The 1153433-nt window shown below is 39.3% G+C and overlaps 4 protein-coding genes, 1 long non-coding RNA gene and 10 pseudogenes across 7 annotated transcripts; 7 read left to right on the forward strand and 8 right to left on the reverse strand.

The window, feature by feature from the left end:
- Nucleotides 1–12674: 12674 nt before the first annotated feature.
- Nucleotides 12675–229797, reverse strand: LOC137237002 (uncharacterized). The gene is made up of 2 exons (XR_010948747.1): nt 229694–229797; nt 12675–12780 (listed from the first exon to the last, which is right to left on the reverse strand). It is a non-coding gene; the product is annotated as an uncharacterized lncRNA (long non-coding RNA).
- On the forward strand, nt 120583–125063 carry LOC137240805 (succinate--CoA ligase [ADP/GDP-forming] subunit alpha, mitochondrial-like). 3 transcript variants are annotated; one of them, XM_067767577.1, is made up of 5 exons: nt 120583–120607; nt 122062–122251; nt 122300–122517; nt 122590–122701; nt 124608–125063. In XM_067767577.1, the coding sequence occupies exons 2-5, from the start codon at nt 122188–122190 to the stop codon at nt 124634–124636; spliced, it is 423 nt and encodes a 140-aa protein (XP_067623678.1). In that variant the 5' UTR covers nt 120583–120607; nt 122062–122187; the 3' UTR covers nt 124637–125063. The 3 variants fall into 3 exon arrangements, 2 of the variants coding, with proteins under 2 accessions (XP_067623678.1, XP_067623688.1); XM_067767587.1 differs by having other exon boundaries at nt 120593–120607; nt 122018–122251; XR_010949834.1 differs by lacking the exons at nt 120583–120607; nt 122062–122251; nt 122590–122701 and having other exon boundaries at nt 122276–122517.
- On the reverse strand, nt 126194–156352 carry LOC137237001 (uncharacterized). The gene is made up of 8 exons (XM_067760124.1): nt 156344–156352; nt 152834–153228; nt 132038–132393; nt 131778–131972; nt 130928–131157; nt 129795–130870; nt 129606–129739; nt 126194–127973 (listed from the first exon to the last, which is right to left on the reverse strand). The coding sequence occupies exons 2-4, from the start codon at nt 153152–153154 to the stop codon at nt 131891–131893; spliced, it is 759 nt and encodes a 252-aa protein (XP_067616225.1). The 5' UTR covers nt 153155–153228; nt 156344–156352; the 3' UTR covers nt 126194–127973; nt 129606–129739; nt 129795–130870; nt 130928–131157; nt 131778–131890.
- Nucleotides 149811–152438, forward strand: LOC137238776 (spermatogenesis-associated protein 20-like; annotated as a pseudogene).
- LOC137238777 (uncharacterized) lies at nt 198947–200335 on the forward strand. The gene is made up of 6 exons (XM_067763813.1): nt 198947–199084; nt 199147–199363; nt 199430–199618; nt 199683–199991; nt 200071–200133; nt 200201–200335. Exons 2-6 carry the CDS (start codon nt 199148–199150, stop codon nt 200333–200335), a joined length of 912 nt encoding a protein of 303 aa, XP_067619914.1. The 5' UTR covers nt 198947–199084; nt 199147.
- LOC137238778 (uncharacterized) lies at nt 203303–205110 on the reverse strand (annotated as a pseudogene).
- Nucleotides 229798–333947: 104150 nt separating the features above from the next.
- On the forward strand, nt 333948–882155 carry LOC137239628 (uncharacterized). Its single transcript, XM_067765157.1, has 9 exons — nt 333948–335325; nt 338100–338289; nt 449225–449750; nt 449815–449994; nt 450045–450152; nt 571395–571530; nt 666761–666895; nt 773320–773692; nt 881886–882155. The coding sequence occupies exons 1-9, from the start codon at nt 334150–334152 to the stop codon at nt 882074–882076; spliced, it is 3015 nt and encodes a 1004-aa protein (XP_067621258.1). The 5' UTR covers nt 333948–334149; the 3' UTR covers nt 882077–882155.
- LOC137238779 (uncharacterized) lies at nt 459752–464169 on the reverse strand (annotated as a pseudogene).
- On the reverse strand, nt 541763–542834 carry LOC137238780 (uncharacterized; annotated as a pseudogene).
- LOC137238781 (uncharacterized) lies at nt 547086–548157 on the reverse strand (annotated as a pseudogene).
- LOC137238782 (uncharacterized) lies at nt 673510–674669 on the reverse strand (annotated as a pseudogene).
- A 56926-nt stretch (nt 882156–939081) lies between the features above and the next one.
- Nucleotides 939082–971089, reverse strand: LOC137239640 (tyrosine-protein phosphatase 69D-like; annotated as a pseudogene).
- Nucleotides 971090–978835: 7746 nt separating this feature from the next.
- LOC137239646 (uridine-cytidine kinase-like 1 pseudogene) lies at nt 978836–984299 on the forward strand (annotated as a pseudogene).
- Nucleotides 984300–1126285: 141986 nt separating this feature from the next.
- LOC137239670 (uncharacterized) lies at nt 1126286–1131340 on the forward strand (annotated as a pseudogene).
- A 242-nt stretch (nt 1131341–1131582) lies between these two features.
- On the forward strand, nt 1131583–1132636 carry LOC137239673 (uncharacterized; annotated as a pseudogene).
- The last annotated feature ends 20797 nt before the right edge of the window (nt 1132637–1153433 follow it).

A 1153433-nucleotide genomic window follows, 5' to 3' on the forward strand; every position in this document is an offset into this window, starting at 1 on the left:
GTGAACATAAGTGTTTTGCGCGGATATAGTTTTAGTCTCCCAACCGGTGTTGGACACACCCAGGTTAATTTATTATAAGCGCCGCCGAAGGCCGCCAATGCAGAAAGGTGTTATGCGCAAAAATACTATGAATCCCACCACGCTTTCAAAGCGATCCGGGTCATTTTTCGGTTTTTTGGGAATATCTTTTGAACGAGCTAAAATTTTTCTTTTCCGCCTTTGGATTATTGTTATTGGATTTGGTGCTGCATGTGACCTTGCACTCAAAGAAATGGAATATGATAAGAAATTTATAGATTTTCTTTCCAAACGTTTATATGATCGAATCACTTCAAGATTATAACATGGTATATGTAGTGGTGATCATTTATCATTACTGATGGCCTTAAAAGATGTGGCATTGTCTAGTCACTCAGCATGTACTTGAGCATCATTGGAACCTTTGTACGTACTACGTGCGATTGGAACTGATGAGGATTTGGCACATAGTTCAATAAGGTACACGAGCTTCGGTACCGTACCAAAATGTGTAGTTAATTTGAAAGTAATTTATTGTTAAATTTTTATAGGTTTGGTGTTGGTCGTTTTACCACCATTGTCTCCATTATGGGAGATGGTGCAAATACCAATTGAAAGAAAAAATTAATTAATTTAGTAACCTAATAAATATCGCAGATACATATATACATAATAACGTTTAACGTAGGAAACTCGTCGTGTCGGCATTTGAGGTGCAGATTTCTTTCTTTCTCCATGTCTTGAGATGTAATCTTTTATTTTTAATTAAAAAAGCACTGGTGTGTTGAAATTTTGAAATTGAGTCGCTATACCACAGAAAAAAACTTCATTTTCGGGTTCAGCGCCATTGCACGGTTGTTTTGATCCAATTTTGCTTTTGGCTCCTGTCCTCGGCACCGATTTTGCTTTCGGTTTAATTTTTGGATACCAGTTCGGTTGTATTACTGACTTCAATTGCGGTTCCGGGTTTTCCTTCTGGCTTTTGTAACAATTTCGGTTTTAGGCTGGATCTGAAATCGGTACCTGCTATGGCAAAGTACGGTTTGGAATATTTCCGTTTTGAGCTCCAGTATCGGTTATACTCAATTTTTTTTCTTGTCATCATATGGATGATATAAATAATCCAAAAGTAAATCTATAATATGTAAAACATAATTGTCTAGCAAAATTTTCTCTTCGTAAATTGTTTGTGGCCCTGATAAGGACTGTTTTTCGTAGGTATAATTGTTTACCAAATTTTTTCTCTTTTTTGACTAGTGGTGGACCTGATAAGGGCCGTTTTGCGTATATTTGTATAGCATATTTTCGCTCTTTGTAAACTAATGGTGGCCCTGAAACTGGGAGAACTTACTGCGTCTGATAACGTTTTCTTTTCTGGTATAGTGTTACGCTTTTTGTACGCCGCGAAAGGGTTGCTGTTCTATTCTAAAAAACAGGCAACGCCTTTACGGGGTATTTCGTTCTTTTGTGAAAATTTTTGCCTGCTCGCAACGCAAAAGCGTTACACTTTTACCCTGTATAAAATGGCGGTGTGGCAGTGCAACTCTGTGAAACTCTCAATTCGCTCTTGAGTTCCACATATACTCTGTTAACATGAGTGCACAAATCACATACCCAGATAGCGCATTCACGAGTTCAAAATTGCTTCGTTCTGCGCATCTACGTCACAGTTGACTGTTGGAGCGAATGAAAGACAGAGCGACAAAAACAAGAAATAAAGGAAAATGACGTAAGAATTGTACATAAAAAAATAGATGATCTAATGTTTACATGCGCAATGCTCAATCTTCTTGTGTGATTTGTGATATGAGTGAATATGGTGATATGAAATGTTCTTTGTATGCACTATAAATGTTGACAATTTTCTGGGGTAGGAGGAACACTATTAAGGCTTTGCCATTTACTTAGGCAACAATTTATTTCAGAAAAGAAAACGCTATGAGTTTCACAGCTTATTCGTGGTACATCATGGGGACTGTGAAAAGCTTCACACCCGCTTTCTCCCTTCTAACGTTGCACAAACAACACTTTTCAATTTTTAAATACACACAAAACATAAGTAAATTCTTTTTTTTTTTTTAAATTTGCAAAACATTTAAAAAACACTGTGTAGTAATAAATTTTCACATCAAAAGTAAATAAACAAAAAATGTTAACATAAACAAATTTTAACATTTTTTAACCAGCTTCGAATGAAAAAACATGTAAAATGCAACTCTGATGCTTTTACCTTGTTATTGTACCATTGGTGAGGCATTAAAATGGGAAGTGTTGAACATTCGGGCAAACACATTGTCATTAATTGTTGATGAAACAACGGACTAATCAGAAAAAAGACTTGTCTTAGTGGTTAGATATTTCGATGGGTATTCAGTTATTACACAGTAGAAACGCAGTAAGACGCTTCATTTTTAGTCTGAAAACTAACACTTACTGAATCTAGGTTCTGGTATGAAGTTTAAACTGTTAGGGAAAAAGTAAGCATCTATAAAAATAGCATTAGCACAATTCCTTAGTTTGATTTACGATTTACTGAGTTTGCCACAACGCAAATTTTTTAACCGTTCCTTATTAAAACCTAACTGCGCTATACATTTTATTTCATTGCGATGAAGCAAAACTAGGTTCCCAACGTTCGATTAGTAAAAACATAGGGTACGCTTACACAGCCACCGATTAACCGAAAAAATTCAATCAGCTGATGAAATCGGCCGGGGTGGTGCTTATTTTTCTTACATTTTACTTTTTCGCATAAATACGCTTGCTGCTCAACGTATACAGCAAACACTGGAATTTTTTTGAATTGGATCTTGATCTCAATGATCAATTGGATCTTGAACTAAAAGATATAAATGCATTTAATAAAAAAGTTTTCTACAATTACAAAATTTTCCAATATTTTAGACTTGTCCACCTGTGGCCGAAATAACACGTCCACTAATTGAAATCAATCAAATATATTATGCAGTGAAGAATAAAGCAATTGCCAGCTGGGTACCTTGTAAAGTAGTTGAACCGGTAGAACCTGGCTTCTTGGTACACTTGCAAAAGTGCCACATTATAAAATTAAATTCTTTAAGCTTCATTATCAAATGGTGAAAACTGTATCAACAAAGCATTTAGCATATTATGATCCACCAAAAGTACGATTGCCAATAGGTACATTTGCACCATACTGGTATGAAAACAATATCCATTAATTTATATGTTATAAATTGTTCTTTAAGGTTCACGTGTAATTGCTTACTTTGATGCCACTTCATTGTCGCGTGGCAAAGAGAAAATGTTAATTCAAAGCGCTTTTTATCCTGGAATTATTGCTGAACCATTGAAGCCTAACAATAAATACAGGTAATTATCTGTTCATCATTATCTTATATAAGGTACATATATAATTTTGTGTATACAATACGTACCTAATTTTCTACGATGATGGTTATACTCAATATGTTTCCCATAAAGACACTATGATTGGTGTGTAATGTTTCGGAACATGTTTGGAAAGACACACATCCTGCATCACGTGAATTTATTCAAAAATATCTGACACAATATTCTATAAATCGTCCAATGATACAAACACAGACAGGTCAAAGCATGAAACTAGATCTGCCACAGGAAAATGGAAGTCATATTCGGAATCAGGAGAAAATTTCACTTTAGGAAAGGCCTATTTTATCCTTGGAGACTGTAGTTGATCAAAATTTGTTGAGTAGTGTAATCCGAAGGCGGAGGTCAAATATTTTGTGTCTTTCAAGAGATATTTGCAAAAGAAATTGAAAAGTTTCAAATGAAATTTTTCATGTGGTTGTTGCAATTTGATGATTTTGGTGTACCCACAAAAAAATTTTGAACATAAGTGTTTTGCGCGGATATGGTTTTAGTCTCCCAACCGGTGTTGGACACACCCAGGTTAATTTGTTATAAGCGCGGCCGAAGGCCGCCAATGCAGAAAAGTGTTATGCGCAAAAATACTATAAATCCCACCAGGGCTTCAAAGCAATCCGGGTCATTTTTCGGTTTTTTTGGGAATATCTTTTGAACGAGCTAAAATTTTTCTTTTCCGCCTTCGGATTATTGTTATTGGATTTGGTGCTGCATGTGACCTTGCACTCAAAGAAATGGAATATGATAAGAAATTTATAGATTTTCTTTCCAAACGTTTATATGATCGCATCATTTCAAGATTATCACATGGTATATGTAGTGGTGATCATTTATCATTACTGATGGCCTTAAAAGATGTGGCGTTGTCTAGTCACTCAGCATGTACTTGAGCATTATTGGAACCTTTGTTCGTACTACGTGCGATTGAAACTGATGAGGATTTGGCACACAGTTCAATAAGGTACACGAGCTTACCGTACTGAATTGTGTAGTTAATTTGAAAGTAATTTATTGTTAAATTTTTATAGGTTTGGTGTTGGTCGTTTTACCACCATTGTCTCCATTATGGGATATGGTGCAAATACCAATTGATTTGAAAAATATCCAATGGACGCAACATTAATTTTGTTTATGATATATATATAAGGTCCGTTTTGTATTGTATGCATTTTTTAATGTATGTATTTATGTATTTATATTCCAAAGCAGGCTAATGTAAATACAACTTTTTAGGATGTATATAGTTCTTACTTTATCTGCCTAAGGTCGTCATTTGTAGTATTAAAATCATATTGGGAAATCCTATCGCTATTGCTAAATATTTTTTGTAGTGGACCTTATTTTCAGTACATGTATGTATGAGTGCTAACGTCACTGTATTCAAGAGATGTTGAAAATTTAGGATGAGATTGTATATAAAATGCTGAGTTGATAGTATGTTCATGAATAAGTACTGATTTATTTTAAAATTTCATGTATTTTATAAAGAAAAAATTAATTAATTTAGTAACCTAATAAATATCGATGATACATATATACATAATAATGTTTAACGTAGGAAACTCGTCGTGTCGGCATTTGAGGTGCAGATTTCTTTCTTTCTCCATGTCTTGAGATGTAATCTTTTTTAATTAAAAAAAGCACTGGTGTGTTGAAAATTTGAAATTGAGTCGCTATACCACAGAACAAAACTTCATTTTCGGGTTCAGCACCATTGCACGGTTGTTTTGATCCAATTTTGCTTTTGGCTCCTGTCCTCGGAACCGATTTTGCTTTCGGTTTAATTTTTGGATACCAGTTCGGTTGTATTACTGACTTCAATTGCGGTTCCGGGTTTTCCTTCTGGCTCTAGCAAGGAAGCTTTTGTAACAATTTCGGTTTTAGGCTGGATCTGAAATCGGTACCTGCTATGGCAAAAGTTCGGCTTGGAATATTTCCGTTTTCAGCTCCAGTATCGGTTATACTCAATTTTTTTTCTTGTCATCACGGGCGCAACCGCCGCCAATTGCGCCAACCACCAACGCCAGTGGCCCCAACAACTACTTCGACCGCGCAACCACAACCGCAACCCCATCGGCAGCGCCAACCAAGCGCGCAACATCCACCAGGCTTACCACCACCACCAGCTAACACAACAGCAAGGCCGCTTCATATAGGCCCACCGACGCAAGCCGGGCACAGTAACAAACGCCGGCCACAACAACCCCAGCAGGGCCGCCAAGCATAGGCCTGCTCCACTAGTACCGATAACGACAACTTACCAGCAAGTACAGTATATTGCCAACCTCAACAACCACCCAATTTACCAGCAACAAGCGGTGAGTTCGTTCCGTATTCGGAAACCAAAATTTTTTTATAACACACTTTATGAAATAACACACTTAAATATACACTTACAATTGTGCATATACATGAGTTGTAAAAGGTGCTTTTAAATTTAATCAGTTTAGGTTAGATTCGTGAAATAATACACTTTAAATATATACTTACAATCATGCATATACATAAGTTGTAAGGGGGTTTTTAAATTTAATAAATTTAGGTTAGATTCATGGAATAATCCAATTCAAAATACGCTTAAAAATATGCACATACATAAGTGTAAAAGGGGCTTTTAAATTTACTCAATTTATCTTAAATTCATGACCTAATACAATTTAAAAATGCGCCTATACATAAGCTGTAACCGGGGCTTTTAAATTTAATCAATTTATGCTAGATTCATGACATACTACCATGTAAAATATGCTTAAAAATATGTATATACATAAGCTGTAAAGAGGGCCTTTAAATTTAATCAGTTTAGGTTAGATTCATGAAATAATCTAATTTAACATATGCTTAAAATTATGCAGCTGTAAAGGGGCTTTTAAATTTAATTCATTTATGTTAGATTCATGAAATAGGAAATAATGTAATGCTACGAGGTCTTGACTCATAAACTCTGTAATGCAAAAATAGTTAATGGAGTTGTTAAGCACTACACACGCTCTTGGTCTTTCTTGAGAAAGATCCCAAATTACCTTATTATTTCTCTCTTTTAAGCCTCTCACCTAACCTTTGTACATCGAAGATACATATATACATAATAACGTTTAACGTAGGAAACTCGTCGTTTGGGCATTTGAGGTGCAGATTTCTTTCTTTCTCCATGTCTTGAGATGTAATCTTTTTTAATTAAAAAAAGCACTGGTGTGTTGAAAATTTGAAATTGAGTCGCTATACCACAGAACAAAACTTCATTTTCGGGTTCAGCGCCATTGCACGGTTGTTTTGATCCAATTTTGCTTTTGGCTCCTCTCCTCGGAACCTATTTTGCTTTCGGTTTAATTTTTGGATACCAGTTCGGTTGTATTACTGACTTCAATTGCGGTTCCGGGGTTTCCTTCTGGCTCTAGCCAGGAAGTTTTGTAACAATTTCGGTTTTAGGCTGGATCTGAAATCGGTACCTGCTATGGTAAAAGTTCGGTTTGGAATATTTCCGTTTTCATCTCCAGTATCGGTTATACTCAAGTTTTTTTCTTGTCATCATATGGATGATATAAATAATCCAAAAGTAAATCTATAATATGTAAAACATAGTTGTCTAGCAAAATTTTCTCTTCGTAAATTGTTTGTGGCCCTGATAAGGACCGTTTTTCGTAGGTATAATTGCTTACCAAACTTTTCTCTTTGTTGACTAGTGGTGGACATGATAAGGGCCGTTTTGCGTATATTTGTATAGCATATCTTCGCTCTTTGTGAACTAATGGTGGCCCTGAAACTAGGGGAACTTACTGCGTCTGATAGCGTTTTCTTTTCTGGTTATAGTGTTACGCTTTTCTATTCTAAAAAACAGGCAACGCCTTTACGGGGTATTTCGTTCTTTTGTGAAAATTGTTGCCTGCTCGCAACGCAAAAGCGTTACACTTTTATTCTGTATAAAATGGCGGTGTGGCAGTGCAACTCTGTGAAACTCTCAATTCGCTCTTGAGTTCCACATATACTCTGTTAATATGAGTGCACAAATCACCTACACAGATTGCGCATTCACGAGTTCAAAATTGCTTCGTTATGCGCATCTACGTTGTTGTTGTAGCGATAAGGTTGCTCCCCGAAGGCTTTGGCGAGTGTTATCGATGTGATGGTCCTTTGCCGGATACAAATCCGGTACGCTCCGGTACCATAGCACCATTAAGGTGCTAGCCCGACCATCTCGGGAACGATTTGCGAATTTTTTTTTTTTTTTATGTGCAATTCTTACGTCATTTTCCTTTATCTGTTGTTTTTGTCGCTCTTTCTTTCATTCGCTCCAACAGTCAACAGCGCATCTACGTCACAGTTGACTGTTGGAGCGAATGAAAGAAAGAGCGACAAAAACAAGAGATAAAGGAAAATGACGTAAGAATTGCACATAAAAAAGAGATGATCTAATGTTTACATGCGCAATGCGCAATCTTCTTGTTGATTTGTGATATGAGTGAATATGGTGAGATGAAATGTTCTTTGTATGCACTATAAATGTTTCCAATTTTCTGGGGTAGGAGTAACACTATTAAGGCTTTACCATTTACTTAGGCAACAATTTATTTCAGAAAAGAAAACGCTATGAGTTTCACAACTTATTCGTGGTACATCATGGGACTTTGAAAAGCTTTACACCCGCTTTCTCCCTTCTAACGTTGCACAAACAACACTTTCCAATTTTTAAATACACACAAAACATAAGTAAATTCTTCTTTATACAATAATTTGGAAAACATTTAAAAAACACTGCGTAGTAAAAATTTGCACATCAAAAGTAAATAAACAAAAAATGTAAACATAAACAAAGTTTAACATTTTATAACCAGCTTCGAATGAAAACACATGTAAAATGCAACTCTGATGCTTTTACCTTGTTATTGTACAATTGGCGAGGCATTAAAAAGGGAAGTGTTGAACATTCGGGCAAACACATTGTCATTAATTGTTGATGAAACAACGGACTTATCAGAAAAAATACTTGTCTTAGTGGTTAGATATTTCGATCGGTATTCAGTTATTACACAGTAGAAACTTTTAAGACGCTTAATTTTTAGTCTGAAAACTAACACTTACTGAATCTAGAATCTGGTATGAAGTTTAAACTGTTAGGGAAAAAGTAAGCATCTACAAAAATATCATTAGAACAATTCCTTAGTTTCAGTTTAGTTCAGTTTTACGATTTACTGAATTTGCCACAACGCAAATTTTTTAACCGTTCCTTACTAAAACCTAACTGCGCTATACATTTTATTTCATTGCAATGAAGCCAAACTAGGTTCACAACGTTCGATTAGTAAAGACATTAGGTACGCTTACACAGCCACCGATTAACCGAAAAATTTCAATCAGCTGATGAAATCGGCCGGGGTGGTGCTAAAATTGCACCCGATTATCGGCAGGCAGCTTATTTTTCTTATATTTTACTTTTTCGCATAAATACGCTTGCTGCTCAACGTATACAGTAAACACTGGAATTCTTTGAATTGGATCGTGATCTGAATCATGTGGTACGCAAATATTCTGAACCCCTGGAAGAGCATGCAAACTTTTTAATTTCTGTACCCGGTGGAAATGACGGTCCATATGGTGTATTGATGCGTTCAGAAAATTATTTAACATATAAAAATTTGGGTGATCAGCACAATATACGTTGTCCTATACCACGTCGGCGTAATGATTTAGATGATCCTGATCGTGGCATGACCTTTATATGCTCAGCAACACATCGCACTAAGAGCATGTATTTCTTTTTGGTATAAACTTAGCCGGGTGATATATTTTAGGTCACACTTGAAACTGATGATGATGTAGTGTCTGAGATCAAGCTAAAATATGTTGATACTGTGCCACCTGCCATAGCGATGTGGCATGCTTGATCACTTCCGCAATTTGACTTAGTATCTTTAAAAACTAAAAGTGGAATATAAATGCATTTAATAAAAAAGTTTTCTACAATTACAAAATTTTCCAATCTTTTAGACTTGTCCACCTGTGGCTGAAAAAACACGTCCACTAATTGAAATCATCCAAGTATATTATGTAGTGAAGAATAAAGCAATTGCCAGCTGGGTACCTTGTAAAATAGTTGAACCGGTAGAACCTGGCTTCTTTGTACACTTGCAAAAGTGCCACATTATAAAGTTAAATTCTTAAAGCATCAATATCAAATGGTGAAAACTGTATCAGCAAAGCATTTAGCATATTATGATCCACCAAAATACGGGTGCCAATAGGTACATTTACTCCATGTTGTTATGGAATCGCATTTACGATGGAAGCAGTAAGGAAGGCGGTCGGCATGATGTGTTGGTGCACAGTGGCTAGTCATTGTCGGCTGGGGCGGGTCCTTGCCAACCTTACTGTTCTTGCGCCATAAACAGAGAAATGTTCCTATCATGCCTTTCAAACTCAGCAGCTGTCAAATTAAAAAAAAAACCTAACAGAAGCGCAGAGACAACTCAAAACGCTTAAAAATTCAAAATAAAACAACATCCGGCCGAACCGGATGTCACGGACAGACCGTTGACATTCAAAATCTAAATTCAAAAAAAATTCAAAAATTTTAAATTCAAAAAAAAATAACCGCAAAAAAAAATTTTACCGAACCGGAGATGACCGGTTACTAACAGTTTAAATCAAACTCAACAGAAGCGCTGAAAAATTAAATAATAACAAAAAGGCTGAAAAAAATTAAAAATAAAAAAGAAAAGGGCCGAATATACATAGGGGGCGCCGCGGGTGGTGTTGCGACGCCCGGTGCTTATATCCCACCCTCAAATAACCATGGCCACCGACGCACCTAAAATTTCGGTGGCCCCTTACCTGTATGCCTACCTAGTGCCTTCTAAATAACGTAGACGCCAGCATTCCCATTTAGATTACAAAATTTATTCACAAGTCATTATTAAGACAGAGGTATACTAGAAATACAAAAATGTTGAAATATTTTCTATTATTTATAAGTTACCCTAACTACTGATTTTACATTTTGGTGCTTTACGCACTTTTATTAAAGGAAAAGAAAAAAATGTCAAAATAATTAAATAAAATTGAAAAATTTCCTCAAAATTGCTGGTATGTATAAATATGCAAAAGGCTCCAAAGAAATAAAATACCATATCAGAGGTTTAGGTTAACTACCGAACGCAAAACTATTAGAGCCAAAAAAAAATTTACTTTGAATTCCTTTCTTTTCTTTTCATAACCTGTTCTTAGTTATTTAGTTTAAGTTTAGCTAGTTGTATTACCCTTTCCAATTGCTATTCATTTATAATTGCCTTTTGGTTTTGTTAATAATTCATTGTATTTATGAGGTTTTATTTCATTTTATTTTATTGATTTATTGTATTTATTTACGTATTAAGGTATTTATTGTCTTATTTATTTACTCTATTTATTTATTTCGCTTTAATTGATTTTAATGTAGTTTTATTCTAATTTACTTTAACCTGATTTTATTTTTAAATTATATTCGTTATTTCGTTTATATACGCGCGCTGATTTTAGGTTTATAATTTATTTTCTTTTTCTTTTATATGTATGTATATATATATGCATTTCGTTTGCTCATATACTAGTAGACATACTTATATTCTTGCAAGTTGTATGAAAGCTTGCTGACATTTAACTTTCTTAAATTTATGTATAGGTAGGTATGTTTTATAATATACTATTTCCGTGTATTAATAAAGTCATTTTAGTATCTGTTGTAAAGTTAGCATATTTTTAACCATATCTTCTTTATTTAGTTATGTTCTTTTAATAATTTGTTACCGCTTTTGAATATATATATAATAATATAATTCGATTTACAACAAATTCAACTCCTACGCACCTTTTTTATTTTTGTATGTATGTTTGTATATTTTAATTACGTTACGCCTTCACTTATTGATTTCTGAACTTATCTGATCTAATGCAAATTGATGCAATTGATTTAACTCAAATTTCCGTAAATACTTATTTACTCTGGTTGTTGTATGTTACCTTTATATATGTATATTAGTTGCATTTGCTACTATATATGTATGTATGTATGTATAGATTTTTGTTTGCTTATATTTGCACACTTAAACGCTAGAATATTGTTTTCGAACTGTCGCTATACTTGTGCTTTTGCTTTGCCATTTCATTGTACAATTATGCATGTTTATGCTATATACTACACATTTTCTTACTGCTCCTCCTATTCCTGCTCCCTACAGTTGTATGTATTATATATTAATGTAATTACTATCATTATTTAATTAGATTGTGTTCAATTAAGTTAAGTATAATTTTCTTCTTTTTGTCAACTTCTAAGCTTTCTAATTCAAAAATTCCATTTTCTGTTTATTATTATTACTTATGTTTTGGAACGAACTCACCCAAGTCAGGTTGCAGGCCATTGGTGTTGGCTCTGCCGTTGTCGCTGTCGTTGCAGGTTGGTGTTGGTACTGTTCGTGGTTGTTGCGCTCTGGTCCGAGGTGATCAAATGAACCTGGTGGCACTATAACTTCGTGTTGACCTTTACGATCTTGATGACTTGGTGCTAATTTTGGGCGTTCGTGGTGTTACGCTGCCGCGTACTGCTGCCGTTTCTTAATTGTCCTTATGTTACTACGAAAAACAATTGCGTGGTTGCGGTTGACTAAGATTGGTCCTTTGGTGTGGATTAGTTGCTTTGCTTTATATACATACGTGTGTTTTTATGCTTGGTGACGATGATTTGATACTGTCACCGGAGACTGATCATTTCAAGTAATTTTAATAAAACTTTGCAGATGTAAACAAAGCCAGGTGTTGAGCATGCAATCGTCAGAATGTTTTATAGGTATAAGTATGTAACTTTTTCACAAAATTTGGATGGACATCCCCACAGTAATAATGTATGTTTGTTAAGGTTTATCACACAACGATTAAGCTTAGTTCCTTCCAAATAACCATAATACGTAATTCTTCCAACTGCAATTCCAGTCCGGTTATAGCATTTATTGTACACCGATGAGAATAAACTGTACGCGCTTCGCGTTCAACCGTCCCTTTTGTTGCTTTTTCTTCAAATACCTTTCAACGAATTTATCGAAATTGTAGTAATAGTATTTTTTTAAATAATACTTCCATTATTTTTATAATTTTGCGCCCGAATTTTAATAAAATCTGTAATTTTCTTTTTTATGAGTTTTTCTCGTTTTTTTCCTCGTGTGTCTCGGGCGGAAACTCTTGGTAGTCAGCAAAAATTTTTCTTAGTGATGGCCGGTCTGTCTGTTCCCTTCCTTTCGATATTTTTCTTTTTTTATCGCCACTTTCACCACATCGCTAGGTGTGTTCGCGTGAACACGCTCCCAAGGGGATCATGGCCGTAGACCGCAGCAGCAGACCGTAACAAACCTGCTTCGCTTTGAAGACCTGACGATGAAGCGAACAGGAAACCGGATCCTCTGTGGGAAGCTACTGCCAGGGATCTCCGACGACAAGCAACGTGGGGCACGACTCACCCCTGAGATAAGAGTCTCAAAGTCCTACTACGAAGCTAGCCGGGCAACATAGGTCTATCAAAAAAAAATTAAGTCAAGTTGGGAATAATTTCTGTTTCCTAGTTATAAGGGCTTTGCGGCAATTAGACATTTGTTATGGAGAACTCGTCAAAACTCCGAAAGATGATTCCTAGAGTTTATCGCTCCCACCGGAATGCAAAACAAAAAAAAAGGTGTAGACATTTTGATCTGGAGAACTCGTCCAAACTCCGAAAGGCTAGTCCGACCTAAGCGTGGACTGCCAGGGTGTTCACGGTCCTCGGTGAGTACGCGTGTGAACAACCTATGAGGTCATTGCTCGGGGAGAATACTGGGCGAGATGTCCCCGACCGCCAAAACGCCCAGACAAAAAAGGTCCAATTGGTGGGTATATAAAAAAAATCAAATTGTAAATTGGCAAAGGAAACGCCCTTGTTGGTTCATTGCGGACGAATATCCGAAGCATGGAAGCGACCTATCAATTTCCCGTTTAGGTCCTCGAGATCATACAATGCATTGCCTATCCTTCGAAGCACGCGACATTTCAGGTATTTGGGTAGGAATTTGGCGTTAATGCCCTGTTTGAAGTTAATTAAGGCAAAGTTTTTTCGGAAAACTTCCTGACCTTCCTTGTAGTTGACCTGTCTAGAGCGCTTGTTATAGGTGGTTACTCCCCTATCCTTGGCCTGATCTAAATTTCTACGGATCTGCTCACGAATATTAGTCAACTTGTCAGCTCGGCTTACTACCGTAACCTGGTCTTCTCGAAGGCTGCCGAGTTTCCCTAAAATGTTGTACGTTGAGGCATGCTGGACCATGTTTTGGCCATATAATGCAAAGTATGGAGAACACTGAATTGCCGTATGAAAATCACTTCTCAAAACTGATAAAATTTCGGGTATATGCTTATCCCAATTAGTGTGGTCAGGTTTATCCTTCAGGAAAATCCTAATCTTAGAAACAATTTCTCTATTGACGCGTTCGGATGCGTTCGCTTGGGGAGAATATAGCCCCGTCCTCACGTGCGTCACCCCGTAATTTACTAAAAATTGGTTCATTTCCTTCGAGATAAACTGTTTACCATTGTCACTGTGAATAAACTCAGGGACCCCTACAGCCGGAAAAATTTCTGAAGCGAAGTAATTTATAACGTTAACAGTGGTAGCTCTCTGCATGGGCTTTAGCCAAACGTATTTTGAAAAATGGTCTAGTACTATGAAAAGAAATTGATTTCGCCGTTTAGATCTCGGATACGGCCCTAGAAAGTCGCAATACAACCGCTGAAATGGCCTTTCGGATTCAAAGGTACTCCCTATAGGTGGTCTCGACTGCTGATTGGTGGGTTTTACCGTTTTGCAGGTGTCACAACGCTGGACGTAGTCCCTGACGTCCTTAGCCTGCTGCGGCCAGAAGTACTTCTGCCTAACACGTTCTAAGGTTTTCTGCCATCCGCCATGGTAACTCCGGTTAGCGTCATGTGCTAATCTCACTGCTTCCTCAGTCAACCCTTTTGGCAACCATAAACGCCACAGCGAGTCTTCTTCCCCTTCCATCCCCTTACGAAACTTAACTCTTTTGAAAATTACACCGTCCACCACTCGTAAATCCGGAAGTGATTCCTCGTTTTCGGTGACGGCCCGAATTAAGTCTAAATATTCGTTGCTGCCAAATTCGGGAGAGACTAAGTCTATTTCTCCGGGTGTGGTAGTGAAAGTTAACTCGTCCGCATCAAAGCGCGACAGCGCGTCTGGTACTACATTCAGGGTGCCCTTACGATGTTCCATTTTAAAGTCGTATCTTTGCAGTAAGAGTGACCATCTCGCCAACCTCCCGCTCAAGTCTTTTTGTGTCATCAACCACTTGAGACTGGAGTGGTCCGTAATAATCCGAAAAGGTAATCCTTCGACATAGGGTCGGAAACGCTTCACGCTGATTATGGCTGCAAGACATTCCAGCTCGGTTACTGTATAATTGCGTTGAGCATTATTCAGCTTTTTCGACACGAATGCGATTGGATGCTCAGCGCCCTCATCATCGACCTGGAACAATACTCCGCCAACACCTATTTTGGAAGCGTCGCATTGTATTACGAATTCTTTGGAAAAGTCTGGTTGGGCCAAGACAGGCGCCGAACTCAAGGCTACTTTTAGTTTTTCGAACGCCTCTATAGCTTCAGGAGTGAGTTTAAACGGGCCTGCTGACTTGCGGAGACAGTCGGTCAAGGGACCTGCCAAGTCAGCAAAATTGGTAATAAATGCTCGGTACCAATTCGCCATGCCCACAAACCTACGCACTTGCCGAGGGGATTTAGGGATCGGGAAGTTTTGTATTGCTTCTACTTTTCCCGGATCCACTTTCAGACACCCGCTGCCTATCAAGTACCCTAAGTAGCGTATTTCCTTCTGACAAAATTTACTTTTTTCCACATTTATTGTCAGACCTGCATTTCTCGAACAGTTAGCCACTTCCGCTAGCAATTTTAGATGATCCTCAAAATTAGTGCTACATACCATCAGATCGTCCAGGTAGACAAAGACGTTCTCTCGCAGACGCGAAGGGATCGCCTTGTCCATCAGCCTACTCATAGTCTGCGGTCCATTGCACAGACCAAATGGCATCACCTTGAAGTGGTACAGAGGCCTCCCCGGAACTGCGAATGCTGTTTTTTCCTTAGAGGACTCTGTCAATTTGATCTGGAAGAACGCGTCTTTCAGATCAATGCCACTAATAAAATGCGTGTCCTTGAGTCTGCTCAATAAGCCGTTGATATGAGGCAGGGGGTACGAATCCTTCTTAGTCACCGCGTTGACCTTTCTCGAATCTATGCACAGCCTGACTTTGCCTGGTTTCCGGACCAGTACTACAGGACTACACCACGGGGAGTTGGATTCTTCTATAACTCCTAACTGTAGTAACCTGTCTAGTTCTCTAAAAGCTTCGGCTTGCCTCGGCGGCGAAAGGGGGAAATGCTTGCTTTTTATAGGTACAGCATCACCGGTGTCGATGTGATGCTCCACTAATTTAGTTTGCCCTAGGCCTAACTTCTCGTACGAAGGAAACGTCTCGATGACTTTTCGCAATTCTGATTTCTGTTCTGGTGACAATTCATGGAGGTTAAGTTCCTCTTCCTTTTCAAGCCTAGTCTCTAAACACTCTACGCTCGGGAATATTTCGGGAGCTAACGCAAATGCTCTCCAAAAATCTACCCCGAAGTATGCTTCTTGGAGCAATGAGGGAACAAGGTAAAAACGAATAACCTTTGTGATATTTTTAAAAGTGACCGGTAGGGATACTGAGCCAAAAATTTTTTGCTTGTTGCCGCCCGCGGTATATACGAACGCATGTAAGGGCTGATATTCGAAGCCGTTATCCTTTAGGAATTCTAATCCATTTTTCCCTAAGATGGAGACGTTGGCTCCCGAGTCCAACAACCCTACAAGAAAACTATTTTTAATTCTAGCCTTTACTAAAGGCCTTTCGTCCTCTGTAAGCGTTAACGTGGTGGCTTGCAGCAGTCTACGCTCCTGTACTCTCCTGTGGTATCTCTTCCTACATTTCAAAATATTTTCCGATACCGCGTAGTGTTCAAAAATGGTATGTCTTATGTGTTCGTACCTATGTTCCCTTTCTTCTAGGTCTGGTGAAAGTTGCGTCTGGCAAGCGACATCCCTATGCTGGCGTCGCAGAATTCTAATCGGCTCGCTCATCGCGGATGAAGACGTTTGACTCTCGGCTTCAGAACTGTCTGTACTGTCAGGGTAAGTTATTATTACTTTTGAGGGCTCTTCTGCCAGGGTACTACTGCACCTCGGAAGCTCACCACCTCCATGCAGAGATTCGCCCTTTGGGTCAGCGCACGGGACGACGCCTCGAGCACTGGCTGATGTGGGAGCTATGAAGCCGAACGAGGTTCCCCCGCCTTCTCGCTCGGGTACTGGTTTCCCTGCCTGCGATGGTCCCTAGGGCATTTAGGGGTGAATACACCCTTATACCCACATTTAAAACAAAAGGGACTTTTTATGGGTTCCTCACAATATATATAGGAGTGCCCCATTCCTTGGCAATTCCAGCATTGGATTCCCGAGTAGTCCGGTCTTCTGCTGCGTCTATATTCCAGCGCCTCTATCTGCGGATCTATCTCGCCGTCCTCGCCTTCCATCTTCATGTCCGGGGTTGTCACGCGTGCTTCGCTTACATGCCGTCCTGGGTAAATGGCTCCCAGCAGCTTGCTCTCTTTCAGCACTTGTTCACCTCGGCGTGCTACATCGCGCAGATCATGGAGGTTCCTTACGTCCGCATTAAAAAGCATTAGCTTAAGGCTACTGTTGACGTTCCTTTTTATTATGTCAATCAGTAGAAGCTCTGACATCGGCTCCCTTAAGCGCGCGTTCAAGGAGATTATGTCCGCGTGAAACACGTCATAACACTCACTTGCCTTTTGCTTGCGCATGGAGATCTCCATCATGATCTCGTGGTCCGTTTTCAAGGTGCCAAACTCTCTTTTTAAGGAGTAGCACAAAAAGGCATATGTCGCATTTGGGTTTTGTTTTGTGAACAGCCAGTACCATTCTTCGGCTCGTCCCGAAAGGAATAAGTGGAAACTGGCCATTATTTGTTCGTCAGGGCATTGTGTGCGCTCACACAAGGTGTTTAATTTGAAGAGGAAATCGCTTACACTCCCAGTGCCGTCGAATGCGATTTTCCACTCCTGCGGTTTTACTGCTATGCTGCTTGGAGTCGGGTACATTGGCGGTACTACCGATGGCAATGGGTTACGGTCCATCCTGCTTGCGTTCCTGTGTTGCTGGTGTGCTTGCTGCGTGGATTCGAGAGCGGCGTTGAGCTGGGCCATGTTGGCTCTAATTGAGCCCATCTCTCTCCGCATTTCCTCCTGCGAAGCCTGGAACAGTTGGTGTAGCACGTCCACCCACGAGCCTCCACGAGTGGCTTCGTCCTGCATTCCTAGGGTGTTCGCCTGATCACTTGCAGCGTCTCCGAAATTTCCAATCCCATGATTTGGTGGTAAGGCACCCGCTCCATCTGGTGCATAGTTCGACACATTGGTCATTATCCCCGAGATGTTGTGTGTGTTTAGCAGCGATGCATTCAAATTGCTGGTGCCTACAGGTATGTTTAATTTGTCGCGGTCGTCGTTCCGGTTTGGGCCTATATGAGTCCCCGCGGGATTTCCGTAGGATCCTCCTACTGGGGTATGCACCACCAAAGGACGCCTTGCTTTCGAAAAAGCCCCCCTATTAGCACCGCCCCGGTGCTGGTTCCCTCGTAAACTGCCCGCACTCTCGAACGGAGTGTTCCGGCCCGTTTGCCCGTAGGACTGGTCACGCGACATAATCCGTTAGAAAAAAAAATTATTTGTCAAATAGTATTCGAAAAAAAAACCTTCTGTTCCCAGAAGATGGTTTGTTAAAAGAGAAAAAAAAAGTTTATATATCTATATATAAAAAAAATTGTGCGAGAATTAATGCAATCATTTATCAATAATCGCACCAAAATAGAAAAAAAATTCAAAAGCTGAAAAGAAAACTGTTAGTTATATACAAATTTTATGTGAACAATGTAGGTGGTGATGGGAACGCTGGCATCCCATCATTAGAAGGCAGTAGGCTAGGCAAAAAAAAAAAATTTGATACAAACACATTCATACTTGGCCCTAGTGCTCCCAACCGTAATCGAGGGGGGTCTTAAGGCCCCCCTCCGAGATTGGTTGGGGCCACCAGGGTCCGCTCCCGGCACACACGAGTAGGTCTCAACACGCCCAGCCGCAACGCAGGGGCAGTCTCCAGGGGCTTGCCCCTGGGACTGGTTGGGGGCGTTGAGGCCTCCCGTCCATTCTCGCTGGACACCCCTCCTGCCTCCGCCGCAATGGGTGGAGCGGTTTCGAAACCGCTCCCCCAGTCTGGTGGGACAGGAAGGGGTGCCACTCTGAATCCCAGCTCAACCCGTCACAATCCAGGTGGCACTATGTGTTGCCACCTGAGACGTGGGATGAGCTGGGGTCCTACAACACATACACTCACACACTCATACCAAGACGATACAAAATTCGGCAAGGAAACAAAAAAAAACTACTTTACAAAAAAAACCCAAGTTAGCGGACATATTGTTACCAGGGCCGACTAACGGACAAAACATCCGGCAAACCAAAATCCCAACTACAAAAAAAAATCAAGTGCGTGCAGCACTGCCTCATCGGGCGAAATGAAAAAAAATCCGGAGACTGACGTGAAGTCCCGTGACCCCTTTGGCCACTGCCCCCGATGACCAGCCCGGACAACCTGATCCGCCCAACCATCCCACCGCAACGTAGGTGGCAGCTTCTGTGGCTGCTCACTCGGACTGGTGGGATGGTCAACTTCACAGGTTGACCCGACTGACCCTCGCGGCCAGCGCCTCAGGCGCCACGTTGGGCGCCATCTGTTATGGAATCGCATTTACGATGGAAGCAGTAATGAAGGCGGTCGGCATGATGTGTTGGTGCACAGTGGCTAGTCATTGTCGGCTGGGGCGGGTCCTTGCCAACCTTACTGTTCCTGCGCCATAAACAGAGAAATGTTCCTATCATGCCTTTCAAACTCAGCAGCTGTCAAATTCAAAAAAAAACCTAACAGAAGCGCAGAGACAACTCAAAACGCTTAAAAATTCAAAATAAAACAACATCCGGCCGAACCGGATGTCACGGACAGACCGTTGACATTCAAAATCTAAATTCAAAAAAAATTCAAAAATTTAAAATTCAAAAAAAAATAACCGCAAAAAAAAATTTTACCGAACCGGAGATGACCGGTTACTAACAGTTTAAATCAAACTCAACAGAAGCGCTGAAAAATTAAATAATAACAAAAAGGCTGAAAAAAATTAAAAATAAAAAAGAAAAGGGCCGAATATACATAGGGGGCGCCGCGGGTGGTGTTGCGACGCCCGGTGCTTATATCCCACCCTCAAATAACCATGGCCACCGACGCACCTAAAATTTCGGTGGCCCCTTACCTGTATGCCTACCTAGTGCCTTCTAAATAACGTAGACGCCAGCATTCCCATTTAGATTACAAAATTTATTCACAAGTCATTATTAAGACAGAGGTATACTAGAAATACAAAAATGTTGAAATATTTTCTATTATTTATAAGTTACCCTAACTACTGATTTTACATTTTGGTGCTTTACGCACTTTTATTAAAGGAAAAGAAAAAAATGTCAAAATAATTAAATAAAATTGAAAAATTTCCTCAAAATTGCTGGTATGTATAAATATGCAAAAGGCTCCAAAGAAATAAAATACCATATCAGAGGTTTAGGTTAACTACCGAACGCAAAACTATTAGAGCCAAAAAAAAATTTACTTTGAATTCCTTTCTTTTCTTTTCATAACCTGTTCTTAGTTATTTAGTTTAAGTTTAGCTAGTTGTATTACCCTTTCCAATTGCTATTCATTTATAATTGCCTTTTGGTTTTGTTAATAATTCATTGTATTTATGAGGTTTTATTTCATTTTATTTTATTGATTTATTGTATTTATTTACGTATTAAGGTATTTATTGTCTTATTTATTTACTCTATTTATTTATTTCGCTTTAATTGATTTTAATGTAGTTTTATTCTAATTTACTTTAACCTGATTTTATTTTTAAATTATATTCGTTATTTCGTTTATATACGCGCGCTGATTTTAGGTTTATAATTTATTTTCTTTTTCTTTTATATGTATGTATATATATATGCATTTCGTTTGCTCATATACTAGTAGACATACTTATATTCTTGCAAGTTGTATGAAAGCTTGCTGACATTTAACTTTCTTAAATTTATGTATAGGTAGGTATGTTTTATAATATACTATTTCCGTGTATTAATAAAGTCATTTTAGTATCTGTTGTAAAGTTAGCATATTTTTAACCATATCTTCTTTATTTAGTTATGTTCTTTTAATAATTTGTTACCGCTTTTGAATATATATATAATAATATAATTCGATTTACAACAAATTCAACTCCTACGCACCTTTTTTATTTTTGTATGTATGTTTGTATATTTTAATTACGTTACGCCTTCACTTATTGATTTCTGAACTTATCTGATCTAATGCAAATTGATGCAATTGATTTAACTCAAATTTCCGTAAATACTTATTTACTCTGGTTGTTGTATGTTACCTTTATATATGTATATTAGTTGCATTTGCTACTATATATGTATGTATGTATGTATAGATTTTTGTTTGCTTATATTTGCACACTTAAACGCTAGAATATTGTTTTCGAACTGTCGCTATACTTGTGCTTTTGCTTTGCCATTTCATTGTACAATTATGCATGTTTATGCTATATACTACACATTTTCTTACTGCTCCTCCTATTCCTGCTCCCTACAGTTGTATGTATTATATATTAATGTAATTACTATCATTATTTAATTAGATTGTGTTCAATTAAGTTAAGTATAATTTTCTTCTTTTTGTCAACTTCTAAGCTTTCTAATTCAAAAATTCCATTTTCTGTTTATTATTATTACTTATGTTTTGGAACGAACTCACCCAAGTCAGGTTGCAGGCCATTGGTGTTGGCTCTGCCGTTGTCGCTGTCGTTGCAGGTTGGTGTTGGTACTGTTCGTGGTTGTTGCGCTCTGGTCCGAGGTGATCAAATGAACCTGGTGGCACTATAACTTCGTGTTGACCTTTACGATCTTGATGACTTGGTGCTAATTTTGGGCGTTCGTGGTGTTACGCTGCCGCGTACTGCTGCCGTTTCTTAATTGTCCTTATGTTACTACGAAAAACAATTGCGTGGTTGCGGTTGACTAAGATTGGTCCTTTGGTGTGGATTAGTTGCTTTGCTTTATATACATACGTGTGTTTTTATGCTTGGTGACGATGATTTGATACTGTCACCGGAGACTGATCATTTCAAGTAATTTTAATAAAACTTTGCAGATGTAAACAAAGCCAGGTGTTGAGCATGCAATCGTCAGAATGTTTTATAGGTATAAGTATGTAACTTTTTCACAAAATTTGGATGGACATCCCCACAGTAATAATGTATGTTTGTTAAGGTTTATCACACAACGATTAAGCTTAGTTCCTTCCAAATAACCATAATACGTAATTCTTCCAACTGCAATTCCAGTCCGGTTATAGCATTTATTGTACACCGATGAGAATAAACTGTACGCGCTTCGCGTTCAACCGTCCCTTTTGTTGCTTTTTCTTCAAATACCTTTCAACGAATTTATCGAAATTGTAGTAATAGTATTTTTTAAAATAATACTTCCATTATTTTTATAATTTTGCGCCCGAATTTTAATAAAATCTGTAATTTTCTTTTTTATGAGTTTTTCTCGTTTTTTTCCTCGTGTGTCTCGGGCGGAAACTCTTGGTAGTCAGCAAAAATTTTTCTTAGTGATGGCCGGTCTGTCTGTTCCCTTCCTTTCGATATTTTTCTTTTTTCATCGCCACTTTCACCACATCGCTAGGTGTGTTCGCGTGAACACGCTCCCAAGGGGATCATGGCCGTAGACCGCAGCAGCAGACTGTAACAATGTTTGTATGAAAACAATATCCATTAATTTATATGTTATAAATTGTTCTTTTGGGGTTCACGTGTAATTGCTTACTTTGATGCCACTTCATTGTCGCGTGGCTAAGAGAAAATGTTAATTCAAAGCGCTTTTTATCCTGGAATTATTGCTGAACCATTGAAGCCTAACAATAAATACAGGTAATTATCTGTTCATCATTATCTTATATGAGGTACATATTTAATTTTGTGCATACATAGGTACCTAATTTTCTACGATGATGGTTAGTCTCAATATGTTTCCCATAAAGACACTACGATTGGTGTGTAATGTTTCTGAAAATGTTTGGAAGGACGTACATCCTGCATCACGTGAATTTATTCAAGAATATTTGACACAATATTCTATAAATCCGCCAATGATACAAACACAGACAGGTCAAAGCATGACCACAGAATCAAATGGCAAATGGATTTATGCGCGTGCTATTGTAATCTTCGTTCAGATGCGGTTTATTTTACAAAATTAAGTTTGTACACGTGCAACAAATTACAAGTCAAAATCAATCATTTCATTTCGGAACCGGATATCAGCTGTCATCTTCCACCACCATTATTTGGAGGAGAACAGGGTTGCCACTCGTGTCGGGGTTACAAGTAGGCTTATTACATTCGGCCTCAACCTGACAAACAATCGCCCCCGATTGCCCGTCGTGGGGATCCTCGTGCTCCTCCAAATACTCATAGTCGGTGCAGTCATCATCATCATTACAGGGATAATTAGATACGTCTTCTGGGCTTTCAGAGTTGTTACCTTCCGGTCTCGGATCATCATCACCCGGGCTGGACTGCACCCAGCGTCGGATTCTGCTCGAGTCAAAGACACTACTATAAGGAATATGTGTATTCTGACAGTTTTCTATGCCGGTAACTACATAACGGGCGTGTCCCAACTGTTTTTTTTAATGACGTAAGGCCTTTTGTACTTGGGAATTAGTTTCTTATTCTTACCCACAGTGGTATCTACATTCTTGATTAGAACAAACTCGCCAACCTCAAACTTTTGGGCGGGTTTGTGAGTGCGGTCAAAACATCGTTTGTTTCTTTCCTATGACTTCTGGATAGCCTTGTTCGCATGTTCCCTGATTCCGGTCAGCTCCAGGGGCTCACTAGAATACTTTTCGTGAAGATGCTCTGTTAGTTCGTCGACCACCTGTCCTCTTTGCTCTACACCGAATAATAACACTGGTTTACAGCCAAAATTCAACAGAGCGCCATTACGAAATTCCTATGTAAAATCACCCCCTGATTTCGAAAATCAAGGTTATTTTTAATTCTATGGTAACGTTTCTGAGATATTTACGAATAACCGTTTTTTCAAAAAAAAAAAAAACAAAAAAAAACATTGGGTCCACTTAATCATATATATCTCTAGAACGAATTGAGCAATTCCAAAAGGGTTTAAAGCTTTTAAAAGGTAATACAATTTTCTAGAAACTGTGCATACAACACTTTTTGCTAGGCCCTCCAGATTCAAAGATAACGAACAATCTTTACGGATTTTTCCATTTTTTTTGTAAAAATATAAAAAAATGTGTATTTTGCGAGGAAGGATCTCGAAAACTTTTTATTTTTTTTGCAGATTTGTTCTTTTTTCTCTAAGCTCTGTTTTATTACAAAAAAAATAAGCTTTCATTCAAACAAAATCGATGGGCTGATACAAAAGTTATAAGCATTCATGTAATATTCCCTTTTAATACTTAAGTACCCTACTGTTACAGGTCTAGCAAAAAGTGTTGTATGCACAGTTTATAGCAAATTTTATTACCTTTAAAGCTTTAAACCGTTTTGGAATTGCTCAATTTGTTCTTGAGATATATATCATTAAGTGTACCCAATATTTTTTTTTTTTTTTTTGGAAAAAACTGTTATTCGTAAATATCTCAAAAACGTTATCATAGAATTAAAAATAACCTTGATTTTCAAAAGCAGGCGGTGACTTTACGTAGGAATTTCCTAATGGCGTCTCTGGTGCAGAAAAAAAATTGGAATTTGTGATCCAGTGTAATTTGCTTGGAGTCTCTTTTGTGCTACTATGAACTGTATTTTTCAGGGCAAACTCGACGTCGACTAGCCTCTTTTTCCAGTCCGTATGATCAATCAGTTTCAATCAGTTTCTTCAACCCTTCTGTAATTCCAGACTTGTGTTGCCACAACTAAGGGATGCGGCCAACTTTTCAACTGGGAGGTGTCACAACAACATACCCTTCAGGACCCTATTAACTCGCTCCATTTGTCCATTCGACTGTGGAGATGCTACCGCATTTAATACGTGCTTGATGTGATGGTCTGTACAGAACTTTTTAAACTCAACAGACGTGAAGCAAGAACCTCCGTCGCTAATAATCCTTCGGGGTCGACTGTAACTGGTAAAGTACTTAAGCAATGCACTTTGTACTAGTGTTCACGCCGTAAAATTTGACAAACTTGGCAAATGAGTCTACTACAACCAAGACATATCGGTGCTTGGACCTAACTGTTTCTAGTAGACCGAAATGATCAATGTGTACGGTGTCCCACCGCTCGGGTTTCTTTGGAATACTATACAAGCACCTTTCATTGATTCTAGACTGACCTGAATAATAGATACATTTCTTTAACCCCGGGAACCAGTAGTGCTTCCGTATCTGGTCGTAGCACTTATCCAAAGCTAAATGCCCGTAGGCCTAGTCGGATCACATTGGTTTCCATTTCTCTAGGCACCCATAGCTGTCGCCTCCCATTCTCCACATGAAACACCAGACCGTTTTCCATATCGAATCCCGGTACCTCAGTTTCCTCCAACTTCCTTTTCAACTCTTTGATTCCAGGATCTCTCATCTGAGCTATTTGAATGTTCTAATCTGTCTCGCTTTCTTCCACTGTACCTACACACGTGGCCCTGTTTAGTGGATCCACATGTACCATTTGCCCTCCTGGCCGATGTTTTATCTTAAAATAAAATTCAGCTAAGGCTAGTGACCACCGAGCGATTCAGGGATTGATCTGTTTCTTACAGAGCCAGCACTAATGTATTAGAGTACGTCACAATGGTAAAAGGAATTCCATGGACGAATGTTCTGAATCGCTCCAGGGCCCTGATTATTGCTAATGTTTCCAACTGGAAACTATGATAACGGTTTCAACCCTTGATTTACTAATCTTTGGAAAACAGCCGGGGTATTTGTTAATACGAATGGCATACAATTATACTCGTACTATCCCATCGAAGTCACAAATCAACGGTATCGAATCTACATGCATTGGGATCTGATGATACCCATTTCTTAAGTACAACGTGATAAAGTAATTTTTCCCCGCCAGGTATGTTAAACAATCTTCAATTAAGGGTAGAGGGAATCGAATCGATCCTTTATTGTTATTTTATTTAATTCTCTGTAGTCTACGCACATACGCAATTTCCCATTCGTTTTCCTCACTAAAAAAATAAGAGACGCATACGAAGACTCACCTTGTCTTATTATCCCCTGCGACAACAAACTATGGATTATCTCTCGCACTTTCCTTTTCTCCTTAAATGACAATCTCCTTGGGAGGCTAGATACGGGAGTGTAATTTTTCAACAAAATTTTCATAAAATAGTTATTCACCCTTTTGCCTACCGCTGTTTCTGTATATTCTTTATCAAATACCCTTTCTACTAACTCAACATGTGCTCTTCTCAATTGATCGCTTACGTCATACGATTTCACGGGAATATTCTTCTCGCTCTTATTATCTTCTCCCTCCTCTGTCCCACTGTCAGTTACAATTAAGGCCAACTCTTTTCTATTTCCGTCAAACACACTCTCATCTCTGGGTGCAGCCCCCACGGGAGTCGTATCCGCTTCTTGGGAACTTTCAAACAAGTTAAGTGCACTGAAGTTGTATTTTACATATTCATTCTTTGTTCTATTACGTAACATAGATAATTCATTTTTGTTACATCTAATAATGGATGTTTTAAATAACCTAATGCCCATTCGTCTTAAAATATCCCGTCCGAATAACCCAGGGACTATGGCTTGGTCATCGAGCAAGATCAAAAACGTATGGCTAACTCCACTTCCTTTAAACAAAATTTTAAAAGCTATTGATCTATATGTAAAAAATCGTTTATTTCCAACGCCTTTGTACATCGTTAACTCCTGTTTGTTTATAAAACCAGGAGGCACACAAGACTTCCGCACAAAGCTAAGCGGACTGCCGGTATCAAAAAAAATATAACAATAGGTTGGTTCAGTGCACTTATCTTTTATATAGAAGGCAACACTCACCCAATTTTTGCAGTCAGTTGCTCCATCACTCTACGCACTAAGCGATCCTCCAGGGTTTCTTCTACTGCTGACGCGGCTGGTGCTCCCCTGGTCCTCTTTTTCGGACATTCCAAACGAGTGTGTCCGACTTCGTTGCATACAAAACAAGCATTAGGGTTGCGCATCGGTGCGGTACAAGTGCTTTGGTAATGGCCGTAAGCGAAGCAATTGAAACAGCGACATCCTCTTTCTTATTTGCACCACCGTGGATATTGCTAGATGTTGACACTTCTTCTGGTTTGCCGCCATTGGCTGGATTAGCGACTTGAGCTTTAGCTCGTTTCTTTTTCTTGGAGCGTTCCATAAATACTTTTAATTCAGCGATAGTGGTGGCACTGTAAAGCATTGAAACAAGCGATGACTTATCCTGGAGACCATCGATTATTAAATCGATTAATTCCAGTTCTGGGATGTGGGAGTGACTGTCGATAAGTTGCATTTCGATGACATATTGTCTGGGCGTTTCGTTGGGCTTCATCGCAAACACATCCTGCACGGTAAATGCTCTCGTATTCCTGAATAAGTGATGCTTTAAGCTCCTCATACGTTCGCACTGCTATGATGAATGCGAAACGTTCCGCTTGGGCAGTCATTAAGTGGCGCGCCGCCACCAGCTTATCGTGTTCAGCGTAATTGTACGCCTCGAAAACATTTTCTAAGTCATCGATCCACTTGCGTATGGATTGTAGCTCTGAGCCATCAAATATGACCATCGTAGCATTCAGAATAGCCAATTCTAACCGTTTTCCGCTGACGCCTAGCTCCTGTTGAAATAGTTGTAGTTCTCGCTGTTGTCGGTTCAATAGGTCTTCCTCTTCAGCTTCTGATAGGCGCTGGTGGACGGTAACCGCCGACTGCTGCTGTAGTGCATCTGGCGGCTGTGGTGCATCTGGCTGCTATTGTGCATCTGGTTGCTGAGAAGCATTAGCAAGCGTCACGCTGTGTCCTTCGTAAAGCGCACGAAGTTGCACTAAGGTGGCTTCATTATCAAACTCTACCCCTGCGTCTGCAACTGCAGACATAATTTGATTGCGAGTCATACGATTTGCCATTTTCGGTTTTTATTTCCAATTATAATATTTTGTGACGATTCCGCCGGTTGCAATGAGTATCACCCTCCAACAGTTGCAATGAGTATCACCTCTAAATTGTAATCTTCGTTCAGATGCGGTTTATTTTACAAAACTAAGTTTGTACACGTGCAACAAATTACAAGTCAAAATCAATAATCTCATTTCGCAACCGGATATCAGCTGTCATCTTCCACCACCATTATTTGAAGGAGAACAGGGTTGCCACTCGGTTCGGGGTTGCCAGTAGGTTTATTACATTATAGATATTGATTGTAGCTTAATACAAATGCAATTTTAGGGACCAAAAAGTCATACAGAATGGCCCAGGCAAATGTTCAACGTCAGCGCGCCCCATTACATCAACAGCCTTAATACCACAGGAGGAGGTAGCAGTTATTATCAAAATAGACAACAAAGAGGACATGGGAGCCTTTAAAAACAACTAAATCGATTTTCAGGCAACTGGCAAAATAATCGCAACAGTACTGGAGGTTTTGCAGGAGGGTAGAGGCAGCAAAAGACACCACGTAGCAGCGGTGGGAATGAATGGCAGAGGCGTAGTGGTGGTGGCGGTTATAGGCAGCGAAATAATGTAAGTAATTCATTAACCTATTAACATACTTTATTAACTTCTTAGTTTTGCTTTTCTAGCGACAACCCTTCAATAGCAAAGTATGTGATATATCACCTTATATGCATCCATCTATGCTTGAAGATCCGTGGAAAGATTTGATCGAACGACGTGATGCAATAAAATGTAGCGAGATTAATTTAAATACATTCGCGAAAGAGAATAATGAAATTGATGAAGACGATGCGGTGTCCAGCAGTAACGAAGGCAGCAGCAGTGATGGCAATAATGATGAAGACACCCAGAAGTGTGCCGTCCCAGTAGAAAATAATGAAGCAACTAGTCGTTAATAAAAAAATGCTGCGAATCTTGATAAATGTATGCAATAGTTCATGTAGTTTGTAATGTTTACCGAACAAAATACGAGATTTTATCCCAACTCAGCAATGACGTACTAGTTACATAGATAAATTAGTAATTTAGTGTAATTAAACTGTACTTTTAATTAGAAAAAATAATCATTGAGCTCAGTTTTCATAAAATACTTTAACACAAATTAGCTCAAATGTTTCAAATTTCCAGGCGCTTGCTTCAAAATGATGAACATTTAAATATACTACTTTAAAAATATGAATTAGATTAATGAGTTAAAATTTGATTCGAGGCATAAATTGTTGCGTTTGGTACATTTGAAAATAAGAATTAAAAACATGCAAATATTGTGGTTAGTACTAAATTGGATTCTGATAAAGAAAAGCGCTGTAAAATATGTATGTCTCAAACTTAAATTTTTTACATGATATATCCGATACTGGAGCGCGAAAAGCGAATGGTAATATCGGAAGCAGCAACACACAATGCATCCGGCCCTAAGGAAAAGAAAATCAGTCGCCACCTGTATTTTCAGCCGATATTTACTGTTGCTGATCGGAATCACTTCGCAAGGGTTATTTTGAAACTTGGATTATTTAAGTATTATTTCAGGACCATTACCGTATCAGCATACCACGTTTACTTTTCTATAAATTTGAAGCCTTCTTTGTAATGCAATACGAAATAAAGTACTATTCGAAAACTGATTGTCCAAACTGTTCCTTTTCTTGGCAAGCTTTATACAGTTGGAAGCTCCCAGCTGTTAATACCATCCTCTTCCAAACAAAGTTAAAATTAATTCTTAAATGCTTAAATGTATTATAGTGGGAATATTTCTCCTTAGACGGATATATGTACGAAGCTTCCTCGGGTGTCTATAACAAAACACACGTTTGAAAACAAAACACTTTTTAATATGAATTATTGTATATTGAATAATTCTTAACTTATTTCATTGTTTCTTATCTTTAACAATCGATAGTAGTCGTCTTCTTTTACTTGCAATTATACATTTACAAATAATAATAATAATTAATATCATAAAACGTACTACAAAATGACTACTTGGCCTAATTCTGCTAGTTTTAAGATCAGCGTAAGACGTTTTGCTTTCGTAAAATGTGAAAATGTTTTGTTGCTATAAACTTGAGTGTGTGGAGGTTTGAGGTTTGTGTGCAAAAACGAAGATTGTACGAAAGGATTGAGTCCCAAAACAAATGATATTTATATTTATTCGTATTAAATTTTTTTTTAGCCAAGCGAGATTTTTTTAAATGTTTAATGTTAAATTTTTCATTTTTTATTACATTTTTTGGTTTAAATTTGTTCTTGTTTTATGTTAAGTAATTTTTTATTGTTGATTCCGTCAATGACGTGAGGTTAGATGGGAATTCGAGAGACTTAAGCCTAAATTCATTTAACCGGCACAATGTGTACAAGTAAGAAAAAAATAATATGTTGTATTAATAAATGAAACCAAACTCTTCTACTTTTTATAGTTTGGCTTGTTTATCCATTAGCAGCAACTATTTGTGGAGCCTTTCATGCTTTTGTAAATGTTTTTCTCTACCGCTACTTAAACGATTATAAATTTTCATGGCTGCGCGTACATCGTCTAGAATTATGTTCACCAACTTGTATTTCTGTACCCAAAATCGCTTGACTAAATAGTTTAAGGCTTGGTGTGCGTCCATTAGAGACTAGACGGTTTATAACGTGCAGTATCGCGTATATTTTTGTATGGATGTTTGACGTGTAACACGGCCAAATCGTTACGTACAGCATGCCCAACAAGAATTTTACCTGCAATGAAAGGGAGGAGAGTTATTCATTAATTTACTAAAATTTTTCTGCCACCGTGCACCACCTTCATGTATGGAATCAAGCTCATCAAAAAAATTTTGTCAGGGTCGCTGTGACTTGCATCCTCAGATCTATACTCAAACAGCTTCGATTGTTTTTTTCGATGTCCAGATATTCTTGATTCATGTCATTTCTTTTTTTCCTTAAAACGAATTGACGGTATTTGGAAACAGGTGTTGGTTGGGGGCTTTGATATGTGGACTGTGCATCAGGTGTTACTTGTGGCGTTTGTAGTGGATGTGGCAACTCCGGGGAATTTATCATTTCCTAAAAATTTAGATATATGCAAAGAATATGTGTCGTTGGCAACTGCAGGCAAATTGCCATGACACTTCTTTGGAGCAATATGGTTAGCAAGAAAAAGTAGAGAACAATAATATATCCACTTCGGAGTAAAAATTGCGTCGGCACCGTCACTTGGGCTTCCTGATTGTTTGACCCTACAGAATTCTTTCCTAAATTGGTCCCTCAAATTTCCCAATTTTTTTTTCACTTCTTCAGGATCTACACCCAGCTCTGCTGCCACTTCTGACCATAAACGTTTTATTAAATCACGGTTATTGTATGTTTTTGTGTGCTTGTTCCATAAAGGGGGTCTGTTTTGCACACAATTAATTAATTTTTCACAGTCCATCGCACAATAAATACATTTTTCCAGGAAATGTATGCAAGTTGATAAACAGATTCGGACAATAAAATTGAACGCGCGCGAATTTATGGGCAGTCAAAAACGAGAACGGCCGACAACAATTCAGTGATCGGTTGAAATGTACACACACTCATCGAAATACATGTGTTTATTTTTATAGGACGACTACGACCGGCGTCGTGCGATCAAAACCGGTCGCTGTGTAAGCGTACTCATAGTCTTAAGCCCCCATTACTGATACTTAGCATAGACTTGACTTGACTTGGCGTAAACTTGGCAACTTAGCAACGATTATAATCCACTTGGCGCATAAAATCTGGCATCATAATCAGCGTTGAAATTTATTTTTAAATAAATGTCAATTTGTATGACAAAATGTCAAAATGAAATGGAAACAAACAAATGGCATCTCAAAATGTAAACGTCACTTAGAACTTACATAGAACATCAAAATTCAACAGACTTCTAAGTCAAGTTAAGTTTTGAGTAATCAGTAACATGTAATGTTCATTTAACAGAACTGTAAGTGACAGTTCGCAAGCCAAGTCAAGTCTATGCTAAGTATCAGTAATGGAGCCTTTATCCTAGAAATTTGAAAATGTAATACCTAAAGGTATACCTTACTTTTGTTTGTGCAGTTTGTGAGAACACCAAAGCCGAGGGCTTTGTACCCTCACGACATATAAATATATAACTATATTTTCTTAACATGTGTCGATTAGAATGTGACTCAGCCGTTGGATTGCCAGACCATGCAATACTTTTCGTACATACGTAGACATATCAACCCTGTCAAATACAACTCTGAATGCGACTGAGCCATTTGAATGAAAACAGTCAGTTGAACTCAGAGAAAGCACCAATTCGGTAACGTGGTAATGCGCTAATGCATTTAAATGTCATAAATTTGTAAATCTATACAAATAACAGTCTCACTTTATTTCGACTATTATTATTAATAAATATTGTTAGCCACGAAGGCATTTTAAATACAGTGTTTTTTCTTAATAAGGACTAACTTGACGACATTTAAGTTTACCGAATTGCTTTCTGCGTTAGTGAGACAAAATTTAACACGCATTTGTAATAAATCGTCATTGGTGAATACATTTCGACCAACATTGCATCATATTTCGCTTTAAAAATATATATATCTGCTTCAGTAGCAGCTAACAGGAATCGTCGTGCTTTGATCGCAGTCAGAGTACTCACATATGTACATGTCACCATTAGTTGCTTCAGTAGCAGCATCAGTAAGTCTCGCTTAAGTTGCAACAACACCGAATTTCAGTGAATTCGTAAGCATACAAATATTGCCGTCAGCAGAGTCAACAGTGGATTCTGCCTCCGTCAGCTTCAGTAGCAGTCGATGTGCGTAACGTTCGCAGTTTAAAGAGTTTCAGTGAACTCGTCAGTTGAATTTAATATTCTTAGTCGCCGTCAATTTATTTTTAGTCGCCGTCAAATACACAAATTATTTGCGGCCATAAATAGTATAGTCGTCTCGTTCACACTTAGTATATAAGTATTGTAAATGCGTACAAGAAGCAAAACAAAGTAATACACAAAAAGAAGAAATGTCCAATCATTCAAGCTTAAATAATACAATAGTTGAAAATTCTCCTATGGAAACAGACGGTGATTGTGCAGCGAGTTCTGTAATTGGAACATATTGGCGCATTGTTAGCAAGCATAAACTTATTAAATGACAAAGTAAATGAACTTCGCCGTGACAACGAACAAATTCGTAGCGCAATCAGAATGGGTGATAGCAACAGCGCTGCAGCGTCAACGTCAGCAGAGCCAGTACAGGGAAATGGAATCGCTCGTGCAGCCACAGAAAAAACAGCAGAACAGTCAAATAAATTACTAATGGAGAACAAGTTGCACTTGCAATCAACGTATACAAATTCGGGTATAGTAAATATGAATATATCTCCGCCGGAGACAAATTCTGGTATAGTAAATATGAATATACCTTCGCCGGGCACACAACGTCCACAGTATTTGCCACAATCGTCAAACGTCTCACACAATGGTGTGATTTCATATGTAGATAATATAGTTGCTAAATTGTATCCGCTTCCTTACTTTGATGGTAACTCAGAGGATTGGCCTCTATTCAGTGCTTGTTACCATGATACAACTAGGGAGTTTGGGTACAACAATCGTCAAAATTTAATGAGGCTTCAAAGAGCATTACAAGGTAATGCAAAACGTCTTGTATCATCTTTATTAATTTACCCTAATAACGTGCCACAGGTCATTGAAGAATTGCAATTTAATTTTGGAAGACCTGAATTATTGATTCGAGTACAAATGAGGAAAATTCAACAATTTCCGAACATAACTGACAGTCATCTTGAACAAATCTTGGATTTCTCCAATCAAGTTCAGAACATTGTCGCCTTTTTAAAATCATCTCAGTGTGAACAACATTTGTATAACCCAATGCTTCTGGAGGAACTAGTCCTCAAGCTGCCAGCTTCCAAACAGTTTGAGTGGTCTCGGTGCGTAGCCGATGCATCATCACATCCAAGTCTACAGACATTCGCCGATTGGTTGAGGGATATCGCTAAAGTTGTAAGCCTCGTGCCATCGATGTTTACGTTTTCACTACGTGCAGCTCAGCCACAATCATCAACGAATAGCCGTCAAGGAATGCAATTATCGTCCAGCCGCCCAATGACAAATTCTTCACGTAGGGTGTTATACAGTAATGAGTCAGATCTTGATGTGCAACAACAGCGGTCACAATACTGCATAAAATGCAAACAATCGCACAAATTAAGTGAATGTCCAGAATTTAAGGCACTTATTTTGAATAACAAATGGAAGTTAGTAAAGGACAACCGTTTGTGCTTTGGTTGCCTTCAAAGAGGTCATGGCTTGAGTGAATGCCGATCCAGGCGTGAGTGTGGACTGGAGGAGTGCAAGCGTATGCACCATCCTCTCCTGCATCAACCGATTATTTCTGATACGCAGGTCGAGTCAATGACAACTTCAGTTAACCACAATGATAAACATCTCTTGAATTGCCGCTATAACCAACATGGTGAGTGTTTATTCAAAATATTGCCAGTAATTCTTACAGGTCCCAAAGAAAGTATAGCAGTATATGCCATGTTTGATGAGGGTTCATCGATAACGTTGCTCGAAGAAAATATCGCCAACAGTTTGGGTATAAAAGGTCGTAATCTGCCGCTCACTTTGCAGTGGTACAATAACAAACAAATAACAGAGCAGTCACGGGTAGTGAACTTGCAAATACAAGGACAGGGACGAGACGATTCATTTCAGTTAAAAAATGTGCACACTATTAAACAGTTAGATCTGCCAACACAGACATTTGATCGAAACTGTTACAGCCAGCTTCGTAATTTGCCCATGCCCAATTACACAACCGTCAAACCAACTTTGTTAATCGGTTTAGATAACAGTCACTTAAGCGTAGCTAAAGATATAATTAGTTCGGACCCTAATGGGCCAATAGCTGTGAACACTAAGTTGGGCTGGGTTGCTTATGGGCCAACACATCCCATGGAGCTTCCAAGTACTAAATTCCTTCATGTTCGTTTGGAACTACAAGCTGCAGTCCTGGGCAGCCGACTCAGGACGTTAGTGGAAAAATGTCTAGACCGAGGTATACATAGTGTCACGTTCTGGAGTGACTCCAAAACCGTGTTGCTTTGGATCCGATCAATAAAAAGAGATTTTAAACAATTCGTAGCCAGTCGAATCTCAGAAATTTTGTCAAGCACAGATGCTAATCAATGGCGATGGCTTCCGACAGTAATCAACATAGCAGATGAAGCCACAAAAATGAAAACGCAAATTTCGTCTAGTTCAAGGTGGATAACAGGCCCCGCTTTCCTGTATGAAAATGAGGAATTTTGGCCAGTCGAACCTACACACTTGCACTATGATCTACTCGAAGAGGAAGAGCGTAAGAAAATTTCATTTCATGTCATTAATGTTATTTCTCTCGTAGATGTTCGTAAATATTCCACACTTGGGAAATCCCTACGAGTAGTTGCATGGATATTACGTTTTATAACCAACATCAGGTCTAGGCTACGACTTTCAGGTGAGTTGTCGTCTGATGAGTTGAGGAACGCCGAAATTGCTTTATGTCGACAAGTTCAGTACGAATTCTATAAACCCGAGATGGACTTACTTCAAGCTAAGAAGTGTCTACCGAAGTCCAGTTCATTGTTTAAGTTGACACCACTGCTAGACACGAATGCGGTTTTACGTATCAATGGGCGCATCGATGCCGCATATTGCCTACCCGACTCAGCACGTCGTCCAATAATTATTCCACGTAATCATCACTTCGCCATACTGATAATGGATCACTTTCACCGGAAGAACCACCACCAGAATAGTAGACTTACGATAAATGAAATGCGGCAGCGATTCTGGATACCCAGGGCTCACTCCTTATTAGCTGCAGTAAAGAAGAGGTGTCCACTCTGTATCCGTGCCAATGCCAAGCCAGCCGTGCCATTGATGGGTCAGTTGCCACCTGACCGTCTAACGCCATATGTGCGACCCTTCTCTTACACGGGTGTGGATTATTGTGGTCCATTTCTAGTCGCTATTGGTCGCCGTCAGGAAAAGAGATGGGTAGCGTTGTTTACGTGCCTGACGACCAGAGCGGTGCATTTAGAGGTTGCTGTGGACTTATCTACAGATGCATTTATACTTTGTTTAAGAAATTTTGTTAATCGTCGTGGTGTACCAGTTCGCCTCAGAAGCGACAATGGCACTAACTTCATCGGAGCTGAACGTGAGCTGAAGAATGACCGCCAGCTTTTTGATTTTGACCAAATCCAAAAGGAGGTGTCCAAAGTAGGCATAGAATGGAACTTCAACTGTCCAGCTAATCCCTCAGCTGGTGGCTGTTGGGAACGCCTTGTTCAGTGTGTTAAAAGAATATTGCAGCGAGTACTTAAAGAAGAAGCTCCACGTCTAGAAACCTTCCGCAGCGTATTAATAGAAGCGGAGAATATAATCAACAGCCGTCCTTTGACCGACATTCCATTATCACCAAACAGCGAAGAGCCATTGACTCCCAATCATTTTTTGTTGGGATGTGTAAATTCAACCCAGACGCCGTGTGAATCCGAAACGAAGATCTGCTTAAGAAAGCAATGGAAAATCTCACAGAATTTGAAGGACCGCTTCTGGAAGCGGTGGATTAATGAATATTTGCCGCAGTTGTTAACGCATCAAAAATGGCAAGAGGAAACCTCACCGTTGAAGCCAGGACAACTTGTTATCATCTGCGATCCGAGCTTGCCTCGAAGTCAGTGGCGAACAGGTCGTGTACTAGACGTCATCACAGCTAAGGACGGGCAAGTCAGAAGCGCCAACGTACAAACTAGTCACGGTATCATAAAACGTCCGTCATCAAAGCTAGCCGCCTTAGAGTTTGTGAATCCCACAGAGAATTCACCAGGGGGTGGAATGTCGATTAGAATGTGACTCAGCCGTTGGATTGCCAGACCATGCAATACTTTTCGTACATACGTAGACATATCAACCCTGTCAAATACAACTCTGAATGCGACTGAGCCATTTGAATGAAAACAGTCAGTTGAACTCAGAGAAAGCACCAATTCGGTAACGTGGTAATGCGCTAATGCATTTAAATGTCATAAATTTATAAATCTATACAAATAACAGTCTCACTTTATTTCAACTATTATTATTAATAAATATTGTTAGCCAAGAAGGCATTTTAAATACAGTGTTTTTTCTTAATAAGGACTAACTTGACGACAACATGCATTTTTGTAATATACATAATATTTGAATTTATAACTTTGGATCTATTGTTTATACATTTATATGAAGCACCAGAAATATACATATGTATATCTTTATAAATTGTACCCTAAATACATATATTCTGTTGTACATTGAATTGATAATTACTAAATTGAAGGACAAATTAGACTTGCGCACTTTTGCACGTAAGCAAAATATTTACATTTTCGCAAACCTAAATTTTAAATATAGGATCACCCTAACATGCATTGAATATTTGGAAGGGAGATACGCACAAAACATAAAAATGCACCGGTCAATCAACCCTTTGCACACTCAAAATCCAATACACCCAGCTACAAATACAACATACATAATACCTGAAGCAGGCATGCTTAACGAACGAAACGATATCATTTCGTTACGTTAATCAACGCTAATAAACGAAACTTCGAAGTGACTTCGTTTCGTTTATTAACGTTGATTATCGTAACGAAATGATATCGTTTCGTTCGTTAAGCATGCCTGACCTGAAGTGAGACTATTAAATTGCCAATAAATGTAATATCAATTATCCAAGGCGTTCGGAAGCTGTAGGTCGTGTTTTCACGAAGTGTCTGCTGGCTTGAGTCTTAAGCTAGCAGACACTCTCGTTTCTCGGAACCGGACGCAGCTTAAATTTTTTTTTGCGGTATTAAATTGCCAATAAATGTAATATCAATTATCCAAGTCGTTCGGAAGTCGTAGGTCGTGTTTTCACGAAGTGTCTGCTAGCTTGAGTCTTAAGCTAGCAGACACTCCCGTTTCTCGGAACCGGACGCAGCTTTAAATTTTTTTTTGCGGTATTAAATTGCCAATAAATGTAATATCAATTATCCAAGTCGTTCGGAAGTCGTAGGTCGTGTTTTCCCGAAGTGTCTGCTGGCTTGAGTCTTAAGCTAGCAGACACTCCCGTTTCTCGGAACCGGACGCAGATTTAATTTTTTTTGCGGTATTAAATTGCCAATAAATGTAATATCAATTATCGAAGTCGTAGATCGTGTTTTCACGAAGTGTCTGTTGGCTTGAGTCTTAAGCAAGCAGACACTCCCATTTCTCGGAACCGGACGCAGCTTAAAATTTTTTTTGCGGTATTAAATTGCCAATAAATGTTATATCAATTATCCAAGTCGTTGGGAAGCTGTAGGTCGTGTTTTCACGAAGTGTCTGCTGGCTTGAGTCTTAAGCTAGCAGACACTCCGGTTTCTCGGAACCGGACGCAGATTTAATTTTTTTTGCGGTATTAAATTGCCAATAAATGTAATATCAATTATCCAAGTCGTTCGGAAGTCGTAGGTCATGTTTTCACGAAGTGTCTGCTGGCTTGAGTCTTAAGCTAGCAGACACTCCCGTTTTTCGGAACCGGACGCAGCTTTAAATTTTTTTGCGGTATTAAATTGCCAATAAATGTAATATCAATTATCCAAGTCGTTCGGAAGTCGTAGGTCGTGTTTTCACGAAGTGTCTGCTTGGTTGAGTCTTAAGCTAGCAGACACTCCCGTTTCTCGGAACCGGACGCAGCTTTAAATTTTTTTTTGCGGTATTAAATAGCCAATAAATGTAATATCAATTATCCAAGTCGTTCGGAAGCTGCAGGTCGTGTTTTCAGGAAATGTCTGCTGGCTTGATTCTTAAGCTAGCAGACACTCCCGTTTCTCGGAACCGGACGCAGCTTTAAATTTTTTTTTGGTATAAAATTGCCAATAAATGTAATATCAATTATCCAAGTCGTTCGGAAGTCGTAGGTCGTGTTTTCACGAAGTGTCTGCTGGCTTGAGTCTTAAGCTAGCAGACACTCCCGTTTCTCGGAACCGGACGCAGCTTAAAATTTTTTTTGCGGTATTAAATTGCCAATAAATGTAATATCAATTATCCAAGTCGTTCGGAAGTCGTACGTCGTGTTTTCACGAAGTGTCTGCTGGCTTGAGTCTTAAGCTAGCAGACACTCCCGTTTCTTGGAACCGGACGCAGCTTTAAATTTGTTTTGCGGTATTAAATTGCCAATAAATGTAATATCAATTAACCAAGCCGTTCGGAAGTCGTAGGTCGTGTTTTCACGAAGTGTCTGCTGGCTTGGGTCTTAAGCTAGCAGACACTCCCATTTCTCGGAACCGGATGCAGCTTTAAATTTTTTTTGCGGTATTAAATTGCCAATAAATGTAGTATCAATTATCGAAGTCGTTCGGAAGTCGTAGATCGTGTTTTCACGAAGTGTCTGTTCGCTTGAGTTTTAAGCTAGCAGACACTCCCATTTCTCGGAACAGGACGAAGAGTAAAATTTTTTTTGCGGTATTAAATTGCCAATAAATGTAATATCAATTATCGAAGTCGTTCGGAAGTCGTAGGTCGTGTTTTCATCAAGTGTCTGTTGGCTTGAGTCTTAAGCTAGCAGACACTCCCGTTTCTCGGAACCGGACGCAGCTTTAAATTTTTTTGCGGCATTAAATTACCAATAAATGTAATATCAATTATCGAAGTCATTCGGAAGCTGTAGGTCGTGTTTTCACGAAGTGTCTGCTGGCTTGAGTCTTAAGCTAGCAGATACTCCCGTTTCTCGGAACCGGACGTGCCTTCAATTTTTTTTTGCGGTATTAAATTGCCAATAAATGTAATATCAATTATCCAAGTCGTTCGGAAGTCGTAGGTCGTGTTTTCACGAAGTGTCTGCTGGCTTGAGTTTTAAGCTAGCAGACACTCCCGTTTCTCGGAACCGGACGCAGCTTTAAATTTTTTTTGCGGTATTAAATTGCCAATAAATGAGGTATAAATTATCTAATATATAATATTGTTGTTTGCTATAGTGTGTCTGCCACCTTAATAGGACCGGTGCCGCAAACTGGTTGAGAAACCAATACACCATTATTGTGATTTTCTTTTGTTGACGGAACACACCATTGGTTTGCTATCAGTCGTTGGTAGCGTGTGGTTATTTACCATAGTGGTTGTTGGATATGCTATAGAGAAATAAGTACAGGGGGGTTCAGGTTTAAGTGAATAAGGAAATACAGGGGGTGGTGTTATTGTAACGCTACGTTACAGTCCTCCTCCCACTGCGGTTGACGGAAAGCTGCGGTGGGTGTGCATGTGGGCGAAGCAGTTTATTATTTTTTTTTTTCTTTTCTCTCAAAATATACAGAGTCATTCCGCTTATATCTAACAGAGTTTATGTTTTTAATTCATTTCTATAACATATGAATAATTACATTTCTTTCTTCTTAAAACTAACAGAGTATATTTCATACAATTCATTATAATGCATAATAATCTTATTCTTCGTTTCCATCTTCCTCGGGTTGTGATTTCATCGTGGCCATCAGGTATTCGGTAAAATGTGACCCGAAAAAAATTAGTCTCCTTTGTGTTTTTGCTCGGTTGGTTGGCCACTGGTACTGCTCCCTCCGTGTGCACCCGCTCTGACGTTGTTTTATTTCGCCGAAGTTTATGCCTGCTGCAGATGGTTTTGTACCCTCTTTTCTGACCATGTTTATTGCAAGTGCCATTTGTGGAATCTCCTAAACCCATGTGCGGTGGTCGCTCAGGAACGGTGCTAACGCTTTTCCGCCGAACTGCTTCCCATTGTCGGTGAGGAAGGTTTTAGGACAACGAAGTAAGTATATGACCTTTTCTTGTAGCGCTTTGAGCACGCTTGCCGTTTTTGCTTGGCGCGCCGGGATTAACTCCACCCACTTGTAGAATTTGTAGATCATGGCGAGGAGGTAATTGCTTCTTTGCTTGGAACGTGGTAGTGGTGGCACGAAGTCGGTGGTTACTATTTCCCATGGCTGCGGATATTGCATGGTTGCCAATAATCTCACCGGGCTGTTCTCTGTCGCTTTTAATTGTGTAAAATATGTCTGGTTTTTGTGTCGGTGTGTCGGTGTTTTGTAACGAGCGGCGGGCGTTCGGCGCTCTTTTTCGGTACTCTTTATTGAGGTTGTATTTTTGTATAGCCGGGTAACGGGGGCAGAAGCGTTGCTTCAATGGTCGGTTATGTTTACGGATGGTCGAATGTTCGGCTGCGGTAATTGGGCTAACGCTTCTGGTGGTGCGCTGAAAAAGTTTCTTGCTCCGATTTTTGGCCATTGTCCACGTGTTCCCGGCTGCTCATTGCACATAGTGTGTCTATCTCGGCTGATCTTCTGGTCAAAGTGACTTCTAACGGCTGGCCATCTAGATGAGGGTGATTCCCCTTTTCCGTAAAAAGTCCATTCCTAAGATCATCCGTTCTGCCAGGTTCGGGATGACGGACATCATTGTGTTAGTCGTTCGTCCTTGGTACGTAATCCTTGCTGGGTAGGAATTCGAACTATAGACACACGTCTGGTCTGCCAATTGGACGCTTCGCCTGTTAAGAAGTGGTTTGATTTGTTACTCTCCAGGGGATTTCGTATTGACTCATCGACGTATGATAGGGTGGCGCCTGTGTTCACTAGCGCGCGCACGCTCATGCCCTCGATGATTATCGGTATGTAGAAACGGTCATCTACTTGCATTTCGGCAGCAGGCTTGCTACTTGGTGGTTCCATTGGCTTCTGTGGCCGGACAAATAATGCTTGGCGGCTTCCTCTCATATAGTTTGACGGCATCCTGGATGCATAGGCAGTCCCTGGAGAGGATGTTGTCTTGTCCACACCTGGAGCAGAACATTTTTGTAATATACATAATATTTGAATTTATAACTTTGGATCTATTGTTTATACATTTATATGAAGCACCAGAAATATACATATATATACCTTTATGAATTATACCCTAAATACATATATTGTAAATTGAATTGATAATTACTAATACTATGTTCAAACTGAAAAATAAATTGAGGAAATTTCGATTTGAATTTAGTGCTGTTCATTCAACTCGATTTAGCTTACACAATAGTAATTTGATAGCTGGTTGGCTCATCTCTACAGCAAGAACATACCTTTGTTCAGACTGTCAAAGTGAACACGCACATTATTAAGCGAATGAAATGGAATGAAAACATAAAACTTTGAAATTTTGAAATGTGTTCAATGTTTTGGTTTCATTTTAGTTTGCCATCTTCTTTTGACAATCCCTACTCCAGTGAAATGAAAGACATCAAATCAGCTGATGAGATAAGCCAACCATATAGTTCAGCCATGCGTAACTGACTGCATTTGCAATTTGAAACAATTTATTGCGCAATTTTTTTTAAATTGGCAATTTATTATTACAATTTATTATATGAAAAATTGCGTAATAAATTGCCCAAATAGTATAAATTGCCAAATTGGTGTGTGTTTGAACCTAGTATAAATTGAAGGACAATTAGACTTCTTATGTCCCCAGAACACCATCTACATAATGAGGCGAGAATACTCCCCATCAGGGAGAGAAATGAAATGCTAACCAAACAGTTCCTGTTGAATACCCAGAAACCTGGGCATCTCAACAGACATCTGTTTGATGAGCCATCACCGCCTAGGGACTTAAGGAGTCATCTCCGTAAGCATTTTGAGGAACCTTTGCGCGCAAGCAAAATATTTACATTTTCGCAAAAATTAATTTTAAATATAGGATCACCTTAACATGCATTGAATATTTGGAAGGGAGATACGCACAAAACATGAAAACGCACCAGTCAATCAACCCTTTGCACACTCAAAATCCAATACACCGAGCTACAAATACAACATACATAATACCTGAAGTGAACGGGGATCAGCAGCAAGTCGTCAAAGCTCCGCTACTAATTGGGATTTTACTATACATACCTATGCACTAGCATACAACACACCAACGCACGCCATACAACAGAAGGCAAAAGCATTGGGCAAAGCAAAACACAACGTTAGAATGAGGTGAAAACAAACAAATGTACAAACACACAATAGTTAAAGCGAAGGCTGGAAAGCACGGTATGCGGGCAAATTCAAAGGCATTGTATTCAATAAGGAGCATTATGGTGCGTGGATATTGATGGAACGAAATATTCACCGGAATAACTGTTGTTTTATATTTTTAATATTATTAGTTAGAAACTTTTATTATAAAGTAACCGTTTGCCTGCGTTGAAAAATTAGTATATAAGGGCGACGAATTCGCATTAAGAGAGAGAGAGATTAGGAGACAGGCATACGAGTCGGTAGGTTTTATGACTACCGACCAAGAATACACCTGAAGGTTTTGACTTCATTTGAACTAAAGTATATTCGTGTGGAGGCTTTATTACTCCATTCGACCGCAGAGGTTGGCCGAGGGTTTTATTACCTCAGTCACCTTTTACAAAGCAAGGGAATAAGCTAGGATTAGAAATAGAATTAAATAAATATTTATAACGTTTTTTTTTTTACATGAAATCGACAGGGTTATTCATTTAGAAGGACCGGTAGGGATTTTACTTTCAGGAACCCTGGACAGACTGAGGCCAACCCCGGCAAAACCAAAGGAAAAGTCCGTCACAAGTTTGAACTAAAGCCAGGTGTCTCCTTTAATAAAATTGTATATAGGAAACCACGGAAACATCCTACAATTTTTGCGTTTTACAACGAATACGACACTCTAGTAACTTGGCGAATTGTTTGTGTACCAATGAAACCAAAATTTGGTCCCTTTTGTGAGGTCTGGCCTTTTTCGATGAATTTTGGTCCCAAATAAAAACATGATGTGGCAACCGTGTTTGAGAATGCATGTCACAAGGCTGCATTTTTCAGAATAAAATTTTTTTTAATAATAAAATAGTAGGTAGGTAGGTGAAATGGCTGCGACCCTGGTCGCCCAAGTAGCTATTTAAAGCCGTTTTGATGCCATGCAACTCGTCTAAAACCTACGGAATATTACGGTCAATCTATTACAACCAGCCAGAGTTGTTGATAAAATTAAGAATATTCGGGATTGCTATCACAGATAAACCTTTGAGGTCTTCTAGAAACGGGGTTCCAAGGAACCTTAGTCGGGCTCAAGCTACAGCCGGGCATTTACACATAAAGTGTTCTAATGTCTCCCTGGCATTTGGATCTTTGCAGCTTCTGCAGTAGGCGTTATACGAAATGCACATCTTTTCCGCATGTGTACCCACTGCCCAATCACTGGTGCGGACTGCTATCAGTTTGCGAGTGTTGGCCCTGGATTTGTTCAGAAGACTTCTCGTCCTCTTTCCATCATAGTTTGGCCAAATGGATTTTGATATTGCACAGGTGGTGATGTTATTCCACTTTGTTTGTGCTTTCTTCAAGTAGAAGCTTTGGATATTCCCTTTGGCTACTGCTAAGGGTATGCCTACTTCGACACTGGTTCTTTCCTCGCTCATCTCCGATGAGCCCCTGCATGCCAGCTCGTCGGCCTTCTCGTTACCCTCTATCCCCTATGATCCGGGACCCAGATAACGCATAGTTCTAGACTGGTGGATAACTGGGATATGAGTCGCTTACAACCCACACTAATTTCGAGTTAATGTGTGGCAAGGAAAGCGCTTTTATCGCTGCTTGGCTATCCGGCAGGATGCAAACTTTACCAGCTACATTCAAGCCCTCCAGTGATTTGCAGGCTTACCAAATAGCGAGGACTTCTGCTTGAAATGCGCTGCAGTGCTATGGTAGTCTGAATGATGCAGACAAATCTAGGGACCCAGAGTAGACTCCGGTCCCCACTCCCGATTCCATCTTGGAGCCGTCGGTGTAGATTTTGATGTCGTCGACTCTTATGCCCGGGTTTCTCTTCCACTCGTTCCTGCTTGGAATGGCGGTATTACAACCGTACTCAAACTTCAGTTTGCGAGGGTAGTGATCTGTCTCGGTACTACATGTACCATCCGGAAGTTTCTTTAGGATACTACTATGCCCTTGCTGAGTATGCTTCTAACACCCAGGCTCCCTGAGTCTCAGTGCGGTTTGAGACGATGTGCAAAGTATATGCAAGTCGATCGGAAGCATGTGCAAAATGGGGTCTAAAGCAGCTGTGGCGCAAGTGCGCCCGAGTGCGAGATATTTGTCCCACCGCGGTGGGAAGGTCCTTTTACTCCTAGAAATTGGACAGGCGACCTTAAAGGCCACATGAAAACTTTTCTCCAGAGACCGGACTCGGTCGTCAAGACTGCCTGTAGATTGAATAGGCGTCCTACTTCTATGGAGCCTATCACTGACTATCTTGTCAAATAGGCTCCAGGACGTCCGTTTAGGGTTTCTGTTTTTTCGACACCTCCCAGTTTCTCCCGTTTCCCGGGAGTCAGATGTTAGTGTTATATCAAGGTCTTCCTCCCACCTCGGGTAGTTCGCCGTACTCGGAAAACTAAAGGTAAGAGAGCTGCCCTTGTGGCATACGTAAAGGTTGCTAGCTAGTATAAATTCCAACAGAGACTCACCCCGTTCGTTTATCTCGCTGCTCCCCAAACCGCGTGCTTTGCGTTGGCGTCCCAACCCATCACGACCGTCTCCTTCTTGGTTGTTTATGCTATCATTTGCGTGACCTCCTCTGGAGGAGCGGGCCGATCGTGGGCCATATAAGCCGAGGCGACCGTCATGTTTCGGCCGCTTCTTGACTCGACCTTGACCACAGCAACGTCGCAACTACTGAAATTAGGTAAAAAGAAAGCATTAATAGTATTCCTAACGAGAATGCAAGCCTCCTTCAGGCCAAACTTCATTCGGTTTCCCCTTCGCCCGAGTGCCCCCAGAGAATCGTTGCTGATGAGCAGCAGCACGGGCTGGCTATACTTTTGTTGTTGCTCTACTTTGATCAGAACCCAGTCGTCCATCGGGATGTCCGAGTTCTGGAGCTTTAGGCAATGTATTATCTTCTGTGCATCCAGTTTCAGCTTTGGTATTTTGAGTAGCCAGATGCGCGCCCGGGACCTCCTGGGAATCTCCGAAGCTGGGATGACCTTTAACGTAAGGCCATCAAATGCGTTGCTAATCTTAGCAACGCATCTCTCAAGAAACTCCCTTGAGAACCCATCCGCGTATTTGATTACCCTGCAGCCGCGGCATACCTCCTCGCAGTTGAAGGCGGGAACTGGGGTTTGTACCTCCATCAGGTGCCCGACGAACATCTCCGATATCCGTCCCTCGATGGAGCTCCAAGCCGCCAGAACTTCTCTCCTGCCATTGCTCTCAGCATCGACCATAGCCACTTGGAGGTGGTTCCTGACCACCTCTCTGTAAGTGGGTCTGTGCGATGCCGCGGCACTGGTAGAAGCACCGTCAGTCTGCCTGTAGTACTTCCCTTCCTTGACATTTCGCTCGTTCAGCTTTTGTGCCCGGTTGCGCTTCGCCGACTGTTTTTGAGCTGGTTGTTGTTTGCTGGTTTGGGGCTTCACTGCGGGCTTGTGCGGTCTCGTACTCCTTGACCACTGCCTCGCACCACACCATATCTTCGGCATTCCGCTCGTGAGAACTGCCATAGAAGTAGACGTGTACATAAATATTATGAACAAAGTTTAAAATTAAAAAAATTTTCTTTGAAATATAATCTAAGAGAATATGGACACGAGACGTAGCTTCATAGACACGTATTAGGCACAGCATAAGAAATCTTGAGGCGTAGAGAGATCTTAGCTGCATGCCATATTTTGTACACGTCTACGAAGCTGCGCCTCGTGTGTATCTTGCCTAAGTTTAACTTAAGTTTAACAATTACGATTAAGGTAACTTTTGCGTAATTTTGGAACTTGCGTTGCGTCTACATCTGATTTTGAACCCATGCGCTTTAATTGCTTCAATCCATAAGCTACGCAACGCCAACAAAGCAACACACAAATATTTAAAAACTTACGTTCTTTTTGAAGTTTCTTGCATTTTAGAAAAAAACCCGGGATTTTATCGCCGTTCAACTAAATAAAAGACATATTTTCATTTTCGTACTTAACTACACTCCCTTTAGTGATTCAGGATTTTAAACAAATTTTGAAAAAACTCCGAACATCATTCCTTCATTGTGCTTCATTCGAGTGCCTTCTTTCACTGCCTTCCACACTATTCTTTTTTTTTTTTGCTTTAAAGCAGTCAGAACAGCTGATTATGGCGGAGTAGAAATCATCACAAATCACAATGAAGATTGCGCATTCACGAGTTCAAAATTGCTTTGTTCTGCACAACTACGTCACACTTGACTGCTTCAGCGAATGAAAGAAAGAGAGAAAAAAACAAGAGCTAAAGGAAAATGACGTAAAAATTGCCCACAAAAAACAGCTGATCTTTTGTTTACATGCGCAATGCGCAATCTTGTATGTGTGATTTGTGAGAAATTGTACTCCAAACGCCAGACTTCCACCCTATTCGCAACATAACCACAATTTAAGCTGCCAAACTATATAGTAAACAATAATTAGTACACGTATTGTTTTCTAGGGCCCCGAATTTCGATACGATACTTTTGAAATACGATACTCGATACTCTTTGCATCGTTTATTTTGACCACATTAGCTCCCACAAATCAAACTGAATATTGCGCATTGCGCATGTAAACATTAGAACAGCTTCTTTTTTATGACGTATAAACTGACTCTTTTCCTTTAGCTTTTTTCTCGCTCTTTTTTTATTCGCTCAAGAGTCAACTATGACGTAGTTGCGCAGAACGAAGCAATTTTGAACTCGTGAATGCGCAATCTAGGGAGGTGATTTGTGAGTAGCTGCATTCCAATGAAGCCTGGGATGAAATTCTGCTACTATGAAAAAATTAACAATGTAGGTACACTGTCCAAATACTCGGTAATTCTAAATGACAGCATGTCAATGCTAATACGCATCCAAAAAGAGAGGTGTCAAAAGACGCGTATTGACCTCGACAACAATATTCCGCAGGCGGAAAATAAAAATTTTAGCTTGTTCAAAATATATAAACGAAAAACCGAAAAATAATTAATGTGATATAAAATAATATTTAATAAATCTATTTATTTTAGTTTTTAATTATAATTAACTTTAAATTTTATATGCAGCTGGCTGTTAAACTTAATAAGAAATAATAATTGTATAGAAATTAATTGAATTAGCCAAAGGCTACTTTTTAATAAATAACTAAATAAATAAAAATGACCCCGGAGGGTTTCGAAACCCAGGGTGGGATCCAAAGTAGTTTTGAGCAGAACACCGTTTTCCATTGGCGGCCTTCGGCACGCGCTTGAAAAAATTGGTAACTCTATACGACAACATGACACTCTTAATACAGCATGACACTCTTAATAAACATCTAGAGAGGTATCAAAAGACGCGTTTTGGATCCAGGATCGCGAATCCGGAATCGGAGGTCAAAGATATTTGCAAAATAAATTGAAAACTTTCATTGGTTGTAATTTTGATGATCGTGTGTACCCACAAAAAATTTGTGAACTGTTATGGTAAACGCATCTTTAATGGAGCAGCAAGGAAGGCAGTCGTGCACTGTGGCTAGTCATGTCGGCCGGGCGGAGTTCTTGCCAACCCTGCTGTCGTGCGCCATAAACAGAAAAAAGGTCGTATCATGCCTCTCAAAACTGACAGAAGCGCAGAGACGACTCAAAACGCTTTTAATTTCAAGATAAAAGGACATCCGGTCGAACCGGATGCCACGGACAGACCGTTAAAACTTTTAAATTGAAAATTCAAAAATTCCAAAAAAATAAATCTAAACGCATAAAGAGAAAATTTACCGGGAAATAGGACTCGAAATTGAATTTAAACTGCAACTGAAAACTACCAATATAACGGAGACTTCAAGGTATTGGCGATCATACATATGTATGAAATAAGAATCTCGGTATCGAATTGCAAATTTGAAAGGGGGAAATATCAATAAGGATATGTGGTATTGTAAAAACGAATTATGCACGTGAACGTGCAAAAGCTGCGGTAATGAATTATACATACACGTATATATGCATTTGACAACATGACAGCGAATTTGTTACGGTCTGCCGCTACGGTATATGGCTGCGATCTACTTGGGAGCGTGTTCACGGGAACACACCTAGCGATGTGGCAAAGGTTGCGATGAAAAATATCGGAAAAGAAGGGAACAGACAGACCGGCCATCACGAGGAAAATTTTTTTTTTGCTACCATGAGTTTCCGCCCGATAGACAGGAGAGAAAAAAAAACGAGAGAAACTGATAAAAAAAGAAAATTACCGATTTTATTAAAATTCGGGCGCAAAATTATAAAAATAATGGAAGTATTATTTTAAAAATACTATTACTACAATTTCGATAAATTCGTTGAAAGGTATTTGAAGAAAAAGCAACAAAAGGGACGGTTGAACGTGAAGCGCATACAGACAGTTTATTCTCATCGGTGTACAATAAATGCTATAACCGGACTGGAATTGCAGTTGGAAGAATTACGTATTATGGTTATTTGGAAGGAACTAATGTATAGAATTTCATTGATCATTGACTTCTGTTTGGACTGAAGGTGGAGCAATTTAATAAAATAGCTTAATCGTTGTGTGATAAACCTTAACAAACATACATTATTACTGTGGGGATGTCCATCCAAATTTTGTGAAAAAGTTACATACTTATACCTATAAAACATTCTGACGATTGCAGGCTTAACACCTGGCTTTGTTTACATCTGCAAAGTTTTATTAAAATTACTTGAAATGATCAGTCTCCGGTGACAGTATCAAATCATCGTCACCAAGCATAAAAACACACGTATATAAAGCAAAGCAACTAATCCACACCAAAGGACCAATCTTAGTCAACCGCAACCACGCAATTGTTTTTCGTAGTAACATAAGGACAGTTAAGAAACGGCAGCAGTACGCGGCAGCGTAACACCACGAACGCCCAAAATTAGCACCAAGTCATCAAGATCGTAAAAGTCAACACGAAGTTATATTGCCACCAGGTTCATTTGATCACCTCGGACCAGAGCGCAACAACCACGAACAGTACCAACACCAACCTGCAACGACAGCGACAACGGCAGAGCCAACACCAATGGCCTGCAGCCTGACTTGGGTGAGTTCGTTCCAAAACCTAAGTAATAATAATAAACAGCAAATGGAATTTTTGAATTAGAAAGCTTAGAAGTTGACAAAAGAAGAAACTTATACTTAACTTAATTGAACACAATCTAATTAAATAATGCTAGTAATTACATGAATATATAATACATACAACTGTAGGGAGCAGGAATAGGAGGAGCAGTAAGAAAATGTGTAGTATATAGCATCAACATGCATAATTGTACAATGAAAGGGCAAAGCAAAAGCACAAGTATAGCGAAAGTTCGAAAACAATATTCTAGCGTTTAAGTGTGCAAATATAAGCAAACAAAAATCTATACATACATACATATATAGTAGCAAATGCAACTAATATACATATATAAAGATAACATACAACAACCAGAGTAAATAAGTATTTACGGAAATTTGAGTTAAATCAATTGCATCAATTTGCATTAGATCAGATAAGTTCAGAAATCAATAAGTGAAGGCGTAACGTAATTAAAATATACAAACATACATACAAAAATAAAAAAAAAAGTGCGTAGGAGTTGAATTTGTTGTAAATCGAATTATATTATTATATATATATGCAAAAGCGGTAACAAATTATTAAAAGAACATAACTAAATAAAGAAGATAAAGTTAAAAATATGCTAACTATACAACAGATACTAAAATGACTTTATTAATACACGGAAATAGTATATTATAAAACATACCTACCTATACATAAATTTAAGAAAGTTAAATGTCAGCAAGCTTTCATACAACTTGCAAGAATATAAGTATGTCTACTAGTATATGAGCAAACGAAATGCATATATATATACATACATATAAAAGAAAAAGGAAATAAATTATAAACCTAAAATCAGCGCGCGTATATAAACGAAATAACGAATATAATTTAAAATAAAATCAGGTTAAAGTAAATTAGAATAAAACTACATTAAAATCAGTTAAAGCGAAATAAATAAATAGAGTAAATAAATAAGACAATAAATACCTTAATACGTAAATAAATACAATAAATCAATAAAATAAAATAAGATAAAACCTCATAAATAAAATGAATTATTAACAAAACCAAAAGGCAATTATAAATGAATAGCAATTGGAAAGGGTAAAACAACTAGCTAAACTTAAACTAAATAACTAAGAACAGGTTAGGAAAAGAAAAGAAAGGAATTCAAAGTAAATTTTTTTTTTGGCTCTAATAGTTTTGCCTTCGGTAGTTAACCTAAACTTCTGATATGGTATTTTATTTCTTTGGAGCCTTTTGCATATTTATACATACCAGCAATTTTGAGGAAATTTTTCAATTTTATTTAATTATTTTGAGATTTTTTTCTTTTCCTTTAATAAAAGCGCGTAAAGCACCAAAATGTAAAATCAGTAGTTAGGGTAACTTATAAATAATAGAAAATATTTCAACATTTGTGTATTTCTAGTATACCTCTGTCTTAATAATGACTTGTGAATAAATTTTGTAATCTAAATGGGAATGCTGGCGTCTACGTTATTTAGAAGGCACTAGGTAGGCATACAGGTAAGGGGCCACCGAAAAAATAGGTGCGTCGGTGGCCATGGTTATTTGAGGGTGGGACTAAGCACCGGGCGTCGCAACAACACCCGCAGCGCCCCTCTGTGTATTCGGCCTTTTTATTTTCCTTTCAGTTTTTGTTATTTTACTTTTCAGCTTTTTTGATATTTGATTTCAGAGTAGTAACCGGTCATGTCCGGTTCGGTAATTTTTTCTTGCGTCAGTTTTTTTTTAACTTTTTTTGAATTTGAATTTAAATTTTTGAATGCTAACGGTCTGTCCGTGACATCCGGTTCAGCCGGATGTTGTTTTATTTTGTATCGATAAGCGTTTTGAGTCGGTCTCTGCGCTTCTGCCAGGTTTTTTGAATTTGACAGCTGCTCGTTTTGATAGGCATGATAGGAACTTTTTTCTGCTTATGGCGCAGGAACAGTAAGGTTGGCAAGGACCCGCCCCAGCCGACAATGACTAGCCACTGTGCACCAACACATCATGCCGACCGCCTTCCTTACTGCTTCCAATGTAAATGCGTTTCCATAACAGATGGCGCCCAACGTGGGGCCTGAGGCGCTGGTCTCAGTGGTCAGTTCGGGCAACGTGTGAAGTTGACCATTCCACCAGTCCGAGGTGGGCAGCCACAGAAGCAGCCACCTGCGTTGCGGTGGAATGGTTGACGGATCAGGTTGTCCGGACTGGTCATTGGGGGCAGTAGTCGAAGGCGTCAAGAGACTTGACGTCGTGTCCTCCGGACTTTTACATTCACCCGATGAGGCAGTGCTGCACGCACTTGATTTTTTTTTGTAGTTGGGATTTTGGTTTGCCGGATGTTTTGTCCGTTAGTCGGCCCTGGTAATAATATGTCCGCTAACTTGGGTTTTTTTTTGTAAAGTAGTTTTTTTTAGGTTCCTTTAGCCGAATTTGTGTTGTCCAGGGTGAATGTGTGTGTGCGTGTAGTGAGGACCCCAGCTCATCCCACGTCCCAGGTGGTAGCTTGGAATACCACCTGGAGGGTGATGGGTTGAGCTGGGATTCCGAGTGGCACTCCTTCCTGTCCCCACCAGACTGGGGAGCGGTTTCGAAACCGCTCCACCCATTGCGGCGGAGGCAGGAGGGGTGTCCAGGGAGAATGGACGGGAGGCCTCAACACCCCCAACCAGTCCCAGGGGCAAGCCCCTGGAGACTGCCCCTGTGTTGCGGCTGGGCGTGTTGAGACCAACCCGTGGGTGCCTGGAACGGACCCTAGTGGGCCCATCCTATCTCGGAGGGGGCCTTAAGACCCCCCCCCCCCCTCGATTGCGGTTGGGAGCACTAGGGCCAAGTATGAATGTGTTTGTATCAAATTTTTTTTTTGCCTGACCTACTGCCTTCTGATAATGGGATGTCAGCGTTCCCATCACCACCTACATTGTTCATATAAAATTTATATATAACTAACCGTTTTATTTTCAGCTTTTGGAATTTTTTTTCTATTTTGGTGCGATCATTGATAAATGATTGCATTAATTCTCGCACAATTTTTTTTATATAGATATATAAATTTTTTTTTTCCTCTTTCAACAAACCATCTTCTGGGAACAGAAGTTTTTTTTTTTTCGAATACTAGGATTTGACAAAGAATTTTTTTTTCTAACGGATTATGTCGCGTGACCAGTCCTACGGGCAAACGGGCCGGAACACTCCGTTCGGGAGTGCGGGCAGTTTTCGAGGGAACCAGCACCGGGGCGGTGCTAATAGGGGGGCTTTTTCGAAAGCTAGGCGTCCTTTGGTGGTGCATACCCCAGTAGGGGGGTCCTACGGAAATCCCGCGGGGACTCATATAGGCTCAAACCGGAACGACGACCGCGACAAATTGGACATACCTGTAAGCACCAGCAATTTGAATGCATCGCTGCTAAACACACACAACATCTCGGGGATAATGACCAATGTGTCGAACTATGCACCAGATGGAGCTGGCGCCTTACCACCAAATCAAGAGGTTGGAAATTTTGGGGACGCTACCAGTGATCAGGCGAACACCCTAGGAATGCAGGACGAAGCCACTCGTGGAGGCTCGTGGGTGGACGTGCTACACCAACTGTTCCAGGCTTCGCAGGAGGAAATGCGGAGAGAGATGGGCTCAATTAGAGCCAACATGGCCCAGCTCAACGCCGCTCTCGAATCCACGCAGCAAGCAAACCAGCAACACAGGAACGCGAGTAGGATGGACCGTAACCCATTGCCATCAGTAGTACCACCAATATACCCGACTCCAAGCAGCATAGCCGTAAAACCGCAGGAGTGGAAAATCGCATTCGACGGCACTGGGAGTGTAGCCGATTTCCTCTTCAAATTAAACACCTTGTGTGAGCGCACACAATGCCCTGACGAACAAATAATGGCCAGTTTCCACTTGTTCCTTTCTGGACGAGCCGAAGAATGGTACTGGCTATTTACCAAACAAAACCCAAATGCGACATATGCCTTTTTGTGCTACTCCTTAAAAAGAGAGTTTGGCACTTTGAAAACGGACCACGAGATCATGATGGAGATCTCCATGCGCAAGCAAAAGGCAAGTGAGTGTTATGACGTGTTTCACGCGGACATAATCTCCTTGAACGCGTGCTTAAGGGAGCCGATGTCAGAGCTTCTACTGATTGACATAATAAAAAGGAACGTCAACAGTAGCCTTAAGCTAATGCTTTTTAATGCGGACGTAAGGAACCTCCATGATCTACGCGATGTAGCACGCAGAGGTGAACAAGTGCTGAAAGAGAGCAAGCTGCTGGGAGCCATTTACCCAGGACGGCATGTAAGCGAGGCACGCGTGACAACCCCGGACATGAAGATGGAAGGCGAGGACGGCGAGATAGATCCGCAGATAGAGGCGCTGGAATATAGACGCAGCAGAAGACCGGACTACTCGGGAATCCAATGCTGGAATTGCCAAGGAATGGGGCACTCCTATATATATTGTGAGGAACCCATAAAAAGTCCTTTTTGTTTTAAATGTGGGTATAAGGGTGTATTCACCCCTAAATGCCCTAGGGACCATCGCAGGCAGGGAAACCAGTACCCGAGCGAGAAGGCGGGGGAACCTCGTTCGGCTTCATAGCTCCCACATCAGCCAGTGCTCGAGGCGTCGTCCCGTGCGCTGACCCAGAGGGCGAATCTCTGCATGGAGGTGGTGAGCTTCCGAGGTGCAGTAGTACCCTGGCAGAAGAGCCCTCAAAAGTAATAATAATTTACCCTGACAGTACAGACAGTTCTGAAGCCGAGAGTCAAACGTCTTCATCCGCGATGAGCGAGCCGATTAGAATTCTGCGACGCCAGCATAGGGATGTCGCTTGCCAGACGCAACTTTCACCAGACCTAGAAGAAAGGGAACATAGGTACGAACACATAAGACATACCATTTTTGAACACTACCCGGTATCGGAAAATATTTTGAAATGTAGGAAGAGATACCACAGGAGAGTACAGGAGCGTAGACTCCTGCAAGCCACCACGTTAACGCTTACAGAGGACGAAAGGCCTTTAGTAAAGGCTAGGATTAAAAATAGTTTTCTTGTAGGGTTGTTAGACTCGGGAGCCAACGTCTCCATCTTAGGGAAAAATGGAGTAGAATTCCTAGAGGATAACGGCTTCGAATATCAGCCCTTACATGCGTTCGTATATACCGCGGGCGGTAACAAGCAAAAAATTTTAGGCTCAGTATCCCTACCGGTCACTTTTAAAAATATCACAAAGGCTATTCGTTTTTACCTTGTTCCCTCATTGCTCCAAGAAGCATACTTCGGGGTAGATTTTTGGAGAGCATTTGCGTTAGCTCCCGAAATATTCCCGAGCGTAGAGTGTTTAGAGACTAGGCTTGAAAAGGAAGAGGAACTTAACCTCCATGAATTGTCACCAGAACAGAAATCAGAATTGCGAAAAGTCATCGAGACGTTTCCTTCGTACGAGAAGTTAGGCCTAGGGCAAACTAAATTAGTGGAGCATCACATCGACACCGGTGATGCTGTACCTATAAAAAGCAAGCATTTCCCCCTTTCGCCGCCGAGGCAAGCCGAAGCTTTTAGAGAACTAGACAGGTTACTACAGTTAGGAGTTATAGAAGAATCCAACTCCCCGTGGTGTAGTCCTGTAGTACTGGTCCGGAAACCAGGCAAAGTCAGGCTGTGCATAGATTCGAGATAGGTCAACGCGGTGACTAAGAAGGATTCGTACCCCCTGCCTCATATCAACGGCTTATTGAGCAGACTCAAGGACGCACATTTTATTAGTGGCATTGATCTGAAAGACGCGTTCTTCCAGATCAAATTTATAGAGTCCTCTAAGGAAAAAACAGCATTCGCAGTTCCGGGGAGGCCTCTGTACCACTTCAAGGTGATGCCATTTGGTCTGTGCAGACTCAAGGACACACATTTTATTAGTGGCATTGATCTGAAAGACGCGTTCTTCCAGATCAAATTTATAGAGTCCTCTAAGGAAAAAACAGCATTCGCAGTTCCGGGGAGGCCTCTGTACCACTTCAAGGTGATGCCATTTGGTCTGTGCAATGGACCGCAGACTATGAGTAGGCTGATGGACAAGGCGATCCCTTCGCGTCTGCGAGAGCACGTCTTTGTCTACCTGGACGATCTGATGGTATGTAGCACTAATTTTGAGGATCATCTAAAATTGCTAGCGGAAGTGGCGAACTGTTTGAGAGATGCAGGTCTGACAATAAATGTGGAAAAAAGTAAATTTTGTCAGAAGGAAATACGCTACTTAGGGTACTTGATAGGCAGCGGGTGCCTGAAAGTGGATCCGGGAAAAGTAGAAGCAATACAAAACTTCCCGATCCCTAAATCCCCTCGGCAAGTGCGTAGGTTTGTGGGCATGGCGAATTGGTACCGAGCATTTATTACCAATTTTGCTGACTTGGCAGGTCCCTTGACCGACTGTCTCCGCAAGTCAGCAGGCCCGTTTAAACTCACTCCTGAAGCTATAGAGGCGTTCGAAAAACTAAAAGTAGCTTTGAGTTCCGCCCCTGTTTTGGCCCAACCAGACTTTTCAAGGGAATTCGTGATACAATGTGACGCTTCCAAAATAGGTGTTGGCGGAGTATTGTTTCAGGTCGATGATGATGGCGCTGAGCATCCAATCGCATTCGTGTCGAAAAAGCTGAATAATGCTCAACGCAATTATACAGTAACCGAGCTGAAATGTCTTGCAGCCATAATTAGCGTGAAGCGTTTCCGACCCTATGTCGAAGGATTACCTTTTCGGATTATTACGGACCACTCCAGTCTCAAGTGGTTGATGACACAAAAGGACTTGAGCGGGAGGTTGGCGAGATGGTCACTCTTACTGCAAAGATACGACTTTAAAATGGAATATCGTAAGGGCACCCTGAATGTAGTACCAGACGCGCTGTCGCGTTTTGATGTTGACGAGTTAACTTTCACTACCACACCCGGAGAAATAGATTTAGTCTCTCCCGAATTTTGCAGCAACGAATATTTAGACTTAATTCGGACCGTCACCGAAAACGAGGAATCACTTCCGGATTTACGAGTGGTGGACGGTGTAATTTTCAAAAGAGTTAAGTTTCGTAAGGGGATGGAAGGGGAAGAAGACTCGCTGTGGCGTTTATGGTTGCCAAAAGGGTTGACTGAGGAAGCAGTGAGATTAGTACATGACGCTAACCGGAGTTACCATGGCGGATGGCTGAAAACCTTAGAACGTGTTAGGCAGAAGTACTTCTGGCCGCAGCAGGCTAAGGACGTCAGGGACTACGTCCAGCGTTGTGACACCCGCAAAACGGTAAAACCCACCAATCAGCAGTCGAGACCACCTATAGGGAGTACCTTTGAATCCGAAAGGCCATTTCAGCGGTTGTATTGCGACTTTCTAGGGCCGTATCCGAGATCTAAGCGGCGAAATCAATTTCTTTTCATAGTACTAGACCATTTTTCAAAATACGTTTGGCTAAAGCCCATGCAGAGAGCCACCACTGTAAACGTTATAAATTACTTCGCTTTAGAAATTTTTCCGGCTGTAGGGGTCCCTGAGTTTATTCACAGTGACAATGGTAAACAGTTTATCTCGAAGGAAATGGACCAATTTTTAGTAAATTACGGGGTGACGCACGTGAGGACGGGGCTATATTCTCCCCAAGCGAACGCATCCGAACGCGTCAACAGAGAAATTGTTTCTAAGATTAGGATTTTCCTGAAAGATAAACCTGACCATACCGATTGGGATAAGCATATACCCGAGATTTTATCAGTTTTGAGAAGTGATTTTCATACGGCGATTCAGTGTTCTCCATACTTTGCATTATATGGCCAAAACATGGTCCAGCATGCCTCAACGTACAACATTTTAGGGAAACTCGGCAGCCTTCGAGAAGACCAGGTTACGGTAGTAAGCCGAGCTGACAAGTTGACTAATATTCGTGAGCAGATCCGTAGAAATTTAGATCATGCCAAGGATAGGGGAGTAACCACCTATAACAAGCGCTCTAGACAAGTCAACTATAAGGAAGGTCAGGAAGTTTTTCAGAGAAACTTTGCCTTAAGTAACTTCAAACAGTGCATTAACGCCAAATTCCTACCCAAATACCTGAAATGTCGCGTGCTTCGAAAGATAGGCAATGCATTGTATGATCTCGAGGACCTAAACGGGAAATTGATAGGTCGCTTCCATGCTTCGGATATTCGTCCGCAATGAACCAGCAAGGGCGTTTCCTTTGCCAATTTACAATTTGATTTTTTTTATATATCCACCTATTGGACTTTTTTTGTCTGGGCGTTTTGGCGGTCGGGGACATCTCGCCCAGTATTCTCCCCGAGCACTGACCTCATGTTCACGCGCGTACTCACCGAGGACCGTGAACACCCTGGCAGTCCACGCTTAGGTCGGACTAGCCTTTCGGAGTTTGGACGAGTTCTCCATATCAAAATGTCTATATTTTTTTTGTCTTGCCTTTTGTGGGGGCGATAACCACTAAAACCTTTCGGAGTTTTGACGAGTTCTCCATAACAAATGTCTAATTGCCGCAAAGCCCTTTTAAACTAGGAAACAGAATTAATTCCCAAATTTGACTTAACTTTTTTTTTGATGGACATATGTTGCCCGGCTAGCTTCGTAGTAGGACTTTGAGACTCTTATCTCAGGGGTGAGTCGTGCCCCACGTTGATTGGCATTGGAGGCCCCTGGCAGTGGCTTCCCACAGCGGATCCGGTTTCCTGTTCGCTCCATCGTCGGGCCTTCTAAGCGAAGCAGGTTTGTTACGGTCTGCCGCTACGGTATATGGCTGCGATCTACTTGGGAGCGTGTTCACGGGAACACACCTAGCGATGTGGCAAAGGTTGCGATGAAAAATATCGGAAAAGAAGGGAACAGACAGACCGGCCATCACGAGGAAAATTTTTTTTTTGCTACCATGAGTTTCCGCCCGATAGACAGGAGAGAAAAAAAAACGAGAGAAACTGATAAAAAAAGAAAATTACCGATTTTATTAAAATTCGGGCGCAAAATTATAAAAATAATGGAAGTATTATTTTAAAAATACTATTACTACAATTTCGATAAATTCGTTGAAAGGTATTTGAAGAAAAAGCAACAAAAGGGACGGTTGAACGTGAAGCGCATACAGACAGTTTATTCTCATCGGTGTACAATAAATACATTATTACTGTGGGGATGTCCATCCAAATTTTGTGAAAAAGTTACATACTTATACCTATAAAACATTCTGACGATTGCAGGCTTAACACCTGGCTTTGTTTACATCTGCAAAGTTTTATTAAAATTACTTGAAATGATCAGTCTCCGGTGACAGTATCAAATCATCGTCACCAAGCATAAAAACACACGTATATAAAGCAAAGCAACTAATCCACACCAAAGGACCAATCTTAGTCAACCGCAACCACGCAATTGTTTTTCGTAGTAACATAAGGACAGTTAAGAAACGGCAGCAGTACGCGGCAGCGTAACACCACGAACGCCCAAAATTAGCACCAAGTCATCAAGATCGTAAAAGTCAACACGAAGTTATATTGCCACCAGGTTCATTTGATCACCTCGGACCAGAGCGCAACAACCACGAACAGTACCAACACCAACCTGCAACGACAGCGACAACGGCAGAGCCAACACCAATGGCCTGCAGCCTGACTTGGGTGAGTTCGTTCCAAAACCTAAGTAATAATAATAAACAGCAAATGGAATTTTTGAATTAGAAAGCTTAGAAGTTGACAAAAGAAGAAACTTATACTTAACTTAATTGAACACAATCGAATTAAATAATGCTAGTAATTACATGAATATATAATACATACAACTGTAGGGAGCAGGAATAGGAGGAGCAGTAAGAAAATGTGTAGTATATAGCATCAACATGCATAATTGTACAATGAAAGGGCAAAGCAAAAGCACAAGTATAGCGAAAGTTCGAAAACAATATTCTAGCGTTTAAGTGTGCAAATATAAGCAAACAAAAATCTATACATACATACATATATAGTAGCAAATGCAACTAATATACATATATAAAGATAACATACAACAACCAGAGTAAATAAGTATTTACGGAAATTTGAGTTAAATCAATTGCATCAATTTGCATTAGATCAGATAAGTTCAGAAATCAATAAGTGAAGGCGTAACGTAATTAAAATATACAAACATACATACAAAAATAAAAAAAAAAGTGCGTAGGAGTTGAATTTGTTGTAAATCGAATTATATTATTATATATATATGCAAAAGCGGTAACAAATTATTAAAAGAACATAACTAAATAAAGAAGATAAAGTTAAAAATATGCTAACTTTACAACAGATACTAAAATGACTTTATTAATACACGGAAATAGTATATTATAAAACATACCTACCTATACATAAATTTAAGAAAGTTAAATGTCAGCAAGCTTTCATACAACTTGCAAGAATATAAGTATGTCTACTAGTATATGAGCAAACGAAATGCATATATATATACATACATATAAAAGAAAAAGGAAATAAATTATAAACCTAAAATCAGCGCGCGTATATAAACGAAATAACGAATATAATTTAAAATAAAATCAGGTTAAAGTAAATTAGAATAAAACTACATTAAAATCAGTTAAAGCGAAATAAATAAATAGAGTAAATAAATAAGACAATAAATACCTTAATACGTAAATAAATACAATAAATCAATAAAATAAAATAAGATAAAACCTCATAAATAAAATGAATTATTAACAAAACCAAAAGGCAATTATAAATGAATAGCAATTGGAAAGGGTAAAACAACTAGCTAAACTTAAACTAAATAACTAAGAACAGGTTAGGAAAAGAAAAGAAAGGAATTCAAAGTAAATTTTTTTTTTGGCTCTAATAGTTTTGCGTTCGGTAGTTAACCTAAACTTCTGATATGGTATTTTATTTCTTTGGAGCCTTTTGCATATTTATACATACCAGCAATTTTGAGGAAATTTTTCAATTTTATTTAATTATTTTGAGATTTTTTTTCTTTTCCTTTAATAAAAGTGCGTAAAGCACCAAAATGTAAAATCAGTAGTTAGGGTAACTTATAAATAATAGAAAATATTTCAACATTTGTGTATTTCTAGTATACCTCTGTCTTAATAATGACTTGTGAATAAATTTTGTAATCTAAATGGGAATGCTGGCGTCTACGTTATTTAGAAGGCACTAGGTAGGCATACAGGTAAGGGGCCACCGAAAAAATAGGTGCGTCGGTGGCCATGGTTATTTGAGGGTGGGACTAAGCACCGGGCGTCGCAACAACACCCGCGGCGCCCCTCTGTGTATTCGGCCTTTTTATTTTCCTTTCAGTTTTTGTTATTTTACTTTTCAGCTTTTTTGATATTTGATTTCAGAGTAGTAACCGGTCATGTCCGGTTCGGTAATTTTTTCTTGCGTCAGTTTTTTTTTAACTTTTTTTGAATTTGAATTTAAATTTTTGAATGCTAACGGTCTGTCCGTGACATCCGGTTCAGCCGGATGTTGTTTTATTTTGTATCGATAAGCGTTTTGAGTCGGTCTCTGCGCTTCTGCCAGGTTTTTTGAATTTGACAGCTGCTCGTTTTGATAGGCATGATAGGAACTTTTTTCTGCTTATGGCGCAGGAACAGTAAGGTTGGCAAGGACCCGCCCCAGCCGACAATGACTAGCCACTGTGCACCAACACATCATGCAGACCGCCTTCCTTACTGCTTCCAATGTAAATGCGTTTCCATAACAAATTAAATTGAAGTATATTCAAAAGTATAACTTAGTGAGCGCGATATATAAAAAATGAAGGATAAAAATGATAATCAAATAAATTTTGGATACCGTGGAGGCCATTAACTGGACTAGTTAATATCTTTAATTTCTATAATAAGCACACAAAAAAAGGTTTCTAGCGTTTAAAAGGCTTTTCTGCATACTAGCGACTATTTATTACTTAGATTTCTTTAATTATCACTTCATCCTCATTAAAAAAATGTTTTCCCCTTTTCCGAATGTACCTATGATGATACCCATACTAAAGCAGCGCATTCATAATGCTTATGAAATGAATTTAATGCATTTTTAAATGTTTGTGCTTATGGGCGTATGCAAATGTAAAATGTATGTGTACAATTCGTTTTACTGTAGTGTACTATCCTCTACATTTCTTTAAAATATAAAATTTTCGTATGCAAATGTAAAATGTATGTGTACAATTCGTTTTACTTTAGTGTACTATCCTCTACATTTCTTTAAAACATAAAATTTTCTTTTATGTTATTTTTAAATTTTCTTACGATCAATTTTGTTTTTGAATTTCTTAATCTAGCAAGTTATAGTTGTCCGTATTACGGAACGAACTCACCCCGTGTTGTTGTGAAATTTGGTGTTTGTTGTTGTTGCCGGTAAGTTGTTGTAGGCGTGCCTATGTATGCGGCCTGCCGTTGTTGTGCCGGCAATTGTTGGAGTTAGCCGGTGTCGTTGCAGGTGTTTTTCGGCTGGCCTATGTATGGCGGCCTGCCGATGTTGTGCCGGCAATTGTTGGCGTTGGCCGGCGTCGTTGCAGGTGTGGTTCGGCTTGCCTAGGTTTGGCGGCCTGCCGATATTGTGCCGGCAATTGTTGGCGTTGGCCGGCGTCGTAGCAGGTGTTGCCGTGGTTGATGGTTGTAGATGGGTGCTCCTGGGAAAAGAAATAAAAAGTAAAATAAGTTTATGATCACTGAACGTGGCACTTATGACGCCTGGCGAAGTGGTTTCGGCGTTATACTCCTATAATTTAATTCAGGGCGTGATGGGGTGTGTTTACTGGGATTAGGATTTTTGTTACCCGTATGGCGCACCGTTCTACTTACGTTTCCTTCTGATGTTGATTTTGCGGAGGTTAAGATTATGTACATCGTGGTGGTTGTGTCCGCCTGTGCTGTGGCCGGAATCGTGAATTGACCGCCGGCTTATGCTGATACTGGATTGTAAATATATACCGTGGTTGGGCTTGGTTATTTAGTTCAGGTGGAACATTATCAGCCGGACGCAGAAATGCCCTCGTTTTGCTAATGTGTTGTGTATAAGGCTCTGGCAACGTTAGTGGCGGTTCGATTGGATGTTATTTCGAATATCCGCACAACTCAAGTTACAAATTAGTAAAAAAAAAACGTTTCAGTAAGCACCAGTTTCACCTGGCGAAGAGGTACTAAGCAAACATTTTCGAGAAACAATGCAAAACTTGGGAGCACATTTACAAAAAATAGTTCAATAATTGCACAACACCAATAAATCACACACTCCAGATTCGATCAGAAGACTCACTTTCCTTCCTGAACTTTTTTAAGGCTTGCCCTGCTTCAATATTGGTTATTCAAGTTTTTAATAAGAGGTAAGCTGGTAAGAATTTCAATGACACCGCAAATTTTCTGGTGATTACGAATCACTTGATTTTGAAAATTGCACTTTAATCTATGTAGATATGTGAGTATATTTGTGGGTACATAACTATACACATTAGTTTTTACAAAAATGTTCACTATACATGATTATATTCTTAATTTTCATGCACTAAAGCGGCTTTATTTCGCGACCAACCGACCACGATGCTTGCCAATTACTTTTTGATTTTTGGCAAATGATGCACTACGCTCTCATGGCGTTAAAACAAAATTCCACCATTATTGCGACTGCGCAGTGGAACGGCGCCGTTAAATCGCGTGATTTAATTGTTGTTGCCATGGTGGAACCAACCAAGTTGATAGTCGCGGTGACATTCCTACAGACATCATTAAAAGTTCCATATACTTTGTTTTTGTGAACCAATGGACTAATGTCAAAATCGTACTGCGCCGAAAGTTGATGTGTCAGATCGTATAAAAACTACAAGTCTGCTGTCACCTTGTATAGTTATGCCATGGTGGTTGCCGTTATTGGGCATTTTCCACCACCATTGGATTCTTTGGCGATGCCACCCGCGCCAAATTAACGAAAGTTTGTTTCAACCACCCCAGGCAGACATGAGTGAGGGTGAATCCTAACCTTTTCCCTATTAACTAAGCTCCTACCACCAGTCAGTAGAACGTTCAGAATTGTGAATCCTAACAAATGGACCATAACAGAACATAAGGGTACGCTTACATAGCCACCGATTTTGATTGCCCGATGTCAGTCGTAATCGTCCGATAAAAATAAACACATGTATTTAGACGAGCGTGTGGACATTTCAACCGATCACCGAACAGGTCTCGGCCGTTGTCGTTTTTCACTGCCGATAAATTCGCGCGTGTTCAATTTCATTGTCCGATACATTGCGTGCATTTACTGTGAAAATTTTTTATTTGTGCTATGGAGTGAAAAATTAATTAATTGTGTGCAAGACAGGCGTCCTTTATGGGAGAAGCACATAAAAGCATAAATGCAAGCGTATTTTTGCGAAAAAGTAAAATGTAAGAAAAAAAGCTATCGGCCGATAATCGGTTGCAATTTTACCACCAGCCTGGCTGATTTCATCAGCTGATTGCAATTTTTCGGTTTATCGGTGGTTGTGTAAGCCTACCCTAAGTGTTTTGTGCGGATATAGTTTTGGCCTCCAAAACGGTGTTGGACCCACCCAGGGTAATTTTTTATAGGCGCGGCCGTAGGCCGCTAAAGCAGAAATGTGTTCTGAGCAAAAATACTATGGATTCCACCCCCGGTTTCGAAGCACTCCGGGGTCACTTTTCGGTTTTTGGGTAATATTTTTTGAACGAGCAAAAATTTTAATTTTCCCCCTCGGGTTATTGTTGTCGAGGTCAATGCGCGTCTTTTGACTCCTCTCTCCATATTTTTGGACGCGTATTAGCGTTGTCATGCTTTCGTATAGAATTACCGAGTATTTTATTTTCCGCCTTGGGATTATTGTTCTCTAGGTCAATTCGCGTGTTTTGCCACCTCTCTCGATATTTTTGGACGCGTTTTAGCAGTGTCATGCTGTCGTATAGAATTACCAAAAAATTACCCTGGGTGGGTCCAACACCGGTTTGGAGACCAAAACTATATCCGCGCAAAACACTTATGTTCACAATTTTTTTTTGTAGTTATAACAAAATCATCAAAATTACAACAACCACATGAAAATTTTCAATTTCTTTTGCAAATATCTCTTGACAGGCGCAAAATTTTTGGCCTCTGCTTTCGGTTTCGCGATCCTGGATCCAAAACTCGTCTTTTGATACCCTTATTTTTTGGACGTGAATTATGCTGTCGTATAGAAGTAGTTCTCATTTGCACAAAATGTACCCAGCAAAAATCGTTGGATCATGTGGTCCACTTGTGTCATACTGCAGTACTCCATGGATTACTCTGATGTAATGCTGGAGTATATGGTCCAGTCCTAGGTCGTCGCAATGTTAATCGTGTCATACTGGGTACTCCATGCATTACTCTGATGTAATGCTGAGCTGAAGAATATGGCCCAGTCCTAGGGCATCGCAATGTTAACTGGACCATATATTTTGTATGAGTTGTGGTTAATTTTGGAGCACTCGATTGGTCCATAGCGAGTACCCCATACATACATGCATGGAGTATTCGCGATTTTTGCAGGGCAATTGTGCATTTTATGGTACCCACCGAAATTTGGGCCTTTTTTGAGTGAGGTATCAAAATACGCGTAATTTCGTCTATATTAAGAATCCGAAAGCGGAAGTTAACCTTTTTCACCCGTTTAAAAGTTATACGAAAAGCTGTTTCATTGGGACGTTTGGTTTCGGCACAACTACGTTACTGTAGGGGTACGAATCAACTCAATTCCGAGATTTGGTATGCACAATTTAATGAAACAATAACATTGAATTTCACTTATTTATTCTTTTTAAGGAAAACCAAATATCAAAAAAACTCGCTTGTTTCTTTGTTGCAGTTGAAACCTGAACACACACCAACACAATGTAAATGGAGGTGAATAGTGATGCCAGCTCAGCAACAGTACAGTGCAAGCTGGTGGCGGCTCGATATAAAATCAGATAAGCATCCATGGTAAATGATTTTGCTTTTGTATTTCTCTGAAGTATTTGCATTAAGCTTAAACAAAACCTTTCAGGCCAAAATTATGTTTTATGTAACGAAATTAAAAGAATCACAGAGAGTTTTTTGTTTAACGAAAAAAGCGACGCAGGCGAAAATTTGGAATAAAAAATAGCGTGATTTGTTATTCCAAATTTTCATATTTTATGATACGATTAGACAACAACCACACACCGCAGGCGAAATGAATTAAATAGGAATTTGTAAGGGAAGAGGCGTAACGAGGCGAGAAAAGATGAGGAGAAGAGAAGAGAATAGAAGAGAAGAGAAGAGAAGAGAAGAGGAGAGGAGAGAAGAGAAAAGAAGAGAAGAGAAGAGAAGAGAAGAGAAGAGAAGAGAAGAGAAGAGAAGAGAAGAGAAGAGAAGAGAAGAGAAGAGAAAAGAAGGGAAGGTAAGTGTAGTTCGTTGCCTCTACTACCAAAGGTTCCTATGCTATACGCCAGAAAAGGCTCGAATAATAATTAATGTGTGCATTGTTTTGCCAAGTATTTGTCTGGGCCGAATGATTTTTGCTCTGGATGAGGGACCTAGACTCATATAGTAAACCTCAAAACGGTTTTGCATTCTATGGTCGTTTTGAATTTGGAACAATTTGCCTCTTTTAGTAAAGGCTGCTTTTTTAAGAGCACGAATATAATAAATGAAATTTTAGAGGTCGGCAAAAGGTTAACATGTTTCATGAAAATTGTTTGAGGAAAACTTCCATAACTTTGCTATGGCATAAAATTTTGTGCAAAGAAAATATTCGCTGAGAATGCCCTTAGTAAAACTTTCGGGAAAATAATTTTCTAAAACATCTCAACATAGTAATTACCCCTTAAATGGCTTTCTATGCAAAGCTTCCGTAGAAGACCCGAAAAGATCCTTTAATGAGAGAGATAACAGATTATATTATGTCACAAATTACTCACTTATTCTAAAAAAAATGCCAACAAAATTTGGCAAATTCAAAATGTTCACACCAAATTTGGCCAAAGAATACAAAAATATTTCGTAATTTTAGTAAATAACAGCAAATCCTTTTATAGCAGTGGACATATTTAATCAGATTTCGTTAGATAAAATATTCTTTTATTTGCTTTCGATAACTTATGCCAAACTTCTATAAACTTTGAAACTGGAACTATGCAAGCCAATCTCAAAAACGGTTTCGAAAACTCGAATGAAGATTTCGAACTTTTATTGAGATTTTTCTGAATTTTTTGAGAATGCGTTTTGTAGCGCAAACAATTCTAGTCTAACAAAGCCCAGGCTATAGGTCTGTTGAAATTCGTATTGATTTTTGACCATAGTTTTTTCCGAAGGGTGTTTCAGATTTTTTTCATATAAAAAATAAAGCTATGCGCCCTTAGTATGGAAGGAAATACAAAAGAAACTTATGAACAGAAATTGAAAAAATAATGGGAATTTGAGACTTATGTATAACTTGTACTTTGCGAGACAGTAATTTATTGGGCTACGAAATCGCATACGCAAAAAAATTCAGAGAACTATAAATAAGAGTTGGAAATTGACAAAAATTTTCTCCAAATTTTAAATTTTTTCGAAACAGTTTTTCCACAAATTATTGAAAATAGAATATGTAATTTAATTGAAGAAATTTCGAATTTTTCGAAACAGTTTTGCCACAATTATCGAAAATAAAATATGTAATTTAATTGAAGAAATTTCGAATTTTTCGAAACAGTTTTGCCTTAATTATCGAAAATAAAATGGGTAATTTAATTAACGAAATTTCGAATATTTTCGAAACATTTTTGCCATAAATTATCGAAATAAAACAGGTAATTTAAATGAAGAAATTTTATAACAAATTTCGACTGCTATTTTCGTGTTGGCTACTGTCAGTGGCTGAGTATTTCACCCTCAGGTTGAATTATTGAACCATACATGTATAAAAACATATATATATATATATAATACAACCCTACCTTAATACGTTATTTGAGTGTATACAAAGATATTGTATAAATTTATACCTTATCAGTTTTTTAAGCAGGGAAATTTCAGGCATTATATTAAAGAGCGCGTATCTCAGCGAAATAGCCAATAAAGTCTTGTTGCAGGTTGTAACTGAAAAAAAAAATTGTACAAAAGCGATTTAAAATTAATTTATTTTCTTTTCACAATTCGAAAAACCTTACATCGAAAAAGTAAAGAGATATGACTTTTTTAACGATTCCGTTAAGATACAAGCTTTTTAATAGAATGTCTAAGATGCGTCCTTGACTGTCCTCAAAAAGGAAAAATGCTTGTTCAGAGTTCATAAATTTTTTACGCTTTGTAAAATGATATTTAATAGTAATTATTAAAATTTAAAATTTTTATGAATTCATGGGGAAATATGTACTTGGTTTTTGTTGCCTGTTTAATTATAAGAATTCGTTTATATTTGCAAAAAGATATAATATTGGATTATTTATTTATTTATTCATATGTAACTACGTTAGAATTTAATGCAAACAAATTATTTTTGAGACCAAAACTGTAAACGATAAGTTATGGAAAGACTGAATTAAACAAGTACAGTATTAATTTCATAACACCGGCACACAAAAAAGAAGTGGTCGGTTCATCGAACTAGACCCATGTACCCATATGTCTTTCAGATTTCTGACTCCGTTTTTTAGTCAATTTTGCCAATACACTCCCAACATTTGTAGATGTATTCAGTTTATGAAAATAAACCAAAAAATTTTCCAATTAAAATAAGGATTCGAACTCAAATTTTATAAGAGCTAATTGCTATTTGCGTAGGCTGACAGTGGTTCAATATTAAAATTTAGGGTTTAAAACGCGCTACAGTCTTCATTTGTTAGCCGGTTTGAATAACTTTTTATTAATGAAAGCTTCTGAGGTTTTGTTATGGTCCACTTGTGAGATTCTCATTTTGAATGCTCTGCTTACTGGTATTAGTTGGTTAGTTAATAAGCGAAAGGGTGAAGATTTACCTCACTTATCGTCTGCCTGGGGTAGTTAAAACAATTTTGTTTTAATTTCGTGCGGGTTGCATTGCCAAGGATTCCAATGACATTGACGATTTTTCAATAACACATGGCTCAATTGTATAGGTTCACCTCATCAGCTTTTATTCTTTTCATTTCACTGGCCTGGGGATTGTCAAAGGGAGATGGCAAACGCAAAATGTAACCAACACATTGACAATTATTTACTGCCGTGGTGGTAAATGTTTTTGTTAAAGAAATTGTTTCACAGAACTTTGAGTGGTTCATTTTAGTAAATTCATCTAACTTAGCGCATAATTTTCCCACAACATCCAAGAGTTGCAACATGTATGCATTCTCTCCATTGCTCGCCTAACATCAACACGAAGATTTTGATATGATAATCTGAACAAAGTATATGTTGCGGTATAGATGAGACAACCATATTGTTGAACCATACCTTAACGGCAGCCTCAGTTAAATCAGGCCATATAAATGTTTTTTTCCATAGCGCCTGCGCTATGATGACATGGAATTTTCTTTCTTAACGCCACGACGTCTTGGTGCGCCATTTGCAAAGATCAGAAAAGATATTGCAAATATCACGTCGGTTGAGGTCGCGGGTAGATCAAACGGTTTTTGAAAAGGGTTTGAAACGAAATAAGTAATTAAAATATATTGTGCTAAAAATTATAAAAATCCCATAAAATTTGTTGACGAAAAATGAACAGCACATGCAAGATGCAACATAATTGATTAATTTTCGTGTAATACTTGTATTAAAGTCAATCAAGGTGTTAACGTAGTAAAAAGATTGCCGGGTAGAACCCATTGGGTTGCAGCCCCAGATTCTTCCAAAAGAGACTACAGTGTATGTGCTAAATTTCCACATTTATTGCAAGGGAAAAAAGAAAAAGCAAACATTTACTTCATGCACCTCAAAAAACTAATCTTTCTCTTTGCATTTAATCGCAAGCTACCGTTCAGATCTATATAAAAGAGTCTACGCAGCGCGGCGTGGACGGCGGCCCTGTATCGTGGCGCTAAACGTCGAGCGTCAGGATCTTACTGACGCGCTAAAACGTAGTTTTCCAACTTGGTTTCAAGCATCTTACTGACACGCTAAAACGTAGTATTACAACTTGGTTTCAAGTATCCGCTAGCAATAACACCACCACTATAAGTACAGGCACATTAACAACAACAAACAAAGCTGGTCTGAGTACAGCAGTTAAGGACGGCTCAGAAAATGAAGAGCCAGTTAAAATAAAGATTGAAAAACAATAAATTTAGGTAAAAACGACAATAACAACAACAATTACAACACCATTATAAGCCCAGCAAAAAGCGCCAATAATTGCACAACACCCATTACAGTTGATACCACAAACCATTTGAACCAACAACTGCCATATTTGCATCATCATCTTCATCATAAGCAGCAACATCACCACAGTAACATTTATCCTCGGCGGTATCAGCATCACCTGCCATCAATTGCTTCCAGTTGTTCAGTGGCCTCATCTAGGAAATCCATATCGAGCCATAAGAGCAGCAGCAGTAGTAGCAATATTAGTAATAGCAGTCACCAGCTTCATCCGTCCCTAGCTTATCCAGCATATCGACTACGGTTGTACAATGCACAACAACCGCAAAGGCCGATTCATATAGGCCCAACGAATTAAACCTGGCATAAAAGCCGGCACAACAGCAGAAAGGCCGCTTCATACGGGCCTAACGAATTTCACCTTGGCATAACAACCGGCACAACAACAACCACCAGCAACAACAACAACAGAAAGGCCGCCTCGTACAGGCCTGCTGCAACAGCCCGGCCATAACGACAAGAACAACATCTACGTCGGTGAGTCCGTTCCGTAATACGGATAAACTATAATTTATTAAATTAAGAATTTTAAAATTTTTTTGAAAAATTTTTCGAATGCTCTAAGTGATTACGTCATCAATATAAGTCTTGCTAATTATAATATAATTCATTTAGCTATAAACTACCCTCTACAAAATCGTATGCCATTAATGCTTTTTTATTTTAAATTCTTTTTTTGTCAATTTGGAAAGGTTTCGGTGTGCATAAAAGTTTGTATATGTATTGTGATTTGCACTTCAATTGAAAAATTAGACAGTGTAATGAATGTTATTCATGTAAAAAGGGATTTTTCAACATAATTTTTAGACCCTTTATAGTTATACTTTGTCTAAAGTTAGTGAACTACAAAACCAAATTTTCATTACTTTAAATTAAAATATGTCAACATTTGTTTTCTTTTAATTTTCTTTTTTTAAGAAAATTGCATATAATTCAGAGCATAGACTTAATCAGCTCTTAAATAAGAAAATTATTTAACGTAAACGATATGATAGATTTAACATGTTATATGAGTAGTGTTATAATTATGCGATACAGTTTTATAGACTTGAATATTTTTTTTCTTTTTTTTTTTTTGCACAACCTAATGCACATTTATATAGGAAGCATACCCTTTTTCTTATTATATTTGGTTAATTCCATGCCAAACCGATGGTTGGTATCGCCAATGCTTACTTTTCAAACTATTTTCACGAGTTTTTTCTTCAGTTCAATAGTAAGACTAATATTTTTTTTATTATTATATATCTATCTCTCTCTAACCTCGACGGTTTAGCGCGAAACGATTTCAAGGGAAGCTACCCGATGAGAATGTAGATTCGGTATTCAATTTTCATACTCCACATAAAACTTAAGGGCCAATTAATGGTGACTTATAACCATAAAACCACAACGAGATAAAACAGCTGATCGAACCTACCTTATGGAAGTCAATGTAATCGATTAATGGTACCATACCATAACGCTAACGCCATAACCATACCATAGCTAACCAATTGGTTTTTGGTTTCTCGCCATATCCATAACTTAAAATATTTGAGTTGGTGAATTTAATAACTTTTTGTAGATTTTATTCATTGTTTTGGATACGTTATGACTAAGAGACTTATTTTTTGTGGAATATGTTTGTAATTTTTTGAGTTTTCTTCATTTTTATGAAATTTTCACGATTTTTAGGTTAAGGCACCATTAATCGATCACATTGGAGATGGTTATGGATATGGGTATGGTTACGACTATGGCATTAGGGTTAAGGAAGTTTAATTGGCCCTTTAAGTGTGCTAAGCAGTGAATAGAATGCGTTAGATATATCAGTCCTTGGTCAAATTGACATGGCATTACCCAGCTTACATGCTTTTTTGTAGCAACCACACGATACATGCATCGATTATAATTAACTGAAAATTATCAATGTTTAATACATGCATATAAATACGATTTATGAATAATGTCGGGAGAGATTGCAAAAGGCGGGATTTAATCTCAAAATTAATGCTCCGAAGGTGAAAATTAAAAGCTTAATTTCTGTGAAGAGATATTTGCATGAAACTGTAACAATTTGTAACATGGTTGTTGTGATTTTCATGATTTCGTTTACACGTACACATTATAAATATTGTGGACCTATAAATATCCTCTTATGGATACATAATTTCCATTATCGCCTTCGGATTATGGATACCCAAGTGAAAACGTGTCCTTTGATACCTGATTACCCGACATTTATAAAAACGAAATGCATCCACGCACCCGGACATCTTAGCAATGGGCTTGCTCCAGCTCCGCCTCCCAAATGCGTAAGGAACATCTTGCACTTGTATCAGAAACATATTTAATACACTTACCTATCATTTGCAAATTCCACATTATTCTACATAGAGCAAATTAAGTACCCCTTTTGTATTTGAATTTCAACGTAAATAACAAAACGACCCAACCATAAAGCTATATTTTTTGACAATCAGTGTACAGCCATTTGACATTTAAAACTCATACACACTGCTACAGAATCGAAATATTAGAATTTGCATGATTTTGAGTGTATTGTAATGAACACGTCCTTCCGTTTTCTTCTTCAACGAACGTATACATGTTTGTGTTAAGGCCGCGGCACAATGATATTTTTTATCTAGATGCGTTTAACCCAAGCTTATTCATTCCAATAACATCGCCACAATCAACCAAGATGTTGCGTTTGTAAATATGAAGAACTTCAGACTTGGCAATTGAAGTTTATTTCTACTTGCCCATTCACATACAAAATTTCGCGAAGCACTGTTATAAATATTCTCCCTATACAAAAAAAAATACTTGCTAACATATTTAGTGTCGTTTTCAATTGTAATATTGCAGCTTTAATTGAGAAAAATATTAGAAAAGTTACCAACCAGTGGCAAAGTGTGCCAACACCCTTACCCAAAGCAAATTTCAAATTTTTTTCTTATGATTTGCTTGCAGCAAATATTGGTAGTTTGCTACTTTTACATATCAGATGACGCCAGTGTTGCTCAATCTACCGTTCTCCATAAAAATACGTGCAATCTACTAATAATGCCTAAGCTTGTGTTATACTATGTCTCCACGGCACCAAAATCAAGTTGATTTCGGAAGATTCTTAATTTCAGCCGAAATTAGCTAATTTCGCTATGTCTGTCAAACTGTCAAACGAAATTAGAAATTCTTCTTAATTTCATCGAAATTAGACCCAAATTATGTGCAATTTACTGAGCGACTCTGTTGGTCGATTACAATTTACACAAAATAATCAATGGTCTGCCCGCACTAGCTGTCAAATTTCAAAAACATGTGTTCATCTTGAACGTTTTAATTCGGCTGCGGGAAAATAATAATAAACTATAATGGAGGAACTACAAATAAAACAAAAATACAAAAAAAGGAATTTGTGGAATCAGCAGGCCGAACTATAATTAATTGAGATGAGGGAAACAAAAATTGAACAGCTGCTAGGAGCCAGAAAAAATTTGCACATTATGGAGGAGATGGCGCTGGAAATGCAAATGACCGGATTTTTAGTAAGCGCATCCGAAATTCAAATTAAAATGCATAACTTGACCTCGAAATATAGGGAAATATATATATAAAACCATTGTTTTAGCACAAACGATAACCTATTATTTTTGCAGAAGGAAAAAGGATAGGATTGGTCCTTCCGGAAGGTCGTCATCGAATTGGTACCTCTACGGTCAAATGAATTCACTGTTGGGATCATTTAAAAGCAACTACGTAGAGAAGATGATGGAAGATAGCATTATGTGTAAATAGTGTAACGAATTTACTGCAAATCCTCTTATTTGCAATCCTCTGCTAAGTTCGTATCACTAAACTGTTGAATAAATAACTCCAATATTGAATAATGGAAAAATGGCCTTTATTAAAGTACTTCACAATAACACTTATACTTTGCAATTAGCTGGCTTAATAACCAAACTGATAGCTTAAATGAAACTGACTTTCAAAATAATACTGCTATTGCTCGCTAGATATCGTCTTAATCGAAACTGCTTGACAACTCAAATCAAACTGAATTCCAGCGCCTCTACAATAGCCGCCTTTTATACTCTTTGATTTCAACCTTCGCATCTTCTAGGCGCTTCCAGAATCTACTAGTCCAGCAGCTCTCAAACTTCTCAGCTGTAACTACAATTGCACAATTTTATAGTTTTTCTCATTGCATACTTATAGGAGTATCTCAGATATATGCATGTGTTTGTGCATTGACTCTTCGCTGCTCGTATACGTACATGGTACATATGTGTAGACGCAATTATTGTTTCGTTTATGTAGATACATAATGATTGAATTATTGATGTGAATTCGGGTCACTGGTTAGCATCGGCTTAGAGATAGCAGCACCCCTTAGTTTTGCTAATATTCGTAACACTGCCCTCCACCTAAGTCTGATCGTCCCGATCCGACAAATATCTCGATCTAAACGCTGCTAGCATCGCCAAATGTACCACTCTTCTATTTCGTGATTTTCCAATTGCTTGTTTGCGGTAGACGACATCACTGATCGTCTTCACAACTCTGTACGGGCCTTCCCAACTGCACCGATATTTGGATGGAACACCTTTCCGCCGGTGAGGGTTGTATAGCAGTACCAAATCTCCCTACCGGAAACCTTCCAAATTATTTTCCTTGTCGTACTTGTGTTTCATCTTACTACTCATTATCCTGGATCGTTCCCTCGCACTCTGTTGCTTGGCCAATGAACTACTTCGTAGAGCTTGCGCTTGACGGATTGGCTTCGCATAATCAGTATCGTTCCCGCATTTCACAACAGTAGTGCGCTCCGGCTTGAAACTACCCTCGCATTCTTTCTCGGAAATTCGTTGTTTCATTTTCCTGCGTCTTTTAGGTTTTGTCAATGCCAGTATTTTTCTCGCAGGTACTTTTGATTTCGCTTTATTTGGCCCATTCGATCCATCAACCTTTGCTCGATCTACTTGATCCACTGCTTGATTTCCTTCCAATTTGCGACACAGATATCACACGACATTCAATAGCCGGTGCAAGTTTTCGTTCTTTACATCTGACACGCCCTTGCTCATTTCCTGCAGCTTTGCGTTTACGGCCACCCCCATTGTTGGAACTATTAGGACCAAGATCGCAATGACGTGCAATGTGACCGGACTTCCCGCATTTGAAGCATTTGATAACTTTTTCACACTGCTTTTGCGATCCTTTCAGCGCCTCCAATATTGCGTCTACCCACTCTGGTCTTTCTACTTCCATACGGCGTGCTTTGAAAACTGGCTTACACAGAAGCGACGCTGTTTCCTGAATCAGAGCTTGTGACACCGTTTCTGCGAATGTTGGCTTTGGGTTTGCTTATCTAGCTCGCTTTGTTTCGACGTCCCGTATGCCATTTATAAAGCTCTGAATCTTTACCCTTTCAGTGTACTCCACGGGTGCGTCCGCATTCGCTAAATGTGCTAGCCTTTCAATATCCGACGCAAACTCTTGCAATGTTTCACCAGGCCTCTAGAAGCGGTTCAGCAACTCCATTTGGTATATCTGTTTTCTATGCTCGCTTCCATAACGTCGTTCTACAGCAGCCATCAATGCTTCATAATTGTTCCGCTCTCCTTCGGGAATCGTCTGTAGGATTTCCGCTGCTGGCCCCTTCAATGCCACGAACAGTGCAGCAACTTTATCTTCCGCATTCCAGTTGTTCACTGCTGCGGTCTTCTCAAACTGTAGCTTGAAGACCTGGAAAGGAACAGAACCGTCAAGGATGGTGTTTTTACCTTTGAATTGCTTGCTGAAACAGCTGGGCGATTTAGTTGCAACTCCTGTATACGACCTCTCAAAGCATCCACCTCTGCCTCGAAGTTTTCTTCAAACTGCGTTATTTTCTCGTCCATACGCGCTTCGAGTTGTGCAGAGATCTGCGATAATACCTGTGCTGAAATTTGTGCCGACATTTCGGATATTCGTGCGCCTTGTGCTTCAATTTTAGATGTTATTTCTGACGATATCTCTGAGATACGTGTCTCTTGTGATTCCTGTTGGGATTGCATATATGGCTTTTGCTCTTCCAGTTGGGATGCCATATATGTCTTCTGCTCTTCCAATTGTGATGCCATATATGTTTTCTGTTTCCCAGTTGTGTAGAAATTTGTGTTTCCTGTGCTTCAATTTTCGATGTTATGCGTGTCTCCTGCGATTCCAATTGTGATGACATATACGTTTTCTGTTCTTCCAGCTGAGATGCCACTGTCGATGATTGAGCAGTTATTGCGGCCAATATCATGTTCAAGTCTGTGCTCGTAACTGTCTGCGATGTTCCGTTTTTCTCTTCAATTTTTGTTGTTGTTTCGTCCCCATCAGGATAAAGGACAAACTCGTCCATATCAATTCCTTGCGACTCCATTACCTCTCGTAGCCGTGCTTGATGTTCGATCTTATTGCCGGTTGTATTTAATCCACGGTTCTCCAACTCCTTTTTCAGTTGCTGGATCTTCAATTCACTGAACTTTGCCATGTCCAAGTTGTATTCCCAATCTTCGGAATTTATTCAACAATCCCACTTCTGACACCAATTGTAACGAATTTACTGCAAATCCTCTTATTTGCAATCCTCTGCTAAGTTCGTATCACTAAACTGTTGAATAAATAATTCCAATATTGAATAATGGAAAAATGGCCTTTATTAAAGTACTTCACAATAACACTTATACTTTGCAATTAGCTGGCTTAATAACCAAACCGATAGCTTAAATGAAACTGACTTTCAAAATAATACTGCTATTGCTCGCTAGATATCGTCTTAATCGAAACTGCTTGACAACTCAAATCAAACTGAATTCCAGCGCCTCTACAATAGCCGACTTTTATACTCTTTGATTTCAACCTTCGCATCTTCTAGGCGCTTCCAGAATCTACTAGTCCAGCAGCTCTCAAACTTCTCAGCTGTAACTACAATTGCACAATTTTATAGTTTTTCTCATTGCATACTTATAGGAGTATCTCAGATATATGCGTGTGTTTGTGCATTGACCCTCCGCTGCTCGTATACGTACATGTTACATATGTGTAGACGCAATTATTGTTTCGTTTATGTAGATACATAATGATTGAATTATTGATGTGAATTTACGTCACTGCTTAGCATCGGCTTAGAGATAGCAGCACCCCTTAGTTTTGCTAACATTCGTAAAAATAGTTAATTTCACTTGTTTTACCAATACATGCATGTATATGTGATCATAGTGAGCAAATGGGTGGTACTCTATGACAGGGGCTGACCGCTCATATACGTCCAAAAATATCGAGAGAGGCGTCAAAAGACGAGTTGTCACCTCAGTATTAATAATCCGGAGGCGGAAAGAAAATATTTTGCTTATATCAAAAAAAAAAAAAAAAAAAACTCCGGACTGATCCAAAGTCAAAGGTTTTTTGCAAATATCTCTTGACTGTATCAAAATATTTTTTTAGCCTTCGGGCTTTTGATATCGAGATCAAAACGCGTCTTTGGACACCTCTCTCGATATTTTTGGAAGCGTATTAGCAGGTAATCCATGCCGTAGCATATTATCAACAACTGAACTGAGCAGATTGATAATATTTCGATATTTGTGCTCTATGCAGTGGCTCAAAAAAGTATTTTCCATAATATCTTGAGTGCACACATTTTGGATTTCTTATAAACTAACCCTCTTATTCATAAAAAATAAAACCTTAATAATATTATAGATGCGAAAATTTGGATGTTCGGATGTTTGGATGTTTAGATGTTTGGATGTTTGGATGTCGAGACGTTTCTTTTTGTGACTCAATCACGCAAGAACGGCTGGACGGATTTGGATGAAATTTGGCACACATATAGCCAATAGTTTTTTTGAAAAGGGGGAGGTCCCCGCCCCCTAGGAACAGTTATAATTTAATTATTATATTTTTTCGTCTTTGTGACTGAACCATGCCAGAACGGATACACGGATTTTGATGAAATTTGGGACACAGAAATTTTTTCGCACATGGAAAGAAGGGGTCCCACGACCCCTTCGAACAATTACTTTTTAATAATTTTTACACATTAAAACTTTACGTTTAGTGACCCTCACCAATATTACAAACTCAATAGGTCTAGTAAGTCGAGGGCTTGCAAAGTGAGCAGTGACACCCTCCGACCCCTCCCCCCTCCTCACCCCCTGTGGTGCAAACGCTATAAATTGTTGTAACTCAATTTAATTTTCTCCTAAATCAATAAATTTTTGTATCTGGCTCACACAGAAGGAGATTTAAACAATTTTGGAAAAACGATCGGCGGTGCTCTCCGTCAAACATCCAGAAATTATACCGGAAGGGTCCTCAAATGATCCCGAAATAATACAGAAAAGTCACGAAATGACCTCGACGGGATCCCCAAAACCATCAAGAAATGATGCCTGAAGGGTCCCCAAATGACCCCTAAATAATCCCGAAATTACCCTGACAGGATCATGGACGAATCCCGAAAACCCTCCGGAAATGATCTCGAAATAGTCCCGACGAAGTCTCGAAATAATCCTGACGGGATTCAGGACGGATCCGAAAACCATGCAGAAATGATTCTTGAAGGGTCCCCAAATGATCCCGAAAAAGTCCCGTAATTACGCTGACGGGATCCCGAAATTCATCCAGAAATGATTTCGGAAGGCTCCCCAAAGATCCCGTTTTTGTCCCGAAATTACCCTCACGGGATCCCTAAGACCATCCAGAAATGATCCGGGAAGGATTTCCTAATGATCCCGGAATAGTCCCGAAAAGGTCCCAAAATAACCCCGACGGGATCCAGGACGGATCCAGTAAACTATACAGAAATGATCCCGAAAGGGTCCCAAAACGATCCCGAAATAGTCCCGAAAACGCACCGAAATAACCCTGACTGGATTCCGGACGAATCCCGAAAATTATCTAGAATTAATCTATGAAGGGTCCGCAATTGACCCCGAAATAGTCCTGAAGGTCCCGAAATTACCTTGACGGGATCCCGAAGGTAATCCAGAAATTATCTTGGAAGGATCCCCAAATGATCCCGGAACATTCATGAAAAAGATGCCGGAAGGGACCCCAAATGATCCCGAAAAAGTCCCGAAATGACCCTGCCGGGATCCCAGACGGATAGCGAAAATCATCCGGAAATGATGCCGGAAGGGTCCAAAAATCATCCCGAAATAGTCCCGAAATTACACTAACGAGGGGGGGTCCCAAAATGATCCCGAAATGACTCTGACGGGATCCCGAAAATCATACAAAAATTATCTCGGAAGGGTCCCAAAATTATCCCGAAATAGTCCCGAAAAAGCACCGAAATGACCTTGATGGGATCCCGAACGAATCCCGAAAATAATCCAGAAATTATCCCGGAAGGATCCCCAAGTGATCCCGGAACAGTCCCGAAAAAGATGCCGGAAGGGACTCCAAATGATCCCGACATAGTCTCGAAAGAACCCTGACGGGATCCAGAAATTATCCCGGAAGGATATCAAACCGACGGGATCCCAGACGGATCCCGAAAACTATCCCGAAATGATCCCCAAAAAGTCCCAAAATTACCCTGGCGGAATCCCCGACGGATCGCGCAAATCATCCGGAAATGATGCCGGAAGGGTCCCAAAATCATGAAAAAGTCCCGAAATTACCCTAACGGGATCCCGAAAATCATTCAGAAATTATCCCGGAGGGATCCCGAAATAGTTCCGAAAGGACCCTGACGTGATCGCGGACGGATCCCGAAAACCATCCAGACTTGATCTCTGATGGGTCCACAAATGATCCCGAGATAGTCCGGAAAAAGTCCGGAAAAAACTCCGACGGGATCCCAAACAGATCCCGAAAATCATACAGAAATTATCCCGGAAGGATCCCCAGATAAACCCGGAATAGTCTCGAAATAACTCCGACGGGATCCCGGACGGATCCCGAAAACCATTCAGAAATGATCCTGTAAAAGTCCCGAAATTACCCTGACATTGTCCAGATAAAGTCCGGAAATTACCCCGACAGGATCCCAGACGGATCCCGAAAACTTCCCAGAAATGATCCCGGAAAGTTCCCAAAATGACACCGAAATAGTCCCGAAAAACTCCCAATATGACCAAACGAGATCCCCATAACCATCCAGAAATGATGCCGGAAGGGTTAACAAATGATCCCGAAATAGTCCCGAGATGATCCTGACGGGGTCCCGAATACCATCTAGAAATGATCCCGGAATAATCCCGAAAAAGTCCCAAAATAACACCGACGGGATCCCGGACGGATCCCGAAAACCATCCAGAAATTATCCCGGAAAAGTCCCAAAGTGATCCCGAAATAGGCCCGATAAAGTCCCAAAATAACCCCGACGGGATCCGGGACTGATCCCGAAAGTTTCAAATAATTTAAAAATATTTTTATTTTAAAGAATTCAATCACAGTTTTCAACCAAATTCGGATTTTTACAATATTTATCTCAGTTATATTTAGTTTTAATTTACATCGTTAATTTATACTAAATACTAGTAAGATTTTGACAAAAGAATACTTTGGTTATTGCTGTATATTGTTGTTAGACAGTAATTTTTTTTTAATTTTTGTAATTGTAATTTAAGGCCATTACTTTGCTCGCTAAAATTTATTTTTAATAATTACGTAAGTTTATATATAAAAAAACTACATAATTTATTATAAATTTGTATTGTAACGAATCTAGGGAAACTCCGCTTATTTTACACCTTCTGCAAACGTTCGAATCGCTAAATTGTCGAATAAATAACTCCAATATTCAGTAATGCGAAATGGTCTTTATTAGATTATTTTGGGAGTAGTACAATTATACTTCACTTCGCAACTGATAACGTGTTTAAATCAAACTGATAATTGACTACTCAGCTTGCTCTGCTTTTATGCTCTCTGTTGCCTTGTCCGCATATTTCTCCAAATGTCTAGACATTTCTCCTTCTAGAATCTTCTACTTGGTTACCAGCTATATGCGTGTGTATTTGTAGTTTATAGCTTCTCGCATAGCGACATGCCTGTGTATATGTGAGTACTACTTCAGCTGATGATTACATGTGTTTGCGAGTATCTCTTCGTTGCCTTGTATGTACATATGTGTGTAAATGATGATTGATTTACGTGCCAAGGATGGCAGCTTGCTTTATTGTTGTTGTGCCTTTATTTAGTAACCGCTTAGTGATGGGAGTATCTAATATTCGTCACACTGCTCTCCACCTAAGTCGGATCATCCCTATCAGACAAATTTCCTGATTTAAACGCTGCCAGCCTTTCAAAATGAACCACTTTAATTTGATTCGCTGTTTGCCAATGGTTTGTATGCGGTAAACTACATCATTGATCCGTTTTACAACATTGTATGGGCCTTCCCAATTACACTGCAATTTCGGGGACAAACCTTTTTTCCGCTGTGGGTTGTATAACAGCACCAAATCTCCTTCCCGAAAACCTTCCGAATTAATTGCTTTATCGTATCTGGCTTTCATCTTGTCACTCATAATCTTCGTTCGTTTCCTTACAAGATCGTGTATTTCTCTCATCTCTTCTTCCAAGACACCAGTGGATTTTTTGGTATTTGTCTCCGTATCGGCATCTACCTCAAACTTCAAATCAGCTGGCGGTCGAAGGTCGTTGCCAAAAATTACCTTTGCGGGAGTTTGGCCCGTTGTCTTATGCACCGCCGATCGGTAAGCCATAAAGAATAATGATATGTGTGTATCCCACTCTTTATGGAACTTGTCGACTACTTTCCTTTAGTGCTCCTCCAAGGTTATAGAGAACCGTTCCACCATACCATCGGACTGAGGATGCAATGCAGTGGTCCGTGTTTTTCGAATTCCCAATTTTTTACACATTTCTTGAAACACCGCTGATTCGAAATTCCTGCCTTGGTTAGAATGTAACTCCATTGGTACACCATACCTTGCAACCCAATCGTTTGTAACCCTTCTGCTACTGTTTCCGATTCTTGATTTGGGATTGAATATACTTCTGGCCATTTACTGAAATAAGCCATAACAACCAGTCCGTATTTGTTTCCGCGGTTGCTAGTAGGAAATGGACCTGCGACATCCATGGCGATCCTTTCAAATGGTGCACCTGAAATATACTGCTTCATCTGGCCATGACTTCGTGCTTTGGCCCTTTCGCTCTGCTGCAAACCTCGCAGTTGGCATTCCACTCGGTGACCGTTTGACGGCAACCAACTCAATATAATCTCTGTTTAATTTTCCCGAGCGTCTTCGTGAAGCAAGATGACCTCCGCTTGGATCATTATGCAGCTCTCTAAGTACGTCAGGAATCCTGTGGTGAGTAAAAAAATGATATTTTCTGTCAAAAAAAACAAAATTTATTAATAAAAGTAGTAAATATTTTAAACTTTTCAATAAGAAAAGAAGAAAATGCCCAATATTCGCCTTTTGATTTCTTTGAATTCTCATTCAGAATATCAAAGGTAAGAGCATTATTACAACTTATTAATTAAATGTACAATAGAGGGAGCAAAGAGGATAGAGAGAAGGATCAAAATAGGAAGAGGGAGAAAGGTAAGTAATGGGAAGGTAGGGACAGATTAGCGGTGAGGAAGAGTGTAGAGGGAGATGGCCGGCTTGTGGGAGATGAGTGGAAAAGAAGGAAAATGAGAAGAAAAGGAACAGGAGAGGGAAAAGGAGAGTGTATGTGACTACTTTCTAATTTTGGTTCTCCTAGGATCCTAAGTCTTCCTCTCGCGATTGCATCGCATTCCCGACAGAGGCTACTAGGCGATATACCTAGTTTATGCAGTGACCTGTGAGTATGCCTGTTAAAATTCTAAGGCTGCTTTTTAGGAGGTTAAGCATAGCTTTATAATGCTTTGAGTTGTACCCTCCTATCCTGGACTTTCGCGATATTGTTGTTCTCTGAGACACGCTTCTTTTTGCCTGAAATCTTCCCTTATTGTGTATGACCCTATCGGCATGATGGGCTCGGGTCTTATTAGCTTTTCAGCTGCCTCCAACCTGGCAAGCTCACTACCATCTACTCCTTGTGTCCAGGTACCCAGGCTAAACGGATGGTGTTATTGGTCCCTAGACTGTTTAACCTCTCTACGCACTCAAGGACTGTTGATGATTTAATCTCAACTGAAGATAGTGTCTTGAGCGCAGCCTGACTGTCGCTGAGTATAGCGATTCTCTCGTTTGTATATCCCCGCTGTAAATTTATCTTTGCACACCGGCGTATGGCGAAAACTTCGGCTTAGAAGAAGCGGGGATATTTTCCTAGTGGTAGGAACATTTTGGTTCGGGGGCCGAAGGTCCCCGCTCCTATGTCCTTCGGTGTCTTCGCGCCATCGGTGTACCATATTATAGTGTGTTCCTGGCGAAGCGCTTCAATTCTGGAGGTGTCCCACGTACACTCATTCCCCAGCTCTATCTTGAAGCGCTTCTCAAACTTAATTAGCTTCCTCGTGTCATCACTGGGAAGTTGGATGAGTGGAATCTGCTCCTTCAGCTTCTCCATGTTCCGTGAATGTACCACTTTGCCTCTTCCACATCCCTCTTTAGCTATGTTTACTAAAGTACTCCTTGCTGCCTGCTCAATTATTATGTGTAGAGTCGTTAACTTAAGCAGCACCTCTATTGCCGCCGTCGGGCATGTTCGCGATGCCCTTTGCATTATGTCGCAAGGGGTGCTCTCAAATCTGCATCTTACAATTATAACAATATCATCCGTTTACTCTTAAAATCGCATTCCGTTTTCTGAGAGCCTCTGTAGAAGTTCATCTACTACCAGGCTCCACAGCAGGGGTGACAGGACGCCCCTTGTTGACATCCCTTTGTTGTATTGATCTCTACTGTACCGTCCCACTCGAGGTTTCGTTAATTCTTGTACGCACTAGGGCGTTTATCCACATACGGATCGAACGTTGTATCTCTCTTCTCTCGAGTGCCCCATTCACACTTTTTTTCAAACTGAATGGCATATCAGCTAAAGTGGTGAAATATGCTTTCACTACACCACTTCACAGAACGAGAATTAACCCCCTGCTCCACTGTGCCCAATATGACTTCGTAATGGGTCTCTCTGCTGACATCTCCTCTCTATTTGGTCTTTCGTTTCGTTCGAGCCCTTGCATAACATGTGACAGATCTGTATCTTCTAGCTGACACTTGCTTAGTTTTTCCTGGTCCCATTCATCCGTACACGTTATAGTAATTAGCCGGACATCTATAATGTCTTCCTTAGCCTCAGCTTTTCAACAGAGTTTGCATTCCAAACTACATGGTCTTCGTGACATTGCATCAGCATTTCCATAGGTACTACGTTTTCGATGCTCAATGGAAAAATCATAGCTTTGGAGTCGCTCAATCCACTGTGCTAATTGACCTTCAGAATTACGGCACTGCAGGAGCTATTTCAAGTCTGCGTGATCTGTCCTGACGCGGAATCGCCGCCCGTAGAAATACTTGTGGAAATGTTTAATGCACTCTACCAATGCCAACAGCTCTCTCCGTGTAACGCAATAGTTCCTCTCTGGTTTTCCAATTGAATGGCTGTAATATGCAACTACCTTCTCCTGTCCATCAACCAGGTGTGAAAAAACGCCTCCTATAGCTTGCATCTGTATCTAGAATAAACGTTGCACCTGGAATCGGATATGCCAACTTTGGGGCAGTACACAAACGGTCTTTTAATGTTTGGAAAGTCACTTCTTGCTCCTTCTTCCATTCAAATGCTTTATTTTTTCTCGTTAGTTCGTGGAGGCTATGGGCTACGCTGGCAAAATTTGGTACAAATCGGCAGAATATGTGCACAGCCCAAGAAAACTTCTTAACTCATGAAGATTCTGTGGTCTTGGCCAATCCTTCACTGCTTCTATCTTTTCATTCGCGGTGCAGATGCCCTCCGTCGTTACTTTATGACCCAAGTAACTAACTTGCTTCTTGAACAGAGAACACTTTTTGGGACTAAGTTTCAGACTAGCACCAGCTATTCTTTGGAAAACCTCCTCCAATTTCTTCAGATGTTCTTCGAAGTTCTTTCCCAATACAAGGATGTCGTCTAGGTACACTAAGCATATTTTCCAATGTAGTCATTTCAGTACCTGATCCATGAGTCTCCCGAAAGTAGCTGGTAAATTGCCAAAGACCATCACCGACACTGAAGGCTGTTTTCTACTTGTCTTCCTCCTTGGATGTTATGCGTGTCTTCTGTGATTCCAGTTGAGATGCCACTGTCGTTGTTTGAGCAGATATTGCAGTCAATATCATGTTCAAGTCTGTGCTCGTAACTGTCTGCGCTGTTTCATTTCTCTCCTACAGTTTTGTTGTCTCATTGCCGTCAAGATGAAAGACATACTCTTCCACGTTAAATCCTTCTGATTCCATTGCCTCTCGTAGTCGTGCCTGAAGTTCGAATTTAGCGCCCGTTGTATTCAATCCACGGCTCTCCAACTCCTTCTTCAGTTCTTCAATTCACTTCACTTTGCCATGTCCTTATTGTACTCAGCAAATCTGGAATTCATTCAAGAATTGCTTTTATGACACGAATTGTAATGAATTTAGGGAAATAAAATGTAAAATAAGTTCATTCGATTTGAAATTTTAGTTTTTATTTAATATCTGATTAATATAATTAGTATATTATTTACCGGTTCTTAGATCTATCATTGGTATATTGATGTGATAACCATCATCACCTTTCCAATGTAGAATTGGATATTGTAATGCGTCATAACTGCGATGAAGCTCCGAAACACGCTGTAATTGTTCATTTCTACGATGAAGTACAATATCGTGGGATTGAAACTGATCACCAACAATTACAATTGCCAATTCATCAATCGTCGGTACATTAAATCTTCTGGTATGCTCACCAAAAGGCGTTTTATCCGCTCTGATTATGAATTTGTGATTATCAGATGGCATACGATCGAGATCGGTTATGAACAATTTCAGCAATTCTTTGTTCTGATGAAAAAATCTTTGGAGATCGCAAATAATCGCTCCTCTTGTATGTGAGCCAATTGTGCAACGTTCATCCAACTCACGATTTTCATCTCCGATAAAATATATTTGCAAAAATTGATGATTAGCGTCAGGAAATGGTAACAATGCACCCGCTCGATGATAAATCTGACCTTGAATCTGTAATATGTATGCAGTGTAATTTGACGTTGGATCAGAATCCTTAAAAACATTGTAGAAACTGTTACTTAGATCTACAAAACATTAGATATTCCACATGAAGTAATCACCTTAAATGTCGGCATAAAATTGTCTCTTATAATTTTTGTAGCATCAAAAGAAGTCATTTGAAATGATGAATTGTATTCTTGTGTATGATTCATAAAATTCTTCGACATTGGTGATCCTCCAAAAATCAATAAGTGCAATGGATCAGGTGGAGTTTCAAATGCCGGCAATTTCACTTTGCAATTAGCACAGCACATGCCAGCCGTTTCACCCAGAAACTTAGCTGCTTCACAATGTGGACATATCGCACTCATTAATCCAATATATCCATGCATACTGTAATAAATTTGTGGTTCGTAATTAAAAGCAGCACGATACATATTTTCTAGAACACGATGTCGTAATTGTCTTGGTCGTGCTGGATATCATTGCCGATGTGGTTCTGCAGATCTATTTCGTTCATATCGTTCACGTCGTATTTCATTTTGTTCTGACAGGTCATCAATACTTTGCGCTCTTCTTTGAAGTAACATTCTGTTAGCACTACGCGTACGTCGACCGATATTTTGACGTCTGGCTCGAGAAGAAAAGCACATGTGCAAACAAAAAATGCGCGGTCGAAATACACCCACACGTATATGTCCAAAAGATTAAACGAAAATACAAACCATGCAAAAAATTTGATGATAAACACAATAAAACACGTCCGCAGGATTAGATGCAGGTGAAACCACTAAATGTATTCTGTAAAATGAACGAAGAAAGAGCATTTGAAAAAATTAATTTGAACAGAAAAACATGATACATCATTGCCACAATTTTCTACTATGTTTTTGTTCAATGATACGACATACTTACAGAAGGAATTCCCTATGTATTATAAATATTGATACGAATTCAATTGAAAATGAAGAAATACTCAATTATGAATTGAAAACTACATAAATATTGAACACACGTGTTGATTCTCCATAGTTCATAACAAAAAGACCTAATGTCAATATACACCGAAAGTACGATGTGACAGATATGTTATGTTGTGGTGTATCTCTTTCCATTGTATCTGAAAAATCCCTATTGCCAAAATGGCAGCCATGTTCATTGTTCATACTCTTGTCTAAGAAAACTCGATCAGATGCAGATAAATCAGTACAACACATCATAAATACATTTCTTCATTACTTTTTTTTAAATTTTTTTATTCTTAAGCCATCAGAGTAAAAAAGTTAGTAAGTGTGTATGAACAACAATTTTCGGGACGCTGGTGAATATATTCGTTGAACTCGAGGGATCATGAGTAAGGTTACCAAATAGTTGTAGCGATATTGATTCGAAAACAGGTGGGCGAATGTTTGTAATGTTGACTTAATCCGTATTTCGAAGAAACATTGTATATGTAAATCTTATGGCTATCAGATTGGGAGTCGTAAATTTGCAAGTTAAATGGCAACAGTCAACGATTCTGTATATTCGTTTTCCCAATAAGTGATTTCTCGTCGTGAAAGATGATTGAACACGGTGCGCCGAACCGTTGTTTGTTGGGACAGTTGTGTAATGAAGAGATATTGTAAATTTTCAGTAAGGAAGCGACCATTTGAAAAGAACCAATTGAAATTTGCGGAATGTCGAGTTTTGATTTCGAGAAATCTAAAATATTGACCGAAATAATGCATCAGCGCTTCATCGTAAAAAATGCGATGAACTCGATACTCTTGAATTCTTGTTGCCAAAATCCCAGCAAAAAATGAATTTGCCGATGCGAAATGTATGACATCTTCTTCAGAATGCAGTCGGTCAGCAATTTCCAATATTACTTCACCTGTATTCGTGGTTGTTTCTGAAGAAAAGCAACGCAATTCTATTACAAGGTTGTTCCTTTGACACAACAAAATCACACTTAATAAATTTAGTGGGACATTACTCACCAAAAACCAAACTCACTTAAATCGAGTTCATTTACTTTTTTTTTTACAGTTTTTATGAAAAAAAAAACAAAACAAAACAAATGACTTATTTTTTTCGTTTGGTTTTCACTTGAGAAATGCCGAATGTCAAATTATAATTCTAGAAACGTCAATTCCATTGAATAATACAAAACGGAAATAAGCACCAGCTATTGCAATGAAACGTAGCCTTAGAAACTATCTACATGATAGCACAAATGTACCGTAGAAATTCGGTTGAATTTGGTGGATCCGGTCCAAGTTATAAAGTAACACCAAAAATGTGCACTTATTTTTATATAAGTATATAGATTTATATTTACATCCATTATAGTATAACAGTTCACACTTCGCCTCTCTGGCAACCCCATCCGTGAGTTGACAGATCGGGTTTGTGTTTACATACATATGTATGGTTTGATACTTGTTATTATCATTCGAATTATTTTCTCATACCGGTGTGATACAAAAATTTGTAAAACCCTCCAAAATTTAAACAGTTTTTTTAATAATTTGGGAAAAATTTAAACAACGTGACATCAGGACGGACAAGGCGACAGCTGTTTCTATTATACCTTGTAAATCTCTTCAAAGCCTCTTCGCCCGGAAGTGGGAGTTGAACCTGCACTCCTACGATAGTTGAAATGGTTATAAACGCATTCAGCTACGTCATGCCTTAGTTGTTGTAAAGTTTTTCCCAATTGCCTTCTTCGCATATATTATCCTCCACACATTACATAATTCGTATGTAGTTATGTGTTGAAGTAATGCCTGTTTGTAAGGCGGTTTTCAGAGAAACTTGGTATTTGTTGTTGTTTCTGTTCTATTTATAGAACTACAACGAATTAACCAAATGTTGTCTACTTATATGAGTTAACCGGGGATTGCCCGTATCGCTTTAAATGTATGAAAACATTTATTTCAAGCAATTTTAATTTTATAATTTATTTAATAATTAAAATAGTTTTGTTTCCAAATATACAGTGTTTGTCAAACTCGAAAGTTCATACAATTTATCATTGTGTTTAGTTTTCTCGTAGAAAACCGATGTGCTTTTTGTGAAGAAGCATACCCTTTGTTTTTCCTCGAAAATATTACGTGCGAAATATTAGTTATCCCGGTACAGTCACCACCACCAACATCCAAGACCCACCATTGTGAAACCACCAATATTTGCCACCAATCAGCGAATTGCAATAAACATTCAGCCACCAACCACTCCATTCGCCACCGCCGCCAGCCATCCCAGCCAGGTAAGCGACCTATGTCTTGACGAAAGAAACGTATGTAGAAGACATTCTCTCTGGCAGCTATGAAATTTCTCTTGCTGAAAAATCTCTCTCACAAGTCATCCAAGTTTATCGTCAGCAGGATTTCCATTACGGAAAATAACGGCCAATCACCCCAGTATTACAAACGACATCAAAGAAGAGGACTTGCTAGACACCAATCTTTTGGAACTCGAGAAAGCAAGCAACACCAAAACTCTCGGCATACAGTGGAACGCCGTGACCGACACGTTTTCGTATACAGTGGACTCAATACCCCTCTCGTCCACTACTACAAAGCGACAAATTCTCTCCTCGATCGCAAAACTTTTTGACCCCGCGGGTGGCTTACGCCGATTATGATTCAGGCCAAAATTTAACTCCAAGAGTTATGGATAGACGGAACTGGTTGGGACGAACCAGTGAAGCCCTCCGCTTCATTAAATGGACGCAGTTCGCAAAAAATTTACCCAACATCTCAGATATAAAGATCCCTCGATGGGTTAACTACATCCCGAACCATCAGGTTGAACTGCGTGGTTTCTGCGATGCGGCAGAAAAGGCATATTGCGCCACTATATATCTGCGAACAACCCACGGTGCCACCACGTCGTCCCACCTTCTGGTCGCTAAAGGCAAGATTGCTTCTCTTCGCACTGCCAGTCTTCCAAGACTGGAATTATGTGCAGCTGTACTCCTCTCCTTGCCCGACTAATCGCCGTCGTACAGTTCCATCTCGAACTCTCTATTAAAACCCTTTATATGTGGTCTGACTCGGAAATTGTTTTAGCATGGCTGGAGAAGCCTCCTCACGCTGGCAAAACTTTCGTATCCAATAGAACAGCGGAAATTATGGATCTCGTCGGAAGCGCCTCCTGGAAGCATGTAGGCAGTCGCGACAATGCACCAGATATGGGCACAAGAGGATGCAAACCCATGGACTTGGCAAATTCTTCGCTGTGGTGGAATGGCCCTGCGTGGCTAGCCCAGCCCCCTAAGCCTGGCCAGAACCATCTACCCGCAGCGTCAACCCGCCGGAAATTCGAAGCGCTACACTCAGCTGAAGATGACCCCGATGTATGGGTCGATTTCCTTCTTTCCCTCATAGGTTCATTAATAATCTCAAGGGCCGAATTCGGGGTATCAAACCCACTTACACCCCTCTCTCTCTCATGAGGATCTCAGAAAAGCAAAAAATAAACTTGCGACGCTAACGCAAACCCGATATTTTCCTCGCGAAAGGGCATGCTTGGAAAATGCAAAACCAATTGATAAAATAAGCTCTCTGCTAACCCTCAACCCATACCTCGATGAAAACAGGCTCCTCATGGTTCATGGGAGATAAGCTCATTCGACGTTGACGTACTTCGAGAAACATCCCGTTATTATCCCAGAAAAATCTAGAGTCGCTGTCCTCTATATACAGTACTCCGTGAACTTCTTCACGCCGAAATACCTCTCATGCAGCAATGCCTCAGACAGACTCAAACCCTCATAAAGGATGCATACATTAGTGCAAAACTTGTACCCTCCACAAGCAGCAAATGCGATCGCAAATCATGGCGGCCTTGCCCCCGGAACGATGCACATACGCTCCGCCTTTTATCACTACCCGTGTCGACTTTGCGGGGCCTTTACAAATAAAAGCCTCTTTGCTAAGGTCTCACACCTTACTGAAAGGCTACGTGGCCGTTTTTGTCTGTTTTGTGACAAAAGCTACCCACCTTGCTGTGCTCGGACATAACTATCAATGCCTTTCTTGCAGCATTTGCTCGCTTCGTCGGACGTCGTGGTTATCCGGCCACAATGATGAGTGACAACGGAAATACGTTTATTGGAGCTAAAAGAGCGACCGAAAAGGAGTTCGTTGACTTCATGAAAACTGCCTCCCAAGAAGTAATCTCCAAATACTCTCCTCAGGGCATCACTTGGAAATTCATTCCGCCCGGAGCTCCCCACATGGGCGGCTTGCGGGAGTCTGCAGTGAAGAGTTTCAAACTGCACTTCAAGAGGACTGCAGGAGCACACAAGTTCACATTTGAAGAATTTACCACCCTCTTGGTAAGAATAGAAGCCGTGTTGAACTCTCGTCCTATCTCACCTTTATCCCAAGATCCCACCGAGTTTACCGCGCGGACCCCCGGCCACTTTCTAAGAGGTAGCCCCTCCTCGCTATCCCTGAAGTGGATCACCCGGATTTATCCCTTATAAACCGATGGGACAGGGTAAAAAGTTTACATCATCAATTCAGCAAAAGGTGGAAGGAAGACTACCTAAAGGATCTCCAGAAAAGGCAGAAGTGGAAAAATCCACAACCCAAACCCAAGGTCGGTGAGTGCGTCTGCATTCACGACGACTCACTTACCCTGACTTAATGGCGCCTTGAACGCATTGAAAAATATATCCAGGGCCTGACGGCCATAGACTTGATGTCGACGTTCGTACGCAAACCGGCAACCTCACACGACCACTTGTCAGGCTCTGTTTCCTCCTTCATACGGACACTCCACCCTCTCGGCCAACCCCAGAGAATTCGTAGCTATTCTCAAACCACCTCTGTCCACTCCTGCCACATTACCGTCACTACAATATCGTATTCCGCAACATAATGCCACCTGAAACCCCCTGTATCAGTATTTCTCTCCACCAAAATACCTTTACAATTGTAATTGCAGGCCGCTATGGATCGTGCAACTCAATCGTCATCACAAAGGCCTGTGCGGTCGGAGATCGTTGCTCCCAACCGCGCCAAAGAATCGCGCAGCTCGACGCCATTAATTGATTACCGACGGTGCCGCATATGCACCCGTCAGCACGCCCTTCGGAACTGCGTTATATTCAAAAGAAATGAAGCCACCCCAGAGATGGATGCTTGCACGAGCCCATAAGTTCTGCCTAAATTGCTTGGAATTGTCCCATGTCACCAGCGAGTGCAGCTCTACGACAGATGCCGAATCTGTGGAGCGCGACATCACTCCCTCTTCCATCGGCGGAACGCAACCCCAAGCACCATCTCGGCACCCTCGGCTGGTCGATCAGCCGTGCCGGCACCCTCTGCCTCCATCGGCCGACCCCGTTCTCGCCGGGCAACAACATTCCCTCAGCAGCACTTAGCATCGCCCCACGCACAAATGAATTTATCTTGAATTGTATGTACCTTTACTTATAAATATTTTGTCAATACGCTACATAGATACAAATATGTATGTTGAACCTTTTATACATTATTATTTGATGTATGTCTATGATATTTAAGCTTAATGAATCATTATTATATCCATGAATTATATTTATATCCAATATAGTATAACAGTTCACACTTCGCCTCTCTGACAAACCCATCCGTGAGTTGACGGATCGGGTTTGTGTGTTCATTAAGCTGGGTCGATTTATTAACCTATATCGCGCCATCGATTTTTCGATAGGTTTCGGGCTCAGGAAAAAAATTTCCACTACGCTTACCCAAAAAAAATAATTTTCGAGCCTGCAAAATTTGAGTTTTTTAACTTTCTTTCTTTGATTTTTAAGGTTTTTTTCATGATCAATTAAAAAAATTTTCATTTGGTTTTAAAATTTTCATGTATACCCTGTCCGACTCACAATTGCCCGCTAAAACTTTGGCGGAAACTTTTTTGAAAAAAAAATATTTTTAGGGTTTTAAGGAGTGTTTTGGTGAAAAAATTTATTTTTTCGCCATGTTTTTTTAGGGTTTCTTCAGAAACGTGCAAAAGTGTTGCCGATGAAAACGAATTTGTCTCATAGTTCCTATCCCACTTAAAATTATGCGATAAATACGTTGGCATTTACACTTAAAATAAAATGTGTTTTTTGGTTTTTGGGACTTGCTTTGGTCGAATTCGATTTTTTCATTTTCAAGGCTCCAAATCATTTTTTATGTATATGTTTCCGTTATTATGGCGGCCACCGTGGTGTGATGGTAGCGTGCTCCGCCTACCACACCGGATGCCCTGGGTTCAAACACCGGGCAAAGCAACATCAAAAATTTTAGAAATAAGGTTTTTCAATTAGAAGAAAATTTTTCTAAGCGGGGTCGCCCCTCGGCAGTGTTTGGCAAGCGCTCCGGGTGTATTTCTGCCATGAAAAGCTCTTAGTGAAAACTCATCTGCCTTGCAGATGCCGTTCGGAGTCGGCATAAAATCATGTAGGTACCGTCCGGCCAATTTGTAGGGAAAATCAAGAGGAGCACGACGCAAATTGGAAGAGAAGCTCGGCCTTAGATCTCTTCGGAGGTTATCGCGCCTTATATTTATTTTTTATTTATTTTTCCGTTATTATACCAAAATGATCAAGGGATGAGCTAAGTTGATTTAGCCATGTCCGTCTGTCCGTTTGTTTGAACGCAAACTAGTCCCTCAATTTTTGAGATATCTTGATGAAATTTTAGTCAGCAGGCATATTTTGATGAGGAATTTGACATTTGTCGGAATCGACCGGATCGGACCACTATAGCATATACCTCCCATACAATAGATTGTTCAATAAGAGGGTTTTCGCTATTTCTGCCCCATTTCTGCCTCATTTTAACAGCTAGCAACATCAAATTGTACCATAAGCTTACTTATTGGGCATAGATTGTTGTCTGAAAAAATCATCAAGATCGGACATATTTATAATATATATCCCATACAACCGACTGTTCAGGTAAGAGGATTTGAATCATTTTGGTCGAAATCGATTTGTAGTCCGATCTTGATGATTTTTTCAGACAACTATCTATGCGCAATACGTAAGCTTTTGGTAAAATTTGATGTTGCTAGCTGTTAAAATGAGGCAGAAATGGCGAAAACTCTTTTATTGAACAACCGATTGTATGAGAGGTATATGCTATAGTGGTCCGATCCGGTCGATTCCGACAAATGTCAAATCCCCCATTAAAATATGCCTGCTTACCAAATTTCATCAAGATATCTCAAAAATTGAGGGACTAGTTTGCGTTCAAACAAAAGAACAGACGGACAGACGGGCATGGCTAAATCAACTTAGCCCATCCCCTGATAATTTTGGTATACTTATTGGTGGGTCTAACCGAAACATATACATAAAAAATGATTTGGAGCCTTGAAAATGAAAAAAACCGATTTCGACCAAAACAAGTCCCAAAAACCAAAAAAAAAATTTTCTTTTAAAAACTGCCAACGTTTTTATCGCATAATTTTAAGTGGGATAGGAAATATGAGACAAATTCCTTTTAATCGGCAACACTTTTGCACGTTTCTGAAGAAGCCCTTAAAAAAAAATGGCGAAAAAATAAATTTTTTCACCAAAACACTCCTCAAAACCCAAAAAATATTTTTTTTTTCAAAAAACTGTTATCGCCAAAGTTTTTAGCGGACAATTTTGAGTCGGACTGGGTATACATGAAAATTTTAAAATCAAATGAAATTTTTTTAAGTAGGTCATGAAAAAAACCTTAAAAATCAAAGAAAAAAGTCAAAAAACTCAAATTTACAGGCTCGAAAATTATTTTTTTGGGTATGCTTAGTGGAACTTTTTTTACTGAGCCCAAAACCTATCGAAAAATCGATGGCGCGATATGGGTTAACTTTCGTCCATGCAAATCAACCCAGCTTAGTGTACATATATATGTATCGTTTGACAGTTGTTATTATTATCATTCGAACTTTTTAACCATACCGTGTGTGAAGCCAAATTGTAAAATCTTTTTTTAAAGATATCTATATATATATATATATATATATATATATTCCTATAATATATTAAAGAAATAGTAAATTTAAAGTTAAAATAGTTTTCCTTGTAAATTGGCCATCTGCCCGTTTTGTTTGCGTGTGGAATACTCGTGTGAGAAACATTCTCCACCTCTAGTGTACTTGCAGCACCATAAAATTGGAACGAGCCACTATTGTAGCCGCACCACCACCATAATCAACCACACCGCCACCAGATCGCCATTACAGCCGTGCCATCACCGCAGCAGCCACATCCTCCTCAGAGATAAGATACACCAAAAACGGAAGGTACATTTTTACTGCCACCCTCTAAACACAACTAATGTGAGACGAATAGTAGAGATTCCACACAAGAAAGCAATAATCAAGATGGCTCCTTACTAAAGAGTTGTAAAGAGACTTTAGTGCATGGCTCCTTGAACTTCTTCGAATTTCATCTAATGAATAACAGCATGGAAAGTGCTTTAGAGAGTATCACATCAACATGCTTATTAAAAGTTAGCCTCATGTCGAAAACCAAAATCTTTAATTTCATGTTAACATTCTAAATAAACATTATCTATTGAGTAGTCGTACGTAATATGACTGAGACCTTTAGAGTACGAAACCACATTGCATTTTCTTGTGTTAAGAGAGAATTTATTAGCGCAACACCACTGCTGAAACATCACAAGGTCAGATTGAAGATTATGGCAATCATTTAAACTACGTATCGGCCTGACGTCGTCGGCAAACATTAGTAGGGTAGGTCGTTTATAAACAGTATAAAAAGCAGTGGACCACAGTGAGTGCCTTGGGTTATTCCCGAGCACGCATTGATGACAATTGCCGTCTTCCAGTGAGTTTTACAGCTCCGGCTCACTGTAAAGTGGCATTTCGATGACACTTAATTTTGGGCATACAGCCCCACGCACCCACACCAAAACACTATTTTAGCTTTTAGTTTCTTTTATCTAAAACATACTTTTTGGTTTAATCATACAGTTAAAAGTTGTTTTAAGTTCTTGTTTTAATAATCTAGTTTTTGTCTTTTTAGTTTGTTTCACTTTCATTTTACTTAGTTTTTTTTTGCGATTGGTTCTAACGCGGCGGCCGGCTCAATTCTAACTGATTCAAATGAAAAAATGCTGACGCTTCAAAAGCAGCCCTGCCGGTATGCATTTTCGCATAACGGGAAAATCGTATGATGCGATGGCATTATAGAGTCGAGTAACGGGAGGTTCAACCAATGGGGTTGAATCTCCGCGTCATTCCACTCTAACATTTTAAGTGATGCCAAGTGTTAATATGAGGGTTGCATCTTTTTATATATTTGATGGGGAGTTGCCAGATTTAAATGCAGTTTAATGCAGTGACCCAATTTGACACTACATCACGCTCAATTCTCACGGGAGTGCTCTGGATCATTGGGAGACTTGAGAAGCAGATGTCGTGAAATTTTCGCACACGTGAAATGTGATAGGCAGATGCCGCCGCTGTTTTTCATTTAACTCATACGGCGAAAGGCTAAGCAGCGACATCTATTTTTGAAAAAGTAGGTTTATTAAAGGCAGCGTTGCCAAACTAAAAAGAAGTAATTAACAAATTATCTGGCTCAAAAATTGAACCAGACTTCTATCTGGATTTATCTGACTCAAATCGTTGTTGTTGCATTTACATGCAAAATTATTTATCTGGCTCAGGATTTTGCCACCGGATGATGGCAAATATCAGATTTTGTTGGACTAATCTTAACTAAAAGCTTTCGGTCCACCAAAAAGCTTTCGAAAAACTTCAAAAGTGTACCTCTAACTCCATATAAGGAGAGCTTGTGTAATAGAATAGAATGATTTACATTCTCGGTCGCTTTAGAGAAGTCAGTGTATACGACATCCAGCTAAAATATTTGCTCTAGCGCTTTAACGATTTGAGTCGTGATAATTAAAAGATTGGTATATGTGGTTTCCAATGCTGAAACTGGCTAAGGATGTCATTAAACTGCTGGAAAAGTTTAATATTTAAAATCTTGTCGAATATTTTAGCAATTGCACATTGTTTGAAAATAGGCCAATATTGCGACAATAATAAGCGCTTTCGATGTCGGATTCTGGAGCAACAATCTTGATATGAGTACCATCCATAAATCCAAAAAATTCCGGGGAAACCACAGATGTCGTAGAATTGACTCTGAACTGCGCTTTCTTCAGAGCCACTATGGAAGTTCACGAATTCTTTTTGGACATGATTCATAATTTTCGATATAACGACATACAGAACTTTGAGACGAACATGTGGGGAAGTAGTTTTAATTGCGAAGGAATCGCTGTTTTTCGTTGTGATTGTCGAAAAAGAGGCTTCGGTTGAACAAACAAATCTTTCACAACTGTTTTTGGAAAGCGATACAGTTCCTGAAACTGCCGCCCACAAATATCTTGAATATCGCGTAACATTCTCCGATTAACCATCATGGTATTCCTGCGTATAATAGAGAAACAAGGAACTTTAAGTTGGCATGCAGCACATACATTGGGTATGCTTTTTTTGTTGTTGTAGTATTGCTTCACCAAATGCAAAGGAGGGTATAGAAACAACAAAAATGCATGCAGAACTGCATTTCCGTGTTCTCTGCAATCGTCGCCACTGTCCTATATTTGTTCCACAAATGAAATCTGCATTTTTTAACCATTAAACTACAGTATTATACCTTTCTTTTATATTTTTCGTTTTCAATGTTTATGTTTATTTTGTTTTCCATCTGTCAAACCGTATTCAGCACTCATTAAGATGCAACAAAAAATATTATGTACATCATAATCAAGGACAAACGAAGCTTTTAAATATGGTCATATGTAGCAAACATGACAAAACAGAAGGGAGACAAATAGACTGAAAACAGATCTCAATCACACTCTTAACCCACCATTCAACCAAATTCTACGAAGGTGAAAATATACTGGTGGACAACCTCACAAGAAACAACCACGACACTGATACACGATCACTTAACGAACAATACTATTTCCACATGGAACAAATTCACCCGCAAGACTCTGGAAGAGACAAAACCGTCCCTCAAACACAACAAATAATTACTTGTACTTAATGCCGACAAGGGTAACGTTGCGTGATAGACAAAAACGAATACGATGCAAAGATTCAGATACTCCAAGACAAAAACAATGAGATTGTACGACGAATGTTGATCCGCTCCATAGATACCCAAGAAGAGAACATTCTATTGTGTAAAAACACTATTACACCCAGAATCTATGGATTACCAAAAATTCATAAAGAAGGCATACAACCAGCGTTGCCATATATTTATTTTCCAAGTCGTGAAAAGCCGCCCAAAAATCATCTTATCAATGGCAACAACCAATAAAAACCAAAGTCGAGTTAGGACGAAATTGGGTTAATACCAGGAGCCGTACGATTTTATTCGCCACATACCAAAATGAGATCGCCGGATTTTATTCAACAATAGTATCTTTAGAAATTGAATATTGTCTTTGGTTGTTATTTCTTGTTGCCACATATGACATATAAAAGCCTTTTTAATTCATTTTGTTTTATTTTATAAATAACAAAAACGCCTTAAAAGATAAATTTTGTATTACATATAAAAACTTCTTGTTTTCAGTTAATATATTTTATTATTTATACATTTTCGCGTTAATTTTTTTAGCATATTTATTTGCTGGTTCAATATTAAGGAAAAGTTATTTAATTTTAAATAACACTGTGGAAGAAGTTCAGGATAGCAAAAGTTAGGTCGATTCTGAGAGTGAGGTGTAAAAATAGAGGCTAACACCCCTATTATGAATTTTCATACGATATACGAAAAACGCTTGCTAGCGTATTATCGTAAAAAATCAGCTTTCATATTGCGATTTCCACACGCCATTGTGAATGACAGTAGAGTTTTGTTTACAAATTTTTGTGAATCTATACGAAACAGATAGCAAAACAAAACAAAAATACTAATTTGAATTGTGTTTTACGTAAAATTGGCAAAAGTTTTTAAAAGCTTTAATAAACAATTTTTTCTGCAACCTCTGCTGCCTTTTATATAAAGAAGAAATTGACGAAACTCGGATAGAAGCCATATAAAGAACAAAATTGAGAGATGCTTCCAATCCTCTTGAAATGAACTTTACGTTGTAAGTACTTGACATACTTAAAGTAAAAAAAGTTTAATAAAAAAAATAGATTTCAGAGTAATTCCCGCCTTTAAAAGAAGCTTTCATATATGTCTTAATAGAAGTAGAAGGCAGTTTGCGCGCCCGTAAAAATAGGACATCGATCCCAAATATTTTAAAAATTTGTGCCACATTAAGATTTCTGGCCGAGGGATATCAACAGAGTGTTGGAAATGAGGCTTTAGTTGGATTAGCTCAACCAACAGTTTCAATAGTGTAGACGGAAACACTAAATGCATTACAAAGAGCACTCTGCAGTAAATGGATCTAGCTAAACGGATTTTTTTTAGTCCAAGCGGGATTCCAGGCGTAATCGGATGCATTGATGGTACGCACGTCTAGATTGTGGCACCGGAGAAAGCTTTTGCAACATCTTTATTACTGTCGGAAGGGATACTTCAGCATAAATGCAATGATAGTGAGTCTAAAAAAAAAATTGTATATAAAAATTTGTAAAACTAATTTTGCATACATTTCAGATGTGCGATGATTTAATGAATATTAAGTATGTCAATGCCAAGCACCCAGGGGCCACGCATGACTCCATGGTTTTTCAAATGTCTGGGCTAAAGCCACAGTTCGAAGCAATGTATGATCGTGGTGAAGCTAACACTTGGTTGCTAGGTATTTATATTGAGACGAATATTACCGTCACTAGTAATAAACTGCCAACACAAAAACATTGAAGGGAGCCACACTGTATACATAAACACATCAATCATCATTTACACCCATATATATGGCACGAAGAGATATTACGCGCACACACTTGTAGTCATTAGCCGAAGAGGTGCTACACATAAACACGCATATGAATATGAGAAACGCATAAATTACAAATATATATGTGTATAGCTTTTAACTTTAGTAGAAATATGCGAATGAAGCAGCAGAGAGCATAAAAGAGCGCAAGCTGAGTAGTCAGAAAATCAGTTTGATTTATGCACCCTATTGGTTGTGAAGTTAAGTGTTATAGTGAAGTACTTTCAAAGTAGTCTAATAAAGACCATTTTTGGAGTTATTTATTAAACAGTTTAGCGATTCGAACGTTAGCAGAAAATTTGGAATAAGCGGAATTTCACTAAATTCGTTACAATTGGTGTCAGAAGAGGAATTGTTGAATAAATTCCGAAGATTTTGAGCAACTCAAGAAGGAGTTGGAGAGCCGTGGATTGAATACAACCGGCAATAAACTCGAACTTCAGGCACGACTACGAGAGGCAATGGAATTAGAAGGAATTAACGTGGAAGAGTATGTCTTTTATCTTGATGGTGATGAGACACCAAATTGGAGGAGAAAAATGGAACACCGCAGACAATGGCGAACACAGACTTGAACACGATATTACCTGCAATATCTGCACAAACGTCGACAGTAACATCCAAAATGGAAACTCAACTGGAAGAACAGAAAACATATAAGGCATCCCAACTGGAATCGCAGGAGACACGCATAACATCGAAGATTGAAGCACAAGAAACGCATATTTCAGAAATGTCGGCACAAATAACATCCAGGATTGAAACACAGGAGGCACGTATATCCGAAATGTCGTCAAAAATAGCATCCAGGTGGATATCATCGCAGATCTCTGCACAACTGGAAGCCCGTATGGAAGAAATAATAATGCAGTTTGAGAACAAAATCGAGGCTGAGGTAGATGTTTTAAAGGGCGCCCAGTTGTTTCAGCAAGCAATACGAAGGTAAAAAATCCATCTTTTGACGGCTCCGTTCCATTCCAGGTGTTTAAGATTCAGTTTGATAAGACCGCAGCAGTGAACAACTGGAGTGCTGAAGATAAAGTTGCTGAACTATTCGTGGCATTGAAAGGATGTGCTGCTGAAATCCTACAGACTATTCCCGAGGGAGAGCGGAACAACTACGAAACATCAATGATCGCTCTAGAGAGGCGATACGGAAGGGAACACAGAAAGCAGATATACCAAATAGAGTTGCAAAATCGCTACCAAAAAGCTAATGAGACTTTGCAGGAGGTTGCCTCGGATGTTGAAAGATTGGCTCATCTCGCAAATGCGGACGCACCCGTGGAATACACCGAGAGGGTAAAAATCCAGAGTTTTATAAATGGCATACGGGACGTGGAAACGAGTTACATACGCAAATCCAAATCTGACATTTGCCGAAACGGTATCCCATGCACTGACTCAGGAAACATTGTCACTTTTGACTAAGCCCGCATACAAAGCTCATCGCGTGGAAGTGAAAAGGCCAGACTGGGTAGACACAATTCTGGAAGCATTAAAAGAAAAACGAGGGTGCCGTCAAATGCTTTAAATGTGAAAAGCCAGGGCACATTGCATGTTATTGCAGTACTAACTCTAACAGTTCCAATAATAAGGGTGGTCGTAAACGCAGAGCTGAAGGAGATGAGCAAAACTCCAAATCTACTCAATCGTTAAACTGAAGCAAGTCACCCACATGGGGCGACAGCTGGCTCCCGCAATTGAATGCCCCATAATCTCTATCTCGCAAATTGGAAGTAGGTAAAGCAATCTTACTGTCGGGGGACATGTGGATGGAAAGGAACGTTTACTGACTCTAGATACGGGTGCATCTCATTCCATCATTCGAGCGGATTTGGTCAACAGGATAGTAAAGCCATTACCTGGAGCAAGGTTGCGTACAGTCACTGGGGAGTATAACCAAGTCAAGTGAGAAGTGATATGCGAAGTCTTAATTGGGAAGGTCACGGTTCTACACAAATTCGTTGTGGCGGAGATCGTTGATGAAGTCATATTGGGAGTGGACTTCTTGGTTGACCATGGCATCAGAATCGATATGCAGAAAAGGATTAATAATTTTCCCTAATTGTCGATGCACAAAGGCATTATACTGTTGCCATGATTTGATCGTTAAGATCTGAGATTAAATTAGAAGGAGGTGAAACAAAGTTTGCACTATTTGAATCGTTAAGATTTACTGGAAAATTTAATTGAAACTGAAATATTGATATGAGAAATCTGTAAGAAGTAATTGAATTTAAAATAGGTTTAAAAGTATATAAGAATGTATCGGGAAAAATCTCAGACATGTGGTAATCATGGACGCTTTATTCAAAAAATCTCAATTGGTTTTTCACGGAACCACCGTTCTATATCAAAAAAATCTCAACTGTTTTTTCACGGAACCACCGTTTATAATGAAAAAAAAATCAAAAATTTACTGGTTACATGCAAACTGCTTGTCTAGTTCACCATATACGACTGATAATTAATATTTTGTTCGAAAATGGACGTATTAAAAAAATTGTACCTGAAGTAAAATGAAAATTTTAAAAATGGAAATTCAGGAATGTGAAATTTTAAAATGAAGATTTGTGAACTGAATTGAAAATTTGAAAAATGGAAGCTTGAAAATATGAGAATTTGTAAAACGAATTGGGAAATTTTTAAATTAGAAATTTTAAAATATGAAAGATTTGAAGAAATTGTAAATTTTTAAAATGAATTCAAACTTGAGAAAAAATGGAGATCTGAAGATGTTGAAGTTTGTGAAATGGTATGAAAATTTTAAAATTGTTGAAAACTGATGTAGTATTAGTGGTTAAATTTAGACGGACGCACCGTTGTTATCAAAAACTCCAAAATGTTTACGTAAACGGACGCACCGTTGTAATCAAAAATGTATAATATTTAATGCGAACACACCGCATTTAATTAAAATTGAAATTTTTAGCATATATATATGTATTAAAAAACCCGTAGGAAAAAAATTTATTAATACATATATATATATACATATATACTTATTTTGCTGCTGCTGCTGCTGCTAAGATGTTCGCTGTGCTGATGTTAATGCTGCTGATGGTATTTGCAGCTGCTGGTCTTCGCTGCTGCTGTCGGTGGTACAGTTTAAGGATCCGTTATCTGAGTGGCGTGGATTTTGTATGCTGTCATTATGTAAGTTAATGAAAATTTAGTAGAATGTTAAGTATTTTGTATTATCTATTAATTTAAAATTTTGTCGAAAGTTGAATTTAGTTATTTTTATTATTCCCGTAGTTTTTATTTTTGGGAAATTGTATTTAGTTTATTATGTATTGCTATATTAAGTTTTTAGAGGAATCTATTATCTCCGTTTTTTTAGAAACTTTTATTTGGTAAATTTTATTATTTCCGCTTTCGTTATGTTAATTGTGTAGAAAATTGTATTGTTGTATTAAAATTCTATTTAATTAGAGAAATTAATATAGTGTTATTTGTTTTGTAGAATTGTATATTGGTATAAAAAAAATTGTTTTTCGCATTAATTTTTTGCAGAATTGTTAATCATTTTTATTTTTTTTTGTAGAAATAATTCACTTTTTGTTGTCTTTTTTCTTTAAACCACACGCACTCACCTTCATTGGGACTTTGTCCTCCTGTACCACCACCGAAAACCGTCACGGTCGCCATGTTAGGTTACGTTAGGTGGCTTTGCTGGCCGTATATATATTATTTAACGCCACCTTCTGTAACGTGCCCAACTCCGTATAGGTATTTGTACCTGGGTGTTTTACAATTTGGTAACCGCACGCAATACCCTTTATATTCCACTTGGGGTTGCTACAGGTGGCCGCCAATATATGCCCAAATTAATTCGAATTAACAAAATTAAAAACTTGTATTTCTTTGGGCACGTCCGTCCTTAACCAGATCAACTCTATTCTGTATCCTATTTTCAATTGCTTGACGTGGGCCGCAGTTGTATTTGACATGCGCGTTGCCAACTGCCCGCGCTTGTCAAATACAACTAAAGCTCCACGCACATAAACTACATTATAACATATGATTATTTTTCCTTATAAGTTTGTAAACTCTATTTCAAAAAACTAACGAAATACAAGAAACATACAACCTAGCTTATTAAAAACAAAGCAGCCAGTTTGTATTTCGATAGGTTTTTTTTTTGACATTCGGCCATTTTTTCTGCCAAATGAAAATTTAGTTTTTAGTTTGAACATTTTGTGCATAAAAACACAACTTTCTTCTGAAAAAAGTGAACCATTCAGAGACCGAAATAATTTTCCCGTGTTATTTGCAGTGTTTTTATTGTTAAAAATGTGAATGTAAAAATAAAATTCAAAATATAAACAAATACATATCAAACTCACTAATTTTGGGGGAATAGTGGTCTCGCTTTCTCATAGAATAGAAGAAATTGTTTTTGTATTTTGAACTTCCGATAAAGTTTTGTCAGTTTTTTTTAACTTGGATTCCAAGGCAAAATAAAGTAGTGTCATATAGGTATTAGCTCGTAACACGGAAATTCGATGTGAAAAAGCTTTTTTTGCAAATGTCGAATGTATTTTCGGATTAAAATTTTAGCACATGTTATTAAATGTCCAAAAAATTAAGAGAGGGTACTAAAGGTGCTTTTCTCGAGAAACTTTGACCACAGCTCATGTATTTTATTTTACTTGGTATTGCTAATATTAAGCGCATTGAGAAGACGCAACGACAAAGGCGAGTGGAACGTAGCAAACCGCTTATATCCCTTCAAAACGGAGCCCAGCGGCGAAGTGAGTCTGCGATCCTTCCACGTTATGCATTACGAACCCCTTACAAGTAATGTATTACATTCACTTAGATTGTATGCTGACTTGTAATGAAGAAATTTCTATGCATTCTTCGTAATAGAGATTTTAAAACTTCGTGAAGGTTCGTGTAAAATACATATATACATATATATGTATGTTCATACTTTTGCATATATATGTACATTTATGTAAATCGTTTTGTGGCACGCGTCAGTCGATTATTCTTTTGAAGATTGTGCGCTGTAAATAGTAGTGAAAAAATTTTAAAGCAAAAAACCTCAGGCAATAAATAATAAAAACAAATTTAAACTATTTAAGTGAGTTTTTCTGTTAAATTACTTAGATTTGCATATTATAATAATAGGTTTCTTCTTATTTAGTGTGTGCATTGTGGAATTCCAGCAAACATTACGCTAAGTTCTGTGAACCATTGATATATTGTGATTTTATGTACATATATACCTATATTCGTAACACGTATTTGCGTGTAAAACTTGTGCGTTAAGTGTTTTTTATAAAAGTGCAGTATCAGCTTATAGTTAAAAGCATATTTGTAATTTGTTTACTTAGTAATGTTACTACTATTCCAATACAAAAATAAAATTAATATGAGTAGCATAAAGGGGTTAAGCAAGCGAAATCTGCGCAACATCTTTAAAATCTTGAGTTATGTTGAACAATATCACACATATGAAAAATTTCCTAACTATGTATCATAGGAAAGGAAGAAACTTTCTCGTAACTCAAGATTTCGGCCGTGTTTGCAAAATCTCCTACCCCAATTCATGTTCTACTCGACGAGACCTGCAAGAAAAGCATCATTTCCCAGACTTACCTATGTGGGGTATTCACGTGAGCCTAGTTATCAGCTTATATGCTTATGTGGTATATTTTTTACATTACTTCCAACAAAAAAATATACTAGAGGCAAATAATTTTTATTAAGATAAGTTGATAAGCTCCAGCAGTGAATACCCCAATACACAGACCTGTAGTGGTGGATAATGACACTATTTTTTGAGTGTTAACACAGTAGCACAGGCACACTTTGTAGAGTTAACACATTGTGTTGACACAATTGTGTTATAACTGATTATCGGAAGTCGATATGTGTTGGCACAATATCAGAGCACAGTACTGTGTTACTTACCTCTAACGCCACGTTTGACGCCATTTAGAAAAGTAAATCATGGCAAAATTTATCTTCTTTCGTAGTCCCATGTTTAGTGAATCTACGTTATATAACCACAACTTTTGTTTAAATAGAACATTTTCAACTTAGAGTATACATTTCCATATCTTTTAAACGTAATGCACAGGCAAGATTACTACTACAAACAACACACAAGCAAAACAAGCACAATGGACTATGTATGTATGAATGTGCACTTACGATCTGAGTGTCATTCTCTGTGCTATAGAAACAGCTTTGTGCCATCGAGTGTGCCACTGTATTATAAATTAATCGATAAGTGTGCGTGTGCGTGCCGCACATTACTGAGTGTTAACACAATAACACAGCACAGTGCTGTGTTACTCAGCCTTACAGACCTGTGTTATTTATTATATTTATATATATATACAAATCAAGTCCTATTTTTTTTTCATTTACAGATGCTTTAAAAATGTATGGTACCAATGAGCGCCTATATAAACAATTTATACGACAAGCGTTCAAAACGCAGAAGGGTCACTTAACGAAACGAAAATATGACAATAATATTAAACAAATTAAAAACAAGGAAAATATTGAAAGTTCTGGTAGTACATAAGAAGTCACTAAAGATATAATAATAAGAAAAATATGGACTTCGTATTTTAGTTTGTTTTTTATCCTTGTGACGTTTTTTTTTTCAAATAATATTTCAGTTTTTTATTAATTCTAAGTATATATAGGTTAGGTTTGTGGATGCCACTTAAGTTTTTGAAGCTTTTTTGTTGAAATATTTCATATAAATTTAATAATTTCTAAAATAATAATTTAATAAATAATAATAATAGTCCTTGATATATGCTAAATTACTATTGTTGTTTAGGCCACAGGCCTAAATATATCTCCCCCCCCCCCCCGCCCCCCCCCTGGTAACATAACTTTCTTTGGTTATTTTCCTTCGTTACTACCACACATATATTCTTGTGATCACTATACACACAGGCATGTGTGAGTGGTAGTACGTATGTATCTTAGCTTTTTACCGCTGTGAGCCCGCGGTACAGCAACTTTGTTACCAGGAAACCCAACGAAGGAGCTGTATCGTGGGTTCATGGGCTCATGTGGCAAAGAGTCTCGGCCTCTTTGAATCCAGCAGCCAGCGAAGGTACACGTTATCCCACGTTCACGTAAGTTGTAAATTTCCTAAAATATATTTAATATTTTCATTTTCACAACACTTGTTAAAATCTTTCTTAACACTTGTTGTATTTATATAAATAAAAACACACTGTGAATTCCTTTTGTTATTAACACGAAACCTTTCGGTGTTCTTATTTTCTTCGCTTTTTTTCGCCTTAACCAATCTGTAACAAATACGTGGGTGCTCGCCGTCGCCACCACGCATTTGTCCATGGTCCTTACCACGCCGGTAAAGAGAACCAGTCACATAATTACAGTCCACTCCACTCCCTAGGCAAGTAATCAGAAGCAGTCAAAAGTTCAAGGAAGATATTTACAATCGTGATAATATAATCGGCAGCGTTTGCACACAACAATCTTTTGACAACATCAACATCAACAACACCGACAAAAAAAATCAGATTCTATTACTCCGGATCGACGAATTAATTAAAAGGTACGTGGTTTATTCCGTGCGAGGTAGTGGTTTTTTTGTTGTTAATAAATATTTCAAAATAAATTATAAATTGGTTCTTTCCCATCAAAAAAGTGCAAGTGAGTGTTAAGTGAAAAATTTATATTTCGTGCAAAAATAGAGAAAAAAAGCGCTTAACGCAGTTAATTAAAGTTTGTGCATCACGCCTTGTGACTATCCGGAATAGTCCCCCACCCGCGGTAAGATTTTCCGGACACAGCTCAAGGTAGCACAACACTGCTCTAAAAAGTTTACATAATCTAAACACCGCTTAGCGCCACTTTTTTACTTTCACCTTTACAGGATTTATCTGAAAAAATTCATTTAATCCACAGCACAAAATTTTGATTTATTAAGGTTACTTAAACAAAAAATTTAATTTTGATTTGGGCGCACGTTCAATCAAACAAATTTTTCCACATAAAAATCACTTGCGCTTATTTACACGGGCTTTACGATCGCATTTTATCTTGGTGCTATAATACAAAGTGCACTTAGTTTACACACACATATAGCTGTTGTTGTTTTGGACAAGATCAAAGTTGAATACAGTCCTTTATTAGGCTATTTAAAGTCCATAACGTGTGATTCGTTTTTTCTTTCATTAACACCATTTCTCACTAGCCATTACTCATTGGCTTAGATAATTCAGTAGCAAATCTGCATTAGCACATTCCTTAACATTTACGTGGGTGCGCGCCGTTGCCACCACGAAATTGTACTTATCCCACTTAGCACATAAGCCTCTATACAGTCCTTTCTTTATGTTAGCCATAACTTATCGGCTTACACAATCAATTGGTAAATTTGTGCATACATACGCATACACCAAATCTTTTCACTAATCACATTATCACTTCCAAGTTCGGTCCTTTGGCAACATTTTCAATCACGTATTTTAGGGACATGTTCTCTGCCATATATATTAATAATAGTAAACTCCATGCAGTACAAAAACTATACTATCTAAGGCAAAAAACCCAAGGGGAGGCCAAAGAAATAGTGGAACGATGTTCCTTAACGACAGACGGTTTCGATACAGCATCGAAAAATTTATGTGACCGATAAAAAACAAACGTATCTTGGTCAATGCCCATTTAAAAATTCTTTTTAGTTTAAAAGCAGTTGAGAGTGAATACGGTAGCTCCATTAAAAAACTGCAACGTGAAATAAACAATTGTATCTCAGCGCTTCAATGTCACAAGATTGACATATCAAACTGGGATGCAATTCTAACGTATTTGTGCTCCACAAAACTGCCAGAAACCACACTGGCTCTATGGGAACAAACCATAGGAAATAAAACAGAAATTTCAAAATGGGCAGACATGGATAAATTCTTATCCAGCAGATTCCAAACGTTGGAAACTGTCGTAGATATAAGAGGGGATACGGTTTCAAAACCCTCTAAGCCACAAGCTTCTCGTTCCTCGGCAGATACATCGTCGAAACGATTAGGGTCCTATCAGGCAAGTGCAACCGTAGCAAAACCTACGTGTAAGATGTGCAAAAGTCCTGCACATCGAATTGCAAAGTGCGAAAAGTTCTTACGTTTAACGCCTACTAAACGGTTTGAACAAATTAAAACCAGCCGTAGGTGTATAAACTGCCTTTCTGCTGGCCATTCGGTAACAAAGTGCACCAGTCAAATGAACTGTGCCACATGTCATTTAAGACATCATACGCTGCTTCATATTTCGAACCAGCCAAAACCAACAAATACTTCAGACACTATCGGAGCATCTACGTCACGAAAAGCTCAAATACGACGCAATGCTGAAAGAGAAAATGCTCCGATTAATAATGTGAACTCATGTTTTGCTAATACAAATAAAGGGGTATTACTAGGGACAGCTAAGGTTAATATTCATTTTAATGGTGTTGACTATTCGGCGAGAGCCCTAATAGACTCGGGATCTGAATGTTCATTCATTACCGAGAAACTAAAGCGCAGAATTAATATGCCATCCAAACACCTGCATGCCCAAGTTTCGGGCATCAATAATACAATGTCTGCACAAGTAAAAGAAGCGTGCAACATACAACTGCGGTCACCAACCGACCCATCAATCGAGATCAATATTATCATGCTGGTTTTACCACAACTGACAGGGAATTTTCGAACTTGCCAAATAAACGCAATGACTAGGCAAGCATTCCCTGACTTAGTACTGGCTGACAAACGATTCTTTGTCAATGAGCCAGTCGACCTAATTCTGGGCGGAGACATATACCCCCAAATTATGTTAAGCGGCATTAGGAAGGATGTGCTAAACACATTAATAGCACAGTAAACGGTGTTCGGCTGGATTTTGACAGGCCGGACAGATGCGGTTGATACAAATAAGACCCTAGTTTCATATTTCAACGTGGTCACTTTAGACAAACAACTGGCGGCTTTCTGGGAGATAGAGGAAATTCCAAAGAAGAGGAGCATCAAAACGATGACACTTACTGCGAGGAGCTGTACAAATCGACAACAGTTCGGAACAACGATGGCAAATACGTAGTCTCCTTACCCGTTGGGAAAGAGTTTAACTTAGGCCCCTCATTAAGAAGTGCGTGTTCTCAATTCTATCGCAACGAGACACGACTTGCGAAAAACCCAGCCCTTCAAACGGAATACAATAGAGTTGCATCCGAATATGAAACCTTAGGGCACATGAAACAAATAGGCAATATTTCGCCAGACTCAAATGACAGTTACTTCCTACCTCACCATGCTGTTATAAAGGAGGGAAGTACAACGACAAAAGTCAGAGTCGTATTTAATGCATCCTGTCCTACCACTAATGGCAAAAGTCTAAATGATGTCTTATATCCAGGTCCGATTCTTCAATCGGACCTGACAATCCTTATACTACGTTGGCGGCTGTTCAATACGTATTTAACAGCGACAACACTTGTTAAAATCTTTCTTAACACTTGTTATATTTATATAAATATAAACACACTGTGAATTCCTTTTGCTATTAACACGAAACGTTTTGGTGTTCTTATTTTCTTCCCTTTTTTCGCCTTAACCAATCTGTAACAAATACGTGGGTGAGCGCCGTTGCCACCACGAATTTGTCCAATCATTTGCAATCAAGGCAAGGGACGAAATATCATCGGCATTGCAATCGGCAGGTTTCCCATTGCGAAAATGGACGTCCAACTGCAAGAAAATTCTACAGGGTATACCGAAGCAACACCTATGAAGCAAGGATTTTCTTGAGTTTGAAGACACCAGCATGGTAAAAGCACTCGGTATCAGGTGAAACGCCCATTTCGACTACTTCTACTTCACAGCGAAACCCTTTGACAATAACCATGCCGTAACAAAAAGGTCAATACTTTCTGCGATCGCAAAACTTTTCGACCCTCTTGGCTGGCTGGCACCAGTCGTAATTGTAGCCAAAATAATAATGCAAAATATTTGGTTGGAAGAGACAGGCTGGGATGAAGATGTGTCTGAAACTACTCTACATCGGTGGCAATCATTCATGACTGACTACGAAACGATCGACGATATCCGCGATGGGTTCACTACACATTGAAGGACAATATCGAAATACATGGGTTCAGCGATGCTTCGGAAAATGCATATGCCGCCAACGTTTTCCTGAGGGTACAAACAAAGGATCAAGTCTTCACCAACCTGTTGATATCCAAGACGTGAGTAGCCCCGGTCAAAACCATATCCTTGCCTCGACTCGAACTATGCGGTTCAGTTCTTACTTACTTACTTAATTGGCGCTTAACCGTCTAAACGGTTATGGCCGTCCAACAAGGCGCGCCAGTCGCTCCTTCGCTCCGCCAACCGGCGCCAATTGCTCACACGAAGGGAGTTTAAATCATTTTCCACCTGGTCCTTCCAACAGAGTGGGGGCCGCCCTCCACCTCTGCTTCCATAGGCGAGTTCCGGTAGAAACACTTTCTTGGCCGGAGCATCATCTTTCATTCGCATAACATGGTCTAGCCAGCGCAGCCGCTGTGTTTTAATTCGCTGGACTATGTTGATGTCTGCGTATAGCTCGTACAGCTCATCATTAAATCTTCTTCGGTACTCGCCATCGCCAACGCGTAGAGGTCCATAAATCTTTCGAAGAAATTTTCTCTCGAACACTCCCAAAGCCGCTTCATCTGCTGTTGTCATGGCCCATGCTTCCGCCCCATATAGCAGGACGGGTACGATAAGTGACTTATAGAGTATGATTTTCGTTCGCCGAGAGAGGACTTTACTTTTCAATTGCCTACCTAGTCCAAAGTAGCATTTATTGGCAAGATTGATTCTTCGCTGGATTTCAGTGCTGATGTTGTTGATAGTGTTGATGCTGGTTCCCAAATAAACGTCGGTGCAGTTCTACTGGCAGAAATAATCGAATCTGTGGTCGAAAATATGAAACTTTCGAACATTAAAGTAACCCTTTGGACGGACTCAAATCCTGAAGATTTGGCGAGCAGAGGCCTCTACGCTTCGGATCTAATCAACAATTCTTTGTAGTGGCAGGGACCTTCTTAGTTACAAGAAGGCAACGAAAATTGGCCAGCACAAGAAGAAGAGTACAATACGAATATGGAGGAAAAGAAGGTGAAAGTTCATACAACTTCGGTCAAAAATAACTTTAACATTCTGGATAGGTTTTCCGATCTACCGAGGGCTTTGCGGGTTATATCCTATATTCTTCGGTTTTTCCAGAATACGCACCCAATCACTCCTTTAAAAGGGATTCTCATTTCATAGCCTCTGACGAAATAGAAAAACAAAACGAAGATTGATAACAGTATGCCAAAGGCAACATTATCAAGAAGAGTACACAAATTTGAAGTCAGGAAAACTGATAAATGGCAAGAGTGAGATTTTACCCCTGAATCCATATATAGATGAAGAAGGCATCATTCGAACTGGTGGGACGGACTGGGGCATCCGAAGATATGTCTCATAACGAAAGTCATCTCATTATCCTTCCTTACACTTGCAGGTTATCCAGACTTATAGTTCAATCCTCTCATGAGACCACCCTGCATGGAGGGAACCAGCTGATGCTACGTCATATCTGCACTCAGTACTGGATCCCACGCGTTAAAGTCAAGATAAGGTCGGTTATCCACAACTGTAAGGTCTGTACTATTTACAGGAAGCGGACACAAACGCAACTTATGGGGATCCTTCCGAAAGAGCGCACTACCTTTACTAGGGCCTTCACCAACACTGGGGTAGATTTCGCGGGACCATTCGATATAAAATCCTACCGAGGGAGGGGATGTCGAATTTCAAAAGGATATATTTGCCCGTTTGTCTGCTTTTCGACGAAAGCCATCCATCTCGAAGCGACAAACGACCTTAGTACCGTGTCCTTCCTAGCTGCCTTCGCCAGATTTGTATCCAGACGAGGCTGTCCGAAAAACGTTTACTCCGACAATGGTACTAATTTTGTCGGAGCTTCTCGATCTTTACGATCCGAGTTTAAAGCATTTCTGCGTGAAGCAAGGGACGGAACATTGACTAAATATAGCCATCACATTATAGAATGGCATTTTATACCACCAAGCGCTCCTCACATGGGGGGTTTATGGGAAGCGGAAGTAAAAAGTTTTAAGACCCATTTTAACAAGATCGCGTCAGATCATAAATATACTTTTGAGGAGTTTACTACCCTGTTATGTCGAATTGAGGCCTGCCTCAACTCTAGACCCCTCAGTCCCTCATCCAACGACCCTTCCGACCTGGAGCCGCTTACTCCAGGCCACTTTCTCGTAGGTGGACATCTTCTAGCCTTACCTGAACTCGATTGCGGTGAAAACCCTGCCTCAATTGTAAACCGATGGCAGAAGATGAAAGCCCTCCATCAAACATTCTGCAAAATATGGAAATCGGAATATCTCACCGAGATCCAGAAACGGTACAAGTGGAAACATCCACAATCCAACCTAAAACCCGGGGACCTAGTCGTCATAAAGGAGAATAACCTCCAACCAAACGAGTGGAGAATGGGGAGAATCGTCAACACACACCCAGGTTCCGATAACCGTGTACATGTTGTTGACGTCCACACAATGAAAGGACAAATTACGAGACCAATCGCGAAATTGGTACTACTTCCGCACAACGACAAAGAAAATGAACTTTAATAGTATACATCCCTTTATCCCAAAAAACCCAGCTCTCGTTCATCCCGAACGAGGCCAACACACCGATAACCCTGCTCTCGTTCCCCCGAACGAGGCCAACATAACCTAAGGCAGATTCATTATCTGCCACAGAATCTGCAATTAAGTTTGCATTTACACCCCCAAAGAAATTTTTCATATCGTCACCAGAATATCCAGCGACTCCAAAAGCATTCAAATAGCAATAAAGTCGAAAAATGAGATACTGAAAATGTGCCACAACATCTTTTATTGGATTTCTAATAAATAATTTAAAATGGCTCTAAATTTAATTTGGAAATAGTTGGAAAATATGTACTGCAATGCATATACTCAAAATAGGCGTCCTCAACGTTGGTGATATTTCGTAAGCCGATTCAAAATTTGCTAAAAGTTGTATTTGTGACTACGTCACTTTAAGTATCATAGTGAAATCCATTAGAATCACAAGAAGTTTGCTCGGTTGACAAAGTTCTTAAGTCAAATGCATTGAACTTATGCTCACATAAGGAGTTTTTGGAAAAAAGAAAAAAAATAAATATTTTTTTTTTTTGTGAAATACATAGTATGCCTCTGAATAAAATTCTGACGTACGGCATTCTTCAAATATATTCTGAAAGGATAAAGAAATACAACATAACCCTTTATCAATTCACGAAATATTAAGTAAAAAAATTAGTTATATCCATCCTCACGTTCATGACACACAATTTCTTTATTATTCCACATTTAAATTTGTAACAATTGCGTATCCTTGAAATCAAAAATGAAGTAATACAAGAATCCCTATTTGCAATACGTGAAGCTGCCAGAAAAGGGGGTTGGCTTGCACCTTCTTGTAGGGATACCAGGTACCTTAACAGATAAATCAGTTCCAAGATTACCCCCTTGCGATCGGTAGGCGACATTTTATTACACATATCCTACTTGTAAACCTGTACTATGTGCGCGCCTATTAGTAATTATGCAAATTGCAAATTATGTAAACACCAATCTTATCTAAATTTGGTTTGTGCACAGAAAGAACTTCAACGAAGTTAGGAAAGAAAAACATATTACGTAGGCCTCCATCGCACAACACAGCATGGCAAGGCAGCGACGCAATGCTGGCGCAGCGACCAAACAACAAACAATGCCACGTTAGGTGAAACCATTGCCAGCAGTGAAGGAAGTTTTCTAACATTGAGGCGTTTGAAAAATTGGAGAAGGAATTCAACGGGAGAAGGTAGGCCGAATGGACTTGCCCTGTTAAGTATCAATAGAAATATTGATATCACAATGGAAGAAGTCATTGGCCGATTCGCTCAAAAACTGAGGAAAATCAATTTGTAAATTTGCTTTTTACTATTAATTATTACAACAACATATTCAATAAATGGATCATTGAGTAAATACAATACTATTTCCTCCAAATAACATTATTCCATTACATTCCATACAATAACTACTTATCATCACTTAACAAAATTTGAATTTTAAATTTTGTGACCCCAACACCCCTCGAATAATTATTTTACTACGCCACTAACACTCGTATACAATGTGTTGCTAACTTTATTTAAAAACATATTCCCGCAACAATGTAATCTTCTTCTTGGAGCCTCTCTACGGCATATTTTATGTAATAAGAATCTATAAATTTGATCTATTTATTAAGATCGGTCTAAATCTCTTCGGAGGTTAAAATGTTCATTAATTCCACATTGTATTAATAGTTAATATTTAAATAAGATCTAATATAATACAGGATAATTTTACCTTACATTAATTGGCTATCGGATTGCACACATTTATTTTAAAAAAATATCAAATGTTTGCTAATTTTATTGACATCAACATTTGAAGTTTTTACAATCCTGCACAAACAATTTAGCTTCTTCAACTCTCAAAGCTTTTATATTTCTCTCACGCGTTTCTGGATCTTCGTTTTTGTGCGCAGTAAGGTGTAAACGTTGCTCAGAGGCTAAACGAAATGCTAACGGGCATAATTCACAGCTATAAACCTTATCACCGAGATGAGTACGTAGATGTTTGATTAGATCGTTGCCTTGGGCATTTGCATTTGTAAGGTTTTTCACCGGTGTGTGTGCACATATGAACTCGCTGCTGATCTGAGCGAACAAAACGCTTGTCACAATAATCACATTTATACGGCCTTTCACCAGTATGATTCTTTTCGTGTTTCCTCAACTGATTAAGAAAATGAAATGCAGAACCGCAAATACCGCAGATATGTGTTTTGTTTTTGCTATGTGGCGCTTTGTGATTGGCTGTAACAACGGAATCTCAACGGGCAATGGGGACACTCAAAAGGCTTGTCATCACGGTGACGCAAACGATGCTGTTTCATGTTGCCTGCCGTGCTGAATGATTTGCCGCACTCGGGACACAAGTGAGGGCGTTCCCTCACGGAATGTGTTACACCATGCCTACATACCCCACTAGCGCTAGTATAACTCTTGTTGCATAATTTGCAGGTGTGTTTTATTGTTTTCTTTGCTTTATTCTCAGTATGGTTTTCCTTATAATGTCTCGTTAACGCTTTGCAATATAAATTTGTATTCACTTTCTCGTCATGGACTAAGCGATGTTCATATAAAGATTCTCTTTATGAAAATATCGATTGCAAATATCACATTTAAAACTGCAATATTGAAATTGTTCCTTTTGCTGGAAAGACGCATGGTGCAGCTTTACATGGTTTCGCAAAAGGCTAGGTTTGCTTAAAGATTTATTGCATATATGACATATAAATTTTGGCGCACGATAAATTGTTAGAGTTGAATTTTCCTGCTCTTCCAATGTTTTGACTGTTGAAGACAGGGTTCCATCATCGCTATATACCGTAGGTTCGTCATCACAAGCTTCATTTTTAACAAGCTCATTTACATCACTTTTTGCATTTTTAATATGTACAACATTTGCAAAGGGTCAGCTGCAAGTGTTTGTAGTCCATCCAATAAAGGTTTTACAGATTCAACCACCATTACCTCTTCACTGGTTTCTAACAGAGATGCAGGTGCTGACATTTTATCCCCCGTTATTGGCTCCGTTATGGTTAATGTTTTATGATTTCTCTCAGCATTCCATTCACGCAACTGTCGATCGGATTGGGTGCACATCTGTTGGAACAGGTAAAAACTACGTAATTTTTGACTGCATTCACAACAGATTTTTTTGGGCAGCTTGTCATTTAGATGAACTTATATTTGCGGTATTGTAATAGCGAGCAACTCAACTATTCGTAGAACGCCACATTCCTCAAATGCATCGAAGATAGATTGCCATTCTTGCTTTGGTTTGGAGTTGGTATCAAACGGTGATGTTTCGAGTAGTTGAAGCATGCAAGTTCGACACAAGCTATCGAATCTTTGCACATTTGTTATTTCCATTTCGGCAAATTTATTTTTCATTTTATATTCTGCCCAAGTCTTAATAATTTCTCTCCATTGGAGCGCTAAGTGTTATTCGGATATTCATCACTGATATTCATGCCATTTGGTAACAAGCCACATTACAATTTATTAGCTTCATACTCACCGCCGCGTGTTTTATATCAATGACATTTTTTTTCATTCAGGAAATGGAAAAGCGTAGCAGATGTCAAAATCTCTACATTTAATTTCTGACTGTCAATGATTATTGCAATACAAACATTAGGCCTCATGCGCAATCATCTCGCGCACTACACGTCACGCACTATATGCCGCACGACATATCGCGCACTGCATATCTCGATCAATTATTCATTTGGTCGAAATTTAAAAAAAAAAATATATATATATATATAATTAATTCCACGAATCTCAATATTATCGACAATACACGTCGAAAATAATGTTGAATGATGGAAATGCAACTCTGTTGTACCTTTTGAGTCAAATTTCGAACCGTTCCGTGCGGTGGCAGGCCACTTGCTGTGAAAATAAAGCTCACCACAAATCAAAATAAATTTTAGGACCACTTCGGCGATATCTACCGACATAAATCGAATTGTAAACGGTACTAAATGCGCTAAAGCACCAGCCACATTGCATGGATGAGTGCTATATCCGCTTTTCTTCATCTCTTCGTGCACATAAGTATTTACTTATGGCCTTTAATCTTTTATTTCAATTAAATTTTATTTCAATAAATTTTTTTTCTTGCGAAAATATATTTGATATGATTTTTTGTTTACGCCACCCAAACAACATTCCGCTAACCTCAATTTGGGCATGATCAATGATACCAATATTCTTTCAGATCATGACCCGTTACCAAACCTTATTGGCCAAGTCAGAGACGACCACAAACGGCAAAGACAACACGTCCGACGATGCGTTGTCGATCAACCTCTCGGGGCCGGCTAAATCCTGGGCTCAGCAGGTGGAGGAAGAGGAAATGGAGGAAGAGCGAGCAAAAACGGAGACAAGACCGTCAACGGTAAATCATGGGATGCGCAGCTTCCGGCCGCTGTTACAGCATGAAAGGAGCGCGGCGAAAGCAAATAAACGTCGAAACAAACGACATCGGACTCCAAGGAGGCCCGACCAAGCCATCCAAACACGGAAACCAGCAGCGGCGAAATAAGTCGACGCCATACCCTTCTGACGCCCAAAATACACGAGCACTATCGCGGGGTACACCAGAAGGCTTCCGAACCGGCCGACTATTCCAAGCTACTCCAGCACCTACCATGCGGCCTTTCGTGCCCATTGGGCCGACGGCCATAGTGCGCATCGAATCGCGGGGGCATCTACACCTGGCTCGTGCTATCATTGATCCCTGCGCCACCAGCACAATCGTCGATGCAGAGCTGGTACGTGATCTCCAATTGGAGTGCCAAGGACCAGGGCATTGCACCCTTATTCTGCGCGGCAAGTTCGGGTCAACGACGCACGTCACCACTCAAGCCGCAGTGGTCACAGGCCACTATCGCTTGAGTCCGCCCTCTAATGTGGACACGAAGATTGCCGCGCCTTTTGAATTCATGCGGCTTGCGGATCCCCAGTTTTTCCGCTCATCGCCAGTTCGGCTTACACTCGGCGCTGATCTATACGCCGAAGTGATGGTGCGCGGAACGCCAGCAACAACAGTTGGCGGTCTCCTGACCCAACCGACCTTATTCGGGCTGGTAGTCTCAGGAGCCTGCCAAAAATAGGAGCGTTTCATAAAAAACTAAGTAATTACTGCACGGAATCAGAAACCACGTACGCATATTTAATAACTTCTTTTCTTTTTCTTCACAGGACAACGAGACACGAAGTCCATCGTGCGACGTGCAGTGCTTGCAGTCCGCATCTGCACATCGGCATAACGCCTTACTGGACGTGCGATCACGTGGCATTCCCTTTTTTCCTTTTCATTTTTTTTTCTTTGTTGCTTACGGCAAGGGGGCCGGTATGTTTAGGCCACAGGCCTAAATATATCTCCCCCCCCCCCCCTCGTAGCACAACTTTCTTTGGTTATTTTCCTTCGCTACTACCACCCACATATTCTTGTGATCACTATACACACAGGCATGTGTGAGTGGTAGTACGTATGTATATTAGATTTTTACCGCTGTGAGCCCGCGGTACAGCAACTTTGTTGCCGGGAAACTGAACGAAGGAGCTGTATCGTGGGTTCATCGGATCATGTGGCAAAGAGTCTCGGCCTCTTTGAATCCAGCAGCCAGCGAAGGTACACGTTATCCCACGTTCACGTAAGTTGTAAATTTCCTAAAATATATTTAATATTTTCACAACACTTGTTAAAATCTTTCTTAACACTTGTTGTATTTATATAAATAAAAACACACTGTGAATTCCTCTTGTTATTAACACGAAACCTTTTGGTGTTCTTATTTTCTTCCCTTTTTTTCGCCTTAACCAATCTGTAACAAATACGTGGGTGCGCGCCGTTGCCACCACGCATTTGTCCAATTGTTGTACTAAAAAATAATTACTTTTCTTATTGTACTAATGCATTTATTAATAAATGAAATGAAATAAAAATAAATATTTTACAAATGGTATAAATGAAAATACATAATTTACTTTGCTGTTACCCTGCCTTTGAATTGTACACTAAGTTGTACAGTGATTCTGTTCCAAGAGCACTTACCACTTCAGATTTGTGTATCGTTATGTGGGTGACCTCTCTACAATGCCGATTACAATTGCATAAATTACCAGTAATGATGTAAGTTATCAGTTCAGTGTTGATTGTAATTGATTCTGTATTGCATACTGAATTCGAAGTTTTGGAGAAGTATTGGATTACGTAATGCATACTTTCGTCGCTGGGAGGTGACTAGTTCACCCACACATTCAAAGCTTTTTTCGCTCTCCACTAACACATCGACGTTTCATGCTGTCATCGATGGCAATGTCATCTTTAATGACAATTTATTAATTATTCCGGGAATAGAACTCTTACAAGCTCTCGCTTAACCTGGTGTGTAAAAAGAAGGAAATTCTTTACGACAACATGACACTGCTAATACGCGTCAAAAAATATCGAGAGAGGTGTCAGGAGACGCATATTAATCTCGAGAACAATAATCCGAAAGCGGAAAAGAAAAATTTTATCTCTGTCCGGAGATATTTGCAGTTGGAATTAGCGATTTTCATGTAGTTGTTGTAATGTTGGGTACCCACAAAAAAAAATTTTGAACATAAGTGTTTTGTGTGGATATAGTTTTGGTCTCCAAACCGGCGTTGGACCCACCCAGGGTAATTTTTTATGGTAATTGTTTACTTTAGCTCACAACTGCTAAATCCCTACCAAAAATATCGGGAGAGGTGTCAAAAGACGCGTTTTGATCCCAGGACCACGAATCCGAGAGCGGAAATTCAAAATTTTATTTCGTTTCGGAGATTCGATGGTGGACCCACCCAGGGTGATTTTTTATAAGCGCGGCAGAAGGCCACCAATGCAGAAAGGTGTTCTGGGCAAAAATACTATGGATCCCACCCCCGGTTTCGGAGCGCTCCGGGACCATTTTTCGGTTTTTTGGAAATAAATTTTGACAGAAATAAAATTTTGAATTTCCGCTCTCGGATTCGTGGTCCTAGGATCAAAACGCGCTTTTGCCACCTCTTGCGATATTTTTGGTCGGGTTTTAGCAATTGTGAGCTAAAGTAAACAATTACCTTTTTTATAAGCGCGGTCGAAGGCCGCCAACACAGAAAGTTGTTCTGTGCAAAAATACTATAGATACCACCCCCGGTTTCGGTGGTACCCGCGGGTCTTTTTTCGGTTTTTCATTAATATCTTTTGAATGACTTTTTATTTTCCGCCTTCGGTTTATTAATACTAATGTCAAGACGCGTCGTTTGATACCTCTCTCGATATTTTTGGACGCGTATTAGCAGTGTCATGCTGTCGTAAAGAATTACCAAAAAGAAAAAATTCTTGTGCTACGGGCTTTTATGTTGTGACATGTGTTAGCTGTTTAGGAACTTCTAAATTAACCTGGCGCTTTAACTAAAGACAACAAAGTCCTCTTGCCATCAATTGGAATTGGAAGATTCAATTTTCAAAACCAAAAAAAGGTTACGTTTTACAAGACAGTGCACAACCTAAACAAAGGTGGTATCAAAAGACGCGTGTCGAGATCCATTTTTAGAATTCGAAAGCGGAAATTTAAAAATTTTGTTGCACAGAACACCTTTTGCCTTGGCGGCCGTCGCCCAAAAAATATTAAGGGTAACGTTTTACAAGACGGTGCACCACCTAATTTAAAAATTATCAAAATTATGTTTTGACAGAAATAAAAATTTATATTTTCGTTTTCGGATTCTAAAAACGGAGCTCGAGGCGCGTCTTTTGATTGCACCTTTGATAATTTTTGATAAAACTTAGGTGGTGCACCGTCTTGTAAAACTTTACCATATTAAGTTGTATAGAATCGACGGGATGGCCTAGAAGGTTTCATGTCATACTAAATCGCTCCCGAGATGGTCGGGCTAGTACCTTAATAGTTCCCGGAACGTACCCGATCTGCATCCGGCAAAGGACCAACAAAGTCGATAATGGGGAGTGTCCTTATCGCTACAACAACAACAACATTATTTACTTTCTGCTTTTCATTCATACGTATGTGCATTTTTAAATAATAAAGAAAATGTTATATTATTCTAGTAGATAGCATCTCTGCCGGGGTCCATTTCAGCTCAGAATATGCCAAAACCAGACGAAACCTACAATTAAATGCAGATTCACGTGTCATTTTCCAAGGATTTACCGGTAAACAAGGTACTTTACACAACCAACATGCTTTGGAATACGGTACCAAACTGGTTGGATGTATTTCTCTAAAAAAGGGTGGAACTACGCATCTTGGTTTGCCATTATTTGCTTCGGTAATTTATATTGATTTGTATTGATTAAAAATTGCAATAGTAGATAATGTAATGTGAATTAAAATTGAATAGGTAGCCGGAGCAAAAAAGGCAACTGTTATTTATGTCACGCCACCGGGAGCTGCTGCTGCTATCCTAGAAGCATTAGAAGCAGAAATTTCTTTGATTGTTTGCATCACCAAAGGTGTGTCATAACATGATATGGTTCGCGTTAAGCACGCTCTCTTAAGGCAAAAAAATCGCGTCTAGTCAGGCCCGATTAAATATATAAAACAACAAGTATGAATTTGTTAGTGATAATTTGTCATGCTTTTGTTGATAATCAACTGAAGAATGCAAATACCAGTTCATGTAAATACCAATTGATTTTTTTAATTAGCGTTTGGATAGCAAAATACATATGTATGTATGCATAGAACTGCATAATTAATTATGATCAGTAGATTTACATGATTTTTGTCATTTTTCCTGCGTCGCAGTTGTCATAACATTGCGTTAAGAGAGGACATCAACACCTTATTACCCACAGCCAATTAAAATTTTAGTAAATTTTGCTCTGTTCATCACTGATTCAAAACATGGAAAGTTATATATCGAGCATTCCATGGAGAATGGTAAATTTTAGCAGACCTTCGCATTGCGTTCATTATTAATATTCAATCCCAAGAAGGTTTAATGTAGTCATATCAATGTCAGTGAAACACTGATAAGAGTATGACCGTCCTAAAAATATTCTTTTCCGATAAACGCAACAAGCCAATTTCTCAGAATCGGGGTCAGGAGAAGGACCCGGATTGAGGTCTATACCTTCCCAGAAGAGGAGAGTATGGCGCAGACCCGCTGCAAGGATCTGCTGGGAGGATGACAATTTGTGGGAGGGACGCAACAAATTAAACACTGAGTTCGCCTGCTCATTACCCTCTACTCCCCTGTGGCCTGGGACACAGAGCAACAGTACTACGTTGTGTGCTCCTAATTGATTCAGCTTTTCTACGCACTCAAGGACCAGTGCTGACTTTATTTCGTTTATTTATAGGTCCTGGTTGTTCATAGGGGTTTCAGCTTGGCGGTAAAAACAAATTTCTGGTAACACTACGGACTCATTCAGTCTATGTGAGGTCCTCATGAACCGGCCAGTTCAACCTAACCTATATTTTGTTTTGGTTTTTACTTTAGAATCAACCGGTTAAGTAAGCGATGTCAGCTAACTAAGCGCCTTCAAATGTAGATCCATAAGGAACAGGGGTCGGCAGATCCTAGGCTTTTAAAGAAACAGGATTCGCCACGGGTAGGTGAGATTGACAATTGGGTTGGAGAAGCTATATATTGCGCTGGCAACATATTGAAAGGGTTGCGCTACACAACCCCTTTAACCAATTTGGTATTTTATTCGCCTCTTACGACAGGCATACCTGGTATACTCTAAGCCCCCTAACCCGCTGGAGCCATGAGAAGCGTGAGTGCACTTTGGGTGTCCCAAGACAAGTTCCGTCGTGCCTGGTGTTGTTGGGTGAGCGGCCAGACAGCAGGGTGCAACAAATGCAGCCTTCAGTAGGATACCGTTGCTGAGCCCAGAAAATGGGGGAAAATTAGATGTAGCGTTTGCGAGTATATTCTGTATCATATGATTATGATCAACTTGGAGGCAACTAAACGTTTATTTTCCTGTCCAACACAGCACTGGTGCACGGCACTGCTGCTAAAGAAGGATAGGCGTAGTCATTTCAATTCGTTCCCGGGTTACTCGGGGAAAGCAATTTTATCAGTACTTTGGCCTTTTCAATTTGCACATCCATTCAAGAACTTCGCATAATGGATTAAACAGTCATCTGCATTTATTTGTTATTATTAACCCTTGTTATAATTTTATGCTTTCTATAAATGCAACAGCGAAGTATCTTCGGGTACCCCTGCCATCGGAAGATACCTTGGCATGGTGAAGGTTCACTTGAAGTTACTTTACAAGGGCCTGATTCTGGTTATCTCTCAGAAAAGAGCTTATCGTGGAGTCCTATTTATAGAGCACATTTCCGGTTATATTAAAAGTTTTTAATCTATCCTTACTGATATTACTTTCTTTTTCATTCTAGGTAATTTAATTTTGACGATGTGCGCATAGCAATATTCCAGATATTTCAGCTATGGCTGTAAGAAGAACACACATTTGCTCAAATAACAGGAAAACTGCGACAACTATCCCTCCGCCTTTTTATTACCACATATATGGCTCTACCAAGCATATTATGGGAAAGGGTCAAGGCCAAATGGTCAACATCACCTGTGAATCGACTTTTAAAGCACGAATTGGGCCTGCCTATATTCCGGTATTTTACCTACAAAACTCATATGGCTCTGCAAACTGATGTTGAACAATACCAGCACAGGAAAAATTGGGCAGCATCACTCTGAGCTTCGAAACAAGGTTGCAGAATGGGCACGACTATGAATGAACGTTAAAGTATTTATGTAGCTTGTACATATCAATATTTTATTCATTTATTTATATGTTAAGTTTATTAGGGTCATAGGGAAATAACTTAAATTGTAAAAACCATTATAAATATGAATTATTTGTTAATTAAATATTATTTAAACAAAAAGGACGCGTTTCATTCATGGAAAAAGCGAATTGACAGAAGGTAACCGGTACGGGTAACCGTGTTGTTGTTGTTGCATATGGTTTGGTTAGCGATAACGAAAACATACCTAATGAAGTAACTTCAAAATGTAAACAATATTCAGCGAGAAGGAATGTCGAAAGCACAATAGGTAAGAGCGAGAAAGCGAGTCACACGTACACTATTTTGAGAGAGCTCGTGCGTTACTTTTTTCACGACATCGATGTAAAAGTGATTATAACGATAATTGGTGACGAAGTTATCGGTGACGATTAAGTAATCGATTAGGTAAAGACCCAGCAAAAATATACCCGTAAATTGATTAGTAAAATTAATAAAAGCTGTGTCGATGGAACACGTAAATCGTTAAGTAGCATTTGTACAGGGCGTCGGGACTGTTTGTGACCAGGTTACTCTCCGAAGGCTTTGGGAGTGTTATCGATGTGATGGTCCTTTGTCGGATACAGATCCGATACGCTCCGGTAACACAGCACCATTAAGGTGCTGGCCCGACCATCTCGGGAACGATTTATATGGCCACATTGAACCTTCAGACCATCCCTCCCTCCCCACCCCCAAGTTCCATGAGGAGCTTGGGTCGCCAGAGCCTCGTCTGTTAGTGAAACGGGATTCGCCGCTCGAAGGTGAGGTTGACAATTGGGTTGGAGAAGCTATATATTGCGCTCCACAACCCCTTGAATCCCAGTCCATTCCGTCGTACCCATTTATGTGATTGTCCATACTACTCACACATATACGGTATTAGGTTATCGAAATGTAAACAAACTATAGTGCTGTACTGTTCTTACATTCACGTTATGGCAGTCATTTTTTAAGTTATATACCTGTAGCTTTACGAGTATTTTTACAGTATTTTTACGTTAATATGACTACCTTTTCACTAGTATTATGACCGTTTTTTACTTGGATTATACAGCTATATAAATAAAACATTTCTTTAATTCAATTCCATTATTATTTCTTTTATCCAACATTTTTATAATATACTACATTATTTATAATAGTTGTAAATTATTAACTATAAGTCTTAAGGAAGGAATAATTTTTCAGTCTTGTTGGTGAGCCATAAATACAAATTTTATTGTATGCGTTGTATGCATACAAAGTTAAGGGAAACTTAAATAAATTAATTAATGATATAGAAAACAAAAGAGAAGAACTAACAGAACTATTGGTTGCAGTAAACCATCAAATAGCGAGTAGGCAATTCACAATTTGAGTAAGTTGACTTATAATTCGCCAATTTTAATACTATACTTTTTTTATTTTAGTTCAGAAAGAAGCAATTAAGGTTTGAAAGTTACAATTGAAGTTCAAAAATTTTCATTCAAGTTCAGAAAATTTTAATTCAATCTCAGAATTTCTATTTGTAATTCAGAAAATTAAAATTGAAGTTCAGAATTTTTGTTTGTAGTTCAGAAAATTATAATTGAACTTAAATTGTAATTTTCCGAACTTCAGTTGTAATTTTCTGAATTGCAGTTGAAATTCCTGAACTTCAATTATAATTTACTGAACTTCAATTGAAAATTCTGAATTTCAATTGTAATTTTTTTAACTTCAATTGAAATTTCCGAGCTTTCAGAACTTCAATTGCAACTTTCAAATTTTTTTACATAAAATGAACAATTTAACATTTTTTTGACAGTTAAAGTGGTGAATTGCCTACCAGAGGTTTGAAACCACTTGCTTTCGTGTTGGCGCTTCTCTATATCATTAATATAACAATATCTTTTTAATAATTTCATTAATAGACAAATATAAATTTTTTTCCTTTACATTTTAGAACTGTGTACAAAAATATGTAATTTTACATATCGCAACCTAAACCAAAAAGTATTGCAACTCATAATCAGAGAAGCTTTGTGTTGAATGTTGATTTATACCACAAAAATAACAAACTTCTTAACAAAACCAGGCTACCCGATAACGTTGTTTACCCAAAAAACATAAGTTATTTTACGATGCTTTCATTGATCGATTTACACTTAAATACCGATTTAATTTTTTTTAAGTTTTCACATTTTTTAGTTTAAAATTCGATATGTACATTCAGTGGAATAATTTTAGATTGAGGATACTTCATGCAATTTTCTTTCTTCGTGATTTTGCAATAATAAATGTAGGTACACATAGCAATATTTTGTTTTAAATTATGTGATCGCAATATTTATAGGGGCCATTTAGTTGATGGTATTGGTACTGTCAGTTCAAAATATTTTTTTGTTATACATTTATTTTATAAATTTTGGTTAAAAATTATTGACAAATTCGTTGCAATTTAATTGCAAACTTTACGAGATTGTTGAATATTATTTTAATTACAGCATAAAAAGCTTAGATTAGTAACGTAGCAAAAAACTTAGAATTATTTCAGTTAAGTTCATCGCAAATATTTATATTCAAAATACTTTTTTGTTATACATCTAGTTTATAAATTTTTGTTAAAAATTATTGAAAAATTCGTTGCAATTAAATTGCTTTAAAAATTTTTGCAAACTTTGTGCGATTGTTGAATATTTTTCTTCAATTAGAGCATGAAAAGCTTAGAATACGAACGTAGGAAAAAGCTAAGAATTATTAGATTCCTAGATACTTTTAACCAAGATTATTTCAGTGTGTGTTGTTCGTTTGTTGTACAAATTCGTTGCATATTAATTTTCAGATCAAGAATACTCAAAGGTGTCGTGGCATGGTCTTGTTGGTCAATCCGCGCCGCAGTATCCATTGATGGGAATTGACATTCATTATAAAGTAGCGAAGGCATGGTCCTGCGCAAACATATCGCCAACCTGTGTTGGCAAAAGATATGCTAAACTGTAGAGGAAGAAACATTTTTAAAATTTAATAAAATCAAAATCATAGTTCTGCTAAAAAGGGGTAAAGTATTGTATGTTAAAGTATAGCAAAGTCTCAGCGGCCTTGTCCTGGTGAAAACTGAGTTTGAATAGGTCTCATTCTTCATTCTCGAAACATTTACAAAGGCACCTCGTAAGATATTAAAAATCCTCAACGCTTTTTGCAATAACTTCAAAAAACTCACATTCAAACTGGTGTCCTATCCCTACTTCTGTTTAACTTCTACATGTCAATAGCTATCTTCACCACCAGAAGGAGTCACTATTGTTTCCTACACCATATGGTTGCCAAGCCTAAAGATTAGCCACTGGAAGAAGCTACAGACCTGCCAAAATACTGCCCCCAGAACCGCCACGGGTTGTCTCCTTATGTCCCCAGAACACAATCTACATAATGAGGCGAGAGTACTCCCAATAAGTGAAAGAAATGAAATGCTAATCGAACAGTTTCTGTTGAATACCCAGAAACCTGGGCATCCCAACAGACATCTAAATGATGAGCCAACACCGCCCAGGGTCTTAAGGAGTCACCTCCGTAAGCACTACGAGGAAATACGGCACCTGAGAACTCAGCCGTATGAAGCAAGAAAATACCCCAGCGGGTTAGGGGGTCAGAATATTCCCCCGGTAGGTATGCCCGTCGTAAGAGGCGACTAAAATACCAGATTCAAGGGGCTGTGTAGCGCAAACCTTCAGGTTGCCAGCGCAATATATAGCTTCTCCAAACCCAATTGTCAACCTCACCTATCCGCGGCGAATCCTGTTTCACTAACAGACGAGGTTCTGGCGAATCCAAGCTCCTCATGGAACTTGGGGGTGGGGAGGGAGGGAATGGCCTGAAGGTTTAATGTGGCCCTATAAATCGTTCCCGAGATGGTCGGCAGCACCTTAATGGTGCTGTGGTACCGGAGCGTACCGGATATGTATCCGGCAAAGGACCATTACATCGATAAAACTCCCCAAAGCCTTCGGGGAGCAACCTTATCGATACAACAACAACAACAGGCAAGGAAATACAAGCAGCTCCTTGGTGAACTCCATAAACAGGCGTAGGGGCTCTATGTCAGGAATTGCCCGGTGAATTCAGTACTCAAAGAACAATACCCTAAACTTGCAGAACAGGAACGCACGCTCCCTAGGGAAAATAGAGTCACTCTAGCCAACTTCGATCTGGATACTGTAACAGGTTAAACTCTTACCTATCCAGAATCAACCCCTACATACAAAATGTCCCTGCTTGCAATGTGTCCCCACATGACACCAACCATCTCTTCAACTGTAATGTGGAACCAACTCCTCTAACACCCCTCTCTTTATGGTCCACCCCTGTTGAAACAGCAACTTTCCTCGGATTCCCGTTGGAGGACATTGATGACAATTTGTGATTGGTCAGACCTATTGGATGGGGCGAAGCACTGCTACAACAACATCAGAAGGGACTCGAAGACGATGCCTCACAACTAACAACCAAAAGCAATAATTATCATTTCACTGACTTATAGTTTTTTCTTCCGTAGTTGGACACAATCCTTTCATAATATTACTTAACAATTTAAGATTAGACATTTTTTTAAGTTGTATTTTGACTTACCAACAACAATAGAATCATGTTTAATTGTACGCTGCACAATCATTGTACCATCATGTAACGAAGCTCAGTTTCGTCCAAAAATTGTTCGGCACTGTCACGTAAAATCAGTGTACATGTTCTAGCATTAACGCAACCTTTAAATAATTATAAACTATAAAAATAAAATTAATGTCAAACCCACTATCAAACCTTGGAAAATGATGAAATGTTCACCACCAACTTGACGTTCTTCAAAGTAATCACATTGACCCAAAACACTTGAATTAATATCATTAGCTGTAGTCATAACAGCACCACCACAAGCTTTCATTGTACGTTTCAAATCTTCTTCTGGTACACTAACAGAACATTTCACGATCTGCAAAATACTGTGTACCAACCAATTGGTAGTTTGGATAACACAACATTGGCGTCGTACTTGGCTAGTTTATTGTGCAGAATACGCCATTCAGCATCAACAATTTTCTGATACTGTTGAACATTATCAATACGTACTTCAGCATTGTCACGCTCAGCCTTGAATTCCAATTCTATATTTAAAATTGCGATTTTATATTTTTTGTATGACGTTGTATCCACCAAAGAAAAGTACAGCGTCCACAACCATGTTAGAAAAGAAATCTTTTTGTTTATGAATAAGTTTGGAGGACATTGCTGTGGCAGCGCATTTTTCCAATGAAGCACGTTGTTGTTCCTTTGATTGGCGCTTCAACATGTTCAGCCATGTCATATTTTGGGCATGCATAATTGTAATGCTTTGCGTATAGCTTTAATCATGATACGTGCATGCACGCCTTCCTCAACATATGGCTTAACTTGTTTTAAGATTTCACATGCTTAAAGTACTACTGAAGTGGTGCCATCGCCGACCTGATAAGGGAAACATTTTTATTCTACACATTCTAATATAACAAAAAACTTAGCTCAGCATTTTGAGATATGGCGATGTCGACTAAAGTTTTACGGCTGGATGCACAATATCCAACAGTTTCATAATGGTTGCCCCATCATTTTAAATTGTGGCTCTACCACTGGAATCAACAATATGTCTGTCCATACTGTGTGAACCCAATGTAGTGCGTACAGCGTCCACAATTGAATGCGAGGCATTGATGTTGGATATGAGTTGAGGTTCTACCTTAAGAGCTATCGGTACACAAATATTTTTTACACAAAAACTCATGAACCCATTACAAGTTCAGGACGTTTATATTTATCGACACGCTGTCCGGTGTGGCCCAAATGTTGGAAATATTCAGTTGGCACTGTTGAGAAAAAATATGTATCAATGAACACAAGTAAAAGTGAAAGATTTTTTTTACCATCTGTTGTTACTTTACACATTTGACATTGGAAACGTCGACCAGCATCTACAAATTACATTTTAGCCATGCAAACGATTACATCTAATTGGGCCCATTTCACCAAAATTTACAATGGGTGGCTCATTTTCACCCTCAACCGTGCGTGCCATTGGTGAGATGGTAAGTGTAAAGGACAAAGCTGTTGTTTTCAATAAATCAGCTGTTGCAGGTATGTAATACAAAAAGGCCTGCAAACGAGAAAGATCAATGTAATTGGCAAACAAAAAAATTAATTTCGAATATCAATACCTAACGTAATACTATGTTCAAACAGAAAAATAAATTGAGGAAATTTCGATTTGAATTGAGTGCTGTTCATACAACTCGATTTAGCTTACACAATAGTAATTTGATAGCTGGTTGGCTCATCTCTACAGCAAGAACATACCTTTGTTCAGACTGTCAAAATGTGCGTGTTGGTATTAGGCGAATGAAATGGAATGAAAACATAAAACTTTGAAATTTTTGTGTGTTGTAAGAAAATGTGTTCAATGTTTTGGTTTCATTTTGAGTTTGCCATCTTCTTTTGACAATCTCTACTCCAGTGAAATGAAAGACATAAAATCAGCTGATGAGATGAGCCAACCATATAGTTCAGCCGTGCGTAGCTGACGTTTAAATATACTCAATAAACACACTTTACAATGTTGCATTTGCAGTTTGAAACAATTTATTACGCAATTTTTTTTAAATTGGCAATTTATTATTACAATTTATTATATGACAAATTGCGTAATAAATTGCCCAAATAGTATAAATTGCCAATTTGGTGTGTGTTTGAACCTAGTATAACGTGGCGAGGAGTTACCCTGATCTTGTACCACATATTTTGTGGTCACCAGTGGTGGTAATAAACCCTGTTCATTAGTAATAAAAGCACCACCAGCGCTATTTTGATTTTCAACGATAACGCTTATCGGATTAGGCATCTGATCGGGATCTAAACGGCGTTGGGATACTGTTGCGGCTGTTGATATATACCAGTACCAGGTGCAGGTGGTTGCTAAAGAAAATAATACAAAAATAATCATCAGTAATATTTGAAATATATTAGTTGTATTAGCATACATTATAACCATGATGTCCGGGTATTGGGGGTTGACCGGCATAGGTGGCTGACTGGGCATTAGCGCCTGTCCAGGTTGTGTTGGTGGCATCACATGTAACCACCTGGTGCACTTGGTTGTTGTAGAGGATAGCCTGGATGTTGAAGTTGTGGAGGGCAACCAGGTGGAGCAGCTTGTGGTGGATAGCCCGACTGTTGTGGCATTGGCAGATAGGTTGTTGCTGCTGCTGTCGTGGCATGGCATAAAAAATGGCTTTTCGTTTGAACTCCGGAAATAGCTTTCACAACAGTGGACCAAGGTAAGTCCAATCCTGCCTATATTGTTTGTTGCCGATAATGGGGACAAATTATCGATATCCTGTAAATAATAGTTTTTTATTAATTCAATTATATTAAAGCAAATCCTACAATATAACAGACTGAACGATGCAGATTTTGTAGCACCAGTAATGAAAATGAATGAATGGATGGATGTGTAGCGATATGGGAAAATGATGTTAGATTTCCCAAAAAATGGCTTTTCCCATGTCGCATTAAAACTTACTTGATTTTTGTTCCTTTGTGGAAAATATAAATGTATTATTAATATAAAATGCAAATACCGTAGCGCACACAACTTTTAATTTAAATTTAGTTTTTATTATATCCGAAATTATTTGTAAATAAATTTAGATTACTCTGCTGTTGCTGCGCTTGTGGTTACAAGCTGAAAAGAACAAATGGCGGATTCGCAGAAAATTTTAGTGACGTATTTGAGCGTACATAGCATGTAAGAAAGGAAAGCATGTATGGATCGGACATTTCAAATAGACCATCTCATTCTGCCATATTAACAATTGTGGAACAATGTGGGATATCTTGTTGTTGGTCGCCATTTTCAGTCACTAGATTTTTGCTGGGGAGTACCTGTCTTGTAGGGATGTAATTCAACACTCTGCCTCCTAGCTAGTTTTGCAAATAACATGCTTAGACCCGGTTTTTCAGTGCGAGTTTAAACTCCAGTTAAAGTTGACTAGAGTTAAACCGTACCATTACCACTTTGTTTAATAACATACAATTTTGCGGCTCATCTCTGCTTAAGCGGCCGAAGGGGCAGGGTTATACTCTTGTCAAGTTTAACTGGGGTTTACACTTGCACTGAAAAACCGAACATTAAATTCGTTGCCTTCGTGTTAGCAGACGACCCTCAAAAGATATTAATATATTAATACACAAATATCTATGAATGCGGAATCATCTTAATTCAAGATTTTACTGATTTTTTCTATGTGGAGTCAAGGAACCATCGACAATTTTAAAATTGTGTTTTTTCCGTCACATACATATTAATAAGTATTCTTAGAATAATATAAAAGTTCCTGACGTATATTTGCTTTTCGTGGTTGCCTTTTTCTTACATACATAAAAGCTTTTCCCGTTTAAATAGCAAGTTGTTAAATTTTTCGCAACTTTCGATAGCAGGCCGATATTTTAAAACTTAAAGAAGAATTAAAATTGCTCTCACATCATTTTAAATTTAAAAAAGGGCAGTTGTTAAAGTTTGAAAATTTTGCAAATTTCTATATAATTTTTACCTACATTTATATATATATTATTTATGACATTACAAACCTGTGATACCACATCTAAAAAAAACACCAAGTTGAATAAGCCCGAAGGCCGCCTACGCCGAAAGATGTTCTACTCAGAAATACTGTGGTTCGCGGAGCCGGTGTTGGACGGCTAAGGTTTATTTTTTATAAGCGAGGCCAAAGGCCGCCTATGCGAAAACGTGTTCTACTCAGAAATACTGCGGTTCGCGAAGCCGGTGTTGACCGGCTAATGGTTATTTTTAATAAGCACTGCCGAAGGCCGCCTACGCGGAATGGTATTCTACTCAGAAATACTGTGGTTCGCGAAGCCGATGTTCAACCGGCTAAGGGTTATTTTTTATAATCGCGGCCGAAGGTTGCCTATGCGGAAGGTGTTCTACTCATAAATGCTGTGGTTCGCGAAGCCGGTGTTGGACCGGCTAAGGGTTATAAGATAACAAAATATACATGTAAATATATAGTTTACAATAAATAATAAGTTCTTATAACAAACAAAATAAAAACAATTAAATAGCTGACTTTAAAATATTTATAAAAGGGTTCCTACACATAGAAAAATCAAGCTCAATAGAAGATGAAATCTAATTGAATTCGTTCAGGGCACGTGCAATTGGCGCATTCCTTCCATAATTGGTTCTAATATTGATACCATAAAACGGGCAAACATTACGAAGATCCCTCCTTGGAACATTAAAATTAATTTCCACAAGAAGGTCAGCGCAGTCTACATCTCCGTGGATAATGCCAAACAAGAAAGTCAAGGAGAGAATAGATCTGCTGGCTTCCAGGGATTTAAGATTCAAAATAAGTAAACGAGCAGTATTTGGAGGAAGAGGGTATGTAAACCTTAATGACCGTAAAGCATACTTAAGAAAAACTTTTTGAACTCGCTCAAGCCTGTTAATTGAGAATTGTTGGAAAGGCCTCCAAATGATGGTAGGATACTCAAGATGAGAACGCACGAATGAGGAGTAGAGTACTTTTAAAGTATACGGGTCAGAAAACTCCGAACTATTACGCCGAATGAAGCCTAGCATAGCATAGGCCTTGGCAATGATGAAATCAATATGGTTCACGAACATAAATTTTGTATCAAATACAACCCCAAGATCTTTGATTTTTTCAACAGTCTGCAACGTACTGTTAGCGATACTAAACGAACTGTTGAGATTTGAACGAGATTTTGAGTACGTTACGTGGAAGCATTTATTTATATTTAATGAAAGATGAGATCTAATGCACCAGGAGTAAAGTTTGTCAATATCAGCTTGAAGATTAATCATATCGTTTGCGGAATTTACAACAGAGTAAACTTTGAGATCATCGGCGTACAACAGAAATCTAGCGTAAGAGAAGCACGAGCTAATGTCATTGATGAATAAGACAAAAAGTAATGGTCCCAAAATACTACCCTGCGGGACGCCCGATGTCGCCAAAAAGGGATCTGATGATACCGCATCAATAGAGACGGCACACCATCTATTACTTAGATATGATTTTAGCCACTGCAAAAAGGCTGAATGAAAGCCAAGGCAGTGCAGTTTGTGAATTAGAACATCATGCGATACCTTATCAAAAGCTTTGGAAAAGTCGGTGTAAATACAGTCGACCTGAAGACCAGATGAATAGGTAGAGATACAATATTCACTGAACTCCACAAGATTGGAAACGGTAGAGCGACCAGAAACAAACCCATGACAGATCAAGTGCTTCACTGAAAAATAAACCTTTTCCTTGACAACGCACCCAAATAGCTTAGAAACGGTGGAAAGCTTTGAAATTGGCCTGTAATTGCAGACATCGGTCTTACTGCCAGATTTATAAATAGGAGTTATCGAGGCGAATTTCCAAGCATCAATAAAGTCACCAAAGCTAAGTGACAAATTGAACATGATCTCTAACGGGACAACTAGGGAAGTGCAAGGCAGCCGAGAGACCATCAATGTCAGCTTTAGAACAGTTGCTCAGTTTCGAGATACCACTGAAGATATCTTCAAATGAAATTGACATTGAACCAAAATTTAGGGACGAAGAAATTTCAGACGAGAAGTCAGACGAGGGACTAGCATCATGATTAGCAAAATTAGAACTAAAAAATTCAGCAAACGCGTTAGCCACATTGTGGGGAGTGTTAGCAGGTCTGTCATTGTAGAAGACGGTGGCAGGCACCGAGGAGCGAGATTTCTTCGACTTAACGTAATTCCAGAATGCTTTCGGGTTAGACTTTATATTCGTCTCAAAGCTTGTAATGTAGTTTCTGTAAAGAAACTTCTCTAGACAGTTGAAATCCTTCATATAATGTTTATATTTGGTAAAAAACAACGGGTTTTTGGTTCTTTTAAACTTTTTAAAGAACTTGTTTCTTGTTTGTTCTACTCAGAAATACTGTGGTTCGCGAAGCCGGTGTTGGAATGCCGCCTATGCGGAAAGATATTCTACTCAGAAATACTGTGGTTCGCGAAGACGGTGTTGGACCGGCTAAGGGTTATTTTAAAATTAGCAATAATCATGAAGATCCATTCGTGAAATTAATTGAGGCTATTAAATATTCCTACAATCCGTAAAAATATATATTGTGACGAATATTAGCATCACTAATTGATACTCACATCTCTAAGGTTATTAAATAAAGGCACAACAATATTAAAGCAAACTAAATAAACATATTAATCATCATTTACACATGTACATACACGGCAGCAGAGAGACACTCACCATCAGCCGAAGTAGTACTCACATATACACACGCATATGGCTATGCGAGAGACTATAAACTGCAAATATACATGTACATATATGGCCGATAACCAGGTATGAAATTCGCGAAGTTACTAGACCTTAGGAGAAATGGGCGAACGAGGCAACAGAGAGTATAAAAGCATCGAAAGCGGAGTAGTCAGTAAGCAGTTTGATTTAAACACGCAATTAGTTGTGAAGTAAGAGTTATTGTGAAGTATTCTCAAAGTAGTCTAATAAAGACCATTGTGCATTATTGAATATTGGAGTTATTTATTCAATAGTTTAGCGATTCGAACGTTAGCAGAAGGGTTGGTATAAGCGGAATTTCCCTAAATTCGTTACAATTGTTGTCAGAAGAGGAATTGTTGAATAAATTCCGAAGATTGCGAATGCAACTTGGACATGGCACATTTGAGTGAATTGAAGATCCAGCAACTGCAGGAGGAATTGGAAGCACGTGGATTGGCTACTACTGACAATAAATCCCAGCTACAAAGACGACTAAGGGTAGCTAGGGTATTTGAAGGAATCAATGCTGACGAGTCTTTCATTCTGATAGCGACAAGACAACAACAAAAATGGAAGAAGAAAGCGAAACACCGCAGACAGTGACGAGCACAGATTTTAACATGATATTGGCTGCAATATCGACATCACCAACATCGACAATGGCATCTCAGCACGCGTCACAGGAGGCATGCATTTCAGAAATGTCGTCGCAAATGTCATCTCAATAGGAAGAACAGAAGACATATATGTCATCACAACTGGAAGCGCAAGAGGCACGTATATCTGAAATGTCGACACAATTTTGGAACAGGTATCATCGCAGCTCTTTGCGAAGCTGTAAGAGCACAAATTTTACAACTCGAGGACAAAATTGATGCCGAGATAGAAGCGTTCAAAGGTCTTATGCAGCAGTTACAACTAAATCGCCCAGTGTTCCAGCGAGCAATCCGAAGGTAAAAACTTCATCTTTTGACGGCTCTGTTCCTTTCAGGTATTTAAGCTTAAATTTGAGAAGACTTAAGTAGTGAATAACTGGAATGCGGAAGATAAAGTTGCTGCACTGTTCGTGGCATTGAAAGGGCCTGCAGCAGAAATCTTACAGACTATTCCAGAGTACGAGCGGAACAGTTATGAAGCATTGATGACCGCTGTCTAGAGCCGTTACGGAAGCGAGCATAGGCAACAGATATACCAAATTGAGTTGCAAAACCCTTACCAAAAGGCAAATGAGACTTTGCAGGAATTTGCTTCGGATGTTGAAATATTGGCTCACCTCACAAATGCAGACGCACCCGTGGAATACACCGAGAGGTTAAAAATCCAGAGATTTATTAACGGAATACGGGACATTGAAACGAAGCGAGCGACATACGCAAATCCAAAGCCAACATTTGCTGAAACAATATCCCATGCGTTGACTCAGGAAACAGCATCGCTTCTGTGTAAGCCAGGTTTCAAAGCACGCCGTGTGGAAGCAGAAAGGCCAGATTGGGTGACCAAAATATTGGAGGCGCTGAAAGGGTCGCAAAAGCGGAGTAATAGAGTAATCAAATGCTTCAAATGCGCGAAGTCTGGTCACATTGCACGACGTTGCAGCACCGGTCCTGGTAGTTCCAACTTGTCTGGTCGTAAACGCAAAGCTGGAGGAGATAACCAAGAGCGATTTAGATGTATAGATCGAGAACTTGCCCCAGCTATTGAATGTCCTGTGATATCTATCTAGCAAATTGGAAGAAAATCGAGCAGTCTTACCGTCAAAGGAAATGTGGATGGAAAACAATGTGTACTTAATCCGATCTGATTTGGTCAACAGAAGAGTAAAGCCATTACCTGGAGCAAGGTTGCGTACGGTCACTGGCGAGTATAACCAAGTCCAGGGAGAAGTAATATGTGCAGTCTTAATTGAAAAGGTCATGGTTCTACACAAATTCGTTGTGGCGGAAATCGTTGTTGAAGTCATATTGGGAGTGTACTTATTAGTTGACCATGACATCAGGATCGGCATGCAAAGAAGGAATATGCGCTATAAGACCCAGGATGTACCACTTAACTTCAGTTTGCAGATAGGGTTCAGCAGTAAGCGAGTGCTGGTGGAGGCGATTCGACAAAGACCACCAAAGTCAAAGGCAGTAGATCCAGCAAAGATTGATGAATCGAAGATACCTGCGAGAGAAACATTGGTATTGACAAAACCAAATGGACGCACTCAAACGAAGGAAAGAGTTTCCCATAAAGAATGCAAAGTTGTTGCAAGCCAAGGCGCACTACTGTTGTGAACCGCCAGACGATACTGATGATGCAAAGTCAATCCGTCAAGTTCAAGCTCTGCGAAGTAGTTCATTGGCCAAACAACAGAGTGTGAGGGAACGGTTCAGGATAATGAGTAGTAGGATGAAACACGGCTTGGCAAGAACAATAATTCGGAAGGTTTCCTGGAGGGAGATTTGGTACTGCTATACAACCCTCACCGACGGAAAGGTGTTCCATCCAAATTTTAGTGCAGTTGGGAAGGCCCGTACAGAGTTGTGAAGAGGATCAGTGATGTCATCTACCGCGTACAAACAATTGGGAAACCACGAAATAAAACAGTGGTTCATTTGGAGAGGATAGCAGCGGTTAGATCGAGATATTTGTCTGATCGGGACGATCAGACTTAGGGGGAGGGCAGTGTGACGAATATTAGCATCACTAATAGATACTCACATCCCTAAGGCTATTAAATAAAGGCATAACAACATTAAAGCAGGGCTCTTCCTTTCATAGCACAATTGTGCCCTCTCAATTCACACGCATATGATTCGCTCTGTCGTCGTTAATTGAGTTAGTCGTCGCTTGGCACTTGGCGTAGCAACATCGGTGATGGGTAGCGGCTGATCGGTATCAAAATATGTATGAAAAATTATGCGCAATACATATGCTTGTTGTTAGCTCGTTGCTTGCTAGTAAGCGACTAAATGAAAAATCAATTCACCCGCACGATCGTCGCCACGATTGCGCTCTCACTAATACAGGTGCACTTTCAGTTTTGAAAAGCCCTGCATTAAAGCAAGCTATATAAACATATTAATCATCATTTACACATGTACATACAAGGCAGCAGAGAGATACTCACCATCAGCCGAAGTAGTACTCACATATATACACACGCATATGGCTATGCGAGAGACTACATACCATTGTTTACTACATAGTGCGGCAGTTTGAACGGAGGTTATGTTGCCAATAGAGTGGAAGGCAGTCGAATGAAGTATAATGAAGGAATGATGTTCGGAGTTTTTCGAAAATTTGCCAATCGCTACATAAGATAACAATTCCAGGGGTCGCCGTCTTCGGTGAACACTAACAACCATTTTATTTGAAAGAAATTGTTCAGTGATTTGTCAAATAAAGTGCCACATTGAAATAGCGGACGTTAAAAGTTTCTCTGTGACAATGAACGCAAAAGAAAAAGTCACATTTTATTTATTAGGGATTGCACTGCGACCATTTGTCTATTGTGCCCTCATCAGATTTCGTCACGTTCCAGGAGGAAATGTTCCGCCGATCGATCACGAAATCGACATGAATACAAAATTATGTTTCTTATTTAGTTAAACGGCGATAGAAACTCGGATATTTTTCAGAAAATGTAAGAAATTTCGAGAAGAACGTAAGTTTTTAATTATTTGTTTGCTGCTTTGACGTTGGCGTTGCTTATGGATTGAAGCAATTAAGGCGCGTGTATTCAAAGTCAGATGTAGATGCAACGCAAGTGCTAAAACGAGGCAAAAGTCACCTTAAGCGTAATTGCTTCACATGTTATTTATCATCATTAATTAAAAAGTTAAACCTAGCCAGGATACACACGAAGCGTAGTTCCGTAGACACGTACAAAATATGGCATGCAGATACGATCTCTCTACGCCTCTACGTGTACATCTTCCCCTACATTATATTTCAAAGAAACATTTTTTATTTTTAAACTTTGTTCATAATATCCATGTACATGGCTACTACTCTGCAAAAATCGTGTGACCAAAAACGCACACAGCCACACGAATTTTTGACAGGGGTGACGATTTGGAATGAAAAATTCTCCAAATGAAATATCATGTTGACAAATTTAGCTTTGCCACAATGTATCGTGCTCTCTCGCACCTACTATTTTCATAGGTATTGTGAAATATGTCACTTTTGTGTGGAAAAAAATTTTCAGCGAGTCCACCATTTTCCGCAAATTGAGCTGCAGGCCTGTGCTAATTTTGGAGCATTAAATTAAATTAAAACAACAAGCAACAACAACAACCGAACATTAATTTTATAGCTGGTCAATATGGTGAAACAGCTAAGCCGCCGCCTCAAGCCAATGCGCCAACTTCCATGGATTCGCCATCGCCTCCAGCAATGACACCGCCAGGGAAAGCCGTACCTGGTGGTCCCAATCAGATGACTATAAATAGGGAAAATATACCTGGCTTGCCTTATACTTTGTGTTTAATAAATTTTGTTATTTTTCTAGACTGGTCAACCACCAGTTTCAGCTACACCACCAACATCAAGTGCAGGCGGTGTTGCAGCTCCATACCAGCACACAGGTGAATAGCAAATGCCACCGCAATCGTGTCCAATGCCACGACAGTCTGGTCTAATGCAGTCACAATCCGGTCAAATGCCACCTCGACACCATATGCACCAGCCATTTGGTGGCCATGAGAAACATGGTCCTCCAGATATGCCGCCCGCATCAACTGGACCAGGTGGGGCAATGACACCACATCCAGTTATACCAAGGTATATACCACAACAGCAACTGGGTTATGCAATGCCACGATAGAAGCAGCAACAACCTCCCGAGGCTGGCTATCTGCCAATGCCACAAAATCCGGGCTATCCACCACAACCTCAACATCCAGGTTATCCTCTACAACAACCAGGTGCACCACGTGGTTACATGGGTCAAATGATGCCACCAACACAACCTGGACAGACGCTAATGCTCAGTCAACCACCCAAGCCGGGTCAACCCCCAATACCCGGACACGTCCGGATGTCCTGGTTATAATGTATGCTAATAAACTAATAATTTACAAATTTGCTGATAATTATTTTTGTGTTATTTTCTTTAGCAACCACCTGCACCTGTTACTGGTAAATATCAACAGCCGCAACAGTATGATCAATCCCAACGCCGTTTAAATACCGATCAGATGCCAAATCCGATAAGCGTTATCATTGAAAATCAAAATGGCGCTGGTGGTGCTTTTATTACTAATGAACAGGGTTTATTACCACCATTTGTGACCACAAAATGTGTGGTAGAAGATCAGGGTGACTCCTCGCCACGTTACGTTACGTATCGATAATCGAAATTAATGCTTTGTTTGGCAATTACATTGATCTTTCTTCTTTGCAGGTCGTCTTTGTATTGCATACCTGCAACAGCTGATTTATTAAAAACAACAGCTTTGTCCATTACACTTACCGTCTCACCAATGGCACGCACGGTTGAGGGTGAATATGAGCCACCCATTGTAAATTTTGGTGAATTGGGTGCAATTAGATGTAATCGTTGCAAGGCTCATTTGCAACTTGTAGATGCTGGTCGTCGTTTCCAATGTCTAATGTGTAAAGTAACAAGAGATTGTAAAAAAAATCTTTCACTTTTACTTGTGTTCATTGATCCATATTTTTTCTCAACAGTGCCAACTGCATATTTCCAACATTTGGGCCACACCGGACAGCGTGTCGATAAATATGAACGTCCTGAAATTGTATTGGGTACAAGAGTATTTGTGTAAAAAATGTTTGAGTACCGATAGCTCTCAAGGTAAACCTCAACTCATATCCAACATCAATGCCTCGCAATTGTGGACGCTGTACGCACTACATAGGGTTCACGTAGTATGGACAAGCATATTGTTGATTCCAGTGGTAAGGCCACAATTTCAAATGATGGGGCACCGATTATGAAACTACTGGATATTGTGAACCCAGCCGTAAAACTCTAGTAGACGTCGCCAAATCTCAAAATGCTGAGGTAAGTTTTTTGTTATATTAGAATGTGTAGAATAAAAATGATTCTCTTATCAGGTCGGCGATGGCACCACTTCAGTAGTATTATAAGCATGTGAAATCTTAAAACAAGTTAAGCCATATGTTGAGGAAGGCGTGAATGCACGTATCATCATTAAAGCTATACGTAAAGCATTACAATTATGCATGATAAAATATGACATGGCTGTACATGTCGAAGCGCCAATCAAAGGAACAACAAAGTGCTTTATTGGAAAAATGCTCTGCCACAATAATGTCCTCCAATGTCCAAGAGTATCAGAAAATTGTTGATGCTGAATGGCGTCTCCTGTACAATAAACTAGGTAAGTAAGGCGCCAATGTTGTGTTTTCTAAACTACCAATTGGTGATGTTGCTACACAGTATTTTGCAGATCGTGATATGTTCTGTGCTGTTCATGTCCCAGAAGAAGATTAGAAACGTAGAATGAAAGCTTGTGGTGGTGCTGTTATGACTACAGCTAATGATATTTATTCAAGTGTTTTGGGTCAATGTGATTACATTGAAGAATGTCAGGTTGGTGGTGAACGTTTCAACAATTTCCAATGTTTGATACTGAGTTTGACATTAATTTCATTTTTATAGTTTATAATTATTTAAAGGTTGCGTTAATGCTAGAACATATAAATTGATTTTACGTGGCGGTGCCGAACAATTTTTGGAAGAAACTGAGCTTCGTTACATGATGCTATAATGATTGTGCGGCGGACTCGTTCAGTGTAATGTGTAATGGCGACCCCAAGTTCCTCGTGGGAATAGGGGGTGGGGCGGGATGGCTTAGGAGGTTTAATGTGATGATATTAATCGTTCCCGAGATGGTTGTTGTTGTTGTAGCAGTGCTTCGCCCCACCTAATAGGTGCGACCGATCACAAATTGTCATCAATATCCTCTAACGGGAGTCCAAGGTAACTTGCTGTTCCAACAGGGGTGGACCATAATGAAAGGGGTGTTAGAGGCGTTGGTTCCACATTACAACTAAAGAGATGGTTGGTGTCATGTGGGGACACATTGCAAGCGGGGCATATATTTTGTATGTCGGGGTTGATTCTGGATAGCTAAGAGTTTAACCTGTTACAGTATCCAGAACGAAGTTGAGGTAGAGTGACTCGCTTTTCCCTGGGGAGTATGCGGTCCTCTTCCGCAAGTTTTGGGTACTGTTCTTTAAGTACTGGATTCACCGGGCAATTCCTAGCATAAAGGTCCGACGCCTGTTTGTGGAGTTCACTGAGGACCTGCTTGTGTTTTTGCTTCATACGGCTGAGTTCTCAGGTGCAGTATTTCCTCATAATGCTTACGGAGATGACTCTTTAAACCCCTAAGCGGTGTTGGATCAACAATCAGATGTCTGTTGGGATGCCCAGGTTTCTGGGTATTGTACAGAAACTGTTTGGTTAGCATTTCATTTCTTTCCCTTAATGGGAGTTTTCTCGCTTCATTGTGCAGGTGGTGTTCCGAGGACATAAGAACGCAGCCCGTAGCGGTTTTGGGGGCAGAATTTTGGCAGGCCTGTATTTTCTTCCAGGGAGTAACCTTTAGGCTTGGCGACCATATCGGAGACGCGTACCATGCAAACGTCTATTTATATTTACCCCAAGTACTGCCGATTTATTGAATTATATTAAATATTGGTACAGCTCTGGATTTTCGTTACAATTGCTAGTGCATGCTCTCCAAAATGCAGATCCTGATCGAAAGTCACACCAAAGATTTTAGGGTGTAAGACAGTCGGTAGGGTAATGTCATATGGTCGACATTTGGCGCGGCCATGTTTTAAATAACCGATGAAATGGTTGGTGACAATACCAGGTTTCGCGAGGTGACATAACTGGTGAGATTGGGGAGATAGCTGTTTATTTTATTACAAAGCTCATCGATGTAGGAAACAATAGCATAGGCGTAGAAAAAATAGTGGCTCCTGGTGGTAAAGGTAGCTATTGATATGTAGAAGTTTGAATATGAGTTTTTTTTAAGTTATTGCAAAAAAGTGTTGAGGATTTTTAATATCTTATGAGGTACCTTCGTACATGTTTCTAAGAATGAAGAATGAGACTTATTCAAACTCAATTTTCACCACGACAAATCCGCTGAGACTTTGCTATACTTTAACATACAATACTTTACCCCTTTTTAGCACTACTATCATTTTTGATTTTATTAAATTCTATAAAATGTTTCTTCCTCTACAGTTCAATTTACGTATTAGATGGTAAAGATGGCTTTCGCATTTTCTCCATGAATAACTGTGATAAGGTGGAAGAAATCTATGCGCGTAAATCGCAACATATTATCTTGGTCGAGCGTTTCATCAATAGCTCTCTAGTGGTGATGGTGACTGCAGAGAAACCCACTGTTTACAAATGTTACACTTCAAAAATAATCAAAATATCTGCCATTGCGTCGACGACTCAAATACCCGCCCATATGAATGAAACGAACGCACCCAATTGTCTGCCTAACGGATAGTATACATATTCATCAAATCGAAAATATTGCTGCAAACGAACTGGCTCTGAATACTGAAACAGTACACATATTCAAAATCGATGAGAAGGCTGTGATGATGGTATAGGGTGAGTTGTTGAATAACATACGGAAACTACTTTAACCCATCTATATATTTGCATTACAGCTAAAGCTGTACAAACAGCAAAAATTGCTGGCGCCAAGCAATTGGAAAAGGCAGTGAAGCATTCATGACACTGTACGGATGGTGCAAAGTTAGAAACTTTCAAATTCAATTACGACAGCAATCGGATTCCACGACACCTTTGAATATTCTTGATCTGAAAAAAAAGAGTAAATATAATCTGAATTTCTAATTAGCTTTAAGTTGTAGATTTAAGTTGATTCAAATAATTGGAGTTTTTTCTAAAGCTTAAAATTATTTTCTGTCCGCTTGGAAAAGATTTCAATTGGAAAACGAAAACCAATTAAGCGAGTTTATTTATTATTAAAGTACTTACTTTTCTTTATATGAACTGTATTAATTTAAGTTACAATTTCATGTACATATATAATAAAGTATGTCGTGGTACGATTGCTGTAGGAATTAGATTTGAAACCAATCAATACTTCTGCTAAGGGTTGCAGAATTATTGCTGGAATGGTTAGATTTACAACAATAATAAGTCTGACTCAATTACTAGTCCTCATTTTTAAATACATATTTTACTTTACTTTATTACTTTCAAATTCAATTACGACAGCAATCGGATTCCACGACACCTTTGAATATTCTTGATCTGAAAAAAAAAGAGTAAATCTAATCTGAATTTCTAATTAGCTTTAAGTTGTAGATTTAAATTGATTCAAATAATTGGAGTTTTTTCTAAAGCTTAAAATTATTTTCTGTCTGCTTGGAAAAGATTTCAATTGGAAAACGAAAACCAATTAAGCGAGTTTATTTATTATTAAAATACTTACTTTTCTTTATATGAACTGTATTAATTTAAGTTACAATTTCATGTACATATATCATAAAGTATGTCGTGGTACGATTGCTGTTGGAATTAGATTTGAAACCTATCAATACTTCTGCTAAGGGTTGCAGAATTATTGCTGGAATGGTTAGATTTAGAACAATAATAAGTCTGATTCAATTACTAGTACATTTTTAAGTTCACCAATTACGACAGCAATCTGATTCCACGACACCTTTGAATATTCTTGATTTGGAAAAAAAGTAAACCTAATCTGAATTTCTACTAAGCCTTAAGTTGTAGATTATTCAAATAATTGGAGTTTTTTCTAAATCTTAAAATTATTTTCTGCTCGCTTAGAAAAGATTGCAATTGGAAAAGAAAAACCAATTAAGCGAGTTTATTTATTATTAAAGTACTTACTTCTTTTTTATATGAACTGTATTAATATAAGTTCCAATTACATGTACATATATAATAATATTGAAAATAATAAATATTGGAAATTCAATTTTTTTGGTTCATATTTTATTCATATGGCTGCTCCAGGTAAAGTAAATCTGCAGGTAAAATTAATGTTATATAGCGGTTATATAAATGGTAAAACCGCAGTAAAATTGATTGTCAAATTACTCTGCTCACACACGTCACAATGCGCGTCAAAAGGCGGTCAAATTTTCGGTTTTTTCCTCTACATTTTCGAGTCATTTGACAATCAATTTTACTGCGGTTTTACCGTTTATATAACCGCCATATAACTTGAATTTTACCTACCGATTTACTTTACCTGTAGCAGACACGAGAATAAAATATGAACCAAAAAAATTTAATTTTCAATATTTATTTTTAATTATAATAACCAAACATAAAATATAATATAAACATTTATTTAAAACATATCATTCGATTTAGTCAATTTTTGCCAAATAAAGAATATTATATATTAGGCGCCTAGATGTAAAACCAGATATTTAAAAATTTTAAAATAATATTTTAATTGCGAAAATATCGCCTAGCAACATTCTAAAAACCCGTATTGAAAATTCATAACAATTTACAAAATTTCAGCTTTTTTGTGCTTTTCTAAGTTTTACATATCATGGATTCATCTGGTTTTGCATCTTGGAGCCTCATATATTCATGAAATTGCAACTTAAATTAATACATCTAATATGAAAAAGATGTAATACTTTAATAATAACATAAAAAATATATTAATTGCTTTTAGCTATATTGCTGCAGCAGCTAACTTTATATTTGGACAATTCAGAAGTGTATTACATTCATGTAAAATTTGAGTTGTTTCCATGGTTTCGAATAAAAAATTTTATTATTTCAATCAATTTAAGTGTACAACTTAAAGCTAAGTAGAAATTTAGATTAGATTTACTCTTTTTTCAGATCAAGAATATTCAAGGTGTCGTGGAATCCGATTGCTGTCATAATTGAATTTGAAAGTAATAAAGTAAAGTAAAATATGAATTTAAAAATGTAGAACTAGTAATTGAGTCAAACTTATTATTGTTCTAAATCGAATCATTCCAGCAATAATTCTGCAACCCTTAGCAGAAGTATTGATTGGTTTCAAATCTAATTCCGACAGCAATCATATCACATCCCTTATTATATACGTACATGAAATTGCAACTTAAATTAATACTTTTGATATAAAGAAAAGTAAGTACTTTAATAATAAATAAACTCTCTTAATTGGGTTCAATTGAAATCTTTTCCTGTGCAAGCACATTGCTAATCTGTGTTGGCAAAAGATATGATTATACTGTCTTCGATAGATAGTCGAACGAGCCGCTACTCGGCGAAGTAGAGATGACCGTTGTGTCGGTGGCAGCAGTTACAACAGCAGTTTCTAACTTTGCACCATCCGTACAGTGTCATGAATGCTTCACTGCCTTTTCCAATTGCTTGGCGCCACTAATTTTTGCTGTTTGTAAAGCTTTAGCTGTAATGCAAATATATAGATGGGTTAAAGTGGTTTTCGTATGGTATTCAACAACTCACCCTTTACCATCATCACAGCCTTCTCATCGATTTTGAATATGTGTACTGTTTTAGTATTCAGACCTAGTTCGTTTGGTACAATATTTTCGATTTAATTATGTATACTATCCGTTAGGCAGACAATTATGTGCGTTCGATTCATTCATATACTGTGTGTATTTGAGCCGTAGACCCATTGGCAGATATTTTGATTCTTTTTGAAGTGTAACATTTGTAAACAGTTGGGTTTCTCTGCTGTCACCATCGCCACTAGAGAGCTATTGAAGAGACGCTCCGAGTCACGCTGTGGCCACATTGTCACAGTTACTGATGGAGATAATGCGAAGCCATCTTTATCATCCTATAAGTAAATTGAACTGTAGAGGAAGAAACATTTTATAAAATTTAATAAAATCAAAAAATGATAGTTGTGTTAAAATGGGGAAATTATTGTATGTTAAAGTATAGCGAAGTTTGAATAGGTTTTATTCTTCATTCTTAGAAACATGTACGAAGATACCTGATAAGATATTCAAAATCCTTAACGCTTTTTTTGCAATAACTTAAAAAAACTCATATTCAAACTGCTGCTACATATCAATAGCTACCTTTACCACCAGGAGTCACTATTGCTTCTACGCCTATGCTATTGTTTCCTACATCGATGAGCTTTGTAATAAAATAAATAGCTATCTCCCCAATCACTCCAGTTTTGTCGCCTCGCGAAACCTGATATTGTAACCAACCAAATCATCGGTGATCTTATTTAAAACATGGCCGCACCAAATGTCGACCATATGACATTACCCTACCGACTGTCTTACACCTTAAAATTTTGGGTGTGACTTTCGATCAGGATCTACATCTTGGAGAGCATGCACTAGCACGAATACTAGTAACGAAAATCCAGAGCTGTAACAAATATTTAATATAATTCGATAAATCGGCAGTACTTGGGGTAAATATAAATAGACGTTTGCATGGTACGCGTCTCCGATATGGTCGCCAAGCCTAAAGGTTACTCACTGGAAGAAACTACAGGCCTGCCAAAATGCTGCCCCCAAAACCGCTACGGGATGCCTCCTTATGTCCTCGGAACACCACCTATGAAGCGAGAAAACTCCCAATAAGGGAAATAAATGAAATGCTAACCAAACAGTTTCTGAAAAATACACAGCATCCCAACTTGGGCATCCCAACAGACATCTGATTGTTGATCCAACACTGCTTAGGGGCTTAAAGAGTCATCTCCGTAAGCATAATGAGGAAATACGACACCTGAGAACTCAGTCGTATGAAGTAAAAAAACACAAGCAGGTCCCCAGTGAACTACACAAACAGGCGTCGGACCTTTATGCTAGGAATTGCCCGGTGAATCCAGTACTCAAAGAGCAGTACCCAAAACTTGCGGAAGATCGCGTACTCCCCAGAAAAAAGCGAGTCACTCTATCTCAACTTCGTTCTGGATACTGTAACAGGTTAAACTCTTACCTATCCAGAATCAACCCCGACATACAAAATGTATGCCCCGCTTGCAATGTATCCCCACATGACACCAACCATCTATTTAATTGTAATGTGGAACCAACGCCTCTAACACCCCTTTCCTTATGGTCCACCACTGTTGAAACAGCATGTTTCCTTGAACTCCCGTTAGAGGATATTGATAACAATTTGTGGTTAGTCAGACCTATTGGATGGGGCGAAGCACTGTTACAACAACAACCAGTGATAAAGCTGATTTTATTTTAATTACTTGCAGTTGGGGCATGCCCTCATTCTCTACTGTGCTCAAAACTATCGCCTCCAAATGGCAATCCAATCAAGATGAGCTAAAAGTAACAGGCAAATATGTTATAGCAGCAATACAAAAATCACTAAGCGAAAAATCGACGACAGCTGTATTTCAGCCAGGTAGTGCGGACGCCAAGCTGCAAGAGTCTTTACGCATCTTTAAGCGACGTTATGATCAACAACACGGCGGTTTTGGTACACAACAGTTGGGGCATGCCCTCATTCTCTACTGTGCTCAAAACTATCGCCTCCAAATGGCAATCCAATCAAGATGAGCTAAGAGTAACAGGCAAATATGTTATAGCAGCAATACAAAAATCACTAAGCGAAAAATCGACGACAGCTGTATTTCAGCCAGGTAGTGCGGACGCAAAGCTGCAAGAGTCTTTACGCATCTTTAAGCGACGTTATGATCAACAACACGGCGGTTTTGGTACACAACCGAAATTACCTGAAGTTTCACGTCTCAAATTCCTTTTACATGCCTATATTATCACCAAAGATGCAGATGTGCTCGATATGGTGCTGCAAACCTTACAACACATTGGTCACGGTGGTATACATGATCATGTTTTTGGTGGTTTTGCGCGTTACTCGGTGGATCGTGTTTGGCATGTGCCACATTTTGAAAAAATGCTCTATGATCAAGGTCAACTTATGACCGCCTACGCAAGTGCTTATAAGCTAATAAATGATAAGACATATATGCGCTACTCTGATGGTATATTTCGTTATTTAATGAAAGATTTACGTCACCTTGGGGATGGTTTCTTTGCTGGCGAAGATGTTGATTCTTTACCTACAGCAGATGCTAGCGCAAAAGTCGAAGGTGCGTTCTATGCTTGGACTTGGGCTGAAGTGAATTCGGCTGTGGATGCAAATGCAACGCTTTATGAAGAAATAAAATTGGACATGGAACGTATATTTGAAATTTATACTTTTCACTACGACTTGCGTGCAAAGGGCAATGTTGAACCAAAAAGTGATCCGCATGGTCATCTAACTGTGAAAAATATACACATTGTTCGTAGTTCCATTGCTGAGACATGTGATAAATTCGGCTTAACCGAAGAGCAATTACAACGGGTACTTAATATTACCAATGAAGTCTTGCACAAAATACGCGATCAACGTCCACGTCCACATTTGGATACAAAAATTATTTGTGCATGGAATGGATTAGTGTTGTCGGATTTAGCTCAATTGGCAAATTGTGGTGGTGAAAAGCGGCACGAATATGCAAAAGCAGCTGAAGATTTATATAAATTTATGCATAAGCATTTATATGATAACGAAAGAAAAGTGGTGCTCCGCTCTTGCTATGGACTAGGGACTGGTGATGCAACGCTGGAAAGTATAGCGTAAGTTATATTATGAATTTTACAGTACCACATCTATCGATGGCTCCCTTGACGACTACGCATTTCTCATCAGAGGTCTGTTGGATTATTATAAAACGTGGTTGGATGGTAGCGTGCTAAAATGGGCAAGTGAACTTCAGGAGATACAAGATGTACGATTTTGGGATAATACACATGGCGCCTATTTCTATTCAGAAGAAAATTCTCCAAATGTGATTGTACGCCTAAAAGAAGGTAGTTCATTGTTTTTTATAATCAGTATTGGTTTTTGATGGCAGAGGGGAATTGAGCTACTCTGTAGCCAAATGATTTTTGGGAAACCTAAAACTAAATTAGAGCTCAAAGGCAAGTCAGTGTTCAAAGTAACTAGAAGCAGGTGTTGTGATAACATTCAGCATGCTCACACCAGTGTAAGGGGTGATATGATATTGGGGTTAAGGAAATCGTTCTCGCTATAATTGTGAGTATTTTTACTCTTACAACATAAACCGAATAAAAGGGCTCTTGTGTGATTGAAAAGGTGGTTCGAACCTGCGTAATAAAGCTCCTGACTACAGCAGGGCCATCTCTGAGAATTCGAGAAATGCCAAGGCGTGGAAGGCATTAAGCTAAGATAGATACACTACCACGAAGCCTCAGTTTAGCTTTACGTAAGAGCAAGTTTGAGTAAGTGTTCTAGCACGGAACTGACATGAGGGGTTAAACTCTTACATTTTCGACAAATTTTTGAAATTAACTCTGAGCTAAAAAATAACTTAACGTTCTGCAAATGAGCCTAAGTCTTTTTTATTGTTACATAAAATGTGAATTTGTCTTACTTTTCAGATCATGATGGCGTTGAACCATGTGGCAACAGCATAGCTGCACGCAATCTTATCTTACTCTCACATTATTTGGACGAAAAAGCTTTAAGCAACGCGCTTCTAAACTGCTTGAATTCTTTGCTGATGTTAATCCTTTCTGTTATACGCTACCAGCTATGATGTCCGCATTATTGTTACATGAAAATGGTCTTGATTTGGTAGCAGTTGTCGGTCCAGATTCGAATGATACACGACGTTTTGTTGAAATATGTCAAAAATTCTATATACCAGGCACGATTGATCCACAATATCCGGATGATACTTATAATCAACGTGTACAACAAAAATTCAAAATGATAAATAGTAAAACAACGGTTTATATATGTCATGATCATGTTTGTCAGCTACCAGTTACCGATTCAGAGCAACTTGAACAAAATTTAAAAGAAAATTTCTTTAAGAATGAACATTAGGCATGTAATATGTATGTACAGTTTTTTTTATGATTTTCGTTATATGTAATCATGTAGTAAAGGCGCTTGGAAGGTAGTTATTAGAATGAGTTATGGTGTATAGCTGATACATTTATATGTCTAATTATTAATAAATGTATTTTCAAATGCTTCGATTTCAAACTTGAATTGATTCGATTTCAACCTCACCTAACCGCGGCGAATCCTGTTTCACTAACAGACGAGGTTCTGGCGACCTCAAGCTCCTCATGGAACTTGAGGTGGCGAGGGATGGATAGCCTGAAGGTTTAATGTGGCCATATAAATCGTTCCCGAAATGGTCGGGGTAGCACCTTAATATTGCTGTGTTACCGGAGCGTACCGGATCTGTATCCGGCAAAGGACCATCACATCGACAACACTCCCCAAAGCCTTCGGGGAGTAACCTTATCGCTACAACAACAACACCAACAACGAGAACAACAACAACATAATCTAAGTTAGATAATATAAACTCTACCACTATATGCCTAGGTTTCATTGCTCAGAGAATTTATGTAGTAATTGCATTTACTTACATGCTTGAATTCAGAAGAAATATATACCTTCTTTGTCAAGCTGGATGTTTTTGTTATGGTATTGCCTGTCAAACCGAATTTTGGCTGATAAGTTCGCGATTCTTGTTCTGGTTCACGAAAAACAGTTGCATTGCGGACATCTGGACTCTCTGAGCGTTGCTTAAGATTTGACATGAGCGGCGTAGTTGCTGTATTTTTCATGTATGCACCAACCGGACTTACGATATGCGAAAATTGTTTAGGTCCGGTATTTTCTTTGAGACGTGAAGGCATAGCAGTTTGAGGTTTCTTAAATAACTCCAATTTTGGCACTGGTTTCATAGAAATTACAAAACAATTCGTTTTCTGTGCACTTGTTAGTGGTGTACGCTTTCGTGATGAGAATGGAGTTTTAGCTACAAAAAAAATGAAGAAAATGAAATCAAATTTTATAAGTGTTATTACATTAAGTAAAAAACTTCTAAATCAACTAATAGTAATTAGTTACAACCCAGATCTAAGCGAGTTAACCAGCTTAAAAGCCATCAATAACAAGTGCCAATAATATATCCGCGGCATACCTGCCGACCAAAATGATTCAAGGGGTTGTGATTGCCAACCTCACCTACCCGTGGCGAATCCTGTACCTAACAATTTGGTGTGAACAATTGGTGCCAGTTAACCCTCTGAAATAATCGGCGCAATTCTACGCCATTGTGTTGGCATTAATTTGGCAAAATGCAAAAGCTTTTCATCTTCTATCATAATTCGCGGCATGGTGCTATATAATTGTGAATTCTTTCGATGAGCACAAAAATCAAATCAAAAATTTTTGTCGAAATAAACAGCAAAAATCATTGTATATTAAAGACTTTGGGAAAATTTTAGAATAGCACCCCCCGAGTTCGGAGTAAAAATTGGTATCAAATGAAAGAGGGAGTTCTCCCGATCACAAATATATATATTTTAAAGTGCGCAAACTTATAATTTAAAAGTTATTTGTTGTTAAAGTTTTCAAATTTAGCAAATTTCTATAGCACTTTAAATTACAATTTACACATCTTTCAAAACCTTAATCCACATACATATCTATATAAATTGGCGATAAACTTAAATTGCATTTTTGTATATTTCACATTTCATTTTTGCATTGTTTTTACTTATTATAAATGTTTTTATTAAATCAATCGCGCTTTTGTAGCAACATGCACATATATATATATATATATATATATATATATATATATATATATATATATATATATATATTTTTTATTGATGACATTACAAAGCTGTGTAGCCACATATATATACGTATACACATATAAAATTTGTATAGAAATTTGCAAACTTTAACACCAAATAACTTTTAAATTATAAGTTTGCGCACTTAAAAATATATATATTTGTGATCTGGAGAACTCCCTCTTAATTTTAAATCTTTCCGGAGATATTCCATTTAAAATTCTCAAAATTGAAAAAATTTTCCACCACCAAATGTTTTGCTGTCTCTGCTGAATTAGAAATGGTGGATTTTTTTGCCCGCAAAAATGGCGTATTTTGCTATCCCTATAAAAATAATAGGTGCGAGAGAGCACGATACATTGTGGGAAAGCAAAATTTGTCAGCATGCTATTTCATTTGCACAATTTTCCATTCCAAATCGTCACCCCTGTCAAAAATTCGTGTGGCTGTGTGCGTTTTTGGTCACACGATTTTTGCAGGGTGATGCAGTCGCTCGCATACTACTATTTCATTATTAAAAAAAATTTAGTTCTGAAAAATGCAACCTTGCCACATGCATTCTCAAACCCGGTTTCCACACCATGTTTTCCTTTAGGACCAAAATTCATCGAAAAAATAGACCAGGCATCATAAAAAAGGACCAAATTTTAGTTTTATTTTATTGGTTTACAAACAATTCGGCAAATTACTAGAGTGTCGTATTCGTTGTAAGAAGCAAACATTTTAGGATGTTTGCGTGATTTCCTATATAAAATTTGAATTTGGCTTTAATTCAAACTGCACAAACAAAAATAAAATGTACTTTTAGGTATCACATATTCACATTTCTAGGATAAATCTATTTCTTTCACCAACCAAACGTTGTGAACCTAGATTTGCTCGATTGCAATGAAGTAAAAGGTATAGCGCAGTTAGGTTTTAGTAAGGAACGGTTAAAAAATTTGCGTTATGGCAAACTCAGTATATCGTAAATGAAACTAAGCAATTGTGTTAATGCCATATTTATAGATGCTTATAAATTGTATTAGCAGTATTTTGAATTTTTGTTTCAGTGAAAAAGAAATAAAAGTACCAAACCCGTGCCGAAAAAGGACCAGCGGACCAAATGGGGTTGGAAGGAATCACTTTTGGTTCAAATGGACCAAGACGCCAACTGTGTTCTCAAATGCAAGCTTCCACATTAAATACATATACATATATGTAAGTCCTTCGGCATTACGAAATACATTGTCGCGTTGTGAGGTAAAATATTCTTGTATAAAACCTTTTTCGCCACCACAATACCACTGATTAAGTATAAAATTTCACGAAAATAATAAAATTTTTTGAAAAATCTCACCGAAAACCTGCAGTCATTGTCCACGAATTTAGAAACAATGAGAATGGCAAATACTAACGTGTATGAAATGTAACGTCAAAACGTATAAGCACATGGTTGTACTTCAAAGCACGAAAATGCTTTAAAAACACAAGAAATTGTTAAAACAAAGTTGAAAAAATTGATAAAAACTTTAATATAATAAAAAGCTTCGTTTAATAACAACAAATACGCCTTATATATTCTCTATATACATAAATTGGTAAGGATTATCCCATTTTAAAATTTAAGCTAAATAATCTTAAAGTTTTTTTTGAAACTGAGTCGAGTACTGTGCGTGTGAATGTGTGACTTTTCAGCGATCAGCTATTAGTTGCGCTACTTGGTAAGATTTACAATGCTATAAACTACAAATATACATGTACATATATGGCTTGTAACCAGGCATGCAGTTAGCGAAGTTACTAGACCTTAGGAGAAACGGGTGAACGAGGCATCAGAGAGTATAAAAGCAGCGAAAGACGAGTAGTCAGTAAGCAGTTTGATTTAAAAACGCAATTAGTTGTGAAGTAAGAGTTATTGTGAAGTACTCTCAAAGTAGTCTAATAGAGACCATTTTGCATAATTGAATATTGGAGTTATTTATTACACCTTAGCGATTCGAACGTGAACAGAAGGGTTGGAATAAGCGGAATTTCCCTAAATTCGTTACAATATTTTCCTTTTTCTTTATTAACTGAAAGGTTGGAAGTTAATATTTATTTTTGTTTTTTTTTGTTGATGTGGCAGAACAGGCTTGCAACGTCATAAATTAATCATATATATATACTAGGGGGCTTTGTCCCCTGCTCGCTACGCTCGCAAACCCCCACCCCATCTTCCGATAGCTTCGCTATCTCCAGTGGGGCCCCACATTATTTAAAATGTTTTTTATTTACAGTTTATTATTTGGGTTATATGGAACATACGGTAATTTTCTCATGCTGATTTACGCTTCTCGGCTTTCCTCTCCTTATTTTTCTGTTTTTCTTATAGAATTTCACATCGAAGTGTAATATTTTCACTTTGTTTTTCTCAGCAAACCTTTTCGTAGCATTGCGACGTTGAATACGTTTTCTCTCCGCCAACTCAACTTCGGTTAAATTTAATTTCTTTCTACCCTTTGTAAAATACCTTATTTTATATATATAGTAAAATTTTACCATGGTGACAACATGAATGTTTGGAACGCGACATTTAATTTTTGAACCAAATGTAATATTTCACATCGAAATGTAATATTTTTACTTTGCCTTTCTCAACAAACTTTTTCTTAGCATTCCGACGTTGAATACGTTTTCTCTCCGCCAACTGAGCTTTGGTTAAATTTAACTTCTTTCTATAAATAAAAAAAAAACAGTACAAACTACAGAAGGATCATACCACTAAAATAAAATATTCCCGGAAGAAAAAAACTTGTTATATACACAAGAAGGATAAATGTGTATGTTGCTACAAAAGCGCGCTTGAGTTAATAAAAACACTTATATTATGTAAAAACATTACAAAATTAAAATTTGAGATATACAAAAATGCAATTTAAGTGTATCGTTGTCAATTTGTTTGTTTAGTCAACCTTCGCGCTGTTCGGACGTGTTTTCTAAGTGCTCGCTTGTATTTTTGCATATATTAAATCATTATTGATTGTTTTTGTTTTACCTTTTGATCTGAAAAAAAAGAGTAAATCTAATTTGAATTTCTAATTAGCTTTAAGTTGTAGATTAAAATTGATTCAAATAATTGGAGTTTTTTCTAAAGCTTCAAATTATTTTCTGTCCGCTTGGAAAAGATTTCAATTGGAAAACGAAAACCAATTAAGCGAGTTTATTTATTATAAAATACTTACTTTTCTTTATATGAACTGTATTAATTTAAGTTACAATTTCATGTACATATATAATAAACTATGTCGTGGTACGATTGCTGTTGGAATTAGATTTGAAACCAATCAATACTTCTGCTATGGGTTGCAGAATTATTGCTGGAATGGTTAGATTTAGAGCAATAATAAGTCTGATTCAATTACTAGTACATTTTTAAGTTCACCAATTACGACAGCAATCTGATTCCACGACACCTTTGAATATTCTTGATTTGGAAAAAAAGTAAACTTAATCTGAATTTCTACTAAGCCTTAAGTTGTAGATTATTCAAATAATTGGAGTTTTTTCTAAATCTTAAAATTATTTTCTGCTCGCTTAGAAAAGATTTCAATTGGAAAACAAAAACCAATTAAGCGAGTTTATTTATTATTAAAGTTCTTACTTCTTTTTTATATGAACTGTATTAATATAAGTTCCAGTTTCATGTACATATATAATAATATTGAAAATAATAAATATTGAAAATTCAATTTTTTTGGCTCATATTTTATTCATATGGCTGCTCCAGGTAAAGTAAATCTGCAGGTAAAATTCATGTTATATGGCGGTTATATAAACGGTAAAACCGCAGTAAAATTGATTGTCAAATGACTCGAAAATGTAGAGCGAAATGACGGAGAATTTGACCGCCATTTGACCAGCATTGTTACGTGTGTGAGCGGCACAGTACTATGCTCACATCCTATAGGTGGGAGCGGAATGCACGATCAAATTAAAAGGAACGAAACGGAAAATTTGGTCACAAAACCTAATTACGCCCATGCAAATGTGACTATGAATATAACCGCTGGGAAAAGTCACAATGCCCGTAAAGTTTGCGTTATGGCAAACTCAGTACATCGTAAATGAAACTAATGGTGATTTCTTTTCTACACCAAAATGTCGCGACTTTCAGCGGCAAACATTTTGAAGATTCTCACTTCGCCCTGTGAAATTATAGCAACTGAAAATGTTCAGTGCCACCCTGCGTGACCTGAGAAGAACAAAAGTTGTAACCATTTTTACAAAAAAATGCAGTTCGTGTGTTTGTTCGCTGTCAACTGTGATCGCAAATTGCTTTTGAGTGAGGCATGATGCGACTCATATGTACATATATAGCATTCGCTTCAGCTTCGTTTGATCCATAGCATTCGATTCAGCTTCGTGTGATTCATCAGCCAATTGACAGGGCTGTTTTCTGCCCCATCAATGGCAGTGAGGGCAAGTAATATTGCATTTTTCGCCATTTTTAGGGGTAGGTTGTTGAGAAAAGATAATGATGCCCTCTATTGAGGCAAAGCTGATTTTACAACAGAACACAATTTTTTGAAGGGTTGGCGTGAAGGCGACATTTTCGTGTAGAAAAGAAAACACCATAATCAATTGTGTTAATGCCATATTTATAGATGCTTATAAATTGTATTAGCAGTATTTTGAATTTTTGTTTCAGTGAAAAAGAAATAAAAGTACCAAAACCGTGCCGAAAAAAGACCCAAATTGAGAAAAAAGGACCAGCGGACCAAATGGGGTTGGAAGGAATCACTTTTGGTTCAAATAGACCAAGATGCCAACTGTGTTCTCAAATGCAAGCTTCCACATTAAATACATATACATATATGTAAGTCCTTCGGCATTACGAAATACATTGTCGCGTTGTGAGGTAAAATATTCTTGTATAAAACCTTTTTCGCCACCACAATACCACTGATTAAGTATAAAATTTCACGAAAATAATAGATTTTTTGAAAAATCTCACCGAATAACTGCAGTCATTGTCCACGAATTTAGAAACAATGAGAATGGCAAATACTAACGTGTATGAAATGTAACGTCAAAACGTATAAGCACATGGTTGTACTTCAAAGCACGAAAATGCTTTAAAAAAACAAGAAATTGTTAAAACAAAGTTGAGAAAATTGATAAAAACTTTAATATAATAAAAAGCTTCGTTTAATAACAACAAATACGCCTAATATATTCTATATATACATAAATTGGTAAGGATTATCCCATTTTAAAATTTAAGCTAAATAATCTTAAAGTTTTTTTTGAAACTGAGTAGAGTACTGTGCGTGTGAATGTGTGACTTTTCAGTGATCAGCTGTTAGTTGCGCTACTTGGCAAGATTTACAATGCTATAAACTACAAATATACATGTACATACATATATGGCTTGTAACCAGGCATGCAGTTAGCGAAGTTACTAGACCTTAGGAGAAACGGGTGAACGAGGCAACAGAGAGTATAAAAGCAGCGAAAGCCGAGTAGTCAGTAAGCAGTTTGATTTAAACTCGCAATTAGTTGTGAAGTAAGAGTGTGAAGTACTCTCAAAGTAGGCTAATAGAGACCATTTTGCATAATTAAATATTGGAGTTATTTATTACAGCTTAGCGATTCGAACGTGAACAGAAGGCTTGGAATAAGCGGAATTTCCCTAAATTCGTTACAATATTTTCCTTTTTCTTTATTAACTGAAAGGTTGTAAGTTAATATTTATTTTTGTTTTTTTTTTTTGTTGATGTGGCAGAACAGGCTTGTAACGTAATAAATGAATCATATATATATACTAGGGGGCTTTGCCCCCTGCTCGCTACACTCGCCAACCCCCACCCCATCTTCCGATAGCTTCGCTATCTCCAGTGGGGCCCCACATTATTTAAAATGTTTTTTATTTACAGTTTATAATTTGGGTTATATGGAACATACGGTAATTTTCTCATGCTGGTTTACGCTTCTCCTTATTTTCCTGTTTTTCTTATAGAATTTCACATCGAAATGTAATATTTTCACTTTGTTTTTCTCAGGAAACCTTTTCGTAGCATTGCGACGTTGAATACGTTTTCTCTCCGCCAACTCAACTTCGGTTAAATTTAATTTCTTTCTACCCTTTGTAAAATACCTTATTTTATATATATAGTAAAATTTTACCATGGTGACAACATGAATGTTTGGAACGCGACATTTAATTTTTGAACCAAATGTAATATTTCACATCGAAATGTAATATTTTCACTTTGTCTTTCTCAACAAACTTTTTCTTAGCATTCCGACGTTGAATATGTTTTCTCTCCGCCAACTGAGCTTTGGTTAAATTTAACTTCTTTCTATAAATAAAAAAAAACAGTACATACTACAGAAGGATCATACCACTGAAATAAAATATTCCCGGAAGAAAAAAACGTGTTATATACACAAGAAGGATAAATGTGTATGTTGCTACAAAAGCGCGCTTGATTTAATGAAAACACTTATATTATGTAAAAACATTACAAAATTAAAATGTGAGATATACAAAATTGCAATTTAAGTGTATCGTTGTCAATTTGTTTGTTTAGTCAACCTTCGCGCTTTTCGGACGTGTTTTTTAAGCGCTCGCTTGTGTTTTTGCATATATTAAATCATTATTGATTGTTTTTGTTTTACCTTGACACCTAATCTAAAATGCCGTGTATTTGTGGAAATAGGGTCGATCGCGGTTGAATATGGTTGCACTACTTACAAGTTTACCAAACCACTTCTTGCGAAATAAAGCACCCTTTTTTCTGTATACTTTCATGTGTTTCGTTCTTTTATTTCACTGAGCTTGGCTCAAATATTAATTACACGGGAATTTCAAATTTCTTTATAAATTTTTGGATTTTTCGCAATAGGAATATTAATCACAAATTACAATTTATAAAGGCACAAATTTTCGATCGAGTACGAATTGAATACGTACATATATTTGATTAGCGCGCTCAACGACAACTGCCCAACTACGTTTTGCGGCTGACCGTTGAGCCTTTAGTTTTTTATTTATTTACGTATGTATATGTACATATGTATACTTAAGGTACGTACATGACAAAGAGGCGGTATTCTTCCAATTTGATTTAATAGATTTTACATTAGGGCGTTCGAATTTATGATATAAAAATTTTTAGGTGAGTATGAATTTACATATGAGTATTAGTTTAAGGTAAGTATATGTATATATGTATTTTACTTCATTAAATTAGTTCATTGGCTATATATACATACATATATGAAAAGTTAGTTTTTATAGAATTCAGGTAAGTATAAGAGTAGATTTACATATATAAAATTTGAAAATAATCATATTTTAGAATTCAATTAAATTTTCTTCCTCCTGCGAAGTGGACGAATGTAGGAGTTCTTGAAGCTGATCGAGCGTACACTTCGCTTGGTTGACTAACTTCCCCAGATTACGTTGGTTGGCGCTGCGGCTCTGTAAGCGCGCCGCTGGTCGTTCAATTGCACGCTGCCTGGTTCTTCCACGTCGATCATCACGCCTATGGCGTATGGGTGGTGGAGGTGTCGGACGTCGATTACGTGTTGCTGTTGCAAGATTAGGCCAATGCAACAGCGTGTGATGAGCTCTGCCACAGTGGCGGCAGCTGCCGGTGGAAGTGCACGCCCCTGTGGTGTGAGATGTGGCTAAGCAGTTTATGCAGTAGCGATGGACGCGTGCAGACTCATATCGCTCTGCTGGAGTCATGGCCAAAAACGCATGGCAATGGCGCAAAGAGTGGGGCGGCAGCACAGCCTGCATTTTCCGCGCTTCAATATGAGCTCTGTGGAGAAATTTGAGAGAAAAGAAAAAAAGAAAACTAAAACAGAGGAATTAGCTGTGATATTAAAAGAGAAGGGTGGCAAGGGGATTTGGAGGGATAGGGCACAGGACGTGGGTGAGAGGGGGGCTATGACATGGGTAATAAACATATCTTTGTAATGTTGCGCCTAATTGTGCCGTTCTGGGTGTGAATGTCGACGACGCGAACATTCTCGTCAGGTCCAACGTGTAGGTTTGAAATTCGACCTAGTCGCCATTCGTTGGGAGCAGAAGGTCGTCTTTGATGACGACTAGGTCCCCTACCTTGACATTGGGCTCTTGGGCCTTCCACATTTTGATGCTTATGCAATTCCTTTAAATATTTATTTTTCCAGCGATTGCTGAACTGATGGTGAAGGACTTTCAGTTTCTGACATCGGTGAAGAAGTCTAAGATTGTCGGGATTGGGTTCTGGGAGAGACAGCAGGGGGGCTCCCCGCAAAAAGTGGCCTGGGGTTAAGACGAGTAAATCATGGGGGTCTTCGGACATTGGAGAGAGCGGTCTAGAATTGAGGACCGCTTCAATTCGAACTAGAAGTGTCGAGAACTCTTCAAACGAGAATTTATGGTTTCCGGAAACCTTATGGAAGTGTATTTTGAAGCTCTTCACTGCTGCTTCCCAGAGACCGCCCATGTGAGGAGGGTACGGGGGGATGAACTGCCAAGAGAGGCCATGCAGAGCGTATTTGTCGGCTATGTCCGAGGCGGCTTCACTTAGAAAAGCCGATAGTTCTTTCTGAATTGCTCGTTGAGCTCCGAAGAACGTTTTTCCATTATCTGACATCATCTTATGAGGCAGGCCGCGGCGACCGGCAAAGCGAGCAAAAGCGGCTCTAAATGCTTCCGTTGTTAGGTCCGAACAGGCTTCTAGATGAATAGCCTTGGTACAGAAGCAGACAAACACACAGACGTAAGCCTTTGTGTGGGAGGCTCGACGTAGTGGGGATGTTTTGACGAGAAACGGGCCGGCAAAATCGACACCTGTTGTGTGAAAGGGTAAGGTATATGTCGTCCTTTCCGCTGGTAGAGCAGCCATTATCTGCGACTTCATCTTTTGTTTGTACACCGTACATGGTTTGCAATTGGAAATGCAGGATTTTATTTTGAACTTTAATTTAGGGATGTAGTATTCTTGTTGTACCATTCGGACCATGAGTTGTTTTTCTGCATGGAGAAGCGTTGAGTGTAGGAAATTGAGAAACAGTATGCAGAACCTGGAAGTTTCCGGAATTATTATAGGGTAACGCTCGTTGTCGCTCATAGGCGCCTTACTGAGCCGCCCATTTACGCGTAGGAGGCCCTTGGCGTCGAGCATGGGATTCAGGGATAAGAGAGAGCATTTTTTACTTATGGGTTTCGATGCTTTTAATAGTGAAATCGTGTCTCCATAATGCATTTGTTGCGCTTGGAGGATGAGGCGTTCCTTTGTGTGTGTTAATTCTGCGTGAGTAATCGAGATTGTCGGGGGGATTGGGAGTCCCTTTGCCTTATGAAGGCATCGGTAGACGAAGGACATTACCCAAGCGCACGAGCATAGGAGGAGAAACGTTCCAGCAGATCGATGTTTCTGTAGTGTGAAGAGTGACGATGGATTTTTGTTCTAGGGGGGTGTCGGTTTAGGCGTGGTGTTTGGCCAGATCTGAGAGGGTTTGGCTAAACAATCTGCTCCGTTCCACCAGAGTGGGCAGTCGACTAAGTCTTGTGACCGACATCCTCGAGTTCCTAGATCAGCTGGGTTGTCCTTTCTGGCTATATGTTTCCACGTCGCGTTGTTTACATTTTTGATGATCTGAGAGGTGCGGTTTGCAACGTAGGTTTTCCACATATTGGGTGGCTTTTCTAGCCATGCTAACACTATTGAAGAATCCGTCCTAAGCGTTAGTTCGTGAGGTGGTTTTTAGCTGAAGTCGAACTTGTTTATTAATTTAGAGAGAAGAACTGCTCCGCAAAGTTCCAATCGAGGGAGACTGACCCTTTGTAAGGGAGCGACTTTACTTTTCGCCACAAGCAGGTGACAAGCGTACACGTTTGGAGATTGCTGTGTTTTTGTGTATACACAGGCGCAGAAGGCTTTTTCCGAGGCGTCTGAGAAACCGTGTTATTGAGTGGGTATATCGGGGGAGAGTTGAACCCAACGGGGAATTTTGTATGTCGCTTATTGCCGTGAGACTTTCGTGAAAAGCCGTCCATTTTTTGAAGGGCGCCGGCTTTGACTTCTTCATCCCAGTCAGTTCCCTCCATCCGTAGTTGCTGCAGTAGGATTTTTGCTGTGATCATAATTGGCGATAGCCATCCTGCCGGGTCGAAAAGCTTCGCTACCGCTGACAGAATTTGCCTTTTCGTTCGCGAATTATTCGACGGACTGGGGTCGTAGGAGTACGTGAAGGAATCTGTAAGGGCATTCCATCTTATTCCAACCGTTTTGGTGGAGCTGCAGTCCTGGAATTTGAGGAAATCTATGTCCAAGAGATCTGAGTCGGCTATGCCTTCGAGTAGTTTTGGGTGGTTGGCCGTTATTTTTCTGACAGGGAAACCTCCCGATTTGAGTGCTTCGATGACTTGGGTCATGGAGTCGAGTGTGGACTGTATTTCCTCTATTGAGGATGTCATCTACATATGTTTCATGCAGAAGTACATTGTTGGCGAGCGGGTATTCTCCTTTGGTGTCTTCTGCTAATTGGCGGAGTGTTGTAATCGCGAGATAGGGTGAACAGTTGACACCAAAAGTGACTGTTTTTAACTTGAAATCTTCAAGCTTGGAGTTAGAAGATCTACGAAAGAGGATTCGTTGATAATCTTGATCTTCTGGGTAGACGATGATTTGGCGGTACATTTTTTCTATGTCACCGCTGAAAACAAATTTATAGAGGCGCCACTGTAGGATTATCAGCATTAAGTCATTTTGAAGTGTGGGACCGGTGTGTAATATGTCATTCAATGAGTTTCCGGAGTGAGTTGGTTTGGAGGCATTGAAGACTACTCGTACCTTTGTGGTTTTACTATCGGGTTTTAAAACCGCGGGATGAGGCAAATAGTAGGAGAAGTATTTGCCTTTCTTAATAACTTCGCGAGGTGAAGCTGGCTCCATGTGGTCCAGAGTTAAGTATTCTTCACTTCAGAGTACTTATCTCTTAACTCTGGTTTTTTCTCTAGGGTTCTTTCTACGCTGATATATTGCTGCTGGGCTGCGGGTCGAGAGTGGCCGAGAGCTATAGTTTCGGGAAAACCTTGCTTGAAGGGGAGTTTGACAATGTATCTACCGTCTCCTTTCCGAACGGTGGTTTTTTCGTACAGCTCCTCGCAAAATATATCATCGTCTGTTATGAATGATGAAGTTGGAACCTCTTCTTGTTCCCAGAATCTTTTGAGCAGTTCATTTAGAGAATTATCTGGATTTTCAATTACGTGGGTGGAGAATGCCGAAATTTGTTCGTTAACCGGACCACTTAGTATACATCCAAATATTGTTTGTTGTGCGATAAGACTTCCTGCCACCTTAGTTTCCAGGCCGTTTAGCAGAATTTGAGGGATTACATCACTACCAAGCACCATGTTAATTCTTGCTGGGGAGAAGCAATTGGGGTCTGCCATGAAGAGAACTTCTGTAAGTCCACGTTTTTGGCTTTGAATGATGGCAAGAAGTGAGTTAATTGCTGCAGGATTATTGCATGAGTTGGGATTTGAGTTCCTAAGTCGTCTGAGCAAATAGTCATCAGACAAGTCTTATTTGAATTCTGGACTACGCGTCTGCCCATCCCTGATATTTGGTAACTGCTTTTTTGTGTGGGTAGACCAAGTAGCTTTTGTATACGCGAGAACACAAAAGTTTTTTCGGAGCCTTGGTCTATTAGTGCGCGGAGCTTGAATATTTCTCCTCGGTGGAGAATGGGAACCATCGCGGTTGGCAGTAGGGTTTTTTCCTTGCTGCTAGCGAAGTGAGAGTGAACATTATTCTCATTTTGAGAGGTTGAGGCTTGATTTTGCGCTGCCTTATTTTGGAGCTTCGTGGCTTGTGAGGAGGTAGAGGGAGCCTCGTTGATGTTTAGCTCTTGAGGTTTAACCCTTGTTTGGTTATTACGTGACGAGGGACGATGATTGTTGGAGTTGACCGATGGAGTAGTCTGATAGTGGAGGAGAGAATGAGGTCTCTTTTGGCAATATACACATTTGAAGTTGCTCTTGCACTCGGACTCCAGATGAGAAAATGCTAAGCAGTTTTTGCAATAATGATTTTGTTTAACAAAATTGTTCCAGTCTGCGACACTGTGTTGTTTAAATTTTATGCAATTCATCATAGAATGATTCGAATTGCACAATTTACAGGATTCCTGTAGAATCGATTCGCTATGATATGAGTGCGACTTATTTTTGAAGTTATACGACTGATTTTGGGATGTTGAAGCTCGGTTGTGGAAGCTCACATTTGGGTGGCGAGGTTTGCTTGGCCGATACGTACCGAGCCCTTCAACTACTTCATAGCGCGTCGTTAGGAAATTGTCCATTTCAGACCAAAGTGGGAGTTCTTTCCTGGACTCTAGCGATTGTTCCCTTAAGGCGAGAATTTCATTGGTGAGCTTAGAGGCGCATAAATATATAAGGATGGGATCCCAGTTGTTGGTGGGGACGTTGTTTAAATTTAGAGTTGAGATGCAGTTATTTATCGTGGTTTGGATCTCTTGGATCCTTTCACCATTTTCATAAAACACGGGTTGCATATTAAATAGAGTCTTTAATTGGCTGTCTACGAGAATTGTACGATTCTCGTATCTGGACATGAGTGCCCCCCCAGGCTAGCTCGAAATTTTGATCGTTGAGGGGATATTTTTGGGTTATTAGGGCTGCTTTACCACGGATTTTTTGTCTCAAGTGGTAAAGTTTTTGTGCAGGGGATAATTTGGGGTGGTTTATGTAAACCGCTGTAAACATGTCCCTAAATGACGGCCATGTTTCGTAGTCCCCGTGGAACACTTCAGTATCGCATGCAGGGACTTTGAGATAGGGTTCAGACCTGGGCATTATCAATGGCACCATGAGTTGTCCTTGGTTCGGCTCCAGTGGCGCGAGCAGCTCGTTCATCCTGGTCCTTGTGTTCAGTGTGGTCTCCATCACTTTGTCATAATTTTCGTCCAGTGTTGACAGGGCGCTAGCATCTGTGACGTTCATATGTGCTGCTTCGTATGACCGTTCTACTGCGATTACGAGTCTGTTGAGTTCCTCCATATATGTCTGCAAACCGGGTTTGGTGTGATCTGCCTCAGAGATATTCCACCATTTGTCGCATATCCTTTCGAGTTTTCCTATTTCTAAAAGGGATTTCCTCAAGAATTCTTCTTCTTCTGTCTGGGACCTGCTCCGAGTCTTGGTACCTTTGGGTAGAGACAGTTTCTCTGTTTTGTCGTCGGTCTTTCCGATGCTGAGGGTTTTTGATCAAAATACAGAAACTAGTTGCGAAACTCTTTAATTTGGGAGGTCAAAGCTAATGTTCGCTTATGTATGCGACAGGAAGTGTATCAGAGGTACACGAGAGGGTATTTTCGAGATGTGTATTTGGAGTACACAAAAAATATTACTATGCGAAAGCTTCTTTATTATATAAAATATATTGAGGGATATATTTCTATAATAGTTTTAGGGGTTGGGGTTTATTTTGAAAAAATTAATACCAAATATTTCCTTCGCTTTTAAGTGTTTTTGTCCTACTGTATTTTTGATACAAATTTTATTTGCTGTGGCCCACTGTGGGAATTTTGTTAGCGGCACTTATTTCAGTGCCTATATATATGTATGTACAAGTGGATAGCTGCACTGAATTGCTACGGTAACGGGGTGGGTTCGTGCACTTGTCTCAGCGCTTCTGAGTACAAGTGCATGTACGTATATTTGTATGTTACAATTATGGAGTTGAGCGAAATTGCTATGCTAATGGTGGTGAGCTTATGCACTTGTCTCAGCGCTTCTGAGCACAAATGATTATATGTAATATATATGTGTATAAAAATTATGTTTAACGGAGGTAAAATTATGCACTTGTCTCAGCGCTTCTGAGACAAGTAAAATATGTAAGTAAATTATATATATATATATTTTTTTTTTTTTTTTTGGAAAGCTAATGAGGCAAGAGTGTTGTTAGGCGAATATTATTGAAACGAATTTAATTCTTTGGTAAATGCCTGCATACGTATGTAAGTATGCAAAAATGTTGGCTGTTGCTGGGCTAGGATGATGTGCAAAACTAACGGAGAATATGTGCTATGTACGGGTAAGTTAATAACTCCGTTGAGGTAAATAAAAGGTTTTTTAATAATTTCTTTTCAGGGGCATTCAAGGGAAGGCAAAGGGTTATATACGTCGTTTATATATCTAAGTATTTGAAACGGTGTGATTTATATATCTTAGCGGATTGGAGAGGCTTGTGTTGGGGGATTAAGAGACTTTTTTTTTGAGTTTGTATTTGATATAGCAAATATGAGAACATAAGAGGTTTCTCGAAAAATGCTTTAGAGGTCCACTAAGTTATATAAATTTATGTATGTGTTGTAGGAAAATTTTTTCTCTACTTACATTTTGCTTGGAAAGTCTTCTATTTACCGTAATGCGCTGCGGTTTCGGGATTTTGCTGGTGTTGGTAACGGGGGTATGTTGCTGGTGCTGTTAACGGGATCTGCTGCTGGTGCTGGCAATGGATCCGCTGCTTGTGTGGATAGCGGTTTCTGCTGCCTGTGCTGGTAACTTTTCCTGCTGCTTGTGGACTGTACCTTCTTGCTGTTTGAAGATTTTTTTTGTAATGTCTATATTTTTATTTTTCAGGTTCGGCACCCTACTTTTTGTTGTCACGGTCTAAATTAAAAATTTCTTATGTTTTCACCTCTTTTCTCTTGTATTTATTCACTTTCACGTTTGAGGGTCGCTTTTTGTACTAAATTATGATTTATTTTTTCCTCAGGTTTTCGAGCATTTTTGTTTAACAATTTCTTCCCTTTTTTCAGACCTCCAAGTTGTACTTATATTTTCTTTTCTTTTCAGTCTTTTGAGCGCATTTATTTAACAATTTCTTCCTTTCTTTTCAAGATTTTTCAGAAAACCAACTTATATTTCAATTTTTTTTTTCTTTTCAGGTTTTTTAGAACACAAAATTGTACTTATATTTTCTTTTCTTTTCAGGTTTTCATCTAGCACCTTATTTTTATTTTCAGGTTTTTCCAGCACCTTAAATATTTTGCTTTTTTTCAGGTTTTTACCGTGCACTTTATTTTTATTTGCAGGTTTTACCCGCACCTTAAAATCTTTTCTTTTTTTCAGGTTTTCATCTAGCACTTTATTTTTATTTTTAAGTTTACACGGCTTAAACACTTTTTTCTTAATTTTGGCAAGTTTCGTTTATTTAAATTTTTTTTTCCTAGCCTGATCGCTTAATCAGCTGTATTTTACACCTTTGCCGTAAATATGGAAATTTTTGTTGATTTTACACCACTTTTCAATACAATGTAGCTCTTATATAAATTTTTTAGTTGTGCTTTAACCCATTTTTCGCCACAGAAATTTTATTTTTGTTTGCTTTTTCACTGTTTATTTTGAGCCTTCCTTTTATAATCGCGGGCAAAAAGACATTTATAAATTTTTCTTTTTTGCAGCACCCCAATGTGCCGTTTACTTTTGTACAATTGTATGTATAATTTTTGGAGTTTTTTTTTCAAATTAATTGCAACTAGATTTAAATTCAATCTTCACTTAATGTTTTTTTTTTTTTTATTTATTTTTCCCTTTTTTATTTGATTTTAGTAACCCACTCGCGTTCGCGTTTATTTATGATTTCCTTTGACGGCGTCGAAAGGGGTCCTATTAAGGTGGCAGACACACTATAGCAAACAACAATATTATATATTAAATAATTTATACCTCATTTATTGGCAATTTAATACCGCAAAAAAAAATTTAAAGCTGCGTCCGGTTCCGAGAAACGGGAGTGTCTGCTAGCTTAAGACTCAAGCCAGCAGACACTTCGTGAAAACACGACCTACGACTTCCGAACGACTTGGATAATTGATATTACATTTATTGGCAATTTAATACCGCAAAAAAAAGTTTAAGCTGCGTCCGGTTCCGAGAAACGGGAGTGTCTGCTAGCTTAAGACTCAAGCCAGCAGACACTTCGTGAAAACACGACCTACGTCTTCCGAACGACTTGGATAATTGATATTACATTTATTGGCAATTTAATACCGCAAAAAAAAATTTAAAGCTGCGTCCGGTTCCGAGAAACGGGAGTGTCTGCTAGCTTAAGACTCAAGCCAGCAGACACTTCGTGAAAACACGACCTACGACTTCCGAACGACTTAGATAATTGATATTACATTTATTGGCAATTTAGTACCGCAAAAAAAAATTTAAAGCTGCGTCCGGTTCCGAGAAACGGGAGTGTCTGCTAGCTTAAGACTCAAGCCAGCAGACACTTCGTGAAAACACGACCTACGACTTCCGAACGACTTGGATAATTGATATTACATTTATTGGCAATTTAAGACCGCAAACAAAATTTAAAGCTGCGTCCGGTTCCGAGAAACGGGAGTGTCTGCTAGCTTAAGACTCAAGCCAGCAGACACTTCGTGAAAACACGACCTACGACTTCCGAACGACTTGGATAATTGATATTACATTTATTGGCAATTTAATACCGCAAAAAAAAATTTTAAGCTGCGTCCGGTTCCGAGAAACGGGAGTGTCTGCTAGCTTAAGACTCTAGTCAGCAGCCACTTCTTGACAACACGACGTACAGCTCCCTAACGACTACAATAATTTATACCTTATTGATTGCCTAAATGTTTCGTTGTCCTGAAAAATATTTTCACTATACCAAAAGGAAAAATTAAATTTTATATTTTGCCGACCCTAATAAATATAAATTATAACTTTCGAAAATCAGTGAGTTGCATGTTACTGATTACTCAAAACTTAGCAACACTTAACTTGACTTAGAAGTCTGTTGAATTTTGATTTTCTATGTAAGTTCTAAGTGATGTTTACATTTTGAGATGACATTTATTTGTTTCCATTTCATTTTGACATAGAGATTGACACTTATTGATTATGATGCCACAGTGTATGCGCTAAGTGGAGTATAATCGGTGCTAAATTGCCAAGTTTACGCCAAGTCAAGTCAAGTCTATGCTAAGTATCAGTAATGGGCCCTTAAGTCTGAAGCCAGCAGACGCTTCGCGAAAACACGTATGAACATACATGCATACATACATATGTACACATGTACAATGTACATGTTACCGCGCATACAATGATTTAAGTAATGCGTAAATTTAGTTGCATCAATATGTTGATTGTTTTTGTGTTGATGATGTTCGCAACTATAACGGTTTATGAAATACATGTCGGTCTTCTTTCTTTCGAAAATCAGAGAAAAGTTTGTGCATATATCGTATTTGTATTTTCCCGCTTGCGCGCAGGATTTCTGATAACGGGTACATATGTATGTACATATGTGCTTTAGGGTGTGCCGAGAAAAAAAACTTTTCAATTTCCATCCTCTCAAATGTTTCTATTTTATTAAAAACAAAAAACCCTCACCAAAGATGGGTCCTATAACTCCGCTCTACAGGGTACGATATTTTTATTTTATTTTCCCATTTCGTTAACATGGGAACAACTATTTTTTGTCCAAACTTGAATTTACTCAACTTTTTACGAAAATCTTTTATGTGCCGTTTTGCCTAGTTTTGAGGTCTTGTACAGGTTACAAAAAGTTTTTATCATTTTTTTCTAATCATATCATTTTAAAACTCTCTTAACCCATTAAGTCCTGAGCATAGAAGGGCTGGAGCAATTTCAATGAAATTTTCAGTTGCCGTATAAATTGGTCCAATTAAGAATAAAAAACCGAAAAAAATTTGCGGTCCTAACCCATTGGGGTGGTGGAGCACGTTGCGTACATGCAACGTTAGGCCTTAATGATATACAAATTTTTAATTTTAAGTTCATTTTATTTAAAAAAATTTATTTCGTTTGTGTGAAAATTCAAAAGCAGTAAATAAAATATATTTATGCTGAAAGTAAATAAAATGTGTTTTAATAATTTGGGAAAAATTTAAACAACGTGACATCAGAACGGACAAGGCGACAGCTGTTTCTATTACACCTTGTAAATCACTTCAAAGCTTTTTCTCGCGAGTTGAAGTGTTACAAACGCATTCAGGCAGTCATGTTTTAGTTGTTGTAAACTTTATCCCATGACGTAGCTGAATGCTTTTGTAACAATTCAACCATCGTAGGAGTGCGGATTCAAATCCCACTCCCGGGATTTGGGATTTTTCGAAATAGGAATATTAATCTCAAATTACAATTTATGAAGGCACAAATTTTCGATCGAGTACGAATTGAATACCTAGATTTGATTAGCGCGCTCAACGACAACTGCGCAACTCCGTTTTGCGGCTGACCGTTGAGCCTTTGGTTTTTTACTTATTTACGTATGTATATGTACATATGTATACTTAAGGTACGTACATGACAAATAGGCGGTATTCTTCCAATTTGATTTGATAGATTTTATATTAGGGCGTTCGAATTTATGATATAAAAATTTTTAGGTGAGTATGAATTTACAGATGAGTATGAGTTTAAGGTAAGTATATGTATATATGTATTTTACTTCATTAAATAAGTTCATTGGCTATATATACATACATATATGAATAGTTAATTTTTTATAGAATTCAGGTAAGTATAAGAGTAGATTTACATATATAAAATTTGAAAATAATCATATTTTAGAATTCAATTAAATTTTCTTCCTCCATGTCTTCAACAGCGGTCAACCCAAAGTTCAATGCGCCAAGTGCAGTGAATTTTTTCATTTGGAATGTACCGGTGTTTTGCCTGCTGATCTCGACTTTTTAAGTGAAACCAATAGTGCTTTCTGTTGTAAGGTTTGTCCGTATGAACGTCGTCGCTCTATTCGCTCGCCCCCCCCACTGTCAGTGCTACATCTTCAATCAATACTACTGCGAACACAATAACTGATTTGTCTGCGCTGTGCAATGAGTCAATTGTCGATACTCTAAACAATGACAATGACCGCAGTGTTGTTAATATTGAACAATCACTCGTATGTTTGCAGAATGCAGAGCTCATAATCGCGCTGAAGCCATCACTCGACGAAGGCCATCGTTTGCGTGCTCAAATTAGCGATTGGCAAGCAGTGCTTCGCTCTGTTTTTAAAAATGTTTGTAAAAACAACACTGCTGTAGTGAATGAAGTGAGAGTCTTGAGAGAAAATATTGCGATGTTTTATGTTAAGCAGCCATTGCCTTGACCAGCTTTCGCTTTCGTTCTTTGTCTGACACTCATGCCCATGGCGCTTCATCAACATCTTCAAATATACATTATTAAATAACAATGGGATAAAATCTGCTTCTTTGTCTAAAGCGTCGACCAACAGCGTTGATGGCGCTAAAGTCAGAACCAATGCGAACTACAAACAGTAATAGAACATCAAAAACAGACAACACAAATTATGTTGTTGGGTCACAGTATGTTGATGCGTGTAACAAAGGCAAACGTACAGGTAATACCAAATGTCGTAAGAAGTCAAGCACAATTGGTTCGTCAGCTGCATCTACGTCAACTTCTGCATCTACATCAACTTCAACATCAATTTCTGCTTCGGAACTTTCGGTGGTGCAACCTGTTGGTCCCAGGGAGGTGACTGCCGTTCCACCCCGCAGAGCAATTTTTGTTTCCCGGTTGCACGCTTCATTAACGGTTGATGATATTTCAAATTATTTATGCTCTAAACTTAACCTTAATAATTCTAGTGTAGAAGTTTCCAAATTTAACTTTAAATATGAAAGAGACATTTCATCTTTCAAAATAACTGTGCCAGACCTTTATGTTGATAGTGTTCTTGACTGTTCTTTTTGGCCGGAGCATTCTGTGGTGCATTTGAACCAGAAGAAAGCCAATATAGTGCCAAAAAACTCCTTGACCTCCACCGCGGGTACAGAAAAAAAGTAGTCAACGACTCATTCTCTCTAGTCGTTCATTACCAAAAGGTCCGTGGTTTACGATCTAAATTAAATACCTTTTTTTTTAACAGTTTCGATTTTACAGCGCAGTTTTTGCTTTCACCGAGACGTGGTTAAAACCTGACAATTTTAACGCTGAGCTTTTTTCAAGCAACTACGTCGTTTAAGCCTTTCCTCCGAGTTGTTGTCGGACAGCACATTTGATATTGAGTTTATAGCAGTAAAGATTTCATTGCGATGTTTTAGCTTATATATTTGCTGCTCATATATTCCGCCCCGGTCGGATATGTATGTTTACTATTGCCATAACTTAGCTATTCAAAACTTATACTCTCAGTTGCGAGACAAAGATCGCTTAGTAGTTCTTGGTGATTTCAATTTGCCCTCGGTAAATTGGATTAGCTTGAGCGACTTAAACACTTTGACTACCACCTGCCAGCCTGATTTCTTTAACAATGTTTTATATACATCACTCGTACAGATCAACAATGTTTTAAATTGTAAAAACAAGACTCTTGACCTGGTATTTGTGGATGAATTAGTGGGTATTGCTCTCAATCGTATTTCTCCTTTATCTTTTCCAGAAGACCTCTTACATCCTACTCTTGAAATAGCAATTGACATTGTTCAGCCTCCTAAGGAACTGTGCTTTACAAAATTAAAATCTCGATCCAGCTCAAAATGTTTTTATAAAGCAGACTTCATAAAACTCAACGAATTGATTGCTACTCATGACTGGTCAGATCTTTATTCGTGTAACGACGTCGACTCAGCGACTTCATTATTCTACGGTATTCTTGATGGCTTCTTTGAAAGCTGTGTTCTCATTCGATGTGTTAGTGTTGGAACAAGTAAACCACCTTGGTTCACAAGACAACTTATAAGACTCAATAACATAAAATCTAGGCTTTATAAACGTTTCAAGAGATCAGGATTTTCTGCCAATTTTTCTAAATATTCAGTTGCTCGTTGCAACTTTCATTGACTAAACCAACAATGTTATAAGTTGTACTTAAGCAGTTGTAAATTTAAATTTTTTAACAATCCGAAAAGTATTTACAGTTTCGTTAATTCTAAGAGGAAAACATATGGTTTCCCAGCCACCTTTTCTTTTGGTTGCAAGAATGCCAGTTCTGATAATGACATTGCGGAATTATTTGCAGAACTCAAGTCGACCTACTCATCCAAACGTTTTCAACCCGGTCAATACTCGTGCAACTTGGAAAGTTTCAATTGTATTCCTAATCCAGTAATTGATAAGAGTACTGTTCTTCAGAGCCTTCTAGGTGTGAAACCAATTTTTTCTCCGGGTACAGATGGTGTTCCTAGTTGTGTGCTCAAATACTATGCAGTTAATTTATCTGAGCCGATATATAAATTATTCCAATTATCTATGGCATCTGCCACTTTTCCTTTGATTTGGAAGAAATAATTTATTATACCATTGCACAAAAAAGGTAGTAGGTCTAGTATCGAGAACTATAGAGCTAAGCTTTCAGCTATTCCCAAAACATTTGAGCAAATAATTACATGTCAACTATAACACATGTGTAGCTCTGTATTATCGTCTTGCCAGCATGGTTTTGTGCCGCGTGTATCAACCACTACCAACTTCACTTCTTTTGTAATGGATGGATTTTTAAACAATAGGCAAACGGATGTGATCTATACCGACTTCAGTAAAGCGTTTGACTTTGTCAATCATGACCTTGGGTTTCCGAAGCATTTACTTGTATGAATCGAAAGCTATCTCGCGAATCGCACTCAACAAGTTTTGTTTAAAAACAGTCTTTGAAGGCTGTTTGATGTAACATCTGGAGTGCCTCAGGATAGTAATTTTGGTCCATTACTTTTGACTTTGTTTATAAATGACTTACCACAAACTTTTATATATTCCCGAACTCTTATGTATGCGGATGATGTTAAATTTTGCTCCTCATACTTGCCTTCGGAGTCTTCCCGCGTGGAGTTTCTTCAGGCAGACTTGGATTCATTTCAATGCTGGTTTACTGCAAATCTGCTAGTTTTGTACTGCTCGAAGTGCAAACTAATGACATTTCACCGAGTGAAGCCAAGTTTGACATCGTATACGCTAAACCGCACGCATTTGGAGCGTATATCTGTTATAAGTGTTCTGGGCGTTCTTTTTGATCCAAAACTGACTTTTAGTACGCATATTTCATCAATGGTAAGCAAAGCAACGGGTATACTCGGTTTCGTGAAGCGATGGGCTAAGGAGTTTAATGATCCGTATCTGACTAAAACGCTCTACACATCGGTGGTACGACCAATCTCAGAGTATTGTTCGTGTGTCTGGATCCCAGGGTATCAAAACTCTATAAAGCGTATTGAGTCGGTACGGAAGCAATTCATTATATTTGCACTACGTGGTCTTAACTGGGATTCAAGTGTGCATTTGCCACCAAATAAAAAAGGCTTCTTCTTATTAATCTTCCAACTTTAGAAAATCGAAGAACTGTACTAAGGGTAATGTTCATTCATAAGCTCATTATGGGCGAGATTGACTCCTCTGATCTTGTTAGTCGACTAAATTTTGCTGTGCCTGGTAGAACGTCAAGGCACTTTGTGCCTTTTAATTTACCACTTTGCCGGCAAAATTTTGCCAAAAATAATCCAATGCGTAACTGATGTTCGCACTACAACAACTTATATAACTTCATGAGCTTTGAATGTTTGAAGTTTCGTTTACCGCGTTGCATAATTCTATACCCGCACGTCTGGCCTGATATTTTGTACTTCCTTTCATATGTGAATTTAATCACCCTTATTGTCATTGTCATCGTCAACATCGTCGACGTCACATCGCATCGACGTCGTCGTCACTTCGACACCAAATCGGCATTGGCTAAGCTTGTTGAGACGACGCCGACAGTTTATCGATAAAACGAAAGGAAAATATACCATCTCTGCCATTTCTGGATCAGCTGTTCGATTTTTCTTACTATTTCTGAATCTTTTTTCGCAATTTGAGCTTTGTTTAAATATTTTATTTCAAGATTTTACAAAAATGTTTTTTTATGATAGTAGTGCGAGCTCTAGTGACGAAAATAATAAAGAGGAGCTTAGACTAAATAGAAAAAAAAATAAGGAATAAATCCGATGTATTTCGTTTGCCAGACAACAAGTATGTATAACAAATTTCGGGGGTTTTAGAATGTATTAATGTTTCAGCTGGAAATGTTTTACTTTATTTCAGATTTGAAGACTATTTTCGTCTCAATAAATCTGCCTTCAGATATGTTCTGGAAACGATTCAGCCGCATATGAAAAACGAAATCAGGACAACGGCGATTTCAAAAACCATAAAATTGGCAGCAACTTTGCGATTTTTGGGGCAAGGTTCCTATCAACTAAGTGAGGGAAATGATTTCCATCTTGGACTTTCCCAGCCGTCCGTTAGTGCTGTACTTTCTGAAACACTCAACGTTTTGGAATCTGTTATATGTCCTCTTTGGATACAATTTCACATGACAGAGGCTGAATACACAGAATGCAAGGAGTATTTTTTCGAAAAAACTGGCTTTCCTGGAGTTATTGGGTGCGTCGATGGAACTCATATAAAAATGTTGGCTCCTAGAAAACAAGACCAGCATCTATACTACAATAGAAAGGGATTTTTTAGTTTAAATGCCATGATTGCAAGAACAGATAAACTTTTAATCGGCTAAATAATAATTTTTTTAACAAACATCCGGGCCATCTCGGGAAGTAGTTATGGCCTTACCGCAGTAAGGGGCGCTGCTGTGGCGGACGGTTCTTTCCCCGTATATAATACTGGACCGCTGATCCCGCCTTGTCGGGCAGGTGGTCGTACGACCAAGATGAACAACTCATTACCTGAATGTAATAAGGAGGATGTAAAGAGGAGGACTGAGTCGCAATCCAAGGACGACAAATACGAATTAAGCGATGCGTCGGACTCGGGGAGCGAGAGTAGTGCTGATTCAATGAACTCCGTGTTGGAGAAGCACACAAATGAAAACGGAGTAGAAGAGTGGAGAAGGGTACGGAGCAGAGGAAGTAAAAGAGCTCTCTCGCAGTACCGTGCAGCACTAAGAATTGTACAACGCTTGGGAGCAGTGTTCGACCCAACAGAAGTGGAGATCGAGCGCTTGGAATGGGCCCATGAAGCGGTAGAAGTAGGTCGAAGGCAGTTCAAAAGGTTTGCTGCGAGAAACCCTCGGTTCTGCAACCGGTACGAGGAGGAAGAAGCGTCGAATGGCAGAATGAAGAGGCAACGTTCGGCAGAAGGCGACAAGCCTGCTTTCAAGAGGCAGAAAGGACCCAGTCCTAGAGCCGCGAGGCAGGGCAGTCGCATAGACAAGACAAGTAGGCCCAAAGCTGTAAGACAGATGGGTTCCAATAGCGAGGTAGCAACTACCTCGAAAGCTGCTAGTCAGAGGGAAGTTCCAACTACGGAAGTAGGAGATAAGCCAAAGGGAGATAACGCTAAGACTCCGGCTTTCTCGGAGGCGCTAAAGGGAGTTAACGCGAAGACTCCAGTGTTCTCGGAGGTTCCAAAGGGAGATAACACTAAGACTCCTGCTTTTCCCGAGAAGATGAGTGATGTGGCAAAGCAGTCACTGACTGTGGCGCTGGTTGATCGTAGCAGTCCGTTCGGACAAATGACTACTGAAAGGTGGAGATCTGTGGAAAGGGAGCTTATTAGCTTAATGCTTAAGATGATGCGGGAACAACCAAGTAAGCCCCTTCCAACCTTTGATTCGGGGGGGGATGGTAAAATGGTGTGAAGATGATAGCGTGCGACAACATCGCGAGCTTGCGGTGGCTGGAGGAAGTCGTTCCAAACCTCCAAAGGCAAGGCACGAATGCGCGGTTTGAGGTGGTGGATAAAGCGCAAATCCCCACGGTACCAAAAGTTAAGGTATGGATAACATGCGTGATGAAGTCGGAGGATACACTGCGACCTCTGCAGAATCAGAATCCGAACATACCGACACAGGATTGGAAGGTACTTACTGTATCTCGGCCTACCGAGGATGGTCAGTTCTACATCTTCCAAATAAACAAGTAGGCGGAGGATATTTTGTACACGCAGCTTGGCAAAATGTCCTTTGGCACTGGCAAAATTTACATGCGACTCAGGAAAAGAAGTCCCGAGGATAAAAATCCTAACACGCTGGAAGTGGGCGAAGTCGAAAAGGACCTCAGAAGCCTAAGGGAAAAAAGACAGGTGGAGGTCCCCGACGTCACCACGAACGTGCTAGAAGAGGACCAACCGCTAAATGGTGCTGTGACTCGCACAGAGGAACACACGGCACAACATTCACGAGGGGCTGAAGGGGGCCTCGAATACTCTAAACCAAAAGGGCAAGAGGAGGACGACGACGTCAAGACGAAGGTGCTGGAGGGGGACAAACAGCCCAATGGTGCTGCGAGTCCTACAGATAAACCTCCAACACAGTAAAGTGGTGTCGAGCGAACTCCTCCTAACCCTTGAGGAGGGTTCGTTTGACGTGGCGCTGATCCAGGAGCCGTGGCTCTCATCGGGAGGAAAGGCTTCTGGACTTAGCGCGCGCGGGTTTGGCGTTTACTACGCACAAACGGAAGGACGGGTGCGAGCTGTAGTAATGGTAAGGAAACAGCTGCATTCATATATGCTGCCTAATTACACCACCGAGGATCTCGTAGCGGTGGCCGTTGAGCAAAAGAATAAGCAGGCATTTATCCTGGCGTCCTGCTACATGGCCCATGCTGCGGAGGTTCCACCGATGGAGTGCAAAAGGCTAGTACAGGAGGAAGGGCGCAAAGGGCGGTTGGTCATAGGCGCAGATGCAAATGCGCACCACAATGCGTGGGGAGGAGCAGATACGAACGAGAGAGGCGAATCTCTATTTTGTTACATCCTGCAAACCAATTTGCAGATAGCCAACAGGGGAAATGTTCCTACATACATTGGTCCAACATCCAGCAATTTTCTGGATATTACATTGAGCTCCGAGCGTGATATATCAAGGTATGATTGGATGGTTCTCGATAGACCATCCTTCTCCGACCATGCGTATATAAGCTTCAGCATCCCACTAAAGAGGGTAGAGAAGGGAGGAACCTTTAGAAACCCTAGGGCGACGAATTGGACTAAATTCCAGAAACATGTAGAAACGAAACTGGGACAACCCAAAGAGGTTGCTAATGTAGAGGAACTGGAGGAGTCGAATGAATTCCTAACAAGGACGCTTATGACTGCGTATAACAAAGCTTGCCCTCTAAGAAGATTCAGAGGAAAAGCAAAGCCGCCATGGTGGAGCAATGAGCTGAGTCTTCTAAGAAGACAGGTAAAAGAAATGTTTAAACTCGCAAAGACCGCGGAAAGCGAAGCGTGTCGGGACGAGTACAGGGATCTACTGAGGATCTACAAGCGTGAAATTACCAGGGCGAAGAGAAACTCATGGAAAAGTTTCTGTACGGACATAGAGTGCTCCAGTGAAACAGCACGGTTGAAAAAAGTCCTAGCAAAGGGAAACATAGTCCAGGGACTAATAAAGAAAGAGAACGGGGAATGGTCACGTGATAGTGAGGAATCCCTTGAGGTGCTTCTCGATACACATTTCCCATCGGGAGACGGTTTAGAAGAACCAGCAGACATCACTCACACTTCGATCACGGAGCTAGTGGTGCCGGGCTTGGTGACCGATACCAAGATCGAGTGGGCAGTGAAGACGTTTTCTAAGTTTAAATCGCCGGGCCCAGATGGTATATTCCCGGCCATGCTACAAGTCTCAAGTAGGGCGGTCGTGGAATGGCTTAAAATAATATTCGATGGGTGCATAAGACTGAATCATGTACCGCTCTCTTGGAGAACTGCTCGTGTAGCTTTTCTACCAAAGGCGGGGAAGATCGGTCACGTGTATCCCAAAGACTATAGACCCATTAGCTTAACATCATTTCTGCTCAAAACCTTTGAGAGGCTGATAGATGTGTACATAAAGTCCAACGTGGATGAAAAGCTGCTCTCCACAACACAGCATGCGTACACCAAAGGCAATTCGGTAGACACCGCATTGCATAGGGTGGTAATAAGCATAGAGAAATCCCTGGAATATAAGGAGTATGCTCTAGGAGTCTTCTTGGACATTGCCGGGGCTTTCAATAATCTTGCAAAATGGGCGATTATGGATGGTCTTAATTACATTAAAGTACATCCTGCCTTAATCAGATGGATCGGCTGCATGTTAAATTGCAGAAAGATTACATCACAATGGGGATTGTACGAGGCCACGAAATCAGTGGACAGGGGCACGCCGCAGGGAGGGGTGCTATCACCTCTGCTGTGGACACTGGTCATCAACCAACTGCTCAGGCAATTCGATGAGGGACCCGTAAAACTTACGGCTTACGCAGATGACGTTGCAATTGTCATAAGCGGAAAATGCCTTCCAACGATTAGTTCTTTGATGGATCGGGCGCTTCGGGATATTCATACCTGGGCATCTAATGTCGTGCTGAAAGTCAATGCGGAGAAGACGGATATGGTCTTGTTTACAAAGAGGTACAAGGTCCCAAATTGGACCAGGCCTAAGTTAGGAGCGGTGACCTTACAGGAGAAACCTTGCACAAAATATCTAGGAATCATCCTAGACAGTAAGCTGTCATGGAAGCTCAACTTGGAGGAGAGGGTCAAGAAGGCCTCAACGGCACTCTATGCATGTAAAAGAATGCTGGGGTGTACGTGTGGCCTATCGCCCTCTCTTTCTCATTGGGTTTTTACAGCGATTGTAAGCCCTATTCTATACTATGGAGTTCTTGTTTGGTGGAAAGCCACACAAAAAACAACATACCTCAAAAAATTAGAGGGGGTATGCAGACTATCGATGCTTTGCATTACGGGAGCCCTGAAAACAACCCCGACGGCTGCACTGTATGCCATTCTGCACATTCCACCTGTAGACCTGGTAGCAAAGAACAAAGCGTTAACGACCGCAACCAGGCTCGATGCTTCGGGGCAGCTTGAGCGCCGACCATATGGCCATAGTAGTATAGCGTCCTCAGTCACAAGACGAACAGACTACATGATTCCCTACCTGCACTTTGAGGGAGATCTTAAGGCCACAATAGAGGTGGACGGTTGGCGCAAGGGTGCACAAATGGCGGACGAGGCGATACATGTGTACACCGATGGTTCCAAAATAGTGGAAGGAGTAGGGTCTGCGGTATACTGCGCTGATCCGGAATTAAGCAGATCCTACAGGCTGCCGGATTACTGTAGCGTTTTCCAAGCGGAAACATTAGCCGTAACCAAAGCAGTAGAAACCCTGGAAGAGAATAGCTTAAGCTGCAACCGTGTTAACTTTTATATTGACAGTCAAGCAGCAATTAAGGCAATAATCTCGCATAGCACAGCATCTAAATGCGTGTTAGAGTGTAAGCAGTCTCTGGAGAGAATCGGGACAGGGAGAAGCATACATCTATATTGGGTCCCAGGGCATATGGGAATAGATGGGAATGAAAAAGCGGACGAATTAGCTAAAAAGGGCGCATCCCTTGAAGCTTGCTCCGTAGACGTCCCAATTAGATTGGGCGAGATTAAGCGAATGCGAGAGGTGCACATGATCGACCAAGCAGAAAAGGCGTGGGTTCAAGCGCGGGGCTGTAAAGTGTCGAAGATTATGTGTAGGTCTTACAACCTTAGACTAACACAGTTGCTTCTATCATTAAAAAGAGAGGACTGTAGACTTATGACGGGTATTCTGACTGGACACTGCCTTCTGGCGTCACATGCCTTTAAATTAGGCTTGGTCAGTGATAGCAGGTGTAGGAAGTGCGGGTTGGAGGAGGAAACGATCGAGCACGTTCTGTGCTCGTGCCCTGCACTTGCCAGGCTAAGACTCCAGCTATTAGGAGTGATACAGCTGTCAGATCTTGAAGCAGCAAGTGGCTTAAGTCCTAGGAAGCTTCTAGTATTTGCTAAGAGGACGAAGTTATTTTATAACATAGGTCCTGGTTTTTGATAGGGTTTTTCAGTTTGGTCGTTAAAACAAACTTCTGGTAACACTACGGACTCAATCAGTCTATGTGAGGTCCTCATGGACCGGCCAGTTCAACCTACCTAACAGATTTGTGATCATAAGTTGCGAATAAGGTATATGGATACTAGGCATGCGGGTTCGGCCACGATTCCCTCATATGGAACATTAGCCCTGCTAGAAGAATTCTGCGAGAACGATTCGATGCTGGAGAGCGTAACTTCTGGCTCTTAGGTAAAAACCAACTACACACAATTTAAATCATGTAAAAGTTATATAACCTTTTTTTATATTTGTAGGCGATGCGGGCTATCCTCTAGAACAATTTATTATGACACCGTATCGAAGCAGAACAGAAGGAAGTCCCGAGGCTATTTACAGTACCAAGCACGCCAAAGCTAGAACATAATTTAACGTACTATTGGCGTACTAAAAAACCGTTTTCGCTGTTTGCTAGCTGCACGTCATCTTCACTATACGCCATCTAAAGCCACGCAAATTGCTAATGTATGTGCAGCACTTCAGAACGTATGCATTGATTTTAGCTCTCGCTCTGCCAACGAGGATGTAGAATAGTGAAAATATTGATGATGTAGAAAATATCGTGAATATGGAAGCATCACAAATTAGAGGGAAAATCAAAACCAGCTTTGTATAGTTTCAGACTGAAAATTTCAGTTCATTTTTTATTGTGTACATATATGCATTAAATTCAGTCGTCTTAATAGCTAATATCACAAAACAAAAATAATTCAGTTCTTTAGAAATAAAAGGTAATTCAGGTACTTAAAATAAAAGAACTATGTACATCAAACAAACGCAAAAAATTCATTCTCTTAAAAATAAAATATATACATAAAAATCAGTCTTCTTTTTTTCTGAGTTGTTGTTGTTGTTGTAGCAATGCTCGCCCCACCTAATAGCCGCGACCGATCACATTTTGTGATCAATATCCTCTAACGGGAGTCCAAGGAAACTTGCTGTTTCAACAGGGGAGGACCATAATGTGAGGGGTGTTAGGGGCGTTGGTTCCACAATACAATTAAAGAGATGGTTGGCGCCATGTGGGGACACGTTACAAGCGGCGCATACATTTTGTATGTCGGGGTTGATTTATTTATTTATTTAAGGAATCAAACACAACAACCATAAGTTTTATTTACAGTGTTTGACAATATACTTAAAACAAAGTAAATATACGTAGATACCAAGTGTGTTTAAAAAATTTTAAATAGTTTAAATTTTAATAGTAAGAAGGATTAATGAGGTTGTAAGGGCAATAGGTAGTAGAAAAAGATAAAGAAAAATAGGTGTAGGAAAGTGCGGAAAGTTTATAGAAATAAATTGTCACATTTTAAAATATTTAAATTTGTTGAATAAAATAACGCAATAGTTCTCTTTTAAAGGGCAATGTTCCCTTGATATTTCTAATCTCCATCGGTAATGTGTTCTAAAGACGAACCGCAGAAACAAAAAATTTACGCTCAGACGTTCGTGAGTTGAATGCCAAATGCAGTATTTGTGAGGAGCGCACTGATCTTGTGAATTTTAGCCGTTCACTAAGATTTAAGGGTTCCTTATTTACCAGAATCCTTTGTAGGAGTGCTACGGACCTGAACTTTAGTAGATCATCTAGTGGAACACAACATATTTTCACAACATATTCGGAAATGTGTTCGTAATGGCTAATGTCGTAGATATAGCGTGCAACATTATTGTACAAAACATTAAGTTTTCTACTACAGACACTGTCACAATTCGCATAAAGTTCGCAACCATAAAGTAACGTTGGAATCAAATATGACTTCGCTAAGAGCAACCTTATTTTAAATGGTGTGAAGTACTGAGTAGTCCACAGCACCCTTAGCCTTCCATAGACTTCGCCTATTACTGCAAAAATATGATTGTTCCACGTCAATGTTCTATTGAAAGTAACACCAAGGTTTTTTACGGTGACGGCAAATGGTATCTCAGTGTTGTTAAGCATTACTTTGGGATAGCGGTTAAGATCAAAGGGTTTCTTATAGATAGCGATGCACTGCGATTTACTGGGGTTTAAGAATAGTCCATTATCACTAGCCCATTCATTTAATAGGCATAGATCGACGTTCAGATTGCGTATGCAAGTTTCAATGGAGACGAATGGACTACTTAGATATATTTGAACCTCATCTGCATATATGTGAACATTGCTGTGCTTAAGAACATTTGATAGGTCGTTTATATATAACACGAAAAGTAAAGGCCCAAGTATAGATCCTTGCGGAACACCTTTAGTTACAGGCAATAGGTCAGACATAGAACTACCCACAATTACTGATTGGGATCTCTCATTGAGGTATGACTTGATTAGATCTACAGCTGGGTTAAAAAAGTTAAAAAGGTGCTTAAGCTTAACACAAAGTAATGCATGATCGACCGAGTCAAATGCCTTCGAGTGATCTAAAAGAGCAAGAAAGGTAACACGATCATGGTCCATATTCTTCCTTATATCATCCGAGACATTTAATAGCACAGTGATACAGCTTCTATTTTTCCTGAAACCGGACTGGTATGGACTAATTAGGGAGTTACTTTTTACGAACGAGTTTATCTGCCGATTCACTATACGTTCGAACCCTTTTGACAGAACTAAAGTTTACCCACACCGGTAGAGAGGTTACAACCTCTTAGTTGCTCCTCCCATTTCACCCGCTTGTGTTTATCCACAAGCAATCTGATGCGTTGGTTTATATCCCTTATTTGGGGGTCGCCTGGATCAAGCTGTCTTATAAGGTCACGTTCTCTCGCTAAGTTTGCGGCCTCCGCCGGGAAGTGGGGCCGGATTTCGGGAATTCTCCCGGCGGGAATGAAACGTGCCTAGGCGGATTCAATGACCTTACGGAAGGCACGCTCCCCTTGGCGGGAATCAGTCGGGATAGGGAGGGCAGCAAAGCGGTTGTCTTTGAAGGATTTATATTCTTCCCACTTTCCTTTTTTGAAGTTTATGGAAGTGCATTTTTCAGTGACGATAAAGTCGGCGGTACGCTCGAGCGAAATAAGTATGGGCAGGTGGTCGGATGCCAATGTTACCATCGGCTGCCAATTGACGCAGTTTACGAGTTCTGCGCTCACGATTGATATATCTGGCGAGCTTTGACAGCTTCCTACCATATATGTGGGGGCGTCTCCGTTTATTGTGCAGAACGTCGTTTCTTCTATTTGATCCGCCAACATCTCACCCCTACTGTCCGCCCGCAAGTTTGAATGCCATAGATCATGATGGGCATTGAAATCGCCTAAGATAATGCGATTGTTGCCAGTGAGTAAGGCCCCGATATTAGGGCGGTATCCACTGGGGCAACAGGTGGCAGGAGGTATGTAGATGTTGATGATTTCTAGGTTTGCATCGCCTGACCGGACAGATAGGCCTTAACGTTCTAAGGCATTGTCCCTGCGGTCGATACCAGGATCAAATATATAATATTGCACAGAGTGGTGTATGATAAACGCGAGGCCGTCCATTTCCGCTCTCGCGGTCTTTCCTGTGGACATTATACCCAGAGCAGGTCTGCGATGCAGATCTTGCTGTGAGTTTAGTCTCTTGAATCGCAGCAATGCGGATGTTGTGCCGCTTCATGAAATCGACTATCTCCGTAATCTTCCCAGTTAGTCCATTACAGTTTAACTGCATAATTCTGAAGTGCATAAGGGGAGACGCCGCCACTCTGGGGGTAAGTGACGGGTGACTACGCCAGGGTTGTGGAAGACCAGGACGCAATTGCTGTTGTGGCCCTGGGACTGGGCGTCCTTGGGCAAGCATTGGGGTACCCGGATGATTTGGGTTTGCGACCTGGCAACATTGCGCGATGAAACCCGTCGGGGGTTGCCGTCGCGGAGACGAGAACATCTAGGAAAGTGGCACCACCCAAGGCAGGAGCTGCATTGGGCGGATGTCGCAAACCTAAATATTCTGTGCTGGCAGACGGTGCAAACGGAGGTAGGGACTAAGAGTCTGTTTCCCTGACCTGCACAATTGCTGCCGGAAAATAGGGGGGAGAAGACGGAGGCAGGGGATGATGCTCAGCATTGCTACCAACTATATTACGAAGGTAGTAGTTATGAGTGGTATCAGCTGTTTGAGTTGTTGGCGCCGTGGGGCGAGAGCAGCAGCGGGTACTTGTTGTGGCTTGCTGAGCAGCGGGGCTGCTGGAAGGTAGTGGGGGGCGCTTAGGCGCAGACTACGGGACGCCTTTGGGCGTGAACAGCAATGAGCCACAAAAGATTTATAAAAGTTACGTGGACGTCGGGTTTTGGGATCAAGCCCAGAACAACCCGTCCGATGCAACCATCCCTTGCACGAGACACACTGTACAGAGTATGACCGTCCTAAAAAGATTCTTTTCCGGCAGATGCAGCAAAACCATTTCTCAGGACCGGGATCAGGAGACGGACCCGGATTGGATTCGATGCCTTCCCGGAGTAAGAGAGTATGGAACAGCCCTGCTGCAAGGAGCTGCTGGGAGAATGACAATTGGTGAGAGGGACGAAGCAAATTAAATGGGGTCACACTGAAATAGCAGTCCTTGGTCGGGAAAAATCCCGAGTCGCTCCGGTACATAGAACCGACTGCCTTGGGAGTTCTGAGTTCTTAAGTTTTATTTTTGCTATTTTAATTTTTATGGCTTTTAAAACCATATTCATTTTGTGAAGTTCTACTTCCCTACATTTTTTTTCTTTACCATTTTTAGCTTTTCCTCCTCAATCGCGAGCATTTTGTTTTTTTTTTTGGTACCGTGCCGTATCTCGTAAAGGGTACTTAATTGAATTTAGCCTGTTCGTGTAATCGGTAAGGACCCTCACTTGCATGCTACGGTGTTTCTCTAAAAGATCGTCTCTGCCCTTTTCTTCTGACCGCTGAAGTACTCAGGCCATCTTCGGAAGGAAAATCCGGTGGTGGCAGTTGAACATCTGAAATTATTTGCGGATCATCCTCGACAACACAATGTACGTAATTTTCTATAGTTTGCCCAACCGGCAGCTGCACACCTTGTACAATCCCTTCCGGGCTCAGCTGTTTGTCGAATTGCAGCAAGTTGGCCACTGCCTCTTCCAACAGACTTAGCGTAAATTGTTTATTCATACCACCACCTGTTGCATTGCTTTCTTCCCTATTTTTCACCAGTTTTTTCTTCACTTTAAATTTTAAATCTCGCCCTGTCCCTTAAAGGTGGTCCCATGGTACAATAACCAGGTAAAAGCATCAGAGTTGCATTTTACATGTTTTTTCATTCGAAGGTGGTCATAAAATGGCAAACTTTGTTTATGTTTACATTTTTTGTTTATTTACTTTTGATGTGAAATTTTATTAGGTAATTCTTTACTTTAGCTCACAACTACTAAAACTCGTCCAAAAATATCGGGAGAGGTGTCAGAAGACACGCTTTGGACCCAGGACCACGAATCCGAAAACGGAAATTGAAAATTTTATTTCTTTCCAGATATATTTACAAAGTTGAAAATTTTCATGTGGCTGTTGTAATTTTGATGGTGTTGAGTACCCACAAAAAAAACTGTGGGTAAAAGTGTTTTGCGCGGATATAGATTTGGTCTCCCATGGTAATTTTTTATAAGCGCAGAAAGGTGTTCTGCGCAAAATTACTATGGATCCCACCCCCGGTTTCGGAGGTACCCGCGGGTCTTTTTTCGGTTTTTCGTTAATATATTTTGAACGAATTAAAATTTCCGCCTTCGGATTATTAATACTGATGTCAAGACGCGTCGTTTGACACCTCTCTCGATATTTTTGGTAGCGTATTAGCAGTCGACCCGTCAACTAGACTATTACCTGCGCAAATATACTATGGATTCCACCCCCGGTTTCGGAGCGCCCCGGTGCCATTTTTCAATTTTTTGGGAATATTTTTTGACAAATAAAATTTTTAATTTTCGCTTTCGGATTCATCGTTCTGAGTCCAAAACGCATTTTTTTGACACCTCTCCCGATATTTTTGCGCGAGTTTTTGCAGTTGTGAGCTAAAGTAAAGAATTACCCCGCAAGATCAAGGAAGAGGAAAAATTGGGAAAAAGCTTGTGGCGTTAGCTTCCCTAAAATGGCTTAATTTTTTTGCTCCATTTTCAGGCCTGTGACCTTATTGTGGGAGCTCAGAGAGTAAATTTGATGCCCAACTCCACTCCATCGCTATATTTACCGTCTTTGATGTAAATATTGTTTCCCGAATGTTGTAAGATAAAAAATATAATATAATTTTATGTATGACGTAGCAGTGCTAATCAAGAGTTTGTGAAAAACGGAAGTTGTCTCATCGTCCCCAACGGTCATTCCTACAGTTATCTACCAAAATATCGGACAATACTTTCGCCGCTACAACGTGAAGGAAGGACGAAGGATAAATAATAAGTCCCTTCTACATGTTCGCTTTTTTTTAAGTGACACCGTTGGAGCGAAAGGTCAATACTTCGCACGGAACAGCTGCAGCACACAAACGGATATGCATGATGTACCACTAATAAGCCGTGAAACCCAGACGCAGTAACCTCCCCTAGTTTCAGGGCCACCATTACTTTAAAAGAGAGAAAATGTGCTATACAAGTATACGCAAAACGGCCCTTATCAGGGCCACCACTAGTCAACAAAGAGAAAAAAAATGCTAAACAATTATACCTACGAAAAGGGGCCACAAACAGTTTGCGAAGAGATAATATTGCTAGACAATTATGCTTTACATGCTATAGATTTACTTTTAGATTATTTATATCATCCATATGATGACAAGAAAAAAACTGGAGTATAACCGATACTGGAGTTGAAAACGGAAATATATCATGCCGAACTTTTACCATAGTAGGTACCGATACCAGATCCAACCTAAAGCCGAAATTGCTACATAAGCCTCCTGGCTAGAGCCAGAAGGAAAACCCGGAACCGTAATTGAAGTCAGTACTACAACCGAACTAGTATCCAAAAATTAAACCGAAAGCAAAATCGGTTCCGAACAGAGGAGCCAAAAGAAAAATTGGATCAAAATAACCATGCAATGGCGCTGAACCCGAAAGTTCTGTGGCATAGCGACTCATTTGAAATTTTCAACACACCCGTGCTTTTTTTAATTAAAAAAGATTACATCTAAAGACATGGAGTACATATCCTTCAAAGAAATCTGCACCTCAAATACCGACACGACGAGTTTCCAACGTTAAACGTTATTATCTATATATGTATGTATCTTCGATATTTATTAGGTTACTAAATTACTTAATTTTTACTTTACAAAATACATGAAATTTTAAAATAAATCAGTACTTATTCATGAACATACTATTAACTCAGCATTTTATATACAATCTCATCCCAAATTTTCAACATCTCTTGAAGACATTAACGTTAGCACTCATACATACATGTATTGAAAATAAGGTCCACATCAAAAAACATTTAGCAATAGCATTTCCCAATATAATTTTAATACTACAAAATAACGACCTTAGGCAGATAAAGTAGGAACAATATAATTCCTAAAAAGTTGTATCTCACTTTACATTAAACTGCTTTGGAATATAAATACATACACTAAAATATGCATACAATACAAAATGGTGCCTTATTTATATATCATAAACAAAATTAATGTTGCAACCATTGGATATTTTTCAAATCAGTTGGTTCTAGCACCATCTCCCATAATGGAGACATTTCACGTAAACGTTCGACATGTTTGATGCAGGTATCGGTAATATAATCAACTTCTTCAATGGTGGTAAAACAACCAATACCAAATCTATAAAAAATTAACAATAAATTACTTTCAAATTAACTAAACAATTCAGTACGGTAAACTCGTACACCTTATTGAACTATGTGCCAAATCCTCATCAGTTCCAATCGCACGTAGGTTCCAGTGATGCAGAAGTACATGCTGAGGCACAAGACAACGCCACATCTTTTAAGGCCATAAGTAATGATAAATTTAATAAACCACTATACCTTTGCTCTGGATCACCATTACATATACCATGTGATAATCTTGAAGTGATGCGATCATATAAACGTTTCGGCAGAAAATCTTCTTATCATATTCCATTTCTTTGAGTGCAATATAACATGCAGCACCAAATCCAATAACAATAATCCGAAGGCGGAAAAGAAAAATTTTAGCTCGTTCAAAAGATATTCCCAAAAAACCGAAAAATGATCTCGGAGTGCTTCGAGACCGGGGTGGGATCCATAGTATTTTTGCGTTGGCGGCCTTCGGCCGCGCTTATAAATATTAATCTGGATGGGTCCAACACCGGTTTGGAGACCAAAACTATATCTGCGCAAAACACTTATGTCCACAATTTTTTTTGTGGGTACATATCATCAAAATTACAACGCGCACATGAAAATTTTCATTTGAAAATTTTCAACTTCTTTTGCAAATATCTCTTGTCCAACACAAAATATTTTACCTCCGTCTTCCGGTTATTGTTGTCGAGATCAATGCGCGTCTTTTAACACCTCTCTCGATATTTATGGACGCATATTATCAGTGTCATGCTGTCGTATAGAATTACCAAGAGTTGATGCGCTGGAAACGTTGAAGAAGTGATTCAGCTGCTATATGTAAATAAAAAATAACAATAAATTAAATATACATCATTTAAAAACCAGCTAATTACCTTTATTTTCCATTAAAAATGCCTTTTTCCTCCAGCTTCATCAGCAAACCAACTTTTTTGTTTTTTTGTTTTGGCTTTGTTGACGAAAATTACATGTGACATTTTTCTTTTCCATCACTTTTGATAGAAGAAATTGAAAGAACGATTGACAGTTTATGTACAATCGGCAACAACAAAATACACGGGAGGGTTGCATTTTCGCTAATGCTTCTATCTGGTAATTGTACCATGGGTGGTCCCAAAGAATTTAATTTTATGCTGATCGCTTCCCACTGTTGTTTCAAATTTGCTGGTGCCATACCTCTTTGGAAGGCTTTTGCTAGGCAAGGTTTTTTTCTAGCTCAGCTACAAGAACTTCGAATTGTTGCGCACTCGTTATTTTCATTTATATTCTAATATATATCTAAAAAAACAATGCATATTACATGCTTGTATTTTTAATTAATTACAAAAGAAATGTTTTACTTACTAATTTTCCTTCTGTCGTCAGTAAAAACAGCGTCGACGAAAATGGCGTCGTGTGATGACGACGACAACAACAAATTTGCTTAGCCAATACCAAACATGAGTATATCACCCCTATTATGGCTTTTCATACGATAGACGATAAACGCTTGCTAGCGTATCGTAAAAAATTAGCTTTCATATTGCGATTTCCACACGCCCGATAGATGTACTATTGTGAATGACAGCAGAGTTTTGTTTACAAGTTTTTGTGAATCTGTACGAAACAGATAGCAAAACAAAACGTAAATACTAACAATTCATTTGTCTTGTACGTGAAAGTGGCAAAAGTTTTTAAAAGCTGTAATAATAAAATGTTTTATGCAACCTCTGTTACCTTTTATATAAACTCAAATGAACAAATTGACGAAACTTGCATAGATACCATGGAAAGAAGGCAATTGAGAGATGCTTCTTTTGGATTATGTAATAATTTTATATTTACTTTTATTTAAATTATTATATTAATTTGTTGTCTTCAAGACCAACTTAATAATTTTTGTAAAATGTATATTTTACAAGTTATATTAAATTCAATAATTATAAATAGAAAACGAGTAAATTAGAAAAAACAAAGTTCATAGACCGTATAGCCGACTATTTCAAAACCCATGATGGTTTATCATCAGCGATCCACACATTGAAGGCTTGACGCTTTAACGCATCAGGCCATTAATGCACTTTGAAAGTTTCTGAAAACAACAAATTAATATAATAATTAATTATTTACAGACCAATAAAACCAAAACATAACCTTTTATTTAAATAGTTCCCAACGTATCGTGGAAAAATTATCAACGATAGCTAGCGTAGAAAATTTAACAGCTTAGGCGATAGTTAGCGTATGGCAATACTACGATAAACGATAAACGCTAACGATCGGGTTTCACACGCTAGAATTTATTTCATAATACGGTAGAACAGATTGCAAGCGTTTATCCTGTATCGTATGAGTTCATAATAGGGGTGTATAATCGTCAATAGTTATCGAAAACGACAAAAGCAATCCCGAATTAAACACGTCGTCGTGAGTCGTCGTCGTTCGGTGACGACGTCGACAATGCCAATAAGGGTGAATATATACATCTGTATTTAATTGTTTTTAATTGTAACATTAATTTATGTTAATATTATCTTAGTAGTCGACTGTTTTGTGTCTGTGTCCACTTTAATCCAAATAAATAAATACATAAAATGTGTGTGGGTAAAGGTTTTGAAAGATGTGCAAATTGTAAGTGAAAGGGTATAGAAATTTGCTAAATTTGCAAATTTTATCAACAAATAACTTTTAAACTATAAGTTTGCGCGCTGTAACAATTGAATTCAGTAAGCGGTCTCTAATCACTATTAGAGACTATTTGGGGTGAAAATCACTTTTGAGGCAATTTGCCATTCTGTAAGCTATCTCGCGTCTCCAGCCTCACAAAAGAAATCACTAATTTGTGAGCTGGGTCGGGGCAGATCACAAACATGACAATTTCAGAAGAAGTGTAAAAATTATTTGCAAAAACGCTTTAAATGTGTTGTTTTAATCCTCAAAATAAAATAAGCATAGAAAAAATAAAACAAACAGAAAATAATTTAAAAAAAACATCGAGCTCTATGTGGCGACGCTGAGATTCGAATCTACACACTTTGGGATTTTGTATACAAAATTGTGAACGGCGTCTTGGCAAGCTCAGCCACAATATCACCCAACGTTATGTTGACAAAATGCGATGCTATATTATTTGTTCAATGTATGAGTAAATTGTATTTTTGGTGAATTTCGTTGATATGGTGAATTGTTTTTGTGACTTTCCTTTACTGAATACCGAAATCATCTCAAGTCACAAAAATTGTCTCTAAAAGAGAATCTGAAATTTAGAGATTTGAGATGAGACTGAATTACAGAATTCAGCCGTAATTTATATATATTTGTGATCAGTAGTGGAATTCACTAACTTTTTTAACCACATTTGCCATCGCTTTATTTTCGAATCAATAACTATAACGATTTCGTTATTCTGTCACCCTTATTCCCATTGGCGTCGTCGTCACTGAAGGACGACGACTCACGACGACGTTTTAAATTCGGTATTGCCGTTGTCGTTTTCGATAACTATTGACGACTATCGACACATGTTTGGTATTGGCTAAGCAAATTTGTTGTCGTCGTCGCCCTCACACGACGCCATTTGTGTCGACGCTGTTTTTACTGACGACAGAAGGAAAATTTGTAAGTAAAACATTTCTTTTTTAATTAATTAAATATACATATATGTAATATGCATTGTTTTTTTAGATATTCAAAATGAAAATAATGAGTGCGCAATAATTCGAGGTTCTTGTAGCTGGGCTAGAAAAAATCGAAGTTATTTTTAATTTTTTTTCTATTGAGTCTAAGCTCCTCTTTATTATTTTCGTCACTAGAGCTCTTAATAAAACATTTTTGTAAAATCTTGAAAAGAAATATTGAAACAAATCTCAAATCGCGAATAAAGATACAGAAATAGTAAAATAAAATCCAACAGCTGATCCAGAATTGACAGAGATGGTATAATTTCCTTTCGTTTTATCGATAAATTGTCGTCGTCGTCTCAACAAGCTTAGCTAATACCAATTTGGTGTCGAAGTAACGACGACGTCGATACGATGTGACGTCGACTGAAATACGACGACGATGTCGACGACGACAATGACAATAAGGGTGAGTAACTATTTTGTATCGATATTCGTTTATCGACGATCAGTTGCATTGCTAATTAAAACACAAGTAAGTTGGCTGCGTTAAAAATCATGAAAATTAATATTTCTGGCAATTTTAGTTAAAAAAGAAAATCGGAACTTTGGTAATAGTCTAGTTGGGGGATCGACTGCTAATACGCTACCAAAAATATCGAGAGAGGTGTCAAACCAAACGACGCGACTTGACATCAGTATTAATAATCCGTAGGCGGAAAATAAAAATTTTAACTCGTTCAAAAGATATTAACGAAAAACCGAAAAAGGGTACCTCCGAAACCGGGGGTGGGATCCATAATATTTTTGCGCAGAACACCTTTCTGCGTTGGCGGCCTTCGGCCGCGCTTATAAAAAATAACGCTGGGCTACGCCATGCCAAGTCCGAGTGTGTGGTATAACCGTGGCTACGGCCACGGTGATGCATAATTCTTTTGTGGGTACAAACACAACAACAACCACATGAAAATCACCAAATTCAACTCAGGCTCATGATATTATTTCTCAACTTGTTGGTAAATTAAGGGGTACAAGAATAACTGCGATAACAACAGAGAAAAAAAAAGAAATTAATTCCGCATTTATTTACCTTTTTGTTAAAATAGGTAAAAACTTCACAATAATGACTTTTAAAATCAGTTAGTATACGTAATTTATTTATTTTTGACATTCCTTTTGATCTTTTCGCATTTTTTTTGGTTTCGTTAAGTTGTGCTGCTATCTTTCTACTATTAAAAGGAAATTTGGTAATAGTCTAGTTAAGGGGTCGACTGCTAATACGCTACCAAAAATATCGAGAGAGGTGTCAGACGACGCGTCTTGACATCAGTATTAATAATCCGTAGGCGGAAAATAAAAATTTTAACGCGTTCAAAAGATATTAACGAAAAACCGAAAAAAGACCCGCGGGTACCTCCGAAACCGGGGTCGGATCCATAGTATTTTTGCGCAGAACACTTTTCTGCGTTGGCGGCCTTCGGCCGCGCTTATAAAAAATAACATTGGGCTACGCCATGCCAAGTCCGGGTGTGTGGTATAACCGTGGCTACCGCCACGCTGATGCACAATTTTTTTTGTGGGTACAACACAACAACAACCACATGGAAATCGCCAACTTCAACTGCAAATATCTCCGGAAAGAGATAAAATTTTTCTTTTCCGCCTTCAGATTATTGTTGGTCAATTAAGGGGTACAAGAATAACTGCGATAACAACAGAGAAAAAAAAGAAATTAATTCCGCATTTATTTACCTTTTTGTTAAAATAGGTAAAAACTTCACAATAATGACTTTTAAAAGCAGTGAGTATACGTAATTTATTTATTTTTGACATTCCTTTTGATCTTTTCGCATTTTTTTTGGTTTCGTTAAGTTGTGCTGCCATCATTCTACTATTAAAAGGAAATTTGGTAATGGCGGAAAATAAAAATTTTAACGCGTTCAAAAGATATTAACGAAAAACCGAAAAAAGACCCGCCGGTACCTCCGAAACCGGGGGTCGGATCCATAGTATTTTTGCGCAGAACACTTTTCTGCGTTGGCGGCCTTCGGCCGCGCTTATAAAAAATAACATTGGGCTACGCCATGCCAAGTCCGGGTGTGTGGTATAACCGTGGCTACCGCCACGCTGATGCACAATTTTTTTTGTGGGTACAACACAACAACAACCACATGGAAATCGCCAACTTCAACTGCAAATATCTCCGGACAGAGATAACATTTTTCTTTTCCGCCTTCGGATTATTGTTCTCCAGATTAATACGCGTCTTTTGACACCTCAGTCGATATTTTTAGTAGCGTATTAGGAGTCGACCCCCCAACTAGACTATTACCGGAAATTTAAATATCATTTATTTCGAGTCGTTATAACTAACACCCCTATTATGAATTTTCATACGATAGACGATAAACGCTTGCTAGCGTATCGTAAAAAATTAGCTTTCATATTGCGATTTCCACACGCCCGATAGATGTACTATAGTGAATGACAGCAGAGTTTTGTTTACAAATTTTTGTGAATCTGTACGAAACAGATAGCAAAACAAAACGTAAATACTAACAATTCATTTGTCTTGTACGTGAAAGTGGCAAAAGTTTTTAAAAGCTGTAATAATAAAATGTTTTATGCAACCTCTGTTACCTTTTATATAAACTCAAATGAACAAATTGACGAAACTTGCATAGATACCATGGAAAGAAGGCAATTGAGAGATGCTTCTTTTGGATTATGTAATAATTTTATATTTACTTTTATTTAAATTATTATATTAATTTGTTGTATTCAAGACCAACTTTATAATTTTTGTAAAATGTATATTTTACAAGTTATATTATATTCAATAATTATAAATAGAAAACGAGTAAATTAGAAAAAACAAAGTTCATAGACCGTATAGCCGACTATTTCAAAACCCATGGCGGTTTATCGTCAGCGATCCACACATTGAAGGCTTGACGCTTTAACGCATCAGGCTATCAATGTACTTTGCAAGTTTCTAAAGTCAACAAATTAATACAATAATTAATTATTTACAGACCATTAAAACCGAAACATAACCTTTTATTTAAATAGTTCCCAACGTATCATGGAAAAATTTATCAACGATAGCTAGCGTAGAAAATTGAACAGCTTAAAGCCAAATTAAACTTCCTTAACCCTAACGCCATAGTCGTAACCATACCCATATCCATAACCATCTCAATGTGAACGATTAATTGTGCCTTAACCTAAAAATCGTGCAAATTTCATAAAAATGATGAAAACGCAAAAAATTGCAAACATATTACACTAAAATAAGTATCTTAGTCATAACGTATCCAAAACAATGAATAAAATCTACAAAAAGTTATTAAATTCACCAACTCAAATATTTTTAGGTTATGGATATGGCGAGAAACCAAAAACCAATTGATTGGCTATGGCGTTAGCGTTATGGTATGGCACCATTAATCGATTACATTCCTTTCCATAAGGTAGGTTCGATCTGCTCATTTATCTGGTTATGGCTTTATGGTTATAAGTCACCATTAATTCGCCCTTTATGCGATAGTTAGTGTATGGCAATACTACGATAAACGATAAACGCTAACGATCGGGTTTCACACGCTAGAATTTATTTATAAAGCGCCAAATACACGACACGAACATTTCCGCGAACATTCCCTTTATGTCATGTTTCTGCGACCTTTTCTGTCGTGTGTGGTGGTGTTTGCCAGTTCGCGCAAATGTTCGCCAAAAATCAAAATATTTTAATTTTTGGCGAACATTTGCGCGAACTGTTCGTGCGTGTATGGCGAAATAGCTCATAATCGTAGTAATTTCTGAACGGAACAGACGTGCGCGGAAAAGTAAAATGGACAATACAAAATTTCTGAGTGAATTTAATGAAATGTATAAATCTTTGCCATCATTGTGGCAAGTAAAAAGCAAAGATTATTGTAATAGAATTAAAAAGAATAATGATTATGCGACTTTAATCGAAATTGATTGCCACATCGAGCAATATTGCTGCAGCACAATTGTTGTCCGTATTCATCGCTGTCTGAAAGAGAACTAATGTTGGGCCAAAAGTTCGTATGGTGTATGACCAAAGCTGCGAACAAGATTGCGGAATGTTCGCGGAAATGTTCGTGTCGTATATTTGGCGCTTAATACGGTAGAACAGATTGCAAGCGTTTATCGTGTATCGTATGATTCCTTAATAGGGGTGTAAGTTAGTGAATAGTACAATCGATAAGGCAAGATACAAAATCGTAAATAATAATCTCGACAAATCGCAGCGTTATAAGTTAGTAAATTCCACTGCAGGAAAGCCCCCTCTTTCCCTATGCTATTCTAAAATTTTCCCACAAGAAGTTTTAGGGATAAAACTTTTGTGACGCTCCAATGAAGCGTGATCCAAATATGGATAGAAATTTAACATACAAATGTAACAAAATGTGAACCATATGAATCAATTTGTCGTTGCATTTACATGTTAATTATTTATCGGTATCTGTAGTGGAATTCACTAACTTATAACGATGCGATTTGTCGAGATTTTAATTAACGATTTTGTCGCTTGCCTTATCGATTGTACTATTCACTAACTTAGTTTTGACGACTCGCAATAAATGACATTTAAAATAGTAGAAAGGTGGCAGCACAGCTTAACGAAACCTAAAAAATTCGAAAAGCACAAAAGGAATGCCAAAAATAAACAAATTCCATATACTAACTGCTTTTAAAAGTTATTATTGTGCAAGTTTTGAGATACAGTTTGCGTTATCAAAAAAAGGTAAGTAAATGCGGAATTAATTTCATATTTCTCGACATAACAAATTTCTCATATTAAAATAGAATGGCGTCATCAATTAATACCAATCAACGGAGAAGCCGTACCACAGCCGAGCAGTTAAGTCGAATGGTGGACTTTTTAATGGAAACTCCGGGATTAGCGGGTTCCAGATTTCTAAAGCGGCATGGAAAAGCAGAATGTGATAAAAAATGGACTGAAATGGCGACAATGCTGAATAGCCTCGGTGGTGCTGTAAAAACTGTTGAGCAGTGGCGTACGGTAAGCGACCATTATTATTTTCTTGTACTTTAAGGGTATATCTAAACTAATTTTGTTTTAAAAAAGGTATGGAGAGATCTAAAAAGCCGTACAAGTCTAAAAGTTCGTGACAGGAATAGGAAGCAGGCAATGACAGGTAACAATCCTATATATGAACAGCGGCCCACTGAACTGGAGAGGCGTGTAATTGCCCTTACTGGCAAGGATTACCAGCAAGGTGATGATGCCTGTGATGAAAACGTGCCACAGATGGAGGTAATGAACAAATCATTTATTATTTAATAATAGCTTGAAAGATAACAATTGTTTTTCTTGTTAGCAACTGCAACTGCGTAAGGAAAATGAGGAAAGCATCATTGTGGAAATAAACTCGATGTCACCTGACGAATTGCCATCGGTTTTGCATGATGAACTGCAATTCGTTTCGCATGATGAGCTGCCATTTGAAATTCATGAAGGAAGCGCAAATATGAGGTCATCTACGCCAGTTGCTCCGTCAAGAAGAACGCCGATTACTCCAGCAACGAGAACGACTCGAAGTGGTGCCACCCGGAGGCGCGTAGGAAGTGCCAGCGAGATACAAAAAACGTTTTTAGAAGTTGCTCAAACTCAGGCATCAGCCCTTAAAGTAATTTGTTTAATTTTGCATCTAAACATTATAAATATGTATTTTTTATATTATTGTAACAATTTTTTTTTTCAACCAGATGTTAGCTGAGTCAAGTGTTGCCGCCGTGGTATCGTCCAGCAAACAAGCCGATGCTTTAAAAGTATTATTATTATTATATACATATTTAGGCTTGATACCGTTTTCACACAGAATTCTCTTTTTAACAGCTGCTAGCAGACTGTAGTGTGGCTAGTGTACAGGCGACCAAGTTGATGGCGGAGAGTATGGCCACAATGGGTAATGGCTTAAAGGCATGTGCGGACGCTTTCAATAATTTAACCAATGCAATATATCGACTTTAAGAATTATAGCCTTTGAAGATAAAGTGCGTTTGAAGATATTTTATTTTTTTATTTTGAATACAGAGTTCCTATATTTTTATGTTAGATGTAGGTTTACTTCAAAAAATTATGTAACTTTTGATAGGTATATTTATGGCAACGGTAGGTTTATATGTATGTAAGTAACATGAAGTTCCTTTTTTTAATATCATTGTGTATGTTTTATGAAAGTTAAATGACATTTATGTAATACTCCTATATTGCTGCTACAGGCTAGGTAAACTCACAAACATCAGAGTGCTGATATATTGCTCTTTAAATGTTTTTGTATTCAATAATGGAATATACCTAAATTTAAATTTTTTCCTGCCGCACTTTTTCTGCTACAATCAAACAAATTTTGCAGGCTGTTTTGATTTCGAATTCAAAACTCATTGCGAGCATTTTCTATTAGCATTACATAACATATATGTATCCCAACATACAGTTTTGCAATTAATTATGTAGATTTTTGGTTTCATGCAAACCTGCGTTTATTTATACCACTCATAAAAACATACGTATTTAAAACGGGGTTTTTCATTCAAATTTTATTTATAATTTGATTTCGTCTTTGCACTTGAGTGACACTTAATTTTTTAAAATAATTTCTAAAAGAAATCGATCTATGTAAACGAATGAATGAATTTTTTACATTCAAATAAATGTATTATGTATAAAATTGAGCTGTGTTAAAACCTCATAAGTATTTATTTTAATTTTAAAGAACACGAAGTTCGTTTCGTTTCTATTGAAATGATTTGTTAAGTTTGACGATACCGAATCGAAGTTTTTACTACCAAAGTAGAGATTTTTTAAAATAATTTCCAAAAGAAATCGATCTATGTAAACGAATGAATGAATTTTTTACATTCAAATAAATGTATTATGTATAAAACTGAGCTGTGTTAAAACGTCATAAGTATTTATTTTAATTTTAAAGGACACGAAGTTCGTTTCTATTGAAATGATATTGTTAAGTTTGACTGTTCGGTGTGATGGAAGTTTTCGCTACCAAAGTAGACCAAATATAAAATAAAATGCCAAAATCTTTGCTTTACATTCCTGTAGATTTTTTTATTTATAAGTTTTTTAAGTCTGTACTTAAGTATAGTAATTAGCAATAAGTCGGTCTTGAACACGTTTCGTTATTGAAGAGGGTGCGCCTTGATTAACATTGCTATCACTTGGGCTTTGATCTAAGTATTCAGTGTCAGGCTCGTGTATGGGTTCACTTAATCGGATGTTATGCAACACTGCGCATGGGTTAACTATTCTACCAGTAAATCCTGGATGATACAAAAGAGTCCTTTGCTGTGATAGGCATCGCCATGTTCCTTTGAGAACACCAAAAAGTCTCTCGACTGGGTTTCGAGCTTTACACAATTCCTCATTGTACCGAAATTTTGGGCTCCCCTCTGGTTGGTTAGGTAAAGGAGTCATCAGCTAGGGCTCTAAAGGGTATCCAGAGTCACTTGCAAGTAGTTTTGTGTGCGATTTTATATTCTGGGAAATTTCAGTGCATTAAACACACTTACCTATCAAAAACATGTTGCGGCTACCATTTTCAAAATTTCTCTGCATCACTCTCCGTACTGCAGAGGAGCTCCAGATAAATGCATCGTGCCTTGCTCCTGGTAATTTAGCATTGACATTCAATATCTTTAGGTTGGGGTCACAAATCTGTATATAAAAATATATTATAATCAAAAAAGTACAATACATTTCTTTGAATTATTGCTTTTACCATTTGTACATTTATTGAATGGTATCCATGGTGATTTACATATGCCTCTTCATGATTTCTGGGGCTCATGATGGACACATGAGTGCAATCAATAGCCCCAATAGTACCTCCCACAAATGGTGCAGGTGACGCAGAAAAAACTTCTTTCGCAGCTTGCCGCTCTATTTGAGTCATTGGAAACTTTACTTTATCGAAAAACAAAGAATGGTTGATAGCATTTGTTACGCGATGTATACAGCGGCTTACAGACGACTGGCTCATTGATATGCCCCATTGTTCTCCAACGGGCCGTTGATAACAACCAGTTGCGAAGAAGCGTAAAGCAGTTAGAACCTGAAATTTTTATAATAGTGTTCAATTGAAAATTATATGAAATTCCATGATTTACCTGTTTCTCTGTTGATATCGCAGTTATTCTTGTACCTCTTAATTGACCATCAAGTTGAGAAATAATATCATGAGCCAAGTCTGGGGTTAGTCGGTACAGCTTTCGAAACTCCGTTGCATTCAGGTGGAATGGGTTATCTACTTCCCTAAGAAGGCGTCTGTCCACTGGCGATGGCCTCAGTAACTCTTTATCTTGTGATAAAACGTACGCCAAGTACTCAAATGTAATTTGATTTATAAATAAAGCAGCTTTTCGTGTTTCGGCGGCCACCGTGGTGTGATGGTAGCGTGCTCCGCCTACCACACCGTATGCCCTGGGTTCGCACCCCGGGCAAAGCAACATCAAAATTTTAGAAATAAGGTTTTTAAATTAGAAGAAAATTTTTCTAAGCGGGGTCGCCCCTCGGCAGTGTTTGGCAAGCGCTCCGGGTGTATTTCTGCCATGAAAAGCTCTCAGTGAAAACACATCTGCCTTGCAGATGCCGTTCGGAGTCGGCTTAAAACATGTAGGTCCCGTCCGGCCAATTTGTAGGGAAAATCAAGAGGAGCACGACGCAAATTGGAAGAGAAGCTCGGCCTTAGATCTCTTCGGAGGTTATCGCGCCTTACATTTATTTTTTTTTTTTATTTAGCTTTTCGTGTTTGAAGGTATTTAATTAAAGCTCCGATTTTCTTTTTTAACTAAAATTGTCAGAAATGTGAATTTCGTGATTTTTAACGCAGCCAATTCACTTGCAGTTTATTTAACAACACAGCTGATTGTCGATTAACGAATATCGATACAAAATAGTTACTGAATAACAAAATCGTTATAGTTATCGATTCGCAAATAAAGCGATGGCAAATATCGTGTCAGGGGTGGGTGTTCCCCGCGTGGGCTGACAGGTCGGTTTCTTCCCCGCAAAAATTAGATGGACCGCTCTTAGGTGTGCCCATGAAGTATCAGATATGCCGGGATGCTGCCGATCCAACCCACGTATACAGATTAGGAGCTTTCTCAAAGGGAATATTCCAATGGAATGCAAAAGATTCTCATTTAAAGTATCATACTCAATTTATAAGACCTGTAGTGATCTACACTTTTGCAATAGTGAAGTTTCGATGGTAAATATAGGGTAATACTAGGGTCAAATTTTATTGAAGCCAATGTCAGTTGCTGCAATGTTTCTGGTTTGTTTAAAGCTTTGAAAACATCTAAGCCATAATAGGTTAAAGCTTCGATTGCACCCAAATCTAAGATCAGGCATGGAAACTTTTTGCGATCTAAAAAAACATCTTCCATGGCTCCACGAAACATTGTTCAATATCGATAAGATTCTCTTCGCTTATATCGCCTGGTGGGACTAAGCTGACACTGTTAGTGTAAAAATGGAGCCCCTGCAAATTATCACAACGTGCAATCCTATAGAGATTACGTTTTATTTGTTTTGATATAAAAAAACATTAAGAAATCAAAATTTAGTGTAACTTCACTTGCCAGATTACAAAACGTTTGACAAAAAAAAAAGGTGCACTGTCGATCATTGTTTATATGCAATTTAAACTTGAAATTGTTGAAAAATCTCTTTTGGAAAAGCACCCCACGCCAATGACGACATGCCTGCGATGCATTTAATCGATCCCGTGGCTCGAGATATTCATGAATATTACCCAAGATGAGAGTGGGCAGCTGTTCCTTGCTTAAATCGTGGTATTATGTTTTTTTTTTACTTGGTTTGTTTTGCTTGCGTGTTCTTATGTCAAAATGATGGCGGAAAACAAAACAAACAGAACTTAACGAAAGATAGAGCTTTTGATAGGGTTGCCGGACGTAGCATAAAGAATGGTATAGAGACAGATTGCAGCAACAAAAAAATTGCTACACTGGAACGGCAAACGATTAGCGGATAAGGAATAGAGTGATTAACGTTAGGCGAGTAGGGCGAAGAAAGAAGATATAAAAGGGGGTGACACAGGTTAAAACTAAGACAGTTTGAAGTGTTAAAGTTCTGGCATACGACTGCCTCCGCGCCACTGTGCTATAAAGTTTTTTTTTAATTGTGAAACCTGTGTTGTGCGTTGTTTTTAAATAACTAATTTAAAATATAAATTTTTCGTGGTTCCGGAAAACAAGGAGGTTCCGGCAAGGAGACGAGGATCGGAGTTCCAGGGCAGCGGATTAAAGGTGAGCCGAGTTAGGTAGCTTAGAGAAGTAGGAGTATGTGCGTATATATGTGGATACATATATGAGTACATATAGGTGAATGTAGGGCTAATAGTAATTTTGTAATAATTTCTTTTGCTTAGATGGGGGTAATTGGTAAATTTTTTTGTGCATAAATTTTGTTTATAGTTTTGTCGCGGTTTTAAGCGAAATTTTTGCGTAAAAAGTTAAAATAATTTTTATCCAAGAAAAGTTTTACGCCTGTAGCCTGTAGATTCAAATCGTCATGCGTGTGATAGATTTTTTCTTATTTGAATCTTTAATCTCCTGAAAATTTATTGTAATTATTAGTAATTTATTTATTAGCTAAATTAAAAGCTCTGGTGGATTAGTTAAATTAAATAAACAGGGATACTGTAGATAGGACGTTGGGAATAATTGGGTTAAAATTTTGATATGCGCACATACCGGTACGTACATATATACGCACGTAGGAAGTTAGTTACTGTAATTTACGAAATCCTGAAATTTTAACTAAATCCTGTGTGTCATAGGAAAGAGGATTAGTGGCGATTTAGGAAAAGTGACTGGAGTGAGAATTGTGGTGGCGTAAAACGAACAGTGCGGCGACGTGTAAGTCCCAAAATAAATATTTTTTTGAAGTAATCGGTTTTGTGATAAAATCTTATTGTGTTATAGTGTGCCCGGAAATTTTGGCGTGGAGGGATTAGGCACAACTCGCCGTAAGTCTTTAGTTCCAAATTATCTTTTTTTATATATATACGTATGTCCAGTTATCTAATTTTGATGCACCCGATGAGAACAACAACAAAATAGGGAAACTGGGGAAGACGTCCCGTTTATATACATATGCGTGGTTACATACACATTTTTGTTTAATGCGCTAAGGTAGGAGAATACCGTTAATGGTGTGCTTCGTGATTATGCCAGAAAACCAAAGCGGTCTTTGGTTTTAACAATCTTTCGGAGCACCTATTTTGTTATGTGGTGTACACTCGACACAGAGATCAAAATTTGAGTTTTTCTACATATACCATTTTGCTGTAGTAGCCAATCACCAAAATCGAAAACTAATAATTTCGTGCATATCCAGTTTCCCGTAAGACTCCAATACAAGGCACAAAGGCCAGTAAGAAGCAGCACAAAATCACCCAAGAAGTGGTTTCGGATTTTACGTATATTTACTCCTTATATGCATATATAATTTTTGTAGTTTTAGTTTTTTTTTGTGTTTTTACGTTTTTTTTTTGTTGCGTACACGCATGCGCACACGCATATATCAAAAAAAAAAATTATTAAATTTTTCTAAATTTTCGTGATATACATATTTTTGGTACAATCAAGATTTTTTTTTGTACATTTTTGTGCACACCCTATTGAGGGTATGGTAACGAACCAAAAGCTTTTTATATTTGTTTTATAGTGTGCAGGTTGTTGGACTTGCCAATTATAATTTAGCTATCTGCGTGTCTGCAAGCGAGGAAAGCAGTCGCATTAGAGTGACCAAATTTCTTATTTTTTTTGCCAAGCTGAAATTAATTGTTAAGAAAATTATTGTGACTAGGTTAGGTGTATTGTATCGTTGTCCTATATATGGTAAGCGATTCTGCCCATAAGTACATTAATATCGAACACTTTTTTTTTGAGAAATTCTTAAAATCTCATACATATCTACATACATAGGTAGGGGTAAAACCAACTAAGAGAGCTCGATTAGGTAGGATCCATTACCCTTAACCGAGTAAAATTTTAAAATTAAATTTTTTTTGTTCTCGTTTTTTTATTGTATTGAATGATCGGCAGGACGTTTCATCATAGTGAAACATTTAGCCTAAATAATAAGATAAGTTTTTTATTATGATTCATTGTAATTCTTTTTATGATTTCAATATATTTTGAGTTTGTTGTTGAGAGTTAAAATGCGGAGTTAAGCACTTTTTGGGCGGGAGGTGAAGATGGCGTGATAGAGAGGTAAGTGGAGGGGACGGAGCATGGCTAGAGGGAGACCGCTAAAGTTAGGGTGCATGAAACGAGCGGTCCAAGGTAGGGCGGGCTTCCTGAGGTGAGATGTGTGTGAGGCTGATAGGATGGATGATGAAGGGAATAAATATGCGTCCGTACGACTCCTTGGTGTTAGGGTTGAGGACCACTGCCCCTCTTATACTGATCTAGTCCGGGTACCCCAAGGAGCCAAACAATACGTGTACGTGACAATCGTTAAAAAAGTTAGTGAATTCCACTACTGGTTCATTGGAACGTAAGGAGTGTCTAAGTTGACCATAGCAAGCCTGAAATTATGCTTAATGGCTCCATTACTGATACTAAGCATAGACTTGACTTGACTTGGCGTAAACTTGGCAACTTAGCCACGTTTATACTCCACTTAGCGCATAAAATCTGGCATCATAATCAATAAATGTCAATTTGTTTGCCAAAATGTCAAAATGAAATGGATACAAACAAATGGCATCTCAAAATATAAACGTCACTTAGAACTTACATAGAAAATCAAAATTCAACAGACTTCCAAGTCAAGTGTTGCTAAGTTTTGAGTAATCAGGAACATGCAATATGCATTTAACAGAACTGTAAGTGACAGTCATCAAGTCAAGTCAAGTCTATGCTAAGTATCAATAATGGCGCCTAAATTTAGAACCATGTTTCAAAGCCCCGACACATAAGCAGTTTTTCATATAGATGGATTTAACACAAGCTTATGCATTATGATTAGATGCATTTTTATTGAGAACGGTGGAATGAGCGACACTGGCGCCATTAGATATTGAAAAGTAGCCAACTCCCAAATTTTGTTGCAAGCAAATCATAAGAAAAAGAATTTGACATTTGCTTTGCCTATGGGTGTTGGCACACTTTGCAAGTGAAATAATTTTTCCCACTGGTTGGTAAATTTTCTAACATTTTTCGCAATTAAAAACTGCAATATAACAATCGATTACGCCACAAAATATGTTAGCAAGTATTTTTATTGTATAGGGAGAATGTTTATAACAGTGCCACTCGAAATTTTGTATGTGAATGGAGAAGGCGTAATAAACATCAATTGCCAAGTCTGAAGTTCCTTCATATTTATAAACGCAACATCTTGGTGGATTGTGGTGATGTTATTGGAATGCATAACCTTGTGTTTATTTATTTATTTATTAGTCTACAAATTTAACAAGTATAGTACGGATTACAGATAAATTACAGAAGCATACAAATAGAACAAAATTATATTATACACTATTAAATCAGTTGTCGGGATGGACTATGTTGGCGAGCAACGGGAATTGATTTTTAGTGCTTTCGGAATGGACGTGATTTCGAGCAGCTGATGTATATTTGACATATAACAAACAGGGCTGTGATGTGTGGGAGGTTGGAAGGGACGTGATTCCAAGCAACCCGCCCAAAATTACTGGAGCTGATGATAAGAACGGGAGGTTGGAAAGGACATGATTCCAAGCCACTCACCCAAATCATTGCGTATTTAAGGTAGTCAGCAGATATTTTTTTATTACGTAGACTGAGTCACAATCAGCCCAATTCTAAACGAAAATTCCGTGCGAGTTTTTTCCCTTCTCCCATTCCTCCTATTATGAACAATGTTCGAAAAAGAGGAAACCGGTTATGGGAGAAAAGTAGGTATTATGAATGTGAGGGAGAGGGAGATTTCTTTTGCGGCAGTTACTCACGAACGTACGTACCAAAAACGTGTCAGCTGACACGACCTATCTTATGAGTGTGCAATGTAAACGAAAACTCACCGACGTGCAACGCCCGTACGTACGTAGCCCGGAACGTGAAATCAAAACAATTTTAATCAAAACAATTTTGATTTTTTCCGTAAGAACGTGTCAGCTGATCGCTCTCTCACTAGACAGAGTTGCCTAGTAAACTTCTGTGCGCTAATTTTTGACCGTTTGCAGTTTTATGCAAGAATACCTAATTAAAGTTTGAAAAATTGTGAAATTAATTCGAAATAATTATGTAAAAGTGCCGATTATAAATATGTAATCTATTTATACTTATTTAATATGTATTCCGGCCTTTTATCAAAAATTAAATTGGAAAAAGTTGATGTTTCCATAAGCATACATGCAAAATGGTCAATGGCAACAAGCTTATCTGTAAAAAACACACACACAAATATGTTATGTACATGTACACAGACGCACACATTGATTTCTACGGACTTGAGAGTTCGGTCAAACGTGCTTCGTACGACAAACGTCTGTACGTACGGCACACGTCGGTGGGTAACTGCCGCATTTGCCATTTCATAGGAGTTTTTTCACTAGTTAAATTAAAGGGAATACATCAAAATAGTTAAAGGAAATTCGTTCTTTTAAGAAACCACACTTCTACAAATTTGTGTCAAAATATGTATTTACATTCTACCACAATATTCTCACTGTTAATACAACAACAACCACAATATTCTTTATTTTAAGTCGAAAAGTATATCATAAGCAACGGAAGAGCTATTTGTATATTTGATGCAGCCATCCAGAAATTGCGCAAGGATTTTTTAAGAAGGCTTTATTAGATTTTGGCATATGGCGAAAGACGAACTCAACTCGGCGTGGCCGCCAGAAAATTGCTTTGCAGAATGAAAGCAGGCAACTCCGGCGGATTTGTGTTATCCCGCCGTCTTCTTCTTATGCCCCTCTGTTGATGTTGCTGTGGCATCAATTCATTACTCATTTCAGTGAATACCACATGAAATGCAATAATGTGCATTGTTTATATCTTTTTTCTTAATTTGAAACAAATTCGCAACAATAATTAAACTTTTAAATTTTTTAAACAAAATAAGAAATGCGCAACGAAATTTCAATTGACAAAACAGCTGACTTCGAAAATTCGAAATTCCTATTCCCCAATTTTTCTTCTCCCTAGGAGAAAAGAATTGGAGGAATTTTTGATTTTTTTTTATGAAAAATATCACGTTGCCGCGGCCTCAAACCAATAAATCGCAATTTTAATTCGACTATGACAACGGCCTATAGTGCTGTTGCGGAATTGGTAATATTCGCTCATGGTTCAACTATATACAGGTTGGCTCATCTGTAAAGCAACAAAATATGTCTGTTCAAATTGTCAAAATCTGTGTATTGGTGTTGGTGCGAATGGTATGGAATGGAAACATAAAACTTAGCAGTTTTTGTATGTGTAAGTAAAATGTTGCCAATGTGTTGGTTTCATTTTGAGTTTGCCATCTCCTTTTGACAATCCCTTCGACCATGCAATGACATAAATAAAATCAGCTGATGAGATGAGCCAACCTGTACATAATTGAACCATGTATTCGCTACAGGTCCTAACTGCTATGGTATGGTAGCAAAAGTATCGATACTTTCTTGCATTCACAAGTAGCGTTTAATTTCAAATCGGGCTAAAACATTGTCATAATGCAACAAAATATGAAAATGTTTCGAAATGTAGTAGAAAGTTTGCATTCGGATATCTGTTTTGACATGTGGGAGGAGTTCGCTTCAATAGATCTTGAGGTAAGGAATATAACAGCAATTGTTGGTATGTTAATAGTGCTTCGCCCATATATGTTACACTCCTATATTGCTGCTGCAGGCTAGGTACGGGGAATATTTTGAATAAGGTGCCACGATATTCCAACTTTGTTTTTTTTTTTTTAGGGTGAGGGGTCCTGAAAAAAACAAAAATACCATCCGGAACTGTAGGAAACTCTTAGTTTATGAGAAAAAAGCTTTGGTAATAGTGCAGTTTACGGTACCCACCGAAATTTGGGCCAAAATTTTCGAGTGAGGTATCAAAAGACGTGTATTCGCGTCTAGATCAAGAATCCGAAAGCGGAAGTTAACTTTTTTTACCCGTTCAAAAGATATTAACGAAAAACCGAAAAGACCCGCGGGTCCCTCCGAAACCGGGGATGGGATCCATAGTATTTTTGCGCAGAACACCTTTCTGCGTTGGCGGCCTTCGGCCGCGCTTATAAAAAATGGTTATAGTATAGTTGAGGGGTCGACTGCTAATACGCTACCAAAAATATCGAGAGAGGTGTCAAACGACGCGTCTTGATATCAGTATTAATAATCCGAAGGCGGAAAATAAAAATTTTAACGCGTTCAAAAGATATTAACGAAAAACCGAAAAAAGACCCGCGGGTACCTCCGAAACGGGGGGTCGGATCCATAGTTGTTGTTGTTGTGGTTGTTGCTGTTTTTGTTGTTGTTGTTGTTGGTGTTGTTGTTGTTGTTGGTGTTGTTGTTGTTGTTGTTGTTGTTGTTGTTGTTGTTGTTGTTGTTGTTGTTGTTGTTGTTGTTGTTGTTGTTGTTGGTGTTGTTGTTGTTCTTGTTGTAGCAATGATTGCCCCACCTAATAGCCGCGACCGATCACAAATTGTCATCAATATCCTCTAACGGTAGTCCAAGGAAACTTGCCGTTTCAACAGGGGTGGACCATAAGGAAAGGGGTGTTAGAGGCGTTGGTTCCACCTTACAATTAAAGAGATGGTTGGTGTCATGTGTGGACACATTGCAAGCGGGGCATACATTTTGTATGTTGTTGTTGTTGTTGTAGCAGTGCTTCGCCCCACCTAACAGACGCGACCGATCACAAACTGTCATCAATATCCTCTAACGGGAGTCCAAGGAAACTTGCTGTTTCAACAGGGGTGGACCATAGGGAAAGGGGTGTTAGAGGCGTTGGTTCCACATTACAATTAAAGAGATGGTTGGTGTCATGTGGGGACACATTGCAAGCGGGGCATACATTTTGTATGTCGGGGTTGATTCTGGATAGGTAAGAGTTTAACCTGTTACAGTATCCAGAACGAAGTTGAGCCAGAGTGACACGCGTTTCCCTGGGGAGTATGCGTTCCTCTTCCGCAAGTTTTGGATACTTTACTTTGAGTACTGGGTTCACCGGGCAATTCCCGGCATAAAGGTCCGACGCCTGTTTGTGGAGTTCACCAAGGATCTGCTTATGTTTTTTCGCTTCATACGGCTGTGTTCTCAGATGCCGTATTTCCTCAAAATGCTTACGGAGATGACTCCTTAAGCCCCTAGGCGGTGCTGGCTCGTCAATCAGATGTCTGTTGGGATGCCCAGGTTTCTGGGTATTCAACAGGAACTGTTTGGTCAGCATCTCGTTTCTTTCCCTGATGGGGAGTATTCTCGCCTCATTATGTAGATGGTGTTCTGGGGACATAAGAAGACAGCCCGTGGCAATTCTGAGAGCAGTATTTTGGCAGGCCTGTAGCTTCTTCCAGTGGGTAATTTTTAGGCTTGGCGACCATATGGGTGACGCGTAGCACGTAATTGGCTGGCTAATTGCTTTGTATGTAGTCATGAGCGTTTCTTTATCTTTTCCCTAGGTACTGCCAGCAAGGGATTTGAGGATTTTGTTACGGCTCTGAATTCTCGGAACAATTGCGGCTGCGTGCTCACCAAAATGTAGATCCTGATCAAACGTCACACCCAAGATTTTGGGGTGTAGGACAGTCGGTAGCGTAGAGCCATCGACGTGGATGTTCAAAATGGTCGACATTTGGGACGTCCATGTTGTAAATAAGGTCGCGGAAGATTTAGTCGGTGATAATGCCAGGTTTCGCGAGGCGAAAAAACTGGAGAGATCAGGGAGGTAGCCGTTTATTTTATTGCATAGCTCATCGATCTGTGGGCCTGGGCCTGTGGCCATTACTGTGCAGTCATCGGCGTAGGAAACGATTGTGACTCCTTCCGGTGGTGAAGGTAGCTTAGATATGTAGAAATTAAACAAAAGTGGGGATAGGACACCACCCTGTGGCACCCCTTGTTTAATTCTCCTTGGCTTTGATGTTTCGTTTCTAAATAGCACCGATGCCTGCCGACCACCCAGATAATTTGCGGTCCACCTTTTAAGACATGGGGGAAGGGTAGACCCTTCCAGGTCTTGCAGTAACGAGCCATGGTTGACCGTATCAAAAGCTTTTGATAGGTCTAGCGCTACGAGTGCTGTTCTATGGTGGGGGTTTTGATTTAAACCGCAATTTATCTGGGTGCTGATGGCATTTAGCGCGGAGGTAGTGCTATGGAGTTTTCTGAAGCCATGCTGATGGGAGGCTAGTTGCAAATTTGCTTGGAAATAAGGGAGCAAAATGGCTTCGAGCGTCTTTGCTACTGGCGATAGGAGAGATATCGGACGATACGACTCTCCTATGTTAGCTGGTTTACCAGGCTTTAGTAGCGGGACCACCTTGGCCATTCTCCATTTCTCGGGTATGACAAAGGTGGAAAGAGACAGGTTGAAGACCTGCGCTAAATATTTGAAACCCTCTTTCCCTAGGCTTTTAAGCATCGGCATGGCTATGCCGTCTGGGCCCACTGCTTTGGATGGTTTAGCGCGACCAATGGCGTCCTCAACCTCTTTAGCGGTGATGGTGATTGGTGACGCGCTGAATTTGTGTTTATGTGCGTGTCTGTTGGCCCTCCGTCTAACTTTGTCGACCGTAGAATGCATTATATATTGTCGGCAGAAAGCGCTCGCGCATTTTTTCGCATCCGACAGCACTTTGTCGCCAAAGGCGATGGAAACTTTGTCTTTGTGCTTAGTCGGATTCGATAGGGACTTTACGGTGGACCAAAGTTTACCCACACCGGTAGAGAGGTTACAACCTCTTAGGTGCTCCTCCCATTTCGCCCGCTTGTGTTCATCCACAAGCAATCTGATGCGTTGGTTTATATCCCTTATTTGGGGGTCGCCTGGATCAAGCTGCCTTATAAGGTCACGTTCTCTCGCTAAGTTTGCGGCCTCCGCCGGGAAGTGGGGCCGGATTTCGGGAATTCTCCCGGCGGGAATGAAACGTGCCGAGGCGGATTCAATGACCTTGCGGAAGGCACGCTCCCCTTGGCGGGCATCAGTCGGGATAGGGAGGGCAGCAAAGAGATTGTCTGTAAAGGATACATTTTGTATGTCGGGGTTGATTCTGGATAGGTAAGAGTTTAACCTGTTACAGTATCCAGAACGAAGTTGAGCAAGAGTGACACGCGTTTCCCTGGGGAGTATGCGTTCCTCTTCCGCGAGTTCTGGATATTTTTCTTCAAGTACTGGATTCACCGGGCAATTTCCGACATAAAGGTCCGACGCCTGTCTATGGAGTTCACCAAGGACCTGCTTGTATTTTTTCGCTTCATACGGCTGGGTTCTCAGGTGCCGTATTTCCTCAAAATGCTTACGGAGATGACTTATTAGGCCCCTAGGCGGTGCTGGTTCGCCAATCAGGTGTCTGTTGGGATGCCCAGGTTTCTGGGTATTCAACAGAAACTGTGGTCAGCATCTCATTTCTCTCCCTGATGGGCAGTATTCTCGCCTCATTATGTAGATGGTGTTCTGGGGACATAAGAAGACAGCCCTTGGCGGTTCTGAGAGCAGTATTTTGGTAGGCCTGTAGCTTTTTCCAGTGAGTAGTTTTTAGGCTTGGCGACCATATAGGGGACGTGTAGCATGCAATCGGCTGGCCAATTGCTTTGTACGTGGTAATGAGCGTTTCTTTGTTGTTGTTGAAGCGATAAGGTTGCTCCCCGAAGCTTTTGGGGAGTGTCATCGATGTGATGGTCCTTTGCCGGATACAAATCCGGTACGCTCCGGTACCATAGCACCATTAAGGCGCTAGCCCGACCATCTCGGGAACGATTTATGTGGCCACATTAAACTTTCAGGCCATTCCCTCCCTCCCTACCCTCAAATTCCATGAGGAGCTTGGGGTCGCCAGAGCCTCGTCTGTTAGTGAAACAGGATTTGCCGCGGATAGGTGAGATTGACAATTGGGTTGGAGAAGCTATATATTGCGCTACACAACCCCTTGAATCCCATGGAAACTTTGTCTTTGTGCTTAGTCGGATTCGATAGGGACTTTACGGTGGACCAAAGTTTACCTACACCGGTAGAGAGGTTACAACCTCTTAGGTGCTCTTCCCATTTCGCCCGCTTGTGTTCGTCCACAAGCAATCTGATGCGTTGGTTTATATCCCTTATTTGGGGGTCGCCTGGATCAAGCTGTTTTATAAGGTCGCGTTCCCTCGCTAAGCTCGCGGCCTCCGCCGGGAAGTGGGGCCGGATTTCGGGAATTCTCCCGGCGGCAATGAAATGTGCTGAGGCGGATTCAATGACCTTACGGAAGGCACGCTCCCCTTGGCGGGCATCAGTCGGGATATGGAGGGCAGCAAAGCTGTTGTCTGTTGCAGATTTATATTCTTCCCACTTTCCTTTTTTGAAGTTTATGAAAGTGCGTTTTTCGGTGACGATGAAGTCGGCGGTACGCTCGAACGAAATAAGTATGGGCAGGTGGTCGGATGCCAATGTTACCATCGGCTGCCAGTTGACGCAGTTTACGAGTTCTGCGCTCACGATTGAGATATCTGGCGAGCTATGACAGCTTCCTACCATACGTCTGGGGGCGTCTCCGTTTATTGTGCAGAACGTCGTTTCTTCTATTTGATCCGCCAACATCTCACCCTACTGTCCCCCGCAAGTTTGAATGCCATAGGTCGTGATGGGCATTGAAATCGCCTAAGATAATGCGATTGTTGCCAGTGAGTAAGGCCTCGGTTTTAGGGCGGTATCCACTGGGGCAACAGGTGACAGGAGGGATGTAGATGTTGATGATTTCTAGATTTGCATCGCCTGACCGGACAGATAGGCCTTGATGTTCTAAGACATTGTCCCTGCGGTCGATGCCAGGATCAAATATATGATATTGCACAGAGTGGTGTATAATAAACGCGAGGCCGCCTCCATTTCCGCTCTCGCGGTCCTTCCTGTGGACATTATACCCAGAGCAGGTCTGCAATGCAGATCTTGCTGTGAGTTTAGTCTCTTGAATCGCAGCAATGCGGATGTTGTGCCGCTTCATGAAATCGACTATCTCCGTAATCTTCCCAGTTAGTCCATTACAGTTTAACTGCAGAATTCTGAAGTGCATAAGGGGAGACGTCGCCACTCTGGGGGTAAGTGACGGGTCACTACGCCTAGGTTGTGGAATGCCGGGACGCAATTGCTGTTGTGGTCCTGGGACTGGGCGTCCTTGGGCAAGCATTGGGGTACCCGGATGATTTGGGTTTGCGACCTGGCAACATGGCGCGATGAGACCCGTCGGGGGGTTGCCGTCGCGGAGGCCAGAACATCTAGGAAAGTGGCACCTCCCAAGGCAGAAGCTGCATTGGGCGGATGTCGCAAACCTATATATTCTGTGCTGGCAGACGGTGCAAACGGAGGTAGGGACTAAGAGTCTGTTTCCCTGACCTGCACGATTGCTGCCGGAAAAGAGGGGTGGAGAAGACGGGGGCAGGGGCTGATGCTCAGCATTGCTACCAACTCTACTACGAAGGTAGTAGTTATGAGTGGTATCAGCTGTTTGAGTTGTTGGCGCCGTGGGGCGCGAGCAGCAGCGGGTACTTGTTGTGGCTTGCTGAGCAGCGGGGCTGCTGGAAGGTAGTGTGGGGGGGGGGCGCTTAGGCGTAGACTACGGGACGCCCTTGGGCGTGAACAGCAAGGAGCCACAAAAGATTTATAAAAGTTACGTGGACGTCGGGTTTTGGGATCAAGCCCAGAAGAACCTGTCCGATGCAACCATCCCTTGCACGAGACACACTGAACAGAGTATGACCGTCCTAAAACGATTCTTTTCCGGCAGATGCAGCAAAACCATTTCTCAGGACCGGGGTCAGGAGATGGACCCGGATTGGATTCGATGCCTTCCCGGAGTAAGAGAATATGGAGCAGTCCTGCTGCAAGGAGCTGCTGGGAGGATGACAATTTGTGGGAGGGACGAAACAAATTAAATGGGGTCACACTGAATTGACAGTCCTTGGTCGTGAAAAATCCCGAGTCGCTCCGGTACATAGAACCGACTGCCTTGGGAAGCGGTGTTGGCTCATCAATCAGATGTCTGTTGGGATGCTCAGGTTTCTGGGTATTCAACAGGAACTGTTTGGTTAGCATATCATTTCTCTCCCTGATGGGGAGTATTCTCGCCTCATTATGTACAGGCATGCTTAACCAACGAACCGATATCATTTCGTTACGATAATTAACGTTAATAAACGAAACAAAGTCATATCGTTTCATTTATTAACGTTAGGAACGTCAAATTCGTTGGTTAAGCATGCCTGATTATGTAGATGGTGTTCTGGGGACATAAGAAGACAGCCCGTGGGGATTCTGAGAGCAGTATTTTGGCAGGCCTGTAGCTTCTTCCAGTGGGTAATTTTTATGCTTGGCGACCATACTTGGGACAATCAATTCCCGTGGTGATCGGAATGTCATGCATTCCGACACCCCATATTCTATAAATCCTATTATTATTAAAATGTATTTATAATTTGCAATAATCTAAGTTTTTGGCCTAGAACGCCGTAATAATAAATAAATAATAATAATATAGGGGACGCGTAGCACGCAATCGCCTGGCCAATTGCTTTGTATGTGGTAATGAGCGTTTCTTTGTCTTTTCCCCAAGTACTGCCAGCAAGGGATTTGAGGATTTTATTACGGCTCTGGATTTTCGGAACAATTGCGGCTGCATGCCAAGATTTTGGGGTGTATGACAGTCGGTAGCGTAGTGCCATCGACGTGGATGCTCAAAATGGTTGACATTTGGGACGTCCATGTTGACAATAAGGTCGCGGAGGATTTAGTCGGTGATAATGCCAGGTTTCGCGAGGCAAAAAACTGGAGAGATCAGGGAGGTAGCCCTCTATTCTGTTGCAAAGCTCATCGATTTGTGGGCCTGGGCCTGTGGCCATTATTGTGCAGTCATCGGCGTAGGAAACGATAACGATAGAAATTAAACAACAGTGGGGATAGGACACCACCCTGTGGCACCCTTTGTTTAATTCTTCTTGGTTTTGATGTTTCATTTCTAAATTGCACCGATGCCTGCCGACCACCCAGATAATTTGCGGTCCACCTTTTAAGACATGGGGGAAGGGTAGACCCTTCCAGGTCTTGCAGTAACGTGCCATGGTTGACCGTATCAAAAACTTTTCTCTCCTGTACTGTTCTATGGTGGGGATTTTGATTTAAACCGCAATTTATCTGGGTGCTGATGGCATTTAGCGCGGTGGTGGTGCTGTGGAGTTTTCTGGAGCCATGCTGATGACAGGCTAGCTGCAAATTTGCTTTGAAGTAGGAGAGCAAAATGGCTTCAAGCATCTTTGCTACTGGCGGTAGGAGAGATATCGGGCGATACGACTCTCCTATGTTAGCTGGTAAGGCTTTAGTAGCGGTACCACCTTGGCCATTTTCCATTTTTCAGGTATGATAAAGGTGGATAGAGACAGGTTGAAGACGGGATTCAAGGGGTTGTGTAGCGCAACATATAGCTTCTCCAACCTAATTGTCAACCTCATCTTCGAGCGGCGAATCCCGTTTCACTAACAGACGAGGCTCTGGCGATCCCAAGCTCCTCATGGAACTTGGCGGTGGGGAGGGAGGGATGGCCTGAAGGTTCAATGTGGCCATATAAATCGTTCCCGAGATGGTCGGGTCAGCACCTTAATGGTGCTGTGTTACCGGAGCGTATCGGATCTGTATTCGACAAAGGACCATCACATCGATAACACTCCCCAAAGCCTTCGGGGAGTAACCTAATCGCTACAACAACAACAACAACAACAGGTTGAAGACATGTGCTAAATATTTTAAACCTTCTTTCCCTAGCCTTTTAAGCATCGGCATGGCTATGCCGTCTGGGCCTACTGCTTTGGATGGTTTAGCATGACCGATGGCATCCTCAACCTCTTTGGCGGTGATGCTAATTGGTCACGCGCTGAATTTATGTTTATGTGCGTGTCTGTTGGCCCTCCGTCTATCTTTGTCGACCGTAGAATGCATTATATATTGTCGGCAGAAAGCGCTCGCGCATTTTTTCGCATCCGACAGGACGTTATCGCCAAAGGCGATGGAAACTTTGTCATTGTGCCTAGACGGATTCGATAAGGACTTTACGGTGGACCAAAGTTTACCTACACCGGCAGAGACGTTACAACCGCGTAGGTGCTCCTCCCATTTCGCCCGCTTGTGTTCATCCACAAGCAATCTGATGCGTTGGTTTATTTCCCTCATTTGGGGATCGCCGGGATCGAGTTGTCTTATAAGGTCACGTTCTCTCGCTAAATTTGCGGCCTCCGCCGGGAAGTGGGCCGAATTTCGGGAATTCTACCGGCGGGAATGAAACGTGCCGAGGGGGTCAGAATATAGGGGGTCACCCCAGCGGGTTAGGGGTCAGAATATTCCCGCGGTAGGTATGCCTGTCGTAAGAGGCGGCTAAAATACCAGATTCAAGGGGCTGTGTAGCGGGACCCTTCAGGTTGCTAGCGCAATATATATCTTCTCCAAATCCAATTGTCAACCTCACCTATCCGCGGCGAATCCTGTTTCACTAACAGACGAGGCCCTGGCGAACCCAAGCTCCTCATGGAACTTGGGGGTGGGGAGGGAGGTAATGGCATGAAGGTTTAATGTGGCCACATAAATAGTTCCCGAGATGGTCAACAACAAACGTGCCGAGGCGGACTCAATGACCTTGCGGAAAGCACGCTCCTCTTGGCGGGCATCAGTCGGTATAGGGAAGGCAGCAAAGCGGTTGTCTGTAAAGGATTTGTAGTCCCACTTTCCTTTTTTAAAGTTTATGAAAGTGCGTTTTTCTGTGACGATGAAGTCGGCGGTACGCTCGAGCGATATATGTAAGTATAGGCAGGTGGTCGGATGCCAATGTTACCATCGGCTGCCAGTTGACGCAGTTTACGAGTTCTGCGCTCACGATTGAGATATCTGGCGAACTGTGACAGCTTCCTACCATACGTGTGGGGGCGTCTCCGTTTATTGTGCAGAACGTCGTTTCTTCTATTTGATCCGCCAACATCTCACCCCTACTGTCCGCCCGCAAGTTTGAATACCATAGATCGTGATGGGCATTGAAATCGCCTAAGATATCGTTTACAACAATAAGATGTGACTCTCACAGCAGACACACAGGAGGCGTAGCGATGTACATTAGTAACTCAGTAAAATTTAGAACAGTATATAATAAAGCGATTGATGGTAATATATGGTGTATCATTGTCCAGTTAAAAAACGTGGAAGTAAAGTGGCAAGTAGGAGTACTATACCACTCGCCAAGTACTAGTGACTCAGATTTTGTTAACTATCTCGAAACAATAGTAGCGGAAATATGTGACAACGTATAACAATGTAATCATTGGTGACTTTAATATCAATATGAATAGAGAATCAACATATAGTCTGAGGCTAAATGAGCTGTTTAACACATTTTCCATGCATCAAAAAATTAATTTTAACACGCGTATAGCAGAAAGCTCTGAGACCAAAATCGATTTACTATACCCAAACGAGGAACCTACCATGTGTAAAAGGCTTGATACTTGTAAAATATCAGACCACGAGACAATTATGTTCAGTATTAATATCAAAACTGAGATCCCAAATAGAACGCTGGCTAGAATAACATCATGGGAAAAATATAGTAGTGAGAACATATTAGCACTACTAAGAAACGTTAACTTTTCAGAAATACTGAGTCAAAAGCTGAATGACATGGTCACATACTTAGACGTTTGCTTATTAAATTGTATGCAACAGTTAACCTGCGTTAAAGAAATAAATATTAAAATAAAAAACAAGTGGTACGATTATGAACTGATAAATTTAAATAAAAGGAAACTGTTGGCTTACAATGCTGCAATAAGTAACGGAGACTGGTCTGAATACACAAGCATCAAAAAATAATACAAAAAAATGATGAAAATAAAAAAAATTAAATATATGGAGCATAAAATTACAAAAACCAGTGCTGACAGCAAGTTAATGTGGAAGGGCTTGAAGCAAACTATATGCTACCAAGATATGAAAGATAATATAACGGTGATACAGCACGAAGGTTAGCGGATTGATGATAAAAACCGTATAGCTGAGGTGTTAAATATATTCTTTGTGGAAAGTATAGTGCAAATAAATGAAAGTATTGAGATAATTGAGAGCAACGACTGTAGTCACTTTAACACTAACACTTCTTTTAAATTTGCTGAAGTAAATACAGAAAATACAGAGGGAATTGTGAAAAGCTTTAGCCACAAGATTGGTGGCAAAAAACTGTTAACGGAGGGAGTTATTAAAAACACTATGCCTTACATAGGTTATTTTATTTATTTATTTATTTATTATTACGGCGTGTTAAGCCTAAAACTTAGATTATTACAAATTATAACTATATTTTAATAATAATAGGATTTCTAGCGTTTGGGATGTCGGAATGCATGCGATTCCGATCAGCACGGGAACTGGGGGTCCCAACGGGCGAGTCTTGTAGTCATCTCATTGGGAGGTTGGAAGGACGTGTTCTCAATCCTGCCCTACTCCAAGACGTATGATTACACAGTTTTATTATTTATGCTGTCGGAATGCATTTGATTCCGGTCAACCCAAAAGCTAGCAGCTCAGCAGAACGAGCCACTCTTATCGGACGGTTGGAAAGGACGTGTTTCCAATCCTCCCTGTACCAGCTTTTATGTACACACAACCAATTATAATATATCATTGTTGTAGGAATATACGTGATTCACATGAACACTCCAACTTTTTGGGACGATATTTTCCGGAATTCTTTCCCATTTGATTGCGAGCGATATATGGTTTTGACCTGATGCATAAGGTTCCTCTGTGTGTATTTGGATTGCCATGTACGCTCAAGGATCAGTAACATGAAATACAGATACAAAATATTTTATCTTATTGGAAGGGTTTTTCAATATTCTAATAAACTTTTTTTGAAGGTGTTTAAGTTTTCACAATTTTTAACATGATTAGGTAGTTCATTAAAACATTTCAGGCCTTTGTAAAATATATTTTGCTTGTCCATTTCAGTTTTGAGAACAGGTAATCTAAAATTGTTATTTTCCCTGATTATGTAAGAATGCGTTTCATTCACATAAACAAATTTTTCACTTAGGTTGGCTGGTAATTTACCATGCTTGATATAAAATACAAATTTCATACTATGGTAAAATATCAACTGTTTCACACTCAACCAGTTTAGTGCATCAAGCATACTCTTTATGGAAGTGTCGTACCTCACTTTCAATATAAATCTCATAGCTTTGTTTTGCATAATTTGTAACCTGTCTACTTGTGTTTCATTGGCAATAAAGAATATTGTATGGCAATATAAGAAGTGCGGTTCTATGATGGATCTATATACTTTCAACTTATATTTCTTACTAATAAGTTTACACGATCTCTTCCAAAATCCAATTTTTTTGCACATTTTGGCAACAATATAATCAATATGATCCGTAAACCTCAGTTTATTGTCAATCAGGATCCCTTAGTACTTAAATATTTTGACATCCTCAATGCTTGTATTCATTATTTTTAGATCTAAATTAAGTGATAAAAGATAAAACCATGAACTTAGTTTTGTTAGCGTTAAGCTTGAGTTTATTAATGCAAAGCCATCTATACAATGAGTCCAAATCTTCTTGCATTTTGCTCCTTGCTATTGAAATGTCCGTTTCATTTACTTCAAGTAGCGCATCATCTGCAAACAATCTGATTTTACTATATTTCAGTGCTGATGATATATCGTTTATGTAAATGTTGAACAGGATTGGTGCTAATACCGACCCTTGTGGTAAACCTATGTCCACTTGTACCTCAAATGAGACTACTGACTCGATGGTTGTTCTTTGTTTCCGGTCTGATAAGAAGCTTCTAAACCACCGCAATTCATTTTCCCTTTCTACTCACAAGTCGTCAACGAGAGTTTAAAAAGAGGAGAAGTACCGGAAGAATGAAAAATAGCAACAGCAGTACCTGGGAAAAAAGTAAAGAGCACCGTTAAACCTGAAGAACTTAGACCAATAAATACCTTGCCAAATACTGAAAAAATTTTAGAAAAAGTGGTAAAAAATCAACTAATTGAATATCTTGAAAGAAACAATATTTTTATTAAAGAGCAATCAGGTTTTCGTGACAAACACTCTTGTGAAACAGCTCTTACATGGGTTATTTCTCAGTGGAAAGAAGATATGCGAAGAAAAAAGACTATATTAGTGGTATTCATTGACTTTAAAAGAGCGTTTGAAACTATTGATAGGAACCTGATGGTAAAGAAATTGGCCCGTTTTTTTCGAACACCATGGATCAAGTCAATGGTAAACGTCGTGGTGACGACCTTAATAACGAGGTTGATAGCGCCAGAAAGGTGCAACGGATCAGCGGCTTCTCTCCTAGTTTAATGCAAAGCATGGATCAGCGATTTTCCAAGTTCAACGATCTGATTGCTAAGCAAATTTTGGACTCGGAAAAAAGGCTCATCGAATTCGTATGCAAAAAACTAGAAGACAAATTTGTGGTGCTGAAGAAAGAGGTCAGCTTAATGCAAGAGTTACTCAGCTGGAGAGTGTGTTCGAGCGCGTTGGTTATCTCGAAGAGGAAGTAAAAAAACTCAAAAACAATGCGTCAAAGCAAGAGAGCCATATTGCCGCAAGTGAAGTCCGTGTACACGGAATTCCCTTTAAGGAAGGAGAAAACTTAGCAAGTGTCTTTCATCACCTCTGTTCCACTCTTAGATTGCAACCAATACCTATAATGAGCATTTTTCGGCTACGGAAAATAAAAACAGCGTTACAGATCCGGCCGTAATAATCAAATTTCAGTCGCCGACAGACAGAAACAAATTGCTAAAAAGTATAGGCACCTTTAGGCGCCAAAACAATCCAAACATCAAGGGTCTGCAATTAGTTCATGTGGGCATAAATTCAAATGCTCCGATTTATGTAAATGCTTCGCTGTCTAGGCAAAACTATGCGATCTTCAAGGCAGCGATCCGTCTAAAGAAGAAAAGGAAGGTAGTGGCGGTTTTTTCTAAGAAGGGTCTGGTACATATCAGACGAACAGCCAACGCCAGCCCTGAAGCAATACATAGCTTGGATTTTCTAGAGCGTCTTGAGAATACCGGCGAAGAAAGCGCGAGTTCCTTTCGAGTTGATGATGCGCCAACGAATAATGATCAATAAATTAATTTCTATGTATGGTATATTACTTAAGTTCTTGAGTCTCTTCGTTTCTGTCTTTATCTCTCCCTATCATACTTGTAAACAATCACTTATGTTGTCTTTATTGTTACGCATCGCAGAGCATTCTTTATATCCCATATATGTATAGTGATGGTCCTAGACTATAGGTTGTCTAGTTCCAAAGACTGCTTACATACACTGTTGCGCGTATTCAACAAACGTACTAAAGGGCTCAAAGTCATCCATTTTAATGCACAAAGCCTATATAAAAAGCTGGATGAATTGAGATTCATATCTGAGGGTTCTGATATAGATGTTATATGTATTTCCGAAACCTGGTTTTCTTCATGTCACAAAAATGATTTGGTGCAACTAAATGGATATCAACTTTTCAGGGCTGATAGACGTGGTCATGGTGGTGGTGTTGCTATATATGTTAAAAGTAGTTTATCCTGTAAACTTTGCTGCAGTGCTAGTCCAAGTGATTTTGTCGAATATGTGTTCGTAGACGTGTTCTCTGTAAATAATGAAAGGCTTCTTATCGGCTGTGCATACAGACCTAATCGTGGAGTTGACTTCTCTGGCTTTATTGAATTTCTCGAGCCTCTACTTATAAGCTATGATAATATAATCATCGCTGGGGATTTCAACTCCAACCTTCTCGTCGACTCAACTCTAAAGCTAAGTATGGAGTCTCTTGGACTTTTTCCCACCAATTTAACTTCACCTACACACTTTACTGACTCAAATTCTTCTTTGCTGGATTTATTTTTTGTGAATGATCCCCTGAAATTGCTCCACTACGATCAATTGTCGGCATCTTGCTTTTCAAAACACGATCTGATATTTCTTAGTTACAACTTTCAAACGTCACACATACAATGTTCCTTTAGATATCGTGATTTTAGAAGCATAGATTACAGTTCTCTTAATGCAGCGGTGGAGTCGGTGGAGTGGAGCTTGATTCGTACACTGACATCGGTCGATGATCAGGCATCATTCCTACAGAACCATATTATTAGGCTTTTCGACAACTATGTGCCAGTGAAACTCAAAGCTGCTACACACAATAATACCCCTTGGTTTAGTGCCAATCTAAAACACTTAATTCACCAGCGTAACCTTGCTTACTCACGATGGAAACGATACAAAACCCTGGAGGCTCACAACTGCTTCAAAACAGCTAGGATCGCTGCAAACAAAGCCATTAGGTCAGCTAAGCAGAAATTTTATAATAACAAGTTTAGTGCTGCTTTGAGTTCGAAGGAAACCTGGAAGTCGATTAAACATATTGGTATCGGAAAATCCAAATGTGATATTTCTGTCCTCCCTGATGTAGACATTAATGAGATAAATATAAATTTTGTAAATCTGCCTATCTCAACTGACAATATATGTGCTGATAATTATTGTATTCGCGCTAATGTTGATTTTGGTCCGCTTGAGTTTGCTAGTGTCGATGATTGTGATGTCGTTCAAGCCATTCTTTCAGTAAAGTCTAATGCTATGGGGTTCGATGGTATATGTCCGAAATTTTTAAAAATAATTCTTCCTAAAATCCTTCCTCACTTAACCTACTTGGTTAACTCTGTGCTGACGTCCTGTGTATTTCCCAAATGTTGGAAAGTTGCTAAGGTAATCCCAATCCCCAAGCAAAACAAGGAGTATAGGCCTATAGCTATTCTGCCTTTCCTTTCCAAGGTCGTCGAACGAATTTTGCACTGCCAGATAAATACTTATGTGCAGAATAATAACCTTCTCACAGATTCCCAGTCTGGATTCAGGTCAAATCGTAGCTGTAAAACGGCGCTCCTATCGGTGATAGAGGATATTCGAGAACAAGTTGACAAAAATTTTACTGCTTTCCTGACTCTTCTCGACCATTCAAAAGCGTTTGACTCGGTCGACCACACCGTTCTCTGCAAGAAGCTGGACAACCTAATCAGATCGTATTTGGCCGACCGAACTCAGGCAGTAAGTGTTGGTAGTAGAAAGTCTGACTTCGTCAGTGTTTTAAGAGGAGTCCCACAAGGCTCAATCCTTGGTCCCCTGTGATTTGTTTTGTATATAAACGATTTGCCTGGTGTTCTCAAGTATTGTAATATTCACATTTATGCTGACGACGTACAATTGTATATGTGCTGTCCTAGTGATCGTACCAGTTCATGTATTAATAACTTAAATTACGATTTGTGTCAAATTGGTACGTGGGCTTCTATGAACGGCTTATGTCTTAACCCTAAGAAGTCGAAATGTATAGTCATTCATAGAAGGTCACTAGATAAAAGTGGAATGGAAAATTTAATTTTAGACAACACTATTATAGAATACGTTGGCACGGCAAAAAATCTAGGTATAGTTTTTAACAAAACCCTGACATGGAAAGATCACATCTTCCGCACAGTGGGAAAAGTGTATGGGATGCTTCGTACACTCTGGCTTACACAATATTTTACTCCGTAAATATTCGTCTACTAATAGCAAAAGCGTACTTAATACCTACGCTCCTTTATGGATGTGAGGTTTACTCCAATTGTGACTATGTATGTAATAGGAAACTTAATGTTGTGTATAACAACATTGCTAGATACGTCTATGGGTTGAAAAGACTTGACCACGTCTCTCAACATGCTTACAGGTTGCTAAACATTTCTTTCGATATCCTTATTAAACTTAAAACGCTCACCACGCTACATAAATTAATATATATGAAGGAACCTGACTATCTGTATCGGAGGCTAAATTTTCTCCAGTCGTCTAGATCTGTTCTCCTTACCCACTTCAGACATCGTATGCTAATATCTGATCGCCAGTTCTTCATTAATTCCATACGTCTTTGGAACTCGCTCCCTTCTAGACTTAGGCTTATAAGCAATGCTCTGCTCTTCAATAAAGAATTAACAAGTTTCTATAATAACCTAGACTATTAAAATACTGATTCCTTCTAAGCAAATGTACTCTATCATTCCTTTATTTATCTATTTACTATTTATTAAATATATTATTTGTTGTAACCTTTTCTTAGCCATAGTCATTAGCTTTAAGTTTCAAGATTAGATTGTTCCTATTTTATGCCTTTTACCGACTAGCACTGTAAAATAATTTTTGTCAAATTGTTGTGCTGGGATGAATTGCCTAATAAATACAAATACAAATACAAACGAATCGGAATTGAAGGTATGGAGTTGAAGTGGTTCGAAAGCTTCCTAACTAATAGAAAGCAATATACAGTGATTGATGAAGCAATATCAGATAGCGTGCCGATTAACATAGGACTTCCACAGGGCTCAGTCCTAGCGCCAATCCTAATATAAAATATAAAAAACGAAACTATTAGGGAGGTAAAGAAAAGCAAATATCTCGGCGTCATAATTGACAATAAATTAAAATTCTGTGATAATGTTGACTACGTAGTGAGTAAAATCTCAAAGAAAATTGGATTTACGAAAAGAACATGTAAATATTTAAAAAGGAAATATAAAATATTAGTATATAAATCCATCATAAAACCCAATTTTATATATTGTGCCAGTGTTTTGTTTATCACATCGGACTCACAAATAAACAAGTTGCAAAAAATGCAAAATAGAGCAATGAGACATATACTCAACGGGCGGTACGACACAAGTATTTCATCAATGCTGAACACTCTTAAATGGCTGAACGTAAAGCAACTAATCTCCTTTCACACAATGAAATATATATACAACATTAAGACAGGAGCACTTCCGGACTACCTGAGAGAGAACTTAAGCTACAGCAGTGATACACACACCTATCCTACTAGAGATAGACACAATTTCACATTACCACGTTGCCACACAGAAAATACAAAGCTAGATCTGTACTATAAAGGCTTGAAAATGTTTAATGAGTTACCTGTAGATATTAAAACGTGCAAAAATTTGAAGAAATTTAAAAACCTATTATATAATTATTGTAAAACATATATTTAATACGAATTATATAAAATCAAAAGGATTATAGGCCATAAGGCTGTCAATAAATAAATAAATAAAGCGATTGCTGCCAGTGAGTAAGTCGCTGATATTAGGGTGGTATCCACTGGGGCAACAGGTGGCAGGAGGGATGTAGATGTTGATGATTTCTAGGTTTGCATCGCCTGACCGGACAGCCTTGACGTTCTAAAACTCTGTCCCTGCGGTGGATGCCGGGATCAAATATATGATATTGAACAGAGTGGTCTATGATAAACGCGAGACCTCCTCCATTTCCGCTCTCGCGATCTTTTCTGTGGACATTATATCCAGAGCAGGTCTGCAATGCAGATCTTGCTGTGAGCTTAGTCTCTTGAATCGCAGCAATGCGGATGTTGTGCTGCTTCATGAAAAGGACTATCTCCGTGATCTTCCCAGTTAATCCATTACAGTTTAACTGCAGAATTCTGAAGAGCATAGGGGGAGACGTTGTCACTCTGAGAGTAAGTGATGGGTGACTACGCCTTGGTTGTGGAAGGCTAGGGCGCAACTGCTGTTTTGGCCCTGGGACTGGACGTCCTTGGGTAAGCATTGGGGTACCCGGTGTATTTGGGTATGCAGCCTGGCAACATGGCGCAATAAAACCCGTCGGGGGATTGCCGTCGCGGAGACCAGAACATCGAGGAAAGTGACACCGTCCATGGCAGGAGATGCATTGGGCGGATGTCGCAAACATATATATTCTGTGCTGGCAAACGGTGCAAAGGGAGGTAGGGACTAAGAGTCTGTTTCCCTGACCTACACAATTGCTGCCGGAAAAGAGGGCGTGAACAGCGCTTCCCAAGGCAGTCGGTTCTATGTACCGGAGCGACTCGGGATTTTTCCCGACCAAGGACTGTCATTTCAGTGTGACCCCATTTAATTTGTTTCGTCCCTCCCACAAATTGTCATCCTCCCAGCAGCTCCTTGCAGCAGGACTGCTACATATTCTCTTACTCCGGGAAGGTATCGAACCCAATCCGGGTCCGTCTCCTGACCCCGGTCCTGAGAAATGGTTTTGCTGCATTTGCCAGAAAAGAATCTTTTTAGGACGGTCATACTCTGTTCAGTGTGTCTCGTGCAAGGGATGGTTGCATCGGACAGGTTGTTCTGGGCTTGATCCCAAAACCCGACGTCCACGTAACTTTTATAAATCTTTTGTGGCTCCTTGCTGCTCACGCCCAAGGGCGTCCCGTTGTCTACGCCTAAGCGTATCTCCACTACCTTCCAGCAGCTTCGCTGCTCAGCAAGCCACAACAAGTACCCGCTGCTGCTCGCGCCCCACGGCGCCAACAACTCAAACAGCTGATACCACTCATAACTACTACCTTCGTAGTAGAGCTGGTAGCAATGCTGAGCATCAGCCCCTGCCCCCGTCTTCTTCTCCTCCCCCCTTTTCTGGCAGCAATCGTGCAGGTCAGGGAAACAGACTCTTAGTCCCTGCCTCCGTTTGCACCGTCTGCCAGCACAGAATATATAGGTTTGCGACATCCGCTCAATGCAGCTCCTGCCTTGGGTGGTGCCACTTTCCTAGATGTTCTGGTCTCCGCGACGGCAACCCCTCGACGGGTTTCATCGCGCCATGTTGCCAGGTCGCAAACCCAAATCATCCGGGTACCCCAATGCTTGCCCAAGGGCGCCCAGTCCCAAGGCCACAACAGCAATTGCGTCCTGGCCTTCCACAACCTAGGCGTAGTCTCCCGTCACTTACCCCTAGAGTGGCGGCGTCACCCCTCATGCACTTCAGAATTCTGCAGTTCAACTGTAATGGACTAACTGGGAAGATTACGGAGATAGTCGATTTCATGAAGCGGCACAACATCCGCATTGCTGCGATTCAAGAGACTAAACTCACAGCAAGATCTGCATTGCAGACCTGCTCTGGTTATAATGTCCACAGGAAAGACCGCGAGAGCGGAAATGGAGGCGGCCTCGCGTTTATTATACACCACTCTGTGCAATATCATATATTTGATCCTGGCATCGACCGCAGGGACAATGTCTTAGAACGTCAAGGCCTATCTGTCCGGTCAGGCGATGCAAATCTAGAAATCATCAACATCTACATCCCTCCTGTCACCTGTTGCCCCAGTGGATACCGCCCTAATATCGAGGCCTTACTGACTGGCAACAATCGCATTATCTTAGGCGATTTCAATGCCCATCACGACCTATGGCATTCAAACTTGCGGGCGGACAGTAGGGGTGAGATGTTGGCGGATCAAATAGACGAAACGACGTTCTGCACAATAAACGGAGACGCCCCCACACGTATGGTAGGAAGCTGTCATAGCTCGCCAGATATCTCAATCGTGAGCGCAGAACTCGTAAACTGCGGCAACTGGCAGTCGATGGTAACATTGGCATCCGACCACCTGCCCATACTTATTTCGTTCGAGCGTACCGCCGACTTCATCGTCACCGAAAAACGCACTTTCATAAACTTCAAAAAAGGAAGGTGGGAAGAATATAAATCTGCAACAGACAGCAGCTTTGCTGCCCTCCCTATCCCGACTGATGCCCGCCAAGGGGAGCGTGCCTTCCGTAAGGGCATTGAATCCGCCTCGGCACATTTCATTCCCGCCGGGAGAATTCCCGAAATCCGGCCCCACTTCCCGGCGGAGGCCGCGAGCTTAGCGAGGAAACGCGACCTTATAAGACAGCTTGATCCAGGCGACCCCCAAATAAGGGATATAAACCAACGCATCAGATTGCTTGTGGACGAACACAAGCGGGCGAAATGGGAAGAGCATCTAAGAGGTTGTAACCTCTCTACCGGTGTAGGTAAACTTTGGTCCACCGTAAAGTCCCTATCGAATCCGACTAAGCACAAAGACAAAGTTTCCATCGCCTTTGGCGATAAGGTGCTGTCGGATGCGAAAAAATGCGCGAGCGCTTTCTGCCGACAATATATAATGCATCCTACGGTCGACAAAGATAGACGGAGAGCCAATAGACACGCACATAAACACAAACTCAGCGCGTCACCAATTACCATCACCGCTAGAGAGGTTGAGGACGCCATTGGTCGCGCTAAACCATCCAAAGCAGTGGGCCCAGACGGCATAGCCATGCCGATGCTTAAAAACCTAGGGAAAGAGGGTTTCAAATATTTAGCGCATGTCTTCAACCTGTCTCTTTCCACCTTTGTCATACCCGAGAAATGGAAAATGGCCAAGGTGGTCCCGCTACTAAAGCCTGGGAAACCAGCTAACGTAGGTGAGTCATATCGTCCGATATCTCTCCTATCGCCAGTGGCAAAGACGCTTGAAGCCATTTTGCTCCCTTATTTCCAAGCACATTTGCAGCTAGCCCCTCATCAGCATGGCTTCAGAAAACTCCATAGCACTACCTCCGCGCTAAATGTCATTAGCACCCAGATAAATTGCGGTTTGAATCAATATCCCCACCATAGAACAGTACTCGTAGCGTTAGACCTATCAAAAGCTTTTGATACGGTCAACCATGGCTCGTTACTGCAAGACCTGGAAGGGTCTACCCTTCCCCCATGTCTTAAAAGGTGGACCGCAAATTATCTGGGTGGTCGGCAGGCATCGGTGCAATTCAGAAACGAACCATCAAAAAAAAAGGAGAATTAAACAAGGGGTTCCACAGGGTGGTATCCTATCCCCGCTTTTGTTTAATTTCTACATATCTAAGCTACCTTCACCACCGGAAGGAGCCACAATCGTTTCCTACGCCGATGACTGCACGATAATGGCCACAGGCCCAGGCCCAGAGATCGATGAGCTGTGCAATAAAATAAACGGCTATCTCCCTGATCTCTCCAGTTTTTTCGCCTCGCGAAACCTGGCATTGTCACCGACTAAATCTTCCGCGACCTTATTTACAACGTGGACGCCCCAAATGTCGACCATATTGAACATCCACGTCGATGGCACAACGCTACCGACTGTCCTACACCCCAAAATCTTGGGTGTGACGTTTGATCAGGATCTACATTTTGGTGCGCACGCAACCGCAATTGTTCCAAGAATTCAGAGCCGTAATAAAATCCTCAAATCCCTTGCTGGCAGTACCTGGGGAAAAGATAAAGAAACGCTCTTGACCACATACAAAGCAATTAGCCAGCCGATTACGTGCTACGCGTCACCCATATGGTCGCCAAGCCTAAAAACCACCCACTGGAAGAAACTACAGGCCTGCCAAATTACCGCTCTCAGAATCGCCACGGGCTGTCTTCTTATGTCCCCAGAACACCATCTGCATAATGAGGCGAGAATACTCCCCATCAGGGAGAGAAATGAGATGCTGACCAAACAGTTTCTGTTGAATACCCAGAAACCTGGGCATCCCAACAGACATCTGATTGACGAACCAGCACCGCCTAGGGGCCTAAGGAGTCATCTCCGTAAGCATTTTGAGGAAATACGGCACCTGAGAACCCAGCCGTATGAAGCGGAAAAACACAAGCAGGTCCTTGGTGAACTCCATAGACAGGCGGCGGACCTTTATGTCGGGAATTGCCCGGTGAATCCAGTACTTGAAGAAAAATATCCAGAACTCGCAGAAGAGGAACGCATACTCCCCAGGGAAACGCGTGTCACTCTTGCTCAACTTCGTTCTGGATACTGCAACAGGTTAAACTCTTACCTATCCAGAATCAACCCCTGCTTGCAATGTGTCCCCACATGACACCAACCATCTCTTTAATTGTAATGTGGAACCAACGCCTCTAACACCCCTTTCCTTATGGTCCACCCCTGTTGAAACGGCAAGTTTCCTTGGACTCCCGTTAGAGGATATTGATGACAATTTGTGATCGGTCGCGGCTATTAGGTGGGGCGAGCATTGCTACAACAACAACAACAAAAGGGCGTGAACAGCAAGGAGCCACAAAAAATTTATAGAAGTTACGTGGACGTCTGGTTTTGGGATCTAGCCCAGAACAACCTGCCCGGTGCAACCATCCCTTACACGAGACACACTGATAAGAGTATGACCATCCTAAAAAGATTCTTTTCCGGCAGATGCAGCAAAACCATTTCTCAGCACCCGGGGTCAGGAGACTGACCCGGATGGGGTTCGATACCTTCCCGGAGCAAGAGAATATGGAGCAGTCCCGCTGCAAGGAGCTGCTGGGAGGATGACAAGTTGTGGGAGGGACGCAACAAGTTAAATGGGGTTACACTGAAGTGACTGTCAGGAAAAATGCCGAGTCGGTCCAATACATAGAACCGACGGCCCTAGGAAGCGGCATTGCCAGCTATTTTTAAGTTTTGTTCACATATTTATAACATCTGACATTTGTATATGCATTTTTGAGTATTTTTCCTAGCACAGCAATTTTAATTTTAATTCAATAACAAAACTTCTAAAGCAAAATATAATGGAAGAGTCCCGTGTTTTTTACATTAATAGACTAGAAGAAGAGTTTGAAAGTGCGGAGATAAGTACATCTGCAAGGGTGTATCGAGTGAGACCGGATTATTTAAAAGAATTATCTGATGAAGACTTTATAAAAAGATTTCGAATTTCGAAAGCGTCTGTCCGACTTGTAGTTTATAAAATTCGCAATAAGTTGAAATCTCCCACGAAAAGGTAAGTTTCTACTAAAAAAGCTAACATGTTCAATTGTAACTTACATATGGGCTTTGTTAGGTATACATCGATATCCCCAGAAACCAAGCTGCTAATTGCACTTATATTTAATGCCAGCGGGAAATTTTTAATTACTGTTGCAGATTTTTGTGGGGTGAGCACTTCCACTGTAAGTCGTGTTGTGAAACAAGTATCTGGAGCACTGGCCAGATTGTATAAAGAGTTTATTAAACTGCCTACTGATACTACTACCATGGAACATACTATAATAGACTTTTATAAAATTGCAAAAATTTCCCAAAGTCGTTGTTGTTGTTGTTGTAGCAATGTTTCGCCCCACCTAATAGCTGCGACCGATTACAAATTGTCATCAGTATCCTCTAACGGGAGACCAAGGAAACTTGCTGTTTCGACAGGGGTGGACCAGAATGAAAGGGGTGTTAGAAGCGTTGGTTCCACATTACAATTAAAGAGATGGTTGGTGTCATGTGGGGATACATTGCAAGCGGGGCATACATTTTGTATGGGGGTTGATTCTGGGTATGTAAGAGTTAAACCTGTTACAGTATCCAGAACGAAGTTGAGCAAGAGTGACTCGCGTTTCCCTGGGGAGTATGCGTTCCTCTTCCGCAAGTTTTGGGTACTGTTCTCTGAGTACTGGATTCACCGGGCAATTCCTGGCATAAAGGTCCGTCGCCTGTTTGTGGAGTTCACCAAAGACCTGCTTGTGTTTTTTCGCTTCATACGGCTGAGTTCTCAGGTGCCGTATTTCCTCAAAATGCTTACGGAGATGACTCTTTAAGTCCCTAGGCGGTGCTGGCTCATCAATCAGATGTCTGTTGGGATGCCCAGGTTTCTGGGTATTCAACAGGAACTGTTTGGTTAGCATCTCATTTCTCTCCCTGATGGGGAGTATTTTCGCCTCATTTGGGACGTCCAAGTTGTAAATAGGGTCGCGAATGATTTAGTCGGTGATAATGCCAGGTTTCGCGAGGCGAAAAAACTGGAGAGATCAGGGAGGTAGCCCGGGCCTGTGGCCATTATAATGCAGTCATCGGAGTAAGAAACGATAGTAACTCCTTCTGGTTGCGAAGGTAGTTTTGATATGTAAAAATTAAACAAAAGTGGGGATAGGACACCAGCCTGAGGCACCCCTTGTTTAATTCTTATTGGCTTTAATATTTGTGGTTCACCTTTTAAGACATGGGGGAAGGGTAGACCCTTCCAAGTCTTGAAGTAACGTGCCATGGTTGACCGTATCAAAAGCTTTTGATAGGTCTAGCGCTACGAGTACTGTTCTATGGTGGGCTTCTGATTTAAACCACAATTTATCTGGGTGCTAATGGCATTTAGCGCGGTTGTGGTGCTATGGAGTTTTCTAAAGCCATGCTGATGACAGGCTAGCAGCAAATTTGCTTTGAAGTGGGGGAGAAAAATGGCTTCAAGCGTCTTGGCTACTGGCGATAGGAGAGATATCGGGCGATATGACTCTCCTATGTTAGCTGGTTTCCCAGGCTTTAGTAGCGGGACCACCTTGGCCATTTTCCATTTTTCGGGTATGACAAAGGTGGAAAGAGACAGGTTGAAGACATGTGCTAAATATTTGAAACCCTCTTTCCCTAGGCTTTTAAGCATCAGCATGGCTATGCCGTGTGGGCCCACTGCTTTGGATGGTTTAGCATGACCGATGGCATCCTCAACCTCTTTGGCGGTGATGGTAATTGGTGACTTGCTGAACTTATGTTTACGTGCGTGTCTGTTGGCCCTCCGTCTATTTTTGTCGACCGTAGAATGCATTAGGTATTGTCGGCAGAAAGCGCTCGCGCATTTTTTCGCATCCGACAGCACTTTGTCGCCAAAGGCGATGAAAACTTTGTCATTAGCTGTTTTGTTTTTTACTTCTTGTTATGTTCAGATGTCTGTTGGGATGCCCAGGTTTCTGGGTATTCAACAGGAACTGTTTGGTTAGCATCTCATTTCTCTCCCTGATGGGGAGTATTTTCGCCTCATTTGGGACGTCCAAGTTGTAAATAGGGTCGCGAATGATTTAGTCGGTGATAATGCCAGGTTTCGCGAGGCGAAAAAACTGGAGAGATCAGGGAGGTAGCCCGGGCCTGTGGCCATTATAATGCAGTCATCGGAGTAAGAAACGATAGTAACTCCTTCTGGTTGCGAAGGTAGTTTTGATATGTAAAAATTAAACAAAAGTGGGGATAGGACACCAGCCTGAGGCACCCCTTGTTTAATTCTTATTGGCTTTAATATTTGTGGTTCACCTTTTAAGACATGGGGGAAGGGTAGACCCTTCCAAGTCTTGCAGTAACGTGCCATGGTTGACCGTATCAAAAGCTTTTGATAGGTCTAGCGCTACGAGTACTGTTCTATGGTGGGCTTCTGATTTAAACCACAATTTATCTGGGTGCTAATGGCATTTAGCGCGGTTGTGGTGCTATGGAGTTTTCTAAAGCCATGCTGATGACAGGCTAGCAGCAAATTTGCTTTGAAGTGGGGGAGAAAAATGGCTTCAAGCGTCTTGGCTACTGGCGATAGGAGAGATATCGGGCGATATGACTCTCCTATGTTAGCTGGTTTCCCAGGCTTTAGTAGCGGGACCACCTTGGCCATTTTCCATTTTTCGGGTATGACAAAGGTGGAAAGAGACAGGTTGAAGACATGTGCTAAATATTTGAAACCCTCTTTCCCTAGGCTTTTAAGCATCAGCATGGCTATGCCGTGTGGGCCCACTGCTTTGGATGGTTTAGCATGACCGATGGCATCCTCAACCTCTTTGGCGGTGATGGTAATTGGTGACTTGCTGAACTTATGTTTACGTGCGTGTCTGTTGGCCCTCCGTCTATTTTTGTCGACCGTAGAATGCATTATGTATTGTCGGCAGAAAGCGCTCGCGCATTTTTTCGCATCCGACAGCACTTTGTCGCCAAAGGCGATGAAAACTTTGTCATTAGCTGTTTTGTTTTTTACTTCTTGTTATGTTCTAGAAGTCTTTATTGTAAGAATTATATAACGTGACTACTAGATATGATATAGATTTATCGATAATAAAGTTGGGTTACAGAATTACCGAGATGTTATAATTACTTAACCCTACATGAATACATAACATTCTTCCCCTTCTAAGTTGTTGGTGAAAATATATCCTTCGGCTTACGTACTCTCGTTGATCGCCGTGGTGTTTGTTCGGCTTCTACCTCTGGTGGAACTAATACTGTGTCATCAGGTTGTGAAGGTGCCCCTAACGGTAGTTGTTCTTGCCGATCGTTTTATTCATTTCTATTAGGTGAAGATCTACTTGCTTCGCGGATATCATTTTCTGTGTTCGTACTCTCTATGCTCGGAATGGCTATATGTGGTTTACTATCTTCGCTCCCGGAGTGTGGCTTGGCTCCGTTCTTTCACTCATTTCCTCTCTCGTGTAGCCGTTGTTGCCTTGTATGTAGTTTCCTTCGCTGTTGGTGCTTTGCATGTAGTTCCCTTCGCCCTCTCTGTAACTTGGTTGTTGGGTGCTTGGTGCGCCGGCAGCCCGTATTTGGTTTACATGCCTCTTGTAGTACTTGTTGTTGAATAAGATCTCGTAGTGTAGATCACCCATACGCCTTATTACCTTACCGCGCAGCCACTTGTTCTGTTGTGGATTTCCCGAAATGAAATACAACGAATCGCCAGTTGCGAATTCGCAACACCCGTCTTCTTGTTGGATGAACTGTTTCGCCGACACTCGCTCGTTTACGTTTTCGGGTCGAATCAAATCTAGGCGCGTCGTTGTGGTCCCCATCGCTTTTAAGGCATTTTTCACCGTTTGCACATTGCGTTCCGCTTGACCGTTTGTGGCTGGGTGATAAGGGGCCGTAGTTGTATGGTATTTGACGCCTACTTGGCTTAAGAATTCTTTGAACTCCGCAGACTTGAAATTCGTTCCGTTGTCAGAAACTAATACTTCCGGGACCCCATACGCAGCAAATACGTCATCCAGCAGGCCAATTGTAGCGGTTGAGGTCATTATTTTGGTAGTCTTAACTTCGAGCCACTTGGAGTAAGCGTCGGTGATAAAGAACAGTATCATACCTTCGACAGGTCCTGCGTAGTCGATGTGAATTCGTTCCCATGGGCCTTTTGGGTACTCCCAATGATGGTTTGTGATCTTCGGTGGTTTATTCGCATTTTTTGCGCAACATTCGCATTATTTAGCCGAATTCTCGATGTCTTTATCGATCAGATTTCCAACGATAGCTTCGAAATTGCTAACATGTTTGCGGATTTCTTCGAATCTACTTATTCAGACACCTATGATTACCCGCCATCAAATTATCCTTTCAGATTGTCTCCTCTGGATTCCCAGGCAGTCCCATATATATGTACTGATGATGTTTTAACTCATCTGGAAAATCTAAAAATTTCTTACTCTAGTGGTCCGGATCAAATTCCGTCGGTAGTGCTGAAATATTGTGCTCGATACTTATATCGACCTCTACGTAAATCAACGGTGTCCAACTTGCTCGAGTTTACAACCTTTGTATCCAACAGTTTTAAGAATAATTGTGAAGTTAATGTTATTTATACTGATTTTAGTAAGGCATTTGATAAAGTTTCTCATTCTTTACCTTGTCGACAAGGTGCATTCACAAGTCCCTGAAGATGATTTCTAATTGAAATCGAAATATCGACAAAATAAATAAATACAACATATATGGTATAATTAATTGCATTTTTATTATTAATATATATGTGTGGCCTAGAGCTCGGAAATTCTTCTTGATATAACTTTTTAAAAGGCCGAAAATAAAAATAAAAACAACATCAATTCTTTACTTTTATTCAAACTTGATCGGTTAGGATCTCCTCCTTTGCTTCTATCTTGGGTTTCTTCTTATGTGAAGGAAAGAAAACAAACAGTTATATTTAATAATTGTTGGTCTCGGTTCATAAACGTAACTTCTGGTGTTCCTCAAGGCAGCCATCTTGGTCCGGTTTGTTTCCTGTTGTTCATTAATGACCTTCCTAGTGTTTTGAAGAGCTGCAAGCCGTTGATGTACGCTGATGATGTCAAACTTGTAATGCCTATCCGCTCACCCGTGGATAGGGCATGTCTTCAGGCTGATCTGAATAGTCTTGGTGACTGGTGTAATGTAAACGCCATGCCACTAAACCTACCTAAATGTAAGTTCATGTGTTTTACAAGGAAGTCCTTCCAATCCTATGATTATGTTATTGGCGACTATGTAATCAAGCAAGTCACTAATTTTATTGATTTAGGCGTTATAATGGACCCAAAACCCGATTTTAAACTTCATATTGAATCTTGCGTGAATAGCGCTAAAGGTACTTTGGCTTTCGTTAAACGTTGGTCTAAAGAATTTAATGATCCATACGTTACAAAAACTCTTTTTACATCATTGGTCAGACCTACTTTGGAATATGCTTCAATAATTTGGTTTCCGCGTTATCAGGTTCATTCTGACAAGCTGGAATCAGTCCAGAAACAATTTTTGCTTTTCGCTTTAAAACACTTACCATGGGATCCTTCTAAAAATCTTCCCCCCTATTGCAGCCGGTTAAAACTAATACAGCTGCCCACATTGCAGAGCCACAGGGAGATACTTGGTGTCTTATTTATTGCTAAATTAATAAGAGGGTCAATAAATAGTCCATTTTTGCTTGGTGAAATTAAGTTTAACGTTCCTATTAGGCCATCTAGACATTTTCAATCAATTTTTGTAGCTACATGCAGGTCGAATTATGAAATGCACGAACCACTTCACTGTTTATATACAGCCCAATTCTAAACCAAAATTCCGTGCGAGTTTTTTCCCTTCTCCCATTCCTCGTATTCTAAATAAAAATTCCTTGTGAGTTTTTTCACTTCTCCCTTTCCTCCTATTCTGAACAATGTTCGAAAAAGCGGAAACCGGTTATGGGAGAAAAGTAGGTATTATGAATGTGAGGGAGAGGGAGATTTCTCTGCCATTTCATAGGAGTTTTTTCACTTGTTAAATTAAAGGGAATGCATCAAAATAGTTAAAGGAAATTGGTTCTTTTAAGAAAGAACACTTATTTGTACAAATTTGTGCTAAAATATGTATTTACATTCTACCACAATATTCTCACTGTTAATACGACAACAACTACAACCACAATATTCTTTATTTTAAGTCGAAAAGTATATCATAAGCAACGGTAGAGCTCTTGGTATACATATTTGATGCAGCCATCCAGAAATTGCGCAAGGATTTTTTAATAAGACTTAAATAGATTTTGGCATATGACGAAGGACGAATTCAACTCAACTTGGCCGCCAGAAAATTGCTTTGCTGAATGAAAGCAGGCAACTCCGGCAGATTTGTGTTATGTTCCGCTGTTGATGTTGCTGTGGCACCAATTCATTACTCATTTCAGTGAATACCACATGAAATGCAATAAATACTGTGCATTGTTTATATTTTATTTCTTAATTTCCAAAAAATTTGCAACAATAATTAAACTTTTCAATTTTTTAAACAAAATAAGAAATGTGCAACGAAATTTCAATTGACAAAACAGCTGACTTCGAAAATTCGAAATTCCTACTCCCCAATTATTGTTCTCCCTAGGAGAACAGAATTGGAGGAATTTTTCCGCGGGAATAAAAAAATCCGCGAGAACAAAATTCCGCGAGAATATTTAGAATTGGTCTGATAGTGATTTTAATAAATACTGTAAAAATTTAGACGTCTGCGACTCGTTTCTTGGTATTAAAAAATACCTTTAAACTACATTAAATTTGTAATTCGAAATGAAGCAATGAACGCTAAACCGTGATATAATGTTCAACCCTCTGTTGAAAATTTTAAGAACCAGTTACTTGAAACTTGTTTGCAAAATTGCGTTGTGATCATTATTTTTATATGTATGCAATCAAATTTACTCTGTATAAATTCTATTCTGTATATATTTTATCTACTATTAATTTGCTTTATTGTCAATTTCATAAATTATTATTTACTAGCTCCTTCATGAGTACATTTTAATACATTTACAACATTTTATCTTTTGCTTACTTCTAAGTTTTTAATTGAAATTGTCAAGCGTTTAATTCAATACTGTTTAAATATTACTTTAAAATTGATGACTGCTTATGTTGTTTATATCGTGTATTACATCTGAGATTTAAGTGTCGGTATATTTGCTCTGTATAATTGTTTAATTTGTAGACTGATAAATAAATAAATATCTGCCCAGTATATAAAAGAACGTGCGATGCTTTTCATTTTAACAACACCCAGGTGTGCCTTGTGTAATTCTTGAAGTAATAACTTTTGAAGTTTCATAGGAATAACGACTCGATGCTCGCATGTAAGACAGCCACATGATACTTGGTACTGGCATTCTGGGGCTTTGTATCCCGCTCTGGTGAGGCATTGACCTTTTTGTAGTATTTGAAGTATTTTCCCCAAACTTTGATCCCTACGGGTTTCTTGGGCGATAAGTGGAGCTGTTACTGGTAGTTGGCTAATGTGCCGTATCATAAAATTATCGAATTCATCACCACATACCGTGCTGTGTTGCTTTAGCTTATTTGTTGAACCCGGTAAGCGGGAGAGGTAATCTGCATTACCATTTTCCTAAAATTTTTTTATAGAGACACCGAAGTTAAAGTTGCTCAGGAAATCAGCGTAGTTTGCCATTCGGGATATACATAATACCGGCAGGGATTTCGTTGGGTATAATATCTGAGCCAGCGGTTTATTGTCTGTTATCAACGTAAAATGTCTCGCATATAAGTATTTGAAAAACTTTTGCACGGCCCATACAATTGCAAGTGCCTCTTTGTCAATTTGGGAGTAGCGTTGTTCTGTTTGACTCATGGTACGACTCGCGTATGCAATTGGTCGTTCCGTGTTGTTGTCTACGCGGTGCGACAACACAGCACCTAAGCCTGTTTTACTCGCATCCGTTGCTAATACTAGTTAGTGGGAGTGCTGGGTCATACGGCATTAGCACTTGTGGTGGAACCAAAATTTGTTTTATGCTCTTATACGCCGATTCGGCGGCCCGTGGCCAATAAAACTTCCCTTTTTTGATAATATCACGTAATGGTCTTTCTAGTGTTGCTAAATTCGGTATAAAATAGTATGTTGCCTTACCTAGGAATAGTTGTAGTTGCTCGATTGTTGTGGGTCTCGGTGCATGTAGTATAGCGTCGATATGCTTGGTTGATTTGTGTATGCCTTGGGCATCGATCCTGTGCCCTAAGAACTCGATTGTAGATGCAGCAAAAACACATTTGGATTTATTTAATTTGAACCCAAGTTTTGTGAGTTTCTCTAACGTCCGATCCAACGTTGTTAGTAGTTCATTGATATTTTTGGCGTATATGATGATATCGTCGAAAAAATTTCTAACGTTTGGTATATGTCGTTTCCATCGTGCGCTGCCAAATTGCAGGTATGTTAGCAGCACCATAAACTGCACGTGTTGGACGAATGAGCCCGTGCGTTGTAGTGTTCAGTGTTAGTACATGGGCAAACTCTTGATCGATTCGTAGGTGTGAGTATGCGTAGGTCACAACCAAATGAGCAAATACTGTGGCGCCCTTCATTTGGTTAAAAATGTCTTCTGCTTTGGGAATTGGATACTCATCAATTATCATCTGCGTATTGACAGTTGGCTTGTAATTCCCAGTTATACGTATTCCATCATTTTTCTTTGTAACTACTTGTGTAGTAGATGCCCACTCAGAATACTCGACCCGTTCGTAGAAACCTGCAGCGATTTTTGCGTCAATTTCCTTAGCATATGCATCTCGTAATGCGAATGGAACTTCTCTCGCTCGTGCAAATACGGGTTTAGCATCTGGTTTAAGGTACACCTTTGCTGCAGGGCCCTTAAACGTTCCTGCTACCGAACCAAAGGCGGCCTCCCAATGTCTCAAAATCTGTTGCAAGCGTAGTCTCTCGTTACCAGCGAGGTTAGCTGTTTGCACTGAAACTGTTTTTATTGAACTATTTTTTTTGAAATGATGTGTCTGTTGTGATATCTGATGCGAACATTTCAGTGAAATTGATTTCATGTACGAAATGTGAAATCCACTCTCGTCCACACAACGTCTCGAAATTACCCTCAACAACATATATATTTAGTTTGTGTGTGGTTTTCCCATATGTTACGTTGACAACTGCACGTCCAATGCAATTAGCTTTATGTCCCGTGTAACTTGAAAACTGGCGGTCCGTTGGCTTCAACCTTGCTGCCAGCTTCAACTTGCGGAATAATTTCGTGTTTATTATGCTGCAGGGAGCACCCGTATCTAACTCCAACTGTATTTGCTTTCCGTCAATTAGCAGTGTGATAATTTTTCTACCGAAAGTATTCATAGCATTGACGCTACCCTCTTGACGTAAAATTTGTACTGATTCACATTCATTTGTCTCTTCGAGTTCAGATATCTGTTTACCACTCGACCGGCATACTTTGCTTATATGGCCCGTTTTTCCGCATGTAAAACATTTGGCATTTTTGAATTTGCTTTCTTTGCGTAAGTGTTGATCTCCACATCCAAAGCAAGTCCCGGTTAGTGAAGAGTTTGTATTCTTGTTAGGCTTCTTTTTAATAGACGTATGAGGTGGGTTTTGTCGAAGGCTGAGGTAGCACTCAGTCAATCCAGGGTCAAGTAGAGGTCCCACAAACCCGCACTTAATAAGAACACAGTTGTTACGTGTTAATGACGAATACACGCACACACACACGGCTTGACGGGTAGTGAAGGCAGCAGCTTTCCATGCAAAGATGGCGGGGGAGGGAGGCGAGCGGCGGCCAACGGTCGTTGTAATAGCAGAGGGGTCGGTACGACGGGATCAGCACGGCGGCCGGACGGTGGACAGTATTAGCGGACAGATTGGTACAGCAGTAAGCAGTGGCGGGATTAGCACGGCGGCTGGACGGCGGACAGTATTAGCGGGCGGATGGATGTAGTGGTATGGACGCAGTGACGGTACCAACGAGCTGGTTGGACGGTGGTGAGGTAGCAGCGGCTAACGGTCGTCGTAGCAGCGGCGCAACGGCGGTAGGATAGCAGGCGGCCAACGGTCGTCGGAGCAGCGGCGCAACGGCGGTAGGATAGCGACGGCAACAACAGGGCGACGGAGCGCGTACCAGTGGCGTGGCCAAGGCGAGGTGGCGGTGCAAACGTTCTACTTGGTTACCTTTTCGGAGGGGTTACCAGTAGCGGTGGTTGCGGGTGGCGGCTTCCCGTGATGACGCTGTCCCAGTGGTGGCGGCGGGGGGACCTGCGAGGAATGAATAAAAGAGTTATGGTTAATACCGGTCCGCCAGCTGGACACCACCGTCACCATGCCCGCACGAATGCAGGGCTGGACGCGGAGTTGTACCAGCCGGAATTCCGATGGCCGATCCATGGGCTGAGGGGGAGTGCACCTTACGGCACAGCGGTAGCCCCTTTAGCTGCTGGACCGGTCGACGGCCCGAGCCGGGCGGAGGGGAAAAGGGCCGGGTGGTCATAAGGCGGTTAATGCTAACATTGCAGGTTTAATAATTTCTTTTTCCTTAAAACTAACGGCGTATTTAATTTTAAAATAATGCGGAATTCATGAATATTATAAATAAGTTGCCATCCTTCTTCTTCCATCCTTGACATATTGGCGTTGTTCTCATCTACCTCGTGTTGTGATTGCATTATGGCCATTCGGTATTCGGTATTCGGTAATATATGGGCCGGAAAAAAAATGTGGTCCCCTTTGTATTTTGACTCGGTTGACTGGCCACTGGTACTGCTCCCTCCGTGTGCACCCGCTCTAACGTCGCTTTATTTCGCTGAAGTTTATGTCTGGCGAAGATGCTTTTGTACCCTCTTTGCTGACTACATTTACTGCAAATGCCATTTGTGGAGTCTCCTACTCCCATGTGCGGTGGTTGCTCAGGAACGGTGCAAACGCTTTTCCGCCGAACTGCTTCCCATTGTCGGTGTGGAAGGTTTTCGGACAACCAAGTCGGTATACGACCTTTTCTTGTAGCGCTTTGAGCACGCTTGCCGTTGTTGCCTGGCGTGCCGGAATTAGCTCCACCCACTTGTAGAATTTGTAGATCATGGCGAGGAGGAAAGTGTTTCTTTGCTTGGAACGTGGTATTAGTGGCACGAAGTCCGCGGTTACAATTTGCCATTGCTTCGGATATTGCATGGTTGCCAATAATCTCACCGGGCTCTTCTCTGCCGCTTTTTATCGTGTAAATTATGTCTGGCTCGGTGTTTTGTAACGGGCGGCGGGAGAGCGCATTGCATATCGCGTTTGGCGCTCCTTTTCGGTAATCCTCATTGACGTTGTATGTTTGTATAGCCGGGTAACGGGGGTAGAAGCGTTGCTTCAGCGGTCGGTTATGTTTGCGGATGGTCGAATAGTCGGATGCGGTAATTGGGCTACCGGTTTTGCTCAATCGCTTCTGGTGGTGCTTCGGTTTTTGACCATTGTTCACGTGATCCCGGCTGGTCATTGCACATAGTGTGTCTAGCTCGGCTGATTTCCTGGTCGAGGTGACTTCTAACGGCTGGCCGTCTAGCGTGAGGGCGATTCCCCTTTCCCGTAGAAAGTCCATTCCTAAGATCACCCGTTCTGCCAGGTTCGGGGTGACGGACATCATTGTTTTAGTCGTTCGTCCTTGGTACGTAATCCTTGCTGGGTAGGAATTCGAACTATAGACACACGTCTGGTCTGCCATTTGGACGCTTCGCCTGTTAAGACGTGGTTGTATGTTGTTACTCTCCAGGTGATTTCGTATTGACTCATCGACGTATGATAGGGTGGCGCCGGTGTCTACTAGCGCGCGCACGCTCATGCCCTCGATGGTTATCGGTATGTAGAGACGGTCATCTACGTGCATTTCGGCAGCGGGAGCGCAGGCTGGTTCCATAGACTTTTGTGGCCGCACAAATAATGCTTGGCGGCTTCCTCTCACATAACTTGACGGCATCCTGGATGTGTTGTTATTGGTGGATTGGTTGGTTGAAGGGCATAGGCAGTCCCTGGAGAGGATGTTGTCTTGTCCACACCTGGAGCAGAACATTCTCCAGCGGCCCCTGCATTGGAAGCGGCGGTGTCCGCGTTCCTTGCAGCGCCAGCAGCACTCCTTACTATCGTACTCCATTTGAAGATGATACAGGCTGTGGATCGCCACTTTGCCCTGTTTCGCTTCCTCGATTTTTAGCAGCTCATATTATTCAGTTATTTCCAGGAGCTCATCGATCGTCTTAAACTCGCTGCGCTTGACGAAGAGGCGGTATTCAACGCGTAGGCCATCGTATATTCGTTCGATGTGGTTTTCCTTACACATTGTCGGGTGCTGGCGGATCAGTGTTTCTAATGCGAGGATGTAGTCTTTGGCTTTTTCACGGCCGTGTTGCTTGCGTTGTCGGATGGCCTCTTCCCAATGTCGAAGATGACGCTTGGGCAGGAAAAAATGTTGCACCTCCGTTCGAAAATCGCTCCATTGGTTGATTTGTTCTTTACGGAAGCGGTACCATTAGAGTGCTTTGCCACGTAGAAGTTCCGGCAGCGTTGGGAGGAGCCGGTCGACAGGGATGCGGTAACATTCGGCAAGCTCCTCTATCCTCTCCAGAAATTCGTGCAGTGACTTCACCTGAAAATTGCAAATCCCAGCGGCGAACGGTGTTCATCAGCTCACCGTCGCTCATTTCGTCTCGCTTCGGTGGTGCGCGTTCTCTCTCATGCGCATGCGGTTGGGGACTATGAATCTGGATCGAAGGGCTCGGCTTTGTTGTTGGCTGAGGTAGCATAACGGATTTCCCCTCTTCTTCATTCACTTCCCTTTCCAGCTCCTTTAGCAGGTCTTCACTTCATTACTTACACTTCACTACGTAAATGCTCAGTGCGCGGCGCAGCTCGGCCACGGTTCGGCCTTCCACGGGGATTCGGTGTTCCTCACACTCCTCTATCAGCCTCTCCCTTTTCAGCAAGTAGATCAAATTGAGCGAGTCGGTGGTCAGCGTTGTACCTTCGGGGGCCGGTGTGTTTGTTGTTTCTGCTGGTGTGTTCGTGGAACCCGCACGGCAGTGTTGATGGTTGTGGTGTTTGGTTTTCCACTGTCATCTGTGGAGGAGGGTACCTGCTCGGGCGCCATTTATGAGGTGGGTTTTGTCGAAGGCTGAGGTAGCACTCAGTCAATCCAGGGTCAAGTAGAGGTCCCACAAACCCCCACTTAATAAGAACACAGTTGTTATGTGTTAATGACGAATACACGCACACACACACGGCTTGACGGGTAGTGAGGGCAGCAGCTTTCCATGCAAAGATGGCGGGAGAGGGAGGCGAGCGGCGGCTAACGGTCGTTGTAATAGCAGAGGGGTCGGTACGACGGGATCAGCACGGCGGCCGGACGGCGGACAGTATTAGCGGACAGATTGGTACAGCAGTAGGCAGTGGCGGGATTAGCACGGCGGCTGGACGGCGGACTGTATTAGCGGGCGGATGGATGTAGTGGTATGGACGCAGTGACGGTACCAGCGAGCTGGTTGGACGGTGGTGAGGTAGCAGCGGCGCAACGGCAGTAAGATAGCAGGCGGCCAACGGTCGTCGGAGCATCGGCGCAATGGCGGTAGGATAGCAGGCGGCCAACGGTCGTCGGAGCAGCGGCGCAACGGCGGTAGGATAGCGGGCGGCCAACGATCGTCGGAGCAGCGGTGCAACGGCGGTAGGATAGCGACGGCAACAACAGGGCCACGGAGCGCGTACCAGTGGCGTGGCCAAGGCGAGGTGGCGGTGCAAACGTTCTACTTGGTTACCTGCCCGGGGGTTACCAGCAGCGGCGGTTGCCGGTGGCGGCTTCCCGTGATGACGCTGTCCCAGTGGTGGCGGCGGGGGGACCTGCGAGGAATGAATAAAAGAGTTATGGGTAATACCGGTCCGCCAGCTGGACACCACCGCTGAGGGGGAGTGCACCTTACGGCACAGCGGTAGCCCCTTTAGCTGCTGGACCGGTAGACGGCCGGAGCCGGGGCGGAGGGGAAAAGGGCGGGTGGTCACTTAGTTGGGACACGAGCGAGAAAACCATAAGGCGACAACCCGTTGTCCCCGCAAGAGAGGGTGACCCGTTCCCTGACAGCGCCCCTTTCCACCCCGTGGTGTGGTTGGCTCACTCGCCTCCTGTGTTGGCTCGCTAGCTGGACACCACCGCCTCCATGCTTGCACGATAGCAGGGATGGACGCGGAGTTGTACCAGCCGGGTCCTTGTAGGTCGATCCGTTGGCTGAGGCGAAGTGCGCCTTGACGGCACAGCGGTAGCCCCTTTAGCCGACGGGTCGCTCTACTGCCTGAGCCAGGACTGAGGGGAAGGGATCTGTTTGCCGAAAGGCGGCGAGCCCCCCCTTACTTAGCTGGGACACGGGCGAGAAAACCATAAAGGCGACAACCCGTTGACCCGCAAGCAAGGGGTGACCAGTGCCGTGGCGGCACCCCCTTTCCCTCTGGAGGTGGCATTGGCTCGTTCGCTAGACATCGCTCACCCCGTGGTTGCACACTAAGGTAAGGTGCCGGGGGCGGTGTACCAGCTCTGTCCTTGCCGGTTCGTAGGCTGCGAGGAGAAACTGGGGCCCGAAGGCACCACGCTACGCAGCTGCCGAACCGGGTCGGCTGGAGCCTTAGCTGAGAGGAAGGGGCGGGGTAGCCCTAAGGCGGCGGGTTACAGTGGGGGTCATACTATTGTAACGCTACGTTACAGACGTCAGTCCCACTTTGTGTGTCGGTTCTGTTTCCAGTCCTTCAGTCGCGTTTACCATACCCGTGGCTCGTTGGGTCAGTTCTTTTGAATATGCAATGTCATACGCCTCTGAGAAATTTTTCGGTTGTTTTGTGATAATTTCGTCACAGACATTGCGTGACTCCATACCGAAAAGCATTTGCTCTGTAAGCATCCTATCTAGGAACGCGCCATAATCGCAAAAAGTTGCTGCTTGCTTCAATCGTAGTGTGTACGTGGATATCGATTCTCCTGCTTCCTGCTTTAATTTGCGGAATTTGAAGCTTTCAGCGTATATATTTTTTTTGCCGTCGAAATGTTTAATTAGCACCTCTTTAATTTCGTTGTATTGTAATTCTTCAGGTTGCTTTGGACTTATTAAAATGCGAAGTGCTGTATTCAGTTCCGTGCCCATGTGTACTCGGGCATAGTTTGGGTACTCCGTCGTTGGAATTTTACTTAATTGCAGTGCCCACTCAAAACGAGTGAAATACTCCTGTACTGTTGCCCCTTCGCCGCTTTTGAAGCCAGTCATTGCAAATGGATGATTAATTTGTTGCAGCAGCTGCTCCAGCCTGTTGGGAAGCTTGTTCCACCGCTCCACGAATCGCTGCCGTCAGCGCATTCATAATTGTGGTTAGTTGCTGGCTGTCGACGCTCATAGATCCCACTTCTGACACCACTGTTATGTTCTATAAGTCTATTGTAAGAATTATATAATGTGACTACTAGATATGATATAGATTTATCGATAGTAAAGTTGGATAACAGAGTTACCGAGATGTTATAGTTACTTAACCCTACATGAATACATAACACTTCTATATACGTTTAGCTTAAACTTTATATGGACTGCTAAGCGACAAACTTTAAATGCACCTCTGAAATTGCTGCGTATAAAATTTGTCCTACTAAATTTCAATACGCATTATACTCGGATGTAACTGAAATATGTGTTTTTGTTTCACCCTCTACACTAATTCTATGTATTTTATAAGTGTCCACAATTCATCGCAACTGATTAAGCTATACCCTAGCTAGTTAGTTAGTTAGTTATTTATTTATTACGGCTTAAAGCCTAATTCAAGATACAAATAGTACTATTCTATCTTATAGGTAGAGTTTTACAAAATTCATACAATTTTGTCTTTAAAACTAAGATTTCATTGCAGTTTTTAATTTCCCCTTTAGGCCTTTGTAAAAACTGTTTTGCTTATCTATTTCTGTTCGAAAAAATGGCAATTTAAATTTATGTCTATTTCTAGTATTTATATTGTGTGTTTTCTCCACTAGAACTACGTTACTCCTTAAATATTCAGGTACATTTCCATGTTTTATATTAAATATCAATTTCATGGTATGAAAATAAATTTTTTGCTTGACACTCAACCAGTTCAACTTTCTAAACATATCAGCCGTTCTAGCATCTCTACGTTTTTTAAGAATAAACCTCATACATCTATTTTGAAGCTTTTGTAGCTTATCAATTTCTTTGTCCGCTATTATGAATAATATCGATGGGCAATACACAAAATGTGGTTCAATAATAGATTTATAAATAATTATTTTATATTTTTCTTGTATATACTTGGTAGATCTCTGCACAACACCAATCTTTTTCGCGACTTTCGCAACTGTGTAGTTTATATGTTCTTCAAATTTAAGTTTGTTATCAATTATTATTATTATTATTATTTATTTATTATTACGGCGTTTTAAGCCTAAAACTTAGATTATTACAAATTATAACTATATTTTAATAATAATAGGATTTCTAGCGTTTGGGGTGTCGGAATGCATGAGATTCCGATCAGCACGGGAACTGGTGGTCCCAACGGGCGAGTCTTGCAGTCATCTCATTGGGAGGTTGGAAGGACGTGTTCTCAATCCTGACCTACTCCAAGACGTATGATTACACAGTTTTATTATTTATGCTGTCGGAATGCATTTGATTCCGGTCAACCCAAAAGCTAGCAGCTCAGCAGAACGAGCCACTCTTATCGGACGGTTGGAAAGGACGCATTTTCAATCCTCCCTGTACTAGCTTTTATGTACACACAACCAATTATAATATATCATTGTTGTAGGAATATACGTGATTCACATGAACATTCCAACTGTTTGTCTGGGACGATATTTTCCGGAATTCTCTCCCATTTGATTGCGAGCGAAATATGTTTTTGACCTGATGCATAAGGTTCCTCTGTGTCTATTTGGATTGCCATGTACGCTCAAGGATCAGTAACATGAAATACAGATACAAAATATCTTATCTTATTGGAAGGGTTTTGCAATATTCTAATAAACTTTTTTTGAAGGTGTTTAAGTTTTCACAATTTTTAACATGATTAGGTAGTTCATTAAAACATTTCAGGCCTTTGTAAAATATATTTTGCTTGTCCATTTCTGTTTTGAGAACAGGTAATCTAAAATTGTTATTTTCCCTGATTATGTAAGAATGCGTTTCATTCACATAAACAAGTTTTTCACTTAGGTAGGCTGGTAATTTACCATGCTTGATATAAAATACAAATTTCATACTATGGTAAAATATCAACTGTTTCACACTCAACCAGTTTAGTGCATCAAGCATACTCTTTATGGAAGTGTCGTACCTCACTTTCAATATAAATCTCATACCTTTGTTTTGCATAATTTGTAACCTGTCTACTTGTGTTTCATTGGCAATAAAGAATATTGTAGGGCAATATAAGAAGTGCGGTTCTATGATGGATCTATATACTTTCAACTTATATATCTTACTAATAAATTTACACGATCTCTTCCAAAATCCAATTTTTTTGCCCATTTTGGCAACAATATAATCAATATGATCCGTAAACCTCAGTTTATTGCCAATCAGGATCCCTAAGTACTTAAATATTTTGACATCCTCAATGCTTGTATTCATTATTTTTAGATCTAAATTAAGTGATTCTTTATTGGTCGTCCTGGATAAAACCATGAACTTAGTTTTGTTAACCTTAAGCTCGAGTTTATTAATGCAAAGCCATCTATACAATGAGTCCAAATCTTCTTGCAGTTTGCTCCTTGCTATTGAAATGTCCGTTTCATTTACTTCAAGTAGCGCATCATCTGCAAACAACCTGATTTTACTATATTTCAGTGCTGATGATATATCGGTTATGTAAATGTTGAACAGGATTGGTGCTAATACCGACCCTTGTGGTAAACCTATGTCCACTTGTGCCTTGGATGAGACTACTGACTCGATGGTTGTTCTTTGTTTCCGGTCTGATAAGAAGCTTCTAAGCCACTGCAATTCATTTTCCCTAATACCAATTTTTTGTAGTTTATCGAGCATTATATTCCTATCAATTGTTTCGAACGCTCTTTTCAGGTCAATGAAAACTGCTACTATATGTTTTTTCAGGCTCAGCTCTTCCTTCCAGCTAGATATGACGTAATTTAAGGCCGTCTCGCAAGAGTGCCTTTCTCGGAAACCGGATTGTCCCTTTATAAGGATTTTATTATTTTCTAAGTAATTAAGCAGTTGATTTTTTATTACAATTTCTAGAATTTTTTCTATGTTCGGCAATGTATTTATCGGCCTTAGTTCTTCTGCCATTATTGAACCTTTTACTTTCCTAATTGGTACTATTGTCGAAATTTTCCACATGTCTGGCACTATTCCAGTAGTCATGGATTTGTTTATAGCGGTTGCATAGAAGAAACCCATGTACGATACTGAATCTTTAATTACGCCTTCTGAAAGTAAATTTTTTCCTCCAGTTTTATTTTTGAACCTTTTTGCTATACGTGTAACATCCTCAACCGTAATTTCTTCGAATTTTAAACATGATCTAGCTGTAAATTGGAAGTCGTTCTGACGTTGAACTACTTCAATTGCCCTGTTTATATCAACAATGCTATCTATAAAGAAGGAGTTCAATGCTTCAGCAATATCGCGAGGTGTATCATATGTCACACCTTTTACGATCACCGTCAAGATCTTTTCTTGTGGCCCCGTTAAGTTTACAGCATGCTTAAGATGCTTCCACATTAGCTTGCTATCTGAACTATTGATATCAATATTATTCTCCATGTATTTAATCTTTTTGAATTTGATTAGTTTTTTGTAGTCCTTCGCGACCATGTTATATTCGGTATAGTCAGCCGTTGCTCTAGCTTGTGAGTGCAACCGGTATTTTAGTTTATTCAATTCTGTCAATTCTTGGTCATACCATTTATTTCTTAACCTTACCGTACTGTTTTTTTCAAACGTTATTACTCCCATACAATCTAGTAAACAAGTATTTATATAGTTGACCATGTCGTTGACATTCATGCTTCTTATTAAACTGAGATCGCAATTCCTCAGTAGCGTGGTCAAGTTATCGGCAGAATAATTCTCCCAGAATGTTGATGAACGGGTTTGAATTACTTACTTTTATGGCAAATGAAATAGTTTCGTGATTGGATATTCTGTGGTCTTCAAGATTTACACAAGACAGTATATCAGCGTTTGCATATAATAAATCTATTTTTGTTTGAGAAGTTTCCGCGACTCTTGTATTGAAATTTATCATTGCGCTACGTGTACAAATTTCATTCAGTTTGTAGCTACTCGAAGAGTTAATATTTAAGTTTATATTGAAATCTCCAACTAGAAGGGAATTCGTACCTGATTCTAATACTTCTGATAAAATGCTCTATACGTGATTTAAAAATTCACTGTCACTAGAGCTTGGGGAATGGTACAACACACCTATTTGCCACTTTATGTCCACTTGCTTTAATTTTACTATAGCACACCTTACATTTCTATCAATTGATCGATTAAACCTGACTGTACTTGATTTCCTTTTTCAGTAATAAAACGACCCATCCCGTATGTCTACTATGAGAGTCGCAGCGAATTAATGTATACGGTGCAATATTAATTTCAGAAACAAGAATATCTGAAGTTATACGTGTTCCTGAGCATAAAACAATGTCCGGATCCACCTCTTCTATCATTTTTTCGAGCTCTGCTTTATTTGCTAACAAAGTACAAATATTCAAGTAGACACATTTCAAATCAAAAACATTTATTACTGGGCTTGTACGTCTTGGTTGCTAAAAACCACGTCGTTGTTTTCCAGTTTAAGCTTCCTTTGATAAACTGGGCAGTCATGGCTCATTATGTTATGGTCTATATTGAGCTTAAAACCTAACTGATTATTGGCATCTACGCAATTACCACATTTATTAATAGGCATGCTCTCCTGGCAGTTTTCTGCCCCATGTTCTCCCAGACATTTACTACATCTCTGTTTCAGAGTGCAATTGGCAGCTATGTGGTTAAACCCTAAACATTTGTAGCACCTTTTTACAGTTTGACCGCCATAAACTGGCCAGTGATCCCATCCAACATTAATTTTCTTATGTCTCAGGATGGCCTCATAATATTTATGCTCTATTTCTATAACTGCATTAATATGTTGTCCTCTATTTTCTTTTTTAGCGCGTTTAATTGTAATACATTTCATTTTAGCTTCCCTCAGTGTATCATTCTGCGCAAGGATCCGGCTAACTATTTCGCTCTCGGTATGCTCTGCACTAATATTAGCTACCACAACTCTAGGAAAATACACTTTTGGCTCAGCTATATTATACACATTTTTATCCAACTTTTCTGTTAGCGTGTCTCTAATTTTGTCCTTGTCGCCTGCTGTATTAGCGCTTATAATTATCGTGCCATTAGGGGGACTCATGATAGCATATAAACTTATAAGGTGTAAAATTATATCCATTTACACACGCGGTTATATGAACCCACGTAGTAATACTCTTGATAAACTTGATTGTTTTTCAGCTGTATTATTTCCAAAAAAATTTTTTTGATTGTTATACAAATTAAAAACTACCAAGATTAAGTGAAAAATCAAAACTAAAACGCCTTTACGTGCTGATGTTGGATATTTTTGATGAAAATGCCGTCTGTAATGTCTGCAAGGTTGCATTCCTTTGAGTTTACCGCGTTTACACAATGAAATGTGCGCGTAAATTTATACAAATTGTGTAAATGATTTTTCATACAAAATTTGACAGCTCGTGCGTAAACTAGATAAATTTATACGTTTACACACTTTATAAGGCATTTATACGGTTACATGAGTCCCGCTATTATTTTTGTTTTGTACCCTTCCTATATTTAAATGGGAGGGATCTATTTTGTTGAAATCCGTTTTTGTTTTCTCAATGGCTTGTTTCACTTTGGGCTTAATAACAATTGGAGGGATGCCTTTTGTAACAGTGGCATATGTAGAAACATTTCCACCATCAAAACCTTTATTCTGATTTGCAGCCTTCTTAACCTCTTTTATAATTTCCTCTTTCTGTTTATTAAATGCCTCATTAGGGATATTAGCAACCTTTTTAACTTCATTAATAATTTCATCCTTTTGCTTAGTGAACGCCTCATTCGGTATACTAACTTTACTTAGTTTATCCTTATTTTCTAAGCACAAGCATTCTATTTTTTTCATTAACTATAGTTTTTCTGAGTTCACCTTATAGATTTTTTCTACTATTATTTTCATCTCTCTTTCGTTGTGAGTTATGGAAGCGCTTATTTCCCTGTTATGCTCACTCAACATTTTTTCAATTTCGCTTTTTTGCTCTTTCAAATTTACTTTGTTTACCTCTGAAATAGCGAAGATTTCCCTTAAAGCCTCATCAACATTGGAAACATAAGTCATGCAATCATCACAAATAAATCTTAAAAGTTTACAACCTTGCAAACAATTAAGGCCATAATCGTCGATAGATGCACACGCAATGTTTTTATGGTAAACCTTACCACACACACCCTCACATCTTACACCTATTTCCCCTCTTATTTTTTTGCGACATTTCCCGCACTCTTCCATTTTCTGCTTAACAGTTACGCAAAACTGCACAAGCAAAATATATTTTCACCTTTTTATTTAAATTAAATATAATTGAATCTCACAAGAAAGGCACTTTATTAATGCTGGTACATCACCTGTCACTACTTTGCTAGTTTCACCAATTTATAGTGCTTATCAAAGCACACAGACTTTATAATGCTTATTCTATTTACGAGCTCCAAATAAATACACGTCCGTTCGCACGCAATTCGCCGCTCTATCCCTAATCCCTAAATATTTTATGCTATTAACTTTTTTGTATGGTTTCATTATTTATTTTTAGCCCACTTAAGTCCTCATCATTAATATTTTTTCTTGTTATGACCATATATTTGGTTTTGTTTATATTAAGCTTTAGCCTATTCGCACATAGCCATGTGTATAAATTGTTGAGATCATTTTGCATTTTTAATACCGCAGTAGTAATATTATTGTCACTGATCATAAGTAATGCATCATCCGCAAATAGATTGATATCACAGTCTTGTATCGCATTAACTATATCATTTATATGTAGTAGGAACAATATTGGTGCCAGGACCGAGCCTTGTGGTGAGCCTATGGGCACTTCCAATACATCAGATATCGCTGTTTTTATAACTGTTCGCTGGATTTCCCTATCTACCGTTTCGAAGGCTCTTCTAAGGTCAAGAAAGACAGCAACCACCACCTTATCATTTAGATCATCTTTCCACTCCGATATCACAAAGTTAAGAGCTGTTTCCCACGAATTTTTTTTTCCTAAAACCCGACTGTTGATTGACAAGTATTTTGTTTGAGTATAGATATTTTACCAATTGATTCTTAACATAAACTTCAAGGATTTTAGCGTCACTTGGTATGGTGTTTATGGGTCTAAGCTCTTCTGGCTGTTGTGTCTTTTTAATTTTTTCAACTGGAATCACCGTTGACATTTTCCCCTTTTCTGGTACAATACCATCTTCCAAACTGCTATTAATTATTTGGGCATAGAAAAATCCTGTATACACTATAGATTCCTTCATTACGCCATCCGACAGAATGTTCCTGCCACCTATTTTGTATTTAAACTCTTGCAGGATTTTTATAACTTCCTCAGTCGTTATTTTAGGAAACTTAAATTCAGAATTGGCTTGACTACCGCTGAGTGCTATATCGAAATATTCTATATTGTTATTTATTTCTATAATACTATTTATAAAAAATTTGTTAAGGCCATTTGCCAGGGCAAGTTCATCTTCTACCAATATACCATCGATTACCGCTTTATTAATACCATCGTTATCCCGCGCCAAGCAGACCGTCGATTTAAGGTACTTCCACATATATTTGGCGTTGTTTTCATTCATTATAACTTTATTTTCCATGTATTTAATTTTCTTTATTTTAACTAGGTTTTTATACATTTTATTAATATTTTTGTATTCTTCCCACAGTCCTGTCTTTATAGCGCATGTTTACAAATAAAATTAATGTTTATTTATTTGTGCAAGTTCTCTATCGTACCACTTATTCATTAGTTTTATATGTACTTTTTCTTCATAGGTTAAATTTTCCATCGCTTGCGTTAAAATGTGGTTCACTAGTTCAACTTTATCATCTATTAATAAATTTTCATTGAAAGTAAAATTAAAGGAGGTTTAATAAACTGTCATTACTATATTTATCCCAAGCAGTTATTTTCTTAATCACTCTCATCTTATATGATTTAGATATTTGAACATTAAACATTATTGTTTCATGATCAGAAATTCGGTATGCTTGCAAAGATTTACACTTTATTTCTTCGTAATTTGAATATATGAGATCAATTTTAGATTCAGTTGTATCCGTTATTCGTGTATTAAAATCCACTTTTTGAACCATACCCATCACGGAAAATATTTCATTCTGTTTTGTACTGTATGTCGATAATTTCATTTAAATAGTCTAGGAAGGCTGCATCACTTGTGCTGGGCGAGTAGTAGAGCACCCCTATTTGCCACTTTTTTCCAAGTTTTTTCAATTTTATTATAATGCACCACAAATTCATGTTTACACTACCATTATATATTATATTAAAATTTATTTCTCTATGTACATATATTAGTACTCCGCCAGTATGCCTACTGTGGGAATCACATCTTATCATGTTAAAAGATGCTATTTCTAATTCATTATCTTCAATATCTTTTGTTGTACACGTTTCAGAGCATAATATGATTGCCGGCTTGAGAACTTTTGCCGTCACTTCCAATTCGCTTTTATTCGAAACTATACTATTAATGTTTAGGTAAATACATTTTAATATATTGTTATCAGCTTTTGCAGACTTGCTTTTTCGATTAACTTTTGCGGGAATATAATCCTCAAGTTGATCTGTAACTTCTGAGTAGTGCGTTAGTTGCTAATAGCCAAGCCTATGCCTTTTTGCACTTAAGTGCTTTAAATAAACCGGACATTGTCGGCTATTACACAAGTGATTTACATCGAGCCCTAAGTTTAATTTTTCATTGGCCTTTATGCAATTTATACACTTGTTTATAGGCGTTTCATTACACTCCGTGGTTTTATGTTTACCCAAACATTTGCTGCACACCTCATCACTTTTACACTCGGTCGCTTTATGGTTGTATCCTTTACATTTGAAACATTTTGTCACATTAACATCATCGTAAAACCTGCATCTTTCCCATCCTACGTTTAGTTTATCTAACTTCATAACGCTGGGAAACATATCTTCATCCACCTCTACAATTGCATTATAGTAGTTTTTGTTGTTTGTTTTGACATTGTATTGTTTAATAATTTTTATTTCGCCCTGCTCTAGGCATTTGTTTTGGTTCTTTAAACACTCTATTAATTCATTATTATTTTTTTCAAAGTGCAAACCAGTTATAAATATTCTTGTTTTATAGTCCCGTGGGATCTTTATTTCATATTCATCACTTATTTGTTTGTCCATAATTTCTTTGATTTTATCTCTTTCACTTTCATTTATACTATCAATCACCATAACACCATTTTGGCCTGCTTTGATATCAGTTATTTTTAGCTCTTTAGGGTTAATTTTATTGTTTAAACCTTTTTTGTTTTTTCACTAGTTTTTTTTTGTTTTTGGCTTCACAATGATAGGAGTGGGTTTCTTAAATTCCGGCACGTCCCTGTTTGTATGCATATTAGTACTCATTTTCAATGCATTTGCTGTTGCGTCACACTGCCTTTATATTTCACTATTGTTTTTATTTCGCTACATAATTTTTCATTTTCATTTCCCACTACTTCCACTTGTTTTATCATTTGCTCTGCTACCTCCTGCACTTTCTTTATTTCTGCTGCATTTTTTAAGTACATTTCTTGGTGCATTTTTAGGGTCGCTAACCTTTCATTATACTTATCATCCATCGCTTTCATTAGATCTTTTAGCTCTCTCTTGCTGGCTTCTATTGCCCGTTCAGATTCATTTTTATATTCTTTTAAGTATATAATATTTTTCTCTTGCATGTCTCTTACAACTAAGTCAACATTATGTATATACGTAATGCACTCATCACAAATACACTTCACCATTGGATGCGATCCTATTACATTGGCTTTGAAGCTATCCAATCCAGAACATTTTGGTGCAGAGTGGTATACCTTTCCACATACACCCACACACCTGACACCTATCTCTCCACGTATTGCAACTTTGCATTTATCACACTTGGTGGTTTCGGACATTTCGTCTTTGAAACCGCGCCGTTTTCACTATTTTATATTATTTGTATATATGTATCTCGTTAGACGAACATGCATACATACATATGTATGTGTTTTATTAGTCACTTTCTCGCAATATTTTAGAGTAGACACAGTATATTGATATTTATAATCATTAGATTCTAAATATAACCTCCTCGTTAGCTTCCTGAGTCTCTATCTCACATTAATGACGGTATTTAGACGATTTTTATATTGGTTTTGACCATGTTTTCAAACAAACTCCAAGAGCAAAATTAAATGGCCTGAAGGTTTAATGTGGCCACATAAATCGTTCCCGAGATGGTCGGGCTAGCACCTTAATGGTGCTGTGGTACCGGAGCGTACCGGATCTGCATCCGGAAAAGGACCATCACATCGATAACACTCCCCAAAGCTTTCGGGGAGCAACCTTATCGCTACAACAACAACAACAACAACAGCAAAATTAAATACGTCGGACCCGCTCGAATGGCAACTGCCCTATGGCCATCAGTACACCCTGTGCTGTTATGTTAGTTATTTAACCACTGCCGCTAGATGGGTCTCCTAAGCATTATCTAAGCGAGGATAGGCGTTTTTTTTACGCACAAACGAAACGTATACGCGTGTAAAAAAAAAACACGGCTATTGTGCCTAGACGCATTCGATAGGGACTTTACAGTGGACCAAATTTTACTACACCGGTAGAGGTTACAACCGCTTAGGTGCTCCTCCCATTTCGCCCGCTTGTGTTCATCCACAAGCAATCTGATGCGTTGGTTTATATCCCTTATTTTGGGGTCGCCGGGATCGAGCTGTCTTATAAGGCCACGTTCTCTCGCTAAACTTGCGGCCTCTGCCGGGAAGTGGGGCCGAATTTCGGGAATTCTACCGGCGGGAATGAATGCTTGACCTTGCGAAAAGCACGCTCCTCTTGGCGGGCATCAGTTGGGATAGGGAGGGCAGCAAAGCGGTTGTCTGTAAAGGATTTGTATTCGTCCCACTTTCCTTTTTTAAAGTTGATGAAAGTGCGTTTTTCTGCGACGATGAAGTCGGCGGGACGCTCGAGCGAAATAAATATAGGCAGGTGGTCGGATGCCTATGTTACCATCGGCTGCCAGTTGACGCAGTTTACGAGTTCTGCGCTCACGATTGAAATATCCGGCGAACTGTGACAGCTTCCTACCATACGTGAAGGGGCGTCTCCGTATATAGTGCAGAACGTCGTTTCTTCTATTTGATCCGCTAACATCTCACCCCTACTGTCCACCCGCAAGTTTGAATGCCATAGATCGTGATGGGCATTGAAATCGCCTAAGATAATGCGATTGTTTCCAGTGAGTACGCCGCTGATATCAGGGCGGTATCCACTGGGGCAACAGGTGACAGGAGGGATGTAGATGTTGATGATTTCTAGATTTGCATCGCCCGACCGGACAGATAATCCTTGACGATCTAAGACACTGTCCCTGCGGTCGATGTCGGGATCAAATATATGATATTGCACAGTGTATGTATGAGAAACGCGAGGCCGCCTCCATTTCCGCTCTCGCGATCTTTTCTGTGGACATTATACCCAGAACAGGTCTGCAGTGCAGTCCTCTCTCTCTCTCTCTCTTGAATCGTAGCAATGCGGATGTTGTGGTGCTTCATGAAGTCGACTATCTCCGCGATCTTCCCAGTTAATCCATTACAGTTTAACTGCAGAATTCTTAAGTGCATAGGGGGAGACGTCGTCACGGTGGGAGTAAGTGACGGGTGACTACGCCTGGGTTGTGGAAGGCCAGAACGCGATTGCTATTGAGGCCCTGGGACTAGACGTTCTTGGGTAGGCATTGGGGTACCAGGTGTATTTGGGTATGCGGCCTGGTAACATGGCGCAATGAAACCCGTCGGGGGTCGCCGTCGCGGAAACCAGAACATCTAGGAAAGTGGCACCGCCCATGGCAGGAGCTACATTGGGCGGATGTCGCAAACGTATATATTCTGGGCTGACAAACGGTGCAAAGGAAGGTAGGGACTAAGAGTATGTTTCCCTGACCTACACAATTGTTGTCGGAAAAGAGGGGGAAGAAGACGGGCAGGGGCTGATGCTCGGCATTGCTCCCGACTCTACTACGGAGATTGTAGGTATGAGTGGGAGCAGCCGTGTGAGTTGGTGGCGCCGTGGGGCGCAAGCAACACTGGGTACTTGTTGTGGCTTGCTGAGCAGCGGGGCTGCTGGAAGGTAGCGGGAGGCGCTAAGGCGCAGACTACGGGACGTCCTAGGACGTGAACAGCAAGGAGCCACAAAACATTTATAGAAGTTACGTGGACGTCTGGTTTTGGGGTCTAGCCCAGAACAACCTGTCCGATGCAACCATCCCTTACAAGAGACACACTGACAAAAGTATGACCGTCCTAAAAAGATTCTTTTCCGGCAGATGCAGCAAAACCCCTTCTCAGGACCGGGGTCAGGAGACGGTCCCGGATTGGGTTCGATACCTTCCCGGAGCAAGAGAATATGGAGCGGTCTCGCTGGAAGGAGCTGCTGGGAGGATGACAATTTGTGGGAGGGACGCAACAAATTAAATGGGGTTACACTGAAATGGCAGTCCTTGGTCGGGAAAGATCCCGAGTCGCTCCGGTACATAGAACCTTCTTTCCCAAAGTAATTGGCGCCATTGATTGCACCCACATTAGGATTCAATCACCAGGCGGTAATAGCGCAGAAATTTTTCGAAATCGGAAAGGCTTTTTTACTCTACAGGTTCAGGCAGTGTGCAATGCGAAATGAATGTTCCAGGACTTGGTTGCAAGGTGACCCGGATCCGCATATGATAGCAACATCGAAACAGCCGTTTGAAATTCAACATGGAAGCAGGGCTCTTAAAAAGTCACTCTCGGCGATAGCGGTTACAAACAAACCAATTATATGATGACTCCTTTATTAAATCCATCAAGTCCAGCAGAAAGATTGTATAACGAATCACAAATTCGTACACAAAATACAATGTTGTTGTTGTTGTTTTAGCAGTGCTTCGCCCCACCTAACAGCCGCGACCGAACACAAGGATTATCTGTCCGGTCGGACGATGCAAATCTAGAAATCATCAACATCTACATCCCTCCTGTCACCTGTTGCCCCAGTGGATACCGCCCTGATATCAGCGGCGTACTCACTGGAAACAATCGCATTATCTTAGGCGTTTTCAATGCCCATCACGATCTATGGTATTCAAACTTGCGGGCGGACAGTAGGGGTGAGATTTTGGCGGATCAAATAGAAGAAACGACGTTCTGCACAATAAACGGAGACGCCCCCACACGTATGATAGGAAGCTGTCACAGTTCGCCAGATATCTCAATCGTGAGCGCAGAACTCGTAAACTGCGTCAACTGGCAGCCGATGGTAACATTGGCATCCGACCACCTGCCTATACTTATATCGCTCGAGCGTACCGCCGACTTCATCGTCACAGAAAAACGCACTTTCATAAACTTTAAAAAAGGAAAGTGGGACTACAAATCCTTTACAGACAACCGCTTTGCTGCCTTCCCTATACCGACTGATGCCCGCCAAGAGGAGCGTGCTTTCCGCAAGGTCATTGAGTCCGCCTCGGCACGTTTGTTGTTGACCATCTCGGGAACTATTTATTTATTTATTTATTTTGTATCTGTATTTCATGTTACTGATCCTTGAGCGTACATGGCAATCCAAATAGACACAGAGGAACCTTATGCATCAGGTCAAAACATATATCGCTCGCAATCAAATGGGAAATAATTCCGGAAAATATCGTCCCAAACAGTTGGAGTGTTCATGTGAATCACGTATATTCCTACAACAATGATATATTATAATTGGTTGTGTGTACATAAAAGCTGGTACAGGGAGGATTGGAAACGCGTCCTTTCCAACCGTCCGATAAGAGTGGGTTAGGGGGGGGGGGGGGGGTCAGAATATACCCGCGGTAGGTATGCCTGTCGTAAGAGGCGACTAAAATACCAGATTCAAGGGGCTGTGTAGCGCAACCCTGCAGGTTGCCAGCGCAACATATAGCTTCTCCAAACCCAATTGTCAAACTCACCTATCCGCGGCGAATCCTGTTTCACTAACAGACGAGGCTCTGGCGACCCTAAGCTCCTTATGGAACTTGGGATTGGGGAGGGAGGGGATGGCCTGAAGGTTTAATGTGGTCACATAAATCGTTCCCGAGATGGTCGGGCCAGCACCTTAATGGTGCTGTGGTACCGGAGCGTACCGGATCTGTATCCGGCAAAGGACCATCACATCGATAACACTCCCCAAAGCCTTCGGGGAGCAACCTTTTCGCTACAACAACAACAGTGGTTCGTTCTGCTGAGCTGCTAGCTTTTGGGTTGACCGGAATCAAATGCATTCCGACAGCATAAATAATAAAACTGTGTAATCATACGTCTTGGAGTAGGGCAGGATTGAGATCACGTCCTTCCAACCTCCCAATGAGATGACTCCAAGACTCGCCCGTTGGGACCACCAGTTCCCGTGCTGATCGGAATCTCATGCATTCCGACACCCCAAACGCTAGAAATCCTATTATTATTAAAATATAGTTATAATTTGTAATAATCTAAGTTTTAGGCTAAAAACGCCGTAATAATAAATAAATAAATAAATAAAATAACCTATGTAAGGCATAGTGTTTTTAATAACTCCCTCCGTTAACAGTTTTTTGCCACCAATCTTGTGGCTAAAGCTTTTCACAATTTCCTCTATATTTTCTGTATTTACTTCAGCAAATTTAAAAGAAGTGTTAGTGTTAAAGTGATTACAGTCGTTGTTCTCAATTATCTCAATGCTTTCATTTATTTGCACTATACTTTCCTCAAAGAATATATTTAACACCTCAGCTATACGGTTTTTATCATCAATCCGTTGACCTTCGTGCTGCATCACCGTTATATTATCTTTCATATCTTGGTAGCATATAGTTTGCTTCAAGTCCTTCCACATTAACTTGCTGTCAACACTGTTTGTTGTAATTTTATGCTCCATATATTTAATTTTTTTTATTTTTATCATTTTTTTGTATTCTTTTTTGATGCTTGTGTAGTCAGGCCAGTCTCCGTTACTTATTGCAGCATTGTAAGCCAACAGTTTCCTTTTATTTAAATTTATCAGTTCATAATCGTACCACTTGTTTTTTATTTTAATATTTATTTCTTTAACGCAGGTTAACTGTTGCATACAATTTAATAAGCAAAAGTCTAAGTATGTGACCATGTCATTCAGATTTTGACTCAGTATTTCTGAAAAGTTAACGTTTCTTAGTAGTGCTAATATGTTCTCACTACGATATTTTTCCCATGATGTTATTCTAGCCAGCGTTCTATTTGGGATCTCAGTTTTGATATTAATACTGAACATAATTGTCTCGTGGTCTGATATTTTACAAGTATCAAGCCTTTTACACATGGTAGGTTCCTCGTTTGAGTATAGTAAATCGATTTTGGTCTCAGAGCCTTCTGCTATACGCGTGTTAAAGTTAATTTTTAATGCATGGAAAATGTGTTAAACAGCTCATTTAGCCTCAGACTATATGTTGATTCTCTATTCATATTGATATGAAAGTCGCCACATTGTGTGATTCGCGGTTCGAATCTCGGTGAAACCTTTGATAACATTACGAAATTGCCTGATGATGAATTCGTGGCGGTTTTCGAAATGGTACCATCGGAATATGCCAGTAAATGTTTCCAAACAAAATTTCCATCGCCTTTGGCGATAAAGTGCTGTCGGGTGCTAAAAAATGCGTGAGCGCTTTCTCCCGACAATATATAATGCATTCTACGGTCGACAAAGATAGACGGAGGGCCAACAGACACGCACATAAGAATAAATTCAGCGCGTCTCCAATTACCATCACCGCTAAAAAGGTTGAGGATGCCATCGGCCATGCTAAACCATCCAAAGCATTGGGCCCAGACAGACCTGTCTCTTTCCATCTTCGTCATTCCCGAAAAATGCAAAATGGCAAAGGTGGTCCCGCTACTAAAGCCTGGGAAACCAGCTAACATAAGAGAGTCATATCGCGCAATATCTCTCCTATCGCCAGTAGCCAAGACGCTTGAAGCCATTTTGCTCCCCTACCCAAAGCAAATTTGCAGCTACCCTGTCATCAGCATGGCTTCAGAAAACTCCATAGCACCACCGCCGCGCTAAATGCCATTATCACCCAGATAAATTGCGGTTTAAACCAAAACCCCCACCATAGAACAGTACTCGTCGTGCTAGACCTATCAAAAGCTTTTAATACGGTCAACCATGGCACGTTACTGCAAGACCTGGAAGGGTCTACCCTTCCCTCGTCGGCAGGCATCGGTGCAATTTAGAAACGAAACATCAAAACCAAGAAGAATTAAACAAGGGGTGCCACAGGGTGGTGTCCTATCCCACTTTTGTTTAACTTCTACATATCAAAGCTACTGCACAATAATGGCCACAGGCCCAAGCCCACATATCGCTGAGCTTTGTAGCAGAATAAACGGCTGCCTTATTGATCTCTCCAGTTTTTTCGCCTCGCGCAACCTGGCATTATCACCGACTAAATCCTCCGCGACATCATTTACAACATGGACGTCCCAAATGTCGACCATTTTGAACATCCACGTCGATGGCACTACGCTGCCGACTGTCCCACACCCCAAAATCTTGGGTGTGACGTTTGATCAGGATCTACATTTTGGTGAGGATGCAGCCGCAATTGTACCGAAAATCCAGAGCCGTAACCAAATCCTCAAATCTCTTGCTGGCAGTACTTGGGGAAAAGACAAAGAAATGCTCATTACCACTTAAAAAGCAATAGGCCAGCCGATTGCATGCTACGCGTCCCCTGTATGGTCGCCAAGTCTAAAAATTACACACTGGAAGAAGCTTCAGGTCCGCCAAAATACTGCTCTCAGAACCGCCACGGGCTGTGTCTTCTTATGTCCTCATAACACCATCTACATAATGAGGCGAGAATACTCCGCATCAGGGAGAGAAATGAGATGCTAACCAAACAGTTCCTGTTGAATACCCAGAAACCTGGGCATCCCAACAGACATCTGATTGATGAGCCAACACCGCCCAGGGGCTTAAGGAGTCATCTCCGTAAGCATTATGAGGAAATACGGCATCTGAGAACTCAGCCGTATGAAGCAAAAAACACAAGCAGGTCCTCAGTGAGCTCCACAACCAGGCGTCGGACCTTTATGCCAGGAATTGCCCGGTGAATCCAGTACTCATAGAACAGTACCTAAAACTTGCGGAAGAGGAACGCACACTCCCCAGGGAAACGCGAGTCACTTTAGCTCAACTTCGATCTGGATACTGTAAAAGGTTAAACTCTTACCTATCCAGAATCAACCCCGACATACAAAATGTATGCCCTGCTTGCAATGTGTCCCCACATGACACCAACCATCTCTTTAATTGTATTGTGGAACCAACGCCTCTAACACCCCTCACATTATGGTCCACCCCTGTTGAAACAGCAAGTTTCCTTGGACTGCCGTTAGAGGATATTGATGACAATATGTGATCGGTCGCACCTATTGGGTGGGGCGAAGTACTGCTACAACAACAACAACAGTAAATGTTTCCTTCTTTCTTTTCAGTTTCTCTTAGAAAGACATAATAATTGAATATTCAATTATTATAAGCCGGTGTTTATTTATTTATTAGTCTACAATTTAAAATTTTATACAGACTAAAGTGTTCAATTTACTTAAAATATGTAGTATAAGTATAAGTATAAATTGAACCATTAAAACAAACACACATAAATATGTAAAACTGAGCCCGAGTTTACAAAGCTTCTCGTTCGCAACGAAAAAGAACCTTTACAATAAAATAATTAAAAAAAAAATTTTAAGTTAAATGGTTTTATTGAAAACAATACTTACATGAAGTAATAATAATACTAAAAGCTAGAAAATAATTAGTCTTCACACTCCTCATCAATATACGGCGTTGATCAGACAATTAAATAAAAGCGTGGGACGCGTCAAATTTCTATTGATAGTCATATATAAGACCAACTGAACCTTAATAAGGTTATGCTACGCCTCACACTTTTAGAAATTTCACGTGCCCAACGCTTTTATTTAATTGTCTGATCAACGCCCTATATTGGTGAGGAGTGTGATGACTAGTACCTAGGTCCTAGTTATTTTCTAGCATTTAGTATTATTAATTATTTTCTAGCATTTAGTATTATTATTACTTCATGTAAGTATTGTTTTCAATAAAACCGTTTAACTTAAATTATTTTATTGTAAAGTTGCTTTTTCGTTCTAATGAGAAGCTTTGTAGAAGAAGACACAACACAGCATTTGTGTGAATTTAAAAATAAATTATTGTCTGCGCACCATCCGGCAAAAGAGTCCAGAGCAGAACCGTTAGAAATAGTATTTTTTGTGAAATATATAGTTTTAGTGTTATATTTCAATCATTAAAGGGGAGGAGTGATGCGGAAATATATTGAGTAAAAAGTGCTAAGTAAGGAGAAAAAATTTGTTTTGAGTGCAGAAATTGTGCTAATTAAATAGTGGCTGTGTTACCAAACATGATTTTTATTAACTTTTTCAAAGATTCTACACTCAAAAGTATTGCAACTAAGGTATTCTCATTCACAGTTTTGAAAAAAAGGCTATTTCAAAAATTATTCATTTTTTTCGTCTCCTGTAAAATTCGTAAAAACTGACTTAGCACATTTTCACATTAAGCTAACGATAAGTATAACTTACAGCCTGATTCTAATGTGGTAACAACTTTCTTCACCACGGCAACTTTCTTCATGTGGTAACTTTTGTACCCTTTTGGTATTCTGCCCACGAAAGTAGCCGGATAATTGTTTACCCACTAAAATAGGTGGTAACATCGATGTAACCACACAAAAGCTGTTGTGTAGAAAAAGGCAATACTGAAAAATAAAGAATTGTGAGCGCAAATAAGTAAACATAATAGTAAAAAAGTGTTGCCTCTTGCTATACATATTTGTTTCCATGTACTTTCACAGTATATATTACAATATAGCTATGTAAAAACGTATGCATGTATGCACATATGTATATACACATCGTCCCGTTTATTCGTTAACATCGTATCTACGAGTGACACATTTTCGGTAAAGCCATGGCGGAACCATACACGGTGGCAGCATGGTGACATACCTACAAACATAAATAAAAATTCCATGTACTTCGTTTTTGTAAATTCGATGGACAAATGTCAAAATCGTACTGCGCCGGAAGTTAATGTATCAAATTAAATAAAAAAAGTTTATATTCAGCTGTCCCATGCTGCCACCTTGTATAGTTCCGCCATGGGTAAAGCGAAGAAAACCAACTTTTAAATTTCACCACAGACACTGGTCAGTTTTACCACTTTGGCCAGAATCGCGAATAAAACAACTGGTAACGATTTTCGGTTACATAATGTTCTGGGTAATATTTTACCGGTAACGCTAAGAATCGGGCCGTTAGTTTTACTTTGGCAATCTACCGGTTGCTCACCAAGCAGCAGAAATTTTTCTGCTTAGGGTATATTAAAAAAAATTTTTTTTACATGCAAGAAATAACGAAAGAAGAGAAAATGGCATAGTCAGCGTAGAATTAGAAAATAAAGTTAAAGACAAAAATTTCCCAAAAGCCACTGAAGAGGTTCCTCACACTTGTACAGCTTTAAAGCAAGGGCCGTTGCCGATAACTATTGAACAGTATCGCCAGCGGAACAGGCTAAATAAGCAAGAGGATATTAAAATCCCTGCACCAATAAAAAGGAAAAAAACGAAAACGGGGTGGGAGAAAATTACAAAAGAAAAAAGAAACCTTGCCGATAACTATTGAACAGTATCGCCAATGGAACAGGCTAAATAAGCAAGACGATATTAAAATCTCTGCACCAATAAAAAGAAAAAAATAAAAACGGAGTAGAAGAAAATTACAAAAGAAAAATGAAATGGCACAAATTTACCATGCATTAAATTTCGCAATAAGCCAAAAAGAAAAAAAACAAATTTAAAGGAACAAGTTAATGTCGTTAGAAGAAAGAAAGTATTAAATATATAGATGTCAAAGAAAAATTGTTAGTAAATTGGAAATGCCGAGATATTATAATAAAAGTCAACGAAAAAGAACCTTTACAAAAACAAATCTACATAACAGGCAAATTAATAATGTCTCAATTGTGTTGTTAGTGTAGAAATGAGAAAAACTGAATTATGCAAGGAAACAAATACAAGCAGGATAGCCTAGTTGTTCAAATAAAAATTGAACATGCATATACACATGTGAACAAATATTAGTAATATAATCAGTAGATATTTTTGAGAAGTAATATTGACAAGTAAACTGATATTTCCAACAAACACATGTACATACATATATTTAGCAAACGATCACTTCGTTCACAACACATAAAAATAACAAATGTTTACATACATATACAAATATACCTAAATCATTTTACTGTCTGACATTTATAGCCAAACACAAGATACGTTTCTTATCTTAGTTTTAAAATGTTTGCCTACTTGTAAATGTTATAAAAATCAAGAGGCTAGCATTAATCAAATAATAAATGAATCCCTATCATACATGTAAACAATCACACATACACATATAATTAGTTTTAGGAACATATTTTTAAGATTTTCTTTATAAGCTATTGTAAATAACTTTAGAATTCAGAATTAAAAAATATTCTCAAACGACAACGTTGTTTCTATTTATCCCTCAACATTTGGTCCATACGAGCCGCCAAATTGAGCTCCAACGAATGTGGAAATAAGCTATATAATATAAAATATTATACGAAATTAAAGTGATTTGTAATCAATCCAAGGAATACATCAGCTGTGAGTCGAGGCACAGCAAGGTCAACCGGGCGACCAAACCAATTTCCTCCAACGATTCCTTTGGAGAAAAACAAGTCAAAATAAAAAGGTGAAGTGTTTTAAATAGTGCTCAGTGTTTATTTTTGAATAGTGAAAAATAAATAAAAAAAAAGCAATATGGGAATAAACAGAGGAAAAGTCCTTGAATCCCAGATGGACATAAGTGAAAAAGTACTGCAGATATACAATAATGTTGCAGGAAAAAAAGTAACTAGGTCGAAGGCCGAGGAGGTGATAAAAGCAATAGAAAAGCTCCAAAAAGAATTGGACGCCAACAACGAGAAACTTTTGGTGGATGGCGTTGGCAATGAGGATTATTTCACGCAAGATAAATACAGTGCCATAAAAATGCAAATTGACGAAGTAGTTCAAGGGTTCAAACAATCCCTTAGTGATGAAGTGTCATTTCAACCAAGAAGATTGCATACTTCTTTAGCAGATAACCGCATGCCACAAACACCAACAACAGCAGCACAAACTACAAGCATAGGTAAAAATTACCCCAAAATTGAATTTTTCATGAAGAAAATTCAAACAATAACAAACAAAATGACTGATATGCGCTTCGAGAGCACGATCGGTAATAATCAAATAAAATATTTAGAAAGTTTATATATTGACATCAAAAATGCGTACACAAATGATTTTTCAAAATACTACAATGCTGAAATAGAAGATGCCTATGCCAAGGTAGTTGAAGAATATTTTGAAAATCTGGGGCATTTGGAAAGATGTCTAGTGAAAGAAGAGCCAAAAATAAATTATCGCCCTAATTTGGAATTAGAAAAATTAAAAATTCCAATATTTTATGGCGAGATAAAAGAATGGGCCAATTTCTACAATGTGTTCCAGGATATGGTCCATAAAAATGAGCAATTATCAAGCTCAGAAAAAATGCTACGCCTTCGCCTTTGTTTGAAGGATGAAGCTGCAAGGTTAATACAACACCTGCAAATATCAACTGAAAATTATGAAGCAGCGTGGAGTCTGCTTAAACAAAGATACGATAATAAACGTTTTTTATTTACAACACAGTGGGATAGGATAATGGATCAGCCCCCCATAAATAGTGACAATGCTGAAAGCGTAAGGCAATTGCTCGATACTACAAATGAGTGCCTTAACGCAATACAGTCACTATGAATACAAATTGAAAACGCAGATCCATTTATTGCTCGAGTCATAGTTCGCAAATTGGACAAAGATGGACTCAAATTATATGAACAAACGGTTAAAAAGACAAGAGAGGTGCAGACATTATCTGATATTAGAGATTTTCTGGATCAACACTTCCAGACATTGAAAGCTGTAGCCGAAAAGGAGCAAGGTTACAAAATCCGAAAGCAGCAAATATTTAAAGCAAATCACACGTCAACCAACGCGAGGAAACCATTTAGGCAGTGTACTTACTGCAAAATACCAAATCATATCATAACCGAATGCAGAAGTTTCAAGAGCATATCAACGGATGAAAGGCATAAATATGCCAAAGACAATAAAATCTGCTACAGATGTCTGCTTCACAAATTAGGAGAAACTTGTGCTAGTAATTTGAAGTGTAAAATATGCAAATTCAGCAGTCATCATGAGCTCCTTCATTTCGATAACGTTCAAAAGAAGGCAGCAATGTCCACAAAAGCAGGTCTAACAACGGTAATTCTGGCCACAGCCCAAGTGAGAGCAAAAGCTGCGAATGGTGAGCACATATTATTAAGGGCTCTTATTGATCAAGGGTCACAAATAACATCAATTTCCGAAGAGGCAGCACAGATATTAGGCGCACCAAAGAAAAAAGTGATGACAAAGCTTCATGGTCTAGGAGATGTTGTGGTTGGTGAATCGAAGTTTAAAATTAAAGTGCAAATTGCTCCACGTTTTCTGAGCCAGCACGTCGAAGAAGTGGATGCCATAGTTTTATCAACCCTTACAACTGCGCAACCTGATCAATCCTTCAGGTTCAACTTTAAAAAATGGGAAAACTACACTCTTGCTGACCCATTATTTAACAAAGCTGATAGAATTGACATGGTGATTGGTGGTGATATATTTGGCAGAATAATAGAGAAAGGCATAAAAAAACACAATGGAGTTCTTGCACAAGCTACGAAGTTTGGCTGGATTTTGTCTGGAATAATTAAGCAAAAGAAACCAAGCAAAGTCACATCGGCAGTAACCAACCTTGAGAGATTTTGGGAGCTAGAGGAAGAACAGGATGAAGAAGCTAAAGTGGAAGACGAAATGTGTTTGAAAAAGTTTGAGGAAACCACTACACAAGATGCAGATGGGCGATTCATTGTGGAAATTCCATTTAAAGATGACATGGAGCTGGGTGACTCTCGTAAACAGGCAGTTGCTCGGTTGCTATTCATGGAAGCTAAATTCAAAAAGAGTGAAAGCTTTGCAATGATTACAAGGAGTTCATTCACGAATACCAAAACCTTGGGCAAATGATAAAAGCAAACGAGAAGGTAAATGGGAAGTATTATTTGCCACACCATGCTGTTATACGCGAGGATAAATTAACTACAAAACTTCGTGTTGTTTTCGATGCGTCAGCCAAAACTTCAAATGGAAAATGCCTAAACGATATCATGTTAACAGGACCGAAACTTCAAAGGGATGTGTTTGATATCATCCTCAAGTGGAGACTATGGAAAGTGGTAATCACAGCAGATGTTGAAAAAATGTTCCGGCAAATAAAAATTTCGGAGAAAGATCAAGTGTATCATCGAATTTTGTGGCGGGAACATCCTTCAAATAATATAGAGCAATACGAGTTGACAACAGTGACATATGGTACCGCTTCAGCACCATATTTAGCAGTGCGTACATTAGTTGAAATTGCCAACAAATGCTCAAGTGAAAACAATTGGCTACAAAAAATCATAAGGGAAGATTTTTATATGGATGATCTAATGACTGGTGGAGATACGGTTAATCAATGTATTATGATGCAGAAAGAAATCAGCAAGCATCTTCAGTTATTTGGTTTTCATTTGAGGAAATGGCTATCGAATTGCGACAGTATTACCAAAAATATCACCACTATGGGAGAAAATGAAATAATTCAAATAAAAGAAAATGAAGCAGTGAAAACACTTGGGCTATACTGGGATTCAAAGAAAGATGAGTTCCAGTTTAAAATTAATTTGGGAATGCCGAAGAAAATAACAAAAAGAAGTATTTTATCACAAATCGCCCAAATATTTGATCCGTTGGGCTGGTTATCGCCAATCACTGTGGTTGCAAAACTATATATGCAAAAACTTTGGATTGAAAAGGCTGGATGGGACGAACAGCTTTCTGGTGACCTACAAAACGAATGGAAGCTTTTCATTGACACTGTTAGCATATTGGAAGAAGTGCGAATTCCACGCTGGATTGAAACTAGCATGGAATGTGAAGTAGAAATTCACGGATTCGGCGATGCTTCCGAAAAGGCGTACGCTGCAGTAATTTATGCAAAAGTTGGCGATTCCGTAAAGCTTTTTACTGCCAAAACGAAAGTTAATCCACTTAAAAATCGGAAAACTTTACCAAAACTGGAACTCTGTGCTGCTCATTTATTGGCAAAATTGTTGAATAAAGTGTGCGCGATCATTGCAAGGGATCATAAAGCTTATGCATGGAGTGATTCAACAATAACCCTGGGCTGGATTGCAAATCCGAAGAACAAAGATAAATTTATCAGAAATCGGGTAGAAGATATTCAAAAACTTATACCACAAGTAACCTGGGGACACGTGAACACGAAAGACAATCCAGCCGATGTGGCGTCAAGAGGTATTCCATCTCCAAAATTATTAAATATGGATATTTGGTGGAATGGACCCAAGTGGCTATCGTCAACAGAAGATCAAGAGTCAACAACGATAAATGCATGCAACAAAGTAACGGTTTTATTGACATCCAGAGACCAAGATTCTTTTATGGACAATTTAATAAACAAATATTCAAGTTGGCTAAAATTACAAAGAGTGGTAGCATACATTTTACGCTTTCGTAAAAAGAAAGAAACGCGCAAATTTTCACATTTATCGGCAGAGGAGCTTCAGACAGCTACATTAACAGTCATCCGACAAACACAGAAGAACTTCTATAAAGAAGAATTAAGTAAACTTCTTGATGGAAAAGCAGTCAAGAGTTCAAGCAAATTAGCAAGCCTCAACCCCTTCTTGGATAAAAATGGCATAATAAGGGTTGGAGGCAGGCTTACAAATTCAGAGCTACCTTATAATGAAAAGCACCCAATAGTCGTACCAAAATCAAACTTGGCCGGATTAATTATTAAAGATGCTCATCATGCGACTATACATGGTGGAAATCGGTTAACAGAAGCAGTCGTCAGGCGACAATACTGGATAATCGGATTAAAAAATGCAGTGAAATATTGCATACGTATCTGTTGTAAATGCATACGATTCAAGCAAGCTGCTGCAACGCAGATCATGGGTGATCTTCCATTAGCCAGAGTGTCAATATCCAGTCCCTTTACATATACTGGAGTAGATTATGCCGGACCTTTTCAAATGAGGTGTTCTAAAGGGCGAGGACAAAAATCGTTCAAAGGATATGTCGCAGTATTTGTCTGCCTTTCAACCAAAGCTATACATTTGGAAGCCGTCAGTGACTTGTCAACAGAAGCATTTTTGGCAGCACTAAGAAGATTTTTTGGCAGACGAGGAAAATCTCTACACATTTACTCCGACAATGGAACTAATTTCGTGGGTGCAAGCAGATGGCTCGACAAAGACTTTAAAAGAGCTGTAAAACAAAATTGTGAAGTTGCACCAATCTTAGCCAATGAGCAATTACTTGGCATCTTATTTCCCCGGCAGGACCAATTTTTGGTGGAATATGGGAGGCTGGTGTAAAAGGAATGAAATATCATTTGAAACGAGCAATCTGAGACACAAAACTAACATTTGAGGAGATGTCTACTGTTCTAGCACAGATCGAGGCATCATTAAACTCACGCCCACTATATGCCATTAATGATGAAAACGGAATGGATGCTTTGACCCCAGGCCATTTTCTAATCGGGAGACCATTGGTATCGACACCATCTTCAGAAGATGACAACAATATATCATCTTTGAATAAATGGAAGCTGATACAAAAAATTCAGCGAGATTTTTGGAAACGTTGGAAGGATGAATATCTACACACCCTTCAACAGAGAATTAAGTGGAAAACACCAGCAGAAGATATGAAAATAGGTGACATAGTCATAGTAAAGGATGAGAATACCCAACCAGCTAAATGGCCTCTTGGTAGAATAATAGAGTGCCATCCAGGACTTGATGGTAGAGTTCGAGTCGCCACATTGAAGCTACAGAATAGTACGCTGAAACGACCGATTCAGAAGTTATGTCCGCTAGTTATATCACCAGACACTAATCAAGGAGAGCGAGCGGATGAATCACTAGCACAGGTACTAACTACATTTAAATCAAGTAAACTGGCAAAGCACAGACCAAGTACAAACATATGTGCACTTCTACTTATGGTTCTGTTTTGTATTACACCAATAAATGGATTCAAAGCAGTCAGCAGTCAAACAGGAAGCAATGGAGTAGTTGCTCAACTTCCAGATAACACAGCTATCTATTTGGATTCACTGGGAAAGATGGACGTCATAACTTCAAATTGGAATTTGGTAATCTATTATGATCTCCGTTAATATTTTGAACAAATGAATATGATGCCAGGCTGTCTACACCGAATAAAAAATCACTGCAATCTGTTGTCAGATTTCGAGGAAGCATGCACGGTTATATCGCTGTCACTAGGAAGGCGGTATGAAGCGATAAAAAGTAGTCACGATTTAATCGTGTCCAATAAAAGACAACGAAGGGCTCCCTTTGAATGGATTGGCTCTATTTATAATATGCTATTTGGTCTAATGGATGCTGGCAGCGAAGAGCAAATAGAATCCAACTTCAGATTACTACTGAATAACCAGCATAACATCAAGAGAGACTAAAGGCTCAAATTTCAATAATAAATTCCACGGCAAACATAATAAATAAAAATGTAAATGAGGTCAATATGCAATTTACAAAAATAGCCAGTCAAATCAACAGGTTTCAGTCAGAATTAATAAAAAACATTAACAAAGATAAAATGGCCATCCAATTTCAAATGTTAGTAACCCAAGTCACCATTTTATTGAGCGAATGTGAGACTATTCAAAAGTCTATAATTGAATTATTGATAGACTTGAACCATGGACGAATTAATCCAACTCTTATCACTCCAACACAGTTGAACAAGGAATTGGTACTGATTAAAGAAAAACTTCCATCAAAACTTCAAATACCTGCACAGCAAGATAACAACCAACTACGCGATGTATACAATCTTATGAGAGCAAATGGACTCATAATCGACAACAAGCTGGTAATTAAAGCAGAAATACCACTTATGCACAGCGAATCGTCAGAAATATACAAACTGATAGTGATCCCATTTGAGTACAAAGGAAAAATCATAAAGATAAAACAAAAAAATTATTTCTTAGTATAGAACTTCGGGCTGCACTTGTATTTTTTGATTTCTCAAGCAGAACTGAATAAGTGTACTAGAGGTTTAAATAGCCATCTCATATGCAAAGGAAAAACACCGTGGAAATCTGCTTTGGATCAAACCTGTGAACTGTCACCACTTTTAAAAGGCAGCCAAGCAGATTGCCAGTATGAGGAAACAAAGAAAACTCCATTATGGGCAGAACTATACCAAGACAATAAGTGGATTTACAAAGTATTTAAAAATTCCACGTTACATTTAGACTGCGGTAACAGCAAAACCGAAATAATGGAAATTCCAGCCCAAGGAATTCTTTCCATCAAATCCGGTTGCACTGCCAGGCACGAAGGTATAACCATATCAGGTTTACAAATATTTAAAATGCAGAGCACAATCAATACAGAACAGGATCCAATAGCCACAGCCATGCACAACATTTCTGAGGACAACATAACTCCACTACAAATCAACAATATAAGCAGTAACAAGGAGTTAGACAAAATCAAAGGGGATATTGAAAAATTGGCCAAAAATGAACTAAAGATAAGCAACCTAAACTTAAAAAATCATAGCGGACATTTATCTCTAATACTAATAATTTTACTTATCATTTGCCTTTTAATATTTTATGTCATATACAAATGCAAGTCAAAAGATAAAATCACTATAAATCTTTCACGTCCACAAACATAAAAATATAAAAACATGTACACACACAGTAAAATAGCAAAATACATAAAGTCCACACACATCCATTTCAATAAAAACATATCTAGACCTAAACAATAATTTTCCCCTCGGCAATATGTTCAAATAAAAATTTAACATGCATATACACATGTGAACAAATATTAGTAATATAATCAGTAGATATTTTTGAGAAGTAATATTGACAAGTAAACTGATATTTCCAACAAACACATGTACATACATATATTTAGCAAACGATCACTTCGTTCACAAAACATAAAAATAACAAATGTTTACATACATATACAAATATACCTAAATCATTTTACTGTCTGACATTTATAGCCAAACACAAGATACGTTTCTTATCTTAGTTTTAAAATGTTTGCCTACTTGTAAATGTTATAAAAATCAAGAGGCTAGCATTAATCAAATAATAAATGAATCCCTATCATACATGTAAACAATCACACATACACATATAATTAGTTTTAGGAACATATTTTTAAGATTTTCTTTATAAGCTATTGTAAATAACTTTAGAATTCAGAATTAAAAAATATTCTCAAACGACAACGTTGTTTCTATTTATCCCTCAACACTAGTGGTTAAGGCAACTGCAGCTTCATCGTGTGATTCGCGGTTCGAATCTCGGTGAAACCTTTGATAACATTAGGAAATTGCCTGATGATGAATTCGTGGCAGTTTTCGAAATGGTACCATCGCAATATGCTTGTAAATGTTTCCAAACAAAATTTCCATCGCCTTTGGCGATAAAGTGCTGTCGGATGCGAAAAAATGCGTGAGCGCTTTCTGCCGACAATATATAATGCATTCTACGGTCGACAAAGATAGACGGAGGGCCAACAGACACGCACATAAGAATAAATTCAGCGCGTCTCCAATTACCATCACCGCTAAAAAGGTTGAGGATGCCATCGGTCATGCTAAACCATCCAAAGCATTGGGCCCAGCCGGCATAGCCATGCCGATGCTTAAAAGCCTAGGGAAAGAGGGTTTCAAAATTTAGCGCATGTCTTCAACCTGTCTTTTTCCACCTTCGTCATTCCCGAAAAATGCAAAATGGCCAAGGTGGTCCCGCTACTAAAGCCTGGGAAACCAGCTAACATAGGAGAGTCATATCGCGCGATATCTCTCCTATCGCCAGTAGCCAAGACGCTTGAAGCCATTTTGCTCCCCTACCTCAAAGCAAATTTGCAGCTAGCCTGTCATCAGCATGGCTTTAGAAAACTCCATAGCACCACCACCGCGCTAAATACTATTAACACCCAGATAAATTGTGGTCTAAATCAGAAGCCCCACCATAGAACATTACTCGTAGCGCTAGACCTATCCAAAGCTTTTGATACGGTCAACCATGTCTTAAAAGGTGGACCGCAAATTATCTGGGTGGTGCACGGATCGGTGCAATTCAGAAACGAAATATCAAAGCCAAGAAGAATTAAACAAGGGGTGCCTCAGGCTGGTGTCCTATCCCCAATTTTGTTAAATTTTTACATAGCAAAACTACCTTCGCCACCAGAAGGAGTTACTATCGTTTCTTACACCGATGACTGCACAATAATGGCCACAGACCCGGGCCCAAAGATCGATGAGCTTTGCAACAGAATAAACGGCTACCTCCCTGATCTCCAGTTTTTTCGTCTCGCGAAACTTGGCATTATCACCGACTAAATCATCCGCGAACCTATTTACAACTTGGACGTCCCAAATGTCGACCATTTTGAACATCCACGTCGATGGCACTACGCTACCGACTGTCCTACACCCCAAAATCTTGGGTGTGACGTTTGATCAGGATCTACATTTTGGTTAGCACGCAACCGCAACTGTTCCGAAAATCCAGAGCCGTAATAAAATCCTCAAATCCCTTGCTGACAGTACTTGGGGAAAAGACAAAGAAACGCTCATTACCACATACAAAGCAATTGGCCAGCCGTTTGCGTGCTACTCGTCCCCTATATGGTCGCCACGCCTAAAAACTACCCACTGGAAGAAGCTACAGGCCTACCAAAATACTGCTCTCAGAACCGCCACGGGCTGTCTTCTTATGTCCCCAGAACACCATCTACATAATGAGGCGAGAATACTCCCCATTTGTATTTTGTATTTATATTTATTAGGCAATTCATCCCAGCACAACAATTTGGCAAAAATTATTTTATAGTGCTAGTCGGCAAAAGGCATAAAATAGGAACAATTTAAACTTGAAACTTAAAGCTAATGACTATGGCTAAGAAAAGGTTACAATAAATAATCTATTTAATAAATAATAAATAAATAAATAAATAATTGATAGAGTACATTTGCTTAGAAGAAATCAGTATTTTAATTGTCTAGGTTATTATAGAAACTTGTTAATTCTTTATTGAAGAGCAGAGCATTGCTTATAAGCCTAAGTCTAGAAGGGAGCGAGTTCCAAAGACATATGAAAGTAATGAAGAACTGGCGATCAGATATTAGCATACGATGTCTGAAGTGGGTAAGGAGAACAGATTTAGACGACTGGAGAAAATTTAGCCTCCGATACAGATAGTCAGGTTCCTTCATATATATTAATTTATGTAGTGTAGTGAGCGTTTTAAGTTTAATAAGGTTATCCAAAGAAATGTTTAGCAACCTCTAAGCATGATGAGAGACGTGGTCAAGTCTTTTCCTCCCATAGACGTATCTAGCAATGTTGTTATAAACAACATTAAGTTTCCTATTACATACATCAGGGAGAGAAATGAGATGCTAACCAAACAGTTCCTGTTGAATACCCAGAAACCTGGGCATCCCAACAGACATCTGATTGATGAGCCAGCACCGCCTAGGGACTTAAGGAGTCATCTCATTATGAGGAAATACGGCACCTGAGAACCGTATCAAGCAAAAAAAAAAAACAAGCAGGTCCTTGGTGAACTCCACAAACAGGCCTCGGACCTTTATGCCGGGAATTGCCCGATGAATCCAGTACTCGGGGAATAGCCAAATCTTGCGGAAGAGGAACGCATACTCCCCAGGGAAACGTAAGTAATTTTGGCTCAACTTCGTTCTGAATACTGTAACAGGTTAAACTCTTACATATCCAGAATCAACCCCGACATACAAAATGTATGCCCCGCTTGCAATGTGTCCCCAACCATCTCTTTAGTTGTAATGTGGAACCAACGCCTCTAACACCCCTTTCATTATGGTCCACCCCTGTCAAACAGCAAGTTTCCTTGGACTCCCGCTAAAGGATATTGATGACAATTTGTGATCGGTCACAGCTGTTACAGCAACAACAACCATTATAAATAGTGTGTCAAGGCCCCATTGATCCCAGGTAGGCATAGAATTAATAATTTAAAGATGTACATCTTAGGTTTAAACTTTTTCCACAACCTTACAGTTTTCAAGATAAGTCCATACTTTTGACACATTATTTATAATGGTAAACCTAAGCTTCGGAATTCGGAATTTTTGTTATTTAAAAATTTAAAGCCTGAGAAACCAGCTAACATAGGAGAGTCATATCGCCCGATATCTCTCCTATCGCCAGTAGCCAAGACGCTTGAAGCCATTTTGCTCCCCTACTTCAAAGCAAATTTGCAGCTGGCCTGTTATCAGCATGGCTTTAGAAAACTCCATATCACCACCACCGCGCTAAATGCCATTAGCACCCAGATAAATTGCGGTTTAAATCAAATCCCCCATCATAGAACAGTACTCGTAGCGCTAGACCTATCAAAAGCTTTTGATACGGTCAACCATGGCTCGTTACTGCAAGACCTGGAAGGGTCTACCCTTCCCCCATGTCTTAAAAGGTGGACCGCAAAATGTCTGGGTGGTCGGCAGGCATCGGTTCAATTTAGAAACGAAACATCAAAACCAAGGAGAATTAAACAAGGGGTGCCACAGGGTGGTGTCCTATCCCCACCTTTGTTTAATTTCTACATATCTAAGGTACCTTCACCACCGGAAGGAGTCACAATCGTTTCCCACGCTGATGGTTGCACAATAATGGCCACAGGCCCAGGCCCAAAGATCGATGAGCTATGCAATAAAATAAACGGCTACCTCCCTGATCCCTCCAGTTTTTTCGCCTCGCGAAACCTGGCATTATCACCGACTAAATCTTCCGCGACCTTATTTACAACATGGACGTCCCAAATGTCGACCATTTTGAACATCCACGTCGATGGCACTACGCTACCGACTGTCCTACACCCCAAAATCTTGGGTGTGACGTTTGATCAGGATCTACATTTTGGTGAGCACGCAGCCGCAATTGTTGCGAGAATTCAGAGCCGTAACAAAATCCTCAAATCCCTCGCTGGCAGTACCTGGGGAAAAGATAAAGAAACGCTTATGACTACATACAAAGCAATTAGCCAGCCGATTACGTGCTACGCGTCACCCATATGGTCGCCAAGCCTAAAAACTACCCACTGGAAGAAGCTACAGGCCTGCCAAAATACTGTTCACAGAATTGCCACGGGCTGTCTTCTCATGTCCCCAGAACACCATCTGCATAATGAGGCGAGAATACTCCCCATCAGGGAGAGAAATGAGATGCCGACCAAACAGTTCCTGTTGAATACCCAGAAACCTGAGCATCCCAACAGACATCTGATTGATGAACCAGCACCGCCTAGGGGCTTAAGGAGTCATCTCCGTAAGCATTTTGAGGAAATACGGCACCTGAGAACCCAGCCGTATGAAGCGAAAAAACACAAGCAGGTCCTTGGTGAACTCCATAAACAGGCGTCGGACCTTTATCCCGGGAATTGCCCGGTGAATCCAGTACTTAAAGAAAAGTATCCAAAACTCGCGGAAGAGGAACGCATACTCCCCAGGGAACGCGTGTCACTCTTGCTCAACTTCGTTCTGGATACTGTAACAGGTTAAACTCTTATCTATCCAGAATCAACCCCGACATATAAAATGTATGCCCCGCTTGCAATGTGTCCCCACATGACACCAACCATCTCTTTAATTGTAATGTGGAACCAACGCCTCTAACACCCCTATCCTTATGGTCCACCCCTGTTGAAACGGCAAGTTTCCTTGGACTCCCGTTAGAGGATATTGATGACAATTTGTGATCGGTCGCGGCTGTTAGGTGGGGCGAAGCATTGCTACAACAACAACAACAAGGATTTCAAAAATTTACTCGAAGTAACAATAAAAAATTGTTCAAACTTAATGCTAAATTTTATTACTAATGAACATTAAAAATTCGTGAGAGTGCAAGAAGAAGTAGATACGTTTCAAATTCAATTCAATACAAAATACCTACGACTAATAGAGAGTGTCTGAACTCAAATAAAAAATTAAAATTTGTGGGGCCGCCCTAATGTAATATTATTAATAAGAGCTAATTCTAAATCCTAAAGATACAAATTCAAACAAAATAAAATAAGAGGGTGCACAAAAAAAAAATCAAGAACCCTAATCCCTGACCTACTGCAACCGCTAAAGTAAACATAAGATCAAATATGTACAAAGCAAAAGTAGGTCATCAAAGCAAAAGAATTTATATGTTTATGAAAACAAAAGGTATGTATGTAAGTGCAAATGTGCGTTTCTGACGTTTTTCATGCATGTACATATGTTCGTTGCAATCTGTTTTTATTTTTCTGATTTGCTAATTCCTGTTCTATTTTTGCAAGAGCAGGAATCTGTGCTAACACATGTACATACAACTAAACAGGTGTATTTTGATAAATTTTAATGTTTCACTCAAAACACTCACAAAGTTACTCTTCTTATACAACGGCGCCGCTGCAGTTGAGTAGTTGAAACAAAAAAACTCAAACATACATATGTACCTATGACCACACTCAAGGGAGCCACCCCAAACACTCAGCCAAGATCACTTGCTGGTGATCTTTGATAATGAGTGCTTTGGTATTATCAAAGCTGCCCGCGTGATGGTAAAACGCAAAAATTATAAATTAAAAATGTGTAATCAAAAAAAAAAAACAAAAATGTTCTTGGTGCTGAAAGCACACTGTGCATATACACCCTCGGGGTGTGAGGCTGATGGCTAAGAGGCAGGTTGGCAGGAATCAATTTTGCCAATAATCGCGTAAAAAAAGGGAATTTAAGTACAAAAAAAACAGATACAAAAAATTTTAAAATTCGCTAACTTCGAGTTAGACCCTGTTTTAACAGAGGATAAAACCACATGTGAGAAAAATAATAAACTGTGTACACTGCGAAATGGCAAAGAAAAATTGAAAGGGAAACGTGGTAACAAAGAATTACCAACGAATCAAAAAAAATAAATGTCATACCGAATGTAGAAATGAAAAAAGGAAGATGAACCCAAATAAGGGATATAAACCAACGCATCAGATTGCTTGCGGATAAACACAAGCGGGCGAAGTGGGAGGAGCACCTAAGCGATTGTAACCTCTCTGCTGGTGTAGGTAAACTTTGGTCCACCGTAAAGTCCCTACCGAATCCGTCTAAGCACAATGACAAAATTTCCATCGCCTTTGGCGATAAAGTGCTGTCGGATGCAAAAAAATGCGCGAGCGCTTTCTGCCGACAATATATAATGCATTCTACGGTCGACAAATATAGACGGAAGGCCAACAGACACGCACATAAGCATAAATTCAGCGCGTCTCCGATCACCATCACCGCCAAAGAGGTTGAGGATGCCATCGCTCATGCTAAACCAACCAAAGCAGTGGGCCCAGACGGCATAGCCATGCCGATGCTTAAAAGCTAGTGGAAATTTATCAGCAATGAGTTTTTTGTTTACTGCGTGAAAATCTACGCACATACGATAAGCTTTTTGACCATTGGTATCTTTCTTTCTTACTACAATCAAAGGACTATTGTAATTATAGTAACTAGGTTCAATCAAATCGTTGTCTAACAGTTTATTTACTTGGCGATTTATTTCTTCGCGTTGAGAGTATGGCAATCGATAATTTTTAACATATACCGGCTCGTTGTCTGTCAATCTTAATGTTTGCTCGTAGAAGTTCTTTAAAGTCATTTTGTCCGTGTCAAGAGCGAAAATGTCGGCATAATCTTAGCAAAGGTCAATCAGTTTACTATGAGCATGTTGAGGTATTTGATTTTTTTTAATTGAAATAAGTTTTTTCGTACTTTTGTCTTCTGTTTCTGTCTTGTTAATTGTATAAACATTGTAATTTGAAAGTTTTTCTGTCGGAATACTGTTTCTTTTCACATACTTGACATCATCCGTGGTGTTTATGACTTTAATTGTTGGTTTACTGGAATTAACAATGCACCTAGCTGTGAAAACACCTTTTTCAATTTCCTGCGAGTCCACGAAAAGTGGCTCGGGTGAATCTCCTAAATCAAAAAGTTTGCATGTTTCACATCTGGGAGGAATGATACAACTGTCGCTTTCTGTTCCGTGCAGGATTCGTATCGCGACTTTTTCATTACCTACCCAAAAGGAAATACTATTTCTTTAATAATTAATAATGCATTTGTTAATTTTCAGAAAATCTTTACCCAGTATGCCATCGGATGGAATATTAAAGTCTTCATTTACTACATGTAAAGTATGTTTAAGAGAAAAGTTTGAAAAATTTAAATTTACGGTAATTTTACCTAAAGTGGAAACTGAATTGGAAGTGACACCGGTAATGTTAATAATGTCGTTTGTATTTAATGAGATATTGCTGTCTATACATGATATTTTTATTAAAGAAATGTCTGCTTGAGTGACTACTAGGAAAGAACAAAATTTTTGTGACTCGTTAAGTTGTAATTCTATAAAATCTGAGTAATTTAAATTTAAACAATAGATGCCTATTGGAGAGGGAAGTTCGCTTACTCGCTTAGTTCGTCCTCCCCCAGTGTTCGCTCCTGAGGGGCACTCGCGTACCTCTACCGTTTGATGATCTTGAATTGTTACTGCTATTTGTATTTGAATTGTTATTTGGACGTGTATTACTATTGTTGCTATTCGGGTTTCTATTTCCGTTATAAATTCGATATCTCTGATTATTGTTACCGTTACGGTTGCTGTTGTATGCAAATGAACTATTGTTTCTATAACCAGTATAGCCGCGGTTTGGGTAAAAGCCACGGTAATTACCACGTGAATTTCTGAATGTATTGTTGCCACGCGATCGAAAAGCTAAAACCTGACGCCCTGTTACTTCGTTGTTTTGTTCTATAATTAATTTCGCTACTACGTCTTTCGGATCGGTAAATGCCGTTGAGCCTAAAATAGTTTTGACTAAATTGGATTTTGCATTTAAACGACACACGTTAACCGTTGGTTCGACTGCCATTTCATGAGCTTTCGCTTGAGTGATCCCTTCAATAATAAGAGACCGCTCAAGTGAGTCAGCTAAATCTTAAAATTTTTTGGCAAAATCTGTATAATTGTTATTAGCCGTGTTTTTTAGCACGCGTATATCCGTTTACGCTTAAACTTTATATTGACTGCTAAGGGACAAACTATAAATACACCTCTGAAATTGCTGCGCATAAATTTTGTCCTACTAAATTTCAATACGCATTATACTCAGATGTAACTGAAATATGTGTCTTTGTGTCACCCTCTACACTAATTCTGTGTATTCTATGTGTGTCCACAATTTTTCGCAACTGATTCAGCTATATGTTATACCCTATGGCCATCAGAGCGTTGCGTCTCCGCTTTTCGGTACACCCTGTTGCTGTAGCTAGTTGTTTAACCACAGCCGCTAGATGGGTCTCCTAAGCATTATCTAAGCGAAGATACGCGTTTTTTTACATGCGCAAACGAAACGTATACGCGCGTGTTAAAAAACACGGCTATTGTTAACGTGCAACGCTGCAATTTTCCTGCTACAACTTTCGAGGTGTCTGGTTTGATCCTACTACGTAGAGCTACTTTAATTTCATTAACTGAAGTTACTTGCCTTGGTATTGCTTCACGGGCTTTACCCTCGAGTTTGGATTTTAAAAATGCTATAAAGGTATTAGTAAAATCTTACTTACTTACTTACTTAATTGGCGCTTAACCGTCTAAACGGTTATGGCCGTCCAACAAGGCGCGCCAGTCGCTCCTTCGCTCCGCCAACCGGCGCCAATTCGTCACACCAAGGGAGTTTAAATCGTTTTCCACCTGGTCCTTCCAACGGAGTGGGGGCCGCCCTCTACCTCTGCTTCCATAGGCGGGTTCCGATAGAAACACTTTCTTGGCCGGAGCATCATCTTTCATTCGCATAACATGGCCTAGCCAGCGCGGCCGCTGCGTTTTAATTCGCTGGACTATGTTGATGTCTGCGTATAGCTCGTACAGCTCATCATTAAATCTTCTTCGGTACTCGCCAACGCGTAGAGGTCCATAAATCTTTCGAAGAACTTTTCTCTCGAACACTCCCAAAGCCGCTTCATCTGCTGTTGTCATGGTCCATGCTTCTGCTCCATATAGCAGGACGGTTACGATAAGTGACTTGTAGAGTATGATTTTCGTTCGGCGAGAGAGGACTTTATTTTCAATTGCCTACCTAGTCCAAAGTAGCATTTATTGGCAAGATTGATTCTTCGCTGGATTTCAGTGCTGATGTTGTTGCTAGTGTTGATGCTGGTTCCCAAATAAACGAAGTATTTTACTATTTCGAAATTATGGCTGCCAACAGTAGCGTGGTTGCCAAGGCGCATATGCGCTGACTCTTTGCTCGATGACAGCAGGTACTTCGTTTTGTCCTCATTCACCATCAAACCCATCTTTACCGCTTCTTTTTCCAGCTTGGAGTAAGCAGAAATAACAGCGCGGGTATTTAGGCCGATGATATCAATGTCATCAGCAAATGCCAGTAATTGCACGCTTTTATAGTATATTGTTCCAGTGCGGTTAAGTTCTGCAGCTAGTATAATTTTCTCCAGCATCAAATTAAAGAAATCGCACGATAGGGGGTCACCCTGTCTGAAACCTCGTTTAGTTTCGAACAGCTCGGAGAGGTGCTTCCCAATTCTGACTGAGCTGATGGTGTTGCTCAACGTCATTTTGCACAGCCGTATAAGTTTTGCGGGGAAACCAGATTCAGACTTAGCGGCATATAGGCAGCTCCTTTTCGTGCTGTCGAAGGCGGCTTTAAAGTCGACGAAGAGGTGATGTGTGTCGATTCTCTTTTCACGGGTTTTTTCCAAGATTAGGCGCATTGTGAAAATCTGGTCGATGGTAGATTTACCAGGTCTGAAGCCGCACTGATAAGGTCCAATCAGCCGGTTCACGGTGGGCTTCAATCTTTCGCACAATACACTTGAAAGGACCTTATATGCGATATTAAGAAGGCTGATTCCACGATAGTTGGTGCATGTTGCAGTATCCCCCTTCTTGTGGACTGGGCAAAGAACACTTAGATTCTAACCGTCGGGCATGTACTCTTCCGCCCATATTTTGCTAAGAAGCTGCTGCATGCGCCTTACCAACTCCTCGCCGCCGTACTTGAATAGCTCGGCAGGCAATCCATCAGCGCCCACGGCCTTATTGTTTTTCAATCTGGTTATTGCTGTTCTAACTACGTCAATCGGGCGGGAGGACATATATTCCATCATCATCGATTGCGGGTTCGGGTTCTTCATATCTGCGCGGTGAATTGCTGCCTCCATTTATGAGAGCAGAGGAGTGTTCCCTCCATAATCTAAGCACTCTCTGGACATCAGTTACAAGGTCGCAGTTTTCGTTCCTACAGGAGTTTACCCCGGTCTTAAAACCTTCCGTCTGTCGCCGTATTTTTTGGTAAAATTTTCGGGCGTTATTCCTGGTGGCTAGCAGCTCAAGCTCCTCGCACTCACGCCTTTCTGCTTCTGCTTTTTTCTTCCTGAAAAGGCGTCTCGCTTCCTTTTTCAACTCACGATAGCGTTCACACACTCCTCTTGTCGCGCTCGCTTTTAACGTAGCCCTGTAGGCAGCGTCCTTTCTTTCGGTTGCAACGCGGTATTCTTCATCGTACCAGTTGTTTTTTCGTGGCCGCCGGTAACCAATTTTTTCCCCGGCGGCAGTACGAAGTGCTTTGGAGATATGCTCCCACTGCTCCTGTATTCCTTCAGGATGAGTTGTGCTCTCAGAGAGCAGGTGTGAGAGTCGAGTTGCGAAATCATTGGCAGTCTGTTGTGATTGAAGCTTTTCGACGTCTACCTTTCCTTGAGTTTTTTGTTCCTTGGTTTTAGCCGCGTTGAGGCGGGTGCGTATTTTGGCTGCAACGAGATAATGGTCCGAGTCGATGTTAGGTCCTCGGATCGTGCGCACATCTAAAACACTGGAGGCATGCTGTCCGTCCATCACAACGTGATCGATCTGATTGCGAGTATTTCGATCAGGAGACAGCCATGTAGCTTGATGTATCTTTTTATGCATGAACCTCGTGCTGGATATGACCATGTTTCGAGCACCGGCAAAGTCAATCAGCCTCAGTCCGTTAGGAGAAGTTTCATTGTGTAGGCTGAACTTTCCGACTGTAGGGGCAAAAACACCGTCTTTGCCCATCCTGGCGTTAAAGTCGCCAAGCTCGACTTTTATATCATGACGGGGGCAGCGGTCGTATGTGCGTTCTAATTGTTCATAAAAAGTGTCTTTCACCTCATCGTCTTTCTCCTCTGTCGGCGCATGGGCGCAGATGAATGATATATTAAAAAATTTTGCTTTAGTTAAATCTGCAGTAGCGAATTCTTCAAGTAATTCAATTTTGTCTATAAAAGTCTGAAGTGCTAGAGGATCACCTCTGTAGTTTTCTCTAATAGAGTTAGCACACGTGTTAATGAAAGTTTTCTTTTCCTCAAGTGTTGCCATTATTTGATCGTTAAGATCTGAAGCTGAATTAGAAGAAGGTGAGGCAACGTATGTACTAATTGGATCGTTAAGATCTGGTTTTACATTAGAAGAAGGGGTAACTAAGTTTGCACTATTTGAGTCGTTAAGATCTGATTTTAAAGTAGAAGAAGTTGAAGTTAATTTTGTACTATTTGAATCATTAAGATTTGAAGCTAAATTAGAAGTTAAATTTTTACTAGAAGAATCTTCGAAGCCTGGGAAATCTGTTGACAAAGATAATCCCTTTTCCTGGTTTGTGACTTTTTCGGTCGAAGATGAAGTTAAACTTTCGTAGCTGGAGGCTGATTTATCGGAATCGGATTCTGAAGCTGAAGTCTTTTGCACTTGCTTACCACTTCTAAGGTTGTACATATGTAGTTACCAGAATAGCAAAAAGAATTCAGTTCAAACTATGAAATTAATGAAGTACTTATTTGAATGTCTGAATTTATATTTGAAGCTGAAATGTTGAGTAAAAAGAAAGAAAAAAAAATTTGTAAAAGGGAACTGATTTACAGGTGAATAGTCGCTAACAAAATATTTAACAATTTATTGGAAGAATTAATTGAAACTGCAGTATACTTGTATGAAAAATCTGTAAAAAGTAATTGAATTTAAAATGGCTCAAAAGTATTATGGCGCCCAATCGAAAGCATAGCTGGCCGCTATATTTATTATAGCGCCCAAACAAAAGACATTTTTTTTAATACCTTATATCTATGATGATCAAATAAAATGTAATCGTGAGGATTGTACAGCAGCGCCGCTGATTGAAATTGGCGCCCCCCAATGAGCAAAATGTGAAGTCAAATACAACATCTAATTCGACATTAATTGTTAATAGTCATTTATCAAATACAAATACATTTCAATCGTTAAAATATACATATACATTTAATTTTTAATTTTATTTATTTATTTAAAGTCAACGCAAACACAAAGCGGTCGACTAATTATTGTAATAGACAGATATATATGTAAATACAGAGCCATTCTTAATATTAAAAAATTTAAAAAAGGTACATAGAAAATTAGTATGTTATAAACATTTGACATCGCATGTATAAGAAAAAATAAAATTAAAATATCAGGCTAAACATAAGAGTATAGCAGTATGTAAAGCGGCAAACGAACATTCAAAGCCAATGCAGTTATACAAATCATTGTACCGCGAGCACCAATGACGCAGGGGACTGTTTCTAGCAAAAATTTGGCGGCATAGAGGTAAATGAAAGGGCACAAAATGTCTGGACGCCCTAGCAGGAACCGCAAAATTTAGTTGACTGATTAGGTCAGGGGAGTCAATCACGCCAATGTTGAGGTTGTGAATGAACATAACGCCAAGTAATACTCTACGATTCTCTAGAGATGGCAAATTAATTAGAAGAAGCCTATTCCTGTATGGTGGGAGATGAGTACTTGATTCCCAGTTGAGACCTCGTAATGCAAAAATTAAAAACCGTCTCTGGACCGACTCAATCCGATCAACATGGATTTGATAGATTGGAGACCAAACACATGAACAGTACTCGACAATAGGACGTACCAGCGAGGTATAAAGTATCTTTGTGAAATAAGGGTCATCATCTTTAGCCCAACGTTTGATAAAACCTAATACACCAGTTGCTTTGTTTATAGTGGTTGGAATGTGTGTGGTAAAACTTAATTTCGGATCAAAAATAACTCCTAGATCAGTTACAATAGATATCCGCTCCAAAGGGTTGCCGTTAAGTATATAAGATGAAAGGACCGGCTTCACACGGTGAAAAGTCATTTGCTTACATTTAGAGCAATTCAAAAAAAGTTAATTTGCAGTACACCAGCTTTGATGTGAGTCAAGATCGGCCTGAAGCTGATTAAAACAGAACAAGTTCGAAGGCAGATATGTGTAACAGAGTTTTACATCATCTGCATAAAAGAGTAAAGAGTAATGGACCCAAATGGCTACCCTGGGGCACGCCAGAAGTTACATCAAACGACTTTGAAAGATTGTTGTTGAAGAAGACTCGCTGAGTCCTATTTTCAAGATAACTTGAATTAATAAAGGCGCTGGAAAATCCAGAAGATCAAGTTTGGGAACTAAGAGCTCGTGATTAACAGAGTCAAATGCTTTACTAAAGTCGGTGTAAATTACATCTGTTTGTTTGCAATCTAAAAAACCATTCATAACAAAAGACGTAAATTCAAGCAAGTTGGTAGTAGTTGATCTCCGATGCACAAAACCATGTTGACAAGGTGATATTAAAAAGCTACACAGGTATTGAAGCTGGTATGTAATTATATGCTCAAAAGTTTTAGGGATAGCTGAGAGCTTAGCTATGCCTCTGTAGTTCTCAATATTAGACCTACTACCTTTTTTATGCCAAGGTATAATAAACGATTGTTTCCACATAGATGGGAATGATGCGGATTCCAGAAACAGTTTAAATAATTTAAAGATAGGCTCTGATAAGCTGACAGCACAGTACTTAAGTACACAACTAGGAACACCATCTGGACCCGGTGAAGATATCGGTTTCAATGCAAGAAGATTATTAAGAACAGTATCTTTATCAATAATTGGGTTTAAAATATTATTAGAACTTCCCAAGCAATATGGATATAGATTAGACTGGATACATTGGGATGAATAGGTTGATTTAAAGAATTCAGCAAATAAATATGCTATTTCGTGATCAGAATTTGCGTTTTTGCACCCATAAATAAAAGTAAATGGGAAACCAGAAGTTTTCCTTTTGGAATTAACAAATCTGTAGAAACTTTTCGGATTATTAGTAAATTGGAATTTGCAACATGATAAGTAACCTTTGTAACACTGCTGGTTAAGACGATGAAAATTGGAGCGCGCCACTAAATATTTAGAAAAATCAATAGCTGTACCAGATCTTTTGAAACGCTTATAGAGTCTAGATTTAATATTATCAAGTCTTAATAGTTGCTTTGAGAACCAAGGTGGTTTACCCGTGGTGGTACTGGAATAACGAAGAGGGACACAACTTTCAAAGAAAGCATCAAGAGAACTATAAAACAAGGAAGTCGCTGTTTCAACGTCTGTACACGCATAAAGACTCGACCAGTCATGGGTAGAAATCAATTTATCGAGCTCACTAAAATTCGTCTTTGAAAAACATCTTGACCGGGATCGGGAATTCGGCTTAAAAGCATAGAGCAAGGTTGAACAACATCCAGTACTATCTCAAGCGTAGGATGAAGAGGGTCTTCAGGAAGGGATAATGGGGGAGTTCGGGTTAGAGTAATACCCGCAGAGTCATCTGTAAACACTAAGTCTAAGATTTTCCTTTTAGAATTTAAAATATCATTTGTATTTTTTGAGTAGGCTAGTCTGATCTAATATTTCCTGGTACAAATAAAGACTTATTTTACCTTTCGCCCGACGTTTCGCTGAATATTTCAGCCTCTTCAGGGGCTACACTATTTTTATTTTCAAATAAATAAAGAAATAAAATGTCACAACACATAGAAGTTAACACGAAAACATTAAATTACACTTACAAGAATATAGAACAATATGAACATACATATAAAGGTAAAAAATCGGTACCACCCTGCGTGGTAGTCTTGTCATTATCAATTTATTTAATCAGGCATAGCATATATGCAGCGGCGATATTGTCGATGTCCTCCTTTCTGTTCATCGTCTTTTGTCTGTTGTTTAAAATATGTAAGCTTTCAAGTGTGTATCTCACCATCTCCCTTTTTTCCTTATCAATAATTTTAGTGTTCGTGAAATCTGCTGTATGGCCACAGTTGAGTATGTGCTGTGAGAGTGCCGTGCTGTGTTTTTGTTTTTTAATATCAGTTGCGTGTTCGGCAATGCGAACACCTAGCGCCCGCTTTGTCGTCCCAATATATGTTTTATCACAGTTCTCGTTCTCCTTTCCTTTACATTCTATTTTGTATATCACGTTGTTTTGTTGTTGCTTGTCTATTGGAGTCTTTGTTTTTGTGTATAATTTAGACAATGTATTGTTGAACTTGTAAGCTAGAGTGATGTTTTGTTGTTTAATTATGTTGTGATCGACTATAGGACTTAGCTTAGGAATGTATGTCACACTGTGATATTTCTTAGTGTCTGTTGTTGCTGCGTATGGTAATTTTTTGAGGTGGTTACTGGTTTTCATGATCGCCTGGTTGATCAATTCGCGTATTAGGTGGTTGGGGTAATTATAATTTCTTAAAATAAAATGTATCTACTCTTTGTTGGCGTCATGGAAATCTTGATGGCTTATGGTTAGTATTTTATTTATCAGATTCTTCGCTGTGTTGATTTTGTATTTGGTTGGTTGGTAGGAGAAAAAGTTAATTAGGCGGCCAGAGGACGTTAATTTTGAGTACCAATCTAATTTAATATTATTGTTTCCTCTGTGTATACGAACATTAAGGAAAGGAATGTTCGCGTTTTCCTCCATATCCATGGTGAACTGGATTTTGTGGTGGTATTTGTTTAGCGTCTCTAGAATTATATTCACGTCACTGCGTTTTGCTATTGCGAAAACATCGTCTACATATTTAATAATAAATGTCAAGTCAATATTGTTTTCTTATTTGAGCTTCGAAATGGTGTTGTCGAAATGGTCGTCCATAACAATATCAGCGATTGTCGGTGAAAGCGGGTTGCCCATTGGCATACCATGAGTCTGACTGTATAGTTTAGTATTGCACATGAAGAAATTATTTTCTCTCAGACAAAAATCTAAAATTTGTTGAAACTTTGCTTTTGTTATTTTTGTTGTGCTTTGTATTTGGTCAGATTTTCTCATTATAATTTTTGTAGCTAACATTGTCGGTATATTTGTAAATAAGGACACAACATCAAACGAAACTAACACATCTTCGTCACACAAATTAATATTGGCCAATCTTTCCGCTATGATACGTATTGGTGAGAAACTCTTACTTCTTGTTGGTATCGCGAACTTTTTTCCGAGCGAAAGTAACCACCTTACTTCCTCAGGAAAAACGATGCTGGTTTTGTTCACGAACCAAATGTTGTTTTTACTTATTCCCAGTTTCCTCATTTGCTCCTGTTTCAGTCTTTCTAGCTTTGAATTGTGTGTTGCTTCGGTTTCCTTTGCAGTCTTCTGGCTTTGGATGTGTTGCTTTATCATAAAATCGTCAAACTCTAAAGGGTTTAAATTTGCTTTGAGTTGTTGTTGTGCACGTATCATAGCGGAAATGGAACAAATAATCATGGGAATAAAAGACGAAAAAAAAAAAAGATATAGCGAGAAACAAGGTGAGCAACAGCATATTACTTTTTAAACGAAACATCAAACACAACTCCGCGGAAAAATTCATACTCGCAGCATTTAATAAAACAAAGGCGTTTCTCAAATCCCACACTAACATTGTTTTCACAGATGCCGACAAGGGAAACAAGACGGTAGCAATGTACGAATTCCAATACAAAGACAAAATGAACAAATTATTAGAAGACGAAAATACATACAAACACATAAGAGCAGATCCAACAGATATGCTACAAAGGAAAAACAACAAAATAGTAGACGAACTTTACAAAACAAAACAAATCAATAAAAGACAGAAGCAGCAATTAACTAGCACGGCCGCGGCGGCACCAAGGCTGTATCGACTGCCAAAAATTCACAAACCACAGATTCCCTTGCGGCCGATTGCCTCATCGTTCATGATTCCCTGTTACAATCTGTCGACATACATAGGACAAATACTTAAAACAATCATATCTGAAGAACATAATGTGAAAAATGCGTTTAATTTAAAAGACAGATTGGCCAAGATGTGTTAGTTTCGTTTGATGTTGTGTCCTTATTTACAAATATACCGACAATGTTAGCTACAAAAATTATAATGAGAAAATGGGACCAAATACAAAGCACAACAAAAATAACAACAGCAAAGTTTCAACAAATTTAGATTTTTGTCTGAGAGAAAATAATTACTTCATGTGCAATACTAAACTATACAGTCAGACTCATGGTATGCCAATGGGCAACCCGCTTTCACCGACAATCGCTGATATTGTTATGGACGATCTTTTTGACAACACCATTTCGAAGCTCAAACAACAACACAATATTGACTTGACATTTATTATTAAATATGTAGACGATGTTTTCGCAATAATAGACGAAAAAGTGGGTCCGACGCCTGTTTGTGGAGTTCACCAAGGACCTGCTTGTGTTTTTTGCTTCATACGGCTGGGTTTTCAGGTGCCGTATTTCCTCAAAAATGCATACGGAGATGACGTGAATATAATTCTAGAGACGCTAAACAAATACCACCACAAAATCCAGTTCACCATGGAAATGGAGGAAAACGCGAACATTCCTTTCCTTGATGTTCGTATACACAGAGGAAACAATAATATTAAATTAGATTGGTACTCAAAACCAACGTCCTCTGGCCGTCTAATTAACTTTTTCTGCTCCCAACAAACCAAATACATAATCAACACAGCGAAGAATCTGATAAATAAAATACTAACCATAAGCCATCAAGATTTCCATCACGCCAACAAAGAGAAGATACATTTTATTTTAAGAAATAATAATTACCCCAACCACCTAATACGCGAATTGATCAACCAGGCGATCATGAAAACCAGTAACCACCTCAAAAAATTACCAAACGCAGCAACAACAGACACAAAGAAATATCACAGTGTGACATACATTCCTAAGCTAAGTCCTATAGGCGATAACAACATAATTAAACAACAAAACATCACTCTAGCTTACAAGTCCAACAATACATTGTCCAAATTATACACAAAAACAAAGACTACAATAGACAAGCAACGACAAAACAACGTGATATACAAAATAGAATGTAAAGGAAAGGAGAACGAGAACTGTGATAAAACATATTGGGACGACAAAGCGGGCGCTAGGTGTTCGCATTGCCGAACACGCAACTGATATTAAAAAACAAAAACACAGCACGGCACTCTCACAGCACATACTCAACTGTGGCCATACAGCAGATTTCACGAACACTAAAATTATTGATAAGGAAAAAAGGGAGATGGTGAGATACACACTTGAAAGCTTACACATTTTAAACAACAGACAAAAGACGATGAACAGAAAGGAGGACATCAACAATATCGCCGCTGATATATGCTATGCCTGATTAAATAAATTAGTAATGACAAGACTACTACGCAGGGTGGTACCAATTTTTTACCTTCATATGTATGTTCATATTGTCCTATATTGTTGTAAGTGTGACAAGACTACCACGCAGGATGGTACCGATTTTTTACCTTTATATGTATGTTCATATTGTCCTATATTATAAGTGTAATTTTATGTTTTCGTGTTAACTTCTATGTGTTGTGACATTTTATTTCTTTATTTATTTGAAAATAAAAATAGTGTAGCCCCTGAAGAGGCTGAAATATTCAGCGAAACGTCGGGCGAAAGGTAAAATAAATCTTTATTTGTACCAGGAAATATTAGATCAGACTAGCCTACTCAAAAAATACAAGTACATAATCGAACTGATCGCAAAAATACAACTAAAATTAAAATATTATTAATTTGGAGAAGAGATGTATCTAGCAGGCTATTTAAAAACTCGTGCTGAGTAGTGGGTCCGACGCCTGTTTGTGGAGTTCACCAAGGACCTGCTTGTGTTTTTTTGCTTCATACGGCTGGGTTTTCAGGTGCCGTATTTCCTCAAAATGCTTACCGAGATGACTCCTTAAGCCCCTAGGCAGTGTTGGCTCATCAATCAGATGGCTGTTTGGAAGCCCAGATTTCTGGGTATTCAACAGGAACTGTTTGGTTAGCATCCCATTTCTCTCCCTGATGGGGAGTACTCTCACCTCATTATGTAGATGGTGTTCTGGGGACATAAGAAGACAGCCCGTGGCGATTCGGAGAGCAGTATTTTGCAGGCCTGTAGCTTCTTCCAGTGGGTAATTTTTATGCTTGGCGACCATATGGGTGACGCGTATCACGTAACCGGCTGGCCAATTGCTTTGTATGTAGTAATGAGCATTTCTTTATCTTCTCCCCAGGTACTGCCAGTAAGGGATTTGAGGATTTTATTACGGCTCTGGATTTTCGGAACAATTGCGGCTGCGTGCTCACCAAAATGTGGATCCTGATCAAACGTAACACCCAAGATTTTGGGGTGTAGGACCGCCGGTAGCGTAGTGCCATCGACGTGGATGTTCAAAATGGTCGACATTTGGGACGTCCATGTTGTAAATAAGGTCGCGGATGATTTAGTCGGTGATAGTGCCAGGTTTCGCGAGGCGAAAAAACTGGAGAGATCAAGGAGGTAGCCGTTTACTCTGTTGCAGAGCTCATCGATCTGTGGGCCTGGGCCTGTGGCCCTTATTGTACAGTCATCGCACAGTGTTTCGTGTAGAACAAGCTAGCTGGACAAAATTATTTTATGAGATTTTCCGTTTCATATGCAGTCATTTATTACAACTACGTAATTTTTTCAGCCATATTTTATTGTTTTTATTATTTTCCAAAATGTTACTTCATATGCATACATTTGCTTATTTCATATACAGTAACTCATGTGAATAAGTGACATAGGTCCAAAAAAATGTAAAGGACTTAAGAATATTACTTTATTGTACTTAAATTGAATGGACTACAAATCTCAATACTCTAAAAAATTTAAAAAATTCCGAAAAAAAAATTAAAATTTTTTATGAAAATTCGTCGAATTTTTCAAACATTTTTTAAATATAATTTAGTTTTTGTTATAGATCGTGACACATTTTCTTATGGGAAATTAGTTAAAACAAATTTGCGAAAGCTAAAATTGTAAGAATTGTCCATAAAGGGGTGTCTACTTATTTATGTGAGTGACTGTACATATGTACATACATACATATTTTTTTATTTATTTGAGTATTTATCCTGGCACTACAATTTTTACAAAATTATTTTATAGTACCAGTCAGGAATGTAAAAGTGTATTACAATAATAATAATAACAATGTAAATAATTAAATTAATTATGTGAAAATTACTTATTACAAAAAACGTAAGAGTAAAGTATCATACAAAGTAGAAAAGACAATAGATTTAAATTAAATAAAACCTGATCCAACAAAAAGTTACAGGGTAGGGTTTCTTTTGTAATTATGTTATTATTCGCTATCATCACTTTCATTCGAGGAGTCACTTGTGGAATAGTCATGAGCATCAGCAACACTACTGTGAAAGCTTGAAACAACTGGGGTATTTTTTGACTCCTCAACATTATCGGGGGACAGTAAATTTAAGACTTCTGGAGTCAGACATTTAAATTTTTTCTTAGGTATCTCCCAAAAAATGTTAACTAAAGGATCCGATATTATAAGCAACATATTCATAATATCTCTATTCGTGGCTTCACGCGACTGCTTTTGTGTGTTATCGTCCCTGAATCGTCTCAAATCTTTGTTACGGGCTTCCTCAGAAAGTTGACCAATAGGTAAAATTGCTGATTTTATAATATCAGTACTATGCACTAAGATTTTATGAACTGTAACAGGCATATTAAACCATGGATAGAGATCTATATATAGTTTTTTAGTCTCGACCGCAAATTTTTCAAATATTTGGATATTTATATTGTACGCAGATGCTAATGCGCGAAGGAGAGTGTCGAATCTTTTGATGAGCGTTACATCCAATCCCGTTTTCTCAGCACTAGCCTCAGAATTTTCGAACAACCTACGAGCAGTGTTGCCGTCATCGGTATTACCGAAACCTGGTTTTGGTTTATCTACTATCAATCCAAGTACACTTTTAAATTTATTCTAGATTTCGTTGGAACGTAGCTTTACACTCTCTTTATCTGCGTCATTCATAAGCTGCCATTTTTTTACTTCGAGGCGATAACTTATGTGAAGCAAGCATTCAAAACATCTTATCCATGCATGGAGAGTAGACAAACCAAAACCTTCGCTTCCCAAGGCAGTCGGTTCTATGTACCGGAGCGACTCGGGATTTTTCCCTACCAAGGACTGTCATTTCAGTGTGACCCCATCTAATTTGTTTCGTCCCTCCCACAAAATTGTCATCCTCCCAGCAGCTCCTTGCAGCAGGACTGCTCCATATTCTCTTACTCCGGGAAGGCATCGAATCCAATTCGGGTCCGTCTCCTGACCCTGGTCCTGAGAAATGGTTTTGCTGCATCTGCCGGAAAAGAAATCTTTTTAGGACGGTCGTACTCTGTTCAGTGTGTCTCGTGCAAGGGATGGTTGCATCGGACAGGTTCTTCTGGGCTTGATCCCAAAACCCAACGTCCACGTAACTTTTATAAATCTTTTGTGGCTCCTTGCAGTTCACGCCCAAGGGCGTCCCGTAGTCTACGCCTTAGCGCCCCCCCCCCCCCCCCCCCCCCCCCCACTACCTTCCAGCAGCCCCGCTGCTTAGCAACCCACAACAAGTACCCGCTGCTGCTCGCGCACCACGGCGCCAACAACTCAAACAGCTGATACCACTCATAACTACTACCTTCGTAGTAGAGTTGGTAGCAATGCTGAGCATCAGCCCCTGCCCCCGTCTTCTCCCCCCCTCTTTTCCGGCAGCAATCGTGCAGGTCAGGGAAACAGACTCTTAGTCCCTAACCCCCTTTGCCAGCATAGAATATATATATGTTTGCGACATCCGCCCAATGCAGCTCCTGCCTTGGGTGGTGCCACTTTTCCAGATGTTCTGGTCTCCGCGACGGCAACCCCCCGACGGGTTTCATCGCGCCATGTTGCCAGGTCGCAAACCCAAATCATCCGGGTACCCCAATGCTTGCCCAAGGACGCCCAGTCCCAGGACCACAACAGCAATTGCGTCCTGGCTTTCCACAACCCAGGCGTAGTCACCTGCTCTGGGTATAACGTCCACAGGAAAGACCGCGAGAGCGGAAATGGAGGCGGTCTCGCGTTTATCATACACCACTCTTTGCAATATTATATATTTGATCCTGGCATCGACCGCAGGGACAATGTCTTAGAACGTCAAGGCCTATCTGTCCGGTCAGGCGATGCAAACCTAGAAATCATCAACATCTACATCCCTCCTGCCACCTGTTGCCCCAGTGGATACCGCCCTAATATCAGGGCCTTACTCACTGGCAACAATCGCATTATCTTAGGTGATTTCAATGCCCATCATGATCTATGGCATTCAAACTTGCGGGCGGACAGTAGGGGTGAGATGTTGGCGGATCAAATAGAAGAAACGACGTTCTGCACAATAAACGGAGACGCCCCCACACGTATGGTAGGAAGCTGTCACAGCTCGCCAGATATCTCAATCGTTAGCGCAGAACTCGTAAACTGCGTCAACTGGCAGCCGATGGTAACATTGGAATCCGACCACCTGCCCATACTTATTTCGCTTGAGCGTACCGCCGACTTCATCGTCACTGAAAAACGCACATTCATAAACTTCAAAAAAGGAAAGTGGGAAGAATATAAATCCTTTACACACAGCCCCTTTGCTGCCCTCCCTATCCCGACTGAGGCCCGCCAAGGGGAGCGTGCCTTCCGTAAGGTCATTAAATCCGCCTCGGCACATTTCATTCCCGCCGGGAGAATTCCCGAAATCCGGCCCCACTTCCCGGCGGAGGCCGCAAACTTAGCGAGAGAACGTGACCTTATAAGACAGCTTGATCCAGGCGACCCCGAAATAAGGGATATAAACCAACGCATCAGATTGCTTGTGGATGAACACACCGGTGTGGGTAAACTTAGGTCCACCGTAAAGTCCCTATCGAATCCGACTAAGCACAAAGACAAAGTTTCCATCGCCTTTGGCGACGAAGTGCTGTCGGATGCGAAAAAATGCGCGAGCGCTTTTTGCCGACAATATATAATGCATCCTACGGTCGACAAAGATAGACGGAGAGCCAATAGACACGCACATAAACACAAATTCAGCGCGTCACCAATCACCATCACCGCTAAAGAGGTTGAGGACGCTATTGGTCGTGCTAAACCATCCAAAGCAGTGGGCCCAGACGGCATAGCCATGCCCATGCTTAAAAGCCTAGGGAAAGAGGGTTTCAAATATTTAGCGCATGTCTTCAATCTGTCTCTTTCCACCTTTGTCATACCTGAGAAAAATGAAAATGGCCAAGGTGGTCCCGCTACTAAAGCCTGGGAAACCAGCTAACATAGGTAAGTCGTATCGTCCGATATCTCTCCTATCGCCAGTGGCAAGGACGCTTGAAGCCATTTTGCTCCCTTATTTCCAAGCAAATTTGCAGCTAGCCCCTCATCAGCATGGCTTCAGAAAACTCCATAGCACTACCACCGCGCTAAATGCCATTAGCACCCAGATAAATTGCGGTTTAAATCAATACCCCCACCATAGAACAGTACTCGTAGCGCTAAACCTATCAAAAGCTTTCGATACGGTCAACCATGGCTCGTTACTGCAGGACCTGGAAGGGTCTACCCTCCCCCATGTCGGTGGACCGCAAATTTTCTGGGTGGTCGGCAGGCATCGGTGCAATTTAGAAACGAAGCATCAAAACCAAGGAGAATTGAACAAGGGGTGCCACAGGGTGGTGTCCTATCCCCACTTTTGTTTAATTTCTACATATCTAAGCTACATTCACTACCGGAAGGAGTCACAATCGTTTCCTACGCCGATGACTGCACAATAATGGCCACAGGCCCAGGCCCAAAGATCGATGCGCTATGCAATAAAATAAACGGCTACCTCCCTGATCTCTCCAGTTTTTTCGCCTCGCGAAACCTGGCATTATCACCGACTAAATCTTCCGCGACCTTATTTACAACATAGACGCCCCAAATGTCGACCATTTTGAACATCCACGTCTATGGCACTACGCTACCGACTGTTCTACACCCCAAAATCTTGGGTGTGACGTTTGATCAGAGTCTAAATGTTGGTGAGCACGGAGCCGCAATTGTTCCGAGAATTCAGAGCCGTAACAAAATCCTCAAATCCCTCGCTGGCAGTACTTGGGGAAAAGATAAAGAAACGCTCATGACTACATACAAAGCAATTAGCCAGCCGATTACGTGCTACGCGTCACCCATATGGTCGCCAAGCCTAAAAATCACCCACTGGAAGAAACTACAGACCTGCCAAAATACTGCTCTCAGAATCGCCACGGGCTGTCTTCTTATGTCCCCAGAACACCATCTGCATAATGAGGCGAGAATACTCCCCATCAGGGAGAGAAATGAGATGCTGACCAAACAGTTCCTGTTGAATACCCAGAAACCTGGGCATCCCAACAGACATCTGATTGATGAACCAGCACCGCCTAGGGGCTTAAGGAGTCATCCTCGTAAGCATTTTGAGGAAATACGGCACCTGATAACCCAGCCGTATGAAGTGAAAAAACACAAGCAGGTGCTTGGTGAACTCCATAAACAGGCGTCGGACCTTTATGCCGGGAATTGCCCGGTGAATCCAGTGCTTAACGAAAATTATCCAAAACTTGCGGAAGAGGAACGCATACTCCCCAGGGAAACGCGTGTCACTCTTGCTCAACTTCGTTCTGGATACTGTAACAGGTTAAACTCTTACCTATCCAGAATCAACCCCGACATACAAAATGTATGCCCCGCTTGCAACGTGTCCCCACATGACACCAACCATCTCTTCAATTGTAATGTGGAACCAACGCCTCTAACACCCCTTTCCTTATGGTCCACCCCTGTTGCAACGGCAAGTTTCCTTGGACTCCCGTTAGAGGATATTGATGACAATTTGTGATCGGTCGCGGCTATTAGGTGGGGCGAGCATTGCTACAACAACAACAACAAACCAAAACCAAGGTTATCTAGGTTAGGCGTAAAGTCCCGTAACTCATTATTCATATCTTTTGGAGTGGCACCGCAAATATAACACTTGTGCGGAAGAAGTTTCAGTCAAAGCATTGCAAACTTTTCTGTCAATCATTGCAAGAAGTATATTGTGATTTACGGAAACTTTGTATTCTTTGAGCATGTACTTTGTTGGCAACAACGCACTTATCTCCTCTAAAACTTTGTTCGTTTCAAAAAGAATAAAATCTTTTGTTTCTTTAGAAAAAATAAATTTAATTGGTAGAAGAAGGTCGAGGATTCTGCCAAACAACGTTACCTTTTTTATCCTGTAATTGAAGAGGAACGAAAGAAAATATAAACAAAAACTCATCAGTGTCAGAACTGCATGTAAACTTTTGCTTATATGTGCTATGGCCAGAGCTTCCATCGCAACCCCACTTGCTGATTAAAGTATACGTCAAGTTTGTAGGTAATAAACTAACAAAAACTTCTTGATTTGCTAAAACTAAACACAACAGTTTTATCTAATACGGACTGGACTTTAATCTCCGCACGTGTTTCACCCACATCAATTTCATTTGGATAGCATTCTGCCTTAGCTTTTCTTAGACTATAAAATGATGGATAAACCTTATGGCCTGCCTTGATGCTCCACTTCCAAGTCGTTTTGTACCCATGAGTCGTCGACTTGCTATCTACGTAGTATGCTAAAGCTTCTACATTGCTCAATTATCTTGCATCTGGCTCACATGTCATCTTTTTGCCGGATTAGAAGTGTTTGGTTGGTCTGATGGCAACTTTGAATTTCCGACAGGGTGAATAGCTGATGATTGTTGTGCTGCCATCTTAAGTGTCGTTGATCGTTCTGATTTGTTATCAGTTGTGCAGTATTTATATTACATTCAGGTATTGGCGTAGATGCTACCAAATGGGGTTGTTTTGTGTAGCGTTCCTGTGTGGTTATACCTGCATTAGGATTGTTTTGTATGTACCTGTTTTTATGCCTTGGTGACATGTGCGGTAGGTTGTGGCAGGTTGAAGTCAGTGATCTTCGCCTTTTTTGCTTTGCGCGTTTATTTTGTGAGTTTTATGGCTACGTGTTTGTTCCCTGTACCTAGGAATTGGTTTTGCCGTTTGTAGATCAGCTTTAAAGGTTCAAATATCTCGTCGGAGCTGGTACGTACATACATCCTATTTTATATGTGGAGATAACAAAATCTACAAAAAAAAATTAAAAATAGATGTGCAAAGAAAATTCGCAATAGTTTTTTCTTTCTACTATTAGAGAATACTTCCGACTATAACATATGTAAAATTTAGCCCGGATGTCCGCGGATGTATGTAACTTTTTTGTCCCTAAAGTTAAAAATATAGAGAAAAAATACATTTTCTTATTAATAACGGAATGTTAAATATATTGAAAATACTCTAATTGCGAAAGAATTACTATTAAAAAATTTTACTTACCTTCGGGCTTAGAATGCATCAAAAAAATTATATAAAAGTGTTCACTTAAAAGAAATATGAAGCTTAATATTCAACAAGAATTTTGCAAATTAATCAATGCATTTTACGGTCACTCCTGCCTTCTTACTTCAATTACTCAATATATATGAGCAAAAATATCAAAAAAAAAGCAGAAATCCCGTTATTTTGTTTGTTTTCTTTCATTTCTCATTAAATTTTTCTTGGAATAAGAACTTTGTTTTTGTCCAGCTAGCTTGTTCTACACGAAACACTGTGCATCGGCGTATGAAACGATAGTGACTCCTTCTGATGGTGAAGGTAGCTTAGATATGTAGAAATTAAACAAAATTGGGGATAGGACACCACTCTGTGGCATCCCTTGTTTAATTCTTCATGGTTTTGATGTTTCGGTTCTAAATTGCACCGATGCCTACCGACCACCCAGATAATTTGCGGTCCACCTTTTAAGACATGGGGTAGGCCCTTCCAGGTGTTGCAGTAACGTGCCATGGTTGACCGTATCAAAAGCTTTTGATAGGTCTAGCGCTACGAGTACTGTTCTATGGTGGGGGTTTTGATTTAAACCGCAATTTATCTGGGTGCTGATGGCATTTAGCGCGGTGGTGGTGCTATGGAGTTTTCTGAAGCCATGCTGATGACAGGCTAGCTGCAAATTTGCTTGGAAGTAGGGGAGCAAAATGGCTTCAAGCGTTTTTGCTACTCGCGATAGGAGAGATATCGGACGATACGACTCTCCTATGTTAGCTGGTTTCCCAGGCTTTAGTAGCGGGACCACCTTGGCCATTTTCCATTTTTCGGGTATGACAAAGGTGGAAAGAGACAGGTTGAAGACATGTGCTAAGTATTTGAAACCCTATTTCCCTAGGCTTTTAAGCATCGATATGGCTATGCCGTCTAGGCCCACTGCTTTGGATGGTTTAGCGTGACCAATGGCATCTTCAACTTCTCTGGCGGTGATGGTAATAGGTGACGCGCTGAATTTATGTTTATGTGCGTGTCTGTTGGCCCTCCGTCTATCTTGGTCGACCATAGAATGCATTACATATTGATGGCAGAAAGCGCTCGCGCATTATTTCGAATCCGATAGCACTTTATCGCCGAGGCGATAGAAACTTTGTCATTGTGCTTAGACGGATTCGATAGGGACTTTGCGACCAAAGTTTACCCACACCGGCAGAGAGGTTACAACCTCTTAGGTGCTCCTCCCATTTCGCCCGCTTGTGTTCATCCACAAGCAATCTGATGCGTTGGTTTATATCCCTTATTTGGGGGTCGCCTGGGTCGAGCTGTCTCATAAGGTCACGTACTCTCGCTAAATTTGCGGCCTCCGCCGGTAATTGGGCCGAATTTCGGGAATTCTCCCGGTGGGATTGAAACGTGCCGAGGCGGATTCAATGACCTTGCGGAAAGCACGCTCCCCTTGGCGGGCATCAGTCGCGATAGGGAGGGCAGCAAAGAGGTTGTCTGTAAAAGATTTGTATCCGTCCCACTTTCCTTTTTTAAAGTTTATGAAAGAGCGTTTTTCTGTAACGATGAAGTCGGTGGTTCGCTCGAACGAAATAAGTATAGGCAGGTGGTCGGATGCCAATGTTACCATCGGCTGCCAGTTGACGCAGTTTACGAGTTCTGGGCTCACGATTGAAATATCCGGCGAACTGTGACAGCTTCCTACCATACGTGTGGGGGCGTCTCCGTTTATTGTGCAGAACGTCGTTTCTTCTATTTGATCCGCCAACATCTCACCCCTACTGTCCGCCCGCAAGTTTGAATGCCATAGATAGTGATGGGCATTAAAGTCGCCTAAGATAATGCGATTGTTGCCAGTGAGTAAGGCGCTAATATTAGGGCGGTATCCACTGGGGCAACAGGTGGCAGGAGGGATGTAGATGTTGATGATTTCTAGGTTTGCATCGCCTGACCGGACAGATAGGCCTTGACGTTCTAAGACATTGTCCCTGCGGTCGATGCCAGTATCAAGTATATGATATTGCACAGAGTGGTGTGTGATAAACGCGAGGCCGCCTCCATTTCCGCTCATGCGATCTTTTCTGTGGACATTATACCCAGAACAGGTTTGCAGTGCAGATCTTGATGTGAGTTTAGCCTCTTGCATCGCAGCAATGCGGATGTTGTGCCGCTTCATGAAATCGACTATCTCCGTGATCTTCCCAGTTAGTCCATTACAGTTTAACTGCAGAATTCTGAAGTGCATAGGGAGAGACGTCGCCACTCTGGGATTAAGTGACGGGTGACTACGCCTGGGTCGAGGAAGGCCAGGACGCAACTGTTGTTGTGGCTCTGGGACTGGGCGTCCTTGGGCAAGCATTGGGGTATCCGGTAGATTGGGGTTTGCGACCTGGCAACATGGCGCAATGAAACCCGTCGGGGGGTTGCCCTTGTGGAGACCAGAACATCTAGGAAAGTGGCATCGCCCAAGGCAGGAGCTGCATATATATTTTGTGCTGGCAAACGAGGTTAGGGACTAAGAGTCTGTTTCCCTGACCTACACGATTGCTGCCGGAAAAGAGGGGGGGGGGGAAGACGGGGGCAGGGGCTGATGCTCAGCATTGCTACCGACTACTACGGAGATAGTAGTTATGAGTGGTAGCAGCTGTTTGAGTTGTTGGCGCCGCGGGGCGCGAGCAGCAGCGGGTACTAGTTGTGGCTTGCTGAGCAGCTGGGCTGCTCGAAAGTAGTGGGGGCGCTAAGGCGTAGACTTGAAGACGCCCTTGGACGTGAACAGCAAGGAGCCACAAAAGATTTATAAAAGTTACGTGGACGTCGGGTTTTGGGATCAAGCCCAGAACAACCTGTCTGATGCAACCATCCCTAACACGAGACACACTGAACAGAGTATAACTTGAATCGATACCTTCCCGGAGCAAGAGAATATGGAGCAGTCCCGCTGCAAGGAGTTGCTGGGAGGATGACAATTTGTGGGAGGGACGCAACAAATTAAATGGGGTTACACTGAAATGACAGTCCTTGGTCGGGAAAAATCCCGAGTCGCTCCGGTACATAGAACCGACTGCCTTGGGAAGCGCACGAAATACAATCGAGCGTTGCTTTGGAGTTTGGAAACGGCGTTTTCCTATACTCTCACTAGGACTTAGACTATCAATAAACACAATAATGGCTGTCATTGTTGCGTGCGCCGTCCTGTACAATATTGCTATAATTTGTAAAGACCCATTTCCCACGGAAGATGATTTATTGGTACCAGAAATCACAGAGGAAATCCTAAGCAACTCTGAAGCGACGAGTTTGAACTCATTAGCAAGGACTATATTAATAGAAAATTATTTTGCAAAGTAATTGAGAACATTATACATGTTACATATTATCATTATTCATATTCATATTGTGTTATTTTAGATTATAATACCACACCAATAAATTATATACAACAAACAGAGGGATGGTGCTTTTCTGAAGAATATGTCCTATTTGACATGTTGTCGAGGGGTTACCGCCATAGCAGATTGAACCAAAAAATCTCACTCGAATACTTCATTTCAGTTACAAATTTATGAAGCCTACTACTACTGAATCATGCCTACTCTCGCTGGAAAAGGTACAGAACTGCAGAAACGCATACCTTCTTCAAAACAACTCGCCTTACTGTCAACAAAGCTATAAGGTCGGCCAAGGCAAATTATTATAAGTTCAGTGTTGCCTTGAGTACCAGACATACGTGGAGCAATATCAAGAAAATCGGGATCGTTAAGTCCAAAGGAGATCTGTCTGATCTTGCTGATGTTAACATTAACGAATTAAATGCCAGCTTCGTAAGACTACCAACTTCAGTCGCTAATATCTGTACGGATAGCTACCCTGAGTGTGCTAATATAGATTCCAGTCCTTTTGCGTTTATGTGTGTCGATGACTGTGATGTACTGCAAGCTCTACTTTCTGTGAAGTCGAATGCCATGGGGTTTGATGGTATAAATGCTAAATTCGTAAAGATCATTCTTCCCATAATCCTTCCAGATTTAACTTATTTGGTCAACTCTATTCTGACTCGTCCATATTTATGCTGATGATGTGCAATTGTATACATGTTGTCCCCGTGATGGTGCCGCTTTGTGTGTAAATAATTTGAATAATGATTTGAAGCAAATAGGTGTGTGGGCTTCTAAGAACGGCCTATGTCTTAACCCCAAAAAGTCGAAATGCATCGTTATTAATAGAAAGTCGTTCCCTACTCATGATTTGGACAACATAGTTATCGACAATTCTGTCATCGAATACGTTGACGCTGCAAAAAACCTAGGAGTAGTTTTTGGCGGCCACCGTGGTGTGATGGTAGCGTGCTCCGCCTACCACACCGGATGCCCTGGGTTTCAACCCCGGGCAAAGCAACATCAAAAAAAATTTAGAAATAAGGTTTTTCAATTAGAAGAAAATTTTTCTAAGCGGGGTCGCCCCTCGGCAGTGTTTGGCAAGCGCTCCGGGTGTATTTCTGCCATGCAAAGCTCTCAGTGAAAACTCATCTGCCTTGCAGATGCCGTTCGGAGTCGGCATAAAATCATGTAGGTCCCGTCCGGCCAATTTGTAGGGAAAATCAAGAGGAGCACGACGCAAATTGCAAGAGAAGCTCGGCCTTAGATCTCTTCGGAGGTTATCGCGCCTTACATTTATTTATTATTTTATTTTTTTAGTTTTTAATAAGACCCTGACACGGAAAGACCACATTTTTATCGCGGTAGGAATGCTTCGTACACTGTGGATAACTCAATATTTCACTCCCTGTCAGGTCGTGGGTCGTCCCCGCGTTGGGCTTCACTCACACCTTGGCCCGCTCGGATGTATAGAGCCTCATATGTTAAGGTGGAGTACGCTGTTAAAACAGCAATATTGAAATAAATTTTTTTTTGCTCGTTCAAAATATATGAACAAAAAAACCGAAAAGTTACCAGCGGGTCCCTCCTAAACCAGGGGTGGTATCCACAGTATGGTTACGCAGAACACCTTTCTGCGTTGGCGGCCTTCTGCTGCGCTTATAACGAATCCACCCAGGGTGTCCAACACCGGTTGGAGACCAAAACTATATGCACGCAAAGCACTTATGTTCACAGTTTTTTTTGTTGGGTATTGCACAACAGAACAACAATCACCTGAAAATCACCAACTTCCACTGCAAATATCTCCGGACAGAGATACAATTTTTATTTTCCGCCTTCGGAGTATTGTTCTCGAGATTAATACGCGTCGTGGGACACCTCTTTCGACCTATTTGTAGGTAACAATCGACCTCGCACCTAACGCACTTGACACCATAATAAAAAGTTATAAAATTGTGTTTACCAAAAAGGTAAACACGAGAAACGTCAAATGAAAATGTCGCAAAAAAAAAACACCATGGTGAACTCACGTAAGTTCACAATGATGAAAAAAGCTTTAGGTTGAAGATTGCCAGATGGACGGGCATGATATGGTGAGAATAAGGACAGGGATAGATATAGGGTGGTCATGATTGCAATAGACAAAAGAAAGACCGTGGGAAACGGCATAAGGAAACGGTTCTTTTCAGCGGTTCGGATAGTATAAAAGGGGGTAACTGAAGGTGAACAAAAGCAAAGTAAAATATAGCAGCATATCGAGCTAAAGTGCGCGCGCCGCTTGTCTGAAAGGAAGATATCCGTGAAATTTTGTGTGTGTTTTTAAATTCCCTGTGCGCGAAGATCCAGAAGGGATCAGTGTAGTGCCGATTATAATAATTTTTAAATTTTGATATGAGGCAAATTGCCTTCAATTAAAAAAAAGCGGTCTCGTTCGATAATTTTAAAGAAAAAGGGCGACGCTGCATCCAACCCCCAGGACAGGATTTATTTGCGGCATAGAGATGTGGCATATTTAATAATCAGGTGAGTCCTTAAATGCTAAAGGATTTTTTTTTTTTAATCATGTAGACTTTCGCGCCGTTTGGGGTTCACGCGACCTCAATTTCGACTTCGGTCACCAGCCTCTTCAATAAATCCGCAGGCACGGATTATCCTGGGTGAAGATTTCCACTCAAGCAGTGTTTTTTTCCGTAATCCCAAATTCTAAAAATTTACTGTCTCTTTGATTTTTCTTTTTGATTAAAATAATAAATTTTTTTGCGGATACATTCGTGTCATATTGCGTGTAGGTATGAGGGCAATATAATAATGTATGTGTGACATAAGGCGCGTGAACGCCAAATCGGTTTTGGGAGCCTTAATGAAAGAATTTAATTGGCGCTAATTGAGATTTCATTCTCGTAGTGGGAACCGGAGGTGGCCAGTGAAGCCTTTTTAAAGCGCCAGGGAATCACACTTTTTGCGAATCACATTTATTACGAATCAAAATTTTTACAAATCACGAATTTTTACGAAAACTACGAATTTCTACGAATTCGGTATCAAAATTTTACAAATGCAACAATTCTTTTTGCAACTTCAACATCAAAATTGTTACGAGTATCAACCATTTTTATAAAATCAACACCGTTTTTGTACAAAGTCCAGATTATTCCTACATATTCGACGTCATTTTATACAAACTCAGCGTCATTGCCTACAAATCCGATACAATTCGATCTCCGATCTATCAAAACCCTACAACATTTTTTATCAAGCAAAAATCGTAATTGCATCTCATCACGATTTTGGTATTACCATTTCATCACCAACAAATCCTTTTATGTGCGTCTCGGAAAGCTGCGTCCAATTGTATTTGTTTATTCACCTAGCCATTTACCCTAACGTGGAGCGACCTACCTCATTATAGCATTCAGCAAAAAAGTTCACCATAATGTAATAATGTACAAAAGCTTTTTATGGTAGATAGAAAATTAACAAACGAGTCAGGGTAGTCTAAGAATTGTTTTTTTTTTTTATCCCAAATTTTAAACTGTATGAAATATGAATTTTACATTGATGTGCATGGACATATATCCGAGTCACTATAAATCTTTTCCGTTTTAGTCTTAAACGTAATATTCGATTAAACCAAAATTTATAAAATTGTAAGGCGTCTATGAGTCACAAAATATACCAGAACGATTAATTAAGCTGTTTTTTTTGTCTTACCTTTTTTTTTTGCAGAGGGTATGAACCCTACACCAATATGCCCCCCAATCCCCACATAAAAGAGCTCTTTTAGGCAGGCATTAGGGTGTGTTTAAAACTACTTTTTTTTTATATAACTCCACTTGAGTAGATAAGAGTTTGGTGATTTTGGCGACAGAAAGACCCAGAAATATATTTGAACATTTGTCATACAGTTTTTTTATACGGAATTCAAGTGCGCATTTTGACTCTTTTTAGGTTGATAATATTTATAGGCCTGTTTACGCGTGCATAAATACTGTTTGTAATACGTTTATTTTTTACTTTTATATGTTTGCATAAGGATACACATTTTTTTTGCGAAGAAGGAACCCATATGTGTTAAATTAAAATTTACATATATGTATATATATAAATTAAGGTGTTTGAAGAAAAATATTATTGAATATAAACGAAGCTTGATTTTTTGTATAACATTTTATTTCATATCGTGTATAGATTTTAAGATTATGTTTATTAAAAATGCGTTATTGAAGTGAAAAGAGAAGTAGTATGGCTGGCTAATTTCTTTTGGGGCGGGATGTAAGGATGGAATGATGAGGAGGTAAGTAGGAGTATGGAGCATGGCATTAGGGTGACCGCAGAGTAGGTTGCACGATGCGAGCGGTCCAAGGTTGGGTGGGATTCCTGTGGTGCGGTGGGTAAGTGAATCCGAAGAGGTTGAACGGAAGAAAATAAATATATGTGTGCGTCCGGTTCCAAGACGGCGGGTTGAGAACCACGGCCTGCCAAAAATACTGAGCTAGCTAGGGCCACCATCTGGAACCAAAGCAACGTGTACGTGACATTCCCTACATATTAGACTACTTCTAGCGAAAGCGTACCTAATACCTAAATTTCTTTATAGATGTGAGATTTACTCAAATTGTGACTATGTGTGTATGAATAAACCTAATGTTACTTACAATAATATTGCTAGATATGTATTTGGGTTAAAAAGACATGACCACGTTTCACATCACGCTGAAAGGTTGCTAAATATTTCTTTTCACAATCTTTTAAAAGTTAAAACACTGACTATCCTTCACAAAATTATATATGCAAAGGAACTTGATTACATATATTGGAGGCTTACGTTTCTTCAGTCATCGAGATCAGTGCTTCTTCTCACACACATAAGATACCGTTTGCTAACCTCTGGACGGCAGTTCTTCGTTTCTTCCATACGCCTTTGCAATGCTCTTCCCGCAAGACTTAGACAAATAGGAAATGCTCGGCACTTCAAAAATGAGCTAACCAATTTTTATAATGATTTGTAAGCCGAAACTATTTTTGTATTCTTGCTAATGAAATTTTATTATCTCATCTTGTTTCCTTTTTCCTTTCCCGCTATTGTCTAAATGCTGATTTCTACTTGCTTAATCTAATAATCATATTTGTATAAGTATCATTTCTATTTTTACAAATATTATTGTTGTATTGTTTTATTTACTTGATGTTAATTCTATTGCCATATTAATTCATCTTAAATTTAACTATTTACAATTCCTGACTAGCACTGTAAAATAATTTACCAAATTGTTGTGCTAGGAAAATATTTAAATAAATAAATAAATCTAGTGTCATTGGTCATCCGAATCAAACTAGTATATATGAAAATAGTATTGAAAATCGCTTTTAAAAATATCATATCGAAAGCACAGGTAAATTGTTCGGACAAAGCCACAGAGTTTCGGTACTTTTTTCAAAAACATATACATACTGGCTTTAAGACAACTTTATGAACTAAAAATCGATGAAATGAATCCAATAGAAGACAGGATAATAAAATTTTGATGGAAAATGCACATATGTACATATTTATTTTCAGTTTTTGCTATATACATTGAAATATATCAGTAAATATTTTTGATAAGTTTTATTATAAATAGTCCGGTCAAATTAGACATCAAAACAGTGGTCAAATAACAAAAATTCCGGAAAAACCAAATCTTGGTGAATAGCTTGGGTTCACCATTATAAATGGGTTCACCATTATAAATCGCTTCCCAAGGCCGTCGGTTCTATGTACCGGAGCGTGTCGGGATTTTTCCCGACCTAGGACTGCCATTTCAGTGTAACCCCATTTATTTTATTGCGTCCCTCCCACAAATTGTCATCCTCGCAGCAGCTCCTTGCAGCGGGACTGCTCCATATTCTCTTGCTCCGGGAAGGTATCGAACCCAATCCGGGTCCGTCTCCTGACCCCGGTCCTGAGAAATGGTTTTGCTGCATCTGCCGGAAATTAATCTTTTTAGGACGGTCATACTCTTGTCAGTGTGTCTCGTGTAAGGGATGGTTGCATCGGACAGGTTGTCCTGGGCTAGACCCCAAAAACAGACGTCCACGTAACTTCTATAAATCTTTTGTGGCTCCTTGCTGTTCACTTCCTAGGATGTCCCGTAGTCTCCGCCTTAGCGCCTGCCAAAATACTGCTCTCAGAATTGCCATGGGCTGTCTTCTTATGTCCCCTGAACACCATCTGCATAATGAGGCGAGAATACCCCCATCAGGGAGAGAAATGAGATGCTGACCAAACAGTTCCTGTTGAATACCCAGAAACCTGAGCATCCCAACAGACATCTGATTGATGAACCAGCACCGCCTAGGGACTTAAGGAGTCATCTCCGTAAGCATTTTGAGGAAATACGGCACCTGAGAACACAGCCGTATGAAGCGAAAAGCCACAAGCAGGTACTTGGTGAACTCCATAAACAGGCGTCGGACCTTTATGCCGGGAATTGCCCGGTGAATCCAGTACTTAAAGAAAAGTATCCAAAACTCGCGGAAGAGGAACGCATACTCCCCAGGGAAACGCGTGTCACTCTTGCTCTACTTCGTTCTGGATACTGTAACAGGTTAAACTCTTACCTATCCAGAATCAACCCCGACATACAAAATGTATGCCCCGCTTGCAATGTGTCCCCACATGACACCAACCATCTCTTTAATTGTAATGTGGAACCAACGCCTCCTTTCACCCCTTTCCTTATGGTCCAGCCCTGTTGAAACGGCAAGTTTCCTTGGACTCGCGTTAGAGGATATTGATGACAATTTGTAATCGGTCGCGGCTGTTAGGTGGGGCGAAGCATTGCTACAACAACAACGACAACAAAGTTTCCAACGCCTTTGGCGACAAAGTGCTGTCGGATGCGAAAAATGCGCGAGCGCTTTCTGCCGCCAATACATAATGCATTCTACGGTCGACAAAAATGGAGGGCTAACAGACACGCACGTAAACATAAGTTCAGCGCGTCACCAATTACCATCACCGCCAAAGAGGTTGAGGATGCCATCGGTCATGCTAAACCATCCAAAGCAGTGGGCCCACATGGCATAGCCATGCCGATGCTTAAAGCCTAGGGAAAGAGGGTTTTAAATATTTAGCACATGTCTTCAGCCTGTCTCTTTCCACCCTTGTCATACCCGAAAAATGGCCAAGGTGGGCCCGCTACTTAAGCCTGGGAAACCAGCTAACACAGGAGAGTCATATCGCCCGATATCTCTCCTATCGCCAGTAGCCAAGATGCTTGAAGCCATTTTGCTACCCCACTTCAAAGCAAATTTGCAGCTAGCCTGTCATTAGCATGGCTTTAGAAAACTCTATAGCACCACCACCGCGCTAAATGCCATTAACACCCAGATAAATTGTGGTCTAAATCAGAAGCCCCACCATAGAACAGTACTCGTAGCGCTAGACCTATCACAAGCTTTTGATACGGACAAACATGTCTTAAAAGGTGGACCGCAAATTATCTGGGTGGTGCAGGCATCGGTGCAATTCAGAAACGAAATATCAAAGCCAAGAAGAATTAAACAAGGGGGCCTCAGGCTGGTGTCCTATCCCCAATTTTGTTTAATTTTTACATATCAAAACTACCTTCGCCACCAGAAGGAGTTACTATCGTTTCTTACGCCGATGACTGCACAATAATGGCCACAGGCCCGGGCCCAAAGATCGATGAGCTTTGCAACAGAATAAACGGCTACCTCCCTGATCTCTCCAGTTTTTCGCCTCGCGAAATCTGGCATTATCACCGACTAAATCATCCGCGAACCTATTTACAACTTGGACGTCCCAAATATCGACCATTTTGAACATCCACGTCGATGGCACTACGCTACCGACTATCCTACACCCCAAAATCTTGGGTGTGACGTTTGATCAGGATCTACATTTTGGTGAGCATGCAGCCGCAATTGTACCGAAAATCCAGAGCCGTAACAAAATCCTCAAATCTCTTGCTGCCAATACTTGGGGAAAAGACAGAAATGCTCATTGTCACTTACAAAGCAATAGGCCAGCCGATTGCATGCTACGCGTGCCCTATATGGTCGCCAAGCCTTAAAATTACACTGGAAGAAGCTACACGTCCGCCAAAATACTGCTCTCAGAACCGCCACGGGATGCCTTCTTATGTCCCCAGAACTTACTTACTTACTTAATTGGCGCTTAACCGTCTATACGGTTATAGCCGTCCAACAAGGCGCGCCAGTCGCTCCTTCGCTCCGCCAACCGGCGCCATTTGGTCACACCAAGGGAGTTTAAATCGTTTTCCACCTGGCCCTTCCAACGGAGTGGGGGCCGCCCTCTACCTCTGCTTCCATAGGCGGGTTCTGATAGAAACACTTTCTTGGCCGGAGCATCATCTTTCATTCGCATAACATGGCCTAGCCAGCGCAGCCGCTGCGTTTTAATTCGCTGGACTATGTTGATGTCTGCGTATAGCTCGTACAGCTCATCATTAAATCTTCTTCGGTACTCGCCATCGCCAACGCGTAGAGGTCCATAAATCTTTCGAAGAACTTTTCTCTCGAACACTCCCAAAGCCGCTTCATCTGCTGTTGTCATGGTCCATGCTTCTGCCCCATATAGCAGGACGGGTACGATAAGTGACTTGTAGAGTATGATTTTCGTTCGCCGAGAGAGGACTATACTTTTCAATTGCCTACCTAGTCCAAAGTAGCACTTATTGGCAAGATAGATTCTTCGCTGGATTTCAGTGCTGATATTGTTGCTAGTGTTGATGCTGGTTCCCAAATAAACGAAGTCTTTTACTATTTCGAAATTATGGCTGCCAACAGTAGCGTGGTTGCCAAGGCGCATGTGCGCTGACTCTTTGCTCGATGACAGCAGGTACTTCGTTTTGTCCTCATTCACCATCAAACCCATCTTTACCGCTTCTTTTTCCAGCTTGGAGTAAGCAGAACTAACAGCGCGGGTGTTTTGGCCGATGATATCAATGTCGTCAGCATATGCCAGTAATTGCACGCTTTTATAGTATATTGTTCCAGTGCGGTTAAGTTCTGCAGCTAGTATAATTTTCTCCAGCATCAAATTAAAGAAATCGCACGATAGGGGGTCACCTTGTCTGAAACCTCGTTTAGTTTCGAACGGCTCGGAGAGGTCCTTCCCAATTCTGACTGAGCTGATGGTGTTGCTCAACGTCATTTTGCACAGCCGTATAAGTTTTGCGGGGAAACCAAATTCAGACATAGCGGCATATAGGCAGCTCCTTTTCGTGCTGTCGAAGGCGGCTTTAAAGTCGACGAAGAGGTGATGTGGTTCGATTCTCTTTTCACGGGTTTTTTCCAAGATTTGGCGCATTGTGAAAATCTGGTCGATGGTAGATTTACCAGGTCTGAAGCCGCACTGATAAGGTCCAATCAGCCGGTTCACGGTGGGCTTCAATCTTTCGCACAATACACTTGAAAGGACCTTATATGCGATATTAAGAAGGCTGATTCCACGATAGTTGGTGCATTTTGCAGTATCCCCCTTCTTGTGGACTGGGCAAAGAACACTTAGATTCCAACCGTCGGGCATGCTTTCGTCCGCCCATATTTTGCTAAGAAGCTGCTGCATGCGCCTTACCAACTCCTCGCCGCCGAACTTGAATAGCTCCGCAGGCAATCCATCCCCAGAACACCGTCTACATAATGAGGCGAGAATACTCCCCATCAAGGAGAGAAATGAGATGCTAACCAAACAGTTCCTGTTGAATACCCAGAAACCTGGGCATCCCAACAGACATCTGATTGATGAGCCAACACCGCCCAGGGGCTTAAGGAGTAATCTCCGTAAGCATTATGAGGAAATACGGCATCTGAGAACTCAGCCGTATGAAGCAAAAAACACAAGCAGGTCCTCAGTGAGCTCCACAAACAGGCGTCGGACCTTTATGCCAGGAATTTACCGGTGAATCCACTACTCAAAGAACAGTACCTAAAACTTGCGGAAGAGGAACGCACACTCCCCAGGGATACGCGAGTCACTCTAGCTCAACTTCGATCTGGATACTATAACAGGTTAAACTCTTACCTATCAGAATCAACCCCGACATACAAAATGTATGCCCTGCTTGCAATGTGTCCCCACATGACACCAACCATCTCTTTAATTGTATTGTGGAACCAACGCCTCTAACACCCCTCACATTATGGTCCACCCCTGTTGAAACAGCAAGTTTCCTTGGACTGCCGTTAGAGGATATTGATGGCAATATGTGATCGGTCGCACCTATTGGGTGGGGCGAAGCACTTCTACAACAACAACAACAACAGTAAATGTTTCCTTCTTTCTTTTCAGTTTCTCTTAGAAAGACATAATAATTGAATATTCAATTATTATAAGCCGGTGTTTATTTATTTAATTATTTATTAGTCTACAATTTAAAATTTATACAGACTAAAATGTTCAATTTACTTAAAATATGTAGTATAAGTATAAGTATAAATTGAACACACCATTAAAACAAACACACATAAATATGTAAAACTGAGCCAGAGTTTACAAAGCTTCTCGTTCGCAACGAAAAAGAACCTTTACAATAAAATAATTAAAAAAAATTTGTAGTTAAACGGTTTTATTGAAAACAATACTTCCATGAAGTAATAATAATACTAAAAGCTAGAAAATAATTAGGTAGTCCTAGGTACTAGTCTTCATACTCCTCATCAATATAGGGCGTTGATCAGACAAATAAAAACGTAGGACGCGTCAAATTTCTATTGATAGTCACATATAAGACCAACTGAACCTTAATAAGGTTATGCTACGCCTCACATTTTTAGAAATTTCACGTGTCCAACGCTTTTATTTAATTGTCTGATCAACACCCTATATTGATGAGGAGTGTGATGACTAGTACCTAGGACCTACCTAATTATATTCTAGCATTTAGTATTATTATTACTTCATGTATCGTTTTCAATAAAACCGTTTAACTTAAAATTTTTTTTTAAATTATTTTATTGTAAAGTTTCTTTTTCGTTGCGAATGAGAAGCTTTGTAGAAGAAGACACAACACAGCATTTGTGTGAATTTAAAAATAAATTATTCTCTGCGCACCATCCGGCAAAAGAGTCCAGATCAGAACCGCTAGAAATAGTATTTTTTGTGAAATATATAGTTTTAGTGTTATATTTCAATCATTAAAGGGGAGGAGTGATGGGGAAATATATTGAGTAAAAAGTGCTAAGTCAGGAGAAAAAATTTGTTTTGAGTGCAGAAATTGTGCTAAGTCATAAAATAGTGGCTGTGTTAGCAAACATGATTTTTATTTATCTTTTTCAAAGCTTCTACACTCAAAAGTATTGCAACTAAGGTATTCTCATTCACAGTTTTGAAAAAAAAGGCTATTTCAAAAATTATTCATTTTTTTCGTCTCCTGTAAAATTCGTAAAAAGTTACTTAGCACATTTTCACATTAAGCTAACGATAAGTATAACTTAGTTTTACTTTGGCAATCTACCGGTTGCTCACCAAGAAGCAGAAATTTCTCTGCATAGGGTATATTAAACAAAAATTTTTTTACATGCAAGAAATAATGAAAGAAGAGTTCGATGCCATCTTTGAAAAAGGGCATAGAGTCGGCGTAGAATTAGAAAATAAAGTTAAAGACAAAAATTTCCCAAAAGCCACTGAAGAGCTTCCTCACACCTGTACAGTTTTAAAGCAAGGACCGTTGCCGATAACTATTGAACAGTATCGCCAGCGGAACAGGCTAACTAAGCAAGAGGAGATTAAAATCCCTGCACCAATAAAAAGAACAAACAAAAACGGAGTAGCAGAAATTTACAAAAGAAAAATTAAATGGCACAAATTTACCATGCATTAAAGTTCGCAATAAGCCAAAAAGAAAAAAACAAATTTAAAGGAACAAGTCAATGTCGTTAGAAAAAAGAAAGTATTAAATATATAGATGTCAAAGGAAAATTGTTAGTAAATTGGAAATGCCGAGATATTATAATAAAAGCAACGAAAAAGAACCTTTACAAAAACATATCTACATAACAGGCAAATTAATAGAGTCAGAATGTCTCAATTGTGTTGTTAGTGTAGAAATGAGAAAAACTGAATTATGCAAGGAAACAAATGCAAGCAGGATAGCCTAGTGGTTAAGGCAACTGCAGTTTCATTGTGTGATTCGCGGCTCGAATCTCGGTAAAACCTTTGATAACATTACGAAATTGCCTGACGATGAATTCGTGGCGGTTTTCGAAATGGTACCATCGCAATATGCCAGTAAATGTTTCCAAACAAAATTTCCATCGCCTTTGGCGATAAAGTGCTGTCGGGTGCAAAAAAATGCGCGAGCGCTTTCTGTCGACAATATATAATGCATTCTGCGGTCGACAAAGATAGACGGAGGGCCAACAGACACGCACATAAGAATAAATTCAGCGCGTCTCCAATTACCATCACCGCTAAAAAGGTTGAGGATGCCATCGGTCATGCTAAACCATCCAAAGCATTGGGCCCAGACAGACCTGTCTCTTTCCACCTTCGTCATTCCCGAAAAATGCAAAATGGCCAAGGTGGTCCCGATACTAAAGCCTGGGAAACCAGCTGACATAGGAGAGCCATATCGCGCAATATCTCTCCTATCGCCAGTAGCCAAGATGCTTGAAGCCATTTTGATCCCCTACCTCAAAGCAAATTTGCAGCTACCCTGTCATCAGCATGGCTTCAGAAAACTCCATAGCACCACCGCGCTAAATGCCATTATCACCCAGATAAATTGCGTTTTAAATCAAAACCCCCACCATAGAACAGTACTCGTCGTGCTAGACCTATCAAAAGCCTTTGATACGGTCAACCATGGCACGTTACTGCAAGACCTGGAAGGGTCTATCCTTCCCTCGTCGGCAGGCATCGGTGCAATTTAGAAACGAAACATCAAAACCAAGAAGAATTAAACAAGGGGTGCCACAGGGTGGTGTCCTATCCCACTTTTGTTTAACTTCTACATATCAAAGCTACCTTCGCCACCAGAAGGAGTTACTTTCGTTTCATACGCCGATGACTGCACAATAATGGCCACAGGCCCAGGCCCAGGCCCACATATCGCTGAGCTTTGTAGCAGAATAAACGGCTGCCTCCCTGATCTCTCCCGTTTTTTCGCCTCGCGAAACCTGGCATTATCACCAACTAAATCCTCCGCGACCTCATTTACAACATGGACGTCCCAAATGTCGACCATTTTGAACATCCACGTCGATGGCACTACGCTGCCGACTGTCCCACACCCCAAAATCTTGGGTGTGACGTTTGATCAGGATCTACATTTTGGTGAGCATGCAGCCGCAATTGTACCGAAAATCCAGAGCCGTGACAAAATCCTCAAATCTCTTGCTGGCAGTACTTGGGGAAAAGACAAAGAAATGCTCATTACCTCTTACAAAGCAATAGGCCAGCCGATTGCATGCTACGCGTCCCCTATATGGTCGCCAAGCCTAAAAATTACACACTGGAAGAAGCTACAGGTCCGCCAAAATACTGCTCTCAGAACCGCCACGGGCTGTCTTCTTATGTCCCCAGAACACCATCTACATAATGAGGCGAGAATACTCCCCATCAGGGAGAGAAATGAGATGCTAACCAAATAGTTCCTGTTGAATACCCAGAAACATGGGCATCCCAACAGACATCTGATTAATGAGCCAATACCGCCCAGGGGCTTAAGGAGTAATCTCTGTAAGCATTATGAGGAAATACGGCACCTGAGAACTCAGCCGTATGAAGCAAAAAACACAAGCAGGTCCTCAGTGAGCTCCACAAACAGGCGTCGGACCTTTATGCCAGGAATTTCCCGGTGAATCCAGTACTCAAAGAACAGTACCTAAAACTTGCGGAAGAGGAACGCACACTCCCCAGGGAAACGCGAGTTACTCTAGCTCAACTTCGATCTGGATACTGTAACAGGTTAAACTCTTACCTATCCAGAATCAACCCCGACATACAAAAAGAATGCCCTGCTTGCAATGTGTCCCCACATGACACCAACCATCTCTTTAAGTGTATTGTGGAACCAACGCCTCTAACACCCCTCACATTATGGTCCACCCCTGTTGAAACAGCAAGTTTCCTTGGACTGCCGTTAGAGGATATTGATGGCAATATGTGATCGGTCGCACCTATTGGGTGGGGCGAAGCACTGCTTCAACAACAACAGTAAATGTTTCCTTCTTTCTTTTCAGTTTCTCTTAGAAAGATATAATAATTGAATATTCAATTATTATAAGTCGGTGTTTATTTATTTATTTATTTAGTAGTCTACAATTTAAAATTTATACAGACTAAAATGTTCAATTTACTTAAAATATGTAGTATAAGTATAAGTATAAATTGAACACACCATTAAAACAAACACACATAAATATGTAAAACTGACCCCGAGTTTACAAAGCTTCTCGTTCGCAACGAAAAAGAACCTTTACAATAAAAACATTTAAAAAAAGTTTTAAGTTAAACGGTTTTATTGAAAACAATACTTACATGAAGTAATAATAATACTAAAAGCTAGAAAATAATTAGGTAGGTCCTAGGTACTAGTCTTCACACTCTTCATCAATATAGGGCGTTTATCAGACAATTAAATAAAAACGTAGGACGCGTCAAATTTCTATTGATAGTCATATATAATACCAACTGAACCTTAATAAGGTTATGCTACGCCTCACACTTTTAGAAAATTCACGTGCCCAACGCTTTTATTTAATTGTCTGATCAACGCCCTATATTGATGAGGAGTTTGATGACTAGTACCTAGGACCTATATAATTATTTTCTAGCATTTAGTATTATTATTACTTCATGTAAGTATTGTTTTCAATAAAACCGTTTAACAAAATTTTTTTTTTTAATTATTTTATTGTAAAGTTTCTTTTTCGTTGCGAATGAGATCTTTGTAGAAGAAGACACAACACAGCATTTGTGTGAATTTAAAAATAAATTATTGTCGGTGCACCATCCGGCAAAAAGAGTCCAGATCAGAACCGTTACAAATAGTATTTTTGTGTAATATATAGTTTTAGTGTTATATTTCAATCATTAAAGGGGAGGAGTGATGGGGAAATATATTGAGTAAAAAGTGCTAAGTCAGGAGAAAAAATTTGTTTTGAGTGCAGAAATTGTGCTAAGTCATAAAATAGTGGCTGTGTTAGCAAACATGATTTTTATTTATCTTTTTCAAAGCTTCTACACTCAAAAGTATTGCAACTAAGGTATTCTCATTCACAGTTTTGAAAAAAAGGCTATTTCAAAAATTATTCATTTTTTTTCGTCTCCTGTAAAATTCGTAAAAAGTGACTTAGCACATCTTCACATTAAGCTAACGATAAGTATAACTTAGTTTTACTTTGTCAATCTACCGGTTGCTCACCAAGCAGCAGAAATTTTTCTGCTTAGGGTATATTAAAAAAATTTTTTTATATGCAAGAAATAATGAAAGAAGAGTTCGATGCCATCTTTGAAAAATGGCATAGAGTCGGCGTAGAATTAGAAAATAAAGTTAAAGACAAAAATTTCCCAAAAGCCACTGAAGAGGTTCCTCACACCTGTACAGTTTTAAAGCAAGGGCCGTTGCCGATAACTATTGAACAGTATCGCCAGCGGAACAGGCTAAATAAGCAAGAGGATATTAAAATCCCTGCACCAATAAAAAGAACAAACAAAAACGGAGTAGCAGAAAATTACAAAAGAAAAATTAAATGACACAAATTTACCATGCATTAAAGTTCCCAATAAGCCAAAAAGAAAAAAAACAAATTTAAAGGAACAAGTTAATGTCGTTAGAAGAAAGAAAGTATTAAATATATAGATGTCAAAGAAAAATTGTTAGTAAATTGGAAATGCCGAGATATTATAATAAAAGCCAACGAAAAAGAACCTTTACAAAAACATATCTACATAACAGGCAAATTAATAGAGTCAGAATGTCTCAATTGTGTTGTTAGTGTAGAAATGAGAAAAACTGAATTATGCAAGGAAACAAATACAAGCAGGATAGCCTAGTGGTTAAGGCAACTGCAGTTTCATTGTGTGATTCGCGGCTCGAATCTCGGTGAAACTTTGATGACATTACGAAATTGCCTGACGATGAATTCGTGGCAGTTTTCGAAATGGTACCATCGCAATATGCCAGTAAATGTTTCCAAACAAAATTTCCATCGCCTTTGGCGATAAAGTGCTGTCGGGTGCGAAAAAATGCGCGAGCGCTTTCTGCCGACAATATATAATGCATTCTACGGTCGACAAAGATAGACGGAGGGCCAACAGACACGCACATAAGAATAAATTCAGCGCGTCTCCAATTAGCATCACCGCTAAAAAGGTTGAGGATGCCATCGGTCATGCTAAACCATCCAAAGCATTGGGCCCAGACAGACCTGTCTCTTTCCACCTTCGTCTTTACCGAAAAATGCAAAATGGCCAAGGTGGTCCCGCTAGTACAGCCTGGGAAATCAGCTAACATAGGAGAGTCATATCGCGCAATATCTCTCCTATCGCCAGTAGCCAAGATGCTTGAATCCATTTTGCTCCCCTACCTCAAAGCAAATTTGCAACTACCCTGTCATCAGCATGGCTTCAGAAAACTCCATAGCACCACCACCGCGCTAAATGCCATTATCACCCAGTTAAATTGCGGTTTAAATCAAAACCCCCACCATAGAACAGTACTCGTCGTGCTAGACCTATTAAAAGCTTTTGATACGGTCAACCATGGCACGGTACTGCAAGACCTGGAAGGGTCTACTCTTCCCTCGTCGGCAGGCATCGGTGAAATTTAGAAACGAAACATCAAAACCAAGAAGAATTAAACAAGGGGTGCCACAGGGTGGTGACCTATCCCACTTTTGTTTAAATTCTACATATCAAAGCTACCTTCGCCACCAGAAGGAGTTACTATCGTTTCATACGCCGATGACTGCACAATAATGGCCACAGGCCCAGCCCAACATATCGCTGAGCTTTGTAGCAGAATAAACGGCTGCCTCCCTGATGTCTCCCGTTTTTTCGCCTCGCGAAACCTGGCATTATCACCGACTAAATCCTCCGCGACCTCATTTACAACATGGACGTCCCAAATGTCGACCATTTTGAACATCCACGTCCATGGCACTACGCTGCCGACTGTCCCACACCCCAAAATCTTGGGTGTGACGTTTGATCAGGATCTACATTTTGGTGAGCATGCAGCCGCAATTGTACCGAAAATCCAGAGCCGTAACAAAATCTTCAAATCTCTTGCTGGTAGTACTTGGGGAAAAGACAAAGAAATGCTCATTACCTCTTACAAAGCAATAGGCCAGCCGATTGCATGCTACGCGTCCCCTATATGGTCGCCAAGCCTAAAAATTACACACTGGAAGAAGCTACAGGTCCGCTAAAATACTGCTCTCAGAACCGCCACGGGCTGTCTTCTTATGTCCCCAGATCACCATCTACATAATGAGGCGAGAATACTCCCCATCAGGGAGAGAAATGAGATGCTAACCAAACAGTTCCTGTTGAATACCCAGAAACATGGGCATCCCAACAGACATCTGATTGATGAGCCAACACCGCCCAGGGGCTTAAGGAGTCATCCCCGTAAGCAATATGAGGAAATACGGCACCTGAGAACTCAGCCGTATGAAGCAAAAAACACAAGCAGGTCCTCAGTAAGCTCCACAAACAGGCGTCGGACCTTTATGCCAGGAATTTCCCGGTGAATCCAGTACTTAAAGAACAGTACCTAAAACTTGCGGGAGAGGAACGCGCACTCCACAGGGAAACGCGAGTCACTCTAGCTCAACTTCGATCTGGATACTGTAACAGGTTAAACTCTTACCTATCCAGAATCAACCCCGACATACAAAATGTATGCCCTGCTTGCAATGTGTCCCCACATGACACCAACCATCTCCATGACTCCAACCATAACACCCCTCACATTATGGTCCACCCCTGTTGAAACAGCAAGTATCCTTGGACTGCCGTTAGAGGATATTGATGGCAATATGTGATCGGTCGCACCTATTGGGTGGGGCGAAGCACTGCTACAACAACAACAGTAAATGTTTCCTTCTTTCTTTTCAGTTTCTCTTAGAAAGACATAATAATTGAATATTCAATTATTATAAGCCGGTGTTTATTTATTTATTAGTCTACAATTTAAAATTTATACAGACTAAAATGTTCAATTTACTTAAAATATGTAGTATAAATATAAGTATAAATTGAACACACCATTAAAACAAACACACATAAATATGTAAAACTGAGCCCGATTTTACAAAGCTTCTCGTTTGCAACGAGAAAGAACCTTTACAATAAAATAATTAAAAAAAAAATTTTAAATTAAACGGTTTTATTGAAAACAATACTTACATGAATTAATAATAATACTAAAAGCTAGAAAATAATTAGGTAGGTCCTAGGTACTAGTCATATATAAGACCAACTGAACCTTAATAAGGTTATGCAACGCCTCACACTTTTAGAAATTTCACATGCCCAACGCTTTTATTTAATTGTCTGATCAACGCCCTATGTAGATCCTGATCAAACGTCACAACCAAGATTTTGAGGTGTGGGACAGTCGGCAGCGTAGTGCCATCGACATGGATGTTTAAAATGGTCGACATTTGGGACGTCCATGTTGTAAATGAGCTCGCGGGGGATTTAGTCGGTGATAATGCCAGGTTTCGCGAGGCGCAAAAACTGGAGAGATCAGGGAGGCAGCCGTTTATTCTGCTACAAAGCTCAGCGATATGTGGGCCTGGGCCTGTGGCCATTATTGTGCAGTAGCTTTGATATGTAGAAATTAAACAAAAGTGGGATAGAACACCACCCTGTGGCACCCTTGTTTAATTCTTCTTGATTTTGATGTTTCGTTTCTAAATTGCACCGATGCCTGCCGACGAGGGAAGGGTAGACCCTTCCAGGTCTTGCAGTAACGTGCCATGGTTGACCGTGTCAAAAGCTTTTGATAGTTCTAGCACGACGAGTACTGCTCTATGGTGGTGGTTTTGATTTAAACCGCAATTTATCTGGGTGATAATGGCATTTAGCGCGGTGGTGGTGCTATGGAGTTTCCTAAAGCCATGCTGATGACAGGGTAGCTGCAAATTTGCTTTGAGGTAGGGGAGCAAAATGGTTTCAAGCGTCTTGGCTACTGGCGATAGGAGAGATATCGCGCGATATGACTCTCCTATGTTAGCTGGTTTCCCAGGCTTTAGTAGCGGGACCACCGTAGCCATTTTGCATTTTTCGGGAATGACGAAGGTGGAAAGAGACAGGTTGAAGACATGCTCTAAATATTTGAAACCCTCTTTCCCTAGGCTTTTAAGCATCGGCATGGCTATGCCGTCTGGGCCCAATACTTTGGATGGTTTAGGATGACCGATGGCATCCTCAACCTTTTTAGCGGTGATGGTAATTGGAGACGCGCTGAATTTATTCTTATGTGCGTATCTGTTGGCCCTCCGTCTATCTTTGTCGACCGTAGAATGCATTATATATTGTCGGCAGAAAGCGCTCGCGCATTTTTTCGCATCCGACAGCACTTTGTCGCCAAAGCCGATGGAAATTTTTTTTGGAAACATTTACTGGCATATTGCGATGGTACCATTTCGAAAACCGCCACGAATTCATCATCAGGCAATGTTATCAAAGGTTTTACCGAGATTCGAACCGCGAATCACACGATGAAACTGCACTTGCCTTAACCACTAGGCTATCCTGCTTGTATTTGTTTCCTTGCATAATTCAGTTTTTCTCATTTCTACACTAACAACACAATTGAGACATTCTGACTCTATTAGTCTGCCTGTTATGTAGATTTGTTTTTGTAAAGGTTCTTTTTCGTTTCTTATAATATATCGGCATTTCCAATTTACTAACAATTTTTCTTTGACATCTATATATTTAATACTTTCTTCTAACTAATTAACTTGTTCCTTTAAATTTGTTTTTTTTTCTTTTTGGCTTATTGCGAAATTTAATGCATGGTAAATTTGTGCCATTTCATTTTTCTTTTGTAATTTTCTTCTACTCCGTTTTTGTTTTTTCTTTTTATTGGTGCAGGGATTTTAATATCCTCTTGCTTATTTAGCGTGTTCCGCTGGCGATACTGTACAATAGTTATCGGCAACGGTCCTTGCTTTAAAACTGTACAGGTGTGAGGAACCTCTTCAGTGTCTTTTGGGAAATTTTTGTCTTTAACTTTATTTTCTAATTCTACGCCGACTCTATGCCCTTATTCAAAGATGGCATCGAATTCTTCTTTCGTTATTTCTTGCATGTAAAAATTTTTTTTTTTTAATATACCCTAAGCAGCAAAATTTCTGCTGCTTGGTGAGCAACCGGTAGATTGCCAAAGTAAAACTAAGTTATACTTATCGTTAGCTTAATGTGAAAATGTGCCAAGTCACTTTTTACGAATTTTACAGGAGAAAAAAATGAATAATTTTTGAAATAGCATTTTTTTTCAAAACTGTGAATGAGAATACCTTAGTCGCAATACTTTTGAGTGTAGAAGCTTTGAAAAAGATAAATAAAAATCATGTTTGCTAACACAGCCACTATTTTATGACTTAGCACAATTTCTGTACTCAAACAAATTTTTTCTCCTGACATAGCACTTTTTACTCAATATATTTCCCCATCACTCCTCCCCTTTAATGCTTGAAATATAACACTAAAACTATATATTTCACAAAAATACTATTTCTAACAGTTCTGATCTGGACTGTTTTGCCGGATGGTGCGCAGACAATAATTTATTTTTAAATTCAAACAATGCTGTGTTGTGTCTTTTTCCATAAAGACAACTGCCACATACTTTATCTACAAACTAAATGCTAAATATCTTAATCGTTGTCAAGAGAGTAAAGACTTGGGTGTAATTTTTGACTCCAAACTCTTTTTCTAGTCACATTGACTTCATTGTTTCAAAATCACACCAGGGACTTTAAGGACCCTATGACGTTGAAGGCACTTTATATATCCTTGGTCAGAAGTGGTCTTGAATATTGCTGCTTTCTATGAATCTAACTCCTATAAAATTGAGAAAGTTCAAAAAATTTCTACATAAATTGCTTTAAGTATGCTTCAGTGGACAGACGGCCCCCATCATATACCACCAGGCACAAATTGCTTGGTCTTCAGGCTTTGCATGACAGAAGAACTCATACTTGCCTATAGTGTAATAAACTTTAGCACGAATTGCTCTGATTTACCTAATTTGTGCATTCCATATATTCCACTGCGTGATCTTCGGCATAATAGATTATTTATCGAAATAAGTCATAAAACGAACTATGCTATGAATTAACCTATAACTAGGACTATACATCCAGCAAATCGATTCAGTAGTGTTATTAATTTTAATAACAGCTTATATAAGTTTAAGCTTGAATTGTTTTCTTTTTTTAACTAGTCTGTAAGAAAGCATGTAGTTGTCGACATGTAAGAATTGAATTAGATTATGGTCAGCGCAAAGCATTTATCATACACCAAAGGCATGTCTCAATTGGGTGAATCCAATTTCAAGGGGTTGTGTTCGCAACCCTCTCAAGGGGTTGCCAGCACAATATATGGCTTCTCCAACCCAATTTTCAACCTCACCTAACCGTGGCGAATCCTGTTTCATTGACAGCCAAGGCTCTGGCTCTGGGGGTGTGGAGGGCGGGATGGCCTAGAAGGTTTAATGTGGTCATATAAGTCGTTCCCGAGATGGTCGGGCTAGTACCTTAATAGTGCTTTGTTACCGGAACGTACCAGATCTATATATGACAAAGGACCATGAACATCGGTAATACTTCCCAAACCCTTGGGGGAGTGTCTTTATCGTTAATACAACAACAACAAAAACAAAGCGAAAACAGAAAAATGTAAGAATTGAAGTAGATTATGGTCATCGCAAAGCATTTATCGAGCACCAAAGTCATGTCTTAATTGGGTAAATCCTGCCGTCACCGCCACTCTATTTAACAACTCAGCTTATCGACAACTGTTGATTGACATCAGGATCATAGCTTGTGGTTGATTCTGGGTCCTTCTTAAATTGTTTGCCAGGACTTTTTTTTAATTAGTCCTTCTTAGGATTTTAGCAGTCTATTTCAGGAAGAGCAGTCTGCTTTTTATCCAAGCAAGCTAGAAGGATCGTCACGTAAAATAAAAGCTACTATAAAGTCAAATGAAAACTATTTGATTCTATTGATAGTCATATATAAGACCAAGTGAACCTTAATAAGGTTATGCTACGCCTCACACTTAGAAATTGTACGTGCCCAACGCTTTTATTTAATTGTCTGATAAACGCCCTATATTGATGAGGAGTGTGATGACTAGTACCTAGGACCTACCTAATTTTTTTCTAGCTTTTAGTATTATTATTACTTCATGTAAGTATTATTTTCAATAAAACCGTTTAACTTAAACATTTTTTTAAAATTATTTTATTCGAGCTTAACACAAAAAGTTTAGCTGCGCGACAACTGTGTTCACCACAGTTTCGCTAGTCGATAAGTAACTACTCTATGTACAAAAATATGTATTGTTTTGATTCATTTACCTACGTGCACCCAAAAAATGTGAACATTATATAAGACCGATTTCATTTAGTCAAGAGGCTTATGACGAGTCCTTTAATTTGAAAGGCCTTTACTTGTGTGTGTGTAATTAAAAAACAACAAGGCAATAATTTCCCAGAATGAATGCGAGGGTAGTTTCAAGCCAGGGCGCAATACTGTTGTGAAACGTGGGAACGATACTGATTATGCGACGCCAATCCGTCAAGCGCAAGCTCTACGAAGAAGATCATTGACCAAACAACAGAGTGTGAGGGAACGAACCAAGATAATGAGTAGTAAGAGGAAACACAGGTGCGACGAGAACAAAAATTCGGAAGGTTTCTTGGAGGGAGATTTGGTAATGTTATACAACCCTCACCGGCGGAAAGGTGCTCCATCCAAATTTCGGTGCAGTTGGGAAGGCCCGTACAAGTGAAGAAGATCAGTGATACCATCTACCGCATACAAACCATTGGGAGACCACGAAATAGAAGGGTGGTTCATTTGAGATGCTAGCAGCGTTTAGATCAGGAAATTTGTCTGATCGGGACGATCAGACTTAGGTGGAGGGCAGTGTGACGAATATTAGCAACACTAAAGGGATACTATCATCTCTAAGCCAATACTAAGCAGTGACTTGTATGCACTTCAACAAATCAATCATTATGTCTATACATATGTCCATACACGCAGCGGAAAGCAACGCACAAACCCATGCATATATATGAGATACTCCCAAAAGTAGGCAATCATCTGTGGAAGTATCACTCACATATACACGCGCATTGGCTATGCGAGAAGCTATGACAATCGTGTATCTGTAGTTATAGCTGAGAAATTTATAGCTGGTAAACGAGTAGTAAAGTCTAGAAATAGAAATGCCTAGAAGTATGCGAACGAGGCAATCACAGAGTATAAAAGGAGGTAAAGCTGAGATTCAGTAATCAGTTTGATTTAAGCACTCTATCAGTTGCCAATTATAAGTGTTATTGTAGTCTAATAAAGACCATTTTGCATTATTGAATATTGGAGTTATTTATTCAACAATTAGCGATACGAACGTTAGTAGAAGGGGTAAAATAAGCGGAGTTTCACTAAATTCGTTACAAAGCCAAAAGTCTTATAAATGTATTAACAAAAATATCAGCATAAAATCAGGGACAGTAGCGAAACATATCGCAATCATTTTAGAGTCATTGAACAATTTAGGAAAATTATTACGTAAGGTAAATACCATACTCACAAAAAATCTCCAAACTGAGGCATATCAAATTTTTTCGAGTGTTACAGTTGAAGAAAATCTACAAATTGACTTGAACACCCTCTTATCCAAGTCCTCTTCCAGTCAGACCCCACCAGTTGAAGAACATAAACCAATTGAAATAGTTAAATTACCAAACACAAACGTCAAAATGGCACAAACAGTTGTATAATTCATTAAGACAGCTTCATCTGTGCTACCCCAGTTTGATGGTAAGCCAGAAAATTTGGACAGTTTGAACAAATCAAAGATAGTCATGAAGCAATAGCAATAACAATGATCAAAACCAAGTTAAAAGGTACAGCACGAAACTTTATTAGCAATGAAAATACAATCGAATCACAAAACTCCTGAACATACAACAACGTAGCAAAACTGCCAATCAGTATACTGCAGAAAGAGAAAAAATAACAAAACATTAGAAAGAGTTTACATATCTGATGGACTAAACCCAGGCTTGGCAACCAGATATTCATATACAAGTAGCTGTCAAAGCTATGTGCAAGAATTGCTCTAACGACAAGCTAAAAATGATAATGCAAGCTGGAACGGTCATATCTATGAACGATGCAATTACTAAATTTACAAAAAGTTGTACAGAAATAACGGGCAGCTCAAATTCAATTTTGAGCATAAGTCAACAAAGCTGTTGAAATAATAACTTGGAGTTTTAAGTTCAATATTTCCTATTGAGAACATATTTCTAATAATTAGAATGAATAAGACATATTACATATATTCATGAGTTAACTATATGTACACATGAATTTTATCTTTTAGTCCTCATTAAATCGTTGAACTAAGAAGTGCTTTTCTTTTATTGTACCGGACATTCACGCAAGTATACAAATCCCCTTCCAAATTCCTACCAACAAAGGTTATGGTCCCAGATCGCGTGTGAAGTTATTTAAAATTTAATAATTAATCGGGTTTTACAAAATAAAATTTTAAAAATGAATTCGAGTTTGCAAATCGAAAAACTGAGCGATAATAACTATGATGTGTGGTGCATGCAAATGCGCAGCATATTGGTTAATATGGACCAATGGCGCATCGTTAATGAAGATTGTAAGCGCAGTGATAAAAATGCAGAAAAGTGGGATCAAGATGATCAAAAAGCGCTAGCTAATATTTTTTTATGCGTAAAACCGACGCAACTCAGCAATATTAAGGCTTGTAAAACTTCAGTGGAAGCATGGAAGAGGCTTCGAGATGTTCATGTGCCGAGGGGACCTTTACAAAAAGTTTCGCTTTATAAAAAGTTGCTTGGTTGCAGTATGTCTGCTGGTCAAAGCATGTCAACTTATCTAAATTCGTTTGTCGAAGTCGTAGATAAATTAGCCGAAGTGAACATCGAGTTAAACGAAGAGCTAAAAGTCATAATACTATTATCTAGTTTGCCGTCCGAGTACGAAAACTTCGTGGTAGCTATCGAGACTCGTGATGAATTGCCGAGTTTCAGTACTTTAAAAGTAAAGCTGTTAGAAGAGGGTGCTAGAAGGGAACAACAAGCAGATCAAAAAGCTCCTGCGCAAGCTGTTTATACAAGTGTAAGAGAATCAGCGCATAATGGTAATAAAATAAATACAAAAGCAAAAAGTCATGTAAAGTCAAATGAGTTCAAGGGTAAATGCTTTAGTTGTGGCATGCGTGGCCATACGGCTTCACAATGCAAAAGAAAGGGCAAACAACAATATGATCGTGAAGATAAACAAAGTTCTAAAATTAACGAGCTTTCTTACGCTGTATATGCTGCTGCTGTGGGGGATGAACGAAGTAAATACAATTGGTGTGTCGACAGTGGTGCAACGACACATATGTGTTGCGACAAGAATATGTTCGTGTCATTCATCGAAAAACGAGAAAAAGTTATGTTAGCAGCAGATAATTTCACTTACTCACAAGGTATAGGTACGGTCAAAATAAAAACAAATGAATGTGAAATAGAGCTACGTGATGTATTGTTTGTGCCTTCACTAAAAATGAACTTTTATTCTGTTAACAAAGCTCTGCAGCATAAACATACAGTGGTATTCAAAAACTATGTTGTGGAAGTAAAAAATTCTATAGGGTTAACATTGCTTAGAGCTAGATTACAAAATGATTTGTTTATATTCAATGCACAAGTACAAGGTTCAAAAATTTATTTAAATAATTTAAAGTGGCATAATCGATATGGTCATATAAACTTCGAAAGTTTAAAGAAAATTGCCGACAAAGGTTTAGTGCGAGGTATGGACACAAAAGATGTGAAAACAAAAACAAATTGTGACACATGCAACAAAGCAAAATTAAGTGCAATGCCTTTTCCAAAAAAATTTGAAATTGAGTCAAAAGAAATATTAGAGCTTGTGCATACAGATGTATGTGGACCCATAAACGTAAAATCAGTAGGTGGTGCACGATACTTTCTCAAATTTATTGACGATTTCTCGAGAATGATTTTTGTTTATTGTATTAAAGAAAAGAGCGAAGTATTTGAAAAGTTTCAATTATTCAAAAATATGGTCGAATGTCAAACTCAGAAGAAAATTAAAAAGCTCCGAAGTGACAATGGTACGGAGTACATAAACAATAAATTTACCGATTTTTTAAATGAGTGCGGAATTAAAAGGCAGTTAACTGTGCCATATACTCCCCAGCAAAATGGAGTGGCAGAGAGAGTTAACCGCACAATTGTAGAAATGGCTAGAAGTTTGCTGGTGCATGCAAATATAGAACAAGAATTGTGGGGTGAAGCTATACACACAGCTGTATATTTACGTAATCGCGCACCTACAAAATTACTTAGAGATTGCACTCCTTATGAGATTTGGTACAACAAAAAGCCGTCGGTAAAACATTTCAGGGTTTTTGGTTCGCGCGCATTCGCGTTAAATAAAACGCAGCGTGGTAAATTCAGTGCAAAGGGCAAAGAGTATTTGTTCGTCGGATATTCTGAGGTTGCAAAAGCTTATCGCTTGTATGATAAGGAAACGAGGCAAATTTGTGTAAGACGTGACGTAAAATTTTTAGAAGATGAAGTCAACTTAGCTGTGCCAGAAGGTGACACCAAAAACAGAGATGAAAATGACATTGCTACAATTTTTGTAAAAATCGACGATCGTAAACATGTTGAAGAAGAGCGGAAAGAAGATGAAGAGTTTGAAAGTTGCACCGAAGACGAAACAGAGGTAGAAGAGGCAAATGTAGGCAATGTTGCAGAGAATGGAATCGTTTCGGATGAAATGCAAATAATAGGTGAGTCTCATAGAAATGGAAACGAATCACGTCGCGGTCGAGGTAGGCCAAAAATTATTCACACTGGTCAAGTAGGGCGTCCCAAAAAAGAGTATCAGATGCTAAATTATCTACCATATGGTGAAGATGTAGACACGCCTCGATCGGTCAAAGAAGCATTGTCAAGCGAATACTCCTTTGAGTGGAAGAAATCAATGGAAGAAGAATATTCGGCGCTTCTTGCTAACAACACTTGGTCAGCAGTAGATCTGCCTGATGGTCAAAAAGCGATTGGATCGAAGTGGGTTTTTCGAATAAAACGTGATTCAGATGGCAATATTCAAAAGTTCAAGTCGAGACTAGTAGCAAAAGGCTGCAGTCAGCAGCTGGGTTTAAATTACTGGGAAACTTTTTCGCCTGTAATACGATATGAAACAATTCGTATGCTACTTGCTATTGCCGTTGAGAAAGAGCTTCACTTACATCAGATCGATATTTCCAATGCATATCTCAATAGTAAGCTTACGGAAGAAATTTACCTTAAACAATCAGAAGAATTTGTAGACAATAACAATCCTAATAAAGTTTTAAAGCTAAATAAAGCCATTTACGGCTTAAAGCAGTCTGGGCGACACTGGAATAGTACTCTTGATGTAGCATTGAAAGATATGGGTTTCAGCCCATGCAAAAGCGAACCGTGTTTGTATGTCAAACAATACAATGGCAGTTATAGTTACATTGCCGTTTATGTCGACGATCTTATCTTAGCATGTCCAAGCGAGAAAGAGATTGCGAGCATTAAAAAATCATTATCGTCTAAATTTCAACTACACGATAGCGGGGCAATGACATTTTTTCTTGGCTTCGAAATAGAACGTCAGGGTAAGACAGGTGCGATTTCTGTGTGTCAGAAGAACTATATAAACGAGTTATTGAGTATGTATGGTGTGACATCATGTCGTCCGGTAAGCACACCTCTAGATCCTGGTTTTCAAGTAAGCTGCAGAAATGACAAGTGCACTAAAATAGACGCAACAAGCTATCAATCGTTAATTGGATCTTTAATGTACTTGGCCATTTCAACGCGGCCAGACATTATGCACGCAGTAAGTTTATTAGCACAAAGAAACCAAGAACCCCACACCGAACATGAGGCTGGTGCAAAACATGTCCTACGATACTTATCAAAAACCCATCAATTTAAAGTTACACTACTGCAAAAATGGTAAACCGGTAGAAGGCTATGCGGATGCGGATTGGGCGAGTAACGATTTAGATAGGAAGTCATACACCGGTTATTCGTTCTTTTTGGCAGGTAGCGCTTTTTCCTGGCAAGCAAAGAAGCAAGATGTAGTCGCATTGAGCAGCACAGAGGCTGAGTACATCGCTTTAAGTACGGCAGCAAAAGAGGCTGTATATCTGCGGCGCTTACTTAAAGAAGTTGGTTTTATTCACCACATCGGTCCTGTTAAGTTAAAAGGCGACAACATGAGCGCAATTCAAATTTCAAAGAACCCTGTGTTCCACAAGCGAACCAAGCACATAGATTTGAAATATCATTATATCCGAGAAGTTGTCGAACAAAAAATAATAGAATTAGAGTACGTCTCCACAAATGAAAATGTTTCTGATATTTTTACAAAAAATCTGCAAAAACAGAAACATTTAAAATTTGTTCAAATGCTTGGTCTTAAAAATTAACTGAAGAAATATTTAACTTAAGAAAGAGTGTTGAAATAATAACTTGGAGTTTTAAGTTCAATATTTCCTATTGAGAACATATTTCTAATAATTAGAATGAATAAGACATATTACATATATTGATGAGTTAACTATATGTACACATGAATTTTATCTTTTAGTCCTCATTAAATCGTTGAACTAAGAAGTGCTTTTCTTTTATTGTACCGGACATTCACGCAAGTATACAAATCCCCTTCCAAATTCCTACCAACAAAAACCAATACCATGGAAGTTTCTGTGGGGGTTACCGAAGTAACAGCTACGGAGGTTATCAGGGTAGAAGATTTAGACTACAGCCCCGATATAACACAAAATAATAATTTTGGTAATAGACAAACTAGCAATCCTCAAAACAGAAACAGAAATTTCAATGAGACACGAAATATACTCGCAAATTCACCCATCAGGAACACCACAAACTCCAACTCAACAGTAAACAACAGAAAAGTGCGTGTACTTAATATACACTTAAATAGTTACATATCTACCAAAACAATTTTAAATAACTCAATCTGAACTCTCTTAATAGATACAGGAGCATATATATCTGTTATTAAAAGGAACCAAATTGATAGCAATATCACAATAAATACCTCACAAATAACCGATTTAAAAGGCATTGGTCAAGAAATAACAAACACACTAGGTTCAGTTACAACAGACTTGAAAGGAGACGATCTCTTAATTAAACACAAATTTTACATAGTAGAAGATAATTTCCCAATCCTATGCGATGGAATTTTAGGACTAGATTTCATAAAGAAATATAATTGCCTTTTAGCCTATGGTGAAACAGAAGACAGATTAATCCGAAGGCCTTATGATTTCCCAGAAAATATAATAATTCATATGACAAATAGACAAACTATCAATAGGATCACAATTTCCGCCAGATCTGAAGTAATTAGACAAATTAACGTAAATACTAAATATTAAAACTTTTTATTCCTCATCAAAAATTGGCTGAAGGTATCTTCATCGCAAATACAATTATAAATAAAGATCAAACTTTTGGTAGAATCATTAATACCACAGAGAAAGAGGCAACAATTCAAAACTACAATATTAAAACAAAAAATTTAAATAACTATATACTAATTCAAGAGACTACAGAAAATAAAAACAATAATATAGAAAAATTAGAAAGATTGGATAAGCATTTTCCGAAATTTGTTAGCCCTCAATTAACTTCATTGTGCTCAGAATATATAGACATATTTGCATTAGAAACATAACCGATATCATCTAATAATTTTTATAAACAAAAATTACATATGAAAGATGATACCCCATTCTATAAAAAATTACAGATTACCTCAAGCACGCAAAGGAAAAAAAAGCAAACAAGTAAATAAACTAATCGAAGAAGATATAATAATAGAGCCATCTACATCAGAATAAAATAGCCCAATTCTATTAGTACCCAAAAAGTCATTACCAGACAATACTGAAAAAATATGGAGATTGGTTATTGATTATAGACAGGTAAACAAAAAACTAGCTGCATATAAATTTCTACTTCCAAGAATTTATGACATTTTAGACCAATTAGGAAGCGCAAAATATTTTTCATGTTTGGGCTGGTTTTTTTATTTTATACTATTGATTGAAATTTTTAAATTGTTATATAAATAACATAATAAAGACTATTAATCTCCATTCGTTTCGTCGTTACTTGCTAAGATTAATATTATATTTTCTTATGTTAGCCGTGTTTTTTTTTACACGCGTATACGTTCCGTTTGCGCGTGAAAAAAAACGCCTATCCTCGCTTAGATAATGCTTAGGAGACCCATCTAGCGGCTGTGGTTAAACAACTAGCAACAGGGTGCACCGAAAAGCGGAGACACAACGCTCTGATGGCCATAGGGGATAACATATAGCTGAATCAGTTGCGATGAATTGTGGACACACATAGAATACATAGAATTAGTGTAGAGGGTGAAACAAAGACACATATTTCAGTTACATCTGAGTATAATGCGTATTGAAATTTAGTAGGACAAAATTTATGCGCAGCAATTTCAGAGGTGTATTTAAAGTTTGTCGCTTAGCAGTCCATATAAAGTTTAAGCGTAAACGGATATACGCGCGTTAAAAACACGCCTATTATTATCCAATCCCACCACATTTTAGTAAGTGTTTTAAGTATTTTGTTTTACCATTTGTTTCGATTAGCAAAACACAGATTCCTAAATTTTACTTTAATTTATAGATTACCTTGGAGAAAATAATGAACTCTACTGTACATAATACCGAAGCTTCTTCAATAGCCCTTAGATTGTTGAACACCAGTAAAGAAGAAGTGAATTGGATAAAATTGCACCACTGGACTTCGAATCTTTTAAAATTATACGAGACTTGCACCGAAAGCCACATAGCGCATCAAGTTATTGCAGCTGTTGGTAAATATACAATTTCCACGTTATTGTCATAAAATTTAAATTTCAATACAGAATAAACCTCTAAATAAATAAATGTAAGGCGCGATAACATCCGGCGAGATTTTAGGCCGGGCTTCTCTTCCAGTTTGCGTCGTGCTCCTTTTTAATTTTTCCTACGAATTGGCGGGACGACACCTACTTAGAAAAATTATCTTCTAATTGAAAAACCGTGTTTCTAAAATTTTGATGTTGCTTTTCCCGGGGCGTAAACCCGAGATCTTCGGTGTGGTAGGCGAAGCACGCTACCATCACACCACGGCGGCCGACATAAACCTCTGCATCAGTAAATTTAAATGTCTAACGAAATAGAATACGGTAGATTTGAAGTCTTTTGAATATTTCAAATCAAAAAATTTTAATTAATGAGTCAAAACTATTTAATAATTCATTTGGATTCGAAAGCTGTCGCTTCCCAAGGCAGTCGGTTCTATGTACCGGAGCGACTCGGGATTTTTCCCGACCAAGGACTGTCATTTGAGTGTAACCCTCCCGTCCCAGTGCGTCCCTCCCACGAGACTGCTCCATATTCTCTCCGAGACTGCTCCATATTCTCTTGCTCCGGGAAGGTATCGAACCCAATCCGGGTCCGTCTCCTGAACCCGGTCCTGAGAAGGGGTTTTGCTGCATCTGCCGGAAAAGAATCTTTTTAGGACGGTCATACTCTTGTCAGTGTGTCTCGTGTAAGGGATGGTTGCATCGGACAGGTTGTTCTGGGCTAGATCCCTAAACCAGACGTCCACGTAACTTCTATAAATCTTTTGTGGCTCCTTGCTGTTCACGCCCAAGGGCTTCCCGTAGTCTACGCCTTAGTGCGCCCCCACTACCTTCCAGCAGCCCCGCTGCTCAGCAAGCTACAACAAGTACCCGATGCTGCTCGTGCCCCACGGCGCCACCAACTCATACGGCTGCTCCCACTCACACCTACAATCTCCGTAGTATAGTCGGAAGCAATGCCGAGCAGCAGACCCTGCCCCGTCTTCTCTCCCCCTCTTTTCCGGCAGCAATCGTGTAGGTAGGGAAACAGATTCTTAGTCCCTACCTCCTTTTGCACCGTTTGCGACATCCGCCCAATGCAGCTCCTGCCATGGACGGTGCCAGTTTCCTATATGTTCTGGTCTCCGCGACGGCAACTCCCCAACGGGTTTCATAGCGCCATGTTGCCAGGCCGCATACCCAATACACCGGGTACCCCAATGCTTACCCAAGGACGTCCAGTCCCAGGGCCACAACAGCAGTTGCGTCCAAGCCTTACACAACCCAGGTGTAGTCACCCGTCACTTACTCCCAGAGTGACGACGTCTCCCCCGTTGCACTTCAGAATTCTGCAGTTAAACTGTAATGGATTAACTGGGAAGATCACGGTGATAGGCGGATTCATGAAGCGGCACAACATTGCAGTGCTGCGACTCAAGAGAATAAACTCACAGCAAGATATGTTCTGCAGATCAGAAAAATATCGCGAGAGTGGAAATGGAGGTGGACTCGCGTTTATCATACAACACTCTGTGCAATATCATATATTTGATCCCGACATCGGCCGCAGGAACAGGGTCTTAGAACCTCAAGGCTTATCTGTCCGGTCAGGCGATGCAAACCTAGAAATCATCAACATCGACATCCCTCCTGCCACCTGTTGCCGCAGTGGATACCGCCCTAATATCAGCGCCTTACTCACTGGCAATAATCGCATTATCTTAGGCGATTTCAATGCACATCGCGAGCTGGACATTCAAACTTGCAGGCAGACAGTAGGGGTGGGATGTTGGCGGATCAAATAGAAGAAACGACGTTCTGCACAATAAACGGAGACGCCCCCACACTTATGGTAGGAAGCTTTAACAGTTCGCCGGATATATCAATCGTGAACGCAGGACCCGTAAACTGCGTTAACTGGCAGCCGATGGTAACATTGGCATCCGACCACCTGCCTATACTTAGTTCGCTTGAGCGTACCGCGGACTTCATCGTCAAAGAAAAACGCATTTTCATAAACTTTAAAAGAGGAAAGTGGGATGAATACAAATCATTTACAGAAAGCCGCTTTGCTGCCCTCCCTATCCCCACTGATGCTCGCCAAGGGGAGCGTGCTCTCCGCAGGGTCATTGAATCCGCCTCGGCTCGCTTCATTCCCGCCGGTAGAATTCCCGAAATTCGGCCTCACTTTCCAACGGGGCCGCAAATTTAGCGAGAGAACGTGACCTTATAAGACAGCTCGATCCCGGCGACCCCCAAATAAGGGATATTAACCAACGCATCAGATTGCTTGTGGATGAACACAAGCGCGCGAAATGGGAGGAGCACCTAAGCGGTTGTAACCTCTCTGCCGGTGTAGGTAAGCTTTGGTCCACCGTAAACTCCCTATCGAATCCGTCTAAGCACAATGACAAAATCTCCATCGCCTTTGGCGATAAAGTGCTGTCGGATGCGAAAAAATGCGCGAGCGCTTTCTGCCGACAATATATAATGCATTCTACGGTCGACAAAATAGACGGAGAGCCAACTGACACGCACATAAACGTAAATTCAGCGCGTCCCCAATTACTAATACCGCCAAAGAGGTTGAGGATGCTATCGGACACGCTAAACCATCCAAAGCAGTGGGCCCAGACGGCATAGCCATGCCGATGCTTAAAAGCCTAGGGAAAGAGGGGTTCAAGTATTTAGGGCATGTCTTCAACCTGTCTCTTTCCACCTTTGTCATTCCCGAAAAATGGAAAATGGCCAAGGTAGTCCCGCTACTAAAGCCTGGGAAACCAGCTAACATAGGAGAGTTGTCATTGTTGTTTTTGTTGTAGCAATGTTTCGCCCCACCTAATAGCTGCGACCGATCACAAATTGTCATCAATATCCTCTAACGGGAGTCCAAGGAAACTTGCTGTTTCGACAGGGGTGGACCATAATGAAAGGGGTGTTAGAGGCGTTGGTTCCACATTACAATTAAGGAGATGGTTGGTGTCATGTGGGGACACATTGCAATCGGAGCATACATTTTGTATATTGGAGTTGATTCTGGATATGTAAGAGATTACTTAGTTACTTACTTAATTGGCGCTTAACCGTCTAAACGGTTATGGCCGTCCAACAAGGCGCGCCAGTCGCTCCTTCGCTCCGCCAACCGGCGCCAATTGGTCACACCAAGGGAGTTTAAATCGTTTTCCACCTGGTCCTTCCAACGGAGTGGGGGCCGCCCTCTATCTCTGCTTCCATAGGCGGGTTCCGATAGAAACACTTTCTTGGCCTTTTCATCTTTCTTTAGCATAACATGGCCTAGCCAGCGCAGCCGCTGCGTTTTAATTCGCTGGACTATGTTGATGTCTGCATATAGCTCGTACAGCTCATCATTAAATCTTCTTCGGTACTCGCCATCGCCAACGCGTAGAGGTCCATAAATCTTTCGAAGAACTTTTCTCTCGAACACTCCCAAAGCCGCTTCATCTGCTGTTGTCATGGTCCATGCTTCTGCCCCATATAGCAGGACGGGTACGATAAGTGACTTGTAGAGTATGATTTTGGTTCGCCGAGAGATGACTTTACTTTTCAATTTCCTACTTAGTCCAAAGTAGCATTTATTGGCAAGATTGATTCTTCGCTGGATTTCAGTGCTGATGTTGTTGCTAGTGTTGATGCTGGTTCCCAAATAAACGAAGTCTTTTACTATTTCGAAATTATGGCTGCCAACAGTAGCGTGGTTGCCAAGGCGCATATGCGCTGACTCTTTGCTCGATGACAGCAGGTACTTCGTTTTGTCTTCATTCACCATCAAACCCATCTTTACCGCTTCTTTTTCCAGTTTGGAGTAAGCAGAACTAACAGCGCGGGTGTTTAGGCCGATGATATCAATGTCGTCAGCATATGCCAGTAATTGCACGCTTTTATAGTATATTGTTCCAGTGCGGTTAAGTTCTGCAGCTAGTATAATTTTCTCCAGCATCAAATTAAAGAAATCGCACGATAGGGGGTCACCCTGTCTGAAACCTCGTTTAGTTTCGAACGGCTCGGAGAGGTCCTTCCCAATTCTGACTGAGCTGATGGTGTTGCTCAACGTCATTTTGCACAGCCGTATAAGTTTTGCGGGGAAACCAAATTCACACATAGCGGCATATAGGCAGCTCCTTTTCGTGCTGTCGAAGGCGGCTTTAAAGTCAACGAAGAGGTGATGTGTGTCGATTCTCTTTTCACGGGTTTTTCCAAGATTTGGCGCATTGTGAAAATCTGGTCGATGGTAGATTTACCAGGTCTGAAGCCGCACTGATAAGGTCCAATCAGCCGGTTCACGGTGGGCTTCAATCTTTCGCACAATACACTTGAAAGGACCTTATATGCGATATTAAGAAGGCTGATTCCACGACAGTCGGTGCATTTTGCAGTATCCCCTTCTTGTGGACTGGGCAAAGAACACTTAGATTCCAACCCTCGGGCATGCTTTCGTCCGCCCATATTTTGCTAAGAAGCTGCTGCATGCGCCTTACCAACTCCTCGCCGCCGAACTTGAATAGCTCCGCAGGCAATCCATCAGCGCCCACGGCCTTGTTGTTTTTCCAATCTCGTTATTGCTATTCTAACTTCGTCATAATCGGGCGAGGGGACATATATTCCATCATCATCGATTGCGGGATCGGGTTCTTCATCTCTGCGCGGTGAATTGCTGCCTCCATTTAGGAGAGCAGAGAAGTGTTCCCTCCATAAATCTCTCTGGACATCAGTTACAAGGTCGCCGTTTTCATTCCTACAGGAGTTTGCCCCGGTCTTAAAACCTTCCGTCTGTCGCCGTATTTTTTGGTAGAATTTTCGGGCGTTATTCCTGGTGGCTAGCAGCTCAAGCTCCTCGCACTCACGACTTTCTGCTTCTGCTTTTTTCTTCCTGAAAAGGCGTCTCGCTTCCCTTTTCAACTCACGATAGCGTTCACACACTCCTCTCGTCGCGCTCGCTTTTAACGTAGCCCTGTAGGCAGCGTCTTTTCTTTCGGTTGCAACGCGGCATTCTTCATCATACCCGTTGTTTTTTCGTGGCCGCCGGTAACCAATTTTTCCTCGGCGGCAGTACGAAGTGCTTTGGAGATATGCTCCCACTGCTCCTGTATTCCTTCAGGATGAGTTGTGCCCTCAGAGAGCAGGTGTGAGAGTCGAGTTGCGAAATCATTGGCAGTCTGTTGTGAGTGAAGCTTTTCGACGTCTAGCTTTCCTTGTGTTTTTGTTCCTTGTTTTTAGCCGCGTTGAGGCGGGTGCGTATTTTGGCTGCAATGAGATAATGGTCCGAATCGATGTTAGGTCCTCGGATCGTGAACACATCTAAAACACTGGAGGCATGCCGTCCGTCTATCACAACGTGATCGATCTGATTGCGAGTATTTCGATCAGGAGACAGCCATGTAGCTTGATGTATCTTTTTATGCATGAACCTCGTGCTGGATATGACCATGTTTCGAGCACCGGCAAAGTCAATCAGCCTCAGTCCGTTAGGAGAAGTTTCATTGTGTAGGCTGAACTTTCCGACTGTAGGGCCAAAAACACCTTCTTTGCCCACCCTGGCGTTAAAGTCGCCAAGCACGACTTTTATATCATGACGGGGGCAGCGCTCGTATGTGCGTTCTAATTGTTCATAAAAAGTGTCTTTCACCTCATCGAATCAAAACTACCTTCGCCACCAGAAGGAGTTACTATCGTTTCTTACGCCGATGACTGCACAATAATGGCCACTGGCCCGGGCCCAAAGATCGATGAGCTTTGCAACAGAATAAACGGCTACCTCCCTGATCTCTCCGGTTTTTTCGCCTCGCGAAATCTGGCATTATCACCTACTAAATCATCCGCGACCCTATTTACAACTTGGACGTCCCAAATATCGACCATTTTGAACATCCACGTCGATGGCACTACGCTTCCGACTGTCCTACACCCCAAAATCTTGGGTGTGACGTTTGATCAGGATCTACATTTTGGTGAGCACGCAGCCGCAATTGTTCCGAAAATCCAGAGCCGTAATAAAATCCTCAAATCCCTTGCTGACAGTAATTGGGGAAAAGACAAAGAAACGCTCATTACCACATACAAAGCAATTGGCCAGCCGTTTGCGTGCTACGCGTCCCCTATACGCTCGCCAAGCCTAAAAACTACCCACTGGAAGCAGCTACAGGCCTGCCAAAATACTGCGCTCAGAACCGCCACGGGCTGTCTTCTTATGTCCCCAGAACACCATCTACATAATGAGGCGAGAATACTCCCCATCAGGGAGAGAAATGAGATGCTAACCAAACAGTTCCTGTTGAATACCCAGAAACCTGAGCAACCCAACATACATCTGATTGATAAGCCAGCACCATCTAGGGACTTAAGCAGTCATCTCCGTAAGCATTTTGAGGAAATACGGCACCTGAGAACTCAGCCGTATGAAGCAAAAAAACACATGCAGGTCCTTGGTGAACTCCACAAACAGGCGTCGGACCTTTATGCCGGGAATTGCCCGGTGAAATTAGTACTCGGGGAACAGTACCCAATACTTGCTGAAGAAGAACGCATACTCCCCAGGGAAACGCGAGTCACTCTGGCTCAACTTCGTTCTGGATACTTTAACAGGTTAAACTCTTACATATCCAGAATCAACCCCGACATACAAAATGTATGCCCCGCTTGCAATGTGTCCCCACATGACACCAACCATCTCTTTAATTGTAATGTGGAACCATCGCCTCTAACACCCCTCTCATTATGGTCCACCCCTGCCGAAACAGCAAGTTTCCTTGGACTCCCGTTAGAGGATATTGATGACAATTTGTGATCGGTCGCAGCTATTAGGTTGGGCGAAACATTTCTACGACAACAACAACAACAACCAGAAGGAGTTACTATCGTTTCCTACGCCGATGACTGCACAATAATGACCACAGGCCCATGCCCACAGATCTATGAGCTGTGCAAGAGAATAAAAGGATACCTCCCTGATCTATACAGTTTTTTCTCCTCGCGAAACCTGGCATTATCACCGACTAAATCCTCCCCGACCTTATTTACAACATGGGCTTCCCAAATGTCGACCATTTTGAACATCCACGTCGATGGCACTACACTTCCGACTGCCCTACACCCCAAAATCTTGGGTGTGACGTTTGATCACGATCTACATTTTGGTGAGCATGCAGCCGCAATTGTACACCGCCCAGGGACTTAAGGAGTCATCTCCGTAAGCATTATGAGTAAATACGGCACCTGAGAACTCAGCCGTATGAAGCAAAAAAACACAAGCAGGTCCTCAGTGAACTCCACAAATAGGCGTCGGACCTTTATGCCAGGAATTGATCGGTGAATCCATTACTCAACGACCAGTATCCAAAACTTGCGGAAGAGGAACGTACACTGTCTAAGGAAACGCGAGTCATTCTAGCTCAACTTCGATCTGGATACTGTAACAGGTTAAACTCTATCCAGAATCAACTCGACATACAAAATGTATGCCCTGCTTGCAATGTGTCCCCACATGACACCAACCATCTCTTTAATTGTTATGTGGAACCAACGCCTCTAACACCCCTCACATTATGGTCCACCCCTGTTGAAACAGCAAGTTTTCTTGGACTCCCGTTATAGGATATTGATGACAATTTGTGATCGGTCGCACCTAATGGATGGGGCGAAGCATTGCTACAACAACAACAACAGCAACATTCGAAAACTGTCTGCATATCATATTTTTTTTTTGTATATCAAGACCACCCAAAGAAATGCAAAGTGCGGAAAAGGGTGGGTACTTTCAGCTTTTGAAATGCGGGTTTTTAATTAAAATAGAGCAGGGAGTGCCTGAGCTATGTTTTAATTCGAAGTCTTAACACCTAGATTGTTTTGTGAGCCTAACTAAGCTTTAGTGCATCACCATGTAGGTTAGGTCAGGTTAGAGTGGCTGCCTCCGCTGTCCGAGCGGAGACTCACGTAGGCCGTTGTGGCCCGTTGTGCTACCACGCGGGGGGCCCCTATTTCCTATTACCCTACTTTCGAAGAAGAGGAGAGTTTAGACCCCAGTGAGGCTAAACCAGCGCGTTTGTCTAATGAAACGCAAGATATCGTTTGGGTTTATAGATTCAAGCTACGCAAGGCACCCAAAAGAGTGTCTGTGGAGGCATTGGTACCTGGTTTTTGACAGTGCGGGACAGTGGCAAAGATAGTGCTCAACGCCTTCTATCTCCTCCTCGTCCCTACAGCTTCGGCAGAAATCATTTGTCTGCAGGCCCATATAGGCACCGTGAGTGCCGATGAGACAGTGACCTGTAAGAAGACCCACTAGTGGGCTTATAGAGATACGGTTTAACAATATCACCGATCGCGATCTCTTTTCATCCAGCTTAGGCCAGATTTGCTTGGATATACTACATGTAGGTTCCCTCGCCCAACTGGCGTTTGCCTGATCCGTGAAAAGAGATCGCAGGTGGTATTTGCAAGTGTTTAGGGGAGGGCTGGCCCAATTCAGCGGAGGTTGTTGTTTGCAAGTTGGTGCCTTTCCTAGCTAGCTCATCCGCAGCGCAGTTTCCTGAGATGTCACAGTGGCCAGGAACCCATATTATGCTTAGGTTGCAATTTTCAGCTAGTTTGTTGAGGGTTTCTCTGCACTTCAATGCCACTAGTGACGAGGTGTTACTGCATTGCAGGGATTTTATGGCAGTTTGGCTGTCAGAGAAAATTGAAATAGAATTGGTTACCTGCAGGTTAGCAAGATAGCGGACTGCTTCCCAGATAGCTATGAGTTCAGCCTGAAAAACACTGCAGTGATCAGGTAGGCGAAAGCTCTCCCTTAGATTGAGCTTCTCCGAGAATATCCCGCTGCCGACTCTGTTGTTTAGTTTAGAGCCATCTGTAAAAACGGAGATTTCGTGTGATCCCGGCTCTACGCCGTTTGCCCACTCGTTCCTCTCTGGGATTCTTGTGGAAAATTTGTTGTCCCAGCAAGGGGGCGATGTTGTATGGTCCAATTTCAAGAAGGTTTCAGGGACTTGCTTCAGGATCCGGGTGTGACCAACCCTGCAATCCTTCCATGTTTCGATAGCGTTGAGCCTCGCTGCGTTGCAGGAGGCACAGTATCTACCATATAGATCAGTTGGGAGAAGGAATAATATGGTTTCAAGAGCTTTGGAGGGAGTGGAGGGAAGGCCACCGCTGGTGAGCATTGCCGCCATCCTCTGCACTCTCGTTACTTTACTCCTGTTAGATTCGATATCGAGTACCGTCCACCATACGGTGACGGCGTAGAAGAGTATGGGTCTCACCACTGCCGTATAGATCCAATGGACTATGCGTGGCCGGAGACCCCACCTTTTTCCGATTGCCGACTTACAAGCGTAGAGAGCCATTGTGGCTTTCCTGGATCGTTCCTCCACATTTCGCTTCCAGTCAAGCTTCCTGTCTAGAATAACTCCGAGATATTTAACCTCGGTAGAGAGTTTGATTTGCTTCCCGGTTAGGGATGGGAGGGTAAATTCCGGTATACTGCGTTTGCGGGTAAAAAGCACCATCTCAGCTTTTTCACTGCTGATGCTGAGTCCGCATTCCATAGACCATGTGTTTGTTAGATTAAGAGCATTTTGCAGGAGTTCGCCAAGCACCGGAAGGTGTTTGCCGGTAACTGTCAAGGCTATGTCGTCGGAATATGCAATGCATCACCATGTAGCATCAATTGCTTTGTTTGACAGTGAAAATATGCTCTTGGCGGGATAAACCGTAATTTGTAGGTCTATTCGAGCACATAACCGTATGAACATAGAATTTCCAATATACTCTCAAACTCAAGTTAGGGGCCAAAACCCCCATTTTTATAGGCTAAACAAAATCCATCAACGTCTGTTTAGGACGATGATTTAAGTTTGATAATTGCATTGCTAACATCTCCAGATGAGAGACAGAGGGCTCGAAACATTCTTGGAGATTTGCTGTTGTTCGGCCTTCAATATTTAAATTATTCAATTTTTCAAGCTCAAGGGCACGCATAAATAAAAACCAAATATTTTATATGTTTCAATAGATATATTTGTTTGGAACTCTTGGATCTGAAGATGATCTCAGATTGAGGTCGAAATATCGATCAATTATTAGACAAATATATTTATCGAAACATATAAAATATTTGGTCTTTAAAAATTGTTTTTGTTTTTATCGGCCTATTGATAAATGATTCAAGGTTCGATTCGAGCTCAAGGCCAGAACAATACTTTTTTTTGTAATGATAATTATTGTTATTTTTTAATTTTTCTATAATTTAAAAATTGTATTTTGTTTTTGGAATAGTAAGTTGAAAATTTTTCAGACAACCTGCCATAGCTGCGCAGATAGATCCATTTCGAAGGGTGCTAAGCCTTCATCATCAGTACGCTTTAGGCACGCTGCGCTAACCATTTAGCTATACAGCGGTGGTTTGTTTGACTGATAAATTGCTACTTCTATTCCTTCTTACCCACTATATTTATTCAGCGTTGCGCAATCTGTTGCAAATCACTGTCAATGCTGGATTTGTTTATTGTCAATTACTTTGTTTGACATTCCCAAGTGCTCTTGGTATATTAACAATTGTTTTTGTTTTTATCGGCCTATTGATAAATGATTCAAGGTTCGATTCGAGCTCAAGGCCAGAACAATAATTTTTGTTTTTTTGTAATGATAATTATTATTAATTTTTAATTTTTCTATAATTGAAAAGTTGTATTTTGTTTTTGGAATAGTAAGTAGACAATTTTTCAGACAACCTGCCATAGCTGCGCAGATAGATCCATTTCGAAGGGTGCTAAGCCTTCATCATCAGTACGCTTTAGGCACGCTACGCCAACCATTTAGCTATACAGCGGTGGTTTGTTAGACTGAAAATTGCTACTTCTATTCCTTCTTACCAACTATATTTATTCAGCGTTGCGCCATCTGTTGCAAATCGCTGATAATGCTGGATTTGTTTATTGTCAATTACTTTGTTTGGCATTCCTAAGTGCTCTTGGTTTATTAACAATTGTTTTTGTTTTTATCGTCCAATTGATAAATGATTCAAGGTTCGATTCGAATTTTTCAATTATAGAAAAATTAAAAAATAACAATTATTATTACAAAAAAAAAAAATATTTAGAGGTTTTCCGGTCAATTTTATATTAATTTAAATTTTTGAGTTAGGCTCTTTTGACCATTAATTGTGAAGTGCAAATAAAAGAATTTATTCCACTTTTCCAACCCAGCGTTTCGCTAGACTTCCTAGCATCATCAGGGGTGATCTATTTATTTAAAAGACAACAAAAAATAAACAGCCGTGAATAACAATAATAAACCTTATATAAGACACTTATTAGCAAATTTACGTGTAACAACATTAAAAACAACAAGAAACAACACCTACACAATATGTTTAGTTAGGATCTAAAAATTAAAAAATAGTACCATCATCGTCCTACTAAAAGGTAAGCTGCTGCAATGTTTTGTGTGTCTTATTTTTTGTTTACCGTATTTTCTCTTTTTTTCTAATATTCGCAAACTCTCTAATGTGTATCGCGTTCTCCCATATTTGTTGCGGTCTATTATCTTTGTGTTTGCTAGATCAGCTGCGTGGCCATTTGCCGTGATTTGTTGTGATAAGGCCGTTGCAATTCTCCTTTTGTTTATATCGCTTTCGCGCTCTTTTAGTCTGACGCCGAGGGTTCGTTTCGTGGTTGTATACCCTGTTGCAGCTTTCATCTTCTTTACCTTGACATGTTACTTCATAAATTATATTATGTTGTTCGAGTTTGTCGATCGGGCTTTTTGTTCGCGTAAATATATTCGCTAGTGTGGAGTTGGATTTGTATGCTAGGGCTATGTTTTGGTTATTTTTTGTTACTGCTTTGCTGATGTTTTGAGATAGTTTGGGAATATAGGTTACACCGAAAAATTGCTTAATTTCATTTTCTTTATGTATTGTTGTTTGGTTTCGTGTCGTACTTGTTTCTCTTATTCCTTGTTCTGTTAGATTTTTAATAGTAAAACGTAAAGACGTAGAATTAATACAAGAAAACTTAAATAGTTATCACAAGGAAGGTGTTTGCCGGTAACTGTCAAGGCTATGTCGTCGGAATATGCAATGCATCACCATGTAGCATCAATTGCTTTGTTTGACAGTGAAAATATGCTCTTGGCGGGATAAACCGTAATTTGTAGGTCTATTCGAGCACATAACCGTATGAACATAGAATTTGCAATATACTCTCAAACTCAAGTTAGGGGCCAAAACCCCCATTTTTATAGCCTAAACAAAATCCATCAACGTCTGTTTAGGACGATGATTTAAGTTTGATAATTGCATTGCTAACATCTCCAGATGAGAGACAGAGGGCTCGAAACATTCTTGGAGATTTGCTGTTGTTCGGCCTTCAATATTTAAATTATTCAATTTTTCAAGCTCAAGGCCACGCATAAATAAAAACCAAATATTTTATATGTTTCAATAGATATATTTGTTTGGAACTCTTGGATCTGAAGATGATCTCAGATTGAGGTCGAAATATCGATCAATTATTAGACAAATATATTTATCGAAACATATAAAATATTTGGTCTTTAAAAATTGTTTTTGTTTTTATCGGCCTATTGATAAATGATTCAAGGTTCGATTCGAGCTCAAGGCCAGAACAATACTTTTTTTTGTAATGATAATTATTGTTATTTTTTAATTTTTCTATAATTTAAAAATTGTATTTTGTTTTTGGAATAGTAAGTTGAATATTTTTCAGACAACCTGCCATAGCTGCGCAGATAGATCCATTTCGAAGGGTGCTAAGCCTTCATCATCAGTACGCTTTAGGCACGCTGCGCTAACCATTTAGCTATACAGCGGTGGTTTGTTTGACTGATAAATTGCTACTTCTATTCCTTCTTACCCACTATATTTATTCAGCGTTGCGCAATCTGTTGCAAATCACTGTCAATGCTGGATTTGTTTATTGTCAATTACTTTGTTTGACATTTCCAAGTGCTCTTGGTATATTAACAATTGTTTTTGTTTTTATCGGCCTATTGATAAATGATTCAAGGTTCGATTCGAGCTCAAGGCCAGAACAATAATTTTTGTTTTTTTGTAATGATAATTATTGTTAATTTTTAATTTTTCTATAATTGAAAAGTTGTATTTTGTTTTTGGAATAGTAAGTAGACAATTTTTCAGACAACCTGCCATAGCTGCGCAGATAGATCCATTTCGAAGGGTGCTAAGCCTTCATCATCAGTACGCTTTAGGCACGCTACGCTAACCATTTAGCTATACAGCGGTGGTTTGTTAGACTGAAAATTGCTACTTCTATTCCTTCTTACCAACTATATTTATTCAGCGTTGCGCCATCTGTTGCAACTCGCTGATAATGCTGGATTTGTTTATTGTCAATTACTTTGTTTGGCATTCCTAAGTGCTCTTGGTTTATTAACAATTGTTTTTGTTTTTATCGTCCAATTGATAAATGATTCACGGTTCGATTCGAATTTTTCAATTATAGAAAAATTAAAAATAACAATTATCATTACAAAAAAAAAAATGTTTAGAGGTTTTCCGGTCAATTTTATATTAATTTAAATTTTTGAGTTACGCTCTTTTGACCATTAATTGTGAAGTGCAAATAAAAGAATTTATTCCACTTTTCCAACCCAGCGTTTCGCTAGACTTCCTAGCACCATCAGGGGTGATCTATTTATTTAAAAGACAACAAAAAATAAACAGCCGTGAATAACAATAATAAACCTTATATAAGACACTTATTAGCAAATTTACGTGTAACAACATTAAAAACAAGAAGAAACAACACCTACACAATATGTTTAGTTAGGATCTAAAAATTAAAAAATACTACCATCATCGTTTGGTATCATCGTCCTACTAAATTATAATTATAAACATAAAAGGTAAGCTGCTGCAATGTTTTGTGTGTCTTCTTTTTTGTTTACCGTATTTTCTCTTTTTTCTAATATTCGCAAACTCTCTAATGTGTATCGCGTTCTCCCATATTGCGGTCTATTATCTTTGTGTTTGCTAGATCAGCTGCGTGGCCATTTGCCGTGATTTGTTGTGATAAGGCCGTTGCACTTCTCCTTTTGTTTATATCGCTTTCGTGCTCTTTAAGTCTGACGCCGAGGGTTCGTTTCGTGGTTGTATACCCTGTTGCAGCTTTCATCTTCTTTACCCTGACATGTTACTTCATAAATTATATTATGTTGTTCGAGTTTGTCGATCGGGCTTTTTGTTCGCGTAAATATATTCGCTAGTGTGGAGTTGGAGTTGTATGCTAGGGCTATGTTTTGGTTATTTTTTGTTACTGCTTTGCTGATGTTTTGAGATAGTTTGGGAATATAGGTTACACCGAAATATTGCTTAATTTCATTTTCTTTATGTATTGTTGTTTGGTTTCGTGTCGTACTTGTTTCTCTTATTCCTTGTTCTGTTAGATTTTTAATAGTAAAACGTAAAGACGTAGATTTAATACAAGACAACTTAAATAGTTAACACAACAAAATAAAATTCACTACTGAGATGGAGAATGATTCAGAACAAGGAATAAGAGAAACAAGCACGACACGAAACCAAACAACAATACATAAAGAAAATGAAGTTAAGCAATATTTCGGTGTAACCTATATTCCCAAACTATCTCAAAACATCAGCAAAGCAGTAACAAAAAATAACCAAAACATAGCCCTAGCATACAAATCCAACTCCACACTAGCGAATATATTTACGCGAACAAAAAGCCCGATCGACAAACTCGAACAACATAATATAATTTATGAAGTAGCATGTCAAGGTAAAGAAGATGAAAGCTGCAGCAAGGTATACATTGGAACCACGAAACGAACCCTCGGCGTCAGACGAAAAGAGCACGAAAGCGATATAAACAAAAGGAGAAGTGCAACGGCCTTATCACAACAAATCACGGCAAATGGCCACGCAGCTGATCTAGCAAACACAAAGATAATAGACCGCAATATGGGAGAACGCGATACACATTAGAGAGTTTGCGAATATTAGAAAAAAGAGAAAATACGGTAAACAAAAAAGAAGACACACAAAACATTGCAGCAGCTTACCTTTTATGTTTATAATTATAATTTAGTAGGACGATGATACCAAACGATGATGGTACTATTTTTTAATTTTTAGATCCTAACTAAACATATTGTGTAGGTGTTGTTTCTTCTTGTTTTTAATGTTGTTACACGTAAATTTGTTAATAAGTGTCTTATATAAGGTTTATTATTGTTTTTCACGGCTGTTTATTTTTTGTTGTCTTTTAAATAAATAGATCACCCCTGATGATGCTAGGAAGTCTAGAGAAACGTTGGGTTGGAAAAGTGGAATAAATTCTTTTATTTGCACTTCACAATTAATGGTCAAAAGAGCGTAACTCAAAAATTTAAATTAATATAAAATTGACCGGAAAACCTCTAAACATTTTTTTTTTTGTAATGATAATTGTTATTTTTAATTTTTCTATAATTGAAAAATTCGAATCGAACCGTGAATCATTTATCAATTGGACGATAAAAACAAAAACAATTGTTAATAAACCAAGAGCACTTAGGAATGCCAAACAAAGTAATTGACAATAAACAAATCCAGCATTATCAGCGAGTTGCAACAGATGGCGCAACGCTGAATAAATATAGTTGGTAAGAAGGAATAGAAGTAGCAATTTTCAGTCTAACAAACCACCGCTGTATAGCTAAATGGTTAGCGTAGCGTGCCTAAAGCGTACTGATGATGAAGGCTTAGCACCCTTCGAAATGGATCTATCTGCGCAGCTATGGCAGGTTGTCTGAAAAATTGTCTACTTACTATTCCAAAAACAAAATACAACTTTTCAATTATAGAAAAATTAAAAATTAACAATAATTATCATTACAAAAAAACAAAAATTATTGTTCTGGCCTTGAGCTCGAATCGAACCTTGAATCATTTATCAATAGGCCGATAAAAACAAAAACAATTGTTAATATACCAAGAGCACTTGGAAATGTCAAACAAAGTAATTGACAATAAACAAATCCAGCATTGACAGTGATTTGCAACAGATTGCGCAACGCTGAATAAATATAGTGGGTAAGAAGGAATAGAAGTAGCAATTTATCAGTCAAACAAACCACCGCTGTATAGCTAAATGGTTAGCGCAGCGTGCCTAAAGCGTACTGATGATGAAGGCTTAGCACCCTTCGAAATGGATCTATCTGCGCAGCTATGGCAGGTTGTCTGAAAAATATTCAACTTACTATTCCAAAAACAAAATACAATTTTTAAATTATAGAAAAATTAAAAAATAACAATAATTATCATTACAAAAAAAAGTATTGTTCTGGCCTTGAGCTCGAATCGAACCTTGAATCATTTATCAATAGGCCGATAAAAACAAAAACAATTTTTAAAGACCAAATATTTTATATGTTTCGATAAATATATTTGTCTAATAATTGATCGATATTTCGACCTCAATCTGAGATCATCTTCAGATCCAAGAGTTCCAAACAAATATATCTATTGAAACATATAAAATATTTGGTTTTTATTTATGCGTGGCCTTGAGCTTGAAAAATTGAATAATTTAAATATTGAAGGCCGAACAACAGCAAATCTCCAAGAATGTTTCGAGCCCTCTGTCTCTCATCTGGAGATGTTAGCAATGCAATTATCAAACTTAAATCATCGTCCTAAACAGACGTTGATGGATTTTGTTTAGGCTATAAAAATGGGGGTTTTGGCCCCTAACTTGAGTTTGAGAGTATATTGCAAATTCTATGTTCATACGGTTATGTGCTCGAATAGACCTACAAATTACGGTTTATCCCGCCAAGAGCATATTTTCACTGTCAAACAAAGCAATTGATGCTACATGGTGATGCATTGCATATTCCGACGACATAGCCTTGACAGTTACCGGCAAACACCTTCCTTGTGATAACTATTTAAGTTTTCTTGTATTAATTCTACGTCTTTACGTTTTACTATTAAAAATCTAACAGAACAAGGAATAAGAGAAACAAGTACGACACGAAACCAAACAACAATACATAAAGAAAATGAAATTAAGCAATTTTTCGGTGTAACCTATATTCCCAAACTATCTCAAAACATCAGCAAAGCAGTAACAAAAAATAACCAAAACATAGCCCTAGCATACAAATCCAACTCCACACTAGCGAATATATTTACGCGAACAAAAAGCCCGATCGACAAACTCGAACAACATAATATAATTTATGAAGTAACATGTCAAGGTAAAGAAGATGAAAGCTGCAACAGGGTATACAACCACGAAACGAACCCTCGGCGTCAGACTAAAAGAGCGCGAAAGCGATATAAACAAAAGGAGAATTGCAACGGCCTTATCACAACAAATCACGGCAAATGGCCACGCAGCTGATCTAGCAAACACAAAGATAATAGACCGCAACAAATATGGGAGAACGCGATACACATTAGAGAGTTTGCGAATATTAGAAAAAAAGAGAAAATACGGTAAACAAAAAATAAGACACACAAAACATTGCAGCAGCTTACCTTTTAGTAGGACGATGATGGTACTATTTTTTAATTTTTAGATCCTAACTAAACATATTGTGTAGGTGTTGTTTCTTGTTGTTTTTAATGTTGTTACACGTAAATTTGCTAATAAGTGTCTTATATAAGGTTTATTATTGTTATTCACGGCTGTTTATTTTTTGTTGTCTTTTAAATAAATAGATCACCCCTGATGATGCTAGGAAGTCTAGCGAAACGCTGGGTTGGAAAAGTGGAATAAATTCTTTTATTTGCACTTCACAATTAATGGTCAAAAGAGCCTAACTCAAAAATTTAAATTAATATAAAATTGACCGGAAAACCTCTAAATATTTTTTTTTTTTGTAATAATAATTGTTATTTTTTAATTTTTCTATAATTGAAAAATTCGAATCGAACCTTGAATCATTTATCAATTGGACGATAAAAACAAAAACAATTGTTAATAAACCAAGAGCACTTAGGAATGCCAAACAAAGTAATTGACAATAAACAAATCCAGCATTATCAGCGATTTGCAACAGATGGCGCAACGCTGAATAAATATAGTTGGTAAGAAGGAATAGAAGTAGCAATTTTCAGTCTAACAAACCACCGCTGTATAGCTAAATGGTTGGCGTAGCGTGCCTAAAGCGTACTGATGATGAAGGCTTAGCACCCTTCGAAATGGATCTATCTGCGCAGCTATGGCAGGTTGTCTGAAAAATTGTCTACTTACTATTCCAAAAACAAAATACAACTTTTCAATTATAGAAAAATTAAAAATTAATAATAATTATCATTACAAAAAAACAAAAATTATTGTTCTGGCCTTGAGCTCGAATCGAACCTTGAATCATTTATCAATAGGCCGATAAAAACAAAAACAATTGTTAATATACCAAGAGCACTTGGGAATGTCAAACAAAGTAATTGACAATAAACAAATCCAGCATTGACAGTGATTTGCAACAGATTGCGCAACGCTGAATAAATATAGTGGGTAAGAAGGAATAGAAGTAGCAATTTATCAGTCAAACAAACCACCGCTGTATAGCTAAATGGTTAGCGCAGCGTGCCTAAAGCGTACTGATGATGAAGGCTTAGCACCCTTCGAAATGGATCTATCTGCGCAGCTATGGCAGGTTGTCTGAAAAATTTTCAACTTACTATTCCAAAAACAAAATACAATTTTTAAATTATAGAAAAATTAAAAAATAACAATAATTATCATTACAAAAAAAAGTATTGTTCTGGCCTTGAGCTCGAATCGAACCTTGAATCATTTATCAATAGGCCGATAAAAACAAAAACAATTTTTAAAGACCAAATATTTTATATGTTTCGATAAATATATTTGTCTAATAATTGATCGATATTTCGACCTCAATCTGAGATCATCTTCAGATCCAAGAGTTCCAAACAAATATATCTATTGAAACATATAAAATATTTGGTTTTTATTTATGCGTGCCCTTGAGCTTGAAAAATTGAATAATTTAAATATTGAAGGCCGAACAACAGCAAATCTCCAAGAATGTTTCGAGCCCTCTGTCTCTCATCTGGAGATGTTAGCAATGCAATTATCAAACTTAAATCATCGTCCTAAACAGACGTTGATGGATTTTGTTTAGCCTATAAAAATGGGGGTTTTGGCCCCTAACTTGAGTTTGAGAGTATATTGGAAATTCTATGTTCATACGGTTATGTGCTCGAATAGACCTACAAATTACGGTTTATCCCGCCAAGAGCATATTTTCACTGTCAAACAAAGCAATTGATGCTACATGGTGATGCATTGCATATTCCGACGACATAGCCTTGACAGTTACCGGCAAACACCTTCCGGTGCTTGGCGAACTCCTGCAAAATGCTCTTAATCTAACAAACACATGGTCTATGGAATGCGGACTCAGCATCAGCAGTGAAAAAGCTGAGATGGTGCTTTTTACCCGCAAACGCAGTATACCGGAATTTACCCTCCCATCCCTAACCGGGAAGCAAATCAAACTCTCTACCGAGGTTAAATATCTCGGAGTTATTCTAGACAGGAAGCTTGACTGGAAGCGAAATGTGGAGGAACGATCCAGGAAAGCCACAATGGCTCTCTACGCTTGTAAGTCGGCAATCGGAAAAAGGTGGGGTCTCCGGCCACGCATAGTCCATTGGATCTATACGGCAGTGGTGAGACCCATACTCTTCTACGCCGTCACCGTATGGTGGACGGTACTCGATATCGAATCTAACAGGAGTAAAGTAACGAGAGTGCAGAGGATGGCGGCAATGCTCACCAGCGGTGGCCTTCCCTCCACTCCCTCCAAAGCTCTTGAAACCATATTATTCCTTCTCCCAACTGATCTATATGGTAGATACTGTGCCTCCTGCAACGCAGCGAGGCTCAACGCTATCGAAACATGGAAGGATTGCAGGGTTGGTCACACCCGGATCCTGAAGCAAGTCCCTGAAACCTTCTTGAAATTGGACCATACAACATCGCCCCCTTGCTGGGACAACAAATTTTCCACAAGAATCCCAGAGAGGAACGAGTGGGCAAACGGCGTAGAGCCGGGATCACACGAAATCTCCGTTTTTACAGATGGCTCTAAACTAAACAACAGAGTCGGCAGCGGGATATTCTCGGAGAAGCTCAATCTAAGGGAGAGCTTTCGCCTACCTGATCACTGCAGTGTTTTTCAGGCTGAACTCATAGCTATCTGGGAAGCAGTCCGCTATCTTGCTAACCTGCAGGTAACCAATTCTATTTCAATTTTCTCTGACAGCCAAACTGCCATAAAATCCCTGCAATGCAGTAACACCTCGTCACTAGTGGCATTGAAGTGCAGAGAAACCCTCAACAAACTAGCTGAAAATTGCAACCTAAGCATAATATGGGTTCCTGGCCACTGTGACATCTCAGGAAACTGCGCTGCGGATGAGCTAGCTAGGAAAGGCACCAACTTGCAAACAACAACCTCCGCTGAATTGGGCCAGCCCTCCCCTAAACACTTGCAAATACCACCTGCGATCTCTTTTCACGGATCAGGCAAACGCCAGTTGGGCGAGGGAACCTACATGTAGTATATCCAAGCAAATCTGGCCTAAGCTGGATGAAAAGAGATCGCGATCGGTGATATTGTTAAACCGTATCTCTATAAGCCCACTAGTGGGTCTTCTTACAGGTCACTGTCTCATCGGCACTCACGGTGCCTATATGGGCCTGCAGACAAATGATTTCTGCCGAAGCTGTAGGGACGAGGAGGAGATAGAAGGCGTTGAGCACTATCTTTGCCACTGTCCCGCACTGCAAAGCAGTAACAAAAAATAACCAAAACATAGCCCTAGCATACAAATCCAACTCCACACTAGCGAATATATTTACGCGAACAAAAAGCCCGATCGACAAACTCGAACAACATAATATAATTTATGAAGTAGCATGTCAAGGTAAAGAAGATGAAAGCTGCAGCAAGGTATACATTGGAACCACGAAACGAACCCTCGGCGTCAGACGAAAAGAGCACGAAAGCGATATAAACAAAAAGAGAAGTGCAACGGCCTTATCACAACACATCACGGCAAGTGGCCACGCAGCTGATCTAGCAAACACAAAGATAATAGACCGCAACAAATATGGGACAACGCGATACACATTAGAGAGTTTGCGAATATTAGAAAAAAGAGAAAATACGGTAAACAAAAAAGAAGACACACAAAACATTGCAGCAGCTTACCTTTTATGTTTATAATTATAATTTAGTAGGACGATGATACCAAACGATGATGGTACTATTTTTTAATTTTTAGATCCTAACTAAACATATTGTGTAGGTGTTGTTTCTTCTTGTTTTTAATGTTGTTACACGTAAATTTGTTAATAAGTGTCTTATATAAGGTTTATTATTGTTTTTCACGGCTGTTTATTTTTTGTTGTCTTTTAAATAAATAGATCACCCCTGATGATGCTAGGAAGTCTAGAGAAACGTTGGGTTGGAAAAGTGGAATAAATTCTTTTATTTGCACTTCACAATTAATGGTCAAAAGAGCCTAACTCAAAAATTAAAAAAAAAAATTAATCGAATCGAACCTTGAATTATTAGGTTTTTATTTAGGCGTGGCCTTGAGCTCGAAAAATTGAATTATTCTTGGAGACATCTTGCAATTCTTTCGTCGGGAAAAAATTTGACCCAAAAAACTGCGCGAATAAGTTGGCTGTATAACAAAATGTTCACGCTGAATGGTCATCAAAAAAGGATCCAGGCGGTACAGTGGAACAACCATTTTTGGACTTTATATAGCTCCAAAATGCTTTTGGATTCGATTTGTTATACGACTTGAATATAGCTATACAGAAGCGTATCTATGTTATTCAAATTCTTTAAATACTGCCTCCATTTGGTGAAGAACAAATGGTTCTTCGTATGTTTAAACTTCCGTATGTATTTACATATTTCTAAGATTCTTCAGTTTTTTTCAATTATTTCTGGTATCGCGGAATTAATTACATTACGAAATTGCCTGATGATGATTACGTGGCGGTTTTCGAAATGGTACCATCGCAATATGCCAGTAAATGTTTCTTTCCTTCTTTTCAGTTTCTCTTAGAAAAACATAATAATTGAATATTTAATTATTATAAGCCGGTGTTAAGATCATGAATTCTTAAAATAATAAGTATAAAATTATTTTCTACTTCAATTTCATAGAAAATAATTTACAGATGCAATCTATGTTTTGTAAAAATTCTTTAAAGTGGAACATTTGGCACTCTACTACCACAGCATATATTTGATGTTGAATACACAATCTCGCAAAAAAAAAGGTTAAGTTTCAAATAGCTGTAATTTTTTTACATTTTGGTCAGCACGCAGCCGCAATTGTTCCGAAAATCCAGAGCCGTAATAAAATCCTCAAATCCCTTGCTGGCAGTAATTGGGGAAAAGACAAAGAAACGCTCATTACCACATACAAAGCAGTTGGCCAGCCGTTTGCGTGCTACGCGTCCCCTATATGGTCGCCAAGCCTAAAAACTACCCACTGCACATTGGTTCAAAATTGAATTTTTGAGGAATAAAATAGTTGGGGTTAAGCTATCGGTCTAAAATTTTGCATGTGGTATTTATAGATGAAAATAACGTCTTGCGGCCAAAATGGCCAGGCCACGCCCATTTTTCACTACTGCTGCCATACAAAGTGGAAACTATAAATTTAATTTCAAACAGGATAGTTTCTTATATATTTCGATATAAACAGTATTTATTGAACTCGAAAAAACACAAAATCAAAACCTAAAAGAAGTGCGCCTCTGCATCAGGAACATCTCCATCTGAAATTATACTACTTTAAAATTTGTTTATTTTAAATGTGTTTTTAAAATCTTTTCGTTACAATTATCAAAAGAATGATCAGTTTCAAATTCGAATGAATAAAGAGATTCATAAATGTCCTCCTCAGATTCGTAGTGAGTCTCGCTTAGTGCCGCTTTTGAGGTGGAAGGTAATTCACATTCATTAGAGGTGTCTGGCAATTTTAAAAGGGAGACTACTGCAGGTGGTAGAGACAATTTTTGTTTTGATTTATTGTTTTTCCGTAATGAAGATAATAGTGGATCAGAAAATTCCATACCTCTGCCGAAAATATCCTCCATATTGTGCACTCTTGAATCTTTCCTGGCATGTTCGATACGATCACTTTTATAAATTTTGTTACGCGCTTCCGACGCGTTTTTGTCTAAAACACCGAGTGGCAGTATCGCAAACTGCAATATTTGCGAAGAGTGCACTAACAGTTTATGAAGAGTTGGTGTCATCGGATACCAATCGTAAAGTTGAAAATACAATTTTGCTGTTTCCTCACAGTAGATCTGAAATAGCTGGGTATTTACTTCGTATTCACACGATATTGCTACGAGTATTATGTGTAAGCGTTTTAAAAAACTTAAATCTTGTTTAGTAATTGAAGCAAACAATTCTGCGTTTGAGAATGCTCTTCTCGCTGTGTTACCGTCGTTGATATTACCACTTCCGTTTGTCTTGGGTTTGTCGACATGTAGACCCATTTCGTCCCAGAAATGTTTTTGAATTTCCCGCTTCTTTTTTTCTATTTGCTCTTTATGTTCTTTGCTTCTTACTTCCCATAATTTTAGATCAAGTTTGTAAGAAAGATGAATGATAAACACTGTAGACGCTATTTTTCTTTTCTGCCTTTCGCAAACCATATCATGTTGGAGTTTTGGTCGGCCTCGAGGTTTTGCATTAACGGTTTCGAAAAGTTCTGCCTCGCACTCTAACCACTCGCGATCGGCTTTTTTTAAATTGCAAAACTTCGACTGTGTTTCTGCCACCTTCTATTGGCGTTTCTACAAAAAATTTTAACTTTGTTTATTTTTTTTTTTTATGGATCAATGTCTTCCTCCCCATAGCTGTTTTTCAATCTTCCAACAACCCAGTCGAACACCGCAACAAAATCTTTTTTATTATCAATCCAAACTTTGAAAATTTCGCAATTTTTGACTACACTTTGCTCTGAAAAAATTGAAAAAATGAAATTTTAGCCTCGCTTGCAAACTCTTGCAGATAAAATAACATTTGCATTAAAGAGGACACTACTAGCTGTAACTACATATATAATTTATATTGATCCTATTTGATCCAACTTAGTTATATTATATTTAACACAGAAAAAACTCACAAAAATGAAAACAGAACACGGCTTATTTAAACTCAAAAATATATTAACGATTATTAGTTTCAGAAAAAAGTTTTCCTGATTTTACATACCTTTATTAATATTTTCCATTTTATAAACACACTTTATTCAAATTCGTTAGCTTTTTATCACCACTTGAGATTTTTATATAATTTGAGTAAAATCTTTTTTACGAATACAAAAATCAAAACCAAGACTTTGAAAGCTTTCTGACAAACAAGTGGTAGCCAGCTGACATTATTTTTTAAATTTGTTATTTACTACAGTGATGTGTAATAAAAGTTAATTATTTTTTTTGGGAAAATCAAAAGTCGATAATTGGGTTTAATTCCTCAATATTTCGATTTTGAACCATAGTGCACTGGAAGAAGCTACAGGCCTGCCAAAATACTGCGCTCAGGACCGCCACGGGCTGTCTTCTTATGTCCCCAGAACACCATCTACATAATGAGGCGAGAATACTCCCCATCAGGGAGAGAAATGAGATGCTAACCAAACAGTTCCTGTTGAATACCCAGAAACCTGGGCAACCCAACAGACATCTGATTGATAAGCCAGCACCACCTAGGGACTTAAGGAGTCATCTCCGTAAGCATTTTGAGGAAATACGGCACATGAGAACTCAGCCGTATGAAGCAAAAAAAAACACAAGCAGGTCCTTGGTGAACTCCACAAACAGGCGTCGGACCTTTATGCCGGGAATTGTCCGGTGAATCTAGTACTCGGGGAACAGTACCCAATACTTGCTGAAGAAGAACGCATACTCCCCAGGGAAACGCGAGTCACTCTGGCTCAACTTCGTTCTGGATACTGTAACAGGTTAAACTCTTACATATCCAGAATCAACCCCGACATACAAAATGTATGCCCGCTTGCAATGTGTCCCCACATGACACCAACCATCTCTTTAATTGTAATGTGGAACCAACGCCTCTAACACCCCTTTCATTATGGTCCACCATCAGGGAGAGAAATGAGATGCTAACCAAGCAGTTCCTGTTGAATACCCAGAAACCTGGGCATCCCAACAGACATCTGATTGATGAGCCAACACCTCCCAGGCATTATGAGGAAATACGGCACCTAAGAACTCAGTCGTATGAAGCAAAAAAACACAAGCAGGTCCTCAGTGAACTCCACAAACAGGCGTCGGACCTTTATGCCAGGAATTGATCGGTGAATCCAGTACTCAACGACCAGTATCCAAAACTTACGGAAGAGGAACGCACACTGTCTAAGGAAACGCGAGTCATTCTAGCTCAACTTCGATCTGGATACTGTAACAGGTTAACTCTTACCTATCCAGAATCAACTCGACATACAAAATGTATGCCCTTCCTGCAATGTGTCCCCACATGACACAAACCATCTCTTTAATTGTTATGTGGAACCAACGCCTCTAACACCCCTCACATTATGGTCCACCCCTGTTGAAACAGCAAGCTTTTTTGAACTCCCGTTAGAGGATATTGATGACAATTTGTGATTGGTTGCACCTATTGGATGGGGTGAAGCATTGCTACAACAACAACAGCAACATTCGAAAGCTGTCTGCATATCATATTTTTTTTTTTGTATATCAAGACCGCCCACAGAAATGCAAAGTGCGGAAAAGGGTGGGTACTTTCAGTTTTGGAAATGCGGGTTTTTAATTAAAATAGAGCAGGGAGTGCCTGAACTATGTTTTAATTCGAAGTCTTAACACCTAGATTGTTTTGTGAGCTTAACTAAGCTTTAGTGCATCACCATGTAGCATCAATTGCTTTGTTCGACAGTGAAAACATGCTCTTGGCGGGATAAACCGTAATTTGTAGGTCTATTCGAGCACATAACCGTATGAACATAGAATTTCCAATATACTCTCAAACTCAAGTTAGGGGCCAAAACCCCCATTTTCATAGGCTGAACAAAATCCATCAACGTCTGTTTAGGACGATGATTTAAGTTTTATAATTGCATTGCTAACATCTTCAGATGAAAGACAAAGGGCTCGAAACATTCTTGGAGATTTGCTGATGTTCGGCCTTCAATATTTAAATTATTCAATTTTTCGAGCTCAAGGCCACGCATTAATAAAAACCAAATATTTTATATGTTTCAATAGATATATTTGTTTGGAACTCTTGGATCTGAAGATGATCTCAGATTGAGGTCGAAATATCGATCAATTATTAAACAAATATATTTATCGAAACATATAAAATATTTGGTCTTTAAAAATTGTTTTTGTTTTTATCGGCCTATTGATAAATGATTCAAGGTTCGATTCGAGCTCAAGGCCAGAACAAAACTTTTTTTTGTAATGATAATTATTGTTATTTTGTAATTTTTCTATAATTTAAAAATTGTATTTTGTTTTTGGAATAGTAAGTTGAACATTTTTCAGACAACCTGCCATAGCTGCGCAGATAGATCCATTTCGAAGGGTTCTAAGCCTTCATCATCAGTACGCTTTAGGCACGCTGTGCTAACCATTTAGCTATACAGCGGTGGTTTGTTTGACTGATAAATTGCTACTTCTATTCCTTCTTACCCACTATATTTACTCAGCGTTGCGCAATCTGTTGCAAATCACTGACAATGCTGGATTTGTTTATTGTCAATTACTTTGTTTGACATTCCCAAGTGCTCTTGGTTTATTAACAATTGTTTTTGTTTTTATCGGCCTATTGATAAATGATTCAAGGTTCGATTCGAGCTCAAGGCCAGAACAATAATTTTTGTTTTTTTGTAATGATAATTATTGTTAATTTTTAATTTTTCTATAACTGAAAAGTTGTATTTTGTTTTTGGAATAGTAAGTAGACAATTTTTCAGACAACCTGCCATAGCTGCGCAGATAGATCCATTTCGAAGGGTGCTAAGCCTTCATCATCAGTACGCTTTAGGCACGCTACGCTAACCATTTAGCTATACAGCGGTGGTTTGTTAGACTGAAAATTGCTACTTCTATTCCTTCTTACCAACTATATTTATTCAGCGTTGCGCCATCTGTTGCAAATCACTGATAATGCTGGATTTGTTTATTGTCAATTACTTTGTTTGACATTCCCAAGTGCTCTTGGTTTATTAACAATTGTTTTTGTTTTTATCGGCCTATTGATAAATGATTCAAGGTTCGATTCGAATTTTTTAATTATAGAAAAATTAAAAAATAACAATTATCATTACAAAAAAAAAATATTTAGAAGTTTTCCTTGTTCTGTTAGATTTTTAATAGTAAAACGTAAAGACGTGGAATTAATACAAGAAAACTTAAATAGTTATCACAACAAAATAAAATTCACAACAAAATAATATACTACTACTACATAAAGAAAATCAAATTAATCAATATTTCGGTGTAACCTATATTGCCAAACTATCTCAAAACATCAGCAAAGCAGTAACAAAAAATAATCAAAACATAACCCTAGCATACAAATTCAACTCCACACTAGCGAATATATTTACGCGAACAAAAAGCCCGATCGACAAACTCGAACAACATAATATAATTTATGAAGTAGCATGTCAAGGTAAAGAAGATGAAAGCTGCAGCAAGGTATACATTGGAACCACGAAACGAACCCTCGGCGTCAGACTAAAAGAGCACGAAAGCGATATAAACAAAAAGAGAAGTGCAACGGCCTTATCACAACACATCACGGCAAGTGGCCACGCAGCTGATCTAGCAAACACTAAGATAACACCCCAACAAATATGGGACAACGCGATACACATTAGAGAGTTTGCGAATATTAGAAAAAAGAGAAAATACGGTAAACAAAAAAGAAGACACACAAAACATTGCAGCAGCTTACCTTTTATGTTTATAATTATAATTTAGTAGGACGATGATACCAAACGATGATGGTACTATTTTTTAATTTTTAGATCCTAACTAAACATATTTTGTAGGTGTTGTTTCTTCTTGTTTTTAATGTTGTTACACGTAAATTTGTTAATAAGTGTCTTATATAAGGTTTATTATTGTTTTTCACGGCTGTTTATTTTTTGTTGTCTTTTAAATAAATAGATCACCCATGATGATGCTAGGAAGTCTAGAGAAACGTTGGGTTGGAAAAGTGGAATAAATTCTTTTATTTGCACTTCACAATTAATGGTCAAAAGAGCCTAACTCAAAAATTAAAAAAAAAAAATTAAAAAATATTGTTCTGGCTTTGAGCTCGAATCGAACCTTGAATTATTATGTTTTTATTTATGCGTGGCCTTGAGCTCGAAAAATTGAATCATTCTTGGAGACATCTTGCAATTCTTTCGTCGGGAAAAAATTTGACCCAAAAAACTGCGCGAATAAGTTGGCTTTATAACAAAATGTTCACGCTGAATGGTCATCAAAAAAGGATCCAGGCGGTACACTGGAACAACCATTTTTGGACTTTATATAGCTCCAAAATGCTTTTGGGTTCGATTTGTTATACGACTTGAATATAGCTATACAGAAGCGTATCTATGTTATTCAAATTCTTTAAATACTGCCTCCATTTGGTAAAGAACAAATGGTTCTTCGTATGTTTAAACTTCCGTATGTATTTACATATTTCTAAGATTCTTCAGTTTTTTTTCAATTATTTCTGGTATCACGGAATTAATTACATTACGAAATTGCTTGATGATGATTACGTGGCGGTTTTCGAAATGGTGCCATCGCAATATGCCAGTAAATGTTTCTTTCCTTCTTTTCAGTTTCTCTTAGAAAAACATAATAATTGAATATTTAATTATTATAAGCCTGTGTTAAGCTCATGAATTCTTAAAATAATAAGTATAAAATTATTTTCTACTCCAATTTCATAGAAAATAATTTACAGATGCAATCTATGTTTTGTAAAAGTTCTCTAAAGTGGAACATTTGGCACTCTACTACCACAGCATATATTTGATGTTGAATACACAATCTCGCAAAAAAAAAAAAACGGTTAAGTTTCAAATAGCTGTAATTTTACGCCCAATATACACATTTTTCCAAAAGTTGAAAATTTTAAAAAACTTTAAAATTAAAAAAAAAAGTGTTCTGAGTAGCTTTTCAATGGTTCTGAAGTTCTGAAAAGGAAAAAAAGGTCTGAAAAATTACGCCCAATCATTTTTTCAAAAGACCAATAATTAAAAAAAAAAAATGTTTATTAAAGAAAAAAAAAAATTGTCATCTGTATTTAATTAGCGAGACTTGCTCATATTGCTTTATACAATTGTTTTGTTATTGATATTAGATAACATTGCAAAGTTTACAAACGGCGATGGTTACTAGGACATGTTTCTGAATTTCACTTCTTCATCAGCTAGCTTTTCGGGAGCTGAGTATTGAACTCAAATGTCCAAAATTCATACATGTTTCTGAATTTCACTTCTTCATCAGCTAGCTTAGCGACCCACAGGGGGTCGATTCCGGTTGTGCGTTATCGTAAAGTGAAAAGTATTAACACCAATTCACCACGATTATTGATTCCCGTTTTGCGTTAAAACTTCAAATTGAAGTGAAGTGAAAACAAAGTTAACGCCGATACAAATTTTGTTTTAACGTTTGAATTTAAAAAATTGTCAAACAAACAACATCAAACAAAAAGAAAACAAAAACAAAAGAAATCTGTAATAATTTATCATTCACCAAAGAAAACTTCACACATCGTAAATTCAAATGTTATTCAGCTAACAGTTTTCACAGCTGTTATAAGAATCGCATTTTCGAACTCAGTGAAGTGAAAAAATGAAAACAGTAAGGGATAACCAAAGAGATAAAATTTTTTTCACTTCACTATAACGCTCAACCGGAATCGACCCCCTGAGCATTGAACTCAAATCTCCAACATTCATACTAGTGGAAAGGCAGATGCCTTTAACCACTCAGCCATATGAATGCACCGCTGCTGGCTTTGCAATTGGTCTCTAAGTGTTGCCTTTTTGTTGCTATTCCTTTTATTCACCATTTAGGTACATACTAATTCTGTATGCAATTTAATCTTAATGGTGTGGCATTTTTTTAGGCGCGCTTAAAAACTTAGTAACAATGGATTTCAGTATTGCGTTTATCAGCAGAACTTCCGCTGTTAACTGTTGTGTCAATATTATCATCTGTATTTAATTAGCGAGACTTGCTCTCGCATCTGCCTTTACATTGGTATGAATGTTGGAGATTCGAGTTCAATACTCAGCTCCCGAGAAGTTAGCTTATGAAGAAGTGAAAATCAGAAACATGCCCTAGTAACCATCGCCGTATGCAAACTTTGCAATTTTTTTCTAATATCAATAACAAAACAATTGTATAAAGCAATGTGAGCAAGTCTCGCAATCGTGTAGGTCAGGGAAACAGACTGTTTGCACTGTCTGCAAGCACAGAATATATATGTTTGCGACATCCGCCCAATGCAGCTCATGTCGGTGCCACTTTCCTAGGTGTTCTGGTTTTCGCCACGGAAACCCCCCGACGGGCTTCACTCCGCCGTGTTGCCAGGTCGCAAACCCAAATACACCGGGCACCCCAATGCTTAGCCAGGGACGACCAGCCCTAGGGCCACAACAGCAATTGCGTGCTAGCCTCTCTCAACCCAGGTGTAGTCACCCGTCACTTACTCCTAGAGTGACGACGTCTCCCCCGTTGCACTTCAGAATTCTGCAGTTAAACTGTAATGGATTAACTGGTAAGATCACGGAGATAGTCGCTTTCATGAAGCGGCACACCATCCGCACTGCTGCGATTCAAGAGACTAAACTCACAGCAAGATCTGCTCTTCAGACCTGTTCTGGGTGCAATGTCCACAGAAAAGATCGCGAGAGCGGGAATGGAGGCGGTCTCGCGTTTATCATACACCACTCAGTACAATATCATATATTTGATCCCGACATCGGCCGCAGGGACAGTTATAATATTTTAAATAAATAATGAGGAACGTCGAAGTGTAGAGTTAAAAAAAGATTGTTCTTTATTAAAGAAATCCATTTCTATTTATACAAAAGTTCTTAACTTACACATTCGAAGTGAGGCGAATTCCACGCAACACTACACAATGTCCTGGAACGTCATGGCTTATCTGTCCGGTCAGGCGATGTAAACCTAGAAATCATCAACATCTACATCCCTCCTGCCACCTGCTGCCCCAGTGGATACCGCCCTAATATTGGTGCGTTACTCACTGGCGACAATCGCATTATCTTAGGCGATTTCAATGCCCATCACGACATATGGCATTCAAACTTGCAGGCGGACAGCAGAGGTGAGATGTTGGCGGATCAAATAGAAGAAACGACGTTCTGCACAATAAACGGAGACGCCCCCACTCGTATGGTAGGAAGCTGTCATAGTTCGCCAGATATATAAATCGTGAGCGCAGGACTCGTAAACTGCGTCAACTGGCAGCAGATGGTAACATTGGCATCCGACCACCTGCCAATACTCGTCTCGCTCGAACGTACCGCCGACTTCATCGTCTCTGAAAAACGCGCTTTCATAAACTTTAAAAAAGGAAAGTGCGAAGAATATAAATTTATTAGAGACAGCCGCTTTGCTGCCCTTCCTATCCCGACTGATGCTCGCCAAGGGGAACGTGCTTTCCGCAAGGTCATCGAATCCGCCGCGGCGGAGGCCGCAAATTAAGCGAGAGAACTTGACCTTATAAGACAGCTCGATCCCGGCGACCCCTAAATAAGGGTCATAAACCAACACATCGGATTGCTTGTGGATGAACACAAGCGGGCGAAATTAGAGTGGCATCTAATAAGCTGTAACCTCTCTGCCGGTGTGGGTAACCTTTGGTCCACCGTAAAGTCCCTATCGAATCTGTCCAAGCACAACGACAAAATTTCCATCGCCTTTGGCGATAAAGTGCTGTCGGATGCGAAAAAATGCGCAAGCGCCTTTTGCCGATAATATATAATGCATTCTACGGTTGACAAAGCTATACGGAGAGCCAACGGACACACGCACAAACATAAATTCAGCGCGTCCCCAATTGCCATCACCGCCAAAGAGGTTGAGGATGCCATCGGTCAAGCTAAACCATCTAAAGCGGTGGGCCCTGACGGCACAGCCATGCCGATACTTAAAAGCCTAGGAAATGAGGTTTTTAAATATTTAGCACATGTCTTCAACCTGTCTTTTTCCACCTTTGTCATTCCCGGAAATTGGACAAGGTGATCCCGCTACTAAAGCCTGGGAAACCAGCTAACATAGGAAAGTCATATCGCCCGATATCTCTCCTATCGCCAGTAGCTAAGACGCTTGAAGCAATTTTACTGCCCCATTTCAAGGCAAATATGCCACTAGCCTCTCATCAGCATGGCTTTAGAAAACTGCACAGCACTACCACCGCGCTATATGCCATTAGCACCCAGATAAATTGCGGTTTAAATCAATTTTGGTGAGCATGCAGCCGCAATTTTACCGAAAATCCAGAGCCGTAATAAAATCCTCAAATCCCTTGCTGGCAGTACTTCGGGAAAATATAAAGAAACGCTCATTACCACTTACAAAGCAATTTGTTAGCCGATTGCCTGCTACGCGTCCCCGATATGGTCGCCAAACCTAAAGATCAAATGTCTGTTGGGATGCCCAGGTTTCTGGGTATTCAACAGGAACTGTTTGGTTAGCATCTCATGTCTGTCCCTGATGGGGAGTATTCTCGCCTCATTATGTAGATGGTGTTCTGGGGACATAAGCAGACAGCCCGTGGCGGTTCTGAGCGCAGTATTTTGGCAGGCCTGTAGCTTCTTCCATTGGGTAGTTTTTAGACTTGGCGACCATATAGGGGACGCGTAGCACGTAAACGGCTGGCCAATTGCTTTGTATGTGGCGTTTCTTTGTCTTTTCCCCAAGTACTGCCAGCAAGGGATTTGAGGATTTTATTACGGCTCTGGATTTTCGGAACAATTGCGGCTGCGTGCTCACCAAAATGTAGATCCCGATCAAACGTCACACCCAAGATTTTGGGGTGTGGGACAGTCGGCAGCGTAGTGCCATGTTGTTGTTGTTGTAGCAATGTTTCCCCCACCTAACAGCCGCGACCGATCACAAATTGTCATCAATATCCTCTAACGGGAGTCCTAGGAAACTTGCCGTTTCCACAGGGGTGGACCATAAGGAAAGGAGTGTTAGAGGCGTTGGTTCCACATTACAATTAAAGAGATGGTTGGTGTCATGTGGGGACACATTGCAAGCGGGGCATACATTTTGTATGTCGGGGTTGATTCTGGATAGGTAAGAGTTTAACCTGTTACAGTATCCAGAACGAAGTTGAGCAAGAGTGACACGCGTTTCCCTGGGGAGTATGCGTTCCTCTTCCGCGAGTTTTGGATACTTTTCATTAAGTACTGGATTCACCGGGCAATTCCCGGCATAAAGGTCCGACGCCTGTTTATGGAGTTCTCCAAGGACTTGCTTGTGTTTTTTCGCTTCATACGGCTGGGTTCTCAGGTGCCGTATTTCCTCAAAATGCTTACGGAGATGACTCCTTAAGCCCCTAGGCGGTGCTGGTTCATCAATCAGATGTCTGTTGGGATGCTCAGGTTTCTGGGTATTCAACAGGAACGGTTTGGTCAGCATCTCATTTCTCTCCCTGATGGGGAGTATTCTCGCCTCATTATGCAGATGGTGTTCTGGGGACATAAGAAGACAGCCCGTGGCGATTCTGAGAGCAGTACTTTGGCAGGCCTGTAGTTTCTTCCAGTGGGTAATTTTTAGGCTTGGCGACCATATGGGTGACGCGTAGCACGTAATCGGCTGGCTAATTGCTTTGTATGTAGTCATGAGCGTTTCTTTATCTTTTCCCCAGGTACTGCCAGCGAGGGATTTGAGGGTTTTGTTACGGCTCTGAATTCTCGCAACAATCGAGGCTGCGTGCTCACCAAAATGTAGATCCTGATCAAACGTCACACCCAAGATTTTCGGGTGTAGGACAGTCGGTAGCGTAGTGCCATGTTGTAAATAAGGTCGCGGAAGATTTAGTCGGTGATAATGTCAGGTTTCGCGAGGCGAAAAAACTGGAGAGATCAGAGAGGTAGCCGTTTATTTTATTGCATAGCGCATCGATCTTTGGGCCTGAGCCTGTGGCCATTATTGTGCAGTCATCGGCGTAGGAAACGATTGTGACTCTTTCCGGTGGTGAAGGTAGCTTAGATATGTAGAAATTAAACAAAAGTGGGGAAAGGACACCCCTTGTTTAATTCTCCTTGGTTTTGATGTTTCGTTTCTAAATTGCATCGATGCCTGCCGACCACCCAGATAATTTGCGGTCCACCTTTTAAGACATGGGGGAAGGGTAGACCCCTCCAGATCTTGCAGTAACGAGCCATGGTTGACCGTATCAAAAGCTTTTGAAAGCGCTACGAGTACTGTTCTATGGTGGGGGTATTGATTTAAACCGCAAATTATCTGGGTGCTAATGGCATTTAGCGCGGTGGTAGTGCTATGGAGTTTTCTGAAGCCATGCTGATGAGAAGCTAGCTGCAAATTTGCTTGGAAATTGCTCCCTTATTGCTTATAATGGCTTCAAGCGTCTTTGCTACTGGCGATAGGAGAGATATCGGACGATACGACTCACCTATGTTAGCAAGTTTCCCAGGCTTTAGTAGCGGGACCACCTTGGCCATTTTCCATTTCTCGGGTATGACAAAGGTGGAAAGAGACAGGTTGAAGACATGCGCTAAATATTTGAAACCCTCTTTCCCTAGCCTTTTAAGCATCGGCATGGCCATGCCGTCTGGGCCCACTGCTTTGGATGGTTTAGCGCGACCAATGGCGTCCTCAACCTCTTTAGCGGTGATGGTGATTGGTGACGCGATGAATTTGTGTTTATGTGCGTGTCTATTGGCTATCCGTCTATCTTTGTCGACCGTAGGATGCATTATATATTGTCGGCAGAAAGCGCTCGCGCATTTTTTCGCATCCGACAGCACTTCGTCGCCAAAGGCGATGGAAACTTTGTCTTTGTGCTTAGTCGGATTCGATAGGGACTTTACGGTGGACCAAAGTTTACCCACACCGGTAGAGAGGTTACAACCTCTTAGGTGCTCCTCCCATTTCGCCCGCTTGTGTTCGTCCACAAGCAATCTGATGCGTTGGTTTATATCCCTTATTTGGGGGTCGCCTGTATCAAGCTGTCTTATAAGGTCACGTTCTCTCGCTAAGTTTGCGGCCTCCGCCGGGAAGTGGGGCCGGATTTCGGGAGTTCTCCCGGCGGGAATGAAACGTGCCGAAGCGGATTCAATGACCTTACGGAAGGCACGATCCCCTTGGCGGGCATCAGTCGGGATAGGGAGGGCAGCAAAGCGGTTGTCTATAAAAGATTTATATTCTTCCCACTTTCCTTTTTTGAAGTTTATGAAAGTGCGTTTTTCGGTGACGATGAAGTCGGCGGTACGCTCGAGCGAAATAAGTATGGACAGGTGGTCGGATGCCAATGTTACCATCGGCTGCCAGTTGACACAGTTTACGAGTTCTGCGCTCACGATTGAGATATACCTGCGAACTGTGACAGCTTCCTACCATACGTGTGGGGGCGTCTCCGTTTATTGTGCAGAACGTCGTGTCACGATGACTGATTTTATAGAATATCAAACAAGAACTAACTTCAAATACAAAAGAGTACAATTCTGGTGTGTAATATCATATGAGAGAGTATGTGTGTGTATATGTATATAAATGAGAAATGAGAGAAACTAAATAGAGTAAGAATATGAAAAGTAAGTATATGATTTATTTAAGGGTGACAGCTCGGCCTCTCCTGCTGCTTAACTCGTCCCGAGTTTTGAATTAGTTTCGTATCATCTTCCATGCCATCCAAATCATCGTCAATTTCTGGGAATAAGGCACACCAAGGCTTAATGTTATCAGTTGTGGCAATTGTTGAATATTTACGCTGCGAACACTGGTGGCCTTCGATGTCCTCGACGACGTATCGATCAAATCGCAGGACCTTAGTGATGACGTATGGTCCTTTATACGGTGGTTGGAGCTTTCGAGACTCGCCAGTGGCAGGCGTGGGAGCAGTCAACAGAACCAAGTCGCCCACCTCGTACTGTTCGGGTTTAATATGCTTAGCATCGAATTTAGCTTTCCATTTAACTCGAGCGGCTTCGATGTTACGGATTGCATCATTGCGCCTACCATTCATCACAAATTGAACCTCGTCATCATGAACCGCTGCCAATACTTTATTTCCGCTTATGTCACGAAGAGGAAAGTCGTACACAAGATCTAAAGCAGCGAACTTTGTGGTGGCATTCTTCTTTGTGTTAAGTGTCCACTGCAATGAGCGTAAGTGGACATCCCAATCTTTCGGATATTAGTTGATGGCTTCAAATATGCCAAGATCGCCTGGTTAACTCGCTCGGCCAACCCATTTGATGGCGGTGTACGCACTGCTACCTTGATGTGTTGGATACTGTTTGTTTCACAGAACGTAGTAAAAGCTGTCGACGTAAAGGCTGTACCACGATCTGTTACCATTTTCTGAGGTAAGCCGAAAAATAACGTGAGTTGGTTCAGAGCGTCAACCACCGGCTTTGTTTTAATCGATCTCGTTGGGACAACCACCACATACCTGGTGAGAGCATCGACGATGACCAACACGTATTCGTATCCGTGCTTGCTCTTCACAAATGGTCCCAGGTGATCCAAGTGCAGGACTTGGAACGGTAATTTCGGAATATCCATTCCATACAGCTCGCATTGTTTTCGAGTCGGGTGACGGTGGTAGCAACACTCGATGCACGATTTAATGTATCCTTTCACAAAATTTCGCAAACGGGGAAACCAGAAGTTTTTTACAACTTATTTATTATTATAAGCTACCCCTGGATGACCACAATCGTCGTGGCATAGTTTCACCATGCGCCACCTCATACCTTTTGGCACTACCAGTTGAGTTTCATTAGTGCAATTTAACTTGTACAGCCGATGATTTGTTAACTTATACTCTGATTTCATTTTAACCTTATGTTCGGATTGCTCTGCTCCCCTCAAAATGTCTATAATCGTTTTAAGCTTTTCATCTTGTTGCTGCATGACTGACACCCAATCCTCAACTGACAACGTTTGTATATCACCCCCGGCTTCTCGTGCTGCCTCTGGTGGGGCACGACTCATAGCGTCGACATGCGCCATTGATGTCCCAGCACGATGCACAATGTCACAATCGTTTTCGAGGAGCTTGATTAACCAGCGCGCAACTCGCGGTAACATAGGTTTTGTTGATTTAGCGCTCGATATCGCCTGACAGTCGGTTACGATGGTAAAATGCTTACCTAACAAAAACATTCAAAATCGTTGGCAGGCCTCAACAACTGCCAAGACTTCCAGCTCGTATGCATGATAATTTCGTTCAGCCCCTACGCAGGCCCTGCTATAATAAGCTCCTGGTCTCATGCTTCCATTATCATCACGCTGCATTAGAATCGCAGCGAGTCCTACAATTGAAGCATCTGTATGCAATTCATGCTCTTTGCCAACATCATAAATAGTAAGTATCGGCGAACTAACAATAAGTCTATTCAATTTTCGAAATGCATCATCGCATAGGGGACTCCATTTAAAATCAATATTTTTCTTTGTTAATTCCGTAAGCGGCCTCGCAATGATTGCATACCCGCTGACAAATTTGCGGAAGAAACCTGTTAGTCCCAGGAATCTTCGGACCTCCAATTGGTTGCGAGGTATGGGAAAATTCATGATGGCCTCTGTTTTCTTTGGACCTGGTTTAACGCCATTTTCATCTATTTCATGGCCCAGAAACGACACAGCACTTCTCATGAATGAGCACTTTGATAATCGAAGGGTCAACCCTTCTCGTTCGACAATCTCTAGAAATTCTTTTAAATATAACAAATTCTCTTCTTCGGTTCGACTGGCGATAATCACTTCGTCGACGTAGCTGATAACCTTTTCGCCAAGAGGGGCTACTAAATTCGACATCATACGTTGGAATGAACAGGGTGCGTTGCGCAACCCAAATGGCATCCGTGTAAACTCATAATGACCGTTGTGAGTTACGAATGCTGTATAGTGTCTTGACGTTTCTTCCAGCTCTATCTGGTAATAACCCGACATTAGGTCAAGCGTGGTGAAAAACGTTTCTTAAAAAAACTTAACTTCAGCTAGTATCGCCAGTACCCCATCTATAGTTAGCATCAACCACGGCTGTTTTTCTCTAACAGCGTTCAATTCGCGGAAAGCGACGCACAGCCTATCTTCACCGTTTGACTTTCGCACCAAGACAATCGGGGATGCATACAGCGATTTCGACTCACGAATTATCCCTAGACTTAATAATTCCTGCACTATCTTTTCTACCACTTTCTGTTTGGGAATGGGAATACTATAGGGCTTCTTTGAAATTGGCTTAGAAGTTGTTAGCCTAATGCCCATATTAAAACTTCGGGACCTCCCTAACTCACAATCTTTCGCCAAAACAATAACCAAAATTATTAAGTAACTCCATTAATTGCTGCTCAATTCCAGCTTTCAACCCATTACCTACATCGACTGCACTCCTATCAATCGCCATTATGCTGCACATTCCATCCTCTATAATAACTTTCCCTTTTGATAAAACATCGATTCCTATGAGTGCACCGTACTTCATACTTGTGTCATCGATTATCAGCAATTCGACTTCATAAGCCACTTAATCGAATTTAATTTTCGTAAACATCTTCTCTTTGCAGATTAATACACCTCCGGCGAAACCGATTAATTTTTCTTCGCACGGTATAAAGCACTCGCTGCACTTCATTGCAATCGATCTCTTAACAAGTAATTTTGCACTCCCTGAATCGATTAACACATTGCAACAAACTTCTTCTTTACCCAAAATATTAACTCTCTTCCGCAACTCTTTTATCGGCTCTGCAATTTGAATTTTATTTACTGTCGCTTCTTCTTCTACACTTGCATCACTATCTTCGCTCTCTTCAACTTCTAGATTGTTCACACGCTTAGTTTCTGATTTTTCACCACTCTTCTGCTTTTTTACACAATTCTTTGCTATGTGTCCCTTTGATCTACACTTAAAGCAAGTGACGCCTACCTCACCATTACTACTAGCAGCTGACGATTCGTTTGTTCGTGTGAAGCGCTGTGGCACAACTTTTTGTTCTACACCACTTGTTCTCTTTTTATTATACATTAGATTTTCCATCACGCTCTTTAATGATTACAATAGGTCTGCGCATCGTGTAAAATTCATTGCGCTTAACGTTCGTTTCAAATTCACATCAAAGAGACTATTAACTATGTATTTATTAATTGACGCGTCGTCGATTTGTTCACGACGACCTATTGCAAGCATTCTATAATAGAATTCTACCATTGATTCGCTCTTACCAATTCTCGAATTCATCATACGAATGTGTGCATCAGCGGCATTTGCCACACATGGAAAATCACTTAAGAACATACTCGAAAACTCACCCATTTCCTAAAAACTGGCTGCGCATCTGCCCAACGCTTGGCAACACCTTTAAGCTTGCCCAAAACAGCAAAGATAAGCAGCCCGTCGTCCCAATTATATACTTCTCTCAACTGCTCAATTCGTTGTATAAATTGTATTGATGTGTATTCATGATCACACCAGTCAACCACATTTTCCGCTTCTTCTAGAATTTTCTCCACCACTGGTCGCACCGTATCCTCGTTGGCCTCCTGCAATCGCCGTATTAATTCAGTCTTGTTCCCGCCCAATTTTAGGTCTAGACGGCGCAGTGTTTCCCGTAGTTGTAGCACACTTAGTTTTGAAGGGTCCATATTTAATTATTTAACTTTCTTATTATATTTTTTTCTTTGTACGGTTCAGCTCACTTCTGATTCTGTCACGATGACTGATTTTATTGAATATCAAACAAGAACTAACTTCAAATACAAAAGAGTATAATTCTGGTGTGTAATACAATATGAGAGAGTATGTGTGTGTATATGTATATAAATGAGAAATGAGAGAAACTAAATAGAGTAAGAATATGAAAAGTAAGTATATGATTTATTTAAGGGTGATAGTTGTTTCTTCTATTTGATCCGCCAACATCTCACCCCTACTGTCCGCCCGCAAGTTTAAATACCATAGATCGTGATCGGCATTGAAATCTCCTAAGATAATGCGATTGTTGCCACTGAGTAAGGCTCTGATATTAGGGCGGTATCCACTGGAGCAGCAGGTGGCAGGAGGGATGTAGATGTTGATGATTTCTAGGTTTGCATCGCCTGACCGGACAGATAGGCCTTGACGTTCTAAGACATTGTCCCTGCGGTCGATGCCAGGATCAAATATATAATATTGCACAGAGTGGTGTATGATAAACGCGAGGCCGCCTCCATTTCCGCTCTCGCGGTCTTTCCTGTGGTCATTATACCCAGAGCAGGTCTGCAATGTGAGCTGTGAGTTTAGTCTCTTGAATCGCAGCAATGCGGATGTTGTGCCGCTTCATGAAATCGACTATCTCCGTAATCTTCCCAGTTAGTCCATTAGAGTTTAACTGCAGAATTCTGAAGTACATAAGGGGAGACGCCGCACTCTGGGGGTAAGTGACGGGTGACTACGCCTGGGTTGTGGAAGGCCAGGACGCAATTGCTGTTGTGGCCCTGGGACTGGGCATCCTTGGGCAAGCATTGGGGTACCCGGATGATTTGGGTTTGCGACCTGGCAATGAATGATGAAACCCGTCGTGGGGTTGCCGTCGCGAAGACCAGAACATCTAGGAAAGTGGCACCACCCAAGGCAGGAGCTGCATTGGGCGGATGTCGCAAACCTATATATTCTGTGTTGGCAAACGGTGCAAAAGGAGGTAGGGACTAAGAGTCTGTTTCCCTAACCTGCACGATTGCTGCCGGAAAATAGGGGGGAGAAGACGGGGACAGGGGCTGATGCTCAGCATTGCTACCGACTCTACTACGAAGGTAGTAGTTATGAGTGGTAGCAGCTGTTTGAGTTGTTGGCGCCGTGGGGCGCGAGCAGCAGCGGGTACTTGTTGTGGCTTTCTGAGCAGCGGGGCTGCTGGAAGGTAGTGGGGGCGCTTAGGCGTAGACTACGGGACGCCCTTGGGTGTGAACAGCAAGTAGCCACATAAGATTTATAAAAGTTACGTGGACGTCGGGTTTTGGGATCAAGCCCAGAACAACCTGTCCGATGCAACCATCCCTTGCACGAGACACACTGAACAGATTATAACCGTCCTAAAAAGATTCTTTTCCGGCAGATGCAGCAAAACCATTTCTCAGGACCGGGGTCAGGAGACGGACCCGGATTGGATTCGATGCCTTCCCGGAGTAAGAGAATATGGAGCAGTCCTGCTGCAAGGAGCTGCTTGGAGGATGACAATTTGTGGGAGATACGCAGCAAATTAAATGGGGTCACACTCAATTGACAGTCCTTGGTCGGGAAAAATCCTGAGTCGCTCCGGTACATAGAACCGACTGCCTTGGGAAGCGAGCGTAGTGCCATCGACGTGGATGCTCAAAATGGTCGACATTTGGGACGTCCAAGTTGTAGATAGGGTCGCGGATGATTTAGTCGGTGATAATGCCAGGTTTCGCGAGGCGAAAAAACTGGAGAGATCAGGGAGGTAACCGTTTATTCTGTTGCAAAGCTCATCGACCTTTGGGTCCGGGCCTGTCGCCATTATTGTGCAGTCATCGGCGTAAGAAACGATAGTAACTCCTTCTGGTGGCGAAGGTAGTTTTGATATGTAAAAATTGAACAAAAGTTAAACATAGGAGATTCATATCGCCCGATATCTCTCCTATGGCCAGTAGCCAAGACGCTTGAAGCTATTTTGCTCCCCTACTTCAAAGCAAATTTGCAGCTAGCCTGTCATCAGCATGGCTTTAGAAAACTCCATAGCACCACCACCGCGCTAAATGCAATTAGCACCCAGATAAATTGCGGTTTAAATCAAAACCCCCACCATAGAACAGTACTCGTCGTGCTAGACCTATCAAAAGCTTTTGATACGGTCAACGATGGCACGTTACTGCAAGACCTGGAAGGGTCTACTCTTCCCCCATGTCTTAAAAGGTGGACCGAAAATTATCTGGGGGGTCGGCAGGCATCGGTGCAATTTAGAAACAAAACATTAAAACCAAGAAGAATTAAACCAGGGATGCACCTTAACGTTAAGCTAATCGTTTATCAAAAAATTTCCACCGTTTCCGTTGAAACACTTCGAAATATTATCGATAAAGAAATTATCAAGATAAATTGTATCTCGTTTTTAACCGAAACGAAAAGCTTTCGTTAACGTTAAAAACGTTAACGAAACCGTGATACTTTATGTTTGAATTGTGCTGGCAATGCTATAGCCATGGTGAAGCCGTAAGGTGGCAACAACGAGCGCACACACACACGCAAACTCTATGTAATTTGTTTGTGTAATTCGTTGGTGGTAATGTCTAAAATACTCTGAGAAATGTTCGTACTGTCAAAATTCATGAGAAAAGTTGCAATCAGCTTGGATAATGCTTTCACCTTTAATGACTCCGCCATCAATCAGCTTTGCCAGCATAGTTTGAAATTAATAATCAACATAAACGATTTGATTTCGTTTTGATATGGCAGAAAACGAAACGAAATCATTTCGTTAATTTGACGATCTTAACGTTAATAAACGAAACGAAATGACTTCGTTTCGTTTATTAACGTTGATTATCGTAACGAAATGATATCGTTTCGTTGGTTAAGCATGCCTGAATTAAACAAAGGGCACAGGATAGTGTCCTATCCCCACTTTTGTTTAACTTCTACATATCAAAACTACCTTCGCCACCTATCAAAAGCTTTTGATACGGTCAACCATGGCACGTTACTGCAAGACTTGGAAGGGTCTATCCTTCCCCCATGTCTTAAAAGGTGGACCGCAAATTATCTGGGTGGTCGGCAGGCATCGGTGCAATTCCGAAACGAAATATCAAAGAAGAATTAAATAAGGGGTGCCTCATGGTGGTGTCCTATCTCCACTTTTGTTTAATTTCTACATATCAAAACTACCTTCGCCACCAGAAGGAGTTACTATCGTTTCTTACGCCGATGACTGCACAATAATGGCCACTGGCCCGGGCCCAAAGATCGATGAGCTTTGCAACAGAATAAACGGCTACCTCCCTGATCTCTCCGGTTTTTTCGCCTCGCGAAATCTGGCATTATCACCTACTAAATCATCCGCAACCCTATTTACAACTTGGACGTCCCAAATGTCGACCATTTGAACATCCACGTCGATGGCACTACGCTACCGACTGTCCTACACCCCAAAATCTTGAGTGTGACGTTTGATCAGGATCTACATTTTGGTGAGCACGCAGCCGCAGTTGTTCCGAAAATCCAGAGCCGTAATAAAATCCTCAAATCCCTTGATGGCAGTAATTGGGGAAAAGACAAAGAAACGCTCATTACCACATACAAAGCAATTGGCCAGCCGTTTGCGTGCTACGCGTCCCCTATATGGTCGCCAAGCCTAAAAACTACCCACTGGAAGAAGCTACAGGCCTGCCAAAATACTGCGCTCAGGACCGCCACGGGCTGTCTTCTTATGTCCCCAGAACACCATCTACATAATGAGGCGAGAATACTCCCCATCAGGGAGAGAAATGAGATGTTAACCAAACAGTTCCTGTTGAATACCCAGAAACCTGGGCAACCCAACAGACATCTGATTGATAAGCCAGCACCACCTAGGGACTTAAGGGGTCATCTCCGTAAGCATTTTGAATAAATACGGCACATGAGAACTCAGCCGTATGAAGCAAAAAAAACCAAGCAGGTCCTTGGTGAACTCCACAAACAGGCGTCGGACCTTTATGCCGGGAATTGCCCGGTGAATCTAGTACTCGGGGAACAGTACCCAATACTTGCTGAAGAAGAACGCATACTCCCCAGGGAAACGCGAGTCACTCTGGTTCAACTTCGTTCTGGATACTGTAACAGGTTAAACTCTTACATATCCAGAATCAACCCCGACATACAAAATGTATGCCCCGCTTGCAATGTGTCCACACATGACACCAACCATCTCTTTAATTGTAATGTGGAACCAACGCCTCTAACACCCCTCTCATTATGGTCCACCCCTGTCGAAACAGCAAGTTTCCTTGGACTCCCGTTAGAGGATATTGATGACAATTTGTGATCGGTCGCAGCTATTAGGTAGGGCGAAACATTTCTACGACAACAACAACAACCAGAAGGAGTTACTATCGTTTCCTACGCCGATGACTGCACAATAATGACCACAGGCCCATGCCCACAGATCGATGAGCTTTGCAAGGGAATAAACGGATACCTCCCTGATCTCTACAGTTTTTCCGCCTCCCGAAACCTGGCAAAATCACCGACTAAATCCTCCGCGACCTTATTTACAACATGGTCGTCCCAAATGTCGACCATTTTGAACATCCACGTCGATGGCACTACACTGCCGACTGTCCTACACCCCAAAATCTTGGGTGTGAAGTTTGATCACGATCTACATTTTGGTGAGCATGCAGCCGCAATTGTACCGAAAATTCAGAGCCGTAATACAATCCTCAAATCTCTTGCTGGGGAAAAGGCAAAGAAACGCTCATTACCACTTACAAAGCAATTGGCCAGCCGATTGCATGCTACGCGTCCCCTATATGGTCGCCAAGCCTAAAAACTACTTACTGGAAGAAGCTACAGGCCTGCCAAAATACTGCACTCAGAACCGCCGCCGGCTGTCTTCTTATGTCCCCAGAACACCATCTACATAATGAGGCGAGAATATTCCCCATCAGGGAGAAAAATGAGATGCTAACCAAGCAGTTCCTGTTGAATACCCAGAAACCTGGGCATCCCAACAGACATCTGATTGATGAGCCAACACCGCCCAGGGACTTAAGGAGTCATCTCCGTAAGCATTATGAGGAAATACGGCACCTGAGAACTCAGCCGTATGAAGCAAAAAAACAAGCAGGTCCTCAGTGAACTCCACAAACAGGCGTCGGACCTTTATACCAGGAATTGATCGGTGAATCCAGTACTCAACGACCAGTATACAAAACTTGCGGAAGAGGAACGCACACTGTCTAAGGAAACGCGATTCATTCTAGCTCAACTTCGATCTGGATACTGTAACAGGTTAAACTCTTACCTATCCAGAATCAACTCGACATACAAAATGTATGCCCTGCTTGCAATGTGTCCCCACATGACACCAACCATCTCTTTAATTGTTATGTGGAACCAACGCCTCTAACACCCTTGTTGAAACAGCAAACTTTTTTGGACTCCCGTTAGAGGATATTGATGACAATTTGTGATTGGTTGCACCTATTGGATGGGGCGAAGCATTGCTACAACAACAACAACAGCAATATTCGAAAACTGTCTGCATATCATATTTTTTTTTTGTATATCAAGACCGCCCAAAGAAATGCAAAGTGCGGAAAAGGGTGGGGTACTTTCAGCTTTAGAAATGCGGTTTTTTAATTAAAATAGAGCAGGGAGTGCCTGAACTATGTTTTAATTCGAAGTCTTAACACCTAGATTGTTTTGTGAGCCTAACTAAGCTTTAGTACATCACCATGTAGCATCAATTGCTTTGTTTGACAGTGAAAATATGCTCTTGGCGGGATAAACCGTAATTTGTAGGTCTATTCGAGCACATAACTGTATGAACATATAATTTCCAATATACTCTCAAACTCAAGTTAGGGGCCAAAACCCCCATTTTTATAGGCTAAACAAAATCCATCAACGTCTGTTTAGGACGATGATTTAAGTTTGATAATTGCATTGCTAACATCCTCAGATGAGAGACAAAGGGCTCGAAACATTCTTGGAGATTTGCTGATGTTCGGCCTTCAATATTTAAATTATTCAATTTTTCGAGCTCAAGGCCACGCATTAATAAAAACCAAATATTTTATATGTTTCAATAGATATATTTGTTTGGAACTCTTGGATCTGAAGATGGTCTCAGATTGAGGTCGAAATATCGATCAATTATTAAACAAATATATTTATCGAAACATATAAAATATTTGGTATTTAAAAATTGTTTTTGTTTTTATCGGCCTATTGATAAATGATTCAAGGTTCGATTCGAGCTCAAGGCCAGAACAAAACTTTTTTTGTAATGATAATTTTTGTTATTTTTTAATTTTTCTATAATTTAAAAATTGTATTTTGTTTTTGGAATAGTAAGTTGAAAATTTTTCAGACAACCTGCCATATCTGCGCAGATAGATCCATTTCGAAGGGTGCTAAGCCTTCATCATCAGTACGCTTTAGGCACGTTGCGCTAACCATTTAGCTATACAGCGGTGGTTTGTTTGACTGATAAATTGCTACTTCTATTCCTTCTTACCCACTATATTTATTCAGCGTTGCGCAATCTGTTGCAAATCACTGACAATGCTGGATTTGTTTATTGTCAATTACTTTGTTTGACATTCCCAAGTGGTCTTGGTTTATTAACAATTGTTTTTGTTTTTATCGGTCTATTGATAAATGATTCAAGGTTCTATTCGAGCTCAAGGCCAGAACAATAATTTTTGTTTTTTTGTAATGATAATTATTGTTAATTTTTAATTTTTCTATAATTGAAAAGTTGTATTTTGTTTTTGGAATAGTAAGTAGACAATTTTTCAGACAACCTGCCATAGCTGCGCAGATAGATCCATTTCGAAGGGTGCTAAGCCTTCATCATCAGTACGCTTTAGGCACGCTACGCTAACCATTTAGCTATACAGCGGTGGTTTGTTAGACTGAAAATTGCTACTTCTATTCCTTCTTACCAACTATATTTATTCAGCGTTGCGCCATCTGTTGCAAATCACTGATAATGCTGGATTTGTTTATTGTCAATTACTTTGTTTGACATTCCCAAGTGCTCTTGGTTTATTAACAATTGTTTTTGTTTTTATCGGCCTATTGATAAATGATTCAAGGTTCGATTCGAATTTTTCAATTATAGAAAAATTAAAAAATAACAATTATCATTACAAAAAAAAAAAAAATATTTAGAGGTTTTCCTTGTTCTGTTAGATTTTTAATAGTAAAACGTAAAGACGTGGAATTAATACAAGAAAACTTAAATAGTTATCACAACAAAATAAAATTCACTACTGAGGTGGAGAATGATTCAGAACAAGGAATAAGAGAAACAAGCACGACACGAAACCAAACAACAATACATAAAGAAAATCAAATTAATCAATATTTCGGTGTAACCTATATTGCCAAACTATCTCAAAACATCAGCAAAGCAGTAACAAAAAATAACCAAAACATAACCCTAGCATACAAATCCAACTCCACACTAGCGAATATATTTACGCGAACAAAAAGCCCGATCGACAAACTCGAACAACATAATATAATTTATGAAGTAACATGTCAAGGTGAAGAAGATGAAAGCTGCAACAAGGTATACCTTGGAACCACGAAACGAACCCTCGGCGTCAGACTAAAAGAGCACGAAAGCGATATAAACAAAAAGAGAAGTGCAACGGCCTTATCACAACACATCACGGCAAGTGGCGACGCAGCTGATCTATCAAACACAAAGATAATAGACCGCAACAAATATGGGAGAACGCGATACATATTAGAGAATTTGCGAATATTAGAAAAAAGAGAAAATACGGTAAACAAAAAAGAAGACACACAAAACATTGCAGCAGCTTACCTTTTATGTTTATAATTATAATTTAGTAGGACGATGATACCAAACGATGATGGTACTATTTTTTAATTTTAGATCCTAACTAAACATATTGTGTAGGTGTTGTTTCTTCTTGTTTTTAATGTTGTTACACGTAAATTTGTTAATAAGTGTCTTATATAAGGATTATTATTGTTTTTCACGGCTGTTTATTTTTTGTTGCCTTTTAAATAAATAGATCACCCCTGATGATGCTAGGAATTCTAGCGAAACGTTGGGTTGGAAAAGTGGAATAAATTCTTTTATTTGCACTTCACAATTAATGGTCAAAAGAGCCTAACTCAAAAATAAAAAAAAAAATAAAAATATTGTTCTGGCCTTGAGCTCGAATCGAACCTTGAATTATTAGGTTTTTATTTATGCGTGGCCTTGAGCTCGAAAAATTGAATCATTCTTCGAGACATCTTGCAATTCTTTCGTCGGTAAAAAATTTTACCCAAAAAACTGCGCGAATAAGTTGGCTGTATAACAAAATGTTCACGCTGAATGGCCATCAAAAAAGACTCCAGGCGGTACACTGGAACAACCATTTTTGGACTTTATATAGCTCAAAAATGCTTTTGGATTCGATTTGCTATACGACTTGAATATAGCTATACAGAAGCGTATCTGTGTTAATCAAATTCTTTAAATACTGCCTCCATTTGGTGAAGAACAAATGGTTCTTCGTATGTTTAAACTTCCGTCTGTATTTACATATTTCTAAGATTCTTCAGTTTTTTTTTTTTCAATTATTTCTGGTATCACAGAATTAATTACATTACGAAATTACCTGATGATTATTACGTGGCGGTTTTCGAAGTTGTACCATCGCAATATGCCAGTAAAAGTTTCTTTCCCTCTTTTCAGTTTCTTTTAGAAAAACATAATAATTGAATATTTAATTATTATAAGCCTGTGTTAAGCTCATGAATTCTTAAAATAATAAGTATAAAATTATTTTCTACTCCAATTTCATAGAAAATAATTTACAGATGCAATCTATGTTTTGTAAAAGTTCTCTAAAGTGGAACATTTGGCACTCTACTACCACAGCATATATTTGATGTTGAATACACAATCTCGCAAAAAAAAAAAAACGGTTAAGTTTCAAATAGCTGTAATTTTACGCCCAATATACACATTTTTCCAAAAGTTGAAAATTTTAAAAAACTTTAAAATTAAAAAAAAAAAAGTGTTCTGAGTAGCTTTTCAATGGTTCTGAAGTTCTGAAAAGGAAAAAAAGGTCTGAAAAATTACGCCCAATCATTTTTTCAAAAGACCAATAATTTAAAAAAAAAATTTTTATTAAAGAAAAAAAAAATTGTCATCTGTATTTAATTAGCGAGACTTGCTCATATTGCTTTATACAATTGTTTTGTTATTGATATTAGATAACATTGCAAAGTATACAAACGGCGATGGTTACTAGGACATGTTTCTGAATTTCACTTCTTCATCAGCTAGCTTTTCGGGAGCTGAGTATTGAACTCAAATGTCCAAAATTCATACATGTTTCTGAATTTCACTTCTTCATCAGCTAGCTTAGCGACCCACAGGGGGTCGATTCCGGTTGTGCGTTATCGTAAAGTGAAAAGTATTAACACCAATTCACCACGATTATTGATTCCCGTTTTGCGTTAAAACTTCAAATTGAAGTGAAGTGAAAACAAAGTTAACGCCGATACAAATTTTGTTTTAACGTTTGAATTTAAAAAATTGTCAAACAAACAACATCAAACAAAAAGAAAACAAAAACAAAAGAAATCTGTCATAATTTATCATTCACCAAAGAAAACTTCACACATCGTAAATTCAAATGTTATTCAGCTAACAGTTTTCACAGCTGTTATAAGAATCGCATTTTCGAACTCAGTGAAGTGAAAAAATGTAAACAGTAAGGGATAACCAAAGAGATAAATTTTTTTTCACTTCACTATAACGCTCAACCGGAATCGACCCCCTGAGCATTGAACTCAAATCTCCAACATTCATGCTAGTGGAAAGGCAGATGCCTTTAACCACTCAGCCATATGAATGCACCGCTGCTGGCTTTGCAATTGGTCTTTAAGTGTTGCCTTTTTGTTGCTATTCCTTTTATTCACCATTTAGGTACATACTAATTCTGTATGCAATTTAATCTTAATGGTGTGGCATTTTTTTAGGCGCGCTTAAAAACTCGGTAACAATGGATTTCAGTATTGCGTTTATCAGCAGAACTTCCGCTGTTAACTATTGTATCAATATTATCATCTGTATTTAATTGGCGAGACTTGCTCATCTTGCTTTATACTATTGTTTTGTTATTGATATTAGAGAAAAAACTGACTGAGTGGTTAAAGGCATCTGCCTTTACATTGGTATGAATGTTGGAGATTCGAGTTCAATACTCAGCTCCCGAGAAGTTAGCTTATGAAGAAGTGAAAATCAGAAACATGCCCTAGTAACTATCGCCGTATGCAAACTTTGCAATTTTTCTCTAATATCAATAACAAAACAATTGTATAAAGCAATATGAGCAAGTCTCGCAATCGAAATCAGGGAAACAGACTCTTAGTCCCTACCACCGTTTGCACTGTCTGCAAGCACAGATAATATATGTTTGCGACATCCGCCCAATGCAGCTCATGCCGCGGTCGGTGCCACTTTCCTAGGTGTTCTGGTTTTCGCGACGGAAACCCCCGACGGGCTTCATTTCGCCGTGTTGCCAGGTCGCAAACCCAAATACACCGGGCACACCAATGCTTAGTCAGGGACGACCAGTCCCAGGGCCACAACAGCAATTGCGTGCTAGCCTCTCACAACCCAGGCGTAGTCACCCATCACTTACTCCTAGAGTGACGACGTCTCCCCCGTTGCACTTCAGAATTCTGCAGTTAAACTGTAATGGATTAACTGGTATGATCACGGAGATAGTCGCTTTCATGAAGCGGCACACCATCCGCACTGCTGCGATTCAAGAAACTAAACTCACAGCAAGATCTGCTCTGCAGACCTGTTCTGGGTACAATGTCCACAGAAAAGATCGCGAGAGCGGGAATGGAGGCGATCTCGCGTTTATCATACACCACTCAGTGCAATATCATATATTTGATCCCGACATCGGCCGCAGGGACAATTATAATATTTTAAATAAATAATGAGGAACGCCGAAGTGTAGCGTTAAAAAAAGATTGTTCTTTATTAAAGAAATCCATTTCTATTTATACAAAAGTTCTTAACCTACACATTCGAAGTGAGGTGAATTCCACGCAACACTACACAATGTCCTGGAACGTCATGGCTTATCTGTCCGGCCAGGCGATGTAAACCTAATAATCATCAACATCTACATCCCTCCTGCCACCTGCTGCCCCAGTAGATACCGCCCTAATATTGGTGCGTTACTCACTGGCGACAATCGCATTATCTTAGGCGATTTCAATGCCCATCACGACCTATGGAATTCAAACTTGCAGGCGGACAGCAGGGGTGAGATGTTGCGGGTCAAATAGAAGAAACGACGTTCTGCACAATAAACGGAGACGCCCCCACTCGTATGGTAGGAAGCTGTCATAGTTCGCCAGATATATAAATCGTGAGCGCAGGACTCGTAAACTGCGTCAACTGGCAGCAGATGGTAACATTGGCATCCGACCACCTGCCAATACTCGTCTCGCTCGAACGTACCGCCGACTTCATCGTCTCTGAAAAACGCGCTTTCATAAACTTTAAAAAAGGAAAGTGGGAAGAATATAAATCATTTACAGACAGCCGCTTTGCTGCCCTTCCTATCCCGACTGATGCTCGCCAAGGGGAACGTGCTTTCCGCAAGGTCATCGAATCCGCCGCGACTCGCTTTATTCCCGCCGGAAGAATTCCCGGAATTCCGGCGGAGACCGCAAATTAAGCGAGAGAACGTGACCTTATAAGACAGCTCATCCCAGCGACCCCTAAATAAGGGACATAAACCAACACATCGGATTGCTTGTGGATGAACACAAGCGGGCGAAATTAGAGTGGCGTCTAATAAGCTGTAACCTCTCTGCCGGTGTGGGTAACCTTTGGTCCACCGTAAAGTCCCTATCGAATCTGTCCAAGCACAGCGACAAAATTTCCATCGCCTTTGGCGATAAAGTGCTGTCGGATGCGAAAAAATGCGCGAGCGCCTTTTGCCGACAATATATAATGCATTCTACGGTTGACAAAGCTATACGGAGAGCCAACAGACACGCACATAAACATAAATTCAGCGCGACTCCAATTACCATCACCGCCAAAGAGGTTGAGGGTGCCATCGGTCATGCTAAACCATCCAAAGGAGTGGGCCCAGACGGCATGGTTAAAAGCCTAGGGAAAGAGGGTTTCAAATATTTAGCGCATATCTTCAACCTGTCTCTTTCCACCTTCGTCATTCCCGAAAAATTGAAAATGGCCAAGGTGGTCCCGCTACTAAAGCCTGGGAAACCAGCTAACATAGGAGAGTCATATCGCCCTATATCTCTCCTATCGCCAGTAGCCAAGACGCTTGAAGCCATTCTGCTCCCCTACTTCAAAGCAAATTTGCAGCTAGCCTGTCATCAGCATGGCTTCAGAAAACTCCATAGCACCTTCACCGCGCTAAATGCCATTAGCACCCAGATAAATTGCGGTTTAAATCAAAACCCCACCATAGAACAGTACTCGTTGCGCTAGACCTATCAAAAGCTTTTGATACGGTCAACCATGGCACGTTACTGCAAGACCTTGAAGGGTATACCCTTCCTCCATGTTTTAAAAGGTTGACCGTAAATTATCTAGGTAGTCGGCAGGCATCGGTGCAATTTCGAAACGAAACATCTAAACCAAGGAGAGTTAAACAAGGGGTGCCACAGGGTGGTGTCCTATCCCCACTTTTGTTTAACTTCTACATATCAAAGCTACCTTCGCCACCAGAAGGAGTCACTATCGTTTCCTACGCCGATGACTGCACAATAATGGCCACAGGCCCAGGCCCACAGATCGATGAGCTATGTAACAAAATGAACGGCTACCTCCCTGAACTCTCCAGTTTCTTCACCTGCCATTATCACCGACTAAATCATCGGCGACCTTATTTACAACAGGGAAATGTCGACCATTTTGAACGTCCACGTCAATGGCACTACGATACCGACTGTCTTACACCCCAAAATCTTGGGTGTGACGATCGATCAGGATCTACATTTTGGTGAGCATGCAGCCGCAATTTTACCGAAAATCCAGAGCCGTAATAAAATCCTCAAATCTCTTGCTGGCAGTACTTGGGGAAAATATAAAGAAACGCTCATTACCACTTACAAAGCAATTTGCCAGCCGATTGCATGCTACGCGTCCCCGATATGGTCGCCAAACCTAAAGATTACCCACTGGAAGAAGCTACAGGCCTGCCAAAATACTGCCCTCTTAACCGCCACGGGTTGTCTCCTTATGTCCCCAGAACACCATCTACATAATGAGGCGAGAATACTCCCAGTAAGGGAAAGAAATGAAATGCTAACCAAACCGTTTCTGTTGAATACCCAGAAACCTGGGCATACCAACAGACATCTGATTGAGGAGCCAACACCGCCCAGGGGCTTAAGGAGTCAGCTCCGTAAGCACTATGAGGAAATACGGCACCTGACAACACAGCCGTATGAAGCCAAAAACATGAGCAGGTCCTTGGTGAACTCTATAAACAGGCGTCGGACCTCTATGTCCGGAATTGCCCGGTGAATGCAGTACTCAAAGAGCAATACCCTAAACTTGCGGAAGAGGAACGCACGCTCCCTAGGGAAACGCGAGGCACTCCAGCCCAACTTCGATCTGGATACTGTAAAAGGTTAAACTCTTACCTATCCAGAATCAACCCCGACATACAAAATGTATATTCTGCTTGCAATGTGTCCCCACATGACACCAACCTTCTCTTCAATTGTAATGTGGGTGGAACCATCGCCTCTAACACCTCTCTCATTATGGTCCACCCCTGTTGAAACAGCCAGTTTCGTCGGACTCCCGTTAGAGGACATTGATGACAATTTGTGATTGGTCAGACCTATTGGATGGGGCGAAGCACTGCTACAACAACAACAACAGCAAGACTCGCTAATTAAATACAGATGATAACATTGATACAATAGTTAACAGCGAAAGTTCTGCTAATAAGAGCAATACTGAAATCCATTGTTACAAAGCTTTTAAGCACGGCTAAAAAACTCCACATCATTATTATTAGGATTAAATTACATACAGAATTAGAATGCACCTAAATGGTGAATAAAAGGAATAGCACCAAAAAGGCAACACTTAGAGACCAATTGCAAAGCGAGCAGCGGGGCATTCATATGGCTGAGTGAGTGTGCTGTACACTAGTATGAATGTTGGAGATTCGAGTTTAACACTCAGCTCCCGAAAAGCTAGCCAATGAAGAAGTGAAATTCAAAAACATGTGCTAGTAACCATCGCCGTTTCTAAACTTTGCAATTTTTCTCTAATATCAATAGCAAAAAAATATCTTTTTATTTGTTCTGGTGTTTCTAAAAAGGAAAAAAAGTTTTGCAAAATTTCGGCCAACATTCACATTTTTCCAAAAGTCTAAATTTAAAAAGCAAAAAATTGGTGTTGTGAGTAGATTTTCAATAGTTCTGGAGTTCCTGAAAGCGATAAAAATGATCTGAAAAATGTGATAATTGGGCGTAATTTTGCAGAACTCTTTTTCTTATTTTCAGGAACTCCAGAAGTTTTGAAAAGCAACTCAAAACCTATTTTTTAAACTGTTTTATTTAGCTTGACTTGACAGTCCGGCCGGCCGGCCATACGGCCGTTGTGAATTTTGTAATTAAAATTTAAGTAACTTCCCGGTAAGCTACATGCTTGAAACTTGGAATATAGTTCAGAACCCAATGACAATACAATCATAAGAAAAAAAACTCCTATAGGTGGCGCATGGATCGAAATATTTCAAAATTTGTGGTCCGATTTGGTTCATATTTGGAACACATAATACATACATGAATAGAAAGCGGCCTATGAAAAAATTGCCGCTAGGTGGCGCAAGGATCGAGATATTCAAAAAAAATCGTATTTGTGCTCCGATTTGGCTCATATTTGGAACATTATAATACATACAAGAACAGAAAGCGACCTATGAAAAAAATCGTCGCTAGATGGCGCAAGGATCGAGATATTAAAAAAAATCATATTTGTGGTCCGATTTGGCTCATATTTGGAGCACATAATACATACATGAATAGAAAGCGGCCTGTGTAAAAAATCGCCGCTGGGTGGCGTAAGGATCGAGATATTCAAAAAAATCGTATTTGTGGTCCGATTTGGTCCATATTTGGAACACATACATGAATAGAAAGCGACCTATGATGTCCGATTTGGCTTATATTTGGAAGAAATATTACATACAGTCCGGTAGAAGTGAAATCAAAATATTTTGGAGTTCGAGGAGGGAAAGGCATGCGTGGCGCAAAGTCGAGTAAAAGGATTATGTATTGAGGACTTAGATTGTAATAAATTTTCAGGAAAGAGTCCTTGTAATAATGAGTCACTAAATGAACTAAATAGAATGAGAAATATTAGAAAATTAAATAAAGACTAAAAACTTGAAAATAAAATAATTAAAAAAAAATTGTTTAAGTTAAACGGTTTTATTGAAAACAATACTTACATGAAGTAATAATAATACTAAAAGCTAGAAAATAATTAGGTACAATCAGACAATTAAATAAAAGCGTTGGACGCGTCAAATTTCGTTACTCATGATGATTTTCCTTGACATTGCCAACATTAGAGTGCATATGTTGACTGGGGAGTTTTTTGCCGCGTATTTTGTTTTGTTGTGTTTGTTTTTTATGATGGCACAACGCCGAAACTGGTTTGTCTCGAAACCAATTTTGACAAGGGATGACGGAAAATCGTTCCAATATATGTACATATGAACTGCTACCAGTTTCATTAAGGCGTTTCAGATCATTTTGTTTTACTCAATTATAGTTTGTAGTGTCATCATCACACATTGTGCTGGGATATCGCGCAAGAAAGCCCAAATAAATACTTATTTGTATACAATAATTTATCGAGTAAATGACATTAAATGATTAGAACTAGTATCGCCCGTGTTCGAAATTCGACCAACTCGTATTTTTTTTAACTTACTCTATGCATCCAGTGCATTAATGCGTGAATGGTTAAGCGGTCAGTGGAAAAATAGCAGCCTCACTTAGTAGTAGTGGTAGTAAAGCTGAAAATAGTTTCACTATAATTTAAAAATTGGTGGTGAAAATACTTTTAGCTTCAGCTTACTGCACAAACATTTTATTTTGATTAAAACACAGAAACCGTTCAATATTTTGCACTATTTTTGGTTTTGCGCCAATATCTTGACTACCACCGAAGTTAGTGATAATTAAGAAAAAGGCTTAGTAAAATTGTTTAGTAGTTGTAGTGTGCCTGACCACGCTAATGCACGCGATACACATTGCTGAGTCAACAGTTTTGATATCTCAATCGCATTTGACACCATTTTACATATGGGACACCTGTGACACACATAGCTTAGCAAAGTGTGATCACATTGCAAGCGACATACTTATTAATAGCCTTCTAGAAACATTTAGCAATTCAGCATTTTATGTATTATTGAAGCTCTCGTATTGCATCTGGAAATCGATAATAAAAAATTCCCTTACATGGCGATACTGCAAAACGAAAACTAGGAATGAAAACTTTTAAGGACATTCAGGCATCCGGCAAATAAAAATTAGGTATAGAAGCTTCTTGAAAACTTTTAGTTAGGTTGTCATTGTGAATGAGTATTCAAAAGCTTAAGGAGGGAAGTTCGCTTGACGAAGAATACGTCCCGGACCTACCAGCGAAAGAGTACCCCAAATATATTCCGACACCAAAGGTAGCAGAGCATAAGAAAATTACCATAGAGGAATACCGCCTAAGACAGGAGCGGCAAACAAAAAATTTAAGAGAATTTAGGACTATAATAGCAGAATATAAACCAAAAAGCGTGGTGGCAGAAAGCGACAACACCAGAGAGAGTGCGCGGACCTGCAAAGAAAAATCAACATCAGCAGCGGCCAGGTTAAAAGACGGCTTATAACCAAGATTAAGCTTCTGCGCAAAATGGGTGGAACCCAGACAAAAGAAGAGATAGTGAACAACAACAACAATAACGCGGCAGCAGCAGCAGCACTAGTAAAGGATGACGATAATACAAAGAAGCTGCTATACCTTAACTGTGTCATATTATTAGTTTTGTTATTAGCAAAACTAAATTCTTACTATAAGAAATATTTAAAAAAATAAGCTTACCGCAATGCAAACACAGCCTAAAAAAAATTTTATTAAAATAAATGGAATTTACGGTATTGGAAGACTTACTCAAAACCTTCAAGAAAAGTCCCAATAGAATTTAGACCCAAAAATACGTGAATATAACCCAAGCGTTAATAGCAGATATTTGGGAGACTATCAAGCAAAACGTACGAGCTGAAGACTTACCGAGTCTAAGAAAAAAAATTTTACGACTTAAAAACGAAAATAGAAGCATATTTAGTTGTGAAAGGAGAGCCTGAGGTAACAGAATCAATAGGTAAAACACCAGTGAACACAGAAACAATGGCAAATTTTGATCTGGTAACAGCCACTAAAGTCATCCCAACATTCAATGGGGACTTTAAAGAACTTAAAAATTTCGTAGGGCTGATTGAATTCTACCACGATACCCTTGCGGATCAAGCTCAAAAGTACTAGTCACAAAATTGGCGGAACAGGTGAAAAATAAAATTTTGACGGAAGTAACACCTCACAACTTGCAAACGCTGAAATCAACTCTTAAAGATGCATTCCGATCAAACAAGACCGCCTCTGGGTTACATGCAGAAATCACCAGGACTCTACAGGGTTCCCAGGCAATCCCCACATTTGCCTCCCGCATACAGAATCTGATAGCTTCCTTGAATGAAATTCAAATATCTGAGCAGGAAGCGAACACAGAGAAATAATCGTTAAATTAAACGACCAAATTGGTCTAACGACCTACAAAACGGACTGGCAGAGCCGCACAAGACAATAGTGGCAGCGGCGAGACTAAAGAAGCTCATAGAAGCAATCCGCATAGCAAGTGAAATAACCACCAGCCCAAATAAAAAAAGCACCTTTAAACCCAAAATCAATACCTTCAATAACAGAAACTACAATGGCAATGGTCAAAACAGAAGGCCAAACAACAGCAATCAAAATAGGCGCTATGGGCAGGGAAAGTCATACATGCCGAGCCGTCAGAACTCGGGACCACAAAACCAAACACCAAAGGATTCCTGGGGGAACGAACCACCACAAACTTCATAAAAGCAAGGATAAATAAGAAAATAGTAGCACGACTGGTTGATTCGGGAGCTGATATCTCGGTGATAAAAGAGAAAGGTGTCCCATACTTAGAATGCATCCACAATAAACTCACGTAGCATAATAACAGGCATCTCAAATTGCACAATAACTGCGAGTAAAGCCGTTGAGATTGACATTAATTGACAAGACCATAAAATAAAAAACAAATTCCACATTCTGCATCACATAAGCAATTTAGAGGTAGATGGAGTTCTAGGTAGGGACTTCCTAATGAATTTCAAATGTAAAACTGATTACGAAACGAATGCATTAACACTTCAACTAAAGGACAGCCAAATCACATTACCAATGTACATGCGGTTAATTGATTTTAAAACAGAACGGAACCAACATAGCAGAATAAATTATTATTTCATTTTCATTTCATTTATTTAACAAATTTGTACAACTAAGAACTTAAGTCTTTTATATGTACATCAACTGACATTAAAAACTTATGCTAATACATTTTATGTAAATGGGAAGTTCACAATATAAAAATTTTAAGAAAACTAAAATTTACCTACTGACATAAAAGTATGCGTTTAATATATGCACTTACTTAAATTAATCTTATAACTATTACAAATTAATCGAAACACATGAATAGCAGAGGTACAGAAAACAATGAAAGGAGAAGCAAGGAAATTAGATGACATAAAGATTATTTTAGAAATAGTATTTTAGTCAAAGTATAGAAGAAATATCAACTTCTGCGAAGTATTTCAATATAATGCTTTTGAAGTTTCTATTATTCAGCCCTACTTTAATTGATTCGGGAATAGCGTTCCAAAGTCTAACAGCGCTAATAAAAAACAATCTGCTAGACGCTAAGTATTTGAACATCGGAACCACCAATTTACGGTTTCTTTGAGACCTGGTAAAATGCAGTTTGTCATAAAGATACTTGGGGAGCTTACATTCTAATAGTTTAAAAATTTACATGCAGTTTCTGGCAGCCAAGTAATTAAGGATGTTGCATCCCAGAATTTGCTTTTGAAGTTTCTATTATTCAGCCCTACATGAACATGCAGTTTCTGGCAGCCAAGTAATTAAGGATGTTGCATCCCAGAATTTTATCCCTCCAGGGTGATATGTGATCGTATCGACCTACCCCATACACGTACCTGGTAACATTATTGAAGGTTACATTGATCTTGTTGGCGGACTCCGAGTCAAGTTTAGTATACACAAGTTCAAAGTATGTGAATTGGGGTACAATTAGCTGCATTGCAAGCTTGCGACGAGTTACCTGTGGTGTGAACGGTGCCGATATGCGTAAGGTCCGCAGTATAACATAAACATTGTGGACTACTTTATTAACGTGGTCGAAAGAAGTTAATTTGTTATTTAATACAAAGCCTAAATTTTTAACTTTGTCAGTGGTACTAAGTGCCTGCGAGCCAATCTTTAAAGATGGAATACTTTCAGGGTCGATTTCATTTTTGGATATCGGCATAACGTACGATTTTGCAGCGTTAAGACATAAAGCATTGTTTTTAGCCCAACAGAAAACAGCAGACAGATCACAGTTTACTTTGAAGCATAAGTCTTCAACGAGGCCAACACGATTAGAAAGGTACAACTGAATATCATCAGCATATGCGTGGACGTTAACATACTTACACACGGGAAACACATCATTGACAAACATACTAAATAATAGAGGACCAAGAATTGATCCCTAAGGAACACCTGCTTTAATCGATTTGAATTATGACGAAGCTTTCTCTCCTCTGACCTTTTGTTCCCTACCTTGGAGGTAACTAGCCATGACTTTAATGGAACTATCAGAAAAGGCAAAGAAGTGACGGAGTTTCCAGCACAATAGCTCGTGGCCGACCGAATCGAATGCCTTAGAGAAATCCAACATGCACAGAATGGTTAGGTCTCCATTATCAAATGGCCCTCTGATGTCATCCATGATTTTTACCATAGCAGTGGCACAACTGTGTTTAGGCTTAAAGCCAGACTGTAGAGGTGAGAGCAAGTTGTTTTCTCTAACAAAATTAGATATTTGTTCAGCCATTAAAGTTTCACACACTTTTGAGAACGATGGTACGATACTAATCGGTCGGAAGTCCGAAGGATCCGCAGCAAGCGGTTTCTTAGGCACAGGCACAACTATTGCTTTCTTCCAAGCAGAAGGAAAACAACCACTTGTAAAACAGTGGTTAATAATGTGGGTCAGAGGATTTACAATAAAAGGAAGAACAATTTTTACGAATTTTAACGAAACCCCATCATTACCCACGGCACACGATTTTATAGACAAGATAGACTTTATTACGTCACACTCACTAACACACTTAAACTCAAACGTATTAATAAAAGTATTGACAAGTCCAGGCATCCTCTCAGGAGAGACAGAGCTGGAGTTGTTGCTAGAACCGATGAAAAAATTATTTAGTATGTCAGGGTCAATACTGCATTCCACCTTATTTCTCCCATGGACCTTTAGGGTTTTAAGGTTACGCCAAAGCGCTTTTGATGGCAGAGAAGGATCCAATTTGCTATGAAAGAAATTCTTTTTGGACTGCCTAATTACGGCAGTCGCTTCGTTGCGAGCAGCTTTGTACAAAGCCCATGAATCATCATTTCGGGATCTTCTCCATTTGGCGTGCAGCTTATTGCGCTTTTTTATTGCACAAATAACTCTTCTACTAAACCAAGGACAAGATTTATTTAAAACATGGACAGTACGTGTAGGGACATGACGATCAAATATGACATTTATGTTTTGGTTAAGATGTTCAAGTTTCTTATCTACCGTATCTAAATACCAACAATCGTACCAAGGAATACAGGAACAATCGCTGAGCAACACTTTGGTATCCACAGAACGGAAATCACGATATACATAAACATATGGCTCAGGACGATTAAACCCAACGGTAACAGTACAAAAAATTAGGTCATGGTGTGATACAAAACAAAGCTGGTCAAATTTAAGAATATATGTCAAGTCAGATATCATAAAATAGTCTAATAAGCTGGGATGGGGTTGTTAGCGTACCTCGTAGGCATTGTGTCATTTACTATGACTAAACCAGCTGTTGAAACTTGATCACACAGTTTTTTACTATACGCGTCATTTACAAGTAAATTAACATTGAAATCACCGCTAATGACGTAACATTCATAATCAATTATATACACGGACAGGGCAGTAAAAAAACAATCTAACGTGAAACATTTAGGCGGGTTATAAACACAAGAAACTAAAGCTTTTTTTACACCATCAGAGACCTCAGAAATGATAAACTCAATATCTGAGTCAACAGACATACTAAGAGGCTTAATGCTAAAATTTTTCTTACAATAGATCGCCACACCACCCCCTTTCCTACCTTTCCTGTCATTCCGAATGACGTTATAGCTACTAATACAAGAATGCAGATCAGAGGTATTTTCACTAAACCATGTTTCACTTACATAAACAACATCAACCAACGATTCCTCAAAAATGTATCTAACATAATCCATTTTATCAGATCTTAAGCTGCGTGCATTAAAGTGAACCATGTTAAGACCAACAGATTGTTTACACAAAATATTCAACAACAACTTATGATTACCATTAGCGCCGGTAGTTGAGTTATCAGTTATGTTAAATTAAATGTTGTGGGCTGACATAGAGACATCATTATATTACAAAACACATATCTTTGACAAGGAAGGGAGAAAGGTGGAAAAAACGCAATAGAGAGTATATAAGTAGAACACGGAAAGAGAAAGGAAAAAATATCATTGTGTCTTACATTTATAAATTCTGTTATACTCTTAAAATTATAAACCATAAATAACATTATATTAAAAATTATAGTTTTATAGTTTTACGCTCTGCCAACAATTTCATCAATGTCTATCTTATCATTTACCCTAATTGCTTCTTCGCCATCTCTTTTTCGAACCATCACCTGTCCTCGCACAGAAAAAGCTGCTGCTAAGAGTTTTTGACGCTTTAGCTGAGCTGCATATTGCATTATCTTGCGGTTCGCTCTCGAAAGGCTTTCACGTATGTAAATTCGAGCAGAGCCTTCGATTGAGATGTCGCTGGCAAACAGAGCTTTTTTGTTGGTTTTACAATAACTAGCAACAGCTTTGAGTAAACGACTTCGAGCATGTGAGGAGAATAGTTTGACGATAATTGGTGAAGAAGAAGCAGAGTTACTGCTCGTTTGTTTGGATTTGTTGGCGGGTATTCGGAAAACTTCTCTAGCAGCAGGCACCTCAGTGTGTACAGCTTTACAGATGTTAGCGAAGATCTCCACACACTTCTCATTAACAACATTAGGAATGCCGCTTAAAATTAGATCAGTGGAAACTGCCACATTTTCACATCTATCAACTTCTTTCTTTAGTGACATTACCTCTGCTTTTAGAATTTTGTTCTCCTCACACACAGATTCAACCGCTGTCAACCTAACATCCAAGTATTTTATGCTGTTCTTAATAGAGAGCAGCTCAGCTGAGATCGCTTAAATTTTTTGCATCAGCCTCTCTTCACTATTCTTTACGTCACCACTCAGCTTTTCAACCATGCTCTGATTCTGCTTCTCAATTTTCGCCTCAAACTGCTGTATCAGGTGTGCAGTTATCGCGCTCTCAGCATCTCTACCTTTACTTTGAAGAGGGGTATTGGTTCTTTGCGGGGACACCTTGGTGCTTCTTAACATTTTCCTCTCATTTAAAGACATTTTGCAATTTTTCTTTTTTGTAATTGTTCTTTGTGTGTATTTATTTATTTTAATATCAATTTATTGCAATGTTTAAACACGATACACAAAGTAAATGCAAATATAGGTAGCCAACAACGCTTAACACACGGGCACAGATGACAAACGAATTTTATTATTTAAAAACAAACGAAAAGATGACAAAACCGGCAGCGCTACAAAAACACGTCTAATCAGCCATAATATTTATAATATGGAAAACTAAACTGCCATACGAAAAATGACAAGAGGTTTCTGACGGTGAGGGATGAACTAGCATTAGACAACGAGTCGAATAGTGACAAGAATGCAATATTGCAAATATACAAAAGATATCAACATGTATTTCACTTAGAGGAAGAAAACTTAACTACCAACAACTTCTACAAGCAACACGTTGAGCTCGTTGATAGAACACCGGCATACATTTAAAACTACAAAATGCCTCACGTTCAGCTACAGGTGATCGAACAAGAAGATGGCAAATTACAAAAGGATGATGTTATCGAAAATTCTACTAGCCCTTATAACTCACCTCTGCTAGTCGTTCCAAAAAAGGGTAGCTCTGGAGAAAAAAAGTGGCGATTGGTGGTGGATTTTCGAGCATAAAACAAAAAGATTGTAGATGATAAATTTCCGATAACCCGCTTGGATGACGTTTTGGACAAGCTCAGAAGAGCACAATACTTCAGCACATTAGACATGAAAAGTTCATTTCACCGAATTCCGTTGGATAATGTTTCGAAAAAGCTCACAGAATTTTCAACAAGCAAAGGGCACTACCAATTCAAAAGACTGCAACTCGGATTAAAACTCGACAAATAGTTTCCAGAAAATGTTGTCGATTGCACTCAGTGGACTTAATGACTCGGCATTTCTCTATGTAGATGACGTATTAATATTTGGGAAGAACCTGCTTGAGCACAACAAAAACTTGGAAAAAGTGTTAGCCAGATTGAGTAAATATAATCTAAAACTCAATTCTGCAAAGTGCAAATTTTTGAAAACAAAAGTCACATACTTGGGCCATCTAATCACTAATAAAGACGTAACAACCGATCCCAGCAAACAAAGTGTAGTTGAAAACTATCCTAAGCCGAGAAACGCTCATGAAGTAAGAAGTTTTGTAGCATTCTGTATTACTACAGACGATTTATGAGGAATTTTTCCGAAATAGCACGACCACTGAGTCAACTGCTAAAGATAGACCAATAATTCTGCTCGAACAGCGAACAAGAGCAAGCCTTCCACACATTGAGAAACAAACTGCTCTCTCCACCGATTCTTTCTTATCCTGACTCCTCAAAACGGTTTATACTGACCACTGATGCTTCCAACATTGCCCTAGGAGCGGTACTATCACAAGGTGAAGTTGGGAAAGATAAGCGTATTGCATATGCAAGTAGATACCTAAACAAGCATGAATTGAACAAATCAGTAATAGAGAAGAAGTTATTGGCAATTCATTGGGGTATAAATCATTTCAGGCCTTATCTGTACGTCACAAAATTCGCCGTATACACAGATCACAGGCCATTGGTAAGCTCACACACAATAAGCCCTCATCCAAAATGACGAGGATACGAGTCGAAAGCTGAAAGAGATGATTCCAAAGCAGAGAATAAACTTTGTAACCAGGACAATGAAGAAGAATATGCAAACTTCAAAGAAAAAAGAAGAAAAAGATTCAAGGCAAACCCAAAAAAGGTCACAAAATATGGGAGTTTCGAACACAAATTTGCTGACTGATCACCTACATATTTGGGAATGCACATCAATTTCTGATATAAGTGGCGTAAAACGTCTTGAGTTCAGACATAGGAATGATGAAAGCACGAAGCCTAACGATATCACAATTGCAGTGAATGGTGACCTAATTAAAGAATATAGTGACAACTCAGTATCGAATATTGAAGCGGTTTTGAGGAAGCTATTAGACAAAGCCAGCAATAAAGGCTTAAAGAAGTTATCGCTTGCAAAGTCTATTCAAATATTTGACAAAATAAGCATAACTGAATTCAAAGACGTGTTCAATAAGCTACAGAAACATGGGGACATAAATAAATTCCTGGTTATAATACTATACGAACCGCCAAAGAGAATTGAGTCACAAAGTGTGCACAAAATAATAAGGGACTACCACAACTCAATTCACGGTGGCCACAGCGGCATAAGAAGAATGCTAGCAAAAATTAAACAAAAATACGTGTGGAAAAACATGAGGCAAATGATAGTAAAACACGTAAATAACTGCAAGCAATGCGCAAAAGCCAAAGTAACAAGATATACAAAAGAAATGCCATCATCCGGTGGCAAAATCCTGAGCCAGATAAATAATTTTGCATGTAAATGCAACAACAACGATTTGAGCCAGATAAATCCAGAAGTCTGGTTCAATTTGTGAGCCAGATAATTTGTTAATTACTTCTTTTTTGTTTGGCAACGCAGCCTTTAATAAACCTACTTTTTCAAAAATAGATGTCGCTGCTTAGCCTTTCGCCGTATGAGTTAAATGAAAAACAGCGGCGGCATCTGCCTATCACATTTCACGTATGCGAAAATTTCACATCTGCTACTCAAGTCTCTCAATGATCCAGAGCATTCCCGTGAGAATTGAGCGTGAGCGAGAGCTGTAAAACTCACTGGAAGACGGCAAAAAATACAATGTCACTGACACACCAACATCATCTTTTGAGGAAATTGTGATTGGCACGGTCGGACCGCTTCGACCATCCAAAAATGTCCGCTATATGCTGACATTGCTTACAAAGTTTGTTGTCATAATTCCCCTTGAAACAAAAGACGCAGTAACGGTTGCAAAGGCAATTGTCGAACAGTATATTTTGAAGTATGGGTGTATGCGAAAAATAAACACTGACAAAGGCACAGAATTCATAAATGAGTTGCTAAAGAATATATGCAAACAATGAAAAATAAATAAAGTGCATTCAATTCCATTTCATCTTGAGACACTAGGTTCAATTGAACGAAACCACAGAGTATTAAATGAGTATTTAATGACACTGAAAAGCATGGATAATTGGGACGAGCTTATTCCATACTATATGGACTCTTACAATTCGACACCACACACGTCAACGAAATATTCCCCCTTCGAGCTTGTATTTCGTAAACTATGTGCATTGCCGAATAAAATAGTAAACAAAAAAGAAAAAGTGTACAATATAGACAATTATTTGAATGAATTAAAGCTAAAGCTTAGATATGCACATGACAATGCTGCTAAAAATTTGAAAGAAAGCAAATTACGAGCTAAAGAAAAACAAACTATAGTAAACAAAGCAAACTTTACAGTGAATGATTATGTTTACTTGAAAGTAGGCAACAAAGGAAAATTAGAAGTACCATTTGAAGAACCTCATAAAATAATTAGACAAAATTGGCCAAATAGCACAATTGTAACAAACAAAAAGGAAATAACTGTACATAATAATAATCTAGTTAAAGATAGGAGTAAGTAAGCACTGACGGAACCCCAAACTTCTCAAAGCTTCATCTAGGTTGAAATTCCTAGCACTACCAGACTGCTTCAAGCCGTATATGACCTTGTTCAACCTTAATACTTTTGTTGGTTGACTTTCATCACCGTAACCTTGTGGCTGTTTGATGTATACGACATCTTCAAGTTCATTTTTAAATATGCTGTGCATACATCCATCTGGTGTGCATGTAGTTTCAGTCAGCTCTGCTGCTAATGCCACTAACCGTGCCTTATACCGCTCAATGCCACCATGTTCGTTGCGCTTTAAGGCATATACCCATTTGCACCCGACTATTGGCTAGCCCTTTGGCAAGTCAACCAAAGACCATGTATTATTTGCAACCAACGAATCGTGTTCTTTTTTCATGGCGACCTTCCATGAATCAGCTTCATCGTTACTAATTGCCTCCTCGTATGTTTGAGGAACAATCACCTCTTTAGTGCCCATAGCACATTAAATACTTTTCGTGGACGACCTAGTTTACCACTACGCACGAGCTTAGGTCAACCACGCCCAATGCGCTCAACTTATTCTTCAGCACTCGCACACACGTCGCTTGCATTATCATCGCTACAGATTTCTTAATCAGAATCTACACCACCAGCTGTACCAGTGTCAGCTTGAACTTGATTGTTATAAAAAAATCTAATGTTATTTGCTCGTCGTTACACATATAGCATTCATCAAATAATAAGCCGCGTTTTTCAACTACTTGTCTAACATCAGGATCGTACAGCCTATAGCTTTTGAAACCATTGAGTAATCAACCATTTTGTATTGTATACCTCTCAATACAAGTTTGTTGCGCTGCGTTTTATCCAACGCCACTACCGTAGAGCCAAATACTCGAAAATTCTTTATTGTAGGTTTCTTACCAAACCATGCTTCATATGGTGTCATATGATTTAATGCCTTAGTTGGCGATCAATTCCGCAAATACACGGCAGTTGCCACTGCCTCTGCTCATAGTGCCGCACACATACCCGAATGTGTCAATAAACACCTGACCATTTCAACCAACATGCGGTTCGCCCTCTCAGCCACCCCATTTTGCTGACGAGTGTGGGGATTTATTAATTACCGCACTATGACATGCTTATGAAAATATTCATTAAATGGTTTGTTGACGTACTCACGTCAATTGTCGCTACGAACTACTTTCACTTTCCTGCCAGTTTGTCGCTCTACCATTGAGCAAAACGATACAAATTAGATTTTTTTTTTTTTTAATGGACGTTGTGGCAGCGCGCTGCCCTCAAGTGACCCAATGAAACCAGTCTAATCCTGTTCACGCGATCGATTTACATATATAATAACTTTTTTTTTTGCCGAGTCTTTGATGGGCAACGATTTGTCAAGCGTCGAGATCTGAGACTGCTCAGCTACAGAAGAGATATCATCAGCCAAGCGTAATGCTTAAAGAGAACAGAAGAAAGCGTTTTGTATATTAATTAATGGCGATAACAGTCTTTTTTTTTTTGAAAAAAGGGAGTCCAAGCTATCAAATGTGTTGTGAGTGAGAGTTATAATTTGGGCATAAACACCGAAAAGGTTCATTTCGAAATTCGTTCTACATTGTTTCAGCAGCAGAGGTTTGAAGTGTCAGTCCGAGAGGGAACACAAAAGCTCACTTCGTTCAGAAGGAATGGACTTGAATTTGATCCATTTAAAAGTTTTGTCATAAATATTACACCAAGCATTTCCCTTCGACTAGCAAGAGTTGGAATATTGATAAGCTTTAATCGGTTAATATAAGGTGGAAGATTATATAAAGAGTCCGTTTGAAAATTTTTTAAGGCAAATAGTAAAAATTGTTTTTGTATTGATTCGAGCCTGTCTGCATGGACTTGATAACGCGGATTCCAGATTACTGAGCCATATTCTAATATTGGCCTAACTAATGTTGTGAAAAGTTGCTTTAGTCACGTAACGGTCGTTAAATTCTTTTGACCACCGTTTAAGAAATATAAAAACATCTTTGCCTTTATTCACTGTAGCATTAAGATGAATGTTGAATCTAAGTTTAGAATCCACCATGACTCCCAAGTCAACAAAATTATTTACAATTTCTAGACTATAGTTGTTAATTGTATATGAAGCTGGCGGCGAAATTCTCCGAGAAAAACACATCACTTTACATTTTTTAAGATTGAGCGGCATATAATTTACTTTGCACCAGGTAATCAAGTGATTTAAATCCGTTTGAAGTAAGGAATGTTCCTCAACAGACGCGTTTGATTTGAAAAGTTTTACATCGTCAGCGTACATCAAGAGTTTTGAGTATTTTATTGTATTGGAAATATCGTTTATGAACAACAAGACCAGAATCGGACCAAGATGGCTGCCCTGAGGAACACCAGAAAAAACATTGATGACCCCAGAAAGTGAATTTTTAAAAATTTCATTTTGCGTACGATTACCGAGATACGAAGAAATCCAACATATAAGACGGGGTTGAAAACCAAGTTAACCGAGTTTATAAATAAGTAATGGGTGTGATACTTTGTCAAAAGCTTTACTGAAATCAGTGTAAATTACATCGGTGTGAATGAAGGCTTTTTCTAAATCAATTAGAAACATGAGTGGTAAATTCCCGTAAATTGGTGATAGTTGATTTGCCCTTACAGGATCCATGTTGCCAGCTTGGAATTATGGGGGAAAAAGAGAACGTTAGGTGGTGGGTAACAAAAGCTTCAAATAACTTTGGGATACCGGATAACTTTGCTATGCCCCGGTAGTTTTCTATTGAATACCTGCTTCCATTTTTATGAAGCGGGATAAGAAAATATTCCTTCCACATTGTTGGGAAAAGACCATATATTATAAATGAATGAAATAAATCTGTTAGCGGCTGATAGCTGTATGCAGCAGATTTTTTAAGAAAGTGTGTCGTATGTATATGCTACTTTTAAAGTTTTTAAATAAGATAATACATCTCTGAAGATATAAATGGCTTCTGATTCAATTACATGTATCAAGATGGTATGGGTACTCATTAGGCGAAACGTTGGTCTCAATAGAGTAATTTGATCTGAAAAATTCCGCAAAGAAGCCGGCAATCGGATTGCAATGCTTTCGGATTGCAAATTACATTTCTTTTCATTTTGTAAAGACAAGCTTTGTGACACTTTTTGTTCATTTGAAAATACTTAAGGCGTATAATTGAGTACTGTAAGTAATGTTTATGTAAACCCGTATTTTTGAACAACTTGAAAGACAGAGACTTTTTTTTTAATTTTTCTTTCATAGCTAAAATTAAATTTCATAATTGATACTTGATCGGTTTTCGTTTTTGAGCAGATATTTGGAAAGTTCCTTACCGATTTCGGAGAATGCGTTTCGGGTATGTTTGAAAAGCTTAAAAAGATCCACTTCCGTGGATCTGCATTTCAAGCATGACCAACGCACGCCCTTGTTATCGTTGATCGCATCACACACCCTTGCTGTCAAACTAGCGCACTTCATATGAGCAAGCTCATCACAAAGCCAGCACAACACGAAATGCTCGGTATCACCTTTCACTTGGCAGTTAACAAATTGCAAGACATTATAAGCTAAAGTAAAAATTTATTACACAGACGGAGGCAGTGAAAATAGTTTGGAGATCACAGTAAGAAAATCGCTGTTTGAGCAGTTTTAAAATCACTGTATGAGCAGTTTAAGATCGCTATTAACTGACGCTTAACAACAGACAATGCAAACAGCTGTGACAGTGACAAGAAAATGAAATACATAAATGTGCACGAGCAAATAACAATTGAAAACTGAAACTAAATAAATGTCAATCAAATGCAACAACGAATATGCAAAGTGACTCGGCAAATATGTATGTATGTATATATACACTTTATCAATTATTTTTAAGATACAATTTATTTTAGTAAAGAAAAGCAGAACTTTAGATTGCTGAATGCAGTACACAACGTGTTTACACTTATTTTTAGCACAATAATTATTTAAACAAACAAATTTATTGATTTAAAATAAAATAAGGCACAGTAGACATCAAAACACAACTTCACAGCTTGACGTTTGCACATTTTCGTGGCTTTTTCTAGATAATTTCGGGATCATTTGGTCTTTTTTTACTCTATTATAAAAATAAAATACATTAGACAGGAAACAAATTTTTAAGACATAACTTGATAAGCAGGCTAACGTGAACATTTCATTTTCTCCTTGCGGACGGGGTCGCGGGTAAAGGCTAGTATATATATAAAGCGCTATATAAATTTACAACAATAAGACATATCGCGCTCGCTTTCATAGAAAAATAGTAGCGTAAAAGACATAAAAGCAACCTGATTGTTGAGGAAGTTATTGACTTAGGACAATATTCGACCAGGCTGAAATATGTCGGCAATATAGGACTAGAAATAAGAAAAAACACAGTTGTTCTGAGGGACAAATTGGTGAAGAATAGAATAGTACTCGAGTAGGCAAATTTAAAATCAAAAAAAATAGGTACCCAAGTTCTCAAAGATCAAATAAGTGCATTAACCCTAGATAAATAAAAATTAAAATAATTCTTCATAAAAATCATGACTATTCTGTCCTGGTGGCCGTCGCAGAATTCGCATGACACAAAAAAAAATTAATATATTGCTGGAAAATACGAAAGTATAAAAAGTACCTTTAAAAATAAAAATTCGCATCCACTGTACCTTAGGTTGTACCCATTAGTTGAACTACTTCCACTACTTTAAACTACCTTCCATCAACTACAGATTCTCCAGTTACCATATAACTAGTTAGATATTTCTCATTTTGTATGTTTAAGAACCCAAATGAAATGAAATAATAATGAAAAAATCTCTGTTTAATAGAAACAATACAGAAAACGAAAGAAAAGATAAATCATTTATTAGTTGTTAGAAACATCATATTAGAGAAATAAATATAAGTTTGGCCGGTCTGAGAAGGGCATCGACGCAGGAATAAGCTCAACAAAAAGGGATACCCAAAATACCTGCCCCGATAAAAAGACAAAAACAAAAATGGGGAGGTAAGCAATACGCATACTTGATCCAGCAAGGAGTCTTCATTATCCAGAGAAATCCAGGGATGACTGATAGCATTTTTTAACCGCTACTACTACTCCTCCCCCTCTTGATAGTCCAGTCTTGGAAACATCCCTGTCTTTGTGGTATACATTATAAAAATTTGAATCAAAAAATTCATTATCGTTGAAATCTGCATTAAGCCAAGTCTCAACAAAGACAAAGATGTCATAATCAGAATTTATACTTGAAATAAACTGTTAGGGTTGGTGTTGCAATAACGCGCAATGTGCCCTGGCTTTCCACACTTAAAGCATTTGACTGCATCATTATTCTTCTGCTGCGTACCTTTCAATGCTTCCAAAATTGTGTCTACCCACTGTGGTCTTTCTACTTCCACACGATGAGCCTTATATGCTGGTTTACTCAATAGGGAGGCAGTTTCCTGATTCAATGCATGTGATACCGTTTCTGCGGATGTGGGTTTTGTGTTTGCATATGTCGCTCGCTTCGTTTCCACGTCCTGTATGCTATTTATAAAACTCTGGATTTTTACCCTTTCAGTGTATTCCACGGGTGCGTCCGCATTTGCTAGATGAGCCAATCTTTAAACATCCGAGGCAAACTCCTGCAAAGTCTCATTAGCTTTTTCGTAGCGGTTTTGCAATTCTATTTGGTAGATCTGTTTCCTGTGTTCGCTTCCGTAACGTCGTTCTACAGCAGCCATCAATGCCTCATAACTGTTCCGTTCGTACTCTGGGATGGTCTGTAAGATTTCCGCAGCTGCAGCAAGGCAGCAACTTTATCTTCAGCATTCCAGTTGTTCACTGTTACGGTCTTCTCAAACTGTAGCTTAAAGACCTGGAAAGGAACAGAACCGTCAAAGGATGGTGTTTTACCTTTGGATTACTCGCTGAAACTGCTGGGCGATTTAGTTGCAACTGCTCCATACGACCTTTTAAATCATCGACTTCTGCCCGAAATTGAGCGACTTTTGCAACCTGCGCTTCCAGCTTGGATGTTACCCTTGCTTCCTGTGCTGCTAAATGCGAAGACATTTGTGCCACCTGCAATGACAAGCACTCCTCTTCCTCTTCCATTTTGGATGTTATGCGTGTCTCCTGCGATTCCAGTGGGGATGCCATCTTGGATGTAATCAGTGTCGACATGTTTGTGCTTCTTGTGCTTCAATCTTCGATGTTATTCGTGTCTCCTGGGATTCTAGTTGTTTTTCCATCTTGGATGTTACTGTCGACGTTTTTGCAGATATCGCAGCTAATATCGTGTTCAAGTCTGTGTTCGCCATTGTCTGCGGTGTTTCATTTTTCTCCTCCAATTTTGTTGTTTCATCGCCACGAAGATGAAAGACATACTCTTCCACGTTAATTCCTTCTGCTTCCATTGCCTCTCGTAGTCGTGCCTGAAGTTCGAGTTTATTGCCGGTTGTATTCAATCCACGGCTCTCCAACTCCTTCAGTTGCTGGCGAAGTCAGAGCGGGTGCACACGGAGAGAGTAGTACCAGCGGCCAGCCAACCGAGCAAAAATTCAAAGGGAACACATTTTTTTTCGGGCCATACTTTACCGAATACCTGATGGTCATGATGAAATCACAACCCGAAGAAGATGGGAACAAAGAAGAAGAAGAAGATTATGTATTATAATAAATTGTATGAAATATGCTCTGTTAGTTTTAAGAAAAATGAAATGTAATTATTTTTACGTTATACAAATGAAGTAAAAACCTGATATGTACACATTCACTCTGTTATATATAAGTTGAATGACTCTGTATATGGTTGAGAAAAAAGAGAAAAAAATATATTTAATAAAGTCCGTCGCCCACATGCACACCGGCATGATACCTAGGCCATGCCTGGAGTTCCATCTTTCCCCACAGCAGCTTTCCGTCAACCGAAGTGGGAGGGGGACTGTAACGCAGCGTTACAATAACATAAGCCCCCTGTACTTCTCCTTTCACTTACGCCTGAGCCCCCTGTACTTTTTTCTATAGCATAGCCAACAACCAACAACAGATGGCAAGCGGCAACAATACAACCATCATATGGTAAATGGCCATATGCAACCAATAGCTGATGGCAGGCCAATTGTGTATTTCTCCAGCAAATCATCACGATAGTGATGCAAGTAGGGAGGCGGGGGTGTCCAGCGGTGAAACCAGCATTAACCCAAGTCCGCGCAGTATCTTTCGCAGGTCCCCGATACCGCCGATTCCACCGACGACTACCGATCCCGCTGATCACCCCTACGGGCACGACCGGCCCTGTCCAGGTAAAACCCGCCTACTTCCCCTATCGCTTTCAACCTGGCACGCGCTCCGTAGCCCACCGCCGCTGCTGTCGCCCATCTGCCGCCGTTCAGCCGTCTTGCTGCTGCCGCTGATGCTACGACGCCCGTTGGTCGTCGGCTACTCTACCGCCATCCAGATGCCGTGCTGATACCGCTTTGCTAGTACCGGCGCTGCTACGACGCCCGTTAGCCGTCCGCCATCCCTCGCCGTTAAGTCGCCGCTGCTACGACGACCGTTGGCCGTCCGCCATCCTACCGCCGTTAATCCGCTGCTTCTATCCCGCCGCCGCTCCGCCCCCTCACCTTCTTGCAACGGAAAACTGCTGCCCGCCTAATACCTCCAACCGTGTGTGCGTGTGTTCGTAACACATAAATATTGTGTTTTTATTCAGTAGGGGTTTGCGGCACCTTTACTCGACTCTGGATTGACTTATTGCTATCCCAGCCTTAGACAAAACCCACCTCATAGTCGTTTAATTTACGCTTAATTAAAACTAATTAAATGTGTTATAAACTATAGTATTAAATACCAGCTAAACTTATTTTAATGGAGCAGTGATCTTAATTACAACAAAGTGTAAGTACTTGGTCCGGAACCCAACAAGTGGTGCCATAATTAGGATGAAACTCTAAAAAAAAAGCCCACAAAAATTTTCAAGTGAGCGTTTTTTAAAATAAACATTTAAAGTTTGTGCGAAAATACGTGTGGTCTGCGAAACAGCATTTTTTTCGTTTTTGGCCGAGTACAGTCATTAAACTGTGTAGCCTCAGTGAACCGTTAGCACCGGTAAATGTACATCACCCGATGATTGGAGTATCCCGCTAGTTTCAGCCCCAAGTTAAACGGTAAAGTCTCGGTCGCTAAGAGTCGTGAGCGCAGTAACGCGCGTTTGTAGCAGACGCGGTTGGCTTCTATGTGAAGCAGCAACGCCCGCAGTCGTTCCTGAAGTTATGCGCAGCGCCAATTGAGTTGAGCTTCTGTGTGAAGCAACAAGGCGCACAGTAGTCAAACAACGAATTTGTAAGCGCAAAGCAGCAGGCGCGGTTGGCTTCTGTGTGAACCAGCAACGCCCACAGTCGTTCCTGAAGTTGTGCGCAGCACCAATTGAGTTAAGTTTCTATGTGAAGCACCGACGCGCACAGTCGTCAAACATCGAATTTGTACGCGCATAGTAACGCGGTTGGCTTCTGTGTGGAGCAGTAACGCGTATAGTCGTTTTGAAGTCCTGCGCGCCACCAAGAGAGTTGAGCTTCTGTGTGAAGCAGCGACGCGCACAGTCGTTAAATTCCGAATTTGTGCACGCATAGCAGTGACGTTGTTGGCTTCTGTGTGAAGCGGAAACGCGCACAGATATAGAAAGTGGCGATACAATTGTTCGAACAAGAAGAGCTTCTGAGGGAAGTGTAAATCATCCACAGTTTAAATTAGTGCGCGGTATCAGGTGCGCTCGCCTCTAAGTTAAGCAGCAACGTACAGTCAAAATTTCGAGCGCAGCGTCACGCTCAGTCGCCGAAGTTACGGCCCGTTATCGATAAAACAGCGCAACTTGCAGCAGGTGCAAATTGCGTAGCAGCAAGTGCGTTCATCTTCTGTGTGAAGCAGTGAAAAGCCAAGTTTCAAACGCAGCGTCAGCAGCACAGCATTACCTAACATTCAATTGAACGAAGGGCGCTTAGTCATTGAAGTAACGGCCCGTTACTGTATAGACAAGTGTGTAACAGAAAACAGCAACAACAATTAAGCAAACTTAAATCCAAACGCAATCGTGTGCATTTCATAGCGACCAAAGGCAAAATCGGAAAACAACAACAACAACAGACATCAGTATCGTAAGAAGAGAACTTTTTTTTAGTTTGCAGTAATAAGGTATGAGTTTTTGATTTGCTTAATTCGTTATTTAATTTTTGTTCTCTCAGAGAGAAATTTGAAAGACAAAAAGAAAAAAAAACTTTAGAATGAAATAGAATTGATACACTGTATTATTAAAAGAGTTTGCAATTGGAATAGCATCGAAAAAAAATTGTCGTAAAGTAGAAAAATAATAACAGGGTAAATACAATTCCAATAAGAATTCAACGAAAGCATAGAAGAAGAGAACTAAAAACAAAGAAAACAAAATCCAATAAGAATTAAACGTAGGCAACTGGAAATAAACAAAGTTTGTTATTTTGCGAAGAAGACTGCTTATTAATTTGTTTGCAAAAGTTACGAAGCATCTCAAATTTTAAAAATTTCTAATATAAAAACTAAATCTGATTCAATTTATGTTTATGTATACTTTTAATTTGATTATTATTGTAAGTTTTAACGTTTGTATTGACCATGGGCCGTGAAAAATTTTTTAGATTAACAGTGAACGAACTTAAAGATAAATTAAGTGGATTGAATCTTTCAACTAATGGTAGAAAGGCAACGTTACACTTCGGCCTGACTGTAAGCGACGATAATTATTCATGTGATGAAAGCGTATCGGTTCACAGCGTTTTTGTACCGGCCGTCGGTGGTGGACGTGCGGAAGTGTTCGAAGAAAATGCAGCTGCCGTGAAATGGGATGAGTTGCAAAAGTGAATATGGGAAGCAGCTGCTCAAGGGGGCAGCTAAAATGTTCGTTCGCAGTCAGCGCGGTGTTTCAGATTGGAGCTCATTAAAGCGTTCGTTGAAGGAAGAGTTCGGCACGCGGTGTATTTCACTGAAGATCTTAGGGCCCTTAAAAATTGCCGAAAACGACCCAATGAGGACTTTCGTAAATATTTATACAGTTTCATTGAAATCGGCAAGCCTATAAATTTAGATGATAGGAGTTTAATTGAATATTTTGTCGAGGGCATACCAGATGATAGGACTAACAAAATTAACCTGTACCAATCAAAGACAATACAAGAGTTGAAGGAACAAATCCTTGTATACGAAAAGGTTCGCAACGGGCTCCAACCCAGTACAAGCTTTTGGAATCAATCTAGGGTTGAAGAGGAGAAAAATCCGGTTTCCTCCAAATCACATGGGAGTGGTAGTTCGAGGCGTAAAAAGAAAAAAATCAAAAGGTTGCGTGCTTTTAAGATTTAAGCTATAACAATTTTACATTTTCGGCGTTTTGATGATGATGGGGGAAGTTCAGTTAGCAAACAAGATACACCTGCTGGAGGGTGTAGGTAACAGCGTCATTAGTACTCTGGGTAGTATAGATTTGAAGTTGATTGTCGACGGCATCGAGTTACATACCACGTTCAACGTCGTACGCGAGTGTGTTATCGGTTATCAAGCCATTATTGGAAATTATGTTTTAAGGCAGGTGGACCTAATGATATCAGAGGACGAAGTCTTATTTAAGCCGAAGGGAAAATTGTAATTTTTTTGGAGATATTGTAGAGGGCGATGGTGAGCTGGATTTAGTAAGGGAATTTAGGAGTTTGTGTTTGTTCGCAGAATCAGTAGAGAAAGGCGATGTTGACGTAGACTTGTTAAGCAGGCACAAATCAACGAAATTCAAACCCTTATCAAAGATTATAACCCTCGAATGCGACATGCCTCCCCGATTGAAATGAAGATTACTCTAATAGAGTATGTCCCTGTTTAGCAGACGCCTATACGCTGTCCTACGCTAATAGGAACGATAGTAGAGATCCAAGTTTCAGAGTGGCTACGAGAAGGAATCATTTGCCCAAGTTCTTCGGAATATTAATCCCCCGTTGTTTTAGTAGGCAAAAAGGACGGTAGTTATTGGCTATGCTGTGATTACCGCCGCTTGAATGAAAAGATAATTTTCCGATGCCGTTGATGGACGATGTCCCTGAGAAGTTGCAGAATGCGCGTATGTTTTGCACCATCGACTTACGTAACGGATTTTTTCATGTGCCGAAAATACACGCCGTTCGTGACCCACCAAGGTCAATACGAGGTTCTTTTTGCACCATTTGGCATATGTAACTCTCCCGCGGTTTTCTCAAGGTACATTTTTGCGGTTTTTAAAGATCTAATAGATAACGAAACTCTAGTTGCTTATATGGACGACCTAATTATCCCATCAAGGGACAGAGAGGAAGGCGTCGTCAAACTAAGACCTGTGTTAAAAAAGGCAGCCGAGTACAAAATGCGAATAAAATGGGAGAAATGTCAATGGCGCGTGTATTTGATAGGCATTCCGTTTAAAATCGTGACGGACTGCAATGCATTCACGATGACTATGCGGAAAAGACACGTTCCTTTAAGAGTCTCGCGTTGGGCACTATTTTTGCAAGATTTTACATACACGTTGGAACATCGATCGGGATCTAAAATGCGACATGTCGACGCACTGAGTAGGGTTAGATGTTTACTTTTGGAAGATTCATTCAGCAAGCCCAAGGTCAAGATGAATGGGCAAAAGCGATTATGAAAATTCTGGAGAAGGACTCCTACCAGGACTTCTACATGAAACGTGGCATGTTATACAAAGATCCCATTAAGGAACTTGTAGTGGTACCGGCATTAATTGAGGATGAAATTATAAGGATAGCACACAATCAAGGTCATTTCTCAGCGAAGACTAGTCAAGATATCGTCGAAAAAACCTACCCTATACCCACAAATTTCAGCGAAGGTAAAGTAAATATTGAGAAGTTGCGTACAATGCATCATTTCGGACGCAAAGGCGGGTAAAAAGGAAGGTTACCTAGAGACAATGTGCATGGACGATCGTCCACTGGGCATGTACCATATTGACCACGCTGGCCCTATGGAGAAGACCAGCAAGCGTTACGTCTATTTATTGGTGATTGTCGATGCATTCTCAAAATTCGTTTGGTTATACCCAACTCGTAGCACAGGCGCTGAAGAAGTAGTCGGCCATCTGAAGAAGCAGTCGTCTGTGTTCGGTAACCCGAAACGAATTGTTTCAGATAGAGGGACGGCTTTTACATCCACGTCCTTTAAGCAGTACTGCGAAAGTGAAAACATCCAGCATCTATTGATAGCCACTGGCGTGCCAAGGAGAAACGGACAAGTGGAAAGAATACGTAGGACCATCATGCCCATGCTAACAAAGCTTTGCGGAGAAAATCCGAAAAATTTATAAAAATATGTCGAACAAGTCCAGAAAACGTTAAACAATACGCCACCTAGAAGAACTAAAATTTCGCCATTCAAAGTGCTTACCGGAGTGGAGATGCGCGACAATTTAATGCCGGATTTTCGAGCACTCCTCGAAAATGAAGCGATTGATGAACTTAGCAAAGAGAGAGAATACATACGTACGAAAGCACAGCAAAACATTGAAAAAATCCAACAAGAAAATAAACAATTTTGATGCAAAGAGAAAAGAAGCAACCTGTTACGAGCTAAACGATTTGGTAGCCATTAAGCGTACCCAATTCGGTAGTTCACTAAGATTGCGACCTAAATTCTTCGGGCTTTACTCGGTAGTAAAGATAATGTACCATGGACGATATGAAATGGTTGGGGAAGGCGAAGGCCCAAAACGAACCACCACTATCGCCGAATATATGAAAAAGTGGCAGCCCCCGTTTGAGGCCAAACGTTACATAAGGATGGCCGAATGGAATATAGAAATGGACAACTAGACGGACTTACAAGATAGTGTGATCGGACTACAGTACAAACAAATACACCTCTGTACATTGAGACTCGAACCTGAAACACCTGCAGCCCCAAAAAAGTGCCAAGCAGGTGCGCCAAACGTACTTCGAGGAACAACGAAAATGACACACAAAGACGGACGAGAGATACACGTGACTGAAGAGAGTTACAGTTTACGCACTACCGCAGGCCACAACGGACTTTTCATTTACGCTTCATTAAAAGTAATAAAATGTGTTATAAACTATAGTACTAAATACCAGCTAAACTTATTTTAATGGAACAGTGATCTTAATTACAAGTGTAAGTACTTGGCCCGAACCCTACATTTATCAACAATAAAAACACTAAAACAACAACAACATTAATTTGAAATTATCGGAAATACACATATTCACATTTTACATTGATTTATACATTTGAAAATTATCACTTACATTTAAATAACGGCATTAAAATAGGGAAATAAAACATTATTTACAAAAATAGAAAATATAAAAAATAAAACGATACCATCTACTATGGTACACTTGTCATACTAAAAGTAAAATCATATAAACACAATATGTAAGTGGCAGTGATACCATCTATGTTCTCTTTCCTATTCATAGTTTTTTCCCTATTTTGCAAAATTCGTAGGCTTTCCAATTTGTATCGTGTTTTCTCGCTAGCTACTTTCTCTATTATTTTTGTGTGTTGCGAAGTCAGCGACGTGGTTGTTTGTTATTGCGTGTTGTATTTTGTTTTTGTTTCTTGATATCAGCTTCATGTTCGGCTAATTTTATTTATTTATTTATTTTTCCTCCTTATTCGCTTTGCATTCTATTTTGTAAACCACATTGCTTTGTTGTTCTCTGTTTATAGGGGTTTTTGTTCTTGTAAAGCATCTTGATAATGTATGGTTTGATTTGTAAGCTAGTGTGATGTTCTGTTGTTTAATTACGTCTTGTGTTAAGTTTTCTGTTAGCCTGGGAATATGAGTGACACTGTGATATTGCTTGTTTCATTGTTTGTTGTTGTTGGTTTTGTTGAATTTGATTTAATTTTTGTCATAAGGTCAGATATAAGGTAGTCAGGGTAATTATTTCTTTTTAGCGTCTTTTATATTTTCTTTATATTGGCGTCATGAAATTGCTGATGGCTTATAGCCAAGATTTTGTGTATTAAGGTTTTTGGCGGTGTCAATTTTATATTTTCTTGGTTTTGTTGAAAATAAATTTATGAGGCGCCCAGACGCTGTTGTTGTTGTTGTTGTAGCAATGCTCGCCCCACCTAATAGCCGCGACCGATCACAAATTGTCATCAGTATCCTCTAACGGGAGTCCAAAGAAACTTGCCGTTTCAACAGGGGTGGACCATAAGGAAAGGGGTGTTAGAGGCGTTGGTTCCACATTACAATTAAAGAGATGGTTGGTGTCATGTGGGGACACATTGCAAGCAGGGCATACATTTTGTATGTCGGGGTTGATTCTGGATAGGTAAGAGTTTAACCTGTTACAGTATCCAGAACGAAGTTCAGCAAGAGTGACACGCGTTTCCCTGGGGAGTATGCGTTCCTCTTCTGCGAGTTCTGGATATTTTTCTTCAAGTACTGGATTCACCGGGCAATTCCCGACATAAGGGTCCGACGCCTGTCTATGGAGTTCACCAAGGACCTGCTTGCGTTTTTCCGCTTCATATGGCTGGGTTCTCAGGTGCAGTATTTCCTCAAAATGCTTACGGAGATGACTCCTTAGGCCCCTAGGCGGTGCTGGTTCGTCAATCAGATGTCTGTTGGGATGCCCAGGTTTCTGGGTATTCAACAGAAACTGTTTGGTCAGCATCTCATTTCTCTCCCTGATGGGGAGTATTCTCGCCTCATTATGCAGATGGTGTTCTGGGGACATAAGAAGACAGCCCGTGGCGATTCTGAGAGCAGTATTTTGGCAGGGTTGTAGTTTCTTCCAGTGGGTGGTTTTTAGGCTTGGCGACCATATGGGTGACGCGTAGCACGTAATCGGCTGGCTAATTGCTTTGTATGTGGTCAAGAGCGTTTCTTTATCTTTTCCCCAGGTACTGCCAGCAAGGGATTTGAGGATTTTATTACGGCTCTGAATTCTTGGAACAATTGCGGTTGCGTGCGCACCAAAATGTAGATCCTGATCAAACGTCACACCCAAGATTTTGGGGTGTAGGACAGTCGGTAGCGTAGTGCCATCGACGTGGATGTTCAATATGGTCGACATTTGGGGCGTCCATGTTGTAAATAAGGTCGCGGAAGATTTAGTCGGTGACAATGCCAGGTTTCGCGAGGCGAAAAAACTGGAGAGATCAGGGAGATAGCCGTTTATTTTATTGCACAGCTCATCGATCTCTGGGCCTGGGCCTGTGGCCATTATTGTGCAGTCATCGGCGTAGGAAACGATTGTGACTCCTTCCGGTGGTGAAGGTAGCTTAGATATGTAGAAATTAAACAAAAGCGGGGATAGGACACCACCCTGTGGCACCCCTTGTTTAATTCTCCTTTGTTTTGATGTTTCGTTTCTGAATTGCACCGATGCCTGCCGACCACCCAGATAATTTGCGGTCCACCTTTTAAGACATGGGGGAAGGGTAGACCCTTCCAGGTCTTGCAGTAACGAGCCATGGTTGACCGTATCAAAAGCTTTTGATAGGTCTAACGCTACGAGTACTGTTCTATGGTGGGGATATTGATTCAAACCGCAATTTATCTGGGTGCTAATGACGTTTAGCGCGGAGGTAGTGCTATGGAGTTTTCTGAAGCCATGCTGATGAGGGGCTAGCTGCAAATGTGCTTGGAAATAAGGGAGCAAAATGGCTTCAAGCGTCTTTGCCACTGGCGATAGGAGAGATATCGGACGATATGACTCACCTACGTTAGCTGGTTTCCCAGGCTTTAGTAGCGGGACCACCTTGGCCATTTTCCACTTCTCGGGTATGACAAAGGTGGAGACAGGTTGAAGACATGCGCTAAATATTTGAAACCCTCTTTCCCTAGGTTTTTAAGCATCGGCATGGCTATGCCGTCTGGGCCCACTGCTTTGGATGGTTTAGCGCGACCAATGGCGTCCTCAACCTCTCTAGCGGTGATGGTAAATGGTGACGCGCTGAATTTGTGTTTATGTGCGTGTCTATTGGCTCTCCGTCTATCTTTGTCGACCGTAGGATGCATTATATATTGTCGGCAGAAAGCGCTCGCGCATTTTTTCGCATCCGACAGCACCTTATCGCCAAAGGCGATGGAAACTTTGTCTTTGTGCTTAGTCGGATTCGATAGGGACTTTACGGTGGACCAAAGTTTACCTACACCGGTAGAGAGGTTACAACCTCTTAGGTGCTCTTCCCATTTCGCCCGCTTGTGTTCGTCCACAAGCAATCTGATGCGTTGGTTTATATCCCTTATTTGGGGGTCGCCTGGATCAAGCTGTCTTATAAGGTCGCGTTCCCTCGATAAGCTCGCGGCCTCCGCCGGGAAGTGGGGCCGGATTTCGGGAATTCTCCCGGCGGGAATGAAATGTGCCGAGGCGGGTTCCATGACCTTACGGAAGGCACGCTCCCCTTGGCGGGCATCAGTCGGGATAGGGAGGGCAGCAAAGCTGCTGTCTGTTGCAGATTTATATTCTTCCCACTTTCCTTTTTTGAAGTTTAGGAAAGTGCGTTTCTCGGTGACGATGAAGTCGGCGGTACGCTCGAACGAAATAAGTATGGGCAGGTGGTCGGATGCCAATGTTACCATCGGCTGCCAGTTGACGCAGTTTACGAGTTCTGCGCTCACGATTGAGATATCTGGCGAGCTATGACAGCTTCCTACCATACGTGTGGGGGCGTCTCCGTTTATTGTGCAGAACGTCGTTTCGTCTATTTGATCCGCCAACATCTCACCCCTACTGTCCGCCCGCAAGTTTGAATGCCATAGGTCGTGATGGGCATTGAAATCGCCTAAGATAATGCGATTGTTGCCAGTGAGTAAGGCCTCGATATTAGGGCGGTATCCACTGGGGCAACAAGTGACAGGAGGGATGTAGATGTTGATGATTTCTAGATTTGCATCGCCTGACCGGACAGATAGGCCTTGACGTTCTAAGACATTGTCCTTGCGGTCGATGCCAGGATCAAATATATGATATTGCACAGAGTGGTGTATAATAAACGCGAGGACGCCCCCATTTCCGCTCTCGCGGTCTTTCCTGTGGACATTATAACCAGAGCAGGTCTGCAATGCAGATCTTGCTGTGAGTTTAGTCTCTTGAATCGCAGCAATGCGGATGTTGTGCCGCTTCATGAAATCGACTATCTCCGTAATCTTCCCAGTTAGTACATTACAGTTGAACTGCAGAATTCTGAAGTGCATGAGGGGTGACGCCGCCACTCTAGGGGTAAGTGACGGGTGACTACGCCTAGGTTGTGGAAGGCCAGGACGCAATTGCTGTTGTGGCCTTGGGACTGGGCGCCCTTGGGCAAGCATTGGGGTACCCGGATGATTTGCGTTTGCGACCTGGCAACATGGCGAGATGAAACCCGTCGAGGGGTTGCCGTCGCGGAGACCAGAACATCTAGGAACGTGGCACCACCCAAGACAGGAGCTGCATTGAGCGGATGTCGCAAACCTATATATTCTGTGCTGGCTGTTTCCCTGACCTGCACGATTGCTGCCAGAAAAGAGGTGAGGAGAAGAAGACGGGGGCAGGGGCTGATGCTCAGCATTGCTACCAGCTCTACTACGAAGGTAGTAGTTATGAGTGGTATCAGCTGTTTGAGTTGTTGGCGCCGTGGGGCGCGAGCAGCAGCGGGTACTTGTTGTGGCTTGCTGAGCAGCGAAGCTGCTGGAAGGTAGTGGGGATACGCTTAGGCGTAGACTACGGGACGCCCTTGGGCGTGAGCAGCAAGGAGCCACAAAATATTTATAAAAGTTACGTGGACGTCGGGTTTTGGGATCAAGCCCAGAACAACCTGTCCGATGCAACCATCCCTTGCACGAGACACACTGAACAGAGTATGACCGTCCTAAAAAGATTCTTTTCTGGCAAATGCAGCAAAACCATTTCTCAGGACCGGGGTCAGGAGACGGACCCGGATTGGGTTCGATACCTTCCCGGAGTAAGAGAATATGTAGCAAGGAGCTGCTGGGAGGATGACAATTTGTGGGAGGGACGAAACAAATTAAATGGGGTCACACTGAAATGACAGTCCTTGGTCGGGAAAAATCCCGAGTCGCTCCGGTACATAGAACCGACTGCCTTGGGAAGCGAAAGCGCCCAGACGCTGTTGGCTTAGAGTACCAGTCTAATATTATTTTTTGTTTTATATGTATACGGGCATCTAGAAAAGGTATGCTATTATTTTCTTCCATTTCCATAGTGAATTATAGTCTGATATATATTGGTTCAGTGTATGATATTTGTAAGTACATATGTAAGTATGATATTTGCATCATCTCTTTGGACGATGGCAAATATGTCGTCCACATACTTTACTGGACTTTCGATACTTCCCGGAGCTTGAGAATATGGCGCAGTCCCGCTGCAAGGAACTGCTCCGAGGATGACTATTTGTGGGAGGGACGCAACAAATTCAATGGTGTTACACTGAAGTGACAGCTCTTGATCGGGCTAAAAAATCCCTAGTGGCTCCGGTACATACAACCGGCTGTGGTGGGAAGCGACAAGCGTAGTTTCGGCTTAGGATTCGTGTTGAGAGAGAGCCTTCGTCGCCAGGTACTATCGTTTATGCATGTGGACGAACGTCTTACAACTATGGCCATAAAATAAAATTTTGTAAATATTACATTCATCTACGCAGCTATGGAGAAGAAAGTTAATGAGCCGAGGGACGCTTCCCCTAGAGCTGCCCCCGTCATGATGTAAAAGTCGTGCTAAGTGACTTTAACGGGTAAGGAAGTTGTTTTTAGCCCCACGGTCAGAAAGTTCAGCCTCCACAATGCCCAAAATTTCATTCAAGTCTCAGGTCTCTGGGTTATCGGGAAACTCCTTAAAACACGATAGCAAAATTTCCAAGCTCGCGTTATTTTTTGAATCCCTGGATCACCTAGCGAAAATCCTTTTCTCTCATGTGCCATTGTCATGGGGTTCTGAAATATGTTCTTAGTTTCATGAATCTAGCTATACGGGAAGCGGTCGCAAGATTCCACATGTTGTAAACGGACTTCATAAATATCTCTAAATTACTGGGTCCCTGTCCCATATAGAAAACTCATTAATCCTAAATATTACAACGTAATAGAGCCCAAGGCTTCGTTTAAAGTTTTAGGTCTCAGGGTTATCGGGAAGATCTTGAAAGCTGGAAAAAAATGTCCAAGTTCGGGTGATTATTTGAATTTTCCTGATCCCTGGACCACCTAGCACACACTTTTTTGTGAAGCATGTTCTTATTTACTTACTCACTTACTTAATTGGCGCTTAACCGTTTAAACGGTTATGGCCATCCAACAAGGCGCACCAGTCGCTTTTTTTCTATGCCAACCGGCGCCAATTGGTCACACCAAGGGAGTTTAAATCGTTTTCCACGTGGTCCTTCCAGCGGCGTGGGGCTTCCATAGACGGGTTCCGATAGAAACAAATTCTTGGCCGGAGCGTAATATTTCATTCCCATAACATGGCCTAGCCAGCGCAGCCGCTGCGTTTTAATTCGCTGGACTATGTTGATGTCTGCGTAGAGCTCGTACAGCTCATCGTTTCTTCGGTTCTCGCCATAGCCAATGCGTAGAGGTCCATAAATCTTTCGAAGAACTTTTCTCTTGAATACTCCCAGAGCTGCTTCATCTGACGCTGTCATGGTCAATTCTTCTGCACCATATAGCAGGACGGGAACGATAAGTGACTGGAAGAGTATGATTTTCGTTTGCCGAGGAGGAGAGCATGTTCTTAGTTTGAAGTTATACGAGAAGTAAACCAAATAACGGTCTCAAGTTTCCACATATTGTAGCGATTTTTTTTCTCCTTGATTTAGCCCTGCCATAGGGTTCTGATGTAAGTTCTTAGTTTAAAGCAATTTCAAGCTCGGATTATTGTTTGAACTTTCACGATCCCTGGACCACCCAGCGAGTATTTTTCCCTAATGTTGCATTGTCGTGGTGTTCAGAAGTATGTTCCTAGTTTCAGGGATCTAGCTCTACGGAAAGTTACTCAAATAGCGGTCGCAAGATTCAGCATGTTGTAAATGGACTATCTTAATATCTCTGATAACTCGATCCATGTCCCATCTAGAAAGGTCTTTTATACTAAATATTTTTTAAAATTTCCAGTCACTGGGTTATTGGGAAGTTCCTTAAATCTCGAAAGCAAAATTTCGAAGTTCGGACGATTAGCGAACATTCATTTCCCTTATGTTGCACTGTCATGGTTCTGAAGAATCTAGTTCTATGAGAAGTTACTTAAATAGCTGTCCCAATATTCCACATTTGGAAATGGACGTTGTAAATACCACGATCCCTCAAAGTTTCAGGTCACTGGAAGTTCCTTAAAACTCGAGAACAAAATCTCTTAGTACGGAAGTCTTTTAGAATTTTCACCATGTTGCTGTTGTTGTAGCAGTGCTTCGCCCCATCTAATAGATGCGACCAATCACAAATTCTCATTAATGTCCTCTAACCGGAGTCCAAGGAAACTTGCTGTTAGTTCCACAATACTGTTGAAGAGATGGTTGGTGTCATGTGGGGACACATTACAAGCAGGACATACATTTTGTATGTCGGGGTTGATTCTGGATAGGGAAGAGTTTAACCTGTTACAGTATCCAGATCGAAGTTGAGGTAGAGTGACGGGCGTTTCCCTAGGGAGAGTGCGTTCCTCCTCTGCTAGTTTTGGGTATTGTTCTTTAAGTGCTGGATTCACCGGGTAATTCCCAGCATAGAGGTCCGACGCCTGTTTGTGGATTTCATTGAGGAGCTCCTTGTGCTTTTTAGCTTCATACAGTTGTGTTCTCAGGTGCCTTATTTGCTCATAATGCTTACGGAGATGATCCTTAAGTCCCTTGGCGGTGTATCCTCATCAATTAGATGTCTGTTGGGATGCCCAGGTTTCTGCGTATTCGAAATTTCATTTCTCTCCCTAATGGGGAGTATTCTTGCCTCATTATGTAGGTGGTGTTCTGGAGACATAAGAAGACAGCCCGTACCGGTTCTGCGGGCGGTGTTTTTGCAGGCTTGTAGCTTCTTCCAGTGAGTAGTCTTTAGGCTCGGCGAACATATCGGGGACGCGCAGCATGCAATCGCTGGCCATATGCTTTGTAAGTGGTAATGAGCGTTTCTTCATCTCTACCCCAAGTACTGCCTGCAAGAGATTTGAGGATTTTATTACGGCTCTAGATTTTCGGTACAATTGCGGCTGCATGCTCTCCAAAATGTAGATCCTGATCGAACGCCACACCCAAGATTTTGGGGTGTGAGACAGTCGGTAGCGTGGTGCCATCGACGTGGATGTTCAATATGGTCGACATTTGGAGCGTCCATGTTGTAAATAAGGCCTCCGATGATTTAGTCGGTAACAATGTCCGGTTTCGCGAGGCAAAGAAACTAGAGAGATCAGGGAGATATCCGTTTATTTAGCTACAAAGCTCATCGATTTGTGGGCGTGGGCCTGTGGCCATTATTGTGCAGTCATCGGCGTAGGAAACGGCAGTGACTCCTTCTGGTGGTGAAGGTAGCTTTGATATGTAGAAATTAAACAAAAGTGGGGATATGGCACCCCTTGTTTAATACTTCATGGTTCGGATGTTACATTCCTGAATTGCACCGATGTTTGCCGTCCAGACAGATAATTTGCGGTCCACCTTTTAATACCTGGGGGAAGGGGAGACCCTTCCAGGTCTTGCAGTAACGTGCCATGGTTGGCCGTATCATAAGCCTTTGACAGGTCTATCGCAACGAGTACTGTCTTATGGTGGGGTTTTTGATATAATCCGCAATTTATCTGAGTACTAATGGCATTTAGCATGGTGGTTGTGCTGTGTAATTTTCTGAAGCCATGCTGATGATTGGCTAGTTGCAAATTTGCATTAAAGTTGGGAAGCAGAATGGCTTCAAGCGTATTGGCTACCGGTTGTAGGAGTGATATCGGACGATATAAATATCCTATGTTAGCTGGTTTCCCAGGCATTAGGAGCGAGACCAACTTGGCCATTTTCCATTTTTCGGGATGACAAAGGTGGACAGAGACTGTTTGAAGATATGTGCTAAATATTTAAAGCCCTCTTTTCGTGGGTTTTTAAGCATCGGCATGGCTATGCCGTCAGGGCCCACTGTTTTAGATGGTTTAGCATGAACAATGGCACTCTCAACCTCTTTGGCGATGATGGTAATTGGGGACGCACTGTATTTATGTTTGTGTGGCGTCTGTTGGCCCGCCGTCTAACTTTGTCAACCGTATAACGCATCCGACATTGTCATTGTGCTTAGACGGATTCGATATGGTCTTCACGGTGGACCATAGCTTGACCACACCGCCAGAGAGGTTACAATTCTGTAAATGCTCCTCCCATTTCGCCCGCTTGTGTTCATCCACTAGCAATCTGATGCGTTGGTTCATATCCCTTATTTGGGGTCGTGGTGCCTTATAAGGTCACGCTCTCTCGCTAAATTTGCGGCCTCCGCCGAGAAATGAAGCCGGATTTCCGGAATTCTTCCGGCGGGAATAAAACGAGCCGAAACGGATTCAATGACCTTGTGGAAAGCACGTTCCCCTTGGTGAGCATCAGTTGGGATAGAGAGGGCAGCGAAGCGATTGTCCGATCGTCCCACTTTCCTGAAAGTGCGGTTGTCCGTAATTATGAAGTCGGCGGTTCGCTCGACCGAAAGTAGTATAGGCAGGTGGTCAGATGCGAATCTTAACATCGGCTGCCAGTTGACACAGTTTACCAAACCTGCGCTCACGATGGAAAGATCTGGCGAACTGTGACAACTTCCTACCATACGAGTGAGCGCGTATCCGTTTATTGTGCAGAATGTCGTTTCCTCTATTTGATCCGCCAACATCACACCCTCACTGTCCGCCGGAAGGTTAGCATGCCAAAGATCGTGGCGGGCGTTGAATTCGCCTAAGATAATGCGATTATCGCCAGTGAGTAGTGCTCTGATATCAAGGCGGTAACCACTGGGGTATCTGGTGGTAGGAGAGATGTAGATGTTGATGATTTCTAGGTTTACATCGCCTGAACGGACAGATATGCCGTGACTTTCAAGGACACTGTCGCTGCGGCCGATGGCAGGATCAAATAAATTGTTTTGTACTGAGTGGTGTATAATAAACGCAAGACCGCCACCATTTCCACTCTCGCGATGGTTTCTGTGGACCTTATACCCAGAGCAGACCTTGCTGTGAGTTTGTTATCTTGAATCGCAGCAATGCGGCTGTTATGCTGCTTCATTAAATCGACTATCTCCGTGATCTTCCCAGTCATTCCATTACAGTTTAACTGCAGAATTCTGAAGTGCATTGGGGGAGACGTCGTCTCTCTAGGGGTAAGTTACGGGTTACTACGCATTAGTTGGGGGAGGCCGGGACGCAAATGCTGTTGTGGCCCGGGGGCTGGACGTCCCTGGGTAAGAATTGGGGTACCCGTTATAGTTGGGTTTGCGAACTGGAAGCATGGCGCAATGAAATCCGTCGGGGGGTTGCCGTCGCGGAGACCAGAACATCTCGGAAAGTGCCAGCGTCCAAGACAGGAGCTGCATTGGGCAGATGACACAAACGTATATATTCTGTGCTGGCAAGAGGTGCAAAAGGTGGCAGTGACTGAGATTTCTGCTGAAAAGAAGGGAGAAGAAGACGGGGCGGTGGCTGATGCTCGGCATTGCTACCAACTCTAATATGGAGATTGTAGTTATGAGGGGCAGCGGCCGTATGAGCTGGTGGCGCCGTAGGGTGCACTCAGGAACGGGTACTTGTTGTGGCTTGCTGAGCAGCAGGGCTGCTGGAAGGTAGATGGCTCTATGGCGTAGACCACGGGACGCCCTTGGGCGTGAACAGCAAGGAGCCACAAAAGATTTATAAAGTTACGAGGATGGCTGATTTTGGGGTCTAGCCCAGAACAACCTGTCCGATGCAACCATCCCTTGCACGTGACACACTGACAAGAGTGTTACCGTCCTAAAAAGACTCGTTTCCGGCAAACGCAGTAAAACCATTTCTCAGGACTGGGGTCAGGTGAAGGACCCGGATTGGGTTCGATACCTTCCCGGAGCAGGAGAGTATGGCGCAGTCCCGCTGCAAGGATCTGCTGGGAGGATGACAATTTGTGGGAGGGACGCAACAAATTAAATGGGGTTACACTGAAATTACAGCCCGTGGTCGGACAAATCCCGAGTCGCTCCGGTACATAGGCCTTGGGAAGCGCCTTGGGAATTTTCGCCATCCCTGGGCCACCTAGCGAAGTTTTTTTTTCACTCATGGTAAATTGTCATCGGGTTCCGATTTGTCTTTCAAGTTTATAGCTCTACATAAAATGAAAAAAAAAAACTTAGTTTCAAGAATGTAGCTCTGCGGTAAGCTACTCACAAATGGATTGCAAGATTCTCCAATTATGTATGACGAATGGCGTAAAAACATTAAACGAAACTAATATAAAGGAAGTAAGAAGACAAGGAAAACTATATGTCGAAAGGCTGTAATCTAAAAGACTGCCAATGATTCCGCAACTCGAATCTCAAACCTGCTTTCTGAGAGCACAAGTCAATATCTCTAAAGCACTTAGTACTGCCTCTAGTAAAAAAATATGTTTCCGGAGACCACAGAAAAACAACTGGCATGATGAAGAACTACGCGCTGCAGCCGAAAAAAATGGCTATTACGTTAAAAGCGAACGCGACAAGAGGTGGGAACGCTACCCCGAGTTGAAAAAGGAAGCGAAATGCTTTTACAGGAGGAAAACAGCAGGCGCGGCAGAGCGCAAATTTGAGCTGCTAGCCACCAGGAATAATGCACGCAAAGTTTACCAAAAAATTCGGCGACAAAGGAGGGTTTTAAGCCCGTGGCAAACTCCCAAACCGGGGTATCCGATGCCCAGAGAGCTAGATTATGGGGGGGGGGGGGGGGGGGGGGGGGGAGCACTTCTCTGTGCACCTAAATTGAGAGAGCGATGAAACACCCATGAAAGATGATGGTACGTTGAACTAATACCCCCACAAACAACAACGTCAGCATTGAAATCCAGCCAATAAATGCTACTTTGGACGCAATTTTTGATACCTATTTCCGGCACTGCTGCAATTTATTGAAAAGGACACAAGGAAAGATATTCAGCAAACTCGCACTCATCCTAGCGAGTTAATTGAAAAGTAAAGTTCTCATTCGGCAAAAGAAAATCCTGCTCTACAAGTCATTTATTGTACCTGTCTTAACATATGGCGCAGAAGCATGAACACTGACAACATATTGTAACGAATTTACTTCAATTCACCTTATTTGCAATCTCCTGACAACGTTCGTATCGCTAAACTGTTGAATAAACAACTCCAATTTTGAATAATGGAAAAATGACCTTTATTAAGGTACTTCACAATAACACTTATACTTTGCAATTAGCTGGCTTATACTATGTTCAAACAGAAAAATAAATTGAGGCTATTTCGATTTAACTTGAGTGATGTTCATACAACTCTATTTAGCTTACACAATAGTAATTTGATAGCTGGTTGGCTCATCTCTACAGTAAGAACATATCTTTGTTGAGACTGTCAAAATGTGCGTGTTGGTATTAGGTGCATGGAATGAAATGAAAACATAAAACTTTGAAATGTATGTGTGTTGTAAGAAAATGTGTTCAATGTTTTGGCTTCATTTTGATTTTGCCATCTTCTTTTGACAGTCCCTACTCCAGTGAAATGAAAGACATAAAATCAACTGATGAGATGAGCCAACCATATAGTTCAGCCATGCGAAACTGACTTTTAATATACTCAATAAACGCACTTTACAATGTTGCATTTGCAGTTTGAAGCAATTTATTACGCAATTTTTTTTAAATTGACAATTTATTATTACAATTTATTATATGACAAATTGCGTAATAAATTGCCCAAATAGTATAAATTGCCAATTTGGTGTGTGTTTGAACCTACTATTAATAACCAAACTGATAGCTTAAATGAAACTCTACTATCAAAATAATACTGCTATTGCTCGCTAGATATCGTCTTAGTCGTAACTGCTTGACAACTCAAATAAAACTCAAGTCAGACTACTCCGCTTTTGCCGCTTTTATACTCTTTTCTGCTTCGTTGGGATATTCCAGATGTTTCTCCTTGTAGAATGTTCTACTTGTTTACCCTAGTAATTGAGCTACATATATGTATACCTATTTGTAGTTTATAGACTCTCACATAGGCATATGCGTGTACATATGTGAGTAATACTCTGACTGTTGACTAACTATGTACATCTGTGTGTGAGTTATCTCTTCGGTGCCTTGTATGCATGTGGGTAAACGACGGTTAATGTGTTTATGTGTATTTCCGCGCTGCGTGTATGTAAGTGTTGCTTGTCGGAATGTGTACATATGTGTAGACGTAATTATTGTTTCGTTTATGTAGATACATAATGGTTGAATTATTGATGTGAATTCACGTCACTGCTTAGCATCGGCTTAGCGATAGCAGCACCCTTTATACTATGTTCAAACAGAAAAATAAATTGAGGCTATTTCGATTTAACTTGAGTGGTGTTCATACAACTCTATTTAGCTTACACAATAGTAATTTGATAGCTGGTTGGCTCATCTCTACAGTAAGAACATATCTTTGTTGAGACTGTCAAAATGTGCGTGTTGGTATTAGGTGCATGGAATGAAATGAAAACATAAAACTTTGAAATTTTTGTGTGTTGTAAGAAAATGTGTTCAACGTTTTGGTTTCATTTTGATTTTGCCATCTTCTTTTGAAATGAAAGACATAAAATCAGCTGATGAGATGAGCCAACCATATAGTTCAGCCATGCGTAACTGTCTTTTAATATACTCAATAAACATACTTTACAATGTTGCATTTGCAGTTTGAAACAATTTATTACGCAATTTTTTTTAAATTGGCAATTTATTATTACAATTTATTATATGGAAAATTGCGTAATAAATTGCCCAAATAGTATAAATTGCCAATTTGGTGTGTGTTTGAACCTAGTATTAGTTTTGCTAATATTAGTAACACTGCCCTCCACCTAAGTCTAATCGTCCAGATCAGACAAATCTCTCGATTTAAATGCTGCTAGCATTGCCAAATGTACCACTCTTCTATTTCGTGATTTCCCAATTGCTTGTATGCGGTAGATGACATCACTGATCGTCTTCACAATTCTGTACGGGCCTTCCCAACTGCACCGATATTTGGATGGAACACCTTTCCGCCGGTAAGGGTTGTATAGCAGTACCAAATCTCCCTCCCGGAAACCTTCCAAATTATTTTCCTTGTCGTACCTGTGTTTCATCTTACTACTCATTATCCTTTATCGTTCCCTCGCACTCTGTTGTTTGGCCAATGAACTTCTTCGCAGAGCTTGCACTTCACAGATTGACTTTGCATCATCATTATCGTCTGGACGTTTCACAACAGTAGTGCGCGCTGGCTTGCAACCACCCTTGCATTCTTTCTGAAAAATTCTTTCAGTCGTTTTAGTGCGTCCATTAGGGTTTGTCGATGCCGGTCTTTTTCTCGCCGGTACTTTTAATTTCGCTTTATTTGGCCCATTCGATCCACCAACCTTTTCATTTGACTTTCGTGGCCTTTGTCGAGTCTTCTCCACCATTAATTGATTACCACTGAACCCTTTCTCAAACTTAAAGTTAAGTGGTATATCCTGGTTCTCATAACGCATCACCCTTCTCTGCATATCGATCTGGATGTCATGGTCAACCAAGAAGTCCACTCCCAATATGACTTCCTCAACGATCTTCGCCACAACGAATTTGTGTAGAACCGTGACCTTTCCAATCAAGACTTCACATATCACTTCTCCCTGGGCTTGGTTATACTCGCCAATGACCGTACGCAACCTTGCTTCAGGTAACGGTTTTACTCTCCTGTTGACCAAGTCAGATCGGATCAAGGAATGAGATGCGCCCGTATCTACAGTCAGTACACGCTCCTTGCCATCCACATTCCCTCTGACGGTAAGACTGCTTTAATTCCTTCCAATTTGCGAGACAGATATCACAGGATATTCAATAGCTGGAGCTAGCTCTCGATCTCTACATCTTATTTGCTCTTGCTCATCTCCTCCGCTTTGCGTTTACGGCCACCCAAGTTGGAACTACCAGGACCAAAATCGCAATGACGTGCAATGTGACCGGACTTCCCGCATTTGATAACTTTTTCACTCCGCTTTTGCGATCCTTTCAGCTCCTCCAATATTGCGTCTACCCACTCTGGCCTTTCTACCTCCACACGGCGTGCTTTGAAAACTGGCTTACACAGAAGCGACGCTGTTTGCTGAATCAGAGCTTGTGACACCGTTTCTGTGAATGTTGGCTTTGGGTTTGCGTATGTAGCTCGCTTTGTTTCGACGTCCCGTATGCCATTTATAAAGCTCTGAATCTTTACCCTTTCAGTGTATTCCACGGGTGCGTCCGCATTCGCTAAATGTGCCAGCCTTTCAACATCCGACGCAAACTCTTGCAATGTTTCACCAGGTCTCTGGAAGCGGTTCAGTAACTCCATTTGGTATATCTGTTTCCTGTGTTTGCTTCCGTATCGCCTCTCTACAGCAGTCATCAATGCGTCATAACTGTTCTGTTCGTACTCTGGAATAGTCTGTAAGATTTCGGCAGCTGGGCCTTTCAATGCTACGAATATTGCAGCAACTTTGTCTTCAGCACTCCAGTTGTTCACTGCTGCGGTCTTCTCAAACTGAAGCTTAAAGACCTGGAAAGGAACAGAACCGTCAAAGGATGGTGTTAACCTTTGGATTGCTTGCTGAAACAGCTGGGCGATGTAATTGCAACTCCTGTATACGACCTCTCAAAGCATCCACCTCGGCTTCGATTTTTTCTTCAAACTGCGTTATTTTCTCGTCCATACGCGCTTCGAGTTTTGATGATATACGCGCCTCCTGCGCTTCGAGTTGTACTGTTATGCGTGCTTCTTGTTCTTTCAGTTGTGTTTCCATTTTTGATGTTATTCGTGTCTCTTGGGATTCCATCTGTGATGACATACGTTTTCTGTTCTTCTAGTTGAGATGACATATAAGTTTTCTGTTCTTCTAGTTGAGATGCCAGTTGAGATGTTATATCTGTCTTTTGCTATTCCAGTTGAGAAGCCACTGTCGATGTTTGAGCAGATATTGCATCCAAAATCATGTTCAAGTCTGTGCTCGTAACTGTCTGCGTAACTGTCTCTTCCATTTTTGTTGTTTCCTCGCCTTCAAGATGAAAGTCATACTCGTCCACACCAGTTCCTGCGACTCCATTACCTCTCGTAGCCGTGCTTGAAGTTCGATCTTATTGCCGGTTGTATTTAATCCACGGTTCTCCAACTCCTTTTTCAGTTGCTGGATCTTCAATTCACTCAACTTTGCCATGTCCAAGTTGTATTCCCAATCTTCGGAATTTATTCAACAATTCCTCTTCTGACACCAATTGTAACGAATTTACTTCAATTTCCCTTATTTGCAATCTCCTGACAACGTTCGTATCGCTAAACTGTTGAATAAACAACTCCAATTTTGAATAATGGAAAAATGGCTTTTTTTAAGGTACTTCACAATAACACTTATACTTTGCAATTAGCTGGCTTGATAACCAAACTGATAGCTTAAATGAAACTCTACTATCAAAATAATAATGCTATTGCTCGCTAGATATCGTCTTAGTCGTAACTGCTTGACAACTCAAATAAAACTCAAGTCAGACTACTTCGCTTTTGCCGCTTTTATACTCGTTTCTGCTTCGTTGGGATATTCCAGATGTTTCTCCTTGTAGAATGTTCTACTTGTTTACCCTAGTAATTGAGCTACATATATGTATACCTATTTGTAGTTTATAGACTCTCACATAGGCATATGCGTGTACATATGTGAGTAATACTCTGACTGTTGACTAACTATGTACATCTGTGTGTGAGTTATCTCTACGTTGCCTTGTATGCATGTGGGTAAACGACGGTTAATGTGTTTATGTGTATTTCCCCGCTGCGTGTATGTAAATGTTGCTTGTCGTAATGTGTACATATGTGTAGACGTAATTATTGTCTCGTTTATGTAGATACATAATGATTGAATCATTGATGTGAATTCACGTCACTGCTTAGCATCGGCTTAGCGATAGCAGCACCCCTTAGTTTTGCTAATATTCGTAACAATATGATAAGGCGGCTCTGGAATTGGTCGAGAGAAGAGTTCTTCGAAAGATTTGCGAACCGGCGAGTACCGAAGAAGATTTAATGATAAGCTGTACAAGTTTTACGCAGACATTAACGTAGTCCAGCGAATTAAAAGGCAGGGACTACGCTGGCTAGGCCACATAGTGCTAATGAAATATGATACTCCGGGTAAGAAGGTATTCTTATCTTAATCCGCCTAGGGAAGCAGAGGGCCCCAAACCCCCACTCCTCTGGAAGTACCAGATGGAAAACGATTTAAATTCCATTGGTATTACCAATTTGTGCCAGTTAGCCTAACGAAGGAGCGACTGGCGCGCTTGTTTGCCGGCTTTAACCCTTTGAATGGTTAAGTTCCAATTAAATTGGTAAGGAATTATGAAAAAATTCGGAACCCTAATTTCTTTCATAAGTAGGATTATTTTTAATAAAAATGGGGAATGTTAAATCGACACACCCAGATTTGATAATACTTTTCGTCAAAAAGCTGGAACTAAATGAACTGCACATTAGAAGTATGTTATGTTCGGTTATACCCGAACTTAGACATCCTTACTTTTTTATGATTTCTTCCTAACCGTAATTATAACCTGTATTTTAATATTTTATGCGCAAAGATTTTTGCTGGTGTAAGGATTATAGTAAGGAATATTTCCATTATATAATAGAACAAGGGAAGACTTGTAATACACGCTGGCATCGACCGCAGGGACAATTTCTTAGAACGTCAAGGCCTATCTGTTCGGTCAGGCGATGCAAATCTAGAAATCATCAACATCTACATCCCTCCTATCACCTGTTGCCCCAGTGGATACCGCCCTAATATCGAGGCCTTACTCACTGGCAACAATCGCATTATCTTAGGCGATTTCAATGCCCATCACGACCTATGGCATTCAAACTTGCGGGCGGACAGTAGGGGTGAGATGTTGGCGGATCAAATAGAAGAAACGACGTTCTGCACAATAAACGGAGACGCCCCCACACGTATGGTAGGAAGCTGTCATAGCTCGCCAGATATCTCAATCGTGAGCGCAGAACTCGTAAACTGCGTCAACTGGCAGCCGATGGTAACATTGGCATCCGACCACCTGCCCATACTTATTTCGTTCGAGCGTACCGCCGACTTCATCGTCACCGAAAAACGCACTTTCATAAACTTCAAAAAAGGAAAGTGGGAAGAATATAAATCTGCAACAGACAGCAGCTTTGCTGCCCTCCCTATCCCGACTGATGCCCGCCAAGGGGAGCGTGCCTTCCGTAAGGTCATTGAGTCCGCCTCGGCACATTTCATTCCCGCCGGGAGAATTCCCGAAATCCGGCCCCACTTCCCGGCGGAGGCCGCGAGCTTAGCGAGGGAACGCGACCTTATAAGACAGCTTGATCCAGGCGACCCCCAAATAAGGGATATAAACCAACGCATCAGATTGCTTGTGGACGAACACAAGCGGGCGAAATGGGAAGAGCACCTAAGAGGTTGTAACCTCTCTACCGGTGTAGGTAAACTTTGGTCCACCGTAAAGTCCCTATCGAATCCGACTAAGCACAAAGACAAAGTTTCCATCGCCTTTGGCGATAAGGTGCTGTCGGATGCGAAAAAATGCGCGAGCACTTTCTGCCGACAATATATAATGCATCCTACGGTTGACAAAGATAGACGGAGAGCCAATAGACACGCACATAAACACAAATTCAGCGCGTCACCAATCAATATCACCGCTAGAGAGGTTGAGGACGCCATTGGTCACGCTAAACCATCCAAAGCAGTGGGTCCAGACGGCATAGCCATGCCGATGCTTAAAAACCTAGGGAAAGAGGGTTTCAAATATTTAGCCCATGTCTTCAACCTGTCTCTTTCCACCTTTGTCATACCCGAGAAATGGAAAATGACCAAGGTGGTCCCGCTACTAAAGCCTGGGAAACCAGCTAACATAGGTGAGTCATATCGTCCGATATCTCTCCTATCGCCAGTGGCAAAGACGCTTGAAGCCATTTTGCTCCCTTATTTCCAAGCACATTTGCAGCTAGCCCCTCATCAGCATGGCTTCAGAAAACTCCATAGCACTACCTCCGCGCTAAATGTCATTGGCACCCAGATAAATTGCGGTTTGAATCAATAGAACAGTACTCGTAGCGCTAGACCTATCAAAAGCCTTTGATACGGTCAACCATGGCTCGTTACTGCAAGACCTGGAAGGGTCTACCCTTCCCCCATGTCTTAAAAGGTGGACCGCAAATTATTTGGGTGGTCGGCAGGCATCGGTACAATTCAGAAACGAAACATCAAAACCAAGGAGAATTAAACAAGGGGTGTCACAGGGTGGTGTCCTATCCCCACTTTTGTTTAATTTCTACATATCCAAGCTACCTTCACCACCGGAAGGAGTCACAATCGTTTCCTACGCCGATGACTGCACAATAATGGCCACAGGCCCAGGCCCAGAGATCGATGAGCTATGCAATAAAATAAACGGCTATCTCCCTGATCTCTCCATTTTTTTCGCCTCGCGAAACCTGGCATTGTCACCGACTAAATCTTCCGCGACCTTATTTACAACATGGACGCCCCAAATGTCGACCATATTGAACATCCACGTCGATGGCACTACGCTACCGACTGTCCTACACCCCAAAATCTTGGGTGTGACGTTTGATCAGGATCTACATTTTGGTGCGCACGCAACCGCAATTGTTCCGAGAATTCATAGCCGTAATAAAATCCTCAAATCCCTTGCTGGCAGTACCTGGGGAAAAGATAAAGAAACTCTCATGACCACATACAAAGCAATTAGCCAGCCGATTACGTGCTACGCGTCACCCATATGGTCGCCAATCCTAAAAACTACCCACTGGAAGAAACTACAGGCCTGCCAAAATACTGCTCTCAGAATCGCCACGGGCTGTCTTCTTATGTCCCCAGAACACCATCTGCATAATGAGGCGAGAATACTCCCCATCAGGGAGAGAAATGAGATGCTGACCAAACAGTTTCTGTTGAATACCCAGAAACCTGGGCATCCCAACAGACATCTGATTGACGAACCAGCACCGCCTAGGGGCCTAAGGAGTCATCTCCGTAAGCAATTTGAGGAAATGCGGCACCTGAGAACCCAGCCGTATGAGGCGAAAAAACACAAGCAGGTCCTTTGTGAACTCCATAGACAGGCGTCGGAACTTTAAGTCGGGAATTGCCCGGTGAATCCAGTACTTGAAGAAAAATATCCAGAACTCGCGGAAGAGGAACGCATACTCCCCAGGGAAACGCGTGTCACTCTTGCTCAACTTCGTTCTGGATACTGTAACAGGTTAAACTCTAACCTATCCAGAATCAACCCCGACATACAAAATGTATGCCCCGCTTGCAATGTGTCCCCACATGACACCAACCATCTCTTTAATTGTAATGTGGAACCACCTTATGGTCCACCCCTGTTGAAACGGCAAGTTTCCTTGGACTCCCGTTAGAGGATATTGATGACAATTTGTGATCGGTCGCGGCTATTAGGTGGGGCGAGCATTGCTACAACAACAACAACACAACTTCTAATACACGCCCAAAAATTTCGAGAGATGTCAAAAGACGCATTTTGACCTCAGTATAAATAATTCGAATGAAATTGAAATAATACAAACAAAACCGCCGCTTCTAACCAGGGATGGTATCCATAGAATGTATGGCGACCTCAAGTTCCCATTTAACCCCACCTCAAGTTCCTTAGAAGGTTTAATTTGGTACATTAATCATTCCCGAGACGGTCGGGCTAGTACCTCACTGGTGGTTGTTTTCTGAACGTATCGGATCTATATCTGGCAAAAGACCATGAACATCGATAACACTTGTAATGTCTGGGAGAATGAAAATAAAGTAATTTAGGTTGCAGTGCCCATTTTACGGCACCAAATAGAATTAATTTCTTTATTCAAAAGTTGTTTTCTTTTATACAAAATTTCCATGAGCTAAAATACTTACTTACACTAATACTTACAAACTAAGTGTATAACACACATATACGTTCAGTTCACGAATTATATAATTTTCTCGACAGTCTCGACCCGGAAAACAATACTTCCTTTCGTGAAGACGACACGCCGTTGCGAACAACGCCCTGGAGGGCCACCAAGGGCTTAACTAACAGCCTCCTGCTAATAAATATTTTTCTTTGCTCTCTTCTAATATATTCCTTCTCTGTCTTTTTTTCCACCTACAACATCACAACATCTTTAATTATGTTGTTAGCCAAATTCAGTGTAAATCATTCACTTAATTATTTTTATAATGTTGGTCTCCGATAGTGAGTCCCCGAGTTACAAAGACTGGATATGTACTTTGTTGCGCATAGTCAGCAAAAAAGCCAACGGGCTGAAAGTTGTTCATATCAATGCGCAAAGCCTTTATAAAAAGCTTGACCAGTTGAGGTTTCTGTGAGAAGGCTCCGATCTTGATGTCATATGTGTTTCAGAAACATGGTTTTCTTCGTTTCATAAGAATGATATGGTGAAGATAAATGGACACCAACTTTTCAGAGTTGATAGAAGTGGTCATGGAGGAGGTGCTGCGATATATGTAAAAAGTAGTATGTCCTGTAAATTGTGTTGTTGTTCTAGTCCAAATGATCCTGTGGAATATGTGTTTGTTCATATGTTTTCTGAGAATAATAGTAGGCTTCTTATCGGCTGTGCATACAGACCGAATCGACTAGTAGATTTTTCCGCGTTTATTGAATTTCTTCAATCGTTACTAATAGACTATGACAATATTATCATCGCTGGAGATTTTAATAGTAACCTACTGGTGGATGCCACTTTAAAACAAATCATGGAATCTCTTGGACTTTTTCCCACAAACTGTGCTATACCAACGCATTTCACAAATACTAACTCTTCTCTATTAGGTTTATTTTTTGTCAATGATCTTCATAAAATTATGCACTACACGCAACTATCCGCCTCCTGCTTCTCAAAACACGACCTGATATTAATAAACTGCACCTTCCAAACATCACGTAGGCCAAGTTCGTTCGCGTATCGCGATTACAGAAGTATAGATTATTATTCTCTTGCTGAGTCCGTTGAGTCGGTTGAATGGAGCTTGATTCGTACGTTGACATCGGTTGATGACCAGACAAAGTTTCTGCAGGATAACATAAATAAGTTATTCGATGATCACGTTCCACTAAAAATAAAAACACCTAAATACAAGAATAGCCCTTGGTTCAATGCTACATTAAAACACCTTATCCACCTTCGTAACCAAGCCTACTCACGGTGGAAAAGGTACAAAACAGTCGAAGCGCATAGCTGCTTTTAAACAGCTCGGCTTACTGCAAACAAAGCCATAAGGCTGGCCAAGGCAAATTATTTTAAGTATAAGTTTAGTTCTGCTTTGAATACAAATGAAAAGTGGAACAAAAACAAATAGGAATTGGTAAGCCCAAAAGTGACCTGTCTCATCCCCCTGATGTCGACATCAACGAAATAAATAATACTTTTGTAAGACTACCAAACTCAGCCGACAATGTGTGTATTGATAACTACTCCGTGCGTGTTAATGTTGACACTAGCCCTTTCGAGTTTGTTTGTGTCGATAATTTTGATGTTGTCCAAGCCATACTTTCTGTGAAGTCTAACGCAATGGGGCTTGATGGTATATGTTCAAAGTTTTTAAAAGTCATTCTTCCCAAAATCCTTCCCCACATTACTTACTTGGTCAACTCAATTTTGACGACTGGTGTCTTCCCAATATACTGGAAACTGCAAAAGTTATTCCAATCCGTAAACAAAATAATGAGTATCGACCAATAGCCATACTCCCTTTCCTTTCTAAGGTCGTTGAACGTATTCTACATGGGCAAATCGTATCATATGTACATGAATACAAGCTCCTGTGAGACAGTCAGTCCGGTTTCAGGTCAAAGCGGAGCTGTACAACGGCACTATTATCTGTGACAGAAGGAATTCGTGAGCGAGTGGATGAAAGTTACATTGCCTTAACACTTCTTGACCACTCTAAAGCTTGTGATTCTGTAGACCACACTCTGCTCTGTAGGAAGCTGGAAAACTTATTTAACTTCTCTGGTCATGCAGTTGCCCTTATAAGATCATATCTTGGCGAAAGGACTCAAGCAGTATGTATAGATGGTGAAAAGTCTGACTTCCTACATGTCTTAAGAGGCGTCCCTCAAGGCTCTATTCTGGGTCCTCTGTTATTTGTACTGTATATCAATGACTTACCCGATGTCCTTAAGTATTTTAATGTTCATATCTACGCTGATGAGGTGTAGTTGTTTACGTGTTGTCCTCGTGATCAAACTAGCTTGTGCATAAGTAACTTAAACCACGATTTGAATCAAATATTTTCGTGGGCTATTATGAATGGCTTATGTATAAACCCGAATAAGTCAAAATGTATTGTTATTCATAGAAGGTATTTTCCCACTAATGATTTAGTGATTGTAGTGTTCGACAATTCCGTTATAGAATACGTAGATACGGCGAAAATATAATTTTTAACAAAACATTGACATGGAAAAACCATATTTTTAGAACGGTTGGGAAATTGTATGGAATGCTTCGTACACTATGGTTAACACAGTATTTCACGCCTTTGCACATAAGACTACTTCTGGCTAAAGCGTACTTAATACCTACGCTACTCCATGGTTGTGTGATTTACTCAAACTGTGACTATCTGTGCAAGAACAAACTAAATGTTGTTTACAATAACATTGCTAGATATGTTTATGGGTTGAAAAGACTTGACCACGTATCACAACATGCTGAAAGGTTGCTAAATATTTCTTTCGAAAATCTTTTAAAAGTCACAACACTGTCCTTCCTCCATAAATTGATACACACGAAGGAACCTGACTATCTATATCGTAAGCTTATTTTTCTGCAATCATCAAGATCGGTGCTTCTTCTTAAGCACATTAGATACCGCACGCTAACCTCTGAGCGCCAATTCTTTGTTACTTCAATACGTCTTTGGAACTCCCTAACTACAAGTCTTCGACTCTTAAGTAATGATCTGCACTTCAAAAAAGAGCTAACATAATTTTTTAACGACTCTTTAACTGGATCTCAAATTGTTGTTGGTAAAATGTTCATTTCTAAGTCCTTTTCCTTTCTCTGTGTCTTCTTTCTTTATTTGTTAAATACTTTCGATCTATAACCAGTCAAAGGTTATCATCACTACTGCTGTCTTTAATATTTATTAATTACTTTTCTTTAGTTTTAAGATTTACATTTACATACATAAATATTTCACTATTATCCGTTATATTTAATTTAATTTGATTAATCTAGTTTATTATTGTAAATGTTCAATTTTTATAGCTCATGCTATTCATGACTAGCACTGTTAAATAATTTGTCAAAATTGTTGTGCTAGGAACAAATTTTCAAATAAATACATACATACATATATACATACTAATTCGTATGGACAATAATTATGAACTACAGATGGGGTAGTTTTGTAACAATACGCAAAATATTTAAGATATTCATCCCAATCGTTTTTGTCAATGGATATGTAGGAACGTACATATTCATTGAATGTTCTATGACTACGTTGAACTGTGCCTAAAGTTTGATGGTGGTAAGGTGTTGATGTTTTATGGTTTATTTTTAGAAGCTTGCATATTTCCTCAAATAAGCTATTTTAATATTCGCTTCCCATATCTGTTATAATTGTCTTCATGCAACCATAAACTAGGATAAAATTTTCGAATATCGCTTTGGCTATTGTTTTTGCGTGTTTGCTGGGTATTGGTATTGCAACTAAATACTTAGTCAAGTCACATACTATAGTAACTGCATATTCATTTCCATTTTCCGACCTGGGAAGAGGGCCTATCGTATCTATTTGTACTGTGTCGAACGCTTTTGTTGGCGTTTCGGTTATAATCATAGGCTCTTTCAAGTTTTTTATTATTTTATTTTTATTACAGTGAATGCATTTTTTGATATATTTTCTGATATCGTTTTTTATTCCTTTCCAGTAATATTTTTCTTTTATTTTATTTTATTTTTCATGCGATTTATTCCTGGGTGGCCACCAAAAGCAGGATCGTCATGAAATTTGTGAAGTATTTCTTAAATTTTTCCATTATTTGTCAAATGCATAACTTCTGGGGTTAATGCTATAATTAGATTTTTGAGAACTTTGGTACCAATTTCTTTAAATGTGTCTACCCGGGTATAATTATTCTTAAACAATTTGTCTCCTAAGGACAACTGTATTTTTCTAATTCCTAAATTGCCGGCTTCTTTCATAAGCCTGGCAAAGAATTGACCTAAGTCAATCTTCGCCTAAAGAATTAGATTTTTTATATTGATTTCGCTACAAATTTTCTTTCCTTTTTTGAAACGTAATTTCGGAGGATCGAAAACGAGCTGGACTAGTCTCTTTACTTCTCATTTGTTTGGCGCTTCAAATATTATTGGGTTCTCTTTGTGACTTTTTATTTCTTCATTTTTACTACTGGAATCTTTATTGTTATAATTTTTGTTAGTTTCCGATATAGTCGTAACTTTTAATATTTTACACGCTTCTACTGATATTTGTTTTAGGTCATTAATATCTATGCGTGATAATGCGTTGGCTACATAGTTTTCTTTACCTGCGATATACTCCACCTCGAAATCATATTCTTCCAGATCTAATCTGATTCGATTTAACTTTGATGACGGATTTTTCATCGAAAATAAAAATGTTAAGGGTCTGTGGTCTGTTTTGACCAAAAATTTTCTACCGTAAATGTATGGTCTAAAGTATGTTATGGCCCAATGAATGGCTGCTAATTCTTTCTCAATTGTTGCTTTGTTAATTTCTCCTTTAGTAAATGATCTTGATGCATAGGCAATTGGCAATTGTTTTCCTTCATACTCTTGGCTTAGCACTGCTCCGCAAGCATATCCACTTGCGTCAGTTGTTATACAAAATTGTTTATTGAAATCGGGATATTGTAGGATATTAGGGCTTATTAACGCAGCTTTCAAATAGTCAAAGCATTTTTTGCAATCCTCTGTCCAGTCGAAATATAAATTTTTCTTGCAAAGTCTTGTTATTATTCTAGAATATTCTGCAAAATTTGGGATAAATCTTCTGTAATAATTGCAAAATACCACGAATCTTTTCGGCTCATCCGCATTCTTAGGTTTTGGGAAATTTTTAACAATTTCGAATTTATTGGGGTCTGGCAAGATTCCTTTGCTTGTGCATTTATGACCAAGGTAAGTTATTTCTTGGTTGTAAAATAAGCATTTATCCGGATGTAATTTCAAATTATATTTTCTACAAGTTGCGAAAACATCTCGTAAATTTTTAATCATATGATTTTCGGAGCATCCTAATACGACTAAATACATGGACGATTTAGGAATGCTTGTGAAGGTTTTAAGCCTGCAAATACTAATGTCATCATTATTTGGAATGAGTTCGGTGCAACTTTAAGGCCATATGGTAATCCTTTAAAACGATAAGTACCATTATCTGCTGTAAAGGATGTGATATCTCTTGACTCTTCGCTGAGTTCAATCTGGTGAAATCCAGACATTAAATTTAAGCATGAAAAATATTTAGCTCTTGCTAATTGATCTAGTATGTCATCAATTCTTGATAAAGGGAATTTATCTGCGTTAAATTTTTTATTTACCTGTCTGTAATCTACAACCATTCTCCATCTTTTTTCTTGGTTATTCGGGAGTGATTTTTTCGGTACTAATAAAATTGGACTATTAAATTCTGAGCTTATAGGTTCTATTATGTCATCTTTAATTAATTAATTTACTTGTTTATTAATTTCACTCTTATGAGCTTCTGGTATTCTATAATTTTTTACGTAGACTGGGCTATTGTCTTTATGAAGTTTTTGTTTGTAAAAATTATTAGTGATAGTTGGTTCTGTTTCCAATGAAAAAATGTCACTGAATTCTTCACATAATGCATTAAGTGATTTCTTTTCAGAATTTGGAAAATTTTTATTTAATCTTTCTAATTTTTCCTTATTGTTGGCCTCATTTTCGAGTTTATTATTTTTAACTATTGCATAATCATTCAAATTTTCTGTACGTATATTAAAATCTTGCAGTGTTGCATTTGCATTTTTATTTGTTGTATTTATAATTCTATCCAATGTTTGTTTTGAAATACCTTCAGACAATTCTTGTTGTGGGATTAGTAAATCTGAATTTTTATTTTCTACGTGAATTTGTCGAACTAATTCTGATCGTGCCGGAATGGAAATACTATTGATTGTTGGTTTGTTAGTTATCTGAATTATTATGTTTTCTGGGTAGTCATATGGTCTCAATATTAAAGTGCCTCCTTCTGTTTGATAATCCAATAATGCAGTTATATTTTTTAATGAAATCTAGTCCTAATATTCCATCGCGTGGGATTGGGAAATTGTCTTCTACTACGTGAAATTTGTGTCTAATTAATAGATAATCATCTTTTAAGTCTGCTTTAACCGTGCCAATAGTGCTTGTTATCCCTGGACCAATTCCTCTTACATCTGTTTTTTGAGAATTATTTATCGTGACATTACTGTCAATTTTACCCTTTTTTATTATTGAAATATCCGCTCCCGTATCGATTAGGAGGGTTGATATGGAATCATTCAGAGTTGTTCTGGAAGATATGTAGCTATTAAGGTGTAAATTGAAAATATATATTTTTTTGTTTATTGAGGTGGAGTTTGTTGGTTTTCCTGTTGTGTCGGACATTTCTGGTGTTATTGCGGGTATTTCCTCGCGATCCGAAATTTCGACCAGATCTTTGGTTATTTTGTCTGTTATTATTATTATTGTTGTTATTATTATAGGTATTGAAAGAACGTCTATAATTTCCTCTATAATTATTGTTTTGGTAACTCCTGCGGAAGTTACCTCGGAACAGATTTTGTTGACGAATATGTAATATTGAATTTGCAACTGTTAGTGAATTTTGATATGGCTTCGTTCATTGTTGTGAACGTTCCAGCTTGCATAGTTGTTTTTACCTTTTCGTTGGAGCTGGTTTTACACATAGCTTTCACAGCTGCTTGTGTAGCATACTTGGTTGCTAACTCTGGTGTTAGTCCGTCAGATATGTAAGCGCCTTCCAACGATTTTGTGAGCCTTTCAATTTCAGCAGTGTATTGGTTTGCTGTTTTACTACGTTGCTGGATGTTCAGGAGTTTTGCTGTCAAAACTTCAACTGATTCACCTTTAATTGATGTTTTTAATTTTTGTTTTATTGCTTCCATTGAGCTTTCGGTGCTTAATAGGTTTCTGGCTGTCCCTTTCAGCTTGGTTTTTATCATCGAAACTGTTATAGCTTCATGGGTATCCTTAATTTGTTCTAGGATATCCAAAGCATCTAAGAAGCTATTCAAGTTCTCAGCTTTACCATCGAATTCTGGCAGAACTGACGAAGCAGTCTTTAAAAATTCGACTATTTTTTGTGGCATTTTGTCGCTTTCTGTTTGTGAATTTTTATCAGTAATTTCAATTTTTAGTGCCTCCCCTAAATTGGGTTGAGTCTCTGGTAATAGGGCAGCAAAACCTATTTCTATTTCCTTTTCAAATGACGTTGGGACCAATGCCTCAACGTTATATTTACACAGTGAGGATACCAATTTATCCCTGACACTGGAAAATATTTGTTGTGCTTCTATCTGATGTTTAGCTGTTAAATTGCTATATACCCTTTGTAATATTTTTCCTATATTGTTTAACGACTGTAATATTGTCGTGAGGTGTTTCAACACAGTAAATATTAGTATGGTTGTATCTTTGTTGATACACTTATAACATGTTTCGGCCAAGATCTTCTCTTCCACAAGCTTATTCAGAATGGTTTCCCATTTCTCCATTGGGGTATATATTTGTCCCTTAGAATTAGACTTTGTCTAGGCCATCTGCTCAGCTCATGTATCTTTTCTTTAAGAATTTATTGTGAGCTGACCTCAATGGCCTGAATGGAATTAATTACGTTTGCATTGGGTTCTTCTACTTTGGATTCTTTCCTCGCATTTTAAAATAATAATTGCGAAAATTTTCTTATATTTGTTTATTTATTTATTCCTTAATATTAGTCGGTACGTCCCATATATTTAACTTCGAACCCCCACCTTTCTTCCGCTGTGGTTAGTCCGGGTATTAATACATTCTCTAAGGTGGGTTCCCTAGGCATGTCTATTAGTTTCCACCATTTTTTAAGTGAGACTAATGACTTTTCTGCTTCTTTTAATTTCTTTAATGATATTGTATTTTTCTCAAAATTCCTATTTTCCAATTCTAAATTGTCAACAATGCATTCTCCATTGAAAATGCTTACTTTATATGCCCTTGATTTTTCTTATTTCTGTCTTTAATCGAATTCTTTCCTCTATGTTTGTGGATAAGTTAATTTTTTGGTACAAAATTGCTATCGTTTTTCTGAGGTTGAATTTTTTATCTCCTCTCTTTTGATTTTGGGTGGTTTTGGAATCTTTGGTTCCTCTATTTTTTGTTGCTGATTTCTACGCCTGTATTCTTCTATTGTAATTGCCTTAGGGCCCTGTTTAATTGTTTCTAATATTTTTACTTCTACTGCTTTTTCTAATATTTTTCTAGTTTGTTTTCTTCTTCTAAATTAGTTTGCTTTAACGCAAGAATACTGCGTCAAACTCTTCGTGACTACTTATATTATTCATTTAAAAAAAATTAAAGGGGGAAAAAAATTCTTAAATTTATTGGCAAAAATCTACTTTTTGTCCGTAAATTGGCAGCCGTTAGGTTGCCAAATGCTTCTACTAAAAAGTATTAAAAATACTTAAATAAAAAGTAACTTAACTAATGCCAAATTTTTTCTTAGCTGGTCCTCGTTCTCCTTGTCTTATGCTACGATCTTGTTTTATTCCACTCCGTTTTTTGCGGTTTCTCAGTTGTCTGTGATGTCCTTAGCTCTACTCACAGTTTTCAATTCGTTTTGGCTTCCTTCTTGTTCTCATTGTTTGTAGTGATCCTGTTTTTATTCCACTTCGCTATGCGTCGGTGGTGGTCGTTTTGGTGGCGGTAGAGGTCTTGCAGTATCCGAGAAAAATATTTTTCCTTCTTTCCTTTGTGGTATTCAAGAATTTTTTAAGATTTGTCGTTTATTCTACTTCGCTATGCGTCGGTGGTCGTTTTAGTGGCGGTAGTGGTCTTGCAGTATCCAAAAAAAAATTTTTCCTTCTTTCCTTTGTGGTATTCAAGAATTTTTTAAGGTTTGTCCTGCACCCTTGTTGTCACTGTCGCTGGGATCCATCCCTTTGCATTGACTATACCATTTGCCGTTGCAAAGTTTATGGCTTGAACTCCTTTGCAGTAAGTACCCTGCTTAGTATACAAATGAAATCAGCCCTGCTAAATTAAGCAGGGCTGGCAGGATCGTTGGTAGAATGCCAATTTAGGCAGTAGGATGCCGATTTAGGCTGTAGGATGCCGAATTAGGCAGTATGGCAGGATCGCCATGTAATGTTTGGGAGAATGAAAATAAAGTAATTTAGGTTGCAGTGCCCATTTTGCGGCACCAGATAGAATTAATTTCTTTATTCAAAAGTTGTTTTCTTTTATACAACATTTCTATGAGCTAAAATACTTACTTACACTAATACTTACAAACTAAGTGCATAACACACATATACGTTCAGTTCAGATCCCTGGGAACTGCATTCTAAGCATAAATAAAATTAGCTGTGGAATCTGCATCGCAAGCACAAATGAATCATGTTAATAATTTGTCTACAGGTAAAGGCTTGTTGCGAGCAAGCTCCAAACAGTAGCATACCAAGATTCAGGTTACCAGATGTTGCACGGTGTACAAAATATATGTTTGTACAAATGAATGAATGTGTCAATTGAATCTCAGACCGTACCAAAGCGAGCCAAAATATATGCATGTACAAATGTATTAATATGTTTGTAAGAGTCAATGCATTTTAAGACATTCCTAAACGGGTTGAAATATATGTTTGTACAAATGAGTGAATAACTTAATGAGTGAATGCTACACACTCCCCAAAATGTTCGGCGAGTATCTTTATCGGCCGCGCTTGGAAAAATTGCCTTGTGTCGGGTTCATTATCGGTCTGCGGATCAAAATTAAATTCACTCAAAACAAGTTTCTGTGTACGGCATTTTTTTCTTCTTTGTGTAGACTAAATAAAATTCTTTTATATATAATATATATACATATAAAGCAAGAAGCAACTATCTAATAACATATATTCTCAGGTTTTCTTGCAAATTTGTCCAACTCATCACAGGAATCCCGGAGGCAGTTTGGTACACATCACATCACTAACATTCTTAATGTCATATCGAATGAGTACTCTGTTAATGTAGATAAGTTGGTAGTTCTACAATGCATTTTAATTCTCTTAGAGCTTTATCCGGAATATTGTATTCGTGCGGAAGGTGTTGTGTCAACTTTCTTGACCAATTTAGTAGATTCACAGAAACACGATATTGTAGAGCTCTCTGCTAAGTGCTATCATCTTTTATTAAATATATATATATTCCGAACAAGAAAGATGCAGTTGAAAAACCTTTGGAAAATTTATCAAGAAAAATTAACCGAAGATGTTCAAATACTTTTGCACAATCTCTTAGGACTGTTTCCTTCTGCGGTCATTGAAGCTGCTCAATGTGGACCTTTAAGTATTCCAATTTTACTTATCGGAGACGATCCAGTAAAAAGGTTAGCAAAAATTTTTATTCGCTTGAGAAACTTTGCTATATATCTGATAGTAACAATAAGGTAAAAGATATTGATGATTTCTCAAACATATAATAGCCAGTAATTGCGTTTGCTTCACTTATAGGGAACCACTGCCAGCTGAAAAACTTATCAACCCAAACAAAATTATGAGTTTTATTAAAAATTCTTTGGAGGCCTTAAGCAGAGCTTCGGAAAATAAGACAAGCAATCGTATTATATTGACTCTTTTGTTTCCTCAGCTTTATTATATTCTACTACAAGTTTTGGAGGCTTTAATCACAACGTAAGCATTAAAAGTTTGTGAAAGTTTTAACTAAATTGTATACTGTTTAGGATAGGAACAGATTTGAGGAGAAACTATAAAGAAGTATGGACTATTATGGCAAAAATGCTAAATTCAAGTTCGGGAGAAAGATCCATGGAGGAAAAACAATCATACATGTAAGTAATAATTAGTCGTGTTGTTTTTTGATGTTAAATTTTTTATACTTTGTGCTCATGCGCTCAAGACAAATTTGACCTGGTGTTGTCTGTGTAATTACTTTTTTTCCACAAGATCCCTTTTCTGTTTTTCACCTTGTACCTGATCATAACGTAACTCTGTCAGATGTTCTATATAGCGACAGCTTATTGTGAAAACTCCTTATACGAATGATAAGAGAAAAGGGAAGAACAGAGGATGCCGTTTTGTAGGGAATAGTATTAAATTATTAGTTGTTTTTTTTTTTACCATAAAAATCTTCTTTGCGAAAATTCATCTTCATTGCAGCTGCCGTTAGTACTAGGCATAAAACATGTAGGTCCCTTCCGTTTTTCCTTTTCAATACAAATTGAAAACCCAAGATTTTTAAATTTGTTTATCAAACGTCCTTAAATTCAAAATATGCACGAAATATGTTTTTAAGTAATTTACATATTCATATGTAAAAACTAGCCGATATAAAACTCAAACTCTGCATTTTAATAAGGTTCTTTGGATTTATTTAAAAAATACTTGTAACGATTGCAACAAGAATATTTCTTAGAACGAAAATTTCTGATGTATTGAATTGAAATATGAAACAAGTTTTTCTTTGAATACAAGAAATATCTTTTTCTAACAATTTCTGGTAGAAATCAACAATGGTTAAAAGTTAACATAATAATATAAATTCTCCCTCATTTAAACTAAGATACTCCTGTATCTTAATAACTTATATTTATCTATTTATGGACAAATACATATTTAATTTCAATTTAAAAATTCATAATTAATTACATAAACAAAAATTATATTTTTATTAAATTAATTCTCTATTTCTTTGTATGAGCAATGCCTTCAAATTTCAATTTTCTTTTAATATTTGAGGGGTGTGTATTTTTTAAATCATAAATTTATATTTTGGTTCTTGTCTTAAGTGATTTCCGTATAATTTTCTCTTTTCCTATTTTTGGTATTAATGTATTCTTCTTTTATAACTAACTTATTATTATATTTTTTAATTGTATTGCATGGTCCAGTTTCCACATTTATTGGTTTTTCTTTAATTACAGAATGAAAACTATTATTATAAAATTCAATCGCTTTACTAATTTAATCTTTAATACTAAGAGCTTTAGGTTAGGTTAGTTAGAGTGGCCGCCGGTGCGAGCACCAGTCACTTAGGCCCAAAAGGTCCCATTGTGATACCACGTGGATCTCTCCCCTACTCAAACCAACAGGTCGATTCAGCAAATGTCAGGAATTTCTTAAGTTCCAACTTAGCGGGATCACAAAGATCGTCAAAGAAGGGAGATCCCAGACGCCAAAGCGCAGGACAGTCGCACAGAAAATGCTTGATTGTTTCTATCTACTCTTCGTTTTTGCAGCTCCTGCAGTAATCATTATAAGGAGCACCCAGCCGTTGTGCATGCCTCCCGATTGCTATGTGGCCGGTTATAAGTCCAACCACCAGAGATATGTCCCCCCTTCTAAGAAGAAGGAGGCTTCTTGTACGTCTCGCGTCCCATTCAGGCCACACGAGCTTAGTGTGGTAGCAGGATACGAGATTGCTCCATCTCACACCCGCTTCCCTAAGGAAAATTCCTTTCAAAGTGAGCTTACAGGTAGCGATTGGCATGCTCAATCCCTTCAGGGACGACGAAGGCCGAACGGATGTGCCCCCTCTTGCAAGTTCGTCAGCCATCTCATTGCCCGGTATTTCCGAGTGTCCAGGCACCCATACCAGACTGAGGGAATTTTGCTCAGCGATCTCGTTAAGAGATTTGCGGCACTTCTCCACTCCCCTGGACTTACATGTGACCAATCTAAGCGCTTTTAGTGCATCCTGGCTGTCAGAGTAAATACAATTTTTATTATAGCCGTGAACAGCATTCCTCAGGTGGCCTCATCTATAGCAGCCACCTCCGCCTGGAAGACGCTGCAATGATCGGGTAGGCTAAAGGATATGTTACATCCTAGTTGAGGTGCAAAGACCCCGCTGCCCACCTTTTTATACAGTTTGGAGCCGTCAGTATAAATCTGCAGCCTATCGCGCAGGTCCGGCGGCTCCTTCGACCAATAATCCCTATCCGGGATAACAATCTCGTTCTTCATATCGAAAAATGCAGTCGGAGCGCAACAGTCCGACGAAGGCGAATCCAGATTCTTAAGGATGGCTGCATGGCCAACCACATTATCTCTCCAGCCGGATAACTTCCGCAGCCGTAGAGCAGAAAAGGCCGCACATTGCTTGGCCATTAAATCTATTGGCAACACATTAAAAATAGTTGTTGTTGTTGTTGATGTAGCAGTGCTTCGCCCACCTAATAGTTGCGACCGATCACAAATTGTCATCAATATCCTCTAACGGGAGTCCAAGGAATCTTGCTGTTTCAACAGGGGAGGACCATAGTGAAAGGGGTGTTAGAGGCGTTGGTTCCACATTACAATTAAAGAGATGGTTGGTGTCTGGTGTCATGTGGGGACACATTGCAAGCGGGCATACATTTTGTATGTCGTGGTTTATTCTGGATAGGTAAGAGTTTAACCTGTTACAGTATCCAGAACGAAGTTGAGCTAGAGTGGCTCGCGTTTCCCTGGGGAGTATGCATTCCTCTTCCGCAAGTTTTGCGTACTGTTCTTTGAGTACTGGATTCACCGGGCAATTCCTGGCATAAAGGTCCGACGCCTGTTTGTTGAGTTCACCAAGGACCTGCTTGTGTTCTTTTGCTTCATACGGCTGAGTTCTCAGGTGCCGTATTTCCTAAAAATGCTTACGGAGATGACTCCTTAAGCCCCTAGGCGGTGCTGGTTCATCAATCAGATGTCTGTTGGAATGCCCAGGTTTCTGGGTATTCAACAGGAACTGTTTGGTCAGCATCTCATTTCTCTCCCTGATGGGGAGTATTCTCGCCTCATTATGCAGATGGCGTTCTGGGGCATAAGAAGACAGTCCGTGGCGGTTCTGAGAGCAGTGTATTGGCAGGCCTGTAGATTCTTGGACCATATAGCGGACGCGTAGCATGCCATCGGCTGGCCAATTGCTTTGTTTGTATGAGCGTTTCTTTGTCTTTTCCCCAAGTACTGCCAGCAAGGGATTTGAGGATTTTATTACGGCTCTGGATTTTCGGTACAATTGCGGCTGCATGCTCACTAAAATGTAGATCCTGATCAAACGTCACACCCAAGATTTTGGGGTGTAGGACAGTCGGTAGCGTAGTGCCATCGACGTGGATGTTCAAAATGGTCGACATTTGGGATGTCCATGTTGTAAATAAGGTCGCGGAGGATTTAGTCGGTGATAATGCCAGGTTTCGCGAAGCGAAAAAACCCCCATTTAATTTTGTCATTAAAAAGAGTATCCAGCGCCTCCGCAGGGGTGGTGCGTAGAGCGCCCGCCACGCAGACTAGAGCACTTCTTTTTACCTTCTGGATTACTCGTAGGTTCGATTTTGTATCTAAGCTCGTCCACCAGGCCAAAGCGCCATATAGAAGGATTGGTCTAACCACAGCAGTGTAGAGCCACAGGGTAATATCCGGCGATAGTCCCCATCTTCGTGCAATAGCTTCGCTACAGCTGTACAGTGCCACCGTTGCTTTCCTCACACGCTCCTGAGCGTTTTCCCTCCAGGGTAGTTTCCTATCCAAAATTACTCTTAGGTATTTGGCAGAGTCCCTAAGTGTCAGGGTCGTACCCGCTAGCACCGGCAGCTGAAACACAGGAAACTTATATTTTCTATTGAACAGTCTCACCTTAGTTTGCATTAGATCGCATAGCGTCTGCGGAAACTTCCCACTAACTAACAGCGCGAGGTCATCTGCATATGCGATTACCTTGCTGCATCCGTCCTTGTGGGAACCCATAGAAGGGGGGAAAGTACTCCCCTGCGGCGTGCCTCTCCGTATGTGTTTGACCACCGTTGAACCAGCTAGGTCGGAATGAACCTTTCTTTGCAACATCAACTGCTGAACAAGTTTCACTAGCCCCGAATCGGCCCCAAGCCTGTTAGTGCATCAGGTAACGCAGAGGGCGTAACGTTGTTAAAAGCTCCCTCAATGTCGAGGAAAGCTATGAGTGTGAATTCTTTGAACGCTCGATCTGGGAGACAACTGCATGCAAGGCTGTCTCCGTGGACTTCCCTTTCATATACGCATGCTGGGATGTAGACAACTTTCCCTCCAAGGACTAGTGTCTTCAGCTGCAAGGATATCAGACATATCAGTCTGAAGTCCTTAGGGGTCGCGTGACCAGTCCTTCCAGCTTTTGGTATAAAGGTGACCTTGAATCGTTCCAACCCCGTGGAATATGGTTAAGAGCACAAACTCCTTTGAAGATGTTATACAACCACAAAGAGCTCAGCTCGATTGTTTGATGGAGTTGTACCGGGGCCAATCCATCCGGCCCTGGTGCTTTGAAGGGCTTGAACGACATTATAGCCCATTTAACTTTACCCATAGTAATGAACTTCCTCTCAAACGGTTCGCCAGTATGAGTTTTCCTCCAGTTCATTTCTTCATCACTAGCGCCCGGAAAGTGCGTAGGCTGCTCTCTGCCGAATCCGTCCATGTCCCACCAGATCCTTGCAGGCATCCAGGGACACTTTTTTGAGCTCCAGAGAGCACCTTTCTGAGCCTGGATCCCTCAGACACCGTCTCCATTTCGCTACAAAACTACCGCCAGGAGGTCCTCTTCGACGACCTTAGCAGTTTCTTATAATCCCCGAGCAACATTTTGTATGCATCCCATTTTTCAGCCTCCCTGGAGGTTTTAGCAAGATTGAGAGCTTTCCCAGAAGCCTTGCGTAGATTGTCTAGGTCGTTGTTCCACCATGGTGGTTTGGTTTTACCCCTAGATTTCTTCATAGGGCAGGCCTTATTAAGAGCCTCCCCGCAAGCCTTCGTATACAAGTGAACCATATTATCCAGCTCTGCAGAGTTCTGGGGAATATGAACACTAGATCCTGGGAGTCTCTTTTGAAGCTCCTCACAATAGATACGCCAATTGGCGTTTTTTAAGTTTATGTGCCAGCCAGTTCTGAGCGCCACCCCACCAAGGTCGAAGCGAACAAATCTATGATCCGAAAAGGAGTGGTCTTCAAGCACCATCCAGTTTTTTATGCAGGATTTCTCGCTGCTCGAGATCAGGGTGACGTCCAGAACCTCCTGTCTGCTCCTAGTAACAAACGTGTGTAGCGAACCCCTATTGCATATCTTAAAGTTATGAGACATAACAAAATCAATGACTGACTCACCCCTCTCGTTCGTGTCTCCGCTGCGCACGCTTCGTGGTCCGCATTAGCATCTCCCGCTAGTAAGAGTGGATCCTTTGCCTCCCGAGCTATCTTCCAGACTAGCTCCGTCGGAGCCGACTTCTCATGGGGGAAGTAGAAAGACGTCAGGGTAACATCCGTATCACCGGCTGTCAACATCAAAGTTGTAGCATCCTCGTCGCGAAAATTTATATTAGATCATACCAAGATGCAAGCTCTCGGTTTCCCGCGTGTGGCACCACTTACCAACGTCAATCCTGCTGCCTTCAGCCCGCATATCTTGTGCCCTACTACCCAAGGCTCCTGGATAAGGGCTATGTCAGCCACCCCACTGGAAAAGTGGAGCAGCAGATTAAGGGCTTAGACATCATTCTAATTTTCTCTGTAATTGAATTATGCAACCACTCTGTGTCTATCGTGACTTCCAAGTCCACAAAATAGTTTACTGATAGAAGACAAAAGTTATTAATTACGTAAGAGGCTACTGGCAAAGAACTTCGAGAGAGGCACATGAATTTGCATTTACTGAGGTTCAGCGGCATTGAATTTACGTTGCACCAAGTAACTAGGCAGCTTAAATCCGCTTGAAGCAAGGGGCGTTCTTCGCATAGGACCTAAAAAGTTTTACATCATCGGCATACATTAAGATTTTGGAATATTTTGTAGTGACTGCCCTGTGGGACGCCAGAGGGAACATCGATGACGTTTGAAAGAGTATTTTTAAAAATAACTTTTTGCGTTCGACCGCAGGGATACGACGAGATTCACTGGGTGAGACCAGGTTGGAAGCCAAGCCGATCCGGCTTGTAGATAAGTAAGGAGTGGGATACTTTGTCAAATGCTTTACTGAAATCAGTATAAATAACATCGGTGTGAAGATTTTCTCTAAATCCATTAGAAACATGAGTTGTGAGTTCAAAGAGATTAGTAATGGTAGATTTGCCTTTACAGAATCCATGTTGCGGTCAAAGTAGAAATGGAAAAAGTTAGCTGATTGGTGACTATAGCTTCAAACAACTTTGGAATGGCCGACAACTGTGCGATTCCTCGATAGTTTTCTACACAAGACCTACTGTCGCTTTGTTGAGGGGTATGAGAAAAGAGTCCTTCCAAGCAGAAGGAAAAACTCCACGTTTTGGGGACAGATTGAATAAATCAGTTAGGGGCTGATAAATGTTTTCAGCGCATTTTTTAAGAAAGCTGTGGTAATTAAATCAGGACCGTACTTTTAAGATTCAATCAAAGACTTTAAATATGAAAAAACTTCTGGATATATTGCTGGAATATTAATTGTGTTAAGTGTGAGTTAAGTTGATATTGATTTCAAAAATATTTAAGTTCAGCGGAATAGTTGGACTTGAAAAATTGTGCAAACAAATTAGCAAAATCTTGATCGTCGCTAGACAAATATTCCTGGTATTTTAAAGCCGACGGGAACCCTTTAATCCTACGTTTAGAGTTCACGAAATCATAGAAGGTTTTCGGATTGCAAGTTATTTTCCTTTTCATCTTGCAGATGTATGTATTATAGCACATATTTTTTGATTCAAAGTATTTATGACGCAAAATAGAGTACTGCAAGTAATCGGAGTAATTTGAAGATGTGCGATTTTCTGTTTTTTAAGGACCTCAGCTCTTTAGTGAACCATATTTGGACTGTTCGGTAGACATACGTTTTCGCTTAGGTACGTGTTTTTCCAAAATACCGTAAATGATAGTATAAAAGTCAGAAACATTTTTGTCAATATCTACACCGTATTTGGGCCAAGCCACTGTAGATAAAGTTTGATTAAGTTTGCTAAAATTAGCCTTCGCAAAGTCAAATCTGAAACTAGAGTCGTATTTAGAAACAGCGCTACTCAGAGAATTTGTTTCGAATTCTTATGCTATTTCCAGGTAAGGATGGTAACTGTCTTCAGGTACAGTTAGAGGTTCACCACGGCTAAGAGTACATTTTAATGTATCGTCAACAAATACCAAATCAAGGGTCCTCCCGAACATATTAGGAACTATATTTATCTGATTAAGGCAAAGTTCAGTAATTTCGGCTAAAAATTCGTTGTTGGACAGTTTTGAAGAAATAGGTACAACATCCTTGTCCAGATATGGTCCATAATATATGCGGGAGATTAAAGTCACCTATCATCATTGTTGTTGTTGTTGTCATCATCGATTCAACGGGCAACATTGAATTAACAATTGCCAGCAGGGAAATATGCTGCCCTATCACACAATCCATAGTAGCAAATCTTCGAATGTAAATGTCCCATGTGAATTCGAAAAAGCTGTTGCCATATGCAAATTTAAAATTTTGACGTTTCGAAATCAGATGTTTTGTAATAAATTTAAAATTTCAAAAAATAGAAGGGTAAATAAATTTAATTAAACTGAAATAAATATTGGAAAAACAAAGCTTTTAAGTGTTATGGATTCTTCGTTGATATTTTCTATAATGTTGGTGGGGGCGGAAGGTGAAAGAAGTAGATCGAATATGTAAATTCAACGAGAAATATTAAGGGACGCAAGCAATCTGCTCGATGTCGAGGACACAATGTAAGTATAGGAATAACTTCATCATTTCATAGGTTAACTTTATTTTATGAAACAGATTTACTAAAAATTACCGCTTGTATAAGGCGGCCTTTTTGTACGTCTTAAGTGTCCTAGATGCGAATGCACGCTCACAGAGGCCGTGCTCCATCTCTTCGCTCCATCGTTTGTCTTCCGTATTACGTTTTTTTGCGGAGGGTGGGTACTAGCATGTAGTGGGAAAGGACTTTGACATTCCCATGGCTCAATCCACATTTTGTGGCGTATTAAAAGACGTGTTATCCACTGTAAAGAACGTTAAAAATAATTGTGTGTCGAATGCTTGGATAGCAATTTCGGATTCTCTTTATTGACGAAATTGATTACTATTTATACAAAAGTTCTTAGCCTATACATATATAGCTACTTACATTAATATTTACATACTAGAGGTGCATGACTCAATAGTGAGGAATGCTTTGTCAGCAAATTATTATATTGAGCTACATATTGTCAATATGATTCCTGCTTGAGCAGTTTGGTATGACGCCTTAATACATTGGGCGACTTGGCGAATGCGAATGAACTCATGGTAGTTATCTGGGTCAATGAACGAATGTTTGTAATGTTAAGCGTGTTTGAAGTGAGGGGAATTCCACGCGATACTACACCACTCTTCAATGTGATCTATGGGTGAATCTTGATTTGAGCAACGAAGAAAAAAGACAAGCAAAGATGGACTTTTATCAAAAATATGGATTTCCTGGTGCGATTTTATGTGTAGACGGAACACACATTAAAATTGTTGCGCCAGCTAAAGACAAATTCCTGTATTTTAATCGTAAAAGGTACTATAGCATCAATGCTATGATTGTAAGTCTTGCAAAAACTGATATTTCAAATATCTTTCTAATTTTTTATTTATTGCAGATATGCGATAATAAAATGAGAATTAGTTACGTGAATGCGCAGTATCTTGGCAGCAACCACGATGCTCAAATTTGTAACGTAAGCAGCGCGCGAAATTTTTTTGAAAATAAATACCTAAACGGCGAACGAAACACTTGGCTTTTGGGTATGTGCATACACATATAGACCGTTTGAATCATTTTTTGTTAAAATTATTTTTATTTATTCCACAGGAGACGCTTGATACGCTCTAGAGCCATGGTTAATGACACCTTTTCGTTCACCTACAATAGGAAGCGCCGAAGGAAGCTACAATAAAATACATGCAAAAGCGAGAAATACTATAGAAAGGACCATAGATGTATTTAAGAACCGCTTTAGATGCCTTCTGGGTGCTCTTGAGCTTCATTATGAACCCATGAAGGTTTGCCAAATAGTGAACGTTACCGCAGCATTGCACAATATTTGTATCCATTATCGCGTGGTTGATGATTTTTCAGAAAATGTTGAAGAAAACCATTTTAATCAAACGTATGAAACTTCTCCTTCAACATATGCTGTTGCAGCTATTCGGATAAGGGAATATATATCTTCAACATTAACACCACTATAATATTCAATTAAAAAATAGCAAGACTTATATGTATTAATTCATTTACACTTTTTTTATTGAAACTCTTGGTATATAAATAAAGCTATGTACATATACATATATGTATTAATTCATTTACACTTTTTTATTGAAACTTTTGAAAGCACTTGTATATAAATAAAGGAATGTACATATACATACTTACATATGTATAAATTTCAGTGTTTTTTGGATATCGCATTTAAGGTTTTTTCTTCAACTAATAACATTTGTTTTTTTTTTAATTTTTAGCATTGATCAAATCTTCCATGGATTGGTTGTGTCTACGAGTTTCTTCCACTTCTGCATTCTTCAGCTCGCAGTGCTTTTCCATTGCTCGGTATAAGCGTCGTATACCGGAACAAAAATCTTCCAGCTTTTGTTCCTGTATTGAATAGTGTGCTATGGTCTTTTCCTGAAATTCATTTTGAAGCAAAAAATGGTCTTGAAGTACTTCTGCTGTATTTGTAGCAGTTGACTTGCGTGCAGAGGAAACACGTCTCGGAAGTGCTGGGCTGCGGGTCGATGACGCCATTGACACGTCAGCCTCGATCTCATTTTCAGAGTCGGCTGCAACAGGTAGCCCAACACTCACATTGTTTTCAATTCCATTCGTGCTAGTCTCTAGTGCTGTCAATCGGATGACAGCTTCCTCCATTTCATTAAAATGGTGCTGCCTTTTTCGACCGCCACCAGTAGCTGTCTATTCTTTTTGTTTTCTGCTAGCTTCCTTTTAATATACGCCTTCCAGTCTAGCCATACCTAGTAAACACGATACCTAAGAGTAAATTACATATTTTACCTTTTTCCAGCTAGTGATGTCTTTCTGAGGTGGGCCCATGCTGTTAAGCTCCTCCGCCACCTTTTTCCAAAACTCCGACGCTTCTTCCTTAGAGCACTTTGAAAATCCGTGTGCCATAGAGGGCTTTTCTTGCAGCAACTTCAACAAAGCCGCATACTGTTGCCTTGTTGTTATTTTGGACCTGTATTTTGACAAATTAGATATTGATTACGCGTTTATTCAATAAATACTTACATTTTTATAATTTTTTCAATTTCTTTTAATTTATTTAAATTTTTCGTGGATTGTCCGCTTACAAAAACTTGTCGTACAAAAATTTTGGGAAATTTGGCATTTAGAGTGTGTTCAGTGAATGCTATTCTACGAATTTCGAATTTACGTTCGGAGTTGCTCGAAATGCATGAATGCTTTTGTAGTAACTTCTTCGAAAAACAGATTACGATGGAGTGCGCGATAAGGCCGATGATCCATATATACCGAAGGATCAGAAGAAGGTGGGATATAACAGACGGCAATATAGACACAACCCATTCCGAGCTTGATTGTAATGCATTTGAATTCTGTAGAATCAATAACGGGTAAATTAACCTCAGCTGAAGGTACAGAAGAATGTACCGTTCAAGCGGTCATTTCTGTACATTTGGTAATCATGGCAAAGAATCTCTGAGTTATATACCTGAGCTTTTAGCCAAGTTTAAGTTAAAGCTATAATGTTGTAATTGCAAGTAGAGGATTTAAAATACAATTCTGTTAGTTTAGTGTATAAACCTGAAACATTTTGATAAAACAAATTAAGGGCCGATTTAGCATTCAGTTTTTTGATGCAATATTGTTAAGAGGAAGTGTAGCGTGATTTAGGTTATAAGTGTTACGCCTACGCTCGAATTCCCTCACAAAAGCACCAGGCGGCCAAAAAGAATTATTTAATATAGTTTCAAAATGTTGTGCGGATACATCAATCCTAAAAGGCGAAATATCTCTAGGATAGTTAAAATTGAATTTTTGAACTGTCGCGTTTTCAAATTTAAGCTTAGTCATGATGTACGACTTTAGGTCGTCTTCTGTAGTGTCTTTATCAAATCTTGACACAAAAATAGATTTTTTAGTAGGGACAGCAATAAGATTTCTAGTCGGCGGTTCGGATTCTGTAGAAAGGTTTTGGGGATCCTGAATACTTTTGGTAGAAAATTGTTTAGGTTTTGTTAAAGAAACCTTGGATGAAGATTGCTGAGCTGTTAAGGGATTTGGGGATGCCAGATTTCGGGGGCAGAAAACTTCAGCAACGGCGTCAAAGGGGGGGGGGGGGGGGGGGGTTGAGGAAACATTGGAAGGATTACAGTTGCTATGTGGAATGTTTACGTTTGTTGTGTCATTCGGGTATTTGAGAGACTTAAACAAGTTTTCATATTGTATGAATTTCTTGGACAGTGCGGTTGGTTTAGAGATCCAAGGTGGCTTGTTTAACCCTACACTAACGCATCGGAGGGGAACACAGCTTTCGAAGAAGCAATTAAGAGTAACGCAAAATAAGGAAATTGCTGATTCTAGGTCATAACACGCATACAAATCTGACCAATCATGGTTAGCAATTAAGAAGTTGGTTTTAAAGAAATATCTCGAACGAGATTTTAGTTTTGATACATCAAACACAGTAGGAGGTAGAACAATATCAAGAGCAATTTCAATAGTAGGGTGTAGGGCATCCTCAGAAAGAGATAATGGAGAAATACGGTTAAGAATGGTACCCACAGAGTCATCAACAAAAACCAAATCAAGAATCTTATTCTTACAATTTAACACATCGTTGATCTGAACGACAGATGTATCAAATAGAGAGTTAAAAAATTCATGTTGAATGCTGGGGGTCAAAAAGTTTGAGCCACTTATGTTTATCCAGTTCACCGAGGGCAAACTAAAATCATAAAGAACTATCTCGTAACTGAGAGTATACATTACGAATAGCTAAGTTATGGTTAGAATAAATAAGCAAATCTTATCTGTTAATATTACACTGGATCACAAATTCCACCTTTTTTTCTGCACCAGAGACGCCATTATGAAATTCCTATGTAAAATCACCCCCTGATTCCCAAAATCAAGGTTATTTTTAATTCTATGGTAACGTTTTCGAGATATTTACGAACTGCCGTTTTTCAAAAAAAAAAAAAAAAAAAAATTGGGTCCACTTAATCATATATACATATCTCAAGAACGAATTGAGCAAAACGGTTTAAAGCTTTTAAAAGGTAATAAAATTTGCTATAAACTGTGCATACAACACTTTTTGCTAGACCCTGCAGATTCAAAGATAACGAACAATCAACACGGATTTAAAAAATTTTTTTTTTTTAAATATAAAAAATATTGTACTTTGCGAGGAAGGATGTCGAAAACTTTTTATTTTTTTGCAGATTTTTTTTCTTCTCTCTAAGCTCAGTTTTATTACAAAAAAAATAATAAGCTTTCATTCAACAAAATCGATAGACTAATACAAAAGTTATAAGCATTCAAGTAAATATATCCATTTAATACTTAAGTACCCTAATGGTACATATGTGTTAGTATTCGTATATCAGTTAGTTAGTGAACCTTTTAAATGCTTCAAACCGTTTTGGAATTGCTCAATTCGTTCTTGAGATATATATGATTAAGTGGACCCAATTTTGTTTTTGTTTTTTTTTTTTTTTTTTTTGAAAAAAACGGTTATTCGTAAATATAGAAATAAATAGAATTAAAAATTAACTTGATTTTCGGAATTAGGGGGTGATTTTACATAGGAATTTCATAATGGCGTCTCTGGTGCATTTTGGCTGTAAACCAGTGTTATTTGTGTTTTAACCCTTTTTACTACTGTATCTAATATATTGTGACGGATATGAGTGACACTAGGTGATACTCACATCCCTTGTCTGATGCTAAGTAAATGAAGTCACAACAACAATAAAGCAGACAGTCACTTGTATCTACATAAACGAATAAAACATTATGTTTACACATATGTACGTACACGCAGCAGAGAAGAGATGCTCCCAAAAGTATGCAATTGTAATTGTTGAAGTGTCGCTCACAAATACACGCATATGAGAAGCTATATACGTGCATCTGTAGTTATAATTATATGGCGGCAACTAAGCAAATTCTGGAAGCGCCTAGAAGATGCCACGAGGAAATCAAAGAGTATAAAAGCGCCAGCGGTAGAGGCGCTATAATCAGTTTCGATTAAGACGATATCTAGCGAGCAATAGCAGTATTATTTTGAAAGTCAGTTTCATTTAAGCTATCAGTTTGGTTATTAAGCCAGTTAGTTGCAAAGTATAAGTGTTATTGTGAAGTACTTTAATAAAGGCCATTTTTCCATTATTCAATATTGGAGTTATTTATTCAACAGTTTAGTGATTCGAACGTTAGAAGAAAAGGCATATAAGAGGATTTGCAAGCAAATTCGTTACAATATTAATATAATTTTGTAAATTGTCTTCTTTAGAATGAATTTTTCCATATCATTATTATTTGCATTATTGAAAAGTGATTCAGTAGAAGTTGACAACATATTTATTTTATCAGTATCTATTCTACTAAGAAAGCCAGCTACTTGATTTTCCTTACCTTTAATATAATTAAGTGTTATATTAAATTCATTTAATTTTATCATCCATCTATACAGCCTTGAATTCATAGCTTTACCCTGGTATTTAACAAAAAGCCATCGTAATGGTTGATGATCTGATAAAATTTCAAACTTTGCACTTTACAAATATGGTCTAAAATAACTAGTCGCCCAAACTATTGCTAAAAGTTCTTTTTCAGTTACTAAATAATTTTTATCGTGATCATTTAAAGCCCTACTAACATAACATATTGGATGTTGATTCTGTTGTAAAACAGCACTTGCAGCACTTGCATAATACTTGCATCGGTAATTAACTGAAAAGATTTACTAAAATATGGGTACCTATGTACTGGTTCCTTTGTTAAAAATGTTTTCAATTTTTCAAAAACATTAGTATAATTTGAATTATTTAAGTTAAGCTTCATGTCTTTTTTTTAATTATTTTATCAATGGATATGCTATTTTGAATAATCTTTAATGAAGTTATGATAATATCCCTTTAAACTCAAGAATTTTTTAATTTGCTTAATTGTTCTTGGTAATTGAAGTTTTAAAATTTGGTAAATCTTTCCACGGTTTGGCTTAACACGTGCAGTTGTTAAAACATGTCCTAAATAAAGTGTTTCTTTTGTATTATTAATTTGAATACGAAGATTTCAATTTTAAGAAAACTGTTTTCAAATGATCTTCCTCCTTAACAAGAATTTGGTGGAATCCTTTTGCTAAATCAATGGTAGTAAAATTTTGTCAGTTTAACCTGTTACAGTATACAGAGCGAAGTTGGGCCAGGGTGACTCGTGTCTCCCTTGTTAGTGTGCTTTCTTCTTATGCAAGGGTGTGATATTGCATTTTAATAACGGGGTTCACCGGGCCCGTCCTGGCAAAGCCGTTTACCAGTTCCGTGTGGATTTGGCTTGGGGCCTGCTTATGCTTGTCTAGATCAAACAGCTGTGTTGGCAGGTGCCGGATCTCGTCATAGTGCTTATGGAGATGTTCCCTTAATCCCCGTGGAGGCGATGCTAGATCAAGCAGTTGTTTGCTAGCATGTCCTGGTTTGTGACAATTTAGCAAAAACTGCCTGTTCAGCATTTCGGTGTGCTCTTTAATATTGTAGATGGTGTTCGAGGCATTTTGACAGGCCTTGTGAGGTGCGACTGATATCCAGTCATAAGTATTCTATTTCCTGTAGCCATAGGAAATGCTTATCGTTTGTTAGTCGGGGTATAGGAAATATGTAGTTAGTTAACAGGGCATGTCCAAATAGAGAGCGTGGTTTAACAGCACATGAGCAGTTTCGAAGTTCAATTTAATGTTATAATAATGAGTTCGAACATAAATTCTAATAACAGAAGATTTTAACAGATATCATAACAGCAGGGCTTACACTGTGGGATTTTTATAGGAAATTGTTGCAGATATTACGAGAGAGATTGCTTACTAAAATTTCTGTGCGATGAGTGTAAAGCAGTGCGCCGTTGTTCTCTTCGATCCCCGCTTAAAAATAATACAACTAGTAATGTGGGCCAATGCAACCAAAACATTGACAATCAATCTCTTGCTTTGTTGATCGATGAGCTCGCTGAAGTTAAAGCTCTTAAATCTAATATTCTGTGTGTGGTTAATGCTGTGAGAGAAGATAACAAATGCCTTCGCAATAAAGCTGAGACTCTTCAAACGGAAATCTTTGAATTGGGCTTTATGTTTGCGGAAAATAATTCGATTGTGTCGCACTTGCTATCTGAATTCAGTGAAGTGCGTGGTATTGTTAGTGGCCCTTTGGCCAAAGAAATAATTGTGTCTTATGGTAATGGCGTGCTCAGTGCAGTCAATACTTCTTATTCTACAGCTGAGACAGCTTCTGTTCCAACAACAAATATGCCATACGCCTTCGTTGCTGCTTGTTCAACTAGTGTAGTTCCTACTACTTCCTCTCCTTATACCTCTTCTTCTGCTTCTGCGGGTCAAAAAACAATGCTGCCGTCCCCTCTTGTTGCTTCTCCCGCTACTGGTACACCGACTACGGCGCCAGTGTTTCCAACGCATACTATTGCAACCAATTTAGATGAACCATCTGCAGCTGCTGATAACCAAAGTGATTGGAACACTGTGCGTAAAAAAAGACGTATAATAAAAGCAAAAATAAGTCTTCTGGTTCTAGCACAGCAAAATCTATCCAAAGTGATTTAAATTCAAATCTGTTGCAAAACTCAGGTAACAATGCTGATTCCGGTGCAAATGTCAACGCTAGCACACCAAAAAATGCAAACGCTCGGAAATTAACTAAACCCTTAATTATTGGGTCGAGCTGCAGTAATGAGTTACGCGCTGTTGTCAGAAGAAAATGGCTCCATATATCTCCCTTTTCGACTTCAGCAACAGCTGACCAGGTAAAAAACTATATTGCTAGGCATACTGGTATGGAAGAAAACTCCATTATTTGCAGTAGTCTTAGCAAGAAAAATGTTGATCCGAGCTCTTTGAGACACCTTAATATCAAGCTAGGCGTTAATGCCAACTCATACTGTTGTGCGCCCGTTTAAATTCAAGCCAAAAAACGACGAAATCCAACCGATGTCCGACGGCAATCGGTTGGGTTAGATGGAGGAAATAATCACCTAAGATTACATATGCAGAATATGGCTGGTGTTAGAACAAAATCCCAGCTGGTGCGGCTATTTACCTCCCATGAGGAATATGATGTTTTCGTCTTCATTGAGACGTGGCTAAATGAAAACTTTTTCAGCGAGGAAATTTTGATCCTATTTTATACAATGTTTTTCGCAAAGATAGAAATTCAAACCTTGCTGGTTGTGCACGAGGTGGTGGAGTTCTCATTGCGGTACATTCCAAACATCATGCTTCTGAAATCATAATGGACCAGCTATGTGTATGCATTCGAGGCTCATCAGACCCTGTTTTTGTTTGTGCTTCATATATACCGCCCAATAGTAGCCACGACTTATACACTGCACATGTCGATAATATTACGTCACTGGCATTGAACAAAGTTGGTGGTGATCACCTCTGCGTGCTGGGTGATTTTAATCTGTGTAATGTTAAATGGTCACAGACTCTATCAAACTCGGCTTTAATAGCATATGAGGTCAATGGCTCCAGTGAAATATATTTAATATATAGTTTTTTAAGTATTCATATTAAACAAGTTAATCGTTTTTCAAATAGACTAGGCCGTACTTTGGATTTGATATTTTTATCTAATAATATATATTTTTAACTTTTTGAATGTATTTCTCCTATTTAAAAATCCGATTTGCATCATGTTCCATTAGTTCTTTATCTGGAATTTTATAAATTTGCCGAAGCTAGTACTATCAGCTCTAATTTTTCTTTTAATTTTAAGAGATGCGATTTTTCGAATTTGAACAATCTTTTTCTGGAAATAAATTGGGATAATGTGTTTTACAGTGTTGGTACCACTAAAAGGTTTGAGATATTTAAGTCTACTGTTCTGTAAATTTGTAGAAATGTTATACCCTTGGCTTCCAAAAAGAAATACAAGATGCCTTAATGAATCTTCGGAATTTGAAAAATAAATTTTTCCGTAAATTTAAAAGAACTCAAAATCCAACTTTTCCCGACTTTTATAAAGAGTATGATAAGAAGTTCGCGTGTCTGGATAAATTTTTACTAATAAATTATACTTTAAATTGTGAAGAAAACCTTAAATCAAACCCAAAATCATTTTGGAACTTTCTCAACTCAAAGAAATCAGTTTCGAATATTCCGTCCTCTCTTTTTCTTGCTGAAAAAGCTGTCCATACTCCGGAGGACTCTGCAAATCTTTTTGCTGAATACTTTATGAACAATTTCACTTCTGATTCTGAAAATCATGATAATATTACTGTTAATATTCAGGCTTCTATTGACTTCGGTAATCTAGTACTTTCTAAGGAAGATGTTCTTAATGGACTTATTCGGCTAAAGACGTCGACGAGTACCGATATCGATGGTTTGTCTGCAATGTTGTTTAAACAATGTGATTCCCTAGTCTATCCACTGTTGTTAATTTTTAATAATTCGTTATCTACAGGTACTTTTATTGATGCGTGGAAATTAGCGTTCATTACACCTATTTTCAAGAGCGGCAATAAAAATGATATTACTAATTATAGACCCATTTTAAAACTTTTCACCATGGCAAAGCTTTTTGTATCATCTAAGATAAATTACGTTTCTGTATTAAGAATTTTGTGTGTCCAGAGCAGCATGGATTTTTTCCAGGACGCTCAACTGTGTCTAATTTGACTATTTTCGCTGATGACTGCATCGCAGATTTTCAGGCAGGATATCAGGTTGACGCTGTGTTTGGGCTTTCACTCAATATTTTTGAGTTGGATTGAATCCTACTTATTTAATCGTCGTTGCATGGTTGTAGTCGATGGTGTTAGGTCTCATCCATTCGTTGCTTCCTCCGGTGTTCCACCAGGTAGTATCAATAATCGGTTATCACTTAACCTAAAAAAGTGCTTTCAAATAACTTTTTCGAAGCGTGTCAACATGATCGACACCGTGTATCAAATATCAAACTCTCCCCTGTTGCAGATTAGTGATATTAAGGACTTGGGAGTAATATTTGACTCGAAGTTTTCGTTTTCAAGCCATATTAATGTGTATATTTCTAAGTCGTATGCCATGCTGGCTTTTGTTAGGCGTCATAGCTCGGATTTCAGAGACCCGTATACGCTAAAGCTTTTATATTCCGCGTTTATGCGATCGAAACTTGAGTACGCTTGTTTCATCTGGTCTCCGTATTAATCCTGCCATGTTGCAAGAATTGAACGAATCCAAAAAGTTTTCGTACAATTTGCATTACGGAATCTGCGCTATCCCGGCTTATAAAGCTCGTTGCTAATTGATTAACTTAAGATCATTGCAGGACAGGAGGACAATTCTATCGCTGTCGTTCGTTTTCGATTTGTTACGTGGGGTTGTTGATTGCCCTGTGCTCCTTGAGATGATTTTCATTAATATTCCGGCTAGAGCTCTTCGTGCTTCTGAGTTTTTTTATATTGGTGTTCTTAGGGCTCTTTATGCGCGGAATGCTCCAATTACTAGAGTCTTAATTGAGTTCAATAGAATTTCTAAATTTTGTGAGATAGATTTTTCTTGTTCGAAATATTGCTTTCTGAGTATTTTAAATACTTTTTATAAGTAAGGTAATTTATAATAACATTGGTTACTACTTTACACTTTTATAATTAGCCTATAAGATTTTTTTTAATTGGCTTGAATAAATAAATAAAATAATAGCATGAAGTATGAGATTATAATATAATCCTATAGGTTTGAAGAGACTAAAAATATAAAAACTATATAAAAGAAAATAGTTCGAAAGTTGTCGACTAACGGTGGAAAAAATAGCTCGTAAACAAATTCAGAATAGAAAATAGTTCGAAAACTATTTTTTTTTTTGGAGAGCAAGTGGCTTAATTGCGGAGGATACCGAGCTTAGGAAAGGATCACGAAAAGTTGGACAAGGCAGTTGCTGAAGGAGTTGAAACATGATTGGTAAATTAAAATCGAGGGATCAATTTGAAATCCCGCCCGTGCACCGCGTAAAGCTAAGAAAAAAAATTTTTTTAATTTGTAAAAGTTAATAAAATTAAAGACTAAAGGATCTAGTCTAAGGACAAGGATTGGATTGAGTATTATCTTAGCTCTCCAGCCGCGTTTGTTCAAGCATTAGGATGCCCGACTTGATTCACGAAAAAAGACAAACACCTGGTTTAAGTCTAAAGTCAAGAATGGTTTATTTTGGCTCGTCGCCAGTTTTTATATGTTTAACGTCTAAATTCTTAATTCTATGAGCGACCAATCAAATCATTGGTTTCTCCATACTTGCTAATTGTATTTGGAATAATATTCATAAGTGTGCCGCTTGCAACATAATAGCTTCAATAATACATAAAATGCTCAATGTATTTAGAAAGATATTCATAAGAGTGTCGTTTGCAGTACGATCGCACATTGCTAAGCTATGGTGTCACAAGTGTCCCATATGTAAAGTTATGTCAAATGCGATTCAGACATCAACCCCGTAGACTCAGCAATGTGCATCGCGTGCATTAGAGTGGTCAGGCACACTACAAGACTTACAAAGTGAAACTTTTAAATTTATAAAATCGAAGAAAAAAAAAATATTGACACAAGTGAACCGAAAAGTTATAAAAAAAAAAGTAAACTTGTTGAAAAAAAAAACTAATTATTTGGAAGTTTAAATACAAAAAAAAAAAAAAAAAAAAATAGTAAAAAAATGAACAAAACAAGAAAATAATTAATTTCGAATCGAAGAAACATCTACAGAAGGCAACCGAAAAGTTATAAAAGGAAGTTAGTTGAATACAAAAAAAAAATATTTAATTTCGAATCGAAGAAACATCTACACAAGTGAACAACAAAAAAAAAATGAAATTATTTGAAGAAGGAAAACCAATAATGTGTAAATTTTAATAAAAAAAAAAAAAATTATATGAAAGACTTAATAAGGCATCTTTATAAGAAGAAAAAAATATGTATACATCAACAAGTGAACAAAACAGTTTACGAACATTACATATGCTACATACACATGTATATACAAACGCACTATACTCTCTCTTGTTTCATTAGCACTTCTTGTAATCATACCTATGAACTGTAATACTCTTACTAAATAAATCATTCGAAGTTTAGCTGTCAAGTTGGTCCGTTGTAATTATTAATACACAACATAATTGGCGACGAGCGGGTAAAAAAAAAAATTAAACAAAGAACTTTTTAATTGGTGTTAAAGAACCTTTAAGCGTTGCAAAATAACAATAAATAAAGTAAGACGAATTTCGTCAGTGAAAATTTAATTCACAAACAACGCAATATCTTTTTTACTTCGAATCGAAGTCAGTGGGTCTCTTAAAATGCAACGAAATACAACAACAACAAATACACCGACCACATTATTTCAGACAACAAATGTGCCGGAATTCCAGCCAAATGATGAAACATGGATGATGTGGAAGGACAAATTAGAAAATCATCTTGCTGAGATAAATTGTGTAGAAGAAAACGCAAAAAAACGCATTTTATTAAAATCAATTGGTGCTGCACAGTACAGTTTTTTATACGATTTATGCACACCGTTATCTCCAGCAACAAAAACATACAAAGAGCTGTGTGAAATATTGGAAGCGCATTATACACCACCAACAATTATTTTTCGAGAACGGAAGATTTTCCATCAAGCACGAAAAACGGATGATGAAACCGTTTCTCAGCGGTTTGCAAGAGTGAAGAGATTAGCAGCAAAATGTCAATTCGGTACACATTTTGAAACTTTTGTACTAGATCAATTCGTGATCAGCTTACCAGATAAAATTTTTGACCGCATCAGTGAAGAAAACTCATCCTTAACATTGGCTAACGCTCTAACCAAAGCAATGATTTTAGAATCAAAATTCTTGCGCAATACTGCTGATTCTACTACTGGATCGAGTGTGAATTTGGTAAAAAAATACCCGTCAAAAACCAACAATACACGTACAGCAGTAAGCAAGAATAAAAATGGTAGCAGCAGTAAAAGTAAGGACGAAAAGAAACCAAAGTGTTTTCGTTGCGGATGGAAGAATCACGAGGCAAAGGACTGCAAATTTAAAGACAGCGCATGTTACAAATGTTCCAAAGTAGGACACTTAGCTTCGGTATGCAGATCTAAATCGAAAAGGGCTGTAAATTATGTGTCTGATTCAGATAAAATTGATCAAAGCCACACTGACGAGTCATTTAATTTTTCTATTTTCAGCGTTAACACGAGCGACCCGAATGGTGTGTATTCCCTATCAGTGGAGGTCAGAGGGAGGAAAATGGATGTTGTGTGTGACACTGGAGCGCCATGTACACTTTTTCCAAAATCTCTGTATAAGGAGTTATGCAAAAACGAAAAACTTTTTCCATGTTCGATTCCATACCTGGACTATAATGGTAAGCAAATAAAATTATGTGGAAAATTTACTACACCCATTACATATCGCGGTATTAAAAAAGATTTCTGTGGTCGTATCAGACACTAAAAGCCCTCCACTGCTAGGTAGATCATTTCTGCGAGCTTTCAATTTTGAAATAACTCAAATCAACCTTGTGTCAACTGAAGAAAAACATACAATCATATTAGAGCAGCTTAAAAGTGAGTTTTGCGGGGTTTTTAAAGAAGAATTAGGAAAATTCAGCGTAATTCAAAGTAAGACTAGAACTAATGAAAGATGCAAAACCGATTTTTTGCAAGCCTCGACCTTTGCCAATAGCTTGGAAAGAACAGGTAGAGAAACAATTACGGGAGTTAATCAAGGGCGACGTTTTAGAACTCGTGGATAACTCTGATTGGGGAACGCCACTTGTTCCCGTCCCAAAGCCAGACGGCACACTTAGAATATGCGGAGACTACAAGGCTACCATAAATAAATATTTATGTGACTATAAATATCCACTTCCGCGCATAGATGAAATATTTGCATCACTAGAGGGTGGTGAACTTTTCACCAAATTAGATTTATCAAATGCGTACAACCAATTAGTTTAGGATGACGATTCACAACTTTTATGTGCGTTGAGCACACATATAGGTACGTTGAGAGTCAAGTGCATGCCATTTGGTATAAAGCCAGCAGCAGCCATTTTTCAAAAGACTATTGAAAATTTATTGCGAGGAATCCCAAATGTTGTCATATACCAAGACGATATTACTCTCACGGGGAAAACTTTTCATGAGCACATACAAAATTTAAGGGCAGTTTTAGAAAAATTCAAAGCTTCAAATTTAAAACTTAATTTAAAAAAATGCGCCTTTTTTCAATCTAAAATATCCTATCTAGGTTTCAATATAGATAAGCATGGCCTAAGCAAAACAAGTGAAAGGATATCGAGCGTCCTAAATGCTCCTGTTCCAGGGAACGTTTCAGAGGTCAAGGCATTTTTAGGAATGGTCAATCATTATTCAAAGTTTGTCGAAAATTTCGCAAAAAAGTAAGCCCTTTATATAATTTATTGAAAAAAAAATGTGCAATTTAAATGGACAAATGAATGTCAAGCAGCATACGAATTAATAAAAAAAGAAATTACTTCGGACCAGGTGCTGGTTCACTTTAATGTCGACTTGCCTTTAATTCTGTCAACTGATGCTAGTAATAGTGCAGTCGCGGGCGTACTTTCCCACAAATTTTCAGATGGTTCTGTAAAACCTATTGCATTTGTTTCGAGATCTCTTTCTAAAAGTGAACGAAATTATAGCACGCTTGAAAAAGAGGCTCTTGCCATGGTATATTGCGTGACAAAATTGCGACAATATTTACTAGGAAACCATTTCATTTTAAAAACCGACCATAAGCCGTTAGTGACAATCTTTGGCGAACATAAAGGTTTGCCAGCAATGGCAGCTGCCCGAATGCAGCGGTGGGCGTTCATACTTTCAGGGTTCAATTACACGATTACGTACGTCAAGGGCATTTCCAACGACGCTGATAGCTTGTCTCGCATACCGCAAGCGACAAATCAACAAGACTGTTTCGAAAATTCCTATGTCAATTTTATTGAAAATTTGAACTATTTGAACATCAATTTTAAAAGCGTTGGTAGGGAAACTAGAAAAGATCCAATACTTTCCAAGATATCCCATGCTATTCTTCATGGCGAAGTCAACAATTTGACTGGAGCAAAATTTATTCCTTTCAAGGATAAAATTAACGAACTAACTGTTGAATATGACTGTATTTTATGGGGATATTGAGTCGTTATACCTGAAAAATTTCGAGTTCATATATTAAACGAGCTTAATGCCTCACATATGGGCATCGTGAAAACGAAGGCTCTCGCCAGATCGTATGTCTGGTGGTCAAAATAAACTCTGATATCGAACATGTAATAAAGAATTGTGTCCCATGCCAAAAGTTGCAAGCGAGTCCAGAAAAAAGCTCCTTAATTTCGTGGAAGCCAACTAACTCTCCGTGGAGTCGAATACATGCTGATTTTGCTGGACCAATAAAAGACTTTCACTTTTTGATCATTATTGACTCCTTCACCAAATGGGATGAAGTTTTTCAAACAAAAGATTTAACGTCGAGCTTTGTCATTAGAAAAATGAGAGAGACTTTTGCTCGCTATGGTATTGTCGACACGCTAGTCACAGACAATGGTCGTCAATTTACTTCTGACGAATTTAAGTCATTTTTGAAAACAAATAACATTAACCACATCTTCACAGCTCCTGGCCATCCGGCAACCAACGGCCAAGCTGAAATATTTGTAAAGAATTTAAAAAAATCACTATATGCAAGTCTAGAAAAAAGAAAACACTCAGACACTGAATTCATTTTAAATAAGTTTTTATTCGATTATCGAAACACAATTCACACAACTACGGGAGAATCTCCTGCAAAATTATTTCTCTCGCGACCTTTAAAGTCTCGTTTCGATCTTTTGTAACCCCCGCTAGTTCAAAAACAGATTATCAAAAAACAAATTGAAAGCGAACAAAACTACAAAGGCAAACGGGAAGAGCACTTTCAAAAAGGGCAAAATGTTTTAATACGCGACTACAGAAATCCAAATAAAACGAGCTGGATGCCAGCAAAAATTAACAAACAAATGGGTCCAAGATCATATAGTTGTATCAATGTACACAATAATAGAGAAATAAAAAGACACTTGAACCAAATAAGAGATAATAATTCTTCACAAGAAAATACGGGAAATCATAACGTTTACAATGAAATGCGCGAAAGCGTAGGTGAACCACACACTTCATCCAGTCCTCCAGATAACCTTACTGAGGGTAGTGCACATGATCCGGACGAGCATGTTACGCGATCAAAAATAGAACTAAGACCTAGGATAGCAGGCAAGGTTGTGAAACCTCAAGAATAAGTTGTACATATCCAACTAACATTTAATCTAATTACTTACTGTTCTAAGTTTAAAAAGCATTTACATATTTAAGCAATACATGAATTACAATCAAACAAAATATAATGTACATATTTTATATTTCTATTTTAAATATTTTAAAATTCTATTTTATATAAGCAAAGCTAAGGGGGAGCGTATTGGGTATTATATATTATGTGTTAATGGCAACTCAGTTTACGAACATTACATATGCTACATACACATGTATATACAAACGCACTATACTCTCTCTTGTTTCATTACCACTTCTTGTAATCATACCTATGAACTATAATACTCTTACTAAATAAAACATTCGAAGTTTAGCTGTCAAGTTGGTCCGTTGTAATTATTAATACACAACACTTCTTTTTCTAGCTTACGAAAGACGTTTTTCAGAAGTTTTTCAAATTTTTTCATCCAACTCAATAAAAGTTATGAATTTAAAAAAAAAACACCGTTTTTGATTTCAAAATGCTATAACTTTTTCAAAAATTGACCGTTTGGAATCTTTTTTTTAAATAATATTTTTTTGTATGTACTTTTCGGAAAAAATTAAAAAAAAATTTTTAAAGTTTTTTTTGTAATTTTTCAGTTTTTCGAATTTTGCCCTTTTTTTCTCATAAAAAACCTCAATAAATTCTGCAATCATCCCCACTAATCCCGGAGTGGGCCGAGATTTTTTTTTTTATTTAAGTGAAAAAAAAACTTAAAGACAAAAAAACAAAAACAATTGTTAAAAATTTTTGTTTGTTTTTTCGGAAAAGTACATTTAAAAAAAAAAAAATGATCCCAAACGGTCAATTTTTGAAAAAGTTATGGCATTTTCAAAAAAACACCGTTTTCCAACTCAAAATAAGTTTTAAGTGTTTTTTTCAAAATGCTATAACTTTTTCAAAAATTTACCGTTTGGGATCATTTTTTTTTAAATATGTTTTTAAATGTACTTTTCGGAAAAAATACAAAAAAAATGTTAAGTTTTTTTTCAATTAAATAAAAAAAAAAAAATTTAAAGTTTTTTTTTCAATTAATTAAAAAAAAAATTTTCGACCCACTCCGGGATTAGTGATTGCAGAATTGATTGAATTTTTTTATGAGAAAAAAAGGGCGAAATTCGAAAAATCTCGAAAAACTGAAAAATTACAAAAAAAAACTTTAAACATTTTTTTAAAATTTTTTCCGAAAGGTACATTTAAAAACAAATTTTCTAAAAAAACAAAGATCCCAAACGGTCAATTTTTGAAAAAGTTATAGCATTTTGAAAACAAAAACGGTGTTTTTTTAAAAATTCATAACTTTTTTTGAGTTGGATGAAAAAATTTGAAAAACTTCTGAAAAACGTCTTTCGTAAGCTAGAAAAAGAAGAAAAACTTTCAGCCAATTCTAAAGGGGTCGGGTTCAAAATTAGTCGAAATGGGATGCAATACCCCATATATATGTATATAATATCGTACAGATCGAGACGAAGAAATCTTCAATGAAATTAGGCAGAATGCGAAGTCGGAGTCCAGCAGAAGTTTCCTCTAGGTTCAGGAGGCGCAGCGACCAAACATTTGTTTTGGAGTTTGGAGGCTTTTACAAACAGAAACTAAGATATATATAGGTATCTCTAACAAAATAAAAAAAAAAATATTGTGAAACGTATAATGTAACGTCGCAGTAGGCGAGTGAGCGAATCGAAAAGCCCCAGAAAAATATACCACTTGAGAAGAAAAGGGGTGTTAGAAAGAAGAGGTGCTAAATAAAAAGTGATTGTGTTTTCTAATGTCAACACTCCATCAACTAGTCAAAAAAATCGAAAGAGTTCAAGGTAATCTTCCTTCTTATATTGGTAGACGGCAAACTAATGGGCTTGCAGTCCCTGCATGAAAGAAGAATAAACTTCTCAATACTTTTTATTTATAATGTCAATAATAATAACATACACTGTGATGAGTTGTCTAATTTGGTCAATTTGTATGACCCGCCTCGAAACTTAATAAATAATCGCTTATTGGTAGACACATTGCACTGTACTAATTACGCCATGAAGGAGCCGATTGCTAGGAGTGTTATATTATGCAATACCTATACTAGCGCTATTGAGTTTAATGATAGTATAAGTATATTTAAATTAAAATTGTACACTATTTTCAATTGACTAGCTGCGTACTACATCCAGTATGTAAGAATTAAATTCTGTAGACTGAACTTAAATAAATAAACTTGCCAGCGGAAGGAGGATGAATCGCTATGTGCCTCAAACTAATCTATTTAGTTTGTCTAGAGTTTCTAGGAAAGTGACGTCGATGAAAGTATGAGGTCGAAGTCGCTTCTGTGCTGGCATATGGTGTGAGGGTCAGGGGGCGTGGTAGCGACTGGTCGTCGGGATTGCTACTGTTCGCACATTGGGAATTGTAGCTCTTAAAAACAGCCGAAAAAACTGGAGGCGCCCTGTGCCACGATAGTCATGAGTATTAATAGACCATTAAAAGCAAATTACAAGTGTGACCATTTTATGTATCTCTATTTCTTTTCAGCAGACGCAGCAGTACCAATTGCAAAGACCGGTTAGGTTCGAAACCTCTCTGGAGTAAGTGAACGAGGGACAATCCCTCCGCTACTCCTGAAAATTTTTGAACGATCTGCGAAATTTTGAGGCAAAAAGATCCGGGGTTCTTTCCGGAATGGGCGAAACGTTGACTTCCTTAAATACATACAAAGAAAACATTTCTTAAATATTATTTTTTCAAATAGAAAAATCAAGCTTTTAAATTAAGAACACCGGCGTACGTCGGCGCGCCGCCTACGCGGCCGATAAAGTGATCGGCGTAATCCTCTAATACCGATTCATGTTTTATTTGCACCACTTTGGGGGTTGTTTTGTCACAAATTCTCCAATAATTTACGTTCTTTTGTCTGTGTTCGCACTCTGTTAAGTTGGGGCATGTAACAACGCTAACTCTGATCATGCTGCAACAAGGCCATGTTACCACGCTCACATGATTTCGATTTTCGGCTAAAGAATTTTTTTTTGTTTTCCTTCTCTTAATGTGCAAGAGAATTCGAACTACGTAAATATGTTTCCTAACTTCTCATGCTCAGCTGCTCATTAACATAAGTTTTCTTTTCGTTGTTGGCTCATACTCCATGCACCAAAATCAATGAATTCTAAGTGCAGTGAGTATATGACAGCTTGCGAGAGCGAACTTACTGCTGAAAGGTGTCCATTTTGGACACTATGAAAAGTACCGCAGGCACACACGCCGCTACGTGCACACACTTACGTTTTAACTTAGTCTCTCGTATCTTCTTTTAAACTAATGAAATTCGTATAGTTTTAAATATAGTTTTCCTTTTTATTTAAACTTTTGGTTCTCTAACACTTTTATTTCTAATTAGTTCTTTAACACTTAGTACTAGTTAGTTCCTTAACACTTTTAGTTTCGTTAGCGTCACTTAGATTTAGTTTTGTGTTAATTTTACACTAGCTAAGCAGGTATATTTTAAGTTTTCTTTTTATGTGTAACGCGGCGGCCGGCTCAATTCAAACTGTGAAAATGTACCCAAACTGAGTTGCCAATTTTTACATTGCTGAATGCAATTGGCACTGCTGAGTGCAATTGCAACAGCTGACAGCGATGCCAGTTGCACTCAGAGGTGTGTTCAGTGCGTAAAGGCTGGGTAACGCAGTGCGGTTATACCACTCTTCCTTAGAAAAAAGAAGAATCTGACAAGTTGATCAGATTTTTCATATTCTTATTGTTCCTATGACTTAAATTGTTTTGATTGAAGGAATGTATGATATTAGGGTGCTCCTTCTCTTTTTTTCATTCCTTCAATCAGAACAATTTTTTTTCTTTTTACATATGAGATTTCGTTAATATTATAATATGAATTCAATTACTTACATGTAAATTGTTTTCTAATTTCTATTGATTATATTAATGTATTATATATTTATGACAATAAAGCATGCATATTAATATTTGGTTTTATTTGCATGCCAATTGTAATGTAACTTAAAATTGCTAGCTGTAAGAATTTTTGTTTTCGCATATTAATAAATATTTTCGTTTGAGATGAAATGAATGTAATGAAAATTTAAAATTAGTTTGTAAATTTGTATAAAAATTTTTAGTTTACTATATAGACTCGGTTTTTGTGAACGGTTTTTTCCTTTTTATTCATTTCATCTAAAACCGTGACATTAACTCCATCAATTTTTGTGACCATATATGGTCCTTGGTAAATATTTTCGTATTTATTTCTAGGTTCTTTTTGTACTACTACTTTATCGTTTATATTAGTAGTTATCATATAGATCCTTATTTTTAATTTTATGTTTGTTAATTAGCTCTTTTGCTATTTTATTTGTTTTTTGTAGTCCATAGTTTACTTCTTTTGCATATTTTTCAACATTGTAAATTGGATCGATTTGTTCCTTTTTAACTTCATTTTGTAAGGTAACATTTCTACCGAATACTAATTCGTATGGAGTAAATCCATTATCAAAAACCGTACTAGCAGATGTATTATGCAAAAATGTTAAATATTTCAAATAAACGTCCCATTCGGGGAAGTTATCATTTAGAAAAGCTCATAAATATTCATTAAACACCCGGTGATTTCTTTCAATTGTACCTAGGTTTCATGATGGTAAGCTGTAGAGAAATTATGTTCGATTTTTAGGAGTTTAGTTAATTCAGAGAAAATTTCATTTTTATATTCGGTTCCTAAATCGGTTTTAATTGATTTCATTATGCCACAAATGAGGATGAAGCTTTCAAAAATGGTAGTTGCAATTGTTTTTGCTGTCTTATCAGGGATTGATATTGTAACTAGGTATTTGCTTAAGTCGCACATAATGGTAACCGCGAACCTATTTCCATTATTCGACTCAGCCAATGGTCCTATTGTATCTATAACTACGACATCGAAAGGTTTACAGGGTGTTGGTGTAAGCACCAAATTTTCTTTGGTTTTTGGCTTTACTTTATTTAATAAACATTTTTTGCAATTTATCCGCAATTATCGCGAGTCATGTTCTTCCATTAATATTGTGTACGTATTTTTGCGTAAAGCTTTTTATTTCCGCAGTGTCCACCTGATATCGGGTTATTGTGGTAAATTTCCATTAGTTTGAGTTTTTTGTCGTTGTCGGTAACTGTTTCGACAGGCTCTATTATTAATATTTGTAAATTTTTTAAGATTGCATTCCCTCTACTTTTAAAATTTGAAATAGAAAAATATTTAAATAACTGATAGCCTTTTTGCCATTCTGCTTGCTTAATATTGTGTTTACTAGCTTCTTTTTCAAGCTTAAAAAGTAGTTCATCTAATTGCATTATTTTGTTAGCACCCACAATATTAAATGTCTCGAGTTTTTTTATGTTTTAAATGCGCATATACTTTTACATTGATTTTATAATTATCATTGTCATGACATATTTGGCTATTTATCCTAGGGATTTTCTTGGAAAAATTATATGAGAATTTGTCGAATACCTGTAATTTAAAATTTTGTTCGTTTATATCCTCAGTCGGTTGTTGTAGTTGTTCGTGACGTTTCGTCATAGACCTCATCTGTACTGCTAAAATTTGATTATTTGAATTTTTAAGTTCTTGAATTGAAATTCGCGATAATGCGTCTGCACCTACATTAGATTTTCCTTTAATATATTCTATGGTAAAATTATATTCTGATAGTTCAAGCCGTATACGTGAAAGTTTTGAAGAGGGGTCATGGTGAACAGATAAACTAATGGACGATGATCGGATTTTACGGTAAAGTGAGTCCCGTATATGTATGGTCGAAATTGTTTTATTGCAAAGTAAATTGCGAAAAGTTCTAGTTCAATGATTGCTTTTTTCTGTTCTGAATTATTGAATGTTTTTGATGCGAAGCAAACTGGTGAATCGTTGCCATTGTGGGTTTAACTCAAAATGGCACCGCAACCAATTCTCTTAGCATCAACCGTAATTATGAATTCTTTTGTGAAGTCTGGGTATTGGAGAATTTTAGGTGTAATTAAAGATTTACGGAGTTTTTCAAAAGCAATTTCGCAAAGGTTGTCCCATTTAAGTTTTACTTTCTTCCTGGTAAGCTTGTTCAAAGGTGCTGCTATTGATGCAAAATCTGGTATATGTAGTATTTAGCATATGCTACAATCTGCGAACTGCATCTTTGTCGCGTGGTTTAGGGTATTTTTTAATTGCAACAATTTTTGAATCGTCAGGTAGCAGGCCTTTGTTCGAGCATTTATGACCAAGGAATATAACTTCTGAACGCATGAAATTGCATTTTAAAGGATTTAAACGTAAATTGAACTTTTTTAATGTTTGAAAAACTTTTTCTAAATTTTTGAGATGGTGAGTCTCGCTACAACCAATAACTATTACATCGTCAACGTATCCAAAAGCTTGATTGGGGGAAATACCCGAAGAGGCAATAGACATCATCCTGGAAAAAGAGTTTGGAGCAACGTTTAGTCCGAATGGTAAAACTTTCCAACGAAAAGCACCACGATCGGTACTGAAGGAGGTGATGTCTCTCGAATTCTTGTGTAACGGAATTTGATGAAAGCCGGAATATAAATCTAATGTTGAGAAGTATTTTGCTCTTATCTAAAATTTCGTCTACACGCGCTAGTGGAAATTTATCCGTTTTTTATTTACAGCTCTAAAGTCAATGCACATCTTATCTGATTTTTGGCCAATTGGGTCCTTTTTAGGAACCAAAATCAATGAACTATTGTAATTTGAGTAACTTTCTTCGATTAAATCATTTTTTAGCAAATTATCAACCTGTTTATTTATTTCAGTACGTTGTGAGTATGGTAGTCTATAATTTTTATTGTATACCGGCATGCGCGGTTTCAGGGGGGCCGGGGGGACTTTTTTTGTATTGAGTGTAATGAAGTATATAATACTAATCTACATAGTAGTTTCTTATCACAAAACGGATTTTTACTAATTTTTAATTTTTCTTGCTGTTTTACGTTCTATATAATAATAACGCGCATGATACCGGTGTCTTATCTGTCAATCTAAGTTTTTGTTCGTAAAAATTATTTTACTTTTTTATTATTACGTCAGTCTTTAGGGAAAATATATCGGAGTATTTTAAGCATAAGTCCAGAAGTTTGTCTTTTGCGTACGTAGGCATTTGTTTTATTAAAATTGATTTAAGTTCTTCTGGATCATCTGAAGCTTTATTAATTTTGTATATATGAAAATTTCTAATATCTTCTGTTTTAATATTTAAATATTTTATGTATTTTAGTTCGTCTGTTGTATTAATCACTTAAAATCGGATTTTTCGTGTCTTCTATGCATTTGTCTGTGAAAACGCCGTCGGAAATCTCATGAGAATCAACAAAAACTGGATTTTTGAAATTACCTAAATTGAAAATACGAAAAACTTCTCATCTTGGTGGAATTGTTAAACTATTGCTAGATGTGCTATGTAAAATTTAAGCCTTAACTCTTTCTGTCCCGTGAAAAATTTGTATTGTGTTTGGAGTAGTTGATTATGCATTTATTTGTTTTTAGAAAGTCCTTTCCGAGTATGCCGTCTGATGGTATATTGAAACTATCATCAACCACATGAAGGGACGTACTCTCTATTAAAATGTTCGTTACTATTAAGTTCGTCTCTATCGTGCCTAATTTAGTAATTGTCTCGGATGTTACGCCTGTGATGTTAATAATATTACTGTTATCCATTGCTGAATTTGTCGACAAACTGGAAATTTTAAGTAGGGAAATATCCGCCTGCGAGTCTACTAGAAACGTACATGTTTTGTCGGAATCGGTAACTTTTACTTCAATGAAGTCGGAATAATTTAAATTTAAACAGTATATTGATTGGAAATTACTTAGTTGCTTAGCTCCGGCTCCCTCAGTGTTCGCGACTGAGGGGCTTCGGCGTTTAAAGCCCTCACGTTGGCAGAATTTCTAGTATTTGAGTTTTGGTTGTTGGTATTTCTTCTATTTGCGGACCGGACCGACTATTATTATTATTGTCGTAATTATTTGGCCGATTGGTGCCTCTATTGGAATTGCTATTTTGAAAAATTAAATTATGCTGCCTATTTGAGTTACCGTTAAATCTGAAATTATTGTTGCTTTGCCTGTAATTGTTGTTACTTCTAAAATTCCATCTAAAACTTGATCTAATAGGACGTGACCGAAAAGCTAACACTTGCCGTTCCTTTACCACCTGTTCGCTTCCTATTATCATCTTCGCTACAACGTCCTTTAAATCTTTGAATGTGGTTGACGCCAGGATTGATTTTACCATATCCGAACGGCTATTGAGTCTGCAAACGCTTATGGTTTGTTCAACCGCCATCTCATGAGCCTTTGCCTGTGTCATCATTAAGGAACGTTCCAGCGAATCCAAAAGCTCTTCTACTTGTTTTGAAAATTCTGAAAAATTGTTGTTATTTACTCTCAAAGCTGCGATTTTACCAACGACAACTTTCGAGTTGTCTGCTTTTATTTTACCGCGTAACGCTTCTATAATTTGGCTGACTGAATTTATTTCCGCTGGTAAGGCTTCACAAGTTTTGCCTTCGAGTTTAGATTTTATTTATAAATGAGCCAAGTGCTAACGGGTCTCCACTGTAGTTTTCTCGCATAATCGAGGCACACGTAGTAAAAAACGATTTTTTCTGCTCGATTGTGGCCATGGTTGTAACGTTAACAATCGGAGTTGGAATAGAAAAACTAGAATTTTGAATTACAGGTTGATCACCAAATCCTAAACAGTCTGCACTCAGGGCTAATTTATTATGTTCACTTCTTAAGTTATCAATTGAAGATGCAATTGAAGCTGAATCGGAATCTGAATTATTGGAATCTAAATCTTGCTCTGGGTTTTTGAAATCGAAATCTTGCTCTCATTTTTTGGAATTTGAATCTGGATGTTAAGTTTTAGAAACTACCTTCCTGTTTCTTAGGTCCATACGTATTGAAACGAACAGACGAAATATTAAAATTTTATTGGAGCAAGATATGTGGAATTTGTTTATGAAGATTGAATAGAAATTGAATTTAAAGGAAATTGAATTTGAATTAGAGAATTATTCGAAATTGGATTATGCTTGATTTGAAAAGTTATGCAGAATTGAAAGACAATTGGGATTTGAGAGAGTAAAACTGAAAGAATTATCCGGTAATTTAAGGAAAATCTGAATTTTGATTATAGAACCGATTTAAGTTGAGCTCAAAAGAAAATTATGAAAGTATTTTTAAAGGAAATTTTTGAAAATATTTTAAAAAGGAATTTTTGAAAGTATGTATTGTAAAATAAAGCCAAAGTATTATCAAATTCTGTTTTTTCACGGACGCACCGTTTAAAGTCAAAACTGTATGATTTTATTTTTATACATACGGGCGCACCGCATCTTTTCAAACTTGTAATATAAATGTCCTCGAACGCACCGGTATTAAAAAAAATTTGTTATATTTATACACGGACGCACCGTTCTTACATGTATATATGTATACATATTTGGATTCATTTAACGCTTTAGGTAAAGTAATTAAAAAAACAGTTTTTTATATATATAATGTAAAGTAAAAAAAAAAAAAATGTAAGGCGCGATAACCTCCGAAGAGATCTAAGGTCGAGCTTCTCTTCCAATTTGCGTCGTGCTCCTCTTGATTTTCCCTACAAATTGGCCGGACGGGACCTACATGCTTTATGCCGACTCCGAACGGCATCTGCAAGGCAGATGAGTTTTCACTGAGAGCTTTTCATGGCAGAAATACACCCGGAGCGCTTGCCAAACACTGCCGAGGGGCGACCCCGCTTAGAAAAATTTTCTTCTAATTGAAAAACCTTATTTCTAATATTTTGATGTTGCTTTGCCCGGGAGTTGAACCCAGGGCATACGGTGTGATAGGCGGAGCACGCTACCATCACACCACGGTGGCCGCCAAAAGTGAGAAAATATATATAATATGTAATATAACTACGTTTTAATTTTAATATTTATGAAACGTACGAAAAATGTAATTTTAGATAAATGTTTATGTATATGAATATAAAAAATGATTTTCGCACACTGTGCGTCATACCGGCTTCTGCTTTGGTTGGTTTACCGCTTGATGCTCTGCTGCTGCGCTTGGAGTTCTGCTACTGCACCTGATGTTCTGATGCTGCACTTGCTGTTGTCGATCCCAGCAAACACAGTTTCTAACGTTAGAGAAATATTGTAATTTTACATTAGAATTCTAATGTAGTTCTCTAATGCATTTGGAATCGAAAACTAGGTTAGAATTCGACTCTAAAACGATTCGAATAACACCAGAAATGCTGAGCTCAATATTTAAGTACGGTTTTAATTTATTATAATAGAAAAGGCCTTTGAAATATGTTCATTCTTAATACATAAGCTTATAACCAAATAAAAGTATTTGATGTAATGAAACAATGAAAATTTCGCTGATTTTAAATAATTGAACTTAATTGCGCATCACTTCAAAATTATCATTAGAAACCCATTAGAAATTGACGTTAGAATTCGACTAGAATTCTAACCATTTCCTCGATATCGAGAACGAAGTCCCCTTTTTGTCGAGAATGCTATAATTCGCGACAGTTTCGCAAATCGTCCTCTAACCTTCTACCTTAGAGAAATACATTAGAATTCGATTCGTCTTCTAATCGTTTTCTAACCTAAATGTTTGTTGGGATGGCGTCACTCGTCTTCTGCTATTCGGTTTTTTTCCTTTTGGTGTACGGTGGTTTGCCGTTATTGTGGTGGCGTGGCTGGTGCTGTTTTTCTTACTAGTTATTTTGGTACAGTTTCAGTTTTTTGATTTTTACCGTCCAAAATTTCAGTTTTTGCATTACTTCTGCTGCCGATTAGTTTGATATTTTATTACAGTTTACCCTTTTCTAATTATTTCTGTACTTTATTAAGCCTTTGTATTATATTTTTCTGTTAAATGCTTTTATTTCTACAGATTTTCCTGCACTTGAGATTTTTTTTGTAGAGATTTTTAAATTTTTGTAAATGTTTTTTTTTAATTTTATATTTTTTTGTAATTTTTAAATGTTTTAAATTTTTTTTGGAATTTTCCCCATATTTGTAGGGTTTTTATAAATTTTGTATTTTTTTTTTTTTTTGTAATTTTTATAGTTTTTTAAAGAACGTTATTTGTGTGTAATTTTTAGTTTTTAATTTTTTTTGGATTTTTATTTCATTTTATGGCTTTTTTGTAGATTTTAAATTTTTTATAATTTTCAACTTTAAACTTTTTTGTAGCTTTTGTTTTTTATAACAATTTGTTTGTATATGTGTATTTTTTGCAATTTTGTTAATATTTAATTTTTTTCCGATTTTATAAATTTTTTGTTGTTTTCGATTTTATAAAAATTTTTTTTTGTTTTTTTTTCACTTTAATTAGTGCACCCACGCCTGTTGGGTGGTTTGAATAATGGCCACTCGCCGCATTTGCAGGCCTTCGGCCCACGGTCGCCATGAAAGGTGTTCATTTTGGATACCATGAAATGTACTGCACGCACAGACGCCGCTACGTGCACACACTTACGTTTTAATTTAGTCTCTCGTATATTCTTTTAAATTAATGAAATTCGTTTAGTTTTAAATAAAGTTTTTCTTTTTATTTAAACTTTTGGTTCTCTAACACTTTTATTTCTAATTAGTTCTCTAACACTTAGTACTAGTTAGTTCCTTAACACTTTTAGTTTCGTTAGCGTCACTTAGATTTAGTTTGGTGTTAATTTTACACTAGCTTAGTAGGTATATTTTAAGTTTTCTTTTTATGTGTAACGCTGCGGCCGGCTCAATTCAAACTGTGAAAATGTACCCAAGCTGAGTTGCCATTTTTCACATTGCTGAATGCAATTGGCACTGCTGAGTGCAATTGTCTCTGCTGTTCAGCAACAGCTGACAGCGATGCCAGTTGCACTCAGAGGTGTGTTCAGTGCGTAAAGTCTGGGTAACGCAGTGCGGTTATACTGCTTATTAAGTGCAAGGGCTGATTCTCGCTCATTCGCAAACTGAGAGCGATGTATAAATATGTTTGAAACTATGTTAACTTACAAATGCCAACTTAGGGAGATCTCCGGTGAGATGAATTATGTTAAATGTGAGAGAAATAGAATTGAAAGATCACTTTTTTTTAAATTATTATTAGTGTAATAAGAGTACATTTAATGAGCGACGTTTTCAATTGTGCTTAGTAAGAAAATCTCAAATAAACATTTTCGACTAATCATAAAGAGAAGAATCTTGGACCCCAGCGGGTTAGGGGATCAGAATATACCCGCGGTAGGTATAACTGTCGTAAGAGGCGACTAAAATACCAGATTCAAAGGGCTGTGTAGCGCAACCTTTTAGGTTGCCAGCGCAATATATAGCTTCTCCAAACCCAATTGTCAACCTCACCTATCCGCGGCGAATCCTGTTTCACACAGACGAGGCTTTGGGGGTAGGGAGGGAGGAAATGGCCTGAAGGTTTAATGTGGCCACATAAATCGTTCCCGAGATGGTCGGGCTAGCACCTTAATGGTGCTATGGTACCGGAGCGTACCGGATTTGTATCCGGCAAAGGACCATCACATCGATAACACTCCCCAAAGCCTTCGGGGAGCAACCTTATCGCTACAACAACAACAACAACAACAGAAGAATCTTGGAGAATGTAATTGAGCAAGAGGCCATGACTGTCAGTCCTTCGTAATTTTATAAAAGTTGAAATTTCGTCAGTGCATACTTCCAACTGAAGCAGGATCGTTGGTCTATTATAAAACTTGAGTCATAGTGCAAAAGAAAGGTATATTTTTCTGCAAAATTTTTGCACGATATATGTTAAAGTCACTATGACTCAAGTTTTATAATAGACCAATGATCCTGCTTCAGTTAGAAGTGTGCACTGACGAAATTTCAACTTTTATAAAATGACGAAGGTCTGGCAGTCACGGGCTCTTGGACTATAAAGAAATCAAAGAAAATAAATGTCTGAATAACCGAAACTTTTGTAAATTGACTTTGTGAAGTTAATTTGAATTGAGATACTTCGAAATAAAATGAAATATTGAGAATTCAGTTTCGACAAACATTTTCGAATGTAGGCTAATATAATATATATGTAAGGAACAGTTTAGGTATGTTAACATATACACATACATAAATACATAGTGCACATGTACGTAGGTACAAAATAAAAATTCAAGTTTAGCAAAGCAATAGATATAGGAACAAAAGAAATGTATGATTGAACAAACATTGATTAAAGTTTAAGGATTTGTATAAGGAAAAAACTTCTTTTGGATATTTTTGGTAGGGGCAATGGTGAGTATGTGTGGGCTAAGAGAATAAATATTACCATTTTCTTAGCAGGCTGGGTGGGTGTAGATGGAACTGCAACGACAGTTTAGCCTTCCACCTCTGTATCTGCCAGAAGAACCCAAAGGATGCAACGCGTGGCAGGGAGTTTGGTTTTATGCAACCCTTTCCCTCTTTCTTTCCGCGGAGGTAGATTTTTCTTGTTATTGTTTATTTCGACGAGCTTAACCCTTCCTCGGCCTCAAAATTAAACTTTTTTTTTTGGAAACCTCTGTTTGCTTTTTTTTTATGAGAAACCGAGATAAAAGTTAGAGTAGGAGCAAGATCCCCCCATATACGTTGTAGACTTTCTCGCTGTAACAAACAGAGTTTCCGCTCCTTAAACCGTGCACCTACTCGGATAGCTGAAGAATGATGATTATTGTTTGATTTGAATGAGCTTAACCCTCAAAATTTTAATTTTTTTTTGTAGATCTCAGTTTGATTTTTTTAATGAGAGATCGAGATAAAAATCTACATAAAATGACGCCCAACCTGGGACCAGAGAAGGTTAAGAGTTCATCAAAATTTTTTGGGTAGTTTATTCAATTTTTTTTTAGATCACATAAAATATTTTGCCTTGGATTGTCATCATCTGGATTATGCCGGATGTGAACCGGTAAACTATATATTCCTTTTTTTTTGTTAATTTTAGTATGTTTTGCAGCTCATTTATTTTCTTTGTTGCTTTAACGCAGTTTAACCCTACGTTTGTTTTCCTAAAGATTTTTCCTTGAATTGTCATCATCTGGATTATTTCGGATGTGAACCGGTAATCTCTAGATCAGTTTAAGTTTTGAATGCTTTGCTCGTCGAAGTAGATAACATTGGCTAATGTCGAAGTCTTACCCGATGAAAGCTTTGTTAAAACTTTATATTGGTTTCCTTAAATTTATATCGGACATCGTTAGAGATTTTTCTACTGGGTTATCTTGGTAGATTACTCAGAAAGTGTACCGCTAGATATTTTTTGGATTAAGTGGCTTAAGTGGCTTTAGTTGATAACTAGGCTCTCGTCACTTTTCCGAACTTGCAATCGCAGCCATAAAATAATTAAATTTTCCCCCTGTCATTTTGTTGTAGGGTTGGGTTCAACCGCTAGTACTGAAGCCCATCTAAGACCCCGATGCCACAAATATGTTATCACGATAATACATTTTTTTTTTGCAAAAGGAAAAGAAAAATACATATATAATGAAATAAAATCAAATAAGTAAACGTATGATAAATCTAAGATACGTAAACCTAAAACGATCAACCCTAACTTATAGCGAAAACTTCTTAGTGCACGGATTTATCTAGAAAACCAAATAGCTACAAATACGTATAACTAAAAATATAAATAAATATAAACGCAAATAAATATAAATACTAGTAAATAAGTTTTTTTTTCCATAATGCGGTGCGACATAGCAATGAGGAATTGAGTTTGACTATCGCAGCCGAAGAAATGATCTGCACAGTTTGTAGTGAAGGTGTGACGCAGGATCGTGTTGAGACTCGTTGCAAGCACATCTTTCACAAGTCATGTTTAGGTAGGTGATAGATACGAATGCATCTTGACCTTCTTCCAGGGAACCAGTGATCATGTTAGATCTACAAAGCTCTACTGGCGTAGCGGAGATGACAGTCTCACCAGCAACTACTTCATTGCGAGCCAGAGGAGGAGCTATATCCCGAAATAGGCCAGCGACTCGATCAGCAACAAATTATCGTTCACCTAGACACGACCATAGATTTACTGCTACTGCTCCTATAACAAATAGTAACGTAGATTACTCTAGAGTTCGAAACATGATTCAGGAATCTTTGAGCGTCTTTCGCGAACAAATAACCACCCAAATCGGAAGTGATTTGAGCACCCTCTTGGAAAATTTAAATGTAGGAGAGAATCGCTATCGCCAATCCCCTCAGGATATTCCAAGTCGATATGTCCACATCCTTTTTGAAGATAATGCGTAAGCTAAGTTTTAAAGGCATCACCGGCAAACAGATCCACTGAATTGGGAGGAGATTTGTGAAGGATTAAGGCAAAAATATAAGGACCAGTTGAGCGACTACGACCCAAAGAAAAATATACGTAGACGAAAACAAAAAACCAGCGAACCATTTGACCAATTTTTAGACTATTTGCTACCCATGAATGAGAGGCTTCGAATTCCCATGACAAATCGGGAGCTTATAGAAGCAAAGATTAGGAATTTAAAACCCGACCTTAGATACGAGCTGTTGCATTTGGACATAACCGACTTATCTATGCGTCGAAGAGAATGTCACAGGCGCACTTCATGGCTAATTTCATTAAAAGTGCTCCTATCCGAAACTTCCCTACTAGAAGAAACATATCTGAAATTGCTGAAGAAATTCAGGACCACGGTGATCCGAATACAACCGACTCATCGGATGTTCCCGAAAATCAGCGGAAAATCTGAAGTGTTGGAATTGCGAGGTGATAGGCCATAGGTATCAAGGTTGCACCAACCCAGTGCGACGAGTATTTTGTTATGGCTGTGGGAAACCAGATACTTACAATCCTATTATCTATGCGTCGAAGAGAATGTCACAGGCGCACTTCATGGCTAATTTCATTAAAAGTGCTCCTATCCGAAACTTCCCTACTAGAAGAAACATATCTGAAATTGCTGAAGAAATTCGGGACCACGGTGATCCGAATACAACCGACTCATCGGATGTTCCCGAAAATCAGCGGAAAATCTGAAGTGTTGGAATTGCGAGGTGATAGGCCATAGGTATCAAGGTTGCACCAACCCAGTGCGACGAGTATTTTGTTATGGCTGTGGGAAACCAGATACTTACAATCCTACATGCCCAAAATGTAATAGGGGTGCGGAAAACCCGAATCAGGATGTCCGCAGAAGGGGATGTCTGAACCACTAGCCTCGGATGTAAATAATAGCATAAGTCTCGAGAACTCCAACGACATGTTTCATCTTGCCAGCCTAAATTAACTCCAATAAAACCTTTTCATGTTCGGTCAGCCGAATACAACCAGCGTCGCACTGAAATTTTTTCAGCACCACCAAAAATTGTTTCTCGTTCGGCACGATGAATGAAGGATTTCTGGGCTAAAAAGAAGCGATTACGAAAATTCACCATCTCAGCTATGGTGTATAAAATCTCAGACATTAGGCCTTATATACAAATTAATATTGAAGGTGGAAAAGTTTTAGCATTATTAGATAGCGGCGCGAATAAAAGCGAAATAGGAGACCAGTTGGCCAAAACAATTTTAGATTTATTTAGAAAATGCTATGCCAGGAAATAGATAGAATGTTGGAACTACACTCAGAGAAAAACATTGTAAAATCAATGAAAATGTTCTTAAATCAACCAAAAACGTATTTAAAAGTGATGTAAATATGCTAATTTTTATTTTAAAAATGTGCATTATAACATTGTAAAATCAATCATTTTGATTCAAAACTTTCATTTTTAATCTAGCAATTTTAATTTTTGATTCAAGTATACTTCTTTTTTAATTATATAACAAATGTGTTTGAACTAAAAATGTTCATATGCTTATTATTTTGTTACAAAATAATTATATAAATGATAAATACAAGGCCTAAATATATTTTGGTGTTGCTATTATTTATAGAATATAAATGTAACGGCTGAGATGTAAATTTAGAACATTCAACACGTCTTCCTTCGTTGATTGAAGTTAATCTCAAAACAAAGCTTTCTTACGAGTCTGCTATTGTAACTATTTCCTTAGCTTTCCGCAGGAACATAAAACCTTGTCGAAGGAGGAAGAACTCCACTTAGCAGCAATGTCAGAATGTAGTCTTGCGTATCTTTAAAAATTTAACGAAAATAGATTGATTTCGTAGTTTTCTGTTGTTGGTTTGTTACACTTCATTTTTATTTTCCTTTGTTCGTTAAAGCTTTGGCAATAGAAAATACCTGTTTGCAGGAATCGTTGTGGAGATTAGTATTATAAAATCGTTGAATTTCGTTGGTAAACATTTCCCATTTCGAATACAAACAATCGTTCTTATCAGGGTACATGATCTTAAAATCAGGTTTTATCTGTAACTAGTTTTAGCCGGCGTACGTTGTAACGCCCGAGATCGAATGAATGTTGCGTTATTTTTTCTGTTTTGTTTGCTGATAATTTAGTTTATTGTTCTGTAAATTGAATTAAATTTTGTACGCATATTTGGTCAAATTTTCTGTTAAAACATTTTATTCTTATTGTAACGCAAGTGGGTACACAATATTTTTGGTTTATTCGTTCGGTGCAAAGATAAACAAATTTTTTGGTGTTCCAAATATAGAGAAAGCAACATAAATGTAGCTGGTCATGGGAAAAGCACGGACTCTCTAAATTTAAGCCTGCAACAGTAAGCGATTCTCCTTGTGCTTTGTTGATTGTAATTGCAAAAGCAAGGCGTCCAGGAAACCGTAAGCGCTTAAAATTGAATGGCAAATCTGTAGGAATCATTGATATCCGTGGTATGAGCACATCTCCACCTTTGCTTTTACCGCTGATGATTGTTGCTTCGATTACATTCGGCATTAATTTCTAAACGCAAAGTCTGGTTCCATTGCACAATTTTGGTGGGTTTAAATTCCGAAGAAGCATAATTGGTGAGCTAATTTTTAAAGTTAATATATGCGCAGGAATTCGAGGTGGTTCTAAAGAGTTTAAAAATTTAATTGAGTAACTCACAATTTTATCTCCATCTGTAACTGTGTCGATCGATTTATATTTCGTCACTTCACCAGGAAATTGATTTTGAATGCGATCATTGATATTGTTAACATGATCATTTTTGGGAGATAAGATAGTTCGTTCGCATAGCCAAAAAAAAAAAAAACATTTAAATATAAAACTCTTAATTCTGAAATATGAAATATGAAAAACTTTCGTTTTGATCGAAGGAACCTACAGCCAAAATTTGGTGATGATTGAAGTATGGGAAACACGTTTTCATAGGGAACACACACACAGAATTTGATTTTTATAAAAGATGTAGCTAGACTAAGCTAACATACTTTTTAACGGCGGCAGACTACTAAACGTCCAAAAGGCATAACAGCCAAACCCAACAATGCAGTCAAACTTTAGGTGTTAAAATAACTTTTTAAGTTTGTACGGTAGCCACAGTTCTGAAAAATCCCATTTGTAGGGAAGTTGCCACGCCCCTTTTTCCCAATTCCACATTTCACTGGAGGTGTTAGGACTTAACGTCATATAGTTCCTTACCAATTTTTATTATCCTACCATTACTGCATCCAGAGATATGCAGTATGATATATTCCATTTGTATGGGAGGTGCCACGCCCCTTTTTTCCAATTCCACATTTTCTTGGTGGTGTTAGGGATTGACCTCATATAACTCCCTACTGAATTTCAATGTTCTGGCATGTATACCTTCAAAGTTATGCAGTACCAAAGATTCCTTTTGCATGGGAGGTACCACGCCCCTTTTATATATCGAAATTATTTTTAGCCTTAAACATTCCCGTTGACCGAAGGAACCTATAACCAAAGTTTGGTGATGATTGAACTGTGGGAAATACGTTTCCATAGCGAATATACACACAGAATTTGATTCTTATATATGGGGTATTCCATCCCATTTCGACCAATTTTGAACCCGACCCCTTTAGAATTGGCTGAAAGTTTTTCTTCTTTTTCTAGCTTACGAAAGACGTTTTCAGAAGTTTTTCAAATTTTTTCATCCAACTCAAAAAAAGTTATGAATTAAAAAAAAAACACCGTTTTTGTTTTCAAAATGCTATAACTTTTTCAAAAATTGACCGTTTGGGATCTTTTTTTTTTTTTAAATATGTTTTTAAATGTACTTTTCGGAAAAAATTCAAAAACATTTTTAGTTTTTTTTTGTAATTTTTCAGTTTTTCGAAATTTTTCGAATTTTGACCTTTTTTTCTCATAAAAAACTTCAATCAATTCTGCAATCATCCCCACTAATCCCGGAGTGGGCCGAGAATTTAATTGAAAAAAAAAACTTTAAATTTTTTTTTGTATTTTTTCCGAAAAGTACATTTAAAAAAATATTTAAAAAAAAATGATCCCAAACGGTAAATTTTCGAAAAAGTTATATCAAAGTTATATAAAGTTTACGGTGTTTTCTTCAAAATGCTATAACTTTTTCCAAAATTGATCGTTTGGGATCATTTTTTTTAATATGTTTTTAAATGTACTTTTCGGAAAAAATACAAAAAAAATTTTAGTTTTTTTTTCAATTGAATAAAAAAAAAAAAAATTCTCGGCCCACTCAGGGATTAGTGGGGATGATTTCAGAATTGATTGAAGTTTTTTATGAGAAAAAAGGGCGAAATTCGAAAAATTTCGAAAAACTGAAAAATTACAAAAAAAAAAGACAAACAATTTTTTTGATTTTTTTCCGAAAAGTACATTTAAAAACATATTTAAAAAAAAAAGATCCCAAACGGTCAATTTTTAAAAAAGTTATAGCATTTTGAAAACAAAAACGGTGTTTTTTAAAAATTCATAACTTTTTTTGAGTTGGATGAAAAAATTTGAAAAACTTCTGAAACGTCTTTCGTAAGCTAGAAAAAGAAGAAAAACTTTCAGCCAATTCTAAAGGAGTCGGGTTCAAAATTGGTCGAAATGGGATGGAATACCCCATATATAGATGTGTAAATGCATTTTTAGAATCTGCGCCAAATATGTAATGTCATTGTTACCAATTCAGGAGCACGCGAATCAGAATACTTGGGCAACGCTTGGAGAAGATCAATGTTGGTCGTTTCTTGTAGGTAATTCTGTCGCAAGTTGAATGCTTTTTGCCATTTATCTCTGACTTTATTTATCTTTGACAGAATTTACAGCAAACAACAATAATGAGCTCAACCAACTGATTTTTCTTGAACATGTATGAGCGTTGCCACAAATTTAACTATGAGCATGTTTAAAATATTGACGTTTCTATTTGAAGCAAAGCTTTTCATATTGATTTAAGTATGGGAAGTTGTAATTTAACTATGCGCATGCTTAAAATAAAAATGTTTGTATTTGAAGCAGTCTTAATTTTTTTGATTTAAGTATGGAAAGTTGTAGCTCAAGACATTTTTAAAATAACTGCGAGCATATTAAAATTGAAAATGCAGCATTTTGAAATAAAATATAAAACATTTTAAAATGCAAAATGTATTTTTATTTTAAAAATTACATATTCAATTTAAAGACATTTTGCTTTGTTTTAAAAATTTTAATTTTTAAAACGTGCATGAGAAGAATAAAAATTTTATTTTTAATTTTAAAATGCGATTTTTCTCTGAGTGTAGGAGTGATAGAAGAAGCTCCAAGTTCAGCGTGGTCTTCGCCAGGAGTGTTAATTGTGAAACCTGGAAAGGTTCGGTTCTGCTTAGATTCGCGCAAATTAAACGAGGTAACGTTAAAGGATGCATATCCCATTCCAATTATTGAGGGATTGCTAGCTAGGTTTCCTCCCGTTCATTATATTTCGAAGATCGACTAGAATAATTCATTCTGGCAAATTGGTCTTGAAAAGCAATCGTGGGAAAAGACTGCTTTTACCGTTCTTAACAGGCCAAAGGTACCAATTAAAAAGTATGCCTTTTGGATTGTGCAATGCGCCACAAACCGTGAGTAGACTTTTGAACCAAGTGATAACATATAACTTGAAAAATCACGTTTTCGTATATTTGGATGATTTAGTTCACTTGTCCGAAGCTTCCGCATTATTGCGAAAGGCTGGCTTGACCATTAATATTCGAAAGAGTAAATTTTGTCTAAGCCAAGTCAACTATTTAGGTTTTGTAGTGGGGAACGGATCTCTCCAGATAGACAAAGAAAAGATTTCTGCGTTTCAGACTTATCCTATTCCAAAGAATGTACGCCAACTTCAGAAATTCCGTGGCATGACCGGATGGTATAGGAGATTTATCGATGATTATGCTTCAACTACATTTCATATAACCGAGTTACTTTCCAAGAAAAGACAGTTTGTGTGGAATTCAGCGGCCCAGCAAGCATTTGAGGACCTCAAAGAAAAATTGACTTTAGCCCCTATATTAATACCCCCTAACTATAACGGACCTTTTATTTTACAATATGATGCTAGTCAGGTAGGAGTAAGAGCATGTTTGCTGCAAGAAGATGAGAACGGTGAAGAACGACCTATAGCATACATGTCACAGAAGCTGAACAAAGCGCAGCGAAATTACTCAGTGACAGAGCTTGAGTGTCTAGCCGTCGTTCTTGCAATAAAAAGGTTAGCAATGTATATTGAAGGGATGGAATTCAAGGTTGTTACCGATCATGCTAGTTTGCGTTGGCTCATGCAACAAAAGGATCCTAGCGGGAGACTAGCGAGGTGGGCCATACAACTGCAAGGTTCCAGCTTTTCAATTGAGTACAAAAAAGGAAGTGAAAACGTAATCGACATGAAATAGACCGAAATTAATGTAATAGAACTTCCAGTCCTACCGGAAATTGATTTAGGCTCATATGCCTTTAACTCGCCTGAATATGACGAGTGTAAACTTCGGTGTCAGACCTCCAATTTGCCTGACTTCCAAGTTATTGATGGGTACATTTATCATCGTACCGATTTCGCAACGGGTAACAGCGATACTGATGACAATGCTTGGAAATTATATGTGCCTACAGAATTACGTCACAATTTGATTTCTGCTACTCACGAGCAACCATCAGCAGCGCATGGCGGAATAGCAAAAACGGTTGAACGCTTTAGACGGCGGTTCTATTGGTCCGGCAAGGTCATACAGATACGCGACAATGTACTGCGAGAGCTGTCAAACGTCGAAAATACCATCAAAGCCATTACGACCTCCAATGGGACAACAAATTGTTTCAGATTGGCTGTTTCAAATTTTATATATGTGATAGGACCATTTCCGCGTTCCAAAAGGGGTAACATTGGCTTGCTAATTGTATTGATCATCTCACTAAGTTCGCATTTTTGAAGCCAGTAGAGAAATTTACATCGAATTTAATAATACAATATTTGAAAGAGAATGTTTTTGATTGTTTTGGTACTCCCTAAAGTGTAGTAACCCACAATGGTAGCCAGTTTAAAAGTAAAGAGTTTGAACATTTTTTGCAATAATATGATGTTTGCCTCATCACAACAGCTGTTTATTCCCCTCAGTCTAATGCATCTGAGCGAGTTAACAGATCCATCAACGAAGCCCTAAGAAGCTATATACGAAAAGATCAGCGAGATTGGCATGCATTTATCAGCAGTATTAATTGTGCCCACCGAAACAGCTTGCACCAATCTTTAGGTTATAGGCCATATTTCGCAGTGTTTGGACAGCACATGGTTACACACGACGCTGATTATAGACTTCTGCGGAATCTGAATCTGCTTAGCGACAGTAGAGTAAAACTAGAGCGTAGCGACAATTTTCAGGTAATAAAAAAAAAAATAAATGTTAGGCGCGATAACCTCCGAAGAGATCTAAGGCCGAGCTTCTCTTCCAATTTGCGTCGTGCTCCTCTTGATTTTCCCTACAAATTGGCCGGACGGGACCTACATGTTTTATGCCGACTCCGAACGGCATCTGCAAGGCAGATGAGTTTTCACTGAGAGCTTTTCATGGCAGAAATACACTCGGAGCGCTTGCCAGTCACTGCCGAGGGGCGACCCCGCTTAGAAAAATTTTCTTCTAATTGAAAAACCTTATTTCTAAAATTTTGATGTTGCTTTGCCCGGGAGTTGAACCCAGGGCATACGGTGTGATAGGCGGAGCACGCTACCATCACACCACGGTAATACGTGAAGTAATAAAGAAGAATCTGGAGAAAGCTCATCTCCGAAACGCCAGCTTATATAATCTACGCAGTCGAATTAGGAATTCTCCAGTGGGTCAAATAGTAACAGAGCAATTTAGTCAAAAACTTTAATGTAAAACTAACACCTACAGGAATAAGAGGGTTAAGGCCGCGAAGGGATATTGCTATTATTACCTTTTAGAAGACCTAAATGGCAGTCGTAGGAACATATCATGCAAAAGATTTGTGGTAAATAATAGCAGTTATAAAATCGTTTTTTCGTTTCCTTAGTATGGTAACTTTATACTCCAAGCTTATGAGTCTAGTGTCTTCAGAGCGTTTTCTCTATGCGTATTCAAATCAGTAAGAGCAAACGATCTGTGTTGTGTAACAGAAGTGGGAACAGATTTTAACAGGCATTATATCAGCAGGGCTTACACTATGGGATTTTTGTAGAAAATTGTTTCAGAAATTACGAGAGAGATTGCTTACTAAAATAACAGCATGAAGGGGTATAATATAATTCTATAGGTTTGAAGACACGAAAAATATAACAACTGTATAAAGGAAAATAGTTCGAAACAGTCGAATAACGGGGAAAAATATCTCGTAAACAAATTCAGAATAGAAAATAGTTCGAAAACAATTTCTTTGGCGAGCAAGTGGCTTAATTGCGGCGAATACCGAGCTTAGGAAAGGATCACGAAAACTTGCACAATGCAGTTGCTGAAGGAGTTGAAACTTGATCGGTTGCCCGGAAAAAAATAAAAAAATATATATAAATTAAATTCGAGGGATAAGTTTGAAATCCCGTCCGTGCACCGCGTAAAACTAAGAAAACAATTTTTATTTGTAAAAGTTAATCAAATTAAAGACGTGCAAAGTGAAACTATTATAAAAAAAATTAATCGATGAAAAAATAATAATAATAAAAGTGAACCGAAAAGTTATACAAAAAAAAGTAAATTTGTTGAAAAAAAAAAAAAAATAGTTAATTTCGAACCAAAGAACCATCTACAGAGGTGACCCGAAAAGTTATAAAAACAAACAGGAAGTTAGTTGAAGAAAAAACACGAATTGTTTGTAAGTTAGAATACAAAAAAAAAAAAAACATCAGAACGAAAAAAAAAATATTTAATTTCAAATCGAAGAAACATCTACACAAGTGAACCAAACAAAAACGGAAATTATTTGAAGAAGGAAAATCAATAATGTGTAAATTTTAATAGACAAAAAAATAAAAATATGAAAGACTGTAACGTAGCAAGATAACGTAGCATAACATATTTGAAGTATTTTATAAGACAACTATATGGCAACTCCTTTCACTTTAAAACTTTCGTTACCATGGTAATAGTAGTATAACTGAAGAACTATGTTTGTCTCTTTCTTTTGCATTTGCATTGTATAACATTTTTCTTAACAGGATTGCCTTAAAGTAATTTTGCTCTGGCGCAGACTTTAAAAAGGCTGCGCACTCTTAATTTTCAATAATTTCGTTTTGCGATCGGCGGTAAGAACACTTATCAGTAGAGGTGCGGATTACTTGGCAAGCGCTAAGCTCGCCGTACAAAGTGCAAATTCTGATAAGTGGAATTTTATATTCTGGATGGAGTACGGAGTACGTGGTAAGCGCTAAGCTCGCCGTACAAAGTACCAATTCCAAGAATTGGAATTAAAGACAATGTTAACTGCGTTGTAGTGTGGACAGCGATGGTTGGCCGCTGCAAAGCAGAAGACATTTTCCGAAGTTCGCTAAACGATTTTGTGCTTATAGTTTTACTTTAGCTGTGGAAAAATACATTTTTGTGAACATATAGACATTTTTGCGAACAATAATAAATAATTATAACGAAACGAACCAGCTGTTTTCGATTTTCATTTGAACGAGAGTAGAAATTAACAATTTAAACTCTACAATTGGCGCCCAACAAAGCGGCTGAATTTTTTTTTTCAAAATTTTACCACGAAGAAGTCCACGTTTTAACAAAATGGTGTCTCTCTCTAATGAACAATTTAAGGAGCTACTGATGTCAATTAACAACCCTAATACACGTGTGGGTACATTTAGCACCTGCACAGGTACAATGGCGAGAGGAGCCCTATCAAAGTCAAAGAGTTCATCGCAGCGATTTCTACTTTTAAAATGGTGGAAAAAATTAAGGACGCCGACGCAATAACGGGAATGCCTATGTTGCTCGAGGGTGATACTGCGGAATGGTGGCGCGGTGTGAAGGATCAAGTATCCACATTCACGGATGTAGTTCGCATGCTACGCGAAAGTGTCTGTCCCGCAAAACCGGCATGGAGAATATATTGTCACATATTCGAATGTAAGCAGCAGAAGAGCGAGCCGACGGACACCTTTATCCGGAAAAAGCGAGCATTATTCGCTCAATTACCTAACGCTCCAGCAGAAACTGATAAAATCGATATGGTTTTTGGTATACTTAGTGCTTTTATCCGGGAGAGAGTAAGCCGTCATAAGGTAAATACATATGAGCAACTTCTCAAAGAAGCGCGAGAAACAGAATTGTTTTTGAGCGAACGTGAAAGCTCGAGAAAGGTACAGGATCAAGTTTCCCGATGCACTTTTTGCCATAAAAAGGGACATACGCGTGAAACTTGCTTTAAAAAGCAAAAATCTGACACGTCTGACGCAAATGCCGCTGCAATCGCTGTCAAACCGAAGTTTGCATGCTATGGATGCAATGCAGCGTAATACGCGCAAACTGTACCGTGTGCAATAAAAGTAAATCGTCATCTGGTAAGGTGGTGAATTTCAACGCAATATCCCCCGTAAATGTTGGTAGAAACATACCAGTGGTAAATGTGGAGCTGTTCGGTGTACCGGGACAAGCGTATTTCGATACTGGAGCTCGTACAAGTGTGGCAAGCGCTAACCTCAAACGCGTCATGGATTTCAATGGGTGTAAGTATGAAAAAGTTACTTGTGACATCGCTTTAGCGGATGGAATCGTGTCAAGGAATACATGTTTGGCAACTATATGCAAAATCGTAATTGGCGGTCGGTGTTTAAACATCCAATTCATAATACTGCCAGAGGCAGACTGTAATCGCACGTTGATTGGAGCCGACTTTCTCGAAAAAGAAAATTTCGTAATAAACATGGGGTAGAAATATTGGTATTTCGAAGACAACCCTACGCAACAATTCGATTTTGGTGAAAACGTACCAGTAAACCTGATCGAAACCATTAAAGTAGCGCGTATTATTACCCCTAAGCGCAAGATTCCAGCTAACAACCCTCCTCCAAAGTCACATGCTTCAGATCCTGAGTATAATGGTCCAGACATATCAGGAAATGACTATTCGCCAGGTTCGGTCCAAGCCATATTTAAAGATTCACTGCCAGCCGATGCGCTAACCCCACAGAGGCAGAAAGGACCATCTTTATTTCCAAGTATGATATATAATAAAAGCGATGACGACGATGACTTCGTAAGACTGGGTTCATTCTATTTTAAATTGTTGAAATCCACAGATGGGATTAGTCTCAAAAGTGAACAGAAGCAGGAGCTCGATGCAGTTCTTCACACCAATGCAGAAGCATTTGGCGACATTTCTGAACCAACGCCGTACGCAGAGCTCAAAATTGACACAGGTGATCATGTACCAATTTTTAGTCCACCTTATCGTCTTTCTTTTGCGAAAACACGTGAGCTAAAAACAGAAGTTGAAAAAATGATAGATGCTGATATTATCATGGAAGGTGAATCACCATGGGCATCTCCCGTTGTAATGGTGCCAAAGAAAACCGGCGGAGTCCGAGTATGTATTGACTACAGGAAGCTAAATGCAGTAACTGTACCTGACAGGTATCCGTTACCACGTATGGATGACATATTACATGCAGCAAAAAGTACTAAATATATGTTAACTTTAGATTTGCAAAGTGGTTATTATCAAATAAAAGTAAATGATAAAGACTCTTACAAAACCTCTTTTATTACTCCTTTTGGAACATTTTTATTTAAAAGAATGCCATTCGGTTTGCCTAATGCACCGGCAACTTTCCAGCGTCTCATGGACCGTTTTAAGACTTCTATTCCCAAGGTTCAACTATTAGTTTATCTAGACGATTCGATCGTGTGCTCGTCTTCTTTTGAAGAGCACCTCAAGGATCTTAACATTGTCCTCTCTAAATTAAACGAATTTAGCCTACGGGTAAATAATGCTAAAAGTAAACTTTGTTGCGACGAGGTAAAGTATTTAGGTCATGTTATTACAGCTGATGGCATATGCGTTGATGTGGAGAAGACAGCCGCCATTAGCCAAAGAAAAGAATCGAGAAATGTTAAAGAATTAATTTCATTTATTCAGACGTGCTCATGGTACAGGAGATTCATAAGTGGCTATGCCGAAATCTCGAAACCATTAACTGAGCTTACGAAAAAGAATGCCAAATGGTCTTGGTCAGTAAGGCAAAAGGAAGCATTCGAATCACTTAAGCAAGCCTTAACATCAGCACCCATATTGAAACAGGCTCAAGACAATATGCCGTTTTATGCCAAAGCCGATGCTAGCGCTTATGCGTTAGGAGCTGCTTTACTCCAGGGGGAGGAAAATAATGAACATCCGATTGAATATGCGAGCCGATTAGTATCATCAGCTGAGAGAAATTATTCTACTACAGAACGGGGAGCACTAGCGATAGTGTGGGCATGTGCAAAGTTTCGCGGCTACATCGAAGGCTCTGAGATTATTTTGGTAACAGATCATCAACCTTTAAAATGGTTTCTTACAATAAAGTCACCTTCTGGTCTGCTAGCACGTTGGGCATTGCAAATTCAACAGTATGACTTCAAAGTGAAATACACCCCTGGGAAAACCGACTCCCTCGCTGATATGCTATCCCGTCCGACAAGTGATGAGAATCAAATCCAAATTGAACAAAACTATCTATGTGCTTTTCAAATAGACTTTCCCCGTAAGAGTTCCAAAGAAATACGGGATGATCAATTGAAAGACGAGGACTTAAAAAGGATTATATCGTCAATTGAATCTGAAGACGATAATTTAACATTTTGGTCAAGCAGAGGTTATTTGCTGTTTGGTGGGGTTTTGTTCTGCTATTCTAACGATGATAGAGAAGACGTTTAACTGGTAATACCACAGCACGAACGTGAGGAACTTTTAAAGAAATACCATAATGAGTGTACTGCCGGCCACTATGGGATAGAGAGAAGCATTCATCGTATTGCTAACCGATATTTTTGGCCGGGTATGCGAACTGATATTGCAAAGCATGTCAAAGCTTGCACAGAGTGTCAGAGGTATAAGGCAACTAATCTAAAACCTATGGGTCTTTTTCAAACTACCAGCAGCAATCAACGATTTGAAGTTGTCGCGGTTGACCTGTTTGGTCCTCTACCAAAAACCCACGATGGCTTCCAGTGGATACTGGTAGCCGAAGACGTAGCATCACGATGGACAGAACTTTTTCCTCTAAAAGAAGCAACCCCGGAATGTTGTGCAAAAACGTTAATTGACGAAATATTTCTCCGTTGTGGGATTCCTCGTCGACTGTTGTTGTTGTTGTTGTTGTAGCAATGCTCGCCCCACCTAATAGCCGCGACCGATCACAAATTGTCATCAATATCCTCTAACGGGAGACCAAGGAAACTTGCCGTTTCAACAGGGGTGGACCATAATGAAAGGGGTGTTAGAGGCGTTGGTTCCACATTGCAATTGAAGAGATGGTTGGTGTCATGTGGGGACACGTTGCAAGCGGGGCATACATTTTGTATGTCGGGGTTGATTCTGGATAGGTAAGAGTTTAACCTGTTACAGTATCCAGAACGAAGTTGAGCAAGAGTGACACGCGTTTCCCTGGGGAGTATGCGTTCCTCTTCCGCGAGTTTTGGATAATTTTCTTTAAGTACTGGATTCACCGGGCAATTCCCGGCTTTAAGGTCCGACGCCTGTTTATGGAGTTCACCAAGGACCTGCTTGTGTTTTTTCACTTAATACGGCTGGGTTCTCAGGTGCCGTATTTCCTCAAAATGCTTACGGAGATGACTCCTTAAGCCCTTAGGCGGGACTGGTTCATCAATCAGATGTCTGTTGGGATGCCCTGGTTTCTGGGTATTCAACAGGAACTGTTTGGTCAGCATCTCATTTATCTCCCTGATGGGGAGTATTCTCGCCTCATTATGCAGATGGTGTTCTGGGGACATAAGAAGACAGCCCGTGGCGATTCTGAGAGCAGTATTTTGGCAGGCCTGTAGTTTCTTCCAGTGGGTAATTTTTAGGCTTGGCGACCATATGGGTGACGCGTAGCACGTAATCGGCTGGCTAATTGCTTTGTATGTAGTCATGAGCGTTTCTCTTTATCTTTTCCCCAGGTACTGCCAGCGAGGGATTTGAGGATTTTGTTACGGCTCTGAATTCTCGGAACAATTGCGGCTGCGTGCCTGATCCTGATCAAACGTCACATCCAAGATTTTGGGGTGTAGGACAGTCGGTAGCGTAGTGCCATCGACGTGGATGTTCAAAATGGTCGACATTTGGGACGTCCATGTTGTAAATAAGGTCGCGGAAGATTTAGTCGGTGATAATGCCAGGTTTCGCGAGGCGAAAAAACTGGAGAGATCAGGGAGGTAGCCGTTTATTTTATTGCATACCGCATCGATCTTTGGGCCTGGGCCTGTGGCCATTATTGTGCAGTCATCGGCGTAGGAAACGATTGTGACTCCTTCCGGTGGTGAAGGTAGCTTAGATATGTAGAAATTAAACAAAGTGGGGATAGGACACCACCCTGTGGCACCCCTTGTTTAATTCTCCTTGGTTTTGATGTTTCGTTTCAAAATTGCACCGATGCCTGCCGACCACCCAGATAATTTGCGGTCCACCTTTTAAGACATGGGGGAAGGGTAGACCCTTCCAGGTCTTGCAGTAACGAGCCATGGTTGACCGTATCAAAAGCTTTTGATAGGTCTAGCGCTACGAGTACTGTTCTATGGTGGGGGTATTGATTTAAACCGCAATTTATCTGGGTGCTAGTGGCATTTAGCGCGGTGGTAGTGCTATGGAGTTTTCTGAAGCCATGCTGATGAGGGGCTAGCTGCAAATTTGCTTGGAAATAAGGGAGCAAAATGGCTTCAAGCGTCTTTGCCACTGGCGATAGGAGAGATATCGGACGATACGACTCACCTATGTTAGCTGGTTTCCCAGGCTTTAGTAGCGGGACCACCTTGGCCATTTTCCATTTCTCAGGTATGACAAAGGTGGAAAGAGACAGATTGAAGACATGAGCTAAATATTTGAAACCCTCTTTCCCTAGGCTTTTAAGCATCGGCATGGATATGCCGTCTGGGCCCACTGCTTTGGATGGTTTGGCACGACCAATGGCGTCCTCAACCTCTTTAGCGGTGATGGTGATTGGTGACGCGCTGAATTTGTGTTTATGTGCGTGTCTATTGGCTCTCCGTCTATCTTTGTCGACCTTAGGATGCATTATATATTGTCGGCAGAAAGCGCTCGCGCATTTTTTCGCGTCCGACAGCACTTTGTCGCCAAAGGCGATGGAAACTTTGTCTTTGTGCTTAGTCGGATTCGATAGGGACTTTACGGTGGACCAAAGTTTACCCACACCGGTAGAGAGTTTACAACCTCTTAGGTGCTCCTCCCATTTCGCCCGCTTGTGTTCATCCACAAGCAATCTCATGCGTTGGTTTATATCCCTTATTTGGGGGTCGCCTGGATCAAGCTGTCTTATAAGGTCACATTCTCTCGCTAAGTTTGCGGCCTCCGCCGGGAAGTGGGCCGGATTTCGGGAATTCTCCCGGCGGGAATGAAATGTGCCGAGGCGGATTTAATGGCCTTACGGAAGGCACGCTCCCCTTGGCAGGCATCAGTCGGGATAGAGAGGGCAGCAAAGCGGCTGTCTGTAAAGGATTTATATTCTTCCCACTTTTCTTTTTTGAAGTTTATGAAAGTGCGTTTTTCAGTGGCGATGAAGTCGGCGGTACGTTCAAGCGAAATAAGTATGGGCAGGTGGTCGGATGCCAATGTTACCATCGGCTGCCAGTTGACGCAGTTTCTGCGCTAACGATTGAGATATCTGGCGAGCTGTGACAGCTTCCTACCATACGTATGGGGGCGTCTCCGTTTATTGTGCAGAACGTCGTTTCTTCTATTTGATCCGCCAACATCTCACCCCTACTGTCCGCCCGCAAGTTTGAATGCCATAGATCATGATGGGCATTGAAATCACCTAAGATAATGCGATTGTTGCCAGTGAGTAAGGCCCTGATATTAGGGCGGTATCCACTGGGTCAACAGGTGGCAGGAGGGATGTAGATGTTGATGATTTCTAGGTTTGCATCGCCTGACCGGACAGATAGGCCTTGACGTTCTAAGACATTGTCCCTGCGGTCGATGCCAGGATCAAAAATATATATAATATTGGACAGAGTGGTGTATGATAAACGCGAGACCGCCTCCATTTCCGCTCTCGCGGTCTTTTTCTGTGGACGTTATACTCAGAGCAGGTCTGCAATGCAGATCTTGCTGTGAGTTTAGTGTCTTGAATCGCAGCAATGCGGATGTTGTGCCGCTTCATGAAATCGACTATCTCCGTAATCTTCCCAGTTAGTCCATTACAGTTTAACTGCAGGATTCTGAAGTGCATAAGGGGAGACGTCGCCACTCTGGGGGTAAGCGACGGGTGACTACGCCTGGGTTGTGGAAGGCCAGGACGCAATTGCTGTTGTGGCCCTGGGACTGGGCGTCCTTGGGCAAGCATTGGGGTACCCGGATGATTTGGGTTTGCGACCTGGCAACATGGCGCGATGAAACCCGTCGGGGGGTTGCCGTCGCGGAGACCAGAACATCTGGGAAAGTGGCACCACCCAAGGCAGGAGCTGCATTGGGCGGATGTCGCAAACCTATATATTCTGTGCTGGCAGACGGTGCAAACGGAGGTAGGGACTAAGAGTCTGTTTCCCTGACCTGCACGATTGCTGCCGGAAAAGAGCGGGGGAGAAGACGGCAGGGGCTGATGCTCAGCATTGCTACCAACTCTACTACGAAGGTAGTATTTATGAGTGGTATCAGCTGTTTGAGTTGTTGGCGCCGTGGGGCGCGAGCAGCAGCGGGTACTTGTTGTGGCTTGCTGAGCAGGGGGCAGCTGGAAGGTAGTGGGAGGAGGCGCTAAGACGTAGACTACGGGACGCCCTTGGGCGTGAACAGCAAGGAGCCACAAAAGATTTATAAAAGTTACGTGGACGTCGGGTTTTGGGATCAAGCCCAGAACAACCTGCCCGATGCAACCATCCCTTGCACGAGACAGAGTATGACCGTCCTAAAAAGATTCTTTTCCGGCAGATGCAGCAAAACCATTTCTCAGGACCGGGGTCAGGAGACGGAACCGGATTGGATTCGATGCCTTCCCGGAGTAAGAGAATATGGAGCAGTCCTGCTGCAAGGAGCTGCTGGGAGGATGACAATTTGTGGGAGGGACGAAACAAATTACATGGGGTCAGACTGAAATGACAGTCCTTGGTCGGGAAAAATCCCGAGTCGCTCCGGTACATAGAATCGACTGCCTTGGGAAGCGTTCCCCGTCGACTAAAATCTGATAATGGTGTCCAGTTTATATCAGCCATAATGAAAAAAGTTTCATATTGCATGGGAATTGAGCAACAGTTCACACCCATCTATCACCCGCAAGCTAATCCCGTCGAGCGTAAGAATATGGACATCAAAACACAATTAGCAATACTTGTTGGCAATGAACATAATACGTGGAATCTAAATCTACCATCAATCATATTCGCACTAAATACTGCCAGGTGCCAAAGTACTGGCTTTACTTCAGCATACTTAACTTTCGGAAGAGAGCTACGCACCCTCGATGACGTACAACATGACGTCAAAGCTATTGTGGAGTCCGAAAATTTTATTCCACAAATTACGCCATATCTCAATAGAATCAGCACTGAATTGAAACATGCAAAAGAAACACAACATCACATGCAAGACAAAAACAAAGACTACTTTGATCAGCGGAGACGCCCTCAACACGACTTTGTACTTGGTACAGAAGTACTAGTCACTACACATACTCTTAGTCAAGCATCGAAAAACTTCACAGCAAAATTTGTCCCGAAAAGGGACGGACCATATATTATCATCCGAAAAGTTGGCTCAACGTCGTATGAAATCGCTTCTAAACAAAACCCAAATTTATCGCTGGGAACACACCATGCTTCCTCACTTACAAAATTCAATCAAGGCAATCAAGATGAGTCTCCAACACCTGTACGGCCTTTGAAAAAAGGAGGACGACGCAAAAGGAATTAAACAAGTGTTGTCGTGCCCTCGAGACGAGTTAGTCACGCCAAAGGGGATAAGGAGATAAAGGAAACTTTATAAGGGAAACTTTATAAGAAGAAAATATATATGTATAATATACATACATTGTATATATAAGAAATTTATAAAATCTAAGGGAAAACTCAACAAAAGTGAACAAAAAATTTATTTGTAAATTGGAGCCTTGCGAGAGATGTAAGCAGCCATGAACAATGGTTCTTTCTGACTTGCGCAAGAAATATTTTTATATATATCCAAAAAAAAAAAACCCGAAATAATGTGCGTACTTAGTATAAAAATAACCCAAGCATTTAACTTGATTTTATAAACGTGAAATATTTATAGAATTATACAAAGATCGAGAGGAAGAAATCTTCAATGAAATGTGGCAGAATGTGAAGTTAGAGTCCATATAATCAGCAGAAGTTTCGTCCAGGTTCAGGAGGCGCAGCGACAAAAGATTTTTTCTAGGTATCTCTAACAAAACAAAACAAAAACAAAAAAAATATTGTGAAATGAATAATGTAAGGTAGGTCGCAGTGGGCGAGTGAGCGAATCAAAAAGCCCCAGAAGATTGAGAAGGGGTGTTCGAGGGAAAAGGTGCTAAATAAAAGTGATTGTGTTTTTTAAATTCCAGCTTCAACCGTCAACACTTCATCAACTGGCCAGCGGAAGGAGGATAAATCGGTAAGTGCCTCATCTTTTTGACTTATTTATACATACCTGTGTATACAGGCCTGTTAAATATTGATTCACCTAAAAAAAAATATTATTAATTCATTTGCTTTAAATTGGATCATTTTTTATTAATTGATTAATGCGGCCGCCGTGGTGTAGTGGTAGCGTGCTCCGCCTACCACACCGAAGATCCTGGGTTCACGCCCCGGGCAAAGCAACATGAAAATTTTAGAAACAAGGTTTTTCAATTAGAAGGAAATTTTTCTAAGCGGGATCACCCGTCGGCAGTGTTTGACAAGCACTCCGAGTGTATTTCTGCCATGAAAAGCTCTCAGTGAAAACTCATCTGCCTTGCAGATGCCGTTCGGAGTCGGCATAAAACAAGTGCTTGTCGTCCCGCCAATTTGTAGGAAAAATTAAAAGGAGCACGACGCAAATTGGAAGAGAAGGTCGGCCTAAGATCTCTTCGGAGGTTATCGCGCCTTACATTTATTTATTTAATGGCAGAGAAAGTAACTAATCCATTTAGTCGGTTTAATTGCTTTCTTTGTTAAATCGTTCTGATAATATTTAACTTTTTGCACTTTTTTTGGTGCGATGAATATAATAATTAAATCCATTTCATTTAACTCCATAATTGTCGAAGAATTCTGATTGCTAACAATTGAAGTTTTGATTAATGCTTGACACATAGTTTTTTTTTTTATTAAAACGGTTACCTAAATTGAAAAAATGAAGTTTACATTAATAAAAAGTTAACCGGTCTGAATGTCTGTATTCATATCTATACAACCAATTCATGCTTTATTTGAAACAATTTGAGGGTTGTTTTGTCACAAATTCTACTAATAATTTACGTAAAAAAAAAAAACAAAAAAAGAATAATAATAGCGAAAAAAAGAGCACAAAAAGTTTTTGTTGAACATTAATAAACTTTTGCGACATGAATTTCTTTTGTCTTTGTTCGCACTCTGTTAAATTGGGGCATGTAACAACGTTAACTCTGACATTGTTGCAAAAAGGCCATGTTACCACGCTCACATAATTTCCTTTTTCGGCTAAAGATTTTTTTTTTTGTTTTCCTTCTCTTAATGTGCAAGAGAATTCGAAGTACGTAAATATGTCTCCTAACTTCTCATGTTCAGCTGCTCATTAACTTAAGTTTTCTTTTCGTTGTTAGCTCATACTCGATGCACCAAAATCAATGAACTCTAAGTGCAGTGAGTATAGGAGAGCGCAACATTGAGGGTAAACTTACTGCTTATTAAGTGCAAGCGGTGATTCTCGCTCACTCGCAAACTGAGTGCGATGTATAAATATGTTTGAAACTATGTTAAAAGTGGAGTCATTGGTGCCGTTTGTCGTATCGCTGTAGTCATATCCCTAACGTAACCCTGTACGATACATTGTTATCGATTAATGGTGCCTTAACCTAAAAATCGTGAAAATTTCATAAAAATGAAGAAAACGCAAAAAATTACAAACATATTCCACAAAAAATAAGTCTCCTAGTCATAACGTATCCCAAACATTGAATCAAATTTACCAAAAAGTTATTAAGTTCACCAACTCAAATATTTTTAGGTTATGGATATGGCGAAAAACCAAAAACCAATTGGTTGGCTACGATACGGTTACGACCTTAGCGTTACGATATGGCACAAAAATCGATTACATTGATTCCCATAAGGTTGGTCGAATCAGCTGTTATAAGGTTAACGATAACGCACCAATGTCTGCAGCTTAACTTACAAATGTCAACTTAGGGCGATCTCCGGTGAGATGAATTATGTTAAATGTGAGAGAAATAGAATTGAAAGGTAACTTTTTTTTAAATTAGTATTAGTGTAATAAAAGAATACATTTAATGAGCGACTTTTTCAAATGTACTTAGTAAGAAAATCTCAAATAAACATTTTCGACTAATTATAAAGAGAAGAATTTTGGAGAATGTAAAGAAATCACAGAAAACAGAAATGTATTTTGTTTAAGAGTCTTACAACAAATGCCCCTTACCTCTGGTGGGGGGAAGCAGTTGTATTAAAATAAGGTTTGCTCGGTCATGCTCTTTTTCTTTGCAGATACTTATAGTAGGTACCTTCGCTGAGCTCTTTTTAGGCTCGTATGGACCAAATGTTACAACAAATGCCCCTTACCACTGGTGGGGGGAAGCAGATGTATTAAAATAAGGTTTGCTTGGTTTGAGAGTTTAAAGAATTTTGATTTATTCACAAAAATATCTTACTTTATATACACTTTTCGTATCCTAGTTTTCTTATAATTTGTTGTTGTATAAGTAAATATTTACAGAGGTTCATTTTGCTACATATGGATGTGTGTGTGTGAATGTCTTATTTTTAACTGTATTTATTTACATATATTTGTTTGTTTATATGAGCGACCTTGTATGCATTATCTTATCTTTGTTTGTGTAGGTCGCTCATATTTACAGAGGTTCATTTTGCTACATATCTATGTATTTGTGAATGTCTTATCTTTGTATAGATCGCTCAATTGCTAAAATATAGTTTCTAATAGTGGACTGTATTTAAGAATCTGTTAATTACTATTATATTGTAAATAAGAAAAAATGTTCAAGGTTGCTTGAACAAAGAGAATTAACTTGAATAACCGAATCTTTTGTAAATTGACTTTGTGAACTTAATTTGAATTGAGATAGTTCGAAATAAAACGAATTATTAAGAATTTAGTTTCGACAAACATGTTCGAATGTAGGCTAGTATATATGATGTAAGGAACAGTTTAGGTGTGTTAACATATACACATACATAAATACATAGTGTGTAGGTACAAACAACCCAAACGATGCAACGCGTGGCAGGTAGTTTTGTTTTTGTTAACCCTTTCCTTCTTTTTTTCCGCGGTAGTAGATTTGACACATTTTTCTTGTAATTGTTTGATTTGAGTGACCCTTCAACGGCCTCAAAATCAAAATTTTTTTAATGAGAAACCCGAAAAAAAGTCAGTGTAGGGGCAAGATCCACCCCCCCCACCCCACCCCATATACGCCGTAGACTACCTGGTTGTAACAAACAGAGTATCCGTTCCTTAAACCCTGTACCTACTCGGAGAGCTGTTGGAAAGCTTAATGATGTCCCGAAATTGAGTGCAAGATAAGTTAAAAGGAGTTCGTGGCTTGAATGGTAGACGTTAAGGAGGCCAGTTTCATTACCTAAATGATGCACTATGTGGGGCAGAAGGAGGCATGATGCGAATGGTTCATTACACAAAATTACGCCCAACGTGGGGCCAGAGAAGGTTAAGAGTTCATCAAATTTTTTTGGGTAGTTTATTAAAAGTTTTTTTTTGGATCACATAAAAGATTTTACCTTGGATTTTCATCATCTGGATTATGTCGGATGTGAACCGGTAAACTTAATAAGATTTTTTTTTTAATTTTAGTATGTTTTGCAGCTCATAAATTTTTTTTTGCTTTAACGCAGTTTATCCCTTCTTTTGGTTTCCTAAAGAGTTTGCCTTGAATTGTCATCATCTGGATTATTTCGAATGTGAACCGGTAAACTCTAGATCAGTAAGTTTTTCAGTGCTTTGCTCGGCGACCTAGATAACATTGGCTAATCTCGAAGTGGTACCCGATCAAAGCTTTGTCAAAACCTTATATTGTTTTCCGTAAATTTATATCGGACATCGTTAGAGATTTTTTCTACTGGGTTATCCTGGTAGATTACTCAGAAAGTTACCGCTAGATATTTTTTGGATTAAGTGGCTAGAGGTTACTTTAGTTGATAACTAGGCTCTCATCACTTTTCCGAACTTGAAATCGCAGCCATAAAATAACTAAATTTTCCCCCTGTCATTTTGTTGCAGGGTTGGGTTCAACCGGCAGTTGGTAAACACATGTACTGAAGCCCATGTAAGACCCCGATGCCACAAATATGTTATCACGATAATACATTTTTTTTTTGCAAAAGGAAAAGAAAATATATATATAAGGAAATAAATCAAAATAAGTAAACGTATAATAAATCTAAGATACGTAAACCTAAAACGATCAACCTTAAACAAATAACTCTACACTCGCCAATAATAATAATCGGTGTGCATATCGACTATTTTACACAGCGTTTCAAATAAGTGAATAGACGCGTTTTCATGCAAGGGCATAAATCGATTGGATTTTTTTTTTTTTTGAACTAACATACTTATACACTTAGTTCGTAAGTATTAGTGTAAGTAGGTATTTTAGCATGTAGAAATTTTGTATAAAAGAAATAACGTTTCAATAAAGAAATTAATTCTGTTAATTATGTTTTAACCACGCAACAGTTTTTATACTATAAGGCGATCCTGCCATACCTGCGTGATAAAAAGCAGACTGCTATGTAAAAAGCAGTTTGCTAAACAAGCAAGACTAGTTTAGCCTTAATTATTTTACACCAAACAGGATACGCCTTACTATATGGCGATCCTGCCAATTTAAGTATTGTCAGCAGACTGCTATTTTGAAGCAGACTGCTAAACTCTTGAAAGGATCCTGCCAGATCTGCTTAATAACAAGCAGACTGCTATTTATAGAGCAGTCTGCTAAAATAATAAGCAGGACTAATATTTTTTACTCGTTGCCAACCTAGTAAAAGGCAGCAATCTGCTGACCCTCTGAGGAACGTAGAAATTTCAACAAATTGGACAATTTACGCAATCCTTGCTAAAACTTCCTTCCACAAAATCAAGAAGTGTGCACAAACCAAGTTAAGTGTGCTTGGAGTAAAACTATTTCGGAAAATATACTACCGAGCATAATAATAATCGCAGAAAAACCATCTTCAAAAGCAAACATGTTGACACGGACAAAACAAAGGAGTTATTGACGTGTCCTCGAGTGAACAAATATCACAACTGCGGCAATACCTGCAAGCATAATCAAGTGGAATTTTTTGAGAAAAAAAATATAAAAATTTTGGTAGTTATACGTAAATCTAAGGAAAACATTTTTTTAAATTTTTGCCCCCACTACCTTCCAGCAGCCCCGCTGCTCAGCAAGCCACAACAAGTACCCGCTGCTGCTCGCGCCCCACGGCGCCAACAACTCAAACAGCTGATACCACTCATAACTACTACCTTCGTAGTAGAGTTGGTAGCAATGCTGAGCATCAGCTCCTGCCCCCGTCTTCTCCCCCCTCTTTTCGGGCAGCAATCGTGCAGGTCAGGGAAACAGACTCTTAGTCCCTACCTCCGTTTGCACCGTCTCCCAGCACAGAATATATAGGTTTGCGACATCCGCCCAATGCAGCTCCTGCCTTGGGTGGTTACACTTTCCTAGATGTTCTGGTAGTCCGCGACGGCAACCCCCCGACGGGTTTCATCGCGCTATGTTGCCAGGTCCAAACCCAAATCATCCGGGTATCCCAATGCTTGACCAAGGACCCCCAGTCCCAGGGCCACAACAGCAATTGCGTCCTGGCCTTCCACAACCCAGGCGTAGTCACCCGTCACTTACCCCCAGAGTGGCGGCGTCTCCCCTTATGCACTTCAGAATTCTGCAGTTAAACTGTAATGGACTAACTGGGAAGATTACGGAGATAGTCGATTTCATGAAGCGGCACAACAAGCATTGCAGACCTGCTCTGGGTATAATGTCCACAGGAAAGACCGCGAGAGCGGAAATGGAGGCGGCCTAGCGTTTATCATACACCACTCTGTGCAATATTATATATTTGATCCTGGCATCGACCGCAGGGACAATGTCTTAGAACGTCAAGGCCTATCTGTCCGGTCAGGCGATGCACACCTAGAAATCATCAACATCTACATCCCTCCTGCCACCTGTTTCCCCAGTGGATACCGCCCTAATATCAGGGTCTTAGTCACTGGCAACAATCGCAATATCATAGGCGATTTCAATGCCCATCATGATCTATGGCATTCAAACTTGCGGGCGTACAGTAGGGGTGAGATGTTGGCGGATCAAATAGAAGAAAAGACGTTCTGCACAATAAACGGAGACGCCCCCACACGTATGGTAGGAAGCTGTCACAGCTCGCCAGATATCTCAATCGTGAGCGCAGAACTCGTAAACTGCGTCAACTGGCAGCCGATGGTAACATTGGCATCCGACCACCTGCCCGTACTTAATTCGCTCGAGCGTACCGCCGACTTCATCGTCACTGAAAAACGCACTTTCATAAACTTCAAAAAAGGAAAGTGGGAAAAATATAAATCCTTTACAGACAACCGCTTTGCTGCCCTCCCTATCCCGACTGATGCCCGCCAAGGGGAGCGTGCCTTCCGGAAGGTCGTTGAATCCGCCTCGGCACGTTTCATTCCCGCCGGGAGAATTCCCGAAATCCGGCCCCACTTCCCGGCGGAGGCCGCAAACTTAGCGAGAGAACGTGACCTTATAAGACAGCTTGATCCGTATGCAATAAAATAAACGGCTACCTCCCTGATCTCTCCAGTTTTTTCGCCTCGCGAAACCTGGCATTATCACCGACTAAATCTTCCGCGACCTTATTTACAACATGGACGTCCCAAATGTCGACCATTTTGAACATCCACGTCGATGACACTACGCTACCGACTGTCCTACACCCCAAAATCTTGGATGTGACGTTTGATCAGGATCAGGCACGCAGCCGCAATTGTTCCGAGAATGCAGAGCCGTAACAAAATCCTCAAATCCCTCGCTTGCAGTACCTGGGGAAAATATAAAGAAACGCTCATGACTACATACAAAGCAATTAGCCAGCCGATTACGTGCTACGCGTCACCCATATGGTCGCCAAGCCTAAAAATTACCCACTGGAAGAAACTACAGGCCTGCCAAAATACTGCTCTCAGAATCGCCACGGGCTGTCTTCTTATGTCCTCAGAACACCATCTGCATAATGAGGCGAGAATACTCCCCATCAGGGAGAGAAATGAGATGCTGACCAAACAGTTCCTGGGCATCCCAACAGACATCTGATTGATGAACCAGCACCGCCTAAGGGCTTAAGGAGTCATCTCCGTAAGCATTTTGAGGAAATACGGCACCTGAGAACCCAGCCGTATTAAGTGAAAAAACACAAGCAGGTCCTTGGTGAACTCCATAAACAGGCGTCGGACCTTAAAGCCGGGAATTGCCCGGTGAATCCAGTACTTAAAGAAAATTATCCAAAACTCGCGGAAGAGGAACGCATACTCCCCAGGGAAACGCGTGTCACTCTTGCTCAACTTCATTCTGGATACTGTAACAGGTTAAACTCTTAACTATCCAGAATCAACCCCGACATACAAAATGTATGCCCCGCTTGCAATGTGTCCCCACATGACACCAACCATCTCTTTAATTGTAATGTGGAACCAACGCCTCTAACACCCCTTTCCTTATGGTCCACCCCTGTTGAAACGGGAAGTTTCCTTGGACTCCCGTTAGAGGATATTGATGACAATTTGTGATCGGTCGCGGCTATTAGGTGGGGCGAGCATTGCTACAACAACAACAACACGTCACAAAAAACAAAAAGGCGGTTGGTGTAGCATTCATTCGTTCGTTTGAACAAACACCTATTTTCGTTTTGGTATGTCTTGAGATGCATTGACTCTTACATACATATTCATTCATTTGTACATACATACAGTCTACGTCTCGTAACTTGAGGCTTCTCCTATCTCAAGTTGCTCACTACAAACCTTTGCCTACACACAATTTATTCCCACGACTCGTTTACGCGTAAACTGCATTTTCCATACTCTATTCTGTTTTTGCTTACTATGCATTTCCCACAGTTAATTTGTGTTACGCTTACATTGCAGTTCACAGGGAACTAAATATATATGTATGTAGTACACTTAGTTCGTAAGTATTAGTGTAAGTAGGTATTTTAGCATTTAGAAATTTTGTATAAAAGAAGTAACGTTTCAATAAAGAAATTAATTCTGTTAGTTCTGTTTTAACCACACAACAGTTTTTATACTATAGTATAACTAAAAATATAAATAAATATAAACACAAATAAATAAAAATACTAGTAAATAAGTTTTTTTTTTCATAATGGCGGTGCGACATAGCGACATGAAGAATTGAGTTTGGCTATCACAGCCGAAGAAATGATCTCTACAGTTTGTAGCGAAAGTGTGACACAGGATCGTGTTGAGACTCCTTGCAAGCACATCTTTCAAAAGTCATGTTAGGTAGGTGGATAGATATGAATGCCTCTTGTCCTTCTTGCAGGGAACCAGTAACCATGTCCGATCTACAAAGCTGTACTGACGTAGCGGAGATGACAGTCTTACCAGCAACTACTTCATTCCGAGCCAGAGCAGGAGCTATATCCCGAAATAGGTCAGCGACTCGATCAAAAACACATTCGCTTCGAACCACAGGCACTGATTTAAATAGACGAGCTTATATCGTTCACCTAGACACGACCACGGATAGACTGCTACTGCTCCTATAACAAATAGTAACGTAGATTACTCTAGAGTTCGAAACATGATTCAGGAATATTTGAGCGGCTTTCGCGAGCAAATAACCACCCAAATCGGAAGTGATTTGAGCTCCCTCTTTGAAAATTTAAATGTCGGAGAAACGCTATCACCAATCCACTCAGGAAATCCCAAGGTACCGAGGCCACAGGAGGTGCCACTTAATGAGGAGGAGTATCCCAACCGACCGTACCGGGAAAGAGAACCTCTGCCCCTGACGAGCAATTTACAGGCTAATAAGATCTCAAGCATGATTTCCAATTGGCGTATATCGAATTAATGCGTTAATACGTCAATCCTTGAACGGAGATTTCAATGTATTGTGTCGATATGTCCACATACCTTTTGCAGAAAATGCGTAAGCTTGGTTTTGAAGGCATCACCGGCAAACAGATCGACTGGATTGGGAGGAGATTTGTGAAGGATCAAGGCAAAAATATAAGGACCAGTTAGGCGACTACCACCGAAAAGAAAATATTCGTACACGAAAACAGAAAACGAACGAACCATTTGGCCAATTTTTAAATCAGTTGCTAACCATGGATGAAAGGCTTCGAATTTCTATGACAGTTCGGGAGCTTATAGAAACAATGATTAGGAATTTAAAACTCGACCTTAGATACGAGCTGTTGCATTTGTACATAACCGTCGAAGAGAATGTCACAGGCATGAGCACTTCATGGCTAATTTCATTAAAAGTGCTCCTATCCGAAAATTCCCCACTAGAAGAAACATATCTAAAATTGCTGAGGAAATTCAGGAGCACGTTGATCCGCATACAACCGACTCATCGGATGTTGCCGAAATATCCGTGGAAAATCTGAAGTGTTGGAATTGCGAGGTGATAGGCCATATTTATCAAGATTGCACCAACCCATCGGGACGAACATATTGTTATGGCTGTGGGAAACCAGATACAAACCTACATACCCAAAATGTAATCGGGGCGCGGAAAACCCGAATCAGGATGTCCGCAGAAGTTTATATCCGAACCACCTGCATCGGATATAAATAATAGCATAAGTCTCGCGAACTCCAACGACTTGATTCCCAAGCCATCTTGCCTGCCTAAATTACCTCCAATAAGCCCTTTTCATGTTCTGTTAGCCGAATACAACCAGCGTCGCCTGAAATTTTCTCAGCACCACCCGTTCGGCACTACGAATGAAGAATTTCTGGAAGAAGCGTTTACGAAAATTCACCATCTCAGCTATTGTGTACAAAATCTCAGACATTAGGCCTTATATACAAATTAATATTAAAGGTGAAAAAGTTTTAGCATTATTAGATATAGGCGCGAATAAAAGCATAAGAGGAGGCCAGTTGGCCAAAACAATTTTAGAGCAGAATTCTACTTCCCCAGCCTTTATTGACTATGTGAAAACAGCTGATGGTCAGTGACAACAAAGAAGTGGGGTAGCCGTTAACTATATTGGTCAAAATAAAAACATAGAAGTTTTGATAATTCCATCTATAGCTCAATCAGCCATTTGCGGTATGAATTTTGGGAATGAGTGCGATATAAAAGTAAGGATTGCGACAAAGGTTTCCACTTTGGTCCATTTGGACTAAAAATTTGGTCCGCTGCAGCGCTATTTGGTCCGCTGCTCCTTTTTTCAATTTTGGTCCTTTTTAGCCCGTAGCCACGATTTTGGTACTTATCTTTTGCACTGAGCTAAAAGTTCACAACACTGCCCACAACATTTGCCACGTATTATTTTCAATTTAATTCAATGAAATTCTTACCACAATAATTGATCAGTCGATATAATGTAGCAGAACAAGGAAATTTCACCTAGGAGATAATTTAGGCCGCCGCAGTGCTGTGGTGGTAGCGTGGGTAGGGTTCCTTTTAATATATTATACATTTTACCTGTTAACTTTATATACTTTGTGAATTCATTAGTTTATGTTCAATCATTTTATTTTCATTATTTAAAATTTTTTTTTAATGTGGGGTTCCTTTTAATATATTAAACATTTTACCTGTTAACTTTATATACTTTGTGAATTCATTAGTTTATGTTCAATAATTTTATTTTCTTTATTTTGATTTTTCAAATATCAAAAATTTTCATTCTGTTGAAAATATTTATAAAATAAAAACCTACATTTAGGCGATTAATATAATAAAGCAATTTGTATATTAAAATATAAAACAAGTAAGGAAGGCTAAGTTCGGGTGTAACCGAAAATTACATACTCAGCAAAATCACCATTTAGCAAAATGAACCTAGGGTAACCATGGAATGTGTTTGTGCGACATGGATTTCAAATGGAAGGTATTAAAGAGTATTTTAAAAGAGAGTGGGCCATAGTTCTATAGGTGGACGCCATTTCGGGATATCGCCATAAAGGTGGACCAAAGGTCACTCTAGAATGTGTTTGTATGATATGGGTATCAAATGAAAGGTGTTAATGGGTATTTTAAAAGGAAGTGGGCTTTATTTCTATAGGTGGACGCCTTTTCGAGATAACGCCATAAGGGTGTACCAGGGGTGACTCTAGAATGTGTTTGTACGATATGGGTATCAAACTAAAGGATTAATGAGGGTTTTAAAAGGGAGTGGCCCTTAGTTGTATATGTGAAGGCGTTTTCGAGATATGGATGAAAATGTGGACCAGGGTGACCCAGAACATCATTTGTCCGGTACCGCTAATTTATTTATATATGTAATACCACGAGCAGTATTCCGGCCAAGATTCCAATGGCTTTTGATTTCGCCCTGCAGAACTTTTTCATTTTCTACTTACTATGGTAGGTGTCACACCCATTTTACAAGTTTTTTCTAAAGTTATATTTTGCGTCAATAAACCAATCCAATTACCATGTTTCATCTCTTTTTTCATATTTGGTATATAATTATGGAATTTTTTTCGTAATTTTCAACCGATTTCGCACATTTTCAGAGAAAACAGTTATCGTCATAGAATCTATGCGCCTACCAAATTTCACAAGGATTGGTAAATTTTTGTTCGACTTATGACATTAAAAGTATTCTAGACGAATTAAATGAAAAAGGGCGGAGCCACGCCCATTTTGAAATTTTCTTTTATTTTTGTATTTTGTTGCACCATATCATTACTGGAGTTGAGTTTTGACATAATTTACTTATATACTGTAAAGATATTAAATTTTTTGTTAAAATTTTACTTAAAAAAAAAATGCTTTTAAAAGTGGGCGTCTTCATCCGATTTTGCTAATTTTTATTAAGCACACATATAATAATAGGAGTAATGTGCCCGCCAAATTTTATCATGATATCTTCAACGACTGTCAAATTACAGCTTGAAAAAATTTTAATTTACCTTATTTTAAAAGTGGGCGGTGCCACGCCCATTGTCAAAAATTTTACTAATTTTCTATTTTGCGTCATAAGGTCAACGCACCTACCAAGTTTCATCGCTTTATCCGTCTTTGGTAATGAATTATCGCACTTTTTCTGGTTTTCGAAATTTTCGATATCGAAAAAGTGGGCGTGGTTCTAGTCCGATTTCGTTCATTTTAAATAGATGAGATGAGCGCCCAGGAACCTGCATACCAAATTTCATCAAGATACCTCAAAATTTACTCAAGTTATCGTGTTTACGGACGGACGGACGGACATGGCTAAATGAATTTCTTTTTTCTCCCAGATCATTTTGATATATAGAAGTCTATATCTATTTCGATTAGTTTATGACGTTACGGATTACCGTTATGCGAACAAAGTTAATATGCTCTGTGAGCTCTGCTCAGCTGAGTATAATAAATGTATATTATTATTAATAAACCGTGATAACAATCTTCAACAACACATCCATTTAGGCGTATTTAAATAATAGTTTTTATAAAATATAAAAGTGGTTTCAACCACTATATTGGCGATCCTGCCAGTCACAACAGTTGTGAATCGTGGAAATAGCTTAATTTATTCGGAGAAAACGCGTGAAATTAATTGATTGCATAATCTACTAATTATTTAAATAGTTAAATAACATAAAGGGGATATTTAAACTAAAAAAGAAACCTTTTTGTGTGTGTGCTGAAAATTTTGGCACGCTGACTGAAGCGAAAAGAACAGTCAAAAGAAAACGAAGAAGTGAAAGTTGCAACAGATGCAACCACAGCATTGTTAGTGGTCGTCAACGTTATAAACGCAAGGATATTATAATCATCTATATTAAAATTACATGCAAAAACCAAGGAAACGAATTTGCCAAAAACAATAGCTTTTCTAAATTTACTCATGGATTATTCATGAATAAGAGTAAACGGAACAGTGTGAGCAAGAATAGACGGAAAAGAAGAAAGTGAAAGGCATGACCAAAGAAGATTGATATAATATTCCAGCGCACCACCGTGGTGTGATGGTAGCGTGCTCCGCCTACCACACCGTATGCCCTGGGTTCAAACCCCGGGCAAAGCAACATCAAAATTTTAGAAATAAGATTTTTCAATTAGAAGAAAATTTTTCTAAGCGGAGTCGCCCCTCGGCAGTGTTTGGCAAGCGCTCCGGGTGTATTTCTGCCATGAAAAGCTCTCAGTGAAAACTCATCTGCCTTTCAGATGCCGTTCGGAGTCGGCATAAAGCATGTAGGTCCCGTCCGGCCAATTTGTAGGGAAAATCAAGAGGAGCACGACGCAAATTGGAAGAGAAGCTCGGTCTTAGATCTCTTCGGAGGTTATCGCGCCTTACATTTATTTTTTTTATTATCTACATAACAACATAATAACGTTTGAATTGCTATACAAAAGGAGTCACAGAAAAGCAACTTGGTGCTAAACACAAATCTACGTCCTTAGCCATTGTATTTGTCAAACCGACTTCACCAATTATTTCCCAATTATCTACACCTTCAAAAGCCATTGCATAAGCATTAGTTACAGCAACGAACTGAATATTCGCAAGAATTTTAACAACGATATCATCTTTTATATATGTATATGTATACATTTTATATATGTATGTATACTAATATATAGATATATTATTTTTATTATTGTAAACTTTTTTTGCTGGAGGTTTAGAAGAATATTTTGAATTTAATAGCGTTGAGTTTTGAACGGTATTTTAACAATACATTTTTGACATTCCTTTTTAATTATGCTTCGCACGCCACAAAACGACAGAAACACGTCTACACCAACACATCGGGTTAACGATTCGCTTATTGATTTAGAAGGTGCTTCTTCGCAAATTGGCCTAATAAATCCATATGCGAACCAAAACAATAACGAAATTTTTTCCACTTCAGTGAAACTTCCACAGTTTTGGACAAGTTCTCCTGAAGCATTGTTCATAGCAGAGCTGTAAAATGATTCAATCAATCTTCTATAAATCTTATAAAATAAAGTCGCTAAATGCCATGTATGCACATAACTTCACACAGAATGCTCCAATTTTGAGACGGTTTTTTTGCATTTGAAAGCTTAGCTACGTGAGATGGTACAGTTAATATAATTTGAAGATATATATTATAGGGGCGTGGCAAATTGCCAAATTGTAGTAAAAAATCATAAAATTTTTGTTTACACAGCTATAGTTCATTAACGGATGGATGGATTTAAAAAATTGTACTTTTCAGTAAAACTTTGAAATATTTATCTTCGATCTGCATCAAAAAAAAAAAAAAATACTTGACTCCTTTCTTATATCAGCCAAATTTTTTAAACAAAAGTAACATTTTTACCAAAAAATTCGTGTGTGTGATTGTTCGGTGTTAACTGTGCGAGCAAATTGCTTTTGAGTGAGGCGTGATGCGACACATACGTACATACATATAATTCGTTGCGTTATTTAACTTCGGGAGTACATTTATATATATGGATGTATGTATGTATTTTCATATCATATCAGCTTGACATATTTATGCGTTGTTGCCATGTTAATGCAAAGTAAATGGTTAAGAATGCATACATCTCTTTAAAAATACTCTTTCGTTAAAAATATTAAACATTTCCTTAAAATTCTTAAACAAAAGTAATTTTTTGGTATTTTTTCATGTATCACTATCACTACATAGTATAAAACAAAGTCGCTTTTTCTGTCCCTATGTCGTTTTGAATGCTTAACCCTTTAAAACTACGCAACGGATTTTGATGCGGTTTCCTTTAATAGAGAGATTGATTGAAGAGGAAGGTTTATCTGTATAATAACATCAATTAAATATTGAATAAAAACTGTTATTTTTGAAGTTTCTAATGTGATGTATATATATTAAAGAAAGTGGTGTTAGTTACACTATTTATAACACAAGAACGGGTGAACAGATTTGGCTGAAAATTGGTGGAGGGGTAGCTTAGAACCAGGAGACAGACATAGGATACTTTTTATCCAGTTCTGGCTAGGGTCCTGAGATCTAAACGTGGACCTGCGTAATCCTGGGATATGTTTGAACAATATGGGTATCAAATGGAAGCTGTTTATGAGTACTTTTGGGTGACTAGGGTCTCGAGATATGAACGTGGACGCTGGTACCCCTAGAATGTGTTTATACAATATGGATAACAAATGAAAGCTGTTGATGAGTGCTTTAGTACAGGGTAATTTTCATACCTATTTGTGACTAGGGTCTCGAGATATAGGCCAAAACGTGGATCAGGGTATCACTAGGATGTGTTTTTACATTATGGGTATCAAATTGAAGCTGTTGATAAGTGCTTTAGTACAGGGTAGTTTTCATACCTATTGGTGACTAGGGTCTCGAGATATAGGCCAAAACGCGGACCCGGATACCCCTAGAATATGCGTGTAATATGGATATCAAATGAAAGCTGTTGCTGGGAGCTTTAAAGTAATTTTCATTGTGATATTCGACATGAATTAATAATACCCACATACCTATTTACATACGTCCTATTCGATTTGCCTTAAATTTGATATATAGATTTGCTTATATTAGTAGTTACGATCCTTTTTCCGGGAAGTAGACCAGATACGGGTTGGGAACGGGATCAGAACTAGGACTGGGACTGAGACTCGGTGTGGGACTTGGACTTGGGATGGGACTGGAACAAAATACATTCCACCCTCTGGAACTGGCAATAACGGATGAAGAAGATTGGGAAAAAGTTGGGAGAAGAGAAAGGAGGGAAGGAGAAGGAGACCGAGAAAGAGATAGAGTCAGACGAAGATAGAGATAGATGAAGCGAAAAAGACCGAGGGAGGAGTGAACAAAAGGATTAAGAAAGAGTGAAGAGGGGGAGGGGCCGAGTTAGACGGAAAACGCTAATTAAAATGCATGCAGATAGACCAAATTTAGGGCAGAACACCGTCTACGGGTCTGCTAGTACAGATATAAATCAAGATTGGATTGATTCATTTTACAAATATGATTGTTTGATTTCAAATATATAAGCCAAGTTTGAATGCGATTTCATTTTTATCATTCAAAAATTCCTTTATCGATTTCATGACTGTAAAAAGAGCATTCAGATTTGAGTGAATGCATCGAGAGCACTTCCACTCACGATGATTGCAAAATTTGTAGACTGCAATAACTTTTTCATTCAGTTCCAGGGTTGATACTTTCGTACTTTTGATGGATAACATACCTATGATTGTTTTGAAGGTGTCAAAATAGTTATAAGTAACCGGGCTGCCATATTTCTTTTAAAACATTATGTTTGATTCTATAAAGTTTTATTCGGGGAATTTTGCCCGAAATGAATGGAATTAAATTTTACATGCTTCAGTTCTGATTGAAATAAATAGGAAACACGAATAAATGAGTTAATACATTCATAAAACATAATTGGAATAAAGTATTATTTCCAATAATATAATTTCCAATCATAAATCCCTAATTTGGTTCTCGCATTAATAGCGATGGTAACTCTGACTCAATGTTTTGACATTTTATATTGTAAAACTGTATTTTGGTATTTTCTACAAAAATAAGCATAATTTTTTTACAAGCTGAAACGGTAGACGTAAAATAGTTGTGCACAGTGTTTCTCTTTATATCAAAAACAAATAAAATTTGATTGTATTATTCAAAGGCCCGGCATTTCTTGATCTTCCTCAAATATATATTCTCAGACTGCGAGACTATTTCACTTGCAGATATAAGCTTGCCTTTGCAATACATTTATTTCAGCATTTATTGATATGGATAACTATGCTAATCAGTGATTTAACATTTTATAATGTTATGCATGCACAAGTAACTTGAATTCTTTTATTACACCATGTTAATGATATCTTTATGAAGTAAAGGTCACATCTGGGACAGTCTTGAATACTGTTACTAGCAAATATGTATCGAAATTCAACAACATCTGTAAAGCATGTTTCAATGTATCTAAGTATAAGTCAAAAGTAAAAGTAATTATCAAGCTACTCTGAAAATTTAAAAAAGCCATTTTACCGATTTACAGTTTCTTCGGCATTGTGTGCATAACTTAAAATAATTAATTTCCACTAGATCTAGGGGTGTGATATCTCTGTGCATTGACTAAGCGAAATAGCGAAAAGGCATCAGGGGGATCAAAATCAAGGAGAAAGGGGGATTTTGTACAGATTAATATTTATAAAAACGATTTTTTTGTTTTTTTTTGGAGCCCCTGCAATAGTTTTGAAAATTTAGAAAGTTTTGGCAGCTAATGGTATCGAAATTTACCATTTTTTTAACGAAAAATATGACCTCTATCGTTTTGAAGACTTTTTGAAAATTTGTTCATATAAAATGATAAAATTCACATGACAACAACGTGATTTTTTAATAATAGTGTAACTATATTGTACTTTTAATCACGTTAGCTGGATATAAGCATTCTTCTTTATATTTCATGTTTGTTGAAAATGCTACACTGTGTCTGGAAGGCGATGTTTTTTCTATTGTTATAAAAAAAAAATATAAAAAAAATAAAAACAAATTCATTAAATGACATAAGCACAAAATTGGACTACATACCCAATTGAAAACTTTATTGCTCATACAATATATATCGCCGTGTCTTTTCCAAGAATATGTTAGCAAGAAAATTTTGGATTTCGTCCAAATAAATAAGTTAATAATAATAATTAGATTTTCTCTTGCAAAGGAAGATGTAAAATTTTCTGCAACTTCTTATTACTGCAACTGTTAATAAAGCTAGAGGTGTTCTGGCGTTTGTAAAGCCATGGTATAAAGAATTCAGCGACCCGTACGTTACTAAAGCTCTTTTTACAACATTATTCAGGCCGATATTTAAATATGGTGCAATAACTTGGAACCTGAGCTACCAGGTTCATATTGATCGGCTAGAATCAGTCTAAAAACAATTATTCCTTTTCTCCTTAAGAGATTTCCTTGTTAGTCGTAGGGAAATGCTTGGAATTGTATTTATGATTAAATAACTAAATGGTTCGGTCTCTAACTCATTCCTGTTGAGCGAAGTAAACAACTTTAATGTCCCTTCCCGGCCTTCAAGACATCTTAAACCTCTCTACCTAACATATTGTAGAAAAAATTTAAAATTAAATGAGCACTTCCGCTGCTTGTGTCAGAATTACAACTCCCACTCTAGCACATTTGATGTTTCGGACTCGCTTTTTTGTATTAAAAAATCTGTTCTTTCCTCTATTAATAGTAACTAACTGTATTCATTAACATATTGAATTCATTTTCTACAAATTGTGTCCATTATATGTATGTATATTAATTACTAATACGGCATTTATTTTACTTAGCTGATGAGGTTTCCTCTGTAGCTGAGCAGTTTAGATTTCGACGGTTAACATTGCCTTACAACGACTCGGCATGAACAGGATTAGCCTGGTTTCATTGGACGACTTGAGGGCAGTGCGCTGTCTCAACTTCCATAAAACAAAAAAAAAAAAAAAATATATAAAAAAACAAAAACTCTTTCCGTTCTGAACACTTTTTGTTCAAAAGAAAATTTTTCTAAAATGCTCCATTTTTTAATGGGATTATTTAAAATAATAGTAATAAAAAACTTGAACCCTTTAAGTCCTTTAATTGGTGGTGCTAAAACGTACACTAAGATCATAATTTTCTACTTTGGTTTATATCATGAAAACAACTTCTTAGTACTGAGAATAAGTACGTATATTTTTCTGAAAAAAATGTTGGGGAACCGGTTAAGCAGAATTAGTGTGTACGGTGGAGGTCGTCAGAATGTAAAAAAAAAATGTTAAAATAATACTGCGGGAGTGCTTAGACTTCAATTGTTCAATTTTAATGGTGAATTTTATGAAACAAACTTATAAAACCCTTTCCCCACTCTTGGCAGTGGACATGTTTGTGTTCTTTTCTGGAATAAATGTTGCACGATTTTCGCAGCTCTCCCGAAAGTTTTCGTCCTCATTTACTAAAATATTGTCGAAAAAGCATGATTTTGTACAAATTTAGTGATCGTTACATTATTAAATAGTAACAATAAGAAAGAAAGGAAATCCCCATTAGATAGGCTTGCAGAAACTTTGCCATACATGCGCTCATTTCCTACTGGTGCGCTTGGTGTGTAAAATTATTTGAATACTATTTTTATTTGGCAATTGCCTAAACATGCATGCCAACGATGTAAATTCAGAGAATTCACCTTTAATACAAATTCTAACATTTTCGGGACTCCAAATTTCTTATGAAACATGAAGTGTCGTCAGAAAACCGCTTTTTAAAGCTTTTCTAATTCAATATTATTTTATCATGCGCACATACATACAAAACATACAAACCTATAGTAGTAGTACTTTTTTTAATGTAGGAATACTTTTTGAAATTTTTGAATATTGCTTAGTATTAAAAGCAGAACATACACATAAGTAGGATGTTATGAAATTTCTTTGACTTATTAGATCACAATAGATTAAATGGTTCTCAAGAAATTATGGTCTTATTATACAATGTATATTATTTTTTTCAAAATATGTGATTGTTAGTTTGAATTGAAAATATTATGCAACGAAGTTTGAAGCCTATTTATTTCTGAATTATTTTTCCCCCCCTTATGATTTGATGCATAAAAGGTTATCCCAAATAAAATTGTGCACTTTCGTAGGTTAAGTTTTTGAAATCTGAAGAATATTTAATCCCGGTACTAATTACAATAGAGGATCCCGAAAATCCCGCGGTTCCGAAATTATAAAACATTGACATCCCTAATATAAGTTGAAGTTTTAAAATTTGTTGGCATATTCATTAACCCATTTGGCGGCACATGTTGCTATTATTCGGAAACTAGAAAAATTATCTAAAACACTAGGTTTCGATACCTCAGAAACCTGTACGGTGAGTACGTATATATATATTTTACTAATAACATAAAAAACATTAAAAGTGCAAGAAACTTTTTTTATGAAAAAAAAGAGCACAAGAAACAAACAGCGTAAATAAAGAGTACCAAGATAATTAAGATCATGGTTCTTAGCGAGTATGGATAGCTTAGAAATTTTGCAGTAAAGTAAATAGTTTACACGCAAAGCGCACTTAAATAGATTGCTCAATATCAGGCCGATTTTCACAGATTTTTATATAAATGTGCCATATGTTGTTGTATGGTGCACAAATGATGTAAAATTTTGGATATATGTATTTTTTTTACTTTATTCTACCCAAGATAATAAGGTTATTGGTTTCATCTGTCACTCTGCATCGTAATCGCATAAACTAATCGAGATAAATAAAGATTTACTTGTATCAAAATGATCACGGAAAAAAAATTGATTGAAACCGATGATGCAAACTTTACAGGTGGGTAGAAAACTTACTGTATACAACTTTTTCTTTTCCAATTTTTACCATGAGAAGGTAAGTAATCATTTTTCTAAATTTAAAAATGCTTCTGCTTACTGAAAAAGTCTATTGCATTTGTGAAAGCAACATATTATTCAACCGTTATTTTTATACTCAGCTGAGCAGAGCTCACAGAGTATATTAACTTTGTTCGCATAACGGTAATCCGTAACGGCATAAACTAATCGAGATAGATATAGACTTCTATATATCAAAATTATCTGGGTGAAAAAAGAAATTCATTTAGCCATGTCCGTCCGCCTGTCCGTCTGTAAACACGATAACTTAGTAAATTTTGAGGTAACTTGATGAAATTTGGTATGTAGGTTCCTGGAAGCTCATCTCAGATTGCTATTTAAAATGAACGAAATCGGACTACAACCACGCCCACTTTTTCGATATCGAAAATTTCGAAAGACCGAAAAAGTGCGATAATTCTTTACCAAAGACGGATAAAGAGATGAAACTTGGTAGGTGCGTTGACCTTATGACGCAAAATAGAAAATTAGAAAAATTTTGGACAATGGGCGTCGTACCGCCCACGTTTAAAATAAGGTAATTTAAAAGTTTTGCAAGCTGTAATTTGGCAGTCGTTGAAGATATCATGATGAAATTTGGTAGGCACGTTACTCCTATTATTATATGTGTGCTAAATAAAAATTTGCGAAATCGGATGACGAACACGCCCATATTTAAAAAATTTTTTTTTAAAGTCAAATTTTAACAAAAAATTTAATATCTTTACAGCATAAAAGTAAATTATGTCAACATTAGACTCCAGTAATGATATGGAGCAACAAAATACAAAGATAAAAGAAAATTTCGAAATGGGCATAACTCCGTCCTTTTTCATTTAATTCGTCTAGAATACTTTTAATGCCATAAGTCGAACAAAAATTTACCAATCCTTGTGAAATTTGGTGGGGACATAGATTATATGACGATAACTGTTTTCTGTGAAAATGGGCGAAATCGGTCGACCGTCTGTCCTTCCGCTCGGCCGTTAACACGATAACTTGCGCAAAAAACGATATATCTTAACTAAACTTAGTTCACGTACTTATCTGAAGTCACTTTATCTTGGTATAAAATATGGCCGAAATCCGACTACGACCACGCCCACTTTTCCGATATCGAAAATTACGAAAAATGAAAAAAATGCCATAATTCTGTACCAAATATGAAAAAAGAGATGAAACATGGTAATTAGATTGGTTTTTTACGCAAAATATAACTTTAGAAAAAACTTTGTAAAATGGGTGTGATACCTACCATATTAAGTAGAAGAAAATGAAAAAGTTCCGCAGGGCGAAATCAAAAGCCCTTGAAATCTTAGCAGGAATACTGTTCGTGGTATGACATATATAAATAAATTAGCGGTACCCGACAGATGATGTTCTGGATCACCCTGGTCCACATTTTGGTCGATATTTCGAAAACGCCTTCACATATACAACTCAGGGCCACTCCCTTTTAAAACCCTCATTAATACCTTTAATTTGATACCCATATCGTACAAACACATTCTAGAGTCACCCCAGGTCCACCTTTATGCCGATATCTCGAAAAGGCGTAGACCTATAGAAATAAGGCCCACTCCCTTTTAAAATACTCTATAATACCTTTCATTTGATACCCATGTCATACAAACACATTCCAGGGTTTCCTAGGTTTTTTTCTTCATGGTGATTTTCCCTTATTTGACAAAAGATGAAGAAAAATCGTTCCAAAAAACGCCACCCTTGGTCTACAATTTGGTCCGTATTTCCCAAACGTATGTGACATGGATATAAAAACCACTTATAAACCATCTACGAAACCCTACGAAACCACCGAAGCTATAATTATACTCAGATGAGCAGAGCTCACAGAGTATATTAATTTTCTTCGCATAACGGTATTCCGTAACGGTATAAACTAATCGAGATAAATTTAGACTTCCATATATCAAAATTATCAGGGTGAAAAAGAAATTCATTACCATCCGTCCGTCCGTCCGCCTGTCCGTAAACAGGATAAATAAATAAATTTTGAGGTATCTTAGTGAAATTCGGTATGTAGATTCCTTCGCACTGAGATGAGTATTTAAAATGAACAAAATTAATTAGGAATAAAGAAAATAATTAAGAGCCCTTCAAAAATATTTCAGGGGTGATTTAAAAAAAAAAGATAAAGAAATGCGTGCAAATTTAACCAAATTTTCATATTTAAAAAAATAATATTCAAATAAAACGAATTGATAGCTGAAGAAAGATAGCAAAGGCAAGTTGCTCCACTTTTTAGTATCACTATCTGTATGTATCCATGAATAAGACAATTTTGTCTCCAAAGCTCTCAGCTGAGTATGTAATGTTTGGTTACTCCCGAACTTAGCCTTCCTTACTTGTTCAGTATAGACATTTTTTCCCAGAAATCAGTTATAATAAATATACAAATTATCCAGGCAGTTCTGCTTTGCGGACCATTTGGCACCCCCCTTGTTCAGTATAGACATTTTTTCCCAGAAATCAGTTATAATAAATATACAAATTATCCAGGCAGTTCTGCTTTGCGGACCATTTGGCACACCCCTGTGAGCAGCGCCGGTGCAAGATGCCACCTCTCTCCCCCCTCACTTCGCCACTGGTATACGTACATGTGCATGCTCATATGTTGAGGCGATGAGCGTAAGATAAACAGGATTTTTTTTATTTTACTATTCGAATAGTTCGTTATTTGAATAAGGAAAGGAATTCTAATAAATGTAAGTGAATAAACGAATAAAAAGTTCGAATAAATATTATTCGAATAGAGTTTATTATTCGAATAATTTTTATTCGAATAGTCCCACCCCTAATATAAAGGAAATAAAATAAAAACGTGCAATTGTGATTACAACTTAGTGCTTGGTAAATGCAAGGAACTCGAGTGATCACGTAGATTTCTCCGAAAAGGCAGTAATCAATATTCGAAGAATATCAATTTCAGCTGTTAATTTTTCTGTCAAAGCGTCACATTTTTAGCTTGGCAACATAAATTCAACTGAAATTAGTTGAAATACGTAGTGCCAAAAGGGAATTGAGTTTTTTTAAAGTTGAGTTGTTTCAATCACAATCCAACTGCGTAGAGGTGTAAACCTTAATAGGGGCATTAGCTTCTACCGATAAAACTAATGCCCCTGCAGGAGGCCCAGCTTATATTACAGAGTTATGTTGTCTGTCAACAATTAATATTCTGCAGTCAAAATAATTATGCGAACTGTTCACTATACTCTTTTTGACAAAGGGGGCAGCGAATCAAGTCATGGTGCGATGTAATCGATACCTGGTAAATTTTTAAAACAATATGGTCAGAAAGAGTGAAGTAGTCAAGTAGACTTGAACAACGTGGAGCCCGCACAATACGTTGAAATTGAAGTCGTCGAGAACGACAATGTTGTCAAAATCAACAACATGGGAAGCGAGAACGCATGTATATATTGCAATGCTTATTTGTATTAATATCGCAAAACAGTAGCATTTTGGACACATAACTAGTACTTCAATTCACAAATATCTATATATTACCAACAAGCACTCGAATCCCTAATGCTAGAGGAAGAACACTGTAGAAAATAGCTTTACGAAACAAAATGGAACTTAATTATCAAATCGGGAAAAATTATAGTTCTCCACTTCTAATTCTAATGGTAAGTCTAATGGATCCTAACGTAATTTGCATTAGTTCTCTAATCTTTCTCGACTCCATTGCACTGGATCACAAATTCCAACTTTTTTTCTGCACCAGAGAGTCCATTATGAAATTCCTATGTAAAATCACCCCCTGATTCCGAAAATCAAGGTTATTTTTAATTCTATGGTAACGTTTCTGAGATATTTACGAATTACCGTTTTTTTCACAAAAAAAAAAACATAATAAAAATAAAAGATGGGTCCACTTAACCATACATATCTCAAGAACGAGCAATTCCAAAACGGTTTGAAGCCTTTAAAAGGTAATAAAATAAACTGTGCATACAACACTTTTTGCCTGGCCCTGCAGATTCAAAGATAAGAACAATCATTACTGTTTTTTTCAATTTTTTTGCGAGGAAGGATCTCGAAAACTTTTTATTTTTTTGCAAATTTTTTTTTTCTCTCCAAGCTCTGTTTTATTACAAAATAAATAAGCTTTCCTTCAACAAACTCGATGGACTAATACAAAAGTTATAAGCAACCAAGTAAATATATACATTTAATACTTAAGTACCCTACTGGTACATATGTGTTAGTATTCGTATATCAGTTAGTTCCTTGCCAACCAAAACTGCGTAAAAAACTGGATAAAAACTGAGTAAAAAAGTGGATAAAAAATGGATAATTTCGTATAGGCAGTGTGCGGCTTTTATCCACTTTCCCCTTAAGCGAGTCGTGTAAGCTATAAAGAAAAATGCATAGTTGCTCCTCTCTAACTGAAAATTTCCCATAACACGGGGTTATAATTTTGTAGAGATGCCATATCGGAAAAAACTCCAAAATACCCAAAAAATACATAAAAAAACTCCAAAATACCCAAAAAAATCTCCAAACTTTTTTTTTAATTTTTAATGAAAACATTTATTTAATAATATAAAAATTTATTTACAATTTTTCTAAAGGCCGTTTTATCATAAAATGTTAAGAATACATCTGCTAAAAGGACCTTTTACATTTTTACATTAAATTTGTCTTCATCGCACATAAATTTCAAGATAAAACGGTCTTAAAGTTATTAAATAGCATAAATAATAATTATTTATAATCACAATTTTTTTTTAAGTATTTACTAAACTATAATATTTTCTATATAAATTAAAAAAGAAATACAAATAGCATTGAAATAAAATAATTTTGAATAACAGCGTAATATTCGGATTTTTAACATTAAAATGACATTTGTTTATTTATCAAAGTAATTAATTCGATAATTGATAAAATATCAAAGCTGATTAGGTCGAGCTTGTAAAAGGGCAATTCCATTAAAAACCATTCAATCCATAAGCTAAATTTTTCAAATCAATTAAAACTAAGGATTGTTGTGATAAGTATCTTTTTAATTCTATTATTTAATAAAAAGCCACAATGAATGAAAAATACTTGTATAACTTTGCAAACAAATATCTTACTACAGAGGTGTTTTTCTAAAATATACAAAATTTTGGAAAAAACTTTTTGATTCGATTGACAGTACTATCAACAATAATTTAATTATATTTCTTTTGGTATATGCTTAAACTTGAAACTCATTTGCAAGGAGTAAAAAACATACACTTTACTTACAACTTTACAAAATTTTACCAAGTTTTCCCTAGCTATATACATGTATCTCTTATTTTCTAAAAAATTTTTAAAAATCGGATATAGATTTAAACGATAGTAGTACCGAAAGAAAAGTAATCAAATTACCTTTCTTTTGATATATACTAGCATTTATTACTCGTTTACAATGAGTGAGAAATATTCACTTTCGTTAAAACTTTATAAAATTTCTCAACATTTTTTCTAGTTACATATATGTGTATCTAAATTTGAAAAAATTTTCAGAAATCGTTTATCAATTTTAACGATAGTAGTACCGAAAGAAAAGTAATCAATTTACCTTTCTTTTTATATACTAGCATTTATTACTCGTTTATAATGAGTGAAAAATATTCACATTCGTTACAAACAAATATCTTACTACAGAGGTGTTTTTCTAAAATATACAAAATTTTGGAAAAAACTTTTTGATTCGATTGACAGTACTATCAACAATAATTTAATTATATTTCTTTTGGTATATACTTAAACTTGAAACTCATTTGCAAGGAGTAAAAAACATACACTTTACTTACAACTTTACAAAATTTTACCAAGTTTTCCCTAGCTATATACATGTATCTCTTATTTTCTAAAAATTTTTAAAAATCGGATATAGATTTAAACGATAGTAGTACCGAAAGAAAAGTAATCAAATTACCTTTCTTTTGATATATACTAGCATTTATTACTCGTTTACAATGAGTGAGAAATATTCACTTTCGTTAAAACTTTATAAAATTTCTCAACATTTTTTCTAGTTACATATATGTGTATCTAAATTTGAAAAAATTTTCAGAAATCGTTTATCAATTTTAACGATAGTAGTACCGAAAGAAAAGTAATCAAATTACCTTTCTTTTTATATATACTAGCATTTATTACTCGTTTACAATGCGTGAAAAATATTCACATTCGTTACAACTTTATAAAATTTCTCAACATTTTTACTAGTTACATATATGTGCATCTAAATTTGAAAAAAAATTTCAGAAATCGTTTACCCATTTTAACGATAGTAGTACCGCAAGAAAAGTAATCGAATTACCTTTCTTTTTATATATACTAGCATTTATTACTCGTTTACAATGAGTGAAAAATATTCACATTCGTTACAACTTTATAAAATGTCTCAACATGTTTACTAGTTACATATATGTGCATCTAAATTTGAAAAAAAATTTCAGAAATCGTTTACCAATTTTAACGATAGTAGTACCGCAAGAAAAGTAATCAAATTACCTTTCTTTGGATATATACTAGCATTTATTACTCGTTTACAATGAGTGAAAAATATTCACTTTCGTTACAACTTTATAAAATTTCTCAACATTCAATATAAGTTTAACTAATATGCAAAAAAAAAATATTTTCTCCATTCCCAGCAGATCCATATCAGCGTAAGTGGTTGTCATGCTGTTCCTTATGCTCCCAAAGATATAGGTGCTACTGGAAAAATAGAAAAAATAAAAGTCAAAATTAGTTACAGATTCAATATAACTTCAGAGACAGGCTTTATTTACCTTTTCTAAAACTCTGCTTACTAAACTTATGGTTGCATCCTGTGAAGAAAGGTTGAAGTATTTTATTGCTAACAAAAGAAAAATAAAATTAAAGTCAAAATTAGAAAGCAATTCAACAAAATGGTCTAACTCTGAATCTTCCCTTTTAGAGCTCTGGTTAGCGAAAGACACTAGTGCTAAGGTGAATATTTGCAATGCTAAAATAAAATTAAAAGCCAAAATTAGTTATTGATTCAACACAATTTTTAAAAACTTGATCTTCCCTTTTTTTAGAGCTCGGGTTAAATAATAGCTTTGTGAATTTTGCCAGTCCATTGCTGAGAAAAAAGAAAAAGAAAATTCAAAGTTTGTAAAAAAATTCAACATAATTTTGTAAGATTTCATCTTCCCTTTTTTAGAGTTTGAGTTCAATCAAAATAGCCAAGTGTTAGTTTGCTTATTCTAAACATTAGAAGCGTAAACCGAGGTTTAAAAGTTATAAAAATTAAATATTAAAATATATATGTCGTTTTTTTCCTAAAGCTTCAAAAGTTTTTCTGCTCGCTTAGAAAAAAATTTCGATTAAAAAGCAAAAACAAATTAAACAATTAGAAAATGTTAATTCCCCATTAGAATATTACAATTCGGTCAATTCTGTGCCACAGTTTGCGGCTGGTTGTGGGTGGCAGTACGCTGAGGGAAAGACTGCGTCATCTCGAAACGTCGCGGTCCTAAAATTGACAAAAGTAAAAAACCCCGATGTAATGTCTACGTAATCGCTGTAGCAGATGGTGACATATGACTATGAATATATAATACTTCTATATTCAGTCAATATGGAAGTACTACATGTACGCGTTATCGCCCAAAATAATATATATGTACTTCAAATAAGAAATTACCGTTAGTTAGGCTAGTTCCTGGCTCCTCATCCATTTGAAATGTAAATTCCATGTTTATTTAACCTATGAAAATTTATAAAACAAATTCACCCTTATCGCGAGTTTAATTTTCACCCGAAAATATTCACAGTTTTTGTCCACCCTATCGCAGAGGGTGGCGAAACAATTTTTCATGTTCGAAAAAGATTTCACCTTATCGGCAAATCTTTGTTCGGGCGAAATGAACAGCGGGGAAACCAAAATTTGTTCACTTATATTTTACAGGCGAACGAGAGGAAAACAAAATGTAATTAATTTTTTGTTTTGAAATTTGATACTCTGATAATTATATGTACTTCTATTATTAGAAATAAATCGATAAATAATGCACAATCGGAAGCTGAGTGCCCATTATGAAATTCCTATGTAAAATCACCCCCTGATTCCGAAAATTAAGGTTATTTTTAATTCTAACGTTTTTGAGATATTTACGAATTGCCGTTTTTTTCACAAAAAAAAAAAAACATAATAAAAATAAAAGATGGGTCCACTTAACCATACATATCTCAAGAACGAATTGAGCAATTCCAAAACGGTTTGAAGCCTTTAAAATGTAATAAAATAAACTGTGCATACAACACTTTTTGCCTGGCCCTGCAGATTCAAAGATAAGAACAATCATTACTGTTTTTTTGAATTTTTTTGCGAGGAAGGATCTCGAAAACTTTTTATTTTTTTGCAAATTTTTTTTTTCTCTCCAAGCTCTGTTTTATTACAAAATAAATAAGCTTTCCTTCAACAAACTCGATGGACTAATACAAAAGTTATAAGCAACCAAGTAAATATATACATTTAATACTTAAGTACCCTACTGGTACATATGTCTTAGTATTCGTATATCAGTTAGTTCCTTGCCAACCAAAACTGCGTTAAAAAACTGGATAAAAACTGAGTAAAAAAGTGGATAAAAAATTGATAATTTTGTATAGGCAGTGTGCGGCTTTTATCCACTTTCCCCTTAAGCGAGTCGTGTACGTGTGATCGCGCATCCTTCTCACACTTATACCAAAGTGCTATAAAGAAAAATGCATAGTTGCTCCTCTCTAACTGAAAATTTCCCATAACACAGGGTTGTAATTTTGTAGAGATGTCATATCGGAAAAATTTTATGTCTAAAAAATGCCCAAAATGTTTACCTAAATACCTAAAAAAACTCCAAAATACCCAAAAAATACATAAAAAACTCCAAAATACCCAACAAAATCTCCAAACTTTTTTTTTTAATTTTTAATGAAAACATTTATTTAATAATAAAAAAATTCATTTACAATTGTTCTAAGGCCGTTTTATCATAAAATGTTAAGAATACATCTGTTAAAAGGACTTTTTACATTTTTACATTAAATTTGTCTTCATCGCACATAAATTTCAAGATAAAACGGTCTTAAAGTTATTAAATAGCATAAATAATAATTATTTGTAATCAAAATTTTTTTTAAGTATTTACTAAACTATAATATTTTCTATATAAATTAAAAAAGAAATACATATAGCCAGGCATGCTTAACCAACGAAACGATATCATTTCGTTACGATAATCAACGTTAATAAACGAAACGAAGTCATTTCGTTTCGTTTATTAACGTTAAGATCGTCAAATTAACGAAATGATTTCGTTTCGTTTTCTGCCATATCAAAACGAAATCAAATCGTTTATGTTGATTATTAATTTCAAACTATGCTGGCAAAGCTGATTGATGGCGGAGTCATTAAAGGTGAAAGCATTATCCAAGCTGATTGCAACTTTTCTCATGAATTTTGACAGTACGAACATTTCTCAGAGTATTTTTGACATTACCACCAACGAATTACACAAACAAATTACATAGAGTTTGTGTGTGTATGTGCGCTCGTTGTTGCCACCTTACGGCTTCACCATGGCTATAGCATTGCCAGCACAATTCAAACATAAAGTATCACGTTTCTGTTAACGTTTTTAACGCTAACGAAAGCTTTTCGTTTCGGTTAAAAACGAGATACAATTTATCTTGATAATTTCTTTATCGATAATATTTCGAAGTGTTTCAACGGAAACGGTGGAAATTTTTTGATAAACGATTAGCTTAACGTTAAGGTGCATCCCTGCATATAGCATTGAAATAAAATAATTTTGAATAACAGCGTAATATTCGGATTTTTAACATTAAAATGACATTTGTTTATTTATTAAAGTAATTAATTCGATAATTGATAAAATATCAAAGCTGATTAGGTCGAGCTTGTAAAAGGGCAATTCCATTAAAAACCATTCAATCAATAAGCTAAATTTTTCAAATCAATTAAAACTAAGGATTGTTGTGATAAGTATCTTTTTAATTCTATTATTTAATAAAAAGCCACAATGAATGAAAAATACTTGTATAACTTTGCAAACAAATATCTTACTACAGAGGTGTTTTTCTAAAATATACAAAATTTTGGAAAAAACTTTTTGATTCGATTGACAGTACTATCAACAATAATTTAATTATATTTCTTTTGGTATATACTTAAACTTGAAACTCATTTGCAAGGAGTAAAAAACATACATTTTACTTACAACTTTACAAAATTTTAACAAGTTTTCCCTAGCTATATACATGTATCTCTTATTTTCTAAAAATTTTTAAAAATCGGATATAGATTTAAACGATAGTAGTACCGAAAGAAAAGTAATCAAATTACCTTTCTTTTGATATATACTAGCATTTATTACTCGTTTACAATCAGTGAGAAATATTCACTTTCGTTAAAACTTTATAAAATTTCTCAACATTTTTTCTAGTTACATATATGTGTATCTAAATTTGAAAAAATTTTCAGAAATCGTTTATCAATTTTAACGATAGTAGTACCGAAAGAAAAGTAATCAAATTACCTTTCTTTTTATATATACTAGCATTTATTACTCGTTTACAATGAGTGAAACATATTCACATTCGTTACAACTTTATAAAATTTCTCAACATTTTTACTAGTTACATATATGTGCATCTAAAAAAAAAATTTTCAGAAATCGTTTACCCATTTTAACGATAGTAGTACCGCAAGAAAAGTAATCGAATTACCTTTCTTTGGATATATACTAGCATTTATTACTCGTTTACAATGAGTGAAAAATATTCACTTTCGTTACAACTTTATAAAATTTCTCAACATTATATCTAGCAATATAAGTTTAACTAATATGCAAAAAAAAAAAAATATTTTCTCCGTTCCCAGCAGATCCATATCAGCGTAAGTGGTTGCTACTGGAAAAATAGAAAAAATAAAAGTCAAAATTAGTTACAGATTCAATATAACTTCAGAGACAGGCTTTATTTACTTTTTCTAAAATTCTGCTTACTATAACTATGGTTGCATCCTGTGAAGAAAGCTTGAAGTATTTAATTGCTAACAAAAGAAAAATAAAATAAAAGTCAAAATTAGTTATAGATTCAATATAACTTTCAGAGACAGGCCCTATTTACCTTTTCTAAAACTCTGCTTACTAAAGTTATGGTTGCATCCTGTGAAGAAAGGTTGAAGTATTTTATTGCTAACAAAAGAAAAATAAAATAAAAGTCAAAATTAGAAAGCAATTCAACAAAATGGTCTAACTCTGAATCTTCCCTTTTAGAGCTCTGGTTAGCGAAAGACACTAGTGCTAAGGTGAATATTTGCAATGCTAAAATAAAATTAAAAGCCAAAATTAGTTATTGATTCAACACAATTTTTAAAAACTTGATCTTCCCTTTTTTTAGAGCTCGGGTTAAATAATAGCTTTTTGAATTTTGCCAGTCCATTGCTGAGAAAAAAGAAAAAGAAAATTCAAAGTTTGTAAAAAAATTCAACATAATTTTGTAAGATTTCATCTTCCCTTTTTTAGAGTTTGAGTTCAATCAAAATAGCCAAGTGTTAGTTTGCTTATTCTAAACATTAGAAGCGTAAACCGAGGTTTAAAAGTTATAAAAATTAAATATGAAAATATATATGTCGTTTTTTTTCTAAAGCTTCAAAAGTTTTTCTGCTCGCTTAGAAAAAAATTTCGATTAAAATGCAAAAACAAATTAAACAATTAGAAAATGTTAATTCCACATTAGAATATACATATTAATAGTTTTACAAATAAATTATAACTTTTTTAAATAATTATTATATTTTTTTAATTCATATAATATTTTATTAAAAATATATTAAAACTAATTATATATTTACAATAAATAAATAAATTAGAAAAGCAAAGTTAATCGTTGAAAAATTAAAAAGGAAACGGAAAGACTTTAATAGTAATAGAAAATGGTGAAACTACAAACTACTATTTACAACGGCAATCTTAACTATATATACATATTAAATAAAATGTTATTATAACTAAAAGCCTTAAAGAGATATTTATTCATGTTGTTAGTAATGTTTAATTTAATAGGTACAAAATTTAAAATTATTTACTTTTAATTAGTGCTATTATTTGTGTTTAGTAAGTTGCATTTAAAGTATAGTGTAACGTATAAGCAAAATTTCAAAACTTGCAAAAAATTGACAACTGTTTATTCACATTTATGAAACCAGTTAAACAAAATTTAAGTTTTTAGCTAAAATTTTGTAACGAGTTTTCAAAAATGTGAGGAAACAGTTGCAAACTTTACGCAAGTTTAGAAATATCCATTCAAATATTTTTTGTTATATATTACACTATATTTTAAATGCATATTACTAAAAACAAATAACAAAACTTACTTAAAAAAAGACTTTTCATTTTTATACCTATTATATTAACCATAATTATATACAAAATGTACTATATACAGGGGCGTTATGGAATCCAATAATCGCCGGAGCCGAAATTAAGAAATCGATTCCGATGACCATTGGCTTCCATAACACCCTGATCGACTTAAACCCTACTCCTTCCTTTCTCTACGCCTAACATGCTTATATCTGTTATGACTTAAACTAACAAAATGCTTAACTGATAAAAGTTTGTCGGCATGCACACTTGCAAATGTAGCTTTGGTAAATTAATAAAATGTTAGTATATTAACATTAATGTTACATAGTTAAAAAAGATCCATATTTATCTATAACAAGCTCCACTACCTTAAGCAGCGCTAGGGCTTTTTTGGAATGCTTGCCCAAGTAGTTGTACTGCCACACCAACTCATCCGCAAATAGGTGTTGCAGAACCTTTTCTATTGGCCCTTTGGTTTCCTTCAATTTATAAATAATACTTGTCTAAAAATGATAACAAAATATAAACGATTATTAAGTGAAGAAAATTAAGTCCTCACCATAGCAACCGCGTACGCCTTATTTGTAAGGAGCTCCTCCACCTTACGCAGAGTTTCCTCCGACGACATGGGGAGCAAACTTTGCAGTACATTTTGTTCGTCATCGGGCACGTCGCCTGTGAACCTCCCCACGCTGCGTTGCGGCTTTGCGGAGAGCACCTTACAATCTCTCAGCAATACGCTTTGGGCCTGTACCTCGTTGCGTTCGGGCATCTGAAATTAAAGTCGAGTTTTATTAACTAAAGCTTAAACTTTACTTAGAATTTATACGGACCTTCTCAACAAGAGATTTCTCAATTGCGGTAATTCTACTAAGAATTTCGCCTTGCTGGGCCTATATCCGGCAAACTGCGGAACAAAGGTTCTGCAACAATTCGGTCAATTCTGTGCCACAGTTTGCGGCTGGTTGTTGGGCGGCAGTACGCTGAGGGAAAGACTGCGTCATCTCGAAACGTCGCGGTCCTAAAATTGACAAAAGTAAAAAACCCCGATGTAATGTCTACGTAATCGCTGTAGCAGATGGTGACATATGACTATGAATATATAATACTTCTATATTCAGTCAATATGGAAGTACTACATGTACGCGTTATCGCCCAAAATAATATATATGTACTTCAAATAAGAAATTACCGTTAGTTAGGCTAGTTCCTGGCTCCTCATCCATTTGAAATGTAAATTCCATGTTTATTTAACCTATGAAAATTTATAAAACAAATTCACCCTTATCGCGAGTTTAATTTTCACCCGAAAATATTCACAGTTTTTGTCCACCCTATCGCAGAGGGTGGCCAAACAATTTTTCATGTTCGAAAAAGATTTCACCTTATCGGCAAATCTTTGTTCGGGCGAAATGAACAGCGGGGAAACCAAAATTTGTTCACTTATATTTTACAGGCGAACGAGAGGAAAACAAAATGTAATTAATTTTTTGTTTTGAAATTTGATACTCTGATAATTATATGTACTTCTATTATTAGAAATAAATAGATAAATAATGCACAATCGGAAGCTGAGTGCCCATTATGAAATTCCTATGTAAAATCACCCCCTGATTCCGAAAATTAAGGTTATTTTTAATTCTAACGTTTTTGAGATATTTACGAATTGCCGTTTTTTTCACAAAAAAAAAAAAAACATAATAAAAATAAAAGATGGGTCCACTTAACCATACATATCTCAAGAACGAATTGAGCAATTCCAAAACGGTTTGAAGCCTTTAAAAGGTAATAAAATAAACTGTGCATACAACACTTTTTGCCTGGCCCTGCAGATTCAAAGATAAGAACAATCATTACTGTTTTTTTGAATTTTTTTGCGAGGAAGGATCTCGAAAACTTTATTTTTTTGCATTTTTTTTTTTCTCTCCAAGCTCTGTTTTATTACAAAATAAATAAGCTTTCCTTCAACAAACTCGATGGACTAATACAAAAGTTATAAGCAACCAAGTAAATATATACATTTAATACTTAAGTACCCTACTGGTACATATGTGTTAGTATTCGTATATCAGCTAGTTCCTTGCCAACCAAAACTGCGTTAAAAAACTGGATAAAAACTGAGTAAAAAAGTTGATAAAAAATTGATAATTTTGTATAGGCAGTGTGCGGCTTTTATCCATTTTCCCCTTAAGCGAGTCGTGTACGTGTGATCGCGCATCCTTCTCACACTTATACCAAAGTGCTATAAAGAAAAATGCATAGTTGCTCCTCTCTAACTGAAAATTTCCCATAACACAGGGTTGTAATTTTGTAGAGATGCCATATCGGAAAAATTTTATGTCTAAAAAATGCCCAAAATGTTTACCTAAATACCTAAAAAAAAACTCCAAAATACCCAAAAAATACATAAAAAACTCCAAAATACCCAACAAAATCTCCAATTTTTTTTTTTAATTTTTAATGAAAACATTTATTTAATAATAAAAAAATTCATTTACAATTGTTCTAAGGCCGTTTTATCATAAAATGTTAAGAATACATCTGTTAAAAGGACTTTTTACATTTTTACATTAAATTTGTCTTCATCGCACATAAATTTCAAGATAAAACGGTCTTAAAGTTATTAAATAGCATAAATAATAATTATTTGTAATCACAATTTTTTTTAAGTATTTACAAAACTATAATATTTTCTATATAAATTAAAAAAGAAATACATATAGCATTGAAATAAAATAATTTTGAATAACAGCGTAATATTCGGATTTTTAACATTAAAATGACATTTGTTTATTTATCAAAGTAATTAATTCGATAATTGATAAAATATCAAAGCTGATTAGGTCGAGCTTGTAAAAGGGCAATTCCATTAAAAACCATTCAATCGATAAGCTAAATTTTTCAAATCAATTAAAACTAAGGATTGTTGTGATAAGTATCTTTTTAATTCTATTATTTAATAAAAAGCCACAATGAATGAAAAATACTTGTATAACTTTGCAAACAAATATCTTACTACAGAGGTGTTTTTCTAAAATATACAAAATTTTGGAAAAAACTTTTTGATTCGATTGACAGTACTATCAACAATAATTTAATTATATTTCTTTTGGTATATACTTAAACTTGAAACTCATTTGCAAGGAGTAAAAAACATACACTTTACTTACAACTTTACAAAATTTTACCAAGTTTTCCCTAGCTATATACATGTATCTCTTATTTTCTAAAAATTTTTAAAAATCGGATATAGATTTAAACGATAGTAGTACCGAAAGAAAAGTAATCAAATTACCTTTCTTTTGATATATACTAGCATTTATTACTCGTTTACAATCAGTGAGAAATATTCACTTTCTTTAAAACTTTATAAAATGTCTCAACATTTTTTCTAGTTACATATATGTGTATCTAAATTTGAAAAAATTTTCAGAAATCGTTTATCAATTTTAACGATAGTAGTACCGAAAGAAAAGTAATCAAATTACCTTTCTTTTTATATATACTATCATTTATTACTTGTTTACAATGAGTGAAAAATATTCACATTCGTTACAACTTTATAAAATTTCTCAACATTTTTACTAGTTACATATATGTGCATCTAAATTTGAAAAAAATTTTCAGAAATCGTTTACCCATTTTAACGATAGTAGTACCGCAAGAAAAGTAATCGAATTACCTTTCTTTGGATATATACTAGCATTTATTACTCGTTTACAATGAGTGAAAAATATTCACTTTCGTTACAACTTTATAAAATTTCTCAACATTATATCTAGCAATATAAGTTTAACTAATATGCAAAAAAAAAAAATATTTTCTCCGTTCCCAGCAGATCCATATCAGCGTAAGTGGTTGCTACTGGAAAAATAGAAAAAATAAAAGTCAAAATTAGTTACAGATTCAATATAACTTCAGAGACAGGCTTTATTTACTTTTTCTAAAATTCTGCGTACTATAACTATGGTTGCATCCTGTGAAGAAAGTTTGAAGTATTTAATTGCTAACAAAAGAAAAATAAAATAAAAGTCAAAATTAGTTATAGATTCAATATAACTTTCAGAGACAGGCCCTATTTACCTTTTCTAAAACTCTGCTTACTAAAGTTATGGTTGCATCCTGTGAAGAAAGGTTGAACTATTTTATTGCTAACAAAAGAAAAATAAAATAAAAGTCAAAATTAGAAAGCAATTCAACAAAATGGTCTAACTCTGAATCTTCCCTTTTAGAGCTCTGGTTAGCGAAAGACAATAGTGCTAAGGTGAATATTTGCAATGCTAAAATAAAATTAAAAGCCAAAATTAGTTATTGATTCAACACAATTTTTAAAAACTTGATCTTCCCTTTTTTTAGAGCTCGGGTTAAATAATAGCTTTTTGAATTTTGCCAGTCCATTGCTGAGAAAAAAGAAAAAGAAAATTCAAAGTTTGTAAAAAAATTCAACATAATTTTGTAAGATTTCATCTTCCCTTTTTTAGAGTTTGAGTTCAATCAAAATAGCCAAGTGTTAGTTTGCTTATTCTAAACATTAGAAGCGTAAACCGAGGTTTAAAAGTTATAAAAATTAAATATGAAAATATATATGTCGTTTTTTTTCTAAAGCTTCAAAAGTTTTTCTGCTCGCTTAGAAAAAAATTTCGATTAAAATGCAAAAACAAATTAAACAATTAGAAAATGTTAATTCCACATTAGAATATACATATTAATAATTTTACAAATAAATTATAACTTTTTTAAATAATTATTATATTTTTTTAATTCATATAATATTTTATTAAAAATATATTAAAACTAATTATATATTTACAATAAATAAATAAATTAGAAAAGCAAAGTTAATCGTTGAAAAATTAAAAAGGAAACGGAAAGACTTTAATAGTAATAGAAAATGGTGAAACTACAAACTACTATTTACAACGGCAATCTTAACTATATATACATATTAAATAAAATGTTATTATAACTAAAAGCCTTAAGAGATATGTATTCATGTTGTTAGTAATGTTTAATTTAATAGGTACAAAATTTAAAATTATTTACTTTTAATTAGTGCTATTATTTGTTTTTAGTAAGTTGCATTTAAAGTATAGTGTAACGTATAAGCAAAATTTCAAAACTTGCAAAAAATTGACAACTGTTTATTCACATTTATGAAACCAGTTAAACAAAATTTAAGTTTTTAGCTAAAATTTTGTAACGAGTTTTCAAAAATGTGAGGAAACAGTTGCAAACTTTACGCAAGTTTAGAAATATCCATTCAAATATTTTTTGTTATATATTACACTATATTTTAAATGCATATTACTAAAAACAAATAACAAAACTTACTTAAAAAAAGACTTTTCATTTTTATACCTATTATATTAACCATTATTATATACAAAATGTACTATATACAGGGGCGTTATGGAATCCAATAATCGCCGGAGCCGAAATTAAGAAATCGATTCCGATGACCATTGGCTTCCATAACACCCTGATCGACTTAAACCCTACTCCTTCCTTTCTCTTCGCCTAACATGCTTATATCTATTATGACTTAAACTAACAAAATGCTTAACTGATAAAAGTTTGTCGGCATGCACACTTGCAAATGTAGCTTTGATAAATTAATAAAATGTTAGTATATTAACATTAATGTTACATAGTTAAAAAATATTCATATTTATCTATAACAAGCTCCACTACCTTAAGCAGCGCTAGGGCTTTTTTGGAATGCTTGCCCAAGTAGTTGTACTGCCACACCAACTCATCCGCAAATAGGTGTTGCAGAACCTTTTCTATTGGCCCTTTGGTTTCCTTCAATTTATAAATAATACTTGTCTAAAAATGATAACAAAATATAAACGTTTATTAAATGAAGAAAATTAAGTCCTCACCATAGCAACCGCGTACGCCTTATTTGTAAGGAGCTCCTCCACCTTACGCAGAGTTTCCTCCGACGACATGGGGAGCAAACTTTGCAGTACATTTTGTTCGTCATCGGGCACGTCGCCTGTGAACCTCCCCACGCTGCGTTGCATCTTTGCGGAGAGCACCTTACAATCTCTCAGCAATACGCTTTGGGCCTGTACCTCGTTGCGTTCGGGCATCTGAAATTAGAGTCGAGTTTTATTAACTAAAGCTTAAACTTTACTTAGAACTTATACGGACCTTCGCAACAAGAGATTTCTCAATTGCGGTAATTCTACTAAGAATTTCGCCTTGCTGAGCCTATATCCGGCAAACTGCGGAACAAAGGTTCTGCAACAATTCGGTCAATTCTGTGCCACAGTTTGCGGCTGGTTGTTGGGTGGCAGTACGCTGAGGGAAAGACTGCGTCACCTCGAAACGTCGCGGTCCTAAAATTGACAAAAGTAAAAAACCTCGATGTAATGTCTACGTAATCGCTGTAGCAGATGGTGACATATGACTATGAATATATAATACTTCTATATTCAGTCAATAAGGAAGTACTACATGTACGCGTTATCGCCCAAAATAATATATATGTACTTCAAATAAGAAATTACCGTTAGTTAGGCTAGTTCCTGGCTCCTCATCCATTTGAAATGTAAATTCCATGTTTATTTAACCTATGAAAATTTATAAAACAAATTCACCCTTATCGCGAGTTTAATTTTCACCCGAAAATATTCACAGTTTTTGTTCGCCCTATCGCAGAGGGTGGCGAAACAATTTTTCATGTTCGAAAAAGATTTCACCTTATCGGCTACTCTTTGTTCGGGCGAAATGAACAGCGGGGAAACCAAAATTTGTTCACTTATATTTTACAGGCGAACGAGAGGAAAACAAAATGTAATCAATTTTTTGTTTTGAAATTTGATACTCTTATAATTATATGTACTTCTATTATTAGAAATAAATCGATAAATAATGCTGTTTAGGCAGGATGCCTAACTTTTTCCGCATCTGTCTGCGATCCCCCCAATGCAACCCTGCGAATCGATACTCGAATTAATTTGTAACCACCCACACCATCACCGCCACATGCATGTGCATGCATGTACATGTACGTGTATGTGTGTATTTTGTCAGCACTCATGTCGGGGTTGATCTGGCCTGTCCCCCCACCAGCGGTAAGGCTCTCCGGACACAGCACAAGGAAGAGGTACACATAACCTCTCTTTCACATAAAATTTCACGCCATTCGATTTAAATTTTCTTTTTGCATCACATTATTTTCACTAATTTCTCTAATTAATCTTGTTACACAGTTTTGTTCCTTGTTGTATAAGATTTATTTCACGGTTTCACACTTTTCGTCGAGTTTATGTCAACGCGCGCACTTATTTCATAATAAAATTGAAGGTTGAAGTGGCGAGTGGCCCCTCCTTTACTTTACACAGTACACATCGGTGTTGCTACCCCCTGCTCTCTGTTTTAAGGCACACATAATCTGCAAAGTCAGACAAAAATAAACAAATTAAAAGTAGTAACTAAAATTTTGCGTAATTTTAATAGTTGTTGGTTGGGTGATTCGCTCAGGTTTTTCAAGTTTTATATCCCTTGGTTAATTCGCTCTCCACTTTTCAACCATGAACATGGACTCCTACATTAGATTGGCCGATCGAATAATCGAATTCGAGGCCGATTTTAATGATATCAATGCGGCTCTGCACACTGTACACACTCTTGCAATACAGCAAAAAGAGTTGCAAGCCAAGTGGGAAAAAGCAGAGAACGCCCTAGAGGAGTTGCTTGGCTCTGACACGCTCGACGCAAAGAAAATTCCAGCGGTCAAGATCAAGCATAAAGCGGCATATGCTGTATTCCTGAGATGCATGTCGAACATGGCTGAAATTCAAACTAAATTGAAGGAGGAAAAAGATAGGGCAGTCAAACCTGAGGGAGAACGCGCACGCGAACACAGTATCCGCCTGCCAGCTTGCGATACTGAGGTATTCAAGGGCGACTACCTATCTTGGCCAACGTTTCGTGACCTGTTCACGGCCATCTACAAAAACAACAGTCGCCTAAGCCCGGTAGAAAAGTTGTTCCACCCAAAAAACCCAAGGTGAGGCAAAGGACATTGTCAAGAAATGTCCTTTGACAAATGAAGGCTTCGAAACAGCCTGGAAAAACCTATGTGAGAGATACGAGAATAAGCGGATTCTCGTAAACTCACAACTACAAATTTGTTTAATCTAAAAAAGATAGATAGCGAGTGCGGCAGCTCTATCAAAACCTTACAGCGCGACATAAATAATTGCTTGGCATCTTTAAAAACACATCAGATCGATGTTTCAAATTGGGATGCGATTATTACCTATTTATATTCGACAAAATTACCTGAAAATACGTTGGCTCTATGGGAGCAGAGCATTAACCACAAGACGGACATATCCAAGTGGGAGGATATGGACAAATTCTTGTCAAATCGTTTCCAGACACTTGAAACCGTGTCTGGTTTTACAGGGAATGCCACTTCTAAAGTGCAAAAATCAAACACGTCGCGCCAGTCGACGGAAAACCCTACAAAAAGACTTGGTGCTTTTCAAACCAAAGTAACCAAGCAAACACCAAAATCAATATGTAAAATGTGCAAATCTACGGAGCACAGATTACGCAACTGTTCACGTTTTTGCGATTTAAACCCGGTAGAAAGGATTAAATTCGTCAAATCCACAAATAGCTGCCTGAATTGTTTATCCCCAGGACACACAGTGACGAGGTGCACCAGTTCGTACAACTGTTCCAAATGCCACTCTCGTCACCACACGCTCCTGCATGCGGACACACTTCAGCAACCGGCGGTGCGAAATCCCTTCAAAGATGCGGATAATGCCCCATCAACTTCGGCACAGACAAGGAAAAGACAGGAATCGGGACAACCACCTTCCTCTGCGAATCAGAATGTCAAATCCTGTCATGCCAATTCCAGCACAGGCGTGCTATTAGGAACTGCTCGCGTACACATTCACCATAATGGTACCGACTTCTCCGCGCGGGCATTAATTGATTCTGGGTCTGAATGTTCCTTTATAACTGAAAGACTGAAACGCAGAATCAATTTGCCAGCGAGGAAAATGCATGCCCATGTTTCAGGCATCACAAATGCGGTGTCAGCTCAGGTGAAAGAAGCATCCAACATCGAATTACGTTCACCAGTGGATCCCTGCTTCAGCCTGACTACACCCGTACTAGTTCTAGCGAAACTCACTGGGAATCTTTCATCCTGCCATATCAACGCAATGGCTATGCAGGCATTCCCAGACTTGATTTTTGCAGACAAGAGGTTCTACGTCACCGAAGACGTAGACCTCATACATATATCCCCACATTATAATGAGCGGTATAAAAAAGAATGTGCTAAACACACTCTTAGCCCAAGAGACAGTGTTCGGTTGGATACTAACCGGTCGTATCGAATCACCGAATCCAACGAAGAGCATTAGGTCTTTCTACAACGAGGTTGCGTTAGACAACCAACTCAAAGCTTTCTGGGAGGTAGAAAATGTACCCAAAAATAAAATATTAAATGAAGATGAAAGGTACTGCGAACAACTATTTAAAGAAACAACGCAGCGAAGTGAGAATGGAAGGTACACCGTGTCACTACCATTCCGGCAGGATTACCCTAACAATATTAACTTAGGACCATCCCTGAAGCGTGCATGCTCTCAATTCTTCCGGAATGAGGGGCGGCTAATAAAAAACCCAGATTTAGGTAAGGAATATGTTCGAGTGTTGTCAGAATATGAAACGCTCGGACATATGAGAAAATTGAAAAAGAATATCCCATCCGACGATTCGGATCATTACTTCCTGCCCCACCACGCCGTTGTAAAAGCAGAAAGTACAAACACCAAGGTACGCGTAGTATTTACCCCCTCGAGCCCTACGGCCAACGGTAATAGCTTAAACGATATTCTCCTCCCGGGCCCAGTTCTACAAGCCGATCTACCCATCCTTATATTACGATGGAGACTATACCGTTTTGTCTTCAATAGCGACATCGAAAAGATGTATCGTCAAATTTGGGTTAACGATAATCACACCAAATTTCAACGTATTGTGCATCGCACGTCCCCGAATGACCCTATTAGTCTTTATGAATTAAAGACGGTTACCTTCGGAGTGAATTGCGCTCCATATCTCGCGATAAGAACGCTCCTACAACTGGCAGACGACGTGTCAAACTCACACCCTACAGCGGCTAACATACTACGAGAATACATGTATGTAGATGACGTGTTAGCGGGTGGACATACGATCACATCGACTATTAAAGCCAGAGATGAAATTCGTCAAGTCCTACACTCAGCGGGCTTCGCAAATGGACATCCAATTCAGAGTACATTCTAAGGGACATCCCCAAAGCAGACCTTCTCAATGAAAACTTCCTGGCATTCGAAGATACCAGTTCAGTTAAAGCGTTAGGCATTCGATGGAATGCCCTCTCCGATTTATTTTATTTTAAAGCAGGGACGCTGGACAACCCGGAAAACATTACGAAGAGAGCGATACTATCAGCAATCGCCAAACTTTTCGATCCCTTGGGATGGCTGGCACCAATGGTCATTGTGGCAAAAATACTCATGCAGAGTATTTGGTTGGAAGGCACCGCTTGGGACGAACCAGTATCTACCAGTATGCTGGAACGATGGAAAACCTTCACCGACCAATACCATGAAATCGATAAAATCCGGATACCTAGATGGGTCAACTTTTCACCAAGAACCGACATCGAGATCCATGGATTTTGTGACGCATCCGAGAAGGCTTATGCAGCAGCCATTTACATGCGCGTCAATACGGATGATAATGTCTGCACGAACCTGCTTCTGGCCAAAACCCGAGTAGCCCCAGTGAAAACTCTTTCTCTTCCACGTTTGGAACTTTGCGGAGCCGTGCTGTTAGCGGAAATCACCGAATCGATTTTCAGAAACCTTAAGTTGGGACCAGTGAGAGTTCACCTTTGGACGGATTCAACTATCGTCCTCGCATGGATAAGGAAACCGCCGTGTTCCTGGTCCACTTTCGTCGCACATCGGATCACCAAGATCATCGACATGGTCGGAAATAAGGACTGGCTGCATGTAAACTCAGAATCTAACCCAGCAGATTTGGGTGCAGAGGATTACCTGCGTCTGAATTGGTCAACAATTCGTTGTGGTGGCAGGGACCTTCTTGGCTGCAAGAAGACACTTCCCAATGGCCAGCACAAGAAAGTGACTACATCACCTCCGTAGAGGAAAAGAGGGCGAAGACATGCGCAACAACAACAGTAAATATTACCGATGTTCTCCAACGCTTTTCAGACCTACATAGGGCTTTACGGGTGCTCTCATACGTTATGAGGTTTTACCGAAGAACTCACCCCGAAACAAAAAATTCATTCCATGTCATGTCGCACCTAATCTCCCCTGATGAAGTTAAGGCCAATACACGACTTTTAATTAAAATCTATCAGAAACAACATTATAGTTCCGAATATAAGGATCTAAAGGCCGGAAAACCAATTGCAGGGAAAAGTGCAATACTCTCACTTAATCCCTACCTAGACCAACATGGCATCATTCGGGTAGGAGGGCGACTCGGGGCGTCAAAGGACTTAGCTTTTACTGAACGCCACCCAATCCTCCTCCCATACAACTGCCGTTTATCCCGTCTTACAGTCCTAATGTTTCATCAACAAAGTCTGCATGGGGAAAACCAACTCATGTTACGTCTGATACGCACCCAATACTGGATACCTAACATCAAAACCATGATTAGGGCAACCATTCATAATTGCAAAACCTGCACTATTCACCGAAAACAGGCGCAGTCCCAACTTATGGGTACCCTTCCCTGCGAACGGACTACTTTTACCCGCGCGTTCACCAATACCGGGGTAGACTTTGCGGGGCCTTTCGACGTCAAAAGCTACCGCAGTAGGGGATGTCGACTGTCAAAAGGCTACGTATGCCTTTTTGTCTGTTTCTCCACTAAGGCCATCCACTTAGAAGCCACTAGTGACCTTAGTACTCCATGCTTTCTCGCAGCCTTTGCTCGTTTCATCGCGAGAAGAGGATGTCCGAAAAACATCTACTCCGACAATGGTACAAACTTTGTCGGAGCGTCAAGATCTTTACGATCCGAGTTTAAAGCCTTCCTGGCAGAAAGCCGAGACAAAACAGTCTCAAAGTACAATCATCAAGCATTAAGCTGGCATTTTATTCCCGCCGCTGCTCCACATATGGGCGGCTTGTGGGAGGCGGGAGTGAAGAGCTTCAAAAGCCACTTCAAAAAGATCGCGTCTCCCCATAAGTACACCATGGAGGAGTTCCAAACCCTTTTGTGCAGGATTGAGGCGTGCCTCAACTCGCGCCCACTCAGTCCAGGGTCGAATGACCCAACGGATCTGGAACCACTAACCCCAGGACATTTCCTAACGGGCAGCCACCTACTGGCTCCGCCAGAACCAGATGCTAGTGAAAGCTCTGCCTCGATGATAAATCGGTGGCAGAAACTCAAAGCCCTCCATCATACTTTCTGCAAGCGATGGAAGGTGGAATATCTATCCGAACTTCAAAAACGAGTGAAGTGGAAGCATCCCAAAGAAAACATACAAGTGGGAGATCTCGCCGTCCTCAAAGAGGACAACTTATTTCCCAACGAATGGAGGTTAGGTAGAGTCGTCAACGTACACCCCGGCGAAGATAACCGAGTTCGCGTAGTCGACCTCATAACAGAGAAGGGTCAAGTCAGACGACCTTTGGTCAAACTGATCCTCCTTCCAACGGAGGAGATGGACTGCGAGAAGGCCAATAGCTCCTCATAACAATCCCTCCGTTCCTCTCCCTCACCCCCTTCCGAACTCCACCTTCCTATCGAGACCCAAAACGAACCCAAATTCACTCGCTCACCCAGAGCGAGGACACCAGAAAACACCCAGATTCACTCACTCCCCAGAGCGAGGACACCAGAAAACACCCAAATTCACTCACTCCCCAGAGCGAGGACACCAGAAGATCCCCAAGTTCACTCGCTCGCCCCGAGCGAGGACACCAGAAACCACCCCATTCACTCGTTATCCCATAACGAGGACACCATAAAAGCCTACCGCAGAAGGGCGAACCGATCTGCCACAGAACCTAAAGGCTGTCAGCCCATTATCTTTCTTAATCCCCAGTAAATCAACCCAAGTTCACTCGCTCACCTAGAGCGAGGATCACAGAACACCTACGCACTCGGCCAAAAAACCCCATAACCCAGCTTTCGTTCATCGCAAATGAGGCCATGATAATCCTAACACAGATCCACTATCTGCCACAGAGTACAAATACACCCCCCCCCCCCCCCCCCCCAAAAATTTTAATGAGTATAAAATTCTTCTTCCGTCAACGAGTATAGAAAAGCGATTTAAAAACGATTATCCATTTGGATCACCAAAGGTAGACACATTTGATTCGTCTATGAATCCAACGGTGATTGAATAACCAGATTCAGTTTTTGATCATCATAGGGAAACTCAAATACCTAAATGCTGAGTGCAAACTCACTAAAACGAAGTCGCAGTGCCGTACGACACTATCTTACATGGTCATATGGCGTCGATCCCCCCCATAGGCGGTCGCTTTCGCGTGAAGAATGTCGTCAACCTCAAAGATTTTTTGAGCTAGCGAAACGCTTTGCGAATTCAGAACATTGATACACGCCTTCGTCCTTCAATGAGATTAGTCAATACACTAGGCTCCAAGTCGATAATAGCTACACCACTCTGTGATCAGGGTTGGGTCATGTACCTTTCATATTATTGGTTTATTGAGATAATTGTCACATACATTCGCATGCCTTGCGCCATGGCGACTCACACTATTAGTTATTTTGGTTGTGTACTATCAACTACCTACCAACCTACACATAATGTTTGCTCTTAGCATCGAAGCATCTACCAATGATGACATGATATGAAACTTCTCGCTCTCTGAGAGCGCGTGAAAATGTGCATTTTTTTATAACATTGACCATAGATGCCATCATCCTCAAAATCAAATTTGGGCATTTCGGAATAACTTTGGGGTATTTTACATGGCAAAGGTTTAATTTATGATTTTCACCGAAAACTTACTCAAGATTGTCAAATGGGATATCAAAAAACTCGAATTTTTTCAGGATCACAAATACAAAAAAAAGCTTATTTTACCCGTTAAAAATTTTTCCGTGACAACACGTGAAATTTAATTTTTTGATAGCTAAGATAAAATGTACTTATCTCTTTTCGTGCGTTAATATAACAGCTCATTTAATTCTGTTATTTCTTGTACCTTTTTTACAAATTTTTGATCCGCTTATGTAGTTGAATACACTTGAAATGAAAAATAACGAAAACGCACCGATTTTCTTGGAATTTTTTTTGCGCGGTTTACGCAACTCTGCTCTTCAAGACCCATTCTTGGAAACGAATGAAGTTTGTTTACAATCGAATGAACCAATGTTTACAATTGAATGAACTTTAAGACCCATTCCTGGAAACGAATTGAGAGAGAATGAATGTTTCGTATCATGTCATCATTGGCATCTACTTTCCTATCTGTACCTACCAGGGGACTCTCGCAAATCGAAATTCAGAACTTAACAACAAAAAGTTACTCTATCGCAACCGGCGTTTTCTTTTAGGAACGGCAAGCCATTATATTCACGAAAATATATATCGATACAAACATAACACGCTAAATCTACTAGAAACATAAGTGAGACATTTAAAGTGACTTACAGGCAATATATGGTATATATCCTAATTCCTTCCAGTTAACCTCTCATCAGGCTGAAAGCGTGTAACCCTGAAGCTCGTTTTATTATGCTCCCCCATCTCAGAAGCCGGCGAGGCGCCGGTCATTATGCTGCTGCACCGCCTCGTCAACCTACATGGAAACAAATACTCAATTTTCATTTAGCACTGTATAAAAATAGGAAACTACTTACGTGTCTTAACCTTTGCATTAACGCCCCTGTTTGCGTTAAAAGGTTGGCTAGTAAAATTTGATGATGAGCACCACCACCGATGGGGTTATGTGTTTGGGCTGGTGCAATAAAATCGCATGGTATTAATCTTGTACCCGGAGGAATTAGTTGGTAAAAAGCGTGTTGACCATTTGTGCCTGGTTCAGCCCAAATAATTGTGCGCAACAATACCGACCACGCCTCATTATGGAAGGCTATAATTCCCGTGTTGTGGACACTTCGGTGATGACATATTTCTTGTCACGACGTTCTCCTATTCTGTAATCTTTCAACGCGCGATTCAAGGGTATGCGGTCCCCGGCCAATGTACTACAGCCATTAGGCTAAAAAATCGTTGCAGCAGCTTTCGCGAGCTGATACCACCACTGGACGTCCCTCAGCACCTTCGCCGTCAATGGGCTGTAACAGATTTGTGCCGTAATCATCTGCAGTCATATTTCCAAATATATCGCCTTTAACAAAATAAGGCGCACCTATATTCCTCGGATGCAAGAGTGTGCGGCGGTGGGGTTGCGTTTTCGGATGGACTGCTTCCGCATCATATCCTTGTATATATATATAAACTTATGCTTAGAACAAACCTGAAAAAATGCAAAACCAATAGAAACAGGTAAAGTCGCCATATCTTCTTTGAGATCTCAAACCCACCACTATGTGTGTGCTTCTATTGAGCGCGCTTCTTGCTGATAGTGAAACTCTTCCGCACTCTAATCGGCTCGCTGTTGTTATTGAATACCAGGCGATGTCTGACCGACCGGCACAGTAGTGTTGATGACATTACCGACTCCGGCTTGTTGCATCTTTTCTAATAGATACTTTGATTGCTGCAGTAGCGGCGTCGTTCAAATCGTTTGTATTTTCTGCAGTGTCACAAAGTCGGTTTATTTCCAAGCGCTCGACAGTACGTAACAAACCCTGCAATTCAGAGTCAGTGACATCAATATTCGCCACGATAAACAAAATCAATTATGGTCTTAGATCTGTAAATATTATGTCGCCAGGTTGTATGATGGTTGGATGCTTGCAGGGATTTTCGAAAAAACGTTTTTGTAAATATGACGAGCACGCGGACAATACAACCTTATGGGCTTTTAGGCAGCCATGCTCACAGGAAAGGGTCATATCACATGTGGTGTGTGTTCTTGTTTAATTTTTCACAGTAAATTTAGGAATACAGTGTGTTTTAGATTCGGGATTTATAAGTAGTCACTTTTAACATCATGGAAGACCCCAACCGTATGATGGCACATGCGGGTGGTATGATGGCCCCGCAGGCGTACGGTATGCCAGATCAGGATGATGTCCAAAACGCTGGGAATGAAAATGAGGTGCGTAAGCAAAAGGATATTGGTGAAATTCTACAGCAGATTATGAGCATTTCGGAGCAGTCATTAGTTTGTCCCAACGAAGACTAAAATATTGTCGACACACTTGTATAGGTACACTATGATAGTGGCCGCTAATAACACAAAAGCGGTTTGTTCTTTTTCCTAGTCAGTCGTCGCTTGGTCCAACCACATTACATCCAATGTCACAATGCGCCATCACCGCACTGAATCATGACTGTAAATTTGCCCAGGCTTACTCAGAGGGTGTACACAAATCCCAATACTGGGCATATGTGTACGAGGTGGCGTCTGGATGCCATCTTGGTGCCAATGTTTCTCTGAGGTTCTACCTCAGCCTGTTTTAATCTGATATTTTTACTATCGCTGAATGAAAGCAATTGTGTGCGATAGCAAAGGTTCTTTCCCATACTCTCGGTATATTCTGCTTTACCGGCTACTACCGGTTCCAAAGATCAATCATATCCTTTAAATCTGTGGGCTGAAATGAAACAAAAGAATAAAAATAAGAAATTAGCCAATTTATAAAATTATCAAAAAGGAACGATACTGGCATACTTACCCAGCACACGTTTTTTTCTGGGATCTCCATCACCAGTCACTTGAAAATAAAAGAAAATGCATTAAAAATCTGAAATAACATAAAAAATAACAATAAAAATTACTGAAATAAAATAATTGCAAAATGTTTCACTACTTACCCTTTTGTTCAGCCACGCGTAAATTTCACATGAATTGAAGCGAAACGGTAAAACAAATCTTTCGATTCATTTTTTTTTCTGCTTCATTCTCTATACTGGAATGCTCAACCAACGTAGGTATGTATGTATGATACATACAAGAAAACGAGAAACGGCAGAGTTGCCACGTTACCTAACGCGACCACCAAATGGACCGTTTCACAACGCCTCTGTCAGGGTTCAGACACATCACTTTCCCTTTACCCAGGAAGACCACGATCCAAATAAGAACATCGACATTCATAAATACAAATAAAACCGAAATTCAAATGTTAAAATTCAAAAAAAAAAGGTATTTCATCTCGTGAAAACCCCAGACCCCTATCCCTAATGCATCCGTTTTCGGTGCAGGGATAACGCAGCCGAAGACGCATACCGCCTTAGACAATTCCCGCACCGGTACGGGAAAAAGCCCATATGCCCATTCAAATGGGCAATCAGACACGAGAACGAGCTTAGTGCCCGCTGGCACACACGGCAACTAAATTGCCAATGGGGCACTGGATCCTGGTGCGGCCGCCGCACCCATCACCCCTTCACACCCGCGGTAAAATGTGGAGTACCATGTCGTGGCCCTGCCGCGCACCCTCACGACGATGGGCGTCCGCCTAGCACGGAGCACCCCGGTGTCGGCGCGCCGCAGCTCCTCCCTCGCTGCATGTTGCAGGACCTCGACCGGCGCAAAACATGGCCATGAGCCCCTTCGCCGCTCCGCATAGCGGATGTCCGCGACCACCTCAATGGGTTCCGCATCCCCCTCCGCAGACTCCAGTATCAAACATATATATTGCCGCGGGTCCATTTGATACTGAAAAAAAAAAGAAAGAAAATAGAAAACCCATTAAAAAAAAAAAACAAAAAAAAATATTAAAAAATCCGTTAGGAATTTGTCATACTTACGTTTTACCAGCTTGAAAATCCTTTTCCAAATAACAATGTGGTGAGGGTAATTTATCCACCACAATCCTACAGTAATGTACCCTGGAAAATTCCTGTTACGGGAAAACAACTGGATGGCAACCCGCAACATAACAACGGCAGCCTCATTAGTGCTGTCGGACTAAGGGCGGATACCGAACACTAAATAGACAAAATCAGTACCGAAAACCGCAAAACATCACAATCGGGACTGACGCGTTTTTGTATTTTTACTCATGTGGGCGTCTCATGCAGTACCAACCAGTCATACACAACAACAAAGGAACTCAAAAAAAAGGCGGAAACAAAACAAAAAAAAAAAACCGCTCCTTGCACAAAAATTTCACTTTTTTTTAAACAAAGAAATTTGTTGTCGTCTTTTTTTACCTTGTCCGTTTTTTGGGTACTGTTTTCTGGCTGGGGGGCAGGACTTGTTGTTTTTCAACAACAAACATCAAAAAACAATCCGGGTCCCGAAATAAAAGAATCCCGACACGACAAAATCCCGAAATGGGAAAAAGTCAACTGTTTCTACCGGCCTAGTGTGCTACTGCCCCAGTGACCTAGTTTTTTTCAAGGGCAAGCATATACATATATGTATATATACTCGCACACCACAAATTCACCATACCAGCTGTCAGCTAACCAATAAATATACGACAGGGTTGCATGCAGTCTCAGAATGGTACGTGCAGATAGAAAGCGTCGTGGAGAACGCATCGCCAATCTGCATGCAAGCACCGGCAGTTGGTACACTTTCGAGTTTAATTACGATTGTCGCTATCGCACAAAATTAAATCCGTACCTTCGTCAGCCTCTACGCTTCGTTTTAAACTCGGTTTATTCCTCTATTTTAACGTACGTTTGTTAATAAAACAACACGCGTATCACGAAAACAAGTAATTTTGCGCGGGTGGCTTGGAATCACGCCCGTTCCAACCTCCCACACACCGCAATCTTGCTGGTTTTGTTGAAATGCATAAGCTGCTCGAAATCACAGCACTAACTACCTTGCAAAAACGCTCTCGTCATTCCACGTCATTTGACTAGTCATTTTACGGTGATAGGTTATATTCGTAGTCACATTTGCATGGGCGTGGGTAAGTTTTGTGACCAAGTGTTTTGTAGGGTAATAATATAATACACAACTGACGAAATACATGCGCTGCAGCGAAAACGCGCATCACCCAACCAACCTCACGGTCACTCGCCCTGGCACATCCATAAAATGCCACAGTCGACCTGAGAGCGACACGACACGTTATACGCTGGAACGGACACCTCGGCCTCTTCGTCCAACCAACAAAAAAACCGCAAATCTGGAATGGAGACCTCGGCCTCTTCATCCGGAACGACAAAAACCAAAGAATAACAAAAAATGGTGCCACTCTGGAACGGAGACCTCGGCCTCTTCGTCCAGCCTTACTGGCCATCGACTATACACATATTACATTCTGAATTTCTATATTTATGTATAATTCAATGGCAAGAAATATTCACTTATAACTGTTCATAACCGCTAATTTTTTCATCTTAGCTCAGGTGGCATGCGAAGCAAGTCGGAAAGGATTCCCGGCCATTTTGCGTCGTCAGACGAACTCCTCATTTAGATTAAGTTTAGTGTGTAAGTCTTATATTCATTTTTCTCGTTTCAGCGGAGGTCATTGGCGGAAAACGATGTTGCGTATCGCAAGGGGGGCCGGCATGTTTAGGCAGGATGCCTAACTTTTTCCGCATCTGTCTGCGATCCCCCCAATGCAACCCTGCGAATCGATACTCGATACTCGAATTAATTTGTAACCACCCACACCATCACCGCCACATGCATGTGCATGCATGTACATGTACGTGTATGTGTGTATTTTGTCAGCACTCATGCATATGCATGTCTGGGTTGATGTGTGGGTGCCTTTCCCTTCCAAAACGGAGGATTTTGCGGGTCAACGGTTGTAGCTTGCTATACAACCGGCCTCTTGGATTCTAACAGCCAACGCGTACACATCTGCCGCCAGCGATCTCTGCCGTTTTTTCTATAATACAGTCAGGTAATATTGTAACCAGTTTATTTTACTTCTACCCAATAAAACAGATTATTATAACGAGAAATTCTCGTCTTCATTTTTCTTCTTTATTCCAAAAACCCAACCCGTTCATTGAGATCGACCCGGTGCGCCCACCTACCTCGAGGATGAGACGCACCCCGGCCGAACAATGCACAATCGGAAGCTGAGTGGAAAAAAGTGAAATTCCTGTATTGCTAAATATGTAAATTCTATTTTTTCATAACGTATCAGTCGGCCAAATTATCCAAACAAGATTACCTAAGACCCACTTCATGGTCCTTTCCAACCCTTTTTCCCTATGCGAAATAAACGAAGACATTTACCCAACTTTACAATTGGTGGAACTCCAAATTTTTGCTTCAATGGTGGCAAGGAGTTGGTAAGAATAAATAGAAAATATTAGAATGCCAGCTTTTTTAGCCTGTAATATTGGCGAAAGCTAATTGAAAAAAATTAACTTGTTATTCAAAAGTGCTGAAAATAGTAATTTTTAGCTTACAGTGAATCATTTAGCTCCAAAGGGTTAGAACTGTCCCTTAATTGCCTCCGAATCGCTTTCACATATATATTTGCCTCGCGCTCAAGCAATACCAACCTAAGTGCAATACTAAACATTATTTTATTAATTTTTTATTTATATTTTTGTTGTATTTTAAGGAAATATATGCTTGGTTACAAAATTTACACAATTGTAAGTAAATTATTTGTTCACTGCCAATTCGCAATAGAGCATCAGCTGTTTCGAAGTAAACTTTTGTTCGCCCGAAATTGTCGATAGGCGGAAAAAGTTCACCCGAACAAAAGAAGTGAAGGCGAACACTTTTCCGCGTGAACTTCGCGATAAGGGTGATTATGTAGTAACGGAATAAAAATAAATCTAGGACCTACAGGTAAAGAATAATACTTAAGGACTAAATCTTCTTTGTTTATAATGTGCATGTCCTCATCTATAAGTTCAGCTACTAAAATACCTAATCCAGATGAGGACACAAGAGGCTCTATAAAAGCGTTTCCAACTTTTGTTAAAACTTGAACTACCAAACTAGTTTCGTTTTGTTGGTTGACAATTTTTATAGAACCCAATGTACTATTTAAGAAGAAACTGTCCCTATCATTCTTAAAATTTATAATAAATTTATCATTTTTAAAAATTTTACTACAATCCGTAAAATTTCGTCTTTCTTCTATTCTTAAAAACAATTGCTGCAGTATCTTAGACGGATTGTGAATAAGTTAATGTATTGCATATAATTCTCAAATTTATATGCTGAAAAAGAATCTAACGGGCCAAATTGTTTTACGCAATCGATTAAAGGCAAAAGGCCGTGGACATTGAAACTAATTAAATTCGCGCCAAAATAATTACAAAATAATTTAACAAACTCCTTTAAGATTTCATTCGCAACATTAGATTCTACTTTACAAGACTTCTCACAGGAGAGAAGTCGAATAGCGCAATGCAACAAAAGAAAGTGATAATAAAGGTTATCCGGTATACAGTCTTTCAAATCGAATATGCCAGAATGTAATAAAAACTGCCGGTATTCTGTCGATTTCCAGTTGCTTAATTGGTCTAGATCACGGCTTCGTCTAGAAAACTCAGAGGGAACGTAATTATTCAGAAACATCAATTTTTCGTTCATTCTTGTTACGTTCCCTCTTTTAGTAAGCAACTGGAGTAGTTTTTTAGTTACTCCTAAGTCCACTAAATGCATGGGTTCCAAGGGAAACTGAGAAACCATGCCAATATTTACGGATTCTAGCAAAATCTCCCTCTGCTTATGGAATGACAAATCTAGGTTATTTTTAAATGAATCATCTGTTCTTAGCTCGCCCACTTCTTGGGATAGGCACACCCGATCTAAGTGTTGTCCCATTCGCAAGCATTTCGGGCAGCTATTTTTTGCTGTACGACCCTTTACCCCAGTTATAAATGCCCGAGCTGGTGAATCGCAAGTAAATAGCCTAACACTAAATTCCTTTAGCAATTGTCTAGATCCCACTTTCACCCCATTCTGAGCTAAAGTGCCTATCTCTTCGCAGAATTGTTTTAAAAAAATCATTTACATCTGGGGGCTTATTCATCCCAGAATAACAAGCTATCATAAATGTTTCAGAATTGGGGAAATCTACGACGTGGCCCAAAATTGACCATAATACCCTGTTAGGACTTTTGAAATTTTTAAGCCCATCTATCCCCACATCTATTGAAATTCGTTCTAAACTTTCGAGAAAATCAAATTCTTTAAAGTAAAAATTATATTCAAACCCAAAATACAAAAACTCGCGCTCTGAAAAAGACCTAATACTTACTAGTTCCCTGCTTGTACCCAGAATTGTTCTAGCGTCTACTGGCAATCCCTTAAGTCCTGCTCCATCCAAAGATCAGAAAGACTACTCTGGGATGTTTTATTTCTAAATGCCCAACCTTTCAACGCTAAACTTACCCTTCCCGTCATGTCCGTGGGTCCTACCTCTTCTACACTCTCGTTTAGTTCACCATCTTGAAATAAATACCTCTCATAGTCACTATCGCTATCATATTCACTATCGCTGTCATGACAGGAAGGAAGTTCCTCACCAGCGCACGGTGCATCATTGGCAGATAAAATATGAGACTTGTTGATGGTAAATCATCACTATCTAAAGAAATCACTCCCCCCACTAGTTGATGGTACTTCATTTCTATCTAAAGAAATTGTCCCCTGCTAGTTGCTAGTAAATTATCGGTATCTTGCCCAGGTGACTCATTTAATTTCCTAAATTTTTCTTTTAATCCCTCAAAATATGCCTTTTCCCTGCTCATTAAATTTGAGAATGTTCTCTAGTAGTGATATTAATAATAATAATAAAAATTAAATGAATTTTTGTCGGTGTTATCCTGTTTTGTTGTTGTGCTGTTGTGGTGTTCTGCAGTGTGTTCCTCAAAAGCACTGGAAATAAAAAGTTAAATTGTTTTTGCAATTTTTTAGTAAATGGGGATTTCAGTGGTTAAATAAATATATATAAATTCGAAGGTGTTTTTATAAGCTACTTTAGAGTTGTAATCATGTTAAAATCCGTTAACAAGTTTTGAAAATATTTCAATTTTAAAAAACGATGGTTTGAAATTTTGACGTGAAATTACCCCTAAAGCTTTTATTTGCACCAAAAAAAAAAAAAAAACAATACCGTTGGAATCACTGGTAAAATCTCTTGAGAGCCCAATTTTGCTCTTTTCTTTATGACAAATGTATGTATTATGCAATTGTTGCAACAAAATTTAAGTTATCAGCTTTTCCTTTTTAAAAAAGGATAAAGTAATAAAACATTTTTAATTAGTATATTACGATCACTAAATGTCTTTTAATTACCTACATATATATCTCTTAATAATATCAGACCAATTCTAAATATTCTCGCGGAATTTTGTTCTCGCGGATTTTTTTATTCCCGCGGAAAAATTCCTCCAATTCTGTTTTCCTAGGGAGAACAATAATTAGGGAATAGGAATTTCGAATTTTCGAAGTCAGCTGTTTTGTCAATTGAAATTTCGTTGCACATTTCTTATTTTGTTTAAAAAATTGAAAAGTTTAATTATTGTTGCAAATTTGTTGGAAATTAAGAAATAAAATATAAACATTGCACAGTATTTATTGCATTTCATGTGGTATTCACTGAAATGAGTAATGAATTGGTGCCACAGCAACATCAACAGCGGAACATAAGCAGAAGACGGCCGCATAACACAAATCTGCCGGAGTTGCCTGCTTTCATTCAGCAAATCAATTTGCTGGCGGCCAAGTTGAGTTGAATTCGTCCTTCATCATATGCCAAAATCTATTTAAGCCTTACTAAAAAATCCTTGCGCAATTTCTGGATGGCTGCATCAAATTTGTATACCAAAAGCTCTACCGTTGCTTATGATATACTTTTCAACTTAAAATAAAGAATATTGTGGTTGTAGTTGTTGTTGTATTAGAAGTGAGAATATTGTGGTAGAATATAAATACATTTTTAGCACAAATTTGTACAAATAAGTGTTCTTTCTTAAAATAACCAATTTCCTTTAACTATTTTGATGCATTCCCTTTAATTTAACAAGTGAAAAAACTCCTATGAAATGGCAGAGAAATCCCCCTCTCCCTCACATTCATAATACCTACTTTTCTCCCATAACCGGTTTCCGCTTTTTCGAACATTGTTCAGAATAGGAGGAAAGGGAGAAGTGAAAAAACTCACAAGGAATTTTTATTTAGAATACGAGGAATGGGAGAAGGGAGAAAACTCGCACGGAATTTTCGTTTAAAATGGGGCTGTATATATTTTACTAGCCTTTGCCCGCGGCTCCGTCCGCAAAGAGAAAATTAAACATATGTCTATTCACGTTAGCCTGCTTATAAGGTTATTTGTTTAAACAAAATTTGTCTGTCTAACGTATTTTATTTTTGTAATAGAGTAAAATAATAACTAAATGAGCTGATAACCTGATAGGGTCACCAAATGATCGAAAGCCACTAAATGACCCCGACGGAATTACAAATAAGGTGAAACTAATTATAAAAGCATGTTAATAAGGCAGCAGGTGCGAATGCAGAGTTACAAAGAAACATACAGATAAAGCTAATAAAAGCGTGTTAATAAAAACAATTAAAAGAGGGCGGATGGCGGGAGGAGACGGAGGGTGCCACTACTCACTTTGTAAGCCCTCGACTTATTTCACCCATTGAGTTTGTAATATTGGTGAATTTCAGTATGTGTAAAGTTGTAATGTGTAAAAATAAACATAAACAGCTTCCATTTGATACCCATATTGTACAAAGACATCCCCCAAATACATGATCTCAAGACCCTAGCCAGAACGGCATAAAATGTATCCTATGTCCGTCTCCTGGTTCTAAGCTACCCCTCCACCAATTTTAAGCCAAATCAGTTCATCCGTTCTTGAGTTATAAATAGTGTAACTAACACCACTTTCTTTTATATATATAGATTAAGATGATACCATAAAATCTTCCTAGCTTTGTCAGGGGTCTTGCACTGAACCCGTTTTGACATACACTATTATGCATATATGTACAGGCGCATGCATATATATATTTTATGATAACACCATAAAATCTTCCTGAACTTTGTCAGGGGCCTTGCACTGAACCTGTTTTGACATACACTATTATGCATATATGTACAGGCGCATGCATATATATATTTTATGATAACACCATAAAATCTTCCTGAACTTTGTCAGGGGCCTTGCACTAAACCTGTTTTGACATACACTATTATGCATATATGTACAGGCGCATGCATATATATATTTTATGATAACAACGTAAAATCTTATAGAACTTTGTCAGGGGCATTGCACTGAACTGATTTTGGTGTACGCCATGATACATAAATGCACAAGCGCATGCTCATTTGTTTATTATGGTGACACCACATAATCCTCCTAATCTTTGTCAGAGACATAACAATTTACTTATTTTGGTATTCATCATAATATATAGATGCGTCCGCGCAGTTGCATCTCCATATTATGTTGGACACCATAATATATTAAGTTTAGACACATTTTTTTTAGTACATACAAAATGTATGGCGGCAATGAAAAAGATAAATACGACAGTTCTTATCGTAAATGGCCGTCAACAGTTTTCTTTTCACTTTTGCTTCTTTTCAAAATCACTCTTATCACTTTTTTGTTTGTATTTTTCACAAACTTCACAAATTAAAAAAAATTGTAGAAATCACGCTTGAATTTTTAAAGATTTTTAACGTCAATGGCGCGTCAAATATTTTTTTTTTTAATTCCCTTTTTTGGGATTTTTTAAGCAAGACACTCATGTTTTTTCATTCGCACTCATTATATTTATGGGAAAATTTTTCCACCCTGAAAAATATCCTAAAAACTTTAATTTTTTGAAACCGAAATTTTTGATGGTGTTGGAATCTCAGGGGAAAGTGGTTCAAAGTGGGTAGTCATGGTTGGCAGGGTTAGCAGGTAGATTTTCGAAGGGTTATTAGATACAAAAAACTGTTAATGTCGTTTTCTCAAACCCAGGGCCGTATTACGTGTTACGATCAGTGACTGAAAACCAATTTGACTGAAGCAATAACTATGCAACTGTCAAACTTTTTTTTTTTTAACTATAATAAAGTATGGATCTAACGAGTACTACTTGTCGCTGGTTCAAATCAGCCATTAATCCGATCCACCTTCCAAGAGCTATTGTGATTTAAAAAATGAGTTTCGATCACGGATCGTAACACGTAATACGGACCCAGGTACATTTCAAGCAAGAGCAAGGCAGGTAGTGTTTTCTTTGTAGAACTAGGGAACCTTTTTGTCTAGCTAGACTTGAATTTTTACTTGATCTAAGTATAAATAATAGTACATTCGCCTTTTTCCTTCATAATATCTGCAAGGCTCGCCGGATACTGTTCAGTTTATAATTGCAGTTTATAACCCGTCATTTATTTAAAAATATAATATGAATAAAAGGGCGCGAGAGTTTGAGTGTACAAATGATCCAGATACTTATGTTCTGTTTCGTCTGTGGTCAATTTATCGTTAAAAGGATGCGACGTGTGTTTTCAAATCCTTTGAAAGTTACATACTATAAGTATTTTGGAATTGAGCCTAAAAACAATGAAAACCCATGGACACCGAATACTGTGTGCGCCACATGTCGAGTCGAATTGATTTTTTCAGAAACCGGAACAAAAAGGTGCGTTGTAAAAATTTGGGAATTTGCTCCTTTTTAATGCATAGCTGACTAATTTCTGAAACTATCTATTTAGGCGACATATAAAATTAATTACACCAATTAAGTGGAGGGAACCAACTTGCCATTCAACGGACTGCTATATTTGTAGTACAAAAGTACTTGGGTTTGGAAAGTCAAGAAAAGTAACCTATGCGAGTGTATCTACAGTGTCATTACCAGAACTAAATTCAACGGAAGCTACAAGGCCAGAATCAAATTTAACTTTAGTTCCGGCTCCAGTTTCATTGTCAACAGCAGTATCTGATTAAGCGGCATCATGTTGTAGATTTCAAACGGAAAACGAAAGAAACTCTCTGCCACAAGCACTACTCAATGACTGGATAAAGGATTTGGAATTGTCAAAGGAAAAGGCCGAACTACACGCCTCTCGTATTTGTTTCATCCATTGTTAAGGTAACATATTATAGAACTCGTCACGAAAAATTTTCCAAGTACTATACGAAGGAAGACAGTGTTTGTTACTGCAAAGACATTGCTGGTATATTCAAACAGTTTGGTGGACCATATGATTCAAAAAAGTGGCGATTGTTCATAGATAGCAATAAATTAAGTTTAAAGGCCGTATTATTGCATATAAGCAACCAAAATCCATCTATCCCGATCGCGCATGCAGTAAATACGAAGGAAACGTATGAGATAATGAAAAAATTGCTGAAATTAATCAAACGCCAAGAACATGATTAGAAAATATGTGCCGATCTTAAAGTCGTTGGAATGCTATGTGGTCTACAAAGTGGATACACAAAATACTGTTGCTTTCTATGCAAATGGGACAACCGGGCTCGTCAAGACCACTGCATCATAAAGGATTGGCCAGAACGAATGGAGTTTCAAGTTGGGGTGGATAACATAAAATACTCCCCACTTATAAAGAAGGAAAAAATAATTCTACCTCCGCTCCACATCAAGCTCGGCCTTATCAAAAACTTTGTCAAGGCTTTGGACAAAGAAGGCGAAGCTTTTCATCATTTGAAGACAATCTCTCCAGAGATTAACTTTAAAACCTATCTGTCTGATAAACAAAAAATTTGTATGAACATTTTTAAATTTACATGAGAATATATAGCCCTAAATCTGCATTCATCGTCCAGTTCGGAACAAACAAGAACGAGAAAAATGTAAACAAAAAATTTGTTCTGAATTGAAAGATAAATCCAGCCTAAGATAATTATATACTAATGTGTCACTTATGTATTTATCTAATTTACTTTTTTATTTTCTTTCAGGAGTAAATATGTCTTTAAAAATTCATTTTCTACAATTCCATATAAATTTTTTCCCGCAAAATCTTGGCGACGAAAGTGACAAGCATGGCGAAATGTTTCACCAGCAAATGAAAATGATTGAAAGTCGGTATCAAGGATTCTGGGATGTCGCTATGATGGGTGACTACTGTTGGTTTCTCATAAGAGAAACCGATCCTAATCTAAATAAGCGTCAAAACAAGACACATAACTTTTTCAATTATAAAATAAGACCATAGAGTTAACACAGAATCATATGTACATATTGTAACGAATTTATGCAAATTCCGCTTATTTTACACCTTCTACTAACGTTCGCATCGCTAAACTGTTGAACAAATAACTCCAATATTCAATAATGCAACAAATGGCCTTTATTAGACTACTTTGATAGTACTTCACAATAACACTTGTACTTCGCAACCAATAGCGTGCTTCAAACTGATTACGGACTACTCAGCTTCTGCTGCTTTTGTACTCTCTGCCCAAATGTCTAGACGTTTCTTCTACTAGAATCCTCTACCTGGTCATCAGCCATACGCGCGTGTATTTGTAGTGTGTAACCATATGCGTGTATATGTGAGCGAAGTAGTAGCTGATGATGACATGCGTTTGTGGGTATCTCTCTGCTGCTTGTATGTATGTGTGTACATGATGATTAATGTATTTATATAGCTTGCTTAAATGTTGTTGTGCCTTTATTTAATAACCTTAGAGATGGTAATATTCGTCACAATATGCTATTATTTGTAGGGTACTTAAGTCTTACTATATGGATATATTTATTTGAATGCTTATAACTTTTGTATTAGTCCATCGATTTTGTTGAATGTAAGCTTATTTTTTTTGTAATAAAACGGAACTTAGAGAGAAAAAAATCTGCAAAGTACAAATTTTTTTTATATTTTTACAAAAAAAATTTTAAAAATCCGTAATGATTGTCCGTTATCTTTGAATCTGCAGGGCCTAGCAAAAAGTGTTGTATTCACAGTTTATGGCATTACCTTTTAAAAGCTTCAAACCGTATTGGAATTGCTCAATGCGTTCTTGAGATATATATGATTAAGTGGACCCAATTTTTTTTAATAAACGGTTATTTGTAAATATCTCAAAAACGTTACCATAGAATTAAAAATAACCTTGATTTTCGGAATCAGGGGGTGATTTTACATAGGAATTTCATAATGGCGTCTCTGGTGCAATTTGGCTGTAAAGCAGTGTTATTTGTGCAGTTCTATGTATTTTGCTTTTTTGAATATGTGAAATTCATTGACATTGTTTTCGTCCGATTTATGATGCGTCTAGTCTAGTTTTTAACTGGGCTGTGGTTGTCCCTACGTAAATGATGTTACTTCGCTCGTTGCTTTTACCATCGCACGCGATTTTATAAATTTTTCAGATTCGGGTAGAGGAGTTTTCTTATTTAGAACTTTACTTTACTTTATAGAACTTTACGCCACACAATTGAGAGCTCCAAAGCGAGCAGCACAAAACTATGTCACAATCAAGCGTCAATGCATTGTCTACTTTCTATTCCAAAGAAAAAAATAAAATAATTTTTCAATAATAGAAAAATTGAAAAAATATTATCATAAAAATTATTGTTCTGGCCTTTCGCTCGAATCTAACCTTGAATCCTGTTACAAGTTGTACTTAAACTTCTACCTGACGCTGACTTAAAAATATTAAACTAGCTGTTTTATTTCCTTTCTGCATAAATCGCGCTTTTCATGAAAATGATATTTCATTAAATAATTTTGTATTTCAGGCGCGTGAGAATTAAACTGTGCGATGTTATAGCCTTGTGGTGTAAAATTACAGGCCAAGGAAGTAGAAGTGATTTAATGCATAGCTTTGTAATAAATGCCTTAACCAACACATCTTCTATTTATACTTTCTCAAAGGTAAGTGAACAATGATTGTTTTTGTCGGAAAGAAATAATAATGATAATAATAGCAATATACTGAATTCAAAGCCGCGGGTGCAGTGTCAATTTTAATCTGGCAGCAAATCGTACTAGTGCTGAAGAAGCTCAAAAATATGACATTAAAGACTGAAATGGTTCTACTTCTATCCCTTGGCAGTGCTTTTAACTGACAATGTTAACACTGTAATGTTGTACAAAGTGGCAATTGCCCCTTCTTAATTGGTGGTTTAGAAATGGTCGCTGCTTTTGATTAGATAATTTAAATACACAGACTTAACTGTTGGCACAAGTGTGGCTAGCAACTGTCCCACTCTGCATCCGATTAACATCAGTTCGAAGTAGTTTTGCTGCATTTACCGGAACATAATTTATTTAAGACGGTCAGTATGTGACGTTCAAATTCAATATTCGTCTATCCCGATATTTTATCAAATTTGTTTTTCTCCCTGCTGCTTTCGTCCAAGGATGTCCCGACGTTCACGTTTACGAGTACCTCCACTTTCTGTCAGCAACGCTGCTCAGCCACATCAACTGCCCACTGCAACCCATCACTACAATCTTCGTAGCAAGGATAGAAGCAGAGCTGGGCTATAAGGATTACGATTACAAGACGATTACGATTATAGTAATCCTAATCGCAGTGTTAACGATTACGTAAATTTAAAAAATTTAAATTTACTGTCACTGTAATCGTTGCTTGGGACTACTTTCATTGAATTTTTATAAAATTTACTATTATTCCCTTTTAAAGTAAATTGAAGAGTAAATTGAAATAAATTCATTTGTACAGTAGTTAGAAAATACAAATGCTACTAATTTTGTTTTTATTCAAGTTAGCATTCTGCAAACACATGTAAGCAAATATTAAAGTTAACGTTTTTGCACAAATAAATATGACAAAAAGGCCTCCATTAGCAATGTTATATAAGATATCCGTATTCAGCATTGGCCTTTAGCAAAACTAATTTTTCAAGAGAAAAAATGGAATGAGCGTGTACCACCGAAACTGCTTACCTTTAAGTCCGCACAAATTTTCCAATTAAACTGCTTATATTGAATGACCTCAAGTAAATTGGATATGCTTAAATAAGTTTCTTTAGTATTCGCAGAATGTCCCACTGGTATTGCTGCTTTTAAATTATGCTTTGAACTGTCTATAAACAAGCGCCAATCATCCACTTTATTTTCTAATTTTAGTGCTTCAAATAAACCTTGAACAACAATGCAGTAGCAAATATTTTCACTTTTAGTAAAAAAGAAGAGAAAGTCTTGTGTCTATTTCAAAATTTGGAAGTACTTGTCGAAGGGCCCAGGCTGTCCTATTGCTGCAAACGAGATCCTAGGACTTCGCTATCAAATTTCGATAATTTCAAATCTCTGGACAAGTCATTAAGTTCGGCTTGTGAGACTCGATGTGGGACCTCTCCTTCTTGTTCACTGTCTGAATTATCTGCCTCGGAGTCACTTTCGCTAGAGGTTTCAAAACTTATAGGCGGCCTAGGTATGGGTAAAGTATGGTCATGTAGTTTTGGTTTTTTAGCTGATGCCACATTTGGATAACTTATTAATTTCCTCTTTTTTCTCGTTTTGTCTTTAAGGTCTATCACGCAAAAATAGCACTGGTCGTGGTTAAAGGGTTCAGTCCACATCATTGGAACACCAAACTTCATGTTATGACCTTTACCCGATACCCATCTCATTAAAGTTAATCTACAAGAGGCGCAAATAAAATGAGGTGTCCTAGATTTGTCGAGATTTTTTACACGGAAACCGAAATAATGAAAGTATGCATCTTTGACAGAACTAGTTATTTTCCGAGCTGAGTTTCCGAAAATATAATGTCCGCAACTAAGCAAAAATCATCCGAATTATTTTTACATTTAAAATCTCTTGCAACAAGCCATTTCGTAAACACATCTACCGATATAGTATGTATAAATTTGCACTACAATTTGCAAAACAAAATTTACAACAAACTGTAGTGACAATTAAATACTTGATGACTTTTTAAATTTATTAGGCCCTAAGGTAGTGTGACCAAATGAAATGTCTCGCCAATTTTATCAAAGTAATACTAAAATTTTAGGATAGGCGCTTGCAAGTTAACGGGGCTATAGTCTCAACGGCACGTCCGATTGGTGTACTGGTATGCTTAAAATTTTCATAGTTAAATTACCTACACCAACTAACTTTTTTTCGTCCATAGAATTTTTCCGATTTTAAAGTGGTTAAATCTGAAATTTTTTAAAAAAATTTCTTTTTTTTCTCAAAATTTTTCCAACGTTTTTTGGCATAGTGGCCAAACTACTGAAGATACTGAAAGTAGGTGAAGGCAAGAAATGTTTATGGGAATTAGTATAATGTACAATTCAACAGTTTAAAACGAAAAAATGAAAACTACAAATTTTTGCCCTACCTATATGAAGTAGTGTTCTGCAAAAATGGGAATTTTCATATTTTCGCCGATATCTTGGAAACTAGATCTGCCCCAGGAAAAAGGAAGTCATATTCGGAATCAGGAGAAAATATTACTTTAGGAAAGGCCTATTTTATTTTTGGAGATTTTTTTTTGTCGAGTAGCGTTATTAATTGTGATATTACTATCAATTTGGTTCTTTTTAATAATATATACATTAACCTGGGTCGATTTGTATGGACGAAAATTAACCGATATCGCGCCATCGATTTTTCGATAGGATTTGGGCTCAGGAAAAGAAGTTCCACTACGCATACCCAATAAAATAATTTTCGAGTCTGCAAAAAAAAAAATGACGAAAGGGTAAATTTTTCGACCAAAACATTCCCCAAAACCCAAGAAATATTTTTTTTCTTCAAAAAACTGTTGTAAAAACGTTAGCGATAACAGTTTTGTGAAAAAAATATTTTTTGTGTTTTGGTGAGTGTTTTGGTCGAAAAATTTACCCTTTCGTCATTTTTTTTTGCAGGCTCGAAAATTATTTTTTTGGGTATGCGTAGTTGAACTTTTTTTCCTGAGCCCAAATCCTATCGAAAAATCTATGGCGCGATATCGATTAATAAATCGACCCAGTCTAATATAAATATATCTGTTCCTGCATCTGTCAAGAGAGTTAAAATTGAGTTCTTTATGTTGTTATGATGTTATGGTAGATATGTAACTATTTAGATGTAGATTAAGTACACGCACTTTTTTTATTTCCTATTCAAAATTTCTTTCCCCCATCTTTGGTTCTGAGTTATCCCCAACAAAAAAATTAAATGCTTTTCGATTTACAAATAAAATAAAAATTTTTATTTACTACATTTTAATTGATTGACTCTGAAAGCCTTTAATGTCGTCTTTAAATTAATTTTCTCCTCTGTAGTAGTGGTTAAATTACTTACTTAATAGGCGCTAAACCGTTTAAACGGTTATAACCGTCCAACAAAGCGTGCCAGTCGCTTCTTTTCTTTGCCAACCGGCGCTAATTGGTCACACCAAGGGAGTTTAAATCGTTTTCCACCTGGTCCTTCCAGCGGAGTGAGGGCCGCCCTCTACCTCTGCTTCCATAGGCTGGTTCCGATAGAAACACTTTCTTGGCCGGAGCGTCATCTTTCATTCGCATAACATGGCCTAGCTAATGCAGCCGCTGCTTTTTAATTCGCTGGACTATGTTGATGTCTGCGAGCTCTGCGTACAGTTCATCGTTAAATCTTCTTCGGTACTCGCCATCGTCAACGCGTAGAGGTCCATACATTTTTGGAAGAACTTTTCTTTCGAACACTCCCAGAGCCGCTTCATCTGATGCTGTCATGGTCCATGCTTCTGCACCATATAGCAGGACGGATACGATAAGTGACTTGTAGAGTATGATTTTCGTTTGCCGAGAGAGGACTTTACTTTTCAATTGCCTACCTAGTCCAAAGTAGCATTTATTGGCAAGAGTCATTCTTCGCTAGATTTCAGAGGTTATGTTGTTGTTATTGTTGATGCTGGTTCCCAAATAAACGAAGTATTTACAAATTTTGGCTGCCAACAGTAGCGTGGTTGCCAAGGCGCATCTGCGCTGACTCTTTGCTCGATGACAGCAGGTACTTCGTTTTGTCGTCATTCACCATCAAACCAATCTTTATCACTTCTTTTTCCAGTTTGTAGTAAGCAGAACTAACGGCGCGGGTGTTTAGGCCGATGATATGAATATTATCAGTGTAAGGATAAAGTAAACCCTCACATCCGTAATATAAGATAAGGTATTTGCGTGGAGCTTTAGTTGCATTTGACAGGCGCTGGCAGTTGGCAACGCGCATGTCAAATGCAACTGCGGCCCACGTCACTAACAGAAAAAATATGATATAATAAATTTTACACTCAACTGTACGAACGTGTCCAAAGGGAATTCAATTTTGTAAAATGAACCTAAATTGTTAAATAAACACCAAGGTGTGGCGAAGCCAATCGCCAAACTTATCAGAAATTGGCTGCGTTTTATAATACCGCGACGGTTTGGAGGCGGCGCCCTCCAAGGTGGATATTTGGGGCAGGTGGCTCAACAAGAACAACCATTTTGGGTAAGCAGCAAGAAGATAACCTGTTGGGTTATCGTAAATGGCGACCGTGATGGTCTTTGGTGGTGGTACAGGTGAGTTGAGTGCGTGCGGTGTCAAAATAACTTTTTAAAGACAATTTTTAATAAGAACAACTAAATGCAACGGAGATAATAAAACTAAGTAAACGGGATTTTGCCACAAATTCAATTAATAAAATACAGAGATAATAGGAATTTTTTTAATTAGATACAATTTTAATACAATTTTCGGTAAAATTTTAAAACAAAATGCGGAGTTAAATACAATTACAATTTTCTACAAAATTAACATAATCAAATCTACCAAATAAAACTGTCTAATAAAAAGCGGAGATACTAGATTTTGCTAAAAGTTAATACAACAAATTTTCTAAAAACTAAAACTACGGAGTTTATAAAAATAACTGCATAAATGCTACTTTCTGCAAAATTTTTAATTAAAATATACAGTAATAATATTATTTAACTTACATATACATAATAACGGCATGCAAAAACCCACGCCACTCAGATAACGGATCCACAAACCGTACCATCACCAGCGGCAACGAACACCATCAACAGCAAAGCCCAGCAGCAGCAACCACCGTCGGCAGCGAAGGCCAGCAGCAGCATTAAGATCAGCGGCAGCGATCATTATAGCAGCAGTGAAGCAGAGAAATAATTATATGATATATAAGTATGTATTAATAAAATTTTTCCAACGGGTTTTTCTTTACATATATGTATACAAAAAAATTAAAAATTTTTTTTAAGTGCGGTGCGTCCACATTAAATATTACAAATTTTTTTTGATTTGTGATTACAACGGTGCGTCCGTTCGTATAAAATATTATATAAAACACTTGGATTTTTTTTACTAAAACGGTGCTTGCGTCTAATTTAACTACCTCAGTTTTCAACAATTTTAAAATTTTCGTACCATTTTATAAATTCCAACATTTTTAGATCTACATTTAAAATTTTTTTTCTCAAGTTTCAACTCTTTACAAATTTACATTTTCTTCAAATTTTTCATATTTTCAAATTTCTAATTTAAAACTTCTCAACTCATTTTACAAATTCTCATACTTTCAAGCTTCCATTTTTCAAATTTTCAAATTATTTCACAAATCTTTCGTTTAAAGTTTCACATGCCTGAATTTCCATTTTTCAAATTTTCATTCTACTTCAGTTTTTTTATTACGTACATTTTCCAACAAAATATCACCATATAAGACTGAGTGAACTAGATAAGCAGTCTGTGGGTACCCTATAAATTTGATAATTTTTTGATATAAAGCGGTGGTTCCGTGAAAAACCAAGCGATTTTTTTTGATATAAAACGGTGGTTGCGTGAAAAACCAATTGAAATTTTTTTAATAAAGCGGTGCGTCTGTGAAAATATATGAATTTTTTTTTTTGAACTGATTACCACATTTTTGAGATTTTTACCAATGCATACTTATATACTTTTGTGCCATTTTAAATTGAATTACTTCTTAAACATTTTGCATACAATTATATTTCAGTGCAATTAATTCTGCCAATAAATTTTTAAATATTTCGTTAGCGACATTTCACTGTAAATCAATTCCCTTTTCCCACAATTTTTTTCCTCTTTTTCCTCAACATTTCAGCTTCAATTATAAATTCCTACATCCAAATCAGTGCTTCATTAATTTCATAGTAGTTCCAACTGAGTTCTTTTGCTATTCTGATAACTACATATGTACAACTTTAGAGATAGGAAGAGAGTTCACAAAAATTCTAATTCAGAACCAGATTCCGATAAATTTGGTTAAACCTCCGAAAGTTTAACTTCATCTTCGACCGAAAAAGTCACAAAACAGGAAAATAAATTATCTTTATCAGCAGATTTCACAGGCTTCGAAGATTCTTCCAACGAAAAGTTAACTTCATTTTTTTATAACGTAAACCCAGATCTTAACGATGCAATTAGTGTAAACGTTGCCTCACCTTCTTCTAATTCAGCTTCAGATCTTAACGATCAAATCGTGGCAACACTTCATTAACATTAAACTACAGCGGTGATCATCTAGCACTTGAGACTTTCATAGACAAAATTGAATTACTTGAAGAGTTCGCTGGTGCAAATTTAACTGGTACTTGTATAGCATTTTTAAAATCAAAACTGGAGGGTAAAGCCCGTGAAGCAATACCAAGGCAAGTAACTTAAGTTAATGAAATCAAAGTAGCTCTCCGTAGTAGGATCAAACCAGACAACTCGAAAGTTGTAGCAGGAAAAATTGCAGCGTTGCACGTTAACAATAACAATTATACAGATTTTGCCAAACACGTTGAAGATTTAGCTGACTCACCTGAGCGGTGTCTTATTATTGAAGGGATCACTTAAGCGAAAGCTCATAAAATGGCAGTCGAACAAACGGTTAACGTGTGTCGCGCAAAATCCAATTTAGTCAAAACTATTTTAGCCTCAACGGCATTTACTGATCCGAAAGACGTAGTAGCAAAACTAATTGTAGAACAAAACAACGAAGTAACAGAGCGTCAAGTTCTAACTTTTCGATCGCGTGGTAACAATACATTCAGGAATTCACGTAGTAGTTATCGTGGTTTTTACCCAAATCACAGCTATACTGGTTATAGAAATAATAGTTCATTTTTATATAATAACAACCGTAACGGTAACAATAATCAGCGATATCGATATGATAACAGAAATAGATACCAAAATAATGACAATAGTAATACACGTTCAAATACAAATTCAAATTCAAATAATAGCAACAATAGAGGTAACAATTCAAGATCGTCAAACGGTAGAGGTAGAAATGCAAACGTCCGCGCTTTAAACGCGAGTGCCCCTCAGGAGCGAACACTGTAGCAGGACGAACTTCCCTCACCAATAGGCATCTATTGTTTAAATCTAAATTACTCAGATTTCATAGAATTACAACTTAACGAGTCACAAAAAATTTTGTTCTTTCTTAGTAGACACTCATGCAGACATTTCTTTAATAAAAATATCATGTATAGACAGTAATATTTCCTTAAATACAAACGACATTATTAACATTACCGGTGTCACTTCCAATTCAGTTCCGACTTTAGGTAAAATTACAGCAAATTTAGATTTTTCAAACTTTTCTCTTAAACATACTTTACATGTAGTAAATGAAGACTTTTATATTCCATCCGATGGCATATTGGTCAAAGATTTCCTGAAAATTAACAAATGCATTATTAATTATGAAAGAAATAGTATTTCCTTTTGGGTAGGTAATGAAAAAGCCGCCATACCAATCCTGCACGGAACAGAAAGCGATAGTTGTATCATTCCTCCCAGATGTGAAACATGCAAACTTTTTGATTTAGGAGATTCACCCGAGCCACTTTTCGTGGACTCGCAGAAAATTGAAAAAGGCGTTTTCACAGCTAGGTGCATTGTTAATTCCAGTAAACCAACAATTAAAGTCATAAACACCACGGATGATGTCAAGTATGTGAAAAGAAACAGTATTCGGACAGAAAAACTTTCCAATTATAATGTTTAGACAATTAATGAGGCAGAATCAGAAGACAAACGTACGAAAAAACCTATTTCAATTTTACAAAATCAAATGCCTCAACATGCTCCAAGTAAATTAATTGACCTTTGCATAGATTATGCCGACATTTTCGCTCTTGACACGGACAAAATGACTTTAAACAACTTCTACGAGCAAAAATTAAGATTGACAGACAACGAGCCGGTATATGTTAAAAACTATCGATTGCAATACTCTCTACGCGAAGAAATAAACCGCCAACACTCTTAGACAACGATTTGATTGAACCTATTTACTCCAATTACAATAGTCCTTTGATTGTAGTCCCAAAGAAAGATACTAATGGTCAAAATCTTATCGTATGTGCGTAGATTTTCGCGCAGTAAACAAGAAACTCATTGCTGATAAATTTCCACTAGCAAGAGTTCACGATATTCTAGATAATCTTGGCAGGGCAAAATATTTTTCCACATTAGATCTTTTTTCGGGATTTCATCAAATCCCTTTGCATACTGACGCACGTGACATTACCTCTCTCATCACTGACAGAGGTGCATTTAGATGGAAACTTCTTCCATTCGGCTTAAATATAGCACCAAATTCATTCTCACGAATGATGACAATGGCTTTTTCGGGTATACCACCCAATGTCGCATTTTTGTACGTCGACGATCGATCGATTATCGTCATAGGTTGTAGTGAAGCACTCCATATTAAAAATCTTTCAAAAGGTCTTTCAACCTCAAACTCAACCCAAATAAATGCAACTTTTTACGACCAGAAGTCACATTTTTAGGTCATAAATGTTCAGCCAATGGTTTGTTGCCAGACGACTCCAAATCGAACGCAATTAAAAAGTATACAAAACCGATTAATAAAGACGCGGTACGACGATTCGTCGCGTTTGCAAATTATTACAGAAGGTTTATACCAAATTTTGCGTTCCTGTCAGCGCCTCTAAATCGATTAAGTAGTAAAAGAGTAGAATTTGTTTGGGATGTTGAGTGCGAAAGAGCATTTTTATCGTTGAAAGCAGCATTACTTTCACCAAACTTACTTCAATACCCAGATTTTACAAAACAATTCACTATTACCGTTGATGCTTCAACAACTGGATGTGGCGCTATTCTGAGTCAAGAATAGCAAGGCAGTGATTTGCCAATTTGTTTCGTTTCTAAAGCATTTAATAATGCAGAGCAGAAACAACCCATTATAGAATTAGAGCTTTTAGCCATTTACTTTGCAATCAAGCAATTTCGACCATACGTTTATGGCACCCATTTCATTGTAAAGTCAGATCATAGACCTCTAGTATACCTTTTCAATATGAAAGACACATCTTCAAAACTTTCAAGAATAAGGATAGAATTAGCTGAATATAATTTCACTATTGTGTAAAGATTAAGGAATCGAACAAACGAATTTTAGGAGTACAGACAAGATCAGTGACAAAACGGCAAAACGATGAAAATCTTCATAGGAAAACAGACAAAAACGACGAAAAACAACTTGTCTACGACAAATTTTCATTTAATTTTTCGAAAAAAAATTCCACGGAAATTACTTACGATAAAAATAATAAAACAACAAATTAAACAAATTTTTGTGCATATTAAACATAAAAAGCTCGAGTTACTTAGTTTTGAGTTTGTTAACGAAATAATGACTTTAGAGAAATTACTTTCGAGGCTAGAATTAGAAGCCAACAAACGCAAAATTAAAACAAATTGAATGGCCTAAAAACGATACTTTATTCAAACATTATACTATTACAAATTTCAAAGATATTGGAAATAAAACTTTAAAATCATTAGAAATTATTCTAGCAGATCCAGTGGAGACAGTAACAGACGAAGACATAAAACTAAAACTAATGAAAATTTACCATAACGATCCAATATCAGGTGGACATTGCGGAATGAAAAAACTGTACGCAAAACTAAGAACAAATTTTTATTGGAAAAACATGACTCGTGATATAGCGAAATATATCAAAAGTTGTAATGATTATCTTGTAAACAAGGTTAAACCTAAAACGAAAGAAGAACTCGTTTTAACACCAACTCCTTGTAAACCATTTGATCTACTAGTTATAGATGCAATAGGACCTCCCCCTAAGTCCAAACACGGTAACAAGTTCGCAGTTACCATGATTTGCGACTTGACCAAATATCTGGTAACAGTTGCTATACTAGACAAATCAGCAAAAACAATTGCTTCAGCCATTTTCGAAACATTTATTTCAACCTACGGCGTAATGAAAATCAGATTTAGGTACAGAATTCGAAAATTAATTGTTTGAAGAATTAACTAAACTTTTAAATATTAAACACAATTTTTCAACTGCATACCATCACGAAACTGTTGGTACAATTCAATAGAGGTTTTAATGAATACTTACGTGCATATTTAAACAATACTTTTTATGATTGGGATATTTATCTAAAATACTTTACATTCCTACACAATACAACAACTAGCACAGTTTTCGACAATAAATTTTCTCCCTTCGAGTTAGTATTTGGTAAAAAGGCAACTTTGCCTCATGAATTACGAAACACAAAATTGATCCATTTTACAATGCCGAAAACTATGCTAAAGAAGTTAAATTTAGAATGCAAAAAACACATGAAATGGCAAAAAATTTAATAATTAAAAATAAAATACAAACCAAAACGTTTTATGATAGAACGGCACGACTATTAGCTATTAAAATAGGCGATAAAGTTCTCGTACAAAAAGAACCACGCCACAAAGATGAAAATATATACCAGGGTCCTTTTGCTATAATTAAAATTAACGACCCTAATGTTACACCACCGTGCCGTGGAGTGATGGTAGCGTGCTCCGCCTATCACACCTTATGCCCCAGGTTCACACCCCGGGCAAAGCAACATCAACATTTTAGAAATAAGGTTTTTCAATTAGAAGACAATTTTTCTAAGCGGGGTCGCTCCTTGGCAGTGTTTGGCAAGCGCTCCGGGTGCCATGAAAAGCTCTCAGTAAAAACTCATCTGCCTTGAAAATGCCGTTCGGAGTCGGCATAAAACATGTAGGTCATGTCCGGCCAATTTGTAGGGAAAATCAAGAGGAGCATGATGCAAATTGGAAAAGAAGCTCGGCCTTAGATCTCTTCGGATGTTATCGCGTCTTACATGTTTTTCTTAATGTTACAATTTTCGATGAGGTAACAAAAAAAGAAAAACCTGTACACAAAACCAGAATAAATAAAATTGATTAATAACTATTAGTAATATTATATTCATATATACATACAATTTTATAAATCTTAATATAAATTTAGGAAAATGATAATTTATAATTGAATTATATACAATTTAAATTTATTATACAAACAAAAAAAAACATAAAGAAAAAAATATTAATGTAATGCTACCCTTTTTAATTTATATTACAACAAAATGTAAAGTTGCTCCGGATGAAGGAATTGCAAAAAGGAAGAATGTGGCAATTGTGATCGGCCGAATTGCCAAATTCTTCTTTTCAAAGGAAGGATGATGTAAGGATAAAGTAAACCCCCACATCCGTAATATAAGATAAGCTATGTGCGTGGAGCTTTAGTTGCATTTGACAGGCGCGGGCAGTTGGCAACGCGCATGTCAAATGCAACTGCGGCCCACGTCACTGACAGAAAAAATATGCATGTCTCTTCTCCGCTGCGTGTACGTACATATGTGTAGACATAATGATTGATTTATTGATGTGCATACAAGTCACTGCTTAGCATCGACTTAGAGATGATAGTATCCCCTTGCTAATATTCGTCACACTGCCCTCCACCTAAGTCTGATCGTCCCGATCAGACAAATCTCTCGATCTAAACGCTGCCAGCCTTTCCAAATGAACCACTTTCACTTTTGTTGGTGGTTTGCCAATGGTTTGTATGCGGTACACTACATCGTTGATCCGTTTTACAACTTTGTATGGGCCTTCCCAATTACACTGCAATTTCGGGGACATACCTTTTTTTCGTTGTGGGTTGTATAACAGCACCAAATATCCTTCCTGAAACCCTTCCGAATTAATTGCTTTGTGGTATCTCGCTTTCATCTTGTCACTCGTAATCTTTGCTCGTTGCCTTACCAGATCGTGTATTTCTTCAGCTCTTCTTGCAAGACACCAGTGGATTTCTTGACATTCCTCTTCGCATCGGCATCTATCCCATACTTCAAATCAGCTGGCAGTCGAAGGTTATTACCAAAAATTACCTTTGCGGGAGTTTGGCCCGTTGTCTCATGTACTGCCGATCGGTAAGCCATCAAGAATAATGATATGTGTGTATCCCACTCCTTATGTTATTTATCTACTACTTTTCTTAAATGCTCCTCCGATGTTCTGTTGAAACTTTCCACCATACCATAGGACTGAGGATGCAATGCAGTTGTCCGTGTTTTTCGAATGCCCAACTTCTTACACAATTCTTGGAACACAGCTGATTCAAAATGCTTGCCTTGGTCAGAATGTAACTCCATTGGTACACCATACCTTGCAAACCAATCGTTTGTAACCACTTCTGCTACTGTTTCCGCTTCTTGGTTTGGGATTGGGTATACCTCTGGCCATTTACTGAAATAATCCATAACCACTACTACGTATTTGTTTCCGCGGTTGTTAGTAGGAAATGGACCTGCGACATCCATGGCGATCCTTTCAAATGGTGCACCTGAAATATGCTGCTTCATCTGGCCATGACTTCGTGTTTTGGGCCCTTTCGCTCTGTTGCAAACCTTGAAGTTGGCAATCCACTCGGTGACCGACTGACGGCAACCAACCCAATAGAATCTCTGCTTAATTTTCGCTAGCGTGTTCGTGATTCCAAGATGACCTCCACTTGGACCATTATGCAGCTCGCTGAGCGCGTCAGGAATCCTCTTTCTGGGAACAACTATCAGTTTCTTCTTGCATTGACCATCCTCACTGTCCCATACTCGATGCACGCAACCGGATATCAATTCTAAACTGTTCCACTGTGCCCAATATGACTTCGCAGTGGGACTCTCTGCTGACATCTCATCTTTGCTGGTCTTTCGTTTCGTTCGAGCCCTTGCATAACATGTGACAGATCTGTATCTTCTAGCTGAAACTTTCTTAGTTGTTCCTTGTCCCATTCATCCGTACACGTTATAGTCATTAGCCGGACATCTATAATGTTTTCTTTAGCCCCGGCCTGTGAACAGTGCTTGCATTCCAAACTACATGGTCTTCGTGACATTGCATCAGCATTTCCATGGGTACTACCTTTTCGATGCTCAATGGAACAGTCATAGCTTTGTAGTCGCTCGATCCACCGTGGCAATTGTCCTTCCGGATTACGGAACTGCAGAAGCCATTTCAACGCTGCGTGATCTGTCCTGACGCGGAATCGCTGGCCATAGAGGTATTTGTGAAAATGTTTAATGGACTTTACCAATTCCAGCAGCTCTCTCCGTGTAACGCAATAGTTCCTCTCTGGTTTTCCAATCGAACGGCTGTAATATGCAACTACCTTCTCCTGTCCATCGACCAGTTGTGATAAAACGCCTCCTATAGCATATCCACTCGCATCTGTATCTAGAATGAATGTTGCTCCTGGAATCGGATATGCCAACATTGGGGCAGTGCACAAACGCTCCTTCAATGTTTGAAAAGCCCCTTCTTGCTCCTTCTTTCATTCAAAAGCTTTATTTTTTCTTGTAAGCTCATGGAGGCTATGGGCTACGCTGGAAAAGTTTGGCACAAATCGGTGGTAATATGTGCACAGCCCAAGGAAACTTCTTAATTCATGCAGGTTCAGTGGTATTGGCCTATCCCTTACTGCCTCTATCTTTTCATTTGCAGTACAGATGCCTTCTGGCGTTACCTTGTGACCCAAATAATTTACTTCCTTTTTAAACAGCGAACACTTTTTGGGACTTAACTTCAGACCAGCGCCAGCTATTCTCTGGAAAACTTCATCTAAGTTTTTAAGATTTTCATCAATGTTCTTACGATGATGTCGTCCAGGTACACCAGGCATGTTTTCCAATGTAGTCCTTTCAATACCTGATCCATGAGTCTCTCGAAAGTAGCTGGTGCATTACATAGTCCAAAGCGCATTACTGTAAATTGCCAAAGACCATCTTCGACGCTGAAGGCTCTTTTCTCTTTGTCTTCCTCCTTCACCTCCACTTGCCAGTAGCCACTTTTCAAGTCCAATGTGGAAAGCCACTTCGGACCAAAGAGCGAGTCCAGAGTGTCGTCAATTCTTTGCAATGGGTAGCTATCCTTTTTCGTGACGTCGTTCAACTTGTGGTAGTCCACGCAAAACCTCATTTTCCCATCCTTCTTCTTCACAAGTACCACAGGTGACTCCATGGACTAGCTGATGGTTCGATGACGCCGCTGTCGCTCATTTCTTGTACGATTTGACTCACAACTTCCCGTTTCGCCAGTGGAACACTACGAGGAGCTTGGCGTATCGGCCTCGCGTCTCTAGTGTCAATTTTATGTTTCACAACATTGGTGCGGCCTGGTTTGGAACCATCCTGGTCAAATATGTTTGTGTACTTTAGGAGAAGTAGCTTTGCCTTACTCTGATAATCTTCCTCTAGCCCCTCCGTCCATGCCGTGATGTCAGTTGAAAGATCAGTATTACTAGATGAAACGTAAAAATAGCTCCTTTGGTCAGTTTGAGTGGTGAAGTTATTGAGTACTCTTACCGGAATACGTCCATCCTGTTTTGTCAAAGCCAGGGTTTTTCCTACAAGTATGTTCGGTGCTGATTTGTTTGCTGCTTCGACAACCCACAATTTGTTTGTCCCACAATCTCCAGCAACCTTTGCCCAGATGACAGCTTCTGATTTTGGTGGTTTTTGCTGACTCTTCCACCAGCACTCGTTTACTGCTGTAGCCTCTCGTAGCCAAAATTAAGTGGTACATCTATGTTCTTATATCGCATCGTCTTGCTTTGCATGTCGATCTTGATGCCCCGGTCGATTAAGAAGTCCACTCCAATTATGATTTCATCAACAATCTCTGCCACTATAAAATTTTGTACTACCGTGACGTTCCCAATTGCGACTTCACATGCTACTTCTCCTAGAACCGTGCTGTCTTTTCCAGTGGCTGTACGCAATCTTGCTCCATGCAATGGTCTTATCTTCTTGTTGACTAAATCCGCTCGAATGATGGAATGAGATGCACCCGTATCTACAGTCAGTAAACGTTCCTTTCCATCCACATGTCCTCCGACAGTAAGATTGTTTGACCTTCTTCCAATTTGCGAGATAGAGATTATGGGGCACTCAATTGAGGGAGCCAGCTGTCGCCCTTGCGGCTGACTCGCTTTAGTTTAACGATTGAGTAGATTTGTATATTTGCTCATCTCCTTAAGTTCTGCGTTTACGGCCACCCACATTGTTGGAACTATTGGCACCGGTGCTACAATGTCATGCAATGTGATCTGGGTTGCTGCACTTGAAACATTTCATAACTCCGGCATTTTTCAGTTGTGATCCCTTCAGTGCTTCCAAAATTGTGTCTACCCAATCTGGTGTTTCCACAGTGAGGCAGTTTCCTGAGTCAGTGCATGGGATACCGTTTCAGCAAATGTTGGCTTTGGGTTCGCATATGTATCTTGTTTCGTTTCTACGTCCCGTATGCCGTTTATAAAACTCGGGTGTGTCCGCATTTGCCAAATGATCCACCTTTCTACATCCGAAGCAAACTCTTGCAAAGTCTCATTAGCTTTTTGGTAACGATTTTGCAACCCAATTTGGTATATCTGTTTTCTATGCTCGCTTCCATAACGTCTCTCGACAGCGGCCATCAATGCTTCATAGTTGTTCCGTTCTCCTACGGGAATAGTCTGTAGGATTTCGGCTGCTGGCCCCTTCAATGCTACGAATAGAGCTGCAACTTTATCTTCAGCATTCCAGTTGTTCACTGCTGCGGTCTTCTCAAACTGTAGCTTAAAGACCTGGAGAGGAACAGAACCGTCAAAGGATGGTGTTTTTACCTTTGGATTACTCGCTGAAACTGCGAAGACATTTGTGGCACCTGGTATGGTAAACGCTCCTCTTGTTCTCTATCTTGGATGTTATACGTGTCTCTTGCGATTCCAGTTGGATGCTATACTTTTCTTCTGTTCTGCCAGTTGAGATGACATTTGTGACGACATTTCTGAAATACGCGCTTCTTGTGCTTCAATCTTCGATGTTATTTCTAACGACATTTCTGAAATACGTGTCTTCTGTTCTTCCATCTTGGATGTTATACGGTTCTCCTGCTATTCCATATATGTCTTCTGTTCTGCCAGTTGAGATGACACTGTCGATGTTTGCGCAGATATTCAATTCAATTCAATTTATTTAAAAAACAGTGTATTAGTGCAATAAGATCGAAAAAAATGATCTTTTATAGTACAATAGTTTGGTATATACAGAATTGTATAAGTTTCATTAAGAGCTTAAAACTAAGTATTAACATTTGTGAGGTAAATTATGCACCGATGCTTAGAACTATCAAACCAAATACATAATACATGTAAGATTGTTATATAAATTCAGTAAATTAACTGTTTTATAATATAATAACTTGATGTAGTACATATAAGATTAGAGAGCAAATCTTTCCGAAAAATTATAATAGTAATAATTGAAAAACAAAACATTAAATCAACGAAAATGCGAATATAATATTTTCTTAAAGTTCCTTTGTTTAGATTTGTCCGAATAGATGCCGGAATAGAATTCCAAATTCGAATAGCATTGACGAAAAATAGTCTTGCAGAGGAAAGAAGAGAGTAGGATCTAGGAAAAATTAATTTTTCATACAGGTAACTAGGCTGTTTCACAGTTATAAGACCGAAAAGAAATATACAATTTCTAACTTTTAAATACTCTAGTATTTCACATCCTAGGAGGCGAGACTTCCAGTCGGAAATGTGTTCATATCTTGACAAGCCATATACATATCTTGTGACATTATTGAATACCACTTCAATTTTATTGGCAGATTGGGAATCCAAATTGCTATATATGAGTTCCGGGGAGCAGATAATCGGCATGATAAGTTGTATGGCTAGCTTTCTTCTAATAGTAACCGGATTGTAGGAAGCAGAATATCGCAAGTTCCTCAAGACATAATAAACTTTACGTACAACAGAATTTACGTGATCAGTGCATGTTAGGCCGGAATTTATGATAAAGCCAAGATTAGTCACTTTCGATACAAAACGAACACTCTCATGACCTATAAACAGTGGTGGAATGGCTGAGCAGTCCAGTCGTCTATTACATATTGGAAGCACATATGATTTGGCGCAGTTCAGACGAAGACCATTATGCGAAGCCCATGCTTCGATAGATGACAGGTCTTCGTTGAAGTCAGCACGCAGCTCATCCGTCTTATCAAGAGGCCGCGACATGTATAATTGTATATCATATGCATAACCATGCATTTGAACATGGTAACACGTGGAGAACACATCGTACTACACATACTAAACAAAAGTGGACCCAGTATAAAGCCTTGTGGAACACCAACCGAAAGAGGACGCAGACCAGAGAGCCTAATTTTACACACTGAGATCTCCCTTCCAGATAACTCTTCATTAAACGTACCGCGGCTTCACTAAAACCAAAGAATCTCACAAGCTTAGCGCACAGCAGTGCATGGTTTACCGAATCGAATGCCTTAGAGAGGTCAAGTAAACAAAGCAGAGTAAGGTAGTTCCTGTCAAATGGTATGCGGATGTCGTCATATTACAGCTAAAATCATGTTCAAGTCTTTGCTCGTAACTGTCTGCGATGTTTCATTTTTCTCTTCAATTTTTGTTGTCTCCTCGCCATCAAGAGGAAAAACATAATCTTCCACGTTAATTCCCTCTAATTCCATTGCCTTTCGTAGTCGTGCCTGAAGTTCGAGTTTATTGCCGGTTGTATTCAATCCACGGCTCTCCAACTCCTTCTTCAGTTGCTGGATCTTCAATTCACTCCACCTTGCCATGTCCAAGTTGTATTCGAAGTCTTCGGAATTTATTCAACAATTCCTCTTCTGGCACCAATTGTAACGAATTTACTGCAATTTCTCTTATTTGCAACCTTCTACTAACGTTCGAATCACTAAATAAATAACTTCACTATTCAATAATGCAAAATGGCCTTTATTAAACTACTTTCAAAATAACACTTCTATTGCTCGCCAGATAGCATCTTGAATCGAACTGATTGTCGTGCCTCTACTGTTGCTGCCTTTTATACTCTGTGATTTCTCGTCCGCATACTTCTAGGCGCTTCCATTTCTAGAATTTACTAGTTGGTTATCAGCTATAAAATTACTACGTTTATAGCTTCTCATATGCGCGTGTATATGTGAGCACAATTATAATTGTCTACTTTTGGGAGCATCTTAGATAAGATATCCACATGTGTTTGTGCGTCTCTTCTCCGCTGCGTGTACGTACATATGTGTAGACATAATGATTTATTTATTGATGTGCATAGAAGTCACTGCTTAGCATCGGCTTAGAGATTATAGTATCCCTTAGTGTTGCTAATATTCGTCAAAATATAATAAATTTTACACTCAACTGGACGGACGTGTCCAAAGGAAATTCAATTTTGTAAAATAAATCTAAATTGTTAAATAAACCCAAGGTGTGGCGAAGCCAATCGCCAAACTTATCAGACATTTTTTTATAATACCGCGACGGTTTGGTGGCGGCGCCCTCCAAGGTGGATATTTTGGGCAGGTGGCTCAACAAGAACAACCATTTTGGGCAAGCAACAAGAAGATAACCTGTTGGGTTATCGTACATCAGCATATGCCAGTAATTGCATGCTTTTGTAGAATATTGTTCTAGAGCAGTTAAGTTCTGCAGCTAGTAAATTGTCTCCATCATCAAATTAAAGAAATCGCATGATAGGGGCCACCTGGTGTGAAACCTCGTTTAGTTTCGAACCGCTCGGAGGGTTCCTTCCCAATTCCGACTGAGCTGATGGTGTTGCTCAACGTCATTTTCCACAGACGTATAAGTTTTGCGGGGAACCAAATGCAGACATAGCGGCATATAGGTAGCTCCTTTTCGTGCTGTCGAAGATGGCTTCAAAATCGACGAAGAGGTGATGTATGTCGATTCTTTTTTCGCGGGTTTTTTTTGACGCATTGTCAAAATATGGTCGATGGTAGATTTACCAGGTCTAAAGCCGCACTGATAAGGTCCAATGAACCAATTCACGATGGGCGACAATCTTTCACACAATACACTTGACAGGACCTTATATGCGATATTAAGAAGACTGATCACGCGATAGATGACGCAGTTTGCAGTATCCCCTTTCTTGTGGACTGGGCAAAGAACACTTAGATTCCAATCGCCGGGCATGCACTCGTCCGACGATATGAATTTACAATTCAATTCAATTTATTTAACACATTTGTACAAGTGGGACTATTGCCTCTTAAAGTACATCGATATTTGGATATGTGTACAATACAATAATGTGAGTATAACAATATTTATAATAATATAAAAGAAATAACAGAAATAGACAATGTAGATTCGAGAAAATAGCTAGAATAGTGTTTTTCGTATATCAAGAAATTCAGGCAAAGCCAATTTAAAGCGCGATGCATTGGGCTCATTTTTAATTTTACTTTGCGCCTTAACAACTCTTCGCCGCCGTATTTGAATAGCTTCGGGTGATGGGAAATTTATTCCATCATCATCGATTGCGGGATCGGGTTCCTCATCCCTGTGCGCCAAATCGCTGTCTCCATTGGGGAAAGCAGAGAAGTGTTCCCTCCATAATCTAAGTACTCTCTGGACATCAGTTACAAGGTCGCCGTTTTCGTTCCTACAGGAGTTTCCCCCGGTCTTAAAACCTTCCGTCTGTCGCCGTATTTTTTGGTAAAATTTTCGGGCGTTATTCCTGGTGGCTAGCAGCTCAAGCTCCTCGCACTCACGCCTTTCTGCCTTTGCTGTTTTCTTCTTGAAAATGCGTCTCGCTTCCCTTTTCAAATCACGCGTTCACACACTCCTCTTGTTGCGCTCGCTTTTAGCATAGCCCTGTAGGCAGCGTCTTTTCTTTCGGTTGCAACGCGGCATTCTTCATCGTACCAGTTGTTTTTCCTTGGTCGCCGGTAACCAATTTTGCCCTCGGCGGCAGTACGAAGTGCTTTGGAGATATGCAAAAGTCACATATGAAAAAGTCACAAAACAGGAAAATAAATTATCTTTATCAGCAGATTTCACAGGCTTCGAAGATTCTTCCAACGAAAAGTTAACTTCATTTTTTTATAACGTAAACCCAGATCTTAACGATCCAATTAGTATAAACGTTGCCTCACCTTCTTCTAATTCAGCTTCAGATCTTAACGATCAAATCGTGGCAACACTTCATTAACATTAAACTACAGCGGTGATCCTCTAGCACTTGAGACTTTCATAGACAAAATTGAATTACTTGAAGAGTTCGCTGGTGCAAATTTAACTGGTACTTGTATAGCATTTTTAAAATCAAAACTGGAGGGTAAAGCCCGTGAAGCAATACCAAGGCAAGTAACTTAAGTTAATGAAATCAAAGTAGCTCTACGTAGTAGGATCAAACCAGACAACTCGAAAGTTGTAGCAGGAAAAATTGCAGCGTTGCACGTTAACAATAACAATTATACAGATTTTGCCAAACAAGTTGAAGATTTAGCTGACTCACCTGAGCGGTGTCTTATTATTGAAGGGATCACTTAAGCGAAAGCTCATAAAATGGCAGTCGAACAAACGGTTAACGTGTGTCGCGCAAAATCCAATTTAGTCTAAACTATTTTAACCTCAACGGCATTTACTGATCCGAAAGACGTAGTAGCAAAACTAATTGTAGAACAAAACAACGAAGTAACAGAGCGTCAAGTTCTAACTTTTCGATCGCGTGGTAACAATACATTCAGGAATTCACGAAGTAGTTATCGTGGTTTTTACCCAAATCACAGCTATACTGGTTATAGAAATAATAGTTCATTTTTATATAATAACAACCGTAACGGTAACAATAGTCAGCGATATCGATATGATAACAGAAATAGATACCAAAATAATGACAATAGTAATACACGTTCAAATACAAATTCAAATTCAAATAATAGCAACAATAGAGGTAACAATTCAAGATCGTCAAACGGTAGAGGTAGAAATGCAAACGTCCGCGCTTTAAACGCGAGTGCCCCTCAGGAGCGAACACTGTAGCAGGACGAACTTCCCTCACCAATAGGCATCTATTGTTTAAATCTAAATTACTCAGATTTCATAGAATTACAACTTAACGAGTCACAAAAAATTTTGTTCTTTCTTAGTAGACACTCATGCAGACATTTCTTTAATAAAAATATCATGTATAGACAGTAATATTTCCTTAAATACAAACGACATTATTAACATTACCGGTGTCACTTCCAATTCAGTTCCGACTTTAGGTAAAATTACAGCAAATTTAGATTTTTCAAACTTTTCTCTTAAACATACTTTACATGTAGTAAATGAAGACTTTTATATTCCATCCGATGGCATATTGGTCAAAGATTTCCTGAAAATTAACAAATGCATTATTAATTATGAAAGAAGTAGTATTTCCTTTTGGGTAGGTAATGAAAAAGCCGCCATTTGGTAATCCTGCACGGAACAGAAAGCGATAGTTGTATCATTCCTCCCAGATGTGAAACATGCAAACTTTTTGATTTAGGAGATTCACCCGAGCCACTTTTCGTGGACTCGCAGAAAATTGAAAAAGGCGTTTTCACAGCTAGGTGCATTGTTAATTCCAGTAAACCAACAATTAAAGTCATAAACACCACGGATGATGTCAATTATGTGAAAAGAAACAGTATTCGGACAGAAAAACTTTCCAATTATAATGTTTAGACAATTAATGAGGCAGAAACAGAAGACAAACGTACGAAAAAACCTATTTCAATTTTACAAAATCAAATGCCTCAACATGCTCCAAGTAAATTAATTGACCTTTGCATAGATTATGCCGACATTTTCGCTCTTGACACGGACAAAATGACTTTAAACAACTTCTACGAGCAAAAATTAAGATTGACAGACAACGAGCCGGTATATGTTAAAAACTATCGATTGCAATACTCTCTACGCGAAGAAATAAACCGCTAACACTCTTAGACAACGATTTGATTGAACCTATTTACTCCAATTACAATAGTCCTTTGATTGTAGTCCCAAAGAAAGATACTAATGGTCAAAATCTTATCGTATGTGCGTAGATTTTCGCGCAGTAAACAAGAAACTCATTGCTGCTAAATTTCCACTAGCAAGAGTTCACGATATTCTAGATAATCTTGGCAGGGCAAAATATTTTTCCACAATAGATCTTTTTTCGGGATTTCATCAAATCCCTTTGCATACTGACGCACGTGACATTACCTCTCTCATCACTGACAGAGGTGCATTTAGATGGAAACTTCTTCCATTCGGCTTAAATATAGCACACGAATGATGACAATGGCTTTTTCGGGTATACCACCCAATGTCGCATTTTTGTACGTCGACGATCGATCGATTATCGTCATAGGTTGTAGTGAAGCACTCCATATTAAAAATCTTTCAAAAGGTCTTTCAACCTCAAACTCAACCCAAATAAATGCAACTTTTTACGACCAGAAGTCACATTTTTAGGTCATAAATGTTCAGCCAATGGTTTGTTGCCAGACGACTCCAAATCGAACGCAATTAAAAAGTATACAAAACCGATTAATAAAGACGCTGTACGACGATTCGTCGCGTTCGCAAACTATTACAGAAGGTTTATACCAAATTTTGCGTTCCTGTCAGCGCCTCTAAATCGATTAAGTAGTAAAAGAGTAGAATTTGTTTGGGATGTTGAGTGCGAAAGAGCATTTTTATCGTTGAAAGCAGCATTACTTTCACCAAACTTACTTCAATACCCAGATTTTACAAAACAATTCACTATTACCGTTGATGCTTCAACAACTGGATGTGGCGCTATTCTGAGTCAAGAACAGCAAGGCAGTGATTTGCCAATTTGTTTCGTTTCTAAAGCATTTAATAATGCAGAGCAGAAACAACCCATTATAGAATTAGAGCTTTTAGCCATTTACTTTGCAATCAAGCAATTTCGACCATACGTTTATGGCACCCATTTCATTGTAAAGTCAGATCATAGACCTCTAGTATACCTTTTCAATATGAAAGACACATCTTCAAAACTTTCAAGAATAAGGATAGAACTAGCTGAATATAATTTCACTATTGTGTAAAGATTAAGGAATCGAACAAACGAATTTTAGGAGTACAGACAAGATCAGTGACAAAACGGCAAAACGATGAAAATCTTCCTAGGAAAACAGACAAAAACGACGAAAAACAACTTACTTTACATGTCTACGACAAATTTTCATTTAATTTTTCGAAAAAAAATTCCACGGAAATTACTTACGATAAAAATAATAAAACAACAAATTAAATAAAATTTTGTGCATATTAAACATAAAAAGCTCGAGTTACTTAGTTTTGAGTTTGTTAACGAAATAATGACTTTAGAGAAATTACTTTCGAGGCTAGAATTAGAAGCCAGCAAACGCAAAATTAAAACAAATTGAATGGCCTAAAAACGATACTTTATTCAAACATTATACTATTACAAATTTCAAAGATATTGGAAATAAAACTTTAAAATCATTAGAAATTATTCTAGCAGATCCAGTGGAGACAGTAACAGACGAAGACATAAAACTAAAACTAATGAAAATTTACCATAACGATCCAATATCAGGTGGACATTGCGGAATGAAAAAACTGTACGCAAAACTAAGAACAAATTTTTATTGGAAAAACATGACTCGTGATATAGCGAAATATATCAAAAGTTGTAATGATTATCTTGTAAACAAGGTTAAACCTGAAACGAAAGAAGAACTCGTTTTAACACCAACTCCTTGTAAACCATTTGATCTACTAGTTATAGATGCAATAGGACCTCTCCCTGAGTCCAAACACGGTAACAAGTTCGCAGTTACCATGATTTGCGACTTGACCAAATATCTGGTAACAGTTGCTATACTAGACAAATCAGCAAAAACAATTGCTTCAGCCATTTTCGAAACATTTATTTTAACCTACGGCGTAATGAACGCCATAAAATCAGATTTAGGTACAGAATTTGAAAATTAATTGTTTGAAGAATTAACTAAACTTTTAAATATTAAACACAATTTTTCAACTGCATACCATCACGAAACTGTTGGTACAATTGAATAGAGGTTTTAATGAATACTTACGTGCATATTTAAACAATACTTTTTATGATTGGGATATTTATCTAAAATACTTTACATTCCTACACAATACAACAACTAGCACAGTTTTCGACAATAAATTTTCTCCCTTCGAGTTAGTATTTGGTAAAAAGGCAACTTTGCCTCATGAATTACGAAAGCACAAAATTGATCCATTTTACAATGCCGAAAACTATGCTAAAGAAGTTAAATTTAGAATGCAAAAAACACATGAAATGGCAAAAAATTTAATAATTAAAAATAAAATACAAACCAAAACGTTTTATGATAGAACGGCACGACTATTAGCTATTAAAATAGGCGATAAAGTTCTCGTACAAAAAGAACCACGCCACAAAGATGAAAATATATACCAGGGTCCTTTTGCTATAATTAAAATTAACGACCCTAATGTTACACCACCGTGCCGTGGAGTGATGGTAGCGTGCTCCGCCTATCACACCTTATGCCCCAGGTTCACACCCCGGGCAAAGCAACATCAAAATTTTAGAAATAAGGTTTTTCAATTAGAAGACAATTTTTCTAAGCGGGGTCGCTCCTTGGCAGTGTTTGGCAAGCGCTCCGGGTGCCATGAAAAGCTCTCAGTGAAAACTCATCTGCCTTGAAAATGCCGTTCGGAGTCGGCATAAAACATGTAGGTCATGTCCGGCCAATTTGTAGGGAAAATCAAGAGGAGCATGATGCAAATTGGAAAAGAAGCTCGGCCTTAGATCTCTTCGGATGATATCGCGTCTTACATTGTTTTTTTTAATGTTACAATTTTCGATGAGGTAACAAAAAAAGAAAAAACTGTACACAAAACCAGAATAAATAAAATTGATTAATAACTATTAGTAATATTATATTCATATATACATACAATTTTATAAATCTTAATATAAATTTAGGAAAATGATAATTTATAATTGAATTATATACAATTTAAATTTATTATACAAACAAAAAAAAAACATAAAGAAAAAAATATTAATGTAATGCTACCCTTTTTAATTTATATTACAACAAAATGTAAAGTTGCTCCGGATGAACGAATTGCAAAAAGGAAGAATGTGGCAATTGTGATCGGCCGAATTGCCAAATTCTTCTTTTCAAAGGAAGGATGATGTAAGGATAAAGTAAACCCCTCACATCCGTAATATAAGATAAGCTATGTGCGTGGAGCTTTAGTTGCATTTGACAGGCGCGGGCAGTTGGCAACGCGCATGTCAAATGCAACTGCGGCCCACGTCACTGACAGAAAAAATATGCATGTCTCTTCTCCGCTGCGTGTACGTACATACATAATGATTGATTTATTGATGTGCATACAAGTCACTGCTTAGCATCGACTTAGAGATGATAGTATCCCCTTGCTAATATTCGTCACACTGCCCTCCACCTAAGTCTGATCGTCCCGATCAGACAAATCTCTCGATCTAAACGCTGCCAGCCTTTCCAAATGAACCACTTTCACTTTTGTTGGTGGTTTGCCAATGGTTTGTATGCGGTACACTACATCGTTGATCCGTTTTACAACTTTGTATGGGCCTTCCCAATTACACTGCAATTTCGGGGACATACCTTTTTTTCGTTGTGGGTTGTATAACAGCACCAAATATCCTTCCTGAAACCCTTCCGAATTAATTGCTTTGTGGTATCTCGCTTTCATCTTGTCACTCGTAATCTTTGCTCGTTGCCTTACCAGATCGTGTATCTCTCTCAGCTCTTCTTGCAAGACACCAGTGGATTTCTTGACATTCCTCTTCGCATCGGCATCTATCCCATACTTCAAATCAGCTGGCAGTCGAAGGTTATTGCCAAAAATTACCTTTGCGGGAGTTTGGCCCGTTGTCTCATGTACTGCCGATCGGTAAGCCATCAAGAATAATGATATGTGTGTATCCCACTCCTTATGTTATTTATCTACTACTTTTCTTAAATGCTCCTCCAATGTTCTGTTGAAACTTTCCACCATACCATAGGACTGAGGCTGCAATGCAGTTGTCCGTGTTTTTCGAATGCCCAACTTCTTACACAATTCTTGGAACACAGCTGATTCAAAATGCTTGCCTTGGTCAGAATGTAACTCCATTGGTACACCATACCTTGCAAACCAATCGTTTGTAACCACTTCTGCTACTGTTTCCGCTTCTTGGTTTGGGATTGGGTATACCTCTGGCCATTTACTGAAATAATCCATAACCACTAGTACGTATTTGTTTCCGCGGTTGCTAGTAGGAAATGGACCTGCGACATCCATGGCGATCCTTTCAAATGGTGCACCTGAAATATACTGCTTCATCTGGCCATGACTTCGTGTTTTGGGCCTTTTCGCTCTGTTGCAAACCTCGCAGTTGGCAATCCACTCGGTGACCGACTGACGGCAACCAACCCAATAGAATCTCTGCTTAATTTTCGCGAGCGTGTTCGTGATTCCAAGATGACCTCCACTTGGACCATTATGCAGCTCGCTGAGCGCGTCAGGAATCCTCTTTCTGGGAACAACTATCAGTTTCTTCTTGCATTGACCGTCCTCACTGTCTCATACTCGATGCAAGCAACCGGATATCAATTCTAAACTGTTCCACTGTGCCCAATATGACTTCGCAGTGGGACTCTCTGCTGACATCTCATCTTTGCTGGTCTTTCGTTTCGTTCGAGCCCTTGCATAACATGTGACAGATCTGTATCTTCTAGCTGACACTTTCTTAGTTGTTCCTTGTCCCATTCATCCGTACACGTTATAGTCATTAGCCGGACATCTATAATGTTTTCTTTAGCCCCGGCCTGTGAACAGTGCTTGCATTCCAAACTACAATGGAAAAGTCATAGCTTTGTAGTCGCTCGATCCACCGTGGCAATTGTCCTTCCGGATTACGGAACTGCAGAAGCCATTTCAACGCTGCGTGATCTGTCCTGACGCGGAATCGCTGGCCGTAGAGGTATTTGTGAAAATGTTTAATGCACTTTACCAATTCCAGCAGCTCTCTCCGTGTAACGCAATAGTTCCTCTCTGGTTTTCCAATCGAACGGCTGTAATATGCAACTACCTTCTCCTGTCCATCGACCAGTTGTGATAAAACGCCTCCTATAGCATATCCACTTGCATCTGTATCTAGAATGAATGTTGCTCCTGGAATCGGATATGCCAACATTGGGGCAGTGCACAAACCCTCCTTCAATGTTTGAAAAGCCCCTTCTTGCTCCTTGTTTCATTCAAAAGCTTTATTTTTTCTTGTAAGCTCATGGCGGCTATGGGCTACGCTGGAAAATTTTGGCACAAATCGGTGGTAATATGTGCACAGCCCAAGGAAACTTCTTAATTCATGCAGGTTCAGTGGTATTGGCCTATCCCTTACTGCCTCTATCTTTTCATTTGCAGTACAGATGCCTTCTGTCGTTACCTTGTGACCCAAATAATTTACTTCCTTTTTAAACAGCGAACACTTTTTGGGACTTAACTTCAGACCAGCTCCAGCTATTCTCTGGAAAACTTCATCTAAGTTTTTAAGATGTTCATCAATGTTCTTACGATGATGTCGTCCAGGTACACCAGGCATGTTTTCCAATGTAGTCCTTTCAATACCTGATCCATGAGTCTCTCGAAAGTAGCTGGTGCATTACATAGTCCAAAGCGCATTACTGTAAATTGCCAAAGACCATCTTCGACGCTGAAGGCTCTTTTCTCTTTGTCTTCCTCCTTCACCTCCACTTGCCAGTAGCCACTTTTCAAGTCCAATGTGGAAAGCCACTTCGGACCAAAGAGCGAGTCCAGAGTGTCGTCAATTCTTTGCAATGGGTAGCTATCCTTTTTCGTGACGTCGTTCAACTTGTGGTAGTCCACGCAAAACCTCATTTTCCCATCCTTCTTCTTCACAAGTACCACAGGTGACTCCATGGACTAGCTGATGGTTCGATGACGCCGCTGTCGCTCATTTCTTGTACGATTTGACTCACAACTTCCCGTTTCGCCAGTGGAACACTACGAGGAGCTTGACGTATCGGCCTCGCGTCTCTAGTGTCAATTTGATGTTTCACAACATTGGTGCGGCCTGGTTTGGAACCATCCTGGTCAAATATGTTTGCGTACTTTAGGAGAAGTAGCTTTGCCTTACTCTGATAATCTTTCTCTAGCCCCTCCGTCCATGCCGTGATGTCAGTTGAAAGATCAGTATTACTAGATGAAACGTAAAAATAGCTCCTTTGGACAGTTTGAGTGGTGAAGTTATTGAGTACTCTTACCGGAATACGTCCATCCTGTTTTGTCAAAGCCAGGGTTTTTCCTACAAGTATGTTCGGTGCTGATTTGTTTGCTGCTTCGACAACCCACAATTTGTTTGTCCCACAATCTCCAGCAACCTTTGCCCAGATGACAGCTTCTGATTTTGGTGGTTTTTGCTGACTCTTCCACCAGCACTCGTTTACTACTGTAGCCTCTCGTAGCCAAAATTAAGTGGTACATCTATGTTCTTATATCGCATTGTCTTGCTTTGCATGTCGATCTTGATGCCCCGGTCGATTAAGAAGTCCACTCCAATTATGATTTCATCAACAATCTCTGCCACTATAAAATTTTGTACTACCGTGACGTTCCCAATTGCGACTTCACATGCTACTTCTCCTAGAACCGTGCTGTCTTTTCCAGTGGCTGTACGCAATCTTGCTCCATGCAATGGTCTTATCTTCTTGTTGACTAAATCCGCTCGAATGATGGAATGAGATGCACCCGTATCTACAGTCAGTAAACGTTCCTTTCCATCCACATGTCCTCCGACAGTAAGATTGTTTGACCTTCTTCCAATTTGCGAGATAGAGATTATGGGGCACTCAATTGAGGGAGCCAGCTGTCGCCCTTGCGGCTGACTCGCTTTAGTTTAACGATTGAGTAGATTTGTATATTTGCTCATCTCCTTAAGTTCTGCGTTTACGGCCACCCACATTGTTGGAACTATTGGCACCGGTGCTACAATGTCATGCAATGTGATCTGGGTTGCTGCACTTGAAACATTTCATAACTCCGGCATTTTTCAGTTGTGATCCCTTCAGTGCTTCCAAAATTGTGTCTACCCAATCTGGTGTTTCCACAGTGAGGCAGTTTCCTGAGTCAGTGCATGGGATACCGTTTCAGCAAATGTTGGCTTTGGGTTCGCATATGTATCTTGTTTCGTTTCTACGTCCCGTATGCCATTTATAAAACTCGGGTGTGTCCGCATTTGCCAAATGATCCACCTTTCTACATCCGAAGCAAACTCTTGCAAAGTCTCATTAGCTTTTTGGTAACGATTTTGCAACCCAATTTGGTATATCTGTTTTCTATGCTCGCTTCCATAACGTCTCTCGACAGCGGCCATCAATGCTTCATAGTTGTTCCGTTCTCCTACGGGAATAGTCTGTAGGATTTCGGCTGCTGGCCCCTTCAATGCTACGAATAGAGCTGCAACTTTATCTTCAGCATTCCAGTTGTTCACTGCTGCGGTCTTCTCAAACTGTAGCTTAAAGACCTGGAGAGGAACAGAACCGTCAAAGGATGGTGTTTTTACCTTTGGATTACTCGCTGAAACTGCGAAGACATTTGTGGCACCTGGTATGGTAAACGCTCCTCTTGTTCTCTATCTTGGATGTTATACGTGTCTCTTGCGATTCCAGTTGGATGCTATACTTTTCTTCTGTTCTGCCAGTTGAGATGACATTTGTGACGACATTTCTGAAATACGCGCTTCTTGTGCTTCAATCTTCGATGTTATTTCTAACGACATTTCTGAAATACGTGTCTTCTGTTCTTCCATCTGGGATGTTATACGGTTCTCCTGCTATTCCATATATGTCTTCTGTTCTGCCAGTTGAGATGACACTGTCGATGTTTGAGCAGATATTCAATTCAATTCAATTTATTTAAAAAACAGTGTATTAGTGCAATAAGATCGAAAAAAATGATCTTTTATAGTACAATAGTTTGGTATATACAGAATTGTATAAGTTTCATTAAGAGCTTAAAACTAAGTATTAACATTTGTGAGGTAAATTATGCACAGATGCTTAGAACTATCAAACCAAATACATAATACATGTAAGATTGTTATATAAATTCAGTAAATTAACTGTTTTATAATATAATAACTTGATGTAGTACATATAAGATTAGAGAGCAAATCTTTCCGAAAAATTATAATAGTAATAATTGAAAAACAAAACATTAAATCAACGAAAATGCGAATATAATATTTTCTTAAAGTTCCTTTGTTTAGATTTGTCCGAATAGATGCCGGAATAGAATTCCAAATTCGAATAGCATTGACGAAAAATAGTCTTGTAGAGGAAAGAAGAGAGTAGGATCTAGGAAAAATTAATTTTTCATACAGGTAACTAGGCTGTTTCACAGTTATAAGACCGAAAAGAAATATACAATTTCTAACTTTTAAATACTCTAGTATTTCACATCCTAGGAGGCGAGACTTCCAGTCGGAAATGTGTTCATATCTTGACAAGCCATATACATATCTTGTGACATTATTGAATACCACTTCAATTTTATTGGCAGATTGGGAATCCAAATTGCTATATATGAGTTCCGGGGAGCAGATAATCGGCATGATAAGTTGTATGGCTAGCTTTCTTCTAATAGTAACCGGATTGTAGGAAGCAGCATATCGCAAGTTCCTCAAGACATAATAAACTTTACGTACAACAGAATTTACATGATCAGTGCATGTTAGGCCGGAATTTATGATAAAGCCAAGATTAGTCACTTTCGATACAAAACGAACACTCTCATGACCTATAAACAGTGGTGGAATGGCTGAGCAGTCCAGTCGTCTATTACATATTGGAAGCACATATGATTTGGCGCAGTTCAGACGAAGACCATTATGCGAAGCCCATGCTTCGATAGATGACAGGTCTTCGTTAAAGTCAGCACACAGCTCATCCGTCTTATCAAGAGGCCGCGACATGTATAATTGTATATCATATGCATAACCATGCATTTGAACATGGTAACACGTGGAGAACACATCGTACTACACATACTAAACAAAAGTGGACCCAGTATAAAGCCTTGTGGAACACCAACCGAAAGAGGACGCAGACCAGAGAGCCTACTTTTACACACTGAGATCTCCCTTCCAGATAACTCTTCATTAAACGTACCGCGGCTTCACTAAAACCAAAGAATCTCACAAGCTTAGCGCACAGCAGTGCATGGTTTACCGAATCGAATGCCTTAGAGAGGTCAAGTAAACAAAGCAGAGTAAGGTAGTTCCTGTCAAATGGTATGCGGATGTCGTCATATTGCAGCTAAAATCATGTTCAAGTCTTTGCTCGTAACTGTCTGCGATGTTTCATTTTTCTCTTCAATTTTTGTTGTCTCCTCGCCATCAAGAGGAAAGACATAATCTTCCACGTTAATTCCCTCTAATTCCATTGCCTTTCGTAGTCGTGCCTGAAGTTCGAGTTTATTGCCGGTTGTATTCAATCCACGGCTCTCCAACTCCTTCTTCAGTTGCTGGATCTTCAATTCACTCCACCTTGCCATGTCCAAGTTGTATTCGAAGTCTTCGGAATTTATTCAACAATTCCTCTTCTGGCACCAACAACAACAACAATCTCTGCCACTATAAAATTTTGTACTACCGTGACGTTCCCAATTGCGACTTCACATGCTACTTCTCCTAGAACCGTGCTGTCTTTTCCAGTGGCTGTACGCAATCTTGCTCCATGCAATGGTCTTATCTTCTTGTTGACTAAATCCGCTCGAATGATGGAATGAGATGCACCCGTATCTACAGTCAGTAAACGTTCCTTTCCATCCACATGTCCTCCGACAGTAAGATTGTTTGACCTTCTTCCAATTTGCGAGATAGAGATTATGGGGCACTCAATTGAGGGAGCCAGCTGTCGCCCTTGCGGCTGACTCGCTTTAGTTTAACGATTGAGTAGATTTGTATATTTGCTCATCTCCTTAAGTTCTGCGTTTACGGCCACCCACATTGTTGGAACTATTGGCACCGGTGCTACAATGTCATGCAATGTGATCTGGGTTGCTGCACTTGAAACATTTCATAACTCCGGCATTTTTCAGTTGTGATCCCTTCAGTGCTTCCAAAATTGTGTCTACCCAATCTGGTGTTTCCACAGTGAGGCAGTTTCCTGAGTCAGTGCATGGGATACCGTTTCAGCAAATGTTGGCTTTGGGTTCGCATATGTATCTTGTTTCGTTTCTACGTCCCGTATGCCATTTATAAAACTCGGGTGTGTCCGCATTTGCCAAATGATCCACCTTTCTACATCCGAAGCAAACTCTTGCAAAGTCTCATTAGCTTTTTGGTAACGATTTTGCAACCCAATTTGGTATATCTGTTTTCTATGCTCGCTTCCATAACGTCTCTCGACAGCGGCCATCAATGCTTCATAGTTGTTCCGTTCTCCTACGGGAATAGTCTGTAGGATTTCGGCTGCTGGCCCCTTCAATGCTACGAATAGAGCTGCAACTTTATCTTCAGCATTCCAGTTGTTCACTGCTGCGGTCTTCTCAAACTGTAGCTTAAAGACCTGGAGAGGAACAGAACCGTCAAAGGATGGTGTTTTTACCTTTGGATTACTCGCTGAAACTGCGAAGACATTTGTGGCACCTGGTATGGTAAACGCTCCTCTTGTTCTCTATCTTGGATGTTATACGTGTCTCTTGCGATTCCAGTTGGATGCTATACTTTTCTTCTGTTCTGCCAGTTGAGATGACATTTGTGACGACATTTCTGAAATACGCGCTTCTTGTGCTTCAATCTTCGATGTTATTTCTAACGACATTTCTGAAATACGTGTCTTCTGTTCTTCCATCTGGGATGTTATACGGTTCTCCTGCTATTCCATATATGTCTTCTGTTCTGCCAGTTGAGATGACACTGTCGATGTTTGAGCAGATATTCAATTCAATTCAATTTATTTAAAAAACAGTGTATTAGTGCAATAAGATCGAAAAAAATGATCTTTTATAGTACAATAGTTTGGTATATACAGAATTGTATAAGTTTCATTAAGAGCTTAAAACTAAGTATTAACATTTGTGAGGTAAATTATGCACAGATGCTTAGAACTATCAAACCAAATACATAATACATGTAAGATTGTTATATAAATTCAGTAAATTAACTGTTTTATAATATAATAACTTGATGTAGTACATATAAGATTAGAGAGCAAATCTTTCCGAAAAATTATAATAGTAATAATTGAAAAACAAAACATTAAATCAACGAAAATGCGAATATAATATTTTCTTAAAGTTCCTTTGTTTAGATTTGTCCGAATAGATGCCGGAATAGAATTCCAAATTCGAATAGCATTGACGAAAAATAGTCTTGTAGAGGAAAGAAGAGAGTAGGATCTAGGAAAAATTAATTTTTCATACAGGTAACTAGGCTGTTTCACAGTTATAAGACCGAAAAGAAATATACAATTTCTAACTTTTAAATACTCTAGTATTTCACATCCTAGGAGGCGAGACTTCCAGTCGGAAATGTGTTCATATCTTGACAAGCCATATACATATCTTGTGACATTATTGAATACCACTTCAATTTTATTGGCAGATTGGGAATCCAAATTGCTATATATGAGTTCCGGGGAGCAGATAATCGGCATGATAAGTTGTATGGCTAGCTTTCTTCTAATAGTAACCGGATTGTAGGAAGCAGCATATCGCAAGTTCCTCAAGACATAATAAACTTTACGTACAACAGAATTTACATGATCAGTGCATGTTAGGCCGGAATTTATGATAAAGCCAAGATTAGTCACTTTCGATACAAAACGAACACTCTCATGACCTATAAACAGTGGTGGAATGGCTGAGCAGTCCAGTCGTCTATTACATATTGGAAGCACATATGATTTGGCGCAGTTCAGACGAAGCCCATTATGCGAAGCCCATGCTTCGATAGATGACAGGTCTTCGTTAAAGTCAGCACACAGCTCATCCGTCTTATCAAGAGGCCGCGACATGTATAATTGTATATCATATGCATAACCATGCATTTGAACATGGTAACACGTGGAGAACACATCGTACTACACATACTAAACAAAAGTGGACCCAGTATAAAGCCTTGTGGAACACCAACCGAAAGAGGACGCAGACCAGAGAGCCTACTTTTACACACTGAGATCTCCCTTCCAGATAACTCTTCATTAAACGTACCGCGGCTTCACTAAAACCAAAGAATCTCACAAGCTTAGCGCACAGCAGTGCATGGTTTACCGAATCGAATGCCTTAGAGAGGTCAAGTAAACAAAGCAGAGTAAGGTAGTTCCTGTCAAATGGTATGCGGATGTCGTCATATTGCAGCTAAAATCATGTTCAAGTCTTTGCTCGTAACTGTCTGCGAAGTTTCATTTTTCTCTTCAATTTTTGTTGTCTCCTCGCCATCAAGAGGAAAGACATAATCTTCCACGTTAATTCCCTCTAATTCCATTGCCTTTCGTAGTCGTGCCTGAAGTTCGAGTTTATTGCCGGTTGTATTCAATCCACGGCTCTCCAACTCCTTCTTCAGTTGCTGGATCTTCAATTCACTCCACCTTGCCATGTCCAAGTTGTATTCGAAGTCTTCGGAATTTATTCAACAATTCCTCTTCTGGCACCAATTGTAACGAATTTACTGCAATTCCTCTTATTTGCAACCTTCTACTAACGTTCGAATCACTAAATAAATAACTTCACTATTCAATAATGCAAAATGGCCTTTATTAAACTACTTTCAAAATAACACTTCTATTGCTCGCCAGATAGCATCTTGAATCAAACTGATTGTCGTGCCTCTACTGTTGCTGCCTTTTATACTCTGTGATTTCTCGTCCGCATACTTCTAGGCGCTTCCATTTCTAGAATTTACTAGTTGGTTATCAGCTATAAAATTACTACGTTTATAGCTTCTCATATGCGCGTGTATATGTGAGCACAATTATAATTGTCTACTTTTGGGAGCATCTTAGATAAGATTCCACATGTGCGTCTCTTCTCCGCTGCGTGTACGTACATATGTGTAGACATAATGATTGATTTATTGATGTGCATAGAAGTCACTGCTTAGCATCGGCTTAGAGATTATAGTATCCCTTAGTGTTGCTAATATTCGTCAAAATATAATAAATTTTACACTCAACTGGACGGACGTGTCCAAATGAAATTCAATTTTGTAAAATAAATCTAAATTGTTAAATAAACCCAAGGTGTGGCGAAGCCAATCGGCAAACTTATCAGACATTTTTTTTATAATACCGCGACGGCTTGGAGGCGGCGCCCTCCAAGGTGGATATTTTGGGCAGGTGGCTCAACAAGAACAACCATTTTGGGCAAGCAACAAGAAGATAACCTGTTGGGTTATCGTACATCAGCATATGCCAGTAATTGCATGCTTTTGTAGAATATTGTTCTAGAGCAGTTAAGTTCTGCAGCTAGTAAATTGTCTCCATCATCAAATTAAAGAAATCGCATGATAGGGGTCACCTGGTGTGAAACCTCGTTTAGTTTCGAACCGCTCGGAGGGTTCCTTCCCAATTCTGACTGAGCTGATGGTGTTGCTCAACGTCATTTTCCACAGACGTATAAGTTTTGCGGGGAACCAAATGCAGACATAGCGGCATATAGGTAGCTCCTTTTCGTGCTGTCGAAGATGGCTTCAAAATCGACGAAGAGGTGATGTATGTCGATTCTTTTTTCGCGGGTTTTTTTTTGACGCATTGTCAAAATATGGTCGATGGTAGATTTACCAGGTCTAAAGCCGCACTGATAAGGTCCAATGAACCAATTCACGATGGGGGACAATCTTTCACACAATACACTTGACAGGACCTTATATGCGATATTAAGAAGACTGATTACGCGATAGATGACGCAGTTTGCAGTATCCCCTTTCTTGTGGACTGAGCAAAGAACACTTAGATTCCAATCGCCGGGCATGCACTCGTCCGACGATATGAATTTACAATTCAATTCAATTTATTTAACACATTTGTACAAGTGGAACTATTGCCTCTTAAAGTACATCGATATTTGGATATGTGTACAATACAATAATGTGAGTATAACAATATTTATAATAATATAAAAGAAATAACAGAAATAGACAATGTAGATTCGAGAAAATAGCTAGAATAGTGTTTTTCGTATATCAAGAAATTCAGGCAAAGCCAATTTAAAGCGCGATGCATTGGGCTCATTTTTAATTTTACTTTGCGCCTTAACAACTCTTCGCCGCCGTATTTGAATAGCTTCGGGTGATGGGAAATTTATTCCATCATCATCGATTGTGGGATCGGGTTCGTCATCCCTGTGCGTCAAATCGCTGTCTCCATTGGGGAAAGCAGAGAAGTGTTCCCTCCATTATCTAAGTACTCTCTGGACATCAGTTACAAGGTCGCCGTTTTCGTTCCTACAGGAGTTTCCCCCGGTCTTAAAACCTTCCGTCTGTCGCCGTATTTTTTGGTAAAATTTTCGGGCGTTATTCCTGGTGGCTAGCAGCTCAAGCTCCTCGCACTCACGCTTTTCTGCCTTTGCTGTTTTCTTCTTGAAAATGCGTCTCGCTTCCCTTTTCAAATCACGCGTTCACACACTCCTCTTGTTGCGCTCGCTTTTAGCATAGCCCCGTAGGCAGCGTCTTTTCTTTCGGTTGCAACGCGGCATTCTTCATCGTACCAGTTGTTTTCCCTTGGTCGCCGGTAACCAATTTTGCCCTCGGCGGCAGTACGAAGTGCTTTGGAGATATGCTCTCACTGCTCCTGCATTCCGTCGGGTTGAGTTGTGCTCTCAGAGAGCAGGTGTGAGAGTCGAGTTGCGAAATCATTGGCAGTCTGTTGCGATTACAGCCTTTCGACGTTTAGCTTTCCTTGTGATTTTTGTTCCTTGGTTTTAGCCGCGCAGAGGCGAGTGCGTATTTTGGCTGCGACGAGATAATGGTCCGAGTCGATGTTAGGTCCTCGGATCGTGCACACATCTAAAACACTGGAGGCATGCCGTCCGTCTATCACAACGTGGTCGAGTATTTTGATCGGGGGACAGCCATGTAGCTTGATGTATCTGTTTATGCATGAACCTCGTGCTGGATATGACCATGTTTCGAGCACCGGCAAAGTCGGTCAGCCTCAGTGCGTTATGAGAAGTTTCATTGTGTAGGCTGAACTTTCCGACTGTGGGGCCAAAAACACCTTCTTTGCCTATCCTGGCGTTAAAGTCGCCAAGCACGACTTATATCATGGCGGGGGCAGTGTTCGTATGTACGTTCTAATTGTTCATAAAAACCGTCTGACCGAACATGATTTTGGCTGCAATATCTGCTCAAACATCGACAGTGTCATCTCAACTGGAAGAACAGAAGACATATATGGCATCCCAACTGAAATCGCAGGAGATGCGCATAACATCAAATATTGAAGCACAAGAAACGCGTATTTCAGAAATGTAGACACAGGTTACATCAAAGATGGAAACACAACTGAAAGAACAAGACGCACGCATAACAGTACAACTGGAAGCTCAAGAGGCGCGTATATCATCAAAACTCGAAGCGCGTATGGACGAGAAAATAACGCGGTTTGAGGAAAAAATCGAGGCCGATGTGGATGCTTTGAGAGGTCGTATACAGAAGTTGCAACTAAATCGCCCAGCTGTTTCAGCAAGCAATACGAAGGTAAAAACTTCATCTTTTGACGGCTCTGTTTCTTTCCAGGTATTTAAGCTTCAATTTGAGAAGACGTCAGCAGCGAACAACTGGAATGCCGAAGATAAATTTGCTGCATTGTTCGTGGCTTTAAAAGGACCAGCAAATGAGATCGTACAGACCATCCCAGAGTACGAACGGAACAGATATGAAGCATTGATGGGCGCACTAGAGAGGCAATACGGAACCGAGCATAGGAGGCAGATATACCAAATGGAGTTACTGAGCCCCTCCAGAGGCCTGGTGAAATATTGCAAGAGTTTGCGTCGGACGTTGAAAAGCTGGCGTGGAATACACCGAAAGGGTAAAAATCCAGAGCTTTATTAATGGAATACGGGATATCGAAACGAAGCGAGCGACATACGCAAACCCAAAACCTACATACACAGAAACGGTATCACATGCTCTGATTCAGGAAATAGCATCGCTTCTGTGTAAGCCAGCGTTCAAAGCACGCCGTGTGGAGGTAGAAAGGCCAGACTAGGTGAACACAATATTGGCGGCGCTGAAAGGATCGCAAATGTGGAAAGCCAGGTCACATTGCGCGTTATTGCGATATTGATCCTGGTGGTTTCAACAGCATGGGTGGTCTTAAGAAAGAAGCTGGAGGAGATGAGCAAGAGCGAGGCAGATGTAAAGATCGACAGCTAACTCCAGCTGTGGAATGTCCCGTTATCTCTGTATGACAAATCGGGAGAAAATCGAGCAGTCTTACCGTCAGATGAAATGTGGACGGCAAAGAACGTGTACTGACTGTAGATACGGGCGCATCTCATTCCTTAATCCGATCTGATTTGGTCAACAGGAGAGTAAAGCCAAGATTGCGTACGGTCACTGACGAGTATAACCATGTCCAGGGAGAAGTGATATGTTAAGTCTTAGTTGGAAAGGTCACGGTTCTACACAAATTCGTTGTAGCGGAGATTGTCGATGAAGTCGATGGAGTGTACTTCTTGGTTGACCATGGCATCAAGATTGACATGCAAAGAAGGATTATGCATTATAAGAACAAGGATGTACCTCTTAATTACAGTTTTGAGAATGGACTCAACAAAGACCGCGAAATTCAAAGCCAGAAGGCCGGGCAAAGATTAGTGGAACGAATGGAACAAACAAATCAATACCTAAGGTACCTGCGGGAAGAACACTGCTATTGACAAACCGAAATAGACGAACTAAATGAAGGAAAGAATATCGCAGAAAGAATGCAAGGGTGGTTTCAAGCCAGGGCGCACTATTGTTGTGAACCGTCAAGACAATACTGATGATGCAAAGTCAATCCGTCAGGTCAAGCTCTGCGAAGTAGCTCAAAAGAGTGTGAGGGAACGCTCCAGAATAATGAGTAGTAGGATGAAACACAGGTACGACAAGAACAATAATTCAGAAAGTTTCCTCGAGGGAGATTTGGTACTGCTATATAACCCTCATCGGCGGAAAAGTGTTCCATCCAAATTTTGGTGCAGTTGGGAAGGCCTGTACAAAGTTGTGAAGAGGATCAGTGATGCCATCTACCGCATACAAAAAATGGGAAACCACGAAATAGAAGGGTGTTTCATTTGGAGAGGCTAGCAGCGGTTGGATCGAGAGGTTTGTCTGATCGGGACGAATATTAGCAGCACTAAGCTGATACTAAGCAGCCACTCGTATGTAAGTAAACAAATCAATCATCATTTACACATGTACATAAAAGGCAACGAAGAGATACTCACAAACACATGTAATCATAAGCCGAAGTAGTACTCAAGGATACATACGCATATATGTAGCTCAATTACCAAGCAGGAGATACAGCAGAAGGCGAAACGTCTAGACTTTAGTAGAAATATGCGAACGAAGCGACGGAGAGTATAAGAGCAGCGCAAGCTGAGTAGTCAGAATCAGTTTTTATTGAAACACGCTATTGGTTGTGAAGTATAATTGTGAAGTACTACTCTCAAAGTAATCTTAATAAAGACCAGTTTGCAATACTAAATATTGGAGTGCTTTATTCGACAATTTAGCGATTTGAATGTTAGCAGAAGGTTTGGAATAAGTGGAATTTCACTAAATTCGTTACAATATTTTACTTCCTCTTTTTCTTTTATAAATTACCCTAGTAGGAATTTTAGTTTCCTCCGGGTTTTTCTTGTTTTGCCGTTGCTGATTTTTCTCAAGGGTCATCGACAAACGGTGGGATTGTATCGGTTGAATTTTTAGGGGGTCCCGATACAAAAACTCCCACATATTAAATATGGAGTCGCACTCCTCTTGCGAAATATCGCTCATTGAATATTACTTAAAAAAAATCATTTTGCGGGGCAATATTGCTATTGCCCTCACCAGGCAGCCATTAGGTTGCCCGAATATTTTAGTTTCTTACTTGAACTGGGTACATATAATAATACATAAGCTTCTGCTGTTGAAGTTGCCTGTATTGTATGGTCAGATGTTCCTTATTCCACTTCCTGTCCCATACGCAGCCTTCTTTCTGTTCTTGTGGTCCCTCTTTGCTCTTTGGATGGTCCTTATTCCACTTCCTGTGCCATACGAATCCTTTGTCTTTGTTCTTGTGGTCCCTCTTTGCTCGTTGGATGGTCCTTATTTCACTTCGTGTACTATACGCAACCTTCTTCTTTGTTCTTGTGGCTCAAATGAGGATCTAGTCCTTCCTTGCTCAAATAATGAGCTTTGCTGCCACGTGAAGTCCAGCATATTGCTAAGATAACCATTTGGTAGGATCGCCATGAAAAATGAACAAATAAATAAAATTGAGTTTTGGATGGTGCTGTCGCAAGCACCTCGAACAATTTGATTTCTTTATTGAACTCTTTCTATTTATACTTATTTTACATAAACAAAACTTATTTTCTACAATACATAGTTATCACAAAATTGCATGCATATGTACATATATATGCTACAAATTTGCATTCATATGTATGTACATAGGTATGTGACACAAGAATGCTCATGTGCGCACGCACATATGAACCTATTGGCGTAAACAATTTGCTTGCTCGATATTTGGAATAAAAGATGAATTGGTTACGAGGTGAGTTTATATTTGAATATTTCGAAATATATGTATGTAGAAATGAATGATTTTCAAAACATACTACTCTTTAGTAAAGGACGAAACAGCCGAAACTATTATCGGCATTGTTCAAGTATCTGAAAAGTTATTGATCTACAATGTCTGAGCCGCTACCATCAGCAAAAAGTGTTTCGCCGCTCAGTGGCTGAGAAAAGTAGAGCTAGAACCGTTACTTTTAAATACTACATATATCCCGACAAATTTTTATTGGTTTGTTTTACACAACATATGTATATAGAATGCATAACCGTTAAATTACCTGTAAATCTATAACAGAATTATTTGTCATTCAAGAAACTTCCATTAAAATTACAGTAATCATAATCTCAGGCACTCAAATTAACGATTGCTGTAATCGTGATTTAAAAGAGTTTAAATAACAATTACTAATCGTAATCTGGAGCCTGCAATTAAGATAACAGTAATCGTAATCTAAACTTTTTGAAAATCATGATTACGGTAATCGTAAACACGATGCAATCGATTACACATGTAATCCTTATCGCGTGTTTTGTCTTCTCTCCTAATTCTTTTTTTTTTTTTAAACTGTATAATTCTAATAAGAAAGTGACTTCTTAAAATTGCATTTTGCAACAGTTTGATGCTACCTAGCATTATGAGATAGAGGCTCTTTATATTGTCATAAAACAATTAGTTAATTCTATTCTATGATATCAAACAATAAATCATTTCTGTTGTAAACAACAAAAATGCCTTGTGCTTGCGGCCATAGAGTTGATAGAAATCAACCGAAAGTGCAGAAAGTGCAGTGAACTCTTTCACGTGAGTTGTGTTGGTATTCGTCCGACTGATGTCAAATTTTTGCAAAGCTCTGAGAAATGTTTTTTTTTGCAAAACTTGTGCTGCTCAGCGTCGGAATTCCCTCCGTTCACCTCCTCCACCTATCGCAAAGGAGAAATCATCTACTGCCATTAGTGCTGATATCGGTAATTCTTCTGTATTCAATGCTAAGAGTTCCCTGACACCGAAGTCGGATGAATCTACGAAGCATAATGACATTTCTCTTAGAAATGTAGGTAATCAACAAGTGTCTTAAAAATCTTTGTTTAAGTTGATGGCATCTCTTCAAGCCGACAATGTTCGTGTGTATAATTTGGTAGCTGATCTTAAAGCAGTTAATAACAAATTGGTGTTGGAATCTGCAAATATGAATTCGGCTCTTCAAAACATACATAGCAACCTACTTGAAAAAGATAATATGATTACTTCTCTCACTGCTGAAGTAAAGATACTGCAAGACTCTTTGAATGCTGCTCTTGATAGTTTCAAGCATAGAGCTAACAAGAAAGCTGACTACTCTTTGTTGCCCGCTAATAATTCGTCAACTTATGCTCCTACTACAATATCTTTCGTTGGTACATATTCATTCGCTCATATTGTCAATCCGAATAAGAGTTTCCCCACACCCACCCTGTCATCTACCATTACCAAATATAATGATGTTACTCATGCAGAAACAATGGCTAGTTTAATGCAGTCAACAGTGTCATGCGCTGTGACGTCGACAGATGTTATTTCGTCGCTTGCTTCATCTCCTGTTCCTAATACTAGTGGTGTTAATGCATGTACGCTGATAGAAAATGCCAATGCTTGCGCTACCTCTACGGCTGCAGTGACTGCAGTACCAGCATCAGCTGCTTCTGTTTCTTATCATTTGCTCTCCGCTGAGACAAATAATTTCGGTGATAATGCGCAGTGGGAGAAGGTGACGTACAAACGGACTAGCAACAATAATAAAACTCGTGCTGTTACGACTACAGTGACTGCGACTACATTATCGGATGTTGCTGGTTCTGAAATAATTACCGTGGATGATAAGCCAACAAATAATAATAATAATAACAATAATGCGCACGTTCGGATTAGAGGCACTAATGCAAGCACGGATCTGATTGTTGCTGACTGCTACAAATGGCTTCATCTGTCCTTCTCGCCATCCCTCTCTGAAGATGATATCAAAGATTACGTAGCTAAACAAATCGGTTTGGATAAAACGTCATTATCATTCACTAAGCTGGTAAAAAAAGATGCCGTACTCTCATCGTTGCATAAGGTTAATTTCAAGTTGGGAGCCCCTGAGTCCTCCTTAGAAAAATTATTACGCCCGGAAATCTGGCCAACAAATGTTACAGTGAAGCCTTTTCAGAATTTTCGCAAGTCTCTGCGAAAACTATCGCGGACGTAGCTAGTACCAACCACACGCTCATTAATAATGATAATAGCACTAGTGCTATAAATAATAAGTTGTTAAGTATTTATTTTCAAAACATCTCGGGAATGCGAACAAAAGCTAGTGACGTATTTTTAACTTCGTCTCGCTGTGAGTTTGATGTTTATGTTATTGTGGAAACATGGTTGAACAGCAACTTGGCGGATGTTGAATTCTTCTATCCTAATATCTATAATATATATCGAAAAGATAGAGACGCAAATAAAACAAATTGCTTGAGAGGTGGAGGCGTTTTAATTACGGTGAATCGGATGTTCCGTTCTTTCTCAGTCCATTTAGAAAATGATGATTCTCTCCTCGACCAGTTGTGTGTATGCATCTTTGGAAGTCTCGGTAAATTATTCATTTGTTCTTCTTACATTCCAACTTCCAGCCCCGATTCTTTGTATGCTGCTCATATAAACAATATTGTGAATCTTTATGAGAATAACGAAGAGTGTCATTTTTGTATTTTGGGTGATTTTAACCTCAATAAAATTGTATGGTCAAATTTACTTGATAATGGTATCTTAACACCAACAAGGGTGAATAGCTCGCACGAAATACATTTTATAGATAGTCTTTTCAGCATTAACTTAACCCAAATTAATTCATTTTACAATGAGCTTAATAATATTTTAGATCTTATCTTTGTAGATGAAAACTTGATTTTTAGTGTTTCGGAGGCCACTTTCCCTATATGCAGGTGCGATATGCACCATATCCCACTCTCCTTAACTCTGGAATTTTTTAATTTTGTTTCAGGCCCGAGTATAATCTCCACTGCAAAGTTTGATTTTCGTGCCGCCGATTTTAATGCTTTAAATGAAAAAAATTTGGATGTAAATTGGAATTCAGTTTTCACCTCTAAAAGCGTAGCGGAATGTTACGATGCCTTTCCTCTTAATATACTCGAAATATTCTCTGATAATCTACCCTTACTTCCCGCGAGAATGCATAAACTTCCGTGGTATACGAAAAATCTAAAAAAGCTTAAGAATCTTAGAAATATACGTCTTAAACTCTATAAAGCTTCGAAGGATGTCTCTCATAAAGAAAAATATATTTATTATAGTAAAAGCTTTAATGTACTTGACAAATTTTTATACAAGCAATATATTTCTCGGTATGAAGTAGAGATGAAGGAAAAACCTAAGGCTTTCTGGAGATATATACGATCTAAAAAAGGTTGCTCTAATATTCCAAATTGTATGTCCTACGGCGGTATAGCTTCTGAGAGCTTATTGGATACTGTTAATTTTTCGCAGATTTCTTTAAATCAAACTTCGTAACTAGCAACCCTGCTAATAATTTTTCCGCCGATGTCGAACAAATGGTTGACTTCGGATCCATGTTAGTCTCAGAGGAAGACGTTATGAAAGCCATCCTAGCCCTGGAAACGTCGATAAAAAGCGATACTGACGGGCTTTCGTCGTTTATTCTTAAGAAACGTAGCACGTCGTTTTGCGTCCCATTATGTTACATTTTCAATTTTTCCCTAGCAAAAGGTGAGTTTGTTGATAGGTGGAAAATAGCCTCGATTTCTCCTATCTTTAAATTTGGCAACAAAAACATAGTAACTAACTACAGACCCATCTCTAAACTGCCCACTTGCTCTAAGCTCTTTAAAAAAGTGGTAAAAGGTTCCATAGATGAGTGTCAACACGGGTTTTTCAGTGGTCGCTCCACAGTTACGAACCTAGCCTCATTTTCTCATTTTTGCATTTCGTCGTTCAAAAATGGACATCAAGTTGATGTTGTATATACTGACTTCGCGAAGGCATTTGATACTGTCACCCACAGCATACTATTAGGCAAGCTTGAACTATTGGGTTTCCATTCTACCTTTTTACGTTGGATTGGGTCCTATCTCAATAATAGAAAAAGGTCAACCATAAGTAAATCAAATTTTTCACCACTACGCAAAAGCTTGCGCACCCTTGAATCACCCAGCAGTAGGTCAACATTTGTTGCGCCAGCATACATTAGACGCGTAAAATGTTCCTTTATTGAATGTTGTCGCGCCTGCTACACGTCCAATGGCAAACCCATCTCTTGCCAATTCTTGCGCAAGCCCTCAATGTTTATCTCACGTATTTTTTGCTGTACTGGATACTCGCGCGCATGTGGACTTATTATCGTAACTGAATAGTTGGCATTTGTTTCTAATAATTGCTGCAATAGCCTCCGCCCAAGCAAGTAATGCGACTTCCAAACGCTGGGTAGCACCGCCAGCACATTTACGCCACATACCAAATGCGGAAAAGCACTCAGTATGTATAAAAATAGAACTACATTTATAAATTTTGCCATTAATTAAATTATTTTAACTTGTTGTTGTGGTACAACGTGCTGCAAGGAATCCGACCGCTGTAAATGTTTGACCTTAATACCCTCGCTATTGTCTGTACTGCGTGTGCGTACGGTGGTGCAACAAAGCGATGGATTTTGATATTTTATACTCAATTTATTGATATATCCAGTTTAGTAGGTCAGGCATACATATATATAACCCCTGCTGTAGCTTTGCTTTGCAGTGTAGGTGTTCCTATTCCGGTTTGGTACTTCCAGTCCTGTCTACTATATTATGATTTAAACCAAAAAATACTCTCGTTTTCACATTGAGTTGTTGTTGACTTTTAAATGGAATATGTAACCTCGTTATTCTGTACAAATCCAAATTCGTGCTGCTTTATTTTTTGTGGTAGTTTTCTTCTGTTATATTACATTTTCCTTTTGCACCCTAGGCCCACGCTGCCTCCGCTCCTTACAAAATGTCTGCCTTTGCACGTTATTTGTAATTTATGCAAAAATATTTCTAAATATGATATGAACGGCAATGAGTATTGTAAAAATGCGTGCATCAACGCCATTCCGCCCGTACCATGGGAAACGCGGTATTTGATTACACCATACCCTGGAGAAGGTCATTACCGGAGGCCAAGTGGTTCTAGAAACCTAAAACGAAACAAAAGAAGAAGAAATTAGAATATTTATAAAATTATAAAAAGGGAACGATACTGGCATACATATACTTACCCATCACACGTTTTTCTTCATAATGAAAATTCATTCAAAATGTCTCTAGACTCATTTCCATGAATGAATGACATTTTGAATGAACGAAACACCGCCGTATACACATTGCGCGCGATCCCATGGGATCACAAGTCGGATCCGTGGGATCCAACAAACTCGAGTGTTAGTACCCGAACAAAAAAAAAAACTTACGAAAACCCCGAAGATACAGACTGGTTCACTGAAAACAAACGAGCCAGGTTGTATTTCGATAGTTTTGTTTTGACATTCGGCCGTTTTTTTTCTTCTTTATTTTTTTTTTTTGACCACTCGAGACCGAAATAATTTTCGCGTGTTATTTGCATTGATTTTATTGTTAAAAATGTTAATGCAAAAATAAAATGTAAAACACAAACAAAACATGTCAAACTCACTAATTTTGGGGGAACAGTGGTCTCGCTTACATGATAAACATTGTTTTTGTGTTTTGAAGTTCTGATAAAGTTTCCTCAGTCCTTTTAGCCTGGAACCCAAGCAAGAATAAAGTAGTGTCATATATGCTTTAGATACTACAAACAAGGGAGAAATTAAAATTTTTAGAAGAGACTATCAAATTTATGTCGCGTCAGAACTCAGACGCGAGTTTTCCCGCGCCGTTCCGCTCCACTGACAAAGCGGCCCCGTATGCACCACGCAAAGAAGGTCTTACCACAACTCTAGTTCCACGACAGGCGATTCCAACCGGCTTCCGAATAGGGAGACTGCGGACAACAAACGACGCGACGACGATTACCCGATAATTTATAGCTATTGCTCGTGCGAATAGAAGCAGGGGGTCGCCTCCATTTGGTGCGCGCCCTGCTTGATCCCTGCGCACTGACATCCGTGATAGACGCGCACTTAGTCCACGACCTCCAGCTCGAGCGGCTTAACACGGCCAGAATTACGAAGGGTACCTTAAAGTTTCGCGGGAAGTATGGAATTACGGACAGGATCACAACCCAGGCTACCGTGGTAGCACGGCATACGCGTCTGAGCCCAACCGCAACGATTAACTCCTCGATCGCCTCATCGTTTCAGTTCATGAAACTCGCTGACCCGACGTTTTATCGATCCGCGCCGGTGCTGCTACCATCATGGTCAGTGGCACAACCCCCGCTACGGTCAATGGGCTTCTCATGCAGCCCACTATCTTCGGACTGGTAATATCCGGAGCCTTCCATCAATAATGTTCTGGCATCGCTCATTTACAGTTATTCTAATTGCCTACCAATTTCACAAGTACCAGGTGCATCAAAACCAAGCAACCCCACGTACATGAACACTAACGTTTTTCTCTTTCATCCACAGTTCAGCGAGGCTGCATTATTGAAAGCACGGATGTCCGCCGGAGATCGTACTTACCATACAACCATACCTACATATCATATTTTTAACTTATTTAGTTTATCCTGCCTTGGGAAGGTTGCTGGCGCACTCACCGTGATCCAAGTTGCTCGCCGCAAGGGGGCCGGCATGTTTAGGCCACCAGCCTAAATATTTCGGACCACCCTAACGCGCGCATTAGTTAATTTATTATTAATACCGATAACGGCTAACACCAGCCGAGAGCTAACTTTGAAGGGGAAAAACTCAACGAAACTTGGCTATCGGCAGATGCCGCGGACTTGTTCGCGGTCTTGGCTCCTTCTTCTGTTTTTGCACGTTCGAGCGCCAGCAGCTATCTCACAGGTGAGTTATCCTATTACGTATCTTTCATAGTTTTTGCATATAATTTACGCTGTAATCGCACTTTACGATTGTGATTCCTTTTAATAATTGCGATTATAACATTAGAATTTGCACTTGGCAATTGTATGGCAATCAGCCACCCATATTTCTAGTTTGAATTGCAATTTATTTAACAATTTGCGGTCGTCATATTATTAATATTTTCCGTGCACGATTGTGAAATTAAAAATTTTAAGAACATTGAATTTTCGAATTGGTTTTTGAAGTAATTCCTTTTTTTTGATAATAAATAAAGCTAATAATTTATATTGTTTATCACGTGAATACAATTGTCATTACTCGCTGCTAATTCTTTTTCTTTACTTTCCCTTTATTTGCAACATGCCCGACTTCCCCGGGTCCACACTGCCCCGCAAATCAAAAACTATTCGCCCGCCGAATCAGCAAAGCTTAGACAGCGCTCAATTGCATGCAACACAAAATTCCAAAAGCAATCTGCTACAATATGAGGTAAAATGACTCAGCGTTTAATTATCACGTTAGGACACATTTACGAAGTTTTTTGCAAGCTCCACACGAGTCATATTGTCAAAAACATTTTCATTCCGATACGAATAAAAAAAAAAGGAATCATATACTTACTGTACATTCGCATATTTACGCTAATGGAATCTGCTGCCACCCTAGATAGATACTTTCCGTCAGGACTTGGCAATATTTCATATAGAAGGTGCATTAAGTAGACGTTTGAAATGCGCTTGTTTTTTGGGTTAATAGAAGTAAGATTATATGAATAAATTGTGTTATCCAAACAATTTGCAAACAGGCGTCGCTTCCCAAAGCAGTCGGTTCTATGTACCGGAGCGACTCGGGATTTTTCAGTTTGACCCCATCTAATTTGTTTCGTCCCTCCCACAAATTGTCATCCTCCCGGCAGCTCCTTGCAGCAGGACTGCTCCATATTCTCTTACTCCGGGAAGGCATCGAATCCAATCCGGGTCCGTCTCCTGACCTTGATCCTGAGAAATGGTTTTGCTGCATCTGCCGGAAAAGAATCTTTTTAGGACGGTCATACTCTGTTCAGTGTGTCTCGTGCAAGAGATGGTTGCATCGCACAGGTTGTTCTGGGCTTGATCCCAAAACCCGACGTTCACGTAACTTTTATGAATCTTTTGTGGCTCCTTGCTGTTCACGCCCAAGGGCGTCCCGTAGTCTACGCCTAAGCGCCCCCCACTACCTTCCAGCAGCCCCGCTGCTCAGCAAGCCACAACAAGTACCCGCTGCTGCTCGCGCCCCACGGCGCCAACAACTCAAACAGCTGATACCACTCATAACTACTACCTTCGTAGTAGAGTTGGTAGCATCAGCCCCTGACCCCCGTCTTCTCCCCCCCCCCCCCCCCCCCCCCCCCCCCACCCTCTTTTCCGGCAGCAATCGTCCAGGTCAGGGAAACAGACTCTTAGTCCCTACCTGCGTTTGCACCGTCTGCCATCACAGAATATATAGGTTTGCGACATCCGCCCAATGCAGCTCCTGCCTTGGGTGGTGCCACTTTACTAGATGTTCTGGTCTCCGCGACGGCAACCCCCCGACGGGTTTCATCGCGCCATGTTGCCAGGTCGCAAACCCAAATCATCCGGGCACCCCAATGCTTGTCCAAGGACGCCCAGTCCCAGGGCCACAACAGCAATTGCGTCCTGGCCTTCCACAAACCAGGCGTAGTCACCCGTCACTTACCCCCAGAGTGGCGACGTCTCCCCTTATGCACTTCAGAATTCTGCAGTTAAACTCTAATGGACTAACTGGGAAGATTACGGAGATAGTCGATTTCATGAAGCGGCACAACATCCGCATTGCTGCGATTCAAGAGACTAAACTCACAGCAAGATCTGCGTTGCAGACCTGCTCTGGGTATAATGTCCACAGGAAAGACCGCGAGAGCGGAAATGGAGGCGGTCTCGCGTTTATCATACACCACTCTGTGCAATATTATATATGTGATCCTGGCATCGACCGCAGGGACAATGTCTTAGAACGTCAAGGCCTATCTGTCCGGTCAGGCGATGCAAACCCAGAAATCATCAACATCTACATCCCTCCTGCCACCTGTTGCCCTAGTGGATACCGCCCTCATATCAGGGCCTTACTCACTGGCAACAATCGCATTATCTTAGGCGATTTCAATGCCCATCATGATCTATGGCATTCAAACTTGCGGGCGGACAGTAGGGGTGAGATGTTGGCGGATCAAATAGAACAAAAGACGTTCTGCACAATAAACGGGGACGCCCCACACGTATGGTAGGAAGCTGTCACAGCTCGCCAGATATCTCAATCGTGAGCGCAGAACTCGTAAACTGCGTCAACTGGCAGCCGATGGTAACATTGGCATCTGACCACATGCCCATACTTATTTCGCTTGAGCGTACCGCCAACTTCATCGTCACTGAAAAACGCACTTTCATAAACTTCAAAAAAGGAAAGTGGGAGGAATATAAATATTTTACAGACAACCGCTTTGCTGCCCTCCCTATCCCGACTGATGCCCGCCAAGGGGAGCGTGCCTTCCGTAAGGCGATTGAATCCGCCTCGGCACGTTTCATTCCCGCCGGGAGAATTCCCGAAATCCGGCCCCACTTCCCGGTGGAGGCCGCAAACTTAGCGAGAGAACGTGACCTTATAAGACAGCTTCATCCAGGCGACCCCCAAATAAGGGATATAAACCAACGCATCAGATTGCTTGTGGACGAACACAAGCGGGCGAAATGGGAGGAGCACCTAAGAGGTTGTAACCTCTCTACCGATGTGGGTAAACTTTGGTCCACCGTAAAGTCCCTATCGAATCCGACTAAGCACAAAGACAAAGTTTCCATCGCCTTTGGCTACAAAGTGCTGTCGGACGCGAAAAAATGCGCGAGCGGTTTCTGCCGACAATATATAATGCATCCTACGGTCGACAAAGACAGACGGAGAGCCAATAGACACGCACATAAACACAAATTCAGCGCGTCACCAATCACCATCACCGCTAAAGAGGATGAGGACGCTATTGGTCTTGCTAAACCATCCAAAGCAGTAGGCCCAGACGACATAGCCATGTCGATGCTTAAAAGCCTAGGGAAAGAGGGTTTCAAATATTTAGCGCATGTCGTCAACCTGTCTCTTTCCACCTTTGTCATACCTGGCCAAGGTGGTCCCGCTACTAAAGCCTGGGAAACCAGCTAACATAGGTGAGTCGTATCGTCCGATATCTCTCCCATAGCCAGTGGCAAAGACGCTTGAAGCCATTTTGCTCCCTTATTTCCAAGCAAATTTGCAGCTAGCCCCTCATCAGCATGGCTTCAGAAAACTCCATAGCACTACCACCGCGCTAAATGCCATTAGCACCCAGATAAATTGCGGTTTAAATCAATATCCCCACCATAGAACAGTACTCGTAGCGCTAGACCTATCAAAAGCTTTTGATACGGTCAACCATGGCTCGTTACTGCAAGACCTGGAAGGGTCTACCCTTCCCCCATGTCTTAAAAGGTGGACCGCAAATTATCTGGGTGGTTGGCAGGCACCGGTGCAATTTAGAAACAAAACATCAAAACCAAGGAGAATGAAACAAGGGGTGCCACAGGGTGGTGTCCTATCCCCATTTTTGTTTAATTTCTACATATCTAAGCTACCTTCACCACCGGAAGGAGTCACAATCGTTTCCTACGCCGATGACTGCACAATAATGGCCACAGGCCCAGGCCCAAAGATCGATGCGCTATGCAATAAAATAAACGGCTACCTCCCTGATCTCTCCAGTTTTTTCGCCTCGCGAAACCTGGCATTATCACCGACTAAATCTTCCGCGACCTTATTTACAACATGGACGTCCCAAATGTCGACCATTTTGAACATCCACGTCGATGGCACTACGCTACCGACTGTCCTACACCCCAAAATCTTGGGTGTGACGTTTGATCAGGATCTACATTTTGGTGAGCACGTAGCCGCAATTGTTCCGAGAATTCAGAGCCGTAACAAAATCCTCAAATCCCTCGCTGGCAGTACTTGGGAAAAAGATAAAGAAACGCTCATGACTACATACAAAGCAATTAGCCAGCCGATTACGTGCTACGCGTCACCCATATGGTCGCCAAGCCTAAAAATCACCCACTGGAAGAAACTACAGGCCTGCCAAAATACTGCTCTCAGAATCGCCACGGGCTGTCTTCTTATGTCCCCAGAATACCATCTGCATAATGAGGCGAGAATACTCCCCATCAGGGAGAGAAATGAGATGCTGGCCAAACAGTTCCTGTTGAATACCCAGAAACATGGGCATCCCAACAGACATCTGATTGATGAACCAGCACCGCCTAGGGGCTTAAGGAGTCATCTCCGTAAGCATTTTTAGGAAATACGGCACCTGAGAACCCAGCCGTATGAAGTGAAAAAACACAAGCAGGTCCTTGGTGAACTCCATAAACAGTCGTCGGACCTTTATGCCGGGAATTGCCCGGTGAATCCAGTACTTAACGAAATTTATCCAAAACTCGCGGAAGAGGAACGCATACTCCCCAGGGAAACGCGTGTCACTCTTGCTCAACTTCGTTCTGGATACTGTAACAGGTTAAACTCTTACCTATCCAGAACCAACCCCGACATACAAAATGTATGCCCCGCTTACAATGTGTCCCCACATGACACCAACCATCTATTCAATTGTAATGTGGAACCAACGCCTCTAACACCACTTTCCTTATGGTCCACCCCTGTTGAAACGGCAAGTTTCCTTGGACTCCCGTTAGAGGATATTGATGACAATTTGTGATCGGTCGCGGCTATTAGGTGGGGCGAGCATTGCTACAACAACAACAGCAAACAGGCGTGAGCCTGAATCGTCAACAAGTTAGTGAATTCTTTCAACGTACTTGTTCCAGCATAAAGCAAGCTATGGTTAGGAAGCGGTTCTTTCTTGTAAGCAGGATAATTACGTCTTAGATCCCAAACTTTTATTATGCCGTCACCTGCACCACAGGAAATATATTAGTATCCTGCAAGGCTAATCCCGTAATACTACTTGATGTTTCATTAGGGGCTATGTTGAGAGGTCGAGTTCGTTTTCTTTGCGAGGTCGGAGTGTCCGGGCCACCGACATGCCCACTATATACACAAATATCCGCTCGTGGCATTAAGTCAACATTTGCACATGTATCCCGTATAATAATAACTCCATCCCGTACACCCGGTGCAAACACGCATGGATCACGTTTACGAAACGATGCTGAAATTCGCATATCAAGGAACCCTAAAATTAAATAAAAGAGCAAAGAAACACATAATGATAATGAAAATCGGTCAGCCATACTTACCTGTAGATTGTCTATTAATAAAATTTTCATTCAGCATTGGTATGTATCTGAATGGCATTTGCTGAATGAACAGAACAATGTTGCAACACGCATAACATTTTCCCCTTAAGCAGGGAACACATTTCGCGCAACACAATGGGACTAGAATTCGGATCCTTGAGGCCCGACAAGTCCGATTATTAGCACGGTAGCTAGGTAGGTGTCCTATACAACTTGCCAATAATCATGGTTCGGGGCACAAAAATAAATGCCGGCAGAAAAAGTTTTGTTTGAATTAAACGGGGATTGCCCTCGTTGCTTTTATATGAATGTAAACATTTATTTGAAGCAATTTTATTTTATAATTTTATTTAATAATTTTGGAAAAATTTAAACAACGTGACATCAGGACGGACAAGGCGACAGCTTTTTCGATTATACCTTGTAAATCTCTTCAATGCCTTTTCCCGTAGGAGTGCGGGTTCAAATCCCACTCCGGGGAGAAAAGGCATTGAAAAGAAGGTGTAATCGAAACAGCTGTCGCCTTGTCCGTCCTGATGTCACGTTATTAAATGTTTGCAAAATTATTAAATAAAAAAAGAAAGTTTTTTTTGTCTGGAAACAGTGCGAGGGATGCTTCTGCTGCTTACGCAACACCAGCGAGTGAGACTTCGGCCCGCAGGAGGAGTTTGCGCGCGTAAGCCGCACCCAAAATACCCCCTGGTAGCCCCGATAGAAACGGGTATACCACGAGGGGCCCACGTCGTAATACAACAACGTGAGTATTGAGCGACTGTATCTCCGCGGCACATTCAAAAAATTCACCCTGTTGGGACGATGGTTGTGCAGGAAGAGGCCCTGAAAGAAAAATGGTAACATAATATTATTCGAAAAGGATTCTAACCAAAAAACATTAAAAAAAAACAGGAATACTCACATGGTTCTGGAAAATGTGGAGATCTGATCCTGCCAATTATCACACGAGAAATGCCGTTTTTGCAAAGATTCCGAAACAACACCAAAACTACGCTACAGTGCTGCCATACGGACAATCTTGCCCCATCAGTGAACAGGGAAAAAAATAAAAAAGGGCTAACAGATGAACAGAGGTCGACTGTACAACGAACGTTGATCTGTGACGACAACTGCCGCGTTGCATTCTATCTTTGTATCAATATTGCAGATAAATGTAGAAAAAATAGCTAAATACCTGAATATAAGGAAACTTTTTCTCTTAAATACTGCAAATAAGGTATCATTAAAGCTATATTTCCCAAAATTATTACAGTTTATGTCGGTTTAAAAATTTAACTTGAATTTCCTTAAAGATTTTCGTAATATGGCCATTCGTGATGTTTGTGTGTGTGTGCTAATTTTGAGCGATCAGCTGATAGTTGCACTATTTGCTAAGGTTTACAATGGGCAGCACCGCACAGCTGTCTCACGCAAATATATGGGAGAGCTAGCAGCTGACAGTTCCACAATTAGCACACTTGCTAATGTAGGCTATCCACATCAGTGTTGTGTTGAAATAACCAACCATGCCAGATGTGTAACTCACACAAATCGCATAAATCAATCCAAAAAGTATTCCGGGTCTACTAATGATGGACACCTTCCGCCACTAGAACATTCTTTTAATGAATTCGGCTTAGAGACGCAGCTATTCCGACCACCACTACGCAACGAGAGACCTGTGGCCGACTCCGGTATACCCTAGTGGCGCCAACGATAACGCGAGCACTTATCGCCATTGCGCCGAAGGAAAAAGTATGAATTGAGGCAGGCGGCCGGTTGGTTCCGCGCCCTTACGCCAAAGATCTCCGCCTAGAGCACACCAATGCAGGGCGGCATTCGAGGTGCACCATAGTCCTGAGAGGGAAGTATGTTGTAGCTGGGAAAGTTACGACGCAAGCCACTGTAGTAGCGAACTATGCAAGATTGGATCCAACCGCAAATATAGATCCTTCGGTAGCGGCCCCATTCCAGTTTATGAAGCTGGCCGATCCGACGTTCTACCGATCGAAACCCGTGCTGCTCACTCCACTGTCGGAGGGTACTCACACATGCCACGATTTTCAGCCTAGTTGTGTCTGGAGCCCGCCCACTATACACATATTTTTTTAGTATATTTTAACGTGCACTGAATTTAAGCCAACCACGTCCTTTTCACTAACCATTTCTTCTCATTCACAGAAGGCGTTCAGAAGTGTTCCGATTCCCCGGAACCTACGTAGTTTTAAGAACCCTACACATTAACAAACCTAAATTGACGTTTTTATTCTTCTTTTTTTTTTTGTACGACTTGGCTGGGGAATACATATTCGACTTATTTCGATTGCTCGTCGCAATGGTATGTTTAGGTCAGGCCTAAATATATTGCCCCCCCCCCCCCCCCCCCCCCTCGTATCTTTGCAAACCTGTGTATCTGCTATGAATTTCTCTGTTAACCGGTAACAGGCCGTACTACTTCGAATGGTGACGAAAGCCATCTTTTGGTAGCGGTCTAAAACGAACTTACAGTTTGTACTCTCTGTTCTTTTTGCGACACCGAAGCGAGAGGATACCGTAGCCAAACCGTGTAATGTGTCTATACACATTAGTCGTAAGTAGGCGTTTTACGTGTACCTACACATTAGCCTTAAGTACGAATTCATGTAAATCAGCATATTAGCCTTAGGTATGAATTAAAAAAAGGGCGATGGCAATACTAAGCCACGGCCATTCCAATTCAATATACTTACTTGAAGAATACACATCTGCGAGACGTGAATAAAACACTTAATAAATATATCTTATAACGTTAAACTTGTTTGGTTTTATTTACAATAAATTATTCAAAGTGCGGTAAGCGCGTGCACAGTTTCGTAAGGAACTAACATAAAACATGGTGTCAGAATAAAGCGAACAAATAAGCGAGAACTCACAACGTTCTAAGTGTGTCGCTGTTATAACGTGCTGCTTGGCATTGGCAATTGGCAATTTAATCCGGAAAAATCTCAATTTAATAAAAACATAATAAACATAATAAAAAATTTCACGTTTTCGCTTCAGTAGTCGGATATTTTAATCACATTTTCTTTAACCACATACAAAATGGCGGATACAAGGAGGGGCTTAGGGGATTGGACTGCTCAAACTTATCACTGGAGTGGAAAAGCTGGAAACGCGACTTTTTAGTGTACATGATTGCGAAAGACAATAATTCGCAGCCGGAATCAACAAAAATTGCTATTTTTCTGTGGCTTGTAGGTACAAAAGGCGGTAACATCTACAATACCTTATTTCCAAATGATGGATCTTAAAAGTCGTTACTGGGCACAATTACAACACGTCGTACAATACCAGCTACATCTACCGAAGCTGAACGGACAGTTACAGAAATAAAACAACGATCGCTGGATGAGGTGTTAAAAGCGTTTGACGTGCATTGCCTGCCGCAGAAAAATGTAACAATGGAATCTTATAAATTTAATAACATGCGCTAAAAAGAGCGTCAGCCGTTTAATGAGTTTTTGACGTAACTTCGAGTTCAACTAGAAAGGTGTGAATATACTTGCACATGTGGAGTGTCATACGAAAATCGAATGTTACGTGATCGTATCATAACAGGAGTTTTTGACAAGAAGCTTCAATTGAAATTGCTTGACGGGCGTGATGAGAACCTAGAAAAAGTGGTGGAAATGTGCAAGACATTTGAGGCAGTAAGCGTGAATAAGGAAATTTGGCAACAAAGGAATCAGTCGCAGCTGTAACATCAATATTGGACAAAGAAAAGAGGAGCTAAAGGCCATCAACGTAGCAGGCAGGCGTTTTTGTTTCAATTGTGGCAATGATTGGTATGATGATCACAAAGGGAAATGTCCGGCGAGGGAGTTCATTTGTGTATGCGGCAAGAAAGGCCACTTTAAGCAGATGTGTCGCAAAAATGCCAATATGTCGGGAGCAAGTAAACGGGAATTTAAACCACAAGGAAAGAAGCAAGTCAATACTGTCCGTTGGGATCAGTTTTCAGGTAAATTAACGAAAGGAAATTGTAAGTTGGGATCAGATCTTAGCGTTAAAAATAATCTTTATAGAATAGACTCGAATGGAAAGCAACTTATAAGATGGACAAAAGCATACCTAGTAGGAAATAAGACAATTGAATCTAAAATTGATACAGGAGCGGACGTGAACTGTATTCCATTAAAAATAGTACAAGAAATGAATTTAAAAATTAACAAAAAACAAAGAGACGTTCATGTATTTGATTATAGTAATAAACTTATCAACATTTATGGTATTGTTGAAGTTGAAATTTTTGATTCGAAAGATCTCAGTGAAAAAGTAGAGTTTTTAGTTGTTGATGATGCATTTGAATCGATACTTGGGTTAGAAACATGCATTAAATTACAGTTGATTAAAAGAGTGGATGTTGACTCAGTTAGGTTTTCAAATGAGCAAGACAAATTTGTATATTAAAATGATGATATCTTTATTGGCCTAAGTAAAATACCTGAAAAAATTACTTTATACTTGAATGAGAATGCAATGCCGGTGTTGCATTACAGAAAGCGCTTCCCGGATTCCATAGTTAAAAACTTAAATCAAAACTTGACGATATGGTGAAGTAAGGAATCATATCACCAGTCTGTTATCCTACTGATTGGGTTAATAGCATGCAAGTTGTTGAAAAATCCATTGGTGACTTACGGATTTGTCTAGATCCGAAGCCACTTAACAAATGCCTTAAGCGTGAACACTACATTATTCCAACTATTGAGAATTTCCCGTCAGAATTGGCTAATAAAAAAATATTTACGGTATTAGACTGCTCGAATGGGTTTTGGCAATTAGAGTTAGAGCTCAGAATTAACAACATTCATGACACCTTTTGGTAGATATAAATTTGAGAGGCTGCCATTTGGGTTGAATGTGGCTCCAGAAATTTTTCAAAGAAGAATGTTTCAAATTTTCGGAAACATACCGGGTGTCTTTGTTTATTTTGATGACATAGGAGTAGTCGCTAGGGATGAATCCGAACATGACAAAATATTAGCAATTGTTCTTGACAGAAAGTAAAGACAGAAGTAAAATTCATTGGTTATGTTTTGTCAAATGGCCAAATTAAACCAGAACGTAAACACATAGAAGCAATATTGAACATGAGAAAGCCAACTTATAAACAAAGTGTGAACCGTTTGCTGGGGCTGTTTAAATATCTGGGAAAGTTTATCCCAACCCTGTCTAAACTGACATCCAATTTGCGAATACTAACTCAGAAAAACACTCCTTTTTATTGGGATGAAAAACATGAAAGGGAATTAGAAATCTTAGTTAAAATCGTTACATCTAACTCAACGAAACCAGTTGTTATTCAGGCTGATGCGTCTAATTCAAGAGGGTCGTCCTGTAGCGTTTGCATCTCGAACCCTAAGCAAAAATGAACAAAAATGGGCACAAATTGAAAAAGAGCTTTTGGCAGTGGTCTTTGATGCAAACGATTTCATAGCTTTGTGTATGGTCGATCATTCATTGTCGAAAGTGATCACAAACCGCTGGAGGTATTAAACCTGCGCGATATTGATGCAGTCACACCAATATCCACAATTAAAAATTGTTTATAAATCGAGATGTTGTTAGCTGATTGTTTGCCTCGGGCATCAGTGGATACAGGTACAGAAGAACCAGAACTGAGTACTGTCATCCACTCGGTAACGAAATCCGTCTGTGTATCGAAAGATAACTATGATTATTACAGAAAAATATTGGAATCAGACGATAATCTGAAACGAGTGTGCGTATATGTGAGGAGGGGTTGGCCAGACTACCGCCATTTAAATGACTTTTGCCGTTTCTTCCATAAATTTAAAGCAGAATTATATTTTGAAGATGGGCTACTTTTCAAGAACCATCGACTGGTAATTCCAAAAAAATTACAAGACAAAATGTTTAGGTGGTTACATGCGCCACATTTTGGAATTGAGAAAACACTTGCAAGGCAAGAATGCTTTATTTTTGGCAAGGAATGAGCAAAAGTTTAAAGGAGTTGATTGAGTCATGCACTATTTGTGAACAGTTTTAACGAAATAATCAAAAATACCCACTGAATCAAGAATCAACTCCTAAATACCCATACCACATGGCTTCAGTAGACTTATTTGAATATGCCGGTAGTGAATACATTGCGATTTATGATTATTACTCTAATTTTTTAGTAGCTAGAAAAGTCAGCAATAAAACTTCCGAACATATTATTAATGTTCTTTGCTCTATATTTAATTAATCGGGTATCCTTCGAAAATAAAAACTGATAATGTTCCCTTCAATCTGGCACGGTTTGAAGAGTTTTCACGTGAATTTAATGTTCAATTTAAATATTCGAGTCCAAGATAGCCACAGAGTAATGGAATGGCTGAAAAAGGAGTAGCAATCGCTAAAAGTATTCTAAAAAGGTGCTATGAGGCCAATGAAGTGGATCAGTTTCAGTATAGAATTATGGAATACAATACAACGCCAGTGGCAAGCATGAGTATTACCCCATCGGAATTGTTCTTCAGTAGATTAATTAAAACAAAGCTGCCAGTGTTAGAAGAAATGCTTAGTAGAAAACACATGAAAGAAGAGTTTATTCAAAACAAGATTATTAAAAAAAAAGGAAAAGCAGAAATATTATTATGATAAAAACGGAATGTCATTGTCGAAACTGAATATTGGCGATTTAGTTATTAAAAAAAAAAAATAAATGATAAAAAATGGTACTACGGAAAAGTTAGTGGAATGGTTAATGGCCGCTCATATATCATTAGAGATTCATTTGATAATTATTTTAGACGTAATCGTAGGTTAATAGCCAAAACAAATAATGATGATTTTGATGCTAGCGACTTGCTGCTTGAAGAAAATATTAAATCAGGTCGAGCGAATAATCTACCAGAAATTGATATTATACCAATTAACAAGAGTTATAATTATAATGATCAGAATAATGTAAGCCAGAATGGCAACAACATAGAGCCGAATAACGAAGGGGTAGGCATTATAAATCCATCTAACGGTGTTATCGCTAGGGAATTAGAACATCCGACAGAGGTTGACTGTGGAAGCATAGGAGTACAACACTGCTGAAAGTGATGAGTCAGATGTAAGCAGAGGAAATGAACCACTAAACGGAAACTATTATACAACACGATCTGGTCGTGCAGTTAAAACTCCGCAAAAGTATGGGTGGTAAAAAAAAAAAGTTTAGCGTGTAATGTGTCTATACATATTAGTCGTAAGTAGGCATTTTACGTGTACCTACGTAACAAAATCCTCAAATCCCTCGCTGGCAGTACTTTGGGAAAAGATAAAGAAACGCTCATGGCTACATACAAAGCAATTAGCCAGCCGATTACGTGCTACGCGTCACCCATATGGTCGCCAAGCCTAAAAATCACCCACTGGAAGAAACTACAGGCATGCCAAAATACTGCTCTCAGAATCGCCACGGGCTGTCTTCTTATGTCCCCAGAACACCATCTGCATAATGAGGCGAGAATACTCCCCATCAGAGAGAGAAATGAGATGCTGACCAAACAGTTCCTGTTGAATACCCAGAAACCTGGGCATCCCAACAGACATCTGATTGATGAACCAGCACCGCCTAGGGGCTTAAGGAGTCATCTCCGTAAGCATTTTGAGGAAATACGGCACCTGAGAACCCAGCCGTATGAAGTGAAAAAACACAAGCAGGTCCTTGGTGAACTCCATAAACCGGCGTAGGACCTTTATGCAGGGAATTGCCCGGTGAATCCAGTACTTAACGAAAATTATCCAAAACTTGCGGAAGAGGAACACATACTCCCCAGGGAAACGCGTGTCACTCTTGCTCAACTTCGTTCTGGATACTGTAACAGGTTAAACTCTTACCTATCCAGAATCAACCCCGACATACAAAATGTATGCCCCGCTTGCAATGTGTCCCCACATGACACCAACCATCTCTTCAATTGTAATGTGGAACCAACGCCTCTAACACCCCTTTCCTTATGGTCCACCCCTGTTGAAACGGCAAGTTTCCTTGGGCTCCCGTTAGAGGATATTGATGACAATTTGTGATCGGTCGCGGCTATTAGGTGGGGCGAGCATTGCTACAACAACAACAACAACGTGTACCTACACATTAGCCTTAAGTATGAATTCATGTAAATCAGCACATTAGCCTTAAGTATGAATTAAAAAAGGGCGATGGCAACACTGAGCTACGGCCATTCCAATTCAATATACTTACTTGAAGAATACACACCTGCAAGACTTAAATAAAACACTTAATAAATATATCTTATAACGTTAAACTTGTTAGGTTTTATTTACAGTAAATTATTCAAAAAGACCTTTAATTGCGGCATGCGCGTGCACAGTTTCGTAAGGAACTAACATAAAACAAGCCGTACAAAGGTAATTTTTATCGTCAGTAATACTAACTTAGCACTCTGAATTTACTGTAAATTATCATTTTAAATTATCTATTTAAATTTGCACTAAGTTGATATTTACGCTTAACTAGAGAGGTAATCTAAAATCACTTGTCTTTTCTTTACAATGTATAACGCATTCTACGGTTGATAAAGTTAGACGGAGGGCCAACAGACACGCACATAAACATAAATTCAGCGCGTCCCCAATTACCATCACCACCAAAGAGGTTGAGGATGCCATCGGTCAAGCTAAACCATTTAAAGCAGTGGGCCCAGACGGCATAGCCATGCCGATGCTTAAAAGCCTAGGAAAAGAGGGTTTCAGATATTTAGCACATGTCTTCAACCTGTCGCTTGTGAGGACCCCAAAACCGTGGGTTTTGTACCCTCACAACATATACCTATTTTTCCATTTTTCTTACATACATGTTATACATGAATTGAATCTAACTCTGAATTTAACATTTATACATTTTTATGACATGAATTATATCTTTATGAATTACACGTCAAAACACATACATTCGGATGCATATTGAATTATTATTTACTAAATTGAAGGAAAAACCAGACTTGCGCACTTTTACACGCAAGCAAAATATTTACATTTTTCGCCCACAGAAATTTCAAATATAGGTCACCCTAACATACACTCAAACATTTGGAAGGAAAGTGGAAATGCACAAAACATAAAATTGTGCTGGTCAACCAACCCTTTGCGCATCCAATGCACTCAGCTACAAATACAACATACATAATAATTTGGATAAACGAAGACCAACAGTAAAAGTCGCCAAACTAAGCGCCGCTACTAGTTGGGATTTTTCTCTACATACTTACGTACAAGCATACGACACACCAACGCACACCCTAAGCAGAAGCCGAAAGCATCAAACGAGGCCAACGCACCATCAAAACCAAGTGACAGCGAACATACGCATAAACACAAATGATCGAATTCGATAGGTAAAGCAAACACTGGAAAACACGGCAGGCATACAACAAGCGTACGTACGAGATTTGGCACATTGTTCGCTATGTATATTAGGGCTCCCTAAAATTAGGATATGAAATGCCGGGATAGCGGATCGTCATACACGATCGAAAATATGCTTATATGTATATATACCGATGTACCACCATATGTATGATAATGGAAAGAGGGAAAACGCATGTTAGCATATAAGCGTATATATGTACCAATAGAATACAGCGAAAGTAGCGTTAAACTAGAATTCGATTTTTGCATTTCCAACTTTTATAATTGTTATTGTAAAATTACTGACTGCCTGCGTGCAGTCCTACATAATTTTATAACTGAGGAATTATTACAATGAATTGTTTTTAGGAAATAACTGTCCACCGGCGTACAAAATCGTATATAAGGATGGCAAATTAGCTTGTAAGATCAGAAGCTAGGAGATAGGCATACGAGTCAGTGGGCTTCTACCACTGACCAACACGACCTGAAGATTTACTTCATTTCGTGAATTATTTTATATTAAGTAGGAGGTTTCTACTCCAACTGACGGAGAGCTAGCAGAGGGGTTCTACCTCAGCTACTCTTATTTAGACAGGGACAAAGAATAGGAGTAGCTCTTAAGGGCATTGAATTTTTTTAAATAAACTTTATAACGTTTTTCAGAACTCCTTTGTCTATTTATTTTCATCGGAATAGGTTCTCCCACCAAACATAGGAACCCTGGACGGACTGGGCATACCTCAGCAGGAATAAGTCCGTCACATATGGCGCCCGAGCAGGCTTAAATAGAATCAAGGAAATCATCAAGGCTTTACATAAAGGAAGGTAACAAGGACATACGGAAAGCAAAACAACGAAGGCTAAGCACACAAACTAACAAGGAAAGGATACGCAAATAAGAAAATGGTAAAGGTATCATGGGTATATTATCTGACCCGAGAGGAGCTGGTAAATTACCACTCGGAGTTCAAGCTGGATGATACGGGAACGGTAGACGAACTAAGGAAGCGATTGGCGGCGTTCCTACAGCCGAAAAGGACAACGAGAAATGGCGTGATCGGCTTACAAAACTAGCTCTACCACATGCAAGGACGACATCTAATCTAAACAAACCACAGGAAAGTAGTCGGTCGACATCTCAAAGCGCTACGAGAACGGATGACGAGAATACAATTCTGCTGGACATGCGGAAAAGTAGGTACACTCACACGAAACTGTTGTAGACGAACGCAGGGAAACGGCCAGAGACCTCATTGGCACCGAGGAGTGCGGTCTCCCCAAACGCAACCTCGGGAAAACTAAACATGTTAAGACATACAAAGGGCCGGATCTTGGCGAATATAACGGTGAATGGCGAAGAGGTATTAGCAGCAATCGATACAGGGGCAACGCGAAGCTTTGTAAGTGGAACAATGGCAAGAAGGCTGAAGACAGGTATATTCAAGGCGATAGAAACGCGAGTGATACTGGGAGATGGCAAACCTAAGACGATCATAGAAGCGGTAGATGTAGAAGTGAGAATGAGTAACCAAGTGCTGCGAAATGAAATGCTAATCCTGCCAGGACTAGTCGACGAAGTGGTGCTTGGAACGTATTACCTAGCGAAGGTGAACATGGAGATGAGATGCGGAGAGCAAACGCTAACCTTGAACACAAACAATCAGGAGGAGGATGCGGTCACTTGTACAACAATGGTCGAAAGTAGAAATGAAAGTAGTGACAAAGATAACAGCCTAAAAGTTGCGAACACAGACGAGTCGGTGAGTAAATTTCTCAACAAAGAATTACAGATGTTCCAGGAAATGTCAGGTGTATCCAACGTGGCCACGCACAAGATAGTGATGAGAGACGACCGCCCCATAAAACAAAGATATTACCCGAAGAATCCCAAGATGCAAGAGATTATTAATAAGGAAATCGATGAGCTTATCCAGAAAGGTTGCATCGAACCTTCTAGAAGCCCACACAGCGCACCAATAGTTTTGGCAAGGAAGAAAAATGGTAAGTGGAGACTGTGCGTAGATTACCGCCAACTAAACGCAAGGTCAGTACCAGACGCATACCCCTTACCCCGTATCCAAAACATCCTGGATAGATTGAGAAGTGCTCGGTTTATCAGCAGCCTCGATTTAAAAAACGGATATTGGCAAATCCCCATGGAAGAAAACAGCAAACAATACACCGCATTCACTGTACCCGGACGTGGGCTATATCAATGGAAAGTAATACCGTTCGGTCTGCACTCAGCCCCAGCAACTTTCCAGAGAGCACTCGATCACGTTATAGGACCAGAGTTGGAACCTTACGCATTCGCATATCTAGATGACATCATCATTACGAGCAAAACATTGGAAGAACACATAAGACACCTGGCGGAAGTATTTCAACGGCTGCGAAGAGCAAATCTTAAGATAAGCCCGGAAAAATGTGAGTTTTTTAAGAAAAGTTTAAAGTATCTAGGTCATGTCGTTAGCGAGGAAGGCATTCACACGGACCCGGACAAGATAGCAGCTATCAAAGAGTTGACACCGCCAAACAATTTACGCGAACTACGAAGATTCCTAGGAGTGGTATCGTGGTACAGGAGATTCGTCTCAGACTTTTCACAAGTTTCACACCCGTTGACGTCAATGCTAAAGAAAGGAAGGAAGTGGAAGTGGTCGGAAGAGCAGCAGTCGGCATTCGAAGCATTAAAAGCCGCAATAACCCAAGCACCTGTACTAGCTTGTCCAGATTTTTCGAAGAAGTTTTGCCTACAGACGGATGCAAGCGATTTTGGCCTCGGAGCAGTGCTCACCCAAGGATCAGACAGCGAAGAACGAGTGATTGCTTATGCGAGTCGCCGACGTAACAAGGCAGAAACAAATTACTCCCCGACAGAGAAAGAATGGGCAATAGTTTGAGCGATAAGGAAGATGAGACCCTACCTAGAGGGATACACGTTCACGGTAATCACAGACCACCTAGCTCTAAAATGGTTAAACGCAATAGACAGTCCAACGGGACGGATTGCTAGATGGGCACTAGAACTACAACAATACTCATTCGACGTACAGTACCGGAAAGGAAAGCTTAACGTGGTGGCAGATGCACTTTCGAGACAGCCGATGGACGAGCAACTAACTACGTGGACAGTAGAGCAAGGCAAAGACGAGTGCAAGTGGCTAAAAGCGAAGATCACAAAGGTAAGAAAGGCTCCGGAGAAATTCCCAGACTATGTGATCGAGGACGGAAAGCTCTACAGGAGAATAGAGAGTCAAGTTGATGGTGAAGACGCAGTACCGTGGAAGCTATGTGTACCGACCCCACAGAGACGCAGAGTGCTGGCGGAAATTCATGACACACCAAGCACAGGATACATGGGCGTTCGAAAATCTATTGCACGAGCGACGACACGATATTACTGGCCCCGAACGTTCAGAGACGTAAGGAAGTACGTACAACAATGTCAAGGATGTCAGGTATAGTCACCTAGTCAACAACAGGCCGCGGGTAAGATGTTAACTAAAATTCCAGAAGAACCGTGGGCAACAGTGTATGCAGACTTTGTTGGTCCAATGCCACGCTCAAAACATGGTAATACAATGGCATTAGTTTTCGTTGACAGATTTTCAAAATGGGTGGAGATAATGGCAATTAGAAAGGCAACAACAGAAAGCGTAGTACGAGGATTTAGAGAGAGAATTTTGGCACGATTTGGCATTCCAAAGGTATTAATCACAGACAACGGAGCGCAGTTCGTGAGCAAACGTTTTAAGAAGTATTTGGAGGAGCATGGCGTAAAACACCAGCTGACAGCACCATACACACCGCAGGAGAATCCGACAGAAAGAGCGAACCGCAACATCAAGAGGATGATAGCACAGTTTTCAGGGAATGAGCAGAGAACATGGGACGAGCTGATACCAGAGATAACACTCGCATTAAACACAAGCGTATGCGAATCGACAGGGTACAGTCCAGCATATGTAGTACAAGGCAGCGAACCAAGAATTCCCAATAGCCTTTACGACGAGCACACATTCGGTTCAGGTGAGAGAGTAGCTAATCCAGCGGAGAAATCGATGAAGATGAGGGAGATATTCGAGATGGTATGACGGAAGCAAGAGCGAGCATCAGCAGAGCAAGCAAAGCATTATAATTTAAGAAGAAGGCAATGGCGGCCGGCTATAGGCGACCTAGTCCTGGTAAAGGAGCATCAGCTGTCAAAAGCGGTGGATAACTTTGCAGCCAAACTAGCGCCCAGGTACAGTGAAGCCCACCGGTTAACGAACTTTGTACCACCAGTGATCGTAGAGCTAGACAAAGTTTTCAGAGGAAGGAGGAGGACAGCCCACTTAAGTGAGCTGAAAGCATACCACGCAACCGACGCCGCCGACAACAATGAATCCAGAAAGCAAAGGCATGAACAGAAGAGCGCTAGTGAGGATCAAATCCCGTCAACATCGTCCAAGCGAACATCAAACAATATCTCCGAGGTACAACAACAGAGAGAGAACAGCGAGGTAGCCATCTATCGTACGCTCACACGAGTCAGCGAAGAGACCGAGAGACAACATGAGGAGGACCAAAATATAAGCCAACAACTGATAGCATACAGAGACGCTCAAGTGCAAAACAATACGGAGAATCAGGTACGAACATTTTCAGAAAATCAGGTACAGGTCGGTCGAGGAACCCAGGTACAGATCGTCAGAAGATCGATACCTGGAGCAAGATTACACCTAGGAAGGCAGTTTGCTATAGCAGCCCTATCCGGAATAACGGATTATTACGTGAGATTCTACTGCAACTCGAATCAAATCGGTAGTAACGTACACGCCCAACAGTATAAAATCATACATGAAGAAATTTCATATCAAGAAGTACCCGGACTTCGGATCAACCACTAAAGCCCGGTAAACTCTAACCACAACTACATAATCATAAATATACTCTGTAACTGGGCTCATGATATACCACATTTTTTTTAAATCTACGGTGAGAGCACCCTAAGGAAAATACACCACCGACGAGAAGGGCAGCGAATGGCCAGCAACGAACACAACGACGACAGAGAAATATTAAGCCGTTTGGCCAGCGAGGTCAACGGCAGCCTCAACGACAACAGCAGCAACGACAACCATGACGACACCGACGACGAAGGCAGTGTGGGCGAAACTACTTCCGAGTACGGATCACACGCACCGGCACGGTGACCGCTGCGGTAGGTGAGGGGGGAGTGTGAGGACCCCAAAACAGAGGGTTTGTACCCTCACAACATATACCTATTTTTCCATTTTTCTTACATACATGTTATACAAGAATTGAATCTAACTCTGAATTTAACATTTATACATTTTTATGACATGAATTATATCTTTATGAATTACACGTCAAAACATATATATGCGCTTGCATATTGAATTATTATTTACTAAATTGAAGGACAAACCAGACTGGCGCACTTTTACACGCAAGCAAAATATTTACATTTTTCGCCCACATAAATTTCAAATATAGGTCACCCTAACATACACTCAAACATTTGGAAGGAAAGTGGAAATGCACAAAACATAAAATTGTGCCGGTCAACCAACCCTTTGCGCATCCAATGCACTCAGCTACAAATACAACATACATAATAATTTGGATAAACGAAGACCAACAGTAAAAGTCGCCAAACTAAGCGCCGCTACTAGTTGGGACTTTTCTCTACATACTTACGTACAAGCATACGACACACCAACGCACGCCCTAAGCAGAAGCCGAAAGCATCAAACGAGGCCAACGCACCATCAAAACCAAGTGACAGCGAACATACGCATAAACACAAATGATCGAATTCGATAGGTAAAGCAAACACTGGAAAACACGGCAGGCATACAACAAGCGTACGTACGAGATTTGGCACATTGTTCGCTAGGTATATTAGGGCTCCCTAAAATTAGGATATGAAATGCCGGGATAGCGGATCGTCATACATGATCGAAAATATGCATATATGTATATATACCGATGTACCACCATATGTATGATAATGGAAAGAGGGAAAACGCATGTTAGCATATAAGCGTATGTATATACCAATAGAATACAGCGAAAGTAGCGTTAAACTAGAATTCGATTTTTGCATTTCCAACTTTTATAATTGTTATTGTAAAATTACTGACTGCCTGCATGCAGTCATACATAATTTTATATCTGAGGAATTATTACAATGAATTGTTTTTAGGAAATAACTGTCCACCGGCGTACAAAATCGTATATAAGGATGGAAAATTAGCTTGTAAGATCAGAAGCTAGGAGGTAGGCATACGAGTCAGTGGGCTTCTACCACTGACCAACACGACCTGAAGGTTTCTACTTCATTTCGTGAATTATTTTATATTCAGTAGGAGGTTTCTACTCCAACTGATGGAGAGCTAGCAGAGGGGTTCTACCTCAGCTACTCTTATTTAGACAGGGACAAAGAATAGGAGTAGCTCTTAAGGGCATTGAATTTTTTTAAATAAACTTTATAACGTTTTTCAGAACTCCTTTGTCTATTTATTTTCATTGGTATAGGTTCTCCCACCAAATATAGGAACCCTGGACGGACTGGGCATACCTCAGCAGGAATAAGTCCGATACACGCTGTCCATCCTTGTCATCCCCGAAAAATGGGATATGGCCAAGGTGGTCCCGCTACTAAAGCCTGGGAAACCAGCTAACATAGGATAGTCATATCGCCCGATATTTCCTATCGTCAGTAGCCAAGACGCTTGAAGCCATTTTGCTCCCCTACTTCAAAGAAAATTTGCAGCTAGCCTGTCATCAACATGGCTTTAGAAAACTTCATAGCACATCCACCGCGCTTAATGCCATTAGCGTTAGACCTATCAAGAGCTTTTGATATGGTCAACCATGGCACGTTACTGCAAGACCTGGAAGGGTATACCCTTCCCCCATGTCTTAAAAGGTGGACCGCAAATTATCTGGGTGGCCGGCAGGCATCGGTGCAGTTTAGAAACGAAACATCAAAACCAAGAAGAGTTAAACAATGGGTGCCACAGGGTGGTGTCCTATCCCCACTTTTGTTTAACTTCTACATATCAAATCTACCTTCGCCACCAGAAGGAGTTACTATCGTTTCCTACGCCGATGACTGCACAATAATGGCCACAGGCCCAGGCCCACAGATAGATGAGCTTTGTAACAAAATAAACGGCTACTTCCCTGATCTCTCCAGTTTTATAACCGACTAAATCATCGGCGACCTTATGTATAACATGGGCGTCCCAAATGTCGACCATTTTGAACACCCACGTCAATGCCACTACGCTACCGACTGTCTTACACCCCAAAATTTTTGGTGTGATGTTCGATCAGGATCTACATTTTGGTGAGCATGCAGCCGCAATTGTACCGTAAATCCAGAGCCGTAATAAAATCCTCAAATCTCTTGCTGGCAGTGTTTGGGGAAAAGATAAAGAAAGGCTCATTGCTACACTTACAAAGCAATTGGCCAGCCGATTGCATGCTACGCGTCCCCGATATGGTCGCCAAGCCTAAAGGCTACTCACTGAAAGAAGCTGCAGGCCTGCCAAAGTTATGCCCTCAGAACCGCCACGGATTGTCTTCTTATCTACCCAGAACACCATCTACATAATGAGGCGAGAATACTCCGCATAAGGGAGAGAAATGAAATGCTAACCAAACAGTTCCTGTTGAATACCGAGAAATCTGGGCATCCCAACAGACACCTCATTGAGGACAACACCGCCTAGGGGCTTAAGGAGTCATCTCCGTAAGCATTATGTGGAAATACGGCACCTTAGAACACAGCGGTGTGAAGCCAGAAAACACAAGCAGGTCCTCAGTGAACTCCACTAAAAGGCGTCGGACCTCTATGTCAGGAATTGCCCGGTGAATCCTGTACTCAAAAAACAATACCCTAAACTTGCAGAAGAAGAACGCACACTGCCTAGGGAAACGCGAGTCACTCTAGCTCAACTTCGATCTTGGTACTGTAACAGGTTAAACTTGTAAATATCTCAAAAACGTTACCATAGAATTAAAAATAACCTTGATTTTCGGAATCAGGGGGTGATTGTACAAAGGAATCTCATAATGGCGTCTCTGGTGCATTTTGGCTGTATACCAGTGTAATCTGAACCTAGGCCAACACCCAACCTTCTTGTGGACGGATTTCACTGTTGTTCTGGCTTGGATACGAAAGCCCCCTTGCTCTGGGTCAACTTTCGTGGCTCACCGTATAACAAAAATAATTGACCTAGTCGGAACCAATGACTGGAGTCATGTCGACTCAGCTTCGAAACCCTCAAACCTCGATAGCAGGGGTTTACCAGCCGAGGAACTGTTGAGTAATGCCCTGTGGTGGGAAGGCCCTTCTTGGCTACAACAAGATGTGACCGAATGTCCCACTCAGGATACATTTTATGTTACGGATATAGAGAAAAATGGTACGAGTACACATCGCAAAAACCAGTCCTGTTGCGGAAGATATTTTAGAAAGGTTCTCCGACCTCCCCCGGGCCTTAAGGGTCCTATCGTATATTGGGCGTCTCTGCCTCAGAACCCACTCTGCAACAAAGGCCCCTTTCGCGAGAGTTCTCCAATTTCTTCGGTAGAAATAAAAGCCACAATGTGTCGGCATATAATAAAAACCCAAAAGAGCCATTATGCTGCAGAGTACTCCGCGATGAAAGCAGAAAGGCCGATAGGTTCTAAGAGCGAATTATTGCCTCTTGACCCATTTATCGACGACGAGAACATGATTAGAATAGGCGGCTAATCGCTCAATTAATCCATCAAGTGTCTCTGTTTGGTGAGAATCAGCTCATACTGAACGCAGTACTCGATCCCTTGCGTAAAAAACATGATCCAATCGGTGATCCACAACTGTAAACCATGCACGATCTACAGAAGCACAAACGCAGCTCATGGGGATTCTTCAGAAGGACCGAACCTCCTCTTCTCGTGCTTTTACCAATACCGGCATCGATTTCGCAGGACCCTTTGAAATCAAAAATTATAAAGGGCGGGTACATCCCCGGGTATCAAAAGAATACGTCTGCCTCTTCGTATGCTTCTCGACAAAGGCTATCCATCTGGAGGCTACTACGGATCTAAGCACTCAGTCTTTCCTAGTAGCTTTTACCAGATTTATTGCACGGTGCGGCTGTCCGAAAAACGTTTATTCCGGACAACGGAACTAATTTTGTTGGAGCGGCTCGGTCACTAAGGGCAGAGTTCAAGGCATACTTAGCCGACGCCCGGACCAAGACCCTCGCCTTCTACTCCCATCAGGAAATAACGTGGCATTTTATTCCCGCCGTAGCTCCTCTCATGGGCGGACTGTGAGAAGCGGGAGTGAAAAGTTTTTAAAGCCACTTTGCCAAAATAGGTTCTAATAATAAATATACATTCGAGGAGTTCGCTACATTATTGTGCCGAATCGAGGCTTGCCTCAACTCACGACCAATAATTCCCTCATCGAACAATCCAGCAGATCTGGAACCACTAACGCCAGGACATTTCTTAGTTGGAGGAGAACTACTTGCTCCTCCAGAACCCGACGCTAGTGAGAACCCGCCCTCAATTATAAATCGTTGGCAACGCTTGAAAACCCTACACCACTCCTTCTGTAAGACGTGGACATCTGAATATAAAAGAATTAATGGAAACATCCAAAGACTAATATGAATTTATGAGATTTGGTTGTTGTTAAAGAAGACAACCTCCAACCTAACGAATGACGTCTAGGAAGGCTTACTGAGGTACACCCCGGATCCGACGACAGAGTACGAGTGGTTGATAACAAGACCTCTGAGGGCTCTCATGAAACTCGTCTTGCTCCCTTCCGGCAGTGAAGATCAAACTTCCATAACAATAACACAGTAATAAACATATTCCGTTTTTGCAATCGACGGAATTCCTCGTCATTACTGCCTCATTGGTATCCCACTTCATATTCGCTAGGAAAAGTCGAACCGTCCAATACAGTCCACTAAAATCTCGAAGAACCCAAGTCGCCAAAGGAAAGTCGTTGAACCTAAAAAACCTAGCACCCATGATACTAGCCCTTTAATCACAGGAACCAACCTGCTTCAAAATAACAACGAAATCCACTTCAATTATTTCTTAATTTTTTTTTTATTCATAATATTTACAAAAAATTAGTCTTACATACCATAAAACCATTGGCATCCTCAAGCGGGCACGAACGCAGACATTAATACTGTATGCACAACAATAGGGGGAGAGAGTAAAGGTAGCAAAGTACTAGAGCAGGCAATTTAGTACATTTATAACTTTGTGATCGATGACGAGACTAGGAAGGGGACGTGAGTTATCACTCCGTAAAATTACCAGGTTCGCGCAGACAGGTTAGGGCTTCTTTAAGAGGCTGACTATATCTGGTCGCATAATACAGCCCAACACCCTGAAAGCGCTAAGGTGACAACCAGCGAAACAAATGCAAAAAAGAGGGGTGCCATGTCCGGCACATCTAAATGTATGCCCTGCTTGCATTGTGTCCCCACATGACACCAACCGTCTTTTCCATTGTAATGTGGAACCAACTCCTCTAACACCCCTCTCATTATGGTCCCGTTAGAGGATATTGATGACAATCTGTGATCGGTCACACCTATTGGATGGGGCGAAGCACTGCTACAACAACAACAACACAACAAATTAAATGGGTTTACACTGAAATGACAGTCCTTGGTCGGGAAAAATCCCTAGTCGCCCCGGTGCATTGAACCGACGTGAACGTAACTTCATCTCGTCAAAAGCTCAAATCAAGCTAGGCCTCCCATATACCCACTCCCTATTTGAAATATCGGGCATGGGAGGCGGAGTAGTACAAACCTCCAACAAGTTATGCTCACTGAACCTAGTCTCAAATGACCACAAGGTAAGAATAAAGGCCCAGGCAATAGTGCTACCTCGGCTCACTAGGCAACTCGCAACACTCAGGCTAAATAACGACCAAATGCGTAAATGGTCCCATCTCAAGCTAGCAGACCAGAATACTCAGAACCCCTCCCAAATTGAACTGGTATTAGGTAGTGATCTTATCCCACAAATAATGCTAAATGGCATCGAAAAGATCTCCCCCACACTGCTAGCCCAAAACACAATATTTGGCTGGATAATAAGTGGCCAAACCCCCGAAAAGGTCGGGTAACACTCCTCTCAAGCGTGGGAAGTTACGAATGTCCAGCTGAATGAACAGCTACAGCAATTCTGTGAAATCGAGGAAATACCCAGAACGCGAGTGGAAACCCCAGAAGATAAAATGTGTGAAGAATTTTATCAAAACACCACCACTCGCATGGGTGACGGTCGATATACGGTCCGGCTCCCGTTTAAATCAACATTCCTGACCGAGATAGACCTAGGTCAATCCCGTACTGTAGCCCTACGATAGTTCCATGGCATGGACCGTACTCTCTCAAAAAAGGGCGATCTCAAGCAGCAATACGACCAGGTACTCGAAGAATATCTGTCACTAGGCCACATGGAAGAATGCAGTCCCAATGAAATAGAATCCCTGGGTAAATACTGCTCGTTCTATCTCCCTCGCCATGCGGTCGTAAGGCCAGACAAGAAGACAACAAAAGTCAGAGTTGTGTTCAACGCCTCTAAAAAGTCGGGTTCCGGTCACTCCCTCAACGATGTCTTATGTACCGGACCAACCCTTCAACCCGATCTCCCACTTATGTTGTTGAAATAGCGAACATATAAATATGTGTTTAATGGCGATGTAGAGAAAAGGTACCGCCAAATTCTCTTACACCCTGATGACCGAGACTACCAACGGATAATATTCCGAACCCCCGAGCACAGTCCAATAAAGGACTACAAGTTAAAAACGGTCACCTTCGGGGTTAACTGCGAGCCCTTCCTGGCTATTCGCACTCTACACGAGCTGTCGAAAGATATAGCCGATTCCCATCCACGCGCAGCCCCAATACTAAAGTCCGAGACGTATGTTGACGATATTCTATCTGGCAATCATGATCTCCAATCAGCCGAGCAATCCCTGACAGATACTATATACGCTCTCAATTCAGCTGGCTTCCCTCTAAAAAACATCACAGCAAACCATCCCAATATTCTGCAGTCAATACCAAAAGCAGATTTGCTGGACGCTAATTTCCTCGAGTTCGAAAACTCGAGCACCGCCAAGACCCTGGGCATCCAGTGGAACGCCCTAACGGATACATTCTCGTATACCGTCGACTCAAATCCGGCATCCACTGCAGCCACGAAGCGGCAAATTCTCTCCTCCATAGCAAAACTTTTCGATCCCGCAGGGTGGCTAACGCCAATTATGATCCAAGCAAAAATCTTGATGCAAGAGCTATGGCTAGACGGGACTTACTGGGATGAGCCAGTGAAACCCCTCCGTCTCATCAAGTGGGCACAGTTCGCCGAAAATCTCCCAACGATCTCGGAGATTCAAATACCACGCTGGATAAACTACCATCCCGATAAGCCAGTTGAGCTCCATGGCTTCTGCGACGCCTCGGAAAGGGCTTATTGCGCGACACTTTACGTAAGCACCACCGTAGGAACTCAAGTCTTCTCTCACCTTTTAGTCTCTAAAGGGAAAGTGGCCCCCTTAAAAACTATAAGTTTTCCACGACTAGAGTTATGCGGCGCGGTCTTATTAGCCAAGTTAGTCGCATTTGTCCAATTCCCTCTCGGACTCAATCAGCGAAAGTTAACCATGTGGTCTGACTCCGAAATTGTTCTAGCATGGCTAGAGAAGCCACCTCATTCCTGGAAAACCTACGTCTCCAACCGAACCGCGCAGATCATCGACCTGATAGGCAATGCCACTTTGCGACATGTGCGCAGCAAGGAGAATCCCGCAGATATGGGCACTAGAGGATGCACCCCCTCGAGCTAGCCAGCTCATCCCTATGGCGGAATGGTCCAGAACGGCCAGAAACATTGTACTCCCTGAACTTCGCCGAGTCGAAGCACTGCATGCCGCTGAGGAGACCGACGATATCCTAGATCGGTTTTCCTCTTACTCTCGAGCTCTACGCGTCATTGCATACGTTCTCAGGCTCATACGTCGGGCGAAATATGCAGTAAACGGCATCCATGATCCTGTCACCTTCTCGTCATCTCATGCCGAACTCAAACGAGCGAAACACCGTCTGATCATCGCGGCCCAAACCCGATACTTCGGTCCAGAACGGGCCTGCCTAGAGGACTCGAAACCCCTAGGGAAACGTAGTTTCCTGTTGGTACTTGACCCCTTCCTAGATACAAACGGGATTCTCCGTGCCAACGGACGGTTAGTAAACGCCGACATGACCTACAATGAGGGTCATCCCATCATTCTTCCCGAAAAGGCTAGATTTACTACCCTCTACATAAGGTTTCTACACGAGACCTCCCTCCATGCGGACGTCCGCCTCATGCAACAAGCTGTAAGACAAGAGTGCTTCATAGCCCGGCTCAAAACCCTAATAAAAGAGTGCATTTTCCAATGTAAAGCATGCACCATTCATAAGCAACAAACGCACTCCCAAATAATGGCAGCTTACCCCCGAACGATTTACCCTCGCGCCCCCCTTCACCTCCACTGGTGTAGACTTCGCCGGCCCGTTTCAAATAAAAGCTTCTATGCTCCGGTCTCCCAAGATGATGAAGGGCTATGTTGCCGTCTTTGTCTGCTTCGCCACCAAAGCCGTCCACTTGGAATTATATTCCGACCTCACCACACAAGCATTCCAAGCAGCCTTCGCCCGATTCGTAGGACGCCGAGGATATCCCAGGAATGTGATGAGCGACAACGGCACCACATTCGTAGGAGCCAAGCGGGCCATGGAAAAGGAGTTCGTATTCTTTCTCAAGGAGGGTTATCCGATATCGTACAGAAGTGCGCCCCACAAGAAATTAATTGGAAGTTTATACCTCCCGGGGACCCTCACATGGGCGGATTATGGGAATCCGCTGTCAAAAGCTTTAAAACCCACTTTAGAAAGGTCGCCGGAACACAGCGCTTCACTTTTGAAGAATTTTCTACCTTATTAATACGAATAGAAGCTGTCTTAAACTCTCGCCCCATCTCCCAACTTTCTCAAGACCCAAGCGATCTCACCGCCCTCACACCGGGTCATTTCCTACAAGGCGCGCCCCTGCTCTCCATCCCCGAACCGAACTATGAACACCTCTCTATGAATAACCGTTGGGAACGGTTGAAAGTTTTACACCAATTCAGCAAGCGCTGAAAGAATGACTATCTCATGGAGTTACACAAGCGTTATCGATGGCAAAAAACCCAACCTCCTCCTCGAAAGGGCGACCTCGTAGTCGTCAAGGAAGACAACCTACCCCCTACCGAATAGCGCCTAGGACGCGTGGAAGACACCCATCTCGGAACCAGAATAGTGTACTCACCAGGCCCATCACAAAATTGTGCTTTCTACCGCCCTCTGAGCCTGACTCAGGCCCTCAAGGCTCAGTAGCATCCCCAGAACATAATACAGTCCAACTCCCTGTGCTATCGTAAAATCAACAGAAACAATCTTAACCCCTACCAACACTCACTCCCAACCTCACGAGTGACTAAAACGTAATTTTATCATATCTTCCTCAGATGGATCATCAGCGCCCTCCTGTGCCCGCACCACGCCGTTCACTGGAATCGCGAGTCATAGTGCCCGCAGCCCCGTCACGACGCATCAACCCCGCGGTGGGCGTTTACTGCAAGTGCCGGCTATGCCTGCAACATCACGCTCTGTCGGTGTGCCCTCTTTTCAAGGTAATGCCAGCTCACCAACGTATGACCATCGTCAAGGCACACAAATTCTGTGTAAATTGCTTAGCATTATCGCATCGCACCCACGACTGCAACTCAAACGAACGATGCCGGGACTGCGGGGGCTTCCACCACACTCTGCTACACCGCGACACCGGGGGCTGCCAAGCACCACCCGTAGAGTAATCCCTTCCACAACCACGCCGCCGCGTCGCTACACATCCCCGTCGCCGACGTCCACAGCATACTACTACGGCTAATGGTCGCGCGCCAACCGCGCATTCCACCCCGCGACCCAGCGTTGGAGATCGCACGATACGATGTACCGCAACCGGCTTGCGCACATCCTACTTACTTACTGCAACACACTTTAGGCGCTTAGTACGCCTAGGCGGACCAGGATGTTTACGCGGTGTAGGCTGTCATCCGTCCCATCTCCCCCTTATATACGTATATCTATGCATTTATTTATAACCCGTATCTTGTATCATATTCAATTGTATTGAATTGTATTATATTGAATTATCCCCAAAACCAATGAATTGTATTCAACTTTAAATTTCCCACTGGCAGCCTCCACCGCGCAAATCCACCAAATTAAATTCGCCGCAAGTACAGGATACGATCCGGAATGATCGCCATCTGTCAGAAAACCACCACCTTTGTATCACTCTAAAAGGAATTGTCATTGCATAAAAAAAACACCAAATCAGCATCTTGTGCTTTTCGAAAAAAACAAACTTATAAATTCGCGATTTTGTCATAATTTTACTTCGTAAAACCGCCTGTTGATCAAAAGTTTTCATTATTAATTATTATCGGCATCGTTATTGGTGCAAACTCGTGTAGTTTTGTGGTCAAAATCTGGTTTACAACCAAAATAACTCGTCGGTTGCAAATGCATATAGTTTGTGCGCCAAATCGGTTTATAACAACATCAAAGGTACGCTACAGTGCTTCCATACGGACAATCTTGCCCCATCAGTGAACAGGGAAAAAACAAAAAAGGGCTAATAGATGAACAGAGGTCGACTGTACAACTAACGTTGATCTGTGACGACAACTGCCGCGTTGCATTCTATCTTTGTATCAATATTGCAGATAAATGTAGAAAAAATAACTAAATACCTGAATATAAGGAAACTTCTTCTTTTAAATACTGCAAATAAGGAATCCTTAAAGCTATATTTTCCAAAATTATCACAGTTTATGACGGTTTTAAAATGTAACTTGAATTTCCTTAAAGATTTTCGTAATATGGCCATTCGTGATATTTGTGTGTGTGTGCTAATTTTGAGCGATCAGCTGATAGTTGCACTATTTGCTAAGGTTTACAATTGGCAGCACCGCACAGCTGTCTCATGCAAATATATGGGAGAGCTAGCAGCTGACAGTTCCACAATTACCACACTGGCTAATCTAGGCTATCCACATCAGTGTTGTGTTGAAATAACCAACCATGCCAGATGTGTAACTCACACAAATCGCAGAAATCAATCCAAACAGTATTCCGGATCTACTTATGATGGACACCTTCCACCACTAGAACATTCTTTTAATGAATTCGGCTTAGAGACGCAGCTATTCCGACCACCACTACGCAACGAGAGACCTGTGCCGACTCCGGTATACCCTAGTGGCGCCAACGATAACGCGAGCACTTATCGCCGAAGGAAATAGTATGAATTGAGGCAGGCGGCCGATTGGTTCCGCGCCCTTACGCCAAAGATCTCCGCCTAGAGCACACCAATGCAAGGCGGCATTCGAGGTGCACCGTAGTCCTGAGAGGGAAGTATGTTGTAGCTGGGAAAGTTACGACGCAAGCCACTGTAGTAGCGAACTATGCAAGGTTGAATCCAACCGCGAATATGGATCCTTCGGTAGCGGCGCCATTCCAGTTTATGAAGCTGGCCGATCCGACGTTCTACCGATCGAAACCCGTGCTGCTCACTTTGGGTGCCGATGTCTACACCAATATTATGGTCAGCGGCACACCCCTGTCCACTGTCGGGGGGTACTCACACATGTCACGATTTTCGGCCTAGTTGTGTCTGGAGCCCACCCACTTACACATATGTTTTTAGTCTATTTTAAGGTGTACTGAATTTAAGCCAACCACGTCCTTTTCACTAACCATTTCTTCTCATTCACAGAAGGCGTTCAGAAGTGTCCCGATGCCCCGGAACCTACGTAGTTTTAAGAACCCTAAACATTAATAAACCTAAATTGATGTTTTTCTTCTTTTTTTTCGTAAGACTTGGCTGGGGAATACATATTCGACTTATTTCGATTGCTCGTCGCAATGGGATGTTTAGGTCAGGCCTAAATATATTGCCCCCCCCCCCCCCCCCCCCCTCGTATCTTTGCAACCCTGTGTATCTGCTATAAATTTTGCTGTTAACCGGTAACAGGGCGTACTCCTTCGAATGGTGACGAAAGCCATCTTTCGGTAGCGGTCTAAAGCGAACTTACAGTTCGCACTCTCTAATCTTTTGCGACACCGAAGAGAGAGGATACCGTAGCCAAGCCCTACAAAGGTAATTATTATCGTCAGCAATATTAACGCAGCACTATGAATTTACTGTAAATTATCATTTTAACTTATCTATTTGAATTTGCCCTAGGTTGATATTTACGCTTAACTAGAGCGGTAATCTAAAATCACTTGTCTTTTCTGTACAATGTATAATGCATTCTACGGTTGACAAAGTTAGACGGAGAGCCAACAGACACGCACATAAATATAAATTCAGCGCGTCCCCAATTACCATCACCGCCAAAGAGGTTGAGGATGCCATCGGTCAAGCTAAACCATCTAAAGCAGTGGGACCAGACGGCATAGCCAGAGGGTTTCAGATATTTAGCAATGTGTTCAACCTGTCTGTCCACCTTTTTCATCCCCGAAAAATGGGAAATGGCCAAGGTGGTCCCGCTACTAAAGCCTGAGAAACCAGCTAACATAGGAGAGTCATATCGCCCGATATCTCCTATCGCCAGTAGCCAAGACGCTTGAAGCCATTTTGCTCCCCTTACTTCAAAGCAAATTTGCAGCTAGCCTGTCATCAGCATGGCTTTAGAAAACTTCATAGCACATCCACCGCGCTAAATGCCATTAGCACCCAGATAAATTGCGGTTTAAATCAAAACCCCCACCATAGAACAGTACTCGTTGCGCTAGACCTATCAAAAGCTTTTGATACGGTCAACCATGGCACGTTACTGCAAGAACTGGAAGGGTCTACCCCCATGTCTTAAAATGTGGACCGCAAATTATCTGGGTGGCCGGCAGGCATCGGTGCAGTTTAGAAACGAAATATCAAAACCAAGAAGAATTAAACACTTTTGTGTAACTTATATATATCAAATCTACCTTCACCACCAGAAGGAGTTACTATCGTTTCCTACGCCGGTGACTGCACAATAATGGCCACAGGCCGCCCACAGATCGATGAGCTGTGTAACAAAATAAACGGCTACTTCCCTGGTCTCTCCAGTTTTATCACCGACTAAATCATCGGCGACCTTATGTACAATATAGACGTCCCAAATATCGACCATTTTGAACATCCACGTCAATGGCACTACGCTACCGACTTTCTTACACCCCAAAATCTTGGGTGTGACGTTCGATCAGGATCTACATTTTGGTGAGCGTGCAGCGCAATTGTACCGAAAATCCAGAGCCGTAATAAAATCCTCAAATCTCTTGCTGGCAGTACTTGGGGAAAAGATAAAGAAACGTTCATTACCACTTACAAAGCAACAGGCCAGCCGATTGCATGCTACGCGTCCCCGATATGGTCGCCAAGCCTAGACTACTCACTGAAAGAAGCTGCAGGCCTGCCAAAGTTATGCCCTCAAAACCGCCACGGATTGTCTTCTTATCCACCCAGAACACCATCTACATAATGAGGCGAGAATACTCCCCATCAGGGAGAGAAATGAAATGCTAACCAAACAGTTCCTGTTGAATACCGAGAAATCTGGGCATCCCAACAGACACCTCATTGATGAGCAACACCGCCTAGGGGCTTAAGGAGTCATCTCCGTAAGCATTATGAGGAAATACGGCACCTTAGAACACAGCGGTGTGAAGCCAGAAAACACAAGCAGGTCCTCAGTGAACTCCACAAAAAGGCGTCGGACCTCTATGTCAGGAATTGCCCGGTGAATCCTGTACTCAAAAAACAATACCCTAAACTTGCAGAAGAGGAACGCACACTGCCTAGGGAAACGTGAGTCACTCTAGCTCAACTTCGATCTGGATACTGTAACAGGTTAAACTCGTAAATATCTCAAAAACGTTACCATAGAATTAAAAATAACCTTGATTTTCGGAATCAGGGGGTGATTTTACATAGGAATTTCATAATGGCGTCTCTGGTGCATTTTGGCTGTAAACCAGTGTAATCTGAACCTAGGCCAACACCAAACCTTCTTGTGGACGGATTTCACTGTTCTGGCTTGGATACGAAAGCCTCCTTGCTCTGGGTCAACTTTCGTGGCTCACCGTATCACAAAAATAATTGACCTAGTCGGAACCAATGACTGGAGTCATGTCGACTCAGCTTCGAACCCCTCAAACCTCGATAGCAGGGGTTTACCAGCCGAGGAACTGTTCAATAATTCCCTGTGGTGGGAAGGCCCTTCTTGGCTACAACAAGATGTGACCGAATGTCCCACTCAGTATACCAAATCAGTCCTGTTGCGGAAGATATTTTAGAAAGGTTCTCCGACCTCCCCCGGGCCTTAAGGGTCCTATCGTATATTAGGCGTTTCTGCCTCAGAACGCGCTCTGCAACAAAGGCCTCCTTTTGCGAGAGTTTCCCAATTATTTCTTCGGAAGAAATAAAAGCCACAATGTGTGGGCTTATAATAAAAACCCAAAAGATCCATTATGCTGCAGAGTACTCCGCGATGAAAGCAGAAAGGCCGATAGGTTCTAAGAGCGAATTATTGCCTATTGACCCATTTATCGATAACGAGAACATGATTAGAATGGGCGGCTAATCGCTCAATTAATCCACCAAGTGTCTCTGTTTGTTGAGAATAAGCTCCTACTGCGCCTGATTCGAACGCAGTACCAAATCCCTTGCGTAAAAAACATGATCCAATCGGTGATCCACAACTGTAAACCATGCACGATCTACAAAAAACGTGCACAAACGCAGCTCATGGGGATTCTTCCGTAGGACCGAACCTCCTTTTCTCGCGCTTTTACCAATACCGGCATCGATTTCGCAGGACCCTTTGAAATCAAAAATTATAAAGGGTACATCCCCGGGTATCAAAAGAATACGTCTGCCTCTTCGTATGTTTCTCGACAAAGGCTATCCATCTGGAGGCTACTACGGATCTAAGCATTCAGTCTTTCCTAGCAGCTTTTACCAGATTTATTGCACGGTGCGGTTATGCGAACGAAAAACGTTTATGCCGACAACGGAACTAATTTTGTAGGAGCGGCTCGGTCACTAAGGGCAAAGTTTAAGGCATACTTAGCTGACGCCCGGACCAAGAGCCTCGACTTCTACTCCCATCAGGAAATAGCGTGGCATTTCATTCCCGCCGCAGCTCCTCTCATGAAGCGGGAGTGAAAAGTTTTTAAAGCCACATTACCAAAATAGGTTCTAATAATAAATATATATTCGAGGAGTTCGCTACATTATTGTGCCGAATCGAGGCTTGTCTGAAATCACGTCCGCTAACTCCCTCATCGAACAATCCAGCAGATCTGGAACCACTAACGCCAGGACATTTCCTAATTGGAGGACACCTACTTGCTCCTCCAGAACCCGACGCTAGTGAGAACCCGCCCTCAATTATAAATCGTTAGCAACGCTTGAAAACCCTACACCACTCCTTCTGTAAGACGTGGACATCTGAATATTTAGTTGAGCTCCATAAATGGAAACATACTTACGAATATTAGCAAAACTAATAGATCAATCATTATGTATCTACATAAACGAATCAATAATTGCGTCTACACATATGTAAGCAATGCACAAACATGCATATATCTTATCTGAATTGCTCACAAGAGAGGGCAATAATTTGTGCAAGTATTACTCAAATGTGAAGTTATAAACGTAGTTGTGGCTGTCGATTTTGTAGCTGAAACTAACTAGTAAGTTCTGAAATGGAAAATCCCGGAAGTATGCAATGAGAAATCAAAAAGTATAAAAGGCGCCATAGTAGAGGCGAAGAGTGAGTTTCATTTGAGCTGTCAATCAGTTTGGTTGTTAAGCAAGCTAGTTGCAAAGTATAAGTGTTATTGTGAAGTACTTTAATAAAGGCCAATTGAAGATCCAGCAACTGAAGAAGGAGTTGGAGAGCCGTGGATTGAATACAAGCGGCGTTAAACTCGAACTTCAGGCACGGCTACGAGAGGCAATGGAAGCAGAAGGAATTGATGTGGACGAGTATGTCTTTTATCCTGATGGGGACAAGACAACAACAAAAATTGAAGAGAAAAACGAAGCATCGCAGACAGTTACGAGCACAGACTTGAACATGATTTTGGCTGCAATATCTGCTCAAACAGCGACAATGTCATCACAGATGGAATCCCAAGAGACACGAATAACATCGAAGATTGAAGCACAAAAAACGCGTATGTCAGAAATGTCGACGCAGATTACATCCAAGATGGAAACACAGCTCGAACAACAAAAGACATATATCGCATCCCAACTGGAATCACAGGAGGCACGTATTTCAGAAATGACGTCGCAAGTGTCATCTCAACTGGAAGACCAAAAGACATATATGACATCTCAATTGGAAGCGCAAGAGGCACGTATATCTCAAATGTCGGCAGAAATTTTGGAACAGGCATCATCAAAACTGGAAGCGCAGGATGCAAAAATGGCTCAATTTCAGGCAGAAATAGATAATTTAAAAGGTCGTATGGAGCAGTTACAACTAAATCGGCCAGCTGTTTCAGCAAGCAATCCAAAGGTAAAAACACCATCCTTTGACGGTTCTGTTCCTTTCCAGGTGTTTAATATTCAGTTTGAGAAGACCGCAGCAGTGAACAACTGAAGTGCTGAAGATAAAGTTGCTGCACTATTCGTGGCATTGAAAGGATCTGCTGCTGAAATCCCACAGACTATTCGCGAGGGAGAGCGGAACAACTACGAAACATTGATGAGCGCTCTAGAGAGGCGATACGGAAGCGAACACAGGAAGCAGATACACCAAATAGAGTTGCAAAACCGCTACCAAAAAGCTAATGAGACTTTGCAGGAGTTTGCGTCAGATGTCGAAAGGCTTGCACATTTGTAGAATGCCGACGCACCCGTGGAATACACCGAAAGGATAAAAATTCAGAGCTTTATAAATGGCATACGGGACGTTGAAACGAAGCGAGCCACATACGCAAACCCAAAGCCAACATTTGCAGAAGCGGTATCATATGCATTGACTCAGGAAACTAGCTCACTATTGAGTAAACCAGCATACAAAGCTCATCGTGTGGAAGTGGAAAGACCAGATTGGGTAGACACAATTTTTGAAACACTGAAGGGATCACAACAGAAGAATGCCGGAGTTATTAAATGTTTCAAGTGCGGCAACCCAGGTCATATTGCAGCACCGGTCCCAATACCTCCAACAATGTGGGTGGCCGTAAACGCAGAGCTGAAGGAGATGAGCAAATCTCTAAGTCCACTCAATCGTTAAACTAAAGCGAGTCAGCCGCAAGGGGCGACAGCTGGCTCCCTCAATTGAATGTCCCCATAATCTCTATCTCACAAATTGGAAGAAGGTCAAACAATCTTACTGTCGGAGGACATGTGGATGGGAAGGAACGTTTACTGACTGTAGATACGGGGGCATCTCATTCCATCATTCGAGCGGATTTAGTCAACAAGATAATAAGACCATTGCATGGAGCAAGATTGCGTACAGCTACTGGAGAGGACACCACGGTTCTAGGAGAAGTGTCATGTGAAGTCGCAATTGGGAACGCCACGGTAGTACACAATTTTATAGTGGAAGAGATTGTTGATGAAATCATAATTGGAGTGGACTTCTTAATCGACCAAGTCATCAAGATCGACATGCAAAGCAAGACGATGAGATATAAGAACATGGATGTGCCACTTAATTTCGGCTACGAGAGAGGCTACAGCAGTAAACGAGTGCTGGTGGAAGAGAGTCAGCAAATACCACCAAAATCAGAAGCGGTCATCTGGGCAAAGGTTGAGGGAGATTGTGGGACAAACAGATTGTGGGTTGTCGAAGCAGCAAATAAATCAGCACTGAACATACTTGTAGGAAAAACTCTGGCTATGACAAAACAAGATGGACGTATTCCGGTAAGAGTACTCAATGAGTTCAAGTCACCATTCAATTTGACCAAAGGAACTATTTTGGGAAGATGCTAAGAAGCCGAAGTAGTTACTAACTGTTAACAGCTCCAGGAACACGTTTCATGTAGTAATATTGATCTTTCAAATGGCATCACGGCATGGGCGCAGGGGGCTAGAGGAAGCCTATCAGAGTAAGGCAAAACAACTGCTCCTAAAGTGCGCGAACATATTTGACCAGGAAGGTTCCAAACCAAGCCGCACCAATGTTGTGAAACATCAAATTGACACTGGAGATGCGAGACCGATACTCCAAGCTCCACGTAGTGTTCCACTGGCCAAGCGGGAAGTTGTGAGTCAAATCATACAAGAAATGAGCGACAGCTGCGTCATCGAACCATCAGCGGTAGTACTTGTAAAGAAGAAGGATGGAAAAATGAGGTTTTGCGTGGACTACCGGAAGTTAAATGACGTTACGAAAAAGGATAGCTACCCATTGCCAAGAATTGACGACACTCTGGACTCGCTATCTGGTACGAAATGGTTTTCCACACTGGACTTGAAAAGAGGCTACTGGCAAGTTGAGGTGAAGGAGGAAGATAAAGAGAAAACAGCCTTCAGTGTCGGTGATGGTCTTTGGCAATTTACAGTGATGCCTTTTGGACTTTGTAATGCACCAGCTACTTTTGAGAGACTCATGGACCAGGTACTGAAAGGACTACATTGGAAAACATGCTTGGTGTACCTGGAGGACATCATCGTATTGGGCAAGAATTTTGATGAACATCTTAAGAACTTGAAGGAAGTTTTCCAGAGAATAGCTGGCGCTGGTCTGAAGTTAAGTCCCAAAAAGTTTGCGCTGTTTAAAAAGGAAGTAAATTATTTGGGTCACAAGGTAACGACAGAGGGCATCTGCACTGCGAACGAAAAGATAGAGGCTGTAAAGGATTGGCCAAGACCACAGAACCTACATGAATTGAGAAGTTTCCTTGGGCTGTGCACATATTACCGTCGATTTGTACCAAACTTTTCCAGAGTAGCCCATAGCCTCTATGAGCTTACAATAAAAAATAAAGCTTTTGAATGGAAGAAGGAGCAAGAAGTGGCTTTCCAAACATTGAAGGAGCGTCTGTGCACTGCCCCGATGTTAGCATATCCGATTCCAAGAGCAACATTTATTCTAGATACAGATGCAAGTGGATTATAGGAGGCATTTTATCACAACTGGTCGATGGACAGGAGAAGGTAGTTGCATATTACAGCCGTTCGATTGGAAAACCAGAGAGGAACTACTGCGTTACGCGGAGAGAGCTGTTGGCATTGGTAGAGTGTATTAAACATTTTCACAAATACCTCTACGGCCAGCGATTCCGTGTCAGGACAGATCACGCTGCGTTAAAATGGCTTCTGCAGTTCCGTTGGAACGGTGGCACGGTGGATCGAGCGACTACAAAGCTATGACTTTTCCATTGAGCATCGAAAAGGTAGTAACCATGGAAATGCCGATGCAATGTCACGAAGACCATGTAGTTTGGAATGCAAGCACTGTTCAAAGGCCGAGGCTAAAGAAGACATTATAGATGTCTGGCTAATGACTATAACGTGTAGGATGAATGGGACAGGGAACAACTAAGAAAGTGTCAGCTAGAAGATACAGATCTGTCACATGTTATGCAAGGGCTCGAACGACACGAAAGACCAAGCAGAGGGGAGATGTCAGCAGAGGATCCCATTGCGAAGTCATATTGGGCACAGTGGAACAGTTTAGAATTGATATCCGGTTGCTTGCACCGAGTATGGGAGAGTGAATATGGTCAAAGAAAAAAAAACTGATAGTTGTTCCCAGAAAGAGGATTCCTGACGTGCTCAGTGAGCTGCATAATGGTCCAAGCGGAGGTCATCTTGGAATCACGAAGACGCTCGAAAAGATTAAACAGAGATTCTATTGGGTTGGTTGCCGTCAGTCGGTCACTGAGTTGATTGCGAACTGCGAGGTTTTCAGCAAAGCGAAAGGGCCCAGGACCCGTAGTCATGGCCAGATGAAGCAAAATATATGGATGTCGCCGGTCCATTTCCTACTAGCAACGGCGGAAACAAATATGTACTGGTAGTTATGGATTATTTCAGTAAATGGCCAGAGGTATACCCAATCCCAAATCAAGAAGCGGAAACAGTAGCAGAAGTGTTTATAAACAATTGGGTTGCAAGGTATGGTGGAGTTAAATTCTGACCAAGGCAGGAATTTCGAATCAGCTGTGTTCCAGGAAATGTGTAAATCATTGGGGATTCGAAAAAACACGGACAACTGCATTGCATCCTCAATCCGATGGGATGGTAGAACGATTCAATAGAACATTGGAGGAGCACTTAAGGAAAGTTGTAGACAAGTACCATAAAGAGTGGTATACCCGCATACCATTATTCTTGATGGCTTACCGATCAGCAGTGCATGAGACAACGGGCCAAACCCCTGCAAAAGTAATTTTTGGCAATGATCTTAGACTGCCAGCTGATTTGAAGTTTGGGATAGATGCCAATGCGGAGAGAAATGTCAAGAAATCCTCTAGTGATTTGGAAGAAGAGCTAAGGAAAATACATGATCTGATAAGGCTACGAACAAAGATTATGAGTGACAAGATGAAAGCCAGATACGATAAAGCAATTAATTCGGAAGGTTTTCAGGAAGGAGATTTGGTGCTGTTATACAACCCACAACGTAAAAAAGGTTTGTCCTCGAAATTGCAGTGTAATTGGGAAGGCCCATACAAAGTTATAAAACGGATCAACGATGTAGTTTACCGCATACAAACCATCGGTAAACCATGAGCCAAAATGAAAATGGTCCATTTGGACGATCAAACTTAGGTGGAGGGCAGTGTTACGAATATTAGCAAAACTAAGGGGTGCTGCCATCTCTAAGCAGATGCTAAACAGTGATATCATGCACATCCATAGATCAATCATTATGTATCTACATAAACGAATCAATAATTGCGTCTACACATATGTACGTATACGAGCAGCGGAGAAGCAATGCACAAACACATGTATATATCTTATCTGAATTGCTCACAAAAGAGGGCAATAATTTGTGCAAGTATTACTCAAATGTGAAGTTGTAAACGTAGTTGTAAACGTAGTTGTGGCTGGCGATTTTGTAGCTGAAACTAACTAGTAAGTTCTGGAATGGAAAAGCCTGGAAGTATGCAATGAGAAATCAAAACGTATAAAAGGCGCGACAGTAGAGGCGAAGAGTGAGTTTCATTTTAGCTATCAATCAGTTTGGTTGTTAAGCAAGCTAGTTGCAAAGTATAAGTGTTATTGTGAAGTACTTTAATACAGGCCATTTTTCCATAATTCAATATTTGAGTTATTTATTCAACAGTTTAGTGATTTGAACTTAGCAGAAGGGCAAATAAGAGGATTTGCAAGTAAATTCGTTACAATACAAAGACTAATATGAATTTCGGAGATTTGGTTGTTGCAAAAGAAGACAACCTCCCACTTAACGAATGGCGTCTAGGAAGGGTTCCTAAGGTAAACCCCGGATCCGACGACAGAGTACGAGTGGTTGATATCAAGACCTCTAAGGGCCAAGTGACAAGACCTCTAGTGAAACTCGTCATGCTCCCTTCCGGCAGTGAAGATCAAACTTCCATAACAATAACACAGTAATAAACATATTCCGCTTTTGCTAGCGACGGAATTCCTCGTCATTACTACCTCATTGGTATCCCACTTCATAATCGCTAGGAAAAGTCGAACCGTCCAATACAGTCCACTAAAATCTCGAAGAACCCAAGTCGCCAGAGGAAAATCGTATAACATAAAAAACCTAGCGCCCGTGATACTACCCCTTTAATCACAGGAACCACCCTGCTTCAAACAACGAAATCCACTTCAATTATTTCTTTTTTTTTTTTTTTTGAATTCATAATATTTATAAAAACTCACTGTAGGCAGGGAGTCCGAAGCTAAAGGGAGCATCGGTCCCTGATCCACACATCTAGCTTTTGCTGACAGTAAAGATATCAAGCGAACTGCTACAATGCCGTGGTCTGGTGGTAGCTTACTCCGCCTACCACGCCGGAGATCCTGGAAGAAGTTTGGAAACAAGGTTTTTCAATTAGAAAAAGTTGTGCTAAACTGGGTCGCCCCTCGGCAGTGAATTAGCAAATACTCCGAGTGTATTTCTGCAAAGGAAAGCTTCTCAGTAAAAACTCAACTGCCTTGCAGCTGCTGTTCGGAGTCGACATAAAAAAAAAATTGAAGGTGTCGTACTGCCTATTTGAGGAAAAATTAAATAGGAGTACAACGCAAATTAGAGGATAAGCGTTGTTATAACTTGCACTACGTCTTCATTATATAGCGAAAGTTTTGTTGTTTTGATGATAAAGACATTCCCCGAAGGTTTTGGGGAATAACCATTACCATTAAGTTACTAGCACGACCATCTCGGGATTGATTTGATATGAGCAAGTGGATCTTTATAGGTCATACCACCCCCTCCACATAAGTAGAAAAGCTTCAGATCGTCATTCACCTGGAAAATATCACCATGGGCGGTTGACTTATAGATAAATCGGATCACTATACAAAGGTATAATGTACTGGGCGTGAGGCCCGCCACATAAGAGAAAAACAAAAAAAAGCTACTTGGCTTAGAGAGGGCGTGTAATATCCTATTAGAGAATCATATAAGCATAACTCACGCATACATTTGGACAGCCGTCGATAGATGTAAGAGGGCGGTACCCGAAGCGTGGCCTTTTCATTGCAACCACGGAGTTTGCAGGGTCGCTTCATGGCAAACCAAGAGCGTTTTTGTGAAGTTGCTTCGCGGAAAGTGGTCCAGGAACTGATCTATTCGAACAAATTCTATTTACGACTCGATATGCCTGAAATTTGTTATATAGGTAGCCGTTTGCCTAGATTAGTGTTTACGACACTTTTTTCCGGGAATAGGACCAAGGACCGACTGGAACCAGGAGAGGTACTAGGACTTTGACTGGGACTGCGTCTTAGACTTGGACTGGGGATTTTGAGATGGGACTGTAACTTGAACGGAGAATAAGGGATGGAGATTCCAAGCCTTGCAGTAACGTGGTGGGGTTTGTTACATGGCTGGTTTGTTGAGTGGTGAGGTGCGGCGGCAAGCAGGTATCCTTGTGGGCCCAGGCTAGCTCGTCGTCTAAGCGGGGTATTACACCACCGTCCTCTCCCGCAGCCACATAAACAAAAAGAGGATTCATACCTGCATGTGAGTTTATGGATAGCTGTAAAAGATACAATACCCGGAAGGGTAGTGTTAGAAGGGGAAAACATAAGGGGAAAAAGCGAACACCTGTCCTGTCAGCTGTAGTTTTCCCACCCTCTTCAGCGCAACCTGCCATGAACCGTGGCACTGTGTTGACTTCATTTGCCTTACAGTGCCCCCAAACCTGATATTGGTGTCTGTCCCGTTGTTCTTATGTCCATTTGCCTAATACAGTAGTCGGTCACAAATTAGAATCTTCAGTAATTAGAATGTCCAGAAATTAGAATCAACTTTTTCTTTACATTACAAGTTCTGAAATTAAAATCCAAAATTCTGATTTCTGATCGTATTTTTTTTTTATTGCAAAATAGGTATAAAAAGTGGAATCCTCGATTTGTACATGTTACGCTCGGTATTCGTTGGATTTTCGTCGTGGTTTTGTACAATTTTTGTGTGAAATTCGATATGCGTGCACGTGTTTTGGCATTTTTTGTTTAAAAGTAAAAGTAATTCGTTGACATTTTTGGTGGAATTTTGTTCTCCACTTGGAGTAGAGTTGTGTGCGTAAGGTTGTGGTTATTATTGCTGTGGCTTACCGCCACCAATTTCGTTGTTGCCAAAAAAAAAGTATGTATCTTTTGTTGCCACAATTTCTTGTTAGTGTTGATATTGTCTCGTGGTCGGAGGATTGAATAGTCTCCTAATAACAATTTTTTCTTTGTGTGTGTGTTGCTGTTGTTGCCCATTTTAACAAAGGTATCCGTTGCTGTGATGGCTCAGGGGTGGATCCGCTAATTCGGCTTTGTATCACCAAAAAGCAGTGCCCATTGGATCCTTTTCCAGTAAAAAATTTTAATCTTTAATCACTCCGAAATATTCAGTTAAAGCAATGAACTATGCTATTATAGGGACAGATAGGTGGCTGTATGTGATTTTGTGTTTGCATGACTATATACTCACCTACATACATATGGAGGTGTGTATGTCATGCCTTTGCTTTTGGCTTGCTTGGATAATTGGCTATGTGGAAGCCAACTTCCCAGTGGGCATGCCTAGATATAAATAAAAGTGTTTTACCTTATCTGGTGTTTGAATCCGGTAGTCAGATGCTTGTCGCTCGATCCGATGTTCCTGGCTTTTTTCCGCTTCTTTTTGATGGTAGGCTCGCGCGGCGCAACTTTACGCGAGCACTGGAGAACTTTTAAGTTAACACTGCGAATTTATCCGCGCACTTCAAACTTTTTCCTAATTTTCACAATTTGACACTTGTATGCATTACACTGGGCACCGTGTAAACCATAATTTTGATCCGTTGCCAAGTCTTACCCTATTTTATGTCTGCCGCCGTGGCAGAGAGCGTTACCCAAAACGGAAAATTTTATATGTACATATACCCTACTTTTGGCTTTCCCGTATTTTCATATATTTACGCACACTGCATTCATACATATACACTCATGCGATCAAAAAAACCAACACCAACATCGATATATTTGGTTCGTACCTTGGCGGCAATGTTGCTTCGCCTTCTGCAACATTGTGCTGATGCTGCGCTCGTTGCAGCATTGCGGTTGAAACACGAACCTGGACACTACACATGGGCACAGATACATGCTGCCATTCGTTCAAGCCAGTATGGTGAAAGGCTGTCGTTACAGGCTCGCAATCACCGATGGTGCCTGCACTATGGAGCGAGTGCGTACTAAAGTTATCAACGCAGCCTGCAACACATTATTTTTTTTTTTTTCTTAACGCTTCTAAATTTTCCTATTGTTTACCTACAGACTACTTCACTATGCAAATGCTACTAATTGATTCATATTTAAACCTATATCACATACATTACAGATCCTCCCAGTATGCAATAGCGCTTAAACACAATACCACAAACAAAAATATAAAAAAGTAAAATATCGCAGGTAAAACTAATAAAAAATAAATAAAATATCACAGTTTATGTAGTCAAGTAAGTAAAAAGAAAAAAAAAAGTTTAATGAATAAAAAAAAATTAAATAAGTGCAAAATTATCAAATAAATAATAATGTCAACAAGAGTAAAAAATGATATAAGTGAATAAAGTAATTACATACGACAAGAGAAAAATAAATACAATGCGTCACGAAAATTTTAATAAAATAAAAAATAACAACTACCAAAGAATATTAAACAAATGTACTAGCACTACAACGGGCTTCACGGGCTTCGCAGGGTATTAGCTTTGCTCCCAGAAGATTTGTGGACCGACTAGGGCAACATTTTCCACAGTCGAGGCACTGGATCCTCTGGTGTTGTTGTTTGGAGTCATCCAACGAAAGTGCAAAAGGTTTCATGCTGTTGAGTTTCGTATTGCTGCGCGGTAATACGGTAGGATTAATTAAAGCTTTTCGTTTTTTATCTCTTTTTTAGTGCAGGTCCTGGCAACCTTCGGCTTTGGGCCCTTTGCTACCCCTCTATCATACTCGAGCGGGACAAGGTGTGCTCAAAGCAAAACGCAAGAAACACTCACTCCTGATAACGCATCTATATAAAAAAGTGCATTGTAGCTCGGCCCTTTACTTAAGTTGAGTCTTTGAATTTATAGATTCTTACAGACTATATTATGCAAATTTTTACATTAACTTAATGCTAAGAAAAATAAGATCTTAAATGGTTAATTAAGGTAGCATAAGGAAAAGTGTAGTCAAAATAAAAATATATTCAAATAAGCGAAAGCCCTAGAGATAGGAGAATTTACACCATAAATAGTTCTGGAAAACCTAATTTTTAAGGGTTCAAACTGTCGAAGGTTTCTGCATGGTACATTAGACTGAATTTTATCAAGAAGTTATGCACAATCTACGGAACCTGAAATTATGCCAGTGAGAAATGAGCAAGATAGAATGGATCGTCCATTTGCAAGTGTTAAATTCAATTAAAAGGCATCGGGATTCTTACTAAGGCATTGGTTCAGAAAAGTTTAAAGAACAAAGAGCAAATCGTAAAAAAACTTTCTGAACAAACACAAGCCGATTAGAGAGGCCAATTTGGTAGGGTCTACATATGATAGCCGTATACCCCAACCTCGATCTGAGAAACGCACAATATTTTTACTTCATATGCATATTCATATGACATAGTTAACATGCGTAGTGAAATTATATTTTGTGTCAAAATACACCCCTGGGTGTTTGATTTCTTCAACAGATTGCAATGTATATCCAGCGAAATTTGACCACAACAGCACTTTGGGGTTATTAAGCAACTTCTTCGGACGGAAAATTTCTCGAATTAGAGGTGATTGGAATTCGACCGACAAACACACGACGTTGAAAACACTTAAAATTTTCACCATCACGAATGTTACACCAAATAAGAGGGCTTTAGATGAGATGTCTTGCGTGGACTTCAAAACTGCAAAGCTATCAACTTGCATCCATAGACAACAATATGAGTCTCCGCAGTCTTTATATTAATATTGAAGTGCAAGGCGACGACTCCTCAACCTTAAGACTTAGTGCGGGCAGTGTATCTTCCAAGCGTTTCGTCAGCTTTTGTTTTACTTCAGATGGCCTCTGCGCAGTACTCTTAACTAAGGGCGTCAGATGGTAATTATGTTGTTGCAACCTTTCTTCCCGTTGTTTCATTTTGTTGAAAGCGGCAGACGGAGTAACATCGCCATCCAGTTTGATGGGTTTCGCTGTTGGAAAACCCTTACTTTGGTGACGTTTGCGAGACGCAGCAGGGGCATTGACGGTGGTCGACGTAGTGCGCAATTAGAAAAGTTCTACGAAGTATGTAAATAGTTTTTAAGATAGAATGTGTGGCAGAACTGTTTGTTATAATGTCGGTAATACAGTTTAATGACGATTCACGACTGTCACTTTTGTTTATTTTTTTTTAATGGGACAATGTCAAATGGATACGAGTCAGCACTTCCCTATCTCTATCTCTAAATTCGCTATCTACTATTTTTCTTGAAAATTTTCCAATGACGTCAATTTTTGAAGAAGATTTTTAATATTTTTCAGACTGCATACGGAAAATATGGGTTCGGAAAAAATGTTGCTGACAAAACAGTTCAAGAAGTCGTTAGTGCAACACAAAGCTGTTTATATCAAATGTTCCTGTCGTCACCTAACCATGTAAAACCTCAGGCTGCCAAGGTATTTTATAGCTCTATTTACGCACATATTTATTCACAGTTTAAAGTGTTTAATAAAAAGAGTACTACAGGGTACTACAAATCTGTAATTTCTTAACAAAAATCTTCGTTTTTCTAGATAACAAACTTAAAAAAAATATGTTACCAATATGAACATTTTCAATTAAGACTAACCATGTCGGTCAATTATGTAAAACTCTCACAGTACTATAGCGTTTTCTATTATAGTGCTTATTTTCTGAAAAAAAATAAAAAAAATTGTTACCTAAATAAATGTTCAAACCTACCATACCGCTAAGAAGTGGCAACTTAAATAGTGCATGAAAAGAACATAAATGGCTACCCCGTATATGAATTGATTCTCAAAAGCGCGCTGTCAATAAATAACAAAAATTTAAAATTTAAATTTGCAATTATTGCTTCTGTTTTAATTTTCTTCGCGACTTCTAAATAAAGTCGAAAATAAATTGTCACGATCACCTGGTTTGGCAGCGTTAAACTGCCACACCGTCATTTTATGCAGCGTAAAAGCGTAACACTCTTTTCAGAAACGAAAATGCTATAAGAATACTGGCCCCAGAGATTGGAATAACATTTGCAGGTATGTTGGTATAATCGATACAAACGGCCAAAATCGATCTACCTTCATAACATTTTTTATTATAAAGCAATTCTAAAGATTGTCGGTTTTCCACCGTTGGAAAGGTTTTTATTAAACCCCATTTATTGGCAATTTGTTACTGCAAAAAAATAATTACAAGTATTTCCGGATCCGAGGAAAGTGAGGGTTTGCCAAAATCGATCTCCCTTCATAACATTTTTTATTATAAAGCAATTCTAAAGATTGTCGGTTTTCCACCGTTGGAAAGGTTTTTATTAAACCCCATTTATTGGCAATTTTTTACTGCAAAAATATAATTACAAGTATTTCCGGATCCGAGGAAAGTGAGGCTTTGCTGGCGTAAGTCTCAAGTCTCAATAAATCACCAAATTCGAGAACGAAGAAAATGAAACCTTAACAAATTTAATAAGGTACATTAATCTTATATATAAAAGTCTAGTGTCACAGTAACCTTGTTTATACAATACAATAAACTTGTGGTGAAAAACCAATTCACCACAGATTTTTCTGATGCGTTTATACTAACATAACTATATCGATATCAACGAAACCGTCCTCGAATAGATAAAGAAATACTTTTTTTTAATAAACATATTAAATTTTAAAATATCTGTTTTACTTCACCTCTATTTTACTAATCCTAATTTATACGGTTATTTTAACCGTCTGGAGTGTGTTAAACTACCACTATCTGTATTTATTATTTAACAATTATTTGTACATTTGTAATCTGTTCAGAATATTAATTTTTAACCTCTAAAACTATGATAAGTGCTCCGCTGCTTTACACTGAAATTCGAGCATGCAACATCTTTTTATTTTAGCGTGCTCCGCCTACGACGCCGGTTCACGCGCCGGGCACAGCAATATCAAAATTTTAGAAACAAGTTTTTTTCAATTAGAAGAAAATTGTTCTAAGCGGGGTCGCCCCTCGGCAGTTTTTGGCAAGCACTCCGAGTGTATTTCTGCCATGAAAAGCTCTCAGTGAAAACTCATCTGCCTTGCAGACGCTGTTCGAATTCGGCATAAAACAAGTAGGTCCCGTCCCGCCAGAACTGATGTTGTTAGCGTTAATGCTGGTTCCCAAATAAACGAAGTCTTTTACTATTTCGAAATTATGGCTGCCAACAGTAGCGTGGTTGCCAAGGGCATATGCGTTAACTCTTTGCTCTATGACAGGTGTTACTTCGTTTTGTCCTCATTCACCATCGAACCCATAATTACAGCTTATTTTTTCAGCAGAAATAACGGCGCGGGGTTCAGGCCGACGATATCAATGTTCTCGGCATATGCCAGTAATTGCAAGCTTTTATAGAATAATGTTCCAGAGCGGTTAAGTTCTGCAGCTAGTATAATTTTCTCCAGAATCAAATTAAAGAAATCGCGCGATAGGGGGTTACCTTGTCGTTTAGTTTGGAAGGGCTCGGAGAGGTCCTTCCTAATTCCGACTGACCTGATGGTGTTGCTCAACGTCATTTTGCAAAGCCGTATAAGTTTTGCGGGGAAACCAAATTCTGACATAGCGGCATATACACAGCTTCTGTTCGTGCTGTCGAAGGTAGCTTTAAAATCGACGAAGAGGTGATGTGTGTCGATTCTTTTCTCGAGGGTTTTTTCCAAGATTTGGCGCATTGTGAAAATCTGGTGGATGGTAGATTTACCAGGTCTGAAGCCGCACTAATAAGGTCCAATGAGCCAAGTCACGATGGGCGACAATATTTCGCACAATATACTTAACCCGACCTTATATGCGATATTAAGAAGGCTGATTCCGCGATAGTTGGTGAAGTTTGTGGACTGGGCAAAGAACACTTAGATTCCACTGGTCGGGCATATTTTACCTGTTTTCTAAAAAATATATTAATTACATCCTTTTATTTTATGGCTAGTCGGTTCAAACTGGATCGGTGTTATTTATGTAAATTAACTATCTCTAAGATTTTTTTGTACAAAAAAAAAAAATTCGAAAAAAGTTTGAAGGTAGCCGGAGCTATTCTGATTTGACTTTGTTTAACATTAAAAAAAAAAGTCGAAAAAAGTTTGGAAGCCGGAGTTATTCTGATTCGATATTATAGTTATCTATGTGTCGCGCCCGTTGCCATAAAACTATATAACCTGTTCCTATAAGAAAACATGCAATTCAAAAACAAAAAAAAAAAAGCTTGCAGATGCAAAGTAGGCATGTGCTATTCTGTCCAAAAATAAAATAATTTTTTCTCGAGCAGTCGAACTAACTTATTGGGGATTAAAATTCTGTCGCGTCCGTTACCGTTAGTACAAAAATTCAGTTAAAAATTTCAGTATAAAATAATAAAATTGTAGTTTTTAGATGGAAACAATAATGGAGACAGAGAGTTTCAAAAAAATGAAGAAGTGGCGATTCTAGTGTGGTAACAACATTCTTCACCATGGTAACGAAATCATGTGGCAACTTTTACACCCTTTTGGTATTCTACCCGCGAAAGTAGCCGGATAATTCTTTACCCACAAAAGTAGGAGGTTACATCGAAATAACCGCACAACAGCTGTTATTTAGAAAAAGGCAAAACTGAAAAATATCTTTATTTATATTTATTGTAAGCGGAAATAAGTAAAGATAATAGTAAAAAAGTGTTGCCTCTTGCTATACATATTTGTTTACATTATGTACTTTCACAGAATAAATTACAATATACTTATGTTGAAACCTATCATGCATAATATGCATATACACATCGTCCCGTTTATTCGTTAACCTCGTATCTACAAGTGAGACATTTTCGGTAAAGCGAACACGGTTGCCACACCTTTTTTCATTTGGGACCAAAATTCATCGAAAAAAAGGACCAAATTTTTGTTTTATTTTATTAGTATAAGATACAAAATTTTAGGATGTTTCCATATAAAATTTTACTAAACATAGTGAAGACTTTCCTTTAATTCAAGCTGAACAAACAAATATATGTGCATGCAACCAAAAATGGTACTATATTTTGACATAGGATAAGTCTATGTCTTTCACCAACCAAACGCTGTGAACCTAGTTTTGGTCACAAAGCTCTTGATTCTGGCATTATGTTGTTGATTGCAATGAAATAAAATGTATAGTGCAGTTAGGTTTAAGTAAGAAACGGTTCAAAATTTGCGTTCTGTTGTTGCCGAACTATGTATGTGGAAAACTCAGTAAATCATAAATGAAACTAGGCAATTTTGTTAGTGCTATTTTTATAGATGTTGACTTTTTCCCTTAACGTTTAAACTTCATATCAGAGCCTAGATTCAGTAAGTGTGAGTTTTGATACCAGGCCTCAGGGGTTCTGCTGGCACCAACGGGATTAATTTTATACAAAACATTTTTTCCGAAATCAACTCTCTTTTGCATTTGCTTCCTTCTGTCTTCGAGTTAAAATATTTCTTGTACCAAGATACTTAGTTTTCAATTACCTTGCGTGGCTTAACACCACAATAGCCCTGGAATTCCTTGAACTCATTGAGCTGGGTGAGAAAGATTTAAATATAAACGTGCCAAACGAGAAGTATTGCATAGAATTTCTTTCTATAAGTTTTGAAAGTATTAGGCTCACGGCAGAGTGCTCGCTATAAGCTATGCTAGGTGAGAAGCAATTTTTATTTTCATATATTTTACATAGTGTTTGATAACCGATCGAAATTATTATTAATATTATTATAAAATAAGAGTTTTTTTGATAAGTCTGTTATTTCATCAACAATTAACGACAATGTGTTTGCCAACACTTTTCTTTTTAATGCCTGGCATAAATTATATCCTAGGTGGAATGTTATTGTTCTGGTACATTTTATTGACTGAGCAACTTTTTATGGTGAGAGTTCCATTGAAGTAAATTCAAAATTATATGGGGGCTAACGAAAGTGTGGCGAATTTTTGGGCAATATTGTGAATTAAAAAAAATGTAAGGCGCGATAACCTCCGAAGAGATTTAAGGCTGAGCTTCTCTTCTAATTTACGTCGTACCCTTTTTAATTTTTCCTACAAATTGGCCGGACGGGAACACTCCCACTCCGAACGGCATCTGCGAGGCAGATGAGTTTTCACTGAGAGTTTTTCGTGGCAGAAATACACTCGGAGTGTTTGCCAAACACTGCCGAAGGGCGACCCCGCTTAGAAAAATTTGCTTCTAATGGAAAAACCTTATTTCTAAAATTTTTATGTTTCTTTGGCCGGGGTTTGAACCCAGAGCATTCGGTGGCTACTGCCTAAAAAGGACCAAAATTGAAGAAAAGGAAACAGCGGAACAAATGGGGTTGGAAGGGACCATTTTTGGTCCAAATGGACCAAAGTAGCAACTATGAAAGCGAAGAAACCTACCTTTCAAATTTCTCCACAGACACTGGTGAGTTTTTCGGTGATGACAGCGTTACCACTTGGGTCAGAATCGCGAATAAAAGAACTGGTAACGATATTCGGTTACCTAATGTTCTGGGTACTATTTTACCGGCAACGCTCGGAGGTAACGAATCGGGGCATAAGTGGCAGCAATATAAAGCGGAGACAAATAAAAAATTTAAAAATAAATTAAAGTCTGCTTAACGAAAAGCGAAAGAAGGATTGCTTGCGGCAGTAAACATTGGGTCAAAGAAGAAAGAAGGTTTATTTAAGAATGCGAAGAACCGAGCATACACATGTAAGCAAAGGAAGAGGAAAGCAATGAAAAAAGCAAAGGCTGCGTTACCAAAGAAACCTAAGGAAAAAGGAGCAGTTTTATAGAGTTTATGCAATAAGTATATCACCCAAAGGACCTTCATGGGAATAGGGAGAAGTTAACACACAATCAGAAACAGTAGGAACTTATAAAAGCATTTTTTTACTAGAAGGCTGCCAAAGTTGTTTACCAAATATTTTTAAGAATTCGGATGTATTCTCTTCAACAGTTTGCTGTAACGTGAATAATGAAGAATGTATGACCAATGAGTGTGCGAGTTGCGTACTTGATATCAATTGTGATATAACCCCGATAGGTTTATTAAAAAGCATGAACAGGGAAGTTAAATGGCAACAGTTGAGGAAAGTTCAGGATCGCTTGACGATAAACGAAACTATTGCCCCACTAGCAGATTTGATACGTGACCTTCAAATTCAATTGCCAGCTTTTAAACTGCACTGTTATATTAAACGATCCCAACAGAAGTATTTTAAAAGCAGGAAAGCGAGACAAATACAAAAGTCTTGTACTGCCAAAACGAAACTCAAGAAGCGCATTTTAGATATAGTCATGTCACTATCTTCACATGTATTGCTTGGCGTTTGGATGAAATCAAATCCTTTGCGGTCATAAGTGACAAATTCAGCCACAATAAATATAATGTTTATTATTTAATTTCAAAGAAATTGAAACAATCTATATATTCTCAGACGGAAGTACGAGTCAGCTCAAAAATAAATTAATTATAACAAGTATTCCGGTTCTTGATAGTGACTTTAACTGCAAAACTTTCGAGTTGAATTTCTTCGCCACTTCACATGGCAAAGGCGCTGTAGCTGGTATAGGAGCTGTCATTAAAAAAAAGTTGGGCAAATCGTTAAAACAAAAAACGTTATTTTTATTATTTATTTTTCGAATGCGCTCAGAGCAACATAGACGGAGTGAAACTTACTAGGCTACGGGATAAAAAGTTTTCATCAATTTTCTTTAATCGATAGCAACTATATATGAGCCAGACGAACAGCTTTTTCTTTAAAAAAGAAGATTAAAGTACAGTAAAAAACATGTACGCCATTTAGTTTTAATTTCTTTTTAGTATTTGCATAATTGTAATTTCGGTTCATTTTTATCAAAGTTGCAACAAAAAATCAAAAAATGTAATTAACCGATTTACTCTATCGTCCCCTTAGTATTAAAATAGCCTAGACATTTTTTGATGTTTTGAGAAAATTTATTTCAAACTTTTTGTCGAAAGTAGCTCTCACTCAAATCTCGTTATGTCTGTAAATATTTATTATTTTCGACGTTTTTTTTAATTTCTCTTAGCTCGTTCTATAGCCGAATGCATGGAAGATATTTAATCGTTATTGAATTAAAATGCAATGAATGATTCATATGAAGCAATAATGTGGCAATTAATCTGTTTCTATTCTGTCCTCCACAGCAGTCTGAATACAGAACAACATCCGTTACTGATTCGGGTAATTTGTTCAGCATTTTTAATAAAGTGGTTCCAATTTCCTCTGACCCACGGTGACCATAGTTTTCATCCCACAGGAAACAATATCCAGCTCCACTAGCTGAATCGTATAATGTATTGTTGTATGTGGCGAACTTTCGACTGTAATACAAGGTGCTTACATTGCTGCATGGTGTGTCAATAGCACTAATTGTAAGTCAAAAGTAAATACTTTTATATTGCTGTTATTTTTAGATAACTCCTTGTCAGCGTCTTTGTGGAGTCTTGCCTGGGCTTTATTTGCTAATTGTTCATCATATGATATCTGTATTGAAGCCTTGTCCTCTGTATTTTTGAACATTTCGCATGTTGAGCATGTGTCCTTTTTTGGATGATGGAATGAATAATTGTAATTATTACAAAATATGTGGCGATACATATGTTCTTTAACTGAGAGGTTTGCGTGGCGTTCTTTAAATAAGTTATACATTTTTGTAATTGTTAGGTCTGAGCTCAGATAAAGGCGTTGGGACTTTGCTCGAGTATAGTGGCTTTCTACTGCTGGAAATGACTCTATGTGCTCTTTAATAAGAGTGGCTATCTCCGCGTCTACTTTTCTTTGCATTCCGTGTTTACCCCTCATGTCAACAAATTCTCTTTGATTCTTTTTTTTGGCTAATACAGATATCGCACAGTCGGACACGTGTAAAGTATTTAAAAAGAACTTTTTACAGACCTGTTTGTCATTTAGAAAGTATTTTAGAGTGTTCGACCACCGTCGTGATTCTCTCGTTAATGTCCTCTTGCACTTCTCCACTTTTATGTTATTACTAAGAAATATACGTTGCTTGCAGTAATCGCCCAAACTCCAATAGTCTGCATTCATTTTCTTTCGATCTTCTTCAGAGAAGTGTTCTGGACATTTGTGATGACAGTTACCAGCGGGATTCGGTAAACGTTCCTTAATTACTTTACCACTCTTTGTAACATAAGCCTTTCCTTGACTCCTGTCACTCTTTCTTTTGTTCTGCATCCAAAGCTGGCTCTTCCGCTATTGAATGCAACAAATCCATAATTGTAGGAGACATCTCCTTAAATTAGCTTTTAATTAACTCACCTTTCTTTTTCGTGTTACTGTCAATTCTACATTTTCATCATTGCTTTATTCCGCGATTTCGCAGAGCACTTCATGTTGCTTTACAGAAGATTTTTCAATTTTCTCCTCGAGATTATCCCCCTCTTCATCCGTTTCTGGAATATAATAATCTGACGATCCTGCTGAAAAGTCTTCTCCATCATCTTCGTCATTTTCCGATATATTTGAATCCACTGGTTCCACAGATAATCCAACAGAGTTTGGAGCAAGTTTCACACATAGGGCTCCTGTTGATTCGGTCGCAAATTCTGTTGAAAATTAATATACCTAAATATTATTTCCTGCAATTTAAGACAACAGATACTCAGCAGAGATTGAAAAATCCATGATTTAATGAATGATTGGGAACGAATGAACGACTAAATGATTATGAACGAGCGAACTTCAACAACGAACTGAAATCTTAAATTGCAGAAATTATTTCTATTGCATTTACATACATGATAAAACAACGTAAGCGTTGCATAGGCTACTTTTGTTTTTTGTAATTTTAAAGCACATGTTAATTGTTCTGAGAATATAACGGCCTATAAGATTCATACAAATGAATTAAAAATATTTGTTGAACAACAACGTATATCACTATGCGTCATTTTAGGTGTTTCTATCATGACAAAATTGATTTTTTCCTAAAAGTTAAAATAGAGTATGTGAGTGTACATTAGTATTCTATTGAATAAATAGAACATTTAGTTTATGTAAAAATAGCGTATATGCGTTTACATGATTTTTGAGGAAAATGATTTAATATAAATTTATACTATATTTCTTTGACTGACGTTTTGACCCACTTTGTGGAACTAGAATTTGACAAAATTTTGACCACATATAAAATCGACGATGGAGAATCCAAAAATTCAATAAAAAAATAATAGCCTATGAGCACATAGGCTATTGTTATACTAAGGGGACGATATGTTATTCATTGAGATGACCACCGTGGTATAGAGGTAATGTATTGTCTTCTTACACCGAGGACCCAGATGCAAGTCACGGCATAAGCAACATCAAATGTAGTTATGAGTGGGAGCGGCCGTATGAGCTGAGGCTTGCTGAGTAGCAGAGCTGCTGGAAGGTAGTGGGGGAGGGGGGGGGGGGGGGCGCTAAGGCGCAGACTACGGGACGCCCTTGGGCGTGAACAGCAAGGAGCCACAAAGGATTTGTAAAAGTAACGAAGACGTCTGGTTTTGGGATCTAGCCCAGAACAACCTGTCCGATGCAACCATCCCTTGCACGTGACACACTGACAAGAGTATGACCGTCCTAAAAAGATGCTTTTCCGGCAGACGCAGCAAAACCATTTCTCCGGACCGAGGTCAGGAGACGGACCCGGATTGGGTTCGATACCTTCCCGGAGCAGGAGAATATGGCACAGTCCCACTACGAGGAGCTGCTGGGAGAATGACAATTTGTGGGAGGGACACAACAAATTAAATGGAGTTATAATGAAATGACAGTCCTTGGTCGGGAAAAATCCCGAATCGCTCCGGTACATAGAACCGACTGCCTTGGGAAGTCTAATTTGTCATCCTCCCAGCAGCTCCTCGCAGCGGGACTGCGCCATATTCTCCTGCTCCGGGAAGGTATCGAACCCAATCCGGGTCCGTCTCCTGACCTCGGTCCGGAGAAATGGTTTTGCTGCGTCTGCCGGAAAAGCATCTTTTTAGGACGGTCATACTCTTGTCAGTGTGTCACGTGCAAGGGATGGTTGCATCGGACAGGTTGTTCTGGGCTAGATCCCAAAACCAGACGTCTTCGTTACTTTTACAAATCCTTTGTGGCTCCTTGCTGTTCACGCCCAAGGGCGTCCCGTAGTCTGCGCCTTAACAGTGACACATATAATCAAAATAACAGTTTTTTATTTGAAGCTTTCACAGGTTCTGTGGTTCTAGCAATTATTAAAAATTTAAACAACTCCAATTCTTGTGGGTATGACGGCATTTTAAATAAACTACTTAAGACCACAGCACTTAATTTAGTGGATATTTTTAAATATATTTTTAACAACAGTATATGCTCAGGAACTTTTCCGGACCTGCTGAAATGTGTGATAATCGTCCCTTTATTCAAAAAAGGTAACACAAAAGATAAAAACAATTACAGGCCGATTTCCCTACTGCCGTCTATTTCAAAGGTTTTTGAAAAGGCATTTAAAAATCGTATTTTAAGTTTCCCTGAAAGAAATGCGTTCTTTAGTTCAAAACAGTTTGGGTTCAGGTCCGGACGTTCAACTGAAGATGCCCTTTTAGAATTTTGCTCCTTCATTTACAAACAGCTCGATAGTAAACTAAACAGCGCTACTCTCTTTGTTGACATTACTAAGGCTTTTGATACTGTGGACCATGAAATTTTACTACATAAATTATACTCCGCCGGCTTCCGGGGGTTCGTGCACGAGTGGTTTAAGTCATACTTGTCTAATAGGGTGCAAAAGGTTAAATTACACGGATATCTCAGCAGCAGTAATTCAGTAACGATTGGGGTTCCACAAGGTTCTGTCCTGGGTCCTATTCTCTTCTTAGTTTACGTTAATTCAATCTTTCATTTGCCTTTCGTAGGAAATGCCACTGGTTTTGCTGATGACCTTGCGATTGCGTATGGCTCAAGCAATGCTGTTGACTTAACAGCAAATATAAACTACCACGCTTCTTTATTAAGAACGTGGTTTGCGAAACACAAGCTCGTAATTAGCAGTACAACCAAGCTAATGTTTTTTAGTTTGACCTCGAGGCTACGCCAGATATAAACATAACTTTTCATTCTTCAGGTTGCGGACGTTTTCTCCTACACAAACACTTGTGTCCGGATTTATAAACCAATATTTTTAATTCTCGTGTACCTTGTACTACCAATTGTTTTGTAATTGACACGGTAAATGAATTCCAGTATCTAGGCCTCACCCTAGACAAAAACATGAATTAGTGCAACCACATAACGCATTTAAAACAATATCTGAAATTTTCATTACGCTGCTTCTATCACCTCAGAAGTTACTGCTCAAAAAGCACCCTGAAAACAGTGTACTACTCATTATTTCATTCTAAATTGCTATATGGTTTCATTTGCTGGGGACCTGCTAGCCTAAACAAGATCCAACCTTTATTAATATTGCAAAAGTGTGCTATACGAAAAATATGCAAAGTAAATCGGACGCATCCCTCAAGAGAGCTCTTTAGGAGTTTACAGATTCTTCCAGTAAGAGACCTTTATTATTTCAAAATCTTAAACATTTTTTTATTAGGTGTGGTTACCTGGAAAGCATGACATCGGAAATTTATAGTCTAAGGATAAACTCGCACAGCACCGTAGTACCGTAATAGCAGGTTTTATACTATCTTGTCACGTAAGCTATTTAACGCGCTACCTGCATTGGCACTGCTGTTCAGCAACAGCTGACAGCGATGCCAGTTGCACTCAGTGGTGTGTTCAATGCGTAAAGACTGGGTAACGCAGTGCGGTTATACCACCCTTCCTTAGAAAAAAGAAGAATCTGACAAGTTGATCAGATTTGTCATATTCTTCTTGTTCCTATGACATAAATTGTTTTGATTGAATGAATGTATGATATTAGGGCGTTCCTCCCCTTTTTTTTCCATTCGTTCAATCAGAACAATTTTTTTTTCTTTTTACTTATGAAATTTTGTTTATATTATAATATGAATTCAATTACTTATGTGTAAATTGTTTTCTAATTTCTATTGCATTAAATTAATGTATTTTATATATTTATTACAAATAGTGCGTGCATATTAATATTTGGTTTTATTTGCATGCCAATTGAAATTTTTGTTTTCGTATATTAATATAAATTTTAATTTGAGATTTCATGCTTCAATAACAGAGTAATGAAAATTTAAAATTAGTTGCATGTTTGTAAATTTATATGAAACAAAATTTTAGTTTACCTTATTGATTCGGTTTTTGTGAACGGTTTTTTCCTTTCTATTTATTTCATCTAAAACCGTGACATTAACTCCATCAATTTTTGTGACTTTATATGGTTCTTTCTAGGTTCTTTTTGTACTACTACTTTATCGTTTATATTAATATAGATCCTTATTTTTAATTTTATGTTTTGTAGTCTATATTTTACTTCGTTTGCATAATTTTCAACATTGTAAATTGGATCGATTTATTCCTTTTCAACTTCATTTGGTAAGGTAACATTTCTACCGAATACTAATTCGTATGGAGTAAATCCATTATCAAAAACTGTACTAGCATTATGCAAAAATGTAAAATATTTCAAATAAACGTCCCATTCGGGGAAGTTATCATTTGGAAAAGTTCGTAAATATTCATTAAACACCCGGTGATTTCTTTCAATTGTACCTAGGGTTTTATGGTGGTAAGCTGTAGAGAAATTATATTCGATTTTTAGGAGTTTAGTTAATTCAGTCGCACATAATGGTAACCGCGAACCTGTTCCCATTCATTATTCGATTCAGGCAATGGTCCTATTGTATCTATAAATAACTACGACATCGTAAGGTTTACGGGGTGTTCTTATTATTTCTTTATTTTGTTCCGATTTGCTAAAGGCTTTTGGAGCAAAACAAATATGCAAGTCGTTATCATTACGATTTTGACTCAGTATCGCACCACAACTCAACTTTAAAGCATCTACCGTAATTAAAAATTCTTTGGTGAAATCTGGATATTGTAATAGTTTTGGAAAAATCAGACTTTTTCTTAGTTTATCGAAAGCTAAGTCACATGCCGTATCCCAATTAAATTCAACTTTTTTCTCTCAAACGATTCAATGGAGCTGCTAAAGAAGCGAAATTTGGAATAAATCTCCTATAATAATTTGCAAATGCCACGAATCTTCGGACAGTATCTTTATCACGTGGCTTAGGATACCTTCTAATTGCTTCAATTTTTGAATCGTCTGGTAGCAACCCATTTGCTGAGCATTTATGCCCTAAGAAAGTTACTTCAGGTCGAAGAAAATTAAATTTGTTTGGGTTAAGTCTCAAGTTGAATCTCCTACAGGTCTCGAAAACTTTTTTTATATTAGTGAGATGATGTGCTTCTCTACATCCAATTACTATTATATCGTCCACATACATAAAGACTTGGTTGGGTGAAATACCAGAAAATGCAATTGACATCATTCTTGAAAATGAGTTTGGAGCTACGTTTAAACCAAATGGTAAGACCTTCCATTGAAAATCTCCGCGATCAGTACTAAAAGATGTTATCCTCTTGAATCTTTGTGAAGTGGAATTTGGTGAAAACCCGAAAAAAGATCTAAAGTAGAAAAGAATTTCGCACGGCCAAGGTTATCCAAGATATCGTCTACACGTGCCAAAGGAAATTTATCGGCAATTAACTTTTTATTTACAGCCCCAAAGTCACGGCACATTCTATACGATTTTTGGTTATTTAGGTCTTTTTTCGGTACCAAAATCAAGGGACTGTTATAATTCGAACAACTATTTTCGATCAGATCGTTTTCCAATAATTTATTTCTTCGCGCTGAGAGTACGGTAGGCGGTAATTTTTAATGTATACTGGGGTCGTATCGTTTAAACTTAGTTTTTGTTCATAAAAATTGTTTATTGTCATTTTATCATTGTCTAGCGCAAAAATATCGGAATATTGTAAGCATAAGTTAATTAGCTTATTTTCAGCATAATTAGGTATTTGTTTTTCTAAAATGATTTTAAGTTCTTTAATACGACTATCTTGTTTTACTGGTTTATTGATTTTATAAACGTGATAATTAGAAAGTTTTTCGGCTTGAATGTTGCAGTCGTTTACGTATTTTACGCTACTTGTGGTGTTTATTACTTGTATGATCGGATTATTAGTATCAACTATACATTTCGCTGTGAAAACACCGTCAGAAATCTCTTGAGAATCCACGAAAAGTGGTTCTGAGTCTTTTCCCAAGGCGAACATTCTATAAACTTCGCAACGAGGTGGTATAACACATTCCATTCCTTGATGGATGGGAAGTGCGATCTTTTCTTAGCCTATCCAGAAGGAAATGCAATTTGTTGCATATCTGATATCGCATTTATTTGATTTTAGGAAATCCTTACCAAGTATTCCATCTGATGGAAGTTGAAATCATTGTCTGCATCGTGCAACGTATGTTTGATATAAAAATTAGAAAAGTGTAAGTTAGTTGTAAAAGTACCTAATGTAGAACTGTATCTGTAGTTACTCCAGTAATATTAATTGTATCATTGTTATTAATTGACAAATTTTTATTGAGAAAAGAAATTTTCTTTAACGAAATATCGGCTTGTGTATCGACTAGAAATGTAAAAATTTGTTATTTATTTGTATAAAATCGGAATAATTTAAGTTAAGACAATAAACGTTTTTAGAAGGAGAACTGTGAGCTGAATCAGTTAGTAATTTGTCTCGTCCTCCCTCAGTGTTCGCTCCTGAGGGGCTTCCCTGTTTAAAGTCCGGACACTTGCATTTCTACCTCTATTATTGGAAGTGTTACAACCGTTATTAATGCTAGTACGACTATTGCTGCTATTATTATTATTATTAGACTGATGCCGATTTCCGCCTCCGGAACGGAAATTTTGCCTTTGATTGCCGCCATTGAAGTTGTTGTCATAGTTACTGTTACTAAAAGATGGTCTATTTTGTCTATAACTGTTAAAGTTTTGACTTTGATTTTGGAAATTTCGACCTCGGTTATTACTTTGAAAATTTCTGAAAATGTATTGTTCCGCGCCCTAAATGCTAAAAATTTGCGTTCTTTTATTTCCTTTGATTGCTCCACAATCAGTCTAGCTACTACGTGCTTGGAATCAGAAAAATTGGTTGAAGCGAGGATTGCTTTGACTAAACTTGTTTTTGCGTTCAATCGGAAAAGGTTAACTGTTTGCTCGATGGCCATTTCTTGGGCTTTGGCCTGAGTAATCCCTTCGATAATGAGCGAACGCTCTAGAGAATCAGACAATTCCTCGACGCGTTTTGCGAGGAGGGTGGAGCCGTGTGTAGAAGTCCACGAAAGTGGGGAAAGCTTCTGACCGCCATTCACCTGGGAATGGCCAGAGCGATTCTTTTGCATGCGGTTCAAGCAGCTCACTACTGCCGGTCGCTTGCGGCCAAGTATCCTCTGGGTAGCCGCTAAACATCCGTTTAGCGGTGAGCTAATGTGAGAAGGCGGCAACCTGGCTAGGCCACTCTGTCATAATCGGTTTAAGGGCTAGCCGGGGGAGATCTCATCGGCAGCGTCTGTACACCTCAAGGTGCGGCTGCAAGCGGGCCTCTGTCTTGGTGCAAGCGGCTCGCTATATAAACGTGGAAGTAATATTTTCACCCCCGCTGAGCGGGTTGTGCGCTGGGCTTGGGACCCGCCACGTAAAACCATACTCCAATGAAATATAACAACAAGCCTCTGATAAATACACTCTTTATTGATGACGACCATGGCAAACGTTTGAAGGACAATGAATTGAGGGCATGCACCTGGAACGTCCGCTCCCTGAATGGGATTGGTGCAGATGCCCGGCTGGTTGATGTCCTCGTCGACATCACCGCCATCCAAGAAATGCGTTGGACGAAGCAAGGAAGAAAGAAGATCAAAAATTGTGACATCTATTGGAGCGGCCATACGAATAAGCACAGTTTCGGCGTCGGATTCGTGGTGGGAGAGAGACTTTGTGCTGGCGTTCACGCCTTTGGACGAGCGTCTCGGTGCTATCCGAATAAAAGCAAACATTTTTAACATATCATTCTTCTGCGCCCATGCGCCGACAGAGGAGAAAGACGATGAGGTGAAAGACACTTTTTATGAACAATTAGAACGCACGTACGAGCGCTGCCCCCGTCATGATATAAAAGTCGTGCTTGGCGACTTTAACGCCAGGGTGGGCAAAGAAGGTGTTTTTGGCCCTACAGTCGGAAAGTTCAGCCTACACAATGAAACTTCTCCTAACGGGCTGAGGCTGATTGACTTTGCCGGTGCTCGAAACATGGTCATATCCAGCACGAGGTATCATGCATAAAAAGATACATCAAGCTACATGGCTGTCTCCTGATCGAAATACTCGCAATCAGATCGATCACGTTATGATAGACGGACGGCATGCCTCCTGTGTTTTAGATGTGCGCACGATCCGAGGACCTAACATCGACTCGGACCATTATCTCGTTGCAGCCAAAATACGCACCCGCCTCAACGCGGCTAAAACCAAGGAACAAAAAACTCAAGGAAAGGTAGACGTCGAAAAGCTTCAATCACAACAGACTGCCAATGATTTCGCAACTCGACTCTCACACCTGCTCTCTGAGAGCACAACTCATCCTGAAGGAATACAGGAGCAGTGGGAGCATATCTCCAAAGCACTTCGTACTGCCGCCGGGAAAAAAATTGGTTACCGGCGGCCACGAAAAAACAACTGGTACGATGAAGAATACCGCGTTGCAACCGAAAGAAAGGACGCTGCCTACAGGGCTACGTTAAAAGCGAGCGCGACAAGAGGAGTGTGTGAACGCTATCGTGAGTTGAAAAAGGAAGCGAGACGCCTTTTCAGGAAGAAAAAAGCAGAAGCAGAAAGGCGTGAGTGCGAGGAGCTTGAGCTGCTAGCCACCAGGAATAACGCCCGAAAATTTTACCAAAAAATACGGCGACAGACGGAAGGTTTTAAGACCGGGGTAAACTCCTGTAGGAACGAAAACTGCGACCTTGTAACTGATGTCCAGAGAGTGCTTAGATTATGGAGGGAACACTCCTCTGCTCTCATAAATGGAGGCAGCAATTCACCGCGCAGATATGAAGAACCCGAACCCGCAATCGATGATGATGGAATATATGTTCTCCCGCCCGATTGACGTAGTTAGAACAGCAATAACCAGATTGAAAAACAATAAGGCCGTGGGCGCTGATGGATTGCCTGCCGAGCTATTCAAGTACGGCGGCGAGGAGTTGGTAAGGCGCATGCAGCAGCTTCTTAGCAAAATATGGGCGGAAGAGTACATGCCCGACGGTTAGAATCTAAGTGTTCTTTGCCCAGTGCACAAGAAGGGGGATACTGCAAAATGCACCAACTATCGTGGAATCAGCCTTCTTAATATCGCATATAAGGTCCTTTCAAGTGTATTGTGCGAAAGATTGAAGCCCACCGTGAACCGGCTGATGGGACCTTATCAGTGCGGCTTCAGACAATGCGCCAAATCTTGGAAAAAAACCGTCAAAAGAGAATCGACACACATTACCTCTTCGTCGAATTTAAAGCCGCCTTCGACAGCACGAAAAGGAGCTGCCCACATTCCGCTATGTCTGAATTTGGTTTCCCCGCAAAACTTATACGGCTATGCAAAATGACGCTGAGCAACACCATCAGCTCAGTCAGAATTGAGAAGGACCTCTCCGAGCCGTTCGAAACTAAACGAGGTTTCAGACAGGGTGACCCCCTATCGTGCGATTTCTTTAATTTGATGCTGGAGAAAATTATACTAGCTGCAGAACTTAACCGCACTGGAACAATATACTATAAAAGCGTGCAATTACTGGCATATGTTGATGACATTGATATCATCGGCCTAAACACCCGCGCTGTTAGTTCTGCTTACTCCAAACTGGAAAAAGAAGCGGTAAAGATGGGTTTGATGGTGAATGAGGACAAAACGAAGTACCTGCTGTCATCGAGCAAAGAGACAGCGCATACGCGCCTTGGCAACCACGCTACTGTTGGCAGCCATAATTTGGAAATAGTAAAAGACTTCGTTTATTTGGGAACCACCATCAACACTACCAACAACATCAGCACTGAAATCCAGCGAAGAATCAAACTTTGGACTTCGTAGGCAATTCAAGAGTAAAGTCCTCTCTCGGCGAACGAAAATCATACTCTACAAGTCACTTATCGTACCCGTCCTGCTATATGATGCAGAAGCATGGACCATGTCAACAGCGGATGAAGCGGCTTTGGGAGTGTTCGAGAGAAAAGTTCTTCGAAAGATTTATGGACCTCTACGCGTTGGCGATGGCGAGTACCGAAGAAGATTTAATGATGAGCTGTACGAGCTGTACGCAGACATCAACATAGTCCAGCGAATTAAAACGCAGCGGCTGCGCTGGCTAGGCCATGTTATGCGAATGAAAGATGATGATCCGGCCAAGAAAGTGTTTCTATCTATCTACTTCGCTTGCTGTTCCGTTATCTTTGGTCGTACGGTGGTTTGCCGTGATTGATGTGGCGTGGCTAGTGCTGTTTTTTTTCCACCAATTTTTGGTACAGTTTTTCAAAAGTATATTTGAGGTTTTGTTGTATTTAATGTATTATCTCTGTTTTCCATTAATTTCTTTATTATTAGCTCAAAAATTTCTTATTATTTCCGTCTTTTAATTAGTTTCCGTATTATACGCATTTATATTCTTTACTAGTCTTTCAACTAATAATTTTCCCACTAGCCACCACTAAACCACCAACACCGCTACCCTGCCATATATTTTAAATTTTGTAATTTTTGTAGTTGATTTAAATGTTTGTATTTTCTTATAATTTTTTGATTTTGTACTTTATTTTATAGAAATTTTTTTTTTAATATTTTGTAGTTTTTTTTGTAAGTGTGGGTTTTTTTTATATTTTTGTATATTTTTTTTGTAGATTTTTGCATTTTTATAGTTTTTTTGGAGTTTTATTTGATTTTATGATATTTTTTGTAGGTTTAAAATTTTTTTTTATGTATATTTTAAGCTACGCAGATCTATTGTGTTGGGTGCAAATAAAAACAAAGATTATTCCACCTTTCAGCTCGACGTTTCGCCAAATTTCCTTGGCATCTTCAGGAGCGTGACACTGTATTTATTTAACAAAACAGAGAAACAACAAAGAACACAATCAGATACATATAGATTAAAAATTTAAAATATTGCAAATAAATATTGATTGCACAAAAAATTTTTTTTCCTTATTTACAATGATGTAAAATTAAAGAAAAACACAATTTTCACTAAACCATTTAAACATTTAAAAACATTTGAATATTAAAAAATGTTAATGAAGTAGAAAAAATCGATACCACCTACTTGCGGTAAACTTGTCATACTAAAAACTAAATTACAAACATAATAGGTACGCGGCGGCGATATTGTCTGTATCTTCTTTTTTGTTTATTGTGTTTCCTCTTTTTTGCAAAATTCTTAGGCTATCTAAGGTGTAACGTGCTTTTTCTCTCCTTTCGGTGTCTATTATTTTTATGTTTCCAAAATCAGCTGTGTGTTTATTTTCTATTGCATGCTGTGCCAAAGCTGTGCTTTGTTTTTGTTTACGTATGTCTGTTTCGTGCTCAGCTACCCGCGTGCCGAGCGCCCGCTTTGTGGTCCCAATGTAGACCTTATTGCAGCTATCTTCTTTATTCCCTTTACATTGAATTTCGTAAACTACATTGCTACGTTGTTGGAGATCTATGGGTGTTTTTGTTTTTGTAAAGCACGTTGCCAAAGTGCAGTTTGACCTGTATGCTAGTGTAGTGTTTGTGTTTAATGTTTTTGTCAAGTCATGTGTGAAATTTTCTGTGAGCCTAGGAATGTAAGTGACACTGAAGTATCGCTTTGTCTGGTTATTTGTATCTGAAGACTGTGTTTCTTGGGCTATATTTTCTATTTCCATTTCTTTCTGATTTATTAAATTTGGTATGATATGGTCCGGATAATTATTCTTTTTAAGCGTCAATTTAATTTTTAGATAATATTTTGTCTATAAAATTCTTCGCCGTATTTATTTTGTATTTGAAAGGCTGTGAGGATATAAAGTTTATGAGGCGCCCAGAAGAGGTTGGTTTCGAGAACCAATCCAATATTAGTTTGTTATTGAGCCTGTGTATACGTGTGTCTAAAAAGGGGATGTTGTTGTTTTCTTCTTTTTCGATCGTAAATTTTAGTCGATTATGATATTTATTTAAAACATCTAATATTGTATTTGTGTCTTTTCTTGGGATGATGGCGAAAATATCATCTACATATTTGACTAGGAACTTTATTTGCATGTTGTGTTGTTTTTGCAATTCAATAAAAGTGTGTGAAAGCACGTCATCCATTATTATGTCGGCAATGGTTGGGGAAAGGGGGGTGCCCATATGTTTGTGTATGTATGTTGTTGTTGTGCACGAAGTAATTGTTTTCTTTTAAGCAGAACTCTAAAATATTGTGAAACTTGCTCTTAGGTATATTCGTATATTCTTTTATTTCATCCCATTTTTGCATTATTATTTTCGAGGCCATATTTGTTGGTATATTAGTGAATAACGAGACGACATCAAACGATACTAACAATTCATCATCAAATATAGTTAAATTTTGCAGTCTTTCTTTTAACTCAAAGGAGTTTTTAATGTTATATTCGGTGGAAATCAACGACTTAAGAATTGTTCCTATGTATTTGGACAAGTGATAACGTGGAACATTGATAGACGAGACAATCGGACGTAAGGGGCACTCTGGCTTATGGATTTTTGGCAGTCCATATAAACGAGGTGCTGTAGCTGCTGTGCTAGTTAATTGTTGTTTATCTTTTAAGCTTATGTGCTTTCCTTTGAATAGTTCGAGTATTATATTGTTGTTTTTCCTTTGAAGTGTGGATGTTGGGTCAGCTCGTATCGCTTTATAGGTATTCTTGTCTCCTAGTATTTTTTCAATTTTCGTGTTGTAGTCCGCTTTATATAGAACGACTGTTTTGTTCCCCTTGTCCGCGTCTGTTACGATTATGTCATCTTTGTGAAGTTTTAGAAAAGCTTTTGTTTTTTTGTAAGTCTCTAGTACAAATTTCTCTACGGAATTATGTTTAATATTGCGCCTAAATTGAAGAATTCTGCTGCACAATTTGTTTCTTGCTATTTCTTTTTCATTCTCAGTTTCTAATGTTTCAAACACTTGTTCCATTTCTGCTATTGTGTGTATAGGTGAGAAATTATTGTTTGTTGTAGGGACTGTAAATTTTTTGCCTAAAGACAACAACCACTTCACATCTTCGGGAAAATCTATGTTTGTAGTGTTGACAAACCATTCGCTGTTAATGTTGATTCCCAGTTTTCGTATTTGCTCGTGCTTAAGTTGGTTAGTCTTAGAGGATAGTGTCGCTGCTTTCTGTTCTCCTATCTTTTTGCTGAGACAGTTTTGCTTGACTATAACTGCATTGAATTCTTCCTCACTAAGAGCTTTACGTATTTGTTTTTGAGTGTGGTATATTGTATCTTTGGTGGTTTTTATGTGGCCGCCAACCATTGCCGACATAATAATGGATGACGTGCTTTCACACACTTTTATTGAATTGCAAAAACAACGCAACATGCAAATAAAGTTCCTAGTCAAATATGTAGATGATATTTTCGCCATCATCCCAAGAAAAGACACAAATACAATATTAGATGTTTTAAATAAATATCATAATCGACTAAAATTTACGATCGAAAAAGAAGAAAACAACAACATCCTCCTTTTTAGACACACGTATACACAGGCTCAATAACAAACTAATATTGGATTGGTTCTCGAAACCAACCTCTTCTGGGCGCCTCATAAACTTTATATCCTCACAGCCTTTCAAATACAAAATAAATACGGCGAAGAATTTTATAGACAAAATATTATCTAAAAATTAAATTGACGCTTAAAAAGAATAGTTATCCGGACCATATCATACCAAATTTAATAAATCAGAAAGAAATGGAAATAGAAAATATAGCCCAAATGTAAAGGGAATAAAGAAGATAGCTGCAATAAGGTCTACATTGGGACCACAAAGCGGGCGCTCGGCACGCGGGTAGCTGAGCACGAAACAGACATACGTAAACAAAAACAAAGCACAGCTTTGGCACAGCATGCAATAGAAAATAAACACACAGCTGATTTTGGAAACATAAAAATAATAGACACTGAAAGGAGAGAAAAAGCACGTTACACTTTAGAAAGCCTAAGAATTTTGCAAAAAAGAGGAAACACAATAAACAAAAAAGAAGATACAGACAATATCGCCGCCGCGTACCTATTATGTTTGTAATTTAGTTTTTAGTATGACAAGTTTACCGCAAGTAGGTGGTATCGATTTTTTCTACTTCATTAACTTTCCGCAATTTTTTAATATTCAAATGTTTTTAAATGTTTAAATGGTTTAGTGAAAATTGTGTTTTTCTTTAATTTTCCATCATTGTAAGTAAGGAAAAAAAATTTTTTTGTCCAATCAATATTTATTTGCAATATTTTAAATTTTTAATCTATATGTATCTGATTGTGTTCTTTATTGTTTCTTTGTTTTATTAAATAAATACAGTGTCACGCTCCTGAAGATGCCAAGGAAATTTGGCGAAACGTCGAGCTGAAAGGTGGAATAATCTTTGCTTTTATTTGCACCCAACACAATAGATCTGCGTAGCTTAAAATATGCATATATATTATTCAAACAGATCGGAAGAAAATTATATTTAAACATTTTTTTTTGTTAATTAAATTTTAATTCTTCCGCAAAATTTTTTATTTGTTTAATTCATTTTTGTTGAAAGAAAACTTAAATATTGAATGTGTAAAATACCCTTTCTTAACATGTACCTATTATTGACAGATGTCACATGTAAACACAGCCAACATTACTATGAATAAAGTCTTACCACTTCCGCTTAACTTGTAACCAAGAATACACGCTGTTTGCTAGAAGTATCTGCCAGAGCAGTTACCACGCTAACAGGTTATGGGCCTTTGCTACGCAAGTTTATTCTAAGCCATCCTTCGATTTATTCGGTTGAAAAAGTTCTGGCGAGTTATTTTAATTCGAGAACAAAATGATGTCGAACGTATTTTCTGTGTCCGTAGAGCGACTTCGAGGTCGTGAAAATTTTGACGTCTGGAAAAGCCAGGCGAAATCATATTTGGTGATTAAGGGTCACTGGAAAATGGTCGAAAAAGGTTTGCCTGGAAGTGCAACAGATGCCGATCGTGATGCTAATGAAAAAGCATTGGCTGAAATCACGATGTTGGTCGAACCAAATAATTTTGGACATTTTGCCGATGCACTCATGGAAGCCTATGAAGACAAAGGATTGACGCGAAAGGTTGAACTCCTAAAACAGTTGGTACAACTCAAGCTGTCGGATTGTGAATCTATGCAAGAGTATGTAAATTCAATGATTATGACTGCTTTTAAGGTTAGAAACGCAGGTCTGAAAATCGATGACGAGCTGACTGCATCGCTTATGCTAGCTGGCCTGCCAAATGAGTTCCAAGCAGTAGTACTTGCCGTTGAAAACTCAAAGAAAACGCTGACTCTAGACGCTGTGAAAAATCTACTTTTGCAAGATGCGAAATTTGATGCAAAGCAAGGCGTTGAGAATGCCTTGGACACCAAATCGTCATTCGTGCAAACAATTAGGGAACATAAGCCGAAACTGCCGTAAGAGAACAGCAAGGGACGAAAAATGTAAAGAAAACACTCAAAAAAGTCAAGTTTTATTTGCTTCATCGCTTTATGCGAACATTCACAATAATGAAGACTGGTATGTAGACTCCGGCTGTTCTCAACATATGGTGAAAAGTAAAGAATTGATGACAAATCAGAAAAGTGTAAAAAACAAGAGTGTAGCGAATAATAGCAAAATCGCTGTTGAATGTACAGGCGATGTGCAGATTTATTTACCTGTTAAAAATCAAAATACAAAGGCAACCATAAAGAATGCTGAATATGTTCCTAGCCTGTGTGCAAATTTGTTATCAGTGAGCCAGTTGACAGACAACGGGAAAGAGGTTAGGTTTAAAGGTAATGGATGTGAAATATTCGACGAAAATAAACACTTGACTGCAAGTGCAAACAAAACAAATGGTTTGTACCGTCTGAATTGCACACCAAGCAATAATATAGCAATGACCGTGAACAACTACGACCTTTGGCATAGTCGATTAGGACATGTTTGCCGCGAAAGTGTCACAGCTATCCAAAATGCTTCTGATGGTATCAAAATTTCGACGGGTAGGGAGCAAATGTGTGATCTGCATAAAAGGCAAACAGACGCGAACATCGCACAACGAAAAACGGAGGCGTGCTACACAGCTGTTAGAGCTAATACACAGTGACGTAATGGGACCACTAAATGTGTCTTCATTCTCTGGTGCGCGCTATTTGTTAACGTTTGTGGATGACTATTCCAGGAAAGTGTTTGCTACCCCAAGTCGAAAGCCGAAGTTTTCAGAGAATTTGTTAATTTCAAAACTTTAGCTGAAAATCAATGCTCGAAAACTATAAAACTTCGGACAGACAACGTTTCAATGTTAACGAAAAATTTAGTAAATTTCTTACAGAAAATGGCATTATCCACCAAAAGACAACACCCTACACACCGGAACAGAATAGCGTCGCCGAAAGGTTCAATCGAACTATCACTGAAAGAGTCAGATAAATGCTTCTCCATGCAAATTTAGAAGACAGATTCTGGACTGAGGCTGCCGTAACTGCAGCGTATCTATTGAACCGTACGCCGTGCAGAGGTAACGATGTTAGTCCAGAAGAGTTGTGGTCCGGTCAGAGACCAAACTTGAAGCACATCAAGATTTTTGGCTGTAAGGCAATGGCTCACATAGCCAAAGAAAAACGCAGTAAGCTAAAAGCTAAATCACGAGAATTTATTTTGGTTGGCTTCAGTACTGAATCAAAATCATACCGGCTGCACGACCCTGTAACTAAAAATATTATAATCAGTTGTGGTGTGGTCTTTCTTGAAAATCACACTAATAATAGTCCACATACTGCATTTGAAAAGTCAAATGTTGTTAATTTATGGCTACCTGAAACAACTCCGATTGCCAATTTAAGGATGGGAAATGTGGAAGAATTGTCAACAGAATACGATAGCCGAGCAACTATGGACCACAGCAACCAATCACAAAATGATGGCAATTCAACTGTTGAGTTTTTATCAACTGATAGCGATGATACATTTGTCCCAGAACATGATATTACCGCTGAGGACTATGAACAAATTCGGCGTTCCGAGCGATTAGAGAATGTACCACGACCAAATTACAACTTCTGCGCTACTGGGTATGTAACATCAGATCCAAACACTCTGGAAGAGGCGATGGCAAGCAATGAGCGTGATCTTTGGCAGGCAGCAATGCGTGAGGAAATGGAATCGCATATGATCAACGGCACCTGGAAGTTGTCCGAGCTACCTGTTAGTAAGAAAGCTATCCCATCTAAATGGGTATTTAAGACAAAAGTAAATGGCGATGGAAACCCTGTGCGCCATAAAGCCAGGCTTGTGGTTAAAGGTTTCAACCAAAAGCAGGGCGTTGACTACGACGAGGCTTTCGCGCCAGTTGCGCGATATACCTCAATTAGGTTTTTACTCGCCTTAGCAGTCAAATATAGTCTGACAGTCTATCAGATGGATGCTGTAAGTGCGTCTTTTAATGGCGATCTTGAGCAAGAGATATTCATGACTCAGCCGAGTGGCTTTGATGATGGCTCAGGTCGTGTGTGCAAGCTGCAAAAATCGCTATATGGTCTGAAGCAGTCCAGTCGCGTTTGGAACATAAAGCTGAATTCAACTCTAGTAAATTTCGGTTTGCAGCGCAGTAATGTCGACCAATGCGTGTACTTTCTCATTACTGACAACAAAATGCTGTTTGTTGCAGTCTACGTGGATGATGTCATCCTGTTCGCTAACGATACAGAACTGCTTAACAAACTTAGAGACACGCTTTCTAAAAAATTCAAAATGAAGGATCTGGGTATAGCATCGTCAGTTTTGGGTATCCGTATTACTCAAAATGTGAAAGAAGGAGTAATGAAAATCGACCAGTCCCGCTATATTGCCGATGTCATGACGAGTGCAATCCGGTAAGAACACCCCTCGACGTCAACCAAAAGCTATCCGAGGAGATGTGCCCAACTAATGACGACGAAAAAAGGTGATAGCTAGTGTGCCATACATGCAAGCCATTGGATGTCCGCTGTTTGCAGCTCAAGTCACCCGACCTGATACATGCTACGCCGTTAACTTGCTTAGTCGATACAGTACAAACCCAGGGAAGGCGCATTGGACTGCAGTAAAGAGTGTACTACGCTACCTCAAAGTAACTCTCGACAAGGGCTTAGTATACAAAAGGAGTTCGGATGACATAATTGGTTTTTGCGACGCCGACTGGGCAAATGACGTAAGTAACCGCCGCTCAAGAACTGGGTATGTTTTTTTATTTTAGAATGCAGCAATTTCCAAAAGGCAGCGTACGATAGCTTTGTCAACCACTGAGGCTGAATTAATGTCAATGGTGGCTGCAGTTCAAGAGTCAATCTGGCTTAAGCGGTTGGAAATGGAGTTAGTGCACAGAGCTTCCAAAACAATGACCTTGTTTTCGACAACAAAAGCGCTATACACATAGCTAACAACAACCCGTATTCAAGCAGGACAAAACATGTCGATATCAAATCAAAGTTTATCCATGAAAAACTTAAAGATGGGCAAATAACTCCACAATATATTGGAACGGGCAAAATGCTAGCCGATATATTTACAAAAGCATTTTTTGCTCCAAAACTAAAACAATTTTCAAATGAATTTGGATTAATGTAATTTTTCATCTTAGCATAAGCAAACTCCTTTATATATTTTTGAGATTGTATAACGTTGCCTAAACTGAATTCGATGTATGGTAAAATGTACCTATTATATATTGTTTAAAACTTGAATTGCGCTTGAATGAAATGTACTATTTTATTTAGGGAAGGTGTTGAAAGAAAACTTAAATATTGAAGATAGATAGATAGATGAGACCTGCCTCTTCGCCACTATGGCGGCCTTTGCAAGGCCTGGCGTCACGGTCGCCATGAAATATTGGCCTTCTAGCGCCAATCATTTTTGGGTGATTGATACTCACGCTTGTGGGAATGCAGCCCACCCACACACCTGTACACACAACTCTTTAATTTATGTTTGAGTTCCAAATAAGTATACTAGTTAAGTTTATTTTTTCATACACAGTTTATTTAAATAATTTGCAGATAGATATATGTATATAGTACTCAACACCTTAGTTTTTCTTAAGTTATTTTAAACCTCTATTTATAGTTTAAATTCTACACTGTTCTTAGTCTTTTAATTTTATTCTACTATGTTCACAACTTTTACTTTTAGTTTTTAAACATACAATAAAACTCTCTTGGTTTCAACTTAAATTTTCATAGATTTATGTTCTTTAACTTTTAGCCACGACAGGTCACTTCAATGTCCAAAACCGAATTCGGTAGCGCTCGTTTTTACCCACGCTCAGTGGCCATCATTTTTCATTGCTAAATGCAATTGGCCCTGCTGAGTGCAATTGGCAATGCTGTTCAGCAACAGCTGACAGCGATGCCAGTTGCACTCAGTGGTGTGTTCAGTGCGTAAAGGCTGGGTAACGCAGTGCGGTTATAAGAGCAATTGCAATGCCATCCAAGTATATTCTTAGCGTCAACCATTGATCTGCACTGAGTATGACAGCAGTGATGACGAAGATATGACCACTTAAACAGTCAACGGAGCGTCCACACTCCCGGAAGTAACGTATAGGTACTGTCTGCATAGATCTTGGTGCCATATGTCAAAATATCTCAACCTATCTGCCATCATCATCGTTCATCATGAATTGGCACTTAATCGCGATTTTGGCAGTTTCGTAACAAATCATGCCAACTTTCCCTATTTCGCGGTAACTGACGGCGATTGGGAGCACCATGAGAGGTCAAGTCTTCCTCCTCCTTCGCAACTCTGTGGAGGTCTCTCCCTTCCACTGCTTCCAAACTGCTGTTTCGACTGAAGTACTTTCTGTAGCGTTATCATGCACTTGTTGGAAAAGTTATCCTCCATTTGATTTGAAGGTTCGGGATGTACACACCTTGAAGAAAACTTGGGGTACACTATACCCAAGCCACCATTTTGGCAACATGGTTAACGAAGCATCAACACTTCCGCAAGTAAAATATAACTATAAAATTAATTAATTAAAATAACTTTTGAAAATCAACACCCTACTTATAAATTTCGGAATTAGAACTGTAATTTTCTGAACTTGAAATGTAATTTTCTGAACTTGAAATGAAAATTCTGAACTTGAATTGTAATTTTCTGAACTTGAATTGTAGTTTTCTGAATACAAATTGGAATTTCTGAACTTGAATTGTAATTTTCTGAACTTGAATTGGTAAATCTGAACTTGAGTTTTAAATTTCTGAACTTGAATTGTAAATTTCCGTATTTAAATTGGAAATTCTGAACTTGAATTTTATTAATTAATAATATAAATATTATTAATAATTAAATTTTAATTCTTCCGCAAAATTTTTTAATTGTTTAATTCATTTTTGTTGAAAGAAAACTTAAATATTGAATGTGTAGAATACCCTTTCTCAACATGTACCTATTATTGACAGATGTCACATGTAAACACAGCCAACATTACTATGAATAAAGTCTTACCACTTCCGTTTAACTTGTAACCAAGAATACCTACACGCTGTTTGCTAGAAGTCTCTGCCAGAGCAATTACCACGCTAACAGGTTATGGGCCTTTGCTACGCAAGTTTATTGTAAGCCATCCTTCGATTTATTCGGTTGAAAAAGTTCTGGCGCGTTATTTTAATTCGAGAACAAAATGATGTCGAACGTATTTTCTGTGTCCGTAGAGCGACTTCGAGGTCGTGAAAATTTTGACGTCTGGAAAAGCCAGGCGAAATCATATTTGGTGATTAAGGGCCACTGGAAAATGGTCGAAAAAGGTTTGCCTGGGAGTGCAACAGATGCCGATCGTGATGCTAATGAAAAAGCATTGGCTGAAATCACGATGTTGGTCGAACCAAATAATTTTGGATATTTTGCCGATGCACTCATGGAAGCCTATGAAGACAAAGGTTTGACGCGAAAGGTTGAACTCCTAAAACAGTTGGTACAACTCAAGCTGTCGGATTGTGAATCTATGCAAGAGTATGTAAATTCAATGATTATGATTGCTTTTAAGGTTAGAAACGCAGGTCTGAAAATCGATGACGAGCTGACTGCATCGCTTATGCTAGCTGGCCTGCCAAATGAGTTCCAAGCACTAGTACTTGCCGTTGAAAACTCAAAGAAAACGCTGACTCTAGACGCTGTGAAAGATGCAAAATTTGATGCAAAGCAAGGTGTTGAAAATGCCTTGTACACCAAATCGTCATTCATGCAAACAATTAGGGAACATAAGCCGAAACTGACGTAAGAAAACAGCAAGGGACGAAAAATCTAAATAAAACACTCAAAAAAGTCAAGTTTTATTTGCTTCATCGCTTTATGCGAACATTCACAATAATGAAGACTGGTATGTAGACTTCGGCTGTTCTCAACATATGGTGAAAAGTAAAGAATTGATGACAAATCAGAAAAGTGTAAAAAACAAGAGTGTTGTTGTAGCGAATAATGGCAAAATCGCTGTTGAATGTACAGGCGATGTGCAGATTTCTTTACCTGTTAAAAATCAAAATACGAAGGCAACCATAAAGAATGCTGAATATGTTCCTAGCCTGTGTGCAAATTTGTTATCAGTAAGCCAGTTGACAGACAACGGGAAAGAGGTTAGTTTTAAAGGTAATGGATGTGAAATATTCGACGAAAATAAACACTTGATTGCAAGTGCAAACAAAACAAATGGTTTGTACCGTCTGAATTGCACACCAAGCAATAATATAGCAATGACCGTGAAAAACTACGACCTTTGGCATAGTCGATTAGGACATGTTTGCCGCGAAAGTGTCACAGCTATCCAAAATGTTTGTGATGGTATCAAAATTTCGTCGGGTAGGCAGCAAATGTGTGGTCTGCACAAAAGGCAAACAGACGCGAACATCGCACAACGAAAAAGGGAGGCGTGCTACACAGCTGTTAGAGCTAATACACAGTGACGTAATGGGACCACTAAATGTGTCTTCATTCTCTGGTGCGCGCTATTTGTTAACGTTTGTGGATGAATATTCCAGGAAACTGTTTGCTACCCCAATTAAGTCGAAAGCCGAAGTTTTTAGAGAATTTGTTAAGTTCAAAACTTTAGCTGAAAATCAATGCTCGAAAACTATAAAACTTCGGACAGACAACGGGCGTGAGCATGTTAACGAAAAATTTAGTAAATTTCTTACAGAAAATGGCATTATCCACCAAAAGACAACACCCTACACATCGGAACAGAATGGCGTCGCTGAAAGGCTTAATCGAACTATCACTGAAAGAGTCAGATACATGCTTCTCGATTCAAATTTAGAAGACAGATTCTGGGCTGAGGCTGCCGTAACTGCAGCGTATCTATTGAACCGTACGCCGTGCAGAAGTAACGATGTTAGTCCAGAAGAGTTGTGGTCCGGTCAGAGACCAAACTTGAAGCAAATCAAGATTTTTGGCTGTAAAGCAATGGCTCACATAGCCAAAGAAAAGCGCAGCAAGTTAAAAGCTAAATCACGAGAATTTATTTTGGTTGGCTTCAGTACTGAATCAAAAGCATACAGGCTGTACGAGCCTGTAACTAAAAATATTATAATCAGTTGTGATGTGGTCTTTCTTGAAAATCACACTAATAATAGTCCACATACTGCATTTGAAAAGTCAAATTTTGTTAATTTATAGCTACCTCAAACAACTCCGATTGCCAATTCAGGGATGGGAAATGTGGAAGAATTGTCAACAGAATACGATAACCGAGCAACTATGGACGACAGCAACCAATCACAAAATGATGGCGATTCAACTGTTGAGTTTTTATCAACTGATAGCGATGATACATTTGTCCCAGAACATGATATTACCGCTGAGGACTATGAACAAATTCGGCGTTCCGAGCGATTAGAGAATGTACCACGACCAAATTACAACTTCTGCGCTACTGGGTATGTAACATCAGATCCAAACACTCTGGAAGAGGCGATGGCAAGCAATGAGCGTGATCTTTGGCAGGCAGCAATGCGTGAGGAAATGGAATCGCATATGATCAACGGCACCTGGAAGTTGTCCGAGCTACCTGTTAGTAAGAAAGCTATCCCATCTAAATGGGTATTTAAGACAAAAGTAAATGGAGATGGAAACCCTGTGCGCCATAAAGCCAGGCTTGTGGTTAAAGGTTTCAACCAAAAGCAGGGCGTTGACTACGACGAGGCTTTCGCGCCAGTTGCGCGATATACCTCAATTAGGTTTTTACTCGCCTTAGCAGTCAAATATAGTCTGACCGTCTATCAGATGGATGCTGTAACTGCGTTTTTTAATGGCGATCTTGAGCAAGAGATATTCATGACTCAGCCGAGTGGCTTTGATGATGGCTCAGGTCGTGTGTGCAAGCTGCAAAAATCGCTATATGGTCTGAAGCAGTCCAGTCGCGTTTGGAACATAAAGCTGAATTCAACTCTAGTAAATTTCGGTTTGCAGCGCAGTAATGTCGACCAATGCGTGTACTTTCTCATTGCTGACAACAAAATGCTGTTTGTTGCAGTCTACGTGGATGATGTCATCCTGTTCGCTAACGATACAGAACTGCTTAACAAACTTAGAGACACGCTTTCTAAAACCTTCAAAATGAAGGATCTGGGTATAGCATCGTCAGTTTTGGGTATCCGTATTACTCAAAATGTGAAAGAAGGAGTAATGAAAATCGACCAGTCCCGCTATATTGCCGATGTAATTCGACGCTTCGGCATGGACGAGTGCAATCCGGTAAGAACACCCCTCGACGTCAACCAAAAGCTATCCGAGGAGATGTGCCCAACTAATGACGACGAAAAAAAGGTGATGGCTAGTGTTCCATACATGCAAGCCATTGGATGTCCGCTGTTTGCAGCTCAAGTCACCCGACCTGATACATGCTCCGCCGTTAACTTGCTTAGTCGATACAGTACAAACCCAGGGAAGGTGCATTGGACTGCAGTAAAGAGTGTACTACGCTACCTCAAAGTAACTCTCGACAAGGGCTTAGTATACAAAAGGAGCTCGGATGACATAATTGGTTTTTGCGACGCCGACTGGGCAAATGACGTAAGTAACCGCCGCTCAACAACTGGGTATGTTTTTTTTTATTTCAGAATGCAGCAATTTCCAAAAGGCAGCGTACGATAGCTTTGTCAACCACTGAGGCTGAATTAATGTCAATGGTGGCTGCAGTTCAAGAGTCAATCTGGCTTAAGCGGTTGGAAATGGAGTTAGTGCACAGAGCTTCCAAAACAATGATCTTGTTTTCGACAACAAAAGCGCTATACACATAGCTGAAAACAACCCGTATTCAAGCAGGACAAAACATGTCGATATCAAATCAAAGTTTATCCATGAAAAACTTAAAGATGGGCAAATAACTCCACAATATATTGGAACGGACAAAATGCTAGCCGATATATTTACAAAAGCATTTTTTGCTCCAAAACTAAAACAATTTTCAAATGAATTTGGATTAATGTAATTTTTCATCTTAGCATAAGCAAAATCCTTTATATATTTTTGAGATTGTATAACGTTGCCTAAACTGAATTCGATGTATGGTAAAATGTACGTATAATATATTGTTTAAAACTCGAATTGCGCTTGAATGAAATGTACTATTTAATTTAGGGAAGGTGTTGAAAGAAAACTTAAATATTGAACGTGTAAAATACCCATTCTCAACATGTACCTATTATTGACAGATGTCACATGTTAACACAGCCAGCATTACTATGAATAAAGTTTTACCACTTCCGTTTAACTTGTAACCAAGAATACACCCTTTTTGCTAGAAGTGTCTGCCAGAGCAGTTACCACGCTAACAATTTTTAATAATTTTTTATTTTTTTTATTTGATTTTAAGTTGTTAAGATTTTAAGTTTTCCTTAGATTTTCAGTTTTTATGAGACCTGCCTCTTCGCTACTATGGCGGCCATTGCAAGGCCTGGCGTCACGGTCGCCATGAAAGATTGGCCTTCTAGCGCCAATAATTTTTGGGTGATTGATACTCACGCTTGTGGGAATGCAGCCCACCCACACACCTGTACACACAACTCTTTAATTTATGTTTGAGTTCCAAATAACTATACTAGTTAAGTTTATTTTTTCATACACAGTTTATTAAATAATTTGCAGATAGATATATGTATATAGTACTCAACACCTTAATTTTTCTTAAGTTATTTTAAACCTCTATTTATAGTTTAAATTCTACACTGTTCTTAGTCTTTTAATTTTATTCTACTATGTTCACAACTTTTACTTTTAGTTTTTAAACATACAATAAAACACTCTTGGTTTCAACTTAAATTTTCATAGATTTTTCTTCTTTAACTTTTAGCCACGACAGGTCACTTCATTGTCCAAAACCGAATTCGGTAGCGCTCGTTTTTACCCACGCTCAGTGGCCATCATTTTTCATTGCTGAATGCAATTGGCCCTGCTGAGTGCAATTCGCACAGAATTAATTACATTACGAAATTACCTGATGATGATTACGTGGCGGTTTTCGAAATGGTACCATCGCAATATGCCAGTAAATGTTTCTTTCCTTCTTTTCAGTTTCTCTTAGAAAAACATAATAATTGAATATTTAATTATTATACGCCATTGTTAAGCTCATGAATTCTTAAAATAATAAGTATAAAATTATTTTCTACTCCAATTTCATAGAAAATAATTTACAGATGCAATCTATGTTTTGTAAAAATTCTTTAAAGTGGAACATTTGGCACTCTACTACCACAGCATATCTTTGATGTTGAATACACAATCTCGCAAAAAAAAAACGGTTAAGTTTCAAATAGCTGTAATTTTACGCCCAATATACACATTTTTCCAAAAGTTGAAAATTTTAAAAAACCTTAAAATTAAAAAAAAAAGTGTTCTGAGTAGCTTTTCAATGGTTCCGAAGTTCTGAAAAGGAAAAAAAGGTCTGAAAAATTACGCCCAATCATTTTTTCAAAAGACCAATAATTTAAAAAAAAATTTTTATAAAAAAAAAAAATTGTCATCTGTATTTAGTTAGCGAGACTTGCTCATATTGCTTTATACAATTGTTTTGTTATTGATATTAGATAACATTGCAAAGTTTAAAAACGGCGATGGTTACTAGGACATGTTTCTGAATTTCACTTCTTCATCAGCTAGCTTTTCGGGAGCTGAGTATTGAACACAAATGTCCGAAATTCATACATGTTTCTGAATTTCGCTTCTTCATCAGCTAGCTTAGCGATTCCGGTTGTGCGTTATCGTAAAGTGAAAAGTATTAACACCAATTCACCACGATTATTAATTCCCGTTTTGCGTTAAAACTTCAAATTGAAGTGAAGTGAAAACAAAGGTAACGCCGATACAAATTTTGTTTTAACGTTTGAATTTAAAAAAATTGTCAAACAAACAACATCAAGAAAACAAAAATAAAAGTAATCTGTCATAACTTATCATTCACCAAAGAAAACTTCACACATCGTAAATTCAAATGTTATTCAGCTAACAGTTTTCACAGCTGTTATAAGATTCGCATTTTCGAACTCAGTGAAGTGAAAAAATGAAAACAGATAAATTTTTTTCCACTTCACTATAACGCTCAACCGGAACCGACCCCCTGAGCATTGAACTCAAATCTCCAACATTCATACTAGTGGAAAGGCAGATGCCTTTAACCACCCAGCCATATGAATGCACCGCTGCTGGCTTTGCAATTGGTCTCTAAGTGTTGCCTTTTTGTTGCTATTCCTTTTATTCACCATTTAGGTACATACTAATTCTGTATGCAATTTAATCTTAATGGTGTGGCATTTTTTTAGGCGCGCTTAAAAACTCGGTAACAATGGATTTCAGTATTGCGTTTATCAGCAGAACTTCCGCTGTTAACTATTGTATCAATATTATCATCTGTATTTAATTGGCGAGACTTGCTCATCTTGCTTTATACTATTGTTTTGTTATTGATATTAGAGAAAAACTTTGCAATTTTTCTCTAATATCAATAACAAAACAATTGTATAAAGCAATATGAGCAAGTCTCGCAATCGTGTAGGTCAGGGAAACAGACTCTTAGTCCCTACCACCTTTTGCACTGTCTGCAAGCACAGATAATATATGTTTGCGACATCCGCCCAATGCAGCTCATGCCGCGGTCGGTGCCACTTTCCTAGGTGTTCTGGTTTTCGCGACGGAAACCCCCGACGGGCTTCATTCCGCCGTGTTCAGGTCGCAAACCCAAATACACCGGGCACCCCAATGCTTAGCCAGGGACGACCAGTCCCAGGGCCACAACATCAATTGCGTGCTAGCCTCTCACAACCCAGGCGTAGTCACCCATCACTTACTCCTAGAGTGACGACGTCTCCCCCGTTGAAATTCAGAATTCTGCAATTAAACTGTAATGGATTAACTGGTATGATCCCGGAGATAGTCGCTTTCATGAAGCGGCACACCATCCGCACTGCTGCGATTCAAGAGACTAAACTCACAGCAAGATCTGCTCTGCAGAGCTGTTCTGGGTACAATGTCCACAGAAAAGATCGCGAGAGCGGGAATGGAGGCGGTCTCGCGTTTATCATACACCACTCAGTGCAATATCATATATTTGATCCCGACATCGGCCGCAGGGACAATTATAATATTTTAAATAAATAATGAGGAACGCCGAAGTGTAGCGTTAAAAAAAGATTGTTCTTTATTGAATAAATCCATTTCTATTTATACAAAAGTTCTTAACCTACACATTCGAAGTGAGGTGAATTCCACGCAACACTACACAATGTCGTGGAACGTCATGGCTTATCTGTCCGGTCAGGCGATGTAAACCTAGAAATCATCAACATCTACATCCCTCCTGCCACCTGCTGCCCCAGTGGATACCGCCCTAATATTGGTGCGTTACTCACTGGCGACAATCGCATTATCTTAGGCGATTTCAATGCCCATCACGACCTATGGAATTCAAACTTGCAGGCGGAAAGCAGGGGTGAAATGTTGGCGGATCAAGTAGAAGAAACGACGTTCTGCACAATAAACGGAGACGCCCCCACTCGTACGGTAGGAAGCTGTCATAGTTCGCCAGATATATAAATCGTGAGCGCAGGACTCGTAAACTGCGTCAACTGGCAGCCGATGGTAACATTGGCATCCGACCACCTGCCAATACTCATCTCGCTCGAACGTACCGCCGACTTCATCGTCTCTGAAAAACGCACTTTCATAAACTTTAAAAAAGGAAAGTGGGAAGAATATAAATCATTTACAGATAGCCGTATTGCTGCCCTTCCTATCCCGACTGATGCTCGCCAAGGGGAAAGTGCTTTCCGCAAGGTCATCGAATCCGCCGCGACTCGCTTTATTCCCGCCGGAAGAATTCCCGAAATTCGGCCTCATTTCCGGCGGAGGCCGCAAATTAAGCGAGAGAACGTGACCTTATAAGACAGCTCATCCCGGCGACCCCTAAATAAGGGACATAAACCAACACATCGGATTGCTTGTGGATGAACACAAGCGGGCGAAATTAGAGTGGCGTCTAATAAGCTGTAACCTCTCTGCCGGTGTGGGTAACCTTTGGTCCACCGTAAAGTCCCTATCGAATCTGTCCAAGCACAGCGACAAAATTTCCATGGCCTATGGCGATAAAGTGCTGTCGGATGCGAAAAAATGCGCGAGCGCCTTTTGCCGACAATATATGTATAATGCATTCTACGGTTGACAAAGCTATACGGAGAGCCAACAGACACGCACATAAACATAAATTCAGTGCGACTCCAATTACCATCACCGCCAAAGAGGTTGAGGGTGCCATCGGTCATGCTAAACCATCCAAAGCAGTGGGTCCAGACGGCATGGTTAAAAGCCTAGGGAAAGAGGGTTTCAAAGATTTAGCGCATGTCTTCAACCTGTCTCTTTCCACCTTCGTCATTCCCGAAAAATGGAAAATGGCCAAGGTGGTCCCGCTACTAAAGCCTGGGAAACCAGCTAACATAGGAGAGTCATATCGCCCTATATCTCTCCTATCGCCAGTAGCCAAGATGCTTGAAGCCATTCTGCTCCCCTACTTCAAAGCAAATTTGCAGCTACCCTGTCATCAGCATGGCTTCAGAAAACTCCATAGCACCATCACCGCGCTAAATGCCATTAGCACCCAGATAAATTGCGGTTTAAATCAAAACCCCCACCATAGAACAGTACTCGTTGCGCTAGACCTATCAAAAGCTTTTGATACGGTCAACCGTGGCACGTTACTGCAAGACCTGGAAGGGTCTACCCTTCCCCATGTTTTAAAAGGTTGACGGTAAATTATCTCGGTAGTCGGCAGGCATCGGTGCAATTTCGAAACGAAACATCTAAACCAAGGAGAGTTAAACAAGGGGTGCCACAGGGTGGTGTCCTATCCCCACTTTTGTTTAACTTCTACATATCAAAGCTACCTTCGCCACCAGAAGGAGTCACTATCGTTTCCTACGCCAATGACTGCACAATAATGGCCACAGGCTCAGGCCCACAGATCGATGAGCTATGTAACAAAATGAACGGCTACCTCCCTGATCTCTCCAGTTTCTTCACCTCCCATTATCACCGACTAAATCATCGGCGACCTTATTTACAACAGGGACGTCCCAAATGTCGACCATTTTGAACGTCCACGTCAATGGCACTACGATACCGACTGTCTTACACCCCAAAATCTTGGGTGTGACGATCGATCAGGATCTACATTTTGGTGAGCATGCAGCCGCAATTTTACCGAAAATCCAGAACCGTAATAAAATCCTCAAATCTCTTGCTGGCAGTACTTGGGGAAAATATAAAGAAACGCTCATTACCACTTACAAAGCAATTTGCCAGCCGATTGCATGCTACGCGTCCCCGATATGGTCGCCAAACGTAAAGATTACCCACTGGAAGAAGCTACAGGCCTGCCAAAATACTGCCCTCTTAACCGCCACGGGTTGTCTCCTTTTGTCCCCAGAACACCGTCTACATAATGAGGCGAGAATACTCCCAGTAAGGGAAAGAAATGAAATGCTAACCAAACCGTTTCTGTTGAATACCCAGAAACCTGGGCATACCAACAGACATCTGATTGATGAGCCAACACCGCCCAGGGGCTTAAGGAGTCAGCTCCGTAAGCACTATGAGGAAATACGGCACCTGACAGCACAGCCGTATGAAGCCAAAAACATAAGCAGGTCCTTGGTGAACTCCATAAACAGGCGTCGGACCTCTATGTCCGGAATTGCCCGGTGAATGCAGTACTCAAAGAGCAATACCCTAAACTTGCGGAAGAGGAACGCACGCTCCCTAGGGAAACGCGAGTCACTCCAGCCCAACTACGATCTGGATACTGTAAAGGTTAAACTCTTACCTATCCAGAATCAACCCCGACATACAAAATGTATATTCTGCTTGCAATGTGTCCCCACATGACTCCAACCTTCTCTTCAATTGTAATGTGGAACCAACGCCTCTAACACCACTATCGTTATGGTCCACCCCTATTGAAACAGCAAGTTTCCTTGGTCTCCCGTTAGAGGATATTGATGAGAATTTGTCCTCACACCTATTGGATGGGGCGAAGCACTGCTACAATAACAAAATTAGTCCTCAACAATGGCTTGTCTACCTTCTCAGCCCATAAATCCTTAGCTCACATTAATTTGACCCTTATATCGATACAGCTAACTTCTAAATCTAATTGGCAAATGATTGACGACTTTTTTTGGAAGCGATCGCTACCCCACTATTCGCAGAAGTTATGTCTAACCTGCATTCTAGCAACTTAATAAAATGGCCAAATATTAAGACGGAAGGCAGCGGACTAGAACTTGTTTCAGCCTCCGTGCGAGAGAAATTTCAAACAATGTTCATCCACCATCATCCACCATCATTCACCAGCTTACGGCTAACATAATTAATGCAATCAGATCTGCTGTCAATATAGCAGTCCCCCAAAGCGATGCCTCTTCGATCAGTACCGGTTTTTTTACTACTGGACGTTGTGGTAGCGCACTGCCCTTAAGAGGCCCAATGAAACCCGACAATATATTTCTCTGCACATTCGGGAACTAAATTCCGAATGGCAGACTCCTCTCAAAAAACTCTGTGCACAGAGAGTCTTTCGCCATGAAAACTAGGGCAGTGAAACATGACGTGATCTACGTTTTCCAATTCGGTGCGACAGTATGGACAGAAAGCACCCTCCTCTATCCTACGCTCGAGCCCGCTCAATATCTGTGTGGGATGGTAGTTTAGTTTCCGCTCGTACCATTCTGCTATATTCTGAACTAGCATGAAGATTCAGCGCCCTTTTCTCTATTCTTCCCACCGTTCTTGCCACCTAACTATTGTTAGTGACCTAGCGCTTTTCTTGGCATCTTCAAATGTTAGGCCGATTCCCATGCCACCCATATCCGGGATAAAACAATGATCGCGTCTTCGGACACCGTCCGATAAGCACATGCTATTCGTAAAGCAGTAATACGTTAGGCTGCTAATATATATTTTTGGTGGGCCATTCTGGATCCGTGCCATACTGCTGCTGCATATAATATTATCGGGCTGATTACGTTGGATAATAGCTAACGGGTAGCTTCGCCTGGGCCTCCGATGTTGGGCATAATTCCCACCGCCCTGAGGTGCTCCTTAAAAGTTAGTTTTGAGTCAATGTTTGCTCCTAAATATTTGAAAAAGGCTTTGAATTTATTTGACAATCTGCTATGGGTAGAACTAACTCATCCGAAGTCCGCATTGAGCGCACCAAAACCACTGTCTTATTGCCAGCCATCTCCAGCCCCTTGTTCGTCAGCCATTCTCTTATTCTTCCCACGGCGTCACTACATAATGATTGGAGCATATAAAGTTTCTTGGCCACTGCTACTACGACAATATCATCTGCATAGCCGGCAATTTCCGTGCCTCCGGGAAGGTCGATTTGTAACACACCGTCATACATCCTATTCCATAGCGTTGTCCCCAGAACAGTTCTCTGATCGCTGATGTTGTGCTCCCTTGGTTCCTCATCCGTGTCAAAAACGAGTACTCTGTCGCTAAAATAGCTGCCAATTATTCGGAGCAGGTGAGCTAAAGTTTCGTAGCGCTGTCATTATCTGCATCCAGATCGCGGTGTAAAAGCATTTTTAATACCCAAAGTTACCAGTGTACAGAGTTTCCTTTTATTTTGGTCTCCGGGTATGGTTCCGCGGGCTATATTGACAACTGTTTGTATTGCATCTATCGTGGATCTCGATTTTCGAAATCGAAACTAACTATTTGACAAGCCACCTGGGCTTTACAAGGTCTGCTGCAGACGCTCAATAATAATACGTTCGAGAATCTTTCCTATTGAATTCAACATACAAAGTGGTCTGCATGAGGATGGCTGGTCGGGCATCTTACTCGGTTTCAGCAAAAGAATCAGTCTTCGAAGTTTCCATGAGCGGTGGAAGACTCCTTCTTGGATGCAGGCATTGAAGAGATCCGTGAATACTGATATTATCGACCTTATAGCTGATTTAAATGCTATATATTTTGCATCCAATCCGTACCTGACAAATTATTATCCGCAACTCTTTGTGTTGCATCCAGTACCTCCTGCTCGTTATTTCTGGGATTTTCATTCCTTCGAGGTCCTCAATTTGATAGGTCCAGTACTCTTTTGTCGGAAAAAGAGTTCCTACAATTCTTCTCATTAGGAGCGGCAATGTGGGCTGCACTGATTTCCACCCTTCAATTTTCCATTACCGTTCTGTAAGCCAATCCCCAGGGACAAAATTGGCACTATCCATCAGTTTATTGAAGCACGTCTTTGAGCTATGTAGCTATTGAGTGGCTCATCATATTGTGGCATGATTGTGCCCTTCGTCGAGCTTTGTGGCATTTTCTACGTTCCTCCGCTATTTCGTCGTTCCACCAATATACAGGAGTCCGATTTAATTTTCGCGATTTCTGGGCATTTTGTTGTTATACCTGACTTCTAATTTTACATATGATTACCTCAATATGAAAGAAGTGAAAACTTTAAATCAAAACAAACAAAAATTATAAAAATGACATTTCGGAATTAGAGAGAGGAAGCAAAATGTGTATTGCAAAAGAAAATGCTCTCGCCTACAATTTAAGCTACTCTTCGCTCGCTCTAGCTTATGCTATTCAGAGCGGCGGTCAAAAGAAAGTCACTTGCTTATGTAACTATGTACATGTTCATGCGCATACAGAAAATTATGTATATTAGGGTGCTAGAAAAAAATTGATTTTTAATCGTGGTAATATTTTACAACCAAATTTTTTCCTTAAATAATGTTAATAAAACAAGTATATCAGCATGTAAAACTGCAAACATATATGTATGTAGGCAACATATATATATATATATATAATTACGTATCTCCTTGCAATAAAAGTTGTTTAAACGCTACTGATTTCTAATATGCTTGTTTTGATGAACAAAATTTATAAAAAAAAATATTTGTTTAAATAGCAAAAATGTTTTATATAATTTTCAAATACTCACGGTGTTATGTATCGCGTTTTCTTTCCCTTCGACCTTTTCCTGGTTCAGTGGCGCTTGCGATTTTACTGGGTTGTGATTCCCATCATATCCAAGCATAACGTTCTTGGATAAGATCATGGGCTTGGCTACTTGATTTTCCATTGTCGAATTCTTCCTTGGTCCTTGCCTGTGGGTGACGAACTTCTATCATTAGCCGTATCTTTCGAAATTATTTTCTTCTTTAAGTCCTTTACCTCCAAAGCGGATTCGATGTACAAGCCTTGATTATGGAGGCTAAGCGCTTAATTTCAGCGTGTATATTATTACGCCATTCAAAAAACTCTAAGAGATCATCAATTGATCTCCCTAACTTGGTCATCTTATTTCGATCCCCGAGGCCTGAGGATCTTGAAGATCATCCGCCTTCTTATTGAGGTCACTTAATGAAGGAGTGCGTGTTTTAGCCTTCTCCTGTATTGCCCTTAGAGCAACAGCCGGAGATGCTCCTTTTCTGCAATTGGATTCCGCTCCTATTGATTTTGTTTCGTGTGCGACGAAACATTTTGACATACGGCCGATAGACCAGGGCCTTCTGGAGAACGAAGTAACTTTCGCCCCATAAATGGGTTGAAGGTAACTTCTTTATCTTGGTCTTTATTTGTATTCTTATTACTCATTAAAGTGATTGTTTGCCCACTTAGGTCGCTATCTTAATCCGAATGTACAGTCATCTTGAATTATCCCGTGCTTATCTATGCGAAGGCCACGTGTAGGTTGACGAACTTCTTCATGAAAACTGCGATCAGGGCTAAATCCTCGTTAATCGGGAGGATCTCAACTGAACATGCTGATCGAGTTTGAACGCATCCCAAGGTCGGACATTAACTGGAATGTCGTTTTGACGGGGTGTCAAGCCGTGTACTAAGATTTCCGAATATCACTCTCGCCAGGCCTTAGCAAACATATTCAAATCGTTATATCAATATACCTTAATTAAGACCTTACTGGGCTTAGTCCTTCTATACTATCAAATATAAGCTTTCTTAGTAATTAAGAGTTAAGCTTTTTTCCCTCCCTAAATGTTGATCCCTCGCTGCGCAGTTGCCTCCTTATCCTGGGTAGGTATTCCCTTGCGGCGACCGCAATATGGGTTATGGATGCTTAAATTGGCCTGAGCTCAGCCTACTCTGGACCTGCTCTGTTTGGTGGGGCAGGGACCTGAACGACCTATTGTGATGGACTTATTTTTGCTGAAGTATGCCCAGTGCGTCCAGGGTTCCTATAGTTGGTGGGATAACCTATTCTGATTGTAAGAAATAAACAAAGGAGTTCTGAAAATACGTTATAAAATTTATTTAAAACTAAAACACCCTTAATAGCTACTCCTATTCTCTGGCCCTGTCTCGATAAGAGTAGCTGCAAAGCTCTCCTTCAGTTGGAGTGGAAACCTCCTATTTAATATAAAAACTAAGCACGAAATGAAGTAGAAACCGTCAGATCGTGTTCTGATCAGTGGCAGAAGCCCAGTGACTCGTATGCCTATCTCCTAGCTTCTGATCTTACAAGCTAATTTGTCGCCCTTATATACGATTTCGTACGCCGGCGGACGGTTATTTCCTAAAAACAATTCGTTAGTAACAATTCCTCCGCTATACAATTTTGTAGGACTGCGCGCAGGCAGTCAGTAATTTTACAATAACAATTATAAAATTATAAAAGGTAGAAATGCAAAAATCGAATACTAGTCTAACGCTACTTTCGCTGTATTCTATTAGTATATACTTACGCTTACATGCTAACATATGTTTTTCTTCTTCCATTATCATGCCTATGGTTTTACATATATATGTATATGCATACTTTCGATTATGTAGGATAATCCGCTATCCCGGTATTTAGCTTTACCCAAATTTTCGGGAACCCTAACATACATAAAAACCAGTGTACCTAGTGTCGTACATCTGTTTGTATACTTGCCCATATGCATGCCGTACTTTCCAATGCACTTGACAATGTTCATGCGTGTGTTCGCTGTTGCTTTCAGTTTGGTAGCGGCTTTGCTATTGTTCGTGCGTATGTTCGCTGGCGCCAACGTTGCGTTTGCCTTGCTCGATGCTGCTGACTTCTGTTGTACAGCGTGCGTTGGTGTGTCGTATGCTTGTGCCTAAGTATGTATAGCAAAATTCCAATTAGTAGCGGCGCTTATTTTTGGCGACATGCTGCAGATCTCCGTTTATTCAAATTATTATGTATGTTGTATTTGTAGTTGAGTGCATTGGATGCGCAAAGGGTTGGTTGACCGATACATTTTTATGTTTTGTGCGTATCCACTTCCCTTCCAAATATTTTAGTGTATGTTAGGGTGATCTATATTTGAAATTTATGTGGGCGAAAATGTAAATATTTTGTTTGCGCGCAAAAGTGCGCAAGTCTGATTTGTCCTTCAATTTAATAATTATTAATTCAATATACAATAGAATATATTTTGACGTGTAATTCATAAGGGTAAATGTACATTTCCGGTACTTCGTAAAAAATGTATAAATGGTAAATTCAAGATTATAAGTTCTATTATTTTATTACAAAAATATATGTTAAAAATGTATTTGTAATTATATGTTGTGAGGGTACAAAACCCTCGGTTTTGGGGTCCTCCCACTCCCCCGTCACCTACCGCAGCCAGGCTTACGGTCACCACGATATCCGTACGCGGAAGTGGTGTTCGCCCATGTTGTTTTGGTCGTCACTGCCGTCGCTGGCCATCAGGCTCGATATGTCGCTGTTGTTGTCGTTGAGGCTGCCGTTGACCTCACTGGCCATACGGCTTAATATTTCGCTGTCGTCGTTCGTTGTTGGCGTTTCGCTGCTAGTCGGTGGTGTGTGTGATGCCAGTCTATACTGTAAACGAAAAACTGGTGGATTTTCCTTAGGGTGTTCCCACCGTATATGGTGGATTATAAAAGAAATTTGGCATGAGCCTAATTAAAGAGTATATTTAGGTGATAATGCAATTGTGGTGAGAGTTTTGCCGGGCTTTTAGTGGTTGGTCCGATGTCCGGGTATTTCTTGAAATGAAATTTCTTCTTGTATGATTTGACACTGTTCCGGTTGGGCGTGTACGTTACTACCGATTTGATTCGGGTTGAAGTAGAATCTTACAAAATAGTCCGTTATTCCGCAGTTGTCTCGGGGTGTGTGCTCGTTCAAGGCCGCTATAGCGAACTGTCTCCCTAGGTGTAATCTTCTTCCATGTATCGGTTCTGTGCCCGGGTTCCTCGAGCGACCTGTACCTGATTTTTTTTAAACGATCGTACCTGATTCTCCGCAATGCTTTGCACTTGACCGTCTCTGTATACTACCAGCTGTTGGCTTGTACTTTGGTTCTCTCCTTGTTGTCTATCAGTCTCTTCGCTGACTCTTGTAAGCGTACCGCAAATGGCTACCTCGCTGTTCTCTCTCTGTTGTTGTACCTCGGAAATATTTCTTGCTGTTCGATTGGACCATGTTGACGGGATTTGATCTTCACTAGCGTTCTTCTTGTTGCTCTGTTTATGACTTTGCTTCCCGGATTCGTTGTTGTCGGCGGCGTCGGTTGCGTGGTATGCTTTCAGCTCACTTAAGTGGGCTGCCCTCCTTCCTCTGGAAACTTTGTCCAGCTTTACGATCACTCGTGATACAAAGTTCGTTACCCGGTGAGGTCCACTGTACCTGGGCGCTAGTTTGGCTGCAAAGTTATCCACCGCTTTTGACAGCTGATGCTCCTTTACTAGCACTAGGTCACCTATAGCCGGGCGCCATTGCCTTCTTCTTTGGTTATAATGCTTTGCCTGCTCTGTTGATGCTCGCTCTTGCTTCCGTCGTACCATCTCGAATATCTCCTTCACCTTCATCGATTTCTCCCCTGGATTAGCTACTCTCTCACCTGTACCGAATGTATGCTCGTCGTAAAGGCTATTGGGAATCCTTGGTTCTCTGCCTTCTACTACATATGCTGGACTGTACCCGGTCGATTCACATACGCTTGTGTTAATGCGAGTGTTATCTCTGGTATCAGCTCGTCCCATGTTCTCTGCTCATTCCCTGAAAACTTTGCTATCATCCTCTTGATGTTGCGGTTCGCTCTCTCTGTCGGGTTCTCCTGCGGTGTGTATGGTACTGTTAGGTGGTGGTTTACGCCAAACTCCTCTAAATACTTCTTATTATTATTATTATTATTGGTTAGGTACTGGTATGAATATCAGAACTTCTTAAAACGATTACTCACGAATTGCGCTCCGTTGTCTGTGATTAATACATTTGGAATTCCAAGACGTGCCAAAATTCTTTCTCTAAATCCTGGTATTACGCTCTCTGTTGTTGCCTCTCTAATCGCCATTATCTCCATCCATTTTGAAAATCTGTCAACGAAAACTAATGCCATTGTATTACCATGTTTCGAGCGTGGCATTGGACCAACAAAGTCTGCGCACACTGTTGCCCACGGTTCTTCTGGAATTTTAGTTAGCATCTTACCCGCGGCCTGTTGTTGACTTGGTTTGTATACCATCCATGACATTGCTGTTCGTACGTTCCTTACGTCTCTGAGCATTCCGGGCCAGTAATATCGAGTCGTCGCTCGTGCAATAGATTTCCGAACGCCCATGTGTCCTGCGCTTGGTGTGTCATGAATTTCCGCCAGCAATCTGCGTCTCTGTGGGGTTGGTACAGATAGCTTCCACGGTACTGCGTCTTCACCATCAACTTGACTCTCTATTCTCCTGTATAGCTTTCCGTCCTCCATCACATCGTCTGGAAATTTCTCCTAAGCCTTTCTTAGCTCTGTAATCTTCGCTTTTAGCCACTTGCACTCGTCTTTTATTTGCTCTACCGTCAGCGTACCCAGCTGCTCGTTCATCGGCTGTCTCGAAAGTGCATCTGCCACCACATTTAACTCTCCCTTCCGGTACTGCACGTCGAATGAGTATTGCTGTAATTCCATTGCCCGTCTAGCAATCCGTTCGTCGGACTGTCTATTGCGTTCAACCATTTAGAGCTAGGTGATCCGTGATTACCGTGAACGTGTATCCCTCTAGGTAAGGTCTCACCTTCCTTATCGCCCAAACTATTGCCAAACATCCCTTCTCTGTCGGGGAGTAATTTGTTTCTGCCGTGTTAACTCGGCGACTCGCATAAGCGATCACTCGGTCTTCGCTGTCTGATCCTTGAGTGAGCACTGCTCCGAGACCAAAATCGCTTGCATCCGTCTGTAAACAACATTTCTTCGTAAAATCTGGGCAGGCTAGTACAGGTGCTTGGGTGAGTGCGGCCTTTAATGCCTCGAATGCCGACTGCTGCTCTCCAGACCACTTCCACTTCCTTCCTTTCTTTAGCATCGACGTCAGTCAGACACGAATCTCCTGTATCACGATACCACTCTTAGGAACCTTCGTAATTCACGAAAATTGTTTGGCGGCGTCAACTATTTGATGGCTGCTATCTTGTCCGGGTCCGTGTGAATGCCTTCTTCGCTAACGACATGACCTAGATACTTTACACTGTTCCTAAAAACACATTTGTCCGGGTTTATCTTAAGGTTCGCTTTCCCTAGCCGTTGAAATACTTCCGTCAGGTGTCTTATGTGTTCTTCCAATGTTTTGCTCGTAATGATTATGTCATCTAGATATGCGAATGCGTAAGGTTCCAACTCTGGTCCTATAACTTGATCGAGTGCTCTCTGGAAAGTTGCTGGGGCTGAGTGTAGACCGAACGGCATTACCTTCTATTGATATAGTCCGCGTCCGGGTACAGTGAAAGCGGTGTATTGTTTGCTGTTTTCTTCCATGGGGATTTACCAATATCCATTATTTAAATCGAGGCTGATGGTAAACCGAGCACTTCTCAACCTGTCCAAGATGTGTTGGATACGGGGTAAGGTGTATGCGTCTGGTACTGACCTTGCGTTTAGTTGGCGGTAATCCACGCATAGTCACCACTTACCATTTTTCTTTCTTGCCAAAACTACTGGTGCGCTGTGCGGACTTTTAGAAAGTTCGATACAACCTTTCTCGATCAGCTCATCGATTTCCTTATTTATAATTTCTTGCATCTTGGGATTCTTCGGGTAATACCTTTGTTTTATGGGATGGTCGTCTTTCATCACTATCTTGTGCGTGGCCACGTTGGATACACCTGACATTTCCTCGAACATCTGTAATTCTTTGTTGAGAAATTTACTCACCGACTCGTCTGTATTTTCAACTTTTAGGCTGTTATCTTTGTGACTACTTCCATTTCTACTTCCGACCATTGTTGTACATGTGACCGCTTCCTCCTTGTCTGTGTTCAAAGTTAGCGTTTGTTCTCCGCATCTCATCTCCATGTTCACTTTCGACAGGTAATCCATTCCAAGCACCACTTCGTCGACTAGTCCTGGTAGGATTAGCATTTCATTTCGCAGCACTTGTTTATCCATTCTCACTTCTGCATCTACCGCTTCTATGATCGTCTTAGGTCTGCCATCTCCCAGTATCACTCGCGTTTCTGTCGTCTTGAATATACCTGCTTCAGCATTCTTGCCATTGTTCCATTCACAAAGCTTCGCGTCGCCCCTGTATCGATTGCGGCCACCACCTTCTCGCCATTCAACGTGATGTTTGCGAGGATCCGGCCCTTTGTCTGTCTTAACGTATTTAGTTTTCCCGAGGTTGCGTTTGGGGAGACCCCACTCATCGGTGCCAATGAGGTCTCTGGCCGTTTGCCTGCGTTCGTCTAAAACAGTTTCGCCTGAGTGTACCTACCTTTCCGCATGTCCAGCAGAATTCGATACGAGCGCTACAGCAACCGTATGCGACATGGCCGCCTCCTCCACATCGTCTGCACGCCGTACTTGTACCGATGTATCTTGGTGTTAGGTCCGACTTCTGGGGTTGTTGTACCCCTGTCTGCTGTTCTCGCTCCTTCGCCTGTATGTATTGGTAACGTTCTTCTGGACGCCGTGGTACAAATGGTCTTGCCGTTGGTCGCATCGGGTCTCTGTCATGGGTATTGTTTTCATAATCTTCTACCAAACTTACCAATTCTTCCAGGCTGCTGATCTCGCCTCTTTTAGCATACAGTTGAACTTCTCTGCGGGAGTTCCGGTGTATGCGGTTTAACTTCTGATCTTCGGTGTAGGCGGCATCTCGCATCAGCGCTTGTAGTGCTAGCACATAATCCTTGAACTTCTCTCCTGGTCTTTGCATGCGTGCCCGAATCTCGTCGTCCAACTGTTCGAAGTATCTGGAGCTGAGAAAAAATATTTTAGGAAATCCTTCTTGAACGAGTTCCAATCTTTCCAGCTCCGGTTGTTATTTCGGTACCAAACAAACGCTTTGTCTTTGAGTAGCTCCAGCAATGCTCTTGGTATCGAGTTGACGTTTATTTCGTATCCTTATGCTAAATCTTCAACCCGTTCGATGAACCCTAGAGGATCCTTGCCCCCGTCGTATTTTAAACCCCATTTTCTTACTCGGTCCACAGTTGTTGCTTATGTGCCTGGTTGTTGCATCGCATATAGTGGTGGTTGTCGGACCTCGTGTTGTTTGGATGTGCCGCGTGTATTCTCGTCTTCCGTTTTCGTAGCACTTGGAGATGTCGACCGACTACTTGCCTGTAGTATGTTCAGTGTAGATGTCGTCCGTACGTGTTGTAGAGCTAGGTCTTTAAGCCGCTTCTTCCATTTATAGTTGTCCTTTTCTGCCTGTATGAACGCCGCCAGTCGCTGTCTTAGTTTGTCTACCGTTCCTGTATCATCCAGCCCGAACTCCGAGTTGTGACTTACCAGCTGCTCTCGGGTGAGGTAATATACCCATGATACCTTTACCATTTTATTGTTTGTGTGTCTTCCTTGTTGGTTTCTGTGCTTAGCCTTCGTTGTTTGACTTGATTTCCGTATGTCCTTGTTACCTTCCTTTGAATATCCTTTTTGTAAAGCCTTGATGATTTCCTTGATCTTTCTTAAGCCTGCTCCGGCGCCATAGGTGTCTTTGTTTATCGTCCCTGCTCGGCCGCCATATTTGACGGACTTACTTTTGCTGAGGTATGCCCAGTCCGTCCAGGGTTCCTATAGTTGGTGGGAGAACCTATTCCGATTGTAAAAAATAAACAAAGGAGTTCTGAAAATACGTTATAACATGTATTTAAAACTAAAATACCCTTAATAGCTACTCCTATTCTCTGGCCCTGTCTCGATAAGAGTAGCTGAGGTAGAACCCCTCTGCCAAGCTCTCCTTCAGTTGGAGTGGAAACCTCCTATTGAATATGAAAACTAAGCACGAATGAAGTGGAAACCTTCAGATCGTGTTCTGATCAGTGGTAGAAGCCCACTGACTCGTATGCTTATCTCCTAGCTTCTGATGTTACAAGCTAATTTGTCGCCCTTATATACGATTTCGTACGTCGGCGGACGGTTATTTTCTAAAAACAATTCGTTAATAACAATTCCTCCGTTATAAAACTTTGTAGGACTGCGCGCAGGCAGTCAGTAATTTTACAATAACAATTATAACAATTGTAAAAGGTAGAAATGTTGTTTAAGCGACTTAAACTATGAGTTTTTTCTTTCGTTTGTTCCATAAGCGCTGAAATTCTCATCCGGCTTATGAAATATCCTAAAGACATAGTTTTAGTTTTTAATTTAAAATCGAGGTTTTTCTAGTAGAAAATGGGGTGCCAATACCTCAGAGCCCCGTGCTCGCCTCCATATCACATTTTTAAAGGGGTCTTCAAATCAGAGCTGGGGAACTTCGATTATAATTAGAAATCATTACGATTAGAAAAATAAAATAATCTAATCATTAGTTTTTTTGATTCTTTAATATTTTAAATAACTAATTGATTAGATTAGAACTAATCAAAAATCTAATGACGATTAGCGACGATTGGCTTATCTAATCAAAACTAATCAAAACAAAATCGATTAGATTTGTCGATTAGTTTTGATTAGATTTGATTAGATCAACTATTTTGAAATATTTAGGTTGTTTTTTTCGTTTAATTCATAAAGTAGAAAACTTAAAAAGAACTTTTATTCAAAATTTCACTGTAAACATAAACCTTATTAAACAAGTAAGGAAGGGTCTTCGGCTCATAGCCCTGGTCATTTCGGTACACTTATTGGTGGGTCTATCTCCACTTTTTCTCATACTAATTGTAGTATAAAAAACGTTCTGAAAAAAAAAAAAACAAAACATGAGATTCTCGACGCTTTAAATATATGCTGATTTATATTACATATGTATCACAAAAAGTTTATATTCGACTTCATTACTACCAACTTTTCAAAAGAAAATTCAGACAATGAATTCCGTCTTGGGGTATTGACTATTCCAGCAAATGAAAACAACCTTTCGACGGGCGCTGATGACGTAAGCGGGGTATTGAACGATAGACACGCTTCCTTCAGTGCACCATATTTATTCCAAATTTCAGGACCTGGTGTCGGGTCATTCAAATACGCATATAGCTGATTGATAGCCACTTCTTTGAAACCGTTTGACTCGTTTGGTGTATATACAAAAATAGATGAAAGAAAACATAATAATTTAAATTCAATTATTATAAGCCGGTGTTATGCTCATGAATTCTTAAATATAAGCAAAAATAAATAAATTTTTTTTTTTTAATATTTCAAAATAGTTGATCTAATCAAAAGTTAATCAAAACTAATCGAGAAATCTAATAGAATTTTTTTTGATTAGTTTTAGTTAGATATGCTATTCGTCATTAATCGCGATTAGATTTATGATTAGTTCTAATCTATTCAAAAGTAATCGATTAGTATAGCCAACTAATCCTAATTAATCAATTATTCTGCGAAATAAAAATTTATAATCCAATTACTAATCATTAGGATTACTAATGATTATTCCCCAGCTATGCTTCAAATAGAAGATGAGGTGGCTCATTAGAGCGAAACTTCAGAGTTCCCTATGCTCGCCCCAAATTAAATAAATAAAGGTGTACCGATGCTTTGCATCGTCCCGTGTTTTTAAATACACCATAAATAAAATTAAAAATAACAAACTTAAAAAATTGAATACACTAAAATAAAGATATTATAAATAAATAAAGGTGTACCGATGCTTTGCATCGTCCCGTGTTTTAAATACACCATAAACTAAATACATAAAGGTGTACCGATGCTTTGCATCGTCCCGTGTTTTAAATACGCCATAAACTAAATGAAAATAAAATACAGTCCATTAAAATAATAATTTATAAAATAATAAATTTAAAAAATTCTTGGTTGCAGTGGGCTTTGAACCCGCAACCCCAAACATTTGAGTCGGGTACGCCATCCACTGTGCCACGACTCATACGCCTACAAGCACATCAAATTACTCCCTTATAACTCTCATTAAACTACTCGCCCTCAACTGCCCCACGCTTAGCTATGGTCCTTCGAACCAGATGACTGGCTCCTATGGAATTACAACTAGACGACTAAGCCGTCTAGGGGGGGAGCATGTTTAAGCGACATAAACTATGAGTTTTTTCTTTCGTTTGTTTCATAAGCGCTCTCATCCGGCTTATGAAATATTCTAAAGACATAGTTTTAGTTTTTAATTTAAAATCGAGGTTTTTCTAGTAGAAAATGGGGTGCCAATACCTCAGAGCCCCGTTCTCGCTTCCATATCATATTTTTAAAGGGGTCTTCAAATAGAAGATGAGGTGGCTCATTAGAGCGAAACCTCAGAGTTCCCTATGCTCTCCCCAAATTAAATAAGTAAAGGTGTACCGATGCGTTGCATCGTCCCGTGTTTTTAAATACACCATAAATAAAATTAAAAATAACAAACTTAATAAATTGAATACATTAAAATAAAGATATTATAAATAAATAAAGGTGTACCGATGCTTTGCATCGTCCCGTGTTTTAAATACACCATAAACTAAATACATAAAGGTGTACCGATGCTTTGCATCGTCCCCTGTTTTAAATATACCATAAACTAAATGAAAATAAAATACAGTACATTAAAATAATAATTTATAAAATAATAAATTTAAAAAAATGCTTGGTTGCAGTGGGCTTTGAACCCGCAACCCTAAACGTTTGAGTCGGATACGTCATCCACTGTGGCACGACTCATACGCCTACAAGCACATCAAATTACTCCCTTATAACTCACATTAAACTGCTCGCCCTCAACTGCCCCACGCTTAGCTAAATGGAAAAATCGAATACTAGTCTAACGCTACTTTCGCTGTATTCTATTAGCATATACATACGCTTACATGCTAACATACGTTTTCCCTTCTTCCATTATCATGCCTATGGTTTTACATATATATATGTATACTAGCAGACCCGTCAGACGTTGTTCTGTCCTAAATTTGGTCTATCTCCATACATTTTAATAAGCTTTTTCCGTCAGTTTTGCCAGGTTAATGCAACTAAATCGAATATCACAATGAAAATTACTTTAAAGCTCTCGGCAACAATTTTCATTTGATATCCATATTACACACGCATTCTAGGGGTATCCGGGTCCACGTTTTGCCCATATCTTGAGACCCTAGTCACCCAGTGGTATAAAAATTACTCTGTACTAAAGCACTCATCAACAGCTTCAATTTGATACCTATAATGTAAAAACACATCCTAGTGTTACCCTGATGCACGTTTTGGCCTATACCTCGAGACCCTTCACAAATAGGTATGAAAACTACCCTGTACTAAAGCACTCATCAACAACTTTCATTTGTTTGCCATATTGTATAAACACTTTCTAGGGGTACCCGGGTCCATGTTTTGGCCTCAATCTCGAGACCCTAGTCACCAATAGGTATGAAAACTACCCTGTACTAAAGCACTCATCAACAGCTTTCATTCGTTATCCATATTCTATAAACACATTCTAGGGGTACCGGCGTCCACGTTTTCTCTTATATCTCCAGACCCTAGTTACCCGCGGGTACGAAAAATACCCCATATCAAAGTACTCATGAATAGCTTACATTCGATACCCATATTGTACAAACATATGTCAGGATTACCCATGTCCACGTTTTGATCTCAAGACCCCATCCAGAACGGGATAAAAATTAGCCTATGTCTGTCTCCAGGTCCTAAGCTACCCCTCCACCAATTTTCAGCCAAATATGTTCATCCGTTACTTCCTCTTCAATCACTCTTTATCTATTAAAAAAAGCGCAGCAAAATCCGTTGCGTATATTTAAAGGTTTAAACATTCAAAGGGACATAGGGACAGAAAAGGCGACTGTTTTATACTATGTAGTGTTGTACATCCATACATACCTATAAACCTACGCCCGAAGTTAAATAACGCAGCGAATGCTATATATGTACGTATGTATGTGTCGCATCAACCCTCACTCAAAAGCAATTAGCGCGGACAGTTCACAGCAAACAAACACACATACGCATTTTTTTGATAAAAATGTTACTTTTGTTTAAACAATTTGGCTGATATAAGAAAGGAATCAAGTATTTTTTTTTGATGCAGATCGAAGGTAAATATTTCAAAGTTTTACTTAAAAGTAGAATTTTTTAAATCCATCCATCCGTTTATGAGTTATAGCTGTGTAAACAAAAATTTTATGATTTTTTACTACATTTTGGCAATATGCCACGCCCCTATAATATATACCTTCAAATTATATTAACTGTACCATCTCACGTAGCTAAGCTTTCAACTGCAAAAATTCTGTTTAAGCGACTTATATAAGCAAAAATAAATACATTTTTTTTTTAATATTTCAAAATAGTTGATCTAATCAAAAGTTAATCAAAACTAATCGAGAAATCTAATAGAATTTTTTTTTTGATTAGTTTTAATTAGATATGCTAATCGTCATTAATCGCGATTCGATTTTTGATTAGTTCTAATCTAATCAAAAAGTAATCGATTAGTATAGCCAACTAATCCTAATTAATCAATTATTCTGCAAAATAAAAATTTATAATCCAATTACTAATCATTAGGATTACTAATGATTATTCCCCAGCTATGCTTCAAATAGAAGATGAGGTGGCTCATTAGAGCGAAACTTCAGAGTTCCCTATGCTCGCCCCAAATTAAATAAATAAAGGTGTACCGATGCTTTGCATCGTCCCGTGTTTTTAAATACACCATAAATAAAATTAAAAATAACAAACTTAATAAATTGAATACATTAAAATAAAGATATTATAAATAAATAAAGGTGTACCGATGCTTTGCATCGTCCCGTGTTTTAAATACACCATAAACTAAATACATAAAGGTGTACCGATGCTTTGCATCGTCCCGTGTTTTAAATACACCATAAACTAAATGAAAATAAAATACAGTCCATTAAAATAATAATTTATAAAATAATAAATTTAAAAAATTCTTGGTTGCAGTGGGCTTTGAACCCGCAACCCCAAACATTTGACTCGGGTACGTCATCCACTGTGCCACGACTAATACGCCTACACGTACATCAAATTACTCCCTTATAACTCTCATTAAACTACCCGCCCTCAACTGCCCCACGCTTAGCAGTGGTCCTTCGAACCGGATGACTGGCTCCTATGGAATTACAACTAGACGACTAAGCCGTCTAGTGGGGGAGCATGTTTAAGCGACATAAACTATGAGTTTTTTCTTTCGTTTGTTTCATAAGCGCTCTCATCCGGCTTATGAAATATTCTAAAGACATAGTTTTAGTTTTTAATTTAAAATCGAGGTTTTTCTAGTAGAAAATGGGGTGCCAATACCTCAGAGCCCCGTTCTCGCTTCCATATCATATTTTTAAAGGGGTCTTCAAATAGAAGATGAGGTGGCTCATTAGAGCGAAACCTCAGAGTTCCCTATGCTCTCCCCAAATTAAATAAGTAAAGGTGTACCGATGCGTTGCATCGTCCCGTGTTTTTAAATACACCATAAATAAAATTAAAAATAACAAACTTAATAAATTGAATACATTAAAATAAAGATATTATAAATAAATAAAGGTGTACCGATGCTTTGCATCGTCCCGTGTTTTAAATACACCATAAACTAAATACATAAAGGTGTACCGATGCTTTGCATCGTCCCGTGTTTTAAATACACCATAAACTAAATGAAAATAAAATACAGTCCATTAAAATAATAATTTATAAAATAATAAATTTAAAAAAATGCTTGGTTGCAGTGGGCTTTGAACCCGCAACCCTAAACGTTTGAGTCGGGTACGTCATCCACTGTGGCACGACTCATACGCCTACAAGCACATCAAATTACTCCCTTATAACTCACATTAAACTGCTCGCCCTCAACTGCCCCACGCTTAGCTAAATGGAAAAATCGAATACTAGTCTAACGCTACTTTCGCTGTATTCTATTAGTATATACATACGCTTACATGCTAACATACGTTTTCCCTTCTTCCATTATCATGCCTATGGTTTTACATATATATATGTATACTAGCAGACCCGTCAGACGTTGTTCTGTCCTAAATTTGGTCTATCGCCATACATTTTAATAAGCTTTTTCCGTCAGTTTTGCCAGGTTAATGCAACTAAATCGAATATCACAATGAAAATTACTTTAAAGCTCTCAGCAACAACTTTCATTTGATATCCATATTACACACGCATTCTAGGGGTATCCGGGTCCAGGTTTTGCCCATATCTTGAGACCCTAGTCACCCAGTGGTATAAAAATTACTCTGTACTAAAGCACTCATCAACAGCTTCAATTTGATACCTATAATGTAAAAACACATCCTAGTGTTACCCTGATGCACGTTTTGGCCTATATCTCCCTTCACAAATAGGTATGAAAACTACCCTGTACTAAAGCATTCATCAACAACTTTAATTTGTTTGCCATATTGTATAAACACTTTCTAGGGGTACCCGGGTCCATGTTTTGGCCTCAATCTCGAGACCCTAGTCACCAATAGGTATGAAAACTACCCTGTACTAAAGCACTCATCAACAGCTTTCATTCGTTATCCATATTCTATAAACACATTCTAGGGGTACCGGCGTCCACATTTTCTCTTATATCTCCAGACCCTAGTTACCCGCGGGTACGAAAAATACCCCATATCAAAGTACTCATGAATAGCTTACATTCGATACCCATATTGTACAAACATATGTCAGGATTACCCATGTCCACGTTTTGATCTGAAGACCCCATCCAGAACGGGATAAAAATTAGCCTATGTCTGTCTCCAGGTCCTAAGCTACCCCTCCACCAATTTTCAGCCAAATATGTTCATCCGTTACTTCCTCTTCAATCACTCTTTATCTATTAAAAAAAGCGCATCAAAATCCGTTGCGTATATTTAAAGGTTTAAACATTCAAAGGGACATAGGGACAGAAAAAGCGACTGTTTTCTACTATGTAGTGTTGTACATCCATACATACCTATAAACCTACGCCCGAAGTTAAATAACGCAGCGAATGCTATATATGTACGTATGTATGTGTCGCATCAACCCTCACTCAAAAGCAATTAGCGCGGACAGTTCACAGCAAACAAACACACATACGCATTTTTTGATAAAAATGTTACTTTTGTTTAAACAATTTGGCTGATATAAGAAAGGAATCAAGTATTTTTTTTGATGCAGATCGAAGGTAAATATTTCAAAGTTTTACTTAAAAGTAGAATTTTTTAAATCCATCCATCCATTATGAGTTATAGCTGTGTAAACAAAAATTTTATGATTTTTTACTACACTTTGGCAATTTGCCATGCCCCTATAATATATACCTTCAAATTATATTAACTGTACCATCTCACGTAGCTAAGCTTTCAAATGCAAAAAACCGTTTTAAAATCGGAGCATTCTGTGTGAAGTTACGTGCATATATGGCATTTAGCGACTTTATTTTATAAGATTTATAGATGCATACTTTCGATCATGTAGGATAATCCGCTATCACGGCATTTAGCTTTACCCCAATTTTCGGGAGCCCTAATATACATAAAAACCAGTGTACCTAGTGTCGTACATCTGTTTGTATACTTGCCCATATGCAAATTATCGTCCTCCTACTTTAGGAGGGGTTTTTAAAAAATAATAAGAATTTTGTATGGTTAGTTACAGAATGTGTTTGCGCCTAATTAGCATCTCTGTATGTAATCATATCAAACATCAATTAGTGGCATTGGCAGCACTGACTGTCAGCTGTCAATGGCTACTTCCGTTTATCTTAAAGGTAATTAAACAAAGAAAAACAAGTGGAAGTGTTCTTTATAATCGGCTATAATCCTCGCGTAAGTAAACCTTACAACCCGCAACCCGCATTTTAACGCTAACATTTTGGTCCATCGACCCCGATCGCGCAATATTTCCGCAAAATACAGTCCACATCGCTTTAATTAAAACATTTCATAAAAATCCGCAAATAAAAAATGTCTTCGTTGAAAGTTCGCGATTCTGCTTTAAATGCATTAAAGGGGCATTTGCAGCGAGCAAAGCCGATTCGCTTGCAGTCGATGTAGAGGCTGCAACCACATATTTGCAATTGCTAGAGGAGCAGTGGGAACGTTTCTGCAAAGCACAAGAAGAAGTGGAGGTTTCGTGTGGCGACGAAAACACAGCAGTAGAAGAGCAGGCACGAATTCAAGGTGAGGAGTGGTATTTGATCGCTAAATCAAATTTTAAGCGCATTCTTGCGCCACAAAAGCAACCAACCCCTACAGCAACTCCGACTGCACCTGCATGCATGCCGCTACCGAAGCTGCAGTTACCATCCTTTAGTGGCGATACAACAAAATGGATCGCTTTTCATGACGCATTCTTTTCACTAGTGAATTCCAATGCAAGTTTGTCGGACGGACAGAAGTTGCAATACTTGCGCAATTGTTTAAATGGTGAAGCATTGGAATTAGTTAGTAGTTTTGCTGTAAGCGACAGCAACTACAGTGAAGCTTGGGATATGCTGACAGCACGCTATAAAGTTATGCGTATCATAGTGGACAGCCATATAAAAGCATTATCATCGATTGAAAAGGCATCGAAAGACTCCGCAAAAGCAATTAAACACGTTTTAAATTTAACATTGCAGCACGTTGGTGCGCTACGTGCCTTCAAACGTCCTGTTGAATTTTGGGACGACTGGCTTGTCCATTTGACTGTTTCGAAATTAGCCTATGAAACGCGAAAACAGTGGGAATTATCGCTTGTAGCCGACGATGTGCCATCGTTTACATCGCTTCGAGATTTTTTGGAAACGCGAGCCCGCTCTTTGGAGATGGTGCCCGCTGCCGCAAACGCACGTACAACTGCAAAGAACGTTTTGCATACAACATGCAACCAATTAGTACCAAAAAATCATCCATCATCAAAAACCGCTAAAACCACATCGTGTACATACTGCAAAGGTGAGCATCGAATCTACACTTGCGAAAAATTCAACCAACTCGACGCGAGAGCAAAGCTATCCACAATCAAATCAGATGGTGCATGTCTAAACTGCTTTAGTAAAGGACATGTTTTCGCTAACTGCCGCAGCTCGTCATCGTGCCGCATATGCCGACGCCGCCATCACACGCTTCTTCATGCTGGTCTCAATACAAACGGGGCAGCTCCTGCTATGCAAAATGCCGTCCAAAACAACGTAACGTCGCACTACGCCGATGCTGAACGCGTAGTATTACTAGCTACTGCTGACATTTTATTGCAAGATAACTCCCGCCGCTGGCAGCCAGCCAGGGCACTGTTCGATAACGGCTCACATGCTTCGTTCATCACGGAGCCCTGCGTTCAACGACTTCGTTTACCACGAAATACGTCATCAGATTGCGTCACGAGTATTGGATCCGTACAAGGAGGTCGCACAAAGGGTGAGGTCAAGTTATCCATAGCGCCAAAGCCACTAAACTCTAAATTTCACGTGAGTACACTTATTTTATCTAAAATTACTAACGACCTACCAACAAACGCCTTGTCCGAATCACGGTGGCCGCATGTCAGTGGCTTACCGCTTGCTGATCCTAATTATTTCAAACCTGGTCCGATAGATGTCTTGATTGGCATGGACGAAATGGACAAGTTTTTACTCAACGGCCTAAAAAAGGGTGAAAATGGCACTCCGATGGCACAGAACACCGTGTTTGGGTGGGTGCTGTTTGGGAACGCGACTCCCTCACAAATAAAACCCCGGGTAATTATTGTAATACGCAACTAACTGAAATCCTCGCTAAGTTTTGGGAGCTGTAAGAGCTACCACCTAGAAGTTTTTACACGCCCGAAGAGTTATATTGTGAGAAGTTATTCGACGATACAACACAGCGCGCAACTGAGGGCCGATTTATTGTAAGTTTACCGCTAAAACCGAGGTGTTGATTGGTGAGTCGCGTAACGCAGCCGTTCGGGCATTGTTGCGAATGGAAAGCAGGTTCGCCACCAACAAAGACCTTCACGAAGAGTACTGCAAATTTATGAAGGAGCTTCTTGACTTGGGTCATATTGAGCTAGTTACTCCAACAACGCAAACCGCATACTATATGCCACATCACGCCGTGGTAAAAGAAACAAGTTCCACTACTAAGCTTAGGGTCGTATTCAACGCGTCAATGAAGACGTCGTCAGGGCACTCGCTAAACGACGCGCTAATGGTTGCTCCAACAAGATCTCTTCCTGATTTTAGTCCGCTTCCGCACCCATCGCTATGGTATAATTGCGGACATCGAGAAAATGTATCGACAGGTCTACATCGATAAACGGGACGTCGACTATCAACGCATTGTATGGCGTGAGCATTCATCGCAGCCAATACGCGACTATCGTCTTTTAAGGGTTACCTATGGGGTAGCATCCGCTTCTCATCTCGCTGTCAAATCGTTGCATCGCGCATCACAACAAGCTGGCGCGTTATATCAAAATATCGCAAATATCGTTACGTCAGATTTTTACATGGATGACTTGCTCTCCGGCTCCGACTCTTTCCAAGAACTGACAGCGCTTCAACGTAACATCTCACACGTCTTATCTCAGTGTGGATTCGAGCTCCGGAAGTGGGCAACAAATTGCAAGCCATTGAGACAACAGATGCCGCATGCGTCTACACAGGTGTCCCATCTCTTGGCTGATGGAAGCGATATCCCAACTCTGGGATGTATTTGGCACACGGATACCGACTCTCTTGCGATAGCCTTCAATATAGAGCCACTCCAGTGCGAATTAACAAAACGCACTTTTCTCTCCGATACCAGCAAGATTTTCGACCCTCTCGGCCTCATATCTCCATGCACCATTCGCCCAAAAATTTGGTTGCAAAGAATTTGGCGTTGTAATGTCGATTGGGATGAGTTAGTTCCGCATGAGATAGCTACAGATTGGTTAACGCATAGAAAAGAGCTGGCCATGCTTCCATCGCTGAAGCTAAATCGCTGGCTTGGTACTAGTCCAAACGCCGACACAGAGTTCCATGTTTTCACTGACGCATCAGAGGCTGCCTATGCAGCCGCTATCTACTGCCGCACTCAGTCATCAGACGACGAGATAAACGTCGTGCTCATTGCTGCGAAAACTAAAGTAGCTCCGCTAAAAACAACTTCGTTACCTCGTCTGGAACTCTGCGCAGCTCATCTAGGCGCTAAAATCGTCCGCCTAATTCAACAAAGTTTTGGTCACAAACTTGAAAAGCTGTACGCGTGGTCAGACTCAACGATAACGTTGGCATGGCTGCAATCAAATCCAAATCGTTGGGCAACTTTCATTGCAAATCGTGTAGCCGATGTACAAGAAGTCTTGCCGTCATCGCATTGGAGACACGTCATCTCAGAGCATAACCCTGCAGATTGCGCTTCTCGGGGTCTCACACCTGCACAGCTCCTCGATCACCCCTTATGGTGGCAGGGGCCACACTGGTTATCCGAAACCGATCGTTTTTGGACGCAGCACATAACGAAACATACTACGAATTTGGAACTGAAATCAATCAAAGCTAGTTATCATGTAATGCAAACGCACGAAGATTGGGATTTACTAACGAAATTTCACTCTTACAACAAACTCAAATGAGTGACCGCACATATACTTCGCTTCATAAACAACGCTCGCATATCTGCTCAGAAGTCGAGTGCACACGAACGGCTGTCCGGACCGTTAACCTGCTCTGAAATCCGCAAAGCCGAATTATCTTTGGTAAGGTATTCCCAAGCTAACGTTTTCCAACAAGAAATTTCTAATTGCAGGTCAGGGAAGCCAATACCGATTCGCAGTAGCCTCGTTCGTCATCAGCCGTTTTTAGACGACGCAGGCATTTTACGAGTAGGAGGTCGAATTAAGAACGCATCGTGCACGAACGACATAAAACATCCGATTATTTTGTCTAAAAATTCACCGCTCTCTAAAGCAACAGCCGCTGAAACTCACATCGGTATGTTGCACGCTGGCCCGCAAATGATGCAAGCTGCTATACAACGTAAATTTTGGATCCCTGGCATTCGCAATTTAGTTCGGGGTACATACCGCCATTGCGTACGATGCAAACGCTTGAACCGCAAGCCGCTACAGCAGCAGATGTCCGATCTACCACCTAGTCGCGTTACGAGTACGCGATGCTTCCTTCCAAGTGCGGTCGATTTTGCCGGCCCATATAACGTAAAATTTACTCATGGTAGAGGCGCGAAATCAACAAAGGCGTACATATGCTCATTTATATGTATGAGCGTAGCCGCCATGCACCTAGAATTGGCCGGAGACCTCACGTCTGCAAGCTTTATCGCCGCATTCAAACGTTTCACCAACCGAAGAGGACATTGTCAGCATATGTTCTCCGACAATGGCACGAACTTTGTCGGTGCCGAAAGGAAGCTACGTGCCGCGTTTGAAGGGTGAGTTAACGACGACAAGTTGGCATCTTACTTCGCCAACACCCAAGTCACCTGGCGGCTATTGGGAGGCTGGAATTAAGCGCATAAAGCATCATTTAAAACGCGTACTAGACTCCGCGTTACTATCTTACGAAGAGTTTTCAACAGTCCTAACCGAGGTGGAAGCATGCGTCAATTCTCGACCACTCTGCTGGATACCTTCTGACATACAAGACTTCGAAGTGCTAACACCTGGGCACTTTATGATCGGCGAACCAATAAAGGGGTTACCGGCGCTTGACACAGAACCTTTCAAGGGCAACCGTCATCAGCGGTGGCAAGCAATCACAGCAATAAGGCAGCACTTCTGGAAGCGATGGCGAGACGAATATCTCACGAATCTTCAGCGACGATCGAAGTGGGTTCGCCCAACGCAAAACCTACAACGAGATTATGTCGTAGTTATACACGACAACAACGCTCCGCCCACTAAATGGAAACTTGGTCGAGTTCTCGACAGCTATACCGGCTCAGATGATCGCGTACGAATTGTCAACCTACGAACATCCGAATTAGAGCTGCTAAGACCTATTGCGAAGCTATCATTATTACCAACAAAAACAGACATTTTTTCACTTTGAATTTTATTGATGTAAACTTTAAATACTTTGTACCTTTTTCTAATTTTGAACGGTCGTTCAAGGCGGCCGGCATGTTTGCGCCTAATTGGCATCTCTGTATGTAATCATATCAAACGTCAATTAGTGGCATTGGCAGAACTGACTGTCAGCTGTCAATGGCTACTTCCGTTTATCTTAAAGGTAATTAAACAAAGAAAAACAATTGGAAGTATTCTTTATAATCGGCTATAATCCTCGCGTAAGTAAACCTTACAACAGGCAACCCGCATTTTAACGCTAACAGAATGTAACATGGAAACCAAACTCAGAAACCAAACTGCCTTTATTTTCCACAATTGCTCCTATTTATAACTTAATTTAATATTACAATATAAGCATTGCATCGGATTTGCCCTTGAAAACCGATGCGTGAGAAATGGAATATTTATTCAATGAAATGCCAGGGGCTTGAGAAATATAATATTTGTTTAGTCTGCTTACTGGAATGCCAGTGGCTTCAAAAATATAATATTTGTTTAGTCTGCTTACTGAAATGCCAGTGGCTTGAGAAATGTAATATTTGTTTATGATTGCCATAAGGGCACTGTGGCAGTACACTCCCCCCTTTCTTTAAGAGAATCGCCCCGATTCTGTAATTTTGTTTGTAAGTTGATTAATTTTAACGGTTAATTCATTAAAAATTTCCTCTTGTTTTATTGACTGCCTATTTGTTTTCCATCTCTCAACCACTTTGTTGATCTTAAAAAATATATATATTATAATTATAATACATGTTAATACAATCACAATCCAATATACAGGATGTGATTGTATTTCATTTCTTACACAGTTGATCAAATTAATGTTTTCAAATTTCAAATTATAATCTTTTGACTCAATGTAATCTACAATTTCAAAATTACTTACTTTACTATTCCTGGCATACTGCCATATTTTTGAATCTATATTTTCATATGTAACATTATCAATATTTGTTTGATTTTCAAATGTAACTAAATAAGTTCCATCTACTTCCTGATTATTGATAATATGCTTCCCTGAAACTAATATAGCACCTTGTTTTATTTCATCTATTTGTTTATTGCCTTCTTTAATTTTTTTACATTTAGCTTTATTTCCAGTTAAAATATCTGACAAGCAACTATTTGTATTATTAATTTTACAATAGGTATTTATCAATTCTTTTTTACAATTTTCAACATTAACGTATTTGTCGTTACATTTTGCAATTTCTTTTGCAATTAATAGCTTACCATCTATTTGGGCAATTGGCCTTACTTCAAACAATTTACAATCAAATATAATTTTTGGATATTTTATGTAAATAACTATTACATCTTCATTTTGCAATATTTTAAAAGTAGATACGTCTATTATATCTGATATAGACATTCGTCCGTGCTCATTTTCGGTTATCTTCTCTATTTCATCAAAATGTAAAATTACTGGATTTAAAATTCCTACGTTTGCCATTGCTATAGTATTAACGAGATTTTGTAATTCCGACATTAAAAATTCATTTCTTCGGTTTACAAGTAATTTAACATATTCATCTCCATTTAAGCTTCTTATTGTTTCAGTTAATCTATAAATTTCTTTAAAAATTTCCGAGTTTGTAGTGTACTGTTTATTATTATTTACTAACGCCAAATCATCATGGTCTAGTGATCCCGCTATCCATTTCCATATTGTCCCTAATTCATTAATACCCCTTTTATTTCTTCCACTCTTTCTTTGTAGTTGCCCCAATAAGGTTTCTATTAAACCAGTTTCAAATTCTATGTCTGAGTTCATAATATCTGGTAATTCAGACGTTTCTTCTAAATTATTGTATCTGAATTTGTTGTTGTAAAATTTTTTATCTGCCTTTATGAGATTTTCAAAATAAGTCAAATTGGTTATGTGAAAAATTGTTCCAAAGCTGCGGTATAAAGCAACATCACCATCCTCTATTAGTACATAATCCTCCCGTGTATAGTCTATATGTCTGATATCGCTAGAGCAATTAGTGATACAATTATTAATGGTATCATCTAAAAAAATGTATAATTATGATTTTATATTATCTTTGTGCACTATTCTATTTCTTTGATTAATCCTAACCCTATTGCCTAAATCCTCCTTTAATATCTGTTTCCTATACCTAGGTCTTAATTTATTTCTCCCTCCTATGATTTTTTCGTATATAATATCACCACATGAATAAGTTTTCATTTTTCTGTTTTTGTTTTGCAATTGTTTTTGTTTTATTTTGTTTTGTCTATCTAACATATTTTCTTGCGCCAGTACTAATTTTTGTGGCACAGTACCATGTTTAATATTATTATAAAGTACCTCAAAAGGTTTATTCTCAATTACGGAGTGTATAGTTTTATTATATTGTTGAACCGCTCTATATACTGATTCAGAAAAACTGATCAAATCATATTCCTGCTTCATACATCTCGCAATCTCAATTATCGTTGAATGAACCCTCTCAACCTGTCCATTTGTAGTACTGTGATTTGGGTTACAAATATAAACCTCAATATGAAGTCTCTCCATAAAGGTTTTAAATTGCACAGTAGTTAATCCTGGTTCATTATCTAGTGTTATCATCTTTACATTAGGGAAACCCTGCAATATCTCCAATACTTTATCTTCCAACTCAGTCTTATCCTCAATTCGTTTAATAATCAAAAACTTTGAATATGCGTCAATACATGTAATACATTTCAAAGATTGAGCATAAAATATATCCATATGAACCTGTATTCCTTCCTCATCAGGTATAGGAGCCTCTCCAATCGGTATTTTCTTCGGGTGCCTATCATATTTATTTCCATTACAAATATCGCAGCTTCTAATATACTCTCTGAATTGCTTATGCATTTCAGGCCAATAGTACATCTTACAAATTTGCTTTATATTTTCTTCAAAACTTCTGTGTGCTCTGTTATGTGTTTGTTCTATTATCGCACCTTGGTCCTCCCTGTTTGTTACATCTATAGGAAAATTCGTGGCATACAAAAATTTATTTGTAAACGTTTCATTTAATTTAGTTTTAATCTCAGAGAGATCTTCTGGTGTGCAGTGAATTGCAGTCACACCGTATCGTATTCAATAAAATGTCTTGCCCTACCAAAGTTTATCACTGACTCATGTATATATACCTGCTGTTTAAACTGATTCAACGGCTTTTTGTCTCCGGAATTTCCACATTATCTGAGCTTTCCGCAGAATGCTGCTTAGCACGATCTGATGAGTCATCAGATACCTGATTCAAATATTGCCTAGATAACGCATCCGCTACTATATTCACTTTACCCGGCTTATAAATTATTTTTGGAGTATATTCTTCGAACATAGTGTGCCATCTTTTCATTTTAACAATAGGGTTTCTTCGAGAAACCGAATAATATAATGGCTGATGATCTGTGTGAATCTCCAGATATGATACCCCATAAAGGTATTTTCTTGAAAGTTTTAATGCCCAAACTATGGCATAAAGCTCCTTATCGTTTGTCGCGTAATTTCTTTCTGTTGAATTTAATGTTTTCGATATAAAAGTTATGGGTTTTCCTTCCTGACTTAATACTCCTCCCAATGCGTCATTTGAGGCATCTGTTGCCAAAAGTTAGTTCGACTTGGTTTGCAAGTAATTTCTTTAATCCTTCAAAAGCCATAATTGCGTCTTGTTCTAATCTAACCTCAATTTTTTTAGACATATGCTATGACACACGTCCATTTCCCTGATAAATGCTTCGTCAATGGTTTCCCTATCGCTGCATAATCTTTATTAAATTTTCTATAATAACCTGTCATACCCAGAAAACTACGAAGCTGTCTCACTGTTTTAGGTAATTGATACCTTGAAATCGCTTGAATCTTTTCCGGATCAGTTTTAATAATATTATTTGCTACAATATACCCTAAAAATTCTACTTCCTTTCTGTAAAATTTCGATTTTGCCAATGAAATTTTCATACTTGCTTTCTTCAACGTATCAACAACCATCTTTAAATGCTCCGTAAATGTTTTGGAAAACACAATGATATCATCTATATCTACGTGACAAAATTTGCCAATGTAATCCCTAAGAATGTTATCCATAGCTCTTTGAAAAATACCAGGTGCGTTTTTCAGTCCAAAAGGAATTCTTAGAAATTCATACTTCCCGTTATTTACTGAAAATGGCTGTCTTTTCCACATCACTATCCTTCATGAAATGGTGAAATCCTGACTCAATGTCAATTGTAGAAAAATATTTAGAACCCCCCAAATTAGACAGTATGACATTGCTGTCTGGAATTGGATATTTATCCGAAACTGTTACTTCATTTTATCTTTTAAAGTCCACAACCATCCTCAACTTTTGTGTACCATCATCATTTATGCCTTTTTTTGGTACAAACCAGATACGTGAACTGTATGGGCTCTTACTTGCACGAACCACACCATCTTGTAACAAAACCCTGATCTCCTCATTAGCAAAGCTATTTGCAGCTAGCGGATATTGATACTGCTTACTCCAAACCGGAGTATTAGTCGTAGTACGAATCTCTGCTCTAACATCTGTCCTAAACTGTAAATTCATATTTATTCCAGAATGAATTTTCTTAATTTCCGCCAATATTTCCTTTTCCATAACAATAAATTTATTTGACCCTTTCTTACTACAAGGTTTGTAATAATCTTCTGCATTGCCGGAACATACATCGGCTGGTGCTTCAAAGGATTCTTCCTCCAAAATAATTGTATTCAACGCTCCTTTTCCACTATTTATCTTGTCGGATAATTCAACGACTGGCTTTTCAGGATCTTCTACCGAAGTTTTTGTATTGAAATTATTTTTATTAACGTGTTTTATTTTAAAACTTGCCGGAATTCTCTTCGGCTGGCGTCTCAGGATTTCTTTGTACCGAGTGTTTTCCTTTTTATCTTCCTTTCTTTTGCCGGTATTACCATCGGCTGGCACTTTAGAAGTCCATGCTCCCAAAGTATTTTCATTTTCTAAATTTTCCTGTCGCTCGGATTCACTTCCCAAACTAAATATTTCTTCTTCTTTATCATTATTTATTATCAACCTCTTCTTTTCAAGATTAATTACCGCTTTTATATCTCTCAAGAACTTATATCCGATTAGCAAATCTGCTTCTAAATTTTCAATTTCATAAAAACTTGCTTTTTACCGAACAAAGTTATAAAATGATAGTAACGAATTATTGAATAGCCGTTAATTGTTTTAACTCTTTTTTGTATAGCCAATTCATTTCTATTCTTGTAAATACCTGACTTTATATAACAGCTAGTTGCTCCTGTGTCAACTAAGATTTTAAAATTTTTACCTATTGCTCTGTCATATAAGAAAATGTATGGGAAAGCTAATTTTGGTCTAAAAAATTATCCTCATTTATATTATTAACACGTAATATCTTATTGGGCGGTTGCACGGTCTGCTGCGTGCTTCCATGTGGTCTTTTTTCTATATTACCACTTTGATTGTTATTACTTTGGTAATTATAAGCAGGTTTTAGCTGTGGCCGATTTTGTACCCTGATGCTGGAATCAACATCCATTGGGGTTGCACTCTTTCAATTCTTTGGTTAAAATTTCTTTGAGGCTGTTCTTGTGCAAACCTCAGATTATTATTGAAGTTTCTTCTGTGGTTATAGTTATTTTGCCCATTATTTGCTGAAGGCGAAAAATGGGTCGGCCTACCGAACTGTAAAGCAAAATTTGCTCGCATATTATTGGACTCTAATTCTTGGGCCTTTGCCAAAGAGTTCGGCAGATCACTTGGCGACAATGAAAACAGGGTATTTGATAAATTCCCATTCAGTCCAGTTATAAATATGCGTAAAGCATGTCACCTATTCTTGGCATTAAGTTCCCTAGTGACTGAACTGTCAGTACCGTAGGTCATGATGATTTTATTTATCAACAACGTTAATTTCTCGTTAACCTTATTATAATAATTATTGAATTAGAGCCCTGTCTCAAAATGCTCATCTCTTGTTCAATGATGTGGGCTGGCCTCTTGTCGGCGTATGCGAAATCTAATCGTGCCAAAATTACATCAAAATTAAGCACTGTCCCATGATTTGATAGAAAATCATTGGCTTCCTGGGTAATCTTATTTATTAATATCGTTAGTGCAGCGAAATACCTACGGCTGCCTCTAACGTATAAACTCATTGTGTTATTAGCGGATTCCCTCCAACTAACATATTTATTTTGCTTTCCCGTGAATTCGGGCAACCACTTTATTATCTCTAAAGACTCCTCGCACTTTATTTGCTGGTTGATGATCTCAGGCTTGTACTCCGCAATGGTAGCTGCCTGAGTCATTCCCTCGATTTGCCTGCGCAATTCCGCTACCTCTAATTTTAATGAAGCGTTAAACGCGGCTATTATCATAGCCACTAGGGCTTCATTTTCACTTTCTAACGACATAATTCTAAATACTCGTATCAACAAATCCACACTTAAATATTTTTAGTAATTGTTTTTCAATAGCGTAAGTACAAGAATGAATTCTTAGTCACTAAATAGCATAAAAATTAATCTTACTTAACTGCCGTACTGCTGCTCTCCCTGGTCCTGTAACATCAAATTTATATACAGCTTCCTTTTTTTCCTCTGCTCTTTTTTGAACTGCTCTTCTCCTCTCATTTACTTCTTCCTCTTATTCAACGCTATGGTTGTGTTTGTTTTATTGTTGTTGTGATACGAGTAATTCAAGAATTGAAAAAATTCCATGGAAATTTGACCTAAAGGCTAAAAATGCACTGAAAAATTATATATATTTTTATTGGCTAATATCTCGTAAACCAGTAAATTTACGAGAAATAATGACATAAGGACTTTTATTTAGATTGGAGTCAGGAGTAAATTGCCCATATAAATGTTGTACCTCCGAGTGCCATTTCAAGGACTTTTAATAATTCGAAAAAAATTTTTTTTTTTTTTGTCAAATAAAATACATGCGAAATAATGGATTAGATAAGCTATACACCGTTTGGTAGGATATTAACCACAGTTTCATTTTAACATTGCATTTTAATTTTATTGACATTTTTGCAATGGTGGGATGGCAAAATGGTAAAACTAAGTAAAAACTGTTTTTAAATTTCTAAAAATATATATAATGATATAATTCATTCAAGTTCGAATCACTAAACTGTCGAATAAATAACTCCACTCTTCAATAATGCAAAAAGCCCTTTATTAAAGTACTTCACAATAACACTTATATTTCGCTTACTGATAGCTTGCTTAACTCAAACTGATTGATAGCTTAAATGAAACTAACTCTCGCGCCTCTACTGTCGCGACCTTTTATACTTTTTGATTTCTCGTTACATAGTTCTAGGCTTTTCCATTCCAGAACTTACCACAACTACGTTTATAGCTTCTCATATGCGCGTGAGTAATACTTGCACAAATTATTGCCCTCTCTTGTGAGCACCTTCGATAAGATATATGCATGTGTTCGTGCGTTGCTTCTCCGCTGCGTGTACGTACATATGTGTAGATATAACTATTGATTCGTTTATGTAGATACATAATAATTGATTTATGGATGCGCATGATATCACTGTTTAGCATCGGCTTAGAGATGACAGTACCCCTTGGTGTTGCTAATATTCGTAACACTGCCCACCACCTAAGTCTGATCGTCCCCATCAGACAAATATCTCCATCTAAACGCTGCCAGCCTTTCCAAATGAACTACTTTCATTTTGGTTCGTGGTTTGCCAATGGTTTGTATGCGGTACACTACATCTTTCATCCGTTTTATAACTTTGTAGGGGCCTTCCCAATTACACTGCAATTTCGGGGACAAACCTTTTTTTAGTTGTGGGTTGTATAACAGCACCAAATCTTCCTGAAAACCTTCGGAATTAATTGCTTTATCGTATCGGGCTTTCATCTTGTCACTCATAATCTTTGCTCGTTGTCTTACAAGATCGTGTATCTATCTCAGCTCTTCTTCCAAGACACCAGTGGATTTCTTGACATTTCTCTCCGCATCGGCATCTATCCCAAACTTCTAATCAGCTGCCAGTCGAAGGTCATTGCCAAAAATTACTTTTGCAGGGTCTGGCCCGTTGTCTCGTGCACTGCTGATCGGTAAGCCATCAAGAATAATGGTATGCGGGTATCCCACTCCTTATGGTAGTTGTCTACTACTTTTCTTAAATGTTCCTCCAAGGATGCAAGCAACCGGATATCAATTCTAAACTGTTTCACTGTGCCCAATATGACTTCGCAATGGGACTCTCTGCTGAAATCTCCTCTCTATTTGGTCTTTCGTTTCGCTCGAGCCCTTGCATAACATGTGACAGATCTGTATCTTCTAGCTGACACTTCCTTATTTATTCCTTGTCCCATTCATCCGCACACGTTATAGGCATTAGCTGGACATCTATAATGTCTTCTTTAGCCTCCGCCTTTGAACAGTGCTTGCATTCCAAACTACATGGTCTTCGTGACATTGCATCGGCATTCCCATGGGTACTACCTTTCCGATGCTCAATGGAAAAGTCATAGCTTTGTAGCCGTAACCGTGCCAATTGTCCTTCTGGATTACGGAACTGCAGAAGCCATTTCAACGCTGCGTGATCTGTCCTGACGCGGAATCGCTGGCCGTAGAGGTATTTGTGAAAATGTGTAATGCACTCTACCAATGCCAACAGCTCTCTCCGTGTAACGCAATATTTCCTCTCTGGTTTTCCAATCGAACGGCTGTAGTATGCAACTACCGTTTCCTGTCCATCGACCAGTTGTGATAAAACGCCTCCTATAGCATATCCACTCGCATCTGTATCTAGAAGAAAGGTTGCTCCTGGAATCGGATATGCCAACATTGGGGCAGTGCAAAAACGCTTTTTCAATGTTTGGAAAGCCACTTCTTGCTCCTTCTTCCATTCAAAAACTTTATTTTTTCTTGTAAGCTCATGTAGGCTATGGGCTACGCTGGAAAAGTTTGGTACAAATCGCCGGTAATATGTGCACAGCCCAAGGAAACTTCTCAATTTATGCAAGTTCAGTGGTCTTGGCCAATCCTTTACTGCATCTATCTTTTCATTCGCAGTACAGATGCCTTCTGTCGTTACCTTGTGACCCAAATAATTTACTTCTTTTTTAAACAGCGAACACTTTCTGGGACTTAGTTTCAGACCAGCGCCAGCTATTCTCTGGAAAACTTCCTCTAAGTTTTTAAGATGTTCGTCAAAGTTCTTGCCCAATACGATGATGTCGTCCAGGTACACCAAGCATGTTTTCCAATGTAGTCCTTTCAGTACCTGCTCCATGAGTCTCTCAAAAGTAGCTGGTGCATTACAAAATCCAAAATGCATCACTGTAAATTACGAAAGACCATCACCGACACTGAAGGCTGTTTTCTCTTTATCTTCCTCCTTCACCTCAACTTGCCAGTAGCCGCTTTTCAAGTCCAGTGTGATAACCATTTCGTACCAGATAGCGAGTCCAGAGTGTCGTCAATTCTTGGCAATGGGTAGCTATCCTTTTTCGTGGCGTCGTTCAGCTTGCGGTAGTCCACGCAGAACCTCATTTGCCCATCCTTCTCCTTCACAAGTACTACAGGTGAGCTCCATGGACTAGCTGATGGTTCGATGACGCCGTTGTCGCTCATTTCTTGTACGATTTGAGTCACAACTTCCCGCTTTGCCAGTGGAACACTACGAGGAGCTTGGCGTATCGGCCTCACGTCTCCAGTGTCAATTTGATGTTTCACAACATCGGTGCGGCCTGGTTTGGAACCATCCTGGTCAAATATGTTTGCGTACTTTAGGAGCAGTTGCTTTGCCTTACTCTGATAATCTTCCTCTAGGCCCTCCGTCCATGCCGTAATGTCATTTGAAAGATCAGTCTTGCTAGTTGAAACGTGTTCATGGAGCTTTTCGCAGTTAATAACTATTTCAGTCTATTAGCTTGTTCCCAATATAGCTCCTTTTGTCAGTTTGACTGGTGACTTGAACTCATTGAGTACTCTTACCGGAATACGTCCATCTTGTTTTGTTATAGCCAGGGTTTTTCCTACAAGTACGTTCAGTGTTGATTTGTTTGCTGCTTCGACAACCCAAAATTTGTTTGTCCCACAATCTCCATCAGCCTTTTCCCAGATGACTACTTCGGATTTTGGTGGTATTTGCTGACTCTCTTCGACCAGCACTCGTTTACTGCTATAGCCTCTCTCTTAGCCGAAATTAAGTGGCACATCTATGTTCTTATATTGCATCGTCTTGCTTTGCATATCGATCTTGATGCCTTGGTCGATTAAGAAGTCCACTCCAATTATGATTTCATCAACAATCTCTGCCACTATAAAATTGTGTAGTACCGTGACGTTCCCAATTGCTACTTCTCCAATTACCTGGGTGTCCTCTCCCGTGGCTGTAAGTAATCTTGCTCCAGGCAATGGTCTTATCTTCTTGTTGACTAAATCTAATCGAATGATGGAATGGGATGCACCCGTATCTACAGTCAGTAAACGTTCCTTTCCATCCACATGTCCTCCGACAGTAAGATTGTTTGACCTTCTTCCAATTTGTGAGATAGAGATTATGGGGCATTCAATTGAGGGAGCCAGCTGTCGCCCTTGCTGCTGACTCGCTTTAGTTTAACGATTAATTGATCTTAGAGATATGATCATCTCCTTCAGCTCTGCGTTTACGACCACCCACATTGTTGGAGCTGTTAGGTTTGGTGTTGGAATAACGCGCAATGTGCCCTGGCTTTCCACACTTAAAGCATTTGACTGCATCATTATTCTTCTGCTGCATACCCTTCAATGCTTCCAAAATTATGTCTACCCACTCTGGTCTTTCTACTTCCACACGATGAGCCTTACATGCTGGTTTATTCAATAGGGAGGCAGTTTCCTGAGTCAATGCATGTGATACCGTTTCAGCAAATGTCAGCTTTGGGTTTGCGTATGTAGCTCGCTTCGTTTCCACGTCCCGTATGCCATTTATAAAACCCTGGATATTTACCCTCTCGGTGTATTCCACGGGTGCGTCCGCATTTACGAGATGAGCCAATCTTTCAACATCCGAGGCAAACTCCTGCAGTCTCATTCGCTCTTTGGTGACGGTTATGCAACTCAATTTGGAATATCTGTTTTCTATGCTCGCTTCCATAACGTCTCTCGACAGCGGCCATCAATGCTTCATAGTTGTTCCGCTCTCCTTCGGGAATCGTCTGTAGTATTTCGGCTGCTGGCCCCTTCAATGCTACGAATAGAGCTGCAACTTTATCTTCAGCATTCCAGTTGTTCACTGCTGCGGTCTTCTCAAACTGAAGCTTAAAGACCTGGAAAGGAACAGAACCGTCAAAGGATGGTGTTTTTACCTTTGGATTGCTTGCTGAAACAGCTGGCCGATTTAGTTGTAACTCTTGTATACGACCTCTCAAAGCATCCACCTCAGCTTCGATTTTTCCTCAAACTGCGTTATTTTCTCGTCCATACGCGCTTCTAGTTTTGATGATATACGCGCCTCTTGCGCATCGAGTTGTACTGTTATGCGTGCCTCTTGTTCTTTCATTTGGGATTCCATCTTTGATGTTATTCGTGTCTCTTGCGATTCCAGTTGGGATGCCATATTTGTAGATATTTGTGATGACATTTCTGTTATGCGTGTTTCTGGATTTCCATTTTTGCCGATATCTGTGACAACAAAGCCAATATCGCATTATTCTCGCCGTTTGCGGCTGGACTCGGCCTTCCGTTCTTCTCTTCAATTTTTGTTGTTGTCTCGTCCCCATCAGGATAAAAGACATACTCATCCACATCAATTCCTTGCGACTCCATTACCTCTCGTAGCCGTGCTTGAAGTTCGATCTTATTGCCGGTTGTATTCAATCCACGTCTCTCCAACTCCTTCTTCAGTTGCTGGATCCTCAACTCACTCAACTTTGCCATGTCCAAGTTGTATTCGCAATCTTCGGAATTTATTCAACAATTCCTCTTCTGACACCAATTGTAACGAATTTTACTACAATTCCCTTTTATTTGCTAAGTTCGAATCACTAAACTGTTGAATAAATAACTCCACTCTTCAATAATGCAAATGGCCTTTATTAAAGTACTTCACAATAACACTAATATTTCGCTTACTGATAGCTTGCTTAACTCAAACTGATTGATAGCTTAAATGAAACTAACTCTCGTGCCTCTACTGTCGCGGCCTTTTATACTTTTTGATTTCTCATTGCATACTTCCAGGCTTTTCCATTCCAGAACTTACCACAACTACGTTTATAGCTTCTCATATGCGCGTGAGTAATACTTGCACAAATTATTGTCCTCTCTTGCGTTGCTTCTCCGCTGCGTGTACGTACATATGTGTAGATATAATTATTGATTCGTTTATGTAGATACATAATGATATATTTATGGACTTGCATGATAACACTGTTTAGCATCGGCTTAGAGATGACAGTACCCCTTAGTGTTGCCAATATTCGTAACAATACATAATAATTTGAATAAACGGAAATCAGCAGCAAGTCGCCAAAAATAAGCGCCGCTACTAATTGGAATTTTGCTATACATACTTACGCACAAGCATACGACACAACAATGCACGCCGTACAACAGAAGTAAGGGGCATCGAGCAAGGCAAACGCAACGTTAAAATCTGGCGCCAGCGAACATACGCACGAACAATAGCAAAGCGGAGTGCCGCTACCAAACTGAAAGCAACAGCGAACACACGCATCAACATTGTCAAGTGCATTGGAAAGTACGGCATGCAAGTTAACAGTACACTTCCCACAGTGCCCTTATAGCAATCATAAAATCATATTACATTTCTCAAGCCACTGGCATTTCAGTAAGCAGACTAAACAAATATTATATTTCTCAAGCCACTGGCATTCCAGTAAGCAGACTAAACAAATATTATATTTCTCAAGCCACTGGCATTCCAGTAAGCAGACTAAACAAATATTATATTTCTCCAGCTACTGGCATTTCATTGAATAAATATTCCATTTCTCACGCATCGGTTTTCAAGGGCAAATCCGATGCAATGCTTATATTGTAAATATTAAATTAAGTTATAAATAAGAGCAATTGTGGAAAATAAAGGCAGTTTGGTTTCTGAGTTTGGTGTCAATGTTACATTCTGTAACTAACCATACAAAATTCTTATTATTTTTTAAAAACCCCTCCTAAAGTAGGAGGACGATAATTGGCGCCCGGCGTGTGGGGCACGCGTTGTATAAAATAAGTATCGTCAAAGGACGAGAAAGAACAAAAAAAAAACACAAAAGTTAAACAACAAATTTTTTTAAATAAGTATCGTCAAAGGACGAGAAAGAACAAAAAAAACACAAAAGTTAAACAACAAAATTTTTTAAATAAGTATCGTCACTGGACGAGAAAGAACAAAAAAACACACAAGCAAAACAACAAAAAATTGTTTTCAAAACTTTAACTTACTACCATTGTGAATTCATACAAGTGGTTTGAAAAAAACATTGACAATAGTAAACAGCTTCAATCATCTGTTGAATCGCTGTTCGAATATTTAAACCATTTAATGTGAAGTTCGTGGGTTGAAATTTGAAAATTGGCAAGAAAAATACAAGTGAGCAGCTAACAGCAAAATAAGTCTATGGAGAAGTAAATTTAATAAGTGTGCAAAAACAAAAACCAATTTAAAAACCTAATTCAAGAATTACAATGGTAGTAAGTTAAAGTTTTGAACTGCCTCCCTATTGAATAAACCAGCATGTAAGGCTCATCGTGTGGAAGTAGAAAGACCAGAGTGGGTAGACATAATTTTGGAAGCATTGAAGGGTATGCAGCAGAAGAATAATGATGCAGTCAAATGCTTTAAGTGTGGAAAGCCAGGGCACATTGCGCGTTATTCCAACACCAAACCTAACAGCTCCAACAATGTGGGTGGTCGTAAACGCAGAGCTGAAGGAGATGATCATATCTCTAAGATCAATTAATCGTTAAACTAAAGCGAGTCAGCAGCAAGGGTGACAGCTGGCTCCCTCAATTGAATGCCCCATAATCTCTATCTCACAAATTGGAAGAAGGTCAAACAATCTTACTGTCGGAGGACATGTGGATGGAAAGGAACGTTTACTGACTGTAGATACGGGTGCATCCCATTCCATCATTCGATTAGATTTAGTCAACAAGAAGATAAGACCATTGCCTGGACCAAGATTACTTACAGCCACGGGAGAGGACACCCAGGTAATTGGAGAAGTAGCAATTGGGAACGTCACGGTACTACACAATTTTATAGTGGCAGAGATTGTTGATGAAATCATAATTGGAGTGGACTTCTTAATCGACCAAGGCATCAAGATCGATATGCAAAGCAAGACGATGCAATATAAGAACATAGATGTGCCACTTAATTTCGGCTAAGAGAGAGGCTATAGCAGTAAACGAGTGCTGGTCGAAGAGAGTCAGCAAATACCACCAAAATCCGAAGTAGTCATCTGGGAAAACGCTGATGGAGATTGTGGGACAAACAAATTTTGGGTTGTCGAAGCAGCAAACAAATCAACACTGAACGTACTTGTAGGAAAAACCCTGGCTATAACAAAACAAGATGGACGTATTCCGGTAAGAGTACTCAATGAGTTCAAGTCACCAGTCAAACTGACAAAAGGAGCTATATTGGGAACAAGCTAATAGACTGAAATAGTTATTAACTGCGAAAAGCTCCAGGAACACGTTTCAACTAGCAAGACTGATCTTTCAAATGACATTACGGCATGGACGGAGGGCCTAGAGGAAGATTATCAGAGTAAGGCAAAGCAACTGCTCCTAAAGTACGCAAACATATTTGACCAGGATGGTTCCAAACCAGGCCGCACCGATGTTGTGAAACATCAAATTGACACTGGAGACGTGAGGCCGATACGCCAAGCTCCTCGTAGTGTTCCACTGGCAAAGCGGGAAGTTGTGACTCAAATCGTACAAGAAATGAGCGACAACGGCGTCATCGAACCATCAGCTAGTCCATGGAGCTCACCTGTAGTACTTGTGAAGGAGAAGGATGGGCAAATGAGGTTTTGCGTGGACTACCGCAAGCTGAACGACGCCACGAAAAAGGATAGCTACCCATTGCCAAGAATTGACGACACTCTGGACTCGCTATCTGGTACGAAATGGTTATCACACTGGACTTGAAAAGCGGCTACTAGCAGGTGGAGATGAAGGAGGAAGACAATGAGAAAACAGCCTTCAGTGTCGGAGATGGTCTTTGGCAACTTACAGTGATGCCTTTTGGACTTTGTAATGCACCAGCTACTTTTGAGAGACTCATGGAGCAGGTACTGAAAGGACTACATTGGAAAACATGATTGGTGTACCTGGACGACATCATCGTATTGGGCAAGAACTTTGACGAACATCTTAAAAACTTAGAGGAAGTTTTCCAGAGAATAGCTGGCGCTGGTCTGAAACTAAGTCCCAAAAAGTGTTCGCTGTTTAAAAAAGAAGTAAATTATTTGGGTCACAAGGTAACGACAGAAGGCATCTGTACTGCGAATGAAAAGATAGATGCAGTAAAGGATTGGCCAAGACCACTGAACTTGCATAAATTGAGAAGTTTCCTTGGGCTGTGCACATATTACCGGCGATTTGTACCAAACTTTTCCAGCGTAGCCCATAGCCTACATGAGCTTACAAGAAAAAATAAAGTTTTTGAATGGAAGAAGGAGCAAGAAGTGGCTTTCCAAACATTGAAAAAGCGTTTGTGCACTGCCCCAATGTTGGCATATCCGATTCCAGGAGCAACCTTTCTTCTAGATACAGATGCGAGTGGATATGCTATAGGAGGCGTTTTATCACAACTGGTCGATGGACAGGAAACGGTAGTTGCATACTACAGCCGTTCGATTGGAAAACCAGAGAGGAAATATTGCGTTACACGGAGAGAGCTGTTGGCATTGGTAGAGTGCATTACACATTTTCACAAATACCTCTACGGCCAGCGATTCCGCGTCAGGACAGATCACGCAGCGTTGAAATGGCTTCTGCAGTTCCGTAATCCAGAAAGACAATTGGCACGGTTACGGCTACAAAGCTATGACTTTTCCATTGAGCATCGGAAAGGTAGTACCCATGGGAATGCCGATGCAATGTCACGAAGACCATGTAGTTTGGAATGCAAGCACTGTTCAAAGGCGGAGGCTAAAGAAGACATTATAGATGTCCAGCTAATGCCTATAACGTGTGCGGATGAATGGGACAAGGAATAAATAAGGAAGTGTCAGCTAGAAGATACAGATCTGTCACATGTTATGCAAGGGCTCGAGCGAAACGAAAGACCAAATAGAGAGGAGATTTCAGCAGAGAGTCCCATTGCGAAGTCATATTGGGCACAGTGAAACAGTTTAGAATTGATATCCGGTTGCTTGCATCCTTGGAGGAACATTTAAGAAAAGTAGTAGACAACTACCATAAGGAGTGGGATACCCGCATACCATTATTCTTGATGGCTTACCGATCAGCAGTGCACGAGACAACGGGCCAGACCCTGCAAAAGTAATTTTTGGCAATGACCTTCGACTGGCAGCTGATTAGAAGTTTGGGATAGATGCCGATGCGGAGAGAAATGTCAAGAAATCCACTGGTGTCTTGGAAGAAGAGCTGAGATAGATACACGATCTTGTAAGACAACGAGCAAAGATTATGAGTGACAAGATGAAAGCCCGATACGATAAAGCAATTAATTCCGAAGGTTTTCAGGAAGATTTGGTGCTGTTATACAACCCACAACTAAAAAAAGGTTTGTCCCCGAAATTGCAGTGTAATTGGGAAGGCCCCTACAAAGTTATAAAACGGATGAAAGATGTAGTGTACCGCATACAAACCATTGGCAAACCACGAACCAAAATGAAAGTAGTTCATTTGGAAAGGCTGGCAGCGTTTAGATGGAGATATTTGTCTGATGGGGACGATCAGACTTAGGTGGTGGGCAGTGTTACGAATATTAGCAACACCAAGGGGTACTGTCATCTCTAAGCCGATGCTAAACAGTGATATCATGCGCATCCATAAATCAATTATTATGTATCTACATAAACGAATCAATAGTTATATCTACACATATGTACGTACACGCAGCGGAGAAGCAACGCACGAACACATGCATATATCTTATCGAAGGTGCTCACAAGAGAGGGCAATAATTTGTGCAAGTATTACTCACGCGCATATGAGAAGCTATAAACGTAGTTGTGGTAAGTTCTGGAATGGAAAAGCCTAGAACTATGTAACGAGAAATCAAAAAGTATAAAAGGTCGCGACAGTAGAGGCGCGAGAGTTAGTTTCATTTAAGCTATCAATCAGTTTGAGTTAAGCAAGCTATCAGTAAGCGAAATATAAGTGTTATTGTGAAGTACTTTAATAAAGGGCTTTTTGCATTATTGAAGAGTGGAGTTATTTATTCGACAGTTTAGTGATTCGAACTTGAATGAATTATATCATTATATATATTTTTAGAAATTTAAAAACAGTTTTTACTTAGTTTTACCATTTTGCCATCCCACCATTGCAAAAATGTCAATAAAATTAAAATGCAATGTTAAAATGAAACTGTGGTTAATATCCTACCAAACGGTGTATAGCTTATCTAATCCATTATTTCGCATGTATTTTATTTGACAAAAAAAAAAAAATTTATTTCGAATTATTAAAAGTCCTTGAAATGGCACTCGGAGGTACAACATTTATATGGGCAATTTACTCCTGACTCCAATCTAAATAAAAGTCCTTATGTCATTATTTCTCGTAAATTTACTGGTTTACGAGATATTAGCCAATAAAAATGTATATAATTTTTCAGTGCATTTTTAGCCTTTAGGTCAAATTTCCATGGAATTTTTTCAGTACAGGTGCCAGATTTTTTTACAGATCTTATTTTTTATCCCCATTCTTTCAGAGAATGGGTGGGGAGCGAAATAATTTGATACTTTTACAAATCCTATACATTCTGTGGGTGTTCTAATATGTATTTTGACATGTAATTCATAAGGGTAAATGTACATTTTGGGCACTTCATAAAAACTGCATAAATGGTAAATTCAAGATTATAAGTTCAATTATTATATTACAAAAATGTATGTTAAAAATGTATATGTAATTATATGTTGTAAGGGTACAAAACCCTCTGTTTTGGGGCCACACACTATAAAAAGATAAGTGCTCTTATCAGAAAATCGGCCAAAGAAGACAAAAGAAAAGCTAAGTTGAACTTTACTGCAGGCAGTCATCCGTCATCACAACCTAAGAAAATTTTGGCGAAAATCAAAGCCCTTGATGGAATACAAGCCCCATCAATAAATCTGATCAGACTTCCTGACCGAACCCTCACAACAGCGTCTGATGTAGCAAATGCGGCAGTACCTGGGAGAGAACACCTAACTTTCCAATGAGATGCAGTAACCGTAAAAACTGAGTGTGATCACAGCATATGGACCATCCAGCGTTTCGAGGAAGGCACTATCTTTCTGAAATAGCATTTGCCTACACGGAACCGCAAGTTGCCCTTCGACATTCCAAGGGTAAAACACCTAAACCCCAAAAAAACCCCAGATCTTAGCGTCTTTCATGTCTTAGCGTCTCATGTGGTTTACCTCGAAAGAGAGCCTTTTAAGTCATAACCAAGTAGCTTTTAAAGGAAAGCATGAAGTTTTATACTACCAGCTTTTTCAACATTGTGACCATGTGACTGATCTATAAATAGACTATAAGAATGCTTTTGACTGCAGGGGAGCTCAAAGGCAAATACTATATTCAGATAATTGGCCAAAGAAGCCAAAAGAAAAGCTAGGTCGAACTTTACTGCAGACATTAATCCGTCATCACAATCCATCTGCGTCCGCGGCCTTGTTGTTTTTAAATCTGGTTATTGAAATTTTTACTTCGTCATAATCGGATTGGGGGACACTAACTCCATCATAATCGATTGCGGAATCGGGTTCATCTGCCCTGTGTGGTACATCGCTATTTCCAATTAGAAGACTAGAGAGGTGTCTATGGACATCGGTTACAAAGACGCCGCTTTCGTTCTTTTAGGAGTTTGGCCCTGACTTAAAACTTTCCATCTGCTGCCGAATTTTTTAGTAAAATTTGCGGGCATTATTCCTGGTGGCTAGCAGCTCAAGCTTCTCGCACTCACGTGTTTATCCCTCTGCTTTTTCTTCCTGACGCCTTGTCTCACTTCCCTTTCAAGTCGCTGTAGTGTTCACATACTCTTCTGGTTGCGCTTGCTATTAACGTAGCTCTGTAGGCAGCGTATTCTCTTTCGGTTTCCAGTGCTGCATTATTCATCGTCCTCAAATGCGTTGTGGGTGTATGGCCCTGCATGGTAAGTCAAAGATGCAGGACAATCGCCATATCTAGAGGTGGAATTCGACGAGGTTGCTCTGGAAGCAAGGGGTTAAAGGCACATACTCCACTAGTGTCAAATCAGGAGGATCCCTTACAAAGATTTTCACACACTATAGCAAACAACAATATTATATATTAAATAATATACATCTCATTTATTGGCAATTTATTACCGCAAAAAAATGTATAGCTGCGTCCGGTTTTGAGAAAAGTGAGTGTCTGCTGGCTTAAGTCTCAAGCTAGCAGACGCTTCGTGACAACACGACGTACAGCTCCCTAACGACTACAATAATTTATACCTTATTTGTTGCCTAAAGTTTTCGTTGTCCTGAACAATATTTTCACTATACCAAAAGGAAAAATTAAAGTTTTTATATTTTACCGACCCTAATAAACATAAATTATGACTTTCGAAAATCAGTGAAAAATCTTTATTTCGAGAAGTTTTGAATACCGTGCGCGCAGGATTTCTGCGCTATTAAATACATAGTAGCCGTGTTTTTTTTACACGTATATACGTCTACGTTTCCGGGTAAAAAAAAAAACGCTTATCCTCACTTAGATAATGTTTAGGAGACCCATCTAGCGACAGTGGTTAAATAACTAGCTACAGAACATGTTGTACCGAAAGCGGAGACACACACCTCTGTTGTCCATAGTGCATAACCTAAAGCTTAATCGGTTGCGGTGAATGGTGGTTGTAGAGGTAATACATATAGGTAGTGTAGAGGTGAAACATAGACACATATTTCAGTTCCATCTGAGTATAATGAGTATTGAAATTCAGGAGTACTAATTTTCTCCGCAGCAATTTCAGAAGTGTAGATAAAATTTAACGCTTAGCAGTCCATATAAAGCTTAAGCATATCTGCATATAGATTTAAAAAAAAAAAAAATACAGCAAGTATGTATGTATGAACACACATATTTATTTATTTAAAGTCGACGGCAAACGATATGGTCGACTGCATAATATAAAAGATAAATATACATATACAACTCAAAAGTTAAAATTTAAATATATCGAAATTTCAACAATGTTACATTACAAACAAAGATATAATATTGAACATTACAATTTAATTTCAATATAATAATAAGAAATATGAGCAGAAATAAGATCTTATACTGGCGGAATGCATCAGATTCCGCTCAGCATGATTTCGGAATGCACTGGATTCCAATCTTGCTGTTAGAATGCAACAAGATTCCAATCAGCATGTTGTGGGAATCCGGCAGAGCTCTGAGTAGTGTAATGAGGTACGCCATCACAATGCATAAAAAAGTAACATGACTTGCGTTGTTGGAATGCAACGGATTCCAATCAACTTGATGCCTGACCCATAAAATTATACTGCCGGAATGCATAAGATGGTCAGTGAGTCATCAGAAAGCATGTTTTAACGTTGTTGGAATGCATCAGATTCCAATCAACACAGTAGTGTCTTGTTTCTTCTTAATGATACAGGTTGAAGAACTCATATAATCAATCCAACCTTATACGATATCCTACCTGTTTTTCACGGAAGAAATAATGCCGACTTATAAATTAGCGTGTATCTCTTATATTAGATAGGCAAGTATTGCATTACGTATAGTGGCAAAAGTACATTCAAGACTGATACAGCTATACAAGTCATTGTAGTGCGCGCACCAGATAAGAAGAGGATTATTTTTAGGAAAGTTTCGACGACAAAGGGGTAAATAAAAGGAACGTAGTGTCTGGATACTCTAGGGGGAACCGCAAAAAACAATCGGCTGAGAAGGTCCGCAGAATCAATTTCTCCAATAATAAGGTTATGAATGAACAATACCCCCAGTAATATTCTCCTATTTTCCAGAGTGGGTAAGCTAATAAGAAGAAGTCTACTTCTGTATGGAGGAAGGTGGAGACTTGAGTTCTAATTAAGGCCTCGCAATGCGAATATCAAAAATTGCTTTTGAGCTGACTCAAGACGCTTTATATGCTTTTGAGAAACAGGACACCAAGCGCATGAGCAATACTCAAGTATTGAACGCACCAGCGTTTGCTATATATTGCACTTCAACAGGAATTTTTGGGTCCGGTTAGAAAGATAGCTTTTCAGCCACATTAATAGGTGAAACGGAAAGCCCAGTAAATCAAGCTTATTAATAAGTAACTCATGGTTGACGGTATCGAATGCTTTGCTGAAGTCCGTGTAGACGACGTCCGTTTGCTTGTTCGCTAAAAATCCTTCCATAACCATAGAGGTGAATACAAGCAAATTTGTAGTGGTTGACCTTTGACGAATGAAACCGTGTTGGCATGGAGATAAAAGAACACTGATATTGAAGTTGACTGGTAACAATCTGTTCAAAGACTTTAGGAATAGCTGAAAGTTTAGAAATACCCCTGTAGCTCTCAACTTTTGACCTACTACCTTTTTTATGCAGGGGTATAATAAAAGACTGTTTCCAAAGTGGCTGGAATGACGCAGATCCCAAAGATAGCTCAAATAATTTTAAAATAGGCTCATACATGTTTTCAGCGCAGTACTTAAGCACACAACTAGGAACACCCTCTGGTCCCGGAGAAAAGGTGGGCTTCAAAGATTGAAGACTCTGAAGAACAATATCACTATCAATAACAGGATTTATAATGGAATTCGAGCTATCTAAGCGATACGGGTATTGACCGGAATGAAAACCGCTGGAGGAATAGGGGGACTTAAAGAACTCTGAAAAAAGTTCTGCAACAACGTCATCAGTGCAAGCTTTTTTACATCCAAAAGTAAATGAGGAAGGATACCCAGAAGTTTTCCGCTTTGAATTTAAGAAACTGTAAAACTTTTTTGGATTTTTTTAAAATTTAGCTTTACAACAACTTAAGTAATCTTTATAACAAAGCTGATTAAGACGGTGAAAGTTAGAACGAGCTATTAGATATTTAGAGAGGTCTGCAGATGTTCCAGATTTTTTGAATCTCCTATAAAGCCTAGATTTAATGTTATTAAGTCTGATAAGTTGCCTTGAAAACCAAGGGGGCTCATTCGAACACAGGGTATAGCGAGTAGGAATGCAGGTATCAAAGAAGCCATCAAGCGTACTGTAAAATATAGAGATTGCCGAATCGACAACACTGCAGGCATAGAGGTCAGACCAATCATGGGCAAACAGATCATTGAGCATAATGAAATTGGCTTTGTAGAAGCATCTAGATCGGGGACGAGACTGTACTTGAATCCCACGGGGTAGGCTAATATCAAGTGATATCTCAAGCGTAGGGTGCAGAGGGCTTTCTGGAAGGGATAAAGGTGGAATTTCAGTAAGGGCAGTACCCACCGAGCCATCCACAAATACTAAATCCAACATTTTATTTCTAATATTTGGAACATTGTTAATATGTAAAAGAGATGAGTCTAAAAGGCAATTGAGAAACTCGTGTTGAACAGTGGGAGTTAAAAAGTTTGAATCAATTATATTAACCCAACTAAGTGTTGGCAATTTAACGTCACCAACAACAACAAGTCGATCGTTATCTCCTAACTGCGAACGCAAATCGCAGAGGGCCGAGCTATGACTATCATAAACATCCATATCCGAACGAGGTGGTATGTACGAACAGCAAACAATTACGATATAGGTACCGAATGAAAGCCTAACTGCTATGAATTCGATATGAGAGATATTGTCCAGCGAAATCAACTCATATGATAGGTTAGAATCAACAGCAATAAGGACACCTCCCGCTCTAGAGATGTGGTCACGCCGATAAACAGCATATTTATTTGAAAAAACCTCAGAATTGTAATTATCAGGCTTTAGCCAGGTCTCCGTAAAAGCTACAACTTGTGCAGAAAAGTTGAAAGAATCAAGGAAGAATGGAACAAGTTTTGATCGTAAACCACGAACATTTTGGTAATTAATAAAATGACGGGACAGATCAGCAATTACCTTTGTGTTGTTATTACTGTGTTCGTTATAGCGTTTTTTGGATTTAATAAAACAGGTTCAGCCATCGACTTTCTTGTGAACAAGTGAACCACAGTATGCTTAGGCCAAAAAGAGGGATCATGTACCTTATCGATATATGCATCTGAAAGAGATATTTTAAATGAGGAGATGTCTCTCTCATATCTAAAGTTAAATTTATACACATTGATGTTGCTAGTGGGTGCAACACCAAGTTTAGAGCAAACATTATGACCAATATCATTTTCGGTTATCGAGGCGTGTAATCGGGACACAAATACAGCCCTGCGAGGTGGCACGGCAGTCACCTGCAAAGGAGTAGCGGATAGTGCATCAGAGAGCTGGGAAGGTGCGGCCGTTGTAGGGCAGTTGACAGAAAACGCATTGCTTGACCTAGCGTTGGTTATCGAACCCGTCAATGAAGTATGATTATTTGCAGGTACACTTATATCGCTAGCAATAACCACAGTATTGTTAACTGTTATTGTTGGAGCTAAAGATATAGGTAGGTGGAGGAAGAATTGGGGAGGCCAGCGAAATCAACATTGGTGACGTAGAACAGACAGCCGCAAAGGTACCACTATTAGTTGGTACATCATTAACTTTGCCAGAGATCGTCTTGCTAGAAGTCTCGACAGAGCGTTGTGGAGATTCCTCTATCGTTATGACATTGTTCATAACGTCTTTGGCAGGGCTGTTCGTATCGGTCAACGCGGTTGAAGGGACAGTCTTAGGAGGGCAGCTTTTCCCCTGACTAGAAGCCAAGTTGGAATCATTGTTGGGCATACATTTCTTTCGTTTTGGGGATTCAGATATCACTTTCAATTTTTTAAAGTGAACTTCCATCGTTTTGAATCTTTCGTTAAGGTCACGAAACCCACTAAAAATGTTGTTGAACTCTTTCTGGGTTTGCCTCATAAAAGCACGCATATCATTTTCTAGGGAGCGACAATCATGACATGTCCAGCTCAGTTCAATTTTGCTAGATATTAGGTCAACAACCCGACCACCTGTGTGAGAGAAACCGGCACAGATAACCTGGGCCATATTATCACAGAGCAAACGACAAAGATAGGTATCACCACGGGAAATTTTCTGTTAATTGGTGCATTTCTTGACACAGCAATCCAACATAATTTGAAAGCTAAACAAACCCAAAAGAAAAATAGTTAAAAGAAACTATAAATGGGGGAAAAATTTATTGCACTTATAGCTGTAGCTGTAACGGATAAATAAATAATATCTCCAAGAAAGATACTTCTTATCAGACGTATTGGGAACAACTTTTCAAAATATATGAGCGAGAGTTATTTTGTAGCACTGGATGTAAATCGCAAGACAGCGAATAGCTAACAGCGAACACAACAGAAAGCAAAAAGGGCACACAATGACTTGCTAATAGCAGATACCAACAAAAATGTATGCAGTTATCACAAATTTTTGTAAAAATCTATGATCACATAAACTGAATGTTTAAATCGCACAAAGAGCCACTATATATTAATACGCTAACAAAATTTCCATACAATCGCCAGGCTGTTTCGCATACTTAGCATACGTAAAATCATATAAAAGTTATATGAACCGATTCTTATGGATCAGCCGCAGTTCATAGGCCTATTTTTGTTAACAAATATTACTCTATTTGTTTATAATTAATAGAAAAAGTTTTTTGTAAATTCGAACAATCTCTCCAAGTATAGACATTTATTTTCGTGCACAAAAGCGCACCATCTTTAGGACCAATTATGTAAGTGCTCTAAGACACAAACCTGAATTCGAAATTCTACAAGCTGCGTAGTCCTGTTGCTCAAATGTTTCACCTACATACATATGCGTACGCGCCAGGCGGTGAAAGAATAAAACATGGTTTCCCATTGTTGCCACTTACTATAGTGGCATCTTCCAAAATCCTAAAAAATTTTTCCGAAATAATTTGTAGCTTACAAAAAATCTTTAATATAATTAATTTTGACCGGCCCATTTTTTGTGGCAAATTGCACCTACACGTAAATACATAGGTCTTTATTTAACATATTCTTTATTTTTTATTTTAGTTGCTTTCAAAAAATATGAAATCACAAATAATGCGTTAACCTTTGTTGAAACTAACTAAATTTATTTATAACAATTAATGGCAAATTTGCCCGAAAATGTTTTTGCATTTGCAGATTTAATCCTCGTTTTAGATAAAGTACGTCTTATACTGAACAAAAAAAATAAATTTGTTACAATACAAGTAAGGAAGGCTAAGTTCAGGTGTAACCGAACATTACATACTCAGCTGAGAGCTTTGGAGACAAAATAAGGGAAAATCACCATGTAGGAAAATAAACCCTGGATTGTGTTTATATGACGTCGGTATCAAACGGAAGGTATTAAAGAGTATTTTAAAAGGGAGTGGGCCATAGTTCTATAGGTGGACGCCATTTCGGGATATCGCCATAAAGGTGGACCAGGGGTGACTCTAGAATGTGCTTGTACGATATGAGAATCAAATGAAAGATATTAATGATTATTTTAAAAGGGATTGTGCCTTAGTTCTTTAGGTGGACGCCTTTCCGAGATATCGCCATAAAGGTGGACCAGGGGTGACTTTAGAATTTGTTTGTACGATGTGGGTATCAAATGATAGGTGTTAACGAGTATTTTTAAAGGGTGTGGGCCTTAGTTCTATAGGATGACGCCTTTTCGAGATATCGCCATAAAGGTGGACCAGGGGTGCCTCTAGAATGTGTTTGTACGATATGGGTATCAAATTAAAGGTATTAATGACCCTTAGTTGTATATGTGAAGGCGTTTTCGAGATATCGACCAAAATGTGGACCAGGGTGGCACAGAACATCATCTGTCGGGTACCGCTAATTTATTTATATATCTAATACCACAAACAGTATTCCTGCCAAGATTCCAAGGGCTTTTGATTTCGCCCTGCAGAATTTTTTCATTTCATTCTACTTAATATGGAAGGTGTCACACCCATTTTACAAACTTTTCTATTTTGCGTCAATAAACCAATCCAATTACAATGTTTCATCCCACTTTTCATATTATGGCATTTTTTTTTTCATTTTTCGTAATTTTCGATATCGAAAAAGTGGGCGTGGTCATAGTCGGATTTCGGCCATTTTTTATACCAAGATCAGGTGAGTTCAGATAAGCACGTGAACTAAGCTTAGTAAAGATATATCGATTTTTGCTCAAGTTATCGTGTTAAGGGCCGAGCGGAAGGACAGACGGTCGACTGTGTATAAAAACTCGGCGTGGCTTCAACCGATTTCGCCCATTTTCACAGAAAACATTTATCGTCATAGAATATATGCCCCTACCAAATTTTACAGGGATTGGTTAATTTTTGTTCGACTTATGGCATTAAAAGTATTCTAGAAAAATTAATTGAAAAAGGGCGGAGCCACTTTTTTTTTATATTTAAGAATTCATGAGCTTAACACCGGCTTATAATAATTGAATTTCAATTATTATGTTTTTCTAAGAGAAACTGAAAAGAAACATTTACTGGCATATTGCGATGGACCCATTTCGAAAACCGCCAACGTAATCATCATCAGGCAATTTTGTAATGTTATCAAAGGTTTCACCGGGATTCGAACCGTGAATCACATGGTGAAACTGAGTAGCCTTTAACCACTAGGCCATCCTGCTGTTTTCATGCTTAATTCAGTTTTTCTCATTTCTACACTAACAACACAATTGAGACATTTTGTCTCTATATTAATTTGTGTGCCATGTAGATTTGTTTTTGTAAAGTTCTTCTTCGTTGCGAATGAGAAGCTTTGTAAACTCGGGCTCAGTTGTACATATTTATGTATGTTTGTTTAATGGTGTGTTCAGTTTATACTTATATTTAAGAATTCATGAGCTTAACACCGTCTTATAATAATTGAATTTCAATTATTATGTTTTTCTAAGAGAAACTGAAAAGAAAGAAACACTTACTGGCATATTGCGATGGACCCATTTCGAAAACCGCCAACGTAATCATCATCAGGCAATTTTGTAATGTTATCAAAGGTTTCACCGGGATTCGAACCGTGAATCACATGGTGAAACTGCAGTAGCCTTTAACCACTAGGTCATCCTGCTGGTATATCTTTTTAATGCTTAATTCAGTTTTTCTCATTTCTACACTAACAACACAATTGAGACATTTTGTCTCTATATTAATTTGTGTGCCATGTAGATTTGTTTTTGTAAAGTTCTTCTTCGTTGCGAATGAGAATCTTTGTAAACTCGGGCTCAGTTGTACATATTTATGTATGTTTGTTTAATGGTGTGTTCAGTTTATACTTATATTTAAGAATTCATGAGCTTAACATCGGCTTATAATAATTGAATTTCAATTATTATGTCTTTCGCCCATATCATTTTGATATATAGAAGTCTATATCTATCTCGATTAGTTTATGCCGTTACGGATTACCGTTATGCGAGCAAAGTTAATATACTCTGTGAGCTGTACTCAGCTGAGTATAAAAATACAGGTTGGTCGAATTTCGACCACAGGCGATACTAGTGTATATTGCACTGTGTAAAGATTTAATACGTAGTTAAACTTATAAACTGTTTTATATCATATTGACGAATAATATAAAGATAAAACTTGTTTACAAAGGAAAAAGGATAACAATTCGAGGAGCGATCGAAAACACGTCCGCGCACGGCAAGGATCCCAGATTAGATACAATGTACAATGTACATGTTAGTGCGCATACTTGCTACAAATGATTTAACTAATGCGTAAATTTAATTGCATAAATATGTTGATTGTGTATGTGTTAGCACAAAACTAAAACTACTGCTACTAAAACGGTTTACAAACTACATGTCGCTCTTCTATCTTTCGAAAATCTGAGCAAAGTTTGTATTTCGATATGCTTCAAATGGCATCCGCGCAGGATTCCTGCGCTAACGGGTACATATGTATGAAAAAGTGTACATTAGGGAGCTTCGAAAAAAAATTTTGTCCAACTTCTCCATCTCAAATGTTTATTTTGATGTAAGAATAAAACCCCCACCAAAGTTTGGTCCTATTACTCCATCCTAAGGGGGTACCCGAAAAACGGATTTCCCTCTAGTTTTAAGGACCTGTACAAGCTATAAACAATATTAGCGCTTTTTTTTCTAATCATATCGTTTAAAAACACTCTTTAAGATATTGAGATCTTAATTACGTTTTTTTTTTCGAAAATTCATGGCTATTTGAAGTTATTTTCTTTGACGAAATTGTGTAGACAGTTATTTGACATTTAAAAATGTATTGAAATGATGATGCATACATTCAAATAGTTTTCGAAAAAAGTTCGTAATTAAGTTTTCAATATCTTAAGAGTGTTTTTAAATGATATGAAGAGAAAAAAATCATAATAACTTTTTGCAGCCTGTACAAGACCTCAAAACTAGACAAAAACGCCATTTTTCGGGTACATAACCTCATTTATCTCAAAATCCTGACGTGGTGGGCAAATGCTGATCGCGTATGCGGCTTATACACAGCAATTTACTTCGGAATAATATACATATAAATTCGTTGTTACAAAACTATGTTGACCTGTGTGATACATTTCCGCAGAATTTCGTAAAGTTCAAAGCGTTGCGTAAAATTCAAGTTAGGACAAAAAATAATTTTTCCCATGTTAACGAAATGGAAAAAAATCGGCGTCCGGTTCCGAGAAAAGTGAGTATACGCTGGCTTAAAGGCCGCGGGACAATGAAATTTTTCATATAGATGCGTTTTACGCAAGCTTATGCATTCCAGTAACATCGCCATAATCAAGCAAGATGTTGCGTTTATTCATATGAAGGAACTCCAGACTTGGCAATTGAAGTTTATTTCGCCTTGCTCATTCACATTCAAAATTTTGCGAATCACTGTTATAAACATTCTCACTATACAAGAAATTTACTTTCTAACATAAGTTTGAAAGTTGGCTACTTTTTTATGTCAGATGGCGCCAGTGTCGCTCAATCTACCGTTCCCCATACAATCTACGCATAATGCATAATATTGAGTTAAACGCAAAAAACTGCTTATGTGACGGGGTTTTAAGTCTCAAGCCAGCAGACACTTCGCGAAAACACGTATGAACATACATATATATGTACGATGTACATGTTAGCGCGCATACTTTTTTTTTATGTAAAATATTTATATTTGCAATCTATTCTAAGAACAATAAGCAAATTATTTAACATTTTTGAAATTTGACTTATATTATTGATCTCCAGTGAGGTCAATAATAATATACATACTTATGTTGTTTTAGTATCGTACAAAAGCTTAAATACAAATTTTGTAACAGTTTTTTTTTTTCTGATTTTGTGGACTCTTTCCATTAATTTCTGAAGGGTAGGTCTAAAACATGCTGTCTTTTGAATCTGATGATTTCATTACTTTCATCGAGTAATGTGATTGCCATTGGGTTGTCATGATAGCTGATTCTGTGTAAATACGCTGTACTGTATTTTTTAATTTAATTTTTTATAAATGGAATATTCAGGTCTGAATGGATTGCTTTACTGGTAATGAATCAGGGGGCATTTGTCTTAAAGTTTTAGACTGATACCTTTGTAGGATTTCTATATTTGAAGTAGAGGCTGCAAAGCTGTATGCCATAAATCCGTACTGGCTTTAATAAAGCATTATATAATAAAAGTTTGGTCTCGAGGTATAGACTTGAATTACGCCCAAGTTACCAATATAGTTTTTTTAGTTTTATTTTTCAATTGTTGATTTTTGGCTTGAATATGACATTTCCATGTTAGTCGCTTATCTAAATGCAATCCTAAATATTTTACGCTGTCACGTTTTGGAATCGTATTTCCATTCATCCGACAAGGGGGAAAATCATTTCGCCTTAATGTAAATAGGACATGTACAGATTTGTTTGTATTGACCTTCATTTTCCAATGGTTTAACCAAACCAGAATCTCATCTAGTTCTTTCTGCATGTCTGATGTATAAACGGTATAAAGAAGAGGTCCGAGTACACTTCCTTGCGGTACACCAGCTTTGATGTTTGTTATTGTAGAGGTTTCATCATTTACTTTCACATAAAATGATCTGTTTGTGAGATACGACTTGAGGAGTAAATAGATTGATGAGGGGAAGATTTTTTCAGTTTATATAGCAGACCATGATGCCAAACTTTATCAAACGCTTTTTGTATGTCCAGAAAAACTGCTGAACAGTATTCTTTCCGTTCTAAGTAGTCAACAATGAAATTTACAACTCGGTGGCATTGTTCAGGTGTACCATGATATCGCCGAAAGCCAAATTGGTGTTCAGGTATTACGTTATTTACTTTTAGTATTGGCGAAATTCTTCGTAGAAATATTCTCTCAAATATTTTTGAGAATAGTGCCAGTAAACTGATGGGCCTATACGAGGTTATATCGTTTTCTGGTTTATTTGGTTTGGGAACCATAACAATTTCCGCACATTTCCACTGTGTAGGGAAATGATTTAACCTTAATATAGAATTGTATATTAGTGTCAAAAACATAATACCGTTTTTTGGTAAGCACTTAGCTACTTTAGCATCGATGTTGTCATATCTTGGAGATTTATTTTTGCCACGATTTACGATTTCATTGCGGATTTCTTTAGGTGTAATATGTTTGATTGGGAATGATAATTGACATGGGACATCAAGAAATTGAAGTACCTCAGAATCATTGCTATTACCAATTGTAAAGGGTGTGAAAGTATTTTCCAAATATTTCGCATATGCATCAGCCTTGCTTTTATCAGTTCTACACCATACGCCATATAGATCTTTCAAAGGTACATTTCTCTTCTTTGGGCGTTTCAGATATTTTGTAGCTTTCCATATTTTATTATAATCGTTGTTATTATCAGTTAAATTTGCAATATACTCTGAGATTGATTTATTTCTAAAGTCCTTCAATTTTTCTCTAAGTTCACTTGTAGCCCTATTTAGTAAAGTCTTATCCATGGGGTTTCTACTATTTTGCCACTTCTTTCGTAACCTTCTCTTGTACCGAATCAATGCTCTGATATCTGCAGATACATGCATAAAAGTACGAGATCTAGTTATATCGTTAGTGCGATTATTTTGGGAAGATTTCAAAGCTGCTTCATGTATTAATGAGCATACTTGCCACTAATAATTTAAGTAATGCGTAATTGCATCAATAGGTTGATTGTTTTTGTGTTTACACAAAAGGATACGTTTGCTACTATAACGGTTTATAAAATACATGTCGGTCTTCTATCTTTCGAAAATCAGAGAAAAGTTTGTGTTTCGTATTTGTATTTTCCTGCTTGCGCGCAGGACTTGTGATAACAGGTCCAATATGAACATATGTGCTTTAGGGTGCGCCGGAAAAAAATTTTCAACTTCTATCCTCTCAAATGTTACTATTTTATTGCAAAAAAAAACCGTTACCAAAGATGGGTCCTATACCTCCACTCTAAGGGGTACGATATTTTTTTTTATTTTCCCATTTCGTTAAGATGGGAAAAATTATTTTTTGTCCTAACTTGAATTTACTAAACTTTTTACGAAATTCTTTTATGTACCCCAAAAACGGAGTTTTTGCCTAGTTTTGAGGTCTTGAACAGGTTACAAAAAAAAAACACTCTTAAGATATTGAGAACTTAATTATTTTTAAGTATTAGCAACAGCAACAACTGAGGAGACTGCGCGGCAAAAAAACTTTATGCTAGCGACATAGATAGTAGATATAAAAAGAATTCTGTCAACATTGATAAGAGAATATACATAAGCGACCGCTTAACAGCATCAAACCGTCGCTTACTGCTTGAAGCCAAGAAAAATGCGAGAGTATGTAATTGGAAATTTGTTTGGGTTAAGGAGGGGCGTATTTTAGCGAAGAAAATTGAAAACTCTAACTTTTTCGTAATTAAAAATATATTAGATATTGATGTAACATATTAGGACTTACTTTTAAATTTATACCATATATATATCTTTTTCCTCCTTTTCTTTCTTTTTTATTCTTATACATATTTTTTTAATATGAATTCCGTTACTAATTTAAGAATGAACAATTTTAATGATATTAATACAATAAGCTTTTTTGAATACAACTTCACATGCGTCCATCTTAACATAAGATCTTTGAAGAAAAATTTTACTGCATTTTTGGAAGAAGTTGATAAAATAATATACAGCGTAGATGTAGCTGTGCCTTTGGAAACAAATATAAAAACATATGAGCAATGTTTATTCCACATTAGAGGTTTTAATGCTGAGTATGTTAATGAGAGAACATGAGAGGGAGAGGAATAGCAGTGTATGTAAGAGAAAACTTAATATGTATATGAACTCATTAATACCAACACGAGCTCGTGCAAATCTCTCGCAATCAGAGTTCCTGACAAAAACATATCAGGTACACTGTACGCCATCTACAGACCCCCACAGAACAACATTAGGAGTTTCGTTACCGAAATTGATGGTATTCTTAAAAATATCAATAAAGAAGAATGCGTTATGGTAATTGGAGATATGAATATTAACACTTTAAATGTTTATCAGAGTTCTTCTAACTCGTGTTTAAATATGATGTCAGCAAATGGCATGCTTATGATTGTTAACGAATTTACAAGGATGGAAATAGCGAGAGGTACAAAAACTTGCATAGACCATGCTTTTATACGAATTAGTGACGCCAACATAGTATCCTCTATAATCGAAACCAACATATCAGACCATTATTCTCTTTTATGCAGTATTGCCCCTAGACAAAAGTAGCCTAGTTTCAAGTTCAGTACATAGTAGAAAAGTAGATTAGCAATTACAGAGTAGGAACTGGAGCTGTGTCCTAAATTATAGCAACGTAGATAAAATGTATTCGAATATGCAAACCACTTTCGAAGAAATCTATAAAAAGTCAACTGTCACAATACAAAGAAAAACAAATGAATGGATGACCCGCGAAACCGTAGATCTAAGCAATGCTAGGGATAAAAAGTATCGAAAGTGGAAATCCAAACCCAGAGATAAGAGCTTTGAATTATACTATAAACAGCTTAGAAACTACGTTAACAAAGAGATTCAACGTACTAGAAATAATAAAAAAAAAATTTTTTTTTAATGTAAAAACGATCTTAAAAAAACCTGGCAACTTGTAAACGAGATAATTGGTAAGAAAAGTCAAAGCATAGATGAAGTCATTATTAAAAACTTCAAGGATTATGATCTTAGGGATATATGTGATAAGTTTGCAATCGCATTTGACGAAGGTGTCAAAAGCGCAGTGCATACATGTAACAACAAATATGATTGATAGCAAAATAAGTAATTCCATTTACGTCGAAGAGGCAAACGAAGAGAAGGTGCTGTCAATAATTTGCAAACTCGGTGAAAAAGGACCAGGTTTTGATGGAATTAGGCCCAAAGACTTGAAAAGAAATGCATCCGTGATAGCACCACTGATAACAAGACTTATTCATCTTAGCCTTAGTCAATCAATAGTCCCAAAGCTCTTAAAAACTTCCGTGATTCGACCTATATATAAAGCAGGAGCAAAGTCGGACCTTAAAAACTATCGCCCAATAGTGATTTTACCTGCAATTGAAAAAGTAATGGAAGAAGTTGTATACAGAAGACTGTCTGCTTTCGTTAACAAATATAAAATAGTCGATAGTCGACAATATGGCTTCCAAAAAGGGGAAAACAACAACAAACTCCTCGTTAACTTCGCTAACGTAGTTAATACTAACTTGGGTAAACATTTTCATAATCTCGTCCTTTTTATAGATTTTAGTAATAGAGCAAGAGCCCGAGACTGCCAGACCTTCGTCGTTTTATAAAAGTTAAAATTTCGTCAGTGCATACTTCCAACTGAAGCAGGATCGTTGGTCTATTTTAAAACTTGAGTCATAGTGGCTTTAACAGATATCGTACAAAAATTTTGCAGAAAAATAGACCTTTCTTTCGTCATTTTTTAAAGACTGATTTTCATATATTTTCTTCGTCACGATATAAGAAGCCACTAGCCTCATTGCCAGACACTTTGCGTACTTACATACTTTTAATCCTTCTAAACTTCAGAGAACATCGAAGCAATTTTATACTGAAATTCGAATACAAAATCTTTAAAAAAAAACTTTTGAAATTTCGTTTGCCGTAAAAAACGTTCAGCTTATGAAAAGGTATTTAGCTTTATGAAAAAGTACAGTTTTGCATTATAAAGTGTGGCTGGACAAAGTCACTATGGAAAGTGTCTGGCAATGAGCCTAGTTGCTTCTTATATCGTGACGAAGATCATATATAAAAATCAGTCTTTATAAAATTACGGAAGAAAGGTCTATTTTTCTGCAAAATTTTTGCACGATATCTGTTAAAGCCACTATGACTCAAGTTTTATGATAGACCAACGATCCTGATTAAGTTGGAAGTATGCACTGGCGAAATTTCAACTTTTATAAAATGAAGAAGATCTGGCAGTCACGTGCTCTTAGCCTATAAAGCTTTTGACACTTTGTCACACTCGAAAATGATTGAAGCACTTGAAAACGCGGGAATAAGAGGGAACCTGCAGAAATGGTTCTAAAGTTATCTAGAACTAAGGCAATATAAAGTCAAAATAGATAGAGAATATAACACAGAGAAATATGTATCCTTCGGAGTTCCGTAAGGATCAAAACTAGGCTAGCTCTTGTACATAATATATGCCAATAGTATGATAAAGTATTTGAAAAACTGCGAAGTATGCGCATATGCGGCTGATACGGCGGTCCTAGTTCCACACAGAACCGTCGACACTGCCATTGAGATAATGCAAAGGAAGCTCAATCAAATAGCTAAGTGGTCAACGGTTTGTCAATTAATGCCCTGAAGACAAAAGTAATGCATATCAGTGTCCCACACATCAAGTCTGCTACAACCAACCTCAAGTTTCATGGCTATGAGTGTTTACACGAACAACATAAAAATTGCCAGTGCGTAACAATAATAGAATCCGTAGATTCATACAAATACCTTGGAGTAGTCCTTGATAGGCATTTTAGATGGAGTGACCACATCTCCTATCTGCAGAAAAAATTACGAAGCGTATCTTATTTTTTAAAGCATTTGAGTTACTGCAGCAACTCTCAGGTACTCCAAAGCGTATATACTGGTTTAACAGAATCGTACATTAGACGTGGTATCACAGCATGGGGCACGTCGACAGGTTGAAGAAAACTTCAAGAAAGTCAAAGGTAAAACTTAAAAACCCTTGCAAAAAAGAAATAAATATATACGAAGAACATATATCGCTTAACAACAGGGTACAACTCTTATACGTTAAATCTATATTAACAGTCTTACACGAATTTTATGATAGAACAGACTATAAAATCTCAATTTCTCATTCCCACACCACACGAATTCGTTCAGAAAATAGGCTAAGAGTGCCAAAATATCTGAACGACTACTCAAAACATACGCTCTCGGTTATTTTACCAACATTTCTAAACGAACTGCCACCCCATCTATTTAACTTGCCAAACACAACTAACAGGAAAATCCTTCTAAAAAACCATTAAAAAAGCTTATTGTAGGAATCATCAAATCCCATAATTTAACAGTCGCGTGACGCACAGACAAGCTCATCAGCTTCGCGGGTTAGGAACTTATAATACTTGTTAACCTCCAAGTCTTTGAATAATAAATGAATGAATGACTTAATTTGCCCTTAGCAGTTTAAGCGCGGGTGGCCGTCCAACAGTCCGCGCCAGTCACTGCTTCACTGCGCCTACCGGCGCCATTTGACCACACCAAGATTAATTGAGTCGTTTTCCTTCCAGCTCCTTCCAGCGGAGTGTAGGCCGCCGCCTTTCTCTGCTTGCATTCTCTTGCCAATAAATGCTACTTTGGACTAGGTAGGCAATTGAAAAGTAAAGTCCTCACTCGGCGAACGAAACTCATACTCTACAAGTTACTTATCGTACCCGTCCTGCTATATGGGGCAGAAGCATGGACCATGACAACAGCAGATGAAGCGGCTTTGGGAGTGTTCGAGAGAAAAGTTCTTCGAAAGATTTATGGACCTCTACGCGTTGGCGATGGCGAGTACCGAAGAAGATATAATGATGAGCTGTACGGGCTATACGCAGACATTTTATTTTTATTTATTTATTTATTTATTATTTAAAGTCGACGACAAACTATGGTCGACTGCATAATATAAAAGATATATAAATATACAACTCAAAAGATAAAATTTAAGATATATCGAGCTTTCAACAATGTTATATTACAAACAAAGAAATATTAATGAACATTACTATTTAATTTCAGAATATAATAATAATAAGAAATATGAGCAGAAATAAGATCTTATGCCGAAATCTTATACTGGCGGAATGCATCAGATTCCGCTCAGCATGATTTCGGAATGCAGTGGATTCCAATCTCCCTGTTGGAATGCAACAAGATTCCAATCAGCATGTCATGGGAATCCGGCAGTGCTAAGAGTAGTGTAATGAGGATACGCCATCACAAGGCATAAAAAAGTAACATGACCTGTGTTGTTGGAATGCACCGGATTCCAATCAGCTCGATGCCTGACCCATAAGATTATACTGCCGGAATCCATACGATTCCGGTCAGTGACTCATGAAAAAGCATGTTTTTTACGTTGTTGGAATGCACCAGATTCCAATCAACACAGTACTGTCTTGTTCCTTCTTAATGATACATGTTGATAAATGTTCCTCCATCCTTAAGCGAGATAGTTCCTGTGTTTTATCGAAGGAATAAAATGCCGGCAAATTAAATTAGCTTGTATCTCTTAAATTAGATAGGCAAGTATTGCATTACGTATAGTGGCAAAAGTACATTCAAGACTGATGCAGCTATACAAGTCATTGTAGTGCGCGCACCAGATAAGAAGAGGATTATTTTTAGCAAAGTTTCGTCGACAAAGTGGTAAATAGAAAGGAACGTAGTGTCTGGATACTCTAGGGGGAACCGCAAAAAACAAGCGGCTGAGGAGGTCCGCGGAATCAATTTCTCCAATAATGAGCTTATGGATGAACAATACCCCCAGTAATATTCTCCGATTTTCCAGAGTGGGTAAGTTAATAAGAAGAAGTCTACTTCTGTATGGAGGAAGGTGGAGACTTGAGTCCCAATTAAGGCCGCGCAATGCAAATATCAAAAATTGCTTTTGAACTGACTCAAGACGCTTTATATGCTTTTGAGAAACAGGGGACCAAACGCATGAGCAATACTCGAGTATTGGACGAACCAGCGATGTGTAAAGAACCTTAGTGAGGTACGGATCATCGAACTCTTTAGCCCATCTTTTAACAAATCCAAGTAAACCCAACGCTTTGTTGGCTATAGATGAAATATGCATGTTAAAATTCAATTTCGGATCAAAAAGGACACCTAGATCATTTGCAATAGATATACGCTCCAAAGGCGTACCATCTATTACATAAGATTTCAATGCTGGCTTCACTCGGTGAAATGTCATATGCTTACATTTAGAGCAATTTAAAGCTAGTAAATTTGTTGTGCACCAACATTGGAACGAGTCCAAGTCGGCCTGAAGAAGATCCAAGGAACTCAAATCGGTAGGACAGTAAGTGTAGCAAAGTTTTACATCATCCGCATACATTATAGTATGGGAATATAATATTGTCTGTGGCAAGTCATTAATGAAAAGGGCAAAGAGCAAAGGGCCTAGATGACTTCCCTGGGGTACGCCAGAGGAAACTCCGAACGATTCCGACAGATTGCACTTGAACAGGACTTTTTGGGTCCGGTTAGAAAGATAGCTTTTCAGCCACATTAATAGGTGAAACGGAAAGCCCAGTAAATCAAGCTTATGAATAAGCAACTCGTGGTTGACGGTATCAAATGCTTTGCTGAAGTCCGTGTAGATGACATCCGTTTGCTTGTTCGCTAAAAATCCTTCCATAACTATAGAGGTGAATACAAGCAAATTTGTAGTGGTAGACCTTTGACGAATAAAACCGTGTTGACATGGAGATAAAAGACTAGAACACTGATATTGCAGTTGATTGGTGACAATCTGTTCAAAGACTTTAGGAATGACTGAAAGTTTAGCAATACCCCTGTAGTTTTCAACTTTTGACCTACTACCTTTTTTATGCAGGGGTATAATAAAAGACTGTTTCCAAAGTGCCGGGAATGACGCAGATCCCAGAGATAGCTCAAATAATTTTAAAATAGGCTCATACATGTTTTCGGCGCAGTACCTAAGCACGCAACTAGGAACACCGTCCGGTCCCGGAGAAAAGGTGGGCTTCAAAGATTGAAGACTCTGAAGAACAATATTACCATCAATAGCAGGATTCCTAATGTAATTCGAGCTATCTAAGCGATAGGGATATTGACCAGAATGAAAAGCACTGGATGAATACGTGGACTTAAAGAACTCAGAAAATAGTTCAGCAACGTCGTCATCAGTGCAAGCTTTTTTACCTCCAAAGGTTAATGAGGAAGGATACCCAGAAGTTTTCCGCTTTGAATTTACGAAACTGTAAAACTTTTTGGGATTTCTAAAAAATTGGGCTTTACAACAACTCAAGTAATTTTTATAACAAAGCTGATTAAGACGGTGAAATTTAGAACGAGCTATTAGATATTTAGAGAGGTCTGCAGATGCTCCAGATTTCTTGAACCTCTTATAAAGCCTAGATTTGATGTTATTAAGTCTGATAAGTTGCCTTGAAAACCAAGGGGGCTTATTCGAACATAGGGTATAGCGAGTAGGAATGCAGGTATCAAAGAAGCTATCAAGCGTACTGTAAAATATAGAGATAGCCGAATCGACATCAGTGCAAGCATAGAGATCCGACCAATCATGCGAAGCCAACAGGTCATTGAGCATAATGAAATTCGCTTTGTAGAAGCATCTAGATCGGGGACGAGACTGTACTTGAATCCTACGGGGTAGGCTGATATCAAGTGATATCTCTAGCGTAGGGTGAAGAGGGTCTTCTGGAAGGGATAAAGGTGGTATTTGCGTAAGGGCAGTACCCACCGAGCCATCCACAAATACTAAATCCAGCATTTTATTTCCACTATTTGGAACATTGTTAATCTGTAAAAGAGATGAGTCTAACAAGCAATTGAGAAACTCATGTTGAGCAGTGGGAGTTAAAAAGTTTGAATCACTTATATTAACCCAACTAACTGTTGGCAAGTTAAAGTCACCAACAACAACAAGTCGATCGTTATCTCCCAACTGCGAATGCAAATCACAGATGGCCGAGCTATGACTAGCATAAACATCCATATCCGAACGAGGTGGTATATACGAACAGCAAACAATTACGCTATAGCTACCGAATGAAAGCCTAACTGCTATGAATTCGATATGAGAGATATTGTCCAGCGAAATCAACTCAGACGATAGGTTAGATTGTATGTATGTGCAATAAGGACACCTCCCGCTCTAGAGATGCGATAACGCCGATAAACAGCATATTTATTTGAAAAAACCGCAGAATTGTAATTATCAGGCTTTAGCCAGGTCTCCGTAAAAGCTACAACTTGTGCAGAAAAGTTGAAAGAATTAAGGAAGAATGGAACAAGTTTTGATCGTAAACCACGAACATTTTGATAATTAATGAGAAGACGGGACAGATCAGCAATTACCTTTGTGTTGTTATTACTGTGTTCGTCATACCGTTTTTTGGCTGTAATAAAACAGGTTCGGCCCTCGCCTTTCTCGTGACCAAGTGAACCACAGTATGCTTGGGCCAAAAAGAGGAATCAAGTACCTTATCGAAATATTCATCTGAAAGGGATATTTTAAATGAGGAGATGTCTCTCTCATATTTAAAGTTAAATTTATACACATTGATGTTACTAGTGGGTGCAACACCAAGTTTAGAGCAAACGTAATGAGCAATGTCATTTTCGGTAAGCGAGGCGTGTAATCGGGACACAAATACAGCCCTACGAGGTGGCACGGCAGTCACCTGCGAAGGAGTAGCGGATAGCGCACCAGAGAGCTGGGAAGGTGCGGCCGTTATAGCGTTGGTTATCGAGCCCGTACTATTTTTTTCAGGTACACTTGTATCGCTAGCAACAACCCCAGTATCGGTAACTGTTATTGTTGGAGCTAAAGATACCGGTGGAGGTGTAGGATGAATTGGGGAGTCCAGCGAAATCAACATTGGTGACGTAGAACAAACAGCCGCAAAAGTACCACTATTAGTTCGTGCATCGTTTAATTTGCCATAGATCGTCTCACTGGAAGTCTCGACACAACCTTGTGTAGATTCTTGTGGAGATTCCTGAGCTGCATTGTTCATAACGTCTTTGGTTAGCCTGTTCGTATTAGTCAACGCGGTTGAAGGGATATTCGTAGGAGGACAGCTTTGCCCCTGACTCGAAGACAAGTTGGAGTCATTGTTGGGCATACATTTCTTTCGTTTTGGGGATTCAGATATCACTTTCAATTTTTTGAAGTGAGCCTCCATCGTTTTGAATCTTTCGTTAAGGTCACGAAACCCAATAAAAATGTTGTTGAACTCTTTCTGAGTTTGCCTCATAAAAGCTCGCATGTCATTTTCTATGGAACGACAATCATGACATGTCCAGTTCAGTCCAATTTTGCTGGATATTAGGTCAACCACCCGACCACCTATGTGAGAGAAACCGGCACAGATAACATGAGCCATATTATCACAGAGCCAACAACAAACATAAGTATCACCACGGGAAATTTTCTTTTGATTGGTGCACTTCTTGACACAGCAATCCAACATAATTGCAAAGTTAAACAAACCCAAAATAAAAATAGGCAAAAGAAACTATAAGTATAAGATAAATTGAACAGCTGTTCAAAAATTATGGGCAAGAGTTATTTTGGAGCACTGGATGCAAATCGCAAGACAGCGTATAGCTAGCAGCGAACACAACACAAAGCAAAAAGGGCACACAATGACTTGCTAATAGCAGCTACCAACAAAAAGGTATGCAGTTATCACAATTTTTCGTGAAAATCTATGATATATGAACACACAGACTGAATGTTTAAATTGCACAAAAAGCCACTATGTATATTGCACTGTGTAAAGATTTAATACGAAATTAAACTTATAAACTGTTTTCTATTATATGAATAAATATTTATAAAAGACAAAACTTGTTTACAAAGTAAAAAGAATAACAATTCGAAGAGCGATCAAAAACACGTCCGCGCACGGCAAGGTTACCAGATCAATATGACAGCAACATAGTCCAGCGAATTAAAACGCACCGGCTGCCCTGGCTAGGTCATGTTATGCGAATGAAAGATGATGCTCCGGCCAAGAAAGTGTTTCTATTGTAACCCGCCTATGGAAGCAGAGGTATAGGGCGGCCCCACTCCGTTGGAAGGACCAGGTGGAAAACGATTTAAACTCCCTTGGTGTGACCAATTGGCGCCGGTTGGCGGAGCGAAGGAGCGACTGGCACGCCTTGTTGGACGGCCATAACCGTTTAGACGGTTAAGCGCCAATTAAGTAAGTAAGTAAGGTTTTAGTGCCAAAGCGTATATGCCCTCTTGATGACAGCAGGTACTTCCTTTTATCCTCATAGAATGATGATGATATCAATGTCGTCAGCATTAGCCAATAGTTCCACACTCTTATATATTAGTGTCCAGCAGCAAATTAAAGTTATCACCCTGTCCGAAAATTGGTTTAGCCTTGAACGGCTCGGAGAGGCCATTCCCTATTCCGAGTGATCTGATGGTGTTGCTAAACGTCATTTTGCACAGTTTTTCGGGGAAACTGAGCTCAGACTTACTATCGAAGGGGACTTAAAAATTAACAAAGAGGTGTTGTCTGTGTCAATTCTTTTTGGTACATATTGAAAATCTGATCAGTGGTAGGTTTTCCGGGTCTATAGTCGCACTTATAAAGTCCAACCAGTCGATACACGCTGAACTTCTGTCTTTTGCGTAATACGCTTGACAGGATCTTATATGCGATACTGAAAAAGCTAATTTTGCAATATTTCAAGAACCCCTTCTTGTGGACTGGGCAAAGAACACTTATGGTGTTTTCTTTTCTGTGAAAAATTTTACTCCCATGTTGGTAACTTTTAAACCTGGCGCTCTGCAAGATAGCTCTGTAATCTTATAAATTTGTTTATTCAGTGGGAACTATGTTGTGATAGGAACATACAAACTAACAAGAGAGCTAAGTAAAACCTATAGAGGGACATTATTTAAAAAAAAAAAGCCATTCAATTCCAATCCTCTCTGCCGTATTTGAATAGCTCTGCAGGCAACCCATCAGCACCCGGGTTGTATTTAATCAATAATTCCATCATGATAGATTGCGAGCTCGGGTTCACCACCTTCCATTCGTTCTCTACATTTTAGAGCACAGTGTTCCCTCCATTATCTAAGCACTCTCTGAACATTGGTTACCAGGTCGATGTTTTAGTATTACCAGAGTTCTCTCCGGTCTTAAAACCATCCGTTGCCTTTGCGGGCGTTATTCCTGCCAGTTTGCAGGCTCCACTTATTCCTTCCACTTATTCCAGCGTTAGCACACTATTGTGGTGTTCTGTGGAGTTCGATCTTAACGTAACTCTATAGGCAGTGTCCTTTCTTTCGGTTGCAAGGCAGCATTCTTCATCGTGCCAGTCGTTTTTTCGACTTTGCCGGTAACCAATTCTTTTGTAGGCAGCAGTACGAAGTGCCTAGAGATGTGCTTCCACTGCTCCTGCATTCCGCCAGGTTAGCTTGCATTCTCAGAGGGCACGTCCAGCTTCCTCTGTCTTTTTTGCTTCTTGCGCACAGGCGTCGCGTATTTTGGCTCCGACAAGATATTGATGGGAGTCGATGGTAGGTCCTCGAATTTTACGTATATCCAAAACACTGCAGGAATGCCGTCCTTCTTTCACAATGTGTTCGATCCGGTTACATTTATTGCGATCGGAGGACAGCCATGTGGCTCGATATATATTTTTTGCTTCAGGCCGGTGCTGGTTATGCCCATGGTTCGAGCAACGACGAATTCGATCAGCCTCAGTCCATTAGGGGTGGTTTCGTTGTGGATGCTGAACTTTCCAAGTCGCTTTTAGAGTCCATATTTCACCTCACCGTCCATTTTCTCTGTCGGTGTATGGGCGCAATTGAATAAGGTACTTAAAAATTACGCTTTTATGTACGTCGAGAATTGCATCCACAAGCGTCAACGACAGTATTTAGCGACGAAGTCTCTCTCCCACCACAAATCCAACACCGCAACTGCGCTTATTTCAGAAGCTTTGTGCCCTTACTTCTACAACCGTCTCCACCAATATTCATACAAATAAAGATTTATAAAAAAAAAATGTTTAAGTACGGCCTAACTTTTTATGGGATACAAATAGATTGAGTGAAAACTTACTATTTTACGAAAACTTGCTATATTTTTAGGCGATCGAAGCAACAACATTTAATATGTTTACTACGTTCCTTGATGCATCCTTGGACAATAATATTAAAAATGGACATAAACATGATTTTTTGCATGTTATTTTTGCAATGCTTAAAACGAGGAATTTTTTTAGCCCTTCATGTGCAGAAGCTTTTATCAACATTGCTCGTGAAATTTATCTAGAAGATCAAAGAAGCAAAATGCGTTACAATAATGCATTAATATTACTGAATTTGGAGAACTATATACACCCGCAAAAGGATTGCTTAAAATATCAAATGGAAGTAAACAGAACCCACAATATTTTTCTTGAGTCCTTCGATTGGAAAAATACGAAATGCTCGGATGAAGCCGGTATGGAAATGGGAAATGGTAAGTATGTATAGAACTCCCGTCCTACTTTATTTTTACAACATTTATTTAAATATGTTTTTTTTTGTCCTAATATATCGATGAAAAGTTCCACAGTCTTTCGGTCAACTTTTCGGTAAAGTCTAAATGATCTTAAGATACATATAACTAGGGAAACAAGTGTAAAAACCAAGCTTTTTCCTATTAACGTTGCTTTATAATAACTGTTCGATGACAATTGAAATTTTTGGCGACCCTTAAATCTTTTTACAATAAAACGAAAATTATTTTTATTTTTCGTTTGTTACTATTTGTTAACAAATGTTTGTAACTATTCTCACAATCACCTGTTAAATCTTATGTCCGTCGGTGTGTTTGTTACGTGCAGTGTCTGAAGTGTAGATCATTACCTCTACTTGAAATTTCATACACAACACAAAGGCGGAGAAAATAAAACTTATAAATCAAACACCGCTGAAACCAATTTCTTCAGCGACTGGATCACCTGCGTACGGATTATGCAAATATAACGCTGACATATTAAAAAACGTAACGATGACTCCAGAATACAACATAAAAAACACATAACAAAGAAAGATTATATGATATCTACATTTGTGACGATGAAACATTTATTTATTTTGATGTGGCTTAACTCCTATGTGGCATACCTATAAATTAGCACTTGTACTACAAGAAAAATTGACGAAAATAAAGGAATTCACTAAGTACCTAGGCAGTTATTTATAGATATAGTAAAGTCTAATAAACATGATCTGAACATAGTATAATAAGCTTTGGTCTAAAAATGAGCTGTTCAAAATTTCACTCGAATTGGATAACTCTAGAACTACCACATTTGAAAATTTTTAAAATCATATGCATTCAGGGTGCAATAATTTATATAAAATAATTGATAAACGTTAATGTGTAAATCGTCTGTAACGTGAAAAAATGTAGAGAATAAAATTATGAATGTATAAATAAGTAATATGTATTGGGTCTGAGATTTCGCGAAGTTATCGACTCTCGAAAAACAAGAAAACGCCAACGATTACGAAATTGACTGATGATGATTACGTGGCGGTTTTCGAAATGGTACCATAGCAATATTGCAGTAAATGTTTTTTCTGTTCAGATTCTCTTAAAAAAAAAACATAATAATTGAATATTCAATTATTACATGCCCGTGTTAAGCTCCTGAATTTTTATATATTAAGTACAAATTGAACACACCATTACACAAACAAACATAAATATGTAAAACTGAGCCCGAGTTTACAAACCTTCTTATTCGCAACGAAAAAAGGACTTTACAAAAACAAATCTACATAACACACAAATTAATATAGAAACAGAATGTCTCAATTGTGATGTTAGTGTAAAAATGAGATAAATTGAAATAAGCAAGAAAACAATTACAAGCAGGATAGCCTAGTAGTGAAGGCAACTGCAGTTTTGCCGTGTGATTCGTGGTTCGAATCTCGACGAAACCTTTGATAATATTACGAAATCGCCTGATGATGATTACGTGGCGGTTTCCGAAATGGTACCATCGCAATATGCCAGTAAATGTTTCTTTCTCTTCAGTTTTTCTTAAAAAAAAACATAGTAATTGAATATTCAATTATTACAACCCGGTGTCAAGCTCATGACTTATTAAATATTAAGTATAAATTGAATACACCATTAAACAAACAAACATAAAGATTTAAAACTGAGCCCGAGTTTACAAAGTTTCTTATTCGCAACGAAAAAAGGAACTTTACAAATACAAATCTACATAACAAACAAATTAATATAGAGACAGAATGTCTCAATTGTGTTGTTAGTGTAAAAATGAGGTAAACTTAAATAAGCAAAAAAAGAAATACAAGTAGGATATCCTAGTGGTTAAGGCAACTGCAGTTTCACCGTGTGATTCACGGTTCGAATCTCGGTGAAACCTTTGATAACATTACGAAATTGCCTGATGATGATTACGTGGCTGTTTACGAAATGGTACCATCGCAATATGCTAGTAAATGTTTCTTTCTTTTCAGTTTCTCTTAAAAAATATAATAATTGAATATTCAATTATTACAAGCTGGTGTTAAGCTCATGAATTGTTAGATATTAAGACAATGTTTGTAAGTAAATATGCGCGCAATCACCTGCATCACTTTTAGAGTTACATAAGTCTTATTTCCATCGGTGTGTTTATAATGTACATTAGACTGGGTCGAAAAAAAAGTTACCAATGTCCGCCCCTTAATTTGAAGATTATGCTGAGAAGGTTTCGGAGATATTTTTTTAAATTTTTTTTGATCCTTCGAAATACAGCCGAAAATGTTTTTTTCGTTGTAACTTGGTTATTTGACGTCCAATTTTTAAAATTGATATGTCATTATTTTGGCCTTGAGAAGCTTCACATTTCCGTTTAATGTCCTTTTAAGCTATGAAGTCATTTTCACATGATTAGGTCAGCTAACAAAATTTAATACAAGTACTATATAAATTAAAGAATAATGGACAAGAAATATCATCGGAGGAGGCTGAGTCATTGGATTACATATCAAAAACTACGCTTGTAAATGAAGATGCTGTGAATTGTGCAATATATTTCAATAAAATAGTCAATATTATTTTGAATATTCTTCAGTTGAAGAAAAATAGCCCATTTGGAACTTTTCATGTAGTCGACTATTTTAAACGAATTCAGTTCCAACATAGGGGTAGCTTGGCACAGGTAAACAAAATGCTATAGCTATGATAGATCAATTGATATCAGTTTCTTCAGTCGAAGCTTCTGGATATATTCGCTTGCAAACTCACAAGCATACTTTTACCTGTTACAAAACAACAAACGCTAACCAGCCTCAGAAATGTCGATTTGATGCTCCATTTATGCCGTGTAAGTTCACGACGATATTGAAACCAATGCAGAAAAATCATCCAGAATATGCAAGTTATGCTCGGCGATATAAACAATTACAAGTTAACCTCGAGAACAACGATTACGAAAGTATTGAATCATTTTACGAAGAAAATCAAGTTTCATCAGACGAAGATTACTTTTCCATTCTTGAAGCTGGCATTGTCGGACTGAAGGTATTTTTAAAGCGACAGCCGAGTGAAAAATGGCACAACGCTTTCAATCCTTTCATTTTCAATATATTACAATCAAATACAGATTTACAGTTCATCCTCGAAGAATACTCTTGTGCTGCGTACGTGGTTGAATACGTTAATAAAACCAATAGAGGAATTAGCAACTTACAGCGACAAATTCTTGAAATAATGAATGTGCATCCTGAGTTCGATATAGTTGAAATAACACGGAAAATGAGTGTCAATATGCTTAACACTGTTGAATTAAAAAGTCAAGAAGCAGCGTGGTACCTACTTCGTGAACCGATGTCCAAAAGTTCAGTATCCGTAGTTTATATCCCTACCGCATGGCCTATTGAACGACAGCGTATTAGACGAACACAAAAGGAATTGGATGAAATGAGTACCGACGAAAGTTCAGCAAACGTTTGGAAAGAAAATTGGTTTGATAAATATGAGCAACGCCCAGAAGATATGGAGGGGTTGACACTTGCGGAATTCGTTTCTGAATATACCAAAAGTTCAAGAGGAGTGTATATTCGCAACGTCGTATCCTTCGTTATAGAAATTATGATATAGCTTTAAATTTTATTGAATATAAACGAGAAATGGTGACTTTATACATCCCATTTCGCAATGAAGAAGCTGAAATTCTTGACGAAATTAAATTTATTGGGATCTATGATGAAAATGAAAATCAGATTTTGGAACGTCGTAGAGAGTTTGAGTCAGATTTAGACATAAACAAGTCCATAGAGATTTGTCGACAACTTTGTCGTGAAGATGACCAAGGGAACGAAAGCGATGAAATCCGTGAAGTTGCTACCAGATTTCCAGAGTGCAACCCATTCCAAACATTGTATGATAATCCAAATTCGAACGTAAACAGTGATTTGCGCTTACCGACATTAAATAAACTGGGAGCTATTGCCAAACGAAAAGAAAATCTGATGCCAAATGAAGAATTTTATAAACTCATGAGGATGTCAAACCAAAAACAAAAGGAACTTTTGGTGCATGTCATTCACAATCTGCAATTACAAAATCCATTTATGTCTTCACGGGACCTGCCGGGTGCGGAAAAACTTTTGTGATTAAACTCTTGATGGAAATTTATAACCGATATTCAGAAAGCGATGGATTTTGCAATGCTTATATAACTTGTGCTTCAACTGGAAAAGCTGCTATTGCTATTGATGGGACAACGATAAACACTGCACTAGAGATAAGTATTTCAAAGTTGCTTCCGCTATCAATTGAAGTAGCACAAAAATATAGATCCCTGTTTAAATACGTTCGAGTATTGATTATCGACGAAATTAGTATGATAGGGGCCCAGCTGTTGTCCCAAGTTGATTCCAGACTAAAACAGATCACTGGTAATTTTCAAAGAAACTTTGGAGGTTTGGATCTTATTTTAATTGGCGATCTACGTCAGCTACCACCTGTTCGTGCTACACCGATTTATAAGCAAATCAAGAACCAACTAGCAGGTCCAACACTATGGCGGGGGATAAAATTGTTTGAACTAAATGAAGTGATGCGACAGAGCAATCGAACTTTTTCAACAATATTAACAAAAATTGGTGATGGCCAGCTGTTAGACGAGGAAGATTTGGAATTAATGGAGTCACGATTTTACTCCGAAGAGGAGGCTGACACAATTTGCCCAAATGGTATACGATTGTTCTTCGATAATCATTCAGTTGCTAATTACAATAATAAAATTTTATACACTGCAATCGAAAAAGTCATTTCCGAAGCAACAGATGTATACATTGGTTGCCAAGGTGTTGAACAGCAAACTTTTATGAGGCAAAAATTACACAAAATGTCCGTTATCGATACAGGAGGTTTGCCTTATGAAATTACGTTGGTTATTAATAAACTATACATCCTAACAACTAATATTGATGTGTCAGATGGGTTAGCTAATGGCGCTACCGGAAACTTAATTTTTATAGAATATAATGACAATGGGGAGATTGGTCGTTTATGGCTGCATTTCGCTGATTCTCCTAAAAGTGGTGAGAAAATCAAAAGAAAAGCAGCGGCGTTAATACATAAGTACAATATTTCACAACTGGCAGTGCCAACAGACCGAAGAACTTCCTCTATACCATTAACACGCAATAAAACAGTTCTTGTAAAGCGAAACCATTTTCTTCTGGTCTCTGCGTGTGCGATAACGATTCATAAGTCACAAGGCGGTACATTTGGTGAGATCGTCTTCCAGTATGATAAATCACATGCTCAACAGCTACTATACGTCGCATTATCGCGAGTAACATCGATCCAAGGGCTTCATCTTGTCTCAAAAAAAAAAATGATAGAACATTTTATCACGGCCGTAGACCAACAGTATCCACAATTGAGTTGTGAGCTGAATTGACTTGAAACAATTGAAAATGTATTATATGATTTTATAAATGCGAGAAATGGATTGTCATTATTCACTTTTAATTGCCAAAGCTTACGCGCCCATTTACAAGATATTTAACTAAACAGAATAACATCATCGTCGGATTTTCTAATTCTTTCCGAGACGTGGATTCCAATATTCAAAATAATATTGACTATTTTATTGAAATATATTGCACAAGTCACAGCATCTTCATTTACAAGCGTAGTTTTTGATATGTAATCCAATGACTCAGTCTCCTTCGTTGATATTTCTTGTCCATTATTCTTTAATTTATATAGTTCTTGTATTAAATTTTTCTATCAATTTCATTGGCACTCAATGTGAGAAACATCGTAGGTTTGCCTAACTGTCGAATCATTGCGAAAAGGTCCCGTTTGCGTTCTTTCCAATACCAAAGAGAATTTGGTATTGATTGCAAGAAAGCTAAATTACTTTCTATACAATTATATATATACTCCTCGGATTCAATTTGCTGTCGTGTAATATTGGTGTTTCTTCCTGCACGCTTGAAATCAATAGTGAGTGAATTACGAACTCTTTACCTCATAATTTTCATAGCAACGTACAATAAATGATACGGAGTAACTCCCCGTCTGTCAAATCTCCTTAATTCACTAGTCGCTATTGTAAATTGTGTAGCGTTTACTCCCTCTCTGAATTTACGGAAATGACCTAAGTAAATCGATGGAAAGGAGAGTTCTTCAGCGTGTTCATCAAAAATTATGCTTTTCGGAAGATTATTCTGCCCAAGTGCAATGCGTAAATACTCATCATCATTCCACATCAGAGTTTGTTGCTGCGCAGTTAGACTTTCTTCGAGTGGTATATTTTCACTTATTTCTTCTCTATTGATTTCAATAATATTATCTTCATTTAAAAAGCTTTCATCGATTTTAATATCGTACATAACATATAGTGAGGTTTGGGTCAAATATTGAAGCCATAAACGAAGTGTTCTTTTATTTACCAATCCCGATAAAAAGCTTGATTTGTGAATTTTCTTCCTCTTGATATGAACATTAATGCAATGGTCATCACCTATATTTCGAGGTAAATGACTTACCATATTATTCACGTCGACGGGTACATTAATTATTTGCCCATAAATTCCGTATTGCCCATGAACGTGTCGCAACCGCCTTATTTGCATGAAAGGAATTCGTGGAGAGACGAGTCTCTCGGTAATTAAATCTAGAGGTGGTAAAACTCTGGTTTTTTTTGATATATTTAAAACCGTTAAATTTAGACATTGTTGGAATAGTTTTTTTTTGGATAGCCATGTAACACGTATTGCACAGTAAAATATTCTCAGTGGCGTTATAATTTTCAGTAATTTCACTTAAAAGTTGTTCATGTTCTGCGCGTGGTGGTTTTAAATCCAACTTGAACCACAATCGACCACACACGGAGCATACATATCCAAACGGATTGTCTAAAAACTTTTTTTGAAACTCTCTGTGGGCAACTGTGTTTCGGTGAAAATGTGAGTACGGAATATGACTATGTATATCCGCTTGTGGATCAGCTGAAATGTGAGTTACAAATTAAGGTTTTAAGACCAATGAACGAAACTATGTTTAAATACATATATATATATCGCTCATTTATTTTAAGCAGTGGCATTTCAAAATACATATGTACCTATATGTAGCTTTTTAGAAGAGCCATTTTAGCTGTCAACAGGTATTATTTAATTTTTATCTTAACCATCACCAAAAATTGTTTACACAACAAAGATCATGATTCATTGGGCACAATTTCTCGCAATTAGTTCAAATATCGTAATTTTAGAGTTAGGACACAATTGAATTAAATGAGCGATACATATGTACATATACATATCTATGTAAAAGTATTTGAGTACTCACAAGGATAAACTACATCATTATGTCCAATGGGAGCATGTTCTTGCACAGGTGATATCCACTACAACAAATATCAAATAAGAAAGATTTGACTATTGATTACGAAATACATATCGCTCGTTCCAAAGTAAAGAGATGTATTTCAAAATTTGAATTTTTTGGGGGAAACGAGTTCAAACTTTTATTTTTTTTTTCATAGAGCTCCTTAAAAAAAAAAAAATTCAAAGGCATCCACGGACGCAATTTTCGTACTTTTGATCATTTTGCAATTTAGAGAACAATCTCATCAGTCAGTTATTTATGTTTATCATAAAAACCCGAAAAACGAAAATTTTGATTTACACATCTTTACTTTGGAACGGACGATATGCACTTGTGTAAAAAGGTACTTACGACCACCGTGTTCACTGTTTAGCACATTCATTAATGTCCTCCGGCGTGCACGACATTCACGTGTGCGTTCAATTGAAGTTTTTGGGGTTTTTCTAGTTAACATTCGCCGTTGGTCACGAGCCCCGTTCCTATTTCGCGGCATATCGATCCCTAAACGCAATATGGTGTAACCAACAAAATTATGAAAACCTGGAAACAGTAAGCACAGCGCACCCGATTTCTATGACGTTTTACTCCGACTTCGCTGATTCAATAAACTGAATAGAATATTACATAGTACATATAATTTCAAATCACAAAATATGCAACATTTTGCTTATAAATAACGGCACGTATGTACATATGTACATATATATTTCACAAATTTGTATTTACATATGTATGTAAGTATGGTAAATTAGCTTTTAAACTCTCTGGCACCGGAGTGTGGTTTTAAACTCTCAAATAAAAGAATGGTGATTTTATAATTAGCTTTTAAACTCTCTGGCACCGGAGTGTGGTTTTAAACTCTCAAATAAAATAATGGTGATTTTATACTTAAAAAAAAAATTAGAAAAAAAAAAAAAAAATAGAAACAGTAGACAGCGTTGAACCCTCGACCTTTGCGTGTTCAATCGTACGCTTACCACATGAGCCATATTGACTCTTTCATCCTTATGTCAACTGCCGTACTTAAGATTGTCTATGGTGCTTTTGCTATATGAGTGTGGTGTGGTTGTCGCTTTGCAACAACAACATTCATATGGTTGTTGTCTTCCAATATTATTACAGTTTTTCTCAAATGCATGCCGCTATAGAAGTAAACTTCAAAATGATAGAACATTTTATCACGGCCGGAGACCAACAGTATCCACAATTGAGTTGCGAGCTGAATTTGAAAAGCTTAACTTGAATCGACTTGAAACAATTGAAAATGTATTATATGATTTTATAAATGCGAGAAATGGATTGTCATTATTCACTTTAAATTGCCAAAGCTTACGCGCCCATTTACAAGATATTTAACTAGACAGAATAGCATCATCGTCGGATTTTCTAATTCTCTCCGAGACGTGGATTGATAATGATACGTTTTCAGACATTCCCAATTTCGATAAAGTAATCCAATTTAAAATACCATATACAAGAGCTGGTGGAGTTGCAATCTACCATAACACACATGACCGGGGTAGTGTTGTTACTCCACAAACGACACTCAACGCAAAATAATTGGAATCAATGTCCGTTCAGATTTTTAAGGTGGGAGAAATATGTGCTTGTGAGATTACATTGGGTAGCAACAAAATAATTGTAATTGTAGCAATTTATATTTCTCCCAATAAAGCAATAACTAAAATTATTGAATTCATCCACGAGGGTTTAATAAAATATACCACAAAAGACTATCACAAAATGCCGATGATTTTAAGTGGAGATTTCAATGTAAATTTTGCCTCCGATACACCGATCTCACCAAATTTAATTTAAAGCTTTGCAGCAGTCGGACTGAATCTACAACGCGATCAAAAACAGCAATTGACGCCGTGTTTCAAAGGAAGATATGTTTCATATTATAGTTATCATAAGCCACTTGTATCTTTTGTAGAAATTTGATTAATAATAATACAATTAAAAGTCTAAAAATATTCCTTAGTTTAATTTATAGAAGGTTACACTTCAGAATTACCGATATCTGTCAACAAACAGATTTTCAGGGTATAAAATCACCATTCATTTATTTCAGAGTTTTTAGAGTATAAAATCACCATTCCTTTATTTCAGAGTTTATAATTCAACATCACCACACTCATATAGCAGCTAGTGATGCTTTGTATGTATATGTGTGTGTGGAATTTTACGAACACACCACACTCATATAGCAAAAGCACCATAGACAATCTTAAGTACGGCATTTGACATAAATATGAAAATGTCTGTATGGCACATGTGGTAAGCGTACGAATGAGCACGCAAAGGTCGCGTGTTCGAGGCTGGCTACTTTTTCTAATTTGTTTTATTTTTTCATATAATTTCTTTTTTTTTTCATATAATTTCTTTCTTTATCTTTAATATATGTTTTTTTAATCATTTAATGCGAAACGTCACTTACATCATAATTTCCTTCCTTTTGGTAAATTTCGTCTACAATGTCCGTCGCATAGAGCCCATTGCAGTATTTATGATTATTTCCTTGGGGTATTTGGAATTATCTTAATCTAATCCATCTAGCGGCAACTACCTACAGAATATGTTGTACCGACAAGCGCAGACACAAACCTCTGGTGGCCATAGTGTATAACATATAACTGAATCAGTTGCGATGAATTGTGGACACGCACCATTTTAAGACGTGATACATTGACACATATTTCAGTTGAATCTGAGTATAATGCTTATTGAAATTTAGTAGTAGGTACTAATTTTATGCGCGGCAATTTCAGAAGAGTAGATAAAGTTTGACGCTTAGCAGTACATATAAAGTTTAAGCGTAAACGTCTATAGATGTAAGAAAAGCACAGCTATTATAAATGCGAAAGTTTGGATGTTTAGATGTTTGGATGTTTGGATGTCCAGACGTTTGCCTTTGTGACTCAATTACGCAAGAACGGCTGGACGGATCTGGATGAAATTTGGCACACATATAGCCAATAGTCTAGAAGGATCTACTAGCTATTTGTATTTTTTCGTCTTTGTGACTGAATCACGTCAGAACGGCTACACGAATTTTGATGAAATTTGGGACACAAATAGACAAATTTTTTTTCGAAAATTAAAAGGGGAGGCGGTCCCACGACCCTTCGAACAATTACTTTTTAATAATTTTTACACTTTATAACTTTACGTTTACTGACCTTCACCAATGTTACAAACTCAATAGGTCAAATACGTCTAGGGCTTACAAAGTGAGCAGTGACACCCTCCGTGTTCTCACCCTCCGCTCCTCACTTCCCCTTCTCCCCCTCTGGTGCAAAATCTATAAATAGTTATAACTCAATATAAATTTTCTCCTAAATCAATAATTTTTGGTATCTGGCTCATACAGATCGAGATCTAAACAATTTTGAAAAAAAAAAACGATCGATGGTGCTGTCCGTTTCCTTCCGAAATCCTCCCTCCTTCAATTTTTTTATTAGCACGCTTTATTAGCTTTACCTGTATGTTTGTTTGTAACTCTGCATTCGCTTCAACGCGCCTGCTGCCTTCTTAACATGCTTTTATAATTAGCTTCACCATCTTTGTAATCCCGTCAGGGTCATATCGATACCCTTCCTGGATTAATTCTGGATGGCTTTCGGGATCCCTCCGGGATCCCGTAGGGGTAATTTCGGGACTTTTTCAGGACTATTCCGGAATCCTTCCGGGATCCCCTCGGGGTTATATTGGAACTTTTTCGAGACTATTCCGAAATCATTTCGGGATCATTTGGGAACCCTTCCGACATCATTTCTGGATGGGTTTCGGGATCCGTCCGGCATCCCGTCGGGGTCATATCGGTACTTTTTTGGTACTATTTTTCTGAGTAGTTTTCGGCATCCCGTTGGGATTATTTCGGGACCCTTCCGGGATAATTTCTGAACGATTTTCGGGGTACGTTCGGGATCCCGTCGGAGTTAGTTCGGGGCTATTCCGGGATCATTTGGGTATCATTTCTGGATGACTTTCGGGATCACGTCAGTGTCATTTGGGGCCTTTTAGGAACTATTTTTAGTTTTCTGTATCCGGCCAGCATCCCGTCGGGATTATTTTGGGACCCTTCCGGGATAATTTCTGAACGATTTTCGGGATACGTCCGGGATCCCGTCGGAGGTAGTTCTAGACTATTCCGGGATCATTTGGGGATCCTTCCGGTATCATTTCTAGATGACTTTCGGGATCCCGTCATTTGGGGATCCTTCCGGGATCATTTGCGGATGGTTTTCGGGATGCGGCCAGGATCCCATCTAAGTCATTTCGGGATCATTTGGGGACTCTTAAGTGATCATATCTGGATGGTTTCTCGAATCCATCCGGGATTATTTCGGCATAATGTGGGGATCCGTCCGGGATCCAGACGGGGTAATTTCGTGACCTTTTCTGAACTATTTCAAGATCATTTGGGGACCCTTCTGAGATCATTTCAGAATTCGTCCGGGATCTCGCCAGGGTCATTTCGGGAATTTTTAAGACAATTTCGGGATCATTTGAGAGCCCTTCCGGCATAATTTCTGGATGGTTTTCCAGATCTGTCCAGAATCCCGTCAGGGTCATTTCGGATTTGGGGCTTCTCAGGGATCATTCCTGGATGGTTTTCGGTATTTCTCCGGAGATCCCGTCGAGATCACTTCGGGACTTTTCCGGGACCATTTTGGTATCATTTTGGGACCCTTCCGGGATCATTTAAGGACCCTTCGAATCAGGCAGTTCAGCACACATGCCTTTTTAAATTATGAGCTTTAATGGCCATGGATGTGCTGCAAATTATGCTTCATTAAAATTCCGTATGTTTTATCTTTAATATCTAAGCTGTGTTTCGTTCTATTTTTGAGTTTTTTTTAAATGAATCCTGTAACGAACTGTTACAACTAGAATTACTCTCTTTGTAATATTTTAACCAACTATATACGCGGAAAAGCAATACTATTTTAATCTAAAAAAATCTCTTTGGTTTTAGCTGATTGTAGTTTGACTCCTTTTTTTCATGAATAGTAATTCCTTCACCCCTATCATATCAATTAATTTAACTTAAAATCAAAATGAATTTTTTAGTTCGAAAAAACTTTATTGCACTATTCACGTAAGCTTGCCTTACAGGTTATCGGCTCATTTAGTACTTTTTTATTATTTTCTTTTCTTTTTGCGGACGGGGCCGCGGGTAAAGGCTAGTAGTTTATAACTCGTTTAAATGGCGTACGTCATGGCGGCGACGGATTGTATATGCTGAGCTCATTAACTTTAAAGTGATACAGATTATATTTAAAATCATTTGTTAACAAATAATCAGTACCAAGCTCCGCGTCATACAGGGAGGACGTGAAATAAAAACGTATGTAACTACACTGAAAGAAAAATATTGGTAAAATCAACCGAAATACGTGTCAATTCAACCGAAATTTCTGTCAATTTTTATCCGCAACAAGATGTTGTATCAACTGCGCACAAATTGTTGATTCGTAATTGACCGTTTTAGTAGTCAAATGAACAAAAAAAGTTGTTGCGACAAAAAAAAAACAAAAAAATGTAACACGCAATAGCCTCCGAAGAGATTTAAGGCCGAGCTTCTCTTCCAATTTGCGTCGTGCTCCTCTTGATTTTTCCTACAAATTGGCCGGACGGGACCTACATGTTTTATGCCGACTCCGGTCGGCATCTGCAAGGCAGATGAGTTTTCACTGAGAGCTTTTCATGGCAGAAATACACTCGGAGCGCTTGCCAAACACTGCCGAAGGGCGACCCCGCTTAGAAAAAATTTCTTCTAATTGAAAAACCTTATTTCTAAAATTTTGATGTTGCTTTGCCCGGGGTGCGAACCGAGAGCATACGGCGTGGCAGGCGGAGCCCGCTACCATCACACCACGGTGGCACTTACTAACCGAACGCAATTGGGCTTGCATCAAATATGCTGGCACACATTAAACATTATACACTTTATTATTTTGTTTTATTAAAGGCACTTTCACCAAATTTTATATTTTGTAATTTATTTAGTTTATAGTTTTGAACTTTGCTTTGCAAATAGCAATGAAAATAGTAGTCACAAAACTGATTCTCAATTCTTTCATTTGCAGCTCAGCTCATTCTCAATTTCTTCTCTCGCATGTAGTTGCCACAATTGATTGTTTCGAACAAAACTTGTAGTATAACTGTTTGAGGTAACATTTTAAAAAGAGAACTTGTAAGTTATAGAAAAGTAAAGAATCAAATCTCAGGAAGGTAACTCACCACTGGAGTAACTTTACAAGTAATTCGGCAAGTTAAATTTTCGTAACACTTTAAGTTGAAACGATTCCAAAACAACTCAAACTTTTATGTTGTCGGAAACATCAACATTAAAAAAGGATGTTTTTTATTATCTTATTAAATTCGTTCGCGTGAGTGAAAATTCGTAAAAACTTGAACAAAATGTTATTAACTTTGGCAAAAACCTGTTCGTTCACACAAAGCTTTTGCAACAAGAGGGCGTAATTTTGCATTTCGCTTGGAGGAGAGGTTGCAAATTGTACTCGATAAATAGGTGTCCCGGTATCTCATAATTTTTTGCACAGTAAATTCAAAAAAGGGTTTTTCGTTTTGTATTGATAACTGAAAAACTAGTTTTTTGTTGTTTTCCCATTTTGTGTGTTTTTTCGATTTGGTGGTTTTCTTATTTTGGAATTTTTTTTAAACATGTGGCACCATCGTCATAAGTACAAAGTAGTGAGCGCAGTGAGTGTAAAATTCTCTTTGAAATTTACTCATGTATTGATTGTTGATCGCTGTTGAAATGACCAGTGAGATCAGTTGTGTTAACAGAAAAATCAGTTAGATTGACCAGAAATCTGTCAATTTTACAGAATTTTGTTAACTTAAGAGCGATAATTGTTCTTCTGTTGAAATGACTAAACAAATTTGTTCGTTTGACAAAGAACTCGGTCGAATTAACCATAATTCGATCAATTTCACCGAATCTTCATTAAGTCAAGAACAACAGAACCGATTTGTTGATTTTACTAGCACCATTTCTTTCAGTGTAGGTAGTACCAATGTGTTTAACACGCTTATATTAGCTTCACGTGTATGTATGTTTGTTTGCAACTCTCTGGGCTCGGCGTGCTAAGGAGAGTTACAAACAAATAAATATAGTTTAAAATAATATAAGTATAGTTTAAAAAAACCAAATAACACGCAAATATGGTGCCGTTTTAGTACCTACAATCCACTTAGATATTTGAGTTCGATAGCACCATAGCACAGAGGTTCGTGTCTCCGCTATTAAGCACAGCTCGTTTTGTAGCGATTTATTTAACCACTTCAATAATTGCCGCTCGATGGGAGAGCGCGCCTAGCCTAGAGAGTTACAAACATTTGGTCAAGTCGATGAAATTTCATCCTAAAGTTATAATGACGATAGTCGTACGAGCGTTGCGTCATATACAATGCACGTTTCTACATTTAAGGGAACATCTGCAGAAAAGGCATGTGGCTTGCTAGAAAAACATAAGTGGCAATTGCGGTATGTGGATTATGGACTGTATTGCCAACCAGATTTCGTGCTCAAAACCATATTTCCTCTATTTAAGGTTATGAGTGATATATATGCCCCAGAATTAAAAAGGCGAGTTTTTTCTCAGTAGGGAAAGCCTTAGAGTCGGGTATGCAGTGACGCTTTCTAAGAAACGAAATTACAAACGATTCAAATTGTATTAAAACAAAGCTAATCGGGTCGTGTTTGTGTATGATTGTTAAAGAAAACATTGAAAATATAAATGCATTGGCAGACCCCAATATATTATTTGTATGGCATAAGAAATTTGGATGTGCTGAATATAGTACATACCGACCTACGTGAACCAATGCGTGTTAAATCGTAAGAAGGTGCTAGTTATTATAACTTTATAACTTTTATAGATGACTTTTCTCGTCCCATAATGGCAGGCAGGCCGCAAAATATAGTCCGTGTAATAATAATACGTTTGAAAAATATTTTAGCTTAAAAGGTATTTTGTATAAAACAACAGTGCCACCCGTTGTTTCGATTGTTCGAATATTTAATAAATCTATGTACTTACGAAATGAAAAGGGCTAATGAATTAATCCGTATCATGCGTAGTGATAGAACTTTTAGAAAAATCAATACCGTTACTCGTATAAAATACTCGGATCAAAGTATCGATGCTAGTACTCATACTCAGTAAAAGGTATCGAGTATACTGGATCCAAGTGAGTACTTCGGCACTATTACCAAAGTGAAGAAACTTTTTTTAAAATGAGATCGTATATTTTGAATTTAATAGAAAACAAATAAGGAAGTTTAAGTATGGACGAAACCGAACATTATATACGCATTTGTGTGCTCTTACATATATTTTAAGGATACATTTAAAGAGAAACGTCACGAATCTTAGATTTAAAAGACTTTTGATCGACTTATGGCGTTTATAAAAAAAATTTTTTAAGTTAGAAAAAAGTTTTTCTAAAAAGAGTCGCCCCTCGGCAGTGGTTTGGTAAGCACATCTCCTATGAAAAGCTTTCCAGCGAAAATTCATCTGCCTTGCAGATGCCGTTCGGAATCGGCATGAAATATGTACGTAGCACGAAGCAAATTGGAGGAGAAGCTGGGTCTTAATTTCCTCGGAGGTAAATCGCGTCTACTATTTTTTTATTTCGTTAAACATTTTGTGGAGAGATTAACTAAATATATCTTATGTACTTTGCACTGCCATATCTCTACTGGTTGTTGTTGTTGTAACAGTACTTCGCCCCATCCAATAGGTGCGCACACTCACAAATTGTCATCAATATCCTCTAACGAGAGTCTAAAGAAACTTGCAGTTTCAACAGGGGTGGACGATACTGAAAGGGGTGTGCGTTCGTTGAAGATGGTTGGCGTCGTGTGGTTGATTCGGTATAGGTGAGAGTTTACAGAATCCAGATCAAAGTTGAGCTAGATCGACGCGCGTCTCGCTTTCCTCTTCTGCGAGCTCAGGGTATTTAACTTTAAGAACGGGCAATTCCTGGCATGGAGGTCCGCCGCCTTTATGTGGATATCACTGAGGACCTTTTTGTGTTGTTCTTCTCCATACGGCTGAGATCTCAGTGCCGTATTTCCTCACAATGCTTGCGGAGATGACTCCTTAAGAACCTGGGGTGGGGTCCTTTAATTATATGTCTGTTGGGATGCCCAGGGGTCTGTATATTCAGCAGAAACTATTTGTTCAGCATTTAATATCTCGCCCTAATGGGGAGTTCTCTCGCCTCACTATGTAGGTGGTGCTCTGTGGACATAAGAAGACAGCCCGTATCGGTTCTCAAGGCGGTATTTTCGCAGGTCTGTATGTTTTTCCAGTGAGTAACCTTTCGGCTCGGCGACCATATCGGGACGCGTTCAAGCGTATACATATCTATTTTTACCCCAAGTGCTGTCGGTAAGAGATTTGAGGATTTTTTACGACCCAGTATTTTTGGTAGTCGTGTGGGTAATACCATCGACGTGGATGTCCAATATGGTCAACATTTATTTTGTATATGTTGTAAAAAACCCCGCCTATAAATCATAAAGGAGATAGTTGTTTATTTTATTACATAGCTCATCGATTGGTGTGACAGGACCTGTAGCCATTATCGTTCAGTCATCAGCGTAGGAAACAATGACAACTCCTTCTGGTGCGAAGGTAGCTTCGACATGTGGAAATTAAACAAAAACGGGGATAAAACACCACCCTGTGGCACCCCTTGTTTAATTCTTCCGGGTTTAGATGTGATGTTCCTGAATTGCACCGATGCCTGCCGACAAGACAGATAATTTGCGGTACACCTTTTGATACTAGTAGGAAGAGGGGACCCTTACAAGTCTTGCAGTAACTTGTCATGGTTGACTGTATTAAAAGCTACCTCTTCTGGTAGTATTGTTAGGTACCGCATATATATTGGAAATTTCGTTAAGGTTAAAACCAGACATCGAAAATATCTATTAAATATTTAAAAGGTTTTGAAAATAACATGAAAGTTAAGCCAAATATTCAGATATTCGTTGAAAACTAAAATTCAAAGACCAAAAAAAAAAAAATTTTTTTTGTCTCAGAAAAAACCTTACAGTTTGAAATTTTCGTTCTTTCTCTGATTATTGTTTTGAAAAACTCAAACGAAAATAGTATTATAGAAAATATTTCTGACAAAAACATTTGAAGCATATATAAGCTGGGTAAATATGTATCATATCGTGTAAACGCACTATGGGCAGGAATAGGGTTGCAGCAAACAAAGCCATTGTTGTTGTTGTTATTGTATTAACGATAAAGACACTCCCCGAAGGCTTTGGGGAGGGTTATCGATGTTGATGGCCCTTTGCCGGGTATAGATCCGTTACGTTCCTGTAACAAAGCATCATTAAGGTACTAGGCCGACCATCTCGGGAACGATTTATATGACCACATTAAACCTTCTAGGCCATACCGCTCTCCCCACCCCCTAGTTCCATGAAGAAATTGAAGTCGCCGGAGCCTCGGCTGTTGATGAGACATGATTCGCCACGGATAGGTGAGGTTGACAATTGGGTTGGAGAAGGTATATATTGGGCTGGCAACCCCATGAATCAATTTGGTATTTTAGTCGCCTCTTACGACAGGCATACCTTCCGCGGGTATATTCTAATCCCCTTAACCCGCTGGGCCATTAGAGACGTTTTCCAATATAACGAGGAAGAAAAAAGTCGCAATGTAAAATGTGCAAAAGTAAATTGGCGGGCGAACATTTGCGAAATTTAAAACGCCACATAATAACGAAGCACGGAAGATTTCTTGACGGTTTCAGGTCTAATTTCGAAAATAGCGAACCACCAAAAAAGAAAATTAAAATTTGTTGTTCTATACAATCAGAGTCTTTTAAGAATTCGTTAATAAAAATTGTAACAAAAGATGGGCGGCCGTTGTCGCAATTGGACAGTGAAGGATTCAGGGAGATAGTGGTTCCCATCTTCAAAGCCCTTAATATGAACATAATCAACTCCCATTATGTTATGGAGTTAATAAGTAATCATGCTATAGAAATAAAAAACGAAATAAAAATGTGGTTGGAAAAAAATTAATGTCAATTAAAATTGATGCCGCTACTCAGCTTGACCGCTCAATATTAGGCATTAACCTACAGTATATTGAAATTCAAAATTAGTAGTAGTTGTACAAACTCTCGGAATGAGATCATTGTCACACCCACACACTGGGGACAAAATAAAGAGGACGGTATTGGAAACTCTTGAGGAATATGATATTAGGCTAGATCAAATCGAAACTCAGAACCTTTTTGGATGGGATGGCTCAAAATATAGTAGCTGTAGTTCCTCATCATGAAGTTTCCGGACTTACTATTATGTTTGCTGAAATTGACAATTTTGAAGCCTTCATACACGCTTGGCGGTATATGAAGACATTTTTACTTATTATCAAAATATTCGCTTTACATCTCCTGATCTGTTTGAATTAGCCTTAGTCATTCTTGGTGTCCCTGCTACGCAAGTATCAGTAGAAAGATCATTTTCTTCTTTGAATTTCATTATGGATGAAAGGAGGTACAACTTAAGCGATGAAACGCTTGAAGAACTATTACTTGTAAAGCTTAACTCATAAGCTCTTGTTCACTTTATTATGTTCAAAAATAAAATTTTTCTGTTGCTGAAAGACAAAAAAAAGTTTAGAAATAACATTTTTTGTTGATTTAGGGTTTTTTGTTCCACATTTTATAGTTTTTTTCATTGAAATGCAAAAAAATAATATTTGTTAACAATTATTTTCAATCTCTGGTTAAAACTGTAACCGCTTTTGATCGGATCTATATATAATACCAAGGACCATATTTCTGCCATATAACGGCTTTCGGTTAACGGTTCTGCTTAATGTGGGCGGCGCCACGCCAATTTTACAAAATTGTAATACGTTTATAATGTACATCGCATTTTTTTTTATCCACTCCCCAAGTTTCACCACTTCATCAGTATTTGTTAAGGCATTGCTCCGTTTTCCCATTTTTGAAAGTAGACGTGGATATAATCTGTCTGGATATAACTGTCAAACGTGAATCTGAAACACGATGGAGCGCCAGAATACAAGCGGTTAACGTTATCGTCGATGGGCTAGAAAATGTAGTACAATTAGCAGAGGACACTAACATCACAAGTGACACCAGAAGCGAAGCTACAATTCTGTTGAAAAATATACAAAATTTTAGTTTCATAACATTAGTTCATTTCTGGTATGAAATGTTAACGAGGATTGATCGTGTGCACCACAGGTAACAAGATCCGGGGATGAATTTTAGAGAAGCGTATCAAGATCTTAAATCATTAGCGACTGAACTTTCCGAAATTCGGGCCACTCTCTGTGAAGAAGGTAAGATAGAAAAAGCGAAGTCTCTTTGTGAAAAATGGGATATTTATATAGTAAAACGTGTAAAAAGGCGCCGTAAAATGCCCGGAGAATCGACTAGAGATATTGGTCTTTCCGCAGAATTTGAAATTTGTCTCGTTATGAAAAGGTGTTCTCGATGGTCTCCAACAAGAAATACGTACAAGATTTACACGACTAAATGACCTTAATTTTAATTTTGGATCGCTCTCAGTGGTTACAAATTTGTTAAACAAGGATATTAATAACTTAGAAAACCTCACTAAGTTTTAACATCGAAATAAAAGTGGAAAATTATTTAAAAGTGTACACTTTTACTTTTTCTTTTATGTTCATAGGTGCTACCCTCATTAAACTCCAAATATAGTCTCATATCATATTTTCATTATATTGGCCGTGATAACATTGTTCGAAGAAGAGCCTAAAAGCTCTGCTTTACTTATTGGTAAATTTAAATCTCTAATCAAATCATGCTAAATGCTACTTTGGACTAGGTAGGCAATTGAAAAGTAAAGTCCTCTCTCGGCGAACGAAAATCATACTCTACAAGTCGGTTATCGTACCCGTCCTGCTATATGGGGCAGAAGCATGGACCATGACAACAGCAGATGAAGCGGCTTTGGGAGTGTTCGAGAGAAAAGTTCTTCGAAAGATTTATGGACCTCTACGCGTTGGCGATGGCGAGTACCGAAGAAGATTTAATGATGAGCTGTACGAGCTATACGCAGACATCAACATAGTCCAGCGAATTAAAACGCAGCGGCTGCGCTGGCTAGGCCATGTTATGCGAATGAAAGATGATGATCCGGCCAAGAAAGTGTTTCTATCGGAACCCGCCTATGGAAGCAGAGGTAGAGGGCGGCCCCCACTCCGTTGGAAGGACCAGGTGGAAAACGATTTAAACTCCCTTGGTGTGACCAATTGGCGCCGGTTGGCGGAGCGAAGGAGCGACTGGCGCGCCTTGTTGGACGGCCATAACCGTTTAGACGGTTAAGCGCCAATTAAGTAAGTAAGTAAGTAATCAAATCATTAAAATTTTCAGTAGTGATGAAATTATGTTTTGGTTGTTCTGGTGTCGGTAAACACTCCTTATCGGCATTACTTTTATAAGAACTAAGAGATGATCCTCTTCTCTGCGATAATTTTTTCGACGCCTCTGGTACTGGTCGTGTCAGATCGTATGCGACTGGAAAAAAAAGATTCAAGATCAGAATATTCGATAGGTTTTGCATTTTTACCTCTACTTCTTTTAGTCGGATTCATAATACAAAAGCCTTTAGCAGTCTTTAACGTGGTCTTTTGTACTAGCCAGATTCTTGGTGTTGTAAATTTTATAAATCTTTTCTCGCCTCGATACCAACCTAAATTATAGAAAGAGAAATCAGTATGTCTGCTTTATTTAATTTAACATCTTTTACAATAACTACAAGCAACACGTGGATCCCATGTCTTGTCTTGTTTCCAAACATGACAGCCAAAAAATGCTTCGTAGGCTTCACAGAGGATGAGAGATATATTTAATTCATATTTTATATACCGAACTTTAATAAATTGCCCACATATATAAAAAAAACATCAGCTTCATATTTACACTATCGCGACGACATTTTATGTTACGAGCCCGGACTCGTGCGCATCTTGCGCAACCAAAATAAAAGTCTCTTATCAAATATCAACAGAAATCAGCTATTCTATCAATGAATTAAAACTTACAGCTTGCGCTGCCATCTAGCATATGCTAGCAACTGCCGGTATTGCAAAGTTTTTCAATTATAAGAATATTTTTCTAAGCGGGGTCGCCCCTCGGCAGTGTTTGGCAAGCGCTCCGGGTGTATTTCTGGCATGAAAAGCTCTCAGTGAAAACTTATATGCCCTGCAGATGCCGTTCGGAGTCGGCATAAAACATGTAGGTCCCGTCCGGCCAATTTGTAGGGAAAATCAATAGGAGCACGACGCAAATTGGAAGAGAAGTACAGCCTTAAATCTCGTCGGAGGTTATCGCGCCTTACATTTATTTATTTATTTAAACAAAAGCACTACGAACAAAATTGCCCAAAGCTCGCTAATAGCCCGAATCTCCATCTTTACAACCAAAACTTTATTTATAGATTTGGATTCGAAATAAGAGCGAAAAAGGGACCCGCACATAAAAACAGCAATTAGAGATAATATTGTAATAAGTGCAAATAAGGAATTGAATTAAAACGCTGATGTGTAGCGTTAGAAAGCGATTCTTCTTTTTTAACGAAATTCATTTCTATTTATACAAAAGTTCTTAACCTACACATACATACTTGAATGTTTACATACTAAAAGTGCATGGTTTGATAATGAATAATGGTTTGTCAGCAAATTATTGTATTGACCTACATATTGTCAATATGATCCGCTCGTAAGCTGTTTGGTATGACGAATCAATATATTGGGCGATTTGGCAAATGCGAATGAACTCATGGTGGTTATCTGGGTCAATTAAATATGAACGTTTGTTTGTATGTATACTTGTAATGTTAAGCGTGTTCGAAGTGACGTGAATTCCACGCAACACTACACCATCGGCCTTTCAAGAGTGAACGCATATAATTTTGTGCTTAAATATAGACGGTCACTCTAATGTCACTGTTATAAGTGTGCCGTGTTGTTTAATTTTACGTTAAATGACCCGGTCAACTTGCTTGGTGTTACCAATTTTCAATCTTTTATATTCAGTTGTAATTATTTATGTCATAGTGGTAACTTGATGCTATAAGCAATGAATTTATTTGTTTATGTGTTTTCTCTTTTGCTTTTATTTGTTTGCATTTGCTTTACATACAGTGCCCGTTATGCTGACTCTCGCTTTTGTTTTTTCATAATATGCTTACTTTTGTTATTCTTTTTTTTTTGTATCTTTATAATGATGAGTAATGTTACATATTGAAATTTGTTTTGCACAGCTGGCCTTTAAGTGCGTCGAATCACATAAAAATCGGCTTGTGTTTACAAATTAACGTTTATGAGTTAATGGTAACTTGATACCAAAATGAATTTGTATGTTTAAGAAGGGTTTTTTTTTTTTTCATTTGTTTTTTTTTTCATATTTGTTGTGTGCTAACTCTTGGGTGACGAGTAAAGTGGAATGCTTTTGTTGAAACTGTTTTTTTTTTGTTAAATTATTGCCAGTTATTAGCATATGTATATTTTTTTTTATATTGGGTTAAGCCTATTCTTATGGACTATTAGTTTTTTAGTTTGTAAGTTGGTTAAAGTAAAAATATTTCCTATTACTATTTTCTAATCAATTGGGGTTTAAAGTAAAAGTATTTTCCCTAATTATGAGGTTTTCTTAAATGAGACACGGGCTAATCAATTTTTGTATTTATTTTATTTTCTTAAACTAATTCCGCACTTTTTTTTTTCATTTTACTTAGTTAAATCTGTAATTAAGTCCATAGACAATTGAGGGGTTGCTGACGGAAGAGCGGGGTAGCTATATATTGGTAGTAGTTCTATTAATGGGTAAGTGGAAGGTACAGTGGATGCAAAAAAATTTTCGTATCTTTAAATGTTCTTTTTATATTTTCGATATTTTCCAGCATTATTTTTGTTTTATCTTACGTGTGTCATGCGATTTCTGCGGCGGCCACCAAGGCAGAATCGTGATGACATTAATGAAGAATTATTTTTATTTTTTACCGGGATTGTCACATGCACAACCTCTTGGGTTAGTGCAAATATTTGATCTTTGAGAACTTGGATACCTACTATTATTATTTTAAATTTGCCTACTGCAGTAAATATTCAATTCTTCATCACCAATTTGTCGCTCAGGACAATTGTTTTTTTATTCTTTACAAGTCCTAGATTGCAGGCACTGCCTCATAAGTAATTGTCCTAAGTCAATTTTATAATTAACAATCAGGTTGCTTGTTTTTCTTACGCTACCATTTTTCTATGAAAAGGAGCGCGACATGTCTCATTGTTGCAAATTTATATAGCGCTTTACATATATTTTTATATGTTCTCTTTGTGACTTTTTCTTAATTTTTTGTTGCTCTTCCTCAGCTTTGGGTTTGGTTTTAAAGGGGCTTAGAGTGCTTTGAATATTAAATGCGTGCTTGAGCATTTTTCAACTGCCTATATTTAACTTTCATCTAGTTTTTGAGTATCGTGGCTATTGCAGTGACTAATAGCACGATAACGCAGATTAAAACTGCTAGCCAAACATAAGGAATTTTTGGGGTAATTTTTGTGTCTAATTGGTCTGGTGGCTCATATTTAACTATCCTGTTTTCAGATACTTTATTTTCTGAACATACTGAATTTTCCTTCCCTAATTCATATCCGGATAATGCTATCATTATGCCGTGTGCTATCTTTATCCACCAAGCCATGTTAAAATTTCCTATAATTATTTTCCTGCTTTTGTTAGAAAGGGGCTAACTTTAATTTTTAATACAATTTTTTATTTTATTCTTTATCCTATGCATTCCATTTTACTTGTTTATTTAGTTAACATTATTAAAGTCTAAGAAAATTTTTGTTCTTAACGGAAAAATTTGTTTAATTTAAAAAATTTTTGTTGCATTTTTATTTTATTTTTTTCAATTTACAAAATATTTTAAAAATCAATTTTTATGCCATTTTTAATGATAGCGTCAATATCCTTCTTTTTTAATTCATTTAGATTTTAACATTAAAAGCTTTTTCAATAAGATATTTTAATTGTTTTTGTATTTTCTTTACTTTTTTTCGACATTTTTCTTTAAATTTTAGTAAAGCATAATTGACTTAAAATTTCAAACTTAAGTTAGTCCTACTTTAAAAACAAATTCCTAAGGAAAAACGAAGTTTTTGCTCATGGTTTAGCGTACCTAAGGCCGCTAAATTGATTCTAATTATACGTACTTATTCACTCTAAGACTAATTGCTGCCAGTGTGATCCTTCAGAATGTTGCTGTTTGATACTTATATCATGTCAATTAAGTCCGCTTGTTCCACTTCGCCTTATGCTTGTATGCTGCCATTTATGTTAATTTTGTAGGTCCTGAAAAATTGTGGTACTTATGCATTTTGATATCCGAATTTGTAGTAGCATTCTAATTTATTTGTGGATGAATTGATGCGCTCATCCAATCTCCTCTAGCCTTCGATCCGTTTATAAAATTGTACCAAAGTTATTTGTGGTTGTATTGATGCGCTCATCCAATCTCCTCTATCCTTTGATCCGTTTATAAAACTGTACACCACCTTTTTTTCTCAGGATTTCAGGATATTGATTAATTTTACTTTTAAGTATTGAAGGACCTTTCAGATATTTAGCAGGATCTGCCAAGATCTAATTAATATTAATTTCGCGAGAAAAGAAAAACTTGGCAGGATCTCTTCCAGTAGGATCTTTTTAACGTTGCTTGTTCAGCAACTTTTAATGATCGAACTGGCAGGATCTTCCTCCAACTAGGTTTTTAGCAATTTTTCCAATTTCAATCTAGTCGTCTAGATCGCCATTTAATAAGTGACAACAAGGGATTTAATTAAAACGCTGATGTGTAGCGTTAGAAAGCGATTCTTCTTTATTAGCGAAATTCATTTCTTTAATAATTTGGGAAAAATTGGAACAACGTGACATCAGGACGGACAAGGCGACAGCTGTCTCGATTATACCTTGTAAATCTCTTCAAAGCCTTTTCTCCCGGGAGTGGGAGTCGAACCCGCACTCCTACGATAGATGAAATGGTTATAAACGCATTCAGCTACGTCATGCCTTAGTTGTTGTAAAGTTTTTCCCAATTGCCTTCTTTTTGCATATTTTAATCTTTTACACATTGCATACTTCGTATGCAATTATATGTTAAAGCTATGCTTGGTACGGCGGTTTTCAAAGAAACTTTGGTTTTGTTGCTGTTTTTGTTCTATTTATAGAACTACAACGAATTAACCAATTTCGTCTGTTTGTATGGTTTAATCGGGGATTGCCCGTATTGCTTTTTTTTTTTAAATGTATGAAAACATTTATTTGAAGCAATTTTTTAATTTTATAATTTATTTAATAGTTTGGGAAAAATTCCCACTCCCGGGAGAAAAGGCTTTGAAGAGATTTACAAGGTACAATCGAAACAGCTGTCGCCTTGTCCGTCCTGATGTCACGTTGTTTAAATTTTTCCCAAATTATTAAATAAATTATAAAATTAAAAAATAGCTTCAAATAAATGTTTTCATACATTTAAAAAAAAAAAAAAAGCAATACGGGAAATCCCCGATTAAATCATACAAACAGACGAAATTGGTTAATTCGTTGTAGTTCTATAAATAGAACAAAAACAGCAACAAAACCAAAGTTTCTTTGAAAACCGCCGTACCAAGCATAGCTTGGTACACATAATTGCATACGAAGTATGCAATGTGTAAAAGATTAAAATATGCAAAAAGAAGGCAATTGGGAAAAACTTTACAACAACTAAGGCATGACGTAGCTGAATGCGTTTATAACCATTTCAACTATCGTAGGAGTGCGGGTTCGACTCCCACTCCCGGGAGAAAAGGCTTTGAAGAGATTTACAAGGTATAATCGAAACAGATGTCGCCTTGTCCGTCCTGATGTCACGTTGTTTAAATTTTTCCCAAATTATTAAATAAATTATAAAATTAAAAAATTGCTTCAAATAAATGTTTTCATACATTTAAAAAAAAAAGCAACACGGGCAATCCCCGATTAAATCATACAAACAGACGAAATTGGTTAATTCGTTGTAGTTCTATAAATAGAACAAAAACAGCAACAAAACCAAAGTTTCTTTGAAAACCGCCGTACCAAGCATAGCTTGGTACACATAATTGCATACGAAGTATGCAATGTGTAAAAGATTAAAATATGCAAAAAGAAGGCAACTGGGAAAAACTTTACAACAACTAAGGCATGACGTAGCTGAATGCGTTTATAACCATTTCAACTATCGTAGGAGTGCGGGTTCGACTCCCACTCCCGGGAGAAAAGGCTTTGAAGAGATTTACAAGGTACAATCGAAACAGCTGTCGACTTGTCCGTCCTGATGTCACGTTGTTTAAATTTTTCCCAAATTATTAAATAAATTATAAAATTAAAAAATTGCTTCAAATAAATGTTTTCATACATTTAAAAAAAAAAAGCAATACGGGCAATCCCCGATTAAATCATACAAACAGACGAAATTGGTTAATTCGTTGTAGTTCTATAAATAGAACAAAAACAGCAACAAAACCAAAGTTTCTTTGAAAACCGCCGTACCAAGCATAGCTTGGTACACATAATTGCATACGAAGTATGCAATGTGTAAAAGATTAAAATATGCAAAAAGAAGGCAACTGGGAAAAACTTTACAACAACTAAGGCATGACGTAGCTGAATGCGTTTATAACCATTTCAACTATCGTAGGAGTGCGGGTTCGACTCCCACTCCCGGGAGAAAAGGCTTTGAAGAGATTTACAAGGTACAATCGAAACAGCTGTCGACTTGTCCGTCCTGATGTCACGTTGTTTAAATTTTTCCCAAATTATTAAATAAATTATAAAATTAAAAAATTGCTTCAAATAAATGTTTTCATACATTTAAAAAAAAAAGCAATACGGGCAATCCCCGATTAAATCATACAAACAGACGAAATTGGTTAATTCGTTGTAGTTCTATAAATAGAACAAAAACAGCAACAAAACCAAAGTTTCTTTGAAAACCGCCGTACCAAGAATAGCTTTAACATATAATTGCATACGAAGTATGCAATGTGTAAAAGATTAAAATATGCAAAATGAAGGCAATTTGGAAAAACTTTACAACAACTAAGGCATGACGTAGCTGAATGCGTTTATAACCATTTCAACTATCGTAGGAGTGCGGGTTCGACTCCCACTCCCGGGAGAAAAGGTTTTGAAGAGATTTACAAGGTATAATCGAAACAGCTGTCGCCTTGTCCGTCCTGATGTCACGTTGTTTAAATTTTTCTCAAATTATTAAATAAATTATAAAACCATTTCAACTATCGTAGGAGTGCGGGTTCGACTCCCACTCCCGGGAGAAAAGGCTTTGAAGAGATTTACAAGGTATAATCGAAACAGCTGTCGCCTTGTCCGTCCTGACGTCACGTTGTTTAAATTTTTCCCAAATTATTAAATAAATTATAAAATTAAAAAATTGCTTCAAATAAATGTTTTCATACATTTAAAAAAAAAAGCAATACGGGCAATCTCCGATTAAATCATACAAACAGACGAAATTGGTTAATTCGTTGTAGTTCTATAAATAGAATAAAAACAGCAACAAAACCAAAGTTTCTTTGAAAACCGCCGTACCAAGCATAGCTTTAACACATAATTGCATACGAAGTATGCAATGTGTAAAAGATTAAAATATGCGAAAAGAAGGCAATTGGGAAAAACTTTACAACAACTAAGGCATGACGTAGCTGAATGCGTTTATAACCATTTCAACTATCGTAGTAGTGCGGGTTCGACTCCCACTCCCGGGAGAAAAGGCTTTGAAGAGATTTACAAGGTATAATCGAAACAGCTGTCGCCTTGTCCGTCCTGATGTCACGTTGTTTAAATTTTTCCCAAATTATTAAATAAATTATAAAATTAAAAAATTGCGTCAAATAAATGTTTTCATACATTTAAAAAAAAAGCAATACTGGCAATCCCCGATTAAATCATGCAAAATTCATTTCTATTTATACAAAAGTTCTTAATCTACACATACATACTTACATGAATGTTTACATACTAAAAGTGCATGACTTACTAATGAATAATGGTTTGTCAGCAAATTATTGTATTGACCTACATATTGTCAATAGGATCCGCGCGTAAGCTGTTTGGTATGACGAATCAATATATTGGGCGATTTGGCAAATGCGAATGAACTCATGGTGGTTATCTGGTCAATTAAATATGAAAATTTGTTTGCATGTATATTTTTAACGTTAAGCGTGTTCGAAGTGACGTGAATTCCACACAACACTACAATATATATGATTCTAGATTTGTACAAAACACCTCTAGTGAAATTTATCGCGTTATGAAAAGTGTTCTCGATGGTCTCCAACAAGAAATACGTACAAGATTTACACGACTAAATGACCTTAATTTTAAATTTGGATTTCTCTCAGTGGTTACAAATTTGTTAAACAAGGATAATAATAACTTAGAAAACCTCACTACGCCAGTGCTCCATCCACCAAAATTTCACAATAAAACTAAAATCTTTATTTCATTGCAAGTTAAAATGTATTGAAATTTTATGTAGTAAGCAGCTTTTTATAATTTTGTTGTTAAGTTAAACGGGGACCTTTACAAATCTTGCAGTAACGTGTCGTGGTTGACTGTATTAAAAGCTTTTTATAAGTTTAGCTCTTCTGGTGGTATTGTTAGGTACCACATATATATTGGAAATTTCGTTAAGGTTAAAACTGTAAGCCCCTTTTCTTTAAAGTAGGCGAGGTCCTTATTCACTTTTCATCGGATCTATATATAATACCAAGGACCATATTTCCGCTATATAACGACTTTCGATTGCCCATTTTTCAAAAATTTTAATACGTTTATATTGTACATCGCAATTTTTTTTTATCCACTCCCCAAGTTTCACCACTTCATCAGTATTTGTTAAAGCATTGTTCCTTTTTCCCATTTTTGAAAGTAGACGTTGATATAATCTGATTTCGACCATTTTCAATACCAATATATCTTTGACGATCCTGTAAAAGCTGCTGACTCCATCCCAGTGACATAGTGAGAGGGGGGTAGACAAGGGGGTACCTAGCGCCGGGCGCTACTCATAGGGGGGCGCCAAATGGTCCGTAAAGCAGAACTTCGTGGTTAATTTGTATTTTTATTATAACTGAAAGCATATATATCAAATCACCTTCATCTTTTCGATGTGTATTATTAAAAAATGCCTTAACAAAAACTGTCAAACGTGAATCTGAAACACGATGGAGCGCCAGAATACAAGCGGTTAGCGTTATCGTCGATGGGCTAGAGAATGTAGTACAATTAGCAGAGGACACTAACATCACAAGTGACACCAGAAGCGAAGCTACAATTCTGTTGAAAAATATACTAAATTTTAAATTAGTTCATTTCTGGTATGAAATGTTAACGAGGATTGCTCGTGTGCAGCACAGATAATAAGATCCGGGGATGAATTTTAGAGAAGCGTATCATGATCTTAAATCATTAGTGACTGAACTATCCGAAATTCGAGCCACTCTCTGTGAAGAAGGTAAGATAGAAAAAGCGAAGTCTCTTTATGAAAAATGGGATATTTATATAGTAAAACGTGTAAAAAAGGCGCCGTATAATGCCCGGAGAATCGGCTAGAGATGTTGGTCTTTCCGCAAAATGTGAAATTTCTCGCGTTATGAAAAGGTGTTCTCGATGGTCTCCGACAAGAAATACGTACAAGATTTACACGACTAAATGACCTTAATTTGAAATTTGGATTTCACTCAGTGGTTACAAATTTGTTAAACAAGGATAATAATAACTTAGAAAACCTCACTACGCTACTGCTCCATCCACCAAAATTTCACAGTAAAACTAAAAAGCTCTATTGCATTGCAAGTTAAAATGTATTGAAATTTTATGTAGTAAGCAGCTTTTTATAATTTTGTTGTTAAGTTAAACGGGGAGCTTTTACCGCATCGTCGACGATCTCAATTTATGCTCAAGTTTTGGTGATACCACGGGTCAACACAAAATTTCGACTTCAGAGCATTAAATTTCAATTCTTTAGGTCGTAATTTGACGAAAACAAATATATGGCATGAAAAAGTTTGCTTTCCTACTTAGGAAACCGCATGAACGAAATTTTTCAAAATCTGAGGTTTTAATTTTTACTTGAAAATAAAACAATTCAAAAAAATATTTTTATTAAGTTTTAACATCGAAATAAAAGTGGAAAATGATTTAAAAGTGTACACTCCAAATATAGTCTCCCATCATGTTTTCATTATATTTGCCTAAATGCTCTGCTTTACTTATTGGTAAATTTAAATCTGTAATCAAATCATTAAAATTTTCAGTAGTGATGAAATGATGTTTTGGTTGTTCTTGTCGGTAAAAACTCCTTATCGGCATTGATTTTATAAGAACTAAGAGATGATCCATTTCTCTGCAATAATTTTTTCGGTGACTCTGGTACTGATCGTGTCAGATCGTATGCGACTGGAAAAGAATAAGATTCAAGATTAGAATATTCGATAGGTTTTGCATTTTTACCTCTACTTCTTTTAGTCGGATTCATAATACAAAAGTCTTTAGCAGTCTTTAACGTGGTCTTTTGTACTCGCCAGATTCTTGGTGTTGTAAATTTTATAGATCTTTTCTCACCTCGATACCAACCTAAAATATAGAAAGAGAAATCAGTATGTCTGCTTTATTTAATTTACTATTTTAGGGGAACTGGCAATACAAAATTTACCTGCTTTTTTTCTGCTGTGGGATGTAGCTGTGGTGGCGATGATGGTGGTTGTGATATGGCGCTTGGATGCTGGTGGCGGTTGAAGCTGGTGGCGGTGGCTCCTGGGCTGGATAATATAGCGTTCAGTTGGTCTGCAGCGGGTTCGGCAAAAAATTGCGTGAAAGCTAACTTATGCTTTATTTCTACTATTATAGCGGCCGTATAGATATTGCATATAACGTTGGTTCACAGCTAGCAAATAAGGCTGTTAACACTAAGGACTTCACTTCGCATACAGCTTAGTAGTCCACATTCTTCAAGAGTTGTGCACCATAAAAAAAGTTACTAATGTTCAACGAGGATTCTTATACTGATTTTCACACAATAATTGCTTCTTTTCCGTGATCACATCTCATCAAATCAAATAAATAATATTATGCAGTGAAACTATTTCTTCTAATGTATTATCTTTAAAAGAGACTTTACAAATTTTTGTGTCACACCGAATAGATAGAGAATTCGAATAATTAATTCACGTAAAGCAAAATGTCAACAAAAAATGTATATGTGTATGTACACACAACCCGATCTGTCAACTCACGGATAGGGTTGCCAGAGCGGCGATGTGTGAACTTGTATACTCTAATAGACATAGCTATAGATATAATTCATGGATTTAACGTAATTCATGAGTCTTAAATATAATAGCTATACATCAAATGGTAGTGTATAAAAAGGTTCAATGTACATATTTATATATATGTAACTTAGCTAGACTTGTTATAAATAAGGTACATGTTCAAATTCAGTTTATGTTTAATATAAAATTCAGTTAAATTTCAGGTTTAGGTTTTTAACTAGCTATAAATTATGTTTATGCAATTGGCTGTTGATGACTGTGTAATAGTCGCACAACCATTGTCCTCGCCCTAGACGCGTTCAGCGGCTAGAGCCTCCTGTAGTTCCGTAAGGGTCCGCAACGCATCTCTCACGAGGATTTCGGATACTTTTCCTCTAGCGTTGGCGGTCTGCAGCCCTTGTGCGGTGCATCGAATGGTGCGTCGGGCGATGCTAGGTGCTGCTGAGGAAATGTTGTTTCCCGGGCGAGAACGGGGTCTCCCGGTAGCGGCAGGGGTGCCGGTACGGCTGATCGACCAGGCCGGGATGCCTGGGCGGCGCGTGCGGGTGCCGGAATTGGTACGGCGAATCTGCCAGGCCGGGGTGCCTGGATGGCGCGTTGGGTGCTTGGGGTAGCGTCCCGCCGATGGAGTAGGGAGTGATGTCGCGCTCCACAGATCCGGCATCTGTCGTACGAGTTGCACTCGCTGATGACGTGGGATAATGCCAAGCAATTCAGGCAAAACTTATGCGCTCGTGCAAGCATCCATCTCTGGGGTGGTTTCATCTTTTTGAATATTACGCAGTTCCGAAGGGCGTGCTGACGGGTGCATATGCGGCACCGTCGGTAATCCGTTAGTAGTGTCGAGCTGCGTGATTCATTCGCGAGGTTGGGAGCAACGATCTCCGACCGCACTGGTCTTCGTGACGATGATCGATTTGCACGATCCATAGCGATCTGTAATTACAGTTGTAAAAGTATTTTAGTGGATAGAAATACTGATACGGGGGGTTTCAGCTGGCATTGTGTTGCGAAATACGACATATTAGTGACGGTGATGTGGTAAGAGTGGACAGAGGTGGTTTGAGAGTAGCTACGAATTCTCCGGGTGTACGAACGTCAACAACACGTACATGGCCCTCAGGTCCTGGATGTATTTGTTCAATGCGTCCAAGGCGGCATTCGGTCGGGGGAAGTGAGTCGTCGTGAATGCAGACACACTCACCGACCTTGAGTTCGGGTTGTGGATTTTACCACTTCTGCCTTTTCTGGAGGTCCTTTAGGTAGTCTTCCTTCCACCGTTTGCTGAATTGATGATGTAAGCTTTTTACCCTGTCCCATCGGTTTATAAGAGATAAATCCGCGTGATCCACTTTAGGGATAGCGAGGAGGGGGCCACCTCTGAGAAAGTGGCCGGAGGTCAGCGCGGTAAACTCGGTGGGATCTTGGGATAAAGGTGGGATAGGACGAGAGTTCAACATGGCTTCTATTCTTACCAAGAGGGTGGTAAATTCTTCAAATGTGAACTTTTGGGCTCCTGCAGTCCTTTTGAAGTGCAGTTTAAAACTCTTCACTGCAGACTCCCACAAGCCGCCCATATGGGGAGCTCCGGGCGGAATGAATTTCCAATTAATGCCCTGGGGAGAGTATTTCGCGATTACTTCTTGAGAGACAGTTTTCATGAAGTCAACGAACTCCTTTTCGGTCGCTCGTTTAGCTCCAATAAACGTCTTGCCTTTGTCACTCATCATTGTGGCAGGATATCCACGACGTCCGACGAAGCGAGCAAATGCTGCGAGAAAGGCATTGGTTGTTAAGTCCGGGCACAGCTCAAGGTGGACAGCCTTTGTCACGAAACAGACAAAAACGGCCACGAAGCCTTTCAGTAAGGTGTGATACCTTAGAGAGGAGGCTTTTATTTGAAAAGGCCCCGCAAAGTCGACACCGGTAGTAGTAAAAGGCGGAGCGTATGTGCATCGTTCCGGGGGCAAGGCCGCCATGATTTGCGATCGCATTTGCTGATTGTGGAGGGTACAAGATTTTCACTGCTGTATGCATCTCTTTATGAGGGGTTTGAGTCGTGGAATATAGAGATCCTGTCTGAGGCATTGCTGCGTGAGACGTATTTCGGCGTGAAAAAGAAGCTCATGGAGGTACTGTATATAGAGGACAGCGAATCTTCATTTTTCAGGGATAATAACGGGATGTTTTTCATTGTAAGTCAACGTCGAATGAACTAATCTACCATGAACCCTGAGGAGCCCGTTTTCATCGAGGTATGGGTTGAGGGCTAGTAGAGAGCTTGTTTTTTCAATTGGTTTTGCATTTTCCAAGCATGCTCTTTCGCGAGGAAAATATCGGGTTTGTGTTAACGTCACAATTTTATTTTTCGTTTTGCGGAGATCTTCATGAGACAGAGAGGTAGTGTAAGCGGGTTTAATGCCTCGAATTCGTTCCTTGAGATTATTAATGAACCTGAAGGCATATGCCATGACCCTGAGGGCGCGAGGAAAAGAGGAAAATCGATCCAATATATCGGGGTCATCTTCAGCTGAGTGTAGTGCTTCGACTCGGCGCATTTCAGGCGGGTTGATGCTGCGGGTAGATGGTTTTGGCCAGGCTTGGGGGCGCTGGGTCAGCCACGCAGGGCCATTCCTCCACAGTGAAGAATTTGCCAAGTCCATGGGTTTGCAGCCTCTTGTGACCATATCGGCTGGATTGTCGCGACTGCCTACATGCTTCCAGGAGGCGCTTCCGACGAGATCCAGAATTTCAGCTGTTCGATTGGATACGAAAGTTCTCCAAGCGTGGGAGGCTTTTGGAGCCATGCTAACACAATTTCCGAGTCAGACCACATGTAACGATTTTTAAGAGAGAGCTCGAGATGTGATTGTACGATGGCGATTAGTCGGGCAAGGAGTAGAGCTGCACATAGTTCTAGTCTTGGAAGACTGGTAGTGCGAAGAGGGGCAACCTTGCCTTTAGCGACCAGAAGGTGAGACGACGTGGTGGCACCGTGGGTTGTTCGCAGATATATAGTGGCGCAATATGCCTTTTCTGACGCATCGCAGAAACCATGCAGTTCAACCTGCTGGTTCGGGATGTAGCCAACCCATCGAGGTATCTTTATATTTGAGATGTTGGGTAAATTTTTTGCGAACTGCGTCCATTTAATGAAGCGGAGGGGTTTCACTGGTTCGTCCCAGCCAGTTCCGTCTATCCATAGCTCTTTGAGTAAAATCTTGGCCTGAATCATAACCGCCGTAAGCCACCCTGCGGGGTCAAAAAGTTTTGCGACCGCGGAGAGGATTTGTCGTTTTGTACTAGCGGACGAGAGGGGTATTGAGTCCACTGTATACGAAAACGTGTCGGTCAGGGCGTTCCACTGTATGCCGAGAGTTTTGGTGTTGCTTGCTTTCTCGAATTCGAAAGGATTGGTGTCTAGCAAGTCGGCTTCTTTAATATTTTTTATAATAGTGAGGTGATTGGCCGTTATTTTCCGTGATGGAAATCCTGCTGTCGCTAACACTTGGATGACTTGGGAGAGAGATGTTTCAGCCGAGAGAATTTCATGGCTGCCAGAGAGAATGTCATCTACATATGTTTCTTTCGTCAAGACAGGAGTGGCTTTGGGGAAGGTTTCTTCTACATCTTTGGCCAGTTGGTGAAGAGTACGTATGGCGAGGTAGGGGGCACAGTTCACACCAAATGTGACTGTTTTCAGACGATAGCCTTTTATGCGGTCGCACGGAGATGAGCGAAAGACGATCCTCTGGTAGTCTATGTCGTCTTCATGCATTATGATTTGACGATAAATTTTTTCTACGTCTCCGTTGAAAATAAATTGGTATGTACGCCACTTGAGAATCAGAAGCATCAGATCGGGTTGGAGGGTAGGGCCGGTATAAAGAACGCCGTTAAGCGCATATCCAGATGCCGACTTCTTTGAGGCGTTAAACACGACCCGCACCTTTGATGTCTCTTTCTCGGGCTTTATAACTGCGTGATGGGGAAGATAAAATGAGACGCATTTACTTCCGTCAAATTTTTCATAGGAGCCGGTTTCCTCCATATGATCGAGGGTGAGGTATTCTTCTAGGACACTATCATCTTGAGTCTTTAAATCCCCTTTCTTCTGGAGACTTCTCTCCATTCCAAGAAACTGGCTTAGAGCTGAAAACCGAGAGTGGGATAATGAGATTGACTCTGGGAAGATGGGTTTAAACGGCAGCCTTACGATGTAACGACTGTTATCATCGCGTGAGGTTGTGGCTGCCTAGAAATTCTCGCAAAACTCGTCTTCTGGGGTTATTTGGGGTTTGGTGGGAACTTCCTCCAATTCCCAGAATTTTTGCAATAGAGAGTTAAGATCTTCGTTCGTCACTTCTGACACTTGCATGCAGAAAGAGTTGACCATCCAAAAATGGTTTTCTGCGCTAGAAGATGGGAGAAAGTTTCTCAACGCCATTTTGGATGATTTGCGGTATTACATCACTGCCTAGGACGAGATCTATTTGCGAGGCGGAGTGACAGTTCGAGTCTGCGAGGTTGAGGTGTGCCCATTTTGCTTGAAGCTCGCTAGTGAGCTTAAGCGAGGGGAGCATTTTTGTTAGCCGGGGTAATACTATTGCCTCTGCGCTTACTTTGGTTTTAAAATCGGGGGCTACCAGTGTCAGAGAGCACAATTTGTTTGAGGTCTGAACTACCTGCCGTCCATCCCTGATATTTCAAATCTAGAGGGTAGATAGAGATAGCTCCAATAAACGTCTTGCCTTTTTCACTCATCATTGTGGCAGGATATCCACGACGTCCGACGAAGCGAGCAAATGCTGCGAGAAAGGCATTGGTTGTTAAGTCCGGGCACAGCTCAAGGTGGACAGCCTTTGTCACGAAACAGACAAAAACGGCCACGAAGCCTTTCAGTAAGGTGTGATACCTTGGAGAGGAGGCTTTTATTTGAAAAGGCCCCGCAAAGTCGACACCGGTAGTGGTAAAAGGCGGAGCGTATGTGCATCGTTCCGGGGGCAAGGCCGCCATGATTTGCGATCGCATTTGCTGCTTGTGGAGGGTACAATATTTTCACTGCTGTATGCATCTCTTTATGAGGGGTTTGAGTCGTGGAATATAGAGATCCTGTCTGAGGCATTGCTGCGTGAGACGTATTTCGGCGTGAAAAAGAAGCTCATGGAGGTACTGTATATAGAGGACAGCGAATCTTCATTTTTCAGGGATAATAACGGGATGTTTTTCATTGTAAGTCAACGTCGAATGAACTAATCTACCATGAACCCTGAGGAGCCCGTTTTCATCGAGGTATGGGTTGAGGGTTAGTAGAGAGCTTGTTTTTTCAATCGGTTTTGCATTTTCCAAGCATGCTCTTTCGCGAGGAAAATATCGGGTTTGTGTTAACGTCACAATTTTATTTTTCGTTTTGCGGAGATCTTCATGAGACAGAGAGGTAGTGTAAGCGGGTTTAATGCCTCGAATTCGTTCCTTGAGATTATTAATGAACCTGAAGGCATCTTATCATTGTCCCACGTATATTTAAACCAGCCTCATATACATACTAAATATATTAAATATAGTGCAAACGCAGCACAGTGGTAAAATTTGCTCAGTCTCACCCTCAAATAAATTTAACTTAAAAACTTTTTTTTGGTTTTGAAAATTATTCTCTCTTGCTATTTAACGTGAATATTTAAACGCAACTCCGTCACATAGTTAAAAGCAAATACTCTCTTCAAAAAAAAAAAAAGTTGTTTCTCTTTGAAGTTAAATTTTTGTTTATTCTCATTTGTAAGCGTCATAAAATAAGCTCAAAAACGAGTGACGATGAAACGAGACAAAGTGGCTCCAAAACTCAAGGAGTTAAAAGATTTAAATTCTCGTCTGCCCCCAAAAAATGTATATCCGAATCGGACAATTTTATGGAATATTGTGCTCGGTTTAGGTCGATGTCGCTCCAAGACAATACTGAGTCCTCGCTTAACATAAAAAATTCTGGAATAGAGTCCAGCACGTCTTCGATAAAATTGTCGAAACCCCCAGGACTTGCCCGAAGATTTTCCAACATCTGCTAATAGCAAATACAGGTTCTGTCTCATAGCGTATGAAGACACAAAAGCCCAGATCGAAGACCAGCTTCAGTTGCTTAAACAAGCAAATGCCCCCGCGCCCCCTACCGTCCCACCAGGTCCATCCGACAACTCCGGTATTTCGCTAAAAATCCCTCCCTGTGATACCGAAATATTTTATGGTGGTTATGAAAAATTGCCCTCGTGACATGTTTACAGTCGTTTACATTAACCACCCGAAACTCTCCAAAGCGCAAAAATTGTATCACCTCATATACAAAACCCAAGGAAAGGCAGCTCAAATATTCAACCAATTTCCCTTGACTGATGACAACTTTGCCTTAGCGTGGGAAGCCCCAAAGTCCCGATACGAGAACAGACGAGTTCTCGTAGATAACCAAATACGGGCCCTGATGAACTTAAAAACTATCACTACCGAAAACAATGAGGATATAAAAAAGTTGCAATCGGCGGTAAATAATTGCCTACAAATTCTCGCTACGCAACAAGTATCCACAGATAACTGGGACCCCATAGTTATTTATCTCGTGACCTCTAAACTCACTGAAAATACAGTCACGTTATGGGAGCAGTCTCTGACTTCAAGAAGAGAACTTCCTAACTGGCCGCAAATGGACCAGTTCCTCCAACTCGATATGAAGTCGTAGAGCGAGTCGATCAATGGAGACCAAATAAATTTAAAGCCATCCCCCAAACTAGGCCATCATTTAAACCCCAGCAGTCGCATCCCTTTCAAAATAGATCGACCTCCCACACCCAGTCTCATATGACAGAGCAGTGGACAATGTACAAGTGCGATATGTGTAAAATCTCATCTCACCCCCTTATATTTATTTATTTATTTATTTATTTATTATTTAAAGTCGACGACAAACTATGGTCGACTGCATAATATAAAAGATATATAAATATACAACTCAAAAGATAAAATTTAAGATATATCGAGCTTTCAACAATGTTATATTACAAACAAAGAAATATTAATGAACATTACTATTTAATTTCAGAATATAATAATAATAAGAAATATGAGCAGAAATAAGATCTTATGCCGAAATCTTATACTGGCGGAATGCATCAGATTCCGCTCAGCATGAAAGCTGAAGCTTGAAATGCAACAAGATTCCAATCAGCATGTCATTGGAATCCGTCAGTGCTAAGAGTAGTGTAATGAGGATACGCCATCACAAGGCATAAAAAAGTAACATGACCTGTGTTGTTGGAATGCACCGGATTCCAATCAGCTCGATGCCTGACCCATAAGATTATACTGCCGGAATGCATACGATTCCGGTCAGTGACTCATGAAAAAGCATGTTTTTTACGTTGTTGGAATGCACCAGATTCCAATCAACACAGTACTGCCTTGTTCCTTCTTAATGATACATGTTGATAAATGTTCCTCCATCCTTAAGCGAGATAGTTCCTGTTTTTTATCGAAGGAATAAAAGCCGGCAAATTAAATTAGCTTGTATCTCTTAAATTAGATGGGCAAGTATTGCATTACGTATAGTGGCAAAAGTACATTCAAGACTGATGCAGCTATACAAGTCATTGTAGTGCGCGCACCAGATAAGAAGAGGATTATTTTTAGCAAGTTTCGTCGACAAAGGGGTAAATAGAAAGGAACGTAGTGTCTGGATACTCTAGGGGGAACCGCAAAAAACAAGCGGCTGAGGAGGTCCGCGGAATCAATTTCTCCAATAATGAGCTTATGGATGAACAATACCCCCAGTAATATTCTCCGATTTTCCAGAGTGGGTAAGTTAATAAAAAGAAGTCTACTTCTGTATGGAGGAAGGTGGAGACTTGAGTCCCAATTAAGGCCGCGCAATGCAAATATCAAAAATTGCTTTTGAACTGACTCAAGACGCTTTATATGCTTTTGAGAAACAGGGGACCAAACGCATGAGCAATACTCGAGTATTGGACGAACCAGCGATGTGTAAAGAACCTTAGTGAGGTACGGATCATCGAACTCTTTAGCCCATCTTTTAACAAATCCAAGTAAACCCAACGCTTTGTTGGCTATAGATGAAATATGCATGTTAAAATTCAATTTCGGATCAAACAGGACACCTAGATCATTTGCAATAGATATACGCTCCAAAGGCGTACCATCTATTACATAAGATTTCAATGCTGGCTTCACTCGGTGAAATGTCATATGCTTACATTTAGAGCAATTTAAAGCTAGTAAATTTGTTGTGCACCAACATTGGAACGAGTCCAAGTCGGCCTGAAGAAGATCCAAGGAACTCAAATCGGTAGGACAGTAAGTGTAGCAAAGTTTTACATCATCCGCATACATTATAGTATGGGAATATAATATTGTCTGTGGCAAGTCATTAATGAAAAGGGCAAAGAGCAAAGGGCCTAGATGACTTCCCTGGGGTACGCCGGAGGAAACTCCGAACGATTCCGACAGATTGCACTTGAACAGGACTTCTTGGGTCCGGTTAGAAAGATAGCTTTTCAGCCACATTAATAGGTGAAACGGAAAGCCCAGTAAATCAAGCTTATGAATAAGCAACTCGTGGTTGACGGTATCAAATGCTTTGCTGAAGTCCGTGTAGATGACATCCGTTTGCTTGTTCGCTAAAAATCCTTCCATAACTATAGAGGTGAATACAAACAAATTTGTAGTGGTAGACCTTTGACGAATAAAACCGTGTTGACATGGAGATAAAAGACTAGAACACTGATATTGCAGTTGATTGGTGACAATCTGTTCAAAGACTTTAGGAATGACTGAAAGTTTAGCAATACCCCTGTAGTTTTCAACTTTTGACCTACTACCTTTTTTATGCAGGGGTATAATAAAAGACTGTTTCCAAAGTGCCGGGAATGACGCAGATCCCAGAGATAGCTCAAATAATTTTAAAATAGGCTCATACATGTTTTCGGCGCAGTACCTAAGCACGCAACTAGGAACACCGTCCGGTCCCGGAGAAAAGGTGGGCTTCAAAGATTGAAGACTCTGAAGAACAATATTACCATCAATAGCAGGATTCCTAACGTAATTCGAGCTATCTAAGCGATAGGGATATTGACCAGAATGAAAACCACTGGATGAATACGTGGACTTAAAGAACTCAGAAAATAGTTCAGCAACGTCGTCATCAGTGCAAGCTTTTTTACCTCCAAAGGTTAATGAGGATGGATACCCAGAAGTTTTCCGCTTTGAATTTACGAAACTGTAAAACTTTTTTGGATTTCTAAAAAATTGGGCTTTACAACAACTCAAGTAATTTTTATAACAAAGCTGATTAAGACTGTGAAATTTAGAACGAGCTATCAGATATTTAGAGAGGTCTGCAGATGCTCCAGATTTCTTGAACCTCTTATAAAGCCTAGATTTGATGTTATTAAGTCTGATAAGTTGCCTTGAAAACCAAGGGGGCTTATTCGAACATAGGGTATAGCGAGTAGGAATGCAGGTATCAAAGAAGCTATCAAGCGTACTGTAAAATATAGAGATAGCCGAATCGACATCAGTGCAAGCATAGAGATCCGACCAATCGTGGGAAGCCAACAGATCATTGAGCATAATGAAATTCGCTTTGTAGAAGCATCTAGATCGGGGACGAGACTGTACTTGAATCCTACGGGGTAGGCTGATATCAAGTGATATCTCTAGCGTAGGGGAAGAGGGTCTTCTGGAAGGGATAAAGGTGGTATTTGCGTAAGGGCAGTACCCACCGAGCCATCCACAAATACTAAATCCAGCATTTTATTTCCACTATTTGGAACATTGTTAATCTGTAAAAGAGATAAGTCTAACAAGCAATTGAGAAACTCATGTTGAGCAGTGGGAGTTAAAAAGTTTGAATCACTTATATTAACCCAACTAACTGTTGGCAAGTTAAAGTCACCAACAACAACAAGTCGATCGTTATCTCCCAACTGCGAATGCAAATCACAGATGGCCGAGCTATGACTAGCATAAACATCCATATCCGAACGAGGTGGTATATACGAACAGCAAACAATTACGCTATAGCTACCGAATGAAAGCCTAACTGCTATGAATTCGATATGAGAGATATTGTCCAGCGAAATCAACTCAGACGATAGGTTAGATTCAACAGCAATAAGGACACCTCCCGCTCTAGAGATGCGATCACGCCGATAAACAGCATATTTATTTGAAAAAACCTCAGAATTGTAATTATCAGGCTTTAGCCAGGTCTCCGTAAAAGCTACAACTTGTGCAGAAAAGTTGAAAGAATTAAGGAAGAATGGAACAAGTTTTGATCGTAAACCACGAACATTTTGATAATTAATGATAAGACGGGACAGATCAGCAATTACCTTTGTGTTGTTATTACTGTGTTCGTCATACCGTTTTTTGGCTGTAATAAAACAAGTTCGGCCCTCGCCTTTCTCGTGAACAAGTGAACCACAGTATGCTTGGGCCAAAAAGAGGAATCAAGTACCTTATCGAAATATTCATCTGAAAGGGATATTTTAAATGAGGAGATGTCTCTCTCATATTTAAAGTTAAATTTATACACATTGATGTTACTAGTGGGTGCAACACCAATTTTAGAGCAAACGTAATGAGCAATGTCATTTTCGGTAAGCGAGGCGTGTAATCGGGACACAAATACAGCCCTACGAGGTGGCACGGCAGTCACTGGCAAAGGAGTAGCGGATAGCGCACCAGAGAGCTGGGAAGGTGCGGCTGTTATAGCGTTGGTTATCGAGCCCGTACTATTTTTTTCAGGTACACTTGTATCGCTAGCAACAACCCCAGTATCGGTAACTGTTATTGTTGGAGCGAAAGATACCGGTGGAGGTGTAGGATGAATTGGGGAGTCCAGCGAAATCAACATTGGTGACGTAGAACAAACAGCCGCAAAAGTACCACTATTAGTTCGTGCATCATTTAATTTGCCATAGATCGTCTCACTGGAAGTCTCGACACAACCTTGTGGAGATTCCTGAGCTGCATTGTTCATAACGTCTTTGGTTAGCCTGTTCGTATTAGTCAACGCGGTTGAAGGGACATTCGTAGGAGGACAGCTTTGCCCCTGACTCGAAGACAAGTTGGAGTCATTGTTGGGCATACATTTCTTTCGTTTTGGGGATTCAGATATCACTTTCAATTTTTTAAAGTGAGCCTCCATCGTTTTGAATCTTTCGTTAAGGTCACGAAACCCAATAAAAATGTTGTTGAACTCTTTCTGAGTTTGCCTCATAAAAGCTCGCATGTCATTTTCTACGGAACGACAATCATGACATGTCCAGTTCAGTCCAATTTTGCTGGATATTAGGTCAACCACCCGACCACCTATGTGAGAGAAACCGGCACAGATAACATGAGCCATATTATCACAGAGCCAACAACAAACATAAGTATCACCACGGGAAATTTTCTTTTGATTGGTGCACTTCTTGACACAGCAATCCAACATAATTGCAAAGTTAAACAAACCCAAAAGAAAAATAGGCAAAAGAAACTATAAGTATAAGATAAATTGAACAGCTGTTCAAAAATTATGGGCAAGAGTTATTTTGGAGCACTGGATGCAAATCGCAAGACAGCGTAGCTATACGCAGCGAACACAACACAAAGCAAAAAGGGCACACAATGACTTGCTAATAGCAGCTACCAACAAAAAGGTATGCAGTTATCACAAATTTTCGTGAAAATCTATGATATATGAACACACAGACTGAATGTTTAAATTGCACAAAAAGCCACTATGTATATTGCACTGTGTAAAGATTTAATACGAAATTAAACTTATAAACTGTTTTCTATTATATGAATAAATATTTATAAAAGACAAAACTTGTTTACAAAGTAAAAAGAATAACAATTCGAAGAGCGATCAAAAACACGTCCGCGCACGGCAAGGTTACCAGATCATATGTTGCTTCAAATTTAAGAAGCTGTCGACCTCTGATCGCAGCAGGTTTGTGAGAGAAAACAATATGTGTTTCAATTGCCTCTCTCCGTCACACATATTGAAAGACTGTTCCAGTACTCAAACTTGCAATCAATGTCAAGATCGGCACAACTCAGTTCTTCACGAAGACACATCTCAAGTGCCATAAAGGCAACCCTCACGATTGCAAAAGACAGCCTCACAAGCCACGACCACGAATTCCACAGACTCACCCGGTAATACTCCCGATCAAGCCAATTCCCTGGATGAAAGCCCTTCATGCTCGCAGAAAAGCCAAGTCCAATCGTTTTATTCCGAAAACGATTGTGAAATAATTTTACCCGTGGCTATCGTACCCGTAGAGCGGGAAGAAATTTTCACACTCAGAGCTCTTGTAGATCAGGGATCTGAACGAATCTTTATCTCTACCAGAGCCCAAGATAGACTCAAACTCCCATTCAAACCCTCTAGATTTGAAATATCAGGGATGGGCGGCAGGTAGTTCAGACCTCAAACAAATTGTGCTCTCTGACACTGGTAGCCCCCGATTTTAAAACCAAAATAAGCGCAGAGGCAATAGTATTACCCCGGCTAACAAAAATGCTCCCCTCGCTTAAGCTCACTAGCGAGCTTCAAGCAAAATGGGCACACCTCAACCTCGCAGACTCGAACTGTCACTCCGCCTCGCAAATAGATCTCGTCCTAGGCAGTGATGTAATACCGCAAATCATCCAAAATGGCGTTGAGAAACTTTCTCCCATCTTCTAGCGCAGAAAACCATTTTTGGATGGTCAACTCTTTCTGCATGCAAGTGTCAGAAGTGACGAACGAAGATCTTAACTCTCTATTGCGAAAATTCTGGGAATTGGAGGAAGTTCCCACCAAACCCCAAATAACCCCAGAAGACGAGTTTTGCGAGAATTTCTAGGCAGCCACAACCTCACGCGATGATAACAGTCGTTACATCGTAAGGCTGCCGTTTAAACCCAGCTTCCCAGAGTCAATCTCATTATCCCACTCTCGGTCTTCAGCTCTAAGCCAGTTTCTTGGAATGGAGAGAAGTCTCCAGAAGAAAGGGGATTTAAAGACTCAAGATGATAGTGTCCTAGAAGAATACCTCACCCTCGATCATATGGAGGAAACCGGCTCCTATGAAAAATTTGACGGAAGTAAATGCGTCTCATTTTATCTTCCCCATCACGCAGTTATAAAGCCCGAGAAAGAGACATCAAAGGTGCGGGTCGTGTTTAACGCCTCAACGAAGTCGGCATCTGGACATGCGCTTAACGACGTTCTTTATACCGGCCCTACCCTCCAACCCGATCTGATGCTTCTGATTCTCAAGTGGCGTACATACCAATTTATTTTCAACGGAGACGTAGAAAAAATTTATCGTCAAATCATAATGCACGAAGACGACATAGACTACCAGAGGATCGTCTTTCGCTCATCTCCGAGCGACCGCATAAAAGACTATCGTCTGAAAACAGTCACATTTGGTGTGAACTGTGCCCCCTACCTCGCCATACGTACTCTTCACCAACTGGCCAAAGATGTAGAAGAAACCTTCCCCAAAGCCACTCCTGTCTTGACGAAAGAAACATATGTAGATGACATTCTCTCTGGCAGCCATGAAATTCTCTCGGCTGAAACATCTCTCTCCCAAGTCATCCAAGTGTTAGCGACAGCAGGATTTCCATCACGGAAAATAACGGCCAATCACCCCAGTATTATAAAAAATATTAAAGAAGCCGACTTGCTAGACACCAATCCTTTCGAATTCGAGAAAGCAAGCAACACCAAAACTCTCGTCATACAGTGGAACGGCCTGACCGACACGTTTTCGTATACAGTGGACTCAATAACCCTCTCGTCCGCTACTACAAAACGACAAATCCTCTCCGCAGTCGCAAAACTTTTTGACCCCGCAGGGTGGCTTACGGCGGTTATGATTCAGGCCAAGATTTTACTCAAAGAGCTATGGATAGACGGAACTGGCTGGGACGAACCAGTGAAACCCCTCCGCTTCATTAAATGGACGCAGTTCGCAAAAAATTTACCCAACATCTCAAATATAAAGATACCTCGATGGGTTGGCTACATTCCGAACCAGCAGGTTGAACTGCATGGTTTCTGTGATGCGTCAGAAAAGGCATATTGCGCCACTATATATCTGCGAACAACCCAGGGTGCCACCACGTCGTCTCACCTTCTGGTCGCTAAAGGCAAGGTTGCCCCTCTTCGCACTACCACTCTTCCAAGACTAGAACTATGTGCAGCTCTACTCCTTGCCCGACTAATCGCCATCGTACAATCCCATCTCGAGCTCTCTCTTAAAAATCTTTACATGTGGTCTGACTCGGAAATTGTGTTAGCATGGCTCCAAAAGCCTCCCACGCTTGGAAAACTTTCGTATCCAATCGAACAGCTGAAATTCTGGATCTCGTCGGAAGCGCCTCCTGGAAGCATGTAGGCAGTCGCGACAATCCAACCGATATGGTCACAAGAGGCTGCAAACCCATGGACTTGGCAAATTCTTCACTGTGGCGGAATGGCCCTGCGTGGCTGACCCAGCGCCCCGAAACCTGGCCAAAACCAACCCGCAGCATCAACCCGCCTGAAATGCGCCGAGTCGAAGCACTACACTCAGCTGAAGATGACCCCGATATATTGGATCGATTTTCCTCTTTTCCTCGCGCCCTCAGGGTCATGGCATATGCCTTCAGGTTCATTAATAATCTCAAGGAACGAATTCGAGGCATTAAACCCGCTTACGCTACCTCTCTGTCCCATGAAGATCTACGCAAAACGAAAAATAAAATTGTGACGTTAACACAAACCCGATATTTTCCTCGCGAAAGAGCATGCTTGGAAAATGCAAAACCAATTGAAAAAACGAGCTCTCTACTAGCCCTCAACCCATACCTCGATGAAAACGGGCTCCTCAGGGTTCATGGTAGATTAGTTCATTCGACGTTGACTTACAATGAAAAACATCCCGTTATTATCCCTGAAAAATGAAGATTCGCTCTCCTCTATATACAGTACCTCCATGAGCTTCTTTTTCACGCCGAAATACGTCTCACGCAGCAATGCCTCAGACAGGATCTCTATATTCCACGACTCAAACCCCTCATAAAGAGATGCATACAGCAGTGAAAATCTTGTACCCTCCACAAGCAGCAAATGCGATCGCAAATCATGGCGGCCTTGCCCCCGGAACGATGCACATACGCTCCGCCTTTTACTGTGCACGATATTTTATTTCACCGCTTATGTCGTGTTCTTTTTTTGTATATCCGTATGTATGTATACGCAAGTATGGAGATTTACAAATATTTTTTGCGTTTTATATTAATTTAAATGGGAAAAAATCAGAAGTTTGCAGAGGTTGTGCAATATATTTAATTAACGACAAGAGATCTTTTTAATTTAACTTGAGAAAGTATTAATATTTTAAGATGTGTCGTAATAAAATTTGAGGGATGATTTTTGCAAGTGTACCCACTGTAGCTAAATATTCGAGTTTTTCGTATTTTGCTTTGCACATATACCGTACTGAGTTTTGCAATATGGGATTATTGCTGTATATATCTATATATATATATATATATATTAGGGCAGGTAGATTTAAAAATCGCTCATTGCTCTACGAAAATCGTATTCGAGGGATCAAAATAAGAAACTTTGCCGATGGAACCATACCTCTAAAACGAATTCTGATGTCTCCCCCTTTGGATCGAACTTTTGGGTAGGGGCAATTTCAATTCTACCTGCTGTGTCTTGTGGTGGCTTAAACAAAAACAACACAAGCAATTTTACGATCTGCAATTGTGTCACAGTGATACCTTCATTTTTTAAAACGGTTGAATAAAAAACCCACACAACTATGTTTACGACATGCAAATGCATCACAGTGATGCCTTGGTTTTAAAAGGGGGTTGTAAAAACGCTAATTTCTAATATTTTTTTTTTTATTTTTTTTCTATTACTAAGTAAAATTCATTTTTTCATTTACATATGTTCTGACTAAATAAATTTCTAAAGAGAAAATTAAACTCCAAAAAGAAAAAACATAGGCATTTCAAATTGGGATTTTTCAAAATTTGCCCCTACGACCCAAAGGGGGGGACATCAGAATTCGAAGGCATGGTTCCTTCGGCAAAGTTTCTTATTTTGATCCCTAGAATACGATTTTCGTAGAGCAATGAGCGATTTTTAAATCGACCTGCCCTAATATATATATATATATATATATATATATATATATATATATATATATATATATATATATATATATATATATATAGATATACAGCAATAACCCCATATTGCAAAACTCAATACGGTATATGTGCAAAGCAAACGACGAAAAACTCGAATATTTAGCTACAGTGGGTACACTTGCAAAAATCATCCCTCAAATTTTATTACGACACATCTTAAAATATTAATACTTTCTCAAGTTAAATTAAAAAGATCTCTTGTCGTTAATTAAATATATTGCACAACCTCTGCAAACTTCTGATTTCTTCCCATTTAAATTAATATAAAACGCAAAAAATATTTGTAAATCTCCATACTTGCGTATACATACATACGGATATACAAAAAAAGAACACGACATAAGCGGTGAAATAAAATATCGTGCACAGTGGTACAAGAATGGTGCAGTGTGTGTAATAGCACTTTTCTCGCATTAAATTTGCACGCTATAAATTCTCAATTCCCATTAAGAATTTCGATAAGCTACTCAGCTTTCTCTCAGCAAAATCCCGTTACAGTCCAACAAATCGAAGTTAAATAAGACTTCTCTAAGTCACACCGAAAACAAAAAATTTTTAAGAATATCTCATACGAATTAATTTCCCGTATCAAAAATTATAATAATTTACCCCTAGATACTTGTTAATACGTATATATATATATATATATCTTATTATTGTCCCACGTATATTTAAACCAGCCTCATATACATACTAAATATATTAAATATAGTGCAAACGCAGCACAGTGGTTAAATTTGCTCAGTCTCACCCTCAAATAAATTTAACTTAAAAACTATTTTTTGGTTTTGAAAATTATTCTCTCTTGCTATTTAACGTGAATATTTAAACGCAACTCCGCCACATAGTTAAAAGCAAATACTCTCTCTTCAAAAAAAAAAAGTTGTTTCTCTTTGAAGTTAAATTTTTGTTTATTCTCATTCGTAAGCGTCATAAAATAAGCTCAAAAAAGAGTGACGATGAAACGAGACAAAGTGGCTCCAAAACTCAAGGAGTTAAAAGATTTAAATTCTTGTCTGCCCCCAAAAATTTATATCCGAATCGGACAATTTTATGGAATATTGTGCTCGGTTTAGGTCGATGTCGCTCCAAGACAATACTGAGTCCTCGCCTAACATAAAAAATTCTGGAATAGAGTCCAAAACGTCTTCGATAAAATTGTCGAAACCCCAGATCAGGACTTGCCCGAAGATTTTCCAACATCTGCTAATAGTAAATACAGGTTCTGTCTCATAGCGTATGAAGACACAAAAGCCCAGATCGAAGACCGGCTTCAGTTGCTTAAACAAGCAAATGCCCCCGCGCCCCCTACCGTCCCACCAGGTCCATCCGACAACTCCGGTATTTCGCTAAAAATCCCTCCCTGCGATACCGAAATATTTTATGGTGGTTATGAAAAATTGCCCTCATTTCGTGACATGTTTACAGCCGTTTACATTAACCACCCGAAACTCTCCAAAGCGCAAAAATTGTATCACCTCAGATACAAAACCCAAGGGAAGGCAGCTCAAATAGTCAACCAATTTCCCTTGACTGATGACAACTTTGCCTTAGCGTGGGAAGCCCTAAAGTCCCGATACGAGAACAGACGAGTTCTCGTAGATAACCAAATACGGGCCCTGATGAACTTAAAAACTATCACTACCGAAAACAATGAGGATATAAAAAAGTTTGCAATCGTCGGTAAATAATTGCCTACAAATTCTCGCTACGCAACAAGTATCCACAGATAACTGGGACCCCATACTTATTTATCTCGTGACCTCTAAACTCACTGAAAATACAGTCACTTTATGGGAGCAGTCTCTGACTGGCCCCAAATGGACCAGTTCCTCCAACTCGATATGAAGTCGTAGAGCGAGTCGATCAATGGAGACCAAATAAATTTAAAGCCATCCCCCAAACTAGGCCATCATTTAAACCCCAGCAGTCGCATCCCTTTCAAAATAGATCGACCTCCCACACCCAGTCTCATATGACAGAGCAGTGGACAATGTACAAGTGCGATATGTGTAAAATCTCATCTCACTCCCTTATATGTTGCTTCAAATTTAAGAAGCTGTCGACATCTGATCGCAGAAGGTTTGTGAGAGAAAACAATATGTGTTTCAATTGCCTCTCTCAGTCACACATATTGAAAGACTTTTCCAGTACTCAAACTTGCAATCAATGTCAAAATCGGCACAACTCAGTTCTTCACGAAGACACATCTCAAGTGCCAAGAAGGCAACCCTCACGATTGCAAAAGACAGCCTCACAAGCCACGACCACGAATTCTACAGTCTCACCCGGTAATACTCCCGATCAAGCCAATGCCCTGGATGAAAGCCCTTCATGCTCGCAGAAAAGCCAAGTCCAATCGTTTTATTCCGAAAACGATTGTGAAATAATTTTAACCACGGCTATCGTACCCGTAGATCGGGGAGAAATTTTCAAACTCAGAGCTCTTGTAGATCAGGGATCTGAACGAACCTTTATCTCTATCAGAGCCCAAGATAGACTCAAACTCCCATTCAAACCCTCTAGATTTGAAATATCAGGGATGGGCGGCAGGTAGTTCAGACCTCAAACAAATTGTGCTCTCTGACACTGGTATCCCCCGATTTTAAAACCAGAATAAGTGCAGAGGCAATAGTATTACCCCGGCTAACAAAAATGCTCCCCTCGCTTCAGCTCACTAGCGAGCTTCAAGCAAAATGGGCACACCTCAACCTCGCAGACTCGAACTGTCACTCCCCCTCGCAAATAGATCTCGTCCTAGGCAGTGATGTAATACCGCAAATCATCCAAAATGGCGTTGAGAAACTTTCCCCCATCTTCTAGCGCAGAAAACCATTTTGGATGGATTCTGAGCGGTAGAGCCCCTGTGATGGTCAACTCCTTCTGCATGCAAGTGTCAGAAGTGACGAACGAAGATCTTAACTCTCTATTGCGAAAATTCTGGGAATTGGAGGAAGTTCCCACCAAACCCCAAATAACCCCAGAAGATGAGTTTTGCGAGAATTTCTAGGCAGCCAAAACCTCACGCGATGATAACAGTCGTTACATCGTAAGGCTGCCGTTTAAACCCAGCTTCCCAGAGTCAATCTCATTATCCCACTCTCGGTCTTCAGCTCTAAGCCAGTTTCTTGGAGAGAAGTCTCCAGAAGAAAGGGGATTTAAAGACTCAAGATGATAGTGTCTTAGAAGAATACCTCACCCTCGATCATATGGAGGAAACCGGCTCCTATGAAAAATTTGACGGAAGTAAATGCGTCTCATTTTATCTTCCCCATCACGCAGTTATAAAGCCCGAGAAAGGGACATCAAAGGTGCGGGTCGTGTTTAGCGCCTCAAAGAAGTCGGCATCTGGACATGCGCTTAACGACGTTCTTTATACCGGCCCTACCCTCCAACCCGATCTGATGCTTTTGATTCTCAAGTGGCGTACATACCAATTTATTTTCAACGGAGACGTAGACAAAATTTATCGTCAAATCATAATGCATGAAAACGACATAGACTATCAGAGGATCGTCTTTCGCTCATCTCCGAGCGACCCCATAAAAAGACTATCGTCTGAAAACAGTCACATTTGGTGTGAACTGTGCCCCCTACCTCGCCATACGTACTCTTCACCAACTGGCCAAAGATGTAGAAGAAACCTTCCCCAAAGCCACTCCTGTCTTGACGAAAGAAACATATGTAGATGACATTCTCTGGCAGCCATGAAATTCTCTCGGCTGAAACATCTCTCTCCCAAGTCATCCAAGTGTTAGCGACAGCAGGATTTCCATAACGGAAAATAACTCTCTGGCAGCTATGAAATTCTCTCGGCTGAAACATCTCTCTCCCAAGTCATCCAAGTGTTAGCGACAGCAGGATTTCCATCACGGAAAATAACGGCCAATCACCCCAGTATTATAAAAAATATTAAAGAAGGGGACTTGCTAGACACCAATCCTTTGGAATTCGAGAAAGCAAGCAACACCAAAACTCTTGGCATACAGTGGAACGCCCTGACCGACACGTTTTCGTATACAGTGGACTCAATACCTCTCTCGTCCGCTAGTACAAAACGACAAATTCTCTCCTCGGTCGCAAAACTTTTTGACCCCGCAGGGTGGCTTACGGCGATTATGATTCAGGCCAAGATTTTACTCCAAGAGCTATGGATAGACGGAACTGGCTGGGACGAACCAGTGAAACCCCTCCGCTTCACTAAATGGACGCAGTTCGCAAAAAATTTACCCAACATCTCAAATATAAAGATACCTCGATGGGTTGGCTACATCCCGAACCAGCAGGTTGAACTACATGGTTTTTGCGATGCGTCAGAAAAGTCATATTGCGCCACTATATATCTGCGAACAACTCACGGTGCCACCACGTCGTCTCACCTTCTGGTCGCTAAAGGCAAGGTTGCCCCTCTTCGCACTACCAGTCTTCCAAGACTAGAACTATGTGCAGCTGTACTCCTTGCCCGACTACTCGCCGTCGTACAATTCCATCTCGAGCTCTCTCTTAAAAATCTTTGCATGTGGTCTGACTCGGAAATTGTGTTAGCATGGCTCGAAAAGCCTCCCCACGCTTGGAAAACTTTCGTATCCAATCGAACAGCTGAAATTCTGGATCTCGTCGGAAGCGCCTCCTGGAAGCATGTAGGCAGTCGCGAAAATCCAGCCGATATGGTCACAAGAGGATGCAAACCCATGGACTTGGCAAATTCTTCACTGTAGTGAAATGGCCCTGCGTGGCTGACCCAGCCCCCCGAAGCCTGGCCAAAACCATCTACCCGCAGCATCAACCCGCCTGAAATGCGCCGAGTCGAAGCACTACACTCAGCTGAAGATGACCCCGATATATTGGATCGATTTTCCTCTTTTCCTCGCGCCCTCAGGGTCATGGCATATATATGCCTTCAGGTTCATTAATAATCTCAAGGAACGAATTCGAGGCATTAAACCCGCTTACACTCCCTCTCTGTCTCATGAAGATCTCCGCAAAACGAAAAATAAAATTGTGACTTTAACGCAAACCCGATATTTTCCTCGCGAAAGAGCATGCTTTGAAAATGCAAAACCAATTGATAAAACAAGCTCTTTACTAGCCCTCAACCCGTACCTCGATGAAAACGGGCTCCTCAGGGTTCATGGTAGATTAGTTCATTCAACGTTGACTTACAATGAAAAACAATATATATGTGTATATACACGAAGTGGCATGTGCAAGTATTGGCGGGAAATTGAGAAGTTTTGGCGCGAATCGAGAAGTTTTGGCGGGAATTACCAATCCTCGAGTCAAATTTTTCCGCTCTCTATATATTTTTTCGTATGGGGGTGTATTAAAATCGCATTTAATACTCACGATTTACCAAATGGGTACTTATGTTTTTCCTGCGCTGGTTTCCCTAGTGGCGTCGAACGACCACTGTTTAGGGGAGCTGGCAATACAAAATTTACCTGCTTTTTTTCTGCTGTGGGATGTAGCTGTGGTGGCGATGATGGTGGTTGTGATATGGCGCTTGGATGTTGGTGGCGGTTGAAGCTGGTGGCGGTGTCTCCTGGGCTGGATAATATAGCGTTCAGTTGGTCGGCAGCGGGTTCGGCTAAAAATTGCGTGAAAGCTAACTTATGCTTTATTTCTACTATTATAGCAGCCGTATAGATATTGCATTTAACGTTGATTCACAGCTAGCAAATAAGGCTGTTAACACTTAGGACTTCACTTCGCATACAGCTTAATAGTCCAAATTCATCAAGAGTTATGCACCATAAAAAAAGTTATTAATGTTCAACGAGGATTCTTATACTGATTTACACACAATAATTGCTTCTTTTCCGTGATCACACCTCACCAAATCAAATAAATAATATTATGCAGTGAAACTATTTCTTTTAATGTATTATCATTAAAAGAGACTTTACAAATTTTTGTGTCACACCGAATGGATAGAGAATTCGAATAATTAATTCATGTAAAGCAAAATGTCAACAAAAAATGTATATGTGTATGTACACACCAACCCGATCTGTCAACTCACGGATAGGGTAGCCAGAGCGGCGAAGTGTGAACTCGTATACTCTAGTAGATATAACTATAGACATAATTCATGGATTTAACGTTATTCATGAGTTTTAAATATAATAGCTATACATCAAATGGTAATGTAGAAAAAGGTTCAATGTACATATTTATATATATGTAACTTAGTTAGACTAGTTATAAATAAGGTACATGTTCAGATTCAGTTTATGTTTAATATAAAATTCAGTTAAATTTCAGGTTTAGGTTTTTACCTAGCTATAAATTATGTTGATGCAGTTGGCTGTTGATGACTGTGTAATAGTCGCTCAGCCATACTATTTAAATAAAATTTCCTTACCTTCCAAACATCTTTTACAATAACCACAAGCAACATGTGGAGCCCATGTCTTGTCTTTATGCCAAACATGACAGCCAAAAAATGCTTCGTAGGCTTCACAGAGGATGATAGATGTATTTAATTCATATTTTATATACCGAACTTTAATAAATTGCCCACATATATAAAAAAAAGCATCAGCTTCATATTTACACTTTCGCGACGACATTTTATGTTACGAGCCCGGGCTCATACGCATCTTGCGCAACCAATATAAAAGTCTATTATCAAATATCCACAGAAATCAGCTGTTCTATCAATGAATTAAAACTTACAGCTTGTGCTGCCATCTAGCATATGGTAGCAACTATCGGTAATGCAGTGCAAATATTCACAATAGTGCCATAGTACAAATAGATTTCTTTGTGTGCTCACAATCGTTTATTTTTAACAATTTATTTTAATAAAATGTAGCTAAACAAAAGCACTACGACCAAAATTGCCCAAAGCTAGCTAATAGCCAGAATCTCCATATTTACAACCAAAACTTTATTTATAGATTTGGATTCCAAATAAGAGCGAAAAAGGGACCCGTTCATAAAAACAGCGATTAGAAATAAGATATAAGATTCTACTATATTGTTACTATAACTATTACGAAAGCAAACTTTATACCGAAAAAAGGTATATTCTTTTCGTTTTTGTTTATAATAAAACAGAAAATCAAGAATTAAACTTAAGGACAAAGAACAAAATTTTTTTTGTAAAGTCGAGCAATGCATTGAATTTTTTTAATCATAAACATGTAGACAATCCGCACTTGTGAAGTATCGGGGAAAAGTATCGAGATAAAGTATCGATAATTTACTCAGTGCTTGGAAAAAAGCATTGAGTACGAAATACTCGAAATTTTTTTTTGGAAAATTATAGATACTACTCACTCAGTTCGTATCGTTCTATAACTAATCATGCGTAGTGATAGAGCCATACGAGTACTGGGCTCGAATCGTGTGTGACGATTCGTATCGGAATCCATTCTTCACTTCACTCTTGAATTTATAAATATGAAACTGCCAAATTATTTATATAAAATATGTTACATTATAAATCAAACTAGCAGGCGAAGTCTCTAGTTCACATATGTCGTTGTTCGGACTCACGATTTCAGAGCTAATTTGATTTAATGTTTGAGTGAAAACTTGATTTTGATACGAATCGTAACATACGATACGGGCCTCGAGTTATTAGTATCGATACTTTTCCAAAAAATATTCGATTATTTTGTAGTTGATGTTTTTTACCAAGTACTGAGTAGAGTATCGGTACTGTACCAAGTGTTGGTGGTTTGCGAGTTTTCGATAATAGTGAAATGGAAGACGATTTCTGCACATGCGTTTACTGTCAACAATAATTAAAAAATTCCAAAACCAAAACCCGCAAGCTTCAACATTTAAACAGCTACTAACTCCATTAATTTTCAACACATTAAGCAGTGTAGAAGCGTCGTTATCATCCAATTGAGTTTTTCACTCTACTGTGAAATTTTGTTGGATGGAGATAGCAGTGGCTAAGCGAGGGTGACCGACAACACCGGCACACTGGCAGGTGCAAGCCTGCCACCCAATTAACACACCACACACTAACGCTAACACATTCGCACACATAAAATGTCAAAACATACTTGACAATTATAAAAATTTTTAACAAAATATACATCTTGTAAAGATATTGAACGCTACGGTGGTCCTTCCGCGCCATCGCTTTTATAAATTTAATAAATTTTTATATTTTTATATATTTAATTTTTTCTTTGCTTTTTTACTACTCCTGGACTGAAATGTGAGTGCAGTGGAAAGTGCAGAAAAAAGATAAGAAAATTAGCTATGGCCCATCAAGTCGTAAAGAAAGGCACCTATGGACAGTGAAAAACAAAAACAGATAAATAGACAATACAGTCCACAAATAAAAGATATTGCAAAAAACGATTTTGAAACAAACAAAAAAACTGAAAAAGTAAATAATAGTGCAAATACAAAAAATAAAATAAAGACATATAAAAAAGAATAATATCAAGCGCGATAACATCACAAATATAACAATATTACAAAATCTTAAAATCACCAGAAAAAGGAAGTGCAAAACGGGCGTGAAACATAAAAATTCTAAATACAAGCCTGCTAAGAAAAAAAAAAAGAAGTTACGAGCTGAGAAGCACATATCAAAAAAAAAAAAAATAATAATAAATAAAAATAACACACTAAAAGCAAATAGCGGCTAAACTCCAAACTTAAAACACCAAAAATAACAAATTAATAAAAGTTCAGAAAAATTAGAGAAACCACAGGACATTGGCAATAAGAAAATCAAACCAAAACAAATCTTATTGTTTATCTACTGCAGTTCTATTGTTTGCAGTATGCAAATAGACAAACACACAAACTTGTGTTCAGCCGCCCCCACAGAGATAGTGACATATCCGTACTTAGGCAGTAACATGATTTGTTTGCTAGGTAACCCAACGATAATTGGGTTATGAAAGCATACAAAAAAGTGTAAGAAAAATAATCTTGAATTAAATAAACTAACGCGTACTACAATATTAGCGCATCATTATTAAAAACCCATTAGAAAATACACTCGCGAGCAAAACAAAAGCAATAAATATACACGTATGTACAAAAACCTATATACATTTATTGAAAAACCAATAAACGTTAATGCGAATAATAAATAATTCATCTTAAGCGAAGAAAACTCCAAAAAACAAAGGAGACCTATTAATGTATTTTTATATTTATTTCGACAATAAATGTCAACTGACCCAAAAACGCCCCTTTTATTTCCTGCAAAAATGGGAGACGACGACAAAGCACGTTGTACCACACGTACACACTTAAAACAGGGACTAAAAGCAAAAAAAGTCAAAGACTTTTCAGCTGCAAAATTCATTGCGGAAAGTGACAGTAAAATAAAATATTGCACTAGATTTTCCTCAATACCTATAGAGGAGAATGCAGAATCGGTTCTCGAGGTGAAAGAAAAATCCCGTGACAAATTTTGGACACGACTCCAAACGGCATACGACACAATAATCGAAACCGATGATTCAGAGTTGCCTGAAAATTTTAAAGACTCGGCTTATTCGAAATACGAAAACTGCTCAGACCAATATGAAGACACAAAGGCTATGATTTCTGATCAACTTAATCTTCTAAAGCCTATTACTGCACCTACTCCACCTCAACGAGTAGAGCTGCCCCAAACACAAATTAACGAAGCAAGTTCAGGAATATATCTTAAAGTGCCAGCATGTGATACCGAAGTATTTCATGGGGGTTGTGAACAAAGGCCGTCCTTCCTGGACATGTTTACAGTCGTGTATATAAACCATTCAAAGTTATCACAAGCCCAAAAATTATATCATCTAAGAAATAAAAAAAAAAGGTTAAGAAGCGGCTATAGTAAAACAGTTCGCACTTAATGACGACAATTTTAATCTGGCTTTGGAAGAGTTAAAGAGTAGATATTGTGACGAATATTAGCAACACTAAGGGATACTATCATTTCTAAGCCGCTACTAAGCAGTGACTTGTATGCACATCAACAAATCAATCATTATGTCTACCCATATGTCCATACAAGCAGCGGAGAGAAACGCACAAACATATGCATATATGGTACTATTAGCGAATTTAATGATGATTTTATTAAACGGAAACACAAGTGAAGAAGTAATGACAATTCAATAATTTACAATAAAAAATGTTTGTTTGTTCTTATTTGTAGGGTTGTATTTTGGCAGCCGCTTCTAAAGGTGCGAGCAGCTTAAACGTTTTGTGGGTGCGTTAACGCATAGTATTAAGTCATAACGTTGTGGACGCACCACTGTATTCCCCTCCTAGAAATCTGTAGATTGTGCGATGAAGGCGGGTTTTAGACGATCGATCGAAATTTTCGATTTATTCCCATTGACCTCGATCACATAAAATTTCGGATTTCGGCTGAGAACTTTGTACGGCCCCTTGTAAGGTGCTGACAGGGATGGACGAATTGAGTCATCCCTGATGAAAACGTTGTCTGTCGAATCTAATTTTGCATTTACAAAAGGCTTTTTCGGCGAATGCCAACTCGTGTCCACCGGTCGTAGCTCATTCATTATCTTACGCAGTTCCCTAACCAAATCCGCTTCGTTGACGTAGTTTGAACCTGATACGAAGAAATCTGATGGTAGACGAAGAGTAGTTCCGTACGTTAATTCAGCTGGAGTGCAACCTATATCGGCTTTAAAGGCCGAACGCAGGCCTAATAATATGAATGGCAAGTACGTTGGCCACTGATCCACTTGGTGGCATAAAAGGGAGGCCTTGAGCTTCCGATGCCAGCGTTCTATCAATACATTTGCCTGCGGATGATATGGAGTGGTGCGTAAATGAGAAACTCCCAAGTAGCGCATCAGTTCGCCAAACAAGGCGCTTTCGAACTGACGTCCGAGGTCGGAAGTGATATCAATGGGTACGCCGAATCGAGCAATCCAGCCACTGAGAAGTACTTTAGCAACAATTGGTGCAGTCATATTTGGTATTGGATATGCCTCAGGCCATCTAGTATATCGGTCTATGACTGTTAGGCAATACTTGTTGCCATCCGAAAGCGGAAATGGGCCGACGATGTCATGTGCAAATGTGCAAAGCGTTGTCTCGCACACTCTCGACGTTGTAGTATGCTCTGATTGTGACGAATAATTTTGTTTTTTGACATTGAACGCATATTTTGGCAAACATTTTGCTGTCGCGCTGAATACCAGCCCACACAAACCGTTGAGTCATCAATTTAGCTGTGGCGCGCATACCAGGGTGCGATAGGTTGCGTGTTGCGTGTAGGTCCTGGTTACGGAACTTCTTTTTAATGAAAGGGCGAATGTTAGCGGTCGAAACATCGCAAACTACTCTCTTTTGGCTAAAAGGTAGTAAAATGCTTTTTAACTTTAGCGAGTGGTTCTTAATACCGTCAATATATGAAGTTAGCTGTACATCGTTAATTTGGTCGTCAGCTAGTTCGTCGTAGTTAATAGGCGTAGCCGTAAGTGCGTTAATGCGAGAAAGCAAGTCAGCAGTCACATTATCCTCACCTTTAACATGTCGAATGTCTGTTGTTATTTGTGAAATGAACTCCAACTATCTCACTTGCCGATCTGAAGCTTTGTGTAGTACCTGTGAAAACGCAAAGGTAAGAGGCTTATGATCAGTATAAACATGGCAACTGCGACCCTCCACAATATAACGAAAGTGGCGCATAGCAAAGTAAATCACAGAAAGCTCACGGTCGTATGTACTATAACGCGCTTCGGCTGGCCTAAATTTCCTCGAAAAAAATCCAAGCGGCTGGGGATTCCCATCAACAACTTGATTTAAAACCGCTCCGGCTGCGTAGTCGGATGCATCAACCCAGAGTGAGAGCTCTGCATCCGGTATAGGGTGAGCTAGCATGGCACAATTAGCGAGCTGTGCCTTACATGCCTCAAAATGATTTTTTGCGTTCTCTCTCCACACAACACGAGTGGTGTCGTTTCTCTTGTTGCCAGGAATCATAGCAAATAATGGCGAATGATGAAACAGAGCATTAGGCAAAAACCTTCGATAAAAATTTAGCATCGCCAAGAAGCGTCTAAGCTCTTTTGCGACGACAGACAGGTTAAAACTAATCAGCGCGTCTACACGAGTAGGTAAGGGTCGAATACCATCTTTCGTAATGGAGTGGCCCAAAAATTCAAGTTCTGATACGCCGAAGCGGTACTTAGCTACATTGATCGTTAGATGGTTAGTGCTCAAACGACTGAATACCAAACGGAGACGATGGACGACAAATCCCAAGCTTGATTAGAGATTCCAATTCCGTACGAGCAGCTGCTAATTTTTCCGGCGATAAGCGCCGAGGTCGTGCGTGAGTGGGTTGTCCATTCGTAGTAATTCGATGGAAGATCGATGACGTTGTTTGGCTACCGATCGGCTTCGGGCGTGTAATTTCAGTGAACTCTCTAAGCAGTTCAGCAAACTTTTGAGTGTAGTTTATAGTAGAGATGCTTGAAGATTCTAGCTCCTGTGTCGAACATGGGGACTTGAGTAGCGTAACTCGGTCAATAAGCCGTCGGCCTTGTAAATCGACAACAAGTCCGTGGAAGCCAAGAAAATCTGCGCCCAAAATAGCTTGCGATACATCCGCAATAACGAAATTCCACAAAAACTCTCGTCGAAGCTTTAAATTTAGATTTAAAATAACTTCGCCATAAGTAGAAACGGCTGTGCCGTTTGCAGCAAACAATTGCATAGTTGTAGGACTTGCTCGAGCTAATTTTGTTGACTTCGGAATGACAGAAACATCAGCACCTGAGTCAATCAAAAACTTGATGTTGGATGAAGGGTCAAGAATGCAAAGTCTATAACTTTTCGTAGAGCCAGAGTGTTGGTCGATCTCTGATATTAAATTAGCTGAGCATTGTTACTGTGAAGATTGTTTTTGATCAGTTGATGCGAATGAACATGGCTGCCGGCATTTAGTTGCCTTATTGCCAAATTTGGCGTGATACCAACAACTTTGTTGACTTTGATTTGACCTTGAGCGGGATAAAAATCTAGCACGTGGGCGAGCTTTTACACTTTGGTTATCTAAAAGCTTTCCGACTTATCTAAAAGCTTTCCGACACAGTCAGTTATAGAATCGGCGATTTTAATCATTTCGCTAATGGGTACACTTGTTGCAATTATTGCTGCCTGTGTGTAGGCAGGTAAACGACTTACCCAAAGATCGTGCAAAATGCTTTCACTAAGTGTTGGGCCGGCGGTGCGACGCATCTCGTTGTACAAATCACTTGGTCGTCGATTCCCTAAGGTGAGCTCTTTCAAAACTCTTTGGAGGCGGCGTTGCTGGCTTTCGGTGAAATGCTCAATTAACTTTTTCTGAATGTAAGCGTAACGTCCAGTTGCAGGTGCGCTCTCCACAAGCGTTCGAAGCTCCATAAGTTTAGTCGGAGGTACACTTGCAAGTACGATGCTGAATTTTGCTGCGTGAGTTGTAATCCGCGAAGCTTCGAACCAGAAGTCTAATGAATAAAAGTAGGCTTCAAAATTTTCCTCAGACATCGTGGGAAGCGGCAATCGTGGTGTATGCAATCGTGACCGTGTGGCATCAGGAATGGAGGATCCACCTGTTACCATTGTACTATCGTTTAAAGACATTCTTCTTACTTAGAAATTTTAAGAATTGTTCAGAAACGTGTGGGTCACCAATATGTTACTATTAGCGAATTTAATGATGATTTTATTAAACGGAAACACAAGTGAAGAAGTTATGACAATTCAATTATTTATAATAAAAAATGTTTGTTTGTTCTTATTTGTAGGGTTGTATTTTGGCAGCCGCTTCTAAAGGTGTGAGCAGCTTAAACGTTTTGTGGGTGCGTTAACGCATAGTATTAAGTCATAACGTTGTGGACGCACCACACATACATATATCTGAGATACTCCCAAAAGTAGGCAGTCATCGGTGCAACAATCATTATGTCTACACATATGTACGTACACGCAGCGGAGAGAAACGCCCAAACACATGCATATATCTTATCTGAGATGCTCACAAAGTAGGCTATCATTTGTGCAAGTATCACTCACATATATACGCGCATATGGGAAGCTATAAACGTGTATCTATAGTTGTAGCTGGTAATTTTATAGCAAATTCTAGAAACGCCTAGAAGTATGCGAACGAGGAAATCGAAGGGTATAAAAGAGCGCAAGCTGAGCAATCAGTAATCAGTTTGATTTAAGCACGCTATCAGTTGCGAAGTATAAGTGTTATTGTGAAGTATTTTCAAAGTAGTCTAATAAAGACCATTTTGCATTATTGAATATTGGAGTTATTTATTCAACAATTTAGCGATACGAACGTTAGTAGAAGGTGTAAAATTAGCGGAATTTCTCTAAATTCGTTACAATTGGTGTCAGAAGAGGAATTGTTGAATAAATTCCAGAGTTCCAGAGTACAACAAGGACATGGCGAAGTTAAGTGAATTAAGGATCCAGGAACTGGAAAAGGAGTTGGAAGCTCGTGGATTGAATACAACCGGCAATAAGATCGAACTTCAAGCACGGATACGAGAGGCAATGGTGTCGGAAGGAACTAATGTGAACGATGATGTCTTTCATCCTGATGGGTACGAGACAACAACAAAAATTGAAGAGAAAAATTAAACACCGCAGACAGTTACGAGCACAGACTTGAACACGATTTTGGCTGCAATATCTGCTCAAACATCGACAGTGTCATCTCAACTGGCAGAATAGAAGACATATATGGCATCCCAACTGGAATCGCAGGAGGCACGCATTTCAGAAATGTCGTCGCAAACGTCATCTCAACTGGAAAACCAGAAGACAAGTATAGCATCCGAACTGGAATCGCAGGAGAGCCGTATAACATCTTAGATGGAAACTCTACTGGAAGAACTGAAGACATATATGAGATCTCAGTTGGCTGAGCAATTGAAAGCACAAGAGGCCCGCATGTCCTCGCAGCTGGAGGCACAGGAAGCAAGGCTATCATCAAAACTTGAATCGCAGGATGCAAAAATTGTACAATTTCAGGCAGAAGTCGATGATTTAAAAGGTCGTATGGAGCAATTACGACTAAATCGCCCGGCTGTTCCAGAGAGCAATCCAAAGGTAAAAACACCATGCTTTGACAGTTCTGTTCCTTTCCAGGTGTTTAGGCTGAGAATACCAGTGAACAATTGGAATGCTGAAGATAAAGTTGCAGCTCTATTCGTAGCATTGAAGGGCCAGCAGCCGAAATCCTACAGAAGATTCCCGAAGGAGAGCGTAACAAATCTACCAAATAGAATTGAAAAGCGCTACCAAAAATCTAACGAGACTTTGCAGGAGTATGCTTCAGACATTGAAGGATTGGCTTATTTTGCAAATGCGGACGCACCTGTGGACTACACTGAAAGGGTAAAGATTCCAAGTTTTATAAATGGCATACGAGACGTCGAAACGAAACGAGCTACATATGCGAACCCAAAGCCAACATACTGGAGTATAATCAAGTCCAAGGAGAAGTGATCTGTGAAGTCTTAATTGGGAAGGTCATGGTTCTACACAAATTTGTTGTGGCGGAGATCGTTGATGAAGTCATATTGGGAGTGGACTTCTTAGTTGACCATGACATCAGGATCGATATGCGGAGAAAGATTATGCGCTATAAGAACAAGGATGTGCCACTTAACTTCAGTTTGGAGAAAGGGTTCAGCAGTAAGCGAGTGCTGGTGGTGTAGGATGGGAAAATGAATAGATTTGGTTTTTTGGTGAGTGCCAATTAATCGGCACTGCTATTGTATTTAATCAGCATCAAGAAAATGAATTGCCCTTATTTCAAATATTTTCGGTCTATTTATACAAAAATATTACAAACAAATCCTTATGTATAATTTATTTACTATGTTACATATTTACTTCTGATTCTAAGCCTAACAACAGAATGCAGCCAAACGTACTCATGCACATTTACATACACATGCATGTAGTTGCAAAGCGTGAGAACTTGCTGGTACATATGAATACGCAAACTCAGCATAATTTTAGTTGGTTCTGTTTTGTTTACGCTATCAGTGAGCAACTCAAAAGCCACGTGTGCTAAGTTTTTTGTAAGTATAAACGTGTGTATGAATGTGTTTATTTTGGCTACACTACATCACCGTTTTCAACAAGAATCACGTTAGCGATTCTTAGTCGACCATGACATCAGGATCGATATGCGGAGAAAGATTATGCGCTATAAGAACAAGGATGTGCCACTTAACTTCAGTTTGGAGAAAGGGTTCAGCAGTAAGCGAGTGCTGGTGGTATAGGATGGGAAAATGAATAGATTTGGTTTTTTGGTGAGTACCAATTAATCGGCACTGCTATTGTATTTAATCGATGCCGACATTCAGCATCAAGAAAATGAATTGCCTTTATTTCAAATATTTTCGGTCTATTTATACAAAAATATTACAAACAAATCCTTATGTATAATTTATTTACTATGTTACATATTTACTTCTGATTCTAAGCCTAACAACAGAATGCAGTCAAACGTACTCATGCACATTTGCATACACATGAATGTAGTTGCAAAGCGTGAGAACTTGCTGGCGCATATGAATACGCAAACTCAGCATAATTTTAGTTGGTTGCGTTTTGTTTACGCTATCAGTGAGCAACTCAAAAGCCACGCGTGCTAAGTGTTTTGTAAGTATACACGTGTGTATGAATGTGTTTATTTGGACTTCTTAGTTGACCATAACATCAGGATCGATATGCGGAGAAAGATTATGCGCTATAAGGACAAGGATGTGCCACTTAACTTCAGTTTGGAGAAAGGGTTCAGCAGTAAGCGAGTGCTGGTGGTGTAGGATAGGAAAATGAATAGATTTGGTTTTTTGGTGAGTGCCAATTAATCGGCACTGCTATTGTATTTAATCGATGCCGACATTCAGCATCAAGAAAATGAGTTGCCTTTATTTCAAATATGTTCGGTCTATTTATACAAAAATATTACAAACAAATCCTTATGTATAATTTATTTACTATGTTACGTATTTACTTCTGATTCTAAGCCTAAGAACAGAATGCAGCCAAACGTACTCATGCACATTCACATACACATGCCTGCAGTTGCAAAGCGTGAGAACTGGCTGGTGCATATGAATACGCAAACTCAGCATAAGTTGGTTGCGTTTTGTTTACGCTATCAGTGAGCAACTCAAAAGCCACGCGTGCTAAGTGTTTTGTAAGTATACACGTGTGTATGAATGTGTTTATTTTGGCTACACTACATCACCGTTTTCAACAAGAATCACGTTAGGGATTCTATTACCTTTAATTGCTTTTGAATTTATGACTTACATTTTTTTTTCTTTTGTTTGGGTAATTACTTATGTTACAAAAATTTTTGTTTTGTTTACTATATTTTCAATTGGGCTATTATATGATTTATGTCATTCAGAATTTTTGTTTGTTTTTATTGCATTTTTCTTTTGCATACAATAAGAATTTTCTTTGTGTTTACAGAATTGAAGTGTTCTTATTCTATGAGTTTAAGCCTATTTTTATGTATTATGATTTTTTATATTTATTGCTTAATGGATAATTACTATTCTGATTTATGTTTTCTACGTTGCTGTTTTCTACATTATTCGAACTTAATGTAAAATTATTGTTTTTATCGATATTTACTACTCTAAAGGGAATTATAGTAAAATTATTATTTTTGTGGATTTTTTCTACCATATAGGGTATTAGTAAAATTATTTTTCCTATCGGAATTTAAATTCTGCAGGGCCCTATAGGTATGTCTAGTATCTACCTTATGACCTCTCTAAAAGGTGAGGTTTTCCTAGATGAAACAGGTCAAACTTATATTTATATTTCTAAAAAAAAAATAATGGAGATTAATGATTTAGTTTTCATTACTTTCTACTCCACAGGACCCTATATGTGTGCTATCGACTAAATATAGGAGATTTAGTTTTCCTTACCTTGACTATTTCTATTAAACAAAGCTTTTGCATTGTTGTTTTATTTTATTTGACCTTAATCTTAGAGTTAAAATAGAATGTAACTAATTAATTGGGAATTAATACTTCATAATAAATTATAATAAATTGACACTACTCTTAAAAGCGAACGAGAGTTTCCGAGTATATTATATAAAAATTTGAGTAACTGTAGTGTTGCAAGGGTAAAGTAATTGTGTAATAGAAGTGGTTAAACTAATGGTTAAAAGAAGGTACAGTGCAAATATTTTTCGTATATTTTCTTATACCATTTTTCATATTTTCCAGTAATATTTTTATTTGATCTTATGTATCATGCGGTTTTCTGGGTGGCCTTCCCAGATTGGATCGCCATGATATTTATGACGAAATTCTTTAATTTCTGTCAACATTTGTCACATGCATAACTTCTGGGGTTAATACAATTATTAGATCTTTGTGAACTTGGGTACCTTTTTTTATATTATTCAAATTTGCCTACTCGAGTATTACCATTCATTAACAATCAATTTGTCCCTAAGGGAAACTGTGTTTTTATTTTACAAGTCCTAGATTGCCGGCATTTTTCAGCCAGGTCAAGTATTGTCCTAAGTCAATCTTTTCCTCAACAATCTGGTTGCTTGTGTTTATTAAGCTGCAAATTTTCTATCCTTTTGGATGAAAACGAGAGCGACATATCTAATTGCAAATTTATTTAGCGCTTTATATAATATATGGTTCTCTTTTGTGACTTTTTCTTCATTTCTACTGTTTTTACTGGTGCAAAAAATTTTTTTCTCTTGTGGTATCTTTTGGTGTGCTGCATGCTTCCACTGACATTCAGCTATGTACTCTTTGAAGCATTAATTGTGATATAAATATCAAATTCGTTATTTTTATAATGGTTATGTGATTAGAAGAATATTAAGTACATGCATTTTTAAAAGGTTGCCCATCAAAACTTTTGCAAAGATGTCATGAGCATCCGAAAAGTTTACTCAAATTTTTGGTTTGCTATCGAACTTAGACAGTGCTGATAAAGCCTGTCTCAAGAAAATACTCTGTTAATTGAAGCATTTTGAGGGTTATTGTTGGAAATGGGTTTTTAACAGTAAGTGTTAAGTTTAACACAAATGAAAAGTTGATTTTTTTATTTAAATTCAATGTATATTGGTAAATTATGTATGTTACAAATTTGTAGGTTATGCTGTAAATTATAGTATGGCGAAAAGCAGAAGAAGAACACGTGGATCGTGTTATTTGACAATTCTCTTCCGCAGCCAACACTTTATGCTTGAGTAGTTGCCACCCTTTTGTTGAGAAAAAGGTTCATGGGCGCGAACATCCTCCCCCCTTGAAAGATTAAAAACTCTTTCAACCTTCACTGGCTCATCTCTTCAGCAGTGGGCAATGGACAAAGGCGCACTAAGGGGCGAAGTACACATCCTCGTATAGTGGCAATTTCAGCGACACGGGTCACTCCATCCGAACCAGGATTAAGGCGTTGTATCCTTCCAAGGCGCCAACAAAGCGGGGGTACATTGTCTTCTTGCAAGAGAACCATATCTCCGATATTGAGCGGCGCAGCATTAGTCTTCCATTTACAACGTTGCTGAAGCTCGACTAGGTATTCACGTTGCCATCTCTGCCAGAAGTGCTGATGAATTTGTTGGATACGCTCATATCTCTGCACATGATTTATGTTGCAATTCTCGTAGTTGGGTGCAGGCAATGCAGTTAGAGGCCGACCAATGAGAAAGTGTCCAGGGGTTAAGGCTTGAAAATCATTAGGTGAAGATGAAAGAGGGCATAGTGGGCGGCTAGTTAAAACGGAATCTACTTGCGCAAAAAGGGTAGATAATTCCTCAAAGGTAAGGTGGGAATTTCCCATAACTCTCTTTATATGAAATTTGGCTGATTTTACTCCGGCTTCCCAAATTCCGCCAAAATGAGGAGCGTAAGCAGGCGAAACAAAAACTTGATTCCTTCATTACTTCCAAATTCAGACAAAGCATTTTTATTAGAATCGAAGAAACCGATTATTTCTCTTGCTCCCGCAACAAAATTACGTCCGTTATCGCAGAATACCTCGGCAGGGATCCCTCGCCTAGAGACAAATCTTCGAAATGTTAATATGAAAGCATCTTTCGTCATATCAGAAACGGCTTCTAGGTGAACGCACTTAAATCTCAAACAAATGAAAATACATAGATAACATTTTACTACCTTTGAGCCGCGGCCCTTTCTGTTCAATGTACAAAATGGTCCTGCGAAGTCTATCCCGACGGCTCTGAAGGGAAAATTGGTAGTAACACGTTGAGACGGCAAGTTACCCATGATGGGCGTAATGGTTTTACCTTGTAATCTTCTGCAGGTAACGCAGTTGTGTGTAGTTCTTCGGGCTAGGTGTCTACCATTTACGGGCCATATAAAGTCTCTGACTATGGCTAACAATAGCTGGGGTCCTGCATTCAAATTTCGTCGGTGTTCGTAATCAAAAATCAACTTCGTGAGATGGTGAGACGAATGTAGCAAAATTGGATGTTTTTTGTCAAATGGGAATTCAGAAGCGGCTATGCGACCGCCTACTCTCATTAAATTTGTGTTTGTGTCATAAAATGGAGTTTATGACAAAATTGCAGATTTTGCACCTAGGGATTTTCCTTTAGAGAGCAATCGGTATTCAGATGGAAAGCATTGTTGCTGCGCCAGACGGCACAAATATTGAAATGAGCTACTCAATTCTTCAACTGATAAGCTGCTTGTGATTCGGTTGTTCGAGTTTTTTAGATTGTGAATAAATCTAAAGATATAAGCAAGCATATGTTTTAATTTTAAGAATTTTGAATAGTTTTCAAACTTTATAAGAGAATTTTCAGTAGGTACTTCACAGAGCATGGCTGTATGCTTGATTTCAGGCAAATTGTTCGAAGATGGTGGCGGTTTACTTAATATAGGCCACGAATCTTCGGGTTCGATTAAAAATTTAGGACCGGACCACCAAATAGGTTTACTAGAAATAAGGTCTGGACTTATTCCCCTTGAAATGAGATCGGCAGGGTTAAGATGAGTAGGAACATACCGCCAAGAAGTTACATCGGTTAAGTCGCTTATTTCGACAACCCTATTTGCAACGAATGCCTTTAGTGTTTGGGGCTGGTGTTAAGCCATCCTAGTACTACGGTAGAGTCACACCAATGTACCTTACGACTTATTTCACAACGTACAGACTTTAATACGGCTTCGCACAATTTCGCTGCAAGCAAGCTTGCACAAAGCTCTAGCCTGGGTATGGTTGTCGGCTAAATAGGGGCTACCTTTCACTTCGAACATAGTAGCGCGACTGTCTCTTCGTTATGGCAATTTGTCGATTTGAGATAAATGCATGCCCCATAAGCATGCTGCGAAGCGTCACTGAATGAATGCAACTCTACCGATATGGGATTATCACACATTGTACGTCGAGGAATCCTGATCTCAAGAAGGGCCGGTAACGCAAGAACAAATTTTTTCCAGGCGCTTTGTATTTCATTTGGAACTGAATCATCCCAATCAATTTTTTCGCTCCATAGTCTCTGTAGCAGCAATTTGCTTTGTATAATACATGGGCTTAGTAGGCCTAAGGGATGGAAGATCTTAAATAAGGAGGAGAGCATGGAGCGTTTGGTTAATTGATCGGTGTATGTAGGAAATACCCTCTGAATGGGGAAAAATAATTCGTTCGTGCTTGGTTCCCATCCTATTCCCAGTGTACTTGTAGATTCGCTAAACAACAGGTTGCTTTCAGTTGAGGAAAATGCATGACTGGAGCTGGGTAAGTTACTTTTAAATTTTCTTAAATTGAGGCATCCTCGCTTTAAAGCTTGTGTGACGGCTTGTTGAATGTAAATTAGCGTGTCTTCACTGTCACTTCCAGTGATTAGATCGTCAACCATAAAATCATGTTGGATAATGGTTTTGATGGTATCATCGTCACACTCTTCACCTAATTGCCATAGACAGCGTGTCCTAAGAAAGCTGGAGCTGGCCATCCCGTATGTCACGGTATTCAGCATGAGCGTTTTAATAGGCGTAGATTCGTCCTCCCTCCAAAGGATCATCTGCAATTGCCTGTCTGCCTCATTAACCAAAAATTGAGGGTACATCTTTTCCACGTCACCTGTCAGTAGGTACTTGTGTTGGCGAGCTCGGATTAACAGGTACAACAGACTATCCTGAAGATTTGGACCTACCATGAGGAGGTCATTGATAGAATATCCAGACGATGTGGGAGCTGACCCGTCGAAGACAACCCTAATTTTGGTGGATTCACTTTCGGCCTTGAATACGGCATGATGGCACAAAAAATATGAAGACATAGAATTGTCTACTGTTGCTTTGGTAAGGTGACCTAACTCTGAGTATTCCTCTATGAAATTTACGTACTGAGATTTAATGTCCGGCCTTTTGCGAAAGCGTTTTTCTAACTGTAGCAGACGCTTCTTTGGTAGATGGTAAGACTCGCCTAGACAGTTTGGAGTGTCCTTTAGCGGCAACCCTACTGAAAACCTACCAGACTCTAAACGATGGGTATTGAATAGAAAATGTTCCTCGCATTCTCGTTCACTCGGGCTTAAAGTACAATGCCTAGGCTGGATCTCTTCCAACTCCCAAAACCTAGCTAATGGTTTATTGATCGATTGAAAGCTTATTGAAGCATTGGCCTGGTGGCACTGAACATACCTGGACTTGGGCAGGACCTTATTTTATGTCGGACCTGAGATTAGCCAACCGAACTTGGAACTCCTTAGTTTAGGACCTTCACGGCTTAGTGAAGATTGCTTATCGCCAATAACGTCCCAAAATATTTCGGCTCCGATTAGAAGGTCAATGGCACCAGACTCATTGAAAGAAGGGTCTGCAAGTTGCATGGTCTTGGGTACTTGAAATTATTTTGCATCTATGGTATATCTTGGAAGATCACCCGTTAACTTAGGCAACACCAAAAACGATTGTGTGATCTTGAAGGGTTCGGTTAACGAAGTAAGGTGGGCGCTGCATGTTTCAATTAAGCCATTGGTTTCATTGTCCCCGATACCCACAATGTTTATAATATTTGAGCTGTTGGTTTGCAGGCCAAGTTTGTCCTTTAAAGACTATGTTATAAAGGACGATTGACTACCACAGTCCAACAGCGCCCTCACATTTAAGGATTGATTTGTAAGAGGGTTCGATATATTAACTATAGCAGTGGATAACAAAACTTGTGAATAATCCTGATTAGACAAACTTGCTACGGTTTCAAGAGTGGCAATTTTGTTGGGACCTTTGTTTGAACTAGACGCTCCCTGAGACGGTGCATGTAAAAGGGTATTATGTCTGCCTTTACAAGCGCGGCAGGGGCCTAGTCTGCAACTGTGCACCTTGTGACCATACCGCAAACAGTTGAGACATAATCGGAATTTGTTTGCCGTAGTTATTCGATCTTGCACACTTAGAGCTTTAAATTTTGCACAATCATAAATTCGATGATCACCTCGGCAAAGAAAACACGAATAGCATGAATCCCCGCCTTTGTTATCATTGGAGTTCATGCACGCAAATGAATTTGTTTTTGGGTACTCTGATTTGCTAGTGGCTCCAGGGGATTGACGCCCTTCTTCGAATTGCTTGGCGTACGGTTCAAAGACTCTTAGACGTCGGCGCGATCGATCAAAAACCTTTAAAACTGTTTTAAATCAGGCATGTCACTTAGTGTGCCACGCCATTCCTCCCATTTGGTGTAAGTACGGCTATCTAACTTTGAACTCCAAATGTGTACGACTAACACATCCCACTGATCAGTAGGCTGACCCAAACTTGACAATGCGCGAAGGCTTTTAGTGATATGGTCTACCATAAATCGTAGGGATTTGTCAGATTCTCGATTCAATGGTTGTAAATTCAATAAGGAATTTAAATGATGGGTTATGAGCTGGCGTTTATTGTCATAACGTCCGCATAGTAACTTCCATGCAGTGCCATAATTGGCATCGGATACCTCCAAATTGGCAACAACATTAGATGCATCGCCGGCTAGGTATGATAGGAGGTAATGAAATTTGTAAATGGCTGCTATGCGATTGTTGTTATGAATCAATGATACAAAGGTGTCTCGAAACTCAAGCCAGCGGAAATAAGATCCGTCAAATTTTACAATCTGTATTTAGGGTAGTTTAAAATTTGCTCCCTGATGTTCATGACGTGTAGCCGATGAGTTGTTCACAACCGGACGTTCATTTGCATCAGAATGACTTGAATCAAACTTTTGAACTAATGTTTGAGTAAGAGAAATGTTGGTTATGAATAGTTGCTCAATATAATCCCGCTCATCAATCTCGGCATCCAAATTGCTTGCATTTAGAACTTCTATCTGATTTTACAAGTCCTCGAATCTGTTAGTTAACGACTCAAATCTACGTAGCCTAAGAGTTAACTCTGACACTTCAGTCGCCGTTAAAGAATCTTTTGCCATGAGCACAGTAAGCGAATTTTTGAACTTTGTAATTTGTCCCTTTACTGAACTCCGTTTGGTGAACAAGTCTTGTAACTCTTGCGCATCTCTTAGATTTGTTCCGCTACCAGATTCCTTTTCTAAAGGCATTTTAGCTGCAAAACGACTAGCAATATATTCACTAATATGCCTGTTATTAGCTCACCCTCCTCATAAAACTTTATCAGGGTAGCAAGATATCTTAATCTGCCTGTTATATGTACTTCACAATTAACTTGATCCGCCTTTTTTTTATGAGTTTAGCACAGTGGCAAGTAGTTAAGAAAAAAATTTAATGAAAACACGCAAGTAGAATCACTTTAAATAGCTGGGATTTTAATAGGAAGGTGCATAGGAAGTTAAGGAAAACACTTGGTCAGGCTGCGGAGGCTGCTTTGAGTTGATCACCGGCTGAAATTGATTGCAATGGCTGACATTCCAAATAAATGTTTCCTATTGTAGTTTTGATAGCGATGCTGACTGGCAATTCGATAAATTGGTATACAATAGCAACGTTATAGTCCTGTCACGGTCGCCAATTTTTATGTTAAGTTTAACACAAATGAAAAGTTGATTTCTTTATTTAAATTCAATGTATTTTGGTAAATGTAGAGGTTTGTGTTCAACCTGGTCACCGGAGGGGACCGTTCGAGATCAGCAATTCAATTAACCATCCGTTGCCAATGCGAGGGATGCCTCAGGCAGTCGCGGCAAGGCATTAAGAGGGAAAAAATAGTAATTTTAATCGTTTCACTTTCTTGTGTATGGTTTGTTGGTTTTGAAAATCGATCCATCCGTCTTTGAGTTAGTTATAGCTGTGTAAACAAAAATTTTATTATGTTTTAATACATTTCTGCAATGCCACGCCTCTATAATATTGAAGCGAATTTAGTGCAATTCCGCTTTTTTGCAAACGTTTTCTAACGCTCGAATCACTAATCTGTTGAATAAATAACTCCAATATTCAATAATGCAAAATGGTCTTTATTAGACTACTTTAAGGCACTTCACAATAACACTTCTACTTCTCAACAGATAGCGTGCTTAAATCAAACTGAATCGTTGCGCTTCAGCTGCTGCTGCTTTTATACTTTTTGGTTTCCTCGTTGACATATTTCTAGGCGTTTCTATTTCTAGAATTTGCTACCAGCTATAAAATTACCAGCTATAACATAACTACAGATACACGTTATAGTTTCTCATATGCGCGTGTATATGTGAGTGATACTTCCACAGATAATTGCCTACTTTTGGGAGCATCTCAGATAAGATATATGCATGTGTTTGTGCGTCTCTCTCCGCTGCGTGTACGTACATATGTGTAGACTAATGATGGATTCGTTTATGTAGATATAAGTGACTATCTGCTTTATTGTTGTTGTAACTTCGTTTACTTAGCATCAGACTAGGGATGTGAGTGTCACTTAGTGTCACTCATATTCGTCACAATATACAGCTGATGCTAGTACCTTTACGCCATTTTAATCAAGCTCGAGTAGTATCTCGTTCAGTGCTAAAACCCACAGTAATGGAGAAAGAACACCACCCTGGAGTGTTCCTCTTCTCACGTTTAGGGTCGTTGTCACCGAGGCCCATGTCTGCCACTATAGTTGTGTTCGCCAGAATTGATTTTGTCCAATCGCATATGAAGTTGTCTACTCCGACCCTTTGGAGGGTTTGACAATCAGTGTTTGCCATTTTAGCTCTTTTCTAGCTAGACTTAGTTTTTTTTCTTAGTTTAGCTTTTAAATTTGCGATTTAGCTTTAAGTTTGTCTTTATCTTTCTTCAGAATTTTTTTAGATCATTTTAGCTTTTTTCCAAAATTTTAGAAAATCTAAATAAGCAGATTTAAGAGCATTGAATGAATTTAGGCTAATGGTTAAAAGATTGAGGGGCTTGAAGATTATCTGCTTTCAGCGTTATAAAAAAATTCCAGCGTTATGGTACGAAGAAATTGAAACATTCTCTTAAAGCAACATCAACCTTGATTTTGGGGCGGTACTTCCAAAAGCAGTGTTGCCTTTCTAGAGAATATTACAAAAATTACATCGACCAATAGTTTCCCGTTTATGGTAATTTTTTACTTCCAAATGAAATGTAAAACTGCAATGTTTATTTTGTAGCAGTTATCAATTAATAATTTCGTATCATCAAGTCTTTTAATCGCGAAATAATTTTCTCGATTTAACCAAGTGTTATAAATACACCTGCATACTAGCCTTAAGTATTAAACTCGATACTATTAATAAGCATAATAATAGATACTAGCATTGAACTGTTATCTCTATTATTGAAATAAAGTAAGTGATTCTACAGCATTACAACAAAGTGGCGTCAAGGACGGTAGAATTACACGTGGAGATGTCCAACTATTGTCCATTTTTGTCTAACCACCGCTACTCGGACAAATCGAAATTTATTTCCTACATCATTCTACAAAATTAAAATTACTCAATCACAGCAACGTTCTATAAATGGTGACAACACGAGGAAGTCAGCATTTTTTCAATTCGAGGAATTTGACAAGGAAAAAATATAATGGAGTCGTTGGCAAAATCGCTTAGAAAGCGCGTTTGCTATAAATGAAACGCAGGAAAACAAAAACGTTCATTTGCTGCTACATCACGTCGGCTATGCAACGTACAATACATTGTGCGACAAGTTAGCGCCGGTCGAGTCTGAGAAAAAAAAAATACGACGAAATTTGTAAGACACTGGCTGAAATATTTGAGCCAAAGCCGCTAGAAATCGTGGAAAATTATCGTTTCCACCTAAGCCGGCAACATGACCATCAGTCGGTGGACGAATTTTTGATTGAACTGAAGAAAATAGCTACGCATTGCAATTTCGGTTCATATCTCGAGACAGCCTTAAGAAATCAACTAGTTTTCGGGTTGAAAAGCAAAGTTATGTGAAATTGGTTGCTAGAAAAAACGGATTTAACACTCGAGAACACATTAAAGACAGCACGTGCAATGGAACTGTCTGAAAAAGGTGATGCCGAAATGACACATAACCTCAAAGATGTTGGGCAAGTATCATTCAAGGAAAAAGTAAATCGTGCATCGGGAGGAAATCGGTCGAAGAATACCAATAAAATAAAACACTCAGGAAAATAATCGAAAAAAAGCTGTTATCGTTGTGGCGGACCACATATTTCGCGACAATGTACAGAAAATAATGTATGCTGTACGGAATGCCGCATATCCGGACACACAAAAAAAGTTTGCATCAAAACGAAACGGAAGCAGAAGGACCGAACGGAGTTTAACTACGCTGAGCATCGTGAAGTGGAGGAGATCTGCCATATCATCGGAAACAAAGCTAAGCACACACCAAGGGAAACATTTTGGATTACAATGCAAGTAAACTCTTTCTATATAGATTTTGAAATTGACAGCGGCGCACCGGTCGCAATTATGAGCAAACTCGATTACAATCAGCAAATTGGACGCATTGAAGAACAACAACTACACGAACCGGACATAGACCTGGTCAGCTACACTGGAAATAATATCAAAGTATTCGGTTTCGTGTATGTCAAAGTCGCTTCTAAGGGGAAAACGTATGAGCTACGATTATACATTGTCGAATCAAAACGTCATCCATTATTGGGGCGTGAGTGGCTAAACCTATTGCCGTTGGACTGGAACAAAGTGTTTCGTGGCGAGCATACACTCGCGAAAATCGATTCCAAAATATCTTTAGAAACATTGAGGCACAAGTATCCACGAGTGTTGGACACAACATCAATGGGCAAGCTAACCGTGTTGAAAGCACGTATTCACTTGAAACCTAACGTAACACCAATTTTCAAGAAAGCAAGGCGACCAGCGTTCTCAATGCGAGCACGAAAGAAATTGACGATTTGGTACAAAATGGCGTATTAAAAAACCCCGGGCAAAGCAACATCAAAAATTTTAGAAATAAGGTTTTTCAATTAGAAGAAAATTTTTCTAAGCGGGGTCGCCCCTCGGCAGTGTTTGGCAAGCGCTCCGGGTGTATTTCTGCCATGAAAAGCTCTCAGTGAAAACTCGTCTGCCTTGCAGATGCCGTTCGGAGTCGGCATAAAATCATGTAGGTCCCGTCCGGCCAATTTGTAGGGAAAATTAAGAGGAGCACGACGCAAATTGGAAGAGAAGCTCGGCCTTAGATCTCTTCGGAGGTTATCGCGCCTTACATTTTTTTTTTTTTGTAAATTATTACGGCAGATTTTTTGAAAATTTAAGCACGGTACTGTATCCGCTAAATAACTTACTCAAAGACAAAGTTCCATTCGTTTGGGATGACAAATGCAAATTTGCTTTTAATACGGTCAAACAAAAAATTTCATGTCCAAGTTATTTAGTACATTATAATCCAAAGTTACCTTTAGTACTGGCAACAGACGCAAGCCCGGTAGGAGTTGGTGTGGTTTTCAGCCACATTTACCAAGACGGTACCGAACGACCAATACAATTCGCCTCGCAAACTCTGACAGCTACGCAACAACGTTACAGCCAGTTCGACAAAGAGGCATATGCTATAGTGTACGGCGTAAAGAAAGTTTACCAGTACGTCTATGCCAGACACTTCATTCTACAATGTGACAACAAACCACTTACACAGATTTTTTCACCACAAAAGGGTCTCCCTATATTATCAGCAACACGGATGCAAAATTACGCAATTTTTTGGTCTTCGTTCGAATACGAAATCAAGTACCGAAAATCAGCCGAGCATAGCAATGCAGACGCATTTTCCCCGTTACCATGAGCACAATCGGTAGCAACGATTTCCGAAATTGATATTATAGAATTAAACTGCATACATAATATGCCTGTCACAGTGGGCGATTTGGCTAGAGCTATAAAAGACGACAAAATAGTAAGCAAACTTGTGCAGGGATTAGAAACAGGAAAAACAGTTGCTAAGGAACACCGATTTGGAATAGACCAACATCAATTTGCACTTCAAGAAGGATGTTTGTTGAGGGGTACACGCGTTTACATTCCACCAGTACTGAGAAAAGCTGTGCTTGAGGAACTACATCAGGCACATTTTGGTACATCATAAATGAAAACACTGGCACGTAGCTACATTTGGCGGCCTGGGTTAGATTCGGATGTTGACAACATCACCCAAAACTGTAGCTCATGCCAACAAAATCGGAAAAACTTAGCAAAATTTCAACACACGTTTGGGATCCACCATCAAGTTTCTTTGAAAGAGTTCACGTCGATTTTGCAGGACCGTTTATGGGGAAGTATTTCTTCATTCTGGTAGACGCATACAGCAAATGGTCAGAAATACATATAATGAATAATATCACAACAGAGTCGACAATCAAAGTTTGCCGCCAAATTTTCGCAACGTTTGGAATTCCAAAAGTATTAGTCAGCGACAACGGGACACAACTCACGTCGAATGAGTTCGGGAAATTTTTTCGAAGCAATGGTATTACACACAAACGAAGTGCACCATTTCATCCGGCGACAAACTTACAGGCCGAAAGGTATGTGCAGATGCTGAAAGATAAGCTCAAAGCTGTGCACAGCAGTACGAAAGACATAGACACAAAATTGGCACAAATTTTAATGTGTTACCGTCGAATGGTAAATACATCTACGGGCGTATCACCAGCACAGCGAATGTTTAACAGGCAGATTCGTTCAAGATTGGATTTGCTATTGCCAGTAGCATAAGAAGACCGAGAAGAACAAATTAAACCGGCGAGTCGGAAGTTGTACGAAGGGGAACGTGTATCAGTGCGAGATTACTACGATAAAAAGTATCAATTTGGCCGTGTTCTCAGAAAACTTGGGGAATTGCACTATAACGTCCTCATGGATGATGGCAGAATATGGAAACGACACATCAACCAAATTCATCGAATCGGCGACAGTATTCCCGAACACAGAAATGATCATTATGGTGAGCTACCAGATGAAGCAATCGCAGCTGAAAGACCATCGTTTTCAACCACGGCTCAAGATACCAATACTCAAGCTGAGGTAGAAGAACCACCGACATCGTCAGAAAATGAAAGTACTACTGAGGAGCGGACAGTACCGGAGCCCAGACGTTCACAACGTCAGCGCGTTCCAAAACAACGTCTAACGTACGATGAAAATTTTCAGCCCTACGAAGAATAGATAAACTGAAAACTACATTCATCTCAACGTAATTTCGAAGTTTTCTTCTCTGAGGGGGGAAAGTTGTTATAAATACACCTACATACTAGCCTTAAGTATTAAACTCGATACTATTAATAAGCATAATAATCCATACTAGCATTGAACTGTTATCTCTATTATTGAAATAAAGTAAGTGATTATACAGCATTACAACACCAAGGAACAGCAAAACTATTTTAGCTCAAATTGAATCAGGTAGAATGCTAAAGGGGTTGGATCATGTTTATGACAATACCTCAAAACGAAAAAATTACGGAAAATGCGATTTGTGAAAAAATTAAGAAAGATATAAAACTGCCATGCCATTGGAAAGAGCGTTAAATTTCCTATAATAGGGTCCCACAATAGGGTCGTTTGATGACATCACATATACCTTTTTTGATTAAAATGCATGTTCTTGGCTTAGCTACATCTGTCTTAAATAATAATATGTTTGTATTGATGATCTTCGCCTGCATGGTCGGCGGTCGTTGGCCATGCAGAAGTTCCTGCCATTCCAATACGGGAAAGTGAAATAACCTGGGCTATAGGGTCGTTCAAGCCCTATAAGTCTCCGGGTCCGGATGGAATCATTCCTGCGCAGCTTCAAAGGTCTTTGGGGATTTCCTGCCGCTGGTTGGCCATCATATATACTAACTGCCTCAGGCTTAACTATATCCCGAAGTCTTGGCACACGGTTAGGGTTATTTTCATTCCGAAGGCCGGCAGAAGCTCTCATGTATCACCTAAGGATTTCAGGCCAATCAGTCTCTCGTCGTTTCTTCTTAAGACATTTGAGCGATTGATTGACCTGTACCTACGGGAAAGGATACCTCGGGGGTTACTGTCGGCTTCACAACATGCGTACTGCAAGGGCAGATCGACGGAAACGGCTCTCCATTCGATTGTAAAGCAAATAGAGGGGTCCCTAGAACACAAAGAGTATGCTCTGGGTGCCTTTTTAGACATCGAGGGAGCTTTTAACAATGTCTTACCGGGGGCAATCGAAAGAGCTCTGGTGCGTTTAGGAGTCGAGGCGGCTCTGGTTGAATTTATTAGCAAACTTCTATGCGGCAGAATTGTCGCAGCGGAGTGGGGTGGGGCCATAATTAAGAGGAAGGTGTGCAGGGGCACGCCACAGGAGGGTGTCCTATCTCCTCTCCTCTGGGTTGTGGTAGTCAACGAGCTTCTTGTGGAGCTGGAAGCCAATGGTTGTCGGGTGGTTGCCTATGCAGATGACCTCGCTATTCTAGTCAGAGGCAAATTTCTGGGCACCCTGCGCGATGTTCTGCAGGGCTACCTGGATACTGTGGCTAGTTGGGCTGAGTCAGGTGGGTTGGCGGTCAACCCGGGAAAACCGGAATTGGTCCTTTTCACAAGGAGATATAAGATGCCCGATTTCAGAACGCCCTCGATTGGAGGGGTACCGTTGGTACTTTCTGATAGGGTTAAATATTTGGGGATTGTTTTGGACAAGAAACTGTCCTGGAGACCCAATGTGGAAGATCGGGCCAGGAAGGCCGCCATTGCCTTGTACTGCTGCAGAGGAGCTATCGGAAAGAGATGGGGACTCTCGCCAAGAATAGTACACTGGCTTTATGAGATGGTGGTCAAACCGATTCTGCTATATGGGGTGCTGGTCTGGTGGAAAGCACTGGACACGGCGAGCACCTCCAAAATATTAGTGTCAGTGCAACGGACGGCGCTGATCGGTATCAGTGGCGCTCTCAGAACAACATCTACCTTGGCACTGAACGTCATGCTGAACATATACCCAGTAGATATTGCGGGAAAGGCGGCCGCGGCAAGGTCGTTGGTCAGGCTTCGTGATATGGGATATAGACTTTCTGACCGCGGACACTGTAGCCTTCTTACCAGTTTCGACTTCATCCCGGATAGAACGGACTACTGTATGCCGATAACTGCTCCCTATACAACCTTCACCCCAGTTATTCCAGAGAGAGAGAGGATTCGGGAAGTGGAATTATCTGGGGCATGGGACCGGTTAACTTGTTCACGGATGGGTCGAAGCTGGATGGAAAGGTTGGTGGGGGGGGGGGGGTCTTTTGTCAAGAGCTAAATTTAAGCCGCAAGTTTAAGTTGGCTGATCACTGCAGTGTATTCCAAGCGGAAATTGCTGCGATTAAGGATGCGGTGGATGGAATGCTATCCAGTGCTATCACGGTTAGGGAATTTAACATCTACTCTGATAGCCAAGCGGCTATCAAGGCCTTGAGCTCAACTACAGTGCGATCGAGGGTGGTCTGGGAGTGCCTGACCTCGCTTGCGATTGCATCGAATTATTTTACAATTAAGATTATCTGGGTCCCGGGCCATAGTGATATCCCGGGTAACTTTCAAGCGGATCTCTTAGCCCGCATCGGTACAACTGAACCAGATGAAGATGGCTGTAGGGATTTCGGGATCCCGCTGGCCACCTGTGGATTGCTCCTCCATAGCTGGGCCTCGAATCAGCTCAGCAAACGTTGGGCGGATACCACGTCTTGCAGGGTAGCAAGATCTTTCTGGCCAAAAGTGGATGGCAGGTGGTCTGCTGAAATAATTGGGTTCACTAAGGCTCACCTATCAATGCTCATTGGGGTTTTGACGGGGCACTGTCCCATGGGTATCCATGCGGTACGTCTCAATATACTGGAAACTCCATCCTGCTGCAGCTGTATGGAGGATGATGAGGTGTAATCACCAAATCACTTTATGCTTCATTGTCCAGCTTTTGCCAGAAGTAGGCGAAAGTACTTCGGTCGCGACTCACTTGGATCTCCCGAGGATATATCCAAAGTTGAGATCGGTATCATTCGGAGCTTTATCGTTGCTACCCAGCGATTCTCTAAGTAGCTAGATCTAAGTCACCGTTATTTTTGGTGTATGTGGTATCACAACGGACCTTCGTGTTGTCCAAGTGAGCTATCCTTATCAGGGCAGCTACCACCTAACCTACCTACCTACCTACCTTGTATTGTGTTTGGCCATTAGAATCGCGAAGGTGATTTTGAATTCCGCCTCCACAGACTCTTCACATATAGCCACCGGGATAGGTTTGCTGGTCTTTGACGGCGCCTCCCCCTTAATTAGTTGTCAGTCCGCAATGGCCAGGATGCCGCTGTTGTTCAGCTTCACGCAGGCAGGACTCCCCCACGGCGCCAGCAAATACTCCCCCGCGGGCTCTGAGACCGCTCTGACAGGTATGAGCCTTAGCTTGAGGTTTTTGACTTCCTCGATAATTTGTGCTTTGTTCTGCGCATTTGATGACCCTGTAGCCCGAAAGTTCTCCGAAAAGTCAAAAAACGGGGAGAGGTCCGATCGGATTGTCGCGCACGTACCGCATGGTTAGTTTCGACAGCCTGACCTGGACCTTCAACGAGTTCTGTTGTATTGTTGTTGGCAAGCGGGTGTGAGCATCTACTAAGGCCTGAAATGTCTTTTGGAGGTTTGTTTCGTCTCCGCCCATTTGTTTTTTTTGGAACCGCTCGATTACTTATGTTTTGGCCGGATTTGTTCCTCTTTTGAGAAACATAACCGGCCGGGTGAGTTGGACGTGGGTTCTGATGGTCTCTCTTCGGGAGCTTTCGTACCACTACACCACTGACGTATAGCACGCAATGTCTTGGGACTTATTATGGATGGCACTACCGCAAGCACTGATGATACCCTCCTGCCCGGAGACTAGAAGCGTTTCGTTCTCTTACTCCGTAACAAGTTGTGAGGGGTCCTGTAGAGGTGTGTGTTCACCCTGGTTGCCGGAGGGGACCGTTCGAGATCAACAATTCAATTATTACCAGCATTAAGAGGGAAAAAATAGTAATTTTAATCGTTTCACTTTTTTGTGTATGGTTTGTTGGTTTTTAAAATCGATCCAGCCGTCTTTGAGTTAGTTAAAGCTGTGTAAACAAAAATTTTATGATGTTTTAATACATTTCTGCAATGACACGCCTCTATAATATTGAAGCGAATTTAGTGCAATTCCGCTTTTGTGCAACCTTCTGCTAACGTTCGAATCACTAATCTGTTGAATAAATAACTCCAATATTCAATAATGCAAAATGGTTTTTATTAGACTACTTTAAGGCACTTCACAATAACACTTCTTCTTCTCAACAGATAGCGTGCTTAAATCAAACTGAATCGTTGCGCCTTGTAATAAAAAATTTGTGACGTTGATGAGTGAATTTCGAATCTCCGAATGTATTTTTATTCAAATATTTCAGCTAATTTATATAAAATTATTCTAAACATATTCTTACATACATATTTACATTTGAGCATACGTACTTACATGCATATCTACCTTAAGCATACATACTTACATACCTACATACAACTCGACACAAAATATGTACCTACACATCTGTGTTGAGCTGCGACTTCTATGGGAAATGCAATGCTTGCAAATTTGCTAGAATTCAAATTTGTTTGGTTGTGTATTGTACACACACCTGTATTAATGGCTATGTCAGCATTAATTATCAAATGCATATTTATGTGTTGATGAACATTTAGACTATTTTTGTAGCAGGGTAGCATATTAGATTGATTTAAATATTTGGGATTAAATTGTTGGCTGTTTACACTACATCTCCCTTTTTTTCAGAATACTTATGCATTTGGAGAATGCATGAGCATTCTATTTTTATAAATTAATTCTACTTTTGTTTTTTATGTTTGTAGGTTGAACATTTTCTTATTCTACTAATTTAAGTCTTTTTTTGTGTATTTTTATTTTCTTATTATTTATGATATTGCTATTCTCTACGTTACTGAGAAATTTTTGCTTATCCTCATTTCCTATTTTAGATGGGATTAAAGTGTCATTATTTATTTATTTATTTATTTATTCATATTATAATCTAGGACAATCAGAACCTCCTTACAGACTATTTACTAATATATCTTAACTAATAAATATAAAATATTCAAATAATTTCATTCAATAGCAGTTTAAACCTAAATTTATTTAATGCAAAATCAATATCTATAGAATACAGCAAATTAAACTCCCTCATTGCCCTAGCAATTGGAGAGTTGGAAGCATAAGTCGTTCTAAATCTATCTAACCAGAAAAAATCGTGACATCGAAGGGTTAGCGATGGTACATTGAACCGTATACGTTCTAAAAGATAGGGCGAGTCAACCGTCCCATTGATGATATCATATAAAAATGTCAATGAAAGCATTGATCTTCTACTCACTAAAGATTTAAGGTTAATTAAAAGACACCTAGAACTGTATGTTGGAACAGGGTCCTGAAAACGCAAAGACCGGAGGGCAAATCGCAAAAATTTTTTTTTTAATACGCTCAAGCCGGTCTATATGGAAGGCATGGTACGGCCTCCAAATGAAAACAGCATATTCTAGTTTAGACCGCACTAGGGTTGTAAATAAGGATCACCAAAATCCATACTGAAACGGCGAATGAACGCGAGTGTGGAATAAGACTTCGCAATGACATAATTAATCTGACTGTGGAATAGAAACTTCGCATCAAAGACTACACCAAGATCTGATATTTCATCAACAACCCTCAGCGTAGAGTCCCCAATATGATAAGAAACAGGAAGAACATTTCGAGTTTTAGCAAAGGTAATACTAAAACATTTACTTATATTTAAAAGCAGACGATTCCGTTTACACCAGTCCATTACGTTATCAAGATCAGCTTGGAGCATAGTGGACTCAGATTGAGTCGTGATTGATGCAAAAATTTTCAAGTCATCAGCAAACAATAAGAATTCAGCATAACTGAAACAATGACGTATGTCATTAATAAAGATAACAAATAATAAGGGACCCAACACACTCCCTTGTGGTACACCAGAATTGGCAGTAAACGACCGCGAAGAAATACCATCTACCACAACAACACAGCTACGATCTGCCAAGTAAGATCTCACCCAAGATAGCATACTAGAATGGAAGCCGAAGCCAGCAAGTTTAGATATTAATAATGAATGGTTGACTTTGTCAAAAGCCTTCGAAAAATCGGTATAGATAGTATCAACTTGAGTATTTTCTTCTTTATAGGGTATTAGAGTAAAATTATTATTTTCATCGATTTCTTCTACCTTATAGGGAATTAATGTAAAATTGTTGTTTTCATCGATATTTACTACTCTAAAGGGGTTTAAATGAAAAAAAATATTTTTCCTGTTGATATCTTCTATTCCAAAGGGCTCTTTACATTTACTATCTAGCCTAACTAGGTATAAAGGATCCTATTATCTAAAATTATGGCCTTTCTAAAGGCGAGGTTATCCTAGATGAATCAGGTCTAACTTATATTTATATTTCTAATAAAAATAATGGAGATTAATGATTTAGATTTCCTTACTCTCTACTCCACAGGACCCTATATATATCCTATCGACTAAATATGTAGTTTTCCTTACCTTGACTAGTTATTTCTAATAAACAAAGCTTTTGCATTGTTATTAAAATTAAATCGTGTAAAATAAGATGATTGTTACAGTCATCATTGGGTGAAAATTGACATTGTTCTAAAAGCGGCATTTCTGAGCGTATGATTTACAGTAGATTTGGTAAATTCAGTTGCTGCTATAGCAAGAAGTAATTATTTAGTGACAAGTGGTTAAACAAAAAGGTACAGTGGATGCAACAATTTTTCATATCTTTTCTTCTACCATTTTTCATATTTTCCAGCAATATTTTTATTAGATCTTATGTGTCATGCGATTTTCTGGGTGGCCTTCCCAGATGGGATCGTCATGATATTTATGAAGAATTTCTTTAATTTTTGTCGACATTTGTCACTTGCATAACTTCTGGCGTTAATGCAAATATTAGATCTTTGAGCACTTGGGTACCTATTTTATATTTTTAAATATGCTTACTCGAGTATTAATTAGTCTTGATCAATTTGTCTCCTAAGGGACAACTGTTTTTTCTCTTACAAGTCCTAGATTGCCTGGATTTTTAAGCCTGGTTGAATATTGTCCTAAGTCAATAACTTCCTCAACAATCTGGTTGCTTGTATTACGCTACAATTTTTCTATCCTTTTGGGTGAAAACGAGCGTGACATGTCTCATTGCAAATTAATTTATTAAGCGCTTTATTTATAATAAGGTTCTCTTTGTGACTTTTTATTTTCTTCATTCTGGCTGGTTTTGAAGTTTTCGATCTTGTGGTAACTTTAGGTATTTTGCATATTTCCACTTACGTCAGGTTTTTAGTCAAGCATTATGTTGCGAAAGGTTTGTGGTATAAATCTTCTAGTTTGACAGCTACTACTGTGAATTAGTAAATTCTTGAACTTAGACAGTGCTAATGAAGCTGTCTTAATAAATTCTTCTATTGAGTGAGGCATTTTGCAGTGATTCATTTGTAATATTTACTGTTTTTATCGAAATTGGGTTGAATTTAGAGGACCCATTTGACTTCTCAACAGATAGCGTGCTTAAATCAAACTGAATCGTTGCGCCTTGTAATAAAAAAAGTTGTGACGTTGATGAGTGAATTTCGAATGTCCGAATGTATCTTTATTCAAATATTTCAGCTTATTTATATTAAATTATTCTAAACATATTCTTACATACATATTTACATTTGAGCATACATACTTACATGCATATCTACCTTAAGCATACATACTTACATACCTACATACAACTCGACACAAAATATGTACCTACACATCTGTGTTGAGCTGCGAGTTCTATGGGAAATGCAATTCTTGCAAATTTGCTAGAATTCAAAATTGTTATTGTACACACACCTGTATTAATGGCTATGTCAGCATTAATTATCAAATGCATATTTATGTGTTGGTGAACATTTAGACTATTTTTGTAGCAGGGTAGCATATTAGACTGATTTAAATATTTGGGATTAAATTGTTGGCTGTTTACACTACAGCCTCAGCTGCTGCTGCTTTTATACTTTTTGGTTTCCTCGTTGACATATTTCTAGGCGTTTCTATTTCTAGAATTTGCTACCAGCTATAAAATTACCAGCTATAACATAACTACAGATACACGTTATAGCTTCTCATATGCGCGTGTATATGTGAGTGATACTTCCACAGCTAATTGCCTACTTTTGGGAGCATCTCAGATAAGATATATGCATGTGTTTGTACGTCTCTCTCCGCTGCGTGTACGTACATATGTGTAGACATAAAGATGGATTCGTTTATGTAGATATAAGTGACTGCCTGCTTTATTGTTGTTGTGGCTTCATTTACTTAGCATCAGACTAGTGTTGTGAGTATCACTTAGTGTCACTAATATTCGTCACAATATGTACTTAATTTTTATTGAAAATTACCATCTCTCGTAGTTAAGCTTTCAAATGCAAAAACCGGAGAATTCTCTGAGTCACTAAATGCGATCAACGGCATTTAGCGACTTTATCTAATAACATTTATGGATATTTACTTTTCTTGCAATTTTTCTAATAAATAAATACATATGGTTAATACACAGTCGTTGGGGGCTTATAATATTTGGTATTTAGAGATGTGAAGTAGCGGTGTAACTCATACCTCAAAAATGAGGATATAACACTACACACAACTATATGAAAAACCCGGATCTTTCGTGCTATGCCCGTATTAAAAAAGACTTTCTGGGAATAAACCTGGTTTACATTTCCCGCAATATTGAGATAAAAATGTGTCAATACATCAGTGAATCGTTTCGCTTGATACCTATATTGTAAAAGAACTTTGAGGAGTACTATTGATCCACATTGGACTATATCTTGGGAATGGGTTCGTTAAAGCCCTCATAAGCCATTACAATTTTTTTGTAAATACGTAGAGATGTGAAAATATGCAAAATCCTTCTTTTAGTAAACGTATAACTAAATAAGAAAAAATTACTTTAAGCCTTCCAACCTTCCTGTTTTTGAATTCCTTAAAATCTTGACCCGAAAAAACAAATTATGGAACCATAAAGACCATTGAAAATACCGTTTACGCCCCGATTCTGAGCGTTACCGGTAAAATAGTACCCAGAACATTATGTAACCAAATATCGTTACCAGTTCTTTTATCCGCGATTCTGGCCCAAGTGGTAACGCTGTCATCACCGAAAAACTCACCAGTGTCTGTGGAGAAATTTGAAAGGTAGTTTTCTTCGCTTTCACGGTAGCCATTTTGGTCCATTTGGGCCAAAAATGGTCCCTTCCAATCCCATTTCGTCCGCTGGTCCCTTTTCTTCAATTTTGGTCCTTTTTAGGCAGTAGCTACGATTGGTACTTTTTTTCTTTTTCACTCAGGTAAAAATTCATAATATTGCCCAAAAATTCGCCACACTTTCGTTAACCCCATATATATTTGAATTTACTTCAGTGGAACTCTCACCCAGAGCTGGGGAACTTCGATTAGAATTAGAAATCATTACGAATAGAAAAATAAAATAATCTAATCATTAATTTTTTTTTGATTCTTTAATATTTTAGATTACTAATTGATTAGATTAGAACTATTCAAAAATCTAATGGCGATTAGCGACGATTAGCATATCCAATCAAAACTAATCAAAACGAATCAAAAAAAATTCGATTAGTTTTGATTAGATTTGATAAGTTCAACTATTTTGAAATATTTTTGTTGTTTTTTTCGTTTAATTCATAAAGTAAAAACTAAAAAAAAACTAAATTTCACTGTAAACATAAACCTTCTTAAACAAGTAAGGAAGGGATTGTCTTCGGCTCATAGCCCTGGTCATTTCGGTACACTTATTGGTGTGTCTATCTCCACTTTTTCTCATACTAATTGTAGTATAAAAATTAAAGGCACGTTCTGAAAAAAAAACATGAGATTCTCGACGCTTTAAATATATGCTGATTTATATTACATATGTATCACAAAAAGTTTATAATCGACTTCATTACTACCAACTTTTCAAAAGAAAATTCAGACAATGAATTCCGTCTTGGGGTATTGACTATTCCAGCAAATGAAAACAGCCTTTCGACGGGCGCTGATAACGTAAGCGGGGTATTGAACGCTAGACACGCTTCCTTCAGTGCACCATATTTATTCCAAATTTCAGGACCTGGTGTCGGGTCATTCAAATACGCATATAGCTGATTGCTAGCCACTTCTTTGAAACCGTTTGACTCGTTTGGTGTATATACAAAAATAAATGAAAGAAAACATAATAATTGAAATTCAATTATTATAAGCCGGTGTTATGCTCATGAATTCCTAAATATAAGCAAAAATAAATAAATTTTTTTTGGTCCTTTTTTCGATGAATTTTGGTCCCAAATGAAAACATGGTGTGGCAACCGTGTTCGCTTTACCGAAAATGTCTCACTTGTAGATACGAGGTTAACGAATAAACGGGACGATGTGTATATGCATATTATGCATGATAAGTTTCTATAAAGGTATATTGTAATTTATTCTGTGAAAGTACATAATGTAAACAAATATGTATAGAAAGAGGCAACACTTTTTTACTATTATCTTTACTTATTTGCGCTTACAATTCTTTATTTTTCAGTTTTGCCTTTTTCTAAACAACAGCTGGTGTGTGGTTATTTCGATGTAACCACCTACTTTTGTGGGTAAAAAATTATCCGGCTACTTTCGCGGGTAGAATACCAAAAGGGTGTAAAAGTTGCCACATGATTTCGTTACCGTGGTGAAGAATATTGTTACCACACTAGAATCGGGCGTTAGTGTTAAAATGTTTACATGTAAAACCACCGCTATGACGTATTTGTGTAACCTTTTCGCTACTGCGTGTTCACTTGACCCTGAAATTTGCAATTTTTATTGGAAACTCAACACAAAAGTCTTTTTCAGTAACTGGGAGCAATAGCTACAGTTTATCGTTAAGCCCTCATTAGTCATACTTAGCATGGACTTTACTTGAATGTAACTGATTACCCAACACTTAGAAATAGTTCACTGACCTATTATAGCTTGTTTCAGTGATAGATGTATGATCTTTATAGTCATTAGTCAAATTAAAACGACTGGCAATGATAATTTTCCCAGTGACGCGGAAAATAGCCAGTTCATTGTAGAGAGGCCTATCTTAAATAATGGCACAGAGCATCACCCGAGAAGATTTATGTGAGGAACCATACCTTTCTTTGGACCACATCTGAGGAACGAATGTTTCAAAAAAAAAAAAACCCGCAAATACAAAATCACAGAAAAAAATTGGCGTCACATAACCCCCTACGAAATAGTGTTGCGACGTCAACGCACAGTGTTTCGTGTAGAACAAGCTAGCTGGACAAAAACAAAGTTCTTATTCCAAGAAAAGTGTAATGAGAAATGAAAGAAAACAAACAAAATAACGGGATTTTTGCTTTTTTTGATATTTTTTCTCATATACATTGAGTAATTGAAGTAAGAAGGCAGGAGTGGTCGTAAAATGCATTGATTAATTTGCAAAATTCTGGTTGAATATTAAGCTTCATATTTCTTTTAAGTGAACACTTTTATATAATTTTTTTGATGGATTCTAAGCTCGAAGGTAAGAAAAATTTTTTAATAGTAATTCTTTCGCAACAAGAGTGTTTTCAATATATTTAACATTCCGTTATTAAGAAGAAAAGGTATTTTTTCTCTATATTTTTAACTTTAGGGACAAAAAAGTTACATATATCCGGCGACATCCGGGCTCAATTTTACATATGTTATAGTCGCAAGTATTCTCTAATAGTCGAAAGAAAAAACCATTGCGAATTCTTTGCACATCTATTTAAAATTTTTTTTTTTGTAGATTTAGTTATCTCTACATATAAAATAGGATGTATGTACGTACCAGCTCCGACGAGATATTTGAACCTTTAAAGCTGATCTAAAAACGGCAAAACCAATCCCCAGGTACAGGGAAATAACACGTAGCCATAAAACACACAAAAATAAACGCGCAAGGTCAACAAGAGCACACCAAAAGCAAAAAGGCGAAGATCACTGACTTCAACCTGCCACAACCTACTGCACCAGTCACCAAGGCATAAAAACAGGTACATACAAAGCAATCCTAATGCAGGTATAACCACACAGGAACGCTACACAAAACAACCCCATTTGGTAGCATCTACGCCAATACCTGAATGTAATATAAATACTGCGCAACTGCTAACAAATCAGAACGATTAACGACACTTAAGATGGCAGCACAACAATCATCAACTATTCACCCTGTCGGAAAATCAAAAACACAAAGCAGTTTAGTTATAACCGTACCAAGAACGGAACCAGATATAAGGAAACCAGATATAAAGAATTATTGAGCTTTGTTGTACTTAAGTACGATTTAAGCGAAGCAGCCGAGTATTCGATAAAAAGTTTAAGCTTACAAATATCGGCATATTCGTCGAAGCTGGATCAAAAGTGGAACACTTCTGGAAGACATAAGGAGTGATTTTTGAATAAAAACTCGGAGTGGCTTTCAGGTCCAGACTTCACATTTACAATAACGGTGGATTCAAAGTTGCCATCAGACCAACCAACCACTTCTTCAGGTAACCCCGGCCCCGGAAGACGAATGAAGGACTTTGTTAGCTGCAGTGAAAAAACCAAACGGCGTCGAGTGGATGACCTCTTGCAATCTAGAAGTCCTGGTGAGTTACTGTATGCGGCAGAAGTATCAACGCGTATGTCCAGCAACAGAAATGTTGCTAACATTATAAAAAAATCACAGGAAACCACTCAAATATCCGGCAAAAAGATGACATGTGAGCCAGATGCAAGATGCAAGATGCTTGAGCAATGTAGAAGCTTTAGCATACTACGTAGATAGCAAGTCGACTACTCATGGGTACAAAACGACTCGGAAGTGGAGCATCAAGGCAGGCCATAAGGTTTATCCATCATTTTATAGTCTAAGAAAAGCTAAGGAAGAATGCTATCCAAATGAAATTGATGTGGGTGAAACACGTGCGGAAATTAAAGTCCAGTCCGTATTAGATAAAACTGTTGAGCGTTTAGTTTTAGCAAATCAAGAAGTTTTTGTTAGTTTATTACCTACAAACTTGACGTATACTTTAATCAGCAAGTGGGTTGCGATGGAAGCTCTGGCCATAGCACATATAAGCAAAAGTTTACATGAAGTTCTTACACTGATGAATTTTTGTTTATATTTTCCTTCGTTCCTCTTCAATTACAAGATGAAAAAGGAAACATTCTTCTACCATGTATTGTCGTCCAATTAAATTTATTTTTTCTAAAGAAACAAAAGATTTTATTGTTTTTGAAACGAACAAAGTTTTAGAGGAGATAAATGCGTTGTTGCCAACAAAGTACATGCTCGAAGAATACGAAGTTTCCGTAAATCACAATATGCTTCTAACAATGATTGACGGAAAAGTTTGCAATACTTTGACTGAAACTTCTTCCGCACAAAAGTGTTATATTTGTGGTGCCACTCAGAAAGATATGAATAATGAGTTACGGGACTTTACGCCTAACCGAGATAATCTTGATTTTGGTTTGTCTACTCTCCATGCATGGATAAGATGTTTTGAATGCTTGCTTCATATAAGTTATCGCCCCCAATTAAAAAAGTGGCAGCTTAGGAATGAGGCAGATAAAGAGAGTGTAAAGCTACGTTCCAACGAAATCCAGAATAAATTTAAAAGTGTACTTGGATTGATAGTAGATAAACCAAAACCAGGTTTCGGCAATACCAATGACGGCAACACTGCTCGTAGGTTTTTCGAAAATTCTGAGGCTAGTGCTGAGATTACGGGATTGGATGTAACGCTCATCAAAAGATTCGACACTCTCCTTCGCGCATTAGCATCTGGGTACAATATAAATATCCAAAGATTTGAAAAATTTGCGGTCGAGACTAAAAAACTATACATAGATCTCTATCCATGGTTTAATATGCCTGTTGCAGTTCATAAAATCTTAGTGCATAGTACTGATATTATAAAATCAACAATTTTACCTATTGGTCAACTTTCTGAGGAAGCACAGGAAGTCCGTAACAAAGATTTGAGACGATTCAGGGATGATAACACACAAAAGCAGTCGCGTGAAGCCACGAATAGAGATCTTATGAATATGTTGCTTATAACATCGGATCCTTTAGTTAACAGTTTTAGGGAGATACCTAAGAAAAAATTTAAAAGTCTGACTTCAGAAGTCTTAAATTTACTGTGCCCCGATAATGTTGAGGAGTCAATAAATACCCCAGTTGTTTCAAGCTTTCACAGTAGTGTTGCTGATGCTCATGACTATTCCACAAGTGACTCATCGAATGAAAGTGATGATAGCGAATAATAACATAATTATAAAAGATAACCTACCCTATAACTTTTTGTTGGATCAGGTTTTATTTAATTTAAATCTATTGTCTTTTCTACTTTGTATTATACTTTACTTTTAAGTTTTTGTAATAAGTTATTTTCACATAATTAATTTAATTATTTACATTATTGTTATTATTATTGTAATTCACTTTTACATTCCTGACTGGTACTATAAAATAATTTTGTAAAAATTGTAGTGCCAGGATAAATACTCAAATAAATACAAAATATGTATGTACATATGTACAGTCACTCACATAAATAAGTAGACACCCCTTTTTGGACAATTCTTACAACCTTCGCTTTCGCAAATTTATTTTTACTAATTTCCCATAAGAAAATTTGTCACGATCTATAACAAAAACTAAATTATATTTAAAAAATGTTTGAAAAATTCGACGAATTTTCATAAAAAATTTTAATTTTTTTTTCGGAATTTTTTAGAGTATTGAGATTTGTAGTCCATTCAATTTAAGTACAATAAAGTAATATTCTTAAGTCCTTTACATTTTTTTGGATCTATGCCACTTATTCACATTAGTTACTGTATATGAAATAAGCAAATGTATGCGTATGAAGTAAAATTTTAGAAAAAAATAAAAAAAAGAACATATGCCTGAAAAAAATGACGTAGTTGTAATAAATGACTGCATATGAAACGGAAAATCTCATAAAATAATTTTGTTCAGCTAGCTTGTTCTACACGAAACACTGTGCAACGAGGCAATGCTGCTCAGTAACTGACAAACATCCGAAATGAGCGCTGTTAATAGAAAAATTAAAGGTGACCCTGAGGAAGGCTTTAAATATCCTGACATCGTAAAAACGCACCAAAAAATAATGGGTGGTGTGGACTTGTCAAATCAAATGTAGGGATTGCATAATATAAACAGAAAATCAAGCAATAGTGGAAGAAATTTTGTATCATGGCATGATGATAGCTGCTATTAAGTATTAGGATCTTAAAAGGGAGAAAAGTTACTTCCTGCCTGATTTGTCGAAAATGCTGAGTCGCTAATTGAGAAAGGAAAGAAAATATACCTTATATAAATTATTCGCCAGTGTGGAAGATTATCGTATAGGTACTGAAAAGGAGACATGTTTTTTTTTTTTAGCATCCAATATATTTTGCCAACTATATACATAGAATACATCTAACAAATTTTTGGTTTTTTAAAAGTAATTCATAATTAATTAAACTTAATAAACTTGATCGGCATGGATGGATTTCTCTCAGTAGTGCATCCATTTTTTTTAAGAATTTATTAATACCACTTAATAAACTTGGTGGGCATGGATGGATTGTTCTTGTACTGCAACTATTTTTTTTACGAATTCATCAGTGTTGAAGATCTGTGATTGCCTTTCTTTTCAGGCGCGTGAAATTAGTTGGTCTTGCTGACAGGGCTAGAATGAATGGGTTGGGGTGAGTTAGAAGCCTCGTGTTGTATGAAATAGCATACTTTTTAATTTCTTCAGCTATTGTTGGAACCTTTAGATCCCGATGTAGCTGGTTGTTAGTCACATAGTAGGGTGCGTTTACAATAATTCTAAGGATTTTCTATTGGAATCTTTCGAGAATTTCTATGTTTGAGTTTGCTGCAGTTTCCCACAGTTGTATTCCATATGTCCAAATGGGTTTTATGATGGCTGAGTAAAGCAGGACTTTGTTATCAACTGATAATTGTGAATTTCGGTTCATAAGCCAGTACGGATTTCTTAGTTTGATACCAAGAGATTTTCTTTTGTTGAATATGTGGGTTAATTTTCTGTCGAGGTGCATACCAAGGTACTTTGTTTCGTCGCTTTGTGGTATATTAGTATCGTTGAGTTTAACGGGTGGGCAAGTGTTACGTCTGGTAGTAAACGTAACTTGAACGGATTTTGATTCGTTGGATTTGATCCTCCATTCCTTCAGCCAATGCGTAATTTTATTTAAACTTCCTTGGATATTGAGTGAAGCTACACTGCGGCCAACACCGCAGTATCATCGGCAAACGTGCCTATAGTGACGCCTTCTGCTATTGGGAGGTCATACGTGTAAAGTGATAAAGTATTGGGCCCATTAAACTGCCTTGCGGGACGCCTGCTAAGTACTCATAAAGGGCAGTCTGCTCCACACCTTGTTTAACGAAGAAATAACGATCTTTTAGATATGATTGTATAAATAAGAAGTAGTTTATAGAGAGGGTGTATTTTGCTTTATAGAGAAGTCCGTCATGCCATACGCGATCAAAAGCTTGTGAAATATCTAGAAAAGCAGCTGTGCAGTATTTTTTCTTCACAAAAGCATCGTATATTTGCTCGGTGAGTCTGTGGACCTGCTCAATTGTTCCGTGCCATCTTCTGAAGCCAAATTGGTGATCGGGTATGATTTTACGCTCTTCTGTTATGGGCAAGAGTCTTTTAAGGAAGAGAACTTCCATGACTTTTGAGACGATAGGCAGTAGACTAATAGGTCTGTAAGATGCAACTGTATTAGCTGGCTCTCCGGGTTTCAGAATCATTTTTATCTGCGAAACTTTCCACTGTGGGGCTATGAATTGAGTTTTTAGTACTGCATTAAACAATTGTGTCAAGAATTGTATGTCTTCGTGGGGTAAATTTTTTAGAATAGTGCCATTGATAAGGTCGTAACCCTGAGCTTTTTTTGGCTTGGGTTTTGCAATTACGGTTTTTACCTCCGATATTGAGAATTTTTTTATGGGTGGGTCCATTTGATATGGATGACCTAAGGTGGTTTCCACTTCTTTAGTTATTCTTAGTGGAGGTTCAATATCATGCGGGGTGAATATTAGTTTTAGGTGGCGTGCGAAAGTATTTGCTTTCTCAACATCACTTTTTGCCCATTCGTATGGGTGGATTTGAGATAATTGGCCTCTTAAGCTTGCTAGTCGCTTTCTAAAGGGAGTAATCAGTTGCAGTTGTTGCATCAATATTACTGAGGTATTGTTGAATTTCTCTGTTTCGCTCCATATTAAGGATGGATTTAAGTTCATTAGTTAATGCATTCAACCGTTTCTTGTCATCGGGATGCCGGGTTTGCTGCCACCTTTTCCGGGCGATCCGCTTTTCTTTAAGCTTGGCTTTTACTTCGTGGGTAACGCCCATGGTTTTTTGCCTGCTGAGGGTAGGAGTTGAGTTCCATGCAGCTTGTTGGATAGACCTGTTAAAGTGTTAGACTGCTTCAGCCATATCTTCGTCGGATTTCAGGGATAGTTTTAAGTCAATATTAGACGAGATCATAGACCGGAATTACTCCCAATTAGTCTTCCGATTATAGAGGCTACAATGATTAGCTGTGGGTGTGAGATTTTTATCAATTGTTACCAATATTGGGGAGTGGTCAGAAGACAATTCAAAGCACCATTTGCAAGTTATTTCTGAAGAAGATATGCCTTTTACCACACAGAAGTCGATCAAGTCGAGTAGTTTATTTTTATCTGAGGGCCAATATGTGGGTGTTCCAGTAGAGAATGGAGTTAGTTTGAGGCGGCTAATAGCCTGTTATAGTTGCCTTCCTTTAGGGGTGATAATGCGAGATCCCCAGAAGATGTGTTTTGCGTTGTAATCACCGCCAACTACGAATCGATTTCCAAGAGTTTTAAAGAAATGTTCATACTCTTCCGCGTAATTGGGCCATTCGAGTCTCCGACAGTAACATTAGTGGCTTGGATAGCATTCGTGCGTTACGAATTTGTATTACAATGCTTAATACTGCTCATTATTAGGATACCTGATCCAGCATGCGCTTTGTTATCTGGGTGTTTTGTGTGATAAAACTAATATTTGGGGACTTCAAAGTAGCTTTTATCAGTGAAGTGGGTCTCAGATATGAGAAGTATGTCTATATTGTGGATCTGGAGTAACGCCTTTATTTCAAGTAAATGCTTGGAAAGGCCATTGGAAGTGAACAGTTTTTAGTAGTGAGGGTGACAAGAAGTGTTATCATTGTTGTGATTTGCTGCATAACTTGTTTCAATAGAGCGATCATTTCTCGCATTTTACTACCATTTTGGGTTGGGGTAGATGCGTCTATGTTGTTTTGGTTAGCATTGCTAGAGTTTGAGCTGGGTTGGGGCCCTTCTAAGGCTTGAGCATACGATATAGTGTTGCTGGCTGGGTTGACTTGGCTTAAAGATGCACCTTGTTGTTTAGGGTTATCTTTTCCATGTGACCTAACAGTACTTACTTACTTACTTAATTGGTGCTTAACCGTCAAACGGTTATGGCCGTCCAACAAGGCGCACCAGTCGCTCCTTCGCTCCGCCAACCGGCGCCAATTGGTCACACCAAGGGAGTTTAAATCGTTTTCCACCTGGTCCTTCCAACGGAGTGGGGGCCCCCTCTATCTCTGCTTCCATAGGCGGGTTCCGATAGAAACACTTTCTTGGCCGGAGCATCATCTTTCAATCGCATAACATGGCCTAGCCAGCGCAGCCGCTGCGTTTTAATTCGCTGGACTATGTTGATGTCTGCGTATAGCTCGTACAGCTCCTCATTAAATCTTCTTCGGTACTCGCCATCGCCAACGCGTAGAGGACCATAAATCTTTCGAAGAACTTTTCTCTCGAACACTCCCAAAGCCGCTTCATCTGTTGTTGTCATGGTCCATGCTTCTGGCCCATATAGCACGACGGGTACGATAAGTGACTTGTAGAGTATGATTTTCGTTCGCCGAGAGAGGACTTTACTTTTCAATTGCCTACCTAGTCCAAAGTAGCATTTATTGGCAAGATTGATTCTTCGCTGCATTTCAGTGCTGATATTGCTAACAGTACGTTGGTGAGTTTTTTTCCTCAATGATGGGTATTTTGTGTTTTGTAAGTTTGACCTGGGTTGGGACCCTTCTAAGGCTTGAGCGTACGTTGACTTGGCTTGAGGATGCACCTTGTTGATTGAGTTTCTCTTTTCCATGTAAGACAACAGTATTAGGTGAATTTTTTTCCTCAATGGTGGGTATTTTATGTCTTTTAAGTTTTTATAGACCGTGCATCCTTTGTAATTGGCTGGGTGATTACCTTGGCATAAAGCGCATTTGACATCATCAGACTTGGATTTTCGACTACATTCTGCAGACACGTGGCTACCAGCACATTTTATACATACCGGTTTTCGACGACAGTACGATTTCGTATGCCCATATTGCTGGCAATTAGCACATTGGGGTATTTCACGCTTTGGGTGTGGCGGCTCGAATACAATTTTTGAATGTAAGAGACTTTTAATTTCGTAAACCTCATTATTGTCGGTGTCGGGCTTGAGCTCAATTATGAACATGTGTAGCGGCTTTTTGGCAATTCTGTGCTTCATGTTCCATATGTTAGTAACAAAGTGGCCAAAATGTTTAAGTGCGTCTACGATTTCTTTAGTATCTATCAAGAAGTGCATATTTTTAAGAACTACTTTAAATGAACGTTCTTGTTTTGTTTTATATGTAAAGAACTCTGTGTTCTTTAGTTCTAATTGGGTCCCGATACTTTTGTAGACATCGAGAGATGATGCCTGGACTTTGACTTGGTCGTTACCTATTAGCTTTAGGTGAAACGAGTTTGGGGCAATTTCTTGTAATAAACTCATCAGTGGAGATATGTTACTGACTTTTTCAACGAAAATAGGGGGAGGTTTCACTTCTCTTTCTTTGGGTTGGCTTGGTTCTTCGTCTTCAAGGACGGAAAATCTATTTTCCGTATCTGCGGCATTTACTTGGCGCTTACCAAGCCAATACTGTTCGAGCTTGGCCTGTTTTTTGACTCTGTACTCTTACCTGGGCTTTCACGTTGGCGTTTAGAGGGTGGTACGTTCTTCCATTCGTTGGCTGTTGGAGTCGGGCTAGTGATTTTTTGGGTGGGTGGGACATGTTGCTGACTACAAATAGTTGCAATTGTTGCTGCAGGAACTCTATCTGCTGCTCAACACTTCCGGCACTCCCAGCAGGGATTGTGGGAGTTTTTTGTAGCTCCGAGTTTTGTTGCTGTTGTGTTTGTGAGGTGAGCGGTTGAGATTGAGTCTGTTGGGTCAGCGGTAGCTTGTGTTGCTGTTGGCTGATTTGATGGGTTAGGGTTTGCTGAGATAGCAGGGGTCCTCCTCCTTTTAGGCATTCTCGCCACTCGCCATTCACTTATTTTATATTGGCTTATTCTTATATTATTATTATTATTTTTATTATTATTATTGTTATTATTATTATTGTTATTATTATTATTATTTATTATTTTGTATTATATTTGAATTTATTAACGTTTATTAAGTTATGTGGATATTTTTTTATTTTATTTATTTTGAGTATCCTGGCAACTCTTATTTATGAAGGAGAATATTAGTTATCAGAGCTGGTGTCGGTTGGAATATATTGCTTACCTTTAGGCGTGGGTGAAAATATCTACATACTACATACCAAAATTGACGCCAATTATGTATACGTATATATTTGTTTGTGTTTTCTTTTTTTGGGTTCACTTTGTTTATGTGTTCGATATGGAGTCTCACTTTTATTTTTATGTTTTATTTTTAAGCACTATTGTTTTTTGCCGTATTTTGTTTTCAGGGGGGAAAACGCTTATTTCTTGTACCCAGGGGGTGGGTGACTTTATTTGTTTTTATCTCACTTAGAGCTTTATTATTTATATTGTTTTCTTATGTTTTGACAGCGCACACTTTAATTTTCACTTTACGCGAACAAGGTTGCCGAATTATTGATGATGAGAAATGTTGACGATCATTTATCAATATAGTTTCTTAGAGACGTTGATGCGCCAACAGAAAGGTCGAGGAAAGAACAAACACTTTCTGCAGGGTTTGCCACTTTTCATTCTGTACGTAATGTTTCGCTTCATCAAATTCATAAGATAAATAAAATGAAAGTAATATATTATTACCAAACAAGTTTCTATACTTCCTATGCGTAGTTGTCCCTGTTTTGTTTTGAACAAATATGTCCCATTGTAGAATACTTTTGAGACACATATGCCGGTATCTACATAAGTTAAAAGCTTCATAGAGTTTCTACGCATATAAAGTACCAATGGGTATACAAAAAGTAAAAAAAAAAAGGTTTAAACAAATCACCTATATCGAAAGGGCTAGAACTTAAAATGCGTCCGAAAGCTTGCAAAAAGCTCGTATTTTGCAAATATCGCAGACTTCAAGGCATACATTTTAGTGGGGTTTTTACTATCAATTTGATGGAACATGGAAGTGAATATAAAGATAATTTTATTACTTCACTAACTATATTTTAATATTACTATATTTTAAATATATGAGCTTCAATAAGCTTGTTCGAAAAAAATTTTCTATTAATTTAGTTTTTTTGAAAACCATAGAGAGAATAATAGATATGTATTTAAAAGCAAAAATGAACGAGGAATTATTCTCTTCAGCACAACATGCTTGCACCAAAGGCCAATCAGCCGATACTGCATTGCATAGGCTGGTTATGAATATAGAGAAGGCCATGGAACACCAGGAATATGCCATAGGTGTTTTTCTGGAAAAGTGCAATCATGGACAGTCTTAACTCGATTGAAGTTCATCCAACTTTAGCAAATTGGATCGGCTCCATATTAAGCTGCAGAATGATCACATCGCAATGGGGTCTGTGCGAGGCAATGAAATCTCTAAACAGAGGAACGCCACAGGGTGGGGTTTTATCACCAATGCTGTGGACGCTGGTTATAAACCAATCGCTTAGGCGGTGGACGGAGGACCAGTCAAACTCAGGGCAGATGCAGATGACATTTCTGTCATCATAAGCGGCAGATGCCTAACAACAATCAGCTCTCTGATGGATAAGGCACTTCGGGATGTACATGCCTGGGCATATGGAGTCGGGTTAACTGCCAACGCGGAAAAAACCGATCTAGTATTATTTACTAGGGAGTACAAGGTCCCTAATTGGACCAAACCTAAGCTTGGAGGGGTAACCCTGTAAGAAAAATATAGCACAAAGTATCTAGGAGTTATACTAGATAGTAAGTTGTCGTGGAAACTCCATGTGGAAGAGAGAGAGCGAAGAAAGCCTCCGCGGCACTCTTTGCATGCAAGAGGATGCTGGGATGTACGTGGGGCCTATCACCAAAACTCTCTCATTGGGTATTTACGGCAATTGTCAAATCCATACTTTACTATGGGGTTCTTGTTTGGTGGACAGCCATACAAAAAAGTACGTATACCAAAAAACTTGAGAGGCTATGCAGAGTATCAATGATTACCATAATGGGATCCTTAAAAACTACCCTGACAGCAGTATTGCATGCCATTCTAAACATCCCGCCTGCAGACTTAACACAAAATCGCGTTAGCTACGGCAAAAAGGCTTAAAGCCTGGGGGCAGCTTGAGTGCAGGCCTTATGGCTACAGCAGTATAGCGCCATCTAATATCGGGCAAACGGAATACATGGTCCTCTGCCTGAGCTTTGACAGAGATATTGGGGCCACAATTGAGCCAGAGGGTTGGTTCCGGGGTGCAGAAATGGCAGAACATGCTATGCACGTGTATAATGATGTGCTCGCCAGGTCAAGGCTCCATCTATTAGGGACGGCAGAGTTGCCAGGTCTCAAGGCAGCAATTAAGGTGGGTACTAGAAAACTGCTAGTATTTGCAAAGAGGATGGAGTTATTTTATAACATATGTCCTGGCACCTGATTGGGGTTATTCCGTTTGGTCGTCAAACAATTTCTGGTAAAACTATGGACACGTTCAGTTTATATGAGGTCTTTATTGGTCGGTCAGTTCAACCTAACCTAACCTATTTTATTTGAATAAATATGAAGGACTATAAATGCGACATTCGGTTGACATCTATAAAATGAAACTAGCCTTTTCATCTTTGCTGACACTTTTACGGAAACCCCATATGTGTTTGTTACAGAGCTGGGGAACTTCGATTAGAATTAGAAATCATTACGAATAGAAAAATAAAATAATCTAATCATTAGTTTTTTTTGATTCTTTAATATTTTAGATTACTAATTGATTAGATTAGAACTAATCAAAAATCTAATGCCGATTAGCGACGATTAGCATATCTAATCAAAACTAATCAAAAAAAAAATTCGATTAGATTTGTCGATTAGTTTTGATTAGATTTGATTAGATCAACTATTTTGAAATATTTTTGTTGTTTTTTTCGTTGAATTCATAAAGTAAAAAACTTAAAAAGAACTTTTATTCAAAATTTCACTGTAAACATAAACCTTATTAAACCACGGAAGGGATTGTCTTCGGCTCATAGCCCTGGTCATTTCGGTACACTTATTGGTGGGTCTATCTCCACTTTTTCTCATACTAATTGTAGTACAAAAATTAAAGGCACGTTCTGAAAAAAAACATGAGATTCTCGACGCTTTAAATATATGCTGATTTATATTACATATGTATCACAAAAAGTTTATATTCGACTTCATTACTACCAACTTTTCAAAAGAATATTCAGACAATGAATACCGTCTTGGGGTATTGACTACTCCAGCAAATGAAAACAGCCTTTCGACAGGCGCTGATGACGTAAGCGGGGTATTGAACGCTAGACACGCTTCCTTCAGTGTACCATATTTATTCCAAATTTCAGGACCTGGTGTCGGGTCATTCAAATACGCATATAGCTGATTGCTAGTCACTTCTTTGAAACCATTTGGTGTATATACAAAAATAAATGAAAGAAGACATAATAATTGAAATTCAATTATTATAAGCCGGTGTTATGCTCATGAATTCTTAAATATAAGCAAAAATAAATAAATTGTATTTTAAATATTTCAAAATAGTTGATCTAATCAAACCTAATCAAAACTAATCGAGAAGTCTAATATAATTTTTTTTTGATTAGTTTTGATTAGATATGCTAATCGTCACTAATCGCCATTAGATTTTTGATTAGTTCTAATCTAATCAAAAAGTAATCGATTAGTATAGCCAACTAATCCTAATTAATCAATTATTCTGCAAAATAAAAGTTTCTAATCCAATTACTAATCATTAGGATTACTAATCTTTATTCCCCAGCTATGGTTTGTTAGAACAATTAAACCTACTAAATTCAAAATATACGATCTCATTTAAAAAGAAAAGTTACGAAGGTTTTTTACTTTTGGCAAAAGTTGCGAAGTACTCACTTGGATCCAGTATACTCAATACCTTTTCTTGGCTACCAGCAGCGTTACTTTGAACCGAATATTAAAAATGTCTATCACTAGTTAGGGCCTTGTGGATATACATAGGTATGCTTATGTATATATGTACATTAGGGCGCGTCAAATTGTATGGATGGATTTTTTTTCATCAGGTGTATAGCAAAAACGTAATCTACAGATGATTCTAAGAAAAATATATGGAAACACCATACCTCTAAATCCGATTTCGAGTCCCCCACTTGAACTTTTAACTACTATATTATAATTTTTAACAAATTTTTTATGAACAATTTTTGTTGTTATATCGGCCTACTGATTTGTAATATCGCGAGTTAATATCGAGCTCAAGGCCTAACAATAATTATTTTATCAGTATTATTGTTATAATATATTTTTTCTTAATTGAAAAAATTTTAAATCAGAATAAAGAAAGACACAATTTAGACAACTGCCAAAGCTCGTTGTATAGATCCATTTCGGGAACTGCTAAATTCCTTCATCGGCAACGTTTAGGCGCCGCTGCTATAACCATTCAGCCATCACAGCGGTTTTTTGTTTGTCTTCATTATTCCTACTTCATTTCTGGTTCTTGCCAATTGATATTCACAGCACTGCGACATCTGTTACAGAATAGTTGTGAAAATTGGACTTTGTTTATGGCGATGATGCCATAGTGTCATATTTTATTGACACTTTTTCCCCGTGCTCTGGGATGTATTAACAATTTTTGTTGTTATATCGGCCTACTGATTTGTAATATCGCGAGTTAATATCTAGCTCAAGACCTAACAATAATTATTTTATCAGTATTATTGTTATAATATATTTTTTCTTAATTGAAAAAATTTTAAATCAGAATAAAGAAAGACACAATTTAGACAACTGCCAAAGCTCGTTGTATAGATCCATTTCGGGAACTGCTAAATTCCTTCATCGGCAACGTTTAGGCGCCGCTGCTATAACCATTCAGCCATCACAGCGGTTTTTTGTTTGTCTTCATTATTCCTACTTCATTTCTGGTTCTTGCCAATTGATATTCACAGCACTGCGACATCTGTTATAGAATAGTTGTGAAAATTTTACTTTGTTTATGGCGATGATGCCATAGTGTCATATTTTATTGACACTTTTTCCCCGTGCTCTGGGATGTATTAACAATTTTTGTTGTTATATCGGCCTACTGATTTGTAATATCGCGAGTTAATATCTAGCTCAAGACCTAACAATAATTATTTTATCATTATTATTGTTATAATATATTTTTTCTTAATTGAAAAAATTTTAAATCAGAATAAAGAAAGAAAAAATTTAGACAACTGCCAAAGCTCGTTGTATAGATCCATTTCGGGAACTGCTAAATTCCTTCATCGGCAACGTTTAGGCGCCGCTGCTATAACCATTCAGCCATCACAGCGGTTTTTTGTTTGTCTTCATTATTCCTACTTCATTTCTGGTTCTTGCCAATTGATATTCACAGCACTGCGACATCTGTTACAGAATAGTTGTGAAAATTGGACTTTGTTTATGGCGATGATGCCATAGTGTCATATTTTATTGACACTTTTTCCCCGTGCTCTGGGATGTATTAACAATTTTTGTTGTTATATCGGCCTACTGATTTGTAATATCGCGAGTTAATATAGAGCTCAAGGCCTAACAATAATTATTTTATCATTATTATTGTTATAATATATTTAGCAGTTCCCGAAATGGATCTATACAACGAGCTTTGGCAGTTGTCTAAATTTTTTTCTTTCTTTATTCTGATTTAAAATTTTTTCAATTAAGAAAATATATATTATAACAATAATAATGATAAAATAATTATTGTTAGGCCTTGAGCTCGATATTAACTCGCGATATTACAAATTTTTTATGGAAACTTATTTTCTTTACAGCTAAAATAACAACAACTTTCATTCAGACAGTTTTTCTTTTTTCGAATTCGTTGTAGTAGAAAAAATATTCAAAAAAACCTATATTTTCAAGTAATAAGCAAAAAACACAAATTTTATAATTTTAATGTAATTTATTTAAAAAATTATTTTTTTACTTAGAGTTGACCATTTTAACGTATTTTTCAAAACAAAAGTAATGTTATGTTATTTTAAACTCTTTTTTGCTCTCCATTCGTGGTTGTTTTTCACGACTTTCTGCTGTAACAGCCATAACACCTTCACGGTTTTCTTTCTATTACACGTTTGGAAACAGATGTTAACAACTGTACATATCTTTCTGTTTCTTGTATATGCATTGGAATATTAGGATCATCTAGTGTTGGCTCATCATAATCTAAGAATTGTACCAAGTGATCGTATGAAATATTTTAGTGAATGCCGGTTCAGATAGTAAATTATCGTCATTAAGATCAATCATATCAGTATAATCTGAAGCATTAAAATTGATATTATATTTTTTGTAAACTATGAGTTTAATTGGATCAAGTATTTTTTCTCGATAGTATAAAATTTTTTTGATAGCTATATCACGTATGGTTTTTCTATCATCAAATAAGATTGTTAATAAAATGTTTTCTGGATTTGCGTAATATGAATTATTTTGGATTACACCATCTACAATACTAAGTAAATTACGTGATAGGTATCGTGTCCAACGAATAAATTTTGATAAAAGTACACTGCCGTATACAACAGAATCATAGTATTTTACATTGAAATACATTGGCACATAAATTCGAATAATAAAAACTGCTAGAATTTTCAAATTTTCCGATGGTGTATTAGTTGTTGTATACAGACGTAATACCCTGCTTGCTTTGGTTAGCCATCGATACTGTACAACTGGTCCTGGTTTTATGTTAGCTAAATCCACTGAAACAGCACCATTTGGATTGCTTTGGCCATTTGATATACATATTTAACACCTGTAGATAATTCTCGTTCTTGTTTATCACTGATCATACAAAGTTAGCTAAATCAACTGAAACAGCACCATTTGAAATTGCTTTGGCCATTTGATATAAATATTTAACATCTGTAGATAATTCTCGTTCTTCTTCATCACTGATCATACAAGGCATATTTTCCAATGCTATTGGTTCAAAATCATTTACAACCTGAAAAATAAATTTTTTAGATCAATTAAAATTAGTTTAATTTTCCTATTTTAATTTGATTGAAAAAATATTATGAAGTAATTTTAACAACTGCATTCCTGAAATTTTTCACAGTCTTGAATGTCTTTGGATATTTTTCCACTTGCTGCTCTTGGTCCACTCGTGACTGTTTTATCTAATGCTCTGAATAAATGACTAAATGGTAATTCATTGAAATGAAGCAAACATATAAACCAGTGCAGTTGTATATTTAAATGCTCTTCAAAAAGTCTTATAAAACCTTTTTCTATTCCAGTATTAGCTGGTTCTCCATCGTTGCATATGCCAGTTAATTGATCTATTGACAGTTTTTTGCTATTGAAGAATTCATTTAATTTTTTTAATTGTGTTTGCATTTTCTTCTTCACCCAAATTAACATATCCAAGTAATTCAGCAATAGGCTTTTTAGAACAACTAAATGGGGTTCTTTTACTATATGTGTATGAAATTTCTTCTTAATTTTCTCTCTAGTTAATGAATCATTTTTCCTGCCATCGAAAGAAAATGCTGTAATGTTGGAATCTATGTATCGTTTACAAAGCACTTCATCTCTAGCTTTAATTCTTTCTCTTGCAACTTTAGATTTATCCATTATGACAAGTTCACCACGAACATCTCGAAAATTTATATCTTCGAAAAGGGCTGTTGCTAAACATGAAGCAACTCTATCTGAAACACCGAATCTGTCACACATCATAGCGAAATTTATAGCATCGTATATTTTATTATAATGTCCTCGTTTCATTGTAACTGCTTCATTTGCAATTTGTGCTTCACCTGTTTCCATATCTGTTACAAGCGGTTCGTATGTTGGATCATCACTAACTGTTGGCATTATTGGTATTGTTTTGTTTGTGTTCTTCTACAATGTCATCCATATATTCAGGTATTGTGAACTTTCTATCATTATGTTGGTCCATCATAAATTCTTTTAAATGGTTTGGTATTAAACCACATGAGCATTCTGTTGTTTTTAACTGGCATTTACATTTTCCAATGTAAAATAATTCATTTCGTGATTGTACGAATGCTGTAAATTCATGAACTTTTTTTCTGTGTTTAATGTTTTCGTGATATTTTAAAATTAAAACATTTAGTTTTCTTAGAATACTACGTCTATCAATTAGTTGAATATTCAATTTATTCCAAATTTCAACCAATTTATCAATTACATGAGGAGGTAAATTTTTATGCGAAAACATTTTACTTTGAATTTTAGCATGATCACTTAAAAATAAAATCTTAAAATGTCACGACTATACGGTAAGTTGAGATTATTTAATTCACTTGATAAACCAAATGCAATAATATCGTGTTTTCAGATGATGTAGAAGGATTTGGTTCATCTATTTTAAATTTAAATACAAAAAACTGTAAAGAAAAAAAATTTTCATAAAAAATTTGTTAAAAATGATAATATAGTAGTTAAAAGTTCATTTTAGACTAATTTCTTATTTATTAAGCCTGATATATCTACTAAAATTCAAAAACACTATAGATATTAATACATATTCTGAAATGTACGTAAAATACCTTTAAAGTAAGCCCAAAATGATATTTTTCCTATAATTCTATCAGAAGCTATGAAGATTTTTTGGCCAAAGCCTAAATTCATATGGCAAAATCGGACTTAGAGCTATGGTGTCTTCAGCAGTTTTTCTTAGAATCATCTGTAGATTACGTTTTTGCTTTACTCCTGATGGAAAACAATTTAACCCGATATAATGTACATATATCAGAACTTGAGTTTCTGCAAAAAATCAATGGAAAAAGTACACGCGTACTTTATTCCCGGATACCCGGACACTCACTCATTACCCGAATTGCTGTGGATACCAAATTATCATGGCACCAGCTGGGTATTGTCATTCAGAAAAATTTAAAGTACCAAATTTCTATGGATTTCAAGTTGGTCTGATATCATTTCTGAAACATACATGTGCTATTATAATTCATGTATTGCATACCAAATAACGTATTACTTTTTGCAGTCCCGGATATGACAACTGAAACAGATATTGGAAACTTACCCCCAGCAAACCAATTTGCGGATATCGAGGAGAGTTCGTTATTCAAAAGCAAAAGCAGTAGAAAATGTTCCGAAGATGTTATTCAACTAAATTCGAACGATGAGAAGTTGATTGCAAACATTATAACGACATTTGTAGATGATCTAAGCTGAACTTAATATGTTTGTTTAATTGTATTTTATGGAAAATAATTACATACATATGTGGCGGAATAAAAACCTTAAAGTTGAATATCACTACCCTTTTTTGGCGAACGATGTGCAATTATTCAGCCTATGTGAGGTCCTCACGGACCAGCCAGTTCAACCTAACCATTTTCGGCGCATTACGATATTTTTATTTTTAAAATTTATCTAGTTTAGCTATTTTTATCGTGGTTTTTATTATTTTAATTACAGGTTACTCTTAAATCTAATAAGCGATATTACAGAAACAATACACTACTGATGTTGATATGTTCAATGTGCTGGATTCGACCAATACTGTGAGCGCTTTTCTGCTGACCTAACTGTTCATAAAATGTAATAAATTAAATTAAAAAAAGTCTTTGAAACGAGGGCAATAGTTAAATGAGAAAAAATTGGATTGGCTCTGCGCCATAGAAATCCTTTCTCAATCTAGATAAGTAATTAAATTAAGATTTTTTTTGGTTATAGGAATAATATTCTTAAGAATGGAGAAAATTAAAAAAAAAAAATTTTTTTATCTAACTATGTCGGCAGTGGTTCCTAGTCGAGGTGCTCAACTTCACAGTCGAGAGTATTTACCCACTTGTAGAAATTGGGCAAGCAAATACTATTGAATTGATTTGATATTCAAAGTTGTTTAAAATTAAAGCAACCACACAAATATTCATTAAGAACAATCCAGTAGAAAAAAGTTTTCATTGATTGAATAATGAGGGAGTACCTATTTCTGTATAAGGATGTAATTTAGTATTGTCGATTTTGGGAAATACATGCATATGCGGCTTTCTCTGCCAACACCAATTCTTCTTGAGGATTTTTTAAGTTTACGGTTTTTCGATGAATTGCATATTTCTTTATTCAGTCTATGATTAGCAATTATCTTACAGACTAGACTAAATCAAAGGTTATCATATACACATACAGAGAGCCTTAAGCTAAGGTCATGTCCCACTGTCCCCGTTTCCACGAGGAAAGACTCGCCTTGATAAGAGTCTTTGGGGAGGAACCTACCACGCTTCACTTTTTTCCCTATTTGATCAACATGGCCGCGCCGCGCAGTGCTGCTGCCGCTAGGTGTGAATTGCTTCATAAGAATACTTGCGAAGAATATTTTACAGCGCAGTGTAGTGCAGCTCAGTATGGCCTTAGCTTTAAACAGAAGTTAAAAAAGCAGAAAACAACAAATCTTTAAAACAGAGGTGAAATACCGATAAATCAATACAATGAATATTGTTAATTGAATTGATGGCAATTAGAGCACCGGTGATCGGATATTTAAACGCGTAATTAGACTAAAACAAGTCAATAGAAAACATATTATGTTGCCTCATAATCCGTAATGGCACATTAAAGTTCAAAGATTCTAGATGTATTGGGCAATCGATGTTCCCATTAACAATATAAAAAATAAATATCATTGATGCGATTACTCTTCTACTCTCAAATTTATGAAGATTAAAAAGTTTACACCTAGAGATATACGGCGGAAGGAGCAGGTCGAGTTTTATATCGTATAAGGAATACTTCATAGATATTTTTGGCTCACGTTCAATCCTTTTATTGCGTAACTCATAATGTGGACTGCTTATTATGGAACCAAGTTCAAGCCTTCAGCGTACAAAGATTGTATAATAACTTTTTAGTATATGAGTCTCTAATAAAAGATCCATTTCTTTAAAAAACACCAGTAAAGAATATGCTTTTGGGATGATAAAATTTAGATGTTCAATAAATGTAAAAGATGAGTCAAATCCAATACCTAAATCCCGTATTTTATTCACCCCAGGTAAGTTCAAATATTGACTGTGTTTTTTAAGTTTAAAATAAGGTGAGATATATATATTTTGACTGTCCTTCGACTTCTTTTTAAAAACTCAAAAATTCAATAATTTATGCCCGATGTGATATAGTAATAATTTTTGTATTAACTTTTTTAAAAATTTTCCGACTTACGTTATTTACATCCATTAAAAAACAAAAACATCTTATAATTTTTACTGAATAATTTTTTCAGATTATTTTTTATTCACCTTCGAACTATAAATATAAGACAAACGACAACAATAGATCAGAAAAAAATGACACTGATAGTGGCACAACGCTAAAACCGGGTTCTTGTCCAACCCAAATTTTTTTAATTTATTTATTTATTAGTCTACAAATTTTATAATTAATCAGACTAAATATAATTACGGATTACAGAAAAAATTACAGAAGCATACATAGTGAACAAAATTATATTATAAATTATGTATATATATTATTAAATCAGTTGTCGGGATAGACGTGATTTCGAGAAGCTGATGTATATTTAATATACAATAAGTAGAGCTGCGATTTGTGGGAGGTTGGAAAGGACTTGATTCCAAGTCACCCGTCCAAAGTGACTATTGATTATTAGTGCCGTCGAAATGGACGTGATTTCGAGCAGCTGATGTATATTTAACACACAATGAGTAGGGCTTGCGATGTGTGGGAGGTTGGAAAGGACGTGATTCCAAGCCACCCGCCCAACGTAACTATTGATTATTAGTGCTGTGGGAATGGACGTGATTTCGAGCAGATGATGTACACACACAATGAGTAGGGCTGCGATGCGTGGGAAGTTGGAAAGGACATTATTCCAAGCCACCCGCCCAAAGTAACTGGCGCTGGTAACAGATTTAGTTTAACATATTAATTTTGAAGCAGTTATGAGTTCAAGGCAGTGAGTGTATATTTTTTTATACTGTAAAGTGTGTCACAAGATTGATACTCGTTTGTTTATTGCAGTGATTATTAAAACCTTGACACAGACAACGAAGAGGTTCATGCATTTGAAAATTCGATCTACATTTAATTAAATATAGCAGTTGGAACTACAGAGAGGGCCTAAAAGGGACATTACCCAACAAACATTTAGGTTAGAAAACGATTAGAAGACGAATCGAATTCGAATGTATTTCTCTAAGGTAGAAGGTTAGAGGACGATTTGCGAAACTGTCGCGAATTATAGCATTCTCGACAAAAAGAGGACCTCGTTCTCGATATCGAGAAAAGGGTTACAATTCTAATCGAATTCTAACATCAATTTATAATGAGTTTCTAATGAGAATTTTGAAGTGATGCCCAATTAAGTTCAATTATTTAAAATCAGCGAAATTTCCATTGTTTCACTATATCAAATACTTTTATTTGGTTATAAGCTTATGTATTAAGAACGAACATATTTCAAAGGCTTTTCCTATTATAATAAATTAAAACCGTACTTAAAGATTGAGCTCAGCTTTGGTTTGAGGTACGGATGAGGAAGCGTTTTCTTCATGCCATTCAAATAGCACTTCAATAATCTACTCGCTTTCCTTTTTTAACTTTTTTTTGATTCATTTTCACTTACTAGTATTTACTATTATAAATAAAAAAAATTATTTCGCAACTTATAATATTTCCACACAAATTTTCACTATTTTTATATAGTTTGTATAACACTAAGGATGTGACAATAACCATAACATCGCATTTCTAGTGTTATTCGAATCGTTTCACAGTCGAATTCTAAACTAGTGCTCTAACCTAGTTTTCGATTCGATATGCATTAGAGAACTACATTAGAATTCTAATATAAAATTACAATATTTCTCTTACGTTAGAAAGTGTGTTTGCTGGGTAAGCATCACCTCGCCAAGCAGAAATGGACTGTTTATCATCCCTCTGGAAAAACTAATACCATGAATAAAACGCCAAGCATCTCCCTACGGCTCTGTAGTGAAGGCAGCTGTAAAAGTTTTAACCGGCTGCAGTAGGGCGGTAGATTCCTTGATGGACCCCAAGGCAAATGAATTAAATCAAAAAGCAGAAATTGCTTTTGGACCGATTCCAATTTTTCGCTGTGAAAGTTAACACGCGCCAGTTGCCCTTATTGCAACATTCCCACGTATGGCCAGCACACGGGCGCTGAGTCAGCAAATTATATTTCTCACAACTTACGGCCGCGCATGGCAACCTAACACCTTAATTCAAGGCCATGGTTAATGACGGCAACTAACACTATGCTACGGAATTACTCCAGACGCACAGTCAGCAAAAGTATATTGCATATAATTGTGAAATACACGCATACGGCACCTGTGGGAAGAAACCGACTTCAACATTCCCACATAAAGGGTTGTAAACAAGTTACACAAGAAGCGCGTCGCGGCTGCATGTTTGGCTATATAGTGGAGCAGTCGAGTTCGAGACGGATTAGCGTTTAGTAATAATTAGCTTTACGTTTAATTGTAATTTGAAGTACATTCAATATACTTAACTTTACTTCATAGTCAGAAATGCCCTAACTACAGGCTCCGTGCAAAATCCTCTTACAGAACCCATTACACGGCACTAGACTATTGTCACCAGTTCTGGAAAATTGTTTGTCACACTTTCCACAAAACTCGTCCATTTTGGCAATTTAAAACGAAGTAAAAGGAAATATAAGAATATGTGAAAATATGAGAGCGATTAAAAAACACGTCCGTACGCGGCGAGAGGCAAATTTGACAAATTTTTTATGACGAAAAATCTTTCCAGTATATTATTAAGTTGAAAAATGTTTCACCGAGGCTTTAAATAAAACTCGGAAAATTCATTAAATCATGTCTTTCGATTGGTAGTAAAAAAAATTTCTAAAAATTTAAAAAAAATCACACGTTGACAATAAATATCCCTTTTAAATCAAAACGAATATATGTTTTATCATCCTGAAGGGGGCTATGATACTTGGCTTGGATATCACACGTGGTTCCAGGCTTTGGAGCAGGGACTGTTATCAGTCTTAGACCGGCCATAGTGACGAACTTTCACGCGTCATTAGTTATCACGTCCTGCACGAGTTGCCCCTGCTTCTACTGATAATGGCGGATCTAGAGAGGAGAACTCGATAAAACCCGCACCCCCGAGTCACTGTGCCCAGCTCAGGGGAGGGAGGACTCTGTTTAGTGTCAAGATCGGTACACAACGGTGACGAACTGGGTTGTTAGAACTTTTGATTTTTACTTTGATTTTGGATTTGATTACTTTGGGCTGGTAGGTGCAGTATTCTACCACCTTAGTAGGTCGGGGTGATAACCGATCGAAATGGCTGGTAGGCTAATGCTGCACCTGCCCACGTCCTGTTAAAACCGTTGCGGGCCTCAAAGTACGTTCCGGCTCCGTCGCCGTTAAGTTGTTGGTGTAGGTGCGGTTGAAAATTTTACCGCTTTGCGTTTGGTCTGGCTCTGAACGCATTACCCATAAGGTAATGCGTCAACCCTCGCGTGGCTTCCCTGCTTAGCACAGATAACCACGAGACCGTTGAAGGGCGACTATACAATCGGCTCCGGATGGCGGCCTTGAGGAGGGACTTTTTAGAATGGACACGACTAACACGAGTCCGCCAAGGATGGGGTGCGGAAGAAGAGAGTTTTTGATGGAAATCCGTCAAATCAATCTTCAGCACTCTAACGCAGCTTCCGCATATTTTTTGCTCTGGCTTGAAAAAGGCGGAGTGGATATAGTCCTTGTCCAGGAGCCGTGGTTGAGTAGTACCGGCAGAAAGATTTCTGGATTAAGGACTGGAAAATTCAACACCTTGGTGCGTAGGCCTAGATCTGTGTGTTTGTTAAAAAAGGGAGTAAAGCTTTTATTCTCTCTAATTTCAGCAATGCTGACGTAAGCACGGTCTGCCTCGAGCGAGGCAGTAATGAAATGTGGGTGGTCTCAGCGTACATGCCCCATGGGGACGTAGCGGGACCACCACCTGCGATACTAGGCGAAATCACCGCTGAAGCAAGGTGGAAAGGTGTTGGCGTGATCATCGGTGTCGATGCTAATGCCCATCATAGCATCTGGGGAAGCTCGGATACCAACACTAGAGGTGAGTCTTTATTTACTTTTATTGTAGATGAGGGACTTTGTATATGTAATAGGGGGAATGACCCGACTTGTATTACTGTGGTAAGGGAGGAGGTCCTGAACCTCACCCTGGTTAGTAGAGAACTGGAAGGTCGGATATCTGGCTGAAGGGTTCTCAACGAGCACTCCTTCGCTGATCTCCGATATATTCAGTTCTCGGTGAACGAAGAACGTCCCGGTAAAATATCTTTTAGGAACCCTCAAAGTACTAACTGGGACTTGTATTGTAGAAAGCTGGGAGAGCTATTGCCTGCGAGATGATGGTGGGGACTGGTCGATGAGTAGCGAGAAGTCCCTAAAGCTTTTACTGAACAATCATTTTCCCGATGTCCCAGTTGCGCAGGGATCTTCGCCTGCATGGTCGGCGGGCGTTGCCCATGCAGAGATGCCTGCTATTCGACTACGGAAAAGTTATATAACCTGGACTATAGGTTCGTTCAAGCCCTATAAGTCTCCGGGCCCGGATGGCATCATTCCTGCGCAACTTCAAAAGTTTTTAGGGATTTCCTGCCTGGGTTGACCATCATCTACACTAACTGCTTCAGATTTAACTATATCCGGAAGTCTTGGCACACGGTTAGGGTCATCTTCATTCCGAAGGTCGGCAGAAGCTCTCATGTATCACCTAAGGATTTCAGGGCAATCAGTCCCTCGTCGTTTCTTCTTAAGACGTTTGAGCGATTGATTGACCTGTACCTACGAGAAAGGATTCGTCGGGGGTTACTGTCGGCTTCACAGTATGCCTACTGGAAGGGCAGATCGACGGAAACGGCTCTCCATTCGATTGTAAAGCAAATAGAAGGATCCCTAGAACACAAAGAGTTTGCCGTGGGTGACTTTCTAGACATCGAGGAGGCTTTTAACAATGGCTTACCGTGGGCAATCGAAAGAGCTCCGGTGGGTTTAGGAGTCGAGAGGGCTCTGGTTGAATTTATTAACAAATTTCCATGCAGCAGAATTATCGCAGCAGAGTGGGGAGGGGCCATAATTGAGAGGAAGATGTGCAGGGGCACGCCACAGGGGGTGTCCTATCTCCTCTGCTCTGGGGTGTGGTAGTCAACGGGCTTCTTCTGGAGCTGGAAGCCAATGGCTGTCGGGTGGTTGTCTATGCAGATGACCTCGCTATCCTAGTCACAGGCAAATTTCTGGGCACCCTGCGCGATATTCTGCAGGGCTACCTGAATACTGTGGATAGGTGTGCTGAATCATGTGGATTGGCGGTCAACCCGTGAAAAACGGAATTGGTTCTTTTTACAAGGAGATATAAGATGCCCGATTTCAGAACTCTCTCGGTTGGAGGGGTACCGTTGGTACTTTCTGATAGGGTTAAATATTTGGGGATTGTTTTGGACAAGAAACTACCTCGGGGACCCAATGTGGAAGATAGGGCCAGGAAGGCCGCTGTTGCCTTGTACTGCTGCAGGGGGTTATCGAAAAGAGATGGGGACTCTCGCGAGGAGTAGTACACTGGCTTTATCAGATGGTGGTCAAACCGATTCTGCTCTATGGGGTGCTGGTCTGGTGGAAAGCGCTGGACACTTCGAGCACCTCCAAAATGTTAGTGTCAGTGCAACGGAAGGCGCTGATCGGTATCAGTGGCGCTCTCAGAACAACACCTGGCACTGAACGTCATGCTGAACTTATATCCAGTAGATATTGCGGGAAAGGCGGCCGGGCCCGGTCTTTAGTCATGCTCCGTGTTATGGGCTATAGGCTTTCTGACTTCGGACACTCTATCCTTCTTACCAGTTTCGACTTTATCCCGGACAGGACGGACTATTGCATGCCGATAACTGCTCCCTATACAACCTTCACCCCAGTCATTCCACCGAGAGAGGAGTGGGGAAGAGGAATTATCTAGGCCATGGGACCGGTTAACTTGTTCACTGACGGGTCGAAGTTGGACGGAAAGGTTGGTGGGGGTCTTTTGTCAAGAGCTAAATGTAAGCTGCAAGTTTAAGTTGGCGGATCACTGTCGTATTCCAAGCGGAAGTTGCTGCGTTTAAGGATGCGGTGCATAAAATGCTATCCAGTGCTACTACGGTTAGGCAACTTAACATCTACTCTGATAGCCAAGCGGCTATCAAGGCCTTGAGCTCAACTACAGTGTGATCGAGGGTGGTCTGGGAGTGCCTGACTGCGCTTGCGATTGCATCGAATTATTTTAAAACTAAGATTATCTGGCTCCTGGGCCATAGTGATATCCCGCGTAACTGTAAAGCGGATCTCTTAGCCCGCATCGGTAAAACTGAACCGGATTAAGATGGCTGTTGGGATTTCGGGATTCCGCTGACCACCTGTGGATTGCTCCTCCACAGCTGGGGCTCGAGTCAGCTCAGACAAACGTTGGGCGGACACCACGTCTTGCAGGGTAGCAAGATCTTTCTGGCCGAAAGTGGATGGCAGGAGGTCTGCTGAAATAATTGGGTTCACTAAGGCTCACCTATCAATGGTCATTTGGTTTCTGACAAGGCACTGTCCCATGGGTATCCATGCGGTACGTCTCAATATACTGGAAACTTCATCCTGCGGCAGCTGTATGAACAGAGGATGATGAGGTGGAATGACCAAATCACTTTATGCTTGATTGCCCAGCTTTTGCCAGAACTAGGTGAAAGTACTTCTGTCGCGACTTACTTGGATCTCTCGAGAATTTATCCATTTTGAGATCGGTATCATTCGGAGCTTTATTGTTGCTATATCTACGTTACCGTTGTTTTATTGCATGTGGTATCACAACGGACTTTCATGTTGTCCAAGTGAGCTCCCCTTATTAGGGTAGCTACCACCTAACCTAACCTAATCATGAAGGAGGGCCAAATAAATGCTATATAACACTAATGGTACCATAAATTAACCAGAAATGCGCCGCTATGAAACGAGAGATGGCCAAATAAGCATTTGTCAATAGACAAACGGAAGAGACCAAGTGAAAATAAGGTATGAAATACATAAACAGTCCAATTCTAAATATTCCCTCGGAATATTGTTTCGAATTTTCGAAGTCAGCTGTTTTTTCAATTGAAATTTTTTTGCGAAATTGTTTAAAATTGAGAAATGAAATATAAGCAAAGCACAGTATTGCATTTTATATGGTATTGACTGAAATGAGTAACGAATTGGTGCCATAGCAACAGCAAAAGAGGAGCATAAGAAGAAGACTGCACGATAACACACATCCGCTGGAGTTGCCTGCTTCCATTCAGCAAAATAATATTCTGGCGGCCAAGCCGAGTTGAATTCCTCTTTCATCATATGCCAAAATCGATTGAAGCCTTCTTAAAAAATCCTTGCGCAATTTTTGGATGACTGTAACAAAGAACTTTGTGGTAGAATGTTAATGTAATTTAGCACAAATTTGTACAAACTAGTGGGTTTTCGTATAAGAAACAGTAAACTTAAACTATTAATTCAACATGTGAAAAAACTCCTAAAAAATGGCAGAAAAATCTCCCACTCACTCACGTTCATAATACATACCTACTTTTCTCCCACAACCGGTTTCCCCTTTTTCGAACATTGTTCAGAATAAGAAGAAATGGAGAAGTGAAAAAACTCACAAGGATTTTTTATTTAGATTACGAGTAATGGGAGATGGAAAAAAAAACTCGCAAGGAAGTTTTGTTTGAAATTGGGCTGAAACCCTTTCCCAGTGTTTCTTCGATTTGACTCTTTACCAATGCTGTAATATGCACAATGGATAGTATACTACAAGGGAAATCTAAGGACCTACAAGGAATCCTGAGACAGGCGAAGAGAACTTCAAATGGTACCTGAGCCATCACAGAAGGGGAAACCCTAGAGCTGCTCCTGGAAACACATTTCCCGGGAAATATGTCCCACGCACCTGAAGCATCGGTAACAAATCAGGCTGTCAATATACCCATCACTGAGGAAAGGGTTAATTTGAAGTTGCGTTCAAAAAAAAAAGGTCCAGATGCCGTTAACAATGCTTTTATTTATCAACTTCTCAAGGGAAGGAAAATGCTTTCTTCACTGGAAAGGTTGATATAACACGCTTTGTCGCAAGGGGCCCACCCTCTACTATGGAACCTAACGATAAACTCACTATTAAGAGATACTAGTTGATGATGACCTAGCAATTGCCTTCAGAGACCAGTTCCCTCAAACTTAATGCGACTTAATGCAGGTGGGTTTCCCTTATGAGAGGTTTCCCTGTAGGCCTCCCGATGTGGACTCAGCGTCAATTCTGATAAAGTTGAGTTCGTCTTAAATACCACCGTTTAACCTACCAGAACTAAACCGCGTGCGCCTAAGTCTGGCAGAAAAGGTAGAACTTCTGGGCGAAAAGCATAACTGGAAGGCCATTGGCATTCAGCGACAAAAGAAAGCGTACATTACGTGTAAAGGACCTATTGGCAAAAAATGGGGACTCACACCAATATATGCAGATGGATTTTAATCGTGATTTTCCGACCCATACTGCTGTATGGGATATTCGTATGGTGGCCAGCTGTGAGCATAACGTCAAACATAAACTTCTTGGGTAAAGTCCACAGATCTAACATGATCAGCATAAGCGGTGCTCTAAGAACGTCTAGCGAAGCTCTTGACATCCTTCCATTGAATTTAGCTGGATATTGAGCAGAGGCAACGTCTGCCATGCGCTTAAGCGAGTTCTCCTGTTGGAACAAGAATACCACAGGATACGTTAGTATACTAAACAAATAAAGCTTTCTTCCTCCTAGCACGGACCGCTGTGCGACCACAACAGATGCGGAAACCATCTTTATGAGAAAAATTCCCAGTAGGGATGATTGGACGGAGTCCGATAGGTGCCTTGCTGTTTACGGCAGCATTTTCATATACACGGACGGCTCGCAGCTTAACGTTAGAGTTGGAGGTGGAGTATACTCAAAAGACCTTGACCCACAGCTATTCTTCAAACTACTTGATCACTGCAGAGTATTCCAGGCACAAGTTTAAGCTATCATGGAAGCCGCAGTTAAGACAGCAACACACATTGTCGGCAAATAAAATTTATTTTCAGCGACCGCCAGGCTGCCATAAAATCTCTTGGCTCTTACTCGATCAATTCTGAACTAACACTAAAATGTCGCCGATGACTCCAAGAGATGGCCCAATAGTACACCTCACACGAGGGAAACTGCATTGCAGATGAACTGGCTAGGCAGGGTACAACCAGGCAGGTTCTTCCTGGCCAGGAACGCTTAGGTAGACCCTTTGCCACATGAGAGCTAATGCTAAAAGAGCACATCTATCGCCAAGTCGACGAAAGATGGCTACAACACCGGGGTGTCGGACATCGAAGGAAACCTGGTAAAAATGGGATCCTAAAAGACCACGTCACGTGTACAACTTAAGTAGGGATACAATTTCCACACTTTTAGGGGCACTAACTGCGCATTGACTTCTAGGTAGGCATGCAGAATGGTTAGGAGCACCTTACAGTCAATGCTGCAGGAGTTGAGAAGAAGAGTGGTTTACCTCATCTGCAACTGCCCGGCACATAGTGGCACACGGCAGCGCTTTCTAGGTGCTCCATTTCTATATAGTGTAAGCCAGGTAATGGAGCATGAATTCGAGGAGCTGGTAGCTTCTATCAGGTCCTCAAAATGGTCCGAAGAGGAAAGGCAATGGTGTATTTTCGTGGTATCACAGCGACCCTAATATCACTGGCCTAAGTGTGCTCTCGGGCAGTCACTTCGGCCTAACCTAACCTACCCTATGGCGTAGTCAAAGCGAAGCAACGCGACAAAGCGTTCATGTAAATCCCCCTTACAAACCAAAAATTTACTTCACTCCACAAGGGAGTACACCACTGCTCAAGCCCTGTCCCCATATTTTACTGGATTTATTAAAACAAATTGAAAGAAATAGAGATAATGGTTGCCTCAAAGTAATAAAAAGTTTAGAAAGTGTTTTTTCTGTGTGGGGCTGAAGTGTGACTGACTTAAGCGAATGTTGAGAAATTAGCAAACCCACAGTAACTTTGGGTTTCTGCTCGATACAAAAGTGATTTTTATACTCAGTTGAGCAGAGCTCACAGAGTATATTAAGTTTGATTGGATAACGGTTGGTTGTACATATATAAAGGAATCGAGATAGATATAGACTTCCATATATCAAAATAATCAGGATCGAAAAAAAATTTGATTGAGCCATGTCCGTCCGCCCGTCCGTCCGTCCGTCCGTCCGTTAACACGATAACTTGAGTAAATTTTGAGGTATCTTGATGAAATTTGGTATGTAGGTTCCTGAGTACTCATCTCAGATCGCTATTTAAAATGAACGATATCGGACTATAACCACGCCCACTTTTTCGATATCGAAAATTTCGAAAAACCGAAAAAGTGCGATAATTCATTACGAAAGACAGATAAAGCGACGAAACTTGGTAGATGGGTTGACGTTATGACGTAGAATAGAAAATTAGTAAGAGTTTGGACAATGGGCGCGGCACTGCCCACTTTTACAAGAAGGTAATTTAAAAGTTTTGCAAGCTGTAATTTGGCAGTCCAAGATATCATGATGAAATTTGGCAGGAACGTTACTACTATTACTATATATGTTCTAAATAAAAATTAGCAAAATTGGATGAAGAACACGCCCACTTTTTAAAAAAAAATTTTTTTAAATTCAAATTTTAACAAAAAATTCAATATCTTTACTGTATATAAGTAAATTAAGTCAAAATTCAACTCCAGTAATGATATGATGCAACAAAATACAAAAATAAAAGAAAATTTCAAAATGGGCGTGGCTCCGCCCATTTTCATTTAGTTTGTCTAGAATACTTTTATTGCCATAAGTCGAACAAAAATTTACCAATCCTTCTCAAATTTGGTAAGAGCATAGATTCTATGACGGTAACTGTTCTCTGTGAAAATGGGCGAAATCGGTGGAAGTCACGCCCAGTTTTTATACACAGTCCACTGTCTGTCCTTCCGCTCGGCCGTTAACACAATAACTTGAGCAAAATCCGATATATCTTTACTAAACTAAGCCCACGTACTTATCTGAACTCACTTTATCTTGGTATAAAAAATTGCCGAAATCCGACCATAACCACGCCCACTTTATCGATATCGAAAATTACGAAAAATGAAAAAATGCCATAATTCTATACCAAATACGAAAAAAGGGATGGAACATGGTAACTGGATTGGTTTATTGACGCAAAATATAACTTTGGAAAAAACTTTGTAAAATGGGTGTGACACCTACCACTTAAGTAGAAGAAAATGAAAAAGTTCTACAAGGCGAAATCAACAGCCCTTGGAATCTTGGCAGGAATACTGTTAGTGGTATTGCATATATAAATAAATTAGCAGTACCCGACAGATGATTTTCTGGATCACCTGGTCCACATTTTGGTCGATATCGCGAGAACGCCTTCACATATACATCTAAGGGCCACTCGCTTTTAAAACCCTCATTAATACCTTTAATTTGATATCCATATCGTACAAACACATACTAGAGTCACCCCTGTCCCACCCTAATGGCGATATCTCGAAAAGGCGTCCACCTATATACCTAATACCCACTCCCTCTTAAAATGCTCAGTAACACCTTTCGTTTGATACCCATATCGTACAAACATTTTATAGTCACCCCTGGCCCACCCTAATGGCGATATCTCGAAAAGGCGTCCACCTATAGACCTAATGTCCACTCCCTCTTAAAATGCTCAGTAACACCTTCCGTTTGATACCCATATCGTACAAACATTCTAGAGTCACCCCTGGCCCACCCTAATGGCGATATCTCGAAAAGGCGTCCACCTATAGACCTAATGTCCACTCCCTCTTAAAATGCTCAGTAACACCTTTCGTTGGATACCCATATCGTACAAACATTCTAGAGTCACACCTGGCCCACCCTAATGGCGATATCTCGAAAAGGCGTCCACCTATAGACCTAATTCCCACTCCCTCTTAAAATGCTCAGTAACACCTTTCGTTTGATACCCATATCGTACAAACATTCTAGAGTCACCCTTGGTCCACCTTTATGGCGATATCTCGAAAAGGCGTCCACCTATAGAACTAATGATGACTCCCTTTTAAAATACTCATTACCACCTTTCATTTGATACCCATATCGTACAAACACATTCTAGAGTCACCCTGGCCCACCCTAATGGCGATATCTCGAAAAGGCGTCCACCTATAGACCTAATGGCCACTCCCTCTTAAAATGCTCAGTAACACCTTTCGTTTGATACCCATATGGTACAAACATTCTAGAGTCACCCCTGGCTCACTCTAATGGCGATATCTCGAAAGGGCGTCCACCTATAGACCTAATGCCTACTCCCTCTTAAAATGCTCAGTAACACCTTTCATTTGATACCCATATCGTACAAACATTCTAGAGTCACCCCTGGCCCACCCTAATGGCGAAATCTCGAAAGGGCGTCCACCTATAGACCTAGTGCCCACTCCCTCTTAAAATGCTCAGTAACACCTTTCGTTTGATGCCCATATCGTACAAACACATTCTAGAGTCACCCCTGGCCCACCCTAATGACGATATCTCGAAAAGGCGTCCACCTATAGACCTAATGCCCACTCCCTCTTAAAATGCTCAGTAACACCTTTCGTTTGATACCCATATCGTACAAACATTCTAGAGTCACCCTTGGTCCACCTTTATGGCGATATCTCGAAAAGGCGTCCACCTATAGAACTAAGGATTACTCCGTTTTAAAATACTCATTACCATCTTTCATTTGATACCCATATCATACAAACACATTCTAGAGTCACCCCTGGCCCACCCTAATGTCGACATTTCGAAAAGGCGTCCACCTATAGACCTAATGCCCACTCCCTCTTAAAATGCTCAGTAAAACTTTTCGTTTGATACCCATATCGTACAAACACATTCTAGAGACCCCCCTGGTCCACCTTTATGGCGATATCTCGAAACGGCGTCCACCTATGGAACTAAGGATCACTCCTTTTCAAAATACTCATTAACAGCTTTCATTTGATACCCATATCGTACAAACATATTCTAGAGTCACCCCTGGTCCACCTTTATGGCGATTTCTCGAAAAGGCGTTCACCGATAGAACTAAAGCCCATTCCCTTTTAAAATACTCATTACCACCTTTCATTTGATACCCATATCGTACAAACACATTCTAGAGTCACCCCTGGTCCACTTAATGGGGATATCTCGAAAAGGCGTCCACCGATAGACCTAAGGCCCACTCCCTCTTAAAATGCTCAGTAACACCTTTCATTTGATACCCATATCGTACAAACAAATTCTAGAGTCAGCTCTGGTCCACCTTTATGGCGATATCCCTAAATGGCGTCCATTCATAGAACTATGGCCTACTCTCTCTTAAAATAATCTTTAATACCTTTCATTTGATACACATGTCATACAACCACATTCCAGGGTTACCCCAGGTTCATTTTCCTTATTTTGTCTCCATAGCTCTCAACTGAGTATGTAATGTTCGGTTACACCCGAACTTAGCCTTCCTTACTTGTTTTTCTATAAAATCAATGTCGGATTCGTGGTGTGATAGAGAATTTGTCACCAAGCACTAACGTTCATGCCTGTGGACGAACGTCTGGCCGCTATACGAATAAAAGCTAAATTTTTTAATATATCATTCATCTTCGCCCTTGTACTGACAGCGGAGAAATACGCTTTCAGCCCCACGGTCGGAAGGTTCAGTCTACACAATGAAAGCTCCGCTAATGGACTGAAAATTATCCAGCCAGCACGAGGGACATGCATAAAAGTATACATCATAAGTTGTGATAGATGCCTCCACTGTTTTAGATGTGCATACGATCGGCGCTTTTTTTGTATATCTCACTTAATTCAGTGTTATGTTAGCATTACCCATCCATTCATTCGTCAGCCTATTTTTCCAAGTGGTCATCGTCACAGGTTTTTTTGCAATAACTTTCATTTAAGGAAATGTATTGTAATGAAATAAAACACTCTTCTTCTTCTGACTGCGACTAATACCCCTGTAAAAAATAAATATTGTAACGAATTTTGGGGAAAGCTAGTTATTTTGCACCTTCTGCTAACGTTCGTATTGTTATATATAACTCCAATATTCAGTATTGCTATATGGTCTTTATTTAACCTACTTTGGGAGTAGTACAATATACGTCACTCGACAATTACATCACTTATGCTTTCTTTGCGGTCTTCTTCGGCAAAATTACAGCTTGAATATTTGGTAAAACACCGCCTTGAGCTATGGTAACTCCAGACAATAGTTTATTCAATTCTTCATCGTTGCGAATAGCCAATTGTAAATGACGTGGAATAATTCTAGTTTTTTTTATTATCACGTGCAGTTACCAGCCAATTCAAGAACTTAATCTGACAAATATTCCATAACAGCAGCTAAATATGCTGGAGCACCGGCACCAACACGTTCAGCATAATTGCCTTTACGTAACAAACGATGAATACGACCGACAAGAAATTGAAGACCAGCACGGTTTGAACGTGACTTTGCCTTTCCATTTATTTTACCACCTTTACCGCGGCCACATAATACGCTTTTTCACAAATACACACGCTAGCTGAATAGCTTGGGCACTTTTTTAAACCAAAGGCAGAGTAATTACCCCAACCAAAACCACAGTAACCCAACTGGAATCCAGCAGTTCAGGAGCAATGAGCGGAATAGTCGCCGAGTCAACTATGTCCAATTTGATGGAAACGCAGGAGACCCGGAGGACTACGAGGGCACCCTTCCGGGGGACAGGGAAATATAAACAGCTCTAGGACCAATTGTATTTACGTTATTACAGAAAATTTAACTAACTACGTAACAATAAATAGCTTACAACTGAATAGGCCAATGACATTCCTCATAGATACAGGAGCGGACATCTCCATCTGCCAAAACCCCTCCAATAACGAATTTGATTTTGATCACACATCAAAATGCAAGTTAACTGGTATAACAAAAGAAGTAATATAGTTAGCCGGCTCATCAAAACTTAATTTTCTCATAGATAACAACAAGGCGAGCATACATTTTCAACTGGTGAATGATGATTTCCCGATAGCAACTGGTGGAATTTTAGGTAGAGATTTCCTGATCAATTACGTATGCAAAATAGACTAGAGACATTTACCGTAATATTAAATTTTAAGAACAAAGAATCTATTTTACCAATTTACACAAAATTACCCTGTAACTATTCCTCCAAGAACGGAAATGGTTCTAGCAGTCAACTTGAATATAGAAGGAGACAGTGTTGTCTGCAACCAAGAAATTCAGGAAAGGGGTATTTTTGGCAAACTCCATTGTACCCGCCAAGGGAATTGTCCACGTAAAAATTATGAACGTTAACAGGTTTGCAGTCAATATCAATGAATTAAAATGCGTGACTGAAAAACTGACGGATTTCAATATACTAAATGCAAAAGACGAGACAGGCCCTTATAGCACTGAACTTTTCGATATATAGGTTACCATAAACTCGCCAGCATGAAATACAGAAACAATTCCAGGGAATGATTGACAGCGATATAATAGAACCATCAGTCAGCCCGTATAATTCCCCATTACTGTCAGTACCCAAGAAAAGCGAAAATGATACAAAGAAATGGCGCTTAGTAGTGGACTACAGAAAACTAAATGACAAATTAGTAAACGACAAGTTCCCATTAACACGATTAGAGGATATACTAGATGTTCTACGCAGAGCAAATTATTTCACAACGCTCGATATGAAAACTTCATTTCACCAAATACCGCTACAAAATGACTCAAGACCTCCAATGGCATTTTCGACCCAAGACGGTCACTACCAATTTAAACGTCTACCATTTGGATTGAAAATATCCTCAAACAGTTTCCAAAGAATGTTAACAATAGCATTGAGCCCTCTAAAATCTGAAGCTTTTCTCTACGTAGACGACACAATTGTTTTCGAATGTTCCCTAAAACACCACAACAGAAACTTGTTAAAAGTATTTGACAGATTAAGATACTACAATCTCACAACAAACCCTAGCAAATGCACAGTCATGCCTTAAGTCAGAAGTTATTTATTTATGCCACTTAATAACGGACAAAGTTATAAAAACCGACCCATCCAAATGCGAAGTAGTATGCAATAACCCAAACCGACAAATCCAGACGAGGCTAGAAGGTTCATTGCACTTTGCAATTATTACAAACGTGTTATCCCGGACTTCGCAAAAATCGTCAAATGCCTCAACTCACTATTGAAAAAAGGTGTTCAAATAAAAACTGAACATGTATATACAAACACATATGAACAAATATTAGTAATACAATCCGTAGATAATTTTGAGAAATAATATTGACACATGAACTGATATTTACAACAAACGCATGCATGCATATATTTAGAAAACTACTAATTCGATCACAATGCAATGCACATAAAAATCACAAATATTTACACATCTTTCTGTATGAAATTTATAGCCAAACATAAGATACATTTCTTATCACACACAAGTAGTTTAAAATATATGTCTGCTTGAAAGTACTTGAAATGCACACAAAGTAACTAAATAAAGACCTACTGATTGTCTATATTAAGAAATATCTTATAAGGCAAACAGTAAAATATACACATACATACATAATTAGATTAGGAACATAGTTTAAGATTATGTATATAAACTCTTGTATATTATTAAATAAGGCAGAATAAAATCGTTCTCAATCGAAGACCATCGTTCTGCTTCTTTTTTTTCTTCTCTAAATTACTTGCATTACCACCCCCCACCAGCGGTTAGGGGTAACCAAGTGAAATTTAAAAGAAAATCCCCTCAAACATTGGTCCAATCAAGCCTCAAAATTGAGCTCAGTGACAGGAAAAGAGACTTGCAATCCAAAGGAGTAACTTTGCTGTGAGTCGAGGCACAGCACGGTCAACCAGGCGACCAAATCAATTTACCTCCAACGATTCCTTTGGAGAATAGCAAAAACTCAAATCCTGTCAACATGGGGATAAATAGAAAAAAAATGATTGAAGCTCAGATGGAAATCTCTGAAAAAGTACAGAAAACGTACGACATTATCAAAGGCCAATCAATGACAAGATCAAAACCGAAGATACACTAAAAGCAACAGAGAATCTTCAAAAAGACTTTGACGTCAACCATGAAAAACTAATGGCAGATGGATATGGCGAGGAAGAATATTTCCAAAAGAATTCATACAGCAAAACCCGGAGTTTTATCGATCAGCTAGTCCAGGGAAGAATTCCATTTCCGGCGAAATAGCTTTTCAACTGGTAGAAAAGCCGACCGGGCCTAAACCAGTCAATAACAAATCCAACGGGGATAACAAAATTAGGATTTTCATGACGAAAATCGAAATGCTGTCACAAAAATTGGCAGATATTAGCGCAGAGAGCGCTATAAACACTAGCCAAGTAAAATACTCACAGAGTATATACAACAACATCGGCAATTTGTATACCAATGAGATGTCAAAATACTTCAATGATGAAATCGAAAATGCGTACAACGAAATAGTCGCAAAATATTTCGAAAAACACACACATTTTGAAAATTCTATTAGAAAAGAAGAGCCAAAAACATATTCTCGACCCAATTTGGAATTAGAAAAACTGAAAATTCCAACATTTTACGGTGAGATAAAAGAGTGGGCTAATTTCTACAACGTGTTCCAGGATATGGTTCATAAAAATGAGCAATTATCAAGCTCAGAAAAAATGCTACGCCTTCGTCTTTGTTTGAAGGGCGAAGCAGCAAGGTTGATACAACATTTACAAATATCAACCGAAAACTATGAAGCAGCATAGAGCTTGCTAAAGCAAAGGTATGACAATAAACGAATTTTGTTCATAACGCAGTGGGACAGAATAATGGATCCACCGACCATAAACGGTGACAATGCTGAAAGCGTTAGACAATTACTCGATACTATAAATGAGTGCCTTAACGCAATACAGTTATTAGGAATGAAAATTGAAGACGCCGATCCATTTATTGGTCGAGTCATAGTTCGGAAATTGGACAAAGATGGACCAAAAAATGGTTAAAAAGACCAGAGAAGTACAGAAGTTATCTGAAATTAGAGAATTTTTGGATCAACACTTCCAGACATTGAAAGCTGTAGCCGAAAAGGAGCAAGGTTACAAAAACCGAAAACAGCAAGACAAGCAAATCATACGTCGACCAACGCTAGGCAACCAGTGAAACAGTGTACTTACTGCAAACTACCATACCATACTATAACCGATTGTAGAAGCTTTAAGAGCATATCAACGGATGAACGACATAAATATGTCAAGGATAATAAAATATGACAAAAATGCCTAAGCCATAAATGGGGAGAAACTTGTAGCAGCAATTCCAAATGCAAAAAATGCAACTATAGTCATCATGAACTTCTGCATTACGATGATACAAATAAAAAAGCAGCCATGTCCACAAAAGCAGGATTAACAGCAGTAATTCTGGCCACAGCTCAAGTGAGAGCAAAATGCGCAAACGGGGAATACGTGTTATTAAGGGCGCTTATTGATCAAAGGTCACAAATAACATCAACATCAGAAGAAGCCGCACAGATATTAGCGGTTCCAAAAACAAAAATCAAGACGAAACTTCATGGACTAGGCGATGTTGTGGTGGGTGAATCAAAATGCAAGGTTCAAGTAGAAATTAAACCACGATTCCTCAGTCTATTTGCTGAAATTGTCGATGTCAAAGTTCTACCAACTCTCACCACTTCTCAACCCGATCAATTATTCAAGTTTGACTTCAACAAATGGAAAAACTACACCCTTGCTGACTCACAAGTTAACAAAGCTGATAGAATTGACATGGTGATTGGTGGTGATATATTCGGCAGAATAACAGAAAAAGGTATAAAAAAGCAGAATGGAGTTCTAGCATAAGCTACGAAGTTTGGCTGGATTTTGTCTGGAATAATTAAGCAAAAGAAACCAGGCAAAGTCACATCGGCAGTAACCAACCTTGAGAGATTTTGGGAGCTAGAGGAAGAAGAAGATGAAGAAGGTAAAGTGGAAGACGAAATATGTTTAAAAAAATTCGACGAAACCACCAAACAAGATGAAGATGGACGATTCATTGTGGAAATTCCATTTAAAGACGACATGGAATTAGGTGACTCTCGTAAACAGGCAGTTGCTCGGCTGCTATCCATGGAAGCTAAGTTCAAAATGAGTGAAAAGCTTTGCAATTATTACAAAGAGTTCATTCAAGAATATATTAACCTTGGGCACATGGTAAAGGCGAACGATGAGGTAATAGGAAAATACTATTTGCCACACCAGACTGTTATACGCGAGGATAAATTAACGACAAAACTTCGTGTTGTTTTCGATGCATCGGCCAACGTCAAATGGCAGGTACTTAAATGATAATATTATGTTCACAGGACCTAAACTCCAAAAAGACGTATTTGATATAATCCTAAAATGGAGGCTATGGAAAGTGGTAATCACAGCTGATGTTGAAAAAATGTTTCGGCAAATTAAAATTTCGGAAAAAGATCAATTGTATCATCGAATTTTGTGGCGGGAGCATCCTTGAAATAAAATAGATGAATACGAGTTGACAGTGACATATGGTGCCGCAGTGCGCACATTATTTGAAATCGCCAACAAGTGCTCAAGTGAAAACAACTGGCTTCAAAAAATCATAAAGGAAGATTTTTATATGGATAATCCCATGACTGGTGGAGATTCGGTTAATCAATGTATTGAGATTCAAAAAGAAATCAGCAAGCATCTTCAGTTATTTGGATTTCATTTGAGGAAATGGCTATCGAATTTCGACAATATTACGAAAAACATTACCACCATGGGAGAAAATGAAATAATTCAAATAAAAGCAAATGAAGCAGTGAAAACACTTGGGATATACTGGGATCCAAAAAAAGATGAGTTCCAGTTAAAAATTAGTTAGGAAATGCCGAAGAAAATAACAAATAGAAGTATTTTATCACAAATCGCCCAAATATTTAATCCGTTGGGCTGGCTATCGCCAATCACTGTGGTTGCAAAACTATATATGCAAAAACTTTGGATTGAAAAGGCTGGATGGGACGAACAGCTTTCTGATGATTTAAAAAACGAATGGAAGCGGTTTATTAACACTGTTGGCATATTGGAAGAAGTACGTATTCCACGCTGGATTGAAACTAGCATGGAATGTGATGTAGAAATTCACGGATTCGGTGATGCTTCCGAAAAGGCGTACGCTGCAGTAGTATACGTAAAAGTTGGCAATTCCGTAAAGCTTGTAACTGCCAAAACGAAAGTTAATCCAATTAAAAATCGGAAAACTTTGCCCAAACTGGAACTCTGTGCTGCTCATTTATTAGCAAAATTGATGAGTAAGGTGTGTGCGATCATTGCAAGGAATCACAAAGCTTATGCGTGGAGTGATTCAACAATAACCCTGGGCTTGATTGCAAATCCGAAGAACCAAGATAAATTTATTAGAAATCGGGTAGAAGACATTCAAAAACTTATACCACAAATAACGTGCGGACACGTGAACACGAAAGACAATCCAGCAGATGTGGCGTCAAGAGGTATTCCATCTCCCAAATTATTAAATATGGATATTTGGTGGAACGGACCCAAGTGGCTATCGTCAACAGTAGATCAAGAGTCAACCACGATAAACGAATGTAATAAAGTAACGGTTTTATTGACGTCGAAAGACCAAGATTCTTTTATGCACGATTTAATAAACAAATATTCAAGTTGGCTAAAACTACAAAGAGTGGTGGCATACATTTTGCGCTTTCGTAAAAAGAAAGAAACGCGCAAATTTTCACACTTATCGGCAGAGGAGCTTCACACAGCTACATTAGCGATCATCCGACAAACACAAAATAACTTTTATAAAGAAGAATTAAGTAAACTTCTTGATGGAAAAGCAGTCAAGAGTTCAAGGAAATTAACAAGCCTCAACCCCTTCTTGGACAAAAATGGCATTATACGGGTTGGAGGCAGGCGTACAAATTCAGAGCTAACTTATAATGAAAAGCACCCAATAGTCATACCAAAATCAAACTTGGCGGGACTAATTATTAAAGATGCTCATTATGCTACCATACATGGAGGTAATCGGTTAACAGAAGCAATCGTCAGGCGACAATACTGGATAATCGGATTAAAAAATACAGTGAAACATTGCATACGTATCTGGTGTAAATGCATACGATTCAAGCAAGCTGGTGCAGCGCAGCTCATAGGTGATCTTCCATTAGCCAGAGTGTCGATATCCAGTCCATTTACATATACTGGAGTAGACTATGCGGGACCTTTTCAAATGGGGTGTTCTAAAGGGCGAGGACAAAAATCGTTCAAAGGATATGTCGCAGTATTCGTCTGTCTTTCAACCAAAGCTATACATCTGGAAGCAGTCAGTGACTTGTCAACAGAAGCATTTTTGGCAGCACTAAGGAGATTTTTTGGCAGACGAGGAAAATCTCTTCACATGTATTCCGACAATGGAACCAATTTTGTGGGTGCAAGCAAATGGATCGACAAAACTTATAAAAAAGCATTAAAGCAAAATTCTGAAGTTGCACCAATTTTGGACAATGAGTAAATTACTTGGCATCTTATTCCCCCGGCAGGCCCACATTTTGGTGGAATATGGGAGGCTGGTGTAAAAGTGAAACGAGCAATTGGTGACATAAAACTAACAATTGAAGAGATGTCTACTGTTCTAGTATAGATCGAGGCATCATTAAACTCACGCCCACTATATGCCATGAATCATGAAAACGGAATAGATGCTTTGACCCCAGGCCATTTTCTAATCGGGAGACCATTAGTATCGATACCATCTTCAGAGGATGACAACAATATATCATCTTTGAATAAATGGAAGCTGATACAAAAAATTCAACGTGATTTTTGGAAACGTTGGAAGGATGAATATCTACACACCCTCCAACAGAGAAATAAGTGTAAAACACCAGGAGAAGATATCATAATAGGTGACATAGTCATAGTAAAGGACGAGAATACCCAACCAGCTAAACGGCCCCTTGGTAGAATAATAGAGTGCCATCCAGGACTTGATGGTAGAGTTCGAGTCGCCACATTGAAGCTTCAGAATAGTACACTGAAACGACCGATTATGTTATGTCCCCTAGTTATATCACCAGACACTAATCGAGAAGAGCGAGCGGATGAATCACCAGCACAGGCACTAAGTACATTGAAATCAAGTAAACCGGCAAAGCACAGACCAAGTACAAACATATATGCACTTCTACTTATGACTCTGTTTTGTATTACATCAATAACTGGAGTCAAAGCAGCCTGCAGTGAAACAGGAAGCAATGGAGTAGTTGCTCAACTTCCAGATAATACAGCTATATATTTGGATTCACTTGGAAAGATGGACGTCATAACTTCAAATTGGGATTCGGTAATCTATTATGACCTCCATTCATATTTTGAACAGATGAATATGATGCCAGGCTGTCTACATCGAACAAAAAATCACTCCAACCTGCTGTCAGATTTTGAGGAAGCATGCACGGTTATATCGTTGTCACTAGGAAGGCGGTATGAAGCGATAAAAAGTAGTCACGATTTAATCGTGTCCAATAAAAGACAACGAAGGGCCCCTTTGAATGGATTTGCTCTATTTATAATGTGCTATTTGGCCTCATGGATGCTGATAGCAAAGAGCAAATAGAATCTAATACTAGGTACAAACACACGCCATATTGGCAATTTATACCATTTGGGCAATTTATTACGCAATTTATCATATAATAAATTGTAATAACAAATTGCCAATTTAAAAAAAAATTGCGTAATAAATTGTTTCAAACTGTAAATACAACCTTGTAAAGTGTGTTTATTGAGTAGATTTAAACGTCAGCTGCGCATGGCTCAACTATATGGTTGGCTCATCTCATCAGCTGATATTATTTTTTTCATTCCAATGGAGTAGGAATTGTCAAAAGAGGATGGCAAACTCAAAATGAAACCAAAAAATTGAACACATTATCTTACAACACACAAAAATTTTAAAGTTTTATGTTTTCATTCCATTCCATACACCTAATTCCAACACGCACATTTTGACATTCTGAACACAGGTATGTTGTTGCTGTAGAGATGAGCCAACCGGCCATCAAATTACTATTGTGTAAGCTAAATTGAGTTGTATGAACACCACTCAATTTGAATTGATATTGCCTCAATTTATTTTTCTGTTTGAACATAGCATAACATCAGATTACTGCTGAATAACCAGCATAACATCAAAGAGAGACTAAAGGCTCAAGTTTCAATAATAAATTCCACGGCAAATATAATAAATAAAAAGCCCTATAGATTTGAAATATCAGGGATGGGCGGCAAGGTAGTTCAGACTTCAAACAAATTGTGCTCTCTGACTCTGGTATCCCCCGATTTTAAAACCAAAATAAGTGCAGAGGCAATAGTATTACCCCGCCTAACAAAAATGCTCCCCTCCCTTGAGCTCACTAGCGAGCTCCAAGCAAAATGGGCACACCTCAACCTCGCAGACTCGAACTGTCACTCCCCCTCGCAAATAGATCTCGTCCTAGGCAGTGATGTAATACCGCAAATCATCCAAAATGGCGTTGAGAAACTTTCCCCCCATATTCTAGCGCAGAAAACCATTTTTGGATGGATTCTGAGCGGTAGAGCCCCTGTAATGGTCAACTCTTTCTGCACGCAAGTGTCAGAAGTGACGAACGATTATCTTAGCTCTCTATTGCGAAAATTCTGGGAATTGGAGGAAGTTCTCACCAAACCCCAAATAACCCCAGAAGACGAGTTTTTCGAGAATTTCTACGCAGCCACAACCTCACGCGATGATAACGGTCGTTACATCGTAAGGCTGCCGTTTAAAACCTGCTTCCCACTCTCGCTCTTCAGCTCTAAGCCATTTTTTTGGAATGGAGAGAAGTCTGCAGAAGAAAAGGGATCTAAAGACTCAATATGATTGTGTCCTAGAAGAATACCTCACCCTCGATCATATGGAGGAAACCGGCTCATGAAAAATTTGACGGAGGAAAATGCCTCTCATTTTATCTTCCCCATCACGCAGTTATTAAGCCCGAGAAAAAGACATCAAAGGTGCGGGTCGTGTTTAACGCCTCAAAGAAGTCGGCATCTGGGAATGCGCTTAACGACGTTCTTTATACCGGCCCCACCCTCCAACCGGATCTGGTGCTCCTTATTCTCAAATGGAGGACATACCAGTTTGTTTTCAACGGCGACGTAGAAAAAATGTATCGTCAAATTATAATGCACGAAGACGACAGAGACTATCAGAGGATCGTCTCTCGCTCGGCCCCGAGCGACCTCATAAAAGACTATCGTCTGAAAACAGTCACATTTGGTGTGAACTGTGCGCCCTACCTCGCCATACGTACTCTTCGCCAACTGGCCAAAGATGTAGAAGAAACTTTCCCAAAGCCGTCCCTGTCTTGACCAAAGAAAAATATGTAGATGTCATTCTCTCTGGCAGCCATTCTCTCGGCTGAAACTTCTCTCTCCCAAGTCATCCAAGTGTTAGCGTCAGCAGGATTTCCATTACGGAAAATAACGGCCAATCACCCCAGTATTATAAAAAAATATTAAAGAAGAAGACTTGCTAGACACCAATCTTTTGGAATTCGAGAAAGCAAGCAACACCAAAACTCTCGGCATACAGTGGAACGCCCTGACCGACACGTTTTCGTATACAGTGGACTCAATACCCCTGTTGTTGTTGTTGTTGTTGTAGCGATTAGGTTACTCCCCGAAGGCTTTGGGGAGTGTTGTCGATGTGATGGTCCTTTGTCGGATACAGATCCGATACGCTCCGGTAACACAGCACCATTTAGGTGCTGGCCCGACCATCTCGGGAACGATTTATATGGCCACATTAAACCTTCAGGCCATCCCTCCCTCCCTCCCCACCCTCAAGTTCCATGAGGAGCTTGGGGTCGACAGAGCCTCGTCTGTTAGTGAAACGGGATTCGCCGCTCGAAGGTGAGGTTGACAATTGGGTTGGAGAAGCTATATATTGCGCTACACTACCCCTTGAATCCCACTCAATACCCCTCTCGTCCTCTCTCTGTTTTACAACACACCGCTTACGTCTTCAGGCCCTGTGGAGCGAATATTTTCCTTTGCGGGCATTATTAATAGTCCAAGGCGGGGTCGCTTGACGGACTTTTCTTTTGAAAAGCTTGTATTGCTGAAAGCGAATATACCCGGTCGTTGTAGTTATTAAACAGTTAGTACGTACGTTAAATATATCTGCATGTATGTAATATATGTACATAAGTAATAAATATGTGTGTGAAATTCATATTATGAATATTTTAGTTTTTTTTTTGTTTTTGAAAATATGAAAATAATTGATTATAATTCGAGCTAATTGAATATCGAATTGCATTAGCAGAAGTCAATTAGATTTCTAATTGTAAAGGTAACCCAATTTTTTTGATAATGGCAACTAATTGCAATTAGATTTACCATTAGAATAAAAATTTCAATTATCTAAGGGGAATTAGTTGAACTATTTCTAATTGTTTAATGAATTAGAGAATATAAACCAGTTGCATCAATTGCTAATTCTAATTGGAATTTAACATGTATGATTGCGATGTGCAGGAAACAAGCTATAGAATGCAGCTCATCAGAAATAAAATAATGAAAGAGTTAAAGTTGGCCCATGATAAGAGTAAAAAGGTGTATGATACTAGGAGTAAGGATATTAAGTTTCAAATTGGACAAGTGGTATATCGCCGAAACTTTAAGCAAAGCTCCCAAGTCGATAACTACAACGCCAAGCTAGCTCCGAAACAAGTAAAATGCATCGTGCTTAATTCCATAGGGAATTCATTGTATGAACTTGGCGATAGCAATGGGAAACAGATGGGCGTATACCACGCTAAAAACATTTTTGTAGAATAGTTTAATGTTTTTTGTGGTGCTAGTACTTTTGTTCTATGGTATTTATTTATTTATCGACGTATTTTATTTATTTATTTATTGACGTATTGTATTTATGCATTTATTGACGTATATGATTATTTTATTAAATTATTTTTATTTTCCTGACTTTTTTTTTATTTATTTGATTATTTTTGCATTTATTTAGATTTTTTTTTGTTTATTTATTTATTTTACATATTTTTTTTACTGGACTATATGATCTGTGATATTTTATTTTATTTAATCCTTTTATTTCATCTTTTTTTATTACCAGTGATATTTTATTTTATAGTTTTTATTAAGTTTTATTATCTGTGATATTTAATTTATTTTAATTATTCTAGATTTTAGATTCTATCTGTGATATAGGTTATGTATGGTATAAGGAGTAAAAGTGACCCAGTGACGTAGTATGTAGATGTAGCAATAGAACCAAGCGCTAACAATAAAATTGAGCCCGGCATTGAGTCGTGGGTCGAGGCCACACGTTGGAGGGGAAACAAAATGTTGCCGGCTGCGTATGAATTTTTTTACGCACACGGTCCGTAGTGCAGGCACCATCGGCGGTTGCGAGCCTGTAACGACAGCCTGTCTCCTGGCTTGAATGAGTGGCATCATGTATATGTGTTTTGTGTCCAGGTTCGTGTGTTGGCCGCAATGTTGCAATGACTGGCGAAACAGCACGATGGCAACATTGTGTCTGGAGTAGACGGCGTAGCAACATCACTGATGGCGTAACACGAACTAAGTGTATCTGTGTAGGTGTTAGTTTGTGTAAGCGTTTAAGTGTATGAATGTATGAGTGTTTGGATGCATAAATGAAAATACGGGAAAGCCGAAAGATAGCTTTGCACGTATGGGTAAAAATTTTCCGTTCTAAGTAACGTTCTCTGTCACGGCGGTAGCTATAAAAGGGCACAACGTTAGGCAACGGACAAAGTATTACTTTATCAGTGCCCAGTGTGAGTGAGTGCGGTTTAATAAAAGGTTTGTTCCCCGAGAACTATCCAAAGTTATAAGTTTGTTGTGCGCGCTTTTAATCGAGTGAGAAAAAAATAAAACAAAATCCCTTCAAAGTGATATTTAGTACGGTGCGCGCCGAACAGTTTTCGCGAAACATGACAGGCAGGAAAGGATAAAGGCCAGGGATTCCGGCCAACCACCAAGCGGTTTCCGACGCAAGACAGCAGCAGAAGTTCCAGGTGAGTTTAATGGTTTTCTTTGCACTTGATTTTTTTTAACTTCCTCCAATTTGGCACGGCCACTGGGAAGCTTGTATATTAACAAGGCACTCCCTGCTGGAAAGAACCACTGGGCACAGAGAATTGAAAGTCTCGGTTTCCGGCCTAAAGGCTAACTTGGCGACATACCGCTCGGCAACAACTACCACGCATCACAAGCAATAGACTATATTGTTAATTTGGTCGTGCACATCATAACAACAACCACTTTTATATTGGCGACATACGGCCGCAATAACCACTAGAGCATCTTTTTTTTATTAGCGACATACCGCTCCAACAATAACAACCACGAATTTTGGTATTGGCGGCCCAACGCCAACAACAATCATCACACCAGTTTCATACCGACGGCATACAACGTTTACAACAACCACAACCTCATTTTGGCTGGCAACGCACTCGCGCATATTCTCGAGCAACACACGGCAACAACAACAAGCACAATTCAACTTATATCTAAACTTATGAGCAACACCACACAACATATACATACGCTCAACATATTTATTTGGTATCGCTCGCAACAACAATTGAACCTGTCCATAAGCAAAGGAAAGTCTGGTAATATAAATTGCCCACAGAACAACAACAACAGAGCTTCACAACATTCAAGTCTGGAAGAACGACGGCATCAACTGAAGGCTACAACAACAACATTAGCGGAAGAAGCGGAGTTAAAAATTTTATTATTATTCTATTTATAAGTTTTATTTTAGATTGTTTGAAGTTAACACCCTTTTAGTATGCTTTGAATTAGGTGAACTTTTTTGGTAGAAAGCTGTAAGAGGGGACAGCGGGGAGTTTGCCCTTTCTTTTTTGGTGAAATAATATTTTCTATTACTTTTTTAAAATTTTTTTCCTTCATTAAATTTTTATTTCCTTTTTGCTTTTAATTCACTTTATTTCATTTCGCTTCGGCTTTCATTTGTCAACTTTATCCCCCTTTTAACCGCGCTTCCATCGTATCTCACTATTCGGATTTTTAACTTTTGGCAGTTTTTTTTATATTCCTTTTTTTTTGTTAGTCGACGAGGGACTAACTCAAAATTGTAAAAATTTGAGAATAGTAGTTTTTTGTTTTGGTTTATTGGTTGACCTAAAGATTGGCGGCAATATTCCTTGCAGGATCGTCCCTTGGAATAACGCCGCTACATACCGCAGTTCACTTGGTTAGATACCGGCATTTTTTTTGGATAGTTTATTTTTTTAAAAACATAAATTTTTTTTGTCATATGAACACCATGCTGGTAGATTCGTTACTACAAACCCACTCTTTGCAGAACTGCAAAACCGAGTGAGCTATCAAGTGCTGAATATACGTATGTATATAGCATGTATGCTCTGAGCTTTTCCTCTTTTCAGCATAGCTACTCTACAGCTGGAAGGCGCCTCCAACACATTGAGTGACATGGTGAGTGAGTAAAACTTATATTATTTTATTTGAGTATATATGCTAGTATGCACATATATTAACTTGCAATTCCTAAATTATACTAAAAAATTTGAAAAGAATAGGAATTGACAAAGAGCAATAATATATTTGCATACACAATTTTATGCACATACGTATCTACATGCAGGCATATTTTTGTATTATTCCAAACTGGTTTTTTTATCGTTCTTTTTTTTCATCGTTTTTAATTGCATCAGTTATTGAGATAGGTCAAGGATTATGGCTTTAACTTTATTGTTTTTGTTTTTTTTTATAGCGCAAGGAATTTCTTTTATTACGTTTGAATTGTATCCATAAGTTTTTCGATTAGCTATTAAGACATTAGGGTAAGCCGGAAATTGAAGAAAAAAAATTTTTGTGCATTGATTAATTTGGTATATTTTTAGGGCAACATTTATTTTTACTTTTGTTAAGTTTTTTTTGGGAATAATAATTTCGTTCGAATTGAAAACGTGTAATTAGTATTAGGGCGTAGTTTAATTTAAAACTTAGGATTTGAGTATTTCACGAATACCTACGGGCATATCTTAACGATACATTCTCTGATTGGGATACATATTAAAAGTACTTTACTTTCTTGAACAACACAACATCCAATACTGTTTTCGATAATAAATTTACGCCCTTTGAGCTAACATTTGATAGAAAGCCAGTTTTACCAAATGAGCTAAAGAAAGAAACCATTGATCCAATATACGTGACCCGGTGAAAAAAGGTGGTTTATGGCTTATGACTCAAAAAAGATATTGCGAGAAACAGCTGTTAAAGATAAACAATGCATTTCTTCAATTTCTTAGTAGTTTTCTTTTTTTTTGAGTCATAAGCCACCTTTTCATAGGCCGGTTCACATATAGTGTTGAGGATTACGCAAAGGAAGTAAGGTACCGTATGCAAAAATCCCATGTATTAGCAAAAGAGCTCATAGATAAACATAAGGAACGTAATAAATTGTATTACCATAGGAATATACGTCCTTCACACATTGCATTAAACGATACGATCCTAGTAGAAAAAGAACCGAGCGATGAACACGCAAGCATTTACGAGGGTCCATATGTAGTTAAGCAAATAGATGACGTAAATGAAGCAATTTATGACAAGAGAACGAAAAAGTCAAAACAACCCATAAAAACCGTGTACAAAAAGTAACATAAACCGTTTTTCATCGATACACTAAACAGTAAAAATATTCTATTTGATTAACTTTCAAAAAAAAAAAAAATACAGAACACAAATTAACTTATAAGTATTTTTTCACTTTCTTATTATTATAAGCATACATACAACATACAAAATAATTATTAATCAAAAGCGACAATTCCTTAATTGAATGAAAAACGCCCCTATGTTATAAGTTAACAAAACTTTAAACTCTACAAAAAAATACGGAGCTGAATTCTGTATAAAAATTTTATATAAGTCATATAACTAGTATTTGCATATTGCAATGCAAAAAGAAAAAAGAGAAAAAATTTTTTTTGCTATATCATTGTATAAATAAATGTGATTATCATTAAATAAAACTATTTCACATATTAAATATTAAATAAGTTCAACAATACCGTATAAATAAATTTAATTATCATTAATTAAAACTATTTCACATATTAAATATTAAATAAGTTCATAAACTTCTTATAAATTGAAACATAAGCTGATGTCAGTTAAAATGCATTCATTTAAAATAATTTTACATCAATGACCAAATTTAAAATGAAAGTTAAATTCGTTCATCGCAAAAAAAGTTTTCTCTAACTTCGTTCCGAAGTTCTAAAATTGTATTTTTATTTAATAAATTTACATTTTTATTTTACTTAATTTTGGGCAAGAAGAAGCCGACAGAATTGATCACCCTGCCAACTTCTTCTTTCCCAAAGGAAGGTGATGTAATGGCACCTTAATTTCATTCTCACCACAGCAAACATTCATCAGCTGATGTAGCGCACGGGCGAATGCAACCCAGTGTGTGACATAGCGGTAGATATTTTTTGAACTAGAAAAAGACTAGACACTTTGAGAGCGATCATATACTGAGCTCATTAATTATACATACACATTTTCGGCACGCTTCGTTTAAACTCAAATATTCATAAGTTTTATTAATACATATAAGCTATAATAAAGTGTAACTAGACACATATAAAAAAGGTGTCCATAAGTAACCTGCAGTGTTTTAATTATACGGCACAATTTTAACAAGGCTTAGGATGGTAAAGTATAGCCAGCCCATATAATTGGAAATCTGCAAATGACAATATATCCGGCGAACTGTGACAGCTTCCTACCATACATGTGGGGCTTCTCCGTTTGTTGTGCAGAATGTCGTTTCTTCTATTTGATCCGCCAACATCCCAGTTCTGCTGTCTGCCTGCAAGTTTGAATGGGCCTAAGATAATGCGGTTATTGCCAATGAGTAAGGCGCTGATATTAGGGCGATATCCACTGGGGCAACAGGTGGCAAGAGCGACGTAGATGTTGATGATTTCTAGGTTTGCATCGCCTGACCGGACAGATAAGCCTTGACGTTCTAAGACACTGTCCCTACGGCCGATGTCGGGATCAAATATATGAGTAGTGTATGATAAACGCGAGGCCGCCTCCATTTCCACTTTCGCGATCTTTTCTGCAGAACAGGTCTGCAGAGCAGATCCTGCTACGAGTTTAGTCTCCTGAATCGCTGCAATGTGGATGTTGTGCCGCTTCATGAAATCGACTATCTCCGTGATCTTCCCAGTTAATCCATTACAGTTTAACTGCAGAATTCTGAAGTGCCGGGTGACTACGCCTGGGTTGTGAAAGGCTAGGACGCAACTGCTGTTGTGGCCATGGGACTGGACGTCCTTGGGTAAGCATTGGGGTACCCGGTGTATTTAGGTTTGCGGCCTGGCAACTTGGCGCCATGAAACTCGTCGGGGGTTGCCAGAACATACAGGAAAGTGGCACCGTCTAAGGCGGGAGCTGGATTCGGTTTTATACCGATAGACATCCGAAAAGAATTCTTATAAGTGAAGCTCCAATACCGGAAAGAGAAGGAGAGCAGCTCCACTTGGATATTTTTTATACTGAGGGATTGAATTTTATCACATGTATCGATGCCTATTCGAAGTTTTTAATATTAAAGAATATAGAGGACAAATCAAATACTGAAGAAAAAATTTTATAAGTTCTTCGAACTTTCCCAGATGTGAAACGAATAACGTTATATACCGAGTTTCACAACACCGCAATTCAAATCGTTAATGTAACGATTGAATATGCAAATTTATTTCTACAGTCCAATACATAGTATTATAAATGGGCAAATTGAAAGAGTCCATTCTACAATAATAGAAATAGCAAGATGTATTAAAGAGGATTACAATATAGTAAGCGATTTAGAAGCTATTTTATAATTTAACCATATATTCGGTCACAAAATATCATTTTTCATAATAAAATAAATCATGAAAAATTGCCAAATACCCTTAAACAAGCACAAGAAAAAATGCTTTTGTTTCATAACAAAGCTAGGGTAGATAAAGAATACCACACAGGTTGTAGGAGAAAGAAATAAGTTAAAGCCTAAGTATAAGAGACACCAAGTAAAAGAAAATTTAGCAAATAGTAATTAATAAGAGAAGTAGAGTAGTTCGTAAAGATAATATTAAAAGTTGAATATTTTTTTAGATGTTCTGGAAGATTGTTTTCATGCTTTTGATTGATCCCATTTGGACGGACATAATAGATTATACTAATGATGAATATATTTTAATTGAGAACGGACAGGCATTATTATATGAATAATTTGGAAAAACAATGAAGAAAAATTTTTTTTTTCAAGAAAAAGCAAAGCATACATATTCAACTACAGACTATTTGAAAATAGAATCAGAATTTAATATTATAGAATCTTCTTTAATGCAATTAGAAAAAAACAGAACGAAAAGAGGGATTAATTAAATATGTAGAGTGTGGAAGTGGATAGCAGGTACGCTTGACAATGATGATTATACTTTTATTTCAAACAAAATTAATGATTTAATAGAAAATAGCAATAAAAAATTAACCACAAATTCAGAAATATTCAATGAAATACGTAGACTGACAAATTTAGTAATCAGTATAACAGGAATTTCACATGAGAAGATAGTGCGCAGACAAAGAATTAAAATGATAGTTTACGAATTGCAAAATATTTTGCAAACTATAACATTAGCAAGAGGGGGAATATTGAATTCTCACACACTTCATACAAATGAAATAATTCAGAACAGATTACAATCAATAACTTTAACTGACTTATTGGACGTTTAATGAAATATCCAAAGGAAAAAAATTATTCAAATGTTCAATATTTAAGTATTTGAAAAATAAAATTTTGTATGGAAAATCTTCAAGTCCAAGGTGTGGAAATGAAGATATGTAGCATCAATACTGCGGGCCATTTTTTTCTCCACGGAATATCATAGAGAGTAAAATTTTGGGTATGTGCTTTTCCTTGCGTGCAAAAATGTGCGCCAGATCTTTTTTTTTTTGCCCGGTTTTTGCAACAATTTTAAAAATAGAAATTTATTTCACAGAAATAAAAAATGTGCTCTTAAAGAGTTTTTAGTTACAAGCAAATTGGTGTTTGCGTTGTCTAGTTGAGGGGTCGACTGCTAATACGCTTCCGCCTTCGGATTATTAATACTGAGGTCAATACGCGTCGTTTAACCCCTCTCTCGATATTTTTGGTAGCGTATTAGCAATCGACCCCTCAACTAGACTTTTACCGAATTGTCAAAATCGGTGGAGACTATTCAACTTTAAAAGAATAAGGACAAAGAAAATTCAAAGGCGCTAATTAAGGATACAGTATTTTTTGGATAAATCGAAGACGAGCATTTGTTTGTATTATCGATAGCTATCAAATAATAACTTTGTTGCTCAAAAATCACTTTCAGAAATTTTCACTCTGTGTCTTTAAACATAAAATTTATTTACATTGTTATTATTAAGTACGTTGTTTTATTAAAATTCTACAAGTATAAAATGTACACACCCAGTGATAATAAAAGTACCAAATAAAAAATAAAAAAAGTATTCAGTGCCGCAGAGAGCTGAGCCGGGCTCCTGGGACAGTTCGCGTTTACGGGCCCCCTGAAAAATATAACATAACATACATAAATTTTTCAATTCACATTGTCAGTTTTATTTCATATAAAATAAGAATTACTGGAGCACTTACATAAACGAAATGTTAGTATTCATTGTTTGATTTGCTTACATTAACTTTTTCTAAATATGTACATTTTAAGAGCTTGAATCAGCCAAGGAAAACCTTCCGTGCTTTTTGATCTGCGAATATGGAAATTACCGATTCAAAACTAATGCTGCGAGCAAGGCTGGACTCCATCGCCAATGTTCCAAGGCTTGTCAAGCGACGTTGGCTAGTAGAACGTAAACAATTTTTCACGCAAGATAATAGACTAAAATAACGCTCCCCTTCATCCACACTGCTGGAAGTGTGCAAAATATTCTTAATGCTATGCTATGTTCGGAAATAATACTTCCATCTTCAAGTCATGAAATTTGTTCAGAAGTTGAAATGGTGGCAGCGAATCACATCCCAAATTTGCTAAGTGGATAGCTTTGAGATGAATGATTTCATCTATTAGATCCGTAGAAATATCGATACCATAAATCGTGCAGAATGCCGCTGCCTTTTCTCTGAGCTCTTCTTCCGTCAAATCCTGATACTTCCACAAAAAACTAAATTTAATCGCAATGTCATTTACGGCTCCGGAACGTCTTGTCATGTTACCAATCAAGCAGTCCAAAAGAACGTAAAAAACTTACTGCTTGAATTGAGTTTCGGAAACGCACTCAGGTGATTCGTCAGGTAATTCATCGAACTGGCGCTTTCTTATCTTCCTTCTTTTCTTCTTTTCTCTGCGAAGGTATTCACAACTCCTATACTCCCTGCCAGAACCTTACATTCTTGATGTATGATCGACCATTGATGTCTGAACTTCTTCAACTCATCAATCAGGCTACGTATATTTTCTGTTTCCATGTCCAGTGTGGCATTTCAGCTTGCAGCACCAGATTTCGATGGTTGATTACCGTCAACACTTTGAGCCAAATGGAGGCTAAGAGGATACACTCAAATTTCCCCATATATGCTTCAATACCTTTCGAATCCGTTACTGTTTCTGAACTCAGATTCAAATTTGGGGAATGTGAGTTGCAAAAGGTTTCATACTATCAACTCGTGTAGACCATCGTGTTTGTGACATGCTGTGCAAGGAACAATTAGTTTTTTCCTTAAGAATTTCCCATCTCTGAGGGCTTGCGCTAAAGATATTATACAATTTCTGCATAATACCGAAAAATGTGATGACTTCTGCACAACATTCAGCAGCTTGCACTGCACATAAATTTAAACTATCACAAGCACAAAGTACAAATATTGGCAGGGAGTTATCTCTCAGGATATGACTCTGCGCTCCTTTGTAATGACCGCTCATATTACTGCCATTATCATACCCTTGCCCACGGCAGTCATCCAGGGGAATATTGTGCTTTTTTAGAGTGCTGCGAATCAGCTCAGCGATAGCTTCTCCTGTTTTTGCGTTACAATCGACAAACTCTTAGAAGCGTTCATGGATTTTCCATTTTCCGGAGTCCCTGTATAATAAAACATAACGCAAAATAAAAACGGTCTGCTCAATATGCGCCAAATAAGGGGTTGCATCCACTATTACTGTATGATACTTGACGGACTTTCTCCGCCTTCTATCTTTCTAATTACTTGACTTGCACAGATTTTTATGAACTCATTTTGTATTCCATCAGACAAATAATGTGCTTGGAGACGATCCTTTTTCGTTTGAGATTCCCTCACCTTCTCCAAATATTCATGCAATAGGGGGTCATAATTGCTGATCAGTTCCAAAATACCAAGAAAGTTTCCATTTTTTGGATTTCCGATCAATGAATTATCCCCAATGCCAATCATTTTTCCCCAAGATATAAAACAACATCAAGAATTCTGCGAAGTATCTCTCTCCAGCGAGCTGCTTCATTTTTAAGGGTTTCCGCTAAGAGCAAATCCACTAAACTTGCATTTCGAATTCTCATTTCATATTGGCGCAACTCTATATAGCAAGTTTTATGATTTTAAATATTTTAATGTTCAGAAATTTTGTCGTGTAACCTCTTCCAACATTTTCCTTTAGAATAACCTGAAGAGTTTGTCAAAACTGATCGGGTATTTTCGGAAATTTTGCTAAAAAGCCGGAATGGAAAACAAAAAAAAAAAAACGCTTCTTTTGTTGCACTCCAAAAGAGCCAAGCACGCTTCACTTTTTCTCCGTTTTTTTAGAGTAGTGTGGAGTATGATTTGAAGGAAATAGCGACCACTTAAGTCGTTGGGAAGTCAAAATAAAATGTTATTTTAAGTTAGTTGACATATAGCGCTTATAAAATTGTGTCAAAAATGTTAATTTAACTTAAAATCACATTTTATTTCGACTATGACTATGTCCCATAGTATTTGATCGGATGCTTATGATTTTAGTTAAGTTAATTTCAATTTTAAAACAATTTTTTGTAGCAACAAAATATGTATGGATCTATGAAATCCTAGTTAGAATACTGTCAATACTGCTTTGCCTTGCCGAGCCACCAAAAACCTTCCGGGCCCAGGAAAATTGCCCCGGCTGCCCCCTCCCCCCCTCTCCGCGGCCCTGAAAGTATTTAATTTATACATGAATACCGCTTTTATAAAAATAAAACAAAATGTATGAAACTTTTTGATAACATTTCCGCCACTGCCAATTGACATGATAAGAGATGGGGCTATATTGGTTTCAGGAAAACACACTGTCAATAAAACTAGAATAAACGGCACATTTTTAGTAACTTTTGAAACAGTTGTAAACATAGATAATAAGACATATGAAAACCCTACAGGGAAGATTACAAAATTTCTAAAAGAAAATCATTCCAAAAATTATGAAATACTTCAGTTTGTAAATTCAAATGATGAAATGTTAAAATTCACCAATATTAAATTTCTAGAAAAGATTAAAAATACGTATACCGAAAATCCTAATACAATGTCATTGTTGACCATTATGTCACTAGCAATAGTCATTTATGTAACTCATAAATTTATCGTGTTTATACAAACAAAGAAACAAGAAAACATGAAAGAAAATCAGGCAAATTGTACTTTGAGCTGCAAAATAAAATAAATGTGCTGTCATCGTTGAATCAGGGGCGATTCATTTTAGAGAGGGGGAGTTAACAGCACCAATCATTAGACAGCTTAATCCAAAATATGAATATAATTCAAATTATAAATAGAGACGGCTTCAGCCTCAAATTGTAACTTAAAACGGAAATGTAGATTTATTCTGTAAACATTTTTATGAACCGCCACAGCTTCCCTTTGGCTATAAACACTTTGAACGCATTCTTAATTTATTATGTAAACATCCTTTGTTTGGAAGTCACACACTTTGGAAATTTGTAAATAACAAATATATATATAGTAGTAAGGATGATGTCATCCGCAAAAGGAATTGGGAAATAAAATTTACAATTAGATTATAAGTAATAATAAAAGAAAAAATAAAGTCAGTCTTTCTTGTCTTGGAGTATGACTAAAATTGTTGTTGTGTTTCTTTTTTAAAAACGCCAAAGTGTGAGCTAAATTTGCATGAGCGTTTGCGGGGCAAGCTTCGTTTGCATTGATTGTACAAAAAATACATCATCATCGGTTTTCTTCCTTTGGCTGCAAATTTTATTCAACAGTTTATAAAACAGTTTAACGTGCGAAATTCTATGAATATTGAATATAATTCTGTGAATATTAAAGTTTACGAATACAACTCAGAAACAACGGCTGAAAATTAGCCGGAGTTCTACTCTTAATTTTAATAAATATATGATCACTGATCAATAAGTTACGAATTGTGAAAGAGTGTTTAGGCCCAATGCCTAACTTTTACTTGAATGACGGCGCCGCTCCCTAACGTTTTAATAATATTTCCAGCCACCCACACTCACCCCGCATTTGTGTGCATGCATCCACAAGCATGCATTTCATACACATGCATGTGTGTGTGTGCAGGTTGTCAGCACCCATGCACGTACATGGGGGGGGGGGGGGGGGGGGTGGTTGTGTGTGTGGCTTTTCCTCTTCTTAACACCAGAGGACTTTTTTCGCGGCTTAGCGGTTGTCATCAACGGGACAACCGGCCTCTTTTTCGATTGACCGCCAAGCAGTTCACGTCGCCCAGGATCATCACCGCCATCATTTGTACGTAAAGGTAAATTTATATCACCATTATTCTTATTCACCTGAATTATTATTATTTCACCTGAATTAAATATCATTTTATAACAAGGAAACCCTTCCTGCATTCTCTTTATTCCGAGTGAACTACCAACCCGAGATCGACCCTTGTGCGCCCGCCCGCTGCCGGTTGAGGACGCACTCAGGCCGAACATTGGTCCTTACTCCCCGAAAAAGGAAATTAAAATACTTTTTGTTATACAGACCACTGCACCAGATTTACCTGCACAGCACAGTTGCCTACTAAAAAATTTTGCACGAATTGCCACAAAAACTCATCAAAAGATTTATTGGCCACAGCATATTCCAGCAGAACCACAAAAGAAGTTTGGGAGCATATATTATACTACACGATATTAGCAGCCACCGGAGCCACAGCCATCACAGCAATAAATGCAGCACAAAAAGCAATAAGAAGTAAGTGTTATGTTTCTTGCCACTTTTTTTTGAGTGTTTGAGATCGAAAAATAAAGAAAATACCCGTGTTTTTGCGAAAAAATTTAGATCGAACAGAAGTGAAAATAGTGAAGCTTTATGTAGTGAGCACCATTTTTTTTTTCTTTCTTAACTTGTATTTCGAATTTGATTCACTTGGTTTTAATCTTTTTTTCGGTCCTGGTGATTATCTGGTCTATCCCCCCACCAGCGGTAAGGTTTTCCAGACACACCACAAGGAAGAGGGTAACCTAACCTCACTTTCCTCACTACGTTGAATAGGTTTTTGTTGTTGTTTTTTTCTGCACATCACAACACGAAATTAAGTTCAATTTAGTTAAGTTTTTGACATATTTTTTCCGCTTATATTCGATTTCAATATCAATATCACAAGCACTTTTAATTTGTATCACAATAAACCCATTACCTGTGGAAGTGGCGAGTGGTCCCCCTTTTTGTTATTGCTGATTAGGCAAATGTCTATAAGACAATCCCTTTGTTGTTGTACTGCTGTGACCAAAAGTTTGAAAAAATAAACCTCCGTTTTTGTCGCTACCGATACAAAAATTCTATAAAATAAGCCCTTTTCGTTGTCGCTACTCTGACGAAGTCTGCAATAAACAAAATAAATAATAAAACTTCGAATTTCAATAGTTTTTATTTACGTATGGACAGGTATTTTAACTCTGAAGAGTTCTATTTCTCTAATCGCCAATTTTCTCATTAATAAACGTAATCAAAACAATGAAACCCTACAACAGGTTAGTATAATTAATCGCAGAGTTTGATACAGATTACAGCCTTATTCCGGAAAGCGACCATAACAAACACACCCTGGCGATACAGCAGGAAGAGTTGCGGTCCTTGTGGAAGAAGGTAAAGTCTGCGTTTGATTCGCTACTGGGATCTGATGAGGTGTCAGGGGATGACGTTATGGCGATAAGAAAGAAGCAAAAAGCAGCATACGCAATCTACATGCGATGCTTAGCGTCTATATCTGCTGAGGCAGAAAAATACAAGAAAGAGGACTAGAACGTCAACCCTGAGCAAGAACGTCATGGGCATAAAATTCGCCTCCCTGCTTGCGACACGGAAGTTTTTAAAGGGGATTATCTGTCTTGGCCAACTTTTCGTGACCTGTTCACGGCAATTTATATAAACAATTCTAGCTTGAAAGGGGTGGAAAAGTTGTTCCATCTCAACAAGAAAACGCAGGGCGAAGCAAAAGACATCGTTAAAAAATGCCCTCTCACAAATGAAGGTTTCGACATGGCCTGGAAAAACTTCTGTGATAGATACGAGAACAAATGTATCTTAGTAAACACACAACTACAAATTTTAGTTAACTTAAAAAAAGGTAGAAAGTGAGTGTGGCAGTTCAATCAAGAAGCTGCAAAATGATATAAATAATTATATTTCGTCCCTCAAATGCCACAAAATTGACACTTCCAGTTGGGATGCAATCCTGACTTATCTCTGCTCAACCAAGTTACCAGAGAGCACGTTGGCTCTATGGGAGCAAAGTATAGATCATAAAATGGACATATCCAAGTGGAAGGATATGGACAAATTCCTGTCTAATCGGTTTCAGACACTTGAAACAGTGTCTGGTTTTACAGGGCATGCCATTTCGAAAGTGCAAAAACCAAATGCGTCGCGACAATCTCCAGAAACCCCTTCAAACAAAAGTATCCAAGCAAACAATAAAATCAATTTGTAAAATGTGCAATTCCCCTGAGCACAGATTACGAAACTATTCACGCTTTTGCGAGTTAACCCCAGTAGAAAGGATTAAATTTATAAAATCCATAAGTGGCTGCCTGAATTGTTTATCCCCAGGACACATCGTGACGAAGTGCACCAATTCTTACAACTGTTCCAAATGCCACTCTCGTCACCACACGCTCCTGCATGCGGATAGATCTCAGCAAAATGCTGTGCGCAATCCTTTCAAAGATGCGGATAATATCCCAACAAAATCGGCACAGGCGCGACAATCTGCAAACAAGTATGTAAAATCCTGTCATGCCAATTCCAGTACAGGCGTGCTATTAGGAACAGCTCGCGTACACATTCACCATAATGGTACCGACTTCTCCGCGCGGGCATTAATTGATTCTGGGTATGAATGTTCTTTCATGACAGAAAGACTGAAATGCATAATCAATTTGCCGGCGAGGAAAATGCATGCCCAAGTGTCAGGCATCACCAATGCAGTATCTGCTCAAGTTAGAGAGGCATCCACCATCGAATTAGGTTCACCAGTGGATCCATGCTTCAGCTTGACTACTCCAGTTCCGATTCTAGCCAAACTTACTGGGAATCTGCCATCCTGCCATATCATCACCATGACTATGCAGGCATTCCCAGACTTGGTTATGGCAGACAAGAGGTTCTACGTCAACGAAGATGTAGACCTCATACTTGGTGGAGACATATATCCCCAAATTATAATGAGCGGTCTGAAAAAGAATGTACTTAATACACTTCTGGCCCAAGAGACAGTGTTCGGTTGGATACTAACCGGTCGAATAGAAGCACCGAGTCCAACGAAGAGCATCGTGTCATTTTACAACGAGGTTGCGTTGGACAACCAATTAAAAGCTTTCTGGGAGATATAAAATGTGCCCAAAAATAAAATGTTAAATGAAGAAGAAAGGTATTGTGAACAGTTATTTAAAGAAACAACAAAACGTGATCAAAATGGGAGACATACAGTTTCTCTGCCATTCAGGCAGGATTACCTTGAGAATCCACAAAGCGAGCATGTTCACAATTCTTCCGGAACCAAGCTTTAGGCAAAGAGTATGTTCGAGTGCTGTCAGAATACGAAACGCTCGGACATATGAGAAAAATCAAGAACAATATACCATCCGACGATTCGGATAATTATCTCCTGCCCCATCACGCCTTGGTAAAGGCGGAAAGTACCAATACCAAGGTGCGCGTCGTCTTCAATGCGTCAAGTCCGACTGCAAATGGCATTAGTCTAAACGACATACTCCACCCAGGTTCAGTACTCCAAGCAGACCTACCAATTTTAATTCTACGTTGCACACTGTATCGCTTTGTCTTTAATAGTGACATAGAAAAGATCTATAGGCAAATTTGGGTGACCGATAATCACGCCAAATTTCAAAGAATTGTCCATTCTTTACGAACTAAAGACTGTTACATTTAGTGAAAACTGCGCCCCCTACCTTGCGATACGGTCACTTCTACAATTGGCTGATGATGTAGAAAATACCCACCCAATAGCATCGGGTATATTATGAGAAAGTATGTATGTCGACGACGTTTTATCGGAGGACATACAATAGCGTCAACCATCAGAGCAAGAAACGAGATTCACGAAGCATTACACTCAGCTGGCTTTCCATTGCGCAAGTGGACATCAAATTGTGAGGAAATCCTTCACGACATCCCCAAAACGGATCTGCTCAGCGAATACTTCCTAGCGTTCGAAGAGGCTAGCTCGGTGAAGGCACTCAGAATACGATGGAACGCACACTCAGACATGTTTTTCTTCAAAGCAGGAGTTTTAGAGAATGGCGAGAACATCACCAAACGCGCAATCATATCCGCTAAAGCCAAACAGTTTGACCCTTTAGGCTGGCTTGCATCAATGGTAATAGTGGCAAAAATACTAATGCAGAATATCTGGTTAGAAGGCACCGGGTGGGACGAGCCTGTCTCCCCAACTACCTTAGAACAGTGGGAAAACTTAACCCAACACTATAACAAAATAGATGACATAAGGATACCGCGTTGGGTAAATTTTTCACCTGAAGACGACATAGAAATCCACGGCTTCTGTGACGCTTCCGAGAAACCATATGCGGCAGCGGTATACATGCGCGTGAAAAGAGACGATCAGGTTTTCATACACTTACTTTTAGCAAAAACCAGAGTAGCTCCAGTGAAAACTCTCTCGCTACCACATAGAGAATTCTGCGGCGCCGTGCTGCTCGCAGAAATCATGGAATAAATATTCCGAAACATTCATTTGGGACCAGCAAAAGTTCACCTATGGACGGATTCAACCATCGTACTCGCATGGATAAGACCGCCCTGTTCCTGGTCAACCTTCGTCGCACACCGAATAACTAAGATCATCGACATGGTCGGCTGCAAGGACTGGCTTCACGTGGACTCGAAATATAATCCAGCGAATCTAGGATGCAGAGGACTACTTGCATCAGATTTGGTCAACAATTCGTTGTGGTGACAGGGACCTTCTTGGCTGCAAGAAGACAATTCCCACTGACCAGCACAGGACACCGAATACCACACGTCCGTTGAGGAGAAGAGGGCACAATCATATGCCACGACAAGGGTAGATCATATAGACAATCTCGACCGATTTTCAAATTTACCCAGGGCTTTGAAGGTTCTATCCTATGTTAGGAGGTTTTATAAAAGAACTCACCCAATAACAAAAGACTCGTTCCACGAAAATTCGTGCATAATCTCAGCCGATGAAATTAAGGCAACGACTCAAGCGTTAATCAAAGGATGTCAAAAACGATTCTAGGGTACAGAATACTTAAAATTGAAAAATAGGGAACTTATTGATCGAAAGAGTGAAATATTTTCACTCAACCCATACCTCGACAAAGATGATATTATTCGAACAGGGGGTCGTCTAGGGGCATCAAAAGACTTGTCATATAACGAGCATCATCCGGTGGTCTTGCCTTACATGTAGGCTGTCTCGCCTTACAGTAAGGATGCTTCATCATGATTCCCTTCATGGCGAGAACCAGCTCTTGCTCCCTCTAATCCGAACCCAATATTGGATACTGAATGTCAAGACCATGATCAGAGCCATCATCCACAATTGCAAAACCTACATTATTCACCTAAAGCAGGCACAGTCCCAACTTATGGGTACCCTTCCCTGCGAACGTACCACTTTTCCCGCGCGTTCACCAATACCGAAGTACACTTTGCGGGGCCTTTCGAAATTAAAAAGCTACCGCGGCAGGGGGTGTCGCCTATGCAAAGGCTACGTTTGCCTCATTGTGTGTTTTTCCACACGGGCGATTCATCTGGAGGCCACTAGTGATCTCAGGACCCCATAATTTTTAGCGGCATTTGCCCGTCTTATCTCTAGACGCGCATGCCCAAAGAATATGTACTCCGACAATGGTACAAATTTTGTCGGAGCTTCACGCTCTTTACGAGCGGAGTTTAAGAATTTCACATCTGAAACCCGAGATATAACTATTTCCAAATACAGCCACCAGTCTCTAACGTGGCACTTCATCCCAGTGGGCGCTCCCCATATGGGAGGGCTGTGGGAGGCCGGAGTGAAAATCTTCAAAAGCCTCAAAAGCCACTTCAAGAAGATAGCCTCACCACACAAATTCACATACGAGGAATTCCATACACTTTTGTGCCGGATCGAGGCATGCCTGAACTCGCGGCCGCTGAGACCGTCATCTAATGACCCAACGGACCCGGAGCCACTGACCCCAGAACATTTCCTAACGGGCAGCCACCTAGTGGCTCCGCCAGAACCAGATGCGAGTGAGAGCTCTGCATCGATGACCAATCGGTGGCAGAAACTCAAAGATCTCCACCACACTTTCTGCAAAGGATGGAAGGTGGAATATCTATCCGAACTTCAAAAACGAGTGAAGTGGAAAAAATATATATGAAAGTGGGAGATCTCGCTGTCCTCAAAGAGGACGACTTATCTCCAAACGAATGGAGGTTAGGTCGAGTAGTCAACGTACACCCCGGCGAAGATAACCGAGTTCGCGTAGTCGACCTCATAACCGAGAAGGGTCAAGTCAGCCGACCTTTGGTCAAACTGATCCTTTTTCCAACGGAGGAGATGGATTGCGAGAAGCCCAAGAGCTCCTCATAACAATCCCTCCGTTCCTCTCCCTCTTTTCCAAATTCCACCTTCCTATCGACCCCCCTCTCACAGACTTTCACCCGAAACGAGTCCAACCAACCCTAACGCAGATCGGTTACCACCACAGAAAACAAAGGCACTCGGCCCATTATATATTATAAATTTTCAAAATATCCAAAAACTCAGCTCTCGTTCATCCGAAACGAGGCCAACCAATAACCGTAACGCAGATCCGCTATCTGCCACAAAACCGAAAGGGATTCAGCCCTTTCTATTCTTAATCTTACAAAGTAAACCCAAATTCACTCGCTCACCTAGAGCGAGGACACCGGAAAAGCCTACCGCAGATGGGAAACCCCATCTGCCCCAGACATTAGCATTATTAAATGAGTTAGAGTTTTACAAACTTCAATTAACTCAACCGAGTTTGTAAGAACAGCAATTGACCATTCAAAATTCGGATGAAAACTCCCAAAACTTTAAAATTTTCTTAAAAGTTAAGCCTTCAGCTTCATAACTCATTAATTTTTTAGTGCAACGAATAAGGCTATAAAACTGCATGCAGCGTTGAAAATATTTTGAATAAATTTAAACAATATTTTGCAGATGGCTCTTAAATTCGAATAGAACTTTTCATATACTCTATATGTATATATAGAGGAAAATCTAAAATGATGCAAAATTCTTTAAAAGCAATGAGAATCTTGGGTTTTTAGTCCCTGAACATCGGGTGTTTATTAATGCCCCTATTACCGTTTACAACTCAACTCTGGTTGGGTTGAAATTTCGCAATTTGGTATTACAGATTACAACTCAACCTGTCAAAAAAAAATTTCGGTTGAGTTGTCTAGCCTTACAACTTTTTGTGGCATTGCCGTTTACAACCTTGTGTTGGTGTAGTTGTCAAAGACGTCAAAATCTTACAACTGCTTACTAGCAGTTGTCTCATGCAATTTTGCAGTTGTTTTGAAAAAATGTTACGTTTTAGAAGACGGTTCACCGCCTAATTTTTAACAAAAATTTTCAAGGTCAAAAGACACGTTTCGACCTCCGATTTAAGAATCCGAAAACAAAAATTGTAATTCTTTACGACAGCATGACACTGCTAATACGCGTCCAAAAATATCGAGAGAGGTTCCAAAAGACGCGTATTAATCTAGAGAACCGAAGGCGGAAAATAAACATTTTATCTCTGTCCGGAGATATTTTCAGTTGAAGTTGGCGATTTTCGTGTGGTTGTTGTAATGTTGTTGTCTTTTTTCGGTTTGTGTTTAATATCTTTTGAACGAGTTAAAATTTGTATTTTCCGCCTTCGGATTATTAATACTGATGTCAAGACGCGTCGTTTAATACCTCTCTCGATATTTTTGGACACGTATTAGCAGTGTCATGCTGTCGTAAAGAATTACCACAAACATTAATTCTAATAAAATCTAATTTCATGTGGTTGTTGTATTTTGCCAGATTTTTTGTATACAGCAATGCAGAAAGGTGTTGGACCCAACCAGGATTATTTTTACGAATCGCGGCCAAAGGCTGCCAACGCAGAAAGATGTTCTTTGCAAAAAAACTGTGGACCGGGCCTCATATTTCGGACCCTCTCGGGCCATTTTGTGGGTCTTTGTAAATATCTTTCGAAAGAAATAAAATTTTTAATTTTCGCTTTCGAATCCTAAAAACGGAGATGGAAACCCGTCTTTTGATACCACCTTTGATAAGAGTTAGATGGTGCACGGGCTTATAAAACGTTACCAAAAAAAAACAAAAAATTTAAAGCCGGTAGTTAAACCTTTTTTAATCAAACAATAATAAACAATTTTGTACACATTTCTAGAAAAACCAACGTTTAAACGAATTACATTGAATAACTTTTTGACTTTATTGATATTCCATAGTTGGACGAGGCTGGTCGCAGTTTGGATGCAGCCAAAATAGGTGAAATTATGCGAGTCCCATTGATACTAATCACTACTCCTGGGAATCCTATTTGAGTAAAATACAGTTTTTTCTGTTAGGGTTTTAATCTACTTCGCACAAATACGCTTCTCAATTATATCTAATACCAGTCCAACACCAAAATCATTTCCACAGCATATTTGATAGCTGCCGTCAGCAAGGAATCGGAGTGTGGCGCATAATTTTAAAATACGAACGCGTATGCGGAAATGGTTCTTAATTTTGTTTAGTACTGAGTAAAATGCTTCCTTTCCAATCTGCAAAATAACTTCTTATGAAGCTCATTATTTGTCACTTAAACATTTTCTTACTTGGTGCTTGGTAGTTCCAAAGGATTGGAATGATCACGCAAATGTTTCCGTATTCGCGACATGTCAATCACCAACATTTTCGCCAGTTTAAAATAGATTTCATATAACATTAATAAAAAAATCACATTTGAAAATGCTTAAATATCTGCCACAAATTGATCAGCTGCTCATTTATCTGTCAAATCATCACTTTCTTAGCTTGGCAGCACCAATTCAACTTCAACTGAAATAAGTTGTAATTCGTAATACCAAACAGGAGTTGAGTTGTCTGAAAGTTGAGTTGTTTTAATTACAACCCAACCAAGTTGAGTTGTGTACCGTAATAGGCCCTTAAGTCAACAAATTACAATTAATGAAGATTTTTGCAAACTAGCAAAGAAGTATGCTTCCAACTTACCGTGCATATATTTGGTTGTAAGGAAGCTTGCACTGCTCTATGTTGTGGCAACAGCACTGAGTCCAACGTCAATAGATGCGCGATGTTCTCCTTTTTTAACACGCTTTTATTAGCTTGGCCTGTATGTAACGAAATCTTTGAGCTTAATTTTCACCGGTTTCTAGAAGTCTGATTAATTTGAAAATTTGTATACGTATCAAGGACCGATGACAATGCATTAATGCGATGGTGTGGTGACATAAGGTCAACGGCCACAAGGTCAATTGGCTTTATTACCACTTTGAATGGCCATAAGTTTGATTTAAAGTTTGCACACGAATAAAGGCTTGATGACAATGCATTAATGTGATGGTGTGGTGACATAAGGTCAACGGCCATAAGGTCAATTGGCCTTATTACCACTTTCAATGGCCATAAGTTTGATTGAAACTTTGCACACGTATCAAGGCTCGATGACAATACATTGATGGGATGGTGTGGTGACATAAGGTCAACGGCCTTAAGGTCAATTGGCCTTATTACCACTTTGAATGACCATAAGTTTGATTGAAACTTTGCACACGCATCAAGGCTCGATGGCAATGCATTAAATTGATGGTGTGGTGACATAAGGTCAACGGCCATAAGGTCAATTGGCCTTATTATCACTTTAAATGGCCATAAGTTTGATTGAAACTTTGCACACGTATCATAAGGTTAACGGACATAAGGTCAATTGAACTTATGACCACCCCAAATGGCCATAGATTTGAAACCTTGCACATAATGCGAAAAGCGCATTACTATATTAATGATAGAAGTGGATGCATGGCACATCTACGAAAGAGCATACTGGAGCCCTTTTTACACGCTTTTATTAGCTTGGCCTGTATCTATCTATGAGTCTATGTATCTATGTACGTATGTAACGGAAACTTTGAGCTTAATTTTCACCGGTTTCTTGAAGTCTGATTAATTTGAAACTTTGCATACGCATCAAGGACCGATGACGATGCAATTATTTGAGAACAGATTCCCATTATGCTTATTAAGACCGCCAGGATTGATAAATTCTTTTACAGATCCTCTGTAGTGGAGTAAGAGATATAGAGCTAGCGCGCTATCTGCGCATGTCTGCAGTGTCTGGTTTATTTACTCTTTCGTTCGGGCACTCGGCACAGCAGAACGGAGGCAGACAATTTTTCAAGGTAGTTGCATTCTCACCTTGTTCATCCGTAGTACATGCGTCGTAGGTACAAATGAGTATAATAATCACAAATTACCGTATATAATGTTTATAAAATATATAAATTATAATAACCATGAGTCACAAAAGTCTTCTTAATCAACAAATAAACCAACCATAAATTTCGATCTATTTATTTTACGGAACAAAGTTTGGTAAACACCAAAGCTTTGAAATTACAGTCGCTAAAGAAGGAATTTTATCAGATCAAAACATTTGTAATATTAGCTGTGTTTTTTTTTTCTCAGCTATATGCGTTTGCGCTTAAACTTTATATGGACTGCTAAGCGACAAACTTTAAATACACCTCTGAAATTGCTACGCATAAAATTAGTACTACTAAATTTCAATACGCATCATACTCAGATGTAACTGTAGTCTTACTTATTCCAATTAGTGTTTTCGTATAACACAGTTGATTTTCTTGCTCAATAAGTCAATTGAGTACTGAACTGCTTCGTGTCTTATGAGCGGTTATTCATTTTACGAAGCATGACTATGTAAATGTGTGTTAGTGGATATAAGTGCTCTATATTCTTTGTATGCATATGCACTAATACTCATTTTTTAACTGAAATTTTGTAAAATTTTAAAGTAAAAAATTCCCGTATGCGCAATGGCCTGCGCAGAAGCCTACGCCGGAGAGCTTGAGCCTGTCCATACAACTTCATTCTTGCAACTTATGCGTCGGCGCTTACCAACTATCCGCCGCCGGCTGAGCCCATGTAATCTAACACATTCTTTATAATGACTTTTCGCGTTGGCCGTATTTATATGGAAGGGTAAAATATTTAGAGCGACACAATCGGCATGGGTTGAAGTTGCACCGTACAGGTTATAGCTGTGCTGACCTATACGTATCTAGTCGTGAACACGAATGCAGAATAATATACATTTTCAAAGAAATTCAATTTTAAGGAAAAATATCCATCATATTGTGATATACTGAAATACCGTTGTGAACATGCTATCAACCAAAATATCGGTCTGAATTTTGAAAGAGTGAAAATTTGTGCAGTAATAAGAATGCTATTTTACCTAATTCCATTAGAAATTTTAATTTAAATATTGTTCAAATACTATTAAATTCAGAAAACACTTCTAATAGTTACGGAAATTAGAGAAACCTTTTATTTTACTTAATTCAGTTAGAAATTTTAATTTAAAAATTGAACAAATACTATTGATTACAGAAATTAAAGAAATATGCAATTCCCTTATCCACAACTATATAATGGACAGCACAATTTTAACATATGTGGAGCGCTAAATTTTCACTCAATTTTGTACTACTCAATCCAAGATAAAGTGAGAAACGTGCCGAGGGATGAATGGCAAGAGGGTGTTTAAAAATGCCATGTCGCTAGCGTCAAACCCAGGGCACCAGGCTGAACCCTGTTCAATTAAAGCCTTACCCTTGTATGGGACCTATGGGAGGGTCGACCGTTTAATTGTCCATTACTCGTGGGAACAAAAATGACACTTGAAAAAACAACACAAAGAAAGAGGAGATTAGCGAAAAAGAGTCAAAAACTGGAAGAAAAACTTTCATAACTGACCAATGACGAAATGGTCGAGAGAAAAAACAAAACGCGACTATATATGAAACAATATAGAGCCTCACAGTCAGAAGAAGACAGAGTGGTTCGCTTGCAGCAAATGCGGCAACGAAACGCAGAGGCGAGAAGACTAAGTAGATCTAGTATAACAGGTTTCATGCAGTCAATTAACACGTTTTGTGGTAAGATCTGTGAAGTTTGCACTAAACGGTGCTATCAAAATCAAGTCTCTAAATGGATTGTAAACACTAAGTCAGCACCATATTTGCCTAGCGAATTAAAACAATGAAATTGCTTGATCGTTTGTAAAAAAAGAAAAAAATGAAAAGAAAAATGGAACAATTTGGACTCAGGAACTATTCCAAATGTATTTGCGGAATTATCACAAGCCGAACAACGGCTAATATCACGCATTATTCCATTCATAAAAATTATCAAATCAAGTGGCGTATTTGGGCAATATAGTTTTCGTGGCCAAGCGGTATTATTCGCACAAGATGTTTTTGAAGTTACTGAAAACCTTGCGAACATGTTACCAAGAAGCGCAAATAATGCTGGAATAGTCGTCATTACTGAGCGTTTACAGAATATTAACGTAACACGACAGTTTTCAATATCTAGGCAAAAAGTATACGATGCACTAAATTGGCTAATTTTGAATAATCCACTCTACAAAGATGTTACTATCGACCAGAACGTTGTAATTGGAGAAAATGATATTATAAGAGTAGAAAAAGCACCAGCCGAGATTGCTGTAGAGACCAGTGAAGAACCTACTGAGAACGCCAGTGCTTACGTGGAGATCAGTGACACCTCGAGAATTGTACGCGCTTCATGCCATCAAGGGAACGATCTCATATTCACATCAGGATTTGCAGGAGTACAATGTTGTGCGATGGCATTAGCAAACATTCTCCGGGCCTGCATTCTTTCACCACAAAACTGGTCTACGAACATCCTTAATCTGAATATGATAACAGGTGATCAAATTTACAGCAATATAAGATTTAAGACGGAGAGAAATTTAGCGGCTTATCCTATAGGAAATGATCAATACCTCTTAGTACGAAATTTCACAGTCATCCAAGATGCTTGGTCGCATTCGGCAAAAAGTTTCACATCACTTTTGACGAAGAACCAAGCATATATGCAAGCTTGGATGACAAATTAAACGAAGACAACTTTGGAAGTACCCTTCGCCAAGGTTTGGAAGATCTATTCATGGCACATAACGCAGGCATACTAATAACAGGTGGTCAATCATTTGGTGTAATGCATTATGATAACAAATATTACTTCAGTAACTCACATTTTTGTGGCCAAAAAAGATACAGAGCAAACGATAGCAATGGGAGAGCTTGCGTTATTGAATGTGATAATTTTGACGAGTTCGTGAGGATATGTAAACGTACGACAGCCAGCAAAAGTGGAAAATTTACTCTTGATTACATCGATGTTGAAGTCTTGGGTATACATGATGATTCTGAGGTAGAGACTCATCAGAGCACTGAGAGGGTAGCAGCAGCATCTCAAACAATCACTTCCGAACAGAATTTAACTAATGAAGCTATTCCACTGCAGACATCAATGATGGCACCGGTTGATGTAATGCCTCCTAATGTGGAAGACGAGATACAGGTTTCACGAAACCTTAATGAAATTTCCCGCAAGACAAATGATAATATAGTAAATGTGGGTCATGAATTAAAAGCAGAAGAATTTGCTTGGTACTTTCTGTTTCTCTATGGGAAGAACTGTTTTACAGAGCAGAGGCCTGTAAATATTACACCATTGGACTACTATCAGTGTAGAATTTTGGGAATTGACACAAGGTTTCAACGTAACTATTATCTCTTTTATACTTTATCTTTCTTTGAATACTATCGAATCAAAAGCACTATTTCAGCATGTGGCAAGAAAATTGTTAATCAAGAAGGAGCAGTTGAAGACGTAGGAGCAGTTGAAGACGTCCATCTTTATCTCAAGAATCTGAGAGGTTCTGCAGCCTATTGGAGATCAGCCTTAAACGAGCTATTAACTCAAATCAGATGTATAGGAGCTCCTATTTTGTAACTTTTAGTTCAAATGATTTCCACTGGTTAGATCAGCGAAAGGCTTTGTCGATAGCCGATGGTAGACCTGACGGTGATCCAAGTACACTTGACATTTATGAAACTCAACGACTCATCGAAAAGTACCCAGTGATTTTGAGCCAACATTTCATGATCAGATTGAATGCTCTAATGAAATTCATTCAAAACAATAACGAGGTATTTGGAGGAAAAGTAAAAGACTTCTGGTGGCGTATTGAGTTTCAGAATCGTGGTAGTCCTCACCTTCATATGGCAGTTTGGATCGAAAATCAACCAGCATTTGATACAGAGGAAGGAATGCTTCTACCAGATCGGAACTGCTCTTGTAAAATTCCTACAGAAGAAGAAGATCCCGAGCTCTTCGAGCTTGTAAAAAAATGTCATATTCATCGTCATACACAAACTTGTACGAAGAATAATACCTCTGTAAGATGTCGATTCAATTTTCCACGTCAAGAATGTAACGAGACACGGATAGTATCACATTCTTCTGATGATTTTCTCCGTAATAGGGGGCAGAATTTGCTTACTTAAATGTCGCGAAAGAAGATGCTTGGGTAAATAATTACCACCCACAGTTATTGAGACTGTGAACAGGTAATATGGACATTCAGCCGTGCGGCTCAAACGAAGCGATAGCATACTATATTGCAAAGTATCTATCAAAAGCAGAACCTGAAGGTGTCGATTCTGGAATTGCATAGTCAATACAACAAATCCAACGCGAAGAAACTTATCTTTCACGCAAACTCTTCAAGATACGTATTAAGATCCTTCATGCACGATAAATATCAGCTGCAGAATGTGCATATCGGCTTTGTCATATTCCATTACGACACAGTTCACGACATTGTATTTTCCTGAACACAAGAAAACCAGAACAGCGTTACAGAGCATTGTAATTCGATAGAAGCGGGCACGCAATTGGCTACTACAGCAATATCTTTGAAAGATATCAAAAACGTCCGTTACAACTTCCTGACTACGATTTTGCAAACATGAGCCTTACAGAGTTTACTATGTTGTTTAAACCTCACTTTCCAAAAGCGGTAAGCGATACCGAGGAAAGCGTTGATCATGATGCTTATGAAGAACAATCAAACATGCGTCGTCCACTGTTATATGAGAGCAAAATGGCTGTGAGAAATGTTCCTGCAGTTGTCAGGGTGTCATATTTTATAGCAGCATCGGATCCAGAAAACTTTTCCTACAGCTTACTCCTTCAATATATGCCTTATCGTTCGGAAACTGAATTACTTGACGGCTTCGATAATGCAAAAGAAGCTTTCTTAAGGGAAACAAGTAGACATATGTGCCAACATCGAGAGCGGGACCAACAGCTTGAAAATGCATTTAACCAGATACATGTCTTCGAAATTTTAGAACAGCCAGAGATTATAAATCCTGAAGCTGAAGAGTTACCAGAGAGAGAAATGAGCAGTGATGAATTCCAAGGTGCGCAACATGCTATGAATGTTGATCAAAGACAATTGTTCATTCTTATCACAGAGAGTATCAGGAACCAACTTAATGGTGATACTAAACGAGAGAAAATTTTCGTAACTGGTGGAGCAGGCACCGGGAAAACATTCCTCTTTAATCTATTGAAAAATCAAGTGAATCGATGTTATGGAAAATCGGTAGTAAAAGTTGGTGCTCTAACTGGAGTTGCAGCACGGTTGGTCGGTGGGTGTACGCTACACCGTCTGCTAAAGCTACCAGTACAAAAAGATGGAGTAATTGTGAGTATGCCACTTCTTACTGGTAATTATTTAAGAGGCATGCGTCAATTATGGCAATATGTTGAGTTTCCGTTCATAGAAGAAATTTCTATGGTACCTTATGAGATGCTTTGTATGATCGACTCTCGTTTGCGACAGCTGAAAATCCAGACGCTTGTTTTGGAGGCATAAACGTGATACTCTTTGGTGATCTAATGCAGTTACCACCTGTTCGAGGATATCAAGTTTTTCAACAACTACAACACATGAAGCCAGCTACAAATTTGTGGCGACAGTTCCGTCTAGTTGAACTTAAGCAAAAAATGCGTAAACAAGGAGACACGACTTTAACAGATGTGCTTAACGCTCTTAGAGTTGGAGGAATGACCTCTAGGCATTTTGAAATCCTTCTTGAAAAAGTTTCAACAGATGCTAAGAATAATCTCGATTGAGAGAGCATTAAGAATCTATCCAACGAATGATCAGGTTGATAGACACAATGAAAAGGCTCTCCAGAGCTTTAAGAGTAAAGGGACAGTTATTTAACAACAAAAGCGCAAGACCAACTCATTGATGCTACTCGAAATCTAGGTAACAAGGACTTAGACTCTGTGATACCTAATGATATTAATAACACCGGAGGTCTTCCGAGTGTACTAAAAATATTCGTAGGAGCTAAAATTATGTTAAGGTCGAACGTTGACATGTCGAAAGGTATAATGAATGGCATATGGGTTTTATCACAGAAATTATCTGGCCAAATTTTCGCAGAGGCCAACTATACGCGGAAGACATCCCGTCAGTCCGTATCGATTTTGGATCAGATGGTGTGCACATGCTTAAACCAATGTCGATACAGTTCCCAGCAAAATACAGCTATGGGACTACTGAGAGGCGAATGTTGCCATTAATCCTGAGTTGGGCTTCGACCGTCCACAAGATGCAAGGTTGTACAGTCGGTCACGCAGTCATTTATTTAGGCTCGCGATAGTTTGCTGCTGGACAAGCTTATGTAGCACTTAGTCGTGTAAGATCTTTAGACGGAATTCGGATTGAAGAACATGATTGCTCTAAGTTAACAGGAAAAACCCCATGCAACAGTGAAGCTCTAAATGAAATGATGAGATTACGAAATAATCTGTAAAAAATACCACATGCCCACAAAAGACTAGATGGTAAATCGAACTAAAAAATGTAAAATAAATAATAGTTTAAAAAAGCACGCTTTTAAAATTACTTGAACTAAAAAATTAAAAATAAATAATAGTTAAAAAACTAAAAAACACGCTTTTATAGCTAACCGAACTAAAAAATATTAAATAATTTTCAATTAAAAAGAGTTTATATAACAGTAGTAGAAGGTCAAACAATCATTTATAGTTAATCACCTCAAAATAAAATTATAATAAAATTTAAGTTGTTAACAGAATAATTTAATTCAGAGTAAAAAGCGTTCTGGTCGACATTCGTATTAGCGCCATCGCTATAGTTTTCGATATCGTTCGATGCGGCTGACAATTAATTTTCGTCGCTGGTTGCTCTCGTCCCAATATCTGAACCCTTCTCCTTGCATATCATATCTGCAACAAATTTAACTGTAATCTCGCTAAATTGTTTTGCATCAGCTATCTTTTCTGGCCAATATTTTGCACATTTCGATTTATTATATTCTTCTAAATTTGCTAACATTACTATAATCTCTAGATGTTGCTCCCAAATCATGCGCCAAAAATCATTCACTGTACTCTCCATTGGACCTGGAGCACAAATGAATTTCTTACGTTCCCTATATCCTATAACAAAATTAGCCTTTATATAATCCAAGCCTTGTATGCCATTCCATTGTCATAATTTAACACGCGTCTGATCGTATGCTTTTATATTGGGATAATGATTTTTTGATGCATTCTCTTTCATATCAGAGTTTTAAGTTGTACGATCACTAAAACGATTCGGTAACATTTCATCTTCGCGCAGAAAACCATAGTCAGTATCTTTGTGACGATTACGGTAAGCCATATATAAATCAGCTTTGTGTATGGGACCAATAGCGGATGCCTTTCCATTGCCTGAGCCAATAAAGTATTGATGATTTGCAGTTCGGCCACGAAATAGGGCCCGACTTAAAGAGTCTCTTAAGCTAATGTCTTCACCAGCCACCGTTTTCTTGGTGTTGTAATGATGTAGGAAGCATGTGGCCACAACGAGCACCAACCCAATACCAATAAGTACGGCAAGCGCTTGTATAACAATATTAAGCACAACTGATAAATCTTGTTCGGTTTGGAAGTTTTCTGGCAGAGTACCAGGTGTGATTATTTCAAAATAGCTACTGTATACAGTAAGTACAACATCGCGTACTACAACTTCCAAAAATCCAGTATTATTGCTATTCATATCAATTTCACCATCAAAAATTTTCATCCGACGACAGTTGATAACTCGACACTGTATTTGTATGCGATTCATTTTCATTAAGCTTTAAATTATCGAAACTTATCTCGCTATTAACACCAGCAACAACTTTTGGATTGCGTCGTCTAGGTCGATGTCTTTTTTTATCTAAAATTTTTGATGCAGCCTCTGTAAGATTGCTTTGCTTTAGTTGTTCATGCTGCGAAAATACAGGCTGTGTCTTGACTAAAGTAGGCGTTGAAACAACAGCATTCTCTGCGGCTGGTGCTAACACGTCTGCTTTCGTGATCGTCACTAATTCCTGACGTGGTTGTATGCGCAAAAAGGGACTGTCACGTAAGCAATGACGGCAAGCTTCATCCGCTTCAGCAGCGCTAATACCTTGATGCTCAAAAAATCGTTTATCATCGCTCAAAATATTTCCGAACGAAAATATTCATCTGAAAACATTTCCGCCAAATAAGCACCACCTTCTGTGTTATTTGGTGTATGCACCTCTTGATAGGTTGAAATGTTTAGCTTTTCCGGTGAAACTAATTCACTTTTATTCTTACCCATGCGCACTAGGTAGAGGCGATAGCAGCAAATCGGACCATTGCGTTCGCTTATGCGTGGTACAAAAGCGTAAATACGCACCTATCATCAGGCGTTTTTATTTTATTCCACATTATACGACTAATAGCATCTGGCACAGCAATAGGCATTGTGCATTGTGCAGTAGCAGGCACACCAATTTTGCGATGCCGTGTAATTGCCGATACTGTGACAATATAATTTGTATTTGGATTAACACCATTGTAGATGGTGCTATGATGTGGATCGTCTACTCGTCTTATTTTGGGCACCCATGTTTCATTACGTAGCCTACCATCAAGCTTATATGTAGAATAACCATCTAATTGTATATGATATGAAACTCCTTTACCATTTGGTATTTTAGGCATATGCCAACGCACCGGAATAGAATGACGTGTATTATTTCTATGATCACATGATATATAAAGATCGGTAGGTTCACTAGCGATACCATCCATTGTGCTACCATTCACTACCTCCGACCAAGGACCATATTGTTTCGTGAGATCATTACACGCGCGAATTTTAAATTCATATTCAGTGGCGGGTTTTTTTTTTTTTTTAATTATCAAACATAGTATATGGCAAATTTCTGGAATTTTGTTGATACACTGTCTCTTGAACAATACGTGGCGTTTCGCCTGCTTCAGGAACAACTAATTCATAATATTGTATGTATGGCAACATATCAATTGGTGGTGCATCCCAACCAATTGTTAGTGGAAGGGGTTACTACCTATTGTACCAACTTTATATAAATATTGGATCCTTTTCTAATGTACGTAAAGGTGATGGATATTGAAAGGCTGCGCCATTACCAATACTATTCTTAGCTGTTATTCGTAGCGTGTGACTTTTATTGGATTGGAATTTTTCTAACACATATGAGGTATAACGTCCACCAATTATATGATTATAAAATTTTAACGTTGTAGAACCTTCTTCTTTATGCTGTAAAAAAATTTTTTGTACCGGATCATTTCATCATTAACAGTCCAATTTAAATATATTTTGTCAGCGCCTACATCTTTTACATAATCTATGATTACTTGTGGCACATCCATGATTAATACGGCCATATCCCTTTTCATTACAATTGTGCCAAATGTATTGTATGCTACACAACTATATGTGCCATTCTCATCCTTATAGACTTCAGTTAAACTCAGTTTATGATTAATATATCTTGAGTTTATTAAGCTGAGATTCGAGGCTTTTTCTAAAAATTCAACAGCGGAATTTTCATATTTAAGCTATTTTAATTATTTATAAAATGTTTCGTTGTGTGGAAACACTTCTATTGGACAATAGAGTTCTACAGCATGCCCAATTTCTTGTTTCACCTTCTCTTCGCGGCTTGCAACAATGCGCGGTGTTTGTAATACTTGTACAGTAAAGCTTGCTACGCTCTCATTACGTGTTGGCTCGCATGAATGAAGACCGGCATCGGGGTATATTGTGCATCGGTTATAAATAATGCATTTTTGTAATTGTGTAAAGCCAACTGATTGAGCAAAGTAAATTTGTATAGCCTATCATTGGTGTGCGCATGGAAAGGCGCGTCTTGACGCAAAGGACGCTTATACCCGAATAAAACCGTCTCGGAAATTATATATTTGTTACAGGAAACTTGTAATGTAGCGAATCCGGCTTCATGCGGTGGACAAAGGGGCGTGAACGCACCTCTAATTCGATTACATCGAAGTCCACAATACATCTTCCACCATATTGTCTTGCTAATAAACCTGCAAGGAAAAAAATCATGCATTAATAAATTGCATCAATGGGCATCGCAAAAATGTGACAACTGACGGCGCGGCCGACGCCGCCGTTGGAGCACCCTTTTGCGATGCCGGTAACCTAAAAATCAGAATAACTAGCAAAAACCCCCGATCATCCCGTTGTCCTGGCCCATCTCCACCGCAAAAATAAAATAAAATTAATTAACAATGAAAAAAATACAAAAAAATTTATTTATAATAATAGGTAAAAGAAATATTACAATTTACTTACCATGTTTAGCCATTGATCACCATCATTCTCCAACCACGCGTAAAAATGAAAAGAATGAAGCAATCTACCGTTTGCTTCAATTCTGTGGCATTTGCATTATATACATAGGTATGTATAAATGTTCGCGAGTAATTTTTGTTTTTTGGTCTGTTGGTATACTTATACCAGTGCGCGGACTTTTTAAAAAAAAAGGGGAATGGTGGTGGACGAAAAAAAAATTAAAATAGGAGTAGTTGGTAGATTTTGTACAAGAAAACAACAGCTCTAGCTCTATTTGTACAACACAACTTATCATTTGTTGAAAAATAAATAAAGCACATTTCACGGAAATAATACTTTTAAAAATATGTAAACAAGACAAAAATACATGTAAATTCGTATATAAATAGCTTATGCCTATATAATACTCACCTTTTTGGCATTGTATTTACTTAAAACGTGGATTTTTCTTTAAAATTTAATCACAAAACTGATGAAAATAGCGTAGGGAAATATTTGCGTACTTACTTGAAAGATTTATTTCATAATTTGTACACAAATTTTTTCAAAAGTGGTTATTGTCACCTCTAAATGTTATTTGGGTGGGCTCGGCAATTAAATACGTTCCCCAAATTATCAAGTATTTAGTTTCAATGCGAATAGATTGAAATGTTGTTAGATTTTTGTCATTTGGTGCTAGAAGTAGTAGAAAATGAAAAAAGTTGGTAAATCTACCAATGCGGTAAAGTCCGTGCACTGGCCGTTGATATGCTTATACCAATGTATGCACATCTATATGCATATATATTTTGTATGTACAATAAATAGTGCTGCATCAAAAGATGCAAACGGGTACAGAAAACCCGTTTATGACAAATCGGTTTCGGAGCAAAATACCCGTCGGAACCGTATCCTTTGGGAAAGGCAGCCAAATAAACAGGACTCCAAGCATATTTAGAAAAAAAATGTATCCAATAAATGAAGAGTCATACAAAAACCAACAAAAAAGGTAAATTTAATAAAATGTTTTCCCTCGTCCAAGATGAACAACCCTTTATTTTTTTCATACGTCGCATAAAATTGTGTCGTTCATACATTTTTTTTGCGGGGAGCAGGAAAGTTGTTGGGTTTTAGCACCAACAACACTAACAACAACGAAGCAAAAACAACTACATAACACACTCTCTACCCGGTTCGGTACCAAAATGTGAGTACCGAATAACGGATATGCTCATTTTTCTGCAGCACTACTATGCCTGACTAGCTAAAACGCTACCGGGTGACACAAAAAATAGACAAATAAGGCACTAAAGACCCAGACACATAACGTGTGGGGAAAGAGGCCATGCATATAATGTGCGCCAAATATGAACATTTTTTTATGCTGCTGCAGATGTTTTCCCCCTAGTCACGCGCTAATAAAATTTCCCAAATCTCGATAATAAAATTAGGGCGTACTCGACACCGAACGCGTGACACAGTCATAACAAATAAACTGAATTTCCGTTTCTTTTTTTCCACACTCTATGAATAGAATGACTCGTTACACGTCGCTGCGCAAGAGGACCGAGCGCTAAGCCGCTCGTTACCCGAAGTCGTGCCATCTATGCAGCGCGCAGCATCCAATCAGGTCGTGTCCTATCTATCGCGCAAAGTCTCCGCTGCAACGGCTGCGTGAAATTATCAGAGCTAACTTCTGCCAAAATTGTCTTTCGATGGTGCATCGCGCTGGAGACTGCACGAGTAAGGGCAGGTGCAGAAGTTGTGGTAGCAACCATCATACCACACTGCACCTTTCAATGGAAGATATTTCAACGGAGCCAGAGCAGCCCAAGAGCTGGAACCAGCTAGTCTTAGAAGAGGAGGAGGAGGGCTATGAAATGATGCCCACGACGAAACAGGTGGACGACGGGACTATGGATGAGGCGCTGTCTCTCCATGCGTCCGAGTCAGCCTTTACAGAGGATCCACAGATACCATCCGGGAGTAGAGCGGGCACCCATACAGGTCGAGCCAGCACTAGGGGATCGGCCCCACGGCCGTTCCGACCCCTATTGGCGCACGAAAGACGGGAGGAAAGTGGAGCGGAATCAAGGCCTTTCCGCCCACCCACGCAACGACGCCTGCGAGCACCACGGAAAACGCGCGAGCGTTGACGGGCCCTTCGGACGCGCCAGCTACCACAACACAGTTCCTTTAGGAACGGAATCATTCCGGCCCACACTACAGCCGGCCCAACCCTTCGCCCAATGGCTAATCTGGCGCCAACTGGAGTCGTTAAGGTGGAAGCCGGGAGGCGGATGCACCTCATTCGTGCACTCCTTGATGTATGTTCCCCCCGCACAACGATCGACCGTAGGCTGGCGCGAGAGTTAGCACTGCCGAAGGCCCACGCCGCCGGCGAAACCGGCTGTTTCATTAGATTTAGGGGCAAACATGGACAGAGCAAGACGGTGACGACTCACACAGTCTGTGTCCACGAGTTCAGGCGCGTCAGCCCCACATATAACGTCGACCCCAGCGTCGCGGCTCCATACGAGCATATTCGTCTGGAGGATCCCCATTTTTATGCGCCCCGCCCTAACGATTTAATAATATTTCCAGCCACCCACACTCACGCCGCATTTGTGTGCATGCATGCACATGCATGCGTTTCATACACAAGCATGTGTGTGTGTGCAGGTTGTCAGTACCCATGCACGTATATGTGGGGGTGGTTGTGTGTGTGGCTTTTCCCCTTCTTAACACCAGAGGACTTTTTCGCGGCTTAGCGGTTGTCATCAACGGGACAACCGGCCTCTTTTTCGATTCACCGGCAAGCAATTCACGTCGCCCAGGATCAGCACCGCCATCATTTGTACGTAAAGGTAAATTTATATCACCATTGTAATTTACGTTCACCTGAATTAAATACCATTTTATAACGAGGAAATCCTTCCTGTGTTCTCTTTATTTATTCCGAGTGAACTACCAACCCGAACCCGACCCTTGTGCGCCCGCCCACTGCCGGTTGACGACGCACTCAGGCCGAACAAAGGGTTTTATTCAAAATAAAATAGCCTGATATAAAACGATTGCGGTAGAACTTACCGCAAAAAGACACAACCATCTGAACTAATCCATCTGAGTTGCTCGAAAATCGAGGCTTTTAATAAGGTTGGAAACCATCATTGAATCGATTGACAAAACCGTAATTAGAAAACCAAATTTCTATTCCCCTCACGGTAGTACCCTCCGGCTTGTAACGGACATAATTAAAATCTCAAAATAGAAAATTTTATCCCGCTAAAACTTTAAGAAGCCGCCAAAAATAAAATCATAATTCTCGGTTGCGGTATATACATATATATGTATACATAATACATCCCCACATACAAAATAAAAACGGGAAAATGGTAGATGTCCCCTGTGCACAGTGGGTCAGGATCATTCGCAAATATATGAACAAAAAAAAAATAAATTTTAATATCGGAAAAAAAGTTTTGCGTTTGATTTGCATGTACAATAAATACACATACGATAAAGACACATTCGTACTACAATCTCCGGGTACTTATTCTTCCCTCCTCCTTTTAAACATTCAACCGCTGTGCACACCCATTACATAAATACAGTCCACTACTCTCCATAATATATTCATTTATTTATCAATTCATACGCTTATAACTCAATAACCCTACATATATACCCCTATTGTACTCCGCGTTACGGTTATTCGCTAAGTAAATACATATATAGGGTTGCAAAAAGAATTTTAATTGGCACAGTGGGCACGTCTCCCAAATTCCCCACGTACAATTTTTTATAGACGAATTAGCTTGTCTAATCCCAAATCAAGCAGTCCAATCCCAGAACTTACATACCGATATAAGAATACTCCCTCCAAATGTAGTATTAACGAAAAAAATATATATAAATAAATTAAATCAGCTCCCTCCCCGCTCGCTTCAAACAAAATTCTCACAATAAAGAAAAGGTCTTCCTTTGTCAAAATGTCCAGTTCAGTCCCAAATAAGTTCATTTCCGAAACGGACATTTTCACGGATTACTGCATTCGGTTCTGCTCAACGACCCTACAGGACAGTACCGAGTCCTTTCAATAGAGGACAAAACCATCGACCTCTTTGGGCGAGAGTCCAAAGCGCCTATGATGCGGTAGTAGAAACCGAAGACGACGACCTTCCCCAAGATTTTAAACCCTCGGCCTTCGAGAAATATAGGGCATGCTTAATAGCATATGAGGACACTAAAACCCAAATCGGTGATAAAATCCATTTCAAGAGTAATCTCGTCCCCCTTACAATCGGCAACCCCAAGAGAGTTCCGGGATGAACCCCAAAGTACCCCCCTGTGACACCGAAGACTTCTTCAAAAATTCACACCACCATTAATAATTGTACATCGTCCCTGAACTCAAACAATGTGCCCACCGATAATTGGTACCCCATTCTCATTTACCTTTGCTCCTCCAAGCTACCCAACGAAATCATGGGTTTGTGGGAACAATCGTTCGATTCTAAAAAAGAACTCCCGCTTTGGTTAGAAATGGGCAAATTTCTCACCACTCGCTATGAGGTAGTGGAACGGCTCGGTACCTACAGGCCGAGAAGACCTCGAAACCCTAACTCAAGTTTCACTCCTATGTCCTCTACACCTAATAATAACTCAAGCTCCTATATCGTATCATAGCGAATTAACCCGACCGGGTTGTGCAATTCAAGTCACTCTATGAACAATTGCGTACAATTCAAAGAACTCAATGTCCCAGAGAGAAATAGGATCGTAAGAGACAATAATTATTGCAAAAACTGCTTAGCCTTCTCTCATTTGGAGTTCGAGAGCAATAGCAACTTCAAATGTGTATATTACCAGAAGCGACACCACTCTCTCCTCCACTATCAGACCACTCTATCGGCCAACTGCAACAGCAATCCCCGTCCCTCTTCATGGAATAACCAAACAAGGGCTAAACTTCAAGGGTTAAACGACAACGAGGTCCCCTCTTCCTCTTCACAAGCAGTTAAGCTCCAAAATAAGGCAGCACAAAGTCAATCCTCTTCAAACTCTCAGAATGCCAACAATAAAACTTTGTCGCACTTCTCATATAGCAAGGAATAAACTTTATTGCCAACCGTGATGGTACCGATAATATTCAAACTCCGCGCACTAGTAGACCAAGGCTCCCCAAACATTTCCTCGCGTATACAAAAGCTCCTTGTCTACCAACGCAAAAACCAGTTATCAAATATTAGGTATGGGCGGACGCGTAGTCCGGAATTCCAACAACAGCTGTTTGATAACCATTTGTTCAATTGACTCAAATTCAATTCACCGCTCATGCGATAATCCTGCAACAATGCTGCTTCTCCCCAGCAAGAATAGACATGGGTGATTGGTAGTGATATAATCCCCCAAATCCCACTGAAAGGCGTAGAAAACAACGTTGCTGGGAGTCTCATCGCACAAAAAACAATATTTGGATGGATCCTAAGTGGCCCTATCAACGAACCAATATCGGAATTCTCCACCCACGTAATTGATAGTCCAGAAAAGTCCCTCAATGAACTGCTTAAAAGATTCTAGGAACAAGAAGAGGTTCAATCTCCCCCATTCCTGAAAGATGATGACATATTTTTAGAAGAACTCTATAAAAATACCACAATTAGAGAAGAAGACGGTAGATATATGGTCAAACTCCCCTTCAATCAAGGTTTTCGCGACACTCTCGCCCAGCAGCAATATATCAGCGTAGAAAGAACCCTAGAGCAATAAACTGGAGTTAAGAGAAAAGTACTCCGAAGTATTAGAAGAATATTTAACTCTGGACCACATGGAACCTACTTCACCTCGCGAAGTTATTAACAAAGGCAAATACCACTCCTTCTATTTGCCTCACCATGCTGTCATAAAATCCGACAGTAAAACAACAAAGGCACGAGTAGTTTTCAGTGCTTCCAAACCCTCTCACTCCTGAAATTCATTGAACGACGTACTACACACCGGCCCAACTCTACAAATGGACTTAGTGTTAGTCATATTACCATGGCGCCTCTATAAGTTCGTGTTCTGCGGTGACATAGAAAAAATGTATCGCCAAAATCTCGTATACTCAGAAGATCAAGATTATCAACTGCTCACACTATCTCGCGATAAGAACCCTCTGCCAATTAGCCGACAACACCAAAGAAGAATACCCGCTCGCCAACAATGTACTTCTTTATGAAATACATGTAGATGACATCCTCGCCGGCGGATATGAAATAGAGTCCATACTCGACTCTATGACCCAAGTCATCGAAGCGCTCAAATCTGGAGATTTCCCTCCCAGGTAAATAACGGCACCCACCCAAAACTACTGGAAGGCATAACACACTCAGATCTCTTAGACATAGATTTTCTCAAATTCCTCAAAAACGCTTGGAATAAGATGGAAAGCCCATACAGACTCCTTCATGTACTCCTACGACCCCAGTTCGTCGAATAATTCAGTCAGTCTCCCTCAATTGGACCTTTGACCAGCAGTTATTTTCTCAAAATTAATAAAACTACCACCCCACGAATTAATGCTAAGGACGGATTCTTTAACAGTGCTAGCATGGCTAGAAAAGCCACCCCATATGTGGAAAATCTACGTGGCTAACCGCACCTCTCAGATCACCCAAAATGTAAACAACGCGATGTGGAGACATGTAGTCAGCACGGATAACCCAGCTGATCTAGGAACTCGAGGATGTCGACCTCAAGACTTAGTCGACTACCCACTCTGGTGGAACGGACCAGAATGGTTAGCCAAACCCTCTCAGTTCTGGCCAACCACCACTCCTCAACCTCATTATTGAAAGCATCCAAAAAAAGCTGTCTCTTATCCCTGAATCCCATTATCGACCACAAGGGAGTACTACGCGTGAACGGGCGTCTCAGTAATCTGCATATGAGCAACAACGAGCGTTATCCCATAATAATTCCACAAACTTCAAAATTCTGCAGCCTTTTTCTCGACTTCCTACACTCAAATCTCCTTCATGCAGAAAAACACCTCATGACCAGAATGGTGCAACAAGATTATTATATTCCGAAAGTGAAGCTAAAAATAAAATCGTGCATTTTTAATTGCAAAACATGTACGGTCTACAAGCAAAGGATGAACTCGCAGATAATGGCCGCTCTACCAGCCGAAAGGGTAACCTATACCGTACACTTGGACCACACAGGAGTGGATTTTGCCGGCCCTTTTCTCGTAAAAACCTCCCCGTTACCCCGAGCATCGTATACAAAGGCCTACGTTTGTGTGTTTGTCTGCTTCTCAACAAAGGCTATTCATCTACAAGCCTGCTCCGACTTAACCACGGAGGATTAAGAGACAGCAAAATCATGTCAGACAACGAAAAACCTTCATCGGCGATCAAAGAGCGCTCCAAAGGGAATTCTCTCCCTTTTTTAAGGAAGCTTCCTCCGACATAGCCGACAAATAGGTGACCCGGCCTTTCTTGGCAATTCATCCCGACATATGCTCCTCATATGGGCGGCCTTTGGAAAACCGCAGTTAAGAGTTGCAAACACGGTTGCCAGTTTGGGTCCATTTGGACCAAATTTGGTCCGCTCCAACCCTGTTTGGTCCACTGGTCCTTTTTTTTTTTTAATTTTGGTCCCTTTTGGACGAGCCGTCACGATTTTGGTACTTTGATTTGAATTTTTTTACTTTCAAATCGAAAGTTTGTGTAGGAATATATACACATTTTTTCACACAGACCAAAGCGAATTAGTGAGTTTAAAGAATTTCAGGAATATTGTGGTGTTAAGCTACACACAATACTTAGTATTTCTTTTACTCGTTGGCTCGCTCTGTAGAGTGTGATAGTTGGGATAAATGAACAATGGGAGGCACAGCGTTTTTATTTTTTATCTTCGTGTCTCGAAGTAAGTGGCGTTAGTTCAAAACAATTAGCAAATTTAATGTCAGATCCCGTATTGTCAGAAGCGTATATGCTGTTTCTCGCCTATATTCTTAAAATTATAAATACCTCAAATAAAGAGTTCCAATCAGAAAAGATTCGTCTGCCATTCCCATACCATCAAATTGAAGTACAATTCAAGCTTATTTTGAGCAACTTCATCTACAATAAGTCCATAAAAAATATTGCATGCTTAAAAAATTTTGATTTAAGTGATACAATTTACTACTTTGAATTAAAAAATATTTTTGTTGGAAGTAAAGCTGAAGTATTTCTTGAAAGCGATACCTTTACGATATACAACGACTTGCGGTAAAACAAAAATATTTTAGATTTTTATATTGAACTCTTAAAGCAAATGCAAAAACGCTTTTTTTTTAGATGTGATATACAAGTTTTATGTTCAATAACTCCCGACAAGGTATTAACAGAAACCGAAGCTTCTATAATAACGTTAATAAATAACTTTTCGTACTTGATAAAGTACGATCAAGATACCATTGTTACACAATGGAAGCTTTGAAGACTGTCAAATTGTGATTTTAAGCCTGATATAAGACGTTTTAGTTTTTTTGGCAAAAAGTACGCTTTTATAGAAATGGTATGAACGAAAAGTGTTTTGAAGAATTGCTTGGTTTTGTATATGATTTACTAACTCTGCCACATAGTTCGGCGGCTGCAGAGCGAACATTCTTTGAATTGTCCCTTATTAAAACCAAATTACACAATAAATTGGAGTTTACTTCAATGAACCACACAATGTTAACCAAAGAACTTTGTACGCAAAACCCAGGTCCTCTTTACGTTTGGTCGGTGAAAGACATAGGCTGGTCCTAGAAAAGTTATACAATGAGCGATATAAAATTATTTTTATTATACGTTTTTTTCGATGTAGCCCAGAATATATTATAAACATATATGCTTTAAGTTTTTAAATAAATGCACATACGTACATATGTATGTGTATAATACTGAATAAAATAATTAAAAAAAAAACATTTTAAGTTAAACGGTTTTATTGAAAATAATATTTACATGAAGTATTAATAATACTAAAAGCTAGAAAATAATTAGGTATGTCCTAGGTACTAGTCATCACACTCCTCATCAATCTAGGGCGTTGATCAGACAAGTATCTAGGACCTACCTAATCATTTTCTAGCTTTTAGTATTATTAATACTTCATGTAAATATTGTTTTTAATAAAACCGTTTAACTTAAAAAATTTTTTTTTATTATTTCATTTTCAAGTTTTTAGTCTTTATTTAATTGCCTATTATTTCTCATTCTATTTAATTCATTTAGTGACTCATTATTACAAGGGCTCCTTCCTGACAATTTGTTACAATCTAAGTCCTCAATACATAATCCTTCCAAAGACTTTACTCGACTCTGCGCCACGTATGCTTGTCCCTCCTCCAACTCCAAAATATTTTGATGTCACTTTTACCGGACTGTATGTAATATTTGTTCCAAATATGAGCCAAATCGGACCACAAATACGATTTTTTTGAATATCTCGATCGCTGCGCCACCTAGCGGCGATTTTTTTCATAGGTCGCTTTCTATTCATGTATGTATTATGTGTTCCAAATATGGGCCAAATTGGACCACAAATACGATTTTTTTGAATATCTCGATCTTTGCGCCACCTAACGGCGATTTTTTCATAGGTCGCTTTCTACTCTTGTATGTATTATGTGTTCCAAATATGAGCCAAATCGGACTACAAATACGATTTTTGTGAATATCTCGATCCTTGCGCCACTAGCGGAGATTTTTTTTCATTAGTCGCTTTCTATTCTTGTATGTTTATGTGTTCCAAATATGAGCCAGATCGGACCACAAATACGATTTTTGTGAATATCTCGATCCTTGCACCACCTAGCGGCGATTTATTTTCAACGGTCGCTTTTTATTCTTGTATGTATTATGTGTTCCAAATATGAGCCAAATCGGACCACAAATATGATTTTTGTGAACATCTCGATCCGTGCGCCACCTAGCGGCGATTTTTTTTCATAGGTCACTTTCTAGTCTTGTATGTATTACGTGTTCCAAATATGAGCCAAATCCGACCCCCAATACGATAGTCACAACTCTTTTTTCAGAAAGACAAAATTCAGAAGTCAAATCTCAGAAGTCTATTTTCAGAAGTAAAATTTCAGAAGTCGAATTTCAGAAGTCAAATTGCAGAAGTCAAAATTCAGAAGGAAAAATTCAGAAGTCAAAATTCAGAAAATAATCAGACGACATAAAAAACTTAAAATTTTTCTCAAAATTCAGAAAAGTTTATTTGGAAGGAATTATGTATAAAGAAAAAGTAGTACAATCTAAAATTTTAAAGTGCGTGCAATAGCAAGCATGTAATTAAATAAATCTTTTCGCGTTTATTATTTTCAAATGAATTTACAATACTAAAAATCTAGCGTTTCCAATAACGATCGCCTCCAGCTGAAAATTGCTGCAGTTTTGTTCCTGTTATTGCCTGTTCGTTTTTAAACGGGTTTATTTAGCTTGACTTGACAGGTTGGCTGGCACGAATTTTGTAATTGAAATTTAAGTAACTTCCCGATAAGCTACAAGCTTGAAACTTGGAATATAGTTCAGAACCCGATGACAATGCAATAATAAAAAAAACTCCGATAGGTGGCGCATGGATCGAAATATTTCAAAAAATCGTAGCTGTGGTCCGACTTGGTTCATATTTGGAACACATAATACATATAAGAATAGAAAGAAACCTATGAAGAAAAATCGCTGCTAGGTGGCGCAAAGATCAAGATGTTCAAAAAAATCGTATTTGTGGTCCGATTTAGCTCATATTTGGAACCCATAATACATACATGAATAGAAGTGACCTATGATGTCCGATTTGGCTCAAATATTACATACAGTCCGGTAGAAGTGACATCAACATATTTTGGAGTTCGAGGAGGGACAAACATACGTGGCGCAGAGTCGGGTCTAGTCTTTGGAAGGATTGTCAGCAAGAGTCCTTGTAATAATGAGTCACTAAATGAACTAAATAGAATGAGAAATAATAGGCAATTAAATAAAGACTAAAAACTTGAAAATAAAATAATTAAAAAAAATGTTTAAGTTAAACGCTTTTATTGAAAACAATACTTACATTAAGTAATAATAATATTTAAAGCTAGAAAATAATTAGGTAGGTCCTAGGTACTAGTCATCACACTCCTCATCAATCTAGGGCGATGATCAGATAATTAAATAAAAGCGTTGGACGCATCAAATTTCTATTGACAGTCATATATAAGACCAACTGAACCTTAATCAGGTTATGCTACTCCTCCCATTTTTAGAAATTTCACGCGCCCAACGATTTTATTTAATTGTCTGATCAACGCCCTAGATTGATGAGGAGTGTGATGTTTAGTACTTAGGACCTACCTAATTATTTTCTATTTTTAGTATTATTATTACATTATGTAAATATTGAAGGCGAAAGCAATTGTCAAATAATACGTTGCCATCGTTTAACATAGTGTAAATACACTAGCGATTCGCTTCTGAGGCGAAACGAAAGTGCGTTTCGTAATAGAGAATGACGCCCTTTGTTTTCTGAATTGATGGGGGGGACCCTCGTCGTGACAATCACGTGGAAAAATAACATGACACTTTTGGTAACCTCGAAGAATTATTTCGTTGACTTCTTCAGATCGCAAAAACTCATTATTCACGGTATCGATATCGAAGTCGTTTAAAATCTGATCTGGTAAACTTGCTGTGCGCGGACGTGTTTTTGATCGCTCTTCGAATTGTTATTCTTTTTACTTTGTAAACAAGTTTTATCTTTTATAGATATTCATTAATATAATAGAAAACAGTTTATAAGTTTAATTTCGTATTAAATCTTAACACAGTGCAATATACATAGTGGCTTTTTGTGCAATTTAAACATTCAATCTGTGTGTTCATAGATCATAGATTTTCACAAAAATTTGTGATAACTGCATACCTTTTTGTTGGTAGCTGCTATTAGCAAGTCATTGTGTACCCTTTTTGCTTTCTGTTGTGTTCGCTGCTAGCTATAAGCTGCCTATTTGCATCCAGTGCTCCAAAATAACTCCCGCCCATATTTTTTGAACAGCTGTTCAATTTATCCTATACTTATAGTTTCCTTTGCCTATTTTTCTTTTGGGTTTGTTTAACTTTGCCATTATGCTGGATTGTTGTGTAAAGAAGTGCACCAATCAAAAGAAAATTTCCCGTGGTGATATTTATATTTGTTGTGGGCTCTGTGATAATGTGGCTCATGTTATCTGTGCCGGTTTCTCTCTTGTTGACCTAATATCCAGCAAAATTGGACTGAACTGGACATGTCATGATTGTCGTTCCGTGGAAAATGACATGCGGGCTTTTATGAAGCAAACTCAGAAAGAGTTCACCAACATTTTTATTGGGTTTCGTGACCTTAACGAAAGATTCAAACGATGGCAGCTTACTTTAAAAAATTTAAAGTGATATCTGAATCCCCAAAACAATGTTTCCAACTTGTCGTCGAGTCAGGAGCAAAGCTGTCCTCCTACGAATGTCCCTTCAACCGCGTTGACTTATACGAACAGGCTTGCCAGAGACGATCTCTGGCAAGTTAAATGATGCTCCAACTAATATTGGTACCTTTGCGGCTGTTTGTTCTACGTCACCAATGTTGATTTCGCTGGACTTCCCACTTCATCCTACACCTCCACCGGTATCTTTAGCTCCAACAGTAACAGTTACCGATACTGGGGTTGTTGCTAGCGATACAAGTGTACCTGAAAAATAGTACTTCATTGACGGGCTCGATAACCAACGCTAGGTCAAGCAATTCGTTTTCTGTCAACTGTCCTATAAAAGTCGCACCTTCCCAGCTCTCTGGTGCGCTATCCGCTAATCCTTTGCAGGTGACTGCCGTGCCACCTCGCAGGGCTGTATTTGTGTCCCGATTACACGCCTCGATAACCGAAAATGATATTGGTCATAATGTTTGCTCTAAACTTGGTGTTGCACCCACTAGTAACATCAATGTGTATAAATTTAACTTTAAATATGAGAGAGACATCTCATCATTTCAAATATCTCCTTCAGATGAATATATCGATAAGGTACTTGATTCCTCTTTTTGGCTTAAGCATACTGTAGTTCACTTGTTCACAAGAAAGGCGAGGGCCGAACCTGTTTTATTGCAGCCAAAAAACGGTATGACGAACACAGTAATAACAACACAAAGGTAATTGCTGATCTGTCTCGTCTTCTCATTAATTACCAAAATGTTCGTGGTTTACGATCAAAACTTTTCCATTCTTCCTTAATTCTTTCAACTTTTCTGCACAAGTTGTAGCTTTTACGGAGACCTGGCTAAAACCTGATAATTACAATTCTGAGGTTTTTTCAAATAAATATGCTGTTTATCGGCGTGATCGCATCTCTAGAGCGGGAGGTGTCCTTATTGCTGTTGAATCTAACCTATCTTCTGAGTTGATTTCGCTGGACAATATCTCTCATATCTAATTCGTAGCAATTAAGCTTTCATTTGGTAGCTATAGCGTAATTGTTTGCTGTTCGTATATACCACCTCCTTTGGATATGGATGTTTATGCTAGTCATATCTCGGCCATCTGCGATTTGCATTCGCAGTTGGGAGATAACGATCGACTTGTTGTTGTTGGTGACTTCAACTTGCCAACAGTTAGTTGGGTTAACATAAGTGATTCAAACTTTTTAACTCCCACTGCTCAACATGAGTTTCTCAATTGCTTGTTAGACTCTTTTACAGATTAACAATGTTCTAAATAGTGGAAATAAAATTCTGTATTTAGTATTTGTGGATGGTACGGTGGGTACTGCCCTTACGCAAATCCCACCTTTATCCCTTCCAGAAGACCCTCTTCACCCCACGCTGGAGATATCACTTGATATCAGCCTACCCCGTAGGACTCAAGTACAATCTCGTCCCCAATCTAGATGCTTCTACAAAGCGAATTTCATTATGCTCAATGATCTGTTGGCTTCCCATGATTGGTCGGATCTCTATGCTTGCACTGATGTCAATTCGGCAATCTCTATATTTTACAGTACGCTTGATGGCTTCTTTGATACCTGCATTCCTACTCGCTATTCCCTATGTTCGAATAAGCCCTCTTGGTTTTCAAGGCAACTTATCAGACTTAATAACATTAAATCTACGCTTTATAAGAGATTCGAGAAATCTGGAGCATCTGCAGACCTCTATAAATATCTAATAGCTCGTTCTAAATTTCACCGTCTTAATCAGGTTTGTTATAAAAATTACTTGAGTTGTTAGAAAGCCCAATTTTTAAAAAATCCAAAAAAGTTTTACAGTTTTGTAAATTCAAAGCGGAAAACTTCTGGGTATCCTTCCTCATTAACCTTTGGATGTAAGAAAGCTTGCACTCATGACGACATTGCTGAACTATTTTCTGAGTTCTTTAAGTCCATGTATTCATCCAGTCAATACCCCTATCGCTTAGATAGCTCGAATTCCATTAGGAATCCTGCTATTGATGGTAATATTGTTCTTCAGAGTCTTCGATCTTTGAAGCCCACCTTTTCTCCGGGACCGGACGGTGTTCCTAGTTGCGGGTTTAGGTACTGCGCCGAAAACATGTATGAGCCTATTTTAAAATTATTTGTGCTATCTCTGGGATCTGCGTCATTCCCGCCACTTTGGAAACAGTCTTTTATTATACCCCTACATAAAAAAGGTAGTAGGTCAAAAGTTGAAAACTACAGGGGTATTGCTAAACTTTCAGCCATTCCTAAAGTCTTTGACCAGATTGTTACCAGTCAATTCCAATATCAGTGTTCTAGTCTTTTATCTCCATGCCAACACGGTTTCATTCGTCAAAGGTCAACCACTACAAATTTGCTTGTATTCACCTCTATAGTTATGGAAGGATTTTTAGCGAACAAGCAAACGAATGTCATCTACATGGACTTAAGCAAAGCATTTGATACCGTCAACCATGAGTTACTTATTCATAAGCTTGATTAACTGGGCTTTCCGTTTCACCTATTAATGTGGCTGAAAAGCTATCTTTCTAACCGGACCCAAAAATTCCTGTTCAAGGGCAATCTGTCAGAATCGTTCGGAGTTTCCTCCGGTGTACCCCAGGGAAGTCATCTAGGTCCTTTGCTCTTTACCCTTTTCATTAATGACTTGCCACAAACAATATTATATTCCCATACTATAATGTATGCGGATGATGTAAAACTTTGCTACACTTACTCTCTTACCGATTTGAGTTCCTTGGATCTTCTTCAGGCCGACTTGGACCGTTCCAATGTTGGTGCACAACAAATTTACTAGCTTTAAACTGTTCTAAATGTATGACATTTCACCGAGTGAAGCCAGCATTGAAACCTTATATAATAGATGGTACGCCTTTGGAGCGTATATCTATTGCAAATGATCTAGTTGTCCTTTTTGATCCTAAATTGAATTTTAACATGCATATTTCATCTATTGCCAACAAAGCGTTGGGTTTACTTGGATTTGTTAAAAATGGGCTAAAGAGTTCGATGATCCGTACCTCACTAAGGTTCTTTACACATCGCTGATTCGCCAATTCTCGAGTATTGCTCATGCGTTTGGTCCCCTGTTTCTCAAAGGCATATAAAGCGTCTTGAGTCAGTTCAAAAGCAATTTTTGATATTCGCATTGCGCGGACTTAATTGGGACTGAAGTCTCCACCTTCCTGCATACAGAAGTAGACTTCTTCTTATTAACTTACCCACTCTGGAAAATCGGAGAATATTACTGGGGGTATTGTTCATCCATTAGCTCATTATTGGAGAAATTGATTCTGCAGGCCTTCTCAGCCGCTTGTTTTTTGAGGTGCCCCCTAGAGTATCCAGACACTACGTTCCTTTTTATTTACCCCTTTGTCGACGAAACTTTGCTAAAAATAATCCAGTTCTTATCTGGTGCGCGCAATACAATGACTTGTATAGCTGTATCAGTATTGAATGTACTTTTGTCACTATACGTAATGCAATACTTGCCTATCTAATTTAGAGATACAAGCTAATTTAACTTAATTTGCCGGCATTTATTTCTTCCGTAAAAAACAGTAACTATCTCGTTTAAGGATGGAGGAACATTTATCAACATGTATCATTAAGAAGGAAGAAGACAGTACTGTGTTGACTGCAATCTGGTACATTCCAATAACGTTAAAAACATCATTTTTCATGAGTCACTGACCGGAATCGTATGCATTCCGGCAGTATAATCTTATGGGTCAGGCATCGAGCTGATTGGAATCCGGTGCATTCCAACAACACAGGTCATGTTACTTTTTTATGCCTTGTGATGACGTATCCTCATTACACTACTCTTAGAACTGCCAGATTCCCATGACATACTGATTGGAATCTTGTTGCATTCCAACAGCAAGATTGGAATCCACTGCATTCCGAAATCATGCTGAGCGGAATCTGATGCATTCCGCCAGTATAAGATCTCGGTATAAGATCTTATTTCTGCTCATATTTCTTATTATTATTATATTCTGAAATTAAAGTGTAATGTTCATTAATATATCTTTGTTTGTAATACAACATTGTAGAAATCTCGATATATATTAAATTTTAACTTTTGAGTTGTATATTTATATATCTTTTATATTGTGCAGTCGACCATAGTTTGTCGTCGACTTTAAATAATAAATAAATAAATAAATAAATAATCTGGACTTTGATACAGAGTTGGTGGTATTGTTGGAAGACTTTTTGAAGATGAACTTTCAACAGTGTCACCACGAAAACTTTACGATTTCGGATTCATGTAAACATAAATTTTTGTTTGATGTTTTTATTGTCTCGTCACTGTTCGACGACCCAGGCAAAATATCATTATCAATATTCGTTGCTTTTGAAATTCGGCTTAAAATTTGCACATGGAAAAACTAAAGACTCTCCTGACTTCCCGGGCCGGGTATAAGTGCTGTTTCGGTATACTTTGTAGAATTTTTGTCGACGCCCATTTTCGCAATGGGAAACCTGTCGATTGTAATGGCGAATATATTTCATTCATTGCCCTTATCGCAGTTTCGGTGCTGTGTTCACCGGCGAGTACGTCATCATCATCATCATTGGATGCGAATTCTTAACGTCATCATCGAGTTGGTTCCTTGGGGAATTTGCGAAATAAGATTCGGTGGTATTTTGTTTTGTCCTTCTTGACCCATATTTGGCGATATATTTTTTCTATGTCGCTGTTGAAGATGTATTTGAGCAGCCTCCAACGAAGTACCTATTAAAATCGTTAGGTTGAATTGAAGAACTGGACCTGAATATAAGGCAACATTTAAACTTTTGGCATTTGTGGTACGAAATGATGCGTTGAATACGGCACTGACTTTTGTTGTTTTACTTCTCTCCTTTATAACAGCATGGTGAGGTAGAAAGAAGCAGTCGTAGAAGTCTGGCGAGATATTACTGATTTGTTTAATATGTCCTAGGGTTTCATATTCTGATACAACTCCATTATATTCTGTTTGTAGATCGGAGTTTTTCGATAGCCGTGTCTCATTGCGATAGAGGGGCCTAAGCTAAACTCTTTCCGTATTTACCATCATCTTTCCGAACTGTGGTGGACTTGAATAGGTGTTCGTAGTACACTCCTCCTTATGTTGTTGTTGTTGTAGCAATACTTCGCCTCACCTAACAGCCGCGACCGATCACAAATTGTCATCAATATCCTCTAACGGGAGTCCAAGGAAACTTGCTGTTTCAACAGGGGTGGACCATAAGGAAAGGGGTGTTAGAGGCGTTGGTTCCACATTACAATTCAAGAGATGGTTGGTGTCATGTAGGGACACATTGCAAGCGGGGCATACATTTTGTATGTCGGGGTTGATTCTGGATAGGTAAGAGTTTAACCTGTTACAGTATCCAGAACGAAGTTGAGCAAGAGTGACACCCGTTTCCCTGGGGAGTATGCGTTCCTCTTCCGCGAGTTTTGGATTATTTTCTTTGAGTACTGGATTCACCGGGCAATTCCCGGCATAAAGGTCCGACGCCTGTTTATGGAGTTCACCAAGGACCTGCTTGTGTTTTTTCGCTTCATACGGCTGGGTTCTCAGGTGCCGTATTTCCTCAAAATGCTTACGGAGATGACTCCTTAAGCCCCTAGGCGGTGCTGATTCATCAATCAGATATCTGTTGGGATGCTCAGGTTTCTGGGTATTCAACAGGAACTGTTTGGTCAGCATCTCATTTCTCTCCCTGATGGGAAGTATTCTCGCCTCATTATGCAGATGGTGTTCTGGGCACATAAGAAGACAGCCCGTGGCAATTCTGAGAGCAGTATTTTGGCAGGCCTGTAGCTTCTTCCAGTGGGTAATTTTTAGGCTTGGCGACCATATGGGTGACGCTTAGCACGTAATCGGCTGGCTAATTGCTTTATATGTAGTCATGAGCGTTTCTTTATCTTTTCCCCAGGTACTGCCAGCGAGGGATTTGAGTATTTTGTTACAGCTCTGAATTCTCGGAACAATTGCGGCTGCGTGCTCACCAAAATGTAGATCCTATTCAAACGTCACACCCAAGATTTTGGTGTGTAGGACAGTCGGTAGCGTAGTGCCATCGACGTGGATGTTCAAAATGGTTGACATTTGGGACGTCCATGCTGTATTTACAAAGTCGCGGAAGATTTAGTCGGTGATAATGCCAGGTTTCGCGAGGCGAAAAAACTGGAGAGATCAGGAGGTAGCCGTTTATTTTATTGCATAGCTCATCGATCTTTGGGCCTGGGCCTGTGGCCATTATTGTGCAGTCATCGGCGTAGGAAACGATTGTAACTCCTTCCGGCTTAGATATGTAGAAATTAAACAAAAGTGGGGATAGGACACCACCCTGTGGCACCCCTTGTTTAATTCTCCTTGGTTTTGATGTTTCGTTTCTAAATTGCACCGATGCCTGCCGACCACCCAGATAATTTGCGGTCCACCTTTTAAGACTTGGGGGAAGGGTAGACCCTTCCAGGTCTTGCAGTAACGAGCCATGGTTGACCGTATCAAAAGCTTTTGATAGGTCTAGCGCTACGAGTACTGTTCTATGGTGGGGGTATTGATTTAAACCGCAATTTATCTGGGTGCTAATGGCATTTAGCGCGGTGGTAGTGCTATGAAGTTTTCTGAAGCCATGCTGATGAGAGGCTAGCTGCAAATTTGCTTGAAAATAAGGGAGCAAAATGGCTTCAAGCGTCTTTGCTACTGGCGATAGGAGAGATATCGGACGATACGACTCTGCTATGTTAGCTGGTTTCTCAGGCTTTAGTAGCGGGACCACTATGGCCATTTTCCATTTCTCGGGTATGACAAAGGTGGAAAGAGACAGGTTGAAGACATGCGCTAAATATTTGAAACCCTCTTTACCAAGGCTTTTAAGCATCGGCATGGCTATGCCGTCTGGGCCCACTGCTTTGGATGGTTTAGCGTGACCAATGGCGTCCTCAACCTCTTTAGCGGTGATGGTGATTGGGGACGCGCTGAATTTGTGTTTATGTGCGTGTCTATTGGCTCTCCGTCTATCTTTGTCGACCATAGGATGCATTATATATTGTCGGCAGAAAGCGCTCGCGCATTTTTTCGCATCCGACAGCACTTTGTCGCCAAAGGCGATGGAAACTTTGTCTTTGTGCTTAGTCGGATTCGATAGGGACTTTACGGTGGACCAAAGTTTACCCACACCGGTAGAGAAGTTACAACCTCTTAGGTGCTCCTCCCATTTCGCCCGCTTGTGTTCGTCCACAAGCAATCTGATGCGTTGGTTTATATCCCTTATTTGGGGGTCGCCTGGATGAAGCTGTCTTATAAGGTCACGTTCTCTCGCTAAGTTTGCGGCCTCCACCGGGAAGTGGGGCCGGATTTCGGGAATTCCCCCGGCGGGAATGAAACGTGCCGAGGCGGATTCAATCGCCTTACGGAAGGCACGCTCCCCTTGGCGGGCATCAGTCGGGATAGGGAGGGCAGCAAAGCGGTTGTCTGTAAAAGATTTATATTCCTCCCACTTTCCTTTTTTGAAGTTTATGAAAGTGCGTTTTTCGGTGACGATGAAGTCGGCGGTACGCTCGAGCGAAATAAGTATAGGCAGGTGGTCGGATGCCAATGTTACCATCGGTTGCCAGTTGACGCAATTTACGAGTTCTGCGCTCACGATTGAGATATCTGGCGAACTGTGACAGCTTCCTAACATACGTGTTGGGGCGTCACCGTTTATTGTGCAGAACGTCGTTTCTTCTATTTGATCCGCCAACATCTCACCCCTACTGTCCGCCCGCAAGTTTGAGTGCCATAGATCGTGATGGGCATTGAAATCGCCTAAGATAATGCGATTGTTGCCAGTGAGTAAGGCTCTGATATAAGGGCGGTATCCACTGGGGCAACAGGTGGCAGGAGGGATGTAGATGTTGATGATTTCTAGGTTTGCATCGCCTGACCGGACAGATAGGTCTTCACGTTCTAAGACATTGTCCCTGCGGTCGATGCCAGGATCAAATATATAATATTGCACAGAATGGAGTATGATAAACGCGAGGCCGCCTCCATTTCCGCTCTCGCGGTCTTTCCTGTGGACATTATACCCAGAGCAGGTCTGCAATGCAGATCTTGCTGTGAGTTTAGTCTCTTGAATCGCAGCAATGCGGATGTTGTGCCGCTTCATGAAATCGACTATCTCCGTAATCTTCCCAGTTAGTCCATTATAGTTTAACTGCAGAATTCTGAAGTCCATAAGGGGAGACGCCGCCACTCTGGGGTTAAGTGACGGGTGACTACGCCTGGGTTGTGGAAGGCCAGTATGCAATTGCTGTTGTGGCCCTGGGACTGGGCGTCCTTGGGCAAGCATTGGGGTACCCGGATGATTTGGGTTTGCGACCTGGCAACATGGCGCGATGAAACCCGTCGGGGGGTTGCCGTCGCGGAGACCAGAACATCTATGAAAGTGGCACCACCCAAGGCAGGAGCTGCATTGGGCAGATGTCGCAAACATATATATTCTGTGCTGGCAAACGGTGCAAACGGAGGTAGGGACTAAGAGTCTGATTCCCTGACCTACACGATTGCTGCCGGAAAAGAGGGGGGCGGGGAGAAGACGGGGCAGGGGCCGATGCTCAGTATTGCTACCGACTCTACTATGAAGGTAGTAGTTATGAGTGGTAGCAGCTGTTTGAGTTGTTGGCGCCGTGGGGCGCGAGCAGCAGCGGGTACTTGTTGTGGCTTGCTGAGCAGCGGGTCTGCTGGAAGGTAGTGAGGGAGGGGGCGCTTAGGCGTAGACTACGGGACGCCCTTGGGCGTGAACAGCAAGGAGCCGCAAAAGATTTATAAAAGTTACGTGGACGTCGGGTTTTGGGATCAAGCCCAGAACAACCTGTCCATGCAACCATCCCTTACACGAGACACACTGAACAGAGTATGACCGTCCTAAAAAGATTCTTTTCCGGCAGATGCAGCAAAACCATTTCTCAGGACCGGGGTCAGGAGACGGACCCGGATTGGATTCGATGCTTTCCCGGAGTAAGAGAATATGGAGCAGTCCTGCAAGGAGCTGCTGGGAGGATGACAATTTGTGGGAGGGACGCAACAAATTAAATGGGGTTACACTGAAATGACAGTCCTTGGTCGGGAAAAATCCCGAGTCGCTCCGGTACATAGAACCGACTGCCTTGGGAAGCGTGATGCTCCTTATCCTTGGAATCTCCTTTAATTCAAAAAGGCCGACATCTCTTTGCCCAAAGTGACTTCGTTGAAATATGAAACCAAAGTTTTATTTGTAACTACCGCATCGCTCCGGCCTATCAGAATACATCCGAGCGCCGTTTCCTGTGCTATTAATGTGTTTAGACCATCTTTTTTTTACGCCGCCTAACGTAATTTGGGGGTATATGGGTTCTCGCCGAATAGTCAATACTATTTAAATGAATATTAACATGATCTGTCCTAATAATACCCCTTTACTTGTATTCGCGAAAAATGAGCTCACATTTATGCTCCGATAGTATCTGAAGAATTTGTGGGTTTTGGCTGATTCGTAATATGAGACAGCGTATGATGTCTTAAATAAAATGTTGAGCAGTTCATTTAACTGGTGCACTTTGACACAAAATGGTCAGCAGAAATCAGTTTGTGCAGCCTCGGATGCTCTTAATATGTTCAAACCATTTATTTGGTTTTAAACTCAAAAACGTTTTGCACTTTGCAATCCGATGTGCAGGACTTTTGCACATCGTGTATGTAGACTTAGCTACGCTTGCCTGATGAGAACCCAATATTTTTGCAGATGTATCTGTTGACGAACGAGATACTTGTGGCTTACAGGATTTGGAAACTGTATCCCGTCAGATCAGTCACGGCTTCTAGAGTTTGGCAATGGTTATAGAAATTTATCTATATCAGGCCATCTTCAATAGTTTGTTCCCACAGCGCCAGTGTGGTTTCTGATAGTTTTATGGAACATAGATACGTAATAATTGCATTCAAGTTTGATATATGAATATGATGACACTGAAGCGCCGAGATGAAATTATTTATTTCACGCTGCAGTTTCTTTATGGAGCTACCGCATTCACTCTCAAGGGCTTTCAAGTTTAAAATAATTTTCAATTGGGCATTGCTATAGATACGTATGTTTCTGTGTCGGTCATATACATTTTCCAGGCTGTTTCGCAGCAGTCTTTTGTTAAGGGCATCGTGAACAAATGCGTGGTGGCAACGGTGCGCACCCACGTAATTGTTAAAAGAATGTTTAGGCGAGAAAAAATAAGAAAATAAAGACAGCAAAAAAGGTTTCGTATTAATACACGGAATATGTGTGGTTTTTATTAGCAAGTCAAAACAAAAGTGTTAAGAAAGGAGGTTTTAACAAATGTTCTGGAATAGAATTATATAATATAAAAAATAGCACTTACATGAACGTGACAATCTGTGTTTCCTTGCTGGCTGCTGGATTCAAAGAGGACGAGTCTCTTTGCAACAAAAGCCTATGAACCCACGATACAGCACCTTCGTTGGGATTCCCCGCAACAAAGTTGTTACACCGCGGGCTCACAGTGGAAAAAGTATAAATATGCATACGTATGCCACTAACACATGCCTGTGTGTACTACTGACCACAAGCCTATGTGGGTAGTTAATTATGTTACGAGGGGGCAGATGTATTTAGGCCTGTGACCTAAGCATACCCGCCCCAATTGCCGTAAGCAGCAAAAGGAAAGAAAAAATGAAAAAGTTAATGCCACGTCATCACACGTGCAGTAAGGCGATGCATATGCGGACTGCTAGCACTGCACACCGTCTGGTTGACCTCACGTTTCGCTCTCCTCTGGAAAGAGAAAAATTATTAAATACAATCACGTGGTTTTGAAATTCCGTGAAGTATTTACTTAAGTATGTATAAGAATATGCGCGTGTGAGGCATTGAGAACCGGAGTTTTATTTCTGACATGCTCCTGAAACCACCAACCCGAATACGGTCGGTTGCGTCAGGAGACCGACAACTGTAGCTGCCGGTGTACCGCTCACCATCATTTCGGCATATACGTCAGCGCCGAGTGTCAGCCGAATTGGTGATGAGCGGTAGAAATGGGGACCCGCTAGCCGCATGAATTGGAAGGGCGCGGCAATCTTCGCGTCCACATTGGACGGTGGACTCAAGCGATAGTGGATTTTGACGATTATGGCTTGTGTAGGCATCGATGACCCGAATTTGCCGCGAAGGATGAGTATACATTACCCTGGTCCTTGGCGCTCCAATTGTAAGTCGCGTACCAGCTCTGCGTCGACGACTGTGCTGGTGGCGCATGGATTGATAATGATACGAACCAAGTGTAAATGCCCGCGCGATTCGATGCGTACGATGGCCGTTGGCGCAATGGGAACGAAAGGCCACATAATGGGCGATGGAGTAGCCTGGAGAAGCCGACCGGTTCGGAAGCCTTCCGGTGTGTCGCGCGATAATGCCCTTGTATATTAGGCCAAAGAGGTTTCTTGCCTGTGTGTACTAGTGACGAAAAGCATATGTGGGTGGTAGTTGATTATGCTACGAGGAGCGGATATATTTGGTCTATGACCTAAACACATCGGGTAATAATTTCTTTGGCCTCATTTTGTGTCCTTTGATTTAAATAATACAATTTTTCCACTGTCTCGAGGTTTTTATTATGAATATATATGGCAGCGAATATGTCTCTAAAGAACGGCCAAGAAAGGTAATAATTTGAAAACGTCCGTACCACACGGTGGCAGGAGCGCGCGGTATTCTCGGTCTCCTGAGTTTTCAAATTTCTTTTCAGCTTTCTCAAGTTTTTCCGAAAGTTCTGCCAATGCTGCCTGGCACTTAAGAAAGCTGAAGTAAGTTATGTAATGCTTCTTTTTAATGACCGAAACATCCTTTGACTCAATTTCTGACAAGCTCAAGAGTTCTTCATATGTCCGCTTCGTCTTTTTCCATAGAGATTTCAACTCCTCCTTTTGGAATGTAAGGGTGTATTTCGTATGGTCTGAAGGGGACATATCATTATAGTCATTTTCAAACCCTGTCACTGCACTTGCTTGGCGTACATAGGTAACCATCATTGTAGATGCTGGAAAACCGAAAATTTATTAAACTATTACACAATTTGCCTTTGCAGAAAAGATTTCACGTGGAAGTGGCAGTGAACGCAGCTGTGATATTTTGATTGTGAAAGCCAATAAGAATTGGCTAATTTCTGTGATGTGAGAAAAAAACACTCGTCATGGAATAGAGAAAGAAAATCTAGCCAAGGACTGTATTCAGGATTGTTATTGTGCTTAGTGAGTTTTTATATTGTAGGGAGACTATAATTTCCGCAAAAAACAACAAACAGATTAGTAAAAAAAAACTAATAGATCAGTAAAAATATTACCGAAACATGGAACCAAAATTAAGCAACTGGACACTTTAATAACCACAATATATGTTAGTGAAAATAAACTCACCTTGTTCCAGAACAACAAAAAAAAAAACACTGACAATCTTAGTGTTAAGTGGGAATAAGCGGCCGCCGCACATAGGTAGATTTTAGACATTTAGGCTGCCATAGTTGAATTTCTGAAAGTTGCCACAATTACCTAGACAGGGGAACAATAATTCTACCCCTTCCCATCCATCGCATTCCTGGCGTTAGCTGTCAAGTAATCGGAATTTAGCTATTTCTGAAACACGCGTTATAGTTTTTTTAACCTATGTGAAATCGCATGTTTTAACGTGAATATTTAAGTTTTAAGTCAATTGAATTGAGTAATTGTAATAGATTCTGATATTTCAGGTAAATACTACATTATTAATGGTGTTTGTGATTTTTAAAAGTTATAAATTGATAAAGAATCTATTTTATTTAAGATGTTAAAACAATTTTTTTTTGTTTTTGAAGTTTGGTGTTCAAAACCAGTTTTGTTATGTTTCCAAGTCCGTCCAAGTGAAATTTAGTTTTGAACATGGTACTTGGCACAATTAGCTTGCCAACTGCATTAAATTTAGCTGCGGATACTTGCAGATAGGGGGTTAGATAAAGGGTTTGCTGCTGTACAACAAGAAAAATAGCCTCACTGCGCAGGTTTTTTTTAGTGTTACATAGTGTAATATCTATTCTAATATAACCGATTAGTTATACAATTTAAAACCAATTAAAAATTTACTCTAGATTAAGACAGAACTAAGTTATTACACTTCTTGCTGTACAATAAGGAAAATAGCCTTACTGCGCAGGTATTTTTTAGTCCCGTCCCGTCCCGCCAATTTGTTGGAAAAATTAAAAGGAGAACCACGCAAAATTGGAAGAGAAGCTCGGCCAAAATCTCGTCGGAGATTATTGCTCCTTAGATTTGTTTATTGATTTATTTTTATATGGAAAGGTTTCAGCTTAATTAGCTATGTGCTAGTATATTAATATGAAAGATTTTGGTTTAGTAACCTCAACAAAATCAAAACTTAAAACTTACAATCAACAAACGTATTTTAAAACTAAAATCACGCAAAGTGTTTCAGACACCAATGTTTCAGACACCTTCCATAGCTGTGCAGATGGATCTTTTTCAAAGGTTGTTAAGCCTTCATTATCAGTACACTTCAGGCACGCTGCGCTATCATTTAGCTACATAGCGGTGGTGTGTTTTCACCGATAATTTGCTACTTCTATTCCCCTTTACCAACCATATTTTACCAGCGTTGCGCCATCTGTTCCAAATCACTTATAATGTAGAATTTTGTTTTACTGTCAATTGCTTTTTGACATTTCCATGTGCTCTAGGTTTATTATCAATTGTTTTTGTTTTATCGGCTTATAGATAAAGGATTCCAGGATCGATTCGAGCTCAAGGCCGGAACAATAATTTTTATGATAATTATTGTTTTTTTTTTAATTTTTCAATAATTGAAAAACTGGGTATTTATATTTGGAGTAGAAGACAGAACATTTTTCAGACACCTTCCATAGCTGCGCAGATAGATCCTTTTCGAAGGTTGGTAAGCCTTAATCATCAGTACGCTTTAGGCACGCTGCGCTACCCATTTAGCTACACAGCGGTGGTGGGTTTTGACTGAGAGATTTCTACCTCTATTCCTCTGTGATTTGCAACAGATGGCGCAACGGTAAAGTATGGTTGGTTAAGAGGAATAGAAGTAGCAATTTATTACTCAAAACTGAGTAGCTAAATGGTTAGCGCAGCGTGCCTTAAGCGTACTTGTGATGAAGGCTCAGCAACCTTCGTGTTTAGGGGGGGCACAATCTAAAATTTACCTTCCTTTTTACTGTGGAATGTAGTTGTTGTGGCTGCGGCTGCTGCGTTGATGATGGTGGTTGGTGTTGGCGATGATGCGGTTGTAGATGGTGGCACCGGCTTAATATGGTGGCGGTGGCTGTATCGGGATAACTACTATTTCGCACGAAATATTTTGAGGTAAAAAAGGGGTATGCTTCTTCACAAGAGCAAATCAGTTCTCGACGAGAAAACTATATATATACACTATTTTAAATTTATACCAAACAAATTTAAGTTGCATGAACTTGCGAGTTTATCAAAAACACGGTATTAAACTTTAGAACCAAATTCGTTTAATTTGAGGGTTTATAAATTTTTTATATCACACCGGGATGAGTAACAGAATTCGAATGAATAAAAAGATCAAAAAGTCAAAAAACAATAATAGATGTATGTATGTATGTACATAGTCCCATCTGTCAACCCATTGTTGGGGTTGCCAGAGAGGTGAAATACGCTTACGTGTTAGCGTACAATCCTATGAGTACGTGACTCATACATGAGTACAGCCCATAAAACCAATTCAAAAGCTTAAATTTAATATAGACTATGTACGTAATATAGGATATACGTATTTGTACGTGAAAATAGTTCAGGATGCGTACTTATACGTAATAGGTGCATATGTAAATAAATTCAATAGTTCAATTAAATTCAAGATAAATTCATTTAAATTCATTATGTTGGAAAGAAAAATATGGTTGACTGCGGACGACTGCGACAGTCGCTCAGCCATCGTCCTCGCCCTAGGCGCGTTCAGCGGCTCCTTAAGGGTCCGCAATGCATCTCGCACGAGGATTTGGGACATTTTTCCTCTAGCGTTGACTGTCTGCAGCCCTTGTGCGGTGCATCGAATAGTGCGGCGTGCGATGCTGGGTGCTGCTGAGAGAATGTTGTTTCCCGGGCAAGAACGGGGTTGCCCGGTAGCGGCAGGGGGTGCCGGTACGGCGGATCTGCCAGGCCGGGGTGCCTGGATGGCACGTTGGGCGCTTGTGGTAGCGTCCCGCCGATGGAGTAGGGAGTGATGTCGCGATCCACAGATCCGGCATCTTTCGTACGAGCTGCACTTGCTGGTGATGTGAGATAATGCCAAGCAATTCAGGCAAAACTTATGGGCTCGTGCAAGCATCCATCTCTGGGGTGGTTTCATTTTTCTGAATATGACGCAGTTCCGAAGAGCGCGCTGACGGTTGCATATGCTGCACCGTCGGTAATCCGTTATTAGTGTCGAGCTGCGTGATTCATTGGCGCGGTCGGGAGCAACGATTTCCGACCGCACTGGTCTTCGTGACGACGACTGATTTGCACGATCCATAGCGATCTGTAATTACAGTTGTAAAAGTATTTTAGTGGAGAGAAATACTGATACAGGGGGTTTCAGCTGGCATTATGTTGCGAAATACGACATATTAGAGACGGTGATGTTGGAAGAGTGGGCTGAGGTGGTTTGAGAGTAGCTACGAATTATCCGGGTTTGCCCGAGATGGTTGGCTTTCAGTATGAGGGAGGCAACAGAGCTTAGCAAGTGGTCGTATGAGAGTGCCGGTTTGCGTACGAACGTCAACAACACGTATATGGCCGTCAGGTCCTGGATGTATTTTTTCAATACGTCCAAGGCGCCATTCAGTCGGGGGAAGTGAGTCGTCGTGAATGCAGACACACTCACCGATCTTGGTTTCGGGTTGTGGATTTTTCCACTTCTGCCTTTTCTGTAGATCCTTTAGGTAGTCTTCCTTCCACCGTTTGCTGAATTGATGATGTAAGCTTTTTACCCTGTCCCATCGGTATATAAGAGATAACTCCGCGTGATCCACTTCAGGGATAGCGAGGAGGGGGCCACCTCTGAGAAAGTGGCCGGGGGTCAGCGCGGTAAATTCGGTGTGATCTTGGGACAAAGTTGAGATAGGACGAGAGTTTAATACTTCAAATTCTTCAATTCTTACCAAGAGGGTGGTATATTCTTCAAAGGTGAACTTGTGGGCTCCTGCAGTCCTTTTGAAGTGCAGTTTGAAACTCTTCACTGCAGATTCCCACAAGCCGCCCATGTGGGGAGCTCCGGTCGGAATGAATTTCCAATTGATGCCCTGGGGAGAGTATTTCGCGATTACTTCTTGAGAGGCAGTTTTCATGAAGTCAACGAACTCCTTTTCGGTCGCTCTTTTAACTCCAATAAACGTTTTGCCGTTGTCACTCATCATTGTGGCAGGATATCCACGACGTCCGACGAAGCGAGCAAATGCTGCGAGAAAGGCATTGGTTGTTAAGTCCGAGCACAGCTCAAGGTGGATAGCTTTTGTCACGAAACAGACAAAAACAGCCACGTAGCCTTTCAGTAAGGTGTGAGACCTTAGCAAGGAGGCAAAGCCGCCATGATTTGCGATCGCATTTGCTGCTTGAGGAGGGTACAAGTTTTGCACTGATGGATGCATCTCTTAATGAGGGGTTTGAATCGTGGAATATAGAGATCCTGTCTGAGGCATTGCTGCATTAGACGTATTTCGGCGTGGAGGAGAAGTTCGTGGAGGTGCTGTATATAGAGGACAGCGAATCTAAATTTTTCTAGGATAATAATGGGATGTTTTTCATTGTAAGTCAACGTCGAATGAACTAATCTACCATGAACCCTCAGGATCCCGTTTTCATCGAGGTATGGGTTGAGGGTTAGTAGAGAGCGTCTTTTATCAATGGGTTTTGCATTTTCCAAGCATGCTCTTTCGCGAGGAAAATATCGGGTTTGCGTTAACGTCACAAGTTTATTTTTCGTTTTGCGGAGATCTTCATGAGACAGAGAGGGAGTGTAAGTGGATTTAATGCCTCGAATTCGGTCCTTGAAATTATTAATGAACCTGAAGGCATATGCCATGACCCTGAGGGCGCGAGGAAAAGAGGAAAATCGATCCAATACATCAGGGTCATCTTAAGCTGAGTGTAGTGCGTCGACTCGGCGCATTTCAGGCGGGTTGATGCTGCGGGTAGATGGTTTTGGCCAGGCTTCGGGGGGCTGGGTCAGCCACTCAGGGCCATTCCACCACAGCGAAGAATTTGCCAAGTCCGTGGGTTTGCATCCTCTTGTGCCCATATCTGCTGGATTGTCGCAACTGCCTACATGCTTCCAGGAGGCGCTTCCGACGAGATCCATAATTTCAGCTGTTCGATTGGATACGAAAGTTTTCCAAGCATGAGGAGGCTTTTCGAGCCATACTAACACAATTTCCGAGTCAGACCATATGTAAAAATTTTTAAGAGAGATCTCGAGATGGGATTGTACGACGGCGATTAGTTGGGCCAGGAGTAGAGCTGCACATAGTTCTAGTCTTGGAAGACTGGTAGTTCGAAGAGGGGCAACCTTGCCTTTAGCGACTAGAAGGGGGGACGACGTGGTGGCACCGCGGGTTGTTCGCAGATATATAGTGGCGTAATATGCCTTTTCTGACGCATAGCAGCAACCATGCAGTTCAACCTGCTGGTTCGGGATGTAGTCAACCCATCGAGGTATCTTTATATTTGAGATGTTGGGTAAATTTTTTGCGAACTGCGTCCATTTAATGAAGCGGAGGGGCTTCACAGGTTCGTCCCAGCCGGTTCGGTCTATCCATAACTCTTGGAGTATAATCTTGGCCTGGATCATAATCGGCGTAAGCCACCCTGAGGGGTCAAAAATTTTTCGACCTAGGAGAGAATGTGTCGTTTTGTACTAGCGGACGAGAGGGATATTGAATCCACTGTATACGAAAACGTGTCGGTCAGGGTGTTCCACTGTATGCCGAGAGTTTTGGTGTTGCTTGCTTTCTCGAATTCCAAAAGATTGGTATCTATCAAGTCCTCTTCTTAAATATTTTTTTATAATACTGGGGTGCTTGGCCGTTATTTTTCGTAATGGAAATCCTGCTGACGCTAACACTTGGATGTGGGGAAGAGGAATTATCTGGGGCATGGGACCGGTTAACTTGTTCACGGATGGGTCAAAGCTGGATGGAAAGGTTGGTGGGGGGGGTCTTTTGTCAAGAGATAAATTTAAGCCGCAAGTTTAAGTTGGCTGATCACTGCAGTGTATTCCAAGCGGAAATTGCTGCGATTAAGGATGCGGTGGATGGAATGCTATCCAGTGCTACCACGGTTAGGGAATTTAACATCTACTCTGATAGCCAAGCGGCTATCAAGGCCTTGAGCTCAACTACAGTGCGATCGAGGGTGGTCTGGGAGTGCCTGACCTCGCTTGCGGTTGCATCGAATTATTTTACAATTAAGATTATCTGGGTCCCGGGCCATAGTGATATCCCGGGTAACTGTCAAGCGGATCTCTTAGCCCGCATCGGTACAACTGAACCGGATGAAGATGGCTGTAGGGATTTCGGGATCCCGCTGGCCACCTGTGGATTGCTCCTCCATAGCTGGGCCTCGAATCAGCTCAGCAAACGTTGGGCGGATACTACGTCTTGCAGGGTAGCAAGATCTTTCTGGCCAAAAGTGGATGGCAGGAGGTCTGCTGAAATAATTGGGTTCACTAAGGCTCATCTATCAATGGTCATTGGGGTTTTGACAGGGCACTGTCCCATGGGTATCCATGCGGTACGTCTCAATATACTGGAAACTCCATCCTGCTGCAGCTTTACGGAGGATGATGTGGTGGAATCACGAAATCACTTTATGCTTGATTGTCCAGCTTTTGCCAGAATCAGGCGAAAGTACTTCGGTCGCGACTCACTTGGATCTCCCGAGGATATATCCAAAGTTGAGATCGGTATCATTCGGAGCTTTATCGTTGCTACCCAACGATTCTCTAAGTAGCTAGATCTAAGTCACTGTTATTTTTGGTGTATGTGGTATCACAACGGACCTTCGTGTTGTCCAAATGAGCTATCCTTATTAGGGCAGCTACCACCTCACCTAACACTTGGATGACTTGGGAGAGAGATGTTTCAGCAGAGAGAATTTCATGGCTGCCAGAGAGAATGTCATCTACATATGTTTCTTTCCCCAAAACAGGGACGACTTTGGGGAAAGTTTCTTCTACATCTTTGGCCAGTTGGTGAAGAGTACGTATGGCGAGGTAGGGGCAAAGTTCACACCAAATGTGACTATTTTCAGACGATAGTCTTTTATGGGGTCGCTCGGAGATGAGCGAAAGACGATCCTCTGATAGTGTCTGTCGTCTTCATGAATTATGATTTGACGATACATTTTTTCTACGTCTCCGTTAAAAACAAATTTGTATGTACGCCACTTGAGAATCAGAAGCATCAGATCGGGTTGGAGGGTAGGCCGGTATAAAGAACGTCGTTGAGCGCATGTCCAGATGCCGACTTCTTTGAGGCGTTAAATACGACCCGCACCTTTGATGTCTTTTTCTCGGGCTTAATAACTGCGTGATGGGGAAGATAAAATGAGACGCATTTACCTCCGTCAAATTTTTCATAGAAGCCGGTTTCCTCCATATGATCGAGGGTGAGGTATTCTTCTAGGACACTATCGAATTTAGTCTTTAGATCCCCTTTCTTCTGCAGGCTTCTCTCCATTCCAAGAAACTGGTTTAGAGCTGAAGACCGAGAGTGGGATAACGAGATTGACTCTGGGAAGCTGGGTTTAAACGGCAGCCTTACGATATAACGACCGTTATCATCGCGTGAGGTTTTGGCTGCGTAGAAATTCTCGCAAAAATCGTCTTCTGGGGTTATTTGGGGTTTGGTGGGAGCTTCCTCCAATTCCCAGAATTTTCGCAATAGAGAGTTAAGATCTTCGTTCGTCACTTCTGACACTTGCATGCAGAAAGAGTTGACCATCACAGGGGCTCTACCGCTCAGAATCCATCCAAAAATGGTTTTCTGCGCTAGAAGATGGGGGGAAAGTTTCTCAACGCCATTTTGGATGATTTGCGGTATTACATCACTGCCTAGGACGAGATATATTTGCGAGGGGGGGTGACAGTTCGAGTCTGCGAGGTTGAGGTGTGCCCATTTTGCTTGAAGCTCGCTAGTGAGCTTAAGCGAGGGGAGCATTTTTGTTAGCCGGGGTAATACTATTGTCTCTGCACTTATTCTGGTTTTAAAATCGGGGGATACCAAAGTCAGAGAGCACATTTTGTTTGAGGTCTGAACTACCTTGCCGCCCATCCTTGATATTTCAAATCTAGAGGGTTTGAATGGGAGTTTGAGTCTATCTTGGGCTCTGGTAGAGATAAAGTTCGTTCAGATCCCTGATCTACAAGCGCTCTGAGTTTGAAAATTTCTCCTCTATGCTCTACGGGTACGATAGCCGTGGGTAAAATTATTTCACAATCGTTTTCGGAATGAAACGATTGGACTTGGCTTTTCTGCGAGCATGAAGGGCTTTCATCCAGGGGATTCGCTTTATCGGGAGTATTACCGGAGGAGGTTGTGGAGTTCGCGGTTGTGGCTTGTGAGGCTGTCCGTTGCAATCGTGAGGGTTGTCTTTTCGGCCCTTGAGATGTGTCTTCGTGAAGAACTGAGTTGTGCCCATCTTGACATTGATTGCAAGTTTGAGTACTGGAACAGTCTTTCAATATGTGTGGGTGAGAGAGGCAATAGAAACACATATTGTTTTCTCTCACAAACCTTCTGCGGTCAGAGGTCGACAGCTTCTTAAATTTGAAGCAACTTATAAGGGGGTGAGATGAGGTTTTACACATAGCGCACTTGTACATTGTCCGCTGCTCTGCCATATGAGACTGGGTGTGGGGGGTCGATCTATATTGAAAGGGATGCGACTGCTGGGGTTTAAATGATGGCCTAGCTTGTGGGGTGGCTTTAAATTTATTTGGTCGCCATTGATCGACTCGCTCTACGACTTCATATCGAGTTGTGAGGAACTGGTCCATTTGGGACCAGTTAAGAAGTTCTCTTCTTGAAGTCAGAGACTGCTCCCATAACGTGACTGTGTTTTCAGGGAGTTTAGAGGTCACGAGATAAATAAGTATGGGGTCCCAGTTATCTGTGGATACTTGTTGCGTAGCGAGAATTTGTAGGCGATTACACTGGTCGATGGCCAAAATTTACCAGAGACGCCGTTATGAAATTCGTATGTAGAACCACCCCCTGATTTCGAAAATCGAGTTCATTTTTGATTCTATGGTACCGATTTTGAGATATTTGCAATTTACCGTTATTCGAAAAAACCAAAAAGATGGCTCCATTTAATTACGTATATCTCACGAACGGATCAAGAAATTACAGAATCGGAAAGACGATAAAATTTGCTATAAATGCATCATACATTGTTTTTTGCTCAACTATATAGTTTTCGAGATATTAGCTCATCATTTCAGATTTTTGTTTTTTTTTTATGAAAAAATATGAAAAAAATTACTTTTTGCGAGGGCAGCATTCCAAAACCAAAACTTTTTTTTCAGATATTTTTTCTTTACATAAAGCTCCGTTTAATTAGAAAAAAGATAAGCTATCACTGAAGAAAATCGATGTAAAACTACGTAAGTTATAAGCGATCAAATAAAAATACCCAGGTTGCGCAATTTCAACGTATACCTCAAAATGTATATATGGTATAAAGAGTATTTGCTTTTAACTATGTGAGGGAGTTACGTTTAAATATTCACGTTAAATAGCTAGAGAGAATAATTGTCAAAACCAAAAAAAAGTTTTTAAGTTAAATTTATTTGAGAGTGAGACTGAGCAAATTTGACCACTGTGCTGCGTTTGCACTATTTTTAATATATTTAATATGTATATGAGGGTGGTTTAAATATACGTGGGAAAAATTATGTGAGATATATGTATATATACGTATTAAAAAGTATCTCGGGGGTAAATTATTATAATTTTGATACGGGAAATTAATTCGTATGAGATTTACTAAAAAATGTGTTTTTTTTTTGTGTTTTCGGTGTGACTTAGAGGAGTCTTATTTAGCTTCGATTTGTTGGACTGTAGAGGCTTTGTAGAGAGAGAAATTAGTAGCTTATCGAAATTCTTAATGGGGTTTATAGCGTGCAAATTTAATGCGAGAAAAGTGCTATTACACGCACTGCACCACTCTTGTACCACTGTGCACGAGATTTTATTTCACCGCTTATGTCGATTTGTGTAATTATAATTATATATAATTGCAAAGTAAGAAAAACTTGTCTTTTTTTCAATATTTGTTAAAATGGGGGCAAATCAGACGCTTGCAGAGGTTTTGCAATATATTTAATTGCCGACTAGAAATATTTTAATTTAAAATGAAAAAATTTTCAAAATATTTAGAGATTTGTCGCAATTAAAATTTAAGGGGTAGTTTTAGCGAGTGTGCCCACTGTAGCTAACTAACGATTTTTTCTTATTTTGCTTTGCACATGTACCGTACTGAGTTTTGCAATATGAGGTTATTGCTATATATATATATATATATATATATATATATATAATTTATTAATATTTTATACATATATATATAAATATATATTTTATATATATATATATATATATATATATATATACGAAGTGGTATGTGCGAGTTTTGGCGGGAAATTGAGAACATTTGGCGGGAAATAATAATCCTCGAGAAAGAAATTTTTCTTTAATTTTCTCGTTTATGTTATTTGCCGCACTGGGAAGTGGGTATTAAATTTGATTTAATACTCACGGTTTTTTGGCAAGGCCTATTTATTGTGTCTTAGGAGCACTTTTGGTCGCTGGTTGCTTAATGGCGACGAAGGACCACTGTTTAGGGGGGCACAATCTAAAATTTACCTTCCTTTTTACTGTGGGATGTAGCTGTTGTGGCTGCGGCTGCTGCGTTGATGGTGGTGGTTGGTGTTGGCGATGATGCGGTTGTAGATGGTGGCACCGGCTTAATATGGTGGCGGTGGCTGTATCGGGATAACTACTATTTCGCACGAAATATTTTGAGGTAAAAAAGGGGTATGCTTCTTCACAAGAGCAAATCAGTTCTCGACGAGAAAACTATATATATACACTATTTTAAATTTATACCAAACAAATTTAAGTTGCAAGTTTAAGTTGTCAACCCATTGTTGGGGTTGCCAGAGAGGTGAAATACGCTTGCGTGTTAGCGTACAATCCTATGAGTACGTGACTCATACATGAGTACAGCTCATAAAACCAATTCAAATCCTTAAATTTAATATAGACTATGTACGTAATATAGGATATACGTATTTGTACATGCAAATAGTTCAGGATGCGTACTTATACGTAAAAGGTACATATGTAAATAAATTCAATAATTCAATTAAATTCAACATAAATTCATTTAAATTCATTTTGTTGGAAAGAAAAATATGGTTGACTGCGGACGACTGCGACAGTCGCTCAGCCACTTCGAAATGGGTCTAACTGCTTTGTAGCTAAATGGTTAGCGAAGCGTACCTAAAGCGTACTGATGATGAAGGCTTAGCAACTTTCGAAATGTCAAAAAGTAATTGAATATCAGTGATTTCCAACAGATGGCGCAACGCTGGTAAAATATGGTTTGTAAAGAGGAATATAGGGTGGTGCCGTGTGTAGAAGTCCACGAAAGTGCGAAAAGCTTCTGACCGCCCTTCACCTGAGAATGGCCAGAGTGAGTGGGGTTCAAGCAGCTCACTAATACCGGTCGCTTGCAGCCAAGTATCTGGGTAGCCACATCCGTTCAGTGGTGAGCTAATGTGAGAAGGCGACAACCTGGCTATGCCACTCCGAAAACCCTTTACTGATGACGACCATGGCAAGCGTTTGAAAGACAATGATTTGCAGGCATGCACCTGTAACGTCCGCTCCCTGCATGGGATTGGTGCACATGCCCGGCCCAAGAAATGCGTTGGACGAAGCAAGGAAAAGCGAAGATTAAAAATTGTAGCATCTATTGAAGTGGCCATACAAATAAGCGCAGTTTCGGCGTCGGATTTGTGCTTGGAGGGAGACTTTGTCGCCAAGTATTGGCGATCACGCCTGTGGATTAACGTCTCGCCGCTATCCGCATAAAAGCAAAATTGTTTAACAATTGTTTTTGTTTTATCGGCCTATTGATAAATGATTCAAGGTTTGATTCGAAATACAATTTTTCAATTATAGAAAAATTAAAAAAAAAAAATTATCATTAGAAACAAATTATTGTCTGGCCTTGAGCTCGAATTAGCTTGCCAACTGCATTAAATTTAGCTGCGGATACTTGCAGATAGGGGGTCAGATAAAGGGTTTGATACACCCTTGCTGTTACGGCGGCAAGACCAAGATAGGGCGCGCTCGTAATAATGGAGGGGAGAGAAGAAAGGAAAATACACAAACGAATTCGTTATAAATAGTGAACAATAATATTTATTAAAATAAATGGAAATGTAAATGCAACGTTAGTCCACTTAATCACAATAAATGAAATTGGTTAGACAATAAAATGAAAGTAAAGGCAAATGCAAGATAATCCACTTACATTCAATATTTCCGATGACGGAAGTGCAAAAATGAATTTTCGAATTTTAAATAGAATTGAAGGGCTTACCTTTGGTGGCTTGGCTGCTGGCGGTTTCTTAGACGTTCGCAAAAAAAGTGAAAGAGGTAAAAACCTTTTGTTCGCGGTCACCGCCGAATCCTAGGCTTAACTATTATCCGGCGGGGTAAACGGTTATCGGTATAAACCGATATGTATAAATGAAAGATGTGAGGTAAAAGGACAACGAAAAGAAAAAGTTAAGTAATACGAGGGTGCACCGCCATATTTAGGCTTGTGGCCTAAACATGCCGGCCCCCTTGCGGCGAGCAACTTCGAAACGATCGTAACGCCCCAACAACCAAGTCCCAAAGGGCTCGCGAGAACGATTCTCAACTTAAAATTAGGCCATGCTGTAAATGCGTATGGAAGAAAAATAGTGTGACCAGGATACATAATTCGACCGACGCCAGACGCTTCTCCGTGGGATTCCTGTGAATAAAGAGATGTTAGTCGAAATAGGCATGGGTTGATTTTAGTGCACTTTACTTATTGAATGGACATATACCCGATTATTGCTGGTGGGCTCCAGACACTACCAACCCGAATATGGTGGCTTGAGTCAGCAGCCCGCCGACGTTCGACGGTGGTGTGCCGCTAACCATTAGGCTGGCGTAGACGTCGGCACCTAGTGTGAGCCGGACAGGTGTAGACCGGTGGAAAGCTGGATCCGCCAGCTTCATAAATTGGAATGGCGTGGCTACCGATGGATCCAGAGTTGCTGTCGGACTAAGCCGTGAATATCGCGACACCACTGTGGCCTGGGTCGTCACTGCTCCCGTTACCCCGTATTTCCCTCGCAGAACAAGCGTGCACTTCACGTGATAGGACGTGCCCGTTCGCTCTAACCCGAGGTCCTTCGCGAGATTCGCATCGATGATTGAATTCGGAGCGCACGGATCGATAAGGGCGCGTACTGCGTGGAGCTTCCCTCCTGCTGCTATCCGGACGACCGCCGTTGGAGCTATGGCTACGAATGCGCGTGTAATGGTCGTTGCTAGAGGAGTCTCCCGGAGGCGTCCCGTTCTGAAGCCGGCTGGCGTTGTTGGTTGGCGCGCGAGCGTTGTTGGTTGGCGCGCGAGCGTAGTTACTTGGGCACGAGCATTATACGGGGCCGCCCTGCCAATTGAGCGTCGTGACGAGCGGGACGGACGCGGTTACGCGTCGCCACGGCGCCGCCCGGCAGAGCGGTGCGATGGGGGGAAAGGACGTGTCTCCCCGCCATCCCCGCGTTGTAAGTTTGAAGGCCTTTCATGCCGTAGGAGCGGTCGGAAACGTTGTGGTCCTGAACCGCCCGGTGGTGTCGTGGCTAGCATTGAAGTAGGATCTTCCCGTCGTTCGACCTCTTCCTTGGCGACGTCCGCTTCCCACCACAGGGTTTGTTCCGTGACGTGGATGGATAGGGCTCCGTCGGAGCTCTCTTCGCCATCGCTCTCGTGGGACGGTGGTGGAACGTCGTCGAGGTGCGTTGACGTGTGGTGCTGCTCGTTGCACCGATGACAGCGATCTTCGCTGGGACATGTCTTCCGTTGGTGGAATGGCGATAAGCAATTTGTGCAATATCGCAAATCTATGATCGTCTTTAGTCGATCCATGTTCGTCATGCCCCGGTAAATCGGGCAGAGCCTTATGCTGTGCGACTTTTGACATAGCCGGCAGGGGGCGCTGAATGTGTTGCCGCGTGCCTCCGTCTTGGCGCGTTTGTGGGACAATCCAGTCATTCTGGAATATCAAATTGTTAGTAGAACATTCGTAGATGCCCTTAGATTGGGTGGCTTATGAGCCGGTACTAGGAGCTTAAGTGGCTGAGGTCGGGGTTGGCGTACTCGGGATAAAGGGTTGTGTGGAACGAATAATCTCATTAAGTTATTCTGTCGATGTAATGATGGGTTTGTAGTGGTTGAAACCACTGTTATATTTAATATAATTTTATTGAGATACGCCTAAAGGTATCTTTAATTTTGGTAAATATCCTCATCATAATGAAATTCTGATATTGAAAGCAATAATTTTTTGGTGTTTGCCTAATACAGGCAATATGCGGTAATATACGCTACCTTTGTGTAGCAGATGGTATCACGAGTTACCCGTGTATTTTCACGGCTCCTTGTAGTTGCCCTACAAAAATTTGGTCACAAAACTCACCCACGCCGATACAAATGTGGCTGTGAATATAACCTATGAATCCCTGTAAAATGACGAGTCAAATGGCGTCGTGCATATAAATGTGCGACAAATGTAAAGAGGCCTTTACTCGCTGTCTGGGAACACCATTTGTGTTGATTTGGGCCATGTTGTGTGAGAATCACAAATTGTGGTGTGTTTGTTGATTCCAACACAACCCTGGCGGGAATAGCCTACACTAACGAGTGTGGCAATTTGTAGAGCTGTCAGCTGTTCACTCTTCCAATCGTTGGAATGAGACCGCTGTGCGGTGCTGCCCATTGCAATGTAATGATACATAATGGCCATGTCATGAAAGTATTTAGGGACAGCTTGCGTCTGAGTGCTGACGCGACATTAAATGTATAGTCTGTTCTAAAAAGTTTAATTTCTCCCTTGTTTGTAACATCGAAAGCATAGATGACACTACTTTATTCCTGCTGGGATTTCAAGCAAAAAAAGGACCGACGAAAGTCTGTCGAAACTTCAATACACAAAAAAAAGCAATTTCTGGCATGAAAGCGCGACCCCCATTGAGTGTGCCATGTTCTTGTTTATGTTTTACATTTTAATTTTGCACTACCCTTTTTAACAATGAAAACAATGCAAATAAACCGCGAGAATTGTTTTGGTCTCGAGTGGTTCCACCTTTTGTTTTCGCAAGAAAGTTGGGTTTAATTGTGTGTCTGTGCACCAAATTGTCAAACTACAAACTTTTTCCAAAAACAGAAAAGAGAATAAAAAATACTGCCGAATGTCAAAAAAAACTATCGACATACAACCTGGCGCGTGTGTTTTCAGTGAAACCAGGCTGTCTCTTCAGGGTTTTCGTTAGTTGGTTTTTTGTTCGGTTACTAACACTCGAGTTTGTTGGATCCCGCGGATCCAACTTGTGATCTCATGGGGTCGCGCGCAATGTGTTTACGGCGTAAGAAGAGACAAAAGCAAATGTCATCGAGTGGCAACCTTGATTCATTCATTCAAAATGTCATTCATTCATGGAAATGAGTATAGAGACATTTTGAATGAATTTTCATATATAGAAAAACGTAGAATGGGTAAGTATATTGGTATCGTTCCTTTTTTATAATTTTATAAATTTTTCTAATTTTTTATCCTTTTATTCTTTTATTTCATTTCAGGTGATTATGAAACAAGGCGTTTTCGAAATGTGTAAATTGTGTGATTTTGGTGTAAGCTTACCATTAGATAAAAATGGAATAATTGATTTCACCAAACATCCACCTTTGCGTTATGTGGGTACAAATATATGGTGCGCACCTGAGGTAATAGACGAATTGGAAATTATTGATTGTAAAGCTGATACATTTAGTTTTGGACTAGTTATTTATGAAACCATTGAGGCAAATGGTCTAACATGGCATTACATTGGCGTCATTCGGCATTATCTGCGGTTATATTTTCCGACCGATGCAGATGTGCTGAAATATTTTTTTTTTTTTTTTTTGCACACTAGCTCGAATTAGTAGCTATGATGATGAAGATATAAAACTACCGGCGTTACGTTGCCTAGCCTGCACTTAAAATCGTTCGGATCTAACCGAACAACTCTATATTGACCCTAATCTATATGTAGACATTGGTAATGGCGATTATTGTTGCGCTGCCTCGCCAACCACTGTGCCCGGACGTATTATTTAATCGGACTCTTTGGAGTCACCAGCTCGCGCAACCACGCCAACACGCCATCGTCAACGCACGACCTTAGTTATTAGTCAAACGACCACTGCCAATCTGGCTGAATGCATCATAAGAGCCAATAATCGTACCATTTATACAGTTGGACGTCCGCTATGGTATAATTGTGACGGCCACCAAGTTAAACCGTTTGTAATAGGCGTTTGTGGTGGTAGCGCATCGGGCAAAACAACAGTGTCAAAAAAATTACCGAGAGCTTGAGTGTACCTTGGGTAACACTTCTCTCTATGGACTGTTTTTACAAGATATTAGAAAAACAACATCAGCAGGCATTATTGAACGAATACAATTTTGATCATCCAGATGCATCCTGAAGGTGGGCCGAGTGGTGGAGGGGCCCATTTACAATTTTGTAACACATTCCGGCAGGCAAAGACTAAAAACCATGTATGGGGCCTATGTTATAATATTCGAGGGTATTTTAGCTGTTCATAGGTTCGAAGTACTTAGACTGTTAGATATGAAGGTGTTTGTAGATACCGATGCAGACATACGTTTGGCCAGACGTCTGAAGAGAGACATTTCACAGCGCGGACGTGATCTCAGCGGCGTACTTAAGCAGTATTCGACTATGGTGAAACCATCAGATGCCAATTATATTGCACCATCTATGGCGCATGCTGATATTATAGTGCCCCGTGGTGGTGAAAACATAAGTGAATACTTATAAGGATCAACCAATGCCAGAGTCGCTTCATTCACCGCACGCGTACAGCAGGGCTATTTGGTGCGTCGCCTCTTTCAGACCGAACAAATCCAGCGCATGGTGCAAACAATTAAGGACATGCTAATGTTTGTTTTAAGTTTGCATATCGAAACTATAGATTTAAAAAATACCCGCTAAAAACTCTAAGCTGCCAGTCCAAACAAACATATGAAGCGTCATAAAACCCGCAGTGAGCAAGACCCAAGCGATTTACGGCGCAGTAGTCGTTTTCAAAACATGGAATCGCAACAAAATTAGGACGATAAAAAGGACAATAACAGTAAAGATGGATATACTTGTGAGGTGTGTAAAAAAGTATAAAATCCAATTTTATTGACGAAATATACCTTTGAACATATGTCTATATTTCATTTAGTAACCTGGCTCGATAACTTTTAACCAAAGCTGACCGATATTCGCAAACGTTTGGAGTTCGTATTGCAAGGCCTGGACGGGTGGTCACAACCAGGTTTTAGTCTGCTGCAGGGCCAATTTCGTCGGCATTTGATGCATGTCTTCAATTGGAATTTCCCACACCTTATGTATGAAGTGTTGTAAGCGGTTACGTTTGCTGCCGCGGCTACAGAACCGAAGTCGACCTCTGGTCAAATGGCGTGAGTACATTCTATACGAATTTTGCAAAATTTTCGAAATAGCCCGTGGGCTGACTGGAAGATTGCCTCTGCACACTGAGCAACGATATTATTTTCGGATAACCTCATCTAGATAGCCTGGTCAATCCGCACACGAGTTGATCGATCTTCCAGTCAACCGACGTTAGCAGTGGTACATAAAATATAAGTTGGTCTATTGTCTCATAGAGTGAGGTTTTGTTTTTTGTGTGCGCGATTAAGGTTTACATTCAGAATAAAATCATAATAAAGAAAATACTGTTGAATACATTGACCTTTCGCCTCAAGTCTGGTAGGAACACATTCTATATACATATACCGTCGGGATGTAGGTTTCAATAGTCATACTAAAGGTGACTGTAGAGCTTTCCGCGGCTGTTGGATTGGAAGTAGAATGGGTAAACTTTGAAATGCTTAGAATCCTCGGAACTCGTTCGCCTGATATCACCTCGCGATGTCCGAATATTCCAAATAAGTAAGCATGCACATAATTCCAAATATATAACGATGCCACAATTCTTAAATGGTGGCGTAGGTTCCGAACATATGGAGTGAATAAGCTCACATACTCAATGAATCCATGTCGTTATGGCATTTCCATTGGTTTTTAATGACATTTTTACGGGAATCGCTTTGCTGGTCCAGTTGATGTGGAGCGATGAATTTTAAATTAGGTTTCGGATGCGTATACATAGGTGTCCGTACTTTTCCTACAAGTACTTGTGTTCATCAACACTAATAGACCATGGCATAGTTAGTAAATTCATCAAAAAATTTAAGAAACGTTCGAAGCAATTATGCAGTTCAGTACTTATCAGCGATTCGTAAACTGAAGGCTTTGTATACTAAATTCTGTTGGCCTCGTGCCTTTGGCGAGCGACGACCAGCGACGATGATTTATTAGAAAAATAATGAGCCTTTAGTAATTTGTATTTGTTGGAATTAGGGATTCCACGGTGTTCTGTGGCAGATAACGGATCTGCGTTAGGATTGTGTTGGCCTCGTGCGTGGTGAACGAGGGCTGGGTTACGGGGTTTGTTGGCCTCGTTCGGGGTGAACGAGAGCTGGGTTACGGGATTTGTTGGCCTCGTTCGGAGTGAACGAGAGCTGGGTTAAGCGGGTTGAAGTTACAGATCTTTCTCACCCTCACTGGAGGGTGGTAGTAGGACCAATTTCGTGATTGGTCTAGTGGTTTGTCCCCTTGCCGTATCCAGTTCGACGACTCGAACTCGGTTATCGGGGCCATAATGAAGGGTGGCTATCCGACCTAGTCTCCATTCGTTGGGGGGCAGATTATCCTCCTTAATGACGACCAGGTCCCCCTCTTTAAGGTTTGATTGTGGATGTTTCCACTTGACGCGCTTCTGCAATTCGGTGAGATACTCAGTTTTCCACCGTTTGCAGAAGGTTTGATGCAGCGCCTTAAGCTTTTCCCATCGATTGACGAGTGATGCGCGATTCTCGCTGACGTCGATCTCCGGTGGAGCTAACAGGTGCCCTCCCACGAGGAAATGGCCTGGAGTAAGTGGCTCCAAGTTGGACGGCTCGTTGGAGGAGGGGCTTAACGGTCGAGAATTGAGACAGGACTCGATTCGACAAAGTAGTGTGCTGAACTCTTCAAGGGCAAATTTGTGATCCAAAGCGATCTTTTTGAAGTGGTTCTTGAAGCTCTTGACCCCTGCCTCCCGTAGTCCGCCCATGTGAGGAGCTCCTGGTGGTATGAAATGCCATGTCAGGTTTTGATGACTGTACTTGGATAAAGTTTGGTTGCGAGCGTCCGCCAGGAAAGCTTTGAGTTCTGAGCGGAGAGCTCTGGAGGCTCCGACAAAGTTGGTTCCGTTGTCGGAGTAGATGTTCTTTGGACATCCTCGCCGAGCGACAAACCTATCGAAAGCTGCCAGGAATGCGGCAGTACTGAGGTCACTAGTGGCTTCCAAGTGAATCGCTTTGGTTGCAAAGCAAACAAAGAGGCAGACGTAACCCTTTGACATGCGGGATCCTCTTCCGCTATAAGATTTGATGTCAAATGGTCCGGCAAAATCTACCCCCGCATTGGTGAAAGACCGGGAAAAGGTGGTTCGTTCTGAGGGTAGATCTCCCATAAGTTGGGTTTGGGTCCGCTTGCGGAATATTGTGCAAGTTTTGCAATTGTGTATGACCGATCGGATCATATTTTTGACCCTAGGGATCCAATATTGTGTGCGTAGGCGACGAAACATAAGTTGGTTCTCCCCATGCAGGGTGTCTTTATGGATGAACTGGACAAGAAGTCGTGTGAGCCGGCAGTCATACGGCAGAATGATCGGGTGCCGTTCACTGTAGGGAAGATCCTTGGCCCCTGAAAGACGACCGCCCACCCTCAATATGCCCTTTTCATCGACAAGGGGGTAAGAGGGAGGATTTCACTCTTTGAACCGATGAGCTTCCCGGAATTTAAGCTCGAAAGTTCCTCCGAATAGTGCCTCCGTTGGTAGAAAGCTATTAACTGACTTGTCGTGGCCTGGATTTCATCGGGTGAAATGAAGTGCGATGCCGCTTTAAAGGAAGATTTTGTCTTAGCATTGGTTCTTTGGATAAATCTTCGAACATACGATATGACCCTCAAGGCCCTGGACAAATTGGAAAACCGTTCGAGGATGTCGTCTTTCTCTTTTATTTTTGAAGTTGTATGAACCTGCACCCGTTTTTCCTCTATGTTAGTCCGATAGTCTTTTTCTTGTATTGGCCATTCTGTCTTATCTTCTTGTAACCAAGAAGGTCCCTGCCACCACAAAGAGTTATTGACTAACTCCTTCGCTGATAGTCCTCGGCTAGCCAGGTCTGCAGGATTGGATGCGGATTCTACGTGGTGCCAGGATTTGTTTCCTACCTTTTCTACTATTTTCGTTACTCGATGAGCGACAAAGGTTGACCAAGAACAAGGGGGTTTTCTTATCCACGCCAAAACAATCGTGGAGTCTGTCCATAGGTGTAGATTGAAATTTTCTAAATGCAGATTTTCACGCACTGCTTCGATGGTTTCGGCCAGCAACACTGCACCGCATAGCTCTAATCGGGGTAAGGAAACTGTTTTAACGGGTGCTACTCTTGTTTTTGCTATTAATAAGTTAACGTAGACCTCATCCTTTATCTTTGCTCGTAAAAAGACTGTCGCGGCGTAAGCTTTTTCCGAGGCGTCGCAAAAGCCGTGTATTTCAACGTCGTTGGTTGGCGTAAAATACAAACAACGTGGGATACGAATTCCGTTAATGGAGGGGTATTCCTGCATAAAATTATGCCATCGGTCTAGGGTTCCTGCCGATACTGGTTCGTCCCAGTCAGTCCCCTCTAGCCAAATGTCTTGCATAATGATTTTTGCAACAATGACGACTGGGGCGAGCCAACCTAGGGGATCGAAAAGTTTAGCGATTGCAGAAAGTATTGTCCTTTTCGTTAACATATCCCGATTTTCAATTGGTTTTGCCGTGAAGTAAAAATAATCCGCATGCGCGTTCCATCGAATACCTAGGGTCTTGACCGTACTCGTGTCCTCGAATTCCAAAAAGTCTTCGTTGAGCAGATGAGGTTTGGGTATTCCTTTAAGTATTCTTGAGCAATTTGACGTCCATTTGCGGGGGGAAAAACCAGCGGACTGTAATGCATCTGTGATTTCATCGCGAGCTTTGAGTGTGGATTCGATGCTATGTCCCCCGGCTAGAACGTCATCGACGTACATACCTGTCCGTAAGATATCTGCGGCAATGGGTAATGAAGTTTCAACGTCGTCTGCTAGTTGGTGCAGTGTCCTTATCGCCAGATAAGGAGCACAATTGACTCCAAAGGTGACTGTCTTTAATTCGTAGACGCTGATAGGGTCACTAGGATTGTTGCGAAAAACTATTCTCTGGAATTGTGTTTGGTTTGGCTTTACCAATATCTGCCGGTACATCTTTTCGATGATATTTAAAGAATCTCCATCGCAGGAGTAGAATCGTTAAGTCGGCCTGAAGCACTGGGCCTGTATAAAGTACGTCGTTTATGCTTGTGCCATTGGATGTGGGACACGAAGCGTTGAACACCACACGAACTTTGGTCGTGGTGCTTTTCTCTTTTATAACCGCATGATGGGGTAAGAAGTAGCAATCGGTCACGTGGGGTGGTATGATCTCTGGAACTTTTGACATATGTCCCAATGTCTCATATTCCGCTAGTACCCTATTGTACTCTGTCTGTAGGGCCGGTGTCTTGGCTAGGCGCGTCTCATTCCGGTAGAATTGGGAGCAGACGCCGTTTAGGGAAGGCCCTAAGGAGATGTTGTTGGGAAAATCCTGTTTAAAAGGAAGGGCGACAGTATATTTGCCATTGGAAATTCTTTCTGTTGTAAGTCTGAAAAGTTCCTCGCAATAGGCATTATCTTCGTTAAGTGCCCTTTTCTTAGGTACGTTTTCAAGTTCCCAGAAAGCGGTTAGTTGCTTGTCTAGGCTGATTTCATTAAAAAAAGATACCCGTGTATTAGTTGGGTGAGGTACTTCTGCACGGCCAGTTAGAATCCAACCGAAGACGGTTTCTTGGGCGAGAAGCGTATTTAGAACGTTCTTCCTTATACCGTTCAGTATTATCTGGGGATAAATGTCGCCTCTAAGTATGAGATCGACTGGTTCATTAATGAAGAACCTTTTATCCGCCAGAATCAGATCAGGGAACGCTTGCCGAGTCGTTGCGCTCACTTGGCAAGTCGGAAGGTCCCCTGTTAATTGGGGCAGGACTAGGACCACTGTATCGATGCTCACTAAGGGGTCTGTGAGCGAACCTAACGTAATCACACATGATTCCTTTACCTGTGCAGATGGGGTATTATTTATTCCTGACACTTGCACATGCAGACGTTCGGATGGAAGGTTTATTCGCTTTTTTAGTCTTTCTGTTATGAAAGAGCATTCGGACCCAGAGTCTATCAGCGCTCTGGCGGAAAATTTCACTCCATTATAGTGTATATTAACTCGTGCTGTTCCTAATAACACCCCTTTAGTGGTGTTAGCATGACACGAAGAGACGTTATTAGCATTATCTTGTCTTTTTTCAGACGCCATCCTTGCCCTAGCCTGCTGTGAGGTTGAAGGTGTGTTGTCGGTGGCGTTTTGAGTCCACCTCTGAGGAGTTGTCTTTGGTTGTGCTGTCGGAAGATGGAGCAAGGTGTTGTGCCTCGCGTGGCACGTGCTGCAATTGAATTGGCTAGTGCATCGTGTCACGGTGTGTCCACCCGACAGACAATTCAGACAGTAATTATTGTTTTTGATAAATTCAATTTTTCCTGACGTGGACAACCTACGGAATTTTTGGCAATTTCGTAATTTGTGCTCTGTACTGTTGCACATCTTACAGGCTGATTTGGGTCCGCTGGCTTGGTAAACCCCAAGTTTCGTAGAATTTTCCCGAGAGTTTGAATTTTGACTTTTGGGTGCTTTTGTGGTTTTGTTACCCCTAAGATCAGAAACCGTCTCTAATGTCTGGAAGCGATTGGACAGGAATTTGTCCATATCCTCCCATTTTGGGATATCTGTTTTTCGTTCTACGGTCTGTTCCCAAAGAGCCAACGTAGATTCAGGGAGTTTTGTGGAGCATAGGTAGGTTATAATTGCATCCCAATTTGTGATGTCAATATTATGACATTGTAATGCAGAAATGCAATTGTTTATCTCCCGTTGCAATTTTTTGATGGAGGTTCCACACTCCTGTTCGACTGCCGTCAGATTAAATAAAAGTTTTAATTGTGTGTTGACGAGGATACGTTTATTTTCGTACCTGTCGCTTAGATTTTTCCATGCGGTTGCAAAACCCTCGTTTGTTAATGAGCACCTGCCCACTATTTCTTTTGCCTCCCCTTGAGTTTTTTGTTTTAGATAATATAATTTCTCGACATCTTTCAGATCAGTATTGTGGATGTATATCGCCGTGAACATATCTCTAAAGGCTGGCCAGGAAAGGTAGTCGCCTTTAAATACATCGGTGTCACAAGGCGGCACCCGCATTTTATGTCCACGGCGCGAAGAGTCTTCATCCTTTGCTTCATCCTTGGCCGGCTGTGGGGTGATGGATTCGGCTTCAGCCGCCACAGCAGACATGCATTGCAGGTAGCATGCAAAGCAACTTTTATTTTTCTTTCTTAATGAGCTGAGCTCGTCTTTGGACAGTTCAGAATTGCTGAGAAGACTTTCATATGTGGACTTGGTCTTCTTCCATAGTGCCCTTAGCTCCTCTTGCAGTAGTGCAAGGGTGTGCTTGTTCCGGGATTCGGCCGGGGTGGAGTTGAAATCTTGTTCAAACTCCACTATGGAATCAGCCAATCTAATATAAGTCTCCATTGATTTTATTAATTTGAATATTTTGTTTCTTTGAAGGTGTCGAGCTTGAAGGCAAAAGACTTAGTGGCATTGGTGTATGTATATTCAACCGCAGCAAAAATTATAAGAGTGTTTTGTTTTTTTTTTGTACGTAGCCCAGCTATCAATCCTGCTGTGATTGTGCTGGGTGAGTAAAATCTAAAAAATACACGGATTTGAACTATGATCGGATTGTATGTGTTAACACAGAAAGCAATCTTATGTGAATTTAGTGATAAGAAAAATTTGAATCAGATGTAAATCTTGACGTGGTGTAATGTGTGGCCAGTGATATGAACCACTTATAGAGATCCTCACGAGGATTATGTAAGCCACAGATAGAAATCCTGACGAGGATTTAATGTGTATACAGTGTTATAGATAGAAATCCTGACGAGGATTTAATGTGTATATAGCGATATGCAGCACAGATAGAAATCCTGAAAGGTTCTAGTGTGTACAAAGTGATATCAAACACAGATAGGAATCCTGACGAGGATTTAATGTGTCTACAGTGATGTGCAATGCAGAGAAGAGAATTCGTCTGCAGGTATTTAATGTGTCTAAAGGGTGTGTTGGACACAGATAGAAATATTTTCTGAAAACTTAGTGTGTCTAAAAAAAGTTTAAAAAACGCAGATGTAATCCCGATGTGGATATGATGTGTAATCCTCGAGATTTGAAACACAAATAGAAATCCTTATGTGGATTTAATGTGTTTAAAAAGGGTGAAATTTGACCCACAGATAGAAATCCCGACGAGGATTTAATGTGTATACAAGTGAAAGTGAAACACAGATAGAAATCCTGACGAGGATTTAATGTGTATACAAAAGGTGTTATGTGAACCTTGATGAGTATCGCCGAGTAGCCAACCAGGGTATCTTTCCCAATATAAATAAGAAAATAAATGTGTGTATCCAACTTAATGTGGACAACTGCACTTTTAATTATTTATTATAAAAACGCTGAAAACATACAGCTATATAATATAAAAACGATCAGTATAAAATTGTGTTTGTGACCAATTGTGATGAGCCACTAGCCACCCAACGTAGTGATACTTTTTGGCTTTTGGTAATATTTCAGCTCGCAAACTGATTACCAAAGTGAATTCTGTGATAGACAAGCTAAGGCTATCAACCAAGTGAAATTATGGTTCCTGACTGGGAAGTTTGTCAATGTATGTGACGATGAGGGGGTACAACACAGTGCAGTGATGAGTGTGAAAAAAAAAACTAAAAAAAAATTCACTGACTGTCTGCCTTGAGCGGTGTCGAGTAACCCTTACCACTGGTGGGGGGAATTACCCGATCGTCAAAAGGCGTTGTGTGCTTAAAAAACACGAAATTTAGCAATTTCACTTGCTTTGCCTCTTTTTGTAACTATCACACAGTGCACTTTTACGTAAAACACGTAAATTAAATTTAAAAAAATATGTGCAATACCAAGCAACCTCGTACCTTGTGTTTATGTGTTGATGTGAAGTTATGATAATGTGTTTTCGATGTGATGCGAATGGACTGTATGAGTGATAGCAATATAACGATGATGTGATGAATGGACTGTATGCGATAATAATGGACTGTGGCTGTTGAATGTGATGCTGGATGGATGTGATGATTTTAATGTATGTGATATCGAAGATGCTTTTATTCGTTTTAGCTGTTTGATGTGATGATTTGTGGCTGTATGTGTGCTCGCTTGTTTTGTGTTTTCGCTGGTTTTTATGTTGTTGGATATAATAAATAACCTCTTTCGACTTTGTTCGCTTTATCCAAACTATGAAAATTGGCAAAAATTTTTAAAAAAAAGTGCTGTTTTCTCTGGAGTATGCGTCTGAATATTAATTTCCTCGGCGCGTAAGGACCAATATGTTACGGCGGCAAGACCAAGATAGGGCGCGCTCGTAATAATGGTGGGGAGAGAAGAAAGGAAAATACACAAACGAATTCGTTATAAATAGTGAACAATAATATTTATTAAAATAAATGGAAATGTAAATGCAACGTTAGTCCACTTAATCACAATAAATGAAATTGGTTAGACAATAAAATGAAAGTAAAGGCAAATGCAAGATAATCCACTTACATTCAATATTTCCGATGACGGAAGTGCAAAAATGAATTTTAGAATTTTAAATAGAATTGAAGGGCTTACCTTTGGTGGCTTGGCTGCTGGCGGTTTCTTAGACGTTCGCAAAAAAAGTGAAAGAGGTAAAAACATTTTGTTCGCGGTCACCGCCGAATCCTAGGCTTAACTATTATCCGGCGGGGTAAACGGTTATCGGTATAAACCGATATGTATAAATGAAAGATGTGAGGTAAAAGGACAACGAAAAGAAAAAGTTAAGTAATACGAGGGTGCACCGCCATATTTAGGCTTGTGGCCTAAACACTTGCTGTTGTACAACAAGAAAATAGCCTCACTGCGCAGGTATTTTTTAGTGTTACATAGTGTAATATCTATCCTAATATAACCGATTAGTTATACAAGTTATTATAATTTTTCATAAAACCAATTAAAAATTTACTCTAGATAAAGACAGAACTAAGTTATTACACTTCTTGCTGTACAATAAGGAAAATAGCCTTACTGCGCAGGTATTTTTAGCCCCGTCCCGTCCCGCCAATTTGTTGGAAAAATTAAAAGGAGAACCACGCAAAATTGGAAGAGAAGCTCGGCCAAAATCTCGTCGGAGGTTATCGCTCCTTAGATTTGTTTATTCATTTATTTTTATATGGAAGGTTTCAGCTTAATTAGCTATGTGCTAGTAAATTAATATGAAAGATTTTGGTTTAGTAACCTCAACAAAATCAAAAATTAAAACTTACAATCAACAAACGTATTTTAAAACTAAAATCACGCAAAGTGATTCAAAAGGATGTTTGTGGTTATTGTTAACACGTACAAAGCGGTGTTGTACTGCCTTCAGCTGTATCTGGGCAACCTTACCGCCGGTGTGGGATTGTTCCAGATAGTCACAAGGCGCAATATTCAAACTTTATATACTGGTTTATACTTTTGTAGGATAATAAGTGCGTGTGTACGAAAAAGGGGCACCGAAATTTTAGACTCCCTGCTTCTAAGCACAAATGTACATATCGTTAGCTTAGTGTGAAAACGTGCTAAGTCAACTTTTACGAATTTTACAGGAGACGAAAAAAATGAATAACTTTCGAAACAACCTCCCTTTTACAAAACTGTGAATGAGGATACCTTAGTTGCAATGCTTTTGAGTGTAGAAGCCTTGAAAAAGATAAATAAAAATCATGTAAGCCAACCCAGCAGCTAATTTATGACTTAGCACAATTTCCGCACTCATAACAAATTTTTTCTCCTGACTTAGCACTTTTTACTCAATATGTTTTCCCATCACTCCTCACCTTTAATGATTGAAATAAAACACTAAAACTATATATTTCAAAAAAATACTCTTTATTTTTTAAAATTTTTCTAACGGATCTGATCTGGACTCTTTTGTCGGATGGTGCGCAGACAATAATTTATATTTAAATTCAAACAAATGCTGTGTTGTGTCTTATTCCAAAAAGACAACTGCCACATATTTTATCTACAAAATAAATACTAAACCTCTTAATCTTTGTCAAGAGAGTAAAGCCTTTAGTGTAATTTTTAACTTCAAACTCTCTTTTTCTAGTACCATTGACTTCGTTGTTTCAATGGTTGGGTTCAGTAGACGTAACACCAGTGACTTAAGGACCCTATGACGTTGAAGGCACTTTATATATCCTTGGTCAGAAGTCGTCTTGAATATTGCTCAATAATATGAAATCCTTTCTATGAATATAACTCCTATAAAATTGAGAGAGTTCAAACATTTTTTACAAAAATTGCTTTACGTATGCTTCACTGGACAGACGGCCTCCCATCATATACCAGCAGGTACAAATTGGTTGGTCTTCAGGCTTTGGCAGAACAACTTGAATCTCGCTCATGCTTGCCTATAACGTAATAAACATTAGTACGAATTGCTCTGATTTATCTAATTTGTTCATTCCATATATTCCAATGCGTCATCTTCGGCATAATATATTATTTATCTAAATAACTAATAAAACGAATTATGCTAAGAATGAACCTATAACTAGGAATATACATCTAGCAAATCGATTCAGCAGTGTTCTTAATTTTAATAACAGTTTTTATAAGTTTAAATATGAATTGTTTTCTATTTTTAACTAGTCTGTAACAAAGCATGTAGTTATCTACATGTGAGAAATGAAGTAGATTATGGTCAGCGCAAAGCATTTATCAAACACCAAATCAATTGGGTGAATCCAATTTCAAGAGGTTGTGTAGGCAACCCTCTCTAGGGGTTCCCAGCGCAATATATAGCTTCTCCAACCCAATTGCCAACCCTACCTACCCGTGGCGTATTCTGTTTCATTGACAGCCGAGGCTCTGGCGACCCGAAGTTCCTCATGTCACTAGGGGGTGGGGAGGACGGGATGGCCTAGAAGGTTTAACGTGGTCATATAAATCGTTCCCGAGATGGTCGGACTAGTAACTTAATAGTGCTTTGTTACCGGACCGTACCGGATCTATATGTGGCAAAGGACCATCAACTTCGGCCCAAAGCCTTCGGGGACGGTCTTTATCGTTAATAGAGCAACAACAACAAAGCATGTACTTTTATATTGTAGGGAATTAAATAAGTAAATAAGTAAATAAGCAAAGAAATGACTAGTAGTTCAGATTGATATTATTGACTTGTTGACTTTTTTTTGAACAGTTGACGACTTAGCACACTTACACATCATTGCAAACAGCACCTAAAAATTAAAAATTAAAATTTTTTTCTTCTGATCGATGTATTTTGAATTCAGTTTTAAAACTGTATTAAAATACAATTTTTCAAAAAAAGTGACTTAGCACATTTTCACATTAAGCTAACGATATATAAATTCACCTATATACAAAATCTTTTGCAAGGTTAAATTCACAGTAATCAAACATTAATTGATTAAGATTTATAATTTTCAAGGTTCGATGCGACTTCAAGGGCAGTGCAATAGTTTTTATGCTTATTATTTATTTTAGTTTTTCTATTTTTGAAAAATTGTTTTTTTTTTTTGGAATGTAAGATAGAAAATGGTTCAGACACCTTCCATAGCTGTGCAGATAGATCTTTTTCGATGGTTGTTAAGCCTTCATTATCAGTACACTTCAGGCATGCTGCGCTATCATTTAGCTACACAGCAGTGGTGTGTTTTGACCGATAATTTGCTACTTCTATTCCCCTTTACCAACCATATTTTACCAGCGTTGCGCCATCTGTTCCAAATCACTTATAATGTAGAATTTTGTTTTACTGTCAATTGCTTTTTGAGATTTCCATATGCTCTAGGTTTATTAACAATTGTTTTTGTTTTATCGGCTTATAGATAAAGGATTCCAGGATCGATTCGAGCTCAAGCCCGGAACAATAATTTTTATGATAATTATTGTTTTTTTTTTAATTTTTCCATAATTGAAAAACTGGGTATTTATATTTGGAGTAGAAGACAGAACATTTTTGAGACACCGTCCATAGCTGCGCAGATAGATCCTTTTCGAAGGTTGATAAGCCTTCATCATCAGTACGCTTTAGGCACGCTGCGCTACCCATTTAGCTACACAGCGGTGGTGGGTTTTGACTGAGAGATTGCTACCTCTATTCCTCTGTGATTTGCAACAGATGGCGCAACGGTAAAGTATGGTTGGTTAATAGGAATAGAAGTAGCAATTTATTACTCAAAACTCACCACCGCTGAGTAGTTAAATGGTTAGCGCAGCGTGCCTTAAGCGTACTTGTGATGAAGGCTCATCAACCTTCGAAACTAACTGCTTTGTAGCTAAATGGTTAGCGAAGCGTATCTAAAGCGTACTGATGATGAAGGCTTAGCAACTTTCGAAATGTCAAAAAGTAATTGAATATCAGGGATTTCCAACAGATGGCGCAACGCTGGTAAAATATGGTTGGTAAAGAGGAATATAGGGTGGAGCCGTGTGTAGAAGTCCACGAAAGTGCGAAAAGCTTCTGACAACCTTTCACCTGGGAATGGCCAGAGTGAGTGGGGTTCAAGCAGCTCACTACTACCGGTCCAGCAAAATCTGACATCACCGCCATCCAAGAAATGCGTTGGACGAAGCAAGGAAAAGCGAAGATTAAAAGTTGTGGCATCTATTGAAGTGGCCATACAAATAAGCGCAGTTTCGGCGTCGGATTTGTGTTTGGAAAGAGACTTTGTCGCCAAGTATTGGCGATCACGCCTGTGGATGAACGTCTCGCCGCTATCCGCATAAAAGCAAAATTTTTTAACAATTGTTTTTGTTTTATCGGCCTATTGATAAATGATTCAAGGTTTGATTCGAAATACAATTTTTCAATTATAGAAAAATTAAAAAAAAAAATTATCATTAGAAAAAAATTATTGTCTGGCCTTGAGCTCGAATCGAACCTTGAATCATTTATCAATAGGCCTATAAAACAAAAACAATTGTTAATAAACCAAGAGTACTTGGGAATGTAAAAAAAAAAGTAATTGACAATAAACAAATCCAGCACTATCAGTGATTTGCAACAGATGGCGCAAGGCTGATTAAATATAGTTAGTTAGGAAGAATAGAAGTAGCAATTTATCAGTCAAAGAAACCACCGTTGTATAGCTAAATGGTTAGTGCGGCGTTCCTAAAGCGTACTGATCATGAAGGCTTAGCACCCTTCAAAATGGATCTATCTGCGCAGCTATGGCAGGTTGTCTGAAAATTTTTCTACTTACTATTCCAAAACCAAAATACAATTTTAGAAAACTTAAAAACAACAATAATTATCATTAGAAAAAAACTATTGTTCTGGCCTTGAGCTCGCATCGAATCTTGAAGCAAAATTTTTTAATATATCATTCATCTGCGGCAATGCGCCGACAGAGGAGAAAGACGATGAGGTGAAAGACCTTTTTTATGAACGATTAGAACGCACATACGAGCGCTGTCCCCGACATGATATAAAAGTCGTGCATGGCGACTTTAACGAGGGGTGGGCAAAGGAGATATTTTTGGTCCCACAGTCGGATAGTTCAGCCTACACAATGAAACTTCTCCTAATAGACTAAGGCTGATTGACTTTGCCGGTGCTCGGCTGTCCACCGATCGAAATACTCGCAATCATATCGACCAAGTTATGATACTCGGACGACAAGCCTTAAGTGTTTTAGATGTGACTCGGACTCGGATCACTATGTCGTCGCATTCAAAATAAGCACCCGTCTCTGCGCGGCTAAAACCAAGGAACAAAAAACACAAGGAAAGCTAGACGTCGAAAGGCTGCAATCGCAACAAACTGCCAATGATTTCGCAACTCGACTCTCACACCTGCTCTCTTAGAGCACAACTCAACCCGACGGAATGCAGGAGCAGTGGGAGCATATCTCCAAAACACTTCGTACTGCCGCCAAGGAAAAATTGGTTATCGGCGACCACGGAAAAACAACTGGTACAATGAAGAATTCAGCGTTGCAACCGAAAGAAAAGACGCTGCCTACAAGCGCGGGCAATAAGGGGGGTGTGTTAACGCTATTGCGAGTTGAAAAGGAAAGCGAGATGCCTTTTCAGGGAGAAATAAGCAGAGGCAAGAAGGCGTGAGTGCAAGGAGCTTGAGCTTCTAGCTACCTGGAATAATGTCCAAAAAATTTACCAAAAATTCGGCGACAGGCGGAAGGGGCATCCGGTTCTATGTACCGGAGCAACTCGGCATTTTTTTCCGACCAAGGGCTGTAATTTCAGTGTAACCCCATTTAATTTGTTGCGTCCCTCCCACAAATTATCATCCTCGGAGCTGCTCCTTGCAGCCTTTTTTTTTGTTACATAGTGTGCATGAGTGTGTCTTTCGCCAATAATGCTTTTTGCCAATGCAAGTCTATGTATCGCGAAGTATGCAATGTTGCAGCGGGGCTAAGAATGAGTGGAGTGTGAGTGAAAGTGTGAACCAAGTTTTACCGAGTGTTTGAGCCAAGCTGTATTCTACCAATTATCTCGGAAAAGATCGGCGACAGGCTTGGTAGTTGGGTCGACTGCAATCCACAAATGCAGGGAAAATCAGTTCTGAAGAAGTTTCAAGTGAATGCAGTGGTGATTAGTAAACATTTTTAAAGTGCAGTGTTCGTGCCGTTCGAGTTAGTTTAACGCAATTGAACGTAGTCCGACGGTAAAAGTGTCCGTGTCGGTGCCAATTAAATTGGCTAAGATATATAGCCAAATAGGAGCAGCAAACTGAACTGAGCGTAGCTTAAACAAAATGTAATCCCAATAGTTCCCGCCATATTTGAAGTGGGTCCGTGCTTTTATATTTTCTTTACCTTTTATACTTTAATACACTTGAGCTATTCACGTCAGATTGATTATCAGGTTAGATGGTTTAAATTTTTTTCTTCATATCGAAAAAAATAATCACTTAAGCAGATACTTGAATAGCCCAATCTGTTTCTTACATATAAAGCCTTTAGAATGTATGTATGTGGGTACGTAGGGATCTATGTATATACGTACTCTTGTGCATATTGAGGCATAGCAAATTAATTGTAAATTAATATTTAATAAAAAGGTGTGTATATAAATTATACCAAAGAAGATATTGTGGTTTATATGTGTATGTAGGTACACAATTCTGGTATACCATGTACATACATATGTTTTGGAAAAACTCAAATTTCGATATTTTGCATTTTGCGGTGTTTTCCCAATCTATGTATCAATGTATATAGATATACATATATGTATAAAAAAAAAAAAAACAAAAAGCAATTAGACTAAATGTATACATATATGAATCCTAATACCAACATTGGTTTCCACCCGCGGGATGATATATTCGGGGACCTCAAAATTTTATAGAAGTCACCACTGAACTTCACTTTCCGTTATACATATATATGTGGGTACAAAGAAAAACTTACGGCAAATTAGTTAAAACGGTCCCACCCTTAATCACATTACAAGACAAAACAACTGGACTGTCGGCTAATTAGTTGTGGGTCAAGGTCCTAGCAAGTCCAATTGCAGCGAAGGCAAAAAACACTTGTCGTCATATGCAAACCATTGCGAGGAGGGAAATTTGCTCGTCTTACTAAGCCGATCGAACACAGGGAGAGCGAGAACTATGTCACTGCCAATATAATCAGCAGCGCAGCGCCGCAAAAGGGCAGAATTTGAAGCGTCGCCGCATCAACAGTAGCAGCATCAGCAAGATAGTGGCAGATAGGGCGGCTTATGCCTTTTTTTCACTTTCATTGTCCGGTTTTATTAATTTGCGTTGTGGGATTATTATTTACCAACGTATGAAATTAAGTTAAACTTTAATTTGCTATACCCACATGTCGACTTTGTTAAATATTATTCTTTCCATTTTATTAGCTTTGAACTAGATTTTTTTTGGACTCTCACTTAAGTTTAAAATTGGTTATTGGCTAAGGTTAAACTTTTCCTTTTATTTTAATTTGCTTTGTATGAGTTAAGTGGTAGGGTCCTTAGACTCGAAGAAAGCCGCATTCCTTGGCCTTGTTTTTTTTTATAACCTTTTTTTTTTAATAAAACCCATGTTCAGGTGTTTTCGCGTGCACCTGGGTATAAACCTTGTAATTATTAACCTTGAACCAAAATCTTTCATTAGCGCCTCTCTTTCTTCGCACTTGGTACCGACTGCTGGGTGAACAAGGTAAGTGAAAAAATCTCTTTTGTATCATCATCAACATACATATGTAGGAGACATATGCACAAGCATATGTACTCTTTTGTTTTATAATTTTGGCAATTTTTCCTTTTTTACTTTTCTTTGTATATCTATTATTATTTTGTTTTTGGTATTTTTATAAAATATATATATATAAATTTACAATAGTAAGCCAAGTCATGACTGAGTAGATCCAATCAGAGTAAAAGGTAGGTATTGGTTTTGGAGGATGATGCGGTGTTGGGGGCTGGTTCAACCAAACCTGACTTTACGAACTTACATGACCTAATGACAAATTGACGGACGAGTGAGGAGGCAGGGAGTGCCACCTAAATAACTGGAGCCTAGTGGCAGTCATGTTTTCCTTACGGCTTGCAGGAAAATGGGCTGGGCAGCTCCACCCGACAGGACAGGCCTCCCCCGCTATATCCATCTTTATTTTCTTAAATAGGCATGATTTTTTTTTTTTGTGTTGTACGAAACAGGGCAGGTTGTCATAACCCAACCGACGAGCTAGCTGGGGCCAGCGAGCATGCCTTCCCGTTCGGTCCCTAAATACAAAGCTACATAACACATACCCTCCTGCTCCGGGAAGGTATTGAACCTAACCCCGGTCCCAGGCTGTGGTTCTGCTACATATGTCGGAAAAGCCACGATGGTTGCATCGTTCGGGCTGTTCTGGGTTACAATCCAGCGATCGTCACCCCAGAAATTTCTATAAAACCTTTGTGGCTCCCTGCTGTTCACGTCCAAGGACTCCCGCGGCTCACTCTTAAACATACCTCTACCACCTCTGCGACGCTGCTCACCAGGGCACATCAACTGTCCGCTGTTGTTCGCGCCAAATGGCCCTTCCAACTAACGCGTCCGCTACAACTCATCACTACAATCTACGTAGCATGGACAATGCTTAGCACCAGCTTTTAGCGGTCCCTCCCCTCCCTTTCTGACACAGGTACTCGCGTAAGAAGGAGGCACCAACTCCTTGTCACCCACACCGTATGTTCCGTATGCCAGCTCAGAATATTTACGATCGCGCCATCAGTCCAATGCAGTTCATGCCTTGGCCTATACCACCTTCATGGATGATCTCGGCACCAGGTATCCCAGCAGCAATCGGACAGCATACTCGACAAAGCCTACATCCTTCAAGGCGCCTTCACCCATCTCTAACTCGCAGAGTGACGACTGCCCCACGACTTTCTGCACGATAAACGACCATACCCCCACCAGAATTGCAGGTAATTGCCACAGCTCACCTGACATCTCAATCGACAGTGCAGGGCTTATAAATTGCGTTGAATGGCAGCCGATGCTTACCTAGGTTATGATCACTTGCCTATACTCTTTTCAATAGAGCGACCTGCCAATTTCATCAGCTCTGAAAAGCGGGTTTTCACTAATTTAAAAAAAACCAATTTGGAAGATTATACAACCTTTACAAATCAATCTTTTGCTAATCTTCCCATTTCGAATGATGTCCGGCAAGGCGAGCGTGCGTTCCGCAACATAATCGCTTCAGCTTCTGCATGCTGCATTCCGGCCGGTAGAATACCTGAAATCATACCGCATTGCCCGCCCAAAGCCGAAATTTAGCAAGAGAGCGTGACCTGGCGAGACATCTCAACCCTAGAGACCCCCATATTAGGAGTCTTAACTTGGATATCATGCGGCTGGTAAATGAACATAAACGTACCAAATGGGAGGAGCATATAATGAACTGCAACCTCTCTGCAGGTGTTGGTAAATTGTGGTATACCGTCAAATCCTTCTCAAAGTATTTATAGCCTTCGGCGACAAAACTTTATCTGATTCAAAGAAATGCGCAGACGTCGTACTAAGAGATCAGCTCATAAACACGACGTCCCACCCATTACCATCACCCCCACAGAGGCTGAGCAGCCATCCACAAGGCCAAGCCCTCCAAGTCAATAGGCCCAGACGGGATAGCCCTGCCAATGCTAAAACACCTTGGCGATGATGGAGTAAAGCCTAGCAAACCAGGTAATGAAGGCGAGTCACATCGACCGATATCACTCCTTTCGCCGTTAGCAAAGACATTGGAAACCGTTTTGCTCCCTCATTTCACGGCAAATCTTCGCCTAGCCACGCAGCAACATGGCTTCCGCAAAATGCACAGCACTACCCCGCGCTTAATGCCATAAATACATAGATCAATTACGGATTAAATCAGGAAAAACCCCATCATAGGACGGTGCTCGTAGCACTTGACCTGTCAAAAGCTTTTGACACAGTCAACCACGGCACGCTACTCCAATACATAGAAGGCTCACACCTTCCCCTTTGTCAAAAAGATGGACCGCCAATTATCAGAATGGCAGGTGTCGGTTTAATTTAAGAAGGACATTTCTGAACCTAGAAAAATTAAACAGGGGGTTCCACAGTGTGGTGTCCTATCTCCGCTTCTGTTTTATTTCTACATAACTATGCTGACGACTGCACGATTATGGCTAGAGAACCTGGCCCTTCAATTGATGAATTAGTTTCTGAAATAAACAGCTATCTCCCCAATATTTCCGGTTTCTTCACCTCGCGCAACTTGGCGTTATCACCGACAAAATCCCCGGAAACTCTGTTTACGACGTGGAACGAACAGATTTCGTAAATATTGGACGTACGCGTCGATGGTGTCACACTTCCGACTGTCAGTCACTCAAAGATCTTAGGGGTACCGTTAGATAATACTCCAACCTTCAGGGCTCATGCCACCGAAATTGTTTCTAAAGTACAAAGTCGCAATAAAATCCTCAGGTCGATTGCCGGCAGCACATGGGGAAAAGATAAAGAAACGTTGTTAACCACGTACAAATAAATTGGCCGGCCGCTCATGAGCTACGCGTCGCCAGTTTGACCACCTGGTCTTAAAAATACATACTGGAAAAGGCTACATACCTGTCAAAATGCTATAATCAGTACTGCTACTTATGACCCCCGAACAAAGAGCTCAATACTAAAGAGCACAACGAAATGCTGAACAAGCAGTTTTTGCTTAATTGTCAAAAATCAGGACATCCTAGCAAACAACTGCTTGAATTAGCACCGCCTCCATGGGGATTAAGGGAACATCTCCTAAAGACCTATGGCAGATCTGGCAACTGCCAACACTGCCGTTTACTCCAGGCAAGCATAAACAGGCCCTTAGCCAAATCCACACAGATCGGCGAACCCCTTTTTCAGGACGCGCCCGGTGAACGCCGTTATAAGAATGCACATTACCAAGGGAGACACGAGTCACCCTGGTCTAACTTCGTTCTGGATACTGTTACAGGTTAAACTCTAACTTGTCCAGAATCAACCCCGACATACGTAATGTATGTCCTGCATGCGATGTGTCCCCACGTGACACCAACCATCTTTTCAATTATAATGTGGAACCTACGCCTTTAACAAATCACCGTTGAAACAGCCAGTTTCCTTGGACACCCGTTAGAGGACTTTGATGACAATTTGTGAGAGGTCGTGCCCATTTAATGGGGTGAATCACTGTTAATACAACAACAACCGTGGCAAAATCTTGTAAGAACGAAAACGGCGACCTTGTAACTGATGTGCACAGAGTACTTAGATTACGAAGGGAACACTTGTCTGCTCTCCTAAATGGAGATAGCGATCTACCGCACAGGGAAGGCGAACTCGATCCGGCAATCGATGATGATGGAATAAATGTCCACACACCCGATTATGACGAAGTCAGAATTGCAATAACGAGATTGAAAAACCACAAGACCGTGGGCGCTGATGGATTGCATGCGGAGCTATTCAAAAATGGCGGCGAGGATTTGATAAGGCGCATGCAACAGCTTCTTCGCAAAATATGGTCGGACTAAGTGTTATGTGCCCAGTCCACGAGAAAGGTGATACTGCAAACTGCGCCAACTATCGCGGAATCAGCCTTCCAAATATCGCACCAACACCAGCCCACCGTGAATCGGCTGATTGGACCTTATCAGTGCAGCTTCAAACCTGGTAAATCTACCATCGACCAGATTTTCACAACACGTCAAATCTTGAAAAAAAAACCACGAAAAAAGAATCGACACACATCATCTCTTCGTGGATTTTAAAGCCGCCTTCGAAAACACGAAAAGGAGCTGCCTATATGCCGCTATGTCTGAATTTGGTTTCCTCGCAAACCTTATATTGCTGTGCAAAACGATGCTGAGGAACACCATCAGCTCAGTCAGAGTTTGGAAGGACCTCTCCGAGCCGTTGACCGTTGATGGTGACCCCCTATCGCGCGATTTCTTTAATTGGATGCTGGAAAAAATTATACTAGCTGCAGGACTTAACCGCTCCGAAACAATATTCTATAAAAGCGTGCAATTACTGGCATATGCTGATGACATTGATATCTTCGGCCTTAACAGCGCCGTTAGCTCTGCTTACTCCAAACTGGAAAACGAAGCGGTAAATATGGGTTGAATAAGCACAAAACGAAGTGCCTGCTGTCGGCGAATAGAGTCAGCGCATATGCGCCTTGGCAACTACTGTTATCAGCCATAATTTCTAAATAGTAAAAGAGTTCGTTTATTTTGGAACCAGCACTAACACTAACAACAACAGCAGCTCTAAAATCCAGCGAAGAATCACTCTTGCCAATAAATGCTACTTTGGGCTAGGTAGGCAATTAAAAAGTGAAGTCCTCTCTCGGCAAACGAAAATCATACTCTACAAGTCACTTATCGTACCCGTCCTGCTATATGGCGCAGAAGCATGGACCATGACAACATCAGATGAAGCGGCTCTGGGAGTGTTCGAGAGAAAAGTTCTTCGAAAGATTTATGGACCTCTACGAGTTGGCGATGGCGAGTACCGAAGAAGATTTAACGATGGGCTATACGAGCTTTACGCAGAAATCAACATAGTCCAGCGAATTAAAACGCAGCGGCAAGTGTTTCTATTGGAACTCGCCTATTGAAACTGAGGAATAGCCCGGTCCCGGAAAACGATTTAAACTCCCTTGGTGTGATCAATTGGTGCCAGTTGGCAGAGAGAAGAAGCGACTGGCGCGCCTTGTTGGACTACCATAACCGTTTAAACGGTTAAGCGCCAATTAAGTAAGTAAGTAAAGAGGAAAAGAAACAGCAATTTATCAGTCAAAACCCACCCTCGCTGTGTAGCTAAATTGTTACCCAGCATGCCTAAAGCTTACTCATGATGAAGGCTTAGCAACCTTCGAAATGTGTGAAAATTTTTATATCTTCTATTCCAAAAATAGAAACCAATTTTGCAATTATAGAAGAATTAAAAGAACAATAATTATCGCAAAAAATTATTGGTTTGGATTTGAGCTCGAATTAGGATCTTCTATCAATAGGACGATAAAACAAAAACAATTGTTAATAAATAAACCAAGAGCACATGGAAATGTCAAAAAGTAGTTGACAGTAAAACCAAAAAACCAACATTATCAGTGATTTCCAACAATGGCTCAACGGTAAAATATGGTTTGTTGAGAGGAATAAAAGCAGCAATTTATCAGTCAAAACCCACTACCGCTGTGTAGCTAAATGGTTAGCGCAGCATGCCTAAAACGTACTCATGATGAAGGCTTAGCTGCCTTCGAAATGGATCTATCCGCGCAGCTATGGCGGTGTCTGAAAACTTTTCTATTCCAAAAACAAAAACGTTCTATTCCAAAAACAAAAACCAATTTTTCAATTATAGTAAAACTAAAAAACAAAAACAATAGTTATCATAAAAATATTGTTCTGGCCTTTAGCTCGAAGCGAACATGGAATCCTTTACCAATAGGCCGATAAAACAAAAACAATTGTTAATAAACCAAAAGCACATGGAAATGTCAAAAAGTAATTGACAGTAAAACAAAAATCCAACATTATCAGTGATTTGCAACAGATGGCGCAACGGTGGTAAATTATGGTTGGTAAAGAGGAATGGAATTAGCAATTTATCAGTCTGAACCTGCCGCTGCACAGTGTTTCGTGTAGAACAAGCTAGCTGGACAAAAACAAAGTTCTTATTCCAAGAAAAGTGTAATGAGAAATGAAAGAAAACAAACAAAATAACGGGATTTTTGCTTTTTTTTGATATTTTTGCTCATATATATTGAGTAATTGAAGTATGAAGGCAGGAGTGGCCGTAAAATGCATTGATTAATTTGCAAAATTCTTGTTGTATATTAAGATTCATATTTCTTTTAAGTGAACACTTTTACATAATTTTTTTGATGGATTCTAAGCTCGAAGGTAAGTAAAATTTTTTAATAGTAATTCTTTCACAATTAGAGTATTTTCAATATATTTAACATTCCGTTATTAAGAAGAAAAGGTATTTTCCCCCCATATTTTTAACTTTAGGGACAAAAAAGTTACATACATCCGCGGACATCCGGGCTTAGTTTTACATATGTTATAGTCGCAAGTATTCTCTAATAGTCGAAAGAAAAAACCATTGCGAATTCTTTGCACATATATTTTTAATTTTTTTTTTTTGTAGATTTAGTTATCTCTACATATCAAATAGGATGTATGTATGTACCAGCTCCGACGAGATATTTGAACCTTTAAAGCTGGTCTACAAACGGCAAAACCAATTCCCTGGTACAGGGAACAAACACGTAGCCATAAAACATACAAAAATAAACGCGCAAGGTCAACAAGATCACACCAAAAGCAAAAAGGCGAAGATCATTGACTTCAATCTGCCACAACCCACCGCACCAGTCACCAAGGCATAAAAACAGGTACATACAATGGATTGATGAAGATAAACCAAAACCAGGTTTCGGCAATACCAATGACGGCAACACTTCTCGTAGGTTTTTCGAAAATTCTGAGGCTAGTGCTGAGATTACGGGATTGGATGTAACGCTCATCAAAAGATTCGACACTCTCCTTCGCGCATTAGCATCTGGGTACAATATAAATATCTAAAAATTTGAAAAATTTGCGGTCGGGACTAAAAAACTATACATAGATCTCTATCCATGGTTTAATATGGCTGTTACAGTTCATAAATTCTTAGTGCATAGTACTGATATTATAAAATCAGCAATTTTACCTATTGGTCAACTTTTCGAGGAAGCACAGGAAGCCCGTAAGAAAGATTTGAGACGATTCAGGGCTGATAACACACAAAAGCAGTCGAGTGAAGCCACGAATAGAAATCTTATGAATATGTTGCTTATAACATCGGATCCTTTAGTTAACAGTTTTAGGGAGATACCTAAGAAAAAATTTAAAAGTCTGACTTCAGAAGTCTTAAATTTACTGTCCCCCGATAATGTTGAGGAGTCAATAAATATCCCAGTTGTTTCAAGCTTTCACACTAGGGTTGCTGATGTTCATGACTATTCCCCAAGTGACTCATAAAATGAAAGTGATGATAGCGAATAATAACATAATTATAAAAGATAACCTACCCTATAACTTTTTGTTGGATCAGGTTTAATTCAATTTAAATCTATTGCCTTTTCTACTTTGTATGATACTTTTCTTTTAAGTTTTAGTAATAAGTAATTTTCACATAATTAATTTAATTATTTACATTGTTGTTATTATTATTGTAATTCACTTTTACATTCCTGACTGGTACTATAAGATAATTTTGTAAAAATTGTAGTGCCAGGATAAATATTCAAATAAATACAAAATATGTATGTACATATGTACAGTCACTCACATAAATAAGTAGACACCCCTTTTTGGATAATTCTTACAATTTTGCTTTCGCAAATTTATTTTAACTAATTTCCCATAAGAAAATTTGTCACGATCTATAACAAAAACTAAATTATATTTAAAAAATTCGACGAATTTTCATAAAAAATTTAAATTTTTTTTCCGAATTTTTAGATTTTTTTAGAGTATTGAGATTATTATTCCATTCAATTTAAGTACAATAAAGTAATATTCTTAAGTCCTTTAAATTTTTTTGGATCTATGTCACTTATTCACATGAGTTACTGTATATGAAATAAGCAAATGTATGCATATGAAGTAAAATTTTGGAAAAAAATAAAAAAAAGAACATATGGCTGAAAAAAATGACGTAGTTGTAATAAATGACTGCATATGAAACGCAAAATCTCATAAAATAATTTTGTCCAGCTAGCTTGTTCTACACGAAGCACTGTGCGCTGCTGTGTAGCTAAATGGTTATTGGAGTGTGCCAAAAGCGTACTGATGATGAAGGCTTAGCAATGGATCTATCTTCGCAGCTATGGCAGACGTCTAAAAAAATTTCTTTCTTCTATTCCAAAAATGAAGACCAATTTTTCAGTTATGGAAAATAAAAAAAAAACATAATTATCGTGAAAATTATTGTTCTGGCCTTGAGCTCGAATCGAACCTGGAACCCTTTATCAATAGGCCAATAAAATAAAAACAATTGTTAATAAAGCAAGAGCATATGGAAATGTCAAAAACAAATTGACAGTAAAACCAAAATACAACATTATCCGTGATTTCCAACAGATGGCGCAACGGTGAAATATGGTTTGTTAAGAGGAATAAAACAGCAATTTATCAGTCAAAACCCACCACCGCTGTGGAGCTAAATGGTTAGCGCAGCGTGCCTAAAGCGTACTCATGATGAACTCTTAGCAACCTTCGAAATGGATCTATCCGCGCAGCTATGGCAGGTGTCTGAAAAATTTTCTATTTTCTATTCCAAAAATAAAAACCAATTTTGCAATTATAGAAGAATTAAAAGAACAATAATTATCATAAAAATTATTGCTTTGGCTTTAAGCTCGAATCGAACCTGAAATCCTTTATCAATAAGACGATAAAACAAAAACATTTGTTAATAAACCAAGAGCACATGGAAATGTCAAAAAGTAGTTGACAGTAAAACAAAAATCCAACATTATCAGTGATTTGCAACAGATGGCGCAACGGTAAAATATGGTTTGTTAAGAGGTATAAAAGCAGCAATTTATCAGTCAAAACCCACTACCGCTGTGTAGCTAAATGGATAACGCAGCGTGCCTAAAGCGTATTCATGATGAAGGCTTAGCTACCTTTGAAATGGATCTATCCGCGCAGCTATGGCAGTGTCTGAAAACTGTATATCTTCTATTCCAAAAACAAAAACCAATTTTTCAATTATAGAAAAACTAAAAAACAAAAACAATAAATATCATAAAAATATTGTTCTGGCCTTTAGCTCAAAGCGAACATGGAATCCTTTATCAAGAGGCATATAAAACAAAAACAATAATTAATAAACCAAGAGCACATGGAAATGTTAAAAAGTAATTGACAGTGAAACAAAAATCCAACATTATCAGTGATTTGCAACAGATGGCGCAACGCTGGTAAAATATGGTTGGTAAAGAGGAATGGACTTAGCAATTTATCAGTCTGAACCCGCCACTGCTGTGTAGCTAAATGGTTATCGGAATGTGCCAAAAGCGTACTGATGATGAAGGCTTAGCAACTTACGAAATGGCTCTATCTGCGTAGCTATAGCAGATATCTCAAAAAATGTCTATCTTCTATTCCAGAAATGAAGACCAATTTTTCAGTTATGGAAAAATAAAAATAAAAAAGAATTATCGTGAAAATTATTGTTCTGGCTTTTAGCTCGAATCGAACCTGGAATCCTTTATCAATAGGCCAATAAAACAAGAACAATTGTTAATAAACCAAGAGTACATGGAAATGTCAAAAAGTAATTGACAGTAAAACAAAAATCCAACATTATTGCAACAGATGGCGCAACGGTAAAATATGGTTTGTTAAGAGGAATAAAAGCAGCAATTTGTCAGTCAAACCCCACCACCGCTGTGTAGCTAAATGGTTAGCGCAGCGTGCCTAAAAGGTTCTCATGATGAAGGCTTAGCTACCTTCGAAATGGTTCTATCCGCGAAGCTATGGCAGACGTCTAAAAAAAATTTTATCGTCTATTCCAAAAATTAAGACCAATTTTCAGTTATGGAAAAATCAAGAAAAAAAATAATTATCATGAAAATTATTGTTCTGGCTTTGAGCTCGAATCGAACCTGGAATCCTTTATCAATAAGCCGATAAAACAAAAACAATTGTTAGTAAACCAATATCACATTGAAATGTCAAAAAGTTATTGCCAGTAAAACAAAAATCCAACATTATCAGTGATTTTCAACAGATGGCGCGCCGCTGGTAAAATATAATAAAAATAGTAATACCCAACGGATTAATACCCTCCAAAGCCCGCCCAACAGACGCGAGGAGCGCATCCGCGTGACGCAGGGATTTGTTTTGCCGAGTTGTTGATAGGCGGTTAAGCGTCGAGATCTAAAACCGCTCAGCTACAGAATAAAAATCATCAGCTCAGTATTATACATAACAGTTAGAAATTATACATACATATACTACATTGTTAAATAAGCGAACATTTTTAGTACGTAAAATATTTTTTTTAATTTTATTTTATTTTTCTGTTACGAGTTAAGATAGGATAGGAAAGTTTTCTTTTCTTTTGTGTTAAAATCATGACACAAACACCGAAAAAGTGAATTTAATTAAAAATTTGTTCTACACTGCCTCAAAAGAAGAGGCTTGTAATGTTTTAGCACTCGTGGTGGGATGTTAAAATTTACTTCGTTCAATATAATTGGGCTAGAAATCAATCCATTCAGTACTTTGGCCATAAATATTACGCCTAACATTCCTCTACGACTTGCAAGAGTTGGAAGATTGATGAGATTCAACCGACTAGTATAAGGGGGAAGATTATACCCAGATTCCCACTGGAAATTACTTAAAGAGAAAAGTAGAATTTGCTTTTGTATTGATTCAAGTCTATCTTCATGAACTCGATACCTCGGATTCCAGACTGTTGATCCGTATTTTAGTATCGGTCTAGCTAATGTGGTAAACAGGGCTTTAGTCACATAAGGGCCACTAAATTCTTTTGACCACCATTTCACGAATGAGAGAATATCTCTAGCCTTATTGGCGGTAGCATTAATATTAAGGCTGAAACTAAGTTTAGCATCTATCGTGGCTCCCAATTTCACAAATAGTTTACTGATAGAACACAATAATTATTAATTACGTAAGAGGTTGCTGGCAAGGATCTTCGAGAGAGGCACATGAATTTTTATTTATTGAGGTTCAGCGGCATTGAATTTACGTTGCATCAAGTAACTAGGCAGTTTATATCCGCTTGAAGCAAGGGTCGTTCTTCGATAGACGCATAAGATATAAGAAGTTTTACATCATTAGCATTAAGATTTCGGAATATTTTATAGTGGTACAGATATCATTAATAAATACCAACAACAGAATTGGACAAAAATGACTGCCCTGTGGGACGCCAGAGGGAACATCGATGACATTTCAAAGATTATTTTTAAAAATAACTTGTTGCTTTCGACCGCAGAGATACGACGATCCATTTGGTGAGACCATGTTGGAAGCCAAGCCGATCCAGCATGTAAATAAGTAAGAGTTGGGATACTTTGTGAAATACTTTACTGAAATTAGAAGCATGAGTAGTGAATTCAAGTAGATTTGTAATGGTAGATTTTCCTGTTGCGTGTTGTGGTTCTGCAATCAAAATATAAATGGAAAATGTTAGCTGATTGGTAACGATAGCTTCAAACAACTTTGGCCGACATCTTTGCAATTCCTCAATAGTTTTCTACACACGACCTACTACCACTAATATGAAGGGTGTGAGGACCAAATATTGACAACAGCAGCATAAAGCTGAGCGAAGCCAGAAAGTCACAACATATTCACCGCAACGTCAGGCTGGGCGAAGCCAGCAACACGATCATAAAACGGGCATATTATGCTACATCAAGACAAGCACACAAATACACAACGCAATAAACTAGGTCATACCAACTTCAACGCTCATTTCAATCTTGAGCGCAGAACTCGTAAACTGCGACAACTGGCAGCCAATGGTAACATAGGCATCCGACCTCCTACCTATACTTATTTCGCTCGAGCATACCGCCGACTTCATCGTCACAGAAAAACGCACTTTCATACAATTTTAAAAGAGGAAAGTTGGACGAATACAAATCATTTACAGACAATCGCTTTGCTGCCCTCCCTATCCCGACTGATGCCCGCCAAGGGGAGCGTGCTTTCCGCAAGGTCATTGAATCCGCCTCGGCTCGCTTCATTCCCGCCGGTAGAATTCCCGAAATTCGGCCCACTTCCCGGCGGAGGCCGCAAATTTAGCGAGAGAACGTGACCTTATAAGACAGCTCGATCCCGGCAACCCCCAAATAAGGGATATAACCAACGAATCAGATTACTTGTGGATGAACACAAGCGGGCGAAATTGGAGGAGCACCTAAGCGGTTGTAACCTCTCTACCGGTGTAGGTAAAATTTGGTCCACCGTAAAGGCCCTATCGAATCCGTCTAGGCACAATGACAAAATTTCCATCGCATTTGGCGATAAAGGGCTGTCGGATGCGAAAAAATGCACGAGCGCTTTCTGCCGACAATATGTAATGCATTTTATGGTTGACAAAGTTAGACCGAGGGCCAACAGGCACGCACATAAACATAAATTCAGCGCGTCACTAATTACCATCACCGCCAAGGAGGCTGAGGATGCCATCCAAAGCAGGCGCCCAGACGGCATAGCCATACCGATGCTTAAAAGCCTAAGGCAAGAGGGTTTCAAATATTTAGCACATGTCTTCAACCTTTCTCTTAAACCTTTGTGAAAAATTGAAAATGGCCAAGGTGGTCCCGCTACTAAAGCCTGGGAAACCAGCTAACATAGGAGAGTCATATCGCCCGATATCTCTCCTATCGCCAGTAGCCAAGACACTTGAGGCCATTTTGCTCCCCTACTTCAAGGCAAATTTGCAGCTAGCCTGTCATCAGCATGGCTTCAGAAAGCTTCATAGCACCACCACCGCGCTAAAGGCCATCCGCTCCCAGATAAATTGCGGTTTAAATCAAAACCCCCACCATAGAACAGTACTCGTTGCGCTAGACCTATCAAAAGCTTTTGATACGGTCAACCATGGAACGTTACTGCAAGACCTGGACGGGGCTACCCTTCCCCCATGTCTTAAAAGGTGGACCGCAAATTATATGGGTGGTCGGCAGGCATCAGCGCAATTTAGAAATGAAACATCAAAACCAAGAAGCATTAAACAAGGGGTGCCACAGGGTGGTGTGCTATTCCCACATTTGTTTAATTTCTACATATCTAAGCTACCTTCGCCACCAGAAGGAGTTACTATCGTTTTCTACGCCGATGACTGCACAATAATGGCCACAGGCCCAGGCCTACAGATCGATAAGCTTTGCAACAGAAAAACGACTACCTCCCAGATCTCTCCGATTTTTTCGCCTCGCTAAACCTGGCATTATCACCGAATAAAGCCTCTGCGACCTTGTTTACAACATGGAATTCCCAAATGTCGACCATTTTGAACTTCCACCGATGGCACAACGCTACCGACTGTCCTACACCCCCAAAATCTTGGGTGTGACGTTTGATCAGGATCTATATTTTGGTGAGCATGCAGCCGCAATTGTACCGAAAATCCAAAGCCGTAATAAAATCTTCAAACCCCTTGCTGGCTCTACTTGGGGAAAAGACAAAAAAACGCTCATTACCACACACAAAGCAATTGGCAAGCCGATTGCATGCTACGCGTCCCCTATATGGTCGCCAAGCCTAAAACTACCCACTGGAAGAAGCTACAGGCCTGCCAAAATACTGCTCTCAGAACCGCCACGGGCTGTCCTCTTATGTCTCCAGAACACCATCTACATAATGAGGTGAGAATACTCCCCATCAGGGAGAGAAATGAGATGCTAACCTGTTGAATACCCAGAAACCTGGGCATCCCCAACAGACATCTGATAGATGAGCCAGCACCGCCTAGGGGCTTAAGGAGTCATATCCATAAGCATTTTGAGGAAATACGGCACCTCAGAACTCAGCCGTATGAAGCAAAAAACACAAGCAGGTCCTTGGTGAACACCAAAAACAGGCGTCGGACCTTTATGCCAGGAATTGCCCGGTGAATCCAGTACTAAAAGAACAGTACCAAAAACTTTCGGAAGAGGAACGCACACTCCCCAGAGAAACGCGAGTCACTCTAGCTCAACTTCGTTCTGGATACTGTAACAAGTTAAACTCTTACCTATCCAGAATAAACCCCGACATACAAAATGTATGCCCCTCTTGCAATGTGTCTCCACATGACACCAACCATCTCTTTAATTGTAATGTCGAAGCAACGCCTTTAACACCCCTTTCATTATGGTCCACCCCTGTTGAAACAGCAAGTTTCCTTGGACTCCCTTTAGAGGATATTGATGACAATTTGTGATCGGTCGCAGCTATTAGGTGGGGCGAAGCAACATCAAACAGCAAGACACCCAAGTCTTGCGAAAACAACAATTACAGCTTCTACCGACACAGGACAGATCGTAACAACATGGTCGCAAAACGTCGTCGAACAAACCAAAATCATCAACACGTCGTCAATAATAGGACGAACATAGCGGGAAAGCAGTCATTCAGCACGAAACTGTGATAGTAAACGGACCTAAGCTGAAGAGTGATAGCTCGAAAATAGGTTTTATCCAATGTGAGACATCATCTTTCAGATTAGACGTAGACTGAGCCGTACTTGAGTTTTCGGTTTTCCCCGCTCATTAAACGCTTGAGGTTGCACACCGCCGTTCCGGCACAGTCAACTGTGAGCCGTCACATGAACGCGAGTGAACGCAGTGAAAGAGAAGCCAACGAAGGTTATTACGCCGAAGCCGACGCAGCCAACCGCGCCAGCAACAGAGCGAGTGAACGCAGGGAGAGGGAAGCGAACGAAGGTTATTACGCCGACGCAGCCAACCACGCCAGCAACAGAGCCATCGACGGTCAGCAAACTATTTAACCCGGCGCTGTGGATAATAATTGGATCTACGAACGGATGGTGATAGCCGTTAAATAGGTTTTAACCAATGCGGGACATCGCCACCCGACGTAGACGCAGGCAGAGCCGTACTTGAATATTGTGGCTTTCCCCGCTTACCGTACGCTTGAGGCTGCGCTTCGTCGGCCTACCACAGGCGACTCGTAATTGCAGCAGAGCCATCACTGCCCACAAACTATACAGCCCGGTGCTGTGAATAATAATCGGATCTAGGAATGGATGGTGATAGCCGGTAAATAGGTTTTAACCAATGCGGGACATCACCACCCAACGTAATGCTCATCAAAACAGAGCGTCCTCACCGACAGAATACTTACCACGACAGCCAACACAACGGCAGCGTCGCATCACAACGAAGCGTTCTCAGCGACAGAATACCAACCACGACAGCCAGCGTAACGACAGCGCCAACAGCAGCAGAGCGTCCTCACCAACAGAATACCAACCACGACAGCCAGCGTAACGACAGCGCCAACGGCAATGGAGCGTCCTCAGTGACAGAACACGAACCACGACAGCCAGTGCAGCGACAGAATACCAAGCACGACAGCCAACACAGCGACGAACGCCAGCGTATCCACGCCACCAACGCATCTCGTAACCACGCGCTAACGGGACCGGGTGGACCGCTAGCCAACATAAGTAATTTAGAAGAAAGCCCAACGCAAGCAAGCACGCGAGCAGGCACGCGAACGGGACTCTGGTGGACCGTTACCAAGCAGGCCGCGCCGTCGCCCAATACAAATGAAATACATATTTATTATAATACATTAAGGGAATAGTGTCAAATAAGTTTATATAAAGTGAACGACTTGGAAAAGGGCTCCAAAGTATAAATTTATTATACGGAACCCTGGACACGGCGAGTATACCCCAGCAGCATTGAAGAAGCATTGAGGCAGGGGAAATCTTCATTAAAATTGGCGCCCGGACGGCCCCTCCAAGTCATACAACTAATTATTTAGAGGGGAAAATTCCCGATAAACATTTCTAAGATGACAGAGTCACTTGATACGTCGTGGCTGGATAATGTCGCCAACGAACAGTTGGTGTCCATCGCACAAGAGCTAGACATTTAGCAAACAGGCCAGGCCCGTAGCCAGACCTAACCAACTGTACGGGGAGACACTATAGAAGGACGGGCGGATGAAGAGTTTGCAAAAACAAATAATTAAATGAATAATTGTTTAAAATTATTTGTGTAATAAATTTTTTTTTATAATAAATTATTTTATTATATAATTAAATAGTTATAAATAAAATAAATAAGAAAATTCAATTTTCAATTAATGCTTAAAAGAAACGTACAAAAATATTGCTAAGAATAGATACTTAGTACAATAGATTTTTGTTATTATTAAATTTTCGGAGAATCATATCGATATTAATTGCACGTGTGCGATGTCTTTCAAAAGCTAAGTAGACGAGGTCAACCATGCGGGCATGGGTCAAGGACAGGCGTTGCGGCCTATTAATTGTGGTCAATGCCGAAAACGTTGATTCGCAAGTTGCTGTGCTGCACCCAAATGTCTCAACAGCTGCCATCAGCTCGAACGTATCACTGAAAGCTTCACGAAATCTAAAAGTGCCTCCAACTTTGTTCCATCGTCAGCTTGTTCCTTTCGATTCTTGAAAAAGTTTATCACGACTGTCAATTCTTCTTCGCTGGGAACTTTCAAACCTGTAAACATGTAAATTTATAAGTGCTAGTAAAATAGAAGGGACACATTTTTTGTTGATGGTAAATGTTTCGAATTACCTAGTTCTCTAAGGCTATTCAAATCATCCGTTTTGAATTCGCTAATGTTGGAAATCGCAGTAACTAGCTCTTGATTCTCTGAGAAGCGTCGCCTAATTTCGTTTATTATAAGATCAAGGCATTCATTGTAAATTCCTTTCAGCTTCTTATTTGACTCTTGTAGGTTCCCATCAGTTGCGCGATTCGCAGAGGATGAAGGTAATCTGGTCTCAGTTATGTAGCTTGGATGCTCAGTTGTTCAATTTTTCGTTTGGATATTGTTTCGTTCATGGGCTCAGTCATGGGTATGAGCTTATACGCATCTTCCAAAATTAATTCAAATTCCTTCCGGCTTGATCTCATAACTTGAAGTTGTTGAAGAAATGACTCTATGGCTTCTAGTCCGTCTTTCAAGCCCGCTGTTCGTGACTGCATTGCAGCGACCGCTGGATGTAAAATCCCCAGAAACTTTTTAGCAAAAATTAAACAAAATCGCAATTCCTCCGTTTTATGACGGTTTTGATTCCAATACTTTTTGCTCTTTCTTCTCCTTTGAACACTGGGTAATTACTTCATCAAGCACTCGATTTATTTCAGGGTATTTAGATGACACAACCTCTATAATTGCAAAGTGACCGAACCATCGTTGCGGTAGCAATCGCACTATGGTTTTTCCTTCATATAAAGGGGAAATTTTGGGATAGTGCAAAAATTCATGTAACATCACATATCGAAAAAGTTCCTCAGCGAATCATTGTCAGACACCACAACGAGATGGAGACGATGGTTGAAGCAGTGTATGTAAGGAATTTTATGATTTAGGTGTTGTTCCAGTAGACCAGAAACACCTCCTCTTTTACCACTCATCACATTAGCTCCATCATAGCATTGGCTCAAAAGACACGACAAATCGATACTATTCTCACGCAATGTTTCAATTGTTTTTTCGGTGAATGTTTTAGCGTCGAATCCCTTAGTTGTAATAATATCGAGTAATGATTCTCGACCTTTTCCTTCCTTCACGTATCTGAGAGCGATAGCTATATGCTCTCCGTTGTTTTTATCTTTGATTCCGTCTACCATTAGCGTAAATCATGGAAAATCAGCATTTTTCACATCAGAAACTACTGATTCTCTAACTGATTTAGCCATGATTTCAATTGCTTCATTTTGTATTTCTGGAGACGTGTTTTTAGCAGTTTTGGGAATGGTTTCGTTGCACTTAGCTAAAAAACTATCCTTTTTTAACGTGAACTCGAAAAGTTGTATGAATAAAGCCCGTTCAGCTTTTTCATCAACGTCATAAGATCCGCCAAAGGGAAGTTCATTGGTCGCCAGGAATTGAACGATAATAGATTTTATGTAATATCTATGTTTACCAAGTGTTTCGTCATTGACAAGAGTTGAAATTTCTGTGTTTGTATTTTGCCGATTCTTTTTTTCCTCCTAAAAAATCATAGCTTCAACATGCGATCCTGTCCTTTCATGTCGTGGAAAACCTCTTTTAGCATTTTGCGCATTTTTCCAGTTTCTGAAGCCACTCAAAGTAAATGCCACATCTTTCAAATCTGATGGTTTAAATTGCATACATGCATAACAAAAAGCAGCGTCTTTTGTCACCGAATACATCAACCATTTATATTCATGGAACCATGATGATAGAAAAGAGCGGTTATTACTTTTAGGGTACTGCGCCAAAATTATTTGCTTGATAGGTTCTCCCTTTTTAGGTAAATCTTTTATCTCATTTATTGATATCGTTAATGTTGATTGAGATTCAGATTGCAAGCTAGCCTGAGCATCTACAGTACTTTGGATGAAGAGGTAGAAGGCACGTCGGAAGTCTCTTATAAACGGGGACGTTTTCCGCCGAAATAATTCCTTATGTCCATAATAGCTGAAAAAGATAATTGTTTCAAAAACCCCAACAGAAAATCGAAATGATACTTACGGTCACTTTCTGATTTAAATATGTTAATGAAAAATGTACTGTAGAAAAAGTAGCTTAGATGTTTCAACCAACTTCAGCCAATGCGACCGAAGTTTAACATAGAAACAGTTTTCAATAATGAGTTTCAAGATATTTTACACACTTGTTTTCGAGAAATTTCAAATTCAATAGAACTCAAGTTGGAGCAAAACAAACAATTGTTCCATTTTTCACAAAAGTTAACACTAAGAGTTTTGCATTTTTTTAAATAGTAGCGAGGAAGTTTGCACGATGTAATGTGTTATGTTGAAACAAAAAAGATAAAATAAAATATCATGAACTTTACCTGCTATTTTTTACTCACATACCAAAAGCTGGATATCTTTTTTGTGCTAATCCAATCTACAGCCAGTTTCAAGTCAGGCAAACTTTATCTCGATTGCGTTTCACTGGCACTAGATAGATACTTTCTGAGTTGAATTTCCTAAATTCCATTTTGTTCCATTTTTCACAAAAGTTAACACTAAGAGTTTTGCATTTTTTTAAATAGTAGCGGGGAAGTTTGCACGATGTACTGTGTTATGTTGAAACAAAAAAGATCAAATAAAATATCATGAACTTTACCTGCTATTTTTTACTCACATACCAAAAGCTGGATATCTTTTTTGTGCTAATCCAATCTACAGCCAGTTTCAAGTCAGGCAAACTTTATCTCGATTGCGTTTCACTGGCACTAGATAGATACTTCCTGAGTTGAATTTCCTAAATAGGGTCTTGAAATATTTGACCAAAGTAGGAAGTTCTTCGTAAATACTGGGCAGGTTTTTGCGTGGCAAGGCTTAACTTAAGTAAACTGGTGTGAATCTAGACAAAATTTTTACTGACAAAATTGCTACAGTAGATACTGCGTTGGTTCTCTCTATAATAATTGCGATAACCCTCATGAAATGTCCGTCAGGTTAGAACTACCACTTTTAAAAGTCAAATTTCGATTCCACGGTAAAAAAAAAAACGGTAAAAAACGGAAATTAAATAGCTATATTTGATTTTGATTTTTAAAAGTGGTACTGCTAACTTGACGCACATCTTAATGGGTGCATAACAGTTCCAGGTAGACAAACCCCATGTCGATTGAATGTTACTGCCACTGGATAGACATTTCCTGAGTTGAATTGCCTAGCTGCGGCCTAGTAAGATTTATTATCTATTTAATTTGCTCGCAATTCGCAGATGCAATTTCAGAAACGGTTTAGAATATACAGCAACTGTTTACTCAAACATCAAGATCAAGAAAAACACTACTTTGGATTATGTCTGTAATAACTGACTGAGAACAAAGTAGAAATTATGATTAGGGTCTTAATCGATATGTGTAATGAAATGCAAAGAAATTACAGGAATGCTCAATGCAGAGAAGGTAAATAAATAAAAAATAGAAAGGTAAATAAATAGGTTATTGAATATGTTGTCAAGATGCGTAATACATTTTTGTCAATTTTTTGTACTGGGTTTTCCTAGTCAGTGCCTGCTTGGAATTCCCCTACAAAACCTCTCTAAAGTAGGCATTAATCGTAGAACTAGGGACTGGCCGGTGTCTATTCTAGAATCGAGAGAAGAAATGGAAAATCCAGCTGGTGCACAGCTAAAATCCAGTTCCGATCTCTCACCGGGTTATTATCACCTATAAGCACACTAATAATTCAATAATTTTGATTATCAAAGTGATAACTTAATTAAACTATTTTTTATATATTGATTTGAAATAAAAATTTTGGAAAACTTGTTCTCGGGTGAGTTAATTGACGAAAACAAGACACAGGCTATAGTCTATCTTCAGTCATGGCTGATCATCCGTAATGTTGAGAAGGCGCGTTCATTGGTGGGCAGGTGGAATTCCCATTATCCGAAGAATTTGATGAATGTTTTTGTGCAGTTTGGGAACATTTGTCAAAATTGTAATACCAAATTTCCACATCGATAGAAATAACTCGAACTCAAAGTAGCATCAACAAACACAGGTATGCCGATTCTCCAATGCTATCCAATCACATCACTAGCACTGAAAATTTCAACCATTTAATATGCAAAATTTTGAGTGATTTTTATGCCAAAATTTCTTCAAACATCGGTTTTTTCTTGTACTTACTCTGTACGGGCAAAGAATTCGCTTTTACGGGCAAGGCCCGTCCACGCCCGTACGTATATACGGGCCTGACACAACGCGGGAGATCCGAAAACGGTTTTAGCAACTTCCAAGGCATCGACCGACTCCGAGATATACGCAAAATTCATATCTATGGAGGCCACATACAGGAGCGCAGAAACCAATTTGGAGAACGAGAATGGGCCAAGGCATCAATCCCACCGACCCCAAGTGGGGGAGGAGCGAGAGGTCCGCCAAAGACACCAGAACCGTTACAATTGGCATTTCCGACACAGGACCTGCAACCCCCACCTCAGTACTCACCAGTAGCAAACGCCGTATCCCCCAAAGATGTGATAGTCCAAGGTAATCAGGCATCGGCCCTTGTAATCGCACCTGTTTCGATCAAGTACGGAAGTGGTCAGTAAAGTACGATGGTAGAACGTAGAATGGCTGGAGGATTTGGCAGAGGTATACATGGTAAACGCAGACCTCCTCCCGTAAACTATGCCCGAGTTACTACTACTGCAACAACAACGAACACTGGACCAACTGGGCGGCCTTCAAGCGTGATTTCCTCCGATTTTTCTTCCCGGCCAGATATTTCGAGCGTCTAGACGACGACATATGACAGCGGAGACAACACGCATGGGAGAAATACAAGGATTACGTGCTGTCAATACAGATTTTGATGCGGCGCGCCGGTTACAGTAACGAGCAACGGCTAGAGAGAATATTTAGAAACAGCCATCCGGATTACCTACTGTATATCCGCCTACGAGATTTCAACAGTTTAGCGGAACTTCTCACCCTTGCGGGAGACTATGAAGGCATCCACGAAGGCCACCGACGCACGTCGGAGGTACCACGACGTAAGATGGCGAGACAAGTCGTAGGTGAGAAAGCAACGATCCCACGATCAAACCAGTCACCTCACTCAAAGCCACCACGACATTCGATTCCGAAAACGCAGCACCACGCCCCAACCAGAACTCCTGAAAAGGTATGCCTAAGGTGTCGTCAAGAAGGGAACCCGCTGACAGATGCCGAAATCGGTGAAAGTTATTCTGTTGGGAATTCGGTCGGCCTGATGTACGAACGAAACGAGAAAGGGATTTACCAAGGACTAGGAGCGGTGAACCCACAGAATTGCACCGAAATACCAGTAAATATGCGTCAGGGGCGTATTCGTCTCTACGCCCTAGTCATAGACACCGGGGCCTCGCAAAGTTTCGTATCAACTGTTGTAGCGGAGCGCATGGTAAACTCAGGAGGTGGAGAAAGGGTGGCCGCAGCCCTACAAAAATAACCATGGCCGACGGTACTAGCAGCCAAATCTTCGATGCCATATGGACGGAAGTACGCTTCGGCGAATCGTTGCACCACACCGTGTTGCAATCACCAGCACGTGGCGGACGCACTGTCCCGACAGTCATTGGAGACCCTACTACAAGCCACGACAACGAATCCACAATGTAAGTGGTAGCAGCGACTCGCCAATGAAGTGCGCACCAACCCGGAGAACTACGCCGACTATGTGTTAGTGAACGAACAATTCTACCGTCACATTCCATGCAGATCCCACGACGAGGATACAGTGCCATGGAAATTATGCGTACCAGCCCCGCTCCGATAGCGTGTGCTACAGGAGAACCACGACACACCAAGCGCTGTACATAACATCCGCACTGCTACGATTCAAGAGGCTAAACTCACAGCAAGATCTGCTCTGCAGAATTGCTCTGGATATTATGTCCACAGAAAAGATCGCGATAGTGCAAATGGAGGCGGTCTCGCGTTTATCATACACCACTCAGTGCAATATCATATATTTGATCCCGACATCGGCCGGAGGGACATTGTCCTAGAACGTCACGGCTTATCTGTCCGGTCAGGCGATGCAAACCTAGAAATTATCAACATCTACATCCCTCTTGCCACTTGCTGCCCCAGTGGACACCGTCCTAATATTAGCGCCTTACTCACTCGCGATAATCACAATATCTTAGGCGATTTCAATGCCCATCACGACCAATGGCATTCAAACTTGCAGGCGGACAGCAGAGCTGAGATGTTGGCGGATCAAATAGAAGAAACGACGTTCTGCACAATAAACGGAGACGCCCCCACTCGAATAGTAGGAAGATGTCACAGTTCACCAGATATATCAATCGTGAGCGCAGGTCTCGTAAACTGCGTCAACTGGCAGCCGATGGTAACATTGGCATCCGACCACCTCCCAATACTTATTTCGCTCGAGCGTACCGCCGACTTCATCGTCATTGAAAAACGCACTTTCATAAACTTTCCAAAAGGAAAGTGAGATGAATATAAATCCTTTACAGACAGCCGCTTTTCTGCCCTCCCTTACATATGCTCGCCAAGGGGAGCCTACTTTCCGCAATGTCATTGAATCCGCCTCGGCTCGCTTTATTCCCGCCAGAAGAATTTCCGAAATTCGGCCTCATTTTTCAGCGGAGGCCGCTAACTTAGCGAGAGAACATGAGCTTATAAGACAGCTCGATCCCGGCAACCCCCAAATTAGGGGCATAAACCAAGGCATCAGATTGCTTGTGGACGAACAAAAGCGGGCGAAATGGGAGGAGCATCGTAAGTCGTTATAATCTCTCTGCCGGTGTTGGTAAGCTTGGTCCACCGTAAAGTCCCTATCGGATCCGTCCAAGCACAATGACAAAATTTCCATCGCATTTGGCGATAAAGGGTTGTCGTATGCGAAAAAATGCACGAGCGCTTTCTGCCGACAATATGTAATGCATTTTGTGGTTGACAAAGTTAGACAAAGAGGTTGAGGATGCCATCGGTCAAGCTAAACCATCTAAAGCAGTGGGCCCAGACGGCATAGTATGCCGATGCTTAAAAGCCTAGGAAAAGAGGGTTTCAAATATTTAGCACAAGTATTCAGCTGTCTCTGTCCACCTTTGTCATTCCCGAAAAATGGAAAATGGCCAAGGTGGTCACGTTACTAAAGCCTGGGAAACCAGCTAACATAGGAGAGTCATATCGCCCGATATCTCCCCTATCGCCAGTAGCCAAGACACTTGAAACCATTTTGCTCCCCTACTTCAAAGTAAATTTGCAGCTAGCCTGTCATCAGCATGGCTTTAGAAAACTTCATAGCACCACCACCGCGCTAAATACCATAAGCACCCAGATAAATTGCGGTTTAAATCAAAACCGAATAAATGAAATGAAATGAAAACCTCCACCATAGAACAGCACTCGTTGCGCTAGGCCTATCAGGAGCTTTTGATACGGTCAACCACGGCACCTAAAGGGTCTCCCTTCCCCCATGTCTTAAAAGGTGGACCGCAAATTATCTGGGTGGCCGGCAGGTATCAGTGCAATTTAGAAACGAAACATCAAAACCAAGAAGAATTAATCAAGGGGTGCCACAGTGTGGTGTCCTATCCAACTCTTGTTTAACTTCAACATATCAACGCTACCTTCGCCACCAGAAAGAGTTATTATCGTTTCCGACGCCGATGACTGCACAGTAATGGCCACAGGCCTAGGCCCACAGATCGATGAGTTTTGTAATAAAATAAACGGCTACCTCCTGATCTCTCCAATTTTTTGACCTCGCGAAACCTGACATTATCACCGATCATCAGCGATCTTATTTACATCATGGACGTCCCAAATGTCGACCATTTTGAACATCCATGTCAATGGCACTACGCTACCGACTGTCTTACGCTGCAAAATCTTGGGTGTGACGTTCGATCAGGATCTAAATTTTGGTGAGCGTGCAGCCGCAATTGTACCGAAAATCCAGAGCCGTAATAAAATCCTCAAATCTCTTGCTGGCAGTATTTGGGGAAAAGATAAAGAAACGCTCATTACCACTTACACAGCAATTGGCCAGCCGATTGCATGCTACACGTCCCCGATATGGTCGCCAAGCCTAAAAACTACTCACTAGAGGAAGTTACAGGCCTACCAAAATACTGCCCTCAGAACCGCCACGGGTTGTCTCCATCAGGGAGAGAAATGAAATGCTAACCAAACAGTTCCTGTTGAATACCTAGAAACCTGGGCATCCCAACAGACATCTGATTGATGAGCGAACACCGCCCAGGGGCTTAAGGAGTCATCTCCGTAAGCATTTTGGGGAAATACGGCACCTGAGAACACAGCCGTATGAAGCCAAAAACACAAACAGGTCCTCAGTGAAATCCACAAACAGGCATCGGACCTCTATGTCAGGAATTTCCCAGTGAATCCTGTACTCCAAGAACAATACTCTAAACTTGCAGAAGAGGAACGCATACTCCCTAGGTAAACACGGGTCACTCTAGCTCAAATTCAATTTGGATAATGTAACAGGTTAAACTCTTACTCTTACTCTTGCTTGCAATGTGTCCCCACAAGACACCAACCATCTCTTCTATTGTAATGTGGAACCAACGTCTCTAACACCCCTCTCATTATGGTCCACCCCTGTTGAAACAGCAAGTTACCTTGGACTCCCGTTAGAGGATATTGATGACAATTTCTGATCGAACGTACCTATTGGATGGGGCGAAGCACTGTTACAACAACAACAACAACAGAATACCAACGACGACAGCCAGCGCAACGACAGCTCCAACAGGAGAAGAGCATCCTCAGCGACAGAATACCAACTACGACAGCGAGCGTAACAACACCGCCAACGGCAATAGAGCGTCCTCAATGACAGAATACGAACCACGATAGCCAGCGCAGCGATAGCGCCAACGGCAACGGAGCGTCCTCATCGACAGAATGCCAAGCACGAAAGCCAACACAGCGACGAATGCCAGCGTAGGCACGCCACCAACGCATCCCGTAACCACGCGCTAACGGGACCGGGTGGATCGCTAGCCAACATAAGTAATCTAGAAGAAAGCCAAACGCAAGCAAACACGCGAGCGGGCACGCCAACGGGACTCGGGTGGACCGTTCCCAAGCAGGCCACGCCGTCGCCCAGTACAAATAAAAGGGAACAAATGAAATACATGAAATATTTATTATAATACATTTAGGGAATTTACGTTTAAATAAAGTGAATTCTATGACTTGGAAAAGGGCCCCAAAGTATAAATTTATTGTTCGGAACCCTGGACATGGCGAGTATACCCCAGCAGTTATTGAAGAAGCATCGTGGCAGGGGAAAGCTTCGTTACAAGGGGTATGAAAAAAGACTCCTTCCAAGCAGAAGGAGAAACTCCAAATTTTATGGACAGATTGAATAAATCAGTTAGAGGCTGATAAATATGTTCAGCGCACTTTTTAAGAAAACAATTGGGTATAAAATCAGGTCCGTATTTGTAAGATTCCTTCAAAGACGTCATTGGAGATATTTCTGGAACATTAATTGTGTTAAGTTGAAATGGATATTCATTTGAAAAAGAACTAAATTCATCGGAATAGTTGTACTTGAAAAATTGTGCAAAGAAATTAGCAATATCTTGATCGTCGCTAGACAAATCACTCTGGTATTTTAAAGCAGAAGGAAACCCTTTAACCCCCCTTCGAATTGCAATTTATGTATTTTTCTTTTCATCTTAAAGATGTACGTATTATCGCACTTTTTGTTTGATTCAAAATATTTATGACGCAAAATAGAGTACTGCAAGTAATCGTAGTGACGAGAGTCCAATTGTTTGAATAATTTGAAGAGCACGATTTTCTGTTTTTTAAAGACCTCAGTTATTTGGACTGGTTCGGTATACACGCGTTTTTGCTTAGGTACGTGTTTTTCAAAAATACCGTAAATGAAGGTATTGTAGCGATTTTTACTGCAATTCCTCTTATTTGCAACCTTCTACTAACGTTCGAATCACTAAACTGTTGAATAAATAACTCCAATATTCGATAATGCAAAATGGTCTTTATTCGACTACTTTCAAAATAACACTTCTATTGCTCGACACATAGCGTGCTTAAATCAAACTGATTGTCGTGCCTCTACTGTTGCCGCTTTTATACTTTCCTCGCCGACATATTTCCAGGCGCTTCTATTTCCAGAATTTACTAGTTAGTTCTCAGCTATAAATTTCTCAGCTATAACTACAGATGCACGATTTTATAGCGTTTCTCATAGCCCATGCGCGTATATGTGAGTAATACTTGCACAATTATTGCATACTTTCGGGAGTATCTCAGATATATGCATGTGGTTGTGCGTTGCTTCTCTGCTGCGTGTACGTACATATGTGTAGACATAATGATTAATTTGGTTATGTGAATACAAGTCACTGCTCAGTATCGGCTTAGAGATGATAGTACCCCTTGGTTGGTTGGTTGGCTGGAGTGGCGAGTCCCAATTGACTCCAATTAGCGCTCATGCGCTGTTTTGATACCACAAACTCGTGAGTTAAACAATGAAAGGGTGTTGTAAGAATACTAATGAACATTTTCACGCGCCTAACGAAAAAACCCGTCCCCCTATGTCCATCCCGTGGAGTTTGTGAATTTGAGAAGCTCTCCCGCCCTAACATCCTTGAGTTCTGGGAGGCTTTCGAAAATGGTTTTCCGGGAAACTTTATTCTGCTTCGACAGTTTGCTGGACATTCGCACAGCAGATGCTCAACCGTTTCCTCCGCCTCGGGACGCTTGCAGCTGCGGCAGGAGGTATTGTGTTCCAGTACCATCCATGCCGCATGTACCCCAATTGTCCAATGCCCCGTGAGCACCGCAACTACTCTGGGTATATCCCTTCTGTTCATCTTAAGGATAGCTGCCGATCGTTTTTCGTTATATAGTGGCCACATGCTCTTGGAAACTCTACAGGTTTGCAACCGATTCCACCTATTGTTGGCCTCACCCAACCAGTGTTGGGCGATGCGACCCTTGATGAGTCCCAGGGGTGCAAGGATCTCCTTCGCTCCTGAGACATCAAGATCCGCTCCACGCCGTGCCAGCTCATCCGCCATCTCGTTACCCTGTATGTTTCCATGCCCTGGCACCCATATCAGAGTACCGATCTGCCTACTCGCCAGAATCATGGCGCTCTCCCTACACTGCCCAACCAGGTCTGATGATATCGGCCCTGACCCGAGTGCCCCAAGAGCCGCTTGGCTATCGGAGAAAATGGCTACCCTGTTATCGTTACCTTTGATATCCATTAACGCTTTGTACGCCTCTCGGATAGCGAAAATCTCAGCTTGAAACACACTTGCCGAATCGGGAAGCCTCATACAGAAGGGCGTGGGCGGAACAGTCGCAAACATTCCCGCTCCCACTCCGCACGCCATTTTGGATCCGTCCGTGAAAACCGATATGTCGAATCTCTGAATGATCACCCCATCTTTCCAATCTTTCCTTGTGGGGAAGAGAATTGTGTAGTTTGTGTCGAAGACTTTCCTTGGACGTATGTAGTCCGTTTTTGACAAAATTCGGGAGTCGTTAATATTGAGCAGGATACGGCCGTGTCCGTATGTACGCTCCTTCCAAAGGCCCAACTCCCGAAGCCTTAGGGCCCCTTGAGATGCCGTTTCCTTGATAAATAGATCTAACGGTGGAAGATTGCAAATCACGTTTAAAGCTTCCGAGGGACATGACCTAATTGCCCCCGTGATCGCTCCGCAGGCAGATCGTTGACCTTTCCCTAGCATGTTAATTATGTTTTTCACCTCTACCGCCTTCCACCATACGAGCGCCCCATATGTCGGAATTGGTTGAAAAACTGCCTTATACATCCAGGCCATGAGGTCCTCAGACCCCACTTTTTACCTAGCATTATTTTGCAGGCATACATAACCCCCTGACTCTGTGTTCTGTGTTAAGCCTCCAGTTCAGCTTTGGTGTTAAAAGCACTCCCAGATTTTTGGCCCTATCAGGAAGACTTAACTCCTGGCCATCAAGAGTGGGAAGGTTAAAACTTGGAATTTTCGTCCTAGTGGTGAAGAGCACTAGTTCCGTCTTTGAGGGGTTAACCCTTAGTCTGGCGGTCTCCGCCCAACTGCTCAGCTTCCTCAGTGATCCCTGCATGATCCCACTAATCACATTGGGACACAGACCAAATACCAGTATTACTACGTCATTCGCGTAGACCACCACTTTAACCCCATCCTTGTTGAGTTGACAAAGTATGTTGTCTATAACAAGACAATACCCCGCCCTGAGGGGTCCTCTTCCACGTATATGCCGTGACCTCACTAGCCCCCAGTTTAGCGCTTATCATTCTGGACCGCAGAGCCGTCCCTATGCAGTTTACAATAGGGTCCTCTATTCCGAGTACATGAAGGGCGCCTTCTTTTGCTTTCAGCCAGACATTATTGAAAGCTCACTCTATGTCCAAGAATGCAGCCAGGGTAAATTGTTTTTTTTCGAAGGACGACTCTACCTTGTGTACCACTTAATGTAAAGCGGTCTCTGTTGAGCGGCCCCTGAGATAGGCGTGTTGGGCTGTTGACAGCCCCGAGGTATCCAACATACCGCGAATGTGGACGTCCAGTAGTCTTTCAGGTAGCTTTTCAGGTCCCCTCTTATTGACCTTTGGGATGAATACCACCCTGGTCCCTCTCCAATTCAGGGGCACATGATTAACAGGACCCCTTAGTGTTGCTAGTATTCGTCACAGTTTAAAAGTCAGAAAAATTTTTGTCAATATCTACACCGTATTTGGGCGAAGCCACTGTAGATAAAGTTTGATTAAGTTTACTAAAGTGGCCTTCGCAAAATCAAATCTGAAACTTGAGTCGTATTTAGTAGCAATGCTGCTCAGAGAATTTCTTTCGAATTCGTATACTATTTCCAGGGAAGTATGGTAAGGGTCTTCAGGTATAGTTAGAGGTTCACCCCGGCTAAGAGTACATTTTGATGTATCGTCAACAAATATTAAATCTAGGGTCCTCCCGTACATATTTAGAATTATATTTATCTCGGCTAAAAATTCGTTGTTAGACAGTTTGGAAGAAATAGGTACGATATTGTGAGGGCGAGTTAACTTCCCACCTGTACAAACATGCACAGATACAAGTTTACAGCGCCATCAATGTTGCTAACATACGCCGTCTCAGCCATAGCAATATTAAGCCATGTATGTTGCTAAACATATTGGTACTTGAAACAAGGAACAGTGTGAGACGAAATAAAACTGACAAGTATACTTACATGTGTTTGGTTAGGTGTGTATTGGAACTATAGGCTCTTATCGTATGATTTTTCGGTACCGAAAGGAGCAATGACCCACTAGGTTCGCCCAAAAACAAGTGAATAGAGAATGAGTTAGTTCGAAAACAATAATCAAGTGATCACTAATGCAATTTATGTTAATAAGAATTAGTTCGAAAACAACGAAAATATCACCAATGCAAAACAGCATTAAATGTTTTGTCGGGAATGTAAATAAATTCGGTATAGCCAGTAAAATTGTTTATTTTCGTCGGCGAAATTATAAACTTAGAGTTAATGTAATAATTTTTTTATTCGGAAATATGATGTTTATGGAGAGAAAGTTGTGTAGGACTTTGAGTCTGCCTCCAAAGTGTCAGGACTTTGAGTTCACAGCGAAATATCAAATTTCTTTATTGATTTTATAAATTTTGTTTCGCCAAAGATATTTCAAATATCATCCGATCATATATATATATATTTACAATGTGACTGGTGAGAATGTAAAAACGGTGCTTCTTTCCAGCGAAAGCAAAGAAAAATTTTTTTGAGAAGCAGTGATAATTTGCCAACGGGTTGAAAGTTGTTAAAAAAAGAATACATTTAAACGAACTTGTGTGTGTGGCATACCAAAAATGGAAGTTTCGCTTTTAATGGCGACTGATGTTTATTAACTCTAGTGAAAAGTTTAAAGATTGTCGATGAATGACAAATGATGTGACAGTTTAAAGAAAATATGTTCAATCCTGCAAAAAGTACACTGAAATGACGAAATAGTTATGAAAATAAATAAATAAATTTGTTGGAAAATCTCCACAGCAAAACAGCGAAAATCCAAATAATGGTGGTGATATCTTAAAAGTCGTTTTAAACACAAAAATCTTAAAATTGTTGACAATGTGGCAGGACTTTGAGTCCACTTGGAATAATCAAATCTTTCGCCAAAGATATTCGAAATATCTTCCGATCATAGATAAATATTTTATAATGTAACTGGGCTTAAACAAGATCCGTTAAGGACACAAAAGCTTAAATAAATTTGAATAAGGAAAGAGAAGGAAAAGTTACAGCTGAACAATAAAAGTTAAAGAAAATCGCCTTTCAGAAAAGTTAAGAAAAATTTGAAAGTTCGGAATCCAGACTAATAAATTTACATACTATGCCATTTGTACGAAAGATCAGCAAACCTCAGCACGGACCAGGACCAGAACCAGCAAGGATATGCAGCGTCGAAATGGGATAAGCCGGAAATTATAAATTTATTTAATAAAGTGATGGTGTTGGTAAGGTAGGAATAAGGGGTGAGGGAATTTATGTGAAAATGAATTAAAATTTGAAAACTGAAAAAAATATATATTTATGCAGAAGGGAAATAATTACTCAAATCCACATAAACATTTAAAATTAAAATTCTTAAAAAAAAAATGCATATATGTACATACTTATATATATAGAAAAGAAAATAAACAATTTTCTTGCCGGCTTGAGGTCCAATTTTGTAAATAAAATTTTTTCAAAAATTGTTGAGTTTTTTTCTTCAATATATTTCGGTTACCTACTGTAACCGTCTTCAGGATTAACTATAACAATATAAAGAAACATAAACAAAATAAAAATAACAATTGACATCAAAACAAACATTCATAAACAACATTATTTACATACATTATTTTACGCGTCTTCACTGCTTAACGCGGAGTTTTGTACTGTCCGTCTGTTTGTTATCAAATGTCTGTAGGAGCTCGCGCAATTATCGATGTCCGTCTTGTAGTTCATTCTTATGCTGGTCGGTGTGTTAATTATATGCAGCATTTCCAGTGTAAATTTTTGTTATAATTGGTTTCTTGTTGGAGTATCGTCGTTTTATCAAAGTCTGGAAAATGGTTCTTCGTTGCACAGTGTGTCATTAATGCTGTTTTTTGGTTAATAGTTTCATGACAATATTTAAAATCGGATTTATGTTGCGCTAGTCGAGATTTTAATTTTGCTTTCGTTGTTCCCACATATATGTTATTGCATGATTCTGTTTTGTTTCCATTACAAGGGATTTTATAGACAATATTACTTTTTTCTGTTTTAGGAATTTCGGATTTCGTTTTGTTAAAAATATTTTTCAATGTGTTTATTGGTTTGTGAGCTATCTTCACTTTTTCTCTATTATAGCAATCGGATTTTGCTAGACGCTCTAACAATTTTGGTACATATGCTAGCGATTTGAATATTTTTGTTTTTTTCGGATTCACGTTGACTCGTCTGTGATAAACTTCTTTTTATTAAGGTTTTGATAACATTGTCAGGAAAGTCATTCCTTTTTAATATTAATTTAATTTCTTCTTTTATTTTCTTGTGGTAAGTGTCGTCTGATATTTGTAACATACGTTGTATACAGCCCATTGCTGTATTCATTATCATCTTTTTTGAATGTTTTGAATAAAAATTGATGATTCGTCCGGTAGATGTTGATTTCTTATACCACTTGAGCTTTAATTGGTTTCCTCGTCGAATAATAATTGTGTCGAGATAAGGTAATTTTCCGTCGTCTTCGAGTTCTGTTGTGAATTTTATATGTACTTTTTACGTCATTTTCATTTATAATAGCGAATAGATCGTCCACATATTTGGTAATGTATCTTGGTGTAGGCAATTGAAAAGTAAAGTCCTCTCTCGGCGAACGAAAATCATACTCTACAAGTCACTTATCGTACCCGTCCTGCTATATGGGGCAGAAGCATGGACCATGACAACAGCAAATGAAGCGGCTTTGGGAGTGTTCGAGAGAAAAGTTCTTCGAAAGATTTATGGACCTCTACGCGTTGGCGATGGCGAGTACCGAAGAAGATTTAATGATGAGCTGTACGAGCTATACGCAGACATCAACATAGTCCAGCGAATTAAAACGCAGCGGCTGCGCTGGCTAGGCCATGTTATGCGAATGAAAGATGATGCTCCGGCCAAGAAAGTGTTCCTATCGGAACCCGCCTATGGAAGCAGAGGTAGAGGGCGCCCTCACTCCGTTGGAAGGACCAGGTGGAAAACGATTTAAACTCCCTTGGTGTGACCAATTGGCGCCGGTTGGCGGAGCGAAGGAGCGACTGGCGCGCCTTGTTGGACGGCCATAACCGTTTAGACGGTTAAGCGCCAATTAAGTAAGTAAGTAAGTATCTTGGTGTTCTAGTCAATTTTGCAGTTGTATTTTCCAATAATTCCTCCATTACGATATCTGCAATTACTGGTGAAGTCGGTGATCCCATCGGTAATCCTTTTAGTTGTGTGCATATTGTCTCTTTAAACTTAAAATATCTGTTTTCTTCTATACAGAATTTTAATACTTACATAAATAGTTTCTTTGGCATTTTCGTATGTTTTTCTATTATCGTCCATTTTCTTATTATAATGTCAAGTGCTAGCTGTGTGGGTATACTGGAGAATAGGGAAATTACGTCAAAAGATATAAGTTTTTCATCATCATAAATATATGAGTTATTTATCTTTTCTTTGAACTCTAGCGAATTTTTAATATTATATATGGAGTTCGTCATGGCGTTTTTTAATATGTCGCCAATGTATTTACATAGAAGAAAATAGTAATTTGGTACTAATACTACAATGATTAAAGTGGAAAGTGCGTTTAAGTAAAATAAATAAACAACCATAATATTATATATATATATAAAAGAAGAAACAAATTTTTTTTATTTAATTTTTGATTTAATTTTTTAAAGGTCCACGAATACCCTACAGCTTGCCAGTGGCCGGAGGAACCGGAAACCGGAAATTAACGTGAGTAATAATTTTTACTAAATTTTCTCATTTATATAATATTTTTCTTTTATCACACATGTATTTAGTTGATTTAAATAGTTACATTTTGAATTCACCTTTTTTTTATGAAAGTAATATTTTGCGAAATTTTCTTTGTATCCGCAAATTTGGCTTATATAGAGAAAATCCACATATATATATATAAACACGTGTCGCAAAACTTTTGGCCGCGATGTACTCCTAAACTACTGATCCGATTTTGAATTTGTTTTACACCCCGTGTGTAGTTTGATCTAACTTGAAAGATAGGGATAGGTTATATCTCAGTTTATAGTCGCAATATTATTTTATTGCAAATTTTTTTTATTTGTTTATACGTAATAATAAAATGTTACGTATACGCAGTGGCACTCATATTTTCAGATGGTGCGGATATACTTCCGTGTAATTGCTTGGTGTTTAATTAAACAACGTGCTTATCAATAAAAAATATTATAGCGAATGATATCAAGTATAGCACATCACTAGGCCCACCGAGTGGGTGGAGGGTTTCTGAGGGGCCCGCGATTTAGAGGTACTATGTCATTTTTTTAATTCAGGAGAGTCTTTAGTTGTTCCATGTGCAATTTTTAAGCCGAATTTCAAAAGCAATGAATATCTGCATTTCGTTTTAATATTATAGTGAAGTGTGAAAAATAAAAATCTATATATGTATATAAAAAGAAAGGCTAAGAAGTGTGTTAGTTGGTCGCAGGTGTTTGAAGAGATGCGTCGGTCGATTTTGTTCAGGCTTTCACACAAGTTGCGTAAACCTCACGCGGTGGTTACTACATAGGTTTGGTTGCGATCGACGTACAGGGTCTCCAGATATAGGCCAAAACGTGGGCCAGTGAATGCCTGGACAGTGTTTATACAATATGGGTATCAAATGAAAGCTGTTGATGAGTGCTTTAGTACAGAGTAATATATTATCCAGAGACGGACTGGGACTGGGATTAGGACTAGGACTGGGACTGAGACACGGAGTGGGACTGGGACTGGGACTGGAATAAAATACATACCACCCTCTGGGACAGGCAATAAGGGATGCAGAAGAATGAGAAGAAATTGAGAGAAGAGAAAAGAGAGAAGGAGATTGAGAACGAGATAGAATGAGACGAAGATGGAGATAGATGAAGCGAAAAAGACGGAGGGAGGTGTGAATAAAAGGATTGGGAAAAAGTGACGAGTGGGGGAGGGCAGAGTCAGACGGAAAAAGCTTATTAAAATGTTTGCAGATAGGCCAAATATAGGACAGGACAACGTCTGCCGGGTCTTCTAGTTGTCATATATACATGTATGTATTTTGATAAAATAAATACATTGTGAATTGGTATTCTTTTTTTTTTTTTTTGATGTATAAATAATAATTTTTACCTTTCATGATCTCTCAACTTATTAAAATATTGCTTATACATATATTCAAAATCCATACATCTAAATCATATATGTATGTATTTTGATTCAATAAATATATTATGCATATAATAGTTTTTGTTTGATATGGATAATCGCATTTGCTATTGATAATGCATTTGTGCATACCAACTTGCTAATATATTGTGACGAATATTAGCAACACTAACAGCCATACTCTGTGCACTTGACAAATTCACCATCTTGCTTATTTGTCAAGTTTGACAATTTATCAAGTAATTGCTATTCTATGTCAAAAATAAAAAGCTTTTTCGCTGACAAATTGTTAATAAGTCAAACGCTTTTGATAATTGAATTTATACGGTTAAATTTAAATTAGAACTCTGTTATTGTGCGATCGAGAGAAAATGGAAGAACATTTATTACTTTTGCTATTATTGTGGGAAGATCCTCCTGGGGTTTTTGGGGGTAATTTCGGGATGGTGTTTGAGACTCCCTCGGGGTCCTCCTGCGGTCACTTAGGGGTCGTTCTGGGATTGTTTTGGGGACTCCCTCGTGGTAATTTGGGGGACATTCTGGGATGGTTTTGGGGACTCTCTCGGGGTCATTTTGGGGACATTCTGAGATGGTTTTGGGGACTCCCTCGGGGTAACTTGGGGACATTCCGGGATGGTTTTGGGTACTCCATCGGGTCGCCCCGGCGTCATTCAGTGGTCATCCCAACCATCCCCCAATGACCCGCAAAATGACCCCGGGGGAGTCCCCAAAAGGATCCCGGTTTCGTATACTTTTTAACTGTGTTTATTTTGGAGTCGTCTGGCAACAAACCTTTGTCTGAACACTTGTGACCTAGAAATGTAACTTCTAGTCGTAAAAAGTTGCATTTATTTGGGTTAAACTTGAGATTGAAAGACCTACAAGTATTGAAAACTTTTGAAAGATTTTTAATATGGTGTGCTTCACCACAACCTATGACGATAATATCGTCGACGTACAAAAATGCGACATTGGGTGGTATACCCGAAAAAGCTTTTGTCATCATTCGTGAGAATGAATTAGGTGCTATATTTAAACCGAATGGAAGCACTTTCCATCTAAATGCACCTCGGTCAGTGCTGAGAGAAGTAATGTCACGTGCGTCAGTATGCAAAGGGATTTGATGAAATCCCGAAAAAAGATCTAATGTGGAAAAATATTTTGCCCTGCCAAGATTATCTAGAATATCGTGAACTCTTGCTAGTGGAAATTTAGCAGCAATGAGTTTCTTGTTTACTGCGCGAAAATCTACGCACATACGATAAGATTTTGACCATTAGTATCTTTCTTTGGGACTACAATCAAAGGACTATTGTAATTGGAGTAAATAGGTTCAATCAAATCGTTGTCTAAGAGTGTTATTACCTTGACGGTTTATTTCTTCGCGTTGAGAGGATTGCAATCGATAGTTTTTAACATATACCGGCACGTTGTCTGTCAATCTTAATTTTGGTCGCAGAATTTGTTTAAAGTCATTTTGTCCGTTTCAAGAGCGAACATGTCGGCATAATCTATGCAAAGGTCAATTAATTTACTGTGAGCATGTTGACGTATTTGATTTTTTAAAATTGAAATCATTTTTTCCGTAAGTTTGTCTTCTGTTTCTGTCTTGTTAATTGTATAAACATTATAATGTGAAAGTTTTTCTGTCCGAATACTGTTTCTTTTCACATACTTGACATCATCCGTGGTGTTTATGACTTTAATTATTGGGTTACTGGAATTAACAATGCACCTAGCTGTAAAAACACATTTTTCAATTTCCTTCGAGTCCACGAAAAGTGGCTCGGGTGAATCTCCTAAATCAAAAAGTCTGAATATTTCACATCTGGGAGGAATGATACAACTGTCGCTTTCTGTTCCGTGCAGGATTGGTATCGCGACTTTTTCATTGCCTGCCCAAAAGGAAATACTATTTCTTTCATTATTAATAATGCATTTGTTAATTTTCAGAAAATCTTTACCCAGTATGCCATCGGATGGAATATTAAAGTCTTCATTTACCACATGTAAAATATGTTTAATAGAAAAGTTTGAAAAATTTAAATTTGCGGTAATTTTACCTAAAGTGGAAACTGAATTGGATGTAACACCGGTAATGTTGATAATGTCGTTTGTATTTAAGGAAATATTACTGTCTAAACATGATATCTTTATTAAAGAAATGTCTGCTTGAGTGTCTACTAGGAAAGAACAAAATTTTTGTGACTCGTTAAGTTGTAATTCTAAGAGGCTAAGTTCGGGTGTAACCGAACATTACATACTAAGTTGAGAGCTGTGGAGACAAAGTAAGGGAAAATCACCATGTTGTAAAAAGAACCTAGGGTAACCCTGGAATGTGTTTGTATGACATGTGTATCAAATGGAAGGTATTAAAGAGTATTTAAGAGGAAGTGGACCATAGTTCTATAGATGGACGCCATTTAGGGATATCGCCATAAAGGTTGACCAGGCCTGACTCTAGAATTTGTTTGTACGATATGGGTATCAAATGAAATGTGTTAATGATAATTTTAAAAGGGAGTGGGCCTAAGTTCTATAGGTGGACGCCTTTTCGAGATATCGCCATAAAGGTGGACCAGGGGTGACTCTAGAATTTATTTTGTACGATATGTGTATCAAATGAAAGGTATTAATGAGTATTTTAAAAGGGCGTGGGCCTAAGTTCTATAGATGGACGTCGTTTCGAGATATCGCCATAATGGTGGACCAGGGGTGACTCTAGAATTTATTTTGTACGATATGGGTATCAAATGAAAGGTATTAATGAGTATTTTAAAAGGGCGTGGGCCTAAGTTCTATAGATGGACGCCGTTTCGAGATATCGCCATAAAGATGGATCAGGGGTGACTCTAGAATTTAATGAGTATTTTAAGAGGGCGTGGGCCTTAGTTCTATATGTGGACGCCTTTTCGAGATGTCGCCATAAAGGTGGACCAGGGGTGACTCTAGAATTTGTTTGTACTATATGGGTATCAAATGAAAAGTGTTAATGAGTATTTTGAAAGGGAGTGGACCTTAGTTCTATAGGTGGACGTCTTTTCGGAATATCGTTATAAAAGTGGACCAGGGTTGACTTTAGAATGCATTGGTACAATATGGGTATCAAACGAAAGGTGTTAATAAGTGTTTTAAAACGGAGTGGGCCTTAGTTATATAGGTGGACGCCTTTTCGGAATATTGTTATAAAAGTGGACCAGGGGTGACTCTAGAATGCGTTTGTACAATATGGGTATCAAATGAAAGGTGTTAATGTGTATTTTAAAAGGGCGTGGGCCTTAGTTCTATAGGTGGACGCCTTTTCGAGATATCGCCATAAAGGTGGACCAGGGGTGACTCTAGAATTTGTTTGTACGATATGGGTATCAAATGAAAGGTGTTAATGAGTATTTTAAAAGGGCGTGGTCCTTAGTTCTATAGGTGGACGCCTTTTCGAAATATCGCCATAAAGGTGGACCAGGGGTGACTCTAGAATTTGTTTGTACTATATGGGTATCAAATGAAAGCTGTTAATGAGTATTTTGAAAGGGAGTGGGCCTTAATTCTATAGGTGGACGCCTTTTCGGAATATCGTTATAAAAGTGGACCAGGGTTGACTCTAGAATGCGTTTTTACAATATGGGTATCAAACGAAAGGTGTTAGTAAGTGTTTTAAAAGGTAGTGGGCCTTAGTTCTATAGGTGGACACCTTTTCGGAATATCGTTATAAAAGTGGACCAGGGGTGACTCTAGAATGCGTTTGTATAATATGGGTATCAAATGAAAGGTGTTAATGAGTATTTTAAAAGGGCGTGAGCCTTAGTTCTATAAGTAGACGCCTTTTCGAGATATCGCCATAAAGGTGGACCAGGGGTGACTCTAGAATTTGTTTGTACGATATGGGTATCAAATGAAAGGTTTTAATGAGTATTTTAAAAGGGCGTGCGCCTTAATTCTATAGGTGGACGCCTTTTCGAGATATCGCCATAAAGGTGGACCAGGGGTGACTCTAGAATTTGTTTGTACGATATGGGTATCAAATGAAAGGTGTTAATGAGTATTTTAAAAGGGCGTGGGCCTTAGTTCTATAGGTTGACGCCTTTTCGGAATATCTATATATTAATACGCTAACAAAATTTCCATACAAACAATTGGCAGGCGGTTTCGCATAATTAGCATACGTAAAATCATATAAAAGTGATATTAATCGATTCGTATAGATCAGCCGCAGTGCATAGGCCTATGTTTGTTAACAAATATTACTCTATTTGTCTATAATTAATAGACAATTTTTTTTGTAAATCCAACAATCTCTCCAAATTTGGATATTTACTTTCTTGCACAAAAGCGCCCTATCTTTGGACAAAATATGTAAGTGCTCTAAGACACAAGAAAAAGTTTTTTGTAAATCCAACAATCTCTCCAAATATGGATATTTACTTTCTTGCACAAAAGCGCGCCATCTTTGGACAAATTATGTAAGTGCTCTAAGCCACACACCTACATAAGCGTGAAAGATTAAATTTTAGGGCAAAGCGGCAACCGGCATCATGGCGGCCGTATTGTGTAGGCAGTGTATTACCCATATATATTAAATATAATATATTAATACGCTAACAAAATTTCCATACAAACAATTGACAGGCGGTTTCGCATAGTTAGCATACGTAAAATCATATAAAAGTGATATTAATCGATTCGTATAGATCAGCCGCAGTGCATAGGCCTATGTTTGTTAACAAATATTACTCTATTTGTCTATAATTAATAGAAAAAGTTTTTTTGTAAATCCAACAATCTCTCCAAATTTGGATATTTACTTTCTTGCACAAAAGCGCGCCATCTTTGGACAAATTATGTAAGTGCTCTAAGCCACAAACCCACATAAGCGTGAAAGATTAAAACATGGTTTCCCATTTTTGCAACTTACCTATAATAGCGCCTACCAAAATCCCAAATAATTGTTCCAAAATAATTTGTAGCGTACCAAAAAATCTTAAATAGAATAAATTTCTGACCTGCCCATTTTTTGTGGTAAATTTCACTTACACGTGAATACATAAGTCTTTATTTAACAGATTCTTTGTTTTTTATTTTAGTTGTTTACAAAAAAACATGAAATCGCAAATAATGAGTTAACTTTTGTTGAAACTAACTAATTTATTTATAACAATTAATGGCAAATTTGCCCCAAAATGTTTTTGCATTTGCAGATTTAATCGTCATTTTAGATAAAGTATGTCTTATACTGAACAAAACAAAAAGTTACAAAAATATAACATTAAAATTTTTTATATTGCCTTTTATGCTGATTTATTTTATTTCTTATTTTATCTTATTATGTATTCTCTTATGTCAAATTGGTTTATTATTATTATTTAAATGCAACTTGACTAAATCGGAAAGTTTCACGTTGTATATTAAACGAAACAAAAAAAGGTCCCAAAAACATTTTTGATTTTAGGTCAAAACGGCAACCGGCACCATAGCGGCCGTATTGCATAGGCAGTATATTACCCACTATCTATATATTAATACGCTAACAAAATTTCCATACAAACAATTTGCAGGCGGTTTCGCATAGTTAGCATACGTAAAATCATATAAAAGTGATATTAATCGATTCGTATAGATCAGCCGCAGTGCATAGGCCTATGTGTGTTAACAAATATTACTCTATTTGTCTATAATTAATGTGGTTGTTTCACAAAAGTTTTATTTAATTTGAAATTTATAATGAATAATAAAATTGGTTTAGTTTAATTATAGTTCAATTAGATTTTAGTTTTAAAGTACAGTTAATAGATTTATAAAATTTCACGAAATGTTACGGTGCAACGACGGCTCGGTGTCAGCTTTTCAACTACTTTTCTGCTGTTTTATTTCAAAATTGGCATTTTGGCAGGGTTTGCTATAACAGAGCGATACGCGTGCAAGGTTGTATTTTATTTGTATAATTAGGCCTGATTGGTATGTTTAGGGTTTGTTTATGTAAATGGCTAATTAGTATTCTCGACCACTTCTAGTCTTAAGACCCAATCCCACAATCGGCCGTCCTGACATTCGTTCGTCCCTGAACGATGGACTCCACATTTTCAAGTACTCCGCTACCGTTGTCGTTCGGCTGGGTCCCTCATGTTCACCTATCTTCTCGACTTCATACCGGCCATGGTTTAATATACGGATGACCTTGTATGGGCCTAGATATTTTACTTTTAGTTTAAGAGTGGGGCCGAATTGCGTACGTTTGATAGCTACCATGTCGTTTACCTTATACATTTTTTCTGCCTTCCTTTTTGCGTTATAATTTTTCCGATTTTCTTCTTGAATTTCTTTAATACTACCTTTAGCGCTTTCCCAAACTTTCTCGCGATCTTTATCTAGTTCTCTTATTGTGTCTTCTTCTATAATTTCATTCAAGTCGGCATTGTTATTTAATCTCATGTGTAATCCTGTCAACAGATTGAAAGGAGCGGCTTTTGTACTCCTGCTTGGGGAATTGTTCAAAAACTGCTGTACATCTGCCACATGTTGGTACCACTTCTCGGGATTATGTAAGGAGAGCTTTGTTAGCATAGGTACAACTATTCGGTGGATTCGCTCCTCTTGACCATTGCCCCTTGGTACACCTGTCGCTATCAAGAGATGTTATACACCCCGATCACTGCAGTAGTTACTAAAAGCATGTGAGGTGAAGGCAGCACCCCTGTCCGTAATGATTCTCTTCGGGTTTCCGAAGATAGCTGCTTGTCTTTTCAACCTATCAATAACGGCTGCAGCACTTGTATCCTTTGTCGGATACAACCATATAAATTTTGAAAAAGCATCCACTACTGCTAGTATATAATTGTACTGCTTTGATGTAGCTGTCAGTGGTCCTAAATGATCTATGTGGTACGTACTTAATGGTTGCTCGTCTTTTGGAATTGGATTAAGAAATCCCTCCTTTTTTCCTGCTTTTGCATTAGCTAATATGCATGCAACACAACTATTTACTACCCTAGCAACCTTTCTACTGACTTGCGGTATGAAGTACGTTTTCTCGACGCACTCTTGGGTCTTACGCGCGGCAAAATGACCCTGCTCGTGAACGTACTTGATTATATCATCTTCCATTTGCATCGGAACAACCAAAAGCTCTTTTGACGGATCCTTACACAGAATACCGTGAAGTAAATAAAAATCTTCGTATGAACCTTTCTCCAATATTGTTCTCACTGCTTTTGTCCATTCGTCTTCTAACTGTGCCTTCAGTAGCCTATGACGTATCGAGTCATCTATTTGCAAACAATACATCCTGCTTAATGCATCAACGTGACGCATCTGTGTTCCTGATCTGTGCTGAATATGGTAGTCAAACTCTTGCAACAGCAACGCCCATCTGGCTACCCTAGGTGGTATGTCGTCTTTCCTCATTGTACAGGCAAACGCGTTACAGTCTGTAATTATGCTAAACTTAATACCCTTTAGGTATATCCGCCACTTTTTTAGAGCTGCTATTATAGCAAGCACTTCTAGCTCGTATGAGGTATAGTTTGCCTCTGCCTTCGTTGTCTTCCTGCTTAAAAATTGTACCGGATGGAATTTTTGGTCTTCACCCCCTTTTTGCCAAAATATCGCCCCATACCCAAACTTGGATGCATCCGTATGGATTTCCGTTTCCGCGTTGATATTATACAATCGTAATACAGGTGAAGTAGTGAGAGCTATTTGCAACTGATTGAAGGCTTTTAGCTGTTCTTTACCCATTACGAACTCACTTTCTTTTTTCAATATATCAGACAAAGGCTTCGCTATTAAAGCATAACTGTTTATAAACCGCCTAAAGTATGACGTTAAGCCCAAAAATCTTTCTAGTCCTTTCTTGTCGCGTGGTACGGGATAGTTTTTAATCGCCTCAATCTTTTCTGTCGATGGCCTAATTGTCCCGTTTTCTATCTCGTAGCCTAGAAAATTTATCTTACGTTCCAAAAACTGACATTTTTTCCATTTAAAGCGTAGTCCGTACTTTGACCCAATCTCTAAAACGCGCTTCAGTTTAGCTATGTTTTCTTCTTCATTCACTGCCGGTATAATTATGTCGTCCATGTATACAGCTATAGTTTCATCTTTGATAAGGTCCCTAAACACGAAATTTATAAAACGACAGAAGACGGCTGGTGAGTTGCATATACCAAAAGGCACGTATTTGAACTCATACTGTCCGTCTGGCGTTACGAATGCAGTATATTTTCTTGAATCTACTTCTACTGGCACATGGAAAAACTCGTCCATCAAATCTAAAGTCGTGAAAACATATGCGCCTTGCAACTTGTCTAAAACGTCGTCGATTCGCGCCATGGGGAAATTGTCTCGTACAATTTTTTTGTTCAGTAATCGGTAATCGCAGCACAAACGTTTAGACTTATCTTTTTTGTTAGCAATTACTATAGGGGACGCATAATTGGAAAAACTTGGTTGAATAATTCCCGCTTCTAACCACTCCTCAACTTGTTTATCCACGAACTCCTTATCCTCTTTAGATAGTCTTCGAGGACGCTGAAAAACTGGACTCTCATCTTGCAAGATGATTTTCATTTCCAGTGGACACTCTTCTACTTTCTTTGCCTGGTAATTATTTACAGCTCGCTAATTACACTATTTCCACTAAGCTCTTCTACGTTCATACATAAACTGCTAAATTCTTGCAGCAACTCCACTCTATCTACGCTTCCACATCTCATTACTGTCTTGCTATCTGCTCTCTTCGTAAACAGTACCCCTTCTGGTGTTACGCTAATATTAACCTGCTCTAAAACAGATGTACCAATAAACACTGGAAACTCAATTGCCTCCTCGCTAGTGATGTGGAATGTTTGTGGAAACTCTAAACCATCGGCTGCAATATTCACGACAAAACTACCATACGTTGAAAACTGTTTTTTGCATATGCCATACAATGTACGTCGTTCCTTGTTCACTTCCCCATCGAAATTTAATTTATTAAAAGTATCGCGCCTTATTAAGCACAAACAACATCCAGTATCTATCAACGCATTCAATTCTAACCCACCAACGATTAGCTTTTTAAACGCTAAATTGAACACTTTCTTTTGCTCATCTACCAAATTTGCCTTGTCACTTTCTTTTTTAATTTTCGCATTTTCTTTATTAGTACACTCAAAAGATTTATGCCCTTCACCTTGACACTTAAAACATTTTGCCTGCTTGACATTGCAGGCACGGATGAGATGACTTGTACTTCCACATCTAAAACATATTTTTGCTGTCTTTGGTGTCACTGTGGAGTTCCCTGCATTTTGCTGGCTAACATTTTTTGAAACCTGTGGACTTGCCTTACTATAGACCTTTTCATAAATTTTTATTTGCTCTTTAAGTTCACTAATGGATTTGGCTTGATATAGTACTACTTTGTTTCCCTTGGAATCGGGTATGCCATCAATAAAATAAGATACTACACTCGGTTCGTCTATGTTAATGGCTTGTCCTATTTCCATTAGTGCATATAAATATTCTCGAAATGTTTCATTTGATTTTTTTCTACGACTTCTCAATTGATTGTGAACATCCGATGCGGATAAATGTGATCCAAACTCAACAATGAGTGCTTCCTTTAACGACTCCCAGCTTATTATTCCACGTTGACTTCTAACAAATAATTTTGCTGCACCCCTTAGAAGCTGCTTACTGTAAATGAATTTTTGTATAGCATTCCACCCAACTGCAGAAGCATTTTCCTCAAATTCATTTACCCAATTCCTAATATCCAGAGAATCGCTTCCATCAAATCGCGTTAAACTTTCTTCAATATCTTCAAAAGTGAACATTGACCTACCAACCGACTCAACGGCGATCGCGGAGTTCCTAGCCATATTATCTGCCGCATCGGCGTAGTATGAACCGACTGTGGAATTGTTATCATCATCAAGTGCATCGAGCCCAAAATGCTGTAGCAAACGATTTTGTAATTCTGCTTTACGCCCAGTGGCGGACAAATTTAAATCACGAAGAGCATCTTGTAATTGTTTTACGTTACAATTTAACACTGACTGCCTATCCATTTTGCACAGTCACCTTTTTACATTCAAGCAAAGTAATTTAAAAACTCACTTTTGTATTCTTAACGAAAATTTATATGGGGTAATTTATGCGAATGTTTAATCAAATCAAGATACCTAAATATTTAAATGTCATTTAATTCATACGTATATATGTATGTATATATGGAATTTCTAAACAAACTACTTTACACAAAACTTATCTGCTTTCCTGCTGTCATCTGTTTTGATTATTAAATTTCGCTGCTTCTTTTTCCTTTCCTTGCGTTAACTTACTTCACACTTCGCTTCTTCTTCGTATCGTTTTCTGTTTCAACTTGACTTTTCTCTTTCAACATCGAATTTCTGATTATTCTCTAACCACCCTTGACTGCTTGTCAACTGCTAGCTACACAACTTTTGCGCTCGTTGCTGTTTTTCTTCTTCACCAATTAGGTTCTTTACTTTGAACTCTAATTCTTCTTCTACGAAATGCAAAATTTTTGCAACTGAATGTCTTTACGATTTGAGTTGAAACGCCACTGAACTGCTCTGTTTGCGTTGCCGTCGGCGCAGCCTTCGCTTTGTCTCTACTGATCGATGAAATTTTCTTGCAGCGTCGGTGCTTACCGTCGTGAATTCTACCAACTCTTGCAATTTCAAGCGATGTTAAATGTTGGATTTGATAATGCAATGCGTTTTTAAATGAAACACGCTATTGAAATTATGTGATCCGCGTAACTTTTTCCAAGCTAGCGTTTAACGACACTGCTTGCTGATTTGCGGCACTTATTTCTATTAAGCGTTCAGCTGCACTACTTTGTATCACTCAATCCCGGTTGAGCCCCCAATTTTTGTGGTTGTTTCACAAAAGTTTTATTTAATTTGAAATTTATAATGAATAATAAAATTGGTTTAGTTTAATTATAGTTCAATTAGATTTTAGTTTTAAAGTACAGTTAATAGATTTATAAAACGTAAAGGTTACGGTGCAACGACTATTCGGCTCGGTGTCAGCTTTTCAACTACTTTTCTGCTGTTTTATTTCAAAATTGGCATTTTGGCAGGGTTTGCTATAACAGAGCGATACGCGTGCAAGGTTGTATTTTATTTGTATAATTAGGCCTGATTGGTATGTTTAGGGTTTGTTTATGTAAATGGCTAATTAGTATTCTCAACCACTTCTAGCCTTAAGACCCAATCCCACATTAATAGAAACTTTTTTTTGTAAATCCAACAATCTCTCCAAATTTGGATATTTACTTTCTTGCACAAAAGCGCGCTATCTTTGGACAAATTATGTAAGTGCTCTAAGACACAAGAAAAATTTTTTTGTAAATCCAACAATCTCTCCAAATATGGATATTTACTTTCTTGCACAAAAGCGCGCCATCTTTGGACAAATTATGTAAGTGCTCTAAGCCACAAACCTACATAAGCGTGAAAGATTAAATTTTAGGGCGAAACGGCAACCGGCATCATGGCGGCCGTATTGTGTAGGCAGTATATTACCCACTATCTATATATTAATACGCTAACAAAATTTCCATACAAACAATTGACAGGCGGTTTCGCATAGTTACCATACGTAAAATCATATAAAAGTGATATTAATCGATTCGTATAGATCAGCCGCAGTGCATAGGCCTATGTTTGTTAACAAATATTACTCTATTTGTCTACAATTAATAGAAAAAGTTTTTTTGTAAATCCAACAATCTCTCCAAATTTGGATGTTTACTTTCTTGCACAAAAGCGCGCCATCTTTGGACAAATTATGTAAGTGCTCTAAGCTACAAACCTACATAAGCGTGAAAGATTAAAACATGGTTTCCCATTTTTGCAACTTACCTATAATAGCCCCTACCAAAATCCTAAATAATTGTTCCAAAATAATTTGTAGCGTACCAAAAAATCTTAAATAGAATTAATTTCTGACCTGCCCATTTTTTGTGGTAAATTTCACTTACACGTGAATACATAAGTCTTTATTTGACAGATTCTTTGTTTTTTATTTTAGTTGTTTACAAAAAAACATGAAATCGCAAATAATGAGTTAACTTTTGTTGAAACTAACTAATTTATTTATAACAATTAATGGCAAATTTGCCCCAAAATGTTTTTGCATTTGCAGATTTAATCGTCATTTTAGATAAAGTATGTCTTATACTGAACAAAAAAAAAAGTTACAAAAATATAACATTAAAATTTTTTATATTGCCTTTTATGCTAATTTATTTTATTTCTTATTTTATCTTATTATATATTCTCTTATGTCAAATTGGTTTATTATTATTATTTAAATGCAACTTGACTAAATCGGAAAGTTTCACGTTGTATATTAAACGAAACAAAAAAGGTCCCAAAAACATTTTTGATTTTAGGTCAAAACGGCAACCGGCACCATAGCGGCCATATTGCATAGGCAGTATATTACCCACTATCTATATATTAATACGCTAACAAAATTTCCATACAAACAATTGACAGGCGGTTTCGCATAGTTAGCATACGTAAAATCATATAAAAGTGATATTAATCGATTCGTATAGATCAGCAGCAGTGCATAGACTTATTTTTTTTTTAACAAATATTACTCTATTTGTTTATATTTAGTAGAAAAAGTTTTTTGTAAATCCAACAATCTCTCCAAATATGGATATTTACTTTCTTTCACAAAAGCGCGCCATCTTTCGACAAATTATGTAAGTGCTCTAAGACACAAACCTACATAAGCGAACGCGCTACACGGTGAAAGATTAAAACATGGTTTCCCATTGTTGCCACTTACCTATAATAGCCTCTACCAAAATCCTAAATAATTGTTCCAAAATAATTTGTAGCGTACCAAAAAATCCTAAATAGAATTAATTTCTGACCTGCCCATTTTTTGTGGCAAATTTCACTCACACGTAAATACATAAGTCTTTATTTAACAGATTCTTTGTTTTTTATTTTAGTTGTTTACAAAAAAACATGAAATCGAAAATAATGAGTTAACTTTTGTTGAAACTAACTAATTTATTTATAACAATTAATGGCAAATTTGCCCCAAAATGTTTTTGCATTTGCAGATTTAATCCTCATTTTAGATAAAGTACGTCTTATACTGAACAAAAAAAAAAAAGTTACAAAAATATAACATTAAATTTTTTATATTGTTTTTTATGCTAATTTATTTTATTTCATATTTTATTTTATTATATATTCTTTTATTTCAACTTAGGTTATTATTAATTAAATGCAACTTGACTGAATCGGAAAATTTCACGTTGTATATTAAATGAAAAAAAAAACGTTCCAAAAACGTTTTTGATTTTAGGGCAAAACGGCAACCGGCATCATGGTGGCCGTATTGTGTAGGCAGTATATTACCCACTATATATATATTAATACGCTAACAAAATTTCCATACAAACAATTGACAGGCGGTTTCGCATAGTTAGCATACCTAAAATCATATAAAAGTGATATTAGTCGATTCGTATAGATCAGCCGCAGTGCATAGGCCTATTTTTGTTAACAAATATTACTCTATTTGTCTATAATTAATAGAAAAAGTTTTTTGTAAATCCAACAATCTCTCCAAATTTGGATATTTACTTTCTTGCACAAAAGCGCGCCATCTTTGGACAAATTATGTAATTGCTCTAAGCCACAAACCTACATAAGCGTGAAAGATTAAAACATGGTTTCCCATTGTTGCAACTTACCTATAATAACCTCTACCAAAATCCTAAATAATTGTTCCAAAATAATCTATATATTAATACGCTAACAAAATTTCCATACAAACAATTGGCAGGCCGTTTCGCATAGTTAGCATACGTAAAATCATATAAAAGTGATACGAATCGATTCGTATAGATCAGCCGCAGTGCATAGGCCTATTTTTGTTAACAAATGTTACTCTATTTGTTTATAATTAAAAGAAAAACTTTTTCGTAAATCCAACAATCTCTCCAAATATGGATATTTACTTTCTTGCACAAAAGCGCGCCATCTTTGGACAAATTATGTAAGTGCTCTAAGACACAAACCTACATAAGCGTACGCGCTACACGGTGAAAGATTAAAACATGGTTTCCCATTGTTGCCACTTACCTATAATAGCCTCTACCAAAATCCTAAAAAATTGTTCCAAAATAATTTGTAGCGTACCAAAAGGCTTAAATATAATTTATTTTTGACCGGCCCATTTTTTGTGACAAATTTCACTTACACGTAAATACATAAGTCTTTATTTAACAGATTCTTTGTTTTTATTTTAGTTGTTTTCAAAAAAACATGACATCGCAAATAATGAGTTAGCTTTAGTTGAAACTAACTAATTTATTTATAACAATTAATAGCAAATTTGCCCGTTTTTGCATTTGCAGATTTAATCCTCATTTTAGATAAAGTACGTCTTATACTGAACGAAAAAAAAAGTTACAAAAATATAACATTAAATTTTTTATATTGCCTTTTATGCTAATTTATTTTACTTCTTATTTTATTTTAATTTAAACAAAAAAAAATTCACATTGTATATTAAACGAAACAAAAAAACGTCCCAAAAACGTCTTTGATTTTAGGTCAAAACGGCCACCGGTATCATAACGTGCATAGTCAGTATATTACCCACTATATTTATTATTAGGCTAACTTTGTTGGATTATATATCTATTAATCGGATGCTTAGATCCCATAACCCTAATTTTTTTATGTCGCTTAAAGTTATGAAATCAATTTTATTTTAGGAAATATGTTTGCGTGAATAACTTTAATATTTTTGTTTGTTTTTCTTTTCTTTCTAATTTATTCTGCTTTGTTATATCTTAGTATTGTATTGTTCACCGACGATATTTTATCGTAGATATGGTCATATATATTCATGAATTGGAGTGTTTACAAATTTAATACAAATTAATTACGTACATAGATCTCAATGGGAATCCCAACATTAAATATCCGAACATTAGAATCTTCATATTTCCACAATGATCACATTAAACCCCGGAAAAAGTCTAAGTGCACTTATTGCGTTTTTATATGGAACTGTTTGTTCACTCCACTTAATTTTTTCGCAATTTAAGTACTTTATTTTTTTCTTTAATTAAACATTTTTTAGTAAACTCTGCTTTCTTTCTCATTACATAATTTTTTTATATTTTAATTTTATTTTTTATGAAGGTATCCGCTATTCTACTCGAAATTTTTGTTTTGTGTCACACTTACATATTATATATGTATTTATACAAAATTAAACGGGTGGCGTGAAATAGGCTAAATTCCTTTAGCAAATTTCTTCGTTTTTAACTAAAAGTTCGTTTTTTTGTTAATTATGACACAATTGAAGTAAATGGGCGATATATGTATATGGGTTATATAGGCCTACTGGGGAACCGAGCTCCCAAAATTAACTTCGGTAGCGCGCCAACGGGGAACTTCCGGGTGGTGTGGAAAAACCTATTTTTCAATTCAATTTCAAGTAATTTCACCATAATTCTATGTCAATTTCATTTGACTTTACATAATTTTTATATTTTTGTTTAAGGAACTCCGTACCAAAACGTTATAATTACACGCGAAAAGTTTGTAGAAAATTTAAGAAAATACAATCAAAAAGTACAAGGTCTTAGATCAAATTCAAAATTTTAAGGAAAAAGTTAAGTAAGTTAGAACAGTTTGCTATATTTCCAACACTTGATGCATAGACTGAGTTGAAAAAAATACACGTTGGTCGAATTTCGACCACAGGTGATACTAGTCGTTATAAAAGTGGACCAGGGTTGACTCTAGAATGCGTTTGTACAATATGGGTATCAAACGAAAGGTGTTAATAAGTGTTTTAAAAGGGAGTGGGCCTTAGTTCTATAGGTGGACGCCTTTTCGGAATATCGTTATAAAAGTGGACCAGGGGTGACTCTAGAATGCGTTTGTATAATATGGGTATCAAATGAAAGGTGTTAATGAGTATTTTAAAAGGGCGTGGGCCTTAGTTCTATAGGTGGACGCCTTTTCGAGATATCGCCTTAAAGGTGGACCAGGGGTGACTCTAGAATTTGTTTGTACGATATGGGTATCAAATGAAAGGTGTTAATGAGTATTTTAAAAGGGCGCGGTCCTTAGTTCTATAGGTGGACGCCTTTTCGAGATATCGCCATAAAGGTGGACCAGGGGTGACTCTAGAATTTGTTTGTACGATGTGGGTATCAAATGAAAGGTGTTAATGAGTATTTTAAAAGGGAGTGGGCCTTAATTCTATAGGTGGACGCCTTTTCGGAATATCGTTATAAAAGTGGACCAGGGTTGACTCTAGAATGCGTTTGTACAATATGGGTATCAAACGAAAGGTGTTAATAAGTGTTTTAAAAGGGAGTGGCCCTTAGATCTATAGGTGGACGCCTTTTCGAGATATCGCCATAAAGGTGGACCAGGGGTGACTCTAGAATTTGTTTGTACTATATGGGTATCTAATGAAAGGTGTAAATGAGTATTTTAAAAGGGCGTGGTCCTTAGTTCTATAGGTGGACGCCTTTTCGAAATTACGCCATAAAGGTGGACCAGGGGTGACTCTAGAATTTGTTTGTACTATATGGGTATCAAATGAAAGGTGTTAATGAGTATTTTGAAAGGGAGTGGGCCTTAATTCTATAGGTGGACGCCTTTTCGGAATATCGCCATAAAGGTGGACCAGCGGTGACTCTAGAATTTGTTTGTACTATATGGGTATCAAATGAAAGGTGTTAATGAGTATTTTGAAAGGGAGTGGGCCTTAATTCTATAGGTGGACGCCTTTTCGGAATATCGTTTTAAAAGTGGACCAGGGGTGACTCTAGAACGCGTTTGTATAATATGGGTATCAAATGAAAGGTGTTAATGAGTATTTTAAAAGGGCGTGGGCCTTAGTTCTATAGGTGGACGCCTTTTCGGAATATCGTTATAAAACTGGACCAGGGTTGACTCTAGAATGCGTTTGTACAATATGGGCATCAAACGAAAGGTGTTAATAAGTGTTTTAAAAGGGAGTGGGCCTTAGTTCTATAGGTGGACGCCTTTTCGGAATATCGTTTTAAAAGTGGACCAGGGGTGACTCTAGAATTTGTTTGTACTATATGGGTATCAAATGAAAGGTGTTAATGAGTATTTTGAAAGGGAGTGGGCCTTAATTCTATAGGAGGACGCCTTTTCGGAATATCGTTATAAAAGTGGACCAGGGTTGACTCTAGAATGCGTTTGTACAATATGGGTATCAAACGAAAGGTGTTAATAAGTGTTTTAAAAGGGAGTGGGCCTTAGTTCTATAGGTGGACGCCTTTTCGGAATATCGTTTTAAAAGTGGACCAGGGGTGACTCTAGAATGCGTTTGTACAATATGGGTATCAAATGAAAGGTGTTAATGTGTATTTTAAAAGGGCGTGGGCCTTAGTTTTATAGGTGGACGCCTTTTCGAGATATCGCCATAAAGGTGGACCAGGGGTGACTCTAGAATTTGTTTGTACGATGTGGGTATCAAATGAAAGGTGTTAATGAATATTTTAAAAGGGAGTGGGCCTTAATTCTATAGGTGGACGCCTTTTCGGAATATCGTTATAAAAGTGGACCAGGGTTGACTCTAGAATGCGTTTGTACAATATGGGTATCAAACGAAAGGTGTTAATTAGTGTTTTAAAAGGGAGTGGGCCTTAGTTCTATAGGTGGACGCCTTTTCGGAATATCGCCATAAAGGTGGACCAGGGGTGACTCTAGAATTTGTTTGTACGTTATGGGTATCAAATGAAAGGTGTTAATGAGTATTTTAAAAGGGCGTGCGCCTTAGTTCTATAGGTGGACGCCTTTTCGAGATATCGCCATAAAGGTGGACCAGGTGTGACTCTAGAATTTGTTTGTACGATATGGGTATCAAATGAAAGGTGTTAATGAGTATTTTAAAAGGGCGTGCGCCTTAGTTCTATAGGTGGACGCCTTTTCGAAATATCGCCATAAAGGTGGACCAGGGGTGACTCTAGAATTTGTTTGCACGATATGGGCATCAAATGAAAGGTGTTAATGAGTATTTTAAAAGGGCGTGGGCCTTAGTTCTATAGGTGGACGCCTTTTCGGAATATCGTTATAAAAGTGGACCAGGGTTGACTCTAGAATGCGTTTGTACAATATGGGTATCAAACGAAAGGTGTTAATAAGTGTTTTAAAAGGGAGTGGGCCTTAGTTCTATAGGTGGACGCCTTTTCGGAATATCGTTATAAAAGTGGACCAGGGGTGACTCTAGAATGCGTTGTATAATATGGGTATCAAATGAAAGGTGTTAATGAGTATTTTAAAAGGGCGTGGGCCTTAGTTCTATAGGTGGACGCCTTTTCGAGATATCGCCATAAAGGTGGACCAGGGGTGACTCTAGAATTTGTTTGTACGATATGTGTATCAAATGAAAGGTGTTAATGAGTATTTTAAAAGGGCGTGGTCCTTAGTTCTATAGGTGGACGCCTTTTCGAGATATCGCCATAAAGGTGGACCAGGGGTGACTCTAGAATTTGTTTGTACGATGTGGGTATCAAATGAAAGGTGTTAATGAGTATTTTAAAAGGGAGTGGGCCCTAATTCTATAGGTGGACGCCTTTTCGGAATATCGTTATAAAAGTGGACCAGGGTTGACTCTAGAATGCGTTTGTACAATATGGGTATCAAACGAAAGGTGTTAATAAGTGTTTTAAAAGGGAGTGGGCCTTAGATCTATAGGTGGACGCCTTTTCGGAATATCGTTATACAAGTGGACCAGGGGTGAGTCTAGAATGCGTTTGTATAATATGGGTATCAAATAAAAGGTGTTAATGAGTATTTTAAAAGGGCGTGGGCCTTAGTTCTATAGGTGGACGCCTTTTCGAGATATCGCCATAAAGGTGGACCAGGGGTGACTCTAGAATTTGTTTGTACGATATGGGTATCAAATGAAAGGTGTTAATGAGTATTTTAAAAGGGCGTGGTCCTTAGTTCTATAGGTGGACGCCTTTTCGAAATATCGCCATAAAGGTGGACCAGGGGTGACTCTAGAATGCGTTTGTACAATATGGGTATCAAACGAAAGGTGTTAATAAGTGTTTTAAAAGGGAGTGGGCCTTATTTCTATAGGTGGACGCCTTTTCGGAATATCGTTATAAAAGTGGACCAGGGGTGACTCTAGAACGCGTTTGTATAATATGGGTATCAAATGAAAGGTGTTAATGAGTATTTTAAAAGGGCGAGGGCCTTAGTTCTATAGGTGGACGCCTTTTCGAGATATCGCCATAAAGGTGGACCAGGGGTGACTCTAGAATTTGTTTGTACGATATGGGTATCAAATGAAAGGTGTTAATGAGTATTTTAAAAGAGCGTGCGCCCTAGTTCTATAGGTGTTGCCTTTTCGCAATATCGCCATAAAAGTGGACCAGGGGTGACTCTAGAATTTGTTTGTACGATATGGGTATCAAATGAAAGGTGTTAATGAGTATTTTAAAAGGGCGTGGGCCTTAGTTCTATAGGTGCACGCCGTTTCGGAATATCGTTATAAAAGTGGACCAGGGGTGACTCTAGAATGCGTTTGTACAATATGGGTATCAAATGAAAGGTGTTAATGAGTATTTTAAAAGAGCGTGGGCCTTAGTTCAATAGGTGGATGCCTTTTCGTGATATCGCCATAAAGGTGGACCAGGGGTGACTCTAGAATTTGTTTGTACGATATGGGTATCAAATGAAAGGTGTTAATGAGTATTTTAAAAGGGCGTGGTCCTTAGTTCTATAGGTGGACGCCTTTTCGAAATATCGCCATAAAGGTGGACCAGGGGTGACTCTAGAATTTGTTTGTACTATATGGGTATCAAATGAAATGTGTTAATGAGTATTTTGAAAGGGAGTGGGCCTTAATTCCATAGGTGGACGCCTTTTCTGAATATCGTTATAAAAGTGGACATGGGTTGACTCTAGAATGCGTTTGTACAATATGGGTATCAAACGAAAGGTGTTAATAAGTGTTTTAAAAGGGAGTGGGCCTTAGTTCTATAGGTGGACGCCTTTTCGGAATATCGTTATAAAAGTGGACCAGGGGTGACTCTAGAATGCGTTTGTATAATATGGGTATCAAATGAAAGGTGTTAATGAGTATTTTAAAAGGGCGTGGGCCTTAGTTCTATAGGTGGACGCCTTTTTGAGATATCGCCATAAAGGTGGACCAGGGGTGACTCTAGAATTTGTTTGTACGATATGGGTATCAAATGAAAGGTGTTAATGAGTATTTTAAAAAGGAGTGGGCCTTAGTTCTATATGTGGACGCCTTTTCGAGATATCGCCATAAACGTGGACCAGGGGTGACGCTAGAATTTGTTTGTACTATATGGGTATCAAATGAAAGGTGTTAATGAGTATTTTAAAAGCGCGTGGGCCTTAGTTCAATAGGTGGATGCCTTTTCGAGATATCGCCATAAACTGGACCAGGGTTGACTCTAGAATTTGTTTGTACGATATGGGTATCAAATGAAAGGTGTTAATGAGTATTTTAAGAAGGAGTGGGCCTTAGTTCTATATGTGGACGCCTTTTCGAGATATCGCCATAAACGTGGACCAGGGGTGACTCTAGAATGTGTTCGTACGATATGGGTATCAAATTAAAGGTATTAATGAGGGTTTTAAAAGGGAGTGGCCCTTAGTTGTATATGTGAAGGCGTTTTCGAGATATCGACCAAAGTGTGGACCAGGGTGATCCAGAACATCATCTGTCGGGTACCGCTAATTTATTTATATATGTAATACCACGAACCGTATTCCTTCCAAGATTCCAAGGGCTTTTGATTTTGCCCTGCAACACTTTTTCATTTTCTTCTTCTTAATATGGTAGGTGTCACACCCATTTTACCAAGTTTTTTTCTAAAGTTATATTTTGCGTCAATAGACCAACCCAATTATCATGTTTCATCCCTTTTTTCGTATTTGGTATATAATTATGGCATTTGTTTCATTGTTCGTAATTTTCGATATCGAAAAAGTGGGCGTGGTCATAGTCGGATTTCGGCCATTTTTTACACCAATACAAAGTGAGTTCAGATAAGTAGGTACGTCAACTGGGTTTAGTAAAGATATATCGATTTTTGCTCAAGTTATCGTGTTAACGGCCGAGCGGAAGGACAGACGGTCGACTGTGTATAAAAACTGGGCGTGGCTTCAACCGATTTCGTCCTTTTTCACAGAAAACAGTTATCGTCCTAGAAGCTAAACCTCTACCAAATTTCACAAGGATTGGTAAATTTTTGTTTGACTTATGGCATTAAAAGTATCCTAGACAAATTAAATGAAAAAGGGCGGAGCCACGCCCATTTTGAAATTTTCTTTTATTTTTGTATTTTGTTGCACCATATCATTACTGGAGTTGAATATTGACATAATTTACTTATATACTGTAAAGATATTGACTTTTCTTTTAAAATTTGAATTAAAAAAAATAAAAATTTTTTAAAGTAGGCGTGGTCGTTCTCCGATTTTGCTAATTTTTATTAAACAGGCATATAGTAATAAGTGTAACGTTCCTGCCAAATTTCATCATGATATCTTCAACGACTGCCAAATTACAGCTTGCAAAACTTCTAAATTACCTTCTTTTAAAAGTGGGCGGTGCCACGGCCATTGTCCAAAATTTTACTAATTTTCTATTCTGCGTCATAAGTTCAACTCACCTACCAAGTTTCATCGCTTTATCCGTATTTGGTAAGGAATTATCGCACTTTTTCGATTTTTCGAAATTTTCGATATCGAAAAAGTGGGCGTGGTTATTGTCCTTTATCGTTCATTTTAAATAGCGATCAGAGATGAGTGCCCAGGAACCTACATACCAAATTTCATCAAGATACCTCAAAATTTACTCAAGTTATCGTGTTAACGGACAGACGGACGGACGGACATGGCTCAATCGAATTTTTTTTCGATACTGATGATTTTGATATATGGAAGTCTATATCTATCTCGATTCCTTTATACCTGTACAACCAACCGTTATCCAATCAAAATTAATATACTCTGTGAGCTCTGCTCAACTGAGTATAAAAATAGATGCCTAATGGTGAGGGAAATTCGTTTACTCAGTTAGTTCGTCCTCCCCAATGTCCGCTCCTGAGGGGCACTCGCGTTTAAAGCGCGAACGTTTGCGTTTCTAACTCTACCGTTGGATGATCTTGAATTGTTGCTTCTATTGTTACTGCTATTTGTATTTGAATTGGAATTTGGACGTGTATTACTATTGTTGCTATTTTGGTATCTATTTCCGTTATAATTCCTATATATTTGATTATCGTTGCCGTTACGGTTGCCGTTGTATGAAAATGAGCTATTATTTCTATAACCAGTATAGCTGCGATTTGGGTAAAAACCTCGATAACTACCACGTGAATTTCTGAATGTGCTGTTACTACGTGATCGAAAAGCTAAAACCTGACGCTCTGTTACTTCGTTATTTTGTTCAGTTACATTACACAATTACAATTAATTTCGCTACTACGTCTTTCGGATCAGTAAATGCCGTGTTGAGGCTAAAATGGTTTTGACTCAATTGGATTTTGTTTAAACGACATACGTTAACAGTTTGTTCGACTGTATTTAATGAGCTTTCGCTTGAGTGATCCCTTCAATAATAAGATACCGCTCAAGTGAGTCAACTAAATCTTCAACTTTTTTTGCAAAATCTGTGTAATTGTTATTGCTAACGTGCAACGCTGCAATTCTCCCTGCTACAACTTTCGAGTTGTCCGGTTTGATCCTACTACGTAGAGCTACTTTGATTTAATTAACTGAAGTTACTTGCCTTGGTATTGCTTCACGGGCTTTACCCTCTAGTTTAGATTTTAAGAACGCTATAAAAGTAGCAGTTAAATTTACATCAGCGAACTCTTCAAGTAATTAAATTTTATCTATAAAAGTTTCAAATGCTAGAGGATCACCACTGTAGTTTTCTCTAATGGAATTAGCACACATGTTAATGAAAGTTTTCTTTTCCTCAGGTGTTGCCATGATTTAATCGTTATGATCTGAAGCTGAATTAGAAGAAGCTGAGGCAACGTTTGTACTAATTGGATCGTTAAGATCTGGGTTAACGTTAGAAGAAGTGTCAACTAAGGTTGTACTATTTGAGTCGTTAAGATCTAATTTTAAAGTAGAAGAAGTTGAAGTTAATTTTGCACTATTTGAATCGTTAAGATTTGAAGCTAAATTAGAAGTTAAATTTTTACTGGAAGAATCTTCGAAACCTGGAAAATCTGTTGACAAAGGAAATTTATTTTCCTTGTTTGTGACTTCTTCGGTCGAAGATGAAGCTAAACTTTTTTAGTTTGAGGCTGAATTATCGGATTCTGAGTCTGAATTTTTTTGCACTTGCTTACCGCTTCTTAGGTACATATGTAGTTATCAGAATAGCAAAAATAATTCAGTTCAAACTATGAAATTAGTGAAGCACTTGTTTGAATGTCTGAATTTATATTTGAAGCTGAATTTTTGAGGAAAAAGAGGGAAAACATTTTTTTTTTAAAGGGAACTGATTTACAGGTGAATAGTCGCTAAGGAAATATTTAACGATTTATTGGAAGAATTAATTGAAACTGCAGTATACTTGCATGAAAAATATGTAAAAAGTAATTGGATTTTAAATGGCTCAAAAGTATGTAAGTATGAATTGGTAAAAATCTTAAAATGTGGTAATCACGGACGCACCGCTTTTTTTCAAAAATCTAATTTGGTTTTTCACGGAACCACCGCATGTATTAAAAAAATGTTAATTGGTTTTTAACGGAACCACCGCATATATCAAAAAAATTAATTGGTTTTTAACGGAACCACCTCATGTATCAGAAAAAATTAATTGGTTTTTACTAACAAACCACCGTTTATAAAAATTTAATTGGTTTTTAACGAACCACCGTTATATCATATATCCAAAATTTATATGAAATGCTATTGAAACAATCCAAGTATATTATATGAAAAGCGAAAGCATTGCATTTAATCGGAATATTAATGTTTTATATACGTACATATGTGTTTAAAGAAAAAAAAATTACATACATACATATATACATACATATATATATATATATATATATGTATATATATGTATATACTTAATTGTCGCTGCTGCTAGTTTCCGTTACTGCTGCTGCTGCGCTGGCAAACCTGAATCGCTGCTGGTGTTGTTGCTGCTGCTCGTGGTGGTGACAAAATGGGGATATATTGGGTAGAATGGTTTTTCGCGTTCCGGTGCGTGACGTGGCGCGGCGTGGTGTTAAGTACAGCCCCGCTGGTTTTACCAAAGTTACTATTTTAATTTGGTCGATTAGATTTAGGAATTGTAGTTTTATTAAATTTGCTTTAGAGATTAGTAGTTTGGTTAAATTAGGTTTAGAAATTGTAGTTTTATTAAATTTTTATTTAGAAGTTGTAGTTTTAATGAATTTGATTTAGAAAATTGTTAAGTTTGCTTTAGAAATTGAAGTTATATTCAATTTGGTTTAGAAATTGGAGTTTTATTACAATTTTAGCTTTTGATTTAGAAGATTATTAAATTTGCTTTATTACTTTCGTTAAATTAGATTTACAAGTTATTAAATTTGATTTAGAAATTGAAGATATAATAAATTTGATATAGAAAATTGTTAAATTTGTTTTAGGAATCGTAGATTTAATGAACTTGATTTAGGAATTGTAGTTTTATTAACTTTGATTTAAAAAATTGTAGTTTTAGTGAATTTGAATTAGAAAATTGTTAAATTTTCTAAGGAATTGTAGTTTTATTAAATTTGGTTTAAAAATTGTGGTTTTATTAGATTTGATTTAGAAAAAATTGTAGTTCTATTAAATTTGGATTTAGAAAATTGTCGAATTTGTGTTGGAAATTGTAGTTTTATAAAATTTTTGATTTTATTAAATTTTATATTGAACACCACGCCTTTTATTATTGCTTTCGCACACCACGCACTTTTCCTTTTCAACGCTAGCCAAAGACTCTCCTCATTTTAAAAAACTTTCCACACTCACCACCAGTCCTTCGTCAAAAAATCCGGATGCCTGCCGAGGCCCCAGCCTCACGGTCGCCATGTGAGGTTCCCTTTTGGAACCTCTGAAAAATTCATGAATGTGCGCTTTGCACGTCCAACACTCACTCCACATAAAACACGAGTTATTAATTTAGTTTCAGTTTTTTATTTAAGTTGTTTTTGGTTTCTTTGTGATATAATAAAATGTTGTATTATAATTTACTTTAACTTATTTTAGTTTTTATGTTTAGTTTGTGCAAATATTTTATTTTTGGTTAGTCACACTTGCAGCCGGAAATTATAGTGTCAGTGTCTCATTTCTATTCAGTGACGTGGGCCGCAGTTGTATTTGACAGGCGCCCAACCATATGGAATACCTTATTATATTTTGGCGTAAGGCACATCTTCACTTTTGCTTTTACCGCTGGTAATTGTGGCTTCGATTATATTCGGCATTAATTTCTGAACGCAGTCTGGTTCCATTGCACAATTCGATCGATTTATATTTCGTCGTTTCACCAGGAATTTGGTTTTGAATGCGATCATTGATTTTGTTAACATGATCATTTTTGGGAGCTAAGATTACACGTTCACATAGCCAAAAAAAAATTTATAGTTAAAATTCGTAATTCTGAAATATGAAAACCTTCGTCTTGATCGAAGGAACCTATCGCCAAAATTTTGTGATGATTGAAGCGTGGGTAATACGTTTCCATACCAAATACACACACACACACACACACACACCCACACACACAGAATCTGATTTTTATATATATAGATGTAGATAGACTGAAGCTAACAATTTTTTTCAATGGCGGCAGATTACTAAACGTCCAAGAGGAATAACAGCCAAACTCAACAATACAGACAAACTTTAGTTGTTAAAATAACTTAAGTTTGTACGGCAGCCACAGCTTTGAAAAAGCCCATTTGTAGGGAAGGTGCCACGCTCCCTTTTTCCCAATTCCACATTTTACTAGAGGTGTTAGGACTTAACGTCATATAGCTCCTTACCAATTTTCATTACCCTACCATTACTACATACAGATATATGCAGTATGGATATATACCATTTGTATGGGAGGTGCCACGCCCCCTTTTTCCTAATTCCACATTTTCTTGATGGTGTTAGGGATTGACTTATATAACTCCTTACTGAATTTCAATAATCTGGCATGTATACCTTCAGAGTTATGCAGTACCAAAGATTCCGTTTGTATGGGAAGTGCCACGCCCCTTTCATATATCGAAATTATTTTATGCCTAAAACCTTCGTGTTGATCGAAGGAACCTGTAGCCAAAATTTGGTGGTGAATGAAGTGAGGTAAATACGTTTCCATAGCGAACACTCACACACACATACACACACAGAATTTGATTTGTATATATATAGACAAGCGGGACCCCGGTGTGCTTCGATACACCAATAGAAATATTGGAAAAAGAATAAAATATCATAGAATTTTTTTAACCTTTATTTCAATTATTAATCCAAAATATTTGGATACACTACATTTTTCGTTTTTCCATCTGGGATATGAATAAACAAACAATTTGGAATGCCTACTCTGGAACAGGCAACGTATAGTATTGCACGTTCTATCAACCAATCGTGATTCATGTAATTTTGAACAATATTTGGAAACACTCGTCCAATTAATTCTTCTTTTGATTGGATAATAGTACAAAAATTGTTTGGCAATGTAATCAAACCATTTGTTTTGTCGATTGGAATTTTGCCATTTCCGATCTCTAACAATTGCTTCGAGAACTGCTCTGCAGACTGATCATTGTGCAACTGAATACGCATGTTTATGTGTAATGTTAATTTTTTCACGTATCGCCACAAAAGGAAATACTTCAAACATTCATTGATCTCATCTGCCGATGTTGATCGTGGAATAACGGGCAATATTTACCGAAAGTCACCTGACAATAAAATTAAAGCACCACCAAAAGCCTTTGGTTTGCACGTAAATCTTGCATCGTTCAATTTAATGCTTCCGCGGATTTTTTGTTTGCCATTGTACACTCATCCCATAGAATGACCACCGCGTGTTGCAAAACTTTTGCCATCGCTGAAGTTTTGGATATGTTACAGGTTGGAGTTTCAACCACCTGTATATTCAATGGCAATTTTAAAGCTGAATGAGCTGTTCGTCCTCCATCCAATAAAGTTGCAGCAATTCCAGAAGAAGCGAGTGCCAAAGCAATTTTCTGTTGCGATCGAATAGTTGCTAAAATCAATGAAATCACAAATTTTTTCCGGTGCCGCCAGGTGCATCCCAAAAATATAATCCACCAGTGTTATCAGAAACAGCTGGCATGATTTTGTCATATATATCCTTTTGTTGATTGTTCAATTTGGTGATGTAGGATTGAACAAATGTACGTAAATCCTCACAATCGAATTGTTGTTCACGCTGCAACTCTCGATCAAATAAATCATGCATTGGGCGATTTGGTGAAATCAAAGCTAACTGCCCCAATGCTTTATTGGCAATCGCAAGACACATATCTTCAATTATTATCAAAGCTTCATTGTACATTTCTAATGTAATCAGTAAATCAAGATCCATTGCTTTACGACGCATCCGAATTAAAATATCTTCAGTCATGTAATCTTTATATTTATTACATAATTCAATTGGATTCGATGGCACGCATGTTGATATTATAATCGAAAATAGCATTCGTATTTGCTGTGGATGAGATGAAATCGATGCATCATGAAGTGTTGCGTCCCAATGAGTGTCATCTTCTAACAAATGCAAGAGCTGACATGCTTCGCGATATGTCTGACAAACATGACCGTGAACGGTTCTTAAATCCAGAGATGATTTTGGTCGTCGAACCAACAACATTCGCAAATAGAAATATTCAGCATTGTTGGGATGTACCGTATACATCCTGCCCAAGGCATCTGTTTGGGAAATACCTGGATGACCATCAACTGGTGTTCCTTGTGTACGCCGTTGAAATTTTTTCTATGATGCATTCCAGGTGTAATATTGCGGGATATCAACATATATCAAATTTCTGACAAATGTGTCGATTTCAAACAATTTAAAAAAGAAGATAAAGTAGTTGCTGGTGGTTGTGCTGCTCTCTGCTGTAAATTCACAGTAGTGAAATAAACTCGTTGATCATTCTCCAGATGAACCGCCAAATGGACAACAACAGGATATCTCTCGTGCAAAGGAAACGAAAAGATACGCCAAACTGCTTATGTATCGCCCCATTTGATATTAAGTGATTTCATCATTTCTATTTTCAACATATACTCTAAAAATAGTCATATCACTTCCTTTATTCACATATTTACAAATGTATTTGATAGACTTTACTGAGTTACAGTACTCAACATTTATGTGAGCCTGAAAAAGTTTTGACAGCATCGGTGTATATGGCACGACCCAGCAATTGTCTACTTCGATGTCTTGATTGCGCATTCTTATTATCGCCGTTTTACCATTATTTTCAAATGATCGACGTCGATACAATGGATATCTGTCATTGCCTGTTATGGTATCGGAAATTAATGCTCTCGGATACCGCTTTGAACATTTCCCATCGATCATACATGGTGAATTCATATTTATTTCACCGCGAATCATGTTTTTTGTTACCACTTCAAATAATTCTGGATCGATGGTTTCGTCCGGTGTTATTTTACGTACCAGCCATATCAATATGTATGCGTGTGGCAAACCTCTTTTTTGCCATTCATCGAGTACATCCAACATTTTACGTTTCCAAAAACGCTTAATTTCACAATTAAATCCACCAGTGCCTTCATTTTTTGCTGGAATACACGTGCTGTAACATCGTCTCGATCGGTTGGTGACTGACCGTCGAACAAATTATTTTTTATATCGTTCCACATCGGATTACACGTAAAAGTGATGAAAAGATCTGGTCGGCCGTATTTTCGAACATATGACATAGCATCTTGTGCATATTCGTGCATGTGGCGTGGACTACCAATATAAGAAGCTGGTAATATCGTCAGACGTCCCATATCATTCACATTTGCATCATTCGCTATTGCATCTTGCAAATGTATGTACTCTTCAGATCGCATTTGGCTTGATTGAGTCGGATGAAATTGAGACGTTCAGTTAGATCAGTTATCAGATGGCATACGATCGAGAGCGGTTTTGAACAATTTCACCAATTCATTTTTCTGATGAAAAAATCTTTGGAGATCGCAAATAATCGCTCGTTTTGTATGTGAGCCAATGGTACAACGTTCATGCAACTCACGATTTTCACCTCCAATAAAATATATTTGCAAAATTGATGATTAGCTTTACGAAATGGTAACAATGCACCCGCTTGATGATAAATCTGATCTTTTATCTGTAATATGTATGCAACGTAATTTGATGTTGGATCAGAATCCTTAAAAACTTTGTAGAAACTGTTGCTTAGATCTACAGAACAATTAGATATTCCACGTGAAGTAATCACCTTAAATGTCGGCATAAAATTGTCTCTTATAATTTTTGTAGCACCAAAATAAGTCATTTAAAATGATGAATTGTATTCTTGTATATGATTCATAAAATGCTTCGACATTGGTGATACTCCAAAAATCAATGAGTGCAATGGATCTGGTGGAGTTTCAAATGCCGGTAATTTCACTTTGCCATTAGCACAACACATGCCAGCCGTTTCACCCAGAAACTTAGCAGTTTCACAATGTGGACATATCGCACCCATTAATCCAATATATCCATGCATACTGTAATCAATTTGTGGATCGTAATTAAAAGCAGCACGATACATATTTTCTAGAACACGACGTCGTATTTGTCTTGATCGTGCTGGATTTCTCTGCCGCTGTAGTTCTGCAGATCTATTTCGTGCATATCGTTCACATCGTATTTAATTTTGTTGTGACAGGTCACCAATACTTTACGCTCTTCTTTGAAGTAATATTCTGTTAGCACTACGCGTACGTCGAACGATATTTTGACGTCTAGCTCGAGGCATTTTCTTCAAGAGAAAGGCAAAAAAATTCACTAAAACTCCATGTTCAACGCAAGAAATTTAATTTAAGAAAAGCACATGTGCAAACAGAAAATGCGCGGTGGAAATACACCCAAAAGAAAAACGAAAATACAAACCGTGCAAAAAATTAGATATAAACACAATAAAACACGTGCGCACGATTATATACAGTTGAAATCACTAAATGTATTCTGTAAAATGAACGAAGAAGGAACATTTGAAGAAATAAATTTGAGGAGAAAAACATGATACATCATTGCCACAATTTCTACTATGTTTTTGTTCAACGATACGACATACTTACAGAAGGAATTCCCAATCTATATAAATAAAAATCAAATTCTGTGTATGTGTGTGGGTGTGTGTGTGTGTGTTCGCTATGGAAACGTATTTCCCACACTTCAATCATCACCAAATTTTGGATATAGGTTCCTTCGATTAACAAGAAGTTTTTAGGCTAATAATGATTTCGATATAAAAAAGGGGCGTGGCCCCTCCCCTACAAATGGAATTTTTGAAACTGCATAACTTTGAAGGTATACATGCCAGAACATTGAAATTCAGTAAGGAGTTATATGAGGTCAATCGCTATCACCACCAAGAAAATGCGGAATTGGGAAAAAGGGGGCGTGGCACCTCCCATACAAATGGAATATATCATACTGCATATCTCTGGATGTAGTAATGGTAGGATAATGGATACTGGTAAGGAGCTATATGAGGTTAAATCCTAACACCTCCAGAAAAATGTGGAATTGGGTAAAAAGGGGCGTGGCACCTTCCCTACAAATGGGATTTTTCAGAACTATGGCTTCCGTACAAACTGATGTTATTTTAAACCTAAAGTTTGACTGCATTGTTTAGTTTGGCTGTTATTCCTTTTGGACGTTTAGTAATCTACCGCCGTTAAAAAATTTGTTTAGCTTCAGTCTATGTACATCTATATATATAAAAAATAAGTGCACATTTTTGGTGTTACTTTATAACTTGAGACCGGCACCACCAAATCCAACCAAATTTCTACGGTGCATTTGGGCTATCATGTAGATGATTGGTCGAGCGGTTCATGAGATATATCACGCCAAGCTATGGCTACGTTTCATACCAATAGATGGTGTTATCAGAAACAGCTTGCATGATTTTGTGTTTGTAATGTACTTATATTTAATCTGTCATGTCACCCATTTTATTATACCATGCATTTCTGACAGATGGTAAATATCACCTGCTGGCGGAAATGCAGCCAAATTCGCTTTTGCTCTGGGGCCGGCCTCTTCCGGTGACAGCGAAACGCAGAGGTTGTTCAAATAAAAATAAAGCAAAAGAAATAAATCAAATCGTTTTAAATTAAAAGAAAGAAATTATATCCTCAGTTGTGGTGTGCTACCCTCTATTCGCATAAATAAATATTAGAAGAAAAACTCGAACCATAAAAGAAAAAAAAGTGAAAATGCCGCTCACATGTTTTAATACATCAATCGCATCGACAGTGGAGCAGAAATCTACAGGTGCACAAAGAAAACCTAAGGCTTCTGAAAATAGTACCATCGACGTACCTCCGCCTGCTCCTGGTGCTCTTGCTGCCTCAGCCATTTCATCGACCGCTGTAACTAGTACTTTTGGCAATACATTGCCTGCTGCAATTACCTCTGCCACTATGGCGCCTGTTGTCACCGCTGCCCAATTGCCTGTCGCTGCCGCTGTTACTATAGCGCCTGTTGTCACCGCTGCTAAATTGCCTGTTGCTGCCGCCGCTACTACATTTCCTGTTGTTATCGCTGCCACTACATTTCTTGCCATTACCGCTGCCTCTGCCACTACATCACCTGCTGCCTCCGCCACTACATTGCCTGTTTTTAACGCTGTTGCTGCCACTACATTGCCATCTGTTACTACTACTGCTGTACATCATAATTCACCCGATGTCATGCTGTCCGATGCCTCTGGTGGGACCGTCGTAATGTCCAGTCAGAATACTAACAACGTTGCCTGGTATGGTTCCACTCAGCCTCATATGAATGAATCCGCTGCAAACTATGCCATAAGCCCAAATATTGCTTCTGACGTATCTGTTGGCCTTGAAGCCACACCATCAAGTGGAGAAGTAAACCACCTTGAAGAGCAGTTAAGATTATTGAAGCTACGTAAAGAAGTAATGAAGCTCCAAGGTGTAGTCCAGCAATTGGAATCTGGCCCGGTCGTGCGCATAGGAAAGTACATCCATTTCGACGAACTCGATGCAGCAGTCCCGAAGTTTAGTGGCGACAATCACTATGATATAAATCGGTGGTTTTTACAGTTTGAAGACTATGCTGATGCTAACAACTACAATGAAAGACATAAATGCCTAGCACTGCGCCGATGTATGACTGGGACAGCGAAAAAATTCGTTTTGAACCAAGGCCTAACGGATTACTCAACGTTGAAGCTTTTATTATGCGCAATGTTCCGCCGTAATTGCGCTCGACAGGAGGTCTATCGCCAGCTACGGTTACGCAAACTAAAACCCTCAGAATCGTGTATCAGTTATGTGGTGGCTATGCAATCAATCGCTGCCCAATCGGAGATAATGGAGCAGGAGTTGGTAGACATTATAGTGGACGGAATCCCAGGCAGCAGCAACAATATAAGCATCTTGTATGGCGCTAATACCATAAGCGAACTCACACGCCGAATGGTACGTTACGAGCAACGTCGTCACAGCGTTGGTGTGCGCAAACCATTGAGCACAGAGGTATCAAATACCGCAGTAAAGGCAAACACTACTGAAGATCTTTCCACTATAAGTTGTTTCTACCGCTCGCGATTCGGGCATCAGAGTGCCTGCCCAAAGCCGCAACGCCCAGCCGGGTCATGTTTTATTTACCACCAACTAAGACATATGCATCGCAATTGCCCAAAGAAAAAAACCCAAACATTTCAAGTTGCAGCCGTATCCATGGATGACTATGTTCCTTTAGAACCTCAACAAGAGGTAAGTGTGGCCTTTTACGATAGAAATCGAAACAGATGTACAGGTTTTACAAATATCATCTCTCTTTTCGATTCCGGTAGTTCTATTAGCCTTATTCAAAGATCAGTTGCTGAAAATTTGTTAAGCTGTCATTTCGGGCAAAGTCTACGCAATTCCTTGGCGTTGGTAAAAGAAGGATTCTTTTGGCACAGCATAGTGTGCAATTTATTTTCGTAAATTAATTGGCAATATTAATGTAATAATAGTTCCAGATAAAACTTTGACTCTTCCATTAATGCTTGGTCGAGATTTTTTGCAAAGATTTAACATTCCTTTAATACAATTAGATGAAATATCAAATGAATTTAATAATAACGTAAAACAAAAGGTACCTTCTGGAAATACTGAATTAAATAAAGAAGATACGAAAAAATATATATCTGATTTAATTATTAATAAATTTGTTTATTATGACTGAAGTGAAGTGTTAAATCAGATGGTAATAAGCCTACATTAAGTGAAGTATATGACAGATGTGATCATAATAAGCAGGACTCAAAAGAAATGGGCAATTACCCCTATTATATGACGGATATGTTTGATTCAGCTCTGAAAGAGATAGGAGCGATAGATGAAAGTGGTTTTCAGTCGGAAATGGATATAGGGCCCAGTTTGGCTTAACGAGAAAAAGGGGTAGTAATGGAAGTGTTGTCTAGTGAATATTTATCGCCTACATCAATCGAAAAAAACCGTATGACTATAAAATGACAATCCGAACAACGGATGATATACCTTTCTATTCTTTACCAAGACGATTATCGTTTAAGGATAGGGAAGAGGTACAAAAGGTCACAGATGATTTAATGAAACGCGAAATTATACGACCTAGTAACTCCCCTTATGCTTCTGCGATTGTCCTGGTAAAAAAAAGAGTGGCGAAACTCGTACGTGCATCGATTAGAGAGCTTTGAATAAGAAACAGTACGCGAGGAAAAAGTGGTTCACTCTCTTGGACTTGAAAGATGGGTTCAATCAGTTAGCGATGGATGAGGGATCTATTCCATTAACATCTTTTGTCACACCACATGGGCAATTCGAGTACCTTAGAATGCCATTTGGGTTAAAGAATGCACCGGCTAATTTTCAGAGATTTGTCTATAACATCTTCCGAGACCTAATTGATGCAAAAGAAATCATAGTGTGTATTGATGACATATTAATAGCCTCAAGTGATCTTGAAAGTCATATTAAGATCCTACGTAAAGTGCTTAGGAGGACTTATGAAAAAACTTTGGAACTTAAGCTTAGGAAGTGCAAGTTTTGCTACAACGTCATCGAGTATTTGGGTTATCAAGTTACTCCTTCAGGAATACAGCTTTCGAGGATCCATATTAAGGCAATTGCGAATTACCCAGTCCCAAAGAATCATAAAGAGCTCCGCTCTTTTCTTATTTTCGAAAATTTGTCCCTTCTTTTTCTAAAATCGCTAAGCCGCTTATAGATTTACTACGCAAGGATGCTGAATTTGGGTTTTCAAGGGAATGTTTCAAGGCATTTGAGGAATTACGCAATAGTTTAGTATGTTCACCGCTGTTAGCAATATATTATCGCAAACGTGAAACACAACTTCATTGCGATGCAAGCAGTCAGGGCTTTGGTTCTGTGCCTCTACAAAAGCAGGACGATGGGAAATTTCATCCAATAGCGTACTTTTCCAACACAACGACACCAGCTGAGTCTAGATATCATAGCTTTGAGCTAGAAACCCTATCGATCATATATGCTCTCCGCATTTTTAGAATATATTTAGAAGGTGTGCCATTTAAAATCATAACAGATTGCAACTCACTCACTATGACCCTATATAAGAAACAGATCAATCCAAGAATAGCTAGGTGGGCATTGGAGCTGGGAAATTTTGATTATTCTATTCAGCATCGGGTTGGAGCTAATCTGGGCCATGTAGACACGTTAAGCCGGAGTCCGTTTTTGGAAAGAGAATACGATTCCATAAATTTCCCTTCAAAATCCGATGAAAGCAGTATTAGCAGTCGTCAGTATTCTCAACTTGTAGATTCGCAACCCTGGTCTGACGAAGTTGAAAGTGAGTTAGTGGCCGCTGTAGACTTGGATGATCTAGATGTTCAGATCCAAATTGCTCAAAACCGAGACGAGAAGCTTAGGGAGCTCATGGCCAAACTGGAGGAAGAGGAAGTCATACCCTTCAGAGATGGAGGAAAATTTAATCCGCACAACTCACGAGAAATATGACCATTTAGGAACAGAGAAATGATATAATCGAATACGCAAGACTTATTTGTTTGAGAGTATGAGGGATAGAGTTGACCGGTTCATTAAGAATTGTCTTAAGTGTATTGTGTACTCTGCCCTAGCTCGTTCCAATGAGAATAACATGTTCAGTATTCCTAAAAAACCAATACCATTTGACACCATTCACTTAGATCATTTCGGTCCTTTGCCAGAGATTAAATCAAAACGCAAACATATTTTAGTCGTAACGCATTCACAAAATTTGTAAAATTATATCCGGTTAGTTCCACGAGTACAAAAGAAGTGTGCTGCTCACTAGATAAATATTTTTCTTACTATAGCCGCCCCAGACGTATCATAACTGACCGCGGAACTTGCTTTACGTCCCTCGAGTTTAGTGACTACTTATCGAAAAGAAATATAAGCGATGTGAAGGTCGCAGTAGCATCACCGCAGGCAAATGGACAAGTCGAGAGAGTAAATCGTGTCCTCAAGACGATGTTGAGTAAACTTACTGAGTCCGCGGAACACTCCGACTGGACTGCCAAATTGCCTCAAATAGAATATGCTCTAAACAACAGTATTCATAGTACTACGAAAAACTCGCATAGCGTTTTACTCTTTGGGGTAAATCAAAGAGGTAGTATCGTGGATGAATTTACCGAATCTATGGGAGACAAACTAGTGGATGAAACCACTAGAGAGGAAATAGGCAAAAGGCACTTAGGAATATAGAACGTTCTCAAGAGTATAATTACCAATATTTTTTGAAACACAGTATTCCGGCAAAAACCTGTTCAGTAGGAGATCTTGTAGTCATTAGGCACGTGGATACCACGGTAGGAACTAATAAGAAACTCGTTCAAAAGTATAGGGACCCGTATGTTATACACAAAGTACTACCGAATGATCGTTATGTCATAAGGCATATAGATAACTGCCAACTGACACATCTGCCATATGACGGCATTGTTGAAGCTATGAAAATTCGTAAATGGTGCCTGCCTAATAATGATGAACAAGACCCACTTCAGTCACCAACTGCAACAGGTCACACAACCTCAGCTGATTGAGGTCAATCATTAAGTCAGACTGGCCGAGTTGTAATGTACTTATATTTAATCTGCCATGTCACCCATTTTATTATACCATGCATTTCTGACAGATGGTAAATGTCACCTGCTGGCGGAATTGCAGCCAACTTCGCTTTTGCTCTGGGGCCGGCCTCTTCCGGTGACAGCGAAACGCAGAGGTTGTTCAAATAAAAATAAAGCAAAAGAAATAAATCAAATCGTTTTAAATTAAAAGAAACAAATTACATGATATATATCGTTTTGTTGATTGTTCAATTTTGTGATGTTGGATTGAACAAATATACGTAAATCGTCATATTCGAATTGTTGTTCACGCTGCAACTCCCGATCAAATAAATTATGCATTGGACGATTTGGTGAAATCAAAGCTAACTGCCCCAATGCTTTATTGGCAATCGCAAGACACATATCTTAAATTATTATCAAAGCTTCATTGTACATTTCCAATGTAAAAAGCAAATCAGGATCCATTGCTCTACGACACATCCGAACTAAAATATCTGCAGTCATGTAATCTTTATATTTATTCCACAATTCAATTGGATTCGATGGCATGCAAGTCGATATTATAATCGAAACAACACATCATAAATACATTACTTCATTACTTTTTTTTTATTCTTAAGGCATCAGAGTAAAAAAGTTAGTAAGTGTGTAGGAACAACAATTTTCGAGACGCTGGTGAATATACTCGTTGAACTCGAGGGATCCATGAGATAGGTTACCAAATAGTTGTAGCGATATTGATTCGAATACAGGTGGGCGAATGTTTATAATGTTGACTTGATCCGTATTTCGAAGAAACATTGCATATGTAAATGTTATGGCTGTCAGATTTGGTAATCGTAAATTTGAAATTGAATGGCAACAGTCAACGATTCTGTATATTCGTTTTCCCAATAAGTGATTTCTCGTCGTGAAAGAAGATTGAACACGTTGCGCCGAACTGTTGTTTGTTGGGACAGTTGTGTAATGAAGAGATATTGTATATTTTCAGCAAGGAAACGACCATTTGAAAAGAACCAGTTGAAATTTGCGAAATGTTGGGTTTTGATTTCGAGAAATCTAAAATATTGGCTGAAATAATGCATCAGCGCTTCGTCGTGAAAAATGCGATGAACGCGATACTCTTGAATTCTTGTTGCCAAAATCCCAGCCAAAAATGAATTTGCCGATGCGAAATGTATGACATCTTCATCAGAATGCAGGCGGTCAGCAATCTCCAAGATTATCTCAACTGTATTCATGTGTGAGGACCCAAATCCACCGGCTTTGGGGCCCACACATTCGAACCTAGATAATCTACAATTACAAATAATATATAATTTCTCGAAACACCCTAATGTATATGACAATGAATTTATATTAGTGCATATAGCATGTAAAACATATAAACCTGAATTATATAAATTGAATTTAAACACATAAAATAATCATTTTTCTGAAACACCCTAATATACACTTATATATTTATAATTTCTCAAAAACATAATTTTCTCTGCCCGCATACGGCAGATATTTTGGTTGGATATTATATTTTGCATAGAGATCAAGCGGGAAAAACTTTGTCTTTGCATTGAGATCATAGGACCTGCTGGAATTCTAAACAACGATGGGAATACAGCAGCGCAATTAGCAACACACATAAGCTCCCACTGCAAGAGCACCAAAAACGTAGAAATTTACGTATACAGAGAAATTGCTACCAAGCACAGCAGGCATTGAATCGAACCGTCAAGGCGAACGTCGCACAAAGAGGAAACGAAAAAAAATACCAACAACATAGCAGGGGTACTAGGCAGCCATAAACATTACACATGCGAGTTACTTACGAAGGGCAACCAACCCGTTGACAACAACAAAGCACAATAAGTAGGCAGCGCAGTGAAATTGAAAATTAACTGCTACCTAACTGGAGATGCGTACCAATGCACTCGCATGCTAGAAATAAACACTGTAACGAATTCACTTGCAAATCCTCTTATTTGCCCTTTTGCTAAGTTCGTATCCTTAACTGTTGAATAAATAACTCCAATATTGAATAATGGAAAAATGGCCTTTATTAAAGTACTTCACAATAACACTTATACTTTGCAACTCTTGCTTAACAACCAAACTAATTGATAGCTCAAATGAAACTCTACTATTGCCCGACAGATTGCGTGCTTAATCAATAATTGCTTGATAGCTCAACTCAAACTGAATTCCAGCGCCTCTACATTTGCTGCCTTTTATACTCTCTGATTTCAACGTTCGCATCTTCTAGACGTTTCCAGAATCTACTAGCTGCCATCAGCTCTCAAACTTCTCAGCTGTAACTACAATTGCAGGATTTTATAGCTTCTCTCATTTCATACTTTCAGGAGTCTCTCAGATATATGCATGTGTTTGTACATTGATTCTCCGCTACTCGTATACGTACATGGTACATATGTGTAGACGCAATTATTGTTTCGTTTATGTAGATATATAATGATTGACCTATGGATGTGCAATGCACATTGTGCATGATATCACTGTTTAGCATCGGCTTAGAGATAGCAGCAGCCTTAGTTTGCTAATATTCGTAACACTGCCCTCCACCTAAGTCTGATCGTCCCGATCAGACAAATCCCCCGATCTAAATGCCGCTAGCATCTCCAAATGTACGACTTTTCTAATCCGTGGTTTCCCAGTGGTTTGTATGCGGTATATGGTATCACTGATCTTCTTCACAACTTTGTAAGGGTCTTCCCAACTGCACCGAAATTTGGCTGGAACATCTTTCCGCCGGTGAGGGTTGATTAAGAGTACCAAATCTCACTCCAAGAAACCTTCCGAATTTTTGTTCTCATTGTACCTGCGTTTCGTCTTACTACTCATTGTTCTTGATCGTTCCCTAGCACACTGTTGTTTGGCCAATGAACTTCTTCGCAGAGCTTGCACTTGACGGATTGACTTTGCATCATCATTATCGTCTAGACGTTTCACAACCGTAGTGCGCGCTGGCTTGAAACCACCCTTGCATTCTTTCTGAAAAATTCTTTCAGTCATTTTAGTGCGTCCATTAGGGTTTGTCGATGCCGGTCTTTCTCTCGCAGGTACCTTCGGTTTTGATTGGTTTGGTCCATTCGTTCCATCAACCCTTGCCCTATCTGCTCCCTTTGACTTTTGCGGTTTTTGTCGAGTCTCTTTCACCAGCACTCGATTACTGCTGAACCCTTCTTCCAAACTGAAGTCAAGTGGCACATCCTGGTTCTCATAGCGTATAATCTTTCTTGGCACATCGATCCTGATGTCATGGTCAACTAAGAACTCCACTCCAAATATGACTTCATCAAGGATCTCCGCCACAACGAGTTTGTGCAGAACCATGACCTTCCCAATTAGGACTTCACATATCATTTCTCCCTGGACCTGGTTATACTCGCCTGTGTCCGTACGCAACCTTGTTCCAGGTAACGGTTTTACTCTCCTGTTGACTAAATCAGATCGAATCAAGGAATGAGATGCGCCCGTATCTACAGTCAGTACACGCTCCTTGCCATCCACATTCCCTCTGACGGTAAGACTGCTTGATTTCCTTCCAATTTGCGACACAGACATCACAGGACATTCAATAGCTGGAGCTAGCTCTCGATTTTCCATCTGACACGCTCTGGCTCATCTCCTCCAGCTTTGCGTTTACGGCCACCCAAGTTGGAACTACCAGGACCAAGATCGCAATGACGTGCAATGTGACCGGGCTTCTCGAATTTGAAACATTTGATAACTTTTTCACTCCGCTTTTGCGATCCTTTTAGCGCCTCCAATATTGCGTCTACCCACTCTGGCCTTTCTACTTCCACACGGCGTACTTTGAAAACTGACTTACACAGAAGCAATGCTGTTTCTTTAGTCAGTGCATGGGATACCGTTTCTGCGAATGTGGGTTTTGGGTTTGCATATTTCGCTCGCTTCGTTTCTACGTCCCGTATGCCATTCATAAAACTCTGGATTTTTACCCTCTCGGTGTACTCCACGGGTGCGTCCGCATTTGCAAGATGAGCCAATCTTTCAACATCCCAAGCAAACTCCTGTAATGTCTCATTTGCTTTTTGGTAACGGTTTTGCAACTCAATTTGTTATATCTGTTTTCTATGCTCACTTCCATAACGTCTCTAGACAGCGGCCATCAATGCTTCATAGTTGTTCCGCTCTCCCTCGGGAATCGTCTGTACGATTTCGGCTGTTGGCCCCTTCAATGCTACGAATAGAGCAGGAACTTTATCTTCAGCATTCCAGTTGTTCACTGCTGACGTCTTCTCAAATTGAAGCTTGAATACCTCGAAAGGAACAGAGCCGTCAAAAGATGGAGTTTTTACCTTCGGATTGCTCACTGGAACAGCTGGGCGATTTAGTTGTAACTGTTGCATAAGACCTTTCAACGCTTCTATCTTGGCATCAATTTTGTCCTCGAGTTGTAAATATTTGCATCCTGCTCTTCCAGTTTCGCAAAGAGCTGCGATGATACCTGTTCCGAAATTTTTGTCGACATTCCAGATATACGTGCCTCTTGCGCTTCCAGTTGAAATGACATATATGTCTTCTGTTCTTCCAATTGAGATGACATTTGCGAATCCATTTCTGAAATGCGTGCCTCCTGTGACTCCAGCTGAGATGCCATTGTCGATGTTTGTACAGATATTGTTCTCGTCACTTTCTGCGGTGTTTCGTTTTTTTCTTCCATTTTTGTTGTTGTTTTGTGGCTATCATAATGAAAGACATATTCCTCAGCATTGTAGATTCCTTCAAATACCATAGCTACACTTAGTCGTTTTTGTAGCTGGGATTTATCGCCAGAAGTAGCAAATCCACGCACTTCCAACTCGTCCTTCAGTTGCTGGATCGTCAATTCACTCAACTTTGCCATGTCCAAGTTGTATTTCAAATAGTCGGAATTTATTTAACAATTCCTCTTCTGACACCAATTGTAACGATTTTACTTGCAAATCCTCTTATTTGCCCTTTTGCTAAGTTCGTATCACTAAACTGTTGAATAAATAACTCCAATATTGAATAATGGAAAAATGGCCTTTATTAAAGTACTTCACAATAACACTTATACTTTGCAACTCTTGCTTAACAACCAAACTGATTGATAGCTCAAATGAAACTCTACCATTGGCCGACAGATCACGTGCTTAATCAATAACTGCTTGATGGCTCCACTCAAACTGAATTCCATCGCCTCTACATGTGCTGCCTTTTATACTCTCTGATTTCAACGTTCGCATCTTCTAGGCGCTTCCAGAATCTACTAGTTGCCATCAGCTCTCAAACTTCTCAGCTGTAACTACAATTGCACGATTTTATAGCTTCTCTCAATGCATACTTTCAGGAGTCTCTCAGATATATGCATGTGTTTGTGCATTGATTCTCCGCTGCTCGTATATGTACATGGTACATACGTGTAGACGCATTTATTGTTTTTCTTTTATGTAGATACATAATGATTGACCTATGGATGTGCAATGCACATTGTGCATGATATCACTGTTTAGCATCGGCTTAGAGATAGCAGCACCCCTTATATGCAAGTAAATAATTGAATATATGGGCAAAATAATACCGTTAAACGTAGGACACCTTATGTAAATATATATAATAAGTAAGATTTATTGTTGCAGGATAACTGTCCACCTGACGTGGACAAGTATAAAAGGGCAAAAAATTTTGCGAATTTTAGTAGTAGCTAGCTAGGTATAGTAGCCAGCTAACGCCTTATTTAGCGGTGAATAGGACTTCTGGGATTTTTCCATCTCACGAGTTCTTTATTTTAGTACCTTTGGGGGTTTTTCGACCACATAGTTGGAGGGATTGTGGTGGTTTTTCCACCTCCGCAACCTTCAGGAAGAGCAGGGCATCTTTAAGTATTATACTCGGTGGGGGTTTTACCAACTCCACTGACTGGGAGGAAGTGGTGGTTCTCCACCTCCGCTTTCTTTACGAATAGGTTGAGATTTTAGTTTAAGAGTAGTCCCGGTGGGGGTTTTCCCAACTCCATCGGCGTAGAACCGACGGGGGTTTCCCGCCTCCGTCGCCGTAACCTTAAGGGTAGTTTTTCAATTGATTTGAATAAAGAATTTATAACGTTTAAACAACAAACAGGATCTTTCTCTTTAAAGGGAGACGATAGGGATACTTCTCTCTTCGCACAGAGATCCTGGACGGACTGAGAATACCCCGGCGTAAGGAAAAGGCCGTAATAAATGGCGCCCGTGCAGGTACACTGAATACAGAGTCACATGGTAAACAAGTGACAATACGAGGATAATCAAGAGAGGAGTATAATCAGCAAGAGGATAACAGGTGGTAAAATCACGGGAAGATTACGCAGGGGAATTCAGAGTAGACGCGCACGATGGGAAAGGTAAACTGGGTATATTACCTCAACCGCGAAGAGCTGGTGAAATATACCACGGAGTTTGAAGTGGAGAGCACAGGGACGGTAGAAGAGCTACGGAAAAGCTTGGCGAACTTTATCCAGGCACAGAGCGACGACTCAGAGTTTGAGACACGTTTTGTAGAGCTAGCTTTTCATCATACCCGGCCGGTCAGGCAACCAACACCAACAGCAAACAACAACGAATTAGTAGTGCCCGGCGGCAGCGGCCCGCACCAAAAGTGATAAATAAGACGGCGGATCCAAGAGGAAGTTTGCAAACGCCGATATACCCCACGCACCAGCCGGTGTCACACGCCAACGTAATGGACCGAGTACGTAAGCGGGGTTGAAGTACGACGGCGGTAAGGAGCCACTTAGTTTCAATGAGGGCTGGAGGAGCTGGCCGACAGTTACGAAGTATGGGGGGATCAAGTGCATCAGAGTGAGTTGTTAGTTCTTCCTGGGTTAGTCGACAGCGTGGTGATCGGGACAGACTATCTGGCAAAGGCTAAATTTGAGCTGAGGTGTGGCAACGAAACAATAACGCTACGAGCAGAAGAGAGAGCGCAGGAGATAGTAACGTGTACAACCAGGACGGAGGACGAAGGTAGCGCAAATATCGAGAAAGACGTGAGGAGTGACGTGGCGGTGAATACCTTTCTAAAGCGTGATTTACAGATTTTCGAAGAGATGACAGGAGTATCCAACGTTGCCACGCATAAGATAGTGATGCGAGATGACCGTCCAATCAAACATCGATATTTCCCTAAGAACCCAAAGATGCAGGAGATCATAAACAATGAGATAGACGAGCTGATAGAGAAATGTTGCACCGAACCATCTCACAGCCTACACAGTGCACCAATAGTTCTAGCCCGGAAGAAGAACGGCAAATGGAGACTCTGCGTTGACTATCGGCAGCTCAACGCCCACTCAGTGCCAGATGCGTACCCACTCCCAAGAATACAACATATCTTGGATATACTACTTAGCGCGCGTTTTATCAGCAGTCTGGACCTCAAAAATGGCTATTGGCAAATCTCGATGGAAGAAGATAGCAAGAAGTATACAGCATTCACCGCGTCCGGCTGAGGGTTGTATCAATGGAAAGTGATGCCGTTCGGTCTACATTCCGCTCCGGCTACGTTTCAGCGAGCACTGGACCATGTTATTGGCCCAGAGATGTAACCAAATGCGTTTGCCTACCTTGATAATATCATCATCACCAGCACAACCTTGGAAGAGCACATAATGCACCTAGGAGAAGTATATCGGCGGCTACGGAGGGCGAATCTGAAGATCAACCCAGAGAAATGTGAATTTTTTAAGAAAAGTTTGAAATATCTAGGCCACGTCCTCAGCGAAGAAGTAATACACACGGATCCCGTCAAAGTTGCGGATATCAAGGAGCTAAGGCCACCGCAAAACATACGAGAGTTACGGCGAATTTTGGGGATAGTTTCATGGTACCGGAGGTTCGTACCCGACTTTTAACAAGTTGCGCTCACACCGACGTCAATGTTGAAGAAGGGAAGTAGGTGGAAATGGTCCGAAGAACAACAGGCGGCATTCGAAGCGTTGAAGAATGCACTAATAAGCACCGGCACTAGCTTGCCCAGATTTTACTAAAATATTTCGATTACAGATGGACGCGAGCGATTATGGTCTCGGAGCAGTTCTCACACAGGGGTTGGTTGACGAGGAGCGAGTGCTAGCCGCCGGTTGAATAAAGCCGAGATGAAATACTCACCAACTGAGAAGAAATGTTTAGCAATCGTGTCGGCAATAAGGAAAATAAGACCATATTTAGAAGGGTACAATTTCACGGTGATCACCGATCACCTGTCTTTGAAATGGTTGAACGCGATCGAAAGTCCGTCAGGCCGGATCGCTAGCTGGGCGCTCGAATTACAGCAGTATTCGTTCGACGTACAGTATAGGAAGGGTAAGATGAACGTTTTCGCAGATGCACTGTCGAGGCAGCCACTGGAGGAACAGATGGGTACCCTTACGACACATGAAGACAGTTTGAGTTGCAAGTGGTACACGTCAAAGATGGCTGAAGTAACGAAGGTACCAGAGAAGTTTCCCGAATACGTCATAGAGGTAGGAAGACTATACAGACGATTTGGAAGTAAAATGGATGGTGAGGATGCGGTACCATGGAAGTTATGCGTGCCGAAATTGGAGAGGTGAAGAGTGCTTAACGAGATTCACGACACACCAAGCGCAGGACACATGGGGATACGGAAATCCATCGCGCGTGCAATGATGCGGTATTACTGGCCTGGGATGTTCAGGGACGTACGGAAGTACGTGCAACAGTGCCACGCATGCCAAGTGTACAAACCCAGCCAGCAACAAGCTACCGGTAGGATGCTCACGCAGATTTCAGATGAACCTTTTGCTACCGTTTGTGCAGATTTCGTTGGACCACTCCCTCGTTCGAAGCATGGTTATACAATGGCATTAGTTTTCGTGGATCGATTCTCGAAATGGGTAGAGGTCATAACAATACGGAAAGCAGCGACTGAGGATCTGATCAAGGGAATGAGAGAAGGATTTTGGCACGATTTGGTGCACCAAAATTTCTAGTAACAAACAATGGTGCACAGTTCACGAGCAGGCATTTTAAGAAATTTTTACAAGAGGCTGGCATAAAGCACCAGCTAACGGCACCGTACACACCGCAAGAGAGCCCGGCGGAGAGAGCGAATCATAACATCAAGAGGATTATAGCGCAATTCTCTGGGAAGGAGCATAAGGCATGGAATAAATTGTTGCCAGAGCTGACACTAGCACTGAATACGAGCGTATGCGAGTCAACAGGCTACAGTCCAGCATTCGTGGTACAGGGTAGGGAACCGAGGATCCCCAACGCCCTCTCCGATGAGCAAACATTTGGCACAGGCGAGGAGAAAGTGGCTCTCAGTGAAAATATGGCGAAAATGAAAGAGGTATATCAGATGGCACGTAGTAGACAACAGCAAGCATCAGCGGAGCAGGCAAGGCATTATAATTTACGTAGGAGACAGTGGCATCCGGCGGTGGGCGACTTGGTACTAGAAAAAGAGCATCAGCTGTCCAAGGAAGTGGACAACTTCGCAGCAAAGTTAGCACCAAGATACAGTGGGCCTCATCGTGTAATGAACTTCGTATCGCCCGTAATCGTCGAGCTAGGCAAGGTGCATAACGGCAAAAGGAGAACGGCACATATAAGCGAGCTAAAAGCATAAGAAGCAAGTCCGGAAACAGAAAGAAGAAACGTTCACCCCGCGAGCGTGGTAAGTCAAAAGCGTCACGCCAACCCCCGAATGAGGGCTTCACCGAAGTTCCCATCGGGGAACAAACGAGACGACTGACGGCGATAGCAACAACACAACACGCACCATCATCAGCATCGTGTAGTAGAACCCCGAACCAACATTTCATCGAGATATCCACCGAGGAACACACAGAGCAACTGACCGTAGTAAGAGCAACGCCACGCGCGTCAACATCGCAAGCAGTCCAGGTCACGGAAGAAGATCAGACAGATTCCAGCACGGTAGCGATATGCGGTTCACTAGCACTCGCCAATTCAGGTGCAAATGGTTCCAGAATCGAACGCGCATACATAGCAACAATCAACAGGTGGTAGATGCAGACCGGAGTGGGTGGCACACAGCACAAGCGCAAGCTCCAACCCTGGACAACGGGATCCAGATGGCGATGAACTACGCCAACCACTTAGCCAGCCAATGCTATAACCTGATGACCGAATTCTGCATAACATTTCATTTTAGAACAAGGCTCAGATCGCGAGAGATTACCCCATAAAGAACGCAAGCATTGACCGCAATGAGAAATTGAATTTTACACTGGTGACAGTAAGTCACATTGCGGCAGGTGAGGGGAGAGTGTGAGGACCCAAATCCACCGGCTTTGGGGCCCACACACTCGAACCTAGATAAACTACAATTACAAATAATATATCATTTTTCGAAACACCTTAATGTATATGACAATGAATTTACATCAGTGGTGACCAGACACGTTATGTGCCATGGCGGCAGGCAGCTCATGCCGCCTACAAAATTTTGAATCATTTGCTGGTAGTTGTAAACACTACCAAGCCGTGGCGATTATTCGTAACAAGGTTACAGGACGCGCAGATTCTGTGCCCTCCTCGTTCTACACCGTCCTTAATTTTAAAGCCATTATAGCAAGACTTGATTTTTCCTATGCTGATAAGAAACCTATCCATGTTAAAGAACAGGAAATATCCACCCTCCAGGGAGGCCTGACAATTAATGACTTTTATGACAAGGTCGAAAGGAAACTGAAGCCATAACTAATAAAACTCTTATGACCTATGGAAGCGACAGGTTATGGAATCACTTATGACCAAATATCGTCAAGACGCTCTTAGGGTATTCATATCCGGACTTAATAGGCCATTATGTAACATCTTATTTTTATCTAGACCAAAGGACATGCCATCAGCTCTTGCTCTTGCGCAGGAACTGTAATCTAACCAAGCTAGATCATTGGTCGGCTCAAGGTTTGCCGATAGCAGAACCTCAGACAATCTTTTGGCAAAACCAACTAATATTAGGTCCTTTCCCATTGCCAATAGCCCTCATTTCATTTTCAAAGTTCAACAAAATGTCACTCCAATTGAGGTTGATCTCAGTCTGTCTAAATTCAGGTATCCTACTCAGCAAATGCCTTCCTCTTCTCGTAATCGTCCAAATTACCCTTCAGACAGGACTCCATTTGGAAATCCAGTTTCAACCGGTGGCACTGCCGCGAATGCAAAAAGACCACATGATAGTGATCAATTTAATTATAATAAAATGCAGCGAATCAATGCCCTTAATCAATATGACGAGGAAGCCTACGCAGATTCCGACCCCTACGATGAGAAAGAAGAGGAAATTGATAATAATAACAATGTAATAGCAGAAGTAGCAAGCGACGAAATAAATTTTTTAGAGTAGCTTCCCTGCTATGGTTTGTTAGCAGGAAGTTCAAAGGTAAACCAGTAAAATTTCTGATCGACACCGGCGCTTCTAAAAACTATGCAAAGAACTGTGGATGGCAAGGTGTAAAAGCAGTAGAGTCAACATTCCTAGTGAAATCCATTCATGGTACCAATCGCGTTACGCAAAAATGCACTACCAATATTTTTTACACGAATTCTGAATTTTTTCTTTTACCAACTCTTGAAACATTCGGCGGTATAATAGATTATGACCTTTTGCGTAAAATCAATGCTAAGCTTGACCTCAATAAATTAATTCTTTCATACAAAACTGGTTCAGAAAATTTGCAACATCGCCACTGTAAAGACGTTAAAAATATTGTACTGACCCCATTAATCGAAAAACTTAAAGTTAAGCATGCTGCGGCTTTTTTAACTCAGAGGAGTCCCTTCCTTAAAATATGAATATTGTAGCAAGAATTAGAACCACAGACAACGAGGCAGTTTACTCAAAATCATATCCTTATCCGATGGCGCCATCAGAATTTGTAAATAGCGAAATCCACAACCTCTTACGCGATGGAATAATCAGACCTTCCAGGTCCCCTTATAATAGTCCTATATGGGAAGCTCCTAAGAAAGGATTGACCGAATCTGGTGAAAAGAAAACGCGAATGGTGGTGGACTTCAAGAAGCTCAATGAAAGGACCATCAATGATAGATACCCTATACCTGACACCTACATCATACTAGCGAACCTAGGTAAATCCTCAATTTTTACAACGATAGACCTTAAATCGGGTTTCCACCAGATAATACTGGCTGAGCGGGATAGAGAGAAAACCGCATTTTCCGTAAACAATGGAAAATACGAGTTCTGTATACTGCCGTTTGGGCTGAAAAATGCCCCGAGTATTTTCAAACGTGCCATCGACGACGTGCTGAGGGAGGAGATAGGAAAAATATGCCACGTCTACATCGATAAAATAATCGTGTTTTCCAAATATTACGAGAGTCACTTCAGCGATGTCAGCCGTGTCCTTCAGAAGTTATATTTGGCTAACATGAGAGTTTCTTTAGAAAAGATCCACTTTTTTCAAACAGAGGTCAAATTCCTCAGATTTGTAGTCTCACAAAGTGGTATCAAAACGTCAAAGGACAAAGTTCAGGATATTGTTAATTATGAGGTCTCGAGAACGCTTCAAGCATTGTGCTCTTTCCTCGGGCTATCAGGTTATTATCGACATTTCATAAAATACTATGCGTCAATAGCTAAACCCCTCACCAAGTACTTACGTGGCGAAAATGGAACTGTAAGCACCACCACTTCAAAGAAAACTAATGTTGAATTCGACGAAGAAGCCAACAATGCCTTTAGGAAAATTTAAGATATTCTGTCATTCGAGGATGTGCTTCTCCTTTACCCCGATTTTCAAAAACCCTCTGACTTAACTACAGACGCATCCTCTCATGCTTTGGGAGCAGTTCTTTCTCAAAGAGGTGGGCCTATTACTGTGATTTCACGTACACTGACCAAAACTGAGGAGAATTATGCTACTAACGAGCGAGAATTACTCGCCATTGTTTGGGCAATACAAAAGCTCAGAAATTACCTTTACGGTGTCAAAAACCTTAACATATTTACGGATCACCAACCTTTGACCTTCTCAATTTCGGATAAGAATCCGAACTCAAAACTAAAGCGATGGAGATCTTTTGTGGAGGATTTCTCCCCTAAGTTTCACTATAAACTCGGAAAGGGATTTGTTGTCTGACGCCTTGTCAAGACAGCATATTAATGCTCTTCGCACTGACCGATCCGATGAAACTGTTCATAGTGAGGAATCCTCAACAATGACTATTAAAACAGTTAAAATCCTATCAATTGTTTCGGGAACCAAATAATTCTTGAAAATGGGGACAATGAATCCATAACTACGAAAATTCTGTTCAAAACTCAAATCAGGCATCGCATTATTTTCACTAAGCTTGAAAGAATACCCACCCTAATAAAGCATTGCCTAAACCCTAATAGGGTCAACGCATTGCTGTGTGAACTTCCTGTGCTGGGGAAAATTCAGAACCAAATACTTTTGAGCTTTCCAGCGGTCAAGTTCGTCTACACGAATCTTCAAATAACCGACAGATTTAACAAGGACGACCAGCTAGAGATTTTGCAGTCTGAGCATAACAGAGCTCACCGCTCACTGAAAGAAAATATTAATCAGGTTTTTGGAGACTACTACTTTCCCAATATTTCAAAAACCTTGAGGGATATAATTTCTTCATGCAAAACATGCAAAGAAGCTAAATATCAACGCCACCTACCTAACTCTGGAATAGGCGAAACTCCCATTCCCAGTAAGTCCGGCGAAATTTTGCACATGGATATTTATTCAACCGACAAAAATTTTTTTTAACTTGCATTGATAAATTTTCCAAATTCGCTGTGGTCCAGTCAATTCCGACAAGATCGATAGTAGATTTAAAGGAACCCATAATCAAAATTATGAACTTCTTCAAGGACACAAAATATCTTATCCGTGTCAGTGAAAAATCTTTGAACTGAGGTACGATAAAAGCCCTATTGCAAAACCACTTCAATGTTTCCATTTACAAAACTCCACCTCACCACAGTACTACAAATGGCCAGGTGGGAAATTTCACAGCACGCTTACAGAAATAGGCCGCTGCATTAAGTTGACCCAGGGCTTAAACGACACAAATGACCTTATTCTCCTCTCCACTTACAAGTACAATAGACCTATTCATTCAGTAACAACACAAAGACCAATTGACATCATTCATCACAATGTGCAGGCATTTCTTGACGAGATAAGAGATAGGTTAGTTAAGAAACAGCATTAGGATCTAAAGAATCGGAACCAGAATTGCCTGACTAAGTCTTACCATCCAGGTGACAAAGTGTTTGTCAAAACCACCAAGAGGATAGGCAATAAGTTTACTAAGCTATATTTGGAAGGAACAGTTACTAAAGATTTAGGCACAACAGTTCTGGTCGACGGCAGAAGGGTTCACAAAGCAAATCTTAGATGACCTTTTTCTCTTTTTTTTTTTCAGCGCCCGTTGGTGATCTGTATGATTGTGGCGGTCATTGGTACAGAATGTAAAATATTAAACTACACGAGTACGTGTAAGTCAGGGAAACAGAATCTTAGTCCCTAACCCCGTTTGCACCGTTTGCCAGCACAGAATATATATGTTTGCAACATCCGCCCAATGCAGCCACTTCCTTGGGCGGTGCCACTTTCCTAGATGTTATGGTCTCCGCGACGGCAACCCCCCGACGAGTTTCATTGCGCCATGTTGCCAGGTCGCAAACCCAAATCTGCCGGGTACCCCAATGCTTGCCCAAGGACGCCCAGTCCCAGGCCCACAACAGCAGTTGCGTCCTGGCCTTCCTCAACACAGGCGTAGTCACCCGTCACTTACTCCCAGAGTGGCGGCGTCTCCCCCTATGCTCTTCAGAATTCTGCAGTTAAACTGTAATGGAATAACTGGGAAGATCACGGAGATAGTCGATTTCATGAAGCGGCACAACATCCGCATTGCTGCGATTCAAGAGACTAAACTCACAGCAAGATCTGCACTGCAAACATGTTCTGAGTATAATGTCCACAGAAAAGATCGCATGAGCGGAAATGGAGGCGGCCTCGCGTTTATCATACACCACTCTGTGCAATATCATATATTTGATCCTGGCATCGACAGCAGGGACAATGTCTTAGAACGTCAAGGCCTATTTGTCCGGTCAGGCGATGCAAACCTAGAAATCATCAACATCTACATCCCCCCTGCCACCTGTTGCCCCAGTGGATACCATCCTAATATTAGCGCCTTACTCACTGGCAACAATCGCATTATCTTAGGGGACTTTAATGCCCATCACGATCTATGGCATTCAAACATGCGGGCGGACAGTAGGAATGAGATGTTGGCGGATCAAATAGAAGAAACAACGTTCTGCAAAATAAATAGAGACGCCCCCGCACGTATGATAGGAAGGTGTCACAGTTCGCCGGATATCTCAATCGTGGGCGCAGAACTCGTAAATTGCGTCAACTGGCAGCCGATGGTAACATTGGCATCCGACCACCTGCCTATACTTATTTCGTTCGAGCGTACCGCCGACTTCATCGTTACAGAAAAACGCACTTTCATAAACTTTAAAAAAGGAAAGTGGGCTGAATACAAATCTTTTACAGACAACCTCTTTGCTGCCCTCCCTATCCCGACTGATGCCCGCCAAGGGAAGCGTGCTTTCCGCAAGGTCATTGAATCCGCCTCGGCACGTTTCATTCCCGCCGGGAGAATTCCCGAAATTCGGCCCCAATTCCCGGCGGAGGCCGCAAATTTAGCGAGAGAACGTGAACTTATAAGACAGCTCGACCAAGGCGACCCGCAAATAAGGGACATAAAACAACGCATCAGATTGCTTGTGGATGAACACAAGAGGGCGAAATTGGAGGAGCACCTAAGAGGTTGTAACCTCTCTGCCGGTGTGGGTAAACTTTGGTCCACCGTAAAGTCCCTATCGAATCCGTCTAAGCACAATGACAAAGTTTCCATCGCCTTCGGCGATAAAGTGCTGTCAGATTCGAAAAAATGCGCGAGCGCTTTCTGCCGTCAATATGTAATGCATTCTACGGTCGACAAAGATATACGGATAGACAGACACGCACATAAACATAAATTCCGCTCGTCACCAATTACCATCACCGCCAGAGAGGTTGAAGATGCCATTGGTCACGCTAAACCATCCAAAGCAGTAGGCCCAGACGGCATAGCCATGCCGATGCTTCAAAGCCAAGAGAAAGAGGGTTTCAAATACTTAGCACATGTCTTCAACCTGTCTCTTTCCACCTTTTTCATACCTGAAAAATGGAAAGTGGCCAAGGTGGTCCCGCTACTAAAGCCTGGGAAACCAGCTAACATAGGAGAGTCGTATCGTCCGATATCTCTCCTATCGCCAGTAGAAAAGACGCTTGAAGCAATTTTGCTCCCCTACTTCCAAGCAAATTTGCAGCTAGCCTCTCATCAGCGTGGCTTTAGAAAACTCCATAGCACCACCACCGCGCTAAATGCCATCAGCACCCAGATAAATTGCGTTTTAAATCAAAACCCCCACCATAGAACAGTACTCGTAGCGCTAGACCTATCAAAAGCTTTTGATACGGTCAACCATGGCACGTTACTGCAAGACCTGGAAGGGTCTACCCTTCCCCCATGTCTTAAAAGGTGGACCGCAAATTATCTGGGTGGTCGGCAGGCATCGGAGCAATTTAGAAACGAAACATCAAACCAAGAAGAATTAAACAAGGGGTGCCACAAGGTGGTGTCCTATCCCCACTTTTGTTTAATTTCCACATATCTAAGCTACCTTCGCCACCAGAAGGAGTTACTATAGTTTCCTAGGCCGATGACTGCACAAAAATGGCCACAGGCCCAGGCCCACAGATGGATGAGCTTTGCAACAGAATAACGGCTACCTCCTGGATCTCTCCGGTTTTTCGTCTCGCGAAACCTGGCATTATCACCGAATAAATCCTCTGCGACCTTGCTTACAACATGGACTTCCCAAATGTCGACCATTTTGAACATCCACGTCAATGGCACAACGCTACCGACTGTCCGACACCCCCCAAAATCTTAGGTATGGCGTTTGATCAGGATCTACATTTTGGTGAGCATGCAGCCGCAATTGTACCGAAAATCCAGAGACGTAATAAAATCCTCAAACCCCTTGCTGACAGTACTTGGGGAAAGGACAAAGAAACGCTCATTACCACACACAAAGCAATTGGCAAGCCGACTGCATGCTACGCGTCCCCTATATGGTCGCCAAGCCTAAAAACTACCCACTGGAAGAAGCTACAGGCCTGCCAAAATACTGCTCTCAGAACCGCCACGGGCTGTTTTCTTATGTCTCCAGAACACCATCTACATAATGAGGCGATAATACTCCCCATCAGGGAGAGAAATGAGATGCTAACCGAACAGTTCCTGTTGAATACCCGGAAACCTGGGCATCCCAACAGACATCTGATAGATAAGCCAACACCGCCTAGGGGCTTAAGGAGTCATCTCCATAAGCATTTTGAGGAAATACTGCACCTGAGAACTCAGCCGTATGAAGCAAAACACACAAGCAGGTCCTTGGCGAACTCCACAAATAGGCGTCGGATCTTTATGCCAGGAATGGCCCGGTTAATCCAGTACTCAAAGAACAGTACCAAAAACCTGCGGAAGAGGAACGCACACTCCCCAGAGAAACGCGAGTCACTCTAGCTCAACTTCGTTCTGGATACTGTAACAGGTTAAACTCTTACCTATCCAGAATCAACCCCGACATACAAAATGTATGCCCCGCTTGCAATGTGTCGCTACATGACACCAACCATCTCTTTAATTGTAATGCGGAACCAACGCCTTTAACACCCCTTTCATTATGGTCCAATACTAACAACGTTGCCTGGTATGGTTCCACTCAGCCTTATATGAATGAATCCGCTGCAAACTATGCCATAAGCCCAACTATTGCTTCTGACGTATCTGTTGGCCTTGAAGCCACACCATCAAGTGGAGAAGTAAACCACCTTGAAGAGCAGTTAATATTATTGAAGCTACGTAAAGAAGTAATGAAGCTCCAAGGTGTAGTCCAGCAATTGGAATCTGGCCCGGTCGTGCGCATAGGAAAGTACATCCATTTCGACGAACTCGATGCAGCAGTCCCGAAGTTAAGTGGCGACAATCACTATGATATAAATCGGTGGTTTTTACAGTTTGAAGACTATGCTGATGCTAACAACTACAATGAAAGACATAAATGCCTAGCATTGCGCCGATGTATGACTGGGAAAGCGAAATAATTCGTTTTGAACCAAGGCCTAACGGATTACTCAAAGTTGAAGCTTTTATTATGCGCAATGTTCCGCCGTAATTGCTCTCGACAGGAGGTCTATCGCCAGCTACGGTTACGCAAACTAAAACTCTCAGAATCGTATATCAGTTATGTGGTGGCTATGCAATCAATCGCTGCCCAATCGGAGATAATGGAGCAGGAGTTGGTAGACATTATAGTGGACGGAATTCCAGGCAGCAGCAACAATATAAGCATCTTGTATGGCGCTAATACCATAAGCGAACTCACACGCCGAATGGTACGTTACGAGCAACGTCGTCACAGCGTTGGTGTGCGCAAACCATTGAGCACAGAGGTATCAAATACCGCAGTAAAGGCAAACACTACTGAAGATCTTTCCACTATACGTTGTTTCTACCGCTCGCGATTCGGGCATCAGAGTGCCTGCCCAAAGCCGCAACGCCCAGCCGGGTCATGTTGTATTTACCACCAACTAAGACATATGCATCGCAATTGCCCAAAGAAAAAAACCCAAACATCTCAAGTTGCAACCGTATCCATGGATGACTATGTTCCTTTAGAACCTCAGCAAGAGGTAAGTGTGGCCTTTTACGATAGAAATCGAAACAGATGTACAGGTTTTACAAATATCATCTCTCTTTTCGATTCCGGTAGTTCTATTAGCCTTATTCAAAGATCAGTTGCTGAAAATTTGTTAAGCTGTCATTTCGGGCAAAGTCTACGCAATTCCTTGGCGTTGGTAAAAGAAGGATTCTTTTGGCACAGCATAGTGTGCAATTTATTTTCGTAAATTAATTGGAAATATTAATGTAATAATAGTTCCAGATGAAACTTTAACTCTTCCATTAATTCTTGGTCGAGATTTTTTGCAAAGATTTAACATTCCTTTAATACAATTAGATGAAATATCAAATGAATTTAATAAAAACGTAAAACAAAAGGTACCTTCTGGAAATACTGAATTAAATAAAGAAGATACGAAAAAATATATATCTGATTTGATTATTAATAAATTTGTTGATGGTGACTGAAGTGAAGTGTTAAATCAGATGGTAATAAGCCTACATTAAGTGAAGTATATGACAGATGTGATCATAATAAGCAGGACTCAAAAGAAATGGGCAATTACCCCTATGATATGACGGATATGTTTGATTCAGCTCTGAAAGAGATAGGAGCGATAGATGAAAGTGGTTTTCAGTCGGAAATGGATATATGGCCCAGTTTGGCTTAACGAGAAAAAGGGGTAGTAATGGAAGTGTTGTCTAGTGAATATTTATCGCCTACATCATTCGAAAAAAACCGTATGACTATAAAATGACAATCCGAACAACGGATGATATACCTTTCTATTCTTTACCAAGACGATTATCGTTTAAGGATAGGGAAGAGGTACAAAAGGTCACAGATGATTTAATGAAACGCGAAATTATACGACCCAGTAACTCCCCTTATGCTTCTGCGATTGTCCTGGTAAAAAAAAGAGTGGCGAAACTCGTACGTGCATCGATTACAGAGCTTTGAATAAGAAAACAGTACGCGAGGAAAAGGTGGTTCACTCTCTTGGACTTGAAAGATGGGTTCAATCAGTTAGCGATGGATGAGGGATCTATTCCATTACCATCTTTTGTCACACCACATGGGCAATTCGAGTACCTTAGAATGCCATTTGGGTTAAAGAATGCACCGGCTAATTTTCAGAGATTTGTCTATAACATCTTCCGAGACATAATTGATGCAAAAGAAATCATAGTGTGTATTGATGACATATTAATAGCCTCAATTGATCTTGAAAGTCATATTAAGATCCTACGTAAAGTGCTTAGGAGGACTTATGAAAAAAATTTCAATTGCGAATTACGCAGTCCCAAAGAATCATAAAGAGCTCCGCTCTTTTCTTATTTTCGAAAATTTGTCCCTTCATTTTCTAAAATCGCTAAGCCACTCATAGATTTACTACGCAAGGATGCTGAATTTGGGTTTTCAAGGGAATGTTTCAAGGCATTTGAGGAATTACGCAATAGTTTAGTATGTTCACCGCTGTTAGCAATATATGATCGCAAACGTGAAACACAACTTCATTGCGATGCAAGCAGTCAGGGCTTTGGTTCTGTGCCTCTACAAAAGCAGGACGATGGGAAATTTCATCCAATAGCGTACTTTTCCAACACAACGACACCAGCTGAGTCTAGATATCATAGCTTTGAGCTAGAAACCCTATCGATCATATATGCTCTCCGCATTTTTAGAATATATTTAGAAGGTGTGCCATTTAAAATCATAACAGATTGCAACTCACTCACTATGACCCTATATAAGAAACAGATCAATCGAAGAATAGCTAGGTGGGCATTGGAGCTGGGAAATTTTGATTATTCTATTCAGCATCGGGTTGGAGCTAATCTGGGCCATGTAGACACGTTAAGCCGGAGTCCGTTTTTGGAAAGAGAATACGATTCCATAAATTTCCCTTCAAAATCCGATGAAAGCAGTATTAGCAGTCGTCAGTATTCTCAACTTGTAGATTCGCAACCCTGGTCTGACGAAGTTGAAAGTGTGTTAGTGGCCGCTGTAGACTTGGATGATCTAGATGTTCAGATCCAAATTGCTCAAAACCGAGACGAGAAGCTTAGGGAGCTCATGGCCAAACTGGAGGAAGAGGAAGTCATACCCTTCAGAGATGGAGGAAAATTTAATCCGCACAACTCACGAGAAATATGACCATTTAGGAACAGAGAAATGATATAATCGAATACGCAAGACTTATTTGTTTGAGAGTATGAGGAATAAAGTTGACCGGTTCATTAAGAATTGTCTTAAGTGTATTGTGTACTCTGCCCTAGCTCGTTCCAATGAGAATAACATGTTCAGTATTCCTAAAAAACCAATACCATTTGACACCATTCACTTAGATCATTTCGGTCCTTTGCCAGAGATTAAATCAAAACGCAAACATATTTTAGTCGTAACGCATTCACAAAATTTGTAAAATTATATCCGGTTAGTTCCACGAGTACAAAAGAAGTGTGCTGCTCACTAGATAAATATTTTTCTTACTATAGCCGCCCCAGACGTATCATAACTGACCGCGGAACTTGCTTTACGTCCCTCGAGTTTAGTGACTACTTATCGAAAAGAAATATAAGCGATGTGAAGGTCGCAGTAGCATCACCGCAGGCAAATGGACAAGTCGAGAGAGTAAATCGTGTCCTCAAGACGATGTTGAGTAAACTTACTGAGTCCGCGGAACACTCCGACTGGACTGCCAAATTTCCTCAAATAGAATATGCTCTAAACAACAGTATTCATAGTACTACGAAAAACTCGCATAGCGTTTTACTCTTTGGGGTAAATCAAAGTATCGTGGATGAATTTACCGAATCTATGGAAGACAAACTAGTGGATGAAACCACTAGAGAGGAAATAGGCAAAAGGCACTTAGGAATATAGAACGTTCTCAAGAGTATAATTACCAATATTTTTTGAAACACAGTATTCCGGCAAAAACCTGTTCAGTAGGAGATTTTGTAGTCATTAGGCACGTGGATACCATGGTAGGAACTAATAAGAAACTCGTTCAAAAGTATAGGGACCCGTATGTTATACACAAAGTACTACCGAATGATCGTTATGTCATAAGGCATATAGATAACTGCCAACTGACACATCTGCCATATGACGGCATTGTTGAAGCTATGAAAATTCGTAAATGGTGCCTGCCTAATAATGATGAACAAGACCCACTTCAGTCACCAACTGCAACAGGTCACACAACCTCAGCTGATTGAGGTCAATCATTAAGTCAGACTGGCCGAGTTGTAATGTACTTATATTTAATCTGCCATGTCACCCATTTTATTATACCATGCATTTATGACAGATGGTAAATGTCACCTGCTGGCGGAATTGCAGCCAACTTCGCTTTTGCTCTGGGGCTGGCCTCTTCCGGTGACAGCGAAACGCAGAGGTTGTTCAAATAAAAATAAAGCAAAAGAAATAAATCAAATCGTTTTAAATTAAAAGAAACAAATTACATGATATATATCGTTTTGTTGATTGTTCAATTTTGTGATGTTGGATTGAACAAGTATACGTAAATCGTCATATTCGAATTGTTGTTCACGCTGCAACTCCCGATCAAATAAATCATGCATTGGACGATTTGGTGAAATCAAAGCTAACTGCCCCAATGCTTTATTGGCAATCGCAAGACACATATCTTAAATTATTATCAAAGCTTCATTGTACATTTCCAATGTAATAAGCAAATCAGGATCCATTGCTCTACGACACATCCCAACTAAAATATCTGCAGTCATGTAATCTTTATATTTATTCCACAATTCAATTGGATTCGATGGCATGCAAGTCGATATTATAATCGAAACAACACATCATAAATACATTACTTCATTACTTTTTTTTTTTTATTCTTAAGACATCAGAGTAAAAAAGTTAGTAAGTGTGTAGGAACAACAATTTTCGGGACGCTGGTGAATATACTCGTTGAACTCGAGGAATCCATGAGATAGGTTACCAAATAGTTGTAGCGATATTGATTCGAAAACAGGTGGGCGAATGTTTATAATGTTGACTAGATCCGTATTTCGAAGAAACATTGTATATGTAAATGTTATGGCTGTCGGATTTGGTAATCGTAAATTTGAAATTGAATGGCAACAGTCAACGATTCTGTATATTCGTTTTCCCAATAAGTGATTTCTCGTCGTGAAAGAAGATTGAACACGTTGCGCCGAACCGTTGTTTGTTGGGACAGTTGTGTAATGAAGAGATATTGTATATTTTCAGCAAGGAAACGACCATTTGAAAAGAACCAGTTGAAATTTGCGAAACGTTGGGTTTTGATTTCGAGAAATCTAAAATATTGGCCGAAATAATGCATCAGCGCTTCGTCGTGAAAAATGCGATGAACGCGATACTCTTGAATTCTTGTTGCCAAAATCCCAGCCAAAAATGAATTTGCCGATGCGAAATGTATGACATCTTCATCAGAATGCAGTCGGTCAGCAATCTCCAAGATTATCTCAACTGTATTCATGTGTGAGGACCCAAATCCACCGGCTTTGGGGCCCACACATTCGAACCTAGATAATCTACAATTACAAATAATATATAATTTCTCGAAACACCCTAATGTATATGACAATGAATTTATATTAGTGCATATAGCATGTAAAACATATAAACCTGAATTATATAAATTGAATTTAAACACATAAAATAATCATTTTTCTGAAACACCCTAATATACACTTATATATTTATTATTTCTCAAAAACATAATTTTCTCTGCCCGCATACGGCAGATATTTTGGTTGGATATTATATTTTGCATAGAGATCAAGCGGGAAAAACTTTGTCTTTGCATTGAGATCATAGGACCTGCTGGAATTCTAAACAACGATGGGAATACAGCAACGCAATTAGCAACACACATAAGCTCCCACTGCAAGAGCACCAAAAACGTAGAAATATACGTATACAGAGAAATTGCTACCAAGCACAGCAGGCATTGAATCGAACCGTCAAGGCGAACGTCGCACAAAGAGGAAACGAAAAAAAAATACCAACAACATAGCAGGGGTACTAGGCAGCCATAAACATTACACATGCGAGTTACTTACGAAGGGCAACCAACCCGTTGACAACAACAAAGCACAATAAGCAGGCAGCGCAGGGAAATTGAAAATTAACTGCTACCTAACTGGAGATGCGTACCAATGAACTCGCATGCTAGAAATAAATACTGTAACGATTTCACTTGCAAATCCTCTTATTTGCCCTTTTGCTAAGTTCGTATCCGTAACTGTTGAATAAATAACTCCAATATTGAATAATGGAAAAATGGCCTTTATTAAAGTACTTCACAATAACACTTATACTTTGCAACTCTTGCTTAACAACCAAACTAATTGATAGCTCAAATGAAACTCTACTATTGCCCGACAGATTGCGTGCTTAATCAATAATTTCTTGATAGCTCAACTCAAACTGAATTCCATCGCCTCTACATTTGCTGCCTTTTATACTCTCTGATTTCAACGTTCGCATCTTCTAGGCGTTTCCAGAATCTACTAGCTGCCATCAGCTCTCAAACTTCTCAGCTGTAACTACAATTGCACGATTTGATAGCTTCTCTCATTGCATACTTTCAGGAGTCTCTCAGATATATGCATGTGTTTGTACATTGATTCTCCGCTGCTCGTATATGTACATGGTACATATGTGTAGACGCAATTATTGTTTCGTTTATGTAGATACATAATGATTGACCTATGAATGTGCAATGCACATTGTGCATGATATCACTGTTAAGCGTCGGCTTAGAGATAGCAGCAGCCCTTAGTTTGCTAATATTCGTAACACTGCCCTCCACCTAAGTCTGATCGTCCCGATCAGACAAATCCCCCGATCTAAATGCCGCTAGCATCTCCAAATGTACGACTTTTCTAATCCGTGGTTTCCCAGTGGTTTGTATGCGGTATATGGTATCACTGATCTTCTTCACAACTTTGTAAGGGTCTTCCCAACTGCACCGAAATTTGGCTGGAACATTTTTCCGCCGGTGAGGGTTGTTTAACAGTACCAAATCTCACTCCAAGAAACCTTCCGAATTTTTGTTCTCATTGTACCTGCGTTTCGTCTTACTACTCATTGTTCTCGATCGTTCCCTCGCACACTGTTGTTTGGCCAATGAACTTCTTCGCAGGGCTTGCACTTGACGGATTGACTTTGCATCATCATTATCGTCTGGACGTTTCACAAAAGTAGTGCGCGCTGGCTTGAAACCACCCTTGCATTCTTTCTGAAAAATTCTTTCAGTCATTTTAGGGCGTCCATTATGGTTTGTCGATGCCGGTCTTTCTCTCGCAGGTACCTTCGGTTTTGATTGGTTTGGTCCATTCGTTCCATCAACCCTTGCCCTATCTGCTCCCTTTGACTTTTGCGGTTTTTGTCGAGTCTCTTTCACCAGCACTCGATTACTGCTGAACCCTTCTTCCAAACTGAAGTTAAGTGGCACATCCTGGTTCTCATAGCGTATAATCTTTCTTAGCACATCGATCCTGATGTCATGGTCAACTAAGAACTCCACTCCCAATATGACTTCATCAACGATGTCCGCCACAACGAGTTTGTGTAGAACCATGACCTTCCCAATTAGGACTTCACATATCACTTCTCCCTGGACCTGGTTGTACTCCCCTGTGACCGTACGCAACCTTGTTCCAGGTAACGGTTTTACTCTCCTGTTGACTAAATCAGATCGAATCAAGGAATGAGATGCGCCCGTATCTACAGTCAGTACACGCTCCTTGCCATCCACATTCCCTCTGACGGTAAGACTGCTTGATTTCCTTCCAATTTGCGACACAGACATCACAGGACATTCAATAGCTGGAGCTAGCTCTCGATTTTCCATCTGACACGCTCTGGCTCATCTCCTCCAGCTTTGCGTTTACGGCCACCCAAGTTGGAACTACCAGGACCAAGATCGCAATGACGTGCAATGTGACCGGGCTTCTCGCATTTGAAACATTTGATAACTTTTTCACTCCGCTTTTGCGATCTTTTTAGCGCCTCCAATATTGCGTCTACCCACTCTGGCCTTTCTACCTCCACACGGCGTACTTTGAAAACTGACTTACACAGAAGCAATGCTGTTTTTCTAGTCAGTGCATGGGATACCGTTTCTGCGAATGTGGGTTTTGGGTTTGCATATGTCGCTCGCTTCGTTTCTACGTCCCGTATGCCATTCATAAAACTCTGAATTTTTACCCTCTCGTTGTACTCCACGGGTGCGTCCGCATTTGCAAGATGAGCCAATCTTTCAACATCCCAAGCAAACTCCTGTAATGTCTCATTTGCTTTTTGGTAACGGTTTTGTAACTCAATTTGTTATATCTGTTTTCTATGCTCACTTCCATAACGTCTCTAGACAGCGGCCATCAATGCTTCATAGTTGTTCCGCTCTCCCTCGGGAATCGTCTGTAGGATTTCGGCTGTTGGCCCCTTCAATGCTACGAATAGAGGAGGAACTTTATCTTCAGCATTCCAGTTGTTCACTGCTGACGTCTTCTCAAATTGAAGTTTGAATACCTCGAAAGGAACAGAGCCGTCAAAAGATGGAGTTTTTACCTTCGGATTGCTCACTGGAACAGCTGGACGATTTAGTTGTAACTGTTGCATAAGACCTTTCAACGCTTCTATCTTGGCATCAATTTTGTCCTCGAGTTGTAAATATTTGCATCCTGCTCTTCCAGTTTCGCAAAGAGCTGCGATGATACCTGTTCCGAAATTTTTGTCGACATTCCAGATATACGTGCCTCTTGCGCTTCCAGTTGAAATGACATATATGTCTTCTGTTCTTCCAATTGAGATGACATTTGCGAAGCTATTTCTGAAATGCGTGCCTGCTGTGACTCCAGCTGAGATGCCATTGTCGATGTTTGTACAGATATTGTTCTCGTCACTGTCTGCGGTGTTTCGTTTTTTTCTACCATTTTTGTTGTTGTTTTGTGGCTATCATAATGAAAGGCATTTTCCTCAGCATTGTAGATTCCTTCAAATACCATAGCTACACTTAGTCGTTTTTGTAGCTGGGATTTAATGCCAGAAGTAGCAAATCCACGGACTTCCAACTCCTCCTTGAGTTGCTGGATCGTCAATTCACTCAACTTTGCCATGTCCAAGTTGTATTCCCAATCTTCGGAATTTATTTAACAATTCCTCTTCTGACACCAATTGTAACGATTTTACTTGCAAATCCTCTTATTTGCCCTTTTGCTAAGTTCGTATCACTAAACTGTTGAATAAATAACTCTAATATTGAATAATGGAAAAATGGCCTTTATTAAAGTACTTCACAATAACACTTATACTTTGCAACTCTTGCTTAACAACCAAACTGATTGATAGCTCAAATGAAACTCTACCATTGCCCGACAGATCACGTGCTTAATCAATAATTGCTTGATGGCTCCACTCAAACTGAATTCCATCGCCTCTACATGTGCTGCCTTTTATACTCTCTGATTTCAACGTTCGCATCTTCTAGGCGCTTCCAGAATCTACTAGTTGCCATCAGCTCTCAAACTTCTCAGCTGTAACTACAATTGCACGATTTTATAGCTTCTCTCAATGCATACTTTCAGGAGTCTCTCAGATATATGCATGTGTTTGTGCATTGATTCTCCGCTGCTCGTATATGTACATGGTACATACGTGTAGACGCATTTATTGTTTCGTTTATGTAGATACATAATGATTGATCTATGGATGTGCAATGCACATTGTGCATGATATCACTGTTTAGCATCGGCTTAGAGATAGCAGCACCCCTTAGTTTGCTAATATTCGTAACAATACATATGTATATGCAAGTAAATAATTGAATATATGGGCTAAAAAATACCGTTAAACGTAGGACACCTTATGTAAATATATATAGTAAGTAAGATTTATTGTTGCAGGATAACTGTCCACCTGACGTGGACAAGTATAAAAGGGCAAAAAATTTTGCGAATTTTAGTAGTAGCTAGCTAGGTATAGTAGCCTGCTAACGCCTTATTTAGCGGTAAATAGGACTTCTGGGATTTTTCCATCTCACGAGTTCTTTATTTTAGTACCTTTGGGGGTTTTTCGACCACATAGTTGGAGGGATTGTGGTGGTTTTTGCACCTCCGCAACCTTCAGGAAGAGCAGGGCATCTTTAAGGTTTATACTCGGTGGGGGTTTTACCAACTCCACTGACTGGGAGGAAGTGGTGGTTCTCCACCTCCGCTTTCTTTACGAATAGGTTGAGATTTTAGTTTAAGAGTAGTCCCGGTGGGGGTTTTCCCAACTCCATCGGCGTAGAACCGACGGGGGTTTCCCACCTCCGTCGCCATAACCTTAAGGGTAGTTTTTCAATTGATTTGAATAAAGAATTTATAACGTTTAAACAACAAACAGGATCTTTCTCTTTAAAGGGAGACGATAGGGATACTTCTTTCTTCGCACAGGGATCCTGGACGGACTGAGAATACCCCGGCGTAAGGAAAAGGCCGTAATAAATGGCGCCCGAGCAGGTACACTGAATACAGAGTCACATGGTAAACAAGTAACAATACGAGGATAATCAAGAGAGGAGTACAATCAGCAAGAGGATAACAGGTGGTAAAATCACGGGAAGATTACGCAGGGGAATTCAGAGTAGACGCGCACGATGGGAAAGGTAAACTGGGTATATTACCTCAACCGCGAAGAGCTGGTGAAATATACCACGGAGTTTGAAGTGGAGAGCACAGGGACGGTAGAAGAGCTACGGAAAAGCTTGGCGAACTTTATCCAGGCACAGGGCAACGACTCAGAGTTTGAGACACGTTTTGTAGAGCTAGCTTTTCATCACACCCGGCCGGTCAGGCAACCAACACCAACAGCAAACAACAACGAATTAGTAGTGCCCGGCGGCAGCGGCCCGCACCAAAAGTGATATATAAGACGGCGGATCCAAGAGGAAGTTTGCAAACGCCGATATTCCCCCATGCACCAGCCGGTGTCACACGCCAACGTAATGGACCGAGTACGTAAGTGGGGTTGAAGTACGACGGCGGTAAGGAGCCACTTAGTTTCAATGAGGGCTGGAGGAGCTGGCCGACAGTTACGAAGTATGGGGGGATCAAGTGCATCAGAGTGAGTTGTTAGTTCTTCCTGGGTTAGTCGACAGCGTGGTGATCGGGACAGACTATCTGGCAAAGGCTACATTTGAGCTGAGGTGTGGCAACGAAACAATAACGCTACGAGCAGAAGAGAGAGCGCAGGAGATAGTAACGTGTACAACCAGGACGGAGGACGAAGGTAGCGCAAGTATCGAGAAAGACGTGAGGAGTGACGTGGCGGTGAATACCTTTCTAAAGCGTGATTTACAGATTTTCGAAGAGATGACAGGAGTATCCAATGTTGCCACGCATAAGATAGTGATGCGAGATGACCGTCCAATCAAACATCGATATTTCCCTAAGAACCCAAAGATGCAGGAGATCATAAACAATGAGATAGACGAGCTGATAGAGAAATGTTGCACCGAACCCTCTCACAGCCTACACAGTGCACCAATAGTTCTAGCCCGGAAGAAGAACGGCAAATGGAGACTCTGCGTTGACTATCGGCAGCTCAACGCCCACTCAGTGCCAGATGCGTACCCACTCCCAAGAATACAACATATCTTGGATATACTACTTAGCGCGCGTTTTATCAGCAGTCTGGACCTCAAAAATGGCTATTGGCAAATCTCGATGGAAGAAGATAGCAAGAAGTATACAGCATTCACCGCGTCCGGCTGAGGGTTGTATCAATGGAAAGTGATGCCGTTCGGTCTACATTCCGCTCCGGCTACGTTTCAGCGTGCACTGGACCGTGTTATTGGACCAGAGATGTAACCAAATGCGTTTGCCTACCTTGATAATATCATCATCACCAGCACAACCTTGGAAGAGCACATAATGCACCTAGGAGAAGTATATCGGCGGCTACGGAGGGCGAATCTGAAGATCAACCCAGAGAAATGTGAATTTTTTAAGAAAAGTTTGAAATATCTAGGCCACGTCGTCAGCGAAGAAGGAATACACACGGATCCCGTCAAAGTTGCGAATATCAAGGAGCTGAGGCCACCACAAAACATACGAGAGTTACGGCGAATTTTGGGGATAGTTTCATGGTACCGGAGGTTCGTACCCGACTTTTAACAAGTTGCGCTCACACCGACGTCAATGTTGAAGAAGGGAAGTAGGTGGAAATGGTCCGAAGAACAACAGGCGGCATTCGAAGCGTTGAAGAATGCACTAATAAGCACCGGCACTAGCTTGCCCAGATTTTACTAAAATATTTCGATTACAGATGGACGCGAGCGATTATGGTCTCGGAGCAGTTCTCACACAGGGGTTGGTTGACGAGGAGTGAGTGCTAGCCGCCGGTTGAATAAAGCCGAGATGAAATACTCACCAACTGAGAAGAAATGTTTAGGAATCGTGTCGGCAATAAGGAAAATAAGACCATATTTAGAAGGGTAAAATTTCACGGTGATCACCGATCACCTGTCTTTGAAATGGTTGAACGCGATCGAAAGTCCGTCAGGCCGGATCGCTAGCTGGGCGCTCGAATTACAGCAGTATTCGTTCGACGTACAGTATAGGAAGGGTAAGATGAACGTTTTCGCAGATGCACTGTCGAGGCAGCCACTGGAGGAACAGATGGGTACCCTTACGACACATGAAGACAGTTTGAGTTGCAAGCGGTACACGTCAAAGATGGCTGAAGTAACGAAGGTACCAGAGAAGTTTCCCGAATACGTCATAGAGGTAGGAAGACTATACAGACGAATTGGAAGTCAAATGGATGGTGAGGATGCGGTACCATGGAAGTTATGCGTGCCGAAATTGGAGAGGTGAAGAGTGCTTAACGAGATTCACGACACACCAAGCGCAGGACACATGGGGATACGGAAATCCATCGCGCGTGCAATGATGCGGTATTACTGGCCTGTGATGTTCAGGGACGTACGGAAGTACGTGCAACAGTGTCACGCATGCCAAGTGTACAAACCCAGCCAGCAACAAGCTACCGGTAGGATGCTCACGCAGATTTCAGATGAACCTTTTGCTACCGTTTGTGCAGATTTCGTTGGACCACTCCCTCGTTCGAAGCATGGTTATACAATGGCATTAGTTTTCGTGGATCGATTCTCGAAATGGGTAGAGGTCATAACAATACGGAAAGCAGCGACTGAGAATCTGATCAAGGGAATGAGAGAAGGATTTTGGCACGATTTGGTGCACCAAAAGTTCTAGTAACAGACAATGGTGCACAGTTCACGAGCAGGCATTTTAAGAAATTTTTACAAGAGGCTGGCATAAAGCACCAGCTAACGGCACCGTACACACCGCAAGAGAGCCCGGCGGAGAGAGCGAATCATAACATCAAGAGGATTATAGCGCAATTCTCTGGGAAGGAGCATAAGGCATGGAATAAATTGTTGCCAGAGCTGACACTAGCACTGAATACGAGCGTATGCGAGTCAACAGGCTACAGTCCAGCATTCGTGGTACAGGGTAGGGAACCGAGGATCCCCAACGCCCTCTCCGATGAGCAAACATTTGGCACAGGCGAGGGGAAAGTGGCTCTCAGTGAAAATATGGCGAAAATGAAAGAGGTATATCAGATGGTACGTAGTAGACAACAGCAAGCATCAGGGGAGCAGGCAAGGCATTATAATTTACGTAGGAGACAGTGGCATCCGGCGGTGGGCGACTTGGTACTAGTAAAAGAGCATCAGCTGTCCAAGGCAGTGGACAACTTCGCAGCAAAGTTAGCACCAAGATACAGTGGGCCTCATCGTGTAATGAACTTCGTATCGCCCGTAATCGTCAAGCTAGGCAAGGTGCATAACGGCAAAAGGAGAACGGCACATATAAGCGAGCTAAAAGAATAAGAAGCAAGTCCGGAAACAGAAAGAAGAATACGTTCACCCCGCGAGCGTGGTAAGTCAAAAGCGTCACGCCAACCCCCGAATGAGGGCTTCACCGAAGTTCCCATCGGGGAACAAACGAGACGACTGACGACGATAGCAACAACACAACACGCACCATCATCAGCATCGTGTAGTAGAACCCCGAACCAACATTTTACCTAGATATCCACCGAGGAACACACAGAGCAACTGACCGTAGTAAGAGCAACGCCACGCGCGTCAACATCGCAAGCAGTCCAGGTCACGGAAGAAGATCAGACAGATTACAGCACGGTAGCGATATGCGGTTCACTAGCACTCGCCAATTCAGGTGCAATTGGTTCCAGAATCGAACGCGCATACATAGCAACAATCAACAGGTGGTAGATGCAGACCGGAGTGGGTGGCACACAGCACAAGCGCAAGCTCCAACCCTGGACAACGGGATCCAGATGGCGATGAACTACGCCAACCACTTAGCCAGCCAATGCTATAACCTGATGACCGAATTCTGCATAACATTTCATTTTAGAACAAGGCTCAGATCGCGAGAGATTACCCCATAAAGAACGCAAGCATTGACCGCAATGAGAAATTGAATTTTACACTGATGACAGTAAGTCACATTGCGGCAGGTGAGGGGAGAGTGTGAGGACCCAAATCCACCGGCTTTGGGGCCCACACATTCGAACCTAGATAAACTACAATTACAAATAATATATCATTTTTCGAAACACCTTAATGTATATGACAATGAATTTATATCAGTGGTGACCAGACAGGTTATGTGCCATGGCGGCAGGCAGCTCATGCCGCCTACAAAATTTTGAATCATTTGCTGGTAGTTGTAAACACTACCAAGCCGTGGCGATTATTCGTAACAAGGTTACAGGACGCGCAGATTCTGTGCCCTCCTCGTTCTACACCGTCCTTAATTTTAAAGCCATTATAGCAAGACTTGATTTTTCCTATGCTGATAAGAAACCTATCCATGTTAAAGAACAGGAAATATCCACCCTCCGTAATGACTTTTATGACAAGGTCGAAAGGAAACTGAAGCCATAACTAATAAAACTCTTATGACCTATGGAAGCGACAGGTTATGGAATCACTTATGACCAAATATCGTCAAGACGCTCTTAGGGTATTCATATCCGGACTTAATAGGCCATTATGTAACATCTTATTTGCATCTAGACCAAAGGACATGCCATCAGCTCTTGCTCTTGTGCAGGAACTGTAATCTAACCAAGCTAGATCATTGGTCGGCTCAAGGTTTGCCGATAGCAGAACCTCAGACAATCGTTTGGCAAAACCAACTAATGTTAGGTCCTTTCCCATTGCCAATAGCCCTCATTTCATTTTCAAAGTTCAACAAAATGTCACTCCAATGGAGGTTGATCTCAGTCTGTCTAAATTCAGGTATCCTACTCAGCAAATGCCTTCCTCTTCTCGTAATCGTCCAAATTACCCTTCAGACAGGACTCCATTTGGAAATCCAGTTTCAACCGGTGGCACTGCCGCGAATGCAAAAAGACCACATGGTAGTGATCAATTTAATTATAATAAAATGCAGCGAATCAATGCCCTTAATCAATATGACGAGGAAGCCTACGCAGATTCCGACCCCTACGATGAGAAAGAAGAGGAAATTGATAATAATAACAATGTAATAGCAGAAGTAGCAAGCGACGAAATAAATTTTTTAGAGTAGCTTCCCTGCTATGGTTTGTTAGCAGGAAGTTCAAAGGTAAACCAGTAAAATTTCTGATCGACACCGGCGCTTCTAAAAACTATGTAAAGAACTGTGGATGGCAAGGTGTAAAAGCAGTAGAGTCAACATTCCTAGTGAAATCCATTCATGGTACCAATCGCGTTACGCAAAAATGCACTACCAATATTTTTTACACGAATTCTGAATTTTTTCTTTTACCAACTCTTGAAACATTCGGCGGTATAATAGATTATGACCTTTTGCGTAAAATCAATGCTAAGCTTGACCTCAATAAATTAATTCTTTCATACAAAACTGGTTCAGAAAATTTGCAACATCGCCACTGTAAAGACGTTAAAAATATTGTACTGACCCCATTAATCGAAAAACTTAAAGTTAAGCATGCTGCGGCTTTTTTAACTCAGAGGAGTCCCTTCCTTAAAATACGAATATTGTAGCAACAATTAGAACCACAGACAACGTGGCAGTTTATTCAAAATCATATCCTTATCCGATGGCGGCATCAGAATTTGTAAATAGCGAAATCCACAACCTCTTACGCGATGGAATAATCAGACCTTCCAGGTCCCCTTATAATAGTCCTATATGGGAAGCTCCTAAGAAAGGATTGACCGAATCTGGTGAAAAGAAAACGCGAATGGTGGTGGACTTCAAGTAGCTCAATGAAAGGACCATCAATGATAGATACCCTATACCTGACACCTACATCATACTAGCGAACCTAGGTAAATCCTCAATTTTTACAACGATAGACCTTAAATCGGGTTTCCACCAGATAATACTGGCTGAGCGGGATAGAGAGAAAACCGTATTTTCCGTAAACAATGGAAAATACGAGTTCTGTATACTGCCGTTTGGGCTGAAAAATGCCCCGAGTATTTTTAAACGTGCCATCGACGACGTGCTGAGGGAGGAGATAGGAAAAATATGCCACGTCTACATCGATAAAATAATCGTGTTTTCCAAATATTACGAGAGTTGTTGTTGTTGTTGTTGTAGCAATGCTCGCCCCACCTAATAGCCGCGACCGATCACAAATTGTCATCAATATCCTCTAACGGGAGTCCAAGGAAACTTGCCGTTTCAACAGGGGTGGACCATAAGGAAAGGGGTGTTAGAGGCGTTGGTTCCACATTACAATTAAAGAGATGGTTGGTGTCATGTGGGGACACATTGCAAGCAGGGCATACATTTTGTATGTCGGGATTGATTCTGGATAGGTAAGAGTTTAACCTGTTACAGTATCGAGAACGAAGTTGAGCAAGAGTGACACGCGTTTCCCTGGGGAGTATGCGTTCCTCTTCTGCGAGTTCTGGATATTTTTCTTCAAGTACTGGATTCACCGGGCAATTCCCGACATAAAGGTCCGACGCCTGTCTATGGAGTTCACCAAGGACCTGCTTGTGTTTTTCCGCTTCATACGGCTGGGTTCTCAGGTGCCGTATTTTCTCAAAATGCTTACGGAGATGACTCCTTAGGCCCCTAGGCGGTGCTGTTTCGTCAATCAGATGTCTGTTGGGATGCCCAGGTTTCTGGGTATTCAACAGAAACTGTTTGGTCAGCATCTCATTTCTCTCCCTGATGGGGAGTATTCTCGCCTCATTATGCAGATGGTGTTCTGGGGACATAAGAAGACAGCCCGTGGCGATTCTGAGAGCAGTATTTTGGCAGGGCTGTAGTTTCTTCCAGTGGGTGGTTTTTAGGCTTGGCGACCATATGGGTGACGCGTAGCACGTAATCGGCTGGCTAATTGCTTTGTATGTGGTCAAGAGCGTGTGTTTATCTTTTCCCCAGGTACTGCCAGCAAGGGATTTGAGGATTTTATTACGGCTCTGAATTCTTGGAACAATTGCGGTTGCGTGCGCACCAAAATGTAAATCCTGATCAAACGTCACACCCAAGATTTTGGGGTGTAGGACAGTCGGTAGCGTAGTGCCATCGACGTGGATGTTCAATATGGTCGACATTTGGGGCGTCCATGTTGTAAATAAGGTCGCGGAAGATTTAGTCGGTGACAATGCCAGGTTTCGCGAGGCGAAAAAACTGGAGAGATCAGGGAGATAGCCGTTTATTTTATTGCATAGCTCATCGATCTTTGGGCCTGGGCCTGTGGCCATTATTGTGCAGTCATCGGCGTAGGAAACGATTGTGACTCCTTCCGGTGGTGAAGGTAGCTTAGATATGTAGAAATTAAACAAAAGCGGGGATAGGACACCACCCTGTGGCACCCCTTATTTAATTCTCCTTTGTTTTGATGTTTCGTTTCTGAATTGCACCGATGCCTGCCGACCACCCAGATAATTTGCGGTCCACCTTTTAAGACATGGGGGAAGGGTAGACCCTTCCAGGTCTTGCAGTAACGAGCCATGGTTGACCGTATCAAAAGCTTTTGATAGGTCTAACGCTACGAGTACTGTTCTATGGTGGGGATATTGATTCAAACCGCAATTTATCTGGGTGCTAATGACATTTAGCGCGGAGGTAGTGCTATGGAGTTTTCTGAAGCCATGCTGATGAGGGGCTAGCTGCAAATGTGCTTGGAAATAAGGAAGCAAAATGGCTTCAAGCGTCTTTGCCACTGGCGATAGGAGAGATATCGGACGATATGACTCACCTACGTTAGCTGGTTTCCCAGGCTTTAGTAACGGGACCACCTTGGCCATTTTCCATTTCTCGGGTATGACAAAGGTGGAAAGAGACAGGTTGAAGACATGCGCTAAATATTTGAAACCCTCTTTCCCTAGGTTTTTAAGCATCGGCATGGCTATGCCGTCTGGGCCCACTGCTTTGGATGGTTTGGCGCGACCAATGGCGTCCTCAACCTCTCTAGCGGTGATGGTAATTGGTGACGCGCTGAGTTTGTGTTTATGTGCGCGTCTATTGGCTCTCCGTCTATCTTTGTCGACCGTAGGATGCATTATATATTGTCGGCAGAAAGCGCTCGCGCATTTTTTCGCATCCGACAGCACCTTATCGCCAAAGGCGATGGAAACTTTGTCTTTGTGCTTAGTCGGATTCGATAGGGACTTTACGGTGGACCAAAGTTTACCTACACCGGTAGAGAGGTTACAACCTCTTAGGTGTTCTTCCCATTTAGCCCGCTTGTGTTCGTCCACAAGCAATCTGATGCGTTGGTTTATATCCCTTATTTGGGGGTCGCCTGGATCAAGCTGTCTTATAAGGTCGCGTTCCCTCGCTAAGCTCGCGGCCTCCGCCGGGAAGTGGGGCCGGATTTCGGGAATTCTCCCGGCGGGAATAAAATGTGCCGAGGCGGATTCAATGACCTTACGGAAGGCACGCTCCCCTTGACGGGCATCAGTCGGGATAGGGAGGGCAGCAAAGCTGCTGTCTGTTGCAGATTTATATTCTTCCCACTTTCCTTTTTTAAGTTTATGAAAGTGCGTTTTTCGGTGACGATGAAGTCGGCGGTACGCTCGAACGAAATAAGTATGGGCAGGTGGTCGGATGCCAATGTTACCATCGGCTGCCAGTTGACGCAGTTTACGAGTTCTGCGCTCACGATTGAGATATCTGGCGAGCTATGACAGCTTCCTACCATACGTGTGGGGCGTCTCCGTTTATTGTGCAGAACGTCGTTTCGTCTATTTGATCCGCCAACATCTCACCCCTACTGTCCGCCCGCAAGTTTGAATGCCATAGGTCGTGATGGGCATTGAAATCGCCTAAGATAATGCGATTGTTGCCAGTGAGTAAGGCCTCGATATTAGGGCGGTATCCACTGGGGTATCCGATGGCGGCATCAGAATTTGTAAATAGCGAAATCCACAACCTCTTACGCGATGGAATAATCAGACCTTCCAGGTCCCCTTATAATAGTCCTATATGGGAAGCTCCTAAGAAAGGATTGACCGAATCTGGTGAAAAGAAAACGCGAATGGTGGTGGACTTCAAGTAGCTCAATGAAAGGACCATCAATGATAGATACCCTATACCTGACACCTACATCATACTAGCGAACCTAGGTAAATCCTCAATTTTTACAACGATAGACCTTAAATCGGGTTTCCACCAGATAATACTGGCTGAGCGGGATAGAGAGAAAACCGCATTTTCCGTAAACAATGGAAAATACGAGTTCTGTATACTGCCGTTTGGGCTGAAAAATGCCCCGAGTATTTTCAAACGTGCCATCGACGACGTGCTGAGGGAGGAGATAGGAAAAATATGCCACGTCTGCATCGATAAAATAATCGTGTTTTCCAAATATTACGAGAGTTGTTGTTGTTGTTGTTGTAGCAATGCTCGCCCCACCTAATAGCCGCGACCGATCACAAATTGTCATCAATATCCTCTAACGGGAGTCCAAGGAAACTTGCCGTTTCAACAGGGGTGGACCATAAGGAAAGGGGTGTTAGAGGCGTTGGTTCCACATTACAATTAAAGAGATGGTTGGTGTCATGTGGGGACACATTGCAAGCAGGGCATACATTTTGTATGTCGGGGTTGATTCTGGATAGGTAAGAGTTTAACCTGTTACAGTATCGAGAACGAAGTTGAGCAAGAGTGACACGCGTTTCCCTGGGGAGTATGCGTTCCTCTTCTGCGAGTTCTGGATATTTTTCTTCAAGTACTGGATTCACCGGGCAATTCCCGACATAAAGGTCCGACGCCTGTCTATGGAGTTCACCAAGGACCTGCTTGTGTTTTTCCGCTTCATACGGCTGGGTTCTCAGGTGCCGTATTTTCTCAAAATGCTTACGGAGATGACTCCTTAGGCCCCTAGGCGGTGCTGTTTCGTCAATCAGATGTCTGTTGGGATGCCCAGGTTTCTGGGTATTCAACAGAAACTGTTTGGTCAGCATCTCATTTCTCTCCCTGATGGGGAGTATTCTCGCCTCATTATGCAGATGGTGTTCTGGGGACATAAGAAGACAGCCCGTGGCGATTCTGAGAGCAGTATTTTGGCAGGCCTGTAGTTTCTTCCAGTGGGTGGTTTTTAGGCTTGGCGACCATATGGGTGACGCGTAGCACGTAATCGGCTGGCTAATTGCTTTGTATGTGGTCAAGAGCGTGTGTTTATCTTTTCCCCAGGTACTGCCAGCAAGGGATTTGAGGATTTTATTACGGCTCTGAATTCTTGGAACAATTGCGGTTGCGTGCGCACCAAAATGTAAATCCTGATCAAACGTCACACCCAAGATTTTGGGGTGTAGGACAGTCGGTAGCGTAGTGCCATCGACGTGGATGTTCAATATGGTCGACATTTGGGGCGTCCATGTTGTAAATAAGGTCGCGGAAGATTTAGTCGGTGACAATGCCAGGTTTCGCGAGGCGAAAAAACTGGAGAGATCAGGGAGATAGCCGTTTATTTTATTGCATAGCTCATCGATCTTTGGGCCTGGGCCTGTGGCCATTATTGTGCAGTCATCGGCGTAGGAAACGATTGTGACTCCTTCCGGTGGTGAAGGTAGCTTAGATATGTAGAAATTAAACAAAAGCGGGGATAGGACACCACCCTGTGGCACCCCTTATTTAATTCTCCTTTGTTTTGATGTTTCGTTTCTGAATTGCACCGACGCCTGCCGACCACCCAGATAATTTGCGGTCCACCTTTTAAGACATGGGGGAAGGGTAGACCCTTCCAGGTCTTGCAGTAACGAGCCATGGTTGACCGTATCAAAAGCTTTTGATAGGTCTAACGCTACGAGTACTGTTCTATGGTGGGGATATTGATTCAAACCGCAATTTATCTGGGTGCTAATGACATTTATCGCGGAGGTAGTGCTATGGAGTTTTCTGAAGCCATGCTGATGAGGGGCTAGCTGCAAATGTGCTTGGAAATAAGGAAGCAAAACGGCTTCAAGCGTCTTTGCCACTGGCGATAGGAGAGATATCGGACGATATGACTCACCTACGTTAGCTGGTTTCCTAGGCTTTAGTAACGGGACCACCTTGGCCATTTTCCATTTCTCGGGTATGACAAAGGTGGAAAGAGACAGGTTGAAGACATGCGCTAAATATTTTTAACCCTCTTTCCCTAGGTTTTTAAGCATCGGCATGGCTATGCCGTCTGGGCCCACTGCTTTGGATGGTTTGGCGCGACCAATGGCGTCCTCAACCTCTCTAGCGGTGATGGTAATTGGTGACGCGCTGAGTTTGTGTTTATGTGCGCGTCTATTGGCTCTCCGTCTATCTTTGTCGACCGTAGGATGCATTATATATTGTCGGCAGAAAGCGCTCGCGCATTTTTTCGCATCCGACAGCACCTTATCGCCAAAGGCGATGGAAACTTTGTCTTTGTGCTTAGTCGGATTCGATAGGAACTTTACGGTGGACCAAAGTTTACCTACACCGGTAGAGAGGTTACAACCTCTTAGGTGTTCTTCCCATTTAGCCCGCTTGTGTTCGTCCACAAGCAATCTGATGCGTTGGTTTATATCCCTTATTTGGGGGTCGCCTGGATCAAGCTGTCTTATAAGGTCGCGTTCCCTCGCTAAGCTCGCGGCCTCCGCCGGGAAGTGGGGCCGGATTTCGGGAATTCTCCCGGCGGGAATGAAATGTGCCGAGGCGGATTCAATGACCTTACGGAAGGCACGCTCCCCTTGACGGGCATCAGTCGGGATAGGGAGGGCAGCAAAGCTGCTCTCTGTTGCAGATTTATATTCTTCCCACTTTCCTTTTTTAAGTTTATGAAAGTGCGTTTTTCGGTGACGATGAAGTCGGCGGTACGCTCGAACGAAATAAGTATGGGCAGGTGGTCGGATGCCAATGTTACCATCGGCTGCCAGTTGACGCAGTTTACGAGTTCTGCGCTCACGATTGATATATGGCGAGCTATGACAGCTTCCTACCATACGTGTGGGGCGTCTCCGTTTATTGTGCAGAACGTCGTTTCGTCTATTTGATCCGCCAACATCTCACCCCTACTGTCCGCCCGCAAGTTTGAATGCCATAGGTCGTGATGGGCATTGAAATCGCCTAAGATAATGCGATTGTTGCCAGTGAGTAAGGCCTCGATATTAGGGCGGTATCCACTGGGGCAACAGGTGACAGGAGGGATGTAAATGTTGATGATTTCTAGATTTGCATCGCCTGACCGGACAGATAGGCCTTGACGTTCTAAGACATTGTCACTGCGGTCGATGCCAGGATCAAATATATGATATTGCACAGAGTAGTGTATAATAAACGCGAGGCCGCCTCCATTTCCGCTCTCGCGGTATTTCCTGTGGACATTATAACCAGAGCAGGTCTGCAATGCAGATCTTGCTGTGAGTTTAGTCTCTTGAATCGCAGCAATGCGGATGTTGTGCCGCTTCATGAAATCGACTATCTCCGTAATCTTCCCAGTTAGTCCATTATAGTTGAACTGCAGAATTCTGAAGTGCATGAGGGGTGACGCCGCCACTCTAGGGGTAAGTGAGGGGTGACTACGCCTAGGTTGTGGAAGGCCAGGACGCAATTGCTGTTGTGGCCTTGGGACTGGGCGCCCTTGGGCAAGCATTGGGGTACCCGGATGATTTGGGTTTGCGACCTGGCAACATGGCGCGATGAAACCCGTCGAGGGGTTGCCGTCGCGGAGACCAGAACATCTAGGAAAGTGGCACCACCCAAGGCAGGAGCTGCATTGAGCGGATGTCGCAAACCTATATATTCTGTGCTGGCAGACGGTGCAAACGGAGGCAGGGACTAAGAGTCTGTTTCCCTGACCTGCACGATTGCTGCCAGAAAAGAGGGGGGAGAAGAAGACGGGGGCAGGGGCTGATGCTCAGCATTGCTACCAGCTCTACTACGAAGGTAGTAGTTATGAGTGGTATCAGCTGTTTGAGTTGTTGGCGCCGTGGGGCGCGAGCAGCAGCGGGTACTTGTTGTGGCTTGCTGAGCAGCGAAGCTGCTGAAAGGTAGTGGGGATACGCTTAGGCGTAGACTACGGGACGCCCTTGGGCGTGACCAGCAAGGAGCCACAAAAGATTTATAAAAGTTACGTGGACGTCGGGTTTTGGGATCAAGCCCAGAACAACCTGTCCGATGCAACCATCCCTTGCACGAGACACACTGAACAGAGTATGACCGTCCTAAAAAGATTCTTTTCTGGCAAATGCAGCAACACCATTTCTCAGGACCGGGGTCAGGAGACGGACCCGGATTGGGTTCGATACCTTCCCGGAGAGAATATGTAGCAGTCCTGCTGCAAGGAGCTGCTGGGAGGATGACGATTTGTGGGAGGGACGAAACAAATTAAATGGGGTCACTTCAGCGATGTCAGCCGTGTCCTTCAGAAGTTATATTTGGCTAATATGAGAGTTTCTTTAGAAAAGATCCACTTTTTTCAAACAGAGGTCAAATTCCTCGGATTTGTAGTCTCACAAAGTGGTATCAAAACGTCAAAGGACGAAGTTCAGGATATTGTTAATTATGAGGTCCCGAGAACGCTTCAAGCATTGTGCTCTTTCCTCGGGCTATCAGGTTATTATCGACATTTCATAAAATACTATGCGTCAATAGCTAAACCCCTCACCAAGTACTTACGTGGCGAAAATGGAACTGTAAGCACCACCGCTTCAAAGAAAACTAATGTTGAATTCGACGAAGAAGCCAACAATGCCTTTAGGAAAATTTAAGATATTCTGTCATTCGAGGATGTGCTTCTCCTTTACCCCGATTTTCAAAAACCCTCCGACTTAACTACAGACGCATCCTCTCATGCTTTGGGAGCAGTTCTTTCTCAAAGAGGTGGGCCTATTACTGTGATTTCACGTACACTGACCAAAACTGAGGAGAATTATGCTACTAACGAGCGAGAATTACTCGCCATTGTTTGGGCAATACAAAACCTCAGAAATTACCTTTACGGTGTCAAAAACCTTAACATATTTACGGATCACTAACCTTTGACCTTCTCAATTTCGGATAAGAATTCGAACTCAAAACTAAAGCGATGGAGATCTTTTGTGAAGGATTTCTCCCCTAAGTTTCACTATAAACTCGGAAAGGGATTTGTTGTCTGACGCCTTGTCAAGACAGCATATTAATGCTCTTCGCACTGACCGATCCGATGAAACTGTTCATAGTGAGGAATCCTCAACAATGACTATTAAAACAGTTAAAATCCTATCAATTGTTTCGGGAACCAAATAATTCTTGAAAATGTGGACAATGAATCCATAACTACGAAAATTCTGTTCAAAACTCAAATCAGGCATCGCATTATTTTCACTAAGCTTGAAAGAATACCCCCATAAAGAATTGCCTAAACCCTAATAGAGTCAACGCATTGCTGTGTGAACTTCCTGTGCTGGGGAAAATTCAGAACCAAATACTTTTGAGCTTTCCAGCGTTCAAGTTCGTCTACACGAATCTTCAAATAACCGACAGATTTAACAAGGACGACCAGCTAGAGATTTTGCAGTCTGAGCATAACAGAGCTCACCGCTCACTGAAAGAAAATATTAATCAGGTTTTTGGAGACTACTACTTTCCCAATATTTCAAAAACCTTGAGGGATATAATTTCTTCATGCAAAACATGCAAAGAAGCTAAATATCAACGCCACCTACCTAACTCTGGAATAGGCGAAACTCCCATTCCCAGTAGGTCCGGCGAAATTTTGCACATGGATATTTATTCAACCGACACAAATTTTTTTTAACTTGCATTGATAAATTTTCCAAATTCGCTGTGGTCCAGTCAATTCCGGCAAGATCGATAGTAGATTTAAAGGAACCCATAATCAAAATTATGAACTTCTTCAAGGACACAAAATATCTTATCCGTGTCAACGAAAAATCTTTGAACTGAGGTACGATAAAAGCCCTATTGCAAAACCACTTCAATGTTTCCATTTACAAAACTCCACCTCACCGCAGTACTACAAATGGCCAGGTGGGAAATTTCACAGCACGTTTACAGAAATAGGCCGCTGCATTAAGTTGACCCAGGGCTTAAACGACACAAATGACCTTATTCTCCTCTCCACTTACAAGTACAATAGACCTATTCATTCAGTAACAACACAAAGACCAATTGACATCATTCATCACAATGTGCAGGCATTTCTTGACGAGATAAGAGATAGGTTAGTTATTTATTTATTTATTTATGTGTTTAAGTCTATGAATTTTAATCCTTACAGACTATGATACAAGGAACATTTAAAAAATACTTATGCCTAAAAGTAATCGGTTTACTTAGAAAGCAGACTTCAAAATATTCATAAATTCAGCTCTTTGTATAGAAAAATCAAGAGCAACGGAATTACTTATTGAGTTAAGCTCCCGAATAGCACGCGTAATGGGAGCATTACCAGCGTAATTCGTTCTGAAATAATCGTAATAAAATGGAAAGGAATTTCTGAGAGATCTTTGGGGAACATTAAATCGAATCCTTTCCAGCAAATAAGGGCAATCAATGTAGCCATTAATAACATTATACATGAATGACAAGCACAGTATAGATCTACGATTTTCCAAAGACTTGAGGCTTAAAAGTAAAAGACGTGCAGAGTAGGAAGGAATCGGCTCCGAAAAGTTTAACGGGCGAAGGGCATATTTAAGGAAAATTTTTTGAATTCTCTCAATTCTACAAATGGCCGTTTGGTTGCTTGGTCTCCAAATGAAGACAGCATATTCAATGTGAGATCTAACGTATGACGTGTAGAGCAGCTTAAAGGTATAGGGGTCTGAGAATTTTGAAGCATTGCGCCGTACAAATCCGAGCATAGAATATGCTTTCGACGTTACGTAGTTAATGTGATTAATGAAGGAAAACCTTTTGTCAAAAACGACACCCAGGTCTTTAATCTCGTCAACACATTGAAGTTCACAGTTAGATATACTGTATTTTGTAGAGAAATTGTTAGTTGATTTTGAATAAACTATTTGGAAGCATTTTTGCGTATTTAAAGAGAGACAGGAGTTCAGGCACCATTGGTGAAGCTTATTTATATCATCCTGCAGCTTTATGCATCTTCTTGCGATTTAATAGCTGAGAATATTTTTAAGTCATCTGCATAAAGTAAACACTTTGCAAACGAAAAACAACTGCTGATGTCATTAATAAATAATATAAATAAAAGTGGGCCTAGTATACTTCCCTGGGGAACGCCAGAAGTCGCAACGAACGGACTAGACATTTTCCCATCAATGGTAACAACGCAGTGTCTATTACTTAAATAAGAACGAATCCACAAAAGAAACGTTGAATGAAAACCGATACAGCTTAATTTTTTTATCAGAACTGTGTGAGGAACTCTATCAAAAGCTTTGGAAAAGTCAGTGTAAATGCAATCAACCTGTAGTCCAGCAGAGAAAGAATCTACACACTATTCGCTAAAAACAGCAAGATTTGAAACCGTGGACCTATCAGCAACAAACCCGTGCTGGTTGGGTGATATAAGGGATTTAACAGCAAAACTCAACTTGGCATTCACAGCATGCTCAAAAAGTTTAGAGATTGTGGACAGCTCGGATATTGGTCTATAGTTACGCACATCGTTCTTATTTCCACATTTGAAAACGGGCGTAATCGAGGTGAGCTTCCAATCATCGATGGACGTCCCAGATGATAATGATTTATTGAAAATCAGAGTCAACGGATAGACCAAGGCTGGACAGTTTTTTAACAAGACAGAAGAAAACCCATCAACGTCAGTTTGGGATGAGGATTTAAGTATAATAATAGCCTTACTAACATCCTCACAGAAGAGAGTAAGCGTACCGAAGTTCAGGGTACTAACGGCATCCAATGAAAAATCAACCGCTTTATTATTATCATCCTGAGAAAAATTTGACTTGAAAAACTCAGCAAATAAGTTCGCTGTCTCACTTAGAGATCGCGCAGGTTGATAATCAAGGAAAACTCCAGAGGGTACAATGGAGCCGCCTTTTTTTGACTTTATATAGTTAAGAAACAGCATTACGATCTAAAGAATCGGAACCAGAATTGCCTGACTAAGTCTTACCATCCAGGTGACAAAGTGTTTGTCAAAACCAGCAAGAGGATAGGTAATAAATTTACTAAGCTGTACTTGGAAGGAACAGTTACTAAAGATTTAGGCACAACAGTTCTGGTCGACGGCAGAAGGGTTCACAAAGCAAATTTTAGATGACCTTTTTCTCTTTTTTTTTTCAGCGCCCGTTGGTAATCTGTATGATTGTGGCGGTCATTGGTACAGAATGTAAAATATTAAACTACACGAGTACGTGTAAGTCAGGTAAACAGAATCTTAGTCCCTAACCCCGTTTGCACCGTTTGCCAGCACAGAATATATATGTTTGCGACATCCGCCCAATGCAGCCCCTTCCTTGGGCGGTGCCACTTTCCTAGATGTTCTGGTCTCCGCGACGGCAACCCCCCGACGAGTTTCATTGCGCCATGTTGCCAGGTCGCAAACCCAAATCTGCCGGGTACCCCAATGCTTGCCCAAGGACGCCCAGTCCCAGGCCCACAACAGCAGTTGCGTCCTGGCCTTCCTCAACACAGGCGTAGTCACCCGTCACTTACTCCCAGAGTGGCGACGTCTCCCCCTATGCACTTCAGAATTCTGCAGTTAAACTATAATGGAATAACTGGGAAGATCACGGAGATAGTCGATTTCATGAAGCGGCACAACATCCGCATTGCTGCGATTCAAGAGACTAAACTCACAGCAAGATCTGCACTGCAAACATGTTCTGGGTATAATGTCCACAGAAAAGATCGCATGAGCGGAAATGGAGGCGGCCTCGCGTTTATCATACACCACTCTGTGCAATATCATATATTTGGTCCTGGCATCGACAGCAGGGACAATGTCTTAGAACGTCAAGGCCTATTTGTCCGGTCAGGCGATGCAAACCTAGAAATCATCAACATCTACATCCCCCCTGCCACCTGTTGCCCCAGTGGATACCATCCTAATATTAGCGCCTTACTCACTGGCAACAATCGCATTATCTTAGCCGACTTTAATGCCCATCACGATCTATGGCATTCAAACTTGCGGGCGGACAGTAGGGGTGAGATGTTGGCGAATCAAATAGAAGAAACGACGTTCTGCAAAATAAATAGAGACGCCCCCGCACGTATGATAGGAAGCTGTCACAGTTCGTCGGATATCTCAATCGTGGGCGCAGAACTCGTAAACTGCGTCAACTGGCAGCCGATGGTAACATTGGCATCCGACCACCTGCCTATACTTATTTCGTTCGAGCGTACCGCCGACTTCATCGTTACAGGAAAACGCACTTTCATAAACTTTAAAAAAGGAAAGTGGGCTGAATACAAATCTTTTACAGACAACCTCTTTGCTGCCCTCCCTATCCCGACTGATGCCCGCCAAGGGGAGCGTGCTTTCCGCAAGGTCATTGAATCCGCCTCGGCAGGTTTCAATCCCGCCGGGAGAATTCCCGAAATTCGGCCCACTTCCCGGCGGAGGCCGCAAATTTAGCGAGAGAACGTGAACTTATAAGACAGCTCGACCAAGGCGACCCCCAAATAAGGGACATAAACCAACGCATCAGATTGTTTGTGGATGAACACAAGAGGGCGAAATTGGAGGAGCACCTAAGAGGTTGTAACCTCTCTGCCGGTGTGGGTAAACTTTGGTCCACCGTAAAGTCCCTATCGAATCCGTGTAAGCACAATGACAAAGTTTCCATCGCCTTCGGCGATAAAGTGCTGTTGGATTCGAAAAAATGCGCGAGCGCTTTCTGCCGTCAATATGTAATGCATTCTACGGTCGACAAAGATAGACGGATAGACAGACACGCACATAAACATAAAGTCAGCTCGTCACCAATTACCATCACCGCCAGAGAGGTTGAAGATGCCATTGGTCACGCTAAACCATCCAAAGCAGTAGGCCCAGACGGCATAGCCATGCCGATGCTTCAAAGCCAAGGGAAAGAGGGTTTCAAATACTTAGCACATGTCTTCAACCTGTCTCTTTCCATCTTTTTCATACCCGAAAAATGGAAAATGGCCAAGGTGGTCCCGCTACTAAAGCCTGGGAAACCAGCTAACATAGGAGAGTCGTATCGTCCGATATCTCTCCTATCGCCAGTAGAAAAGACGCTTGAAGCAATTTTGCTCCCCTACTTCCAATCAAATTTGCAGCTAGCCTCTCATCAGCATGGCTTTAGAAAACTCCATAGCACCACCACCGCGCTAAATGCCATCAGCACCCAGATAAATTGCGGTTTAAATCAAAACCCCCACCATAGAACAGTACTCGTAGCGCTAGACCTATCAAAAGCTTTTGATACGGTCAACCATGGCACGTTACTGCAAGACCTGGAAGGGTCTACCCTTCCCCCATGTCTTAAAAGGTGGACAGCAAATTATCTGGGTGGTCGGCAGGCATCGGAGCAATTTAGAAACGAAACATCAAACCAAGAAGAATTAAACAAGGGGTGCCACAGGGTGGTGTCCTATCCCCACTTTTGTTTAATTTCCACATATCTAAGCTACCTTCGCCACCAGAAGGAGTTACTATCGTTTCCTAGCCGATGACTGCACAAAAATGGTCACAGGCCCAGGCCCACAGATGGATGAGCTTTGCAACAGAATAACGGCTACCTCCTGGATCTCTCCGGTTTTTCGTCTCGCGAAACCTGGCATTATCACCGAATAAATCCTCTGCGACCTTGCTTACAACATGGACTTCCCAAATGTCGACCATTATGAACATCCACGTCGATGGCACAACGCTACCGACTGTCCTACACCCCCCAAAATCTTAGGTATGGCGTTTGATCAGGATCTACATTTTGGTGAGCATGCAGCCGCAATTGTACCGAAAATCCAGAGCCGTAATAAAATCCTCAAGCCCCTTGCTGGCAGTATTTGGGGAAAGGACAAAGAAACGCTCATTACCACACACAAAGCAATTGGCAAGCCGACTGCATGCTACGCGTCCCCTATATGGTCGCCAAGCCTAAAAACTACCCACTGGAAGAAGCTACAGGCCTGCCAAAATACTGCTCTCAGAACCGCCACGGGCTGTCTTCTTATTTCTCCAGAACACCATCTACATAATGAGGCGATAATACTCCCCATCAGGGAGAGAAATGAGATGCTAACCGAACAGTTCCTGTTGAATACCCAGAAACCTGGGCATCCCAACAGACATCTGATAGATAAGCCAACACCGCCTAGGGGCTTAAGGAGTCATCTCCATAAGCATTTTGAGGAAATACTGCACCTGAGAACTCAGCCGTATGAAGCAAAAAACACAAGCAGGTCCTTGGCGAACTCCACAAACAGGCGTCGGACTTTATGCCAGGAATGGCCCGGTTAATCCAGTACTCAAAGAACAGTACCAAAAACCTGCGGAAGAGGAACGCGCACACTCCCCAGAGAAACGCGAGTCACTCTAGCTCAACTTCGTTCTGGATACTGTAACAGGTTAAACTCTTACCTATCCAGAATCAACCCCGACATACAAAATTTATGCCCCGCTTGCAATGTGTCGCTACATGACACCAACCATCTCTTTAATTGTAATGCGGAACCAACGCCTTTAACACTCCTTTCATTATGGTCCACCCCTGTTGAAACAGCAAGTTTCCTTAGACTCTCTTTAGAGGATATTGATGACAATTTGTGATCGGTCGCATCTATTAGGTGGGGCGAAGCACTGCTACAACAACAACAACAACTTCAACAGCAACATCAAATAGCAAGACACTCAAGTCTTACGACAACAACAATTACAGATTCTACTGACACACGACAGATCGTAACAACACGGCCGCAAAATGTCGTCGAACAAACCAAAAACAAACGAACATAGCGGGAAAGCAGTCATTCAGCACGAAACTGTGATAGTACACGGATCTAAGTTGAAGAGTGATAGCTCGAAAATAGGTTTTATCTAATGTGAGACATCATGGTTCAGATTAGACGTAGACTTAGCCGTACTTGAGTGTTTCGGTTTTCCCCGCTCATTAAACGCTTGATGTTGCACACCGCTGTTCCGGCACACTCAACTGTGAGCATTCACATCAACGCGAGTGAACGCAGTGAAAGAGAAGCGAACGTAGGTTATTACGCCGAAGCCGACGCAGCCAACCACGCCAGCAACAGAGCGAGTGAACGCAGATAGAGGGAAGCGAACGAAGGTTATTACGCCGACGCAGCCAACCACGCCAGCAACAGAGCCTCGACGGTCAGCAAACTATATAACCCGGCGTTGTGGATAATAATCGGATCTACGAGCGGATGATGATAGCCGTTAAATAGGTTTTAACCAATGCGGGACATCACCACCCAACGTAATGCTTATCAAAACAGAGCGTCCTCAGAGACAGAATACTAACCACGACAGCCAACACAACAGCAGCATCGCATCACAACGAAGCGTCCTCAGCGACAGAATACCAACCACGACAGCCAGCGCAACGACAGCGCTAACAGCAGCAGAGCGTCCTCACCGACAGAATACCAACCACGACATCCAGCGTAACGACAGCGCCAACGGCAATGGAACGTTCTCAGTGACAGAACACGAACCACGACAGCCAGTGCAGCGACAGCGGCAACGGAGCGTCCTCAGCGACAGAATACCAAGCACGACAGCCAACACAGCGACGAACGCCAGCGTATCCACGCCACCAACGCATCTCGTAACCACGCGCTAATGGGACCGGGTGGACCGCTAGCCAACATAAGTAATTTAGAAGAAAGCCCAACGCAAGCAAGCACGCGAGCAGGCACGCGAACGGGACTCTCGTGGACCGTTACCAAGCAGGTCGCGCCGTCGCCCAATCTAAATGAAATACATATTTATTATAATACATTTAGGGAATAGTGTCAAATAAGTTTAAATAAAGTGAACGACTTGGAAAAGGGCTCCAAAGTATAAATTTATTGTACGGAACCCTGGACATGGCGAGTATACCCCCGCAGTATTGAAGAAGCATCGGGGCAGGGGAAAGCTTCGTTAAAATTGGCGCCCGAACGGGGCCCTCCAAGTCATACAACTAATTATTTAGAGGGGAAAATTCCCGATGAACATTTTTAAGATGACAGAGTCACTTGATACGCCGTGGCTGGATAATGTCGCCAAAGAACAATTGGTGTCCATCGCAACTGAGTTAGACATTGAGCACACAGGCCAGGCCCGTAGCCAGACCTAACCAACTGTACGGGCAGACACTATAGAAGGACGGGCAGGATTAAGAGTTTGCAAAAACAAATAATTAAATCAATAATTGGTTAAAATTATTTGTGTACTAAATTTTTTTTTATAATAAATTATTTTATTATATAATTAAATAGTTATAAATAAAATAAATAAGAAAATTCTATTTTCAATTAATGCTTAAAAGAAACGTACAAAAAATATTGTTAAGAATAGATATTTAGTACAATAGATTTTTGTTATTATTAAATTTTCGGAAAATCATATCGATATTAATTGTACGTGTGCGATGTATATCAAAAGCTAAGCAGACGAGGTTAGCCATGCGGGCATGGGTCAGGGACAGGTGTTGCGGCCTATTAATTGCGGTCAATGCCGAAAACGTTGATTCGCAAGTTGCTGTACTGCACCCAAATGTCTCAACAGCTGCCATTAGCTCGAACGTATCACTGAAAGCTTCACGAAATCTAAAGGTGCCTCCAATTTGTTCCATAGTCAGCTTGTTCCTTTCGATTCTTGAAAAAGTTTATCACGACTGTCAATTCTTCTTCGCTGGGAACTTTTAAACCTGTAAACATGTAAATTTATAAGTGCTAGTAAAATAGAAGGGACACATTTTTTGTTGATGGTAAATGTTTCGAATTACCTAGTTCTCTAGGGCTATTCAAATCATCCGTTTTGAATTCGCTAATGTTGGAAATAGCAGTAACTAGCTCTTGATTCTCTGAGAAGTGTCGCCTGATTTCGTTTATTATAAGATCAAGGTATTCATTGTAAATTCCTTTCAGCTTCTTATTTGACTCTTTTAGGTTCCCATCAGTTGCGCGATTCGCAGAGTATGAAGGTAATCTGGTCTCAGTTATGTAGCTTAGATGCTCAGTTGTTCAATTTTTCGTTTGGATATTGTTTCGTTCATGGGCTCAGTCATGGGTATAAGCTTATACGCATCTTCCAAAATTAATTCAAATTCCTTCCGGCTTGATTTCATAACTTGAAGTTGTTGAAGAACTGACTCTATGTCCGTCTTTCAAGCCCGCTGTTCATAATTGCATTGCAGCGACCGCTGGATGTAAAATCCCCAGAAACTTTTTAGCAAAAATTAAAAAAAATCGAAATTCTTCCGTTTTTATGACGGTTTTGATTCCAATACTTTTTGCTCTTTCTTCTCCATTGAACACTAGGTAATTACTTCATCAAGCACTCGATTTATATGAGGGTAATTATATGACACAACCTGTGTAATTGCAAAGTGACCGGACCATCGTTGCGGTAGCAATCGCACTATGGTTTTTCCTTCATATAAAGGAGAAATTTTGGGATGGTGAAAAAATTCATGTAACATCACATATCGAAAAAGTTCCTCAGCGAATCATTGTCAGACACCACTTTTACAACAACGAGATTGAGACGATGGTTGAAGCAGTGTATGTAAGGAATTTTATGATTTAGGTGTTGTTCCAGTAGACCAGAAACACCTCCTCTTTTACCACTCATCACATTAGCTCCATCATAGCATTGGCTCAAAAGACACGACAAATCGATACTATTCTCACGCGATGTTTCAATTGTTTTTTCGGTGAATGTTTTAGCGTCGAATCCCTTAGTTTTAATAATATCGAGTAATGATTCTCGACCTTTTCCTTCCTTCACGTATCTGAGAGCGATAGGTATATGCTCTCGGTTGTTTTTGTCTTTGGTTCCGTCTACCATTAGCGTAAATCATGGAAAATCAGCATTTTTCACATCAGAAACTACTGATCCTCTAACTGATTTAGCCATGATTTCAATTGCTTCATTTTGTATTTGTGGAGAGATGTATTTAGCAGTTTTGGGAATCGTTTCGTTGCACTTAGCTAAAAGCTATCCTTTTTTAACGTGAACTCGAAAAATTGTATGAATAAAGCACGTTCAGCTTTTTCATCAACGTCATAAGATCCGCGAAAGGGAAGTTCATTGGTCGCGAGGAATTGAACGACTTCAATAATAGATTTTATGTAATATCTATGTTTACCAAGTGTTTCGTCATTGACAAGAATTGAAATTTCTGTGTTTGTATTTTGCCGATTCTTTTTTTCCTCCCACAAAATCATAGCTTCAACATGCGATCCTGTCCTTTCATGTCGTGAAAAACCTCTTTTAACATCTTTCGCATTTTTCCAGTTTCTAAAGCCACTCAAAGTAAATGCCACATCTTTCAAATCTGATGGTTTAAACTGCATACATGCATAATAAAAAGCAGCGTCTTTTGTCACCGAATACATCAACCATTTATATTCGTGGAACCATGATGATAGAAAAGAGCGGTTATTACTTGTATGGTACTGCGCCAAAACTATTTGCTTGATAGGTTCTCCCTTTTTAGGTAAATCTTTTATCTCATTTATTGATATCGTTAATGTTGATTGAGATTCAGATGACGAGCTAGCCTGAGCTATAGTATTTTTGGATGAAGAGGTAGAAGGCACGTCGGAAGTCTCTTCTAAACGGGGACGGTTTTCGCCGAAATAATTTCTTATGTCCATAATAGCTGAAAAAAAAACCCCAACAGAAAATCGAAATGATACTTACGGTCACTTTCTGATTTAAATATGTAATGAAAAATGTACTGGAGAAATACAAGGATTACGTGCTGTCAATACAGATTTTGATGCGGCGCGCCGGTTACAGTAACGAGCAACGGCTAGAAAGAATATTTAGAAACAGCCATCCGGATTACCTACTGTATATCCGCCTACGAGATTTCAACAATTTAGCGGAACTTCTCACCCTTGCGGAAGGCATCCACGAAGGCCACCGACGCACGTCGGAGGTACCACGACGTAAGATGGCGAGACAAGTCGTAGGTGAGAAAGCAACGATCCCACGATCAAACCAGTCACCTCACTCGAAACCACCACGAGATTCGATTCCGAAAACGCAGCACCACCCCCACCCAGAACTCCGAAAAAGCTATGCATAAGGTGTCGTCAAGAAGGGCTCTCGCTGACAGATGCCGAAATCGGAGAAAGTTATTCCGTTGGGAGTTCGGTCGGCCTGATGTACGAACGAAACGAGAAAGGGATTTCAAGGAAAAGACGCGGTGAACCCACAGAACTGCAACGAAATACCAGTAAACATGCGTCAGGGGCGTAGTCGTCTCTACGCCCTAGTCATCGACACCTGTTGTAGTGGAGCGCATGGTAAACTCAGGAGGTGGAGAAAGGGTGGCCGCAGCCCTCCAAATAACCATGGCCGACGGTACTAGCAGTCGAATAATCGAAGCCATATGGACGGAAGTACGCTTCGGCGAATCGTCGCACCACACCGTGTTGCAATCACCAGGACTGGCGGACGTACTGTCCCGACAGCCATTGGAGACCCTACTACAAGCCACGACAACGAATCCACAATGCAAGTGGTAGCAGCGACACGCCAATGAAGTGCGCACCCACCCGGAGAACTACACCGACTATGTGTTAGTGGACGTACAACTCTACCGTCACATTCCATGCAGATCCCACGTCGAGGATACAGTCGTCGACGAAAAGTCAACGGAGGAAAAGAGAAAACAGCGAATTAAAAATATACCACGCGGCCGAGACCGCAGAACCGTAACTAAATAAATGAAAAAAATAAATGTATGGCGCGATAACCTCCGAGTTTCTACAAACAAAATCTAACACAAAGTAATTTTTTTATTTTTCAAGAAGGACTCAGCAGCAAATACCACTGGTCATTATATCACTAATCATCGAAGTGACAACACCAGTTATCAGTAAACCAAAGCCCACGCGCACCAGTACGTCTCCAATGCCAGTACCAACCTGCACCGTAGGAAGGATAATGGTGGTGGGAGCTAGCACCCACGAGAGCGCGGAACAACGGGTACAGGTACAGGGCAAACATATACTCTAAAATGAGTACAGAATCGATAAACGCAAACGCAAGCCAAGGAATTATTTCCAAACAACCAACAAGGATGAGAATCTATCAAAATCTGTAAAAATAAATATACGGAAATATAGCTCACATACGAGAGAATTGAGGGAGCGTGGGGACCAAATATTGACACCAAATTTGGCACACACAACATTGTCACGGCAACATAAAGCTGAGCGAAGCCAGCAATACACAACATTATCACCGCAACATCAGGCTAAGCGAAGCCAGCAACACGATCACACAACAGACATATTATGTCTACATCAAGGCAAGCACACAAATACACAATGCAATAAACTAGGCCATACCAACTTCAAACAGCTAGACACCCAAATCATACGACAACAACAACTACAGCTTCTACCGACACAAGACCGATCGTAACAACACGGTCGCAATATGTCCCCCAACAAACCAAAATCATCAACACATCGTCGATAATAGGACGAACACAGCAGGAAAGCCTTCAATCAGCACGTAACTATGGTATCAAACGAATATAAGGTGAAGAGTGGTAGCTCCCAAATAGGCTTTATCCAATATGAGACATCATCATTCAGATTAGACTTAAACTGAGCCGTACTTGAGTGTTGCGGTTTATCCCGCTCATTATACACTTGAGGTTGCGCACCGCCGTTCCGCCACTGTCAACAGTGAGCCGTCACATCAACGCGAGTTAACGCAGTGAAAGAGAAGCGAACAAAGGTTATTACGCCGACGCCGACGAAGCCAGCCATGCCAGCAACAGAGCGAGCGAACGCAGCGAGAGGGAAGCGAACAAAGGTTATTACGGCGACGCAGCCAACCACTCCAGCAACAGAGCCGTCGACGCTCAGCAAACGATTTAACCCGGCGCTGTGGATAATAATCGGATCTACGAGCGGATGGTGATAGCCGGTAAATAGGTTTTAACCAATGCGGAACATCACATCCGACGTAGATGCAGACTGACCCGTACTTGAGTGTTGGGGCTTCCCGCTCATTATATGCTTGAGGCTGCGCTCCACCGACCCGCCACAGTCGAACGCGAGGCGACTCGTAATTACAGCAGAGTCATCGCCGCCCACCAAACCATACAGCCCGGTGCTGAGGATAATAATCGGATCTAGGAGTGGATGGTGATAGCCGGTAAATAAGTTTTAACCAATGCGGGGCGTCACCATCCAACGTAGACGCAGACTGAGCCGTACTTGAGTGTTGCGGTTTTCCTTACTCATTATATGCTTGAGGCTGCACTTCGCCGACTCGCCATAGCGGACCGCGAGGCGACCCTCAACAGCGGCGGCTCTCAACCCGACAGAGCACCAACGGCAACAGAGCGTCGACAACAGCAGTATCGCATCACAATAGAGCGTCCTCAGCGACAAAATACCCATTACAACAGAGCGTCCCCAGCGACAGAATACTAACCACGACAGCCAACACAACGGCAGCATCGCATTACAACGAAGCGTCCTCAGCGACAGAATACCAACGCTTTCCAAGGCAGTCGGTTTTATGTACCGGAGCGACTCGGGATTTTTTCTGACCAAGGACTATCATTTCAGTGTAACCCCATTTAGTTTGTTGTGTCCCTCCGGCAAATTGTCATCCTCTCAGCAGCTCCTCGCAGAGGGACTGCGCCATACTTTTCTGCTCCGGGAAGGTATCGCACCCAGTCTGGGCCCATCTCCTGACCCCGGTCCGGAGAAATGGTTTTGCTGCGTATGCGGGAAAATAATATTTTTAGGACGGTCAACTTTTGTCAGTGTGTCACGTGCCAGGGATTGTTGCATCGGACGGGTTGTTCTGGGCTAGATCCCAAAACCAGACGTCCTCGTAACTTTTACAATCCTTTGTGGCTCCTTGCTATTCACGCCCAGGGGCGTCCATAGTCTGCGCCTTAGCGCCCCTCCACCTAACGTGAATAGCCCATATGTTTAATTTTCTCTTTGCGGACGGAGCCGCGGTTAAAGGCTAGTAAAATATATATTATTAAGAAATATATGTGTAGGTAATTAAAAGACATTTAGTGATCGTAATATACTAATTAAAACTGTTTTATTACTTAATCTTTTTAAAAAGGAAAAGCTGATAACTTAAATTTTGTTGCAACAATTGCATAATACATACATTTGTCATGAAGAAAATAGCAAAATTGGGCTTTCAAGAGAATTTACCAATGATTCCAACGATATTTTTTTTTCGGTGCAAATAAAAGCTTTAGGGGTAATTTCACGTCAAAATTTCAAACCATCGTTTTTTAAAATTGAAATATTTTCAAAATTTGTTAACGTATTTTAACATGATTACAACTCCGAAGTAGCTTATAAAAATACCTTCGAACTTATATATATTTATTTAACCACTGAAATTCCCATTTACTAAAAAATTTCAAAAAAATATAAACTTTTTATTTTCAGTGCTTTTGAGGAACACACTGCAGAACACCACAACAGCACAACAACAAAACAGGATAACACCGACAAAAATTAATTTAATTTTTATTATTATTATTAATATCTATAATATTACTATCACTACTATTACTATTATTATTATTAGTTTTATTAATTATAACGATGAATAAGAGAACATTCTCAAATTAAAGAGCAGGGAAAAGGCATATATTGAGGGATTAAAAGAAATATTTAGGAAATTAAATAAATCATCTGGCCAAGATACCGATAATTTACCATCAACTAGCAGGGGGACAATTTCTTTAGATAGAAATGAAGTACCATCAACTAGTGGGGGAGTGATTTCTTTAGATAGTGATGATATACCCTCAACAAGTAGGGGCAGGGGTGGTGTCTCATATTTCATCTGCCAATGGTGCACCGTGCGCTGGTGGGGAACTTCCTTCTTGTCATGACAGCGATAGTAAATATGATAGCGATAGTGGATATGAGAGGTATTTATTTGAAGATGGTGAACTAAGGCGAGAGCGTAGACGAGGTAGGATCCACGGCATGACTTGATGGGTGCGTTTAGCGTTGAAAGGTTGAGCATTTAGAAATAAAACATCCCAGAGTAGTCTTTCTGATCTTTTGCACTCTTTGGATGGAGCAGGACTTAAGGGACTGTCAGTAGACGCTAGAACAGTTCTGGGTACAAGCAGGGTACTAGTAATTATTACGTCTTTTTCAGAGGGCGAGTTTTTGTATTTTGGGTTTGAATATAATTTTTACTTTAAAGAATTTGATTTTCTCGAAAGTTTAGAACGAATTTCAAAAGATGTGGGGATAGATGGGCTTAAAGTTTTCAAAAGTTCTAACAGGGTATTATGGCCAATTTAGGGCCACGTTGTAGATTTCCCCAATTCGGAACCATTTATGATAGCTTGTTATTCTGGGATGAGTAAGCCCCCAGATGTATATGATTTTTTAAAAGAATTTTGCGAAGATATAGGCACTTAAGCTGAGAATGGGGTGAAAGTGGGATCTAGACAATTGTTAAAGGAATTTAGTGTTAGGCTATTTACCTGCGATTCACCAGCTCGGGCATTTATAACTGGGATAAAGGGTCATACAGCAAAAAATAGCTGCCCGAAATGTTTGCAAATGGGACAACACTTAGATCGGGTGTGCCTATCCCAAGAAGTGGGCGAGCTAAGAAGAGATGATTCATTTAAAAATAGGCTAGATTTGTCATTCCATAAGCAGAGGAGATTTTGCTAGAATCCGTAAATATTGGTATGATTTCTCAGTTTCCTTTAGAACCCATGCATTTAGTGGACTTAGAAGTAACTAAAAAACTATTCCAGTTACTTACTAAAAGAGGGAACGTAACGAGAATGAACGAAAAATTGATGTTTCTGAATAATTACGTTCCCTCTGAATTTTCTAGGCGAAACCATGATCTAGGCCAATTAAGAAACTGGAAATCGACAGAATACCGGCAGTTTTTATTATATTCTGGCATTTTCGCTTTGAAAGACTGCATACCGGATAACCATTATTATCACTTTCTTTTGTTGCATTGCGCTATTCGACTTCTCTTCTGTGAGAAGTCTTGTAAAGTAGAATCTAATGTTGCGAATGAAATTTTAAAGGAGTTTGTTAAATTATTTAGTAATTATTTTGGCGCGAATTTAATTAGTTTCAAAGTCCACGGCCTTTTGCATTTAAGCGATTGCGTAAAACAATTTGGTCCGTTAGATTCTTTTCAGCATACAAATTTGAGAATTATATGCAATACATTAAAAAACTTATTCACAATCCGTCTAAGATACTGCAGCAATTGTTTTTAAGAATAGAAGAGAGACGAGATTTTACGGATTGTAGTAAAATTTTTAAAAATGACAAATTTATTATAAATTTTTAGAATGACAAGGACAATTTCTTCTTAAGTAGTACATTGGGTTCTATAAAAATTGTCAACCAACAAAACGAAAATAGTTTGGTAGTTCAAGTTTTAACAACAGTTTGAAACGCTTTTATAGAGCCCTTGTAGCCTCATCTGGATTAGGTATTTTAGTAGCTGAACTTATAGATGAGGACATACATATTATAAACAAAGAAGGTTTAGTCCTTAAGTATTATTCTATACCTGTAGGTCCTAGATTTATTTTAATTCCGTTACTACATAATTTATTTTATAAATTTTCATAGGTTAAATAAACATGGAATTTACATTTCAAATGGATGAGGAGCCAGGAACTAGCCAAACTAACGGTAATTTCTTATTTGAAGTACATATATATTATTTTGGGCGATAACGCGTACATTTAGTACTTCCATATTGACTGAGTATAGAAGTATTATATATTCATAGTCATATGTCACCATCTGCTACAGCGATTACGTAGACATTACATCGAGGTTTTTTACTTTTGTCAATTTTAGGACCGCGACGTTTCGAGGTGACGTAGTCTTTCCCTCAGCGTACTGCCACCCAACAACCAGCCGCAAACTGTGGCACAGAATTGGCCGAATTGTTGCAGAACCCTTGTTCCGCAGTTTGCCCGATAGAGGCTCAGCAAGGCGAAATTCTTAGTAGAATTACCGCAATTGAGAAATCTCCTGCTGAGAAGTTTAAGCTTTAGTTAATAAAACTCTACTTTAATTTCAGATGCCCGAACGCACCGAGGTACAGACCCAAAGCGTATTGCTGAGAGAGTGTAAGGTGCTATCCGCAAAGACGCAACGCAGCGTGGGGAAGCTCACAGGCGACGTGCCCGATGACGAGCAAAATGTTCTGCAAAGTTTGCTCCCCATGTCGTCGGAGGAAACTCTGCGTAAGGTGGAGGAGCTCCTTACAAATAAGGCGTACGCGGTTGCTATGGTGAGGACTTAATTTTCTTCATTTAATAAACCTTTATATTTTGTTATCATTTTGTAGACAAGTATTATTTATAAATTGAAGGCAACCAAAGGGCCAATATAAAAGGTTCTGCAACACCTATTTGCGGATGAGTTGATGTGGCAGTACAACTACTAGGGCAAACATTACAAAAAAGCCCTAGCGCTGCTTATGGTAGTGGAGCTTGTTATAGATAGGTAAATATGGATATTCTTTAACTATGTAACATTAATGTTTGTATACTAATATTTTATTAATTTATCATAGCCGCATTTGCAAGTGTGCATGCCGACAAACTTTTATCAGTTAAGCATTTTGTTAGTTTAAGTCATAATAGATATAAGCATGTTAGGCGTAGCGAAAGGAAGGAGTAGGGTTTAAGTCGATCAGGGTATTATGGAAACCAATGGTCATCGGAATCGGTTTCTTAATTTCGGCTCCGGCGATTATTGGATTCCATAACACCCCTGTATATAGTACATTTTGTATATAATAATGATTAATTTAATAGGTATAAAAATGAAAAGTCTTTTTTAGGTAAGGTTTGTTATTTGTTTTTAGTAAGTTGTATTTAAAATATAGTGTAATATATAACACAAATCATTTGAATGGATATTTCTAAACTTGCGTAAAGTTTGCAACTGTTTCCTCAGTCAAAAACTTAAATTTGGTTAACTGATTTCATAAATGTGAATAAACAGTTGTCAATTTTTTGAAAGTTTTGAAATTTTGTTTATACGTTACACTGTACAATGCAACTTACTAAAAACAAATAATAGCACTAATTAAAAGTAAATAATTTTAAATTTTGTACCTATTAAATTAACCATTACTAACAACATGAATAAATATCTCTTTAAGGCATTTTCTCTTTAATAACATTTTATTTAATATGTTGTAAATAGCAGTTTGTAGTTTCACCATTTTCTATTACTATTTAAGTGTTTCCGTTTCCTCTTAAATTTTTCAATGCTTTTATAATTTATTTATTTATTGTACATATATAATTAGTTTTAATATATATTTAATAATTTACATTATATAAATTAAAAAAATATAATAATGTAAAATTATTAATATGTATATTCTAATGTGGAATTAACATTTTCTAATTTTAAACATTTGTTTTTGCTTTTCAATCGAACTTTTTTTCTAAGCGAGCAGAAAAACTTTTGGAGCTTTAGGAAAAAAACGACATATATATTTTAATATTTAATTTTTATAACTTTTAAACCTCGGTTTACGCTTCTAATGTTTAGAAAAAGCAAACTAACACTTGGCTAATTTGATTGAACTCAAACTCTAAAAAAGGGAAGATGAAATCTTACAAAATTATGTTGAATTTTTGTACAAACTTTGAATTTTCTTTTTCTTTTTTCTCAGCAATGGACTGGCAAAATTCAAAAAGCTATTATTTACCCCGAGCTCTAAAAAAAAGGAAGATCAAGTTTTTAAAAATTGTGTTGAATTAATAACTAATTTTGGCTTTTAATTTTATTTCAGCATTCCAAATATTCACCTTAGCACTAGTGTCTTTCGTTAACCCGAGCTCTAAAAGGGGAAGATTCAGACTTAGAGAATTTTGTTGAATTGATTTCTAATTTTGACTTTTATTTAATTTTTATTTTGATAGCAATAAAATACTTCAACCTTTCTGCACAGGATGCAAACATAACTTTAGTAAGCAGAGTTTTAGGAAAGGTAAATAGGGCCTGTCTCTGAAAGTTATATTGAATCTATACTAATTTTGACTTTTATTTTATTTTTCTTTTGTTAGCAATAAAATACTTCAGCCTTTCTTCACAGGATGCAACCGTAGCTATATTAAGCAGAATTTTAGAAAAGGTAAATAAAGCCTGTCTCTGAAGTTATATTGAATCTGTAACTTATTTTGACTTTTATTTTTTCTATTTTTCCAGTAGCACCTATATCTTTGGGAGCATAAGGAACAGCATGACAACCACTTAATCTGATATGGATCTGCTGGGAACGGAGAAAAACATTTTTTTTGCATATTAGTTAAACTTATATTGCTAGATATAGTTGAGAAATTTTATAAAGTTGTAACGAAAGTGAATAATTTTCACTCATTTTAAACGAGTAATAAATGCTAGTATATATCAAAAGAAAGGTAATTTGATTACTTTTGTTTCGGTACTACTATCGTTAAAATTGATAAACGATTTCTGGAATTTTTTGCAAATTTAGGTAAACATATATGTAACTAGTAAAAATGTTGAGACATTTTATAAAGTTGTAACGAAAGTGAATATTTTTCACTCATTGTAAACGAATAATAAATGCTAGTATATATCAAAAGAAAGGTAATTTGATTACTTTTCTTTCGGTACTACTATCGTTAAAATTGATAAACGATTTCTGGAAATTTTTGCAAATTTAGGTAAACATATATGTAACTAGTAAAAATGTTGAGACATTTTATAAGGTTGTAACGAAAGTGAATATTTTTCACTCATTCTAAACGAGTAATAAATGCTAGTATATATCAAAAGAAAGGTAATTTGATTACTTTTCTTTCGGTAGGACCATCTTTAAAATTGATAAACGATTTCTGAAATTTTTTAAAATTTAGATACACATATATGTAACTAGTAAATATGTTGAGAAATTTTATAAAGTTGTAATGAAAGTGAATATTTTTTATTCATTATAAACGAGTAATAAATGCTAGTATATATCAAAAGAAAAGTAATTTGATTATTTTCTTTCGGTACTACTATCGTTAAAATTGATAAACGATTTCTGAAAATTTTCTCAAATTTAGATACACATATATGTAACTAGTATAAATGTTGAGACATTTTATAAAGTTGTAACGAAAGTGAATATTTTTCACTCATTGTAAACGAGTAATAAATGCTAGTATATATCAAAAGAAATGTAATTTGATTACCTTTCTTTCGGTACTACTATGATTTAAATCTATATCCGATTTTTTAAATTTTTTGAAAATAAGAGATACATGTATATAGATAGGGAAAACTTGGTAAAATTTTGTAAAGTTGTGAGAAAAATGTATAATTAAATTACTGTCAACCGAATCAAAAATTTTTTTCCAAACTTTGGTATATTTTAAAAAAACACACATATTTTAGAAAAACACCTCTGTAGTAAGAAAAATTTTTTTTTGCAAAGTTATACAAGTCTTTTTCATTCATTGTGGCTTTTTGTTAAAAATAACTGACTGCCTCTCTGACAAATATCAAAGTTTCTTAAATCGAGTGATGAAAAAGCTAATAATTCCTTTATTAAATAATAGAATTAAAAAGATACTTATCAAAATAATCCTTAGTTTTAATTGATTTGAAAAATTTAGCTAATCGATTGAATGGTTTTTAATGGAATTGCCCTTTTACAAGCTCGACCTAAACTTTAATAAATAAACAAATGTTATTTTAATGTTAAAAATCCGAATATTACGCTGTTATTCAAAATTATTTTATTTCAATGTTATTTGTATTTCTTTTTTAATATATATAGAAAATATTATAGTTTAGTAAATACTTAAAAAAAAATTTGATTACAAATAATTATTGTTTATGCTATTTAATTTCTTTAAGACCGTTTTATCTTGAAATTTATGTGCGATTAAGACAAATTTAATGTAAAAAGTCCTTTTAACAGATGTATTAACATTTTGTGATAAAACGGCCTTTAGAACAATTGTAAATGAATTTTTATACAGTAGTCGCTCACAAATTAAATGCTTTAGTAATTAGAATGTCCAGAAATTAGAATCAACTTTTTCAATACATTACACGATCTGAAATTAGAATAGAAAATTATAATTTCTGAGCGTATTTAGTTTTTTTGTTGCAAAATAGACATAAAAAGGGAATCCCTTATTTATTCATGTTACGCTCGGTAGTGGTTGGATTTTCGTCGCGGTTCTGGACACTTTTTGTGTGAAATTGGATACGCGTGCACGTGGTTTGAAAGTGTTTGTTTAAAAGTAAAAGTAATTCGCTGAAATGCCAAATAAACCTAAGAAAAATACTTTGTCCTTGGAAAACAAAGTTCAGATCTTGGAAAAGCTTGACAAAGTTGTTCAAGGGAAGCGGTTAGCCCTAGAACTTGATGTGGCGCCATCTGCAATCAGCTATATCAAATCGAATAAATCATGAATTTTAAACGCTGTTTCTTATACCTATCAGGAGGTAATCATTGCACAATATTAGTTATGAAGTTTTGGATTAATTTTTGGCTTTTTTAATGTATTTCTATCGATCTTTTATGTATTTTTAATGAAAAAATATATTTATTGTAATCGGAGTTTTTGTTTTTTCGTTCTTTTTTTTGATTAAGTGTATATACATATACATATATGTATATTTAATAAAAAAAACATGTGATATGTATTATACTGGATTGTTACCTTATGTTTTGTCGTTCTTATGAACAAAACTGAATAATACCAATTTCATTGTAGTTTTTTTAATGCAAATTGACTTAATTTTTAAGGTTTTATACAAATAAAAAACGTCCAGGAATTAGAATTTTTCAGAAATTAGAATGACCGTAAAAACAAAGTGGTTCTAATTTGTGAGCATCTACTGTATTATTAAATAAATGTTTTCATTAAAAATTAAAAAAAAAAGTTTGGAGATTTTTTGGGTATTTTGAAGTTTTTTTAGGTATTTTCTGGGTATTTTGGTAACATTTTGGCCATTTTTTTGACATAAAATTTGTCCGATATTGCATCCCAACAAAAATACAACCCTGTGTTATGGAAAATTTTCAGTTAGAGAGGAGCAACTATGCATTTTTCTTTATGGCACTTTGGTATAAGTGTGAGAATGATGCGAATTTATCCATTTTTTTAGCCACTTTTTTACTCAGTCATTATACAGTTTTTTACGCAGTTTTGGTTGGCAGGGTGATATACGAATACTAACACATATGTACCAGTAGGGTACTTAAGTATGAAATGGGAATATTTACATGAATGCTTATAACTTTTGCATTAGTCCATCGATTTTGTTGGACGAACGCTTATTTTTTGGTAATAAAACAGAGCTTAGAGAGAAAAAAACAAAAAAAAAAAAATTTGTTTTCAGTTAAATAAATAAAATAAAAATTGTGTCTTTAGCTTTAACATTAAAGTACGTGTATTTAGAATATGATATGAAAAAGGTTACATTAAAAACTCAAGCGCATGCGTCGGCTTTTCTTTGCCATTTCAAACTTCATCAACGGTAACAATTTGATCACGGTGGATGCTTAGTGATGCACAGCCGTTCAATCGATTTTCACTCATCGTATTTCTCAAATAGTTTTTAATCAGCCTAAGAGTTGAAAAAGATCGCTCGTTCGTTGCCGTTGTTACTGGAAGCGTACACAAGATTTTCAACAACATGTGAACATTAGAAAAGCCACAAAATCGCATTCCTGTAATATTAATCATAGATAAATTGATAAAAAAAAACCGAAGTACCTCCTTCAGGAATAAGTAGAATTCATGCTTTTTGAGCCTATGCATGACATCTAAAGTATACGTATATAAAATTCAAAAGAAAGAAACTGATCGAATAGAAAAAAATTGAATTTAAAAAAGTAATATCTACACGGAAAAAACACTAATGTGTTTTTTACATTTTAAAATGTTGAATCGTTTTTCCAAATTCTGAATTGCTGAGTCTAGAAATGGGATAAAAATTTGTATACGGTAGTGAGTCTCCGCGTTTGTTTGAGCACTTTTTTCTAATAGGGATTTCATTAAACGAGCATGCTGCTTCAACTGTCTGGTACATATTCTTTTATATGTAGCTTGTCGCCGTGACGTAAGGGCAGAAGAATCATGTAAATATCCAGACGCATGGAGCATTGTGAATGAAACTAAGTGTGATATCTTCTGCATACACGTCAACATTCCACAGTGATTGGATCACCTGATTTGTGATTGACTATCGCTGTGTCATTCTGTATCTCTTTATATCACCCGCTGAAGATAGCCGGCCCTTTGCACCGCCATATTGAACACCTTGTCAAAACGCTAAAAAGTAGCCATATTGAACATCCTGTCAGGCAGTTGACAGATATGATATCACACTTAGTTTGATTCACAATGGCATGAAGTTTTCATATTTGCCTTTTCATTCCGATGGATGTAATCGCTGTTGAGGCAAACGAGCAAACGCCTGAATTGATTATAGTCACGCATGCAATAAGTTGGTTGATTTTAAATCAATGTCGATTATGTTCAATTAAGCAAGTTGGATCATTGAACACGATAATGTTGCCGAATGTAATCGAACGTTGTTGTGTTCCATTTTTGCTGTTCTCTGATATGTATGTAGATGGTCGTTAGGCAAATTTACAAGGAAACATCTTTATGAAATTATAGTAAAAGTTAACATGTACATTTTTATATTTAATAAAATGCAGAATTATTATGAAACAAAATATGATTAAAATGTATAAGTGTTCACTTCGTGCATACATATGCTTGCATATTAAAAATATAATATCACAAACAAATTAAATACGTGCAGAATTATAAAGAAATTTATTAACATAGACATAAAACATCAAATATTTGAATTGTAACGACCTAAAAAAGCAAATGATTCTGAGGCAGGGGGGGGAGGGTGTAAATCCCCAAAACCCCCCGTCACTACGCCCTTATTTCAGCTTGACGTTTGCGCGTTACGCCAGTTGGTGGAGAAACGACTACGGGAAAACATACTTTTATCTAAACGTACTCGAAAACATGATAATCTACAATCAAAAAACGACGGTAGAAGAAGGAACGAATAGACAAACACTATTTCAAAACTTGTTTACAAAAAACAAAGTAGTCTTACAGGAACAACAGATAAACACGAAACAAAAAACGAACCAAATCAACCAACACACGGAAAGTATCAAACGACTAAATTTACTGACTTCTACCTATCTCAGCCAACCACATAAGTTGAGCAGTGAAAATCACCCCCGTCTCAGAATGAACACTTAAAACGCACATCTGTACATATATACACAAACATCCAATTTGACAATACATGTTCATGCACCTATGAACTCTAAATACAAGACAACCGACAACAACAGATCAGAACGAAAAATTACACTGAAGAATGCACAATGCCGAAACCGGGTTGCCTCCAAACCAAATTTGACAAGGGATGACCGAAAATCGTTCCAATATACATCAAAAAGTATTTTCGCATATAAAACCTTTCATAAGTCTGAGTGTGTGTAAGCAATAAGTATTTCGGATTCCCCAAAATTTTTCTCTGAAAGACTTATGCATGTTTAATACGAATTGACTGAAACAAAAGTTGCTTAACATTTTCTGGATGTACTCTGTTAAACCTATGGCGAAAAAATTCCATTGTTCAAATCCCTTTACTGCTAATTCGCTTACTTATAAGCTACAGAGTTTACGTAATATTTAGGCTTTAAGGGTCTGGCAAAGTTGACATATTCATAACGCCATAGTCATAACCATATTTTTACTTATCCATATTGTAAGGAATTTAGTGCAATTCCTCTTATTTGCAATCTTCTACTAACGTTCGAATCACTAAACTGTTGAATAAATAACTCCACAATTCAATAACGTACAATGGCCTTTATTAAATAACACTTCTACTGCTCGACAGATAGCGTGCTTAAATCAAACTGAATCCATGATTGCTCAGATTGCGCTCTTTTATACTTTTCGATTTCCTCGTTCCATACTTCTAGGCGTTTCCAGAATTTACTTAGTTACCAGCTATAAAATTATAACTGCAGATGCACGTGTATAGCTTCTCATATGCGCGTGTATATGTGAGTAATACTTGCACAAATAATTGAATACATTTGGGAGTATCTCAGATATATGCATGTGTTTGTGCGTTGATCTCCGCTGCTTGTATGGACATATGTGTAGACATAATGATTAATTTGGTTATGTGATCGTCCCAATCAGACAAATCTCTCAACCTAAACGCTGCCAGCCTTTCCAAATGAACTACTTTCATTTTGGTCCGTGGTTTGCCAATGGTTTGTATGCAGTACACTACATCATTGATCCATTTTACAACTTTGTATGGGCCTTCCCAATTACACTGCGATTTCGGGGACAAACCTTTTTTTCGTTGTGGGTTGTGTCTGGCTTTCATCTTGTCACCCATAATCTCTGTTCGTTGCCTTAAAAGATCTTGTATCTCTATCAGCTCTTCCTCCAAGACACCAGTGGATTTCTTGAAATTTCTCTCCGCATCGGCATCTATCCCAAACTTCAAATCAGCTGGCAGTCGAAGGTCATTGCCAAAAATTACCTTTGCGGGAGTTTGGCCCGTTGTCTCATGCACTGCCGATCGGTAAGCCATCAACAATAATGATAAGTGTGTATCCCACTCCTTATGGTACTTGTCTATTACTTTCCTTAAATGCTCCTCCAAGGTTCTATTGAAACGTTCCACCATACCATTCTGCTACTGTTTCTGTTTCTTTGTTTGGGATTGGGTATACCTCTGGCCATTTACTGAAATAATCCATAACCACCAGTACGTATTTGTTTCCGCGGTTGCTAGCAGGAAATGGACCTGCGACATCCATGGCGATCCTTTCAAATGGTGCACCTGAAATATACTGCTTCATCTGGCCATGATTTCGTGTTGTGTGCCCTTTCGCTCTATTGCAAACCTCGCAGTTGGTAATCAACTCGGTGACCGACTGACGGCTCTGCTTAATTTTCCCAAGCGTCTTCGTGATTCCAAGATGACCTCCACTTGGACCGTCATGTAGTTCACTAAGAACATCGGGAATCCTTTTCTTTGGAACAACTATCAGTCAAAGTTTACTTTGAACATATTCACTCTACCATACTCGATGCAAGCAACGGGATATCAATTCACCCAATATGACCTCGCAATGGGACTCTCTGCTGATATCTCCTCTCTATTTGGTCTTTCGTGTCTTTCGAGCCCTTACATAACATGTGACAGATCAGTATCTTCTAGCTGACACTTCCTTAGTTGTTCCTTGTCCCATTCATCCGTACACGTTATAGTCATAAGCCGGACATCTATAATGTCTTCTTTAGCCTCGGCCTTTGAACAGTGCTTGCATTCCAAACTACATAGTCTTCGTGACATTGCATCAGCATTTCCATGGGTACTACCTTTCCGATGCTCAATGGAAAAGTCATAGCTTCGTAGCCGTAACCGTGCCAATTGTCCTTCTGGATTACGGAACTGCAGAAGCCATTTCAACGCTGCCTGATCTGTCCTGACGCGGAATCGCTGGCCGTAGAGGTATTTGTGAAAATGTTTAATGCACTCTACAAATGCCAACAGCTCTCTCCGTGTACCGCAATCGTTCCTCTCTGGTTTTCCAATCGAACGGCTGCAGTATGCAACTACCGTTTCCTGTCCATCGACCAGTTGTGATAAAACGCCTCCTATAGCATATCCACTCGCATCTGTATCTAGAATAAAAGTTGCTCCTGTAATCGGATATGCCAATATTGGGGCAGTGCACAAACGTTTTTCAATGTTTGGAAAGCCACTTCTTGCTCCTTTTTCCATTCAAAAACTTTATTTTTTCTTGTAAGCTCATGGAGGCTAGCTAAGCGTGGGGCAGTTGAGGGCGAGCAGTTTAGTGTGAGTTATAAGGGAGTAATTTGATGTGCTTGTAGGCGTATGTGTCGCGGCACAGTGGATGACGTACCCGACTCACACGTTTGGGGTTGCGGGTTCAAAGCCCACTGCAAGCAAGCATTTTTTTAATTTATTATCTTTTTTTATTTTATAAATTATTATTTTAATGGACTGTATGTTATTTTACTTAGAGAGAGGTCACTATGTACCTGTTACACCTTGCATTTATTCATTGGGGCGAGCACTGGTGGCTCCAGGTTATTGGCTGCGGGATGAGCCACCTTGATTTGCTTTGAAAAACCCCTATTACACCTTGTATTTATTCATTGGGGGCGAGCACTGGGGGCTCCAAGGTATTGGCTGCGGGACGAGCTACCTTGTTTTGCTTTGAAAACCCTGTTACACCTTGTATTTATTTATTGGGGGCGAGCACTGGGGGCTCTGAGGTTTAGCTCTAATGAGCCACCTCATCTTCTACTCGAAGAACCTCAATTTTAAATTAAAAACTAAAACTATATCTTTAGAATATTTCACTAACAAGTTGAGAATTACAAGCACACTCAATGGCTAATGAAACAAACTAAAGCAAAAAGTCATAGTTTAAGTCGCTTAAACATGCTCCCCCCTAGACGGCTTAGTCGTGAATAAATACAAGGTGTAATAGGGGCTTTTCAAAGCAAATCAAGGTGGCTCATCCCGCAGCCAATACCTTGTAGCCCCCAGTGCTCGCCCCCAATGAATAAATACAAGGTGTAACAGGTACATAGTGACCTCTCTCTAAGTAAAATAACATACAGTCCATTCAAATAGTAATTTATAAAAAAAAAGGTAATAAATTTAAAAAATGCTTGCTTGCAGTAGGCTTTGAACCGGCAACCCCAAACGTGTGAGTCGGGTACGTCATCCACTGTGCCACGACTCATACGCCTACAAGCACATCAAATTACTCCCTTATAACTCACACTAAACTGCTCGCCCTCAACTGCCCCACGCTTAGCTAGGGGCTATGGGCTACGCTGGAAAAGTTTGGCACAAATTGGCGGTAATATGTGCACAGCCCAAGGAAACTTCTTAATTCATGCAAGTTCTGTGGTCTTGGCCAATCCTTTACTGCCTCTATCTTTTCACTCGCTGTACATATGCCCTCTGTCGTTACCTTGTGACCCAAATAATTTACTTCCCTTTTAAACAGCGCACACGTTTTGGGACTTAATTTCAGTCCAGCACCAGCAATTCTTTGGAAAACCTCCTCCAAGTTCTTCAGATGTTCTTCGAAGTTCTTTCCCAATACGCTGGTGTCGTCTAGGTACACTAAGCATGTTTTCCAATGTAGTCCTTTCAGTACCTGATCCATGAGTCTTTCAAAAGTAGCTGGTGCATTACAAAGTCCAAAAAGCATCACTGTAAATTGCCAAAGACCATCACCGACACTGAATGGTGTTTTCTTTTTGTCTTCCTTCTTCACTTCCACTTGCCAGTAGCTGCTTTTCAAGTCCAGTGTGGAAAACCATTTCGTACCAGAGATCGAGTCCAGAGTGTCGTCAATTCTTGGCAATGGGTAGCTATCCTTTTTCGTAACGTCATTTAACTTCCGGTAGTCCACGCAAAACCTCATTTTTCCATCCCTCTTCTGTACAAGTACTACCGGTGAGCTAAATGGACTAGCTAATGGTTCGATGACGCCGCTGTCGCTCATTTCTTGTATGATTTGACTCACAACTTCCCGCTTCGCAAGAGGAACACTACGTGGAGCTTGACGGATCGGCCTCGCATCTCCAGTGTCAATTTAATATTTCACAACGTTTGTGCGGCCTGGTTTGGAGCCATCTTGGTCAAATATGTTGGCGTACTTTAGGAGCAATTATTTTGCCTTACTCTGATAGTCTTCCTCTAGTCCCTCCGTCCATGCCATGATGTAATCTGAAAGGTAAATATTGGTAGTTGAAACCCTTTCCTGTTCATAATTGATTATTACTTCAGCCTCTTGGCATCTTCGCAAAATAGCTCCTATGATCAGTTTGAGTGGTGACTTGAACTCATTGAGTACTCTTACCGGGATACGTCCATCTTGTTTTGCTATAGCCAGGGTTTTTCCTACAAGTACGTTCGGTGTTGATTTGTTTGCTGCTTCGACAACCCACAATTTGTTTGTCCCACAATCTCCACCAACCTTTGCACAGATGGCTGCTTCTGATTTTGGTGGTATTTGCTGACTCTCCTCCACCAGCACTCGTTTACTGCTGTAGTCTCCCTCGTAGCCGAAATTAAGTGCCACATCTATGTTTTTATATCTCATCGTCCTGCTTTGCATGTCGATCTTGATCCCTTGGTCGATTAAGAAGTCCATTCCAATTATGATTTTATCAACAATCTCTGCCACTATAAAATTGTGTACTACCGTGACGTTACCAATTGCGACTTCACATGATACTTCTCCTAGAACCGTGGTGTCTTCTCCAGTGGCTGTACGTAATCTTGCTCCATGCAATGGTCTTATCTTCTTGTTGACTAAATCTAATCGAATGATGGAATGGGATGCACCCGTATCTACAGTCAGTAAACGTTCCTTTCCATCCACATGTCCTCCTACAGTAAGATTGTTTTACCTTCTTCCAATTTGTGAGATAGAGATTATGGGGCATTCAAATGCGGGAGCCAGTTGTTGCCGCTTGCGGCTGACTCGCTTTAGTTTAACGATTGAGTGGATTTGGAGATTTGTTCATCTCCTTCAGCTCTACGTTTACGGCCACCCACATTGTTGGAACAATTAGAACCGGTGCTGCAATGACGTGCAATGTGACCTGGGTTGCCGCCAGCATTTTTCTGTTGTGACCCCTTCAGTGCTGCCAAAATTGTGTCTACCAAGTACGGCCTTTCAACTTCCACGCGATGAGCTTTGTACGCTGGCTTACTCAAAAGTGAGGCTGTTTCCTGAGTCAGTGCATGCGATACCGTTTCAACAAATGTTAGTTTTGGATTCGCATATGTAGCTCATTTCGTTTCCACATCTCGTATGCCATTTATGAAGCTCTGGATTTTTACCCTCTCGGTGTTTTCCACGGGTGCGTCCGCATTTGCTAGATGGGCCAGTCTTTCGATATCCGACGCAAACTGCTGCAAAGTCTCATTCGCTTTTTGGTAGCGATTTTGCAACTCAAATTGATACATCTATTTCCTATGCTCGCTTCCGTAACGTCTCTCGTCAGCGGCCATCAATGCTTAATAACTGTTCCTTTCGTACTCTGGAATAGTCTGTAAGATTTCACCTGCAGGCCCTTTCAGTGCCACGAACAGTGCAGCAACTTTATCATCCGCATTCCAGGTGTTTACTGCTGCGGTATTTTCAAACTGTAGCTTAAACACCTGGAAAGGAACAGAACCGTCAAAGGATGGAGTTTTTACCTTCGGATTAGATGTTGAAGTGACTGGGCGGTTCAATTGTAATTCCTGGATCGTATCTTTCAAAGAATCCATCTCTGCCTCTATTTTATATTGTGGACCACTGAAGCCTTCATGAAATTGGGTTAGTTTTTCTTCCATATGCGCTTCCAGTTTAGATGATATACGGACTTCCTCTAGATGTGTGGAGATCTGAGATGAAATCTGTGCTGAAATTTTTGCCGACATTTCGGAAATACGCGTCTCCTGTGCTTCAATCTTAGATGTTATGCGTGTCTCCTGCGATTCCAGTTGGGATGCCATATATGTCTTCTGTTCTTCTAGTTGAGTTTCTATCATGGATGTTACTGTCAATGTTTGTGCAGATATTGCAGCCAAAATCGTGTTCAAGTCTGTGCTCGTAACTGTCTGGGATGTTTCGTTTTTCTCTTCAATGTTGTTGTCTCTTCGACATCAAGATGAAAGACATACTCTTCCACGTTAATTCCTTCTGCTTCCATTACCTCTCATAGTCGTGCCTGAAGTTCGAGTTTAATGCCGGTTGTAATCAATCCACGGCACTCCAACTCCTTGTTCAGTTGCTGGATCTTCAATTCACTTAACTTTGCCATGTCCTCGTTGTCCTCTGGAATTTATTCAGCAATTCCTCTTCTGACACCAATTCCTCTTATTTGCAACTTTCTACTACCGTTCGAAACACTAAGCTGTTGAATAAATAACTCCACTATTCAATAATGCAAAATGACCTTTATTAAATAACACTTCTACTGCTCGATAGATAGCGTGCTTAAATCAAACTGAATCCATGATTGTGCTCTTTTATACTTTTCGATTTCCTCGTTCCATACTTCTAGGCGTTTCAAGAATTTACTTAGTTAACAGCTATAAAATTATAACTACAGATGCACGTGTATGGCTTCTCATAGCGCGGGTATATGTGAGTGATACTTGCACAAATAATTGTCTACATTTGGGAGTACCTATCTCAGATATATGCATGTGTTTCTGCGTTGGTATCCGATGCTTGTATGGACATATGTGTAGACGTAATGATTAATTTGGTTATGTGCATACAAGTCACTGCTTAGTATTGTCTTAGAGATGATATTATCCCTTAGCGTTGCTAATATTCCTCACAATATCAATTGGCATCAGTTATTGCTGCCTTAACCTAAAAATCGTGATATCTTCATAAAAATGAAGAAAACGCAAAAAAAAGTTAATGAATTCTCCAACTCAAATATTTACAAGTTATGGATATTGCGAAAAACCAAAAACCATATATATATATATTGTGCGTTAAGCTTAAACGGCCCTTTAAAGTGTAGGATAAGTAGGCATACTCATAGTAGAAGCTTTTTAAATTTACTAGCGTTTGTTTTTTTTTTTGGTAATTTGCATTTTTCTCAGACATAATATGTTAACTATAAAATATTGAAACCCACGTTGTAGACTTTTGAGCAAGACAGCATCTAGCGAGCTCTATTTATTTGGTATTTTAGGTCTAGTTCGGAACCAGAAATTTCTATCACTAGTTACTGCAGGGACATTACTACACACCACGGCGGCCGCCCGATAAAATAAAATCAAAAATATAAATAACAACTATCTCGCTCAAAACCAAGTCTGTTTCTTCAAATTACAAGCCTTGTATACCTTAAAGAGAAAACTCACTATCTTTACAAGGCTTGAATGTTTAGAGACACACATGTACAATACTCGTTTATTATTTAAAATCTGATTTAGACCCGGTTTTTTAGTCAAGTTCATTCAACTCAGTTTGTCAGTTAAATTACGCTTAAACTTATTCTGCAGTTTTTTCGTCTACTTTAACTGAGGTTTAAGCTGAGCTTAAGCGGCCGATCTAGCAGGTTCAGTTAAATGCTTTCCTTCGAAATAGCGTCGAATATACCCAATAAGCATTTAGGCTTGGGTGCCCTCAAAGCTCATGTTGATAACTATGCATACTTCTAAAATGTCCAGAGTTGTTTCGAAACAGCGGCTCAACTCGAGAATCATAGCGTACTCAGCAAAAGAGGGAATTTCTTATAAAGCAAAAATACTATTACTTAAGTTGAAGAAATTTAACTCGCAACTTGCGGTTCTCTAACTGGACTCAAATGTAAGATTCCATACTACAGTATTTTCACGAAAATAAAATAAATTGTATTTTTTGGCGACCTTATTCTTCAAATAACTATCTTATTTAGCTGGCTCGAGGTCTGTGTTGTAAAATAAAACACCGTTGATGATTTTTTCTTTTTTCTCAACCAATATATTTCGACTGCTCTGCGGCAATCGTCATCAGGGTTAAAAACAATTTCTTTAACATTAGCTGCAATTTGTTGATTGTTGATTAAGCGTTTTCATTGTAGTTTTTTATATTAGCATATCCCATGTTTGCTGATTTATGCTCACGGCGTGCCTTCCGTCTATGTAAATTGTATTTTTTGGCGACCTTATTCTTCAAATAACTATCTTATTTAGCTGGCTCGAGGTCTGTGTTGTAAAATAAAACACCGTTGATGATTTTTTCTTTTTTCTCAACCAATATATTTCGACTGCTCTGCGGCAATCGTCATCAGGGTTAAAAACAATTTCTTTGACATTAGCTGCAATTTGTTGATTGTTGATTTAGCGTTTTCATTGTAGTTTATTTTACAACACAGACCTCGAGCCAGCTAAATAAGATAGTTATTTGAAGAACAAGGTCGCCAAAAAATATAATTTACATAGACGGAAGGCACGCCGTGAGCATAAATCAGCAAACATGGGATATGCTAATATTTATTATTATAAACAAAGTTATAAAAAAGATACAGTAAAATAACAAAAAAAAAATAGGGTACAAGAGAGGTACATAAATAATACTGCTTTTATAGTTCATTTTATAATTTTTAATAACAAAAATACGTTTTTTTAACTTTTGTTTTGCTATTTGGCGGTAAGGTATCGTTAAAAAGAAGAGGTATTTTTCACATTACTACAATGACGGCACGGCTATAGGTTCGTCAAAAAACGACTTGCCAAAATGTTGGCCGATGAAAATTAATAAAAATTTTTTCCAATTTTTTTTATCAAATTTTTAACGGCCTACCGGTATACGAATCACCATTAAAATACACGTGTGTGATATTCAAGTTTATGCTGGGACGAGATATGTTTGAAGGGCCTTAGACTTCAAAATCTATTATTTTTTCCTCAGAAGATGAATTGTTATTTTCGCGTTCAATAATTTTCAGAGATCGTTGATTATTTCAAAGTCATGACAGCATTTATTCACCCGTTTAAGACCACTTCTAATATCAGAAGCGAATTCAACATAACTAAACTCATTTTATTTCTGTGTTTGCTTTTAATCAAACTCGTGTTGAAAACGCAAAAAAAGGGCTAGATCTGGCTCCAAAAGCACCAATATGGCAACACTGGTTGTAAATATATTTTGTTCTAGTTATATAAACAGCACGCAACGCCTTCACGGGGTATTCTTTTGTGAAAATAGTTGCCTGCTCGCAACGCAAAAGGCTTACACTTTTATCCTGCATAAAATGAAAGGGTAGCGGTGTAACCTTGGCTAACCAGCTGTTCGTGACAATTTATGTTCGTAAATTCAGAAATTTTCAGTGAAAAATCTGAAATAGAGGCAATAATTACTAATGAATTTTTTAAATAATTGATGGATTCATATTCGTCATCGGATGAAGAAATTGAAACGCTGCTATTTGATAGATGTGCTCATTAACGAGTACAAAGCTTCATTGAAAGTTTGGTGTATTCCTACACTGAAATGAAGGTAGGTGCTTTACTTTAGCCAAGAAAGCATTTATATGTATTTATATCTACCAATAATATTTTTTTAAGGTTCAAAAAAAACTTCAGCGTTTCCCGTGGAAATGCAAAGTATCTGCAAGCTATTGTTGCAGCAAATGTTGAAAATTTGTTTGATTGTAGTATTTTTATGATTTTGTTGTACATGCACCAGGCATGCTTAACCAACGAACCGATATCATTTCGTTACGATAATTTGACTTTGTTTCGTTTATTAACGTTAAGAACGTCAAATTAACGATAATCAATTAACGTTAATTTGAAGTTCTTAACGTTAATAAACGAAACGAAATGACTTTGTTTCGTTTATTAACGTTGATTATCGTAACGAAATGATATCGGTTCGTTGGTTAAGCATGCCTGACATGCACCAATACAAGGTTCTGCGCGGAAATAATTTCGATTGCGGTCATCGACTAATACTCGTAGCATTCGGTTGTGTTATACTCTTCTCTGTGCTCACAACTAATTCTCAGTAAAGTGTCACCTTCTGATTATATTGCTTTTGCTATTTTGTGCGATTTTTTTCTTTATATAGAGGTGCTTGTTTAACATACTAATAAAAGGCAGTGTAAAATAAGCGAAAATGCCCCAAAAGGGGTCCCATCTGGGGGATAATAGGTTTTCTATATTAATGGAAAGCCCAAATTGAAAGCGAAAAAAGGCTCCACCATTAACGAAGGAAAAATTCCCACCTCTACCTACGGGTAAATAAGGCAATCTAAAATTTCTAGTGGCAAACTCTTTAGATTCTAACAAACCATTAAACAAGTACTCTTGTTTTGCTGTGCATAAAGCTTTGAAACATATCAGCTCGGAAATAACCAACATATCCGAATTAAGAGATGGTTCTCTATTGCTACTTTTGAAAAGTGATGACGGTGCAAAGAAGTTTCTAGCTAGTAAGCGACTGCCTGGTGTTTGTGACGTAAAAATGTATCTACACGATTTCCTTAACTCTGTCAAGGGCAAAGTATACGCCCCATACCTTAACAATGTTTCCGAGAGCGAAATTGTTGACAATTTAAAAGAACAGGGTGTTACAGCTGTTTTTAAATTTATGAAACAAGTTGACGGCAAGCACTTCCCAAGTGGAGTCTCACTCTTCTTAATTTTGATCGGTACTACCTACCAGAAAATTTAGAAATTTCATGTTACACAGCAAAAGTAAAGCCGTATTGCCCCTCTCCTATGAGATGCAAAAACTGCCAAATACTTGGTCATAAATTAAAACGGTGCACTAAAACTACCATGCGTGAATCGGGCTACCTCCCTCCACACTCCCCAGAACCATGGTCGCGTATATTATGTGCAAACTGCTCTGGCGCTCACACCGCATCAAGCAAAGCTTGCCCGAAATTTGTAAAGATGAAAGAAATATTAATTATAAAAACTGATAACAGGTGCTCCATTCGTGAAGCCATTAATCTGCACAAACAACAAATCCCTCAAAAAAATCAACGCAGACCCAACATCTTTTGCAGACAAAACTAAAGAAAACATAAAAAATGCTGAAACAACATAATCCCATTCTCCTTTGTCGATAAAGCAAAAGAAAATACAAATCAAACACAAAACGACATATACCCATTTTCATATGCCGTAAATACAAATGAAAACTTAAAATAAATGCAAGGCAATGTATATTCTCTGTCGTCTGCCGACGGAACAAAAAATTATCTCAAAGAACAATAAAACAACACTGAAAGCTCTCGCTTAGATAGCTTCATCGTTAACAATGAAAAAGAAACACAAAAAAACACAAGTAATTTAACAAAAACAAATATTTCTAACGAAACAAATTCAGTAAATAATATGCAAACAATAAACTTAGTCGATGACTCGTCATCAAGTAACACCTTTGTTTCCAATTTTATTTCCCAACTTCAGTATATCCCTTCGGACTACGTCCCCCACATACCATCTCTCCTTACCCCAAAACCTTTGAGAGGCTGATAGATGTGTACATAAAGTCCAACGTGGATGAAAAGCTGCTCTCCACAACACAGCATGCGTACACCAAAGGCAAGTCGGTAGACACCGCATTGCATAGGGTGGTAATAAGCATAGAGAAATCCCTGGAATATAAGGAGTATGCTCTAGGAGTCTTCTTGGACATTGCCGGGGCTTTCAATAATGTTGCAAAATGGGCGATTATGGATGGTCTTAATTACATTAAAGTACATCCTGCCTTAATCAGATGGATCGGCTGCATGTTAAATTGCAGAAAGATTACATCACAATGGGGATTGTACGAGGCCACGAAATCAGTGGACAGGGGCACGCCGCAGGGAGGGGTGCTATCACCTCTGCTGTGGACACTGGTCATCAACCAACTGCTCAGGCAATTCGATGAGGGACCCGTAAAACTTACGGCTTACGCAGATGACGTTGCAATTGTCATAAGTGGAAAATGCCTTCCAACGATTAGTTCTTTGATGGATCGGGCGCTTCGGGATATTCATACCTGGGCATCTAATGTCGGGCTGAAAGTCAATGCGGAGAAGACGGATATGGTCTTGTTTACAAAGAGGTACAAGGTCCCAAATTGGACCAGGCCTAAGTTAGGAGCGGTGACCTTACAGGAGAAACCTTGCACAAAATATCTAGGAATCATCCTAGACAGTAAGCTGTCATGGAAGCTCAACGTGGAGGAGAGGGTCAAGAAGGCCTCAACGGCACTCTATGCATGTAAAAGAATGCTGGGGTGTACGTGGGGCCTATCGCCCTCTCTCATTGGGTTTTTACAGCGATTGTAAGCCCTATTCTATACTATGGAGTTTTTGTTTGGTGGAAAGCCACACAATAAACAACATACCTCAAAAAATTAGAGGGGGTATGCAGACTATCGATGCTTTGCATTACGGGAGCCCTGAAAACAACCCCGACGGCTGCACTGTATGCCATTCTGCACATTCCACCTGTAGACCTGGTAGCAAAGAACAAAGCGTTAACGACCGCAACCAGGCTCGATGCTTCGGGGCAGCTTGAGCGCCGACCATATGGCCATAGTAGTATAGCGTCCTCAGTCACAAGACGAACAGACTACATGATTCCCTACCTGCACTTTGAGGGAGATCTTAAGGCCACAATAGAGGTGGACGGTTGGCGCAAGGGTGCGCAAATGGCGGACGAGGCGATACATGTGTACACCGATGGTTCCAAAATAGTGGAAGGAGTAGGGTCTGCGGTATACTGCGCTGATCCGGAATTAAGCAGATCCTACAGGCTGCCGGATTACTGTAGCGTTTTCCAAGCGGAAATATTAGCCGTAACCAAAGCAGTAGAAACCCTGGAATAGAATAGCTTAAGCTGCAACCGTGTTAACTTTTATATTGACAGTCAAGCAGCAATTAAGGCAATAATCTCGCATAACACAGCATCTAAATGCGTGTTAGAGTGTAAGCAGTCTCTGGAGAGAATCGGGACAGGGAGAAGCATACATCTATATTGGGTCCCAGGGCATATGGGAATAGATGGGAAAGAAAAAGCGGACGAATTAGCTAAAAATGGCGCATCCCTTGAAGCTTGCTCCGTAGACGTCCCAATTAGATTGGGCGAGATTAAGCGAAGGCGAGAGGTGTACATGATCGACCAAGCAGAAAAGGCGTGGGTTCAAGCGCGGGGCTGTAAAGTGTCGAAGATTATGTGTAGGTCTTACAACCTTAGACTAACACAGTTGCTTCTATCATTAAAAAGAGAGGACTGTAGACTCATGACGGGTATTCTGACTGGACACTGCCTTCTGGCGTCACATGCCTTTAAATTAGGCCTGGTCAGTGATAGCAGGTGTAGGAAGTGCGGGTTGGAGGAGGAAACGATCGAGCACGTTCTGTGCTCGTGCCCTGCACTTGCCAGGCTAAGACTCCAGCTATTAGGAGTGATACAGCTGTCAGATCTAGAAGCAGCAAGTGGCTTAAGTCCTAGGAAGCTTCTAGTATTTGCCAAGAGGACGGAGTTATTTTATAACATAGGTCCTGGTTTTTGATAGGGTTTTTCAGTTTGGTCGTTAAAACAAACTTCTGGTAACACTACGGACTCAATCAGTCTATGTGAGGTCCTCATGGACCGGCCAGTTCAACCTACCTACCTACCCCCAGTTTACCCCCCCCCCCCCCCCCCAACCTATCCATAACATCCCATCTGATACTGATGATATGCAACTATGAATATTCATGGCCTCCTAAATAATCTTAATATTTTAACCAAAGAAATTAATCCAGACATAATTTCTCTTCAAGAGACTCATATTCCGTCAAAAGAATCTACTTTCCCACCAAAAAAATATACTAGTTACTTCTACAATGATCAAGCCAATACTTCATGCAAGCAT

This window comes from Eurosta solidaginis, chromosome 1 (assembly GCF_040869045.1).
Source record: "Eurosta solidaginis isolate ZX-2024a chromosome 1, ASM4086904v1, whole genome shotgun sequence".
Taxonomy (NCBI): domain Eukaryota; kingdom Metazoa; phylum Arthropoda; class Insecta; order Diptera; family Tephritidae; genus Eurosta; species Eurosta solidaginis.

Bases quoted from the DNA above. Each gene is read 5' to 3' on its own strand.
- LOC137239628 (XM_067765157.1), top strand. From the start codon at position 334,150: ATGCAAATAATAGGTGAGTCTCATAGAAATGGAAACGAATCACGTCGC. The intron at 335,326-338,099 runs TCAAAAACCCAT...TTTAATTTATAG, and splicing joins AACATGTCCTACGATACTTA to ATTACCTTGGAGAAAATAAT. The intron at 450,153-571,394 runs GTAAGTAATAAT...TTTGTATTTCAG, and splicing joins GAGGAAAAACAATCATACAT to GCGCGTGAGAATTAAACTGT.
- LOC137237001 (XM_067760124.1), bottom strand. From the start codon at position 153,154: ATGAAACCAGTGCCAAAATTGGAGTTATTTAAGAAACCTCAAACTGCT. The intron at 132,394-152,833 runs GTAAGTAAATGC...TATTATTTACAG, and splicing joins TTTCTTCTGAATTCAAGCAT to GATATCGATAATTTGTCCCC. The intron at 131,973-132,037 runs GTATGCTAATAC...TATTTTCTTTAG, and splicing joins CCGGACATCATGGTTATAAT to CAACCACCTGCACCTGGTAC.
- LOC137238777 (XM_067763813.1), top strand. From the start codon at position 199,148: ATGGCGTCATCAATTAATACCAATCAACGGAGAAGCCGTACCACAGCC. The intron at 199,364-199,429 runs GTAAGCGACCAT...GTTTTAAAAAAG, and splicing joins CTGTTGAGCAGTGGCGTACG to GTATGGAGAGATCTAAAAAG. The intron at 199,619-199,682 runs GTAATGAACAAA...TTTTCTTGTTAG, and splicing joins AAAACGTGCCACAGATGGAG to CAACTGCAACTGCGTAAGGA.
- LOC137240805 (XM_067767577.1), top strand. From the start codon at position 122,188: ATGGGGAGTGTCCTTATCGCTACAACAACAACAACATTATTTACTTTC. The intron at 122,518-122,589 runs GTAATTTATATT...AAAATTGAATAG, and splicing joins GTTTGCCATTATTTGCTTCG to GTAGCCGGAGCAAAAAAGGC. The intron at 122,702-124,607 runs GTGTGTCATAAC...TTTTCATTCTAG, and splicing joins GATTGTTTGCATCACCAAAG to GTAATTTAATTTTGACGATG.